Genomic DNA, 1,144,292 nt, shown 5'->3' with positions numbered 1-1,144,292 from the left:
AATTTAAACGTCATGTTGACCTTCCCTTCTTCTCTCATCCTACTCCCATTCCACCCCACCCCCGGCCACTCCTGGTTTGTTCGCTGGGTCCTTGGTAGAACACAGGTAATGGGACCCTCTCTGCAACCTTGTCTCTGTTGCCATGTCCAGTCTCAGACTCCAGAATCTGGAGCCAGGAGAAAGAAGAAGACAGAGGATGACCCACGAAGGGAGATGTTACATTCTAGAAAGGGAGGAAGTAGTTCCTGGGACACATGGGTCCAGGTGCACAAGAGTGACCAGCCTACAGGGGACCCAGGGAGTCACCCCATAAAGACACCGGTTTCGTTCCAGAGAAGTTTTAATTCTGGAGAAATAATGGAATTCAGGAGTCCACTTGGGTTATAATGAGCAAATTATATTGCAAAAAAATCTCAAAGAGATTCTGTCTGAATCAGAAGCGGGTTCATGTGTACCACTTGTGTCTTTAGGGCCTAGAGAAGAGCCTCCTGACTTGTCACCAAAGAACCTCAGGCCTCGGGTTGTTTCACCCTATTCCTCACGCTAATACTCAGAATCCTTTGGCTGACATTTTCAAGATAAACAGTTCATGAAAGAAAGTGATGAACTCAACTGGCCTATAAAAGATCCAAACCACGTCCTTGATTTCATTAGCTGGCATTCAGCCAAATGAACTTGGTCATGCAGATCCACCAATAACCATAAGGGTTTGGGACACTGGCTGGCACTCCTGCCCTTTCTCACGTTACTGTCATCACTCCTGGAGGGTTACCTTATGTCAGGTGCTCCAAGTGCTCAAGAGCCAAAATCCAGTTCCTCTTTAGAAACTTCAGGAAATTAGCCATGAGTGACTGGTCCAAAGAAAGTGAATTTCACGTTCACAAAAGGAGAAGTATGACCTCCGTTAGGTTGAGGTCTTCCTACAGAGTCATGGTGAGGGGATGGAGTAAACATTAAATATTTTCTTTCTGACCTAGGGAGCAAGTCATGTGTTCAAACACCAGTGTGACTGTTGCAACCGCTGACCACCACAGTTAGGAAAGATTGACTCGTCCAAATAGATTGGCATGAAGTTACGGTTACATGCGTGTTAAGCCCTGGTGAGCTGGCAGTTGTCTGTGATGTGACCAGTAGTCTGTAGGAATGTGGCTGGAAAATCTGAAGACCCACCCAGGACAGTGAGCATCTGCTCAGAAACCACACTGCAAAAATGCAGAGTCCTAGTCTCCAACATCAGCAATTTGCATCCAGTTGGTCTGGGGTCGAGCTAGGGCAACTGTCAAAATCTTTAAAAAGGCCCTGAGGGACTCCTTTGCTGGTCAGGTTGAGCTGCAGGGAGAGAGGCATCTGGCTGCCCTGTGCAGGATTTTTCTAGAACATGAAATATATTGTGATCGACACGTCATCTTACTGAAGGATCACTGCATTGGATATAATGCCTTGAGCAAGAAATCCTAGCCATCCTAGGAATCCTTTCTATTGAGGGGAAAGGGCATTCTGGCCCAGAGCAGAACTAGTTTGTCCTGGGATGTTCCACCTCCCTCCTCTGCCCAGAACTAGTAGGGGGAAACCTACAGATGTGTTACAAATAAGAGTAAGGTAATACTCACTTAGCTATCTTGTCTTCAAGATAAAATTAGGAGGAAGTTATGTCTGACTGCCTCCATTTCAATAGGAGGGTAAGAAAGCAGTCCCAGGCTTAAGGTGAGGGCAGCCCTCTGTTCATAAAGGCACTCTAATGAAAGTCTCCCAAGGATTTGGATTCGAAACCCTAATCTGGAGAATTCAGTTCCTGGTCAGCTGCTCTCTATGCTCGGCAAAGGTGAAAAACAAAACTTACCGCGTTTATTCCTCCCTGCCTGGTGTCTCCCTTCAGCTTTGTCACCCACTGGAGTTCTAGAAGCTAGCAAGACATCAGCTGCAGTCCTTTATCAAAAAAGAAACCTCCTGCTTGGGCAGAGAGCCACACGATCCCGAGACGGTGGAAGAAAATAGTCATTTCCGTCTTAAAACGGGCTCTGACGCATAGCCAGACCCCACTGACACTGGTCACATGTATCTTGGGAGGACTTGAGTGTGTGCGTGCGTGTCTGCGGGTGGGTGTGTGGGGGTGTGCGTGCAAGCTCCTACACACCCATGCATGCAGGAATGGATGTTTCTGGTCAACTCTGGAGGGGAGATGGGGAGGCACTTGAGGCAAGGAAGCTGTAAAAAAAAAAATCACTGTGGCTGAGATGCTGCAGAATGTGGACGGTGCCTTTTTACTGGAGGTCCTTGTGCTCTAGTTGGCTAGCCATGACAGCCTTCCTAGCTCTGGAAGAAATGTGGGGAAGCTGAGAAGGGCCACCTGAGCCCTTCTTGCTTGCTAAAATTCTTGGTAGTTATCATTCTGGAATCCCTGCACTGTATTTACAGCAAAACACTAAGTAATTTAATTCCTGGTTTTACATAAGATTGATGGGTAATTCACCCGTAAGGAGGAAGGTTTTGCCTAGATGTGAGGGTCAGGCATTAGGCAACATGAAGACTGAGCCTCAGCTCCTCGAACAGCTAATTTTCTAGATGGTTTGGGCATTCATCCTGTAGATTATCCACATTCTTAGCCTTCTCCCTCCTGCTGTCTGCCTTTTGGTCTTCAATCTGTTCATTTGCAACTCTACCAGAGGCAGCAACGGAAGATAAAACCAAATCAGTTCATTTGGGCCTCCTAAGTAGTTTTGATAAATAACGGAGTGGGAAAAGGAGGGGCTAAAATTAGATTTTAAAATTATCTGTGAATTTAATGTGTCACTTATGTGTATTATCTACTGCTCCCCACGATAACTGAAAATAGATGGAAGCTGTCTGCAGCCGGAGCAGGTAGGAAACCACAGTATCTGGGAAGACAGAAGTTTGCCTCGGGGTGGGGTCTCTCATGAAACATCAGAAATCAGTGAAGCATCAGAAGGGACCTATAAAAGAAAAGATGCTTTGGAAAGGATAAACTTTTTTTTTTTAAGATTTATCTTACTATTAATATTTTTAAAGATTTTATTTATTTATTTGACAGACAGAGATCACAAATAGGCAGAGGGGCAGGCAGAGAGAGAGGGGGAAGCAGGCTCCTCGCCGAGCAGAGAGCCCAATGCGGGGGTCCATCCCAGGACCCTGGAATCATGACCTGAGCCGAAGGCAGAGGCTTTAACCCACTGAGCCACCCAGGCGCCCCTTATTTATTTATTTTTAAGATTTTATTTATTTATTTGAGAGAGAGAGAGCATGAGATGGAAGAGGGTCAGATGTGGGGCTCGATCTCGGGACTCCAGGATCATGACTTGAGCTGAAGGCAGTCGCTTAACCAACTGAACCAGCCAGGTGTCCATTTTTTAAAAATGTATTTATCTACCTTAGAGAAAGAGCTAGCCCAGCAGGGGGAGGGGCAGAGGGAGAGAAAGAGGGAAAGCAGACTCCCAGCTGAGGAGGCAGCCTAATGGTGAGATCGGCTTGATCTCATGATCCTGATAATCTGAGCAGAAACCAAGAGTTGGAGGACCAACTGACTGAGCCACCCAGGTGCCCCAGGGTACACCTTTTTTTTTTTTTTTTTAAGATTTTATTTATTTAAAAAAAAAAAAAAGATTTTATTTATTTATTTGACAGACAGAAATCACAAGTAGGCAGAGAGGCAGAGAGAGAGGGGGAAGCAGGCTCCCTACTGAGCAGAGAGCCCCATGCGGGCCTCGATCCCAGGACCCTGAGATCCTGACCTGAGCCGAAGGCAGAGGCTTTAAACTACTGAGCCACCCAGGCGCCCCCAGGGTACACCTTTTTAATCCAATTTTATTATAAAGCCAAAAGGAAGGGGTATTGTTTAAAGTGGCCCTCTCCCTCCAGTAAATTCTCTAAGACTTGGGGCTTGTATTCTGTGTTTTGGGTCAACAGGCCCTTCTCCTGGCACTCGACCTTAAGTTTATGACCTTTCCTCATATACTTACATTATTTCCAGAGACCATCTGAGTAGAGAGGAAGTTTCATAGAGGATTTTTCAAAATCTGTTTCCAGCTGTGTCTCCTAGAACCTTGAAGAGTGCCTCGCTCAGAGAAAGCATTCAGTAAATATTTGCTGAGTGAATGAATGAATGAATGAATGATGATTTTTACTGAACAGGTGAAGGACATTGAGGGATAAGATAAACTGCCCAGGCCACTGTTAGTTTATTCTTCCAAAGTTGTAAGCAACAGAAATCAGCTTGAATCAGCTTCAGGGGAAAGAGGCAGTTATAAGGCTCCAGGACAGTCTTAGTGACTCCAGAGTCTTTGGGAGCTGAAGGCAGACCCCTTAGGCTCTCTCTCCCTCCTCCTCCTTCTTCTCTGCAGACCCGCTTCCTCTGCTCCTCATGGCGAGAAACTTGGCCGCCCACGGCATCCGAGGTAACAGACTCCAGCTCCAGCTGGAGTGACTCCAAATCTGGAAAGTGGAAAGTGACTCCAAATCTTTATTCACCCCTGTGCCAAATTCCCAGGCAGGGGCCTCTCGGGCCAGGACTCCCTCTGCCATTCGGTGACCTGATGGGGGAATCAAGTCAATGAAGTGGAAGGGTTTAAGAAAGTATCAAAACAGGGAGTGGTGCCTGGGTGGCTCAGTGGGTTAAAGCCTCTGCCTTCCTGGGATCATGACCCTCTTCGGGCTCTCTGTTCAGCAGGGAACCTGCTCTCCCCCACCCCTGCTTGCCTCTCTGCCTGCCTGTGATCTCTGTCTGTCAAATAAATAAATTATATCTAAAACAAAACAAAGAATAGGGAAAGCTGCTCTGCTCTCTCCAATTTCTCTGCTGATGGTTAGATCAGACAACACGTAATCTACCTCCCGCTGTGCATGGAAATACCTAAGCATTCACCGTGGAAATGCTCATGAAGAGTCTTCTCTCTGTGAAAATGCCTGATTATGGGACAAGTCCTGAAACTCTTCTCCAAGAGGTAAAAACAGGAGCCCAACACTGTGAAAAGGCTCCAGTTCCCCAAATCACTACTAGGATGAAATTGCTAGGAAGCAGATGACTAGACCAGACTCTGTGACAACCTCTGGCTGACATGCCATCCCACAGATGTAGCCATTTTTTATATGGTTATTTTATACTGTCATTCCTGCTCATGATTTAGAGATACCTTCCCTCTGACCCGGTAAGTCCGTGGTGGCAATCGCTTCTTTCATCCTTTTCCCAGTTCTTTGAGGTCTGAGTACATGCCAAAAAAAAAAACACCTGAGAGGACTAAGGATTGCAAGATTTTTCTGTAAATCTTCCACAGCCCCCGAAAGGAGTGACACAGCAAACATTTGAGACTTTACACATGTCCTGTGTCTAGCCTTCTTCTGTCCTTTTTGCTCTGAGAGCACGCGCCATCCAGCCTTCAGATCTTAAGCTGGGGCAGGGCCGACACATATGTCAGGTAGGAAGCAATTCTTCTCACGTTTGCAAAGTGCTGTGTTTCCTTCCTCCTTTTGGGTTCTAACTGGCGGATCTAACGGCTTCCTCGCCTGCGGGAGGACTTTGGGCTCAGGCGGCTGGGCTGCCTCCTGCTGGCCACACGGTGTCGCTGTTCTATCAGTTCTGGCCACACGTCTTTGTGGCTCACGCCTTCGCTCAGCGTTTGGGCCGTGGGGTCCTAGAGCAGAGGGCAGAAACAGAATCTGAACTGCAGCAAAGCTGAGTTTTAGATTTTTCGTTTGGAGGATTTTGGGAAGAGCTAGATGTTATTTTACTTATTTTTTTAAAAGATGGAGTGTGGGGCGCCTGGGTGGCTCAGTGGGATAAAGCCTCTTCCTTGGGCTTAGGTCATGATCCCAGGGTCCTGGGATGGAGCCCCACATCGGGCTCTCTGCTCAGCGGGGAGCCTGCGTCCTCCTCTCTCTCTGCGTGCCTCTCTGCCTATTTGTGATCTCTGTCTGTCAAATAAATAAATAAAATTAAAAAAAAAAAAAAAAGATGGAGTGTAAAGGTAGCACAGTCAAGGAAACCGTGAGATTACAAAAATCCAGCAACCCTGGGGGAAGGTGGGGGGGGGGGCAATCAAAGGAAACGGTGAGAACAGTGCCTAGTCCGGCTCAGCTGGGCCACAGAATATGAGCGATGACAAAGGAGTGCGGGCCAGGAAGTGGCTGCATTCCAGGCATGTGTTTAGCTGTGGTTTCTTCCCTGTTCCTAACTAGTGTCAATGCAGCCAAATACTTTGCATGCTTGAGGGTTATCATCAGAGAGGTGGGAAATAATTATAGCTACCAATTACCAAGTACTTATTGTATTCCAGCAGCTTGTCATACATTATATGCAATTCTCTCAGGACCTCTGTAGGCTAGGCATTATTACCCACACGTAACAAATGGGAAAACGAAGACTCAGAGAGGCTAAGTCACATCATTTGACTCACACAGCTGATAATTGAGGCTGACACCCGAGCTCTTTCTGGTTCCTCAGTGGATTTCTAGGTAATTATAGCATCGAGTCACCCGAAACAAGAGATGCCCATTTCCTTCTAAGTCTCATGGTGTGTGCAGTAATCTTCCCCATCTGGCCACCATGAATTTTAAATGAGAAGAGTGACTGAGGAAATTTCTTTTGATGGGGCACACTGCAGAGAGAACTTTGTGATCTCAAATCTACAGTATGGGGACAGGGGCACCTGGCTGGCTCAGCTGGGGGAGCACAGGACTCTCAATCTCGGCGTTGTGAGTTCAAGCCCCATGTTGGATGTAGAGTTTAGTTAAAAATATAAAAGTGGGACACCTGAGTAGCTCAGTGGGTTAAGCCTCTGCTTTCAGGTCAGGTCATGATCTCAAGGTCCTGGAATGGAGCCCCCCATCGGGCTCTGCTCAGCAGGGAGCCTGCTTCCTCCCTCTCTCTGCCTGCCTCTCTGCCTACTTGTGATCTCTCTGTCATATAAATAAATTAAATCTTTTAAAAAATATATAAAATCTTAAAAAGAAAAATATAGTAAAAGAACAAGGCATACAGGGCCGATGACAGAAAATCAGACACAAAATGACGAGAATATATTGACGGACGTGTTGAAGCAGGAGAAAACTATATACTGTTGGATTTGGGGGGTTACACGCCTAGGACAATGCAACCAACAAGGCGGCTCACAGTATGAATTATAGAGCCGCCTCCTGGTGGGGTCATTATACACAAGAGTTGGCTTTTTTAAAGTAAGCTCCAGGGGCACCTGGGTGGCTCAGTGGGTTAAAGCCTCTGCCTTCGGCTCAGGTCATGATCCCAGGATCCTGGGATGGAGCCCCCCATCGGGCTCTCTGCTCAGCAGAGAGCCTTCTTCCTCCTCTCTCTCTGCCTGCATCTCCTCGTACTTGTGATCTCTGCCTGTCAAAAAAAAAAAAAAAAAAAAAAAAAAAAAAAAAAAAAAAAAAGTAAGCTCCACCCCCAACCTGAGGCTTGAACTCAGGACTTGGGGATCAAGAGTGGCATGCTGTACCAACTGAACCAGCCAAGATGCCCTGGCTTTTGTTTTATTTTGGTTCCTCTGAAAATCTTAATTTGTTCAGGCAATGAAACTAAGTCCTCAGGCTAGGCAAGACATTCTGGCCCTCGGAGAAGACACCAGGCTGGCAGGACGCAGCAAGATGAATGAGCCGCCAGATGCGTGATGGGTAGGTTTCAGGTGTCGAGGGCCCAGGTGCTAAGAGGGAGAGGATGAACTGTCCCAGCCTTAATGTGGTGCTTAAAAAGAAAGAATACCCTTCCTTTCAATTATTAGGGAGAAGTCTGAGGGCAAGGGGGCAAGTGCCCATGGCTCTCCCCTCCTGGACTTATAAGGATCGGGGAGCAGAAGAAACAGTGGGAACGGGCTGGTGGGAGACCGAGAGCAAGAAAGGGAGCCACACAGTTCCCTGGCTTAATGAGTCAAACCCTGGGCTTGGCCTTCATCCCCCAGGGCCAGAGCAGCATCTCATCCTTCTGAGGAGATGGCCTGAGCTGGTGGGACCGGAAGGTCAGCTTTTCTGCCTTCCCCAGGATCCTTCCATCCTTTGTTACCAGGATTCCCTTGTGTCTGAAAAGCCTTGGAGCAGTGAAGTCTCTCTCCAGGAATTTCCTTTCCAGTCAGTAAGCAGCCAAGTCTCCTGGCAGAAATGTCCTTTCCCTACCGGGAGGGTGGAAATCTGGCCAGCCCTCAGGAAGGGGCCCCAGAGGCTCCCAGCGGCAGAGAATGGCCGCTCTCTACTCTCCTGCTTCCCCCGAATTTATACAAAGGGAAACTCCCTTTCCCTTTCCATCGCCTCCCCCAGGTATTAGGAGTCTGAGGTTTTGAATAATAGTGCTCTTCATAATTCACAAGTGCTCTGAAAATGTCTGCCAGCAAACAGACAAAAACATGGACTGAGCTTCTGAACTTCCTCTCCTAATGTGCTCTTATAGCCGGTTCGTCTTCATCACAAAGAAGTAATTTCTATTGGAAGAAAAGGAGACAACCTGAAATTATTTTAAAAAAATTATTAAAAAAAAAAGATTTTATTTATTTGAGAGAAAGAGTGAGCACAAGCAGGGGTAGCAGCAGAGGGAAAGGGAGAAGAGGTTCCCTCCCCATGGAGCAGGGAGCCCAATGTGGGGCTCGATCTCGATCTCGGGACCCTGAGATCATGACCTGAGCCAAAGGCAGACGCTTAACCAAATGAGCCACCCAGGCGGCCCCCTCTTCCTTTTTATAAAGAATGCTTTTGGGGCACCTGAGTGGCTCAATGGGTTAAAGCCTTTGCCTTTGGCTCAGGTCATGATCTCAGGGTCCTGGGATCGAGCCCTGCATCGCAACGGGCTCTCTGCTCCGCAGTGAGCCTGCTTCCCCCCCCCTCTCTCTGCCTGCCTCTCTACCTACTTGTGATCTCTGTCAAAAAAAATAAATAAAATCCTTAAAAAAAAAAAAAGAATACTTTTAAATTACAGGACATTTTCAGCCATTGAAAGGCCCGCTCCCCAAACTCAGTACAGCCTTGGCACTTGGCTTTGCTGCTGGTACCGCCAGACCAGTCAAGGCATGGAACCCGCATGGGGTCAGAGGCACTATGGGGACAGAGAGCAGGATGCGCAGGCCTGTGTTTTCATGCCAAGTGAGAACACGGAGCTCTTCTCACTCCCACTTCCCAGGTGTGCTTGAGGGAGTGGTTTACCAGGGTTTCTGGGCTCAGAACAAGAGTGGGAGAGTGCTGTGGAGGGAGGAGCTCTTGGAACTCCCCATTCTCCAGCTGTTGAGAGACAGGAGCCCAGGTCAGAGCAAGACGGGGGGAGGAAGCGTGAAATGGGCGTGAGCAGAGCTCAGAATGAGTCCGGTGTGCAGCAATGCTCTATCTAGGGTATGGAAATGGTTAGATTAGGGGCTGTGTTCCCCTTTCAGTGGTGCTGCTAAGGAGGGCACACTAGGCACTAGTTCCTCACTGTCAGCCTTCAGTCTGGCTGAATGGAAAACTCAGACTCCCAGGACCCAGAACTGGAATGCTGCTGAGTGAATATGGGGAGGGGTCTGGGAACCTGAGTTTTAAAAAGACACCTTGGGTGATTTGGTTCTGCTGCAAGATTTTGGGAATTGCGGCTTGGTTACTGCAGTCTGACCACATCCAGCTTTCCCTGCAGTGAGATGGCTGTTTGCAGGAACAGGTGGGCTTAGAAGAAGCATGACCAAGGCATCGGGATGTTAGAGGTCTGAGGATGGGAACCCAGAGCAAATCATCGAATCAAATCATCACATCCACACACTCAAGAGTGACCTGGGAGAGGGCCTGGCAAACCATCTTGGATTAGAATCTCCCAGGAGACTACAAATAGTACAGTCCGTCCCCAAATCCTCCTACATGATAAGATGTGCGAGTGTAACCTCCTGAAACCATTTCTAATCTCCCCCGAGGTCAGCCGGCCCTTCTGGCTGTGGAGAGATGCTCGAGACACAGCGGGTGTCAGGCTATGTGGCCCTCAGATTGTTTGGGTCGGTGCAGCCTCCGTGTGGATTCGGGCAGGCCCGAGACAGAAGGGCTCAGGAGAAACCTCTTAACGTGGCCATTCCCACGCAGGCCAGAGCAGGGCCAAGCGCACAGCCGGGGCCTCTGCCCCAGGACCCACAGGTAGAAGCCAGCTGGGGTTTCATGTTCTCTAACCAAGTCCTCAGGAGAGAGCATCTCTGTTTCTGCCTTCAGCAGTCCTGCACCGCGGCTAGGCACTAAAATTAAGAACTGACCCCAGGAAAAACCTGGGTAACCTATAAAGTCAACATGACCCTTAGATGGGCACAGAGACCTGGTGTTTTAGTCCCAGGGCCAGAGACCAGAATTCTAGTCAGCTCTGTGGTAGATCAGAATCAGAAGCTTGAACAGTAATAACACGTCACGCTTCCAGCTGTGACCTGGCTTCCTGGCTCTTGGCCAGCTCTACCCATCCCTGGGGGCTTTGTAAGGTATAGCTGCCACAGAAGATGTGGAAGTAATATTGAAAATGTGGACAATTAAAAAGGTACACAATCCATTCTTGTGTTAATTACTGCTTCAGTTGTGCTGTCCATGGTGGTGAATGGACCCCCTCGCAGGCCAGTCCCGGTTTTCTCAGCCCCCTATTGTGTTTTCCCAACAGAGTAGTAAAAAAACACTTTCTTGGCAAACCAAACTTTTTTCTTTTGGTAACGGAAAGAATCAAGGTGGATATAAAGGATGTCTTTCTAATCAGACAGAGGCTGTTTGTCACCAGGACAGGTAACTGAGAATTATAGATTTCATTCCCTAGAGAAATTCTGGAAAAGAAGAGGCATTTAGATGTTTTGGGGGACAGGGAGAAAACCAGACATACTCCAGAGACTCAGTTTAGCTACAGGACTCTGGAAGTCCTGCCTCCCAGGGGAATTAACCAACCTCTAAAAACCATTAGGTAGGGCACGAATTTGGGTGCAGAGGACCTGGCTTCCCAAGCAACGAGCTAAGTGATCTCGCAGTTTCCCTAGCAATGAAACAGGGATAATAATATCTTTAACTTCAAATAAGATAATGGATGTGAAAGCCTTTTGTAAAATATAATCCTTTTTTTAAGACTTTATTTTTAAATTTTATTTATTTATTTTAGATCACTTATTTATTTATTTAACAGAAAGAGGTCACAAGTAGGCAGAGAGGCAGGGGTGGGGTGGGGGTGGGGTGGGGAACGCAGGTTCCCTGCTGGGCAGAGAGCCCAATGTGGGGCTCCATCTCAGGACCCTGGGATCATGACCTGAGCTGAAGGCAGAGGCTTTAACCCACTGAGCCACCCAGGGACCCCTAAAAACTTTATTTATTTGAGAGAGAAAGAGAGAGCAAAGTAGGGGGAGCAGCAGAAGGAAAGGGAGAAGCAGGCTCCCCACTGAGCAAGAAGCCCAACACCAGACTTGATGCCACCACCCTGGGATCATGACCAGAGCAGAAGGCAGACGCTTAGCCAACTGAGCCAAGCAGGTGCCCTATAATCCTTTGAAAGAGAGAGATATTGGTATGGATGTGTTGAGCCTGTATTGAGGCAAGAGCAAAGAAAACATGATTTTTAAGAAATACAGGATTATGACGTATAAGATCTTGGGAATCATCACTCAATTGTAGCGCAACTCCAAATTCAAGGAGTCTAACCTGAATCTAGTTTGGTCTTGGTATAGTTGGAAATCCACCATTCTTTCCTGTGTCAATCATGGCCTTTCCTGAAAGGGTTCTTAACTGAAAAATAAGCGAAAATTTATCAACTAAAATTTCAAAAAAAGCGAAAACTAAAAATCCAGTGAAAAATTCCACTCCTCTTTCAAAGGGAGCCACTTTTTAGAGCTACAGTGTGTTTACCATTGTTTCATACCATTGTTTCTCACAAAGACCTTATGAAACTTCAAAAGGGCCAAAGAACCTGGACTAGGAGCAGAAGGGAAGTAGGGTTATCACAGCAGAGGCTCAAAGGAATTTTGAAATTTACTCTGCCTTCCCCCTTCTCTGGTCACCCCACTCCTAGCTCCGTCTTCTCTTTGGCTTCTACACCATGCCTGGGCAGTCACAAAACCCTAGAAGGACTGTGATGAGGGAAGGAGATTCCCGGGATCTCGGATTAGAACTCGGAAGGCATTTTCTGAAGCAGACGCAGGGTGGGGTTCCTGTTCCCTTTGTCCAGGTGAGGATTTCGGGGACAGGCCACAGAGTTCTTTTGGGTTGCCCTGACTAATGAAGATTACACATAGCCTTGTTTATCTAGGGGAAATGCCTTGCAGTTTTTAACAATCGACCTATAAATTCCCTTTCTGAGAACAATGCCCATTCATGAGCCCGGGACATTCTGTGCAAACAATTGCTGGTCAGCAGCCACAGTCCTCAGGAGAGGGAGGTTGGGAGGGTGTCACCCCTACAGGGAAGGGTGTGCTTAGAAACTCAATTCCCAGTGTTTGTTAGGGACACAGAAGCACACTGAGGTGACGGGTCCAAACTTGCCCAGGAGATCACACCCTGTGCATGTGACAGTCACAGGTCCTAACAGCGTGTCACCTAACCTTTACTCTGAGATGAAGGATATGGGGTAATTGTGACCTCCACTGAGGACTAGTAACACACCTTCGGGTACAATCTAGGGCAACAGTGCTAAGAAGAAAGGAACTCTCAGGCAGCACACTTCTCATTTTTCCTGCTTATCTGGTTTTTTTTTTTTTTTTCTTTTTAAGATTTTATTTTTAAGTCATCTCTACGCCCAGCAGGGGCCTGGAACTCAGGACCCCAAAATCAAGAGTCCCATGCTCACCGACTGAGCCCACCAGGCTATCTTTTAACAACAGGGGACTAGAGAAATTATTTGGAGATCAGAATGGGGAGGTTTTTTTGTTTTTTTGACTGTTTGGGGTTTTGTTGTGGTTGTTGTTTGTTTTGGGGGTTTTTGGCTTTTTTTTTTTTTTGCATTGCAAAGGGAGAGTTTTATTTATTTCTATTTCAGGTTTTTTGAGGTATCACTGACATAAGTACTGCACAATTTAAGGTGCACAGCATAATGACCTGGCTTATGTATATTGCATACTAATTGCCATAGTAAAGTTTAGTTAATACTCACTACCTCAGAGAGAGAAAAAAAAAAGCTTTTTTCTTCCTGAGAACTTTTAGGATCTACCCTCTTATTAATGAGGGGTCAGAAGGCAAGCTGAGGACAAAGCACGAGCTGACACCCCACAACCTCCCCACCCCCCTTCCCCCACTCCTTAGGTGTGACATTCCTCCAGGAAACTTCCCACTATCTTGATGTTAATGCTTTGCTAGAGGGAAAAACACCCTTAGCTTGATAATAGCAAGTCCTCCAGTATCCCGAGGGTCCTTTTTAGCATATCAAAGTGTTTTTGGACATCTCCCTTTTCCCTTTCCAACCCCAACTCCGCAGTAGGTAATCGGCAACTCCTCACAACTCCCGTGCAGCAGCCCTTTCTGTCCACGGTTCCCTGTCCCCATGATGTGGAAAATAATCAGACCGTGAGAAACCAAGGGACTTGGAGACGCAGGAGAACTCGGGTTTATTTTACGCTGACGGGTCCTGATGAGCTCGCACTCGAAATTCCGGGCCCCAGGCAGCAGGGTTATAAGGGCTTTTTATAGGGGAATGTAAGGGGTCAGTTTCCCAAGTGCTCGGCTGACTGCTGGTAGGTGGGTTTAAACAGGGTGGGGTGGTTGCTTTAGGCAAGAACATTGGTTAGAGCAGTGGTTAGGGTGGAAGGGGAGCTTGTAGGGGGAAACCTCTTTACAGAAGTAGAAACCTCTGGTTATCTCTTGCTCCACCGATGGAGCTAGAAACTTTCCATCATCTGGGGCCTGCTCACTGGCCTGCTCTGGGTAATTCTCCTCTTCACCGGTGCTTTCATAAAACCACTATTTTGCACCAAAGACGTCTCAAGAATTCTTTCTTGGCCCATTGGCTCTGGACCTCACCCCACCAAACCTCACCACCATTCTAAAACAACATCATTAGCAACTTTCAAATGTACCATAGAGCCGTGTTAACCATAACCATAGACATCACACTGTACATTACATCCCTCATGCTTATTTATAGAAACCAGACTTCTTCCAAACCCACAATTTGTAGAGTTCTAGGTAGAGGTAGATGAAGCGTGTGTGTGTGTGGGGGGGGGGGGGAACAATAAAAAAATTGTGAATACAAAATTATGAACAGAGCCTTACAAAACAAGAGAGAGGCCCTGAAGCTTAATCTTTATTCTCTTTATGTAAGAGTCAACTCTGGTTCTAGGGAAAGTATCCAGAAGATTCCATGAAAATCTTACAGAGCCTTAAATTACTTACAGTAAAACATTCTCACCTTCTTGCCTTAACTGATTTCTGGATTTTCCCTGGCAATATCCTCTGGAAAAGTTGAAACACCCTCTGGGTAAAAGGCTCTTCCTTTTCCCATGTCCAAATGCTGTGGTCTCAAAGGGGCAGAGGCTGCTGTCGGCAAACTCTCCACCAGACCTTTCCCTCTGCCCACCTGGGGGGTCTGCAAAGGCAGTGGGATTGGGGCACAGGGCTACGTCTTCCTCCGATCCAGTCTCTGAGAGCAAGCTGGCCACAGCTGTGGAACCTGTTCCCTCATTTCTGTATTATTTGGCAGCTCCAAAACCTAGATCCCGGTCCCAAAGCCCCAGCCCCAGCCCCTTCCTCCCGTCTCACCCTGAGGCCTGAGGACTTCCAAACCTGCCCTGTGCTCTCATTACTACACTTCCCCGGGTGTCTGCCCTCTGCGGCTCTCCTTTTCTCCCCTTGGGACCCAGTCCTTCCAGTCATGTGCACCCCCTCCCACAGGCTTCCATCTTGCAGGGGCTGCCTTGTTGAGAGCGGCACTCAGCAAAACGAGGTACAAGGGTGAGCTGGGTGGCATCCAGCCACAGAGCAAATACGCTTTGCTTTCTCTCCCACTGGGGGAAAGAGCTTTCTCAGAGCTATTAAGCAATCTGATTCCTGGCCCCTGCAGGGTAGTAAGTCTCTTGCATCTGTATACATGTAGCTTTTATATATTCCAAGCATTTCCCGGGGCATGACTTTGAACTATTCCTTTTCCACCTTGACCTACCACTGTCTAAGTTGCAGCTGTTCATTTCTCCTGCTGTGGAGTTTGCTGAAGAAAATCGCATAACTGGGCCAATTTGCCCTTTGACCCATGCAGCTCCACGTCCCTGCCCCTCAGCTGCACACCCCTCCCCTCTTGGGTCCCCCCCACAACTGCATACACGGGGGTCCTCCCCACTGACCCTCCTCTACCCCGGGCTTAGAGACTAGGAGTGTCTTGAATTTCTGCCACTTCTCTCCCCCCTCCCTCCGAACTCCCTTATAACTTCACGCTTCCACCCGGACAGACTGAATAGGCCTGGAGAGAGAGAGTTTAAGAAGTTCCCATGTGGTTCTGCCCACAAATCCGTGAGATGCCCTCATCACATGGAGAGCAGTTGTCTGCATGTCTGTTTCCCCTTTCAGATCACGAGCTCTCTAAGGGTGGGGACAATGTCTTACTGTGCCTGGTCTACAACCTGGCATGTGGCAGTTGCCCCATAGGTTCATACACCTATGAGCCTCATACAAAGAACTAGAAGGACCTTCTGAAGTTAAGAGAGCAAAATACAGAAGAGGATTGTGGGGTGAAAATGATGAATGCTATACGTATGAGCCGGACCCTCAGGGGAAGTGGGGCCACCCCCAGCCTGCTGTCTCGTCTAGGAGACCAGAACAGGAGTCTGGATTCCTAGGGAAGGAAGGAAGGCAGCAGAGTAGGGGCTAGATGGGTGGCCCTTAAAGACGGCCCGCCCCATCTTCTGTTTGCCCCCAGCACCTGCACAATGCCACGGCCACCTGCTTCGTGCCCCTCGACCAGCTCCCACTTCTCATCCATACAGCTCAGGTCCGGAGGTCTTCCCTCTGCCCCTGTGAGGAGAAAGTGAGCCAGAGTGCCCAACTGCAAAGTCTCGGTTATTACTGATCTGCTAGAAGCAAGGGGATCAGAGTATTTCAAAGCTCTCCCCTCCAGGGGGAGAGAGAAAAGTGCTTTTCTTGAGGCTACAGTGAGGACCTGCTAATAGCCACCTTTCCAGTGAAGGTCACCTTCTGGAAGGAAGGGCCCTGGTTTATTCAGTGATTCATTATTATGTTGCTTGGCCATACACTTGCTGAGGGCAGCCCCTGTGTCCTCTGATACACACCCGTTCGCTGCCAGATTGCCTGGACAGGGGAACCTAAGACTACACATGTTAAAACTCAGTAAACATTTGTAAGGAAGGGAGGGAGGAAGGAAGGAAGGAAAGAACATTGGGGTAAATGTTTTCAGGGGGAATCAGCCATGCTAAAGGCCCATAGAAGATGCAGAAGGTCAACTCCTGAGAAGGGCAATGGAAAACAAAAAGGCTAAAAGAATTCACCATTCAGTCCAGAACAACTAATGAACTTCTTAGTTGTGTTTTTTTTTTTTTTTTTTTTAAAGATTTCATTTATTTGACAGAGATTTTATGTAGACAGAGAGGCAGGCAAAGAGAGAGGAAGGGAGGCAGGTTCTCCACGGAGCAGAGAGCCCGACGCTGGGCTCGATCCCAGAACACTGGGATCACGACCCAAGCCGAAGGCAGAGACTTTAACCCACCAGCCGAAGGCTTTAACCCCACCGAGCCACCCAGGCGCCCATAGTTGTTTTTTTTTCTCCAAGATTTTATTTATTTATTTGACTGAGAGAGAGAGAGAGCACAAGCAGGGGGACTGGCAGGCAGAGGGAGAGAAACAGACTCCCCACTGAGCAGAGAGCCTGACACAGGGCTGGATCTCAGGACCCTGGGATCATGACCCAAACCAAAAGCAGATACTTAACCAACTGAGCCACCCAAGGATCCCTTTAGGTTTTTGTTTTTTTCTATTTTTTTTTCACATTTATTTATTTATTTATTTGTTCAAGATTTTATTTATTTATTTGCGAGAAAGAGAGCACAAGCAGGGGGGAGAAGCAGAGGCAGAGGGAGAAGCAGACTCTCCACTAAGCAGGGAGCCCGATGCGAGACTTGATCCCAGGACCCCGAGATCATGACCTAAGCTAAAGGCAGTTGCTTAACCAACTGAGCCACCCAGGCTCACCCTTATTTATTTATTTTCAAATTTTATTTTATCTTATTTAAATTCAAGGAACTAATTCAGGGAATAGTGTATTATTACGTACAGTGCATTTCTGAGGTAGAGTTCCGTTGTGCAGCAAACCCAGGGCTCATTCCACAACGGCCCTCCTTGATGCCCATCACCCAGTCACCCCATCCCCCCACCCTGTTTTGTTTTTCTCCTTGGGTCTTAGTTTTTTAATCCCCCAGTGCTTTCCCGCAGCAGTTTCTATTTGTGATAGAAGAGATGTGGGAGAGCCCAGGAAATAGCGGGCCACACCCCTGTCTCCACAAATGGGGGAGAGAGATTCAACGAAGAAGATGAAGAGGCTGTGTGTGTGTGAAACCTTTGAAGGCTGCACAAAAGCAGATTTTCAATTGTGCACGCAACTGTACTATCTGTATTTCTCTCGATAGCTTTCTCTAGGGCTTGGAAATCATGACTTCACGCTGATAGCCAGATTCCAATTCCAGTGGACGCCATTAAAGTTCATTCTTGTTTTCTCTGACAGTGAGAAACCTGGCTCCAAGGAGGAGTATTTTAAGGAGCTGAAAAGAAGAAAAAAGAAGCAATAGGTTGACATGATCTTTGCTTCCCACATGCCAGCCTCCCTGCAGTCCCTTTAAGGGCAGAGGTCAGACGAGGACAGAGGCAGTGTAAGCAGACCAGCTTGGCCATGGGACACCCCCAGATTGTAAGAAGTCCCAGAAGTGTTAGTGCCTCGGACTGATTTAGGACACCCTATAAATACACACCAGGGCAGAGTTGAGTCCAAGCCAGCTGGAACCTCTGTTTATATCAAAGCTCCAGGGTTCACTTGGATTATCTCTGGGTGACTTCAGTTGCTGATCTCATTTTAGACCTAGGAATATGAGGTATGATTAATTTTGGTATTTGGAGAAAATGGGAAGGGAGGAGGGAAGGAGAAAGAAGAGAAAGCAATAAATGTATCATCACTTCAAAGCATTCGTAAAGATGGATAAAGTTGACCACATACAGAATATCCATGGGACAAAAATAATAAGGCAAATCAGAACATCAAAAAATCAGGCAGTAAACTGGGAAAATCTTTGTAGTGTACACCACGAGAAAGAGCTAATTTTCATGTGCACATGCAAAGAACACTTGGAAGTCAGTAAGACCATTTAACCGAAAGAAAAGTGGGCAAAGGACCTTAAAAAAATCATAAAAGAAGAAATATGCAAGGCTTTCAAACCATGAAAAAGTGATCAGCCTCCTTTTCAGCAAAAGAAATGCAAATTCAAGTTAGAAGAGAGAATTTTTCGCCTAATCGATGAGTAAAGATGCATGATTTCGGTAAAATACTGTGTGAGAGAGGATGTGGAGAAACAGGTGCTCCATGCATTGTTACTGGGAGTACAAGTTGGTACCACTTTTTTGGAACAATCTATTAAAATGAAAAATGCACATATCCTTTGCTCCAGTGAACCCCCCTCTACAGAATTATCCTAAGCATACCCTCATGTGTCTGTACAAAGATGTATGCACAAAAAACTTCCCGCATCATCATTTGAGGAGGAAAAGTCTGAAAGAACCTGAATGCTTGTCTATAGTGGGAATGAATATCACACATGGCTATTATGTAAATTGAAAAATTACACAAAATGGTTCTTAGACATATATACAGATGCATGTGAAAGTATACAAGCTTATTGAAAGGATATAACAAATTTATGATAGTGCTTACCCCGGGGGATGGAGAGGAGGAAACAGGATTGGCTGTGAAGGTCATAGAATTTTTTTCTGTTGGTCATAGAATATTTCAATTTTTCTGAAACATTTTATTTCATTTATGTAAGAAAAAAAGAAACAGTTATGACTAAATGTTCTCACCAGCTCTGAAACTTCCTGTATTATACTCTCACTTTTCTGTGTTTTTCCATGAGGCACGATACAGATCAAGGGGTATAAGGTGATATCTTTTGTATAAAAGAGGTACCCGTGTGCTTGTTTACATGGGATTGTCTCTGGAAAGACAGACAAGGTGACAGTGGCTGACCGCTGGCAAGGGGAACAAGGAAGCCTGTCAGGGGTGGGAGGGAGATTTATTTTTCACAGCACATTCCAACTGTGTTCATAGTTAACCCTGTGAATGTGCTACTTACTAATTATAAGGAGCAAACAAACAAAAAGCCTGTGTTAAGAGCCAGTGGTACTTAGGAAGATAAGCATGGCCTGCCCTCCAGGTCTGGAGTCACCTCGCATTACCAAAGGAAGGAAGGGCTTCTCTGGGTTCCCCTGAGGTCTTTTGCCTGAGGAGAGAGTCAGGGGTGCACACCCTCCCATCTTCCTGGGGAGCCAGCCTGAAAAGCAGGGGCTGCCATTAACACAGCCATTAAGTACTGGACAAAGCAGGCAAAAAGCACTGAAAAATGTCCAATATGGTAAAGATATGTATATTTTAGGGTGGTGAGACGGAAGCCCCGTGGCCAGACCAACTATCAGGTGGCTATCCTGTTTTCAAGTCAGAGTCCTCAGCAAGAAAAACAAACAAACAAACAAACAAACAAACAGCCCAATCCATGGAAAAGAAGCCATACAAATTTAAGGGCAAATACGGATGACCCTTAAAGCCTTTATGCTAAGTGAAAGACACCCATCACAGAAGGACAGTTGCGGTGTGGTTCCACTTCTGTGAGGGACCTAGAGGAGCGGAGTAGTCTCCAGAGAAAGTAGAGTGGGGATGGCGAGGGATGGGGTGGGGGTGGGGGACGGGGAACTCACGTTTAATGGGGATAGAGTTTCAGTTGGGGCTGAAAAAGTTCTGAAGATGGATGGTGGTGATGGAGGCACCGCAATGGGAAGATACTTACACTTAAAAATAATTAAAACGATAAATTTTATGTTACGCATATTTTACACAATTAAGAAAGAAAGTTGCCTACCTAGCTGACAGACAATCCTAAAACCTTGAACTAGTCATTTCTTTATTTTTTTAAAAGATTTTATTTATTTATTTGACAGAGAGATCACAAGTAGGCAGAGAGGCTGGGAGAAAGAGAGGGAAAAGCAGACTCTGAAATGCCAATTGAGTATTACCCCCACCTTAAAAGACCACCAGAGACGTGAGTCAAAGCCAATCAGCAAGGGTCGTTTATTGCAGGTTCGAACTGAAGGACCCCAGGTCAGAATTATACTATAGCCTATAAGTTTTAACATTCTTTTTATAACCAGCTTATGCTAACTGAGAAACTGTAGCTAGCTGACGATAGATAAGGGAGTCAGCAAGCGGCATAACAGGATAACGAATAGCGAAAATCTGTGTTTAACCCAGCTGTTTCTGGCTTCTGTATAATAATGCTTCTAATGCTTTGCTAAGAAATGAAAAATTGCTTAAACCCTCAACTCTAAGGAGCAAGAGGCTGGCTGAGGACAAAGCAAAAGCTGGCGCCTTGCACCCCCCCCTTCACCCGCTCCCCTCCATATGTGTAGCATTATAAATAGTTAACTTGCAGAAATCACAGTCCTGCAGGGTAGGAGTCTCCCTTGGTTTGCAAATGTCCTTGAGATTTACAACAAAGAAGTTACCTTACGTTTGATAGCAGGAATGTAACATTTCACCAGGAGAGATTCCCAATTGTCTTTATGTTAGGACCTCATTAAAGGGAAAATGGCCTTGGCTTGATAGTAACCAGGCCTTCAATATCCTGATAGTGCTTTCATTCACATGCGTGGGCTAATCGGCCAGTTCTGCTTCTGTAAGATTGCTTTGTCTGCTTTCGCATGTGGGTCCCCTGATCCACTCCACTGACGCCAAGTATGCCTGTTCAAACTATCAATTAATCAGCTCAGCCCCTCCCGAAACTTGTTTGTCCATAAAAATCCTGCACCACCCCAGCCTGGGGTGCTCAGCTAGCAGGAGCTGCTGACCACCCGCAGGCGCGCGCTGACCACCCGCAGGCGCCTGCGTAACAATAAAGAACCTCTTGCTGATTGCATCCAGTGGCAGTGTTGGATTCTTGGGTAAGGGGATCCGCGGGTCTTTCAGAACCTGGACCTCTGCGCCGCTCGTTGCCGATAACGCTGAGAGGTCCAGAGCTACCTTGCAGGACTGTGATCTCTGCAAGTTAACTATTTATCGTTTTATGGCAGTCAGGGGTGCCTGAGGAATGCTACACATATGGAGGGGAGCGGGTGAAGGGGGGGTGCAAGGCGCCAGCTTTTGCTTTGTCCTCAGCCAGCCTCCTGCTCCTTCAACTCCCCGCTGAGCAGAGAGCCAGATGCTGGGCTGGATCCTAGGACCCTGAGATCATCCCAGGACCCTGGGATCATGACCTGAGCTGAAGGCAGAGGCTTAACCCACTAAGCCACCCAGGCACCCCCTAACTAATCATTTAAAGGTGGCAGTGCTTACCCAGTCTTGTTATTGCCTCCTGATCTTTAACCAAACCCTCCTTTATTTTTTCCCTATAAATTTTCTGAGGACAGTGTGAGATACCACTTTGACACTCATATATAAACAGGGGAACCTGTTTGCTATTAACATAACAATGTATCTAGAACCAACAATGTATGTATAACCAAACTAAGCAAGCATTGCTCTTGAGTGATGAAGGCAGTGAATCTTACTTAGATTTCCTTTACAGAGGGAGGAAACATCCAAAAAATCCATTTCTGTTTTCTGTGATGGCCAAGAGAGGAGAAAATTTGCAGTTGTGAGAATAACCCTGCCCCCTCCCCCCTCCCCCCAATCCTTCCACACAAAGCCACCCCTTGCTAACATTCCCAGGAAGATGAGATTTCACTGCTCTTTCTGACTTTTTCTCCAGTGTCCTAGCTGACTTTCTTTCCACAGACAGTGTCATCATCTGGGTGAGAGAGCCTATCTCCAGCTCTGGGCTTTAGGGTGAGGCCTGGTCTCTGGAGTCTGAACAGAATTAGGGCAGAGGGAGTCTGGTATGTGGAAGAGATATTGCTATCTACTTATGCCAGCCAGATGCTGGTTTTGTAACTTTGGGTAGCCATGACCCAATCCCTACTTGCCCTAATGCCCACTTTATTCTGCTTTTGAAATAACAGTCTGAGTGAGAAACAAGGTGTCTGGTGGCGTGTCACCCTATATGGCATCTACCAATGAGAGGACCCAACCCGTGTGCCCAGCCCAGGTCTGTGCTCTGGACTCTGAACTTTCCACTCGGCACCCTGGGGTCAGCGCATGGAAACACAGCCTACTGGCATGGAAATGTAACCGCCATAACCGAGACTCCGCCCAGGGAGAAACCGAAACACCCATCATGCATTGGCAAATCTACCTAAATCTAATGAAAATATTCCTCATCAGCCTTGACCCTTGCCTGAAAAGAACTTTTGTTTCACTTGGGGTTTATTTGTCTGGCAAATAGGAGCTCTGGCTCCAGGAGCAGGACTGGGAGAAAGAGACGACTGCAGCAATTGTACCTCAAATGATCTCTGCTTAGTTGTCAGAAACAGCACAAGCTTTGGCTCTCCCAGACCAAAGAACCCCTCAGTACATCGTATTTTTTTTTCTGGTGTGAGAAAAAACAGGGCTCTCTCCACAGCCTTATAAACCTGCAAACATTCAGGCCACAGGTGATCCTTGGTTTCTTCCACACTCCCATCTGACTCTCTTTTTGGAAAAACACGGAGAGGCAAGTGCTAATATCACATCCTTTTCTTTTCTTTCTTTTTTAAAAGATTTTTTAAAAAATTTATTATTTGACAGAGAGAGAGGGATCACAAGTAGGCAGAGAGGCAGGCGGGGGTGGGGGAAGCAGGCACCCCACTGAGCAGAGTGTCCAACGTGGGACTCGATCCCAGGACCCTAAGACCACAACATGAGCCGAAGGCAGAGGCTCAACATACTGAGCCATCCAGGCAGGTACCCTTTCTTTTTTTTTTTTTTTATATTTAAGATTTTATTTATTTATTTGACAGATAGAGAGTACAGGCAGGGGGAGCAGCATAGGAAGAGGGGGAAGCTGGCACCCTGCCAAGTAGGGACCCCGAAGTGAAGTGGGGCTTCATCCCAAGACTCCGGGATCATGTCCTGAGCCGAAGGCAGCCGCCCAACCAACTGAGCCAACCAGGCACCCTCACATCCCTTTTTGAGGGATTGAGCCTCTCATCAGGCTTTCTGCTCAGGGGGGAGCCTGCTTCCCTCTATCTCTGCCTGCTTCTCTGCCTACTTGTGATCTCTGTCTGTCAAATAAATAAAATCTCTTTTTAAAAAGATTTTATTTATTTATTTGACAGAGAGAGAGATCACAAGTAGGCAGAGAGGCAGGCAGAGAGAGAGGGGGGAAGCAGGCTCCTTGCTGAGCAATGAGCCCGATGCAGGGCTCGATCCCAGGACCCTGAGATCATGACCTGAGCGGATGGCAGAGGCTTAACCCACTGAGCCTCCTAGGCGCCCCAAATAAATAAAATATTAAAAAAAAAAAAGAAAATGAGATGGTTTACAACTCATTTGAAACTTGTTACATTTCTCACTTCAACTAAGTTATATATATTTTTCAATATGAAGTTGTTGGGGTGTTATCAGATGCTGTCCAGTAGAATGTTGTGAGTCACACGTCTATACCAGACATCTGGCCAAAGGTTGGCCAGTGTATTTACACCTGCAATTACAGTGCTCATTGTACCCTGTGGTCCTCACTGGTACCAATGTCTTAATCTGGAAGATGGAGAAGTAGAACTTTTCCCTGAGATTCAAATATACTTACTTTCTCACCTTTAAAAAACCCCCAGCATTTTGGGATGCTTGGGTGGCTCAGTCAGTTAAGCCTTTGGCAGGTCATGATCTCCGGGTCCTGGAATCAACCCCCACATGGGGCTCCCTGCCCAGTACCTGCTTCTCCCTCTGTCTCTACCCCTCTCCCTGCTCTCTCTCTCAAATAACTAAATAAAATCTTTAAAATGAATAAATAAATAAAAATAAAAACCCAGCATTTTAATTTCACCAGTACCGCTAAACATGTATTGTTTTTCCTCCCATTGGCTCCTCAAGCTGGATACTCCTGGAGTTTCATGTCTCTCCCAGGCCCATTCCTGGTCCACAACAGGGATGGGAAATACACAAAGGCCTCAGTCCCATTGTTGTAACTCTGATTACAGCCCCGGGGTCTGCTGTTCCTGTCCTAGTTTTTTACATTGGTGCCATAGGTCTGGGTTTTTACTTGATTTCCCTGTGTAGCCTTCTAGTTTCCTATTGAGATTGAAGACTACAGTGTTTATGTCTTCCCAATATTGGTTCCTTTAGGCACCCCTCTAAAGTTTAAGTGATCCTGGTGAAGCTATGGAGGCTGACACCATCTCCTTCCTACTCCCCAGATAATAAAGCGTGGGTGTGTGGCCTCAGCTGGCCAGTCAGAGGAGTCTATCTTCCCTGGCTCTAATGGTTGGTTCAGGAATAGGTAGAACCCATGCCAGCCCAAACAGAGCCCATATTATACTTTTTTTCTTTTTCTTTTCTTTACTTTTCTTTTATTTATTTATTTTAAAGATTTTATTTGTTTATTTGACAGACAGAGATCACAAGTAGGCAGAGAAGCAGGCAGAGAGAGAGAGAGAGGAGGAAGTAGGCTCCCTGCTGAGCAGAGAGCCCGATGTGGGGCTGGATCCCAGGACCCTGGGATCATGACCTGAGCCGAAGGCAGAGCTTTAACCCACTGAGCCACCCAGGTGCCCCTATACTTTTTTTTCTTAATGAAAGTTACTTGGAAAGATTTTCTCTGTCCATTAGGACTGCCAAGCTTGGGAGACAGGAGCAGCTAACAGCCATCTTGCCTTTGGCCACAGAGCTAGAAGCAGGGAAAGACAAGCAGGGACAAGGAAATTATGGAGAAAGCGTGGTGGATTGGACTATTGCTTCTAACTCTTTATGCTTAATTTGAAATTATATAGAGAGATTTATCTATCAATATATCATCTATTTGTCCAGCTGTCTCTCTCTCTCTAATCTTTTGCAATTTGACTTTGCAGTGCCTCCCACTAGAGTAAATGGAATTTACATCCATGTTCATTGACTTTGGACTTAGTCATATGACTAATCTGAGACCATGAAGATTAATACCTATGTTTTCTCCTAAGAACTTTATCTGTTTAGCCCTGACATTCAAGTCTTTGATCCATTTTGTGTTAATTTTTTAAAAAATTGTTGTTAAAAAAATAAATATTTTATTCATTCATTTGACAGATAGAGCATAAACAGGCAGAGTGGCAGGCAGAAGGAGATAGAGAAACAGGCTCTCCACCAAGCAGGGAGCCGGACAGGATCATGACCTGAGCTGAAGGGAGCTTTCTAACTGTCTGAGCCACGCAGGCACCTCAGCTGTGTTAATTTTTATATGGTATGAGGTAGGGGTCTAAATTCATGATTTTGAATATGGCTATCTGTTGCCTGAGCACTGTTTGTTGAATTCTTTCTCCAATGAATGGTCTCGGCGCCCTTGTCAGGAATCAACTGACCATAGATGTATGGACTTATTTCTGGACAAATTATTCTATTCCATTGATATATATGTCTATTCTTATGTCAATATCATGTTGTATTGATTATTGTAGGTTTGAAGTAAGTTTTGAAGTTGAGAAGTATGAGCCCTTTGACTATTCTTTTTCAAGATTGTTTTGGCAATTCCATGTCCCTTGCTTTTTCGTGTGGTTTTAGGATCAGTTTTCTATTTCTGCAAAAAGGTAGCTGGAATTCATAAATCTGATTCAAATCAACTCCTCAATAAGGCCTTGTTTAACTTGGTCATTGTATCTCCAACATCCAGCACAGGGCTGGACCCAAAGTAGATTCTCAATATTTTGTGCATGAATTTAAAAAAAGGTAGTTTTAAAAAGCAGTAATAGGGGCGCCTGGGTGGCTCAGTGGGTTAAAGCCTCTGCCTTCGGCTCAGGTCATGATCCCAGTTCCTGGGATCGAGCCCCACATCGGGCTCTTTGCTCAGCAGTGAGCCTGCTTCCTCCCCTCTCTCTCTGCCTGCCTCTCTGCCTACTTGTAATTTCTGTCTGTCAAATAAAATAAATAAAATCTTTAAAAAAAAAAAAAAAAAAAAAAAAAAAAAAGCAGTAATAGAGGGGCGCCTGGGTGGCTCAGTGGGTTAAGCTGCTGCCTTCAGCTCAGGTCATGATCTCAGGGTCCTGGGATCGAGTCCCGCATCGGGCTCTCTGCTCAGCAGGGAGCCTGCTTCCTCCTCTCTCTCTCTGCCTGCCTCTCTGCCTATTTGTGATCTCTCTCTGTCAAATAAATAAATAAAATATTTAAAAAAAAAAAAAAGGCAGTAATAGAGTGCCTGGATAGCTCAGTCAGTTAAGTGTCTGCCTTTGGCTCTAGTCATGACCCCAGGGTCCTGGGATCAAGCCCCACATTGGGCTTCCTGCTTGGTGGGGCTCTGCTTCTCCCTCTCCTTCTGCCCATGACCCCCTTACTTATGTGCTCTGTCAAATGAATAAATAAAAATCTTTTTAAAATTTTTTTAAAAAACTGGCAATAATGTACCTATGCCATGATATGGAACATTATTATACCTCAAAAGCCACTTGTATGCCACTCCCTGATCAAACTTCCTCATCATTTCTTTTTTCTTTTCTTTTTTTAAAGATTTTTATTTATTTATTTGAGAGAGAGACGGTGAGAGAGAGCATGAGCAAGGAGAAGGTCAGAGAGAGAAGCAGACTCCCGTGGAGCTGAGAGCCCGATGCGGGACTCCATTCGTGGACTCCGGGATCATGACCTGAGCCGAAGGCAGTCATCCAACCAACTGAGCTACCCAGGCATCCCCCGCATCATTTCTTTCCTTTTTTTTTTTTTTAAAGCTGACTCTGTGTCTATCCCAAAATAGTACATTAGTTATTTTTGCCTATTTTTAAACTTTTATATCAGTGAAATCATATTGTATGTATTTTACTGTGACTTGCTTATTTCAAAACACATTATATTTTGAAATTCACTTATGCTAACGTAGCTTTTTAAAACTGAAGTATAGTAGACATATATCACATTAGTTTTCAGGTGTACAACATGATCTGACATTTGTAATGTATTGCAAAATGATCACCATGATGTCTAGTTACCATCTGCAAAATAATCTTTTGCTGTAACTGGTCTATTCAGACTTTCTCTTTCTTCATGAATCAGTATTGGAAGACTCTATGTTTTTAGCAATTTATTTTTTTCTAGATTGTCAAATTTGTTCGCATATAATTGTTCACAATAGTCTCTTATGATCTCTTGTATTTCTTTTAGATGCAAAATGTGACATCAAAAACAGAAAGTTACAGAGAGATGTAAAAATGTAGTGTTGGGGGGCGCCTGGGTGGCTCAGTGGGTTAAAGCCTCTGCCTTCGGCTCAGGTCATGATCACAGGGTTCTGGGATCGAACCCTGCATCAGGCTGTCCGCTCCGCGGAGAGCCTGCTTCCTCCTCTCTCCCTTTCTACCTGCCTTTCTGCCTACTTGTGATCTCTGTCTGTCAAATAAATAAAATCTTTAAAAAAAAAAATGTAGTGTTAGAATGCATTCAAATTTCTTATCAGCTAAAAATAGACCTCAGTTTGCTATCACAATTTACATATTTTTATTTTGTACATCCCTTAACTAATTACTGTGGTTGTAGTTATTTTTTGCTACTTTAAAAAAATATATTTTATTTATTTGACAGACAACACAAGTAGGTGGAGAGGCAGGCAGAGAGAGAGGGAGAAGCAGGCTCTCCACTGAGCAGAGAGCCCAATGTGGGGCTTGATCCCAGGACCCTGAGATCATGACCTGAGCCGAAGGCAGAGGCTTAACCCACTGAACCACCCAGGCACCCCTATTTTGCTACTTTTGCTTTTTAACCTTCATACTAGCTTTATAAGTGATTAACTCACTACCTTTACTACATATTTACCATTGAGATTTTTACTCTCATATGTTTTCTTCTTACTAATTTTAATTTGTACCATCTCCCCAACTTTTTTTTTTTTTTTTCCTAAAGCAAGCAATTCCTTTAACATTTCTTGGAGAGCCAATTTACTGGTGACGAACTAGTCCTTTAACTTTTGTTTGTCCGGAAAGCTCTTTATGTCTCCCTTAATTCTGAATGATAACCTCACCAAATAGTGTGCTCCAGGTTGGAAATTTTTCCCCTTCAGTACTTTGAATATATCGTGACACTCTCTTCTGGCCTGAAGCTTTCTTTTACATAATGATTTGTTTTTCTCTTGCTGTTTTTAAGATTTTCTCTTCATCTTGACATTTTCATTATAATGTGTCTTGGCATGGGTCTCTTCAGGTTTATCTTTTTCTCAAGTCTTTGGCCTCTCTGCATCTGGATGTCTTTTTCCTTCTCCAGGTTAGGGAAGTTTTCAACCATTATTTTTTCAAATAAACTTTCTGCTCCTTTTACCTCTCTCTTCTCCTTGGGAGACCCCTCGAATGTGTGATGTTGTCTCACAAAAAATTATTTTTTCTTTTTGCTGCTCTGATTGGGTGAGTTCCACTTCCCTCTCTTCCAGCTCACTGATTCTTTCTTCTGCTTCATCGAGTCTACTGTTGAACCTCACTAGTGTATTTTTTCAGTGCAGTTATTGTATTCTTTAGTTATTTAACTTCTGTTTGGTACTTTTTATATTTCCTATCTCTTTTCTCTTTGTTGAAGTTCTTGCTGTATTCCTCCATTCTCCTGAGTTCAGTGAGCATGTTTATGACCATTATCTTGAACTCTTTATCAGGTATGACACTTACATTAGTTTCTTTTCTTTTTTGTTTAAAGACTTTATTTTTATTTATTTGACAGAGAAAGAGCATAAGCAGGGAGAACAGCAGCAGAGGGAGAGGGAGAAGCAGACTCCCGCTTAACAAGAAGTCTGATTCGGGGCTCAATCCCAGGCCTCTGGGATCATGACCTGAGCCGAAGGCCGTTCCTTAATCAACTGGGTCACCCAAGTGACCCCTTATCTTTGTTTCATTGAAGTTTTTCCTCCCTTGGGTTTTAGCTTGTTCTTTTGTTTAGGACATACCCCTATCTCCTTATTTTGCTTGACTCTCTTTTTCTATGCATTAAGTGAAACAGCTATCTCTGGTGTTGAAAGAGTAGCCTTTTGTAGGAAAGAAAGCTTATCATTTAGCTGACCTTAGCTCTTGGTTGTTTCTCAAACTTTAGTGATTGTCTAAGTAACCTGATTTATTCCTGATAGGTCCCAGTTACTGAGAGACTTCCAGTTCCAGAAAGAAGGGTCTCAGTCCCTAATTTCAGGCTGAATGGAAAGTAGACCCTCAGGCAGCAGCTTTTAAGGTAAGTACGTTCCTGTGGTACCATAATTGAACAACTCTGCTGGCCTACTGGCCAGGTAATCTGGAGGTTTCTCCATGGAGATAGTTATAAAAAATTGGGGCTCCAGATGAGTCTTTTCTAAGAGGTATCAGAAAGCTTTAGTGAGGCCAAAGGGAAGTGCAAAGATGGCACCCCCTAGGCTATGTTCATTCCCAGAGAACATCTCTGTAGCCTCCGGATGTGTGGCAAACCTGAAATGTGCCCCTCAGGTTGAAGTTCCAGTAAAAATAAATAGGTGTTTTTCACAGAAGGACTGGAGATGTGTTTTGGTCTGATATCTATGAAGTGCCCTGGGGGGCGATAGCCTGCCAAGAATTGTGTCTTCAATTATCTCAGAACTGTGAGGCCCAGAAACACAATCCTCCCTGGCCACCAAAGCCAGACAATCAAGGGGCTTCCCTTATGTGGGCTACACATACCTGCTGGCTCTGGCATGGCTGTGAAGGTGGTATGGGAGTGGAGTGTACCCACCAGTGCTAGAGGGTTAGAGGGACAGTGCAAAAATGTTGCCTGCCTGTGCCTCCATTCCTGGAGAGTTTTAAGAGGACATGTCCAACCAACATATAACTAAAGATAAGCAAATAAATCTACTACACATACAGTCTTAGAACTTTTCAAACTGGTACTTTCATTCTGGGTCCCAAGATGAGTGAGACTGCATACAAACCTTTCATGAGTAGAAGCTCTATTCCCTGTAGTCCTATGCTTCTTTTGTATATAAGCCCTATTGGTTTTCAAAGCTAGACATTTTGGGGTCTCATTTCTCTAGGACAGATCCCAAGGCTTGAGGTGCCTAACAGGAGGCACAAACCCTTCACTCCTCAGGGAGAATCTCTATATTTGTGAGATCCCTCCTGATGGTGAGTCACTTCAGAGACCATGTCTCTGCCCCTCCTACCTGTCTCCATGTGGCCTTTTTATCTGTTGTGGAGGAGGTGCCCAGCTGTCTTTCAGGCCTTTGTTGGAGGGAGTTAATTCATATGTAGTTGCAGATTTGTGTGGTCATGGGAATAATTGAGTTCAGGATCTTCCTAGCCCACTCTCTTGTAATTCCTCCTCCTTGTAGCTCTTGTTTATTCATTAATTTCCACAGTTTATTCTATTATGTAAATGTACAGGATCTTATTTATCCATTTGGGTTGTTCCAAGGTTTTTGCTATAATGACACATGATGCTAGATACTCCTGTATGTCTTTTAGTTACACATATAAGAGTTACTATACTTAGCAATGACATTTCTGGGTCATAGGATATTTGTATATTAAACTATACTTAGTAATCCAAGCTGTTCTCCAAAGTGGTCATATAACTTTACACTCCCACCTGAAGTAGGTGAGAATTCTCACCATCGTCTTTTACATTTTATTCCTTCCTTCTGGATTCAGTATCCTTCTCCCTGAAGAATACACTTTAGTTGTTGGTTTTTGTTTTTTTTTTTGTTTATTTCCAGAGAAAATCTGCAAATGCTAAGCTGTCCTGGTCTTTATTTTATTGATAATGTTTTTGTTTTACCTGCACTCTGAATGAGAATTTATCTGAACATAGAATTCTATATAGACAGTGATTTTTATTTTTCTCTCATCATTTAAAAAATATTATCCCATCATCCTTGGGTCTTTATTGTTCCATCTGCTTGTAATTCCTGTCTTTTGTCTCAGGTACAGTTTAAGATCTTTGTGATACCTACAACTTTGGCTGGATATGTCTAGGTATGCATTTCTTTCTTTCTTTTTTTTTTTTTTTTAGAGATTTAAAAAATTTATTTATTTGACAGAGGGAGACACAGAGATCACGAGTAGGCAGAGAGGAAGGCAGAGAAAGAGAGGGAAGCAGGCTCCCTACTGAGCAGAGAGCCTGATGGGGGGCTCGATCCCACGACCCTGAGATCATGACCTGAGCCAAAGGCAGAGGTTTAACCCACTGAGCCACCTAGGTGCTCCTAAGTGTGCATTTCTTTTTATTTATTTCACTTGGCACTTGTTTTGATCCTTGATTTAGAGGATTCATAGCTTTCATTAATTCTGAGAAATGACCAGTGAGTAATTTCTGAGTTTTGACTCTTTCTCCATTTTCTCCCTTTTCTCCTTTTTTAATTTTTATTTATTTTTTTAAAAAAAGATTTTATTTATTTATTTGTCATAGAGAGTGAGCACAGGCAGACAGAGTGGCAGGCAGAGACAGAGGGAGAAGCAGGCTCCCCGCTTAGCAAGGAGCCTGATGCGGGACTCGATCCCAGGATGCTGGGATCATGACCTGAATCGAAGGCAGCCGCTTAATGACTAAGCCACCCAGGTGCCCCATCTCCTTTTTTTAAATTTAAATTTTAATCTTTTTATTTATTTTCTAAAAGTTTTTATTTTAATTTCCCAGTGCTCATTGCAACAAGTGCTCTCCTTAATCCATATTCCCTATTTTGCCCAATCCCCACCTCCTTCCCCTCTGGTAACCATCAGTTTAGTTTGTTCTCTTGGTTTGTCTCTCTTTTTTCCCCCCTATGATCTTTTGTTTTTGTTCATTCTTCTTCTTTTTTTTTTTTTTTTTTTTTTTTTTTTAAGGTCTTATTTGTTTATTTGAGAGAGAGAGAGCATGAGCTGGGGCAGGGACAGAGGGAGAGGGACAAGCAGTGTCCCCACTGAGCTGGGAACCCAACACAGGGCTCGATCTCAGGACCCTGAGATCATGATTGGAGACAAAGTCAGATGCTTAACCAATTAAGACATCTAGGCACTGTGGTTTTTTGTTTGTTTGTTTGTTTTGTTTTTTCTTAAATTCTACATAGGAGTAAAATTGTGTGGTATTTGTCTTTCTCTGACTGATTTATCTCTCTTAGTTTTATACTCTCTAGCTCCATCTGTGTCATTGCAAATGGCAAGATTTCATTCTTTTTTATGGCTGAATAATATTCTTCTTCTTCTTTTTTTTTATTTTTTAAAGATTTCATCCACTTCTCTGACAGAGAATGAGATCACAAGTAGGCAGAGAGGCAGAGACAGAGAGAGGAGGGAAGCAGGCTCCACCACCCTGAACAGAGAGCCTGATGCGGGGCTCAATCCCAGGACCCTGAGATCATGACCCGAGCCGAAGACAGAGGCTTAACCCACTGAGCCACCCAGACGTCCCGATATTCTGTTATCTATATATATCTCGCATCTTTATCCATTCATCTATCCATAAACACCTGGGATGCTTCCATAGTTTGACTATTGTACATAATACTGCAATAAACATAGGGGTGAATGTATCCCTTTGAATTAATGTTTTTGTATTTTTTGGATAAATACCCAATAGTGTGATTGCTGGATCATAGGGCAGTCCTATTCTTAACTTTTTGAGGAAACTCCATACTATTTTCCACAATAGTTGTACCAGTTTACATTCCCACCAATAGTGCAAGAGGGATCTCCTTTCTCCACATTCCTGTCAACACCTGTTGTTTCTTGTGTCGTTGATTTTAACCATTCTGACAGGTATGAAGTGATATATCATTGTAGCTTTTTTTTTTAAGATTTTATTTTTAAGTAGTTTCTACACCCAAAGTGGGACTCGAACTCACAACCCTGAGACCAAGAGTCACGTTCTCCCCCGACTGAGCCAACCGGGCACCCCTCATTGTAGTTTTGATTTGCATTTCTCTGATGATAAGTGATGAGCATCTTTTCACGTGTCTGTTGGCCATTTGTATGTTTTCTTTGGAGAAATGTCTATTCATGTCTTCTGTCCATTTCTTAATTAGATTATTTGTTTTTGGGGTGTTGTGTTTTACATGTTCTTTATATATTTTGGATTCTAACCCTTTTTTTTTTTTTGATATGTCATTTGCAAGTATCTTCTCCCATTTTAAAGGTTGCCTTTTAGTTTTGTTGATTGTTTCCTTCCCTATGCAGAGCTTTTTATTTTGCTATAGTCTCAATAGTCCCTTACTATTTTTGTTTCCCTTGCCTTGGAGGCCTATCTAGAAAAAAGTTGCTAAGGCTAGTGTCAGAGAAATTACAGTCTGTGCTCTCTTTGAAAATATTTGTGTTTTGAGGTCTTCACATTGAGGTGTTTAATCCATTTTGAATTCATTTTTGTGTATGGTATAAAAAAATGGTTCAGTTTCATTCTTTTGCATGTTGCTGTCCAGTTTTCTCAATGCCATCTGTTGAAGAGACATTCCTTTTCCCATTGGATATTCTTTCCTGCCTTGTTGAAGATTAATTGACCATAAAATTATAGCTTCATTTCTTGGTTTTCTATTCTGTTCCATTGATCTATGTGTCTGTGCTTGTGACAGTATCATACTGTTGATTACTTCAGCTTTGTAATATACCTTGAAGTCCGGAATTGCGAGCCTTCAGCTTTTTTCTCTTTTCCAAGATTGCTTTGGCTATTCAGGGCCTTTTGTGGTTCCATATAAAGTTTAGTATTGTTTGTTCTTGTTCTGTGAAAAATGCTGTTGGTATTTTGATAAGGATTACATTAAATGTGTAGCTTGCTTTGGGTATTATAGGCATTTTAACAATATTTGTTCTTTCAAGCCATGAACATGGGATATTTTTCCATTTCTTTGTGCCATCTTCAATTTCTTTTATCAGTGCTTTATAGTTTTCAGAGTACAGGTCTTTGTTTAGGTTTATTCTTAGGTCTATTATTATTTTTGGTGCAGTTGTAAATGGAATTCTTTTCTTTTTTTTTTTTACCAAAACATTTTTACAAAAGATTTATTTATTTATTTATTTATTTATTTAACATAAGTAGGGGGAAGGCCAGAGGAAGAGGGAGAAAGAATTTCAGGTGGACTCCACACTGAGCTTGATCTCATGACCCTGGGATCATGATGTGAGCCAAAGCCAAGAGCTGGACATTTAACCAACTGAGCCACCCAGGTGTCCCTTGGGATCTTGGGATTGTTTTCTTAATTTGTCTTTCTACTGCTTCATTACTGGTGTATAGAAATGCAACAGACTTCTGTAGATTGATTTTGTACCCTGTGACTTTATTGAATTTATTTTTCAGTTCTAGCAGTTTTTAGATGGAGTCTTTGGGACTTTTATATATAGCATCATGCCATTTGCAAATAGTGAAAATTTTACTTCTTCCTTACCAATCTGGATGCCTTTTATTTCTTTTTGTTTTCTGATTGCTGTGGCTTCTAGTACTGTTGAATAACTATGGCGAGAGTGGACATCCTTGTCTTGTTCCTGACTTTAGGAGAAAGGCTCTCAGTTTTTCCCCACCAATGATGTTGTTAGCTGTGGGTTTTTCCTATATGGTCTTTATTATGTTTAGGTATGTTACCTCCAAACCTACTTTTTTGGGGATTTTTACCATGAATGGATGTTGTACTTTGCCAACTGTTTTTCCTGCATCTATTGAAATAATCCTATGATTCAAATCCTTTCTCTTATTGATGTGATGTATCACATTGTTTGATTTGCAAATACTGAACCATGCTTGGCAATCTAGGCATAAGTCCACTTGATTGTGGTGAATGATTTTTTTAATGTGTCATTGGATTTTGTTTGCTAGCATTTTGTTGAGGACTGTTGCATCTATGTTCATCAGAGATATTGGCCTGTATTTTTCTTTTTTTGTTGTGTCCTTATTTGGCTCTGATTTCAGGGTAATGCTGGCCTCATAGAATGATTTTGGAAGTTTTCCTTCTTTTTCCTATTTTTTGGAGTAGTTTGAGGAGAGTAAGTATTAACTCTTCTTTACATATTTGGTAGAATTCACCTGTGAAGCCATCTGTCCCTGAACTTATGTTTGTTGGTAATTTTTTTTGGGGGGGGGATTTTTAAATTACTGATTTCTCAATTTCTTTGCTGGTAATTGATCAGTTCAAATTTTTTATTTCTTCCTTTTCATTTTAGTAGTTAATATGTTCTAGGAATTTATCCATTTTGTCTAGGTTGTCCAATTTGTTAGCATATAGTTTTTCATAGCAGTCTCTTATAATTGTTTGTACTTCTGTGCTGTTGGTTGTTAGTTCTCCTCTCGCATTTGTGGTTTTATTCACTTTGTGTCTTTTCTGTTTTTTCCTTGTCTTGTCTTTTTTTTTCTTGTCTTTTCTCTTTTTTTCTTGTGATTTTATTCACTTTTGTCTTTGTCTTTTTTCCTCTTTTTTCTGTTTTTTCCATTTGCATGATAATAGAAGTCCTGTAAGTGGTTTATGGGTCCCGTATCAGACTCCTTGCTCAGCAGGGAGTTTGCTTCTCCCTCTCCCTCTGACTGCTGCTTCCCCTGATTGTGCTTGTTCGCTCTCTCTCTCTCTCTCTCTGTTTTTCTCTGACAAATAAATAAATAATAAATTTGTTGAGGCTTATCTTGTGGCCCTAAATGTGATCTGTTCTGGAGAATGTTCCATGTGCACTTGAAAAGACTATGTATTCTGGTGTTTTAAGATGGAATGTTCTGAATGTATCTGTTAAATCCATCTTGTCTACTGTGTCATTCAAAACCTTTGTTTCCTTGTTGATTTTCTGTTCGGATGATCTGTAGGTGAGGGGTTAATGACCCCTACTACTATTGTATTGTTATCAATTAGTCCCTTAAGTTTCTTGTTAACTCTTTTATGTATTTGGGTATACCCATGTTGTGTGCATAAATATTTACAATTGCTGTATCTTGTTGGATTGTCCCCTTTATTATTATATAGTGTCCTTCTTTGTCTCTTGTTACAGCTTTTTGTTTTAAAGTTTACCTTGGTATAAGTATTGCTATTTTTGCTTTCTTGTGACATCTATTTGCATGATAAATTTTCTCTATTCCTTCTCTATCAATCTGCAGGTATCTTTGGTAGGTAGCATATAGATGGGGCTTGTTTTTCAACCATTCTGTTATCCTATGTCTTTTTTTAAAAATTTATTTTATTTTATTATTATTTTTTTATTTTTTTTAATTTTTTATTTTTTATAAACATATATTTTTATCCCCAGGGGTACAGGTCTGTGAATCACCAGGTTTACACACTTCACAGCACTCACCAAAGCACATACCCTCCCCAATGTCCATAATCCCACCCCCTTCTCCCAAACTACCTCCCCCCAGCAACCCTCAGTTTGTTTTGTGAGAGTAAGAGTCACTTATGGTTTGTCTCCCTCCCAATCCCATCTTGTTTCATTTATTCTTCTCCTACCCACTTAAGCCCCCATGTTGCATCACCACTTCCTCATATCAGGGAGATCATATGATAGTTGTCTTTCTCTGCTTGACTTATTTCTCTAAGCATGATACGCTCTAGTTCCATCCATGTTGTCGCAAATGGCAAGATTTCATTTCTTTTGATGGCTGCATAGTATTCCATTGTGTATATATACCACATCTTTTATTTATTTATTTATTTATTTATTTATTTATTTATTATACAAGAGAGCAAATCTACACCTTTATTTACTTTTCATTAAATTTAAATCCTTGAGGGGTACAGCATCACACGGATTCTGTGGCCAATGGCTTTAGCAGGAAGGTTGCTTCGGAATTTGGCATGAACCATGCCGCTGTTTCCATGAGCACGAGTTACTTTTCCCCAGATTACTCTGGTTTTGTTTGGTTTGCCACCAGGAGTCACTGTGTTGTTCTTTGCTTTGTACACGTAAGCACATCTCTTGCCCAGATAGAATTCCGTTTCATCTCGAGCATATACACCTTCGATTTTAAGAAGAGCTGTGTGCTCCCTCTGGTTGCGGAGACCCCGCTTATAGCCAGCAAAAATGGCCTTGGACCACAGCCTTCCAGATATTATTCGCCGTTTTAGAGGAGTCCTGTTCCCAGCAGGCCTCCACAAGCCCCAAGATGGCGGAAAAAAGCTATACCACATCTTCTTGATCCATTCATCTGTTGATGGACATCTAGGTTCTTTCCATTATCCTATGTCTTTTGATTAGAGCATCTAGTCCACTTATATTCAAAGTAATTATTGACAGATATGTATTTATTGCTGTTTTATTCCTTGTCCTGTGGTTGTTTCTGAAAGTTTTTCTTTTTTTTTTTTTTTAAGATTTTATTTATTTATTTGACAGAGAGAAATCACAAGTAGATGGAGAGGCAGGCAGAGAGAGAGAGAGAGGGAAGCAGGCTCCCGCCGAGCAGAGAGCCCAACGCGGGACTCGATCCCAGGACCCTGAGATCATGACCTGAGCTGAAGGCAGCGGCTTAACCCACTGAGCCACCCAGGTGCCCCTGAAAGTTTTTCTTGATCCTTTCCTGTTCTTCTCCTTCATGGTTTGCTGGTTTTCTTTAGTGGTATATTTGAATTTTTTCTCTTTGTTCTTTGCATATCTATTAATAGTTATTGATTTATAGTTATAATTTGGTTTATATATAATATCTTCTGCATATAGCAGTCTGTATTAAACTGATGGTCATTTAAGTTTAAGATTTTATTTATTTATTTGATAGACAGAGATCGCAAGTGGGCACAGAGACAGGCAGATACAGAGGAGGAAGCAGGCTCATGCTGAGCAGAGAGCCTGATGCATGGCTTAATCCCTGATGCATGGGATCATGACCTGAGCCGAAGGCAGAGGCTCTAACCCACTGAGCCACCCAGGCGCCCCTGTGGTCATTTATGTTTGAGCCAATTTTTACTCCTCTTCTCCCCATGTTTTAGGTATATGATATCATATTGTACATCCTCTAATTTTGTGACTTCCTTGGCTTGTTTTTCACAGAAATATTCATTTTTTACTGCTTTTTTTTGTTTCCTACCTTCATACTGTCACTTTTGGCCTTTCCTTTCCACTCAAGAGTCCCCTTTAGTATTTCTTGCGGGGCTAGTTTAGTGTTCATAAACTCCTTTGGTTTTTGTTTGGGAAATTATCTCTCCTCCTTTTCTGAATAATAGCCTTGCTGGATAGAATATTCTTGACTACGGGGTTTTCCCTTTCAGCACTTTGAATATATCATGCCAGTCCTGGCTTGGAAAGTTTCTGCTGCAAAATCCACTGATACCCTCATGGGGTTTCCTTAGTATGTAACTGTCTTCTTTTATCTTGTAGCTTTTAATACTTTTAAAAATCACTATATTTTGCCATTTTTAAAAAAGATTTCATTTATTTATTTGAAGGAGACAATGAGAAAGAGCATGAGAGTGCAGAGGTCAGAGGGAGAAGTAGACTCCCTGTGGAGCTGGGAGCCCAATGTGGGGCTCGATCCCCGGGATCATGACCTGAGCTGAAGGCAGTTGTTGCCTAACCGACTGAGCCACCCAGGTGCCCTATATTTTGCCATTTTAATTACAATATTTATTGGTGTGGATCTGCTTTGATTGATTTTTTTGAAGGTTCTCTGTGACTCTTGGATTTGGGTATTTATTTCTTAGCCCAGATTAGGAAAGTTTACAACTATTATGTCTTCAAATAAATTCTCTGCCTGCTTTTCTCTCTCTCTTCTTCTTCTTCTTCTTCTGGGACTCCTATAATACAAATGTTATTACATAAGTCTCATTTGCATAATTTCTTTTTTTCCTCTTTTATCCACTTAATTACTTTCCATTACTCTGTCTTCTAGGTCATTGATTTGTTCCTCTGTTTCTTCCAACCTGATGTTTATTCCATCAAGTGTGTTTCTTGCTTCATTTATTTATTTTTTTAAAGATTTTTATTTATTTATTTGAAAGACAGAGATCACAAGCAGGGAGAGAGGCAGGCAGGGGTGGAGGGAAGCAGACTCCCCGCCGAGCAGAGAGCCTGACATGGGGCTTGATCCCAGGATCCTGGATCATGACCTGAGCTGAAGGCAGAAGCTTTAATCCACTTAGTCTCCCAGGCGCCCCCCTCATTTCATTTATTGAGTCTGTTGTCTCTACTATGTTATTCCTTATTTCTGTATTAAAGTTCTCACTCGGGGTGCCTGGGTGGCTCAGTGGGTTAAAGCCTCTGCCTTTGGCTCAGGTCATTTTCCCAGGTTCCTGGGATCGAGCCCCACATCGGGCTTTCTGCTCAGCAGGGAGCTTGCTTCCTCCTCTCTCTCTGTCTGCTTCTTTGCCTACTTGTGATCTACATCTGTCAAATAAATAAATAAAATCTTAAAAAAAAAATAAAGTTCTCACTCATGTCCTCCACTCTAATCAATTCCAGTGAATATCCTTATGATGATTGCTGTAAATTCTCCATCAGGGATGTTACTTACATCTGTTTTGCCTAGATCTCTGGTCATGGCCTTGTCCTGCTCTTTCGACAAATTCCTCTGTCTTCTCTTTTTGTCTCTCTTTGCCTATTTCTCTGTGTTAGGAAAGTCAGCTATGTCTCCTGTTCCTGAGGGTAATGGCTTTATGAAGAAGAGGTTCTGTAGTTTCCTGCAGCATAGCGTCCTCTGTTCTCCAGGGCCCGTCACTTCCAGGAACATCTCCAACATGTGGTACATGTGATCTGCTGTTGTGTCCTGGCCATTTTAACCTGGCCAGTTGTCTGTAGAGGCTCTCTTTGCCTGTTGTGGGCAGTGTTTGGTCTCTGGCCTGAATGTGGTGAGTCTTAACTATGCGTGCTCTGGTCTGCTTGTAAAATGAGACTCATCACCTCCACCACCAGAACCAAGGCCTCAAATAACTCTTGGGTCAGGAGACACGGTGTTGGGAAGGGTTTGGGCTGGTCTTCTTGGAGAGGGGCCCACTGCATTGGGAATGAGGTAAGTGTAACTGAAAAGGGTGGTTCTTCTGAAGTGTCTGTGGGGGTGGGGTTTGTTGTAAGCAAGTGAGGTAGTGAGTGTGGGTGCTGTGCTGATTCCCACAGGTGGCTCTGGGGTTATGCTGGGTGGTGAGGGAAGGAAATGGCACCAACTATCTTTTTGTTTCTGAAGAGGTCTCTCCATGTATGCTGCCTCTTTGGGATATGCTCCAAGATGAGCAACTACATCACTACTGTGTGCCCCAGGCATTCTTTAGGTCACGGTTTCCATGCTGTATGTCCATGAGTTCTTTGCTTGTCTTCTCTCCAAGAGAAGCCCCAATGGCCTGTGAGCTCTCCTAGAGCCAAGCATACTGACCTTATGAACTCCAGGCTTTAAGCCCCACTGGCTCTAAGAACTCACAAAATGTGGGTCCTTTCACTTTACAAGCCAATTGTTATGGGGATTTGTTTTTCCATGTGCTACCCTGTGTGCTAGTTTGTTTCTTTACGTGTTTCTCTAATTACTAGTTTTTGTTCATCATGTGACAACTTGCATTTCACGTATTTCACATTTTTGGTGTATTTGTTCCATGGTGCCTTTTAAATTCATACCCTTGATGCCTAGCATGGTTTTTATTACATAACAAATATTCAACAAATCTTGTTAAATAAATGATTGAATGAGTGAATGCTATTATAAAGAAGTTGAGGGGCACCTGCTTAGCTCAGTTGGTAGAGCATGTGACTCTTGATCTCTGGGTTGTGAGTTCCAGCCCCACATTAGGTGTAAAGATTACTTAATTGATTAAAAAGAAATCTTAAAACACAGAAGGTGAATAATATTTTGGAATCACATTTATGACACTACTAAAGAACATTAGGTTACCTTTATCCTTCTTTTCTCCCTTTCCTTTTCTCTATCAACATTTATTGAGTTCTCAGTACAGGTAAGCACCTGTACATGCTGGAAATTACAAGGATTTATTCTTTCATCTTGAAATAGTTTGACAATTGATGATAAGCTTTAAAGTTTGTTATTTAAAAATACCCAGTTCTTGTATTTGATGACATGGTAAAAGTGTAAGGCTATGGATTTATTGTTGCTCTGAGTCTACACTTCACAGAGCCATTAGATTTTAAAAATATTTTTGTTTTTGATAGTGACAGCTATTTTACAATTTTATTTTATTTTTTTTTTTTTTTTTTTTTTTTTTAAAAGATTTTTATTTATTTATTTGACAGAGAGAAATCACAAGTAGATGGAGAGGCAGACAGAGAGAGAGAGGGAAGCAGGCTCTCCGCTGAGCAGAGAGCCCGATGCGGGACTCGATCCCAGGACCCTGAGATCATGACCTGAGCCGAAGGCAGCGGCCCAACCCACTGAGCCACCCAGGCGCCCTATTTTACAATTTTAAATGACTAGTGTCTAGAGTAGTCATTTTTAGCTTGAGACTGAGTCATAAAGGTAAATGTATGGTCTTGAAGGAACAAAGGCAGTCCTATGGCAGTTTGTAAATATGTGGTGTATGTATTTATTTTTCTGAGGGATATAGATTCTCAAAGGAGTCCATAAGCCCAAAAATGTTAAGAGCAATTCTGTTTGCCTTGTTTCTTTAAGTTCCCTTTTTTACACTGTCTAGTGGTTAAGTACATGGTCCCCATGTTTGAATCTTAGCTCTGTTATGTAATAGCTGTGTGACCTTAAACAAGTCACTTAATCTCTTTCTGCATCAGTTTCCTCATCTGTAAAATGGAGGTAACAATAGCACTATGTCATAGGTTAATATGCATGCATAAATAACTCAGAAAATACCTAACACATAGTATATATTCTAAGTATATAGCCACTATTATTATAATTATTACATAGATGTGGCTTGGTGATAATGATGGTGAAAATTATGATGACTTATACCTTCCCGAAGCCACTTAAGAGTGAATGAAAATGAGCAATCATAAGAAATGTTGCATAACCTGTTGCCATTCTGGGTAAAGCTAATACAGCTTTTCTCTTCTTATTCTACTTTAAGGATAGCCAGACTCTCAAGCCTGGGTAATCTGATTCAACTGCTGAGATTGAATGACAGTGACAAAAGCAGTTTGCCTCTTAGATTTAGCTGACATGTATATTGATTCTGTTTTTTTAAAGATTTTATTTATTTATTTGGACGGGAGGGGCAGAAGAAGAGGGAGAAGCAGACTCCCTCACTGAATAAGGAGCCCTTACACAGGGCTCCATCCCAGGACCTAGGTTTCATGACTTCAGCTGAAAGCAGGTGTTTAACCAACTGAGCCACCCAGGTGTCCCTAAACTGATTCTATTTTTTTAGCCCGGGATGGAATTGACTCATTGCTGTAGTTCTGTTTTTTTTACCCCATGGAATGTGCATTGTTGATGTTTTACCAATGATAAACAATGCATGGGGAAACAGGAACCTTTAATAGCTGTCCTAATTGGTCCCAGTTCTCCCACAAAATACTGTGGCAAACTGACAAACATTTTCTTGAAGTCCCCATCTCCACCCACTGACCTTTACTGCTGAAAGGGTTAGTCAAATTAGATTAGATTAGAATTTGTTTCCAAGGTCTTCAACTTTTTCTAGCCTTCTTTTTTGTTTTTTAGGATTTTATTATTTTTTTTATTATTTTTTTGCCAGAAAGAGAGAGAGAGAGAATGCACAAGCAGGGGGAGCAGCAGGCACAGGGAGAAGCAGATTCCCCACTGAGCAGGGAGCCTGATGTAGGACTTGATCCCAAGACTCTGGGATCACGATCTGAGCCAGAGGCAGACACTTAACTGACTGAGCCACCTAGGCATCCCAACCTTTTCTAGCTTTTAATGATAAAAGTTTTCTTTAAATAATTGAATTTTAGGGTTATCTTTTTTACCTTTGTTGGGTCAATTTTGTCTCCCCTCAAATGCTTGAGAGTGATTTTTTTACCCCCTGTGTATTGTTTTTGAGGTCTCTATTTTCTTGCTTCCTTATACAAATAATTTCCAATTCCTTTAACAACTGCCCCTAGGAATTTACCTCCTGTAGTGATGGCTATTTCTCTCCATGGGCTCTACTTCTAGAAACAATCCCACTCAGGAACCCTGGATCCAAAAGTGCCAAGTAGAAATTGTATAAAGTGGTTTTATTCAGATGCTGGGTATCTATCAGACTTAAAATACAATAGATCTATAGATAATTGCCTGAATAGTTTCAGTAGTGAAATCTTGAAGCCTAAGATCTAACCCCTATTGCATTTTTTTTTTTTTTCAAAGTGTGGTCCATGGAGACAGGACAAGTTCCATAATTTTCAAGACCCATTATAAAATGAACACTGAAGGGAGGGTCTTTTGTTCAAAAGGTAAGAATTTCAACAGCTGCAAGAGAGCATTAAACCCAAGAGAAGAGTCCTTTTGAGCAATAGCCTGTGTCAAGACATAGGGCATGAGTCCATGAGACCAAACCTGTGTGGAGCCAACTGTATCAGAAGCTCTGGAATCTGATAAATCTGACATCTAGAGCCTACCAGAGAATTAATGAATTAGAATCTCTGGAGTTAGTGTTTGTGAATCATCATTCTTAACAAGCTCTCCAGTGTTAATTTTGTACAAAATTACCACAAAAAGTTGATAAATTCTCACCTATTTCTTTCATCTGCTTGGAAAAAAAATTAAAACAAATCTGTCTTTTAAAAGTATGTGGCTTGCGTGCCCTGATAGCTACCTGAGGCAACTACTTTTTGGCTTTTCTTTTTGCTTTCTTTCCTCTTCTTTTCTTTTCTTTTTCTATTTTATTCTTTTCTTTTTCTCTTTCTTTCTTTCTCTACTCTCTTTCTTCCATTTCCTCTTCTATTCTACATTTGTTTGGGTCCTGTCCGTACTATGCCAGGCATGGCTAAACTTGGATGATGACACTGAAATGAAATAACTAAACAAAGAAAATTTGAGAGGAAGCGGTAAGACTTCCAGTGGTCTAGGCCCTTTTTCTGTAAGGATTGTGGTGTGTGGTTTTTTTTTTTTTTTGTCAAAGCCAACTTTGCTTTTACTTCTAAAAACAAAACAAAACCAAACAAAACCAGAAAAGGAAAAAAAAATCAGAGAAACAATGCTGTGAGAACAATCCAAGTCCCACAGCCTCACCCTCAGTGACTATTTGGTCACATTTACTGGAATTCAATTCCAGATCAGTCCATTTACTCTGCAGCAAATGCCTGTCAGTTCTTGGAATTTATTTCTACAAATTGTCTCTTCACTAAATTGTAACCCCAAGGGCTCAGGAATCCTGGGTAACTTCATGAGAGAATTGTTATCGAATTACCTTAAACATTTGATTTTCACTTCTGAGTTTAACTGTGTATCATCAAAATAATTCAAGATTAATAAACCTCTTTATATTACTTTATAAACTTATCAAAGTTTAGCATAATAAATGCTCTTTTTCCCCCCCTTTTTGGCTCACAGTTTTCTCTGTGTGAGTGATTGCTGGAGTAGTCACTAAGAGCAACAGATGCTGTCTTGAATTTTTGCTTAATAAAAAGCAGACAGATTTTTACTAAGAGGTGCTTCTAAATTCCTTATGAAATTACTTTCTTCTTTATTGATTTTCACATCTATTTTCTGTTTTCCCCCTAGTATTTGTAGTTTTTTTTAAACACAGAGCTTTATTACTCTGTTTTTAAAGTAATGTAAACTTTTATGTTTCTATTTCCATTCTCAAAGCAAATGAGAGACTAAATGAAAACAATTCTTTGTAACTTTGAAATATTATGTAACCTTGATTTTTTAAAAAGAATTACTTATTTATTTAAGAAAGAGAAAGAGAGAGAGCAAGCTCACATGATTGGGAGGAGAGGCAAAGGAAGAGAATCTCAAGCAGATTCTGTACTAAACCTGGAGACCAAATTGGGGCTTGATCTCATGACCCATAAGAACATGATACCAGGAGTCAGCACTGAACTGACTGATCCTTCCAGGTGCCCCTATAACCTTGAAGTTCTTCAGAAATATTTCCTGTTTGCTTTTTATTGTCACAAAGAACTTCTATAGAAGAATGCATAAAGAACTTTTACAACTCAATAAAAAGAAGGGAAACAACTCAGTTTTAAAAATAGGCAAAAAATTGGAATGGACATATTACAAAAAATATATAAGCATGGCCAATAAACACATGAAAAAGTTTCACCATCATTTGTTGTCAGATAAAGGCAAATTACAATAAGCTAATATTAACATAGCCACTGGAACAGCTGAAATAAAAATATCTGACCAAACCAAGTGTTGGCAAGGATGTAGAGCAACTGGGAATTTCATACATGGCTGGTGAGTGTATAAAATGATTCAATTATGTTGAGAAACAATTTGGCAGTTTCTTATAAACCTAAGTTTAAACATAAAGTTATCATATAACCGAACTATTTCTTTTCTAGGTATTAACCCCCCAAAGATGAAAATATATGTCTTTTCAGAGATTTATACATGAATGTTCAAAGCAGCTTCATTCATAGTGGTCAAGAACAGGAAATACCCATAAATTCATCAATGGGGGAACAGATGAAACTGTGGTATATGCATACTGCTTAGCAATAGAAAGAAATGAACTACTGATATCTACAATAACATGAATGAATTCTCAAAAATACTATGCTGAGAGGTGCCTGGGAGGCTCAGTTAGTTAAATGTCTGCCTTTGGTTCAGGTCATGATCCCAGATCTCCCTCTGCCTGCCGCTGCCTCCTGCTTGCGCCCGCTGTCAGATAAATAAATAAATTCTTTAAAACAAAACAAAACAAAACAAAAACATTATGCTGATATAAAGAAGCCAGACCCAGAGGAATACATATTGCACAATTCCATTGACTTGAATTCTAGAAGAGGCAAAACTAATCTGCAGTGACAGACAGAAGATCGGTGCTTGGTTTGGGCCAGGTTTGGGAGGGGGCTACTGAACTCCAAAGGGGCATGAGGGAATTTTGAGGGGTGTTGGGAGCATCCAATATTTAATATTTTTTAATTTTTCAAAGATTTTGCTCATTTATTTATTTGAGAGAGAGAAAGGCAGAGAGAGAGAGAGCATGAACAGTGGGGAGAAGGAGAAGCTGGCTTCTTGCTGAGCAGGGAGCCGAATGTGGGGCCAATCCCAGGACTCTAGGATCATGACCTGAGCTGAAGGTAGATGCTTAACCAACTAAGCCACTCAGGTGCCCCTGGAAATATTCTATTTTTTGACTGAAGTGATGCTTCCATGAGTGTATATCTTTGTCAAAACTCATTTGAATTTGAAAGCTCTTGAACTCCCCTCCTCTCATGGACACACCAAGTGCATAACTACACACAGAACAATACCTCTGAAGGAAATCCAGAAACTACCTACACATCAGGTGAATGAGGAAATACCATATCAGAATGTGTAGGAAAGGGTGAAACATGCTCACCATAAATTCCATCCCCAGGAGAGAGTCCCACAATTTTGGAGGGAACTTCCAACTCCCAGTTCCTCCATGAGGAGCAAAGGATTTGGACTTCATATTTAGTACCCCAACTTTTAAGATTCCCACCTAAGGGATGGGCTTCCCAAACACCCAGCTCTGAGAGCCAATGAGGCTTGCATCCACAAGACCCATAAGAGTAGCAATCAAAGAAGCAGTTGTTAACTGGCATTCAGTACTCACCAAATGGCAGAGAGAAGGCAGAAATGTTCACTTATCTGTCTTTTCCTGAAAGGGATCCATTTGTATACTTTGAAAGCTGCTTCCTGAGGGTCAGGCTTCTAATTTAGCACATATCTAGGGGCTGTTTGTGACCTCCCTAGAGACCGAGGAAACTGGTGGACACCTCCCACACTATATCCCTCCAGACTACTTAGTATCTCTCAAAGTATCTCTTTGAGAGATTGTACACACTGTGCTCCAGCTTCTGAAGCTGTTGCCCAAACGACAGGTTTCTGGATTACCAGTCTTTCTTACCCAATAGGACTTCCACTTATGAGTTCCATTGGACTACAGCAAACAAGTAGGAAGACCTACTTGGGTACAAGAGCACATTCTTGTAACTTTAGACAGGGCCCAGTGCAGAAAGAACAAACAAAAATGTCTGTCTCCTAATTTCTCCCTGAAGGGGATTAACTGCATACTTTTCTAACTGCGGCTTGAGGCTCTGGCTTCCAATCAGCCCTTATCAAGGTGCTGAATGAGATCCTTCCCTTTGGAATACTGATGGGTCTTCACAAATTCTCAACTACTGGGAGCCACTAAGAACAAGGAAGGTGGCTTAGATAATCACAAGGGTTTGGGAGACAATAAGGAGCTCAGGCTGGGCTGATTGACAGGTTTGATGTCCTCCATGGGACCACAAGAGGTGGCTGTTTAATCTAATATGCAGAAACCATCACAGAGAGTCAAGGAAAATGAAAAAACAGAAAGATATGTTTTAAAAAAGACACAAATTTCCAGAAACATATGTAAATGACATAGAGATAAGTGATGTATCTGGTTGAGAGTTCAAAATAATGGCCATAAAGATGCTCAGCAAGGTCAGGAGAGTAATGCATGATCAAAGTGAGAATTTTAACAAAGAGTTTGAAAATATTAAAAAGTACCAAACGGGCTGCCTGGCTGGCTTAGTCAGAAGAACATGTGATTCTTGATTTGGGGGTCATGTGTTCAAGTCCCATGATGTGTGTAGAGATTACCCAAAATAAATAAATAAATAAATAAACTTTTAAAAAAAAGTACCAAACAAAAACTATAGAGCTGAAGAATATGATAGCTGAACTGAAAATTTCAATAGAGTGGTTTGACAGAAGACTACATCAAACAGAAGAAAAGGATCAGCAACTAGAAGGCAGGGCAGTGGAATCCATCCAATCAGAGAAGCAAAAAGAAAAAGGAGTGAATAAAAGTAAAGATTCCTTAAAGAACTTATGAGATAGCATCAAACAGACCAATATATACATTATAGATGCCCTAGGAGAAGAGACACAGAAAAAGGCAGAAAGCTTATTCAAAGAAATAACGGCTAAAAACTTCTTTAATCTGGAGAAAGACACAGACATCCAGATCAAGAAGCCTGGAAACTAAACCAAAGAGACCCACACCAACCAACATTATAATGAAACTGTCTAAATTTAAAGAGAAGGAGAGAATCTTAAAAGCAGCAAGAGAAAAGCAAGTTTTTAGGAACAATGGAGCCCCCATGAGATTTTTAAGCAGAAACTTAGTAAGTCAGAAGACAGTGGCATGATAAAAATGGTGGGAGAAAAAAACTGCCAAACCAGATTACTTTACCTTCCAAAGTTGTCTTTCAGAATCAAAGTAGTTATAAGGTTTTCCAGACAAAAGCTAAAGGAGTTCATCACCACTAGGCCAGCCATACAAGAAATGTTAAAAGGAGCTCTTTAAGTTAAATCAAAAGGATCCTAATTAGTAACAGGAAAACATATGAAGGTATAACACTCACTGATAAAAATAAACATATATTGACCCCTGAACAACATGGGTTTGAATTGCACAGACCCACTTATAAGTGGATTTTTTTCAATAAATACAATATAGTACCATAAATGTATTTTCTGCTCCTCATGATTTTATCAATAGCGTTTCCTTTCCCTAGCTTACTTATTATAAGAATAGAGTATATAATACATGTAACATACAAATGTATGTGTTAATTGACTATGTTATTGGAAAGGCTTCCAGTTAAAATATGCTATTAGTAGTTCATTTGTTGGAGAGTCAAAAATTATACATGGATATTTGCCTGCACGAGGATTCGGTGACTCTAACTCTTGTGTTGTTCAAAGGTCAACTGTATAGTTAACTTTAGAATACTCTATTGTTATAATTGTTGTGGTAAAGCTCTTATACCCTAGTAAGATTATTAAAAGACAAAAATATTAAAAATAATTATACTACAATAATTTGTAAATGAATACACAATATAAAAAGATGGAAATTACAACAGAGCATGAGTTTCACAAAATGGGGGGAGTGCATCATAGTGTAAAGCTTTTGCATGCATTTGAAGTTAAGCTGTTATCAGCTATAAATAGATTTTTATAGAGATAAGAGTTTTATGTAAGCCACATGATAATCACAAAGCAAAAACCTATAGTAAATACACAAAAGATAGAAAAATAACTCAAAGCATACCACCATAGAAAACAATCATACCACATGCACACCTGAAAACTCATGCAACATTGTGTGTCAACTATACTTCAATGAGAAAAAAAAATCATTAAGACATGAAGGAAGGAACAAATGAAATAAAATAATTATAAAACAAACAGAAAACAATGAACAAAATGGCAATAGTAAATTCATATCTTTCAGTAATTATTTTAAATATAAATAGACTAGATTCTCCAATCAAAAGACAGAGTGAATGAATGGATAAAAACAAGACTCAGCTATATGCTGCCTAAAAACTGATTCATTTCAACATTTTTAAAAGATTTTATTTATTTATTCACTTGCGAGAGGGAGAGAGAGCGAGCATGAGAAGGATAGGCAGAGGGAGAGGGAAAGAGAGACTTTCAAGCAGATTCCCTGCTGAGTGCAGAGCCCAAGGCAGGGCTCCATCTCAGGACCTTGAGATCATGACCTGACCATAAATCAAAAGTTAGATGCTCAACCAACTGAACCACCCAGGTGTCTCTCATTTCAGCTTTAAACACACACATAACTTGAAAGTGAAGAGATGGGAAAAGATAGTCTATGCAAATGAAAACCTAAAGAAAGCAGAGTTAACTATACTTATAACAAAAACCAGACTTTAAGCCAAAGACAGTAACAAGAGAAAAAAGCCATTATATAAAGGGGTCAACTCATCAAGATGATATAACATAAGTAAATATTTATGCTCCCATCGTAGGAGAATGTAAGTATATAAAGCAAACGTTAACAGATTGATAGGGAAAAATAGACAGCAATATAATAATAGTAGAGAACCTCAAGACCCCTTTTTAACAATGGACAGAGCATCCAGACAGAAAATCAATATGGAAACATTAGATTTAAACTACATATTTGATCAGAAGGATCTAACAGGTTATTTCACAGAACATTCCATTGAATAGCAGCAGAATACACCGTCTTCTTCAGCACACATGGAACATTCTCCAGGATGGATTTTATTTTAGGCCACAAAATAAGTCTTAATAACTTCAGGAAGACTTAAATCATGTGAAGCATCTTTTCTGACAATAATAGTATAAAACCACAAATCAACTACAAGGAGAAAACTGAATAATTAGCCCAATATGTGGAGATTAAAGAACATGCTACTGAGCAAACCATGGGTCAAACAAATTAAAAGAGAAATCAAAAAATATCTTGAGACAAATGAAAATGGAAATAAACATACTAAAACTTATGGGATGGAGCAGAAGCAGTTCTAACAAGGAAGTTTATGGTGATAACTGCCTACATTAAGAAAAAGAAAGATATCAAACAATCTAACTTTATACTTTAAGGCACTAGAAAAGGAAGCACGAATGAAGTCAAAGCTAGTAGAAGGAAGAAAACAATAAAGATCAGAGTGAATATAAATAGAGACTAAAAAAACAACAGAAAAGATAAATGAAACTAAGAGCTGCTTTTTTTTTTTTAAAAGATAAACAAAATACACAAACTTTTAGATAGATTTACCAAAAAAAGAAAGAGAATGCAAACAAAATTATAAAATAAAATTGGAGAAGTTATAACTAATACCAAACAAATATGAAGGATCATAAAAGACTGCTAAGAACAATTGGGTCCAATAAATTAGACCTAAAAGAAATGGATCAATTCCTAGAGAAATACAACCTACCAAGACTGACTCATAAAGAAATAGAAAATCTGAAGAGATAAACTATTAGTAAGGAGATCAAATCAGTAATCAAATACCTCCCAATAAACAAAAGTCCAGGGTGAGATGGTTTTACTAGTGACTTCTAACAAACATTTAAAGAATTAATACCAATCCTTCTCAAAGTCTTCCAAAAATTGAGAAGGAAACACTTTTCCTCATTTAATACCAAAACCAGACAAGGGCACTGCATGAAAAGAAAATTAGAGGCATGGGGTGCTTGGGTGGCTTAGTTCATTAAGTGTCTGCCTTAGGCTCAGGTCATGATCCCAGGGTCCTGGGATGAAGCCCTGCCTTGGCTCCCTGCTCAATGGGGAGCCTGCTTCTTCTCCCTCTGCCTGTCATACTGCCTGCTTGTGCTCTCTTTCTCTGCCAAATAAATAAATAAAATCTTAAAAAAAATAAAAAAGAAAATTAGAGGCCAATATCACTAGAGAACATAGATACAAAAATCCTGAACAAAATACTAGCAAACCAAATTTGACAGTACATTAAAAGGATCAAACTCCACGATTAAGTGGTATTTATTCTAGAGATGGAAGAATGGTTCAACATCCATAGATCAGGGCCCCTGGGTGCCTCAGTCAGTTAAGCATCTGCCTTCAGCACAGGTCATGATTCCAGAGTGCTGGGATCGAGTCTTGGGTGGGGCTTCTTGCTCAGTAGGCCGTCCACTTCTCCCTCTGTTCCTTACTCATGCTCTCTCTTGCTATCTGTCACTCTCCCTGCCTCTGTCTCAAATAAATAAGTAAATCTTTAAAAAATCCATGAATCAATCAACATGATATACTACGTTAATAAAATGAAGGATAAAAATCATATGATCAGCTGTTGTGTCAAGCCCACAGCTAACATTACACTCAATGGTAAAAAAGCTGAAAGCTTTTCCTCTAAGATTAGGAACAGACAAGTATGCCCACTCTTACCACCTTTATTCAACACAGTATTTGAAATCTTAGAGCAATTAGGCAAGAAAAAGTAATAAAAGGCATCCAGAGGAAAAAAATTTGTCTCTATGTGCAGATGACATGATCTTATATTAGAAAATCCAAAGACCGAAAAGACTGCATCCAAAATCTGCTAGAACTAATTAATGAATTCAGGAAATTATCAGGATAAAAAATCAGTATACAAAAATCAATTGCATTTTTATACATTAATGATAAACTATCTGAGAGAGAAATTAAGAAAACAACCTTATTTACTATAGCATCAAAAATAATGAAACACAAGAATAAATTTTTTTTAAAGATTTTATTTATTTATTTGTCGGAGAGAGAAGGAGAGAGAGAACACAAGCAGGGGGAATGGAAGGCAGAGGGAGACGGAGAGAGAGAACCAGGCTCTCCGCTGAGTAGGGAGCCAACATGAGACTCAATCCCAGGACCCTAGGATCATGACTCAAGTCTAAGGCAGACACTTAACTGACTGAGCCACCCACCTGTCCCCATTTAGGAGTAAATTTAACCAAGGAGGTAAAAGTTCCAAATGCTGAAAACTATAAGACATCGATGAAAAAATTGAAGATGACAAAGATAAAAGGAAAGATATTTCATGCTTATGGATTGGAAGAATTAATGTTGTTAAAATATGCATACTATCCAAAGTGATCCACAGATTAAATGTAATCTCTACCAAAAATATTTAAAAATTTTTATTTATTTGAGAGAGAGAGAGGGAGAGGGAGGCAGACAGAGAAGCAGAGGGAGAGGGAGAAACAGGCTCCACAGTGAGTAGGGAACTGAACTTGGGGCCCAAACATCCTGGGATTATGACCTGAGCTGAAGGCAAAGGCTTAATTGACTGAGCCACCCAGGTGCCCCTTTATCAAACTTTCAATAACATTTTTCACAGAAGTAGAAAAACATTCTTAAAGTTTGTATGGAATCACAAGAGACACTGAATAGTGTCTTGAGAAACAATCTTGAGAAAGAACAAAGCTGGAGAGATCATGCTTTCTGGCTTCAAAAACTATATTATATAGTATTGTATAATTTTGACATAAAAAAAAGACATGATAGCCAACAGAACAGAGAAAAAACCCAATGCATATAAGGTAAATTAATTTTTGACAAAGAAGCCAAGAATATACAAGAAAAGGATGGTCTCTGATAAATGGTGTTGGAAAAACTGAATATCCATATGCAAAAGAATGAAATTGGACCTTTATCTCACATGCTATAAAAAAGAAATCAACTTCAAAGGTATTACAGACTTGACCATAAGACCTGAAATCACAGAACTCCTAGAAGAAAACAGAAAGAATAAGCTCTTTGACATTGATCTTGGCAATGAATGTTTGGATTTGAGGCCAAAAGCAAAGACAACAAAAGCCAAAAATAAGCAAGTGGGACTACCTCAAATTAAAAAGCTTCTGCTCAGCAAATGAAGCCATCAACCATGAAATGAAAAGGCAACCTATGAAATGGCGTAAAATATTGGAAGTCACATATCTGTAAAGTGGTTAATATCCAAAATATAGAAGGAACTCCTGCAACCCAGTAGGAAAAAAAAAAAAAAAAAAGAAGAAAGAAAAAAGAAAAAAGTAACCCAATTTCAAAATGATCAAAGGACCCAAATATATATTTTTCCAAAGAAAACATACAAATGCCCAACAAATACATAAAAGTCTCAATATCACTGATCTTCAGGGAAATGTAAATAAAAGCTATAAGATATAACCTCACACTTGTTAGGATGTTTATTATAAAAAATACAGGAGCTAACAAATCCTGTCAAGAATGCAAAAAAAAGCTTGGGTCTTAGTCTCAGGGTCATGAGTTAAAGCCCTGCATTGGGCTCCACACTGGGCATTGGGCTGCATGCTGGATTAAAAAAAAAAAAAAGAAAGAAAGAATGTGGAGAAAATGGACCCTTTATATGCTCTGGTTGTATGCTGCTGATAGCAATGTAAATCAGCATAGAGGTTCCTCAGGAAATTAAAAGTAGAACTACTGGGACACCTGGGTGGCCTAGTTGGTAGAACATGCAACTCTTAATCTTAGGGTCATGAGTTTGAGCCCCACATTGGGCATAGGGTTTCCTTAAAAAAAAAAAAAAAAAAAAAGTAGAACTACCATATGATCCAGGTATATCCAAAGGAAACAAAACCATTGTCTTGAAGAGATATTTACACTCCTGGGTTCATTGCAGAATTATTCATAATAGCCAAGGTGTAGAAACAACTTTAAGTGTCCATTAATGCCTGAATGGATCAAGGAAATATGCCATATATATATATACAGGGAATATTACCAGCCTTAAAAGAAGAAAGAAAAGAAGAAATTTTCTTCTTAAAAAGAAGAAAATCTTATCATTTGCTACAGCATGGATGAAGTTGGAGTTCATTGTGCTAAATGAAATAAGCTAGAGAGAGAAATACAAATATTGCTACATCGTATCACTTACATGTGGAATCTTAAAAAAAGTTAAACTTGTAGAATCATAGAGAGACAAGAGGTTGCCTCGGACTGCAGGTAAGGGAAATAGCGAGAGATTGGTAAAAGGGTACAAACTTGGGGTGTGTGGGTGTCTCAGTTGGTTAAGTGTCTATCTTCAGCTTGGGTCATGATCCCAGGATCCTGGGATGGAGCCCCACATGGGGCTTCCTGCTCAGTGAGGAGCCTACTTCTTCCTCTGCTCCCCCTGCTCCCCCCCCCTCTCTCTTTGCCGAATAAATAAAATCTTTAATAAAAAAGGTACAGACTTTCAGTGAAATGATGAGTTAGGTCTGAGGATCTAAGTTATAACATGGTGACCATGGTTCATAACACTGTGTTTTATCGTTGAAACTTGCTAAGAGAGTAGAACTTAAATGTTTTTGTCAAGACACACAAAAGTAAATATATGAGGCAATGTATGTGTTAATTAACTTGCTGTTGGGGGGGGATCCTCTCAGAACGTACATGTATATCAAATCATCATGTTGTAAACTTTAAATGTCTTACAATTTTGTTTGTTCATTACACCTCAGTAAAGTGCAGAAAAACCTATGATCTGAACTGTGCACAAAGAATCATGCATTTTAGTGTATGCAAAGTATGCTTCAATGAAGGTGATTTTTCAAACTACACAAAAATGTTTAGAGAAGGAGAGCCTAGATGGCTCAGTTGCTTAAGCTTCTGACTCTTGATTTTTGGCTCAGGTAAGGGCTGTGAGATTGAGCCCTGCATTGGGCTCTGTGCTGGGCGTGGAGCCTGCTTAAGAGTCTCTCCCTCTGCCCTTCTGCACCCTATACCCCCCACCCGCCCCCGTCTAAAAAATTTAAAAATAAATAAATAAAAAAAAATGCTTCTTACTCAAACCTGTGTTTATAAAAATATTTGGAGAAGACTCTAACACACACCCATGTAACGCATCACCCAAGATTAGTAAATGTCAAACATTTTTCATTTGCTTTATCTGTTTTCGTATAATAGAAATGAACTGTTACCAATGAAGGTAAATTCTTAGTTCCCAGACCTATTTTCCACCCCTTCCCACAAGAGAGCACCTTCATAATGTGTGTTTCTTTTCTCTGTTCTTTTAAAAAATGTATTAACAGACATCTTCATTTCATTGATGATGATATCAAAGCATAAGAAGAACTGTGCATAGGTCACAGTAAAACACTGAGTCAGCAGCACAGCCGGGAGTAATGTTCTCCAGCTCCTGCTCATTCCCTAGGGCTATGTTACTTAACCTGTGTTTGTGGAGCTGGTATTATGATTTATGTAATTAAGAGAATGTTTGTACTGTTCTTTGTCCTCAGTTTTATTTTTTTTTTTTTTCAAAGATTCTATCCATTATTTGAGAAAGGGAGGTAGAGATAGCAAGAGAGAGCATGAGCAGGGAGGAGAGAGAGAAACAAGTTCCCCGCTGAGGAGGGAGTCTGATGTGGGGCTTGATCCCAGGGACCCAGGATCATGACCCATGCCAACAGCAGATGCTTAACCGACTGAGCCACCCAGGCGACTCATCCTCAGTTTTAGATGTTAATAAAATGTGGCCTAAATGGAAATTCAGTGTGTCATGATGTTTCTCTGTTTCAAATATGTATTTTTTGAGATTTTATTTATTTATTTGACAAAGAAAGAGAGATCACAAGTAGGCAGAGCAGCAGGCAGAGAGAGAGGGTGAAGCAGGTTCCCTGCCGTGCAGAGAGCCCGATGCAGGGCTCCATCCCAGGACCCTGAGATCATGACCTGAGCAGAAGGCAGAGGCTTAACCCACTGAGCCACCCAGGCACCCCTCTCTAAGTGTTTTAAATGGCCTCCTTGAAAACTTTCAAATCTAAGACTAATATGATATTTATCAATATATATTTGATACCATTTTAATTACAGTTAAGAATACAGATATTTTATTTTTTGCACTCTGCTATATAGATTACTGGATTATTTTTAAAGCAACTAATACCTTTGAATCCCAATGCTTCGAAGTCCAGTGAGGTGGCTGCATTTGACTGTTTTACCCTGAAGGGGTCCAGAACGTGCCATCCCAAAATATGACACTTTGGTATATTGATTATTTTGAGTTGAGTGCACTTGACAATCAGCAGATGCATGAAGGGCTTTTTATCCTTCCCCTTTCTACCTGAAAACATAGAATTTCCCATGAGAAAGGTAGCCTTTCTTTGTCAGAAGGAGAACATTTTTTTTTTCCTCCCAGTTTTATTGCGATATAACTGACATTTAACATTGTGTGAGTTTAAGGTGTAAACATAATGATGGGATAAATGTATACATTGCAAAATGAACACCACTATACGTTTAGTAGATATCCATCCCTTGACAGGAACAGTCATATCAGAGATTGGGATTTGATGCTAATAAAATGGGACATGTACACACAAACCTACTAAAGTAACCCTTAGTTTCCCCAGTATAGTTCCCAGTCATTGCCCCACAATTTACTGTTCTTAGCAGAAGTCCCTTTGTCTTGTCACATCCCTACAGTTTTTCATTATTTGTGTAAAAAGTGTATAAGCTTTTGTGCCTAAAGTCTTCCTCAGGGACACTGGGTGGATCAGTTGGTCAAGTGTCTGACTTTGGCTCAGGTCATGATCCCAGGGTCCTGGGATTGAGTCCGCGTTGGGCTCCTTGCGCAGTGGGGATCCTGCTTCTCCCTCTTCCCTGGTGCCCCCCCCCCCCCGTTTATGCTCTCTCTCTGACAAATAAATAAAATCTTTAAAAAATGATAGTCTTCCTCAGGCTTTCATTTTCTTTCTGAAGATACCTGCGTACATGTAAAAATATTAAATACATTTGCATGCTTTTCTCCTCTTAATCTGTTTTATGTCGATTAATTCATAGGCCAGCCATGGAACGCAAGTTTATAGAAGAGTTTCTCCTTTCCTACAACATATATATGAGGTAGCCACAGGGACTGGTTTGATATTCCTTGTTCTTTCTTTTGGTTTATCTGTTTTTATGGTCCAACTTCTATATTGTCCAGATTTTCCCTTCAGTTTTAATCTTTATATTTCAAAAGCTTTTTTCTGGGGCACCTGGGTGGCTCAGTGGGTTAAAACCTCTGCCTTCTGCTCAGGTCATGATCTCAGGGTCCTGGGATCGAGCCCCGCATTAGGATCTCTGTTCGGTGGGGAGCCTGGTTCCCTTTCTCTCTCTGCCTGCTTCTCTGCCTACTTGTGATCTCTCTCTCTGTCAAATAAATAAAATCTTTTAAAAAAAGAAGCTTTTTTGTTTTTAAAAAGATTTCATCTATTTGACTGAGAGAGAGTGAGCAAAAGCATGGGGGAATAGCAGGCAGAGGGAGAGGCAGAAGCAGGCTCCTTGCTGAGTGGGGAGCCAGCTGTGGGGCTCTAACTCAGGAACCTGAGCAGAAGGCAGATGCTTAATGGCTAAGCCATCGAGGCACCCCTCAAAAGCTTATAGATATTGACAGAGAAAAGAAGAATTCGAAGACCTTTAAGTATTTTTTTTTTTTTTTTTTTTTTTTAAGATTTTATTTGTTTATTTGTCAGAGAGACAGCGAGCGAGAGAGAGCACAGGCAGACAGAGAGGCAGGCAGAGTCAGAGGGAGAAGCAGGCCCCCTGCGGAGCAAGGAGCCCGATGTGGGACTCGATCCCAGGACGCTGGGATCATGACCTGAGCCGAAGGCAGCTGCTTAACCAACTGAGCCACCCAGGCGTCCCAAGTATTTTGTAATAATTAAGCTGATTTTTCTTTCTAGTCTTTTGAGGGAAAGTCATAGAAACAATTCTCTCAAAGAAGACTACTAATTTTGGTTTTCTCTAGCAGATAATATGGCTTTTTTTTTTCTTGAAAATAGCAATTGTTCTGATTATAAAAATTATGAATGGAATAATTCCTCCTCTCTTTTTATAGAAGTAACAAAAATCAGTTGTGAACTCAAGTTTTAGTTCACAATGTAGTCCAGAGTGCTTTTTTTTTTTTTAACCCTTAGAATTTGAAAGCTGCATCTTCATTTGCTTATTGTTTTAGATACATTTTCAACTCCCATTGGCTATTGACTTGCACATCACAATGGAAGTTAAGTCTGTTCCTAGAGCAAGTTCAATATCACCAGTTCAGCAACATATTGTAATGTCACCGAAGCCCCATTCTGGGATGGCCACAAGTAGATTATGAATTTTACTCACCCAGTGATGCGTTCTCCTTGTCAACAACACCTGATAATTGCAGAGATTCTACTTCAGACTAGCTGTGCCACAGGGTACTGTTGTGTCACTGGTGACTAGTATGGGGCATAGGGGTGGAAGGGACTCTTTTCTTGGTGCTGCAGACGATGAAGAACTACACTCTCCTCCCATGGGGAAGTGTGACACGATAAGAATGGAGACAGCAGAGATTCTAAAGATCCACAGCTGACACTGGAGGACACAGAATTTTACTGAATTCTCCTTGGTTTTTGGACAGCTAGTCCTAAGATAATATATATAAGGTTTAGTAACTGAAGTACAGTTTGGGAGAGAGGTCTGAGAAATCTGCTTTGGAATACTTAATGGTGACATTTAGGTGAGTGACATGGGTGAAGCCAGCATAGATATCGGGTATGTATGGGAAGTATGGTGACAACATCTTCATCAGCTGAGATGTGAGCATTCTGAGAAAATACTGTGGTTTATTTTATCTTTGAAAGCACCAGGAATTGGCAATAGTGATCTGGGAATGGGATCAAGGTGACAGAGAATGAGAGGTAAAATCTTGGTGGGGAAATCAGAAGACTCTTTCTCACATGTTTTAGCACACAAATTCCAGAGGAATTTTCTTAGAGTATAGCACTTTGTCAAAGCAAATCATTAAGAGAGAAAGACGATTTGAGAAAAGATATGAGATCTTGGAATAACCTCTACTTTAATTATCTTTCTTGTATAGCTCCGTCACCTTTAGCAGTCCTTTTATTAAGCCTGAGGCTCTCGTTCTTCTTATCTTTTCCCTATGTGAGTTGGTACACTGGGTCAAGTTTGCTATCCAAAAGTGGTTTTTTTTTTTTTAAGATTTTATTTATTTATTTGAGAGAGAGAGAGACAGTGAGAGAGAACATGAGCGAGGAGAGGTCAGAGGGAGAAGCATACTCCCCAAAGAGCTGGGAGCCCGATGCGGGACTCGATCCCGGGACTCCAGGATCATGACCTGAGCCGAAGGCAGTCGTCCAACCAACTGAGCCACCCAGGCGCCCCCAAAAGTGTTTTATTTCTGATGTTCTGTGGAAGTGTATGAATGTCTTCCTTGATTTCAATCTTAAAAGCCTTATGTCTTTATGTCTGGAAAAACCAAAGTCATTATTGCTGTATCCTTTACAAATTATGCAAACTTAAAAAAAAAGGTAATTCATATTTTCAACATAAATTACTCCTTGAAGGAAATTTTGTCCTTTAAATTTAATTTCTGTAATTTAATTTGTATTAATTTTATCTCTTGCAAGCTTAACTGGGTGGGCAAAAATACTAGTATTAAGACCATCTTATTCATGCATTTTGTGATTTTAGTAACTTTAATCACTTCTAGAATTTACATTTCCAGGATTGAAGAGTTCCCTATTTTGGGGGGGATGGGTGTTTCCCTATACATCAGACTCTAGGCCTTTTGATAGGAGATCTGTGCAGCTTTTTCCAGAATTCTTTGTTTTTTCTTGTTGTTGTGGATCAAGGGAAGGACAAACAAGTTATGGGCTTAAGCATTCTTGAAAGCTTATGATGTTCTCTAATCATTAACAAGAGTTTTTACAATTAAGACAATAACCTGTTCAGAGTGTGATAAATTCATCTTAGTGCTGAACGTGAGGAAAACATTTTTATATGCCAATCAATTTCTATCCAGGTTTCATCCGGTTATCCGAAAATACAGCGCTTTCTTAAGAAGACTTTCTCAAGCTCAGGCTAAAGGTAAGGAAACAATTACCATTTGGAAAAGCGAAAACCCTCTTTGTAATTTTTTCGGTTAGTGAAAAACCTAACTTTCGGATGGGGGCTGGAGGGCTCCTACTTCCTTTTCTTATAGAAAAAGTATGTAACCAAACCATTCTTTGATTTCTAAGAAGTTAGAGCTCAGTCTCAGTTGAAGCCTCACATGCAGAAAATCACTCACTCTGGGAAATGGACACAGTATTTAATGCTGAATTAGTTTCTTTTTTTTTTTTTTTTCTTTAAAGATTTTTATTTATTTATTTGACAGAGAGAAATCACAAGTAGTCGGAGAAGCAGGCAGAGAGAGAGAGGGAAGCAGGCTCCCTGCTCAGCAGAGAGCCCGATGCGGGACTCGATCCCAGGACCCTGAGATCATGACCTGAGCCGAAGGCAGCGGCTTAACCCACTGAGCCACCCAGGCGCCCCTGAATTAGTTTCTGATCTGCTATTACACCAAGAACATTTCACAAATCATTCTGAATTATATGTATCCTAAGTGTGAGTGGGTTCACATTTGTTTTTGAGGAGTAGGACATAAATCACAATACCTTAACAAGGTAATAAAAGGCAGAAGCTATTGTTTCGCACAAGACTTGGCTAATGCTTTCGGATTTATTTCGGAAGCTTTCAGAGACGACACCTAGCAATATATTGGCGGTTGGCAGAAACACGATCCAAACACGATCCAGCCTAAATCCCTAAATTTTGGCTTCCGCCCAAGGAGTGTAGCCCGTATCCATAGAGACCGGAAAAAGCGTCCCCGAACTGGGGCGGGCCCCTGCCTTGTCTAATCTAAACTGCTTCCGCTTTTGGTGGGAGGAAATAAAAAACCCCCAACAAAACGGAGAGGATTTGTGTGCGCGCCCAAGGAGCGCTCTTTCTCTCGGTCCCTTGATGCTCAGCACTGTTTTCGTTGAGTTCCTGGTCGAACCACAACTCCCAGGATGCATCCACGTTCTAGAGCGGTCAGAAGAGCTGTTTCCGGTTTGGGCCAGTGCGCCTGCGCACGAACTGTGCTCTTATTGGTTCGAACCGCCTCGTGCGATGTGCGTCACGGCAACGTGCAGTCGTGGGGGCGGGAAGACGCGGCGGCGGCTGTCGCGGCGGCGCGAGCAGGATCTCAGGCGCGGTATCGCGGCGGCGGCAGCGGCGCGGGTCCACCGGGTCCCCTCCCTTCTCCGCTCCCCCTTCCTCCCCCTCCCCTCAGTTGTGGTTCCCGAGGAGTCCGAGACCTGCGACGAGGCGGCGACAAGCTCTGGGTGAGGGTCTCTGGAGTGTTAGCGCCGTTTCCCGGGCGAAGGGAGAGAGCCCGGGGTCGAGGAGGCGGTGAGGGGTCTGAGGCGGAGAGTGTCCCCGGCGCGGACCGGAGCGCGCGCTCTTCCAGCCTTCAACTTGGCCTCCTTACCTGACCCGCCGCGGGGCACAGTTTGCCGTGCAGTGGCCCCAGGGGCCGACCGTGAGGGGCCTGGATCCGCCCTCCGTTCAACCGCTGTCTGTAGCGCTTGGCGCCCCCTTCCCGTCTCGCCCCTCCCAGCACGGGGTCCGGAGTCCTCTCTCACCTCTTCTTCGCGTGCAGTTGTCTTTCCTTACTGCCGCCGAGAGTCTCTACCCTCCCTTTCTTCATTTCCGTCCCTTTTATTAGTTCTAGGAATTTCTTTGGTGGCAGGCTTCGAATGGGTTCTGCTTGGTACTACTTTTATGATCCCTGGGGTACGAAGATTTTCCTTACCTTTTCTTTGATGGCGCTCCAGGCAACCTTGGGATAGTAGCTTGGGCCCTTGTTTCCCAAGCCCCGTTTGGCTTTTTGTCTTTCACTGTTTGCTTCTTTTAAAACTGATGGTAACAGGGTTTAAATCGATGCCAGGGGTCTGTGAGAGAGTTCGGATTGGAAACTAATAGGTAACTTCTTTTCTCCTTCTGGATTTTGACAATAAGTGTAAATACGTTTGTCTCTGAAATTTGACAACTTCACCAGACTGCCCAACTGTTACTTTTGGTAGAAAGATTCAGATGTCCGACCGGAATTTTGCTGGGTATGGTGACTTCAGTGCAGGTTCTTGGCATTTAAAAAAAATTTTTTTTTTAGTAGGATGGCCTTTTAATATTTTATTTTTAGATCTCTATTTCTCAGCCTTCTGTTAATCCCATTAGATCTCTTCCAAAAACAGTCTCCCCACCCCCAAGAAACTGTTTAAACTTGAAGAAATCTTTTTTGTAATATTTAAAATCATTTGCTTACAAAACTTGTCAGTAAGGTGTTAAAAACAATTCCCTTCAATCCAAAGCTTTACTTTTGGAGGGGAGATCTTCAGCTGTCATTTCTGAAGTTTGAAGTGTTCTCTTGACAAAGGCCACCCATTGTCTACTGTTATCATGCTCTCACTCTCATTCTGTTAGAATTTGATAGATTTTTCACTCCTGGTTTTTCATTTCATAGAAATGAAGATTTTCATTTGCTGACTGACAGTTTGTAACTAAAATAATTTCATCAGTAGATGGGACTTCACTCAGGAGGTGGCAACTGCTTGGTGGTTAATTATTAGGAACTTTGAAAAAATTTCAGATTGATTTAAATATGAGGCATTTCTTTTATCTTCTATTTGTAACTGTATATCCACCAGTATATGTTCATGTCTATACTTAATATAGGTAAGTATATATCTATGTACTCATATATCTGCTACTTAATAGCTTATTTTCTCTTATCTGAACACTACGGATGAGAAGAGGATTTCCAGAACCTAAAAGAGAGTTTGTGTTTTTCTATCCCTAGAGGAGTAAGAATAAATAAATGGATGAATCTTTTTCCACCACTAGTATCAATTTAGCTGTGTACTTTCTTCAGTATAAATCACATCTTGTGTTCCAAAATGAAAATAATTCTATTCTGTTCTTTATTCAGGGGCCGGCAAACTTTATAGCTTGTGGGGCAAGTTTTGCCAGCTGTCTGGTTTTGTAAGTTAAGTTTTTAATTGGGATATAGTTGTCTGTATTCATTTTGATGTTGTTTGTGGTGGGTTTTGCAGTGCAGGGGTAGAATTGAGTAGTGGGACAGAGACTCATGTGGCCTACAAGCCTAAAATATTTATTCTCTGGCCCCTGCTAGAAAAAGCTTGCTGACATCTACTTTATTTTATTAATAGTCATGCATATGTAATGTAGAAAATTAAAATGAGTCAAAAAAGTATAAAGAAGAAAGTAAAAATTGTCCAGAATCACACCACTCAGAGGGGTTTGTTTTTGTGATTATTACAGAAACGGTTAGCGATTATTTTTGTATAACTGGGCTCATACTGTTAAGTGGTGATTTGTAATTTTTTTTTAAAGATTTTATTTTTTTTAAGGTAATTTCTACACCCATTGTGGGTCTTAAACTCATGACCCTGAGATCATGAGTTGCAGGGACTGAGCCAGCTGGGCACCCCTGTTAGTAATTTTCTTTTAAGAAAACCCCTCAGATTATTGTTATTTAGCTCTTGGATACATTTGTATTTCTGCATAGTAGAGCTTACTGCATAAAGAAGATTGATGAGCTGAGTTTTCGTGATTTGTCTTAACCAGTTAAGATTTAAGGAAAAAAAATAGGAATAATAGACACTTTGTGGTGGTGGTGGTGAACTCCATTTATTGAGCACTTACTGTGTGCTAGGTAGTTTTTCAGTACTTGACATGTATTAAGTTATTACCTGCAGCAGCTCTGTGGATACACAAACTGGTATCCATATTTCAAGATGAGGGAACTGAGACACAGAGAAATTAACTCTGCAAGTTCATCAGCTAGTTAATGGTACAGTTGGAATTTGAATCCATACATCCTTCAGTACCCAGGCTCCCAATATGCTCCAGAGCCTCTCATTAGAGGGTTGCTCAGTATAGGAAAGTTGAGACAGTCCAGAGGTTTATGATGTAAAAATTTGTCCTTACGCCTTTCTTTCCAGTTTCATTCTCTGTAGAAATTCACTGCAGCTTGATATAGAGATTTCCAGCTCTTTGTCTGCTTATACAAATGTTTATTCACAAATTTGTTTATACATGCCGATTTTAAAAAAAATAATAGACTTGATTTTTTAGATCAGTTTTAGGTTTACAGAAATTTTGTGCAGATAATATAGAGTTTCTGTATCACTTGCTTTCTATTTTCTGTTATTAAAATAGCATGCGTTAATGTGTATTTGTTACAGTTGATGAACCAGTGTTGTTACATAGTCATTAATTAAAATCTGTATTTTATAATAGGTGTCCTTTTTATGTTGCAGAGTTGTGTTTTAAAAAGGGATTCAACCAATCTTGTCTGCGGTGTGCTTTTTTCGGATGGTTTTTAAAATATAGTGCTTCTGGACTTTGTAGTGCAAAAAATATCATTAATTCACGAATTTTCAGATTAATAACACAAATTTAACAGTTTTTTTGGAATGGAAAAGTTGCTAGGAAGTTATTTGATTCTTTTTTTTCTTTTTCAAAAGTTTATGTTGTATGTCAGTTGCTTTTCTTGGAAGGAAGAATTCTTATTTTTTGACTGGACATTTCATCTTTTTTTTTTTTTTTAAGATTTTATTTATTTATTTGACAGAGTGAGAGAGCACAAGCAGGCAGAACAGCGGAGGGAGAAGGAGAAGCAGGCTCCCGACTGAGCAGGGAGCCCGATGCGGGGCTCAATCCCAGGACCTTAGGATCATGACCAGAGCCAAAGGCAGTTGCTTAACCAACTGAGCCACCTAGGAGCCCCACATTTCGGCTTCTTGAAGCTCTTCAGCTTCTTGGAGATTTTCTTGCTGTTCTTCATTAGAAAAGTGATGCAGACCAACCTAGTTACCATTAACATTCTCCTTACTGAAACAGTTTCTTCCCCACCCATCTTTTTTGTTCTTAGCATTCTCTTCCTCTTTCTCCATTTCCGCATTTTTATTCTTAGAATGTAAATTTAAGCATCTAATTCCGCATATTCTTGTACTCTCGATTTTATCTAATCTTAACCCTGGGATTTCTTCATCTAAGGGATTTAGTGCTGGGAAGAACTGAGTCAAAGTTCTAGCAGACATGGTCACTTTCTTAATGTTGTGTATTTTATGCTGGGCCAAGCTTTGAGGAAGTTAGTCATTCAGCTGTTATCTCTTTCATTGATTCCTGCTGTCATGATTTACCCAGAGTTCTTGTCCATGATGAAATGGGTGTCCACAATCACGAGTGACTGAATGATCTCTGGGACTATACAGGTGATGAGATGTTTGTGTGTTGGTGCACCAAACAGAAGGATTTTACTAATTGTCTTTGGTGCTGCTGTAGAAACCTTTGCACAAAGGAATAGAAGTTAGAAAAAACTCATGAATTCCCGCCAATCTGGAGATAAATTTCTAGAGTATCATATTCACTTTAGACATCTCTTTAGAGCTGCAGTAGTAGTTTTCCTGCAAAATCTTGGAGAATCATGAATCAGATGGGTAACTGAGAAGTAAAATACCTCTTATTTTTTCCTTCCCTTTTTTTTTTTTTTTTTTTTTTTTAAAGATTTTATTTATTTATTTGACAGAGAGAAATCACAAGTAGACGGAGAGGCAGGCAGAGAGAGAGGAAGGGAAGCAGACTCCCTGCTGAGCAGAGAGCCCAATGCGGGACTCGATCCCAGGACCCTGAGATCATGACCTGAGCCGAAGGCAGCGGCTTAACCCACTGAGCCACCCAGGCGCCCATTTCCTTCCCTTTTGTTTGTAAACACGTTAATGACCTTTCAACCTTTCCTAGTGTTTGGGGCTTCTTTTCTCTGTGGCATACTACACTAACATTCTTAGTTGCTGTCCTGTTTCTCTTGTATATCTTTTCCTAGGAAGAAGGTCAGGGCAGCAGCTAATCATTTGGTGACCTCAGAGAAGTATGAATTGGGACAACATTGACAGTCTTGGCATCATTTCAGATCTTTCTTCTGAAGAGTTTAGTCATCAGTTTAAAAGATATCTTGGCTGTGGTTGCATTGCTGTCTCTTAACGTGCACATGAAATTCTGTAATACTTTATCATTTTATTGTATTTTGTACTTTTACTCTAATCGGTCACAAAATGAGTGTATTAAGTTTTTAAAGTTTGTATGGCAATGTAGAACTTCAAAGAAGAGCAGTAACAAACTTGATGGATTGATGAGATTTTCCTCCCAGAGATCAAAGCTTTGCAAAATGTTATTGGAAGGTCTACAAGACAGTGTAATTGTAGGAAAGCAGATCTTTCAGCTCTTGAGGAAAGTTGTTGAGATGTTTTTGGTAGTAGTGACCAATCAGTGCCATAAACATCTTCAGCTTTGCCAGTTCTTGGCTAGTTTTATTTAGTTGCAATTTGAGAATCTCCGCTTGGATTTGTAGTGGATATTCTAATGACTCTCAGCATAGGCAGAGGGTCCACTTTATTAATTCTGTAACTGCTGCAGGTTGCTGGGCAGCTAGTGTTTGTTTCTGCTGGACATAATGGGTACAGATTGGCTGGCGATAAGCAGCTCTCAGAAAACCTACACCCGAAACCAGCCAACCCTTCTCAGCTGTGGGTCGGAATAATGCTTCTGCGTGTGACTAGAAATAGCCTTGGAGTTCGGCAGGTGGTGCCATCTTGGCTCATAGTAGCGTGCTTTAAAAAATTAATATTCACAGTAGCTTCCCACATCAGTACATTTGCATCTACTCTGTTCTTTTAAGTAGTATTACATGGGTGAGTCATAATTTAATAGTGTTCCTATTACTAGATATTTATTTATTTTTTTTTTAATAGTTTTTTTTTTTTTTTTTTTAAAGATTTTATTTATTTATTTGACAGAGAGAGATCACAAGCAGGCAGAGAGTGAGGCAGAGAGAGAGGAGGAAGCAGGCTCCCTGCTGAGCAGAGAGTCCGATGCGGGCCTCGATCCCAGGACCCTGAGATCATGACCTGAGCCGAAGGCAGCGGCTTAACCCACTGAGCCACCCAGGCGCCCCCTATTACTAGATATTTAGATTGTTTAAATTTACTGTGTTATGTACATACACATATGTACAATTGCTGATGCTAATGACTCTATAGGATAACTTTCTAAGAGTCTAGTTACTGGGTTGAAGGAAGTACATGGTTTTTATTTTAGTTTCTTAAATTTTTATTTAAATTTTAGTTAACATACAATGCTACATGGGTTTCATTTTGATACGTGTTACCAGAATGCCATCCAGAAAGGTCACAGCACTGTAAACACTCACCACAAATGTGGGTGAGGTCTAGTTTCTCCATGCCATTGCCAACTTTTTAAAAAAGGTCTTTATCTTGTTAGTATATTATGTCTCTCTCACTTGGAGAGGTGTTTTGTTGTGATGTCATTCTTTGACGTTGATTTAGAATTATTATAGATGGAGCCTACATTCTGTAGTTGTTCTACCTAGTACTCTTAAGATCTGCTCACCTATTTAGACTCCCTGTCCAGCCCTTGAAAGCAGTATGGTTTTGCCACCCCTGTTAAAAGAGTTTGAGGGGTGGGCCAGTAGACTATATATTTTTTGAGGGTAAGGAGAATGTAGTTTTCTTTTTTTAAAAGATAGATTTATTTATTTATTTATTTATTTGACAGACAGAGATCACAAGTAGGCAGAGAGGCAGGCAGAGAGAGAGGGAGGGGGAAGCAGGCTCCCTGCTGAGCAGAGAGCCTGATTTGGGGCTCCATCCCAGGACCCTGGGATCATGATCTGAGCTGAAGGCAGAGGCTTTAACCCACTGAGCCACCCAGGCGCCCCAGAATGTAGTTTTCTTATATCAAACAGCAGTCCTGGCTTATAGCAAGTGGGAAGTAATGGTCTTTTTAAAACCTAAATTGGATTGTGCTCTTGTTGAGTGAAGTGCTTTAATTTTGTTAAAAATAACCTTTTCAAAGTCTTAGTGAAATATAAACTTGAAAAATTGCAGCATAAAATTGTCATTTTGGGATATGTTCTCTATTTCATCCTTTAATTCTAAAATGAGATAAATAAGGCTGATGACTATCCTAGGACCTGTTTGTTAGGAATAATTAACCTATTTAATATGTAACATTTGGTATTCAGTTTTGGAAGTTAAGGAATGGATTAAATAGGGGATTTGTTTCATATAACCCATGATTTTGGTTTTTCTGTATTGCAGTATACCATGTGTTAGAGGGTATGTATGCTGTCTAAATGATTTTATAGCCTGGCTTAATTAGACATTATAAGTGTACAGAGAGAAGGAAAAGTGAAGCTAAATTCTAGAAACCGCCAGGATATCTTCAGGCATGGGGAAAATACCTGTTGGAAAGGCCACTTTGTAGTTTTTTAATGGAAGAGTACAGAAAAATAGAATTTTTTAATAGCTGATTTATAGTATTACATATTTTTTAAACAAATTTTATCTTTAAAAAAAATATTTGAGAGACAGAGCACAAGCATGGGGGCGGGGTAGAGGGAGAGGGGAAATAGATTCCTCACTGAGCGGGAACCCCTGGATGTGGGGCTCAATCCCAGGACCCTGAGATCGTGACCTGAGCTGAAGGCAGACGCTGACTGAACCACCCAGGCACCCCAGTATTACATATTCTTAATAGATTTATATATTTTCTGTGGTATCCATGTACTAGAAAACAAAGCATATAAAGCATATGGTCTTAAAGAGACAAACTTACCTTACTAAATTACCTTTGGTCGTCTAGGCCTTTCGTATGCATTTCTTTTGTTAGTATATTAGCTAATTATTTTTCATTGGCAGCCTATTCACTTAAATCCTGTATGACCTGGAATCTTAGTTTAGTGAGCATATTATACATAATTGTATCTATTACACTCCTTCCTTTGGTCATGGAAGAAAGTGATGTGGTGAAAACTCTTCAGCATGGTGGAATAGGCACGTTACTTTTTATTTGCTTGGAATTTATTTATATCCTGTGTCATCCAGAAGTGTAATAAAATATAAGGAGGAAAGGAGGAAAAGAAAGAAGCATAATTCAATGACTAAGAATAAAATTTGGATTTGAGTTTTCTTGGCAGCAAGGGTAAAGATGGAAATATGGTAAAATACATAGCGTTAAACTGGAAGGAGGAACAAGACCCAATTTTCCCAGGGGTAAATCTTTTCTTGACAGATTTTAAGGAACTATTTAATTTGGGAAGTACATAAAAGCTGTTCTTTTTGTTTGTTTGCTAGTTTTTTTTTTTTTTTTTTTGCTAGAGGCCCTAGGGTGAAGACTAAGCATTAACATTTCAGGCCCGTGAAAGAAATTTTGCATGGTGTTTGATTTGAATTTAGTTTGCATATGTGCATTTTATTTGGGTAATAGATTTTTTTTCTTTAAAATATCTCAGACGTTCAGGAGACTACAGAGACCAATATAATTAACATTCATATATCCACAACACGGCTGTATAAAATTTCAACATTTTCTCATATTTTCCATTTCAGAAAAAAATTGCATATAACCTTCTTGGATTATATTTCACTTGTTTCCAGAACTAATGATTATTGTGGATTTGGTGTTGATCATTCCTAATGCTTGATTTGGGTAATAGAAATATATTCATAAGCAAATCATAATATTGTTTTGTATATTTTCAAACTTGGTGTAAACAGTATTCTGCTTATTCTGTAACTTGTTTTTCTTGAAACATGTATTTTTGATTCATGTGAAATTCCTGATACATTACCATTTTTGACCTACAAAAATGAGTTTCATATGGTTCAACCTAATTATAGTCATCACTTTTATCTGGGGTATAGTTACATTATTCTGTTAAATGAATATAGCCATTTTTAGTTTATTAAAATGTTGATAGGTATTTAGGTTGTTCCCTATTTTATTTTCTTTCTTTCTTTCTTTTCTTTTTTTTTTTAAAGATTTTATTTATTTACAGAGATCGCAAATAGGCAGAGAGGCAGGCAGAGAGGAGGAAGCAGGCTCCCAGCCAAGCAGAGAGCCTGATGCGGGACTCGATCGCAGGGCCATGAGATCATGACCTGAACTGAAGGCAGAGGCTTAACCCACTGAGCCACCCAGGCACCCTGTTTTTTTCTCTTTTAAAAACAATGCTACATTGAGTATTCCTGATGAGGAATCCTTATACACATATTTAAGGTATTTGGCGAGTTTTTTAAACTGCATGTTGGAAGCCATTAATGAATGGCTTGTGAAATCAGTTTAGGGATTAAAATAGGATAGAAAGTGTCAGTTTGTATTGTAAGCAGTATGGATAAAATGCTTTGTGAAATTTTTGTTTCTTTTTGTGTATATGTATGTATGTGGTTACTAAGTTTTGTTTTTTGTAAGTTTCTTTATTTTTATGTAACTGCACCAATGTGGGGCTTTTGAACTCACAACCCCAAGAATCTAGAGTCACATGCTATTCTGAGTCTGCCAGGCCCCCTATGATTACTAAATTTGAAATGAAATTCTGTAGTGAAAATTACCCAGAAGTGAAGTTAATGGGTTGGAGGTTATAAATAATGCAGAAACTTTTAACTCTGTCAGATAGTGCCAAATTACCCTCCAAAATTGTGTCACTTTGTTTTTGTGTGAGAATATGAGAATTTGGTGTTTCCAAATCCTGTGATCCATGGCATTGTCAGATATTTTACTTGTTTACAAATCAGATGAGATTTTTATAGATAAGATATCACATCATCTTAATTTTTAATTAAGATTTTTCATGAGTAATTATGAAATTGAGCATTTTTTCAAATGTGGAGTGCTCAGGTTTACATTTCTTTCTTTTTTTTTTTTTTAAAGATTTTATTTATTTATTGAACAGAGATCACAAGCAGGCAGAGAGGCAGGCAGAGAGAGAGGAGGAAGCAGGCTCCCCGATGAGCAGAGAGCCCGATGCAGGGCTTGATCCCAGCACCCTGGGATCATGACCTGAGCTGAAGGCAGAGGCTTAACCCACTGAGCCACCCAGGCGCCCCAGGTTTCCATTTCTTGAATTTAGTGCCTGCTACAGGGCCCCCTTTACTCCCTGCTGTAATGCCTGTTGCTCTATTGCTTTGTCTTTTTTTTTTAAAAAGAGAAGTAGAGAGTGTCCATGAGAGAGTGGGCATGTTTGCGCTGCCAGCAGGGCCAGGGCGAAGTTGTGGGAGTCTGGTAGGGGGAGAGCCAGCATAGAGAGAGAGAGAGAGAGAGAGAGAATGAATCCCAAGCAGGCTTTACACCCAGTGCAAACAGAGTCCCACATTGGCTGGATCTCACAACACTGAGATCGTGACTGGAGCCCAGATCAAGAGTCAGATGCCTAACCACCTGAGCCACCTAGGCATCCTTGTTTTGTCTTTTTAATTTGATTTTAGGAAATTATGTATTTTGGTTATATCTGTTAAGTGAATTGCAAATATTTTCTTCTAGTGTATGTGGTTTATCAGTTAACTGTTTACATGGTTAAATAGAGTGATTATTAAATGTATCACTATTTTCCTTATTCATTTGTGTCTTTTGTGTCTTAAGAAATCTACCTCAAGGTCATTAAGAGTCTCCAAATTTTTTTCTTTTTTTAAAGATTTGTTTATTTGACAGAGACAGCGAGAGAGGGGATCCAAGAAGGCAAGGGGAGTGGGAGAGGGAGAGAAGCAGGCTTCCTCCTGAGCAGGTCGCCCAATGCAGGCTCCATCCCAGGATGCTGGGATCATGACCAGAGCTGAAGGCAGACACTTAATGACTGTGCCAATCAGGCGCCCCCCCCCAATTTTTTTCTAAAAGTTTTTGAAGGGGCCCTTGGATGGCTCATTTGGTTAAGCATCTGACTCTTGGTTTTGGTTTTGGCTTAGGTTGTGATCTTGAGGTTGTGGAATAGAGCCCTGTGTTGGGCCCTTAGCTCAGTGTGGGGTCTGCCTCAGATACTCTCTTTCATAAGTAAGTAAAATCTTTAAGAAAAATTATTATTATGATGATTTTTTAACATTTAGGTCTTGATTCTGCCTGGAGAAAAGTTTTTTTGTGTGTGTGTGGTGTGAGGCAGGAGGCAAGAATGTAATTTAGTTTTTTATATGTATAGCCAATTGACTACAGCGCTGTTTAACAGTGTGTTTTAAAATTTGAATTGTTAATCTTTTAAGCAGATTTTGGTTCAGCACAGTAACAGCCTTTTTGTCTTTCCTCAGGCTGCTTCACATGTTCAAGTTTGTGACTTCTGTGCAAGACTAATGTGATTCGGTGATTACTTGATTCAGAGGTATAACTTACAGGAGTAGATGGAAACAGAGCACATTTTTGTAGATTTCACCCAAATGTCATTTCTCTCAACCACTTTTCTAAGAAGCTGGGTTGCAGATAGTTTGAGGCTACATTTTGGTGAGGAAACAGATGGCTGGTTTTTGCATTGCTGGTAAACATCCACAGACTTTGGAAGCTAGATAAGCAGGTGTTCAGTTGATTTTTTTTTTTTTTTTTTTAAGATTGATTTATTTATTTGAGGGAGAGCAGAGAGAGTGACAGAGAGCATGAATAGGGAGGAGAAGGAGAAGCAGGCTCCTTCCTGAGCAGGGAACCTGATGGATCCTAGGATCCTTGAATCATGACCTGAGCCGAAGGCAGACACTTAATGAACTGAGCCACCCAGGTGCCCCTCGACTGACATCTTGATACTTGAAATACAGAATACAGCTGACCCTCGAACTGTGCAGGTATCATTATGGTTGAATTTTTTTATGGTACAGTACTTTAAGTGTATTTTCTGTTATGATTTTCTTAAAAAGCTTTTCTCTACCTTAACTTTATATAACAAGACAGTGTATATAGTGTGCCTGGGTGGCTCAGTCAGTTAAGCATCTGCCTTCGGCTCAGGTCATGATCTTAGGGGTCCTGGGATCCAGCCCCGGATCCAGCTCTCTGCTCAGCAGGAAGCCTGTGTCCCCCTTTCTCACTGTCTGCCTCTCTGCCTACTTGGGATCTCTCTCTCTCTGTCAAATAAATAAATAAATAAAATCTTTAAAAAAAAAAAAAAGATTTGTATTAGGCATAACAAGAGACCAGTTGTGTGGTCAGCTCCACTGGCTTTTCCCACAACTGTGCTTCAGGTGATATTTGTCTTTTTTTTTCCTCAAGAAGATTGGCGGGTGGGATGTGGCAGTTAAAACAGGTTCCATGTGATTTTACTTAAAAGTTGGCCCACATGCCAGGGTAAAAAAAAAAAAAAAAAAAAAAGTGTAAATGTTACAAAGTGTTGCCTGTGTTTGTATATCCCCAGTATTTTTTAAAAAACAGATTTGACATGTGCTTATAACAGTTACTATGTTATGAACATGAAGGCTTGAGAATGCCTGTCTTAAAAATTGAGGTATTGCCTCTTCTCAGTTATCAACTGTACAATTTTCTTAAGGGCTGTATCAGTAACATATGTTGGGAACTTTTCCCATTTTATCTCTTCCTTTTTCAGTTACCAGTTTTGTTTTATTGACATTTTTCTACTCAGAAATGTTCTGAGTGTTTAGGGAAGAATTCCAGTTTTGATCAATTGCTTTATTGCTTCCAGTATGTAGCAAGGCTCTGTGTTCTTCCCTAGCTTTTGACTGTTTCATGGTATTTTCAGCATTGTTAAGTATGATGTATTATTGGTATTGAAACTCCTGGTTTTGATACTTAAGTAGTATTGTGCATTTATTTGAGTACAGCTTATTGTTCATGGAAACAGGGCTGTGGATAAGAGCATTGACTTGGGTGTTAGTTGATTAGGTAGATTAGTTTGCCACTTACAAATATAGTTAACTTAGGCAAGTTATTTCTAACTTCGCTGAGTGTTTTGTCATTTGCAAAATTTAGGAAATAATTTTACGTGTCTCCCAGGATTATTGTAAAGATTAAAGATAATTCATGGGAAATGTTCTTTGCATGTAGTAAGTACTCAAGTGCATGTTAGCTGTTCTCCTCTATATTCAGCAAAGGTTTTTGAGCTCCCACTTTGGATCCAAACCATGCTTGGTGTTGTGATTCAAAAATGGATTCTAAAGGCTTCCTGACCCTAAGAAGTTTCACTGTTCAGGAGGGGAAGGACAGGCATGTAAACAGGTAAATGCAATAAATTGTGACAGGTACTCTAATAAAAACATTAATAAGTGAGAAGAATAAAGGAGTTAGTGTCAGGAGCCTGGGGAGGTCAGGGAAATTAATTTCTGCTTCTGAGCTTATGAAGTGTGAGCAGTAATTCCCCATTCATTTATTTGGCTAATACTTGATTGAATATAGGTACTGTGTGCCAGTTGCTATCTTAGGTGCTGGGAATATAGGAGTAAAGAAGGCACTGTCTCTTTCAGAAGCTTTTATTCCAGTGGAAAAAAGTCACTAATAAACAAACAAAAAATCATGGACAACTGCTGTAAAAGAGATTAAAAGGTCATGTGATAAGGAATGAGTTGAGTTAGGAGGTACTTCAGATTTTGCCGACAGAAAAGGATTCTTTGAGTAAGTGACTATGAAGTTGAGATCAGCCTGTGAAGAGGGAGCTTGTAGTGGGTGATTATCAGAGGGGTGTGCATTCTGGGCTGGGAAACCAGGTGACATAAAGCCGTTTGAGCTTTTGGAGTGTTTGGAGGAGCGGTCAGTGTGGCTGGAATGTAGCGTGCAAGGGGGAGAGTGGTATCAGATGAGGTCAGAGGTAGGGGGTAAGTCATTTAAAGTTTTGTAAGACAGAGTAAGGGTTTCCTAGTTATAAAGGAAAGTTACTGGGGAGTGCTGGGTGGCTCATTGGGTTAAAGCCTCTGCTTTTGGCTCAGGTCGTGATCTTAGGGTCCTGGGATTGAGCCCTGCATCCGGCTTTTTGCTCAGCTGGGAGCCTGCCCCCCCACCCCCTCTCTGCCTGTTTGTGATCTCTGTCAAATAAATAAATAAAATCTTAAAAAAAAAATTTTTGGAAGGCTCAAAGCAAGGGAGTACCTTTCCATAAAGATCACTGTGATTGCTGTGTGAGGAGTGGATTCTGGATTCTGAGGATAAGGAGTGGTGGTAGTTGGGTATCGAAAATTGAACCAAGGAGACCTTTATAGGCTATTGTATTTAGGACAGGTGAGAGAGATTTTATTTTCTAGCTTGAGCCAGAAAGTAGTAGAGGAGAGAAATGGGTGGATTTGGGACCTGTTTTTTTCTTTCTTTCTTTCTTTCTTTCTTTCTTTTTTTTTTTTTTTTTTTTAAGATTTTATTTATTTATTTGACAGACACAGTGAGAGAGGGAACACAAGTATCGGGAGTGGGAGAGGGAGGAGCAGGGTTCCCGCTGAGCAGAGAGCATGATGTGGGGCTCCATCCTAGGACCCTGGGATCATGACCTGAGATGAAGGCCGACACTTAACGACTGAGCCACACAGGCGCCCCTGGGCCCTATTTTGAAGACTGAATTGGTAGGACTTGTTAATTGAATTAGGACCAACCAGAGGAATCCTAGGACTTAAGCAAATAGAAGGCTGAGAGTTCAGTTTACTGAAATGGGTAAATCTAGAGAGGTTTTGTGGGAAATCATGAGCTCTGTTTTGTTAAGTTTGAGGTGCCAGTTAGACATCTGTGTAGAAATTTTATACTTGTTGATAGATTGTAGTAATTATAGGTTATGGAGTTAAGTGAGAGATAAATATTTGGCAATCACTGATTTATATCTGCTACATTTGGTGAGAAAGATGACCCAAGGATGACCTTGGTAAGTGTGGCCTCAGTGGGAATAGAAGATAGGTTGTAGAGAGCTATTAGGTGAGGGGTGGAATGAGAATGTGAGGTTGGCGAATGGAGACGGCAACCGTAGATTCCTCGTTGAGAAATTGTTTGGTGGAAGGGAAGCAGAATAATAGTTGTATCTACAAGTAAGGCCTAGATTTGAGTCTTGTTTTTATATTTGCCTGGGTGCAGTTATTATTTGAGTGTATTCTAAAGATTTAAGTTTTTTATGTACCTTACCCAGTCATCTCCATAGTACTGAGGTAAATGGTATTTTTCCTCTTGTAACAGAGATTTTAGTCTGGGAAAATTACAATAGTTGAGGAATTTACAAGACAGTGGAATCTGTATTTGTATTCACTTACTTTGTATGTATTATACCAGGGTACTTCTTGATATACCAAAATGCCCTTTAAACTTTTATGAATTTGGTTCAAAGTTCCATCTAAGAGTTTTTGAAAAGATTACACGGTGAGAGAAGTGAAAATTCTTTTTAAGCTGTGAATTGTCACAGAATTCTTGGGGAGAACTTTACTTTTCTTGATTTCCTCTTTTGTAAAATGAGAAACTTCAGTAGGTAACAGAATACAAATGTAGCTACTTTTTAAAACAAAAAACTGATTCATTATAGTTAATAAAATTATACAAACAATAGTTAGGAAATTTAGCAGAAACTTTAGTACAGGAATGCTCTTTGATGCTTAAATAATCATGTTTTATGGGCATATGTTACCTATCACATGGTGATAATTGTAATCATGTAAACATTTTATTAGTATTGTATCTAATTTTGAGCTTTTTATGCAAGATAGGATATGAAAAATTTGTGTAGACTCTAGTAAAGTCTCCAGGAAATGATCACAAATTAGAAAATGGATCCTTTATGGAAAAGTTTAATGAATAAGAATTACTTTTTTTTTTTTTTAAGATTTTTATTTTTAAGCAGTCTGTACACCCAGTCAGGAGCTCAGACTTAAAACTGCAGCATCAACTGGATGAGTCATCCAGGTGCCCCTGAATAAGAATTATTTAACCTGGATAAGTCAAAGTTGAATTAATAGTAAGGATTTGCAGCAAAGTGTTGGATATTACCATTGTGGAGAACAAAAATGGATGATGTCTTTTGACATTCACTGTAAATAACAATTGATTTCTAGAACTTAAGGACTATTAAACATTTAAAGAAACACTTGTAGAAGATCCCCATCCTTTGAGACCTTTAAAAATGTATTGAATGATTTTCACTTGGTAATATAAAGAATTGAAGCCATCATATATTTTGAAATCTTTTATTTGGTTTGATTCTTCATATTGCTTAATGGAAGAAGTTTAGGTATTGGTTATTTAATTATATTTCTGTACTTTTCCAGTCCATCATACGATTATGAGCTAGGGCCTCAGCCATTTATTTTATTTTATTTTTTTTTTTAAAGATTTTATTTATTTATCAGAGAGAGAGAGGGGGAGAGAGAGAGCACAGGCAGACAGAATGGCAGGCAGAGGCAGAGGGAGAAGCAGGCTCCCTGCTGAGCAAGGAGCCCGATGTGGGACTCGATCCCAGGACGCTGGGATCATGACCTGAGCCGAAGGCAGCTGCTTAACCAACTGAGCCACCCAGGCGTCCCTGTCAGCCATTTATTTTAAAAGTTAAGTTTATACTTAGCTATATATATTTTTTTAATACTGTGGGTACACTGTCTTCCAAATAAAAAATGGCAAAGGGAAATGCAGAAATTAAGGATGAAATAATATTAAAGTGGCTTTTTAATGCTTCTTATTAGTGTTTGTTGTGATTGGAAACTTCAGAATCTTCCAAGTATGACTACCACTACTGCGTGTGTTTATTTGGCTAGGCTTTCTCACTAGTGATCCTAGTCTATCACTGCTGCACAGTGCATGGTTTAAATTAAAACTTGGTGTTTTGCCTCTATTAGCCTGTTCAGTTCTCACAACCACATATGAAGTGTAGAGATTGTTAACTCTTTACAAGTTAACTTCCTATCTGCTATGAACCTTTGAGGTTGTTAACAATTATGATATTAAATTTTCACATTCTGAAGGCCAATAGTGCAATATCTCTTTATATTAGTTGGACACGGTGAGTAGGGTATAATCGTTGAAACCTAGTGGCATCACTTTCTAGTTTTTTTGTTTTGTTTTGTTGTTGTTCTTGCAAAATGGTTTTATTAAAGCACGTAGACAGGACGTGTGGGCAGAAAGAGCTACTGTCCATCACTTTCTAGTTCTACTATCAGATTATTCAGTGGTAGAGGATGGGCTGCAAAATAGGTTCCAGGATTTTGATTGGCTTCCTCTAAGGTGAAAGTAGCCAATTTCACAGTGACTTGAAAGTTGAATATGTAAACTATTCTTGTGTGGTCTGTCATTCCGTTCTGAGGTATGCCTTTGAAGTTGGTACATGGTTAATGAGATTTCTGATATCAAGTTCATGCTTTTCCTTTACTGGAAACCAGAGTGGTACAAAATGTTCTACATGGAAGTAGTGGTATGTTGTATCCGTCATTACCTCTTCTTTCCAACTTCAGTGTTGAAATGAAATATAGTGGATACAAATCTGAACAGTTGGTGGAATGGGATTTTTTTTTCTAGGATGGGATAGTTTATTTCGTCAGTGGGACTAGCAAGGATGTTAAAGGTACCAGATTTTCTTTTGAACATTAGCTTTTTTTTTTTTTTTTTTTGCTTTCTTTTTTAATCACTATCAATCACAATACTAGATGTATGTTCCATGACTGGCTTAAGTCGTTCCAGAATTTGGATGGGAGATTTCTCTCATACTAACTGGCAAGGAAAGTGGTCGATCTCAATATTAATACTTAAAAAATTGTACAGTGATCGGGGGAAAGGGGTCATCTGGATACTAGCATATGTTTCTTGCTGGTTATACAACATTTATACTTCATGTTCTTTGTGAACTTTACTTTCTGGAATATATTTTTTTCATCAAAAGTTTATTAGATAAAGAGGCAGTGTAGTACTGCAGTATATTTTCCTGAATTGCAGCCTTGATTATCATACTTCACAGTTCTTAAAACTTTAATTTGGTACCTTTTTCTTAATTTCGTAAGCTGTGAACTTTATGGGCTTTAAGCTGAGCACATTTTTTGAAATAAATTTGTTTTCTTTACTCATCCAGTTTTTAATGGTAGTTTGACTTCTAAAAAATTTTTTACTTCTTTTCATGAATCAATGAATCAATGAATTGAGCTTTTCTTTGCTGGTATTTATTAATCATTCATTAATAAAGTTATAGAAGTAGCATATGTTAAGAATACCAGGAGTGAGACTGACTAGGTTCAAATTCTAGCTTACCAGTTACTAGTTGTATGTTAGTTATGCACACTGTCTTGCTTTATTTCCTCATCTCTGAAGTGGGGATGGTACCCATCTAACAGGGTTTTAACTGAGTTAATTCTTAGGTATTATTTAAAAGACACTGTGCTTGGCATACAGTAAAGCACTAAAGCTTTAGTTGCTATTACTGTTTTTCTTATTATGATGAAATACACATATGAAGCTTACCATTTTAACCTTTTTTTTTTTTTTTAAAGATTTTATTTATTTACTTGTCAGAGATAGAGGGAGAGAGAGCGAGTGAGCACAGGCAGACAGAGAGGCAGGCAGAGGCAGAGGGAGAAGCAAGCTCCCTGCTGAGCAAGGAGCCCGATGTGGGACTCGATCCCAGGGTGCTGGGATCATTACCTGAGCCGAAGGCAGCTGCCCAACCAACTGAGCCACCCAGGCGTCCCCATTTTAACCATTTTTAAGTTTACATTTCAGTAGCATTAAATACATTCACAGTGTTTTGTAGTCATCACCAGTATCCCAAAACTTTTGTATCACCTAAAACAAAATTAACCATTAGCAGTAACTCTCCTTTACTCCCTCCTACTAGCCCTGATAACCTGTATTTTACCTGTGATCATTCTGTAGGATGAATCTGAACTTCATTCTCTTTTGTTATTATTAATAGCTTAATATGTCATTGTATTTTTTTTTTTTTTAATTTTTTTTTTTTTTTTATTTTTTTTTTTAAAGATTTTATTTATTTATTTGACAGAGAGAAATTACAAGTAAGCAGAGAGGCAGGCAGAGAGAGGAGGAAGCAGGCTCCCTGCTGAGCAGAGAGCCCGATGCGGGACTCGATCCCAGGACCCTGAGATCATGACCTGAGCCGAAGGCAGCGGCTTAACCCACTGAGCCACCCAGGCGCCCCTGTCATTGTATTTTTATACCACATTTTGTTTATCCATTCATCTATCCATGGATACTAGTAGAGTTTCCATGTTTTGGTGCTTGGGAGTATTGGTATTTGAATCCCTGTTTTCAGTTATTTTGGCTATATATCTAGGAGTGGAATTGCTGAATCACTGTAATTCTCTTCAGCTTTTTGAGGAACTTGTCACTTTTTAATTTTCTATTATTTTTTTAAAAGATTTTATTTATTCATTTGACAGGCAGAGATCAAAAGTAGGCAGAGAGGCGGACAGAGAGAGAGAGAGGTGGAAGCAGGCTCCTTGCTGAGCAGAGAGCCCGATGTGGGGCTTGATCCCAAGACCCTGGGATCATGACCTGAGCTGAAGGCAGAGGCCTTAACCCACTGAACCATCTGGGTGCCCCATCACTGTTGTTTTTATTATCATTATCATCATTTGGTAAAATTATGGATGACTTTTTTTTTTTTTAGAAATTATTTTTATTATTCAGGGGCTATTACCATTGTGGTATGCATGTTTGTTGGAAGCTGTGTGCATAATTATCCACTCCTTGGATTGAAATTTCTGGTGTGGAGTATTACATTTAAAACTGTAGAGCTGGGCTTGTCTGCTTGCTCGCTTGCTCTCTCTTTTTTTTAAAGTAAGCTCCATGCCTAGTGTGGAGTCCAAAGCAGTGCTCAAATGACCGTGAGATCACAACCTGAGCTGAGAGCAAGTCACTTGGCCAACTGACTGAGCCCACCCAGACACCCTAGAATTTCCTTCCTTTTTGAGACTGAGTAGTATTTTTTTTTTAATTAAATTTATTTATTTTCAGCATAACAGTATTCATTATTTTTGCACCACACCCAGTGCTCCATGCAATCTGTGCCCTCTATAATACCCACCACCTGGTACCCCAACCTCCCACCCCCCCACCACTTCATTCCCCTCAGATTGTTTTTCAGAGTCCATAGTCTCGAGACTGAGTAGTATTTTATTGTGTGTATGAATTCCATTATTGACTCATCTACTGATAGATGCTTGGGTTGTTTCCATATATTAGCTGTTGTAAGCAATTCTGTTATGCACAAATGTATAAATGTCTCTTCCAGACCCTGTTTTCAATTCTTTTGCATATATACACAGAGATAGAATTGATAGATCATATAGTAATTCTATTTTTAATTTTTTTGTGGAACTGCCATACTGTTTTCCACATCTTGCCTGCTCTTTTAAAATTGAGGGCAAAATAAAAATCAAAATTACAAAATAGGTGAAGTAATACATTGTACTAATAACAATCTATCTTGACAAGCCCAACTGAACTATGAGTAAATATAAATAATTTTAATTCCTTTACTTTTTTCCTTTTTTCCCCCTGGAGAATGGGTCATTCATTCATTCATTTATTCAGGCAACCTATATGGAATGTCTACTGTATATGTCTTGAAGTTTGGGGTTTCAGCAGTGAAAGAAACAAATCCCTGCCCTCATGAAACATACAAACTCTTGGTTTTCTTTTCTTTCTTTCTTTTTTTTTTTTAAGAGTTTATTTATTGACAGAGACACAGAGAGGGAACACAAGCAGCAGGAGAGGGAGAGGGAGAAGCAGGCTTCCCGCTGAGCAGGGAACCTGATGCAGGGCCAGAGCCTAGGACCCTGGGATCATGACTTGAGTGGAAGGCAGACACTTAACCATCTGAGACACCCAGGTGCCTCAAACTATTGGTTTTCTAAAAATACTTTTTCCTAGAATAGAGTATTACTAGAGATGAAGTGTCAAACAATTTAGCAATTTCTTCAGGTAGAAAAAAATTGCTTTTGAGGTACATTTAAGTAATTGTGGTGCTTTTAACCAATGTAGTAACTTTATGAAGTAATGTCTAAGAGGTGGGAATTTAAAATTTTCCATTGCTTTCCCATTAGGAAGGCAACCTGGTTTTAGTACATTTGACTGGGAGTCAAGAGGTCTAGGTTCTAGTCCTGACTTTATCATGTAGTATTTGGTATTCGCTTGGAATTTTGTCCCTCCTCACTTTTTTATATAACTTTTTTTTTTTTTTTTTTTAAATGTAAGTTCTGCACCCAGCATGGAGCCCAGTGCGGGGCTTGAACTCAATAATCATGAGATCAAGACCTGAACTGAGGTTTAAGAGTCAGATCCTTAACCCACTGAGCCACCTGGGCACTGCTCACCGGGGAGGCTCTCTCTCCTTCTGTTGCTCCTGCTGCTTATTCTCTCTCATTCTGTCTCTGTCTAATAAATAAAACGAAAGAAAGAGAGAAGGAGGAATGAAGGATTTCTTTCTTTCTTTCTTTCTTTTTTTTTTTACTGTTCTTAAAGGATTTTGATTACTGTTAGGCTAGTAACTATTTCAGTATCATTTTTTATACTGGTAATATCCAGTATATCCTCTTGATTTGTGTTTCCTGATGTGAACTGAATATTTGTCACTTCAAACTTCATTTCTAAAGACAAATTCATTCTTTTAATTAATTAATTAATTAATTTATTTTGCAATTAAATATTTATTGAACAAATGCAGAATAAATGAAACAAGGGGGGCTTTTAACCTGAAGATATAATGAACATCTCCCAATATTTAGAGGGTATCACACGACAACTGAAAGACTTGTTCAGTATTTCTCCAAAAGGCAGAACTTACACCAAAGGATAAACAGAAGCAATCAGTAGGCCGCAGGATAGTTGAACAAAGTGGATCACTTATTGTTATAGCTTCTTTGCCGGTAGAATGCATTCCACCCTAGGTTTCCCTTCTTCTTAAGGGAACATTATTACATTGAATATGTCACCTGAAGGTCTTAAATAGTTGCCTTTTCATGGCAAGCCCTCCACTGTCAGCAATGGATGTACTCCCACTATCAGGAAGAAATCTGCAGTTCACAAACAGGTTTACTGAGGAAATGGTCTTTGGTTCCTCAGCTACGCTTCAGCCTTCCATAGGAGTGATGTGCAGGAGGTGAGGAGAAAGGAGAGCATCTTCTCTGAAGGGGGGTGCCTCAGAGTCCCCAGCAGCTCAGAGACGGCCTCTGGGGACTGTCCTTCTCAAACCGCAATGAACCGCTGTAATGAGCTATGGGTGCAGAGGGGAGTGTGTGGTGCGCTGGAGCAGAGGGACAAACAGCTGACAACCACTGACTACACGAAGCAGGAGAGCTGTACTTTGTAAGTCACTAGGAAATATAAACTGCGTAATACTGATGGGCTCCATTCAAACTGTCCAATATTACAAAAGGAGAATTGCTTCAACAACTATTCCGCATAATGTTTAAGGACAAAATATATATAATATACTTTATATATGTATTTTATCACATACTCAGTAAGGAATGCTGAGGTGCTTCATCCGTCCAAGAAATTGAAAATAAAAATTTTACATTTCTCTATCTGTCAGTATACAGGATTCCGAAGGTGAATCTTGAACTCAGAATGATGTATCAGTTTTCGAGGAAAGCCACATAATTGGTCAGTCTGGCTAACTGCTGTTCGTTGGGGATCGGGGGCACTGGGGCAGGCTCTGATAAGGGAATAAACCGGTTAAAAGATGCATCCAGGGCCCCTGCAACTGGCTTTTTGGGCATAACCATTCTTGTGGTGGAGTCGGCTTGCCATCCTTGTTCTAATATACCTTTCACAGCCTCTTCCACAGGGAGCCCGACAAAGGCTGCGAAGTCATCAGCGATGATGGAGGTGTAGGCTTGTGAGACCAGGGCGAAGGCTCTTCTCCTCGTTGCGTCTCTAAGTGCTTCCATGATTGGCTGGACCGTCTCAGACCACTGGTGTGTGTTGATGGTTGTATAGATCCCAGGGAAATCTCTCTGCCAGATTCTTTGTCCTACTGACCAAATTCCCCCAAGTTCAGAATTGGCAGATTTTATAGCAGGTGGTATCCGTTTCCAAAGATATCTTGCATTATTCATGTCATTGTGGAGCAGATACAAAGCTAACAGCTGACCATACACTGGGGGAGTAGCAATTCCTCCAGGAGCCTCGAGCTCCTGGTTCTCGCACTGATCCAGCAACTTTTTGAAGCTAAAGGCACTTTCCGCCATCACCGCCACTGGTATCTTCCCGGCCGGTCCCCTATTTATTTATTTTTTAAAAGACTTTATTTGTGGGGGCATCTGGGTGGCACATGGTTGTCTGCCTTCAGCTCAGGTCATGATCCCAGTGTCCTGGGATCAAGCCCTGCATCGGACTCCCTGCTCGGTGGGAAGCCTCCTCCTTCTCCCACTCCTGCTTGTGTTCCCTCTCTCGCTGTGTCTGTCTCTGTCAAATAAATAAAATCTTAAAAAAAAAAAAAAAGACTTTATTTGTGGGTGGGGGGTTTGTAGGGAAGTACGAACAAGCAGGGAGAATGGCAGAAGAAGAGGGAGAAGCAGGCACCCTGCCCAGCAGGGAGTCTGATGCAGGGCTGAATCCCCAAACCTTGGGAGCATGACCTGAACTGAAGGCCCATGCTTAATGGACTGAGCTACCTAGGTTCCCCCAAACAAATTCATTATTGTTCCTTATTATTTTGCCTTTATCATCCCTTCATCTCAGTGAATGCCATCCTCTAAATACACTCAGCCTAAGCAAAAAACCCGAGTCATCTGATTTTCTATTGTTTGATCCTTATTTAATCAGTCATCCATATGTTTTTTCTCTACCTCTTATATCTTGAATCTGTCCCTTGTTCTCTAATCTGTCCTTGTTTGTATATATTCTTTTCTTTGTACAGAATATCTTTCATTTATTGTGATTGGCAAACCTCCTCTATAAAACCTTCAACATCTCTTTTGGCAGAGCAAAATAAATGACTCCTGAGTCTCTGCTCCTAGACCACGTGAGATCAAGTCTCTGTTGTACGTCTGTAGTTCTATAGTTTCATATTTGATAATCTATATAAGAGACTCTATTACGTTTTCTGGGAACATAGCCACAACAAATTTCAAAAGTAAGTCTATGCCTATGGACAAGTTAGTTTGCAAGAATGTATTTTCTTTCTTTTCATTCCTTCATTTCTTATTTTCTTTTTCTTTCATTTTATTTATTTATTAGACAGGGATAGAATGAGAACAAGGGGAGAGGCAGAGGGAGAGAGGGGCTCCCCAATGAGCAGGGACCCTGATGCAGGGCTCAATCCTAGGACCTGAGGTGAAGGCAGATGCTTAGGTGACTCAGCCACCCAGGCACCCAAGATTGTATTTTCTAAAAAGAAAAATAGTGGAATGTATGCTTAAATGATTTTATACAGAAAATGAGTCTCGGGGCACCTGGGTGGCTCAGTTAAGCATCTGACTTCGGCTCAGGTTATGGTCCCGGGTCCTGGGATCGAACCCCACATCAGGCTCCCTGCTCAGCTGAAAGCCTGCTTCTCCCTCTCCCACTCCCCCTGCTGTATTCCTTCTCTCCCTGTCTCTCCGTGAAATAAATAAATAAAAATCTTGGGGAAAAAAAAAAAAAGAAAGAAAATGAGCCTTTTCAACAAACATTGTAAGCATAATAATTCACTCAGTAAGAGAGTATTTACTCTAGATATTGGGAAGGAGGGGCCTAGCAATCTGAGGAGGAAGTGTAGGATTTGAAAAACTCAGTGGTATTTTCCTGGCCACCCAAAGATATTAAAAGACCCAGATGTGCTCTATTTGTGAAAATGCAGTGGCCAAATTTGTATAGGATTTCTGCACCTATTCAGAGACTCAAGTACCTCTTAGTTACTTGTTTCTTCCTACCAGCTATTTTCCATCTGTATTTTTTTTAAAGCTCTTTGTGATACAACACAGTATTCATAGAATCTTGATGAGTGAAAATTTTCTGTATAAGTAGAATAAAGATTAACTTTTTTTTTTTTTTTTAAGATTTTATTTATTTATTTGACAGAGAGAGATCACAAGTAGGCAGAGAGGCAGGCAGAGAGAGAGGAGGAAGCAGGTTCCCTGCTGAGCAGAGAGCCCGATGTGGGACTCGATCCCAGGACCCTGAGATCATGACCTGAGCCGAAGGCAGTGGCTTAACACACTGAGCCACCCAGGCGCCCCAAGATTAACTCTTCTGATTGACAGATACTCAGAAGTCTTACTTTCCTTCTCCCGTATTACTCCCTTTACTGTTAAGACTCTTAGAGCAAATTAAAGCCTAGTTTCAAATACTTTTCCAGTTTTTTACTCTTCCTCACTAGATAGTCATTTGTTTAATGGTGGGACAGTTCATTGTTTTAATACTTTTGTTCTCTGTGGCTTACCTAAATCTTTTTTCTCCTTCACCCATAATTTCTTTTTGCAACTTGCAGTAGAGCATCATGATAGATAATAATATTACACCACAGGCCTATTTATCTTTCGCATTATCCCTAGAATGTGCTGGAGGCCATGAGGCTGAGGTTAGTTTTTTGATTCCTAATATACTACAATAAATATTTGAACACCGGCTTTTGTGTATTGTTTGAGTATTACTTAGTTTTTGGAGGAACTAAAAGTTCCTGATTTTTTTTGACTTGGAACGGTTTTTTCTTTATTAATAGTTTAAAAATCATTAGGCAATCTTTTTTTTTTAATAGTATTTTTCTTTAGAATGACAAGCATAGGAAATGGATATATATTACCATATGCTTTTTTATTTTTTGAGTGATGTTTGCTCTTAATACCTTCTAATTATTTTATCTTACCCTGAATAGTTAGCTTCTAAATTTAGTTTCCATTCCCCCCAAAACCTGCTTATATTTTCTGTTATTTTCTATGTATTCTATTCTTTCTACTTATTTCTTAAGAGAAAGAAATGTCATCCATATAACTATCTCTTGCCTTGTAGTAAAACTGTAGTAAGAAATCAGGGAAAAGCACAAAACTTGGCATATAGTAAACTTCATTTGAAGAAATGAGTGAATGAATAAGTAGGGAATAAAGCTGAACTCACATGATAGGAATGTGGCCTTGTTTAATGGTACAGTTTATCCTAGGCTCCTTAGCTAAGAGCTAAGGCACACTGGAAAGGAGTGAACAAAAAAATGTGGAGGAAAAAGTATTCTATATTGCTTAAGTAACTGCCTTATGCCACTATATAGTATGTTCCCATTTCTGAAAGTGCATTGTGATTCTCACATTTTAAGCTAATTTATTTCATTGTTTAGGAGAATTCTGAGGCATCTCTAGAGATAATTGGATATATCTCTAGATCCTTACATAATCATAATTACTGTAGTTACAGATATTAAAGTATTCTTATCAGAGCTTAGGCAGAAAAAGTTATGCTTAGTAGGTCTTTACCCTTAGCAGTGAATTTTACTCAGAATCCTAGGAGACAAATTTTTTGAGAAGACTGTTAATATGGTTTTAGTAGAAACACTTGGAAGAGCTCATTATATTGTTTATAGCAATATTTGATTACCTGGGTTTTCGATTATCTAAACTCCTGGCATTTTGTTTCTTTACAAAATTTCCTGGTCAGTTTGCTGATCATTAGCACCTCTACAAGGAGATAAGCACAGAGTGGAAGAGTGTAAATTATAATTTTAAAAGATTTTATTTGACCTTAAAGGTTTGGGGGAGAAGCAAGTTAAAACTGTGGCTAATTATTTACAAATTTCAATGACCAGGGGCGCCTGGGTGGCTGAGTCCTTAAGCATCTGCCTTGGCCTCAGGTCATGATCCCAAGGTCATGGGAAGCCTCTCCTACTCTCCCTGCTTGTGTTCCCTCTCTCGCTCGTGCTCTCTCTCTGTCAAATCAATAAATAAAATCTTAAAAAAAAGCCCAACAAATTGCAATGATCAGTCCTCTTATTAGTATAAATTATACCATAGATTTTAAGTTTTTTTTGGCTACTGTGACAAATATTAAAAATTAGTTTATACCATATATATTTATTTGAAAGAAATTGTACATTGATAAAGCTAACAGTAAAGCATTACACATTTTAATACTCTAGGTTTCTTTTTTTTTTTTTTTTTTTTTTTTTTTTTTAAAAAGATTCTGTTTATTATTTATTTGACAGACAGAGATCACAAGTAGGCAGAGAGGCAGGCAGAGAGAGAGGAGGAAGCAGGCTCCCTGCTGAGCAGAGAGCCCGATATGGGGCTCGATCCCAGGACCCTGGGATCATGACCTGAGCCGAAAGCAGAGGCTTTAACCCACTGAGCCACCCAGATGCCCCTCTAGGTTTCTTTTTAAAAATTGTGGAAAAACCACTTTTTAAAAATTTAATTTAAAGTAATCTCAGCAACCAGCTGGGCATGGTTTGGGGCTTGAACTCATAATTTTGAGATTGAGACCTGAGCTGAGATCAAGAACCGTCAAATAACTGACTGAACCACCCAGGTGTCCCCAAATTCATCATTTTAAAGTATACAATACAATGATATTGAGTACATTCATAGTGTTGTGCAACTATCACCACAGCTTGGTTCTAGAACTTTATCACCCCAAAAGGAAACCCCCATACCTATCAAGCAGTTATTCCATTTTCTCCTCAGTCCAGCCCCTGGCAGCTGGTAGTCTAGCTTTCTGTTCATATGGATTTACCTATTCTGGATATTTCATATAGATGGAATCATAAAATAATACAGCCTTTTTTATTTGATGTCTTTCACTTAGCAAATGTTTTTCAGATTCATCCATGTTGTAGAATGTATCAGTACTTCATTTTTTTTTTATTGTGGTGAAAAATATGTATCATAAAATTCGCATCTTACCCATTCTTAAGTGTACAATTCATTGGTATTAAATATATTAGGAGTGTTTTGTAATCATCACTGCTATTTCCCCAACTTTTCTATCATTCCAGAAAGACAATGTTTACAGTTAACCAATAACTTCCTACTCCTTCCTTCCCCCACCTCCTGGTTACCTCTGTTTTAGCTTTAGTCTATGAATTTGCCTATTCTGGTAACCTCATTTAAGTGGAGTCATACAGTACTGGTCTTTTGTGTCTGTTTTTTTTAATATGTAGCATATAGCATAATGTTATGTTATTCATTCATTTGTAGCATGTATTAGAATTTCATTTCTTTCTATGGCTGAAGAATATTCTCTATTATGATTATATCACGTTTTGTTTATCCATTCATCTGTTCTTGAAGCTTTTTGGCCATTGTGAATAGTGGTCTGCTATGTAGATTCCTTCTCTGCCCCCTCTAGCTTTAATGAGGTTAAGTGAGAAGTAAAAAATTATATATAATTTAGGAGAAAAGGATGATTTGGTTGATATATATACACACACACACGTGTGTGTATATAGATACACACATGTATATATATAGTGAAGTGCGTACCACAGTCAAATAATTAACATATCCATTACCTCACGTAACATATTCTCACCTCCCTTTTTATTTGGTCCTAAAAACATTTAAGATTTACCCTCTTAGTAGATGGCAAGTATGCAATACAAAATTATTAGCTGTAGCTACCATGCTGTATATTAAATCTCCATAACTTACTCATCCTGTGTATCTGAGATTTTGTACCCTTTGATTAATGTTTCTCCATGTCCCGCATTACCCAGCCCCTGGCAACTGCCTTTTTACTTTGTTTTTATGAGTTTGACTCTCTTAGATTTTGCATATAAGTGAGTTCATGTGATATTTGTCAGTCTGTGTCTGGCTCATTATACTTAGCATAATATCCTCCCGTTTCATCCATGTTGTTGCAGATGGCAGGATTTCCTTCTTTCAGTGCTGTGTGTGTGTAATGAAATATTAAATATATCCTAATTTCTTTATTCATTCATCTGTCAATGGACACTTTGTTTTTACCCATACATATATTGGGAGTAATGCGTCAAATGAACATGGAGTGCAGACATCTTTTTGAGATCCTGGTATCTTTTCATTTTCTTGGCTATACCCAGAAGTGGAATTGCTGGATCATCCTCGTCAGCTCATGTTAACTTTGTCTTCTTGATAATAGCAGTTCTAACAGGGGTGAGGTAATATCTCCTGGTTTTGATTGGCTTTTCCCTGATGACTAGTGATGTTGAGTACCTTTCCATATACCTATTGGCCATTTGTGTGTTTTCTCTGGAGATATGTCTGTTCAAATCCTTTGCCTATTTTTTAGTTGGATTATTTGTTTTTTTTTGCTTTTGAGTTGTTTGAGCTATTTGTGTATTTTGAATATTAGCCCCTTATCAGATGTATGGTTTGCAAATATTTTCTCCCTTTTCATAGGTTGTGTCTTCACTCAGCTGATTGTTTTCTTTGCTGTGTAGAAACTTTTTAGTTTAATGTAATCCTACCATCTTTTTGTTTTTCTTACCTTTTGGGGTCCTATTGAAAAAAATCATTTCCTAGGCCAATGTCAAGAAGCTTTCCCCCCGTTTTCCCTCCTGTTTTATTATTTATTTATTTATTTAAAAAGATTTTATTTATTTGACAGAGAGAAATCACAAGTAGGCAGTCAGAGAGGCAGGCAGAGAGAGAGGAAGGGAAGCAGGCCCCCTGCTGAGCAGAGAGCCCGATGTGGGACTCGATCCCAGGACCCTGAGATCATGACCTGAGCCGAAGGCAGCGGCTTAACCCACTGAGCCACCCAGGCGTCCCTCCCTCCTGTTTTATAGTTTCATTTCTTACATTTAAGTCTAATTTATTTTGAGTTGATTTTTGTGTATGGTGTGAGAGAATGGTCAAGTTCCATTCTTTTTCATGTGGATATCCAGCTTTCGCAACACCATTTATTGACGAGACCATTGTTACCTCATTGTGTGTTTTTGGCACTGTTGTTGAAGATCAGTTGACTGTAGTTGCTTGGGTTTATTTCTGGGCTCTATTTTATTTCATTAATCTATGTCTGTTTTTATGCCAATACCATATGTTTTGATTACTGTAGCTTTGTATTGTATTTTGAAATCAGGAAGTGTGATACCTTTAGCTTTGTTCTTTTAGCTCAAGATTGGTTTGACTACTTGGAGTTCATTTTGGTACCATATGGATCTTAAGACTTTTTTTTCCTATTTCTGTGAAAAATGCCACTGGAATTTTGGTAGGATTGCCTTGAATTTGTAGATTGCTTTGGGTACTATGCACATTTAACAGTGTTAATTCTTCCAGTCCATGAGCATGGACTAACTTGCCATTTATTTGTGTCTTTTCAATTTCTCCCATCAATATCATAAGAGTTTTCAGTGTATACATCTTTCACCTCCTCAGTTAAATTTATTCCTAAGTATTTCATCTTTTTTAAAGCTTTTGTAAGTGAGGTTGTTTTCTTAATATTTTTTTGATGCTTCAGTGCAATTAGTTGATTTTTTTGCATATTGGTTTTGTATCCTGCAAATTTACATTCAGTAAATTGTTTATTCTGACAGTTTTTGGTGGAGCCTTAATTTTTTTTTTTTTTTTTTTTTAAAGATTTTGTCTATTTGGGCTAGAGAGAGAGAGAGAGAGAGAGCGAGCACCAGCTGGGGGAGGGGCCGAGGGAGAGGGAGAAGCAGACTCCCAGCTGAGGTGGGAGCCTGACATGGGGCTCCATCCCAGGACCCCTGGATCATGATCTAAGCCGAAGGCTTAACCGACTGAGCCACTTAGGCACCCCTTTGCTGTTCTTTCTACACAAGGTCTTGTCATTTACAAAAATATTTTATTTCTTTTCCGATTTGGATGGCTTTTTAATTCTTTTTCTTGCCCAAGTACTCTGGCTTCCAATGCCATATTGAATAGAAGGGGTGAGAATGGGCATCTTTGTCTTGTCCCTGATCCTAGATGTAAAGCTTTTCAGCTTTTTACCATTGAATATGTTAGCTTGTCATTAGCTATTGAGGTGTTAGCTGTTGAGTTGATCATATGAACTGTGATCATATTGATCCTGTTAATGTAGTGTAATACATTTGTTGATTTGCATATGTTGAAACATCCTTTGCAACCCAGGGATAAATTTGACTTGATCATGGTGTATAATTGTTTAAATGTGCTATTGAATTAGGTTTCCTGATATTTTGCTGAGGATACTTGCATCTATGTTTATCAGGGATATTAGCCTGTAATTCTCTTATCTTGTAGTGTGTCCTTGTCTGGCTTTAATATTGGGGTAATGCTGGCCTTGTAAAATGAATTTGGAAGTGCTCCTTTCTCTTCAGTTTTTTGGAAGAGTTTGAAAAGAAATGGCATTAATTCTTTAAATTACTGAAATAATTTACCGAAGAAGGTCATAGACATTCTTTGTTTAAAGATGTTTGATTACTGTTTCAGTCTTCTTACTTTTTCGTTACTGGTTTGTTCAGATTTTTTATTTTTTCATGAGTAAGTCTTGGTAGATTGTATGATTGTAGGAGTTTATCCATTTCTTCCAGATTCAATTTATTGGCGTGTAATTGTTTGTAGTAGTATTTTAAGATATTTTCCATTTCTTCAGTATCAGTTGCAGTATCTGTCATTATTTTATTTATTTGAATCTTTTTGCTTGATTGGCCTAGCCAAAGTTTTGTCAGTTTTGTTTATCATAAAAAAACAAAAAACAAAAAATAAAAAGCCCACATACTAGTGTCATTGGTTTTTAAAATTGTTTCTCTAGTCTCTGTTTTATTTCTGTTCTAATCGTATTATTTCCTTCTGCTAACTTTGGGCTTAGTTTGTTCTTTTTCTGGCTCCTTGAAGTGTTAAGTTGGATTGTTTATTTGAGGTTTTTCTTTTTTCTCAGTGTAGGTATTGGTTTGAACTTCCCTCTTAGAACCCCTTTTGTGGCAACCCAGAAGTTTTGACATTTTTTTTTCCAGCTTTGTCTCAGTGTTTTTAAAATTTCTCTTGATTTTTGCTTTGACCCATTGGCTGTTCAGGAGCATGTCATTTAATATCCACATTTTTGTGAATGTACCCATTTTCCTCCTGATACTGTTTTCTAGTTTCATACCTTGTGGTTGGAAAAGATGCTAGGTATACTTTTAGTCTGTTTAAATTAGTTAAGGCTTATTTTGAGGCCTAACATGTAATTGATCTTAGAGAATGTTTTGTATGTGCTTGAGAAGATTGTATATTTTGCTGCTGTTGGATGGAATGTTCTATATATTTATTAGGTCTGTTTGATCTGATGTGTTATTGAAGGCAGGCATTTCCTTACTGGTTTTGTATTGGGATGATTTACCCATTTTTGAAAGTGGGTATTGCTGTCTCTGTGTCTTTTCAGTTTGGTTAATAATTACTTTATATATCTAGGTTCTTTGGTGTTCGTTGCATGTGTATTTACAATTATTATATGCTTTTCTTGGGTTGACCCCTTTATTATTACATAATGTCTATCTTTTTTCATAGTTTTTAACTAAAAGTCTATTTTTGTCTAGTAAGTATAAGTACAGCTTATAATAAGTACAATAATAAGTACAGTTTATTATACTAAGTACAGCTGTGATATAATAAGTACAGCTACTTCTGCTCTTTTTTTTTTTTTTAAATTTCAGGTTTGTATTTAAATTCTAGTAAGTTGGGGTACCTGGGTGCCTGAATTGTTTAAGCATCTGATTCTTGATTTCTGCTCAGGTCATGATCTCAGGGTTGTGAGATTGAGCCCCAAAGTGGGTTTTGCACTCAACATGGAGTCCACTTGAAATTCTCTATCTGCCTTTGCCTCTCCCCCTGCTTAGGTACTCCTTCAAAATAAAATCTTTTTTTTTTTTTTTTAAAGATTTCATTTATTCATTTGACAGACAGAGATCACAAGTAGGCAGAGAGGCATTCAGAGAGAGGAGGAAGCAGACCCCCCCACTGAGCAGAGAGCCCAATGCTGGGCTCGATCTCAGGACACTGGGATCATGACCTGAGCCAAAGGCAGAGGCTTTAACCCACTGAGCCACCCAGGCATCCCTCAAAATAAAATCTTAATAAAAATAAATTCTAGCTGGTTATGGACATTGGGGAGGGTACGTGCTATGGTGAGTGCTGTGAAATGTGTAAACCTGATGAGTCACAGATCCGTACCTCGGGGGCAAATAATACATTTTATGTTAATAAAAAAATTCTGGTTTATTAACATATATGGTAAAATTGGTATTAGGTATAGAATTTAGTGATTCATTGCTTAATATAACACCCAGTGCTCATCACAGGTACCCTCCTTAATACCCATCATCCATCTAGCCCATTCCTCACTCACCTCCCTCCGTCAGCCCTCAGTTTGTTTTCTATAGTTAAGGGTCTCTTAAGGTTTCCTTCCCCCTCTTTCTTTTTTATGCCTACCCCTATGTTCATCTGTTTTGTTTTAAATTCCACACAAGAGTGAAATCATGTGGTATTTGTCTTTCTCTGGCTGACTTATTTTGCTTAGCATAATACACTCTATCCACACACTGGAAATGGTAAAATTTCATTCTTTTTGATGGCTGAGTAATATCCTGCTCTCTTTCGTTTACTATTTGCATGGAATATCTTTTTCCATCTGTTTTCAGCCTGTATATGTCCCTGTAGCTAAAGTGAATCTCTTGTAGTGAACATATTAATGGATCTTGTTTTTAATGTACTCACAGACTCATGTTTTTCATGGAAGAATCCATGAAATGTTAAATCCATTAACATTTAAACTATTATTGATACGTAAGGCTTACTGTTGCCATTTTACTGTTTTCTGACTTTTTTATTTCCTTTGTTCCATTCTTCCTTTCTTGCTGTCTTTTCATGATTTAATAATTTTTTAAAAAAATAGTGGTATGCATTGAATCTTTTTTATCTTTTAAGTATCTACTAGAGCTGTTTTCATTTTGGTTGTATGAGGCTTACAGAAAAGCATAACAGCTTATTTTAAGCAGATAACAACATATTCAACACTTGCCCATCCCATCTTTTTTATATTATTGATGTCACAATTTACGTATTTTTATATTGGGTAGTCACTAGCAAAATATTATAGCTATAGGTGTTTTTAATTTAAAAAAATTTTTAAAGATTTTATTTATCCATTTGAGAGAGCATGCGCACAAGAGGTGGGGAGGTGTAGAGGGAGAGTGAGAAGTAGACTGTCCCCCTGAGTAGGGAGCCTGATGCAGAGCTGGATCCCAGAACCCTGAAATCATGACCTGAGTTGAAGGCAGACACCAAACCCACTGAGCCACCCAGGCACTTGCAGCTATACTTATTTTTAATAGTTTTGTTTTTTAACTTTTAATATTAGAGTTGAAAGTGATGTGCACACCATCAGTACAGTATTGGTCTGTATTTGAGTGTATACTTGCCTTTGTTGGTGAGTGTTACAATTTTATATGTTTCTATGTTATTAATTAGTATCCTTTCATTTCAGTTTGAAGAACTCTGTTTAACAGTTCTTGAAAGGCGGGTGTGATAGTGAGTAACCGCCCTCAGCTTTTGTTTGGGGAAGTCTTTGTCTCTTGTTTTGTGAAAGTTTCTTTTTTAAAAAACTAATACTTTTTGTTTTTTTAAAGATTTATTTATTTGACGAAAAGCACACGTAGGCAGAGTGGCAGGCAGAGGGAGAGGGAGAAGCAGGCTTGCTGATGAGCAGGAACAGTGTTGGGCTCCATCCCAAGACCTTGGGATCATGACCTGAGCTGAAGGCAGACACTTAACCAACTAAGCCACCTAGATGCCCCAATACTTTGTTATTTTTTTTTTTCTTACTTTGAGAAATTTTAAATTGTTAGAAAAACTGAGTAGAAAGTAGAGAGTTCCCATATACCCTCTCTCATTCCCTCCAGTTTTCTCTAGTATTGTTATCATTCATTAGTGTAGTATATTTGTTATGGTTGATGTGCCAGTATTGATATAGTATTACTAACTATAAATTCCATAGTTAACAATAGGGTTTATTCTTTGGGTTGTGAAAATGTGTATGTATCCACCATTGCAGTATTATACTGAATAGTTTCACTGCTCTAAAAATACCCTGTGCTCCACCTATTGATTTCTCTCTCTCCCCCCTGAACTCCTGTTAATCACTGATCTTCTTACTGTCTCCCTAATTTTCTCTTTTCTAGAATGTCATATAGTTGAAATCATACAATGTGTAGCCTTTCAGATTGGCATTTTTCCATTAGCAGTATTTGTGTAAGTTTCCTTTTGTAAATTTCTTTTCATGGTTTGATAGCTTGTTTCTTTTTATTACTGTGTAATATTTTGTTATGTTGACGTATCACAGTTCATCCATTCATCTATGGAAGAATATCTTGCTTCCAACTTTTGGTAATCATGAATAAAGCTACTATAAACGTTTGTGCAACTTTTTGTGTGGACCTAAGTTTTCAACTCATTTAGGTAAATTGCCTTTTTAACCTTTATACTTAGGCACACACATTTTTATATATCTGTAAAGCTTGTTTTTACTTAATTGTAATAAGATTTTGTCTTGCTCTTTAACTTTAAGATACTGTAAACAGACCATATTTGTCCATTTTCTAAAAGTACTTAATATTCTAATGAAAAAAGTGGATGTGGCTTACCATTCTTTTGTTATTGGTTAACTGCTTTTTAATTTTTTCTCCCTAAAATAAAATGCTTTTGTGCTTATAGATTTCCCCTTTTTCTATTGCTTTAGTATATATTTCAAGGAGAAATTCCAAAGAGTAGGGTTATTAGGTCAAGAAGTCAAGGCCATTTTTTTAGGTAGTTCTTTATGTACTAGGACTGCAGATCCAGATCCTGTTCTGTGTACACTGGAGATTTACTGCAGTTTATATTGCTATCCAGAAATGAGTAACACTGGTTATATGTATAATTCTGAGGTCTAACTTTTTTGTTTTTAAGCTTCTCAGTGGTTTCACTTAAGAAAGTGGTGATACTGTGTTCTTTTGAAAACTCAAGAAATTAATGTTTGTCATCTGGATCTTCTGTTTCTTGATTACTTCAGAACTTCATGTAATAGTTTATTGAAGGCCTTAGATATAGTTTTGATACATGCTTAATTTCCTCTTATTATGTTATAGCCTGAGTGTGCATTTAGTCTAGTTAAATAAGATTCTTTCACATATACTTTTATAGGCAGGGAAACAGGCTTTCCTTGAGACAGCATGCTCTTGGATATAGCCCTAAGGGTAATAATTAAACTCTTGAGACCTGCAGTAACTTCTTTTGCAAGTTAACTACCAGTAGAATTACTGGATCAATTTTTTCTCTTTTTTTTGTAGGTCATAAAATTGGATGTTTTGAAGTTATATTTCAAATACAGAAATTTAAAGTTAGGAAAATACATTTCTAGCTAAACCATGTACCCTTATTTTTGGTACAAAAAAATTGGTCAGCATTACTGTGCATATTTTTGGCCTATTTTCATTTCTACTTAGGGCATCATGGCTGAATGGAGAAAGTGTGAAGGACCGGAGTTTGAATTCTATTCTACTTGCCAGCTTCGTCGAGGCTTTGAGTTACCTGCTCAACCTGTTTGAGCCTCAGACTCTTCAGCTGTAGAAGAGAAGTATTGAATCTTTGCAGTTGTTTTGAAGAATAAATCAGAGAATGGGTACTTGACAGCATGTGTTTATATTAAATAACATGTATTTATTTCTGTTTGAAATTGTGGTCTCCTTTTATTAGATATTCAGTATCTAAATACTTTTTCTTTCAGCACACTTTTTTTTTAAAGATTTTATTTATTTATTTGACAGAGAGAGATCACAAGTAGGCAGAGAGGCAGGCAGAGAGAGAGGGGGAAGCAGGCTCCCTGCTGAGCAGAGAGCCCGATGCGGGGCTCCATCCCAGGACCCTAAGATCATGACCTGAGCTGAAGGAAGAGGCTTTAACCCACTGAGCTACCCAGGTGCCCCTCAGCGCACTTTTTATAGTTCTTTTCATAGTTCATAGTTCAGGTTTTTTTTTTTTTTTTAAAGAGTGTTATTAATTTGTCATGTAGAAAATACGTGTTTGTTATCAGGCTTTAGGTTTTCTGCTGAATTGTGTTTCAAAACCAGTTAGTTCCTCCTGGAATTGGTATGAAGTTGTCTTCATGGTGTTATTTATAATTTCCAAGTTTACCATATAGAAAGATGGGTTGTTAAAGAAATGCTGGAAAAGGACTACACCAGTGAGTTGTTTATTAGTCTTCCTTTAATGGAAGAAACACAGTTTGTTACACAAACTGACTTTCCTTCCTTCTTTCTTTAAGGATTTTATTATTTATTTAGTTGCCAGAGAGAGAGAGAGAGAGAGAGAGCGAGAGCGAGCGCGCACACAAGTTAGGGAAGCAGCAGACTGAGGGAGAACCAGGCTCCTCACTGAGCAAGGAGTCCAGTGCAGGACTCAGATGCTTAACAACTGAGCCACCCAGTGTCTAGGAGCCACCCAGGCGTCCTAGACTTCTATTCATTTGGGAGCACATGTAGCTAGGGTTGGGGGGATGCAGAGGGGAGGCTTAGAAGAGAGAGGGAGAGAGAATCTTAAGTACGCTCCACGAGATCATGACCTGAGCCAAAATCAAGAGTCCTATGCTTTAATTGACTGAGCCACCCAGGTGCCCCTACAAATTGACTTTTTACCACAGCATTACCCCTACTCTTTCTATAGTCTTACTTGGAATTGAGGATTTGGTCAGTGTCTTAGAGTTGCTATATGTCATATTCACTTTTTTTGATTATTTTTTCTATTCAGGGGTGGAAGTAAATATTAGGATATTATCAATACTTGATTTTAATGTGTTATTCCCTTATGGGCACACCTTAGTAACTTTTATTATTTTCTGTTTTATTTATAAATTGAATTTAATTTTCCATGTTGGGCCAAAAAAAGGTTTAATTCTGTCATTTCTTGTTTTAGAGAAAACCAAAACAACTCCTTTTTCCCTGACCAGGGATATATATATCTATATATCTATATAGATATATAGATATATTTTAAGATTACATTTATTTATTTGACAGCAGTAGAGAGATAGCGAGAGCAGGAACATGAGCAGGGGGAGTGGGAGAGGGAAAGCAGGCTTCCTGCTGAATAGGGAGCCTGATGTGGGGCTTGATCGCAGGACCTGAGCCTGAGCTGAAGGCAGACACTTAATGACTGAGCTACCCGGGTACCCTGGGAATTTGTATTTTTGTTCCTTTTTATTGTGTAAAGAGTGTCTGGGAGAATTCCAGAGCCTAAAAGAATAAAATACTAAATAAGTAAATACGTGAATTCTCCAGCCTGGAGAAATCATCTTATCTAAGGTTAGTAATTACGCTGGTCCCTCCTTTCTCCCTAGGTGATGACCTTTTGGGGGTCAGTGAAGTCTGCTACTCAGAACTATCTGGCAGCTCCATAGGCATGTTTATTAAAGGAGTGGGTACAGTTAAGAGATTTTCTTCTGGTTGAATGGTGAAGCCATTTTCGTGAATATTTTTCTCTATTTTGATCTGGGACTAAATTTCTGTATTCATATTCTTTTGAAAAGCAAAGGAACACTTTTATTAAAAATGGAAATTAATAGTTGCATTAATTAATAACAACAAAAAGTCCATCTTTATTAAGTATATTTGGGGGCAGGTCACTTAAAGTTTTTGAGTGAGATACTCTCTTGCAAGATTTCTTTTTTAATTTTATATTGCCATATAAAAATTCTTTTTAGGGGGATGACTTACATAAAGGCTTTGGGGGGCAGTAATAGAGTTGGAAGGGAAAAAATTTTTTAAAGATTTTATTTATTTGAGAGAGACAGAGAATGAAAGAGTGTACAAGTTCAGGGAGAGGGACAGAAGGAGAAGCATGCTCCCCGCTGAGCAGGGAGCCCAGTTGTATGGCTTCATCCCAGGACCCTGGAATCATTACTTGAGCCAAAGGCAGACACTTAACTGAGTCACCCAGGCACCCCAGAGTTGAAAGGAAAATCCTAAGTTAGAAAACATGAATTCCTTCAGAAGACATTTGAAAATTTATTTTGTGTCAGGAAGTGTAACTTGGCTATGGATTTAAAAGGTGATTAAAGTGCTGCTCTCTATTCTTATTCTTATGCTTATTATTATGCTCCTATTCTAGTGGGAACAGTAGGTAAGTAAGGAAACAGTGGGTTGCTGCAGATGAAACCATGATAACACACAGAGGTAATTACCCTGTCTTAGGATGCTTCCTGGAGGAGATGGGGATGGATACCTGACTGGAGTTCTGAAAAAGGAGAAAGTTAGTAAAATGAAAGTGGAGGTGGTTCCAGACCGCGTGCAACATGGAAGACACCTGGAGAGACGAGAGGGAGCTGAGTACATTGGGTAGTCTAAAATTTAGTGTACCTGAAGTGGCTTTCTGGTAAGGAGAAGATTGGATGCTTTCTGTGCTGCACTGAGGAGTTTTTACTTTATTCTGCAAGCTGTGAGCAGTCATTTTAAGATCTTAAGTAGGGGTGAGACATTACCTTGTTTTAACTTGAGCTTAATTAAGTGGTTTTAAAATTACAAATATAAAAATATGTTTGTCTTGACATGATGAAAGACTTGATGAAAATTTAAAGAATCAAAATCACACTCCACTATCTCAGTTCATTTCTTGTCTGCTGAAGGCTTTTGTTTAGCTCAGGTGTTAGCAAACTTTTTTGGTCTCAGGGCTCCTTTATACTCTTAAAAGTCAAGTACTTAATTCCATGCACAACCTTAATTCTCTTTTGACATGTTTCATAATATAGTTACAGGTTCCAGGGATTAAGTGTAGACATCTTTGGTAGTGGGAGACATTATTCCACTTTACAACCATAATTTACTTAACTTCTTTTTAAAATGATTGATTGATTGAGCAAGGCAGAGGGAGATAGAATCCCAAGCAGACTCCACACTGGGCATGGAGCCTGATGAGGGGCTTGATCCCATTCCCTGAGATCATGACTTGAGCTGATATCAAGAGTTCGACACTTAACCAACTGAGCCACCCAGGTGCCCCTACTTACCTTACCTGGGATCGGGGCTCGATCCCAGGACCCTGGGATCATGGCCTGAGCCGAAGGCAGAGGCTTTAACCCACTGAGCCACCCAGGCGCCCCTTACCTTACCTTTTATTTTATTTATTTATTTATTTATTTTTTCTTACCTTACCTTTTAAAAAGAGAGGAATTTTTAGGTGGAAGTTTCAGGTCTGACTTGGTTGCCAAACTTAATTCTTATCTCTAGATTGAAAATTTTCTTTTGAATACATATCCTTCTGTTTAACTTTTTCAAAAGGTAATTTAAGCCACTGTTTTCTGATATTCTGATAGCCATTTTCTTACTGGCGAGGATTCCTCTCAGTGCCTTTTATATTTTCCATTTACCTAAGCTTGAGAAGAGGCAAAAAAAATTTTTTTTAAAGAGTTAAAAAATAAACGTTACCATGTTGTGGTTATTGTTTAATGCAGAAAAAGAGGGTGTCTGGAAACAGTTCCAGAATTGTGGCCTTGGATAGTTTTTAAAATTTTTGTTTTGGGTCACTTGTTCCATTTTAGAAAATCTTTATTAAACCAAAATCTAATGGTGTTATGTTTTTCTGTATCTTGTTTCTGGTGCCTTCTGGCCACTCTTGGGTTAATAGGGGGATATGTCATCTGATCTGTCAATTTATATAATTTTTTTTTTCAATTTCCTTCATGGTGTGAGAAGAAATATAACAAGGAAGAACAGTGAATTTTTTAGGTTTGGTAAAGAAAGAGTTCTTTAGGATAGGATAAACCCAAATTGTGACACCTTTTTGTTCTGCTATTTGCATAATTTTATAGATGGAAATAGATGAACATACTTGTAATCTAAGCATTGGGATACTATATTAATCATTGCTCTCTAGGGGAAACCTGGAGATTTCCTCATCTGTAAAATGGATATGATAAATTTTGTTTTAGGGTAGGGTTGTGAAATGTAGCCTGCAGGCTCATGAGCTAAGAATGGTTTTTACATTTTTGAATAGTTTTGAAAAGTTATTTTGTGACATATGACTGTAAATGATATGACATGTATATTTCAATGTCCACGAATAAAACTTAATTCGTATACAGCCATATCCATTCACTTATGTATTGTCTAAGGGCAATTTTGCACCATAGTGTCAGAGTTAAGTAGCTGTACCAGATGCCTTTTAGGGCCTGCAAAGTCTAAAATGTTTACTATTAGGACTTTTACAGAAAAAGTTTGTTGATCCTGCCTGAGGGTCCTGAACACTGACTAGTTCTTGTATGCTCTTGAAGCTGTTTCCCCAGATGCTTATTAAGTGGTTAAAAATTAAATGGTCAACGACTATCTAAAGGGACATTATGATGTCTACTACTAGAGATAAACATTGATATGTAATTTATTTTCATTTATTTCTAAAGGAATGTGCTACTATTGAAAGACAGGTGTATTCATTTGCTAGGGTTTCCATAAAATACCACAGACTGGGTGGCTTAAACAACAGAAATTTATTTTCCCACAATTGTGGAGGCTAGAGGCCCAAAACCAAGGTGTTGGCAGTTTTGGTTTTTCCTGAGGTCTCTCTTCATGGCTTGTAAACAGTTTCTTTATTGCTGTGTCCGCATATGGCCTTTTTTCTATGCATCTGCATCTCTGGTGTCTTCCTCTTTTTATAAGAATACCAGTCATATTTGATAAGGGCCCCGCCATTATGAATTTAATTACCTCATTAATAGCCCTGTCATCAAATTTAGTACTCAACATTCTAAAGTACTTGGAGTTAGGGCTTTAACATGAATTTTGGGAGATAGAGTTCAGTCCATGACACCAAAGGATTTCTTTCTTTCTTTTTTTTTTCTCTCAAGATTTTATTTTATTTATTTGACAGACAGAGATCACAAGTAGGCAGAGAGGTAGGCAGAGAGAAAGGAGGAAGCAGGCTCCCTCCCGAGCAGAGACCCCGATGTGGGGGCTCGATTCCAGGACCCCGAGATCATGACCCGAGCTGAAGGCAGAGGCTTTAGCTCACTGATTGATTGATTGATTGATTGATTTCTTTCTTTCTAAGATTTAAAAAATTAATTTGAGAAGGTATGTGCACATGATGGGGGTGGTGGTTGGGGACAGAGGGAGAGGGAGAAGCAGATTTCCACTGAGTGGGGAGACTGAAGCGGGGCTCAGTCCTAGGATCCCAAGATCATGGCCTGAGCTGAAAGCAGATACTTAACCTACTCCGTCACTCAGGTGATCCAGTACCAAGAAATTTCTAATGGAAGCTTCATTTAATCATCAGGTAAAATTTGAGGATGTACTACATGACAGGCACTGTTAGAGATATGTGTGGTGAACAGGACAGATGAGGTTTGTATTTTTAGAACTGATGGTGTAGTTGGGGAAGATAGATAATAAAAAAGGAAACAAGTAAAAATATTTGATTTCAGGGTGGCTTAAATGGTTAAGCATCTGCCTTCAGCTCAGGGGTCCTGGGATTGAGCCCCACATTGGGCTCCTTGCTTGGTGGGGAGCCTGTTTCTCCCTCTCCCTCTACTATTCCCCCTGCTTGTGCTCTCTCACTCTCTGTCAAATAAATAAAATAAAATGATTTCAGAGAGTGGTAAGGGCTATGAAGGAAATTAAACAGTGTAAAGTACTATCAGTGACTGTTTTGGAGGGTGGGGTAATGCTGTGTTAGTTAAGGATGGTCGTGTAAATGTTTTTGGAAAAGGTGACTTTAGGGACCAGGTCTTTTTCCAGGTCTTGATGACTATCAGGATTGGTATAGACAAGGATCAGAAGAATAACTGAACAGGTTAGGGAGCTTTATGAGTTAAATTGCAAAGGTTGATAAGGACCAAATCATGAAGGGCCTTGTGGAGATATGGAAAAGATTTTGGTTTTCTTTTGCACAAGGAATAAAATATACTGGAGGTATTTTAGCGGGGGGTAATTGGTATGATTTTACTGTTTGAAAGAACGCTTTGTATAGACTGTAGGTTTGAAAATAGAAACAAGGAGACCCATTAGGGGATTACCAAAGGTATTCTTGGTTAGAGATACTGATAATCTGGCCTAAGAAGTGATAGAGAAAAGGAAAAGAAAAGAATTTGAGAGGTATTTTGGAGGTAAAATCTGTAGCATTTGCTAATGGGTTGGATATAGGAATTTGGGATAAGGGAGAAATATCTTTAGCAATAATGTGTAATACTGTCCACTAAGGCTAGTAAATCTATGTATTTAGCAAATTGATTGCTGTATCAGCAAGTTGGAGAATATAACTTGGAAAGTTAAAGCCTTCAGTCATTAAGTAGGAAAACATAAGGCAAATATACAGTGGTTTGGTTTAATTCAGTGTCCCAGCTGACAGGCTTACAACTATTTGAAAATAGGGAATGTAGGAAATTCATAGGGAATTCATAGTTTGACAGAAAGTGTGCCTTTGGGACAAATAACTTGTCTGGAACTAAAAAGCCCTGGACACTCTTACAAAAAAATAAATGTCAGGTTTGATGAAATGACTATGAATGCCATTAAATGATTTTCTTTAGAGCTAAAGTTCTTTATTGCAAGGTAAATGTTTTTAAAGTGGAGCAGCCCTTAGGTGAAAGTTGGTATGATAATGTTAATGATAGGTAAAGATGAACTAGGTTAAGACGGTCTTTTTGGCAATTTAAACATTCTCTACCAAGAATTTGAACTCAGTGGGGGAGTCAGAGTTGTAAGATCTGGATCTGATGTTTTTTTTTTTCCCAAAGACTTTATTTATTTGACAGAGAGATCGATCACAGGTACACAGAGAGGCAGGCAGAGAGAGAGGGGGAAGCTGGCTCCCTCCTGAGCAGGGAGTGCAGTGAGGGGCTCCATCCCAGGACCGTGAGATCATGACCTGAGCTGAAGGCAGAGGCTCAACCCTCTGAGCCACCCAGGTTCCCCTGGATCTGATTTTTGCTTTATATTATTGTGGTTAGATCTCAACCTCTGAGGCTCAGGTCCTCTGTCCATAAGACAGGTATCTAAGACATTCAGGGACATAGTAATTCAGAAATCTGAAAAATAGAATGTACAAAAGTAAGGCTAATATAATAATAGCAACCTTCTTTATTTCAAGATGACCAAGTTTTGTTTTCCTTTCCTTGTGAAGAGTTAGAAATTAAAGGACTTAGTAGTGTTACTTTTTTACTTAGGGAGAATATAGCAATTCTAAAGGCATTTGCAAAGGACAGCTCTTTGAGAATCACTTAAAAAACTTGCTTGTGGAAAAATTTTATTTTATTTTATTTATTTATTTTTTTAAAAAGATTTTTATTTATTTATTTGACAGATCACAAGTAGGCAGAGAGGCAGGCAGAGAGAGAGGAGGAAGCAGGCTCCCCGCTGAGCAAAGAGCCCGATGCGGGGCTCCATCCCAGGATCCTGAGATCATGACCTGAGCCGAAGGCAGAGGCTTTAACCCACTGAGTCACCCAGGTGCCCTGAGATTTTATTTTATTTTTTTTAAAGGTTTTATGTATATATTTGAGAGAGAGATAGCAAGAGAGAGTACAAGCAAAGTGGAGGGGTTGCTGGGAGAGGGAGAAGTAGTCTCCTTGCTGAGCAGGGAGCCTGACACAGAACTTGATCATGATCCTGATCATGACCCGAGCTGAAGGCAGAGGCTTAACCAACTGAGCTACCCAGGTGTCCCAGAAAGAGATTATATTATGACAGACCAAAGTTTGTCACATGGCATTAGCAAACAGTAGCTTATATTCTGTGAGACCTGTAACTCAGCTATCCACATACTGTTGATAATGAGTTATTTGGAAATGTTAAAACTAAAAATCATTTTTGGTGATTTGTCTCTATAAAGGTCTGGCTTAAGTGAGCTGTATGTGATAAACAGGCTATACTGTATATAAGAATTATATGTATAAAATAATTTAACTCCTTTATTACATTAAAAATGTGACTTTGGAGTTGTCATTTTATGATGAGTTTTTTAATTCTGTCATTGTGTATGTATGAGGGATGAGACCACTACTCATGTAAAATCAATGTAAAAAAATGTAAAAATGTAAAATACTACATCAACAGAATGAAGGAATAAAACATGCACATCACAAATAATGCAGAAAAAGCATCTGACAAAATTCAGTGCCTTCTCATGATAAAAGCACTTGGTAAAATAGGAACAGAAGGAAACCTTCATAGAAGTCATATGGAAAAAAAACCCCACAGCAAACATCGTACTCAATAGTAAAGACTGAAAACTCTTCCTCTAAGATCAGAATTTTGTACTTTGTATATCTGTTCTAAGATAAATTTAATAAATTTGAAGATTAACAAATAATGAAATTAATCCCAAGCTCTGAATATAGTGTTTTATTACCAAAAGCATTAAGTATAAGCACCTTTTAAAAATTTCCAAGGATTTGGAACATAACAAGAAATTACGTATTCCTTTCTGCATTTCAATACAGTGTCCTTTATCTTTTATTTATTTATTTATTTTTAATTTTCCTTATTTGTTCATGAGAAACAGAGGGAGAAGTAGAGGCAGATGGAGAGAAGCAAGCTCCCCTGGAAGCAAGGAGCCGGATGCGGGACTGGATTCCAGGACCACGGGATCATATCTGAGCTGAAGGCAGATGTTCACTTGACTAAGCCACCCAGGCGCCCCATCCTTCTTCATCTCTTAAAATCTTTTTTTGATGTGAAGTTTGTTCTGTCTATTATCAGTACAGCCATTCCTGCACTCTATTGGTTGGTATTTGTGTGAAATATCTTTTCCTATCCTTTCACTTTCAGCCTGTGCTATTTTCTGTATACCCAGTAGCTTTTTTTGTTCCTTCCTGCATTCCTGTTTGTTGATTAACAACAACAAAAACATTCAGTGATTTGCAGTGCATTGTTTAAATTTCTTAGTGTTGGGGATGCCTGCATGGTTTAGTCAGTTAGGTGGCTACCTTCTGCTCAGGTCATGACCCCAGGGTCCTGGGATCAAGTTCTGCATTGGGCTTCTTGCTCAGTGGGGAGTCGTTTCTCCCTCTGCCTGCAGCTTTACCTGCTTGTACTCCTCTCTCTGACAAATAAGTAAATAAAACCTTAAAAAAAAAAAGTTACAGTAGTACTAGCTGTTAAACTAACCATAGTTTTTTCCTTTAAATGTATTAGTTTCTTGGGACATGGGTGGCTCAGTCAGTTGGGCATCTGGCTCTTGATTTTGGCTCAGGTCCTGATCCTTGGGGTCCAGGGATTGAGCCCTGCCCTGGATTCTGTGCTCAGTGGGGAGTCTCCTTGTGGATTCTCTCCCTCTCTCTCTGTCCCTCGCACTCAAAAGCACGTGTGCTCACTCGCTCGCTCGCTCTCTCAAATCAATCTTAAACGAATGTATTAGTCTCTTAAATCACATAGAAAATGAATACAGTTACAAACCATTTATAATTTATAATTTTTTATTTCTCTGTATAGTTTTAGAGTATTGTCTAGTTCCTTTTCATTTCACCTTGTAGAATTCCCTTGAGCATTTCTTGCAGGGCAGGTCTAGTGATCACAGACCACTTGAGCTTTGTTTATAAATGTCTTATTTCTCCCTCACTTCTGGAGGGTAGTTTTGCTGGATGTAGGATTATAAGCTGACAGTTTTTAAGAGGAGGTAATTAAGGGGACATGACCAGTGGCTGACCTGTATGCTGAACCTGGGCATTTGGAGGTTTCTCACCCCCTCTATGTTCTTACACTTTTCATGGTTTCTGGAAGACCTTTGAGGGTCTCTTCATTTTACTGCTGCTTTTCTTTCTATCTTTTGGTTTGCATAAGGTCTTATTTATATCCAAGTTTGCTTATTTTTTGTTCTGCAATTCTGTTATGCCCATCTAATGACTTTTTAAGTTTGTTATTATACTTTTTTTTTTTTTAAGATTTTATTTACTTATATGACAGAGAGAGAGATCACAAGTAGGCAGAAAGAGAGGGAGCCTGCTTCAGGCTCCCTGCTGAAGAGAGAGCCTGATGTGGGGCTCGATCCCAGGACCCTGAGATCATGACCTGAGCCAGAGGCAGAGGCTTAACCCACTGAGCCACCCAGGTGCCCAACTATAGTTAATATCTGTACATTATATCCCCAGGATTGTACCTTTTGATCACCTTTGTTACCTATTTTTTTCTCTTTCTTCCCCATTAGTGGATATTCTGTCCTGTTTCTTTGCATGCCTCCTAACTTTTTATTGGATACTGGACCTTTTAGATAATGTAGCAACTCTAGGTACTGGACCCCCTCTTCCAGTGTTTGTTCTTTGCTTGTTAACTTGCTGTGTTAACGGATCGGTGACAGATTGTTTTGGTTCGTGTCTTTCCCCGTTAGTGTTCAGCTTCTGATATTGTTTCTCAGGGAGGTATAATTTTGGATATGCGCACAGTTATCTAAGGTGATAATCTAACGTGATAAGGGTTGGGTTCTCTTTTTTCTTTGTCCCTGAACACACTCAGCTGTTAAAAACTTCATTAATTGCCAGCTAATTGCCCTAATGATTTTAAGAGTGCCCTGGACTATAATGGTTCTGCAGACTAATCCCATCAAATTCCAGCTTCTTTGAAGGAATGGTTTCTGGGTTTTAGTGTTTAATTTTTGTTAGACACCAGGAGAACTCCTACCAGTTATCTTATTCCCTCATTGTCTTTTGCAAACTAACCTGCCTAGAGCTTGGTTTTTTCTTTTCCTATTTTTGGAGGCAGGGGGCGCGCAGAGGGAGAGAAGAGAGAGAATTATCTTAAGCAGGCTCCATGCCCAGTGCGAAGTCTGTGGTGGAGCTGAATCTCACAACCCTAAGATCATTCCCTGCACTGAAATGAGGAATTCTATGCTTAGGACACCTGTGTGGGTCAGTCAGTTAAGCATCTGCCTTCAGCTCGGGTCATGATCCCAGGGTCCTGAGATCCCAGGGTCCTGAGATCTGAGTCCCATACTGGGCATATTTGCATATCTTGCTCAGCAGGGAGCCTGTGCCGCTCCCCTGCTGTGTGCCCCCCTTCTGACAAATAAAATCATTAAAAAAAAAAAAAGTTGATGCTTGACTGACAGAGCCACCCAGGTACCCCTGGTTTAGTCTATATCTTGATTCTGCTCCAATATTTCCACTGTTTTTAGAATGCCTTTAGACTTCTTCACCCTGCCTTACAAATAAAGTTAAGCCTTTTGGGAAGAGATTAGGCATACCTGCCCACCCGCTTCCTGCTGCTTTCCCCCAGTCAAAATCTCTAAAGGGGCTCTGGAGATAAGGGGATGGGACAGTGACAAGTTCCTTTCTGAGTAATAGCTGCACTCTGAGATGGGTGCTTGGTGGGCCAGTGGGCATTGGTCTTGGGTCCTCTCAGCTTGCTTCTCCTGGTGTAGGACCTCCACCGCATGAGCTGGGTCAGGAATGATCAGTGCCCTGCTATTGTCAGCATAACATGGTCAAGTAGCAGTTGCCTCAATTCTGTAAGTAGGGCTAGTAGGAGGAAGAGCACCCCTTCTTGTAAACTGTTTATCTGGGATTAGCCTTGGCAATAGGTACCAGAGGCAAAATGAGAAACACTGATGTCCTCCTGTTCCTTCCGACCTCATCTGGGTGCTGGAGGCCAAGGGGCCCTTTGTTTTTGACTGCAGGAGTCTGGAGTAGATTGTTTGTTCCTCTGAGTTGGGAGAGGGGAGGAGGAGAGGCATATTGGTTCAGAGACCATTGACTTTTTGCTTCTCTTACTGAATTTTCATAGGTAATCTTGAATGTTTCTTTATTTGCTGTTTACCTTTAGGTAAACTTTAGGACTGTTTCCAGAGGTTTTTAATGTTTTGTTTTAGTTTTTATCATTTTCATTGGGGAGCATGTTAGCAGAGCTGCTCACACTGTCATGCCAGAAGTCATTCTCTTGTTCTTACTGTTTTTTGTTTTAACCATTCTGATTAAGCTTGTGGCGACAGCTCATTTTGGTTTTAATTTGCATTTTCCTGATGGCTAATGACTTTGAACATCTTTTCTTGTGATTATTTGCCATTGGTATATCCTCTGGCCTGTTCCTGTCATTTGTCCATTTTCTAGTTGGTTGGAGTGTTTTATGTGCTGTTGAATTTTTGAGTTCTTTATATAGTTTAGATAATAGTTGTTGGATATGTGATTTACAAATATTTTCTCTCTGTTCAACTTCTTAGAGGGCTTCACAGAAAAGTTAATTTTGATGCAGTCCAATTTATTTTTTTTTCTATTATGGATCTTTTGGTAGCTCTAGATTATGAAGGTTTTCTCCTGTGTTTTTTTTAAAATAAAATATGCTTCTGCATTTTATATTTAAGGCCAATATCGGGGAACCTGGGTGGCTCAGTTGGTTAAGCCTCTGCCTTCAGCTCAGTTCATGATCTCCAGATCCTGGAATCAGGCCCTATGTCAGGCTCCCAGCTCAGTGGGGTGTCTGCTTCTCCCTCTCCCCCTCCCTGCTTGTGCTCTCTCTCTGTCTTTGTATCTCTCTCAAATGAATAAATAAAATCTTTAAAAAAAGAAAAAAAGGCCATTATCCATATTTTGAGCTAACTTTTGTATAACGTGAGGTTTAGGTTGAAGGCCTCTCTTTTTTCTTTTTCTTTTTCTTTTTCTTTTTTTTTTTGTGGGGGTGGGGGTGGCTCTCAATATTTGTTGATAAGGCTGTCCTTCCATTAAATTGCTTTTGCAGGGATGCCGGGTGGCTCAATCAGTTAAACATCTGCCTTCAGCTCAGGTCATGATCCCGGGGTCCTAGGATCGAGTCCCACACCGGGCTCCTTCCTCAGTGTGGAGCCTACTTCTCCCTCTGCCTGCTGCTCCTCCTGCCTGTGTGTGTTCACGCTCTGTTTCTCTGACAAATAAATAACCATTATAAAAAAATAAATAAATTGCTTTTGCATATCTTTAAAATAAGAGGCGTATTTGTGTGTCTACATTTTGGGTCTCTTATTTTGTTCCATCAGTCTTTTCCTCTGCCATTATCACACTGTCTTGACTGCTGTAGCTGTATAATAAGCGTTCATTTTAGATAGAGGGATTTTTCTCACTTTATTGTTTTTCAAGGTTATTTTTGGTAGACCCTGTGCCTTCCATATAGATTTGAGAGTAAGCTTGCCATTATCTTGTTTTGATAGCAGTTGCATTTAAGCCTATAGAAAATTTGGGGAGAATTGATATCTTTATTAAGTCTTCCAGTCTATGAATATGGTATGTTGCTGTTTTTGTTCATCGACGTTTTATAATTTTTGGCAAACAGATCTTGTACATACTTTGTTAAGTGTATACTTAAGTATTTAATTTTGTTGGGAGTAATTTTAAATGGTTATTTTTCTAAGTCTCTGTTTCCACATACATATTTTTAGTACATAAAAAAGTGATTGATACTTGAATGTTGATATTCTGTAAGCATTGCAGAACTCACTTTATTAGTCCCAGTTTTTGTAGATCTTCATTAGCATTTTAAGGTTTGCTTGAAGCATTTTACCCTTTTACCCTATTGTGGTGTATTAATTTTTCCTGTAGTAATCAAATATAATGGGATGCAGGCTGTTATCCATTGATAAATTTTTTCATGATTTTTTCCTAGTTGATTCTCTTAGGTTTTTAGCTAAGGCATCATATAATCTGTACGTAGTTAAGAGTTTTTTAATCCTCATTTTCACCTTTTATATAATTATCTGAAACCGCCAGGACAGAGTTAAATAATTGTGGTGAGGAAGGACGCCTTTACCTTAACTGTAATTTTACCTTAGACCTTAGTATCAGTGCTTTTGATTTCAAAACATTGCATCCAGGAGCAATTCATTTTATCTATAGTAGAATGCAAATTAACTAAAATATATAGTATATTACAATTGTTGAGTGTTTTAGGATTGGGAGGCTTTTGTTAAATCTTGAGCAACCTGAAGGCTGACATAATGCTTTCTTCTTCAATAATCTTACTGTTGAAACTAAAACTTTGTGGTAGGTTTTCTTGCTTTGTATATACAAAGTAGTGAATAGAACTAAAATTTTTTGATTGAAGATTTTACAGTGCCTTATTTTGTAAATTTTACTTGTAAATTTAGAAAGCATTACTGATAGGAATGTATATTGATCTCTCAGGCCTTTCCTGGAAATTGATTTTCTTCTTTTTATTTTAAGATGAATCCTTTACAAATTCTTTCAGAAAACTTATTTCTTGTTATTTGCTTGCTTTTTCTGAGTTGCGGATTACAAAACAATTCTCCATTAGTATTCTCATAAATGAACAACACTCCTCCATATAAAGCTCCTGCTTATGAGAAGTTTGGTGTGGTTGTATTTCAAGGCTGCTTTGCAGAAAGCTTTATTTTACAGGCTACAGTTTGAGAATAAAAATTCTGATTCTGTTGTTTACTTGCCACATAAGCCAAATGACTTTAGGGTTCAGATTTTTATCTCTTTTCCCCTAGTCTTAATCTTTTGGGTAGTAGAAAAAACGTGAACGTTATGAGGGCCAGAAAGACATGGGTGTAAATTCCAGCAGCTCCTCTTTATTTTTATTGACTAATGGCCTTGAATAAATTAATCTGCCAAATTTTAGTTTCCTCATTTATAAAATGGGGGATAAAACACCTCAGGGCGGTGGCTGTATATTAGGATTATGTGAGATACTCCATGTAAATTCTCTGGTATAGAATTTAATATTTTGCAGTTGTTGATCCACAGTAAATGTTAGCTTCCTTTCCTCTGAAGCATAATGATATGGTATGAAATAGTTTTGTGAGCTGTATATAAATAAATGTAAGTTATTAGCATTGCTTTCTCTTTTAGAATTGGGCATTAATAGCATAGTTTATAATCTCAGTATTATTAATATGCTTGCTGAGGCCATTATGTGATAGGCACATGCTAAGGTTTAGAGATCCTTAAAGATTTGTATTTGTGTTTGTGTTTTTTCTTGCTCCAGAAACTTTGAAAGCCCTTGGAGAAGTTCTGCAGCAAATTCAAATGATTGTATGAAACTAACAGTTGTCTGATTTTTAGTCTAATTTGAATTCTAGGGCTGATTCTTAGTGTGTGTGTGTGTGTGTGTGTGTGTGTACACACATACATACATACACCAAATACCCATTTTACCCTCATTTTATGCTATCCAAGCCCTCCCACTTTGCCTTACTCCTCCTTTCCTCCAGGAAGAACTTTGAATCTCATGGACTTTTATGCATAACACATACCCTGGCTGCTTCTGTTTATGTTTCTAGTTGGGTTGGCTGTGATAATGACCTTATTAGTATATGTGACTACATGTCTAAGTTAAGCTTTTGTACTGTGACTTTAAGAGGTAGAGGGCCAAGGACCTGAAATAATTGAACTCCAGGGACTTACTACAGCCTAATTTAGAGATAGAGTGATGATTTCTGAGAGTTTTTACCACTCAAGAACATTTAAATGTTATCTGTCAAATAATCATTAAACATTTAGTGATAGCACTTTCTGGGAACTTAAGGAGTGTAAAAGAAGTATGCTTCTTCAGTCCTGGGTTTCTGGCCTTCCAGGTTAGTCTAGTTAGAATTCAAAACAACTCAAATATTGAAATGTCAGACAGTTAAGGAACTTGAATGCAAAACATTACCAATAATATGTGCTATGAAAGTCAGAGACTTTGTCCTGTTTATTTCCTCCAAAGTATGGTGAATTTTGTTTTCCTCACCTGAAAAGTAGATAATTCAAATATACCCTTTGAGGTCATTGTGATGTTTAAATGAGACTGGGTATGTAAGACCCAGCTATTATGCATAGAATCCACATATTCTTTCTGCAGTTTGGCCTGGTTTTTAGTTGAAAAAGTGATATAAATTGGTATATTTGAAGTAGTAATGGCATATTGTAAAATGATATATTGTAAAAAAAAAAAAAATGCAGGCAGAACAAAATGAAAAGTTTTGTCACTTCAGACCTTAGAAGTGAGAACTTTGGTACCAAGAGCACAGTTTTGTATACTTTCTGGTAATTATTCTGTGTATGTATACAGTTATACTTTTACAACTTTTGGGAACAGTGTACATGTTGTCTTGTATCCTGATTTTTTAAAAAATTGATTTTGGCCATCTTTCCTGTTAGCAAATATAGATATTTTATACCTTGTTTTATTTTTTAAAAGATTTTATTGTTTTATTTGACAGAAGGAGAGACAGTGAGAGAGGGAACACAAGCTGGGGGGTAGTAGGAGAGGGAGAAGCAGTCTTCTTCCTGAGTAGGGAGCCTGATGCGGGGCTGGATCCCATGATCCTGGGGTCATGACCTGAGCCAAAGACAGAGGCTTAATTGACCGAGCCACCCAGGTGCCCTATGAGTTCACCACTCACCTGAGCCGGAGGAGGGGCAAAGGAGAGGGAGTAGTAGCAGGCTCCCTGCTAAGCTGGGAGTCCCAGGACTCTGGGATCATGACTTGAGCTGAAGGCAGATGCTTAACCGACTGAGCCACCCAGGCTCCCTGTTGCATTATTTTTTAATGATTGCTGGGTATTCTGTTGTTTGAGTGTATTATAATCTAACCTCTGTCTTCCCCCAGCACTCATTTAATGTGTTTATTTAAAATATATTAATTTAAAACTTTCTTCTCCTTAGGGTCAACTCACTATCCAGAAAGTCCATACTCCCAGAAGGGACAGAAAGAAAGACCTCTTTGTAAGAAAGGCTTGGGTAGCCCATGAACCAGACAGCAGAAAACCGATTGGGGTGCAGCAGGACTCCAGAGCCAGATATAAGGCTCAGAAAAGGACACCAACTGGATGGTACAAGGAGAGGTGATAATGACAGCCACCAAGGAAGTTTGGAACCTGTTTTAGAAGCATCTCTTCTTTCTTCTTATCATAAAGTAAGTTAAAGGGAAGGATGATAAATAAAACAGCATTTATGGGAATGTGTTTGGAGGAAAGATACTTAGGAAAAGAAAAACTATGGGGACATTGCTGGAGAGAGGATGGGGTTTCGAAAAGGAATATTGAGCACATTTGTAAGTTTTTGTTCAGGATAAATTAGAGTCTGATTTTAAAATTAACTAGATATTATTTGATGTTATAGTTAATCCTTTTCTGCTGACCCTAAAATTATACTTAATCTGCTTTATCTTGTTTGAGAAGGGAAATGGGTTTTTGTAGTTACTATTTAATCTTTATAATTCAGCCATGTTTTAGTTATGATATTATCTTTTGTATTTTTGGAGAAATTCTAACTCTGTGCTGGAACTACTTCTCCAGATATAGTTTATCTCTAGTGTCTACCTTGGGAGTCATTAGAATTCTGGGAACAGAAGGCAGATTTTAATCTTTCCTTTTACTTCCCAGAGAAAAGAGCAGCCTTTAAATTATTTAAGTAACTATGTCTAGAAAGCAAAGATATAAGTACCTGTGAATAGCATCAGAAAGTCACTGTTTTATACATTTTGTTATGTGCTTTGTATCCTTGGAATGCCATAGCATGTGTTCACTGTTGTGGCTCTAGTACAGTGTTTCCCAAACTGTAGTTTTCCATTAGTGGTTGTGAAATTGATTTTGGTACTATAAGTAGTATTTAAAAAATTAAACAGCAAGAGAACAAAGAGGTGCATGTATATAGCAATATACATTTATACTGTATTATTCGATGAAATTGTTTAGTTTTATATAAATATGTATGTAGATATGAATAATATATACATTTCTTAATGTGGGTTGTACTTTACACATTTTGAAAGCCTCTACTCCAAACTGCATCTTTATCATCCTAAGAAATACAGTTATTATATGGGTAATAGTGATATTGGTTTGAACTCCAGATGGTTGTCTTGTCCTTTCAGGTCTCTTACAAGAATTTCATCAGAGCACTGTAGCAATATAGGTACAATATAGGAAATTAAAGGTAGTTCTTCTCTTCTTAGGCACACTTTATAAGCCACCTTCATCATCATGTCTAGATTGTATTACAGTGAAAGATTTGTGTGCACGTGTGTGTGTATGTGCCCACACATACAGAGAACAGGTCAGTAGGATTAAAAAAGCACCTATTTTCCTACAGTAAGTATAATAATATTATTTGGTCTTTAAACTGGCATTATTTCTGTTTAAAAAGAGGTTTGACAGATATCTGGGGCAAGAACTTCCATCCACACTTAAGACTTGACTTTCTTGCCCTTTTAAAGTAATGTGTATTAGCAGTTAAGACTTCCCTATCTAAGCTGAACAAGCTGTTTCCCTCATTTGCTATTAAGACCTAAACAGTTGTTATTTTACTAATGAGGACTATCACTAAGCTTGGATGAGTGACTGGAGGTGGTTTTTTATTTTTTCCTTTTTGTGACCATTAGTACGACATGAATTATTGCTAACTATATGTCCATTAGATTTCTAGCATTTTTACAGCTTGGATGACTGAAAACTCGATAGCCTTGAGTAGCACTTGCCATTTTCTCTGCCTGCTGCTAGTCTTTGGCAGCTACCATTGGGCTTTCTGCTTTTAGGAGTCTGACTACTTTAGATTTCTCATATAAGTGGAATCATACAGTATCTCTCCTATTACTGGCTTGTTTCATTTAGCATAATATTCTCAAGGTTTGTATATGTTGTAGCATATGATAAGACTTCTTTTTTAAAGCTAAATACTATTGAATTGTCCTTATCCATTCATCTGCTGCTGGACATTCAGGTTTTTCGTACCTCTTGGCTATTGTAAATAAAGCTCTCAGTAATGTTTTTATTTTTATTTTTTTTTGTATATACCCAGAAGTAGGATTACTGGATCATACGACTGTTCTATTTTTAGGTTTTTTTTTTTTTTGCGGAACCTCCATACTGTTTTCCACAGGAGCTGCATCATTTTATATTTCCATCAGTAGTGCACAAGGGTTCTAATTTCTCCACATCCTCGTCACACTTACTATTTTCTGTTTTGATAACAGATGTGATGTAGTACCCCATTGTAGTTTTGCTTTGCATTTCTTTGATGATGAATGTTGAGCATGCTTTTCATATACTTACATACTTGGAGAAATGTCTGTTCATATCCTTTGCCCAAACTCTGTAGGGTTTTGGGAATTTATTTTATATTTTGGATATTAACTCCAAATATGGTTTGCAAATATTTTCTATTCCATAGGTCCGTTCTGTTGATTGTTTGCTGTGCAGGAGTTATTTAGGTGACATAATCCCACATGTCTCATTTTGCTTTTATTGGTTGTGCTTTTGGTGTCATATCCAAGAAATCATTGCCAAAACCGATGTTATAAAACTTAACTTTTCCTCTGTATTTTCTTCTTGGAGATTTATGGTTTCAGGTTTTACATTTAGGTTTTTTTGAGTTGAGTCATTTTGAATTGATTTTTGTGTATTAATACACAAAACTGTAAGGGTCCAGTTTTACTCCTTCGCATGTGGGTATCCAGTTTTCTAGTACCATTTATCGAAGAGACTCTGTAGCCTCTTTTCCACTATGTAGTAGTCTTGCTGTTCTTGCTGAAGATCACTTGCCTATGTATGCGTGATTTTATTTCTGGGCTCTGATTCTGTTTCCTTGGTCTGTATGTCTTCCTGCCAGTACCGTACTATTTTTTTTTTTTTTTAAGATTTTATTTATTTTTTTGTCAGAGAGAGAGAGCGAGTGAGAGCGAGCACAGGCAGACAGAGTGGAAGGCAGAGTCAGAGGGAGAAGCAGGCTCCCTGCGGAGCAAGGAGCCCGATGTGGGACTCGATCCGAGGACGCTGGGATCATGACCTGAGCCAAAGGCAGCTGCTTAACCAACTGAGCCACCCAGGCGTCCCAGTACCATACTATTTTGATTACTGTACTTTTGTAATATGTTTTGAAGGAAGTGGGATATTTCCAGCTTTGTTGTTCTTTCTCCATACTATTTTGACTAGGAGTGCCTGGATGACTCAGTTGGTTAAATGTCTGCCTTCAGCTCAGGTCATGATCTCAGGGTGCTGGAATCAAACCCCAAGTTGGGCTCCCTGCTCAGCAGGAAGTCTCTTCTCACTTTCCCTCTTAAAAAAAAAATACTGTTTTGACTGTTGGAGGCCCTTTGTCATTCCACATGAATTTAGGGATTTTTTTTTGAAATGTTGGGGTTATCTTAAAGAAAATGGAGATACAGTAAACAGAATTGGAAGAGGGTTGACTAAGTTATTGAACACAGGGTCAGGAGACCTATCATCTATCTTTGTGAAATAGAAAAAGTTACTTAATTATCCTTGATTTATATTTGTCATAGATGATACCTGTGTTCCTTTCCAGTTATGATAGGATTCTCCCCCCCCCTTTTTTTTTTAAGATTTTATTTAAGAGAAAGCATGTGCACATGCATGCACAGAGGGACAGTGAGAGGGAAAAGCAGACTCCCCACTGAGCAAGGATCCTAGTGCAGGGCTTGATTCCAGGATCCTGAGATCATGACCTGAGCCAAAAGCAGATCTTTTACTGACTGAACCACCTAGCTGCTCCAGGATTCTATATTTTTATCAATTTTCTGATACTAAGAAATGGTCTCAAAGATTTCCAGAATATACACATTGAACTTTTTTTTTTCTTTTTAAGATTTTGTTTTTAAGTAATCTCTATACCCAGTGTGGGGCTTGAACTCACAACCCCAAGATCAAGAGTTGCATGCTCTGCTGACTGAGCCAGCTGGGCGGCTCACACTGAGCTATTCTGAAATATACTAATATCCAATTTAGAGAACTGTTTTCAGTTCTTTTTTGATTATTAGTATCTCTGGCAGTTTCTAGAAGTGATTGTGTAATTGAATGCTTAGTAAAGACTGATGAAAAGTTGGGGAAGAGGAAAGGAGGAAGTGTGTGCAAGGGGATTTCAGTTAATAGGAGTAGTGTGTGCAGGTTCCTGAATCTGAGAAGAATTTGGCATATTTAAGAAGTGTGAAAAGTGGGAGGATAGTAAGAAATGAGGAAAAAATTTTACGTAATGACCTTTGTTAACCATGATATGGAGAAAGTATATTGGAGATTATTGGAAAGTTTTAGTAATGGAGTGATAAGATTTTATTACATTCTAGAAGGATCACTTTGGGCTCTTATGTGAAAACAGCAGATTTTGGGGGCTGTTGGTTGGGAAAGAAACTTGGAGATGAGTCAAAAGGCTGTTTCAGAAATTCATGAGAGTAGCTTATTCTGGCTGGGTTGATGGTGATAGTTGAGTTGGCAAGAAGTGGATACATTTGAGCTGTGCTTTGGAGGTAGGGTTGACAACTTGCTGGTAGATTGGATATGATGACTTAAGGGAGAAGGGAAGGAAAGGACAAGAATCCGTCTGAGGGATGACGTGAATACTTGGATTGCTGGGGTATGATTCTGTGTTCTTAGATGGGAAAAACTAGAGGATAAGTTTGGAGGTGAAATAGGGTTAGATGGGAGGATCAAAAATTTGCTTTTGACTGTGTTAAATATAAAATGCACATGAGACATTTTAGTAGATGTGTCTAGAAGATAGTTGGCATTCCTAAGAGTGGCCTGGGCAGGTAGTAATTATTTAGGAGCTAGCTGCAATGTAGATGATAAATGGTTAAGGTTATTTAAGAGAGGAAGAGAAAAGAGAGGGAAAAGAGAAGGGCCCTAGGATCCAGCCTGAAGGACACCAGCATTCACAGGGCATTTTAAGGAGAGAGAGCAAGTAGAGGAAGCTAAGAGACTCTTGTAAGGTAGGAGGAAAACCCAGGAAAGTGTTGTATTAAAAAACCAGGAAAGCCTTTCAAGAGGAAGGGGAGGGAGCAGTGATTGGTTTGTTTCTAGTGCTGCTAAAGAGATCATGAACAAAAAGGATAGACTAGTGACCTCTGGTTCTGGAAACATGGTGTTCATATAGGTGAACTTAACAAGAGCTATTTTGGTAGAGGAGTGGGAACAGAAACCAGACCTTGGAGTAGATCAAATTGTGAATAGTAGGTGATAAATATTCATGGCATGTGTAATAAGCAGTCATTTCTCTGTCATGTAAAAAGAGGTTTCAGCCAAACAAGTGAACTTTTTTCCAAGTGTGTTTCCTATATGCTGAAATTATTTTAAACTTTTTGGTTTCCCACACAGAATAATAGTAAAATTAGAATTACATAAAGCCTCTAATTTTTTGCTTATTCCTTTTATAAAAGTATATTTTGCATTCAATGGACAGCAAATGTGTAGATTTGAAATTTATTTTAATAAATTTCTTACTTATTTATTACTTATTTTTTTAGGTGTTTTTGGACTGTTAAAGAATACTAAGACTAAACTGGAGGACACCGAGGCATACTGTATTCCTTTTTAAAAAAGATTTTATTGGTCAGAAAGAGCATGCATGTACATAAGCAGGGGGAGTGGTAGGCAGAGGGAGAAGCAGGCTCCCCCCTGAGCAAGGAGCCAATGCTTGACTTGATCCCAGGACCTTGAGATCAAGACCTGAGCCAAAGGCAGACACCTAACTGACTGAGCCACTCAGACATCCCAGGCCTACTATATTCTAACTCCATATTTGTGGAGAATCTTTCCTAGATTCTTTGGACCTGTACTTGGAATTCATATTTTGCTTATTTTTGTGGTATTTGAGTATGATAATGTGAACTGAGAATTGTAACACAACTATCTTAAGTGCAGATAGATGTTCTGGTAATTTTTTGATCTCTAAAAATGTTCATAATATGCATTTTGAATGTTAAAGAAAAGCAGGAGTTAAGATTGTGTGTGTGTGTGTGTGTGTGTGGTGTGTGTGTGTGTGGATAAAGAGCAAGAGAGAAAGAGAACAATTTTTATAAAGTCATATACAGTGAAATTTAGAGTTATGTAAATATTTTAATGTTAGTGCACCAGAAAAGTATATCCATGTGTTAGTCAGCTTTTGCTGCAGGAACTACATACTCCAGAGGCTTAATGACTTAGAACGATAGGAACATACCTAAGGGATGTAGGTCAGGTGTGACTGCTTTAGATTGCCATTCTTTTTGTGGGTCGGCTCCATGCATATTCTTATTCTGGGATCCAGACTGAAGGAGACTTTCTGGGACATGTTCTCATGGCAGATTGCAAAAGTCCCAGAGAACAAATCAAATCACATATTTGCATTCAAAGTTTCTGCTCATATGTGATAAGCTCATACATTTGCTTATGTTCCATTGGTCAAAGCACTTATGTGGCCAGATCAAAGATAATGGGATGGAGATTCTATTTCTCTGTGGGAAGAGTGAGTAAATAATTGAAAAGTTTAATATGTAATCTGCCACAGTTTGTAAGGAAAAAGCCATTCCCTATCCCAGTATCTTTATATAGGTTATTGTACTTCATAAAATAAATTTTCAGTGTTAGGGGTGCCTACCTGGGTGGCTAAGTTGGTTAAGGATCCATCTCTGGCTTTCAGCTGGGGTCATGGGATCAAGCCCCACCTTGGTCTCTGTACTCAGCATGGGGTCGGCTTGTCCTCCCTCTGCTCCTCTCCTTCAAATAAATAAATAAATAAATAGAATCTTAAAACAACAACAACAACAACAACAAAACACGGAGTTTCATTGCTGCATCAGATGCTGGAGAGAATTTTCTTATACCACAGAATCCTAGAATGACAGTTAGAAGTTGTAGGTTCTTCTATTTAACTCCTGATTATAACTTTGTAGAACTTTTCAGTACATCAGTTTCTCTGAAAAAGAGCAACAATAACATTGTGTCTATCTTCTGTATGCATATTTTATGAATAATATGAGAACTTGTGAAAATTCTTTTAGTGTTTAGTTTTGGTGCTTGCTTTTCTGTTCCGGTTAGTTTTGGTGCTTGCTTTTCTGTTCCGGACCGTTGCCTGAATTCTAATAATGAGCATTGTGTTAAAAAAACAAAAACAAACTTAGTGTAAATATCCAGAGGTTTCCTAATACGAGGTAAATGAGTATGTGCATTTGAAGTGGCTGTTCTAGGATATGTTGAGTCTCTGTGTGTTATAGATGAGAAAACTTAGTGAAAGCCTAAAAGACCCTTCTAGTGGTCTACCATTAGGAATTTCCAGCGTCTGGAGACATTTTTGGTTTTCAAAATTAGGGGAGTTGTGCTACTAGCATCTTGTGGGTAGAGGCCATGGGTGCTGCTAACCATCCTATAATGCACAGACGGCCCCCACAACAAAGAAGTACCTAGCTATGTATGTCAGCAAGTGCTAATATTTGTTCTGACTACCTCAGTAGCACATTGTCATTATAGTGTATCTAAAACTATTATGCCTTCTGTTGATGTAAGTATTATAGGAATGTATTTTTTTCAGATCCAGGTCTGTCATTTTGCAAATTTCCCAGAGATTTCATCAAATCATAATCTATGATGAGCTGTCTAAGTTGTGCTGTGCACAGCCTACAGGGGCCCTGTTCAGCTGCTTTGGGCCAGGTGCCTTTCTGAGCGCTAGAAATACGGTGATAGGGAAGAGCCACGATTTTTGCCTGTATGGTGCAAGTGCAAAGGTGAAGACACAGATGATAAACCCCTGAAACACATAAATGAATGAGCTAATTATAAAAAATGATAATTGCTATGAGGAGAAAAGTATGCTAAGGTAATAAGGTGAGAGAATTTTGAAAACACTTTTTTTTAGAGCAGTTTTTAGGTTCCCAGAAAAATTGAGGGGAAACAGATTTTTCTGCATACTCCCTACCCTCACACATAACCTAGCCTCCTCTACTGTCAACATCCCCCACCAGAGTGCTGTCTTTGTTAAAATTGATGAGCCTGTATTGACACATTTAATTACCTGAAGTTCATAGTTTACAGTTTACTCTTGATATTGTATATACTGTGAGTTTGGACAAATGTATGACATCTATCCATCATTATGGTATTATGCAGAGTACTTTCACTTTCAATGCCCTAAAATTCCTGGGTGCTCTGTTAGCGCACCCCCCACCCCCCCTCAGTTCTTTAGCTATTGTTAAGGAAATCATGTTTGAGGTGAGGCCTGAGTGATAAGGAACCAGCAAAGAGATAGGAGAAGAGTATTTCCAGGTAGAGGAAACAAGCTAGTATAGGGGGCCACAGGTAGAATAAGCTTTTTCTCCTCTGTGGCTTCTGTCCCCTCCTGTCTCCTCCCTGCTCCTTTTCTTCACCCTGAGGATTGAAAGAAAGCCAGTGCAATTAGAGCATGAGGAGCAAGAAGAAAAAGTGAAATGAGTTGAGGTCAGTAGGCCAGGCAGGGACCAGATCATATAGGTATATAGAAGGAGTTTAGATTTTATTTTAATAAAATCCGCTGGGAAGTGGAAGTGGAAGTGGCCTTTGAGGTGTTTAAACAGGAGGGAGGGATTGTGATTTTTAAAAGATCACTTTGGATGTGGAGAATAAACTTTGAGAAGACAAAATGGAAGGACAGGAACCTGTTGAATATTCTAGATGAGAAAAGATCTTGGCTTGAAACAGGGTGGTAGTAGCAGTAGAAATGGAGGGATTCCCATCGACTTGGGGGATTCCCGTTGACTTGTTGGAAGTCAAGCCAGGAGGACTTCCTGATGAAAGGTGGAGTGAAGAAAAGAGGGCAATCAAGGATGATTATTGGATATTTTAACTGCACAAAAAGTGGGATTGCTAAGGTTGGAGGCAGGCTTAAAAAGGGGGAAATCAGGAGTTTCGTTTTAAAATGTGAGATTGGAGATTCTGTTTAGTCATCTTAAAGGAGATAATTGAATATGTAGTAACTATATCACTATATGATTTTTTTTTTAAAGATTCTATTTATTTATTTGACAGAGATCACAAGTAGGCAGAGAGGCAGACAGAGAGAGAGGAGGAAGCAGGCTCCCCGCTGAGCAGAGAGCCCGATGTGGGGCTTGATCCCAGGACCTGAGCCGAAGGCAGAAGCTTTAACCCACTGAGCCACCCAGGCACCCCCACTATATGATTTTTAATGTAGTACTATTTGCTTATTGAAGCTAAAGACTTTTATTAAAGCTAGAAGGAATTTTAGACTGGCCAGTTTGAGATTAAAAATGACAACAAGGTTATGTTTAGAAGTTACGAGATGGTAAAATGTTTTTAGAATTTAGAATTTATCCAGTTCCTTTTGTGTTCTAGTGGTTATCTGTTTCTTTTTATACTATGTGTTTTTATTTATCATTTTCACTCGATAGGGTGGTATTTTCTAAATAAAATGTTTGTGCTCTTTGTTTTACTAATAAATAATCGACTGAATGTGATTTTTTCATCCTTACGAATGAACTCATTATATTGCCTTGAAAACCTGTATTTGATTTTCCTTTTTAACCCAGAAGCCAAAAGCCTGAACAAAAGAACCATTTCTCTTCACATCTGTTTTTAACATTTTCTGTGAGGAATCATGGATTGAGAGAATCAGAACCTTAGATTGTGGAATGACAGAGTTGAAAAGACTCTCTGAAACCATCTTGTTTACTTCCCTCAATTTACTAAAGAGGAAATTGTGTGTTTTTGTTCCTAATGAAAATTTGTCCTTTCTGTATTGTTTCTCTTGGAGTGGAAGTTCTTTGCTGAAAATGAGAAGATGGTTTATGGAGAGACCAGTGCATCTGTATGTACTACCTACCTGGGAGGTGGTTTCAGTAAGAAAACTCATTGGATCATTTAAGCAATGAAAACTTTTCTACTGCTCTAGTTTTCCCTTGTGTCTCTTCTTCATTCATTGCAACTTCCATTCTATATTTAATAATCTGTATACAGTACTGTCCCTTGCTTAATTTCAGAGTTGTTAGGAAGGGAGGTAGGAAAGAAGGAAGATAGATTTACAGAAAGCTGTGTAATTTTGAGACTGAAATGAAAGACAAAATATTAACTTAGTACCTTCCAGGGACTTAATGAGTTCCATACACTGATTTTCTGTTTGTTTGGTTTTGGAGGAAGGATTCTTTTCTTGAAATTTCCAGTTTGAAGTCAAAGTATGTGAACTGCTAGCAAATAGAGTGTATCCATCTGAATAATTGTAATAGCACTCTCACAGACAGCATCTCATTTGCTTCTCAGAATTGCACTCTGAAGTAGGAAGACCAGATATGATCTCTTTTTAAAAGTGGATGAAAGTGAGATTTAGAAAGCTTAGAGTAATTTGCCCAAGGTCACATGGCTAAATGAGAGCATGTGTTAGGTCTTCTGACTGCACTTTCTGCTTAACAACGCTGCCTTTATGAAAATTGCCAGCAGGCTGACTTCATGTTTCTCAATTCCAAACTCAACCACTGGACTTGTTTTTTGACAGACTTGTTGTATATACCTCGTTTTCTCTTACACTAGGATAATTTTGCTTCTCAGATGCATTCTAACCTTTCAGTGGATTTTTTATTTTGAAAGTACATAAACATCACGTTACCGTGGTGTGTTCTTTCACATTTCTAATGATTTTGCATCATTTTCTTAGAGTATTTGTTCCTTATTTATTTATTTATTTATTTACTTACTTACTTAAAGATTTTACTTATTTGGGAGAGAGAAAACAAGCAAGCTTGCACAAGTTGTGGAGGGGAGGGGCAGAGGGAGAAGCAGACTCTCTGCTGAGCAGGGATCCCATCATGGGACTTGATCCCAGAACCCAGGACCCCAGGATCATGACCTCACCCAAAGGCAGATGCTTAACCAACTGAGCCACCCAGGTACTCCTATTCCCTCTTTTAAAAATACAAAACTTCAGTAGATTGCATAGGCTTTAAAAAAAGGTGGTAGTTTCCCTTAGATTTTCTAGCTGTGTTAAATGCCAGTCGTGCATAAGGATAAGAATGTTGTAGGAAAAATAAGAGGGGGTGTCTTTTTTTAAAAAATAAAAAACAAGTTAAATGAAATTTTGAATTCATAAAAATAAGGTTTAAAGGTAATTGTATCCATTACAGAGTGATATGTCTTTTTATGCAGCTGTTTATCAGCAGATTCCTTTAACTCTGTGAATCTATTTTGGAATGCTTATCTTGTCACCTTTGGCCCTTTAAGGAAAATAAACACAAATGCCAGGATATAATTCTCACCTACTAAATCAGAATCTTTGGGTCCTGGATGAGTATATTTTTAAAAATCTTCGCAAGTGACTAAGCTCCTTACTACTGTTTAAAAATTATAGTTCAAGGGGCGCCTGGGTGGCTCAGTCGTTAAGCGTCTGTGGTCATGATCCCAGGGTCCTGGGATCGAGCCCCACATTAGGTTCCCTGCTTTGCGGGAAGCCTGCTTCTCTCTCTCTCTCCCACTCTCTCTCCCCCACTTCCTGCTTGTGTTTCTGCTCTCACTGTCTGTCTCTCTCTCTCTGTATCAAATAAATAAAATCTTTAAAAAAAATTAGTTCTTTTTTTTTTTTTTTAAAGATTTATTTATTTTTAGAAAGCATGCGCAAGAGGGAGGGTCAGAGGGAGAAAGGAGAGAGAATGTCAAGCTGACTTTGTATCTAGCACAGAGCCTGACATGGGGCTCAATCTCACGACTGAGATGATGACCTGAGCCAAAACCAAGAGTTGATGCTTAACCAACTGTGCCACCCAGGTGCCCCTGTAGTTCTCTTATTTAAAATAACATGTTAAAAACTTCTCAGGAGCATGGTTTGCAAAAAGGCAAATCTCTACGCATTCTCTGAGGAATATTTAGGAAATCGAGTTAGATTTCTTGCTGTTTGTTAAAGGAAAATGTCACATTTACTCACAGTTCACTATTTTAAAAAAAAGTTGAGGTAATTCATATATAAAAATCTACCCATTTAAAGGGTACAATTAAAAAGTTTTAGTATATTCACAGAATTGTGCAACCATTACAACATTCTAGTTTAAAACATTTTTATTATCTCTAAAAGAAACCTTTAACCCATTAACTATCATTCCTGTCCCCACACCTGAACTCTAGGCAGCTGATTTCCAGTATACTTTCTGTCTCTACAGATTTTCCTGTTGTAGATTTTTTTTATAATGGAATCATGGGATGTGTGGTGTTTTATGACCAGCTCTTTTAATTAGCATAATGTTTTCAATGTTCATTTGTGTTGTATCATGTATCAGAACTTCATTCTCTTTTATGGCTGAATAATATTCCATTGTATGGTTGTACTATATTGAAAAAATGTTTCTGTTTTGTGTGCCCATGTGACTTCATTTCTCTTGGGTATATACACAGGAGTCATTTTTCTGGACTATGTGTTAACTCTGTTAACATTTTGAGGAGCTGCCAGACTGTGTTCTCTAGCAGCTGTACTATTTTACATCCCCACTAGCAATGTTTGAAGGTTCCACTTTTTCCATGTCCTGGCTGGCAATTAGTTTTGCCTGTCTTTATTCTTTTTTTTAAACATATATATGTATATTTAAAGATGTTATTTATTTGACAGAGCATGAGCAAGGGGCAGAAGCAAGGGAAGAGGAAGAAGCAGGCTCCCTGCTGGGCTGATGCTGGACTTGGTCCCAGGACCCTATCTTTTTGAATATACCAAGTGGTATCTCATTGTAGTCACAGTGGACTCTTGAATTTTTTTTTTTTTTTTAAGATTTTTAAGATTTTACGTATTTGAGAGAGAGAGTGCGCAAGCAGAGGGAGCAGCAGGCAGAGGGAGAAGCAGGCTCCCCGCTGAGCAAGGAGCCTGCCGTGGGCTCTGTCCAGGACCCTTGGATCATGACCTGAGCCAAAGGGAGGTGCTCAACTCACTGAGCCACCCAGGCATCCCTGACTCTTGATTCTTTATCAGGAGATCTACCTAGGTTAGCTGTGGGTGAAGATTTTAATTATTATTATTTTTAAAATCAATTAATTTTAAAAGATTATTTATTTATTTATTTGATAGAGAGAGAGAGAGAGAGAGAGACCACAAGTAGGCAGAGAGGCAGGAGAGAGAGAGAGGGTGAAGCAGGCTCCCTGCTGAGCAGAGACCCGACACAGGGCTCGATCCCAGGGCCTTGAGATCATGACCTGAGCCGAAGGCAGAGGCTTAACCCACTGAGCCACCAGGTACCCCTGAAGATTTTAATTATTTAACCTCTTTGAAGACTCTGGAAATAGAAATAAAAATCAAACCTATTAAAACCTCAAGTTGTGTCTGTTCAACTTCTAATGGTCTGTTCTTTTTGTCTGTTCTGTTAAACTACTTTAAGCTACTATCCTCTATCATCTGGAATACTGGGCTAGATCTCCTAATAGGGCTTTCTGTTTTGTTTCTTGTTTTTATCCAGTGTATTCCTCACACAGTTGCTAAAGAGAAATCTTAAAAATGCAGAGTTTTTGTTAACCATTTCCATTTTCAAAAATACATTTGCTTCCCATTGCACTTAGGACAAAATCCCCACTCTTTTTCATAATCTGCAGGATTCTGATGATCTCAACTCTCTGGTTGTCTAAATTCATTTCAGGATGTTCTCTTTCTTGGTCAGTGAGCCTCAACCACATTGTCCTTATTTCCTTAAACAGGCTAGGTTCTCTGCAGCTAGAGAGCCTTCAGATGTGGCTATTTTCTCTGCCCAGAGTGGTGTTAGGTCCACACCTCTGGCTAACTGCTGCTTATTCTTTAGTATTTAGGTTAAATATCACTTTCTTAGAGAAACTTTTCACAAATTCTCTGCCTCTTCTTCATTCTATTTCATCTTTTCCATTCTTATATTTAAGCATACCATTTATATTTCATCACAATACACACTGTAACTTGTAATTATATCTATCTATATATAAAGATTTTATTTATTTATTTGACAGAAATCACAAGTAGGCAGAGAGGCAGACAGAGAAAGAGGGGGAAGTGGGCTTCTTGATGAGCAGGGGGAGCCCATTGCGGGGTTCAATCCCAGGACCCTGAGATCATGACCTGAGCCGAAGGCAGATACTTAATCTGAGCCACCCAGGTGCCCCGCCCGCAATTATATGTTTGTATGATGTTAATAATTATTTTTGCTTGTAGACTGTGTTCTGTGGTGGAACAGGTCTTGCTTTTGTCACCCCTTTTGTCATCCTCAGATTCTAGCCCAGTCTTTTTGATTCATGGTGGACGTATAACACATAATTGTCGAATGAGTTTGTCAGTAGCCAATATAGTGTTCTAGGTCTAAATGGTCTCAGGCAGTTTCCATAAAAAGATTTTTGTATAGAAAGAGAATATTGGGGTATGCTATTTTGATATTCAGGGAAAATTAGTTAACATATTTGTTTAATCTGTGATAGAATAAGTATTTTTATTATTAGAAGAATGATAGCTCATATTTATTGGGCATGTACAATGTATGAGGCAACTTTCCAAACTCTTTTGCACATATTGTCTCATTCATCCCCAGAGAAGCCTTATAGAGTAGGCATTAGTAGTATCTGTTTTACAGATGGGGAAACTGAGGTTCCACTGAATTTATGTGAGTGATACATTGGGACATTTATTGGAGGATTTAATATACTACTTCTCTTCATGGGACTGGATTTTCCTTTCATTGGTTTATTGTCAGAAGTGTGATTTGGCAGTTTGGTTATTTGTCTTTAATATATTTTAAAGGACATTGTTTTCATAGATGGTCAAAATTATGGAAAAAGAGACCCTTGATAGGTGGTAGTGATCATTGTAATTGTGGAATTGACTTTTTTTTTTTTTAAAGATTTTATTTATTTATTTGACAGAGAGAAATCACAAGTAGTAGATGGAGAGGCAGGCAGAGAGAGAGAGAGGGAAGCAGGCTCCCTGCTGAGCAGAGAGCCCGATGCGGGACTCGATCCCAGGACCCTGAGATCATGACCTGAGCCGAAGGCAGCGGCTTAACCCACTGAGCCACCCAGGAGCCCCTATGGAATTGACTCTTAAGTAGCTTCAAATGAAATATCTACGTGCACAATTACATTCATTTCCCTGTGTGTGATAGTCCTTTATTTGAGGCAATGGAGAAGTTAATTTACTTTATTCCTTAAGAAGCAATTTCTTTCTTTTTTTTTTTTTTTTTTTTTTAAAGAAAGAGGACTAGAAATCACATATAGTTGACTCTTGAATGATACAGGCTTAAACTGCATAGGTCTGCTTATATGTAGATTTTTTTTTTTTTTTGAAATATGCAGTACCAGTACTGTAAATATATATTCTCTTATTTATGATTTTTTAATAGTTTCTTTAGCCTGCTTCATTGTAAGAATACAGTATATAATATACAAAATGTGTATTGATCAACTATTTTTGTTATTGGTAAGGCTTCTGATCCATAGTAGACGATCAGGAATTAAGTTTTTAAGGAATTTTTACTATATTGGGGGGGGTGGGGGATTATACATGGTTTTTTGACTACATGGGGTGGGGAGGTGGTGGGGTCATGCCTCATCCCTGGGTTGTTCAAGGGTTAACTGTACTTTAAAATTAAAATCTCCAGTCTAGGAATCTGTTTTTCTTTATGAAAAAGATTCTGGGGCACACTTAAAATTTGAGAACTAGTGATTATAGCCTTCTCCTTTTCATGATACATATGTATAGGCTCTAGACTGATGGAACTTCAGAGTAAAGGGTCCAGAGTAGCTGTTTTTATCTGTAAATGGAGTATCAGACAGTATGTCTTGTAGTGTGGTAGTGAGAATGCTACCTGCACGATACCAGTGAGAACAATGCCGGGTACATAGAAAGTACTTAAAATGTTGGATATGACACATCATCGGAAGCCTGTATTTTTGTCAGAAAGAAAAGATTTGCTTAAATTTCACCTCAGAAAGGCAGACTGTTCTATCCAAAGGACAAGGCATAATCTATTGGATATTGTTCTTAAAAGACTTTGTAATCATCTTAAAAAAAGATTGTTATGATCTGTTTATGCAAACCTAAATATAATGCCTATCCCCTACATTTAAAAAAGTTTGGAGTGATGTATTTGCTCAATAAATAAGGAAAGGAATGAGTAAATGATTGTATCTGAGTTTTAGCACTGCTAGCCAGCTGTGTGATTTTGGCCAATTTTCTTTATTTCTTTGGGCCTCATTTTCTTAATATTGAAATGAAGTTGTTGGAGTTAAGTGATATCTAATGGTTTCTCAACCTTCACATTTTTTTAAAAAAGATTTTATTTATTGGGGTGCCTGGGTGGCTCAGTGGGTTAAAGCCTCTGTCTTCGGCTCAGGTCATGATCCCAGGATCCTGGGATCGAGCCCCACATTGGGCTCTCTGCTCGGTGGGGAGCCTGCTTCTTCCTCTCTCTCTGCCTGCCTCTCTGCCTACTTACGATCTCTGTCAAATAAATAAATCTTAAAAAATGAAAAGATTTTATTTATTTATTTGACAGAGACACACAGCAAGAGAGGGAACACAAGCCAGGGGAGGGGCCGAGAGAAGCAGGCTTCTGCAGGAAGCCCGAGGCAGGGCTCAATTCCAGCACCCTGGGATCATGACCTGAGCTGAGGGCAGACGCTTAACCAACTGAGCTGCCCAGGCGCCCATCAACCTTCACATTTCTGTGGTCCCCCCACTTTAGTTTTGTTAGAGGAGAAAAGATGAGTGAGAGTCATAATTAGTTTTTCATGGATTGGTCTAATTAGGTATCTTTGCTTAAATAACTCTACTTAATAGCTACTTTTATCACTTTTAGCAAATGTGTTGTTATTTAGTGAAGCCGTTTCTGTGCTTCAGTATATAATCTCAGAGGAAGCAGTTTGGTAAAAGGGAAAAAAAAAGGGAGAGTTTTGGGTTCAGAGATACCTCAGTTTGAACCTCTGATCTCTTCTACATCATTATTTCCCAATATTTTTGAGTAAAAAACAAAACAACAAAAAACCTTATTGAAGTGTAATATGCATATAGAAAAGTACATATTTTGTAAACGGATAGTGCCATAAATTTGTATAAAGTGGGCACCACCTGTGTAACCAGTACCCCTAGAACTCCCCTTAATGCCTTCCCTCTTCCATAGTGATGCCTGTCCCTTTTCCAGAGGTAACCATTGTCTTGACTTCTAGCGGTAGAGATTAGTTTTCCTGTTTTTGTACTTTATGTCATCGGAACCATTCAGTATATACTTTTAAAAACATTTTTTATATTTTATTAACATGTAATGTATTCTTTGCTTCAAGGTCTGTGAATCATCAGTTTTACACAGTTCACAGCACTCACCATAGCACATACCCTCCATAACTCAGCTACCCTATATCTCCCCACCAAACCCCTAGCAACCCCCAGTTTGTTTACTGAGGCTAAGACTCTCTTACAGTTAGTCTCCCTCGTCAGTTCCATTTTGTTTCATTTTTCTTATATCTGGCTTCTTTCACTCAGTATCATATTTGTGAAATTCATTTGTACTTCTGTAGCTATAGTTCATCTTAGCTTTCTGTGACTGTAACATATGTATACTATTAAGACTAGTGGGTTGTTTCAAGTTTTGGACTATTAAAAAACTATTTCTGTGGATATTCTAGTGCTTGTCTTCTGGTGAAGGTACAGAAGCATTTCTGTTAGCTCTATACCTAGGCCATCAGGGGATGGCCCCTTTCCTCCTTTAAACATCAAAAATGTTTAATAGACCATCACACGATGGTCATATTTTTAATATTAGTTTGAAAAAAATGCATGATGGAAATTGATCAGGAGTTCTTTAGTTCATCTATGTAAGGTACTGTTGTTAGGTTGGGAACCAAGGTACCATTCAGAGCAGTGTAACTTCCCTTAGATTGCATTTCTGTATTTACCATGCTTGATCTGGATTTCCCCCATCATAAAATGGGAATAAAAATACTCATCTCAGAAGGTTGTTGAGGATTTAATTTGTAAAAGCACTTAGCACTGTGTCTGGCATGTAGTTAGCACACAGGAAATAAGAATTCTGTTACCCCATTCTTTGTTTGTAATAGTACTCAAACAGTTGCAATAAATCTAGTAATTACATCCTGAATTTATTCTTAAATCTCAGCCACCCTTGACTTCAACAGTTTTTTCACAAAGGTGTTTTCTAAATCTGTCATCTTAGTACTGACCTCTTTATTGGAGCATTAACTGCTTTAAATTGAAATAATTTAGCCTGCTTCCTCCCCCATAAGCTTTTCCTTCTAATGTCCTGGTTTCTACTGAATCGTCCCAGCTTTCTTCCAGGTTTTCAAATCTGGTTCCTAAAATGTCAGACTGGAGGGAATACCAAGAGTCATTTAGTTTAGTAAAAATGCATGCATGCATTTATTTTTTTCTGCAGATGTTGTTAGGTGTTTTTTAAAAAAGATTTTATTTATTTATTTTTAGAGAGAGAGAGAGTACAAGTCAGGGTGGGGCAGGGGCAAGCATACTTCACACTCTGAAGAGGCCAGTAGGGGGCTCAGTCTCACAACCCGGAGATCATGACCTGAGCTGAAACCAAGAGTTGGGTGGCTTAACCAATGGAGCCACCCAGGTCCGCGATGTTTTTTTTAAGTATGTCTTGGCACTCTGGGAATACAAAGATAAAACATAGTTTTGGCCCTTGTTGAAGGCAGTTTGGAGGGACAGACAAGGAAATGAGTACATTTGTGGTAAGGGCTGTGGGATTGTACAAGGTGCTATAGGATTAACTGTACTTTTAGCTGGGGGTCTAGGGAGGCAAAACTTGAGTTTCAGAGTTAAGTAGGAGAAAAGAGTTAAGCGCATTCTAGGCAGAGGGAACAGCAGATGTGAAGACACAGAAGTAGGAAATAGTATGCTTTTAGGGAATGGTACCAATAATAGCTAGCATGTATTGAATATACGTTGGTATGTACTGGTATCTAAGCCTGGAAAGTGTTCATCATAGCTAGAATGAAGGATCAAGAGTGCAGGGTAGCAGAGGGTTTGGTAGCAAGTAAGCCTAGACAGTTGAGGCCTGAAATCCAGATTTCTAGACTCCTGGTGCAGTATATTTTATCATCCAGAATTCTTTTTATAATGTATAATGTGGTATGTTGGTTGAAATGAATAGGCCATTTCTTCCAGGTCTCTGACTCCAAAACGTGAACTCTCTTAACTGTATTTGCTAAGGTGTATAGTTAAGCATTAAGGAAGTAAGCTTCCTTAGACAAAACCACAAAAGAGGCATTTTAAACCAGGTTGCCCTGATCTCTAGTTCTATAGGTTTTCTTCACATCTTTGAGTTTTCAAGGTATTTAGACAAAGAGAGCAGCCTTTGTGGTTGTCCTACTTTTCTTCTGCTCCAGATGCTTCTTAATAAATGGGAGGATTAGGAGCTAGCTTTTACTCATTTCATGTAGGGATTATTTTTTGAGCAGTTTTACTTTAACCAAACTCCTAAGAATGCCACTGTATATTAATTTATCCTATGAAAGCTAACTTGTAAATAGGCTATCATTTGCTGAGCTCTACATTTCTTTTCTGGAGGAAGTGTATTTAGGATATTTAAGACTAGAGAGAGTTGCTATGTGACAATAAAAAAAATTTGGATGGGGCACCTGGGTGGCTCAGATGGTTAAGTGTCATGATCCTGGGGTCCTGGGATCAAGCTCTGCACCGGGCTCCCTGCTTGGCGGGAAGCCTGCTTCTCCCTCTTTCTCTCCTGATGCTTGTGTTCCCTCTCTCACTGTGTCTCTCTCTGTCATATAAATAAATAAAATCTTAAAAAAATAATTTGGATGATTTTAAAGAGCCTTTCTGTTAAGCTTTGATAGAGATGACTAGTCTGTATGGGTTAAAAGTATATATATTTTTAGGCAGCCCAAAATGAATGTTTTTTTCTTTTACACATTAACCATTATACTTAGTTTACTGGACAGTTCAAGAGACACAGTCACCAGTGCCTTTTCTTTTTCAGCTTTCGTTTTTTGTAGACACCTTAATTCCATTAACCCCTGTGTTTGTCTTTGCCTGCTTTATCAGCTTACTACCTTACTACACATTTCAGATTTCTAAATTAAAGCTGGGTTCAGCCCGTCCACTTTCCAAAAAGACTGTTTAATAACCTGTTGCTCAAACTAAGCCAGGTTTATTACATGCTGCAGTAAAAGGGCATACCACATAAAGGGGTATGTGGTTTACAAAGGAGAAGTCATAGATGGATATCTCTAGGGTTTAGGGGTCTGGGTTCTAGATGTTTAAGTCAGGTCTTTGATTACAGCAGTCATGGGGGTGCCTGGGTGGCTCACTCAGTTGAGCATTCGACTCTTGATTTGGGCTCAGGTCATGATCTCAGGGTCATGAGAGTGAGCCCTGTGTGGGGCTCTGCGTTGAGTGCAGAGTCGGTGATCCCCCCTCCCACCCATGCTCTCTCTCTAAAATAAATGAATCTTTAAAAAAATGAATAGAGGGGTGGCTGGGTGGCAGAGTTGGTTAAGTGTCAGACCCTTGGTTTTGTCTTAGGTCACGGTCTCCGGGTGATGGGATCAAACCCCACATTGGGCTCTATGCTCAGCGCAGAGTCTGCTTGGAGTCTCTCTCTCTCCCTGTTCCTCTGCCCCCCACATGTGTGTGTGGGTGCGCATGCATGCTGTCTTTCTCAAATATTAAAAAAAAACCCCAAAACAAAAACAGCAGTCATACTGACTTGCACACAGTTTGTGATTTGATAGTTTAGGATTGGTAGAGCAAGTCTTGGTGAACAGTTATTTGATAAGTGAGCAGATTTACCTAGTTGAACAATTATACTAAGGGGCTGGTTGTATAGTTAAATGAATTTTTGAGAAGCTTCTAAAGCTAATAATAAAATTATTTACTGGTTAGTATTCTAAACCTTCTTGGGCATGGATTCTCTGGAATAGATGATAGAATTCTCTGGGATTGAGTCCTGTATTGGGCTCCTTGCTCAGTGGGAAGCCTGCTTTTCCCTCTGCCTGCTGCTCCTTCTGCTTGTGTGGTCTCTCTGTCTCTCCCTCTTGCTCTCTCTTTGACAAATAAATATCTTTTTTAAATAAAATAATCTTTTTAGTAAACATTTGTTAACTGTATTGAACTGAGTTGTGCTAAAACAAGTAAATGCCCAAGTGAATTCTTTTCATATTAGACTGATCTTAAAGGTCTTTCATCTTTATCACTATGGTTCTCTGTCTTTCCAAAGGCAAAATATATATTCTAGAGAATTATCATTTTAGGTTCACTGTGGATAGATCATCAGAGTCGGATATCATTGTATTTTGAAATATAAGTTTAACTTAGTCTTTTCACAGATGGACCTCACTGAATGTAGGAGAAAATACTTAAAAGGTGCCTTTGTACTTCAGAGCATTGACCTTTAAGTTTAAATATAGTAATTTGTGTGTAGGAAACCTTAGAGAATTAAATCTTATGCCTTTTTTTAAAAAAAGATTATGTATTTATTTGTCAGAGTGAGAGAGAGAGCACAAAGCAGGTAGAGCGGCAGGCAGAGGGAGAAGCGGGTTCCCGACTGAGCAAGGAGCCCTATGTATGATTTGATCCCAGGACCCTGGGAACACGACCTGAGCCGAAGGCAGATGCTGAACTCACTGAGCCACCCAGGTGTCCCAATTTTATGCCTTTTTAAAGACAGCTTTAGTTTTAGTCTTTTAATCTTTGACAGTGTCATGTTGCTCTTCATAATTTATTTTGATGAGGGTTAGAATATGAACAGAAGCAGAACATAACATGTATTTAACACTTGTATGTGATCATCTTAAAATAGATGCTATTTAGTGTTGAAAGAGAGGTTTTTGGGTACTGTAGTACCCAAACGCATGATCCTGAGATCAAGAGTTGCCTGCTTTGGCTAATGGGAAGTTATTTCTGCTCTTGATAGTGTAGTTCTTTAGAGTTAATATTGGAGGAAAAAACTGTTTTATATACTGTGCCCAGGATAGGCTTTCTAAACCATTGTTTCATGGCATAGCCATGAACTGGCACATGAACCCTAGAGAATGCATTTTTTATTCTGTGTTACAGCCAGTGTTTGACTCTACCATTTTATTCCTACTTGTTATCTTTTGCCTAACCCGGGGAGCTATATTTATTTCTACCTACTCTTTGTAGATCTCTTAATTAGCAACTCCATAATGCTTGAACACAGTAAATAGCTAATTATGGGCTAGTATTTTAGATGTTTATTTTTTGAGAATTAGAGATAATACTTGATAAATTAACAGACCAAGAATACTTTGTACTTGGGAACGAATATTCTTTTTTAATAAATATTCACAAATTTTCCTGACATATTGGGATGGATAGAAGTACTTATTTTTACTGGGATATGTATTTCTGACCACTGACACATTATACCTCACAGCATACACTGGACTACCAGAGATAGAATTATAGTTGACTCTTGAGTACTGAAAGGGTAAAGGGTGTGTCAACTTTCTGAAAATCTGTATATAACTTTTGACTTCCCCCAGAACTTAACTGCTGGTAGCCCACTGTTGATTGGCAGCCTTATTGATAACATAAAAAGTTGATTACACATATTTTATATGTTCTGTGTATTATATACAATATTATATGCTATTACTATATAAGCTAGAGAAAGGAAAAGAAACGTTACTAAGATAGGTATAAGGAAGAGAAAATACATTTATGGTACTGTACTATAAAACATTCATGTGTAAGTGGATCTCTGCTCTTCAAACCTGTGTTGTTCGGTGTCAGCTGTATTATTGTTGGCAGTATTTATTAACAAAAAACTGACTTAAAAGCGGATGTAGTTACATATCTTAGAAATGTAGTGCACATTGAAATCCTTGCTTATGTATAGGCTTGCATTCTGTTCAATTGAGATTAATTTTTTTAGAAGTGCTATTTTGGGTAGAAGGGGCACTTGTAAAAGATGAGAAGAGAAAATGTGGACAAGCAGCTTTAACACTTTGCAGGGTCCCAGTATGCATGAGTTTCAGTTATCTTGGGTTAGTCAAATAATACCAGGCTCTCAACAATATGGTTCAAATTTCACTGTTTACTGTGTATAATTGCATAAAGCACACACTTTTGTGCTAGCTCTTTAGTCTACAGTCTGCATATCTACTGTGCAAATAGTAGATATGCATCAGGATTAGTGTCCATCCAGTCTTGTCACTTCTTTCAAAGTCTGTCATGACTGATTGGTTATCATATATCTGTCATTCTTTTTTTTTTTTTAAGATTTTATTTATTTATTTGAGAGAGAGAGACAGTGAGAGAGAGCATGAGCGAGGAGAAGGTCAGAGGGAGAAGCAGACTCCCCATGCAGCTGGGAGCCCGATGCGGGACTCGATCCCGGGACTCCGGGATCATGACCTGAGCCGAAGGCAGTTGTCCAACCAACTGAGCCACCCAGGTGTCCCTATCTGTCATTCATTTAATGCATAAGACAGTGAAGTATATGGTTGTGTGGTTTCCCAGTGATATACCCATGTGATGTTTTACAAAAATGGATAATCAGAAGGGGGAATTGGCTAACAAAGGTAAAAATAAAAGCAAAGAAATGAAACTGATAATGCTGCATTTGCAAATCAGACCAAACATATATGGCTATAGAAGAAATACCTAATTGGGACTGGGAATGTTGACCCTGCTATCACTTAAGAGATTCTAGATGTGCAGCCAGGGGAACATGATGAAGGCAAACTGGTCAACATAAAGGAGTAAAGTGTTTGTGACAAAAAGGATGAAGATGTCCAGAGAAGTTGATGCCGGGGGGGAAAATCACATTGAAGGAAATCTTAGAGAGGGGTGCCTGGGAGGCTCAGTGGGTTAAAGCCTCTGCCTTCGGCTCAGGTCATGGTCTCAGGATCCTGGAATTGAGCCCCATCCATATTGGGCTCTCTGCTCAGCAGGGAGCCTGCTCCCCCCCTTTCTCTCTGTCTACTTGTGATCTCTCTCTGTCAAATAAATAAATAAAATCTTTAAAAAAAAAAAAAGGAAATCTTAGAGATATTTCATGAGGTGACAGCACAAAGAGTAAGATGTTTAAAGCTGATCCAAACTCAGAGTATGGACAATTTCCCAAGGCCGAGAAGAGTTGCTCACCTTGTATCATAAATTATACAACACGAAGGCAAGCACTGGGGCGCCCAGCTGGGGTGCAGTTGGTAAAGCAGGCAACTCTTGATCTCAGGATCATGCGTTCAAGCTGCACACTGGGTGTGGAGCCTCCTTTAAAAAAAAAAAAATAGTAGGTACTGCTCAAATTACTCTGGGTAAGTTTCTTATAAATAAATAATTCTCAATGTTTCTGTTTTTAAAATATAGCATACTAAATACTAGTTTTACTATTTTTAAAATTGTCTTACACATTTATAACTGACAGTTTTAATATTTTAACAAATTTGAAAGCCACAAAATAGCCATTTTCCTCGTTGGTTATTAAGAATGCTTTACATGATTGTGGCTTGCATAGTCATTTTTACTATCCTGTACCACTAGAAAGCAAAGTCTGCCTGTATGTGTTGTGGCCTTTTGGTCAAATGTGTTACCCACAAAATTAGGCACTTTTATAATTAGAAAACAGTGAGAGTGGAAAGAATATAGCATGAACTTTGGAACTTGTATGGACCTGAGTTGAACTTTTGACTGGTATTTTCTAGGTGGGTAACCCTGAGCAAATCATTCAGCCTTAGTGTGCTCATCTGTCAAATGGTAGCTGCTCAATGAGTACTTTCTAAGTTTTTTGAATGAATGATTACCATTTAGCCATGGCACTAGTAACCACTTATTAATAAGAAGTGTGAAGTATCTGATAAAATATTCTTTTCTGATGTGAACACATAATACCGTAGTAGGTATATAGACCATCCCTCATCATATCTTTAGATCAGAGTTTCTCAATGACTGTTGACATATTAACCAGATAGTTCTTTGTTTTGGAGAACTGTTTTTGCATTGTCTGCCCCCTACCTACTAGTTGCCAGTAACATTTCCCCCTACTTGTGACAAGCAAAGACAACTATAGATATTGCCAGATGTCCCCTAGGTGGGGAAGCAGAATTGCCCCTCCTTGAGAACAACTGCTATAGACTTTGTGTTTTCTTAATTTCTTTCCTTTCCTGTCTCCCTTCTTCAGCGTTGCCTTCTCTCTGTTGCCAGAGTAAGTTTGTCAACACAAATGTTAATCGTGTTCAGCTTGGCCCAACCTCATCATTTAAATGCTCAGCTTTGCCTACGTGACAAAACCTAAAAACCCTTAGTATGAAAAGCCTTTAGCACTTCTGTTACTCTCTCCTGTTTTTGTTTTTGAAAGCATTTTATTGAGGGAGGATTTACACAGATAACATTTTATTGAGGAATAATTTAAACATATGTAAATCTTAAACATATAGCACCATAACACTACCTATATACGATCACCACAGATCAAGATTCAGATTATTTTCATCATTTCAGAAACTTCTCTTATGCCTTTTTCAAGTCAGTAACCTCTCTGTGCCTTGCCTTTATATTCCCAGAGAGAACCATTCTTCTGATTTGTACCACAATGGATTGTTTTATTGTTGCTGAACTATGAGTGGAATCATACAGTAATATACTCTCTTTATGATTGGCATATTTTTGTTACTTAGCCATACTCTTTTGTATGTTGGTAGTTCTTTTTAATTACTGAGTAATCTGTTATATTCTGTTATGTAAATATATCACACTTGTTTTTATCCATTTTCTTATTGATAGACAGTTGGATTATTTGTGGTTTTTTACTTTTATGAAGAATGCTGCTGTGGACCCCTGTGTCTTTTAAAAATTTATTTTTATTGTAAAATATATAGTATAAAGTTTGCCATTCTAGCCATTTTTCATTGTACAACTTAGTGACACTAATTACATTCACAGCCATCACCACTGTTGCCAAAAATTTTCAACATCCCATACAGAATTCTGTACCTATTGAAATAGAATTTACCATTCCTTCCTTCCAGTCCAGCCCCTGGTACCCACTCTCTAGTTTCAGTGTCTGTGAATTTGCCTATTCCAGATTTTTCATATAAATGGAATTGTATGATATTTGCCCTTTTGTGTGTGACATAATGTTCTCAGTGTTTATCCATGTGGTAGTACACACCATAACCTTTTTATGACTGAGTGCTATATTCTGTGTATGTGTATGCCACATTTTTATGTATTTATTTGTTGATGGGCATTTGGATTGTGTCTGTACTTAACCTTTTTTTTTTTTTTTTTTTTTTAAGATTTTATTTATTTATTTGACAGAGACAGAGAGAGAACGAGAGAACTACGTGCACATGTATGAGCGTGCTGATACGGGGGTTGATTTCAGGACCCTGGGATCATGACCTTAGCTGAAGGCAGATGCTTAACTGACAGAGCCACCCAGGCACCCTTGTACTTAACCTTTTTTAGTCTAATGTCACATTGACTTATTGCTGCAGCAGCCATGCTAAACTATGTATTCTTTGTGTGTGTTTTTTCTTTCCTCTGTGTTTTTGGATATACACTGTTGCCTTTACCTGTTATGTCTTTTCCCTGCCATGCCTAACTCCTGAATCTCTTACACATTTTTCAGCTCTTGGTTCAGATGTTACCTTTCTCCAGCAGTGTCAAAGTTAACTGTTTTCTTTTGCATCAGACCTTTTTCATACAGTTCACTTGCTGTATTTACTTACATGTATATCTTCTCCCCAGAATTTATCAGTATCAGTTTTTCCGACTTCAGACTCTTAATCCATTATGCAAGCCACCTTTCCTAAAATATGTTTAACTAAATGAATAAACATGTTTTTGGCAACTAGTTGTTGTTTGACTCAGACCATACATCCTGCATTCTGAATGAACTAGTTTTCTTTCGATAAATGTATTGGCTCCCAACAGCAGTGTCATTGTTTTTCTTAACCTCCTTATGATTGGAAAGTTGAACCATTCATCTCTCTTTTCTGTAAAAAGTAGGAGTACCCATGGAGAGAGACACCCTATCCTCATTTTTTCTTATCTAAATCATTAAGTGTGTGAAATACCCTTTGTTTTGCCATGGAGTCTGGCTTACCTTTTCCTATCAGTGGTCTTCTATGGATCCAAATGTATTATTAGCCCGATATTCAAAACTACTGTCTGTAAGTAATCCCATTGACATTTCAGACCATTCCTGCAACTTAATTGGGTTTTACTTATGTTGGTTTAGGAAATATTTAACTAGTTCTGCTTTATGTGCTCATTTATTTATAGTTTTATTAGAAACTGCTGGCATAATTTATAAGAAAAGACAATCGTTTCTTTTACTCTGTGAAGATCATGTAAATGTTGAATATGCATGACTATTTAAGCTATTTTACATTTTATATATAAAATTACATTTTATACTTTAAACTCAGTCTGCTCATCCTTTTAAGCTATTGTCTATTTTGTGTTTAATTAGGCACTTCTAAAAAATTTTTGTTGAAAAAATTTTAAAGCGTTAATTGAGCTGTAGTGAAGTATATAACATATTACACAGAGCTGTTTTGGGGGGTCATGGGGAAGAAGATCACATAGACACTTAAAATCTCACTTAGGAAATGATACACTAAAAAGGAAAATTATGTCAAATGAGAAATAAAACAGTATAAGTCAGTAAAACATCTGTAAATCAGATATATTCATTGTCAAATGGGGGCTACGGACTTTTTAATGCTGGAAGAGTTGAGAAGAGGAGGCAGTTGCTGTGGGTTAGGTAGGGCCATGTACCTATGTACATGTAATTTCTCTGGTGAAAATTACTTCTTGATTAAGAGAGGATTGAAAAACTAAAATATTACAGTGGTCTGTAGCCCTCTGTAGGGCCACAGTACATATAAATACACAGTATATTGTGTTAATAAAGTTGCCTGGAGATGGAAGAAGCAATCTAAAAATGTTTGGTGGGGGAGGGGAAGGTGACAATCATGAAAGAATTGTTGAGAAACTGGGCACTGAAGGACAGACAGGTAAGTTTTAGGGAAGTAAGGAACGGAGGGTATTTTTATTTTTTAAACATTTTTAAAATTTAAATTCAGTTAATTAACATAAAATGTATTATTGGTTTCAGTGGTACAGGCCTGTGATTAATCAGTCTTATATAATACCCAGTGTTCATTACATTGCATGCCCTCCTTTAATGTCCGTCGCGCAGTTACTCCATCCCTCCACCCCTTTTCCTTCCAGCAACCCTCAGTTTCTTTCTTATGATTGAGTCTCTTATGGTTTGTCTCCCTCTCTGGTTTAGTCTTGTTTTATTTTTAGAGGGTGGGTTTTTTTTTTTTTTAAGGTTTTATTCATTTATTTGAGAGAGGGAGAGAACCCAAGTGGGGGAGAGAAGCAGACTTCCCACTGAGTGGAGACCCCAATGTGGGGGCTCCGTCCCAGGACCCTGAGATCATGACCTGAGCTGAAGGCAGGCATTCAACCAACTGAGTCATCCAGGTGCTACAGAGGATGTTTTGTTCTTTCTTTCTTTATTTATTTTTATTATTTATTTGACAGAGAGATCACCAATAGGCAGAGAGGCAGGCAGAGAGAGAGGGAAGCAGGTTCCCTGCTGAGCAGAGAGCCCGATGTGGGGCTTGATCCCAGAACCCTGAGATCATTACCTGAGCCGAAGGCAGAGGCCACTGAGCCACCCAGGCGCCCCCACAGGATGTTTTATAAGTAAGAATAGTAGAGAAGCAGAGTCAAGATAGATTTCTTGGAGAGCGTGATTTTTTAACAGTTGAGATTGGTATGTAACATGTTTCAAGTGCTTAGTACTAAGCCCTTAGTTATCTTGGAACATAAAGAGTAGGAAAGTGAAATCTTAGGATTTCTTTTTAAACATGTTCAAATTCAAGTGTTGTGGTAGATTACTTACTGTGCCTACATGTTCATCCTTACCACTTTTCTGACTGGAGGTAGAAAGTCATTCATTTCTTCAGCAGTCATTTTAGCTGGTATTGTTTATCTAGCAGACTCTTAGTAGATAACGGAATTCCAGTTCTCTTGTGCTGTCATCTTCAGTGAGTGGCAGAATCTCAGAATTTTAGAGAATAGGGAAGACGGTAGAGATTGTTTAGTTTTAAACTTCTTTTAGATAGAAATGAGAAAATTGAGGCTCAGATTGAGAGACCTATATACGGTTCCATTGATATTAGTGGCAAAAATCACACTCAACTACTTAGGTCTCCTGACTGCTGGTCCATTGCCCTTCTCACAGTATCATTCTGTCTGTACTAGTGTGAAGTGAAGCTTCATCTGGAGACAAATGTTAATTTTAATGGTGCATCCCTTAAGGTCTGACCAGATTGTCATTTCTTCATTTCATCAAGAATGTGGAAAGATAGTGAGTGGGGGAGTTTTTACTTTTTTTCTTTACTAGTTTTAACCTTGGGCAACTTATGTAAACCTATTTGCCTGATGTTCTTTATACGTTAAATGGGGATAAGAATACTTATAATAGGCGACTGTCAGGATTAAGTTAGATGGCCTATATAAAACCCTTTCTTTTATGCTTGGCAGATCTTAAGAATTGAGTAAATGTTTTTTTTCTTTTGTTTTTCGTCTTCCCCCCCCTTTTTTCCCCTTACCATATTGTATTACAAATATTTATTTTATATGTACCAGGTACCATCTTAGAGATTTTTCCCCTCAGCAGTTTCTTGAATATGTGAATATAATCTTAACACAAAAAAAATGAACCATTCAAGCTACCCCAGGAATTTGCTACTGAAACAAGCATAGGAATGCTCTTATATTTCATTTTTCTGCCAGTGAGAAGCATTGAGTAACTTTCGTTCCTTTTCAATACTCATAACTCTACAATAAACTGACAATACTTCCTATATTGTTACTTGTTTGAAGCCTTGCTTTGACCTTAAGAGAGAATTATTTCATTATAATTTTATAGGTTAGTGTATTGACTATTTCATTTGGCTCCTGGTCTCTGTCCCTGACTTTCTGTGATTGCCTTATAGATCTCTGAGGAACATGAGTGCAATGAGGAAGCTTCTCAGGAAGATGAGGGGTTTATGGGCATGTCCCCTCTTTTACAAGCCCATCACGCTATGGAAAGAATGGAAGAATTTGTTTGTAAGGTAAGTTATAAGTTTCTTATCATTTCTATGCTATATATTTAACCTTTCCCAAACAGGAACCTTTAAGGAGATTAGCAGTACCTTAGCCTTTGGTTACTGTGGACATTATCCTTGGCAAAATGGAGACAGAAACAGTTTCATGACTTTAACCGTGTTTAAGACAAAATACATTTGTTTGCCTGAAGTAGCCATGATAAAGTTGTGATAAAACTGGAATATTCATTCAGGAAAGAGGTGTTTCCTGATGAAAATTAACAGAGTAGATGTTTTGCTGATAGTTTAGATAAGACAGAATGAAAGTTGGGAGTGGTTGTGAAAGACCCGCGGATCCCCTTACCCAAGAATCCAACACTGCCACTGGATGCAATCAGCAAGAGGTTCTTTATTGTTACGCAGGCGCCTGCGGATGGACAGCGCGCGCCTGCGGGTGGTCAGCAGCTCCTGCTAGCTGAGCACACCCGGCTGGGGTGGTGCCGGGTTTTTATAGACAGGTACAAACAAGTTTTGGGTGGGGCGCAACTGATTGGTTGACAGTTAGAACTTTTGAAAAAGGCATACGTGGAGTTTGCTGATTGGCTTTGGGGACCCGCACGCGCGAAGAGAGAGGCGGGAAGGGGGAACAAGCTGATTGGTTCTGAGGGCCCGCGCGCGGGAGGGGGGAACAAGAAGGGGGAAGGTAGGAATGCCATCATGGCATCTCTATTATTTCTATAAGCCAAGCGGTTACAGAAGGGCAAAAGAGCGATTAATAAGCAATTAATAACCTAATTAATAACCTGGTCTATACCTAAAAGCCAGCGGTTTACAGAAAAGCAAACAAGCGGTTAGTTATCCTATCTATCTTCTAGGGGAGGGGTCTTTCAGTTGATCCCTAGAGATACTAAAATGCCATGCAAGTCCCTTGAATCTCTTCTGCTACTCGACTGGGATGACAGATGTGCTAATCTTTCTAAGGATTCTGTGGGTAGTCAAACTAATCTTTAGATAGAGATTTCCCAGTTTTCATGCAGATCTAGCATTTCTAGTTCATCTGGCATGTTTTCTGTCTTTTAGGGTTTTTTCCTAACGCATTCTGATTCTTTAGGTCATATTGTGGTTTTTTTTTCTTCGGAAATGGTAACTGGAATTGGGGTTGCATTCTTAGAAGAGTCAGAGACACTGGTAAATTTATAACTACTTGATAATCTGATCAATAGGGACCCTGTTAGGAATTATCCAAAATCATAAGTCAGTCTGTGTTAGTATGTGTAAATAAATTTATTTGTTAAACATTTCTGGAGCGCTCTTGATTATTTAGAGAGAAATTTGTGTAACCCGTGGCTTTTTTTTAATAGGTTTCATGGAACCAAGACTTTCTGTGCATGTGGTCTTAGGTCCTGAAAACCAAGTTAGGTTTTCCTACATTTACAGTGGTGGTAGAAATAATTGGGGGCCAGTTGACTTTAGAATACTGTACTTTGGACCAGAGGATGAGGAAACATTATAATCTGAGTATAGACATCCCTTCTAAGAGAAAGGGGATGGGTAGAGAGTAGTGGGGGAGAGGTTTAAACATTTATAGGTCTACTTAGAGCCCAGGAAATTTTCAGTATTTAAAAATTGGTTAAAAAAAAGCAAAACAATAGATTCTTTCCAGTGATTTCTGTCTCAGAAGAATTAACACACAAGGATATAAAGGATATGTTTTGTTTTTCATAAAGCAAATTTGGTGTTAAATCTCTTGAAGTTGAATATTTAGTGTCTGGGCCGTTAGGGATTTTTAATATTTACAGATCAGTGGGGTACTGTAGTTAACTTGACTGCCTTTTTATCCTCCTTTTCTGAACTAACAATAAAAAGTAAAAGCAAATAAAACTTTGAATGTAACAGAGAATGGGGGAATAAATAGGGCATTTATTTGCTCCAAGCTGTGATTTACTGAAGAAAAATGAGTGGAGCACAAAAATTATTACCATTCTCTTATCATCCTCTAGCACTTTGTCTGTGAGAGTGACCTGGAGAGGCTTCTTCTGACATAGTGTTCTCCATGCTTGCTCCGCCTGCTGTGGTCACTGCTGTGAGCGCACTTGACAGCTCGATGGGTCTAGTGACACACAAAATTTTTTTCTTAGGTTGCAAGGATGTAAACAGAACTTAAAACAAAGTGTCCTGTGGCCTTGCTTTTCCCTTTTGGAAAAGCTTTTCTTACAGGAAAAGGGGAAATAAAATCAGTTAGTCTTTATAGAGTGTCCAATTTGATCATGCTCTTTTTTTCCAGCCTTTAGTTAAAAAGAAATGTTTTGTGCATTAATGGTCTAATACAAATCCAGTGGACCATTGCTCAAATGTTTGATTTATGCATTGCCTTTGTCAAGCTTATAAATAAATATGTATTTGGCCAAGCTGTGATCCTGTTCTTTTTTCCTTGGGGAGTAAGACATTGCCTATTTGGGTTGACTCCAAGTTGAGGATTGAGAGTGCAGTGTCTGTTGTATAGGACACTAACTTCAGTGTAATTATGAGAGTATAGTTCCTTGGCTCAGTTTAGACTGCTAGAATGTTTAGAAACAATGGAGAAAAATCACTCTGACATTATGTGCAAATATAACTAGTAAGAATCTCAGCATATTCTTTCTGACTGCAAAAAAGGGAGCATCTTGGCTGTGTGGGTAACACAATAGCACTTTTCATATGGTCACAGCAGAGCTGTTTGCAGATTGTGAACTGCCTTGAGGATGTAAGGATTGATTTCTCTTTTCCTCTCCCTCTTAGAGAATAAAATTCTCCCAAAGTAAAACAGAGCAGCATCTTGTAAAGTTAATGTTAACAATAGCTATCTTTTTTCAAGTCCAAATTAGAGAAAATAAATTCAGTATCTTAGAGTATTCTCTATCTCTCCAGAAAGTCATTTGGAAGATCTCAAACAGCTACTTTTACAAGTGGTAAACCTATTATTACCAGTAGACTTTAAATATCTAGATTAGTCTTTTGGCATTATTGTATTTCATTGTGTGTTACGAACAAGCATGAAATGGCCAGATTATCCTAATTACCAGCCTCAGGGTTTGAGTTAGAAGGCGAGAGAGTAAGTGGGGAGGCTAGAGAGAATGAGTTTTAGTAGTGTTAAGAGGGCCACTTCTCTTAAATTGTTAGTTCTTGCTTCCTTTGGAGTTACACAGAGGATCAGTTCTTTTACAAGCATACTTCAATAAGAAGGATTAAGGGGAGCAGAGATCAGGAAGATGTGTAGCAGAAGGATTGGGCTCAGCAGCTGGCAGTCATTTTGCATCACATAGAAGAAAGAGAGCCAAGATTGTATAGCCCAGCTGCGCTGTTTGTTTGCCAGAACCCTGAGGGGTAGGAGTGGGGTCATTGTCTCAACCTGAATACTATAGGTAGAGCACTTATACCTGGCATTTTCCCTTATGTCTTTCTGATTAGCAGAAACAAGGTAGTTAGGATTAAGTGATCCTTCTGATGTGAGCTCTCTGGGCTGAGACACATTAAAAGAAGCAGAGTGCAGAAGTTGACAGGTTTTTGAGGACTGATACCAAATTCCTGATCTCTCTTCTGTTAAGAGTCCCAGGGGGAGGGACAGTGAAGAAAGGGAGAAAAAGGGGGTGGTGATGATGAGACTTTTGAAGGGCCCTTAATGTTTGAGTTTCTTTGCCTCTCTCCAGCATGAGGAGGGTGGGTTAGTCACTAACTCTTAGGTAGATAGTAGCCTCTGGGGATGGTCTGGGTTACATTCCACCCGTGGGGTGGATGTTGGAGTTTGCTAATTCACTTACAAGGGCTCTGGGTTATTTCATCTGATCCTTACGAAGTAACCAAAGTATCATCCCATTTTTATAAATGAGGAAACTGGGGCTTGGTGATTTTCTCATTAAAGCTCCTTTAACTAGTTAATGATAGAGATCCAAGATTTTTGACTCCTGTGCACTTTTTTTTAGTTCATCATGTTTGTTGTGGTAGGAAGAGAAGGGAAAGGGAGAGAATTTAGCAGAAGTCACACAAGTGCTTCTATATACAGGTTTGGCTCTCGAATGATGCAGGGGTTAAAGGTACTGACCCCTTGGCAGTTGAAAATCCATGCATAATTTTTGGCTCCTCCAGAACTTTATTAATAGCCTACTACTGATTGGGAACCTTACCAGTAGCATTAAAAAGCCAACACATATTTTGTACAATATATGTATTAGAAACTATATTCTTAAAGTAAGCTAGAGAAAAAAATGTTAGTAACATTATAAGAGAAAATTCATTTATAGTGATGAAGTTCTAGAACTTAGGTGAGGTTTGGTGGGCTGAGGTCCGGAGCCGATGACCAAGAAAGAATTCTTGAGACATCTTTGGTGCAAAATGGTGGTTTATTAAAGCACGGGACAGGACCCGTGGGCAGGAAGAGCTGCTGCCCCCAGTTGTGAGGGATGGCAGGTTATGTACCCTGCTGTTGGGGGAAGGTGAGGGGAAGGGAGGTGTCAGTGGAGTTTTCATATGCTAAAGAGGGCCTACAAGGTGCCAGGATGTTCCAGGCCTGCCGGAGGCCTTGCCCTTGCTGCTGGATCAATGTTGTCTTTAGACCAGCCATTAACATTAAGATCTTTGGGAGACTTTTTGGTGGGGTCTCACAATCCTGCTATCAATCGTCTTTGTTAGTGAGATTTAGGACATTTGTAAGCCAAGGGAGACTCCTGTCTAGCAGGATTGTGAGCTCTGCAAGTTAACTATTTGCTTATTGTTCATGGCAGTCAGGGCTGCCTGAGGGATGCTACACTTATGGAGGGGAAAGGGTGAAGAGGGGGTGCAAGGCGCCAGCTTTTGCTTTGTCCTCAGCCAGCCTCCTGCTCCCTCATCAATAGGACCGTACTGTAAAAAATCTGCATGTAAGTCGACCCGCACATTTCAAAACCACGTTCAAGGTTCAGCTGTACTTTTTTTTCCACCAACAGAAATGTTAAGTATAAAAGCAGTCATATTTAATTATTATCACAGGGGCTTTTCAGAGGTAAAGTCTGTTGTGGATGATGAAGAAAGGTAAGTCAGTACAGGTGGACCCTACCTTTACCCAGACTGAAATGAAGCTTGAAACCATTTTTTTAGGGCAACTGGTGTTGCTACATTGACAAAACCACAAAGATATTTAATACTCTTCTTCCAGGTATGGGAAGGTCGGTGGCGAGTAATCCCTCATGATGTACTACCAGACTGGCTCAAGGATAACGATTTCCTTTTACATGGACATCGGCCCCCAATGCCTTCTTTCCGGGCCTGTTTTAAGAGCATTTTCAGAATACACACAGAGACAGGCAACATCTGGACACATCTTTTAGGTATGTAATTGTAAAGTTTTTTCCGGCGAGATAAACACAACACCAGGCAAAGTGGGTGCAAGGCAAGATTTATTAAAAACGCTCTCCGGCGAAGTTTCAGGGCTCAGGAGAAGGGGAGCCAGGAAAGTCGCACCGGTAGGAGGTGGGCACCCTCGGGCGAGGTTCCGCCACTCTGGAAAGCAGAGTGGTGGAAGTCGCGCCCAAGGCAGGGAGGAGGGGGCTTTTAAGGGGTCTCAGAGGAAGCTCAGGGGTCTTTTGGCAAGTTTCCCTTATTTGGATATCCCGCCGCTCATCAGGATCCCATTGGTCCACAGGAGCCCGGGGCGGGGGTCTCAGATTCCTGCTTGGGCCTTTGTTCTCCTGTCCGAGCTCAGGTCTTGTGGCGGGAACTTTCGCCATCTTTAGTAGCCCTTCCTGCCAGCCCAACAGTAATATCAGTGGTGCAAGGAATTAGTGATTCACTTACTTTTTTTTTCTCCCCATGTATTTGAGGATATGGATAAAACAAATGTATTTGGGATTTGCCATTTTGTTTTCTGGATGTCTAATGATGCAGTTTCTTACTGGTTTATTCTATTGTTATCCTAGTTTGCACTCTGATTTTATTACAGCTAAGTCATCATTCTCTACTAGATTTTCAGACTGTGTCCTTGAACCAGGCCTAGGGAAAGCTGCTGTACAAAATGTGGTATAGTGTCTTGATGAACACTGTGAGAAAGGTGCTTATTTAGTAGAAATAAGCTGATTTTTCAAAATCATTACTTAGCATAATGAAAATTAAATTTCATTTACTTGAAGTAGAATGTGGTCTCTAATATTTTTTTCCATCCTGATTGCATATTAAAGAAAGAATACAGGAAGGGGCACCTGGGTGGCTCAGTTGTTAAGTGTCTGCCCTTGGCTGTGGTAATGATCCCAGGGTCCCAGGCTGGAGCCCTGCAAAGGGCTCCCTGCTCAGCAGGAAGCTTGCTTCTCCGTGTCCCCTCTTCTTGCTTGTGTTTGCTCTCTCACTGGCTCTTCCTGTCTGTCAAATAAATAAAATCTTAAAAAAAAAAAAAGTACAATAGGGGAAGAATAGTCTTTTCAGCAAATAGTATTTGGGAAAACTGAGTAATTACATGTAAGAGTCCAGTTGGATCCCTGCCTCATTACAAAATTCATTCAAAATGGATCAAAGAGACCTAAACTTAAGAACTAAAACTGTAGAATTATTAGGTAAAAACATAGATGTCAATCTTTGTGACCTTAGATTAGGTGATAATTTCTTAGAATTGACACGTAAGTTTAGTATAGACAACCAATGAAAAAAAACAGATAAATTGGACCCCCCCCCCTTTTTAAAAAGATTATTTATTTATTTACTCAACACAGAGACAGCGAGAGAGGGAATATAATAAGCAGGGGGAGTGGGAGAGAGAGAAGGAGGCTTCCCGCTAAGCAGGGAGCCTGACACAGGGCATGATCCCAGGACCCGGGATCGTGACCTGAGCTGAAGGCAGATGCCCAACAACTGAGCCACCCATGTGCCCCTAAATTGGACTTTCTCAAAATTAAAAACTTTTGTATATCAAAGGACATTATCAAGAAAGTGGAAAGATAATCCACAAAATGGGAGAAAATGTTTGCAGATCATCTATTTGATGAGAATCTAAGAATTTTGACAACTAAACAATGAAAGGACAACCCAGTTTAAAAAATGGGTAAAGCATCTGAATAGACAGACATTTCTCCAAAGATCTACAAGTGGTCAATAAAATACATGAAAAGATGCTCAAGTGTCAACACTATTTCAGTTTTTAAAAAGGGGGGGGAAAAGGGATGCTCAACATCATTAGTCATTTTGGGAAATGCAAATCATGAGATACCACCTTCCACTTGCTAAAATGGCTGTAATCAAGAAAATGGAAATTAACAAGTTTTGGCAAGGATATAGAAAGATGTCAACTCTCATACTTTACTGGTAGGAGTGTTATTATGGTACAGCCTTTATGGAAAACAATTTTGACAGTTCCTTAGAAAGTTAAACAGAGGTATAAGTAGTTCTCCTTAATTATGTACTCAAGAGAATTGAAAACATGTTCACACAAAAACATGTATACAAATGTTTTCAGCAACATTATTTATAATATTTAAAAAGTAGAAACAACCCAAGCATCTTTAAACTGGTGAATGGGTAAATAAAATGTGGTCTATCCATGCAAATGAAGTATATATGGTCATTAAAAGAGATGAAGTACTGATGATATGTGTTAACAACATGGGTGACCCTTGAAATATTACGCTAAGTGGAACAAGCCAGACACAAAAGGCCACATACTATATAACTCATATACACGAAATGCCCGGAATGTGAAAAGCCAGAGATAGAAAGATTAGTGTCGTCTAGGGCTAGATGCAGAGTATGGAGTGGGAGATGAATGTAGTAATTATGGGCTTCTTTTTGGGGTGATGAAAATATTCTGAAATTAAATAATAGTGATGGTTGCACAGACCTGTGAGTATACGAAATCTTTTCTGGTTTACCCATTCGACTTGCATTTTTTTTTTTTCACACATTTGATTTCTGTTGTGTCCCCAGATGCCTTCCTACCTGCTAGTGTAGTGAGGGTGGAATAGGGTGGCAAATACAGTTCATTGCTGACTTCTAACTCAGGGGTAAAGTTTTATTAACTAGAACAGTTACTTAGCACATGTTTAACATCTTAATTTCGGTGCCTTCCTTGTGTTAAGTGACTTTTTTTTCTTTAAAGAAATTTTAAAGGTTTTATTTATTTATTTGACAGAGGGAGAGAGAGATCACAAGCAGGCAGAGAGGCAGACAGAGAGAGAGAGAGGGAAGCAGGCTCCCCGAGGAGCAGAGAGCTGGATGCGGGGCTCGATCCCAGGACCCTGAGATCATGACCTGAGCGAAGACAGAGGCTTAACCCACTGAGCCACCCAGGCGCCCTGTGACCTTCTCCTAAGTAGTAAGAACATGTATTTTAGTGTGAAGAAGACCAGCTTATTTATTTATTTTTAAGATTTTTATTTATCTGTTTGACAGAGAGAGACTCAGCGAGAGAGGAAACACAAGCAGGGGGAGTGGGAGAGGGAGAAGCAGGCTTCCTGTGGAGCAAGGAGTCCGATGTGGGGCTCAGTCCCAGGACCCTGGGATCATGACCTGAGGCAAAGGCAGACACTTACCAACTGAGCTAGCCAGGTGCCTTAGAATAGAAGAGCAATTTAAAAACTGATTATGAAATTGAATGAATAGGCATTTTATTGTCCTTAACTCTTGAATCTGTTGGGTTAACCAGTGAGAACCAGAGAAGCACAATGTTCCTTGACAGCTACTGGTGGAGGAAAGCTGTATTTCTTTTCCTTCTTTCTTTCTTTCTTTCTTTTTTTTTTTTAAATGATGTTTATTTATTTGGTGGAGAGGAGAGGGAGAAGCAGGCTCCCTGCCCATGCAGGACTCAGTCCAGGACCCTGGGACCGTAACCTGAGCAGAAAGCAGGTGCTCAACCAACTGAGCCATGCAGGCACCCCGAAAGCTGTATTTCTTGACAGGGTTTGGAGGCATTTGAATTCATTGCAAGAGCAAACAGAAAATGGGTCTTTGAAAGCTGGGCTCCAGCATATGTGCCAAAAACTTTCTAAATGAAATTTTATCCTAGACCTAGAGGTAGAAGTGGACAAATTTAGCCTTCTAAGAAGTAGTAGCATTGTCTTGTTTCTTTTTGGATTATGCTCTTAGATAAATAAAGTACTATTCCTATACAAAAACACTTGTTTTTTGAAGCTGAGGAGTATATGGTACCAGCAATGTTTGAAGTAGACCAGAATTTTGGATATGCTTTAGTTATTTGGAAAATCTTTCTCCTGGAGCTTTTGATTCAGATACTGTGATTGTGAAGGACTGAGAACTTCATCAACACACAACACTTGTTTCCTGACAAGGATCCTCTTTTTTCTCTCTCTACTCTTTTTGTAGGTTGTGTATTCTTCCTGTGCCTGGGGATCTTTTATATGTTTCGCCCAAACATCTCCTTTGTGGCCCCTCTGCAAGAGAAGGTGGTCTTTGGATTATTCTTCTTGGGGGCCATTCTCTGCCTTTCTTTTTCATGGCTCTTCCACACGGTCTACTGCCACTCAGAAGGGGTCTCCCGGCTCTTCTCTAAGTAAGTATTTGAAAGTCTACATTGTAATCAAGTATTTGAGTCAGTGGTTAGGGAAGAATATCTAGCAGAATTGCCAGAATTCTTGATACTGTCTGATGGGAACTTAAATTTTTTTTTTTTTAATTAAAGCAAGCATTCCTGTTTGCCTCTTGTCTGTTACCTGCTAGCTCATGTCATAGGGGAGTAATTGGAACCTGTCTGTAGTGGGCTGTATTTTTTAATATCACATGACTTTCTTTCCTTTTTTAGACTGGATTACTCTGGTATTGCTCTTCTGATTATGGGAAGTTTTGTTCCATGGCTTTATTACTCTTTCTACTGTAATCCACAACCTTGCTTCATCTACTTGATTGTCATCTGTGTGCTGGGCATTGCGGCCATTATAGTTTCCCAGTGGGACATGTTTGCTACCCCTCAGTATCGAGGTGTACGAGCAGGTAAGAGATGTTGGGGTTTTACATTGCGCCTTTGCTAATTTACCAGTCATTTGCCAGTCTACTTGCCAAGTCCTCTGCTATGTACTTGTGATGCAAAGATAAATAAGTCACAGTTCCTGTTCTTCAGGGGCTTTTAATATGGTAGTATTCATTAGTTGTCTTAAAGTGCATGGAGTTGAGGGGCATGGTGAGCTTTATGAGTCAGTGTATATGTATTTGTAATTCACTTGAGTTTATGACTATATACTGTCCATAAGGCAGTGTCTTTGTAACCTTTGTTAAAAATGATTACTCTTTATCAGCTTGGAGTGTACTTTTTTAAGTGATTGGGTTTTTTGTTGGCATCATTTTTTTGGTTTTGTGTTTTTATTCGAAAATGTGTACTGCTTAGGTAAATAAAACTTCATACTGATTGTATTCTACTAACACAAGTACCATACATCTCTTCTAATATAGGGATAAGGAAACTTTGTATATTTAGAATCATGCCTGTCTCGATGGAGTGTGTTTGGAAAACCAGAAACCTCTGGTTGAGCCTTCCTCTAGGAGTGGGGATTTCACCAGGGACATGTTTTTGTTTCCTACTGGACTGGGACTCCTTGTAGCCAGGACCATGTCCTTCAGTGTTCTATCCTATCAAACCTGGTGTCTACTGAGAATGAACAAGTAGTAGTAAAAGGAGTATTTTTTCCTTTTGACCTTTAAAAAACCAAACAAAAACCCCAGCCCAAAGCCCAAAACCATTTCGTATTAAAATCCAAGCCATAGTATATCTGCAATTTCCTGCAAGGTTAGAAGTTAGAATTTAACTTCTTGTTAATGACCACTGTTCACAACAGTCTACCCACTGACCCTTTTAAGTAGAGAAGCAGTGGTCAGGCATGACTTTCAGCAGTGCTTAACTGTGGGGCTAAGCCTGCTTCAACACAGGAGTTGAGAGTACAGCTGAACATTCTGCTGTAAAAATACACATCAGAAGAACCAAGCTCTTGAGCTTTTGACTTCCAGAATGGTAGGCAAAACCACTAGAACCTCTGGTTAGCATGTAGAGGAAAATAACAAGTGAAACAGGATTGTGATGGTTTTTCTTTAATGAGTAGAAGTAGGAAAAGGTTTTTATTTAGGCCTGGTTGATTCCCTTTTGTGAGATGAGCGTTGCCATTTTCCTCTTCTCTTGTAGATGCCCATTATTTATCATGTGTATGTGCATACATACATTGTTGCACACCAGCAACTTATTTGGTAATGTCCAAAACAAGTGATAGGCTTTTTGTTTTGTGTTTAGAGAGTTAAAGGTTATTTTTAACTCTCTCTGTCAAAATGTAGGAGCAGTTACTGGCTCCTGGGTGTGAGATGTTCCTGTGGTATTTCAACTGACACAGATTTGTATATATACTCATAAATTCACACACATATATTACTCAGCTTTTACAAACTGTTACTTAACATTCCATTTGTGACAGTCTGATTTTTATTTCATTGTAGTTCACTAAAAAATAAAAAAATGCTAATCCAGATTCACTTAGTTGATCTTACAGCCTAAGTCATATCCAGAAGTTTGAAAAACACTGCTGTAGATGATTTTGAAGGCAGTAGGGCTGTGGTGGAATGATTCTGATAGATTTCTGTACCAGATTGGTATTTCTGGGTCTGGGAGCTTTCAGGAGCAGTTGTGACCTCCCTCCAACCTCCTCAGTTACCACCCCCTGCTCTTCCATTCCACTTCAATGCCGGGAATCCCTGTTGTTTTAGAGGGGAGACAAAATATGTGAAATTGCTCTGTATTGCAGTCTCTTTTGTCTACAAAGTGGAAGCATTGAGGAAGGTTTAAACAAACTTCTAGAGCTGTCTGTACCTGAAGCACTTAGCAACACAGTTCTAAACCCATTGAGGACTGCTGACTTGTTAAGCTGAGCCTCTCTCAGCAGGAGGCTCCTTGCCTTTGTAAATGGGTCTATCTTTTAGAACACAGCTGCTGCTGTCTGTTGTGGCAGTATCCCAGAGTTTGAAGGCCACCTTTTTCCTTTCAAACAAGAAGCATCATACTTGAAATACTGTTTATAGAATTACTAGTGCTATATTGTAATATTTCTTCTTCCTTATTTCTCCTCTGCATTTTTACTTTATTTTATTCTTGTGATTGCCAGGAGTATTTTTGGGCCTTGGCCTGAGTGGAATCATTCCTACCTTGCACTATGTCATCTCGGAGGGATTCCTGAAGGCCGCCACCATAGGGCAGATCGGCTGGCTGATGCTGATGGCCAGCCTCTATATCACAGGCGCCGCCCTCTATGCTGCGCGCATCCCTGAACGCTTTTTTCCTGGCAAGTGTGATATCTGGGTAAGTATGACCAGGGAGAGGTAGTATGTATACATACATATCTGATAGTATATTACTGGCAGACCAGGAAGTGAAATAATTGAAGTTGTTTTAGACTCAAAATTGAGAGACCCGTATTTTAGTTGTAACTCTTTTTCTTTAGTTGTGTGTCTCTGAATGGTAAGTACAGTGAGGACTAACATTTACTGAACACTTACTTGGTGGCTGGCATGGTACTGAGTGAGTGCTTTGCACAGGTTACCTCATTTAATACATTGGCCCTATAAGGTATGACACTGTTATTAATGTTTTCATTTTACAGATCAGGAAATGAGGTTTAGGGAGATTAGGTAACTTGTCCAATGTTAGGACAAGTTATTGCTGTGTGAAAAAAGTAGAATTTGAATCAGGCTAGTCTAATATCAGAGTCTGTGCTCCTGTAGTACACTGAACTGGCAAGGAAGACAGTTTGTTTTGGTTTCTTCATTTAGAAAATGAGGGTGATTGACTAGATTGTTTATCAAAGCCCCACCCCCCCCTTTAAAAGATTTTATTTATTTGAGAGAGAGAGAGTATGAGCAGGGGTAAGGGGCAAAGGGAGAGGGAGAAACAAACTCTCTGCTGAGCAGGGAGCCTGATGCAGGGCTCGATCCCAGGACCCTGAGATCATGACCTGAGCTGAAGGCAGGGGCTTAACCAACTGAGAGCCACCCAGGCCACCCCTGCCAGAGTTCTTTTTGATACTAAAATTCGGTGATTTGTAACAAGAGATTTGTGTTTAGGTGTGTTTGGTAGCAAGAGAGGAAGGAGAGCTAACTAAATTGTGGTTAAGAGAGAGGGAAAGAGAAGGGGAAAGAAATATAAGTGTCCAATAGATGGAAAATTTTGTAATTGAAAATGGCCTGAAACATTTTCAGTAGGTGCAGGATTGAAGAGGTTTTTTTTTTGTTTTTTTTTTTTTTTAAAGTTTTTATTTATTTATTTGACAGAGATCACAGGTAGGCAGAGAGGCAGGCAGAAAGATGGGCAAGCAGGCTTCTGCCAAGCAGAGATCAGGGCTCGATCCCAGGACCCTTGGATCATGACCTGAGCCGAAGGCAGAGGCTTTAACCCAGAGCCACACAGGCGCCTTAAAGAATTGTTTGATATGAAGTCTGACCTTTAGAATTCTGTTCCTTGACCTGTTGCTGATTATTGTAAACTAAATTGATCATCCAGTCTTCAAAGTGTAATTTAGCCCTCCATAAAATGAATATAATGCTAATTTAGGCAACCTTTTCAGATTCAAATTAGTTAGTTTATCTTTTGGAGATTGCCTTCTCATCATTTTGACATCAGTTATGGAGATAACCCCCCCCCCCCCTTATTTTGAGAATTTTGAGAATGAATTGATTTCCTAGGAACCTTTTCCTGGGATGTGACTTATGGCTCTTTCTAGTTTAACCTCTAAAGTTAATACCTTTCTCTTTATGAATACTGTTTTGCCCCATGATAATGAGAGAATAGTATAATTTTTGAAGTAATGTTGGTGCACTGAGCAATTGATAGATCCCTTTAAAAAAAATGAACTAGCATTCAACAGAAGAGATTAAATCAGAAAAAAAGCTCATGTGCTTGTAGACCACTTCTGATTAGAGAAGGAATGAAAAGACCTGACCTTCCAAGTCTTTTGATAGGTATGTTGTTTGTGAAATTTCAGAGTCTTAGAGCTGGAGAGACATAATGTTTCAACCTTCTACCTAATCCTGGAAATCCCTTTAGTTTTTCTGAGAGAGAGCAACATTTAAATTGGCCATAGTTCTGGTGCTTTTTAATGCCATGATAAAAGCTTTTTTCAGCAAACAGGAAAACCTCCCTGTGTCTAACTGTAGCCTTGTAGTCTGTTAGCAAGGGTGTGTGTATGCCATTGGCCTGAGTTCACCAGATACTCCTATGATATGTGTACACATCTTCATGGTTAGAATTTAGTGGTAGCACCTTGATTTCTTTGGGGACAGCTGGCCTTCAGTTCAGCAGAATGTGATATGCCTAATGGATGTTCAAGATCTGTGGACACCTTGAATTTTGAGCTCTGTAACCTCCATTCCCTAACCCTGCTCAGCACAAACAACCTGAAGACTCTTTAGCAGACTTAAATAATGAATGGGTTTCTCCCCTACCCCCCTCCAGTTTCACTCTCATCAGCTGTTTCACATCTTTGTGGTTGCTGGCGCTTTCGTTCACTTCCATGGCGTCTCAAACCTCCAGGAGTTCCGTTTCATGATTGGTGGAGGCTGCAGTGAAGAGGATGCACTGTGACACCTTCCAGAAGCCGGGGACTGTGACCCTGAACAGGGCCTGCAGCGTCTGCAAGCCTCCCTTACCGGCCATTGATGCCAGTGCCAGAGGAGCCCCAAACTTTGACAGCCTCGTGGGCTTTGTGATGCCCCTGGGGCTCCACCTGGTACACGACTGAGAAGAGAAAAACAAAAATAAATCATACCTCAAAGGATGGAGTGCATCAATTTGGAGAAAAGGAGAAATGGCCCAAACCCTGACTTATAATTGGGATCTACTGATTGAGGGCTCTGCACGACCTTGGCAAACTGGCTTCTGATCCGTGTCATATTTCTTTGTAGAAGATGGGAACACAGTTTAGCTGGTGGTTCGTTCTTCTCCCTTTCTCGCTCCTTAAATCAATTTAAAAACCAATTTAGGTGAACATTTATATCCTGTTAAAGGGTGGGAATGTGATTTTAGATGCTCTTTTGGGAGAACAAAGAAATTAATGTAAATAAGATTTCTAACTCACTGTTTAAGAATTTATATAAATGTTTAAAACATAGGGGTAGGGGAGGGAGGGGAATTTTGTACAGAACGAAACATGCAAGTACCACACACTGTTTCAATTTTGCACAAAGTGACTGTAGGAGGATCAGGTGATGGCCCCAGAATGTATAATGCCTTGGTGCACCAAGGTGCCTTCTAAAGGCTGGCATACCTTGGACCCTGTGGGGCAGAAAGTATAGCCCCAGCCCAGTGATCACATGACCACTCTCATGTCTGAGAGCCTTAGGGAGTCCCAAGGTGGAAGGAAGCTGTATGTGTTTTCTCAGTGGAAGCAGCATGTGAATGGCTGACAGGATGTGTTAGATAAAGGCTCTAGTTAAGGTATCATTTGAGAGAGTGATTTGTTTTCTATGCTGAGAGTGACCCCTTCTAAAGAGTAGAGCCATTTACTTGGGAAAGTCAATTATGCCAGCAAAGGGGTAGTGGAGACAGTAGGAGGAACTCTGGAAATGTTAGCCCGGGGGCTGATCAGATTACTTTATGGCATCCTATTCAGTTTTGTGGTGATTTTTATCTGCAGGGATGTGACAGTTTTCTGTATCTTTGCTGTGGAGCTCAGGAACACCCCAGAATCCTTCTGTTAAAGTCACTGCCCTAACTACCCTTCCTTGTCTTGGGAATACAAATTGACCTTTTCCCTGACATCACAGTTCTTGGCATGGAGCCAGCCACAAAAAAGATTGCAGCTTGTCCAGGTGCCTCTTGAGCTCATGTACATAGGTTGGGAGAAGGCTTCCTCTGGATCAGGAAAGGTAAATTTAACCTCTGGCACCACTGTCTTAGTAAGCCTAGTCGTGACATACATATCAGCTGTCTTTGAACAAGAAAGCCAGTCCAGTACTACCAAGGAGTCATCAGTATTCCCCAAACCCCAGTTTTCGGGGTTAGCATGGTGGGAAGTTGCAAAAGAAAATGGTATGTTATTGCCAGGGAGTCTGGTACAGCCATATCTTTGAAGAGCTGCTAGGAGTAGAAAAAGTTTGCTCATGCCCCAGAGGTATCCTGTTATGGTGTCAGGGAGAGTGGTAGGGGAAGGATCTGGTTCACAGAATTCTAATCTTGGCTCATAGGCAAACCACCAAAATAGCACTCGAGTCTTGGGTTACTTGTCACCCAAGGTTTCAGGTGATTGAGTTACATCTTGGGGATTATGGGTTTTAGAACTAAACATTGAAGCCCTAAGTCTGGGGGCTGGCACCCTCCAGTAGGCGTTTGGCATATGGGAAGAGTCTGGTATCCAGCAGAGTGTTGTCTTGTTGGTAATCTCCTTTCTCTCCCCTTCCAGTCTCCAGCAAAAGCTGGGAACTGGGAAGAAGGACTCCACTATAGAACTGGGGAAGGATTTAAGAGTATTTTGGTTCTGGGTAAGCTCACTGCCTTGGGTACCAAGGGACCCAACGAGAGACTTGAGTAGGTGAACTGGTGTGGTGCCTGACACAATAAAGAACAATATTCCTCCCTTTGAGGGAATAGTCCAGCAGGGCAGTGGCCATCTGGAAGGAGGGACACTTAGTCTCATGAAAGCAACAGCACATATCAGAAGCCAGACTTGCTCTTCGGTCATGCACTTTGGGATACAGGGTATAAGATGCAGCCCTGTAACACCACCAACAGAAGTAGAAGTTTCTGGGCCCAGTCACCCCACACCCCAAAGGAGGAGCTAAATCTGGTTCAACATAGCACAAACTGTTAGGAAAAATGAAATTAACATCAATGATGTGTCATCCAGTAAAAATCTCCCTCTTTAGGGTGGGTGTGCGAGTGCGTGTGTGTGCGCCCATTTATGTGTGTGTGTCTACGTGCAACTCACTACCAACAGCCTCACTGTGCACTTGGTCTTCACAGTGCTCGCTGAGAACTCTCACCAGGTTGGCGCCTGAATGCCTTACTCTCAGCATCAGAGGCTTGCTTGCTCTGTGCAGATTTTTAATTTTCTTCGTTGGCCCTAGGCTGGTTAGGACCTCTACAGCTTCATTCTTTAACCATTAAATAGTGGCCTTTTTCAGTATTTTCCCCCTTCCCCTTTATAAATTGCGGAAGCCACAAAGCACATTTTTTGGGGATCATAGAAGGTTGGGGTTTCAGAAAGGCCTCTGTGTGATGGTTCCATTCGCCATGGGATTTCCCTTACTTGCTGTATTCTCAACTTCTAATAAAAAGAACCAAATGGAATATGAACTTCGGTCGTGTACTGTTTTACTTACTCAAATTACCTGCCTTGAAGTCTTAATTTAGAAACCGAAGCTTAAGAAATTGTCAGAGACTTCCCGGTCTGAATGCACAAATCAAAGTTATTTATGCCCAACTCACTTTTCCTGACCTTTCTTAAGCTTTCATTACAACTGAGATGAGGTTTAGAATGGAGGGGAGAGCTAACCCGAAGGGGTAGTTAATTTATGATTAAAGTTTATCAAAATAATACCCAACATAATAGATACTCTATGTGAAAGTTTCTGTTGAAGGACTTGGTATCTCAGATACTCATAACCACCTCCCTGTGAACTAACTAGTATCACTCATTTCTGGGTTTGGAGACTGAAGCTCAGAAAAGCCAAGTGTGACTCTTGTGCTACACTCTTCACAATAAGAAGACAGTTCAGATTAAATCTCGGTGTTGACCTAAAGGTTTGGGGGTTTGTTAACCGTTTGTGTAATTTAAGAAAGGAGAGGAATCCGTACCCCTTTGCCTTGGGTAAATTATCTTTGCAGGAGAATTTCCAGTATTTGGATTCTTTTTTTTTTTTTTTTTTAAAAGATTGATTTATTTTAGAGAGAGAGAGAGACCATGGGTGGGAGGGGCAGAAGGAGAGAGAGAACCTCAGCCAGACTCCATGCTAGGCTTGGAGCTAGATGCGGGGCTTAGTCTTCTGACCTTGAGATCATAGCCCGAGCTGAAACCAGCAAGAGTTGGATGCTTAGCCAGCTGCACCACCCAGGTGCCCCGAATTCTCATTTTAAGGTATAGATACAGCTTTAGGGTTTCCCTGGGTATAGAACACTGGATTGCATTCTGCTCTTTTGAGCCATTATAAAGAACCATTTGGCTTTTTCTTAGTTTTTTGCTAAAAACTGTATGCTCCCTTTCTCAGGTGAGGATCCTGTATGGTATTGCCATGGATATTGCAAAGGAAATAAAGGACAAGTTTGAATTTTCACTTTGTAGAATGCTGGGCTCTGGGTTTCCTAAAAGAGCCCTTGGGCAGTGTTGCTTTACAGTTTATCCTGGAAGTAATATCCTTGTCTCTAGAATACTTAGCTTCAGTTACAGCATTCTTTTTCTCACCTTTTAAAATGGGCTTAGGTTCTTTGCATCTTTCACTGAGATCAACATTTCTCGCACTTTCTGTAGTGATTGGCGGGTGTTTCTGCTGAATTCTTGCTCTGATTTCTTCCTATTGTGACCACCTCCCCCATATTTACTTCTCTGACTTTAAGATACTTCCATTCCCCTGCCCTCCGGAATCAGAACTTCACTTAGCATTATAAAGTGGTGAACTGTTTTACATGAAAGCACTTCTATCAAAATGTACAAAATTATTAGCTGGATCTAGTAGTTAATTTATTCCTGGTACTGAGGAAGGAGGATCTGACAGCAGCTTTGAGTTCTTGGTCATTTAAGAAAAGATAATTCAAGGGGCGCCTGGGTGGCTCAGTGGGTTAAGCCGCTGCCTTCGGCTCAGGTCATGATCTTAGGGTCCTGGGATCGAGCCCCGCATCGGACTTTGCTCAGTGTGGAGCCTGCTTCCCCCTCTCACTCTGTCTGCTGCTCTGCCTACTTGTGATCTCTCTCTTTCTCTGTCACGTGAATAAATAAAAAAATATTTAAAAAAAAGATAATTCAAGATGCTGACAGATTCTTGTCATTTATTAAATGGCTTTGGTTCTAACTCGTTCGCCTATGATCAGTGATGACTCTTTAACTTGAGTCAGGCCGCCACCTGCTGTCTGGTAGTGGTTCTGGTAAAAGAAGAAAGGAAAAAATAGTTGCTCTGGTCTCCTAAGCTCACAAGAATATTCTGTTCTCCCAAGTGAGGAGCAAGGTTAGTTTCTCAGAAAGCTTAGTTTATTCCTTCCACTGGTTCTAAAAGTGATTTCCCAATTTTATAGTCTCCAGGCCACCCAGAGACACGGGGATGGAGGAGACAAGACAAGGCCAGGAGCTGTCCCAACACTTCCTAATTTTGGTTTCTAGTGTATGTGCTGTTGAAGTGAGCACCTAATCTTGGTTTTTTAAGTGATAGATCCAAGAGAGTTGATAAATTTTCCTGGGTGGGCAGGGAGGTCAGGCCTTTCAAAAGACAGGCTTGCTGTCCTAGAGAGAAGAACAAGCAGCCTGTGTCTGGGAGTTGGTAATAGAGGTCAGATGCTGTTGAAGGCCAGAACGTTTATTAATACCAAAGAGAGGCAGAGGGGTGCACGTGGGCACTGGGTGTTATTGGTGGTGAAGGTGCCCGAGCAAGTCAGGAAGTGTTCATGCAGCCATGCCTGTCATGATAAGGTCTGGACAGGATGATGGGGAAGCTCTGAGCAATGGCACCTGACTGGAGAAAGAGTTCCCTGTTGTGCCAGATGGACACCTGTGATCTTTGCCTATTGTTCTTAACATCCACATTGTCATTTCTTGGCCAACTTCTCTCCTCCCCAAGGAGGTAATAGATCTAACAGTAGTTAACATGTAATTTGTGCTTATTGTATGCCCAGCACACTGCATGAATAAAGCTCTTTCCCAATAATTTACAACCAGTTCTCAAGTCTCTGCTGCAGTTTCCTGTCTACAATATGGGACAGATAACAGTACCTACTTCAGAGGATTGCTGCCAGATTTAAATGAGTTAATGCCTGTTACTTACCAGGTACCTGTAAGCCTTAGCCATTCCTAGCATTATTTTGCCACTTAAACTGGCTGAGCAAGTGAGTTTGAGTCACTCTCTTCTCTGAGGCTCTACTTGTTCAGCTGTAAGTAGGGCTGCTAATGCCGACCTCACAGGCTTGTGAGACTAAGTGGTGAAAGTGACGTCATCTTATCAGTAATGTAAGGCATTTTACAAATAGGGCAATGAATGCATTGTTCAAAGTTGGCCCACTGTACAGGGGGAGGGGGGCCATTTGCTGGTGGGAAGTTTGTACTCTGAATTGTGGAGGGCCGAGAAGGGTCTCCCGAGGCCCGGCATGCTGTCCATGCTTATCTTGGGGCTTGGCTGGACTTCCTCGTTGGATGTTGGTTGAATTTAAAGTTCTGAGGCCACCTCAGAATTTCTACATGGTCTGCCTTTAATGTTGCTCTCACAGTGGAGCCAGGTTTTCGGGGGAGGGAGGAGGAAGCTCCAGGGCCCTAAGACCCTAGGGGAGGTGTGCATGTGGAGAGTAAGTTCCCAGACAGAGCTCCCCTCCTGGTGGACTCTGCTGTGCATGTTGGAATGTTCCTTGAAATGCCCACCCCAGGGATAGAGTCAGGCAGTCTTTTTTAAAATTTTTATTTTATTTTATTATTTTTAAAAGATTTTATTTATTCGTTTGAGAGAGAGAGAGCACAAGCATGGGGAGAGGCAGAGGTAGAGGGAGAAGCAGGCTCCCCACTGAGCTGGGAGCCTGACATGGGGCATGGGGCTCAGTCCCAGGACGTGGAGATCAAGGTAGTCTCTCTTACAAAGATAAGTGGCTAGAACAGACCACTGAGGGAGCTGGCCCTCCCGGGGAGTCTGGAGCTAGCCTTCAGGAGATCCCTCACCAGACCACTGTGAAGGACTGTGTGACCTCCCCTGTTCTATCACCCTTTAGTGCAGGAGCTATATATTTTACCCTATTGGCTTTTACTCAGATGCAAAAGTTTCTGTATGTTAGCATTTTGTAAAGACATTTTCAGAAGTTTTAGAAGCCATAGTTTGCAGACATGCCACAGTAATTTAAAAGGATTTAATACCTGTTCCTGTTCTGGGTTTTTCCCATTACTAGTTACTTCTTTGCTGCCCCCCCCCCCCCCTTTCTGAGCAGCAGCTAGGAAATTGACCTATCCCCTCACCATGCATCTCATTTTGAGAAAGCTCTATTTCAGGTGGGGGCATGTTCTTCATCTCATTTCTGCTGTTGGCCTCGTTCTGTTCCTCTTTCTCATACCGTAAAGGTCTTGGATTCTACTGAAGACCAACCAGGTTCATTAGAAACAGCTGACCCTTGGCTGGGTCTGGGCTTCTGGAGAATAGATGCAATTAACTTCTTTTGTCTTGGTCCAAGTTGAGCTCCCGGTGGACTCCTGAAGAGGAGGTAGGAAGGATGGTACTAGGCTCCCTGGAAGGCCTTTAAGAAGTGGTTTCTGGGGGCGCCTGGGTGGCTCTGGGTTAAGCCGCTGCCTTCTGCTCAGGTCATGATCTCAGGGTCCTGGGATCGAGTCCCGCATCGGGCTCTCTGCTCAGCAGGGAGCCTGCTTCCTCCTCTCTCTCTCTGCCTGCCTCTCTGCCTACTTGTGATCTCTCTCTGTCAAATAAATAAATAAAATCTTTAAAAAAAAAAAAAAAGAAGTGGTTTCTGGTTCCATCTGGCAATCTCAGGAGGCAGGGACCATTAGCCCAAGACAGATGAACAGTGACCTGGGTGATAACCCAACTGTAGTGAGGTGGATCCCACGGCAGGGGCCGACTCTTAAGAGTGTCTCTGGAAGGATCATCTTGTCAAAACAGAGGTGAGGTTGGTCGGGTGTCACCGCAAAAGCTGGGGTGGTAGCCCCCAGGCACACAGAGGCAGCAGGAGCATGGGGAGCGAGGCCGAGGTGTCTGCGGTGCCGCCACACTCCTGCGCATTTTCCTGTGAACCCAGAGCAGAGATGAAAAGGTAGCCTTCAAGATGAGGCAAGGAAGAGGGAGGAGGGCCTCTGGGACTAATAGCCAAAAACCTGGGGTAAGAGGGAAAGCCCAGAAAATGGAGGAAACACTGCCTGCCATCTTTTTTAGACCGCCTATTTTTTAGGGCAAAGGAGAGGCTGTGCACTCAGCCCAGAACTGGGTTCAAGCCTCTGCTTGTCCCTAGTCTTACAGTGGCCGTGGGACCATCCTCTAGAATGACTTCGGGGAAGCCATCAACTCTGGAAACTTAGTGGATGTGGATTATTTGTGGCATATTCAACAAAGACAATACCATGAGTAAGGCACCCAGCTTGAGGCCTTAAGCTAAAAGCACCTTACATAGTGGGCGCTTAATGTCATTAGCATGTGCATATATTAGCTTCCTCGTTTGGAGCTAACTGCAGTAGTAATGAAGGCAATATGGGGGAACTGGGTTTGAAATCACTGAGGGCCCAAACCCTAGGAAATTTGGCCCTTAGCTCCTGGTTGCCTCCACATGTGAATGCCACAGGGGCCTGAATGTCCATGCACACGCATGAATGTGTTCCACGGACGTGCACAAGCAGGGCTGCATTCATAAGCATCAGCTCCCATCTGCAAATGCACAGGCCCCATCCAAGAGCCCAGGATTTGTGGATGAAGACCAAGCCCCGCCCCTTTGCCCCCCTCCAGCCCTTACCTCTGGATGGAAGGCGTGGCAGGAATCTGGTCTCCTTCGAAGCTTCTGCGAGCGTAGCCTGTCACACTTGACGGACGCATTATGTGCGGAAGTCACTGTTAAGGCGAACATCTCATGACAGCAGCGAATTCTGGAGATTCTAGAGACTAAGTCTGGGAAGAGCCTAGCCCAGGTGGGACCAGCTGCCTTGTAGAAGAAGGCACCCAGGGGTTAGGGGGAGGGGAGGGGTTAGGGAACAAATCCGGAAGCCCTGGGTGGGAGGCGGGGGATGTTGGTGGGGAGGGAGGATGGCCTCGCCTCTCAATATCTGAGCTCCTCAGTGACACCAACACCTCCATCCCTCCCCCAGCCCTCATTTCTCGGAAGCTGGAAGGATATATTTGACTTCTGTAGCTTCCTGCAGGACTGGTGGGAAGATGCTACAGTCACAGGTGGGGTCTGTCACCAGGAGGAGAAGGTTACTGCTGGGAATCTGTTGCATCACAAATATCCTGCGGCCAAGAGAGAAGTGGGTTGCGGAACCGCTCTGTGGCAGGCTCAGATAATTCTCGAGAGGGAAAAGAATTGTCATTAATATATTCAGAGATAGCAGGCATAAATCAAGACTGTCCCAAGCAGATAGGGATGTGTGGCTGGGGCAGGCCGTGCCGGAAAGATGCGGTGCTCAGGTTTGGCCACAAGGTGGCAGAGCCCGCCCGCACAAGGCCCTGGAGAGCCGCCAGAGGGAGGGAGGAAGGGATCCGGGAAAGCCTGTCTGCGGGAGGCCTGGTGCCTTATGTAACAGTAGCTGCCACTTCCTGAGCATTTCCTCTGGGGTGGATGATTTCTCTCTCTCACACACACACACTTAACCGCAACCACTCCAAGGGAGGTTGCTGTCGTTCCTGTTTCGTGGAGGAGAACCCAGAGGCTAGAAGAGGTGAGGTAACTTGCCCAACGTTACAGGGCTGCGGAGCAGAAGAGAGTGTTTTTGAACTCGAAACTGTCTACCCTGAAGTCCGTGCCTTACACCAGACCACTTACTTCATTCTCATGACAAGCCTTTGAGATAAACGAGTCACAGGAGTTCCCAGAAAACCACTCTGGCGAGGTTACCGTCCACCCAACATCACACACTAGTAGGACAAGTCTGAGGCGTTACACTAGAAAGTAATTCCCCTGAGGTCTGGGGAGTCCAAGGGACGTCCCGCGAAGCCCTTGGCGAATGGCTGAGCTGGCTGAGTGGACACCCTAGAGGCGGCCCAGCACAGAACTTCACAAGTTGGAAGGTCCCCGAGGTCAGGGTGGGAGTTGGCGGGAGAGAAGTTTCTGTCGGGCCTCCCTGCCCGCCTCAGGCCAGCGGTAGCTGGAGCCGGTAGGATGCAGCTCCGTCTCACGGCTTGCACACGGGCAAGGCCTGAGTCTCTGCGGGGCGCACACACAGGCTCCAGGCCGGCCACGGAAAGGAGAGGCCGGTGTGACCTGACAGCGCTAGGAGCCCTCCTCCAGCCCACCACTCCCGAGAGGGCCCCCGAGCTGGCCTGCTTCTCCGCACAGACAGGTTTCTGAGGGGGCACTGACTGGCTTCTTCCTCACCGCTATCCTCGCCTTCCGGTGCCTTCCCAGGGCCTGCAGATGCCCCTGGGCCTGCACGGGGCTGGCTGCCGCTGAGCTGTTGTGGGCTAAGCAAATGTGTGTGACCCACACTGAAAGGTCCTCCGAGAGGGGCTGTGGAGACTTTCCTTTGGAGCCTGTGGTAAGGTGGGTGGGTCCAGATCTGGCCTCGGGACCACTTCTACCAAACCGTCCGGTGCCCCCAGCCAGCCTACCCTCTGCCCCCGCCCATGTTTCCTTCACGAAGGAAAAGAGGAAGCAAAGATGGGGAGGGGTGGGTGGGTGTGGGTGTGGTGGTGTGTTGTCAGGGGGAGGGGAAGGGAGGAGCCCAGCTGGGGTCAGGCAGCGCTGCCCTCCGATCTTACTTCCGGCAGGCTCCACACTCAATGATCCCATTGGTCTCCCGGATGGCTGTCTGGTGCACAAACACAGGGTACTCTGTGTCACACGGCTGCAGCACGTCCTGTTTCTTGTGCTTGTGGGCTGCAGAGAGACAGAGTTACAGATGGGGAAAGGGGCATTGCCAGATGAGAGGGCCCCAGGAAGCCATGCCTGGGGGGGGGTCTCAGCTGCAACCCTGGCTGGCAGGCATGGTCACTACTGTGCAATAGAACACCCTTTTGTCCCTTTGTCAGAAGGTTCTCAGGGCTCGGAGAGGAGGAGGGGAGGAAGGAACACAGGGAAGGAAAAGAGACAGAAAAAATGGAGCAGATGGTGTCACAGTGGGAAGGGCAGCAGACTGGCATGGGGGGCCTTGGCTCTCGGCTGTGGGTGATTAGCACACTAGCCCCGTGACCTGGGGGAAAACCACCTCCCCCCTTGGAAGCGCGATCCTCAGTGTAAGCCGGCTGGTTGGGAGAAGGGCTGGGCGGGGACCCCTTGAAGGCTCCAATCAGCACTGATACCCAGGGTCTGAGAGGAGAGCAGAGGCAGGAGGAGGGCCAAGGGGTGACTTGGGGGACACTTTGGATTCTTAATCCTACCCCTCCCCCCCATTCATTGTATACAGGTGACATTTCTCAAGTCTAGCTACTGTGCTCTGCACATGTAGCACGCAGACCAGCCCTAGGCTTGCTCCCTAACCAACCCCCCCCCCCCCGCCCAGCCCCCCCCCCGCCCCCACTCCCACCACCAGTTTTGAGCAGAGCAGCAAGGGCTGAGCGCCAGCCTGCCTGGGCCTGGGAGAGAGAGCCAGCAGGGGCCTCCAGGGCCCAACGTGGCCAAAGCCCAGCAGACACAGCTCCCAAGATTTCCGGCTCCTTAGTGGTGCACTGAGTCCCCTCAGGAACAAAGGATGAAGCTAGCAGGACTCGGAAAAACGAATAGCAGAGGCCCGGACAGCCCAGTCCTGGAGGACACACATTGCGCCTGGGGTGAGCAAAGAGCCAAACGGGGCTGGTTCACGGACTGAACGACATTATTTTTGGTCAAAATAGCAGCCCTGGTTTGTTAACGCAGCACGTCTGTTTCTTCCAGGCACTTCTCTACACTTTCTGGGTTCTTGGCTACTATCTGTGGAATGGGGAGGGTGGGCAGGGTCACCCCCATTTCATAGACCCCCATCTCAGGATCACATGGGGGTTAGCAGGAGAGCGCCCAGATCCAGAAACTTCCCACTGGACCGTGAAGGCAAAAGGGTAGGCCAGTCTGTGGGCCGAGAAGTGCGAACTGGGGGGAAGAACCACAGTCGGGGCTCTGCACACTTTGTCGGTTTCACCAGACCTTCCAGGGCTGCTACTGGGCACTTTGACTGTGTGGGCACCCTGGCTAAAGCCTGCAGGAGCCTGGTGGCCGGCTCCCTCCTGGGCCCAGTTATACTGGCCTCGTCCCCCGTGGGGGCTGGGCCAGTCACCTGAGCCACTTCGTGTGAGTAGATTATCTCCATGACAGCGATAGGGACCATGCGGACAACGACAGACTGGAGTGGGCCTCCATGCAGCTGGGACAGGGTCTCCCTCAGGGCCTCCCTCAGTCCATGTCCTTGGACTCCACGTCCAGTGCTATTCACTGAGGACATGGATGAGTGGCTGAACCAGGCCTCCTGGGCAGGATGGAGAAGCTCCAGGGGCAGCTTCCCTGAAGAGGAGAAATTGTGAACCAGCAGACGGAGGGAGATCGTTCTCAGCGTTTGCAAGATGCAGCTGCTGGCAGGGAGAGCACGGCAGGGAGGGGAGCTGTGCCCCCGGCCCATGTTCCCATGCAGAGGGAGGAGGGCCCTGTTTCTAAATGGGTTGAGACACGTGGTTCCTGGTTCCTGTCACAGACACCATCAGGAAGCCAAACTCTTAACAAAAATGGGGTGGGGAGAATAGCCCAGGCAGTGGAGATGTTCCAGAACCCCATGGAAAAGGCTCTATTAATGGAGGGGTTGAGCAAGGCTGGTTAAAGCGAGATAGTCTGTGTGGTAGGAAACCCCCCAGCTACCCTGGGAGTGGAAGCCAAGGACTGCCTTTTGCATTTAAAGGTCAAGTGGCTTCGCTCTTCTGGGAGAGCAGTCTAGAGTCACAGCTGGTTGACACAGAGGACATTTCTTTGGTTCACGGTGGGGCCTGTGGAGGGCACTGTCCTCAGACCCAAGGTCACAGGAGATATATTATCCCCAGAGTGCCCAAGTGACCAGACCTAGGCCTCCACCTGCCACCCCCTTAACCCTGCACACTGCTGGGGTCTCGGTGGACACAGGGAGCTGGAGGCACCCCTGTTTCCTGCTCCACGAGGAGACCTGGCGGCTGCTTACCTGCACGTGGTCACAGCCACTGGGCCACATCACGCTTCCTCCCCTTGGAATCATAAGTGAGCTCACCCAAGGAGATGGCTGGAGGTTCTGTTTGCCCTGGGCTAGGACTATACTTGTGTGGGACGAGATCTGGGTGACACCCTCATGCCTTAAGGGATGGGGCTTTCGAGTGGGAGAGGGCCTCTGAGTTAGGGGTCCCCTGGATGAAGAGAGCTCAGACTTCCTTGGATGGAGAGCTGAGGACAGTCCCTTTTCGAAGTCCCTACCCGCACCCCCAGAAAACTCAGTGAGACTACTCACAGTGATGGAAGACAGCTTTGGCTGTCCAGGACATGATGGGCACGATGTCACATGGAGGGCAGGATGGCACAGGGTAGCGATGTCACATGGAATGAATGATGTCACACGGAGCAGTGGTGTCCCGAGATGGCAGTGGTATGTCGTCACACAGAGAGGTGAGGGGAGCCAGAAGTGAGGGGAGGCCATGAGAGAGGGCCTGGTGAGGTGAGATGGGAGGCACGGACTCTCCAGAGTCCCCATCCCATCTGTCATCCTCCCAGAGGTGACAGGTTCCTACTGAAATGGCTTTGAGAGCAAACACTCCATTTTTGCAGTCCTGCGTACTCACCCTCAGCCCCACTGTCTGCTGGCCAGGAGCCCCATGCACTCCACTCCAGAAGGATCCTGTCAGACACAGAGCAGAATCCCCAAGACCCGGTGCCCTCCTGACCCGGGGGCCCTCCTGACCCGGGGGCCTGACCCTCCTGACCCGGTTGGAGCACCAGAGCTCCCTGGCGGCCCCTGGTCTAGCCCCTCTCCTCCAGGACACCCTCTTCCCTGCTTGGGGCTCCTGGGTGAGCAGGGAGCCTCCCCGCTGGCCAGCAGTGTGTTTGAGGGGCAGGCACGAGACACCCGGAGATCTCGCCTGCCTCCTCTGGGGTTCCGGGGACCTCATGCAGCTCCTGCTCAAAGGGCTCCCTCATAAGGCACACCTGCATGAAGTCCCCCCAGTCCCCCCCAAGACCCCGCCCAAGGCGCAGACCTCACTCACAGCAAGAGCTCATTCACCAGCCACCTGGTAGCGGTCAGGAGGGCAGAGATTGGCTGGGAAGGAGAGGGGACACAGGGTTAGGCCCAGGCCCCAGCTGAGGGCGCTCCCCTGGGCACCGTCATTAAAGACCAGCACGTGTGGTGGAGGGAGGAGCGTCCCCCCTGCCCCTTCCGGCTGCCACCATCTCCCACCCCTTCCCAGCAGAGGGAGCATTTACAACTGTTATGTGATAAATTCCTAGGGCACTTGGGGTTCGACCCATCAGGAGGACTCCTCCAGTTCTCTCCCTTTTGAGCCACTTGGTGCTGCTCCTGGCATCCTTTGTGATACGGGTGAAAGCACTTATTTGCAAGTGAGGCAGGAACAAAACAATCCAGGGGCTGCCCTCTGCTTTCTCTGCCAGAGGCTTGTTGCCTCAGGGGGCCGCCAGAACAATCCCCAGAAGCCCCGGAGAGAAGACCCACAGGCCCGGGGCAGGGGCAGGCTGAGGACAGGGAGCAGGGGTGTGGGTCTGGGGGTGGGGTGGGAGGAGATTTGACATTACTTTCTGGTCCCAGTCAAGAGTGGGGTCCTGGGGGTAGTGGGTGGGAAGAAAGGTCTGGGGTGACACTCACGCTGACCAGGGGCCGGGCGGCACTGGGGTGGTGACTCAGGGGTCTGCACATGGCCTGGTAGTCATACATGGTCACTCTGAAAATCAGAAACAGGACTGGGGAGTCAGGCCTTCCCCCAGCCGGGGTGGGGGTTTGCTGCAGGGTTCCCATTTCCCAGGCTTCCTGAGGGCGAGGGAGGGAGGATGGGCGATCAGACGATTTCATCTCTGCACTTCCACTGCTTTGAAGAAACGGAACAGCAAATTCGGTTTTCCCTCTAAGGGCCCATATGACCTTATACCCCTCTCCACCTCATATCTAGTCTCTGGCTTCAGAAAGGTTGCTCTGTTAGCTCTTTGGGGCTTTCACTGTGGGTTTTTGAGGTCAGGATCCTGATATCTGTCGGGACCAGTTAGCATCAGCTCCTGCCTTTTCTGTGTGTAGTCAGTCTGGGGAGAAACGTGTCCCACTTACTGGCTGAACACCCCCATGCTGAGCAGCTGGGTCATGAGAGCGCCATCCACCTCCCCCAGGAATCTTCCCATCTGTGAGGGCGAGAGAGACAGGGAGAGAGAGAGAGAGAGAGAGAGAGAGAGAGATGGAGAGGGAGGGAGGGATGAGGGGGGAGAGTGGGAGGAAGAGGAGGAAGAAAGGGAGGGAGGGAAGCGGGATGAAGGCTTCTAAGTCTCCCACATTAGGCCAGGGCTCACTGCTAGCTCCAGACGGGGGTGGGCTGGGTCTCCCCTATAGATACGGGGCAACAGAATCAGAACTGTACCCATTCCACCGGCTCCCTCCCCCTTTAACAGGCTCCCCTGCCCTATTCTTTATCTTAGCACTTCTCATTTAGTTGGCTATGAAATCAATCTAGGGGCTACGATTGGAGTCCAGTCCCCAACCCTGCTGCCAACACAGCTGGGATTTGGTCTCTCTCTCTGCTTTTTTTTGTTTCCTAAAGAGCAAAATAGGATCCTCCTTCCCCCAAGTCCCTCCTCCATGGCCCAGTCAGCCAGCACTGGTGAGCACCCACCACGTGCACCAGCCGAGGCCGTACCCTCCAAGCCCGCAAAGTCCCCCAAGTTGGATGACAGTCAAGCCTCCTATGATCTGGCTTCAGGCTGCCTTCCAGCCTCACCCCTACACTGACCTCCCCACCTGCCCTGGTCTCTTGCTTCTGCGGCCTTCTCAGCATGGCAGAGAGGAAAGAGCCTGGACTTCAGCATCAGATTTTGATTCAGATCCTGGCTCCGGCACTGCCCACTGCGTGGCCATGGGCTGGGGAAGGGATAGCTTGTGCCAAGCATCTGGAACACGGCGAGGGCTCCGTATGTGGTGGGCATAGGATAAGGAGCTGCTCTGGCCTTGGCTCTTCTCTCTGCCTGGACCACCCTTCCCCAGTCCTTACTCCAAGGAGCTTTCCTTGTTGTCCTCCTCCAGGAAGTCTTTCGTTTCTCACCTTTCCAGCTGGACTTAAGGCCTCCCTCCTCAGGCTAAGGACAAAGGCACAAGGGGAGGGGGTGGCCCAGAGAGTGCTGGATGGGACATGCAGGCTTGTCTGAGCTCTGCACTCTTTGGCCAGAAGACCTCTCTGTTCTGAGGCCTGCGAGGCTTCTTGGAGCAGGGCAGTGGAGAGAGCAGAGGAGAGCAGGGAGGAGTCGAAGGCCTTTGAGGGAGAGACTAGCAAGTGGAAAGGTGTGAGGTATCCGTTCCTGCCGTTCTCTGAAGTGCAGCCCTGAAGCCACCTGAAGTTCCTTGAGCTCACGCGATCCCTCTCCATCAGCTGTGGGTTGCTTCTTGCTGTTGCAGGGACCAGATGTGTGTGTGCTCCTGCCTTACCAGATGGCGAGATCCTGTGGGCAGACACCTACCTCCCGGTCCCCCACACCACCCAGTGTCTTGTTCGTGGTTACTGTTCCGTGCATCTTTGCTGAAGGAATGTGTGAGGGATTGGACGGGCAATGAATGAGTGACTGGAGTTTTCTCCCTGGGAAAGTGCAGTGGAGTAGAAATGAGGCTGGCCCAAATTCCCACAAGGCTTTTCTTTCCAAACTCTACGCTTATTCACCAAAAACACCACAGTTCAGACACTTGATTCTGAGAAGATGAGCTCCTGGACACTGGAAAAAAATGTATCCTCTTCTATACATAAACAACGTGACTGACCGGGCTCCCCTTCTTCAGGTAAGGCAAGCCGGACTTGAATTATGGTAGCAGTGTGTTCGTCTAAAAGACTACATTTCCCAGACTCCCTTCTGGCCAGAGCTGGCCAATGAAAACTGAGCAAAGTCACCATGTGGGACATCCGGGAATCTGTTTAAAGGGAGAAGACTCCATAGGAGGAGTACTTCATTCATGACTGTTTCCCTTCTGGTCTGGAAAAGGGACAAGAAGGCAGGAGCTCCTTTAGCCATGTTGTGACCTTGAGGATGCAGACACCTGGTGACCAGACCGTACCAGTCCTGGGCTACCTTCATCTACTCTTTTATGTGAGAGAATAAACCTTTGATTTGGTTAAAACCCTGTGGTGGGGGCTCCACTGCTGACAGCAGAACACATTTCTTAGCTGATCGTTTCATTGGAACTTCATCAGAGTCCATCAGTGCCTCAAAAAGGTAGATTGACTTAGTTCCTGACCCTGCAAAGCTGAAGTCCAAACACTCAAACTGGAGCACCCTTGTCAGTTCAGCGTGCCCAGACTGACTGCGGGGTCTGTGGCATCTTTCCAGCCACGGTGCTATCCAGGGTCTGGAAGCTCCAGGTCCCTGCACCCCGAGTGCCACCTGCCTTCGGGTTTGCTTGCAGTGGGGCAGGGCTCCATGTTTCCAGGGCACAATCCACAAATAAGCAACGGTCCTTTGGACTGCCCGAGCTCTGGGGCTGTATGAAAAGGGCCTGGGGCTGCCTGTGTTTTCAGTGTCTGTAATGAGGCAGGAGTGCGTGCGGGGGTGCAGGGAGCAGACAGGGGGCAGGTGGCGGCAGAGAACCCAGAACTGATGAGTATTCCGGGTGGCTGGGCCGCAGCCCCCAGAACTAGGCTAATTTGCATGCCTGTGTGAAGCTCTGGTCCCCAGAGGGAAGGGGGCCTGAGGTTGGGTGGGAGAGCCCGTGATTCTGGGATGGAGCAGATGTCTCACAGTCTCTTCTTACCGATGGACAGCCTCAGTTTCTTCTCTAAAAACGTAAGGTGTTCCTTTCTCATGTATAGCCCCCCATTCGCGGGCTCCCCTGAGCTGCTCAGTCTCTTGACAGTCTCAGTCTCTCTGGCCCCACAGTGGAGCTGGGGAAGCATGTGGGAGAGAGAGCATAGGGACTGTGCTCCAGAGAGAGCCACCCAGGGGGCAGGTGGCCAACTGACTTTTTCTTTGGAGGCACCGGGCACTCAGTGTGTAGGGAAGCAGGGAGGGAGAAGGGATTGCTGAGGAAAATGAGCTGAGACAGGCACATCAGAGGCCCTCTGAGGGCGGAGAGGGTTGCCCTGGTCAGAAGGCAAGCCCAGCATTTTGGGCTGGGGGCAGGGAGGGAGAGGGTGCTGCACCCGCCCTCAGAGAGATTTCACCTCCTCATGATGGGGCATTCGATTTTCTAGCTTTGGTGCCCCTGTGAGGTCCATTTTGGAGCTCTCCTGTGTAGGTGCTACCCACAGGCAAGCGGGAGGACTAGGGATCCCCAAATCTGGGATGACAGGTCCATTGTAAACATTACAGAGATCTACAGAGCTGTTGTCACTCTCATGGCCCCAGCTGTCTGCTTCTCTTTCTAGGCCCCCGCGGAGGGCTGTAATTCTGTCATCTGTAGTCTTTCATTATAACAATGAACCCTGAGCTGGAAGAGAGGCCCAGGGGGACCAAATGTCTAATCAGTAGGCCTGGAACACCACTGGGGCAGGAGATCCAGGCCGCCCCTGCCCCTCCCGCAGACCACAGACAGGTGGTGCCCTGGGGCTTTGCCCGGCAGGAAGGCCTTCGTGAGGCTGGGTGGGGAGGAAAGTTGGCGTCTGGAGCAGGGACAGTCTTTTCTCCCCAGACCTCTGGGTGGACCTTGGCAGGGACAAGGAGCAGCCTGGACCTTCGGCATATTAGCCCGGCAGGGAAAGTGCGTCCAGATCAACAGCCGCTGGCAGGAAAGGCTAGGCGGTGGTCCTGAGACTTTGTCGGGCTTCAGAGTCAGCAGAGGACTTGTCACAGCAGGGTTGGAGGGCCCCATCCCAGAGCTTCTGACTCGCCAATCTGGGTCAGGCCCAAGAACTTGCATTCCTATCAAGCTCCCAGATGCTGTTGCTGCTGCTGCCAGTGCCCCCACCACAGGAGTGTGTTTGGGGAGGTGGAGGGGAGTGTGGTAGGGCCATTCGGCAACGACTCACAATGGTCCCAGCCTCTGGGTAGGTTGGACCTGGTAACTTGCTTCTTGTGAGTAAAATATAGTAAAAGTGATGGGATGCCACATCTGAAATTAGGTTCCAAAAGACATTGACTTCTGCTTTGTTGTCATTGTCTGTCGCTGGATCTTCTTGGCTTGAAGGTAGAAGGTGGGGCCTTTGGGAGGTCATTAGATCATGAGGCCCTTAGGAATGGGATCATGATCAGTATGATCAGGCCCTTAGGAATGGGATCTGGTCAGTATCGATGAGACCCCCGAGAGCTCCCCTGCCCTTTGCTCCACACGAGGACACAATGAGAAGTCTGTGACTCAGAAAAGGGCCTTCACCCCCGGCACACAGGCCCCCTGCTCTCTGTGGATGAGCCCCCCAGCAGTGGCCTATGTGGATTAAAGGGGCAGGAAGGTGATGGAGGGGAGTGGGGTGATGAGTCTGAGGGTGTCTGCACTCTGGGAGGAGGCTTCTAAGGCCAGGCCAGTCAGCATCACGGCCAGAGCACAGAAAACATGGGGGGCCCTGCGGTGGAGCCGGGCAGAGCCTCTCCTCGTCGTGTGGACAGTTTCCCTACCAACCATGGGACGAGGCTGGATTAGGGAGAGACAAAATAAAGAAATAACATTTTCTCTGATGATCTGAGTGAAGTGTCTGCATTTTGTGGTCTTCCTACACTGGCTTGGCTTGGAGAAGAGACTCTGCGTTCTTCAGACTGTTCCCTCTAATCTGCCCTAAGCTGCCATTACTTCCTGGTGCCCCAAGCCGCCATTAGCCACCACGGTCAGTCCTTTCCTTGACTGGCCTGTCTGGGGGATGATCTGACTCCTCCCTCCTTCCCCCTCCCGGACACCTTACCTCCTGAGACCGCCCTGAGATCAGGATGAACCCGTTGTTGTCGATGACGAAGCAGTCCAGCTCCTGGGGAGAGACCGGGAGGAAGGTCATGGCCAAGCCCTGACCGCTGGGCCTGGCCTGGTGTGTGGGGAGCACCCCCATGTCTACTGCAAAGGTACCCTCTTTACTTGTGGGGCCCATGGTTCCCGCTCCCCCGCCTTTCCCCTGGGACAGAACTTACACTGTCCTTGCAGCTCTCTGGGCAGGGTCCATCCACTGGGCTGCACTAGAAGGAAGAGGAGAAACTGTACGTGGTGTGTGCCTCCGTGCATGTGTGTGTCAACGCGGGAGACACGCACCGCATGAGCACGTCTGTGTCGTGTGTGGGTTATGTGTGTGCTTGTGTTTGTGTGAGGGGGATGGTGAATGTGTGTTTGAGGCAAACTTGTGTGCGTGCGTGTGTGTACACACTGTGCTGGGTGTGCGTCTTTGTAGGGCGTATGTGGTGTGTTGCATGGGTAGGGTGTACATGAGCCGTTTGTGTGTGTGCGGGCACGATACACACGTGTGCTGTATGTGTGGGTGAGGCTATGTGTCACCAGCTGTCCACGCACAGGGGTTCAGCCACATTCCCCTCCGAGGGAACCGCACCCCTGCATCCCATGCGTGAGGGTTGGAGATCAGCCTCATGGTGCCAGAAGCCTCCTGGGGTGGCTTCGGAGGCTCCTGTTCTTTGTGTGACCTGGAGGGTGACACTAGGTTACGGGACGGGTGTCCCTTCCCATTCCATCCTCTCCATCTTCATGTCATGGTTCCCTAAACCTGCTTGAAGTGAGGAAGCGGCAACAGCAAGTGGACAGTTAAGGTCTTGGAACAGAGGGGCAGATTCTGGTGGAGGAACTTGAGGGGGACTTGAGGAAACCCAGGAAAGGCAGAGGGCTCCAGGGAACCGGGGGAGGAGGCTGGGAGGCAACAGGTGGGCTGGAAAGCAGTCCAGGCTTGGGTTTCGGGTAGAAGGATGGAGGGGCACACGTCTCCTCGCCCCGGGGGCAGGGTTGGTGGGAATACGGGGTCCTGCTCATTCCCAGGGCTGAGCGGAGCAGAGAGATCCAGGCCACTGGCAGAGGCACAGGGAATGGAGACAGGAAGAGAAGGAAGGGATCCAGGAGAGCTGAGCGAGGATCCCAGAAGAGAGGGGGCCTCAGGAGGCAGTGGGGCAGCAGGAGGGAGCCTCTGGCCTTGACCTGGCCCCATCACACCCACCTGCTGGGTCGACGCCCAGAATGTGCGCTGCAGGAACTCCAGCCTCATCTGGACGCCCACCGCTGCGGGGAAGTGGGAAGAGGGCAGACAAGACCATGGGTGTGTTTTGGGGGAGGGGGGTTGTGCGAAGGAAGAGACAGTGAGAGAAAAAAATAGATTCAAGTTAGAGAGAGGAGGTGCATCAGCAGGAACCGAGGGGAGGGGTAGTACCATAGCTGAGTCAGACAGGAGCCTGTGAGAGCCTAGCCTGGACTCCTGGCGGCGGGCGGGGTGTGTGTGTGTGTGTGTGTGTGTGTGTGTGTGTGTGTGTGTGCAGTTTCTATCTCTTTGCAGCAGATAATTCTGGAAAATGCTTCCAGAGAAAGATGAGGCCCGGGTTCTAGAGAACAATGAGGGTGGCATTCATCTTCTGATCTTGGGAAACTCAAGGCAGATGCACTGGGCACATTATTTTCCCCTCTCCCAAGGATGGAAGGACAGAGGTAGAGAGACAGAGCCATCTGTTCAAGGTCACGGCGACCAAAAGCGGCAGGCTGAGATGGGGGTTCAGGGCCCCACGTGGAGCTTTCTAGATTTCAAACCTGACACAACAGCCCGTCTTGTACCCAATCCCTGCTCAGGGTCTCCCCTACTTTGTAGGAAGGTGCTTTCCTTGCCGAAAGGTGTGACCAGGTTTACCCAGGTTTGCGGGTTGTTTCCAGAAAACCAAACATGCTGCCAGCTGGCAAAAACTACCCCTTGATGATGCCACTTACAAGGGGCTACTCATGTCTCTTTGGTTCCCAAACAGGCTTGAAGACCCAAGCTAGAGCTCACATGCTAAGAGAAATCTGAGGTCAGAGAACACAAAGAAAAGGCAGGTTCTATTGAAAAGAAAAAGAATAGAAAAACTAGGTTGACTTCCTACTGTCTGGTATAATAACATTGAAAATTTTGAGTGCCGGGCACCTTCACATCCATGGGCTTATTTCATCCCCACAGCAGAGCAGTTCTATTCTTACTGGGGCTTCACAGAGGAGGAAACAGGCTTGCGGAGACGGTCTGCTTGCCTCAGTCCCCCGGCTCCGAATGACAGAACCAGGACGCGCAGCTGGGGTCTGTCTCTGAGGCTCTTAACCTCTCTGTTCTTCACGCCTGGGTCACAGTGGTCAGGAAGGAGCCGGCGGGCGTGGGTGAGCAGTCTCCCACCAGGGGTTATGGCTCCCTGGTCCTTACAGGGGGAGTGGATGTGGGTTCCCGACTGCTCCCGCACATTCATGGGACATTCTAATCAACCCATGGCCACTCGGTGGAGAGATTTTCCATTGTGATCATTCTGACTTCCCCAAACTCAGCAGCCGGCTCTTCTCAATGGACTGGAGTTACAGCAAAGAGCTATAGAATCGTATCCTTTTGTTTTCAATATGAAATGATCCTAGACAAGTTTGGTGGAAAAAAAAAATGAGACCAAGGAAGGGTCAAGGGGCCAGAGCTCTGGCCCTGGGTTAGAGCTGCGATCTTTGGATTTGTTCCTTGGTTATAGAACAAGTCATGATTATTCTTGCCCTAGGAAGGCTGAATGGGTATAAGATTGTTGAGGCTCAAATGGACAGGGAGAGGGAATATTATTCTACACTAGAGCTTTGGTACTCAAACTTGGTATGTGTTAGGTTCATCTGGAAGGGGATGCCTGGGTGGCTCAGTTGGTTAAGCATCTGTCTTTGGCTCAGGGCACCATCACAGGGTCCTGGGATTGAGCCCCGCATCGGGCTCCTCTCAGCTGCTTACGTTCTCTCTTTCCAATAAATAAATAATATCTTAAAAAAAAAGAAAAGAATTATCTGGAGGATTTGTCCCCATCCCCATATGCCTGGGGCGGGGCCTGGGAATTTGCATTTTTAGAGCGCTCCCAGGTGGTGTTTGGTGTTGATGCCACTGGCCCGGGAACCAGGGTTTGGAAACTGCTCTTCAAAAGCGATGCTGTCTGATTGAACTTTCTGAAATGATGGGGCGTCCAAGCTCTGCACTGTTTCATACAGTAGCCACTAGTCACATGTGGCTGTGGAGCCCTTGACATGTGGCTGTTATGATGGAGGACCTGAATTTTAGATTTTTTAAAATATAACTTTAATTAGTTTAAATTTAGATAGCTAACATGTGGCTGGTGGCCACCATGTTGGATAACGCAGTTCTAGAGCTCATATGGTTACAGACAATGGAACCAGGTCTCTGAGAGGCCCCTCCCCCTCCCTTGGAGTCTCATGGCAGCTCTGTGGCTGGAAGCGTGGCTAGCTTTCTTGAGCAGGTCCTCTGATATGGGAACATTTGAGTTCTTTGTGCACTTCCTTGTTGTTGGCTAAAAGGAGTCGGTGAGAAGGCACAAGTACATGGAATTCTTGGTCATGACCGAAACAAAAGACACATGGACAGCAGTAATCCACACACAAAGCTTGTGCTGGAGGGCCCAGTGTTTGCTGGCACATCCCTCCTCCCTTCCACGGTTCCCTCCAGCCCTGGAGGACTGAGGGGACTCCTCAGGCTCTCCCCCTTATTCTTTCTTGTGAGGTCGCCTCTGATACTCATTTTAGACAATTTCTTTCACCTGTAGAATAAAGGCTGAGTGAAAGGAGAGGAACCTTCTCAAAATTGTCACAGAGCCATCACACTAATGCTTAGAATGATCAAATCTTTGGGATTAGGAAAGTTTATCTACCCCTGTCCTTGGCTTCCTTGGTCAAAGAGCTTTCTTCCTATTCCTAGAGACAGACTCTGTCTCTCTACCTGCTTGCTCGGAGCCACGGTACCTAGAATCATGACATTCCTGAGCTAGAATAAATGCTATGATTCAAACACGGAGAGTCTTGAGAGAGTGGGGGTTGATTTCCCCTAAAGAAACAGGTTTTTGAGGCTCTTGCGTAGAAATGGGAGGAGTGGGGAGCAAAGCAGGTTCTTTCCCCCGGGGGGGTTCTGTCTCACAGCTGGTGCATAAGCTCCTCTAAGACTAGTTCTGGGTCCTTTGTGTTTGGGATCCGTATGCAGAGCTGAGGACATTCCAAATGCTTACTACCTCTCCATGCTTGAGTCACTGAGAGCATTTCAAACCTCACAGGTTCCAAACTGAACCTGGGCTTTTTGTCCCCAAAATGTGACCCTCCTTGAGACTTCACCATCTGGAGCATATTCCACTTAATTGTAATCATTGTCCTGTATCCCGTCCAAGTTCTGCAGACCTTATTCCAAAACACGGTAAGTCCGTCTGCTCCACCCTGGGCCAAACCAACGTCTCTCACTTGCATTAATATTCTAGACCCCCAAGCAGCCTCTCTGTGATCCGTTCTCCAAGAGTCATGACAGTGATCTTTCTGAAGATCACCTCACTTCCTTGCTTAAAGACTTCCAATGTCTTCCCACTGCTCTTGGAGCAAAATCCAAACTCCTCTGTAATATGGCCTCAAACCCCCACAGGAGCCAGCCCTGCCATTCTCTCTGATTTCAACCTGAATCATCTTCTCCCTCAAACATGCTAGTCTCGTTCCCACCTAGGGCTTCTGCATCCGCTGTCCTTCCTTCCTGGGATGCTCTTGCCCTAGAACTTTACATGGCTGGCTCCTTCTCATCGTCGGATCTCATTCCAAATGTCACCTCCTACAGAGGCTTTCCCTGACCTCTCCAGATAGAGTAGCCCACCCCTTCATCCTTCATTCTCATTTCATCATTTTTTAGTTTCTCAGCAACATGATTTATTTATTTTATTCTCATTTATTGCCTGTCTTGCCTTATTGGCATGGGGGCTAATAGGCAAGAAGGAGAGAGTTCTGATCCCTTGCACCTAGCATCAGACTTAACATATCATGGCGCTCCAAAAATATCTTTTGAATTAAATAGGTAAATATTTGTGAATTCCACTGAGCCAGCCTCTTGATGGGGAAGCGAATTCCATAAGATCTCTCAGTCTCGTCCCTTTGGGGCTCAGGACCATGTTGAACTCCTTCCTTCTGTATGGAGCCTCGCCCTCTTACAGATCTGAACTTGAGTCCCTAGAGTTGAAGCTGTGCTCTGATTCCCTTGAAGGCCTAGGAGGGAATCCACTAAGGAACGGGGACTTCGGGTGAGACAGAAAGAACTTCCTCGGGACAGGAGGTGCTAGATCCCGAGGGCAGGGGTTGAGATAGGACTGGGGAGCAAGTGAGGGGCATGGGAACCTCTTCATCAACAGACTGTCTGTTCTGCCCTGCCTCGTGACTTATCATTTCAAACCCTGTTCAAATCCTGCCTTACAGCCCAAACTGTACTTTTCCACCCCAGACACTGAGACAGCCTTCTCTCCTGGGAGAACTGCCAGCGTGACGCTTGGGTCTCTGTGCTGCTTGCTCAGGTGGCCGGCCATCGTCAGGACTTCACTGGCCCCCCATGTCAGGGGAGCCCCAGGCTGGCCAGCTTCCCTCCCAGCACCTCCTAGCAGCCTGCCGTGTGCAGGAGATCATGCCTCACGGTCTGATGTTTGCAGACAAGCTCAGAACTCTGAGTGCAGAGATCCAGCAAAGGGAACATGAAGCATCTAGCCATCCTGGGCTGCTCCGCCAGGGGAGCAGTGGGACCTCCCCCTCTTGCCCAGACATGATTGGACCTTGTTTCAGAGCCTGACCTTGGTCCCCAGGTCCTGCTGCAATTTGATAAATGTGGAAAAATGACACCCCTTTCATCCTGGCCCTAGCCGGGCCTGTCCTTCCCTCTCCCCCGGGGGCCTCCTCTTGACCTCTCTCCCCTGCGTCTCTGGAATGATCTCAGGTCTTCCTCCAAAGCAGCTTTTCTTTAAGATCTGCTTAACTCTCAGACAACCTAACAAAGAGCCCTGTAAGGCCACAGGCAGCAGGCAGCTTATCAAGATGTACCTCTTCGCTCCAAGTCCTGTCTGTCACTATGGCGCTGTTTTGTCGTCACAGACCGCAAAGCGAAGCAGCTGTGTGCACAGAGGGAAGGGCTCCCTGTCAGAAGTCGTGCTCCCAGGGGTCAGCACCTCCACATTTTACCCCCAGCTCTAGTATCTCCTTTGTCCTTCTCCCTTCTCTGCCCTAATAGCTCAGCACAGAGACTGTTTAAGGGATCTAGAGCTGCCAGGCTAGGAAGGGCCTATCTCCTATGCCTACAAGCTGGGGAGCCAGCAGATGCTCAAGGTCATGGAGTGCCAGTAACCGAAGGGAGACCAGAGACCTCAATCATTCTATCTCCTTGTTCTACAGAACAGGAAAGCAAGGCCCAGGGCTGTCAGGTCCATTAACTAACTAATAGCTAATGAGCAACAGAGTCTAGACTCTGGGTCCCCTGATGCCTAGGCTTGGGCTGGTCCCTTCTCTCCCTCATTCAGCTGACAAGAAGGCACTGGGGCGTGGGAGAGGCAGAGTCCCTCTTCCGGAACAGTTCCTAGTTTATGAAAGAAGATAAACCATACCACAGAAAGTGGCTTTACATTTTCTGGATAAGAATCTCAAGGATGGCCCCAAGAAAGGCTATAGATGGGAGAAGGTCAAGTCTGTGGACCATCCAGGGAACCTTTGTAAACGAGCAGACTTTCTGGTTGGGTTTTTAGGAAGGGGGAGGCTACCCATGGGGAAGGAGGCTGTTCCAGACTCAGGGAAGGAGCTGGAGAAGCAGAGGTCTGTTTAGAGGCAGGTGGGTACAGTTAGTTTGAAGGTAGGATGCACCCTGTGTAGGTGAGAGGCACGGAATTCCCAGGAGGTAGAAGACCCGCGCTCTCTCTCTCTCCTCCTGGGACTTCTGTCCGAGCCCTCCCTGCTGAGTCTGTCTTCCATCAGAACAGAGAGAAAGGAGGTACAGGAGTGCCTGTGAGAGTCATCCTGAGTTGAGGAGTTTTTCAACTTCCCCTTCCCCTGTTCCTGATCCTGATGATCACCCTCCCCCACCCCTGCCAACACAAGTGAAATAGAAGAGGGATGCTGGGATATCCCTGACATATTGGCAACACACTGTGCCATCTTCTTGTTAGGGAGATTTTAAGAGACTCAAAGGAGGGTCACTTTGGGCGCTTGGTCATAGGCTGTGGTCTCGCTGGGACAAGTCCCTGGCTTCGCTCCTTTGCCTTTGGATCAGACACTTGTCATCTCTTGGAATATCAATTTCCCCAACTTCCTTGTCCTGACTGGTTAGGCTTCTGAATTCTTGAATACCAAGTTTTTTTTTTTTTTCCCCTTCCATGCCTCCCCCATCTAGATAAGAGGAAGAAGCCTAGAAAAGCCAAGCATGGTGTGTGGCGGGGTGGGGGCTTGCATTTAGTCCCCCCGCCCCCTCCTGCATCAGCCAGCTGCAGCAGGCCCCTGAGCTTACAGCCGGCCTGCCCTGGCACTGTAGTCCCCTAAGCAGCCCTGGTCTGGGGTTACTGAGGCTCATTGACCTGTGTGTGACCATGTGATTTCAGCTCCGTGTGGCTCAGGGCCCCTTTCTGGAGGACTGCTGGGCAGATGGGCTGCCTGCACACCCCTCCAGTTACCCTCTCTGGAATATATCACCCTTTGACCAGGAAAGGGGTTCAGTTTTTCCTGCTCCCCAAGCAGGATGGAAGACACTGCCTTGCATCCCTCTGAACTGGAGACAGACCCCGCTTCCTAGGGGCCTCCTGCCACCAGGGTCCTGCCCCTCTCTGCCAAAGGAAAGGGGAGAGAGGGGGAGCCCAGAGTGGAGCAGTTGGTCAGGGCAGGGAGAGCTTGGAGGGGCACGGGGAAGGAAGATGGAGGTCCGTGGGAAAACAGCTTTCAACAGCTTTCCCCTCTCCGGTTGGAAGCAATTCAGCCGCAGGAGCCTTTTTTTCCACTGAAATGCTTACATTTTAAGGGTGAGCGCTGCCCTCTGGCCAAGAGCGCCTCTGGGGTGTGTGTGTGTGTGTGTGTGTGTGCGCGCGCGCGCGCGCGCCTGTGCGTGCGTGCCTTTGCCTGTGTGTGCTACTGTCGCTGTCATCACAGATGTACCCCCAGCTGTCACTCCATTGCTCCGTCTTTGCTCGCGCACACGCGCTCTCCTCCTCTCCCCCTTCTTCCCTCTCCTGTCGTCTCCCTCTGTCCCTCCCTCTTTCCTTCTCAGTTTGTTATTGACCCAGCAGCCCGGTCCCCTTGGCAGCGGCGGCAGGCATTCCTTCTCCCCCGTGCTTTGTGCTGCGCTCCAGGTCCCTGCTCCCGGCGGACTGGGGACTCAGTGTCCACTGCGCTCCGCTTGACAAGGCTGTCTGGATTTCTCCAGGAACCCCAGGAGGGTCTCACTGGACGGATGGTTTAGAGCTGCTTGATTTAAGGAGCTTGCGGTCAGGGTGAAGAAAGGTGAGTGCTGTTCGCTGGAGGGAAGGCATGAAGGGCCCATGGGGGTGCAGGGTGGCCGGGACACGGGGAATGGGGCCCATATTTGCTGGGTCTCCTGGCCTTGCACAGACAGCCGCTGTTACCTCCTGCCTGGGAGCAGTTGCCGGGATTGGGGAAGTGCTCAGGACTGGACATAGGGCAGCCCAAAGGCATACAGTGCAGGGCTGCTCTGACCTCACAGTGTTGGGGAGGTGAGCTGGGGTTCTGCTGGGGCAGGGGAGGGGAGAAGAGAGCAGTGCCAGTGCCAGATGACAGGCCCGGGTGGCATAGAAACCAGTCCCCGCAGCACGGGGAGTGCCAGCCAAGAGCCCTGTGCCGTCTGCCTGCCCAGCTCAGCATTCACAGCCCCAGGAGCTTGGGTGCTATGGGAAAGGGGATGCTGGTGACAGAACTGGTTCAGAGCGTGGCTTGGGTGGGGGGTGGCAGGCTGGAGATCTGAGCTGTCTGAGGTTTGGGAATAGACCTCGAGGGCCCAGCCTCTTTGCTGGATGCCCTCAGTGTGGAATTGCTGGCCTCCAGGCAGCTGTCCTTGGACAAGGGTGCAGAGGAACCCTTCCCTAGCTGGACATGGCCCCATGCAGCTGTGGGGGAAAGTTCCCTGGTGGGGGCGTGGCTGGGAGTGGACAAGGGAGAAAAGCCTTGTAGCTCTTCCTTGGCAAAGCCAGAGGCCCTGCTCCCAGCCCTCAGGGGGGCCAGGGAAGGGGGTGGACCCCGGCTCATGAGAACTCACTCAGGGTATCTCCCAGCTACACACCGGGTCCTCTATCTGTAAATGGGTTGGGAAGCCTTATGTCTCCTTGGTGGGAGTTGTGGACTCAGCCTTGGGGGAATGGGTGGTGTACAGCCCGGCCCTGCCCGCCTGGCATTCTGACCAACTGAGGCAGGGGCGTCCTGAGCTGGAGTAGGAAAACTGCTCTCAGCAGCCCCAGGCCCATTTTGACAATGCAGAGAGGGTGGTCTGACTGGGGGTCCCAACCGCCCAGCTCAGTTCCAGGGGCTGCTTTATCTTTTCTGTGAGCTAAGCTGTCTGAGTTGGCAGGGGGCAAAGGGGGGGGGATGGCGAGGGTGGCACCTGGCTGTCAGGGCGCATGGGGCATGGCTTTGGCATGACTCAGATTGACGCCCAGGAGCTTAGATAACTACATTGGCGGGGAGGGGGGGAGGGAGGGAGGGAAGGGAGGCTGAGCACGTGGAGGGGGCGGGGGAAGTCCAGCAGGAGGGAAACCCGAAGCAGCTTCCTGCTCTTCCCACCCCACCTCCCCACTGCTACAGTCTCCAGCATTGCCAAAAGAGGGAGCCCAGGAAAGCCAGCCTGGGGGTGGCAGGAGAAGGAGGGACGTTTCTTAAGCAACCGATCTGGTTTCTTTGGGGTTTGGCTGGAAGCTGTGTCTGGGGCCTGGATGAGCAAATCTCGTTCCTATTTCCTTGGCACCAAAGCCAAGGAAGGGCCAGGTGGAGCTGCTTTGGGCAGGATGGGTAACATGGGCTAGAGGCAGGGGAGAGCCTTTATGTAATGTTGGGGTGTCTGGGGAGGAAGGGGTTGTAGTTCAGGCAGGCTCTCCCTTCTTGGGGTCTCTCTCCTTCTACCTCAGGTCAGGCCTCTGTGAGGACGCTTAGCTGATTCACAATGGAGAGGGGCTCCAGTGAGGAATGACTGGGGGCTTTTCTGTTTGGATTCCCAGAAGACGTGTTTGGGATCAGGACTATTCAACAAGGAAGATCTGTTTGGGATCAGGACTATTCAACAAGGAAACCAGGAGGCAGGAAGCTTGGGGTGAGAATGGGATATGCTTTTTAAAACGAACCAGGAAGGTCAGCTGGTTCCAAGCACAGACAGAGAGATTTGATAAAAGCTGCTTCCTTGCTGCCTGGACAGCGTGTCATGAGGGTGACAGGCAGGAAGAGGCTGAGCATGTTTCCTAGAAGGGCCTAGATGGCCAGACTGGAGGCACCAGGCGGAGCGGTCACCCTGCGTGGTACCCACCAAACAGGGCTCAACTCAGGCCACCCTGCAGTCCAGGTCCCCCTCCCCCATCTTGGTGCCTCTCACCGGCCTGTGACCTTCACCTGTCTGCAGAGGGAAGTGGGTGCGCAGGTGACCATGAAGGCCCTTTCTGCTTCTCAGTTCTGTGACTCTTGGATGCCGAGGGTGTGCAGAAGCCTCGTCCTCAACTAGAGACCCTTGACTGAAGGGAGATCCTGGTGGAGATGAATGGAGGAGCAAGCATGATGTCCAAGGAGTCAGGGAGCCCCCGGCTGAGGTTCAGCGGGCCTTAAGCGCTTGTGTGGTTTGGACACTGGACTTGGGATGACGGACATGACAGAATCATCAGGGGAAGGGTGTGGACACCAGGCTGGCAGTGGGTGTGCTGGAGGTTTCTAGCTGAGGTCTGAGCCAGCCTCACTTGGAGGACTAACCTCTGTCTGCAGGAGAAACCCCAAGGCACAGGAGCACAGAGAGGCCACCGCCCCATACCCTCCGGCCCAAGCACTCTGTGAGCTGGGGCTCTGGCAGGCTGCTCCTTGCCTGTCACCCGTGGGGCTGGGTGTGGGGGGGTGCTCCCAGTCCCCAGGGGATGCTGCTACACCCACTCCGCACGGCAGGAGCACGCGGAGATTTCTGCTCTGACTGCTGCCTCCTGTTCCATCACTATCCTCCACCCCTGGCTTCCCTCCTCACCTCAGCACCCGGACCTCCCCCCAAAGGGGTTCTAGAATGCCCCCTCCACGTCCTTTCCTAAGATCCTGGCCACTTGGGACGTTTCCGCACTGCATCAATGAGCTTACTGGAAGGAGGGGCCTTGGAGGGGGTACTGGGCTGGCATCTCAGTCCAGTTCAGCTCAGCTGGCTTCTTCACCAGCAGGAGGGGCGTCAAAGCACCTGCTGCCAGGTCCCCTGAGTCTGGGGGTAAGGACTTGCTGCGTAAACTGTGAAGTGCTCTACGAATGGAAGATTGCCTCTCCCGTGTCTGCCTTTCCTTCCTACACCTGGAACCCCTGCCTGTGAGCAGAGCAGGAGCAGAATGGACCCGTTCTGCTCAAAGCTACTAACTCAGCTGTAGCTTTGTCCCCAGGCTGCTTGATCACAAAGCTGTATTCATTCTTCCCTGGCTCAACCTGACACAAGTTACTTCATTTCCTTTGCCTCAGTTTTCCCCAACTGCAAAACCTCAGAGTGTTGTTCTGAGAACTAGGAACACTATAAACAGGTGTTTGTGGCTGTGGTAGGTGCTTCTCCTCACAAAGGGGCTTTCTGAAGGAGGTTAATGTCAGTATCCTCCGCCCACGCCCCCCCCCCCCCCCTTGCCCTAGTCATGGCCATTCCCTAGATGGAGCCTGGGAGAACGGACTGCATGGCCTCCCGGGAAGTGCCAGGGCCTGCCAGGAGAGAAGTCTTGTGCTTCTCAAACTTGAGTATGGGATCTTGTTAAAATTCAAATTCTAGTTGGGTGGGCCTGGGGCGGGGCCTGACAGTCGTATCTAAGGAATTCCTAAGAAAGGCCCACGGACCAGATTGAGTAGCAAAGGATTCTCGGGGGTTCTCCCTTTAATTGCTTGTAGTTCCTCGGCCCCACTATGTCCCGGTTCTCTTAGCAAAGCCCAGCGAAGGAGGCCCAGTGCCCCGCCGGGGCCCGGCCCTTCTCTCGGGTGTCTCTGTCCCTGGGGCTGAGACAATGAGCGTGTGAGGAACAGGAGCAAGTCCAGCATCCGAGAGGCTGCGGGACCTGGAGATCTTTCTGGCAGGGCCTCCCTGCTCTTTTCTGTCCCCCATTCCCCATCCTGGGTGCAGGGACTTCCCTCTCAGACAGTGTAAATTTACTCCAGCAGCCGGGCAGTGCCTGCAGCCACAGATGCACTCCTAATGTAGGTAATCCCCTTTCCTAATGAGGCTGGAGATTTCTGGGGGTGGGAAGGGGTCCTTGGGTTGGAGGTGTGCTTGTGGGCAAAGGGCCAAGGAGGCAGGAAGCACTGGGTTCTAGCCCCATATCTCCCTAAAGGTCACTTCCATGGTGCCCAGGGAGGCAGGGCCAGCTCAGTGAGGGGCACAGGTACCACTGCCCCACTCCCCACCACTGGACGTGGGGGGACTCTGTTTTCATCACATTTCTCTAGAGATGCGGGGGTCAATGGCATCCTGTCACCTCGGAAGATGACACCTAGGGGTCTGCCTTGTGCTTGCTGGTCAGCCCCTGGGCTATGGGGTGACACTGAGGTCCGGGATGTGTGAGCGGGCTGGAAAAGGAGAAGCTGCTTGAAACAGAGGAGAACAGGCTCAGGTGGAAACAGGGCCTGGGCTTGGGCAAGAGGGATTCTTGGCCCCCTGTGTCCTTGCAAGAAGCTGGAAAGAGCAGGAACAGAAGCTTGGCTTGGGTCTTCAGCAGCCCTCTGGGTCTGAGTATAGAGAATGATCTGGAGTGGGGGCTACTTGTGAGGTTTTTGTTTAGACCTTACTTCTGGGTTGGAAGTGTCCCTGCATGTCTGTCTTCTGGAGGCTCTTGCTGATTGAGTGTTGGCATCTAAGGGGGAGCGCTGGAAGGCTGCCAGTGCGCATACGTGTGTGCACGCATGTGTGTGCATGTGCGTATGTGCGCGTGAACACGTGCCTAACTGCACAGCTCTCTGTGGGTGTGTGTCTGCACCATGTGCTGTGTTGGGTGCTCCAAGCACGTGTCTGGGAGCCTCCGTGCACCCTGCTCGGTGCACACATGAACATCTCCCCATAAGGGCCATTGCTGGTGATGATCACCAGGGAGTGGACGAGCAGCCAGACTCAGACTTATTCTGATCTAGCATGTGACCTTGGGCAAATTGGCCATCCTTTCCATGCCTTGGATGGCCACTAACCTGCCTGATACTGTGATACTGTGTGGGTGCCATGAGCTCTGGCTGTGAGGTTCCTGTGGGAGTTGGAGGCTCTTCCAAGGGTCAGGGCCTAAGGGACACAGAGAGGGTGGACACTGCTGTCAGGATGGAGGTCCAGGAAGGCTGTGTGTGCGAGCGTGTCCCACCATGAGCATCCCGCGATGGGCCATCTGCTCAGAAATAGGGAAGGAGTCCCATGTGTGAGGCTGGTGGGACCAGGAAGGAGGTGTTACTTAGAACTCGTGCAAGCTGCGGTCCCCCTCCCCATGGAGGAGGGGAGCTGGGGCTTCCTCACAGCTATCATGGGCTCATGTCCAGGATGGGCATGTTCTCCTGAATTATCTTCTAAGGTAATGTGTACTAAATATAGTATAGTAGATATTAACTCTCCTCCCTTAATTAAATTGATCTGCACAGAGATTCCGCCCATGAAGTCTTACTGTCATCACTTTCAGAGAGAAGATAACTGAGGCTCAGAAAGTTTACACGGTTTGCTAAGGCTGCCCAGCTAGGGAGCGGCAGGACCCGAAGGGAACCGGAGGCCTGTGGGCCGGGGCTGGCAAGAGCTGCTGGGGAAGACACTTGAGCTGCTCCCAGCCTCTCCTTCATGCCTCAGCCCAGGGCCTGGGACCCATCCAAGAGGCGGTGCGGGGCACCGGGCTGCTCCCCACACCCCACATGGGGGCCCAGTTGTTGTGACAGACTCTGCCAGCCCTTAGGAGACCTGCACGACCTGGAGCCCCCTATCTCCCAGTGGAAGAGGGGGAAAGAGACCAACCAAGACCACCTCCCCACCCCAGGCTCCCCTTGCTGGGAGCAAAGTTGAGGGTCCCGTGGGGGTTGCTGTGTTTTAAGTGGGGTTTGCCACCAGAGGTGGCTCGATTCGAGAGTGGGGGCTGGGGAGGCGCCGAGAGACACAGGAATGGCAGCAGGCCCCAAAATGCCCGAGGGAAACCTGCTTCACCGGATGCAAGATGTCAGAGCTGACTTAGCTTCCCAGCAGTCCCTCTAACTCCTCAGCTGCCTGCTTAACTCTGCCCCTGGCTCCTCCAGATTGTGGTGGGGGAGAGTGCGGTGGTGGTGGGGGTGTTGTGTGTAAGAGCGGAGGCTGTGACCTGGATCACAGAGGGATGAGCAGGCCACCAGAAGAGCCAACCAGGAGCAGTGGGCTGATGGGATGCTGGCCCTTGGGAGCAGGAGGGGCTGGGCAGGGGGCAGAGCCTTCCCTTCCTGCACCCGTCCCCTTCCCCACCGTGTCCCTGCTTGCTGCAATGGTATCACCGTCCCCCTTTCCCATCCCTCCAATGGGGCTGGGAGAGCTGAGGCTCTGGCCTCTGTCTGAGGGCCTTAGCCATACCTAGAAGGAAATGGGACCACGGGAGGGCCCATGCCCCTCTTACTAGTCTTCGGGTTGGTGCAGGGCCGGTCCTGAGACCCTAGACAGGGTGACTACCCCTCTTTTGTCATCTGTAAGAGAAACCTGCTTCCTTGCCTCCCTGGGCCCCCTCCCAGCCCTCCTTCTGCTCTGAAAGCTCATCCTCTCCTTCCTGTCCCTGTCTCCTGCACGAACAGCTGCTGCAGCATGAACTCCCTGAGCTGATGAGTCTTATTATAGACCAGCGGGCGGAAGACAGAGCACCGCACCTCACCTCTCAGGCGAAGGTGGAGGGGAAGCGGGAGGCCAGCCCGGTGGCGGGAGCAGGGCCTGGGCCTCACGCCTGACACAGCAGCAGACTCTGCCTCCTCGGGGGCCATGGTAAGAGCGGCGTGGGGACCGGGAACATGGTTACCATGGCCTCACTCTGCTTACCTAGTAGATATGTCCCTCACTGTCCCACCTGTGACTTGGGGGAAACTCACAAAGGAGGCCCTATCACCCTGCAGAGCATTTTAGAGATAGCACACCAGAGAGGCCTCAAGAGAGGCTGGGGAGGGGACACCAGCGAGGCGGCTGCTAGGGAACTCCGCATCGCACAGGCAGAACTCAGCAGCCTGCCACAGCCTGGAGCCTGCCCTCTTTGCCACCCCAGTCACCCAGGGAGGGGGATGGTTTCCTGGCTTCTCTGCCCCTCATTCTCCTCCTTCCCTCACTCAGGGAATCATAGCTGAGTAGAACAGGAGCGGGAATGACAAGGAGTGTAAAGAGACACCAAGCCCTCTCCTAACCCCTGGGCTGGAACGGGGCCTCAAGTGCTGTTCAGCTCTTTATCTCTCTCCCTCTCTCTCTCTCAGGACTGACAGGTAGCACGCACTGAGGGGCTCTTCTCTCCCCGGAGGTACAGAGCCGTGAGAGCCGTGGCGTTCACCATGCTGGCCCGGGGCACTGGCCCTGAGCAGAGGACCAGGCCTGCCCTGCCATGGAGGCAGATCTCCTGTGAGTACAGTGGGGCAGGGGTGGGTGGGGGAGGAGGCAGCTTGGCATGCAGTGATGCCTGCCAGGCTGCAGGAAGCTCTGATCTTTCTGGGATGCCCAAGGCCTGAGAAGCCAGGGGTTACCCTCTACAGTCTTGCCCGTGGTACTGGCATCTGTGGCAGCCCAAGAAAGAGTTGCCATTGGGACCTTCGGTGATTAAGTCAGGAGCTGGAGGCCATGATGGGTGGTTCTGCGGCTCTAGATGGGGCCATTCCTGCGCCCAGGAAGTCCACCCCCACCCTCAGCGGTCTGGCTTGTGGGAGTCCTGCTGTTCTAATGGCGAGTCTCCCTCTTGTCTTCCATTGACTGGGTGAACCTAGAGCCTTCTGTCTCAGTCTTCCTAGATCTGAAATGGAGAGAGCTCTTGGATTGTGTTTTTGGAAGGGCCATAGGGGTTGGGTCCCAGCCTTCCTTCTGTATATGGGGAAAATGGGATCTCCATTTCCCATAAGAAATCCTTGTAAGTTGTCAGGCTGAAAGAAGCTTGAGACTTCTCATCAGGAGAGGCAAAGTGTCCAGGTCAGTGAGGACTGGCCTGCCCACGGCTACATGGTAAGAAGTAAGAAATGGTCCCGAGGGACATTTTTCTGCCTGACTTCTCCCTTCACTCACTTGACCTGGTGATACCGTGGCAGGACCAGAGCAGCCTGAATTATTCACCACGTGAGAGCGGCTGATCCCTGAGCCACTCAGATCCTGTTTCAACCTCATTCTAGAATCACTCAACACCTCGCAATACAGGATTATGTTTTCTTGTCACCAGAGCTTTCACGTCACCCTGAATTCCTCAGGGGTGGGGGGAATAATGGCTTCTGGTTATGACCCTTTTGTGAGGGAAGCTGGATGGATTGAATTATTTTCTGGGGAAAGTGAAGTCGAAGAATGTTGATTTTCAGATGGCACAGTGGGGCAGGCTGACCTGGCAACAGAAGCGATCAGAGGGGTAAGAAGGTGAGAGGTAGCAGCAGGCCACCCCACGTGGCCAGGAAGGGTCACTGGTCAGCTCCCCTGCCCATGACTGTGCTTGTTCCTCTGGAGAATGAGGCTCAGGGGTCAGCCTTGCAGTCTGCCTCTCAGCTGTCACTGACCCCACAAGCATGGGGAGAGATAATCCCATACTGTTCCTTCAAGCTCGGTTCTTGGGGACACCAGACAACGAGACATTTACCGGACAGAGGCTCAAGACCATCCCATTCAGGCACTCAAGCCGGAGTGGCTGTTGGCTCTCTGAGTGGGATCACCTGGGCCATGAACTGGGCCTGATTCTCCATTGCTTCTCGGGCTAGGTTCTTTCCTCTGGACTTCTCTTTCAAAAACAAAACAGCCACGCTGCTGCTTGCTTCCCCTCTGCACCCCTACCCTCAACTTGGAGCTATGCTAGGCTCAGACACGCCATGCGTGAAAGAGACAGAGCACAAAAGGGCCCTCCCACCCCTGCCCTTACAACCTCCCCTGCACTGTCAGATCTGCATGAATCCCACATCCAAGATGGAGCCAGTAATTTGCCAGACCGGGTGCTGACTTGAAGAAGTTGAACTATTTTGAGCTCACCCATTCTCTCTTCCATAGCGAGCAAACTTCCATGACATTCAGGAAGATGCTTGAGGGGAGATTTGTAGTCACTCTGAGAAAGTGCTGCTGGACAATGGAATGAGCTGCTCTGTTATAATTATTCTCTGAGAGATCCCAGCCCTTCCCAGGCTAGACTCTGAGCTTGCTTACTCAGAAGGGTCCTGGGCAAAACATGGGCCCACAAAAGGAAAGCTGTTAATGAGTCCATCCTGCAGAAATGCTATCCCGCAGCCCTGAGGGACAGGAACCCAACCTAAGTGCATGGTTGGTTTTGGAATGAAAATAAATATGAAACTTCTCCTAGAATCTATGATTTGCAGTCATTTGTGCCCAAGTGTTCTTCAGCATGGAAATGGATTTGGGCATCTTATCCTCATCATTTCCACTGTGGTCTTCAGAGTGGGATCCTAGAGGGGCTGGGGTTCCTGGTCTTCATACTGTTACCAGTTCCCTTCTGGTAGCACATGGGAGGATGTAGGGGACAGGGCTGGGAGAACCCCTTTGTGCTCTCCCTCTTACACATACGGTGCGTCTTAGCCCTGGGCAGCCCCAAGTTGGAGGTGCAGGGGGGAAGGAAGCAGCAATGTGGCTATTTTCTTTTGGAAAGAGGATCTTTCTCTGTGACATTGGGAGAGGAACAAGGGAGCAGGTTTCTTTGACACCCTTACACCCTTTATTTGGTCAACATCTATGGTATCAGTGGGGTCCAAGCTCCCAAGGAGACCAACCAGGCGAGGCCCCGTGAGCTGGAGCATCCTTGTGGAACAACACTGCTCGTCCTCTGGACTCAGGCCTGCCATTCTCCAGGATTGTACTCCACTCAACTGGTTTCTTTGCTAGATGTGCTATGAGTCAAGGAGCTCTGCGGACACTGTGTGATGTCCAGTAATATAGACGGGCTTCAGCTTGTTAATTATCTTTTTATGTGGTCAGTGAGGATTTGTGCATTGATTGGGGCTCTGGCCAAAACAGATAAAGTCAAGAGGCCATTATGGTACAAATTAGAAAGGACGGTAACCCCCTGCCCATGGCTTTCTTTCCGCCTATCTGTCCCCCTTCCCTCCAGGGTTCACCTGCTGGATCACGCTGTATGCTGTGGACGCCCTCCCTGCCTGCCCCTTCTCCTGCAAGTGTGACAGCCGCAGTCTGGAGGTGGACTGTAGTGGCCTAGGCCTCACCATGGTGCCCCCAGACTTGCCTGCGGCCACCCGAACCCTCTTACTCTTGAACAATAAGCTGAGTGCCCTGCCAAGCTGGGCATTCGCCAATCTGTCTAGCCTGCAGCGGCTGGACCTATCCAACAACTTCCTGGACCAGCTGCCCCGGTCCATTTTCGAGGACCTGACAAATCTCACGGAGCTGCAGCTGCGCAACAACAGCATCAGGACCCTGGACAGGGACCTGCTGCAGCACTCGCCCCTGCTCCGCCACCTGGACCTGTCCATCAATGGGCTGGCGCAGCTGCCCCCTGGCCTTTTCGATGGACTCCCTGCTCTGCGCTCCCTGTCACTTCGCTCCAACCGTTTGCAGAACCTGGACCGGCTGACGTTTGAACCCCTCGCAAGCCTGCAGCTTCTGCAGATTGGGGACAACCCCTGGGAGTGTGACTGTAACCTGCGTGATTTCAAGCACTGGATGGAGTGGTTCTCCTACCGAGGTTAGTCCTGCCTGGGTTAAGGAATCGGGAGAATCAGCCCTGGCCCAACACTTTTCCTGGAGGCTGGGCGCTGACACGGGTCCGAGGTCCAGGGAGAAGGGGTGGCCCTACCTCTCCTCTAGCTTCGGACTGGAAGAGTCTCAGCCTGGGCTCCAATCCATGGGCAGGGCAGAAAGGCTGGTGCTGCTTTCCCTCCCCCCTTACTGCTCCGCTTTCTTCTTTGTGTGCCCCTCCCAGCTCCTAGCCTCCTCCCTCTTCTTTTTCTTTCAGACTGACTCACTGTAACTCGATATCACTTCTGTAGGTATTGTGAGGCAACTTAATAATTTTTCTCTGCATCCCACCAGGTATGCCTCTGGGCTTCCCTGGCATGGTAGGAGGAAGAAAAACCACCCTTGCTCCTCTGAATAATACAGCAATTTCTTAAATATCCTCAGTTTCAGGAGGGTGGAATATAATTTAAATCCACAGATAAAACCAAATTTTCGTTTTGATGATGATCTCAACGCTCTCTCCCAAGAAGTTTTATATTCACAGCTTTTAATAAGAAACCAAATGGCTTTAGTTTTACTCTTTCCCTTCCCTCTTTTGGGGAAAGTTCTAGAATGAGCTATAAAATGATAAGGAGGGCAAAGAAGTGAGTGTAGTGGTTAAAAGTGCCAGGTCTGGGTGTGATTTGTGGCTCTGTCCCTTAGTAGCTGTGTGATTCTGAGAAACCTCTCTGTGGCATTGTCCTCCTCTGTAAAATGGGTCAGATAACAGTTATTTGATAGAATCATTGTGAGAATTAAATAGCAATACATGTAAAGGTATATTTTTTTTCTTTTAAAGATTTTATTTATTTGTTAGAGAGAAAGAGAGAGAGCACAAGCAGGGGGAGCAGCAGGCAGAGGGAGAAGCAGTCTCCCTGGCAAATAAGGAACATGATGCGGGACTTGATCTCAGGACTCTGGGATCATGACACAAGCCAAAGGCAGACACTTAACTGAATGAGCATCCACCTGTAAAGTGTCTTGAAAAGTACTTAGCATAAAGCAAGTTGTCCATAAAACCTATTCATTTATTTGTTCGTTTGCTACTAGTAGTCATAACATAGAACAGATTTAGTAAGACAGAATTTGGTGCCCAGCACAAAGTAGATGCTCCCTGAGTATTTGCTGAATGAGTGAATCCACATGAAAAGAATACCAATCCTTTCCACCAGTCTTGCTCCTTTTGTTTTGTATCCAGCCACATTTGCACAATATTCTCCTGTGTTAGTTAATTAAACAATTTTACAGGGCCACTTGCGTGGCTCAGTCAGTTAAGCTACTACCTTTGGCTCAGGTCATGATCGTGGGTCCTGGGATCAAGCCCGCTCGGTAGGAATCCTGCTTCTCCCTCTCCCTCAGCTCCCCTCCTGGCTCATTCTCTCTCTCTCTCTCTCATTTACTCTCTCACATAAATAAATAAAATCTTTAAAAAAATTTTATAAACTGTAAAGTGCCATAAAATGTTGTCACTATGATAATTTCTCCCATTCTTGTGAGTCAGGAAATAGCAATTAATACCTATATAGCTTCCAGTTTATAAATATCTTTTCATATACATTATCTATCCTAATCCTTATAACAGTTAATCGAGTTAGCCATTCTTCTTTTATGGCCATGAAAACCAATTAAATAAATTAAATTATTGGCAAGGATTCAACCTCAGGTCTTTGAACAGGAAGGTGAGGTTGCTTCCATCTCAACACCCCACCCCTGCCTGTCTGAAGGGGACCCTGGGACACAATGTGCTGGCTGTGAGACTTGCCACAAGTCCCCTAGGCAGTCAGAGGCACAGGGGAACTAGAGGCCAAGGGTCTCAGCCCCATTTGTTATCCCTAGGCAACGTCCTTGTCTTTTTACATAGTCATCAGGAACTAAATTCTTAGCACCAAAGGGCCTGGAGTGGGAATGTCTATTTTTGGAACTTTTCAACAGTACAGTTGTTTTCAACCTTGCACTTCTTTAAAAAAAAAAAAAAATTCTTGGGATGTTTTCATCAGCATCCCAGGAAAAACGTATCTATTATATGAGGAGACGGACATACAGCAGCTGCTCGGGGAGAGGGAACTGGCAGTGAGGGGACGGCAGGAGCTGTTTGGGAAGGGATCGTTTGCTGGCATCTAGATTTCACTGGAAGCTCATAGAGGGACAAACTCTGACTCTGACTTCCTAGGGGATTCTCCTGATCTATTGCCTGTGTTCTGCATACACATTCTCTCCTGACTTCCCCAAGGCTCAGCCTGTGCACCACACCCCCTCATTATCACCAGCCCCCCTCCTTTGCCCTTAGGGGTCTCAGGGTTCCCTCCCAAGATGCCACTGTGCTCAGAGATGCTGGGGTGCTGATGGGCTATGGGAATGCTCTCAAAGAGGGAAAGACAAACATTCTCACCTGACCTTTTTCCTCCCCATGCCAAAGAAATAATCTTGGGCCACCAAAATCTTCCATTTAGAAGAGTGGTGGCTGTGGCAGTGGCTTTTGACTTGTGCTTTCTGTGACAGGGAGGCGTGCTGGAGGGATGAGATAGAGTGGAGAACAGTGTTCCAGATTTACAGATGGGCGGTGAGCAGGCAGATGGGTGGGCGAGGAGAGGAGTAGAGGACCTGTAGCCCCGGGAGGGCTCTCGGCTCTCCCTTTTCGTGGCTGAGTCTTTCCGAGCATCGGCCTACATTGGCGGTGACGTACTCTCGTGGGGCAGTTGGACTCTGGGCAGAGCAGGCTGGACTGGAACGGTTCTGTGCTTCTCTAAAATGGGAATGATGGCGCTATCCATTTTCTATGGCTTCTGTGCTCATGGAATGACCTGTTACGTGTACCTCACCGATTGTGGTCCTTGGCCTCATAAATGCTGGTTGTTCTCCGGTCCTCTCCTACTGCAGTGACTCCAGGACCGACTGCATTCCTGATTAACCTTCAGGGCCTTCTGCTTTGGGGCCCTGGGGATGGGGAGAGGGAGTCCAGGTTCCGAATGCCTGGTCAGCCCCAGCTTTTTTTCTCCCCTGGCTGCAGGGGGGCGCCTGGACCAGCTGGCCTGCACCCTACCCAAGGAGCTGAGGGGGAAGGACATGCGCGCCGTCCCCATGGAGATGTTCAACTACTGCTCCCAGTTGGAGGACGAGAATAGCTCGGCTGGGCTGGGTATTCCGGGGCCGCCCTGCACCAAGGCCAGCCCTGAACCTGCTAAGCCCAAGCCAGGGGCTGAGCCTGAGCCCGAGCCCAGCACAGCCTGCCCCCAGAAGCAGCGGTATCGGCCGGTGAGCGTGAGGCGGGCCATCGGCACTGTGATCATCGCGGGGGTGGTCTGTGGCATTGTCTGCATCATGATGGTGGTGGCTGCTGCCTACGGCTGCATCTACGCCTCCCTCATGGCCAAGTACCACCGGGAGCTCAAGAAGCGGCAGCCCCTCATGGGGGACCCGGAGGGTGAGCACGAAGACCAGAAGCAGATCTCTTCTGTGGCATGAGAGCCCCGCCCCACTGGCCTAGGTAGGAAGGGCAGGGAGAGCACGTGGGGGATCCCTTCCGTAAGGGCTGGCCCTTCCCTCCACCTCCACTGGTGCCCCCAGCCCTCCAGAGAGCAAGGAGCGGTGTGGGGGTCTCCATGAACTTCCAAGTCTTTGCAGAAGCTGCCCTTGTGCTCAAGGCTCCTGCCACCAAGTCTCTGAACAGCTGGGGATCTCCCTAAGCTTCTGGCTATGGCTCTGTGTGCAAGTGCAGGCTTCGGACTCAGGGTTCCCCTGCTGTCCTTCCTGCCCTGGGGCAATCACAGCTGGGTGCCTCTCCCCTTTGGCCCATAGGTGTGGGGAGGAGGGGATGAGGGGGCCAAGGGGTCAATTCCCGTGTCCCCCTTCTAAGCCAGGAAGATACTCTCAGCTGTCCTTCAGTGTCCAAGTTGAGTCCAGCTTTCAGCCTCTAGCTGTCATGTACGATCACACCAACCCCGGCATCTGGACCCAGCACTTAGAAACTCAGTTATGACACACTCCCTTGGCTGAAGCCATCGTGTCCCTCTGTCTGCTACAGGCCACACCAGCCCCACTGTTCCCAGCCTTACTCATGTCCTCTCACACACCCCCGGCGTTACCAGTGCAATTACGCCGACTGGAAATCTCTCCCTTTCTCTGTCTGTCCATCTCTCTCTGTCTCACACACACACAGAATCACACGGAGATAGAGGTCATGAGAACTTAGGGAGTGGTGACCTGTTTCCCCCTTGTGTCTCTGGCTGTCAGGCCACAGAACCTTTCGCTTGCTTCCTGCAACCTTCTCGAGTCAACAGGGGGGAGAAGCCCACACCAACAACACAAGGATCCTTTGAGAGTCTCTGAAGTGGGCCAGAGTGGTGCTGCTGGCTGAGCCTTCCTGTCACCATGGTAACCCTCTCACACCTCTCCTGCTGGGTTTTCCAGGGACACCAGCCCAGAGGCCTTGACGCTGCAGCATGTGTGGATGGCAGCCTCCAGAGAGCCCAGGCCCATCCCACTGGGCGTTTCTTCAGCGCTGTCTAAGGACATCATCACTGCCAGGCCCCATGGGGATACTCACCAATTCCACTCCTATAGCCTGCAGCCCAAGAACCATTGCTCTATACCCCTCACCCCTCCTTCTTCAGCAGATCCGGGCCTGGGACCTTGGGGTGGGGACTGGGTCATGACTGGTGGTATCTTGGGAATGCAGACGGCCTTCGCATAAGCTCGCTGCCAGGGCAGACCCCCAGGAGGCCCCAGGGGCAGGGAGAGGGCTGCCCAGAGGCTGCAGGGGTGGGGTTCCTTCCCCAAGGTCTTGTGGGCACAGTCTGGCTTCCTGGAGTCTTTAATAGCACCTGGGCTGGGGTCCAAACCAGAGCATGGGCTGGGGTCCTGTTTGTTACCTGCAGCCTACACCGAAGGGGCGGTAGGGGAGGAGACAGCTGTGCTGCTATGCGGGACTTTGTGGGGCACGAGTGCCCTTGTGTAGGTTGGCCCTCTCCCTGTGAGTCTGATCACAGGTGAGTACTAGGTCTCCCCCTGCTGGACACCCGTTTTCCCACGGCTTACTGAGAGTGGGGAGACATCAGGCTGGTTTCAGGCTCTAAGAGGGGGTCTTGCTGGTGGCCCCGGAAGAGGACTCCAGAACATGGAGGCCAAGAGTCTGAGGAGGGACAGGGCAGGACAGGGCAGGCCCACCTTGCCTTGCACGCCCCACCCCCATCCTTTCACCTTATAGAGGATCGTGGTATGTGTGGGGTCTGGGGGAGGGGCAGGGAATGCCTTTGAACATTGTGGGGGCGGAGCTCAGTGCAGGTGGCCTCCCTGGAGCTGGGGGCATAGTCTTCCTTCTTTTGGCTTTCCAGCTGATACCAGATCTAGGAATTTTCCAAAGGAAAATGTGGGGAGGGGTGGGTATTGTCAACAGTGGTATCTTCAGCCTGAGACAGAAGATTTTTAAAGGCAAAATTATATTTCTGGTTCGTTGTTTCAGAAGAACAATAAAGACTGTATTTTCCTATGTACCTCCTGGTTTCCTTGGGTGGGGAGGGCATGCGGGCGCTGGGAGAGGGTCTTCCTGCCCCCTTGTCTCCCCAGGCAGCGGCAAGAAGCGCTGCAGGACCTCACCCTAATGTCCAGAGCTCCATAAGAAAGATGGGAAACTCCTGCCTGAGGCCTCGCCTGGGGACAGCACCAGGAGAGGTGTCCGTGGGGAGCTCTGGATCTGGGTCTGTAGCTGAGTGAGGCAGGTGGCCTGTGGGATGGCCTGGCGCTCTGAATTCGTGAGCCTCAGGCTGCTTTCACCGTGCAGCACTGTGGAGTGAAGGAGGGCTGGAGATCTGTCATTGCTCTGTCTCGAGCCAAACTACCCTGGCCATTGACAGACAGCCACTGGGGTAGGAAGGCGTGCGTTTGCCCAGAGGACCCGATGTGTAAGGGGAGGTTGGAGAAGACTCCCTAGAAGCTGTTGATGCCGTTTCATTAGCCTTGGTTAGATCGGGGGTGTTGCTAATGTGAAGGAGAAACCCTATTTCGCTTACATTCTTCTTGCACCTTTAAGACTGGCTTTAGGGACAGGAAAATGACCTTTTGCACTGACAGATATGATCCCTGCAGGGCTCAGCAGGTGAGCTCTCAGAATTATGAATTGGAGGGCCGGGGGTGGGGAGGCCAAGAGAGGAGATGGGCCAGAGAACAAGGTCTGGGTGATTGCTTGTCTGCCCCAAGCCGGGGTGACTCACTTCCAGGCCTGGACTGGCCTCTGGCTGACTGCACCCGGGCTCTATGGTTCATTAGCTTTCAGAGACCAAGAAGGAGTTTTCTCCTTCCTAGGCGCTTTCCTCTGGATGACATCCCAGTGAGGCAGTAGCAAGCCTTAGGGAGAAGTGGGCCCTCCACGTCCCTTTCCTGGAGTTCAGCTGGCTGTTTTGCCTTTCAGAGGTGGTGAGAAATTGTGGGGTGCCGCCCTAACAGGCATAGCGGACCTGAGAGTCTTCCCCAGGCCCTACTGCAGAAGCAGGGACCAGGGTCCCTCAGCAGCCAGGCACAGGCCTGGGTAAGGCATAGGTGTGTCGTCCACGTCACTGTTCTGAGTGTGGATGTCCAGGTCCAATTGCACGGAGGCAGACCCTGAGGAGAGGAGCGCTCGTGGACCCCCAGAGAGCAGGCTCTGCACTGAAGGGCTCAGGACAGGGGCACAAGTGTATCGCACGCCACATACTAGAGGAACACACTTGCAGGTTATGCTGCCACCATCACTATGCTGGGCAGTACTCCCCAACTAGGTCTGCAGGGTATGGGAAATTGAAAATGGATCCTGGTCAAGAAGTTAGAGTCCTAGAAATTCTGCATAAACTGTTGGTAAATCACCTGCTTAGAGCTTAAAAGGACCCCTCCCTATTCAGCTGCCATTCTGGAGGAACCCGTAGCATGACACACACATCTGGCATGTAGCTGAGCCCTGTAGCTGGGCCGAGCGCCCTTCTCCTGCCTTCTCCCCTTGCTCAGTGCACAACCTCACCCCTGCAGCTCCCTTTTTAGCCACCAGTGCTCGCTAAGTCCAGGAGCCCCCAATGCACACAGTGCCCCCTGCTTCCAAGGGATGAAGCTGCCAGGACAGCATACCAGCCACCTCTCTTGCTTTGAGATATAGGCCCATCTAGCTCCAGTATCAAGGAGGTTGAGCCATAGTCCACGGAAGGGAAATTACAAAAGGAGACACCCCGCCCCCACTTCTATACACACAGAAGCTGAAGCATAAGGTCTCTAGTACCTCACTCTTTTCCTATCGTATCCACACACCCCAGAGCCTCAGAGCCATTGTCTGCAGTGAGTTAAACCAGAGGCACCAGGACACGGTTTCTATGGCAACCCCTGGAGGCTCTAATTCAGCTCTGAGTTAAAAATGATATCAAATAATTGGAGAGTGCCGGAGAGCGCAGCCAGTGCCTGACCCTGCGTCCCCTCTGGTTCCTAGACTCTCAGGTATTCGGGGTGCGGGGGAGGGAGAGGTTGCTGAGAGGGTCCACAGCATGGAGGGAGCAGGACAGAGGCACTTGGATGGGACCGGCGAACAGGCTCGAGGGAGACAAGTTTGGGTCCAGTTTTGGCCTAGCAATGAGTCTGGAGTTAGCCCACTATGGCCGAAGTTTCAAAAGGCAGCTGAGATGGCACAAGTCGCCTCCTGAATGCTGGAGCAGTGCCTCCTGAAGGCGCCCGTGGAGCAGGTGTTTTCTCTGGTGGAAAGTCAGGGTTGGAGGTTCTCAGCTGGACCCCAGCCTGCTCCTCCTACCTCCTTTGCCCTGAACCCAGACTGAGGGGACAAGGTTCACCTCTGCTCCCCAGCTGGAGAGTCCTTCCATGCGGCTCGGGGCCCCCAGGGAAGCCGGACGGGACCTGTGACGTCCGAAGCGTGAGTGCCCACTGAACTGCACAGCTTTGCAGAACCCAGCTGGGGCTGAGACAAGGGGACTGAAGCCCGGCTAAAGAGGACTTCACCAGGCAGGCCTGACTGCACTCCGGCGAGGAGGCTTGGGCGCAAAGAACTATTTCAGGCACTAAGAAACCACCGAGTCTGGGCAGCTTGGGAGGGTCACTGGGCGCTCTCATCACGTTTGAGGCCAGTGGCAACACTGGGTAGGAAGCTAGATCTTAAAGAAAGGCCACCTGAGCTCAAATTCTAGCTTCATTCATTATTAGCTGGGTGACTTCGGGCAAAGAATTTTTATCTTGGTTACCTTATCTGTAAAACGGAGCCCCAAGTACCCATTTGGCCCTGAGGGCCGGATGAGGTGAGCGCAGGATGTGGTCTCTGTGGTGCCCTGCACACACTGAACACGTGTCCCCGGCTCATCCTTACGGTCTGAGTCACAGGGCCGCCTCTGTGCTCAGTGGTGTTCTACACCTGGGGTGACGGGAGAGGGAAGCAGAGGTCCCGGTTGTAGTCTCTGTCCCGGGTGACCTGGAGCAAATCTCTTAAACTGTCTGAGCTTCATCTGACTGACTTCATAAATTCTTTTGGATCTCAAGACTTACGGTTTTATAAACGACATGGCTTGGGAAGGCTCCTTTCTCCCGCAGTCACACCATTCGGCTGGGAAAACCTCCGGCTGGAGGGCTGCGGCCCTTGCCAGCCACAGGCAGGGCCCTCCTGCTATTTCTCTGTGCTATTCCTGACCTTGACTCACAGTGCCCCTGACCACCGTGGCGCAGAGGGCAGCTCCTACCTGCAGCGATGGCTGTCTTCCTGTCCACGGTCACGGCCACAGCTGTGCTGGCTGTCACTATCATGGGCTGGCCTGGACTTTCTGGGGAAACAAAAATTGCCAAGTCACTTTCTCAGTGCCCGGGGAAGAGCCAGGGGTTGCTTAGTGGGTGGGGAAGCTGAGAGCACACTGTGAACCCCAGGAGAGGGCATTTCTGGAGTAAGTGGGGGTGGGGGGTGTTGGCGACACCCCTGCTGCGGTGGATCTGCAACTGTCCCCCACTGGACTTTGCGGATCGCCCCCGCGTGTCAGGTACTGCCCCGTCCTCACGCAGATCTGAACCTGCCAGATAAACACATCAGGGCCCCCGGAGGCCTGGAAAAGGCAGCGTGTCCACATCACTTGAACACTGTGGGTTTGCTCTGTCTTGGGGCAGCAACTGTCTGCCTCCCTTGAGCTCAGGGACCCTGCTGTGACCCGTCCTCTCCGCGAATGTTCCATCCAGAAGACTTGGGCTGGGTCAAATGATTCTTCCTAGCAGAAGGATAGGCTGCATTCCAGTTCTCGTGGTGGCTGATCCTGGCCTGTCCTTCACTAGTCACATGAGTCAGGGTGACACTGACAGCCCCCTAGAGGCCCGGAGCCAGGGCTGCGCAGACACAGAAGGCTGGCAGGGCACTCCGTACATCCTGGTGGCTAGGGGCCGGCCTGCCACCACCACCCTGTTCTCAAGCCATGCCTTTCACAGGTGTTACAGATGGTGACTGCACTTCTGGGACACTGCCAGCCTCTTCAAGGGCAAGGGGCTTGCTTTGAGCTGCTCTGCACCCCCTCTTTTAGGAGAATCAGGCCACCATAGGGACAGAATTTAGGTGGCTGTGTTGGCTCGACATGAAAACAGAGATTTCTGGCTCAGTGGTAGTCTGGGCTAGTGTGTGACCTTGGGCTTTTTAATCTTAATCAGTCTAGGGACAAGGCTTCACTTTTCAAAGCATTCCTTTTGTTGTTCTTAAGATTTTATTTTTATTTATTTATTTTCAGGGGATGGGGGCACAAGTGGGAAGGGAGGGGCAGAGGGAGAAAGAAGCTCCCTGCTGAGTCCCAGTGCAGGATTCCATCCCAGGACCCTGGGATCATGACCTGAGCCAAAGGCAGATGCTTAACCAGCTGAGCCCCCAGGCATCCCCTTTGAAAGCATTCTTATCTACAGGCCAAGTTCCATAACTAAAATTCCCAACAAAGGGGCAAAATTTTTATCAAGTACTGTCTTGTGGGAAGGTCTTTATATCAAATGTTGCTTGAAACAAATAGGTCATGAGAAGCTTATGTGGAGATCGTCTGTTGTCTTGGAACTTAAATTATGCTTTCTCGTATCTATTTTGCTAAGATCGTTCCTCATACCTTGCTATAATCCAATATCTCACAGAAATCCATAATTACCCTGATTCTAGAAACTTACAATATGGAGTATTATCCTTGATTCTAGGAATCTGCCATGACAAAGCCTCAATAAACACAGAAGTCAGCTTCCTCCCCTTGCTTCTAGAAATGTCTGGAGGCAGGAGGGACAGGCCTGAGGCACCTGGGCTCCGTGCTGGCAGATTTCTCAGGCGCTGGTTGCAAAAGACAGTTCCTTGTGGGCAGGACTCAGCCCACCAGGCCCCAAGCAAAAGGCAACAGAGTCAGCCTGGAGAGGCAGAGGGAAGCCTCCATTCACCCTGGAGGCGGCTCCTCTGCCTCTTCAGGGTACCCGACCCCATTAAAATGAAGCTGCTGTTGTTTCCTTCCTTGGGGGAGAAGGGGAGTGTGCAGAGGTGCCCACGTGTCTTCAGGCACAGGCAGGAGCTAAAGCAGCAAGCGAGGGTGTGAAAAGAGAGCAAGCGCCTGCTTCCCTACTCGACCGTCCCCCCTTTTGGGTTGCCAGCTTCCCTCTCTTCTCCTTGCGGCTTAGTTCCCCACCCACCGCCCTCCTACCTCACCGCCACAAAAAGCAACCCCAGCAGCCTTCAGGCATGGGCCCAGTGACAATGCAGGTAGGAGGCAGCCCTCATCATGGGCTGGGGGCAGGGGACGGGGCTACACCCCAGAGAACCTCCCCAGGACCCTGTAGGTGGGAGCCCTTTGATGCCACTTTAGAAGGTGACGTGAAGAAAGAGCTGCCACTTTCTGACTCTGGGGGACTATGAGGCAAGGAGCCCATCACCTTGGCTTTGGAAGCCTTCTTTGTGGGCTTTCACTGGGACAAACAGCATTCACTTCCTCTTCCCCTTCCTGCCTCACACTTAGGGCAGGAAAAGAGCCTGGGCTTTGGTGGGTAGAACTTGGGTTTGGCCTGGCTCTGTGGTCCCATAGCTATGTGTTCCTGGGCAAGTCACAGAACCTCTCCGAGCTTCAGACTTTTCCTGTATAAGAGAAATAATAACAACACTTACAGGGTTGTGGAGATTGTATGAGTTGTAGGCTCTGGAATGTTTTGTAAAGCACATTTGCGATGCATTTGGTGGGGGGAACAGGCATAGGATGGAGATGTGGGCTTAGGCACAAGGTGAAGAAGGCATCGAGAGGGCATAGAGGGGGACCTCCTCCTTGCTGCCCGCAGCCCCAAGAAAAGCCCCTGGGAGTCCGGATCTCCTCCAGCTGTCAGTTCAGGGCACTTCTCCATCAGGAAGTTGGAGGATGGTTTTGGTGAAGGTGGTGGCTGGAGGATTTCGGTGGAAGGGCATCTTGGAGAGGAAGTACACTCTCCATTCTACCAGACTCCCAGCTGGGGTTCTCCGCTTCCCCCTCCCTTCCTTCTCCTCCTTCTCCTCTTCTCCCCCGCCCCCCCCATCCTCTCCTTCCTCCTCTTTCCTCTCTCCCCCTCTCCTCCTTCTCCTCTTCCTCTCCCTCTCCTCTCCCCACCCCCCCCCACCTCTGCTCACTCTGTCCTGCGCTCAGGTATTCCTAGGCCCTCTCCTCCTACTGTGCTGGGGTCAATTCCCCCCAGCGGACGGCCCATTATGCTGCAAACTCTTGGGCCCTGGGATGTGTCCCTCCACCTCTCTGGACCGTAGTCTATTCAAGTGTAAATTAAGAGGGTGAAGCTATGCATCCTCCAAGTCCCTTTCTGTTCTAAACATTTCGCAATTTTTTGGTACTCTGTTAGAGTCACTTAATTTTTCTTTATGGGGGCTGTTTTTCAGAGTAGGGGCTGGGGGTTGGAGTTGGGTGCCGGCAGCTCAGAAACCCTTCCTGGGCCTTGGACTAGTAAGGATTTGGTGGCTTGGTCCAAATTTGGCTGCCCTGCTTCCTCCCCCTCAAGGCCCCCGCTCTTGCACAGCCAGGGGGCACGCTTTATTACTGGGAGGTCCTGAGGAGAAGATGGGGGCTCAATATTGCAGCTCCTGGGAGACCATAAGGGAGTGGAGACCAGGCTGCTTTTTCTGGGAAGTAGTGCGATGGGGCAGTGAACCTGGTAAGTACAGTGGTCCCCTGATGGAAGGAAGTCTGTTACTTTCATCTGGGGGAGCTTTCAAAGATACTCAGATGTTTAGAAACAGAAAAATCTTAAAGATCAACTCTTCCAATACGCTCCCACTTGGAATCTGGGCTGGAATCCAGCTCTTTGACTTTTGGGGCAAATCTCTTTCCTTTGTGCCATGCTGGATTTTTAACTTTGGTTGCTGGCTAGGGGATAAAATGATCTGTCCTATATTCAGGGCAGAGATCAATAGTGTGGTGAAACATGAGCGAGCTTTCTCAAGGCACTAACGTGTCAGGAGGGAGGGATGGAAGGGAACCCAGAGGCATCGACATTCTGTTCCACATCTGCTTCTGTTCCCCACCAAGAGCAGCGGGAGGAGGCACGCCCTAGTCCCAGCTCCCAGAGCACAGGGCTGCGGATTACCTGCTCCCTCTGCCGATCGGAGATTGAACACAAAGCTGCCCGCAGGCTGCTCCGCGGCCTGGCGGTACCACAGGGGGAAGCCGTCCAGAGTGAACACACTGGCCTCATCCTCAGGAGTCAGGAACTTTCTGCAAAGACAGAGTTGGTACCTCTTCACAGATCTGGGAACACGCTTGTCCCTTTCTCTTTTTTCCACACAGGGTCATCGTGGCTGGGCCAAGAAGAGAGATTCATCTCTGCTTTAGTAGAGTTGCAGGTAGAAAATATTGGCCACCACACTGATTCTACCCCAGATGATGTTCCCCAGCAATTCGTGCCTTTTCCAGATTCAAATGTTGTTGCACCTGATGGCATGTTAGTAGCTAGAAGAGGTAGAGCGCCTGTATTGTGAAAGGGGACTTTTTTGGTTAAATAAAAACTCCTTTGCCGGCAGGGTGTGTTTCTTTTGGATATACCCTAATTTCTTTCTGTCTGGCTAATTGGCATGTCTGAATGGGGAAATTGCATGGTGAATTCTATCACTGCACTAATAGAAGGGCATAAATTCCCCCCAAATGGTTACTTCAAAAGTCATTGCCTCTAGGGTTTAGAATGTATGATGAGTTATCTTTTTCTTGAGCAGCTTTACCTTGCTAATTATGGTTTTGCATTGCCTGAACACACAGCAGCCAGCAGAAGGGAGTGCTGGTCCAGAAGCAGAGTGGGAGGCAGGGAGAAGCTGGTTTGTGGATTAAAAAAAGACACTGTGGATAACCCACAAGGTGGTTAATTGAAGTTTGATTTTAAGAGTGGTCCACTTACGTATTCCAGAAGCTACCTGTCTTGTTGCACAGTTCCTGAGCTCGCCAGTCATGCCATGGTCTAGGTGAAGGGAGCCCTCTGGAGTTGTGGGGCCCCTGGGTGGCCATTCATGGTGGCTGCTTTTGTGACCCAGGAGGGTCTCTCTTTATTAAGATCTCTCTCTTCCATTCTTCGAAGCCTTTCAGAGGGTGCAGGGGACTGCCAAGGACGCTTTACCCCCTTCATACTGCCCGGTGTGGTTCACCCTGTCCCACTTTGGCCAGACAATGACATGGGTATGCAATTTTCTGAGTGGGGGTGGAAATTTAAGGGGAGGAGGAGGTATGAGTGGGGGGCCAGCTGGGTAGTGACTGTGGGGAGGTCAGTTCCCCAGGCTGTTCAAGGCCTTTGGGTGAATCTAAAATTTACCACCAGATTTGGTCCACTGAGTTATTTGCTGTATCTCTAAGTGGACCATGGTAAGGGCTAGAGAGGCAGAGGGCTCTCTTCTCTTCACCTCTCTGGGAGTAAGGGGATATGGGGAGAGGGAAAAGCAACTTGATTTTTTCTCCTAGAACGCCTTGGCTTTTTAGCAAGTGTGGTTCTGTCAAAGTCCTGGAAGAAGCTCCTAGATGGCTGGGTGTACTTGGATTCAGTGAGAGAAGCAGGGAGTGGGTGAGGGGCAAGGACCATGGGGTGCTCCCTTGGCCATTCTCTTCCAAAGACCTGCTGACTTCTGACTATTTGAGTCTCCTGGTTTGCAAGCGGCTGGTTGCTCTGCTCTCCCAACCCCCACCTGGCCTCCTTCTCTGGCTCCTATTCTCCCTTTGCTGCAGTACTTGGTGGGGAGGACACCCGGCCAGCTGGTCTCCCAGAATCCAGGCTTTGCTGGGAGCAGGGTCTCTCAGATTCAACACTATTGACATTTTGGGCTACACAATGGTTGTGAGGGGATTTAACACCATCCCTGGTCTCAGCCCACTAGATGCTCACAGCAAACCCCCATCCCCGAGCTGTGACAACAAAAAATGTCTGCACACATTGACAAATGTCCCTGGGGTGGGGTTGGGGGAAAATCACCCTCAGTTGAGAATTGCTGGCTTAGGGGATATGTAAGTTGTCAGTAAAGGAGGGGACACTGATAAATGATTTTGCTTGTCACATACAGACTGTCCCAAGGGGGAAAACAACTTCTGGGTTTCCTCTTGTGGAAGTGATTAACCCTTCTAACATTAGTGTCCCAGCCACTTTCTTGCCTGACTGGGCCATTGTCCCTCCTCTCCCGGGGACAACTCCAGGATGCATATAATCCTGATGAAGAGTTACTTTTCTGACTCTTTTAATTTACAAACCATCACCTTCCACACTCTGTGCTCTCCTGGCCTCTGAGAGTCTGCCTGCCCACATGCCGCAGGAACACGCTGGAGGGATCCCTCTCCCGGGGTGCCCAGCATGACTTACTTGTCTGAGACCTTCTCGGAGCCCACAAACAAGGTGCTTCTGAGGAGGCCGGCGCGGGTGCCCAGGAAGGCCATGTCCACCACTTGCTCCGACTCACTGTGAGGCAGACGGAGCAGATGTCATTACCAGGCACTACAGCAACAGGTCTAGGAAAGGGGGCACTGCGAGGCCGGGGAAGACCTGCAGGTCTCTGCTAGTGCCTGGCTTGATCTTCCTGGGGAGGGGGTCGGGGGGCAGGCAGAATGGGTGCTCAGAGGGTTACACACACACACAGACACACATACACTGCCATCCACTGTGAGCATCATTTTATTATATCTGGTAGACCCGGCTCCCTTGGGCAGCACCTCCCCTTGTTAATGTGTTCCCTGGGCCTATGCCTTTCTGTCTTTTTTTTTTTTTTTTTGGTTCCTAATTTGTCCATGCAGGTTTTAGGGGAGTTGGCTCTGAAAGACAGGAGGAATTCAGGAAAAGAGATGTTGTTTTGTGACCTCAGGAATAGGAACTTTTTATGACTGACACAGGACACTTCACGGTTTTAAAACCGTTTTCACATGTTTACCTTATTTTTAAAATGGAAAAGGAGGAGGAGCAGACACGGTCTTCACCCACCCATGTGAACCCAGTAGACTTTATAACCTCGCCAGCAGTATTGGAGAAAGAAAATCCATTAGCTAGCTGGAGTGTAACTAATATTTCTCATGGTCCCAAAGCCATATTTCCACGATGATGGCACCAGTGTGGGAGTCATCACTACTACTACTACTTCTTCTTCTCCTCCTCCCCCTCCTCCCCCGCTCCTTCTTCTTCTTTTTAAAGACTTCAGGTTTTTTGAGATAAAATTGACATAAAATTGTAAGATTTTTAAGTGTTCATTATGATTATTTGATATATGTGTACACTGTGAAAGGGTTCCTCCCATCTAGTTAAATAACACGTCCATTATATGAGGTATTTATCTTTTTTTGGAGGTTGAGAATATTTAAGTTATACTCACAGCTAATTTCAATTATATAATACAATGTTATCAATTACAGTCACCACGTTTTATTAGACCCTCAAATCTTCTTCCTCTTGTAGCTGAAAGACTGTGCTGACCTGTCTTCTCCCAGCAGCCCACAGCAATCACTCTCCTCTCTCTGTTTCTATGAGTTTGACTTTTAAAATTTTTCTTCTTTTCTAGATTCTACATATAGGTGATGCCATGTAGTATTTGTCTTTCCCTGTCTGGCTTGTCTCTCTTAGCATAATGCCCTCCAGGCTCATCTAGGTTGTCACAAACGGCAGGATTTCCTTCCTCGTGGCTGAATAATATTTCATTGCATATATATATGTAATATATTACATTCTCTATTATATCTATATATCTATATGACATCCTCTTTGTCCATTCCTCCATTGATGACATGTTGTTTCCATATCTTGGCTATTGTAAATCATGCTGCAATGAACACAGGTGTGTAAATATCTCTTTAAGATAATGGTTTCATTTCCTGTGGATAAATAAAGAGAAATGAGATCGTTGGACCATATGGTAGTTCTCTTTTGAACTTTTTGAGGAAGCTCCAAACTATTATTCATAGTGACCAATTCACATTCCCACCAACAGTGCACAGGGTTCCCTTTTCTCCACATCCTCACCAATACTTGCTGTCTCTTGTCTTTTGGGTAACATTCTAACACGTGAGGTGATGCCTCGCTGTGTTTTTCGTTTGTGTTTCCCTGGTGATTACTGATGCTGAGAACTTTTTCATGCATCTGTTGGGCATTTGTAGGTTTCCTCTAAAAGCTTAAAAATATCTTTTCAGCTCTTCTGCCCTTTTAAAAAAATCAGATCGTTTTGTTGCCCTTGAGTTCTGTGAGGTTTTTTGTTTGTTTGTTTTTAACATATTTTGGATATTAGCTTCTTATTAGATATGATTTGCAAATTTCTTCTCCCATTTTGTAGGTTGCCTTTTCATTTTATTCTTTTTCTTGCTTAATTGCTGTGGCTAGGACTTCCGCTATTATGTGGAATATCAGTGGTGAGAACAGACATCCTTACTTTGTTCCTGATCTTAGAGGAAGAATGTTCACCTTTTCATTGTTTTCACCATAGAATATGACATCAGCTGTGGGCTTGTTATGTGTGGTTTTTATTTAATTATTTCTAACTTTATTAATATTCTTGCCCCTCACCCAATTTCCTACAGGTTATTACCCAATTTCTCGCAGTACCTAGATCAGTGGGTAGAAGGTAGAGTGTAGAAGGTAGGCAATGCCCAAAGCATTGCCAAGGGGAAGTTTTTTTTTTTTTTTTAATCAAGGCTCAGCTGTGTGGGTATTGGGGATTCCCTACTGGGATTCTGTGAAGAAGGCTGTACCATGTGACATTCAAATGATGACACCTGGAGCTGGATTAAAGCACTTGATCTACAGTCTGGAAAACCACAGAGGAACGGATCTGGAAATGCAGACAGGGCCTGCCTGCCCCCCTCTGATGTTGTAGAAACAAGAATTTCTGGGTTTGGGACCTAATGACTTTCTCTAAAAAGTTTCCTGAGGCAATTAAAAAATATATTAGAGAGAGAGAGAATGAGCAGGAGAGTCTTAAGCAAACTGCACTGAGCACAGAACCGGATGCAGGACTCAATCTCACAACGCTGAGATCACCACCTGAGCCAAAACCAAGAGTTGGACACTTACCCAACTGCACCACCCAGGCACCTCTGATGCAATTCTTAATTCAAAAGTAGTAGAGAATAGTCTAATGAGATTCCTGTACCCATCGGTCAGCAGCAACAATTACCAGTCCATGCCAATCTTGTTTCATCTACAGCGTCCCCCAGCCTCTCAACTAGATTATTTTGAAGCAAATCTCAGATATCATTTCATTGGTGAATATTTTAATTTCTATCATTAAAATATAAGGAATAAAAAAATCCTTTATTCTTGCCATTATCACACCCAAACCCACCCCTCCATTCCTTAGTTGCATCAGATAATCCAGGAATCCAAAATCCTTTTTTTAGCTTATTTGGATTAGAATCTGACTAGGGTCCACAAGTTCATGTGTCTCTTTTCTTTCCTCTCTCTCTCTCTCTCTCATCTATCTAGATCTAGATAATAGAAATTTATATTTATTGAACTATAATCTACTTGCCATACAGTTCATCCATTTAAGAGGTATAATTGAATGGTTTTTAGTATGTTTACAGAGTTGTGTGGCCATCACCAGTCAATTTTAGAACATTTTCATCATCCCCAGAAGGAACCCACACCTATTAGCAGTCATCTTTAGTCACTTTCAGCCTTTCTGTCTCCTCTCTCTGTCCCTTCTCTTTCCCTTGCAATTTATTCGCTGAAGTAGGTCATTTGTTCCGTAGTGTTTCTGCATTCTGGGTTTAGCAGATCATGATGTTGTGGTGTTAATCAGCATGCTCTCTTGTCCCCTGTATTTCTTACAAGCTAGCAGTTAGACCTACTGGCTTGATAGAGGTTTGAGTTATTATAGGCAGTGTGTTCTTGGTCATGAGGCACATACTATCTGATTGACTAGAGGTGGCCAAATAGGGATATTCCTTAATTTCTTCCTTATTTTATTTGTATCTGAAATACTCGAATAAAGATAAACTTCTCCTCATCAATATTTGGCTATCCTGAGATGCAAACTTGGTATAGGAGAGCCAGGATAAATAATTGAATCTCTGTTTGTTCACCAGTTTTTAGAATAATGAGTTTGTTTCTTAACATTTTCTGAAGATGACTAAAAAGCTTTTTCCCCCCCTCTTCAGTACCATTATGAACACAGGATTTAAACACATTAAACATGTTTTAATCCACTGAAGTTATCATACTTTTGTTACTCTAATTGTCCCCCCTTTGACCAGTGAAAGCCACTTCAGTTTGATTCTGGGGTCCCTCTAGCACAATGTAGTGATAGTCTTTAGTAACTTCTTCTGGATATGACAAGATGCTCCTGGCTCATGTTTTACAGTTCTGCCCTTGTCCTGAAATCAGACATTTCTCCAAGGGTTGCTGACTCATTTTAATGAGGACTTCTTAATATGCACATTGAAAGTCCACAGTCCAGAGCTGGGGTGCTCACTGAGGCATGGACAGGGCCAGGGTATCCTTGTTCCTCAGGGAAAACACATCACAAATTCATTGATATTTCCAATTCATATTCAGCAGCACATCTTAATTTCTTTGATCTAAAACATTTGCATCTCTTTTTTCATTTGCTGAAAACCTTGGCTCCTAATGACATTAACATAATACTATTTGCTCTATTCATCTATATAGTTTGAGAATAATTGTGCCAATATTATTTCTAGCAATGTGGTTACTGAACACGGTTTAAGATTTTATTTGTTTGTTGTTTATGGTTCTGTGTTTTCAAGTCTTTTGAAAGGATTTACATTGTTATGTCATGAGCTTGATACATAACTATGTTTATTTGTTTCATTTGCCTTCAAAGTTTTAGAGCTTATTTAAGAAAATCTAATCTTGTTTTATAATGATATAAAGCATTTACATGGTTCCAAAGTCAAATATGTAAAATAAAGCATGTTCATAAGCCTGTCTCTGTCTCTATCCCTGTTCTTTCACTCTGCATAAAGTAATCTTTTTTTGTTCTCTTGTTTATTGTTTCATTAAAAAATATAGGTGCGCATATGTATACACATACATGCATCTATGCTTTTATATGTGTAAGTAACTATGAAAATATATTTGCTTCTCCTCTTTTTAAATAAATAGTGGGGGTATTATATATACTTTTCTCCATTGGTAAGACCATTTCACTGCAGTATGTAGATTTGTCCTTTTTTACAGTTACATAGTATTCAATTATATGATTTATTTAAGGAGGCTCCTACTGATGGCTTTAGGTTATTTCTATCTTTCACTATTATAAATGGAGCTCTAACAAAAAGCTCATGTATGTAACTTTTCCTATTTTTTGTAGTATATCTTAAGGATACTTTCCTAGAATCGTATTGCTGAGTCAGAGTGTAAATGGGTATGTAATTTATTAGATATTATCAAACTGTCCTCCATAGGCTTTGAAACATTTTGTATACCCACTGACAATATACACAAGCCTGATTCCCCACAGCCTTGCCAGCCTGACTGGCAACAAACTTAGATGTTATCAATCTGATGAGTGACAGTTTTAATTTAATTTAATTAAAAATTTGGTACAGTTTTAATTTACACTCCTTTTATTATGAACTAGAAATATATTTAAGGACTATTTGTATGTATTCTCTGAACTGTCCATATTTCTGGTCCTTTTTCCTTCAAAGTGATTGGGTTTTTTACTTCTGTATTTTTTAAGTTCTTCGATAATGTAGGGATAGTAAGCTTTTATTTGTTATATAAGTTGCAAACATTTTTCTGGTTTGTCATTTCTGTTTTCACTTTGCTCATGTTTTTATTTTTGCCAAATAAATATTTTTATGCTGTTAAATTTGTCAGTCATTCTTTTATTGCTTCTGAATTTTGAGTCATCGTTGGGAAAGGTTTCCTAATTCCTAGATTTTAGAGCAATTGGCTTATTTATTTTTTTTTTTTAGTAATTATATGGTTTCATTTTTTTTTTTTTTACATTTAAATCTCTGAGTCATTTGGACTTTATCCAGGTGTATGGTGTAAGGGAATAATACAATTTTATCATTCTCCATATGGCTCTCAAACCACGTACTAAAGAGTCCATTTTCCCCTGGTCTGACATATCTTTCCATATGCATTTAGAAGAATTTCTGGATTTTGTATTCTGTCCTCTTGTCTGCCTTTCTATTCGTGTGTTAATACTATACTTTCTAAATTACAGAGATTTTTGCCATATGTTTTAATATGTTGGTAGGACTAAACTTGCTTTGTTGCTTTTCTTTTTCAGAGATTTTTTGACTATTCTTTCAAGTAAATGTTATAATCCATTTATCTGGATCCAGAAAAATACTGATGATATTTTTATTGGGATTACATTAAATTTATAAATTGACTTACAGAGGATTAATGTCTTTGTGATGCTGGTTCTTCCTACCCCAAGACACTGAATATCTCCTCATTTGTTCAAGACAACTTTTATGTCTTCCAGGAGTATATTATAATTCTTCTTGTGTACATTTTAGGACATATTTTATTGTTTATACCTAGGAGTTTCATTACATTTTATTTTTTGTCCTCTTGAATATTTTCACATGACATTTTTAAATCTAGTTTTTTGTTTGCATAGATAAAGGATCTTAATTTTTGAATGTTCATATTATATCCTGCTACTTCACTAAATTCTCTTAGTGTTCATGGTAGTTTTCCTATAAATTCTTTTGGAGCTTCAAGATATATAATCTTATGACCTTCTTAAACAGAGATAATTTACTTTACCTTTTCCACTTCTCACTGCTTCTATGTGCATTCTCTTGTCTGGCTGCCCTGATACCTTCTGACCTTGTTAAGCAGTAGTAGGGGTAGGGCCTGTCTTAGTCCTATCTTTAGCTGAGAGAGGCTCTAGCCCCATGCAGATGTTGACTTTCAGGCTTAGGTCAATTTTTTTTTGAAGATTTTTAAGTAATCTCTACACCCAACATGGGGCTCAAACTTACAACCCTGAGATCAAGAGTTGTATGCTCTACCAACTGAGCTAGCCAGGCATGCTGGTCAATTTTAATTTTATTGATTAGTTTTTTAAAACATGCATGGATGTTACTTCTTGTTCAAATATCTTTTCTGCATTGATATTATTGATAGGGCATTATATTACCAATATGCCATTTTATATTAATTCTCCAGGCCTTCTTTTCTTTTCTCTTTTTTTTTTTTCTTCTTCTTCTTCTTCTTTTTTTAAAAGATTTTATTTATTTATTTGACAGAGATCACAAGTAGGGAGAGAAGCAGGCAGAGAGAGAGAGAGGAGGAAGCAGGGTCCCTGCCGAGCAGAGAGCCCGATGAGGGACTCGATCCCAGGACCTGGGATCCTGAACTGAGTCGAAGGCAGAGACTTAACTCACTGAGCCACCCAGGCGCCCATCCAGGCTTTCTTTTCTAATATACACCTGGGTTAAGAATATTTTTTCTTCAGTGTTTCTCAACTTTAAAAATGTCTCTGGCTAATCTCAAAACTTGGAAAGATGAAGATCATGCCCCTTCTCTCCAAACCAGTGATCCAATTCCCTAGACCCCAGAACCAGGCTGCCAGGTTTTGATTCCAGCTTTGCCACTTGGGAGGCATACGACCTTGGGCAAGTTGCTTATCTCACTCTGCCTTGGTTTCCTCATCTGTAAAATGGGGATAACGATAGTATCTATATAGCAAGGTGGTTATGAGGCTCACTGGGTTAATATACACCAAATACTCAGAACTTTGCTTGGCCTGTTATATTCTTTTTTTGTTCTCTAGTTTAATTTAATTTTGTAGAGATAATACATTCACATGGCTCAAAATTGTACCAAAAATTTATACAGTGAAAAGTGTCCCTTCCATCCCTATTTCACTTACCCATTTTTCTACTGAGAAGCAACCAATGAGAACTCTTTCCTACTTGGTCTTTCAAAGATAGTCTATCTGTACATGCACATGTACAGACATACTGTCTTGTCTCCATTTTATAGAAATGGCATCACAATGTGCCCAGCTTTTTGTGTCTTGCTTTTTTAAATAGGTGGTTGTTTCATATAAAATGCTATTGTTTTCAGTAGGTTAGCATTAATTAACTTGAGTGTCTTGGGGAGGTTTGACATCTTCATGACGTTAATGTTAAATCTTCCTCTTCAGGAACAAGGTGGAGTCCACTGTATTCTTGACCTCATTAGTTTTTTACCTTCCCAACATTCATGTGCGTGCATACACACACACAAGCCATTTATTTCTTCTTTCTACCTGTCCATTAAATATGACAGCACTAGGTAAACATCAGCAAAGGGAGTGAGGAAATCTAAGGCACTAGGAAAGACCAAGGCCAAGTCTGTACTTCATAGTGTCTTGAGCGTACTTGCTGGAAATGAGGTCCTGATCTACTCAAACCACTTTTACCAGGGCACTTGGTGAAGGGGCTCCCACAGCTACAGCCCAGCCTCAGAGAGGTGTTCCTGGAATGGGGCTACTGCAGTGTGGGTGGGGGATCTGGACCTAGGCCCGGGAGACATACACTTGGTATTTTTCCAGAGGGGAGAGCAGCAGCATGTGTGGGGTGTGGATGCCTTGCCAAGTCCCTGTTTTACTGGGGCCATGTGAAGGTAGCTCTCACTCTCCCAACGTCTTCCCACCCTCATCATATTCTTCTTGGACCCAGTTGTCTCCTGAGCTGCCAGCCACCTAGTGGGAGGGACCCTGACTCAGCCAAGGGAATCCTGGGAGCTGGGGGTGCTTCCCCTCTCAGAATCCTTGCCCAGCCCTGGACATACTCAGAGGCGTTGAGAGCCAGCGCTGTCCAGTAGGCCTCCATGGGGGCGGTCACCACCGCGTCGAGCAGTACCTCCCGCACAAGCTCCTCGTCGCCTGGGGGCAAAATAAGAGACCAAACAACTTATTTCCTCCACGATGGTGAACACAGCTCATCTGCCCTTACGAGGAATTCTGACCTCAGGGGATGAGATGTGCGTCACAAGTCCATGTCTGGGACTCATAGAACCATCTATATGAGCTAGAGGAAGTCATGTTGCTTCTCTCAGCCTTCACATATTCAATCCCAAACAATACGTGAGTATGTCTAAGTGGTTTCTAATGCTCTTCCCAGTTCTGGTATTCTGTGAGGTTAGAACTCCCCCACACCTGTGACATTATCCCTTGTCCTGACCCGGCCCCTTCTCTTCTCTGCTGCCATCCCTCTGCAACTTGGTCATCTCCCTCCCAGCAGGGAGGGCCTTTTTGCCAGGTCTGTGAGTTTGAAATTGCCTCAGAGCCTCCATGCATGCTGTTCCTTGGTCTGGATGCTTCTCCCCTACTCTTTGCATGGGTGGTTCTTTTCCCTCTCTCCTTTTTAAAAAAAGTACTTACTTTTATTGAGGTGAAATCTACTTAACAAAATCCACCAATTTAAAGCATACACATCAGTGGCATTAAGTCCACTGACAATGATTGCAGCCGTCACCTCTGCCTGTGTCCACATTTTTATCACCCTCAAAGCCGATCCTGTGCCTGTGAAGGCAATGAGCAGCTCTTTTTCATCCTCCACGTGAGTAACAGGGTCTGACAGAGTCAGGCACAATAAGGGACCCCACACAGAGTCCTATTCATGGTACTTACCACAGTTTGGAATCCCTACATCTACACACATGCTTGCTTCTTTATGGTGTGGTTTCTCCACCAGATTACGAGCTCCCTGCAAGTAAGGGCCTCACCCATTTGGGCCATCTCTGTCGCTTCAGTGCCCACACCAGGCCTGGCCCAGAGTACGTGCTCAGTACAGATTTACTGATGGAGTGAATGCATGAATGCACAAATAAGTTGGGCCAGCATGGGACGCAAAGTCTTCTTTGGGGGTGATACTTATACGTCAGCAGGACCACTTCTCTTCCGAAGAGGAAGAAGAGGGACCCTACTGAGGATGTGGCTGATTTCACCAGTTGCTTCTGTGTTGGGAAATTTAAGGTTAGCCTGAGAACGAGGCCCTGGAAAACACAGGCCACAGGCTACAAGACACCATCTGCTAGAAGACTCTCCTTTGCTAAGATGAGGACTTTGGGGGTACAGAGCATCAGTTACTGGCTTGGGGGCCCTCTGCTGGGTGGTGGTAGGGACAGATCTATGGGCAGGCTGAAGCCCTTACACTGTGTGTCTCTCTAGAGCACTCCCAGTGCCAGGATGAAAGACATTCAAAGGGATCTGGGTCCCTGACATGGGGATACACCCATGCTGTCACAGTGCTAGGAGCACAGACAACCTCTTGACGCCAAAGTGAAAATCTCCCTGTTCTCTTTAAGTCATGGGTGAGTCTGTGGGATAAGGCTGCTTGGCAGTGAGTAAATTTCTCGGTGGCTCAGCCATGAAAAAGAGTGAAATCTTTCCATTTGCAACAACATGGATGGATCTAGAGAGTATAATGCTAAGTGAAATAAGTCAAAGAAAGACAAACACCATATGATTTCACTCACAGGTGCAATTTATGAAACCCAACAAACAAACAAAGAAAAAAGAGACAGACCCAAACAAGACAAAACAAAATAAAAACAACAGACTCCTAACTACAGAGAACAAACCGATGGTTACCAGAGGGGAGGTGGGTGGCAGGATGGGGGAAGCAGGTGACAGGGACTAAGAGGGTGCTTATCGTGATGAGTGCCATGTAATGAATAGAATTGCCGAATCACTGTGCTGTACACTTGAGATGAATAGAACACTGTATATTAATTACGCTTGAATAAAAAAAGGTTGATAATGATAATTAATGCAATAAAACATCAGTAATTCAGCACTTAAAAAAAACACATCAAGACCTTACACATCGAGGTTAGTGTATTTTTCTTCTGATCTCACTTTAAATTTGCTTATATAATTTTTGATAAGTATCATACTAAAACTTGTATGTAGTTAAATTTTTGAAAGAAAAGAAAGGAAAGGAGAAAAGAGAAAAAAAAGAAAATCTTCCGTGGGTGGGGCTGGCACTTACACTCGAGATCTGGGTCCTCCCCTGTCAGGAAGCGGACCACGGCCTCCAGCTGGCTGAGCTTCCGGTGGTCAGGGTCAATATCTGTGATGCAATAGATCCTGGAGCCCAGGAGAGTCAATGTCACCTCAGGAAAATTCCACCTTCTTCCCTCCCATTCTCTCTTCCTCCCGTACAGCGACTTTCCCACTTACCAGTCACTGGCCAGGGCCAGATCTGGGTGAAGCAAGTCGTGCAGGCCTGAAATCAAAGCTCACACTCAGTATGATGCTTGGTCGATGTGGTAAGGGTATGCGTCTCATTTGCTTACGAACAACTGCCAGGAAGCTTCTCTGGGGAAGGGCTGGGTTTTATTCTTCCTTATTCTTAGTCCCTCAATCCCTCAGGGAGGGACTCAACCGCTATGCTGGTGGTGGGTTTGTACAGATAATGCCTTTGTCCACGTTGCTCCTGCTTCCTGAAATGCTTTTTCTTCCCATTGCCTCATGTCCAAATCTCACCTATTAGGTTCTCTCTGAAAGGAGATAATACTTGGAAACCCGTGATTTTTGGCTTTAATGGTTTCATTGTACCCAACTGAGCTGAATGGCCCATTGAAAGGAGAGCCAGAGATGGGCCATGTGCGTTTTGTGTAATCTCTGTAGCCTCATGCTACCCCTCCACCAGCCGTGTGCTCGTTATGCGTTTGTGGATTGAATAAGTGAAGAACAAAGGCCCTACAGAGCACCTACTCAGTCCTCAAGAAGGTGGCGTGGATGTCCAGGGAGTTTGGTCATTTTGGGGACAGTGGGAGACCGAGAAGGAGAGACGTCCAACATCACGGATGTTGTTGTGAAAGAGCAAATGCAGGGATCCGGATCACATGGGAGCACGGGGCTGGGCGCAAGGGTCTGCCAGGGACAGCTCCCAGAAAAGCGACATCTATATTGGGACGTGAAGAGTGGGTCCAAACTTAGATGGGATGAGAGGGTGGGCCCTGGAGAGGAGAGCTTTTCAAGGGAGAGCACAGCACATGGGAAGACCTTGAAGCTTAGTGCACGGAGAAATGACTCCCCCCACCTCCAAAATTCAGAAGGCCACTGAAGGTCCTTTAGCAGTGACACAATGTGATCTGGCATTTCTAAATAGGTTCCTCTGGCAGAGATTTACAGGAAGGGAGAGGTGGGAGACCAGTTGGAGGCTGCTGTGACCGTTCAGGGGAGAGGTGACAATGACGGGTGGCAGAGAGACGGACGGATGAGACGCACTCAAGAGATGGTGAGGGAAGAATGGACAGAATTTGACCATTAGAACTGTGACCCCACTGTCTCAAGACTTCCTGAGACATCCCTGAGCCCTGGGTATTGGTTTTGTGCTCTCAAGGTTCTCAGGCAGCTGGAAGTCAAGAGCACGCTGGGTTAGGGAGGGCGGGGCCCTTCTCTCCCATCCTCCCCCCGACCCGGGTTTCTCACAGCCCCTCTCAGTTCATGTCTTGTAAGCTCCCTGTTATGGGTTGAGCTGTGTCCTCCGAAAAGATATGTTGAAGTATGAACCCCAGTCTTTGTGAATGTGACTCTATTTGAAAATGGGGTCTCGGCACATGTAGTCAAGTGAAAATGAAGCTGTTAGGGTGGGCTCCGACCCGGGATGCGTGGTGTCCTCTATAAGGCTAAATTAGAGACCCACAGAGGGAGAAACCCTGTGATGAGGACAAAGGCTGCAAGTCAAGGAATGCCTGGGGCTTCCAGGAGCTAGCGAGGCCAGGAAGGATCCTGCCCCGGAGGGGTCAGAGTGGGCAGATTTCCAGAACTGTGAGAGAATTCATTTCTGGTTTTTAAGCCCACCAGTTTGCAGTGCTTTGGTGTGGCCGTCCTAGCCAGCTTCTGTTCTTCCCCACCTCCTCTGTCATGCCCTCTGACAGGTGAAGTCCAGTTTTGTCCAGAGAAACACCTCCCCTCGAGGCCTTCCTGCTCTGGTCCAGCAAAGCTTTCCACGAGGGCTAGTCCTAGGCTGAGTTGAGTTTGACAAATGACCCACAGATCCTGCACAACCTGCAGATCCCCTCCTGGCTAGGCAGCCCCGCTCTGAGAGTCGCTCTCAAGTCCCGGACCTGGGAGCCTTCCGCTCTGCGCCGGGTTGGCCCTGCTCAGTGCCCAGGGAGAATCTGCATTTCCCTCTACGCTGCCCATCAGTACTTGCCACAGACCCACCATCTTCCACAGATGTGTTCCCCAGGAGGATGTATTCTCCGTGGCCCCGGGACAGCACCACTCCCAGGCTGTGGGGAGAACAGAGAACGAGCATGTTCAGTGACAGCAAGAGCCAAGGGGCACCCGGCCCACCTCCCTCCTTACAGTCACTTGAGGTTTGTGAGCTTTCTGCCCCGACAAGTGGCCTGCAGGACAAGATTTTGCCCTTGGCTTTGCAGGTTGTCCCCTCTAGAACTGTTCTATTCTTTTCATTGGCCTTTCTTCCTGAGAAGGACCCTGTACGTTCTCTAGGACAGGAGCCCCCTTGGCTCCCATTTTAGTCAAGTCATCCCAGAGCTTTCAGGGACCTCCTGAATTGTGAGAGGTTTCTGTATCCCACGGGGTCCCACAAACAGGAAAGCCCTTTCCTGCCTGGTGAATCCCACAATGCCGTCCTCTCTATCCTGGTAGAACACTGCTTTTAATATCTGCTGAACATCTGAATCACTTGGGGAGCTCTAAAAGATACTAGTGCTGGGGCCCCACCCCAGAAACTCTGAGTCTACTCGTTTGGGGCATTGGCAACTTTGCAAAACTCCTCAGGTATCCTAATGAGCAGTCTAGGCTGAGCAGGAGAGAAATGAGAAATGAGGCGATTCAGAGATGCAGTCTACTTGTTTACTAACCTGTATAATTCCTCAAGTTGAATACGAGTTGGAAGGAACCCAAGACAATTTTGAATTCCATCTTTCATCTTACCATTGTTTACATTGCGTCGCTTTAAGATCCTCTGTCCTCACCAACCACAAAGAAAGAGCTACTATTTCCTTTTACAAGGGCCTCCTTCTACAGGCAAGAATCGAAGGCCAAGTGCAGTTGAGTACCTTAACTAAGGTCACACAGCCTGCTGGAGGTGGGCTTGGGACCCAGCCCAGGCAGTCTGGCTCCACCCTTGCACAGAAGGATTCACCCGCAGAGTGCGTCTAGATCTTGTTTCCTGCAGGCAAACCTGTTTTTTTTTTTTTTTTTTTCCTTTGGGTTACCACAAAAATTGCCAACTAAATCGAAATAAACTCATTACCCTGATGGGAGAGCTCTGCCCTGAGTGGTGGGTATTTACATTCCAACCACTGCTCCCCCTTCCACACAAAACGGGGGCCCCCCTCACCTGAAAGGTGTGTCACTGATGTCTGTGAAGAAGTAATCGTTGGTCAGGAAAAGAACTCTCTTCTACAAGAAAGAAGGAAAAAGGGTGTTTGCTGGGGAGAGGAATGCCTGATCACGACTCCCACCTCCTCATCGAATGCCTCTGTGCCTCTTCCCTCACCTCTGAACCCTCACCTCCAACTGCCAAGGACATGCCTTACCTTGTTGATGCCACAGGCAAGACTGTCCACCAGGCCCAGCAAGCTGCGGCCACGGGGGCTGCCTGACGAAGGGACAGCATGTGCTGTCCCAGAAAGTGGCTGCCAGCCACGTGCGGCTATCGCTTGAAACATGTGCCTGGGGCACTGAAGTTTTACGTTTTAGATAACTGAGTGAATATGCATTGAAATTTAGATAGCCAATGTGGCTAGTGGCTACTGTATCGGGCCATGCAGGATGGCATGGATAGCGACACTGGGGCTCACATGGGACGGGAGAGGAGACCGCCAGCTGGTGTATGACCCACCTACAACCTCCCCCTTTCTGGAATACAACCAAGGGGGAGGGGGCAGTGGTCCCTCCACGAAACCCCTTCTAGTGCCACATGCCCCTTTCACAGAGTCCTTTTCCTTGCAAAGCTGCCATATTTTGGGCTTCAGCTGAATTTGTGGAAGTGAGGGCATCAGAGAAGGCAGAGTGGGGGTTGGGCACCTGACGATGGGGACTGAAGGCCAGCTCGGCCACTTCCAGGCTGTGTGATCTCAGGTGAGTGACTTCACAGCTCTGAGCATTAGAGCGCTTGCTCGTAAGTCAGGACTGACAACAGCACCCGGCAGTGCCTAAGGTTGCTGTGAGGTTGTGAGTGTTTTTCACGGATGGGTGTGGGCCCAGGGAAGAGCCGGGTTTGCTCTGGGCTCTGAAGTTCTGTGGAAGGTCCTATCTGCTTATGCCACTGGGAAACCTGTGGGCTGTGGTTGCCTCCAGAGCTGTTCTTATTCCCTTCTCTTCTTCCTGGCTTCTCTTTCATTTTGGAAATGAGAGGAAGATGTCAGAAGGGGACAGAGCGGGAGTGGGGTGACACAGAAAGGTTTGTTTCTATAGGAAACCGGTTTTAGACTAAACCCGAAAGAACCGTTCTCCAGCTCTGGCCTCATCCCACGGGCTGCCCTCCTGCTTCCTCTGCCTCTGTCAGCTCCTCTCTGCAGTCTCCCTCCCTCCCAGCCGTCCTGGGCAGTCGGGATGGGAGCCAGCGGGACTGTGATGACCTTGGGAGCCCTGCCTTCCAAGGTGGGGATGGCTTGAGTGTCTAAACTGATGATCTCTTTAATTTTTCCTTTTTTTTTTTTTTCACTTATTAAAGAAAAAGGCAAAATTCATGGATCTTTAGTATGTTCTTCCAGTAGTTTTGATAAATGTGTACAGCCATGTAGTTACCTCCCCAATCAAGATATGGAGTGTTTGTCCCCAGGAAGTCTCTCTGCCTCCTTCCAGTCCAGCCCCACCCACCCTCCAAGGGTCAACTCTGTTCTGAATTCTATGGCCTTAGATTACGTTGGACTGTTCTCATGGTGTGTGCTTCTTTGGGTCTGGCTTCTTCTGCATAACATAATGTCTTTAAAATCCATCGGTGTTGCGTGTGTCCGCAGTGTGTTTCCTTCTGTTGCCTAGGGGTGCGCTGATGTGTGGGACACTAGCTTGCCTTTGCACTCTCCTATCGATCGGTCCCTTAAATTTTAGCAGAAGGTATGGAACGAAATCTGATTGCAGTTTGAGTTTGCATTTCCTTGATGACGGATGATGCATGTTTTCATGTGTATATCTTCGTTTGGGAAGGTTCTGCTCAAGTATTTTGCCCATTTTTTTATTGGGTTGTTAGTCTTTTTGTTAACAATCTGTAGGAGCTCTTTATGTATTCTGCACACAGTCTGGGCCTTACTTTTTCATTTTCTTAATGGTGTCTTTTAATAAGCAGAGCTTACTTCATTTGATGAGGTTCAGTATATTACATTTTATGTTTGGTGCTTTTAGCATTTTGTCTAAGAAATCTTTGGATAACTTCAGGTGGTAAAGATTTTCTATGTTTTCTTGTAGAAGACTTCCAGTTGTAGCTTTTACCCTGAAGACTAGGATCGATCTCCAATTAATTTTTCTATGTGGTGTGAGATATGGCTTACCATTTATTTTCTTCATACATTTTATACAGTAGGTTCAGCACCATTTGTTAAAAGGACTTTCCTCCCTCCATTGATCCGACAAGCTGTCTTTGTTGAAACTCAGTTGATAATATGAGAGTTTATTCCAAGATTCTCCATCCTTTTGTCTATTCTTGCATCACTACCCCCTGCTTGGCTGCTGTAGCTTTAGAGTCAACTTTGAAATCCTGTAGTACGAATCATCCAAATTTGTTCTTGTCTGGGCATTTTAGGTCCTTTGCAGTTGCATGTAAATTTTAGAATTACTTCCTCCTAAAGTCTGTTTACATTTTGATATGTGGGCACCTGGGTGGCTCAGTGGGTTAAGCCTTCAGCTCAGGTCATGGTCTCAGGGTCCTGGGATCGAGCCCCACATCAGGCTCTCTGCTCAGCAAGGACCCTGCTTCCTCTTCTCTCTCTGCCTGCCTTTCTGCCTACTTGTGATCTCTGTCTGTCAAATAAATAAATAAATAATCCTTGAAAAACCTCATTTAAATTTTGATATGGGATTATGTTGGTCTACACATTAGTTTAGAGAAAATGGATGGCATGGCAATATTGATAACAACTTGTAAACACGATTATATTTTTCTACTCATTTAATTTATTTTGACATTCTTTCTGCAATGTTATGTAGTTTTCAGTGCAGAGATCATTTATGACTTTGTTAAATTTATTCCTAAGTATTTTATGTTGTTTGAGGCTATTGAAATTGGAACTTAAAAATAATTTATTTCCAATCATTTTTTGACAATTAGAAATAAATAAATAAATAATACACTTTATTTTTATAGTATTGGACAATTGAAAATATATATGTATATATACATATATATGTTTATATATATTTATTTTATGTGTGTGTATGTGTGTATATATATATATATATAACATACAATTGATTTTTATAGTATTGACCTTGTGTTCTGTCAACTTGCTAAATTTACCTGTTAGTTGTATTGCAGATTCTTGGAATTTTCTACGTAAACCATCATCTCATCTGTAAATCCAGACAGTTTTTACCTCTTCCTAATTTTTGTGCCTTTTATTTTGTCTCCTTGCCTTATGGCAAGGATAGGTCCTGGCAGGGTCCAGTGCAAAGTTGAACAGAGGTGGTGAAAGCAGGCATCCTTCTCTTGTTCACATTTTTAGGGAGGAAGTATTTAATATTCCATTACTTAAAGTTAGCCTTTTCATAAATGCCTTTCATCAGATTGAAGAAATTTCCTTTTGTTTTCAGTTAAATTTTGTCAAACACTTTTTTAGCATCTATTGAGATGACCATATGGCGTTACTCTCTTACTCTGTTAATGTAATGAATTACATTGATTGACTTTTTTGAATGTCAGATTAGCCTTCCATTCTTGGGATAACCCCACCATGTGCTATTGTTGTCATGCATCTTTTACTTCTGTATATTATAAGCCCTGTATGTATGTTATACAAGGTCAAAATTTTTGTCTAACATAGATTTTTTTTTGAGCAATTAAAAAAATAAAGTCATATTAATATGCTCATTTACCATTTCCAGAGCCATTTGTTTCCTCATGTAGATCTGAATTTCCATCTGTGTCATTTTTCTTCAGCATGAAGGACTTCCATAAGCATTTCTTATAGTGCAGGTCTGACAGTGATAAACTCTGTTGTATTTTTTTTTTATAAGAAAATGTCTAAATACACATCTTGTTGGAAGGATATTTTCTCCATACATAGACTTTTGGGATGACAGTTTTTTCTTCCTTTGGCATTAAAATTTTTTATTTTATTGTTTTTGATGAGAAGTCAGCCATCATTCTATTATTGTTTCCCTCCAGCTTCTTTTAAGATTTTCTGGCGTAGGTGTATTATGGTGAGCTTAGCTGTGGCTTCTTTTTCTTTTTATCCTGCTTGAGGTTTGCTGAAATTTTTATATATGTTGGGTGATGTTTTTCACAATAGTCAGGATATTTGGGGCATTATTTTTTCAAATACTTTCTGTTCCATTCCTTCTGCCTTCTTCTGGGACTCCAAGGACATATGTCAGACTATAGATAACTGAGGGAGAATTTTTTTTCAAAAATTTTTTCAAAATTTTCTTTGTTCTTCAGAATGGATAATTTCTATTTATCTGTCTTCAAATTCACTGTCCCATTTTCCTCCAATCTGCTGATAAGCCATCCAGTGAAAATTTCATTTCAGATATTGTACTTGTCAGTTTTAGAATTTCCACTTGGTTCTTGTGGTGGTTTTATACTGTGTCAAATTAACAAAGGTGGAACTACATTTCCAGACTCACTTCCCTGTCTGGTTCCAAAATAGGCCTGCTCAAAGAGATTTTCATGAGGTTTATAAGGCAGAAGTGAAGCAGCACCATTTTACACGCTACAGGTAAGTCTAGCATATCAAGCACTTGCAACTTGCTCTGAGCTGTTGGCTCACCTTCTTGGCGTGGGGCAGCAGCCAGAATCAAAACTTCCCCAGCTGCCACTAGACCTCCTTCTTCAGTTTCCCTGAGATCAGAGCCTGGTGATTGTCTGGCTCCATGTGAAAGGCACTTGCTCTTTCTTGGAGATTACCCACACCATTGTGATAATTGTGATTGGAGGTAGTAAGAGACAGGTGTGGGTTTTAGCTGTCTTCAGGGTTCCTATTTTTCCTCATAGGTTTCAGTTTCTTCTTGTTTTCTTTTGCATTCCGTCCACCTTTCCTTTTAAACTGCTGACCCTACTGACCTATGATGACCTCACGCTCACCACTCAATGCAGAGACACCAGTCTCACAGACTTCTCTACCAGAAATGACAGTCTTGTAATGTTTAACTCCTGGAGTAAAGCCCTATATCCATATCACTTGTAGTGGACTTAGTTCTTTGATCAAACCCCAACCATTTCTCTGCTGAAATTCTCCATCTAGTCACTCATTCTGATCATCTTTTAACTTCTTGTGCATATTTATCACACCTGCTTTTAAATCCTTCTAATTCTGGTCATCTGTAGGTCAGTTTCTAAGACTTTTTTTTTCTCTTGACTATGTGTTACATTTTCCAGTTGCTTCAAGGGTCTGATAATTTTTATTGCACACTGGCTATTGCAAAGAATAGGCTGGAGATCTTTGTCTTCCTCTGGAGAATGTTGGTTTCTATTTTAATCAGTGGATAAATAATTGGCTGATCACCTTGAGCAAGTGGAGGCTTAGATTTACATTATTGTTAGGGTGGATCTGTTTTAACTTTGTCTTTAGGTCTAGAGTAGATCTCCTGGTCTTGGGACATTGTCTTTACTCCTAGAGTGTAGCATCTTCTGTGCTTTCAAAGAAATTCCTGAGCTATTTACCAAGCCTCTTCACGTTAGTGTGACTCCAACTCCAAACTACCTTCACTACCATCGATAGCAGTTGAAATCCTTGTTCTGATTTTCAGCTCTTCAACTGTTGCTTTCCACTGGGTACTTAATATTCTCCCCTGTGTATATGTAGTTTAAGGTCAGTCAAGAATTTAAGAGGAGTTTGTATACATATGTTAGGGCCAGCCCACCTGTGGATCCCTCATTTCTAGGATGCCTTCCTTCATGTTCAGACATTCTGAGAGCCCGAATTCTATTCTCTGATACTTCAAGGTGGTAATTATAACTTTCTTTTTGAATCGTAACTCTTTCATTTAAACAGACTGGGGCATGCCCTTCAGAAAAGAAAATCCCACAAAAATGAGTATTTTACCCAGTGTAGTTCTCTTGATTCAAAAGTTGAAACCTCTTCAACCCTTGTTTCTGCCTGCTTTTAGTCATTTTCATATGCCCTTAAATGTTTGTTTTTTATATTTAGTCTAAATTTATAGTTTTTATGTGCTGGAGGATTAGTCTATTGCAAACTATTCATAGTTTGCAATATGAGTACTGCATAACTGGAATCATAACTGCGAATCTTTAAAGGCTGAGGCAAAAGGAAGAGAGAAGGTATGGGGGTTTCGTTGAATCCCCATTAAACAGAAAGAGAGGACTGGAGAGGTTTGGAAGATGAGAGTGAAGAGGCATCAGAACAGTCTCCCCCTTTAATAGATTGCCTCCCTTTGCTGTAAAAAACAGTGTGTGAGTGAGTGAATGAGTGTGTGACAAAGAGAGAGAATTAAAAAGTGCCACAGAGCACTCTAATCTAATCCCTCTGAATCCAATGCATAGGGATTAGAAAGCACTAGAGGAACATGGGGCAAAGCTGCCCTAACTACCTGTGCCAGTTGCTGTGTGTGTGTGTGTGTATCATATGCCCAAGTTAGCAGGGCTAACTTGGAAGAACCTGAAAGCTAGTAAAGAAATCTCCCTCCCTCACTGCTAATTATTTGTTCTAAACTATCAAACAACATGAAAAGGATAAAAAGAGACTTGGATAAGATGCTCCAGGATATGGTGATTATCTGTTTTTTCTTTTAAGTGTGTCCCAGGACATTTGACCAGGATACTACTGGTGGGTTAGACATTATGACACCGTTTACTGGTTCACATTTTGGGAAAAACAGCCTGTATCCAAATGGCAAATAGGAGGCCTGCAGGCCAAAGCTGGACTCCTTACGAGTTTGAGATCCTTGATATCAGCCCATATAGTGTTTTTAATACTTTGGGAATTAAATGCATAACATTAAAAAATATGGATTCTTAGTTGTCTCTTTAGATGGCACATGTAACATTTCAGTTCCCAGCATCTGCAGTACCAGGACTTGTCTGTTTCTCTTACTCACATTTCTGAACATGGCACATGTAACATTTCAGTTCCCAGCATCTGCAGTACCAGGACTTGTCTGTTTCTCTTACTCACATTTCTGAACATGGCCTATCTGAATTGATCTATGGGAAGTAAGGATTCACGTTATATCCCCTAAAGAAAACAACAAAACAGGTCACCACCTTTCAGGATGGTAACAGATATTCCCACAATGCTTTAAGAAAGCATTCCTTTGGCTTAGGATTGTAGAGTGTTTCTACTGAGGCACAAGCTTGTGAGGTGAGACAGGCCATTGAACTGAGAGGGCTGGGGTAGACTGGCAGGCAAGAACACGACAGGACTGTCTGCAACTCTTTTTTTTTTTTTTAAAGATTTTATTTTTTTGTCAGAGACAGAGGGAGAGAGAGTGAGCGAGCACAGGCAGACAGAGAGGCAGGCAGAGGCAGAGGGAGAAGCAGGCTCCCTGCCGAGCAAGGAGCCCGATGTGGGACTCGATCCCAGGACCCTGGGATCATGACCTGAGCCGAAGGCAGCTGCTTAACCAACTGAGCCACCCAGGCATCCCTGTCTGCAACTCTTAAAAAGAGAAGACATGTAGGGAAGACAGAGCAATCGGCAAAGAACAAAATGTAGCAACACTGGGGAGGGTGGCATCATAATAGATCAGAGGAGTGAGAGGCTGGATACTGCTGCAGTGGTCTTACAGCTAAACATCCGACACTCACAGTGCAGGTGCAGCAGCTTCTGAGCATGGAAGTAAAGAGAGGAAAGATTAGAGAGTTGAGTTATGATATAATGAGGCAGAGGAAGAAGAAAAGACCATGAATTTTAAAGATGGAAATAGAATTCTAAAGAGACACTCTTGGGAAATCTTTGAGCTAGAGATTGAGTAGAGAATTCAGGGCCACTCCTACAGAAAAGCTTTATGCATTAGTGATTAAGAGTACGTGGTTTAGAATCAGACACATGTGGGCTTTGCAATTAATCATCTGGGTGACTGGGCAAGCTTTTAGTTTCTCTGAATTTCCTCATCTATGAAATGGGAGTTAGGATAGTACGTACTTCACAGAGCTGTGAATGTTGAGGAGATACTTACAAAGTGCTGAGTCCAGTTTCTAATAAACGTTAGCTACCGTTATTAGTAGTAGTAATAGTAATTATAGTAGTCATACCATGAACACCTATGTGCTATGAAATGCACATCTCCCTCATAATCGTGATCAGCATTACCCAAGAGCTTTTGTTAAATTACAGTTCAACCTTGGTGTTTTATTAGCAGCAACGAACACATTTCAAAGGGATGAGCAGTGCTCACTTCAGCAGCACATATACTAAAATATCAAAGGGATGAGCAGAAATTTGAGGAGAGGTTCAGACTGGATCTGGTTAGAACTCTCTCTTGGTGGCTCTGAGAAGCATGAAGGCAACATAAGAACACAGGGCACTGGGAGGAAAGGATGGAGGACACACAGTGCCTACTTCATAAGTTGGTCTGAATTACATATAGTATAGCCATACTTCAATCTGTCTGGAAGTTGCCTTCCGCCATGTGTATGTTAAAATTTTCACTATAGCTACCTTAAATGCTTTGGCAGGGCTGGGTTAGGGAAGAGCTCCCTTGTGCATTTATATGCAAGAGTCTGTTGGGATAAAAGTGGAACTGCATGGAAGAAACCTCTACTTTTTTTGGATAAGGGGAAGGAGCTTCTGTAACTTGTGGCCTGACATCACTGATGTTGCCCAGTTTGCCTAATGGAGGCCCTTCCCAGTCCAGAGCTTATAAAAAGCAGGCAGATGCCACATAAATCAGATACTGGTCCCAGGGAAATTCAGCCCATGTGTCTAAAGGGAGTGCAATGAATTGCTTTTCCTTTCCAATGCTTTCTTGTTTGGCTTCCATGGAGGTTTGTGTTTGTGGAAGAACTTGGGTCTAATTGTTGCAGACAGATGCCTGTGTTCTTTTAGCTGAGGCAGATGGGCAACAAGAGGAGGAGGTGGGGGTGGTTGTGAGGGAGGAGGTGACATTTGTAAATATGTCAAGGGACAATGCAAATTCAGCATAAATGCAGTGGAACCTTTTAAATGAGAAGATGAAATGATCTTTTATAAATGATGCACCAATCTGGGAAGATAGCAATGGCATCAGTGAAGGCACTGATTCTTGACCATCTGTAGTGACAGTGGATTATTTTTAACCTCTTCCCATATAACATGATTAACAAGAGTTGCTAACAATTTGCAAAATTAACTATCACTTTCCCTCCTTCCATTATAAACAAAAAAAGGGCCGCATAGCAGGCAGCAGTAGGAAGAAAGAAGAGTTGTAAATGCCTTGAGCTAACCTACTGCTCAGTAGTCTCAAAAGAACTGACCAGATCTTGGCCAAATGTATCTCTGGGGTTGATGCACACTATGATCTACTGTCTACACCAAACACTCAAGTCTTAAGCTCTAGTTCAGGTGCTCAAATCCCTTCTGACCACCCCAAACCTCAGTCAGTCGGGATGCTGCCTTCCTGGAACCAGACCCTGGTTCTTTCCTTTGAGCATCTTACCCCTTTGTCCAGTGGAACCTTCACGTCCATAGAGAGAGAACCTGTTTCCCCATTGATCATGGCTGTTCTGAGCTTCAAGAGGAAAGATAATGGTATTAGTCCCCTGGCTCACACTGGAGGGTAGAAGGCACTGAGCTTTATTGACCAGACTGCAGGTGATCCTTAGGAATATTTCCAGCTCTTCCCTCTTTCCTTTAAGCAGAATACCAGGAGGGAGTATCGACCTGATTCTAGCTAGTTTTATTTAGCTTATAATTCCAGATCTTCACCAAAATAATGCTCCCAAGTACTTTGATGTATGAGAGAACATGGTGTCATAATACTGAGACATAATTTCCTCTAGAATGAGTACTGACCACCCTCCCCAAATCAGACTGAAACACTACTGTAATTCAACCTCTGTGGCTTATAGACATGGCTCCTTCCACCTTAGCCCTCCCTGAGACTCAGGAAGATACTATTACGTTGTTATAGTTGTTGGAAGGATTGCCCATTACGGAAACTGCTTCTGGTTTGGGATTGGAAAGCCTCCCCTGAGAGGAAGAGAGTGGGCCCAGAGCTCATGGCCCCGCAGCTGGCTTCTGTGCTGGCTATGGAGCCACACTCGCTCCTCCTTCCTCTGCTTTCCCTACTCACGGTTTCTGCTTGGTCTTCCCACTCCACTTCAGAGAGATCCACGCTGTTGTAGTTTGGTTTGGGTTTCAGTTTCTTCCCCTCTCTGTACTGGAGTGGGCAGTTTGGGAAGAAAGATGTGAGGTGAAACACGAGGCCCTGCTCAACTTTCATCTCTTCTCTGAAGCCTTACAGATATTTTCATCAAATCAAAGAATCTCAGGGATTCCTGAAGGCTATCTGGGCCACCCTTCTGCCGGAGGCAACATTTCCCTTCCTAACATTTGTGACAGATCACCTCATGGACTCTGAGTATTTCCCATGGTGAGGAGCTCCCTAATAGTGAGTCAGCTTGTCGTAGTTGGGACAGCTCTAATCATTAGGAAGCTCTTCCCCATACAGAGCTCAAGTCTGCGCCCCCTGTTACTTTTACCCATTGGCCTTATTCTTTCCTTGGAGCTACACTGCACGTTTTCCACCTGATGGCTGTTGAGGTTTTTGAAGGTGTTTGTTATTCCTGACTACACCTCTCCAAGCTAAACGCTCACAGGTTGCAGATGCCTCAGCTCCCTCTGAATGGGCTCTACATTGTCAGTGTCACTCCCAGAATGGAGTGCCCAGGATGAACGTCAGTATTTCAGATGGGGTACTGACCACTGTGGTGTGTGCGTGCGACCTTCGTGGGCCACAATATCATATGGCTTTGCCTGCTACCTCTGATTCAGCTGGATTTCCCAGACAGCCAAAATGAAGTTCTCAGTCACTTAAGTGCCCTTGGCTTTCCTTGCATGGTACACTTTTAAACTACATCTTTTCAATACTATGCTTGAACATTGACTATTTTGCAGAGCTTTCCATGCATCCTAATATATTTATCTTGTTAGTTTCAGCCCATTGTTTAGAAGAGTACTTTCTGAATACGAATTTTCTCCTTTAATGTATTATCCATACCTTCCAGACTTTGTGTCATCTGGTTTCTGTGTTTTCGTCTTGTTGATAGAATTCTTGAATGGGACAAAGCCAAGGACAGACAGATTCTGTAGCGCCTAATGAAGGCCTCCCTCCAGCTCAACACAGAGCCATTCATCAAGTCTTTGAATGTTATTATTTCCTGGCCCTACCTTCCCTCCCTCCCTCTCTGCTACCAAGACAGATTATCATCAAGTTATCTGCCACTAGGTTGGCAGCACTTCCCAGCTTTAGTTTAATAATAGATAAAAAAAGGAAAGGGATGGTTTATTATCAGGGTAAATTAAGAATTAATCAGAGGGTCTACTTTTAGCAGAATGAGGCCCCCAAAGATGCTCAAATGGTTGAAGTCCCCTATCACTGTGTATCGTGCTTCTGCCAGTTTTTATTTCTTTCCAGAAATTGTCACCCTCATTTCTTGCCTCTCTAGGAGGTCTGCACTATAACTGACACAGCAGTATTGTCCTTTCCTCCTCACCCACCCTTGGATGACATTCCATTCCTGGTCTTGCTGAGGCCTGTGCTCTTGACAAACAGCACTGCCCTACCATCTTTTATATCGACTCTCTTTCTTTTGAGTAAGGTGCAATATTCTGCATCATTGCTATTGTCTTATTCCTCATAATACTTGAAAGATCATCTCTAGCTCCTCTTGTTCAAACCATAATTCCACTTTGTATAACAGCTTATACTTCGAGCTCCAACGGAAAGATCTCAGGCCAACAGTATGGCTCTTGACCCTCTTTCAGTTTATTACTGGGCATATCCTCTATTACTTTTCTTTTTAAAACTTAAGTATTGTTCTCCTTAATATCTATCACAAACTGATAGTGTTTCTTTAGGAAGCTCATTATGTTGGCTTTACATAGTGACATTTGTCATGATAATGATCTACACAGTATTTTTCTCTAATTGTTTCATTTGTGTAAGTCTATTTGGGTATACCTTTTTTCCTTAATTAGACTATTACCTTCTGTTTATAGCATTCTCAGAGTGTTATAAGGTCAGCCCCCCAGTAGGTCCACAATATCAATTGATTGGTTGAAGTCTTATATTCATCTATGTTATAGAGTTGTTGACAGGTGAGTTTCTGATCAGTGCCCTTTAATTTTACAAGTCAGCTCCATGATAGACCTTTTTCTCCCCTAGTGAGTCATTTTGTTGCCATTGGGGCTACCTCCTACAGAACCCACTGATACCAGTCAGTGACCCATTTTGGTTCAGATGCTTGCCCAGTAGAGTCTGAATTGGGAAGACAACACGGCTTCTAGTGTGCCCCGATCTCTCTACTATGAACCTCTACAGTTTTCCTTAAATAGCTCAATCGGTTGCTTTATGAACATTCAGTATCTATCTGAACCAAACTGGAATGACACGTGATTTGGCTGTTTTCTCCAAATGGCAACTGGAGCAGATGAGCCCCTTAATAAGTTCTCACAAATTTACTCTGCTAGCTACTTTCTTCAGATGCCATCTCAATTCAGAGTGAGACTGAAAGGGGAAAGGGCTAAGGTTCCTGTAACTTCCCTCCCCCTGTTGGTCCTAGCACTCACACTGAGAAGTATGGTTATTATTGTCATCAATAGTGGCCAAGTACCATGACCAGAGGCAGCAGGGAGCTCCAAGTCTTGGAGGTAGAAGCTTTAGATAAAATGATGCAACTTTCTCTCTTGGCTCTCAGTTGTTCAGTCGACTGCATATGAAAATGCCCCAACCCCCTCTATTAGTATGGAGGGAGCCAGGAGGGAGACAGGAGCACTCGGGAACATATCCCAAGACAAACTCAAGGAGTCATAGCTCTGCTGTCCCACCTCTCATGTGACTCTTTCCTTGCCATTATTGTTGTTAACTCAATGTTCACACTTCCTCATGTGGGGACCCTGAAGGTCTGATGATACCACTGTCAGGCTCCAAGAGGAGTGTGGTGTGACTGAGGCAGTGACAGGAACATAAGTGGCTTGTCCTTCAGGGAAAACTGTACATTTCATTACATGCCCTCTGGTCTGTTCATCAATCAGTTCATGAATTTTTGCTTTGTCTTTCCTGCTAGATTATAAACAATTTGAAGACAAGGACCATGACTTAATTTTTTTTTCTTATATTACTCTTTGTCTGGGTTCTTAAATGGAGCCCAGTGTGTGCTCATTGTTTTAACTGTTCTTATGAACTATCTCTAGATCCCATAGAGTTAAGATCCCAATGCAAATAAGATCTGTACCTACCAGGGGTCGGAGATCAGGATGTGAGAGAATATAGCCGTTGTTGGTGTTCAAAAAGGCATATCCATGCACTCCGAGCTGCCAAAACAACAGAGATTGAGGGGCATCAGACCTGTTGTTTGAGCTGGAGAACTGGAGCTAGCAAAAGGCCAGGCTGCAGGACAATTAAAGATGACAGCTCACAGTGGTGAGGTTCTCAAATAGGAATATTAACAGGGCCAGCACCATGCTACTAGCCATGAAGTTTGAATTTTTTCCTAAATTCTACTGTTTATAGCAGCTGTAATGATGCATATAATTACTTGACCTTTTTCCCACCACATGTTCTAGGTGCTTTGATGATGTAATCTCACATGTTCTCCAAACAGGACTGCATGGCATGGAGGAGCAGATAGAAAAACCAAGGCACAGAAGGCCACAGAACGAGTCAGAGCTAGTGGTGACAAAGGGTCTCAGAAGTCCAAACCATTGCTCCCATGCTCAGTGCCTGCACTTCCCTGGCGGTGGGATGGCAGGGCCCCATCCCAGCTCTGAGCTTGGCTACATTGCCTTCAGAGAGGCTCTGGAGCTGGGTAAGACAGCTCCAAGGGAGTCTGTGATCTCCACTCAGGCATCTGATCCAGGCTTACCTTGTAACGGGGTGCCAGCTTCATCAGCTCCCTCAGGGCCACATCAGAGCCCACCACACCCAGAAGAATGCCATGGGATCGCTGGAAAGAAAAACATCAGGGTCAGGGGGGGCCTGGCTTCCCTATGCACAGGATCAGACTGGACCCTCAGCTTTCCCAGAGCCTGGAAGAGGAAGCAAGCTGCTCAGGCCTTATATGACCCTTCTTCTGCAATTGGATTTTAGGCTGAGCTCTTTGGAATAAACATCTAGAACCTACCAGAAGAGGTCCCAGGAGTAATCTCAGCTGCTGGGAAGATTAATTTCCAGTATTAATATTTAAATTGTAATATTTAAAAGAAATACAAAATTGAATGAAATATTAATTTTCATGGCAGAAGCTGAAGTATCAAAATCCCAGGGACCATAACCTATGGACGTTCTGAAACACACAATGCCTATAAGGAAACATTTTCTAACCAGAGGAAGGATGGAAGTTTCTAGAAATTCCCTGACCAGAGGCCTTTACCAACAAATTAGAGGCCACCCAAACTGGTAGGTTAAGTGTTATTTTGCCAGAAGGTTGGCAAGGGAACCTTTCTAGCCTTATATCTCAGGACAGTGGTTACAAGTTCAGAGCACTAGGACAACTCCAAACCTGCTAAACAGAATCACAGGGCGAGGTTTGGGAAATACAGACACCACACCACTTTCCCTCCTCACCCCTTCCCAACCAAGAGAGTCTGGTATAGCTGGTTGGGCATGGAATCTGAATATGAAAGAGGGCTCTGATATGTAACCAAGTCAAGAACCATTTGTCTAAAGAGGCCAGCCCATGGCCCCAAATTCTAATCCCTGTTGCAGCTTCTCAGAGAGTGGCCACTCACTGTTTCATTCTTTTTGCTGAAGACTGGCATGGCCACAGTGGTGAGAAGCATCATGTTCTGGGCCTGCGAAGGGGAGAGCTGTCAAGGAGGAAAGAGATAAGGATAGAGAGTTCAGAGTCCATAGTGTGGAGGACCCAGAGTCACCCGTGTGGACTACCACTGAAGTGTCACCTTCCAACAGGAGGAAAAAGCCACATGTGAGGTTCCCCTTCTCTGCAAAAGGAGAGCTGGCAGTAATGCTGAAGGAGAGAGGTTGGATGGAGAGGGAATCAGGACGATGTCACTTAGCAACAACTGTCCTAAACCAGGGCAAGTGTCAGAGCCCCAGAGCCTACAGCTCTCAAACATGCTCATGAAGTCCTCTGTCTCAAGCATGCCAAGGAAGAGCGTGAGCTCAGGGAACAAACCCGTCTTGCACAGACCCAGAAATCTCTGCCATGGACACAAGGTTGGCAGACACAACAGTCCAGTCCAGTTAAGATGGAGAAGGACATTGACACTGAGCCACCTACAAATGCAAGGGCATGCATGGGGAAGCACAGCGCAAGGGGAGGCTACAACGTAGTTGTAGCTGATTGTAGAGTCACTCCTAACGACCATGAGACAGACCCACAACCTCTTCCTCACTGAGAAAGTCAGAGCCACGTCATTCCCCACCTCTGAGATGGCCCCCCTTCCCAACTGCCTCATCTTACTGTGTGGGCTCCTTCAGCCTCCTTGGAAGCTGCAAGCATCCCACTTTGTTATGAAGACAGGCCCTCACAGGTGCTGTGTGCAGGTGTGTTTGATATGTGCCTCGTCATCAGGATCGACCCAATGCTGTGCTGAGCCCCTAGAGTTCTATAGTATTCTTACCTGGAGAATGAAGAACTTTTAAAAATTGGATATATTCGGGATACCTGGGTGGCTCAGTGGTTTAAAGCCTCTGCCTTCAGCTCAGTTCATGATCCCAGGGTCCTGGGATTGAGCCCCACATTGGGCTCTTTGCTCAATAGGGAGCCTGCTTTCTCTTCTCTCTCCCTGCCTGCCTCTCTGCCTACTTGTGAACTCTGTCTATCAAATAAATAAATAAATAAAATCTTTCCAAAAAATTGGGTATATTTGACACATAACCTCGTGTTAACTCAAGGTATTACTTAAGTGTTGCTTTGATACATTTATGCTGTCATATGATTGCCATTGTAGTGATGTCTTTTATATTATGTAATTATAATACAATATTGTCTGTATTCATTACACCATGCATAGATCACTAACCAACAAGGGAAGAGGGAAGGAACAAGTCTGAAGCAGAAGGGCTCTGTCCAGGGAGGGCAGGCTTGAACAGGTCTGCTCACCAGCTTTCCGGGTCTCTGGGGACAGCATCCAGGCAAGGGTCTTCTAGCAGGCTGAGCCTGTCCACCCCTTCACCCATCTCCTGAGGAGGTATTCTGTTCACCACTCTCCTGACCCAGGAAGTTCCTCTTACTCCTGGGCCCCTAACTCAGGAACAGGGTCAGGCTCCCACCTTGCTGTCCATGTAGGCTTCTGTCCAGATGATGTCATGGTCATGGTTGATGACCATGGGGCGGCTGAGCACGTGCAGGTACTCCATCACATTCTCCTGTGCATCTGCCAGAGTGGAGATCTGCGTGTAGTAGCCTGCAGAGGAGAGGGTAGTGTGGTTGTGGGAAGCTGGGGGCACCACTTGAAATCGGTCTCTGGGGCCCATACACTGTTCCCCAGCTGCTCTTGGCTTACAAGTGGGATCTGCACTAGGAGCTTCCCTGGGTCACAGGGACTATTCTCTCCCAAGGCTATGCTTTTCCTGGGGAGAGCTGGAGGCCCCGGTTCTGTCTCAACCTGGGAGAGCTCCGGGGGGCATTCCCAATCCAGAAAGGCCAGAAGAGCAGAGGGGCCTCAGCAGCAAGAACTGTGTGGGTTGGCTTCCCTCTCACATTGATGCCCTCTTTATTTCCTTACAGGGTTATTTCCCAAGAGCACCCTCTCCTGAATGCAGCTCTGTTTTGGGTCCATTTTCAGGGAGTACAGTCCAAGGCAGTAACTCAGTGCCCCCTACCCCCTTTCTCTGACCACTGCCTTCCCAGTTACAGGGAGGGATGCTATAGCCTCTGTGTGGTAGCCAAGGTGATACTTAAAAGAGCAAATGGCTTACAAAATGGCTTAAAAGAGCAAATAGCTATGAATGACTTAGTACATGTTTACCTCTCTGGTCTCATTGCTTATCACTTCCCACAAAACATTCATCCCACCCTCTAGAAAGTGAAACTGCGTTCCATTCCCAGATGCCTCTTGTCTTAGACCCTCTGTCTGGAACACTCTTCCATGCTCTCTATGTCTGGATGATTCTTACTATCCTTTATGTCTCAGCATAGACACCTCTTCTTTAGGAAGCCCTCCCTGCTGCCTCCAAATTCCCATCAAGTCACTCTCCCAACCCCAGTATCGTCTGTGCCCCTCTGCCCTTATAGCACATTTCATATTACATCATCATTAATGATTCACTTGTATGTGTCCTCTGCTGGACAGTAGCAAGAACAAGACTGAATCCATCCTGACCACTTTGCCAGGCACCACAGTACATACTCCATAAGCTGGTTGAATCGAGGGCCCAATTTGGCATCATGAAGCCCAGGCTTTGGGTTCTGGCCAGAGACAAATGATGATCAGATCCAAAACATTATTCTAAAGAAAATGATATCTTCTGCTTTTTGTCTGGAAGCAGAACCACAGTAAAGGGGCTTAATTTTGCAACAAGAGGAGCGGAGCCTAGACAAAAGAGAGAACTTACACTGAAACCGTGTAAGTTCTGTCTCACTGTCTGTATTGTGGTTCATATAGACTTTATTTGAAGAGAGAATTTTTGCTTCTGCAAACACTGGATACATAAACTCTCAGTTTCATTCCAAGTGACTTTATGACCTAGAGTTCCCGCAGGGGTAATCATGCATTTACTCAGGGTTTCACCGGAGCAATCTACATTTTGTCTAGCTTTTCCCAAGTAAGAAGGAGGGGCGAATACTGTCATCTCGGCACACCACTGCTCCTCTGCAAGGCCCCATGTCAGAGCCATGGCTCAGTACCTTCAACGACTGGACGCAGGCAGCAAGGAGCTCTGCTCACACACCACCCACCTTTGTTGTTGCACGCGATCCACTTCAAGCGGTCAGCGAAAGTCACTTCTCTTCCAATAAGATAAGTGAAAACTCGAACCTAGTCCGCAAGACACAGATGGACTCAGCAGCTATGATCCTGGCTATAAGTAGTGCTAATATTATTTATGTGAGCCTTGGATATCAGGTCAAGTACTTTCCTGACTTGGGACTCTCCACTTTCATCCTATTGACCAGAAAGGATCCTGAGGCCCAGGCAGTGACAGGACTTGCCAGGGCCGTGGTGACATGGGCCAGATCCTGAGCGGAGGGTCACAGCCTGGCAGTGTTCTTCTCAATGCCACACCTGATCTCTCAGCCTGTACTCTTTCTTGCAAGAGGCCTCTGTGCCTAGGGTCAGTGTAATTTTGGAACACCAGTCTGAGACATACTATTTGAATAAGATAACGGGTCTAATGGGTCAGAACATTTGAACTCAGGGCAGGCACAGTTTGTTTGTTTGTTTGTCTGTTTTTGTACCAATGGTTATCCCATGCAGGCAGTACGAGAACATTCCCCTTGGCCCCTTCCTCTGCTCCCCCTGACTTCCACCAGAAGAGTAACCTTGCGGTCCGGCCAGTTGTACTTCTCAAACACTGGCTCATAGTCCTCCACAGCCCCATCAGTGATCAGCATGATGGCCTGGTTGCAGAGGCTTCCTTGCCGGGCCTCTTGGAACTGTGTAGGGAAAGGACAGGCACTGGGACTGCAGGCCATCTCCTGCCCTCCCCACACCTCCACCTTGTCTCCCAACCCTTCACTCTCCCCCAGCTTCACCATGTGTAGGTACCTTCTTTAGGATCTGGAAGGCTTCAATCAAGGCTTGGTTCACGACCCCCACACCCTTGACCATCAGCTCATCTACCAGCTGTTTGAAATGCTGTCATGGGTAAGAAATTAGAGGAGAATCAGTGGATCGACAGCCAGGAAACCTTCATCTTTGGTCTTAATTTCAAAGGCTGTTTAGACCTGTTTCCCCAAAACATGATTGCAGAATCCATCTCTTCATGATCCAGCTAATTTCATAGCTGGACCCCTACCACAGATGTTTCTCAAATGCCCCCAAGATAAACTGAAGGAGTGTAAATGGCTGGGTACAAACACATTCCTGCTACTGGAAGGAAATTCCAAGTGTGAGCCCATCCAGAGCAGGAAGACAGTCCAGGAAGAACTGCTGGGAGCCACTGCCCAGGTTCCCAGGTCCCCAGCACCTTCAGCACCCAGCCCAATGTAACCCAATAATGAACATTTCACAGGAGAAACCACGGAGGCCACCAGGGGCTCCAGGGTCCCACCCGAGGCTGGGATTCAAGAAGCAATCAAACTCAAATTCTCCAGCCACAGGAAGAAGGATCTGTCACGTGAAAGCTTTTCCTTTGAAAAAAGTTGCCTCAATCTGATGGGTTTGAACTTCTCTTCCTTTTGGGGAATCTCCTTATGACTGATATAGTGGAAAGTCCCACAGAAGAGGCAAAGAGGAGAACTGAGTCTTGGATAACCCACAGAGAGAAAAAGCCGACCTGAATAAGTGAGATTTCCCTTGGGTGGGAGGTCTCTCTTGGCTCACTATTTGCTCCCATAGGCAGGCAGCATATTTATGAAGCAATTTCTTGGGTGTATTTACATGGGTAACTTCTTTGCCCTCTTTTCAAGTGCCATGGAAATAAGGGGACCATCAGGCAGTCTGTACATGTCGCTTTCCACCATCCTAATCAGAGCAGGGATTTGGAAGCCTCAGGCACTCACCTGATGGGGGACACTCACCTCACGATTGTCTCGATCTGCCTGGACGAGGATCCCTTTAAAACAAGGCTCGATGTAATGGATGTAGTCACTGTACTGCAAGTGCAAAGGACAGAGGGGACAGGAGAACAGTTTGGGTCCATTTGGAAGGTCAGGGCCTAGTGAAAAAACTCAGGCAGCTCACAGGTTACGTAGGCACCTGTGTAATATTATCTCGGGATACCCTATGCTTCTGGCAGTTCTTCTGAGCAGAGAGAAGGCAGTACAGAGAACAGTGGGGTCTTAACTCCAAAAGATCTCCCTCAAAAACTGATCTTGGGCCATTTTCTCGGTAGCTGGCTGAGTGATGTCCATCTCCTAGAACACACAGAGAACCTGAAGGTACTGAAAGAAACCCTTGGGTCTTCACCCTAAGACTACACAAAGTGCCTTCCATGAGAATCCCAGAGCCTTCCATGTACCGACCCCTCCCCTGGGCCTGGGTCTGGGGATTAGGAACTGTGTTCTTTCACCCTTTTCTTTATACTTATGATGAAGGTCTTCTAACTTTCAACAGGAAACAGGAAGGGAAAAAGATGAATTATTGCTGCCCTCTTTTTCTTACTCACTCCACATCCTCATAGTTAAAATTCAAATATTCAAGATGTCTTTAATCTATTTCTGTTTAAATAAGAGAAGGAGGGGCGCCTGGGTGGCTCAGTTTGTTGAGCAGCCAACTCTTGATTTCAGCTCCAGTCATGGTCTCAGGGTCCAAGCCCACATCAGGTTCCCTCAGCAGGGAGTCTGCTTCTCTCTCTCTCTCTCAAATAAATAAATAAAATCTTAAAAAAATAAATAAGAGAGGGAGAGAAAGGGGGACGGTGGTGACATGGTCGTAGGAGTGCATGCAAGTTCAAGGACAAATGTTGGGGTGTTCTGGGGGAACACTGGGAGCAAAGCTTCCTCTACCTCACCTCCCCAGATGGCAGGAGAACGGTTGGGAAGGAGGTGGGGCAGGCCATGTGGTAGGAGCAGGAGCACACTCGCACTCTGCCTGAGGGGGTCGGACCTGATCCTGTGGCTTTCCTGGCCCTGCTGCAGGTCATGACCAGGGATGGAAAGGTGGTGGAGATTGGGAGGGTGGGGTCCAGGAAATGATGCAGGCCTCAGGGGAGCAGGGGAGCAGTTCAGGGATGAGGGGGCCCTTCTCACACCCTGGGATGAACATTTTGAAATTAGATCATTTTGCCTTGGTATTCCTTTACTAGATACATAGATGTCACAGAGGACAAGCATTTTCAGCAATGTGGCAAGTTGGTGGGAGAGTTTTAGATCAGGTGACCTTCAAAATGATGCTTCCAAGGTGGCAGTCAACTCTGCCTCCTTAGAGGACTGAGCTGGCCTGCTCTTTCATTGCATTCCTGACTCTTATGTTCCCACTTCTTTCTGCTTTTTCCCTTTCTTTCATTACTTTTCTAGAGCAGAAAGAGTTATCCTCAGGAAGAGTTGTGGTGAAAGCAGGAGCAGGGTTTGCTGGTCCCTTTCCAGGCCCCCAAAACCTATGCTCCCCTTCTCCTGAAACATCTGGATTTGGGTGGGATGAAAGAAGTGGAAGGTCTGGAAATGTAAAAATCCAGAGCCCAAGGCTCACTCATCCAAAGCATAACAGAGAGGCTGTTCCAGAGATGGGTACCAATCAAGGGCACATGGGTTACAGTAAGTTAGATATTTGCTCAGGGCCAGTGTCTCTTAATTATTATTCTCAGATTCATCTGAGAAATTGGTGGAATCTACAGAATTAGAAAAAAATGGATGTGCATGTTTTACACATAATTTCAGAAACTCTGTGGACCTCTTGAAGGCCATCCTTGGTCTGACCTTAGCTTAGAATACCCAGCTTCAGAGGAGAGAATCATCATACAATATGAAGCAGCAAGTGATTGTAGATATAGGTCATTCTAGTGCAGGCAGAGGAAAGGTTTTTTCCTAGGGGAGCTATTCCAGAGCAGGAAGGCACATTTACCGCGATGATGTTAACAAAGTCATTCTCCCCCAGTGTGTCCAGGATGGTAGAGATGGTGTGCTTGGCAATAGTCATGCGCAGCCCCTTCATGCTGCCGCTCGTATCCACCACAATCACTATGTCCTTGGGAGAAGTGGCAGCTTGTATGTACCTTTAGCAGAAAACAAGCACAGTCCAATGATGGGAAAACTAAAGCCAGGGCAGCCACCCGATTGAGTCTCTAATTATTTCTATTTAGAGTCTGGCTCAAGTGTGCCCACATTTCAGGTTTGTGATCCATCAATGCCAGGTTTTATCAGGCCCCATACCCACTCAGCGTAGTTCTAAAGCCATTTAGAACTGCACAGCTGGGAATGTGCACATCTAAAGGGCCTGTCAGGTGGGAGAAAGGTTAAGTCCTGGTGGTAACCCTTATCCTCTTTGTTTTGGACCAGCCGGTGTCCTAGAGGGGCAGGCAGCAAGGAGGGGGACAGCTGGATTGCAGTCTCAGATTCTGTTACAAATTTATCAGAGGAGGAGTGTGGAGGGAGAGGCAAGTCTGGCAGAGGGTTGAGTTAAGTTACAGACAGCTCAATGTCCTGTGTGGAGGTTTGGGGTAGGAAAGACAAATGTGAAGAGTCCTGGAGCAAAGGCAGCTGCAGAGACAAGGAGGAATGCAGCTGGCAAGTCTTCCTGCTCTTGTGTTGGATTTAGGTTCTATATCCTGAGGCCCTTGGCTAGTGGTAAGGGCCAGGCAGGGACCAGATGAGAACTAGGCGGAACACAAGGGTTGTAAGAGGGATGCCATCATAAGAGACCTCTCCCCTGGAGCTCTTACCAGCCACGATTTCTGCAGTCGAAGGTAATGACTCCATTCTCATCAGGTGTCCATTTGATACCTGTGGAAATAAAGCCTGGTTTTTGTACCAGCTCAATAAAGCTGCTTCAGAGAAATGATTGGGTTATGTTGTCCAGTTTGACCATCCCCAAGGCAGGACTGGCAGTGGGCCTGGGCAGCAGGGTGTGGGACCACTAGGTTACACCCTGTAAATTGAGGCAGCAGTCAAGGAGGAAGGCCAGCTTATGGAGGGACACCTACCACCTACACTGCCCAGACCCAGAGTTGGGGTTACTGTTCCAGGAAGGACAACCAAATGTGATGCCTGAGTCTCCTGTGACTGAACCTCACATCAAATTGTAGAAGGGGAAGCTTGAAGGAGGTATGACTTTAGCATCCACTACCATCAGCAAAGCATGGACAGAGTGCAATTCTTGCAGGTGCTCTGATCTCTAGCCCACCTACTCAGCTTAATTAAGTTCAAAGGGAGAAGTGATTTGGTTATAAACAGTAAGCTCCTTGAGGTCAGGGATTCCCATTACCTAGCACAGTGTCTGACACAGCACCTAGCAGAGTTGATGCTCAATACATGTTTATTACAGGAATGAAAAATGAATGAATGTGTATGAAAGGTCTTGCCTTGAGCACTAGCAGAGTGCCAGGATAGATTTTTGTCTTATTTATCTTTTCAGAAACTTGGATAAAGGCACACAAAGCACAGATATTACTGACATGATCCACAACATAATCTCTGTTTGAAAGACTTTAACACTTGGGAATAGAGGGTTCAAGATAAGGAGATGAAAAACAAATGGTGAAATTGTAGTAGGTTATGTATGGGCTAAAAAAAAAAAAAAAAAAAGTAGTAGCAGTATTATGAGTGTCTGGCTGGGAGCCCCCAGAGATTGTCCTGTTGCACAGTAGTTAGACTTCAGATGAGATGTACTCGTTGAGGCATTGCTGGTCTCTCAAAGGCAGGAGATGTTTTCAGGGATCATGACCCCCAAATCAGACAAATGAAAGCAGAGTTCTAAGAATGAGGGACAGAGGCCAAGGCCGCCAGAAGACCTGGAAGGAAGAAATGGGACCAGAGCATGGTGGGAGCTTGAGTAACAATGACTGTGATGCAGACCTGTAGGCAGCTGGAGATGTGGGGTCTTGCAGAGGCCACATTCCTACAGCAGCATGATTGTGGGCAATCTGATCCTTAGAACAATAATGAGGAGGGGAATTGAGTCTGAAGTTTTTGGCTCTGAACCCAAACGTTAGAAGAGTATTTTAGTGGTCTTGTTAGGGGTATCTTCAACTCCAAGAAGAGACAGAAATGGTCCTCTGGAGGGGAAGCTTGTCTCTTGAAGTGGCATGGACTCACAAGCAAAGATTATTAAATACATGAGAAACAAGCAGTGTGAGTGAGAGGCAGCAGAAGTAAGAACCATCAGATGTAGCCTTTCAGGGATTACATGTGTTTGAATCACAAATACAAGGTATAGGATAGCTGTGTCAGAGAAATCACCAGGAAGAATATGTAACAAGAAGTGGTTAGGAACAAAGAGACAGCCTTCAGAATATGGAACATTCAGAAATGAAAAAAAAAATTAAGTTGAAAAAATACATAATGGATTATTCATAGATAAAAAGAAAATGCATGCATTTGAAGCATTCATCCAGAGGCTAGAGTCAGAAAGGCTAATATGTGTCTGGCTGGTGTTGTAGAAAGAGAAAAAGGAGAGCACAAGGAAGGACAATGGCCACAAAGCTGGTGTCAGCATATTCTAGGACTGAACAAACAGTCCCAATCCACAGACCTAGTAAGCACAGTATATCCCAGGCAGGATAAATAAGATATCCGCATGTGGACACACAGTAGTGAAACTGCACAACTCCGAAGGCAAATAAATAAACAAATAAATAAATAAATAAATACCTTGAAAACAGCCAGAAAAGCTAGAATACTTACAAAGGAACAGCAGTTAAACTGATAGCAGATCTTTGCAACATCACTGGAAGTCAGAAGACAATGGAAACACAGTTTTAAGGTGTTGAGAGAAAATAGTTGCTAATTTAGAAATGCATTCCCAGCAAAAACAATCATTAAAGAATACATCAGTGTTGATGGAGAGCAACAGTGTTGTTTGCTGACATCTGTTTGGGAGTTTCTAGTTCCTCTGTGCTGTTATTTATTGCAAACCATTTCTCAGGGGGGTGTCATTAAATGCAGGCTTAGTCACTCATCTCAAAAAAAAAAAAAGACTTTGCCTTTTTCTTTTTAAATAAGATAACAACAGGAAATGATTGGTATAACTCATAAAAATTTTTTAAAATGAGGACTTTAAAAGCCAAACAAAACAATAAAATGAGGATAAAACAAAACGTTTGCAGATTAACAAAGCTGGAGCAGTTTACCACCCAGAGACCTACTGGAAGGGAACATTTGGAGGATTTACTTCAAGTGGGAAAAGGATCTTGGAAAGACAGCTTGAGATGCATGAAGGTGGGCAAATAAAATAGTCAACAAAGGTTAATTCAAAATAGGCAATATTTGTCTCAAGTAACAGTAATAGTATCTAACTTGTGGGAATAAAAAAAGGGAAATGTTTGATGACAATGGAATGGAAATCAAGGTGATAGGAGAGGTAAGCGCAAGAGTCCCAAAGCCCTTTTGTGACTGGAAGGAGAGTAGAGATATTATTTAATTTTAACATCTTGTGTTAGTATGCCTGATGAAATTGCAGGGGTAATTACTAAAAATAAAACCAGAAGGAATATTTCCAAACTGGTAGAAAAATAGAGAAGTAATGAGGAAAGGGGTTATTTATCAAACATTTAATCACTGAAAAAGACAAACAAGGGTAAAGAAACAGAAATAGAAGAACAAGTAAAAATTTTAGAAATCATACAATGGCATGTTTAACTATATCAATACAATAAATGTAAATGTGTTTAACTTGCCAGCCAGTAAAAGAGATTGTCAGTTTGGATAAAAACTGAAAAGCTATGCACTATTTTCAAGGGATAGGTCTAAAACAAAACAATGTGGAAGGATGGAAGTAAAAGAAGGCAATAAATATACATCACTCAAATACTAACCAAAAACTAGTATCACTCTGTGGGTATCAGACAAAACATACTTACAACAGAAAGTGCCATGGGGCTAGTGCAGGTCAATCAGCACAGATAGAGAAATCAGCAAATATACAGGAAATTTAAACAATACAATTAACAAACTTTATCTAACAACATACACAGAATTTTTCATCCAACAATTGGAGCACACAAATTCTTTTCAAGCACACATGGAATATTTATAAAACTTGATGACATACTTGACGCATCTCAACTAATTTCACATAATCAGTACCACACATGCCAGGTTCTCTGACTGCAAATAAACTGAATTAGAAATTTATAATGAAAAGATAAATATAATTGGATATATTTGGAAATTTTAAAACACGCTTTTAAACAACTAAAAGATCAAAGAAATCACAGGGAAACTAAAAAATGTTTAGAAGCAAATGGTAATTTAAACAACTACCATGACACCAAAAACTCAGGCAATGACTTTGGTGTATCAAATCAATAAAGTGGAAAGAGACCCATAGAATGGGAGAAAATATTTGCAAACTATTTATCTGATAAGAGGTTAATATCCATCAAACATAAAGAACTACAGCTCAAGAACCACAAAAGCAAGCTGTCCAATTCAAAAATAGGCAAAGGAGTAGGCGAGGAGCAAGATGGTGGAGGAGTAGGAGACCTAAGTTTCATCTGGTCCCAGGAATTCAGATAGATAGTTAACAAACCATTCTGAACACCTACAAACTTAATAGGAAATCAAAGAGAAAGATAGCAGCAATTCAATGAACATAAAAGCGGCCACTTTCTGGAAGGTAGGATGTGCGCAGAAGTGAATCCCAGGCGATGTAAGGAAAGAGAGACTGCTGGGGGAGGGGCCAGTTCCTGGCAAGCGGTAGAGCTACAGAGCACAAAATCGGAACTTTTGGAAGTCTGCTCCACTCAGGGATGTTGATCCAGAGGCTAAGTGGGGGGTGGAGCCCTCATGGGGACAGTGTGGCCTCAGGATCCACAGGGTCACAGAAAGACCAGGGGTGCCTGAGTATGGCAGAGCTATGAGGTATCAGAGTGAGGAAGCCCAGGGCAGAGATAGAGCTGAGCAGAGGGTTCTCAGCTCGGGGTTACCTTAAACCATGATCAGAGGCACAGTCGGGCCACACAGCTCTTTGGGCAGGGACCCGACGAGCAGCAGATCTGCGGAGACTCACCTTCCTCCACCAGCAGGAGCAGTGTGGGAGTGCATGGCAGGAATCAACTGGGTTTGGAGACTCCAAACGGGGCTGTGCACCAGAGACAGAAATGCTTGGTCACCGACTGGGTGAGCTGAAGGTGTGGCCGGAGATCAGGGAGACAGGCAAGATTGACTGCTTTTCTCTGAGGGCTCACTGAAGAGCGGAACCCCTGAAACTCTCAATTCCTCTGGGGCTGGAGATTAGGGGTCGCCATTTTCATTCTCGTGCTCTAAAGCTGTATGGAAAGCATTCAGGGAAGGAAAGCTCCCGAGAGTGAACCCAAGCAGATTACTTAGCCTGGACCCTGACAAGGGTGTTGTAATTTCCCCTCGGGCAAAGACATTTGAGAATCACTGCAACAGGCCCCTCCCTCAGAAGATCAGCAAGAATGTCCAGCCAAGACCAAGTTCACTGATCAATGAGAACCGTGGAGCTGCAGAGCCAGAGGCTTGTAGCACATAGACTAAATGGCTTTTTCCCCATGACTCTTTAGTCTTCCAGTTAAATTTTTTAAATTTTCATTAATTATGGGGTGCCTGGGTGGCTCAGTTGTTAAGTGGCTGACTTCAGCTTGGATCATGATCCTGAGGTCCTGGGATTGAGCCCCTCGTTGGGCCCCCTGCTCAGCAGGGAGCCTGCTTCTCCCTCTCCTACTCCCCCTGCTTGTGTTCCCTCTCTCTCTCTGTGTCAAATAAATACATAAAATCTTTAAAAATAAAATAAATTTTCATTATTTTTTCCTATTTTTTCTTAATTTTTCTTCTCTCCTATTTTAACCAAATCTTATCTTTTCAATACCTTTTTAAAAATCTTTTTTTAATTTTCATTTTTATAGCCATATTCTATTCCTTCTTTGTATTTAACCTTATTTTTTATATACATATAAGTTTTTCTTTCTTCAAAATTTTGGGATACAGTTTCTTCTAACAAACCAAAATATACCCTAAATCTAGTGAATGGTTTTGTTCTAGTCTCCAGCTTGGTCACATTCTCTACTTTAAAAAAAAAAAAAAATTCTTTCTTTTTCAACCAAATTCTTACCAATTCCTTTTAAAAAATCTTTTTAAATTTTCATCTTCACAGTCATATTCCATCCCTTCATTGTATTTATCCTTATTTTTGTATATATTTTGTGTATATATATATATAAGTTTTTCTTTCTCTAAAAATCTGGGAGGCATATTCTTCTAACAGATGAAAATACAACCAAAATCAAGTGTGTAGCTCTGTTCTATTCACCAGCCTAATCATATGTTGTTTTTTTTCCCCTCCCCCCCACCCCTGTTTTGGGTCTCTTCTGATTTGTTTAGTGGATATTTTTTCTGAGGTTATGGTTACCCTTTCAGCATTTTTTCTCTCATTCACCTATTCTTCTCTGGACAAGATGACAAGGTGGAAAAACTCACCTCAAAGAAAAAAAACCAAGAGGCTGTACTGATAGAATTAGACATCAGAACTAGTGTTCAGAATGACTATTATAAAGATGCTAGCTGGGCTTGAAAAAAAGCATAGAAGATACCAGAGAATCCCTTTCTGGAGAAATAAATGAACTAAAATCTAACCAAGTTGAACTTTAAAAAAAAAAAAAAAAACTATTAATGTGGTGCAATAAGAAATGGAGGCTCTTACTGCTAGGATAAATGAGGCCAGAAGAGAGAATAAGTGATATAAAAGACCAAATGACGAGAATAAAGAAGCTGAGAAAAAGAGAGATAAACAACTACTGGGCCATGAGGGGAGAATTTGAGAGATAAGTGATACTATAAACCGAAACTATATTAGAATAATTGGGATCCCAGAAGAAAAAGAAAGAAAGGGGAAGAAGGTATATTGCAGCAAATTATAGCAGAGAACTTCCCTAATTTGGGGAAGAAAACAGGCATCAAAATCTAGGAAGGCAAAGAGAACTTCCCTCAAAATCAACAAACATAGGTCCACACCCCATCATCTAATAGTAAAACTTACAAGTCTCAGAGATAAACAGAAAATTCTGAAAGCAGCTCAGGACAAGAGGTCTGTAACCTACAATGGTAGAAATATTAGATTGGCAGCAGATCAATCCACAGAGACCTGGAGGGCCAGAAAAGACTGGCCTTATATATTCAGAGTATTAAATGAGAAAAAATATGCAGCCAAGAATACTATATCCAGCTTGGCCCTCACTGAAAATAGAAGGAGAGATAAAAAGCTTCCAGGACAAACAAAAAATTAAGTATTTGCAAACACCAAACCAGCCCTACAGGGAATATTGAAAGGGGTCCTCTAAGCAAAGAGAGAGCCTAAAAGTAACATAGACCAGAAAGGAACAGAGACAATATACAGTAACAGTCACCTTACAGGCAATACAATGGCACTAAACTCTTATTTTTAAATAGTTACCCTGAATGTAAATGGGCTAAATGCCCCAATCAAAAGACACAGGGTATCAGAGTGGATAAAAAACCAAAACCCATCGATATGCTGTCTACAAGAAACTCATTTTAGAACCAAAAACACCTCCAGATTTAAAGTGAGGGGGTGGAAAAGAATTTACCATGCTAATGGACATCAAAAGAAAGCTGGGATGACAATCCTTATATCAGACAACTAGATTTTAAGCCAAAGACTATAATAAGAGATGAGGAAGGACACTATATCATACTTAAAGGGTCTGTCCAATAAGAAGATCTAACAATTTTAAATATCTATGCCCCTAACATGGGAGCGCCAACTATATAAACCAATTAATTACAAAAAATCAAAGAAAAACATTGACAATAATACAATAATAGAGGGGACTTTAACAGCCCCTCACTGAAATGGACAGATTGTCTAAGCATAAGATCAACAAGGAAATAAAGGTTTTAAATGACACACTGGACCAGATGGACATCACAGATATATTCAGAACATTCCATCCCAAAGCAAAAGAATACAAATTCTTCTCTAATGCAATGGAGCATTCTCCAGAATAGATCACATTCTGGGTCACAAATCAGGTCTCAACTGGTACCAAAAGATTGATATCATTCCCTGAATATTTTCAGACCATAATACTTTGAAACTAGAATGCAACCACAAGAGGAAAGTTGGAAAGAACTCAAATATATAGAGACTAAAGACCATCTTTGGGTCAATCAGGAAATTAAAGAAAAACTTTAAAAAATCATGGAAACAAATGAAAATGAAAGCACAACTGTTCAAAATCTTTGGGATGCACCAAAGGCAGTCCTGAGAGGAAAGTATATAGCACAACATGCCTTTCTCAAGAAATAAGACAGGTCTCAAATACACAACCTAACCCTATACCAAAAGGAGATGGAGAAAGAACAGCAAATAAAGCCTAAATCCAGCAGAAGATGAGAAATAATAAAGATCAGAGCAGAAATCAATGAAATAGAAACCCAAAGAACAGTAGAACAAATCAACAAAACTAGGAGCTTGTTCTTTGAAAGAATTAATAAGATTGATACTCCTCTGGCCAGACTTACCAAAAGGAAAAGAGAAAGAACAAAATTAATACAATCATGAATGAAAGAGGAGAGATTACAACCAACACCAAAGAAATATAATTGTAAGAACATATTATGAGCAATTATACATGAGCAAATTTGACAGTCTGGAAGAAATGGATTCCTGGAGATGTATAATCTACCAAAATTGATCCAGGAAGAAATAGAAAACCTGAAACAGACCCATAACCAGTAAAGAGATTGAAGCAGTCATCAAAAATCTCCCAAAAAACAAGAGCCCAGGGCCAGAAAGCTTCCCAAACATTTAAAGAAGAATTAGTACCTATTCTTCTGAAACTGTTCCAAAAAACAGAAATGGAAGGAAAACTTATAAACTCATTTTATGAGGCCAGCATTACCTTGATCCCAAAACCAGACAAAGACCCCATCAAAAAGGAGGATTACAGACCAATATCCCTGATGAACATGGATGCAAAAATTCCACCAATAGAATCCAACAGTACATTAAAAGGATTATTCACCATGACCAAGTGGGATTTATTCCTGGGCTACAAGTTTGGTTCAACATCTGCAAATCAATCGATGTGATATAACCCATTAATAAAAGAAAGAACAAGAACCATATGATACTCTCAATAGATGCTGAAAAAGCATTTGACAAAGTACAGCATCCTTTCTTGATCAAAACTCTTCACAGGGTAGGGATAGAGGGTACATACCTCAATATCATAAGAGCCATCTATGAAAAACCCATAGCTAATATAATTCTCAATGGGGAAAAACTGAGAGCTTTTCTCCTAAGGTCAGCAACATGGCAGGACTGTCCATTATCACCACTGCTATTCAACATAGTACTAGAAGTTCTAGCCTCAGTAATCAGACAACAAAAAGAAATAAAAGGCATCTGAATTGGCAAAGAAGAATTCAAACTCTTACTCTTTGCTGATGATATGATACTTTATGTGGAAAACCCAAAAGACTCTACTCCAAAACTGCTAGAACTCATACAGGAATTCAGAAAATTGTCAGGATATAAAATCAATGCACAGAAATCGGTTGTATTTCTATACACCAACAACACCAATAAGACAGAAGAAAGAGAAATTAAAGAGTCAATCCCATTTACAATTGCACCCCAAACCGTAAGATACCTGGGAATAAATCTACCCAAAGAGATAAGGAATCTATACTTACTCATGAAAGAAATTGAAGAAGATACAAAGACATGGAAAAACGTTTCATGCCCTTGGATCCTTGGATTGGAAGAACAAATATTGTGAAAATGTCTATGCTACCTAGAGCAATGTAAACATTTAAAGCAATCTCTATCAAAATACCATCAACTTTTTTCAAAGAAATGAAACAAATAATCCTAAAATTTATATGGAATTAGAAAAGACAACAAATAGCCAGAGGAAGGTTGAAAAAGAAAACCAAAGTTAGCAGCATCACAATTTCATACTTCAAGCTCTATTACAAAGCTGTAATCATCAAGACAGTATAGTACTGGCAGAAAAACAGACATGTAGACCAATGGAACAGAATAGAGAGCCCAGAAATGGACCCTCAACTCTATTGTCAACTAATCTTCTTCAGAGCAGGAGAGAATGTCCAATGGAAAAAAGACAGTCTCTTCAACAAATGGTGTTGGGAGCATAAAATAGCCATATGCACAAGAATGAAACTGGACCATTTCCTTACACCACACACAAAAATAGACTCAAAATGGTTGAAAGACCTCAATGTGAGACAGGAATCCATCAAAATCCTTGAAGACAGCACAGGCAGCAACCTTTTTGACCTTAGCCGCAGCAACTTTTTCCTAGAAACATCACCAAAGGCAAAGGAAGCAAGGCCAAAAATGAACTATTGGGACTTCATCAAGATCAAAAGCTTTTGCACAGCAAAGGAAATAGTGAACAAAACCAAAAGACAACCAATATAATGGGAGAAAATATTCGCAAATGACATATCAGTTAAAGGGCTAGTATCCAAAATCTATAAAGAACTTATCAAACTCAACACCAAAGAACAAAAAGTCCAAACAAGAAATGGGCAAAGGACCTGAACAGACATTTCTGCAAAGAAACATCTGAATGGCCAACAGACACATGAAAAAGTGTTCCACATTACTCGGCATCAGGGAAATACAAATCAAAACCACAGTGAGTTACGACCTCACATCAGTCAGAATGGCTAAAATTAATCAGTCAGGAAACGACAGGTATTGGCGAGGATGTGGAGAAAGGGGAACCCTCCTACAATACTTTTTTGCCTAGGTCTCCTTAGGCAAGGCAACAAAAGCAAAAATTAAACTAAAAAAAAAAAAATTGCAGTAAAGGAATCTGTCAACAAAGTAAAAGGCAACCTACTGAATGGAAGAAAATATTTGCAAATGATACATACAAGAACTAGTTGATACTAAAAATATATTTTAAAAAGTCATACAACTCACAACAAAAAAGCAAACAACTTGATTAAAAATGGACAGAGGGGGCACCTGGGTGGCTCAGTGGGTTGGACCTCTGCCTTCAGCTCAGCTCATGGTCTCAGGGACCTGGGATCGAGCCCCATGTCAGGCTCTCTGCTCAGTGGGGAGCCTGCTTCCCCATCCCTCTCTCTCTACCTGCCTCTCTGCTACTTGTGATCTCTGTCTGTCAAATAAATAAATAAAATCTTTTAAAAAAATGTGCATAGAATTCGGATAGACCTTTTTCTAAAGAAGATGTGGAGATGGTCATCCAACATATGAAAAGATGCTCAGTGTCACTCATCATCAGGGAAATGCAAATCAAGCCATGGTGAGATACCACCTCACACCTGTCAGAATGGCTATTATCAAAAAGACAAGAAATAACAAGTGCTGCCAAGAATGAGGAAAAAAGGAGCCCTTGTGCACTCTTGATGGAAACGTAAATTGTGCAGGCCTTACCAAAAACAGTATGGAGGATACTGAAAAAATTAAATAAAACTGCCACACAATCCAGCAATTCCACTTCTGGATATTTGTTTCAGGAAAATAAAATCACTCATATGAAAAGATAAATGCAGCCCTATGTTTCCTGTAGTACTAACATACTAGCAAAACATGGAAGCGACATAAGTGTTCATTGAAAAGTGAATGGAAAAAGAAGATGTGAGATATCTGTATCTATATCTGTATCTATATCTATATCTATACACACACAGTAGAATGTGTTGTTGCTCAGCCATAAAAAACAACAACAACAACAACAACGAAATCTTGCCATTTACAATAACATGGATGGAGCTAGAAAGTATTAGGCTAAGTGAATAAGTCAGACAAAAACAAAAACCATATGTGTGGAATCTAATAAGTAAATGAGCAGATAAAACAAAACCGAAACAGACTCAAAGATTCGGAGAACAAACTGGTGGTTGACAGAGGTGAGGGGTTGGGAAATGGGCAAAGGAGGTGAAGAGGATTAAGAGATAAACACTTCGTTATAACATAAATAAGTCACAGGGATGTAATGTACAACATAGGGTATATAGTCAATAACACTGTAATAATTGTTCAGTCACAGAGGTTAATGAGCTCTTGAGGTGAACATTTTGTAATGTATAAAAAAATTGAAGCACTATGTTATATGCCTGAAACTAATATAATAGGTATATCAATTATCATTCCAATTTAAAATTTAGGGTAATAAATTTTATGTTATATGTATTTTACTATAATTTTAAAAATTTAGAAACCATTCCTAATGAGAGACAGCAAAAGTGGAGCTTCTAGGTCTAGAGTCTCATTAAAAACGTTTACTTTAGGGGCACCTAGGTGGCTCAGTGGGTTAAAGCCTCTGCCTTCGACTCAGGTCATGATCCCAGGGTCCTGGGATCGAGCCCCACATTGGGCTCTCTGCTCAGCAGGGAGCCTGCCTCCCCCCACCCCCACATCTGCCTCTCTGCCTACTTATGATCTCTATCAAATAAATAAATAAAAATCTTTTAAAAAGCACAAAAACTTTTACTTTAGTAACAAAGAAAGGCTAAAAGTTAAAGCTAAGTGTACAATTTAATAAGTTGGAAAGAAGAACAGCAGATAGATCCAAGGAAAGGGAGAAGAGGAGCTAAGGGGGTGCCTGGGTGGCTCAGTGGGTTAAGCCTCTGCCTTTGGCTCAGGTCATGGTCTCAGGGTGCTGAGATCAAGCCCCACATCGGGCTCTCTGCTCAGCATGGATTTCTCCTCCCCACTCTTTCCACCTGCTTCCCCCTCTCCGCCTGCTTCTCTGCCTACTTAAGATCTCTCTCTCTCTCTCTCACTCTCTCTGTCAAATAAATAAATTAAGTAATTAATCTTTAAAAAGAAAAAAGAAGAAGAAGAAGAGCTAAGGTCAGAACTGAAACAGGTGACATGGAGAACACAGAAGCCATAGAGAGTAGTCCATGAAGACAAAAGATGATTCCTGAGACAGACTAACAAAACAGAAAACCCAGTGGTGCAATGATTAAAAAAAAAAAAAAAGAGTAATACTATGAATAAGAACAGGAAATAATTATAGATACAGCAGAGAGTAAAAAGATAATAGAATAATAGCTTCCTAAAAATAGTTTTGAAAACTCAGACAAGATAGATGGAATCTTAGAAAAGGTATATTACCAAATTAAGAAGGAATAGAAAGCTTTATTAGGCCCATAAGCATAAATTCCTTGAAGTGGTAATTTAAAATCTTCCCATAAAGAAAACATCAGGTTTATATTTTTTTAAAAAGGATTTTATTTATTTATTTGACAGAACGAGACACAGTGACAGAGGACACAAGCAAAGCAAGGGGAGTAAGGGTGGGGGAAGCAGGCTTCCCACTGAGCAGGGAGCCCAAGTGGAATTTGATCCCAGAACCCTAGGATCATGACCTGAGCCAAAGGCAGACACTTAACTAACTGAACCACCCAGACACCCCAAGCCTATATGGTTTTATAGATGAATCCTTACAAGCTTTCAAGGAAAACTAACTTATTTAAAGACTTCCAAAAACCAGAAAAAAGGGAATATTTCCCAGTTTATTCTATGAAGCTAGTATAATTTTGAAAACCAGACAAAGACAGTACTAGAAAAAGAAATTACAAGACCATTTTACTCAAAAAGTCCTGAACAAGATGTTAGTAAACTAGGGGCACCTGGGTGGCTCAGTGGGTTAAGCCTCTGCCTTCAGCTCAGATAATGAACTCAGGGTCCTGGAATCGAGCCTCGCATCAGGGGGTTCTCTGCTCAACAGGGAGCCTCCTCCTCTCTCTGTGCCTGCCTCTCTGCCTACTTGTGATCTCTGTCTGTCAAATAAATAAATAAAATCTTTAAAAAAAATACTAGTAAACTAAATCCAATAACGCATAAAAGACTAACTTGCTAGGGGCGCCTGGGTGGCTCAGTGGTTTGGGCTGCTGCCTTCGGCTCGGGTCATGATCTCAGGGTCCTGGGATCGAGCCCCGCATTGGGCTCTCTGCTCCGCAGGAAGCCTGCTTCCCTCTCTCTCTCTCTCTCTCTCTGCCTGCCTCTCTGCCTACTTGTGATCTCTGTCTGTCAAATAAATAAATTAATTTAAAAAAAAAAAAAGACTAACTTGCTATGATCAAGTTAGGTTTTCAGAAAACCGTAAAGACAGATTAACATTAGGAAAGGGAACAGACAGAAGACATAGTAGCCATTTCACAGAAGAAGAAAAGCATACAACAAATGACATAGGAAGAAAGAGATGCTCAACTTCTAAGCGATGGAAGAAACAGTGTCAGACCACAGTGAAATACCATTTTGTACTAAAGTGTTATTAACAAAAATGGTTAACATTTCACAATACCCCGTGTTTGAGAAAATGTGCATCAACAGAACCTTTTATTCATGGCTGGTCAGATTATAACTGGTGCAAGCATTTAAAAACAATTTTGTACTCTCTTGTCATGGCCGAACAGTCCTGTACCTTAGGACCTAACAATTCCATCCCTAGGTACATGCTCAAGAGCAGCTCTTATAATGTGTCTGGGGACACATGCATAAGATATGTTCATAGCAACCCTGTTCTTAAAAGTAAACAAAACAAAACAAAAAAAACCAAAAAAACAAAACAAAAATAAGAAATAAAAAACAAACAAAAAACCAGAAGAAAAAAAAACTGCAAACAATCCAGACAGGATCAGGAGGATGAATGAACTGATCTATTGGCCCTCAAGAATATGATACAGGAACAAAAATGACAAAGTACAGATATATGTGACAACCCAGATGAATGTTGCTAGTATAATACTGAATAAAAAAGTACGCTCTGAAAGTCTATACATAAAACCAGTTTAGTAAATTTCAAAAATGAGCTAAACAAAACAATGCATTTTTGAGGAGATGTGTGTGTGTGTGTGTGTGTAAATATGAGATAAGACTAAATAACTAAGCAGACGGCCAAAAAATTCAAATAGATGTTAAGTTCAAAGTGCAGGATAGCTGTTACCTGGTCATTGGGAGGGTGGGATTGCGGGAAAGTTGGGGGGCCAAGGGCAGATCAGAGGAGGAGCATATTAAGTAGAGAGAGGTTTGGTAACATTCTAGTTTTTGCATCCATCATGTATATACAAGCATCTCTTTTAAACAAATTAAAAATAAGATAAATAGAAATAGGCACAGTATATCATGGTCAAGGATTTATGGTCAACCCAATACAGTCCACCTGAGGGCTGACATGTATCTATAAATGTGGATGTGGATGTGAGAAATTGCCCCCTTCTTTGCAGACTATAACTGGACAGTGTTATTTGCACACAAGTTGATGTCTCTGGAAGCCCTGGTGTGGCAGAAATACTTGTGGAAATTCTACCCTGAAGAAGGGCCCATGGACATGTGAATTGACTTCAAGCACTTGAAGGGCTGTTACATGGAAGGGGGAAGAGCTTGCTCATCGAGGCTCAGGAGAGCAGAAAAGAACCAGCGACTGGTTGTGGATTCAGGCAGAGAGATAAGGGCAGGCTAACAACAGGAACCCTGTCGGCTCTAAGATCCCCATGTAGTCCTGCAGAGGAACTGGCTTTTCCAGCCTGGGAACACTAAAAATCCTTTAGGACTTTTCTGTTTTCCTGTCTCAGAAATGCAGGGCAGCTACAAGACTTTCCAGATAGTGTGCTAAAAATATAAAAATGGGTTGGAGTAAAATGCAAATGTTGTGGTAGATATTTCTGTTTCTTATTTTTATTGATGAACAAGGGAACTTTCTCCATGCAGTCCATTTAGTTAGCCATTAATCACACAGTAACCTGTGAAAATTTTTACATTGCCATTGAGCACTTCAAGCGAATACGCTCCACGTCTCCAATTAGGATGTAAACTTCTTAGGATCAAGACTTGCTTTATCTTATTTTTGAATTTTCCACAGTGCTTTTTATGGGACAAGGATTTAATGTGGGCATTTTGGGTCTGGTTACCATGGTGATTGATGGTGTCATTGATTCATTGATTGATTCATTTATTAATAACTATCTATCATAAATGTGCTTATCATGTTATAAAGGGTGTCAAAGTGTGGTTTAGAGATGCTTTTGGATGGGGTGGGAGTTCATTCACTGGGGGCCTGAGTGCCAAGGTCTGTCTCCAATGCTCTATTGCCTTATTCCAAGAAAAGCCGAAAAGGCCACAGAAATGCCTTCTCATGGCCCTACCTGGATAGATTCTGAAGAATCCAGTGGAGCTGCCAAAATATTGCCAGGTCAGTGTTGGGTCTCTCCGGAAGTTCTCCACAAAAACAGGGTTCAAGGCTTCAGACATGTAGACTCCATTTAAAATGTCTGGGTCTAAAGGATGAGATTACAGAAGGAGCTACAGGGAAACTAAGTCACAAGCAACAGTGACCGGTTCTTCATCCACTGAACACACACACACACACACAGGCTACAGTGATGCTGTTCACAGCTGCCTGTTACCTCACACTCAGAAAGCCACACTCACACCCTCCAATCCAGCAACACTGAGCTTTCTCCCAGTCCAGACTGGTGCAGAATCCCTTCTTCTTGTTCTCCTCAGTGTAAGAGGTTGGAGACTCAGTTTATACCCTTCATGGCTTCTCGGGAAAATGGAGGCATAGCGTTAAAACTCACAGTATAAGCTGTTCAGGGAGAGTGTCAGGTGGGGGTGGGGAGTTACCTTTGTTGTACACGTTGGTGGGCAGCTGCACATTGCTGATGGAGGTGTTCACCATCAGGTTGCTGAAGTGTGTATTGGACTCGAGGATAAACTCAGCCCCCAGTTCCACGTAATCGCCGTTCTCGTCCCTCTCGTTGATCAGGACAGAGTTGTAATAGTCAAACTAGGAGCAGACAAGTGTGAGCAGGACAGACAGTGTGGACACAAGAGAGAGAGAAAAACAAATGGCACAGGTCAGAGGACTCAGACATGGGAGACAGGGTCAGACAGACTGACAGCGTCTATACCAGCAACAGCCGTGAACAACTCCGACAATGATCTGTATCACACATACAGACAATACATAGCCAGATACTGGAGTGCATGGTTGATTCACTTGGTTTTTGTTGTAAATGGTCTAGATTATTGCTTCAGTTTCCCACTCTGTAGAGCGTGATCTGAGCCAGAGACAAGCAACCAGAGATCTAAGGTGAGGTAAAGAGACAGAAGCAGCATCATGGGCACCACAATTTTTTTTTTTTTCCTGTGTGGGGAGCTCCTAGAGACTTGGAACAGTGGGTTCTAGGAGGTTCTCTCTTTAAGAAACAGCCTGTGGCCCCAGTGCCCCTCTGAGGAGTCATCAGTGTGATCTCTGGCTCTAACATGCAGTGTTGGGGGGGGGTCCACTTGGATGACCACACTTAGAGCCATAATCAGAGCCTCTTCCCCACTCCCCGCACACCACCTGGTTCAGATCTTGAACAGCCCTCTCAGGACACTCTACGTCCCACCCCATGCCACAACACCGCTGACGGCAAGGGACACAGATCCCGCTGTGTCCCTCCCTCGCTCAAACCCTTCAACATGTGCCATTCTGAGCTTAAGTGAGGCCAAATTCCTATCTGTCCACAGTCACTTTCCACTTCACCATCCCCTGGATACACAGAGCTGACTATTCACAATTTCCACAATCTTGTGTTTTCCAATTTCGGTGTCTTTTCTTTTCCTTCAGCTTCTCCATGCCTGTTCTGCTCAAATCCCCCGCAGCCTGAGGCTGGCCTGAAAGCCACCCTGCCTGCTGAAGCACCCCTTCCCTTCTGTATTCTTGTAACTCTGTTTACCAACTCTCATGGGCTGGTTACATGCCATATGCTAGAGTAATTTGGTCTATGAGCTTCTTGACTTTTTAATCTTTGCAGAGGCTAACCCACTGTGGTTGGGCAATACGTGTTTATGGAACGGGTGGACTGCTGCTCTGTGCCCTGCCCCCCCAGGTCTTGATAGCTATCTCTCCTACCCGATCCATAAATCTCTTCTTAAAGACCACAGAACATTTCAGAATTAAACTACTACTGTAGGTTCATACAAATCCTATGCACATCAAAAGACAGTGTGGGACCTCCCTTCCCCCACCCCTCCATATCTTGTACTCAGGTGACCCTGGCCTTGGTTGTGGTTCGGCCATTAGTCATACTCTCCCAGCAGCAGCTCTGGGAGCAGGCAGACTCACCACCAGAGACTCATTGAATTCATGGTTCAGGTCAGCCTCCTCAGCAGCCTCTACTAGATTCTGCAGGATGGGAACACAAAAGGGAGAATGAATGGACAAAACAAGTCCAGAAGGTTTTCAGTAATTTCTCCTGCTAAGAATTTACCCAAGGGAACTGAAAAGAGGTACTCAAACACTAACTTGCGCATAATTGTTTATAGCAGCTCTACTCACAATGGCCAAAACCTAATGCATATTACTCAATGAAAGCAGCCAGTCTGAAAAGGCTACGTCCTGCTCCAACTACATGACATTCTGGAAAAAGCAAAACTACAGAAAAAGGAAAAAGATCAGTAGTAGCCAGAGGTTTTTGGGGAGGGAGGGACGAATAGGCAGAAAACAGAGGACTTTTTAGGGCAGTGAAACTACTCTGCATGATCTATAATGTTGGATGCATGTGTCAAAACCCATAGAATGTACCACACCAAGAGTGAGCCCTCATGTAAACCTGGACTTTGGTTGATAATCATGTGATAATATAGGTTCATCAATTGTAACAAATGTATCACTCTGGTGGGAATTGCTGATAGCTGGGGAGACTGTGTATTTGTGGGGGCAGGGGTATATGGAAACTTTACTTTCTTCCAAAACAAAGTCTAGGGGTGTTTGCTGGCTCAGTCAGTTAAGTGTCTGCCTTTGGCCCAGATCATGATCCCAGAGTCCTGGGATCGAGCCTCATATCAGTCTCTCTGCTCCAAGGGGAGTCTACTTCTCCATCTGGCAATCCACCCCCCATGCTTGCACACATGCTCTCTCTCTTCTCTGAAATAAATAAAATATTTAAAAAAATAAAATTAAAGTCTATTAAAATGTGTGTGTATGTACATATATTCACATATGTATCTATTCTACACACATACATACAAATATGCATAGTCAGTAGTCAAAAGATAGAAACAATCCAAATATTCATCAATTGATGAACATCCCCCAAAATGGGGGATACCCATAAATAAAAAAATTTTTAACCATAAAAATAAATGGAGTTCTGGTACATGTTAAGACATGATGAACCTTAAAAACATGAAGTGAAAGACTCCAGATATAAAAAGGTTATATATTGTATAACTCCACCTTTGTGAAATATCCAGAATGGAAAATCTATGGACAGAAAGCAGATTAATGGTTACAAGAAATCAGAGGGGTAAGGAAATTGGAGTGACTGCTTAATGGGTTCAGGGTTTCTGTTTGGGAGTGATGAAAAGTTCTGGAACTAGATAGTGAAGATAGTTGCATGGAGTGTATCTAATGCCACTGAACTGTACACTTTAAAAATGGTTAAAATTGTAACTTAAATATTTATTTTATTTTATTTTATCTTATTTTTAGAGAGAGAGCATATGAGAGTATGAGCAAGGGAGGAGGAACAAAGAGAGAGGGAGAGAGATCTCAACCAGGCTCCATGGCCAGCACAGAGCCCAAAGCCAGGCTTTATCTCATCACCCTGAGATCATCATCTCAGCCTAAACCAAGAGTTGGATGCTTAACTGACGGAGCCATCCAGGTTACCAACTGGTAACTTTTGTATAATGTGTATTTACCACAACTTAAAAAAAAAAAAAGAAAGAAAGAAAGAAAAGAAAAAGGAAAGGATGCCAGCATTATAGAGCATCATGGGAAGTAAGGAAATTAAAGGAGACACAGATAATAGGAAGATCTTTTTTCATGGATTGGAAGAATTCATATTCTTTTAAAAATTAATATTGTTAAAATGACAGCACTACCACTGGTCACAGCAACTTCTTTCATGACACGTCTCCAAAGGTAAAGGAAACAAAAACAAAAATGAACTTTTGGGATTTCATCAAAATAAAAACTTCTGCACAGCAAAGGAAACAGTCAACAAAACTAACAGGCAACCCTTAGATAGGGAAAAGATATTTGCAAGTGACATTATAGATAAGGGGTTGTTATTCAAGATCTATAAAGAACTTCTCAAACTCAACACCCAAAAAAGAAATAATCAAGTCAAAACATGGGCAGAAGACATGAACAGACACTTCTCCAAAGAAGACATATAAATGCTAACAAACACATGAAAAAATATTTAACATCATTTCCCATCAGGGAAATTCAAATAAAAATCACATTGAGATATGATCTTACACCAGTTAGGATGGCAAAACTTAACAAGGCAGGAAATAACAAATGTTGGTGAGATTGTGGAGAAAGGGGAACCCTCTTATACTGTTGATAGGAATGCAAGTTAGTACAACCACTTCAGAAAACAGGAGGGAGTTTCCTCAAAAAGTTAAAAATAGACTCACCCTGCAATGCAGCAATTGCATTACTGGGTATTTACCCCAAAGATACAGATGTAGTGAAAAGAAGGGGCACATACACCCCAATGTTCATAACAGTAAAGTCCACAATAGCCAAACTATGGAAGGAGCTGAGATACCCTTCAACAGATGAATGGATAAAGAAGACATGGTCCATATATACAATAGAATATTACTCAGTCAACAGAAAAGATAAATACCCAACATTTGCATCGACATGGCTGGAACCGGAAGGCATTATGCAAAGTGAAGTAAGTCAAGCAGAGAAAGACAATTAGCATATGGTTTCACTCATATGTGGAATATAAGGAATAACTCAGAGGACATTAGGGGAAGGAAGATAAAACTGAAGGAGAGGGAATCAGAGGGGGGAGATAAACCGTGAGAGACTATGTACTCTGGGAATCAAACTGAGGGTTTCAGAGGGGTAGGGGTGGGGGATGGGGTAGCGGGTGATGGGTATTAAGGAGGGTATGTGTTGTGATGAGCACTGGGTGTTACATGCAAATAATGAAACATGGAACATTACATCAAAAACTAATGATGTATTGACTGACTGACATAACAAAATAAATAAAAGAGGAATAATAATAATACCAAAAAAAAAAGTCCAACTACACAAAGTGATCTATAAACTCAATACAATCCCTATCAAAATTCCAAGGTCATTCTTTACAGAAATAGAAAAACTATTGTAAAATTTATATGGAACCACAGATGGCCTTGAGTAGCCAGAACAATCTTGGACAAGAAGAACAAAGCTAATTTCACATCACACTTTCCTGATTTCAAAATATATTACAAAGCTACAATAATCAAAGCAGTTGGTATTGGCACAAAAACAGACATATAGACAAATAAAATAGAATGGAGCCCCGAAAGAAATCCATACATTTTACAATTAACTGATCTTTAAAGTGCTAAGTGCACACAATGGCAAAAAAAAAAAAAAAAAAAAAAAAAAAGTCTCTTAAATAAATGGTATGAGGAAAACTAAATATTTACATGTAGAAGAATTAAATTGGGCCTTTATTACCACCAGATATGAAAATCAACTCAAAATAAACAATGAATCTTGGAACACTGAAAAAATAAAATTAAATTAAAAAAAATAAATAAAACATAAAAAAAGAAAAGACAATCAACTCAAAATAAATGAAAGACCTAAATGTAAGACCTGAAATTATAAAATTACTAGAAAAAAGCATAAAGAAAAAGCTTCTTGACACTGGTCAAGAAGTTTTGTTCTCCACAGAGAACAAAAGCAAAAATAGAAATGAGATTGCATCACCCATTTCTGTATTGCTTTCGTTGTCTGCATCAAACCAGAAATCTTCTGCACACCAAAGGAAACAATCAACAGAGTGAACATACAGTTGGGAAAATTGGAGACCTACATACAGAAGAAGAAAGTTGGACCTCTTTCTTACACTGTCCAGGAAAATAAACTCAAAATGGATCAAAGACCTAAATGTGAGACCTGAAACTACAAAATTCCTAGAAGAAAACACAAGGAGTAATTTCTCTGACACTGACCATAGAAACATTTTTCTAGATTTGTCTCTTCTGGCAAGGTAAACAAAAGTGAAAATAAACTTTTGGGACTATAGCAAAATGAAAGGCTTTTGCACACGAAAGAAACCAACCAAACAAAAGGCAACCTACTGAATGAGAGAAGGTATCTGCAAATGATATATCTGATAAGCAGTTAATATTCAAAATATACAAAGAATTCATACAATGCAACAAGGGAAAAAAAACCCAGAATAATCCAATTAAAATGGGCAGAAGAACTGAATAGACATTTTTCTTTTCTTTTCTTTTTAAAAAAGATTTTATTTATTTGACAGAGAGACACACAGCAAGAAAGGGAACATAAGCAGGGGGAGTGGGAAAGGGAGAATCAGGTTTCCTGCTGAGCAGGGAGCTTGATGCAGGGCCCATCCCTGGACCCAGGCATCATGACCTGAGCTGAAGGCAGACTCTTAATGACTGAACAACCCAGGCACCCCTGACTAGACATTTTTCTAAAGAAGACATCCAGATGGTCAACAGACACATTAGAAGATGCTCAACATCACTTATTATCAGGGAAGTGCAGACTAAAACCTCAATGAGATATCTCTTTACACCTCTGAGAATGGCTAAACTCAAAAACACAAGAAATAACAAGTGTTGGTGAAGATATGAAGAAAAAAGAACCCTCGTGCACTGCTGGTGGGAATGCAAACTGGTACAACCACCATGGAAAATAATTTGGAGATTCTCAAAAAATTAAAAATAGAAGTACTGGATTATCCAGTAATTCCACTACTGGTGTTTACACAAAGAAAATAAAAACACTAATTCAAAAAGATATATGCCTCCCTATGTTTATTGTAACATTACTTACAATAGCCAAGATATAGAAACAACTCATTTGCTCATTGATAGATGAATGGAAAAAGATGTGGTGCATACATATTCTATTACATAGTAATATTAATAGTATTAATAGTAATATTCTATTTATTACTTCATTATATTCTTTTTATATTATTATATTTATTATATTCCTTTTTATATATTTTTTTCCTTTTTATATTTATTATATTCTTTTTTATATTATTATATTTTATTTTATATATATGTTATATATACATGTTGTTGCAAATGGCAAGATTTAATTTTTTATTATGATTGAGTAATATTCTATTTATAAAATAGATTCTATTTATGCAATTCTATTTATAAAAATAGAATATTATTCTATTTATAAAATAGAATATTATTCTATTTATAAAATAGAATATTACTATTCTATTTATTTATAAATTTAATTATAAATTTATTAGTGTATAAATATATTTAATTATAAGTCTATATAATTTAATTATATAGATTATATATAGATTTATATAGAATTATATAGATTTAAAATATAATTAAATTATATAATTATATAGTTATATAATTTAATTATGTATCTATATAATTTATAAAATCTATTTAATTATAAATTCTATTTATAAAATAGAATATTACTCAATCATAATAAAAAATGAAATCTTACCATTTGCAACAACATGTATGGACTTAGGAGTTGTAATTCCAAGTGAAATAAGTCAGAGAAAGACACATACCATATAAGTCCAGTCATATGTGGAATTTTGGAAACAAAACAAAGGAAAAAGAGACCAACCAAAAAACAGACTCTTAAATATAGAGAACAATCTGGTGGTCACCAGAGGGAAGGTGTGTAGGGGATGGACAACTATTATTAGAAAGATGTAAGATAACAAGTGAGGGTGTGGAGAAAAAGGAACCCTTGCCTTGTCAATGGGAATGTAAATTGGTACCCCACATGGAAAAGAGTATGAAGGTTCCCCCAAAACTTAAAACAGAACTACCCTATAATCCAGCAGTCCCACTTCTGGTTATATAGCCAAAGGGAATGAAATCAGAATCTTGAAAAGATATCTATGCTCTCATTTTCACTGAAGCATTATTCACAGGGCAAAGATAATTTTAGTGCTGCTTTGCAGGAAATTTCCCGATGGATGCCATGTAGAAGGGCCTGTGACTGAGGCCCCCATGGAACCCCCAGGCAGGAGTGGGGCCTGGTACTTGGAGACTGGCCAAGCAAACACTCTTTTCTTTTGGTTGGTTTCCTCAGTGGGAGCCATGGGAAAGACAGTGGAACTGGAGCCCCAGAGAGCCCAGAGCCCTTGTCTCTGGGAGTGCAGCAGAATTACTTTTGTTCTAGCATAAGGACCAGTACCCAAAGGGGTGCCCAATGTCTGTGCCCAGAGAGGGGTTTCAAACAGCACCGTAGACAGAAGGAGGCAGACTGCCCGTGTTGGTTGTTTGTGAGATCAGTGTCCTCCCACCATAGTCCAGGGTGGGCTCTCCAGTCCCCAAGTTATCATCTCTGATGCTACAATCCCGCTCTCCTAAGCTGTGGAAAAGAGGCTGCAAATTGTAACTTGTGGGAAAGAAGGCCCCAGAGACTCTGATGCTGATGCTTCCCAGAAAGTGGGTTCTGATGGGGAGGTGGGGAGCCAGGCAGGCCCACTGTGCAGACTGCAGTCTGCTCTCTCCCCAACCCCTGACCTTGCCTCCCCTGCATGATCTACCATCCTAGCTCTGTCATTTTCCTGGTTCCCCCAAGGGAGTCCTTTTTGGGATAAGACTGGTCTTGGATGGTCAGATTTCTGGCTGGGTGGAGCAGGAACCATGTCTCTCCACTTAGCCAGGTCCCCAAAGATTTTGGGGCATGTCCTTCCTGCTCAGTGGATGTGCAATGTGGGAATCACCTGAACACGAGGCCCAGCACTGTAAGTACCTCTGGGATCTGGGTGGCCCTCAGAGAATGTGGGTGCCATGAAGGGTGGGCTGATATGCAGAAGAGGAGAGCATGGATAGAGGAGAAAAGGGAAAGGAGATGAAGGAGCTTGCTTTTTGAGCTCTCCATCCAGCTGTATTCCCTTCCACCCATTGGCCACCCATCCATCCACCTATTCATTCATCAGTTAGTGACCCCTAAAACTTTACTCTATACCTGCTCTGTGCCTGTCTCTGAATATGAGGTTGTGATGCAGAACCCCTCTTGACACTGTAAGTTGATCCTATTGTATTGGACAAAATTCCCTCAGGCAGAGTTCAAATTCCAGCCCCCACCTCTCTTCTCTTGATTCCCAACATTTTCTCCTTTACAAATGATCTTTTGGCTCGTGAGGCTACAAAGCAGACACTCATAAGGTAGGAAGAAGATGGTGTGGGAAAGAGGATAAAGGGAGCACAACATTGAGGGTCATTTTGGTGTCATGGGGGTTGGGCCAGAACCCCTCCACAAATCATAGAACCGAGAGTACCTTGACAGCCTCCACTTTCCTGCGGAGCATGGCCTCCATATCCTCTGAGAACTTCCTCACCAGCTCTAAGCCGTCCACCTCTGAGATACTCAGACTGGGTTCCACATCCTTGTATTTCTGTGTGGGGGAAGTGGGAGAGATGCGCACCTGTAGCCTTGTACATGATTACGTGCAGCCTCCATCCTCTCAACTAAGCATTCACACTTGTGGAGTCTTGTTGACTCAAGGAGAGGTAAGGACAGGCTCTCGCCTTCTGGTATAATTGCCCCCACTACCATTAATAGTTGCCTCTTATCAAAGTTCTCTCTGTTCTAGGAACTTTGGACATTAAATCTGTGGTTAATAACCTTAAAAGGGAGTAGACTGAGGCTCAGAGAGGTCAACAAACTTGACCAAGGTCACACAGCCCTTGAATGGAGGACCTGGGATGGCCCAGGTCTCCCAGATTTCCATCTTTATGGAGTCATGATGCCTCCCTGGTGCTGCTCACAGGGATTATGAGCAGCTCATTTTTCCCTGATGCCCCAGGTATCAGTGTGGCCCTGCTCCCAACAGTGTGAACTATAATTCTACTGCCTGAGCAGAGCTCAGCAGGAGTTACAAGGGTTCATGCTGCCGGAGTTGCTGGAGAATCTAGGAGAGTTAAGAGAGCTGGATTCAAGTCTACACTTTGGGCTCGCAGGAGATAATCTCTCACCTAGTGTGTGTGTCACTAAAGTCTAATGACCCCATTTGGCAACCTTGTGACCATGTGATCTCACGTGAGTTACTCCGTCTCCTCAACTACAAGATGCGACATTGGACGGCTTTAGAGCACGCTCTAGAATGCTTTTACCCCAAATGGCCACGTCATTATTGCTGCATCTGCCTCACCTGGGGTTGGAGGGCACAAATGAGAAAATCAAACGACCTGGTGCTTCGCTGGGTGGAAACTCCACGTGAGCGGAAGTGGGTCTGAGCTGTCATTGCTACAGCGGCCTGTAGGGGGCGTGGGAGAGGTAGGTGCCCGCCCTGGCTCCGCCCACTCCCTTCAGCCCCGCCCAGCGGCCCGAGGAAGGGCTGCAGTGTGGCCGCGCTCTGGCATAAAAACCTGAGATTTGCTCTTAACAACATTTAGGAAATGGCAAAGATCGTACTCACTTTATGAAGCTGTGGTGAGAATTAAATCTTGAGTATAAAGCTCTTAGCAAATGGTAATAATAGAGAATGGCAGACTATTATTAAAACCGGTCTGGGAGTTATAAATATCAGAGAGAATGGGGTTGTTTATAATCCAGTAAGAGGAGAGACTCGGTTTCAATCTGCAATAAAGTAATTAATAAATAAAGGCAAGGAGAAGCTGCTGCATCGTCCTGTCACTCAAGGCCCTCTTCCTGCCGGGGAGCTAGGCGTGGGCTAGACCTCAGCTATGGCCCCATGTGGGTGCCCTCCAGCACCCCTGCATGGCTAGAGGTCCCGAGAATTGGAGGTCAGGGAAGCTCTCCCCGCAGAGGGCCGCAGGCCCACTCATCTACTTCTCCAGCCCAAGCAGCCCCTGCAGGCACTCACCCTTGTCTCCTTCCTCCCTGTGCCAGCTCACAGGTGTAAAGGCAGGATCCCACTCTGTCTACACCTGCTCCCTCTCCCTTTTATTCTTTACAGAACTGTCCAGGTAAATCTCTGGCCCATCCAATTCTATCCTGGCATCAGCGTCTGGAGGATCTGAACTGACCCTCTGCTCTTGGCCACTGACTTGCTCTGTGACTTGGGCAAATCATTCCTTCCCTGGGCCTCAGTTTCCCCATCTGAGAACGAGGAGAATGGATTAGATGTTCTCCAAGACCACTTAAAGCATGGATGTTCAGGGATTAGAGGACTCTGCTTCTCCACCAGGAGGAAGTCCCTGGCTGACTGCCCTCTGACCACCCTTTGAGCTCCCCGGGAGGGGGTTACTGACCTTTTGCAGCAAGAGAGAGCCTGAGTACTTGGTCACGGTGTTATACAGGTCCTGCCCGAAGGTGTCTGCCCACAGCTTCACTCTGCCAGGTGACGGGAGTGCGTGTGTATTCACATATGCACACACAGACACACGTGCGACACACACACACATGCACATAGAAAACAACAGTGTGCACACACAGACACCCACTGACACACACTCAGAGACACACATAATACATAGAGTTTCATATATATATACCTGGGTGGGCATACATACTGACCTATACCCAGAAACACACACAAAGAGCTACCCTTCCTCCTGGTTGGGGCAGGAAACCAAGAGGACCCTTTGGGGGCTCCACAGCTGCCCTGAGGGGGCAGGGAGGACCAGCTGGGAAGCACATTCTGACCCTAAGCCCCCAAGAGTTCTTCTCTGTGAGTGGAGAAGGGGAAGAGGCTGTGGATGGGTCCAGGCCTGGACGGGGATGACCCTGAGGATGGAAACGGGAGCTGTTTGGCACCACTAAAGATTCTCAGTGGGCCATGCTTTCCAGGGTTCCCTGTTCCAGGTCACTACTGGTCACCGAATCCTCTATTAAAACTGCAGAGGGGGACATGAGGCTGCGGCAGAGGAAGACGCTCTGAGCTGCTTCTGTGCAGGTGACAGCAGGCCAGGCAGGGGGGTGTGAGGAGGCCACCCCACATCCGGGGTGCAGGCAGCCTCGTGGAGAAGCCCTGACCTCCCATCCGTCCCTGGAAACGCACCAAGGTCCTGCCCCCTGGGAAGGCTGGGGGTGTCCTGCAATGAGTACACAGGACCTCATCTGAGCGTCTCCGGATGGAGCCAAATGGGTTTGTCCACACGGTCCTATCAAGGGTGCCTTCATGCTGTCATTCAGCCAATAATTATTGAGGTCCTACTATGTGCCACCCCATCATACACAGTGCTGGGACCTCATTGTAGTCCTCACCTTTGTAACACCCTCAGTGAGGAGGGATACCCCTCCACATACAGATAGTGTGATGCATGCATGAAGGTGAAGGGGTACCAACAAAGCTTGGAGAGGAGTAGTGGTGGTGCCAAAAGGCTTCTTGGGACAAACGGGATCTAAGGTCAGTGTTAGAAGTTCAGGAGAGTTTACCCTGCCAAAGAGATTCGGAAGAGATTTCTACATAAACAGTAGAGAAGAGCTTGAGGAGTCAAAAATGACTCTAGGTTTCCAGCCTGGGTGGTCAAGTTGATGTTGTTGGATTAAATTCAGAATATCAGGAAGATCGGGGTGGAGGACAAGTTGGGGAGGGTGGAAGGTGATGAATGTTCCGCCTCCTGGTCCCTACTGCTGATCAGATGCGAGGCTGGCTCTGCTCTGGTGGCCTATCATGCCGGACTCGGGTATGGACTGAGCAAATGGCCCCCTGCAATCTAGAATGTTCCGGGATATGTAGAATGTGGAATTCCTCCCTGTTGCAGGGATGCTGTGTGCCATAGGTCAGGTTGTGCACTGCACAACTCCAGAAGGCACTGATTGTATTATATCTTGAAAGACACACACTTGAATTTAAAACGTCATATGATCTTCAGGAAGAGCTGTCCATAGCCAATGCGTATGTCAGTCTAAGAGTCAGGGGCAGGGCTGAGAGAGTCATTAGCATATGGGTGAGTTGAGATTCTGAAGGCAGAGGGACTCATTCAAGGAGAGTGTGAGCATGAGAAGACCTGTGAGTGGTGACAAACCCTGGGGTATACTGACAATCTCAGGGGCAGGCAGATGGAAAGGATTGCTTGAGGAGAACAGAAGTTTCATTCAGTTGCCCAAGGAGACCCAGGAGAGCTCATTGTTATGGACGTTGAGGTATCAAGAGTCAAGGAGAAGGAAGTTCAGTGAGAGGAGGCCAGGGATGTCTAGTGGTTTGGGCAGGGAGGAAATCTTTAGGGATATTGGTGGCAACAGATTTGGAAGGGCAGTAGGAGCCTGGCAAGGGGTGAGGGTGAGGGTCAAGTGGGAAGGAAGAGCATGATTTGAGGGAGATGTGGTGCCATTGAGGTGCACAAGACTGAGAAGGGGATTCAGCAGGGGAAATAGGGCTGGTGCCAGGGGCCTGGCAGAGGTCTGGATCCAAGGGAGAGGGCAGGTACAGACACAGGTACCTTTAAAGGCAAGTAATCTTGGCCAGCTCTCGAGGTTGCTATGTACACGGTCCAGGCTATGGTTCTCCACAACCAAGACCTGGATTCCAGCTACCTTACTCAACACTCAGCCCATTCCCAGAGTTTTTCCTTCTACTATCAGTTGCTGTGTGTTCTGGAGATGGAAAATTACTCTCAACCTCTTCCTCAGCAACAGATCCTCATATAGCCCAGCAGTGGGGAAAGCGCAGGTCAAGTGGACTTGAGTTTAAATTCAGGCACTTCCATTTACTGCCCACATGAACGTGGGGAGGTCCCCTAACCTCTCTGAGCTCGTGTCCTCAACTGCACAGCACTGTGCCAGGCTCAGAAACAGTAGAGGCTCTACTACCCAACGTCAACAGTGCCGTTGCTATGCACCCCTGACAAAGGCGTGCTTTGTTCGGCCTCCCGGTCCCCACTCCTGTTCAGATGCGAGGCTGGCGGCTGGCTCTGGTGGCTATTATGCTGGACTCGGGTATGGACTCAGCAAGTGGTCCCCTGCCATCTAGAATGCTCTGGTCCCCACGTATCTCGGCCATTTCTTTAATAGGACCGCCAGAGCAAGGAAGAGCAACTAAGCTTTATACTAAAGTGTAACTGACTGATAACAGAGTCTTTCCTGGAGCTGGTCTGACTGACAGGATGCAGAAGGAGGCCTGGAAGGAGGCAGGAAGGGAAGGTGAAGACGACAGAAGTCCAGTCTTGCTCAGTGCCTGGTTGCATGATCTGTTTTGTCGGTTTAGAACCGCTTTACTCTCTCAGAGTGTTGAAACACAAATTTCCTCACAAATCCTTAGGGAGCTGCGATGTTCGCTTTGAGCCAGCAAAGCCCCCATTCCCAGTGGACTCATCGCAGTGATTATCCACGAAGGGTCATCCCTCTGGCCTGCAGGTGCTCCAGCCACTGTCCTGTTTCCCATCCGGAGGTGTGAGGGCCCTCATGATCACTTCTGCCTGAAACCGGCAGGTGTCCCTGGAGTGGCAGGTGCCGCTCCAGAATGGGAATCAGGTGGGAAGAGAGGAGGGGAAGAGATGGTGGGCAGTGCAAGCCCCCAGGGGAGTGTCCCAAGGGAGGCCAGAGGTCCAGGCTAGGAGGGTGGGCAGAGGATTGACTCTCCAGGAGGAAGGAAGGGAGGACAAGGCCAGAGGATTCTATGGGGTGGGGGCGGAACTTGATGCTTACGTTTCCAGAGGAATCTTGGCCTGCCCGTGTGTGGGGGGCAGGGAGGTGCTGGAGAGCAGCAGGCTCAGCATGATCGTGGTCTTCCGTAGAGAGGCTGGCGCCACTGGCCATGGGCAGCAGGGCCTCCGATGGTGGGGGGCGTTGGTGTCTGGGTGGAACCTGGGCAGTCCTGGCATGGTGTCCCTGCAGAGCTCGGGGTGAAAGGAGGGAGAGAGGAGAGCGGCCTCCAACTGCCAGCTCTGTCCACCTGTCACCCAGATACTTGGGACGTCCCCAGGCCTTCTGCCTTCCGAGTCCCGGCAAGCCTGAGGTCACCCCGCTTTCAGTCTGGTCTTGCTACAGTGTTTTGGCAGGGGCAAGGACTTCTTTCTGCCCTGCAGAGAATGGTGCACAGAGGAGCTGCCTGGCCTGACCAGCAGGCTCCAGGAGGGGCTGATGGTCTGGGGAGGGGGGGGTGGTTATGACAAAATGAGCCCGTTAATCCACAGGCCTCTCCTCTAATCCCCTGCCTGACAGCAGGGAGGAGGAGGTGGCCTAAGCGACCTCAGCAGGATTATCCTGATTCCAGAAGACATTCCCTTAGGGGTCAGAGCACAACCTCGTACTTTAAAGAGGCAGAGCTGGTCCTATAGACTTGTTCCTTCTGGACCCAAGGAGAGGAGATGCCACGACGCTGGTATGAGAATAACAGGGGACATTTGTTCAATGCTCTGACTTACCAAGAGATGTCACAGATTGATGTTTTAAGCCTGAGAGCCCTCCCGGGAGGTCAGTGTCATCATCTCTGTTTTCAGAGGGCCCCTGAGGCACAGGGAGGCTCGGGGACAGAGTTGGGACTCACATCTCCAAGCCTTTGCCTTTTGACAAAACTGTTGATAATGTCAGCATCCTACAGCCCCCACATCCCCCACAGGCTCCTTGTTCGAGGCCGGGGATGTATTTGCTGGGAAGTAGAGGAAGCCTCAGCCTTCCTTGCCCCTCCCAAAGGGGCAGCACATTCTTCTGCCCAAATGTTTCTGTACTACTTGCAAAAGTAAGATTATCCAACCACCAGGGGTTAACAGCACCGTCTCTTGCCATTCCCACTTCTCTGTCTGATTTTCCGTTAGTTGGGCATTTGCGGGATCCGGCTAAGAGGAAGTTGAATTGGGGTAACATTTAATTTGGGCTTGGAGGGATATATTTCTGTAGCTCAGCACCACTTCCTTGTAGAGACAAGTTATCTGCAAGCTGCGGGTGTAGGACTGGCTTCCAGGAACACTGTCATTCCTGCCAGCTTCAGTATCACTGCATCGGGGCGGGCAGGTGCAGCCCAAGTTTGACACCGTGTGAGCGTCCCACTCACCCACCCTTGCAAGTATGTGGGAGGGCAGGGAAAAATAAGATTTGAGATGCACTGAGCCCGAAGCCAGGCTGGCAGATTCTTCCGAAGATCAAACAAATACAACTGCCAGACAGAGGATTTGGTTCTCATCAGCCTGGCCCGAATGGTTCTCTTGTGTTCATGTTGAATGTAATTACAAACGGGTCTTCCATTGTCTTCTCTTCGGATGGGGATGACACGAAACTGAATGTGATCGCGATGCTTGTGTCTATGGGTCTGGTCTGGTGATGGGGCCACCCGAGGACCACAGGTAAAGCTCTGGGGTGCATGGAACCCCGTCTCAGCGTATCCAATGCGTCTTGTCCCGACAAAATCTGTGGTTCCAGCAAAATGGCACACAGCATTGCCACCAACGCAGGGAAATGCCTGAAGAAGCAAGTGTTCTAGTGACAAAACTCCTACACGCAGTCATCAATAAGTCAATGTTGTGGCATCAGAGTAAGCTGGTTGCACAATTATTTGGTTCGGGATAAGGTGGCAGCAATTTCTGTACACATTTGAATTGTTCCTGTGAATGCCTAATCTCAGAGGAGTTTTGCATATTTTTCGGATTATAGATCACTGCAAATTTAGAAAAAGTACTAACTACGCAGGCATCTGGGGCAATTAATAAATAAGGAGACTGTAATTTTTCTAGGTTTTAGGATTTTTGTGATATTCATCACCTTCTTAAAATGTGTGATTTGGAGTGAATTTTTTCATTCTAAACATTCACTTTTATATCTATTTTTGTACTTAAAATATGTATTCCTTTTCTCCTATAGATAGCCATCCCCAAATTCTGTGAGCTTCTGACCCCACAGAACCTGCCCCTCCCCTGCTTTCTGGCACCAGCTTGTTGAAGGCACTGACTTCCTCCAATGTGCTAAGAATGAATGCTGCTTAGAAAGCTCTATCCATGTTCATGTTGCTCATTTCACAGATACAGTGGTGGCCCAAGTCCCACCCAGCCCTTTGGATTTGTTTTGGAAAGACCTCAAAGTACTCGTAAAGGAAAACACTGATGTTACAATGATGAGTGATGTGATGTCTTTTGAAAGACCTGCTAAGGTAGTTCACCCTACAGGTGCCTAACCAGCTGTCCAGAGACAAACACCTTTGAAAAAGCTCTGAAATATACTGCCTTGTATGCATTGTCAACTCTGACACATTTTGCTCATAAGGACCATGGCTCAGAGGTACATGGTGGCATATTGTGAGATACTAGGGATTGCAGTGGGGGCGGGGAGGCGTGGGGGAGGGCAGAGGAGTCAAGAGCCCAGTAACTTCAGAGAGGGGATTTCGTAGCAGGAATAAAATGAAGTGTGGGACCCGAGCATAGAGCCAAGGGAACGATCAGGCCTTAAGATAGATCTTTGAGGGGCAGCTGGTGGCCCAGTGTGTTAAGCCTCTGCCTTTGGCTCAGATAATGATCCCAGGGTCCTGGGATTGAGCCCCACGTCGGGCTCTCTGCTTGGTGAGGAGCCTGCTTCCCCCTCTCTCTGCCTGCCTCTCTACCTACTTGTGATCTCTTTCTGTCAAATCAATAAATAAAGTCTTAAAAAAAAAAAAAAGATAGATCCTTGAAACTCAGAAACTTTTGGGGCTCATCCCTTAGCTGTAGGCCAGGATGGAGCTTCCCTACCTTGCCTCCCGCCAGCTAGGGGGTAATGTACATTGTGGCTTTATTTTGAAGGGCCATGAGGGAAAGAGTATTTCAACTTTTCTCTTGGTCAATATTTCACATTAAACCCTTCACAATTTAATTCAACCTAACTCACTTTCCTAGGGCATCTTCTTGGTCTCAGCCCCTCACCAAGCCCTGGAGATGGGATATACAGAGTGGGCATGAAGGTTGGACATGGTTCTGGAGATAGACACTTGGAGTCCATACAGGAAGGCCCATCTCAAAAGAACACTCAGCTAAAAGGGAGTTAAGTTCCTTGATGCGTAAGTGAGGTATTGGGCAACGTGGTAGAGGGAACATTTTTTTTTCCCTTACGTGGGAAGAAGGAGGAGGGAAGTTGGACGGGAAACTGTCCCAGTGGAAAAAGCATCTGAACTGGGCTTGAACTGGTGACTAGGAGTTCACCAATCAGAGACTCCTCAATGGTTATAAGGAACCAAGAGCATACAAGAAACAGAAGGAACAAAAGAAGGAAACCATGGGCAGGTTCTGTTGTGAGAATATCAATTATTCATATACTAAGTTATACTTAGTGGCTTCAAATAAAAGCAGTATTTTCTTTAGTCATTGAGGGTGTATTTTGGGCAGAGCCCAGCAGGGAAGGAAGGCTCTTCATGCCATGTCCACGGGAACAGCTTAAAGGGAATGGAGGATCCATTTCCAGGGTGCTTCACTTGAACCAGCCAGCAAGTTGACGCTTGCTGCCTTGCTGTTGGCAAGGAACTCAGCTGAGGCGGAGGGCTAGGGGACTCAGTTTTCCCACCCATGGCCTGCTCCAACTTCTTCTTCGTAGGCTGCTTGGTGTTTCTCCCAGCATGGTGGCTGGCCTCCAGGAATTAGAAGGCTCAGAGAATTGAGTGGCTGTTGTATTGACTTTTAGGGTCTGCTATGGAAGTCCCAGAGCATCATCTCAATTGTATTCTGTTAGTTAGCTAGTCTCCAAGTTTGACCCAACCTCAGTAGGAGGAGACACAGACCCTACCTCTCAGTGATAGAAAGGTCAAAAATTTGCAGATGTGTTTTAAAACTGCCACAGTGAGGGTCTTAGAGTCAGGAATAAGGGAGGGTAAGGGCTGTAGGGTTGGGTGTAAGGGAAGAGAAAAAGGAGCACTAGGAGATGAGGCTGGGGAAAAGTTAGACTATACCTAGATTATGAAGGGAGTAATTCATTCTTTCTGAAATATGACTCAGATCTTCCCTGCTACAATTCAATATCTATTTAAAAGTGTCAATTTATGAGTGTGGTGGTCTTGGGGGAATGGGGGAATGGGAAGGAAAAAGAACAGGGAAGTAAAAGGAAAGCCTCGTATCTAAGCTAAGCTCCTTTTTGCACAGATGACAAATGTACATCTTTGACCATTGCTCAGTGAGTGCTGGTCAGAGAATGTTCTCGAGCTCTTCCCTTCAGGGAGAAGCTTGGTGAAAAGTGCATGCATCCTGCCCTCTTCTTCTTGTCCCCCTTCCCCTCCGCCCCACTCCTGCTCTCCCCCTCTTCTCCACACACTCCTTGCTTTACATCACTTGGTGACTATCCGCATGTCCTTGGTCACCAGCTCCTCAAAGGCTGGGCCTAGGCTGGAGTCCATTCATCTCTGAACAGTTGAAGGGCAGACAATGGAATGAATTAGGTTTCCAGCCCTAATTCTACAAACAGAATATGACAAATCAGTATTTCTCACCGTTTCACATCAATTTTTCCTTCATTCATTCTGTGACTATGAATGAGCACAGCTGTGTAGGAGGCACCATGCTGGGCTCAGTTTTCCCCTGGATGTGGAACACCTCCCTCACCTGCTTCAGGGGACAGTGAAGGTCAAATGAGGCAAAGTCGGTGTATTTCGTTGACAAAATAGAAAATATGCTATCAGAGATTTGGAACATTTCATTAGCAATTGAATCCTTTCTTTAAAAGATAGTTTTGTAATGTAGCTTGAAATGAGACAACGTGATGCCCCCAGCTTTCTTTTTCTTTTTCAACATTTCCTTGGAGATTTGGGGCCTTTTCTGGTTCCATACAGATTTTAGGATTGTTTGTTTCAGCACTTTGAAAAATGCCGTTGGTATTTTGATCGGGATGGCGTTGAAAGTATGGATTGCCCTGGGCAGCGTAGACATTTTAACAATGTTTATTCTTCTGATCCATGAGCATGGAACGCTCTTCCATCTTTGTGTCTTTGTCAATTCCCTTCATAAGTGTTCTGTAGTTTCTAGAGTGTAGATCCCTTACCTCTCTGGTTAGGTTTATTCCAAGGTTTCTTAGGGGTTTTGGTGCTATTGTAAATGGAATGGATTCCCTAATTTCTCTTTCTACAGTTATATTCTTAGTGAATAGGAAAGCAACTGGTTTCTGTGCATTGATTTTGTATCCTGCCACATTACAGAATTGCTGTGTGAGTTCTAGTAATTTGGGGGTGGAGTCTTTTGGGTTTTCCACATAAAGTGTCATGTCATCTGTGAAGAGAGAGAGAGTATGACTTCTTCTCCGCCAATTTGAATACATTCTATTTCTTTTTGTTGTCTGACTGCTGTTGCTAGGACTTCTAGTACTATGTTGAATAATATTGTTGAGAGTGGGCATCCTTGTACTACTGAGTATTTGCCCCAAAGATACAGATGTAGTGAAAAGAAAGGCCATATACACCCCAGTGTTCATAGCAGTAATGGCCACAATAGCCAAACTGTGGAAGGAGCCAAGATGCCCTTCAACAGATGAATGGATAAGGAAGATGTGGTCTATATATACAATGGAATAGTACTTAGCCATCAGAGAGGTTGAATACCCAACTTTTGCATCAACATGGATGCAACTGGAGGAGATTATGCTGAGTGAAATAAGTCAAGCAGAGAAAGACAATTATCCTATGGCTTCACTTATTTGTGGAATGTAAGGAATAGCATGTCAGGAGAAGGAAGGGAAAAATGAAGGGGTGGGGGAATCAGAGGGGGAGATGAACCATGAGAAACTATGGAATCCCAGAATCAAACTGAGGGCTTTAGAGGGGAGGGAGGTGTGGGGGATGGGTTGGCCCATTGATGGGTATTAAGGCAGGCATGGATTGCATGGAACACTGGGTGTTCCATGCAAACAATGAATCATGGAACACTACATCAAAAACTAACAATGTCCTATATGGTGACTAACATAACATAATAACAAAAACATTTTTTTTTTTTTTTTGCAGAAGCTGAAGAAAGCTGTTTCAGTTAATGGCAACCCCATCCTTCTAGTTGCTCAGGCCAGAAATCTTGGAGTCATTGTGGCCCTTCTCTTCTCACTGCTGCTCCATGTAGGCCATCAGCAAATGCTGCCAGCTCTGCCTCTCAAATAGATCCAGAATCTAGCCATGTTTCTCAACCCACCGCCGCCACCCTGACCTAAGCCACCTTTGTCTCTTTCTTGGACTGTGGCAATGTCCTTCCTAGGCCTTATGCTGGATACCTTCAGTTTGCCCCTCCAGATCTAGGCTCCACACTATGCACCCTGCTATGCGTCCTTGGAGTCTCAGCTGTTAGGACCACCTCTGTTGAGTCTGGTCCTTTCGTTTCCATTGAGCTCAGCTAACAAGGAGCCCCAGCAGGAGCCTGGAAAGAGTGAGATCTCCTCATGCTGGCCACATCCCTCAACTCAACACCATTGAGCCTTTTCAGGTGGCCATCCCTGCCTGACACTTCCTCTATATTAACCAGGCTTCTACAGAGAAACCAAACCAAACCAGTGAGAGAAAGATTTATTATAAAGAATTGGCTCACACAATTAAGGAGGCTGACAAGCCTCAAGCTCTATAGCTGGGGAGCTGTGATGTTCCTCGAGTCTGAAGGAAGGAAAACCCTCCAATATCCCAGCTTGAAGGCTGTCAGGCAGGAATTCTTTCTTACTTATGGAAGGAATCAACCTTTGTTCTATTCAGGCTCTTACCTGGTCAGACAAGGCCCACCGCATTAGGAAGGGCAGTCTATTTTACTAAGGTCTATCAACTTAAACGTTAATCTTCTCTAGAAACGCACTCACAGACACACCCAGAATAATGTTTGACCAAATGTCCAGGCACCCTGTGGCCCAGTGAAGCTGACACAAAATTGACCATCACACTCACTTGAGGCTCCTGTAGTAGCTCCTTCTTTTCCATGACTTGGAAAGTGTTAACAGCTCCTCTGCTTCTAAGCCCTGGGTTCCTCTTGTGTTTCCTCTACATCCACACCTTTGTAAAGAAACTTTCCTCCAATTATCCCATTATGAGTGTCCCACATGTTTCCTGCTGGGCCTCTGTCTGCCAGCTGGTCTCCCTCCCTCTGCTCTTCCCCCCTCCAGGCTATTCTTAGCACAGAGACTGAGGCCTCCTTTTGTAAGTCAGACGGTGTTGCTCTTCAGCTCAGAAACCTCAGTGGCTACCCATCTTACTTAGGATAAAAGCCCAAATTTCTGCCACAGCCCTCAAGGCCTTCCAAGGGTTGACCTGGCTTCCTCCCCTGGCCTGTCTCTTTCTCCCTGGCTGTCTGTCCTCACTCACGGTCCCCCTCCACAGTGGCATCTTGTTTCTTTTCTTTTCTTCTTCTTTTTTTTTTTTTTTAAAGATTTTATTTATTTATTTGACAGACAGAGATCACAAGTAAGCGAAGAGGCAGAGAGAGGGAGATGGGGAAGCAGGCTCCCTGCTGAGCAGAAAGCCTGATGTGGGGCTCAATCCCAGGACCCTGAGATCATGACCTGAGCTGAAGGCAGAGTCTTAACCCACTGAGCCACTCAGGCACCCACTGTCGGCATCTTGTTTATTGAGTGAGTCTGGTCTTTTCCCACCTCAGGGCCTTTGAACAGTCCCTGCAGTGGCTCTGCTGCCCCACACTCTTTGGGTATCTGACTCTCTCACTTCCATCAGACCTCTGTTAGGCAGGCTCCCTGGCAGGAAGAGATCACGTACTTGAATTGAGTGGCTTGAAAGGAGGGGGAGAAGGGGTCTATTTACAGAGGTATGGACAGGGCATATGGGGAAACCACAGGAACACTGCTGTATCCTGGGCTGGAAGGGACAAGGGGAAGGGAATGAGCTCTGTGGAGATAAGCATCCCACAGGGACTGTAGCTTGGGATGCAGTCAGCCTGTGGGGACCTCATCCAGAGGGGACTTGAGGAGTAAGTCTTCCTCCTCTCAACCCTGCAGAAGCTCCCAGCTGCTAAAGCCACCTGGGGGCTCCAAAGAAGGAGCCTATTGATGTAGGCCCCCCTCCCTGTCTGCCTCCTGGGTCAGGAGAGGCAGAGAGCATGGAGAGAGGAACAGATGAAAGATATCCAGCATAGACTATTTCTCAAATATCATCTTATACGATGACATTGTTCTGGAATTAGATATAGTGCTGGTGGTATACAACTTTGTGGATACTGAAAACCACTTTCCCATGATGACCTTTATGGTGAGTGAATTACATTTCTATTTTTTTTTTTTTAATGCTTTTTCAGTAAGTAAATTCCCCTGTGGCTACAGGATCTAAAACTTTGCCTGCCTTCAACATTTCCCATCTCTCCTCCCAAAGTCATCTTACTTTTGGATTTCCTTGCCCTCCTTTTTTTTTTTCTTTTTTTCTTTTTTTGCCTAGAGGTTTATCAACAAACATACCACATGCAGTATTTTTCTTATGACTTTTGTTCATCTGCTGTCCACTCCACTAGAGTGTAAACTCTGTGAAGACAGGGACTATGGTCTGATTTTCTCTCTGTTGTATTCCCACCACTCCTTAAGCCAGTGCTCAGTGCAAGTAGGTGAATATGTGTGGAATGGATGAATGATTGGAAGTGGACGTACTGTGGTAGGAGGTAGTAGGGAGGGGGATCAGGCCAGGTCCTGACTGCTCTTTCCCCTCCTCCCCTCCCAGGGGCCTGCACTTAATCTGGAAACTACCACATAGCCGTGCAAAGACATTCACTGCCCTTTCCTTTTGCAAACGAATCTTAGGTGGCTTATTTCATCTTCAAATGACACAGAGGACATTAAAAAGGACATCTACTATATTTGTACACCTACATTCATAGCAACATTATTCACAATAACCAAAAGCTGGAAGCAACCCAACTGTTCATGGGTGGACGAATGGATAAGTGAAATGTGGCGTGTCCATACAACAGAACACCCCATACAGCAGAATACGGAGGAAGGACGTTCTGACCCAGGCTACAACCTGGATGAACCTCGAGGACATCATGCTAAGGGAAATAAGCCAGACACAAAAGGACCAAGGAGGTATGTTTCCACTTATGTGAGGTACCTAGGTGTAGCCAGATTCAGTAGAATGGTGGCTGCCAGGAGACGGGGGAGGAGACTGGGGAGTTAGTGTTTCATGGTCTAGAGGTTCAGGTTTGCAAGAAGGAAAAAGATTCTGGCAACTGGGCTTGGTCCCACAAGGACGTGAACGTACTTCATTCTACCACACTGTACTCTCAGAAACAGTTAAGATGGTAAATTTTATGGGTTTTTTGTAGCCACATTTTTTTAAGTGGGAAAAAAAGGGGGAAATATCCACAGCTGCCCTGAACAGAGCCAGGAATTTGGACACCCTGCTCTGTCCCCATGAGGCTGCTTCTCATTTCTAAAACTTCCATTGCTAAAAAATACTAGTTCTGGCTGGACTCTAGAGCTTTGAAATGGAAAATAAATGTTCAGATTCCCAAGTCCTTTAATCACAGCTCGGCCAATTCTCACTCCCAACGCAAAGCGAGGGAGGAGCATGGCCACCGAGCGAAGTGCCACCGTCTCCCTCAAATGCACCAGGCAGGCCACACACACAACCTGCCCCTTCCCCGGACCACTGAGAAGCCCTGTGTGAATGCAGGTGACACGCAGCCATCAGCATAGCCTGGATTTGCTGGTGCAGTTGCCTGTGGGACATCAGGCCTCTGGCTCATCTCTTCTGCCTGGAGAGTCTGAGGCACAGCAAAGCAGCAGGGCAGAGGGCATGAGGGTAATTAGAGGCTGGCCAGGCAGGCAGCTGGACAAGGTCACTGGGGGACCTGCAATGTCTATAAATACCCAGCCAGGTGGCTTGTTAGAGGACATGCACGCCTGTGCATGTGTGCGCGCACACGCGTTTGTGTTTGTGTTTGGGAGGGGCAGGAAAGAGGGATGGGAGACTGAGGCAGAACGCAACCTCAGGAGGAAGGCCCTGAGGGAAGGTGCGGTGGCAGGGCTGGTGAGGGGGTGGGTAGGGCTTGGTGGGTAAGGATCTGGTGAAAGTCCACAGGTGTCTGCCTCTCCCTCCTGCTCACAGCCCCAGGGGGAGTATGGGATGTCTCCAGAGGCAATTCAGTCTTTAGGGAACAGGCTAGGAGAGGAAAGACTTGCTGAGAGGTACCAGCCACAGCCGGTCATTCCTTTGTTTTACCAATAAAAGACTGCTTGCAATGAGCCAGGAGTGTGCGCGCCTAGTTCTGGTTCTGGGGGACTCGGGACCCCCACATGCAGATATAATGTGGAAATGTGATGTTGTCCACGGGGATAGCCACCTCATCGTGGAGACACCGGCTGAGAAGCAAGGTCTCTGTCCCGAAATCTGGTCTACCCATTGACTGAGTGGGCTCAGAGTCACAGTTGCTGGTCTTGGGTTACTGCTTCGTGATGCCCCCAGAGCTCCCTATGCCTTTTCTTTCTGCCCTTCCCTCCTTTGCTTGCTGCCTTCATCCGTGTGCTTGTTATTGTCCCAAGAGGACTGCTGCCATTCCAAACATCACATCTGAGTTCAAGGTAGGGTGAAGGTGAAGCATTGTGCCAGACGCTTCTGTTTATTTGTTAACACAAGGCAAAAAATTTCTCCAGAATCTCACTCAATTCCTCTGCCAGCAGACTTAGGTTTCTGACGCAATGGCCAGAAGTGGGTCAAATAGTCACAGTAAACTGCAAGGTAGCTTGGAAATATGGGAACAAGATTGTCTCACCTGATTTAACAAATCCTGATGTCCTACCTGGGGCTGGGCATTGTTACCAGGGAAGAACAGGAGAATGGGTATGATGTGGGGAGCAGGTCTCCCTCAATCCCCAAGTAGTAAAGGAGATTCTGCATGAAGCAGAATTAGCATCTGGCCCTCAAAAATACTCTCTATTATCATTTACATATGAATTCTTTTCCTGTACAAGGATTGACAGGCATACCTTATCTCTCTGGACACTTTTAGGGGAGCTGGCAAAGGGTACACCCCCTCTTTTTCAGGGGAGAAGACAAGTTTTGCATGGAGGGGAAAGATGGGGAGGACTCAGCTGCAGGGCGGGAGGGTCCATGGTGTCTGGGAGCCCTTCCTCGGCCTTCATAGTTTGGCGTCCCTGGAAGGTCTGCATCCCTTTTGGGATCAGGAGACCTGGTTTCTAGTTCCTGCCCTGCTGCTAGTCACCTACATGACTTAGAACTTAAACCTCCTAATTTTGTCATCTATATACAATGATGTCGATGATTCTTATAGGAGAAGATCTTATTGCCAGAATATGATGTTCTATGCAAATGTGAGGCATTGAATCCTTGGGGGAAGAAGCAATGGGCCAAGCTCAGGGAGTACCTCAGGGCTTCAGTGGTTTGGGAGGCTAGTAAGCGCACACGTGTGTGCATGCGCACATGCGCGCACACACACACATGCTGTGTGCACACATTCAAGCACACGTGTGCAGCACATACAAATGAAGGAAAACTTCATACACATTAAAACATGTTCAAAAAAAAAAAAAGAAAAACCATCGGTAAAGTATCTGTCAGATGAACCCAGGTAGCAAAATCTAACAAGTGCGACTTCATCAAATGAAAGAGCTTCCATGCAGCAAAGGGAAGCATAAACAAGATGAAAAAGCAGCCCACGGAATGGGAGAAAATATTTGTAAATCCTGTATCTGATAAAGGGTTATTATCCAAAACATATAAAGAACTCATGCGACTCAATAGCATTAAGATAAAACAAATACTCCCCCAAAACCAAAAACCAAAACACCCCCTCCCAAAGCACACCACAGTTCTATTGAAAAACGTGCAGGGAATCTGAAGACACGTGTTTCCACAGACGACATCCAGACGGCCAACAGGTATGTGTAAAGATGCTCGGCATCACTTACCATCAGCAAAATGCAAGTCAAATCAGAACCACAGTAGCACGTCACACCTGTTAGTATGGCTGTTATTGACGATGAGAAGAAGGGGAAGCCCTCATCCGGTGTTGGTAAATGAATTTACCGAAGGTAAATTTACAGAAGGTAAATTGGTGCAGCCACTCTGGGCAACAGTGTGGAGGTTCCTCACTGTCTCGAAAAGGTAGGTGCACCCCATCCATGTTCATTGCAGCCAAGACATAGTTAGTTACCATAGCCAAGACGTAGAAGCAACCGAAGTGTCCTTCGATGGATGAATGGGTAAAGAAAACATGGTGTGTGCTGTAGTTCATTGAACAAAGTGGGAGTTATCGTTTCACTTTTGGCTCCCCGGCAACTTAACTGCTAATAGCCTACTGTTGACCAGAAGTCTCGCCAATAACCTGCATGATCCATTGACATGTATTTTGCATGTTATATGTATTATATACTGTATTCTTACAAAAAGAAAGCTAGAGAAAAACATGATATTAAGAGAATCATATGGGAGAGAAAATATATTTATAGTACTGTACATGTATTCATTGAAAAAAATCTGCTTGTAGTCAAGCAGGGTCCCAGGATGGCGCTGTGTGTGGCCTGGTGGTCTGGGCTTTGCAGTGGCAGCCACTGGGCAGGACATGGGCAGCCACAGGGGCCGAACTTATAGCTGGCTATAGGCAGCTGTGCCACACAGGGAGGCATCAGCCTCGGGAAGTCACAGCGCTGGGGCATCACTGTTGGGCAAGGCTTTCCACAGAGCCTGGGAGTGGCCCTGAGCAGCCCCAGAGGCTGGCATGGGGAGGACTCCGGGGAGGAAGAGGCTGGGATCCATCTATACCACAATATCCCTGCTCTCTGGGCGCCCTCCTCCGCGTCAGCTCAGCCTTCTGCCTGCCAGCCCTAGGCGCCTGACTTGACCAGCCAGTGGGCACATGAGGTAACCTACAGGCCTGCCTAGTCCTGCCCAGGGGCTGCTGGGGCCTCCGTGGATCTCCCTGGCCCCTCAGAGTGCAATAGGTGCAACCTCTGTGCCAGTTACCTTTGATTTGGTTCTGTAGAGAATGAGGCAGTCAGGCATCAACGCCTTGTGGCTTTTGCTGTCAGTCCTTTAAAAACATCCACAGATAAGTGGTCTTGCATAGTTTGAACCCATGTTGCTCAAGGGCCAATGGAATAATTTATGTATAAGATGGACTATTACTCAGTCATAAAAAAGAAGGAAAGTCTGCCATTTGTGACAACACAGATGGAGGGCATTAGGCTAAGTGAAATAAGTCAGAGAAAGACAAACACTATATGGTCTCACATATAGGAGGAATGTAAAAGGCTGAGCTCTCAGATACAGAAAACAGATTTTCTGGCTGCTGGAGGCAGGGGGTTGGAGGTCGGGGGTGGGTGAACCAGATGAAGGGATCAAAAGGTACAAACGTGCAGCAAGAAAATAAGTAGAGCCCTGGGATGTCATGTACGGCTTGGAGGCTGCAGTTAATAATTACTGTATTGTATATTTGAGAGTTGCTAAGGGCGTAGACTTTAAAAGTCTTCAACGCAGGGGAGTCTGGGTGACACAGTCGGTTGAGCATTTGACTCTTGGTTTCAGCTCAGGTCATGCTCTCAGGGTCGGGAGATGGAGCCCCACACCAGGCTCCATGCTCAGCAGGGAGTCTGTTGGAGAGACTCTCTCTAGCTCTCCCTCTGCCACTGCTCCTCGCCCCTCCCCCACCAAATAAATAAATCTTTAAAAAAGAGGTTTCATCACACAAAAAACTGTTCACTAGACTGATTCTGGAGATCATTTCACAATAGAGACAACTGTCAAATCATTATTTTGTACCCCTGAAACTAATGCAATTTATATGTCAACTATATTAAAAAAGAAGAGGAAAATGGGCAGGGGGATAAGCACTGTGAAGGGCTTGTCAAAGCAGGGGCAAGGAAGGAGAGCAGGTTAAGGCTGAGGTGACCTCAGCCTGTCCTGGAAGAAGTAGAAACACTACAAACAGAAGTGACTCAGAGGTTTTCCCAAGCGACCCTATCCTACTGGGAGAGTCTCCTCTAGAGGACAGTGGGATAGTTTCCAAGGGAAACCACATGGTTTCCACTTTCTCCGATGGAGAGATTCCTGGACATTTCCTGTTGCCCTGACATGATGAGAACTGCAGAGACCCCTTCCCTGCGGCAGAAGGCTGGCCCTGAGCAGTGACACCAGCCTGAAGAGACCTCCAGGTGCCTCCTTGTGGAGGGGGCAGGAATCCTGGGACAGTCCCTTAGGAATCCACCGACTACCTCACCTGCAGGGGTGTGGGCAGCCGGCAACGGGCCTGGGTTAAGTCCACCTCAGCAATGTCAGAATGAGCACCCAGCCTGGCAGCCAAGACTGGAGTGGAAATAGGTCCACAGGCCACACCACTGCCTGGGTCTGAAAAATCACAGGAACTTAAACTTAGGTTGTTCAGCTATATTCTGGCAACATGAGTCTCAGAACCTGGCCCTGTCGTTAAAAATACTGGGGCCCGCCCCAGCTAGAGTAAGGTTCTGGAAGCAGGTGCCAAAGTGCAGCAGTGTTCAACTAGGAGCACCAATGCTAAGTCCTAGGGCCGCAGGCTCGGGGGTGCGGAGGGAAAGCCACGAGGGTGGGTGGTGAGCACGGGTCCTGGCAGGGAGCGTGGTGTCTCCTCAGAGAGCCAGACTGGGTGCTTTGACAGTTACCTGGTCCATGCTAGAAGTTCACCCAGAAATTGCAGCTTGGAGCTCCCCAGGGACGGCATTCTAGAAACGCCAGGCAGGGCCTGTTCAGGGCCCGCTGGCAGCCAGCACCTAGGGTCGGTGCTCTCCACAGCAAAGCAGAGCGAGGACACCCTGCAAGAGTTGGGCCTGCTGTCCAGGGCCTTCCTGAAGCCACGCGCAAGGGAAATATTGCCTCAGCAATGGCCCTGCTGTGTGACTGAAGTGAACGCCACTGACCTTCGGAAGTTCTCGCTTACTTCATTCTGAGTGGGGAGATCACATGAGTCAGGCGAAGCTCTGTCAGTTTACTCTGGTCAAGAACCTGGTTGAGGCCCCAGCGCTCGGTGAAGAGTCGCTTGCCCTCTTTACTGGGCTCCCGTCCCGTTGGCCAGCCATGCTCCCGCGGGACAGTCCCGTGTCTTGCTGTGGTGGAGCTAATGTTCTAGTTCACAGCACGCTTGGGAATACCTCACAGGCTCAGGGAAGGGGCTGCAGCCCCATCACTAGGGAAACAAAGTCACTGAAGGTCAAGTGGCAAACGAGAGTTGGAACTGCTCTCATTTGGGGGAGTGGGGACACTCTGAATTTCCTCCTCTGTAGAATGAAAGGAAAAGATCCCCTGCGGGCCCTGGGAGGATGTGAGATGAGGCGCGGCCCGTTCCTCCCATGCTGCCTGCTAGGCGGTGATCACGGTGCTCCTCGTCATTGTCACAATGCCCGCACCCCTGGCCACCGCCTGCGGCTCAGTCACCCACCACACAGGTAGGCGGTGTCACTGGAGGCCTGAAGCACATCCTTGGAGGTGGGGGTGGGGGACATCTGTGCAGCCTTTCCTTGGCTTGCATCAGCAACGATTCTGGAGCGGTGGGATGAGCGCTGCAGGGGAAGAAACAAAAAGTGGTTGTTGGTTCTGATGAATCCCCAAAGCGTTTTGGGGAACCTTAGCTAGAGCTACACATAGCTGGAGGTTCATCCCTATAAACATCAGGCATGTTCTCATTTTTGAGAAAGAGAGAGAGAGAGAGGAGGTGCAGCGGTGGGAAGGGAGGCACATGGCAGGGAGGGAGGGAGGAGGGGGACCAGATGGGCTTGCTGATAATTAGGTGTGTGCTCAGGCTCACTTGTCCATGACCACTGGCCTCTGTGTCCCCTGGGTCTCAGAGTCTTACTTTCTCCCTTCATGGTCACCGCAAAGAAGCCACAATACATATGCTTTTCTCTGCAAACGGTCCTCTGGACCCCACTCCTCACCATCTCCCACTTCCCTAGCCCTCTTTGCTTTCCCCTCTGGGCCTCCCCATTCTGTTTCTCCTCTTCTCCTGTTTCTCAATGGCTCTTCATGTCTTGCCAACACTCAGCAAACCTTTGCTGAGCACCTAGTAGGCACCTGGTGCTCTGCAAGGCCTTGAGGACTCAGAGCCATGAGGATGATGGTAATTTCTTGCTCTGGAGGAAGCTCACTGGCTGTCAAGGAGGCAGACACAAAAAGTTCCAACCCAGTAGGGGAGTGTGGGGACCCAGAGCTCTAGCATTTGGCTCTCCCTGGATCTTTGCTCCATACCATCCTCTTTATACTGCTGTGATGGCAGATGAAGTCTAAGAGGAAGCCCATTTATATCCCAAACACTGGTGGTCTACTAGGCCCTAAGGGTAGAGAGTAGAATCTGCCTAGCTCCTATCTTCAGGGAGCTATTGGAAAGATGTCCTAAATATGCTCAGGGTATGGAAATAGAGTGATATCGGTTAGTGACTTTGGCTAAAAGTAACAGAAAACCCCTATTCAACTGATGTAAATGATGACAATTTAGTATCTCCTAAAAGAACTCAAATGGTTCCAGAGTTGGTTAATGCAGTGGCTCAATGATGTCACCAAAGACCCAAGTTCTTCCCAACTTTCTGCCCTGCCATCCTCAGGTTTTTGAAATGTCCTCAGTCTAGCTCAATCTAGCACAAAATGGCGGCCATTGTTGAAGCCGTGACACTCAGACATGATAATATCTTGAAGATGAAGGACTGGTTTCACCTGGCATCTCTTATCTGTGAGGAACATTTGCCTCAGAAATCATCCAGCAGACTTTTCTTTTTCAACATCCAGACTGTATTCCAGGCTCACCTCCTGAAGGAGTAAGGAGCGAGGCAACAGGGACTGCCACAACTAGCTTAAAGCAATCATGGTTCTCTTCCTGCCTGGGGTTTCGACTCACCTCCCCCAAAGAATGGGGCCACCCAAAGGCCACCGAAAACACTGAGGTCTGATAGAATGAGGGAAAGGAGTGGTGGACAGGTATTGTATGATCAACGAGTGAGGGGTGGGTGCTGGAAAGTGGGTTACAGGGTCTGCCTCCAGCTGGCAGGAGGTCTCTTCACAGACTTCGGGGCAATTTCATCTGGCAAAGGGTGCCCCAGGTAGAGCCAAAAGGTGAGAGGCAGAAAAGAGTTAGCAAGTAAAGGAGCAGCAGCTGTGTCTTCGCCTGGCGGCTCTTCCCCCAGACTCCCCCGTGGCTCACTCCTGAAGCTTCTTCAGGTCCTTGCCCAATGCTTCGTTCTCACTAAAACCCTCCAGTAAACCTGTCACGGATCCTTGTTCAGAACCTGCGATTCTCCTTCTCTCCTTAGTTTTCTTCCTTGGTGTTTCTCTCTCTCAAATATTCTACAGATTTTACTTGTCTCTCTTGCTTTTTATGTATCTTTTGCTTGGGATGAGGGGGGTTTGCTTTGTTCACTGCTTTATTCCCGGCACCTAGATCAGCACCTGGCACTAATACATGCTCAATAAACACTTCTTGAGTAAATGAAACCTGGTTGTGTATAGAATCATCTAGGGAGTTTGTGGAAAATGCAGGCACCTAGGCCCTGTCCCAGACCTACTGAATCTAGCTCTCTGAGGTGCGAGGCGCCGAGTCTCCCTAGGAGGCCCCAGTGTACAGTCTGGAGTTTGGGAGCTGTTCCCCCTGACTTTCTCACATTGATACAAGAGAGCTCAGCTTTGGGATGGAAATACTTATGCACTAAGGAGTACAGGTTATCACATCCTAGCATCAGTGAAGTGTGGAGAGATGGGGGTTCTGTACAGCAACTTGTATGCTATCAAGGGTGACGATGAAAGTGTTAAGTCCGTTATTATATGAAACGAGACTGAGACAAAGTGAAAGTTATTTAAAGCTTTATTTTATGATAAGTATTAGAAATCAGATTGAGGGGTGCCTGGGTGGCTCAGTGGGTTAAAGCCTCTGCCTTCAGCTTGGGTCATGATCCCAGGGTCTTGGGATGGAGCCCCAGGGTCTTGGGATCAAGCCTCACATTGGCTCTCTGCTCAGCGGGGAGCCTGCTTCCCCCTCCCCTCTGCCTGCCTCTCTGCCTACTTGTGATCTCTGTGTGTCAAATAAATAAAATAAAAACCTAAAAAAAAGAAAAGAAAAGAAATCAGGCTGATTGGCCAGGGAAACGAGACTGAAACAAAGTTAAAGTTATGCAAAGCTCTATTCTATGCCAAGCATTAGAAGTCAAACTGACCGACAAGGGCCGTCTCTGAAGAGAGTGACCACTCCCAGCTTACAGGCTCAAGAATTGACTGACTGACCGGTCAGGGTCACCTCCAAAGAGAGCGACTCCTCCCAATCTTACAGGCTACCTTTTATTGGGTGAAACTGCAACCCATATCTTGGTATCTCAGACCACCGGGTTTGTGTGTCTCTTGTTGATTGGCTAGTTTCATCCGGTCTGGTGACGTGCTATTCAAGATTACCCCATACCAGGAACTGTTACAAATAGTACTTTTTGGGTAGGCTTAGTCAATTAACATATTCAGTGTGAATAATAAGATCCTCGTCCTTCCCAGGATGGAGTCATTTTGGTTTGGACAAGACCTTCTCACTGTTACAAACAGTGCTTCGTACTGATTAGATGTCTCCATCTGGCCTGACTCGTCCTTGTATTCTGGGTTCTGTTATCCGGAACTAGCTGACTACATTTTACTAGTTTTCCAGACTTGTTTCTAAATAAGTTTCTCTTGGGGGGAGAGTCAATTTAAGTTTACTGCACAAACAACAAAGTGGCTATTTACCCAAGATGGAGTCACTCTGGCTAAATAGCTCCTTACAAAAGTGTTATGGATTGAGTACCTTCTAGCCCCAGCAGTGCTGTCACAGGACACAGGCGTGAATGTGCAGAGCAGTGGGGGGCTGTGTGAATGAAGAGTGGGTGCACACAGGTGACTTATATGAGAACATATAAAGAACGAAGATAAATCAACATGGCAAAGAGGCCAATTAAAGAATGGGCGAGAAACCTGATCAGGAACTTCACAGAAGACCATATGAGACTAGCCAATAAGCACATGTAAGCATATGTCCCTTCATTATCGAGAAATGCAGATGAAACCATGTGTGTTCTTACCAAATGTGTATTGTTTTGGATGCATGAGTTTATTTTGTGTTGGAGGATGATAGATAGGCATTAAATAATGCAGACCCTTAGGAGCACAACTTAGTGAGTTTTATCAGTAATGGTGTAAGTGTAACTGGATCCCTTACCCTGACTAAGATAAAGACATCTGCATGGGTTCCTCATGGTGCCCAGAGAGACGGTTGTTCTGACTCCCACCATCACAGATCCCTTTCTTGACTGTCAAATAAATGGATTTACACAGTATGCTGTCTTCACAGTCATTTTTTAAAAAAAATATTTTATTTATTTATTTATTTATTTGACAGAGAACCACAGTGACAGAGGGAACCCCAGCAGGGGGACTGGGAGAGGGAGAAGCAAGCTTCCCGCTAAGCAGGAAGCCTGATCCAGGTCTCAATCCCAGGACCCTGGGATCATGACCTGAGCCCAAAGCAGATGCTTAATGACGGAGCCACCAGGCACCCCCTTCACAGTCATTTTCATTGGTCTTCTTTTGCTTATCATTATGTTCATTGCTTAAAATCTCCATATGGTATTCGGTCAGGTGAACCGTTGAATTGTTGGACCTACTGATGCCCCTTCGAGTGTTTCCAGTTTCTTGACTCTTCTGAATAAAGCTCCCATGCACATTCTTGTGCATGTCTTTTGGTTTCTTTCTATGGGGTGTACATCCAAGAGCGGGTCATCGGTTAATAGGCACGGTCCACTCTCTGACATGTGACATGTCGTTTGATGCTTTCTCCAGCAGCATATGTGAGTTCTGATGGATACGCATCCTTGCCAACTTAAGATATTGTCAGGCTTTTATTTTCAGCCACTTCGGTGGGTGTGTGTGGCGTCACACTGTGGTTTCAGTCTGCATTTCCCTGATAATTAAAGGTGTCGGGTCCATATGGACTCAAGAGGATGGTTGTGGGGGCCCGTTAGGAAAGAAGGGACTGGAGTGTGGTTTGAACATGGGAGGAAGGACATGAATAAAATAAAAAGGTGTTTTTTTCCAAACCAATAATGAAGGCTTATAGAAACTAAGGAGTACGATTAATTCAATTTTTTGGTGTGTGCCCAAGGTAGAAAGAAAATGGGGAAACAGGAGAGCAACAGCAGTGTAGTGGAGGTAATTCAGTTTTAGAAATTTGAACCCAAGTGGACCGTGGGAGCCTCTGTGGTCACCGTCTCTATCTGGGCTCATTGCCAAGAGTAGGCCATCGGGTCTGATCAGTGTCAGGAATGGAATCCAAGACAGTGACAGGGGCAAGCAAGGCAGAGCCCCCGACTCTGGTCACTCAGGGCTAAAACTTCCCACGCTCCATGTCCTCTCTGACAATTAGAACAGACTAACCCTGAGCTGTGGGTTCAGCAATGAGTACAGATACACCAAGGCCAGTTTGGAAGAAACTCATATAAAGCTCTGTTTGGGTTCTCCAGGTAAGGAGTCTTAGCCATTGGCCAGTAGGTCATACGCTCCAGGTCAGAATAGGAACAGTTCTCGCACGAGTCACTCAGGCCACCAGTGACAGACACTAATTGGGCTCAGGGAACCCCTGGTTTCAGTGCTACAGATGTTTTGGGTCAAGCTGCGTGTTCCTCAAACTTGTATGTTGAAGTCTTAGTACCTTGTACCTCAGAGGGGGATGCTATTTGTAAATAGGGTCATTGTGGATATAGTTAGTTAAGACAGGGTGATGCTGGATGGGGGGGGCCTAAGTCACTGTGACTGACGTCCTTATGAGACAGACGTGCACACTGGGAGGAGAACATGATGGGAAGATGAAGACAGAGCTCGGGGCGCCAAAGAATGACAAAGCTCACCAGCCAACCACCAGAAGAGATGCCATGGGCCTGGAAAGCATCCTCCCTCAAGGCCCTCATGCTGGAAGGAACCAACCCTGCTGACACTTGGATCTCAGCCCTCTCCTCCAGCCTGTGAAGGATACCTTTCTGTTGGGACTGACCTCAGGCTGTGGTGCTTTGGAAGCTGACACGGCAGCCTACCTCCCATACTGAAGGGCCTTCCTTCTGGGTCTTGGCCTTCCCCTCCGAACGCCTCCCACCTTAATGGGAGTGGGGAAGGTTTATTTCTGCACAGTGTGGGAGAGGAGCTGAAGTGTGCAGAACATTCAGGAGTGGATTTGGGGAACAGGAAGGTGTGGGGTGAGGGTCCTATGGGGTATAAGGGACTCTGACCCTGGAGCACCCACAGGGAAGGAGGCTCAGGAAGGCATCAGAGAGGCAGTCAGGGACAGAGTTAGCCGAGGCTTGCAGTGGAAGGTGCTAAACGCTGCTGGCAATTGGTTGGGGTGTGTGTACGTGTGAGTATGTGTGTGCCTGCACATGTGTGCATGTATGTTTACACAGGTGCACCCATATGTACATATGCCTGTATGCATGTGGGCATACGTGTGTGTGTGTGTGTGTGTGTGTGTCTACTGAAGAGAGAAAAAAGTAAAGGAAAAAAAAGGAGAGAGGCACCCAGCTGGAGAAACTGGTTCTTTAAAGAATCCCCCCCAAACTCTTCCTTCCCTCCTGGGCTTGCTGTGAACCTTCCTTAATTAATGCCTGTAAAATGCTCTCAGATGCTGGAAGGAAAGCAGCAGCTTTATAAATAAACACAGACTTCTAAAGGTTGACGAGTGCCTGAGTCCCTTCGGGGGAGGAGAGCTGTGCTGTGTTGGGGGCAGAGGCAAGTGAAGTCAGAAGGAAGCAGCTCCAACAGGGGATCCAAGGTTGTGGTCCTGGTTTGGCCATGAACTGGCCATCCTTGGGCAGGGGGAAACTTGTCTCTGGTCCCTGAGACTACTGTCTTCTGGTACTACTGTCCTCAGCAGTAATATGAGAGCTTGACTATGATTTCACAAGATCCTTTCTCGTGCTCATATTTGTAGCCAGTAAGTGCCCTTGGCCAAGGTCACAGAGTGCCTTTGAGAGAAGCAAGTAGGACCACCCCCAGGGTTCTCAAAGGGACACTCAGAAAAGGTACATAACCTGCCCAGCGCCTCAGAACTAGTCAATGGCAGAGCCAAAAATGGGACGGCAAATCCATCCATCCACAATGCAGGGCATCCTTGTCCTGGGCATGGAGGAGACCTGTCTCTGGGTGGTAGTGAAGGAGGGAAGTGGTGGCCTTTCTACACCCAGGACCACTGGCCACCTTTGCCACTGATCTCCCTTGAATTTCCTTCCTTTTTTTTTTTTTTTTTTTTAAGATTTTATTTATTTATTTGACAGAGAGAAATCACAAGTAGACTGAGAGGCAGGCAGAGAGAGAGAGAGAAGCAGGCTCCTTGCTGAGCAGAGAGCCCGATGGGGGACTCGATCCCAGGCCCCTAAGATCATGACCTGAGCTGAAGGCAGCGGCTTAACCCACTCAGCCACCCAGCTGCCCCTTGAATTTCCTTCTTAACTGAAAAGACCCAAAAGGAACAAAGGAGCTGGATGCCGAGGCTGGAGGGAACCACATTTAGTTCAAATCTTTCATTTGACAGAGGTGGCTGATGGGACCTGGCTTTAGTGACACACAGCAAGTTAATGACAGTACCAGGCCCAGAACACGGCCTCCTGGCCTTAGGGCTGCTTGTCTGCAGTCTGGTTTCTTTGAGGTTTAGTCTCAGGCTGGAGGTAATGGCGTGGCTGAACCAGGGGATCTCTGGGGATACACGTGGTGATCATTTGTCCCCAGGATGGTACAAGGTCTAGCCTATGGTGTGGTGTGATTATTCATAGTTCACTGACCATAGGGTGACACTGAAGAGGAGAGGGGACTTGGATCTGTGGAATCAGTGGCCTTTAGGCCAGAAAAGACCTCTGCTCACCACAAAATCCTTCCGAGAGGTTCTGTGGGCTTGAGCAGAAGTGGGATTATCATGGAGATCCCATTCTTTAATTTTCTCCCGCTGGAGCGGAATGTGATGGGATAAAGGAAGGTACCCCCCCCATCTGAGTAACCCCCCAAATCAGAGGCAGTCCCTACTGGCTTACCAGTTGCCTTAGGTCCTCAAGCGTAGAATGGCCGCAGAAATACGAGGTCGCTGCCTCAGGAACTGCAAAGAGCTCCTCAAATGTGAGGCATTCTTTTTTATCATGTCTAATCATCTTACTTTATAAATAAGAGAAACTGACATCCAGAGAGGGGAAAGAGCACTGGAGCAGGTTCATAGCAAAGCATGAGGTAGAGCCCAGGTCTGCTGGGCCTCGTTCTCTCTTCTGCATGCCCTGGCTGTTGGCGTTCATGCAGGGCATCCAGGCCTGGGCAGTTGGGGGAAGTGGGGAGCAGTCCCCTCAGCAACCAGTTCAGTCCATTAAACCAGGTGAATAGCTTCAGGTCCCAGTGCGAAGCAGCTGCTGCCTCCCTCAGGCTCTCCAGGAGGAAGTGAGGGCTGGAGCAGGTGGAGAGCCTCCCTGGGCTCCTGAGAGACCCATCTGGGAAACACTGGCAGACACATAGCCTCCTCTGCCCGGGGCAGGGGTGGGTGGTGGGAAGATTTTGGGAGAGTCTTTGCTGGGACCCACAGACATAGGAAGGCTGTGGGGTGCTTTGCTCATGCCCTGGGACAGAATTCACAGTCAGCCCCTGAGAGATGGTTAGTCTGGGCCCAGGGGACCCAGATGCCCTCTTTCTTGTGACTGGCCCTGCTCTGCAGTCATCAGCTCCAGGAGGGAATCTCGGTTTGGGGACAGACGTGCTTTATCTTCTCCTTTCCCTGAGCTCGGGCTAGCCTGTCCACAGGACCGTCCTGCCCCTTGCCTCCCATGGCTGTGTTCAGTTTGGGCCAATGGGAAAGCATGGTTCTGCCTCTGAATGGATTCTGAAAAACAGCCCAAGTAAGAAGAAACGAACTTCTTCGAATTTCAGTTTCCTCCACCATTAAAACTGGGGATACTTTGCAGGATGTCGGGGCGGTGGGGGGGGAATGAAATAATGTACTAAGTGCCAAGAAAATTGTCTGGCACAGAGGAAGAACTTAACAGGTGCTATCTGCTAGTATTAGTGTTATTACTATGACTACTATTATTATTAACTCCAGCCAGGATTTCCTCATTCAATCTCTATTCCAACCAGTCGAGCAAGTTGGTCAACTGGTTTCCTCTCTTCTACTCTCTACAGATGAGTTATTAATCATCTTAGTTATGACTAAGTCTTACTGATTTAGTTTCCTAAATATTTCTTATAACTGTCCCTACTTTTTAAAAGAATCTCAACTCCCCCTGTCTTGGATTAAGTTATCACCCTTTCCCACCTGGGCCGAGGTCATGGCTCCCACTGGCATCTCCATTGCTCAGCCTGTCTTTCCTGCATCCCCACCCCCTCTCCTTATCTGCCAGGGATGTGTGGGAAATGAAGATCTGGCCATAGCACTTCCTGCCCAAATCGCCGAGACTCCCTAGTGTCCACAGTCTGGCCTGGGCTCTCTCCAGCCACATCTCGCCAGCTCTTCATGGAAATTCCAGCAACACCAAGTGGTGGTCTCCCTCCTTCCGTCCCATCCAGTTATGCTCCATTGCGCCTTCTTGCCTTTATATCTTACACCCTCTCTTTTTGCCCTGAACACCTCCCACTTTGTCAGCCCTCACCTGTCCTTTGTGAGCTGGCTCTGGCTGGAGGCCTTCTCCCATGTGCTTTAGGCAGGCTGGAAAAGCCTATGCTGTCAGCGGCTACCCTGACCACAGCTTGTAACTCGTCTCCCCCTACGTGGACTGTGAGGTCCCTGGTGGCAGGGATCTTGGATTTTATTCGCCTTTGTCTCCCCACACAGAGAGCTCAGTCCATGTTTACTGAATGAATGAATGCAAGTGTGCATGAATGAAATGGCCCCAAATTTGGCAGGTGGAAAAGAGTTTGGGGAAGAGGAGCTCATCTCTAAAGGATAGGGCAGATGGGCTTGCTTTCTGGATTTATGAACCTGAATGAGGCATGTTCCTCAGACACCTTCCAGGGAAAGAAGTCTTTAAGAGGGAATGGAAAGCACTGGGGAGGATGAATGTTTTCCAGGCATCCAAAATTAGGAGTAGCTGTCTTTTTAGCTGCCGTTACTGTGTTTGACCTGGGAACGACAGAGGCATGTGACAGGCGACGGGCATTCACATGTAGGCTGGGCATTTCCCCATGGAACAGAGCCCCCCCCAATCCTATCAGGGTCTGATATTTATGGATTTTCAGTCAAGTCACAGTTTCTCAGCCTCTGGGCACACTGGATGAGCTACTATGCACACAGGAGAGAATAAAACTTAAGGAACTCATAACCCTGGGGAAGTGCTATGGGCAGGAATTACGAAAGCAGCAAAAAGAATTCTGGACAGACCTATGATGGAGCTGTAAACGGCCACCAAGAGAAGCTGGGATCCACCTCATCTTTGAGGCTGCTGGAGTGAAGAGCAAGCGCCTCCCTTGGCCCGTTCCCTGGGGCCGCCACCCCACATTAGACGACACTGTGGTGCATGGATGGCTTGGACCCAAAGCGACACCTTCTGTGTTCCCATGACACACACACAGAACATCAATCTTCCCTCTCCCCTTACTCTCTTGGTTGAGGAAGGAGTCGGGAGGTGATGGGATTCGAATCTAGAACTATTTGGTTCCAACTCTATGTTCTTTGTACTTGGCCATATGGGATAAGCTGCTCATCGCAGCCTAAACGTTGGGAGCCATGTCGGCCTTTTGAGCCCTGGAGTTGCTTGTGCAGGCTCAAGCTGTGCTGAGAAAAGACATGGTTGGCTTTCCCTATCGGCCTGGCAGCAGGAAGGGAGAACCAGTCTCTCGGAGGAGCTAAATGCGTCTTCCACAGAGCCATGTGTTGACCCAACTGGATGGGACCCCCAGCTTTCATCTTGGGGACAGAGACAGGACGCAGTCTTCTAGACCAGTGGTTGTATTGTTGCTCAGCATCGCTGAGCTGGGAACACCCCCACCTCTCCTGAGCATCTGTTTCGGCTCCTGCTAACCTCCATGGGATGTCCTTTCTACCTTGAGTTTCACTTGGGTAGTTAGTGCCTTCTGTCTTCGTCCGTAGACCTGTAGGAAAGTTCTCACATTTGGCTTATAACTGTGGGGTCTGCCCCCTTTCTCTTGCCTGGTTAGAACACTCTTTACGTCCTTCCTGATGTGCCCTTAGTTAACTTGCCTGGCTGCACAGTTTAGGCGGTGTGAGCTGGCTCAGAGCCCCGGTGCCTTTCTGCACTGCCCGGCACCAGCAGCGCTCTGCTTTGCCACCTCCCCACTAGTGTTTTAAGACCACAGTCTGCACACGCAGTTTTTATTTGTGTACTTTTCTCAAGGCTCTAAGTTGTTGGAAGGCATTACTCATAACTCAATTTGGTGAATATCTATCTAGATACTCAAGGTTGAGTTAAATATACCAAGTATTTGTAACTGCCTCTCTCACTATCCTAATTATAAGAGGGAGGGGGATGCCAAGCCTTTGAAACCTGAAACCAAGGATTCAGCAAAATGCTGGGGAGACCCACCCATCTGTGCATCCCAGCAACTTTACATGTTGAAGTGTTGCTACAACCTGCTGGCTGCAAATGATAAATTTAGCCCGAAAGATGGCTCAACGTTCCAAAGCCTAGGAAGCAAGCGGATTGCTTTGCAAAGGGAGAAGGAGGCATGTGTCTGAACAGAGCAGGAGCTGGTCAGAACCAGAGCTGGGAGGAGCGAGCTGCCATTCTGTCCAAGGTCTGGAGACGGGGGTCCTAACACTGCACCCTCTGCCTCTACCCTCTCCCAGCCCTGCCCCGCCCCGCCCCAGCCCTGCCCACCAATGCCCGGCAGAACAAAGAACTGTCTTCACAGTTCAATCTGAGCTCCTCTCTCTGCCTGCCTTTGTACTGACATTGAACCCAAGCACAACCTGGTAGGTAGAGGTCTTTAATGTGACACCTCCCATATGTATATTACACACCCAGGGGCGTAGGCTCTAACCTGTGTCAACTGTTGGTTTTAACACCCGAGAGAACTGAAGAGGGCTAATGCTCTCCAATAGTTGGGGTGTCTTTAGGAGGACAAGCACCTTCTTTTCTGATTAGCACACTTCTGCAAAAGGAAGCAGTTAGAGTCCTTTCTGCTAGGGCATGAGAAATACATGTGGGCTAAGAGTGTTGAGGGAAGGATGAACTTACCAGAGGCAAACAACGTGGTCCTTTATGGGAGACCCTTCTGCCTGGGAATGTTTTTGCCTTGGGCCTATACCTTCTGAAAGGGCTGGAAGAAGCCAGGTGTGGGTCTATCAGCTGGATTGCATACGGAGACTAGGAAATTCTTAAAGATCCTGACAAAGTTTTCCCTCACTCTGCATTACCTCCGTGCCTAACCTTCTAAATGGGGAAAGTCAGCGATGGGTGTCCTTTCAGAAGTTAAGGGGCTATAAATGCTATTAACAGCACCGCCTTCTCTGGCTTTACAGTTAAAATGGCTCTCTATCCATGAATGCAGGGGCAGGAACAATACTATCGTGGGTTACACTGACATCTTTGTCTTAGAGAGCTCATGGCATTTCCCTTGGGAGGAAGGGGCAGGTGTTACTGTTTTCATGTTATTGATAAAGATGAAGGGGAGAAGAGAGTAAAGTGACCACAGGTAAATAAGCGGCAATATAAGACTTCATACTAAGTGCACAGTGGATGACAAATGATGGCAGACCAACTTCCCTCCAGCAGCTACAGGCCTCATCCTGATGGCCCGGGGACTGGGACCCAGCAAATGACACAGAGGGGGCAGGAGGGAATTCATGACTTCTAGAGTTTGTGGCACAGAGGAACTGTTTTCCATAAACTGCTCCCATGAAAACATAGCATCTCAGAGATGGTCACTTGTGCGGGAACTGAGTGCAAGTCTGTTTGACAAAGGCTGTGTGTTCTGTCTCCTGTACCAGGCAGAACTGGCTTCCAGAACTTCTACAAGATTCACATCCATGGCATTGGATGACACTGGCTTTAGGAAAATTATCTCAGGGTTCCATCTGAAATTGGATTAAAACTGTTGCCAGGGAGCCAGTGACCCCAGGAGAGGCATCCGTGATCGTCTCAGAATTTGAGGTGGAGAGTGGGGAAAAGAAAAGTTATCTATGAAATCTATTGGAGGTGCCCGAATTCGGTCGATAATCCTTTTTATCTCTTTCTTGGACTCTTTAGAGAAAACTCTTTGTACAAAGCAGTTCTCTTCTGCTTTGCCACAGAGAAGGAACAAGCACTCAATCACCAGGCATCATTTCAAAGGGTGACTTAGTCTTTGGTTGAAATGAATTGGGCCTGTCACTTTTAAAGTGATTCATTCCAGTAAAGGATGGAGAATTTATTACTTTTCAAAACAGATCACTGTGGTGTTGACCTAAAAAGGTGCGAGTGAAGCCTGCAGTGCGGGTCTGACCATGCCGGGCCCAGGCTCTTCCTTCTGTCACACAGCACGGTGTGGCTTTTCACAGGAGGTACCGCAGCTGAGGTCTCTATTCTATTTATTTGAGGCTGAGGTTAAAAAAAAATAAATAAATATTTCAGAAAGTAGATACTTTCTACTCCCAGATAGCTTAGCAACATTTAAAATGGAATTCGTTTCTCCCTAGTTCGAGAAGCAACTCTCAACATGTAATTACGATCAAAGAAATTTTTTTTAAAGAAAAGGTTGGCAAGCAGTTAAGTGTATCATTGATTTTGTTCCAATTTTAGTATGTGTGTTGCAGAAGCGAGCAGCATCACCGATTTCGGGATAACAGATCCATGTGTGTGTCTCTCTTTTCCCCATTCTCCTTTTAAGAACGTGGAGATATTACACATGCAATTATTAATTTCAAGTATTTGGTTAGAGCATCACATGGGTTTATGTCTGTGTGAGATGATGTAGGAGAGGTCAAAAAAAAAAAAAAAAAGTCCCTTCCTAAACGTAGGAGGGTAACAGTAGACTCCTCGGCCTAGTGGACAGCACGTCATGAAGGGTCAGTGAGAGTCCAATCCTTTCCCGCCCACCTTTTCTACTTAGAAGAGAAAGCACGCTCCCGAGGGAGGTGTGGGAGGTGGTATTCTGAGGAACACAGCTGATGGTGTGCCCACAGAAGGGCCAAAGCTTAAAGCCCCAGTCAAAAGCTGTGAGGAAACCTACTTTTTTCCATGCCTCCTGGGTGACCCATAAAATGAGAATAAAACCTGTTTGCTGTGCAGTAAGCTAGAGACTTTTTATGCTCTAAGAATAAAAAGGGCTATAGAAATGCAAAGCTTTATTTATTACTAATACTCAGCAGGGACTAATTCCCATATGGACATTTTGGGGCCTGAACAACTTGGCAAGGGCTCTTCTGCCTCCCTCCAAGATTAAGATCCTCATCTCTGGGAACATCAAAATCAATCTGCTATGATAGCTTGAAGAGTCCTTATCCATCAGGCCCTAAACAATCTACTATCTCTCTTCAGAGGCAAAGAAAAAGCTTTAAAATCTTCTGTGACCTTCCTCTCGTCATGTTTTGCTGAAAATGACAAAATGTTCATTGGGAATCACAGGCAGGCATATATTCTGCTGTTGGGTCCAAAAAACAAAACAAAACAAAACAAAACAGGAGCTGGGATAAATGAAGTGTTACAGGAAATCTGGGCCACTTGTGGACTCCTAGAACAACTATCCTCTAGAAAGTAGCTATAAATACCTTTGGAAATAATTTCCCTTCAAAGGCCCAGGGAAAACATGCCAACTGGATTTTTACAAATGAAAGGTTTACTTTGGTAAAAGAAAACCTTTTACTTCCAAAGGCTGAAAGGCCTAGGCAGGGCTGGGTAGGTTAGTCTGTGGGGTGACACTGCCACCTGGTGGCTGGCATCCATGATGGCATGAGGAGCACAGCAACGGGGAAACCACTGTTCAAAGAATAACCAGAGCTATTAATAAAAAAGAAACTGAGTTTCCAGAACAGCCCTTCCTACTGAGAGGCTAATTCTTGTAAAAGTGGCCCCATACATGCAAGGAAAAAATAATTTAAGCTTGGAATTTACTGTGTGATATGAGCAAAAGACTTTGTCTCTCCACTGGATTCTTAGTACCAACTCTACTGAAAGATGTGTTAAACACACACACACACACACATTTCGACTGAAGAAAATTCTGAAACATTTTACTTCATATTATATATACTTTTTTTTTTTTTTTTAAAAAGGCAGAAACATTTAGGGTCACACCATTGACGCGAAAAAAACCTCGAGCCACAGGACCTTGAAAATCAGTCTTAAAATGTTTTGCTTTACATCGTCTTTTTCATGGCTGCTTGAGTCATGCTGAAGAGATAAGCTTCATAGATGATATTTAAGAAGTTGTCATCGTTCTGGAAAACAAAATCAAAAGACCCAAGGGAATGTGATTTGCTTGGCAGAAACCAAAGTAACTGAACTGCTGTGCTGACACTAGGATGCTCATCTCTACCAGTCTGCTCCAACAGCTGGCAGTTCTTCACTGCATATGGGAATCTTTTTTTTTTTTTTTTTAAGATTTTATCTTTTCATTTGAACGAGAGGGAGAGAATGAGTGGAGGAGAGCGGCAGAGGGAGATGGAGAAGCAGACTCCCTGCTGAGCCAGGAGCATGACCTGGGGCTCAATCCCATGAGATCATGAGCTGAAGGCAGACGCTTAACCATCTGAGCCACCGAGGCACCCTGAATATGTGAGTGTTAAGTGCAAATGGAGGCAAGGGCCGGAGTCAGCCGCTGGTTTCCAAGGATCAATCTGGGAAGCAGCAAGGGCTCATTACATACAGTCCAGATGGGCAGCCCAGCCACATGGCAGAATGGAATGAGGTTCACTCAAGAAAAGCCTGGGTCTGTTGTGTGAAAAGGAGGCTGGATTGGGAGGTAATGGGAGGTAATGATCCAGATCAAGGGTTCTCGAAGTTTGGTTAGCAGATTGCTGGTGCTTCTTAAAGGTCCCCCGAAGTCTCCCACAAAGTGTATACTTTGCTCTTGGCATTAGTTAAGATTTACTTGCAATATGCCACATTTTTCTCATCAAAACCTGCATAATTCTCCCATCAGTTACAGAAAGTTTTTGGTGTTGGCAAGTGGGCAGCCGTGAGACTGGTAGGCTCTGGGTTCCTCTGCCTGGCTAAGGGCTGAGGGAGAATCATGGGTCTAAACAGTGGGGCTCTTGGTTTTTAATTCTAGAGACTTCTCCCTCCCACTCAAATCCTTTAAAGCTTTAGCAATTCACCCACATTTCACATTCCCCCTTCATTCCCTTTTAGCACCCCACGCACAGAGCTAGCATTATTCTCATGCAATGAAACAGAGCAATGTTATCTCAGTTTTTCCTTATCCCACCAAGTCCCTGTGCGTGAGACTGTGTCCTATCGACAGGCGAAAGCTAAAAACAGACTGCGTGAGTGACTTCAAGAGTTCATCAGGAAGACAATGTCTACAACACGGGAAAAGTAAAGTGTATGCAGAGAGCAGAGGGAACATAAATGTAATTTTCCACCTAGCAATAGACAGGGCCTGCTCTAGACTTTCAGAGTCTTGGCTCCTATACAAAGATCTATGGAACCATGTTTTTTAAATGGAATGAACCAGAAAAATGTGAAACTTTTCAATTCAAATTTAAGGTTTTTTTTTCTTTATTGCTCATGAGAAAAAGAAGCAGCAGCAGCAGCAGCAGCATCTTAAAGATGTCCTAAGTCCTTACAAACTTACCAGGAATGGCTGACTAGGTGGGAAATACGTTTATACCAATATTTGTCCGTGCATTAGTATGGCCACGCATGTGTGGTTGATCTTTATCGGACTGCTAGTCTACTTTAACACTCAGACGCTGGTTTCTAGCCCCCGTGCCTTCCCTTCTCTCTAAAACACGTGACCTTTAAATAGTTTTTTAATAACAGAGACCAGTCTTTTCAACTAGAATGAGACAACTACAAAGTGCTAGGCAGCCCTCCGGAAGTCTGCTAAAGTGTAAGCAAAGTACCACAAAAGGTTTCTTAAAGACTGTATCAAAAAGACACCTAACTGTTCACCGAGGGGCCTGAAGCCCGTCTGGGAGAAGGTGCCCCACTTTTCAAGCCCTTGCGTATATTTTCCGGGCATGCTTCACTAGGTGGATGGCTGACCGGTCTCCTCCTGGGGGCCCGCCCCTCCCACCCCCATCACTACTGCCGCCCCCAGGTTCTGTGCCAGGGAAGGAATATTCTGCAGCCAGACTGGGGTTGAATCCTAGCTCTGCTGTTTACTAGCTGTGACCTCAGGCCCATCCCTTGGCCTCAGTTTCTTTGTTTCTACAACAGAAAAAAAGTAGGGTTGTTGTACAAGGATTAAATGCATTAATGTAGGTGAAGCCTGGGCACGGAGCTCTCTGAAAGTGTCAGCGGTTATGTGGTGAAGACCTCACAGGGCCGAGCCAGGCACATGGCTCACAGAGAAGTCCCGGCCCCCCATCCTGTCCTCATTAGTAGGTTTCAGAATTATTTGTAAAATACGCCCTTTGGAATCCCAGCCACCACTCGCTGCCCCCCTGCACCCTCCTCCTCAGCAGTCCGTGAGCCTGCCCCCGCCCCCTGAAATGCCCACTGCTTGCCCCACATGAATTTGACCTCTACTGCCTGCCTGCCGGCGAGCTGTCTGCGCACCATGGGGCACCTGTTCATGACACAGCACGAATTTCTTTCTTTTCTGGCAGGTGACAGTTTGGAGGACTCAGTCAATCCTCCATCCTATGAAATACTTGATGTTGGGAGAAGCCCAAAGCCACGGCCAGTTAACCGGGCCCAGAAGCCATGCGGTTTAGGTTGAACTGTCACGCGGTCTCTTTATTCTCAGGGAGGACTAAGCAGGCATTAGCTAACTGACACTTTCTCTCCCTGTGGCAGCCCCCCAGTGGGCAGTGCTGGTAAAGGAAAGAAAGGAGAGAACGTGGCCCTCCTACCTGAACAAGGTACAGCAGTGCTTCCTGGAGCTGGAGCTTGGTGAGTGGGCTGCTGGTGACCACGGGGGGCTCCGGGGCCGGCAAAGGCAGGAGGAGGTTAGTGGAAGCGGCAGCAGTTTCTTGGCTTCCCAGGGGCAAGAGCCCGGCGTCTCTCTCCTTCGGTGGGGCGCAAGTGGGTTGTGTGAACACCATGGGGGACATGAGCAGAGAAGGAGCCCGTGTGGCGGGGACGCGCGGAGGTGAGGTGGCCTGCTCACGGCAAATACACACAGAGGGCAGCAGTAAGTACCGGCTCATCAAGATCAAAGGGAGAGGGGGAGTGAGGTCCCTGGCTGGCAAGCGTGGAGATAAGTGGGTCTCAAGAGTAATCGTTGCCACTCCACCGGGGGAGGGAGGGATAGGGGCAAAACCTGCAGGAGCCTGATTCCTGGTCGGATCTCAACACAGGCTCCTTTGTCATCATTACAAAGCAGCTCAGGTGGTCTGTGCTGCCCCCGTGGCACAGGAAGCTAGCCCCCTGAGTGAGAGTTTATCTTTCTGGTTTCTTACCATCGCTTGGCAGCCTGCATTTAAGTCTGCTGGCCTTTTCCCTGGTTGTCCCTAGTCTGACCTCAAGCTTCAGCAAACCCCCTGGAGTTGCTGCACTTGCTGGGGGCACACACACATTTCCTCCATGTGGAGGATGCTTCCCAGCCTCTCCGCCTGCTGGCTCACTTTTCCCTGGGAGGCAGGCACGCTGACCAGTGTTCACCACTCCTGTGTCCCTTCCTGAGAGGACGTGACCGCTTGTGGACAGCATACACTGCTGGTGTCTCCAGCTCAAGTTCTGGGGTCCAGGAGGGCTGGTTGTGCTCGGCACTGCCAGTGACTTGTCTGTCCCCGAGAGCATGTCTACCTCACTTGGCTAAAAATCTAAAACCAAGTTTTCCAGTAGCTTTTCCCATTATGCAAGTGACATTTTGCTCTTCGTCTGACTCCTACCGCTAGCTCTCATGTGCTTCTAATGCAGGTGAGAAAAAAGAATGTTACTTACCAGCCTTCTAATGCCCCCAAAAGAACTCACGAGAAGGGGGCCATAAAGGCCTGCAGTCTAGAAGCTGCTGTGATTTCACCTCCTCGTTATGTTTGTGGTCAGAAAGAAGCATGGAGGAAGGTAGGTTGCTTGTCTCCTTTAACTGTCCCTATCTGCCCTATGGAGCCAGGGAGCTAGCATGGATGCCGCCCCAGCGGGTCCCAGCACCCGCCCTGAGGAAGAGCACATGGTCCACACCTGGGTGCTCAAGAGAAATGAGAATTGTGTCTGCAGAAGCCAATGTCAAAGTACTAACCCCAGCTTCCCTGTGTCCCAACTAGTGTCCTAGTTTTTCTAGTGTCCCATCCCGCCAAGAGAAAAAAAGCAGGTATGAAAGAGAGGGGACACCATGCAGCGAAACGAGGTTGTGGGCAGCTAACAACCATTCCTTTGTGACTGTAATAAATAAAGAACAAAAACACTTTGACTCGGGCTCTCACATACACAAAGACTTATGCTACGTGCCCATCATCTTTGTTTTCAAAAAAGTGAAGGCTTGTTGAGGAACTGTTGTAAGCTACTTGCCAAAACATGACAAAAGGACCAAGGATGACATCTGTAATAAGCAGGGAGAATATCTTAATTATTAAACCCAATGCCTTTTCAATGAATTTGTACCAATCCAAATGGGGAAAAAAAAAAATCAGTCAGATCTCCAAATGTTCCTCACAGGCCATCAAATAGCTGTGGTTTCATCGCTGTTTCAAGTTACTGATACATAGAGAGCCACCTTCCCTGAAGGACAGGGTGTTTCTAGAACTCACCGTATCTTCCCCTGACTGGCACTGTGTGTGTGTGTGTGTGTGTGTGGCGGTGGTAGGAAGGGGTGGAGGGTGAGTCAGATGGCAAACTTACTTACCCCTCTCTTGATCTTCAATAAGCTACAGTGGTGATAGAAATAAAAATAAAAATAGCCTGTACCTTTGAGGAGGTGATACGTTTTTCCTGTTGACTTCAAGCACCCCCACCCAGGACCATGTGCCTACAGAAGGGGTGAGTACTTAAGCCTCATCACAAACGATGAGGTACGTGCCCTCAGGTAGCACAATGCCCGGCATGTAGTAAGTGCTCAGAAATATTTACTGACTAAATAAATAAATAGTAATGATTTTAAAAGAAGAAGAAGAGGCCAGATGTCTGGCATCTCAAATGATTTCAACGCAGACGGGAAATGTTCACAGTCAAAGATTTGGGCGTTTTCTACACATCTCTGTTGTTTTCCATGTCTATGGGTTTGTTTCAGACCTTGTAACACTGTGAAGATTTAACTTGACAAAGAAAGTACTTCCTAAGGGAGGAAAGCCCCCAGATGGCTAAGCAAAGAAAGGGCTGTCTCTCCAGGAGGAACGTTATGGGGATAACAAGGTGCCAGATGTGGCTTGTGGTGCCCTGTCCTACACGGAAGCATCCCCAGAGCACTGAGGCTGATTCTAAGTCTCATCGAGTATTTACGAAGCGCTAGAGCAGTACAACCTCCTGCTCCTCCCCCTACCCCCTCCTGAAGATATCTACCTGAAAAAGAGGAGTCTGCTTTTCTGTGCCAGCTGTCTTGTCCATCCAGGACTCCAGAGCTTTCCGTGTCCTGGAGCCCTGAGCTACCACAGGAAACTTGGCTGCCAAGGCTGGTCGGTTAGATGTGTGCAGCTGCTGCTCCTGCTGGACAGTCTGAAGCTTCTTCAGTAACTCCTGAGGGGAGATCACTCCAGAACTGCTAGTCTGATTGCCAGAGTGGGGAAGCATGGGTCTTGGGTGTGTGGACGGCTCTTTGCCATGAACCTGGTGTCCTAGTGGCTGAGCTGGAAGGGAGCCATTGAAATACTCTGCCTGTGCCTGAGCCTGCCCCTTTATTGGGGCGCCAGGGGTGGCAGCGGGGAGGGTGGTGCTGAGGTTTGGGACAGCTGAGCTGGCAGGGGCTGCTGTGCTAGGCTCATACTTAGTTGCTGGCCTTGGGCCACTCTGAAGCTTCTCCAACAGGCTCTGAGTTCCGGAAGCACTTTGTACCCGCTGAGAAGTTCCAACACTATGTGTAGACCCTGGCTGCACAGGTCCCAGAAAAACTTCCCCAGCAGAACGGGTATTGCCATTTCTGCAGGGCCGGTTCTCAGGCAGCTCCGACAATGGGTGGAGGTCTGCACTCCGGACCATGAGTTTCTGAATGGCGGGACACAGCTGCTTCTCGATGGTGGGCGAGTGTCTTCTGGGTTCCTCGTAGGAGAGGGAGCGTACGACCCCCTGCCTAACGGGAAGTGGCTCCTGTTGCTGCTGCTGCTGGTGGATGGTCGGTGGGGACCCCACGGTTTCCTGACAGGTGGATTTGTCCTGCTTCCCAAAGAGAGCTGTCAAGGACAAGTGTTGGGGCTCGGGGTCTAAGGTCTGGAAAAAATAAAAATGTCTGAAAATGGGTCTACGTACAATTTGTTATATGGTGGGCTAGGAAACATTACTAACCTGACTGAGCGTATCTTTATTTACATAGGATCAGTTACGGAGAATGAAAAACTTGATAATTCTAATCAATTTTACAAATGTAAGACTTCCTTTCCAGGTAAAAAAATTTTCACAGGCTTCTTCGCTCCCATCCCCCAGAGAGCAATTGTTTTTAGCACCTGCTCATGGATGAAATAGCCCTTGATGGGCCTGAGGTTCACAGACAGGGGGCCACGGTGGTGCAAAGTTCTAGATACTAAAATGGAAATAATCTCTTCAACAGGAAGTCTGCCTAACCCTGCAGAGTATAAGAAGATGTTGAGAACATACAGGAATATGGGGATGTCAGTAGCCTTTCGCAGAATTAGAGAAATTAAGGATAAGTCGTTTAAACTAACTTGATCCCTTCAGCCATACACCAGTAGCTTTAAAAAATCATCTTATGCATACATACAACCATCCCTGATCTGAGTCAGTCATAAAGCTACCTCCTTCCTGCCCTATAGCCCTTCCTGCTCCTTCTGCTGCTCTCCATGTTGTTGGGCTAAGAAAACATGAGCTTCCTTCTAACATCAACATATTCCAGTTTCTTTATTAAAATAAAAAACTTCCATGGAAGGCAAATAATAAAAGCAAGCTAAGAGATAATTAGAAAAGACTTATCTTTTCAAAAATTCAATACAAGACTTTCATTAGCCAGTCTTTATGTCTTTCGGCTCTATGATCATTTTCAAAATTGATTTAAACGAATTCCTTTTAAAAAAAACCCCAAACCCTTAATAAGGAATAACTATGGGAAGTGGAAATAGCTGTACTACATTGACAATCAATAATAGGACTTTCAGATTAACAATTTTGTTATTGCTGCACTATTCTGCAAACTATCATAGACTCATACCAAAAAATGCTATCATTTTCATATATTGAGCTGCAAATACAATGATAACTCAGCAAGTCTACAGAGGAGTTTTATATCACTCCTTAGAACCGGAATCCCTTTCTATACACACAGTGCCCAGCACTGTAGCCGGAAAAGAGGAAGTGCTCAGAAATGTGTAACTGACTGTTGTTGCTTTGGCTGTCCTCCTCTCAGTGGCCTTGGGAAACCAACCACCTACCTAGGAAGAACGCAGGCCTGGCAGGTAATACTCCTGTCAGCTCTGACAGTATTATGAGTACACTGTTTTTAAAAAACACACTTCCTCTGAGGAGTTCAAGTCCATAAGAGATGGGCACGGAATATGGCAGATGCCAACATTAAAAATATCAACCCCCTTCTAGGAAGAATACATTATTAAAATGAAAACAATCTCCAAGTTGAAATCTCTCTTTCTTGGATTTACCCTGAAGCACCTCTGCTTCACCGCTGGACAGCACCAGGCTCTCCCTTGACTATGCTCTGGGGAAAAGTTCTTTCACATTCCAGTAGGGAAACTGCAAATGGAAAGCAGAGGACTTCTTACCTGGCTGGGCCGAGGTATGCGCTGTTGCTGGTTTTCACTGGGCTTCACTGGAATTGGTTTGATGAGATTGGGGTTGTCATAGATGGCAGATGAACTGGTTATCTGTTTTGGCTCAGAACAGGTTTTACACTGAAATGGAAAAAAGCACCTCATTTTGGGTATAAAAGAAGCTCTCATCTTTTTAAAAGAACATAACTTCTCGCTCTTTCTTTTATCTAATTGGTAGCTATTTTTGATAGACTTTCATGTGAAAAGGAAAATGACAATCTCCTCTGATATGAGGGATATAAATCAAGTTGCAGTTTAATTTTTCTTAGTTGCATAATTTCGGTGCCCTAAAATACTATGGCATTAGCCCTAAGACTGAGAGGCTCAGAGATACTTGGATATTTGAAAGGCTAAAGATATGCTTCAGAAGCAATAGTTTAAAAATATCTAGTCTAATGCTTTTCAATGACAAACAGTGATAGAAACAATTCTTTAAATGCCACGTCTGGATTACAGTATGGTTTTATTCACCCATCAGCAGTTGATTTAAAATTGGAAGGTTGTATCACCAAAGCAACTGACCCGTTTTATTTTACAAACCAAAAAGTAAAGCTGACTCACACCACTGCCTTAAAAATTACTAACATCCTCTTTATTTAATAGTTGGCTTTTAACATAAACAGAATAATTCATAATAATCCGAATAAAGTAACTCTGAGCATTCTGAGCCACTCACTACAAATTAGAACTTCACAAAGAAAGAGAGGAGAGACAAGACCCATCATTTCAAATACTGAATCATTATCATACATTAATCTAACCAACCATACAATCGCTAAACACAGTAGGATTCATGACACAACGCAGTGATGATGGCAGTCATTTATCTGGTTAAAACACCAAATAAAACTGAATATAAAATCACTACCTTCTATTTTATACTCTCCATAGCATTGCTAGTTTCAACCGTCAAGGACTCAGGTAAGAAAATATTTCACACTGTTCCTGACATGGAATGAGACATAAACATAATCTCAACCCCCAGGGACCCAGGGTTTCCAATGTGTTTCATAATTACTGGGTTGTATTTTCTAATTCAAGGATGTAGGAGCATGGGTCAATCACCACCAAGTTCACTTGGGCTTGTAAAGTTAATTGTACAAAAGACTAATCATTTTCTTCCAAGAATTCTATCAGTAATTTGGATATTTGGCACTAGATTAAGTGGGATGTGAAATTACTTTATGAGTCATAAAATGTTATTTCTAATTCTTAGATGAATGCTGGTGGTTAATGGTATGGCTGCATGAACTAACTGGCCTGGCTTTCCAAGGCAATAACCAACACAAGACACCTACAAAATTTTAGCATGAAAGCCTTTAATTTCTGTTTGCTATAGAAAAGAAAGTGGATGCTTAGATTACATTCACTGAATGATGCTGTTTGTATGTTTTCTTTTTTTTTTTTTTAAGATTTTATTTATTTATTTTACTCACTTATGAGAGAGAGAGAGAGAGTGCAAAGCGGAGGGGAGAGGAGCAGAGGGAGAGGGACAAAGAGACTCTGTGCTGAGTGTGGAGTCCGATGTGGGGCTGGATCTCACGACTCTGAGATCCCAACCCCGAGATCACAACCTCTCTATGTTAAGAGACCTTGAATTTCAAACCAAGAAAAACAGATTTTTCCCCACCTTCCCTATACATATATCCACACCGGCTGAAAGTCTGCCCTGTCTCTTGCTATGCATAAGCCCTAGATATCCTTTCTAAGTAAAATTGCTAGAAGCTGTTTTCTATCACTGAAGCCTTGCTTTCACGTAAAAATTGCTCTCTATCAAATTGCTCAGAATTAAACATCATCTACCTCAATAGTTCATAGCTCATTTTCCAGCTGTTTAATTTTCTATGCTTCTCCTGACCCAAATAACTTCAATATATTTGGAAAAAAAAAAAAAGAGTTGGAAAAAGTGTATAATAGATTCTCCATAGAGATCCTGAGGCACTTCTTTAAAGCCTTAAAAACTGTGTCACATGATCCCATTTTCTCACACACAAACGCAAACATATGTACTCATGCCAAGAGAAAAGTCTGGAAGAAAATACACTGAAAGCATTAAAAGTAGAAATCTTTGGGTTACAGGATTATGGATATTTTTTATTTCACTTTTCTACTTTTTTGAATTTTCTCACTGAGCATCAAAAGACAAAGTAATTTCTTAAATTTTATAAATAAGTCACAGTATATTGAAAGAGAACTATTAACTCTTGCCTTAAGCCACAAAACACAAAATAGTCCACTTCTGCATACTCAGAACTCAACTACACAGCCAAAGATCCTTTCTGGCCTTAGTTCTTCCTCTTACTGTGAGTTGGTGGTTTTACTGTTCATTTGCATCTTAACCCGAGCCTAATAGGGAGGAGGTAAAAGGAGGTGAAGTTCAAATTAACATGCTGCCTTATAGTAGATTCACAGAAAATTGTTTCTTGGGGGAAAAACATAAAATATTGGCCAAAATAAGGTTTTTAAATTCTTTTATTAACTTCATCTAACAGTTGCATCTGATGTCACTAGGCTTTACGTTACCAACAACATATACCTCTAGCTGAAATTTCTCCTCCTCTTATTTTTTGGGTTTTCATAAACTGAAGTATTTTAAAGTAAGGAAGAGCTCAGAAGTCACTGAGTTTATCAGAAAAGTGACATATATTTTCCTAATACCTCAGTATGTCCCCATGCAGTCTCTTCCTGAATACTCCCGGTGATGGGAGAGCCACTTCCTTACACGAGAAATCCTAGGGAAATCTTGTCTTCTTCTCTTTTGCCTCTGTCTGTGTTCCTCCTCTCCCATACCTCCCATTACTCATGAACTCCACATTTTCTGAAATGTCTGTGTGTGGGAAAAGAGGTTACACGAACATAGGCAAATATAAAGCAGGTCTGCACAACGCAGTGGAAGTTCACGGGGAAGCATACACATCAGGTTGTGCAGATCAGAAATAACAGGATGGGCAAAGCCCATTTGAAATGGGGCCTGAAAGACTGATCATACATTGACAGGTAAGGAAGGAGAGGGGACAGCATGGGAAGAAAGCCCTGAGGCCGTTAGAGGAGGCAGCACTGTTACTCTGCTTGGCAGGAGTTTCAAATATTTGTAGAGGGAAGTGTGGGGAGAAGGTAAAGAGGTTAGGAGAATAACCTGGGGCTATGTTATGCAATCCTTGAGGAGTCTGAAGGTCCATATGCTAGGCCATGAGAAACCAAGAAGAATTTAGACCAGAGAAGTAACAGGTGCTCCTGGAAGGTTACATCCTCTGGCTGTTAATGGCAGAAGGGATATTTCTTCTGTTGTTTATCACACAGTTGGAGCAATTAACGTTATGTATATAACACGTATTTGATTTTATAGAAAAGCAAGTCTATATACCGATTAAACATCTGCATTTTATGTCAACATTATAACAATCAATCTGGGGAAGCATAATGATGAATAGAACATTGCTTCAACCTCAATAAGCTTATGGTGCGAGAATAATAATAATAATAATAATAAACGAGGAAGAGCAAAATAAATTCTAAATAGTAACAGACTGGTGAGTTCAGTGGAAAGAATAATTAACCTGAATGAAGAGATCTGGGAAAACTCCGTGTAAAAGGTGGAATTTTAACTGGGCCTTGAAGAATATGAAGATTCTGAAGGGCAAAGAAAGTGAAGGGGAAACACGGCAAGTTGCAGGTACAGTTTAAAGTGATGGTTTAAGTCTCCGAAACCACTTATGAGTGTTTCTCTGTGTGTGTGTGCATATGTGTGTGTGTGTGTGTGTGTGTGTGTGTGTTCTGTGCTCTTTTGTGAGACAGTCAGGTGCAGCTAGAGGGAAGACACTGGAGAGGCTTAGGGAACAAATAAATATACTTACAGGTCTTAGCAACAAGAGGCCACATGGGGGAAGTCTCAGGATGGGCAGGAGACAAAGCAGGGGCTGAGGGGAGCCAAGACTAGAGCCTCTACTGGGGTTTCTGCACTTTAGGATTGGCTAGTCTGGATACTTTTCAGTAGGCTTTAAACTATAGGGTGATCCCTAGTCCTGTGACCTGAAATAATTAAGGCTGAGGAATATTGCCTCCTGGGGTGCTGGGGGCCAGATGAAGAAGGGATGGCTCTGGAGGCTAGTTTGCATGGCAAAGGCAGCCTCTGACTGGGCCCTTTGCTAGCTCTAAGAATTAATTAGTCCAGGGGAACCTGGATGACTCCGTTGGTTAAGCAGTGAGCTCTTGATCTCAGCTTAGGTCTTGATCTCAGGGTTCTGAGTTCAGGCCCTTTGCTGGGCTCCACGCTGGGCATGGAGCCTACTTATTAAAAAAAAAAAAAATTGTCTAGCCCAGAGAGGAGGATTCTAGCCCCAACCAGATGACTTTTAAGATGTCAAATATCATAAAATAAAAATAATACAATGTGTGTGTGTGTGTGTGTGTGTGTGTGTGTGCTGGGAGAAGGGAAGGAGGAGAAAGAAAGTAATTTTTGTTCAGTATATGCCTTTTTTATTTATTGGCCATTGTTGTGCTGTCTTCACAGAACCTAAGTTCCTGGAAGGCAAAAATGTCACCATTTGAGACTGATCGTTAGGGTGCCTAACATAGTACAATTAGGTAAAGTATAATGAATTGACAGTTGCCAAGTTATTAGATGTCTTTTAACAGCTGCTGAAGAATTAAGCAAAATGGAAAACTAATATAGAAATCGTTGTTACTGACCGCATCTGGGATTGAAGCACTTCTGTCCAGGCCCTCTGATTGAAGGACAATGAAACTGTGATTAATGCATATTCCTAGGCATTGAGTCAATCAACAACCATTTATTGAGCACATATGTGCCAGGAACATTGGAGGCGACTAGGCTTATGAAGATGAATACAGGGTGTTTGTTCTCTGTGCTCGAGGAGCTCACAGTCTACCCATCAAGGGCAAGCCAACCATCAAATCAAAGCCAGGCTGGAGAAAACGGGCCGGCTGTCCTTTAGCATGCCCCACTGCGTTCAGGACTTTCCTGATTGCTCCTTTGTCATGCCGTTTGATTTGTTTTCCGACTGCCCCTCTTCCCTTTCATTTTTAGTAAATTAGTTAAGTTTAAGAAAGCTCACGATGGGGATGGAACTAGAGGGTATTATGCTAAGCAAAACACGTCAGTCAGAGAAAGACCAATACCATATGATCTCACGTGGAATTTAAGAAACAAAACAGATGAACATAGGAGAAGGGAAGGAAAAATAAAATAAGATGAGAACAGAGAGGGAGGCAAACTGTAAGACTCTTAACTCTAGGAAGCAAACTGAGGCTTGCTGGAAGGTGGGATGAGATAATTGGGTGATGGGTAGTAAGGAGGGCACTTGATGTAATGAGCACTTAACTAAATTGAATTTAAATAAAAAATGAAAAGATTCAGGATCAACAATATATATTTCAAGGTGGGGCTACAAAGTCCACATTATATCACATTAGAAGACACATGTAACTGATTATTCAACCTTTAATGGCACTGGTCAGTGGGCTCACGTGATGGTAGACTGATTTTCATGGTGCAGTTTCCATCAGCCTTTCTAATATTTACATTACTAACGATCATCGCTTGAATCGCTTATTTTACTAGCATGGTTTTAAGTTCTATCATTTCATCTACACTCAATAGCTGGAATTCTTTGGTAGAGAAGACTTTACCTCATCAACCGGGATCATGTGGCTCCTCTGAAAATTTGTCTCTCCTGGTCAGACAGAATAAATGTTTAATTCCTTCCCATTAACTACCAATTTTCAGAGGAAGGCGCTGGTATCTTAGTACCTCCAAGAACAGACAATAATTACTTTTTGTACTGTTTTATATTTTTGGTCTGCTTGCTCACTCATCACCATGAACTCAGAGCTTATATGTGCTCAGTGTGTTTCAATTTACTGTAGTCTTTCTTGTTGATGTCCTTACTCAGTGGCCGCTTCAACTTGATTGCTGTGCCCCTTTCATAACACCCTGTTTACTTGATTTTCCTAAACCCAGACATGGAATTGGAAATTTCTTTAAAGAGCTCTGCTACCTTTTGGCATGAGGGGGAGAATAGTATTTAGTAACAATAATCTGGGGGCCAGAGGTGCTTGCTGCTCCTGAGTTGCCACTTATTTCTAGGTCTCTTCAGGGAAAAAAGTGAGTAACTACATATTTAAGAAACAAAATATGAACTAACTCTTACATTCCAACTTAAAATTTAATGTTAGATGGTTTTAACTTAATATCTTTTTACACTGAAGGTTTTGTTCTGACCGCATAAACATACTCATTTATTATATCCACGACAGCTAAAAAATTACAATGCCCATATTACCATTAACAATGAAACCATTGAATGAAGTTTACAATTTCTTTGCAGTTCTTTTTGTCTAAGGGTATTCAGTTCAAATATGGGGTTCTTTATTTTATTTTATTTTATTTATTTATTTGACAGAGAGAAATCACAAGTAGATGGAGAGGCAGGCAGAGAGAGAGAGAGGGAAGCAGGCTCCCTGCTGAGCAGAGAGCCCGATGCAGGACTCGATCCCAGGACCCTGAGATCATGACCTGAGCCGAAGGCAGCGGCTTAACCACACTGAGCCACCCAGGCGCCCCAAATATGGGGTTCTTAAGTCACTCCCCAATTTCTTTTCTAAGTAATTATGCCATAGTATGATATTCAGTTGTGTAATGTTTATTTCAGCTGGTTTCTAAATTCTAGGTTTTAACTGTCTTTTGTTTTCTTGATTTTCTTTTTTCCCATGTTTCTAGAGAGTGATAATCTTCAATTCTCAATTTTTATAATAGCAGTTTATAAAATTGAGAAACTAACCCTCCTATTTACTTAGGTATAAACATTTCTTTTCACTTTGCTTGTGTTTTTTTAAAACCAGGCAAAACATTTATTTTTTTATTTTTATGTAGTTGAGTTAATTTGCCTTTGGGTTTTAAGGCAGAGTTTATTAGGAAGACTTCTCCTTTCTAGATTACAAAGAAATCCATACAGATTTTCTTCTGGTGTTTGAATGGTTTTATTTTTAACATTTATATTTCTAATACATTTGGGATTTATCCTGGTATAAATCCAATTTTGTATTTTTCCAAATGGCTGCCACTTGTCCCAATATAATTTATTTAAATATCCACTCAAACAGCTGATTTGAGATTTTCATCTTTATCATGTCCTAAATTTCATATACACTGGGGTGCCATTTGGACTTTCCCACCTGTCCTACTGGTCTATCTGGCTGTTTATGCATCAGTAACATCAAGACCATACAGTTTTAAGTGCTTACGGTTTAATGCCTTAATATCAGACAGGCAGAGCTTGTTCCCCCTTCTCTCCCATCCGATATTGCTCTTGTTTGTCAAGATTTTTCCCACTACTCTTTCTTACATATTTCTCCATATGAACCTGCTAGTCAACTTGTCTGGCTCCAGGAAAGAAGAAACTGTCTGTATTTGTTTAGGAATCATCTTAAATTTGCAGATTAAATAGAAGTGAGTGCTTTAAGTTTTACCTTCTTATCTAAGATCAGGACATAACCTTCCCATTTGTTCAAGTCTATTTTTACGCCTGTCAGGAGTGTTTAAAAGTTTTCTTCATACAGGTTTTGCTCATTCCTTGCTAATTTTATTCTGAAGAATGTTATATTAATAGCTGCTATGGTAAATGGGGTCTTCGAGTAAACCTTCTGATTGGATACTGTTTGTATATAGGAAGGCTGCTGATTTTTTAGTCTACCTTTAATCCACTTAAAACAAACGGTATTCTTTAGCTCGCTAAAAACAAATAGAGATTTGATTTTTCATTCGATTTTGTTTGGTGGAAGGAATAGCACTAACCCTTCTCCCACAAGCATGTTACCACTGTAGGATTTAAGTATGTTTCACAAAAGAAGACAAAAACTCACCTTGGTGTATTCATCTTTGGCCTTGGTGAGCATTCTTAAGATATCTACTTCCTTGCCCTCTCCTGAATTGAGGATCATTGGGGAGTTTCCTGTTCCACCTCCCTGATGGGCTTTCAACTGTTCATACTGAGTTAGGCTAGAAAAATAGAGGGGAAAATCCACACAAGAAAAACAAACTCAACACAAATGGCTTATAAAACCATCTAATTCCCATCCACGTGTTTTTATGTTTTTTTAAGATTTTTTTTAAAGATTTTATTTGTCAGACACACACACACACACACACACACACACACATACAGGGCACACAAGCAGGGGGAATGGGAGAGGGAGAAGAAGGCGCCTGGCTGAGCAAGGAGCCTGAGGCGGGGTTCAATTCCAGAACCTTGGGATCATGACCTGAGCCAAAGGCAGATGCTTAACTGACTGAGCCACCCAGGCGGCCCCACTTATTTTTATCTTGTTATAGTCATAGTAGAAGTATGACTGCTCAGGAAGTGAAAGAAGAAAAACGAGAGTTGAGGTCCTGAGTACTAGCGGAGGTCCCAAGTGACTACGCGTATGAACCCAGGGGAGGGGTGGCCAAACTACGGCCTGAAACACTCACTGATCAGTTTTTTGGTTTCTTTTTTTTCCAGAAAAAGTTTGCCAACTCCTCATTTGGAGCACTTGAAAGGACTCATTTAGAACCCAATTTAGAGTTCTCAAACACTGAGCAAACCCCACAGCAAATCGAGATCCACTCCCCCTTTTTGTTTCAATGTGCCTTGTACTCAAAGCAAAATCGACGTCAGCAACTCAAATCCTATAATCCTCTGGCAAATTATAAACTGTGAAGATTTCATTCTAGAAGAGGGGGCGTTAAACAAACAAACAAACATCCCCCCCCCCAAAAAAAACCAGAGCAATGAAGAGTGTCTTCTGTTTTCCTGAAAACAATACAGGAGGGAGACCAGATCACTCCTAGATGGTGCCAGGTGACATTGAGAAAAATATTTTTCCTTCTGTGTACTTTGACTTTCAGCTCAGATTTTTTATAACGGCCATGTCATTTATGGTAAAAGACACCTGAGAATTTATGGGAAGGTTTAATTCTATCGGAGGAAGGGCTCGGAATCTACACTTATCAGCTGCTTATTGCTAGTCAACAATCAATTTCCTGCCCCCGCTGTTAAGTTAACTACTGCCGAATGCCAACAATTTGAACATGGTCTTTCGGCTGAGCCGCAGGGCATTTTTTTCATCTATATGAAATCCTGCTATTATGATCCGTTGTATGGTTTACAATAACATGAATGTGTTAGGAACTAGTGGTGATGGGGGTAAATACCAGTTTGAACCCACTTAATCACCATCTGTAATGTGAGCTGGTTACCTACAATTAGCTATCATCACAGGCTAGACTTTCAGAAGCCTATTCATAAAAAAGTGTTCCCCACATTTCATTTTTGGGGGTCACTTTTTAGTCATTTCATTGCCCCGGGATTTAAAATCGGAAAATGGGTGCCTTCACAGATGGAGATGTTTTGTCCAATCTGCGTAGACAGCTGCCATATTGTGTGTTCGGTGGAGCCGGGTCACCGGCTGAGATACGGCCTGGGTAGGAAACCGATTTTGTTCCAAGGCTCTAAACCCTCCCCTAAAAGCAGGGAATTAATTGCCTCTCAGGGAGCAGCCTCGGGGCTCAAGGACTGATCAAAGAGTTGACCAGTCACAGAGGAGACAGCATGCTTACCCAGGCCTCCCTTTCAGTGCAGTCAGGGAGTCACGAGTAGGACAGTCAGACCCTGATTTAACTTTCCCAAAACGCGGGCAAGACAAACCACAAGGCATCAAGAGATTAAAAGAAAGAGACCAGCAACAAAAAAAGGGACTGCCTACTGATCACTAAACCAATACTGACTCCGATATTTCCAATAAGACTGAAAATAAAGTCTATCCTGAGTACTCACAGCATCTGAGACATGAGGAAACTCTGAGCTCCCACAACCCTGGATATGCAGTTATAGAAAGGCGTTTAGGGCCGGAAGGAAAGATCTTAGAGAAAGTGTAGCAGCCTTTAAAATGTTCTGAATGTTCTTTTTACTGTCAGCTATACTGATAACTTTTCAGAGAAAAAAAAAAACAAACCTGCTAATTTACAAATGAGGAAAATACTGAAGAAAACTGCCATCTGGAATAATTCATATTATAGGTATTTCCCACAAGCAGAACAAAAAATGAGGTGAACTATTCTACACGATAAGTCTTACCTAGTGAAAATATGGAGTAGGAAAAGAAAAGTGAAGCAGGGAGAATCGGAGGGGTAGACGAACCATGAGAGACTGTGGACTCTGAGAAACAAACTGAGGGTTTTAGAGGGGCGGGGGGGTGGGGGGAATGGGTGAGCCCCATGACGGGTATTAAGGAGGGCACGGATTGCATGGAGCCCTGGGTGTTATATGTAAACAATGAATCTTGGAACACTATATAAAAAACTAATGAAGTTCTGTATGATGACTAACAATAACACAATAAAAAATAAATTAATTAAAAATAAATTTTAAAAAATTTAAAAAATATGAAACATGTGACTTATATTTATTTTTCCTTTAAGTAACTGTAAACATTTTCCTAGCCACAGTGGAAAGGACTGCCGTAAGAGGTGCATTCTGCTTAGAGTATAGTGGAGTTACACTGAGAAGCACAGACAAAAGCATCAGGTCCAGAAAATACTTAGCCTTTCAGCACCTACTTTTTCATTAGCTCTGCAATTCTTTGGCATTCTTCCTTATCATAAAACCAAATCCCATAAATGGACACTGCAAAAAACACATCAAACAAATTATGAGCACCTTCAAAACTACAAAATGGAACTTGAAGAAAATATGTACTCATTGATAAATGAAACCCACCACTGGAGTTTAAGCTGGAAAACCTAGTGTTGGAATTGTCTAAGCCCCCAGAGAACTCTGAAGTGTGGTCTTACACATATGCAGGGACACCCCCTCCCCCATAAAGTGTGCCGTCCTCAATAATATAGCACCTGAATATAACAGGCATTTGGCAAATGCTTCTTAAATGAATGAATACAGATTGCAGATGAAGTCAGAATTTCAGAAGTCCTGGCTTTGAAACATCACTGTGTCCAGACTCCATTTGCACACATATTTCATCTTTACTGTGAAGTATCCAGAAACCTGATGCACGAAATTAGGCCTACAAACCTCTCTCCCTCCTCCTCCTCTTCCTCCCAGGAAAATGTTCGCCAAGAAACTGGCTCTGTAAGCTCTGAGTTAGGACACAGTGCAGTAAAAAATAAAATTCAATAACAAATCTCTGACTTCAAAATGCCTGTATGGAAAATTTACAACTGTTGAAAGATGAGATGTAACCATAACTTAATCATTTAGCAATGAAAGAAAAATGTGGTATAATGGAGCTACAGATTCATATAACAATTTTCAGATAAATTGTATACTTTAATATGTGCCTATCTATATCATTTTTATAGCAAAGGCTAAACAGTTCCAAAATACATTTATAAAGATCTACTTGAGGATCTGGTGGTATTAATCATATAAATAATGCATTAGGTACAGATACATTTTCAAATGCTTCATTGAAAACAGCAGCAGTGTTATAATAGGGAAACAAAAACGAACAAAATATATTTTTTTGAAGGAAAAACCTCTTAAAATTTAAACATTCAAAATATTTAATTTTCTGAATGTTATTTGGTCATTAAAACAGCTGTGATGCTTTGACAATTTCTTTCCCCCAACCTGACCAATGCCTCAGTGTGGGATTTCTGCTTCTTGTCAGTAATGATTCAGATAACAAAAGCTTCAGGAAATGTCTTCCTAGTGCTATTTTAGGCAGGTATGTTTAAAAGGAACTCCATAAATCTGAATTACTGACTTGCCAAAAGGTGGCAACGGGGTTTTAAACTTTTTGTATGATTAGTGTGCCAGGATTTCTTACCAACCCCCATGTGAGGAGGAAAAAAAAAAAAATGGAAAGAACCCTCCAGCATTCCTAGAATAAGACCATTTTATTATCTTAGAAATACATACACATATTTCTCTTTAATACATTGATAATCTTTTTTTTTTTTAAAGATTTTATTTATTTATTTGACAGAGAGAGATCACAGGTAGATAGAGAGGCAGGCAGAGAGAGAGAGGGAAGCAGGCTCCCTGCTGAGCAGAGAGCCTGATGTGGGACTCGATCCCAGGACCCCGAGATCATGACCTGAGCCAAAGGCAGCGGCTTAACCCACTGAGCCACCCAGGCGCCCCAATACATTGATAATCTTTTGGAAAAAAGAACATCTGAGTTCTGAAGCCTATGTGCCTTACTATCAAAAAGTAATTCTTCGATTCAAGATCATTAAATGTGTATCTTAAAACTTTTCATTCAAGATTGTTAGCAGCTCATCCCCACCAACGTCCTACTCTGTCTGCCCACAGACACTGTGACACACTAAACTGCCCTGGCTTATATCTCTGGCAGCACAAGTACACTGATCACTAACATTCAAAGACAATAAATCTGAATATGTTTGTGTCTTATGGTGGTTTTAATCTTAGTGATAAAACTAACAGCCACGTCTGCTCTTTTGGTTCTGGTGATAACTTCCTTTTCGGGGAGATTGGGCTTTTTCCAAAGCTATCAGGTAGTGGTAGGTAGCAGGGGAGAAAACCACAGCATGACTAGGAACCTCCGGGCCCAGTGGCAGCATGGAACCAGCCATTTGTGCCTAATCTGTAGGACATATTCGTAGAAATGCTCTGAGTATCATTTGTTTGTTTGTTTGATGTTACACATTTGTGGCATTTGACGTATGGAATCCAGTTTTCATAAGAGCAGGATGCCAAGGCAACTGTTGATACAAGCAGAAAAGAGTCTGACAATGTCATTACCATGAAATAACTGAAATGTAGATTTAGGGAGGAAAAATGCTATGAAAACATCTTTCAGATGTCAGCACAGAATGAAGGAAAGACCAGGTTTGTAATGACTATTTAAGACATTGTGGAGATTTCCTTAGGGCCTGACCATTTATCTCTAAAAAAAAACCCATGACTTCAAGAGTAAAATGGGCTCATTTTGAAATGGCATTTTTCATTCCAGTTCATACTTGGTTTGAATATAAAATGTAACCAGTCCGTGGAGAAAAAAAACAGATTTACCGACAGTCCTGGCTACTGTCAAACTGGGCCCAAGTTTTTTTCCCTTAAAATAGTTTTGCGACTTGCGCTGCATTCCAGCAGGAGCTGGCCACAGTTCCATGAACGTGCACATTCCAGCCGAAGTTTTCTGCCTCTTAGGCTCAAGGCCTCCCAACCCCTGGACAAACCTATCAGTCTTCTCGCACAAGAGGGTATATCAAAGCAGCTCGTGGTGATATATAAAAACCAGAGATCATCATGCCTCAGGGAGGTGATGAGCTGACAGGCTGACAGAAACCATTAACTTCACATTTCAATCCCAGTTTTCCTGTAAAAGCCACTGGGTGAGATGCCCATCCTTCTGGAGGCAGTGAGTACGGCAAGCAAGGAAGAAAAAAACTTGGTTGAAAAGAACCCAAAAAGAAGGTGTGGTTTTTCGAATTCTGAGTCTGAAAAAGTAATCACAGTGACCTGAATTTGCAGCGATGGGGACCTGCCACGTGGACCTGTGGAACGCTGAAATGTTCCTCTGGGAATGACCTCTGGGCTTTAAGAAATTACAAGGAGAAAAGCTCGTGGAGAGGATATTTATTTACTTGAAAACAGTGACCTATTAGTACACATCTGGAAGTTCAGCATGCTTCGAGCCTTCGGCCAGCCCACTGCGCCCCCATACCAGCCGCTTCCCAGTCACCCCAACACTGGAGCAGAGGTGAAATTTAAGGGCACTCTGGTGCATGAAGCTCAACTCAATTGCTTCTACATCCCACCTGGAGGTAAGAAACCCAAAAGTGGGATAAAGACTAGGAAGAACAGGTTGAAGTGTACTCCAAAATATTCTAATGACCTCTAGAATGTGTGACCTAAGGACTCATCTTTTTGGTGGTCCTCTTCGTATTTAATCCAAGACTTTTCAACAACACGGTTGTGAAATTTTGCCTAAAATTGCACTGTCGTGGTCTATCTCATGCTTTGGAAATTCTCAGTCAGAAACAAATCCGGTGTTTGGGGCAACAGGCAAGGTAATACTGCCTTTACATAGCTACTGAAGCATCAGTTTTCCCTCTTCCTTTTTTAATTCTGCATGGATGATTAAGGACAGCCAAATCTCTCTCTTAGATTTCATGTCTGAATATCATAGGTACACACAGAAGACAGAACAAACTGACTGTATCTGATAATGGTATTTTCTTCTTTTTTGATTTCTTCAGCAGAAAAATCTAAAGCTGTTAAATGTTAAGAGGCTAGTTAAGAGGTCGTCAGAGGCAATATCAAAATGTCCTTAAATGCACATTCATTTAGAATTCTTGGATTCTCTTTAGCATGGAGCGTGAGTTCATTCTGGATGTTCTTTGGGAATTGATCTCATCTAGTTTATGTTCCTAACAAATATTTCTATACAATCTGTTCTTTGAAGGCATTTATCATTTGTTTCATATTTTACCCAAAATATCTTTCAACACCAGATCATGAATGGTAGCTTGCAATCTTCTAATAATGATTCATGATAATATTTGTGCAACTTTAAAATATAAGGCATATTCCCATGCAGTAAGGAAGTAGATAATACATAATTACATAGGTAAAGTTTAAATAGCATGAGAAGGATAGCTGATTTGCTAATGCTCTCCTTTCTCTCTTTCTTTAATAATAATTTCACTCAAAAACATAGGGATATATATTTCTTAGTCGGGATGCAACAAAGAAGGCACTTATATTCTCTTTTCACTAGGAAAACTATGGAAATGTGGCAGCGTAAATTACACACATCTCTTCAGCACACTTAAGGGTAAACCAAAATTTTAAAATTCCTTCAAACCCCATTTGTCTCATCAAGTCTTTCCCAAACAAGTGGAATAATAATCCCGATGTAAGAACCAAGAACATCTAATCAGACATTTGATGTAAACACTTGTTTTTGAGACTATGCTCAAATATCCTATTTCTTGATTTATGGTGTCATTTATCTACTTCCAGTTTCTGTAAGACTGACCAGATTGATGATGACTGGTTACTGGTATTCGGTAGTAAGCACACACATACAGCTATGACCCCCCTGAAAGACCACAAGATGGTTAAGAAATTAGAAAGTTAGAAATGTGAAGTTTCAGAGCTGGTAAGCAGTTCAACTTGTGTGTAGTTGTAGTTCAACTGTGTTGTAATTCCGTGTAGAACCGTGTGTAGTTCAACTGCCTATTTCACTAATGAGGAATGTGTGACCTCACAAGGTGAAATGCCTTAGTCAAAGACATCTTGACTGGTTCCATCTGTTTCTCTGAAATACGCTTCTCCCCCAGCCTTACAAATGAAGTTAAGTAAGAACAGAAACAAGTTTTATATTTGACTGAGTTGTAGATTTAGTTTTAAGAGACAGGAATGGGGCTTTTCTAAACCCAGCTTCATACGGCATCTTAAGAGGAAAAAGGCAAGATGGAAGGGAAGGAGGAAAGGAGTATGGAAGGAAGGAAAGGAGAGGGAAGAAAGAGGAATCAGAGACTTCTAGCATTGGCCAGACTTCAGGGCAGTTGAGTGCTAGGACAGCAATCACACTACCCAAGTCCTGGCAGCCACAGATGGGAAACACAAGCTATGTTTGGTGGCTCCATGTTAACTCTGTACTTCTAGCCCATTTGGAATCCTTTGCCCTAAAAATTGTTTTCTTCCTCATGTTCTTTAATGCCTTTAAAATAGTGTTCTTTCATTCACCTTCTGCCTTAGCTCTACTGACCAAACACGGACACAATCTTGTAAAACAGAATCTTCACTGGCCACAGAAAGTCTACATAGCATTGTTATCTTTGACCCCTGGTCTGGTTCTTTTCATATGACATAGTTTTACTGCACCTCACAAATCAGTGATCCCATGATCTCAAAATATTGGAAAGTTCGCAGTAGATGAGAAGCAGTTTCTATTTTATGGGTGACTAATCCTCACAAACATTTTGGGAGAAACAGTGGAAAATCTAAATAAATTCTGTGAAGTATAACAACCTTCTTTCTAAAGAACTTAACTTCATTAGAAAGTTAATGCCTTAACCAGCAATGACAAAAACAATTTCTCAACTGAAGCGTTATATGAATTTGGATTAAATTAACATGTATCTCCAGCTATAAAATAGCATTTATTATTTTAAAAGAAAAGGATGGATTTATCTTTTAAGACGTTTTTATTTATAACAAATGCATGTTATGTCATTAGGCCTTCCTAATCTCCACAGAGGTCATTATCCTCCCAAAATGAGACTCCAGAGGTCTGCTGCTGGCCTCAAGTTCATGAAAGGCCAGATGGAATCTTTTTCATGATACACTAACTTCCTGATTTTATTTATTTCAGGGGACAGTTCCTTTAATCTAAGAGATTTAACAGAGTAAATAACCATTTAAAAAATTAGGAAGCAGAAAAATTAATAGGTAATAATAAATATAAATAGGACAACTTACTCTGTTTTATTGGTCATTTAAATTTCTATTTTCTTGGGGCACCTGGGTGGCTCAGTGGGTTAAAGCCTCTGCCTTCAGCTCATGATCCCAGGGTTCTGGGATGGAGCCCCATATTAGGGTCTCTGCTCAGCGGGGAGCCTGCTTCCCCCTCTCTCTCTGCCTGCCTCTCTGCCTACTTGTGATCTCTGTCAAATAAATAAATAAAAATCTTTAAATTTATATTTTCTTTTTGTTCATAACCCTGCTGATTAACTTCAAAATCTCCTAGACCACAAATAACAAACATGGGTTCCCCAAAATGTCTTTCCCCCCTCTGAGCTAATAGTCCTCCAGAAGACTCAGGTTTTCCCATTCTTCTAGGGATAAACAGCCTCAACTTTTCTGTTATTCCTTTAGTTTTTTGGTATATCCTTGGATCCCCCCCACCAAAATCCAAGCACATCATAATTAAGTATTTACACAACTGTTTCCCCACTAGACTCTGAGCTATAGCATAATGAGTAGAATGTGGTAAATATTCAACAAATATTTGCTGAGTTGAACTGAAATCAGCCTTCAAGAGCTTATACTATCAATACTCCTTGTAATACTAGTATTAATAATTATTACTATTCTGGGCTAATTACACATCACAGACCAGATGTCCTAGATCTTCTGTATTCAATGAACACAATCTCTACCAGGGATTACAGCATAGGGAGTCTCCTCAGAGTGCTCCTTTATTTCTCCTTCTAACTGAAGTTTATTTAGCTTTAAACATTTGGTAACCTTAGGCATTAGTATTGTTGATGGGATTTTCTCATTAGGAGATGAGCTCCCTAGGACTGTATATTTATATTGATCTAGCACTATGTGAGCTAAAAAATGTATTCATTTTATGTGTATTTATTATTACAACAATTCTACCATATACCAGTCTTCCTGATTGAATACCTGTCAGGCCCTGGCAACTAACAGCTCAAAGAATGCAATTAATCTGCAAAATCACTTGCATTTATCTTCAAAGTATAACTAATAGTACTTCGATCTAACAGAAAAAAAGAATTCAAATTCCAGTCATGTGTGATAATAGTAATCTGAAGCTTAGATATACAAGTACCTAAATTATCTTAATAACATAAGATTTATATGCAATGTCAATTATTCTAGCAACACACTGAAAACATACTATCTTAAGTGAATCTCACTGTAGCATATTAAGTCTTATCTCACACAACTGTAGTTTGCAAAAATACATGTTTAACCTAAATATAAAAGGGTATTTCTATAGGTTAAAACCTGTTCCAATGAAAAGCAGACTTCCTCATACTTGAATCAGATTATTTAACCAAGTGTTTAATAATGATAGGAATAGCTTTGCAGAAAATACCCTACCTATAAAGTATATGATGAATGAAAAATTTCCAAGATTTTATATAGCTGTGGCCTACTGAGAAGAGCCAAATACTACATATTGATTGAAGGAAGTGAGCCAGAGTTTCTGTACTTTTTCCAATTTGACCTTAATCTATATTTATGGATATAGGCAATACTACTTTCTCCAAAGCCCTCTATGTTATACACAGCTGAAGCATGTTTTGGTCCCACTTGAATTAAATTAGAGCTCTAAGGCTGTACATAGGATAATTCTGACATAAATTCTTGGCCAGAATTGTTTTCTTTCTCCAAAACCCACAGGTACATGAAGACTTGCAGTTTTTCCTTCTGTAGGTTAAGAAGAAATTTAATCCAATAGTTTCAAATTGATTATTTGAAACAATTTTCTAAATGATTTTTGGACAAAAATCAGTAATATAAAAGACCAACTCTGAAAGAGCAGATAGGAACACTCAGTGTAGCCATAATGAGCACTTACTATATGCAAAGCACTGTGTTAGTGTAGGAAAATGGGAAGACACTTCACACAGTAAGCATTTCAGAATGTGTTTTGGAATCCAGTTTTTGCTCTGCCAAGATTTAGACTTCTATCATGCCAAACTGGGCGCTCAGAAACAAAATAGAAAATACAGTCTCTCTCCAAGCCACAAATGTAGTGTATGAATCCAAATAGCATCACTATACAGATGTTTCTTTGGTAGAAATCAAGAATCTTTAAAGTGTTTATGGTTCAGGATAAAATAAAAGTGACTTCATTTAATTTCACACTCACAGGGTATCTGTGTATCACCTTTGCCACACGGGTACTTCATCTAACCATGCTTGACTGCTAAGTCAAATAAGTTTCGAAATGCTTATACAGTTTCCCATTAAATTCATGTGATGGTCCTATATCCAGTGAGTCCCCGAATAATCAATGATGAAAGTCTGAAGGCTGCGTAAATTGGGTGGTCAGGGTGAAGAGAAGTATTGTTCATCTATCTCGTGTGTGTGTTTCTAGGAGCTACCCTGGTACCACAACAGCACACAGTAAAAAACAAGAACGTGAAACCTAGATGTACCACGTGGCTAAGGAGTGAAGTTTTACTATACTTGAGGCTTTTCAGAGCCATCTTTAATTGAGAGGATGCCAGTTATTTAGATTAATAGTGTCCTTTAGAGTTTAGATCTTTTCTTTTCAGCATGAATTGAGCATGGACAGAACAAAAGAGTAATTCTGGGTTAAGGTCAGAGTGAAAAGTTTCATCACTCAAGTCACAGCAGATGTGTAACCCTTAATCATATATTAAAACACATTAGCTTTCTGAGCAATGATGCATAATAAATAGATCAATTTTTCAGTTCGAATGGCAAAGGAGACTTAGAGTCGGATTCAGGGACCACATTATAATTTTTAAATTTTGGTGGTCTTTCTTTCTCACTAAAAAGCACAGACTTCTAGCTGGTAAAAAGAATCCTTGGTTCTCTAATGCAACCAATGATGCCCTCAGGTATAGCTTAAGAGCAAGACTGTATAGGTTACCTATTCTAATTGCATATGAAATGTCAAATTCCTCGTCTCCCATTCCATACTGCACATAATTTGAATGAGTTTACTTTAAGGATCTTGTATCACTGGACAGATCCTTAATAGAACATTTTCTTCTTATTCCTGCAAATACTAAGACTCTGCCTAGCACGAATGTCAAGTATTTTTAGCCATATAATTACTTTAAAGATGTTTCTTGACTCTAGAGGGCTTCAGGAGTTCAATAAAATCCCTAAAGTTGTATGCATACAAAATGATGTACATATATAAAAATAGACATGTTTGGAGGTAGGGAAGTACAAAGCATAGACTCCCCTCCCCCAAGGACAATGCCTGTCACATAACAGGCAATTAAAAATTTTGCGGGGGCAGGCAGGAAGGAAATTAATCAGATTCTCAAAGGGATCTGTGACCCAAAGAAGGTTAAGAACTACTATTTGAGGATCAATACACCACAAAACACCTTCGAATGGAAAAATAAACTCTCAATTATCTATGGGCAGAGAATGTGACTTTCATTTTCTTAGTAAAAAATTTACACAGAGTTCACTTTTAACCTTTCAATTTGCTTTTGTAATAATTGCCTGAACTGATTCCAAGGTTAAGAAAACAGATAATAAAGTTTCAACGTCTTAGAATTCGTTAAGTTGTAAGACCTTTTATTCCTTCACGTGGCCTAAAGTCTAGGAGAGGGCTTAAAAAAGAGACTTCGTATCCTCAGCCATAGTAAGGATGAACAACACAGTTCCACTTCTGTTACTGCTTTGCATCATTAGCTTGAGAGGTGGAAATCCCTCCCTCTCTTCCTCCCCCCCCCCTTCCTTCCTTTCAAGTAGGCTTCACGCCCAGTGTGGAGCCCAAACTGGGGCTTGAACCCTGAGGTCAAGACCTGAACTGAGATCAAGAGCTGGACACTTAACCTACTGAGCCATCCAGACACTCTGAGAGGTGGGACTTTCGATCTCTACCATGAAATGGCCAACAGGGAGGAATTTCAGAAACCTGAGCTACTTTTCGGCTCTTTCTCAATTATCCCAAGCATAACATCTTCAAAGCTGAACAAAAACATCAGTCATATGTCCATAGAGGACAATTCTAGGATTAATATAAATGATTTGGGAATTACTTTAAGTACATTGTATGTATCTATTTCTTATCTAGATCTGTTCATTTTGGTGGTTATTTGGTGCCACAGAACAAAATATTAAGATGTAGTCCCTTCCCTTTGAAATTTATTACTCATGCCACTGCTTTCTCAATAGCCTAGATAATCAATAATTAACCCATTAGTGGCAGTATAGTGAAAGAGAAAATATTTCATAACATGCATTGTATAGTGAGCAATGTTGTTTCCAAATTATGACCTACCTTTGTTTGCAAATTTGGCTTTCTTACTGCTATTATTTATCATGACTATGCCCAGGTACATTTCAACTGGAGCTTTGGAAAAAATTAAAGCCTACACCTTGCAATATCCTTTCGAGAAGCCATCAAGAAAAATATTATTAATTGCTTACCATATGTTACTTGTTTACTATATATTTTGTTCTAGGAAAAGGACTGCAGGAGAAATGCTAGGGCTTTCCTCTGCCAGAAAATTGACTTCAAAAAAATGATTCTTAAAAGGGAAATGGAAAGTTAATTCTTTTCACTCAGGAAAAAAAGATTACGTTGTACAGGTTTTCACATATTTGGCAAAAAGAAACCTTTCTTCTTTGGTCATGTGGAGAAAGTGGATGGCCCAAGCCAGAGGAAAGGGGTCTTCCCAACAATCTGAAATTCCCAACAATCTGAAAACTAGAAACTCAAATTAAACTATTTCCATCACCTCAAATTACTTAAAACTTTCAGTTGAGGTCAAATTATATGAAAGGTTTTGGTATTATTTGTTTAATATCCCGAAGATGTGTTTTAGAATAAGGGCAGTTCTACAACCAGGTCAAGGAAGCCAAGATACAAACTTGAGAAGAGTTAGTATAGCATTCTAATCAACTTAGAAGAAGAGATCAAAATAAGATGAATTGTGGTTAATAAATGCTAGGATAAAACAGAAAGGCCACCCATGAAATTTAAGTATTCATTTATTTAAGGTCTTCTTTGATAAGGATCAATTATTTCTACTTTTAAAAATTGAACAATATTTTATATATGATAAAAGGCACAGAACTTAAAATGTTTTGTTTGATGAACTTTGGCAATAATACACTCTCAGGTAATCAACCACCCAAAACAATACCTAAAACATTGTCATCTTCCTTACCAGACAAAAACTACAGCACTTCCACCACCAACCCAGCAGACGCAATCATATTCTGCCTTCTATCACCATAGATTGATGTTGCTTGTTCTTAGACTTCATATAAATGGGATCATACAGTAGATGGCTTTTTTTGCTCAAGTTGTTCTTGAAATTCATCCACGTGTTGAACGATTGGTAGTTCATTCCTTTATATGTGTGTGTGTGTGTGTGTGTGTGTGTATAAAATAATGTCAGCTTTTAAAATTTTGGCCACTCTATTAAGTTATGCGGTATTCTCATAATTTGCATATCCATCCAATATGTGATAAGCATACAAAAAAGTGCGCAACAATTAGTTATGACAAAATGCAGATTAAAACCACAGTGGGATATTACTTCAGAACACCTAGAATAGCTCAAGTTAAAAGGAACAGTGTTAAGTGTTGACAAAGATATGAAGCAATTGGAACTCTTATACGTTATTGGAAAGAGAATAAATAGGCACACAACTTTAGAAAACTGTTTGGCAGTATCTCTTAAGGCTAAACATCTTTATACTATATATAAAGTGGTTGGCAAAAACGCAAAACAAATAAGTGCATATATCTACCTAAAAACCATGGCCCAGAATCCTCATGGTAACTTTATTCACATTAGTTCACAACTAGAAATAATTCAGAAACCCACGAACAGGAGAATAAGATAATAGATTGCCCTATTCTTTTTTTTTTTTTTTTTTTCAGTTTGTATCCTGTAATATATCAAACATAAAGATAACAACATACAAAATACATTGAACAATTTAGATTGCCCTATTCTGATGCACTATTCTGTTGCTACACAGCAACAAAAATGAATAAGCAATTGATACAAACAATAACTTAGAAGTTCCTGATGATTATTATTGAGCATCTCTTTATTGGCTATTTATATACCTTCTTTTGTAAAGTGTTAAATATTTAGCCAAATTTTTAAAAAGATTTATTTATTTATTTGAGAAAGAGAGACAGAGAATGCAAGGGGAGGGGCAGAGGGAAAGGGAGAGAAACAGACTCCACTGAGCACAGAGTCCGATGTGAGGCTTGGTCTAAGGACCTTGAGATCATAACCTGAGCTGAAGTCAAGAGTTGGACACTTAACTGACTCAGCCAGAGCCCCAAATATTTTACTAATTTTTAAATTGGGTTGTTTGTCTCCTACTATTGAGTTTTAAGAGTTACTTATACATTCTGGATATAAGTACTATGTCAGATATATGAAGTGTGAATATTTTTTCCCCATCTGTGGCTTGCCTTTTCATTTTCTAAAAGGTATCTTTAGAAGAAGAGAAGTTTTTGATTTGATGAAAAATTTCCCTTTTGAAGGGGTACAACTTATCATTTTTATTCTTTTATGGTAAATGCTTATAAGAGTCAATTTAAATCTAGTGTTTGGTAATACTTGTTTTTAACCATTTTTGATAGACTGTTATAGATTTAGTTGCTTCCATAAACATGAAAAAGAATTTATTTAACTCTCAATAAAATATCTATAGCATAAACCTTACTGTTCAAGCACATGATTGTGGTTTAACAGAGCCATAAGGCCCTATAGCTCAGGGGTTAAAGCACTGGTCTTGTTTAACAGGGCCACTAGAAATTAGAAACATAACCTGTTTTCAAGTATCAAAATTAAAATACCAACTTTGGCATAATAAATAAATTTAAATGTCAAATTAGAATGTCTCAATAAAAGTAAAACAATTTGAAGGAAAATTCCATAAAATGTTTTTTAAAACTTAAATTTTTGTAAAGAACTTTCATGTAAGTTTAAATTAACATTTTCCCACATTATATTTCTCTTCCTAGAATTATTACATTTCTCAAGATGAGGATACCTGAATTCTCACAAACTGCACTTTCTAGGAACTTTTAGGTAAATGCTACTACTATCTATATCAAATCAACCTTGAGGAACAGAGGAATGCTTATGTAAGCTGCTGAAATTGTTTAGTATTTCGAGTTTCTATCCAGGAACCACCCAGAGCTTTAAGTTATGTTTATTGTCTGTTTGATAATGCCCTAAAAGAAAAAAGACTGATGAATAGTTGTGAAATTGTTGTTTAGGCTTTATAGGTTGTCTTGAATAGAGCAATCTAATAAAAACACTTTGGTCTCATTGCAAATATTTAATGGGACACACTTAATGCAAGGAATTAAGTGTTGCAGGGGAGTAGGACACTTGGCTTGTAGGAGTTTGCACCCTAACAGAGAAACCAAGACATATAAATATAAGGTAAAATATAAGAACTAGTAAGTGCCTGTTGTATATTTCCAGCTCAGCATTTAGATTATTTTGAACATTTATGTTTATGTATCTGTCTTGTTTGCTAGTGTAGTTTACTCTAGGAGGGAAGGAATGTGTCTTATCCATTTTTGAATTCTCAAAACCCATTAGAGTATGAATCAGTATCAAGAGACAAGTGTCCAATAAACACAAAAGTCAAGTTAAGAGTATATGTTGCAGCAAGAAATCACAGCTAGATAGAGAATTATAAAAACATTAGGGAGAGGTCCAGTTTCAGTTGGGTTTTGAAATATGAGAATTTATATGGCAGAGATTAGTCAGGGTGAGAGATTAGTGAGGGTGAGTACATTTAAAAGCATGGAAATAAGAAAAGAGTATTCTGGGAAAGCATTTAGTTGTGTTTGGTTAGAAGACAAGTGTTTAAAAGTAATAGTGGACGTGGCTGGACAGGTAAATTGGGACCTGACTATAGCAAGCTGTAAACACGTGTAAAAATGTTTACCTGGTAGGCATTTAAGATTTTGAGCAGGAAAGTAACCTGATCAGACTTAACACTCTAACAAGATAAATCTAATAGTGGTTTTGGATGGAGGGGACAAACCCATTACAAATTATAAAGCTACTGCTATATCATCTTTTTTTTAGGTTTCTGAGCTCAATTTGCTAGTATTCTGTGTGTGTGTGGTAAAACACAAATAACATGGAAGTTACCATTTTAACCATATTTAAGTGTACAATTCAGTGTATTGAGTACATTCACGATGTGCACCTATCAGTACCATCCATCTCCAGAACTTTTTCATCATCCTGAACTAAACCTCTGTACCCATTGAAAACTAACTCTCCATTCCCTCCTCTCTCCAGCCCCTGGTAGCCACTATTCTACTTTCTGTCACTGTAAATTCAACAATTCTAGGTCCCTCATGTGAGAAGAATCATACAATATTTGTCCTTTTGTGTCTGGTTCGTTTCACTTAGCATAAAATCTTCAAAGTTCATCCATGTTAGAGCATCCATCAGAACTTCATTCTGGTTGAGTACTACTCCAGTGTACGTATATACCACATACTGTTTATCCATTCACACACCACTGAATATTTGGGTTGTTTCCACATTTTGGTTATTGTGAAAAATGTTGCTATAAACATTATTTTGTTGATGATTTCTTTTATTTATGTTAATGTGAGATATCAGTCTATAATTTTCTTTTCTTGTAATGTTTTTGTCTTGTTTTGGTATCAGGATAATGTTGCTCATAAAACAAGCTGGGAAGTATTTCTTCTATGTTCTGGAAGAGATTGTTTAAAATTAGTATTATTTCTTTTTTGAATTTTTGGTAGTATTTACCAGTGAAACCATCTGGACCTAGAGTCTTCTTTGTTAGAAGGTTTTAAGCTACAAAGTTAATTTATTTAATAGATACGGGATTGTGTTATTTACTTCTTTAGTACATTTCGGTGCTTTGTGTTTTTCTAGAAATTAGTCCATTCATTAACTTGTCAAATTGATAGACATGGAGTAGATCACAGTATTTCCCTTATTATTTCTTCAATGTCTGTGGAGACCCCCACTCTTCCATTCTTGATACCGCTCATTTGTGTCTTTCTTTTTTCTATCGCCTTGTTAAGTCTGACTGTGGTTTTACCAGTTTTACTGACTCTTTTCAAAGAACCAGGTTTTTTTGTTTATTTGTTTTTTAAACATTTTATTTATTTATTTGACAGAGAGAAATCACAAGTAGGCAGAGAGGCAGGCAGAGAGAGAGGAGGAAGCAGGCTCTCCACGGAGCAGAGAGCCCGATGCAGGGCTCAATCCCAGGACCCCGGGATCATGACCCGAGCCGAAGGCAGAGGCTTTAGCCCACTAAGCCACCCAGGCGCCCCAAAGAACCAACTTTTATTTCACTGATTTTTTCTATTGTTTTTGGGTTTTTTTGTTATCATTGATTCCTGGGTTTTTATTTGTTTCTTTCTTCTGCTTCCTTTGGGTTTAGTTTGCTTCTCTATTCAAATTTCTTAAAGAGAAAGCATGAAGTATTCATCTGAGAGCTTTCTTCTTTAACGTAGGTATTCGATGCCATAAATTTCCCTCTAAGCCCAACCTCAGATACATCTGATATATTTTCATTTTTATGCAGCTCATTTATTTTCTAATTTGTCTCCCTCCTTGATACATAAGTTACTTAGAAGTGTGTTGTTTAGTTTCCAATCATTTGGGGATGTTCCACGTATTTTTCTATTACTGATTTCTGAGTTCAAATGCTTTGTTGTCAGAGAGTATACTTTGTATGATTTCAATTTCTTCAAAAATTTTCAAGTTTGCTTTATGACACATGATGAAGTTTTTCTTGGGGTATGTTCCATGTGCACTTGAGAAGAATATACATTCTGCTCTTGTTGGATGGAATGTTATGTAAATGTCAATTATATCAAGTGAGTTGACAGTGTGGTTTGGGTTTCTATATTCTTGCTGTTTTCTGTCCATTTATTCTATCAAGTATAGAAAGTAGAGTACTGAAGTTTCAAAGTATAATTGCGGGTTTTATTTCTTTTATTTCTATTACTTTTTGTTTCACATTTTTGGAATCTCTGTTATTAAGTGCATACTAATGATTGTTATGTATTTTGGATAAACTAACCTTTTTATCATTATGTCATGTCCTTCTTTATTGCTGGCAGTTTTCTTTGCTCTAGTGTTTACTTTTTCTGATATTAAGAAAGTCACTTCAGCTTTCTTTTTTTTTGTTTTTTGAAGATTATTTATTTATTTATTTGACAGACAGAGATCACAAGTAGGCAGAGAGGCAGGGGGAGGCAGGCTCCCTGCTGAGCAGAGAGCCCGATTTGGGGCTTGATCCCAGGACCCTGGGATCATGAGCTAAGCTGAAGGCAGAGGCTTAACCCACTGAGCCACCCAGGCACCCCCAGCTTTCTTTTAATTAGTATTTTCATGGTATATATTTCTCCATCCTTTTACCTTTAACCTATCTATATCATTACATTTAAAGTGGGTCATGATTTTTTTAATCCAATCTGACAATGTCTTTTAATTGGTATGTTTAGACCATTTACATTTCATGTATCTAATATGGTTAGATTTAAATTACTGTTTTGTTTGCTGTTCTCTCATTTCTTGCCTACTTATGTATTTTTGAAATGTTTTTAATATTCTAATTTATCTATTGGTTTCTATAATCTCTTTGTATTTTCTTTTTTTAGTAGTTGCTCTAGGAATCACAATACCTAACTTTTCACAATCTACTACAGTTTTCATTTTACTACTTCAAGTAAATGTAAAGGCTTTATACCTATACAGGTCCCCTTACCCTTCCTCTTTTATTACAGTTGTCACAGATATCACATCTACATACATTAACTCACCTCCTGACAACATTACAACTTTTGCTTTCAGTAATCCTGTGTATTTTAAACATCTTGAAAGGAGGGATAACAATTATTTTATTTACCTATATTTTTACTGTTTATGTGGCTCTTCCCAAGGCATCCTGCAGTTCCAGCGTCCCCTTTGGTATCACTTCCTTTCAGTCTGAAGAACTTCTTTTAGCATTTACTTTAGAGCAGTTTAGCTGATAAAGAATTCTTTGAACTTTTCCTTCTCTGAGGATGTATTTAATTTCACCTTCATTCTTTTTTTTTTAAAGATTTTATTTTATTTATTTGATAGACAGAGATCACAAGTAGGCAGAGAGGCAGGCAGAGAGAGAGGAGGAAGCAGGCTCCCCATAGAGCAGAGAACCTGATGTGGGGCTCGATCCCAGGACTCTGGGATCATGACCTGGGTCAAGGGCAGAGGCTTTAACCCACTGAGCGACCAGGCACCCCTCACCTTCATTCTTGAGGAATATTTTCACTGGAAATAGAATTCTAGTTGGCAGTTCTTCTATTTCAGCACTTTGAAATGTTGTCCCACTGTCTTCCAGGCTTTATGGTTTCTGAAGAGAAATCTGTGGTCATTCAAAACATTGTTCCTCCATATGTATCAATTTCCTCTGATTGCTTTCATGATTTTTTTTTAAATTTATTTTTGGCAGTTTATGATGTTTAAGAGGCATGGTTTTCTTTGTGTTTATCCTGTTTGGGGTTCATGGCGTTTCTTGATTCCATATATTTGTGTCTCACCAAGTTTGGAAAGTTTTCAGTTATTATTTCTTCAAAAATTTTCTAACCAAGACTTTTTCTCCTTTTGTTGTACTCCAGTGACACAAACTCAGACCTTTTGATATTGTCCTATAGGTTTCTGAGGCCCTGTTTTTGTTTGTTCTGTTTTGTTTTGATCAGTTTCCTCTATATTCTACAGGTTGGATAATTTCTACTGATCTGTCTTTGAATTTGCTGACTTTTCATTCCTTTGTCATCTCTATTCTGCTATTAAGGGTCCAGTGAATACTGTATTATTCAGTTCCAAATTATCCATTTGGTTCTTTTCATACCTACTTCTCTACTGAGAATTTCTCTTTACATTCATTTTAAGAGTATTCAGTTTTACCTTATGGAACATAGTTATAATAACTGTCTTGAAGCCACTGTTTTATAGTTCCAACACCTAGATCGTCTCAGGGTAGTGAATACTGGCTGGGTTTTCCTTGAGAGTTGATCAGATTTTCCTGGTTCTTTGCAAGATTAGCAATTTTGGACTGTACCAAATGTCCCAACATTTTGAGATTCCAGGTACTCTTAAAACTCTCCAAAAGTTGTTTGTTTTTTTTGAGAAGGTGTCCAATTCATTTAGGTTTAGATAGGAAGTTCTCTCTTGCCTTTTATGGGAAATGGTTCCCATGTCAGTTCCATTTCAAAGCTGTGTCTGCCATATATATATATGCCACTTATGATGGTGGTTTATATTTTAGGTGAGTTCTCAAAGACTTTGCTATGTCTGTCTTTGTTACATGTATGTGAATCTCACTGGTGAGATCAGGACTTGTGTCAGTTCATAATCAGAATTAGGAGATCTTATTCAGCTTTCTCCTCTAGAATCTGCCCAACTCTCCAGCTCTTAGGAGCCCCTTTCCCCAGACCTCTGGCTATAAAGTTAAGATGTCTCTGAGTTTTGGCTTATCAGAGTCAGGCAGTCTGCATAGTTTGGGATGCTCACAGGGTGAAGCAAAAGAAAGATAAAAATATATAATGGGACCCCCCCATCCCACTGCCCCTACAAATCTTTAGACCACAGGGGCAGTGGTTTCCAGTTACTGTGGCAGAAACAGGATGTTTCTTGTGATCTTTAGGGGACTATGTCACAACCATCATTGCCACAGTGGCAGTTCAGCTTTGCACTGCAACTAGCTTCAGGGTAGGGCTAGGAGAGAAAAAAGGAGGAAAGAAGGAGACTTTTTTCATACTTTGTAGCTTACAGTAGTCCATTTCTCCAATTCTCAAACTAAAAAGAGGGGTTTCTCTTAGTTTTTGTTGTTCTTGTCTTCTGCACCTTGGCCCACTCTTGAGTCTTGAGATAAGAAAAGAATAAAATGCAGAAATTTACCACCATACTGAATGTTCTTCAGATTTTGATTTCCCTTCCCAACAGGCCTGTTGTTTACTTTCAGAATCTTCACTTAGTTGCTTTTTGTATTTAGAACTCTTAGTTCTAAACAATGAGAGAGATGTCTGAACTTATATTTTGGCTGGTGCTGGAAGCTTAATCCCTTTTTGTTATAAGGTGTTATGAAATACCTCCAAGTAACAGGTAATGAAAAGCCTGAACTGGAATGAATGTGGGAAGGGAAAGGAGGAGAAAGCAGTAGAACCACTACAATTGTCTCAGAAAGCTTCAGTTAACTTTACTATTACCAAACATGCTAAAATATAATTCATATGAATATTTAGCCTTACAAATAACCTGTTACTACAAATGAGCACTACAGGACTTCAGCCCTGCAGCTAAGGAAGTTATACTTTTGGGGATATACATAAGTTTTACTCTTGAGTTAATTTTTTTACAGAAATAATGCTATACATGCTAGTGCTATATTTCATATGAGCATCATTATAATGTTACTGGGCAACTCTTCAGTATGTGCATAATGGGCTAAAAAAAAGCACTTGTTAGTTGACTCAGAAACCTAACCACCAATTAAAATGTTTTTATGAATGTTATTCTGCTATCCAATTTTTAAAATTTGATAACTATCAAAATAATACATGTACATAATTTAAAGTCATATACTATTTATATGATTATTTTAATCTGCAGAGCCATATAGTATAATTTTTTTTCTTCTACAATATTTTGTATTCCTAGGAATTAAGAATTGACTCCTTTTGTTGTATTTTTCTCTCCCTCTCCCCAATGTTTCTAATGTTTCTATAGCATCACCAAACTTTCTTAACAAGAAACTATAAATGTCCCAACAGACTCAAAGTATTAGTTGTAAAGTTTTTCTTGGACACCCTTCCTGGAGCCCTTTATCCTTATACTTTAATTTAGACTAACTGATCTTCTGTTGCACAGGGGTCATTATGGGATTCCTCTTGATCGTTGTTCTTAGAATTCTTTTACCTCTAATCAGTGTTTGGATCCCGTTTCCTGGATGGCTTATGTATCCATCATAACAGGCCCAATTATGCTTCAGTAACAGATGACCCCCAAAATCTAAATGACTTTCAGTGATAAAGATTTATTTTTTGTACACATTACATGTCCATCATGGCTCACTTTACCTCTTTGTCATGTTATCTTCATTCTAGGACCCAGGCTGACAAAGCAGCCTCTGCCTAGAACATTACTGGTCATCATAGCAGAAGGAAAAGAGACATGGTGAATCATGAACTAGTCCTTCAAGTATCTAATCAGAATGATACAAACTACTTCTACCCACATTTTACTGGCCAAAGCAATTCACATAGCCATACTTGAGTTCAACCCTCCTGGAGGGTGCATCAGTGGCGGGGGCTGGGGGGCAAATCATGTAGTCAAGTCTGACACAACAGAACAGAGATATATAATCTTCTGCAGGGAAGATTAATACATTATGAATAATAAAGCTATCACAGCATGCCTTCCTCTTTCTTGTTTCTTCCATCTTTTTCATGAAATGCATCCTCCACCCTTGTAGGTTTAGTCTCTTTTTATTCCTTTATTGTCATTTCAACAGTTTTAGGAGAACCACAGGATTGTATTCAATATGCCATGTTTTACCAAAGTCCAGCAATTACTTTAAAAGGGAACTTCTAGGACATTGCCTATTTGAAAGAGGACTGACTGTAATTATCATTTTCATTTAACATACCATATTCCATTGTTTATAACAGTTTTTCCTAGAGCCTACAAATGTCAATAAAGGATTTAAATTCTATTTCTTTCTGAATACAAAACTACCCAACATGGTAAATTTACTTTAAAACTGAGGCAGAGTTTCTAAAATAAGTTTGATCTTAAATATCTTGATTTTGCCTTTTATCACTTCCTCCAAACTCCAGGTTTATGTCTACAATGAAATCAAGCAGCTTAAAAGAATTTCATCTGACTCCTGTAGCCACAGACAATGGTATATTCAACATGTTGGTCTAACTCTGAAATCTACCTGCCTCTGCTGTCTGTACTATCTTAAATCTTATGATATATTTGGGAAAATACAAGCTTATTTAGCTATGCAATGAAAAATACAGGAAATGGTTGCTAAAGGGCTATAACAGAAAAGAAATGGTCAAATTCAGCTTTTCATTATATTAGTTTTTATTTGATATTCTCCTCTCTAATAACTAAAATATAAGAGATTCTCAACTTAAAAAAAAACAAACTTGTTTTTTAAACTTTGGAGTGTGCAATAAAAAGATTAAGTATTTCTTAAAAATTAAATCTTGCTCAAATGTGTCATTCATATGTATTAGTACTTTCACTAGTTGGGCCTGGGCTTTTGAAGTAAGACTTTCTCGGGGTACCTGGGTGGCTCAGTCAATTAAGCATCTGCCTTCAGCTCAGGTCATGATCTCAGGGTCCTGGGATGGAGCCCAGCATGGGAGAGGGAGGGCGCTGCTCAGTGGGGAATCACCTTCTTCCTCTGTCCTTGAACCTCCCCCCGTCATGCAAGTTCTCGGTCTCTCTCTCTCTCTCAAATAAATAAAATCTTAAAGAAAATAAAATAAAAAATAAAGTTAGGCTTTCCCAGTTCAAATGCTATTTTCATCTCAAAATTGTCATGGACCCTAATAAATGACTTAAATCTCTTTAATCTCAGTTTCCTCCTTTATAAAACAAGAATAACAGCATTTCAAGAAAAAGTTACAAGAGTTAAATAACCCATATAAAGCCTTGATGTAGTGGCTGGTGGACAGTAAATGCTTAATAAATATTTGTTGAATAAACGAATTTCTGTCCTTAATTAACATCTACCTTACATATAAGTTTATATAAGTCAAACCCAATTACAACCAAGCTTAAAAACCATAAATCTTTTAATGTAATAAAACCATGTATTTTGTGTTTGGTCAAATTCAAAGTTATTTATTTATTAAACATCCTTTTTTTAATTAAATGAAGAAATTTTAAGATTTTTACTCCTTGATTTTGATCTTCTAAGTTCATCTAATCCAAGACAGGGATAATTGTCTCCCGAGATATAAATTTTTTTTTTAACTTAGTGAATCTAAAACAGTCCATGAGAAAACTCCCCACAAATCTTAAACAACTCTACCTGTTAACATATGGCCTATGACATACCTAGGCCAAGGTGAAATGTCAACACTAGATAGAGAAGTTCTTGATTATATAGGGGTACAGAGTGTTAAAAACCTTTTTTTTTTTTTGGATTTTATTTATTTATTTGACGCAGAGAAAGAGACAGCAAGAGAGGGAACACAAGCACGGGTGGAGGGAGAGGGAGAAGCAGGCTTCCTGCAGAGATGCGGCGCTAGATCCTAGGACCCTGGGATCATGACCTGAGCCAAAGGCAGATGCTTAACTACTGAGTCACACAAGTACCCCTTAAAAACCATTCTTGAGTGAAGTTGACTTCATTGTTCAAAGGATGATCTATATGTTATTAAAGAATATAGGATTATAACATAAAGTAATTGAATTCTCTAGAAACATTTGAGGTACCTGAGACTTTGAAAGCAACCTGGGGTAAACACTCCTGTGAACCTTTGATGGCAGAGACTGAAAAGGCTTTTACAAGTAACTAAAACTAAAGACTATGGCTGCAAAGGCAATTAGTACCAGATATTAAGGAGAAAATAAAAAGCAAATAAACCCAGAAAGGCAAATAGATCCATTCCCTTCCATTCTTTGCTCTTCAACTGATTTCATTCCTTTCTTATGGAAATTCATTAGAAATATTTTGTTATGCATCCAGAAGGCTGCTTTCAATTTGCATTCATGTTTAATAGTGCAGAGAACAATACAGATGATGTAGGAAAAAGTGGGGGAAAAAAGCACAGAATTTACAGGTTTCTGTCAGGTCTGTCATCTCATTGAGCCTCACTTTTGTCATATGCAAAATGACAGTGAAAATGTCTGCCCTACAAAGTTGTGATTATGAAATATGGTACAATAAATGAAAATGCCTAGAACAGTGCTGTTCAACAGAAATATAAGGTGAACCACAAATGTGAGCCACACATGGAATTTTAAATAAAAAAAATTAAAAGAAGCAGGTGAAATTAATTTTAATAATATATTTTATTTAATTCAATAGATTCAAAATATTATCATTTCAACAGATAAATCAATATAAAATTATTAATGAGATTTTTTTTAACATTCTTTTTTGGTACTAAGTCTTTGCAAATCAGTGCGTATTGTACACTCACAGCATAGCTCAATTCAGATTGGCCACATGTCCAGTGCTCCGTGGCCACTCGCAGCTGGGGGCTACCATATTAGAGAGCAGAGGCCTGGGGCAGAGGTGAGGCTTTATATGTTTATTACACCTAAACTCTATTTCCTACCAGATAAACCGTGTGGGACTTAGGAAAGGTATTTTTAAATATCAACCACATTAAAGAAAGTTTGTATTTTTATATTTTTGATACAGTATGTGATATGATATATAATCTGTAATATGGTGATAAGAATTTAAAATAAAATATTATCTATATTGACTAGACCATGTATTTATCCAAAATAAGAACCAAAAATGATTATTATAAGTCACTGATATTCATTTATTTTATATTTATTTTTGTGATTATTTGACACATTCTAATAATCTAAAAAAATAAGTAAACCTGACATATCTACAAACATACAAATAATTCAAATAACTATAAACTACAACTGATTTAACTTCACTCCTAGCAAAGAAATGGAGTAAAAAAACAAAATATTTCCCTATATTACTAAATTTTTCACTTCACAGGACTTACCATTGGTTAAGTCATGTTACAGTTTTAATGGCTTTTTTCTCATAAAAACTTAACTGTAATTCTCTAAATAACAGATGACCACTTATGACAACCTGATTATATATGAATATAATCATAAGTTAAAATGCTACTTTATTTCAAAACAAAACAATTCACTGGAATTAAAGCATTAAATATTATTTGGATTACACTGATTATTAAAATTATACTGAATAGTATATAGTTGCCAAATTCTTGTATCTTGATCTCACAAGCAGGGTGGAAAATGTATGGAAAACACTTCTTAACTGCCAGGTCTTTCTGAAAGTTATGCACAAAGCACAGATCACGGGCAGGCACATATGATTTATTTTTAAGTATGCTCTCATTTTTTCTGTGTATGGAGATGCTCCTGCAGTTCATGTATTTTTCATCAAATTTTCTCTGGGTTGCCCAATAGTCCAACACAAGTGGTCAGACAATCACAAGAATAAAATGGAGAGAGACTACTGAACAGGCGATTGCTACACCTTGTATCAAATCAGACAATGACCATTTAGTTACCTAATATAACTTCAACATTACAAAGTTTACAAAATTCGTAATGACCAAAACTCTTTGGACTCTGGTTTTTCATTTACTAGGTGTTCAAAAGATGGCAATCTAGAATATGGCCCTCTTTTTCCAATAACCTATCATGATGCTAGGTCAGAGGTGATACATAAGGAAATAGTGCCACTAGCTAAATCATCAATTCTGTGCCTGTAGCACCACCTATGTGTCTGTCCCTCTGCAGTATCCTGACCAAGAATTTGTCTCATTCAGTCATACTCAGGTTTAAAATCTCTGATGGGTTCATACTACAAACAAGTCTAGCTGCAGAAGACAGAGTTCAAATACTTAAACATCATCCTATTCACATTGTTTTCACTGAACTTTCGTGAGGTAGGAGCAATTCCCTTAACTGGACTTGCGTATTTCCTAAGTTAACTGATGCTGACACAAACACAAAGACATCTACTGTACAATTTTAAGCATTTGGCCAAACGCAGAAATAAAACCACCCAATGCATTAAGAAAGACTCACATCTGGCATTTCTGTAGAGAAGGAAAGGATCCTGGAGCTGGAAATCCAGGTCTTTAGTAATGGGTTCTGTCCTGTTTTCCATGCTCAACCTATTCATAATGGTGAACCCATGCTTTGGAGAAGCAGACCTAAAAATCGCAAGGGATAGGGATGATATCAAAAGACAAATTATTCCACAGAAGTACACTTCAATAGAACTAATAATCGAATATGCCTCTCAATCTTTTTGTATGTATATACAGCTTTGTGCAGACTGTACACATAAAAACCAATGATTCTTTACTATTGGCTAACAGTACTAATGTACTAATTCATGTACTACTTCATATGTAATATATCCAGTGTGACTGCCCTTGCTGTCCCTTTAGCAAAAGCAAGTCCTACTTATTTAGCTATGTGTATATAGGTATCTTGCTTCCCTCTCTAGGTTGTGCAGAAATAACCACTTAAAAAAATTACTGACAGATACTTCTAAAGAATCTTGAGTGCACATCACAATCATACGAAAAAATTTTTCATAGAAAATGTTAGTGTTGGGGCGCCTGGGTGGCTCAAGTGGGTTAAGCCACTGCTTTCGGCTCAGGTCATGATCCCAGGGTCCTGGGATCGAGCCCCGCGTCGGGCTCTCTGCTCAGTGGGGAGCCTGCTTCCCCCCCTCTCTCTCTGCCTGCCTCTCTGCCTACTTGTGATCTCTGTCTGTCAAATAAATAAAAGATATAAAAAAAAAATGTTAGTGTTGGTTTGAAATTGAAGCTGTAAAATCTCTTAAAAAAATGATGCCCCTCTGGGTCAACGAACCCATGATGAGATACAGTACAATTAAAAGATCATAGAATTTAATTCAAGAAGCAACTATTTTGTCTTCCTCGTAAAGGAAACAACTTCATAGATAAACTACTATGAAAGTTTTTCCTCCATAACAGTGTGTCATTTAGTGACTTTTTATTTTTCGTTTCAGTGAATAAACCTTCAGTGCCTACTCTCTGTCAGGCAGAACCCAAATTACACAGAGTGTAACTCTAACAACTACATGTGCATTTGTCTACTCTTGGGTGACAGCCATATAGTAATCCAACTGTGCAACTTCTGGTGACAAATGAAACACCAAATGCTTCTACACTGAAACTGAAGCAAGCAGAATTCATTTATTTACTTTAAACTAGGGCAGCAGGGTAACCAACCCACAGAAATGTTCTGAGCGATAGGAAGAAAAGGTGTTTATGTTTCAGTTTTATTTCAAATTAGCCATTTGATGCTACTAACGAAGTAAAATACAGCTACAGTACTACTACAGAATTTTGAGACCTCCAAAGTTAAACTTGATGGAAGCCAATCCTTGACTAACTTATTTTACAAAAAGGTAAAGCAGTGGTGGGCATATGATCAATATTATAGTCACGATAATCATTTCAACTTAAATTCCAAGGAAGAAGGAAAGAGTTCCCATGATCTCTCACACAGAGGGTCCTCTGGAAATGTCAAGTTCAAAAATCACCAGTGGGTGTCTCTATGAACTCTCTATTACAGAAAGCAAGCCATGGCAGGAAATAAAGAAAAAAATTTTTAAATGGGATTAGGCACTTCTATACAGAATCAGAATTTGATTCTTCAGTTATTTCATTATCACAACAGGACCTCACCTCTCTAATGGTATGGTTACTATACCATCTCATAATTTATAAAATAGGCTCGGGGATGAATGTGCCAGTTCCTCCAAAGCAATATCCATAACAGAAGTCAAAATATTATCACCAGTAGCCCCATTACCTGTACTAAAAACTCCCCTCTGACTTTTTTTTTTTTTAAGATTTTATTTATCAGAGAGAGAGAGGGGGAGAGAGCGAGCACAGGCAGACAGAATGGCAGGCAGAGGCAGAGGAAGAAGCAGGCTCCCCGCTGAGCAAGGAGCCCGATGTGGGACTCGATCCCATGACGCTGGGATCATGACCTGAGCCGAAGGCAGCTGTTCAACCAACTGAGCCACCCAGGCGTCCCACCCCTCTGACTTTTATGAGCTTTCTGTCATTCTCTACTGAGGAAAGACCTCAACATGTTAGAATCTGGCATCTATCTGATGGCCCACCCCCGGGCAAGAGGGGAGATGGGGAAAGCTCCTATTCTAGAGGAGTTAGATTTGGGGAAGAGTTTAAGGAACAAGGAAAGAGTTGTTTCTCTAACTATGGTTGAACTGACAGTTCCATTTGGAACTCAGAGTATATTAAGAAATACTTGAAAATGCAAACCTTCAATTGGTGTGGGTACAAAAGAGAAAATACTTGTATAATTTGTTAATCTTAAGCAGTCAAAAAGAGAGAGAGAGAGAGAGAGAGCGCATCTACTAAAAATCCCTAAAACCAATCATTAGCATATATTAATACACCTTTTCTTCACTTCTCAAAAGAGTCATACTTGTATGAAATGAATGAGAAATGCACCGTGTGTGTAAGTGTGTGTGTGTGTGTGCTTGGTATAAGTCGGAGTTTATCTGTTTGGTTTTCTTTTCACATTTAAAAATTCTCAAGAGTAGTTTATACTCAGTGGTATGCTCTGGTGTTTCAGAATGTTTTAGAACATAATGTAAACCAAAGCAGCCAATGGCTCTTAGGCATTCCCACCACTTTTCTAATAAACCAACCTCCTCTACCTACCCCAATGGTCTTGCCCATCTGTTCCTTTCTTTCCACTCCCACTGTGGCTTCCGCCTCCACTGACACACTCTTCTGCCATCCTTGCACTGGGCCTGCAACCCGCCTCTCTGCAACATTCTCATTTTGCTTGTGTCTATATGGCTGACTCTTCTCTGTATCTCTGGTCGTGAAAACTCAACCACTAGCCCTCATCACTTTCTTCTCCTTCAGAGAACACTTGTACTCTCATGGCTTCAATGACCAGTTTAAGGCAGGTGACTCGAAGCTCTGTATCCCCATCCCTAACCTGGCCTGTGGAACCTGGCAGCTCATTCAAATGCCCTGATACTACACCAAAATCATTATTTCAAAATAAAATTATCTTCAAACCAGATTCTCCACCTCCTATCTTTCTATTCTGCTTATGGTTCTTTCATTCTTTGTCTTCTATTTCAAAATCGTAGTTTTTTTTGTTTTTTTAAATTTCATCATTCCTTCTATATGTGCAATCTTTCAAGAAATTTGTTCAGTCTCAGCTTCTACCATTCTAGTTCATACTCTCATCATCTCATATCTACTCCACTGCAATAATTTTCTCATTGTTCTAAGTCCAACTTCTAGAACCAGTGCGTCCTCATAATGCTAATACACTGACTCTCCCCACACACTTTGCCATAACTCTGTTATTTCCCTGTTCATAAACCTTCAGTGACTCCCTACTGCTAAGAAAATAAATTGCAAAATCCCTGGTCTGACATTCCAAGCCAGCAAAATCTCTTTACCTTTACTGTCTTCTAACTGATATAAACCAGGATAAATTCTCTGCAGCCAAAAGTCGTTTTCTTTACTGTCCCTTCACCACACTAGGTCGTATGCCTCAGCTTTCTCCATCCTTCCTGCTGAGACAGCCCTTCCCTCTCTTCTGTGCAAGAGCTACCTTATTCCTGAGGCCTACTTGAGATGCACCAATTCGATAAAGTCTTCCATAATCACAGAAGCCCATTCATTCCTTATAACCTATCAACTGGAGCTAAGAATAGGCTATCCATTGGGACTTATCTTTATTTTTTGGTTACTTTTATTTATTGTTGGGGGGGATGGTTTACCTTTAAACGTGAAAGGGTAAAAAAAAAATGTGTGTGTGTACATGCACACACATGCATTTTCTGTCTCCCCAATGAAGCTGTTAGCTCTAGAAGGGTTTGTACTAGCCCTTTGTATTTTATCTTCGTCCTCCAAATGAAAATAATGGACAGTTTACGTGAATGTTTATATGAATAAAACATTGAACTATTAAGACAATATGCATACTATGTGATATTAACAATTTCTCATACAAATGACAAAAAACGTGAATTTATCAAATTTATCCTAAAATATACTCTATTAACTATATAACAGAGGACTAAAAGACATCCTTAATTTTGGAGCACACTTCTTTAAAGAATCAATGACGGGGGGTGGGGGGAGTGACCAATAAAACCTTTTTCCAAATAGTAATTAAAATATCTAATATTCTTAATAGTGTACTTCTAGCTTCTTGCCAATGCATTATATTCAAGGACTCTGTACTACTCATTTGAATTAAAGGATAAATATTTAATACTGTTTTAAAAAGAACAAAGTTCTTCAATACTGGAGTTTAAATTACATTCTGAAATTAGTATTTCTCATACTATACCAGGTGACATTACTCAGTATTCCCTTCCTTGTATCACTAATAACTTCAAACCAAGATTCAGGTTTTTTCACTTCTCTGTGGAATAAAACTACATTTGAAGAGCAACACAACCAAATTAAAATATTCTTTGAAAGACTGTCAGTTTCTTCATAAAAGTAAAATATTCTTACCTTGTGTAAACAAATAAGGTTCCTTCCACATCAGTCTTTTCCTAAAAAATAAAACAAAACAAAACAGCAAAATGTGTATATTCTCTTCATTAATAGGCACTTTCACAGAAGTAAGAGAATAGTCAGTTTTAAGTAAGGCCAAATCCACTTAACAGGAGGGTTTATTCTTAGGGAAAGGAGAAAGGCAGGTTTTCAGCCAGGTTGTGGCTCTGCTCATTAGGCAGCAGGAAGCAGTCCTTCTACTTTTGTCACTCATGAAATAAACCATCATTCTCTCTCTTTACCAAAGACAGGGACAGCAATACACCTCTGGCTAAAGCAATACAAAAATAAATACGCTCCACAGATTTCCTTTGAAAGAGGAGATAAGTGTGCTGCCTTGTCCTCTACCCTGTGACCTGGATATGTGGCTGCAGAAGTCACTAGTGTCTGCATTTCATTATCCCCTTCTTTATTTTCTCGGTTCATCTTCTATTGCCATTATCGTGTCACCAAGGAGAGCAGATCTTCTGTCAATAAGCCAACTTTGACTACAGCCCAGAAGAGAGCAACGATGCGGTAGTTTTCAGACAAATTAATCACCAACGTGGTGTGGAATATTTAGAGTCTCTATCGGATCTTTGAAATCAAGTTAGAAACATTGCTAAGCTAGGACTCAAGAAATCTGCCTGAGAGAAACTGGTTAAGTGGTAAAGTGAAAGTGATGAACTATCATTTCAGTTCATTTGGAAACGCTCTCTTCCATCTCTCCGAAGACAGGAGCCCAGGCCCTGGTGAAAACGTTCATTAGTACAATGTATACTTTAAAAAAAAGTTTCGTTTTAGCTAGTCATTAGATTATTATAACGCAGAATTTAAAAGGTACATTTGCTACTTATACGGTTTAGTTTCCCCATTCTACCTAACCTAATATTTAATTATTAATCTCTATTATGAAAATTATTCAAAATTTAAGTACTCTGTAGTTTTGGGGGGAAATGCACTCTTTAAGAACAAGGGTATATATAATATTAAATGATAACTTTTTAAAGGCACATAAAACATTGGAAGCATGACCCCCTCACATGTTCAAGTAATTTCGGCAATTCTCTTGGTCACCTTACTCCAGTGGGTCTTAAGGTATAGACCCCACATTGGCAGTATCAGCATCACTTGGGAACTTGATGGAAATGCAAATTATTGGGTTATTCCCCAGACCTACAGACTCAGACTACAGGGGTGATGTGCAGCAGCCTCATGTTCATTAAGCTGTCAGGTGATTCTGATGTGAAAACGGCTGCCTCAGTTAAGTAACATTCTCTGCCCAAAGAACTGTACTAGGAGTCCTGAAATCAAAATCCATTATGTCCCAAATTATGTCAAACATCATCAAACACTGTTTTTTTTAATCAATTTTTTTAAAGATTTTATTTATTTATTTATTTGACAGACAGAGATCACAGGTAGGCAGAGAGGCAGGCAGAGAAAGAGGGGGAAGCAGGCTCCCTGCTGAGCAGAGAGCCTAAAGCGGGACTCGATCCCAGGACCCTGAGATCATGACCTAGGCTGAAGGCAGAGGCTTAACCCACTGAGCCACACAGGAGCCCCACCAAACATTGTTGTTTAAGAGCTAATGGATATTAAATTACTTAGCAACAAGAATTTTACTCCTCATAGTAGAATATGTAATTAGAAATAAAGAATTTATAACAGTTAAAACAATTTTAGTCAATCTTTTCTCTAATACATACACATTGGTAAGATTACAGTTCATCCTTAAAATGGATTTATTATAAAGTTTGCATAAATCACTTCAGCGTCCTGTGAAAAATATCCTTACTTCTCAAGTGTGGCCCTTTCCCACTATGCTTTGAAAAACAGAGTCGAAATGAAAAAAAAAAAAATACAACAAAAAGATACAGAAACATTTTGACTTACCTTTCCTCGTGTACACAAACATGGTTAACTCTTAACTGTTGAGAAATCTATATGCTGGGTGCACTTTAAGTGGTAAGAATTACCTAAACTGCCACAATATTAATCACTGAGAAAATGGCCTCTATAGAACAATAAATAGTACCCAAACAGTCTAAAATTTGTAGCCATTCCTGAAGTTCAACCACTACAGTTGGCAAGTATTTACAGTCCACAGAACCTTCAAGAATAAATGTGTAAAAGTTAAATATCCTGTATTATTTCCTACTTTGATAAGAAGCTGAAACAGAGATACAGGTTAAGGAACATGCATCATGAGGACCACTTGCTGCAAGGCCAAACACTTCTGTTCTTCCAGTATTTGACCTCAGACTTTTTCATCTTAGCGATCCAAACACATAAAGCTAATAGCTTTTGAGTTGCTTCCCTTCCTCCTGAAGTAGCAATGGAAACTTTCTTTTCTTTTTAAAGAAAAAAGAAAAAAACTGCCCAATTTCAGTTTTGAAAAACCCAGAATCAGAAATGTAAAAGGCATGTCCTAAAATTGTCCTCCCAACTTGAAACATGCAATTTATTTTGATTCCACATATTAGTGAACTCAAACAATATCAGAACCTTTCTTTGACTTATTTCACTTAGCATAGTGCCCTCAAGGTAATGGACCCCACCTCTTCATTGAAAGTGTTAAAGAATTTGTGGCCTCCTTCAACTGCAACAGGTTCTTAAAAAGTTTGAAATTCCCCGACTGGCTCAGGGCAGACTCCCACAGCCCAGTACCACAGGCCTAGTCTCCCTGTAGAATAAACATCAAGCAACAGCTTTCTAGAGTTTTCTTTGGGATCCAGACACATAACTGGGAAAGTCTGTACAAACAAAATCCACTGTGTACTTTGCCCACCAGGAACACTGTCGGCAGCACTAAGGTGTACAGGGGATTTCTTAAATCTTGCTTATGAATACCTGGAATGGGATTCTTGCCAGGTCACATGGGGCTAACCAGTTTATTATTCCATGTCTCTGTTTCTTCACTGAAGAGAGATAACTAGCCTGTACCACTCAGATCTTTTGATTAAAAAACATATTTTAAGTGCCTAGATAAAAGGGGCTCTGGAAATGTAAATTATGATCTATCAAGGTTGAAACAGCTCAAACTGATGCATTTTCCTAGCCCCTCCGGTGTTGTCCAAGGGCAACCAGATTTTTTTTTCCCCTTTTCAGGGCAAAGCTTAGGTTTGGGGTTTTGGAGTATAGTTAGAACAAGTTTTTATTAGATCCTCCAGGCAAGGAGGACTTCTATGTTAAATTATTAGTTTATAGTCCAGGGGAATTTTGGCTAGAATTTTAAAAGTACAATTTAATGACTCAATATTACACTCTATTATAAAATCTAACATGTATTAAAAAATTAAGCAGATCAAAATTTAAAATAGTAAGATGGAATATAAAATTGTGTTAGTTGGCAAATTATTGGGACTCGGTACAGCATTTGACACTTTTGAAACCACCCAAAGCAATCTCTGTAATTATCTATGTTAACACAATAAAAAAGTAGGCCTCCACTTATCCCCATAAACCTCTCTCAATCATGCACATAGCATGTAAGTCACCTATAAGTCCTTAACAGAGCAATGCCTGGACTTCACATCCTGAGATACTCATCTGGCAAGTTACACTTTTTAAACCCCCAAGTGATTTTGATACACAGGAAACTGAAAAACACTAGCTAGAAACAGGACAACAGTCACACTAAGGCAGTTTCTCAAGCTCAGCACTTCTGACATTTGGGGCCAGATAAATCTTTGTCATGGTGGCTCGTCCTGCATAAACGATATTTAGCAGCATCCCCAACCTCCATCCTTCAGATGCCAGTAGTATGTTCCTTCTTAGTGTGACAACCAAAAATTCTGGTCACTGTGCCAGATGTTCCCTGGAGACGAAAGCAAAACTAGCTACGAACCACTGCTCTAAGGACTGAGAGGTGAAAATCCATTCTTCAAATGACATGTAGGTACTTGGGGGGGAGCAGTCTTTCCAAATTATGAATGGGAAGTAGTTCTGTTAAATTCCTATTCCAGGCAGGACACAATCTTTCTTAATCCTTCCTTCAAACACCTCATTTTCTGTCTACCCTTCATTCCTAATACCTCCTGCTCTGAACGCCTGAAGTCATTCTTCATCTATTTCAGTGTAGTAAGAACTCCCCTTCTTTACCTCCCATCTGCTTTCTTGCATATATACTTTCACTTCCAATCTCAAGAATGTTCTTTCTGCTTTCAGTAGGTTTATGTTCAAAAGGCTCTCATCCAGAGGCCCTGAGTGATGGCGTATGGAGTCAGGGGTGACAAACTGTTCACCCTCAGCAATTGCTCTGCATCTGAACTAGGTCTCTTTTTTCTGGCTACCACAGCCTTGAAGATTAGTACTTTGAAAGAATGACCTCTTACTGAATGAATTATGCCCTGTTTGAAGGCAACAAGTACAGGAAGCAGGAAAACATAACTCCTGTAAATAATGCATTGTGACACTTCTACCTTTTGATGAGGCTTTAGAAGGACTTTACTGGCTATATAATAAACCTCTAACTATCTGAACAGGTATCTATCACAGAGATCCTGTCAAAAGCCTATAGGAGACAATTGTTTTCCAAGAGGAATGCTGTCCCCTACATGTTAACAATTTCTCAAGATTCCTCAGACTCTAATCCCACTGTTAGGTAGGCTCACATTACTGTACATCTGACTCTTTATCTCCCACAAAACTACCTTGACAGAATTAACACAGTATGCCTTTGGCATCTTCTTATACAGCAGTGTAATAGCAATGCAATATGTAGAGTATCTTTGTATTTTTTCTAAATTGCCACTGATGAAATCACCCAGTACATTGCTCAATGTTCCTTACATAAAGACCCAGGTGACAAGTTCCCCCGAAAATGAGGAGGAAATAAGTAAGCTCTCTGCTGACCAAGTGTTACAGACTGGTGAATATTAAAGACGTCTCCCCGTTTTCCTTTTCTGCTTGACAACTAGGAGTAGAGACCTAAATTCCTTGCTCTGTTCCAGCAAAATTCCTAACTTAAGACCTTGGGGTAATGGGTTGCCTGGGTGGCTCAGTCCTTAAGCGTCTGCCTTTGGCTCAGGTCATGATCCCAGGGTCCTGGAATCCAGGCCTGCACCAGGTTCCCTGCTAAGCAGGGAGCCTGCTTCTCCCTCTCCCACTCCCCCTACTTGTGTTCCCTCTCTTGCTGTGTCTGTCAAATAAATAAATAACATCTTAACAAAAACAAAAAAAAAAGAACTTAGGGTAAAACTATTTTCATCTCTCCCATTCTAGGGCCTCTTTTTAAAATCTTTTTACTTCTCCTAATTATTTTCAGGTGAGTTTTTAAATTACAGAGTGGTCAAGGTCCACACTAGAGAGAAGTGGGCTATGTAAATGAATGCAAATGTTAAAAAATATATTAATTTGTTCAATATGCACGTTTTCCTTGGATTGAATTTTGATGTCTTAGAGAATACATTTAAAAATCACCTGAAATTCATTCATCCTGGCCCAGTTTTTTATACTGTTTTCCAACTTATTTTAAAATGATGGATGGCTATGTAATGGATGGATTATTATTTGGGACAAAAATTATTATGAGGAAAAGAAAAATTACATTTCCCTCTATTCAAGTGGGTTGTTACAAAATTTCACACGCAGTAATTGCTGCAAAGGACTGAAGTGTTTTAGGCTCCTACCCCACTGTAATTGTGAGGAATTTCACAATTTCATCCCATTGCTATTTATTGGGTTTCTGCTTTGAGAAGTGCACTAAATAATCCGGCTCCCTAACGGACTCAAATTTCAAACTCATTCTGGTCTTGGTAGGCTGTGGTGTAACGGTATTTCCAAGAGAGGCAACCTCCTTCGAAGTGTTAGACCCAGCCCCCATTTTGTCCTCTATTTGCCGATGTTTGCTCTTTTCTCGGTTGTATTTCCTGAGTTCACAAGTCCAATTTCTCCCCTCTGCCATGGTCTGACTCCTCTTCGTCCCATCTAAGACTGATGTTTCAGAACCAGAACTCGGCTTTTTCCTTCGTCCCCTACCCTTGCCTCCCCTACAGCCACGTTTCACTGTGACAGAATCCTGCTTCACTTTCTCAAACTACAGCAGTTTTCCGCCCTCAAGGCATTAGGTCCCCCTCCTTCCTTCAGCTCCGGGTCCCGTCCCTGATCCGTCTGGTATCCCCACGTGGGGTGTCGTAGATATTTAAGTCTTTTCCCCAACTTCAGGTGGCTTCTCAGAGCGGCTTCCCTCTCCCCCAAACCCCCGGCCTAGGGGTCTAGTTGCCACAACTTCGCCCTCAGGCCGCGATCACCACCATCCACCTCCATCCACCTCCAGAACGTCAGCGTCTCCTCCCCCTCACTGGGTTCTGGAGCCCCGAGTCTGACGACCCCGTCCCCACCCTCGCCCTGCCTGCACGGCCCCGTCGCGTCCGCACGCACCCACTCGTTGGCCCGATGGCCGAAAGTGTACAGAGCCACCTGGCTGGCCACGTCCACGATGCGGTTGATATAGGGGTCGTGGCGCTGCAGGGCCGCCAAGCTGATGTCGCGCCCCTTTCCCACCAGGCCGCCCGCCGCCACGGCCGCCATCTTCCCTCCCTCCCCGACATCAACCCAGGGTTGTCGGAAGCCACTCTCAATAGATCGCAGAAAGAGCGAGCCGCCTCGCAACCGAAAACAGGCGGCGACCGCAGGGCCGAGGAGGCCTTCCTTCTCCAGCCATGCCCCCGCCCCCACCTCCGGTGACGGACGCAAGACATTACTAATCGATGGCCGCGCTCCCGCCCCCGACAATCGTTGCCGGGGGCAACCGCAAGCCCCGGCTAGAGGTCGGAACCACCATCCCCTTTCCCAAGCGCTGTTTTCTTCTTACGTGAGTCTTGGAGCTGCACGCGCGCTTGGGTGTATCGCTTGGATGTGTTCGACGCCTTGGAGTGTCTTTGGCGTGCAGTGATCAAACCTGTAATAATAAATAAACGTCAAAAACTAGTAACTGAAGAGAAAGGGAACTGTGATTTCTTTATGTACAAACACCCAGTGGTTCTCAAAACACGGAATTCCCCCGGGAATTCCAGAGACCCTTTCAGGGGTCTGCCATGTGAAAACTATTTTCATGACAATACTAGGATTTCTTTGCCTCTTTCACTGTGTTGATATTTGCACCAGTGGTGCAAAAACAATGGGGAGTAAAGTCAGGCGTCTTAGAGTGATTCAAGGCGGAGCACCGCGGCAAAAGCCAGTGTCGCTTGAGGATGTTCTTCATAAAGCAGTAAAAATTATTAATTTTATTAGAATTCAGCTTTTTGCTTCAGTTTTTAAAGATTTATTTTTTGAGAGCGAGAGAGCGAACGGGTATGCGAGTGGAGGAGGGGCAGAGGGTGAGAATCTGAAGCATGACTCCCGGCTGAGCCCTGATTCCCCGAAAGGAGCATCCCCTTCATCTCCCCACCTTGAGATCAGGACCTCAGCTAAAAAAAAAACCAAGAGCCCCTGGCTCAACCAACTGAGCTACCCAGGCGCTCCACACTTTTTAAATTCTGTGTCAAAACATAAGAAGTATGTGCAAAGCACCTGTGCTGAACACAGGAGTACCACATACTCTTCCCTAGGAAACCACTTCTGTGCTTGAGTTGCAAGCTGAACTAATATTTTTATTTTCACGGGACACTATTTTTACTTGAAAGAAAGATGGACTAACTATGGTTATTCAGACAGGTATTTGATAGGCATTTTTTAAAAAGATTTTATTTATTTATTTGACAGAGAAAGATCACAAGTAGGCAGAGAGGCAGGCAGAGAGAGAGGGAAGCAGGCTCCCCGCTGTGGAACTCGATCCCAGGACCCTGAGATCATGACCTGAGCCGAAGGCAGCGGCTCAACCCACTGAACCACCCAGGTGCCGCTCCATAGGCATTTTTTCGAAAATAAATCATGTGCCTCTGTCACTTCCAGGAAAACAAGGACCATTATTGTTACCAGTAATAATTTTTGAGCTTTCAACTGAAAAATAGAAGTTTAGTAAATATGTATCTGCTACCAGGAGTTGGACGGCTTCTCAGTATTTAAAGTCTTTTCTGATGAGGTCAGTGGGCATTTAGAAAGTCTGTGATAAGGGATTTGGTCCTTAAACATTGGGGATGGGAATATTGTCAGTCTAATACAGGCATAACTGATTGTACAATTTTGTTAAAATCTTTTGGCAAGCGTTTAACATTTCTTTTGTAAAGGAATTTACCTTCAAGCCTTGGGGCCTATGAGCAAAGTCTACCTTTCCCAATAACTCAGGGAATATAAATACAACCCAGTTGGCTCCCAAGTAGTTGGTCCAGTGCCTTGTGAATAGAAATTTAGAAATGCTTATTTTATTGCACTCCACCACGAGTTAGTTGCATTTACTCATGTAATGTCTTTTTTTTCTTTTTAAGAGTGCATGACTTATAGAATACTGAAATCCAAGTTGAGATAAAAGAGGATACAATAGTAAGTCCTGATCTTTCAGAGTTTACTCAAGAAGATAGGAAAAAATAGGAAGTTTTTTTTTTAAACTTTCTATATTGTAAGAAAAAAAAGAAAAGGGAAAACCCTTGAAGATTATAAGTCATACAGAAAACAAAGATACATAACATCGCAATGACTTCAGCATTGCCATATTGTTCATTTCCTGGCCCACAGAGCTTTGTTCTCTTTTTTAAAAATTCTTTTTTCCCCAAATTCTTAAAGCTCCATCCTTCTAGGATGAAGACAGACTTCTGCCTCCTTTCTTCTTGAATAACCTGTGTAAAATCAGGTCATTGTTACTTACCTAAACATACTAAGTTGCAGGCTCTATGTTAGCAAAAGACCATTTATAATTGGTTAATTACTTAATACACATAACATTAACTTCCATTGGTTTCCACAGTGCTGGCACACTTCCACTGTGTTTCTGGAGGTCTCATTATAATACCTCAAATAGCTATTCATGACTTTGGGTTTTCATGATGATTTTATAATTGTCATTACAAGATAAAATATGTGTTAACACTTGGTATTTAAAGTTGTATACCAGAATTTGAAACAAATTTGTAGTATGAAAAAAAAATAATGTCCAGGTCTATGATTTTTATACCATTGCAATGACTAAGATAAAATTCACCACATAATCCACCAAGATAATTGTGGGAAATTAGTATGCTTCAGTTATTTGAAAATAGGATATAATCCTCAAAACATTGAAAATGTTCGGTTTTATAGCTATGTGTGCTTGTATACAAATATAAACTGACTTCTTATGGTATAATAATCTGAAACATAAATATACAGTCTGCTTTTCTACTCTTTTCTTTGTTGTGTAAATGTCCCCTAAGTTTTACATTTCCTACTCTATTCCTAGAGTAGAATGTGTTGGAATAGAGAGGAAAGAGCAGCTTTCAGGATGCCCCCTAAGAGTGTGTGATTGTAAAATGATTTAAACAACCTCTGATGGTTTGCTTGTGCTGCCTGTATGAATCGTCCTTTTTGCTAGGAATTTTGTACTAAAATATGATAGAAATGAAGAATTAAGGAAAGCCTTCTTTCTCCTAGTGGTGGGAAATGGTTTGAAACTTGTTATCAGTTGTTTTCAGGTCATGGTTCATTTCTTTGTTAGGAAACAATATACAATGGGAGAGACACCCCTTGGAAAGGGGAACTACTCTAACCTCTTTTTATCTATATAAATTTCAACAAGTGACCTCACCTTTAATTTGGGGATCCTAACTGATATCTGTCCTACCAATTTTGTGGGATAAATGGAATCAAGTTAGAAAGCATATTCGAAAAAGATTTTCAATTTATCAAATGTTCTGCAAACAAAAAAGCTATTATTATTATTATTACTACTACTACATCATTATTAGCATTATGTTCAACACTGTTAATATTTTTTTTAAAGATTTGCTTATTTTTTTTTTTAGAGAAAGAGCACACACGCTTGAGCAGGGGGAGGGGCAGAGAGAGAGGGAGACAAGCAGACTCCTATCTGAGTGCAGAGCCCTACCCTAGGACCCAGAGATGATGACCTGAGCTGAAACCAAGATAAGATGCTCAACCAACTGAACCACCGAGGCACTCCTGTTGCTATTATTTCTAACAGAAGTCTAGAAGGATCCTTCGTGTCCAATTACCTCACCAATACTCAGTTCATTTCAACAAAATTCTGCGTGACAAGGAGTTCCCTAATTCCCCAGGCAGTTCATTACCAGGATTTTAATAAGATGGAGAATGTGAGCTAAAACATACTTACCAGAAACTTCACAAACAGAGTAAGAAATAATATAGGAGATAGAAGTCTTGTGTTCCATGAGACTGCAAAGTAGTAAGTATGAAACAGCCATCAGAGAGCCCTGAAACAGAATGAGAAGGGGCAGGCGTGGGGAAGAAAGGGGCCTGTTGGTTGAGATTTTGCTCAACTTGAATTTCTCCAATCTGGACCTAACCACAGTCTGGATTAAGCCTCTGCCAATCCGGCCTGGAGCAGACCTGGGCCATTAGAGCTCTTTGGAGTAGGGAGACCACATTACCCATTCTCTTCTAATCTCACTTTGCCTCTCTGCCAGTCGCACTAAACCTATTCACTTTACCTCATTTTTAAGGGTCAGGCTTACTGGGCATAGAGGACCTCTACATGAAACGTCTTCCCAGTTGCTTCCTAATGCCTGGAACATACTAAAACATAAGGAAGTGCCTTTAATTCCACATGAAGAGATTATAGGCTTTAAATACCAAGGCCACCGTGGTAACTAACATCTGTGAGTCTCAGCGCCTTAGTGCTAAGAGGGAGGGAGAGCAAGATGTGGAAAGGGCTCATTGAGATAGCAGAAGACAGATCTTCCCATTTTACAAGTGTGCCGTGGAAGTGACCGTAGATGTTGCAGAGACCACCCGCCCAGTCTCTACCAACACAGGCAGCTCTGCATCATATGATTCAGGAAGCTGTTGTTGAATATGGCCGATTTCACATAAGGGAGTTTTGTCCTGGGACAGAACAGGGTGTGGGGAATTGCTGGGTGGATTGCATATTAGGACAGCAAACTGAGTTGCATCTCCCGTTACCTAGCTGTGTGTGGGGCTAGCTGGGTCACCATAGCAGCACCAACACCAAAGAGTGATGACCTTATGATTATTTGATTTGGGTAGAGTCCCACAGTTCTAGGCAAGCCACATGCCTTCTCTGTGGAATAAAGTGGTGAATCAGAAGGATGCTCCCCACTCTAAATTGCATGGCTCTCTATGGAGCCACCTCCATTCATCTCAAATGCAGCTCTCTTTACAAACACGTGGATGAGCCCAGAAACAATAATGACCAGTCTGTTTGATGCACATTGAAATTAGGCCAAGATAGTAGTCCATTAAGGACTTATTAACATTATTTCAAAACTAAGGGCTGAATGTTTAAATCAAGAAAGAGAAAAGGTGTTTTCCTTCATTCATGGTGCTCTTTCGTTCTCAGAAAGAAGCAGTCACTATTGGGAGGAAGGGATGTGTATCCTGACTACCCTTTAGGTGAACCTATTGCCAGCGGTGATCAGCTTTCTCTTCAGATTTTTAATTCAGGTGAAATGCATATTTCAAGTTACCTTGATGATCTACAGGGCAGTCTAGGGGAAGCAATCAGAAAAAAAGTATCAGGGACTGCTAGATGGAATGCATTTGAAGAATTTTCTGATTACTTATTATCGATGCAACCTACCATGTCAGCTCTTCACTTTGTGATTGATTTTTCTCTTTTTAAACTGATGTGTGAAGCCCCAAAGGAAAATGAATGGCAAAATATTGTGCTGAACTAAACTTAAGTCCAAGGTAAGAGGCTGTGGAAAAACACTTGGCTTGGTCAGGAGCTAGGACTGTAAAAATGGGCTGGAGACTTGAGGGGGAGGCAGAGAAGCTGCTGTTGGAATGCTGAGATTTCAAAACATCTCCCAACCTAGCCTCTCAAGCCTATCTTATATACTCTCCATTGGGTTGACAAGCCCATAGGCCAAATCTGGCCCTCTGTCCGATTTATAAACAAAGTTTTATTGGGACACAATCAAGCTCAATGTATTGATAGACGCCATCTAAAATAAAACAGCACAGTTGAGTGGCTGCAGTGAGAACCAGATGACCTGCAAAGCCTAAAATATTTACTCTTAGTTCCCTTTCAAAAAGTTTGCTGACCACTGATGTATTTGTTAAACAAATCAATAAGTAACTTATGTCAGTAGGCACCCAGTTTGTGGGTGACCAAGTATGAGACCCAGTTTTATTCTTAAGGAACTTAAAATCTAGTTAAGGAGACAAAGCTTAAGCATATGTGATAAAATGTTGAACAATAAAACATAATATATAATCAAGGGTTAAACTGTGACGGGTAGACAAGTACCAGAATTTGAAGAAAGGCAGGGAGGATCTGTGAGTCCTCTAGGAGTTCGAGCAGGCACTGTTTAATATAATAAAGTTCCAGAATACCATAAGAGCTTGGATGGTCCTTTGAGATCCTCTGTAATTGGATTTGACCTGTATTTCTACTCTAGTGTCATTTAAGTCACTGATATTTTTGGCCCTGTACTTTGGGGATGTCTTTAATGACCAGAACTATTTCTGAGTAAGTTTCACTGACTGATTTTTCTGGGATTTGGAATTCCTTCAATATCCCCAAACTACAGAGAATTTAATTCAGTCATAGTGGCATAATGTCTTTCTTTTTTGAAGAAAATATAGTATAATGAGAAGAACGTGAGTTTTGGAGTCAGAGACTCCCTGATCTAGATCTTGGTCTCCTCTCCGCCTTGCTATATAACCTTGGGGGTTCTGTTAAGCTCGGGGCCTCAGTTTCTTCACCCACAAAATAAGGACAATAATAACACACACATCTTCAGGTTGCTGCAAGAACTAAATCAAATAATTCATGAGAAGCGCTTAGAATCTAAAGTGTCTGGTACAAAGATGGAGCTCTATCAATGCTTTTACGGTTGGCCGTTGCTTTTTTTTTTTTTTTTTTTTAAAGATTTTATTTATTTATTTGACAGAGAGAAATTACAAGTACACTGAGAGGCAGGCAGAGAGAGAGAGAGAAGGAAGCAGGCTCCCTGCTGAGCAGAGAGCCCGATGCGGGACTCGATCCCAAGACCCTGAGATCATGACCTGAGCCGAAGGCAGCGGCTTAACCCACTGAGCCACCCAGGCATCCCGGCCGTTGCTTTTGATAACAGCAAGATTTATGCCCTGGACAAGAGAGTCCCACATCCAGAATGAAAATTAGTGCTTTATCATTTATAAAGGCACTTTGCATATGGTAAACAAATGTACTAATGCAAAGTGTGGAATTACTTCTCCCCCTTCTTAGTTTGCTAATGGTTGTGATTCTTAATTTTTAACATTATCCCCATTGCCAGGCCCCTAATTTATTTCTAGGATGTCCTTGGGAACTTGGGGGCAGGGAGGAGTATATAAAACATGCAAATTCAGATCTACACCCTGGTGTACTAAGGGGTCTTGAGTACTTTTGGGGGGTCTGTATTAACTGTCTTTGGAGGTGAGGCTGGCTGGCAGTGGTACTAGCCTTGTGGTTTGGGGATCAGCATCCGTAGGTTTTCTCCTATTTCTGAGACTATGGGAGAAATCATTTGGTAACCAGACGAATGTTTCTTATTTGTAATAGAGAATAATGACATTCAGTTTTGTAACTGGAGTATTCCTGAAAGAGCTCTTTGACACACTTTAAGTATTTTGATGTCATCATAACCTATGAGGCTTTAAAATCAGGACTGTCCAAAGAAAGCTGTGCTTCCTCTGTGGATAAAGCCTGATGAGAGCATTGCTTTTTGTTTCCTTTGAGGTAATTTGAAGATTAAAGGGCAAGGTGTTTTCTACATTTCCTGTTGGTAATAAGCAGCCTTCTACAGCTTTGACCTTCGCTACTGTTACGGACTCCTAGGAGCAGTGCCTGTGACCCCAGCCAGCCTGGTTCACGCCATTCCGGGGATCACTGCCTCCAGGTGCTTTAGTACAGCTTCAGAGAACTGCAAACACTGAATCCATAGTTTGGTTTTGTTGCTTTTGTTAAGAATTATATGGGCTTTATAAGAAAACAAGAAAATGTCAGGAAAACAAACATGTTTATTTAACCCAAATAAGCCACAATTAGTCTAAACTGTGAGAGCTCTTGTAATAAGTAGGGCAGCTCCTGTCTCCCTAGTTCCCTGTGAAGTAGGTAGCAAGTATCGGTGTATTCATTTGTCAGATAGCCTTTATGTGTAATCATTTATTCGCTCATTGAACATTTAGTAGGCTCTTATAAAGGAACAGGCACAGGACTGGGAGCTGAGACTACTACAGTGAACAAGACAAGCATGCCCTGCCCTTCTGGAGAGTAGAGTCAAACCGGGAAGATGGACACCTAAACAGGTAATGACAATCAGGTGGGGTCGGCGCCATGTCAATAGTTTAGGAGCACATGGTGGAAGTACAAGGAAGCCTTCGGTTCCTTTAAATGATTTGCCAAGAATAATAAAATGAAGGTGTTGTACATCCTCTCTTTGACCCAGACCAGGGTGGAATGGGCCTAAAAGTCAGAGACTGGGCCCTGGTCATTCTGACACCATGAGTTTTCTTGGGTGGTTTCAGCTTTTTGTCTTAGAGAGGCAGTAGAGATTGTCTAAGTAATGGCACAGACATCGTATCCCAAAGCCATGTTGCTCCTCTCTGGCCTTGGAGCAGAGCAGACTAAGTAAGACCCTCCCAAGGGCAATCCTTCTTCCTTGGGGACTACCGAGTCCTGGCCCCATATTCTTCTGTATGAATAGTAGGTTCTCGAACTACCAGTAGTTTTCATCTGCTCGGCCCTCCCTCATTCTTCTCCTAGGGGTTTCCCTTCTGGAGAGGACACATTGTATTCTCTACTTCTTCACACTTGTCACCCTGAGGCAAGGCAGAGAACCCACTGTCATCTACGAAAGGGCTAGTTTACTAGTCAGTAGAGCCTCCTATACCCTATCCCTTTCCCCAATGCAAAAACGATCATCTTCAAGTAGGGCTAGCAAGGTGTACTCATTGGGCTACATTTATTCTTTCTTATTCTTCCTAAGGAGTTACACAGTTTTTATTCCTTCACTGCATTTTGTGAAGTAAACTATAGTGCTGGTTTGTCATAGCCCCAATTTCCCTTCAGTAGGGGCTAAAAAATCCAGGAGAATGCTGGCTGGAAGTCCGCATATGGGGATCCCAGGAGACCTTCTTTGCCCTGCCTTAAGTTAAGAGTTGATAAAGGGCAGGGATAATTCCTAGACATTCCAGCTTGAATTATCACCAAGATAAGCAGTTTCAGCCATTTCTTTTTAGGGAAGAAAACTAAAGAAGCAGCTTTTGTGAGGTAACATCAGCTTAGCGGAGAGAGAGTGTAGAGCAGACATTCTCAACCCCGGCTGCACATCATAACTGCTTGAAGGTATTTGAAAAGAAGTACCAATGGCCAAGGCTCATCCAGACAAGTTAATCAAACTCTCCAGTTGGGTCTTGGTAAATTTCCTTAAAATGAGTCTAACTGCTGACTGGTTCAAGAGCCACTGGACAGCCTGGTTGGCAGCCTCTGTGCCAAGGACAAGCTTCCTGGGTTTGAATGTGGCTCAGCCAGTGTGGGTCATTCCTCATCCCATGTCAACCTCAGTTTCCTTCTCTATAAAATGAGGTTCCTAATGAATCTGACTTTGGACAGTTGTTGTTGAGGATTAAATATGAGGAAAGCACCTGAAACCTATCAAGTACTCAATAAAAAACAGTAATGACAAAACAGGACTAGACCAGGCAATGCTCTGTCCACCATGATCATTTATTAAGGCCTGTGGTGATCAATTCTGCAACAAACGGGCTGCTGCATCCTTTAAATGATCCACTTTATTAAAAAATGACATGAATGGCCTTGTTTCTCAAATAAGGAAGAGTATTCCTTATTTTAAGCTTCTTAAACCTCATTCTGTTTAATGTCTCCCGGCTGGTATAATTTATTTATTTGTCCATCCATTTGTTCTTTGATTTGACAAACATTTGTCATGTTTCTATTAGATTGCCAAGTACTATCTAAATATCATCAATATAACAAAAATTAAAAACAGGCCCTATTTTCCAGGGGCTTAAGTTTGATGGAGGGGATACATGGAGACAAATCACCGAACACTGTCTTTACTATGACAATAGATTTATAAAAATAAATAAGTACAGTTCTAAGAAGAGTTTCTGGTCCTCCAGGGAATCTGGGTGACCAAAATACTATTACAATTTTGGTGTTACTTAAGGTGTCAGATGCTGGCTTCAGCCCAAGATATTCTGATTTAATTGATAGGTATGTGACCTAAGCATAAGGAGTTTTAAAAGCTTCCAGCTGATGTTAACGTATGTTCAAGTTTGGGAGCCACTGATTTAGGAACTTCTTACTCATCAAGGATACAACTCTAGATAGACTGGAGCTGCATGCTTAGGAGGCTTATGGACATGCCTTATACTTTGGGATTGGGAGTTCATTCTCTAGGCAACAGGCTGCAACTGAAGAGAGAGGTGACATATGATTTGCAGAAAGATAATTCTGGCTGCAATGTAAAAAATGGCTGGAGACAGGATAACCCACTGGGGAGAAGAGATGACACCAAGGGCCTAAATTAGACTGGGATGGTGGGACTCTGATGCCAGGTATCAAAACCCTGGGCCTATCGGGGAAAGGAACAGGAGTCAGAGCAATGGAAATATTTTGCTTCTGCTGGTTTTCAGCTTTGAAATTGAATTGCCGTCTTGGTAAACATCTAAAGAATTCAGTGGATATTCCATAAGTTGGTCTTTAAATGAAGACAGCCCCTTCAAGAATTCTCAAGCTTTTATGGGTTTCAGAATGACACAGAGGTGGGTTTTTGCCCTTAAAAAATAAAGGGATGCAGATTCTGTAATTATTCAGTTAATTGTGGCAAAGTAGATCATTAAGCTCCCAAATAGACTTTTTGGAGGGAGGGGGCAGGAATGGTCTGGCTACTTACATTGATCCAATTACCTGGATAATTGCCAAATATCCACTTACCATTGTGAAGTGAAGATTTTTTAAAAAATTTTTTGCCTTATCTAATGCTTCGTGTAATCAAAATGTATTTTTATTGTTGTTGGGTTTGTGGAGCTAATGTGACTCTGGTGGCGAGATGACTGGGTTCATTTGTCTCGTGCTCCATGAAATTCAGTTGTCAGTCAAGTCCTAATGCCAGACTCATAAAAGTCATATGTTTTAAAACATAAAAATCGGGGCACCTTGGTGGCTCAGTGGGTTAAAGCCTCTGCCTTCAGCTCAGGTCATGATCTCAGGGTCCTGGGATCGAGCCCCGCATCGGGCTCTCTGCTCAGCAGGAGCCTGCTTCCTCCTCTCTCTCTCTGCCTGCCTCTCTGCCTACTTGCGATCTCTGTCAAATAAATAAATAAAATCTTAAAAAAAAAAAAAACATAAAAATCATTCTTTGCTCAAGAGTCATGCAAAATCAAGCACCCGGCCAGAGTTTGAAGATTCCTGGTCTAAACTTTGCACAAAACAACACATAGAAGGCTGATTTGCAGCATTTGCTGATTTCCCTGCTGTAGCTATCTTACTCTGGCTTGATTTCACATAGCAACGCTAACGTCACCGGCTGCAGAGTAGGGGAGAGGTGCTCAGTAGCCTATGGTTTCCACCGTTTAACAGACGTAATAATGCTAAGAACAAAGATAATGATAAAATGTAGTAAAGAGTTCGGAAGTAATGAGGTTTTGACTATCTCTCCCTTTTGTTTTTGATGCAACTTATTTAGTTGTAAGCTTACATAATTTGATACCTGCTATGTTTAACAATTGGTACACAAAATTTCAGAAAATTCGTAACGATCTTCCCTCACCAGCTGGTACAAGCTGGCTCCAGCACACCACTCATAGGAGAAGGGAAGGGGGAGAAATGGCTGGGGTAAAAGGGAGGGAGAGAGGGAAGATGAAATTCTATGGGCAAACCCTTGATCCTTCAACTGAGAGGTAGCCAAGCTTGGGCATTACATGAGGCAGCAGCTGATTTTACAGAGCTAATTTGGTCTCTCTATCTTAATAAGCATGACTCAACTAATTTGGGAAGAAAACTCAGTTCAGTTTGACCAATACCTGGCAGACACAGAACTCAATTTAATACATGGCAAGTCTGATTTTTAAAACACAGTACGAGAATTTACATGTGAGTAAAACTGTGATGGTAAAACAAAAGATAGAGCTTTTGCTTCACCATCATGTTGGGTTTTCTTTCCCGATCCGGCTCTCTTACAAAAATGCACATAAACTGAAACGAGCAAAAGCAGCACTCCCGTTCCTAACCGAAAATAATAATAATAATAATAACTCTCCTTTTAACATTGCCTGATGTGGGAGTAAAATTTGTCACTCTCCAGTGAGAGATGGGATTCCCGATTTCTATGGATGTTCTTGAAGGGAGAAGAGTAGACGTCAAATGGGGCAGCTCCCTGAGTCATTTCTTGGGCTCTAAGCTGTGTGAGTCTTTAACTGCTCCAGAATGGTGCAGAATGGATGGTTTGGTAGGAACGAAGGAGGAAGGGGAAAAGCAGAGGTTGAGATGTTTGAGGATGGAAAGTAGAATCCAGATGCCCTCTAACATGTTATTTTTGTGAGGGGCATTGTTAGATTTGCTCACAGATTGATTCAGTTTTGTGCCCATACTATGTTAAATATTATTTGAAATGAACTATGAAACTATACATATTTCATATTTACCACCTTAAGGTATCCTTAAGATATCTATGGTAGATGGTTTTATGTTTCTATTGATTTCTCATGTTCTTTAACTTTCTGTAGGGAGGACGCATTTGGCAAATTCCTCGTATGTTTCTCACTCTACAGCATCATGGCATGAACATGGTGGGCAATCTTGGAAACAGTGCTAAAGACAAACATTAAAAGGTATATGATTCTTTCAGAGGCCCTCTCTTTCTCTTTCTCTCTCTTCTCTTGGAAGCTGAAGGAAAGGAAGGAACAGAATCTCAATAGTAAATGCCCTTTGATGGGCATCAACAAAAATACTTGCTAACTTTCACTGAGGACTCTCTGTATGCTAGATACCATGCTAAGTATTTTATATGCATTGCAGGATTTAAATTTCAGAATAACTCTGTGGAGTGGGTACTAATATTATCCAGATGTTTCAGATAAATTAACAAGGATCAGGAATATTAAATAAGTTGCCCAGAGTCACTCACTGAATTTGGGAGGGCTGGGTGGGGTGCCTTGGACTTTTCTCCAAATCTCTGCTCTGTGCCTTTACTTCCTCATATCTTCCTTCCCAACTCATTAATCAGGGTAGGTTTCCTGATGTCGATTTACATGGAGTTAACTTCAGAATGAAGGAATAAAAATAGAAGGCACTGGGGGATGGGAAAAGGTAGACTTCTTAAGACAGATACAGTAGAAAAGGAGAAGAAAAACTCTAGATGCTTTAAGCTTCCCAAGTCTATAAGTACACTTGGCTGGAATGAAATGGTTGAAGGGGAAAGAAAGGAAGACAGAAGGGCTGATTTGGTGGAAGGCCATGGAGGGAATAAAATTAGACATTGTAGTTACAGAATAGAAACACTGAAACTACACTGAATCTACAGCATCTCAGGAATGAAAGAGAACTTGAATGCCATCTGCCTAATACATACATTTGCTCTGTGTCTTGACAAGATGGTTGTTAAGCCTCCTTGAATGCCCTTGAAGACGGAGAACCCATTAGTAGTGTATTAGAAAGTTTTTCCTTGTGCGAAACCTGTAGATGGCTGCTTTACTGGCCAGGAACTAACTTCATAAGGCCATATACAACAAGTCCCAGGATAGTCCCTAGGGTAAATACGGAATAGTTCCTAGGGTAAATACAGAAATAGCCACACATTGACTATTTTTTCCCCAGTAGTAAAATTATTCCTAAATACTGAGTTCACAGATCCTCCTTAATAACTGATTGTAATTCAGAACATTTCTCAATCAACTGGCTTCCTCCTAGGTAATAATAATAATAATAATAGCTGATAATAGCTGATTGGGTGTTTATATGCCAGGAACTTTATATGTATCATTTGCTATGCTATTATTATTTCTATCTTAATGAGTTGAGGCTCAGAGAGCCTGAATAATTGGTTCAGGGTCACCCAGCTTATAGACAGAGGAGTTGGGATTTACATACAAGGAGCTTGGATCCGGATCTAGAACACCCAATAAATAAACCACTCTGCCTGGTATAAAAAGAGAATGTTATGGAAGGTGGGGTCTACCCAGGGCTGGCTTCATGGATCTGCAACTTGTACATTTCCCCTTAGAGGGGCTCTGAGCTTGGTTTGATGCTCTGCTGTCCTCATCTTAAAATTTCCAAAATATTGAGGGACATCTGGGTAGCTCAGTGGGTTGAGCCTCTGACTCTTGATTTCAGCTCAGATCATGATCTTTGGGGTCGTGCGATAGAGCCTGCATGGAGATCCCAGCTAGGAGTGCAGCCTGCTTGGGATTCTCTCTCTCTCCTCTGCCCCTTTCCCATTCATGCACTTGCACATGCACACTCTCTCTCTAAAATAAATAAATAAATCCTAAAAACAATCCTAGTATATTGGGAACAGGGAGCCCTGTAATATCATTTTACACTGAGTCCTGAAATTAAACTGGTTCTGAGCCCACCATTGAAATAATCAAGCTGGAAAAAAAAAAAAAAAAAAAAAAGAATCGAGCTGACAAATAAACCACTTTTGTGTGTGTGTGTGTGTGTGTGTGTGTGTGTGTGTGGTGGTGTGGTGCATCTAGCATTCTATAGTTCTGAAAGTTAAGATATAGAATGTTTTGCAGAAACCTGGAGAACCCATTCCCCATTCTGCCCTGATCTCACTGCCCTGGAGAGCCCCACTGGGCAGCCTCTGTGGTTCTGGTGACTAATGCAGGCATGGGTTCTTTCTTGTAGCTTCAACGCTAGGCAAGGAGGCTGCACTGAATTCCGGCCAGGATGCGTTTACATTTTTGGTTTGGGTTACTTTCTACTCCTTTGACATCGTGTTTTCTGTCAAATGAAATTTATGGGCACATTATAGTAGTTGACAGGAACACCAAGCCTCCAGGGTTTCCCTGGGAGAAACTTCCACCTGCTGAGTGAGAGCTTCGTCCTTTTGGCTCACGTGGGAGCTCTCGACTCTCCTCATCCCTTCCTCGGCTGGCTGTAAATGCCAGGAAGGCAGACTTCACAAGACCGGGCAGAGGTGGGACGTGGAACTGGAGCTGGGTCTTTCAGCAGCTGTTCCAGGAAAGGTCAGCTGGAAGAGGTCACGTCAGCGCTTCTGCTATCTGCTTCCAGTTGTCTTAGTGTATCCAGTTTAACAAAAATGTGGCTAAGTGAATGTGGCTCAGCCCGTGACTGCTGATTAGGAAAAAGGACCAATGCGTAATAACACACATCCGGCCAACACCTTCTTTCTAACATCGGTTGCCTGATGCGATGTTTCATTGCTCGTTAGTCTTCATTTCAACTGAAGTGGCGGGGAGGTACCGAGAGCCCTCACTGAGAGTTATGAAAGCTGGGTTTCTGCCCAGTTTTACCTGTTCCGATTCAGTGAGGGGTTGCTATAAGCTATTGCCAAGTCCGGCTCTTCCTATCCAGCCCAGGACTTTTATAAGGCTTCATGTTTGGGGAATGGACAGACTTTGAGCTTGCATTTTCCTTCTCCTGGCTCAAAGCACATAGACTTCCCACTGACGAAGGCATCTTTTCTGAGTCTTTTTCTTCATTGCACTGTGAGTACAGCATCAAAGCAATATGTGGTGGCAAATGGGCTCATCAGGAGAAAATTCCACAGAGGCTGGCCTTCCAGACTTTGCCCTTAGGGCAGTGGAGTCAGGCAGAATCTGGCTGGGCCAGGTATTTATAGAGGATATTCTTAGATGGGATAGAGTTTCAGCAGCTGGAAAAGCAACCCCACATCACGGTGAAATCGGTGGAGGCAGATTTAATTCTCCCTCAAGCAAGCCGGGGTCTCCCAGGGTCAGACACCCAGGTCCCTTATTTTCCGTTGGGTTAACCTCCGCACTTAGACCCCTGCCTTCAGCTGCATGACCCAAGATGCTTCCCTAGCATATACATGGTCCCGGCAACGGATGAAAGAAGGGGAGCTGCAAGTAAGCTGTGGCCGCCACACCCCCTCGCAGCCCCACCAGGAGAACTTCGTCTGTTGGAAGAGGGGAATGTCATCTTTATTCTGGGCAGCCACATGGGATATGGGCCAATGGATATTGGCAGATAAGTAACCGTCTCTGACATGTTGTTTTTATCTTGGGATTTGATTAAGATGAACCAAAATTCTGCCGGGAGCATCTGGTCTTCTGACCTGTCAGGAGATCGCTCTATGCTTTAGTATGTGCTCTTATCTGTGGTGAATTAGGAAGACTAAAGCGGGCACCAGCAGTCCTCCAAGGAGTTGGTGCAAGCCTGCAGCATGGTCTCCTACTGGACTGATCTAGGTCTCCCCAGCATTCCCTGCAGGCTTCTTGTTTAGACTATGCTGGAAAGTCATCTTCCTCCTTTATGATGCATCTTACTAGTGCTTGGGCTTCATTTATGCACCTGTCAAAGTGTAGTCTCTAAGCACTGGTTTCTACAGATGCTCCCTTCTAATGCCCTCTACAAAATGCTGCAGCTTTTAGATGTTCCCGTTTGGAGTCTCTGCATCTCTGTGGGATTTGTGTCTCTCTGTCTGTAGGGAAGGGAAGCAGGTCCCTTTTGGTGGGAAGAGTTACTTCCTACTTACAGTCAGAGTGGAAGTATGACATGTTCCGTGGGTTCGTGCTCCGTGTAACACCTGTGAATGCTGACCCCAGACAGCAGGGTCTCAGCAGAGCGGGGGCAGTGCTGTATGCCCCCCCTACCCCGTCCCAGGCCAACAGCTCATAGGCAAGTGACAAGGGGCATTGTGGGGGTGCACAGGGACTCTAGAAGTGAATGTGGCCAGGTGTTCTTCCCATCGCAGCTCTGTACATTCGGCACAGTGGAGGGGCAGGCAATTTCTTGTTGAGGACGAGTTTACTCGAAGCCTCCAAAGTGGTTCTTGGGTTCTTTCTTTTTAGCCTCAGAACAAGGCAGAGCCTTCTTCCTGCTTTTCTTTTTTTCTCTCACATTCCAGCCTCCTAGAATGCAGTCCTGTCTGCTGTATTCTGATTCAAATCCTCTTCTCCATTGGAGACTCAAATACCTCCTCTGTGAAGAAGCCTTCCCAGAAATAATGGCCTCTGAGTTTTTGACACTTGCTGTTTCCCCCTCATATTTCTTGTAACAGTTGACTCACACTACCACCGATCTCTGTTGTGAAGTATTTAAATTTCACATATTTTTGTTTTCCTTTCTCATGTAGGTTGTAAACCTTGAATTCTTTTACTCCTGTATTTAACAGTCATTTATAGTCATTTATTGGGGTCTGCCCTGCACCCTGTACTGTGCAAGGCACAGGTTATGCAAAGACGAACAATCCCCGTCGTACCACTTATGGAATAAAACTCAGGAGGAGGTATCTGGGTGGTTCAGTCAGTTAAGCATCTGCCTTCTGCTCACATCATGATCCCAGGGTCCTGGGATAGAGTCCCATGTTTGGCTCCTTGCTCAGCAGGGAGCCTGCTGCTCCCTTTGCCTGCTGCTCCTGCTGCTTGAGCTCACTCACTCTCTGTCAGATAAATAGATGAAATCCTTAAAAAAAAAAAAAATGAGAAGGAAAACTCAGGAGGGAAGGCAGTTCCTGGAAACAAAAACAGAACAAATGATTACTAGTAGACATATGTGCAAATGCTTTGAAAGATAAGAAAACCAACTGCCTAGAAATGTTGGAAAGTTTCATGAAGGAGCTGACATTTCTAATGGCCTATCAGATGCGAGAGGAGTAACAGTTGCTGGCTGACTGACACATGAGTGTAACTGGCTATGTTCCACAGCTTGAAGGAGGTGGGAGTTGGAGGTCTGTGCGTGTTTGTGTGGGCAAAAGAGAAGAGGAGCAGGAGAAAATGCTAAAAAGCTGAGTTGGGCAAGATGATGAAGTACTTAGGGGCTCTGCTAAAGCGTTTGGATTATCCTGTAGGGAATGGGGACCCTTGGAAGCTCTTGAGGAAGGGAGTGGCGTGGTCACATCTGTACACTGGAATGATGATGTTGGATTCCATGTGAAAAATGGATTGGGGTGGGGAGTAAGACCAGGGACAGGTGGATCGGTTCAATACAAATTCCTGCTGGAGGGTAGCACTGGCAAGAAGGGGTGAGGAGAGGCTAGGAATGAATGAAGGGAACACATCTGGGAGACGTGAGGATGTGGAGGAAGCTACAGGTGCCAGAAGCCTTCACGTCTCTGCCGATGCCATGTCTTACCTCGTAGCTGATAAATATCAACTGACTTTTAAACACTGCACAAGGGATGTGGACTTTGGTGAATATTTAATTTTTGTTGTTAATGCCTAAGATTTAAACGATATTGATATTAACATTTTTGAAAGTTGATTTTAAGGCTTTTGTGTGCGCTTACCGCCCAAGTACAAGATTTTGTGATGTTGATGATCAGCTTGTTTGGTGGTCAGACTATTTTCTCATTAAGTACCCTTTGTGATATTTTGGGGAGGGCACAGTACACATTCTGGGAGTACATAATCAAAATGTGTTCCCTACTATGTTTTAAAAGAAAAACAAAAACTACAAAATGTTTCTTTTACTTTAGATTTTATGGGTTAAAAACAAACAAACAGAGAAATAGCCTTCTAATTCTTTCCTGCCATTCCCCAAAGAAAGGTACTGTGGTGTTTCATTAAATTCAAGCAGTGTGGTTTGGGTTGTTTGTTTGTTTCCTGCTGTCAGGCCAGCAATCCGAACTGCGATGTTAGGGAGGAGGGGTTGAGAAGAGGAAAATGTCTCCTGGTATAATCTCTCTTCTGGTGTTGTCCCTGGGGTAGTATATGCCACCCAATGGCAGAACAAGAGGGTTTAGGAACGTGTCTTTTCCTTTTTGTCTGGTGTTGCCCATAACCACATAATTGTTTCTAACTTAATTGGTTCAGATGCTGCATTTTTTCTGAAGGAGATCAATCTTTCTCCTCTCCATCCCTCTCCTGTTTCCCCCCACCCCCCAATTTGTTAAGCTTCTGTGCTCTAATGCCTAAATGCTTAACAGTTTATCTGCTGATCCCCTTAGCTCCCAGATACTGAAAATAAATTAGCTTTATGTTACGACTGCTATTAATGTATTCATGTTTGTCTTGGCCTCTGAGTTATAGGTAGCCGTCTGCCTTGAACACTGCACCAGAACCTCTTATATAACCTCTTCCAGGCACTGCAGCAAACTTGAATTTATAAATTCCTGTGGAGTAAGAGGGGCTGACTTGAGCGGGGATGTTTGCAGCAGAAGTTCCCTTCCCTGGGGGTCTCTGTAGCTGATCTTTCCAGAATGACTATGAGAGGCTCAGACTCTCCTGACATGTCTTGCTGGATTATTCGCTGACCAAGTTTAATTGCAGGGATCCGGCCTGATGTCAGAATCAAGTTTTATGAAGAATGAAGTGCTACTGCCTTGACAGATGTAAAACTCTAACAAATGATCTAGCTTCATCATTTGAGAAATTTAGACAAAACACACAGATTCCGAATTGAACAGCTTGTCTCCCTAGAGGGGTCCGTTGGGCTGGTAACATTTAGCAGTTGGTTAAAAGGGATGCAGAGCTCCTTGGAAAGCTGAGGTTTTGAACATTTTTATATTGGCTTGCACTTCTTACCTGAAATCTTCACCAACTCTGTACGAGGACGCCAATCCAAACAAATATCTTCAAGCAAAGGTTCTAGAGCTTCTACAATATTCTGATTCCCCCCCACCGTGTTAAAGAATGCCTAAGGATGCAGTATTGAAACTAAGATTTTTAGGTTTTATTTTCAAAAGAACCGCATGAGTTTCTATTCAAGTAGATCTCAAAATGTGTCCCACAGGGTCACAGGGGTTCCAAGAAAGTGTCTCAGGAACTGCTTAGGACATGGAGAGAGGCCCTGCAGTCTTCTTCTGCCACGTTCATCCAGAACAGCTCCCCACTTTCATCTGCCTTGTATACTGGCCTTCTAAGTAAGTTTCATTCTAAGAATGAGTTCTGCTGCTTAAATAATTGGAAAGCTTGATCTAGCCCAACTTCTCAGTTTTACAGAAGAGTATACTAAGGGCCAGAGAGATTGTACTAACTGCCCACAGTCACAATGGCAATGACCAAGGTGGATCTAAAGCATTGATCTCTTGTCTAACTGTCCAGTGATCTTTACTTTTCCCAAGGACTCCTGGATGCATCAGCGCAGCCAGGACTAGCATGGGCCTATTAGCACCAACCTTACAGCTAAACCAGAACCTAAAAGAAGTTAGATTCTGCCTACTGAGAGGCCATAGAGCACAAAGGTTAAACACATAGGCGCTGGATTTGGACTGTCTGGACTCGCATCTCTTCTCCACCCTTGTTAGCTCTCTGACCTCGCATCAGCTCCTTAACCTCTCTCATGCTCTGCTTCTTCAACTGTGAGACAGCTGTCGTGGGGATGAAGTAAGTCAGGGCCTGCACAAGTACTGTCAACAGCGCGTGGCAAGGAGTTATTTTTTTTTTTTTTCGATAAACGTTAGTTTTTATTTAAAAGTTTGTATCACCAGCTCTTTGAATCCTGGGCTTTCTGTAACTTTGCCTTGGATGCCTTGTAACCTGTTGAGCCCATGACATCTGGTGCTGAGGATGACCTCGTTTGTGGGTGTGTGTTCCCTCCTGGCGGGAGGAGTGATAGGATTGTAGGATTGTAGGCTATTTGGACTGGAAGCTTGTTTTATGCTATAGATAACTCTGTGAGAGCTGAGGTCTCCTGGGATCAGAAATGATATGCCCAATCTTCCAGGATTTTCCAAATTGTGACATCTGACACAATCTCAGGGAGCCTGCGATCTGCCCTAAAACCACTTCTTATTCTTTGCATCACTATGTTTATGTTGCACTTAGAAAAACTGTTTCTTATTGAGGTGAAATTCACTGAACATAAAATCAAGCAGTTTATAGTGTGCCATTCAATGGTGTTACATACATTCAAAATGTTGAGCCAACAACACTTCTATCTGGACACCAAGCATTTGCTTCGCTCCTGTTGGAAACCCCATACCCTCTGAGAAGTCATTCCCCATTCCTCCCTCCTCCCAGCCCTTGTTAACCACTAATCCACTTTCTGTCTTTACAGATTTTCCTGGTCTGGATTTTTCAGATAAATGGAATCATGTATTATGTGAACTTTTATATCTGGCTGATTTCACTTGCCTAATGCTTTAAAGGTTCATCTACATTGTAGCATGCATCAGTATGTCATTCCTTTCTGTGGTTTTTATGCTGCATTTTGGTGAAAGGATCCCATTCTCCCCTTCATCTCCTAGCATCCCCCTCAAGTGAGGCTAACTGAAGGAAACAGTTTTCTGTTTTTTTTCCCTTCTACTCCAAACCTCCATCATTAATAAGACACTACACTGTGGTCCCTTTTTAACTAACAACCTGTCCCCGGTTTCTCAGGACAGGAGCCCAAGGGCAGAGAAAACTCACCAATGGCTAACCTTTTTAAAAAAATTATTTATTTTATTTTAAGATTTTATTTATTTATTTGACAGACGCAGATCACAAGTAGGCAGAGAGGGAGGCAGAGAGAGAGAGAGCAGGGAGCCTGATGCACAGTTTGATCCCAGGATCCTGAGATCATGACCTGATTCGAAGGCAGAGGGTTAACCCACTGAGGCACCCAGGTGCCCCTATTTTATTTATTTTTTTTAAGATTTTATTTATTTATTTGCAAAAGAGAGAGAGTGAGAGCAAAAGCCAGGGGAGGGACAGAGAAGCAGACTCCCTGATGAGCAGGGAGCCTGACATGGGACTCGATCCCAGGACCTTGGGATTATGACCTGAGCCAAAAGCAGACGCTTAACCGACTCAGTCACCCAGGTATCTACCAACTGCTATCCTATCTAGAGTCTATCTGTGAGGTGCCCCTGCCTGATATTTAGATACGTGCTTGTGCCCAGGTATTTGTGAATTCTGAGGACCACACTGGCAGCTCTACTGTGAAGAAGGAACAGACTTCAGGGCTTGGACAATTCCAGCCCCCTGATGATACTGAGGTTCTATACGAAACTCATATGGCTGTGGAGAGTCTCTCCCCGCTGCCCCAACAAGGTCAGCTCTGCCAGCTTTTTGTCCCCGCCTCAAAGGAGAATGAGCTAACATGTGGGTCCATTGGTTCCTGCAACAATGCCATAATGCAGATCACCAGAGCAGTGAGTCAGTGTCATTTCATGATATTGAGGTGTTCTATTTACTAACCAGATGAGTTCCTTGTCTGTAAGGATGAACATCTAAACTCTAGGGGAAAGATATATAAAACAACATCACCATACTAATCAGGCCCAATAATTCTTATTTTAAGGTTGGATCTAATGCGGAAGAATCTCTGGCATGCTTCTTTGGAATCAATTACAGTCAATTTCATCACATTTTACATCAGTTAAAGGAACATTGTCAAGATAAAATCTTGCCCAACATAGATGTCTTTTGTTATAATTTCCTCACTCTTGGGAACCAAGAACTTCATAGATTATTTTGCCAAAAATGTAGTTTTCGAGCCAGATTTTATGGGTTCAGTCTTTATTTGGGCCATGGGGAGGAAAGCAGCAGCCTTTTCCTGATCCCGCACTAGTTAGCTTTCCTGCTCTGGTCCTTCTCCACGAATCTCAGGTATGCCCTGGGGTCTGCCTTCTGTCTGCGTGCAGGGGCCTGTGTCCTGTTTCCTTAGGTGCTTGGGAAGTTGCGTCTGTCTTGTTGATGGGATGATTTGTGCTCATCTTTCCAGAGGACAGACATGGGCCACAGCAGGGCAGAGCTGCCTGGAAGGGGCCAGGGTGGGCATCCAGGGATCTGATGAGCATTAGAGCATAAGCAGGCACAAGGCCATGCTCCACAGGTCTGAAGCTGTGTGCAAGCCAACTTGTAGGCCCAGACACCCGTGAGTGTCCACTCAGAGAAGCTGAACTCAGAGTAGCCGAGGCAGAAAGGATCAAATGTGGGCTTTTATGCCATAGGTGAGTTAGGCAGCCAGAAAGAATACCAACAGCAGGTTGGGACGCTGCCCATGAGTTTAGATTCAAAAGCAGAAGCAAGCTTTGTCCTGACCTCTTTGACCTTCTCGTCTGTTCCCTGTGATGGGCAAGAACCCATAGGTGTGTGCTTGCTGCTGCAAAGCAAGACAGAATAAAAGGTTTTATCCCTGATTAAGGAGGGACAGAGAGGCCTGGACCTTGTCATAGGTCTCCTAACATGAGTCGCTAATGAGACTTTGTTCTGCTGTGGCAAAAACTCTGTTGTGTAACTACCCATGACCATTCCTCGTTCACCCACCGGGCAGACCCTCTCCTCATCATCAAAACTGGAATATCCAAAGGTTCAGACACCTCTTAATTCTCTTAGGGGTCCAACTCGGATTCTTTCTCATCACTATGGTCTCAATAGGGGGATCTCAAGAGCTTCTGCATGCTTTCCCTTCCCTGAGTCTTCTGGTGTCCAGCTGAGCTTGAGCTGGCTAAGTGGTGTGCCAGGTTCCTTAACACACAGGGGAATATGGTGTTGAGCTGAGTTCTCCAGGCTAAGCTATTTGGGAGACAATGCTTTCCTACCTCTTATCATTCCTTCCTTGTCCCATGTCTTTGGACAGAAGAGGATAGAAGAATACGTTTCTTTTTATTTCCACCCTTCTTTCCTTTTCTTTCTTTTTTATTTATTTTTTTAAATTTTATTTATTTATTTATTTGAGAGAGAGAGAGGGCATGAGCGGAGTGAGGGGCAGAGGGAGAAGCAGGCTCCCTGCTGAGCAGGAAGCCAGATGTGTGGCTCAGTCCGGAACTCTGAGATCATAACCTGAGCCGAAGGCCGACGCTTAACCTACTGAGTCATGCAGGCCTTCCTCCCACCCTTATTTTCTATGGATGTAAAGTTGGAAAATAAGTCTGCTGGAGTCTCTGCCTCTTATTCTCTTCTGCTTCCCCTATCCCCAGAGCCAAGGTTCTGGATGCACAACAGAATCCCTGGGGGAGACTTACAAATCCCAATGCCCAAGCTGCTCTCCCAGCTGACTAAATCAGCACCTCTGGAGTGGGTTCCAGGCACAAGCTGCTTATGTTCTTCCAGTAGGCAGGCACAGTTGAGAGCCCAAACCCTAGTGGTCTGGCCAGGACGGTCTTGACCAACCCAGGCATGGCTCTGGTTTCCCTTTCTGGACAGAATCAGCAGGACGCCAGGCTTTACTGCAGTCTCAGCTCAGCATTGGAGGCAGCACAACCAGGAAGAGTGTGCCCTCTAGCCTGAAGTTACCTCGCTTGTGATCCCAGCTGTCACTTCCTACGCAGTTTCCTCACCTACGACCTGGGGCTGGAAGCTGTCCAGGCCCTGCGGGGTGGTGGTGAGGATTCTCTGAGTTGTTGTACATAAAAGGTTTAAAGGAGCATGTCCCATAGAGGTGCTAAGTAAGTATTACTATCTTTATAGAATGATTTGTTTTCATAAAACTTTATTGTTGGACATAAATTTTACCTCTTGGTGGTTTCTCTTTTGTCCTAGTGTCAATTTCCCTACCAAAGACAAAGTGTCCCCCTCTCATCCCCCCTATATCTTTTCTTTTTAAAGATGTATTTATTTTAGGGGGGGGGAGGAGTGAGGGGGAGGGAGAGAATCCTCAAGTGGGCCCTCCACCTCCCTGCTGAGCTGGGAGCCCAATACGGGGCTCCATCCCACAACCCTGAGATCATGACCTGAACTGAAATCAAGAGTCAGAAGCTTGGCTGATAGAGCCATAAGGAAGTCCCTTTTCTCTCCTACATTCTGAAGGTTCCAGAGTATGTGGAAGTTAATTCTGTCTCTGTGGTAAACAAGCTTTAATATCTCCTTAGATTTTCTTACATGGCTAAAAAATTTTTGGTACCGTTTGGAATATAGATGGCTCAGTGGTTTTCTTTTCTTCTGATCTTCTTTTTAAAAATTCCCTTGAAGAGCTCAAGTCCTACTCATCCCTTCCTGAAAGGCCTTGACAGTGAACAATGGCAGGCTCAGAGGAGAAAAGGCCCTTGTGTTTAGTCTCACCATGAATATGTAATTGTCCTGTTTGTTTGCTATTTCTTTATCCTGGAGCAAATAGTTTCTCTCTCTGTGTATGTGCGTGTGTTTTGTGGGATAAGAAGGTATAACCCCTAACTCCCATCTGGACCCCCCCAGTGAGGAGCACTGTGTGATGGAGTCCTGGTAGTTGGAGTTGGAGGGCATGCTTTGGGCATCACTGGGGGGAAATTCCTGCCATCCCAATCACCCATCCCTCTCTGTGTGGGTGCTTTCCTAGGGTCAGATTTCGTCTGGTGTCTGCATCATAACAACTCCCACTAGCGTCAGTGTCACAGACAGTCCCTAACACAAACATCAGCTTGTCACCTTCCACATCTTGGGCCTCCCCTGGGACAGGAGAAGGCTCAAGTTTGTGCTTATTGGCAGCACACATTGAGAATGGACTCTGATGCTCTTGAAAAGGATTTTTTTTTTTCAAATGACTTAGCATCTTGGTTTTGCTTCCTTTACCTACTAAACCTACCAAGTGCATCTTTAAATGAAGTCAAAGTTAGGACAATTGATGTTTCAGAATAATTGACAAGCATGCAAACCTGCTGGAAACAGTAAGGTGATTAGGCAGCTGTGTTTGTGGGTGTTCAGATGTGAATTAAACCAATCCATTACATTTGTTTTGGTGTTCATTGGGGCTGCAATATTTTTATGCAGGAGCTGTGAAAGGAGACACAGTTCAGTGGTGTTTATTAGTGACCTTGTCTTGTCCTCTGAATTATGGACAGGCAGCTCAGAGCATGAGGAGGTAGTGCTAACAATTACCATGTTTTCTGCGTGTTCTATATCCACGAGATGTTGCTGCCATCTCGGGCTTGGATTTTGAAGTAGTGAAAGTGAATGTGGCTTTTCAAATCAGAAGTATTTATAGAACTAGGTTCTGATTTAACAATAGCTGAAGTCCTTGTGCTGGAAATAATAACACAAATCAGGAAAGGGAGAGAATCTCCCTCCCGATAAAACACCTCCTCCTGCCCCTGCCGACAGTGTTTACTTCTGGGGGAGAGGTCTTATGACAAATGAAGGGTTGGCCAGTCTGATCAAAATGGTTTTAAACTGAAGGTGGGTGTAGTGGAAGAAAATGCCAAGCCAGACCTATGGCACCGAGGTTGGCACAGTGGTGTTGCTAAGCCTTCTCTGAGTGTGTCCCGCTGGTCCAGGCTGCCTCTAGAGAGGGGGTGCATGGGATCCCACCCAGTCTTTGACTTATGAGAAATCCTGGGGCACAGGTGGGCAGCCCCACCCACCAGTGGAGCCTCGTCCTTGTGTCCAGCTGACTCCTCCTTCTGGCTCCTGATACAGGGGCCCCATCGCGCACACTCGCACAAGCAGATGCTGTCTGGGCTGCACATCTGTCCTGGAATTCTGCGTGGGGCTCAGGCCCCTGATACCTCTGGAACCCAGAACATGGATTCCCTTTCCCTTCCAAATATAGGCTACTTTATTCCTTAAAAAATACAAAAGCCTGACTATACCATCTTCCCTGGAAAATAGAGCTTTATTGGCACCATTACGCTAACTGTCTCCAGGAGTCTTACTGTCCTTGAGGGATCAGGGGCATTATCTCCAGGGCCTCAAGTGTTACTCATGCCCTATTTCTAAGGGTAAACCTTTTCTAGCAATCTCATGCTAAAACAGATGGGGAAAGCAACAACAAAATTATAGGTCCCCACCCCACATTGTCTCACAGCCCTCGCCCCCACAGTCAAATCTCCAGTAGTCATCTTGCCACAGATTGGAGAGTGACATGGCTAAAATGCCCAGGAACTATGGAAGATGAGGTTGCCAAAGAAGCTGAAGGAACCATAAGTGCCATGAATAAAAGTATAATGTCCAACATGAAGGTGGTGATGGTTTGTGCTGCCCTTGTTACTGTTCTGGGTGATAGCTCAAGTCTGTAGCCTGTTTGAGAGGAACACTGATAGAGAAAGTGATGAGGATGGCAGAGGACGTGAAAGTAGCTTCTGTTTTGGCTTAGAGAACAAAAGATTGATGGAGGAGGGAGGAAGACTGTATATATTATTTAATATATATATTATCACTCCATATTAAGGATATATATTCTAATGCTTATTAATAATAATAGAATCACATTTGGAAAATCTGCTCTGTCTCAGACCTTTGGAATGTGTTAGTCTTAGTCCTTGTGACAGTCCAGTTGGGTATCGATGAGAAAACTGGAGAGGTTCAACGACTTACCCAGACTCCCACACTAAGTAAGTGGCACAGCTAAGATTCACGTCTGAGTCCTTCCAGCTCCACAGGCCAGGTCCCATCTTTCATTGCTCCCTGGTACGTGGAAGACAGTATCTGCATGATGCCAGGGCTCCACGAAAGACACCAGAGGAAGAGAGAGTCAACTCAACATTTGGAAGAACTTTCTCAGAGTCAGAGGTGAAATGGATAGCCCAGCTGCACCTGAGTTTCTGGTTGCTGAGAGGTCTTCAGGCTGAGGGGCTGATGTTGAGGGTACCATAAGGGTTATTGAATATTATAAGAAGGAGTCTCCAGATGACTCCTAATGATCCTTCTTATTATATTAGCCTGTGTAAAGTAAACCCCCAAACGTACAAGCTAAAAGAAGGTCAGTGTAGTATGCTGGACCAATAGCCATTTACTTAGAAATAATTCAAGGACTAATTGTGTCATTTAATAACACTAATTGTGTTATTAAAGCTTATAGTTTCTCATTCATTCATTCACTTACTCAATAAATATTTTTCTGAGTGCCTACTATGTGCCAGACGCTAGATAGATAATGGTGGTGAATAACATGGAGTCCCTCTCCTCAAGGAGTCTACAGACCAGAAAAGTCAGAGAGATGCGTGAACAGGTGATTTTAAATCTACATGTAAGAATAATTAGAGAATTACAAGATGCTGAGGGATATCAAATGCCGCTAAGTGGAAACAACTCAGGAGCTAGCAAGGGGAAAGGGTGAAGAAGAGAAAGAAGTCTAGGCAGAGAAAACAGCACATGTGAAAGCCTTGGAGGCTTGAGAAAACTGTGGCCTGGATCAGAACACCAACCCCAGTGGTGCACTTCAGGTGCGGGCGCCCCCTGCTGGTCGAGCTGGATCTCTGCGCCCCTGCAGGGTTGGGTCTCCCCTGGCCTTGACTGGTGCTGGTGATAGGCTGGAGATGATGCTCAGGTCTGTTCCAAGACAATGTCCCCTGCAGCTCCAAAACCTACACGTTAAAGTCCTGCAAAGGGGCCGTTTGCCCTGAAATTTTCACTAGGTCCGAACCATTCTGAATTTTTCCACTGAAATGAGGGGGCCATTCTTTCTTATGCTTTGTCACTGGGAAAAAAATCACGGCTGCTTGTGTCCCTGTGTTTCTTGAAGTCTCTTGGTTCTGCTGGCATCAGCTGCAGCTCATTAGACTCAGATGGTGGGGAGTGGGCAGGGTGGTGTTATAGGGGGTCGGAGCGGAAGAGGGGGAGAAATTGGAAATTGACATCTCTATTTCTCCCAACTCCCTTATTTTCACCCAGAAACCCCAGCACAAATCTCTTCCATGCAGACACTTTCCCACCTCATGCAGACAGAGCACTGTGGACCTTCTACCTTCTCAAAAACTTGGACACATCTGAATCCCAGTGGGGGGCACAGTCCAGATTCAACCTGGGATCCCCATGATGTGTGCCTCTATATCCAGGTGTGACTACAGAACCCCAAAATGTGACAGGTGAGAGGATCATCTCATTATTTTCCTACCTCCAAGGCAGGACTGTACTTAAACCATCTCAGACAGATGGTTAACTGTCCTATTTTAAAAGATCTCTGGGGAGGACGATTTCACAATTCCCTGTGGCTGTCTGTTCTAGTATTTAATCATCTCCATTACCAGCGAGTTCTTCTTTGTGCTGCATCTAAATCTCTTTGGTTGTGATTTAAGTCTTGTTCCTTGAGGGTAGATGCTGTGGATCTTCTACTTTAGGGGAGGGGAGGATTCTGGTCCTAATTTTGCAGCCTTGGGAATCATCCATTCTATTTTAACACCCTTCTTTGGGGTTTATTTATTTTTTATTCCTAAATATGAGTGTTGAGGTAAGGCTGATTCCCAAGGAGTCTTCTGTCTCTAAAAGCTGTGACATCTCAAACTAAAAGTGCTGCACAGGTATCCCATGTGATTTAGTACTCTGTGGAAAAAATAATGCTTTTTTTGCATGAAAAGCTTGTAGCTGAAATTTGAAATGATGCCGCACAGACCAAGTCCAGAAAGCCGCCTTTCCGTTAGCGACGTAGAGTGAGACTCTAGGAATGAACGGACAATGGAGGGGCTGCCACCACTCAAAGTTGGACCGTTGAGGGTCACTGCAGGGTAAGCACTCCAGTCATCCAGAGTCACATTCTGTGGGCACTGCACTAGCCTCTGGCCCCTGCCAGCTGAACAAGGGAACACCCAGAGGAGGGCTGTTGTACAATAGGTTAAAAATTCACCTTGCCCACACTTTCCTATCTTTAAAAAGTCAGTGCTCTAGGAAGGATGATACCTTAAGCCATTATCATGTAACTCTTTACAGACCTGAGGAAGGAGCTGTCGCAGACTCACTGTCTGACGCAGAGAGGCGGCGGTTAGTATGGGAGGATTCAGGATGTCTGAGGATGGAGGTTTGCCAAGAACAAAGACAAAGGCTCCCACACAGAAAGCAAGAGGATGCTGAAGACAAAGTTTACTTATTTCACCCCCCCCTCCTTTTTTTTTTTTTTTTTTCAGAATGTTCCTGTCTTCTATCTTTGGTATGCATGTCCAGAGGACAGCTTGCTTAAGGCTGGTAGTAGTTAGCTCACTTTAGGGAAGAGTTGTCAGGTGCAATTTATCCCAGGTAAAGTTCTACTAGCCAAGCTTGCTAAGTTTCCGGTCTCATCTATGCAGATCTTTCTTAAATTATGATGAGACCGTGTCCTGATAAATCAAATGCATTTAATACACCTAACCTCCCAAACACGATAGCTTGACTTAGCCTACCTTAAACATTCTCAGAACACTTACATTAGCCTACAGTTAGGCGAAGTTATCTCATACAAAGCCTACCTTCTAATAAGGTGTTGAATATCTCCTGTAATGTACTGAAAATGGCACTGAACGTGAAAACCAGGATGGTTGTAAGGGTAGAGAATATTTGTAAGTGTATCAGTGGTTGACCCTGTGATCATGAGATTGACTGGGAGCTGAGGCTCACCGTTGCTGCGTCACATCACGAGAGAGAGGATCATACTGCATACTGCTAGCCCATGAAAAGATCCAAAATTCAAAATTCAAAATCCAAAATCAAATTACAGTTTCTACTGAATGCATATCACTTTTGCATCTTCCTAAGTAAAAAAAAAAAAAAAATCTGAAGTTGACCATCTCAAGTTGGGGACTGTCGGTCCATAGGAGTGAATGTGTCTTTAGCCAATGAGTGGATCACATCATGAGGCAGATTAACCAGCATTCACCAGTATACTCTTACCTCCTCAAGGTCTTTGAAAGGATACAGAAATAAAGAATTCGTTGTTGGGTAGGCATGCGAGGAATCTTAATCTTCTGTAAATGTAAATGTGAGATTGTAGACTTTCTCTTGCTTTTATAAACACAGCCCTGGACTCACTGTCTGCTGACAGCCATTCTTGTATTAGCATTTCAGCTTTAGCTGGGAGTTAAAGTGTATCAGAGACCCAACTCAGTCTTGAAATTGTTTGTTCAAAGTTGTAGGGCACTTAGATGGCTGCACACTGTATGATTCCAACTATGTAACATCTGAAAAGGGCAGAACGATAGAGGCAATAAAAAGATCAATGGTTGGAGTGGGGAAGAGATGAACAGGTGAACAAAGAGGATTTTTAGGACTGTGGAAATACTCTTATGATATTATAATGATGGATATAGTCATTATACATTTGTCCAAACCCAGTGAATGTATAATACCGAGAATGACCTCCTAGGTAAACTATGGAGTTGGGGTAATTATGCTGTGTCAATATAGGTTCATCCTTGGTAAAAAAATATACCACTCTGGTGAAGAATGTTGATAATAGTGGTAAGAGTGCATGGGTGAGGGGGTTGGTATATGAGGAAAAAAATATCTCTGTTCCTTCCCCTCAAATTTATAGTAAACCTAAAACTGCTCTAAAAACAAAAAACAAAACAAAGTAAAAGAAAAACAAAATAACAACAAGAAAAGTTTAAAAATTGCACACAAAAAATTGCCTTGGGCCTCTGAAGGGGAGATAAAGGTCAGCATGGTCCTACCTGGATCTGAGTCTCCCGAGACGCAGCGTGTGTGCAGATTATGTGGGAGTGTATTGAACTAGTTCTTACTGTTGTACAGAAAGATCAGGGAAAATTTTAAATTAGCTCAAGATGCTAACCGTTCTTTACCTGATGAACAGCACAAAGTTTTGAAAATACCTGAGCCTTCTGTGTAGCCTTCCATTTCTCCAGGCTCGGGGACTGGCAGCATCAGCTTCCAGGAGCTTGTAAGAGAAATGCAAGCTCTCGGGCTCCACCCCAGAGGTATGTAATCAGGCTGTTTTTTAACAAGATCCCCAGCTGGTTCTTATGTATAGTAAAATTTGAGGAGCACTGGAAAATAAGGTCCTTCCAATGGATTCTCAGTGCATTGATCCCAAGCAAAACTGTGATGCAGTTCTCCTTTGGGTCCGCCAGTCTACTTTTTGATAGTCTTTTTTCTCATTCAAGCCTCCTTCTCCCTTGATTCCCTTCCACTCTCATCCCCTCCTTCTCAGACCCCTCCACCTCCCCCCATAAAAAAACCAGACAGAGAAACAAATAATAACAAGGACTGTACACTCAGTATGACCCAGGTCCCTTACATAAAGAACAAAAGAGACATGAGAAAATACTTCATATTAAATAATTAGCTACTTCAAAACTTGAAGAGTTCTTTTTTTTTTTTTTTAAGATTTATTTATTTATTTTAGAGGGGAGAGATAAAGGGTGAGGGAGAGAGAGAATACAATTAGACTCTCCTCAGAGTGCAGAGCCTAACATGGGGCTCGATCCCTAGACCCTGAGATCATGATCTGAGCCAAAATCAAGAGTCCATCACTTAATTAACTGAGCCACTCAGGCCCCTGGAAGAGTTCTTTTTAATTGGGATACAGTACTCTAAAATGGGATACTTGGGGTGCCTGGGTGACTCAGTCAATTAAGTGACAGACTTGATTACCACTCTGGTCATGATCTCGGGCTCTGTGCTAGGCTCCGTGCTGGCCCTGCTTAAGATTTTTTCTCTCTCCCTCTCCCTCTGCCCTCCACTCCATGCATGTGGGCATGGGCTCTCTCTCAAAAAAAAAAATTAAAATTAAATGGGATATTTAACAAATCACCATTCAACCTAAAAATTATATTTCTGTTCATAGAAATTGAGTCACTGTTGCACTCTGATGGAGACTATAGGTATCTGGGGGACAGGGTGACTTTCTTAATCACTCATTTGACCCTTGTGGGCCACCACTTAACTACATAACAGACTGACCCTTACTGAAAGGATGACCCTTAAGCCTTCTCAGACTGGTAAGTCCTCATTATTGTTCACAGGCGTTATGTTCTTAGTGCCGCATCTCAGATACTTCTTTCTTATCTGTATTATTTTGATGTACTTGACCACTTAAGATACAAAGTCCAGGTTTAAAAATAAACAATGGATGTTAGGAGGGTTTTGATAAGCCAAAGAAACATAAGAGAATTCTTGGGACACCTGGCTGCCTTAGTCGGTAGAGCATGTGACTCTAGATCTTGGCATTGTGAGCTTGAGCTCCACAATGGGCCTAGAGCTTACTTATTTAAAAAATAAATAAAGAAAGAAAAAGAAGAAGAAGAAAGAAAAAAGAAGAGAATTGTTGAGGTACGATTCCTGGAGCTAACTGGACCCATGCTTTACAGCGTGCTGGTGGTTTGTCAGGCAGCTTTGACATGTGATGACTGCTAATATGTTTTTGTGTCCATTTTCTTTCCAGTTGCTGTAGGAACAGATCTGACTTGCATGATATTCTCCCTTTTTATTGCTTGGTCTGATTTTTCTCTCATTTAAGTCACATCCTGGAGATACAATCCAACATCACAGCAACTCCCTGACTGTCCTGGGCCCAAACATTTTCAGAGGTGAAATCCCTAAACATGAATTTTGTCAGTATGTGCTGGTAAAAGACAGATGCTGGGAAAAGGAAATGGATAAGCCCAGGTGTTACAGATGGGACACTGGCAAATGCAGGGATTGCAAATGTTACATAAGTAAACACAGCTTTTATAGGTAGGAAATTGCAAAAGACAGATGCTGCGAGTGATGGTCTTTGGGGTCAATAGTTAGCCCCTTGCATGTAACAGGGGCCTTCTGCTAGAAAAATAAGAGTCCCAGATCCCTAGAAGAGGGTCTTTTTAGCTAGGTAGCCCATTAAACAATGATGAGAGGACAAGTGAAGCAATTTCTCTTTAAACTAATCTCTGTGGGTAACCTACCAGGGAGCTTTGTCGGGAACATTAGCTACCAGCTCAAGGCCAGCCTTTCATGTAGATACTTTTGTGAAATGATTGAGGGAAGTAGGGCAGGTCTCCTGGTCCTAAAATATCTCCTCTACCAGCCTGCATCATGCCTGGAATTGCACCATTAGCAATATATTCCTTTGGATGAACTCCCTCCTGCATCCAGAGATTGATAGAACAATCATTCTTACATTCATCAAATGTTTCTTAAACACTTACTATGAACCAAACACCATTCTTCGGAATGGAAATTTAAAGGCAAGTAAGACATGGTTCTTGCCCTTGCTCTTACTCAAAGTCTAGTCAAAGATACAGGAGGTAAATAAATAATTCAAATAAACAAATAATAATTAACAATATAACTGGTGCTCTGATAGAGATAACTGCAAGGTTTTGTGGGGGGCAAAGGAAGAGGAGTCTCATCCAGCTGAACAGGTCTGGGGAGGCTTCAGGACTTCACTCTTGAGCTGAGTCTTACAGGATGCAAAGGATGCTAGACAGATGCCAGACAGATGCCAAAGATGGGGGATGGCAGCTTGGATGTGGGAGAGAAAGTATAGGGGATGACTCTGGACTATGAGGTCCTGTAAGCAGCAGGGGACATCCCTGTGATCCCTGTGTCTGTATGGAGGAGTACAGACCTTGAATTTCCATAGAATATCATGTAGGTGTTGATGTCCATGTGGTTAAGAGAGTGCTTCTGGAGATGAGGAATGGTGATATGGCAGGATTTATGCCCAGAGATGGAGAATGGCAGAGACCAATTTGTCTACTTGGTCACTTTGTTGAAAGTATGATAGCACCAGATTTCTCTTTCAAGCCATCCCCTCTTCATTTAACTTTTTGCCACCCACATGCTGCTTTCCTATACAGTGGAGTCTCACCACATGACTTCAGCAAGGAGAGGGCTAACCAGCAGTTTTTGTTTTATTTTGTTCTTGAGGTTGGACACTTAAACTCCATCTTTTTATTTTTTTCCAACATTTATAATTTGGGTATTTGAAAAACTAGACTATGAAAACAGAACTATTGACTATTGCTCAAATGAGTTCTTTGTGTTTGAAGTCCATGCTTACCAAACTTATGTAACCCTGGTCAGTCCCAGGAAATGGAGCTTGCTCTGCCATCTGTGCAAACTCCATCTTGATGGGACCTTAGCTAAATGCATAAACTTGACAGCAAATAACGTAGTTAATCTAACTATTCCCCTTACAGGATTGGCCTTCAGAGTCTTAGGGGAAATTTTCAAGCAGAAAATGGTTATTGGGATAAAACTGTTGAAACTGAATTTGCCTTTCATGAAAAATTTGGCAGAATTTGGTTATCAAAGTCTAAGTGTAGGCTGGGTAGTGTGGAGATATTGAATACTCTTGACTTCTGGTGCTGAAGAATTGGTTTCAAATATCTTCTGTTCAAATAGATAATGAACAAGATCTTACATAAGAGGTAATGGCCAACCGTTTCCTTTTTCCATAAAAGGGTTAAAAGACAAAAAGAAAGAACTGGAATTGTGCTCAATGATACTTAGATTGCACCAGAATTGATTACTTGGTGTCACTAGAAATTGTAAAAAATGATTTAAAATTCCACCTTCCTGGGGCACTGGATGGCTCAGTCAGTTGAGTGTCTGACACTTGATCTCAGCTCAGGTCTTAATCTTTGGGTCTCAAGTTCAAGTCCTGTGCTGGGCTCCACACTGGGCATGGAGCCTGTTTAAAATAAATGAATAAATAAAATAAATCAACTTTCCTAGTAATAAATACCCCATTATTTTTCTACTTTTACTTACCACCCATTTTCATATTAATGTTTTGTTTTATACTGAAACTCCTCTCCTTACGGGTTTCCCAGGTTGTGGTTGAGGGAACTGATACTCAAAGAACATAAGAAACTTGGTGGAAGTTAAACAACCAGGTAGGAATAGATAAAAGTTTCTAACCCAGAGTTCATTCTAATACCTAACCCTCTTGGCTCCTAGGCTGTATATGAAAACATGGCAGATTCAGATGTGTTCAATAAATCCTGACTGCAGGCCAGAACAGAGAGAATTTCTTCTGAGCCTGAGAAAATCCAATCTCAAGTTGTGGAAAGGGTAGAACAGGGAGTGAATTTCCAGGGTCTATTCTGTGGGGTCTTTATGGATTAAAAACACACTTGAAAACTGAACAATTCTGTCATGGAATAAATACAAATAATCTGGGGTCAGGAAGACTCCTTGAGGGTATTTGGGATGTTCTCCGTACTCTCTGGGATAACCAAAGACATGACCACACGACACTTAGCATTTCTTTCTCTAAGCATCTCAAGATTAAAAACCTTGAGAGAGGAGGCAAATTGCTTGAGATCATGTTGGGGATAGAGGATGGAGTGAGAATGAGAAATCAGAGATGCTAATTTGTTTCACAAACATGTGCTTACACATGAGAGCCTGGTGTTGCTAGCCTGCCTCTCCCTCCCGAGAGCTGTGTGTGCCAATGCTCAGAGGCCAGGCCAACCCTTCAACTGGCTGCCCGCTTCGGCCTCCCAGGGTCTCAGCCTGTACTGAACGAGGAGTCTCTACACTGTTTTGTTTGCATATCCCTCAGAAAGTATTTTGAAAAAGTATGTGCCTCATTACACATTTTCAAGTTCAAATCCAAAAATTTTCATGATAAGTTTAAATGGTTGTAAATGATGCAATTTCTGGTGCTTTGTAGATCTTGACAGTTTAAAATAAAATAAAATTGCTACATCCCTCTTTAAAAAGTTTCCAATGGAATATAAACACCATTGCTATTTGAAACTTTCTATTATCCACTCAAAAATATTATATAAAAGATCTTTTTTTAAACAAAGATTTTGCATCATCTCTTTTTCACTTTAGAAACCTATTTCCATTCCATTTCCTGCATAAAAGTTTACCTTGATGCAATATATTTTTTATGCTGAGAAGTCTTTCATTGATGACACAATCATAGTACTCTGCAGCAAAAAGAGGTATATACATTTAAATTTAAATTTTAAAAAAATTCCAGTGACTATAAGTCTTGGTGCTACCAGTTTCTTCTGGGTTGAATTATCATCACAAATATTATTAATACACAACTGAGCAAAACAATGTAAGTACATTATGAACTTTTTTAAAAATTTCAAGTGTAATTAACATACAGTGTTACATTAGTTTCAGGGGCATGATATTCAGCAATTCTATACATTTCTCAGGGCTCATCAAGGTAAGTGTACTCTTTATTTCTTCTGTTTATTCCACCCATGCCCCCACCTACCTCCCCTCTGGCAACTACCAGTTGGTTTTCTATATTTAAGAGTCTGTTTTTTTATTTGTCTCTTTTTTCCTTTGTTTGTTCATTTGTTTTGTTTCTTAAATTCCACATATGAGTGAAACAATATGGTGTTTTTCTTTCTCTGACTGACTCACTACACTTAGTATTATATCCTCTAGCTCCATCCACATTGTTGCAAATGGCAAGATTTCATTCTTCCAACAGCTGAGTAATATTCCATCATATATATATATAGATATAGATATACACACCACATCTTTATCCATTCATCTACAGATGGACACTTGGCTGGCTTCCATCTCTTGCCTACTGTAAATACTGCTGCAATAAACAGGGGGGCATATATCTTTTCGAACTAGAGCTTTTGTTTTCTTTGGGTAAATACCCAGTAGTGGAATTACTGGATCATATGGTAATTCTAGTTTTAATTTTTTGAGGAACCGTCAAAAGCCTCCACAGTGGCTGTATCAGTTTGCATCCCTACTGACAATACAAGAGGGGTCCTTTTTTTCCACATACTCACCAACACTTATTTGTTGTGGTTTTTTATTTTAGCCATTCTGATGCATGTAAAGTGATATCTTATTGTGGCTTTAATTTGCACCTCTCTGATGATTAGTGATGTTGGGCATCTTTTCATGTGTCTGTCAGGCATCTATGTGTCTTCTCTGGAAAAATATCTATTTGGGTCCTCTGCCTATTTTTAATTGGATTATTTAGTTTTTCTGGTGTTTAGTTGTCTAAGTTTTTTTTTTTTAATAAATTTTGGCTTTTAACCAATGAAATAATGATGAATAAAGTAATGGTTAATATGAAAATTAAATATTATCCCAAATATATTATCGCCCTCGGCGCACAAGGACAAGATGCCCCAGTTCAGATGCATCTTCTTTCTCTTTATTTCCGCAAGTCTACACACTTATATACGCTTACATGAACAATCAGCGAGCAGGGTACAGGAGGGAGCGAATCAGGCTGTGCACCTAAATGAACAACTTCGCTAGCAACCAGTGCTGTTTACTTCCTCTTTGGGCGTTCAGCTTAGTCTCATGAGGCAATCCTAACCTGGCAACTAGCCAGGCGCCATCTTTTAATGGTGGAGGCTGCCCTGGCCAGGGGCCTGCCTCCGACATCTCCCCCTTTTTTCTTTTATGGCAGGGATCATGCCTGTCTTAGGTTGTCAGTGGCAGGGAATATCCTTACCCGTTATCAGACGGCAGGTATCAATGATCTGCGTCCTGTCTTAGGTTGGTATATTTCCCCCACCAATCTTACCCGCCCTTGACTACCGATCCAGCATACTTAGCCACACTTGGGGGGATGTTCCAGCCTCGATGGCTAACAAGGCCTGCACCATGGCTTGCTGTTGCCTATGTTGCTGTTGCCTCCAAATTTGCAGTTTCCTTACTAGCAGAATCAAGCCCACTACGAGGATTGTCATCAGACTAATTACGCTAGCCCATTGTTTCATAAAGGTTAACACATCTTGCAATGTTTTGATTATCTCTGGGAGGGTTGCAAGCTCAACTCTGGTGTTATTTATCCTTGTTATTCCTAGTACCAGGTGCTGAGTATAGTTTTGGAATTCTGCGGACTAATTCCCCCGCAAGTATTGGGAGAGCTGTCGGGAGATATTCTGTAAGTCACTCATATTAGTATAGGCTATGGGAGTTACACAAATTGCCGGGAAGGGTACTATACATCCCAGTCCCAATAGGGCCCCCCATATGTCCACTTGTTCTTGAACCAAATCCACTCTCTGGTTAACTATTAGGATTCCTGCTTGCAGATGTGCATTGATCTGAGTCTGTGTTTGAAGGGCAGCCGCCGTTCCTTCTGCAAGGGTGTTCACAGCTTCCGCAGTGGGTATAGTTGCAGCAAGCAAGACTGCTGCTGCCGTGGCAGCTGCTGTAGATATAGCCAATGCTGTCACAACGGAGGCTGTGATACCAAAATCTCTCTTCTTTCTGGATCGCACCACCAGTAACTTGTCCTCTGGAATGGAAACTGGGATAGGAACATGAGTAGGGATACGCACAATCACAGCCAGCTTGAAGGCCGTAACATTCCAGCACTGGGAAAGATAGCAATTCTTAGTGCAATTCAACGTATCATTCAGCTCGCTAGCATTTGTTACGAGGAAAAGGAACGGTGGCCAGACGCATATGGGAGTGGGCTGATAAGTAATATTATTGGGACAAGACACATTAACTGTTGTCTCAAAGGTACTAGAGTCATTTTGTTTATAAGAACAGTTGAGGAATTTGCCACCATTTAACATGGACACTGCTGAGATATCAGTACATGCTCCTAGCAAGTTACAGACCTGCCATGCATCAAAGGGAGAGGAGGGAATATGAGAGAAGAGTTAGTCACTGGTAAAGGATATGGCCATGCTTTAACCACTGCTCACAGCTCTCTGGCTTCAGTCTGCCACAGGAGGTGTAGCATCCCCAGAGTTATCATCAGCATCTTCAGCATCATGACTGGTGTTTGGAGGCAAGGCTGCACGCACCAGCCGCTCTGGGATCCAAATTGGAGCCTCCTTTTCCTGTGGAAAAACACATACAGACCCCCTACTCCATACTAACACTGGATCTGGTCCATTCCACTTTCCTGTGAGGATGTCCTTACAAAGTACTAAAGGCTTAGGGGAAGCAGCAGCATCACTTGCATGTCTGATTTACCCGTTTTGTCCAACGTAAAAAAATTCAAAATAAAGAGAATGGTGTTGAGCCTATCTTTAGGGGACCTGAAGGTGTCCCCTATTCCCTCTTTTTGTTTATAAAGCGCATTTTATTGTAAGATGTGCATGCTCCACAACACCCTGTCCTTGTGGGTTATAGGGTATTCCATGTATCAAGTGAATGTCAAGTTCTTGTAGGAAGGCTTTAAAGGGTTGTGAGGTGTAGGCTGGACCATTATCTGTCTTTAATTGGCGTGGCTTTCCCCATGCCGCGAAAGCCTGTAGGCAATGGGCGACAACATCTCTGGATTTTTCCCCCGTATGCACTGAGGCAAAAATTATTCCAGAGCAGGTATCTACAGAGCTATGAACATATCTTAACTTTCCAAATTCTGAAACATGTGTGACATCCATATGCCATATGTGATTAGGTAACAAACCCTTAGGATTAACCCCCAAGGACGGTGCAGGTTGTAAGGTCACGCAATTTCTGCAGGAGACTACTGTGTCCTGTGCCTGTGCTTTTGTTATGTTAAATTTGAGGCGAAGAGTTAAAGCATTCACATGGAACAGCTTGTGATAATGTCTCGCCTGTTGCACCGGGTCCTCAATGGCAAAGACAAATTCTCCTCTGGTTAAGGAGTCTGCTAACCGATTACCTTTTGTCAGGGGTCCTGGTAAGGTTGTATGAGCTTGTATGTGGCCAATATAAAATGGAGCCTTCCTGTCCCAAACTAATGTTTGGATTTCTTGTAATGCCTTAGAGATAGTAGATCTGGCATTAATAGAACCCACATTTTCAATGATAGAGACAGCTTGCACCACATATCTACTATCTGATAAAAGGTTGAAGGGTTCCTGATGAAACATTTGAAATGCTTTTATCACTGTGAGCAGCTTGGTTTCTTGGGGAGAGGAGCTTTGAAATAGGAAGGCCAACTCTCTTCTTTGGTAACTATAGCTCCTACAGGTGTCCTGGCTTCTTGCAGTAATAGCAAACTCCAGGAGTACCCCTATGTTTATATTGTTGAGCTCCCTGTAATCCTTGTAAACCTTGAGTGATAGCTGCAGCCATAACCTGCCCTTGAATAACACTGTCGTTGATATCCCTGCAAACTTTAATATATGTACTCAAGTCTTTGCTTTTCCAAGGTCTGATGGCTTCTTTACACCATTATTAGCCTGCTCATAAGCCAGCTGTTTTATCAATGGCATGGCTCTCTCTACCTCCCAAATATTCAACCAGCTGTTTGCATCAGCCTCGCTACAAAATCAGCATATGCTTCATTTGGTCCTTGTATTACCTTGGACAGCTGACCCTATAAATCCCCACTGCCTTGAATTGTCTTCCATGCTTTAGTGGCCGCCACAGCTATTTGCAGATACACTGAAGGGTCGTATTGTATTTGGGCCTGCTTTCCCATATACGGTCCTATTCCCATTAACATTTCTAGGTCCCACTGAGGATTTCCAGCCGCTGCATTACGGCGGGCAGTGTCCTGTGAGTATTCTTGCCAGGCTGTTTTCCATACTAGATATTGCCCTCCCGACAAGGTTGCGAGGGCTAGGTTATCCCAGTCTTCAGGGACTAAGTTCATTCCCGCTATGGTCTCCAACAAAGATACCGTAGAGGCTGCCTGACTGCTTCCTTTAATTGCTTAACTAGTTTAAAATCAAGAGGCTGATGATACCGCTGGTTGTTTTGGTCCTCTAAAACCGGAAAGGCAGAGGCCAGGTTATGATCTCCCCAGCTCGAAACCCTGCCACTACCACATGTGGTGCAGCAGCTACAAGCTCCTTGGCACGCCATAGGATTATACGGCGGAGGGGCACTAGGCTTCGCTGGAGTCGATCGACAGTTTCAACTGTTCAAACTTGGAGTGCATTTTACGGTCTAACTCCTCCCCTGACATTTCTTCTTCCTCTTCACTAGAACTACCCCCCCTCTGAGGCACGAGAAGACCGGTCCTCTTTCAGTTCCTCCAATGCCTCTGCTCCCTCTTGTAGAGCTGATTCACATTTGGTTTAGGCCCCACCAGGCATCCCCGGGCTAAGGTCCATATTGCCAGGGTCCCGAGTGGCAAAGGCGTTTTACTGTCCTGTTTCTTCAAATCCTCCCCTAAGTGGTCCCATTGAGGTATGTTTAGCAAGCCTTCATCTAGGAACCATGGAGCCGCCTTTTCCACTGTATTCAAAAAGGCCCGAGCAGTTTTTGCTTTTAGTGGAGTTCCATTGGCAGGTCTTCTAAAGACCCTTCCAACCACACTTTAGATACTTCAGATCCCATTATGAACACACAGACAACAGACGTGGACGTTAAAGACTCGCCGCTAAATTCCGGCTCTAAGGCCGCCCCGCTTCTTATTAAGGACTTGTACAAGATTCCCACCACTTTAATCGTGGTCCCTTCCCCGCTTACCTGCAGTTTCGATAAGAAAATCCCGGCTCTATGGCCGCCCAGCTTCTTGTTGCGGTCTTGTACAAGTTTCCCACCACCTTTGTCGTGGTTTTACCCCGCTTACCTGCGGACTTCTCCCTGGCAAGGTTTTTCTATTTTTACTCCCCGCTTTACCGCGGAATTCCCACTTTTGAACGTCCGCTTACCTGCGGACCTTTACTCCCCGCTTTCCTGCGGATAACCTTGCAAGATTCCTTTATTTAGTTCCCGGGTGCCGGCGCCATTTATCGCCCTCGGCGCACAAGGACGACAAGACGCCCCAGTTGAGATGCATCTTCTTTCTCTTTATTTCCGCAAGTCTACACACTTATATACGCTTACATGACCAATCAGCGAGCAGGGTACAGGAGGGAGCGAATCAGGCTGTGCACCTAAATGAACAACTTCGCTAGCAACCAATGCTGTTTACTTCCTCTTTGGGCGTTCTGCTCAGTCTCAGGAGGCAATCCTAACCTGGCAACTAGCCAGGCGCCATCTTTTAATGGCGGAGGCTGCCCTGGCCAGGGGCCTGCCTCCGACACTATATCTCTTACAAAGGTGGATGGCTGCAGGGGTATGATGTCCAATTAAAGGAGGCTTTCTGGACACCAGTATTTCAAATATCTCCTTTAGTTACCTGGTGGTACTCACCTCTCAGGGAAATGGACCATGGAAGATGTGTGCATGGTGTGTGTGTGTGTGTGTGTGAGAGAGAGAGAGAGAGAGAGAAAGTGTGCCTTTCTTCTGTGGCATGGGAAAAGAACGGCTGTGAAAGATCAGAAGAGAAAGGGAAAGTGGCAGGCAGCCTCCAGCCTCTGCCCCACACTGTCCTCCAACCAGTGTTAAGATTGAGTGTCTATGGAAGTTGGGGATCTGGAAACTGATTCCATTAAAACAATACATGGTACCATGAGAGTAAGCCATACATCATTTTGAAGATACCATAAACTACTCCAAATACTTTTCAACCCACTTAGGAAATTGCTAACATGTTCTTGATTCATCTAGACAAGAGTAGTTTACATAAACTATTCAATATAAGTGTAAGCATAAATATACTTTTACTTTCAGCAGATTCAGCAGAGAGAAATGTGTTTTGGGGGTATTTTGTCTACAGAATCAGTTGAAACAGATACCATCATTGATTTATCTAGAACAAATAAAAGCTATTATATGCTACATAAATTATAAATGCTCTCAATATTACTCCATCACAAGATCATTTCGGTTATAACCTACCCTCATATGAATTAGAATCATTGACTGACTTTATGCTAATTGGGATGGAAACCAACTCAACTAATCAGAACTTGGCAAAACCCTAACACATATGGGTCACACACACTCACTCACACATACACACACACGGATGTTGATTTATACTAGTCATCCACAATGTATGACGGGCAATGTCATACATTGTGGATGACTTCCTAATTTGGGGGGCTTAAACAATAAAGGTTTATTTCTTGCTTATACTACATGTCCAGAGGGGTTTGTGCAAGAGATTGTGCACAAAGTCACTCAGGGATCTTGGCTGATGGATGCTTCTCCATCTTGTAGCTGTACCATCTGCATTATGTGTCAGAAGAGAGAAACAGGAACATCAAAATGGGCCTTTCATCACCTCAACCTTGAAATGACACATGTTATTTCTGCTTATGTTCATCGGTCAGAACTAGTCCGACAGTGTGTTCAAATACAGAGTAGATGGGAAGTATATTCTTCCATGTACACAGAAGGGGAGGAAAACAGAGTATTATTTGAATTAAATGATCATAGAAGTTGATACAGGTGTCATTTCATAAGCAGCATTGTCATCTTAGGAAAACAATGTCACCAACTGAGGGTTGGTGGCAAATAGTAAAACCATACAGTTATATTCATTGCAAAAAATGATTATAGAAACAGGACTGAACATGAGAAGAACTGAAAATCTGAATCTGTTATGGAAAAAGGCTAAACTGACAAACTGTGAAAGAATGAAACTTATCTTCAAATATGACTTTGTCCTAAGACCTCTCTAGTAGGTGAAGTTAGTTCTTCAGAGTCTTACAAAGAGATGGTTGTGAGTGCCCTGTCTCACTTGAAAGCTCTGCCAAATTCTTGATTCTACATGGCTCCACCTGGTTGCTAAATGAAGTCATCTGGCAAGTTCATGATAGTCCACACTAAGAAGATATCCTTTTTGTGGGCCACAAAACCCCTTCAACTTTGTTTTGTCTAAGTTGTTACCTAGGTGTGTTATGAGGCATTGACCTCATATAATGGTTATAATGTTCAGCTATAACTTCTCCATCTACTGGGACTGGGAAAATCACTTTTCAAGAATTTAGAGGATAGAGTGGCTAAGCCAGACCAACTATCAAATAATTAGTTATAGGGAATTTGGGTATACTTTCTGAGAATGTAAATATTTGGAATTACTCCTATCTGTATACTTACATGAGTATTCTTTCAGATTTAGTTCAGGGATGGGATTGCCATGGGTTGACCCAAGTGTATACCTACAAAAGATCCCTAGATTCTTTTTTTTTAAGGGTTTAATTTATTTATTTGACAGAGAGAGATCACAAGTAGAAAGGCAGGCAGGGAGAGAGAGGGAAGCAGGCTCCCTGCTGAGCAGAGAGCCCGATGCAGGACTCGATCCCAGGACCCTGAGATCACGACCTGAGCTGAAGGCAGTGGCTTAACCCACTGAGCCACCCAGGCACCCCAAGATCCCTAGTGTCTGTAGTCACAATAGAAGGTCATCTTCAATAAAGAGGTCTTAGGGAACAAACATCCTTTTTTTTTTTTTTTTTTTTTTGGTGTAATAAGTTACCTTTCCCCCAAATGTCAGGCAAAGGGTTACCTATGTCAGATCAAGAACCAAAAATATTCAGGACTTTGAGAACTCTAGTTTAACAGATTTCTGGTATTATGGGAAATCAAGGTGGAAATCAATGCCATGAATTACAAGAGGGATAGATGAAAAGTTAAAAATAGAACTATGCTATGATCCAGTAATTGCACTACGGGGTATTTATCCAAAACCCACAAAACCACTAATTCAAAGGGATACATGCACCTCTATGTTTACAGCAGCATTATTTACAATGGCCAAGATATGAAAGCAGCCCAAGTGTCCATTGATTGATGAATGGATAAAGAGGATGTTGTATTTATCTATATAATGGAATATTATTCAGCCATAAAAAAGGATGAAGTCTTGCTGTTTGTGGAGACATGGGTGAAACTAGAGAGTATTAAGCTAAGTGAAGTAAGTCAGAGAATGACAAATACCATATGATTTTACTCAGACATAGCATTTAAGAAGCAAAACAAACTAGCACAGGGAAAAGAGAGAGAGAGACAAAATGAGAAACAGACTCTTTTTTAAAAATTTAATTTAATTTTTTCAGTGTTCCAAGATTCATTGTTATGCACCACACCCAGTGCTCCATGCAATACATGCCCTTCTTAATACACACCACCAGGCTCACCCATCCCCCATCCCCTCCCCTCCAAACCCTCAGTTTATTTCTCAGAGTCCACAGTCTGTCATGGTTCATATCCCCATCTGATTTTCCCCACTTCACTTTTACTTTCCTTCTCCTAATGTCCTCCATGTTATTCCTTATGCTTCACAAGTAAGTGAAACCATATGATAATTGACTTTCTCTGTTTGACTTATTTCTCTCAGCATAATCTCCAGTCCTGTCCATGTTGAAATAAAAGTTGGGTTTTCATCCTTTCAAAGATGTAATATTCCATTGTATATATGGGCCATATCTTCTTCTTCATCCATTCTTCTGTTGAAGGGCATCTTGACTCTTTCAACAGTTTGGTGATTGTGGCCATTGCTGCTATGAACAAAGGTACATATGGCCCTTCTTTTCACTACATCTGTATCTTTGGGGTAAATACTCAATAACGCAATGCAGGGTCATAGGGTAGCTCTATTTTTAAATTTCTTAAGGAATCTCCACACTGTTTTCCAAAGTGGCTGCACCAGCTTGCACTCCCACCAACAGTGTAAGAGGGTTTTCCTTTCTCCACATCCTCTCCAACACTTGTTCCTTCGTATCTTGTTAATTTTGGCCATTCTAACTGGTGTAAGATGGTTATCTCAATGTGGTTTTGATTTGAATTTCCCTGATGGCTAGTGATGATGAACATTTTTTCATGTGTCTGTTGGCCATTTGTATGTCTTCTTTGGAGAAGTGTCTGTTCATGACTTCTGCCCATTTTTTTGACATGATTTTCTGTTTTGTGTGTGTTGAGTTTGAGGAGTTCTTTATAGATCTTGGATATCAGCCCTTTGCCTTTAGTGTCATTTGTGAATATCTTCTCCCGTTCGTGGGTTGCCTCTTTGTTTTGTTGTCTGTTTCCTTTGCTGTGCAGAAGCTTTTTATCTTGGTGAAGTCCCAAAAGTTCATTTTCACTTTTGTTTCTTTTGCCTTTGGAGACATGTCTTGAAAGAAGTTGGTATGGCTGATGTTGAAGAGGTTACTCCCTATGTTCTCCTCTAGGATTTTGATAGAGTCCTGCCTCAAGTTGAGGTCTTTTATTCATAAGAAACAGACTCTTAACTACAGAGAACAAACTGATGGTTACACAGGAGAGGTGGGCAGGGGGATGGGTGAAATAGATGTTGGGGATAAAGGAGTGCAATTGTTGTGATGAGTACCCAGGTGATGTATGGAAGTATTGAAAGACTGTATTTTTTTATTAACATATAATGTATTATTTGCTTCAGGGGTACAGGTCTGTGAATCATCAGTGAAAGACTATATTGTACACCTGAAACTAATACTACACTATATGTTAACTAACTGGAATTAAAATGAAAAGAAGATTAAATTTCAAAAAATTAAAGAGGAAAAGGGAAACATTTTATATCTAGCACCAGGGAATACTTTTGGAGTTGGCCAGGAACAGTTAAGAAGGTAGAGAGGTAGGGAGGCTGTGTAGCAGAATGAGCTATGGGGTTTAAAGTCAGGTCCACTCCTACCCAGATGAGTTGGTGTGGCCAAGTTACTTCTCCAAGCATTCAATGTCTTTAATATAAAAATTGGGGCTAGTATTTAACCCATACAATTGTTGTAAGTGTGAGGTTGAATATTAAGGGAAAGGAGTGCTGTCTGTCATCCAGCAACTGTGCTGGATTTATTTGTCACTTGTTTAATTCTTAACATATGCCCATAATTTTCATTTTATAAATGAAGAACTGAGTGGGGTGGGAGGTGAGAGAGGATTGCCCAAGTTTCAGTAAGTACTAATTATTGGACTTGAGACTGAAATGAGAATGGGTGATGGGACTTAGTCTAAATTAAGGTAGTATGAGTTGAATGGTGGTCCCTCAAAATATAAATATATGTCCACATCTTAATCCCCAGAACCTGTGAATGTTACCTTATTTGCAAAAATGGTCTTTGTTGATGTAATTAACGGAAGGGTCTTGAGATGAAGACATTATCCTGGATTACCCAGTGAGTCAAGGACAAATGTCCTCATAAGTGTGAGGCAAAAAATAATGTGCTGCCAGGAGAGAGGGAGGCAACGTGACCACAGAGACAGAGATTGGAGTGACGTGACTTGTTGGCATCCAAGTCAGGGAATGCCAACAATCACCAGAAGCTGAAAGAAGCAAAGAATGGATGACCCCCTGGAAACCCTAAAGGGAGAATGACTCTGTTATATATATATATGCAAATGCAATAGAATAAATTGCTGTTGCATTAAACCATCCATCTAGTGGTAATTTTTTATGGCAGCCCTAGGACATTAATGTATGTGGGAATGACTTTCACCTTGTGATGGCCCGTGATGTCCACCTCAAATGCAGACACAATATTGGACTCATTCTGAGACTTGACTCAGGGGGGATTCTTCTGAGGGTCAGCAGGTCATCCACGTGAAACTAACTTCCTCAGGGCCTTGATAAGTAATTAAGAAAATCATTTTAATAACTTCACTTTTCCTTTTTTTCCTTTCTCTGTCTACTTTATTTCACTTAGCTTATTTATTTGTTTTATTTTATTTGTTTATTTTTATTTTATTAATTAGTTTATTTATTTATATTGACACATAATGTATTATTTGCTTCAGGGGTACAGGTCTGTGAATCATTCACAACACTCACCATAGCACATACCTGCTCCAATGTACATAACCCAGCCACCATATCCCTCCTCCCCCCCCCCCCCCCCAGCAAACTTCAGTTTGTTTCTTGAGATTAAGAGTCTCTTATGGTTTGTCTCCCTCCCCGGTCCCATCTTGTTCCATTTTTCCCCTCCCTTCCCCCCATAAACCCCCGCTCTGCCTCTCAAATTCCTTATATCAGAGAAATCATATGATAATTGTCTTTCTCTGATTGACTTATTTCACTTAGCATAATACCCTCTAGTTCCATCCACGTTATTGCAAATGGAGGATCTCACTTTTTTGATGGCTGCATAGTATATATATACACACACACCACACACATATCCATATATATCTATATCTATATATACATATCCATATGTGTGTATATATATATATACATATACATATGTATATATATAATATCTTCTTTATCCATTCATCTGTTGATGGACATCTAGGTTCTTTCCATAGTTTGGCTATTGTGGACATTGCTGCTATAAACATTGGGGTGCATGTGCCCCTTCAGATCACTACATTTGTATCCTTAGGGTAGATACCCAGTAGTGTTATTGCTGGGTCATAGGGTAACTCTATTTTCAATTTTTTGAGGAACCTCCATACTGTTTTCAGAGTAGCTGCACCAACTTGCATTCCCACCAACAGTGTAGGATGGTTCCCCTTTCTCCACATCCTCGCCAACACCTGTTGTTCCCTGACTGATTAATTTTAGCCATTCTGACTGGTGTGAGGTGGTCTCTCACTGTGGTTTTGAACTGTATTTCCCTGATGCCAAGTGATGTTGAGCACCTTTTCATGTATCTCTTGGCCATTTGGATGTCTTCTTTGCAGAAATGTTATTCATTCTGTTCATGTTATTTGCCCATTTCTTTATTGGATTATTTGTTCTTTGGTGTTGAGTTTGATAAGTTCTTTATAGATTTTAGATACTAGCCTTTTATCTGATATGTCTTTTGCAAATATTATCTCCCATTCTGTTGGTTGTCTTTTGGTTTTGCTCACTGCTTCCTTTGCTGTGCAAAAGTTTTTCATCTTGATGGAGTCCCAATAGTTCATTTTTGGCCTTGCTCCCTTGCCTTTGGCAATGTTTCTAGGAAGAAGAGGTCGAAGAGGTTGCTGCCTGTGTTCTCCTCAAGGATTTTCATGGATTCCTGTCTCACGTTGAGGTCTTTCAACCATTTTGAGTCTATTTTTGTGTTTGGTGTAAGGAAATGCTCCAGTTTCATTCTTCTGCATGTAGCTGGTCAATGTTCTGAACACCATTTGTTGAAGAGACTATCTTTTTTCCATTGGACATTCTTTCCTGCTTTGCTGAAGATTAGTTGACCATAGAGTTGAGGGTCCATTTCTGGGCTCTCTATTCTGTTCCATTGATCTGTGTGTCCATTTTTGTGCCAGTGCCACACTGTCTTGGTAATCTGGAATTGTGATGCTGCCAACTATGGCTTTCTTTTTCAACCTTCTTCTGGCTGTTTGGGGTCCTTTCTGGTTCCATATAAATTTTAGGATTCTTTGTTCCATTTCATGAAAAAAACTGATGGTATTTTGATGGGAATTGCATTAAATACGTAGATCGATCTAGGTAGCATAGATATTTTCACAATATTTGTTCTTCCCATCCATGAGCATGGAAAGTTTTTCCATGCCTTTGTGTCTTCCTCAATTTCTTTCATGAGTACTCTATAGTTATCTGAGTACAGATTCTTTACCTCTTTGGTTAGATTTATTCCTAGGTATCTAATGGTTTTGGGTGCAATTGCAAATGGGATTGACTCTTTAATTTCTCTTTCTTCTGTCTTGCTCTTGGTGTATAGAAATGCAACTGATTTCTGTGCTTTGATTTTATATCCTAACACTCTACTAAATTCCTGTATGAGTTCTAGCAGTTTTGGAGTGGAGTCTTCTGGGTTTTCCACATAAACCATCAGATCATCTGTAAAGAGTAAGAGTTTGACTTCTTCTTTGCCAATTAGGATGCATTTTATTTCTTTTTGTTGTCTGATTACTGAGGCTAGGACTTCTAGTACTATAGCAGTGGTGATAGTGGACAGTCCTGCCATGTTGCTGACCTTAGGAGAAAAGCTCTCAGTTTTTCCCCATTGAGAATGATATCGCTGTGGGTTTCTCATAGATGGCTTTTATGATATCGAGGTATGTACCCTTTATCCCTACCCTGTGAAGAGTTTTGATCAAGAAAGGATGCTGTACTTTGTCAAATTTTTTTCAGCATTGGTTGAGAGTATCATATGGTTCTTGTCCTTTCTTTTATTAATGTATTGTATCACATTGATTGATTTGCAGATGTTGAACCGTGGAATAAATCCCATGGTGAATAATCCTTTTAATGTAATGTGGATCCTATTGGCTAGTATTTTGATGAGAAGTTTTGCATCCATGTTCATCAAGGATGTTGGCCTGTAATTCTCCTTTATGTTGCGGTCTTTGGTTTTGGGATCAAGGTAATGCTGGTCTCATAAAATGAGTTTGTAAGTTTTCCTTCCATTTCTATTTTTTGGAAAAGTTTCAGGAGAATAGGTACTAATTCTTCTTTAAATGTTTGGTAGAATTCTCCTGGGAAGCCATCTGGCCCTGGGCTCTTGTTTTTTTGGGAGATTTTTGATGACTGCTTCAATATCCTTACTGTTTATGGATCTGTTCAGGCTTTCTATTTCTTCCTGGTTCAGTTTGGTTGTTTATATGTCTCTAGGAATGCACCCATTTCTTCCAGATTGTCCAATTTGCTGGTATATAATTGCTCATAATATGTTCTTATAATTGTTTGTATTTATTTGGTGTTGGTTGTGATCTCGCCTCTTTCATTCATGTTTTATTAATTTGGTTCCTTTCTCTTTTCTATTTGATAATTCTGGCTAGGGGTTTATCAATCTTAACAATTCTTTCAAAGAACAAGCTCCTAGTTTTTTTTTTTTAGAGTAATTTCTTTTTATCTTTTTTTTTTTAAGATTTTATTTATTTATTTGACAGAGAGAAATCACAAGTAGACTGAGAGGCAGGCAGAGAGAGAGAGGGAGGCAGGCTCCCTGCCGAGCAGAGAGCCTGATTCAGGACTCAATCCCAGGACCCTGAGATCATGACCTGAGCCGAAGGCAGTGGCTTAAACCACTGAGCCACCCAGGTGCCCCGAATAAGCTCCTAGTTTTGCTGATTTGTTCTACTGTTCTTTTGGTTTCTATTTCATTGATTTCTGCTCTTATCTTTATTATTTCTCTTCTCCTGCTGGATTTAGGCTTCCTTTGATGTTCTTTCTCCAGCTCCTTCTGGTGTAGGGTTAGGCTGTGTACTTGAGACTTGTCTTGTTTCTTGAGAAAGGCTTGTATTGCTATATACGTTCCTCTCAGGACCACTTTTGCTGTGTCCCAAAGATTTTGAATAGTTGTGTTTTCACTTTCATTTGTTTCTATGATTTTAAAAAATTCTTCTTTAATTTCCTGTTTGACCCATTCATTCTTTAGTAAGATGGTCTTTAGTCTCCATATATTTGAGTTCTTCCAACTTTCCTCTTGTGGTTGAGTTCTAGTTTCAAAGCATTGTGGTCTGAAATTATGTCCATTTTATTATTGTTGATGTAAATACATGTATTTACATGTATGTGAATGTATTTATTGTTGATGTATTTACATCAACAATTAATGACCTATCCATTATATTATTGTTAATGTATTTCTTTGATTTTGTTATTAATTGGTTCATATAATTGGCTGCTCCCATGTTAGGGGCATAGATATTTAAAACTGTTAGATCTTCTAGTTGGACAGACCCTTTGAGTATGATATAGAGCCCTTCTTCATCTCTTATTATTGTCTTTGGTTTAAAGTCTAATTTATCTGATAGAAGGATTGCCACCCTAGCTTTCTTTTGATGTCCTTTAGCATGGCAAATTGTTTTCCACCCCCTCACTTTAAATATGGAGGTGTCTTTGGGTCTAAAATGAGTTTCTTGCAGGTAGCATATCAATGGGTCTAGGTTTTTTTTTTTTTTTTTTTTTTTTACCCTGTGTCTTTTGATTCAGGCATTTAGCCCATTTACATTCATGGTAACTATTGAAAGATATGAATTTAGTGTCATTGTATTGTCTGTAAGGTGACTGTTACTGTGTAATGTCTCTGTTCCTTTTTGGTCTATGTTACTTTTAGTCTCTCTTTGCTTAGAGGACCCCTTTCAATATTTCCTGTAGGGCTGGTTTGGTGTTTGCAAATTCTTTTAGTTTTTGTTTGTCCTGGAAGCTTTTTATGTCTCCTTCTATTTTCAATGACAGCCTAGCTGGATATAGTATTCTCGTCTGCATATTTTTCTCATTTAGTGCTTTCAATTTATCATGCCAGTCCTTTTTGGCCTGCCAGATCTCTGTGGATAGGTCTACTGCCAATCTAATATTTCTACCATTGTAGGTTACTGCCCTCTTGTACCAAGCTGCTTTCAGGATTTTCTCTTTGTCTCTGAGACTTGTAAGTTTTATTTTTAGATGCCGGGGTGTGGACCTATGTTTTTTGATTTTGGGGGGTGGGGTTCTCTGTGCCTCCTGGATTTTGATGCTTGTTCCCTTTGCCAAATTAAGGAAATTCTCTGCCATAATTTGCTCCAATATACCTTCTGTCCCTCTCTCTTTTTCTTCTTCTGGGATCCTAATTATCCTACTATTGTTTCATCTTATAGTAACACTTATCTCTCAAATTTGCCCCTCATGGTCCAGTAGTTGTTTGTCTCTCTTTTTCTCAGCTTCTTTATTCTCCATCATTTGGTCTTCTATATCACTAATTTTCTCTTCTGTCTCATTTATCCTAGCACTAAGAGCCTCCATTTTTTTTTTTTTTAAAGAACTCTTTTTTTTTTTTTAAGATTTTATTTATTTATTTGACAGACAGAGATCACAAGTAGGCAGAGAGGCGGGCAGAGAGAGAGAGGAGGAAGCAGGCTCTCCACTGAGCAGAGAGCCCGATGCGGGACTTGATCCCAGGACCCTGAGATCATGACCTGAGCCGAAGGCAGCGGCTTAACCCACTGAGCCACCCAGGCACCCCAAAAGCCTCCATTTTTGATTGCACCTCATTAGTAGCTTTTTTTATTTCAAGTTGGTTAGATTTTAGTTCTTTTATTTCTTCAGAAAGGGTTTTTATTTCTCCAGAAAGGGATTCTCTAGTATCTTTCATGCTTTTTTTTTGAGCCCAGCTAGCACCTTGATAATCGTCATTCTGAACTTTAGTTCTGACATATTACTGATGTCCATATTGATTAGGTCCCTAGCCACCAGTACTGCTTCTTGTTCTTTTTATTTGAGGTGAGCTTTTCCACCTTGACATTTTATCCAGATAAGAATAGATGAATGAGAGAACAACATACTAGAAGTGTAGCAACGACCCCCCAAAAATATACACTAACTAAATCAGAAAGGACCTGAAACCAGGAACCAGGAGGAGAAAAAAGGAGGAAAAAAAGTATATATATATATATATATATAAAATATATATATAAGTTTTTCTTTCTTTAAAGTTTTTGGAGGTAGTTTCTTCAAACAGACCAAAATACACCCAAAATCAAGTGTGTGGCTCTGTTCTATTCACCAATCTAATATATAAAATATATATATATATATATGTGTGTGTGTGTGTGTGTATGTATATGTATATATAATATATACATTTATATATATTTTATAAAATGTACAAAATATATACATTTATGTATATATTATAAAATATATACATTTATATATATTTTATAAAATATATACATTTATATATATTTTATAAAATGTATAAAATATATACATTTATATATATTTTATATATATATACATACACACACACATATATATATATTCTTATATATTAGATTGGTGAATAGAACAGAGCCACACACTTGATTTTGGGTGTATTTTGGTCTGTTTGAAGAAACTACCTCCAAAAACTTTAAAGAAAGAAAAACTTATGTATATATAAAAATAATAGCAAACACGATGAAGGGATGAAATATGACTGTAAAGATGAAAATTAAAAAGGATTCTTAAAAAGGAATTGATAAGTTAAGAGGTTGGTTGAGAAAGAAAAAAAAAGGAGGAAAGAATGTGATCAGGCTGTAGACTAGAAGAAAGTCATGCCCTAGATTTAGGGTATATTTTGATCTATTAGAAGAAATTGTGTCCTAAAATTTGAAAGAAAGAAAAACTTACATGTATACAAAAAATAAGTTAAATACAATGAAAGGATAGATTATGACTATAACAATGAAAATTAATAAAGATTTTTTTTAAAGTATTGATAAGATAGAGTAGTTAAAAATGTTAAAATAAGAAAGAGAAAAAATTTTAAAAAATAGAATAGGAAAAAATAAAATGAAAAAAAAATTAACTTTGTAAGAGTAAAGGATCATGGGAAAAACACCAAGAATTCTGTGAATTGCTTTCCCTTAGCTTTGGAGATCCACAGTTCTTGTTGATCAGTGAACTTGGTCTAGGCTGGATGTTCTTGCTGATCTTCTCAGGGAGGGACACTTGTAGTGATTCTCAGATGTTTTTGCCTGAGGTGAAATTGCACTGCCCTTGCCAGGGGCCAGGTTAAGCAATCTGCTTGGGTTCATTCTCAGGAGCTTTTGTTTCCTGAATGCTTTTTATACAGCTTTGGAGGATGGGAATGAAAATGGTGGCCTCCCATTCTCCAGCCCAGGGGAGCTGAGAGCTCAGGGCCCCACTCCTTAGTGTGCCCTCAGAGAAAATTAGTCAATCCTCACTCCCAACTCCCCCAACCCCTGTCTCCCTGGTCTCCAGTCGCACTCTGATCACTCACCCAGCCTGTGACTGAGCGTTTCTATCTCTGGCGCATGATCCCATTTGGAGTTTCCAAACCTAGCTGATTCTTGCAGTACACTCTTGTGCCACTCCTCCCAGAGGAGGAAGGAGGGGGTCTCCCCAGATCTGCCACTTATGGGGTCCCTGCTTGGAGAGCAGTGGTCTGACTGTGCCTTGGATCATGGTTTAAGGTAACCGTGAACTGAGAGCCACTTCCTTGTCTCTGTCTTTGCAGCAGAGACAAGGTTTCCCCTGGAAACCTGGTTTTCCCACTCTGATATCTGGGAGCTCTGCCACACTCAGGCACCCCCAGTCTTCCTGTGACCCCGCGGGTCCTGAGACAACACTGTCCCTGCGAGAGCTCCACCACTGCTTAGGCTCTGGAGCAACGTCCCTCAGTGGAGCCAACTTCTAAAAGTTCCGATGTTCCTCTGCTCTACCACTTGCTGGGAATCGTCCCCCACCCCCGCAGTCTCTCTTCCCGTGTATCGCCTCGGATTCACTTCTCCGTACATTCTACCTTCCAGAAGGTGGTTGATTTTCTGTTCCTAGAATTGCAGCTCTTCTTCTCTTTGATATCCTGTTGAGTTTGTAGGTGCTCAGAATGGTTTGATAACTATTTGGGTGATCTCCTGGGACTCCATGATATTTAGGTCTCCTACTTCTCTTGCCATCTTGCTCCTCCCCTCATGAATTAGCTGTTCTTTTGGTATTGGCTTTTTATATCAAAAAGTCATGAGAGAGGAGGGCACTGGACCCCATTTTGCAGATGGGGCAAACAGGGGAACCGTCTGTTGTGACTTGCTGAGGTAGAAAGAAAGTGCCATAATTTGAACTCACGTGTGGTGTATAAGCTCTCTGCCAAGGATAGCTAGTCCTCAGGGTCAGGCCATCAACCATCTTGCTGCTTTCTGCCTTTGGGTTTTTTTGAAAGTCTCAAGGATGAGTATGTTTCCACAATGTTTTCCCTGCTACATGAGGCTGCTGTAGGATGAGGTTAGAATTTCCCCCATACTCCATATAGTCTGGCCTCACCTTGGGATTGAAATTTGGGCAGAGTTGCTAGGGAGCTCTCCTTAAATGCAATATATAAAGACACCACATTGGGTTAGCAAGGATCTGTTTTGTCCTGTGGTTTCTAGACAAATAGGTGAGGAGGAGAGATTTCAATGTGATATAAGGAAGAACTCTCCCAGAAGAGTTTCTTCAATACTGACATGGGTTGGGAAGACAGCAGGGTTGTTACAGGTGTCTCAGAAGGAAGGAAAGGGTCACTCTATACCCTCTTCAACTCTGTTCTCTGAATTGTGAGCGGGGTGAGTTTTCCTGAAGCCTTGTGCTCACCACCATTTTAGTTCCAGTACCTGAATTGTATTGTGTAGTAGAGTGGACTGTTCATAGCCTCTCGATTTACATAGACGTGGGTTCAAATCTCAGTTTTGCCATTTAATGACCAAGCAATCTTGGGGAAGAAAGTTAATCTCTTAGCTATTGTTTTATATTTTTAAATGAGGGTGGTTAAGTCTCTTTGGCAGGGCTGTGGTAAAGTCACATATTGAACACCTGGCAAGTCTTTCTTATGGGGATAGAGGATGATAACGGAAAACATGAAATGAGCACATTGCATACACCTTACCTGGATTTTTAATTCTCCCAAGCGCCCTAGAGAGGTAGGTACCATTGTTAGTTCCATTTTGTAAAAACTGAGCATTAGGAGGTAAACCAGGTGTCCACATTCCCACAGCTTATACGTCTCCAAAGACCAAGTACTTAACTGTGGTTGAAGTACCTGCCATAGTACCTGACACTCACTAAGTGTTATTAAATGATGGTAATTAGTATGAACTCAATAATATATGTCAAGGGCACCTATGTGCCAGGTACTATCTATTATTTGCCCATGGAAACATCCAGACAAGTGATGTGGGACATGCCAAGATGCATGAGTTAGGTTTGACTGAGGAAGAAGTACCACCATGAGTGACAGGAGGCAAGGGATTGGTTTTTGGGCTGAGACCTTACCCAGTGACAGGTCTGAAGTCGCTATAGATCAGCAGGACCAGAGTCTGGAAGAAAAGCTAGATGTGAGGTGGGAGAGAGTGAGGCCAAGATAAAACCCCTAAAAACAACTGCAATTTTTATTTTTATTTTTCTTTCACCACTTCCAACCTTGACTTTGAAACCAAAAGCTGGTATCCTTAACTGCAGGCCCAGACATAGCTTTGCTCTGGCTCAGAATAGCTGAAAAGGGGAGGATCTAGCAGGATCTGGAGAAGCTGTGGGCCCACACTAACAGGGGAAATTGCCCAGATGGGTCACTAGGTGTTGCAAGTTTGAAGCAGCCATCATAGCCATGTGCCGACTTTGACTGCACAAGAGCTGCTGTTTCACTTCTACCTTCTAAATGCTCCACAAATATCTGTTGTGGGCAATCCTGACCTGGAACCACACAGGGAAGGTAATTCTGTGAAATAGTTTCAGCTTGGTCAAGTTGGGCCAATATAAAGCCACCATGCTTATAGTCGTGGTTCCACTACTCGGCCCTGTCGAGGGAAAGAGGATAACTTTGGAAGGCACATTGAAGGAGAGCCTTCTGACTCCCCTCTTCCCTGGCAACCTGGCTTTTGAAGTCTTGGGTCAGACAGAAAACAAGAGAAATCTACCTGTGATCCTGTCTCCCAAAGACAGCTTTTGTGAACATTTTGGTGTGAACTCTATGTTGTCTTTTTCTTAGTTCAAATATAGACCTGTTTTTAAAAGAAAAAGGGAATCATAGCATCCACAATATTTTGTAACCTGTTTTTCTTTTAGTGTAAATAGTCTTTTCTCAAGTCACTAGCATTATACCTTAATATTATTCACATGTATGTAAGGATTCCATGGCATGAATGTATCTAGTTTATCTCTAAAGTGGTTAATAGCATAGACTCAGAAGACAGACTGCTGGAGTTCAAATCCCCAGTCTTCCAACCTTTACTAGCTCTGAAAATGGGCAAGAGAGTTGGGCCTCTGTGCTCTTGGTTTCCTCACCTGTAAAAGGGGGCCAAAAGGACTGCCCTCATAGGGTTGTTCTGAAGAACATGACTTTATATGTGGATAACCTCTCAAAGATACTATTTAACCAAATTTAAAATGGATATTTAGATTGTTTCCAAGCTTTTTTACTTTTACACAACCACCACAATTAACAAATTTAGTGCATTCTGAATTCCTTCCAAAGGAAATACTTGTGGTTGCATTAGAAAATCTTTTCCAGAGTAAATCAATGCACTCAATGTGCATTGAGTGTCCGTATGTACAACACATTATGCTATACCAAAGAAAAACGTACACAGTTCTCTTCCTTAAGACATTTAAAAGGTAGTGGGGGTTAGAGCAAGGCACATTCATATACAAATATAATACTATGTAGAAACATATCAGCGCATAGACTGGGTGGCACAAATAAAGAACTCTTGCAGAGGAGAGCACCTTTTGCTGGAGAATCAGATCATGCAATCAAAGAGAAAGAAAGACTTCATCGGCTCCTCCCACCGCCTCCCAAATCCCCAAATCAGAATTCAGAATGGTTTCTGTTTGTCATGTTGAGAATTTGTTACCTCGAAAGAGATCACCAAGGGCTGTGTTCCAAAGTTAGAAGCCGAGATATGGGTGTACAATGCAAGACCAAATATTTAGGAAATATCTTTTTCTGGAAAGGAAAGAACACATTTCACAGCTGAAAAGAGAAGTGAAAAATGAAACTAAAGAAGCATGAAGGTAATATTTACTTGCTAGATTTATACAGTGTCTACCTTTAGAAAAGCCTGGCTAAATCCAGCATGTGCCCCCCGTAACACCCATACACTTTGTTCTGTTATCTGAATTCCCTGAAGCACATTTTGCAGTCATTTTACTGTCATTTTAAACTCTTCATCCTTCTACCCACCCCAGATCACCCACAAACATCCCTTCCAGGAGATAGTGTTTTTGGAGTCAGACACTCCTGGACTAAACCCAGGCTCCACAGTTTTCCTGCTGGATGACCCTGGACATAAAACTTAAGTCTTTTAGTCTCAATGTCCATATTTATAAAATGGGGATGCTAATAATAACAGCTACTTTATGGGGCTGCAGTGAGGATGGCATGAGTAAGGCCTGTGAAGCATACTATAGTACACATCGCTCAATGGTGTTAGCTATTAGTATTTCTGTAATACAGTGTGTATAGTATTATTACACACTGTGTATAGTGTGTATAGTGTATAGTGTGTAGACACACTGTGTATAGTGTGTATTGCATATACAGTGTGTATATGCAAACCAATTTCAATATTAAACAAATAACCAGGTACGTAGGTGTCTGAAACACAGGACTATAATGCATCTGAAAGCTAAACCGAGGAGATATTTGGCTTTGTGTCATTTATAATCTTCTGTATTAGATTGAAAATTGAGTATGAAAACACCAGAATGGTAAAGAAGTCAGATTTCTCTTGTAACCAACAAAATCTAACTGTTTCTAAATCGAGACTGCTTTTCTAAAGGTAGGCACTTGTATAATCCAGACTATTCACTGTAGGATGAAGATCACTGATAAAGCTTAATGCCTTTCCCAGTGACATTGGCATTTTCACCTGGGACCAAAAACTTTGGCCAGAGGACGGAAGCTGGAGTGGTGAGGTTTCTGTTATCAAGCAGGTGACAGAGGGAGGCATTTTGGTACAGTGAATAGTAGCACTGCTAGACCATCTCGGCTGCTCATTCATTCATTCATTTGGTCCCTATTTATTAAGTAACTGCTGTCTGCCAGACATTGTTCTATGCACTTGAGATACAACAGTGAACAGAATATACAAAAATTCCTGTCCTCATGGGTTTCACATTTTAGTGGGGGCATACAGACAATGAACAATACAATTAATGAAAAAGTAGGCTACACAATTTGTTAGACAGGGATTAAATACCATGGAAAAAGCAGAGAAAAGGGGATATTGGCCGTGGGGAGGCGGTGTTCGGCTGGTTGCAATACTAAATATGGTGGTTAGGATGAGCCTCATTGAGAAAGTGACATTTGCCCAAAGTCTGGAAGGAAATAAGGGAGTTCACCAAGAGGACATCTGCGGAAAGAGTGTTCCTCAGTGGGGCAGCTGGAGCAAAGGGCTCAGGGTGTGTGTGTGTGTGAGAGAGAGAGACAGAGAGAGAGAGAGACAGAGAGGCACAGAGAGACACAGAGAGAGAAGACACGGGGGTGGTAGGAGGTACGAGAGATCATTCCTGCAGTGCTTGGTGAATACCAAGGAGGCCAGTATGGAGAGCAGTAGGAGCTGAAAGGTGTTCACTGTTGTTTATAGGGGTCCTGTAGGCTACTCAAAGGAACTTGGCTTTCACTAAGTGCAATAGGAACCACTGGGGGGTTTTGAACAGAGGAGGGCAGTGATTTGACTACTGTATCAGGAATATTCCAAAGGGGAGAGGAGGGGAGATCAGCTACAGCAGAAACTCAGGTGAAGGATGGTGTTGGCTCAGACCCGGGGGGGGGGGGGTGCAGCAGGAGAGAAACTGAGACCTGGTCACATTCTCTACCTATCTGAAGGTAGAACGAAAGGGATGTAAAAAATGACTCCAGGTGTTTGGCCTCATCAACCAAGATGGGGAAGGCTGTGGGAGGAGCAGGTTTTGCACAGAATATAAGGAATTCAGTGCTTGAGTATGTCAGGTTTGAGATGTCTATCAGACTCCCAAGTGGATACTGAGGTTGGCCGTGTGGCCTGGCACTCAGGAAGAGAGGTCTCTGCAGGAGATTCAAATTTGATATAGGTGGTTGCTTGAGGGCACGGGGAAGATGGGATCCCCAACGAAGGAGAGTGAATGGGAGGCGAGGCGGTCTGAGGACAGGAAGGTACAGGTCTTCCCCGAGGGACCTGTAGGCTCCAGGGCTAGGGCTGACGAAGGCCCACTCTAGAGCCGCCCGGGCCTGTAGGGGGTGCCCTGGAACTTGCTGTGGTTGCCTAGTGGTGGAGAGAAATGTTTGCTTCTCTGGGAAGGAGAGGCGCTCAATAGATTCCTTCGGGAGTGGCAGAAATAATTAAGAGAAGTAGGTAAGGATATCCTAGTAGCGCACGTGCTCGGCTGCCTCCAAGGAATTAGAAAACCTGGGTCTATTAATCTGTTCAGACATCTGGGCACCACCGCCTAGCCTACGAGGCCCCGCCTCTCCAGCCCTTCCTCTCTCTTTCCCCTCCCCTCTTCCCATCCTCGCGTCTCCATGTCACTTCTACAACCGCTCTGATTATAATTGATCAAACAGAATCACGGAATCACGGCTCATTTTGCTGTTTTGTTCGGTGGCCCGATCTGCAAAGAGACTCTGGTAGTTGGGCAGATTGTATTCCCCCCTCTTGGAATTCCGCTCACAGAGGCCTTCCCGTCCTGGTCGGCCGCGCAGGGACGCACGGGTGCCGCCGAGGATAACGAGGGCCGGGGGCCGGGAGCGGGCAGGGTGTGTGTGTGTGGGGGGGGGGGCGCGGTGGCGCGGTGCCCGCGGCCGGGCGCGAGGGGGTGTGTCCGCACCCCGGCCCGCCCGCGCCCCTCGTCCCTCCCCCCGGGGCGCCCCGCGCGGCCCCACACCCCCGCCCCTCTGCCCGCCGGCCGCCTCGCCTGGCTCCCCTTGACGTCATGTGGGTAGCAGGCTGGCTCGCGCGGCGCGGCCGAGGGCCCGAGCGGGTGCTCAACTTCGGGCTCAAGTCCGCGCCGTGCGCCCTGCGCCGTGCGCCCGGCTCCCCGCGCGCCGCCGCCGCCGCCGCCACATCTGGAAGCGTTCAGCGCGTCTGCTTCCAGCGCGCCGGGCGGGCGGGCGCGGGCAGGGGAGGGCGCGGGCGCGGCGCGGCGGGGCTGGGCTGGGCGGCAGTGAGCGCGGCGCTCTCTCGCGCGCCCGGTGTCTCCCTCTCCCTGCCTCTGCAGAAACAGCTCCCTGCCAGAACGGCGCTCGGCGCGGCGCGGCCCGGAGCGGCGGCGGCGGCGCCTCTTCCTGCCTGCTCGCCCTCAGGAGTTGCTGGATCTTTTTGACAGAGAAAAGCCGACGGGGGGCCTCGGGGAGGACTCGGCACGAGCGGGCGGAGACGTTTCAGCCCCCTGCTGGCCTGGGCGGACCCCTCTCCCCCGTCCGGGGGTCCGCCGCTCCCCCACTCCCCTCCTTTCCGCCTCTTCTTGCTCTGCCTCTCTCGATTGATTTTTTCAAATGGTGTAGCCGCCAGAGGTGCGGTGCTAAATTCTTGGAAGGGGCCCGGATGTACTGAGGATGCATTACAATTTCACAAAAGGAGGCAGTAGTGGAAAGGAGCAGTTTTTGGTGTTTGATGCAATAATGGGAATCAGGTAATCATCAGAAAGGAAGAAGAAATACTGCAGATCCACGGCTTCCTTGAATTTTGCACGAAAGCCGACCTCGGAGGAGGGATTTAATCCAGACCCGCTTGGGGGTGTTTTGCCATTTCTTCCTCTTCGTGGCTTCTTCTCCTTTTAAAACAATTTTTGGTCCATGGTCAATGAGAACACGAGGATGTATATTCCAGAGGAAAATCATCAAGGTAAGGCTGGACCCCGCCGCCTCGCCGGGGCTCCAGCCCGGTCTCCCTGCCCTCTCCACCCCTCTCCCGCTCTCCCCCGCGCGCTCCCCGCGGCCCCCCGGCCGGTCCCTGCGGAGTTGCCCCGGGCTGCGGCCGCGAGGGGCGCCCGGCGGCGGGGCGCCTCGGTCTCGCCCTAGCGGCCGGGAGCCCGGCGGGACCCGGGCGGGAGCGGGAGCGGAAAATTCCCGCCCCTCCCCCTCCCCGTGCCCGGCTTCTCCCGAGCATGTGTTTCCTATGAATTTCCAGGCGAGGGGGAAAAGTTCCCCAAGTGTCTGCTCTGCCTCGCTTTCTCGCGTTTGCCTGGAGAGCCCAACTGCCCGGCCAGCGGGGCGGGAGTGGGGAGAGGGGGATGGGGGCTCCCGCGCCAGCGCCGCGGGGCCGGGGGGGCTGGGGTCCTTCTCCTCGCTCGGGGCGCGGCTGGGAGCGCGCGCGCGCACCCCGCCCCAGGTCGGCCTCGCGCCCCGGGCCGCCGCCGGGCATCCCGCTCGCTGCCGGCGGCCCTTCTCTCCCGCAGCGCGCTCCAGGTGGCGGGGTGGGGGCCCGGGATGCAGATGTGAGTCTCGGCGCCTCTCTCCCTCTTTCCCGTCTCCCTCGCTCCCTCTCTCTCTTCCTCTCTCCCGGCTGCCTTTCTCCTTTCTCCCTCCCTCTTTCCCTGGGTCTCCCTCTCCCCATCTCCCTCTCTCCCTCGGCTCACCTACACTCACCCACCTCTCCTGCCATTGACCCCAAATGCACCCACGCCCCGTGTATTCTGATTCGTACCCACATGTGGGCTAGCACCTGAGGGTGTAAGCAGTTAGAATTCGGGCGGTGTGTGGGCTTTGCTTTTTCATGTTTTAAGGAAATAATGAAAGGGTGTGCCGAGCTCACGCGGCTCCACACTATTGCCCAGTGTTTTCCCAGCATCTCCATCCTTGGCATCAAGTGTCACCAGCTCCCCCCAGTGAGGGGGAAAGGCTTTCAGGTAACTCCCCACTTCTTGGAAACTTTCTCTACCCCCCCCCCCCCCATTAACAAGTTATTATGTTTTGGCATTGCTCAGCAGCTCAGGTTATGATGGAGTGTGGAGGGATGGTCTTGCTGGAGTGTGGCAGCCTCCAGCTTCATCTCTGTCTTGTCTCCATGGCTTTCTCTGCCTCTTTTGGGTGTAGTCTTCCCTTTTTCTCTCCCAGTCTCCCAAGCCTCCCTGTTTACACTCTTCCTGTCAATTGAATCCTCCTGATTACCTGTCGCTGTTGGTCCTGTTACTTCCTGGGGTACTTTTAGTGATTCTCTGAGGACCCCAGCCTGGTGCAGGGGTTGCCTCCATATCTCTTCTTTCCGGCCTCCTCCTCCTTATGCCCCCATCTCCACCATTTGGGGACAGAGCCCCCGTCCTTTAGAGCTACCTGCCTGGTCTCTGTCCAACCTGAAACTGATTTTGGAGCTAGCTGCCCCTCTGCTTTCCAGCTGGGGTGGCAGTGTGTGGATTTTGACCCACCGGTAGAAATAATTTTGTCAAGGGCCATGGGTTCTTTGGTGAGCCAGGGCTTTGTCATAAGGGCAGCTTCTGTCCCTGGATTTCTCTGTGCCATGACCCCATCTGTCACCTGTCCTCTGTCCCCTTCCTAGCAGATGGAGCAGTGGATGCATTAGGAGCTTGAGGGTGAGAAACACAAAGGAAAGGGTGATATTTGTGAAGAGTGGGGATGGATATCTCCCTTCCAGGTTCTCAACTCAGCATGAGCAGCCTTGAGGAGAGCTCAGTAGTATTGTCCTTACTGTCACTAACAATGGCAGTATACTGTGGTAAGCATTGTTATTCACCTAACGATAATCTTCACTAGTTTACCAGGTCCCCCTCTTAGTGCAGGAGAAACCCCCTCTTAGTGCCTTTCCTTTCTTTTGCCCCTTTGTCCCCCTGCATCCCCTCCCCCCACCTCACACATATGCAGGGATCACACGTTAAAAGTAGGAGCAGTGACCCTGGAGAGGTTTGTGAGAAAGATGGAGGGATAGGAGCCAGAGAGCCGTGGCCAGGAGCTCTGCTTTTCCAGCAACATGCCAACAAACACTATGGCAACCTGAATTCCAGTTCTTTCCCTTGAAGCTGCAGTGATTATATAATTCACGGGAGCAATTTTGCCTCCATTCCTGGATGCAGTTTTCAGGTGAAAAAGCACAGGATTCCTGTCTCCCCTCCATTCCCCATCCCTCTTTCCTTGGTGGCCGGTACTGGTTTTTTGCAGGAGGAGAGAAGGAGGGTGATGGAGGTAGGGAAGGCTGACCTGGAAAAGCACGAATATTTACGAGGAAGGGGTTGCTGTGGTTTAATAACGGAAGGGGTGATGAGACATAAATGGGGCCTCGAGTTTCAGGAGAGAGAAAGAGAGAGAGAGAGAGAAGAGAAGCCAAATGATTACCTCAGATCAGTGATGGTGACGAACCAAAGAGTGGAGAACTGAAAAAGTTGCCAGTGCGGGCTTTACATTCTTCTCCTCCTGACAGATTTGAAGGCACTGAATGCATTGGCCCTTTCTCCCCAGCTTTTTGGTGGTGTGTGTGTGTGTGTGTGTGTGTGTGTGTGTGTTGAAGGATGGGGTATGGAGACCAGTGATGAATGCACAGGAATATCTTGAAGATTCGCTGAAGGACTGGCTGTCGACCCTGGGTTTCAGGCTGGGAGTGGCTCATGTGGGCCTTGCCTCACCTCTCGTGCCCCATCTGCTCTGGTCCCACGCCAACCTCCCACTTTTCTGGGCTGATTTTCCATTGCAGGCTCCAGCTAGCAAATGAGTTTCTTAATAGTCAACCATTTAGCAAATAAAACATCAGAATGTCCCTTATCTGCTGGAGACAAGGCAGAGGGGAGAAACATGTGTTCTGGGAGTGGAAGACACACTGTGCTTTTCTTTTAACTACTTAGCAATACAGTGGAATAGTAATCATCATAATAAAGTAATAATAATAATGGTGATCACCGTTAACTCTTTTTTTTTTTTTAAATATTTTATTTATTTATTTGACAGAGAGAAATCACAAGTAGATGGAGAGGCAGGCAGAGAGAGAGAGGGAAGCAGGCTCCCTGCTGAGCAGAGAGCCTGATGCGGGACTCGATCCCAGGACCCTGAGATCATGACCCGAGCCGAAGGCAGCGGCTCAACCCACTGAGCCACCCAGGCGCCCCCACAGTTAACTCTTTACAAATGGTCATAGAACAATGTCACTTGTCCCTCAGCTTGTGTAGGTTATAGAAAGCATGACATTAGCTTCTCTTTCTCTGGATACTGCATGGAGGAAACCGGAGTAAAAGGGCTATTGAGGCTCTGAATATCATGCTAGTATTGCTCTGATACTTTCCAGTGTAGCAGGATAATACATAATAGACTATATCACAAGAACCAATTAGTCATTATTTCCATCAAACACACAGTAAAAGTATTGAAGTGGGTACACGTGTGCGTGTGCATACACACACACACACACACACACACACACAGCATAAAGAACATATATTTTAGATTACACAAAAGATTAATGCAGTTTGGGGACCCAGCAAGTTGTGGAGAGGAATAAAGTCCCCTGAGACTGTTTGGACATTTTACCTCATGTGAAGTGAGGTAAATATCTACAGGTAGATGTTCTAGATATAGTACTTTGCAAATGAAGTGGTGAACCCTTAGCCCCATCACCAAGTCATCAAGTCTTGGTGATGACTTGAACTCTTCCTGCAATTTTTTCTTTGACTTAAAAAAGCCCTAGGTGGGTTCTTCTATGTATATAAGACCTTGGACTTATACCGAAGTACGCGGAATGGGGATTTCGAGGCCCTGCTGATTTTTGTGTCCTCACTCCTAGCACCGGTCCCCGCTCATTCCAAACCCATAATACATGACGGGTGAGTGCATGTCCCCATGAAGGAATGAGTGCAGATGCAGGAAGACCCAAGGTGGATGTGCTTTCTGCCTCTCCCAGTAGGTGGCGCTCCAGGGCTTAGGAGTCAGGAAAGGGGCATTCCCATTGGGTTTGGTGGGGAAAGTTACTGGGAGGGTTTGTAGAGAATTTCGTGTGCTGTGACGCTTTGATTACGCTCATCCCTGTTCCAGTGCAGAGAACCCCAAAGACCAGTGTGTGTTTCCATGCTACCACATACACCAGAGCGGGCCCCCCCCCCCCCCCCCCCCCGCCGCAACCAGGTGACTTGAGTCCCTCAGTGACCTTGCCACCCTCGGGCAATGCAAACCCACTTTGGATTTCTCCCACTCTTACACACTCTTACCTGTCAGACTCCTGTTTACCTCTTGCACAGACGGCATTCTACTGAGTCTTGAGGGAGCCTTTTGGGCGATTATCCCAACTTGCTATGGCCATATATTAATTTTCTCCCTGATTTACCATAGACGGTTTAGTCACCAGAGGGGCTATTACTTCCCAAGCCCAGTGGAGCATGAGGTGACCAGAAATTTGGGATTTGGAAGCCCTAACCTATAGGGTTACAAAGCTTGCCGGCTCAAAGGCAAGAAGACATTTTTCTAACTTTATTAGGGAAAAAAACACAAAAACAACTGGGTACACTTCACAGCTGATTTCTGTTTATGAGTCTGGCTGGGCTCCTGCTGGGTAATGGCAGAAAAGCTCCGGAGACCCAGGTTAGGCAGTAACTGAGATTCGTTCTAATTTTCAGTGATGTTTTCTAGCTCCTGGTGTTTCCAGCCCTTACTTCACTTGGCTTTCTTAGTTGTTGTGGCAAACTCTCTGAGGTTTGAGGAGCCCTTGCCACCATGTTAAGAAGGGGTGACTCAGTGCCCCATAGGGTCTTCTTCCTTTTCAGTAATTCCCGCTGCCCAGTGAGGCAGCCGTTTGTGAGGTGGTCGGGACAGGTCAGCCTGTGTCATCCCTCTGCCCCCTTGCCAGACTCTGAAACCCTTGCTCAGCATTCAAAAGCAGGAGACGGTTTTATTTTCCAACACAGACTAAAGAAAGTGGATAGATTGTTTGGGGAAACACCTGAAGACTTAACGACAAGACAAACCAGCAAAAATAATCACACTGATTTAGTCTGTTTTGAGATCCCGTCCTCACTGTTGCCTCAGTGAACGTTGGGCACGAGAGGAGAACAGAAGACTGATGAAAAAAAAAAAAAAAAAGGCCCGGGGAATTGTTTTGCAAAATATCAGGGGCTAAATATTTAGCAACATGAGTGCTAAACATTCTGATAATGAAACAACACTCCAAACCATGGCTGTCATTATTAAAATAATTTAGTAAACACCTGTTTACATGTACCTCAGGGTTGGATACTGTATAAAACAAGTAAAAGTGACAGGATCCCTCTGGGAAAATGGGATGATTTTCAGTGCTGTTTCAAAGCCGGTCCATAGGCTTTCACTGAACCCCTGGCAGGAAAAGCAAAATGGAGGGCTGAAGCAATGAACGTGATTGTTGGAACGTAAAGGGCAGGTACCATGGGAGAGGTCTTCTGTGTGTCTTAATTCCCAGATGGGTGCTCGTGCATTCATTGTGGCACTGACCCAATGGAGATGCCTGCCTGAAATGCTGCAGCGACACTTGCTTCTTTCTGTCTATGGTTTAGGAGCCCTTGGAGGCAGCAAGAAGGGAACTGGAGTGGAGTCTCAGGTTCCCAGGAGCCTTGGGACCCCTGAGAGCCTTTAGCCTGTGTGCCATGTGGGTGAAAGCCCAGGAGGGCCTCTTAAACAGAGCTGTGAAATGGCTGGGAGCTTCAGGGAGCCAGGCTGGCGGGAGAAGGATGCAGAAAGAGACTCAGATGACTGGGGGGAGGGTGTCTGGGGAGAGGGTGGGAATTTGGGGAACATGGTTATTACTTGTGGAGCTGAATTAAATTTAAGTGGTGATCTAAAGGACATAAGGAGAACCGCTTGGGCTTGGAGCTCAGGAGTCAAAGAGAGATTGAAAATAGACCCTAACTTCCCCAGAGACCAAGGGAATGGAAGGAATAGTAAATCTGGCTTGGAGCAGAGGATGAGGAAAGGGTGGGTTGACTGGCAAGAAACCAGAACTCTTCAGTTCCTCCCCTTCCAAAAGCCCCACCAAACCATTGCTCTCCGTAACACATTCACTTAAAAACGTCTTCTGGCACCACGCACGTGTGAGAGAGACAGAGAGAGAGAGGGTGGGAAGGGGGTGGTTCTAGATTCATGAACTTTGAAGTGCTTGTCAAACAGACATCGAATAAATGTAATGTCTCTTTGAGAATTTACTTTCTAGGATCAGAGCATTTTAAGGAACCTTAGGACAAACTCTGTTTCCAGTTGAGAAAATAGAGGCTCCTAGAGTCAGTTGCTCAGGCAGGGATGTGACAAAGAACAAGATCTTCAGGCTCTTTTTCTGCCTGCTTTCTTGTGACCACACTTGGTAGGTGTTAAACCCCGTAAGAGGGTACTGCTTAGTGTTTCTGGAAAAATTTTGCTTGCTCAACCTTTCACCCTCTTCCTATTCTACTTCTCTCCAATCCTGCCTTTGTACTGGCCTTGAGATCATCCCTGAGATGTTAGAGGTGGAAGCAGAGTGGGGATGGGGTGGGGATATCTATCACTGGGAAGATTTAAAAATAAATTGCTCAGACCATAGAGTAAAAGTTCATACCCGTCCAAGAGGAGCTCTGACAAAATTCAGATCACTATGCCGTCTGCTGACGGATATAGCTCTGAGCTGTTTTTATTTGCGTGCTCCCTTTCTGTCCCACTCTAGGCTCATTGTAGCTCCCAAGAAAGAGCAGGGGGATGAGAGGCGAGGCTGTGCTGTAGGACTCCCCTTGGCGAATTGTTGGCAGCTTTGCAGTTGGCCAGGCCAGGGACACACAGTAACTGCAGGGTAGAGACCATGGCACATGTGGGTAGCAGCTGGCCAGGGGACAGACTGCCACGGATGCCACCTGAGTTGAAAGAACAAAAGCTTCTCCATGCTTCCTTGTTGGGATTGGTCTCATAGGACCCTTGTCCCTCTTCCCAGGAGACATTTAAATAAGGACCAGGGGTTTAAATTCAACCCATGGAAAGGAGTTCATCTAGGACCTGCCTCTGTCATTCCCATCATCCCTAAAGTGCTTGTTGGCTGCCTTGATGATTGTATACATGAACAACTGGAAGGCCTTGGAGGCTGACTTGGTTTCTAGCTCTAAGATGGAGGCGTGAGCTAGACTTGTCCTTAGAGATGTGGCCTTTGAGATCCCTGGAGGAAACCACCCTTTCAGAACATAGTGTTGTGATAATCTCATGAAATATTCATGCTGCCAAAGTGCCAAGGGGGAGAGGGTTCTTTTAATCCACTTGGCTATGCTCAGTATTGCCTGCTTGAACCTAGCTAAAAAGAAAATAAAATAATCTTGTGTCCTGTCCTTTAGAGAACCACGCCAAAATCAGGCAGCAAATGAATGTTCTCCCCATATAGCCTGCAGGCAGAAATGTTGGCTTGATTACTCAATTAAGCTGTGTTTACTTTGTGACCATTGTGTCATGTTCAGTCACTTGCATTGTTTGTGTCCTTCCAAAATAATCCATGTTGGACTGAAACCTTTCAAAGATGTTGGTTAGCAAAAGTAAGAAAAATAAATAAAAATAAAGAAGGCTACAGCTAGAAAAATGATCGGGGTCACATTCTTTGACTTGCTCTTTTTCTTGGAGAGTTTTGAAGGAATCAAGGCTGATGTTTTTTCATCTCTAAAATGGAGATAAGAATCCTTAGCTGGTCAGCTTCACAGGGTGGCTGCGAGGTTCCAGGTTCCGTATGGGAGAAAGTGTAAATCACGCTGTAGATATCAGTCATTCTTATCAGAGGGCAGACCACTATGGTTTGAAAAAGCAGGGCCATGAAACAACTTTCAGAGCGATTCAGACAACTTTGTAGGTGCTGCTGGATGGCTGACATGATTTAGAATTTCAAGGATGGAAATGTAAAACAAAACGAAATAGGCTGAGGTAGTCTGGCTGATAACCAGAATAATCAAGGAAGTGAAAAATCAGCTCTGATAAGCCTGGTGTTTCAGTGTTCTTCACAACCATGGACCAACGTGAGGCCCATAGGATGCCAGGATGGGGGACCACTGGACTGCTGTTTCCAACCAGAGGGTCAACACCTGGGGACACAGGGCTTCCTTAGGCCCAGCAGCTGTCTGCCTGCTGTCCTCTTCTCTCACCCACAGCACAGGGCGCCCTGCCTTCAGCCTAAGGTCCAAAGCCAAACTTGTCGGAAGTCCTCTGATGGTCCAAATGTCTGGAAATAGGGCCACTGAGAGCAGGAAGGACACCACCTGGACAAACAAACATCTCCTTGCTTTGTGGCACAAATTCCCCAAACCTAAACACAATGCCTCAGTACAGAAGGACAGACTGCCTAGAAAATAAAACTTTGCTTCTAATATAAACCTTGGGTTTAGAAAACAACAACAACAACAACACAACAATGAGGTTTTTTTTTTGATATAATAAAAGTGCTAGAGGTTTGTAGAGAGACGGAACCATAGAGCACTGAGACACATCACAATAGGAAAGGGCTTTACTTTCACATCTTAAGTGAGAGATTAGCTTTTCGTTTCCTAAACAAAAATAATCTCATCATTAAAAAGTGTGCTGGAAAATTTGCATTTAAGTGTGCCCAGGCAGAAACCATGGGCACAAACGAATAGCTAGAGGATGGGATTGTGAGGAGGGGTGTGCTGAGGGACCACAAAGCAGCCACCGAAGAGGAAAAAATGTTCAGCTGTTTATCCACTCCACGTGACCAGCCAAAGCCAGAGCTTCCACGGAGCTGAGTCCCTTCCAGCCTCAGGTCTTGGATCTGTGGAATCATCCATGCTTTCATTTTTATTTTAAAAGATTAGTTATATTGAAGTATCACTCCTTCCTTTGTATATTTTAGAATGGGGCAGGAGTGATAACTACCATTTAATGTCTCATGTGTCTCCAGCAATGTCCTTTAGGCTTCGTGCACTGAGTATCATTTTGTCCTTGTATCAGTCCTGTGGGGCAGGTACTGATATTTTTCAGGTAGGAAAACTGAGGACCAAAGGTCTTGTGTATCGTGGTCAAGATCACCCAGACAATATTGAAGCCTGGCATCAAATCCAGGTCTGTTTGACTTTCAAAGCCTTTGTTCTTTCTTTCTCCATATGGGGAAGAGGAGAAAGAAGAACCCTACCCAGCCATTTTGGGGAAAACTACCTTGGGCTAGCCTACAAGATTCTGAGGAGTTCAGGGGACCATCCTTGCAAGCTGACCTCCCTGGACTTCACACATAATTTATTTGTTTCTTTATTTTTAAATCACATCTTTGTGGAGCTATAACTCAGGTGCCGTGAAATTCACCCTTTAAAGTATATACAACTCAGTGGTGGTTAGTATTTTTACAGAGTCGTGCAGCTGTCCCCACAGTCTAATTCCTGCACATTTCATCCCCGTAAAGAGAAGCCCCCACCCACTGGCAGTCATTCTCCACCCTCCCCGTCCTCCTCCTACTGTCCGTCCCTGGCTGTCATGCATTTCCTTTTTTTCTGTATGGATTTTTCATGCATTATTGTGAGCAATAATAATTCTATAATTGGAGCTCATCTGTGTAGTCTAGCTGTCGGCAGCACATCTCACGCATTTCAGGACTAGGTGTGTCGTGACAATCTGTATGATAGATGATTCAGTTAAAAGGAAGCACGAGATTAGTTAAGGACTTTAGGTGTCATTTGGAGGTGAGATTAAGCACTTTCAGTTGCGGAAAGAATGGCTTTCAGATTTATTTCTTTTAACTGTCTCACTAAAGCTAAGTCTACGAGTCATATCTATTGATAGTTGAAGAAGATGTGAATGATGACCTTTACATTTTTTTTATTATGGTAAAATAAATGTAACCAAATTTGCCATTTTAACCATTCTCAAGCGTTACAGTTCAGTGGCATTAATTTACAGTGTTGTACAACATGGGCCCTACCTACTTCCAAAACCTTTTCATCACTCCAAACAGAAACTCTGTAATCACGAAGCAAGGGCTCCCCATTTCTCCCCCTTCTCAGCCTCTGGTAACATCTGATCTACTTTCTGTCTCTATGAATGTGCCTACTGTAGGTATTTCATATACGGGGAATTGTACAACACTTGGCCTTTTGTGCCTGGCTTACTTCACTGAGTATGTTTTCAAGGTTAATCCCTGTTGTTGTAGGTGTCGGAACATCCTTCCTTTTCACAACTGAATAATAGTCCATTTTTAGTATATACCTCATTTTGTTTATTGGTTCATCAGAGGATGGACACTTGGCTTGTGAAAACCCTCTCGTGCACAATGCTGCAAAGGACATAGGGATATACGTATGTGCTTGAATCCTCATTTTCACTTCTTCCGGGTGTGTACCTGGGAGTGAAATTGCTGGGTCTGAATTATGACTTTTTCACTCTAAGAGTCCATTTCTTGTGTGGCTCCCCAAGTTTGAATCCTGTGCAGAGGAGAATATAGTATTAGTGAGTTCCCTTGTGTCAGTAATGAGAATCCAGTATTTTCTCTGGGCGGCTGGGGCCTATATCAGAAATTCTACTCTAATTAGGTATTTAACAATCTAGCAGCTGTCTTTTGATCCCGCCTCCGTTCCAAAAAAATAATGAAGGTCTCTCCATCCAGTTCAGCTTTTACCTCTGTGCCGACTGGGCTTTGTGACTTGACGGGAAATGGTTGTTTGACAAGACAAAGCTATTTAGTCTGTCTCCATCTCTCCGTCTGTTTGTCTGGTCCAGGGGCACCCATGCCTGTGGAGAGCGGGATCCAGTTGACAACCTTGAGGACCCTGGGAGAGGATGCCTCCCCCTGCTGTGTGGGTGGGTTGCGTCCTCCTGGTGGGAAGGCCATTCGGCTTGGCTGATGTGGTCTCTGTCTCCCAGCTTTGGAGCTGCCTGGAGGCTCTTGGCTAGACCTCACACCATTTGAAGTCTAGGCAAGGAAGGAAAAAAAGTGTGATGCAAAAGAAGCAAGGGAGAGAATCAGGAAAAGCAAGAGGGGAGTGTGATGGAAAAGAAGCAAGGGAGAGAATCAGGAAAAGCAAGAGGGGAGTAAGAGAGAAAGGAGTGGTTAAGCAAAGGGAAATTTTTAACACTTGATGGCTCTGTGCTGGGGGTAATGGCCCAATTAATGATTAGGATGCTTCTTTCCAATCTTGGGGTGGCTTTTGTTTTGGGGAATTGTTTTGCCTAAAATTCACAATATCCCCTTACATTTTGATTGTTTAAAATACTCTTTTAAGTCCTTTTCATGTCTTCTACTTTATCTAAAAAAAAAAAAAAATCCATTGAAGTCGTGGGACAAGTTTTATGATTCCCAGATTTTCAGATAAAGAAAGATGGACTCAGAATTTCAACAACCTGCCAGTTAGAGATGGAAAAAAAAAACTCATCAGTTTTAATTTTTTTGAAAGAATATGTTATGTTAGACTTTGAGCCTGTGCATCTTTTGCCTCATACTAAGCTCTCTAGTGGGTTCAGCCTGGCCATAAATATATATCTCCGTGTGAGTGTGTGTGTGTGTGTGTGTGTGTGTGTGTGTGTCTTTCTCAGATTAGCAGAGCTCAGTATGCTAAGATGAAGAAGCAGGTCACTTTGAAGACCAATACCCTTGGTTTACTCTAACTATGAGTGCATTCTTCCCTATTAGCCTCTGCCTTCACATCCCTTCCCTGATCCTGTTTACAGGTGTGTTTTGGCCACTGTCCAGAGCTAAAGTGTTACCTTGTGTTTCTCAAGGTTAGAGCCTCTGCTGTCATGTCTGGGTGGCCAGGTCAGCTTGGGGTTCCAAGTTCTAATCCGAGGGGATTATAGTGACTCAGATCTCATATTTGGTCTGCATTGGATAGGATCTTGTGGCTTTGTTTTTTCAATTATTTAATAGGGAAAATTTTTGACCTATGCTCAGCTGTCTGAAAGATCAGGAGATAAGAAACCTTTTCCTAAGATAAGTTGACTGTGACATGTCCCTGAAATGGGATGTTTCATGCCAATTGTGATGAAAATAATTTTAAGTTGTTTTTTTCCCCTTTCCAGAATTTGGATGGTTGGTCATTCACAGAAAGTTATGACAACTGTTATCTGTAAGGCAATTTGCTCTTGGGATCTCTAGATTCAAGGAGACCTTCAAGATTGCAGGCTCTCGACTATCCCTTCCTTTAGGGAGTATATAGTCTAGTAGGAGGTAAGATACACACCCAAGTTTACAGATACACCTATAAGATACAAGGCAGAAAGTTTGACGTTACAGGGAGGTAAAGATGAAAAGCTTACAGGTTTAAAGGAGAGCGACACAGTTAGATGGAGTAAGTGGAGAAAGAAAGCATATATAAATGTGATGACAAAGCTGTCTTGGAGGGTGGACATAAATAGTGTAGAGAGAAGGGGTGTACATTCCCAACAGAAAGAACAGTATAGTCAATAATATGTTGAAAGGCATATTCATTGGATTTTATGAGACTGACGCGCTACCTACTGTGCTAATGAGGCACCTTATTCATTGGATTTTAAAGGAAGAGTGAGTTGAATTGGATTAGAGTACAGGTTATGTACTGGGAGATGTGAGAGAATGTGGGGATGGCAGCAAAAGAGTAACATGTGGAGAGCCCTTGTGTCAGGCTGTAGGGCTTGCATCCCATTTGGTAGGCAGTGGAAGGCCATTTATAGTGTTTGAGTGAGGAGTGGTGTGGTCAGAGCTCCTCTTCCAGAAGACTAGGGAGATAGTGGGGTAAAGGATGAGGTGGGGGTGCTAAGACTGCTAGTGGGATACAATTCTGAGGCCATAGTCCAGGTGTGAGAGGGAAGAAGGGCTTTTCTTAACAGAAGCCAGAGGGCAAGGGAACCCTTTGCTGTTGTCTAGGTGGGAAAGGTAGAGGGGGGATTTGGAGGGTAAGTGGAAGATAGCCAGCATATGTGCAGAACTAGAGTTCATTTAAAGGTGATATTTAAGATGTGGAAATGGATAAAATTATTTAGGAGAGGGAACAGAGAGAAGAAAATGATGAAGGGGCTGGAGATTGAGTCCTTACATTCAAGGACAAGAGTGGCATACAATGGAGCAGATGGAGCCAGAATGGTCAGGGGGGTGGAAGAAAGCCATTGCTACCAGTAGGGAGTGGAGAAGTGGGTAGGGAAGATGGGAATTGAGAAAACCTGACTAGATTTGATGATTTGGGTGGCAGCAGTGGACTTTGAGAATGGGCTCAGAGTGATCACTGTGCAGTCAGTGAGACTCTACAGGCATGGCGGGGTGTGATGGGAGACACATGTGGACCACTCAAGAGTTTTGACTACAAAGGAGAAAAGAAGAGATGGATTTGTTGGCACATGAGAGACTGCACATGGAAGTGGGGGCTATTGATGAAGCAGATCTGGAAGAAGGCAGTAGGTAGTGGGGTGAGGGGCAGGAGCAGGAGGTTAAACCCTAGCCAAGGAGGTACAGTTCAGAGGTAGACCAACAGTGAGCAGAGGATGAGACAATATAGAGTGGTGTTGGGGGAGTTGAAAAAGGAGATATTATGGGTCTCAGAGATGGCAATGCTGGATCCTGACACAGGTGAGGGCAGTTGTAGTATAGTCAGAGCTTGAAGACACAGGAAGAGGTAACAGTCGAAAATATGATGGGACATCCCAAAGATACCAGGAAGGGTTCTTAAGTCTCAAAGGGAATGTGGTTGAGGTCAGGAAACATGAGTTAGGGGTCAGCAGTCCTAGAGAAATGTTCCCCAGAACCGAGTTTGCTAAAGTGAGATAGGCACTAACTAGGTCAAGGTGCCAGAGATAAGTGAAGGTCGAGTTGGTGTGGAAGAATGGAGGTGCTTGCCTCTGACAATCGAGGTGGCATAGAAGTTCTAGGACACATAATTTTCATAGGATACATGAGTCTGAATCTTCTAGCCTGCTTCTGTTCACATAGATCATTTGTCTGGATAGCTGGTTGGCCTCTTGAGTGCTGAGTGAATGTACAGAGGAGCAGGTGGACTTTTTCTGGGGAACATAAGAACATGAAGAAGTTGGGAAGCCAGGGTGGAGGGGATGATGGCAGTGTAAGAAGGGTTGGTAGAAGGTGGTGGGCTAGGATGCATGTGTGTGGAAGGTAGGTGAATGGCGACAAAATATACTGAAGCATTCACAATTTGGCTTGCTGAGAACCTTGTGGGCATTGACACAAAAGAGAGTGCATGTTCCAGAGTACAGAGGTCATGTTCAACACAAGGATGGAAGGGAGTGGGTGACATCAGGACTGGTGTGGAGGAGGATCTCAAACATTAGGTTGTGACACACTGTCTTAGGCATCATGGACAAGGAGCTTGACCTGCTGGCCTCAGTCATGCTCAACAGTGGATAGGAGTGTTCTGGACAATTCAGATGAGAAGAGCCAGCCTAAGGATGGTTACATAGAGAATGACCTGACTGTGGGACCTGCCCACTCCTGTCTTCTCATGTTTCCTTTCCACACCAGATAAGCTTCCCAGCCTATGATACTGGTTCTCTGGAGAACTGGTTAGCCTTTGTGGAGTATTAAACTCTATGATTTTATATCATTATAATTATGTCAGTATATCAAATTCCTGAGAACGGAACATTTTATTATTTTTTCTTTATCCCCTCCCTCTCATAACCTCACAACAAAAATGTTATAAACCACTGTTACAAACCAAATCTCAGGTTGGATCCTATTTGAGCGTGCAATGCCTAGATTTGCCTGCAGTCAAGAAAATTATGATATTCTGAATGTTTAAGAAAGGATTTAAGTTCTGGTGCCAAGAACAGTAACACTCTTTGAATGCCATGGAATAATGTTCTGCTGCGTTGTGCTTGGTCCAAGAAAGAGTTAATGATCAGGAGGTACCCTCAGGCTCTATCCCAGTCCTTCTCAGCATGCAGGGACTCTAGTAAGAGGTCTGAAAGGCACCATCTGTGAATGGGAAAGACTTACCCAGGGGCAGTGAAAGCGGCAGTGGCTGCAAAGGCCTGGTGATTTGAGGAGGGGAAGCTAAGCCCCTGCACTTCCATTCAGGTTCTCTTCACTGACCACTATGGTGAAATGTATAGAGAGTCCAGTGGTCCCAAGTTCTGTCCTTTTTCTCTAGCTCCCTGTACCCATCCTGTACCCCACCTCTTCACAGACCTGACCATATTGTGGGAGAGCCCCAGGGACAAGGATGAAGTCTTTACTGGGAAGCACATTTTTCTCTGCCTTTCTTAGCCACAGAAGTGGCACCAGTTGCTTGTCTGCCTGTCCAGAAACCTCTGGGAATTGGCCTGACCCGTCCTCTGGCCACTGTTTCACCCAGTCTGGCCTTGTCTGGGAAACCATTTGCTGAATTTGGCCTTCTTCTGGAGAACCTCAGGATGACATTGACCACCGCCCACCCCCCCACCCCTCACCGCCGCCCCGAACCCTTGCTCTCTTGCTTGATCTGGGCAGCAAGGCTTGGGATTTTCCCTTTTCCATCTCAGGGAAACTTGGGCAGAATGCACAACTTTCCTCTGAGGGTATCAGTTGTGGAATGGGCTGGGTCTGGATGGACAGGTTTCCTCAGTGCCTATTGCACTTTCCAGACAACTTGTCCTAAGATATTTCCTTAGACTTTGACTTGACTCAACTAGAATGAAGGAGAAAAGAAGAACCTGAAGAAGAAAATGACCATAAAAAATATTCTTGAGTTGGATGGAGGGATGGAACAGGCCTGCTGTCCCTGAGAGGTAGGCACAGCTCTTGGAGACATCCACAGATAGCACCGTGTGTAGTCATGTTTATGCCCACTTGGCCCAGGGACAGGCACACTTTGGTGCCTTCTGAGAGTTACAATTAGTTCATGGTCCATTTGAAAGAGGGAGGATAAAAAGGCAATAAAGGTCATCTAACTTGTGTTTTTAAGGCCCAGAAGTAAATGAACAGAAATTCTAAAGCAGAGAGTCTTAAGGAAATGTTCCTCCAACCCTTGGGGGCCAAATACTTGCAACTTCTTTGACAAAGATCTCCATGTGGTATGTGTATGTGTGTAAGTGTATGCATGTGTGACAGAGAAGAGGCAGAGGGGAGGAAAGAGTGGTGTGCCTTTGTTAGAAACCTCTGAAAGATACCATATCATCACAGGGTGCAGACATATCTGGGCACAAGGACACCTTGGGTTTTGATGGACTTCAACCTCTTGCTTTGGAACTTTGTTGGATCATTTAACTTCCCTATGTCTGAGAATCTGCTTCTGCTACCACCCTGACCCTCCCTCCCCCATTAAGAATCTGTTTATTCTTAAGATGTCTAGGTGGCTCAGTCAAGTGTTGCCTTTGGGTGAGGTTGTAATCTCTGGGTCCTGGGATCGAGTTCTGAGTCTGCTTCTCCCTCTCTCTCTGCCCCTTCTCCCTGCTTGTGTACTCTCTCCCTCAAATAAATTAATAAAATATTTTTAAAAAAGAATCCATTTATTCTTTTAGCCTCACTGATAAATGACAATTAGTTGAATATTTCATGGGGATTAATTAAAGTACAGAAGGAGAAAACTTTTTGTGTCTAGTCCTTTATGTACTGTCAGGTGCACAGGGAAATTGTGGGTAGGCTCAAATGCATAAAGAATATTTCTGAGCCAGATTTTCTCTAAGAAAGGATGTCTTGGGGTGGTGAAGGAAGAATGTAAGACAACTCTGCTCTGTGAGTTCAGAAATAGTACCAGAGAGAAAGGGCTTTGGACTTTAAAGGCATGGGGATGTCCTGTGTTTTCTTGGCCTTGAGGGGGGTCTTGAATTGGGGATGCTGTATTTTACATATTATAGATGTGACAAAGTATTCAGACCTGCTCCCAAGGAGGTCTTTGTGAGGGAGCTCTATTTCATCTCTCACTCTCTTCTTCCTTCTAGGTTTCTTTCCTTAGTATGGAAGCAAGTATTTTGTAGTTCTTTCAGCAGTGGTCTATGCTGGTAGATTTCAAACCTCTTCAGTCTTTGTTTGACATTGTCTTTTTTTCTTTTGAGTTCACTCATGAATAATGGCAGGTACAAAATTCTGTGTTAGCAGTTCTGTTTCTTCAGCAATTTGAAGATAATTCCATTTTCTTCTGGACTCTGTTGTTGCTCATGAAAAATCTGCTGTAAGTCTGAATTACTCTTCTGACTTTTAAAAAAAGATACTCTTTGACTTTAGTGTTATGCTGTTTTACAATGTTGAGTTAATACATAATCTTTAAAAATCTTGCTTGAGACTTGGTAGGATGCTTCAGTCTACAGATGCATATTGTTCTCCAGCCTGGAAAATTCTCAGTCATTTTCAGATATTGCCTCTCTCCCAGTCTTTCTATTTTATTCTTCTGGAACTCTACTATTAAAATATATTGATCTTTGTCATTGGACCTTTTTTCTTAAGTGCACTTTCGTATCTTATATTTCATTATCTCTTTCTGTTACATTCTGGGTAATTTCTTCAGCTCAGTCTTCCAATTCACCAGTTTTTTTTTTCTTCATTTCATTCTAAATTGCTGTTTAACCTTTATTTATTATTTTTTTTAAGACTTATTTATTTAAGAGAGCAAGCAGGGGGAGGGGCAGAGGAAGAGGGAGAGAATCCTTAGTCAGATTCCCTGCTGATCAGGGAGCCTAGGGTGGGGCTCGATCCCTGGACCCCAAGATCATGACCTGAGCTGAGATCAAGAATTGGATGCTTAATTGACTGAGCCACCCATGCACCCCTGTTTAACTTTAAATGCGTTTTTATTTTTAATTCCTGTTTTATTTCTAAAAGTTCTATTTTCTTTCTCAAAGTTTGTTTGTTTTTTTTTTTTCCATAGTGTATTTTTCCCCTTTTGGTTTCTATTCCATATTTTAGATTGTTAATAATTTAAAAATATATAACTACTATAAATATTATATATAGTTCATAAATATAAAATGTTTAAAGTCTATTTAAAATTATTTTATCTACTTCAGCCCTTGTGGAATGATTATCCCAATTCCTGTATCTACTGATTTTCACTGGTGGTGGATCATTTCCTTTTGTGGCATATAAATATTAAGTGTGAGTCCATCTTCTTTGTGAATTTTTTCCCATAAGGTTCTAAGTACTCTGAGTTATGGAGGTATTGCAATACTACTGTTTTGCTTTTGCCACTGGTGGGTAATCTTGGTGGTTTCAGTTGTCCAGAAACAGTTTTTGATATTTGCTTCTTGACTTGAAGTGCCCACAGCATACCGGTGCTTTAGTTATCATGAGAAAAAAGTATTCAGACCCAGAATCTCAGTCAGAGATCAGTGGAATATGCATATATAATGAACTGACTCATACAAACAGCAAACATTTTAATTTTTCTACCATTGCTGCTTTCAGACCCTCTCAGTTGGATCTCCCTTCCCTGTTCTTTCACATTTTCTCAGGCTTGTCTTTGCTTTCCACTCACATTCAGTTATTAGAATAGTCTCATTTCAATAATTAGGACTCATGTTGTAAATATTAAAAAAGTCCATAGACTATTTCAGGCCTTACCCCTGGCTTTCAGATTTGTATGGAGAAGTGTCATGACCTAGTTTTTCCCTTTCTTCTTCTGGTTCTTCCACTTCTCCCCTACTTCTGGACTTCCAGGATTAGGACAGAGGAGAGGAACTTAGAGGAGATGGGGGTCAAGTTTCTCTCCTTGGTGCTGTTTTGTACCTGACATTGGCTGGCTGTCATGTTCTCTGCTATGGTGGTCATCCCAACACCAGCTCTTTCTTTTTGTGGGTTATTTGATGGTCCCTTTGGGGTCCTTTAGAAAACACAGTCCCCTGATGTGGGTGAGATGGCATCTCCCAGACCCCTTGTGACTCTCACAGCCTCTTTACGCTGATGCAGCCCTCGTGGGTGAGTCTTTTACAGAGGCTTGCATCCAGTCAGTTCATGCCACATCAGGGTCATCAATTCAGCTCAGTAAAGGCTGTTGTATTTAGTTAAAATTTAGAGTTGCAGGCTCCTTCCCATTGTTACCCTTTTTCCTTACCCTGTCTATTGAAGTGCTCCAGTTCTGGAGAATTCTTGAAGCAGGAGGGAGGCCCTGTCCCTTGGTTTTTGAGTGCACCCCCAGATTCTAAAAGACACAGGTTAGTGCTTTCCTGAGAGTAGCCCTCTGCTCTGTACATGTGGGTGGGTACATAGGTCCTGTCCCTTAGTAGACATCGGCCTGGGGGGGTGACAGGATGGTTTCTTTTTATTGCAGGCACTCCCATCTCAAGAGATGCTCCTTTTGGTGCTCACCGCCCTTGGCACTGTGGGGAGGGTTGGGGAAGCACACTCTGCCACAGCCCGCACCTTGCTACCTCTAGGACTCCGGTTTCTAGTCCTCTGCTTATATAGGCTGGATGGGGTGGTGAAGGGGGAGGGTTGAAAGAGGAGTTTGATTACCTCTTAGTTTTGCAGCAAGATATCTATCCAGTGTCTTTGTTGTCTGAGGGGTACTTCTCATTGATTGCTCTTTGGTTTGGGGCCTTACCTGGGATTTTAAGACAATAGGAAAAGTGCCAATCAATACCTCCTTATCTTTTCCTCAGGAGGGTGGGCAGAGGTTTTAGCCTGGATTTTTTCCCACGTTCTTGGCTTTTGGCCAAGGCCTCAGTTTCCATTCTTGGCTTTGTGGGGTCCCTAGCTCCATCTCCTTCCATGCAGATGTTGAAGCCCCAGCCCTGGGCCTGCAGCCTCCAGGGCCAGCCCAGCCGCAGTGCCTCGGCTCAGTACTTGGCTTCATGTTCTTTCTTCCTTCCTGGGACTAAGGACTCCCCTTTCTTTGTGTCAGCTGATATTGTTCAGCATTCCTCTGCCTCGTAGAAACAGTGAATTTGGGTCTGCCTTATTGCCAGTACTGGAAATTTGCATCTATGTTTTATAGACCACCAATAATGATTCTTGCTTCCATCCCAAAGATGTGAGGGCAAATGAAATCATGGATGTGAACATGCTTGGAAAGTTTTGACCCATTTATGAGAAAGGGATTATTATAAATATACCTCTGCCTGGTTTGTTAAATCATTCTCCCTTGAGCTGGTCCTTTAGTAAAACTATTAAGTGAAACTCTCAGAAACCAAAGTGACATGATGATATTTAATAGTTTACCTCCTTTAACTGTCACCTCCCACTTATGGCACCTATTGATTTCTAGTCTGCCCTTTGTGGGACTTACTCAGGTAGAGTATTTTAAACTTTCTGGATGTTGGTGCATTATTTCTTCTTTTTAATATCATAAAGTATAAGAGGCATATATTAAGTGCACATTAGCATATATGTTTGGTACCTTAGTTTTCTGTAAGGTGTATTTGGTATATACCAGATATATCAAGCAGACTCATTGTGCTTTCTTCACTTAGGGAACCAAAGACAGGTCGGACTATCAATCGTCAATCATTGATCAGTCAATTAATGTTAAGTGAGTGCGTATTCTGAGTTTGGCACCATAAGAGCCACTTGGCAGAGGGCACAAATAAGCATAGCCAATTTTGACAGCCACGTATGAACTGTCTAGCAGATACCAGATAGACAACAGTGCTCGATATATTGAATAAAACAGATGGGCATCTGCCCTCCTGGAGCTTACAGTGGAGCCACTGGCTGAATCGTGTTAGAATTTCTCAGAGGCAGCAACGTGGTACATTGTGGTAGCCATGCTTGTTTGGTGAATGAGGGAATCCTTCAGAGTCTGGAAGTCTTGTTCCATTTTTTTTTTTTTTAAATTAACAGAGCTCTAGTATACAGACTGATACCATAATCCTATCAGGGATAAACTGAAACAAAACAAAACAAAAGCCTAGTCCAGGAGTTGAGCAACTTCTGGTATAAAGAGGCAAAACATAGTATGAAAGATGATTTTATGGCAGTTTAGTTGTGACCTTTGTGTCATGGAGGTTTATCTCTGGTTGCTGTCTCTCCTTTCTTTGCTCTTTCCATTGCACATCCCTTAGGATCCAGAGCTCTTTGCTTTCTACTTCTCTTTCCCTCTGCAAAACACGTTTAGAGAAGGGTTCGGGTACCCAGCAGAGCGGTGTGGCACGGTCCACGTTCATCCTGGCCCTTGTGGGTGTGTCTCGGGTGAGCTCTGCTGTCCGTGGAGGCCAGCTTCAACCAGAGGGTGGGAGGAGAGTGGTTTCTTCAAAAACGCAGTGAAGAACTGTTCCAGAGAGAACAGGGACACAAGGACCTGCTCAGAGGGAGACTGGAATCAAATGTTTCTATTTCTCTATACATTTAAGTCATTTTTATATCCTTTTGGATGTATTTGCTGTCCAGCCTTTTGTCTAATTGGGAGAAGTGAAAGATTTTGTCTCTTTTGCGGGAATTCTAGACATCAGCCAATTAAGCTCAGGAGGAATTAGTTAAGACTAAAGTCATCATATAGGTGATTTTACTGAGCCTATGGTTTCAGATTAAATCAGGTAAAGGATATAGGTATGAAGACAAATAGATTTCAGGTCCTTTCCCTGTTCAGGACTGGTTACGGTTTGGGCTGGACTGCCGTGTGTTAAAGAGGAGTCTAACTGTTGCCCACGCTGGGGGGAAAAGAGTGCAACAATTGATTTGTGATGTCTGCCACAGCCTTAGCATGGAGGGAATGCGTACAGCACACCTGCTGTTTTGGCTATTCCTGGTAGAGATGGACAGATGCTTAGGTTGTATTTTAATAGCCAGCTGATGCAGTCACTTTTGTCAAACAAATAGTTCAACAACAATGACAAAAAAATCCCTTGAAATACATATTTGGTATAATGAAGAAAAAAAGAAAAAAGTTACCCATTTTATAAACTCTGTTTTTCATTTTTTATTCAGGTAGGTTGGTAAATCGTAGACAAATTTTGAAAGGTGAATTAAATGTGAGAGCTTCTAATTTCTGGTTTAACTTTCCTGGAGGAGTCACTAGATAGTATTCTATGGTTTTTATTATACTGTCTTTCTAAATATTTTTCAAAGCATTTTTGCACACATTATTTCATTTTATTCTCACTTGATTCCTGTGACAGATTTGTTTCTAGTGCATAGACTGGGAAGCTGGTGCTCAGAGATGATCTGGCTTGCCAAAGGTGGCCACGAACAGTTGAGGGGTTGTCCTTGATCCCTGGCCCCCTTTGCTCAGACCATAAAATTTCTGTGACCCCTCCACTCCCCCACTAGGAGATTATACCCAGCTGATTATTGTGGATACCCTCTCTCAGGGACAGGAGACTGTATGCTGGGGTAGTGACTCAAAATAGCATCTATTTCCTGCTTAAGAGGTTGTCCTGTCAGTAGTAGGCTGATGAACTAGACACCACTGCTTTGGTAAAATACTTTGGGGTTTATAGGATGGAAAATTTTGTTTGGAAATGAAAATAGCCTGTAGCCATTTGTACCCTGAAGTTGTCAGCTGCTGCTGTCTGAGTCACCCCTCACCGTCTTCTGGCACTCTTGGGGGGCCTCCCTGTAGTCTACCTAGAGTGGTCTGAGCATGGCCATATTTGGCTTTCTAGAGCTTGTTGGCTTTGGAAGTGCCTTTCAACCTGCCAACACCCAAGTGGGGACCCGGATCAAGTCATGCATTTAAATGGCCAGGCAGCAGAGAGAGCTCAAGTGGAGACATCCAAGGGATGTGGGGCCATTTACTTAACATAAATCAGCTCTCTGAGCGGGAGTGTCTTAATGCATTCCTCCAGTTATAAACAGTTTAGCGTCATGACAGCCAACATCTTCTCGCCCCCGCTTTCCCTCACTCAGACCTCTGTTTGGATTGTTTCTGCAACCAGGGACTTTGATGATTGCAAGGCATGGTAAGGAGGCCCTTCTGAAGAATAATAAGCTATTGTTTACCAGAACCTTCCTCCTGGAGCGTTTGCACTCAGTGGGTACAGGCGGCCTCCCTCTGCCCTTGCTCATGGCTCCCAGTGAGCACTTTGCTGGGGGCATTGCACCACCTCATTTCATCCTCACTTCCCATTTATGAGGTAGGGACTCCTGTTATCCCCGTTTAGCAGAAGAGAAAACCGATGTCTCAAGAGCCTAAGTCGTTTACCTAAGGTCGCACAGCTGGTAAGCCGTGGAGCTGCAATTTGAACCTGGGCAGGCCTGTTTTGTGAGCCCTTTGGTCTTCAAAGGTCCTGCCATGATCATCATGTTTCTTTTCTAATTTGGCTGGTTTATTGTTGGGTTTTTGAGACTTCACTTGGTAGCTCAAAGAGCAGCCTGTATGCTGGCAGACGGAGCCCTGGGATCTGCTCAGGCCTCCCACAGCAGGAGCAGGAATTGTGTTGCAAGCGGTGTCAGCCTAGGGGCCTTGCCCACACCTCGGATTTAGGAGAGCAGAGCCAGGGTGCGCGAGTCCTGGTTTGTGCCCCGGGCTTGAGAGTCTGTCTGTACCCACGGAACACAACCAGGCAGGGAGTCCACTGTGGTATAAACAGGGGTTGGTATATTTAGAAAGAATCTCCAGGGACAGTCGTCTGTGTTTATCTGCATGCTTGGAGATAAAAGTCAGGGAGGTGGGTCAGTAAGAAAATGCTCGGGTTGACATCCAGTTGACACAATGGCTCTTTCCCAGGGATGCAGGGCAGCCTGATACAGAGGCCTATTTTAGGGTCTTTCTTTATCGGTTTGGAATTGTCACTGTCTGCGCTGCAGTAAAACAAGCCTGGCCTGGCTCTGCCTCTCCTGACTAGAAAAACATCTCATCGCACCAGTTTGCCTTAGACCCAGCCTTTGCCCGGCACGCGTACACATTGTGGAACTCTTAACTTTCTCTCCCCAAGCCAGCCGCATGTGTAACCTTCGATTCGCTAATTTAGGGTAGAAACATGCAGAGCTGTGTCAAGGGGCGCTGTTTTCAGTTCTGGATATTACACATGCTTAATGTTCTTGCTTTGAATACATTCCAAGAGGACACTGGCTCACGCAGCTACACAATAAATAAAGGTGTAGGCACACATAGCTCACGTGGATTCTGCTGCTTTGGGGGATTAACCACATTTAGTTTCTCCCTCCCCTGCACCCCGTCTCCTCTTCCTCCCCTCCCTTCCCCTCTCTTAAATTCCTTCTCACCTCCTCTCTTCTCTTCTTCTGTCTTTCCAATTTATTTTCATTTATTAGAGCAGTTTTCCAAGGGGTAGGAAAGAGCAACAGAGATTACATTTTTACCACCCTATGTTCTGCAGTCATGAAATTATTTGGCCTGGCTTTTCTTCCAAGTTTGACTCCCATTTATTCTAGGGTCAACTATACCAGTATTGGGACCGTTGCTGATTTTTGTAAGATGACTTGATTAAAATGAGCTCTTGCTTTATATAATGAGACTTCGTATGTGGGCCACCTATGAGGAAGGCCCAGGAAACCTCCTGCTCTTGGCTCACGCAGCTACCACATTTGAAGGACATGGAGTTTTGCGCTATAGTACATTCTGCTGAAAGGGGAATCATGAACCAACCACCCATGCAACCCAGCAAAACAGACAGAAGTACTGATGAGGGCAAGACAAACTGTCCCAGCCTGGAAAAGATTCTAAGCTAGGATAAACAATTGTGTTGTGAAGTAGCTGGAGTTTTATGTTTAGCAACAAGGCTGACTGATGTTTAATACAATATGAACTTGTTTCCCACTTGAGGGGTGAATGACACTTAAGATGTGTGTCTTTATGATCAACTGGAAAATTTGATTTAGATACATCTAGTATGTGTGTGGTGTGTATGTGACTGTGTATGTGTGTGTGTTTGGTTGAGGGTTTCATACATTTTGTTTGAATTCATACATTAGCTAACTGTCTAGGCAAGTGTTTCATATTGGAGCTATCTCATATAATGATACTGGGGTTCCGACTTTGTAGCTGATGTTTGTGTATCTCTTGTGTTTCATGTTTTCTTCTCCTGTCTTTTTAAGAAGGAAGGGGAGATACTGTGGGCAGTCCAAGGTAGATAGTATTATATGTTACAGCTTTTAATTTTTTATTGTATTTTAAAGAGGAAGGGGAGTGGTTTTGCTGGACTGGGCTGAGTTGGGTTTGGAAATAAAAGTAGCAATGACTTATTGAATATCTGGTGTATGCTAAGCCTATCTTGGAGCTTCATGTGAATTGTGTGACTTAAGTCTCAAAACAGTCCCGTATCATAGAAATGCATATTTTAACTGCACAAAAGAAAGAATAGGTTCAAAATAGCTAAGGCATTGTGACCCACAGAAGTTTGGATCTGGGGGTGCCTGGGTGACTCAGTTGGTTAAGCATCTGCCTTCAGCTCAGGTCATGATTGCATGGTCTTGGGATCGAGCCCCGCATCGGGTTCTCTGCTCAGCAGGAAGCCTGCTTCTTCCTCTGCTCCCCTTGCTTCTTCCTGTTCCCCTTGCTTCTTCTCTGTCTCTGTCAAATAAATAAAATCTTAAAAAAAAAAAAAAAGAAAAGGAAGTTTGAATCTGGATAACAGTATAGACTGTGAGGGTGGAAGATGAGGGTCTGGCCTCAGGCATGTGAGGTTTCAGGGGGCTGGAGTGGAGCCCTTGTATAAAGCCCAGACCCTTCAAGAACTTTCTGTTCAAGAAAGCGAGATGAGCAAAATTCTGTTTACTGTCCTAGGGTAAACATCAAGGAAGGCTACTGTCTGTCCTGGGGCTTACTCTGTACCACCTGTGAGAAAGAGGGACTCTACAACCTGTACCACTTAGAGGTGGGAGAGTCTGAATTTATACTCCTTGCCTATTATAGGAATTTTAGGATAAAAAATTTATCAAAAAATGATATCTTAGATATTGATGGATTAAGAAAATACAGTATAGGGCACCTGGGTGGCTCAGTGGGTTAAGCTGCTGCCTTCGGCTCAGGTCATGATCTCAGGGTCCTAGGATCGAGTCCCGCATCGGGCTCTCTGCTCAGCAGGGAGCCTGCTTTCCTCTCTCTCTCTCTGCCTGCCTCTCCATCTGCTTGCGATTTCTCTCTGTCAAATAAATACATAAAATCTTAAATAAAAAAAAGAAAATACAGTATATACAAATGATTATGGACTAAATTGTATCCCTCACATACATTGAAGCCCTAAAGTGTGTGGAGATGGGCTATCTGGGAGATAATCTGGTTTAGATGCGGTCAGGAGGGTGGACTCCTCATGAAAGGGTTAGTGCCCTTATAAGAAAAGACAGTAGAGCAAGTGCACTCTCTCTCTGCCATGTGAGGACATAGTAAGAGGGCGATCATCCACAAGTCAGGAAAGAGGTTCTCACCAAAAGCCAGTCAGGCTGACACCTTGATCTTGGACTTCAACCTCCAGATCTGTGAGCTAATAAATCTCTGTTGTTTACACCCCCCACGTTGATGTGATTTGTTATGATGGCCTTAAAGAAGCAGAAAATCCTGCCATATATCACAACACAGATGAACCTTAAGGACATTATACTAAGTGAAATAAGCCAGGCATGAAAAGACACTACATGTATGTGGCATCTAAACTAGCCAAACTCAGAAACAGAAAGTAGAATGGTGGTTTCCAGGGGCTGAGGGGAGGGGGGAAGGGGAATTGTTCATTGAGTGTGGAACTTAAGTTCTACAAACTGAAAAAGTTCTAGAGATTTGTGGTTAACATTACTGTACACCTAAAAATGCCAAAGGTAAATGTCTTTTGCTACAATAAAAAAACCAAACAAACCCCATCTCTAGGATAATTGATACTCATAATGGCCCTTTGGCAATAAACACAAACAACTCGGAAGCACACTTCTACAGCTTAGGGCCCCTAACACTTTTGTAACGTAAGCAATCTTGGCTGAAGATGAGCTCACAATAAGAGACATAGACTTCATAACAATGGAAATGTCCATGAGTTAGAGCCAGCAGACCCAACAGGCAGCAAAGTTAGTGCCCCAAGAGTGAAAGTATAACAGGACAATTTCAGGAGGTAATAAAATACATTCATTTAAAACAATTAAAGAGATCAAAGAAGAAAGAGAAACTGCGGAAAGAATCGTGCTCCAAGAGAAAAGAGAAGTTTTGAAAACAGGGTTCAGTATACTTGAAATAAAGGACCTTAATGAATGGGTGTGACATTGGGTCAGATCTCGCAGAAAGTAAAAATCTGCAATGGGCAGCTGCCCAGGCTTTGGCACTAGGAGAAAAAGAACGGAATCTGTGGAAAGTGATGAAAGAACCCGAAGACAGGATGAAAGGCTCAATATATGCCTCGATGGAGTTCTAGGAGACAATAGAGAGAATGGTGAGAAGACATTGTTTCAGAAGATAATACCAAGAACATTCCAAAATTTAAGAGAGATATTGATTTTTACATTGTAGGAGCACGCTGAGTATTGAGTAGGGTAATTAAAAATACATTTACATCTAGACACTCAATGGAGAAAACTGCTGGTATGTCAAAGAAAATGAGAAAATCTTCAAAGCAAGGGGGGACAAAAGACATTATCTACAAACAGCATTCCTCATCAAGCTACAAAAGAGGCCAGGAGACATTGGAATAATATCTTCAGAGTGCTCAGTGACTTTCAAACGAGAATTCTGCACAAAGTGAGATTTTCAGTAAAGAGTTAGGATGGAAATGCATTGTACATACAGAGACTGACAGCGTGCACCTCTAAAGTGATCCTTGCAGAAAGAACTACCAAGCCACACGTTCAATTAGGAAGCCTTGTTTTCTTCATACCCTTCTTCTTCTCATTTTCTTCTTCTCCTTCTTTGTTTTTTTTTTTTTTTTTTATTTAAGAAGACTAAGATTTAAGATGATTTGAAAATAAGGTGGTTTTGAACATTAAACAATAATAAGGTTCTAATAAGTGATAGATGGGGTGGGTGCAAAGATCAGAATTTAATGCATTCTGAGGTCTTGGTATTTTTCAGAGAAATAATGAACTGTTATTCAAAATATTTCCCGTTTCAAAAAAAAAAAAAAAAGAGAGAGAGAGAACTATCCAGACACTGACCTTCGTATACCCATCATTAACACCAGAATATTCTTATCATGTGCCATGATCTGTCATTTATATGATTTTAGCTAGTTTCACAGTGACCATATGGAAAAGATAATGTTGCCGTTTGGGGAGCCAAGAAAAGGGGATCTATTTACCTTTGTACTCCCATCACTCAGTATAATGGACACAGTAGTATGTGTTCAGTGGTGTGGGTGAGCCAAACCCAGCTGAGGTCAAAATGCAGTCAAGCAGCAGTCAGCTTCCATCCTGATACTAGAAAAGTGATATAACCATAGTTAAAACCCCACTCTGCCTTACCCCACAGTCTTGGCTTCTCTCCAGGACTCTGCCCCTCGCTGTTTGTTTCTCGGGGTAAATGACTTTCAGGACCAGTTGGACATGGGCTCTGCACTTCCTGTAAACCGATGCCCCACTTGTTCCCCCTCTCAGACATTCTTTGGTCTCCCGTGTGACATGCCCCACTCATTCCTGATGCCCTGGCTGTGTTTTTACCACGTGTCGCACAGGTGAGCAGTCTCCTGGATGTCTGCTTTTTGATTTCACAAGTTTTTATGTGGTACTTAGACAACATCGCCAGCACCGTGTTGCTAGGGAATGCAGTAATGATCACAGCATTTAGAGCGCGTCCCTTCTACCCTCCCTCTTGTAGACACTTGCCTTTACCATCTGTTCAGGATGCCCACTGCTGCCGCTGCAGGACCTTGCCCTTGCCCTCCTGAGATGCTCCACTGCATTCTGGACTGTGGGGCATGGAGCCTGGATTTCTCCACCCAAGAAATTGTCAGCGAGGAAATTAGCACCTATGGTTACTAAGCTACACTGTACTCTGTTCTGGCCACACATTGGAGAAGAGGTGCAGAGATAATCCGCACTCAAGGAGTCTCCATTCAGGGGGGCCCGGGTGGCTCAGTAGGTTAGGTGACTGCCTTTGGCTCAGCTATGATCCCAGGGTCCTGGGATGGAGCCCCACATTGGACTCCCCACTCAGCGGGGAGCCTGATTCTTCCTCCTCTTCCTCTGTCTGCTACTCTGCCTGCTTGTGCTCTCTCCCTCTCTGTCGGATAAATACATAAGATTAAAAAAAAAGAGTCTTCATTCAGTTTCCTATATCTTAAATAAAAATGCCATATCTTCTCAAGTCTCCATCAGATCTCCTCTGCCCCGCATCTTTTTCTCTCTCCACACACACACACAAACACACACACACAAACACACACACACACGCAGACACATACCAAATTAACTGGTGAACTCTGTGAACATAATTTTTGTTTTGTTTTGGTGGTGGTTGTTTGTCTTTGATTTTCATTGTGGATTGTGGTTTTGGTTTCCTGCATTGGCAGTCCCTTTCAGGCTGAAAGAACTCATCAGGTCATCCACGTGAGCTGGCTTGCTCACAGAATGAAAGCAGAGTTAGGAATTTAGATTCCCGTTACTAGCTTCTTACACGTCCTCATCATCTTTTGGAGGTTTATTTATTTATTTGTTTTTCTTGCATTTGGGTGGATATGAGATCGAATCTACCTCAGAGGGCCCGAGGGAGCAGGCCTGGTACACAGATGGTGTCTTAAAGGCTGACAAAGGGTGTTGGTAGAAGTTGCGTGCTCCTCCTTCTCCCTGCTTCTTCCCAGGTAAGCCCTGGTTATAGATCCCAGCAGTACCAGGGCCACCTGTGTATTAGAAGCATTTCAATTTTTCCCAAAGGGGCCAGAGGACCAGGTTCACCCTTTTGTAGGGAGAAACTTGGGGCCAGTGGGAACAGCATCCACTTTGCAACTGGAGGAACTCTGTTCACATTCTGACTCAACCATCTTGGATGTGGCTTGGGGGAAAGCCTTTGTTTCTCAGTTTCTCCTGCTGGAAATTCAGGGTACTGATCTCTGTGTTGTAAAGAGGACTGAGTGAGAAGATAGCATGAGGAGATGCTTGGTAAATCTTAAAACCCTATGCAAACATAAGGCATTGTGACTCTCAGTGCGTGGAGAATGGATTGTGGGGAGTTAGTGGCCCTTGCTGTAGCGTGTTTCAGCACCAGGAATGATAGGAGCTGACGATACGTATTGCTTAATGATGCGGCAGAGAAGCTTTTGGACTCTATGGAAACCAGGGCTTTATATATTAAATGCATGCATTCAGTTGGGTCATTCATTGAGCAAGTATTTACTGAGTGTCTGCTAAAGGCCATGCACTGGAAGTACAAGTGAATGAGATAGTAGGAATCATGGTTAACGTTTCTTCTGGCCCTGACAAAGTTAGAAAAATTAGGTATGTTTTTTCAGAAAGTGAACTTTACTTGCTATAGAGGATTGCTCTTTATGCTGATGATACATCTTCCTTGCTCTTGGGTGTTAAATGTCTTCGTTTTTGTGAAGTGATGGTAGTTGATTTTTGAAAAATTTCTCACATGGCAAATTAAAAAGAGATGGTACTGGTCCTTGAAATTCAGAAGGTTGGCGGCCTGGCTCCAGCCCAAACTCCTACCCATTGCCGAAGACTTTCCAGTGTTCCTAACAGGTAGTCTGATTTCTGCTTTGATAATTCTAGGGAAGGGGCCTCACTAGCTTTACAAAGCAACCATCCCTCAAAGATTTCATTTATTTATTTGAGAGAGAATGAGAGAGAGAACACAAGCATGGAGGATGGCAGAGGGAGAGGAATAAGCAGGCTCCCCGCTGAGTGAGGATCCTGGTTCAGGACTCGATCCCAGGACCCAGAGATCATGACCTGAGCCAAAGGCAGACACTTAACCAACAGAGCCATGCAGGTGCCCCACTATTCTGGTTTTGGAGAGCATTTATCTTTTGAAAAAGTTGAACTGTGCCATCCTCTAACTTCTGCCCATTCATCTTCTTCCACCTGGAGCAAAGGAAATGCACTTACGTCATATTCTTTAGCCCTCTGGAGTTTTGTAGCAACCGTGCTCCCTCTAAGCATGTTTTCCAGCTCTCTTGTCCCCACTTTCTTTACCCAGTTCTCTGTGGCTTAGTTCTTCACTCTTCACTCTCTTCTGGTCACCCTCCATCTTGCTACTGTCCCTCTTGGAGTCTGTTGCTCAAAGGGACACAGGCTTCAGCAGTGGGTGGATTTGTGATGAGTGCTCGGCCAGCTGCTTCCCTTATTCTGGGCCCTGAGTGCAGATTAAGATAAAGTAAAGATTGCACTTGCCCTTTTTGGCAGCTGTGCCGTGCCGTTGACTCACACTGAGTTGCAGTCTACTAAACCCCTAGGGTCCTGGTCATATAAATTGCTGATAAACCAGGGTTCCTCCTACCTTATGTTCGGGCAGTGACATTTTTTCATCTAAATGCAGTACTTTACATTCATGCCTATTATATTTCATCTTGTCAGTTTGGACCATGGTTTGCAGCATATTGAGGTCATTTGAATCCTGAGTCAACCTTCCAACTTACTAGCTATTCCTCCCAGATTTGTGTCAGCAGCACATTTGACAAATTTGTCTTCAGCCAAGTTCTTAATTCAGTGTTTAAAAAGCTAGAGCCAAAGACAGAGCCCTGGGTCACATCAGTAGAGACCTTCCAAGTTTAAATGCATCTGTGAATCAATGCTCTAAACATCTGTACATAGAATCAGTGCATCTATGAATGCATCAAGCCTGAATGCACCTATGTATCAGCTAATTACTGATCCTAAATGGGTTATCCACACTGGTGATGTGAATTCTGCTTCTCACTCTTCCATTTATCTTTCTTTAGGCAATGTCTAGTATGCCCATTACTGAACCTATCATTGGTATGATTATGATTTTCAAATCTACCTTTTCAGCCTGCATATCTGTCTCAGTTCACATTTTAAATTTTCAACTGATGTCTCCAGAATGGGTTGAGTTTTTCAAAATCAATTCATCACCTCTATGCCTCCTAAAACCTTTCTCTCTTAACGTGATCTCTATTTCAGTGGTGGCACCGTCCTGTTGGTTAAGCCAGATACCAGGGTGTGCTTCTCAATGTCTGTTTTCCTCTGACAGCAAAGCTAGTAAAGTAACTGGTCTCTTAGAGATTCTCCTTCTTTAATATTTCATAATCCACTTCTCAGGCTCTGATCTATCTTGCCTATGTGATTGTAAGAGCCTTCTGAGTCGATTCTCTGTTCCTAGTTTTACTTCTTTTAGTGCATCCTCTGCTCTGTCACCAGAACGCAGAAGCACAAATCAGATGATGTCATTGTATTGCCTGGAGCACGTTGTTGGCTCCCTGTTGACTGGGAATGATGGCTGGTCCTTCATAGTCTAGCCTTTACTTGCCTTACCAGCAGATCTCTTACTGCTCCCCTCTACCCCTACACTTTATTTTTTATTTTATTTTTTAAAGATTTTATTTATTTATTTGTCAGAGAGAGAGAGCAAGCGAGAGCGAGCACAGGCAGACAGAGTGGAAGGCAGAGTCAGAGGGAGAAGCAGGCTCCCTGCGGAGCAAGGAGCCCGATGTGGGACTTGATCCCAGGAAGCTGGGATCATGACCTGAGCCGAAGGCAGCTGCTTAACCAACTGAGCCACCCAGGCGTCCCACCCCTACACTTTAGATGTACCATCTGCCCATGGTTCCCAAATGCAGTTTACTCCTTTGTGCTTTGCACATGCTGTTCCCCTTAGCAGGATTACCCTTTCACCCTCTCTAGTCAACTGACTTCTGTCCTTCTTTAGAGCTGGGGTCAAGCATTGCCTCTTTTGAGATTCCTTCCCTGACAGCTCCAGACTGAGTTAAGGGTCATTTTTCTGAGCTGCCGTCACACTCCAGGCATACTCATTAAACACCTTGTCACATGGGAGAGTAACCACGTGCCTGCCTTTTCCACCTGTCTGGGGGCCCGTCTGGGCAATGACCATACCCCCTTACCCATTGGAGCCATGGGGACATAACAGGTATGAACAAGTAGATGGCTTGCCTAATCGTTACCACTTTGTTCTGGACCATGTGACTATTAATTTCCCTGCTTAGCAATATTCTGATTTTGTGTCTGTGCTGTCTCTTTGATTCACTGGCCTTGTAATCCGATTACAAAGGTACTTTGACATCGATTAGGTTTTTTCTTTATAGGTGTTTCAAATCATTTGATTTATAATCCCCTTTAGGCATGTGAAACTCCATTTTTTACTCCTTAGTTGCATGTTTGTTTCTCTGACCCTGTCTTCTTAAGGGAAGGCTATTCACTGTCTGTAACAACTAACCCCCAAATCTCATGGGCTTGACACAAAGTTTATTTTTTTGTTTTGTCATGATGTGGGATTCCTTGTCGAGTGGCCTTCGAAAGGGTGGTTCACTTTCACCTTGTGGCTCTGCCCTCTCTTAGGTCTTCAGAGACCTCTCCATTCAGCTGCTGTATAAAGACAGAGGTTTGCAGATTGTGAACCAAGAGAGATTGTGTGTGAGAGTTTTTCCCAGGCCAGAACCGGATGTGGTACCAGTCACTTTGGTTCACATCTCATTAGCCAGAACTCAGCCACAAGGCCATGTCCAGCTATCAGTGAGGCTAGAGACTGTGGGTTACCTGAGGCCCCAGGACGAAAAAGAGAACACTGGTGTTAGTGAGCATTACCACTCAGTCTTTGGTTCTGACCTCGTGGGCTCCCATGTTGCGTTCCAGATCTCTTCTTAGCCAGAGCTTTGCCTCCAAGCCTTTGGATCGTCTGTCTCTCAACCTAGGTTTTTGTGTTTTGCTCTTTTTCTTCCCTTTTTCTCAAACTCTCTGGTCAGTTGTTGGCTAATTCCACGTTCTTGCTGATTTGGCTAGACTTGATACCACATCTCTCTGGTTTCCTAGCAACCCTCCTTGTCTGGCTCCCGTGTCTGAGACTGGACCATCTGATCCTTGGTACCTGCTTGCCATCACCATGTGTGTTCTTTGGATGACAGCCCACCTTGGTCCAAGAGAGGAGAGTCTTTTAAATATGTCCAGTGCTTTGAAGTCCTTTCTATGAGTACTGGTTATGGATTGGAACTCTATTTTTAGAGACAATTAGAGAATGTAGACAGTTGCAATGAGAGCCATAAAATAAACAAGACATTGGAAAATACAGCTTTGGGAAGCCAAGAGAATCAGTGCTGTGTGACTCGAAGGAGACAAGCCTGAAGGGAAGAGGCAATCTTCACATATTTATAAAAAGTTGGTTTAAAAATTATTTTAAATGTGATACAAGAGTGGATGTTCTTTTGTTACTCTGAAAAAGAAGAAAGTATCTCACATTTTAGTTAGAGATTTTTAAGTAATAGATAAAGAAAGAGTTCATGAATTCCAGAATTTGGGGAGCTGGGGATAGGTTCCTGAGAGCTTAAGTCATATGCTTTCCTGGAAAACACTGTGAGTGGGAGACACTATCTCAGGTGTCTTGTAAGTGACCTGCTGGGTGGCGGGACGTGGTTGAGCAAGCTCAAAATCTTTTCTTATTTTGTAAATCCAGAAAAAATAAGCTGGGTGTCATGCTTTTTTGGCTCATCCGTCTTTTGAGAGATGCTCATAGTTAAAGTATTTGTCTCTGGGTAATATTTCCCAATGATTTCATAAGTGGAAGGGGGTTTTGTCTTGTAAGGTTTCAAGTACTATCTATGATGCCTGAATTCCATTACTTATTTTATCATCCAGTCACTCTGCAGGTTACCAACTTGGGCATTCTTTAGATGGTTTGCTTATCTAGTAAGTGGGAATAGGATGGAGTGAATGTTCAGGAAGTTTGTATGAGAAGTAATTCATGTTTCTAACATATTTTAGAATATGTAAGTAAAATATCCTATGCAATTATACTGGTGTTAGGTATAGTTCTCTTCATCTTCATTCTTTGGTTCGTGCCTTGGGACATGTGTGGTTATTTGCCAATAGTACTTCTTAGGAATAGCTCCTTAAACTTGTGAGCCTCTCCCAGTGAGGCCTGAAGTGGTATCCCTCTTGGGGTTGGGGGCGAGGGAAGAGGGAGAAGAAGCTGAAAGTGAAACTCAGGCCAGGGACATAACTGTAGAGGTTATGATCACACTGTGCAGCCAGGCTGCTTGATTTGAACTGGTAGCTTTGTACAAATTAGTTCCCTGTGCCTCAGTCTTCTCATCTATAAAGTGGGCATAGCAATATGCTTATCTCTGGATACACTAAGAGGATTAAACAAATTAATATATGTAAAATTGTAAGAACAGGATCTGGCCCATATAATAAATGCTCTGTAAGTATTACTTTTAAGCAAGAATTTCCAGAAGTTACCCTTATCTTATTTTTTCCCTTATTACCTGAATAGGTCCCTCCTCTAACATTTCTAGGGTCCCAGAGCTGACTTTAAGTTTATGGAGAAAAGGAGAAGGCCCTTTCCACTGTTTTCATGCTGTCTTGAGTTATGTCAGAGGATGACCATTAACACACAGTAAAGGACAATTCCGTTGATAGAATTTAGTTGAAGTGGTTATTATATGTGATCACAGCATCGAGGGAGTATCAGAGGACACCACTGCGTGAGGCTTGCACTCCGTTGATATTCTTAAACCAATCAAAGAGATGCTAAATTGGTAAAGGAGGGCTTCCAGACCTGTATTCTGACTTCTGGTATGGTCTGTGGAGCTCTCAGATTTTTGTCCTTCATAGTCTAACCAAATTGAAGTTGATCCCTGTTCCCAGTGAATTATTCTGCTTTTCCTCTGATTTTGTGTTCTTGGTAATTTACCTGTTTAATGCCCCATGAGGAAGGCTGGGACAGGGTATAGAGAAATGATATCGTATGAGCATTTAGAAAATAACCATACTTGTTCACTTACAGTCCGGGGCCTCCTCTGAAAGCGCCGATCCATTCTTCCCTGTCTCCTTGGTACTTGGTCTAACATCCCTGACCCTGGGGAGGCTGGCAGCAGAATAGGCACCACTTTGGGAGAATAGGATTCATTTGGAGGAGCTAAGGTCATACTCATGAAAAATTAAACTCAAGAAATATTCCTTGAGCACCTCTTATGTAGAAAGCACTGTGCTGTGTGCTGTGTGAGGGACTTGGAGTAGTGAGACTTGACTCCTGTCTTCAGTGAGCTCATGATCTTCTTGGGGAGACAAACAACCAAGTGAGGGCAGAAATCAAGGTGCAAGTAATGGGAACTCTCACACATGGTGGGCTGTAAGAGCCTTGGGGCCCCAGCTGGGCTCGACTGGTGTGTGTTATACACTCAGACGCTTTTTGTTATTTTTTAATATGTTTTATGGTGGTAAAAACACATAACATAAAATTTACTATCTTAACCACTTTTAAGTAAACAACTCAGTCGTGTTAAGTATATCCACATTTTTGTGAAAGTACATCTTCGGAACTTTTCGTCTTGAAAAATGGAAACTCTATACACTTTGAATAATTCCCTTTTCTACCAGCCCCCAGCAACCACCATTCTACTTTGTTTTATGAATTTGACTATTTTAAATACCTTATATCAGTATCATGTGGTATTTGTCTTTTTGTAACTAGCTTATTTCACTTAGCATAATGTGTTCAAGGTTCTTTTGTGTTGGAGCCTATGACAGGGTTTCCTTCCTTTTTATGGCTGAGTAAGATTCCATTTCATGGATATATCTCATTTTGCATTTCCATCCATCCGTCTGTGGACATTTGTGTAACTCCCACCTCTTGGCTCTTGTGACTATCCCTGCTACGAACATGGGTATACAAATATTTTTTCCAGACCTGATTTCAGTTCCTTGGGGTATATACCCAGAAGCGGAATTGCTGGATCCTATGGTGATTCTATTTTTAACTTTTTGAGGAAGCTGCATGTTGTTTCTCACAGTAGCTCACCAGCTTCTGTGATCACCATGAGGGCACAAGGCTTCCAGTTTCTCCACTCCTCGCCAACACTTATTATTTCCTGTTGTCGTTGCTGCTGTTGGTTTGGCAGTAGCTTTCCTCGTGGTTTTGAGGTGATATCTCATTGTGGTTTTGACTTGCCTTTCTTTGGTTATTAATTGAGCATCTTTTCTTTTTTTTTTTAATGTGTGTCTGTGTATTTATTTATTTATTATTATTATTTTTTAATTTTTAATTTTTTATAAACATATATTTTTATCCCCAGGGGTACAGGTCTGTGAATCACCAGGTTTACACACTTCACAGCACTCACCAAAGCACACACCCTCCCCAATGTCCATAATCCCACCCCCTTCTCCCCCCCCACCCCGCAGCAACCCTCAGTTTGTTTTGTGAGATTAAGAGTCACTTATGGTTTGTCTCCCTCCCAATTCCATCTTGTTTCATTGATTCTTCTTCTACCCACTTAAGCCCCCATGTTGCATCACCACTTCCTCCTATCAGGGAGGTCATATGATAGTTGTCTTTCTCCGCTTGACTTATTTTGCTAAGCATGATACGCTCTAGTTCCATCCATGTTGTCGCAAATGGCAAGATTTCATTTCTTTTCATGGCTGCATAGTATTCCATTGTGTATATATACCACATCTTCTTGATCCATTCATCTGTTGATGGACATCTAGGTTCTTTCCATAGTTTGGCTATTGTGGACATTGCTGCTATAAACATTCGGGTGCACGTGCCCCTTTGGATCACTACGTTTGTATCTTTAGGGTAAATACCCAGTAGTGCAATTGCTGGGTCATAGGGCAGTTCTATTTTCAACATTTTGAGGAACCTCCATGCTGTTTTCCAGAGTGGCTGCACCAGCTTGCATTCCCACCAACAGTGTAGGAGGGTTCCCCTTTCTCCGCATCCTCGCCAGCATCTGTCATTTCCTGACTTGTTGATTTTAGCCATTCTGACTGGTGTGAGGTGATATCTCATTGTGGTTTTGATTTGTAGTTCCCTGATGCCGAGTGATATGGAGCACTTTTTCATGTATCTGTTGGCCATCTGGATGTCTTCTTTGCAGAAATGTCTGTTCATGTCCTCTGCCCATTTCTTGATTGGATTATTTGTTCTTTGGGTGTTGAGTTTGCTAAGTTCTTTATAGATTCTGGACACTAGTCCTTTATCTGATATGTCATTTGCAAATATCTTCTCCCATTCTGTCAGTTGTCTTTTGATTTTGTTAACTGTTTCCTTTGCTGTGCAAAAGCTTTTGATCTTGATGAAATCCCAATCGTTCATTTTTGCCCTTGCTTCCCTTGCCTTTGGCGTTGTTCCTAGGAAGATGTTGCTGCGGCTGAGGTCGAAGAGGATGCTGGCTGTGTTCTCCTCAAGGATTTTGATGGATTCCTTTCGCACATTGAGGTCTTTCATCCGTTTTGAGTCTATTTTCGTGTGTGGTGTAAGGAAATGGTCCAATTTCATTTTTCTGCATGTGGCTGTCCAATTTTCCCAGCACCATTTATTGAAGAGGCTGTCTTTTTTCCATTGGACATTCTTTCCTGCTTTGTCGAAGATTAGTTGACTGTAGAGTTGAGGGTCTATTTCTGGGCTCTCTATTCTGTTCCATTGATCTATGTGTCTGTTTTTGTGCCAGTACCATGCTGTCTTGATGATGACAGCTTTGTAATAGAGCTTGAAGTCCGGAATTGTGATGTCACCAACGTTGGCTTTCTTTTTCAATATCCCTTTGGCTATTCGAGGTCTTTTCTGGTTCCATATAAATTTTAGAATTATTTGTTCCATTTCTTTGAAAAAGATGGGTGGTACTTTGATAGGAATTGCATTAAATGTGTAGATTGCTTTAGGTAGCATAGACATTTTCACAATATTTATTCTTCCAATCCAGGAGCATGGAACATTTTTCCATTTCTTTGTGTCTTCCTCAATTTCTTTCATGAGTACTTTATAGTTTTCTGAGTATCGATTCTGTGCCTCTTTGGTTAGGTTTATTCCTAGGTATCTTATGGTTTTGGGTGCAATTGTAAATGGGATTGACTCCTTAATTTCTCTTTCTTCTGTCTTGCTGTTGGTGTAGAGAAATGCAACTGATTTCTGTGCATTGATTTTATATCCTGACACTTTACTGAATTCCTGTACAAGTTCTAGCAGTTTTGGAGGGGAGTCTTTTGGGTTTTCCACATATAGTATCATATCATCTGCGAAGAGTGATAATTTGACTTCTTCTTTGCCGATTTCGATGCCTTTAATTTCCTTTTGTTGTCTGATTGCTGAGGCTAGGACCTCTAGCACTATGTTGAATAGCAGTGGTGATAATGGACATCCCTGCCGTTTTCCTGACCTTAGCGGAAAAGCTTTCAGTTTTTCTCCATTGAGAATGATATTTGCGGTGGGTTTTTCATAGATGGCTTTGATGATATTGAGGTATGTGCCCTCTATCCCTACACTTTGAAGAGTTTTGATCAGGAAGGGATGCTGTACTTTGTCAAATGCTTTTTCAGCATCTATTGAGAGTATCATATGGTTCTTGTTCTTTCTTTTATTGATGTGTTGTATCACATTGACTGATTTGCAGATGTTGAACCAACCTTGCAGCCCTGGAATAAATCCCACTTGGTCGTGGTGAATAATCCTTTTAATGTACTGTTGAATCCTATTTGCTAGTATTTTGGTGAGAATTTTCGCATCTGTGTTCATCAAGGATATTGGTCTATAGCTCTCTTTTTTGATGGGATCCTTGCCTGGTTTTGGGATCAAGGTGATGCTGGCCTCATAAAATGAGTTTGTAAGTTTTCCTTCCATTTCTATGTTTTGGAACAGTTTCAGGAGAATAGGAATTAGTTCTTCTTTATTTTTTATTTTATTTTATTTTTTTTAAGATTTTATGTATTTATTTGACAGAGAGAAATCACAAGTAGATGGAGAGGAAGGCAGAGAGAGAGGACAGCAGGCTCCCTGCTGAGCAGAGAGCCCGATGTGGGACTCGATCTCAGGACCCTGAGATCATGACCTGAGCTGAAGGCAGCGGCTTAACCCACTGAGCCACTCAGGCGCCCCCTAGTTCTTCTTTAAATGTTTGGTAGAATTCCCCCGGGAAGCCGTCTGGCCCTGGGCTTTTGTTTGTTTGGAGATTTTTAATGACTGTTTCAATCTCCTTACTGGTTATGGGTCTGTTCAGGCTTTCTACTTCTTCCTGGTTCAGTTGTGGTAGTTTATATGTTTCTAGGAATGCATCCATTTCTTCCAGATTGTCAAATTTGTTGGCGTAGAGTTGCTCATAGTATGTTCTTATAATGGTTTGTATTTCTTTGGTGTTAGTTGTGATCTCTCTCTTTCATTCATGATTTTATTTATTTGGGTCCTTTCTCTTTTCTTTTTGATAAGTCTGGCCAGGGGTTTATCAATTTTATTAATTCTTTCAAAGAACCAGCTCCTAGATTCGTTGATTTGTTCTATTGTTTTTTTGGTTTCTATTTCATTGATTTCTGCTCTGATCTTTATGATTTCTCTTCTCCTGCTGGGCTTAGGGTTTCTTTCTTGTTCTTTCTCCAGCTCCTTTAGGTGTAGGGTTAGGTTGTGTACCTGAGACCTTTGTTGTTTCTTGAGAAAGGCTTGTACCGCTATATATTTTACTCTCCGGACTGCCACAGATTTTGAACCGTTGTATTTTCATTGTCATGATTCATTGTTTCCATGATTTTTTTCAATTCTTCTTTAATTTCCCGGTTGACCCATTCATTCTTTAGAAGGATGCTGTTTAGTCTCCATGTATTTGGGTTCTTTCCAAACTTCCTTTTGTGGTTGAGTTCTAGCTTTAGAGCATTGTGGTCTGAAAATATGCAGGGAATGATCCCAATCTTTTGATACCGGTTGAGTCCTGATTTAGGACCGAGGATGTGATCTATACTGGAGAATGTTCCATTGGACTAGAGAAGAATGTGTATTCTGTTGCTTTGGGATGAAATGTTCTGAATATATCTGTGATGTCCATCTGGTCCAGTGTGTCGTTTAAGGCCTTTATTTCCTTGCTGATCTTTTGCTTGGATGATCTGTCCATTTCAGTGAGGGGAGTGTTAAAGTCCCCTACTATTATTGTATTATTGTTGATGTGTTTCTTTGATTTTGTTATTAATTGATTTATATAGTTGGCTGCTCCCACGTTGGGGGCATAGATATTTAAAATTGTTAGATCTTCTTGTTGGACAGACCCTTTGAGTATGATATAGTGTCCTTCCTCATCTCTTATTATAGTATTTGGTTTAAAATCTAATTGATCTGATATAAGGATTGCAACTCCTGCTTTCTTCTGATGTCCATTAGCATGGTAAATTCTTTTCCACCCCCTCACTTTAAATCTGGAGGTGTCTTCAGGCTTAAAATGAGTTTCTTGGAGGCAACATATAGATGGATTTTGTTTTTTTATCCATTCTGATACCCTGTGTCTTTTGACAGGGGCATTTAGCCCATTAACATTCAGGGTAACTATTGAGAGATATGAATTTAGGGCCATTGTATTGCCTATAAGGTGACTGTTACTGTATATGGTCTCTGTTCCTTTCTGATCTACCACTTGTAGGCTATCTCTTTGCTTAGAGGACCCCTTTCAAGATTTCCTGTAGAGCTGGTTTGGTGTTTGCAAATTCTTTCAGTTTTTGTTTGTCCTGGAAGCTTTTAATCTCTCCTTCTATTTTCAATGATAGCCTAGCTGGATCTAGTATTCTTGGCTGCATGTTTTTCTCGTTTAGTGCTCTGAAAATATCATGCCAGCTCTTTCTGGCCTGCCAGGTCTCTGTGGATAAGTCAGCTGCCAATCTAATATTTTTACCATTGTATGTTACAGACTTCTTTTCCCGGGCTGCTTTCAGGATTTTCTCTTTGTCACTGAGACTTGTAAATTTTACTATTAGGTGACGGGGTGTGGGCCTATTCTTATTGATTTTGAGGGGCGTTCTCTGAACCTCCTGAATTTTGATGCTCGTTCCCTTTTCCGTATTGGGGAAATTCTCCCCAATAATTCTCTCCAGTATACCTTCTGCTCCCCTCTCTCTTTCTTTTTCTTCTGGAATCCCAATTATTCTAATGTTGTTTCGTCTTATGGTGTCACTTATCTCTCGAATTCTCCCCTCGTGGTCCAGTAGCTGTTTGTCCCTCTTTTGCTCAGCTTCTTTATTCTCTGTCATTTGGTCTTCTATATCACTAATTCTTTCTTCTGCCTCATTTATCCTAGCAGTGAGAGCCTCCATTTTTGATTGCACCTCATTAATCGCTTTTTTGATTTCAACTTGGTTAGATTTTAGTTCTTCTATTTCTCCAGAAAGGGCTTTTATATCTCCCGAGAGGGTTTCTCTAATATCTTCCATGCCTTTTTCGAGCCCGGCTAGAACCTTGAGAATTGTCATTCTGAACTCTAGATCTGACATATTACCAATGTCTGTATTGATGAGGTCCCTAGCCTTCGGTACTGCCTCTTGTTCTTGTCATTTTGTCCAGATAAGAGTATATGAAGGAGCAAGTAAAATACTAAAAGGGTGGCAACAACCCCAGGAAAATATGCTTTAACCAAATTAGAAGAGATCGCAAATGAGGGGGGAGAAAGGGGATAAAAAGAGGTGCAAAAAGGAAGAAAGAAAAAAAAAAAAAGAAAAAAGAAAAAAAGAAAAGAAAAGAATTTTTAAAAAGAAAACAAATAAGAGAAATATAATAAGGAAAAAATATATATATTGGATACACTAGTTTAAAAACGTTAAAAAAGAAAAAGGTAAAAGTCAAAAGGAATTTACCAGAAGGCGAGAAAAAAAACAAAAAATGAAAAAGAAAAAAATTAAATTAACTGCAAGACTAAAAAAAATCACAGGCAAAAAGCCATGAGTTCCGTGCTTTGCTTTCTCCTCCTCTGGAATTCTGCTGCTCTCCTTGGTATTGAAACCGCACTCCTTGGTAGGTGAACTTGGTCTTGGCTGGATTTCTTGTTGATCTCCTGGGGGAGGGGCCTGTTGTAGTGATTCTCAAGTGTCTTTGCCTCAGGCGAATTGCACCGCCCTTCTCAGGGGCCGGGGTGAGTAATCCGCTGGGGTTTGCTTTCAGGAGCTTTTGTTCCCTGAGCGCTTTCCGTAGAGTTCCGGAGGACGGGAATACAAATGGCGGCCTCCTGGTCTCTGGCCCGGAGGAGCCCAGAGCCCAGGGCCCCACTCCTCAGTGTGCCCTCAGAGAACAGAGCCCAGTTACTCCTGTCTGCCTGACCTCCGGCCGCGCTCCGAGCTCACCGAGCCTGTGGCTGGTTCAAGGTAACACCGAGCTGTGAGCTTACTGTCGGCTCTGTCTCTGTAGCGGCTTTCCCGTTCCAATACCTGCAAGCTCTGGGACACTCAGACACCCCCGATCCTTCTGTGACCCTGCGGGGCCTGAGGCCACGCTGACCCCGCGTGGGCTTCGCCCTGGTTTAGCCTCTGGAGCGATGTCCCTCAGCGGAACAGACTTTTAAAAGTCCTGATTTTGTGCTCTGTTGCTCTGCCGCCTGCCGGGAGCCGGTCCCTCCCCCCCGGGTCTATCTTCCCGTCGCTTAGGATTCACGTCTCCGCCAGTCCTACCTTTCAGAAAGTGGTTGTTTTTCTGTTTCCAGAATTGCTGTTCTTCTTCTCTTCGATCTTCCAATGGATTTTCAGGTGTTTGCAATCTTTAGATAAGCTATCTAGCTGATCTCCTGCTAGCTGAAGTAGTCTCAGCCTGCTACTTCTCCGCCATCTTGACTCCTCCCCTCAATTGAGCATCTTTTCAATTACGTGTTGGTCATTTGTATATATCTTCTTTGGAGAAGAGTCTCTGCAAGTCCTATACCCATTTTTTTAGTTGCGACTCCTAGAAACTTTTGTTTCTGTTCTACTCATACCACGCCTCTGGATATCTGGCTCTGGTCTTCCCTTGAGGGCCTGGCAGGCTGAGGGCAGCAAGGGCATGGCTTTTGAGGCGTCCCAGGAACACAGCTGGCTCGTCGCCCCCCAAACAGCTTAACTCTGCCCTCTCCTTGCTGCATTCAACTTGGGATGATTTTATGAACATGAGGTGCTAAAGGGTATGAGTTTTCTATGGCTGCTATAACAAATGATCACATGCTCAGGGGCTTAAAGAACACAGCCCTGGAGGCCAAAGGTCGAAAGTGGGCCTGTTGTACTGTATTCCTTCTGTAAGCTCTAGGGGGAAGACTCTGCTTCCTTGCCTGTTCCGGCTGATGAAGACCCCTTCCTCCATCCTCAGAGCCAGCTGTGTAGCATCTTCTCCTTTCTCCTCTCCTGCCTCTCGTGTAAGGACTCTTGTGATTATATCAGGCCCACCTGGGTAATCCTAGATAATCTCCCCAACTCACAATCAGCTCAATCACACCTGCAACCTTTCTTTGGCTATATAAGGTAACATATTCAGTTTCCAAGGATTAGGACGTGGATATCTTGGGGGAGGAGGGGCAACAGTGTTCAGCCTGCCACCCTGGCCGCGGCCACATAAAGGGCAGTGGCTGGAGCAGTTTCGATAGGCCAGTTTCTCATTAGAAGGGCTTCAGCCTTGACTTGGGTTAGTAGAAATTGGGTGTAGGGGTCTGGAGGCTGGGGCTCAAGTTTTGGCTTGACCTTGACCTGGCTGTGGAAGCTAGGGCACGTGACTTGCTTTCTCAGGTCCTGAGAGTCTGTACCTCTGAGGGGAGAGGCTGGGACCAGAAGGTCTCGAGGGCCCTCTGAGCTTGCTCCCCTGTCTCACCCCTGCTCTCCTTTTGTCTCCTCACATGGCTTTCTCCCGCTGGCTCAGCAAAAGCCTGGGGCAGGCCTGAAGGGGTAGAAGAGGATAGCTATGCCAAGCTTTGTGAAAATGGCTGCTGGGTGCCAATGTAGGGGAAACAGGGCGAGCAGAAGCAAAAGGCACAGGGGCTCTGCTTCGTGGCCAGCCTTCTTTCTCCAGCCCGCACACAACGGATCCCTGGCACAAACAGGTGGAACTCTTACCTGCCCAGGAAGCTTGACTGGGCCGCACATAACTTGCACAGTAATTTCATATGAAACTTCAATTATCCTTCTTTTCCAGTTCAAGCCTGATAAGGTCAAATATTTGTAAGCTGTCAGCCAGATGGAAGCCATGGCTCCCAAAGGCTCGGATGTTGTGTAACCCCAGCTGCGTGGTGACTGGCCTGGGCTGTTGTGTTCAGGGAAGTGGGAGAGAGTCTTGCCAACTCTGGCTGTGGCAGTGAGGGCAAGACATCACTAGGTGTTGTGGTCGGGTGGTCCTGCTGTGCTCTGGAGTGGGCTGGGGGAAGGGCTGGAAAACCGGCATCCTTCCGGTGCCGGGGAAGGAGTGTGCAACTCCTCGTGTCTCATACCACCCTTTAGCACTGCCAACTCAAGAGACAGCGCTGGCTTGAAATAGTCAACCACCAGTCAGCACGTACTGGTGTTAACAGGTCCCATTTCTCCTTGTGAGATTATTTCTGTTTCACCCATAAGCAACCTGACCACCAAAGAGGTTAGGCTCCCTTAGCAAAGATCACCCAGCTCAAAAGGGGAGTGGTGAGACGCAAACTGAGATCTGTCTCATTCCAAAACTCATCTTCTTAGTCCTTTGGTTCTTTGTATCTCCTGGGCTCCTCCCTTCACCTGAACCCATTGCCCTCAGGAGTGGAGTCTGGGAGCCACAGACAAGTGGAGTGAGGGGAGCTGCAGTCTGGAGGGGCTAACAGCTTGAAGAAACCACGTGCTCTGGCCAAGGCCAGTGGAACGCTTTAGAAAGTGAAGCTGACTGGAATTAACTTTTGGGCCAGTCTCGCCTGCTTGACTTGGCTGCGTTGGTTTCACATCCAAATTTAGTTGTGGACTCTGAAAGGGCAAGGTCTCTGGCTTGGCAGATGTTACCAGAGCGTGTGTGTGGGTGGGTGTCCGTGTGCGTGTCCATGTGGGTGAATGTGCAGCTAGGGGAGGCTGGTGCCTTGTCGAGGTGGGGAGAGTATCTCATGTGTCTGAGGCCTCCACCATGCCCGCCCCAGTGGGGCCCACACACCCAGACATTCCCGACCACTTACCTGGTGCTAGCACGGTGGGGGCTACGGCGTGGGAGCAGACGGGGCTCTGCTCGCAGGGTTATGTCTGAGCAGTGGGAGAAGGCATGCACTTGCTCCAAGGAGATACAAGGAAGGTGGCGGCAAAGGCCGTGGGCCGCACAGAGGAAGGTGGTGGGCTGCAAGTCCCACCGGGGACATGCACGTGTTTGTACGTGCACATTCATATGTGTGTGTGCGTGTGCCCCAGGGTGAATGTGTGGTCGTGGGGTAAGTTGCTTTCCTGGACCTCACCTATGGCAGCAGCAGCCACTCTCCCTTCCCCGGTCACTGACACCTTTACACAGTCGTGTGACCGCGCATGATTTGGGGTCAGTGTGTGGGGGGCTCCCTAACTCCTTGGCTTAAGTGGGAAGTTGAACCAAGCATTTGCCATCCTGAGTGGGAGTCCTAAGCTCCTAGTTTTATAAAGCAAACTGCCTTTCTTTATAAAAGGCAAACGGTGATGCTCAGCAAACAGTGGCTCAGTCGCAGGCTGCCAGGGGACCACCCAGCAGCAAAGCTATGTTTAGTCTCTGCGTGTTTTATATTAAAGGGCACTTCAGTGGAGGACTGAGTGCATAGAGCAGACAAAAGCAGATGCCCCATTTGCCCTGATCACCTTCTCCACCTGCTAACTCTGACCAGGAGAAAGGTGCTGCCATTCACCCCAAAGATTCCACATCTCTGTTCTTTTCTTTTGGGAGTTGTTAGCTCCTGCTTCCCAGGTTGGGAAAACCAAATAAATCTAGGAAGGCTGCTGAAGGAAGCAGACATGCAAGGAGAGCTAATGAGCAGGTGACTGTGGTTCCAGGAGCATCCGGCTCCCAAACCTGAGTGCAGCAGAGAGGACCAGGAGGAGCAGCTTGCTAAGTCAGCATAGTTCAGAGGCCGGGCGCTGTGCAGGGCAGACACTACATAACCCTCTGTTAAGGAGTCATGGCCATTCTGGTCCGTGTTTGCTGAGATTCAGGGGTGGGGATGAACCCAGGTAAGTGGCTGCCCTATTAGACAGGTGTTTTTCAGATTCAATTATTTATTAGCATAAAGGAGGGAATTGAGGAGTGGGATGGAGGCATTGAGCATCCCTCTAGGAAGCCTATTTCTTTTGCAAGCATGTTCCAAATGATAAACTCTTCTGCCACCCACATTTGAATTCTAGAATCAGTGAGTGCCAAAAATTATATACGATCTTAGAGATCATTTGGTAAACTCCTTCATTTTACTGACGAGGTAAACACACAGAGGGTGAGGAATTTATCCAGAGTCCCAGGGCTCCCTAGCAGAGTAGGGAGGAGGAGACCCATGTGCCCAGGCCTGGTCCTTGGTCTTCTTGACCCAAGGTTTACTGATGACCGAATGAGATAAGTTGGAGGGCTATATGTGCTTCAGTGGAAATGTGGAGGTTCATGAATGGCTGACTCTGAGTGGGGTCTCTGTACAGGTGCCTGCAGAGGCCTTCGGGGTACTAAGCCTGATGGCTCTTCTCAGGCTAGGGCCTCCCCATGCCTCTCCTTCATTGCTACAGGCCCCAAGACCCAGCCCACTTTAATAACAGCCTCAACAATAGAAGCAATACTGATACCTACAGTTCACTGAGAACTTCACATAAGGCTGGGCCATGCCACGTGCTTGTAAATGTCTTAAAATCCTTGAAACAGCTCAGAGGTCCTTGAGTCTCCGAGCTTTTAACCAAGTTGCCCAGACCAAAAGGGCTTGTAAGTGGCCACACAGAGTACAAACTTGGGTCTTACGTCACTCCCTACTTTGCCGTTAGCCACTAGACTCCACAGCTTTCTTTTCTGGCTGCCACTATCCACTTAATTCCGGGGCAACCTGTCCCTAAAACTCAGTATTTACAGATCCCAGGCTCTTCTTTCCATGCTGTCTTCACAGGCCAGCAGTAGATTCTCATTGTCTTAACAGTTCCAACCTTCCTAATTACTGTGGTGACATAGTCTGAGGAGACCCACATAAACAGGGTGACAAAGGTGCGGAGATGATGGAGTTTTACAGCATTTCTGTAGTGCTGGTTTCTGCTCCATTGAATCATAACTCCATTCCGAGATGAAGAATGAAGGTGACGTTGACCTCTGCCTTCTAGTTTTGGGTTTTCAACAGTAGATGTTCCTGCATCTCCCCACCTGCTCCCTTTTGTCCCAGGCTTTTGATGTACCTGAGCCCTATAGAAGAATCTGGGCAGCACTAGAGTCCTACATTGAACTTGGGTCTCTATGGACCCCTAACCTAGGGGCAGCCCTTGCTCTGCATCTCTGCTACACCACAAGGGTGGCCCTCGTCAGATGTTTTCCTCTGTCCTTCAAGGAGGAAAAGATGGAGGAGAGGGAGACCACTCCTGAGCGGTCAGGTACTACTGGCCTAGAAGCCAGCAGAAGGAAGAGAAAAGGCAGCTTGGGGCTCAGGAAGGAGAGAAAACGCATACACACCCGGGGGGTGGCCGGGGAGAGCTCGAGAGGTTCCTGGCTGCAAGAAGCTCTGAGGAAGGAGCATGGATTTAAGATTCCTGAGAAATTGGAGGCCTTGGAGATGGCTGAGTTCGTCCTAGCCTGGGTCTCATAGGATGGGGGCCATGTGCTTCTCTCTGCCTTGGTTTCATTGTTAGCGTGGGAATAATGTCACTTGTCTCCTCACCTAAAACTATCAGGATGCTGAGGAGAAATCCCATTCCTTCAGTGAACACTCTTTTTATACTTGATGTGTGTCAGGCACTGGGCTAGGCAGCAGAGCTATGGAGATGAATGCATCATGGCCTGTCCTGGAGACATGCCAGGTGCCCAGAGCAGAGACTTTGGACAAGATTGAAACTGTGGAGAGCCAGGCATTGATCTAACGTTCTGATCACCCAACTCTCCAGCCAAAGATCTGACGCCTGATAGTGAATGGTGCTTGAGAATACCGTTGATGTATTTGGACGTGAGTCTGGTTTCACTCAGTTGTGAAGACATGTTTGTGTATGCGCACGTGTGATTTATTTGAGAATTGGAAACGATTTATGACCAAAATTCTTTGCATCCTTTTCTGGGCCCGAGTCACGTGCTGAGGGCCTGAGCAGAAGGCTGTGCAGGGATGCATGTGAATAGGGGTAGAGATTTGTCCTGCCACACACCTCCCTCTGGACTAGGCTGAATTCACCCTTCCCAGCCTTTCCTGAAGAACAGCTGCCTTCGCCTTCCAGCTCTTTGTTCCTCAGAAGGCAGCCCCCCTCTGCTTCCTAGATCTCTGTCCTCTTGGAATATTCTTCCAAGTGCTTTGGGTCCAACACTCTCTCTGCTTTTTATAAAAAATTAAATTAAAATTTTAACATTATTGTAATATGGAAAACTTACATAACATGAAGCTTATCATCTTAATTTTTTTTTTAGTGTGTAATTTAGTGGCATTAAGTATATTCACATCATTGCTCTGCACTCACCATCATCCTTTTTCATCTTCCCAGTGAAAGTTCATACCCCTTAAACATGAACTCTTCCCCTTCCTCCCCCAGCCCCTGGTAACCACCCCTCTACTCTCTGTCTCTATGGGTAGGACTCCTCTCAGCACCTCACAGAAGTGGAATCAGACAGTATTTATTTCATGATGGGCTGACTTCACTTATCATCATGTTTTCAAGGCTCATCCATTTTGTAGCCTGTGTCAGAATTTCTTTCCTTTTTAAGACTGAATAATAGTCCGTCGTATGTATAGACCACGTTTTTGTTTATTCATTCTTCTGTCGATGGACTCTTGGGCTGTTTCCGAATTTTGCTGATGGTGAATAACATGGCTCTGAACTTTGGTGTGCCATCTGTGCTCGCGTCGCCACCCTCGGTTCTTTCAGATATAGACTCATAAGTGGCTTTGATGCATCATATGACAATTGTGTCTTTAATTTTTTTGAGGAACCCCAGATACTTCCCGTAACTATTGTGCCATTTTACATTCCCACCAGCAGCGCACAGGGTTAGCCTTCCTCTGCTTCCTTACCAGTGCTTGCCATTTTCTGACTTCTTTAAGAGTACTATGGGGGGGAGGGGAATGTGTGTGTGTGTGAAGGGCTCTCTCTGGCTTTAGGAGCTTCTACGTGAACCACATGGAGCCCCAAGGGGTCACAGAGGAAACCCTGGGATAATAAAATAGAAACGAAACAAGGGCTGGAGGGTCCTATTTCTCTCTGTTGCCCTTCCTCACTCAGCGGCCCCTTGGGTTGACCTTGCCCTGTGAGCAGATTGAAGCCCACCTCAGGATGGCTGAGCACATGCTCCAGCCAGGAGCCCAACCCAGGAGCAGTTGGAGCTGGATGTCAGGCCGACTTTCTCAGCCCTGATCTGCGAGGTCTGTGGGGAGGAGATCCGGGCACCGAGGAACTCCGTAGGAGTAAGACTGGCTGGGGAGGGGTGATGGGGGCAGGGAGATACCAGACTCAAGAGTTCTAGACCTGAGGCTCTGAACTAGGAGGACTCTTATGGTGTTTGGTTGAGCCTCCTTACTCCTGAGAGGAGGAAACCGAAGGCCAAAGAAGGAAAGTGATGTGTCTGATCCGCACGGAACAAATGGGTGTTGAAGTGGGGGCTGGAATTTGGCTCTCTTGACTTCTGGTCTGGTTCTTCTCTTACCAAACTCGGAGAACAGTCGAGATGGCTTCAAAGCTCTCTGAAACTTTGTTTTTACCAAGGAATAGCAGGCTTGGGCTGGGGGGACTTGCTTATTTTTTCGTTGCCTTCCACCTTCTTGTCTGCCTGCTGTCTGGCCGAGGTTTTGTGGGGATTAATGAGATAAATGGCTTTGACTTTTCCAAATGAAAGAAGCATTATACTTTATACAAAGCATTGTTATTAAATAGCCTGAGAGCACAGAATACTGAGCGAATGTGTTTCTTTTGTCCCACCTTAACGACTATTAGAGACCTCAGGAGCAGGACAAATGGGCCGTGGATGGGTGTGTTTGGGCATTATGTTTTTAGTGTGTAAATATGTGCATCGTGCCCCCCCTTCCCCGCACACAGTGCAATCCCGTATAGTGGAAGGACTTCAGAGACTTTCACCAAGAGAGGTTCCTTGGAAAGTGGAGTGCTGTTTTCAAGGATCTCTGCAATCTTCTGCATTCTGAATTCTCTGGCTAGATTCACTTTTTCACAAATTGACATGATTAAATTTGTGTGTGAGATATAGCACTTTTTAAGAGGTGATTGCTTAACATGGAGGGTGTGCTTCTGGGAAAAAGACTTTTTTTTTTTTTTTTTAAATAAAACAGCTTTCATGTTTTATTTTACTTCATTGGCAACGAGATGTTCTTCTTTAGTGCCCTGAGGCGTTATATGTGGACATCTGTGAAAGGGTTCTTATTAAGTATCTTTATATTTGGGTAGTACTTTCGTAGACATAACCTCATTTAGTCTTTACTATTGTCCTGTGAGGAATGTATTATTACCTGTATTTTACAGATGAGTAAACTGAGAAGTGTGCATCGTTTTGTGCTCAGCAGTGTGGCCGGTGGGGGAATGGGGCCAGGGGCCTGTGCTCTGACCTCCCTCCTTCCAGTGTCTCATTCTGCTCCAGCTTCTTCGAAGGGCTGGCACTGAGATGGATGGCACCCCTCAGACCGGGGACCTGAACCAAGGGGTCCTGGTGTCTTTCCCTATGATGCATACACATACCTGTTCCTACTTCTTGGAGACTGGCTGGTATTTAATGGAATTGTGGTTACTAATCAAGATGACAAGAAAAAAGAAAGCGTCTTGCCCGTATAGGTATCTTGGCTAACTTTCTTTCTTTTTTTTTTTTTTTTTGACTTTTAATTTTTAATTTTTAATTTTTTATAAACATATATTTTTATCCCCAGGGGTACAGGTCTGTGAATCACCAGGTTTACACACTTCACAGCACTCACCAAAGCACATACCCTCCCCAATGTCCATAATCCCACCCCCTTCTCCCAAACCCCCTCCTGGCTAACTTTCAAATCAACTGTTTCACTTTACCCTAAACCTAAAAATTATTGATTGATTGATTGATTGATTGATTTTATTTCACAGACAGAGATCACAAGTAGGCAGGGATCATGACCTTAGCCGAAGGCAGAGGCCTCAGCTCACTGAGCCACCCAGGTGCCCCTAAACCTAGATACTTTTGTTTCCAGAGCGACACAACTGGAGACCCAGGAGTGCAGATATCCTTTGTTTTTAGTTTAGGTTCAAGGCAGCAGAGGGCTGCACAAAGGCACCTGGCGACTTTTCATGGGACTCCCGTTTCTCTGTCGCTGCAGGCAGATGGCTTGTATTTTCCTGTGGTGCCCGGGATGGAGAGGTGGAGGCCCTAGGCAGCCTAGGAAGATGGGTGGCCCGTTTGCCAGGTAGGGTCTGTGGGCACAGCCTACCCCAACCCCCTCAGAATGGGTCTGGCAGTGGCTGGACAAGAATCTGGCACCGGTTTGGCTACAGTAATTTTGGAAGTATACTTAAATGATAAACCAAAACCATAACTTTTTTTCTTTCCGATCACCAAAGAATTATTTACTGTACAGACTTTGGAAAATATAATAATTTCAAAAAGACCTAGTACTTACAAGATTCTTACTCTTAGCACTATTCTGAGAGTTTTATATTTATTAACTCATTTGATCATCATAACAATGCTGTGTGATAGGCAGTGTTATGATTTCTATTTTACAGATAAGGAATCTGGGGCACAGAGAGGTTAGGTAACTTCAGTCACACAGCTAGTGACTAGCAGAGCTAGAATTTTCATCGAGACCATCTGGTTTCTAAGTCCGTGGCCCTGAGTTCTGGACTGAACTGCCTCTCTGAAAATAGATGGGGCCACCTGAAGATAATCACTAGTACCCTTCCTTCCTCACCCCTCCCCTCCCCCTTCCTTCTTCCCTCCCTTGCACCTACACTTCTTCCTTTCCTCCTTCTTTCCTACCATTTTTATAAATTTTTATTCTAGCTATTTACAGGACAAAAATCTAGATAGACACGTACATTTATTAATGGTGCTTTTTCTGAGGTGGGGGACTTTCTAAGATACTCATTTTTAAACTGTTGGACTTTCCTGCTTTTGAACAGTGTTTTCCTTTCAAGTTTAGTAAAAATAGTAGAGATCTTAAATCCTTTTTGTCAACTTCTTGATCTAGAAAGAATTTTAAAAAAAGATTGATGTTTAGTTGAACTACTAGGACTATTTCTATGTGTTTCCTTCTAGTCTTTCTTCTATGGAAGAAAAAATGTCTTAAAAAAATTGGGGTCATATAGTACATACATTTTGGGCCTTATTTCTGTTGCTTAATATGTGGAAATTTTTTTCTATTTTGTTTTTCAAAGCATAGTTTTTATGGCTTCTAAAATTCTACTGTGTGGAGGTGGCATCACAGGACAGTCCCCTTGTGAGGGGCTTATAGGTGATGTTCAGTTTGGTGCTGGTATGATGTACACTGTGGTGACTACCTGCGTAGGTTGCTTTGCTGGAGTGTTGGGTAGCTCCTGAGAAGAGTAGTGGAATGATTGAATTCCTTAAAGACTCTCATTAGGAGTGCTAAATAGCTTTCCCTACGGGGCCGATGAGCCCATGCTTCCCGCTGGGCCGGGTTCTGGAGTTCAGCTTCCCCTGCCCCTGGCAGGGCTCAGAGGCTCCAGGAATAGTCAGACCTCTCTCCCACAGAACAGAAGCTCTCCTGGCCCGGAGGGTCTGAGTCTGTGAGCTTTGAGCACTGAACCTCAGCAGGGCTGCAATGCCATATGCCATTCCTCTGTGGCTATGTGGCCGGCCCTTCACAGGCATGGAATAGAGTCAGAATTATTGCTGTTCCCCCAGGGTGCTCTGCCCACTTCACTTGGCGCAGGATGTGGGCAGATGAGTATTAGCCAAGTGAGTCTTCCTGTCACCCCATCCTCCCAGCTGGTGGGAAGGAAGGAGGTTGGGATCACTGAATACACTAAAAGCTGTCCTTTCAAGATGGCGCTGCCTCCTGTGTTCTCTTTCTGGTGATTGAGACACGTGAAGAGACTCTGTGTCTCTGTTTTCCTACTAATAAAATGGGCCCAAAGCAGCAAAACCCTCTCTATCTTGGGGCCAGAAGTTGAAGTAATTAAAAAATGTCACGGGGAAAAACATGTATTGGGGTAGTGACCCTTTCAGATATTCACCCTTTTGTTCAACACATGCTCCAGGCTGTTCTGGACTCTGAGGATACAGTGATGAACAAAATGGACAAAGGTGCCTACTTCTTGGGGCTTCCCTTCTGATGGGAGGTAAGAGACAAATATATACCTAATATATGAAATAAACACAGAAGGGGCTTGGCCAGTTGAGTGTCCGACTCTTGATTTCCACTCAGGTCATGATCTCAGGATTGTGAGATCGAGCCCTCGTCAGCCTCTGGGCTCAGCAGGGTGTCTGCTTTGGATTATCTCCCTCTCTCTCTGCCCCTCTACCCCTGCCCCCACTTGCACACTCCCTGTCTCTCTAAAGAAAGAAATAAACACACACAAGTGACATACTAATCTAAAATAATCAAATAGCATCATCTCTGTAAACTTCTGTATAGAAATCTCTGACGGTCAGACAGAAATTCTGCAGAAGAACTTCCACGTGGCAAATGTGTTTTATTCACCTACTAGGTGACAGCCAGTCTGCTGGGTTTCTGAGGCCACAAAACTTGTTCCTGCTCTCAAGGAACTTACAGATCACTGGGAGAATATGAGAAGGGCCCACATACCAGAGTGTAACCCCTCTCAGTGCTCAATAGCCATTGCCAAGGAGACCTGGAGCTAGTGCTTGGTCTTCTCATTGCTGTGTCAGACTTTTGGCATTCTTCTTGCCCTGTCCCCAGACATCAGCATGCTGAAGGCTTTTCTGTTTTTCCAGCTGGATGGTATCTGACCTCAGTCAGGGCTGCATCTATTTCTTTTACTAAAATGGCTACTTTGTAGTGGCCTTGAAAAAGTAGAAATGCTGACTTCTGATAAACTTGAACTGATCCACTGGGTCCTGTAATTGAGGTTAGCCATCACCAGGGGGTGCCTTCGTTCAAATAGCAGGAGGTGGCAATTTTTCTTCTCTCCCTGCTTGGACATAAGTGGAAGAAATGTTTTATTATCTTTACAATTTATTATCTTTGGTTGGAAAGTATGGTTTAGTGTGTGTATCTATCAGTTTGTTTTCTAACATTTTTCTTTGCTTGCTCTCTGATGTCAGTATGACCCTGAGTAAGGTGAGGGGAATGACTCTATGGTTAGTGTCCTCTAGCCAAGGTACTACTGGGAGATCTCTGCAGGGACTTCCATGGGAGTCCCTCCAAGGGTTCCTTTTCCTTTCTCTCCTTTAGACTAGCTGCCCGATGAAGAAAGAGAAAAGACGATTTAGTTTGCTGGATCACTAGAAGGTGTGAACAACAGCGGTTTGACCACTCTTCCTGTCAGCTTGGGCTTCTGAAATACTCGCGGTTCTTTGCCTTGGTCCCGTCATTAGAGAGGAGTGGGATGTAGAATAGGAAAGAGATGGTTTTATTTAAGGCAGTGTCTGGATGATTTAGTCAGGGGGATGGCCACAGATATCCTTGGGTCCCTGTCTTTGTTTTGGAGCGTTTGACTGCTGTGGTCACCGGCCTGTTCTGAATATCCCCATCTCTCATGAGCAGTGTCTGTAGAAGGGTGAGGGAAGAGTGGAAGGGAATGCTGTTGAAAAGAGTGTGAAAATGGCTCTGGTGAGAGGTAGAAGCAGCAGATGTGACACACCATGAAGATCCTTTGGGTGCTTGGTCTGGGGAGTGGATTCCATTTCAGCTGGGATGTCCTAGGGTTCTCTTAGGACCCACTCAATTTGGGTGGAAGCATCAGCCTCCCCATTTGTCCCTTGGGGTCATTACTTTCTCTTCATTTGTCAAGAGGATTAACCACTGAAAAATGACTTTTGGTTGCTGAAGTTGTTTGTTGGGTCTCAGACCCTCTTATTCTTTGAACACATGCCTTTTTGCATTGAGTGGTTATTTCCTGATCAGAAAATCCACCCACCTATCAGCATCTGAATCAGTCCTTGATTGCTTTTTTTAAAGAAGTTCCATCACAAATTATGCTCTTTCCATCAGGACTTCCTCTTAATGTAGGCCTGTGCTGTCCTATATGATAGCCACAAGCCATCTGTGGCTATTTACATGTAAATTAATTAAAATTAAATAAAATTTAAAATGGCTGTAGTTCTGTAGTTGCACTTGCTACATTTCAAGTACTTAAGAATCAACAATGGCTGGTGTCTACTCTATTGGACATCGAAGAATTAATAGGATATTTTCATCACTGTAGGTGTTCTATTAGACAGTGAGACTATAGACTCAGGCAGAGTTTAGATCTACAGTAGACACTGTAGTCTACTACAGTGTCAGTAGACACTGCCATAGTCTTTTTGAGAGGAAACATATTCAATACAGGAATTTAAGGAATTTATTTAACATATTCAATACATATTCAATCATGGTAAGTGTTGGGAGAGCAGGCTCTAGGTTGGACCTCTAGGAATGACTCCCGGAACAAGGCTGCAGAGCTGACCCATCAAGGGGACTGGGACTGTGGTATAATTAGGCAGCTGGGGAATCTGGAAGCCACTATACCAAGAGCTGGCTCCAGGGTCACACCACCTTATCAACGTTCCAGGCATCAGGAAAGCATCACCAGAGCCTTGTGAAATAGATGGGCTCACTATACTTAGTTTCGTTCGCTCTTTAGCATCTGCAGGACAGGCAGGGACAGCAGACGGAGGTTGGAATTGCTGCTGAGTTAGTCCACTGGTCTACCCCATCTGCTACATGGGGTTGAGCCAGAGCTGAAGCTTCTCTGAGTGAGCACCACTGGGCTTAAGACAGACAGGGCCTTGGGTATCTGAAAACCAGGAGACAGTATCTTCCCAGTTCGAGTTTCCCAGCTATCTCTGTAACACTCTAGATAGAGAAGATTAATGGCTTCCTGCTTTCTAGTCATTTGGTCTTTAATGGGCAGAGAAAGCATGGTTTCTGTTCCAGGTTTGCTGCTGCGCTTTTAAAGAGAATGGAGGCTCCTGGTCACTGCAGGAAGAAATGCATTTTCAGTTCTCTCCCAGCCCAGTGTGAACTGCTGCTCCTTGCTCCATAAATCAGTCTGGGTTGCTATTGTGTGTACTAAGTCTTGTCTTTAGTGGTGAGCTCCCTCGTGCACAGATGAAGGTGCTAAGACTAAGAGGGAGGTTGTGCTGTCGAAGTTCATCTGCAGCACTGTGCTTTTCTCCACACACATGGCTAATTGGGGATCTCTATATGCCGCGAGTTTGGGCATCTCTAGTCAAGTGTAGTATGGAGGCAGGGAGATAGCTGGTGTTTGAACTCTGCCTATTTACATTAGAGGATAAGGGTTGGGGGTTGTGAGAAGGAATTATTTAAGCCTAAACCTGAGGTGAGAGAAGGAATCACCAAGCCAGAAGCATAAGGAATAACATTCTAGGTATGTGCAAAGGTACTGTGGCATATAAGGAGGGAGCATTTAGGAGGAGTGAAATGAGGCCAGTATGTGAGGATTGCCTTGGACCAGGCTGAGAGTGGAATGAGATGAACTCAGAGAAGCAGCTGGGGCCAGCCTATGTGGGCTTCATAAGTCATGCAATGAGTCTAGATTCTGAAGAGATTTATCTGGGAGAATGACAGGAGCTGATTTATGATTTATATTTTTTAAAAGGTCACTCTGGTTGCTGCATGGAGATTAGATTGGGGATAAGCAAAGAGAGAGAGAAATGCCAGGGGGCTACTGCAGCTGTCTGGACTAGAAACAGATGGAGGCCTGGGCTAGGGGGTGGCTTGGGAGATGGAAGTCATGGCTCCCAAGCTCTACCTTCAGAAATCCCAACAACTGGTTGTGCCTGGGTGGCTCAGTGGGTTAAGCCTGTGCCTTCAGCTCAGGTCATGATCTCAGGGTCCTGGGATCGAGGCCTGCGTCGGGCTCTCTGCTCAGCGGGGAGCCTGCTTCCCTTCCTCTCTCTCTGCCTGCCTCTCTGCCTACTTGTGATCTCTGTCAAGTGAATAAATAAAATCTTAAAAAAAAATAAAGATTTTATTTATTCATTTGACAGAGAGAGAGAGATCACAAGTAGGCAGAGAGGCAGGCAGAGGAAGTGGGGGATGGGTAGCAGGCTCCCCACTGAACAGAGAGCCTGACACAGGCCTCGATCCCAGGACCCTGAGATCATGACCTGAGCTGAAGGCACAGGCTTAACCCACTGAGCCACCCAGGCACACCCAGTTGTTGGGATTTCTGAAGGTAGAGCTTGGGAGCCATGACTTCCATCTCCCAAGCCACCCCCTAGCCCAGGCCTCCATCTGTTTCTTGTCTTTAACCCAGGCACCCCTAAATAAATAAAATCATAAAAAAGAAAAAGAAAAAAAAAGAAATCTCAACAACTGTATCCAAGAAGTAAGAGGAAGAACCTGAATAAGCTCATGCTTTAGGGCATAGACGGGCTGATGCCATCAGTTTCTGGTGTTTACCTCTTATCAGCCTTCATCTTTATCATGACATCACCATACTGCTGCTGTTAGCAAATAGATATTGAACATCTTCTGCAATAAGGCCCTGGATCAGGTATATGGATGGAGATGGATTAAAGGGAAAAAAATCCACTCTTTCATTCCTGAACACCTTCTGAGTCCCCAGCTCCACGGGGCTGGGGGCCCCAAGGAAACATAAGCCACTGCCTCCTGACTTGGACGCTTTCCTTGGACCTTGCGGAGCAGACTGACCTGTGGCTGTCCAGTCTGTTTAGGGGTCTTATCCTCATCCTGGTTCCTTGGAGAGGCAGCAGCCTCTGTGTGTGGGAGGAGGGAGCTGCTGCTGAAGTCAGGGGTGCTGGGCCATTTGACAAATGGGAATCATTTTCTTCTGTGTGAGGGCAAGGTCGCTGCTGCGGGCGCCCACCTGTTTGTGCGGCCTGATCTGCTGAGCTGCTGCTCTGGGGCTCATTCAGGGACAAGAACAACAGTAAAAATAGTTCAGGAAAAGCAGGAGCCAGAGCAGGCTTAGATGGTGGCATCTTTTCAGCTGTGGCAGCCAGGAGACAGAGCTTTGAATCAGCTTTATAATTTGAAAATTGGTCTCTTTGCATTGGGTGGTTATTTCGTGCTAACAAAAGCCATCAGGGACACCGTGCTACTTGCCCTTCCTCCTTGGCACTGCTCTGGGTTCAAAAATGTTGAGCCTAAGGTGGTGATTTTCCATTCCTGGAATTCTTGGATGGTGGTGCCCCCTTCCTGAGTGGGACCTGGAGATCCTACGAGAGCCGTGGGTCTGGGTGGGGAGCCATACTAGTGGATGAGGGGACCTTGCTGGGAGAAGGGGAGGCTAAGCTGGGCCCTGGTGGAGGCTAGCTGGAAGGAGCCACACCTGTCTTGCCTGTATGTGGCTCTGTGTTTACTATGGCAGGGCCCTTAGTCAGCTCACATGGCCGTGATAGTGCTCAGAGCATCCAGGACCAAAATTTTGGAGGCTGTTTTTTTGTTCTTTGGCTGGGGAGAGGTTGACATTCCGTTTTTCCCCATGGGCTTCTTCGTATGTGCTTTCTCCAGATGGTGTGCTCCAGAGAGGTCCTTGTGCTCTGGGAATGTAAATAAGGTCACCCACCGTGCAGGGTGACTCCGAAGTCAGCCTGCCAAGACAAGGCTCTTAGAACCACATCTTGGCTCTGTGGAGCCCTGGTCACCTTGCTCCCCATGTCACCCCCTTGGGGTGCATCGGATGTGAGTACAAAGATTGGAGTTTGAAGACCATAATCAGCAGGAAGGGATGGGGTGCCGTGGGCTTGCTGTAGAGGAGATTTGGGGTCTGGAGGGGCTAAGGGTGGTGGGGTCTGCTGCTTTTACATAAAGTTAGTCTTGAGACTAACTTACGAGAAGTTAGTCTCGGAATTAAAACAGAATTGATAACGTGCTGCCCATATTGAGCAGTGAGGGAGTCTAGGAAAGAAAAATTATATATCACGGACTGAATGGATAGAATGAGAGTTCCAGCACTCCCAGCAAACCCAGTAAGACGTGAGATTAGGCTGCTGGTCACTGGTCTTTCCAATGCAGCCGGTAGAAACAGGGACATCTTCTACTTTCATTCATCCCAGAGGTGCCCTGAGGGTTAAGTGAAAGGGCTGTTCACACAGTGGACTCCTTCCTGTGGAGATCACGCCAAACATCAAGGATGTTCTCAGGTCCAAAATGCAGCAGCCCCTTCAACCTCAAGGCCTGTAAACCCAGTAGGAGACGTGTGCTTTGCTTGTGGCCATGGACGTGAGCGCACATGTGTGTGTGCACGTGGGGCACAGGGCTGAGTTCTGAGGAGGCGGAGGATAGTCTAGCAGTGAACCACGAGTCGTGTACGTGCTACAGAGCTCTTTCATTGTCTCACTTTGTGACCTTTAATGAGTCATACACTCCTTTGTTTTCTTATGTGTTAAATGGAGATACGGATGCTTGCTGGTTACTGAAGCAGTTCTGAATCTTCCGGTGCCTTTATTAACTCAGATACTGTCTTCGAATTCCATCCTCTGGGGTATTATAAGAAACATGAAGGCCGCAGTCATATCGGGGTCTTCTTTGCTTTATGCTTAGGATCCACACAGTGAGTGCAGGGCGGGTAACAACAAGGTATGTGAGAGAGAGGACTTCTCGTAGCAAATGTTGGATTCTCCATGATCCTGACATTCTGGGTAAAATACTTTACCCCCAGGGGTGCAGCAGCTGCCTGGAGCAGCTGGAGCAGAGGAAAGGGGTGGAGGATGGAATAGACGTGAGACAGGGGCCTGTGCCACATTGAGAATATATCCATGAATTGAGTCTAGCAAAGAGGCAATTTTCCGGGCCCCGGGGGAGTGGAGGCGGGGCTCTAATGCTACAGGGACCAGATGGCAATAGTGCAGGAGGAACTGTCAGGGGACAGGAAGACAGTGGGCCAGCTGGTACTAAAGAAGACCTGATGTGCTCATCTTGGTATCACATAGGGCTGGTAAAGTCGTGGCATCTGTGATACCATTCCCTACAGTTTGTACCCATGGCAGACATCACTAATCTATCCTGACATACTTTCCTCTTATACATGGAGAAGTTGCAGAATCCTCTAGGGCCAGCATTTTAGTCTGTCCTGTCAACCAGCTGGCACAAGAGTAGAAACTTATTTATTGTCTGTTGCGGGTGTGAGGACAGAAAGGACATAGATTTTGGATTTCAGCAAAAATGACAGTCCAGACAGGTACAAGCTTTGTAGCATTGAACAAGCACATTCGTCGGATCTTTTTTGGTTGCGAAGGACAGAAACCCAATTTGAGTTAGCCTAAGCTAGGTTACTTAAGTAATATAACCAGAAAGCTCAGGGTATGGCTAGATCAGGAGCCCGATGAGATTGTTGGGGTCCATCTCTAGGACAGAGTGTCTCTGCGTCCTGTCTGGCTAAGCCAGGTCATCGCTGGTGCCTGGGGCGGGGCGGGGGGGGGGGGCGGTTGGAGGACAATAGGGCTGGTGGTGGAGGTGATAAGGTCTAGATAGGTCACAAGGAGAGCAAAAGTCATCTTGAAGGTCAAACATAGAAGGAAGGATCCAAGATAAGGGTGGGGAGGGGTGGCTGGGAGAGGTGTAAAGTGTTCATCTGAATAACAGTGAGCTGCAGCAAGGAGAGAGACAGGCTCCCCAAGGCAGTTTGTTCTGGGCCCAACAGTTGCCCTGGAAGAGACTTGTGTACACAGAGCAGAGGGGAGGGTCGTTGTGGGGAGCCTTGGAAGCGACATACATGCTCTAGCCACCGTTCTCTGGGCAACTGATGTGGCATCAGATGCCAGACTCTCTGCCCACACTGTCACCCCATTCTCTGCTGCTTCTCTTGATCCTGCTGCACCTGACCAGGTGACAAGTCTCAACGTCGTGCCTCTGTTCTGGGATACAGAGCTCAGCCCAGGCTGAGATGATCATGGGTAAACCTTGGAGGATCTAGGGTGAAGCATCCAGCTTATCCGACGGGGGAGGGCCCACCAAGTGGGCAGTCTTTTTTTTTTTTTTTTTAAGATCTTATTTATTTATTTGACAGACAAAGATCACAAGTAGGCAGAGAGGGAGGCAGAGAGAGAGAGAGAGAGAGAGGGAACCAGGCTTCCTGCGGAGCAGAGAGCCCGATGCGGGGCTCGATCCCAGGACCCTGGGATCATGACCTGAGCCAAAGGCAGAGGCTTTAACCCACTGAGCCACCCAGGCGTCCCCCAAGTGGGCAGTCTTAGAGGCAGTCCTGAAGGCTTCAGTTGCCCTTACACCAGAGAAGTGTGAATGCCTCTACTCTGGATTTTATGGTTCCCAAACAGGGTTCCTCCCTGTGTCTCCTCTACCCTACCCTGTCAATCCCAGCCATGCACAGCTCCCTTTCCCCGATATTGAATGCTATATGATGAATCATTCCAAAACAAACTGCTTGTAGTAGTAAGCACCTGGCTGCCTCCTACAGTTTCTAAGGGTCAGGAATTGCTTAAGGCTCTCGCATGAGGTTGCAGTCAGATGGTGAGTGGAGCAACTGGGGAGTGGCCAGGAGTCTCTCCCTGCACATGGGCTCTCTGTGTTGGCTAGTTTGGGTTTTCTCACCCCATGGCAGCCTCAGGGTGTGCACTGTGTTGTTTTGAAAGGCACAGACTGTCATTTCTTATGTACTTTATTGGTGGGATGGTCACCAAAGACCAACCCCATTTCAGGAGGAAGGGACATAGATCCTCTTTCCTAATGGGAGGAATGTCAAAGGATTTACTGACATAATGTGAAACCATCACAGCCCTCAGCCCCCTCCTAGTCAACCAACACTCATTGCCCAGATGGGTTTGAGGTAACTGGAGGTGACCTAACTTTGGTCCAATGCCTTCATTTCATTATACTATTTTTATTTTTGGAACTTGGGTGCAGAGACTTGAATAAATTACACTCTTCAATTCATTGTGCATTTGTCATCACTGATTCATACAATGACTCTCTCTTCATTCATTCACTCATTCACTCTTCCTTTTTATCCCTCTATCCTACTTTCCTTTTTTCCTCCTCACTTTCCTTAAACAACCGTTGTATTATATTAAATGCATATCCTTTATTTCTGTGTGTTCTTATAAATGTGATCGACAGATCCCTTTGCGTATGTACCGTTTTCCATGCCCTCCTTTTCCCACTTGCTCCATTTTTCCAGGTCCATACATGTGCCATGCATGTATGCTATAATGCATACATCTCCTCTGTCTGTGTCTGGTCGCCTAACATGAGTCAGTGAGACTGGAGAGGAGGAGTGACATGTCCAAGGTCACATAGCTGAACTGGGACAAGAATAGTTTTCCTGATTCTTGTTTTCTCAGCAGCACACACTCATGTTTTCATGGTTCCCCTCCCAGGCCCTTGCAATAGTTTGAAATAAGATTTTTTTTTTTTTTTTAAAATTACGAGTCTGGGTTCCTTTTTCAAACTCTCCTGTTTTCTCCCTAGTAATTGCCATCCTCTGTCTTCTGCTCCTGCAGGTTCCAACTATGGGAGCCCGCGCCCAGCTCACGCCAACATGAATGCCAATGCTGCTGCGGGGCTCGCCCCTGAGCACATCCCTACGCCGGGGGCCGCCTTGTCCTGGCAGGCAGCCATTGATGCGGCCCGGCAGGCCAAGCTGATGGGCAGCGCCGGCAACGCGACCATCTCCACGGTCAGCTCCACGCAGCGGAAGCGGCAGCAGTATGGGAAGCCCAAGAAGCAGGGCAGCACGACGGCCACGCGCCCACCCCGCGCCCTGCTCTGCCTGACTCTGAAGAACCCCATCAGGAGGGCGTGCATCAGCATCGTCGAATGGAAATATCCTTTGTGCTTGGGCCTGGGCGGGCTGCTCCTGGGAACCCCAGTGGGGCCAGCCCCATGATTGCTCCCAGACCCACTGAATCTGTGTCCCTGGGGCGTTGTGTAAACGCAGAGTTTTCGGTGCTGCCCGAGACTCAGTGAATCAGAATGTCTAGAGATAGGGCTCAGGGATCTGCTGGAGTGACAAGCAGGGTCTTTTTTCTCATATGTTTTTTTCATCCCAAAGCCCGCATTTGAGCAAGCAATCCTGAGAGGTTATGAGATATCATCTAACATAGCTGAGCCTGTCCCGTGATCCGCGGGTGTGCTGGGTGAATAGTGGTCGCGTGCTGCTTACCCCCTAGGCTTCTTTGCCTCCTGTGTCATGGGCCTGGTATAGTTTTGTGACCTCTGCTCTCTGTAGGAGGAGGGAGCCCGAGAAATGTGAGAGGGCAGTGGTCAGTGGCCCACCCAGGCTCTTGGTTCCAGGCTTAGGAGCAGGTGTTCTCAAACCTGGCTGCACATTGGCATTGTCTGGAAAGTTGTAAGAAAACACAGGTGCCTGAGCCCTACCCAGGCATATATGAAAGTTCTCCAGGTCATTCTCCCGGGCAGCCAAAGTGGAGAGCACTGGCCTGCAGTTTCAAACGCAGGTCCACTTTGCATGTCTACCCAGTGAGTGGGCCCTTCTGAGAAAATGGCTTTGAAGGACTGGGCTCTCACTGTGGAATTACAGGCCCCTTAACAACATGGGAATTTTGGGGTGGTGGAGATGGAAAGGATCTTCAAGGTCAGTAGGTCCAGCCCTGACTCGGCCCAGTGATGACATTGGGCCCCACATAGTCATACGGTTAGTGACAGACAGGACTAGAACTCTGGGACTTAGTGTTGGGCATTTTCATAATAAGAATTCATTCAGGGCGGGTTATCACATCTCCTGGGGCTCAGGATGGTAGGGTTCTATGTTATCCATGAGCTTCCATGGAAAGATTGAAGAGCTTTAGTAAGTAGGGGTTGAAAGGCAAAAGAAGATGGCTCGGGAGGGAAGAGCTTCTGTTTAGCAAGAAACGTTAGTTCTGTAAATGTTTGAAGCCCTCAACTCAAAAGGTAACTTTAAGAGAAGGGAGCATAAGCCACGTGGTGGCTGGAGAGCTGGCCATCTGTCCTGAGTGGCCAGGCAGGCTTCCTGTTCCCAGAGGACTGGGTGAGAGGCCCGGCTCTGGGCAGCCCCAGCATGCTGCTGTCACAACGGCTCCATCAGAACCATGCAGTGGGAGAGATGGGGGCCATGCGATCCCCAAAGGGGAGAGCACTGAAGCCTGGAGAAGCTGAAGATCTGGCCCAGATCACACAGCCTGCAACTCACAGAGCTGGGTTTTAAATCCAGGTTCTCCAAGTCCCCAGTCCATGCATGTGCCCCTCCCCGTGCACGCATAGCACAGAGGAGACGTACTAGGGTACATGTTCAGGGGACACTGTCCAGCTCACAGGGATGTGGAGGGACCTGGATCTGGGGCCTGAACCACGCCCCATCATGGTGCTGCCCCCTGTATTCTGAGTGGTCACAGGTCATTGGAATCTCCAGAGTTTCCGTTTCCTCATCTCCAGTGGCAGTAACCAGCGAGGGCGGCAGGGTCTGTGCCTGTAGGAGCCTGCTCAGAAAAACATGTCAGGGGATGTGTTCGTGCATACGAGTTAACTTCAGCTCTGATTTTTCCTCCTGGGACGGACAGCTCCCTGAGAGGCAGCTCTGTGTGCAGAATGGAGCAGTAGGTGGTGACGTACTGGCCTGGGAGGAACTGAAGAGGAGAGAGAGCAGCACACAGGGCAGGAGGGGGAGTGTAGGAGAGCAGGGGTTTTTTAATGGCAGTGTCTGGGGCACTGTTCATGGAAACTGGTCACAGAGCCACAGGGGGCCCAAGGCAGGGACCTGTGAAAGGACCGTTGACCAGTGTTAGCCAGGCCATGCCACCCCAACTCGGGGAATGTGCCCTCCCCTCCTGCAGGAAAGGAAGCAGGCCCAGCTTCCGCAGTGCTAGTGGATGGCGTTCCCACATTGCCCTGGAAGGATAGCTGGACAGGTCAGGAGGTGGTCTGGTGTACTCGCCTTTCTGCATTCCTGGAAAGAGTGGAGTCCAATGCTGTCATTAAGAAGGAAAGACAGTTTAAAAAATGATCTGGCTGTCACAGGGTGACACAGTACGTTTCCAGGTTTTACCTGGCTTCTCCTCCACTTTACAGCTCGTGGCTTTTCTTATCTGGCTGATTGGTTTCTTTATACATCATCGTCTCCAGCAGTAGCCAGGGACTTTTAGCATAAGATGATGGATGGGTCGCCTGGATTAGGGGAAGGTGTAGAAGTGATTATGTAAGAAACACCCAAGCTTAGCCACCACCCACTTTGGTGGAAGGAACAAGTTGACATTTGAGGACAGATGCATGAGGTCTGACTCAGTTGAAACGATGTGCTGTAGCCCTGGTTGGGGGAGGAGGGGCACAAGGGACCAGATGACGGGAATGAAATCAACCAGCCCCTGGACAGAATGGGACTTTAGTAAGCAGGTGGGGAACTGGCTAGGAGGGAAGGGGTTTCGTGGTAGGAGGTCTAGAAAGTATGAACTTTCTAAAAATGCTTCAGAGTGACGTCAGGAGTGATCAGCTTAGAGATCAGTGTAGAGTAAGTCGTCCTTGCAAACTCCGACTTCAGAAGCAGACTTCCTAGGTTAGAATCCCAACCTACCACAAGCTATGTGACATTGGGCAAGTTAGCGTTTCACCTTTCTGTCTCCTCAGTTAGAAACAGGGGTGATAACTGCACATTCAGTTTGGGGGTTTGCACGGAACAGAGCAGGGCCCAGCACCACACAGTGGTGTCAGCCATTGTCCCTCCCGCCTGCTGTTGTCACCATCTTCAACACCACCAGCGTCCTTACTGGTTTCTTGGTCAACTCAAGGGGCAGCATGGCCTATTGGAGAAGATGGGTCAGTAGGTCTGGCTCTGGCCCTGGCCCTGCTACTTGTCAGCTTGGAACCTGGGAGAGGTTGTTTTGTTTTTTGTATCTGTCAAGTAGGGCATTAGACTGCATGTCATCTTCTTGATATCAGGCCACACACAGAAAATGACAGCCTTTGTGTGGTTTGCTGGCAAATGGACCCCCCGCTACACCTGTGCGGCCGAGGGGGATCCATGACCAGCACAGTGGCTAAAGCCATGACCAATGTGCCTTCCAGGCCCAGAGTTGCCCTGTTAACGTAGGTCAGAGGCCATTCACGGTGGGGGAGTGAACGCTGGACTCTGTGCTCAGGGTTCTAGGCGTGACTGGGAAGTACCCGCTGTGGGGTTTCGGGAAAGTTTCTCAGGCTCTCTGGGCCTCAGAGGTTTGGACGAGATGATCTCTAAGGTCTCTCTCCCTGCTTCAGTTCATTAACTTCGTGAGTACAGATTTCCCTGGGAGAGTTGTTCCCTTCTTCTAGAGATTTCCATCCTCTTTCCCTTCCTTATCTTGTCGGGCCCCATGGACGAGGCCGAAAACAGGGCAGTGCTGGGGAAGATGGGGTCCAAAGACCATGAACTGGCCTTCCCTTGAAGCGTCTCCTCTCTGGTCCTCAGCTGTAGGTGTAGGGTGGAGGGACCAGTGTCATATTAACTCCTCTTTCCCTGGAGAATGGGTTCTACCCAATATTTTGATAAAGAAATCTGGGCCCAAGAGCCTCACGAAGTGCATGGCTGTTAGTGAGTGAACTTGGCTCGTCTCTCCAGATCCCAGCACACTCCAGTGGAGGTCAAGAGCACCTAGAACATAAGGCTTGGCCCCTGAAGGTGGGGCCTCCACAGACTGAAGAGGGTTGGAGGAAAGATGGTGGCCCTGCCCTGAAGGACAGGACATAGGCTGTCACGCTCTTGAGGGTCCAGAGCACCCAGCCATCGTCAGGTTCCATGGAAGGTGTCAGGAAATAAAGTAGGAGAAAAGAACAATAATCACTCCCAACTTCAGATTAAAAGATCAAAAGTAAATGTTCGAATTTCAAAGGAAAATCTCAACGTCAAGTTTGCCTCAATTCTGTCTCACCTCTCCCACCTCCCCAGCTCCAGTCCCCCCCGGAGCGGGGGCAGCATGGAAACCACGAGAGAAGGGGTGTCGGGGGGGACCGCCCGTCCCGACCAGAGCAGACTCTGCTCTGTAGAAGCAACCCCAAGCACACACGGGGGAAAATGAAGTCCAATACCATCTAAATAAATAAAAGAAGAAGAAAAAAAGTTTTTAGAAATCTGTGTTTACTCTGGCACGCGACTGGCCTCCACTACTTTTGACATATTAGGAAAAATTTTGGCGGGGACCCATTAGAAGCACTTAAAAAGGCATATGTTTCTTTTCAGAATACAAGGGGATGGAATGTATTGTTAAAACAAAATTCTTAGGAATCTTTGATTCATTTTAAAATATATGTATAGTATGTTTGTTTCACTTGTGCTTTCCGCAGCATTGACTTCCTTAACTCTCTTCCTCAGACCATTTGAAATAATTATTTTACTGACTATTTTTGCCAATTGTGTGGCCTTAGCGATCTATATTCCCTTTCCAGAAGACGACTCCAACGCCACCAATTCTAACCTGGTAAGTCCACCATCCCGTCTCTCTCTGCTTTTTTCCCTTGGTGGAGGAACGAGCTCGGATCACACGGATTCCAGGTGGAATGTGGGGAGAAGTGAGATGTGCGTGCGACACGTGCAGGGGTGCTGCCGAGCTCAAAGCTCAAGTGCTGTTGCTGTTTATTCAGATCAGCACCTGTCTTATCACAGCCTGTTTTCAGGAAGAATATTTCAATTAGGTGGTGGTTAGCTCTGTGTGTGTGTGTGTGTGTGTCTTTGTGTCGAAGGCTACAAAATGTGCTGTCTAAGTTGCACGTGCAGGTGTTTGCAGGAGCAAGCTTTTATTCTTGGATCACTTTTGTATTTATTTTCAGCGATGGTGTCCCATTGGTAGGGTTTGCTCAGGTGATCTGTAGTATCACTGCACAAGAAGCAATTTCTAGGAAGCTTTTAGGAAAGTTTCCTGTTGCAGCCAAGATGCATTATTTAGTTGACGAGGTTTTATTTTCTTGGGAAAGACGTCTTTCCATTTGGATTGTTGGGAATCCAGTGCTGCTGGCAGTTCGGGGTTAGAATTTGTCCATGGAAAAAGCGTGGAGTGTGTTTACTTTTGGCCGAGCGTGAAGTCATTATAGAGGCCTTTGCTCCATCTGGGCATGGGAGGAAAAGAGCTCTGGAATGCAGCTGGCAAAATCGGGGCAGTCCGGGGTGCCTCTGCCACAGGCTGTAGGAAAAGCCTGTCTCTCTTGCCCTCTCCTGCAGACACCATAACTTTTCCTGTGATTCCCACCAAATGCATCTTTCCCCATCATTAGCACCTTCCTCTAATTAGTGAGATGGGACTGTCTGATCAGATCGTTCTGAAAAGAAGCAGGAGCGTTACCAAATTCTCCTTTCCCTTGTTGCTGGCTGTGGATAGCATCACGGCTCGAGTTCTTCTGCTTCTTAACCTTCGACATTTTCTTTAGCCCCCTCAGCATCTGAATTGGAGGCACATTTTCAGCTCCTCAGCTGCGTTCCCCAGTCAGTTAGGCCTGGCTCCACACTGAGTAAGGTAGTGTGGCTCGGCTGGGGTGGCGTGTCAGGGACAGGTTACAGAGCTGGCCGGGGAGCTCCGAGGGATGACACGGCCAGAGTCAGCAGGCGGAGCCCTTGCTGCCGTCCTCACGGCCTTCTTGAGGTGTGACCTTGCCTCTTAACAGGCAAGAAATCTTTCCTGTGTCAGAATAAGTACAAGCAAAAGTGTCTCCTGAATGGCCCTTCAAGGAGGAGCACCTTCCAAGGGCTGTCCTTCTCTGCGTGTCCACCCCCCCCCCCCACCCCGCCAGCCTCCTGAAACCCCTGCAGCTTCGCACTTAATCTGCAACTTGAAAAAAAGACTCTGTTTTGTTACGAAGAGGGTGAGACTTTGGGTGGACTCCAGGCAACAGCAGTGGGGAAGGTGGACAGAGAGTTTTAGGGGGTTTGCCTTTAGTCTCTGCCTCAGTCCCTCTGGCCCAGCTCCCTGGGGGATTAGCAGCAGTGGGGGGCAGGGGAGGCACCGCTCTGAGGGCAGCCTGTGCTGGCTGCATCTGGGGCTGGGAAGCTCGCACTTGGTGAGGGCGGCCGGGCTGGGGAGACCATGAGGAACTACGTTGGACCTACTCCAGAGCTAGGGAGGAGGTTGCCGGCTGCAGAGACTGCTGGAGGGACAATGGATTTTTAAAATCCCAACGCAGAGTGATGGAGGTGTTCTGAAGCTGGGTGTGCAGCTGTGTGACTGCACTAAAAATCCTGGCAGCATACACTTAACAAGGGGTGACTTTTATGGTATGTCAATTATACCTCCGTAAAGCTGTATTTTAAAAAAAGAGTAACACCGGCATGAAAGCCAGGGCCTCACAAGACCTCCCAGTGCCAGTGGCTTATTGTTCTTTTCTTCCTTACAAATGAGGGGAGAGGTTACATAGGTGGAGGGAGAGGGGATGGGGACAGCCAGCGAACTTTGTCGTGAAGTTACTAGGAATTTGGGGCGTGTGGAACAGAGGGTACAAGGTTGGAAAGGGGCTTCTCATTGCTAGAGCAGTTCCTTGTTCTTTCAAGTCACAGCTTGGCCAGTGACTTACTAAGGGAAGGAAGCATACTCATGTTTCCTTTATCCCCAGTCCAAACACACACAGACGCCCAGACACACATGAGGGCACAGGAGCATACACACACACACACACACACACACACACGCACGCACGGATACACGTGCAGAAAGGCATGCACAGATACACATATACAGAGAGACACAGACATATATACACAGACACATTAACACACATAGACACACACAGACACATACAGAGACATATGCAGACACACACATAGAAATACACACAGAGACATGTACACAGAGAAACACACAGATGCAGATACATACATAGAAATAGATACACACAGACATGTATACACAGACACACATAGACACAGACAGACATAGACACACACAGATACACAAACATACACATAAGCACAGATACACAGAAACACATACACACATACATAGACATATACAGACATACACACGGATACACACAAAGACACAGGCACATGCTTCCCTACTTCTGCTCTATCCAAGCTTCCTTTAATATATATGTAATTTTAAAATTTTAATGTTGACATGTTTTTCAGGAAGAGTATGCATTTGCTACATCGGCCAGTTTGTTTTTGCTCTCTCTTCAGCTCCGTGCTCTCTGTGTTCTGTGCCCATCTCTAGGAAGTAAAAGATATGGATCTCAGTTGGCAAACTCAGGAGGGAAAGAAACGCAACTTGTTTTTGCTTTTCTCTCACTGACCATTCTGCCTGATTTGTGACTCCTGTTGCCTGCGGCCATAAACCTCACCTCTGTAAGGTCAGGGCTCTCAGCCCCTTTCCGGGAGTTGTAGCTCAGGGCCACTGCATTGTGGAGCCAAGGGGACATGCTGTTCTTGGTGTGGCTGAGCCACACTATTGAAGTGGCCTTGTCCCTTCTGGAGGGGCCTTGGTCTTTGGTCCGCGCAGGCGGTGGGCTCTCTTGTTCCCAACATGGAGTCTCTTGATCTGTAGTCCAGACCTCTCCTGGCCGTGCTGGGGCTGTGAGAATGGAGACATGGTGAAGATTTCATGAGCCCCCTTTTAAGGACATATCTCAGGATCTCACTCGTTTTTGTTTCCTGGCTGATGCTCCCAGGTTCGCCAACTTGAGATCTTTGTTTGGGGCAAAGTGGCATAGCAGAAGCCCCTGTGGTCGTGCAGATTGTCCTCAGTGCCCTGGCTTACACTCCTTGGACTCTAAAGCCATGTGTGACTCCTATTCTCTGCATCCCACTGGGTTATACCTTCCCTGGGACACTGAAGGCCACTGACCTGGTGGCCAAGGGGCATTAGAAAACCCCTGAAACAACCAATGAAGCCAAACCCACATTGGCTTATAGGCCAGGCTATCATTCTGCTCCCTGGATGTAGCCAATATGAGCCTTGTGATTTGGGCCCTCCTCTTCCCCCTTCTCCCTGCAGCGTCTCATGTTGTGAGATGCCCCTCTGTAGAACTCTTTGCCTGTTGGCTCTGGGACAGAGTTACTATTAAGTCCCCTCCTATCTCTTCTCACTTTCTCCCTGCTTCTTCTAGTTTCTAGTGTTGTTTCTACAGGAACTTTGACCAGGTTGCTGTCCTGGTCCTCTTATTTTCTCTTTTTGTGGTCTTCCCTTGGTGAGCTCATCTACTTCCACAATTTCATGTTCCCTTTCTAGGTAAGTTGTTCCTAGACTTAGGTGTCCAGCTCTGAGCTCTTCCCTAAGGCCTGGACTAGTGTTTCCTGCTTTAGAGGGGTCCGTGGACCTGTGCAGTAACTCCTGAGACCGCCCTGACTGATATAACCACTTGGATAACCTCAACGGAAAGATGCCAGTGTGTGCGTAGATCTGATTCAGATTTAGTAGTTCTGGGGCATGGCCTGGGAATATGCATTGGAAAAATTCCTCCTGGGCTGGAGTTAAGGGGCTAAGGATTAGTCAGGTTTGGGAACTACTGGGTTTTTGGATAGTGTTAAATTTTTCGTTGGGCTGATGTGGGTCCATGCCTTGGCCTTACCACTTTGTCTCTTAATCTGGATCTTCCTGTGGAGTTATTTCGTCTTCTTGAAGCTCCGATCCCTGGCCTGGTAGATGGAAGTCACACTCCCGCCTGGGGTTCTGGGGCAGAGAAGGGCCAGCAGCCGGCAGGAAACGCCCAGGGTGGTCCTGGCCCACAGTGATGTGCGCCAGGATGTCCCATAGACCCCTCAGACAGGCAAGTCCATGTACGATCCAACTTCCCTCTCCTCACACAACCGGACTCCAAAAAAGAATGTAAAAGAAACCATGCATGAGCATTGCTTCTGACCTTTGCCTTTAGCCTAGTCGCTGGTTCTGCCAACCTTGATGTCATACAGAGTCACCTTGAACACCTTCTGACCCTCACCATGCTCACTGAGCAGATTCAGATACAGCCATCACATTTAGCTTCCTTTCTAGTTCCAAAGTCATTTGTGTGAACTTTCTGGGCCTTCACTTCTTTATCTGTAAAATGGGAATATTTATCTCATAAGTTGCTGTGAGGATTAATGAGGTAAGATGTTTAAGGCTCTTAGAAGAGCTCCATGAGGAGAGCTCCATGTGGGGGGTGGTGGTGTTGTTACCATCCTGCCATGGACAGCATCCCCCCAGGCCATCATGGCCTTTTGCCTGGACTCTTCCAGTCACTGCTTGCCTTGTATTCTGCCTCCGGTATCTCCTTCCATGGGTCCATCTTTTGCTCCTTCAGTCATTTGACAAACATGCATGCCAAGAGCCAGGCATGGTGTTTGGGATATTTCAAGAAGCAGACAGGAAAGATAAACATACAGATATTTGCAAATAATGAAATGTCTTATAACGGGTCAGGGTGTCAGGGAGGAAGCATGGATTCATTTAGCGTTTGGGAAGGGGGTAAGGGAAGGCTTCACATGGGAGGTCATATTTAAGTTGCATCTCCCAATAAGAGGGGATTTCCAGGCCGAAAGAGTTATTTCAGTACACATGTGCAAGGGCCCTGCAGTTCTGCCCTTTATGACTAGAGTTTCAAGTGAATGAGAAGAGAAGAGCCAGGTGCTGGTGGGCTTCCTGGATTACGCCAGCAGTTGAACATAACTGCAGGTGATGAGAAGTTCCTAAAGATCTTCAGAGCAGGAGAGGGCTGGGTCTGGGAGTATATGTGGGAAAGGGTGCTTTTGCAGCATAATGAAGCTGGCTTGGATGGAGGTCTCACTGTTTGTGAAGAAGAAAAGAAACTGCAGAAGTCTGGATAATTGTGACAGGGATAGAGAAGAGGGTGGTGGATTTAGGAGCTAACCTTCCCTGGACCTGTGACCATTTGGATATTGCAGAAGAATCAGAGAGAGCTGACTCTGAGGATGTGATTGCCTTTAGCCAGGACGCTGTCAGGAGAAAGGTCACATTTAAGGGGAAAACACTGAGGGGTACAATTTGAGCTGTGTTATCGAGGAGCATGCAGATGGAGGTGTCCAACAGGCAGCAGATATGAGTTAGGGGCTCAGGAGGTGGTTGGTGCTGCAGAAGGAGGAGTGAGAAGACAGAAGGAAATGCCACAGGCCCAGCTTGGAGCACTGGCAGGGTGGACAGCAAGAGGAACTGGTGTCCCAGGCTGTGGCCGCCCAGTGGACAGAGTGAAAGGAACCACGGAGGACACGACAAAGGTTTGGCCTGAGAGGTTAGGAGGGAAACCTGAGGGAGTAGAGCCTTAGCAGCAAAGGTCAGAAGGTTCAAAAATGTAAGAAAGAGACCGTTGCTAGCTCAGACTTGTCTCTGTGGCAGCCCTGCAGGTCCTAGGAGAATTGGCCTGCTCAAGGGGAGGTTGGGCTCAGGACCTAGTGCAGGAGGAAGAGATGTAGGTCTGCATCTGTAGTCTCACCAAGGCCCTGAGAGAGTAGACGCGTAACCCCTATTTGCTGAGCGTCAGTGTTGTGCCAGAACGTGGTCCCCGATCACTTAGGTACCCCTAAATAAAAGTGCGAGAATTCTCCCATTACTTTCATGGCATGGTGCCATCTTTTAAATAAGGAAGTGCTATTTCAGAGTCCTGCTCTCAGAAACTGCAGAGGAGGGATGATGGCGACAGCAGTAGTGGTCAGACTTCAGGGGGTAAGGATCACATGAAGACCTGGTCAGAAAGTACACTCCCAGGCTCTGAGCCCAGAGCACCCCCATTCTGTGTCTGGAGGGGGTTCTGGGGTCCCATTGGCAAGCAGCGGCCCTGGTGACCAACGCAGGCCGGGAACTGGGGACTGCTCTCCGAGGACAGTGACTCTGATCTCGTCATCGTAGAGTGGACCCTCTTCGGCTTGCCCGCCCCAGTCTGCCACTGCCTACCCACAGCTCTCTCTGGGCCACGTCGGCTGCCGAGAGGTTTCCCACTCTGTTGGGCTCAGAACAGACTGTTTAACGAAGCGCGCTCGCGCTGTCACAGAATTAGCCGAGAGTCTTCTTCTCACACACACTGGCAAGCCCACACCTGCCCCTGCTCCTGCTGTGCCTTCCCTTGCAAATTTGTCAGCTTCCATACATTCTCCGTCACCCTCTGCCTCCTTAATATAACCCCCATTTATTTTTCTAGCACTTGGCTTTCTTCTCCTTCTGAGACATGAAAAGTATGCTGGGATCGGAATTTTTTTTTTTTTTTTTTTTTTGGCTCTTTCTCTCATTACTTAAAGAAAAGTCTGTTCTGTGCTCCACCTCACTTGTACTTCTGCACCCAAATCCATCATCTTTGTTATCTTTTCTCATGTTAGCGAAGCATCTTGAAACTGAGATGGCCCATGACACGACATTTCTCTATGTATTATTCACAGTCTTGTTATTGGTGGTGCCACCTGCCATGCAGCTCGTCATTTATACCCTGTCCCACCGATAGCCGTTACCCAGGAGTTGTGGGGTACGTAGGCTGTCTGTCAAACCCCCTCTGGGCTCGGGCTGAACGCACTGCATGTGGGAAACTCCCAGTTCTCTCAAACTCTGAAGTCCATAAAGACTTGGCCTGGGTTGAAATAGTAAGAGAATATATTTGGCATTTGACCTTGTGCAAAGAACAGTGCTGTGTACTTTCTGGAGCAAGAGCCAGGCTCTCGGCCGAGGCAGAGAGGCCAGAAAAGGACTTGTTTTAGGGCTGGGCTTGCTTGCATCTCTGCGAGGGAGTGGAGAGAGCTCAGGGGGATGGGTTGCTCAGAGGCTCTTGAGTTACATCAGGAAGAGGGTTGGGATGTCAGATTTTCCCATTTCCTTCTATAAAGTTGGGCAGCGATGAGAGTTGGCATCCTAGGCTGGCCATGAAGGTTAAATGAATTAAAGTATGAGAAATGCTTAGAATGGTGCCTGCCACAGCAAATGTGTGTTGTCCTTTAGAACCAGAAGCCGAAAGCTGTCCCCTCCAGCTGATTCCTCGGGGTAAGTCAGGATTGGTGGCACTCAGGCTTGTTTTTACACCAGAAGGGTAAGAGAGGACACCAAAAGGCCCTGTTTCTAGCAACTCTCATGTGGCAAGACTGACATGTGTCTGCACATGCCTCACCCTCACCGTCAGACTGCAGAGGGAGCAAAGCAGAAATGCATTCGTGGAGGAGAAAATGAGCCCTGAAGGGACATCCCTGGGTGGCCTGTAGGGGTCTCCGTCCCTCACACCCACAGGTGTTTATTGCTTGGAACAAGCCTGTGTCCGTCCCTTCTCGATCACAGCTCAGGGAGCCAAAGTGGGCCAGAGCACTGTAAATCTGAGCTTCCCCCATCCCCAAGCTGGAGGGGGCGAAGACACTCCACAGTGTAGTTTAGGCCACTCGACGTCCTGGGATGAGTCCAGGACCTGCCCACCGGGCCTGAAGAGACCCCTGTCAGAGCTTCTATCTGAGCAGTGAATAAAAATGCCCATTGGGAGGCTCCTCCTCTCCCTGCAGTGAGTTTTGATTTCTTTTATCATCAGGCTTTTCTTGTCTTTGTGGGCTTTCATGTATCAACAAAACGTGATTTACCATTGCTACCTCATACATGTCCTCCTCATGCCCCAGACGCACACCCTCGGCAGTAATACTGGGGCTGTAAGGTATGCTCATAGCAGATCACAGGTAGCAAGCTGCAGCATCATCTGCGAATTTTCTCTGTGCCATGTGGTGGTGGCAGGGAGCGGGGCTGGAAGGGGGGCAGGCAGCAGCGCCGAGACGGTCTTTATGCATTTATTTATTTATTTTTTCTAAGTAGCAGTTTTTGCAGAAAGTGCATACATTCTGCAGAATGAAGCATACAGATGATCACGACTGAATACTTCTTGCATGAATGAATAAACACAGACTGGTGTTTGAGGATATACGGTAGCAGAGATTCTTCTTTTATTAAACATTAGCTCCTGTTCCTTGTAACATTTCCCTGTGTTCAGCCAACGTAGACCACTTACACTCTTAATCTGCACCTTTAAAAAAAGTAAGATGCCGGATTAAGGTAAACTTTGGCAGAGATTTTATAGATGAGAGAATTAGCAGGACGCTGTGTTTCAGATCTGCATGAGGTCTCCCGTCGGAGGTTCTGTCTGGCTGACCTGGGCTGAGCAGGACCTGGGTGTGTCTGCAAAGCTATCCTGGAGCCAGGGCACTGAGCTAGGAAGGGAGACAGAAATGGTGTGGCCTTAGGTCGGTCACTTAACCTTCCTGTTTGTGTCTCTGCCGCCCCACGGGGGAAATCAGTCCTGCTTTGTCATAGTAATTGCCTTTATGCAGTGACCAGCAGGTGCCAGTGCTTTGCAAACACTCTTCCTAATCCCCACAGCAATAAATTACAATATCTATTTACTTCTTTCCTTGGGGGTGGAGAATTCATCCCTTTTGTTTGCTGCTCTTTCTCCAGGGCCTTGAGTGGTAACTGGCGCATGTCAGGCTCTTGATAAATATTGGAGGAGCGAATGAATGGCCCCTGCCAGGGTTTATCTCTTTGTTTCAGGTGAGGACACTGTGTCTCCGAGAAGTGAAGTGACTTGGTGAGTGAGGGGCAGGGTCTTAATTTGAACTCAGGACATTCGGTACCATCACTTGGGCTCTTTGCTCTGTTCTCTGGAGTGTTAGAGTTGCTGTGAGCATAGAAGGAGGTAGAAAATGTTTCCAAGATTAAACCTGCTGCAGCGGTATTAACAGGTTAATTTAAAAAAAAAAAATCCAACAAACTTGGTTCTGTTGGAAAATGAGTTTGGTAAGCCTCAGGCAACCAAAGTTATTAATTTTTTGTTAGACTCCTTGGGGTCTTTAACACGTTAGTAACACTCACTACTTAGTGCTTTGAGTGTATTAATGCATTTAAGCATCATAATAACCCTATGAGATAGACACTGTTATCCCATTGAACAGATGAGGACACCGAAGGTCAGAGAGTTGAAGTAATTTGCACCTGGAAACACAGCCTCCAAGTGAAGATGCTGCTTGTAGACAGAGGCAGTTACTCCCAGCACCTTGTTCTCAGCCCCGGGCTCCCTGGGCCTCCGCCCACCTTCCCACCACAAGACAGCCTGGGGAATGGTCTTCCTTGGAGCACACCATGGGGAACAGAGAACACTGTGCTCAGGTAAAGCAGTGGCTTGAAGCCCCCCACACAGGAGACAACCTGTAGAGGCAGGGTCAGAGCTGGGAGCAGGGCAGGACACACTACAAGGCCAGCACAGCTGGGGAGGGGGGCGGGTAGGGAGGCTGCCTCAGGGGTGTGGCCTTTCCCAGGGGACCACTGGCTCCCCATTGAGCTGTGCTTCCTGTCACTGGGTGCCCTGGGGCAATTGTTTGACTCAGTGTTTCCTCACTAAATATTTCAGAGGAGAAGGCATTGTCCACTCTGTGTTCGTTCGCCAGCGGAAGGGGGGAGAGGAGAGGATGCTTTGAAGTCTAAGTACAGTGACACCTCTTGCTCCATTTTTATCCATCTGCCTTCATTTTGGGGGGAATATGTTCCATATGTATTCACACCCAGGGTAATGGAGCCCCTTTCATGTACCGAGCTCCTTTTAATGGAAGTGTATTTGAAGAAAGTCTTTCTAGAATGTAAAATACAGGTCCCTGGATCTTTAAAAAAAGAATTCTCAGCATAGTCTGTGCTTTTTCTGGGACTGCACAGTTATTGGGAATATTCAGTATATAAATTTGTGTAATTCCCGAAAGCTGTCGAGAGGGTGAAGGAGAGTCCAGATGGCCCCTGAACACTGTGACCTGAGACGGTCTTTGGGCCCTGTTTTCATACACCATCCTTGTTGGGGTGTCTCCTGCTCCAGGACCGGCCCTTTCCATTTGCTGTTTTCCCTCTCCAGGGAGTGTAGGCACTAGATCCCCAAAGCCATCCTATATGGGCAAAGTCTGAGTAAACAGATTCCGACTGATGAGGCTCCTTTATAGGTAAGGTGCATTAGCTTTAATGTGTGGAGTTTAGAAAATTGATTTTGGCTTCTCAGAAGCCTTTTTCCCTCTTTATTCCCATTGTTCCTCCTGACTTCTGTATGATTGAAGTTGTTGGGTTAGTGCCTTCTAGCAAGCAGGGGTGACAGCAGCACTGTCCACACTCAGGGGCTCCCACTCGAAGTGCTGCCTCTGCTCACAGCATGTCTCAGTGTTCACTCGCTTAGTCCTCGCAGTAACTCCAGGAGACCTCTCTTGTTATTATTATAGACATCTCATTTTCAAGATCAGGGCAGGGAGGCACAGAGGAATGAACTAACCAGCCCCTGGAGTGTGGCCTGTCAGCCTACGCCCTTCGCTGCTGCGCTCCGTAGCTTTCCGAAGGTGTAAGGGCCGGGTATTTTTCTAGAATATGGTCCTTTAATCACCGGAGGCACAACTAGCACGCCTGTCACATAGGTGATGATCTGTTGAGGGACAATGGAGGGACCATGGATGTGGGGGATAAGCCCCTCAGGGGCGGTGTTGTGTCTGTCAAAGTCTCCAGGGCAAGGCCCATAACCCCTAGTCGGTGCCCTTTGGTAAGTGTCGGTGAGGAGGGTGCTCGTGTCTACCCACCGATGCCTGAGCACTCTTGGCTTTGACTCCTGCATTCTTTCAAAGACCCGTGACTCACGTGAGCTGACATCCTTAGGCAGATAAGCCTTCAGGTCTTCTTCAGCCGAGAATCTCAAGTTGGAGTGCAGGACCCAGAATCAGCCCGACTTCCTGAGATGAGCTTAAAAACCTGAGTAAGACTTCTTGGGGACAGAGGCATTGGAAGTAGTTTCTGAGAGCCAGAGAGGCCCCACACTGGAGCAAAGAACCCTCCTGCGATCCTAATCACTGCAGTCTAGTGGCTGGGCCAGCAGTCGGGTGCGGGGGACCTCAGTAGCCCGGCTCCAGGTGCAGGCCACGTGCCTTTCATGGTGGGGGGCTTTATGGGATACGGTCAGCACTCAGGGCCCCACGGGAGATGGGAAAACATTATAAAGCCTTGGCCTAGACCCTGGGGAGTGTGATGGCGGTGACAGAGCCCTGGGCTTGCAGTCACCGTCCTGGGTTCTTGCTGCAGTTCGGCCAACAGCTAATGGCATGGCCGCATCCCTCTCTTTCCCTAGCCTTCAGACACAGTCATAGCAGGTCTCAAGTGAGAGGATGCACGTAAATGCTCCGAACATGCAAAAACGCCACATGGATGTCGCTTCATTCTCACGGTAACGGTTATCAAAACGAGACAGAGAGATTTGGTCTCTGACCTGTGTACTCCTTGTTTTTCTGGCATGTTCCCCTGTGAACCTTCTCTTTTAGCCTCCTCTCAAGATAACTTAGAGATGCAAACGAACTAAAAGCCAAGTTCCAAATTTAGTTCCTGACCTTTCCAAGATGGATGGTGAGTGGTGTGGCCATAACCTGCTTGCTGCCGGCAGTGCGGCTGGGCTGCTGGAACTTGGGAAAGCCGGGCGAGGGGACAGCCGTCTGATTCTTGACTGGGCCTGGGACCTACCATGACCAGGCACAGGGAGCCCCTTGCTGGGGAGCTCGTGGTATGCTCGTCTTGTTTGCTTCTTGGGGGCTCATTCAGCTTGGGCACAACTGAACCTAGGGGATGAGTTGTTCCTTAGCCCTGTCCCACAACTCGTAAAGCCGTCCTCACATACAGAGCAGAAGACACCTAAAAACATGGGAGTTTGTCTCTTTGTGCTCTAGGACACATGGTCACATGCCCTGGGAAGGGTTCACTCTCTGACACCTTTGAGTCCTCAGGGCCAGGGTCATACCTTGAGAATAGGAAGGATGCCCAGAAGGGGACTTTGTGAAGTGAATCGGGTCTTCTGGAGCCTGGAGCACAGGGCTGTGGGACTGGTGGCCAGGTCAGAGAGCGCAGGCCTGGGAAGAGCTTGTGGATCGATGTGTGGGCGGGAGGCAGGCAGCAGGAGACCTGGGCTGTTCATGGTTCAGAATGTAGTTGAGTTTGAATTGTGGCAGTTGGACAGGATTGGGGAAAATACAGGCAGAAGGAGGCTCTGGGGGTTGGAGGGCCGGGGAGCACAGGGACATGCGTGGTCTTGATCTGCAGGATGCTACTGGCCCAACTTGCTAGCCTACTTGGTGGCTGAATTCTGAGATGACCCCTGGGGCCCCACACCCTTGCACCATCAGTCCTCTCCTCTTGGTTGTGGGGCTGTCCTATGAAGAGGATAGGACAGCACCGTGGGACATGCTGTCCCGCACAGTGGCTTTGAGAAAGGGCAAAAAGTGGAAGGACACAGGTCTGATCTAGTCAGGTGACTTCAAAAGGGATGGGGTCCTTCTTGGTGCAAAGACTGAGAGTACAGGGGAAATTGATGTGTGAGATATGCTCTTTTGCTGGTTTTCAAGAAAGAGAGGCCTTATAGCAAGGATCTGAGCATGACCTCCAGGAGCTGAGAGCAACCTGGGCCGACAACTCTGCCACCAACGTGATGGAGCCTGAGCGGGGACTTCCCTGTCATTCACTGTCCCGATTTCATCCTGAGCAGACAACCTGGCCCCTCTGTATCCAACTACAGCACAGTGAGGTAGCGATTGGGTTTTGCTTCAGGCAACTGAGTTTGTGGTTGTTTGTCCTGCGGCAGTGGAAAACTTCACTTTTTTCCCCACACTTACACCCCAGCACCTCTGCGCTTGCCTAGGTCTCTGTCCCTTCACTGAGGAGCTTCCGCTCACTGCTGTTTCTGGAAACTCTGCTGCCTCCACTTTGCCTGGCTAAAGGCGCCTGGCCCTGGGTGTCTCAGCCCAGATCCCGCTCCCCAGAAGCCTTCTCTCCGGTGGACTGTTGCCTATCCTCAGGCCCTGGTGAGAAGTCTCCTTTGCGGGAAGCTTCCTCTTCCCAGCATTTTCTAGATACAGTGACCCCCTTCATGCATGGTTTCGCTTTCGGCGGGCTCAGTTCCCTGCAGTCGCCCGAGGTCACAAGCAGATGACCTGCTTCTGGCATAGCTTCCTGACATAGCTTCCGAAGGGCAGTGGTCACCCCACGCTGTGTCGTGTTCCCTGTGTCATTCTCCTCCCTGCATGTCCTCACGCAGGCAAGCACTCTGTCCTCTCACGTCAGCACAAGAAGGGTGAGTTCAGCACAGCAAGCTACATTGAGGGAGAGAGACCACACTCACTAACTTACGTTGTTATAATCGTTCCATTTTATTTTTAGTTGTTACCCTTTTATGTGCCTCATCTGTAAATTAAACTTCATCGTGGGTCTGTCTGTACGTCTAGGTAGAAACACAGTACATGTAGGGTTGGATGCCAGCATGCTTTCAGGCACCCACGGGGGGTCTTGGGACCCAACCCTGTAGATGGGGCCAGGGGGATGGCAGTGTCTCTTACCTAAGCACTGTTGCTCTCCCGTGTATTCTTATGTGGATCTCACAGTGTTCGGCGTGCAGGGCTGCTATAACAAATTACTACAGGTTTGGTGGCTCAAATTATTTTTCCCTCTCACAGTTCAGGAGGCCAGATGCCCAAGACCCAGGAGTCAGCAGCGTGGATTCCCCCCGGGCCCTCAGAGGGAGAGCCTGAGGCGTGCCTCTGCCTTGGCTCATGGTGTTGCTCCTCGTGCTCGTGTTGGCTGGCTTCTGGATGTCTTGCTCCAGTCTCCATCTTCACCTTCCCATGGCCTTCTCCTCTGGGTATCTGTCTCTCTGTGTCCAGATTTCCCTCCTCTTACAAGGGTACCAGTCATTGGATTAACATCCCTCCCACCCCCAATCCAGTGTAACTAGATTCTGTCCGCAAAGACTATTTCCAAATAGAATCACATTCACAGGGACCAGGGAACACAGTGTAGCCCACAACACACACTCACAGAGGGCTGCACGTGAGCTGCAATCATGTCTGTACGGTTCCAGCACAATGCCTGGATCCTGCAGGAGCTGAGTACTTGGCTAGGCTGTTCTAGGCCTTGCTTTGCAGGGAAGGGTATACCTCGCTGTGGGTGTGAGTGTGGGTGTGGGTGTGGGTGTGGGTGCTGACAGCATGAACCCCGGGTGCCCTTGTTACAGCAGCCCTGCCTGACAGACGGTAGCTCGTCCCTTCTACCTCAACGGTCTGAGATCCTAGCTCTGTCCTACAGCTCAAAACCTGCTCCGCCCCTTCTTCTCTTGCATCCTTGGCCTACTGATCTCAGATGTGTGCACCTAAGGAAGAGAACATGCGGTCAGAATTGGAGGTCCGTGGGTAGAGCAGCCCTGCTGGTTCTGCAGGCCCAGTCCTGATGCCTCTTTTGAGCCTCCTGATTCCAGGAAGTGGGAAGGAGAAGGCCTCCTATGGGGCCATGGAGAGGAGCTCTGGCTTCCCCTTTAGTTCCCTGTGCACCATGACTGACCAGGGAAGGCCTGGGCTGGTCTTGCTCCCCTTTCCTGGCACTCAGAGTCATGTGAAGCAAGTCTGGTTGAGGCCTGAGTGGCAACTTGTCTTTGCCGGATTCAGTCCAAACAGTGGAAGAAGCTCGTGGTGGACACACGGCAACTCAATCAGCTTCTTCCACACCCTTCCAAGTGGTGTCCCTCCGTCTCTGCTTTTGTGGTGGTGGGTCATTGTATTTCCAGCAGAAGACCCGTTCGGTAGACAGAGAATCTCTGTCCTGGGATAGGGACAGGCCCCAGGTCACTCTGGGACCAGTCATGGAAGATGGATAATTTGTGGAATGGTCCCAGAAAGCCCCAGCAAGCAGATCCATTTATGGTCCCCAGAAATGTCTTTGGGATTGTAGATAGGGAGCCTCCAGCACTCTTGATTTGGGCTTTCCTCCAAGGGCCATCCTTGACCCATAGAATGCATTCAGTGAGTGTTTGCTGCATCAATAACTGAGTGAGAATGTGAGTAAGAGCATTTGCTTGGGGAAGCGGGTGCTGGCATGGTGGAACGGGCCTGAAACGGCACCAGCCCGGCGTTACAGACCTTCTTCGGCTCCTTACTAGCTAAGTGACCTTCAGCAAGTGTCTTTGCCTCTCTAACCTCCACTTGTTCACTTTTCACTCCATTCAGTGAATGTCTTGAGTGTCTGCTGTGTACCAGCGAGGAGCTAGAAATACAGAAAGTATAGATGGGCAAGGTCTCTGCCCTCTGGGAGCTTATGCTCTGTGCTGCCAGTCAGTAAATAAACAAGGCAGATTAATAAACAAGATCATTTCTTAGCATTATCCTTACCATAGAGAAGAAAGGAGAAGAGGCTCTGGTGGGTGAGAGGCAGGGAAGGTCTGTGTGAAGCGGGCTCCCTGAGCTGTGAGAGGGTTGGTGACTGAGAGGGGTGCTGAAGGCCTGTGGGCGGGGCCTGCAGGTGGAGCCGGTGCCGGCCAAGACCCCCAGGTGTGTGTGGAGCACAGTGAGGCAGATGAAGAGGGATGCCAGATGAGTCGGAGGGACAGGAGGGAGCGGCATCACCTTGGCTCTGCCAAGGGTGCTGTTCTAAGTGTGGGGTTGGCAGGTCCTGTTTGCTTGCAAAGGCCTGCAAAGGAGCAGGAAGCATCCGGAAGGGTGTTAGGAGGTCAACAGAGGAAGGTGAGGGCTTCTGCATCAACTTGGGCATTCCAAGAAGGATGTATATGTGGCCAGTGGGCCTGTGTAGATCTCACCAAGAGAAGGGAAAGGCGGGAGGCACAGAAACAAGTCAGCAGCTCCTGTCAGAATGCATCAGGGACATGGAGGCCAGGCCCCTCTGGAGGCAGTTTTCCTGACCATTCTGTACACTGTGGCCTCAGTGATCCAGCCTTTGGTAACCTGGCAACGTCTCTACATCCTGGTTCAGGAGGGGAACTCTTCTGCCCATCCCTTTACCTTTGGGGGCTGGAGAGGATTTGGAGCCTCCCTGGGGCATGTGGACTTTGCCTCTTGCTGTCAGAGAAGGGGAGCGTGGAGACAGCACTCTGGACGGTGTCAGTTTCTGTCTATTCCATATTCTATTCCATATTCAGTTTCTGTGTATTCCATCTCTCCGGAAGGAGGGTGATGGCAGACTTTTCCTTTGGTGGCAGCCCCGGGGCACAGGTCGGCCTTGTGTGAGTCCTAATAACCTGGTCCACATGAGATGAACTTGACCAGAAACTGCCCCAGTCTTGGAGGCTTACGTAATGTTAGAGGGGCATCTACTCCTTCCCATGATTTGGGGAGTGCTGGCGCAAGACTCAGGTATAGGGGAGAGAGCCCTGAGCTGGGGGTGCCTGGACTGGTCCTGGCATAGCCCCCACCTGGCTTTGTGCTCTTGAGGTGACGCCTGGTGTTGATGAGCACTTCTGATGCCCCAGCTCTGGGCCATACATGTGTCACCTCATTCAGCCCTTGGGCAGACACAGGAGGGGGAGGTGCTGTTATATCCATGACAGAGAAGCAGATAGGCTAGAAAAGCGGAGGACTCGCCTGGGTGATTGCACCCAGAGGCCATGCTCTCGGACTGTCCCCTACAGCTTTGTGGCCTCTGCTGGCTGATCTTCCTCTGTAAGATGGGGTGCTGAGATGGTTCCTAAAGTCCCTTGGGGTCTAATGTCCTACGAATTCCTTCCATGAACCTCAATCAAATACAAGCCATCAGCAGCACCAGAGTCCCCATTCCGAAGAGAGGAAACCAGGCATACTCAGTACAGAAAATAATTTTGGGGAATTAATCCCAAAGAGGGCAGATCAATAGACTGTACTCCCCCTTGCTCCCTCTCAAATTATATATTTGAGGGGAACTTTAAAGGACTTTGTCGAAAGACTCTCAACATGGGGATTTCCTGGCTCTTGTTGGATTGTGGGAGGGGGTGGGCTTATGCTAGAGGAGATACGTGTCCTAAGTTTTGTCCTGACTATCCTCCCCATGTCCACTCCAACATACAGTAGGTCATGCTATCTGTATGCTGTTAACTGTGTCTAGTCTACTTTAAAGTTACCTAAAGATATTTGAGTATAAATTTAAAATCCCTGGTATTAGCTGTATTTAAAGAAAATAGGCATGATAGGCAAGTTATCTCGTTCGTCCAAACAACTGTTTGAAGTCAGCCCGGTGTGGGCATACCAGAGGCATAGGCATTCCTACAGAAGAATTGAGAATGCAGAACTAAGACCTACAGAGCCATGAGGGGCTAACCTGTAAGATCCCATATGAGTCTTATTCTAATCATATTCCAATATGATCACATTTGACTATGACTAGTAGGAGGCCCAGAAGGATATGATCAGTGTGAACCAGAGTGGTAGGAAGGGTCTCACTGCCAGCGGGCTCGAGTGATGCCTGGATGGCCGTGGAGGACTTGGCTAGAGCAGTGGTAGCAGTGAAGTTCCTGGTAAGGAAAGTGAGAGATACAATTCCATGCCACCAGTACGATTTTGACATACAAACACGGGGTTCTCAGGGTTCAGTCTAAGAACATTTTGGAGGTGATCTGCGTTCATCACTGACTAATACATGCTGAGCGCCTACAAGACATAGCAGTCGTTATGATACATGGTTCCTGCCCTCCTGGGGTATCATATTATCTAACGGAGACGGGTACCTACCCACCATCTAATTAAATAACTAATTATTCAATTATAACTGGCCTCTAAAATGTTCATGTTCATGTTCATGTTTGGGTGTGGCTTTATTTGCATTAAATTCATATTTACTTGAGCTAGTGAAAAAAAAAACCACAAAAAACAAAACCTGAGCTAATGGTCCCTTGATGGCATGGAAAGGATGGCTGTCTTATAAAGATGATGTTTCTCTTAAGTGGTGATTGAAAAAATGTTTTAGGGTGGAATTTTAGAATTGTGGGATTTTCCTTCCAATCGAGGTGGCCCTTAGGTCATAGAACGTGCAACTTGCAGCGTTGAAGGGATGAGGGGGTTGAGGGGGAAATCTCAGTCTCTGTTGTGGAATAGATTATAACTGCTTGAACTAAGGTCTTCCTTAGGTACAAAGCCCTACAGTGTCCTAAGGCGTAAGGAGAGGATTCCAGAAGGAAAGAAAACATACCCAGGAGGAAGGAATGGAGCCACATCAGAGCCTGGAGGACAGCCCTTTGAGATTAGTCAACATGAAACTTAATTTGCATGCCAAAAAAAGTTTCTGCTGTTGGAGGGTTGTTTTAACTGTGGGAAGATGCCTGACCCTCTCAGTGCCACCTGTCAGTTTGTACATATCAGGACGATTTGAAATTCTGGGTTGTCCAAATCATTTTTTTTTTCCCTGTAGCCAGCCATTTCTAGTAAAGCTTGTGGATTTTTTGTTAAAAAAAAAAAAAAAGTGGGTGCCAGTGTGGCTTAGTCATTAAGCCTCTGCTTTCGGCTCAGGTCATGGTCTCAGAGTCCTGGGATTGAGCCCCAAGTCAGGCTTCCTGCTCAGCGGGGAGTCTACTTCTCCCTTTGCCTCTCTCCTCCACACATCACGCCTGCTCATGCTGTCACTTTCTCAAATAAACAAAAAAAAATCTAAAAAAAAAAAGTTATTTTACCCTTTAGGAATCAGGAAGGTTTCCTGCCTGAGTAGTTTCTTTTTCTTTTCCTTTTCTCCAATGTAGTATTCTTAGGTTTGGCCTTTTGGAACTAAATAATAAAACTCTTTGTTTACTCTGTGGGTCTTTGCTTATGTTAGAGCTGTTTTATCTCAGACATTTGTAATTCTATAAATTGAAATCAGCTTTTCTTAAACTTGTGGATTTTTTAGATTTGAAATCTACTCTTGGTTATGTTTATAGTGACAATGCACTTCTTTTTTTCTTTTAATTAAGATTTTTTAAAAAATGTTTTATTTTTTTTATAACCATATATTTTTATCCCCAGGGGTACAGGTCTGTGAATCACCAGGTTTACACACTTCACAGCACTCCCCAAAGTACACACCCTCCCCAATATCGATAATCCCACCCCCTTCTCCCAACCACCGCCCAGCAACCCTCAGTTTGTTTTGTGAGATTAAGAGTCATTTATGGTTTGTCTCCCTCCAAATTCCATCTTGTTTCATTGATTCTTCTTCTACCCACTTAAGCCCCCATGTTGCATCACCACTTCCTCCTATCAGGGAGGTCATATGATAGTTGTCTTTCTCCGCTTGACTTATTTTGCTAAGCATGATACGCTCTAGTTCCATCCATGTTGTCGCAAATGGCAAGATTTCATTTCTTTTCATGGCTGCATAGTATTCCATTGTGTATATATACCACATCTTCTTGATCCATTCATCTGTTGATGGACATCTAGGTTCTTTCCATAGTTTGGCTATTGTGGACATTGCTGCTATAAACATTCGGGTGCACGTGCCCCTTTGGATCACTACGTTTGTATCTTTAGGGTAAATACCCAGTAGTGCAATTGCTGGGTCATAGGGCAGTTCTATTTTCAACATTTTGAGGAACCTCCATGCTGTTTTCCAGAGTGGCTGCACCAGCTTGCATTCCCACCAACAGTGTAGGAGGGTTCCCCTTTCTCCGCATCCTCGCCAGCATCTGTCATTTCCTGACTTGTTGATTTTAGCCATTCTGACTGGTGTGAGGTGATATCTCATTGTGGTTTTGATTTGTAGTTCCCTGATGCCGAGTGATATGGAGCACTTTTTCATGTATCTGTTGGCCATCTGGATGTCTTCTTTGCAGAAATGTCTGTTCATGTCCTCTGCCCATTTCTTGATTGGATTATTTGTTCTTTGGGTGTTGAGTTTGCTAAGTTCTTTATAGATTCTGGACACTAGTCCTTTATCTGATATGTCATTTGCAAATATCTTCTCCCATTCTGTCAGTTGTCTTTTGATTTTGTTAACTGTTTCCTTTGCTGTGCAAAAGCTTTTGATCTTGATGAAATCCCAATCGTTCATTTTTGCCCTTGCTTCCCTTGCCTTTGGCGTTGTTCCTAGGAAGATGTTGCTGCGGCTGAGGTCGAAGAGGATGCTGGCTGTGTTCTCCTCAAGGATTTTGATGGATTCCTTTCGCACATTGAGGTCTTTCATCCGTTTTGAGTCTATTTTCGTGTGTGGTGTAAGGAAATGGTCCAATTTCATTTTTCTGCATGTGGCTGTCCAATTTTCCCAGCACCATTTATTGAAGAGGCTGTCTTTTTTCCATTGGACATTCTTTCCTGCTTTGTCGAAGATTAGTTGACTGTAGAGTTGAGGGTCTATTTCTGGGCTCTCTATTCTGTTCCATTGATCTATGTGTCTGTTTTTGTGCCAGTACCATGCTGTCTTGATGATGACAGCTTTGTAATAGAGCTTGAAGTCCGGAATTGTGATGTCACCAACGTTGGCTTTCTTTTTCAATATCCCTTTGGCTATTCGAGGTCTTTTCTGGTTCCATATAAATTTTAGAATTATTTGTTCCATTTCTTTGAAAAAGATGGGTGGTACTTTGATAGGAATTGCATTAAATGTGTAGATTGCTTTAGGTAGCATAGACATTTTCACAATATTTATTCTTCCAATCCAGGAGCATGGAACATTTTTCCATTTCTTTGTGTCTTCCTCAATTTCTTTCATGAGTACTTTATAGTTTTCTGAGTATCGATTCTGTGCCTCTTTGGTTAGGTTTATTCCTAGGTATCTTATGGTTTTGGGTGCAATTGTAAATGGGATTGACTCCTTAATTTCTCTTTCTTCTGTCTTGCTGTTGGTGTAGAGAAATGCAACTGATTTCTGTGCATTGATTTTATATCCTGACACTTTACTGAATTCCTGTACAAGTTCTAGCAGTTTTGGAGGGGAGTCTTTTGGGTTTTCCACATATAGTATCATATCATCTGCGAAGAGTGATAATTTGACTTCTTCTTTGCCGATTTCGATGCCTTTAATTTCCTTTTGTTGTCTGATTGCTGAGGCTAGGACCTCTAGCACTATGTTGAATAGCAGTGGTGATAATGGACATCCCTGCCGTTTTCCTGACCTTAGCGGAAAAGCTTTCAGTTTTTCTCCATTGAGAATGATATTTGCGGTGGGTTTTTCATAGATGGCTTTGATGATATTGAGGTATGTGCCCTCTATCCCTACACTTTGAAGAGTTTTGATCAGGAAGGGATGCTGTACTTTGTCAAATGCTTTTTCAGCATCTATTGAGAGTATCATATGGTTCTTGTTCTTTCTTTTATTGATGTGTTGTATCACATTGACTGATTTGCAGATGTTGAACCAACCTTGCAGCCCTGGAATAAATCCCACTTGGTCGTGGTGAATAATCCTTTTAATGTACTGTTGAATCCTATTTGCTAGTATTTTGGTGAGAATTTTCGCATCTGTGTTCATCAAGGATATTGGTCTATAGCTCTCTTTTTTGATGGGATCCTTGCCTGGTTTTGGGATCAAGGTGATGCTGGCCTCATAAAATGAGTTTGTAAGTTTTCCTTCCATTTCTATGTTTTGGAACAGTTTCAGGAGAATAGGAATTAGTTCTTCTTTATTTTTTATTTTATTTTATTTTTTTTAAGATTTTATGTATTTATTTGACAGAGAGAAATCACAAGTAGATGGAGAGGAAGGCAGAGAGAGAGGACAGCAGGCTCCCTGCTGAGCAGAGAGCCCGATGTGGGACTCGATCTCAGGACCCTGAGATCATGACCTGAGCTGAAGGCAGCGGCTTAACCCACTGAGCCACTCAGGCGCCCCCTAGTTCTTCTTTAAATGTTTGGTAGAATTCCCCCGGGAAGCCGTCTGGCCCTGGGCTTTTGTTTGTTTGGAGATTTTTAATGACTGTTTCAATCTCCTTACTGGTTATGGGTCTGTTCAGGCTTTCTACTTCTTCCTGGTTCAGTTGTGGTAGTTTATATGTTTCTAGGAATGCATCCATTTCTTCCAGATTGTCAAATTTGTTGGCGTAGAGTTGCTCATAGTATGTTCTTATAATGGTTTGTATTTCTTTGGTGTTAGTTGTGATCTCTCCTCTTTCATTCATGATTTTATTTATTTGGGTCCTTTCTCTTTTCTTTTTGATAAGTCTGGCCAGGGGTTTATCAATTTTATTAATTCTTTCAAAGAACCAGCTCCTAGATTCGTTGATTTGTTCTATTGTTTTTTTGGTTTCTATTTCATTGATTTCTGCTCTGATCTTTATGATTTCTCTTCTCCTGCTGGGTTTAGGGTTTCTTTCTTGTTCTTTCTCCAGCTCCTTTAGGTGTAGGGTTAGGTTGTGTACCTGAGACCTTTGTTGTTTCTTGAGAAAGGCTTGTACCGCTATATATTTTACTCTCCGGACTGCCACAGATTTTGAACCGTTGTATTTTCATTGTCATGATTCATTGTTTCCATGATTTTTTTCAATTCTTCTTTAATTTCCCGGTTGACCCATTCATTCTTTAGAAGGATGCTGTTTAGTCTCCATGTATTTGGGTTCTTTCCAAACTTCCTTTTGTGGTTGAGTTCTAGCTTTAGAGCATTGTGGTCTGAAAATATGCAGGGAATGATCCCAATCTTTTGATACCGGTTGAGTCCTGATTTAGGACCGAGGATGTGATCTATACTGGAGAATGTTCCATTGGACTAGAGAAGAATGTGTATTCTGTTGCTTTGGGATGAAATGTTCTGAATATATCTGTGATGTCCATCTGGTCCAGTGTGTCGTTTAAGGCCTTTATTTCCTTGCTGATCTTTTGCTTGGATGATCTGTCCATTTCAGTGAGGGGAGTGTTAAAGTCCCCTACTATTATTGTATTATTGTTGATGTGTTTCTTTGATTTTGTTATTAATTGATTTATATAGTTGGCTGCTCCCACGTTGGGGGCATAGATATTTAAAATTGTTAGATCTTCTTGTTGGACAGACCCTTTGAGTATGATATAGTGTCCTTCCTCATCTCTTATTATAGTATTTGGTTTAAAATCTAATTGATCTGATATAAGGATTGCAACTCCTGCTTTCTTCTGATGTCCATTAGCATGGTAAATTCTTTTCCACCCCCTCACTTTAAATCTGGAGGTGTCTTCGGGCTTAAAATGAGTTTCTTGGAGGCAACATATAGATGGATTTTGTTTTTTTATCCATTCTGATACCCTGTGTCTTTTGACAGGGGCATTTAGCCCATTAACATTCAGGGTAACTATTGAGAGATATGAATTTAGGGCCATTGTATTGCCTATAAGGTGACTGTTACTGTATATGGTCTCTGTTCCTTTCTGATCTACCACTTGTAGGCTATCTCTTTGCTTAGAGGACCCCTTTCAAGATTTCCTGTAGAGCTGGTTTGGTGTTTGCAAATTCTTTCAGTTTTTGTTTGTCCTGGAAGCTTTTAATCTCTCCTTCTATTTTCAATGATAGCCTAGCTGGATCTAGTATTCTTGGCTGCATGTTTTTCTCGTTTAGTGCTCTGAAAATATCATGCCAGCTCTTTCTGGCCTGCCAGGTCTCTGTGGATAAGTCAGCTGCCAATCTAATATTTTTACCATTGTATGTTACAGACTTCTTTTCCCGGGCTGCTTTCAGGATTTTCTCTTTGTCACTGAGACTTGTAAATTTTACTATTAGGTGACGGGGTGTGGGCCTATTCTTATTGATTTTGAGGGGCGTTCTCTGAACCTCCTGAATTTTGATGCTCGTTCCCTTTTCCGTATTGGGGAAATTCTCCCCAATAATTCTCTCCAGTATACCTTCTGCTCCCCTCTCTCTTTCTTTTTCTTCTGGAATCCCAATTATTCTAATGTTGTTTCGTCTTATGGTGTCACTTATCTCTCGAATTCTCCCCTCGTGGTCCAGTAGCTGTTTGTCCCTCTTTTGCTCAGCTTCTTTATTCTCTGTCATTTGGTCTTCTATATCACTAATTCTTTCTTCTGCCTCATTTATCCTAGCAGTGAGAGCCTCCATTTTTGATTGCACCTCATTAATCGCTTTTTTGATTTCAACTTGGTTAGATTTTAGTTCTTCTATTTCTCCAGAAAGGGCTTTTATATCTCCCGAGAGGGTTTCTCTAATATCTTCCATGCCTTTTTCGAGCCCGGCTAGAACCTTGAGAATTGTCATTCTGAACTCTAGATCTGACATATTACCAATGTCTGTATTGATGAGGTCCCTAGCCTTCGGTACTGCCTCTTGTTCTTTTTTTTGTGTTGAATTTTTCCATCTTGTCATTTTGTCCAGATAAGAGTATATGAAGGAGCAAGTAAAATACTAAAAGGGTGGCAACAACCCCAGGAAAATATGCTTAAACCAAATCAGAAGAAATCCTAAATCGTGAGGGGGGAGAAAGGGGATAAAAAGAGGTTCAAAAAGGAAGAAAGAAAAAAAAAAGAAAAAAAAAAGAAAAGAATTTTTAAAAAGAAAACAAATAAAGAAAAATATAAAAAAGAAAAAATATATATATTAGATAAACTAGTTTAAAAATGTTAAAAAAGAAAAGGGTAAAAGTAAAAAAAAAATTTTACCAGAAGGCGTGAAAAAAAAAATTAAATTAACTGCAAGACTAAAAAAAATCACAGGGAGAATGCCATGAGTTACGTGCTTTGCTCTCTCCTCCTCTGGAATTCTGCTGCTCTCCTTGGTATTGAAACCATACTCCTTGGTAGGTGAACTTGGTCTTGGCTGTATTTCTTGTTGATCTTCTGGGGGAGGGGCCTGGTGTAGTGATTCTCAAGTGTCTTTGCTCCAGGCGGAATTGCACCTCCCTTACCAGGGGCCGGGCTGAATAATCCGCTCGGGTTTGCTTTAAGGAGCTTTTGTTCCCTGTGCGCTTTCCGTAGAGTTTCGGAGGACGGGAATACAAATGGCAGCCTCCTGGTCTCCGGCCCGGAGGAGCCAAGAGCCCGGGGCCCCACTCCTCAGGGCACCCTCAGAGAACAGCGCCCAGTTACTCCCATCTGCCTGATTTCCGGCTGCGCTCCGAGCTCACCGAGCCTGTGGCTGGTTCAAGGTAACACCGAGCTATGAGCTTACTGTTGGCTCTGTCTCTGTAGCCGGTTTTCCCGTTCCAATACCTGCAAGCTCTGGGACACTCAGACACCCCCGATCCTTCTGTGACCCTGCGGGACCTGAGGCCACGCTGACCCCGCGTGGGCTTCGCCCCGGTTTAGCCTCTGGAGCATGTCCCTCGGTGGAACAGATTTTTAAAAGTCCCGATTTTGTGCTTCGTTGCTCCGCCGCTTGCCGGGAGCCGGCCCCTCCCCCCGGGGTCTATCTTCCCGTCGCTTTGGATTCATGTCTCCGCCAGTCCTACCTTTCAGAAAGCGGTTGTTTTTCTGTTCCAGAATTGCTGTTCTTCTTCTCTTCCATCTGCCGATGGATTTGCAGGTGTTTGCAATCTTTAGATAAGCTATATAGCTGATCTCCTGCTAGCTGAAGTAGTCTCAGCCTGCTACTTCTCCGCCATCTTGACTCCTCTCGACAATGCACTTCTTGTAGGCTTATTTATTTGTTGATTTATTTCTTCATCCTTCACTCATTCTGCTACCATTTATAAACTTGCTTATTATGCACCAAGCCTGGGCAAGGGGCATTCAATTATAGAAAACGTTGTGGGGAAACACTAGATTAATCTCTATTACAGTAAATGTCAAGTGTTGCCAAGTGTGGGATTTGGTGGAAGGTGTGGCTTTTCATGGTGTTGGTCTTTCTTGCCTGAATTCTGATCGTGGGGTGGAGCCCAGCTATCATGTGTCTGGAGGGACCCTGGAAGAGAGAGGAAAATGCTGACTGACCTGGACTAGAATGCTAGCCTGGCTGTGTGCCCTTGGGCAAGTTGCTTAACCTTTCTGAGCCTTGGTTTCCATCTATTGCTTAGCACTAATTATACGTGCTTAACTCACAGGCTTTCTGTGAGGAGAATTACCTCATTAGAGATAATGTTTCTAAAATCTCTTTGAAAATTGTGCAGCATTAGTCAAACGGAAAGTATGGTTATTTTTCTTATTGTGTGCCTACTAAATCCACACTAGGAGTGGTGACAAAGGGAAGAGGACGCTACTGTCACCACCCTGCTCTGTCACTGTGCTACATGTCGTAGGTGTGTTTTGGATGGTAGGGGAAGGCTCGTTGCAAGCAAAGGCCTGAGCATGTTTCCTGCCCTTGGGGAGCTGAGGCCTGAGCCCTTGGATGACAAGAACCAATTAGAAAATCATGGAATAGTTGTTAAGAGAAGGCAGAGAGGGCTTGAGGATCTTTCCTAGTCTTGCGCCAAAGTTCTAGTCACACTCAGGGAAGGCTTCGGTGGGCAGGTGGCCCTTGACTAAGCTGCCATGAGCATAAAAGAGTCAGAATCACCTTCTTACATTGTTAATGAAGTCAATATTTATTGAGTAACAGCATGTGACAAGTTGAGGAGTTGGGATGCTTGCATAGAAAGGATAACATAAGACTACGTTCCCCACACTGGGGGCCCAGTGAGGGCAATGCCAAGTGCCACAGGAAGCCAGAGGAGAGGGTTGCCCAGGTTTGAGAATGTTGGGAAAGGTGACTGAGCCACAGAGGCTCCTGACCTTAAAGGAAGGGCAGGATTCAGGCTAAAGCAGAACCATCTGGAAGGACATTCCATGTTTCTGCTTATTTGATAGCATTTAATTATGTTTTCCCATTGAGCTTGAAGAGATTTCTTTTTACTCTCAATGCATGATTTTGTTCACCTGCCAGAAGAGAAGAGCATCATAAAAGCCAACTCATATAGCCCTCTGCACCATTTCCTCTCTTCTCTATGGAAGGGGTTTTCTGTGATTTGCCTGTGACTTCTCAGGCTCTAAGTAATTCGGGATAAACGTCCGAGGTTAAGAACACTCAAGTAGGACTAGGTGTGCCAGAAGGAGGATGGGGGAGGGAAGCCATGAACAGAGAGGGAGGAGGTCAGCCTGAGTCCACCCACTTTTGAGCAAATGAGAGCGAGCGAGAGCGGACAGACGAGTCCCCAGTGAGAAGGCTTCAGTCTCTCAAATGATCAAAGCAAATACATTTCACTGTAAGCCTGTCTCTGTCCCTTGCTCTGTTCATATCCCTATCTTTATATCTATAAAATCCAGGGCTTTAAGGATGAGGGACAGCATCAAGGGAAATTAAAATAAATAAGTTATATGGAGTGGCAACCCCCAAAATGTTGAGATTCACTTATCTAGTGTTTCAGAAGCTTCAAAGGAATTGAAGTGTTCAATTTCAAGAAATGGGGCCAACCAGAGAGAAGGAAAGCTAGGAACAGTATTCTGCAGGGGTCGAAAGTGAAGTTAAATTCTACTGTTTCAGAAGGACCAGGCTTCTTTCCAGACAGCTCGATTCGGGACCACGTTCATACAGTGGGAGGTTTATTGACAGCTTCCTCAGGGAGCCTTGGGGAGTGAAATGCTGACTATGGGCAGAGCACACACTTGCCTTTGCTGATGTTGGGGCTTCACTGAAATTACCTGTTATTAAGTCCTTTCCAGGGACTTGTTGCTCCTTTACGACAAGTGTTAAGGTAATTTTTATTAATTCAGTTATTGACAGAAAAGGCAGAATGGGAGCTGGTGGAGAAAGAAAAGATCCATTGAGGCTCCAAATTAAGTGCCTGACGAGGAGCTGGAGAGAGAATGGAGAGAGAGCAGATGTCTTAGGACAATAACCTGCAAAAGGGAGTAAGGACAGTACTGTGGCCAGATGGGCAGGAGAGGAAATGTGAATTATGAAGGGAAAGGAGACTTTGTTCTATTTTCCTGAACCTCTTTGGAGACTTCTTTTGGTAATTAAATAGATAGCAGGTTTCCTCCCAGGTGAATCATTTGGAAAAAATCATCCTTTAACACTTGGGTTTCCATGTTCTTGATCACTGTTACCGTCAGCTGCGTGGGATCCACTGGGCAGCAACACGCCACCCAGACACCCGGACGGAGTTAGCAGGTCGTTGGGGGTGGGTTAGATGCCCCTGAAAAATGATTGTATGTTCACATGTATATACGTACACATACGTACTTATATAAAACCCATCAGAGCTTTCAAAAATTATTCAAGGAAGTTGCACTATAAAGTCATAAAGAAAGCTCTGAGGGGACCTCACCATAGAGAACGAGGAGGGCAAAGGCCCAAATATATCACCCTGCAGCAAACCAGTCATCCACGCAACCACAGAAATCTCTGATAAATCTCTTGTGAAATAAACTCCCTTCTGCCTGACAGTTGTCTTCGGAAACCTTCTCTCTGCCTTTCATATGAAAATATTGGCTTGAAAAGACCTGCCACGGAGATACTGATCCTACTTATGGGCAAGGAGACATTTGAGCTTGTCTTCCAGCCTCCGCTCCAAGATTCCCTGTACTAACCCCTGCCGTTCGTGCTTGTTCATTTCACCAAACACCCTCTATGGCCAGGCCAGCGCTTCTGGTTTTCGAGAACGGTCCAGGGGCTCTGGGTCACAGCTTCCATTCGGCTGTCATTTACCTTTTTTTTTTTTTTAAGATTTTATTTATTTATTTGACAGATAGAGATCACAAGTAGGCAGACAGGCAGGCAGAGAGAGAGGAGGAAGCAGGTTCCCTGCTGAGCAGAGAGCCCGATGCGGGGCTCGATCCCAGAACCCTGAGATCATGACCTGAGCCGAATGAAGGCAGAGGCTTAATCCCCTGAGCCACCCAGGTGCCCCTGTCATTTACCTTTAATCGCACCGATGACGATTACTGTGATTACAATTCTAGAGCACATATCATGTGCCAGGAACTTTAATCTTAATAACAACTTTGCAATTCTAGAGTTTTCAGCTCTCATCTGCAAGCAGGGAAGCAGGTTTGGAGACAAGGTAGGAAATGAGGGAGCAAGGATGAGACCATGTTCTGCATGACTCTAAATGGTGTTCTTCCCAGTGTATTCAATGTTTATAACCATGTCTACCCCAGATATGTTGTCAGAGGGGCCTGAGAAGGGGGAAGAGGGGTCTGGTGTTTGAGACCACAGGCATGAGCAAGTCCCTGGGTGGAGACTTTTGCCTTCTCAGACCTGTGCTGTACTAGAAACCATCCTACCAGCAGGCAAGCAGGTGTCTCTGGGAGTCATCGCTTTGCATCCTGTCTGGACCAGCCCTGAATTTTGTTCTGTGGCCTTGGCAGTGGAGATTCTACATGTAAGACTTGATTTTTTCCCAGGGTCATAAGGGGCATGATGTCTTTCATTTGGAAAGATGGGGTCTAGGGGGTCACCTGAGCTGCAGAGGAACTCTTGCAAGAATGCACTGGGGCGTATGTGGAACGAACTTGGAAGCTGATGAGTTTGCCGGACCTGAGAACTCACAAAGGGCAGTTGAATGTCTGAGGCTGAGGAAGAAAGGGCAGCTCTGACCTGTTTTGGGATTTTGTGCTTTGTTCCTGTGACCCTTTGGAAATGCTTGCGTAAATGCACACATGTTCGGACTCATGCCAAGGTGGTATAAAGAATCAAGCTGAGCATGCATCCTTTCTAGGCTCAAAGCCAAAAGAAAGAGAGACAGGCCTGGAAAAATATCATGGGAAATGTCATCGTCCCTTCTTTCTCCTGGACTCACTTAAAAAGCCCAGGACCCATTTAATATTTTGATTGCAAGAATTATCTCTACTGATGCTGTTTTGCAAAGCAGAAATCTAGGAAGACTCCAGCTGTGGGAATTCCTATAGTAGTAAAGCAGGCTCCTGTCTTTTTTTGGTTTTCAACACTATCTTAATTTTCCTGATTGTTAACTGTTCACCATACCAAAAGTTTCTTGGCTCAGGGCTGCCCTTGAGTAAGAGACAGTGGCCTTAAATGCAGAGGGAGAAGTTTGTGTCAACTGAGGATAGCATGTGGGACCCAGACTTAGCGGAACCAATGCCCGAATAAGGAAGCCCAACTCTCAGAGGGCATGTGAGGGTCCAGGCTTGGGTAAACCCCAGGCAGGGCTGCTGGGGAAGTGGGGAGTCTGAGCCTGGGGCACAGGTGGAAGTGGAATGTTGGCATAGTGGCTTAGGAATGTGGATAGCAGGCCGAATATAAGGAACCAGACTGGCTTTATGAGTCAGGAGGGTAGAGTCGGAAGAGAGCAAAGATAAGGATGCAGGTACTGACTGTTGGTGATGGAGTATCAGGCACAGAGACCATAGAGTAAAGTCAGAGATCTAGCAAGGGGAATGGGTAACAGGGATCCATGACATGGTGGTAGAATCTAGGCAGCAAGAGGAGCAGCCCCTCAAGGCTTTACAGGAGAGGCTGGCATTCAGTCACAGGGTTGGTTGGCCTGAGTCTTGTGGATTGAGATAAGTCGGGGTCTGCCTGAAATGTAAGAATGAGTGGCAGAAGAGGACAGGTCGTGCTGGCCTTGGGTCTTTAGAGGAACCATTGTGTGGAAGAAGTCATGTGTTCATTAATTGACTGATCAATAGAATTTAAGAGGAACAAGAGTGTTCTTCACTCTGAACCCCCCACCACTTCCTGGGGCACGGACCAGAGGGGAGACAACATAGAGGCCATTCCAGGATGATTCCCACAGACTCAGAATCAGGAATGCCAACCAAAGAGAAAAAAGTCTGTTTACGTCATGATATACTGGTCTCTGAATTTCCGAACAGGACTTCTAGGCTCCAAAGCAACATTGATGACCGCAATGCTTTCCCCCTCCTTTAGAAAGTTAAGGGGCTTTGAAATAGGTAAGGCTAATTTTATTCATTCTCTGAGTTCTAATGGAAAGGGTGTTTGCTGAAGAACATGTGGGCTGGCATGCAGTGAATACTTATTTATATTGACATTTTAAAGACAATAACAAAGACTCAAAATGTAACCCACAAGTTTGAGTTTTCAGTTTTTTCCTGCTTTTCTCCTTCTCAAGGAAGAACTATCTTTATCTCTTCTAGGTTTTGTTGTTGTAGTTGTTGTTGTTGTTTGTTTGTTTGTTATTTTAATCTAATAGCCATACTTTCAAAGCACTTTGAGTAAGCCTCCTGGGAAGATGACATGGAACCACAGTGCTGAATGATATCTCTGGCGGGTCCAAGGGCCTGGGGCAGCTCGTGTCTTTGGTGTCCTGCATATTTATTTTCCTTTGTGTTGGCTCTTATATCTGAGTTCACTGTTGGTCTGTCTTTGGCCATTAAGGGGAGGGGTGAGTGAGTCCCAGAATTCATTGGGTTCCCCTTAACTCCTGTGTGTTATTTGCAGCAGACTCTCCCAGTGGTATGGGATTCTGTAGGCACAACTGAACTCAACTGTGACGTGGATCCCTGGAGCCAAAAGAAAACTGAAGATTATCACATTGAATTCTCTGCTTTACAAAATAAGGAAACTGACACTAAGTTAGATTTTGCTCAGGTCTAAATAAAATGGAAGTCATTTGTACTGTGGCCCATGTTCTTTGTAGATACCACTGACTGGCCAGTGGTAGCTAGAAAATGCGTTTGGGACGGCAGGGCTGGGTGACCGAGGAGCCTTTTTTTTTTTTTTTTTAAATCGCTGTCAAATTGTTGATATATTTATTTCTCTTGTTGGAGGCAATATGAATACATATTCCTTAAATTGTAATTGCCAAAGCAGAACCTTAATAAAGTCTTTTTTTAAAAAATATTTTATTTATTTATTTGACAGAGATCTCAAATAGGTGGAGAGGCAGGCAGAGAGAGAGAGAGAGGAGGAAGCAAGCTCCCCACTGAGCAGAGAGCCGGATGCGTGGCTCAATCCCAGGACCCTGGGATCGTGACCTGAGCAGAAGGCAGAGGCTTTAACCCACTGAGCCACCCAGGCACCCCCTTAAAATAATCTTCATAAAAGATCTATGTGACAGGCATTCTGTAGGAAAAATAATAATTTAAGGAATTTGAGGAGCCATTTTTATAGACTTAAGGCCGTGGTCATCATTCATTACATATTTGCATAGGTTTGGAGTAGCAGAAACAAAAATAGTCTTTTCCTTTTCAGGAGCAACTCTGCATAAAAGACTCCCTGGCTTTGGACTCTGTCCCTGTCATATCCCTTTCAGTAGCCAGGCCAAGAGATCTGGCTAGGAGGCTGGGTACATCCCAGCCAGAGAACAAGCACTTGTCATAGAATGAGTTGTGAGGTGGGCCACAGAGCCAGCTTTGCCAAAATGGTTTTATATTGATGAAGAAGGGAGATTTATACCTTGTCTTGACCTCTGTCATTATGAAAGGGCTGCAGAAAAGTAGGGATGACTGCGGGCCACTCTGGCAGACGCATTAAGCTTGTTTTCCTCCATTCCCAATACACAGGCCAGTGGAGCCTCTGGAATCCATTGCTCATATGTGGGTAGATGAGCCAAAGATTGGGTAGAGGCCCAGTTCTGTAGCTTATTACCTGACACTATATCTTGAACCTGTGCCGCCCGAGGGATACAGTGTGTCTTGGGGGGGTCTGAACCATGCAGTGACGTGGCAAATGATGGACCTCTTACACTCAGCCTACCTGGGCAGATTTGAAACCCTCCCGTTTCTGGGGCTTTGACTCATGTGGGAAGTTTGGAACTCAGTCTGTCATTGTGAATCGTGGTTGTGCTCGCTTGCCTTGAGGGCGACGTGAGAGTGCCGTTCCTGAGTTAGTCCCATCACTATGGACTGCTCCGTGGTGTAGGCACATTATGAAGGAGGTTGTTCGTACCAAACAGGTCACAGATGCCACTAGCAAGAGAAACGAGTCATTGTAACCCACTGCCTGTCCTCTCTATCTTTCACAGTCATGGACATCCCAGCTGGGGATGCGACTGTGTGGAATGATGAACAGCGGCCTGCCTGCGTCTCTGTGGTCAGTGAGGTTGTGTGACTGAGCAGCCAGGTATCGCGCTTAGGGGGAAAGGTGTGCCTCTGCTTTCCTCTTCGTCCCTTCCTGCCAGCACGAACGCAGTCCCTGTGAGGAGCCGCTGTTGGTGACGCAGACCAAAGTGGAGCCCTCCGGACGGTGGGGCAGCGAGCACAGAGGGCCTGAGGCTCTGGCAACCGGTAGAGTTCCCAAAACACCTGGTGTGGGGCGGCCAGCTGCCTGCCGTGGTCACCGTGGTGTGGACCAGCGGGATGAAGTACAAGGAGGCAGCCTCATTTCTGCTCTAAATTTAGTCACAAAAGTCACTGTCCGCTGAGGCAGGGGAGGGGTGAGTCCTTCTTTCCTCCTTTCCTCTTTTCCTGTGTCTGTTAGTCCTAAAGCAGCCCATCGCAACTTGCCTGGGGTGAACGGCAGCCCTCCTTCCTTTCACAAAAGCACTCCACTTCCATGATTCGTTCTTCTTCTCAGGATGGAGCTAAAACATACATAACACAAAATCGACCATTTTAACCAGTTGGAAGTACATAAATGATGCAGTGCCATTAAGTGCAACAGTCCCCGCCATCCATCTCCAGAACTTTCTCATCTTTATGACTTGAGGCTCTGGAACTAATAAACACTAACTCCCCATCCCAGCTCCTCTGCCCCGGACCCTGGCAGCTACCACTCTGCCTTCTGTCTCTGGACTTGACTGCTCGAGGTACTGCAGAAGTGGAAGGGTACTGTACTGGTACTTCAGTGAAGGGAGGCTGCTTGGATTTTTCTTGTGTGTTTTTTTGTTTGTTTGTTTCATTGCGCTTCTCAGATACTGTGTTTTTTTACAAATTGAAGGCTGGTGGCAATCCCCAGTCCCTCAGTGCCATTTTTCCAACAGCATTTGCCCATTTCATGTCTCTGTGGCACATTTTGGCAATTCTGACAATATTTCAAACTTTGTATTATTATTATTATATCTGTCATGGTGATCTGTAATATTTTTAAATCTTTTTTTATGTTAGTCACCATACAGTACGTCATTTGTCTGTACTGTATGGTGACTAATATAACAAAAAAATAAAAAATACATATTTTTTATTATTAAAGTATAGTTGACCTACAAAGTTATAGCAGTTGCATGCCTATAACATACTGAGTTGACAGTTCTGTGCAGCAGTCAGGGCTCTCCACCTGTCATAATACAATGTTGTTATGTTGTTATGTGTTCCTTACCCTGTTCTTTTCATCTCCATGAACTATTTATTTTATAACTGAAAGTTTGTACCTCTCAATCCCTTTTATTTCACTCATTCTGCCCCAGCAATCACCAGTTTGCTCTCTGTATTTTGTTTGTTCACTTGTTTTGTTTTTTAGATTCCACATAGAGATGAAATCATATGGTATTTGTCTTTCTCTGTCTGACTCATCTCACTTAGCATAACACCCGCTAGATTCACCCCACCCGTGTTGTCACAAATGGCAAGATTTCATTCTTTCTTATGGCAGAGTAATATTGCATTGTGTGTGTGTGTGTGTGTGTGTGTGTGTGTGTGTGAGACATCTTTTCATCCATCAGTGGACACTTCGATTGCTTCCATATCTTGGCTATTGTAAATAACACAGCAATAAGCAATAAACATAGAGGTTTTTCTTTTCAAATTAGTGTTTTCATTTTCTTTGGGTAAATAACCAATAGTGGAATTCCTGGATCACATGGTAATTCTATTTTTAATTTTTTTTGAGGAACCTCTATATCGTCTTCCACAGTGATTACACCAATTCACATTCCCACCAACAATGCACCAGGGTTCCCTTATCTCCACAGCCTTGCCAATATGTTTCTTCTTGTCTTATTGGTACTGTTTGATTACCAGTCTTTTTGATATCACTCTGACAGGTGTGAGGTGATCCCTCACTGTGATTTTGATTTGCATTTCCCTGATGATTAGTGATGTTGAACATCTTTTCATATGTCTTTTGGCCATCTCTACGTGTGTCTTCTTTGGAAAAATGTCTGTTTAGGTCCTTTGCTCCTTTTTAATTGGATTATTTTTTGGTGTTGAGTTGTATAAGTTCTTTATATATTTTGGATATCAACCCCCTATCTCATGTATCATTTGCAAGTATCTTTTTCCATCAGTAAGTTGCCCTTTTGTTTTGTTGATGGTTTTCTTTCTTTTTATTTTGGTATGTTGCCAAAAGTTCATTTTTGCTTTTGTTTCCCTTGCCTGAGGGGGCGTATTCAGAAATATTTTGTTAAGGCCAATGTCCAAGAGATTACTGACTAAGTTTTTTTCTTTTAGGAGCTTAATGGTTTCAAGTTTCATATTTAGGTCTTTAATCCATTTTGAGTTTCTTTTTTGTGTATGGTGTAAGAAAGTGGTCCATTTCATTCTTTTTCTTTTAAGTTTTTATTTAAATTCCAGGACTAGTTAACATACAGTGTAATATTAGTTTCAGGTGTATGATACAGTGATTCAACACATCCACATATCATCTAGTGCTCATCACGACAAGTGCCATCTTTTTTTTTTTTTTAAAGATTTTATTTATTTATTTGACAGACAGAGATCACAAGTAGGCAGAGAGGCAGGCAGAGAGAGAGAGAGAGAGAGAGGGAAGCAGGCTTCCTGCGGAGCAGAGAGCCCGATGCGGGGCTCGATCCCAGGACCCTGAGATCATGACCCGAGCCGAAGGCAGCAGCCCAAACCACTGAGCCACCCAGGCGCCCCGACAAGTGCCATCTTTAATCCCCATCACCTACTGAACCCATCCCCATTCCATTCCTCCCCTCTGGTAATCATCAGTTTGTTTTCTATAGCTCAGAGTCTTTTTCTTGTTCTCTTTCTCTTTTTTTCCCCTTTCCTCATTTGTTTTGTTTGTTAAATTCCACATATGAATGAAATCATACGGTATTTGTCTTTCTCTGACTGGCTTACTTCATTTAGCATAATATTCTCTAGCTCTGTCCACATGGTTGCAAATGGCAAGATTTCATTCTTTTTTATGGCTGAATAATATTCCATTGTCACATAACATGACATCTTCTTTATCCATTCATCAGTCAATGGACACTTGGACTGTCTCCATAATTTGGCTATGGTTGATAATGTTGCTATAAACATCTGGGGCCCTGCATCCCTTTGATTTGGTATTTTTGTATTCTTTGCATAAATCTCTAGTAGTGTGGTTGCTGGATCATATGGGAGTTCCATTTTTAATTTCTTTGAGGAGCCTCCATACTGTTTTTCACAGCAGCTGCATCAGTTTACATTCAACAGTGCAAGAGGATTTCCCTCTGTCCACATCCTTGCCAAGGACTATTGTTTTTTGTGTTGTTGATTTTAGCCATTCTGACAGGTGTGAGATGGTATCTCATTGTAGTTTTGATTTGCATTTTCCTAACAATGAGTTTTGTTCAGCATCTTTTCTTGTGTCTGTTGGACATCTGAATGTCTTTTTTGGAGAAATGTCTGTCTGTGTCTTCTGTCCATTTTTATTGGATTATTTGCTTTTGAGTGTTAAATTTTACAAGTTATTTATATATTTTGGATACTTACCCTTTATTGGATATGTCATTTGCAAATACCTTCTTCCATTCCATAAGGTTGCCTTTTAGTTTTGTTGATTGTTTCCTTGGCTGGGCAGAAGCTTTTTATTTTGATGTAGTCCCAAGAGTTTATTTTTGCTTGTGTTTCCCTTGCCTCAAAAAAAATCTAGAAAAAAGTTGCAATGGCTGATGTCAGAGAAGTTATTGTCTATGTTATCTTGTAGGATTTTTTTTAGTTTCAGTTCTCACATTCAGTTCTCTCATCCATTTTGAATTTATTTTTGTGTATGGTATAAGAAATGGTTCAGTTTCATTCTTTTGTATGTTCTGTCAGTTTTCCCCAACATCATTTGTTGAGGAGACTCTTTTTCCTATTAGGTGTTCTTTCCTGCTTTGTCAAAGATTAATTGACCATATAGTAGTGGGTTCATTTCTGGGTTTTCATTGCTGTTCTATTGATCTGTTTGTCTGTTTTTGTGTCAGTACCATACTGTTTTGATCACAGCTTTGTAATATAACTTGAAGTCAGGAATTGTGTGCCTCCAGCTTTGCTTTTCTTTTTTAAGGTTGCTTTGGCTAGTCAGGGTCTTTTGGGGCTCTCTATATATTTTAGGACTGTTTTAGTTCTGTGAAAATGCTGTTGGTTTTTGATAGGGATTGCATTAAGTGTGTAAATTGCTCTGGTAGTATAGACATTTTAACAATATTTGTTCTTCCATTCCATGAGTATGGAATGTCTTTACATTTCTTTGTGTCATCGATTTTTTTCATCAACATTTTACAATTTTCAGAGTACAAGTCTTTCACCTCTTTGGTCAGGTTTATTCCTAGGTATCTTATGGTTTTTGGTGCAGTTGTAAATGAGGTAGATTCCTTAATTTCTCTTTCTGCTACTTTATTGTTGGTGTGTAGAAATGAAACAGATTGCTGTACATTGATTTTGTATACTGCAACTTTACTGAATTCACTGATCTGTTTTAGCAGTTTTTTGGGGGAGTCTTTTGGGTTTTCTATATATAGTGTCATGTCATCTGCAAATAGTGGAAGTTTTACTTCTTCCTTGCTGGTTTGGATGCCTTTTAATTCTTTCTGTCATCTGATTTCTGTGGCTAGGTCTTCCAGTACTTTGTTGAATAAAAGTGGTGAGAGTGGACATCCCTGTTTTGTTTCTGGCTATAGAGAAAAAGATGTCAGTTTTTTCCCCATTATGGGCAATTTAGCTGTGGTTTTTCCTATATGGGCTTTATCATGTTGAGATATGTTCCTTCTAAAGCTATTTTGTTGAGAGTTTTTACCATGAATGGATGTTGTACTTTGTCAAATGCTTTTTCTGCATCTATTGAAATGATCATGTGGTTCTTATCCTTTCTTTTACTAATGTGATGTATCACATTGATTAATTTACAGATATTGAGCCAGACTTGCAACCAAGGAATAAATCTCACTTGATTGTGGTGAATGATTTTTTTAATGTAGTGTTAGATTTGGTTTGCTAGTATTTTATTGAGGATTTTCACAACTGTGTTCATCAAGGATATTGGCCCCTAGTTTTCTTTTTCAGTAGTGCCTTTATCTGGTTTTGTTATCAGTGTAATGCTGGCCTCATAGAATGACTTTGGAAGTTTTCCTTCCTTTTCTGTTTTTCAGAATAGTTTGAGAAAAATATATATTAACTCATCTTTAAATGTTTGGTAGAATTTGCCTGTGAGGCCATCTGGTTCTGGACTTTGTTTGCTGGAAGTTTTTTTTTTATTTTGTTCTGTTTTGTTTTATATTACTCATTCAATTTCTTTGCTGATTATCGATCTGTTCAAGTTTTCTATTTCTTCCTATTTAAGTTTTGGTAGTTTATATGTCTCTAGGAATTTATCCCTTTTTTTCCAGTTTGTCTAATTTCTTGGCATATAATTTTTCATAATATTCTCTTATAATTGTATTTCTGTGGTGTTGGTTGTTATTTCTCCTCTCTCATTTGTGATTTTATTTGGGTTCTTTCTCTTTTGTTTTTGATAAGTTTGGTTCAGTTGCATTATTTTGTCTAGTTGTCCCTGTACAACTTGTTAGAAGGATTGTCTTTTCCCCAGTGTGTATTCTTGCCTCCTTTGTCATAGAAAATTGACCCTATATGTGTATATTTATTTCATGGCTCTCTTTCCTGTTCCTTTGATTATATGTGTCTATTTTGGTGCCAGAGCCATCCTGTTTTGAATACTGAGGCTTTGCAGTATATCTTGATACTCAGTATTGTGTTATCTCCAGTTCTTTCTCAAGGATTGTTTTGGCTATTTAGCGTCTTTTGCAGTTCCATACAAATTAGGATTATTTGTTTTAGTTCTGTGAATCCATTTTCCTCTGTGAAAAATGCTATTGGTATTTTGATAGGGATTGTATTAAATTTATAAATCGCTTTGAGTAGTATGGACATTTTAACAATATTAATTCTTCCAATCCATGAGCATGGTATATCTTTATATTTGTTTGTGTTATTTTTAATTTATTTCATCAATGTTTTATAGTTTCCAGGGTATTGTTCTTTTACATTCCTAGTTAAATTTATTCATAGGTAATTAATTCTTTTTGGTGTGATTATGAATGGGATCGTGTTCTTAATTTCACTTTCTATGACTTTGTTAGTGTATGCAGATACAACAGATTTCTGTATATTAACTTTAGAACTTGCAACTTTACTGAATTGATTTATTAGTTCTAATAATTTTTTGGTGGAGTCTTCAGGGTTTTCTATATCCAATATCCTATCATCTGCAAATAGTGACAATTTTACATCTTCCTCACCAGTTTGGATGCTTTTTATTTCTTGTCTGATTGCTGCAGCTAGAACTTCAAATACTCTGTTGCATAAAATTGGTGAGATTCGACATCCTTGTCTTGTTTCTGATTTTAGAGGAAAAGCTTTCCATTTTTTCACCACTGAGTATGATGTTAGCTGTGGGATTTTCACATATGACCTTTGTTATGTTGAGGTATGTTCCCCCTAAAACCACTTTGCTGAGAGCTTTTATCATGAATGGATATTGTATTTTGTCAAGTGATTTTTCTTTTTCTATTAAGATGATCATATGGTTTTTATTCCTCTTGTTAATGTGGTATATCACATTGATTGATTTGTGAATATTGAACCTCCTGGCAACATAAGCATAAATCCCAGTTGATTGTGGTGAGTGATTTTTGTAATGCATTGTTGAATTCTGCTTACTAATATTTTGTAGAGGATTTTTACATCACTTTCATTAGATGACCTGTAGTTTTCTCTTTTGGTGTCTTTATCTGGTTTTGGTATCAGGGTAATGCTGGCATTGTAGAATGAATATGGAAATTTTTTCTTCCTTTTTTTTTTTTTTTTTTTTTTGAATAGTGTGAGAAGAATAAGTATTAACTTTTCTTTAATATTTGGTAGAATCCACCTGTGAAGGCATCTGGTCCTGGACTTTCATTTTTTGGGAATTTGTTTTTGTTTTTGTTTGTTTGTTTTTAAAGATTTTATTTGTTTATTTGAGAGAAAGAGAGAGAGTGAAGGGGAGAGGCCTCAGGGAGAGAGAGAAATAGATTCCCTGCTGAGCAGGGAGCCTGATTCAGGGCTCCATCCCAGGATCCTGAAATCATGACCTGAGCTGAAGGCAGACACTTACCTGACTGAGTCAGCCAGGCACCCAGGAGTTTTTTGATTATGGGTTCAATTTTGTTACTAGTAATTAGTGTATATAAATTTTCATTTTATCCATATTCAGTTTTGGAAGGTTATATGTTTCTAGGAATTTATCTACTTTTTTCTAGTTTGTCCAATTTATTGGAATATAATTTTTTATAATATTCTCTTATAATTCTTTGTATTTCTGTGGTTGCTATTTCTCCTCCATCATTTCTGAATTTGTTTATGTGAATCCTCTCTTTTTTCTTTATAAGTCCAGCTAAAATATTTATTGGTTTTGTTTATCTTTTCAAAGAACCACCTCCTGGTTTCATTGATCTTTTCTATTTTTTTAATTTAATTTAATTTTTTAATTTAATTTTATTTTTTTAAAGATTTTATTTATTTATCAGAGAGAGAGAGGGGGAGAGAGCGAGCACAGGCAGACAGAATGGCAGGCAGAGGCAGAGAGAGAAGCAGGCTCCCTGCCGAGCAAGGAGCCTGATGTGGGACTTGATCCCAGGATGCTGGGTTCATGACCTGAGCCGAAGGCAGCTGCTTAACCAACTGAGCCACCCAGGTGATCTTTTCTATTTTTTAATTTCTATTTTTATTTCTATTTATTATTTCATTTCTTCTACTAGCTTTGGACTTTCTTCTTCTTTTTCTAGTTCCTTTAGATGTAAGGTTAGGTTATTTATTTGAGGTTTTTCTTATTTCTTGTGGACATCTGTATCACTATAAACTTGCCTCTTAGAACTGCTTTTGCTATGTTCCAAAGATTTTGGCCCATTGTGTTTTCATTTTCATTGTCTTCATATACTTTTTTATTTCCTCTTTGATTTCTTCATTCACACATTGGTTGTTTAATAGCATGGTGTTTAGCCTCTATGTGTTTGTATTTTTTGCAGTTTTTTTTCCCTGTAATTGATTTCTAGTTGTATACCATTGTGGTATACAATACTTGATATGATTTTGATCTTCTTAAAGGTACTGAGACTTGTTTTGTGACCTAACATGTGATCTATCCTAGAAAAAGTTCCATGTGTACTTGAAAACGATGTATATTCTGCTTTTTAGATGGAATGTTCTGTATATACCTGTTACATATATCTGGTCTAGTGTGTTGTTCAAAGCCAATGTTTCTTTGTTGATTTTCTGTCTGGATGACCTGCATTGATGTAAGTGGGATATTAAAGTCTCCTACTATTATTGTATTACTGTCCATCTTGCTCATTATGTCTGTTAATATTTGCCTTATATATTTAGGTGCTTCTATGTTGGTGCATAGATATTTACAATTGTTATATCCTCTTGTTTGGTTGATCCCTTTATCATTATGTAGTGTTCTTCTTTGTCTCTTGCTACAGTCTTGGTTTTAAAGCCTGTTTTGTCTGATGTAAATATTGGTACCTTGGCTATTTTCAGTTTGATATAGGGTTTTTGTTGTTGTTGTTGTTGTTGTTGTTGTAATCCAGTTTTCACTAAGGTGGGAAAGAGGTGGATAAATTCCTTGCTAGAAAGGAGCCAGGGAATGTAAAGACTCCAACTGTAACCAATGTAGGATGTGATAGTTCTGTGCTAAAATGTCTTCCATTATTGTACCTTTTAATTTTCCCTCCTGAGAAATGAAGGAAGTGGTGTCTGACTTCTTCATTTGGAGGCACACAGGCATGGATCATGAATAAGACAGCTGGAATGTAGTTGGCAAAATATTAATACTAATTATTTCAGCAAAGCCAAATAATCACAGAATCCCTCAAGCTCCATCACTTTAATTGTCCTTTCAGCTATCCTTGGACATTTCTTTTCCCTTGCCTCCATTCTGCTCTCTCTTTTCCAAAATACTAGGCAGAAGTTCTTTTAAATTCAGGAAAAAAGTGTTCGCTTTTCTCCCCAGTTACAGTCTTAAGGTGTCTTCTCTGAGCAGGGAGGTTTCCTATGTAAAGTTCAATAACAGGGTTTTTTGTTTTGTTTTGTTTTTGCTTTAGGCTCTCCATTTAAAAATCTTGGGATTCTTCCTGGCAATAGGAGGCTTAGTCATCTCCCCTCAGTGATGGGTCCTACTTAGAAAACAAACAAATAGGAAATCTTTCATCCCACTCCAGCCACTTGCTGCTAATGCTGGCCAGGCCATGAGAAAGGGACAGTACACTTGGCAAGGCAGTTCTGAGACTTGGATTATCTGGTGGGTCATCAGAAAACAAAAATCTGTCAGGTTGTAAAAAGATCACCACCTCAAGTGTATAGAGCTACTTCCTTCCTGTGAACTCTAGAGTCATCCTGCTCCCTGCCCCATTCATGATGGTCATGGCTATCCATGTCCAGCATCCCCGTGCCCACTTAACAAGAGATATTGAGATATTAGAGGAGGGGAGTCTTGTCACTGAGGCCAGTGTGGGCCACCAGAGGACCCGGGATCAGGACTCAGGCTCCCATCTGGAAGTCCTGTGTATGACTTTGAAGTCGAAGATGTTTCTCAATACAACTCCAACATTTTGGGGTTTGCTGTGGGGAGAATCCAAGGTCCTGGGGCAGAAGTGACTGAGGGTTTACCAGGCAATTTTACACTGAGAAGAAACTAAAGCCCAGAAGAACTTCCCTCATGACTCCTACACAGGCTGCCTCCTTCTCTCAATTCCAAAGACACAGAATGTCTGATCAGAGAGTTTAGCATACTGCTTTGTACTGTTTTCTCACAGTTTCATGTATCAACCTTGTCTTGCCAATGAGACAGAAGCTCCCCACAGGATAGATGGTAGGTGGGTGCTTTGTGATTGCTGTATTGATGTTGACAAAGCTCCCCAAGTGGGATGTTCCGGGGCTTGTTTCCTGAGGCGGCTCTGTGTTCTTAAAGAGCACATCCTGCCTTCCTGGGGTACAGGTGCAATCTCCCTCTGTTTACTGAGGTATCAGGATATGAAAGATCTTTCCACTTGGTGAACCCCATGGCACTGTGGGAAGACTCTTCTAATGCAGACATAATTCTCTTTGCTGGTAGTTATGCAAACGTGCACACACACACAAACACACAGAGTCATACTCCTGACGGGTAAAGGGCCTTGTTTTGCATGGAGAACACAGAGCATGAAGATGCATTTTTAGTGATGGCTGTTCCTGTAGTGTGGGATTGATTTGCCTGTAGAGTTAGAGTTTTAGTACTCTTCAGGATCTCCAAGATCATGTTGGACACCTGCCTTTCACAGGTGAAGAGTCTAACAATCTGATAAGCTTTGGAGCTTGGACAAATAATTTTATCTCACTTGAGCTTTGATTTCCTTGTCTGAAAAAATGGGATTACAAGGATTTTAAGGATGTTTTCAGAATTCTAAACTAAATGACTTTTTAAAAAAGATTTTATTTATTTATTAGACAGAGAGAGAGAGAGATCACAAGTAGGCAGAGAGGCAGGCAGAGAAAGGGGGAAGCAGGCTCCCTGCTGAGCAAAGAGCCTGATGTGAGTCTCGATCCCAGGACCCTGAGATCATGACCTGAGCCAAAGGCAGAGGCTTAACCCACTGAGCCACCCAGGAGTCCCCTGAATGAGTTTTTAATTGCCATTTTCTTACCATTACCTGGCCTTCTTAGAACTGACTAGAATAACTGGATTGTTAAGGAATTTCTGACCTCAATCCATTTTCCTCACATAAAGAATAATTGCTTATAGAGATTCATGTCTCTTGGGGCTATGGCTGACTTCAAAGTGCTATAAGAATATATGGAATCGCTGAGAGAAGATGCCACCTCTTAGAAGACATCATCAACTCAAAACCAGGGCATTTCCTGATGAGGAAATAGGCATTGGGACTAGTGCAGATCCATCCCTGGAAAGCCATTTTTAGGGGAGTATGCCACTTGCTTTGAAAAATTCAATTATGTTCCACACTTAGAAGAGAAATATTTTTGAATCTGAGGATTTTCTCTTAAACTTTGAGCAAATTATTTAATTTCTCTCTCTCTCTCTTTTTTACATGCCACTTCCATAGCTTCCTAACTCTTCTCATATTTTATTATTAATGTTGTAAAGTGTATTTCATTAAAAGGTAAAGATGCAGAAAAAGACGAATAGCTGAGGCATAGCAGTAAGAATGGATCCAACAAACGTAAGATTGGGTGAGAGAGGCAAGACAAAAGAATATGTTCAGTAGGATTCCATTCCTATAAAGCTAAAACAGGCAAAACAAAACTGACTTTTAAGGTACACATTCATAAGTGGTACAAGCATAAAGAAAAGTCAGGATGTGGTTATAGCCGAAGTCAAGGGAGCAGTGTGGATGGTGAGGAGGGGTTGGTTCATGACTGGGGACGGCTGTGTGGGAGAAGGTTGGCAGCGTTGTATTTCTTGATCTGGATGGTGGTTACACGAGAGTTTGCTTTCTATGTATTCATTAATCTGTAAAAATATGTCTTATGCACTTTTCTGAATGTATGCTATATTATATAAAAATAGAATAAAGTGATATGGAAATGCGAAAAATACAGTAGTTAAGAAATTGCAGATAAATATGGCAGATTGAGTGCTCTCTTCCAAAACCACACTAAGATGATGGCAAAAGAATCTTTAAAAATGCATAAACCACAGAGACAAAATGAATGGAAAAGAAGATACCAGCAACCACATATATATATGGGGCTATGATTTTATTTGTTCATTTTTTGTATTTGAAATATGCTTTGATGACATATTTGGCCTGAGATTCTTTGCCGTGGTCCTAAACAACCATCTAGCTACAAGCACTGCTTTCCTGGGCTTTGCTTCTTGGATAATTTTGCAGAGGCCTGTCCATTCCTCTATTTTCTCATGATGACCAGTCTCATTTCAGTTGGTCTGGTTGGGGTTTGGCGCACAGTTCCTCCACCAGGTTTTTGTGTTTGGACTTGCCATAGCTTGATGCAAGCACACACGTATGGCACAAGATGGGCCATGGTGAATGGGGTGTTCTTCAGCACCTCTTGTAAAGCAGTGTTAGTGTGCCTTTCACCACCAGAAGCAATGCCTTCCTTGACTGTGGTGTGGGGGGTTAAGGTTGGAGCTGAATCCTGAACTCATCAGAGAGGCCCGTCTTCATACAACCCAGTGGCAACAGGGGGACACACACAATATTCTGAAATCTGGAAAGTAGAAGGGCAAGTAACAACTGACTTTGCATATATGAGATAGCTGAATCCTGAGCTGGATCCTGGGGAGAATTGAGACAATTAGACCTGCAGCTCACAGCTCCCAAAAGGCTTGGAAATTAGTGGTCTCAGGTATCTTTGGAAATGGTGGTATAAATAGGGTTATAAACTGGGGAACTGGCTCAAGGTCTGTTGAAGGAATAATTAGATCTCAGATCCCACTCCCATCCTAGCAGTCAATACCCTTCTTCCATTCAGCTGAACACTGGAGTGTTGTTCTCTATTGAGGTGAAGGGGAAGCTCTCTGGACTGGGGCATGGCTGGCACAATTAGGGTGGTGTATTAGGGGTGAAAATAAGGCTGAGACTTCTGAGTTGTGTTCCCGCATAGCCCTCACAGTGCGAGTCCCTAAGCCTGTACCCTCTAGGTAGGAGATATGAACATTCTAGCATCCTTTAGGCTGGCAGAGTAGATTAGCCTAAAGAAGACAGCCCTAAAGACACAGCAGAGTCTACCCAACAGGACAATTCAGCCATAACCCCCTCCAGCAAAGCCTGGTTGACAAGGCCCATTTACCATTCAGTGTCCTGACAGTTTTTGATTGTTTCACTCTTAAATATGATCAGTCAGTTAAGAGTACCTTAATGTTTGAGGAAGTTCCTTAAAATGAAAGTAGGAACCAAAGAAACAAGCAAAGAAGGCATATGTAAAACAGAATATGCAAGGAGAAGAAAAGTTAAAGCAAACCACCAACATTCTTTTCTGTCTTTAGAGAGATGAGAGATGATATTATATCTCTGAAGCAAAAACTGATTTCTATGTAAAAGGAACATTCAAGAGACAAACAGAAACTCAGGGAAGTTAAAAATGTGGTTAGTTGAGGGATGTGAATAGTTGGAAAGCAAAATTGTTGAATCTCCAAGAAAGTAGGGCACCCCCCTGCAAGTCAGAGGTGGAAATTAGGAGAAAAAAATGTGACAATTAGCCAATAGGTCCAAGAAGTCCAACCTGTGAATACTAGGAGTTCCAGAAAGAGATAAACGAAAACACAGTGGGGAGGAAATCCTCAGTGAGGCAGTTTTACTTCATTGTCTAGAACTAGAGGGCATTGGTTTGTAGATTGGAAAGGGCTCGTTAAGTGCCCATACAAATGGATAAAATAGGCCTATGCCAAGGGTACCTCATTGTGAAGTTTCAGAAAAGTGAGGACAATTGAGTCATCTTACAGGTTTCTAGAGAGAGAAAAAAAATAGGTTACAAAAGACCAGGAATCAACCTGGATTAGGGTGTTTTATTAGAAGCTAAAATACAATGGAGCAGAGCCCTCAAAGTTCTGAAGAAATGAGATTTCCAGTTGGGAGTTTTATATCCAACCAAGTTATCATTCACACAACCACGGTAGAACAAAGACATTTTCGTATAGCTAAAAATGTGAACAGTAACAGCAACAACAACCACCAAACAAATCTCAAACCAAAAACACCTCAGCACACATGCACCTTTTCTTAGGAAGCTCCTAGAGGATTTTCTTCACCAGACGGAGGGCAAAACCAAGGGAAACATGGGATTCAGAATCCCAACACAGGACAGAGGCCAGTGAAATACATGAAAGGAGATCCTTTTTAGTAAGGATGGCGCAGATGTATTGATCTAAATTAAATTATGATGTAGCTCTTGAGGAGGAGGGGGAGACTAAACTGGAAGGAAAACGTGGTAGAAAAAAAAGTTAAAAATTGGTAAGAAATTGTTTAAGCATATTATTTAAAAATACAGAATTAACTACTGAAAGAAGCAGCTAAAAAGTTGAAAGCAGTTGTTGTTTGGAAGGGGAAGTGGGGGGTAAGAAAGGGAACTGTGGTTTTCTTTTGTGATGAGCTGTTTAGAATTATCTGTCTCTTTTAATTATATGGATGTATAACAGATAAGAACAAAAACTGGAAAAAATTAATAGCTTATTGTTGATAAGCAGCTATTTCCCTTGGAATTATTTCACATTTTAAAAAAGAGAGAGTCCCATGTTGTTTGTTCATTTATCCAGCAATCTTTTTTTGAGCATCTGTTATGTGCTGGATGTTGAGGTCATTTCTTTTTCCAGTGTTTGCCTTTTTTTTCTTTTTTTTTTTAATTGCTCCTGTTCTGGCCCTTCCTACTGGGACCCTACGTTTAGGGAACTAGTGACCCCCTGTCCTGCACTCCTTTCTCCCTAGATGGCTGCTAAGTGTGGTGTGGTTGGAAATCACAAATTTCTAGCAGGCACAGTTTGTGGTCAGTTTTCTGAGCACAGTTCCTGACAGGTAGCAGGCACTCTTTGGATGGACGGATGGTCACTCTGATGTGTGCTCATCTCCTCTCCTCAGAGTAGACCAGAGTAGACCAAATGTTGACCTGCTCCACATCCCCAGACCAGGGCCACTAAGGAAGGCCTGCTGCAGCCCTCCCCAAACCCCCACTCCCATATTTACACCTTCACTACCACAGATCTAAGTATTTGAGATTCAGTACTTTGAGTTTTAGAGAATATTTGAAATTCAGGGAAATACCAATACCCCTAAGGTGGAGGAAAAGACTATGAACCATTATCATGGTAATTTCCACCTTGGAGTTTCCATACTCTGACATCTCATCAAGGACATAATGGTGGCCAGAGAGCTCTTTTTAATATTTCAAAACACCTAATGGAAACTGCTCATTTGTTCAAGATAAGGCTATAAAGAGGAACGAAAATGTCAAGGTCCTTTGCTCTCAGCTGAAAGACTATCTACTGACTGACTTGGCATTGTAGCTCTGGTCATTCCATGCTGGTTAAATGCTCTGGTTCGTAGCAGTCCGTCTCTCTTTGATAAAGTTTAGAGTGGAGGGGGAGATAAGAATTATCAGCACTATTTATTTGGTTGACAGAACCTTGCCAAGGACAGTGTGGGTATGGGGAGTGTGAAGGGGTCTCTGGATATGGAGCTGGTGAGGGCCCCGCATGCTGGCTCCCTCATTCTCGGGGATTTGTTGGAGGCTGGGCCAAGGGCAGAGGGTCCCACAGAAGGCAGAAGAGGGGTGCGAACATCACCTTCCACTCCCTGCTTCATCACTGTGCAGAGGGCTGGTCCAAGAGGCTGGTGTTGCAGTGAAAGGCGCCGAGCCCAATGTGTTAATTCTCCCCGCCATTCAGAACTTACCGCGCAGCCTCACGGCAGCAGAGATAAATGCTCCAACAAGGCAAATGAGCCCAGAGAGAATAGGAGCCTCAAACTGTGATAAATGGTGGAGACTATGGCCTACTTTCTTGCCTTGTAAAAGTCACTTGCACTTTCCTGGGTGCAGCCAAGCTGCTCTGTGTGGGGAGTGGAGCTGTAGATGGAGATGTGGGAGCCCTGGTGGGCAAATGGAGGGCGCCATGACCTCCAGTGGTTCCAGCTTTTTAAGTCCAAGACCAAAGAAAGCCAAGCCAGTGACTCTATAGAAAACTTGACCTCTTTGGAGGCTCAGGGGGTGGAAATGGTCTTGGGGATTTTTGTTTTGTTTTGAAGGGGTGATGTTTGGAAGCCGAGGCTCAGGAGAAAGACATCCTGTCCTTCTTGGGGCACTTAATCCTACAACCTTGGTACTTACTTGTTTTGTGTTGGTTTTGGTGTGTTCTGTTTTTGTATTCCCAACCAGACTGTAAGGTTGCTGATGTCCGTTTATTTACCAGTAAGTCTCAGTTTTCTCATCTTTAAAATGGAGATAACGATGACTATTTTGCAGGTTCACTATGAGTATTGAGGGGATCATTGCCTCAGTTTTGGTTTCACAACCTCCCATCCGCCTTTTCCCATCCCTGTGCTCTCTCAGAAAGGATCTTACCTCCAAAGAATGGTACTCTCCAAGTGAGAGAGATGGCCACTTTCTTCAAGAGCTTGGCAAGCATCTGAGAACTGCTCCCTCCCATTTGAGGACCCCTTATTTCTGGCTCTGAGGAGCAGATTGGGAGCCCATCTCTTCAGCTGGGATGAGGATGCTGATTTTACCTCCATAGAGACACAGGCCCACCCAGTTGGTTTTCTGCATGGAAGCTGGGAGTGCATGATGAAGTTGGAGGAAATAAATGGAGAAGTTCACAGGTGGATGTGGTCTGTTCTTTTTTTTTTTTTTTTTTTTTAAGATTTTATTTATTTATCAGAGAGAGAGAGGGGGAGAGAGCGAGCACAGGGCAAGACAGAATGGCAGGCAGAGGCAGAGGGAGAAGCAGGCTCCCTGCTGAGCAAGGAGCCCGATGTGGGACTCGATCCCAGGACGCTGGGATCATGACCCGAGCCGAAGGCAGCTGCTTTACCAACTGAGCCACCCAGGCGTCCCTGGTCTGTTCTTTCTTATCCACAAAACAAAAAATAAAAATAAAAGAAGAAACGGGACATGCTTTTGAGGTACATTAACTTTGTCCTTTAGATGTCCCTGGGTATAAACTAGTTAAAATACTACCCATCCAGTAGGGAAACCTAGAAATGAGATGAGAAGAGGGATGGAAGTGCCTTCAATTTATAGTAGAGGAGTAAACGAGAGGACTGAGGGGAGAACTTGCCACCCTAACAAAGAGAGTTAGAAGTGATGGATACAGAACACTTAGCACAAAGCCTGGCCCATAGGAGGCGCTTCCCAAAAGGTGACTGTTATCATTAGTGGTGGTTTTGCCGTTCTGAGTTGACATCCATGCTATAAACAAAGAACTCTGTTGAGATGAAATTTCCTCCTCAGTCTGCTTTTGTGGATCCATTTACTGAGAACCAACCCAAAGCAAATAGCCCTCTTGGTCATCCTCATTAAAACTAAAATAATTTCTGTCCCTCATTTCCCAATGTGTCTGGAAAACCCTTGGATATGACTTCAGTATTTAAAATATGACCATTAAGATTTGTATGCTTTAAAATTTATAGTGAATTTCCTTGTATGTCACTTGCACCTTATAATGGCCTTATCAAGGATAGGCAGTATGAGTGTCCTCACTTTAAAGATAAGGGAGCTGGTGCCAAAATGGCTCGAGGACCATGCCAAGTTCACACAGTGAGTAAATGGCTGAGGCAGGATAGGAGTCTCTGGATTCCACATCCTGTGCTCCATTTTGTAATCCATAATGCTTCTTCCGCCTGCCGTCCATAGCCTGGTAATAAGACTAGTCACTTTTCTTGATGGGAGGCATCTTGTGTAGCCTTTCTGCTTTCCAAAGAAGGAAAATAGCTTTCAACTTGTGGTGAAGGTTCTCAGAAAGATGGGATTCAGAAACGTCTCCGAGCCTGGTCTAGGTGCCAGAAGAGTTTGGCAAGTAAGTTTACCACTGCTGAGTCAGGCTCTGGTCCCCCTCCCCCAGGATTTGGATCAATGTCGCAATGACTCTGGCAGCTCTGTGCATTTCCCTTGGCCTCTAAGACATTCCAGTGATGATGATGGCTTGTCAGGGTCATGGCCCTAGTACAAAGCGAGGCTATTTGTGGCTTATTGAAAACACAACTGGAGCCACCTGCATGAGAAGCTGGCTTCTCAGTCTCTGGGGCCTGAAACTCAGCTGAAGTGATGTGTTCCTATCAATCTGTATAGCAGATATCAAAAGTCACATCTTCTTCATTAAGTTTGCCTGAGTAATCGGAAAACCAAGTTGTCAGCTACCCTGCAGTGTTGGACCAAGCTACTTAGTTTCTTATTCCATCCTCAAGGCCTGCAATGTCCCTCTTTTTTCTCTTTGCCTCTCTATACCTTGCTTGCTTTCAAGGCCCTACTTCCCCCATGGAGTCTCCATTTCAGAATGCATGTGACCCTGTTGTTTGTTGTTCAAGCTGATGCTTTACTAAAAATCCCGTCGAACTGTTGCATGATTGCTTTATGCACCGTTATTCTGGCTGCATTCTCTGCAGTCAGACACTAGGTCTGCCTTGTTTTTACTCTTTCTGAAAGGGTCTGAGTGTGCTAGGCACAAGTGAATGCAGACAGATCCGTTTGAGGACACATGGATGCTTATAGAAAAAACAGAAACCCGGGAATCCGGAGACCTGGTCTTGTTACCTGGGACGAATTCCTTCACCTCTCTGGGTTGCAGTCTTTATCTGGAATGAAAGAGTTGAACCGGATGATCTCTAAGGTTTGTGCCAAATCTAAAGTTCTAGGACTACTTGAGGGTTAATCACGAGAGATTTGTACTGCTTTTACCTGTCTGTGTGCATTCTCCATTGCAACTTGTTAAACTGTCCTTTGCTTATCACCTGCGCCTCTGATTTGGCTGCATAATTCTTAAAAAAGAATTATTGTCCTCTCTCAGACAGAGGTCACAGAGGGAACATTGAGGAGAATTTAGAGACAGATGGCTTTCAGTACTGGGTTTAAATCGCAGTCTTATCATTTACTAGTTGTGGGATCATGAGCAGCTTACCTCATTAAATGCCACTTTCCATGTCAGAAGCATAGAGAAAATTCTGGTTTCTGAAGGTGATTGAGGAACAAGTGAGATAAAGCATATGTAGTGCATACACAGTGTAGGTGCTCAATAAATAGTAGTGGCAATAATAATTGGTGGAATTGGGAAGCAAAAGGGTGTGTCTTCTAATCCTTTGGTGAGCATTGTCTGTTGTAAATTCTTGGTTGTATTTTAAGACAAGGCCTTTATAGTTTTAATAAGCAGTGTAATGATTTGAGGAAAATCATTTCAGTTCTAATAAGAAGACTTAGCAGTACTAATTATGCACATGATAGCATTTTAAAAGAGTTCCATAATTTATGGAATTGGGAGAGACTTACAAAAACATGGGTTGACTCTCTGGAGTTTCAGATTTCTGGTGAGTGATTCAAATGAACTAGTCTTGCTTCCTGCCAGTGCAAATAAATCAAGTGTAAACCTTTGCTTTTTAACCAAACTGTGAAAAATGGGACAACTTTAATGCTAAGGAACTGTTTTAATGAGGCACTTTATTCTTGAGGTGATTTTCTAAGGCGAGACTCTCTAATTTGTCCCTGAACTAACTGAAAGCAACAGACCCACTGGCGTATTTGTTTTTTCAGTTTTTCTTAGCCCCAGCTGCTCTAGGGTTAAGTAACTGAAGTTTCTCAAGTCTTCAAGTTGGAGGGTGGCTTAGTGCTCTAAGCAGTGGAGACTAAAAAAGGACTTTGGGTATAAATCAAAATTTTCTAACTGCCTTGTTCTGAAATGTTGGGAAAGTCACATAAAGACCTTGGCCATCTCAATCTTACTAAGTACAAAAATGGCATAATGACATGGTGAACATAACCTGGCTTTAGAGAGTGTTAGTGAGGAAATAAGATGTTAGAGAATCCTTTAAAATGTTTGTTGAGTGAGTGTTACCTTTCAAGTAACTTTTGGACAAAGTCCACATTGTGTGGTGTGTGTTAGCCTGAAGTTCAATATTTGTAAAGGTTTCCAGCACACAATTTCTCTCAGAAACAGAGAAAAGAGCTTGATCAAAATAATGCTTTTCATCAGTGGCTAGTGAGCAAGATTTAGGGCTTGCAGATCTCCCATGTCTTATCTTGACAATTTATGTTTTAACTGAGTTTCAACATTGGCTCTCAGAGTCAGAAGGAATTCCAGAAGATAAAGGAGAACCAGAAAGCCAATTTTTAATAAATACCCAGAGAGTAAAAAGAAATAATCAAAATGGCATTATGTTGTAGACGGCATGTGGTGTATGAAGAAATAGCTTTGGATAAAGCAGGATAGGGTGAAACTTCAAAGTGTCTTCTGCCCGTTAATCCCATTAGTGTTTCAGTGATTTCTCAGAGATTGATTGTCTCCGGGGAACTGTGTTACATCAGCCCTCAAACTGTTTTTTCAATCCCATTAGGCTCAGCGAACAGTTTTTACTATTGGGAGAATGGGCTTTTGTGCCATGTATACCCATGTTCCTTCAGCTTATCCCCCATCCTCCTCACTACCAGCCAGGAGCAGAGAGATGCCTCTACTCTCAGGAGTGTAGATGTGGGATTCCCACTCACAACCCTCTGAGTGGGCAAAAGAAAGTTGACCAGAATGGGGAGGCAGCAGGCAGCATCTGTCCAGGTTATCTTTAAATTGGCTGATCAATTCTTCACGTGGGTTGTGGTGTTTATTTAAATTTTAGATTTTATGGGTAGACACACTGCCCAATTCAAAATGCCTCTTCAAATTAGAAGTGAGATGTTTAAGGAGTGTCAGAAATGAGGGGGAAAACTGCTTCTCTTGAAGTCTCTTTTTTTCTCTAGTTTGGCAGGCAAAGGAGTTTGTCAAATTGTTAGCTTTATAAATAAACTCAGAGTTTTAGTTTTGTTATATGTAAAATGGCAGTAATAATAATGCCTCCCTTATAGGGGGTTAAGAGAATTAAATGGGTTAGATACTTGATAAATGCATAACATTGTGCCTGCCTGGTGTTACAGAAGGCACTCAATAAAAGTTAGCTAAAATTATGTTAATTGTTCTAAACTTAAAAAAAAAAAGATTTTATTTATTTATTTATCAGAGAGAGAAAGAGTGAGTAAGAACAAGCAGGGAGTAAGAACAAGCAGCAGGCAGAGGGACAAGCAGGCTACCCGCTGAGCTCAATGTGGGACTCGATCCCAGGACCCTGGGATCATGACCTGAGTCAAAGGCAGCTACTTAACTGACTGAGCCACCCAGGCATCCCTGGGTGTTAACAATGTTAATTGTTCTAAGGGGTAGGGTTAGTAGGCATGTTGGGAATTGCTATCAAGAAGGAATAAGACCCATATTTGGGGAAAGTGGGGATCAAGGAGGCTAGTCAACAGGATTTTGAATGTGGGAATATGCAGGATGATAGCACATGTGACTCCTTGCCACAAGAACCACCAACATCAGACATAGCAAAAGAAAAGGACCCATGCAGTTTTAAGGCAGTATAAACCTAGTACAAAGGGGCTACCCATGAGTCAATGATACTCAAGCTTTTAATATCACCCTCAGTCACTTTATTCATTGCTTCATTCATTGAACCCCCATTTATCATCCAAACTGTGCATCGGTATTATAGATAAAAACAACCCACTCCTTATCCTTAAGAAAGATGAAGGAGGAGGCGGGCAAGTTACCAGACAATTAGACAAGTTACTGAGAGATCAGGAAGAATGAGGTATACTGGGAAGGCTTCTTGGAGGACTTCAGACCTGAGATTAGATGAGTAAGAGTTATCTATCAGTGGGAGAAGAATTTTTCAGGTAGAGGTTGCTATATGTACAGAGGCACAGATGAGAAAGCACTGTGTATGACACATCCTGTCTGCTAATTCCAAAGCTGAGTCATCTCAGGGCTCTTCTCCATTGATTGTCTATTCTCTTACATATGGACGGTATTTTCATGTGTCTAGCAATTTTGGATTATATTCTGGACATTGTCGATGATACATTTTAGAGTCTATTGGTTCAGTTTGTCCCTCTGAAGAATGTTAATTTTTTATTTTAGCAGGTATTGAATTTGACTGAATTCAAACATCAAATTCCATTTTCCCTGTAGTGGGTAGTAACTGAAATTTCTGATCAGTTTTATTAATCTTAGCTGGGTTGTTTAGAATCTGTCCCATGCTTAGGAGTCAGCTAGAGATTTGGATGGAGTTTATATGCAGAATTTAGAGTTCCCTTCTGAGACTCTCTCCTTTTTGGGATTTTTTTTCTGTCTTTTTTCAGTTGCCTCAAACTCAGTCTTCTGCAGGTTTCTATCTGATTTGTAGTCATTTAGTAGGATGCTTATTGGGGCCCTTGCTAAAACAAAAAGTTGTAAAACCCAGAAAACTTGTCCAGTGCTCTCTTTACCTAGTTTCTGCCTGCTTTTGGTTGCCCTCTAGTGCACACAAATAGTTATTTTTGAGTTTTTATGAGATAATAGGTATCCAAAGAGGATTGGTCCAATATAAGGTACTTAACATATTAGAAGCAAAACATTCATATGGATATTTCAAGAACTTCAAATTGTTCAATATGGTCAGAGCAGGGAGAGAGAGAGAGAGAGAGTTTATGATAGGGGACTGGAGGTTTATGCTGCTTGGAGAAAGGCAGAGGCCAGTCATCAAGAGCCTTGTATGTTACATTGAAGATTTTGGGCTTTATCCTGAAGGGTGTGATGGAGAGCTTTAATTAGCAGAGTAAAACGATCAGAACTCTGTCTCAGCTACAAGACCAGGCATCTTTATAAAGGATGAGCCAGAAGAAATAGAAACATAGTTAAGAGGTTGATGGTTAAAACAGAGTTTGGTTTTCTCCTTTGTAAGACAAGGGTTTGAGCTAGCTGATCATTAATGTCTTTTAGGGCTTTAGAATTATGATTTTCCCAGTAAAGCCCTAGCTGGATTTGGGGGTTCTTCAGAATCTGTGTTTTGTAGAGCACTATACACAGCCCTTTGAGCCCAGACTTCAGAAGATGCCAACAGAGAAAAATATATGTGGTGGTGTTCTATGGTTTATGAATATACATTAAGGTAATGGGGGCACCAAACAACACACAGACTGTACCATAGGTCATTAACAGCCTTTGAATTTCTCTGTCTCCCTTTAGAACACCTGTATCATAACAGGTATTTGGTTATACCATGTTATCTTAAATGGCCTACTATTGATCTGACTTTGACTGTTTTTTAGTTCTCAAAGAGAAGGAGATGAGCCTATTAAGAACCAATGATATAGACAGATTACTATAGGGGCACCAAAAATGGGAAGGGTGGGAAAATATTCTATTATAATTTTCTGAGATCCCCAGGAGGTGCTGATTACAGTATGATGGGCGTGTTGATTTCATCCTTTCCTGGTTCTGAAACAATAGGAAGTTGAGGCTTCCCTGAACCTCAGAATGTTCTGTAGCTTCTAGTGCTTCCTGAAGAGCAAAGAGCTCCTTTGTGTCAGACTATGGATGACACGCTGAAAAGCAACCTCTGCCCTTGCTCAGGAGGACTGTCCAGAGTCATAACACACTTCTGTGTGTTTTGCTTCAGTAGGAGCTCAGGCCTTTTCATTCTCAAAACTAGCTGAGTATACTGTCTTTGTCAAATTAATCCTATATTCAGTTCATGAAGTATGGGGTTTTAGGAGTTACAGAGGAAGCAACATAATTCTTGCTTGCTGTTTCTTGCATGTAAATAAGGCTTTCCTCTTAGGATTGCAAGGCCTGGGCCTGGTGTGGAGATTGGTGAATTACCTTCCTGGCTTTTTACTGTGATGAATGTCATTTTACTCAGAGTTGACTAAATGTTATTGTCTTATATGGCTCTAAAATTTTTCTCTGATCTGTTGCCAGTCTGGAGTGTAGGAGTGCATCAGTTCAGAAATTTACTAGACACCTGGGGTTGGCCTGTGGGTATTACAGTGATTAAAATGCAGTCCTTGTCCTCAGAGAGACCCTAGCTAAGTCCCTGCTATAGACCTTCATTGGCTGCTTGGCTTTTAACTCTGCAGACTGAGCTACTGAACATGGTGTGCTTTTCCATAGAGGTTCTTTTCTATCACACTGTGGCCACTGAATTGGATTTGGTAAGAATATCAGGAAGTGGGATAATGTGCTTTTGGCAGAGAAGTTCGAGTTTGGTCACACTTGACATTTTGCCAGCTTCTATTTTATCAATTCTGGTATAATCGGGCCTGGATCTGAGGGTACTGTGAGGCCTGGACCAAGTTCATCTCCTACTTCCTTGCCTTTGCCCTTGAAGTTTCTGCCATTGGCATAACTCATAACATTATCATGGGTTATCCCACGAGTTATCATGGATGAAGACATTGCCTGTAGAATTCTATTTGTGAAGTTCCATTATACAGGAAGAAGTTGATTGAGGAAGCATTTTGACTTATTTATGATGTTTCATCTGAGAACTATGGATGACCGAAGTGGGAAGTGGGGATGAGTTTCAGGGATTGAGAGAAAGTGATCCAAAAAAGCGTGGAATAGGCAGAAATAGGAACTCTCCCTTGTTGCAGTTTTGGCAGATTCTATGCCTATTTTTTCCTTTTAACTTTTATCCCCAGCACGTAATAGACGCTCAGACAATGAAATCTCAAGCCCAGCTTTGGCTGGCAGTTACATCTGTGAATCTCAGCTCTGATTTAATTCTAGTTAGGACTGTGTCATTAAAGGGTTCTTTGCATGTTCAGATAATATGTTTTTTACTCAATCTCATTCATTTCAATGTGGCTTCAACATGTCCAGGTTTGGGAGGAAAGAGGCATTCCTCTCAATATGGGGATAAGTCCTCTGCTCTGAGGTACCCACTGATTTAGATCAGACACCTGTTTTTAGAAGGACAGGTCTATTTTAGAGCAGGAGAGAGGAGCTTAGGCATGACCTAAGGGAAGGAGAGAGGCCAGCCAGACTGTCCGGCCACTTCATGTATGGTTGACTCAGCCAGTTTGACTGCAGGATTGGGTCCTGGCCCAGGATGGAGAATATCTGCTAATGAGGCAGGTGGCTTCAAGAAGATCAAAATAATTAGTCAGTTTTCATTGCTGTAGTGAGTCACCATCTTAAAGACATTATGTTCCAACTTAAGAGTTAGGAAGCTGAGGTAGAAGACGCCTAGTTCCTACTCCCTGGGGAATGCTGAGTATGTCTGAGAAGCCCGAGGGCTGGTGGAGAATGGAAGGGGACTCCAGTTCTTTTCTGCTGCCTGTGTTTTTGCTTCCTTCTTCTTGCCTTTAGTGGGAAGGAATGGGAGAGGCACCATTCCTTAGAGGCTGAGGTGGGTTGGAATGGACTGACTGGGGACAGAGGAATGGTCTAGCAGAAAGGAATACAGCTAAAGCTGCTACCCAGGCCCCTGGAGGCTGGAGAGATGTCGCCAGGCCTGCAGGGGCTCCTGAGGGGTATTTTGGATGGCCTGGCTTTCCAACCCACACAGTTTGAGAGGGCTCAGTGTTCCCCTCAGAGGTGGGGAGGAGGAGGGCTGATAGTGTCTGCATCAGGAACTCTCCCTCTGTGTGACTCATGTAGCCTGTAGAATGCCCTGTGGCAGGGAGAGACAGCTCGCACCCTGTGGTTAGTTTACAGTACATGGCTTTCCAAGTACTGGACTGGATTGCTGAGAAGTCTTTCCCTGGGGTATCCCCATCTAGGTGAGGGGAAAATGTCAGTCTGGGAAGCTGACTGTCATATCCTCTGAAGTTCAAGCAGGAGCAGCATGACCTATCAGAGTAATAAGTTCTGGAGCTGTTTGGCCAGAGTTAAAGGTGTGTCCATAGAACAGAACTTTCCTTGGAGCCGAGCAAGTTGGCCCCCTTAGAACTGAACCCTTGACCTTTGTTTTTAAACCCTCCCCCCCCACCCGTCAACTTGCAAATGGAAGGCCAAGATGACACAGGGTGAGGCGTATGGCACATCACCATTGCGGGAAGGACAAGGCAAAATGCATGTTCTCCTCCCACCACAGAGTGATAGTACCCGCACAGAAAGTTGGTCAACAAGAGTCTAGTGGAAGAACTCAGACAGAGGTGGCTCTGTTCAGGAAAAGTGACTCTGCTCAGGATAAGTGACCTTCAGGACATGACCTAAACTTTCTGAACTTTCTTTCCACCCCTCCATCTGTCCCTCCTTTCCTTTTGAGTGCCTGCTAAGGGTTGTAAGTGCTGAAAATGCAGTGGGAAATAATAGAACAAGGCTGGCATTCTAGTAGGAGAGCAGGAGAAATGAGGTAAACAACTAAATAAGTAAGACTATTTCAAACACTGGTAAGTGCTTTGAAAAAAAAAAAAAAAAAAACCCAAGATGACAGGATGGACAGTGCAGGGGGAATGTGGCTATTTTGGGGAGGGAGCACAGAAGGCCTCACTGAGGTCATACTGTTCGGGCTATGACCGATGGCAAGGGGCCCTTTATTAATGGGTCTGGGAGAAAGGAGAAGGAACAGCAAATGGAATGACCCTGAGATGGGAAGACCAGTAGGTAGGTGGGCACCATGCCCTCCGTGGGCACTGAGCCTGGTTTCTGAAACCTACTGTGAGGGGAAGCTTATCTGGAATTACTGTGAGCAAGAAATACACTTCATTGGGTTGAGCCTCCTACATGCTGGTGCATATTGGTTACAGCATTTAGAGAAACCCTAATGAATACAGTGTAAACCATGGCATCTAGTGGTACGGAGGCCCTGAAGCAAAGGTAGAACCTGAGCACAGGAAGGAAAGCCAGTAATCCCTTCAGCAACAGGAGGGTGCTCACCCCTCTCTCCTTGTAATCTGAGCCAGAGGCTCTGTCTTTTACTTGCTCTGATATCAGTTCAGAAGGCAGCATTTCCAAACTTGTCACGTCACCAGGAGCTCTGGTCCTCTAATTAAGCAATAATGTGCTTGTCCAATAAGTGCCATATGGTTGCCATGAATCAAGACCAAATTATAATAGCTTTAAAAATTAATATTATTAATGTTGATAATAAAATCTCACCATCTTATGTCATGTTTTTCTTCTGAAGAGCTCAAAATGCAAGTATTAAAGTATAGACCCAAATATCCTACCAACGACGCCTTAGGAAGAAATGAAGACCCACGGACGAGTTGGGAAAATGACTTCATACTTTAAAATAAGGTTCAATTCTTTCACCTGTATTTATCTCTGACCCTGTAAAGATAGCTCATCTTTCCTAGCAATAAACTGGAGTAGTGTGATGATAGAATTAGGGAAATAGGATTATCTTAATATCACAGTAAGGAGACCCAGCACAAATAAGGGGCTGGAGATAATTAGATAATACCAAATGTCCAGACTGGAGAAAACCGGAGTTGACTTGCTCAGATGAACCTGATCTCTGGAGAGAGGAGATGGGATAGGAACAAGGAACATGGGAAGGGGTACTGGCCGGCATTGCCCTGTGTCTCACCACCCCGGGAAGTGGCAGGTGACTGCAGAGTTGATGAGGAGCTAAGAGAGGGATTTATCAGGAAGCACTGACTTCGGAGTGGCAGGCATACTTGAGGACAGGAGACTGGCCTCCCTCGAAGAGAGAGAGCAAGGCTTACTGTAAGGCAGGTAAATGATGGATTGACAATGTGCCCAGGGACGTCCCTTACTTACGAGAGACAAAAGAAAGGTGTAAGAGTGTCTGTGTTTGGCTCTAACCCAGATCCATTTCTTCATTGAACTCAGAGATGCTGTGGGATAACCCAGAAGAGTTAGGGGAGAGTGTGCATTTACACCTGAGGGGGGTAGTTAGGAAAGAGTTATGAGCCACAGAATGCAAAAGAGTTGCCGCGGACAGCATGGAGGCCATTACTTGGTCAGTTCATTTCCAGGAAGGCCCATCTCCATAAACAAAAATTCATTAACCTTTTATTCAAAGGGTATTAATTAAGCTATATGTGTTTTTCCTACCCTGGAGGAGCTTATAATTAAGATGATCATATAACTTATTATCCAAATGAGGACGCATTTGAGAAAGAAAGGGGGCATTATTAATAATTATACGGGGATAAGAGGCACACACAAAGAGTGGCCCCGGCAAACCAGGACATACGGAGACCGACCTTATGAGCTGTCGCTCCATTCACATGAAGGCACAATGAGATGCCTGCTCTATGGCCAGTGGCTGTCTCCACCCGTGGCCCCATCTCCTGCTGAGCCCGTTCTCCTTACTGTCAGGACTCAGCTGGAGCCGTACCAGCTGACACACACACCACCACTCCGGCCACTGACTAAGTTTGTGACCTTGGACAGATTCCTTAACTAGTACTCGCATTCTGTCCATTAAATGGAGATAGCAAGGGTACCTGCCTTGTGGGGCTGTAGTGCAGATGAGCGAGTTAGTAGAGATTGACACGAGGATGGTGCCTGACAGAAAGTAAGCACCACGTACCTGATAGTCCTTTTGATTGGCTCTGTGAAAGCAGGTAACACACCCAGTCTCTCTGCACTTAACCTTCCCTGTCTGGGAAACAGGGACGGGAATGCCTACCTTTTATGGGCTTGGAATTCAATAAACTGTAGCCCCCCTTCTTTATAGTCAGCAGCAGACATCAAAGAGTGAGTTTTAATACTTTCCACACTAGTTCACAGATTTATTACATAATATATTTAGATGTGGTTGAAGAACATTTACTGAATGGACAGGGAGTTTCCCAAGGGGATGGAAGCAGATAGGGAGAGGGATGTGTGGCCTTACATGGAAAAGGTAAGCAGGAATCCAGATAAACAGATGGCTAATCTTCTTAGTACTCTCCTGCAAGAGAGAGGAATCTAGAAGTCGCAGGATGGTCTGGCCTTTGTCTCAGGATAAAAACCAGAGGGGCTGTCTTTAAACTAGGGAGGCAAGGCACTGGGGTACATCTAAAGTCAGAAAATGACCAGCTCTTTTGTTTCTGGTATTTGACCTCCCTCCAGAGCTGATGCAATGCACAGAACTATTCTAGGTACTTTGATTTTTTTTTTTTTTTTTTTTTACTTTTATGAAGTTCATCTATACAACAGCAACTTATTATTTTTTTTTAAGAAATGCTTTATAATGGAAAATTTCAAACATAATCAAAGAGACTTATATAATTAATTCCTATGTACCCATCTCCCAGCTCCAGCTCCACACTTATCAACACTTGCCAAGTTAGTTTTATCTATTTCCCTCGAGGCATTTTTTTCAGAGATACTTGAAAGCAAATTTGTCATTATATACAGACGATCCTTGACTTACGATGCTTTGACTTGTAATTTTTCGACTTTACAATGGTGCAAAAGTGCTATGGAATCAGTAGAGAGTGTACATCAAATTTGGAATTTGGATCTTTTCCCAGGCTGGAGATAATGAGGTTGATCCTCCCCCATGATGCGGGCAGCAGCTATGAGCCGCAGCTCCCAGCCAGCCCTGTGATCACAGGGTCAACCACTGATCCATTTACGACCATTCTGTGCCCATACAACCATGCTGGTTTTCACTTGCAGTACGCTGGTCAATACATTACATGAGATATTCAATATTTTCTTATAAAATAGGCTTTGCGCTAGATAATTTTGCCGAACTAGAAGCCCGGTGGGCAGGCTAAGCTATAATGTTCCGTAGGTGTGAGGTATAGCAAATGCATTTTTGACTTAGGATATTTTCAACTTATAGGTTTATTAGGACGTAACCCCATCATAAGTTGAAGAAGGTCTATAATTTCACCTGTAAACACTTCACTGTGTATCTGCTACAAAGACTTAAAGACTGTATCACCCCAGACAACAATAGCACCAACAAAACTCAGTAAATCTTTGATATCATGTGAGACTCCGTCCATACTTAAATTTTCCTTATCATCACAAAAATGTTTGTTGACAGTTGGCTTGAATCAGGATCCTAATAAGGTCCACGCATTCCATTGGCTTGTACATCCTAAATCTCTTCTTATCAGAAATTGTCCCTTCTCCCCTTCTGAATGTCATTTGTTTGTTGAAGAAATTGGGTCAGTGGTCCTGTAGAATGTCCCACATTTTGATTTGGCTGACTACTTCCTCATTTTGTCACTTAATTTGTTCCTTTATCCTCCTTGTTTCCTGTAACCTAGAAGCGAGATACACGCTCCATTTGTTTTGGAGGGAGGGTCAAGGGTATTCTCCTCGGGGCTATGCACTTCCTGCTGCAGTACATCAGCAATCACTTTTAGGGATGCTGGGACTGGTGAGGGGGCTCAGGGATTGATCGTCAGGCAGCTCCCCATCAGCCTTCCACCTGGTGGTGTCAGCATCCGGTGATGATTGTTGCCCTTAGCTGTTATTTCATTAGGACTTGTGAAATGTCCATTTTTGATTCCATTATTCCTTTTGCATTTAGCAGCTGGAAGTCTTTTGTAAAGAACTACGCTCTCTTATCATTTATTTGGTTTTCCTGAAATACGGTTTGACAGAAAAAGCATTACAAGTGCTTTCCCATCATTTGTCAATTTTCAGAACAATGAGTTGGCGCCCTAGCAAAGGAGGATAGATCTTTCATTAATTAATTAAACGACTATTTATTGAGTTCCAATTATATGTTGAACATTGTTCTAACTCCTGATGGTTCAGCAGTGAACAAAATAGATAAATAGCTCAGCTTTCTTGGAACTTAAATTCTGTTGGGAGAAGAAAAACACTAAACCAACCAGTGTTGGGTGATGATGAGGGCTATGGAAAAAAATAAAACAGGACGGGGGTATAGGGAGTGCTATACCTATAGGTATAGTTGGGGATGGGAGTTGGGTTTGCAATTTTAAATAGGGTCAGGAAGGCTCACAGGAAGGTGACATTTAAGCAGAAACTTGATGAAGGTGAAAAAATGAGCCATCTGCATGTTGGAGAGGAATATTGCAGGCAGAGGGGCTTGAGATGGAAGAATGCCTACCGTATTTGAGGACTAGCAAAGAGGCTAGTGTGGTTGGTATGGAGTGATAGTAAGAGATGAGGTCAGAGAGGTGGGGGTGGGGGTCGGCCATGTAGGACATTGTGGATCATTTTAAGAATGTGAGGTTTTCCCTTGAATAAGCAGGGCAGCCACTAAAGGATTTTGAGCAGAGGCATATGATGGGACTCCTGTTGGAGTAGTTGGGTAAGGGTGGAACTGAGTTTAGGCTTAAAAATAAAAAGCTTCTTTCCTTGTCAGCTGGTACTGGCAAGGGGGACACAAGGGGTTTCCTCTGTTTGGAGGGGAACTCTGCATCTGGGTAGTGGTTGGACTACAGGAGATGCTGCCTCTTAGACTATCCTTTTAAATTCCCAAGTTTAGCATTTTTCTTGGCACTGCTGAGCACATCATAACATAAAATCCCAGGGTAGAAACCTTCCTCCCCCAGACTCCACACAGAACGACTCTATGTCCCTCATCCCAGGGAAATCGAATTCTATCCCATTCTAAAATTATGATACCTGGGGGGCCATGCCACCGCTTGATCCATGTTCTTTTATTCTTAGTTACAAGCCTATTGGAACATTTTCACTACCTCTGAGGAACTGGTGTTTGCTACCAGTGGAGGTGTCTGATGATTCTAGAGCTAGGTCCACATGTGTGGTGGCAAAGATCAACCCTCTAGCCAGGGGCACACCTTTAAGCCCGGCGAGGGGCCGCCTCACTCAGAGGTGCCTGATGACTTCGGCTACACATCAGCTGGGCACCCTTCCCCTCCAGAGTTCCCAGTCAGTGTGGAGCACACCTTCTCCTCCCCGCCGCCGGCTCAGCATCCAGAGAGCCTTTTCGTGGACGAGCATCTGTCTTTGCCTGTAACTCCTGCCTGTCGTAGGCTGTGAGGAATTTCTGGGTGCTTAGCAACCAGGAGAGGATACAATACAAGCGGCTCGAATGCCTGTCAAGGAGCTGTTGCCTCTCTCATCTTCTCCTCTGGGCTTGTGTGAGCCATGAAAGCAGCCTCGGAGACGCTCAATGTCCACTTAAACCGTGACTTTTTAAATTAAAAACAAATTGCAACTGAATCTAGTTCAAGCACGTCTTGCCTCAAAGAAAGCTTGCAAGCGTCCCTTCTCCTTATTCTCTGTCATCATTTCAGGTGATTCTCTGTAACCTTCTGAGATTTTTGCCCACAGGCCTACCAAGAGGGTGAGGAATGCCAGGGGAAGGTGAGGAGGTGGGAGGAGGCCGGGCCTCTTGCCCTGCAAGGTGCCTCAAGGTGCAGGTTCTAGAGAATAAAGAAGGACGTAATGAGGGGAGCAGAGTCTCCAACGAAAGGACTTCGTCACTTGGAATGGGCTCTCTGCCTCTTACTGAAAGGAAAGTTGGTTGCTGGGGGAGGGGCAAAACATTTCGAATGGATGCCAGTCCTTGGTGGTGGCCAAAACCCAGCAATGTGACAGGGAAGGACATGGAGCCTTCATCCCAGGAGGCTTCTTAAGGAGCCAGAGGCTGGTGGGAAGGGAAGGGAATGCTTCAGAGTTTACTATCTGCAAGGGTCATGCACCCGTAGCTGTTACTCTTAAAAATCCCCGTAGGAGGCCTGAGCCCTGCTTGCTGCAGATGAGTCTAACTCAGAATTGGTGTTCCGAGGGGGAAGATGGGCTGCAGAGCAGCCGGATCCACATGGTCTTGAGAAAGCATCCAAACGGTTGTCCTGTGGTGTCATAGCATCTGTGTCTAGGGAGCTGGATGCTAAGACCCAGAGTCTGGCCCTCTTCCAGGTTGTCACAAAAGGCTGTGAACATGTCTTAGCTCCTAGGAAATGCCCTTCTTTCCTGGTCCCTGGGCAGTCTTGGCAACTTTCTTCATTACCTGGTTCCTACCAGGGAGACTTTGGGGCTGCTTGAGTACCAGATTTTTGGACCTATGGGTGTGCTCGTTTTTTCAGATGAATTGCACAGGACTTGAGAGGAAAACAAAAAGATAGAAGTGATGGGGGTCTTTACTGTGGTCAGAAATACCTAAAGCTTGTTTTTAAAAATTTTTTCCTAAAGCTTGTCTAATGAATGAATTCATTAAATAAGTCATTAAAATGAATGTTGAAGACTTGAAATCCAAAGTCTTTTATTATAATCTGAGTGTCCTCTTGTATCTCCAAGTGTCCATGGTCTTTACAGAAGTAAGTGTTCGATGTGTTGCCAAAGATGAAGCATTCCCTGGGCTTACTGATGGCAGGTTAGTGAACTCGTGGTTTGTGCCAGATTTTTGACCCAGGGAGCTGTCTGATGAAGGGAAAAAATGCAAACTTATCAGTGAAGTCAGCACCTTGGACCCATAAACTCTTTAAGGTTAGAAGGGCCTCTGAGGTCATCCAGCCCATTGCCCCACTGAATGCATGATTAGTAATTGATGCAAAAACTCTGGGCTCTGCATTCCAAAGGTTGACCCAGGCCCATGGTGTTGCTTTAGAATGTTATCGTAATTAATGGAATGCTGCTAGAATATTGGCTCCAGACCTGAATTCACAAATTGGAAGTGATTCAGCAGTAAAGACATCCAGAAGAAGCAACGGACATTAGTAAAGTTGGAAATTAGACAGAATGAGCAAAGAGTAAGTCAGTAGGTTCAAAAGGAACAATCAGAGTTTCACCATAAGGATCACCAACGAGTATTCAGTAGTTAAATAAAAGTACCCTTGTTCCACACTTATTTGATATGAGTCCTCTTTCAGGAAGAGCTTTTGCCTTCCTTCCTTTGGTTCTTCACCCTCTGAACCGTTGGACACATCACTGCTAGACTGGTCTTCTGAGTCTACTTCCTTTGCAAAGAAGGAAACTCTCATGGTTAGAGCTTTTTATACTTGATCTTCAAGGCTCCGCCCTTCTTTCTCCACTCTTTGATATAAGCTTTTATTTTGGCAGGTGGGTTCACCTGCTGCTTCCTGAGCAGGCCTTACTCAGAGCCTTTGCTCATGGTGCCTGTAACTTCCATTATTATCCACCATGAGCTTGAGTATTTGATAGAGATATGAATGAACGAAGACTCTATTTTAGGTAAACAAACATACAGGTATAAGCACCCACCCGCGTGTCTGCACACACAGAAACACCCCATCCTCTTAAGCATACTCGGAGATCACCCCTGGCATCCCTCTTTTCTGGCACCTGGCAAAGAGCGAAGGGCCTAGAGAAGTAGAAGCATCAACCGGAGGGGAGAGCGTTAAGATACAGAAGCTCCAGTTCTTGTTTCTCCCTGGAGCTGGCATCTGCTAGGAAGCCCAGCAGGCCTGAGTACTGGCAAGCCTGGCATGGAGCCCTTCTCCCTTCAGAGGAAGCAAATGTCCTGGCAGGATGAGTCAGTGGGAGAATGGAACCAGAGAGTGAGTCACTTTGGGAGGAGAGGCTAAAGGATCTTCTCTGCTCAAAGATATTTTAGTCTTGGTAGTCTTTTCCCATTTCTCTTGTTTAGATATAAGTTTGGGGCATGTGATTGCAGTGGATAAGCTCTCAGATGTCATGCAGAAAGCATTCCCCTGAATGTCCAGAGTATTGCATACTGGAACATTTTTGCAGCAAAGTGAGGGGTTAAGAAGGCTGGCTTTAGAGTGAGGCAAACTGGTCCTGATCATAGCACTTCCCAGAAGCAGCTGGGGACCTTGAGTGGATGCCTGAGTCTCTCGAAGCCTAGTTTTTACTATCTTTTAAGTGAAGGCTTTTGTGATGTCAAATGAGATCACGTGTTCATTTACTACACAAAAATTTGTGTACTACACACCTACTGTGTGTCTGGGACATCGTTGCATGCAGAGCACATGGAGGTAAAGGCTGCGGGCTTGGGCCCTGCCCTCTGGGGTCCAGGATGCTGGCTGGGAGGGCCGCTATGAGGAGACCCATTCCTGTGCTTGTACCCGCAGACTGGAGGGGCTCAGCCAAGACGGTGGTTACAGTGGTCAGTACTACCTCTTTGGTTTCCCATAAACCAGCTCACCCCTTTGCACCTTGGTTTCTTCTATAAAATGTGGAGCTGAACTAATCTCAAAGAGGAAGGCCCCCAGCCTCTCAGCTTAAGCTGAAATTTTGGAGCTCACCCTTGTTATTTAGAGTCTGTGAGATATAAACGGAGGGGCCGCTGGGAGCAGCAGCATGTGGACCTTCGTGTGGGGATTCAGTTAAGATCAACAGCACGATAGACTGGCAGGGTGACTGAAGCAAATGGGAGAATGCTGGGCTCTGATATCTAGGCTCTTAAACTCAATTGTTCAATGACACGATCGGGGAGAGCAGACCAGAGAACAGGGCCCGGGAAAATGGTCCAGGTGTGTATCTTATTCTTGTATGATTGGGGCTGCTAAAACTTTGGCACCGTCCCAAGCTGCATTCAGAGATGGTTAGTGCTTAGGCTGTAGAGTGGGGGAAGAAAGAGAGCTACTGTAGGCCGAGAGAGCTTACGTACATGGTAGCACTTAATTACAGCTTGTCAGATCCCCACAGTAACCCCACAGGGTTGGTTTTGTCGTTGTTATCACTTTATAGATGTGAACACTGAAGCCTAAGTAGCAGATTGCAAGGGAGGCTTTGCCCAGGGCCCATAAGGAACAGCCATAGGACTGAGGCCAGAAGACGTATCGTCGGGGGTTGTGCAAAGAGGGAGTAAACTGACTGTGGTTTTCTTGCTGATGTTAGAACTCAAGACAGTAGGCAGATGCTGTGGGTTCTGCAAAGAGCTGTTCAGGACTAGAACACATCAAGAGGTCCCGTGTTCTCCATCCCCACAAGCATCCCAGCAGAGGCTGGAGGACTGTCTGCGATGTTGGAGAGGGAGTTTTGGCATTGGGAGGACTGGCCGTCTGACGTGTGAGTTTCTGTCTACAGAAGAGTATCCATGATGGAACCCGAGTCATCTTTCGCAACCTCCCCAGTGAGAACCACTCTGACATTGTGTGAACAGGGAGGTAGGGGAAAGCGACCCCTGCATGGAAGCAGGGCGTGCTGCGGTGACGGGATCCATACTCCTGGGGTGCAGGTCTTCATGGCTTTCCTTTGCTGCTGCCCCTCCCCTGGGCCTTCCCCACATCTTTCTCCTCTTTTCTCCTACACTACCTGAGATCGAAACCTATTCATGTTGGTGAAGGTATTGGTCCTTTGCCTATTGGCGAACCATGTGGGGGGTCATTGTCACCATACTGAGGGCACAAAATCTCAGGTCATTCTGGGGAGGTGGCTTCCCTAGTGGAGTTTTTAGAGGGAGAAGTGGTCAGGTCACCTGCACACTCCCTTCTTTTCTCTGTTTAGTGTGTCCAGGAAATACTTGTCTCATGTCTCCTATGGGCCAGAAAGGTCCTGGGGCTGGAGATTCAAAGGTGACTCAGTTGTGCCCTCGTGTTTCTCCCGTGTGGGGAGACAGTGAAGCAAGCAAGCCAACAACATAAGTATGAGGAGCGTTGGGAAAAAGCTGCACCCAGGGCCCTGGGTGGCACGTGGGAGGGGCACTTACCCGGATGTTCCTCAGGCGCTTTTGATGGTGTCATCCTTGTAAAAAGTCAGGCAGGTATGAGTATTGGTCTTCAACCCGCCACATGCCATCTCGTGGGCAAGTTCCTTAACTTTCTGGAGCTTCTGTCTTTCCACCTATATAAAAAGCAAAATACTGCTTCCTTCACACAATTTCTGTGAAAGTGAAGTTAAATGAGTTAATTTAGGGAAACTAACCTGACATCATGTCTGGCTCAATAAAGGAAAGTTCCCTTGTCTCCTGACCTTGGCAAGGGTGAAGGGTGGGGCCAGAGATCCTGAACTTGATGTCTGTGAGTCCTTAAGGCAGTGGTTCCTGAACTCCTCTCACAGATTGGTGCCCAGCGGGATATGATAAGCCCAGGAATGGTTTCTTCAATACAAACTTTGGGACACTTTCTCTAGAGATTCTATGCTGGTGAGTATAGGAAGGGGCTGCACCATAATCTGAGAGGTTGCCCAAGTGGTCCTGAGGCTTAGGTTTGGAGACGTACTGGAAATACATACAGAAGCGTGTGCGCGCGTGCATACATGTACATGCCTGCGTACACACGTGTACAGTTTTCCAGAGAAAGGCCCCCTCATTTTCATCAGATCCTCAAAGTGCTTCATGATCCCACAAAAATTAAGGCTAGTTCTTGTGTGCTGTGTGCTTGCTGGCACAGAGTGTGGGCTGGAGAACACAAACTTGGGACCTGAGCCGGCCTCCAAGGCCACCAGGGCTGGGCTCTCCTCCCCCTCGTTCCAGAGATTCCTTTGGCAGTAGGAACAGGTGGTTGGTGGCCTGACTTTCTGGCAGGTAGGCAAGCGGTTGGGGTGCCTCTTCACTTCTGTCTCCAGAGGTTCTTGAGACACTTGGTTGTAACGGGCCTAAAAAGTTGACATGGAAATTGTTTCCGTCTGGTTCCCGTAAACGTAAAGTCTGTTATGAATTACAGTCATCCAAGTGAGAGAGAGACAGGGATTGTGGTGTGTGTGCAGGACAGCCAGCCTCTGCGTGGTCTGAAAGCTTTTGCAATTTTTCCTAATTGGCCCAATCTTTTCCGCCACGAGTCCCCTTTTCTCTTTTCTCCATCCCATCCTCCACTGCCCGTAGCCTCTGGTTTCCTGGCAAGGCGAATGGGCACCAGTGCCGGGATGTTGTTATTCCAGAGGGTTTTCAGGTGTGGGATGGCAAAAGCAGGCAGGAGAGGAATGTTGGCTCTCTGTTTGGCAGCTGAGGGGACTTGTTTTTCAACAGGCCTTCAGAGCTTAGGAGACTTGGACTTTCTGCCTGATTTTCTGTATTCTTGGTGAGTCTCCTAAGATGCTCCATGAGCTGTGGTGGGAACTCTGACTTCCCCTGGGAAGCCCTCAAGTTTCCCACTGCAAGGACAGAAGTTCGCAGCTGCTTCTGGTCACAGAAGCAGGTGGGTGACACCTGATCATTTGAACTAGGCTCATGTTAGTTTGTAGTCTTTGGCGTCAGCTTTGGGGTCCCCGTGCCTTTGCTGTCTCCTGTCAGAGCTAAACACAGACCACATCAATGTGAGAGGTGATTTGCCTCATACAGAACCCTCTGCCACGCGGCCGTATGTAGAATCAGAAACAGTCAGTGAGAGCTGTATTTCTCTGCATAGCTTGTAATCGTGCATTCGTTCCTTCCACACTTGCCTCCTGCTTGTCCACCGTGCACCAGGCGCCATCACGGGCACTGGAAGTACAGTGAGGACCAAGGCTCAGTCCTGCTTTCCTGGAGCTCTCCTTCTGGTGAGGAGAACAGGTGCACAGGCCACGTGACAAAGCAGACGAGAGTCTTGTTTTCTCAACTGCTTTCTCCTTTGGCGGTCTGGTGGCTTCATCGTCCTCACAAAATCCTCTTGGCACCAGGATCTTAATTATGAATAGTAATAGAAATCACTGAAGATGCTTCCTGTTCCATGGTTATTTGCCTTTAACCTGGGGTTCAAGTTGTATGGAAAGGGATCTGGAGGTGAATTTGGGGCGGGAAGGTGGGGTTGACCAGGAATCTCCCTCTGACGTGGCTGCTGCCGCCTGGCTGGGTACAGCTCATTCACCGTGCCCACTGCCAAGCCCTGTGAAGGTGCAGATGTCTCCACTGACACCCTCCAAGCTGTCTCTCTCATGTTGCTACCTCGCTGGTTTTTATTGCTCCCACGTCACTGCTGGTGAGTCTCGCTCTGTATCTGTGTGTGGCTGGCAGGTGCGGTCGAGAGACAAAGGGAGGGAGGCCAGCAGCAGCGGGGGCAGGCGGTTCTTCCTCCCGCCCGCAGTGCCTCCTCTGCCCCCAGTTTCCACCACTCTCTACCCCGCATCCCCACACGCCTTCAGGGCCTTGCCGGGAGGCCTTGAGCCTGCACAAGGGCCTGTCCTGTCCACGGGGCTGTCCCTTGGCCAGGCCTCTGGCTCTGCCCTGAGGCCCTGCTTGTGTGGCCCCAGGCAGAAGCTGCTGTGCATCCTCAGCCACCTTTCCTCGTGGACCATGTCTTCCTCCTCCTGTCCTTGTGACCAGCCTAGATTTCCCACAACATTAGGGCCATCCTTGTGGGCCTCCTGTGAAGAGAGCCCAGCAAACACTGGTGGCCTGACAGGTTTCCCAGCTAGGCCACCGGTGGCTTCCCAGCCACAGCCTGGCTTCTCTCTTGAGTGCCTTCCCCAGGCCCCTTCTCCAAGGAGGCCGTGGCCAGATTCACGTCAGCAGCTGCTCCCACTGCGGGCTGTGGTTTCGGTGAGCTGCATTTAGGCCTCTCATCTTTATGGGAAGCCTGCCCGGCCCCGGCCTGATTAGCATTGGATGGTGGCAAGGAAGGTCTCCCTTCCCTCCAGTGGGGCTGAGTAGCCGAGCACAGCAAGAGTCAGCGGCACGCGGTGGCGGGTTTCCTTCCCGGGGCCCCTGGTCTGCAGCTGTGTGGTGGGTCCGCTCGGCTCTGGTACCCATGCGGGACTAAAGTCAGGCTCTTGCTGTGGCAGGGCCCAGGGAACTAGGTGAGGTGAGATGCCCCCTCCTTGCCCCGCTCTGGGAGCAAGCATCTGTGGAGAGCCCGACAGCTGGCTGGGGGCGGGGGGCCCAGGGACGGCCACCACTGGAGTGAGGGCACCTTCCAGGGAGAAAATGTACCTTCTGCTCGGACAGAAGTTTGCTTTACTGAGCTATTTATTATTAAATGAATGAAGCAAGGAAGAAAAAGACAAAGAATATTAGAGGTCAGAGGCCGAGAGAGCTCGAGACTGAGCTGGAGACAGAAAGAGTGTGAGAGAAGAACGGAGCCCGAGATACAGCAAGACAGTGGGCAGCAGGCAGGCAGAGAGAGGGAGACCACAGGGAGAGAAGCACTGAGAGCAGGCGAGGGCGGCCAGGAAGCGCCTGCGGTGACATTGCTTATGGATTTATTGATCCCTGACTTGTCCACAATTCATGCCCGGGGTCAAGTACTTACCACTCTCTCAAGTACAGTCTTAATGTAGATATCCATTTAATAATAATAGGACTTCTGGAGCAATTGCTGTGTGCCAAGTACTGTGCCAAGTCATTTAACATGACCTCCTTCAATTTCTATCACAGTCCCCTGAGGGGGCTATCATTATCCTCATTTTATATAACCCAAACAGGTGCTCAGAATTGGGCTTGTGGGTAGCAAGGAAGAGCCAGGACTCTGACCTCAGGTCACTGTAAACATATATTACACTGCTTTCTTCTCTTCCATTGGATCCCAAGCGGTCCTCTTTCCCCAAACTGGCTGTGAGTTCCCCCCAGCCCTTTTTTGCCCCCTTCCTCCCCAACCTCTGCCATGGTTCTGGCTTTCTTCTTGCCAGCAGCTGGGCACACAGACTCACTGTGAAAGCCTATCTTACATCTGTGCACCACTGTGAGTTTCTAGAGCTTTTCCTAGGCAGTGAGTCTGTGAGCACATATTCTTTTCTGCATCCTAAAGAAGGGGAAACTGAGGCTCAGTGAGCTTCAGCGACTGCCTACGGTTGCACTACACAACTTCAGGGGGTGGAGCCTGGATGCAAATCCACAGGGTCAGAATTCAAATCCAGCACTCTCCTAGCCTTGCTGGCCACCTCTCTGAGGAGTTGTGTTCCTCATAGCACCACTCCGTCTTGAGCCAAAGGAATGGCCAGGGAACCAGAAAGTGATTGTGCGTTTGGAATTGAGATGAGATGGTGGTGGGTAGAGAGATGTTGAGGCCATGAAGGACAGGGTGGGCTCATAGGAACTGGAGCCGTAGCCTCTTCCCGAGCAGGGCATCTGAGTTGTGGCTTAGTGATTGACTTCTGGGGGCTTTTGGGATGTCTGCCATCTTACAGAGTAAAGTGCTGATGTGTCAGATAGGTGTGAGGGGACCCACTATTTGGGGGGCATGTGTGTTAGTGACCAACAGGCCTGATAGTAGGGCAGCATGGAGAGAGGCAGGTGTGGCTGAAGGGAGCAGAAGCAGTGTCTGCAGAGGGTGGGATCTCTGCCTTTTAGTGTTCCATTTACCTTCTCTAAAGGGCGGCAACTAAAAAAGCAAAGGCAGATTTTGTGCTGGTGCTACCTTTCCTCATGGTTACAGTAGGAGGCCCGAGGCCCTAAGGCCCCTGACATGTCCTGATCTCAGGGCCAGATCTACTGACCCCTCAGAGGGACTAAGCTGTTCCCTCTGCATGATGGCAGGAGGGTGCCCATGGAGGTGCTCCAGCCCCGGTGGGAAGAGCAACAACTTGGAGCAGCCTCTCCTTGAAACCCTGGCTGAAATAACAGCTATCAGAAAAAAAGCAAATACCCCAATAGAACAAGCAGCCCATGAGCAAGTCTTTTCACTCAGAATTAAAAGAAAAACAATAACTAGGGGCCACGTGGTGTCCTAACTTCCATCTTCCCAGGGTTGTGTGAGGCTTCCCAAGGCCTGGAGCCCTCTGATAGTCAGTCACCCCACCCATAAGTCAGCATATCAGACATCTTAAAATGTGCCCACAAACCTCCTGAAGTAGGATATTTTCACTGTAACCAAGTTGGAAACAATGGTGATATTTTTTATAATGTTGAATTTATTAAGAATACATTATTCATTTTGGTCTTAGGAGAGAAACTCTGTTATGCAGACAGATAACTCTGTGTGTTCAGTTACATTTGACTGGCTGACACAGTGTTAAATTTTGTGGATGTTGAATTAAATATCCATTTTGATTTCGCAGTTTCTTCTATATTTTGGATTCACCCTACATTTTTTCTTTTTGTTTTTAATTTCCAAGTGTTTGTGTGGGATGATGAAAAGCTGGTAGGGCATAGGCACTGAACCCCTGTGCTCGGCAGACACAGTCCTTCTGTCCCTTTGTCCCTTCCTACCTCCCATCTCCAGAGAGAAAGAGAGCAAGAAGGAGACTCCTTCAGTGAACTGATACTTACCTTCTAGGCTTAAATTATACCAGGTTCTTATGTCCTCTGGTCTCCTCTTTGGCATTGCATTTATAACTCTAAAATATAGGTCGTGTTCCGTGAGCAATGTAGAAAATCTCTAACTGTCCTGATCGGATGACTTTAAATCAGTTACCTCAGATCCTTTGGCAGAAAGGAGGGTAGAAATTCTTTAATTTTTATTTTTTATTTATTTATTTTTTAAAAGATTTTATTTATTTAATTGACAGACAGAGATCACAAGTAGGCAGAGAGGCAGGCAAGGAGGGAGAGAGAGAGAGAGAGAGAGGAGGAAGCAGGCTCTCTGTGGAGCAGACAGCCCGATGTGGGGTTTGATCCCATGACACTGGGATCATGACCTGAGCCGAAGGCAGAGGCTTTAACCCACTGAGCCACCCAGACGCCCCAGGAGGGTATAAATTCTAAGTGTGATTATAGTAACCAGTTCCGATTTTCAGAAGTTAGGAGTTAGAGACGTGGGAAATGCTGGCCCTTCCAGAGGCCTTGGCTAGGATCTTGGTACGACTACGGTGTAGATGCTGGAGTCTGCCCCCTGCTCCAGAGAAGAGACCCGTGCTGGATGTAGCCGTGACAGAGGTGCCAATGTTGGGCCCCAGAGGGGCAGAGTGGGGAAATGACTTGGGTGACAAGAGCTGAGTTTGTACAAAGAGACTGGAGAAAACCCCCTCTAGGCCGGGGGCCTGGCTCACCCAGACACATAGGAAGGGCCTGGCCTGTAGAAACAGAAAGAGACTCTGCTGTGTGGGGACACCCTGGCCTCCTAGGTAGGGACTGAGGCTGGGCTCTGGCTCTCTTGCCTAGCTTCCCAAGCGCCACTTTCCAACTGGAAAACTATCAGCAAGTTGAGTGGGAACCTGTAGGGAGAGGGAAAGGAAGGAACATTTGGCTATCTTCAACCACAGAGGTTTCCCTGGTGTAAGAAAAATGAAAATAAAGCGTCATGAAATTGTGACAGGCTCCATTAACGTGACATACTCATTGAGAGCTCTGATAACTAGTGATATTTAAAGAAGGAAAAAAGAAAAACCCTCTCAGAAAGACATGAAGAGGTTTACTGCAGGAAAAGAAAACAGATCCCTCGAGATCACTGATACAGGAGAACAAAGGAGGCCCGGATGTGGCCGCCTCTGATCAAGGGGAAAGCCAGTGCTTCAAGGTTGAGCACAGGTTTTTGGCGAAACCCGGGACAAGCATCTTTGGGGTCATGCCTAGCCTTTCTCTATTAAGCGAGTGGCACATCTAACCAGAGCCCACTCTTTGTTAATGGAAAGGAATCTCCTTCCTATACTAAAAATGAGATTATGTAAAATCTTAGATTTATTTGAAAGAGGGAGGGCTTCTTTGTGTCTGATGCATTACCATAAAATGACACTGTCTTACTCCTTATTGCCTCATTAGTAATATTGTACTGCTGTGTGAAATGGTGTGTTTAAACATTGCCAATCGATTTAAACAAAAGATTTCAAAATACTGTAGGATGGAGCACGGTGAAACATTCCTGCCAGCCCGTAACGTACTCTCCTAGGGTAAGGTTTTTGTCATTTCAAGGTATGCCTGCATAATGGGAACCTAGCAGAAGAGAGGAAATTTTCATCAGCAGTCAGCTTCCTGATCCCGGCCATGTTTTCTGGCCCTTCCGTTTCCTTCATCCAGGGCTGAGCTGGTCCTAGAGCTGGGCTGGTGTTGTTGTTGTTGTTGTTGTTGTTGTTGTTTAATTAAAAATGTTCAGGATAATACAGACCCAGCTGGATATTGAGTTCAGCTGGGATCTACCATTCTTCTTTTTCCTTCTTCTGTACAAGCTCAGTGAGGACATAAATAAACTCTGTGTCCTACGTGTGAAAAACATAGAACGAGAATAATACAGCTCCTTTCCTTGAGGAGGTCAGCAGAGTGAAAAAGCAGATGTTTTTGTGGAAAATTGGAATATAACCTGGTCAGCAAGGAGGATGGTATAGAGGGGAAGGAATTTCTTGGCAGCCTTGAGAAAGTGTATTTGTCGGAATACCTGTTTGCTGTAACGAATACCGCCCAGCTGTCGGTGGCTTAACAGGATAAAGGTTTATTTCTCACATCACAGTCCAACTTAGACTGGCAGGGTGGTGACAGGGGACACTCAGGGACCCAGGGTTCTTCTGTTTTGAGGCCGTGCCACCCCCCGGGGCAGATGAGATTCCCTGAATCTGGCTGGCAGATGAGAGATAAGGAAAGGAATGGAGGTTTGCACTCAAAGTTTTAAGGTCCAGGCCCAGAGGTGGCTCTCACCATCTCCTGCGTGTTCCATTGGCTTGAATGCAGTTCTGGGAGATGGGGTCTGGTTCTGTCCTCACGTGGAGGAGAAACAGGTTTGGTGAACATCAGTGGTCTGTTCAGTGCAAGGAGCAACTCCCTCACTCTGGGAAGAGTGTGCAGTTCCAGGAGAGGGGCGTCCTAAGGGTGCGCAGGGTTTGGTTGGTGAAGATGCTGCGTGCTGGATGCCTGGAGGGAGCAGCGTTGTGAGAAGAGGATTTCAGGGCAAGGAAGTGGAAGTAAGTTGGATGTGGCTTCAGCTGGAGCTGGATTTAAAAGATCGGCCCACAATTAGCAGTGATAAGACCTCAAACCTGGTCCGTGTGTGTCCCAGGTGTCAGCTTCAGCCCTTCATCCCATGCCCCCTCCCAGATTGTGACCATCACCTAGGGACTTCGTGACCCAGCCCCCTCTGTCTCCAGTGTCCACCACTCTCTCTGACCATGCCCTTCTCCCTGCTTTGGACAAACCCTGACAGGGACGTGTTCCCCTTTGATTTACATTCTCTCTCTCTCTCTCTTTCCAGTCTCACACAAGGTTTTTGTGAGTATATCAGCCTGTACTCAGGTTTTGGGAAGCTCAAGAGAGTTCACATCATTGTAATGTGAATATTGAATGTTTGAAATTTCTGTGCTTGGCCCTTCAGCTATTTTTGCCTACACAGGCCTTAGGGTTTTAATATATTTCTTGCCCTTTCTGCTTCTCCCCCTTTTCTGCTCCCAGACTGCTTGAGCACACTCTCCCCATTTTTATATGCAGAGCAGTTTGGCTCTATCTAGTCCCTATCCCTGAACTCAGCCCAGAGCCGCCTTCTGCACATCTGCTTACGTTCCTTCCCACGTAGTGGGCGATCGAAGAGGGGTCTGACCCCACCTTCTTGGACAAGGGAAAAGAGGTGGTAGAGAGATTCATTTCCCCATTGCTTTCAAGGTGGAAGTAGATGGGGCCCATTTTTGTTTTAAGTTACTTTTTCTTTCTCTTAGATACAATTTCACTATGAGTTAAACAGGACTGTTGCCACAACAATTGCAAGGTTGTTGAGAGAAATAAGATAATTGATAAAAATGTGTCCTGTGGTGCCTGGCACATAGTAGATCCTCAATTAAAACACAGCCGTCCTGTCCTTTCCCGCCCGCCCTCAGAGTCACAGGGTACTCGAAGGCACAGTGCAGTGTGGTCAGTGACGCAGCACTCCGGGGAGAGATGGAGACGCAGAGGAGGAGTGGGACCCCGTAGCTTCATGCTTTGCTTTTACCCAAGGAGATGGGCCTTTATCCTCTGTATTCAGAAGTCAGAACTTAGCACATTAGATATAAATGGGAGGAGAACATTTTTAAGTAGCTGTCTGTTTCAGCAGAAATCTTTTTACTAAGATTCACGATGTGGCTCCAAGTGGGTTTAAATTTGCAGAGCGCCTGCAGGAGAAGCGGGCTTGTGGCTCTAGGACCCCACACCTGCAAGGAGGGTAGCAGGTCGCCTTCTCCTCCCAGGCATGCAGGCTGCTGCCTACCGGCCCTGCCTGCAGGATCCATGAAAACTTGTTACCTGACGAGCTGGTTTGCGTTACACATCCTCCAGGGGGGTGGCTGACCAAGCTGGAAGCTGGAGGGATCAGTGTACTCCTCTAGCAGGCTGCTGGTTTTGAGAGCCCTGCACCTTCACTGCTCTTTAAGAGGTAGAGGAAGAAGGCTGCGGGCCAGGGGGGCAGTTGGCAGTGTCTGGCAGGGCTGCAGTCTCCCAGAGGTGTGGGGTCCCGGGCCCCGCCAGCAGGCGGTCCTTCTCCTGTCTAGAACTTGACAAGTCTTTGGGCCATCCAGCCTCTGCCGGACACCTCTGGGGATGGAAATCCATTTGGGAGATATCTGCAATGGCGCAAGAAAGATTTGTCTTAGAGCAGCCTTCCTTTATCTTCTGCGGGCTGCTCTTCATTTTGCCATCTGGAGGGGAGAAAATGTATTCTCTCTTCCTTGGGACATCCTTGTTGATACCAAAGACCACAGCCCCGTGCTTCTTGGTCATCCTCCCTTAGGCTGACCATCTGCTTCCCTGCACCCTCTCCCCCCACGCTGGCCACCTCATCCGAACTCTGCTGTTTGCCTTTGACCCACAGTTCCCCAGCTCTGCCGGGCCCGGGGGACAAGAGGCTATTGCTTCCTTGAGGGCAGCTCCTTTTCATCAGTGTAGCCTGAGATTACCAGTTGCCTTCCTCCTCCTCCTGCCTCCTCTCCCCTCCTCCCTTCTCTCCTCCTCTCCCTCTCCCTCCTCCTGGTCCTCTCCCTCTCCCTCCTCCCCCTCTCCCTCCTCCCTGTTCTCTTCTCTCCCCACCCCCCTTCCTTCTCTTTGTCCACCCCCTCTCCCTCCTTGTCCTCCCCTTTTCCTCCCCCTCCTCCTGGTCCTCCTCCTCTCCCCTCCCCCCTTCTTCCTTCTCCTCGTCCCTCCCTCCACCCTCCCACTCCTCTCCCTTCTTGCCCCTCCCTCCTCCTCTTCCTCCTCCTTTCTCCTTCCACATCACATTGTTTACTTATGTTGAACTTTCAGACAACTGGAATTCCTCAGTCATTTTTCATACGTGCTGGTAAGCTTCGTTTCTCCCTTTCTGTCCACAGACAGTTCCTTCTCTTAGAAATTTCCTGAGAAATCCTTTTCATTGACACACTTTGCCACTTTTGGGGCTTCTTGGCCGGTTTTTTCCCCCCTGCCCCTTTCCTGCTCTGTGATATTCTCATTTTCTTCCCATTATGAATGCCATGTTTCAGTGATTGGAGGAGTTTGGGGCCTCATCTATTTGCTGAACTTTCTTGCCCGTGAACACTAAGGCCCACTCTGACTCTCTTGCTTTTTCCCACGCAGGCACACTTGTCCCCTGTATCCTGACCCTGCCATTGAACACCCGTGGAAAGTGTCCCTGTGCTTCTTGCCCTCAGGCTCCTCTGGGTCTACCCTGCATCCTACACTGGGATATCTGAAAATTCTACCCCTGGGGAAAGTAGGAGCACTTTCCAAACAAAGGTCCTGTGAGGACACCTAGGGACACTTTATTCCCAAGAGGAAACACTGACCAAGATGTCTTTTTGGCTATGATGTGATCTGGTAGAAAAGTTCCAAGTTACCAAAACAGAGAATATGTTCTGATGTCTTGCAAATGAACCAAATACACTCCCCTTAATGGAAGAAGAGATGTATGTGTGTGTTTTTAAGTTGCTGATACTAGCAGGGATGATGGTAGTGGTCATTACGTGCCTGGCACTGTGCTCTGTGTTGTATATACCTTTGTCATGCAGTCCAGACAGCAACTCACGAAGAGTGGGTGTGCAGATATCAAAGCCTTGGGGGGTCCTCAAGTCTGCCCTGATCACATGGCTGAGAGCGGAACCAGGGTGAGTCCCTCCCTGTGCAGGCAGGGACTCAGAACTAGGAAGTCATGGTTTCCCATGGGCAGCAGGGAGCACAGTGCTTGGGATCATGGTTGTGCCACTGTTGCTGCCACTCTGGGCCTCAGTTTCCCCCTTGGTAAAGATGAGATTGGTTTAGATGTGCTTCAGACTGTTACCAGCTACACGTGTCTGCGATTTGACATCTCTGTCATTTCAGAGCCAGCTTCCTTTGGGAAACATTGTTGTCACAAGAAAAATTTGCCTTCTATCAAAATGTTTTCTATTCTCAGACAAAGTGAATGAACAGAGTTAGTGCCAAAGGTATGAAACCATTACCACAGGAAATGGAGGTAGAGGTGAGAGTAAGGGGCAGGGGGTGATGGGCTAACTTCTGAAACTGAATGGGGATGTAGTGCTTAGGGAGCCACGGGACTATCCATCGATTTTCTACACTGCAGTCCAAGCCTGCTGGAGATAATGAATGTCAAGTTGGTAAGGGTCCTCCTTTTAGCCCTGAACTCAGAAACTTGTGCGACAGGTTAGCAGGGGTCCCCAGCACCACTTAGCTCACCCCTTCATTCTGTGTCTGTGGGGCTCCCAGCCCTTAGAAGAGAGAGACCTTGGAGGCCATATGGCCCAAGCTCCCAGAGAATTCAGATTAGGTGGGCCCCCAGCTGTGCCCTCCGTGGTACTTGTGTCTGCAAGAGCAGGCAGTGCTAGAGTAGGGCTTTCTTTTGAATATGGAACTAGTAAGAAGACTCTTTCAGCGTCTCTTCTGATGGCTCATCTGCAGCCTGACTGAATGCAGTATAGTCAGGACAAGGAGTCCAGAGCCCTCCTGTTGCTTCAGGAAACTCCTCTTGTCCATCTACCCCAAACACCTGTGATTTGCTAGCTCACTCTACAGTTAACCACCCTCTTAGCAGGAATTAATGAATCCAGGGTTCTTTGCTACTTCTCAGTTGATAAACCTGGATAAAGGATAATCGAGATTTCCTAGCTTAGATGTAGGGAAAGTCTGCATGGAGTCCCATTGGTAAGAGATGTTGAGTTTTTCACCCCCAAATCATTTATAGACAGTCCCCAGTTTTTGAACTGCTCCTTTATTCATTGTTAGGTTGGCGTTTTAAAAGTAGAAAATTGTAAATGCCATTTAGATTTCCAGGCTGGCCTGCTTAACCCACACCACAGCCGAAACACTTCCTATTACCATGAATCATAACAGAAAATAATATTTCTGCAAATCAGGAGTATAGAATTGCACTTATAGACTCTTTGTCTTGAACCAAGTTTGAAAGGCCGTCAGCAGTCCCAGCCAGAACATAAACACATTTGCACTGAAGTGTAAAAGCAGGATGTCTGATGAATCTTGACTCTGATAAGAGGGAAGTGAGGAAGGAGCAAGAGGTTCCCGGAGATGGTGGTTCTCGGTCGGGGAAGCAGCGAGGAGAGCAGTACTGTTGAGGTTCTTGTATGTGTAGCCCTTAGGGTCTCCTGTCAGCATTTCTTTCTGGGTCTTCTGTTCCAAATATCATGTGGACCAGCAGGTCCCGAGCCGATAGGAGCAAGGTGGGTTGCAGGCAGGGAAGACTCAAGGGCTTCTGTAGTTTTGAGCAGGACAGAAGCCATTGGCGGCTTACCTTCTGGTTCAGAATGGATGGGCCAGGCCCACCCAGAAGAACAGCTTCTGGTCCTTTCCAGGTCAGCAGTCCCATGCCCACCAGTACACAGAGAGGTGGCTTTCTGCCGGGCACTGGCTGGCCCAAAGCACCCCTTCCTCCAGGGGCACCGTCATGTTCTTCTAAGATGGACGCTAAAGCTGTCACAACAAGGAGACTGCAGGCTGTAAGGTCCCTCAGTACAGCCCAGACCGGGCACACTATGCTCTTGGAAATTTAAATCCCTCCACTCTCTTGGCTGCTTTTCTCTACCAAGGCATGTAAATGGAGATTCCCAACTTAAGAATTTATTTGTTCTTCCCTGGGTGGATCCCCTCTCTCCGCCTCTCTCCGCCTCTCTCTTTCCCTTTCTTCCCTTCCAACTCCACTCTCCCCCTCCCTCCTTCCCTTCTGACCTCCCTTCTTCTCCCTGTCGTCCTCTTTCCTCCTCTCGCTCTTCCTTCTTCCCCTCTTTCCCTCTCCTGCTTCCCTGCATTGTGCATTTACTAAAGCTACTCACTGACCATTGGAAATGCCCAATTAAATCCTGAATGCTGTGTAACTTATATTCAAATTGTACCCCAGGAATTCTGACACAGACTGTGTTTCCCATTGATTTAAAAAATTAAGACTCAGTGATATAATGTAATTCATTATTATGTAATAAAGGCTTATTATGGATTGTAATTTTTCAGTGACTAACTCAATTTTACTTATTAGTGTTCATTTAAATCTTAGCTTATTATATGTTCAATACTACAAGTACTAGAACCATTTTTCTAAAATCAACCATTTGGATTTTTTTCATCAATTTAGAGAAGACTTTCCTCCTGCCTCTTCCTCCAAAAACATTCAGATAACTGAAGTTTTCCTACATTTAAAGCAGTGATTGAATAGGACCAAACTGGAGGGTGACTAATTTTTAAACCAGAAGCACCAAACTGAACTGCATTTTTATTATTTTCAAAATCTGACACTCTGAGGACCCGTTCGTAGGACCCGGGCTTCCGTAAATCGCCACCCGAGTGATCAGCTCAGTGCAGAAACAAACCTGTATCTTGAAATGCAACTTGAAGATCGTTTCCAAACCATGCTGCAGTTTCATTAGGAATGTTCCCTGATTTATGTTTTCTGGCTTTAGTAAATTCAATTCAAATTTATTTCCTCCTAAATGAATTTTCACCACCGGAAGGCCCTTGTATGGAAATGATCTCCTGTCATTATGTGGTTTGCCTGCCCCAGAGGGTGGGATGGCCTTGACATTTGAGTGCTGGCCCCGGCCTGGAGAGGACCCCGAGTTACCTTTCCAGGCTGCGCAGGCGCGCACCCACGGCTGAGGCAGGTGGGTAGGGCACCCTCAGGAAGGAAAGTGCTGGTGTTTGTGCCTTCATCCTTTAGGACTTTTGTCTAAAAGTCTGATACGGCAGTTCAGCCAAAAGCATCTTTGAAGGCAGCTGGGGAGCTGTCTGGCTGTCTCCCTGCCTCCTCTCCCTTCCCCCAAGGAAGTGGCTTCTGAGGAAGCCTCAAGGTATGCTGCTCTCCACCGAACCAAAGGCCTCCCCTCTGAGGCTACTGGACGTGTTCCTCAGGCACGAGGATGACTCCCCATTTCACGATTCCTTAGGACTCCAGATACTATAGGCCCTGTATGTGCCTGGAAGGTGCTCGTGGCGTCACTGAGTTCCCCCATTACCGAATTATGAAGACTTCAGGTTTAAGAAACAGAAATTGGGGCACCTGGGTGGCTCAGTGGGTTAAACCTCTGCCTTCAGCTCAGGTCATGATCCTGGGGTCCTGGGATTAAGCCCTGCATTGGGCTCTCTGCTCAGCAGGGAGCCTGCTTCCCTTCCTCTCTCTCTGTTTGCCTCTCTGCCTACTTGTGATCTCTCTCTGTTAAATAAATAAATAAAAATCTTTATTAAAAAAAAAAAGAAAAAAAGAAACAGAAATCAAACTGAACTTGGTAGAAAAGGTGAAATCGTACAGCGTCTTTGATAGAAAGTCTTCATTTTCTACTCCGCAGATCTCCCGAAGCACAAGGGTGGGGCTCTCTGTTGGGGGGGGGGGTCAGACAAGGGGTCCTGGAATGAAGGGGAAAGGACAGAGGACCTGCCGGCTCAGCCCTGCCGACCTGGCTGCTGGGGCTGGCATTCATTTTGACAAGGCCATCAGAAGGTGACGTGCAGAGCAGCACATTTATTTTATGTGATTCTTAGTTTTCACAATGAGGGACGAATTTTGAGGTACTCTTAAATGTTCTTAAGCATATATCATAAGCTACCACTTAAAACTCTTTTCTAAAATTTTCCCGAAGGAAGTATTTTAGCTCTTGTAAATTAAGTATTGGCTGCATAAAGGCATTTCTCCCGATACTTGCTGGGAGTTTGTCCCCTCTGACCTCTGCCAGGTGTCTCCAGTTTGTTCCTTCACCACATCATGCCTGTCATCTCCTGAGGTGTGGATCCTTCTGGTCCCTCCTGCTCGGTCATCTTCAACGTGGCAGCTCCATCCGCAGAGAGCTCCCCTAACGTCATAAGACGGCCACAGCCATTTCAGACAGCCCAGGGGACTGGAGGCCTCTCTCCCCTGGGTGTCTCTTAGGAGCAAGGAAGTTTTCCCAGAAGTATCCAGCAGACTCTGCCATGTCTCATTGGCCAAGAGTTGGTCAAATGTCCCTTTAGCCAGGAGAGTGAGATTATGTTGACCCGTTGAGATGAATTAGGGCTTCCCTCCATGATGGGAAGAGGGGGTCACAACCAAACAGAATCTGGGCCTTTCCAGCCAGGCAGAAGGAACAATGGCTTTTGGGGAGCCAGTGATGTCAGCTTCATCCATCAGTCTTCCTGGACTCAGAGAGTACTGTCCACCCATTTATTTAGTTGAAGAGTTCAGTGTTTTTGTTTTTAAGATTTATTCATTTATGAGTGAGAGAGAGAGCAGGAGCAAGGAGAGGGGCGGAGGGACAAGAAGACTCCCCGCTAAGCACGGAGCCCAGTGAGGATGCAGGCTCGAGCCCATAAGCCTGAGATCATGACCTGAGCAGAAATCAAGGAGGCGGCCGCTTAACCAGCGGAGCAGCCCAAAGTGCCCCAAGAGTTCAGCTTTTTACTGAACACATTTAGTCAAAAGGACCAAAGCCTATGTCATCACCAAACTCTTCCGATTCTTCTTCCTTTGTTTCTAGCTCCTTCTCCTCAGTTGGGGTAGCTGTGGAGGGGGGAGCGGGATCTCCTGCTGGTGTAGATCCCCCTAGCCTCTACCTTGCTGCTGAGGATCTTGATGTTGACATTGGCCTGGGCCCCCGCAGACAAGCCTGGCCAAAAATATTCGACACGTTAACCCACTGCTTTAGTGAGGACATTGATCTTATCTTCCGTGACTGTCACCTCACTGTTAGGCAGGATGAGGGCCGAGTAGATGGAGGCTTACTCCGAGAAGGAGGCCATGGTGTGGGCACGCTGCTGGTCTGTGGATAGAGCGAGCACCTCACCCCAGTGTGGCCTTAGCTCCCTCAGAAAAACCGAGCGCCCTCGCAGCAACTGAGGAAAGGTGATACTAACCATTTATATTTTTTGAATCTCTTGTCATATGTAAAAATATGTGTTGTTTTTCTCTTTTAAGTTACAATGATTACAGAAATGACTCATTGTTGATCTTGGGCCTCTGCTTCTCCTTGCCTGAGCTGGACAAGGTGGAGTCCCTGCTTTTGATCATTGGGTTGGCTGACAGGACTTTAGAGTCAGAAGGCCTTTAAGAACATGCAGCTCAAACTTTCCATTTTACAAATAGGGAAACTGAGGCTCCTGCTGGGAGGGACCTGCCCTGCGTCCCATAGCCAGTTTAGCTGAGCACGCCTGTAATGCCTTATGTCTCATTTCATGTCTTTTCCCTACTTTCATGGTGCTTGGACTCCTTGCCTTCCAGAGAATCAGTGCTATTGTGCACTTTCAAGCTTCTCTCCCTGTTAAAACTCGCCCAAGAACTAAAGACCTAGATAGCAGTCATTTATAGCCAGCATGAATATTAGATATTTCATATTTTAAGTCATCTCTTGAATCATTTAAGACATTCCAAGCACTTATTAACAGCATGAGAATTATTTTGGGAGTAGGAGAATTTCAGTTCTCTCCTTGGTCCTTGGAAAGCACACCAGAGCCTTGCCAGCCTTCTTCATCTGGGAAGGCACAACGGTTTCGGCAGCCACGGCAGAGAAGAGGAAGGGATCTTGCTTCACGTGGGAAAACGTCCCATCTGACACCATCCTTACACCCTTCATTTGATCCAAACATGTTTTGTGAGTATAGGACGAGCTCTTTTGTCTTCTCTGTAAGCAGAGGGCAAGCTGAGGCTCCTGGATAACGGGCCACAGGCCCTGAGAATGCTCCAGGCCCCGGAGATGAAGGCATGTGTCCGACACAGTCCCCCGCTGCCCGCTATCCAGGTAGACTTCTCTTCTCCATAAGGAGATGCCTTGTATCTGTAAGTGCCCCATCACAGAAGGCTAGAAAGCCTATTTGTACTACAAAAGTTTTGTTTTTTGTTTTTTTCCACGCAGATAAAAATCATCAGAGGGTTCCTGAAGAGGAGTAGTTAGCGTTTTTATCCTGGAGTACCTACGGGTGTATTTAGAAAGTGACTTGACTTGCACACTGCATGCTGTTTAAAGCGAGACACACGTGCCTCTGGACCCTTCAGACCATCAGGTCAGGGAAGCAACATGCTACTACCAAGAAGGTGGCATAAGCAATAATGTCTACAATCCCATCCCTGAGCTGTCCTTCCCCAGGGCCCCTGCCTCGCCTTCTTCCCCTTCTAGGAGCTTCGTTCAGAGCAGGGTGCTCAGGCCAAAACCATTCTCCATGAGGGGTAGTCTCACTCACTGCAGGGTGTTTGGAACCCTTGGCTTTCACCCCCGCTTAAGTCCCTACGCAGGTACGGTGACAACTGGGAGAAGACCCACTCAGCACAGAACCGACTAGGATGTTAGAATTCTGGAGTCTGGCTTACTCTTATGTGCAAGCCTGTCCTTTCCTCTGTTTTTAGGGCAGTTTTCTGACTCTAGAGGAGGAGGACGCTTCTTTTTGGTCACTTGGCTGTTGACACGTTCCCATGTCAGTCAGCAAACAAATGACATAAACATTAATTATCACCCCCCCCTCCTCTTCTCCCTGCACACCCATGGACCTTTCACTTGTGTGTTCTGGATGCATGTTCACACCAGAGAGTTTGCTAAACAGAGCCCGAGGGGGTTGTGCAGGGTACTGTGACCGGAAGACCTTCACAGCCGGTCTGCTTCTTACCACATCTCAGGGCGCAGAGCCCCAGGCTCTGTTCTCTGATGCCCAGGCGGCATGTGACGTATGCACACCCACCACTTCAAAGGGGGATGTGGGGTCAGGGAGGCTTGGCAGTTTCTTGGACGTCAAACAACGTTTGCAAAACAAATTTGATGAGTTATGAATGAATCAGAACCAGACGAGTTCTCTCCAAATGTATATTTAAAACTTTCTACACACATAGCAGAGGACATCCATCCCTTCCCAGAGGATGGGGATCTCAGCCATGTGTCCTGGAGGGTTTGCGAAGCCAGGGTCGTTTTCCACAACCTATCTGCATCCTCGTCCGTCCCCTTTCCTTGGCCGCTGACCGTGCTTCTGGGCCCCTGTAAAGGGCTGGGTGAAACCCGGTGACAAGCTCCCACACACTCAACTGGGAGACCTCTGTGTGTGGAAGCTCAAGGTGCCCTCCCACTGCCACCTGGAGAGGCTGGTTTCTCACAGGCCCAACCTGGAGACAGGCTGGTGGAGGTGGGGGTTTGGGACGTGACAGGTCGTGGTGGTTACAGGAAGGAGGCCGACAACCCGAGGCACTCACTATTAATTTGGCTTTCTCTTTCTTATCCTTCTATTCAGGTCTCATTAACTGTCACTTCATCTGACAAGTCTTCCCTAAGCTCCTATTCTAAATCCTCTTTCTGTTATAACCTTTTATCTTGCCCTGTCTTGCCCTTTTCTCTTGCTCTTGTCTCTTAGAGGACTTAAAACAATTTGCAATTATGTATTTATTTGTATGATTGTCTGTCACCCTGGTAGCTGGGTGAGCTGGAGGACCTTACCTTCTCTCCGCCGCAGTATCCCTCGTACTTAGCCCAAGGTCTACAGGTAAGAAATAGTTTTGGGATGAATAAATAGTGACAGTCTACTCCTCTTGGGATGGTGATTTTGAACAAGGGGGTAGGCAGAGGGCTTGGTGTACATGGCCTGTGTTGGGGATTAACCTTGACTTGGGGTGCTCAGGGAGGCAAGAGGGCAAGCTGGGCACACCTGGGACTTCTCTGTGTAAAGCAAGCAGCCCCCTTGAGAACCAGTGCCTCCATAGGAACACCATGCGCGGTAGAATCCAGGCCTTGGGATGAGAGCCAGAGGGAAGAAGGCCAGTTGACAACTTAAACGATGTAGATGAGTGATTTCAGAAGCACAGGGTAGTATTTTCAAAAATAAAATGCGACACTGGGGGTTGGGAGAATGGTTGCTCCTGGGGGTTGAGCATGCTTCTGATCTAGGAGCAGGTGCTATGGATGGAGCAAAGGGCTCAGGCTTAGCCCTTAAGCCCGCCTGGGATTCTAGATTCCACCACAGACCTGTCGTGGGGCTCTTAGCCACGTTGTTTATGCAGTCTGTATTTTCACCTGTAAAATGCGGCTGATGGTAGCTCCCTCTCTGGGGTGTCATGAATATTCAGTGAGCTGACACGTGTCCAGTGAGTGTTGGTTCTTAGTTGTTTTTCTCTTTTTGAGTAGCCAACATGGCCCATTTAAGATTTCTCCTGCTCTCCAACCCGGTCTCCTCTTATTTCTGTAGTCAATGACCAGATACACTACCTCTCTGTCCTTAGGTACCTGTTGTGCCCTGGGCATGTGCCCATCATTGTGCTAGGGGTGGTAAGGGTTCGGAAGAAACAGGTGTCTCCTATAGAATGTCTCTCCCGTTAACATATTCCTGTGGGAATGTAGCTTTGTTTCTAATACCCCTGTTTCATATTTTATACATGGCTCTGAATACCGTGATTTTCAGTTGATGTTTATATAGGAAAAGTGTATATTGACATCCCTTAAACTCAATATAACATTTTAAAGAAGAGTATCAAGTTATCTTTCAAATACAATTGGTGGAACATGGGAAGCATTTGTAGGTGTTTTGTTGAACCACTGATTGCTAATAAAGGGAATGGGCTTTGGGGCTGTTTTGGGTGCTAAGAGGGGCATCTGACTATATCAAAGGAACATTCATCCATGCCCCATGGGAGGAGTCTTGGCCGCATGTGTTGGAGATATTCAAAGCCAGTGGAGATATTTAAAGCCAGAATAGCGAGGTAGACCAGACTGCTTTTCCAGCCCCTAACACCCCCCCTCCCCCAACATGGTCTTCCTTTCCCTTTCCCTGACCTAGAAGGAGGTCATTCATTTGGGCCCTTTTAAGGCTCTGGGAGAAACCAGGTGACAGACTTCTGCACGTTCAACTGAGAGATCGGGAAGTATTATTTTAAACACTTTCCATCCTAATGTGATCGTTCATATGATAGTTATGTGCTGTATGTATTTTGCTTACATTTTAGGAAATACATTATAATATATTTTGGTTTGGGGTTGATGTAATACGGCACATTATAATTTTTCCTATTTAAAATAATGGGAAATAGGTTACTATTTCCCACAGAACATCTGACTTTCAGAAACGGATTACCAGAATGTGCCTTTTCCCATGTGGTCCTTATCTTCAAAGAATGTATAGTCTAGTCGGAGTGATAAGACAACAAGAATGGAACTTTCTCATAAGGAACGTAATATAAGATGGTATACAGTTAAATTAGGTGTTGGAGTGTGCAGTCTGGTCTTTTGATTCTGTAGGGATTAGAAAAAACAGAATCCCTTGGGTTGGGGGAGAATCTGGAGAGGCTTCATGGGGGGGAACTAGACCTGCGGGAGCTTTGAGACTGGCAGGGCTTGGTTAGGATAGGAATCCACTTATAGGGCATAGCTGTTGGAATGTCCAGGCGTTAGAAGTTTCTTCCAATGAACATTCCTCAGATACCTATAATGCACCAGGTACTGTGTTAAGTATAAAGTGGTAAGCCAAAAAATATAAAACATTGTGTGATGCCAGCCTCTAATCTCTTTATGGAGGTGGATGAGAAGACATGTACATTGAACACACACACACACACACACACACACAGCATAATGCAAATGCAACAGTTACAACATGCTGAAAGGGAGGAACAGCTGGATAGAGCACTGTTCACAAGAGGGGAGGTGACGTGTGCCCGAGGGGTCAGCGCGGCTTTGCCCAGGATAGCTGTGATGGTGGAGATGGTCTGAAGGCCAGAGCATGACTAGGGCTGCACACGTTACTAATGGCTGGTTCAACAGCACTCATCAGAATGCATACCATAGCTAGGAGAGCTGCTGCAGGGTTCTGGAGCCTTCTGCCCTGGCTGGCATTAACCCTCTGTTTAGTGGATTTAAGGGAGGATCTGGGGGGCCTGATGGTGCAGGGCATTTGGGAAACTCAGGGAAATGGCCATTTACCAACCAATATGGAGTGTCTGATATGTCATAATTAGTTGGTACTTACTGTACCTAGTAGTGAAAGATCAGCCCAAATTGGAGCCCGTGGGGTGAGTCAGCCAATGAAGTCAGGTTATCTCCCTCTCCTCACCCCACCCCAGAAAAAAAACCATGTTTCTCCCATAACAAATAGCTTGGTTTGGGGAGTTTTTGTTGTTGCTGGTTTTTTGTTTTGTTTTGTTTTTGTTTTTGTATTTTTTTGAGGTGGTTTTAGCTGGCTTAACCCGAAGGTCTTAGAGCCTGATTACCACTCTCTCTCCCCCTACCCCCCACACATAGAAATACTGGAGAAACGTGATTCCTTTTCCAACTACTCTGAGCATTTGAGTTACTCTAATCCAAGTGCCCCCACCACCTGAGGCCCCTGCCTCAGACCCCTTCATCCAGTAAATAGAAGATCTATGTCTAGCAGGGCAGAGGGCGTCAGAGCCCTGGGCCAGCTCTCCTGGCTTGTGGTATCCATTCTGACAAGTGAGCGATTTTTAAATATTGCTCCCTGGTCCTTAGGCCTTTCAGTGAGAAGCAACCAATCACACTCTACCCCACTGAAGTCTTGATCTGGGGTGTATTATTGTTAGAATTGTTTTCCTAAACACAGTAATCAAATACCTTTAAAAATTTTGTAAGCACCAATTCTATCTATCAGTATGGTAAAAACAAAACAAAACAAAATGAAAAACAAAGACAAAAACAAAAACAACCTAAATATCAATAATTCTCATGAACCAACCAACAAACAAACAGTCGGAAATGGTCCGTCGATGGTTGTAATAAGAAATTCACTGGAAGGAGTCATCACGTGCCTGAAATTTGATGGTTCTGGGAAGACAAATGGTGTTCCATCTGTGTGCCTACTTGTATCCGAGAGAAAGAGAGAAAGAGACAGGGAGACAGAAAGAGAGAAGGAGACAGAGAGAAGGGTGTCTGTGCCACTCTGTATCTTGGGCATTGTTTCATAAGATTCTTAACTGGCTTGTACCACCATACAACACAGTGTTCTATTAGCAGTTGTTTGGCCAAGAATAAAGAATTGCTAATTATATTCCAGAAATACAGTTTAAGGGAGCTGAAGTTTAAAATAACTGTCTTGAGCTTCAGAAAACTCATCTCTGGAAACCATCACGGAAGGATATTTCTACTTTCCAAGGGGGTCTGCTGGGGCAAAAACAGGTCAGATTTTTCTACATTTCAGTCGGTGGCCTCCTGAAAGGTTACTCATCCATTTCTTTAAAACACTAATTGCCTTGCTTTCTCAAGAGCCAAGACCCATCCAGTCCTCCAACCACATTCTCATCTAACATCAGAAGGTTTAAAATCCAGTTATTTTAGGTGATGCGTACTCTTAAAAATATGTGTCTGGTTATGTTGTGTATAAGCAGCTCATATCAGAGATGCAGCAAGTCAAGCTATATAAAATTTAGTAACACATGCCAGAGAGGAGACAGAGAGAGAAGAGAGAGCCGGGAGAGAGAGAGAGAGACTGACTGATATCCTTATCCTTTCCTCTAGGAGAGGCTTGCATTTCACTTTTAACCCATTTCTAAAAATGGCAAATGCAAAGTAAGAAAACAAGTTTATCTGTTGCAGGAAGGAAGGAAGGGCAGGGAGAGGAATCCGATCTTCAGCTTGGTGTGATTTTATTTTTATCAGACCGTTCTTGCAACAGAACATCTGGGGGGAGTGGCTAGTGCAGTTGGGGTCTTACCCATGTTTCCACAGTTTCATTTGGGTCATTCTCAGAGATCCATTTCCCCAGGGCCATGCTGGAAACTACAAACTCTTTGTGGGAGAGGGAAGTAGGGATATATGAAAGCGTGTCCCAAGTGAGATGTTGGCGATATTGCTAATAACAGCAGCGTTCGGGTTTATGCTGTCCTTCTCTGAGAGCATGCAGGTGGCTCGTCTTGCTTTCCTTTCGTATGAGGAAGGCCGGGCTGCCTCGATTCGGAAGTCTAGGGAGATGAGGAGGAGCAAGGCATTCAAGTTTAGGGCTGGATCCCAACACAGTCCTCATGGGGCTGGCGATGACATTTGGTCCTGGTGCCTGTGATCTCAAAGGCAGTGATGGGCAGAGGTGATCAACTGTAGACTGGTGGGATCTCAGAGAACTGGGCCAAGTTTCTCTGTTTGGCAGCATCCCAGTAATTCAAGTGTATTAGGGGGAAACGCATTAGGTTGGCTTTTTCGTTCACTGGTTCAACCATTCAATGTCTGTTTCTTGGTCACTTGTGAAGTGTCCAGCACCGTGCTCCGGCTTCTACTTGGGGCACATTGGAGTCGGCTGCCTTGTCATCTCCATCAGTTCAATAGCCCCTTCCCATTGGAAGCTGCAGCTGTAACTGGTTATTTTGTGCCATATGGAAGGAAGAAGGTATGTGGATGGGTAACAAGCACCGGCTGGGATCTTATGTGTCAGCGTGGTTGTGTAGTGATGGTGAGAACCGTCTCTTGGGTACCTTTTAGCAGAAGGGAACATGAAGCTTTCAAAAAGGCCCTATTTTCCAGTCAGTGTTAGGCCTGACTTTCCACTTGTTTTGCGGTCAAGTGAAGGACCTGCTGAAAACCCAGGGGTCCAGGTGCACGTCAGCACGCAGGTGCCCTCAGCTTCGGCACCAGGAGCGGTCTATCAGGCAGATCTTGCTGATTTAGCAGCCCTCCCCAGGCCTTCAAGCCAGGGCCACTTATAGTTTGGGATTCTGCAGCTCCCAGAATGCTACCCCACTTTCTTATACTTGTAGAAACTGCGCTCCAGTAGCATTTTTGGACTGGTCTGCACTGTGCCTGGCCACAAGAATGTCAGGCCCTGTGGGTACATGGTCCCCCTACTAGAAGCCTGGGTGTCTGACTTTGGAACAGAAGGAATGTGACGATGAACTTCAACATCTCTAGAGACAATGCTAAAAGCAGACTTGATGGCTACTGTGGCTGTAGTTTCGTAAGAATATGAAGCTCTCTGGAGTTTTGTTGAAATACAGCCATCACGAGCGTCACTGTTACTTACCTGCTGATTCTCATTCTTTCAAGAGCATAAGTTAATTCATACAGGTTTGGCCTTGCTCAGAGGTTGGGATGGGGAGTGGGATGATCAATGGGACTCGCTCTCAAATCCCCAGTTGTTCTGCTCCTTCTTTTACTTGTCATTCTTTCTGCTACCTTTATGTTATTTGCACAAGCTTGGGGGACCAGAGGCAGGAACTGGCATTTGGATTAATGGCTAGATAATCCAGAACAGTCGAAGAACCAAGAAATAATGTTTATGTTCTGTTCTGGGTCGTATATTTTTATGGGGTGATGGTGAAAGAAATAATGACTTTAGCTTAAGTACATACTTCTTGCACTGATATTAAAGTTAGTTACTGTCTGCATTCGCTGAGTGCATGTCCACCATGGTGAAGGGAGAGAACTCAAGGGTGAGTTTGGGGGAAGGAAAGAAACCACAGATTTAGTTGTTGCTGTTCGCTTCACTTGAAGTAGAGATTTGAATTAGCACATACTACCTGAATTAAACAAATTATACTTACAGAATACTGGATTTTAATTTATTGGATCTGCTTAAAGCATGAGAAACTTGTATATGTGATAAACCTTTTTTTTTTTTTTTTTAAGACTAGAGACCTGGATAGAGAGTAGGATTTGGTTCTTAGAAGGCAGAGCTTAGAATTTTATAGAAAGAGAGGTGTTTTAGCTAGGTCATGTATTATTACTGTTAATATCTTTGCCGTTTACTCAGAATGCTGTCCCTGCCGTGTTTGAGGCCGTGCTCCTTCCGTGCTCCCTCTTTTTCCCCACACTGTGTGTGTGTTGTGTGCAGACTGTGTGTCTGGGATGGCAGCAGACGCTAAGGTTATGAGAGCGAACAGTTTGGTGTGATTTCTGCCTTTGTGGAGCTTAGGGTCTGATGGGAGAGACGAACAAAGGAAACCTGTAACCGCCAGACACTTGAATTTTCTCCTCTGCTCCCAGAGCCAGACCAGAAGACCCTGAAAATAATTCCACTACCTGTCCCTTGGAGCAGTTTACAAATTGCTCCATGATTTTTATCCTTATGCTATCTTCCCTTTTGGAATTCGTGTGATGATGGCTCTTTCAGTGGTGGGATGACAGTTAGAAAGGAAACCATGACCCACTCATGCTGCCCACCCCGGGCTCCTGACTTCCACAGAACCCTCTGGAGCTGAGGCTTACTGATTTATGTTCCAAGATAGAAATGGTCAGTTAGGACAGGGCACCGGCCACTTCCCATTCATTCCAAGACAGGGAGTCGGGCGCGTGTGTGACGGCCCAGAGAGGGCCCAGCTTCCGTTTGGAGTCCGGGCTGACCTCCAGAGGAGGGGAAAATGCCCCTTGGCTTTTGTGCTGAGGCTTTCTCCAGTGCTGCTTATTAGCCGGCCTCCAGGTGTAAGTCCTCACCTGTCTACAGGTGCCCTCTGCGCGCTCGGCTAGGGAGGGGTGCTCCTGGGCCCCTGGCATGGAGGTGGGGCGCCGCCTCCTGTGGGCTGCCAGGCGGGGAGCAGTGGGGGCCGGCTCGGGAGAGGGTCGGGCCGAGGCGGAGGCGAGATTATTGCCTGTTACACATGGACATCTAGACGGGGGAAGAAACATAACGGCTTTATTTTTAGGCTTTGCTAATTCTCACTCTTCTCCTAGTTCGCTGCTACCTGGCAACAGCTCATTGTCATGGCAACGCCAATGTTAATGAGTGAAGCTCTCTGTGTGTCTGTTTTACCCTGTGTTCGGTGACAGACACTCGGCGTGGAGCTATCTTTCTGGCCATCAGAGGTCGATTGCCAGCCTCCCTTCTCTGCAGAAGGCCTCCCAGGCCCTGTCTGTGAAGGAGAGGAAGGGAGGCAGCTGATGAGGGATTTATGGTGTTGCTTACACATTCCTAACGTAGTCTCTATTTACAGATGGGCTTGCTGGCTTTGCACGAAGCTCCTCCTCTCATCGGCCTCCCTCCCTGTACATTTTTCAGTGGCAGCCATAGGCTTTTGAACCATAACCAGTTTTCTCAGGTTCTAGGCACCTTGGGATTTGGGCAGGTTTTTCTGGCACCTTCTCAGCAGTTGGTCAGCAAGGCTCTGAATCCCGGGTCCTGAAGGGAGGGGAGATTGTTGCTAGTCTCGAGGGAACCAGGGCCTTACAATCCACAAGACTTTTCAGGCTGAGAAGGAGTGATGCCACCTTACCTCTTCTCTCAGTTTCCCTGACATCTGTTGATAGAGGTCGTCATCTGTGGCCTTAAGGTCATATGTGAAAAAGAGCAGCAGAGTCAGCAGCCTCTTTGTGCCTCAGTGTTTCCATCTCTAGGCCACCCTCCATGTCAGCCTACTGAACAGGGATGTGTGTGAAGTGTTCGGGTCCCCCCCCACCTGGTTCTGTCATGCGGGTGGCTGCCTGCACCTCTCTGTGCCTTAGCTCCCTCACTTATGAATTCAGGATAAGCATCAGGTAAATATGGGCTAGGTGGCTTAAAGCAGTGTCTGGCATAAAACAATGGTTCAATAAATATTAGTTATTACTCTGGCCATTATTTAATCTTCACACTAACCTTGTGAAATAAGTACCGTTCATATTCTCAAATTGCAAAGAGGGAAACTGAGGCAGGAGAGGTGGAACTGGACATCGCTGGAAGCGACAGACTTCAGTGGGGAGCCTCGGCCCAGTGAGCTTGGCGGCACCTACCCTCCAGGACTCTCAGGGACACCGTCCTCGCAGCTGTGGAGAGCTGCCTCCTCTCCTGCGGGTGACTTTGGGGCCTCATGGGTGTGCACGAGCACCTTGCGCTCCTTGGATAAAAGGTGCTGTGTGAACCAGAGTGTTGGAATCATGATGAAGCGTTTCCTCCAGGGAGATGGCTTGCGGCCGGTACAGCTTGTCTTGAGGTTGGCCCGGCACAGCTCTATCATGAGCGATGGAATCCACACTCTTCACAGCCACCTCTCCACGGCCCTGGACTGTTCTCAGGGTCCTCAGCGACGGCATCTCCACTGGGCCACGAAGCGTGCCCCCCGCCTTTACTCCCCCTGGCTCGCCCAGAACTTTCAGCGCCTTGTAACACCTCCACCTTTTTTCCCCCTCAGAGTTCTTCTAAGTAAATTATTCCATGTTTTTTTTTTAAAAGTAGTAGCAGAATCACATTGCACAAAATAAAAAATACACAGACAAGCATACTGTGAAAAGTCTCTCTCCTTCCTCGCTCCTCGCCTCCAGGGCCTATCCCTGCAAGGAGACCTACGCGTCAGAGAACATGGAGCTGTGTACTGACTTCTTCAGCCCTGATGCGAGCACTCACACATTCTGTCCTGAATTGTTTTTCCCCCAATTTGACTGGCCTCGGGAAGTCGCTCCGTATCAGTACACAGTCAACGAGAAGTGACCTCAATCACTTCCAACAGCCAACTGACAAGTTTTATTGGGTTTTTATTCTAGGTAAATAAACTCGTGAATAACTGTGGTAGAAGCTTAAGAAAGCAGCAAGTTAATAGTAACAGTTTTCTGTTACTGAGTATCACCAGGATGATAATACCAGGATTCTCTTGAATCCCTCAGCCATTTTTTTCTCTTCACCTGTTACGAAGCTGAAATCCAAAGTCACCGAGCTAAAAATGAACCTGAGTCCATCCATCTGTGTCCACATCCCTATACCCTTTTGGTTACACTGTGCTCCTTCTCTTATGTAAACACGCTCAGAAGTGGGTCTCAGCCACAGGCCTGGGCTGCAGGAGCTCGCTCCCTGCCAGTGACCGGTACCCCTTCCTGTGGCGATGACATTGCTGAGCAGTCCCCCTGTCCGGCCTGCCTTCCCTGCTCCTGCAGGCCTGGCTTTATCCATGGCCAGACGCTTCTGCTTAGCAAACAGCTTTTATTGATGTGTGAGGTTCGTTTAAACTCCATCTCTGCTTGTCTCTGCTTCTGTCTCTTTTCCCATAAAATGTGCAGTTATCCAGCCCCCACCTAAAACAGGTACTGAAGAAGTGATACAGGTCATGTTCAGGGTCTGTCCTCCCGCCTCCTTCTGATGTCGCAGAGGGAGTCCTCTGGGTCTGAGCACCCAGCCAGTGGGAAGTCACGAGTCAAGGGGCACGGAAACCTGGAGACGATGTGGGAGCACTTCCCTGCTAATGCTTAGTACACACTCCACCAGAATTTGCTGCATAAGATAGGCAAATGCTTATTTTGGGTTTCCCAGTCAGAGAGAGGTCAGAGACTTCCCGATCTGAGCTCCCCAGCTTCGGCTTCAGTCTGCTTTTTGTAGGTCTTCATTCTCCTTACCCCTCACACTTCCCCTCTGTTCCCTTCCATGAGCTCGCACACCTCTTAGGATAGAGTCTAATCAGCTCTCTCGGTGCCAAGGACTTTGGGGGGCCAGCACGCCTGAGAGGGCAGAGAAGAGTTCAGTGGTCAGTGGTCGGCTTGCTCTTCCCAGATCCCAGCCACACCCAGGTAGGTCCCGCCCCCTAGGCAGAGCGGCCTCTCCCTTCCCGCGAGGCCGGGCTTCAGTCTAACGCTCTCCCAACTGAGCTATTTCGGCGCCTTAAGAGGCCGGGCTACCTCATATCCCAACCCCTCTCCCACTGCTGGGACCACCCTTCCTCCCCTCACCGCCCCGCTTTGTGGGCATTCTGCAGGCACTCTGCCTCCACTAGCTCACACTCATTCTCTCCTTGGAACTCCTGCTCTGGTTGCTATCTCCCATCCCAGCATGTGGATGGAGGAACGGCCCCTGGAGCAGAGCTCACCTGCCCATTGGCATCCAGACCTGTCCCAGCCCTTTAGAGGCAGGCCCTCCAAAAGGCTCGGTTCTCAGGTCTCCGGAGGGCCAGTCCTGGGGAGCATGAAGCTGCTGCTGGGACTGCAGCCTGGATGGTCTCCCAACATCCTATTTGGAGGGCTCTCCCCGAAAGGGCAGAAGAGCCCCAAGGTGAGGTGTGAAGGACTTTAGAGGCTCAGGTCTGCCTGCTGGGAGAGGAAAGCCCTGTGGGGGAGCAGCAAAGGGTGAAACTCTCCTAGGGTATGTCGTGCCACGGCCACTTTTGTTGTGAAGCTTCTGACTGAGATGTTAAGCACTCATCTTCTTGGTGAAGTCACGATGCTCCCCTTTTAGCGATACCCTCTATTGTTGAGAACTGAGCGGGAGAGATGATGCCTCCTAGCAGGCTTGTTACAGAAGGAAAATGATTGAATATAGAACCAGGCACACCAAAGGAAGTACCTAGGAATCCTGGGTGAGAATGGGGGGAAGCCAGGGCTTGGGGGTGTTTTAGGGTCACAGGAATGTGAGCATGGCCCAGGTCCTCTGTCTCCTCCAGTGAGTCCAGCCTGGCTCCCCTCCAAGGAACCAGCCTCATCAGCAGGCTTCTTCCTGGCCTGGAGGGGGTCTGGGACCCCATCTTCGCTCTCTCTCTCTCTTCCTGTTCCAGCTGCCTTAAAAGGACTAGATTATAATTCCCTTAAGGACTGAGTTAGCCCGAGATGCCTCCTTACCTGCTTACATATATCGACATTCCTTCCAAGAAAGAGGTGCATTCTTTTTGTGCAGTTAGAAAAGGCTTGCACTGAAGGAGGCAGAGCTGTGCAGTGAGGCTTTCAGGCTGAGCTGTAACCAGGCAAATGACTAGGGTGGTTGGCTGGCCAGCAAACCCTTTCCACTTTAGACTGGAAAAAGGAATTCTTCACAGGGAAGAGATTTTGTAAGGAAAGAGAAGGGGCCCCCAAAGAAGAGAGTTTACAGCAGTGGTTCTTCCGCAGAATAATTGGGGAGGGGGAAGATTTAAAAAGACATCCTCTGCCTAACCCAGAAATTGGGATTCAAACGTCTTCAGCTGGGCCTGAACATCAGTATTTTTTTTAAAGATTTTATTTATTCATTTGACACACACACAGAGAGACATCACAAGTAGGCAGAGAGGCAGGCAGGGGGTGGGAGGAACCAGGCTCCCCACCGAGCAGAGAGCCTGATGTGGGGCTCAATCCCCTGAGGACCACTGAGATCAGGACCTGAGATCATGACCTGAGCCGAAGGCAGAAACCCAACCCACTGAACCACCCAGGTGCCTCATGGACATCAGTATTTTTAAAAAATCACTCCCAAGTGATTCTAATGTATAGCTAGGGTTGAAAACCATTGGTTTTCAGGTATTCAAAGACAGAAGGCAAGGGGTGCCTGGGTGGCTCAGCCTGCTTCCCCATCCCTCTCTGCTGCCTCTCTGCCTACTTGTGATCTCTCTCTCTGTCAAATAAATGGATAAAATCTTTGGAAAAAAAAAAAAAAGAAGGCAAAATGTATAGATCCCAGCATAGAATTTGCTCATTTCCTAGTCTAGGACAAATAGAAGACCTATCCTGATTTTAATTCACAGTGCACATTCTGAAAATATATTTCAGGATTTAAGAAGTTGGAGTGCTTTAAAAAAACTCGTTGTACACCCATGTTCATAACAGTGTTATTCATAATAGTCAAAAGTAGAAGCAGGGACTTCAGGGTGGCACAGACACTTGAGTATCTTACTCTTGGTTTTGGCTCAGGTTGTGATCTCAGGGTCGTGGATCGGCCCCGTGTCGGTCTCTGCACTGAGCACAGAGTCTGCTTGAGGGTCTCTCTCTCCTTTGCCTTCTGCCCCTCCCCTCACTTGTGCTCGCTCTCTCTCTAATAAATAAATAAATCAAAAAAAGAAAAAGTGTAAGCAACCCACGTGTCTGGGGAGAGTTGAACAGTTAAACAAAATGATTCCTTATCATGGGGGAATAAGGAAAGAGAGTGTGACCCAGGCTGCAGCCTGGGGGAACCTCAAGGACCTGACACTGAGTGAAGTAAGCCCAGACACAAAAGGACAAATACTGTGATTCCATGTACAGGAAGTGCCTAGAAGAAGCTAATTCACAGAGACAGGAAGTAGAATGGCGGTTTCCAGCGGCAGTGATTGTTGAACCAGTACGGAGTTTCTGTCCTGCCGGATGAGGGGTGTTCTTGAGTCAGATGGTGGCGGTGATGGCACAGTGACATTTTATGTCCTGTGTATTTTGCTACAATTAAAAAAAAATATTTCCAGATTCATAAGAACTGTCTTTTAATCTTTTGGAAAAATAGAAATTGATAAAGAAGAAATTTTAAAAATACTTGGTATTTAGATGTGTCCTTTGTTCTGCATGTGTGTAAATGGGTGCACGTGTGCACACGCACACACGCACACACAGACAGATTTTGGATCCGACTTGAGAGACAGCTGTGCACCACGGGTTTTCATTTGGACTTGCTTTGGCTTCCTAGGGATGGCTCCCTTTGGGGGGAGGGCTTAGGGAGGTCATGGGATAGCGAGGCAGCAAGGCACACTTGGGTTGGGGGTCAAAACCAAACTGAACTCACCTTGTGGCTGTGATGTTCAGGATCTGTATGACCTTGGGCCTGATTCTGAGCGTGTGTTTCCTTGGATCAAGGCTGTTTTGGGAATTAAAGAGAGGCTGGCTACCCTCTCGGGCCCTCAGGAAATGGCAGCTGTCTTTGAAAATCCACTGTACGCCTCCACTGAAGATGCCGCAACCTGTTGCTTGTCCTTCTCTCAACTTCCCCAAGGGCTATGGGCCAGCCTTGACCTGAGATTTTGGAAATCCTAGGGGCTGCCACCCGGTGCCATCACCCTTACACTGCCACGCCCTTTCTGGGTCTGGTGCCTGCACCTGTAAGGTGCATGTTGGTTTTGGGGTCTCGAGGCTCCCCTCATGCCACCTGCGCTGACAGTCTTTGCTTCTTCATAACCTTCCCATTCCCAATGCACAGCCCTCAAGTGGGTGTGTGGTCACATTTACCTCCCATGGAAGTCCAGTCTGCTTGGCTCTGCTGCCACCCCATTAGGACCCACACCAGCAACGTGCAGCCGCGTCCCAGATGGGAGGCCCTCCCTCTGTCCAGGGCACACTGCTCCATGGCAGACTCACTTACCTTTTCTAGGAGGTTGTTTCCAGTGGTTCAGGACAGTGGTCACAAGGAGCCTGAAGAGAGAGGTATTTTCCCCTCAAGACAGGGTTGAGGGTGGGGCAGGGGCCAGACGGCCCCCTCCATGACTTCTGAAGCTCTTAAACGAGGGCAGAGGAAACAGATGGATGCTAAGGCTGGAGAAAGGAGCTCTAAGTCCTGCCTAGAGCTGAGCACATCCTTCAGCTGCCAAATGGAAGGTCTCTATGTGGCAATGTTGGGAGGGAAAATCGAGTTAGGCTGGCTTGTTCCAAATAAAATGCTATATTTAATTTCACTCTGGGAAACATTTGATGTCCGAGCTACTGCAATATGTGAAATATATTTAAGAAGATCTGTTTGTTACAACAGGAAAAAAAAAAAAAAAAAAGGAGGGACAGAGAGGTCCCCCTATCCACTGTAGGTTGCACATACGGGAATCTGATCATTTCCACTGTTTTTTTTTTTTTTTTTTTAAAGATTTTATTTATTTATTTGACAGAGAGAGATCACAGTAGGAGAGAGGAAGGGAAGAGATCACAGAGAGAGGAAGGGAAGCAGGCCCCCTGCTGAGCAGAGAGCCCGATGTGGGACTCGATCCCAGGACCCTGAGATCATGACCTGAGCCGAAGGCAGCGGCTTAACCCACTGAGCCACCCAGGCGCCCCTCCACTGTTTTTTAATGACCCAGAAGCTGCTGACCATGGGTTGGCTAGTCTGTGTCTAGCAGCCTGAACATGGTTGTATGAGTTATATATGTTTCAGCATTTCAGTCTGGGAAATGCCGTCAAGAAAAACAGGCCACTCAGCATGGGAGGGATGCTGTCAGTTTTAAAATGAAATAAGATGGAATTGGGGAGGGAGACCAACTGTAAGAGACTCTTAATCTCAGGAAACAAACTGAGGGTTGCCAGAGTGGAGGGCAGCGGGAGGGATGGGGTGACTAGGTGATGGACACTGGGGAGGGTCTGTGCTACGGTGAGTGCTGTGAATTGTGTAAGACTGGTGAATCACAGACCTGTACTCCTGGGGCAAATAAAACGTTATATGTTAATTTTAAAAAATCATTATATGTTAATGCTGTGCATTTGTGTGCTTGACATAGGGGAGGAAAGGTTGAGTTAAACCTGGGCCACATTAAACCAATCTGGCGAATATGTGTCTACTTGTGAAGTCAGGCTGGTGGAGTCTTGTTTCCAGACCTGCTGTGTCCTTTGTGACCATCATGAGCACTGTGGTTTTGCACACTTCTCTTTCTCAGTAGAGGATTGTCCTCCTGCCTGTGTGGGCTCTGCAGATAATTAGGGACGGAGCCCACAGAACTGCTTTACTTTTCACATTGTCCCTGTCCCTTACGACTTCCACGTGTCTCTCTCCTCACTCTGCTCTTTTGGTGTGAGGTCGAGAAGCTCTTCCCCTCTTCCACCCTCATGTTACCTCCCGTCAGAGGACCTCGCCGAGGCAGAGAACCCGGCCAACAAGGGCTGCCGACTCAGCTCAGGAAACTCCTTTCTTAACAATTTTCCAGGCCAACTAGGAACTAATAAACATTTTGTTATCATTGTTGTTCATTTATTGAAAAAAGAGATACAGAATCAAGTGTTTTCAAAGATTGTGCCAATGTCTGGAGTTGTACACAGAAGCAGTCAAATCTGTCTCATGTCCAGTGTTTCCAGTCAGACTCCCAGAGGGACTGCTCCAGCCTTCTTCCTTGAAACTGGCTTGGCTTTATCCCTTCACGATGATATAGATTAGAGAAAGAAATGAATCTTTTAAAACAACTGTGAAGGTCTCTCTTTGGAGCACCTGAAACCCTGGAAGCATTACCTTTCACACACACCAAGGGCTTTATTGCATCTGGAAAGGATTTTCTGCGGTGTTCTCTCAGACATGCGCGTGCCTTGTGGCCTGCTGACCCAGGGACAAAGGGGAGCCCAGGAGAGTGGCTGCCCTTGACGAGGACTCTGACGCTGGATAAACTGCAGACATTGACACGGAGAGGAAGAATCATACAGGGAAGATTGTTCTCGACGGTAGAGGGGCTTTCCTGCTCTCCAGAGGTGGAGGGAAAGGGCGCTTTGCCTCCTGCACCTCAAATCAGCAGGAGTTTGAGGAAGGGGTGGGGGATTGGGAATTTGGGCACCCCAGTTCTCAAGCTGGGCTGCAGGGGAGCTGGACCAGTGTGTATAAAGCATGTGTCAGATGAGTGCATGTTGGGATCTTGAAGTAATCGTTTTGTGCCATGATCTCAACGAAGACCAGCCACTGATCTGTAGGACTGGGGATCGTGGTGTCTCAGAGGGTCATCGGGAGGCTCAGAGGTGGTCACGCATGCCACCTCTACCAGGTGAGGTACAGGCTCCTGGTGGGCACTCAGCACAAGGTGGGTGGTACAGGCACGGCCGCAGCCCACCCGGGAGGACAACTGTGCGGATGTGTTTGCCAGCCTCACCTGCACAGCCCCCCAGCAGTTGTCATCTAGAGATCTACCATCTATGCTTCTCACTCTTTTGTTTCTAGTAACAGGTCGGGTCTCTGGGTAGTGGAAACCAGTCGTATGATACTACCTGTAACTTACTAAGCTAGACGATTTAAATATCTCTATAACGTGGGAAAATACACTTTCAGGTGTTTTCCTGTATGTTGTAATTTCTTATGGTAAATTTGCCTTTTCTTTTTTGAGTTGAGTTTTGAAGGATGCAGTTTTTTGGTTTCTGAATGGGAGGGGCCCTGCTTCTGAAGCCCGGTTAGATTCTGCTGGATCTGTGTGAGGCCAGCGAGCAATCCCAGCCCAAGCTCTGCGGGCTGCAGTTACCCCTCAGTCTTGCCTTGTCCTCATTTATGGCATTTATTGTCTTATCTCCTTGTTTCTGGAAGAATCAGGTGATACATTTTATATTGGTGATTTGGCTCCAATATTATGCTTAGTTAGGGCTGTACTGAGATTACTCTTATGTGTGTTCATTTACTCAACAAGTATTTACTGTGAATGTCTGATGCTCGGGCCCACGGACGGGCATAGGTGGTGTAGCAGCTGGCAAGAGTTTACATTTTCCGTGCATAGAGGAGGAGGGGAAGGGAAGGAAGGGACAGAAAGTAGAGTAGCAAGCAAATCAATAAGAGATTCTCCTATTATGATTGGTGTTGTAAGAAAGGAATCTAAGAGACACAAAGGGATGGGATAGAATGACTATGGGGGGGGATTACTTGAAGTCGGTGACCAGGGAAGACCCCTCTGGGGCCACGATGAGAAAAAGGAGCTAGGCTTTCGAAGAAAGAGAGGAAGAGCTTCCTGGGAGAGTGAACAGTAGTACAAAGGCAGGACAAATGGTGTGTGTCTGAAACAAGAGTGAAGATGGCACAGAGTAAATGACCAGGATGGTCATGAGTGGGGAGGTGGGAGGGTCAGGCAGGGCCTAGATCATGACTAATAGGGAGGGTGATAGTTTTATTTTGTTTGAAAGGTCATCTGCCTGTAGTTTGGAAAATGGACTTTGTTGGGGGTGGGTGGGTGTGAGAGACCAGTTGGGAGGAATAGAGGCCAATACCAGGTGCTAGCAGTGGAGGTGAGACAGGTGGACGTGATTTGCCCCCTGGGACAAATGGGGCGTGTTTTTTGGAGGCAGAGCTGCTGGGCGGTGGGAATGGTCATACTCACTTTGAAGGCAGTTTGTTCAAAATGTTCAAGAGCCTCAAAATCTTCATTCCTGGGCTCCTGGGTAGTTCAGTTGGTTAAGGGTCTGCCTTTTGCTCAAGTTGTATCCCAGGTTCCTGGGAGGGAGCCCCGCATCAGGCTCCCTGCTCAGCAGGGGGTCTGCTTCTCCCTCTTCCTCTGCCCCTCCCCTCTGCTTGTGCGTGCGCTCCCTCTCTCTTTCTCACTATCTCAAAGAAATAAAATCTTAAAAACAAAAATATTCATTCCTTTAGTCCAAGAATCCTATAGGATATTATCCTATGGAAATGATCAGAAACACACACAGAGATTGTTTACAAGGATTCCATTGTAGTCTTATTTATAATAGAGTCAAACCTGAAATAACAGAATTGCTCTCCCTTATTCTTCAGTCTCTAGGGAGTTAGTTGGCTACATTAGGATACATCCATGTGATGGAACACAGGTAGCTATTCAAGTGATAATGTGGTAGATATTTAATGGCATGGGAAGGTGTTGATAGACAGCTAAAGAGAAAAATATAGAATGGTATCTATAATATGATCTCCATTCCATAAAACATATAACTTTATTTACATCTCATATAGATCTAGATAGAATATACTATATTCTGAGAAGTCTACCAGGGTGTATATCAGAGTGTTAAGGACAAGCCATCTTCAGGGAATGAAATTATAAATGATTTATTTTCTGAATAGGATTCTTATCAATAGTCAGTGATTAACATTTTGAAATTAAAAGTAAAAAACAATGGGACGCCTGGGTGGCTCAGCTGGTTAAGCGGCTGCCTTCGGCTCAGGTCATGATCCTAGCGTCCTGGGATCGAGTCCCACATCAGGCTCCTTGCTCAGCCAGGAGCCTGCTTCTCCCTCTGCCTCTGCCTACCATTCTGTCTGCTTGTGCTCACTCTCACTCCTCTCTCTGACAAATAAATAAATAAAATCTTTAAAAAAAAAAAAAAAAAAAAAAAAAAAAAAAGTAAAAAACAAGTGTTATTTTAAAAAGGTAATGGGTGGTCTTACCATGTCTGATTATATAGAATAGTGAATAAATCGGTATGATAACAGCCCTGCTAAATATCCTATTACTCAGAGGGCAGCATTTGTCTTCAGAAAGTTTGGGTTGAGAAAAACGTTGATCTTGAATCAATAAAATGGAGTTGGAGTCCCAGATTCACCATCGACGGGCTTTGGATCATAGGCCCTACATGTGGCCTCTAACACATAGACACTTGGCTTTGTCGGTTTCCAAGCAGAAAAGAACGATCATAATAACGAAAGCAGTAATACTGTTTTCATGGAGTTGTTTTGAGGTTTAAGTGATAGGGATGAGAAAAGAGTTTCTAGGAGGAAATCCCAATGTAAATATTAATATCCTGGGGTCCATGCCTTCACACACAGAGGTGACTGTTGGCACAAATACATTTGGGGACAGGTCATTTGCAGTGTACTCTAGTGCATAGCTCATGCAATAAAGGGCCATGCTTTGACTAAGCGTTAGGCCAGCTTGCTTCTGATCCCATGCCCTGAGAAAAGCCAACAATCTGAACTTAAGGTACCATTAGCTTGTCCCGAGCAGCAGGCAGCTCGCAAATGAGGAGTGCTTTCTCATTCACTGGAAAGCTGTAGAAGAAATGCCATCTCAGCAGCCGCCGCATCCGAGCCCCTTTGATATATCATTCAGCTGTTCTGTTACATAAACCTATTGGAAATGAACCTGTAAAGGAGTCGAGTGGAGGGAGGTACCAGTCAGAATAAGGATGAAGGAGAAATGCACTGCTTCTCTGTTTAAAAGACTTATTTGCTTTTTAATGGACCCTGGGCACTGGGATCGGAAATGTCATGGTCTTTATGGAATGGAATGGATATGCACGGAGACTCTGATGAACAGCTCTCAGGCACTTGATTTTTAAATTCATAAATCGGGACAGGCCAGGGACATTGTCCATGGCTCTGCAAGTCTCCTACTGTATTGGACGGTAGTGTCCACCTTACGGTGTCTCATTGGAGAGTTACCCCTCCAAAGAGAAGCTGTAGAGAGAACAGGTCCCTTATGGTATAAGGGTTTGAGCCTCTGTTTTCAGCTTGGGATTTCTGGGAAAAGGGATATGAAGCAGCCAAGCCTGACCAATCTCTGAGGCTGAATTCTTTGGGGATTCCCAGCTTCACTGAGGTGGGATAGAGCACGCGCCAGTTATGATAAAGGGTAATTGCTACTGGGCTGAGTTGCTACGATGGGAAGAATGCTGGTGCCCAGAAGTGCCTCCTGACTCTAAGAACCCTAGCCTTGCCATTTTGGACAGGTACACCGGGAGCTGCCAGTTAGGTATGCTGGTAGTGTGGCTCCTTTCGATGTACCATTTGTCATCCTTCCTGTGGCAGATGACCCTACCATCCCCTTGTTGAATTATACGGGAAGGATAATAACAACAGGGACAGTCGTGCTGGGTACTGTGCCCACTGCTTTATACACACCATCTTGTCTAATCTTTGCATTAACTCTGGGAGGTAGACATTGCTGTGCCCATTTCACAGAAAAGGAAATGGAGTTAAGTAACATGTTCAATGTTACAAAGCTAAGAAGTTACTAATCTGGGGTTGGAACTCAGACCTTTCTGACTCTAGGGTTCATGATCTGAACTCCTCTAAGATCCTGCCTCTTCCTGAGTTGTTCTTCCAGCACTATTGATGGTTTTGAATGTGGTTCTACCCCACGTATATTAATAAGGGCCTGCTCTGTACTAGGTGTTACTCAGGTTTTTTTTTTTTTTTTTAATGAGTAAATTGTGGCTCCATCCCTTAAAAAACTTATGTATATTATTATTTTTAAGAGTTTAGATAAAGTCTATAGCAAGTTTAGTCTATACATAGTCTAAACTTATGTATATTATTATTTTTAAGAGTTTAGATAAAGTCTATAAAGTCTCAATAAGTAATCTTCGAAGAAACGATAATAACATTCTGAGTTACTTTACAGGTACCTACAGCTCTATTCAGAGTATGATGTATCCCATAAGATATGTATGCATAAAATCTTCTGGGGGTTTAAAGAAGGGAGGGAACACTTCTGTTCAGAGATATTGGGATAAAAGCAATTTGAATGTAATGTCTGTGATGGGCCTTACAGTTTGGAGGGACTGAGACGGGTAGCAAGGTAAGAATTGCCACCTGGCCTTGATTGTTGGATTAGAAACTGAACGTGCTCCCTGCTGATTGATTCTTGCAACTGACCTCATGCCCTGGTTAATTTCACTTTGTAATTTGACTTCACAGAGATGTTCAGAAATTGGAAATGGAGTTTTTATTATGACAAACACAGTTGGTCTCAAGAGACCTCGATGAAAAAGTAGGATTTCCTGTCTCCCCCTCACTATCACCTGTATATGAGTGGAACACACGTCTTATTCTAGAACTCTCTCCAGCACTTCAAATCCACCTGGCCACGCACTTCAACTTGGTTATCCAAACATGCTATTAGACTAAAGTCTAAAATGGAATGAACTACCTTCCCCGTTTTCCCTTCACAGGGAGCTCTCATCCCCCCAGCCACCTGTTCCGACACCTCATGGCGGTCGCAGGGATGGTCAGTTACACTGCATTTTAATATTAAAAAGGATAGAGTCTTGTATTAAGAGGTGACTTTGGAGGTCGAGATCTGTTGTTGGCTCACTTTGGGAGCTTGGGCGGCAGCATAACTTGCCATTGATTTCCCAATGAAGAAAAGGCAACTTGGCTTCTTTTGTATAAGCAAATAGAGTGGTGTTCGAGATAATTAAATTGTAAAGCACCTTGGGGTCCAGAGATGGGAGGTCACGTGTAATCACTGCTATGCCATTGCCGCTGTTGGCACGTGGGGATGGGAACGTATTTTTGCTTACAAAGTGATTTTCAGATGTTTGGGTGAAAGGACAATGTGTATGTGAGCCAGCTGTGATGGCTCTTCTTCTTCTAGCACGATCTACAAAGTGCTTTCTGTCCTGCCCAAATTTTATAGGAGTGTAGAACTTTTATGTTTTAAGGTGGTGGCTTTTTAGAATGAATGAGTGACCAGGAGCGCTCCAGCTGGAAGAACGGGCAGGTCGTCAGGCCTCCCTTTCTGATTTGCTTTCCGGTCCTGTACAAGTCACCTCACCTCTCTGCTTTCTGTTTCTCTGTCTGTGAGACATTGCTCACTTTGCCAGGATATCTTCAATCTGAATAAGATAATGTGTGGGAACCCTTCCAGGTGCTGCATCATTAAAAAGCATTTATTCATCACTTATGTAGTGTTGTTCACAGAGAATTATAAAGACTATATTCCTCCCTGGCCTGCTAGATTCTATTCTAATATCCTCATAAAAGGCAGAAACTAGGCAGCTGAGGAGAGCAATAATTCAAATGCTACCTTTGTGTTGTAAGATACAAATAACAGTAGCATAAATAATTAACAAGAACTGAACAGGGAGAAATCTGCTTATCAAGATGGAGCTCACATCAAAAATCTACAGATTAAAGGGGAAGTTCTCACCTAGCTGGAACTGAGTGCTCCAGGAACCTTATTTTCTGTAAATGAAATTGCCAGACATTGCCCCTGGGACCTGAGCGAGGAGCCGTCAGTTACGAGCTGGGGGTGGGGCTACAGAGGAAGTCCTCTGGAGAACTTTGTTGGAGATTCTGGTAGTTTAGGTTTCTGCCACTGGTTCTTCCCCAGTGCAACCGAGACTCCTATTAAGGCTTACCATCCTGAAGGAAAGAAGGCCTGTGCCTTAGAGAGGGTGTTCTAGGGCAGTAGACAACCACCATTTCACGTTCTCAACCTTGTGGTCATCGCATTGGAGGACTTCGTGAGAATGAGATCAGAACCAAGTTGGACATGGGTGAGACCCTAGAGGGCAAGGCAGCCCAACAAGAGCAAATCATCCGAGTAGGAATCATCCTGAGGAACATTCACAAGAGAGACACACACACATGGTTTTCTTCCTAGAGGTGTGGTAAGACCTGTCAAAAACTAATTAAATTAGCTATTTGTGTTTCTCTTCATAATTTACAGCATCCTTTGACTGCTGCGATCTTCTCTGACACCAAAAGCTAGTACTTGTGGGGGGTGGGACCATTACTGATGACTGCCCTTGTGCATCTGAGGAGACTCAGAGGCCAAATGACGTGGCCAGGGTCACACAGCCAGTGTAGATCTAGGATGGAGGCCTGCTTTCTGACCTCTGCATTCACTCTGAACACCTTGTCTTTCTTTTTGGAAGGTCATCAGCATTCTAAAGCCACCTGTATTTAAAGACCACCTGTCAGTGACAGATTTTCTGCACCAAGATTTCAAGCCCCATAAGGTATCTGGAATTCCTCTCAGTATCTCACATTTTAAAATTACTATTTGTCCCCACAGCACACAGTATGGTTAATGACTGACTTGCTGCTGTTCATAATTACACGTGTCTTTGTTTCCTCTAAGGAGATTCAGAATGGAAGCCAGCAAGCTCAGAACTTGTCCTTTACTGCGCTTGGGTCATAAGCAGCTATTAACTACGTGGAGCTTGACTCCCTTCTTCCTTCAGGTCTCAGGCTCTCTCCCTGGTGTTTTTCAGCAGGAGTTTCAAGTATTCTATTGGCATTGGGAGGGCTCTTAAGAAACAGCCTGTGGTGGTGCAAATTCTTTTCTAACAAATGTATAGTGTAAGCAGTAAATCTGAACAAGCTGCCCCTGGGTCCCTGCCCCCGTGGAAGATGCTGACCTTGCCTGAGGTGGAAAGAGGTATCTGTCCGGGACCAAGTACAGATAATGTCATTACTGCTGACACTGTAACCCCTGTGTACAGAGGGGATCCCAGCTAAGTGATCACTCCAGAACTTCTGGGTGGGACACTGGGCTCTTCCATGTGCCCTGGCCTCCTCTTCTCAGCAAGTCACCCTCCTCTCTGAAGTTCTGTCTCCCTGAATATACCTAGGACCTCCTTCTGAATAGGGTGTAAATGACAGTTAGGAGTGCATTTCGCTGCTATTTCCTTCTCCCTCTTGCTGAGGCCACCTTTCTGGAAAAATGATCCTTGTACATCAGTACCAGTTTTTACTGAGGGTATTAGCGTTTCAAGCTTTCAGTGCAAAGTGGAGACCCTGTCCTGCTAAAGGGCTTTCCCTGATGGGCGGTGTAGTCTAGTGATGTGCACGCTGGGCTTTGTGGTCCGACCAACCTGAGCTGGAATCCCAGCTCCACTTCCGCCTAACCTTTGGCAAGCTACTCAACCTTCCCGAGTCTGTAAAATGAAGATAGTGGTGCTGTGCTGTTGTGAGAAGACCACACGAAATCCCTGGTTGTGCTTGGCTTGTGGAGAGTCACTGGACATATTTCCGCAACATTTCTCTCCTTTCTTTCTGTTTCGGTTTCTTTACTGAAGAACCCATGAGGTATCTTCCTTCAGCTTTCCATTTCAGGCCAGTGGACACTGTGCCGATGAGGCAGGGACCAAAGGTCTTTTAACAGCAGTTATCACCTTTACTGGACAATACACATTGAGTGTCGATTTCTTTCTGGTTTTATACAATATTTCATTGACTCAAATGAATACCTTCCTCTTAAATTTCAATTCCTCTAAAATTGGGATGCATTTTTTAATTGATGAGGTGTTGTAGTTTAGTGGGCCACATTTTTTCTTTCTTTTTAGCCTGCAAGGCAATGGCTGTGTCTCATAATCTATTCCTCCTTCAATTTGAAGAAGTTCAGTAGTTTTTTTTTTTTTCTCTTTTGTTTTTTAGAGGGAGAGAACGAGTGCCAGAGTTGGGGATTGAGGGAAGAGGGAAAGGGAGAGAGAGAATTCTAAGCAGACTCCACACCCAGCACAGAGCCCAACACGGGGCTCAATCTCATGACCCCGAGATCACCACTTGACTCCAAGTCAAGAGTCTGATGCTTAACAGACTGAGCTAGCCAGGCGCCCCTATTTTTAAAAAATCTGAGTTTAAACTCCCTCAGGTGTCAAACAACTACTCTGCTCTGGTGGTCCTTGATTCAGCCTCTTCCCAGGCTCTTTGTTCTGGGTCATCTGTCAGTTTCCCCATGTGGCATAGTGTCTGGGTACAGAAGCAGTAGGAGGAGTTTCCGGGCTTCTGGGACATATTGGATTAGGGTGTAAATGACACTTAGGATTGCATTTTGCTGCAGGGCTCAGGTGGTTTGCACTAACTCTGTCTTTGGCCCCGAGATACCTTTCCAACCTTTTACACAGGAAGCTCTCCTTCATGTTGACATGTATAAACTCTTCTAGTTAATACAATGCCTAATGCTGCTCACTCTATGCCTCAGAGAGGAAATAGAAGCTTAGGAGTTAACTTACTTGCCCAGGCCTTGAACTCAAGTCTGCCCCACTCCAAAGTCCATGATATGAACCACTCTGCCCTATTCCTCTCTCTAGCCTATGCTGGCAAATTGGTCCTTGTGTTCTCCTCACTCACCCACAGCTAGTGGTAAGGATAAAACAACACAGCACTTACATGTGAATTTCAGGTCCCTAAGAACCTGGTTGACATGCCGTTGGGTAAAGACGTAGGGGTTAGGTTATGGATTTCGGAGGTAAGGGAGATGGGAAAGAAAGGAAGCACTGTGGAGATGTTGAGTTTTGCACTTTGCAGTTGAGTTTTCAGTTCTCCTCCAGCTGCACTCATTCCATCTTTTCACCTTTGTCCTTGTGTCAGCAAGATCCCCTGGACTCAGAGGGCCTGTGGCTGCCTGGCAGGATCAGGGCTGCCCTTGGCCTCTGATTTTCTTTCTTCTTGAAGATAAACACAGCAGGATGCTTCTCTCTCTTCTGACTTGAGTCAGCTCTCTTCTGACTAGTGCCCTAGTTGCCAAGGAAAGAGGAATAGTGTTTGAGGAGCTGTCTACTCAGATAGAGGGAAAATGAACATTTCTAACAGTGAGTAATGCAGACTGAGTATGCACGAGGAATTATACTATTTATGCAGGTCCTGGGCAAACAGAAACAGGAAAGACACTCCCACCACCTCTAGGAGGCTCCATCTGGTAGGAAAGACAGTGGAAGTACTGGCCAATGGTCATTAACAGGCGAGAGTGTTAAGGGACATGAGAACAAAGACATGACGTTGGTTGGTAGAAGGACTATGGGATTTGGAGTTCTGAAAGGCATAGCCAACGTGGTCTCTTTCTTGCTGAGTCACTTAGGCAAGTTCGGTTTCCTCATCTTTAGAAGGTGCGTAAGTATATTTTATCTTGCGGGCTCACTGAAAGCATTAATTAGCTGCCCCTGTAAAGCACGTGTGGTTCATGCGGGCCTCATCCAATGCCCGAGACATAGTTGGTGCTCAATAAGTAGTAGCTACATATTGGATACCTAGCATTATGTGTTTATGTATTTGCATGTATGTCTACAGCTTCAAATTCCTTCTTTCCTTTCTTCTGGTATTTATTGATATCAGGGACTTAGCAGTATAGAAAACAGCTCTCCCTGCCCACAGGTAGCTTAGGTTTTAGTAGGGAGAGAGAGTAAATAAAATAAATAAGTAAAACACATGATGTTGGATGGCGACAAGTGCTACTGAGAAAAGTAAAGCAGGAAAACGGGGGTGGAGGTTGTGGGTGGAGGTTTACATTATAAATAAAATGATTAGGGCGGTCTTCCCAAGGGGATGCTTGAGGGAAGCAGCCAGCTGGATATTTGTGAGAAAAGCATTTCAGGTGGAAGGAGTTGGAAGAGCAACAGTTCAGAGGGGCGAGTGGCCTGGTGTGCTCAGGGAAGTGCAAGGAGCCCAGCTTATCTGGAGGGGTGGGGCCTGAGCTGGGAGGAGTGCTAGTTGAAGGTGGGGCAGAGGGCCAGATGGAGCAGGGCCTCGTAGGCCATGGGAAGGAGATTACTTCTTGGAATGAGACAGGGGCCATTGGAATTTTGAGCTGGAGAGTGGTATGGTCTGACTATGTAATACCAGGATGACTGTGGTTGCCATGTTGAGAAATCACATGTGGGAGAAGGAGTCAGTGTGTATACGTGGGCGTGCGTGGACGTGTTTGTGCATGTATGTGTGTGTATGCATGTTAGCATCGAATCAGAGAAGCTTGATGTAAGCTGAGAATGTGATTGCCTTGGGTTATGAGGACAAATGAGAATGGAGATCAGAGAAGATGAAGGAGGAGAAATATGGAGAAATAAGGTTCGCATTGTGGGTTTGGCCCTTCCTTGTTATTTGTCTGAATGATTTCCCATTGCTTTGGGTTGGGGAGATTGTGGCAGGAAGTGAGGGGCTGTTGGCCTCTCCACCAGGTCAGGGCTGGGCCTTGAACATGCCAGATTGTGGTGGAATGGACATTGTGGGAAAGGCCCAACACTCTGGTGTGTGTCAGAAACAAGAGCAAGCCAAGACCTGAGGTCATGTTGAGGGCAAGGCAGGGACCCTTTCACTGTGGTTTTCCCGTGCTGGAATAAGGAGGAAGGGAATTCTTGGTAGAGGTGGGAGGATGGGGTGAGAGCCTGGAAGCACAGTCATTGAGAAGTGTGTGTCCGTGGATTGTCCCAATTCCTCAAGAAGATGTGAGGACCCAAGAGCTGAAGAGTATGACCTAAAGTGTCCAAAAGAAGACAAGACAAGAAGGAAGAAAACTAACTCTTGGGTAGTGCTCATTTTGTGTTAAGTACTGTTTGGAGTACTTGATTTGTATTAACTCCTTCAATCTTCAACATGGTTCTAAGAGGAGGTAGCATTATCAGCCCCATTTTGCAGAGGAAGAAACTGAGGTTAAGGACCTTGCCCAAAGACCTACAGTTAATAAGTGCTGGCCATTGTTGGCACACATGATTCTGACTCCAAAAGCCTCATCTCTTTTCCCTTTATCAATCTGGTAATCATTTGTTATTTCTTATGTGGAATTCTTTTTAGGAAATAATCCATACAAATATACACAAAGGAGCTGGGTAGTCACAAAGGAAAAAGCAGATGGCTCAAGTTCTTAATTCTCCCTTTCCCTACACACTTAATATGTGTGTGGGGTACCTGCCTGGCATCTGGCTATTTCCACCTCTTGGTCATTTATTGACATATGTGTCATCCTTCTTCCTATGGCTGGAAACTCACTAAGGCCAGAGTCCACAAGGAATTCATTTTTATATTTACTAGAGGATCTACACCAATGCCTAAAACATAGTAGGTTCTCAGTAAATATGAAATAATTTCTCAAGTTGAATGGATGTATTTGGTAGCCAATTCTAAAGTTATCCATTTCTGAAAATAATGAAAAGAGGACATTTGAACATGTGACTCCTAAGACAAGGTTACACTTGAATGGAGCTCTTATGATTTTCAGAACCCTTCCGCAGTTTATCTCATTTTGTCCCTTTGCCAACCCTTGTAAAGATGGTGGGCCACACTTTATTTTTCCAGTTTAATTAGGAAAAAACCGACATTAGTGTCAACAAATGATTTATCCAAGGTCACAAACAGGGTTATTTTGGTTTTGTTTTTTTATTTTGTTTTTAAAATCAGAGAAGAATAGGAACTATCATCTCCCAATTTCCTATTTTGTGAACAGCATGTACCTACTGAGTACAAAGCTTGAACACGGGACCTAATGATACTCTTTAGGCATGAACAAGAATGTGTTTTGATTCCTTTCTTTCTGGCAAATTGCAAATAATTTGGTATAGTGCTACTCAAAATGTGGACCCAAGCTGGTAGACCAGTTATCAGTTACCAACCCATGGTGAGATTATGAGCTTGTAGCAGAGTGTAAATCAACTGTGTCTATAAACACTGCTTAGTTTACCTGACTTTTTTTCTCCCTTTTTCACTTTTTCTTTGAAATATTCTTAGGCTTACATCAAAGTTGAAAAATAGCACAGAAAGTGTGCATAGATCCCTCACCCAGCTTCCTCTTCTGTTTTTATCTCATGTAATTATTAAAATGTAGAAATTGCCATTAGTACAATACTTGAATTAGCACTCAGACTTTGATTTCACCAGTTTTTCCACTTATGCTTTTTTTCTGGTCCAGGATCGAATATAGGGTCCCGCATAGCATTTAGTCATCAAGTCTCCTTAGTGTCCCCCCAAAACATGGGCTTATCCCTTAGCCTCACCTTGTTTTCCCATGACTTTGACACAAGAGTACAGGTCAGTTATCTTGAACAGTGCCCCTCAATTTGGGTTTGTCTCTTTCCTCGTCATAGATTGAAGTAATGCATTTTGCTTTCTGAATGTATGCATCACTTCTAAATATCATAGAAGTAATGTGCACTCCATATTCTATCATTACAGGGGCAAAAGATGTTAGAATGTGTTTTTGCTGGGGCCACTGACCTTCATCACTTGGTGAAGGTGGTATCTATTGAGCTACTCCACTGTAAAGCTGCTATTTCCCCATTTCCAATTAATTAATATCCTAGGTGAGATATTTTCAGACTATGCAAATATTTCATTGCTTCTCAAACTATTGCTTATAATTTTAGCATACATCATGGATCTTGCCTGCAACATTTATTACTGTGGTGTTTGCCTAATTTTTCTGTTGTCTTTCTTTTTACATCTATTAATTGGCATTCTTCTATAAGGAAGAGCTATCCCTTCTTCCCCATTTTTTTCTTTATTCAATTACTAACTTACATCATTGTCATGTTTATTTTCTTCTATGGGCTATAATCTAATATTACTCTTATTTATTTTGCTCTTCAGTTGTTCTAGTTTGGCCATTGTTCTAGCTTTGGCCATTGTTCTAGCATTGGTCATTGAGAGCTCATCCAAGTCAGCTCCTGTAGCCTTCAATATGTCCTCAGCCCTCAAGCATTTTCTTGCTTCTGGACCATAGGATACTCCAGAATCTTCTTGAAATTTTTTTCTATCTCAGCCTTGGAATCAAACACTTCTCCAAGGATCCCTGATTTCTTTTATTGGAGAATGATATTTAAAAACCAAGATTTGAGCACTAGGTGTCTTCATTGCTATCAGCTTCTTTTTATGTCAGTATTTCCTTGATGAAGAGATCTTCCCGTTTTGAAAGGGAGTCAACTAGCTCCTTATCTTTTCATGAGCCAGTAACAATTTGTGACCCTGCCATTTGAGTCTCAGTGGTCTTGAAGATCTGTCACCATGGACATGTCACCCATCTGGTGGTAATTTAAGTTTCATGGAGAAAGTTATGAATCAATGTTATTCTTTCACTCATGCATGAAGTAAGTATGTGTGGAGCACAAAATACGTGTTGGGCCTTGCAGTGGGTGCTAGGCTTACAATATGCATGATGTTCTCCTGAGGAGATTATAATACAGTGTCTTCTATTAAATCTAGGAGATGGTACTCCTTTTTTTGGTCACTGCACATTATAAGAACTCATTTAAGATTATTCAGCATTCTAAAACCTCAGGGATTCAGCCTCAGGGATTTTTAATTTTGATTTTGGATCCAGAAGTTGTTAGAATATGAACAGACTATTCCCTAGCACAGCAGCACTTGGTATCATTAAAAACTTTTGCCCGTGACTTGATTCTGACATTTGGGTAGTTAACTCTTTTAGGACTTATGCAAGGAGGCTGGAAATACATATATGGACTTGAAACGACTTTTGGTGTCTAACTGCTCACTTTAGTCATTGTGTAGAGCAGTCTGCTGGCAGGAAGGAGGAGAGGTTTGCTGTAGAAGAGGGCTTCATCTTCAGTACTTCCCTCTTCCATGGAGCTGGGGGAGAGATAGGAGTCCTCTTCAAACTGGTCTCAGACCCTAAAATGATCCCCTTGGCAAAAGTGTGTTTCCAAAGACTCTTTGTTACTTGACCTAATCTACTCCACCTGCACATCTAGTTGGATCTGGGTTCAGATGGACGGAGATTAGCAGTGAAATCACTTAAGGTCACTTAGATGTGCATTATCTCCACTCCTACCTCCTGTACTTCCCATCTGGTTTAGTACAATCTGGCATTATTTCAGTGTTTCTGACTTTGGCTTGTTATTAGTATTTCCTGTAACTTTTTGAGCATGCATGGACGAAGAATCTCTTTCACAGCTCGGAAAGGTGTCTCTGGCAAAGAGACTTCTGTTGGTAGGGCAATACAATCCTATCAAACGAGCCAATTGTCTGGAAGCATCTGTTGGTCTTTTTTACTTTTGGAAAAGATGGAAATGCTGAAAACAGATGCTAAGGCTTGTTTTGTTCTCCCTACATTGTTCCTTTCTGGGATCCATGAAATTATGAGTATTTTGTGTCACTGAATACATGTGTGTTTTTGGCATGCAGAGTATACATGCAATGGCTGACTTATTACCTGTTCTTGGGAGGAAGGGAACAGTGGAGCTGTGGTCAAGTCGATAGTCATGCACTCTGGTTAGAAATGAGAGGACAACAGGATCAATGGTATTTGCCTTGAAAAGTAACTTAGGCTCTGAGAATCCATTTGCCGGATGTGTCAAAGAGGGGCAACTAGGTGTGCACTTCTTAGCATATAGTGCCATTCACCTAGGGTGGCTGATCCTCCAGCCTTGAGCTAGGTAGATGGCTAGTGGCCAGATTATGGATATAAATCTTTAGTGCCTATCTCAGTGTTTGTGTTGATGCTTTTCACAGAAATTTTGTTTGTGTGTGCCTGTGTGTTTCTCTATTTTAATACATGAAATCCAGTTTAGAGAACACCTTTGTGTGCCCCATCCTGCTTGTAATGCAGTAGTCTGCCCTTGAGAATTTTAAGTGAGGTGACCTACATAGCTTAACTATTTCAGTCAGAAATAACGGGGAGTGTGGATTGGTGAGAGGTGGGCACAGAGGGAAAAGTCCCTCCCAGGAGCTTTGGTACAGGCAAGGCAATAGAAGCGACAAGGGATTCTGGGGGGAATCTTAACTGATAGCCATCATGCCTGCTTTGACACCGTGCTATGGCTGCACCTCTTGTGAAGGTGGCTTCTTGGTATGGTATCCCGTTCTATGGACCTGTATGGGGTCTTTATGGGATTGAGGCAGGCTAATTGTCTTCTGGGGAAGAATTAGGACAGTGTTATTCCTTAATTTTCCAAACATCTACTCTTTCATTGCCAGCTGTCTCTACACATGATTCTCTGAAGGGGTGGTGCTCTCCCCATCTCTCCAAGCCTTGTCTCAATGTGGAGAGGAAATGCTGTTTATGGTAGATGGTAGCCATTCTTCCATTCTTATTCTCCAGTTCTTCCTTCCTGCTCAGAATTCTAACTCCACAGAAATTCCTAATTAGCTCAGTTGCTCTACAATGACAAGCTAACATCTGGAGCTACCAAGTCAGGAAAGACATTTGGCCTGGATCCAGCATAGATTTTCTCCCCTTCTCACCCAGCTCAGCAGCTGGGCATTGCACCAACCCCGACATTGTGGGATGAAGATGCTAAGGGCTGGAGCAACTGAGGGCTAATTGTTTCACCCAGAAAATCATGGGTTAGATATTTTTAAATTGCTGACTTATTTTGAAGAGTTTTTTGTTTCGGGCTTTTGTTTGTTTTGTTTTGGGGGGGTTGTTTTGGTTTTGGGGTTTTTTTTTGTTGTTTGTTTGTTTTTTAAATAGGAGATCAGGAAGTTGTACAGTCACTCGAGTGGCCATCTCTCCTACATACTGCCTTTAGAATGTGCCCACTAGATGGGGGTGGTGGGGATTTACTTAGGGCTGTGACCAGGTAAAGTGTAGTACTCTTCAAATTCTATCTGTATGACTCCTCAGGAATAGGGTACAAAACAGGGCTGTGTCAGATGCGGGTAGGGAGGGAACAAAGAAATGAATGAGTAACAAAGAATTGTCTCTATTAAGCTAGATGGAGACAGGTGCACAGGAGATGTAAAAGCCATTTCTAGTCTCCATTCTTCAGTTCCAGCTCATGGACATCCTACCATCTATCTGCTTGCCATGCATGGAGCTTATTATGGGACTGGAACTAAGTGTTACACATAATTAACTCATTCAGGGTTCACAGGACCTGATAAGGTAGGTACTACTGTTATCCCTTTTTCTAATAGGGGAGGACTCTTGAAGCTTTGAGGAGGTATTAAATTTGCTCACAAACATTTGCTTCTGGAGCTAGGGTTAGAGAGCAAGTATTTTGACCTCAGGATTTGGCCTCAGCCTGCTATACCAAAGACATACTGTCAGTCACATGGGTTCCATCCTCTCCCAGCCCCAAGGGTTTTCAGAGAAGAATCCATAGTGCTCCTTGGTTCAGTGTGGCTCAAACTCAAATTTGCATGTGAATCATCTGGGGATCTTGGTAAAATGTGATTCTAATTCATTAGGTCTGGGGAGTGGCCTCAGAGTCTCAGCTCCAATAAGCTCCCAGCTGATGTCAATGTGGCTAATTCGTGGTCCACTCATCAAGCAGGAAAGCCTTAGTAGTCTATCCTATGGTTTTCACTGTCAGATTGCACTTAACTGGCTACAGAAGAAACACTTGCATTTGAATGGAGGGCTCTTTCAGCAATAGAGTAATAACCAATATGAATTTAATGAGTGATCCATTGGCAAAGAAAAGACTTGTAACAGCAGGGAGTAATCAATTTCTGTTTAAAAAAACTAATTTTCCTAGGACTTTAATAGAAAATGGAAAGATTATGTTCTCCCTTTCTGTGTAGTAGCCAATGGTCTTTCATTTGTTCTTGGGCTAACCTCAGTACTTCTGGGCTAGTTTCAGTCCTATTTTTTTCTGAGTCCGCATTACAAACCTTTCTCCCAGCCACACCCCAGCAACGTACAAGGGATCAGACGCCAAGTTAGATTCCATCAGAGAGGCAGAGTCACCATGGTAACCACATCCTTTGAGTCTTGTGTGTTTCCAGCAACCCGAGCAGAGCCAGTAGTTGAAGTGAACCAAGTTGTTCTCCAGAGAGATGGGGGAAGTGGTGTCCTGCCTACATTAGGCTGCTATCTCTTCACCCCTGCAACTAGGGGCTTCCACTTGCTGTGAAGGGTCTAGACTCTCAGAACCTCTTCCCCTCCCCGGAATCTTAAAGTTAGCCTTCCGGGGTGTTTTCTGATCCTAACTGCCCAACACCATGAGAATACTGCAATGCCTTGGGATACTCTTGTTCTTCTGGTTTGAGTTTTGGTGGATAACCACGTCTGAGTCTTCCTGTGTTAATGTGTCGCTGTTTTGGTTTATCTGCTTACTGGTGGTGTGGGGCATGTGGCAAATCCGGTAGTGAACGGGCCAGGGAAGACCAGACCCCATCTCATGGAGAATCTTAATTCTGATGTATGGAATCGGTGAAAGTGTGGCTAGCTATATCAGGTTTTCATTTTATATGTTAAGACAAAAGGCTACCTTCTATAATTTGGAACAATCTCTCCTTCCTGCCTCTCTCCATGGCCTCCACTGCCTAAGGGACGATGGTGTGGGTTCACTTTGTCCATCTCATTTGGATGACATCATCAAAGAAGCACTCTGTACCTCTCCATTGAGACTCATGAGATGCCCTAATGTTTGATGGAGCTGAGAAAAAAGAAACCAAAATGACCCGATGGAACGTAAATGCTGATTTCAGTTATTATCATTTGATAGAAACAATGAACTCAGTTGCATTAGCTTGGCCGCATGATTTCTTGAAAGGCACCTTTCAGATATGGAAACACTTTAGAGGGTTGCGTTGAGGCTCTAAGGACACATTGAGCACTCAATTCCCAGTGGCCAATGGTTGACCTCTTTTGAGACATTTCCAACTGGAAAGGAAAGACAGGTCTTCCTGCCTCTCGTGGAACCTCACTTTTAATGATGTGGCTTTATGAAGATGTCACCTAAGGAAGAACTGGTACAGACAATGCTTTTTAATCTCACTCACCTTATTCTTCATTTTTATACCTAAGCTTCAAGAAACCAGTGTTAGCTAACAGCACTGTTTTTACTGCAAAGCAAAACTTCAGGAAGGGGCATCCTTTGATAGAACATTAATTAACAAATTTGCTGTTAGTCTAAATTAAAACCTACACTGCTTCCCTTTGCCCTCCCAAGCTCTACTCTTATATATTCCCTCCAGAATGTTTTAAGTGGTGTAAAAGTGACAGTGCTTGGTTTCAATATTGAAAACCTAAAATTAATAAATGTAGTTTTGACTGCTGCTACTGTCCGTGTTTTTTTTTTTTTTTTTTTTTTTTGTAGGTTTATTTAAAAGCCAAACAATGGTTCTGTTTCGAGAGACTCTTTGTTCTAGTCTTCATTATCAAAGCCGACAGAATCAGGTTTGGGACCAAGGCTCAGGCACATGAAACTAGCAAACTATTATGCAGAAGAAGCATTTCTTTTCAGAGTAACCAGTATAGATAGTAAGCATGCTATGTCTATAAATCAAGAAGTATTTCCTGTGAAGGGGTAATCAAGTGATTAGTTGATCTTGATATCATCTTCCCATAGAAATAGTGGCACTGGAGCCAAGATACACTTTTACTGAATATAGGAAGTATTAGAGCAGTTCCTTCCTTGAATCTGATGTCTGTCAGACCCAGAAGTTTCTCATCATACATTTTCTGGCTGGTGAAGGGTGGTGAAGGGTGAACGATTTGGGAAATGAAGAGGTACAGTATGAATTGCATTGAAATCACTTTGAATCTTAGAGAAGACTTGGGGGGTGCTCAGTCAGTCTGACTCACTTATGAGTCAGAAACAGAAAAGTAGCTCAGTGGGGACCAGGAAGGGTCGAGTTATGTGGAATGGGCTTCAGTGGGTCCACGAAGTGCCCTGGAGAGGAAAGGGTTGGCTGTGCTCAGAGAGGGGAAGGGATCTGGATTACTTGGTCTTTTGGGTGGAAGGTTACTGTGTCCAAAGGGAGGCTTTCAAGAGGTGTTGCCCATCTTTCTCTACGACAAGCAGAATAAGAGGGTTGTACTTGCAGAAAGTAGAGAAGAGGTAAAGTTAGGAGATCTCTCTGGCTGTGCGTGACGTATAGGAACTGATGATCCAGGAGATTCTGGCACCCCTAACTCTGGTGTTTAAGGTCACAGGTTTTCATTTGCCTTGCTTAGCTCCTCAACTTATTGCATAGCTTTGATCAAATTGCCTAACCACCCTGAACCTTCATTCCCTCACCTGTAAAGTGGAGAAAAGTCTTGTTTTGGAAGGCTGTGAAGAGGATCACATGAAGTAACAATATATAGCATCAATCCTCACACAGCAGCTCTTCAGATGTCACAAGTTGTTATTACAACTTCTAGTTCTGTTGCAGCTGCCAACTGAGGCAGGGAGAAAGTGGCCATAGAGGCGGTCAAGATCGAGACATCAGAGCTGGCCCCGGAATGGCAGCAGAACTGTTTGAAGGGAAGTTGCCTACGGAGCACCCAGTTTGGCTCCATCCACAGGCCATTTAGTGTCATGTGGTAGACAGGACAGAGTTGGGAGATTGAGAGGACAGGAAGGGTTGGGACAACAGCACTGCCCCTAGCCTCCCGGGGCCTTCCCCCCACATGTATTACACCCCGGAAAGGCTGTAAGTGGGAGCCACAGCCGGGAGGAGGTTATGGGTATGGAGATAGTGTCAGAATGAGTTTACCACGGAGCCTACGGAGAGGTCAAGTCTCCGCCCTTCAGCCCAGTCCCTGGGGTCACAAGGGCCTCCATCCCCGCAGTTTCTCTAGCCAGCCGTAGTGTTTCGGCTGTTTTCCTGGGAAGCCCAGTTTTTAACTGGTAAGGGATTTTATTCCAATCATCTGTTTTCGTTCCCTTCTCTGTTTTTGCTTGTCCTTCTCCTCTCCCACCAGCCTCCCACTCTGCCCCCCTACACACCCTGCCTGCTTTCCAATTTTAGCAGTGTTACCAGGGCAGCTCTCAGAAAGCCTGCTTCAGTGGTTCTTGCCTGGGCCGCTTCCACGGCGGCTATGTGCTGGGTACCATTCACCGAGGCTCAGCGATTGGGCCCCATCTGTTCCTCTGGCTGCAGCCGCCGAGCATCTGTGGGGGGTGGCGAAGGCTGAAGAGACCCAGACGGGGGCCAGGGAGGACCTGGCCACGTGAGGACCCTGCAGCAGGGATGCCCAGCAGGAGACGCAGAGCATAGGGCCCTTGTGACCTCCAGGGGTGGTGGGTGGGGAAACGGGAAAATGGAGATCGAGTTAAAATGAAAAGGGTTTAAAAAATGATTTGTGAAGAATTCAACACATGTCTTTCAAACTGCTTTATTACTCACAGGAATTGTATCAATCAACAGTGAGCACTAAATTGCTGGATCAGTCAGAAAATATTGTTGCTGCTGAAGAATCAATGCTAATTGAATCATTAGGGCATTATTACACGAAACACAGAGAGCTTGCGATGATAACTCGCTCCGCTTGGTCGGTCGTCTTCCAAGAAGCAGTGACACTGAGTCTGTACAGCTGGTCTACTGACAGGCTCCCCTCCAGTCCTGGCTTTCTTATTGGCATTAAAAGTGGGTAGTGGTTGCAGTAATATTCCCCTATTTAGGAAAAAAAGAGATGTAACATAGTCGTTCTTGAAGTCAGTGATAGTGAACAATTTTGGAAAGTAAGAAGGTTAAAGAAGAATCTGGATTGCATTTTAGAAGTCTTCTGGTGGAGTCTTTGATATGTGAAGGTACATCTCCAACTTTACTGAAGTAGGCAAAATGCAAAATGCAAAAAAAAAAAAAAAAAAAAAAAAATGATTGACCTGGGCTCAGAATATAAGGCAGGGCTGCAGTGAAGGAGCTGGTTACAGCCTGGGCACTCAGGTCTGAGCCCCCAGGCTGGCTGGAATGGCTCCTGAAGGGGCAAGACACTTTGTAAGGTCTTGGAGGCAGGTGTTAGAACTGGGTTCACTCTCTATGCCCCAAAGACTGATGTTAACCTTTTTGTGTAGAGGTACTGATGGGTATTGAAGGGAAGAAGATACTTTCTTCTTCCATATCTGAATTTTGGCAAATAGTAAAGTAGGTCACATTGGCCTCAACTTTTCCTCCTCTTCCACTCCTCTTGTGGCCCTTTTCTCTCATGCCTCACCCACCCTGCTGACCTCTGGCAGCCCAGAGCCTCCATCTGGAGCCCTTGCCCAGGCCTCCTCTCACTCAGTCAGGATCTCTTGTTCTGAAATTCCCTTCCCTTTGTGAGAAGCCATCACCAGGCCTGGATTTCCACAGTGCACATCCCCTCATCCCACCATGTCGGTGGGTGTTTTGGCCCATGTGAGGTTCCTCTCAGGGATTACAATTGCATTTGAATAAGGGGTTACTGGGAATGTATGTCCTAACCCAATTGGAATGATCCTTGAGGGGATTTCAAGGATTTCTTAAATAATGCCAGAGACAGACATAGTTCACATAGCCAGTTTTGGCTGTGTATCTTCTAACAGTAGGAGGTGATGGGGGTGGGGAGAGGAGAGGCATTTCCTTGTAGGCTCACTGTAGCCTTCTTTCTGACTTCCATGTAGACCTAGAGGCCAAACTTCCCCCATGTGTCAAGGAACAAAGGAGCACAGTGAGAAGGACAGCATTTGTTGCCGACATAGTTCATGGTTGTGTATGTATGGGCAGAAATATTACAAACATTTCTCCTCTTTACATTGCTCTTGGCCATTCTTTGGAGGAAGAAAGCCTTTAGCATGCTTCTACTTTACATGGAAATACTTGGTCATATTTCTCACTTGCCCCAGTAATTAGTTTTTCTGTCTCCTCCATGATGGAACTGAAAGAATTGTCATGAGGTACCATGAGCTATGAATGTGTTTTTCCCCCCTTTTTCAAATGCAGAGTACTCATTCCATAAGACCATCTTGTTGTCAAGGTGACCCTTTCTGAAAAAGCTTGAAGGTAACTGTGTGTGTCCGTGTACGCACACGTACGTGTGTGTATGTACACAAGCCAGGGAGCGGGCCAGCAGAAAAGAGTACTTGTATTGGGGAATATACATGTGATCAATCACACAATGTGAGAAGCCTGGAAAAATAGGTCAGAGGAATGACAGGCCCACTGTCTATGCTGTAATTCTGAGGTTCATCCCATGTCTTAGAAGATTAATGAGTGGGATTTTGAGTTGCTTTGTGTTTTCGTGGGCTGAGCAGTGGTGGGTGGATTATTTTTGACCACCCTCCCCTCCCCTCGGCCCTCCCCTCTCTCTGTTCAACAGTCCAATGCCGGGAAACCATCAACTCTTCCATTTGTCTGTCCTCCCTTCCTCAAAAACACCTAATGAGCAGCATCATTAACAGAGGGTTTGTGGCAAGATCCCTCCCAGCTTGGCTGTCTATGCCATGAAAGCAGGGATTTTTGTCTGGTTTTATCCCCTGCTGTATTCCTAGTACCTGGAACACAATGAACATTCAAGATAGTTGTGTCGAATGAATGAGTTTGCAAAGTATTTCTCCTAATTTTCACTCATGAGCACCTCCATTCCATCTCTGCCCAAATGTAATATTACCATGCTCTCACTATCCTCACTCGAGATCCTTCCTTCATAATGCAGCCTCATTTCTTGATCCAAACTTCTTCCTAGTCCTCTGCCCCACCTCTGTCCCCATCCACATAGCCCCTCATTCCAGTCAGGCCACTTCTTCAGGGTCACCACATGGCCATGCCCTTTTCCCAGCCTGCTTCCTTACCTCCTGGGATTCTCTTTGGCTTTCAGGTTGGAGGTCAGAGGTTGCAGACTCCTATGCCTTGCAGAGCCAGGTGAGAATCCTTTCTCTGCCAGGTGCAGGGAGAGGGTTCTCATTCCCATAGATGTATGCTCATCTCCAGTGTTACAGAAAAGCAGCAATGCAAGAATCATGATAAATACCTTCTGACACTCAGCCTCCAGGTTGGCGAAACAGTCGGGGATGATGGCATCAGTGACACACAGGAATACGGGCTCCCTCAAGATACAGCTACAGCAGATTAACCCCATGAGGGAATGTCTACTTATTCTCATCAATCCTTCTTAGTTAAGAAAGGTTATATGGATTTTAGGTGAAAACTAATGCTTTGTAAGTGTTGACTCAAAAACATTTTTTTTTAAAACAACTATGCTAGTCAAATAGAACACTTCTGTGGGTCATGTTGGCCCACTGGTCTCGGGTGTGTGACTTCTGGTCCAAAGAATCTTCTAGGTCACAGAAGCCTGACCGTCTCTTTCCCATCCCAAGCGCCCCTTAGAGAAGCAGCGTCATGTGGTAGGAAGACTGCTGGCAAAGGGTCTAAAGACATACTCTCTAGTCCTGGTTCTGCTCTTCACTTCCTCATTTATAAATGGGAGCAGGAGAAATATTTGACCTTTTCAGTTGCTTGGCTTATAATTTTGGAGTGTTTTCATATGCATGATTTCATTTGACCCTCAGAAAAATCCTGTGTGGTAGGCTTGAAAAATGTTCTTATTCTTAATAGGAAAGAACTGAAGCTCAGTTGGGTTACATGGCTTACTCAAGGTCATATAGCTTATAAGTGGTGGAACTGGCCCCAGTACTTGGGTCTTTTGTTTCCTGAGGTTTGATATTTTGTTTCATTTTTAAAAGTTTGGACAGAATGGGATCCTTTTTCTTGATAAGCTTTTAGGTACTGTATCGACACTTAAGAAGGAGTGAGAAGCTTGCTATTACATGGGTTAGTATGCGTAAGGCAGATGCCGTACATTTCCACACTCATCTGAACAGCACAAGATCAATCTTGGATTATTCAATGTGTAGTGATCTTCTCTGACCAGACTGTGAGTACCTGGAGACAGGGATGAATCCTAGTGCAGAGACGTCTGTAGAGGCTTTAGTAAAGTACTGGGTGATCAATGGGACCAGAGGAAGGTGGTAGTGTGATGTCCCCTGAGAGGGATGTGAAAGCCAGGCGGTGCCTGCAGACGGTCAGGACCTGGTGGCTCTGTGATTCTCACAATTCTGCTCATCATCAGCCAGTGGCCGTTGGTCATGGGTGGAGCGTAGCATGTGTGGCAGTTGCCATGAAGATGGCCACCATCCCAGATGCCCCGGTTGAGAGACAGGAAGGAGTGAAATGGCCTGGTGGCATGCTGGAGTCTGTCCTGTGTTTGAGGAATTCTCGGCTGTGGGCAGTTTCACTCTTGAGCCTCCATTTCTGCATCACGAAGCCCTCCGAATCCCAGGCTCACAAAGCCTGCCTTCGATGATGGTGCGAAAGGCTGAGGAAAGTAAAATGTGCTGCTCTCCTTGCCCAGGGCCCAGAACCGACGGGTGCTCAAATGCTGTGCCCCACGTGGAGAGCCCTTGTCACAGCACTGCTCACTGGGGTGCTGTTTATCACCTTATGCCAGTGCCGGGCACCGAATTCCCCTCTATAATTGTCAGATGGGATGCGCACAACACAAATGTTCCTTTGTAAGAGTACCTGGAGGAACCTTTTAACTTGAAATTTTACGAAGACAGTAAAAATAAGTGGGAAACAACTAGGTCGACATAATGGAAAGAATAATCTTGAATTTGCTTAAACTTACGTATACCTGGAGATTCAGCAGAGTGATGATAAAAGTCCCATTCAATTTTTTTTTTCTTCCCAAGGAACTGGTTAAAAGCCCCAGCCAGTATGCTTAAGAGTGTGGTCTCTAGATTGCTCTGAGACATTCCCCATACCTCTGGATCCATCCCTGCTGTTCTTTGCTAGGACTTAAGTCTTTTCTGTCTCAGGCCTTCGGCCTCCTTGCTCTCAAGTCAGGCACTCACTCCAAGGTTCTTTTCATTATGGCCTTCATTAATTTCATTGGGAAGGGGCCTTTGGCTCTCCAGTGTATTGTGCAGAATGTTAGCTGCCTGCTTGGCTCATGACCACTAGCCTAGGAACGTAGTGTTGACTCCGGTTGCGGCTCCGCCCTCAAACAGAAGCGCTTGGGGCCAGAGCCTGTATTCTTCACCAAGCAGAGAAAGGTGTTTCCTAAGTGTGAAGTCCAGGTGCAAACAGACCTCGCCCTTCCATGCCTCAGCACAGCTGGGCAGCCACGACACTCCTCTGTAAACCATGGAACAGCCAGCTCCTTCTGAAACGGTCCCTCAGGTCTGGGCGGCAGATCCGGATTGTGCCGCCCACCCCTCTGTGCTCACAGTGGCTGAGTCAGTACACACTGACTGCCCACCCTGCTTGGACCTTGGCGGAATGGTGTGCGGAGTCCTGGCGTGTAGGCCTCTGCAAGTATAAGGCTAGGGTGGGTCGTGGGAGCACCCAACTCCTGAGAGCAGAGCCTTCGGCCCTCTCTGTCCTGTGCAAGAGCTCCAGCTTGGGGCCCTGGGTTGAACTCCCCCACAGGAATGTGCTGGGGATTACTGGTTAATGCCGGTAAAGCACTTGGGCTATAAATGTCAAGTTTAGTGTTAATAAACAGGGGGATTAAGTTCATTTATGCAAAAAGGAACCCCTTTCACAATGGACATTGCAGAGAAGACTTGACTTTTAGCAACAAAAACAAACAGTCTGCTGTAAACCCTGCTTCCTGGAGCCTGAGGCCTCGGTCTGAGCTCCCACCCTGACATCCCACTGGCTTTCTCTCCCTCCCTGGAAACTCTGCTCCGCTGCTGAGCTGATTGCCTAATTGTGTTGGTGCATTTGATGTCTTCTGACATGAAAGTGTCTTGGGGAAGTGTTGAAAGAAGAGCAAACAAGGCAGAGCTCACAGGGCCGTGTGGAGAGGCCCCCACGCTTTGTGACACCAAGTGGAAGAGGTGTTATTCCTCAGAAGTTGGCATACTTTAAAGCTAATGGTCTTCTATTCTTCCTGTTTTGTACACAACAAAACCCGAGCATAACAGTTTCAACAAAACCGAAGTAGAAGGATTTGCTCAGAGCTCATTCTCTCTAAGAAGCTTCTTTAATAATAAGTTTTTCTCAGCTCAGTTCTCCTGAGAAAATCCTTCAGCACACATGTACTCAGCCATCCAGGTTGAGGTTTTTACTAATGGGATAGTAAAGGGAAGAATCCTTACAGGCCGCTTGGCCAGGAATAGACTGGGTGTTGGATAAAGCGGTCCTGGTCAGGTATGTGTCCTTCTGTTTCACAGACGAAGCTGCTGAGCTCAGAGGGGCTGGTCTAGATGTTGGAGCTTAAGTGCCTCTCACTGTGTCTCCTAAAGGCAGCAGTTATACTCTTCGTTTTTATTTTGTGTTAAGTCCCATAGCTCCTAGTATAGACCCATAGCCCTGTAATTCTGAAATCTGAACATCTCTGAAAAATGGAAGGTTTCATCATTGTCCATTTGGCAAAAAACTTGACCAAATTCCTATGGGAGCCAAGTGACCTCAACTGACATGAGGGTAGGTGTAGTCTTCATTTAACTCACTTAGAGTGACTATTTATAGGATTCATGGCACAAATGGGTTGACTTGTGGGGTCCTTCATCTGCAGTGCTGTTAGATACAGTATAGACACAAATGACCTTTCAAGAATCTGAAACATTCTGAATTCCAAAATGCTCTTGGCCCTGAGGTTGCAGTGAGGGACTGTGGCCTCCAACAAGCACGGGCTACACCTGGTCACTCCATGAGCGGGAGACCTCAGCACAGTGATTGTCCTATGCTACGTGCCTGTAGCAAGGGGGTCATAGAAACCAGTCTCCCTGTCAGAGTCTCTGTTAGGCACCCCCATGTGGTGATGAGAGGAAGGGCCGGCAAAGAAACGAAGAGAGGAGGTGCCTTGTGCTGATGGCGACATGATGAAGAGTGTCCACAGTCATTGCTGCGAGAGGAGAGAGCTGGGCTGTTCACGAGCGTGGGTCCTTAAAAAGGGGATAGACCCTGATTAGGCAAGAGGAGAAAGTGGGGCTGGAGGGGATCAGGGGTTCAGTGCTGCAGCCTTAGAAACTAAGGCAGAATTCTGAGCCAAGAAATAATCTGCTGAATATAGTGCTTCACTGAGACTTTTTGGATGGTAGCTCCCAGAATGAGTTAGATCCTCACCCCCAGGCTTCCCTTGTCCCGTAAGCCACGTTTCCTTTCCTGAAATGAATTTGGAGAACCGCCAACACTCACACTATTCGTAATTATTTAGTTATGATATTTAGTATTTAGTTATAAATTATATTTATATAAGTTGTATTTAGTTAGAGTATTTGGTATTTTGTTTAGTTATTACTCACAACCTTGCTATGAGATAGATATTATCATTGTCTCCATTTTGTAGATGGTTACACTGAAGCTCAGAGAAGTTAGGAGGTTAGGTTAATTGCCTCAGACCCCACGTGCCGTGAGGACAGTGATGAGGAGGACCCGGCCAGCACAGTTCCTGCACCTGTATTTTAATTAATACCCTCTGCCCTCACCTGTTCTTCCACATAGCCAAGTAATGAGACTTTTTAAAAATCAGCGCTGCATCCTGGGTATGAAGTGATGCCGCGGCACTAACAGCATCAGCGAGCTCTCTGTTCTTGCCCTGGAGAATGGGACGGTGGGGGAAAGCGACGCCCAAGGGCAGGTGGTGACCAGGACGCTTTAGACAAATGTGCTGCCGGGGGCAGGACATGAGGTCCTGAAGTTTGTGACCCAGTCCGTAAGAAATGTAAGTTGGTATCTTCGAGGAGACCAGTTCCCTCAGTGACAGCCTCGTGGGTAGCAGCCACATCCCTGTTTCCGTCTCTCCCATCCACTGTCAGGCCGCTCTTCCCTCATCCGCTCACCTACTCCTGGAATAATCTCCAAGGGGCAGAACCAAGTTCACTCAAAACTGAGGAAAGCTAAGACGATCCATTAAGAAAGGCTACATCAGTTTTCTTCCTTTAATCCTTTGACTCTGAAAAATCTGCAGCTTCCCTTAAATCATTCTGTTTTGTCTTCTGCCGTTTTCGCCCTGATCATTTTGGAAATGAATCTTAGGCTTTTCTTAAACATATGTTTCGGGGAAGAAACTTGCTTTCTTTCCACGGTCATGGCACACTTGATGGAGGTTGGGGCACCCTTACATTTTCCCGTGAGGTCACTCTTGGACTCCCTGCACCCCCTCTGCCTTGTCAGTGATGTAGGGTCTGCTCTTCCCGTAAGTCCCATGCTCCCTTGTCCTTGGCCTCCATATTCCACATGGGTTTAATTACCTAATTCGCATGTGCCAAGATGAGCTATAACCTTTGTTGGGAGATCCCTTAGGGATTTCTGGGGTGGGAGAAAGCACAGCAGTGCCACACGGTGACGGAATGTCCTGATTTGCCATGGCAGGGTGGCCTCCGGCTTCATCCTCCCGGTGCCCACGTCATTCCCGGGCCTGAGCTCTCAGCTTCCTCGTCTTCCTGGTAAGGGACCAAAGTGGGATCCAATTTCCTCGTTCTTCCTCAGTTCCCTGTGGACTGTGATGGCAAGATTTTGCAAAGGGACAAAAGAATCTTTGCTGAAATTTCTGAAGTCTTTAATCGCTCGTTCTTTTTTCTTCTTAAACCCCAACTCTTGACAAGCTTCTCTGTCCTTCCTCGAATTCTCTGTCACTTCCACTTCCCCTCGTTTCACCTGCTGCCCCTTTTCTCTGTTCTCCAAGGGAGAGGAAGCCGACTTGAATTTTAGGAGCAAAGCAAATAACAATGTGGGGAAAACAGAAACAGTGCTGTGGCCACTGCCGAGCGGGGACAGATGGTTGAGAACCTTTGTAGACCGGGGGAAAAAAAAAGCAACTCTTCTTTCCTCTCCCATTCTCAAAAAAAAAAAAAAAAAAAAAAAAAAAAAAAAAAAAAGTAGTTATTTCTAAAGTTGAGCTGGATTATCAGGTGCCTTTGTTTACTCGGACCTTTTTTTAAACTCGTTAATTCTGTGTGTGCCTTTCTTTTTGTTGAAGGAGAGATAACATCTCAAGACTCAGTTAACCTGGGAGGGTTGGTTCCTTGTAAAGTAACGAAGCAACAGCTCTTCTATGCTCTGTTTATACCATATATTCTCTTAGTGTCTTAGCCTAGTGTGCTATAGACTGGGTACCTTAAACAACAGACATCTGTTTTTTCTGGCTCTCGAAGATGGAAGTCCAAGATCAAGGTGCTGGCAGATTTGGTTCCTGGTGAGAGCTAGATCCCTGGCTTGTAGAAAGTTTCCTTCTCACGGTGTGCCCACATGGCCTTTCCTGGCACGTGTGAGTGGGTAGAGAGAGAGAAACCTCTGGTGTCTCTTCTTCTACTTATAAGGTTGCTAATCCCACCGTGGGGTTTACTCTCATGTCGTCATCTCAACCTAATTCCCTTCCAGAGTCCCCCCTCCAAATACCATCACACTGGGATTAGAGCTTCCACATATGATCCTCTGGAAGGGTAGGGGGGGACATGAACATTCAGTCCATAACACTCAACTTCTCCTTCCCAGGGGATGGACTCTTTCTTACAAACAAAACCAGTGAGCAGTGTCTCTTTCCTACTCAACTCCTGACCAGCTAAGGAGAGGAGCAGATGAGTTTGGAGGCCAGAGCTGGAATGCTGGGAATGTCCATGATGTCCTTCCAAGAAACATTCCTCTACAGTAGGGCCAAGGACCCAAGGGAACATCTCTTTCCATTATGAAGGAGCTGGGGCCCATTCCTGCATTCCATTTTCCCATGGTTTTATTAGCAAACTGGAAGTGAGATGTTAAGCCCATGGTGCCATAGAAACTGACAGATGATGTGCTGCTACGTGACATCCAGGACAAGCAAGAGATGATGCTGGTGAGGGGATGGCAACAACAGGGAACAAAAGCGCGTCCTCCTTTTTGTCTGGGGTTAGGCAGGTGTGAGAATCCCCAGGTCCACGCATAGATGCCATGCAGACTTTAAAGCCTCAGTGGGTATAAACTCTTGCAGAGAACAATACCCAACTCCACTTTCAAAAGTGAACCAAAGAAGGGGACAGACATGGCCTCCCAGCTATGGTGCCCCCTAGGATGGAGGTGACAGGGGCTGGCTAATAGTTGACAGCCATAGGTTCCGTTACGGCTCTGATGTTTGCCAGCTCTGGGACCTTGATCAAATCACGTCAACTCTTGATCTCAGTTTCTCCATCTTTAACATGAGGGTCATAATAGCACGGGTCTCACAGGGCTGCTGCGATGATCCCCTATTCACCAGGCACAGTGCCTGGCGTATAATAGGGCCCTCAGTGAGTTTGGGGTGTTCTTACTATTGTCACATGCAACTGGCCTCTCTGTTGAGTTTAGGACGTGTTATAAGTCCTAGGACGCTGAGGAGCCTCTCAGGAGAGAGGTGAGGAACACAGACTCTGGAACCAGCTTGCTTTGGTTCGAATCCCAGCTCTGCCACTTACAAGCTGTATGACCTTGATCAATTAACTAATATCTCTGGGCCTCACCCTTCTCATCTGAGAAATGAGTATACAGGGATAATATACCTTACAGGGTGATGGGGCGTGAATATATGGGAAGCAGGAGTTGGCAGACGATGGCCCACAAGCCCAAACGCCACCTGTTTTCGTAAATAAGGTTTTGGTGGCACACAGCCATGCTCACTCATTCACATATTTTGTGTGTGGCTGCTCTTCTATTACAACAGCAGACATGAGTAGTTGTGGCAGAGCCTGTCTGGTCTACAGATCCTAAATTATTCACTGCCTGGCCCTTTACAGAAGAGGTTTGCTGACCTCTGGCTGTAAGAGGTTTTGACAATGCCTGACACAGAGTAAAGGCTAGAAGACTGTTTGCTATTGTCACTACTATTAACCATTTACTGTTTGTGGCTGCTAGGCTCTCTCATGCATCTGGCACACATAGCTTGTGATCATCCCCTTCTTGTTGAGGACCTGGGGTTTAGAGCACTCAGGTGACCTGCCCAACAAAGGCCAGCCATAAAGTCTAGTTCAGGGCTCACTTGGGTGTTGGCTCAGCATCAGAGACACCTGCTTTGCCTTCCCTGTGATTCCTCGAGGACAGGGCTGTGTCTTTTTTTTTTTTTTTTTTTAAAGATTTTATTTATTTATTTGACAGAGAGAAATGACAAGTAGTCGGAGAGGCAGGCAGAGAGGGAAGCAGGCTCCCCGCTGAGCAGAGAGCCCGATGCGGGACTCGATCCCAGGACCCTGAGATCATGACCTGAGCCGAAGGCAGCGGCTTAACCCACTGAGCCACCCAGGCGCCCCCAGGGCTGTGTCTTTTGATCCTTGCTTCCACTCTTACCCCCAACCCAGGCCCCCACAGCTCACCACACAGAGCCTGGCTTCAGGGTCGCCTACTGAATGCATGCCTGCTGCCCCCACCTGCGCAGCTCCCAGCACTGAGCTCTCCATGTGGGACAGCTTCAGTGCCTGATTGCTGCAATCAGGAGGGCTCGGCTTGTTACTGTGTCGAAAACTCCTCTGCTTATGCACGGAACATGGGATCTGGGAAGGCACCGCCCAAGATCCTCTCTGTCCCCGGATGTTTAGTCAGAACTATGGGTGTAGCTGATGATAACTGATCTCGGGGTGGTTCACTGAGCACGTTTACCTCCATTAACTCACTTGATCCTCATGGCAAGGGACGAGGTGGGTGATGGTGTGCCTGTGAGTTAAGCTGAGAGAGCCTGACCCCTTACCCAAGGCCATGTGTTAAATGGCTAAGTCAGACATGGTGTCCTGGTCTTCAGCTCAGTCCGGCTGTTCTCCCTACCCCAGGCGGCCTTCTGTGGTGGTGCCAACACCATACCCCCAGGCACTCATTCCATCGTCTACTGAGTCATTGCCCCACACTTCTTTGTGCTTTAGGAGTTTGTTCCACTCTCAGTGGAGATGAAAAGAAGCTACCCAGAAAAATAACAAATTTGTAATCTTTGGTCCTGATGGTGTCTTCGGCCCTACCATTCTCGGCTGGCTTTTCTGACCTTGTGGGTTTGTTGGAAGAGAATCCATCCTACCCACCAAAGCGACTTCTACTATGAACTGTCCTTACAACTTCCGGACAACTTCCGGTGTGAAGCAGAAGGAGGGACAGTTTGTTCTGAGACAGCTCAGCCCTTCTCTAGAATAGCTCTGTCCCTCCGGAAAGCCCTGAGTTGGATGTGTGTGCGTGTGTGTCTGTGAATGCTCATGCAATTTCTGCCTCATCAATATCTGGGGAGAAGAAAACCATTCCTGAAAGTTTCTGAAGAGTGCAGGAAGAAATGGAGCATGTTCCCAGTCATGATGAGGCCATGGGGATAAAGGGCCAGGGAGATCAAGTCACCAGCAGAAAATGTGGTACATTTGACCTGTTTCTTGGGGACCGCAGTTCAACCTAGGAGGGGGCAGTCGACGGCTGGTCAGAACAGCATCCAGGTTGCAACTGCAACGGTATGAAATGGCTTGGATGAAACATGCCGGAACCTTCCTCATGAGAAACAGGTTTTGCAGGGAGAGAAGCCATTCCTGCAGATTTCCAGCAGAGCTTTCCAAAGCAGGGAGGTTGAGGTAGTTCAGCAAGGGCACTGGGAAACAGCCAGATGTTCGGGGGTTGACCCAGAGGGACCTGCCACAGCCCCTGAGGTCCCCATCACTGACCTTCCTGGCTCGGCGAAGTCCTTCTAGACCTCGCCATTGCAAGTGTCACCAAACTCAGCCTCAGTCCCCTGTGAATGTGTATGCATAACTTCTGGTGGGTAGAACCAGAAATTGCTTTATAACCCAAATGCTCTTGGTTTTGTGTCTCTCTTGGACAAATAATCAGAAACAGCTGCCCCGCAGCTCTGCAGAGAATGGAATCTTCCTAGCCTCCATGACGTGAAAACAATTCGGGAATCAGAACGGAACAAGGGCCAGGGTGAGAGGTGGGGTTCAGAGTGGACTCCTGGCACCCCATTCGGGTTGACCCCAAGTCACTTCCTTTGCCTGGCCTCTGGTTTATGCATCTCTTCAATGGGGCTAATGAAACCTGTTTCTTCCTGCAACTCCACACCCCATGAAAATTCATTCTGTCACCTGCAGCAGGCTGAGGCAAAGTGGCTTGCCACATAAAACAGCTTGAGTCCTCGAGCACGGTGCATGGAGGTTGTTTAATGAGTGAAGCTGCAGAGCCTACTCCATGTTTGTCCTGCCATTAAAATTTTTATTGTTATTTGTGAAGTATCCACTGGAGTTCAGGAAAAGTCCGCACACCACTAAATTGAGGGAGCTCAGCTCCTGCCGCAGTTCAAATGAGCGCTGTAACCCCAATTAATCATAATTTTTTTCCACCAGGGACGGCTGCTTGCATGAATGTATTATCTGCTGGGGAGCGCTTATGGGGCCTGTTCCCAGTGTGTAAATATTCTGTCTGCCTAAAAAAGAAAGTCCAAAAAAGGGCTGGTTTATCCAGAGTGGCCTCTGTGATCTGGCCACAGTCAAGGGCCTCTTCAAATCATCAGCTCTGATATTATACACAAACATTTGAGTCTCCGGGATAATCTGGAAAGAGGAGGAGAGGAGGGCAGAGTGCTGAGTGGGAGGTGCGGGGCTGGGGGCAGGACAGAGAAGACCAGAAAGCTGAGAGCTGAGGCTGAGAAGCCATGAAGCAGGGTTGAAGGCTTCTGCCATAATTCATGGCTTATCCCGACAGACAGACTTTCCTGTCCATTGGGAAGCAAGGACAAGAGTGACGAGCTTTGAATGTCAAGGTTGTCTCCATAGGTGGTAGAGGCCTGCTTTGTCTGGGACATTATTCAGTTTTACTGAGAGCAAACGTCAGACTGGATCAAGGTATTTGTACATGGACAGCTGAGTGTTTTATATACAGAACTGGGAGTCAAGCCCTTTCTGTACTCTTTATAAGCTTCTACTCCTTCCCACTTATGATTTTTTTTTACCTCCAAGGATCTTTTGGGGTCCTTCTGAGGCCTTCTGGGTCATCAGAAGTCACTTAGAAGGTGTCCCTTAGCTTGGATTATACTACTTTTTCCCCTCCCTGTACATTCAAACTAACCTGCAAACTTGGATGACGTACTCACCCCCCACCCTCCTGTAGAGGAATACCACTTATTTTATTCTCTACTGTTTCTGTGACCACGGGAAGGGAGGAGAGCATTTCTATGCCACATCCCCAGAGTGGAAGGTGTGGAGGAACGTTTTCCGCTTCTCCCTATCTCCTCATGCCCTTGACCCCAGGGGAGGTGATGTAACTTGTCTGATTCATGAGTTTGGCCTAGCCCCTTCTGGGACTCTCTTTTGATTCTACTTGTCCCCAAAGAAGAGGTCACTAAGTTGCTGGGGCTGGCTCTGGCCCTGTGAGGAAATCCTACAATGGTCCCCCTTTTGGGTTGGGTGAGTAGCTTTAACTTGGAGTGAAGTGTCAGGCAGTCCTCCATAACCACCCATCTAAGCCACATTCTCCAATTTAGAATTTGTTCGTAATGAAGCTTTTAGCTTGATTTCAGTCTGTGTGTCTCCCATATCTTATTTCTTAATTGGTTCTGAACTTGCAAGAGGGAAGAAAGGCCGATTAGTTTTTGGCCACAACCCAAAGCCCCAGAACTCCTCCTTGATCACTGGTTATAGAAGGCTCTCTGAGCAGCTCTAGGTATAATGGAGGCAAGACAACATCTGTGGACCCTTTTCTCCCTCCAGAGAACTATTTAGAATTCATAAGAACCTATGTCTAGGGCTTCTGCTTTTGAGAATGTCTGCCATAGAAATGTTAGAATTTTCCCCTTTCTTTATCTGTGAAAGAACGATGCTCGCCTAAGAGGGCATCAAGGAGTAAATGAAATGCCGCACACTTAAACATTCTAGGTCATCAATAAATGTCTGCCTCTCCTTGGCTGCCTCCACCCCAGTTAAATATTGCTTGCTGTCAGAAAGTCCATCCCGAGGTCCAAAACTTGCCTGTCTTGTTACAGTTGAAGGCCATTTCTTCTGTCTCATTGAGAGCGATATATAAGCTACAAATGATGAGAAAACCTCACATCCCGTACACCTGTTTTAGGGGACTGTTTGAGAGAAAGAACCTCCGAACCAATAGAGAGAAGCATGCCAAGAGGGAGAAGGGACAGCCAGGGCATCCAGGGAAGGGGGGTTGCGTTTGAAAGAGTTTGATCCATAGACGGGCAGTCGTGAGTCTTCAGGTATCCATTGGCTGACCTCATCTGGGCACTCCTGAGTCCGGCTGTGCCTTATTTAAAGGAAAGACTGACAAGGTCTGGGAAGAGTTGCTAGAGGCATCCTACATTAGTGTATAGCTTTCTTTCTCACAACTTGAGACATAAAATTGTCTCATTTTTCTGGAACTTTACCGTATGTGTCAGTACTATGTGCACCATGGTGGAACCCCTAGACAGTTGCTCCCGGGCTGGCAGGAAGGGGAGTATCAGTACAGAAGAGAATCTTAAAGCAACCCAGAACTCTTCTCAAGTTTTTTTTGTTTTTGTTTTTTAAGATTTTATTTATTTATTTGACAGAGAGATAGAGAGAGCCAGAGAGCACAAGCGAAGTGAATGGCAAAGAGGGAGAAGCTGGTTCCCCACTGAGCAGGGAGCCCGATGTGGGACTCCATCCCAGCACCCTGGGATCATGACCTGAGCCGAAGGCAGACGCTTCACGGACTGAGCCATCCAGAGACGCCTCCTTCTCAAGCTTCTTGAGGACAGGGCCTGCATCTTACTTATCTTGGTACCCTTGATTGTCAGGAGCAACCCTTTTGCTTTGTTTCTTTCTCACACAGGAATAGGCTCCTTTTTTGTTTTAGTTCTGGAGGTGTACTCTGTGCCCCTGAGTTTTCCAGTTGTAAGGAATGGAGGTTCGGGGGCTCTCCAGGCAGCTTCAGGAACAGGTCACTTCCCATTGCTTTTGTGTCTTTTCCCCCCAGGCTGCAGTAAACCGAGGCAGGCATGCGTTGCCTCCCATCCTGTGCTAATGATGGTTCAGGGCCTGGGTTTCCTCTACAGCTCACCTTTTCTCTGCCTGACTGTTAACATCTACCTCAGAGGATGAGGGCAAAGAGAAAATCCAGTCCAAGTGCTCCATTTTGTTATTTGGCTGTCAGGGCTGTTGTGGGATCGGGGTTGATGTTAGCTCTGCCGACTCATCACAATCTCTGGGGAAGGGAGAAGATGTCTGTCGAGAAAGTTCCTCAGGAGATTATGATATGGCCCACTCCCCATGTTGTGGACTGTACATTCCTTCCCACCATCAAGAGAAAGATCTTGTGTTATCCCTCTCTCCTCTTTTCACGTTGGCTGGTGATTGAGGAATGGCCTCTCTGAGACTCATCCCAAAGGTCTTATAAATGAAGAGAAAAGCTTAGCTGGATAGTTTCCTGAAGAATGTATGCTTTGAGGCGAAACTCAGGAGCAGCAGCCTTGAATGAAAGCAGCCATGACTCCCCCAGACCTAAAGGTGCTTTGGCTGTGGAAAAGTAGTCGCTGCGGACACAGAGAACTTGGATGCCTTCCCCGGCTTCACAGCTGACTTGCTGTGTGACCTTGGGCAAGTCAGATTTCCTCTCTCTGCCATCTGTAAAATAAAGATAAAGATGCTTGCTACCTACTGGTTTTACTGAGGTACTGAGAGTGTGAGAAGATGGCAGAACCAAGAGCTCACGTTCTGCCATAGGAACAAAGCCCTGTTCCGAGGACACCATCAGTCCCTGGATGATGTCTCCCCTGAGAACCTGGGCAGGGCTTGCAGACTGTCTTGGGGTCATCCTGCAGTGTGGGAGGCAGGTTCTCCTTTGGGTCCAGGCCTACTTCCGAATGCCCTCCCCTCTCGACACCAGCAGAGAAGTAGGGATGTCTGAGCTGTGAGGAGGTGGTGGGTACAGATGGTCTCTGGCTGAACGAGAGGGAAGTGCCAATCAAAGAAGGTCGACCTCCTCAATTAGAACTCGGAGCAGATGGGTCTGAGGCATCTGGGAGGGGCGCTTCCCAGTTGACTAAGTCTGTGAGAGTGAGCTGGTGGCCTTCAGAGAACCAGAGGGGTCACCTAGTTCATTTCCTTTCTTCGAGGAAGGGCATTTTTAGGATAAATCTGACAGATGAGTGTCCTCATTCAACAGATAGTTAATGGCTTTCCTGTGACTGGAGCCGTATGGTAGGCTCTGTGGATGTAATACTAAACAAGATAGGCCTGACCCTGACCTCACCTCACAGATGTTAACAATCACACCCACTGCTCCCTGCCCCTTGCTAGGATTTTGGATGGGGGGGGGAGGAGGACAGTCACAAATGCAGATTCCTGGATCCTGCCCAGAACTACTGGGTCAGACTATGAGGGGTAGATCCCAGGAACCTACATTTCTAATAGGCTTCATGATTCTTGTGTGTGTTAAAATTTGATAACTGACCATCTTTGCTGTCAAAGCGAAAAGTGATCACTGACTTGAGCACACCAGTGTCTTAAAAATGAATGATACATACACTTGGAATGGATTTGCTAAGTCTAGTCTCCCGTGTCTCCATTGCTAGAAGTCCTCCTCACAACCCCCTGTTCTGGTCATATGGAAAATGCTCACATCAAATGAACTAAAGTGTTGATTGAGCTTTTATTACCTGCCTAGCTTCATGCTGTTCTGAAAAGAAATGTAAAAGCTATAATCTTGGCCCCTGATGAGCTTGCAGGGTTCTTGGGCTGATAAGACACACCAGTTACCCAGTTAGTGAGGAGAAGATGAAGGGCCCAGAGGGAGGGCAAGTGAAGTTCCCAGGCATACAGAAATAAAGCCGTTGATGGGGGACATAGTTGTAGGCACATCTCTTCCAGACAGCCTCTGATTCCAGCCTGCTGACCAGAATCCTAACCTATTAAAGAAGTTGAAATGTCCTGGGGAAATTCAAGAGATGCAAGTATAGGGGAATCTGTACTGATGAAAAGCTCCACCCATGATTCTGAGATGTTCTGGGGTTTGGGAACCGGAACACTATCTTTTCCAATACTGAACAGCCCCCCCCCCCCCATTTAGCTCCATTGTATTTTCTGTGAGCACAGGAACATCAATTGGTCTACCCATTCCTCTATTCTGTAAGCTGAGTAACATTTGGACTCTGAAATCACAGGGGCTTCACTCAGAAGCTTACTCATCACTCATTAAGTCCAGTCAGGGACTTGGGGGTCGCTCTGCTCCTTATTTATTGAGGGACCGAGGCTTTGCCATCTTTGGGGAGTGGCTTCCAAGGATGTGACCTCCAGCAGCTAGCCAGCCAGCCAGCCAGCCAGAGGAATGAATAGGGAGGATCATGGTGGCTCTGATGGGCCAGGCCTGGAAGTGGTGACTGTCACTCCCACGGATGTTCCACTGGGCAGAGGTCAGTCATGGGGCCACATCTGTCTGAAAAGGAGGCTGGGAAAGATAATCACCCTGAGTACCCAGGGGAGAGGGAACTGGGTCTGGTGAACAAGCCATCTCTGCCCTAGCATGTTCCTGAGCATGGTTTCTTCTAGAACCTCTGTCCCTGATCTCTCCACTGCCACATTCTCCCAGTCTCTCGAGCAGTGAGGTGCTCAGCGAGTCTCACCTCTCCAATCTTCGGACTTCTTTCACACTCTTCAGAACTGCAAAGAAGGCCTTGAAATTGTACATTCTTTGCACCTGTCCCCTCCCTCCCCCTCTTTTCTCCTCTTCCTGCACTTTGTTTTCCTTAGGCTCAACCATCTGAAATCACTGATATTTGATACTCTTTGCCCTACAAAGATGGCATTTTCATATGGTTTGATTAACATTATACTCTTAGCTTTCTCCTGAGAGAACCCTAGATCTGCCTGCCATCAATGCATTCCCAGTCCACAGGCAGAAATTTCTTTGAGAATCAAGCCAAAGGAAAGAGAGAAAAGATGTGGGCGGGGTTGGCCTTCAATGCTGTTACCCAATGTGTTTGGGTCTGCCCTACCCCAACTAAGAGAAAGCTCTCATTTCTCACCTCTGCCTTGAACCTTAATAATGACATCTGATTTCTGGTTATGTACTAAAAGTTTTGATATACATTATCTCAATTGCTTCGAGCAGTCGACCTCTCAACTAATGAGTTATGCAAGTTACATAATAATTTCCTCCTTTGGATTAGCTGCCAGGAAACTTGGGCCAGCATTTTATGATTAGTCAGAATAATTGTACTATGCTTTTGGCTGGTATACTTCAAAAATTTACTTATTAATGTTTGACAATTGTCATTTTTGTCTTCTTTTTAAATGTGAGATTAAAAATCTCTCAAGTCCCTTTTTAAAAATGGTGTGGGATAAAACAAGTACTTTTAGTTATATCATAACAGTCTTTTTAGGAAGACTCTATTACCTTAATCTTACATATATGGAACTGAGGTCCATAAAAATAGATTTTTCTGAGCCCTGCTCAGTGTAGTCACTAGAACTCCAAGACTCTTTCCATCCATGATGCCGTCTTGTCCAAAATGCCCATTACCACTTTAATCACTTCCCTCCCAATTTCACATGACTTGTATTTTAAGAGACTTGATTATTTTCTATCCTACGTATTATTATAGATGCAGGAACATCATCTAATTAAAAGGAAGTCATATTTTTTCAAGTTCTGGTTACTTTTGTTCCATTAGAATGAATTTTTAAGGTTTTAGAAGAGGAAGAGAGGCAAAAAGCCCTTTTAAAAAGTAGAACTGAGAGCTGAATTAATAAAGTAATGTTATGAATTCAATATAAATTAACTTGTATATGCTTTTAAGTTCCAAAAATTGGTGAAGGAGATGAAATTATACTCATGAGTGAGCATGATTACTAACAATGGCTTTTCCTAATGGGAGGTATTTTACATGGGCTTGGGGAAATCAGCTCAATATTTCCTTCACGTTCTGGTTTTTTCTTTTCTGTGTGGATGGGAAAAAAAAATTGGGGGCCATGGAGATGCCAGGAATGGTTGCTTAAAGCTCAAAATGTGGTCTTGTACTAACATCAAAAATAACCTGGGAACCTACTAGAAATGTCTTGCCCCACATGACAGAATGGGAAATGACCCCACCCCCAATCTTGGAACCCACCCATGTGTGTTTCAACAAGCACACCAGGTTTTTCTAGTGCAGGCTGAAGTTTGTGACTTAAAACAACATCAGCTGGAAGCCACTTCTTCATCTGGATAGGAAGCAGGGAGTTAAAACATCTCTGAAGGAATTAAAAATGCTAATGAGGAAAATTAATGTCTCTTTCTTAAAACAAACCTAAAAACAAACAACAACAACAACAATAAAAACCCTTCATGAGTTAGTGGTTAAAGACCGGAAATAAGGTTCTCTGAAGTGTTCCAGTGAGAGAAAGCCAGGAACAGGATTGAATTTTTGAGGGTCTCTTGACTGCAGGAAGTGGTTGGGAAGCCCGTCTTCTGTGTGGCAGTGTTGGATTAAGAACTGTCTCAGAGGGGCACCTGGGTGGCTCAGAGGGTTAAGCCTCTGCCTTCAGCTCAGGTCATGGTCCCAGGGTCCTGGGATCGAGTCCCACATCGGGCTCTCTGCTCAACGGGAGCCTGCTTCTTTCTCTCCCTCTGCCTGTCATTTCCTCTGTTTGTGCTCTCTCTCTCTGGCAAATAAATAAATAAATTTTTTTTTTTTTAAAAAGAAAGAACTGTCTCAGATCTAGATGTGTAACTTTCTTTATATAAGTAGAGCAAGAATTGTACTTTTAAAAATTGTTTTTATTAAAAATCAGCCAATTTATGTTCTAAAAAACTGAGTGGGAAAAGCATAGGTAAACAGCAGTGTAAGCTCTATTCCTGGTTTCTTGGGTGTTTTGATGTCATACTCCAAGAACTCCTCTTTCCCAGCTGGCGTCCCCAGGTTGCACACTCATGTCCCAAAGAAAGCAGCCATCTCAGGAGTGTTGGTCCTGCCAGCTCAGTCAGCCCGGAGGAGAGCAGGATGCCTGCTTCTCAGTGAGATCATGGACTCCTGCTGTGCTGAGCACAATGGCCTAAGAGAGGCACCTGCTGTGTTCCAACCACACTTTAAAGAATTTATTTATTTATTTGACAGAGAGAGAGAGAGAGAGAGAGAGAGAGAGATCCCAAGTAGGCAGAGAGACAGGCAGAGAGAGAGAGAGGGAAGCAGGCTCCCTGCAGAGCGAGAGCCTGATGTGGGGCTTGATCCCAGGACCCTGAGATCATGACCTGAGCGGAAGGCAGAGGCTTTAACCCATGGAGCCACCCAGGTGCCCCCATGTTAACATCTTTTAAAATGAAAAATAATTGTTTTCTAAAATAAAATATTAAGTGAGAAGAATTTCATTGCTTTACCTTTTTAAAAAAAAATTATTTTCAGCATAACAGTATTATTTTTGCACCACACCCAGTGCTCCATGCAATCCATGCCCTCTATAATACCCACCACCTGGTTCCCCCAACCTCCCACCCCCCCACCGCTTGCTTTACCTTTTAAAGAGTTTCTTTAATGTCTGCCTTAACAGAGGACAGATTCCAGTATTTGCTTTGTCACTCAATATGACGCAATGTCACGTGTTGTGTGATTACGTAGTATCTGGAAAACTCCAGTGTGAGACTGTTAAAGTGCAAAAGGGAAATAACATCTTAGAATTACTACAAAAATAGTTTTGAGTTCAAAGACACACTGAAAGGCTCTTAGCCACCATTCTGGGTTCGCTGTGATACACTTTGAGAACCATTGTGTTAAAAAAAATCACGAGAAGAGTGTAGTATACTGCTTTGCACATGGTAAAAAACTAAATAGTAAATTATAGTTGTAAACGTCCCCATCAGCTAGGGGACAGCATCAGAGACAGTTTCCCTGCACATCGGAGCAGAGCACTAGAAGGAAGTGGGACTTTGCTTCCTGCTTCCTGTGTGCACAAGCCCACAGAGCCAGCAGGTGTTTCTGCTGCTGCCCCAGAGCCGTCCCGTGACACCTCGTCTGGCCGGCGAGGGCCCTGCAAGGGCCTGGACGTGTTTCAGGCAGCAGCGCCTGGATTGTGCACATGGACTAATATGGAGATGATGTGACGTGGGTGTCATAGAGAGGCCTTTCCTCCTAAGAAGCAACGCACTCGCCCCTCCATCATCTCGTTTGTCTTCTCGGCATCCCCATGTCGGTCTGGTCTCGAGGCGGGTCAGAGCCGGGGTCAGGAGAAGAATCCGAGCTTTCTGCCTTAGAGCAGAGTCAGGGAAGCATGGAATGGGCAGGCCCAGCAGAGCCCTGCCCAGGGGCCCCAGTGCTGTGCTTTCAGGACTCACAGTTGTGGAAACAGACACTGTGCCGCTCAACCTAGTGGATGGCCAGGCGCCCTGGGGAGGCAGGCCCAGCGTCCGCGACTGTCCTCCCAGCGGGAGACCTGAGCACCACGTGACAATCAGCTGGCACTCACAACCACCTCTCCCTTGGCCTTTCTTTGAGTCCAAAAGCCATAATGCAAGCAGTGGGCTGAGTGCTGTAGCAAGCTGCTGTGTTGGCATGTAATTTGGAAACCCTTTTCACTTAGCCATCTATTAAACACCTGGTGTGTTTTGAGTTCCCAATCTGTTTCCTCCCTCATCTGCCACCAAGGGAGAGAATATAGGAACACTGACCAATCAGAGGCAGCCTCGGACTTGGCAGTTGCAGTAGCAGTGTTTCCTGTGGCCAACACCTGTGTCTTGGGCATCAGCCGTGGTGGTGCGTAGCCATAGGCCGAGGAGGAAGGGCAGGAGCTGGTGCCTGCTGTCTTAGCAGATCGGCCTCTGCGGGTGACAGAGTCAGAGCTAGCTGGAGCCCGTGGAGGGAGACGGCCAGGAAGCGGCCAGCCACCACAGAGATGCCCCACAGGCTCAGGATAGGGATGAGCGTGTCTAAAATGTGGAACAAGTGCTAAGGGTCCAGAAAGTTAGCGGGAACAGGAAAGAATGACAACATATAGGAGAGCAGAAACATGTGGCAGATCTGGCTTCTGGCCCCTGCTTTTTAAGGATCCTCTGGGTACCTGCAGGGGAGGAGATCTATTCATGCAGCAAATATCAGGTGAGTACTTGTTATGATACATCCGTTGTTCATGTGAGTGAATAAAACAGACAAAACTCTCTGCCTTCAGGGAGCTCCCCCTTTCATGGAAGAAGGAAAATAAAGAGTAGGAGAAAACAAAGGAAAAAAGAGTAAAACATATTACAGGTTAAATACAGAGAGGGAATTAATGCAGGGAACGAAACAGGGTGCCAGGGTGGGGTTCTAATTTTAAACTGAGGGGTTAGGGAAGGTCTCATTGAGAAGTGACATTTGAGGCAAGACCTGGGGGGTTGGTGGTTAAGGAAGTGAGTCCAGTAGGTATCTGGGGAAAGGGCATTCAAGGGCACAGAGAACAACAGGTGCAAAGACCCAATGCTGAGAGTATGTTTGAAGAACAGGGAGGAGGCAGGTGCAGCTGGAGCACAATGAGCTCTTTGAGATGAGGTCTGTGAGGAGGAATTAGGGAAGAACACTGAGAGCCTCATAGGTCATTGTGATGATTATGGCTTTTACTCCGAGTGAAGTGTGAAGCTTATAGAAGGTTTTCAGCAAAGGAGTGACATGATCTGATGATGTTTTTAAAGGGAATAGAAGGGGAGGGTGCTGGAGCTGACAGAAGCAGGAAGATGGGTCAGGAGGCTAGATCAGTAATCCGGGAGGCTTGGACCAGAGTGATAACCGCGGAGGCAGAGAGAAATTGCTGAAATCTTGATATATTTTAGAAGTACGGCTGGAAAGATCTGCTGACCTATTGAACATTAGGTGTGGGAAAAAGAGGCATAAAGATCAACTTTACATTTCTTGGCCTAAGCAATTGGAAGGCTGGAGATAGCCAGCATCTGAGATGGGCAGGAGATGGATGGGAGTTGGGCAAAGTTCGGGTGTTGGGTTTTGGACGTGTTTAGTCTGAGATACACAGGTGAAGAGGTCAGGATGATTGGAGAGTCCCAGGCTGCAGCAGGGAGAAATCAGAGAAATGACCTAAGAAGTGCGAGAGAGAGAGAGAGAGAGAGAACAACTCTTGTGTAGACCAGTCTTACTCCTGGGATCAAATGCTAAATAAAGGAAGGGGCATCTTAGTGCTAGCCTCAAACCCTGCGAGCAGCTGGGGTCATCTACTCCTCCTCCTCCTTGCTGGTGCTCCCTAGTGGGCAGCAGGAGACAGCACTGAAAGCTTTCCTTCAAGCAGGGCTGACTGCCAGGGAATGGGCAGGAAGGCCGAGGCTCTGATGGGATTGGAATGGATGCAGAGTTTATCATGGTGTCTCCTAAGATAAGGGCTGCCTCTGGGAGAGCCTCGTTGGAGGCGGGGGGGGGGGGGGGGGGGTGGCGGCTTCTGCGGAGGATTCAGGCTCTGCCTTTCCCAGAGCAGTCCTCTGGTACTGTGGTTCTCCTGGGACTGTCTTCAATGACTGTAGTTGTCCAGAGAGATGGAATTGGCAGATCAGAAGTCCTGGATTAAACCTGCAGAATGTCAGGATTGACAAAAAGAGCATCCTGGCCAAGCCTCTCTCCTTACTGATGAGGGAACTGAGCTCCAGAGAGATCACATGATTTGTCCAAATTAGAAGCTTTATGACCTAGAGCAAATCACTTAACCCTAGTATCCATGCCAGGCAGAGAGCACCTTCCCAAATGTGCTGTGTGCTCATAGTTCTTCTTGTTCCCCGACCCTCCTCCACATGGGCTTTTCCCTGCCAGATCAGGGTTTAGGGGATGATGGGCAGCCCTGAGGTCACCCAGCCCTTTTGGCAATGCGGCCATCCCATCGGATGAGACATGGATTCCTTGGCAGTTAGTACTTCCTCAAGAAAGGCTTTTCTTCAAATTGATGGCACCCCTTTTGGCTTTGCTATTCCCCACGTCTGCACTGGGGCAGAAAGTTAGCTCTGCACCAACATGGTGTTCTTCATCTGTCAGCATCCACCTCCTACCCCATCCCAGAGCTGTTTTTTCTGGCCTGCCCAAACCCACACGTTGGTCCCTTTTGTTCTCTGCAAATCCCTCTCTCCTTGCAATTGTCTGCGCTGCCTTTTTCTTTACTGCTTTTAAGCCTCTGGATTTCTTCTTAAATATCAGCTCCAGGACGCCTGCCTGATGAGCTGAGGTCATCTCTACCCTCAAGTGACCTGGTGAATTAAGCAACAATACCACGGATTCTAGGACAGTGAGTTTGAAGATCAGCATCTTTACTGGCCTGGTGGGAGGCTCTTGGCCCTTCTGGAAGTGGGTAGAGTGACGCTGACTTTCAGACAGGCTTTAGGAAGGAACTGCTGGTGACCGTGATTGTCCGTCTGCTTCTCGAGGTGAAGAGTTCCCAGCCCCATGCCCTCCAGTCAACATGGCTCCAAGCTTACAGAGCTGAAGCCAGCCAACTGAGCGTTTGTTCTACTCCTGTTTCGTGGGGAGATCCTAGGCCCGGACCCCCCTGAACCCACAGGGGTTTGATGCTTTCTTTCAAAGCAAGGAAGGAAGGTGATGTCCCTGGGTCTTGCTTTGCCTCACCTGGGCAATGAGTGAGGGGGGAATGTGAGTGAGAATCAGGGACTCTTGTATCCCTACCAAATCCTTCTCCTCCTGTCCCTTCTTTATAGGGTTTCAAACCTCTTTCTTTCTGTGATTGCTGACTAGCATCTCCCAGGAGACTCTCTTGCCTATAAATGCAGAATGAGGCATGTTTCTCCCCTGTCATCTTTCTTCCACTGGAGATTACAGAGATCAAGGCTCTGGGGCAGTGGAATGAGCCTGAACCTGAGAGGGAGCACCTAGGCTCTCCTCCTCTCGCTCGGTGAAGCTGGCAAGTTCCCTTACTTGCCTTCAGACTCTGTCTCCTCTGAAAGGGGGCGCTGGGTTGGCCCGCAATCCCTGGGGTCCCTTCTGGCTCAGACACACTGCCAATAGTCTTGTTCCTAGTGTCTTTTTAAAGGATCCCATGTTATTTATCTCGGGATCTCTGCTCCCTTCCACTGCACACTGCTATCCTCTCGGTAATGACATCAAAACACCCACACTGTATCTCAACAATCTGATGAGATAAATGCCTCATCCTCGGGCTCTGTGGACACAGAGTAGCAATTCTCCTATCCCACTATCAAAGAGCTCAGAAAACACAGGCTGCCGAGGAGGAAGAGGTGGGCAAGTGGATCACCATGTGGGAGTCATGAAGCGCATTCTCCCAGCCCCCAAGCCCTCATTTTCCCCAAAGCTGCCTCACTTTTCCCCTTCCTCTACCTCCAGAATAATGCCTCTGGGCTGGTTAGCTTCCGAGAATGTGCTGGAAGGGCTGATGTTGGGAGCATATGGCCTTGTTATCCTGCATACAGCTCCAAGTTGGACACACTAGCAACTGGCCAGGTCCGGAAAGTAATTAAGCTGTGCAGATTGACCCGGCGAGGCAGCAGGGGGCTGCCAACACCTGCTCTCACGCTCCTTCCAAAGGGTCCCTCTCACCTGTGAGACAGCCCACACAGCTCTCAAGGTTGGCGCTGCCGGGGCTGGCCTGATATGCTTGTGCCGCCTTCTCCCTTTATGGTCCCTTGAGCTGGGAAGTCACACTGGGTTCCAAGAGAGAGGCCGTAGCTGGTGTGGTCGCAGTGTGGGGAAAACAGACCCGGCCCTGGCGTGCCGGGGGAGTGACGTTGGGCCTCAGTTTCCCTGTAAGCAGAAAGGAGGTCTTAGTAAAGTCCTCCCACTTCCAGGAACGCTGTGGGAATCTGGGGATATGATGTGAAAGCACTCAGACTTAGAGACTTGGAGTTCACGTATCAAACAGTGTCATGTATGGAGCTAGGCAGGTGTGGATTTGAATCTTGATGTATGACCTGGAGGAATGTACTTGACTGTTCTGGGGTTCCCTTTCCCCATCTGTACCTTGAAGGATAGTAAAACTACCACTGGTTTCTGATAATAATAACAAGGGCATCTGCTATTTATTGAATTGGGTTTTTCCCGAAACCAAGCACAGTGCCAGGCACACGGTAGGTGCTCAAGAATACTCATCAAGTAAGGGGAGACTAGGAGTCTGACTTATACTCTCCTTTAGCCCCTACACCAAAACCATTAGGTGCCATAGGGTTATTATCCACATTTTAAAGATGAATAGAATGAGACCCAGAGAGGCTGAGGGATGTGCCCAAGGTCACAGAGTGGGGAACAGTGAGATAAGGCCCATAGTACAGTACTTGCTACCGCTTCCTGCAAAGTTTGGCAGTAGGGTGTGGGCAGGACGGGCCACAGAGGAAACAACTGAACAACCAACCGGATACACCATATTGCATCCTCAAAAATACATTTCCCTCAAAATCTAGGAGTTGCAATGCCTACTTTACAGATGCAGAACTGAGGCTCAGAGAGGGAAAGAAGTTGAAGGACTGCTAGTTCAGCTTGAAAGCATCTGGGAAGCTGTTTCCCACCAGAGGGTCTTGAGCTCTGGCCTGGCAGCCCACATGGTGCTCCTGCCCTGTCCGGAATGTCTCCGACTGCCTGGGGCAGTATCCTTCCGTGTGGCACTTCTGGGAGGGGTGTCTCCCCACCACAAGTGATTCTTGGGAAATCTTGGCGCCTGGCTGGTCTTGCCGGCCCTGTTTCCCTGACTGTTCTTTTGGTCGCGGAGCACTCGCCAAACATCTGACACCGTTCAGGCTCGATGGCACGTAAAACGAAGAGTGGGTTTTGTTTTGTTTTGTTTTGTTTCCCTTGCCCCTCCATTTTTTTCCCCCTTGTGTCATCTAAGAAACAGGTTTCCGGGGTCTTTGATTATTTTCCAGAATAACAATGGCATGGGGCCTCCATTTCTGTTAAATGGCCTGTGGCTTTTGCAAGGAACCAGTTGGTTTTCATTTGGTACTGAAGCTTTACTTGCTCCCAAAAGTTTTGATCAGGTAGCTTCTGAAAGAGGGAGAGTCTGTGAGGGCAAATGATGCCTTGTCCTTCGGAAGGGAACTTGGCTTTCAAGGGTATGGGCAGAAGAGGGGCGGAGAGCCCGTGAGGTGAGATTTGGAGAAGCCAACAGGTCACTGGCAGGATCTGGGTAGATCCAAGCTCCATGGCTGGAACAAAGAACACTTTGAACCCTGCCGGGCTTTGGCATGTTTGTTGATTGACTTATCCAGGGCCCAAGCCAGCTGCTTTAGTTCCAGAGGATTTCATGGATTAACTCCCAGGGCTTTGGAAAATTGTTTCTTTTTAAGAAAGGGAAGTTTGGAGGTGGCTGCAAAGGAAATGCTTATGGGAAGCCTGGGGGGCTGGGGAGCTGGGGGAGTATTGGAGGGGGTGGGAGGCCTCATATTTGTTGTGGCGATGGCCAGGGGCTCCCAGTGAGGGAATCACCGGACTTATGGCATCCACGCTCTTGGGAGGGTTCCTCCAAGAATCTCTTCCAGCAAGGTCTGGTGGAGAAAGGAGTATGGCTCCTGAGGCCAGGAGCATCCTGGGTGTTAAGCTAGACCACAGCAAGGACTCCCCAGGGCTGAAGGTTGCTAGGCACTGGGGGAGGTTTCCTAGGGAGACCGTGGCTAGAAACACCATCTGCTAAAGATGATTTAGTTCCAGAAGAGGCAAGGGAAAGAACAAGATGGTCTTTTCTGTCCTAGTTAATCTCGGTTCCGTTCACTCAGACCGAGCATTCCTTTCCTCAAGTGGAAGTGAAGGCAAATGCACTTCCAGGCAAACGGTCTTGTAAAAGGGAGGGCCCCACCTCCTCGTCTCACCTCCAGTCCCCTGCCAGGGCCCGGGGTCTCCAGACCTTGCCTGTTCCCTGCCCACTGTCCTGCCCCTGGCAGCAGGCAGCAGCAAGCCCACGTGTGCTGGTGGGGAGGGTGTAATGGGCCTATGATTAAATACTCATACTTTGTCAAAACACTGACAGTTACAAAATGCCTCCGCATCTACTCAGGGAAGGGTGAGCAATGAGCAAAATGACTTCAATATGCAAAAGACATTCCGTGGAGGCCAGGAGGGAATACTAATCCTGGAGCCAGGAGGAGTAATGGGGATTAGTGCTTGATTTATAGGCTGGCTGAGAGATACCAGCTCGCGGAAACCTGCCTCCATTCTACTATCCACATGTGCGCTTGAGGAGATGGGCCCACTTTGGTTTGAAAAGCTGCCTCTTCTTTGTTGATGGGAATGAGAGCAAAGTACCTGACCAAGGTTGAGAGTGGAGGGGTTCTGAGCCCCCTTGTTCTGGATTCAGCATCACGCGCCATCCTCTGGACAATAGAATTATGTTGTCCCTTGCAGAATTTGTAACATGAGAAGGGTGATTGCCTATTTAGGATGGGTCTGGAGAGAGTCACTCCTAGAGGCAAGGGACCAACCAGCCACGGAAGCTTTGTGTTTTCTCTATATATCTTCCTCGACTACATATAAAGAATGAGTATCAAGTGTCCAGTTGCATCTCCATAGAAGTGGAATTCTACACTGATGGATCCACTGAGAAGACCTTATGGTAGGCCCTTTTCATCAAGGGCAAGGGAGACAGCAAGGCTGTTGAGGCTCCCAGAGCTAGCAATGGAAGCCAGCTGGGTCCCAGGGGAAGAAGTAGTGCCCTCGGGGTGCAGTGAGAGTGGGAGCTGGGAAGGAGGGACCATGAGCTGGAAGTCGCGGCCATGCAAGGACATGGCCACCACTGGCAGGACAATGGCACCACATCTGGCAGGCATGGAAAAAAGACCCCCTGACTGCTCTTTTTTCATATGCTGCAGTGTCTTGCTAGTGCTTCTCATTGGACAGACCAGCCTGAAGCCAGAGGGCGGGAGCGCCTGGGGGATGCCTTCAGGTCACAGAGTAGGGTGGGGAGGGCAGAGAGTGGCTCGAAGAGAGGTGGCAGGGAGCAAGAACTTATTTGGGGTATTAGCTTAGTTTAGCCAACTCTGGAAGGCTCTTTCTGAGAAGGGAGTTTATAAAGCAGTTACCCACTTTCTGATGATTCTGTCCCCAGGATGAGCATGCCTACCTTGCAAAACACATTGCTCAAAGGATAAAGGAACTCTGAAATGGGCCACATACATCCTCTTGTGAAATATCAGCCTTTGGAGGGCAGCGCCAGTCTTTTTTTAATCAGGTGTCTTGAAGAAATGTTAACAACCCCCACCTGTGTGCAGTGTCTTATACTTCACAGAAGACAGGAACTTGGGCCCCTTGAGGCTGACAAGGTGGTGACAAGGTGGCCCTTTGAAGGAGTGAAAATGAGCAGGCCTGACTCAGCAAGGCCCACAAGCACTCAAAAGATGCAGTAAGGCCTCTCTGGGGCAAGACCACAGCCATGAGACCAGCGGGAGCCTGTGACAATGGAGGACAAGAATCAGGAGGCAGAGATGGAAGTCACCAGACGGTCCCTCTGGTTGAAGTCTGGCCATGAATATGTCTCAAGTAGGGCTTCTCATTCCTGAATGTCTCTGGCATCCTGAAGCTACTACTTAGATGATTCTTCTAGGCAAAGAGTCTTAACCACTGGAGGGGGAGAGCACATGAAGGCATTAGCATATCCAAGCCGACCAGATGGTCATGTCCCTCCTGGGCCAGGCCCGGTGACGGGTGGGGGTGCGAGCAAGGTGAGAAGGAAAGGGGAGATAAAGGGCATCAGATACACTCTTTGCCAAGGGCTGCTGTTCTGTGTCTTGTTCTTTAGGACAAACGCAGACTTGTTTGGGATCATAGCCCACACCAGTCTTTCTTGGGTAGCGATCTCTTGCTCTCCAGAGTCTTGCTGGGTGCTCCTCCTTGGCAGTGTCCTAGGGCGGGAGGGTTTTCTCATCTGCAGCCTTTAGGAGTCAGCCAGCTGCCACCACTGAGGCTGGGCTGGAAGGGCCTGAGCAGGGTGGGGTGTGGAATCTACTTCATGGTTTCTGATGCCAATTTGGATGAAATGCAAATTTTCCTCCACTCTGTGTTTCTCTTTCCCAGTTCTACCCTGAATGGAAAAAATGTCTGTAGATTTAAGGCCAAGGTGAAGAACTAGAGCTGGTATTTTCCTTTTTGACACGAAACAGAAACTAGAGACAGCCCGGGGCTTTGGGAGAAGCATTCGGAAAGACTGTCCCCTACTCTGGGTTATGAGCCAGACGGCCTGAACTCCAGTCCTGGTATTGCCGCTTGCTGGCTGGATGTAAGTTATTTAATGTCTTAGCTCTTCAGTTTCCTGATCTGTAGGATGGGCTCACCATCATACCTGCATTAGGGAAACTGAGTTGAGGGCCGAACGACTTCAAGTGTCTGGCATACAGTGTGGCACCATGTGAATATTTGCTGTTATGACCATGAGGCTTCCTCTTCTGGGCAGGGCATCCTCTTGAGGCTCTGGGGAAATGGAGCATCTGTGAGGCCTTGAGGGGGCCAGCATCCCTCGAGCATCTCTTTCATCAGGAAACCTACAGCGAGTCTGCTTGCCTGAAGATAGAGTCTGAATCCACTCCACAATCTGGCTTCCAACCTGCCCTACGCTTACTACAAATCCTCAGCCTCAGCAGGGAAATCTGGTAGTCCCCACCCCCGCCCCCCAGATTTGCTATTACCTGTGGATTTACTTCTATGTTTCTAACACTTCTTTAAGAACACAGAACAAGGAGCTTCTTCCTAGCAGTTTTTGTAGGGCCTGGCAGTACAGGGATTTACACGGTTGGGTTTGTAGGGCCTATCTACTTCCACAGGGGTTGACTTCTTTCTTGTTTCTTTGATACACAGTATTGTAATGTAGAGACAGACAGCTCTGCCTCTCAGACGCCTGTGAGGTAACAGCAGAAGGGCTGCGGTGGTCACCTTGGACGCTGTCTTTTCCTGAAATAGAGGCAGGTCACCATAGGACCAGTGCCACAGTGTATTTACCTCTTCTACTGAACACATGTTTGTAGGCCCAGGACTTGAATAAACTAAGCCTACAATGAAAAGAAATGACATTTCTTTTAATGTTGAGTAAGAATCTGATGTTGGCCCTTAAAAAGAAACTACTTTGTATATGTGTTATACTTTCATATCGTCCCGATCTATGTATTTATGTATTTATGTATTTATTTATTTAACAGAGAGAGAGAGAGATCACAAGTAGGCAGAGAGGCAGGCAGAGAGAGAGAGGGGGAAGCAGGCTCCCCGCTGAGCAGAGAGCCCAATGCGGGGCTCAATCCCATGACCCTGAGATCATGACCTGAGCAGAAAGCAGAGGCTTAACCCACTGAGCCACCCAGGTGCCCCCATATCATCCCTATTAGAAGCACAAAGACTAGGTGTTACCTTTGCTTATTACTACATCTTCATTGTTGAGTGTTATTTACTAAGATGTCTGTCATTTCAAATCTAAACTTCAGTTCTAAGTGGGGATCCAGGAGCCTAGGCACATGGCGTCAGGAGAAGGAACAGAACTGGCAGAGAAGCTGGACCCCTAAAATCTTACTCTCTGTGCAGCCTGTGGGTCTCCCCTGGGTGCTGGGTAAGGACCATCAGGGCAGCCGGTACCCTAGGGACATGCTCTTCCTTTCCGTGCTGGGGAGAGGGCCATCATCTTTCCTGGGAATCAAATAAAAAGAAAACCAGAAGAATCTAGACTTCTTGGAATGACTTGGCAAAGAAAGCCCAGGCAGATAGAGGTGCTCAAGGAATTCTGTAAGCTGACCTGTGGGGTCCTTGCCAGTCATTGGGCACAATAGGGAGTGTGCCTGCAGAGAAGAGAGAGGGCCACCTTCTGAGCCAAGCAGGAGTTCCATGTGCTCAGGAGGTGACAGGAACGTTGACATCTGGTGCAAAGCCCTGGGAAGGTGGCTGGTTCCTGAGAGACAGCACAGTATAGACTCAGCAGCCAGCCTGCCTGCATGGGAACTCCACCACAAGTGGGAGCTTGGCCAAGTTTCTTTACTTTTCTGCCTCCCGGTGTTCTTGTCTGTAACCTGGTGATGATAATGGTACCCACCTTGGAAGGGTCAGTACCACCCTTCCAGAATTATCTGAAGCTAAGAATTATCTGAGCTAAGGCATGCCACATGCCACATGCCTTGGACAGAACCTGACATAAACGAAGTACCCAAGAAGTGTATTATAATTATCATCATCATCATCATCATCATTATATTATTATTATTTTTCTTCAGGATTTATCAAAGAAAGTTTCTGCCTTTTAATGACTTAAGGTGAGTCCAGCACCCCCCTTTTACTTTCCCACCTCATCCAGATTTACTGGTCCCGGGTTTTGGCCTGAGGGTTCTACGAACCTTATTTCCCAGCCCTATGAGAGATCCAAAGACGATGATCAATAAAACCACATTTGGCTCAGGCAAATGGGGCTCATGGATGAAAGCACTCAGGGGACACACTCCTCCTGAGTTCATGTGAGAGTCGCATCAGGAGCTCGACTCTGAGTGGTTCAGAAGACGAGAAATTTCCCACAGGGTTTTCAGAACTCATACTCTTTAGATGGTAACAACTAGCACAGAGCAGAAAGTGGGAGGCTCGCAGGGACCGGGGTATACTGGCTGGAATGGGCCGCATCCAGAAAGAGCTAGAGAGTTGCACTGGTCCTGGGGATGCTTCTGGTCATGCTCTACTTGGGCAGGCTCAAAAGATGAAATGGGCTCTCGTACCTGGAGGGCTAGGGCTGGTCTGGGGGCAGAGGATGGGAGTGGGGAGGAGGCTCTGCTTCGCTTAGTACCCAGGCCTGACAGTAATTGTATGAAGGCTCTGCCCTTGGCCCTGGTGAGCCCTTGATAGGTAACCATTGATTGACTCTATGGTGCAAAGGACGTGGACTCAGCTTCTAGCAGACAGGCTTGCTCATTCGCGTAGCCCTTGGCAGGAATTATCTTTGCCCTGGTTTTAAGGAGTGGTGTAACATCATACTTCTGGGCTTGACTGGTGATGCTGATGGTGATGTCCCTTTAAGGCCATATGCCGCATCCTACATGGCTCTATCCTTTAGAGCAGCAAGTTGTCATTCTGTCTGACCTTTTTCTAAGCTGGATCCAGCAGCCATCTCCAAACATGCTGAGGAGCCCAAGTGTTAGCATCCTTGAGGACTTATGATTAGAAGAAGCCCTGTTGGCTTCATTCATTCAGCTGTGAGGTGTCTGTTGATGTTTCTGAGCTAGGAGTGGTCCCTTCACCTCATAGAAGGAGGCTTGTCCTAGAAGAGGGAGTGTTTGCCTCTGTCCAATTGAGAGAGGTTCTGGAATACTGCCAGCTCCCAGGGAGCCTCCCATGTGCCCACAGTAAGCTGCAGTCAGAGGGTTCAGCGGTTGGTGGCTGCTCGGTTCAGTTTTGAGAAAGATTACAGCAGTTATGGCGAGCATGGCAACGGTGAGCCAAGCCTGCCAGAGGGTGGGCTGGGTGTCTGAGATGCGTGATTTCTGATGCTCACGGTAACAGCCCCAGGGAGGCTCTCACATTTTCTGTTTTCAAGTGGGGAAACCAAGGCCTCTAGAGCTCCATTGTCTTTTCCAGGGCCACCCAACTAGAAGCCGGTGCAGGGCGAATTCAAGCCCCGGTCTGTCCAGGTCCCAGACTGTGCCCTTCTTACAACGAAGTGCAGGAGTACAGTCCTGGGCAAGAGGTGATGGGCTTTGCTTTAAAGGAGCACTTGATGGGGGTGCAGTGGCAGAGGGGGCTGGCCCAGGGGCTCCTGGTCGGGATGGGGAGCTGGCTCCCTGCAGTCCTCAAGGGCTGGGCACGGGCCTCATGTCTCTGTCAGTAGACGTTGGTCCCAGGCGGCGGGGCCTGCTGGCAGCACTCCCGGCCTGGGCACGCCCTGCACGATGCCTTCCGTGCACGTGGGGACCTCTTGACAGAGAGTGACAGCTGGGACTCAGAGCTTGCTCCAGCGGCAGGAGAAACGCAGGTGAAACAAGGGGGAAAGGACTATAATTACCTCTTAACACGTTTCCGCATTTCTCTGCTGTCAGAATGGTTTTGTTTTCTGATTTATTTTGATCTCCTGGAAAATTAGTTGCCACAGTGTGTTTGGTATGTAATGGTTGTCCCGCGAGCAAGCAGTCCTCGTCGGCAGCGCGAGCCGAGCAAACATGATTTTACTCCCTTCTCCCCGATCTGTGTCAGCTTCTGTGTGCATCGAGGGCAAGGGGAAAGGGGTGACCACGTGCTACCAGGTATGTCTGCTGCCTGTCGTGTGTCCTGGATCCACACCATGACCCTATAAGGGGGCAGTCTTGCAGGCGATGTCTGCCTAGAAGCTCCATGCCCCCCGTGGATTGCCCAGTGAGCCTACAGCCTCAACTCTTTTGCCCTCGAGACCAAGACTATAAAAGAATGGCATTCCCAGTAGGATAGTTGTTGAATAAGGGGATACTTGGAACCAGAAGGAAATATTGGCAGTCTGGGAAAGGCAGGTGCAGCTGGGGTGCTTTTGGGTTGAGGGTGGACCAGGTCAAGAAGCTTGGGTACCTGAATCAGGGATACAAGGACCAGAGAGACCAGGAGAAACTCGCAAACATCAACCAACTCTAGCCACTCTATGAAATGACCTAACGTATGCAGACTCTGACAGCTCTGCGATAACCTGAATTCATTCCAGCATGCCAGAAGGGCTGCAGAGTCACTGCAGAAAATCACATTAAGTTTTCCTATTGGAGACTGTGCCCTCACCTCGCAATGAGAGCTCACATTCACAGGGCACTTTGTGCTCTCTAAGACCCTCTCATATGCTAGGTGATTCTTCCAGTGCCACACGAGCTGGCTGTTGTTCTTGCCATCCCCATTTCACAGATGTAGGAATAATGAGCCATTGCTTTAGAAGCACCATTACTGACAGTGACTCCTAACAGTTATATTTATCAGCTCATGGCCTAGAAACATTTTGTTTAATTCATCTCTCTCTTTTAGTAGACAGGCAGACAGAAGGACACGCACACACCTCTATTTCTTTCTCTGAGACGGGTAGGGAAAGGATTTTGCTCCTGGTTTCTCAATAGCAATTTCTTTGTCTTCGTTCTCTAACAAAAGACCCCTTCAAAGTCCCCTTTGCTTAGAAATAAATCTAAGGAGGCTTCAGGCAGCAGCTGTGGGGCCCCCAGCCCAAGCACAGGCTCCTAGGAAGACCACCAAGGGGATGCCCCAAGTCCTCTCAAGGATCCCAGTATAGCATGGCTTGAGTCCTTCTCTGCTGAGTTTCAACCGGGCAGTGACGGGGCCAGTGGAAGGAGCCTTCTCTCTCTTGCATCCTTTCCCTAACAGGAAGGTGGCCCTTGTCCTCTCCACTCCCTCCCACCCCAGCTGCTCGCCACAAACAGGTCTGCTTTCTCTGATGCTTTACTGCATGTTAACACTTAATTCCTGGACTTGATCCTCTTATACCTGAGCTGACAAAGAGCAAGCAAAAGGGCCGGTAAATATTGCATTGGAGGCAGAAACCACCTTTAATCTGATCACACCGAGGTGGTTACATATTGTCACTGCTTTTCACAGACTGGGGGTGGCCCAGGCACCAGCTCCCAGGGCACTGATTCCTGGTCTGTTTCAAGGCCCACAGTGAGGACCCACCGTCACTCCTCACCACAGCTTGCCTGGAGAACAGATTCTGGGCACTTTGCCCTTGCTGCTGATATGGTCCATAGGGCACAGAAGTGTAGGAGAGGAATAGATCAATGTGTGAAGTCACCCAGATGCTTGCTCCTGGCTTTTATAGCTCTTGTTTATTTTTAAAGATCTTTTTTGTTTACTGAGGTATAATGTTCATACAATAAAATTATTTCATCTTAGGTCTACATTTATGTGAAATTTTTTAAAATGGCTTTCTTTACGGAGGCCAATCAACATACAACAAACCACTCATATTTCAAGCACATACTTTGAAAAGTTTTGGCATGTACATACTCTTGTGAAACCATTACTGTAGTTAAGACAGGAAGCATATCTGTCATTCAGCATAATTATTCAGCATAATTATTCTGAAGTTCATGAATGTTGCCGGACATATTGATAGTCCATCCCCTTTCATTGCTGACTGATGTTCCATTGCATGGATATACCAAAATTTGCTCACCTGTTGATGGACATTTGCCTTCTTTCCAGTTTGGGGCTATTCAAGTAAAGTCACTATGAATACTTACGTACGAATCTTTGTATGGGCATATGTTCCCTTTCTCTTGAATAAATACCAAAGAATGGAGTGGTTTCATCATATGGGAGTGTTTGTTTAACATTCTAAGGAGCTGCCACATTGTTTTCCAAAGTGGTTGCAGCCTCTTACACACCCATCAGCAGTGTAGGACAGTTTCAGTTCCCCTACATCTTTGCCAATACTTGGTAGGGCCAGTGTTTTTAGTTTTCGCTGTTACGTGTATATAGTGGTATCTCGGTATGTTTTCAATTTGCATTTCTCTAGTGACTCATGATACTGTGCAAATTTCATATCCTTATCTGCCATCCACATATCTTCTTTGGTGAAGTATCTGTTCACATCTTTTCCCATTTTGTAATTGCTTTGTTTTCTTATTGCATTTTCAGAGTTCTTTATATATCCTGGACACTAGTTCTTTGTTAGATATGTGCTTTGTAAATATTTTTAATGGCAGTCTATGGCTAGTCTTTTCTCTGTCTTCTTTGTCTGAAATCAGCTTCCATATATATGTGTGGATCTATTTCTGGATTCTCTATTCTGTGCCCTTGACCTATATGTCAGTCTTTACACCAATACTGCGGCTTTGATTACCATCACTTTGTAATAAATCTTGAAATCAGGTAATGTTAGTTACCTCTTCAACTTTGTTCTTCTCTTTTCCAAACACGTTGTTTGGACTATTCTAGATCTTTCACATTTCTGTATATACTTTAGAAACTTTACAGCTTCTACAAGAAAAAGGTTTTGTGTCATGTATTTTTAAGTTCTGCTAGTAGGTGCATAAACATTTAGGGTTGTTCTGTCCCTTTAAGGAATTGCCCCCTTTATTATTATGAAAATACCTTCTATATCCCTGCTGGTGTTCTTTGTTCTGAGCTCTCCTTTGCCTGATATTAATGAAGCCACTCTGGTTTTCTTTTGATTTGTGTTAGTATTATTTATCTTTTCCTACCTTTAACTTGTAACCATTTGTATCTTTATATTTAAAATAGAATTCTTATAAGCAGCATATAGTTGAATCTTCCTCTTTATCCAATCTGATTGTCTCTTACTTTTAAGAGGGGGTATTCAGACCATTATATGATTACTGATATATTCTGAGGTTTAAGTTTATCATCTTATTACTGGTTTCTGTGAGTCCAATATGTTCTTTGTTCCCTTTTACCTCTTTTTCTGACTCTTTTTGGATTGAGTATTTTTTTTAATTCCATTTCATCTCTTTTGTTGGCTTCTTAGCTAAAATTCTTTGTTTTGTTTTGTTTTTAATGGTTGCTTTAGGGTTCATAGTATACATTCTTAATTCAGCACAGTCTACCTCCCAGTGTTACTATCCCACTTCCATTTAGCATACTACTTACAATATGTTTCTCTCTTTATGGCTTTTATGCGGTAGTCATATGTTCTATTTATGCATTTGTTATGAACCTCATAATACATTGTTATTATCTTTGTTTAAGCAGTATTTTAAAGAAAAACATCACACATACTTTTCTGCCGTTCTTCATTTCTTTATGTAGATCCCCATTTTCATCTCATATCACTTTCCTGCTTTAAGCACTTCTTATAGTGCAGGTATGCCTGTAATAACTTTTATATGTCTGAAGAAAAAAATAATTTTCACTTTTATTTTTGAGAGATATTTTTAATTTAGTATAGAACGCTAATTTGGCAATTTTTTCTTTCATAACGGAAAGGCTGCGGTTCCACTGTCTTCTTGCTTACATTGTTTTCAACAAGGAATCTGCTGCCATCCTTGTCTTTGTTCCTTTGTAAATACTTGTCTTTATGCTCTGACTACTTTCAATGTTTTGTTTTTTTTTATCACTGGTTTTGAACAATTTGATTATGATGTGTCTTGGTGTGTAATTTTTTAAAATGTTTCCTATGCTTGGAATTCACTAAGCTTCTTAAATCTGTGAGTTTATATTTTAAAAATTAAATTTGGTGAAGTTTCAGCTGTTATTTCTACAGATATTTTTCCTGTCTCCTCCTCCCCATTCTTGTGAGAATTCTAATTACATATATATTAGGCTGCTTGAAGCTCTCATACAGCTCATTAATGCTTTTCCCATTTTATTTAATTGATCTTTTCTTCTTTCATTTCAGATAGTTTCTATTACTGTGTCTTCAAGTTTACTAATCTTTTTTTGTGTCATGTATAATCTGATCCTAGCCAGTATATTTTTATCTCAGACACAGAAGTTTTCATATTCAGAAAGACTATTTGGGTCCTTTACTATTTTTCATATCTCTACTTAACTTTTTGAGCATATGGAATATAGTTATGATTACAGTTTTAATATTCTTATCTGCTAATTCTGACATCTGTGTCATTCTGGGTCAATTTGAATTGATTTTTCTTCTCATTGTGGGTTGCATTTTCCTGTGTTCTTGCATTGGATGAAAGACATTGTAGGTTTTGCTTTAGTTAATGTTGAATTCTTACAAATTAAAATAACTTCATAAATATTTTTAAACTTTATTCTGGGACTCAGTTAAGCTATTTGGAAACAGATTTTTTTTTTTTTTTTTTTGTCTTGCTTTTAACATTTGTTAGGCAAAGAAGCATGTGGTCTGGGGATGATCATTTTCCACAACTGAGACAAGACCCTTTTTGAGTACTCTGCCCAATGCCCTGTGAAATATAAATTTTTACACTCTGGTTAATAGGAATAGGCATTATTTCCAACTTTGTGAGTGCTGGGCACTCTTCCATTTAATCCCCTTGGATGGATGGTTTTGTGACAGAAAGACCCTAAGGTGATCCTCGGTGATTCCTGCCTCTTCTTTTTCACGCCTTTGTGTAGTTCCCTCCCTTCGAGCATCAGTAGGACCTGTGGTTCATTTCTAACTAATGAAATATGATATAGATACTGGGATGCCACTTCAGTGACCAGGTTATATCATATAGTAAAGGTGCCTCTTGCATGATTATGTTATGTTATGTTATATAAGCTTTCAGCTTAGGCCTGAAATGTTTCCCTTTGGGCTTGATGATGTAAGGGGTCATGTTGGAGAATCTCCCATGTCAGGGAGCTACAGGCAGTCTCTAGAGCCCAAGGTTGTCATAAAGCTACAATGAAATGAATTCCACCATCAATCTGAATGAACTTGGAAATTAACTCTTCTCCAGTGGAGCCTCCTGATGTTATTATGCCCTGGCCAAACCTTGATTACAGCCTTGTGAGGCTCTGAACAGAGGACCCAACTAAGCTATGCCCGGACTTCTAAAGAAACAGTGAGATAATAAATATGGGTTGTTTAAGCAACTGCATTTGTGGTCATTTGTTACACAGTAATAAAAACTAATATAGTTCTTTGCTGTGCCTCAGGCAGTTTCCTCACTTACATGCTTCAGTCAGTATTGTACTGAATCACCCAAGGGGACCCTCTGCAAATCTCTGGAGTTCTCTTTTTCTTTTCTATTGCTCTGTCCTATGAAGTATAGCCACCTTGGTCTCCCCAGACTCTCAGCTCCTTCTCCACCTGGGCTCTCCCTACTCATGCTGTGGCCCACAGACTCTAACGAGGCAGTGAGCTAGGACAGTTGTGGAGCTAATCTCGTTTTTTCCCCACGACTCAAGGATTTCAGGCAATGCCTTTGTTGCCTGATGTCCAGCCTCTTGAAAACCATTCTTTCATACTATTTTTTTTTTTCTATTTGTTTTAGTTTTGGGTTGTTTGAGGTGAGAGTGTAAATCAGGCCCCTGTTATCACATCTTGGCCAGAAGCAGAAGTCTCCAGTTGGACGAATGTTGTTGAATGTGTATCATTGTATAAGCACTATCACAGTCCAGACAGGAAGCATTGCCCTCCTCCCCCAGCATTGCCTTTGTACTTATTCTTCCCTTAGCACCTGGCAGCCCCTGGTCTGGTTTCCATCCCTGTAGCTTTGCTTTTCCCAGAATATTGTATAAATATGATTCTACAGTTTGTTGACTTTTGAGTCTGGTTTCTTTCAATTTAACAGATTTTGCTGTCATCCACATCATTGCATGTCACTGTGGTTCATTCCTCTTTATTGCTGAATAGTTTTCCACTGCATGCGTGGGTCACAGTCCTGCCAGTGACGTGGGAGTAATTAGTCCAAAGAGCCATAGATATTAAGGGGAGAAGAGCAAATTCCATGCAGCAAGCCCAAGTCTTTCTTACTTCCTGCCTGCCAGCTTTCCCGCCATCCTTTCCCTCCTTCCTCCTGCCTCTTTACCTTCTTTCTTGCCCTCCTACCTATATTTCTTTAGAAAAATCTAGGCAAATTTACTTAATAATTTGAACATGATTATTATTTTAAAACCAACCCAGAACTTTTCAACCTATACTCCATACCCTGAGACATCTCCCTCTCTCCTCCAAGCCAGATGACTGGTTGGAAATTCTGGAAGGAAGAGATCCAAGGGTGACAATTCTGGAATTCAGTGGACTTGCATAACATCACACTTTGGAGGCCGGATTGGGATATATCCAGTTTCTCTTGCATTCTCCTTCTCCTTCATTCCTATTCCCAAAGTCAGGGCAGTCCTATGAGCCAAAAGGCACTAGCAGCCTGAATGCATTCCTGGGCTACAGAACTTAATGCTTGGATTTCCTTCCCAACAGGAAATGAACTGGTCTGAGGAGTGAGGCAGGACTGGCAGCTCTGTGGAGGCTGAGTGTCTCCCATGTAGGCCCTGAAGACCCTGCCTGAGGCAGTGAGTTTAGAAGAAGTTCACCTTGACCACTTCTTCTACCATAGCCATGTCAGAGGGGAAAATGGCGCCCATGTAAGAGTTTAGGAAGAGGAGATGAATGTGCTCTGTATGTGTGTGAGCAGGGTATGTTAGCCAGTTGTGCCCCCTAAATGAGCTCTCAGCAACAGGTGGGTCTCACCCAGTTCCTGCCAAGGAAGGGGTATGGAGCAGGGAGACCTAGGGTCTGTGTTTGGCCAGTCTCCATAGATTTAGCTTTTTTCTAGTTTGGTGAACTCACTTAAGATCCTTCCTCATTCTCAAAGACTTATAGTGCGTGGCAGTCAGGAATGATTTCAGCTTCAAGCACTAGGGTACTTGATAAGTCTGGGAATAGCCTCAGGTCTGTCTGGCAGCTCAAGATGCCACTGAGGACCACGGCTGTTTATCTCTCCACTCCCTCATACTATACCTTTCCGTTCTCAGACTTGCTTTCTCATTTATTCAACGTGGTTGATGCAGTGCTGGGCATCACTTCCACATTCAAAGCAGGGTGAGGGAGGAAGGTATGGTGCCAGCGGCAGTCTGTCCCCTTTAAGGCAAAATAGAGGCCTTTCCCAGAAGCCCCCAGGATAATAGTTCTTGAACTTCATGTATGTGTCACCTGGGGGTCTTGTTGAAACACAGATTTGGATATTGTAGATCTGGGGTGGAGCCTGAAATTCCACATTTTGACCAAGCTCCCAGGATATGTCAGTGCTGCTAGAAAGGGCCTTTTAAGCGGCAAGGTGCTAGGCTCCTTCTCCAACTTATTGCCAGAACTTAGTCGCATAATTACGACTGGCTGCAAGGGAGGCTGACAGAGTAGCTTGCTTTTCTCCTGCCTTTATATTGGAAGGGGCAAAAGAGAAGAGAGAAGGAGGGAGTTCCTAGGACTGTCAGCTAGAATGCTACTGAAAACGCAAGCTATGGGAGCCTCTGAAGCCATAGGTTGACTTGGGACAAGCTAGAGCCTTTGTCCCCACAAGAGAGAACGAGAGACATGCTTCCACAATATCCCTACCACGGGGATGGGGAATCCCTGCCCCGGGCCCGTCAGTCCCATCTACTTGGGCTGTGAGTGAGTGCAAGGTGGCAGGGATTCTATTTACTGAACTTCCCTGCCTCCAGCACCAAGCACGGTGCTGACACTCAGCAGTACCTGATAAAATGTTGAATGAATTGAAATGTTGCTAGCATATTTTCTAAAGACAGTGCTTCTCAGACTTTACATAGAGTTGCCCCGTACAGGGGAACCATATTAAAATGCAGATTCTGATTCAGTACACCAAGGAAGGGGATCCAGGTTGCTGCATTTTGAACCAATTCCCAGGTGGTGTTGCTTCCTGGGCCCCACTTTGAACAGAAAGGGCTTAACCATACAAAGTCAAGTTTTCCTTCCTGACTTCGCAGCGGTTGCTTCTTAGTCATTCATTCAGGGCAAACAGCTATTTGTGGGGATGTTATCAGATATTAGAAATAGACATCTAGTGGGGGCAGGGGGGACAACCCTGGCTGTGCTTGTTTCCAGGGCAGGGGGCCTGGAAGCCTGTAGATGTCATCCCTTGCTTCCTTGGGCCCCTGCCTGCCCCAAACAAAAAGGAGCAGCATACCCCGGGTGAGAAGAGAAAGCAGCCAAGCATATCTATCAACAGCTTCTAAGTCGCTTGGCGTGCTTGGCCACCCTTGTCTTGGTCCCGGCCTTCCGGAAGTGCTAAGGACTCAGGCTGAGCTGTGTGAGGGGCCGATGCGTTGCAGATGTCCAAGCTTTGCTGGCACAGAATGGGCTCCAGGAGGGGGGCTGGGGGAAGCTAGAAGAGCGAGAAGGAAGACGTTTTCTGTGAACAGTTGTGCCCAGAGGAAAAGCTGAATTCTCTAGAGCAGAGCTTTGATTTTTTTTTTTTTTTCCCCTAAGTAGCAGGAACACAGTTACTGGAATTTCTCCTGAATTAAAAGCCAAACAAAAGTTTCTTGCGGTTTCAGTTACACAAGAGGCCACTGCCAAGATGGAATGAATGAGAAAAGCTGCTGAAAGGAAGAGCCCATGAGGGGCTCGGGGGTGAGGGGTGAGCAGGACAGGACCCCAGGGCCCTCACCAAACAGCTCTCTTGGTCGAGGCACACTGCCCACTTCTAGGCAGTCAACATTTTAGGGAAAGAACGGACTGTACCAGTCTTCAAAAGGGGGTATGCGAAAGTGATACGCACGCTGGAGGACATGGACACATGTAAGTGATTAGCGTGCCTCTGTCATTTACCATCATTCAGGGTCTTGCACCCTATGGGGTCTTGTTTTGTTCGGTTTCCCGGCTGATTGGCAGCTGGTCCAGACGGCGCGCCTGCCCCTGAGCTGCGAGGCTCTTGATTCGGCCTTGCTCCAGCCAACGCCTGCTGCTCCAAGGGGCAGGGATAATTAACTTCAACTGGTGATCCCCAAACTTCATTTTTCTCAGCACCTCGACCCTCCTCCCACTACCTTCCCGCTGGCCACAGAATGTGCCTGGCCAGAGAGCAGCTCCTTTTTGCTCTCCAGCCTGCCCTCTGCTTGAAGTCAGTGGGGAGCTGGGGGAGGGCAGATCTGCAGGGTCCTGGCTGGGGCTCCCAAGGCGGCCAGTTCCTCCCCTGGGGAGAACCGGGGACCACAAAGTGCTGGCAGCAGCCTGTCTCAGACCCTATTCCCTCTTAAGAAGCTTTCCCTGTTTCTCCATATTTACCTACAAGGAATTTCCCCTTCCTTGGTTCAAGTGGGCTGGAATGACTCCTGAGAGCTGACTGAAGTCCTTGCTCAGAACCCTGCATTCAGTGCTTGGAATGGACAGTGGGAGGAGTATTTACCCCACAGAAATCCAGCAAGGGCTACAGATCAGGGCTTCCGGCCCACTGACCCCTGGAAAGTGGTCTTTTGAGTGCTTACCAGCATACCACTGGTGAAGGTCGGGTTTAAGCTGGGGAAGAGCTTGGTAGCAGAGGGAATCCCCCCCCTTCTTCCCCATGACCTGTGATGACCATCACAGAGAAGCTTATTGGAATGAGGAGCTCTGCTCTTGGAAACTTCTGTGGACACTTCCTTATCCAAGGGGGTTGATCAGTTCTGTTGGCGGCATCAGCTCTGAAACAGAGCTGGCATAGGTACTCCAAGTTGAATTATAGACAAGACTTACTTTCTGTGTTCCATGCCTCCCTTCCACCCCTTCCACCATTCCCTGTTTTCTTATCTGACATTATTTCTACTCTTTTTAAACAACCTGCCGCTGATATGCTTATTCAAAGAGAGATTGGTGCCTTCCTACCCAGGGACATTCTGGGGGCGGGGAAGGGAGTGTTTTATTGGGGATAAAAGTTGTAATTCCAAGGAATATTAAGCTGAGAGTGGGGTTCTCTCATTTACCACTGGAGGGAAGGAAGTACGTTTCAAATCACACAGCTTTACAGATTTTGTAGTATTTTCAGTACATCCTTGTGTATCTTTTGTAGCATTTTGAGATCCATTTTTAGGATCAAAAGTCTCCACAGAGACTCTTAACTCCAGTCCTCATCTTACAGGCAAGGAGGTTGAGGCCCAGCAAGGTTTCCTAGGGGCCCAACTCTAATGGAAGTGAAGGTGTCCCAGTACCTTTACCCAGTACCAAGCTTGAGTGTTGAAAAGGCCCTTGCTTCCTGTGAATTATGAATGACCACTGGCATTATTAGAGTGAACAGAGAATCACCAGGAGCTAAATAAATTTGCATCTGGCCATTTCTGTCTTATCCTTTTTCTTTGCAGAGAACTTTGAAACTAGACTGGCCTGTTTGACTTTCCTTTGGAGTTAATGTCAAAAATCACTGTGGTGTGGGAAACAGACTTGGCTATTTATATGGAACAGGAAGAGAAAAGATGAGCCTTGATTTTCCCTGCTCTTAACTTTCTTTAATGAAGGAATTTGAGGAAATGTCCTGGAGGCAGGTATTCCTAGAATAGAATTTTTTTGAGGTGGTGCAAGCAGATGGAAATGTGCCTTAGGCTGCGTGCCAGACTTTATGGGCCAATGTCTACATGACGTGCACCCAAGAATCTGCTATAGGCCCCTTGGGGAAGACATCACAGATAAGATGGAGCCTGACGACCCAGTGACTCAGTGGCTTTGCAGCAGTCTGGCCTTGGGTTCTTCCTGCTGGTGGAAACCCATGTTCAGGAGACTCATTCAGCAGCTCACACTGATCAAGCCTAGATGAGGTGCTAGGCATTGGCAGGTAGTGGCACTGAGGGGGACTCAGTCCCTGCCCTGGAGACCTTACCGGCCAGTCAGGAGAGATAAGCCAAGAACAAATCACCACATAGCTCAGGCATTAGAGCAGTTGTCCTCTGAAGAGAGGAAATTGGAGTCAAGGGAATCATTCTTACAGTTGTGTCATTTTTTTTTTTTTTTAACTGAGTGATACTCCTGATAGGATAAAGGCTTTCTTCCCTGTCCCAAAGGAGCGTGCCTCAGGGGCTGACATTTGCCAGGACAATACTTGGTACCAACCTCCATTCCAAGTACATTGGAACCCCAGCGGAATTTTCAGCAATTTTTTTTCTCTTTTTCTGAAGACAAAAATCTGAAGTCCAGGAGTGGGGGCTTGTGTAAGCCTGTGTAAGTGGGTGTCCGGTGTCTGGTCTGGCTAACTGGTCTCCATTACCCTTACATCATAGGTTCCCCTGGGAGCCTGCCTCCAGTTGGCAAAGGGGCTGTTGGCCATTTAGACCCCCTCTGGCATCTTCACCATGGCGCCTTTCTTTCCCTTCTGGTCTCCTGGCATTTTTAATCCCTTTTTGTTTCTTCTCAAGGAGTGTTCTAGAGAGGAGGGTACCTGGGAATGGCACCCTTCTCAGTGGACCTCAGTAAGGTGAGGGACAAGAGCAAGACTGTGGTCCAGAGAATGTGCCCTCATGGAGTGTCACTGGATAAATGACCATTGTCCCCTGAGGCACACTACTCCTAGTGCAATTCAAGAGAAACAAGGTGATACAAGTGAAAACGACTCATTTGTTCAGTGGTTCTTTAGGATATGAGCTCCTTGCCCTGGAGAGCAGTTTCATCCTACATGGTCCAGAAGGGGTCTTACCTGATGATAAGCTATGTCCAGCTTTGTGATTCTGTGTAAAAGAGGTCCTGTGCCACTGGGGATGATGGTGTGGATTGCCAAATCCTCATCTGTGGCCACACATTAGAACTACCTGGGAGTGAGAGAAACAGTGCCTCCCAGATCCTACAGTATAATTAACACTCATGGTTCTCAGACTTTAATGGTCATCAGAATCATCTGGAAAACTTGGGCCTCACCCCTGAGTTTCAGGGGCCCTGACATGGGGCCTGAGGGTGTGGATTTCTAATAAGCTCCCTGATAAGGCTGATGCTGCTGGGCAGGGACCACACTTGGAGAATCACTAGTGTGGACAATTCCGTGGCACCTCAGAACCCCTGCTGGTATGACCCGAGCCTCAGAAATTTTTCAAACTCCCCAAGTGATTCTAACAGATGACCATGGCTACAAACGACATGAAATCAATGGTTTTATTGCATCATCTGCCTTCTATTCTCTGGTCAGATTGCGTGCCAGGCCCCGTGTTGAAGTGCAGGGGACCTCTAGGAGTCCCACTGATTAAGCGAACCTAGATGTGCCCAAGGATGTCCAGTGGATTTCCTTGTCCTTTTGAGAAGTGAAGTTAAGCCACCACCTCTCCCTGCCCTTTCCTCCTGAGCTTGGATGTGCAGCAGGCTGCCGAGAGCAATGTCATTTGCCCTAAGCCTGCTTACTCTCTCCAGTGAGCCTCTCCCTGAGCTTGGATGATTTCTTGCCAAACCCACAATGACAGGCTGTTTACCTCCCTCTGCAGTTTGAGACTCTTATGCAGACCCTGGTCCACGCTGGGTGGTTCAGGAACCTGTCAACCCACTGGCCATGGCAACCCAGGGAGCATCACCAATTGGTCTAGAATAGGCTGATTACACCCTAAAAGTGCCCCCTCTTCTTCCTCCCGTCGTGTGTGTTTGCATTTCCACTTTCCCCTTGGAGTCAGTTCCTCTGTTACCTGGCTAGTGTTTCTGGCTGGGGTCTGTGTTTTCTAGGGCCTTCCACCATGGCTCTTTCTTCCCAGCTCGGGGGCCGGGTGGAGGACCCTCCTTGTGTTCAAGGCTTCGTGTCCTTGGCAGGTCAGAGTCTCCCTGGTCTTGTCTCCGTCAGGACGCCCCACTGCCCCATGCTGCCATCTACAGTGGTTGCGACCTTTGTGGCAAGTCTGCCACAGCTCGCAGCCAGAGTGCCACTCATATGCGTGCATGACCTGAAAATGACAAGGTAAACGGCGAGGCAACCCATGTGTGGGGAGGCAAATTTTAATGAAAAGTCTGTTCTCCAACTCACCCCATCTGTAAGGTACAGAAATGCCGAACTGTCAGGAGGCCTGTCAGGTTCGAAGGGTTCTCCGCTCATGCAAAGTGGACCCAGTGAAAGAACCAGGGCTCCATTGACATTAGATGTCTTTGATGAATTATGGACCAAAGGCATCCCATATGGGGAAGATGTGCCCCCAGGCAGTTAGAAAAGCTGGCCAGAGCCAAAGCTTCCTGAGGAATGCGGGTCTCCTCTCATCTGATGTGTTGGGGGTAGGGGTGCAACTGTGCAGAGAGAAGATATGAGAGTCAGGGTTTCTGCATGAGGAAGTGGAGCACGTCACCCGTCGGCAAGTTGTGTATCTTCCAGTGGGTGTAGCTGGGAAGGCCTTAGACCCAGTAGTCATGCTTGGTCTGCTGGAGCCTAGAGAGGGAGCAGGACAGAGGAGGGCAGCCAGTCATGTTTGGAGCCAAACCTCTGGGACAGAGCTCACTGAAGAATGATTTCCTATGGAAATCTCCAGGGGAGGGATGGAGAAGAGCTGCGGAGTCTAGGAAATGTGTGCTTGCCATGTGGGCTCTAGTATAATCAGGAAAGCAGATCTGTACAGTGGAAATGCATTCAGGCAACAAATATTTGTTGAGTTCTTACAATGTGCTGGCATGATGCTAGTTCCTGGGGACACGGTGTTGGTGTAGATAAACCCAGTCCTGGTCCTCATTGAGATTCCCAGGCTGTCAGAGCATATCAAAATACGGTATTGCATGATGAGTGTATCAGGACTCTGTGTGCAATGGACCACGGTTCCTACAATCACACAGTGGAGACTCCCAGATCAGAAATGACTTTTGAGGGTCATAAGTGGTCAAACACAGCCTGCCTGCCTGCCTGCCTTCTTTCTTTTTTTTCTTTCTTTCTTTCTTTTTTTTTTTTTTCCATTTTATCATTTACATGTTCACATTCTGTCAGCTCAGCTTACTCTTCTGCTCATAAGAGAAGGAAGTTTGTGTTGAGTCCTACAGAATCCCTGAATATTTGCATTTGGAAGATCACCTAGGTGCCCCCTCCTACTTTCAACATGAAGATACTGAACCCAGAAAAGTTGAGGAACTTGATCAAAATGATGCAGCTAGTTAACAATAGAATTTGGGTGGCAAGTTGCTTTCTAGACTCCTAGCTTAGTGTTCCTTTCACTTTACCTTTGTGTTACCTTTGCAAAAATGAAGGCAGTTTATGGGAAGTTCTGGGGCATTTACGGCCAGCTGCTCTCACTGTGAAGAGTTAACATTTTAACTGGCACACCAAATCCAAGTCTGCAGGTGGGTAAGTGTGGATAGGTGGAGAATCAATGTCAAAAGAGCCTTCTGGTGAGCATCTGACTCTCTTTGCACATGTCGTAGCAACTGAGGATTGGTGCATCAGGAAAGGGATGATGCTGGGAAGCTGTGTTCTGGGACCCCTAGGCTCAGCAAGGCAAGTATATTTTTCAGAGAAAGGTGATGCTGATTTTCTCTAGGAAGCCTATAGGTGGCATTCCCATGAGTGAAACGTTGGAGCAGGCACTTTGGGAGACAATTATAAGAATGATGGAGAAAGTGCTGGTTGGAGAGGAAACCCTTCTTTGGGGGAAAGAAATTATGTCAAAAAATTTCCTTTCCCAGCCATGCAGATCTGGGGAAATGTGAGCAGAAGCCATGGTGGGAATCCTACAGTGGGGACATGAAAAGAACCCCAGGACCAATCCCCGCCCCCGACTTTATTAAGGGAACATGCTCAGTTACTCCACCCAATAACTCTCCTGCCAGACCCAGCGCTATTCCACTCAGTGACATAGAGAGTGAGAAGTCAAACCTGTGCAGAAAAGGAACCAAAGACTCTTACGAGAGTGAAATGTTAAATTTGCCTGGAGAAGTTTTCACAGGGATGTGAGATGTGTGAAAGACTGATATTTCAGGAAAGAAATTGCCTGTATCCGCAGCACTGGTTACGGGATCTTTGGGACATAGAGGTGATTTCCTGACGGCCTCAAAGAAGCACATCCTTGGCTTTCTCAAGTGGCTTATCTGAATCAGTTGACCTATGGAGGAAAAATGGGGATGGTTTACGGCATGGATTTTGGAGTTATGTAAACTGGTTGAAACCCTCAGTTTGACTAGCGACCAACCAGGTAGGCAGGCCACTCTGACTTGCTGAGTCCCAGATCCTATGTACTATGAGGTAATAACTAATAGGGTTGTTGCAAGGATAAAGAGTATCTAACCCCCCGTAATATGTCCGGTTCGCAACAAGCATTTAAATGGTAGCCCTTACTAAAACAGAACAATCAAAGGTCCTACCCCTGCAGCCAAAAAAAGTTTTCTGGAAATGGAGCAGTGTTTTAATGAGGGAGCCTCAGAATCCAGAGACAACAGGCAAAACAATCAAAATGGAACCCAGACGGGTGTTTATCCAAGGCCTTCTGCTTCCCTACTCCACGGCTCTGCCCTGGAGCCTGCCTGGAGAACTTGCCGGCGCCACCTACTCGTCGTTTCCTGAAACTACAAACTCTTTTTCTAGATTGGGCTCCTAGGTGAGTAGGACACCAGGGAGAGGAGGGAGGAAAGGAAGGTAACTAGTAGTTTTGCAACTGTTTTGATTACTTCAAATTGAGATGTTTGTAAATAAGATGTTAGAGTCTGGAGATTTTGTTTGGTCTTGTGTTCGGCATAAATATAATTTTTATTAAAACTTGTCATAGCAGCATCCTGCAGGGGAGAACACAGGATCTGACTGTGACAGAGCTAGAACGACTTCCGAGTGGCAGCATTTGGAAACACTTGTTCTGTGTAGCGCACCCAGGCCACTGTCAACGTGCTGTTTGCCCATTTTAAGAAGCAAGAGAGGCAAGTGTCACCAGCCCACTCAAGATGGTCCATTTGTCATTAATATTACCTCTGTTTACTACACGGGGAAAGTGATGCACATACAAGGCAAAAATCCTTTTCCAGAAATCCTCAGTGTGCCAGAAGAAGAGAGAGGTCCAAATTAGGGAGCCGTCCTACATTTTGTTTTGAGTTTTTGTTTGGAAGCATTTTTCCAGCTGAGAAGGCAAGAAAGGGCTGTTTCAGCTCTTCACTCCTTGGTTGGGTTTAATGATCTTCCCCAGTTTGGAGTGGCTCTGAGCCCAACTATCAGTAAGACCAGCAGGAGGGTGTCACTAGGATTAGAAATAAGGGGAGACCAATCGATAGACCTCCATTAAGCACGACTAAGTGCTGGGCCTTGCTCTGGTTCCTGAGGAGGCAGAGAGGCCTGGCACTTGAACTTATCCTTGAGAAGATGCTGGTGGGGAAGTGAGATAAGGAGATGACAATTTAGTAGGCAAGTATATGATAGTGAGGTGAATGATGGGTCCCATAAGACAGGACCATCCTTTGTGGAATCTTAGAGAAGGAAGCATGCATGTGTTTAGTTGGGAGTGATTCTGGACCTCTGAGATGACGGTTCAATTCCGTGTACATTTTGTGTGTCTTTCCCTGTATGGAGAACATTGTAGATGCCCTAAAGCATTTGGGGAAGGATGAGGTTAGGCACACTTTCCTGTTCTCTGTGTCCTCCTACTCCCACACTGTACAGCATAGAGGGCAGGAACACTATTTCAAGAATCAGCCCACGTCTGAAAACTCCAGTACTTGTCAGCTATGTGACCTTGACCAAGTTATGGAACTTCTCTGTAGTAAAGCCTCTTATGGTCAATCAACAAATATGTATTGAGTATCATCTGCAAAGACACTGGGGTTTTATGGTGGCCAAAGCAGGTGAGCTAGGGGGTTAGGGTGTCTAGAGGCATAAGGGATATGCAGATATAGGTAAATGTGGAAGGAAGGGCAGGTAGCATAACTAAACTGAGCTACCTTCTTGAAGTGGCCTGGGGAACCTTCCTGTTTTCAGCCAGATCTCTGACCCAAATGGACAGACCCTGGTGAAAGGCCAAGTGGCAATGTGTTTTAGTGCCCCTTCCAGTCTTTCTTCTCTTTCCATGTTGTTTGTGCCCTGCAGCACTGGGCCCACACTGGCATTCTGGTGGGAGCCTGCTTGCCTGGTTACAGGGCACTGCCAAGGAGCCTTCTATAATTGTTTCCTTTCTTTTATTTTCTGGCATATTTATTAGTTCAAAAAGCCCTTGGCAATCAGGAAATTCCACTTCCCTCTACAAGCTTCTTTATACTTTCCTTGGTATATGCCCAGGCCACAAATACTTGTGTGTTACTTGGTTTTTCATGGAGATTCCTTGTAAATTCTGAGGACTGGTGGGTGTGATTTCACCTCCTGGGGGTGGGAGAGGGAAAAGAGAGTGGAAGGGGAGAAAGTGAGGCATCTGGACATTGAAGTGTTCCAGAGTCTGGGGTTTAGCATGTCACACTGACTGCTCATCTTGGTCCCCATCCCCTCCCCGAGTCTGAGCTCCCATCCCCTAACACGGCCTGGAGAGAAGTCTTCATGCCTGTGGAGGCCTCTTGTGAGGAAACTGTAATACTTTGAAAATCTCCTCTGAGACTGAAAGTGAAAGAAACAGACTCAAGCCGTAGCAGAGCTGTGTTAGAGTCATTAGAAGTAGGTTTTTTTCTGATAGAAGTAAAATACCCTTCTGCTTCTTAACAATGATGTAAGTAGGGGCACCTGGGTGGCTCAATCAGTTAAACATCTGCCTTCGGCTCAGGCCATGATCCCAGGGTTCTGGGATCAAGTCCCATATTGGGCTCTCTGCTCAGTGAGGAACCTGTTTCTCCCTCTGCTTGTGCTCTCTCACTCTCTTTCTCAAATAAATAAAATCTTTTTTTAAAAAACAATAATTTGTGTAAATATGAGTGAGTCTCATCTGATTGTGACATGGCAACATAGTGTGGTCCTATCTGTAGGCACCGGGATCAACTAAATATCTGGGATGCTTGATAACAGGTAATACTCTTTAATTCTCTGACTCCATGAATGCCTCTAAGCCCAGAGGCTTTCACAGTTTGACCTTTAGGATAGCTTTCTTTGGCTTATTAGTTATTTTTTTATATACAAATACTTTGTTTTCCCAAGTAGATTATACATCTATTATTTTTACTCATATGTCTACCAGAGCCTAGAATAGTGCTTTATTGTTAAAGACAATCAAGTTTGACGAATTATCAATAGATCACAGACATTTTCAGGTTCTGCCACTGTCTGTACACTAATTCATTTTTTTTCTTGAGGCAACAGGGAGCTCTTATAGTAATTCTGCTATGAAGTCTTCTTTTGTATTAGTATATTAATTTAACCCTTTGTTAACCATCTAATAATATCCACCAGACATTGTCAGGTGCTGGTAAAACATAAGGCAATCTGAGGCCCAATCCTGGAGTGAGGGGTGTTGACTATCCACATGGGAAGACAAACATTCAATGACACTCAATGTGAAAATATATATAGTCTTTACATAATTTAAAATGAAATATCAATTAATAGTATATTAATACCAAGTATGCATGAATAATTTTAAATGGAGGGAGTGCTTTTTGCCTAGTGTAAGAGGAGAAAGTTGCAGAGAGGATGCATTTGACCTGGAACTTGAAGATAAGTGGGAGTTAGTCAGAAAAAAAAGGTTGGTGATGTGGGCAGAGAAAGAAGGAAGAACATTCCAAGCAGAGGGAAGAGCATGACCCATGGCATGAGGCATGAAAATGACTGATGTTTCTCAGGAAGCTCAAGCAGGCAGCCTGGTAGGGAAGAGGCAGACTGGGGTCAGAGTGGGAAGACCTTGAATATCCTGGGAAGGAATGGGGTCTGTTCCTGTAGGCAGTCGGCGAGTACTCAGCCGACATTTGGGGAGGCCTGTCTGGTGGTGGGGGGCGGGTAGAGGAGGAAGAGTAGGGCAGGGGGTCTGGTGGGGAACTATGCTGGCAGGTCAGAGAGGTCAGGAAGGCCTGGGCTGCAGTGGTGAGGGTGGGAATCCAGGCAGAAAGCAGCTCCAAAATGAAGTGACTCTGTGGGCGGGGAGGATGGTCTCTGAAGGCTGTTAGAGCACATCGCAGAGCTTGAAGAATGCCAGCAGGGCCAAGAAAGGAAGAAGACAGTCAATGAGAGTGGAGCTCAGGCCATCCAAGCCGAACGAGCCCAGGAAGACCTGCAGGTACAAGCAGCTTTGTTAATTAGTAGGTCATAGGTCACTGGAGTGAGGAGCATCTCTGGCAGCTGCTGGGACTGTGGATGCCTTGTTGGTCACGTTGACTGAGACAAGTAGTCAAGGCAATTTTCACCCTCAATCAAGAAGAAAATTCAGCCACAGGTGGGCCAGGCAGTACTCTGTTCATGTGTGCAGTTGTCTGTCCCCCACCCATGAGAGCTTCATGGTCAGTTGAGCAATAACTAGGCTCACTGTTCTGTGGCATACTCTTCTAGGGAAATGGTTTTTTTTGGCATTTGTCTTGCGTCTTACCCTTCTTCCCACTTCCTCTTCCAGCATGTCTTCTGGGGCCTGGACCATTGCAGTAGTCTTCCTGTTGGCTCCCTAGGTATAGCCTCCCACAAGGTTTAGGAAGAAGTTACTAGCAGAGGTGTGCATAAAGGCCTCCACTAGAGTCTTCTTCCTAAACCCTCTTTTGCTTTTTTTTTTTTTTTTCTCTCTCTTTTGCTTTTTAATCCCCCTTTAAAACAGGTTCTTTGGGTCCTAGAAGCCTAGACAATAAACATCCTTAATCTGGAAGGTGGCCCTTAGCAATCCCCTCAAACCTATTCTCCATTATTCTTTAGGATGCAATGAATACAGCCAAGCTGATTAATTCCTTATTTCTTATTCCTATCATGGCCTTCTGTCAACCCCCCCAACCTAAAATGCCTCCGCCATTGTGCCTTTCAAGATTTCATTCAAAGCAACTCCCCTCCCAATGAAATATCCCTCCTCTGACATCTTGCAGCCTTCACTAAATATGTCATACATTTGGTACCTGACAAGTGTGCCCATGTGCCCGAATTTCTCTTTCCAGGGCAAGGAATTTTCTTCTGTCTCTTAGATTCCCAGTACATAACAGAATTCCCTTAAAATAATACTGTTCAATGGGTGTGTGTTGATAATAATGACTCTGGCTCAACTGGGGGGGCCAAATAGGTCCTAAATCATATTAAGAATGGAAATGTTTAAAATAATAATACCTACCATTTCTGCTCATACCAGTAGGTCAGGCACAGTGCTAGGCCCATTACAATCCAATGTTTTAAGTGTTGTAACCATCCTGTTGCTTGGCAACGCCTCCATGTTGCAGATGAGCCAGCTGAGACCCTGAGGAGCTCAAGGTCACACACTTGTGAATGGCAGAGGTGGTAGAGGGCCAGCTGTCCGATTCTAAACTCATGCTCCTAACCTCTCAATGTGCCTCCTTTCTCAGTAGCTCATACTGCAGACTGCATGGATTTTTTTTTTTTATTCATTTTGTTTTTGGGAACATGTCACTTCTTTGTCCCTGTGATTGGGTCTTGCCCTCCTCTCTAATAGAGGAGCAGCCTTGGGAGGAAGCAAGGAGAATGGAAGGGGTGTCACATGCCAGAGTGGTCAGAAAAATGAGGCTGCTCAGCAGGTGTCATAAAAATGGATGACTTGTGCCCTGTGCCTTAGAGTAAAGATGGAAAAATGGAAAGGGAGTGGGGAAAAGAGAGATGTTGACAGATGATGAGTGAGCACAAGTGTTTATCCATGCTAATGGAGTGGGGACGTGATAGCCACTCTGCCCTAATGGTTACGAGGAGCCATCTCCTCACTGCAAAATGCAGAAGTGCGGGGAGCCTTCCCCCTAGAGACAGAGGAACCAAAAACCCTGACAGCAAACGATGGCCAACGCATTTCTCTATGGTCTGGCATCACAGGCCAAAAGACAGGTCATAGGCAACGAAGACACTTTATGTTGAGGGGAAGCTTAACCCTGGTGCTGGTTTTGGCTCCCTACCCTCTGGACCCTCCGTCCAAGGCCATGGCAGCGCTACATGTGGATGGGCTGGAGGAAGGTTCCTGGCTCCAAAAGAGTCCAGGTCCAGTGTTCTTTCCCTCCCAATGCCAACCCAAAGAAGCATTTGGAGCTGCCTGCAGAATAGCCTCAACCCAGACCACTCACTGTCCAGCACCACCCACACTGCTGCCAGGCAGACCGGCCCCAGCCTCCCACCGTGAGCTTTCACACATCACACAGCTGGCTAACAGAATTCGCTGCCATGGAGCCAAGGAGTGAGGAAAAGGGGAAGGGAAGGTGGGGTTGTACAGGGCACAGAGTAGTATAAAATGCCTCCACTGGCCTGTGGTCCAACAATGGGGAAACACTGCACAGGGTGGATCCTTCCTTGTGAATGTCCCGTTGCCTGAAATTCTACCATTAGAGCTTCACTTTGCCTCTGCTAGTCTGTAATCCTCTAGGGAAAGAGAAAACTTTAACTTGCTAACAACCTTATCAGAATCACTTAGCTCATCACAGATCAAATAAATCCATGGAACTGACTGAAGAAACGGAGATGGGCTTAGAAAGCCAACTGTGTCTTCCTCATCGTTTTGCCTGGTTTCTGCCTCAGGGTGCACCCCTCTGTTAGTTGGTAGTAGGAAAATATGCAGAAGAAAAGGGACTTCGAGTAGAGGACAGGGAAGCAAACAACTCAATAACAAAACTAACAAAAATCACTAAAAAACAGTGATGTGTGCAGGTTTCCTGTGTGTTATCCTCTCAGCCTGCCCTCCAAATTTTAGTTGTCATTGACTCTCCGGGGACGGGAGCACAGAACACACGGGGACTGCCATGGCAGGGAGAGGCCTTATGGACAGTAGCATTTACCAGAGGTATTTAAAGGCTGATTGTTTCCTCCACAGAGCTGGCTGGGCTTTGAGAGAGAATCCTGCCTGCACCAGGAGGATACTAACAAATAGAAAACCGTTGGCGGAATCAGGAGGTTGTCATCAATGGACAGGTCCATGGGCCTGGTTCCCTCGTGCTGTTATTAAGATTGTTATTTTTAATTCCTCCAAAGACAGTGGGTTGTAAGAAAGTGGGCTGTTGCCTCTGCTTCCCAAGAGCCAAGGCAAAGGACAGAGATTGCTAAGGAACCATCCCTGTGGAGTTCTGACACCCAGGTGTTGTGTGCTCCCCAACCCTGCCACCCCCAACCCACCACCAAGCCTCTCAGTGTGCTTGTGGATTTTGTGAGTGATATTTTGACATTGAAATCATTCAGGTGGCATCTCTGTGAGCATCTCGGCTCCTCTCCTTCTGCTTGGTCTGAATATATACATAATAGATGAGACTATCCATATATTGTGTATGCGTGTGAATATCTGTATGTTCTATACGTGCAGACACTTGTATGTTCACACGGCTTACATTAGACTATTTCTTCATACCCCTTGCATATACCTGTGTACATAACCTGTGTGTACCTGTGTCTATTCTTAACAGCCATGTCCATACAAATGCGTTGCCGCACACCAGTATTTGCCAAAAACACAAAACAAAACTGAAAACGTCACGCACGTTTGGAGGGGAGCGGAAGGGTCTAAGTATCTGAAGCAGGTCGTCTTTTCCGTTTCAGGGACCCTTAGTCATTGTTTCAAAATGTACTGCCTCGCCGGCTTTATGTTGAGGGAAACATAAAGTCTGGAGGGGACGATGTTCCTGTTGGTTACGGCCAAGGTCTCTGGAGTCAGACAGTTCAGTTCAAACACCCACACGTGCTCTGGTGACCTCGGTTCAGGTGTTTGTCCTCTCGAAGCTTCGGTTTCCCCATCCGAGGAACGGGACAACCCTTGCTGCTGCTCCTATGTTGTTGGAATGCCTAAGTCAAGGGAAGTGTGTGTGGACAGTGTGGGACCCTGCTGGCCCACAACAAGCTCAACAAGGGTCTCAGGTTTCCTTAACAAGAAACAAAGTCACTCATGCTAGAAATTAAAATGCAGGTATCCCTCGGGTTGACCGTGTCATTAATTCACACAGAGGCTTCAGTGACCGGTATTACTCATTTCTGCCCCGGTGCGCGGAAAGCAGAGAGGAAAGTCTGGAAGTTTCGCAGGCTAACTGTTGTTGTGCCCCAGGGCCATCTGGGGCCAAGGGGCGGGTTCTGGTTCTGTTGTTGCCGGCAGGTGTGAGTGAGTCACTTGCCCTTGCCCTCGAAGGCCAGGGTGCTCTGGTGGGGCCCTCTGCAGTCCCTCCCAGCCCTGACCTTTTGCGTCTGTGACGCCAGCCATGCAGGGACCTGTGCTGAAAGCTGGCCTGAGGAGGGACGCTGATGTGCTCACCATCTCCCAAGGACTGGCCTTTCTCAGTTTGATCATGTGCGGGGAATATGTTTCTGTTTTACTTTTCCTAATGAGATTGAACTGAACTAATGGGGGGGAGGCATTAAAGCATGTTCACGTTATTAGTTTTTAAATTAGCCGGAGCTGCTAAGGAGATCCCAACTCACTTTGTTTACGTGAGAAAGGAGCTTTCGAAGGTCAAGGCCTAATGACCAGAGTCCTTCTTCCTAAAAAAGACAAATGTGTGAGCTACACTTTAGACTCACTGGGGAAGCTTTAAAATCCCTGATGTGGGGGTACGCTGGGCCCCACCTCTCCTTAGCTCTCACCTTCCCCAGACACCACTATGGAGGCCCAGTGGATCAAACTATATACATTTCCCAGTGTATACAGGGAGGGAAGGAGGCCGGGAGGGTTGGCATGCCAACCTGCTGTTTCCCATTTCCCACCCAGTGGGTGTCACTAAGTATTTGCTCAAGATCTCTTGTCTGATGCCTAGTGTGGACAGAAGGCACAGACTGGATCAGTGGTTCTCAATCCTGAATCACTATCAGAATCACCTGGAGATCTTGGAGAAAATACAGATTCCTGGGCCCCACTCGGACTTGCTGAAACAGAATCTCAGCAGGTAGGAATGAGGAATGGTGATGATGATTATTGTTATTATTGGATTTGATAATCATCGACATTCAGAAACCACTGGCAGGCAAAGACTGTTTTCATTTTCCAGGAAAAGAGATTTTACAACTTTCCTTTTGACCCTCTGAGAGCTCTCGGGTCCACTAGATAGACCACTTCTGAGCTGGGGGACCCAGACAAGATACTCATCCTCCCCTAAGCCTCATATCATCATCACCACAATGGTACCCACTTCATAAAAGGGTTGGGAATTAAATGAATTAATACATCTAAAATGCGTGGCACATCATATTCAGTAATTAACCACCATCATGATCCATTTTGTAACTCAAGTAGAAGCTAAAGGCTAAGAGAGAAATTTAGGCATTTAAAGAATATGAAGTAAAAAATTCGGGCCCGGAGGTCTGCGGCCACTCTAGAGGCCGGAGTGTGTAGACTACTTCTGAATTTGTGTCTCAACCAAGAGCCCTGGGGAGGACTGGAGCAATGTTATACACATCGCACCCAAGACATATTTGTAAAGAGTGAAGGCTACCTCTGGGAAAACAGTGAGGTCCTCATTACCATCCAAAATGAATTAGTTGACATTCATTTATTGAGTGCCTACTGTTTGCTCAGCTTGATGCTTGGTAGCGTGACATGAGAAACGACAGCATTCCCTTCCTTTGGGGCATTTGCAGTCTGGTATGGGAAGCCCAGTTTGCACTGTTGGAAGAACAGGAGCTAGATGAAAGGATATATAATTAAGTGTTAATTCGGACTCTCCAGGGCTAAAAGATTATTGGGTGGGCACTCAGTGAGCCCTGAACATGGGAAGGGGCCTCTTGAGAGTGGAGGGAGAGGGCCCTGAGTCAGGAACCTGCCAGGGGACACGTGGAAGGTGGGGCTTCCCAGGAGCAGCCTGGGACAGGAGTGAAACAGCCGAGGTCAGGGTCATGAGCCGCCGGCCTGCCTGGGATCCCTGAGCTGCACAGCCCCTTCTCATGGGAGCCATTTCCCTCTGTGGCCTCTGGACAGCTCCCAGTGGTCCGTGGGCACACTGTCCACTTCTGGTGCTAAGCAAGTCTTCAGTGGGGGGCTGCCTAGGAAGCGGTGGTCTTTGCCTCCACGGCCCAGAGCACCGTCTGGGGAGGCACTCAGCTCCAGGGCTGGGCTGACTTGGGGTGGGTGACTCTGTGCTCCCACTTAGGGGGCTTCAGTAGAAACCTCTGTCCCAGAAGACTAGCTTCCTTCCAGGTAGACTAACTTCCTTCCAGAAGACTGCCTTCCTGCTTTCTTCTGTGGATCTTAAAAGTTTTCCAGTCTCGTAAAAAAATTTTTTTTAAATAGTCAGATTTTCTGCCTTATGTTGGAAATGCGGCAGCCTTATTAATTCCCCTCCTGGAGAATCACAGATTGCTCATTAACATGTTCAAGGTTCAGAGAAGTCTTGCAGTAAAGAAGCGTGGGTCGGGTCACCTCCAAACTTTCTTAACCACAGAGCACTTCTTCCTACCAAGCACCTATGTACGCTCTGAAAAATGAGCATCCTAGCCTGATCTCCTGTGGGAAATGGGGCTAATGAAGTCCTACAAGGCACAGCATGAAGGAGCCTTATACATACCCTCTGCCCTTCCATCTTCCAAGGGAGGCTCACAGAGGCCCAAGTTGCTGATAAGATTTCCCTGAGACTCCCCATGTGGTCGTGACAGTGGTTGGGAGCCCCAGATCCTGCTCCCGGTGTAATGTCCCTTAGTCGTTAACCAGCTGGAAATAAAAATGAGTAGAGTCGAGTCTGGCTTTCCAATTGAATGAACTATCAGTGCGGTGGAAAGGCTATTTTGAAGACGTTTTAGGTTGGTTTCTGGGTCAGTAATTTTACAAAAGAAGTACGATCCAGCTGATTTATTAGGAAAAAATTTGTAAACTTTGGTTCACTTGCAAGGAGTGTTTGGGATTTTGAAAAGGATACCACTTTTGAGGCTGGACGGTTTTCGTGACAGACAAGTGTTTACGAACTGAAATCTGGCCGCCTATGCTCTCGGTGAGACGTGCACCCTGAGTCCCTGCCCTGAAGCCACATCCGCAGCTCTTTAACCCATTCGCTACCTGGACGGATGGGGTGGGTAAGATGGAGGGTGGCCGGCCCGGGTGCTGGGAAACAAACATGAAGTTCACCTCGGAGAAGAGACAAGAGGGTGGCGGCCAGGCCGTTCTAGAGGTAAGCCGCAGGAAGCCACCTGTTCTTGGAAGCTCCTTCCCTTGTACCCCTGCCCTCCTGGAAGCCCGTGGACTTTTCTTCTGGCTGGTGGCAGCTGTCCACCTGTATCCATCCTCTCCCCTCTGATGGTCCATAGACAGCCACGGTTGGGGGAGGGGCACTGGCCACCTGCCCTCTCTTACTTACATACTTTTTCTTTAGAAGGGTTAAATACATTAATAGCTTATTCACCAAAATGTATCCAGACCTATTTTTAGTGCTTTGAACATGTTGACTCTTACATAAGATTCATTCAGTATATATAAACTATTCAGTAAATATTCCCTCATGAGAAGAATGGTATTTTGGTCTGTTTTGTTTCTCTGGCCTTCACGTTCTAATTCAGGACTGGGGAGCACATTGGCTCCTTCTCCACGTTGGTTGCCTTCAGACAGCATGCTCTGGCTGGGTCCTGTTAGCTTTGCCTTGGTGAGGGGTCTGTGCCCGCCTGGGAGGCTTTTTAAATACAGGACACGTATCGCAGTAGGGGAGGCAGGAGAGCAAGATTCCGAGCTGGTTCTATGTGTGGTGGAGAGGGGCCGGCCTGGAGCCATGGGGTGCGGCCTGAGGTGGGGAACATGGCTGTGGACCCTCTGTCTCCTTTTCATCATCTGTTTCTTCCTCCATCTCCTCCTTCAGCCAAGCTGTGGGAGCTTCAGGCATGAACTAGAGGGGATGTGGTTGAGCGTTGGAGCCAACATCCTGGCTCATGAACGTGGCTTCAGGCTAGGCAAGTGTCTTACAGATTGGAAAATCAGTGAAGGAATCTGTATGAGCTTGCTTGGGCTGCCTTAGAAAAAGTGCCACAGATGGGGTGATGTAAACAACAGAAATGTATCTTCTCATAGTTCTGGAGGCCTGAAGTCTGAGCTCAAGGTGTTGGCAGGGTTGGTTTCCTCAGAGGCCTCTCTCCTCGGCTTGCGAACTGCCGTCTTCTCCCTGTCTCTTCACACCACCTTTCTTCCACATGCGTCCATGTCCACCATACTGACCTCATTTTAACTTTTTTAGCTCTGTTAAAAACTGTATTTGACGTATAGTAACATTCTGAGGTACCGGAGCTTCGGACTTCCACATGTGGATTTGGTGGGGTGGGGACACATTTAGCCCTAAGAGAACCCACTAGTGGATTTGTCTGGATGGGCAAGACGGCTGTGGAGGGTTGTGCAGACGTTGGGGGCTGGAGGCAGCCCTGAACACTGGTGTGTTTGGGGCAAAAGGCTGCTTGCAGTCGAGGCCATCTTGTCCGGCTTTCATCTGGATTGTTCCGGCTCACCACCAAGACTGTGGAGGGAGTCCTTCCAGCAGGCCCACTGCTTTCCAGGTGACAGGGGGCCCTTCCTTCTGAAGAGCTGCAGCGCGCCTGGGCAGATGGCACGGTCTCCCTCACCTGCCGGATGCGGGGCGGGGAGTAGGTCACGTTTGTCACTTCTCCCGTCAGAGCTCTGAGAGTTCAGACAAGGACAGATGAGAAGATGTCTGTCAAGGACTTTGAACTCTGGTGGAAAGTGAAGCATCAGACGGTGGATTCTGGTGAGTTCCAAGTCTGTCAGCCAGAGTCCGTGCAGCCCATGTGGGCCTGCACACGCACACGTGTGTGTGCAAGCATGTGCCTGTGTATGTGTGTGTGTGTGTGTGTGTGTGTGTATAGGGGTAGAGGGGGTTTGAGAAGGTACAGGGTCCTAGGAGAAATCTGAAGAGGGGTGCAGCCCAGGAGACTTCTGGGCTTGTCAAGGATTTCCTTTGTCGTGGTCAGGCCACAGCAAGCTGGTCGGGAGAGCACAGGGAGCACACTTGTTTACCGGCCAGCAATCTAGGAAAAGCTAGGTTTCTCTGGACATGTGAAATCCCCTCTTGTGAGGCCTATTTTGATCCCCTGGTTTGTGCCATTCCCACCATGAGCAGGTCCAGAATGAGTTCAGAAACCTGGGAGAGCAAGCGTCAGCTCACATAACTGAGGGCCCGGGGCAGGCAGACCTGCAATCCTTCCCCTCCATCAAGGGACCGAAAGCAGATTTCTTACGGACCACTAAGCCCTTCCAGACCTCCCAGTGGTGACCACCCCCCCACCTGCCCTGCACAGTGAGTTCCTCAGAGCTAGGACAGCCAGGAGCTTTTAAATTCAAAAGGTGCTTATTGCATCTGAACACAGAGTTCAGTGAGGTTCAACATGTGGGCACAGAGCAAGGCTTTAGGGGAAAAGAGGCACAGGTCAGGGGGAGTCTGGGAGGAGAAAAGTAACTGCGTCCAGGGGCTTTCAATTTTTAGAGTTTTAATCTTGAATATGACATTAAATCTGTACCTAGTTGAAAGCAGCTTGAAGTAGCTGGATGGCAGCCACGTGAGCCTGTCTTTAGAATGATCTCTGCCTCGGCATCAGCCCCATCCTGAGCCACTCGGAGGACCGCTGGGCAGAGACTCCTTAGCTGGGGCTGAGGGAGGCCTCTGACAATCTGACAATCCATCTTCCCTGAGCTCCCGCCCGGCGCACAGACGTGCACACCGCAGGGGTGGCACTGTACTCGGTCCAGCTCTTCAGGCCACCCCTGCCCCTCCCGTTGCCGGTACCCGTGCCGAGAAGCACGGGGTTTGAAATCTGAGAAAGACACCAGCGTCACCTCATTCGATCCCATCATTTTCTCCTGGGGAAGGCCAAGTCACAAAGCAAAGTTCACGGCGGGGTCACGGGAAGGCTAGCTCTTCTGCTTCCTAGTCTGGTGCTTGCTCCTGCCCCGTGTGGCCATGTACTTATCTTGGATGCTCTCCTCACCGTCCCGCCTCTCTCAGCTGTGCGTACTCACAGAGGTTCAGAAACAACTCAGACTGGGTACCCTCCTTCCCACCCCCCAAAAAACAGCTTGGTAGTGAGGCCGAGTTGTGATGTGTCATTAACAACAGCAGACACCTTTCTGATGCTTACTATATGCTGGACGTGGGGTCCAATATAGTACTTCGGGTAACCTGTTTAATCCTCAAGGACATTCCCTATTTTAATGGCTGAAGAAGCTGAGGCGTGAAGAAATTAAGGAACTTGCTGGAAGTTATACAGCTATGGGCAGGATTTGAAACCAGGTAGCCTCACCCCAGATGCCATGTTCTTAACCAAACCTGTCTCTGCTGTGACAGAAGACCCACTGTGCCACTGGTCCTGCTGGGTGGCAGGCTGCTAGGGTGTGAACACGAGTTTGGAAACTTCCAGGAGCTACGGTCTGGTTGTGTGGATTGATGTTTCCCAGGCTCTGGCTCATGGTGAGAAGCGTGCCATGAACAGACACACTACACCTTCAGCCTGTGTGCTCTTGTGGTCTGACATATTCCAGGGCCAGACAGGAGGCCACCAGGCGGCCTTCGAGGAGAGACTGGCCGCCTGTTCAGGTCCACTGTCTTCTCCTCAGATTCCCCTAAAGAGAGTGCAACCTTGCAGGACCCGGGCATCTACTCGTAAATAGCTACTCTGAGTGCAAGAACTTCAGTAATCGTAATGTTAGGTCCTACAGGCTTTTGTTCCCTGGAATATAAAGTGAAAGGGAAAACCCCCCAACAATAATTCCTCTTCCGCTTTTCCTCACGTCCAAATCCTCAGACTCAGTCTTTTCCCAAAATCCACTCTCAGGCACTTCTGACCCTCCACCTCTGTGTATCTCACAGTCTTCCAAAGAATATCAGATAAACTTTACTTGTGAAAAGGGTCTGTCAGTCAAAAAACTTTGAGACATGCTGGTTTAGAAACATGCTAAATAAGCTGATTTGTCACAGGACCTATCATTGGAGTCTTAAAATGTGCAAATATCCTTTAAAGAAGAGCTAAGGCACATCTGTCTCACAGGCAAATGAGAAAGAGGTCCCTGAACCTGTTTGTCTGGGAACTTCTCCGGAAGTGGCAGGAGGAAATGAGATAGTGTCCATTTGTTGTTGGAGGAATTCCACGTCCCTAGGGATGAGAGTTGGGGGGGAGGAGAGCCCCCTTGCCACACCACTCCTGCTACCTGGAGCCCATTCTTAGCTGTCTATGGGGTACTCAGCTGAAGCATGAGACATCCTCCTGCCAGCCCACTCTGCATCCGTTCTCGAACATGCTGGCATCTTCCCTCCCTTCCCTCCCATCCATTCCTGGGGCGTAGCCTGGGGCTGTGCAGAGCTGCAGGTGTGACTTGGACATTGGGTCATCCCAGGGTTGTGTTCTGGGCTCCCGCTGACGTGCCCTGGAGGCTGCTGCCGGTGGTGCTGACCACTGCATTTTAATTTATTTTCCACATCCAGGTGTGGGCTCAGGTTTTTTGGCAAAGGATATCATTGCCAAGAAAAATCTGAAAGTTGTAGATTTAGTTAGTTGAGATGAATTAAGGCTCCCAGATGCCTGGGGAGCTGTGCAGGACCACACAGCTTCTTGGAAGCAACAGAGCCATGACTAGAATCCAGCTCCCTGTTGCCTGGATTTATGGGTCTCCCCACTGCCTAGCTGTGCCTCTTGGCAAAACTCACTGAGGCAGAGGCGAATCCCCTGCAAGTTTGGTTCTCAAATTTGACTGTGCAGCACAACCACCTTTAAAAACCACCTCTAAAGGGCGCCTGGGTGGCTCAGTGGGTTAAGCCGCTGCCTTTGGCTCAGGTCATGATCTCAGGGTCCTGGGATCGAGTCCCACATCGGGCTCTCTGCTCAGCAGGGAGCCTGCTTCCTCCTCTCTCTCTCTCTCTGCCTGCATCTCTGCCTACTTGTGATCTCTCTCTGTCAAATAAATAAATAAAATCTTTAAAAAAAAAAAAAAACACCTCTAAAAATTACAGAGCCATCCCGTCTGCACTATGGTCCTTGAGCACTAAGGAGCTTCACCTGCTCTCTGGTGCATTTGAATTTGTACGGTCTCTGGCCAGGGCAAGGAAGTGCAAATTCTTCTGGCTTAAGCCCACTTGTATCACTAACTGGCCACACTCAATTCTAAGAGACCAGTACAACTTTACCCATTACTGCAGACTCTAAGAGAGGCTTATTTAAGGGAAGGCCCCTGGCTCTGGGCCCATTTGAGAGGTCCGGGATGCAGGTCAGGAATCTGCATATTTAACTAGTGAGTTCCCTTTCCACACCCACCCCGTGTGGTTTTGATACAGTAACTCCTTGAATGACACTTGGCAAAATGCTAATATAAGTCGTGAAGACCCCAAACTGCTTAATTATAGGAGCAAACACCCACATGCTAGGATAGGAGGCTAGAAACTCCAGTCCATGACTGTCCAAGTGGGTTAGAAAAAGAATAAGGCATTTTAGGTTTTGTTTTCTTTTTTTATGTACATATAATGTATTATTTGCTTCAGGGGCACAGGTCTGCAAATCATCAGACTTACACGCTTCACAGCACTCACCTTAAATGTATAATGCAGCGATATCCTCTTGATCGTTTTAAAAAGTATTTATCAGGGGTACCTGGGTGGCTCAGTGGTTTAAGCCTCTGCCTTCAGCTCAGGTCGTGATCTCAGGGTCCTGGGATCGAGCCCCACATCAGGCTCTCTGCTCAGCGGGGAGCCTGCTTCCCCCTCTCTCTCTGCCTGTCTCTCTGCCTACTTGTGATCTCTCTCTGTCTATCAAATAAATAAATAAAAATCTTTAAAAAAAAAAAAGTATTTATCAAGCACTGCTTTCGAGGTGGCTTTGCAAGCACCTTACGGCCCTCAGTGATCCACACAGAGGTGGTCCCTGCCTTCCAGGGACTCACGATCCAGGAAGGAAGGAATGAGGAAGTGGAGCAGAACAGGGGGGTGGAATGCTGAACACCTAACAGTACATGAGAGACAATTGGAATCACCACAGTTTCCAGGAGGGGAGCAATCCGGGGATACCTAGTGCTGCCTGTGGTCAGAGATATCCATGGTGGCCTGGAGGGAGCTGTGAGACCCCCAATTAAAGTTCCCTGCATGGTCCCCAGAGCCATTCAGCTCACCACTCATGCTGCCCAGGCTACCATGGTGGGAGCATTTACTATTCAGACCCTCTTGCCACTCTGAGCTGGTTTAACCCTTAATAGCCCCATCAGGAAAGTTGTCACAGTATCTCCACGTAGCTCACAAGAAGAGGTAGGCTTAGAGAAGTCACTTAACCCAAATCAAGGCCTCAATTCAGGTCTGTCTGACTCCATGGCCCACCTTTGTTCCCTTCCGGTTCCTCATCTGGAAAGTTGGAGTGACACTTTGTCCCCTGTCTCCCAATGAGAATCTGAGAATGTGGAATCCTTCACGTGTATCACCAGCAAATCAAACTTGGCTTTTGAATGAGTGGGAGGCAAAATGACATTGACAAATAATAGGATTTACATGAAGTTTTGATTTGTTTAGAGAGATACTATAAAACCTTTAGCATTATTGACTCGTTTGGAAATTTGACTTCCAAAGGAGCAAATGCAAAGTGTTTTTTCATAACCCAGCCTTCCTTTCTCAGATCTGAAGAGGGAAATAATGTGGTCGATGCCGGAAAGTACAGAGTGGATTATATTTAGCTCTGCCTGAAGGCAGGGGGATGGACTAGATGAAATTTGCAAGGGCCTTCTACTCACAAGAATCTTTCATTCACTGGGTTCCAGTTCTCAGTGCGTAAGAGGTGCCAAGGACGCAATGTGTTTTGAAGATATCTTGTAACCAATTCGTAATGTTCTCAAGCACATCAGATAAACCAACTGTTGCCTCCAAACACTCTACTTAATGCAGATGGAGTTTTCTGTGAATCCTGGAAAATGCACTTGGGTGGGAGGTAGATAAGGAATGGGAAAAGGAAGACAACCCAAATTTTAGCAGATTAAGAGCTGGTGCCTGTAACAACGCAAAATACTTTCTAGAAATCTAATCCTGGTCATGGGGGGTAACATCTTTCCCCAGGCTCTCATCTTGGGCTTCCATTCATGCTGATAGCAGGAAATGGTGGGGTTTCCCTGTCTCTGCTCAGAATCCACAGGACATCACCCTTCCTCTGAAGCTGGCCAGGCTCTTTCCTTATGTCAGCAGCCTGGGAGAAAACCGCTGTCACCTCATCTCTCCCTTGAAGCACATCTAACTTTCCCAAATAGCAAACTCTGTGTCTTTTAGCAAATGACTTCCAGATGCTGGAAGCAGCGGCCAGTGGAATTTTATTGCCCCCAAACTGCGGTTCTGGGCCACATACTTCTGACTTGAAGGTAATTTGGAATGTAAACAGTGCAAGGCATGTACTGGAATTAATTAAAGCTACCCTGTATTCTCCATGGCCCGCACGACTGCAATTAACTATTTACATTAACAGCAAGTCAGGCGAATCAACCAGAGTGTGCACAGACCCTTGCTTATCACTTTCCTGATTTTCTTTCAGAAAAAGAGTGAAATTGGACCCCAGCTGTCCTCAGGGGTGGCCATCAGTCCCAAAGTAAGAAGAGGCTTCCTAAGCCCTCTTCCCACCGAGGTGCACATAAGACAGCTTATATGTGGGAAACACAGGTGGGGGTCACGTGTTCCCCCAGAACCAGTGACAGGTGTGACCCCCTTCTAGTTGCTATGGGTCAGACATCAGAAGCTTATTTAGGAATGCAGTATGCACCTGGAGGGACGGTGATAGCCATGGGGGTCCTGCAGAGAAAGCCAAGGTATAGAGTACCTAGCAGCTAAAACTAGAGAAGGGTTTGGGGACTAGTTTCTTAATTTCATGATGGCATTGAAAAGTAGGTGGAAAGTTCTGGAGATGGACAGTGGTCGTGGTTTGCATGACAATGGGAATGCACTAATGCTCCCGAACCAGATCTTTAAAAATGGTTCTAATGGTACATTTTATGTTTATGTGTGTCTTCCAATCCACCCCAATAAAAAAGCAGGATGACCAGGCTGTAAAGGCCCTTTGGGACCATGCAAACTAAGAGAGTCTGGATTATTCCTCACCGTCCACCGTGCAACACAAGAGGGTGGAGTTGTTCTCCGGGAAGAGTTCCACACAATGCCAGGGTGTCTCCCGGGCATACATATGGAAAATAGCAGGAAGCCACACCTTTGGGACCCACCAGTCCCTCACATCCCCCTCCACGTCTTAAGTGACAACTTTTGACAGGGAGCATGAAGAAAAGCTTAATAACTGGTTACCTGCATTCATTATTGTCTGTAGCCAGAGTCGAGAGTCGAGGTCATCTAGGTTAGCCCCAATCTTACAGGATGAAAGGGCCTTAAAAAGTCTTCAGTGTGGTGTGGGCAAGTGTCTAGGTGGGGGGGCCACACACCAGCTGTTGTGTTGTCCAAACTCTGCGATCATTGGAAATTCCTCCTTCTATTAAGAAAAGGAAAATCCCTCTAACGTATTCATTGACCCTCATTCTGCTCACTTATATTACAAGACTCAGCGCCAACCCCTCTTTCAATAGTACTTTAAGAATTTGAAATTATGGGGCGCCTGAGTGGCTCAGTTGGTTGGACGACTGCCTTCGGCTCAGGTCATGATCCTGGAGTCCCGGGATCGAGTCCCACTTCGGGCTCCCAGCTCCATGGGGAGTCTGCTTCTCCCTCTGACCTTCTCCTCACTCATGTTTTCTCTCACTGTCTCTCTCTCAAATAAATAAATAAAATCTTTAAAAAAAAGAATTTGAAATTATATGTTAATAAAAAATAATAATTAAAAAAAAGAATTTGAAAGTGAATTTGAACTTTCTGTAGCTACCTGAACTTCTGTGATCGTACTCAGTTCTTTCAAATGCTCCTGTGTCCAATTCTAGACTCCTTGCCATCTCGTACATCTTTCTTTGGGCTCACAGTAGCTTTTCGGAGAGATGCCCAGTGTTAGACACCGTACTGTTGGTGGTCTGCCCAGAGAAGGTTGTAGAAATTTTCTGTTCTGACCTCCACACATCCAACACTATGACCCAGGGTCATATTTTAACCATCATGACATATTGTTACCTTAAAGAAAGGTCTTTAAGTTTCCTAAATCCTCCAGATTTTTTTTTTATAGGAATAGCTGTTGAACAAGATCTCCCCATTCTTTTTTTTTTTTTTTAAGATTTTATTTATTCATTTGACAGACAGAGATCACCAGTAGGCAAAGAGACAGGCAGAGAGAGAGAGAGAGGAGGAAGCAGGCTCCCTGCCAAGCAGAGAGCCTGATGCAGGGCTTGATTCCAGGATCCTGGGATCATGACCTGAGCCGAAGGCAGAGGCTTTAACCCACTGAGCCACCCAGGCGTCCTAAGATCTCCCCATTCTTGAAGTTAGGTAAATTTGTTTAACCTGAACCTAGGAGTTACCATAAACCTCATTATGATTCAGAATGTTGAATTAGTCCATTGGATATTGAGATATTGAATCTTGACTTCCTCACTGCTCTCCTTCCTCTGGACAAGGCCGGTAAACAAGTGTGCTCCCTGTGTTCTCCCGACCAGCTTGCTGCAGCCTGACAACGACGGAGGAGTTAATGAATCTTCAACCGAGTTACAGTTCTACCTATCACGGTTTGGTAGGAATGTTGGGCACGATTGGGTCACGGAGCACAGAGACCACCTTTTCAGTTTACGGCGAACCATTAATCAAAGCTCTGTGCATGTGGCAAAGCCGCTCTGAATCCACTTAGCTCCTCTTCAGCTCCTCATTCTACAGTCTGTTCTCAAGGGCTGATGGAGCCTCTGCCTGAGACAGGCTAAGTGACCATGTCAGTCAAGCCAGGCTAAAAGCAGAACATGGTCCTTGGCATGTAGTGGGTGTCCAGTATGTTCTATGGGGTGAGTTAATCCATGAAGATACTGGTCATCCCCAAACCTCATTGTAGGTGAGGCTTTACTTCAATCACACAAACCTCATTCAGGCTTTACTTCCTCCTCCCACCCCAAAAGAGTTTCTCAAAAACTGCTCACAAAGTGAAGTGGGGTTTTGATTTCTCCTGGCACCCCTGATAGGAAGCTACTGAACAGGAAACTAGTCCAGAGGTACTTGGAAAGAGGAGTAACCCTAAGATTAAGGGCCTAGAAAATCCCCAAAGGGGTGGAGGGAGACCATCCCTGTAATCAGTGAAGATAAACTAAATGACAATTTGGGATAACATTTGGTTTCATTGGTTCACTCAGAACATCGATTCAGAGATCTGGGGAGTGGATTTTCCTGACATCAAGGAAGTGGAGGCCTTGCCCTCTGACAGAAATGCCCACTCCTTCCCTCCCTCCCTCAGGAAACAAGTCTGTCAGGTAAGAGCTAAGAAGACCCAGGAGGGCCCTTCCCAGTGAAGCAGCATTAGCAGGTTGGTTGAGAATGAAGCAGATGGGGCTAAGGAAACCAGGCTTTCAGCTGAAAAAGCTTTTATTGCTCTTCATCTATTGACACTTTTTCAATTAAGGAGCCTCCCCTGAGATGATCTATCGCCTCCCTGTCTGAGCAGGAAATAATTACCATCAAAGCCATTCCATCACTGGCCGTGCATCTTTCTCATGGCCGGAGAAGCTATAGGGAAAACCAACAGCCTCTTGCCTGCTGTGATTCTATGGCCACAGGGCCCCAGCTCTGGATGCTGTCCATCTTTTGGGAAGGCTCAGCCCCTACTCTGCTTTCTCCTCCCTCTTCTTGGTCTCTTTGGGACTGGCAACACTGTTAGGAAGTCTCACTGTGTCCTCTGCCCCCTCTGAGGAGCCAGAGAGCCTGGAGTGCCCACTTTCTCTTATTCTCGGGACCTGTTGTGTCGCTCATATATCCAGATGTCTGGGAACATGATCCAGAAGGGCTTACCTTAGGATCAAATTTTTATCTTACTGAGGGCTTTTTTTTTTTCTTTTCCTTTTTGAGAGTTCAAAATTCCCCATGTCCATGATCTGATATTTTAAAATAAATAAATATAAATTTTATTGACTTATAACATGAGTATGGCCAAACATAGAAGCTGTAAGTGTCCAGCGAAGCTTGATAAGTTTGCACTGAGTCAACACTGGGTAGCCAGCGCCCAGATCAAGAAATAGAACATGTTTGCACCCCGTGTATCTCCTTCCAGCCACTGTCCCCCTCTTCTTAACCACTGTCCTTTGACTTGTAACTGCATAGCCCAGTTTTGCCCTTTTTTTGTACTTTATGTGAATGGAATCATATAATATGTACCTTTGGGTCTAGTTTTCTTCCCTCAAAGTTATTTTGAGACTCATCCACTCTGTTGCCTCAAGTTGCTGTTTGCTCGTATTCGTTGGTGATTAGTATCCCATAGTATGAGTAAACCACAGTGTTTTATCCATTCTGCTATTGATGGATGTTTAGTTGGTTTTTAAAAAATAGCAAACATAGGCATGTATGTCGTTTAAGGGTAATTTCTAGGAGTAGAATTCCTGAGTCATCAGGTATGTGTATGTTTAGCTTTATTATTGCCAGTTTTTTTTTAAATTTTTATTTATTTGTTTGACAGATTACAAGTAGGCAGAGAGGCAGGCAGATAGAGAGAGAGGAGGAAGCAGGCTCCCCGCCGAGCAGGAAGCCCGATGCGGGGCTCGATCCCAGGACCCCGGGATCATGACCTGAGCCGAAGGCAGCGGCTTTAACCCACTGAGCCACCCAGGTGCCCCTATTATTGCCAGTTTTATAAAGTGGTTCCACCAGTGTGAATTGTTTTCAGTGTAGAGTAACATAAGAACAGTTCTCCACTCCCCTCAGCTGCAACCGCCATCTTGCTTTTGCAGAAGGAAACACAGAGGTGTGACTTCTCCCAGGTGAAAGGGTCAGGTCTCTTTGACCCCTCACAAGATAAACTTTCCGTGATGGATACATGAGGGAAAAGGGTACACCCTCCTACTCCCCCTCAAATTTTCTTTTTAGCCTGTGCTTCTACATTGACGATTTTTCATGGATGTCTTATTGAAACCCCAAATGCTTAAACACAGATGAGCACCACAGGAGTGGTCATCTTTTCCTTACTTATCTGGTTTTGGGCAAGGGTAAATCCCTGCCCCTCCCTTGATGGATATCACCCGTAGCTGTCTGCCTTTTTTTTTTTGTACCCGTAATCTGGGAAAGAGAGAGAAGTGACTCTTCGCTTAAGATTGAATTTATGACAACACAGGACCAGCCTCCATCAACTCCACTGATGAGGGGCGAGTAAGCATGTCACATACTTATATATTTTTCCTTCTAGCTACCCGCCCTTCTTATCTTCTTGATTAGGAAGCTGTGCTGTCAACATGTTTGACTTACGAGGGGAAAGAATAGGTTCTCTCAGTCCTTTATACTGCCAGCAGTTCCAATCGAGGAAAGAAATTAAGGCAGACCTCTTGCTCTCAGCCTAACCCAGAGCTGTAGGGGTGCCTCAGTCAGCCTCCCCAGAAGGGCTTTTGGGAAAGGGGTGAAAGGGAAGAAAATCTATTCATTGAGCAAAGATTGAGTTCTGGGCATTATTTTAGGCATGTCGATACAGCTGACTGAGCCAATGAATGAATGAATGATTAGTTTTAAAATACAATTAAAAGAGCTTCTGCTTGCTTCCTTAGAACAGAAATCTGAGATTATACTTACATCTGGAGTAAAAGTGCTCTAAGAATACGTGGCTTTTTGACTAAAGTCCCTTAAGGTTCTCTAGCCTTGGGAGCCTCTTCTCATCAACAGAAAGATCAGTGTTACAGTTCTTTGTGTAAAAGACTGTCTTGGCGTCTTCAGAACCAGCTCTGAAGGTTAGAATAAACACAAGCCACGCGCTATGACCAGAGGACAGGGCCTTTGTGGACAGAGAGGTGACTGGTGTCCTTGTGCCCTAACCTAGGAGGTTACTAGCTCCATCAAGAGAATGGGGTCTGGGCCTATTCAGCTTCCTCTAACCGGAGCAGACCTCCAAAGCTGGACACAGCCAGAGCAATTAAGAGCATGAGCTCTGGTATCAAATCACAGCTTTGGGACCTTGCTATGGGACCTAGCAAAAGTGCCTGTGTTCCTCTGAGACTTCAGTTTTCTCATCTGTAAAATGGGGTTATTCATACTGACCTCACTGGGTTGTTAGGAGGATTATCTCAGTCAGCGTGTATAATGTGCAGGGCATGTGGGAAACATTCAAATGTGTTGGCTATTATTTTTGTTGGGGGAAAAGATTTTGTCAGGCACATACTTAAGAACACTCCTTTTGGGTATTTGCCCCATGCAAAAGCCAAGACAGAACCAACCCAAAAGGCTCACCTAGGACAGGTTTTCCTGGAAAGTCTGCTTCAGCTGGTGAGGAAAGCCCTTGTTAGTCTTGTATAAAATGCCAGCATGGGCTCAGGCCTGGCTAGAGCAGCATCTATAAGGTCAGATCCCTGGAGACCCCTGTGGCCAGGGATGTCCCCAACTACTATTGATGCCTGATACAGTATTAACTCATTAGCTCACTAACAAAAAATGGCCGATCTGCTAAGTCCAGGCCTTGCTGGTGCCCTGTATGACGTATGTTCTTGCTATTGAGAGGGCTGTTTGCTAGTAGGGAGACATGCATACAGCATCAAAAGATGGCCAGTGACACAGGGAAGAAAGTGGCTACCTACTGAGTGTCCGTGTGATTTTGTGGATTAAATGGGACATGCATGCCAAGTTCTCAGCACTGTGCCTGAAACATGAGGGGATATCTTTAACTCCCACCTCAAAACCAAACCAAAACAAACAGAAGAATTGAAGCATTGGTGATGATGTGGAGAGACTGTTGACGGGATGGTAATCTGTTGACAGGAAGGTAAAAGGGCATGGCTGTGATGGAAAACAGTATGGCGGTTCCTCAGAAATTTAAAACAGATCTACCATATTGTCTAGCAATCCCACTTCCGGTTGTATACCGAAAACAATGGAAGGCAGAGTCTCAAAGAGGTATCTGTGCACCCATGTTCGTGGCCACATTATTCACGATAGCCAAAAGGTGAGAGGAATCCGGGTGTCCATTGGTGGACGAATGGATAAACAATGGTCCCTATATACAATGGGATACTCCTCAGCCATAGAAAAGAAGGAAATTCTGACACAGGCTACCACATGGAGGAGCCTGGAGGACATTATGCTGAGTGAAATAAGCTAGTCACAAAAAGACAAGTACTGTCTGATTCCATTTTTATGAGGTATCTGGAGTAGTCAAAGTCAGAGAGGCAGAAAGTGGGAGGTGGTGAGGAGGGGCTGGAGGAGGGGAGAAGGAGGAGTTGTTTCTTGGGTACAGAGTATCTGGTTTGCAAGATAAGAAAGAAGAGTTTGGAGAACGGTTGCCCAGCAATATGGGTGTGCTTTATGCTACTGAATTGTACACTTAAGACAGATTAATATAATAAATTTTATATGTATGTATATTTTGGCTTTTTTTTAATTAAAGAAATGTTTTAAACACAAAAGGAACACAGTAAACAAATATTTGTTGTGTCTGAATCCTGCTGAACAGAAGAACTGTCTTGGAGGGCATGAGCATTGTGGATGAGGACAGGTTCTGTGGATGACTGGCTGTGGGGACACAGAGAGGAGGGAGAGGCCAGTTCTGGAGGGAAGGACTGTTACTCCTCTGTTCCCTTTGCTGTCCTGGTCTAGGTGAAGAGATTTCAGGAGAGCAGAAAGACATGGTCCCCTTTCATTTCATAATCAAGCAGAAATCAGCCTTGGGAGAGGTGATAACACAATGAATTCAACTCATTCGAAGGCATAAGTAACTGACATCATGTTTTAATTAGTGGGCAGAAGCTCAGGGTGGTTAAGCCCTAAGGAAATGAGCCATCTATGTGTGCTATGGGGGCGGGAAGTAGACAGCAATGGGGTGGGGGGTCCCAAGACACATTGGAAGCTGTGTTTGGGGTTGGGAGTGGGGCTGGTGGATACCAGTGGCTTTCTTGTAACTAGCAATGACCAGAAAAGTGCCAGTTGTTCTAGCCTCATTGACTTTCCCCATATCAGATTCATGAGCCATTTAAAGACTTTTCTGTAGGCTCCCCCAGTTGAGTCTCCTTCTGGAGCTGGAACCCACACAATCAGAAAAGATTATTTAAGAGCCTTGAAGCACAGTTACAGACCTGACAAATGACCTCAAGTCAGAAAAGACATCTTACTCTGTAGACACTTCAACGATGAATTCAGTGAGGTCGCAGTGGAGGGAATCTCATGGTATTGGCCTGCCATGTTGAGCCACAGCCCAGCACCATGTTGCGAGAGCCTTCCTTCCTGGATGAAGACCAAGGGCAGACAGATCCAATGACACTGGGATACATCATTCCTTATTCTTGGGTTTTTGGTGCAGGCCAAAAAGAGGCATCATTTATCTATCCTCCCACTGACCACCTACCTGCTTCAGATGCCCTCTCTGTGTCACGGCCACACAGTCTGTAAGGACGGGGCTCCTGCCCTTCAGGGGCTCAGAGTCTAGATGTCTGTTGCCAAGGACCTTGGACGACAGTGGAGGCAGAGTGGCTGCTGGGACACAGGTAGGGCCTCAGTGTTTCTGTGAGTTCGTGGATCCCACAGGCTGGCAGACATTCATGCATTAGGACCTAGGTAGAGCGGTGCCTGGTGGGAAATAAGTGCCTCAAGGGAGAGAGATGCAGAGATGGAGAGAAGGAGCGAAGGAAGGAGTGAGGGACGTTGGGGAGAGAGGAAGTCAGGCAAGCTACTCCTCTGAGTTCTACTGTCTGGAACAACAACTGAGAAATTCAGAACTGAGCTCCTTTTCTGGTAATAGTGATGTCTTCCCAAGGGACTAATCCTTGGTCTCCAGGGGGGTGCTCATAAGTCTCTGACACCAGTTCTTTCCTGGGAACATTAGGTTCACAAACTTCCGTCCTTGAGAAAGAGGTCCCTACCCCGTGGTATATCAACAGCTCTGTCACCTGTCCTGGCCAGGCAGGGGTCACCATGGACCCCAAAACCTCATGGGCTCTCTCCCCTTACCACAGCAGCCTATGTGATATGCAGCTGCTGGGATCCGTGCAGGGATGGATCACTTTCCCACACTGCAGTCCAGGAAGTGGACGAGCTGTCCTGTGTGGCTCCAGTCTCCTGACACCCTTACTCCCTGGATATCTTTTGCTCCTTGGGAAAAGAGCCGGGCAGTCCTCATTGGATAGACTCCAGGGTCCCCATGCAGGGGCTCCAAGAGGTGAGCCTTGGGCCTGGGGGCATGGCTGCTGCTCATGTCCCTGAGGTCTCAACACAGACCTGCGCAGCCTCCTTGTCTTCTCCCAGCTGTCAGACACTCCTTAGACATCTAAGTCGGCTTGGTCGACTCTGATTCCTTGGTCTGCTCTGATCGGGCACATCTACAAGTGTTGGGGGCTGGCAGGTGGTGTGTTGGGCTGGGAGGGTTGAACATTTCCCAGGAGGGAAGGCAGCTGGAGCGCCAGGGGGACGGGACCGGATCCTGAGACGAGTCAGGGAGGCACCCCCTGACACAGGAGGTTCTGGCCAGACATTTCAGTCCCTCATGCTTGAGTCATTTCAGCGTTTCAGGGAAAATACAAACCGCTTCCCAGGGCTGAGGAAGCCCTGTGAGCTATTCTGGTCTTGGCACCAGCTCCCCACCCCTCTGCAGCACCGGTCTCCTCGGGGGTTTTGTTGCAGGATGGTCTCTTAACTCTGACATAACGTATTTCCTTTCCTTTCTCAGACAGCCAGTCCCTGCTCCACCCCCTGGCCCTCTGGGGATTCTGCGTCTAGATGGTCCAGTGTTCAGGCCACTAGGTGCGTCCCCTGCTGGAGGACAAGCCCCGTTGTTACTGACCCCCAGGGCCCCTGGCTCCAAACTGAGCAGAAAAATTGGATTTCCAGTGGTTAGTCAGTGGCTGCACTCAAGTCCAGGCCCTGTGGGATGCAAGCTCCCTAAGCCCTGCTTCCCAGCCTTAACCTTACTCCAGGCAGCCTGAACAGCCCACAGCTCTGCCCTCTCTGGCGGTCTTGGCCTTGAGTGAGTTCATTTATTTCCAGTGTTTGTTGAGTATATGTATTATATGTACATATGAATATAAATATGTAAATATAAAAATGTATGTAATAAGTTTTTATTAAAAATTTTTAATTATATTAAAAATTTATAAAATAATAAAGATCTTTAAATTATAAAAATAATAAAATATTAAAAATATAAAATAATAAAAATTTTAAAAATAAATTTTAATTATATTAAAATACTAAATATATGTATTAATATATATTTTTTTTAGTAAAAAAGAAAACATTAAATACCCAGATATCCAATACCACCATACCCTATTCATGCACTTAGTCTGAGGAAATGCACATGGAGCATTCAATAGCAATTATTGTAATTAGCAGAATGCCCACGTGATCTGTCACCCTTGGGCCCTCACTCTGTGGCGAGCGTGTCTGTGGCATTTATGAATACTATAAGGAGCAGAGGAGGGAGAAGGGGGCTAGCGCCCCTGGGCTTTCTTTCCCTCCTTGGGGTGCACGAGGATCTTTCTGGGTTGCCATCGCCTCCCTCTACGGCTGCCTTTCTCTGTAACCCACTCTCAGGGCACAGTGCCCCTCGAGAGAAGGACTGTATTAATTAAACTCATCTCTGAGGTTTGTAGCCTTGGTCAGGCATTTAGGCCAAAGCAGCTAGGGGCCGATGCAGAAGACAAGGAGGACAGTATTCCTGAGATGCTTGAAAACCCAAGCCTGTCTGCACCCCCTCCCTCCCCCCCAACCTCCGCCAAGCCCCTTCCACACACACTGAGGGCTCCAGGACACTTACAGGTCCTGGGTGAGAGCCAGACTCCCCTCCGCCCCCGAATCCTTGGTTGGGAGGAGGGTTTCAATGACTGTGATCACTGTAGCAGCAGCTGTGTGAGGCTACGGACGGCTGAGGCTGCAGCCCAGGATCGCATGTTTACAGCTACTGCAAGATTGAAAGTTAAAGGTGTGTGTAGCGCAGCCTGGTCCTCCAGCCCATAGAGCCCTGCCTTGGGCCAGCTTGGTCTGCCAGGGTCCCTGCAGCTGGCCACAGCCCCGATGGCTCTTCAGACCCTCTCATCTTTCCCGACACCTCTTTCTGGTTTCTATGAGTGTGGTGGGGGGAAGGAGCAGATGCCTGTGTCACCGCTGTCCCTCCTCTGTCCCTGAGCGTGAAGGATGGTTTGCCTTCGGTCCCCCAGCCAAGGCAGCAGAGCCCTGGAGTCCCCATCTGTAAAATGGGGACTTCCACCCAACTTCCAGGCCTGATGGGATGATTTAATGCAATATTGCTTAGCCTTGTGTTGACGTGGACGAATTAGGTAATTAATTAATTAATTGATTCTGGTGAGTCAGTAAATACTGAGCACCTGCTAGGTGTCAGGAAGGAACTACGTTAGGTTCTGGGGCTAGAACAGTGAGTAAGATAGAGCTAACCTTGCTGTGTGAGTGTGGGATGCGTGGAGGGAACAGACAATCAAGCCAGTAAATAAGTAAATGAACAGGGTAATTTCAGATCATGATATATGCTATGACGAAAGTAAACTCATACAGGGCGGCAGCTAAGGGCTGTCTGAGAAGCTCCCATTGGAGCTGAGACTTGGATGAGGAAAAATAAGCAGCCCTGTAACCATCTGGAGGAAGAGAACTGGAGGCAGAGGGAACAGCTCATGCAAAGGCCCTAAGGCAGAAAAGAGCGAAGTCGGATTTGTTGCGAGGGTACCTGGTTCCTGCCTCCAAGGAATAGTGCGGCTCAAGTTCATGTTACATTCTGAGGGCACCTGGGTGTGTACAGCCAGACTCTTCCACCTCCAAGGGACTGCTGAGTTCCTGGGATCTGTCAGATGGGCCAGAGCTATCAGAACAGGACACAGCTGCCGAGGCATCTTATTTTGTCCGAGAGCTAAAAACCCATTTATTTATAGAGCATTATTAAGAAATCAACTAACCCCGGACTTTCGGTTGTGTGGCCTGACACTTGGGTGTGCATATTGTTTACTTCTCCAAGGTATTCGCTGAGCAAATGTGCCTGCTCTGAGGGGGTGCCAGGTGCAGGACTGGGGGACCCGAGGAGGTCCCACTTGCTCATGAGGTGCAGCCCAGTGAATCATAGGTGGTTCTGAGCCCCTCGAGAGTCTGGTTTCTGTTTTTAATGAAAGTAGTAGTGGTGGTCCCCCCCACAGGAACTAGAGGGCCGACTGAGGCTGGCGGGGGGACACCACATTAACTCCAGGGACGATGTGTCCTGCCACCGTGAGGGCCCCGTGGCCCCTGATGGTCATGAGGCTCCAGGCACATGTGCTGGCATACAGTTTTAAATCCCACCCAGCTGCACCGTCCCATCTGAGCTCCAAATGAGGCAAGAGAGGGTTTGCCACCTCTGTCTGGCAGTGGGACTGCCTATGCCGAAGGTCCTCACCGCGCATCTGCACTTCGGTCCAGCCCTGCTTGAGAGTCCTTCTCACGGGGACTCTGAGCAACTGCTCTCCTCCGTCTCCTTCCCCCACCTCCCATCTCCCTCTGCCCTTCTCCACACACATGCGAAGACAGCCAAACACAGCTGCAGCTCTTTTTCCGGCAGAACTTGCTCCGTCTTCTCAATCTGGTAAATCACATTTCAAAGTAAATTTGAAGTTTAGAAGTTGTTCTTTAAGCTCACAATCCCAAAAAATAAAAAATAAAAATAAAGAACACCCAAGCAGCCTTCACTGCCGGCAGCCCTGCTGGGCTCTGCTCTTCCAGGGGCCAAGTACTGTTGTGCCCCCCCGCCCCGAGGCTCCTGGTGAGGATGGTGGGGAGAAGGAGACTGGCTTCATTTGGTGGACTAGGAAAGCGGTGACAGGATCCAGGGGAGTGCTTGGGTGCTGCGGGTGGTTAGAGAGTGGAGCCTCCTGGATCACAGGCTGGACACAGCCCTGGAACCCCCCCTCCCATGCTACCCTCCCCCTGAGGTTTCCCACAGGCTGGGGGGAACCTGTTCCCTTCGAGCCCTCAACACATGAGACTCCTCGCTCAGTGAAAACCAGCCCACCTCAAGGCTTACTTCCCAGTGGCTCCCCGTGCTTCTCTTTCCTGGGTTGCATCTTTGCATAGATACAGGCTTGGGGAAACTGCATTAACTCAAGAGGGACCTTAACGGAGGTTGACTAGGGCTTTGTGGTAAGTTAGCGGGGGCAGTTAGGTTTGGGCAACTATCTAGAGGCACCCTTCAGACCATGTGTGGGAGCTGAGGGTTGGGCTGGGGACCTTCTGTCTCTGTGTGGGAGCAGACCTCCTCCTGTTTCCAAGCAATGGGTAGGAGCTTGGAGTGGGATAGTGGTGGTGAGGCACATGAGACCGAGCCCTTCTCACCCAGGCCCCTGTGTGGTAGCCCTTTCCATTGCTGGTGAGCCTGAGTTGTGTTGTTAGCCTGGACCTTTCCATTTGCGAACAAGCCAGTTGGCTCTATATATAACCCAAGTGTCCAGAGAACTGTCAATCCTTCTCTCCAAGTCTAAAAATAAGAGTGCGAGTCCCAGTTCTGATGCTTGACAGTGACTCACTGTAGCCTCAGTTTCCCTCAGAAGAGCGGAGGATGGGGTGAACATCCTGAACCTCCCTGGGCTTTGCATAGGACCTACAAACATCTCACACAGCAGTGGACATCTGGGGGAGTCTGACAAGCGTTCATGGCTTTATTGGTTTTGCTTTTTGGAGGTTTTCCGTTTTTCATGTTCTCATTTCTCTGGACTAGGAGGGGACTGGCCAAGACCTTATTGCGCAGCCACTTTGCCCACAGGCATCTGAGCATGTACTCGGAGAACAGGCTGAATTTGTTCCCATGTTTGCCCAAGGCAATTTCATAATTGCACGAGGAGCACATGGCACCCCCAACCCTTTTTGCTGCTCGGAGCCACGGAGGCCTCTTCTGCCCAGGAAACTGCCTCCTTCAGCCTGAACCTGTTGGAGAAGGAGCGTTGCCAGGATCCTGATGCTTTCAGCTGCTTTTTTGCTCTGCTATTCTGTCTGAAGTAGGAAATAGGGCAGACTTGCTGCTAGACTCCAAAGGTCATTAACAATATGAAAAGGAAATAAACAGCCCTCCATAAATCACCTCCTCAATGGGCCTGCATGGCAGGGTGTTGGGAGAGGTAGAGTGCTGGGCCTGGGGAACTGAGCTGGGTCTCTCTGCATGGTCTGCCTCTGTCTTTGTCCTGTACTCTGTCTGATGAACCCATGAAGAAAAAACTATTGCACACCTCGTGTACCCCAGCCACTGTGCTGGGCACTTGTACATTTGTATGGTGTCTTCACCATGACCCACGAGAAGGCAATCTTCACCTCCATTTCTACCAATGAGAAAACCCAGGTTCAGAGAAGTGAAATGATAGACTCGAGGTCTCGCACATTTAAGCCCCAGGTCTGGTTCCAAAACTCCAGCAGGGCATGGACACTTTCCCAAGAGTTTTGCCATCCGAGAGCTTTGTGCAGGGATGTGAGGGGAGCAGGTGCACTGCCCTGCCCCAGCTCCCTTTTGCCCCCCACTTTATGCCACCTGGTGTCTAGAGCACCCATCCTCTCTGAGAGCCCTTCCTGAGCAACCTCAGCCCACCTCCTCCACTGTCTAATCTCCAGTTCCATTTCCTCTGAGCTCCTTTCGCATCGGAAAAGTCTCCCCTAACCTCCCTGATGCAGTAAGAATACTTGGTCACAAGTGGTAGATGAGCTCACTCCTGGGGCTCCTCTGTAGGATGCTTGCAGATTATCCCTAACAAGTAATTGTCTAATGGTTGCATTTTTTTTTTTTTCTTTTTTGGGTCATGGTAAAAGGTTATTGGAAGGAACATGGGCTCTGAAAGAGGGATATTGAATCCTGATCCTCACTAGCATGAATGAAGATGAATTCCACAACCTGTCTAGGCTCCCACTGTCTGATTTGTAACCCCGGGATTAAGTGAAATTCTGTACATTTATTGAGGAACCCTCAATAAATTTTAGTTTCACTTTTGTTCCTTTGGAGGGCGAACAGGTTTTTTCCTGCTTTCTTTCGAATTCTGTAACAGCTGCCAACTCCACTTGTGAGTGAGACCAGTCCAGGCCACGTGCTCAGGGCAGCATTGCCCTGACCTCTTCCTTTGGGCCACTCAGCCTCGGGCTATGCAGGCGGCAGGAGACTTTCCCTGGACCAGGGAGGAGAAGGGGGCTGAAGAAGGACACAGGCCCCCACTCTGTCCCCTGCTGGCTTTCTCTGGGGGTCCCCCCTGCATTCACAGCAGACATGGGCCCTCTGCGCCCTCTGCTGGTCACCATGGGGGAAGGACACGTGAGGGGCCTGGGGCAGCAAAGCCCGCCTTGGCCATGGTTCAGGAGGAACATTTTGTTTTCCACTATTAAGTTTTTCAGAAGGGGTTTTGAGGGAAGGACTGAAAGAGGCAGGAAGAAAGAAAAGAAGAAGAATGAAGGATGGGAGAAAGGGAGATAGAGAAAAAGAAGCCGGGTGGGGGAGTGTGGTCAAAGGGGAGGCCATATGGCATATGGCATGTCTTTCAGAGGGAACTTTCTGGGAGGGAACACTGAACTCAGGTTAATTAAATATCATCTGGGAATCTTGTAAATACTACAAATTTTAAAAAGTCAACTGTATGTCATAGAATTTTAATTGGATTAAATGAATCTGAAGTGGGACTGGGCATCTGCCTTTTGATGAGTTTTCTTACAATTCTGAGGCAGAGGTTTGGGGACCAGACTTTGGGAAGCAGTGAACCTTCAGCTGGGCCTCCAAGAGGCTGAATCCTCAGAAATTCTCAGGCCCCTCTCCCCGGATAAGGCAGGTTCTTGGTCTTATTGAAGATGGCCCAGGCACCCAACTTGAAGGGGCTGCCCCACTGCCCTTAGACTCCAGTGACTGTTTTCCACAAAGCTAATTGGGCACAACCCCTACCTCTTAGCTCTTTTTACCTTGTGTCTCTAGTGAGTACCGCCTGCAGCTCTTTACCCATCGTTCCTGGCCTTGGAGACCCTGTCCATGTGTCACCCACTCCTCAAGGCCTGGCATCCTCGATCATCAGCTCAGGGGACTTACTGCCTGAAACACAGCCTACTGTGATACCTCATCACTCTCTCTTCATTTCATGTCCCTCGGAATGGCTCATGACTGAAAGGTGATTGAGATGTGATCTAGTCTAATTGTCTGAAAGGAGGGTGCCCATGAACAACTCTTCAGGAAGCTTTCTAAAAATATTCAAGCTCAGGAGTTCCAGGAGGCTCATGATTTGGTGAACATTCCCTGGATAATGCTGTGGCAGAGACATTAGTTCCCCTCCAATACCCATTCTTGCCCTCCCTCCATCACTCTTTGCTTCTTTCTTCATCCTCTGCCTAACATGTGATGGCTGGAACTCTGGCTGCCATCTCCATCCATGGATAGGAGGTCTATACCCTGGAAATGTAGAAGTGGTGAGTTGGCAGCATCTGGGTATATAAATTAGATAGAACAACTCTTTACCTCCAGATTTTTATAGAAGAGGGAACAAGTAAGCTTCTACTTTGTTTAAATCGCAAAAAAAAACGTCTGGACCTGTCCATGGAGACTCAACTGCTGGATGTTGGATGTCTATTCCTCTTGCTTTTTCAGTAGTTTTATAAATTCTTTGTACTCGTTACACACTGTACCCATACTTCCTTTGCAAATATTGCAAAGTGAACACACTGCTAGGCATATACAATTAACCAGAAATATTCAGTCGATTGAGTGACTGATTGACTGGTTTGCCCCTTTCCTATTTTTACACTAAGAAGATTTAGTTCATTGGTAGAGTCAGGAGTTCTGGGACTTCTTTCTGATTCTGTCAGTAACTAGTTCTGTGGCCTTGTAGCTAACCCGTCCACTCTAGAAGGACAGTTTTTGACCAGACAACCTTCACACTCCATTTCTAACAGACTACAAGGCTGACCTTAGTCCTAAAAGGTATTGTGTGATGTGAGCAGGAGTTGAGAACACGTGAACCTGATTGGTGAAGTTCACTCAGTGACCCTGCTGGTTGAACCATGACTGGGAAAGAGAAGGGGGCAGGGGGCAGGGCAGCAGTTTCACTAGAAGAAAGATAGTGACCTCGGAGGGTTGCCATGTCAAAAGCAAGATGAAAGTTCAGTTGCTTCATTCCATGTACTCACAAAGGAAGATGGATTCAGAAGAAGACAATGAACGTGACTAGAACTGGTAGAGTGAAAGCCCTAGGAGGTGAGGTTATCCCTGAACCCTAGCATCTTGGTGAAAAAGCCTCAGATGCTTCCTCTAACCTTATCTTCCTCCTTCACCTCTGGCCTGTCATCCTGAATAGCTAATTCAAAAGATGAGATCATGTAATTACTCCTTAAGAAAACACATATTCCAGATGCCCTAGATAGGGCACCAGTTCTTTGCAGAGGAGGATTTTGATAGCACATCAGGCAAAAGAGCAATCTTGTTAGATCTATCAGAGAGGTAAGGCTGCTTGCCCCTTTTCTCTCCATGCATGGAGAGTTGAGAGGATGCTAGCTGTGATGTCAGTTGCCTCTTCGATCATCCCTGAGCTTTGTAGGTTTACTGGAGAGGCCTGGATTTCTCAAGATGGACCGCCTGTGCTTTCTACTTGGCATCCGGGCAACAGAATGTCCCTGCTGATATTCCACTCCCCTCAGGGAGCAGTGTTTGTCCACTGGGGGCTTTGTGTCTAGGTTTAATGTACATTCTCAGGCGTTACCATAGCAGTAAAGTTACCATGATTCCAGCATCATTTTACTGAAGAAAAAAAAAAAAAAAAGCAACCCTTTTAACGTGTCCACAGTTGTCACTTAGTTCTACCCCCAAAACTGGTGTTGAAATTGGCTGAAGGTAGAGCTGGATGGTGTTGTCAACCTGAGCTCCGAAGGCAGGCCAGAGTGTCAGACACCTACTCTTGTTCAATCACCCTAGGAAGGACATTAGGAATGCAAGGGAACTTATGCAGATTGGCCATCTTTCAACCCATGTGAGCAGCTTCCTATGGCATCCATAGGTGAGCACGTGGTTTGACAGAGAAGTTTTATGGATGTTGGAAATGGAATGAATAAATACCACTTGGTCTGTTCTCAAGCCATTTATTTACCATCTTGATGTGATTCAACCATGATGACTAGATAGGGGCCTTTATTGTTTCATCCCAATTAGGAAGTCATTTTTAGTTACTGTTCCTGTGTCTTCCAGTGGTGACCAGCAGCAACTATGCTTTGACAGTGCACGTAGACATGGCCACTGTCTCAGATCAGTTAGTTCAGGAAAAACCACAGGATGGGCATTCATGACATGTGCTGGGAGCACCTCCCCATTTTGTGACAGAGAGCTAAAGAGCATGCCTGAGTGCAGTGTTGGTGTCTGATGTCGTTCTTATCCCTTTGATCCCTCCCCGGACACAGTGAGTGTGCAAATACCCCAGGCTCTGTTCTAATGACTGCATTTCAGTCTCTCCCCATCTTCCCTACCAGAATCACATCCTTTGCCTGGACATGACTTCAGAGTGGCTTTGATGAGTGGAATCAACATTTTCTACTATCCAGTTATTATAATTTTTCAAACACATAGAACTCTGTAGTGTTATAGCCAGAGTTAGGTGCTATCTTGATGGTATAATTGTTGCTTGCCATACTCAGGCCAAGTATGGGAATGTGCTCGTTAGGAAGGACTCCCTTCATCCGCCAACTGCAGCAGTGATGTGCCGGCCAGTGCCGCACCCCCCCCCCCATCAAGATGGTGAGCCCCTGGTCACCCACCCTCAGTAATAGATAGCTAGGGAGGCCAGGTAGTTGTGTGAAGATGGGGATGTGGTAAGAAGTTTGAAGCATGGGAAAGATGTGGTTCTGTATGCACCTTATGATTATTTTGGAGAATAGAATTAGAAGGGGGAGTTCTAAGACCAAAAAAAAAAAGAAAAAGGACCAGTTAGGTGCTTGTGATATGACTGTCATGGTCTTTGCAGTAAAAAATAAATAAATAAAATAAATCCCCTACGAATCCTTTAAGAACAGGCTTCCGAGATGTAGTCCACTTCTCAGAAGTCACAGCAGCCAGGTTTGCTCCATTCATATTAGAAGTCTGCAGCTGGGGCAGTAACTGGTTCGCATTTAGGGGCCATGCTATTTGGAAAAATACCCATATCTAAACACGGAGACCAACCCAATGTGGTGAGATGCTCTCTCTTTGAAAGGCTCACTGGAGGGCGCCTGGGTGGCTCAGTGGGTTAAGCCGCTGCCTTCAGCTCGGGTCATGATCTCAGGGTCCTGGGATCGAGTCCCGCATCGGGCTCTCTGCTCAGCGGGGGGCCTGCTTCCCTCTCTCTCTCTCTCTGCCTGCCTCTCCGTCTGCTTGTGATCTCTCTCTGTCAAATAAATAAAAATAAAATCTTTAAAAAAAAAAAAAAAAAAAAAAAAAAAAAAAAAAAAAAAAAGAAAGGCTCACTGGAGCTAAGAAAGACTAGGTAAACCACTGGTTGGTATCTCCTCACGTCCAGAGGGGCGTGTGTGTGCTGAGTGTAAAGGTGGTTGGTGTCACCCACGCTGAACTGCATTCACCCCTCTTCCCCCCTCCCTCCATCCTTGTCACTCTGATAGTAGAATTAGCACAAGCTAAAAGCACAGGTCATGGGACTCTATCTAAGTAGGAGATGTGAAAAGGAACCCACCTTCCTTGTGCTCGTGTGGGAGGGCTGGGTGGTGGGTATGACCTCGGGCAGTCATCACACATTTCTGAGACTCAGTTTCCCATCTGAGAAATAAAGGAGTTAACATTGAAATAGTATTCAAAGTAATAACGACTAACATGTACTGAGGTCTTCGATGCATTAAGTACCATTTTAAGCACACTATAAGCGTTTTGACTCATTTAATGCTCATAATAACCTGTGAGGTAGGTACAATTAATATTTCCATTTTTACAGGTGCAAAAGCTGTGAACTGGGTTTAAATCCAGGGAGCTTGGCTTTAGTGCAGAGGCCAAATGCTTAGCTGGGATGCTTTTTATCCAAGATTCTAAATTATGTGAGATTAGGAGAGAAAAACAGTTTACCCTGAAACCTCTATAAAAACCACCTGGCCAGATGGAGATACAAAAGCAATTTCTAAAAACAACAATGATAAATCAGTGATGAAGGGAAGGATTATATAACAAGAGGTGCTATGACAATTGGTTTAGCTACTTGGAAAAAAATATCAAAGCAATTTAGATCCTCATCTCAAACAGTTTGCCACAATATATTCCAAGTTGATTAAATAGATTAATGGAAGGAGAATCTTTGGCTGGGGGAGGACTTTAATAGCTCAAAACAATGGAAGAAATTACAAAAGTTGATGCTAGTTCTAACTTCAAAAAATGAGAAATCTCTACAACCAGAAATAAAAAGTCAAGAGTGAATTCGCTAAGGTACTTAACCACAAATGTAGTGTTTTTGCCTAATATTTATATTTAAAAATATATCTAAAGGAATAAGAAATACAAAGACTCTAATAGAGAAATGGGCAAAAGAGCCACACAATGTCCTCATAAACATTTGGGAAAATGTTTGATGTAGGTAATAATTCATAAAAATTCTATTTTATAAAGAAATGCCATATTAATATCATTATATATGTGCCACATATTACATATATGTATATGACTTGTCTACATATATAAATATGCAGGTGCACTTGTATATGTATGTATACTATGTGTACACATACACCTATTTCCTAGCTCTGTGGCCACTGAAAGCACTGAGAAGTAGTAAGTAAACCTAGCATCCAGTTCTTGGTCTCTAAATAGCGTTCTCCACTAAAAGGAATCAAAGTAAACTCAAGAGAATCCTGTGACATCTCGTGCCAGAAAGTAATGCTCACGGAATGATGTGTCAAGGGACATAGAAGCCAGTTCAGAGGGACTCCTACTGGCTCAATCTGAGCTGATTGGAGCTTCAAAGTAAATGACATGAACAGACTAAATAAAGTAAGAAGTTACGAGTCCATACTGATTATAAGTAACTCAAACAGTAAATAAATGGGGAAGAATGAGGACAACTTTCCCTTGAAACGAAATGCTGACTAACAGATGTGGAAGGAATGATGCCATTAGAAAGTCACCATTCATTGCTTCAAATAAGAATTGTCAATGTAGGCTAAAACCAGTAAGTGAAGTTTTAATGAAGAACAGAATACTCACACAGTCTCAAAGTATGCCCCAGAAATTAGTTACAAAATGGTAACCTTCCAGTGGAGAAGCCCAGGTATCAGCTTCATCAGGAGACTGAGGGTGAACTCACGGCTAGTGGGACAGCCTACATCATGTACCCCACTATGATACCTTGAGATGGATACAATATCTCTTATGTGTATTCCTGCCCGGAATGTATAACCTTAATCTAATCATGAGGAAACATAAGGAAAACCCCAAACTGGGGGACATTTTAGAAATATCCTGGCTTTTCCTTTCCAAAAAGTGTCATGGTCAGGAAAGACAAAGCAAGACTGAGAGAGAATCATTCCATTTAAAGGACACTAAAGAGAAATGACAAATAAATGTAATATACGTGATTTTGGATTGAATGCAGAACTAGATTTGGGGGAGGGATGGCTATTAAGGACAATGGGTGAAATTTAAGGTCTTAGATACAGTATTTATAGATACAGTATTTATCAATGTAAATTTTCTGGTTTTGCTAATCATACTATATGAGAATGACTTTGTTCTTATGAAATATGTACTCAAGTATTTAGGTATAAAGGGGTATTGCATTTGTTACTTACTCCCAGATGATCCAGAAAAGATTATATGCATATATATATACATATATATGCATGTGTACATATTACACATGTAATATGTATGTCATTACATCTATTGGGAGAGAATGATGAGGCAAATATGACACAATTTTAAAACTTGAGCAAATCTGGGTGATGTGTTGTTAAGAGGGCCTTTTACTACTCATCCAACTTTTCTTTAAGTTTGAAATCATTTTAAAATAAAAAGTTAAACAATAACAACCGCCCTGTTTTGCCTCCAGAATTAGCAAAGGGAGCAGGACGTGAGGGCAAAGTAGGAAGTCCTGAGCCTTTCCAACAGGGATGGCTCTGCCCCATTTGTCTGGAGTGCAACTGGGCAGTTTGCATTCAGACCCTGAAAAGTAGTCATCTTTTAGCCCCACTTCTACTCAAAGAAAATATAAAAATATGTAAAGATTTATACACAAATGTTGTGTTTTAATGTTACTCTCAAAAGTGAAAAATTGGAGATAACCTAACCATTCAACAGTGGGGACAGGTGTGGCCCCACTAGGGAACATGATGGGCTTGCTGCATGATACATTGGAAGAGTCTTTAACAACATGACCAGATGCTTACCTTATAATATCCTGTGAAATATCAGAAAACAATGTACATGCTTATCTCAATCACATTTAAAACATACATTAAAGAATCTAGAAGAAAGTGAGCCAGAATAGTAAGATATGCCCATGTACTATTTCCTTCTACTTTCTAATGCTTTTCAATAATATCACAGTTCTTTTTTTTTTTTAAGATTTTATTTATTTATTTGACAGAGAGAGAGGTCACAAGTAGTCAGAGAGGCAGGCAGAGAGAGAGAAGGGGAAGCAGGTTCCCCGCTGAGCAGAGTCTGATGCAGGGCTCAATCCCAGGACCCTGGGATCATGACTTGAGCAGAGGCAGAAGGCAGAGGCTTTTAACCACTGAGCCACCCAGGCGCCCCAATAATATCACATTTCTTATCCCAAGCAAATATTCTGAAGTCAGAAAATCATGGCAACAACAAATAAAGTAGTGATGAGTGTGTGAAGAAAGTCCAATGTGTGGACAGTCTTCCCTCCCAGCAGCCCTGAAGCCATCTCCTTGGACTTGCTCCTGTTCTAGCTCTTGAAAGAGGGGTGGACACTAAGAGGATCAAGGGGACAATATGGAGGGGGACCCTCCTGTGGGTCATGGGGGGCACGATGGAATCCCATTTAACCCCCTAATGGATAAGGAAACTGAGTCTAGGAAGATTAAATGATTGTACAAGGTCAACATTTAATAAGAGGTGAGGCTGGAGTTCCATGTGAACTTGGCTGACTACAAAACGTGTGCCCTGACTCCCCGCCCTGACTGGCCCCTGGGCAATGGCAGCCATGAGTGGAATCAGCCTGCTTGCTGCTCCTTATGTTTCCAGCCTGACTAGTCTGTTTGTTTGCTTCCTCCTCTCCATCTTGTTTTCTTTAAGCTTCTTATTTAAAAAGCAAGCATCCTTCTTTTTCTTCTGGAATTCTCATCTCACAGTGGCCTAAGGAGAAGCTAAAATGTTCACCTAAATGTTGGAAGCATTAACATATCATCCATTCCACTTTCAAAGGTGATTTACTTAGCCTTCAAGGAGCAAGGAGCCCATGCTATTAGAATGACTCTGGCCCTGTGTTTTCCATCACCTCAGAAGGCGTAACTACAGGGGATGCTGCAGGGAGACTTAGTTTGCCACAAGACTTTCAAACAGTAAGAGCAAACAAACAGAAATAAATGACACAAAGATGCCATTCACTCTCTCCCAGAGAGCCTTGAGGAGAAACGCCTAATGTTTGGGTATCTTCTAGCTATGGCACCATCATCTCATCAGATCCTTAATAAGGGCATCATGAGAAGGTCAGGGCAAGAATCACTACCCTTAGAAAAGGAAACAAGGCTCAGAAAGATTAAGTTACTTGTCTCTGGTCATTGGTGATTGAGGTCAGTCTTCTGACTTCAAGACCCGATTCCTTCTACCCCTAGGGATTTAAGATCTTCCTGAAAGACCACCCCCAGGACAAGGAGACGAGCTGGATCATTTCTAACACTACTTCCCTCTTCAGCTAGATGGCCTTGTCCATTGTTATAAAGTTTTCTCAGGCTACCCCAACTAGTGAAGAAATCCATACAAGGCAGAGATGGCTGGGAGCCCCCATCTGGCCACTCTTAATTTGTCCTGTTCCAAAGGAGACCACCACCCAGTGAAGGCGCCCCCAGTACCACTGAAGTTCAGCGGTGTTTACTAGTGCACACTGATGATACTACTGGAATTGGGGGGCTCAAAGAGAGGGGAAAAGCTTGCTTGGGTTGAGTGAAAAGAACACACTCTAGGCTCAGAGGAACAATGGTGTTAGTTCATTAGGATGACTCCATTTCCACCCGGCAGACTAGGCAAGTTTTTTAAGAGAGGAATTATGCTGTTGTGAGGCAAAATTGGGCTTTAAAGTCTGATACATCAGCATTCGATGCCGACTTCTTTCCTTACTTGTATGACTTCCAGAAAATTCTCTCACCTCAATGACTCTTAGTTTCCTCAACTATAAAATAACGATAAACTCTCTCATAGTTTTATAGATGGCAAATAGCAAAAGCCTGCCATAATCAACTCTCAACAATTTTATTTTACTCCTAAATTAAACAGATATGTCATACTTTAGGGTTCCCATTGTGTATTTGGAAAAGACAAGCTCATAATTCATTCAGTGTCCTAAGCTGCATTTCTAGGGCCTCTCCCATTCTTTTCTTCAAGTTCTGCACTCCCAGATCTGTGTGAATGCCCCAAGAGGAGGCATCTAAAAGCCCAATTTAAGGACTCTTAAATGCTGGTGGTGGCCACTCACGGGCCCCAGCCTTATCTGAAGCCCCCACAGCCAGAATGTGACTGCAACCACCCATCATCACCCTCGCTCCCCCAGCAGCCTTAGATTGGCTGCTGGGGTTTCCATCTGGGTTCTACCAACGGCCTTGATGATTTACGTTCCGTGACCCAGTGTTCTGCACCCACAAGCCTGCAGCCTCCCACCTGCCGGAAGTCATTGGGAATTAAAAACACCAGTGAAAACAAACAGCTGCAATGTATTATGTCAGAGCTGTTTCCTTCCTCTTGAAGACAGTCTCCAGAGGTAATTTTCTTGAGGTCACCTACTCTGCATTGAGCTTATTAGGTTAAAAATGACCCGAAATGTACGGAGATTTGCAGGTAAAGAAGAGGGAAAGTCATTTTCCCATGGTAAGCAGCACATCAGGGTGAGATACACACATTGGCTCCCTCCTGTCACTAGAAAGAAGGTCTGCTCTATGCTTTCCTACCAAATGCATTTCCATGGTCGCAATGTGTGGGAGTGGGATCCTGGGTTAGAGACCCAGCTCTATCATTTGCCTACCCAGTGACCTGCTCCTTCTGAGCCCTTGCGCCTCCAGCATCATAGTCTTGTCTGGTAGAGACTAAGAGTCTGACATCTGCTGACCTCATTACAGGTTGTGATGAGGTCAAATAAGGCAGTACAAGGGAAAGCCCATGGTAAATTCTAGAGTGGAGATTCCAAATGAAGTTGTTACAACTTTTGGCAAAAAGAATGTATGGTAGTGGTATAGATATCTTTCCCAAAAAGCATAAGGCTGGGAAAAAAAACCTCAGGACTGGTCCTAAGGCTGTTACAGAACAAATGGTTTTTAAGTAGTAAAAAAGAAAAAAAAAAAAAAAAGAAGAAGAAGCTGGAGGATTTTAGCATAGGGAAACCTCAAAAGCCTTGAAAAGGAGTATAAAACCTCTCCAAACAAAACAAAACAAAAACCCTAAGCATCCTCTTTGTTTCTCAGCAACAATTTCCCAAACTATTTTAAGCCGCATTGATTCTCAAGAGAGAAACCACCACCAAAGCATGGATGAAGAACTTTCATTTCCCTGCCACCGCTGTGAAATAACCCATGCTAATTTAAAGATCTAGAATTTTCTAATAAAAACAACCAGAATGTGTTAGGCAGGATTGTTCCAACTCTGCCCGTCTGTCTTTCTGTCTACTGTATCTATCCATGTAGCCTGCTGATTTCCAAAAGATTCGAGGGAGTTTTATTAAATTTAAGACTGTATGAAAGAGGACAATTATAGCCCCTATTTGATTTTCACATTATAGATAGGGCAGAATTTTTTTTTTTAAGAGCCGTGTTTGTCTCTGTCCTATTTTGGGGCCCAGGTACATGGTTCCTATTTTTAGTAGCTCCATGGTATTGTGAATCTGAGATTTCAACCACCAGTGAGTCAGAAGGTCTGGCTGTCCAGAGATACGTGACTCAGATGGGCAGGAATAGTCTGTTCACCAGGAGATGAGGACTTAAAGGGGAGCTTTTGTGCTTAGTGAAAAACGTAAATGAAAACATGATGTTTAAATAGAATTCTATTACCCTTCCGGAGGGTTCTTTCCCCCTCCTCTCTGAAACTTCTCATATTCCCTAGACAGGGACGAACCAGTGCCGACCCATTAGCCATCTCCCCCTTTTCAGGAGCATCCTGGGGAAGAGGTTTCTGGGCCACATCAGACTTCAGAGCTAACAGAACGGCCTCTACCTAGGCAGAAAAGGTGGAAGAAGGAAGCGGATGGAGTACAGATGTTGGGGCAGGTGAGGGTCACAAGGAGAATATTTGTCTTTTGTAAGAGTAAGAAACTGGAAGGACGGGTGGCTGCATCTGAGAAGGGGGAAGCAACAGATTGGTATTTTCTTGATGAGACATTGGGCCCGAAATGCCACAGAATGTATTTAGCCATTCACCACGTGTCCATGCACCGACCTATCCACACATCCAGTTACACAAGCATCTGATATCTGTCTTGAAGGCTGCCTCCATACTGGGCTCTTGGCCAGATCCTCGGAGAGGAATGCCTGCCCTCAAGCAGCTTATGGGTCGGTGGAAGATAGACAGGAAGGGAAGCGATTTTGCTGCAGGATCCTTCCAAGGGCAAGGGCTGGGGACTGCACGTTTTCAGAAACATCAGCACTTCAGAAAGTCTCGGTAGAGGCTCTGTTTCTGTAGAGCTGGGTGAGCACTTGGGGTACCTCAGCGGGTAAACGAACCAGGGGAAAGCAGGATTATTGGCTTTAGCCACGTGAGTGCCCCCCTCCCTTCATAATTTTCCCACACCCCAACCCCTTTTGGAACCAAGCAGCTGCAGGGCACTCTGGGAGTGAGAAGCCCTCAGCCCCACCTGATTGAAAATGCTTATGGTGGAAGCTGGGATAGTTGTGTTTTTAGCCGCTGCTTAGATTTTCCAGTGTTCCATGAAAGCTCTTGAATCTCTTCCCTAAATAACAAAGTTCTGTTTGGTATTTGGTGAAATGTTTGGAGTGCAGTGTTCAACTGAGCAGAACTAAGCTGCTGACAAAATACTGTCTCAGTCATTTAATAATAATAACTAACATTTGTATAGCACTCTACAGTTTAACAAAGCCCTTCGCAGCAGCCCTGTGAGATCCATCCAAGGGCAGGTTTATTGTGAACCATTCACCTGTGGAAAATGTCCAGAGGAGCTGAGAAACATGCTCCGGGGCCCATGGCTGCTGAGGCCAAATGTAGGACTCTTGAGTCCTGAACCAGAGTCATGGTCCTTCACTAGCCCCTCTGAAAACTTCAGTGACCAAACCCCTGCCGTCCAATGCCGGTTGCGTTGCTGCCTCTGGCCTTGGTCCCCTGCAATGGCACTGGCTGCTACCACTTAATTCTTCCCCAAATGCTCCTTAATTGTGTCCTTTTCCTGCTTTAGCACCTATAATGTCTCTTCCAAGATTCAGTCAAGTTCTTAACACTGGAATATCCCTTCTTCACTTGGTTCTATCTCATTCTCCCACCCCCTCTTCCTTACGAGCACCAGCTGGCATTTCCTACAGCTAGGCTGAATTTTCTCCATGGTGGAGCATACCTGGGTCTGCTGCAGATCCCAGGGTTGGCTCTCCGTAAGGTGGGAGATGGGCAGCTCTTCTGTTTGCTTTCTATTATGGCCTCCTTGGTATCTGGCAAGGGGCTAGTTAATGAGCAGCAAGCCCTTTTGGAATCAGTAAGTCAGAGAATCAGAGTGACTCTGTGTAGACATAACAGTACCATGACAGAGGCAAGAGCAAGATAAGGTTCCCTGTGTGCGAGAGACTCATCTGAAACACATGCTAAGGGGAAGAGGAGAACGTTGGTTCAAGACCCATAGACCCACCTCATCAGCAGGACTGAGTATGTTGCTTAGGGTGTCTTGGAGCCAAAAGTGGCCTACAAACCAGAGCCGTGCCCCAGCCTACCAGTGGAAGTTGTGTGGCTGAAGTCATGGCCCCTTTCCAGTCATTGGCAATGGCCACGGATGGCTCATCTCAGTTGTTTGCTGGGAAGAAGCCATCCTATTGCTCCCCTGTGCTTGGGTGAGGCCTAAGAGGATAGGGTTTGGGGTGGGAAGGGGAATTCAAAATAACTTTGGAGCAGAGAATGACTCAGAGAGTGGGCGCCAATGGGGGATTCAACAGAAGCATGACACCTTGGAGGGAGTGCCATTGGAAGTGGAGAGGGGGTGTCAAGGTCTTGTCCTGGGCCCGAAGAAATGAGAAAACATCTTTTCTCTGTGTCCCTTTCTCCACCAAATTCATCCCCTTCCCCCATCAGCTACCCAATGGAGCTGTTCTACTGGTCACTTTAAACCGGTTTAATAGCTTTTTTTTTTTTTTTTTTTTTTTTTTTTTTTTTTTTTTTTTTCACTTGGCAGGTTTTTTTTATTTTTTATTTTTTATAAACATATATTTTTTATATACATATATTTTTATCCCCAGGTCTGTGAATCACCAGGTTTACACACTTCACAGCACTCACCAAATCACATACCCTCCCCAATGTCCATAATCCCACCCCCTTCTCCCCAACCCCCTCCCCCCGGCAACCCTCAGTTTGTTTTGTGAGATTAAGAGTCACTTATGGTTTGTCTCCCTCCCAATCCCATCTTGTTTCATTTATTCTTCTACCCACTTAAGCCTCCATGTTGCATCACCACTTCCTCATATCAGGGAGATCATATGATAGTTGTCTTTCTCTGCTTGACTTATTTCGCTAAGCATGATACGCTCTAGTTCCATCCATGTTGTTGCAAATGGCAAGATTTCATTTCTTTTGATGGCTGCATAGTATTCCATTGTGTATATATACCACATCTTCTTGATCCATTCATCTGTTGATGGACATCTAGGTTCTTTCCATAGTTTGGCTATTGTGGACATTGCTGCTATAAACATTCGGGTGCATGTGTCCCTTTGGATCACTACATTTGTATCTTTAGGGTAAATACCCAATAGTGCAATTGCTGGGTCATAGGGCAGTTCTATTTTCAACATTTTGAGGAACCTCCATGCTGTTTTCCAGAGTGGCTGCACCAGCTTGCATTCCCACCAACAGTGTAGGAGGGTTCCCCTTTCTCCGCATCCTCGCCAGCATCTGTCATTTCCTGACTTGTTGATTTTAGCCATTCTGACTGGTGTGAGGTGATATCTCATTGTGGTTTTGATTTGTATTTCCCTGATGCCAAGTGATATGGAGCACTTTTTCATGTGTCTGTTGGCCATCTGGATGTCTTCTTTGCAGAAATGTCTGTTCATGTCTTCTGCCCATTTCTTGATTGGATTATTTGTTCTTTGGGTGTTGAGTTTGCTAAGTTCTTTATAGATTCTGGACACTAGTCCTTTATCTGATATGTCGTTTGCAAATATCTTCTCCCATTCTGTCAGTTGTCTTTTGATTTTGTTAACTGTTTCCTTTGCTGTGCAAAAGCTTTTGATCTTGATGAAATCCCAGTAGTTCATTTTTTCCCTTGCTTCCCTTGCCTTTTGCGTTGTTCCTAGGAAGATGTTGCTGCGGCAGAGGTCGAAGAGGTTGCTGCCCGTGTTCTCCTCAAGGATTTTGATGGATTCCTTTCGTACATTGAGGTCCTTCATCCATTTTGAGTCTATTTTTGTGTGTGGTGTAAGGAAATGGTCCAATTTCATTTTTCTGCATGTGGCTGTCCAATTTTCCCAGCACCATTTATTGAAAAGGCTGTCTTTTTTCCATTGGACATTCTTTCCTGCTTTGTCGAAGATTAGTTGACCATAGAGTTGAGGGTCTATTTCTGGGCTCTCTATTCTGTTCCATTGATCTATGTGTCTGTTTTTGTGCCAGTACCATGCTGTCTTGATGATGACAGCTTTGTAATAGAGCTTGAAGTCCGGAATTGTGATGCCACCAACGTTGGCTTTCTTTTTCAATATCCCTTTGGCTATTCGAGGTCTTTTCTGGTTCCATATAAATTTTAGAATTATTTGTTCCATTTCTTTGAAAAAGATGGATGGTACTTTGATAGGAATTGCATTAAATGTGTAGATTGCTTTAGGTAGCATAGACATTTTCACAATATTTATTCTTCCAATCCAGGAGCATGGAACATTTTTCCATTTCTTTGTGTCTTCCTCAATTTCTTTCATGAGTACTTTATAGTTTTCTGAGTATAGATTCTGTGTCTCTTTGGTTAGGTTTATTCCTAGGTATCTTATGGTTTTGGATGCAATTGTAAATGGGATTGACTCCTTAATATCTCTTTCTTCTGTCTTGCTGTTGGTGTAGAGAAATGCAACTGATTTCTGTGCATTGATTTTATATCCTGACACTTTACTGAATTCCTGTATAAGTTCTAGCAGTTTGGGAGTGGAGTCTTTTGGGTTTTCCACATATAGTATCATATCATCTGCGAAGAGTGATAATTTGACTTCTTCTTTGCCGATTTGGATGCCTTTAATTTCCTTTTGTTGTCTGATTGCTGAGGCTAGGACCTCTAGTACGATGTTGAATAGCAGTGGTGATAATGGACATCCCTGCCGTGTTCCTGACCTTAGCGGAAAAGCTTTCAGTTTTTCTCCATTGAGAATGATATTTGCGGTGGGTTTTTCATAGATGGCTTTGATGATATTGAGGTATGTGCCCTCTATCCCTACACTTTGAAGAGTTTTGATCAGGAAGGGATGTTGTACTTTGTCAAATGCTTTTTCAGCATCTATTGAGAGTATCATATGGTTCTTGTTCTTACTTTTATTGATGTGTTGTATCACATTGACTGATTTGCGGATGTTGAACCAACCTTGCAGCCCTGGAATAAATCCCACTTGGTCGTGGTGAATAATCTTTTTAATGTACTGTTGAATCCTATTGGCTAGTATTTTGTTGAGTATTTTCGCATCTGTGTTCATCAAGGATATCAGTCTATAGCTCTCTTTTTTGGTGGGATCCTTGTCTGGTTTTGGGATCAAGGTGATGCTGGCCTCATAAAATGAGTTTGGAAGTTTTCCTTCCATTTCTATTTTTTGGAACAGTTTCAGGAGAATAGGAATTAGTTCTTCTTTAAATGTTTGGTAGAATTCCCCCGGGAAGCCGTCTGGCCCTGGGCTTTTGTTTGTTTGGAGATTTTTAATGACTGTTTCAATCTCCTTACTGGTTATGGGTCTGTTCAGGCTTTCTATTTCTTCATGGTTCAGTTGTGGTAGTTTATATGTTTCTAGGAATGCATCCATTTCTTCCAGATTGTCAAATTTATTGCCGTAGAGTTGCTCATAGTATGTTCTTATAATAGTTTGTATTTCCTTGGTGTTAGTTGTGATCTCTCCTCTTTCATTCATTATTTTATTTATTTGGGTCCTTTCTCTTTTCTTTTTGATAAGTCGGGCCAGGGGTTTATCAATTTTATTAATTCTTTCAAAGAACCAGCTCCTAGTTTCGTTGATTTGTTCTATTGTTTTTTTGGTTTCTATTTCATTGATTTCTGCTCTGATCTTTATGATTTCTCTTCTCCTGCTGGGCTTAGGGTTTCTTTCTTGTTCCTTCTCCAGCTCCTTTAGGTGTAGGGTTAGGTTGTGTACCTGAGACCTTTCTTGTTTCTTGAGAAAGGCTTGTACCGCTATATATTTTCCTCTCAGGACTGCCTTTGTTGTGTCCCACAGATTTTGAACCGTTGTATTTTCATTATCATTTGTTTCCATGATTTTTTTCAATTCTTCTTTAATTTCCCGGTTGACCCATTCATTCTTTAGAAGGATACTGTTTAGTCTCCATGTATTTGGGTTCTTTCCAAACTTCCTTTTGTGGTTGAGTTCTAGCTTTAGAGCATTGTGGTCTGAAAATATGCAGGGAATGATCCCAATCTTTTGATACCGGTTGAGTCCTGATTTAGGACCGAGGATGTGATCTATTCTGGAGAATGTACCATGTGCACTAGAGAAGAATGTGTATTCTGTTGCTTTGGGATGAAATATTCTGAATATATCTGTGATGTCCATCTGGTCCAGTGTGTCATTTAAGGCCTTTATTTCCTTGCTGATCTTTTGCTTGGATGACCTGTCCATTTCAGTGAGGGGAATATTAAAGTCCCCTACTATTATTGTATTGTTGTTTATGTGTTTCTTTGATTTTGTTATTAATTGGTTTATATAGTTGGCTGCTCCCACGTTGGGGGCATAGATATTTAAAATTGTTAAATCTTCTTGTTGGACAGACCCTTTGAGTATGATATAGTGTCCTTCCTCATCTCTTATTACAGTCTTTGGCTTAAAATCTAATTGATCTGATATAAGGATTGCCACTCCTGCTTTCTTCTGATGTCCATTAGCATGGTAAATTCTTTTCCACCCCCTCACTTTAAATCTGGAGGTGTCTTCGGGCTTAAAATGTGTTTCTTGGAGGCAACATATAGATGGGTTTTGTTTTTTTATCCATTCTGATACCCTGTGTCTTTTGACAGGGGCATTTAGCCCATTCACATTCAGGGTAACTATTGAGAGATATGAATTTAGTGCCATTGTATTGCCTGTAAGGTGACTGTTACTGTATATGGTCTCTGTTCCTTTCTGATCTACCACTTGTAGGCTCTCTCTTTGCTTAGAGGACCCCTTTCAATATTTCCTGTAGAGCTGGTTTGGTATTTGCAAATTCTTTCAGTTGTTGTTTGTCCTGGAAGCTTTTAATCTCTCCTTCTATTTTCAATGATAGCCTAGCTGGATATAGTATTCTTGGCTGCATGTTTTTCTCGTTTAGTGCTCTGAAAATATCATGCCAGCTCTTTCTGGCCTGCCAGGTCTCTGTGGATAAGTCAGCTGCCAATCTAATATTTTTACCATTGTATGTTACAGACTTCTTTTCCCGGGCTGCTTTCAGGATTTTCTCTTTGTCATTGAGACTTGTAAATTTTACTATTATGTGACGGGGTGTGGGCCTATTCTTATTTATTTTGAGGGGCATTCTCTGATCCTCCTGAATTTTGATGCTTGTTCCCTTTGCCATATTGGGGAAATTCTCCCCAATAATTCTCTCCAGTATACCTTCTGCTCCCCTCTCACTTTCTTCTTCTTCTGGAATCCCAATTATTCTAATGTTGTTTCGTCTTATGGTGTCACTTATTTCTCGAATTCTCCCCTCGTGGTCCAGTAGCTGTTTGTCCCTCTTTTGATCAGCTTCTTTATTCTCTGTCATTTGGTCTTCTATATCACTAATTCTTTCTTCTGCCTCATTTATCCTAGCAGTGAGAGCCTCCATTTTTGATTGCACCTCATTAATAGCTTTTTTGATTTCAACTTGGTTAGATTTTAGTTCTTTTATTTCTCCAGAAAGGGCTTTTATATCTCTCGAGAGGGTTTCTCTAATATCTTCCATGCCTTTTTCGAGCCCGGCTAGAACCTTGAGAATTGTCATTCTGAACTCTAGATCTGACATATTACCGATGTCTGTATTGATTAGGTCCCTAGCCTTCGGTACTGCCTCTTGTTCTTTTTTTTGTGGTGAATTTTTACGTCTTGTCATTTTGTCCAGATAAGAGTAAATGAAGGGGCAAGTAAAATACTAAAAGGGTGGCAACAACCCCAGGAAAATATGCTTTAGCCAAATTAGAAGAGATCCAAAATCGTGAGTGGGGAGAAAGGGGATAAAAAGAGGTTCAAAAAGGAAGAAAGAAAAAAGAAAAAAAAAAAAAAAAAAAAAAAAGAAAAGAATTTTTTTTTTAAAAAAGAAAACACCTAAGAAAAATGTAAAAAAATATATATATATATTAGATAAACTAGTAAAAAATCGTTAAAAAAGAAAAAGGTAACAGTTAAAAAAAAAAAAATTTTACCCGAAGGCGAGAAAAAAAAAAAAAATGAAAAAGAAAAAATTAAATTAACTGCAAGACTAAAAAAAATCACAGGAAAAAAGCCATGAGTTCCGTGCTTGGCTTTCTCCTCCTCTGGAATTCTGCTGCTCTCCTTGGTATTGAAACCGCACTCCTTGGTAGGTGAGCTTGGTCTCGGCTGGATTTCTTGTTGATCTTCTGGGGGAGGGGCCTGTTGTAGTGATTTTCAAGTGTCTTTGCCCCAGGCGGAATTACACCGCCCTTACCCGGGGCCGGGGTGAGTAATCCGCTCGGGTTTGCTTTCAGGAGCTTTTGTTCCCTGAGCGCTTTCCGTAGAGTTCCAGAGGACGGGAATACAAATGGCGGCCTCCTGGTCTCCGGCCCGGAGGAGCCGAGAGCCCAGGGCCCCACTCCTCAGTGCGCCCTCAGAGAACAGCGCCCAGTTACTCCCGTCTGCCTGACCTCCGGCCGCGCTCCGAGCTCACCGAGCCTGCGACCGGTTCAAGGTAACACGGAGCTGCGAGCTTACTGTCGGCTCTGTCTCTGTAGCCGGCTTTCCCGTTCCAATACCCGCAAGCTCTGCGACACTCAGACACCCCCGATCCTTCTGTGACCCTGCGGGACCTGAGGCCACGCTGACCCCGCGTGGGCTTCGCTCCGGTTTACCCTCTGGAGCGATGTCCCTCAGCGGAACAGACTTTTAAAAGTCCTGATTTTGTGGGTGGTTGCTCCGCCGCTTGCCGGGAGCCGGCCCCTCCCCCCGGGGTCTATCTTCCCGTCGCTTTGGATTCACTTCTCCGCCGGTCCTACCTTTCAGAAAGTGGTTGTTTTTCTGTTTCCAGAATTGCTGTTCTTCTTCTCTTCGATCTGCCGATGGATTTTCAGGTGTTTGCAATCTTTAGATAAGCTATCTAGCTGATCTCCGGCTAGCTGAAGCAGTCTCAGCTTGCTACTTCTCCGCCATCTTGACTCCTCGGTTTAATAGCTTTTATGGGCTAACCTGATCATCTTAGTATGAGTTACCATATTGTTTGGTGGGAAAAATGCTTCCCCTTTCTTTCTCCAGATTTCAATAATAGCCTTTGTTTAAAAGAATAATCTTAAATGCGGGCGCCTGGGTGGCTCAGTGGGTTAAGACTCTGCCTTTGGCTCAGGTCATGATCTCAGGGTCCTGGGATCAAGTCCCGCATCGGGCTCTCTGCTCAGCGGGGAGCCTGCTTCCTCCTCTCTCTCTGTCTGCCTCTCTGTCTACTTGTGATCTCTCTCTATCAAACAAATAAATAAAATCTTTTAAAAAAAAAAGAATAATCTTAAATGCAAGTAATACATAATCATTATAGAAAAATTAAAAGACAGGTTTAAAAAGAAAAAAAAAATCTATCCAAAATATCAGACCTCAGGGACACTACTATCTTTTCTGTGTATATCCTTCCATTCTTAAGCATACAAATGCAGAAATATATAATTTTTAAAAAGAATCCTACTACACACGGTGCTATTGTTGGGGTCTGTTATCAAAGGAACGAGACTGAGACAAAGTGAAAGTTATGCAAATCTTTATTCTATGCCAAGCATTAGAAGTCAGACTGACCCGCCAGGGCCCCGCAGAAGAGAGCCACCCCGTCCCAATCTCACAGGATGGTATGGGCATAACCGCACACCCAAGGTACGTGGCTTCTGTTGTTAAGGTATTTACTCCCGGAACCGATACCAGGAACTACTGGGTCGTTTATTCCCAGAATGAAGTCCGTGGATGTAAACAACAATATGGCTACCTAGGCAATATGGAGTCGCTCTGGCTAAGCAGGCCCTAATAGTTAAACAGGTTTTAACATTTAATCAGCCCTAACACTATGTAACCTGGTTCCTCTTTAATTACATGCCATTGAATATCCTTCTGTGGCATTAAATATGAATCTATAGTATCATTTTAATAGTAACCTGATATTGAATTATATGAAGGTTAAATATGTATTTAAGTCATTGCCTGCTTGGAGAGCATTTTCTATTATCAACAGCACTATGAAGAATAGCTTTATCCTTCTATATATACCTTTATGATATATATAATAAGTAACTTTATTCAGTATACAATTCTTTTGGTACTTGCTTTTTCCTAATGAGGAATTGTAGTAGGCAGATTTATAGGTGAAATGTTATGCTTCTTACTGTATGTTGCCAAGACCCTTAAAAAAGCTTATTCAAATCTAGATTCTCAGTTACAGAATATATAGTTTCCAGTTCCTCAGATCCAGCGTTATCTTTATTAATCTGAAAAGAAATAACAAATATACATGATACAGCACTGATACACATGAACCAGCCCTCATTCTTTTCAAACACAACCAAAAAGCCACCTGTAAAGTCTCACAAAATATGGCCAGACCCTAGCCAGGTGCTAGGGTCTGCTTATTGTTGGTAATTCTGGTGCCACAGAAAAATTTGGATAGTTCCTAGAAACATAGCCAGATGGGATTGATTTGGTCCCTATCTGAAAATTCCTTGAAAAAAGAGAATATCATTAAGTCCAACTATTCAATATGCCCTGGGGCCTGTGTTTCCCAAGAGGCCTTGGACTTTGATTGAAATACAGCGCCAGCCTCTTCAAGACCACGTCAGTGGTAGCAGTGAAGTGGGAAGTGCCCTGGGATTGGGCCAAGTGCCCTGGGCCTCACCAGGCAGGGCTGCTCAGTATCTGTACCCCCTGAACAGGCGCTTGCCGCCCTGAGCTGTGGAGGTTTGCAGCAGCAAGGAAGGAGTTTGTGCACCGGGGAGGGGGCCCTGAGCCCCTTGCCCATATGCTAGCTGCATGACTTTGGTCAAGTGACGTGCACAGTGATCACACCGTCTTCCTCACAGAGTCCTCATGAGGATCAAGTAGCACATTAAGAGCTTGGCACACAAACCTCATTTACCTTTTGTCCTTTCACTCTGCCTTCGGTTCAAATGAAGGATTAAATGATGTGATCTCTAAGACCCCTTTTAGATCAAATTTCCTTAGGATTTCAAGTCAGCAAAAGTGAGGTCCTGCCTTTGAAAGCATTGATTTCAGAGTGGCTGCGGAATCCTAGCTCAGGAGGGGAAGCTTCTGCTGGCCCTGCGTTTTGCACAGGTCCAGACCTCAACACTCACACAGAGGCCTTCTCCGCACAGGCCTGCTCTACCATAATGTTGTTTGTGTGCTTCTGGCAGTTTCTTGCCTTCGTGGCTTTTGCCGAGCATCAAACCTGAATTTCCTGAGGACGAGCCCATGCCTATCATCTCTTTGACAGCACCCCCGCAAGTCCCCCAACTGCCTCATCTCCGTGCACCTGTATGGTGGGCCACATTCAGGCATGACTAACCGGTCAATAGGGAATTTGATTGACAGGGGATTTATTTCATGGGGTCAGCCTTCCTGACTGCAACGTCTTACCCACTGTGGCTGGCTCTTGGTTTATTCCAGCCTAACTGCCCACTCCCAAGACCCCCACTTGGCTTACAGCTGCATGGAACTCTCGCAAGTATCCTTCCAGGAGTCATTCCGTGCCGCTCTGGCAGGTCTCCACCTGCCCTCACAGGCTAGAACAATGGGAGCAATGATGGGGCCCTGCCGTTTGTTAAGCAAATAAAACAGAACATATTATTTCCAAATATTACAGAAAAGGAATGACTCATTTAATATTAGCCACTTAAATATTATCTTTAGAAATGGCTTCCCTCTGGCTCATCAAGCAGTTTCATCTCCACTGTATAATGGGAATGTAATTGCTGAGCTCTAATTCCAATGATATTACCTTCTCTGTAACTCAAGCTGGGGGCCCCTCAGTGATGGAGCAGAGTCCTCTTGGTTTCCACTTCATGCACATACCAGAGCCTTTCCTGTTCCGTGTCCTGTGCTCTCACCCATCCTGAGAGGAATTAATTCATACGCAGGTGTATCCTGAGTCCTTTCTGTGCTGCCAATACTTCGTGAATTCACCTCGGGACTCATTCACCTACTTCATTCCTTCCATAAATATTTACGAGCGGGATAGTAGCCACTTGCTTTGAACGCAGAGTTTCTTTCTAATCTCATGAATGGAATATGACTAGCACACAGTGCCTGGCACATAGTAGGTACTCAAAACATTTTTTTTTTTAAAGCAACTGCTGTGGTTTTTGATGGATTGTGTCAAATACGGAAGCCCTGGGGCCTAGAAAGATTTGCCTGGGTGAAACGCTTTGCTGCTTTCTTCAACAGAATACATGGAATATAGTTTAATTATTTAATCATATATGCAATCATATATTTAATCAAGATACCCCAAAGCCATCATTTTAAACATCAGTGCTGGAGCGTAATGAAGGGACAGAGTTCTTTGTGCCTGTATTAAGTAAATCAGAGGGTTGTCTTTGCGGTCTTTCTGTTTGATTGCTACAGGTTGTTTCCTTCCTTGCAGTGAGCCTGTGGGATGATTCTTTCTTTTTCTGTCCATGTGTCTCTTTGTGAATCAAGGATCATACATTTATTTAGCATTTTTCATATGCATTATTTTATTTAGTCCTTACATCTACTCTGCAAGGGAAATAGAATCATCTCCTATTGGTTGATCAGAAGGGGGGGGGGGATATCCGTGAAGCTTTTTAAGAGTTAAGCGATGTATCAAAAACCACGTGAATAGGGAATGGGGCAATGGGACCGAGACCCAGGTGTTTGATTCAAAACTGGGGTCTCTTTCTTGCCCAGCCTGTCTCCTTTAGCAACTCCTTATCTTCATCTCAGGGTGCTGGTGACCCGCTACAGACCTTGTTAAAAGGTATAAATGACTGACTGGGTAAAGTCTAAAAGGCTGGGCTTCCAAGAAACTTTGAAATGTAGAGCCTGGGTTTGTGACCTCTCTCCTTACTGGCTATTGACAGACCTTTTTGTCTGATGTATAAACTAGGAAGATGGATAGCAGATAGGGTTGCCAGATTTAGCAAAAAACAAAGCAAACAAAGAACATTAACAACAACAACAAAAAAAAAACATGAGATGCCCACTTAAATTAGAATTTCAGATAAACATTTTTTAGTACATGTTTCCCATGTATTATTTGGGAGGTACTTATAAAGAAGAATGACCTTTTTTTTGGTCTAGCTGTAATTCAGATCTAGCTCGGTGTCCTTATTTTACCTGCAGCCCTAATAGCTGAGCTCTGGCTGCGTGAAGGGTCTCAGCTTGGTAATGACAGAAGTGCCTGGAGTAAGAATAGAGGCCAGGGAAAAGAAACCGGTAGGTTGCAAAATCTATAGTGTTAATTAGATAATGCTTCCTGGAAACAATGGGTCTTGAGCTGCTGTTTACACAGCAGTAGGGAAAAGGTTTGGCAGGTAGATGGAGAAGGAACCATTCGCAGGAACAGAAGAACAGCAAACTGGAAAAGGATGCTGGACAGAGGCACACACGCAGACCAAACAAGGGCCAGTTTTCTTTGACTAAAAATAAATTATTCTTCGAACCTAACAGTGTTACATGCCCTGCCTAATATAATAATCAGTCTGCTTCTTGTACGGGAAAGAGGGGAAACGGCGTTGCCTTCCCTGTGCTCTCAGGGTGGTCTGAGAGTGATAGTTTGGGAATCTTTGGTGCCCTCAGGCAGTAAATTTAAGGAGCAACCTGCCTTGAAAATGGAATTAGCTTGCTAAAGATATCTTTTAGGCAGTCCAGAATTTCTTAAAATCTGGGATATTGTTTTTTTCCTAGTAGCTTCTTGAGATCTCCCAAGCCCTGCTTTTAAGGCTGATTGCTAGCTGCTAGTAGGGAATTTTTCTGTAAAGATTCCAGGGAAAGTTTACAGGGTAAGTTGAAAATCACCAGCCAAGGGAGCCTAGGTGTCTCAGTCAGGTAAGCCGCTGCCTTCAGCTCAGGTCATGATCTTAGGAGTCTTGGGATCAAGCTCAGCAGAAAGCCTGCTGCTTCCTCTTCCTCTGCTGCTCCCCCTACTCGTGCTCTCTCTCTCTCTGTCAATTAAATAAATAAAATCTTGAAAGAAAGAAAGAAAGAAAAAGAAAGAAAGAAAGAGAAAGAAAAGAATAGAATCACTGGCCTATTAAATGGGATGATGCAGCAAAGACAGGGCGTTCTTTGTGACAGGCCTCTTCTGGGTGTGCAAGTGTTTCACACGTGTCTTTTCACACACCTTTGGGAAGGTTCTCTTGTCCCCACAGTAGCAGGGACATTCCTCATCCCCTTGTCGGAGGCTCTCTCCCTCTCCTTTCTTTTTAGGGTGCTTTACATTACAGATCCAAGGACCAAGCAATTCCCTTTTAATATTTATATTAATTTTTCTTGAGTGCTTATCATACACCAGATACATAGAAAGACGCACTGTCCAAACCTCTTCCCTTAATGGGTTTTTGAATGCCGACTGGGTGCTTGACCTTGTGATGGGCCTTTTACCTCCCCTTCAGCCCCCATGCTCCCAGAAGGAATATGGAAAAGGAGCTGAGGGTGCCAGGACTTGCCTTGTGCCCCACAGCTAATAAGCAGCAGAGTGGAGATTCAAACTCCTGTCTCAGGACATCACTCAGGACAGGGATGACAAGCCAGGGCAGGGTTGATGGTGTGCAGTGATGTGGGACTACATGGACAGAACTCCTGTTTCTTTAGGACAGGTTTACTTTGACAAGCTGGTGCTGCGGCCCTAAGAGACTGGGCTTGGGGTTTTGCCTAGGTTCACAGGAGTGTGGACAATGAGTCCAGCTTTTCCCAAACATCTAGAACTGAAGCTGGATATCACACAGTGTCAAGCTCTGGGGACTTGAACTCTGCATCTTGGTTTGAACAATCTGGAGAATTTTCACCTGTTGAGAATGAGGAGAAAGGCAAGCAGGTGCCCTTCCCACCAGTAGAGAATGGGAATGGCTAAAGTTCACTGGAAGGCTTGTTTCTCCCCAAGAGCGCCACAGGGGTGGGTGAGGGGTGTTAAAAGTACTTGTCCAGTATGTAGAGGCAAAGGAGGACTTTGCAAGAATTGGGGGTGGGGGAGGTGGCTTGTCACTGTGGAGCCATGCTGGGCACTGTGCCTCCCCAGACTCAGACACCGCCCTCTCTCCTCCTTCCACCTGCATATCAGTTGTCAACTCCTTAGTAGCCACATCATGGGAAGGTCCGGGGCCCCAAGGGCGGGCTGCTGTGGGAGATCTAGGGGGGTTGCTTAGGGCAGTAGTTATTAACTAACTAATCCTGAAGTATTTTAATGATTTAAATACTTGGTTAGACCTTAAGTGCTTTATTACACTTATTGACTTGGGCAACCTTCACAAATAACTCCAGGAGTTAGAGTCTGTTCATATTGTCATTTCACGGATATTGAAACTGAGACACAGCGTCATTAAGTGACTTCCCTAAGATCCCACAGCTGGAAAGTGGCAGAGCTGGATTTGAACCGCTCTGCTTCACCTTGAAGGTTGTGTTCTTTATTACAAGGTGATTTCTGGCTCTTTCCTACACGTTGTCTCTGCTCTTTCTGGAGGCTGGTCTCTGCTGGCCACCTGAAATCATTCATATCAGAACCATGGCATGGAGGTGGCTGAACAGGATAGGTCACAGTGCAGTCTCTCTCTGAGGCCCTAAAAAGGAGGAAGTGTTGATGTGTAGACCTTGGAACCTTCATGGAGTTCCTCTTTCTTCTTTTCTGCCCTGCCCAATTCCAACATCCAGGACCTGGAGTAAGGAAAGGAGAAACCGCCCTGCCCTATCCCCTCCCCCCAGGGCCCTGCCCTGCCCAAGAGTCGCCTTTGGGACTTGCTAAGTGTGTGAAGAAACTAGGGCCATGTGCTAGTGATCAGGCTCAAAGGAGCTTTTACGACGCACAGCCTGCCTCTGTCTTCCATCCAGAACCACTGCAGGCCCTCTCGGGTCCTGGGGGGCCCATCCTCCTACTCTCCCTGGAACCCTTCCCGGAGACCCTGCTCTCCGGGAGGCCATGGCCGTGGCTTGCCTGTCTGTGGGGGAAGTGCGGAAGGCCAGGCCGTATCGTGTGCGCGCGCACGTCGTGTCTGTGCGCATGCGTGTGCAGAGTGTGCAGAGCTACTCCACCCCCTCCCTCAGGGCGGGACGAACTCCTGCTGCCCAGGTTCTGGAGGTAATGTGTCCATTGTTCCCATGCTTTGGGACAATGGGCTTGCTATTTTTAAAACTTTGTGACCCCAGGAAGAGATAGATGTTGACACTGTGTCCGCGTGGCTGTGGCTTAGCCCAGGACTTGCCCTCTTTCTCTGAACCTCCCCTTCACATCTCAGCCCCTGCTTCGGAGGGTACCCCGCCAACATCTTCCAAGCCTTGAGGATGACTCCCTTGGTCTGCCAGTGTGACAAAGCGCTGGTTAGCTGGGTCTCAGCAGGGGGTGATAGGAAGGTCTTTCAAGGTAGCAGCGTTTCACTTATTTCTAATAAATCTTTGTATCCACTTCATGACAGCAATATACAGGTAGATCCATAAATATACACAAAACAGTGTATATGTGACAATCATCTGGTTTCTCGTTCTGCGCAAAGGTTCTTTTGAGAGCACCCTGTGATTTGAATCTTCTGACCTCTGGGTTTTGCCCAGCCACCTCTCTCCTCGGAATGCTAGGCCCCTGTGTAGCCCTTTGACTCTGGCTAGTGCTGCAGACCGTCAGACTTAGGTCATCTGACCCTCTTTCAAGGAGTGAGGTGCCCCTCCTTATATGGCAACATACCCTATTTTAGTGCATCTCCTGCCTCGCTATTCCTCGTTCCCCTAAGTTCTTCCAGGGCAGAGACAGTGCCTCACTCCCTGTCCTATCTCTAAGGGTCTGTGAGCCTCCATGCGTGTGCAGTTCCTTCTCTGCCTCCCTATGCTCCACACTGTCCCCCTTTCATCGGTGATGAGTGGACTGAGATTTACCAGCACCCGTGGTTGCCTGTCTTCCAGATCATTTCATTGTTATTTGCACTTCCGCCAACATCTGGGTGCTGTGTGCAAGGCCCATTCACAGCATTCATTATTTCATTTCCTTCTGAAGACGACTCTGCGACGCATCTGCCAGCTGTGTAAGCATCTACTTTCTGGAGGGAGGAGATGGGGGAAGGAAGGAAGGAAGGGAGGAAGGAAGCACCGCTCTACATGTTTACTTGTGGGTTTAGTAAAAAGCTCTAGCAGAGACCCTCCATGTGGCCAGCTCAGAATCAAGCATAGTCCCCATGCGCCAGTCAGCAGGAGTGCAGGTCTGAGGCTCAGCGAAGCTCAAAGCACGGGAACCCAGGAGCCAGGAGGGCCCAGTTCATAGCTCCTGCCTTTGGAATTGCTGGTTGGATTAGTCTTTTGGGAGCTGGACCCCTGTGGCCCACATAGGCCTGTTCTCCCTCTGCCTCATTCAAGCCCACAGATGCCCACAGATGTGGGTGCCCACAGATGTCCCCTGGCAACTTCCACAGGAGGCCATGTTCTTTCAGGCCCTTCAGTTCCCTTGGGAGCTTCCCTCAGTTCCCCTTGGGAACAGGTCTCAGACCCCGATTCCATCCTCCCTGCTTCCCTCCTGCTCTAGGAGACTATGTGTGTGCAGGGGTAATATCTTAGCCTTCAGATCTGAGAATCCGGAGGAGGGGCTGGGAGTGAGAATTTCTACCCTGGGGCTGTTCTCACAGAGACTGGGAACAGCCCTTGGAACATGCTGAGATCGTCCGGTGCCAGCTGGGAACTCTTGTGAGGTCTCAGGGAGAGAACCTTGCCCTAGAAAAAGCAGTGAGGTGGTTGTGTGCAGACCCACTCTGAGCTGTGAACGAGCCCCTCACCCCCCACACCGCCTTTACTGGAAGTTGGGGAGCGGCCAGGCCAGCTGCCAGCAGTGGGACCATTTTTGCTGGTCGTGCCCAGGATGGGTAGGGGCCTGGACAGCCCAGGGAAAGTCCAGGCCAGTCCTGACCTCCTGGACCTGCCACCTGGCCACTGGATTACAGGTCTTCACCTCCCTCCTCAGGGCAAGGGCAGACAACCCCCACTCCCGGCCAGAAGGAGCTAGAGTTTTCAGGCCCAGCCTGGGGGGACGTCCAGTGGTTTCCAGCCCATGCTGAGTCATGAAGCTTCTCAGGCACTTAGTCAGACGAGCCCAACATGGAGGTGATTGGCATGCTTCAGAGCCCCCTCTCCTGTTGGCGTTTCTGGTGTCTTCTCACTGAGCGGCGGCACCCGGCACAGGACTACAAATAGTCTCCAGGAGGGAACGGGGCTCACAAGCCGGGTGGGCAAGGACTTCAGGCAAGTAGTCGGCACAATAAGAGGCACTATATTAAGGCCTGGTTATGTTTAGAAGTCATCCTGAGAATGTTTGGCATGCTGAATATAAACTCGCACTTCCGTCTGCCTGCCACACTTTTAAGATCTCTCCCGGAGGGACCCAGAACATGGGGCGCCCTGGAGAAGGAGCTGGGAATGTCTCAAGGGAAAGGTTTCTTTCTCAGGAACCAGGGGACAGTGGGAAATAATTCCCGAGCTTGTTCCCCTTTTGGACTTCCCAGATGAAAGATGGGGACATAGGTGGATGTGAGCGGGTGACATCAGCATTCAGATGCCAGCGGGAACAGATCTCCTTTGAAGTCCACCAGATCCCTGGCTGCCTTTAGTGCTGGACCCTTGCTGAATTGAAGGATGATGGCCCCAGCAAGGACTGCGGGTCCTTATCCAGTCCCCTCACCGGATAGATGGGGAAACTGAGGCCCAAGAACAGGCTTGTGACCTGTTCAAGGTCACACATCCATTGAGTAGCAGTCTAGGCTGTAGGCTGCAAGATTGGTTTGCTCTAATACATTCTCATGGTTGTAAAAACACATCTAGGCTGGGAAATGAAAATTCCCTTTGGATCAAGATGGCACCAAAATGCGGCTTATGGAGATGAGACTTGGTTTGGAAAGGGGCCTTGGTGGCTTTGGGATAAAGAAGCAGTTCGGCCTGGGTTTTAACCATCTAGAAAATTCCAACAGAATATCAGGGATATTCTCTAGAGCTTTCTTAATTAGAAACATCTTTTTTTAAGGTGAAGGGGAAAATGGAAGGGCTCCCAGGGGGTAAACATCTTACAGGCAAATGTTTGACTCTGCCAGGCCAGGGGTACCTGTACTAGGGACACACCATGGAAGGAGAGAATGCCTGCCCACATGCCCACACTGCCCTTGTCCTCACTGAGACATTAGCCCTGTGTATACCATGGTCATGGGCGTGCGGTGTACTCCTGAGCTCTGGAGGAAGGTCCTGAAAACGAGTGGGAAGAGCCCTGGACTCACACAGTTCTGGCTTTATAAAGACTGAGCTCTTTCATCTTCTGAGCCTCAGTCTCCTCCTCCGTAGAATAGGGGTAGGGTTGTGTATGTCCAGGGCCTGGCATAGGGTCCTCTGAAAAGGGCTCTGCATATAGTAGTTGCTCCAGAAATACTGCAGTCTGCCTAGGAATTTGCAACTTGGTTATTTGCTTAGATTTGGGGAGGAAAGAAGAGTAATTTCCCATGAATCAAAGTATAAAGATGTGGTTGTTGCTGAGATCAGAGAAAAAAATGGACCAAGGTGAAAAGAGTGGCCCCAGGGCTCACAAAAGGTTTCACGGTTCCTTTTGGGCTCTAGCTGTATGTTCACCTTGGACATCATGTTTAGTCATTCAGTAGCTTGTCTGGAAAACTCTAGTGAGGTGACCCTTTCCTTCTTGTGACTTCCTTATTTTGGCGGCTTCCAAGGAATTCCTTCTTGCTGCATATGTCTTCTCTCCCCACACCAGAATAAGATTAAAGACCCCACCTCACTTCACCAAGTCAAGGACCCACTGCTGAGAAAAGCCAAGGACCAGACCTCCTCGGAGCATTAGGTTGTGACGAAATTGATACTAATCAACTCTGATGGAATGGCCATCACAAGCCAGCCACTGTGCTGGCTGCTTTACTTCAGAGCAGACAAAAGCAGCAGGATACTATCATTACCCCCATTTTACAGATGACGAAATTGAGATCCTGTAATTTGCCCAAAGTCACATGAATAGTCAGTGGCAGAGGTGGGATTTGAACCCTGGCAATGTGACTCTAGAGTCTGTGCCCTTAACCACTACACCATACTGCCTTTCAAGTAACAGAAAGAGAAAGATCAAAGGGAGAGAATGGAGCAGAATATGCCCATTAACAGGAGGTAGAAGAGGAAGTGCACTGGGTCAGGGGTCGTTATGCCAGTGAACCCTGATGGCTTGTTGGATGGGTAGCATTCATTCCTTGCAGGCTCAGCGGTTGGCCTGAACCTTAACGTGTCTCCTCCCTTCTCCAGCTCTTTTCCATTCAGTGAGACCTGAGCTCTGTCCCCATCACCACACATGCCTGCTCTGGCCGCCACACTTGCCTGGCCCCATAGCCTTCTAATCCTTGGACACTAATGTCTCTTGGGTTGGAAAGACTGTGGAGGTCACCCAGGTCATTCTCCCACCCAACTCAGATGTCCCTCTTTGGTCTTCCTGGCAGAAACTGTCAGATCACCCAGATGATGGAGCCCCCCTGCAACACCCCCACTGAATTGTTGGAATGCTCTTGTTTATAACCTCAAGCCAGAGGCTTCCTCCTCACAGTGGCTCCCACAGGACCTCTGGTCTGTTCCCTCCGGGCCTTTATGAAGGCAGTGGCTGAAGGAACTATCAGACACTCTAACTCACAGTTTTCAACATTGGTCCTACTGACGTTTGGGGACAGAGCATCCTTTGTTGTCAGGAGCTGTCCCACGCGCTAGAAGACATTTAGCAGTTTTCCTAGCCTTTACCTACCAGATGCCAGGAGCAGTCCTCCTCCCCAGTTGTGACAACCAGAGATGTCTCCAGACACAGCCCAATACCCCCATGGGGAAGGGGCATGAAATTGTCCCTGGTTATGAGTCACTGCTCTAATTCTGCCTCTGACAGTCCTGACAGAAGAGAAATCACCTTCCTCCATCTTGCCCCTGCTGAGGGCTGTGTCTGGGGGACCCAGGGTCAATGCATCAGGGGATCTCACAGCCGTTGCCCAGCCCAGGGGTGCTTTGGTTCTGTTGGTCACCAGTGTCAGGAGTTGGAGGTGGATCGGAAGCCGCTCGCACCCCAGGCCCCGTCCTGCCTCCTCTGTCCCTCCTCTCCAGGGTAGTTAATGCAGTCTGCTGAGTGAGGGCTTCTGCAAGCATTGGGTGACTGTAAGGTCGAGAGGCCAGGCATGGAGGGACGATTTTGTTGTAATGCCTCCTTTCCCATTTATCCTTCCTCAAGAACTTTTCCACAGTTACCATCTCATTGGATTTGGTGTCTTCAGGGCTGCAGAATGGAAAACATCACAAGCGTTTCCATTTTGGCTTGGTTTCATGAAAACATGTTTTCTTGTCATAGGATCTGTGGTTCTGTGCTTCCCTAGAGTGTCCATTTCCCCACCCCTACCGCCAGATCCACACCCAATGCCTCACCCATATGCCCTGGGATGAGAAATTACCCAGTGAGGAAACTGGAGCAAGAAGGAGATGTTCCCTGGGTTCCAGAAAGGCCTGGAACAGGAGTAGGAGCCCTGTTTTATCAGGTTTCTATCTACCCAGTGCAGGAGGCCTCAGTAAGCTGCCCTATCCAAGGCCTGACTCGGAAGTGTGTTGGCCAAAATGCCTGGCTTTTACTCCAAATGCAGCACAATTGCCTCTGTCCCCATGGTCACAGCACCCCCTTCCTGTGCTTCTAGTTTGCTCAGCAGCAGCTTGGTGAGAAGATGGGCAGTGCCCACCTAATGTCTCAGAGCCCACGCTGTGGGCCTTTGGCAAGAGACCCCTTGCTGAAAATCCTACTCTGGGGGACTGCCATTTCTTCTCCCCCTTCCCTGCCTGGCTAATGAGGTCTCCTAGGCAGCCTGAGGTTGTCAGGTCTATATGGTGAGACCTCAATTGACAGCCCCTCTGGGAATACAGTTCCCCTGTAATTAAATTCTTATGTTAAAAAAAAAAAAAAGTCTTCATCAATCATACAAAACAAGCTGCCTGCGTTTGATGTGTGTGGGTTGCAGGAAGATTTGGTAAAAAGTGGTAGGATTTGAAGACCTTCGCAAGACATGCCAGGTGAATTCCCTGCCTTACTGCTCTTCCCCCTCACATCACCAGTAGCAGCCTTATTCCTGGTCTTGGAGGGAGGCGCTTGGACCCAAGGACTGCTGAGTAAGCACCACGCTCCTTGTTGGGAGAAAGAGATCCTGTGTTTGAGGGTTTGGGACAGCAAACCAGTTCAGGACAATCCCTGACCTGTCTCTTGGTGGTGATCTGGGCTGAAGAGGCAGTTAGCCTCCCTGGACCCCAGTGTTGCCGGTCTGTAAAGTCGGATAGTGTTGTTCATGCTTTCTCAGAGCAGTGGTGAGGGTCCTACAAGACTCAACAAGTCAAAGGTCTTTCGACTCCAAAGCATGCACAGAAGGGATTGACAGATGGTTATTGTGGAGAGGAGGGTGGAGCTCCTGCTGGGTGCGAGGCAGCGTGCTGGGTACTGCCTGGGTACTGCCGGGAGGTCACCTGCTGAATCCGCATCAAGGCGAGCCGGGGGAGTGGGAGTTGGGAGGAGGACCAGATTACTCGGGCTGCGAGGCTGAAGGGTGTTGTGTGAGAGAAGGTGGCGTCACACGGAATCCTGGCATATGGATGGGATCTCCAGAGGGAGAGGTGGTGGACTGTATCCAGCCCTGCCCACGAGTCTCCTCAGGCCTGACTCAACCTAGGGAGTGGGCGCCCTTGGTTTCAGGAAATTCTGAAGTTCGCGGTGCCTTGTGGCAGGGTGGAGACCTGTGTCTACTTGGCTCTGCTCCTGTACTCCCCACCTGTCCCCCGCAGGAAGGCTTGTACACTGCTGCTCTAGATTACCTTCCTGGATCGAGCCCTCTCTGCAGCCCTGCAGGAGCTCTGGACCTCACCCAAGCAGGGCTTATGAGGGTAGGATGTGGAGAGGGAAAGGACTGCCAGAGTGTGCTTGAAGCCAGTCAAAGCCTGAAGTGTCCCGTGGAGGAGGCAATAGCACCATGGGGCCTTGGATGCGCTGCCTGCCTCCCAGGCAGCCAGGGAATGCACTCTGGTCTGGAGCACTTCCTGGAGGAAGTGGAGCATGAACCGTGGCTCAGCTGTGGACAGGATTTGAAGAGGGCAATGGTCCGGGTGGGTGCTGCAGCGTAAGCTCTGGACAAGGCCTGACTCGGGGATTATGATTAGATGTATCTGCTGGAACAGAGCCATGTGGCGAGCAGAAGGGAGGGACAAGGCCAAATGGTGGGGGGGACCACAGCTTTGGGTTCTGAAATGCCAGTTAGGCATCTCAATATCATGCCATAGGAAGCAGGGTCCTTTTGAGTGTGGACAGAGAGGTGATAGAGAACAGTGCTAAGTTTGTTTTTGACTGATTAATCTGGCAGCTGTGTGCCCAGGATGAGAGGGGAGAGAATCTGGAGACAGACTCCCTGCAGGCAGCACTTGCAGTGGCCTGGGAGCCAGGCAAAAATGATGGAATTGGGGAGTTTACTTCCAAAATGCAGTGGGGAGATGGGAGGTGGCTAGGAAGAAATGGATGGAATCTGTTCTCCAGGAACTTCTAAACCTATGCATGCCCCACCTTCTGTGTCGCTCTGCCATGGGCAAGCTGCCAGGCTTCCCCTCCCCCAGACTCCCCCCACAGGACTACAACACCCTCAGACCCCTGCCCCCCTTAGCCTTGCCTGTCGCAGAAGCCGGTATGAAGCAGGGAATGGAGAGCATGAAGTCAAGCAAACAGCTTTGTGTTTCTTCCAGTGTCTCTGGGTCATTCTCCAGCCACCTGCTTGCAGTTCCGATAAGCCAAATCTTTCTTTAGATGAGCTGCAAAAGCAAGCAAAGCGGCTAGCCAGGAATGCTGCCACAGTGTGCGGTCATTACCAAAACGCTGGTGGGATGGGAAATTGTTTTTAAAAAGGACTGAGAATGTAGTCAGCCATGGAACTGAATCCCGTCTTTGAGAACCAGGGACCCGGAAGTGGGGGAACTATCTCCCTGGCTGTATACATTCTGGTTGGGCCTCAGGGATGGCCCACTACTGACTGGTCCAGTGGCCAGTCATGTGGAAAAGGCCAGAAATGGGATCTGCCTGGCACAAAGAGCCAAGGTACTCCTGCCCACAGGGTGGGTTAAAACTTAATTTTTCTGAGCATGGCAAGAGAATGCGGAATCTTAGCCTCTCCACTCGTGCTTTCTCCAGACATGACAAGATGGGCCTTGATTTCTGGTTCATTCTCCTTTCCCTCCCTGGTCTACCTTCTCCCTTTCAGGTTCAACCCAAATATTCTTTTCAGAACTGGTGGGTTTGCTCTATCCTTAGCTGCTGTTTCGGTGAGCAACTGTACATAATCCAGGTTTGCACAGTAGATAAGCCGAAGAACCCTGAAGAAATGAAGCCAAATGCTCAGGGTTTGGCGGAGTGGGGGGTGGGGGAGGAGTGTGGCGCCTGGAAAGGACCAAGAAGGAACCATAACATTTTGTCAAGTGGATATTAAACATACAGGAGCAAAGCCAGTGTTGTTTCCCTAACCCCCTCCCCAACAATATTTATAGTATGTACCTTCTGTTGGCTATAGCATCAGCATGAACTTTTGAATCGGAAACAGGGTTTTCACCATTGTCAGGCCAAAGCAGTTTCGAGGCTTCCTTTAAGAGCAATGATGGATTAAGCTTTGGGATCTGTTCTCTTCCAGAGAGGGGAAAAGCAGGCAGCATTTAGCCAATGTGTGCCACCTTCTTCCATCAGTCGTTAAAGAACCGTGCCCCTTCTAGAACCTTCTCACCATCCCACACTTGAGCAACTCACAGCTAATGCTGATGCCGGATTCTGCTCCCACCCTAGTCCTTGGGCCCTTTCTGACCAGAGGGTGCCACATTAACTGCTAAATATTTTGAGAAACTCTCACTCTAGTCTGCAGCCGATGCCAAGGTCCTTATCACAGAGTACTAGAATTTCCTGCTGCTTAATTTTTCCCTTATTAAGATAGAAATGGTACTTATCAAAACCCTACTCACTCCCTTAGGCCCAGCCCAAATGTCCCTTTGTTGAGGAGGCCTTTTCTGGTTACAATGAGTCACCTGCTTCTTTGCCCACATGACACTGAGTTCATGGATCCTTTATGGAACTCCTGTTACCAAGCAATGCTCACAACAGGGACCAGTTGCCCCCCAGGGGTCATTCATCATGAATGGAGACATCCTCCAATACAGGACAGGCCCTACAACAAAGAATTACTGGCCCTGCATGTCAGTAATGCCAACCGATGTGTCTCCATGTCTGCCTAGCTCCTACCTGAGAGCCTCTCGAGGGCAAGACACTGCAGCTAGTTGTCACACTCCAGCCCACTCCTCCCTTCCCCACCCCCTCAGGAACCAGGGTGATCCTTTGCATTTAAACACTCAATAAATGCACTGAATTGAATTCATTTAGTTAAATTGAATCAAATTGAATTGAACCTAAGCTACCCGCCAATCAGTAGGCAAATGCACCAATTACCCTGGGCAGTAGTGCAATCTTCCCTTTGCTTCATAATCCAAGTGGAGAAGGTCCTGGTCAAGCCCACACCGGTAGGCTAGCCTGGGTCCTGGAGGTTCTACACAGGACGTTAGGGACGACTGGATATTTTCAAGGGATGACTGGATATTATTCACAGTTCATATACTGTATCACTGAGTAGCCTTGACTCCTCATTTATCATGCATCTCAGGAATGCAAAAAGTATGACCTTCTCATCACCCCAAAACAGATGGAGCTAAGAAATACCACTGCCCCAGCTCTCTTTTGTAGTAGGTGTGGGAGAAGTGCAGGACCATCCTGCATGCAGACTTTGAGGCAGTGTGGTAAGGAGAAGAACAGCACCCTTGCGTTGTAGCCCACAGAGAAAATGTTCTTATCTCTTCTACACCAGTATTGACAGTCTGACCTTGACCTGTGGGCTTAGCTCCCTCACTGGTAAATGGGAATAATGGATTCTTACCTGCTTTGCACAGGGGCTAGACTTGGCCACCTCAGTACCTGAGCCAAAATATACTTAGCGTTCTATGTGCATTGCTTCATTTGCCTTTATTAGTGTTCCTGTACCAGATGATGGGGCCACTGAGGCTCCGAGAGATTGCATTGCTAGCCCAGGGTCACATAGCTAGCAGATGGGAGAGCCTGGTCCCAAAGCCAGAGTCCATGCCTTACCTACTCCAGAACACTGCTTCCTCCTTTCCTTCCACCTCTTAAAAATGCAGCATCTACCCTCCCATCCTCTTCATAAAACCGTTTTGCCGGGGTGTTTTTAAGCCATTTTTGGAACATACACAGTGATCTCTGGGCTCTCACTCACTGACTAGAACCAAAGTTGGGCAAGATTAGAATTGGAGGCTTCTTTTTATTCAAGATTAGGTTTTCTGTTCCATCCAGAATAACCTACTGTTCCCCAGCTATATACACCCTGGTTTCAAGCAGATCTAAAATTACAAGAGAATTACCTTGCTTGGAGGCAGCTGGTATTTCTGTTTCCTGATGAAAGTAGATACTAGAGAGTGGAACTACCCAGAAACCAGGGGGCGGCATGTTGGCCATACGGGAGGCAAATAAAGCTCGTTTTCTTTTCTTGGCCCTCTTAAAGATGTGTCTAATTTTGGGCATGTTTAGTTTGGTTCATCTGGATCTGGAAAGGCTCTTCTTTTCTCCCTAAGTGACATCTCTCTTGAGCACACAATTCCCTCCTCTCCAGGTGAGTAATCCCCTCTCCAGCTGTTCGTAATTACTAATTAGTGAACAAAGAGGCTAACAAACAAAATTAGCTATTGGGCCATAGTTTGGGATTGAACCAAAGGGAGAAGAAAGACTTCAGTGTGCTTGTCTTTCGCCCCTAAAGAAAAAGAGAAACAACAAAATAAAACACATTTGCCCTCAGTAATTTATTGTAGTCACACCCGTGATGTCCATGGCCAGCATATTTATGCTATATGAGGAGTGGTTGCAGGGAATTCCTCACCTCCTCAGCAGCTGGGTGGGGGGGGGCAGAGAGGCTCCCCACAGAGCATGCCTGGCTTCATCATAGGATAGAGAAGGAATGAGCTGCCACTCTCCTAAAGGGGTATGCTCTGTCCTACCCATCCTTTTGTTGATGTTGACTAAGGGAAAGTGGTACCCTTCCCTTACTGTCTCTCTCTCTATTTCTTTCTCATCTTCAGTATACCCAGTGCAGAAGGAGATATAGGCATTCATATTCCACTAACATTTCTTGGCATATAATTACATCATCTCTTTCAAATCTCATTACAACCCTTTCCTCTATTGGCCAAGAGATTGAGGCTAAGAGATACAGACTTCCTTGGAGACACACCTAATAAGTAACAGTACCAGGAATTAACTGTCGTCTCCAAATTCATTGCTTGTAGTCTTAGGAATTTATAACTAATAAATACCAATTTCACTGGGAAGACCAAAATAGCATATAAGAAAGGATTTGAAAAGAGAGAAGTGCTAAATTAGGAGCTACTAAGTGCACTTGGCTTTCTAGAAGCTGCACAATTCAGGTTAACCACAGAGTGGTGGGTGTTCTGTGGGTGGGAGAGCAGGACACTCACCCACTTGGTTGTTCTGTGAGATCAACTCTCGGGAAATATTTAGAACCCAATGCCCACTTTCTAACTTCCTCAGCCAAGTGCCACTGGGAAGGAATTGCTGAGTGACGGGGTAATTGTTCTAGGCCCCTGGAGGCTGCAGAAGGAGACTCTTTCTCAATTTCCCTGGCCCTTTTGCATCCCCCCTTGTCCCTGCTGTCTTCCTCCTGCCTTCCTGCTGCCTCGACCCCTGGACTCTGTCCCTCTTTGCATCCTACTCTCTGTCTTGCTTCCCTTCTTATCTTATCTTATCTTCTTTCATATTATACCCTCAAGAAGGTTCTGCATCCCTTAAAAATCTTCTCCAAATCCGATTTGTGCTTATGACGAATGGCTGTCATTGGCACCGGAGCTGCTGATGACCCACCCCTTCCCTCAACTCTGGCTCCCACATCCCATTCTGTTTTCTACCCTTCCCTATTGCTGAGTCCCGGCCCACCAAGTTCCATCACCAAGATCAATGGAAAAACTAAGCAGTCCTTCCTGATTTTCAGATGGGCCATCAAGTAGGCCCTCCGTTCTGTAGACTCACCTTGTCTCTTTAGCAAGCACCCAGAAAACTTTTGAGGTGTGTTTCCATGGAAATGATGGAGTCTTCCTCGTAGTCCCTTCCTTAGACTTTCTTATGCAACCTGCCTCTTTCCAGAGTGCTGGGATGCTACGGGGAGGTTTCTTAAATTAATCCTGTCAAAATAGCCTTTTGGAGTTCTTTTGGAGTTCTTTTGGAGTTCTTTTGGAGCAGGGATTTTTTTTTTTTTTTTTTTTTTATCTCACAAGACACAAACTGTTCAAGGGAAGAACTGGGAACAAAGACAGCTCGAGAGGACTGGAGGGAGCTTGGAGAGCATTTAGAGGAGAGCGTGGAAATGATTGATGGGCTGGAAAGTGGGACCACAGCAGAGAGGTGAGAGGCAGGGGGGCATGGGGTGACTTAATGGTGAGAAGAGCAGGCTGACAGGTGACCTAGTAGCAGACTTCAAGTTTGTGAAGGGTTAGTATACAGAGGCTTGTGATTAGCCCGCTCCCCATCACCCCCAGAGAAGAAAAGACACTCAACGAGGGAAGAAGGAGAGTGTGAAGCTGCCGGAGGAACTTCTGACCACAGAGCATGGTGAACACAGCAAGAGGGTGAAAGGTGGGGCATCCCCACCCTGAGCCCGGCGCTGGGTGGAGCAGGTGGTGAAGCGTCTCCCTCAGAAGCTCCCGGTCGCTGCCGCTCTGATCAGCACTTGGACAGCAGCATCAGCATCTCTGCACACACATTCAGGATGCGGTTTCCTGGATCCCACCTATGTTCCCTGGTCCAGAATTCCTGCGTGGCAAGTCCAAGAGTCTGTTTTTAACAAATTCTCCCAGAGGAGTCTTAGTCATGGAGAACGAAGGGCTCGTATATGGAGAAAGAGAAGACAATGCCCCAAATTCCTCTTTCCTCCTTCATCATCCATCAAGGTCTCTCACCATCCGTGATCCTTTCCAGAACCCAGACCACAGTTGCCCAGGTGGCTCCACCCAATGTCCCACTGGCTCCCTTGCCATGGGTCCTGTGTGGTTGGAGGCTGCCCACAGCTCTCGGGAGCCTTGGTGCCTCTCCTCAGGCATGGGCATGAAGCTGCTGGAAAAAATGCTTATCCCACCTTTTGTTCCTGACTTCACTGGCAGGGCCCAGTGCTTAGGTGGCAGCTCTGTGGAGTTAGCTGGGACCGGGGAGTCTCTGAAAGCCCCACAGCTGCTCCAGTGGGGCTGGGATTGAAGAGACTATCCCTTTTGCTCAGAAGCAGGTCATTTTTCCTCTCTGGTCTGGTGCTCTTCTCTGGAAATGAGGGAGTCCTTCCAGCTCTTCCTTTCTGTCTGCACTGGCTGTTTGAGGAACTGGATCTCATGAAGCAGGCTTAAAGAAGGTACAATCTTAGGTCCAGTGCAGTCTTTCAGAGTGCGGTGGTTCAAATTTGGTGATTTTTTTTTCTTTTTACGTACTTTGCACTGGCGAGTTGGGATGGATAAAGAAGAACATACCAATATGCCTATCCCCAGGTAATTTGCCTCCTGTGTGAGGCTGCTGCTCACCACATGGGACCATGGACACACGTTTCTTTCACTTGGAGGCAACATTCCAAATTACAGATCCTGTTGTTTGGCCTTGGGACAGTTTTTGTATGTTTTTAAACGTGGTGCCCATAATCAAAGAGTACTGTTCATAGGAAGAAAAGGAATGTTGCAGGGAGGAATCATAATTTCATGGCCTTATTTGCTTTATCCTTGCTGACTTCTAGGCTGCAGTGGTCTTAAAAAAGAAGAAGAAGAAAAAGAAAAAGGCAATTCCAATTCCAATGACAATTATGAACTTTGCTTCTAAGGTACTAGAAACCTGGTACTTGAAAAAAAAATAATGAAGTTTTGGTATAAGAAAAATTACTAGTTGTCTACTCCAGCATCTAGTCCAGCCTTCCTCCTTAGTAACTGAACCTTGATGTTCACCTGGACACATTGCTACCTAGACTGAAAAGACTGGATTTTCCAGTCTCCTATAAGGTTTGGTAACAATTTCTGGCCAATGAGAGGTAGAAACTAAACTATTCCATGCTATAATTTAATAAAGCCTTCTTAAGGAAGAGGGATGAACCTTTTTTTTTTCTTTCTTTCTTTCTTCTTTCCTCCTTCCAGATTCCTGGAATGCAGTTGTAATGACTGGAATTCCAGCAGCCACATTAGATGATACAAGATGGAAGTGAAACATTGATGGTTGCAAAACATGGTCTCAATGACCATGAAGCTGTCATCCCAGCCCAGCTCCTTTAAGACAGAGACTTGAGAGGAAAACAAAGCCGCTATTATTTTTTGTTTTTTTGTTTCATTTATGCAGCTGAAAAAGACACAGGAAAAGACACAGGGTTTGTTTGTTTGTTTGTTTGTTTGTTTTTATTTAACTTAAAGACACAGGTTTTAAAGTCAGACTGGGTGTGACATCCAGCTCTGCCTCTGGCTAATCATGACCTTGGCCAAGTTACCCTCTTGATTTTCAGTTCCTTCATTTGTAAATTAGAGTCATAATCTCTACGTCACAGGCTATTCCTAAGTATTAGATGTTATATTTAGAAGGTGTCTTATTACACTGTAGGTAGTTAGAAGTAGTGACTACATGTGTATGTATGCCTGTGTGCCCATCCGGCTCCAGATACTGTGCTATGTCCTGGGGTCTGTAGACTGATACAGTACACCCCTGCTCTCACTCACAGGCTCGGGGGAGTATGTCAGCGTTATAGCCACAGCCCAGTTATAAAGCATGTGTGCGTCTACATGCCATGATGCCGGCTGAGGTGATCTTAGTGAGCACATCAGAGACTGAGGGAGCTCTCTTAGAGTGGGGCTCTTGGCCTCTGCTCACTCAGACTTACAACTTGGCATTCTCTTCCCTCTCCTTTACTCCTCTGAAGCCTGCCTATTTTTGTGGCCTGTCCATGTCTGCTGTCTTCCATGGAGCCATCTAAGCTATTCCAGCCATTCCTTGACATTTTACTGAATTTATTTCACTCAAGACCACACAGCTCAGGGCTTACCGTGTTCCCCTGCTGGGTGTGTGTGCGTGTGTGCATGCATTTGCATGCGCGTGTGCCAACGTGCGGGTGTGCTTGTACATGTGCACGTGCACCCATCCTTTCCAGCTGGACTGTATTCTTCTTGAAGGTAGAGACCAGGTTTTAGAATTCTTTTTATGCAGAAAATATAGTAGGTGCTCAGGACTGTCATTGAGAAAGCAGAATTTGGCAGGTTGAGAATGTTCTTTTCCTATGAGAGTTGGGTCAGGCTTGTGGTCCTTTTCCATTTCCTGTGGCCACAGGGTGTGTGATGAGGCAGAAGCGGAAAGTGTGAGGAAGATGAGGGATGGTGTGGCTCCGAGGGGAACTCACCCCGGCCCAGACTCTGAGCCCAGCGACCAGGGCAGCTTTGCCTGACAGACACAGGGGAGACTGTCTTCTCCCCAGGTGCAAATCGGATGATAAGGGGTGGTTTCTCACCCTAAGGAAACCTCCACATAAAAATTGTCTTCATCAAAACCCTCCCAGTGGCTGTAACATGCTATTACTCATATGTGAAAATGGTCCAGGAGTAAGTAGGTGACAGGCATCTAAGATGAACTGTCTCTTTCTATCAAGAGTGAGCTCTTGAAATCCCATATAATCATATTTCAGCTCTCAGAGGGCTGTGGCCCTCACCCTAGGAGCCATCCCTGATTTTTCTTGCCCCTTGTCACACCCTCTCCTTGGCTAACTCAAAGCATTGCCTATCCTCAGGAGTTCCCTGTGATGATCAGGAGACAAGCTGCCTTGGAGGGTTTCTCGTTCTAAAAATCCACCTTGGCTAATCTGTTAACACAATGGGAAGATCTTGAAAAATACCAGACAGAATTATCCTTCGCCCCCTCCATGTCATCTTTACACTTCTATTTATACTTTTTATACTTCTATTTTTATAAATCCCACATTATTTTGACCTGGCTCAACTACTGCCATAGTCCACTCCAAACAACTTAGTAACCTATGCTAATAAAAACGAGTGAGGACTGTCACAGGAAATGTGGATTATCTGCCCTCCCCTTCCCTTGTCAGTGAGGCCTTTCTCAGGCTGCTGGGGGGCTCAGTGGAGGGGTACTTGAAGAGTACCCACTGTATGTCCCACATTAGGGTCTTCTCTCCACACTCCCCATCTTCCTATTTTTCAGGATTGTCTTTTTTTTTTTTTTCCATCCTTCCTTTCCTCTGTAAAAGAATAGATATGATGTGTATACGGGAGGCTGAGGCAGATAACCTGGGTGTTCTCTGTCAGCCTGAGAGTCCTTATCTTTCTTATCTTGGTATAGAGAGTCCTGCACCGCCTCCAAAGGCAGCCCTAGCCCATCAGTCAGCTGTCCTATCCCCAGCCCCAGGGTTCCTGCTTCTGGTGTGAGTCCTCAGACCTCAATGAAAGGGGAAATCAGAGTGAAGGCTGACACCCCTCCTAGTAGCTCATGTTCATCTGTAATCATTGTGATTCTCAAGGTTGCCACATGAATGTATGTAAGAATAAAGAAACTAGATCAGAAAGATTAATGCCAAAAGGAAAATGCAATTTTTACAGGCATCTCTGAGAGTTAGTTTGTGACTTAAGACTGGGCAGTGACAATCAAGGAACACACCTGCACCTCCTGCAGAAGAGGTTGGGAGAGATGCTGGGTGTCAATGAGGCCCACATTGTTAAATAAACCCCCAGCTGGATGTGACAATCTAGTGCAGACTTAGCAAGGATCAAAAGAGGGAAGAACGTAAGCCATGTTGTGGAAATGTACCACGGATTGCCTGTATAAACAAAGATATGAATAACGGTTTCTTAGGACAATTCATAAAATAGGTACAGAAGCAAAATAGTCTTGTCTTCTGCTAGAAGTCTCATTCAGCTAAAAGCAGAGCATTGAAATATACTCTTGCCATAGATTACTGGGAGTTCCAGCTCTCAAAAAGAAAGGGGAGCGACAATGGGGACCACCATGCTGGACTCAATTCCAAGCAAAGAAGAAGAGCTGTTTGGAGTAAGGACTTTGTAGAAGAGAGCAGCCAGTCATCCTAGGGTTCCTACTCATAAAAGGGAGACTACTAAACAGAACACATCCCATAGACATCAGGAAAGGATGTTATGGAAAGTACAGAGAAGAGAATGGTCTTGTGATTCCATGAGAGTCTCTGAAAGGGAAGATGTTTATGAAGAGCAGAACAAGTAGTGGCTTGTGGACAATGCTGGGACCCTTGTCTTGCTTCCTGCAGGGGACAAGGATAATAGGAAGAGAGAATGGCATATAGGCTCAAAGCACTACAACAATACAGTTACAGAGGAATTATACACATGTATTTACAGTATCTATCTGAATTAAAGGGTTAAAATCTGTCTTGACCAATTTTATCCTAAATAATGGAAGAATATCCTGATATTTTCTAAGAGTTTTTTACAGTGATCTCAGTGAAATTATGGAATGTGTATAGAGGCCAGAGAGGGCAAACATTTTGATTTTCTAAAGTCCGGAGGCTCTAGAAGAGTAAACTTGATGTTACTCCCTGACAGACTCTTAGAATAGATTCCTAAAAGATAGCATATGTGTGCTTTAGAAAGAAATCAGTAATTTTAGGAATACACTAAATTAACTAGATTTTCTTTAGTTGTGGGATTACTAGGCTTAGATCAAAACAATACCTAAGGTAGTATTGACTTCAATAAGGCATTTGAAATATCTATCATGATTTCTCCATGGGGGGGAAAAATGTTCAAAATAGGTTTGTGATTGATTGGCCAACTCTGATCAAAGAATGTGGGGTACCAGATTGATTCAGTCTGGAGAGGGACCTCCAGTTCAATGCCATGGTGCCCAGGGCTAGTCAACAGGTCTGCATTGAAACTGAAAAAAGGAAACATCACATTTGTTGAAGATACAAAGTTGGGAGGGATGACTAATGCCACAAGTAGAAAAAAAAATATTTACAAGATCCATGCCGGCTGCTTATTTAACATGGCAGGAGACCAAACATGCTTGACATGCTTCCTAAGAACTTCCAAATAAAATACCCATGAACATATCAAGTTTAAAATTGGCAATCACATTATAAATTATGGAGTAGTCAAGAGCATACATCAAAATCAAGTGGAATTCTTACCAGTGGGACTGGATGGCTTGCAGGGCACATTCCTGGCCTGCATTCCACACATTTACCTATCGACAGCCTCCAAAGAACTGGATTGTTAAATAAGATGTAAATCCAATAGAAAAATGTTATAAAACATATTAAGATTTGCAAATTCTCAGAAAATAAACTATTCATACCCTCCACCTGAATCAGTGAACCAATGAATCCTTAATATTCAGGCGACTGAAATGAATCAAAATCAAGAACTTGAGGTTAGTATAAAATGGACCAATGGTGAACTTGAAACCAACTAAATAGAGCTAGGGCATAATAATTAAGAGCACAGGCTCTGGGACCACAGAGACCAGCAAATGAATCTTAGCTCCACCACTTCCTAATTGTGGGACTATAGAGGAGTTATTGGACCTCTGTGAATCTCATTGAAAAAGGGGGATTTCTATATGAGTTAAGTAGAAAATGTGGATAAAATGCTTGATGCAGTTCCTGACACATAGCAAGGGCCTGATAAATTTAGCTTTTATTGATCTTGTCAATATTATTAATAAAAACAACTTTGTTAACTGTGGTTACAAAATGGAAATTGGAATTAAATTTAAAAATACTATATTTTGAGGAATAATTATATGAGAAGAAACTGAGCATATAATACAATATTAAAATAATAATGACAACTAAATGGTGAATGTGCAAAGAAAGCAGGTATTACATATATTTAAAATATATTAAATATACTTGTCTTAACAAGGGGAGCCATGAGTTAAAGTTTTGTTTTGGACTTCTTAAATTATAGAGGTTTTTGTTCCATATGCATATAAGTGTAAAGGTTAAAAACCAGGGTCTTTTTGCTTTCAAGAACACCAAGAGGCTAAAATATAGTCTATGAAACAAAAAATGATAAAATAAATATACACAAAAATGTCCACAAGCATAAAACAAAGTAGAAAAAGTAAGGTCAAACATATCAACTGTGGTAAAATATATTAAGTGGGTTAAATGTTCTTATTCAAAGAGTTCTTATCAAACCCTGAAATTTAGATTACAAAATAAAACCCAACCATATTCTTGTACAGGTTCACTAAAGACAAATGGTACAGAAAGGGCAAAAATAAAATTAATTAATTATTTAGAAAACAGTCTAAAAGTAGATTTAATAAATATATCAAGGGGTTATTGCTATGAAATAAAACATTATGTGACTTCTGGAAAGTTTAGAAATAAAAGAGGGAAAGGAAAATAATACGCAAGCATACTATATAAAAAGGAGATTTTAAGGTTAAGAGAATGGATGCTATTCATATTTCTATGCTAATAAATTTAAAAGCCTAAATTGCAACATTATATAAAAATTAAAGTCTCAACTTTAGATCATTTGGCCCAAAACACAGAAAAAGATTAAAATCTAAAATTTATAGTCAGATAGTCTCTCCTCTGCTGTCTTGCCCACTGCTCTCTTTCAGTGTATTTAATAAATTTCCAACTCCTTAAAAAAATTATTTATAATAAGTAGCATTATCTTGTCAAAATTGTGACATAGAGAGAAAAAATTATAGTAATCTTACATATTTACGCAAATGAAAAATAAATTGAATCCAATGGACTCATAATTAGGAAGGATATATCCAATGAACTCAAGGACAGTTTGATGTTGGAGAAGAACACATTAGTGAATCTATTAAAACACATTAATGAATCAATTAAAAATGTGAATCAATTAAAAAAAAAGCACATCATGCAATAAAATCCAATACCCATTTTAACTACTGAAAATAGAATGATATGAAACATGATAAAAAAATTATCTATCTCAAACCAAACAGTAAATATTTAGTGATGAAAGTCTAGAGGCATTTTCTTTAAAATCAAGAACAAAAAAGGGATATACACTAGAACCATTGCTGAATAACATTGTAAAAGTTCTAGAGGATGCAACAAAGCAGGAAGTGGAAAGGAATAGATAAAATAGCCAATATTTGCAACCAATATGATTAGAGTCCTAGAAAAGCTAGTAAAAATGGTTAAGATTAATCAAGCACATGGAGGTGGCTGGATATGACATAAATACTTTAAAAATCAGTAGCTGGGGCACCTGGGTGGCTCAGTGGGTTAAAGCCTCTGCCTTCGGCTCGGGTCATGATCCCAGGGTCCTGGGATCGAGCCCCGCATCGGGCTCTCTGCTCAGCGGGGAGCCTGCTTCTTCCTCTCTCTCTGCCTGCCTCTCTGACTACTTGTGATCTCTCTGTCTCTGTCAAGTAAATAAATAAAATCTTAAAAAAATAAAATAAAAATCAGTAGCTTTTTTAAGTATCCAAAATTAAATACATGAGACTACATGATAAATTTAACTGAAAGACATAGAACATAGTTTTAATAAATGGAAACATGGAAAGAGTGAATATTATGGAGATGCCAGATCTTTTCAAGTTAATTCAGGGTGGGGGTAGTGGGAAGAAGGAAAGCACTTGACAAAAATAAATCTAGAGTTTATCTGGGGCAATAAATAGGCAGAATTTATCAAGAAAAACATATGGAGAACCCTAGTGAGAAAGGGAACCTTTCCTTTTTCTTATATAAGAAAATGTGTTACTAACATTAAATAGAATAGTATAGGTAAAGGAATCCACAGGTAGAGCAGTGAAACAAAACAGCTAGGAAATAGCCTCTGGTAATATTTGGTGGTGTATAGAATAAAATTTTTGAAAAGAAAGGTGTCCAAAATAACTTCATGAAATAGCATCATTTCCTGGGGCTTCAGGAAGCAGAACTAGTTCTTGAGGAGGAGTGAAATGGAGATCAGAGCCCTAAAGTATTGTATCAGTTCAAAAGCAAAAGAGAAGACACATCTGTTGCATCTGTACTATAGCTCATACTAGAAAACAAAACCTGTTTTCCTTTACAAAATCAGTTTAAAATTACCTCTGATTTAGGTATGGGAAAAATAACCTTAAAATATTTCTTAAAAAAGTGAAATTAGGTATGTCTTATTTAGGTGAAAATATGGCTCTTAAGAATCTAGTATTTGATAAGGGAAACAATAAAATTCACTGGTAGGAGTGAGGTGAAGGTGCTATATGATTAAGCATTTGGGAAAAAAATAACTTTACTTATCTACCTTATATGTTCAGCCAAAACAAATTAAATAAGCTATAAAAAAATAAAACCTTAAAAATAATAAACCATAGAAATGGGGGGATGAATAACTGCTCTCATAATTAGAAGGGGCTTTTTAAAATAAAAGTAACAGAAGAAAACACAAAAGAAAGATTAAGAGATTCAGTGCATAAAAATATAAAACTTATACACACAGAAAAATTAGAGAACTTCAAAGTACAACACAAACTGGAAAATATTTCTTAAAATGACAGGATTAATATTTCTGCTGGATAAGGTGATCTGAGAAATTAGTAAGAGAAACACTCACATCCCTATTGAAAAATTGGGTAAAGGACATAAACAGATTCATTCACAAAAGGTTACGTACACTTTGGTATATATATAAAAAATCAGCTTGACTAAAATAAAAAATCAGCTTGACTAGTAAAAAAATACAAATGACAACAAGTCTCCATGTTTTAATTGTTGAAGTGATGAAGATTTATTTTAAAACATAGTGTTTTAGCCAAAGGTTTGGTGAAATGGTCTATCATACTATGGTAGTAGAAAAATTTATAACCTTCCTGGAAACAATTTATACAAATTGTGCACAATTTATATATAAATTTATACAAATTGTATACAATTTATACAAATATATCTAGGTCTTTGAAATGTTTCTACCCTTTCACTAATTTTCCTTTTAGGAATCTATGCTAAGAAAATAATTAGGTAACAATTTATATTTATGTACAATGATGTTCATTGCAGCATTACATATAACAGCAAAAAGAAACTGAAAATAAGCTAACATCAAAGGGGAATGTTGAAATAAACTGTGCTATAATTCATGTGACGAACTAATAAAAATTATGTTTTTAAAGCTTACAAGTCAAAACACTCATTGTACATTAATAGTAGGATATAAAACATATGGACAGCATAATAACAGAGATTAAAAAGAAAATAAATATGCATAATTTCACATTTTCTATACCATACAAAAATAAATTCAACAACTTATGAATAAAAGTTCTAGACCACAACTAATAAGATAAATTTATTATTAGAAATGTAAAGTTCTGCACTCCATCTAAAAAAAAAAATCGTCCTTTTCCTGACTTAACTATTGTATTTATGGAAAAAAACAGAGGCTTTAGCTGCCCCCCGTGCTTGGTGATGTGATTGTAACCAAAGCAGACCTGGGTTGCCTTGATGGTGGGCTGGGGTGTCCCGGATGGGGAGACAACAGTCCCCTGTCATCTGTATAGGTCAGAGCACATCTTGAGCTTGGGCTGTCCCTGTTTCCAGGGGCCAAGGAGATTCCTCATCTCATCTCTTTCATCTCGGTTGTATTCAGTGAAGGCACCATCTGGAAATTCTGTTCCATAAGGACCTGTTCAGTACCTAGGGACATTTTGCCTAGAGAGGAGAATATTTATAAAGGGGCAATGTTACAGCTGATTTCAATTACATGAAAGGGCTGTCACAAGGAAGAAAAATTAGGCCAATTTGGAGGGGCTTCAGGAAGTTCAGGAAGCAGAACTAGTTCTTGGGGAGGAGTGAAATGGAGACATATTTGAGAACAATGTAAGGTATGAGTCATAATAATTAGATGTGTGAACAAATGAGAGCTCAATAAACAATAAATAAACAATAAACAATAAAAAATGATAAGCTGTCCAGGACAAGGCTGAACAGTTCTCCTTGAGGAGTGATCATGAAAAGACTTCATTGAGCAGAAATTGGCCTAGAAGCTATTGAAAGATCCTTCCAGCCATAAGAACCCATAATTTCATCAATGACTGACTGGAGGCCTAGTCTGATTCTATAGGTCTGGCCTGGGGCCTTGGAGTCTGTATTTCTAACAAGCTTCAGATGAAGGTGATGTCGCTGGTCCAGGGACCACACTTCGAAAACCACTGCTTCAGGTCACTTGGAGTAACAAATCAGGAGGGTTTTTGGAGTTTATAGAGCTTATAGCCTAATGATATAAAAAGCCCAGCAACAATATATGGCATTTGGGAGACATGCTACATAATAACTGACTCTCTTATCTACAACTCTTGGACTGTACTGTTGAAATCTGTGGAATGAATTACAGGCTATTCAGAAGTCTGAATGGACCTACATTTGTACTCTGATGATAGGACAGCACTGTGACCAAGCCAAATAAATTGAGTCAGATCATAGAAAGTCTCTAAGGGAAGCAACTGTTGTGATCTTCTTCTATTCTTCAATTTTTAGCTGCTCGGACGTGGTGGGAAAGTTCACTGTCACTTAGAAATTCAGGAAGAAACTATAGAGATGGTCTCAGGTTTCAGAATGGCTCACATGTAGCTTTTTTTTTTTTTTTTTTTTTTGGACTTTTGTCTTGTTGGTTGGTTGTTTAGTGTTTGTTGTTTTCTTAACCCAAGAAGAAAGCCTTCCTCAGTGAAACCCCTTGCTGTGATGACAGCACATTTCAGGGCATAAGAAACCACAGATGGGCCCCCAAATTTGGACAGTGTCCCCAGTGTCTCTGAGCAATTCTAATGAGGAAGCACACCTCTTGCAATTGCCTCCACTCAAACTGAGTCTCATTTAATTGAGTTTACAACTAACTGGTTTAGGAAGGAACAGCCTTCACCCCTGCTCCCCCCGCCCTTCTGCTGCTCTCTTCCCGAGCTTATGATGTGGAGTGTGAACAGACTAGTAGACTCTGAGCTTAATACACTTTGGAGTTAGTTGCCATGGCACTGGCAAGGAATCTGGTTCCCATGGCAACATCAGGTTGACTCGGTGCACCTTCCAGCACAGGCAGATCTTGAGCCTTGGCTTGTTTGACCTCAAGTCAATCTGGGAGAGATGGAGTATATAGTACTAAAGAATACCCCATTTTCCTACACTCCACCCACTCCTTCCTATCTGCTATCCTCTCCTCCATATCATCAAGATTTTAAAAATAATACTAATTTCACATGAACTTTTCTTTAACCTACAAAAATAAACCAAAGTATTACTTTAATACCTTCTTCAGATAAAGGTGTAGTTTAGAGGGTCAGTTTCTATTTTTTCCCTTCCTAAAACCGATGCACCTGTTGGCATGCCTTGTCTCTAGCGTGGACTGCCCAGCTAGTTAGGGGCTGTATATTTCACTTACCAGCACTCGTTTCTATTTCACCCTTTTTTTTCTGGTTGTCTTCTCTAACTTCCCTTGGGTCCTGCCTTTCTTCCCTGTGTGCTAGAATTTTCTGGTATTAGAATGTTGATTGCAGTATTGAGGAAATTTGTCCATCATTTTTGGTTATACTGAGGTTTTTATTGTCATGGCAAGCATTGCTTTTACCCTTGTCTGCCTTCCTATTATTTGTGGCTCCCCCTGGAGCCTTCCTAAATTCTCCGTGCCTTCCTAAGCCCTTCTTGCTTTCCTGTGACTGGGAACTTGGTGTTACCATTTGTTCATTGACAACCATGCCACTGTCTCATGTGCCTGGTGGGCTGCCAGAACATGGCCTTCCAGGCCGCCATTCCTCCAGTCCTCACTGTAGGGTGTCCCAGCCTTTGTCCCATGTTGCCCCTTGGGGACTGGGCCACCAGGTGGAGACCAGCCAGGCATGGTTTTCCCATTCCTGGGCCTTGACAGAAGGGTCAGTGCTCTCCTGCAGCTCACACCCGCGTCGAGTTCCCCACCTGCACACTTTGTCCCCTCCTCTGTCCTCTCCAGAGCAGGGTCCTCAGCCATTCATTTAGCAGCCAGAAAATACTGATAGAGCTAATAACCACAGCTGCAGGAATGACACATTAGCATTAGGTGACAAATAAACCATCTCCCATCAGTGTCAGCCCTGCTGCATCCAACCAGCACAGTCAGGAAAGCAAACAACAAAGTTGAAAGTCATTCCTTTAGTCTCCAAGTCACGCATCTGGTACAAGCCTCACTCTTGGACTCCTGGGTGGTTCGACACCAGGGTCCGCGGCAGGAGAGCCTCAAAGTTTGGCAACATTGCGTGGGAATCGGGCAGAAAGGATCATAGAGTGCTTTCGGTGACAATATATGCTTTAATTTGCCCCAAAACTTTTGGAGATGAATTATCCCATTTTTCAGATGGGGAAACTGAAACCTAGCCAGGATAAGTGAGTTATCCAAGGTCACCGGGCTAAGGAAGAGCCAGAGCTGGAGCTGGAACATAAACCTGGGCCCATGGCTCACTTCTCACACTCGCCCTTCTCTCCAGGCCGCAGATGTGCTGAACTGCCACACAGGAAATAGCGTGGCTGAGCTGCTGCAGAAGAAGGGACAGTGTCTGCCCCATGTGCCACCTCAGCAGGCTGGATTGGCTAGAGATGTGTTGGGCACAGGTAGGGCTCCACTTAGGAAGCTGCTGATGATAATGACGCCTGGTGTCATGGCCTGGCTTGGGGTCTTGCCCCACCTCCAGCTCCTGTGGGACCTTAAGCCAGGGCATCTGCCATAAGCAGGCCACATCTTAGCTTTCTTACTACAAAGTGAAAGAGTCCCTGAAGCCACGTTCCTTTGTATTACTCTATGATTTAGAAAGATCTTTGTTGATCACATGTTTCCTTCTGAAGGTATTTTCACCTTCCCATCTATAGTTAATACTGAGTTGTTCCCCTGTGGGCCTGTCCAGGCCCCTGCGGTCTCTCCTCTCCTCTTCTGATGGGGTAACCTAGATAGTGCAGAGACTTTAGCCCTGCTGGTGCTATCCCAAGCTCACAGGTAGCCCCAGGCTGACCTCACTTGATAGCAGAAGTGTTGGCCAGGCCACATGGCTTCGGAGCTTCTCCTCCAGGGGTGAAACCAGGCAGGGTCTTCTCACGTGAGGGGATTATAAAAGATTCAACCAACCCAGAAACAGTCAGAGAAGAGCCAAACCCCAAGTAAGCAAATGAGAGGGATGGGAGGTGGGTCAGGCGGACCCATATGGCTGTCCTTTCCCTAGCACCTTGCCTGGCACCTGACAAACTCACGGGTGTTCCCCAAACATGGATGAAATTGCCGCAGTTGCTCAGGTGATAGGGGCTGCTGAGTCCAAGCGAGTCTCCCTTTAAGCCTAACCTCAGGGCAGTGGTTATTATTTATTTGTTTTTTTGTTTTTTTGGTTTTTTTCTGGGAGAAAGCATACGGCCACCCAGGCTACGCAGGATTAGAAGTCCAGGGGTGGGGAGAGTCCCCAGCTCTGAGCCTGCTGTGGGATGTTAGTCAAGTCATTAAACTCCAAGCCTTGGATTGTGAGGACAAGCACCCCTTCCTCTCAGACTTGCTCTCAGACTTGAGTCCTTACAAAATGCACCTGAGCTGGGGGGATTGGTGGCGGGGAGAGAAGAGAACAGAGATAAGATCTTACCCACCTTCCTATCCCCAGCAGGTGGCATAATGCTGGCACTTGCAGGTTCTTAAAACAAACAAACAAACAAACAAACAAACAGGGTCGTTGCATAGATGAATAGATGGGCGGACAGATGGACAAGCCAATGAACAAGGAATGTTCTGGGAGCTATGGGAGATACACTTCACTTACTGTGAAAGGGTTGTCCTGCTTTCTGTAACAGGCCAAGAGCCAGTGCCCTGCTGTCTGTTTCTGACCAGAGAAGCCCTGGGGGGAGGCGTGGAGAGCTAGACCCACCCAGAAACACTCGGGCATGAAGCTTTAACTGGTATTCTGCTGCTCTGGGCTGAGTGACGCTACATCTGTCGCTAGGAGCATAGGTCCCAGGCACACCTTTCTGTGCAGAAAACCCCAGCCTCCAGCCTGCACAGCAGAGAAGGGGTGGGAGGCGGTGGCACCCCCAAGAGTGTGGCGCACAAGGCCCAACACCGAGCGTGCTCTGCTCCCTGCCTGCCTGGCTGGAGATGGATGACAGTAATCACAGAGACGCTAATCTGGCCTTTTCTTCCAGGCCCACCTGCTGCTGCTGTTGTCACGTTCTGTGCTCTGCTGCCGTCCTCCGTCCTCCGCAGTGGTGGGGCCTGCGTCTTGGCAGCCCTGGGGTAATAATTAGGGGTGGGGCAGCTCCCCAGCTGGTGTGATATATTTGAGGAGGGGCCCCCGGGAAGAGGGGATGGCTGGGACCCAGCCAACAAAAGGAGAAATTAAATGGGCTGTCCTGGGAACCCACAGTTAGCATTTACACGCCAGCATGAGCTGCGGGTTTCACCCGAATAGCAGGGCTTTGGCGACTGTCGGGCTCCCCTCCTCCCCCATCCTCTCTGCTACTTGTGAGGACAATTTATTTTGGCAAGGTTGGGGTGCCTGTCAGCAGAACCACTCAGATATGATGCTGTCATGCCTAAGGCTCAGGGGCCAGGTCCTGGGGCTCTCCAGGCATCCCATGCAGCGTGAGGACAAACACAGTGACAAAAAGCAAATGAGTGTGGCTTCACCAGGGCCACCATGCCTTGCCCCACTCAAGGCCTGGATAGCAGCCCAGCCCTCAAGGAGCTTACTGTCTACACCTCCCTTGCTGAGTGCCCTCCACCTACATTCTGCAGGCCATCAACGTAGGTGCTCAGACCCAGATTCAGAGGAAATTAGGATTTTGTTTCCTTTACTCTCAGTAGTGTCCAAACTGCCATATTGGTCAGGGGAGACAGCCAGGACATGCTGACAAAGAATGGCTGCAGATACTGTGCACTGGGCACACCTGTGTCCTTTATGTGATGTCATGCATGACAAGCTCCACAGCTTACAAGAGAGGCTGTGTTATTTCCACTGTATACCTGAGTAAAGTGAGGGTTACCTACATTTCATGGCTGGCCCAAGTTCAAAAGCATGTGTGCCTGACTCCTAGAGCTCTATTTCTTGGTGCTGTCCGGAACATGACCCAATTTCTCCCTTAACAGAAGTGTAGAATGTCCCCCTGTGCGGGAAAACACGGAGAAAGAAGGTGGTCTTGAGGCTTCCAAATGAGCTCCTGAGCCTAGGAGCTGAGTAAACTGGGCTCACCAAGGACCCCAGTGCCCTGGAGCCAGGAGCTAGTGGGGATGGGCTGAGAGCCTTCGGTACAGCTGAGCTGGGACTTCTATGCAGCCGGGAGTTCATGGAAATCACTTGCCCTCTTTTGGACTTGAACTTCTGCTTCTTCTGGAAATGATGATGACAAAAGAAATAGTTGAATTAATGATCGCAAGAGGGTTGGTAACTGCTCGGGAGCAAGCGAAGCACTAGGTCTTGGGAATGGATGCCAGAGGTAGAAACAGCTTCAAAAAGACAACTTGGGTGGATAGAAACCAGCTTTCAGGGAGGGGTCTGGGTGTCCCAAGGGATGCATGGGCCTTCACATGTGGAGTGCTTGGAATGCTTTATGCCCAGGTAGGTGACCACAGTTAGCGACCTCAATGACCTCTGCAACGTGTAGTTTTTTAACATTATTTTTCCCACACATCCACCCACCTTCGTTACCCGTGGCCCCTCAAAGCCTTCAGACACAGGCATGTTTATGCCATGCCCCGGGCAGGGGTGGGAACTGTCTGCCAGGGCTGCTGTTGGCGGAGAATTTAAAAACAATGGTAAAACTGACAAAAAGTTGGTTTGTTGTGTATGGCCATGGTGCCCTGGCAATTCTAAATGACGTCAGTGAGAGAGTACAGCCTGGTGGGACAGGATGCTTCCCCACACCATTGCCTGCCACAGAATCCGCATGTCTCGGACCGCCCATGCTCCCTTGGCTGCCCTTGACCTCTGGCTGGTAGGAGGGTTTCTTCGTGCGCCAGCGCCCCCGCGGCCCGATTCACGCATCTTCCCGGCCAAGCCCGCGCTTTCGACACAAATTTAGCTTCTTTGTGGTTGTCTTTCCACAGCTACCTGGAGAATGGTGGGAAACCCCAGGAGGGGAGGAGAACACGCAGGGGAAATACCGTTTTCCTTTTTTGTTATTTACTTATAAACGTCACAGAAATATTTCTGTTCACTTCGGGGGTTTTGCGATGTGCTTTTTTTAACTGAGGCCTAGATCCAGGGCTTCCCTTGGCAGTGTCCCTTTAAGCAGAAGCGAGGGAGGGACAGCGTGGCAGGGATGCGCGAAGCTGCTGAGGTGCTGGTACTGTACAATTTTCTGGGTCCTGACTGATAAATTATTGTGCGTCTTCCGTGGGCTCTGACACGCAATACAATTTGTCCATGGAGCCGTGATGATAGGCTGTCCTGGGCTGATCATCGAGAACCCTTTATTTAGCGTCTTCAGCCTTTTAGAGAAATCTAAGTAACTGTTCACCTCCCTTTATCGGTTTTCTCTTCCACGTTTTAGCATAAGTGGAAAAAGCTTTTAACCTTGAGAATTTTACTCACACGGGGGCTGGGGGTGAGGAAGATGTGTTGTTAAAAGCATAAAGGAGGTGGGAGGATCTTGACGCTCGCCGTTGGAACGGCTTTTTCTTGGCCTGCCTCCTGGGAGTGAGACCATCTGGGTCCTGGAGGTTGTTGAGCCCGCCATCATTTCATGGGTGAAGAAGGGAGACCCAAGACGTAAGCAATTTGCCGAAGGTCACACAGCGGGTCCGCTGTCGATGCCCCAGGATTCAAGGTTGAGCCCTGGTCCCCCGTCAGGCAGGCCCCCATCAGGCCACCATGCTTCCCCTGGGCTTTGGACCCCCGAGGTGTCCCCCCACCTAAGGGATGCTCGAGTCAGCTTAAGCACCTGTTCAACTCTCTGGCCAAATGGTTGGGGCGTCCCCTCCACACTTTTCCGTGTCACCATTCTTGGTGAAAGGTTGTATCCTCCCGGCGACAGATGCCATTTCTGTTTCTGTGTAAATTGCTGTGTGTAGCATCTGCGCGGTCTCACCCCACCTCGTTCAAAACAGGCGTTGGCATTTGTATGCCGCTTTTTGGATTTGGTTTTACAAACCTTAACACACAAAGCTGCCTGTCTCCTTAAAGGCACAGGGCTTGCAATTTGGATTAACTGAAAAGCAGAGTCTGGACAGTGGTCTTGCAATTCAAATAGTTTCCAAAAGATGCAAGTGACAACAAGAGGGCCAGCAAGCATTTCATCCACGTATTTTGGGATGGGAAGAACTCTCACTAATTGTTCTCTATCTGGTTATATTTAACTGATTTTTTTTCACCCGTCTGGGCGTCTTCTACTAACCTTTTCTAGTAAACCGGGTCCCTAAATTGGTTTGATTCCAGGTGTTTCCTATCCCCATTTCATTCCCTGAGAACAAATACACAAGCCATTCGGGTCAGCTCTCAACATAGCCTCCTGTTCTGATGAGGCCCTTGCCCTCATGTACCTGTGGGGCCTGAGATCTTTCTTGCTGTGAACTGAGTGCTGGGGTCTGGGAGTAGGGGACGCCGTGCCAAGGATCCCCCTCACACAGCAGCCTCACTTGGCAGACACTCTAGCCCCAAGGAAAGACGCTGCCCCTTTCTGCCCAAGAAAGGCTCTCGCTGCAGAGGTTTTTGTCCAAGGGGGTATCACAAAGGTTTGTTCTGGGCTGAAAGCTGGCTCGAAAGGGCTCTGCCAGTGAGCAACATTAGAATTAAAGACATAATAATACTAATTAACTTTCCCATGTCCATGCTCTGTGCATTTATTATTCGTATAGAGATAAAGCCTTAAATAATAGGCTGGCCTTTTTGGGAGCCCCAGTTGGGGGAGGAAGAAGGCAATGTCCTCATTACAGCAAATAAGATGGATGGTGTTCTGCCAGTGTTACACATCCCCTCTGGACGACCTAGGGAATGTGCGCCTCCTTCAGAGCCAGGCCTGGGTCCTGGGGACATGCACTTTCCCCTGACAGAGTGTAGGGAGGGGGACCAGGGCCCGTGGAAGAAAAGAAATTTCCCGTGACTCGGCCATCTGCCTTCCTGGGCCTGCCATGACCCCAACCACCGCAGCCCTCAGCCTGGCTGCCTGTAGCTGCAGAAAGGTCCCTCACTTCTCTGGCCTCAGTTTTGTCCTCTACAAATGGGGAAGGGTGGAGGGTAGATTAAAAAAATCATCAACCTGGGGGCGCCTGTGTGGCTCAGTGGGTTAAAGCCTCTGCCTTCGGCTCAGGTCAGAATCCCAGTGTCCTGGGATCGAGCCCCACATCGGGCTGTCTGCTCTGCAGAAAGCCTGCTTCCTCCTCTCTCTCTCTGCCTGCCTCTCTACCTACTTGTGATCTCTGTCTGTCAAATAAATAAATAAAATATTAAAAAAAAAAATTCATCAACCTGGACAGACTTCAAAGAGTCCTTGAAGCTCCTGGAACTATGTGCTAAACACAAATGTGTTTCTGGGCATTTTTCAGGGACTGAAAGTCCACTGCTTGCCTCTACCTCTCAGAAGTCCCTGAAGCAGAGGTGAAGAAACACTAAAGGAGGCACATACATCCCCTCCCCCCAGGGATCCCCGCCAGGGATCCACTTTGCTTTTCTACTCGATGAGTTTAGAGTGGCCAGACCTGATCCCCCAGGGTCATGGATGTGGATGATGGATGCTCAGGCTGAAATACCCTCTAAAGTCGCTGTGTAAAATCTCTTGACAGGATGGCTTCCCAGTGACACTGCCCCAGTCGGATGGCTTGAAGTGTCCCCACCTCATCTTCAACGACTCTGGAAAGCTGGCTCTGCTCCCCAGGCTATCCTCAATGTAAAGCCCCAGGCCACTGGGTCAGTTCTGGGCTAACCCTGAAGACCATTCAGACCACTAGGCAGCTTAGCGGTTCCCTTGTGACACTGAACCAAACCCGTCTCCCTTTGGTTCCCGCACGTTCTCAAGAGCCAGCGCACCCCTGCTCTCGCTCTGGCCAGCCTATCTGTAGAGCCATCGACAGTGAATCACATTTGAAATTGAGCTAATAAGTTAGTGATAATGAGTTTGACAACGGGGAGTGCTTGAGAAAAAATTCCTCCAGAGTACTTGGAGATATCCTGGGGGAAAATAGAAACTTTATTTAAAAATTAAAGCATCTGGGAAAGTACGGGGGAGACAGATTCCCAGGCACTGCCCGAGAATCCCAGGCCCCTCTTTGATTAAATTCTACCTGCAGCCCAGGGCAGACAGGTTCGTTCCTCTTTTCGTTTTCCTCAGCATCCCCCTTGCTCTCATCGAGAGTTCTTTACGCGAGATTCAAGGGTCTGTAGATGGAATTCCAGAGGGTCCGTGAACTTGGATGGGAAATAATTGGATCTTTTCAGACTTCTTACTGAAATGTATCATGTTATTCCTTTGTGAAGTTAGGCAACAAACCACAATGGTAGTAGCAGGTTCTGTGACTTTGTCCACCAGCAAAAACCATGGGTATTTATTTTCCTATCCCACTGAGATTGTTATAGTGTCTCAAAAGGACTGTTTTCCCCTTGCCTGTATTTCAAAATTCCAGTACTCCGCTAGATTTTGTATTTAATGCACTAACAAAGAACCATGGGTATTTTTAGATTGAAAATTCACCTTTTAAATATTTTTGATAACTGTATTTCCACATAAGTCGCTTTCTTTGCAACCCCTGATTTCCATTTTAAAACATTATTCTGAGAAGAGACTCACAGGCGTCACCAGAACTAACAAAGGCCCCCAGAGCCCAGAGGTTACAGACCCCTGAGCCACAGTCCACAATTCACTTTTAGATCCTGCGTGACTTCTGTCACGGTAACATCACGGGTAGAACTCTGAGCTTAAGTGAATGTTGGGGCGGGAGAGACAGAGTCCAGGAGAGGGGAAGATGTGTGTGCTTAGAGTTGAAACCAAACACATACCCTACAAGGAAATCTTCCTGACTTGGAAAACCCCTTAATGGTTTTGCCTGGGACACTCATTTACCTCCTCATTACATAAGAAAATAACTTATGAGTATTGAAAGAACTTGCATCGACGGACTGAAACTAGAGCTCCTCGGACACCTTGGGTCAATTTATTTACTGAGGTCCCTGCTCCCCACTGTTCCTCAGAGTCCCATGGCTTTGCTCTGAATGCCTGGATTGGAGCTTGAAGGCGCAGTCTCTGAGCTAAGAAGGGCTTGTCTGAGACCTCTACTTGGAGGAAGGCACAGTAGACCCCCAGTGGTTAGGATTTTGAACTCTAGAGCCAGCTGGAACTAGTTTCCAATTCTGGGTTGACATCCCACACTCTCACTAATCCTGTGACTTAGGCACATTGTTTCATGTCTTCGTGCCTCTGCTTTCTCATCCATAAAATGGGATGCCGTGCTGCTTAGGCGTGCCCAACTTGTCATAAACACTAAACACTGTCACGAGTCGACTGCACCTGCAGCATTTGAAAAGCTCTGCGAAAGGAGGGTGAGTGGGAAGCAGTGGCGACTGAATCAGGGAGTCTCATGGCAACATTTAATCTGGGGAGTCCTGAATTTTCCTTTTACCTGTCATTCACATCATGACAGCTCGTGGGTGATTAAGAGACCCCAACATGGCCGTAGCTCGGGGCGGGGGCGGCGAGGGTATAGGAATGTGCCCTTTCTCCTTGGTTCCTAAGTAATGGTATCTTCAGGTCCAGTTGAGTGAGGGGTCAGCTGCAGCTCCCGAATAAATGCATGCCGTTATAAATAGAAGCCCAAGATTCCCAGACAGAGAGGAGGGCAGTCAGTGAAATGGCAGCAGAAGTTGGGAATTGTCACTGCTCTGTCTGTAATGATAATGTTAAGAGCAATAATCATCCTAAGAAAGGCTCTTGTAGCAGAGCCAGGGCAGGCCAAAGAGCCTTTTTCCCATGCCTTCCTGGAGAGAGCTAGACACTCAGACCACGTCAAAACAGAAGGAACCAAAAATACAACGAAATACCCTTTGCCCCAACTGGCCGTCACAGAGAAACGGGGATGAGACGGCCCGCTGCAGAATGGGCCCCCGAGAGAGAGGAGACCGAGCCAGTCCTGAATTTATCTACTGGTTTTAACTTCCTCCTTTAATCACTTCAGAAGAGCTGTTAGCAAGGCAGGAAATCTAATTGATTAGCATTTCACCTCCTGGCTTCCCTTTCTGCCCCAGGTGCTAATGAGCAGGGAAATGACAGATCCTTCCCCACAAGGTCCTCAAGAGGTCATGTGACTGCCACCCCCACCTCAGCTGAACCCCAGCAAACCACTAACTGGTGTGTTCTGGTTTTTAAACCCCCCACAGACTAATTTTCTTGCCTCTTGTCATCACACACCACACAAGTGAGCCACAACGCGGGGGACCTGCCTTCCACCCAGCCCTGGGACCGCCTGGGAGCCACCTGTCGCTTGACCCATTGGTGGGGCATCGCTGGTCCCCCGTCTTTTGGTGGGAATTCATGTTCTCAGAGAGGGTCACTGGATCTCAGCTCCCGCGGCTGCACGGCTGAGCATCTTTTCACCCCGTGTGCCCACGCTGCTCTTTCAGACCTCTCCCATCAGTATGTTGTGTTCACATCCCTCCTGGCTTTCCTTCTGCTTTCCCCATGGGTCCCAGAACTGGCCACGGAATGGATTCCAGGCTTTACAGTCTGGGAAGTCACCTAGCACCTGCTAGCCCCTCCTTCTGAAAGAAGCAGGGTGCTCCTCCCCTCCAGGACCCAGCTCTTTGTCATTCCCCCTCTCCCTGTCTCCTGGATGTGCATGCTCCCTTTATTTCCCTTTCCCTGTAGAGCCCAAAGGTTACAGACCTTCTGCACTTTTTCTTCTCTGAGTAACAAGAGTGACAGGGAAGGGAAGCTAAGGAAAAGGAAGCTGCGAGGCCAGTCAGAACCTGGGGCTTCCTCCTCCCCTCGGAGGGGTCCAGCACCCATGAGGGGCACCGCAGGACACAGACCCCCTCTGGAGTGGCAGGACTCAGAGGTCTACAGAGCAAGTCCATTGCAATCTGAACAAAGCCCATTCCTCGTCATTAGCAAGTGCTTTTACTTTTGGTCCACTGGAACTTAGCGCTCAAGTGGTTATGCAAAGGGTTCTCTGTGTCCCATTCGGCTTTCATAGTCCCTGTTGATGCCATCTGGAAAGGGGTCAGGAAATGGTCAGCTTCCGACACGGGAGCCAAGCGACTGGGAAGAGAGGGCAATGGAGAAAAAGACAAGCCAGTGCTCATTCAGAGGGGCTGAAAATCGCTTCCAAGGGCCTGAAGATTTACAAAGATGCAGCCTGGATTCCAAGAGCAAATGAGTCTTTCTACCCATAACAGGTTGCAATTTGAGTCATAGAGGAAGTTAAGAACGTGAAAACATCAGCAAATGCCAGTGTGATAAAATCATAGTCTCTGGGCAGGAAAAGACGTTAGAGGGATCTGCTTGAACTCCTCCACTTTAGAGATGGGAAATCTGGTCTGCTGGGATTCACACGGCTGCTCACTGCAGGACGGGGCCAGAACAGTTTGCCCGAGCCGTCTGTCCTGCTCAGGCCTTCCTCTCTCTCAGCAAATGAGCCTCATTGCCCATTGCAGATACCAAACCAACAGAGAGGCTATCAGAAAATAACTTCCCCTGCTTTCCCAGGATCTACCACCAAATACATTGATTCCTACAGCTAACCTTCCCTTGTCCCCATGACCCCCCTGTCCCCGAGGGCCTGTGAGACCCATGGCTGCCTTCACAGCCTCCCTCATGCTGTCTCCCCCTCTCTACCCTCTCTCTGTAGCTTCATTAAATCCCTGTCAGCTTTTATTTGCAGAGTCACACCCATGTCTGGACCAGTTTCTCTTCTCCCCTGCAGTCTTAATCCATGGGCCACTCTGTAGCCAGAGGTTTCTCTCTAAAATGCAATCCTGATAAAATCATTTCTCTGTTTAAAAGTCCTGAAATCCTTCGATGGCCCCAGGTTCCCCTTTGGAAAACTATCAGATCCTTAACGTGGTTCACAGACTGGTGATTCATCCCTTGGATGCACATTAGAATCACCTGGAGATCTTTTAAAACTTACCAATGCCTGGGCCTTGACCCTCCTGATTCCACAAAGTTCTTCTGGGTTGGGGCCAGCTGTGTGTGGCAGCTGGAGCTACTGAGCCAGTCGGTAAATGTTCAGGAATTTTGCAAGTGGGTTGTTAAACATGGCCATTATTAAAAATTAAATTATATAAACCTATGGCTAAATTACATTAAAGACAAAGGCCATAAAATACTCAAAATCCATCACTTGCTAATGATTTGACTGCATTTTCTTACGGACTATGCTCTTGAGGTTATTTACATCGATTGTGTTTGTATGATGGAAATAGATCATGCTACACTACTGGGCGCATCTTTCCAGCTCTGCGTTCAGCCACTTGAAATCAGGGGGAGTATTCATACCGTGAAAGGAGCAAATGCAACACATTAGCCCCCCACCTAATCCAGCTGTTTGTATCATTGCGTGAGGCTCATGTGTGGAAGGAACTTTTTTAAATCTCCCCCAGTTGAGTCTACTCAAAGTTGAGCTTCCTTCAGTCCAGCCACACAGAACCACCTGCAAGGGCCCAAGTAGGTAATGTTGTTTCTTGTTTCTGTGTTTCGATTTCCCTCCACGTGCTATTCTCGTGCCTGGGACACTGGCTGCTTCCCCCTCGGCCTGGCAAGCACTGTTGCTCTTTCAAAACTCAGCTCAGTATCTTGTCCTCTAGGACAAGTCCCCCTCTCCCAAATGTGCCAGTCTGCCTTTGGCACTTGTTCATACAGAACTTTACAGTACTTTCTGATTTCTATTTTTCTCTCCACCTCCTCTATTAAACAGTGAGCACCTTGAGGTCAAGGTCACAGCCAGCTCACCTACATCCAAGCATAGTAGATGCTCAGCTCATGCCACATGGATAAATGAGGGAATGAACCCAGGTCTCCTGGCCCTCTGCTCTTCCCAACCCTGCTATACCATCTGACCCAGCGGTTCTGAAGAGTTGATTGATTCCAAATCTGTAAGTGGATTGTGCTCTGTGCCTGCTGCTGTTGAACCCAATAGCAAGATGGCTTTCCCTTGTCTTTTATTGAGTTAAGTTTAGTTGCTTCAGGGCTGGGATGCAGTGGTGCACAAGGCAGGCAGAAGGACAGCCCTCAGAGACCCTTCAGTCACAGGGGAGGAGGGGTCAGGGGAGAAAAGAAGCACTTACTGTTAAATGTTCCAAGTTCTATGAAATGAAATGTCTCTGGCTTTGGGTTTACCTCCTGGTCTATGGCGTGTATGGCTCCCTAGAGTCCAATGTTGAGGAAGGAGACAGGTTAGAAGGTGTTCCATGAAACTGGAACATGTCCTGTGTGTGGGCTCCTGGCCAGAGACAGCTTGGTAGGTTCAAGGAACTGAAAGAAGATGGATCATAGAATTGTAAGAAAATGAGTAGTGACATCTGAGGCTGGATAATCAATCAGAGACTAGCACAGGGTCTTGGAAGCCACTTTCAGGAGTCTGAATTTTATCCTGGAAATGGTAGAACACCACTGAAGCATAAAGCAAGGCAAGCCTACTATCAGATCTGTATTTAAGAGAACAGTCATGGTCCAGAAGAGACAAAAATGGGACAGGAGACCATGGCTTTAATAGGAAAGAGGCTATTGTGATGGATAAAAGGAAATGTATTCAAAGAAACAGAATCATGGAACATGATGGCAGGACTTACTGGTGAAGGGGAGGCAGAATGAAGATCTGGTTGGAAGGATAGAGAGGCAGATCCGTTCATGGGCTCATCTTTGGATTTGTAGAGTTGGCAGTGTTCATGATGTATGAAAGTGCAGTTATCTGGGAAGGAGTTAGATTTTCAGATCTGGAACTTAGAGGAGATAGGAGAGAAATATAGAGTAAGAAGTCATCAGCTTATAGATGGTACTGAAACCCAGAAACAAAGGCCATCCATTGCCAAGAAGAATGAAGAGAGAGGAGCTTGAGGCATCTCAGGACATCAACATTTGGTAAATGGCCAGAGTAAGAAGAGCTGGTGAGCCCCAGGGGCCAGAGAGGTATAAAGAAAACCAGTAAAGTGTGGAGTCATGGAAGCCAAGGAATACATATTTGGAGGAGTAAGTGGTGAACAGAGTCCCACATTCTTGTTGATAGGAGAGGTCAAGTAAGATACGGACTGGCATGTGACCCTTGGATTCAGAGGACGTTGGTCACTTGTGAGATCAGCAAGAGTAGGGGTGCAGTGTTGAGCAGAGTCCTGGACATACCATGCTAAGGAGGGGTGGAGGGATGAGAAGACACAGACAAGTGTGTAAACTCCTTCAGGACACTGGGCTGAAAAAGGTGGGGGTTGGAGAGAACAGTCTATGGAGGGAATTCTGTGGGTTCAAGAATGGTTATTGGTGTGATAGTTTGTTTTCAAGTAGGAGAGGCAAGCTGGTTAAATTTAGAGTAAAAAGGAAGATTGTGAGCTTGTCCTCTGAATGAAGAAGAGTGACATTTTAACACGATCAGTGCTATATATCATTGTATAGCCACTGTATCTAACCTGATAGACACTTAGAATTGTCAAAAACACTTCCTTGGCTTAGCCTCATTTCATTGATGATTGCCTCTGCCGATTCAACTCTGCCTCCTGATTGTCAATACTTTGGGCTTTCATTTTTCTCTTCCTTGAACAGATTTTTAAAATAAGCCTCCTGTCACCAGCATTTTGGGGGCATCACTAATCCCATGTGTTTGTGTTCTGTTCTTATTCATAGTCTGCTCCAGCCCACCCATCCCCATCTCTAGACCCTCTGGTCCTGAGTCCCTCTATTCCTTCCTCCTTTCTTTTCTGAGCAAATTCCAGCTGGTGAGGATATACTCAGTAGTTCCTGCCTCTCCTACCTCTCATTTATCAGAGTTTACAGAAAGCTGCCTAGGGCTGTCTCCTGTTCCCAGGCTGAGGAAATTAGGCTGAATTTTTTATTATAGCTTCTCTCAAGAATCCTTCTAGAAATCACAGAATCTTAGAACCTTATTATGGGAGTAGAAGTTGAGAGGTCATCTCACTGATCCCCTCACCCCTTGCAGTTTGATTTCTAAACTCTTTATAAATAGATCTTCTTCTTGAAGATTTCTATGTAAAAAGATCACACCCAAGCCTATGATTGGGGTGACCATATACAGCATTTGAACAGGAATACTTGCAAGAATGAAATGGGGGCCCTAACCAAATAGGACACCAAGACAACTGAGGTAAATTGGGACTGCGCTAGGCTAGCCATGACACACAGCCATCCTACATATAATGAGTATGAAGGACAAAATCTGAGAAAAAGTTTTTTCGCAGAAGTTTAACATGAGGAGATAGTCACAGAGCATTTCCTATATAAGGTAAACCTTGTCTAGCTACTGGAACCAAAGACGAATAAGACATAATCCTCTCTCTTAAAAATTACTGGGGAAGAGAGAGACAAACTCAATTTGCAGTCATTCAGTTCGGTAAGTTTTTATTCCAGTTTTGATAAGGAATAGTTTTATGAACAGTGTTTGGGAACACAGCAGAAGAAGTGGTCAGGCTATAAGCATTCAAGAACCAGAGGAGGTGACTTGAGAGCTAGGCTTTGAAGAATGGCAGGATTACTCTGGAAGTAGGATCATAGAGAAAGGGGGGTAAACATGAAGATATGAAGAGAGTGTGTGACCAGAGGACAGTGTTTATAAAAAGATAGAGGTAAGAAATAAAGCTAGGAAATGGAGTGGGGCCCTCCTAAGAAGCTTTAACCTCTTGAAGTCATCATTACTTCCTTGTGTTTGTGATCTCTCACATGTGTGCAGGGCTGTGGCATGCTGGAGTTTGGGAGACACCTCTGAGGAAGGTGTGGAGAAGGGCAGAGTAGGGAGTGATTGGAAATAGGGAGACCAGCTCAAAGCCTCTCTGAGCAACAGTGGAAAGGGAGTGGCCTTGAACTAAGGCAGTGTCAAGGAGTAAAAGAGGAGAGTTTGGCAATGGAAATGAAGGGACTTAGCGTCTGACATTGATGATGAGAAACACCATGTTGGCAAGATCTGAGGAGTCTACTTTGGAAGACCAAGAAGATGGGCTTCTCTTCACTGAGACCTGCAGTAATAAATGGGCTGGGTCTGACCTCACTGAAGGCAGTTCAGGTAACTTACTTAGGTGTTTATGGTACATCCACAGGGAGACGCCCATTATATCTCTGGATCTGGGGCTGAAGGGACACATTCTTGCTGGAAATACTGATTCTTCAGTGGACTGATTGAACACGTGATGGTAGACGAGATTAGTCAGGGAGCAAGTATGGAACTGAGGGGACTTGGGAACCCAGGTTTGACCTTTGGAAAGCATCCAACCCCAAACAAAGGGGAACTATGAAGGCTTTTCAAAAAGGAAGAGTGAGCAAGGTCAGAGAGAGTCAAGAGGAGGACTGTCAAGGAAGCCAGGAGAGAAGGATGCTCAATGATGTCAGAGGTGACCAAGGAGAGGTCACTGGGTCTCAGACCCAGGTGGTCACTTGGGGATCTTTAAAAGAGCAGTTTTAATAAAGTAATTGAGCAGGAGCTATGGCTAGTATTGAGGAGTAGGGGAAAATGGAGAGGTGGAAAGAGCAAAGTGTAGCCTTCTTCTTTAACATTTGGAGTTGAAACAAAAGAGAAAGTTTGAAGTTTAAGGGTGAGCTGAGGTTTCACAAAAAGCATTTCTTTTCAAGTTAATGGAGTCTTAAGGGAGTCCCTTTTTACAACGAATTCTTAAAGAACACGCACTCTGGGCTCTTCAGTATAATGAAGACTTAACTCTGCCCGTTTGAATTGGTGCTACCCAATACATTAGCCATGAGGCACATGTGGCTTTTGAAGTTTAAATAAATTAAAAACAGACATCCTTTCAGACAGACGTCACCATAGTCCACCATCTCCCCAGTCCTGCCTTGTCGACTTTAGTGTGCTATCAGTGTTCTCTCCTTTCCAAACCCAGTTCTAAGGAGAAGAAATCCAGATGGTACTTTTATCCAATGTGCTGAAAAATTCTTATAATTGTCAAGTCAACATTTTCCCCAGACGTTGACCTACAATAAATTGTTCTAGATGTTAAGCAACATGGGGGATTAATAATCCATAAATGGATTATTTCTAATGAACCATCTCTTCACAGTCTTTTCATAGTTACCATCAAACTATTTCCGTCTGATGGAAATAGTCATGATTTTAAAAGGGATGTGCTCATTAGAAATATTTGGCAACAGAGCCCCTTCCTTCTCTCCAGGAAGCTAACGGGGCCCTGCTAGCTTTCCACCTGTCTGGGCATATTTGAGCAGACCTTGTCAACTGGTAAAAAGAAAAAGCATCTGATTTTCTGGCTCCTTTGGTATATCCATCGGTTGGTAGTGGATTTTTGAGAAGCCATCATCTAGCCACAGGCCCAGAGCATACTTCTCCTTTATCATTCTGAGGGAATTGGTCTTTGGATGATTTGATGTCTCCAAGATGCTTGTGCTTAAAGAGGTCTTTTCATTGTTGTTTGTGCAAAGGAGTTGACCCCAGGCTGGAGAAGTGTCACAGATCCAACCCAGAGGGGTTGTCTGGAGAGCACATCGGCTGAGTGTTCTCAGGGGTGGTCCCACCCCATGTGGATGTGTGGATGGGCACATTCAGCAGACATGTGGCAACTAGAGAGCTTTTCTATTCTGTGTCTCTGGCTTTCAGTCCTTACATTGAATAAGACTCTGCAGTATTGACAGACCCTCAACTAGCGTTAAGGCCCCAATGAAGTACCGCCTCTCACTCCAAGCCCCAGACAGACATCTGCCCTTCAGCTAAAACTCACCCTGGAAGCTGCTCCTGGAGACAGCATCCATGTACTTGAAGCTAATTCTGCAACTTCATCTTCCCCAGAAATCTGGGCTCCCTGAGAGAGGCAAGCCTTCCCCCACCCCCCAATGAGTGCATCTCAACAGAGATTGCCTGATACACTACAGAACATGCAACCTGGGGTAAGGAGACCTCTTCAGATGACCAGTAGCTGAATAGAACAGGAGCAAGCAGTATGTGAGGAACTTCCTGCTGTAGACGGAGACCATGGGCTCATCCCCGACTGGCCAGGGCCTCCAACACCTGCTCCCCCCAAGGATGACAGGTTTCCAAATGCTGGAATCCTTCTCATTTCTTGGCTTTGTCATAAGTTAGCTGGGTAACCATGGGCAAATAATAATTGGGACGAGCTTTGGGGTCTGACAGCCCAGATCTCACATCTAACCCCTTGCTAGCTGTAGATTTAGGGCAAAGAACTGAATTTCTTTAGGGCTCTGTTTTTAATCTTAAAAGATTATAGGGATACTCACTTTGTTTGCAGAGCTGTTATGGAAATTAAATGATGTATGCCAAATGGCTAAAATAGATATTTGGTAGATGTTAGCTTCCCTTCTTCTCTCAGGTTTATATCCTTGTTGGAGCTAAAATGTTGTCCTCCCAATGACCCTTCAAGTTAGGGTTTATGTCTCTGAATTAGACTAAAAAAGGAGGCAGGGCAAGAGTCTACACAATTTGTTTAAGGCCCCAGGGTAAGCCAAGGGTGGTGCAGTTAGCATGGTCCAGTGATTGCCTCCTCCTGCTCCTTGATGGGACCTCTCTCTGATGTGAATACAGTACCTCTTCCTTATCTCATGGGGTAAGCCTGGACACAGTTGCGATAAACACAGGCTTCAGAACCTCGGAGCTTAAAAAAATAAATGTTGACTGATAAAATGGAAATCTCTCCATTCCTCAATTCTTGACTTTCAAAGGAAGAGGTAGATTTATTCTCCTCCCTCAAGTACACCTTTAAATATTAAACCATTGACTTAATTATAATTTTTTTAAAAATGGAAGCTCTACTGCATGGAGAAAATAGCCATCTTCTCTCCCTGGTGGAGATGAGATCTGTCCTGTCTATGTAAATATGAAGCGTTTTCAATATGGGGAAACCCTGGGTGGGGTTTCAGAAGGCCTCTCTGCTTGGCCCACCCAGAAGAGTCTTCAGGGAAGCAGTGGGGGAAAGGGGTGGGACAGAGCAGGAAGGGCTGTAGAGGGACAATGGCAGCCCATCCCCAGAGAACATGCAGCAGGTAGTACCAAGCCAGGCTGTCTCAGGTTAGAAGTCTTAATGGGTTGTGTTTCCATCTATAACCAGGACGGATATGCCCTAAGCGGCATCCACAAAACCAGTCTGAGGCTAGACTTCAGTTAGAGCCCATATTCTGCATGGTCAGCTTGTTTAACTCTCTGTGTTCATATTTTGTATTCGCTTTCCTTTTTTTCTTAGTTTGCTAGCGAAATTTTTATATGAAAATTCCCAGTTTTAGTTTAGCTTAAATGTTTTTTCCATGACTCTTAAGATAGAGAATCGGTGCGCCCCTAGTGGCCATAATCGGTAGTTACAGGAAAAGGGAGCCAAGCGTCCCTCGGAGCCTGGGGGAGAGTGGCTTCTGGGGGAACTGTCCAGGGGACAGCAGATTTTCCAGGCTGGAGCTCTTTCTTTCTTGCTGTCTGACATCTCCCATATATATACTATATATATACCTTTATACAACGCAGACCTTCTCTGTACATCACTGAGCCATGTGATTTTAGAAAAGTTGGGCAGTGAACAGGGACCTGACTCCCAACTTTCTCTTTTGCATTTCTCTTTTGCATTTATGTGGCCCAGATCTGGGCCACATAAGCAGTTAATCGTAGCCTTCTACTGAGACTTTAGAATGTGCTAGGCATTGACATATTTCATCTTATTTAATCCTTAAAAGCCACGATCAGGCACCTAGGGTCCCCTATTTTCAAAATGGAGAAACTGGAGCCAGAGAGATTACTTTGTCAAGATCACATAGTGAGTCTTGCTTATTGGAGCCTGAGTACACAGTCCATTGTCTACCCTCCTGACCCTGAACGTCAGCAGGGGATGGCCCTGACTTGTGGATGGGGTTCAGCTAACATGGGTAGTATGTGTGCAACATATATTTTCTGTAGTCTGGGCCATTGAGTCCTGGTTGAATAAATACAGCTTCTAGAAAACAGAGTTCACTTTAGAGAGCTGAGTTATTCCCTGAGGTTCTGCCTGTGCCAGGTTGTGTGTGTTTCAGTGACATGTGTCTGTACTCCAAGCCTTGTAAGATAGGGACAACTGAGAGAGGTGAAAAGTGGGATCAATTCAGGAAATGCAGGTATTTGCAGCTTGATTATTCCTGAGTTTATCACTAGCAGAGCTGTTTCACTCCCTTCCGGAGCTGAGTACACAAAGGTCTATCTGAGTAGAGGTTTGGGGTTTTTTCTCTTTCTGTGGTTGGGGGACAGAAAGGCAGTCCAGCCAAACCAGTGGCTTGGGACAGGCCTGACAGGGTTTGTAACCTGGGGAATGTGCTGAGCTTTGATTCAGCTGAGCAGTGCTGGCTGCTCAGGCCTTGCGGTCCTCCAAGACATCAACAGAAGAGCCTGAAACATAGGGCCCGTCTGAACAGGGTGAGTTGTCGCCAGGACTTGCCCTGTCACTACCTATTAAATTTTCTGGGGACCCAGCAGCCCCCAGCCTGTGACCACACAGTAGCCTACTCCTGGCCAAGAGCTCTGGCATGGAGCTAGGCCTCTCTGACTATTTAATGTTTCATTAGCGGTTTTCCAAAGGCACGGGTCCAAGCTTGGCCAGGCTGCACCATTCAGAAGTATGTGAACACTTAATAAAACCAAACTGTTGAAGGATCCCCAACCCAGGACTCTGGTCACCTGGAAGTCCAGGCTAGAAGCCCAGAGAGGGATACTGCATCATCTTAGCTCTTTTCTCTTCTGGATACTTCTACACCATTCATCTGTCTTTCTTGAGTTATCCAGCCTGTCTGTAGTTCTTACCTATTGGGGCTTCCCTAACCCATTTTCATCTCTGATGAAAGTTTTGGACTTTCTCCCCAAGAAAACACACCTATGCACGAACACACAACATTTTGCTTAGAATTGCAAAATGTTCACGCGCCATCCTCTAAAGATGGACCCCCACTGAGAACTCCTGTGCTAAACAACAGTTGCTTCCAGATTTAGACACGGGGAACTGTAGTGTTATCTCACTGAGCAGAAGAGCAAACAGGTTTTTTATTTTTGAAATGTCAGAAGTCCTTGAGTTGCAGCATGAGACCTAAGCCATTAGTCACTTTGGACTTCCCAGGAAAGAGTGGGAGCTCAGGGGAGTGACAGGCCCTTCCAGGCACAGAGTCACTCAGAGGTAATTGTTCGGAGCCCCCAGGGACTTTAGGTGTCTTGGGGCAAATCAGGTATGGGGCAGCAGGGGACAACGGATGCTTTTCAGCTGGTGCTAAGGGTTGAACAAGGAGGGAGGCCTTTAAGGCAACACATCTGTATTCTGATGTGAATTGTTCTCAACTCTGTGGCCTTGGGCAAGTCCAGAATCTATGGCCCTGTAAATGATTAAAAAAAAAGTCTTGTGTTTCCAGAGGAATTAAGTTATCCAAAATATCTGGCACAAAGTAGGAGCTCAATAGCCCAACAGCCCAAACAGGGCTGATGGTAGATGGTGGGAAGAATAACCAACCCCCTTTCCAGATGCGGAAGGCTTCCAGCTGGTTTCCCAGTTCACAAGCCTTCTGAGAAATCCTGTGTACTTTCCTCCCTCCCTCTAGCCCCCAACCCCCGGTTTTTGATTTGGGGGGAACTGAGAACACTGAGGAGAAAGCATAGGAGGGTATTACGGCAGCGGGCTCCGGCAGAGGGCATGATTTGTCCTCCATATGAGTGGCAGCACGTGCCCTTGGGGAACAGGAGGAACTCTGGAATGTGAGCACCCCAAGGACTGGTCCAAGAGGCCTCCTGCCCCAGTCCCAGGGCCTGCAATTCCCAAATCTCCACCACCTGTCTGAGGACAGGTTGGGATAAACACAGACCACACTGGCAAGGCAATTAAGAATAGGCTGTTTGTTTGGCCTCTTGAAGGGTAGAGGAGGGCTTCTCACTTTTAAGTGCTAAAAACTAGTGCACTCTTAAAAAGTCCTTATTTGCATTGCCCCTGGGCAAACTCCAGTAACCAAGACACACTGCACATCTGCCCCTCCCCAGAACAATCCCTGACACCTAGAGTCCCCGGGCCAAAAAAATTGTGTCAAGTTTTACTTTGTGAAGTTGGTTTTATAAAAGGAGTAAGTTCTTCTTCATCTCTACATAGAAAGTCATCACACTGAATCACCGTTTGGAAACGCCCCCTACTTGGATAGGTGCCTCTCAGGGAGTGAATGTGTCCTTCCCCTTTGAGCATCCTGAGATTCTTGGACTGTTAACAGTCAGCCTGGGAGGAAGGGGTGGCTGGGGCTGCGGAGAGTGAGTGTGGATACCTGATTGTGTTTACTTGTGGGGAGCACGGCCTTTTCTTTCTGCGCCTCCCCTGTCTCCCGTCCCCCAGCAGAGCCGCAGCCAAGCAGGAATAGCTACCGCTGAGCTGTCACTGTCTCTAACAGTGACATTGCCACTTTTGCTAACCTTCTCCCGACCATCAGATGCTCACAAACATTTGGGCAGCTTGTCTGACTGCTGTCGATGTTTTCTAAACAGATAGTCTTGGCCTCCACGGAAAGGAAGGATAGTGAGCAGTGCTCTGTGGGGACAGAACTCCAGTCTGTGAGTCAGGAGACTGGCCACTTAGGAGCCAGATCTTCTGGGAGCCACATCTTCTTACCTGCACATTGTGCACCTTGGGTCCTCAGTACATTGGGTCCCCCCCACCCAGCCTCCCGCAGTGTTATCATCAGTGGCTGAGATTCTGCCTAGGGAAGCACTTTGAAATGTGCATTCCAGAATTCCAGCTGTGCTCGTAGCTGTGGGAAGAAATGGAGCTCGTGCCAGGTCTAGAGAAGAGGGTGGGGGCATCCAAAGGCGTTACTAAGCAGTTCCTGGATCAGATGTCCCAGCAGAGGCCCCGAAGGTCAGGAGACAGCAAAGAAGCAAGGAGGCTGTGGCACAGTCTTACTTGAACCTCAAGAATGGAAGGATTTTGAAAACACCGTAATGGGGCAGCCAGAAGAGCAGTCCTAGAGGCGGGTGGCAGAGGGGCCTCCCTGAAGGAGGCTGGACCAGCCCGCGTGCCTGTGCCTCGGCCATTGTGTGCCCAGCCATCCTCTGTCCAAAGGGACATGTTTCTAAAACATGATTCTGATCCTGTGATGGCTCCCGTCACCCAGGAGCAGGTCTGTGCTCCTCAGGGTGTTGGTCCCGCTCCCCTGGCTCGTCGCCCGGTCCACAGTCCCTTGCCATCATTCAGAACCCACCACCATTTCCCAAACTCCCCCAAGCTCTTGGCACGTGCCATCTTCCCTGCCCAGAGGGCCCTTCATGACTGCCCTTGAAGGAGGAACTCGACTGTCACCTCTTGAGTGAAGCCTTCCCTGACCCTCCAATCCCTACCTGGGTAGCTCTCCGCCCATGAACTCATGGATCAGTGCTGTCCCCCCACCAGGTCCCTGTTTCTCAGAATGGTGAATCCTCCAGCAGGGTCCACAGCCGGCCCCCCATTGCTGAGCAGCACAGCACCTAACTCACAGAAAGTGCTGGGGAGACGCCGCTGACCAGCCACCTCTGGCTGAGAAGCCCTCACCCTGTGATCTCATGCTCTGGACCTGACTTCCATGTCTCCCTTCTATCCCCAAGCTTCTATTCTTCTGAAGCCAAATGGCCCTTTCTTCCATGACTCCATGGAAGCCTTCAGCGTCTGAGTGAGTGGGGAGGGCCCCACAGCCTGACCCCAGGGCACTGCCCTTAGCGGCCAGGTTTATCAAGGTGGGCCCCACAAGCCACATCTTGTGTGCAGTGAGGCATTCACGAAGGATCCACCGAGCTGGAAGGAATCTCAGGGCTCCCACCTCCAGCGGAAGGTGAGAAGAGGCCCCCATACCCGGCCATGGGAACACTTCTCCTCTTGGCCTCCTGCTTGCCTGTAGTCTCACCACACCCACCCCCACGGCTGGCTCTCTCTCCTCACTCCTGATGAACAGTTAACTAGCATTCATTTCCAGTAGCCGACTGCCTCTCCCATTTGCCCCTGCTGACATCCTCGGACAGAGCGAGAGAATAGCTGGCTAGAAACCAGCTCCCCAGGAGGACCTCAGCTGCTCCCTGCCAACCGCTCATGGGGGGCATAGCCGTGACACGAGGGACAGGCTGTTCACGCCTGAGCACAGCTTCTGTCCCCCAGCTTAAAGGATTAGGGCCGCATCCGTCCAGCAGGGAGAACTTATACAGCGGGTCTGAGCAGAGTTGGGAGTAGTGGGAAGATTCTGTTTTGTTTTACTGGAAGCCAAAGAGAAGAGTGATTTGGCCACAGGATCTGTCAAAGTACAGAACGTGAAAATAAGGAAAGAGACAAGGGACAGACTGCTTGAGTGAAAATGGGGGAAACAGGAGAGCCGAGGTGTGTTTACCCAGTTTTGTCACACTGAGCAGGATTGTTATTAGTAATATTGAATACATTATCCCAGCACCCAGAGGGAGGTGAGTTATGTCACTGTTGAAGCTGATTAGATTGGGAATTAATCATGGAGTTGGCAGCGGGCCCTGACAGATACGACCGGAACAGGGTGGCGAGTGTCAGGGCCTGCAGCCCACGAGGTGGCAGGCACCTTTGGCCACGGAAGGACTGTGGCCTTGAAGAGAGAAGCCCTGCTACTTCTCCAGGTAGGGCCAGCCCTACCCCCGGCTCAGAGGCTGCCATGGGGAAGTCACAGCCCCTCCACCCAGAGTCCACAGTGGGTATTGACACAGATTGAACAAGGCCCCAGCTCTTTGACCTTGATCAAGTCACTTGACCTTTCTGACCTGCACAGCTCTTTTTACTGAGGATTAAGTGGAGGCTCCTAGGGGCTGAGCTTCTCCCAGGGCTAGAGGACAGGGGAGATGAGGATGGAGTGCTTTGTGAACTGGAAGCAGGTAGGAGGCTGTGTGAGTCCTGAGAGAGAACCGGGGCGGGGGGGGGCTGTCTGCAGGGGTTTTATGAGGACAGTTCACCCTAGCCCCTCTAAGCTCCTTCCTGACCCAGGCCCACAGTGGATACAACCCTTTTCATTAGGCAATTCATTCCTTTCTATCTTCAGAGCTCCGAGAAGTGCTCCTTGTAGCCACAGGAGCAATCTGTTGTGGACCACATGTCAGATTTGGCAGCTCAGAAGTGGGAAGTGTCCAGGGAGGAAGTAGGAGGTTTCTTTTGGGACCAGGCCATTGGAGGTCTTCCGGGATCCACTCTGAACTTGGCTGGCCCTTCTTGTCATCAGACCATCTTGATTCAGCCAGGACAGGTGGGGGTGGCATGGGAGGACCAAGTAGGCAGACATCCTCCGGATTCAGGGCGTGCCCAGTAGTTTCTTAGGCCGCCCAGTGCATCAGCAACAACCTTAAGGTGCCATCTCAGTGCCCCAGGCCATAATCCCCAGAAAATGGAGCCTGTGGGACAGTCTGGCCCATGCCTTCTCCCCACATGGGTTTATTCTTGGTTTCAATAAAGAGCTGCTCACAGTGACCTCAGATCCTTAGTAACTTGAAATAAGCTCACTGTTTGGCATCAGTCCTGCCTTTCCTCTCTCTTGGCTTTTGGAAATGTTAATGCAAAAGTGCTTGCCTTTAAGCATTAGGGGTTTGATCCCCTCCATTGCAAGGGATTTAGATTTCAACAATGGGTCTTAAGCAGGGGCCATTTTTAAAATTTCCCTTCCTGGAGGTGAGAGCGGAAGGGTGTACTATCAAGCATGGGTTAGGTGCCTGGGACTTCGCATTACCTCAGTTGTTCCTCACTACAACACCATGAGGTGGGTCGTGTTATACCCATTTTACAGATGTGAGAACTTTGAGGCTCGGCAAAGTTAGGTAATTTGCCCATACATTACATCGTTGGTAGACTGGGATTCGAACTCAGCCTCATTTGACTCTAGAAACCAGGCCGTTCCTTTCTCTCTTGTTGCTTTAGCCCTAAAGCTAATCCAGAATGAGGAAACTGGCGATGAGAAAGCTTGTGGAGAAGCAGGCTTCCGGAGGCTTCTATGGAGCAGGTGCCTGTTGACTTCCAGGTTATCATCAGAGATTTGGAGTCAGAGGAACCTGGATTTGAGGGCCTGCTCCATCACCCACTTGCAGCTTATAAGACCTTGGCCTCCCCACACCTCACATCCTTGTCTGGCCCATGTTAGCCCCCATGGGGCTGCTCTGAATATTGAACAGAAGTAATGCAAATGGAGCACCTGGGTGGCTCAGTCGGTTAAGCGTCTGCCTTTGGCTCAGGTCATCATCTCTGAGTGCTGGGATCAAGTCCCGCATCTGGCTTTCTGCTCGGTGGGGAGCCTGCCTCTGCCCCTTCCTCCAGCTTGTACTCTCTCTCTCTCTTTCTCTCCCTCTGAATCACTCTCTCTCAAATGAATGAATAGAATCTGAAAGAAAGAAAGAAAGAGAATGTAAGAAAGTGGTACCGTGTCTTCTCGGGCCACTCCAGATTAGTTCAGGGTCCCCATTGCACACCCACAGCACCCTCTACTAGAACTTGAAAGGCTCTTCCCTCTGGTCTGTCTGCCTCCCCACCAAGTTGCCTAAGATCAAGAGCCCCACCTGGCCTGCTCGCTGCTGAGTCCCCAGCCCTTGACTCCGCGCCTGACACCAAGTCAGAGGTCAGTAAATATTTGATGGCTGTGAACTATAGCTGTTCCTGCTGTTTCCTTCTGCTCCCCAAACCCTACTTTTCACTTTAGCATGATCCCTCCCTCCTGCCCTGCCCGCCATGCCCTGCACCTCCTTCCTCTGAGCCTCTTCTCCCGGCTTTCCTGCTTCCCCACTGCCCTCCCTCCCTCTCAGTCTCTGCATATCCCTCCCTCCTTAAGTCTCCCCATGACATTCTCAGAATCTCAGGGGTGCTTCTGATGACACCTCAAGGTTTGGTACAGGTCAGAATTATTCTCTTGGTACCGTGCTTGTGCTTTTGACTCTTCAGCTCTTTGGGGTCACTTTGGCCTCCTTGTGGGGTTTGGCAGGTGGGAACATGTGTGCCCACCTCCATGGCGGGACTCATGCCAAGACTGAGTGTGCAACGGGATTGCAGGAACGCTGAGTCGATCGGATGGAAACCACGGGCATTCTCTTGTCACTTTCAAGGCATGTCACATAGGTATTTGGGATCGCCTTTTGGCTTTCTTCCTGCTTATTGAAAGCTTCGTGGTTAGAGTTGGAAGAATTGGTTAGGTTATTTTTTGAAGAAAGGGTGAAAGTTGGCCTTTTTATCTGTCATGCTTTATCATCAGCCAGCCACACATCCTAAAATATTCCTTTGGCACTTATCTGTATGTGGTCCTCTGGTAGGCATTGAAACGAATGAGATTAACAGACCTGTTGACTAGTTTCAAATTTAAGACCCCAAACCAGACTCACCAATGAGGACTGAAGCTGTATCTTTAAAGATGGGTGACATAAAATTTATTATACTCATATTCATAGTGCACATTTATAATCACAGGCACATCTTCATGTCTGTGCCCTCATGTGATCACCATCACCAGCCTAAGAGGTTGGCAGGTAAGACAGGTCTCCTTTTTGAACATATGGGGAAATTGAGGCACAGAGTATAAGGTAATAGAGCTAGCAGACAGGGAAGCCACTGCAGGGCCTCTGCCCCTCATTGCAGGCCTAAACGGGTGGAAACAGCATGGCGTTCCAACCCCTCCACTTGTTTAGCTTCCTTTCTTTAATGAAGTTACTTAACCTTCCTATACCTCAGTTTTCCTATCTTTAAAATGGGTGTACTAGCACTTATATGATCATTATGAGGATTAAGTGAGTTAATATCCACAAACAAGTACATAATAAGCACTGCGACAAATGCAGATGTGCCTTTGGGGTCCTTTTGTATCCTTTTGGACATTTCCACAGTAGAAATGATGGGGACGAAGTGTCTCCAAGTTTTCTACTAATTAAAGAAGGCTCCAGACATGGAGTCAGCCTTATGAAGCTGAAATCCCAGCGTTTGAAACCCTTGCCTAAAACATCTTGGATGGTGTCTGTGCATGAATGGTTCACGTGCATGCCTCTGTACAGAGAGTTGGATTACTGTGTCCCAATAAGATGGCAGTGCTGGAACACCCTGCCTGCGAAAACCTTGATTTCCAACCTGGTTCTGTGACTTCATCAAAGCTACGTAATTACACAAGCAGCACCTGACCTTTCTGATTATTTATCTTATGGGCAGGCAGCACTCCAGGCCTTTAATGTTAAGCTTCCCCTCTTATTCCTGGCACTTACAGGATAACTAAGTGAGGGGAGAGTTCTGTGTGCAACATGGCTGGCTCAGATGAGGAGCACGTTTTGAAGGAGCAATGCTCTGTGCTTCTGGGGCCAAAGCCAGGCCCCACATGGAGCTCTAGAGAACAGGAGCCAACCTGGAAGGAGCCAGCTGGGAGAGGAAGGCAGGAGATTGGGTTGCAGTGGAAAACAATGGGCTTGGTTTCCCAGACCACTGTGTCACTTGCTACTCTGTAACCTTAAGCAAGGCACTTAACCTCTCTGCGTCTCAGTGGTCCTATCTGGGAAATAGGGATATTAATACTGGCTGTGTCTACATCACAAGGTGAAATCAATTCATAAATCTTAAGCACTCCACTGATGTTGTTACAAACTGGAGATAATCAGCGGTAGGTAGGCTAGCAATGACTTTCCATCACTAGCCGGCCTTGTGGGCCCCCATGTCAGTGGGCACATCATAGTTCAGTCTCAGGGCCAACAGAAAGGGTCTGCGGCACGACTACCATCACTAGATTGTTGCTTTCCTCAAGGATTTATTCTCTGGGTGCTGATTTAAGCCATCATCATTTATAATACCTTATGAATAACAAGTCCCTTGGATTTCCCCCCATCCATTTGGCCCCCTGCTAGGAGCAAGATTGTTTTGTTTTGTTAAGAAGGTTGAAAAGTTGAAAGGGACAGCCAGATCATGAGGATCTTGGGTTGGGGGAATTGGAATGGCCTTGTGGGGACAAGGGAGGGGAATTTGGGTATCAGGGTGACATAACAGATACACACAGGACTGGGATGTAGGACTAGAGTGATAAGGAACAAGCCACAGTCTCCCCAAAGTTTCCTAGAGCCCAACCTGTTTTTTAACACCCTTAATTCCTTTCTGACCAGTGTCTCATCCCCAAAGGTCAAGTTGAATTAGACAGCCCTCCAGGCCAAAAATCCTCCTTGCTTTATTGACCTTCTAGTCTTGCCCCACAGCTGTGTAGCTTCCTGTTTACTCATCAGCCAGGGCCACCAAGCAAAGGTGTTGGAGGCGGGCATGAATGTGGTGTTTTCAAGGACCTGGAGGAGGTAGGATTTAGAGAATGCGGTGGGAACTGCAGGCACACAGCTCCCACACTGGCATCTCATCTCACACAACTCTGCAAAGTCCGGAACAGCCATTTAAAGGCTGCTTTTCCTTTCCCTTTCTTTTTTTTTTTTTTTTTCTCCACCTTTAATTAATTTAAACTTTTTTGATTAAATGACAGCTTTCATCACTCCTGGCAGCTGCTGAGAGACAAGATAATTTATAGATGCATTGACACTATATGATTAGGACAAGTACAGTAAATAACAGATGAGATGACTTGCAGCAACCCAAAGGCCCCCATCTCTCCCATCCACCCCCTCCCCTCTCCTGCGTCAGTCCCAGGTAGATGTCTGCTACCACCACTCAGGGATGTGTGGGGCATGGGATGCTTTTCCCAAACATAAGTCGACAGAGATGATGGCAGGTAGAAGACTGCCCTTGTCCCAGACACCACAGCCCTGCCCAATCCCTTAGAGGGCTCTTTAAGTGCTGCCTGTTACTCCCCGGGAAATGCCTAATTCTCACTCCTGAAAGCTTAGAGGTAGGTCCTCTAGGTCAGAATTTCCTTGCTGGTTACTGGGTACACCTGAGGGCAGGGCCTGGGACACGCGGTCCCCTGGGCCAGTCACTTCCAGCCAACTATAAGCATTCCATTCATTTTCCTCTGGATGCCATGAAAAATACTAACATTTTCTCTGTGTATCTCACTATGAAAAAGGTTGAGAATCTATTCCATATGCCTCTGGCAAGGAGAGTAATTAAACCAGCCCAGGAAATATGAGCATCTGTCCTCAGGTCTTCAAAACTGTTGGGATCCCCAACCTCTTCAAAAATACACCTCGTTGCCTTTTCATGTTAATCAAGAATGTTCATGGTGGTCAACCCAAACCTCTCTTTCTGGGTGAAACATGTTTCCCTTTGTTTGACCCTCCTCAGTCTAACATTTGATGTGTTCCTTTTCTTAGTCATAGGGGTCCACTTAGTAGGCATTTTCTGTGTGTGTGCGGGCATTGTCTGTGTATTTATAATTAGTATTTACCAGGCAGGGTTAAATCATTGACATTCAGCTGTCAACAATCCTGAATTAATTAGACATTGAATCAGAAGACAAGATTCTATTTCACCTCAAAGGTTCATCCTGGTTTGTTTGCCCTTTCAATGTGGACCCTTCTCATTTGGCTGGGAAGGAAAAACCAAGCTCCCAATCTAATGAATGAGGTACCTTGGGTTCCAGAAAATTAAGTGGACAAACATGCATAAAGATAAATGGTGTATCTTGTCAGCTTCTGGGGGATTGCTTGTTAACATGGGAAGAAATGAAATAATTGAGATTTACATGGAAATATTAATATTACACAGTTTGTGGCTGGGTTTTTGTTTTTTGGTTTGTTTGTTTGGTTGATTGGTTTGGTTATGGTTTTGGTTATGTTTTTTGGGGTTTTGTCTTTTGGTTTGGTTTGGTTTGGTTTTGTGTATATTGTTTATAAAGAGCCAAAGCATGAAAGATAGAGAGGGAGCCCAGAAGAAGACAAGCTTTATGATTTATAAATTGTAAATGAGGGATCTATGGTATATGTGTTCCAAGTTTCCCCTCAATTGCCTAGCACGGTGCTTAGGGCACAATAGATGTTTCCATAAACATGTTGCTCAACTGTACAGGGGAGCTTACTGTATTGGCAGCACCCATGCCTCAGTTTCCCCAGGCTTGCTGGTTTGGATTCTTTAGCCAAGGATGTGAGTCACTCCCCGAGAGAAATCAGGACAAATAGGGGAAGAATATGGATAGGCTCTACTGATCCAAGTCATGTTATTTTTAATTTTCAAATAATTATAGATTCATAGGAACTTCATGATAGTACAGAGGTTACATCTGTACTGCAGAGGTTACATTTAACACAATTATGGTACAGTAGTGAAACCAAGAACTGATATTGGTCCAAAGTTTTCCTGTACTTCTGTGCCATTTGATCACTTGTATGGATTCATGTGAGCACCACCACAATCAGGATGCAGAACTGTTCCCTCCCCACAAATTCTTACTTGTGTTACCCCTATGTAGTCACACCCACCTCTTTCCTCCCCACCATCCCTAATTCATGGCAACCACTAATTTACTCTCCATCTCTATGATTTTGTCATTTTAAGAATGTTATATAAATGACTTCTTCTCACTTTTCTATGGATTACTGGAACATTTTTTTTAGAACTCCATTTTTATTTATTTGTAGTGTTTTTGAGTGTATCTCTTTATATAGCTATTTCATTGGTTGCTCTCGGTATTACATTATAATATATACATAATTTATCAGTCTACTGATGTTACATTTTGCTAATTAATTTACTAACTACATTTCTAATTAATTAATTAGCAGCTCAAAGTGTAGCTATTTAATCTCCTCTTACCCTCCCTGTTTATAATGTAATCACTGCAGATATTTTCTCCACATGCGTGAGAAACACATTAGTTTAAAAACTTTGCTTTAACCATCAAACATAATTTAGAAAACTCAAGAGAAGGAAAGCCTATTGTATTTGCCTCTATTTTCACTCTTTCTGTTCTTTCTCTCTTCCTCATGATCTAAAATTCCATTTTTTCCCCAAAGAAAACAAAAACAAAAACATTCCCTTTCTGCTCAAAGAAATTCTTATAACCCTTCTAATTGTCTACTGGTGACATTCTATTGGTTTTCCTTCATCTGTGAAAATACATGTATCTTCCCATCATTCATGAAATATATTTCTGCTGGATATAGAATTTGCATTGATATGTCTTTTCATTCAGCCCTTGAAAAAGTGTTATGCCACTTTCTTCTAACATACATAGTTTTTGATGAGAAATGGAACTGTTTCCCCCACTAAGTAACACATTCATTTATCTTTCTGCGCTTTCAAGATTGTTTATTTGGTTTTAATATCTGGGAGTTTGACTGTGCTGTGTCGTGGTGTGGTTTTCTTTAGATTTATCTTATTTGGGACCATTCAGCTTCTTATTTTCTAGATTTGTATCTTTTGCCAAATTGGGGGAATTTTTAGCCATTGTTTCTTTTAATACATTTTCAGCCCCATCTTTTTTCTCTTCTCCTTCTGGAACTGTGATAGCATGCATGTTAGAACTTTTTTAATAGTCCCATGGGTGTCTGCCACTCTGTTCCCTTTTTAAAGATTATTGTCTGTCTGTTGTCTGCATGGGGTAATTTCTATTGTTCTGTCATCAAATTCACTGATTCTTTCTTTTGTATCTCCATTCTGCTATTGAGCCTGTCCACTGAGTTTTCAAATTTTCTTTCTTGTATTTTTCATTTCTAAAATTTCCATTTAGGTCTTTATGTCTCTATTTCTTTGCTGAGATTTTCTGTTGTTGTTTTTTTTTTCCCCCTGAGACTTTCTCTTTTTATTGTTTCATTGTTTCAGGCTCATTTTTAATTGCCTGTTGAAGCATTTTTATTATAGCTACTTTAAAATCTTCATGAGATAATTGTAACATCTGGGTCATTTCAGTGTTGGTGTCTGTTGATTTATCTCTTCTCATTCAACTTGACATTTTCCTGATTCTTAGTGTGATGAGTAATTTTGATTAAAACTGGACATTCTGAGTAATATTTAAAATCTTCTATTATAGCTGGCTTCCTTTGACACCAACACAGCAGGGAAGAAGAATGCCACCTCATTACTGCTGGGTGGGAATAGAAGTCCAGGTTCCTCACTTGGTCTCCATTAACACACAGTAGGGCAGGGTCTTCTCATTACCTCTGGTGGTAATTTAGGCTAGAACTGGTGATACCATCCTGCCTGAACCATTCATTGTGATGAACCATTACAATCAGATGAAAGATCTGATTCTCCATCAGGCCTCACTTACACTACCGCAGCAGGAAGAGGGAGGTGTACCTCATTATTCCCAAGTTGGAGTGGAAGTTCAGTTTCCCCACATGGTCTCCACTGACACCATAGAAATTCTGAGGAGCTTCATTACCACCAAGAGGGGAAGAATATCCTTACTCCTCACTTGGCCTTGTCTGACACCATCCCAACAGGAGATTCAGGGTGCTTCATTATAGCCTGGTGAAGATGGAAGTTGAGGATGGAAGTCAAGGCTCCCTACTCAGTCTTTGCTGAAGGAGGTGGGAATGGAACACAGTTTTTCCTGTGGTGTTTGGCTGGAGTGGAATGGTGACTGTCTGAATTCTTCCCTCTTGATTTAAAAATGGGCAAAGGATTTGAATAGATATTTCTCCAGAGATGATATACAAATGTCCAATAAGCACATGGAAAGCTCTCAATATCACAAGCCATAGGGAAATGCAAATTAAAACCACAGTGAAATATCACTTTACACTTATTAAAATGGGTATTATCAAAAGAATAGAAAATAACAAATGTTGGCAAGCGTGTGCCGAAATTGGAACCCCTGGGCATTGCTGATGAGAATGTAAAATGGTACAGCCACTATAGAAAACAGTATGATGGTTCCTTAAAACAAGAAACATAGAATTATCACATGATATAGTAGTTCCACTTTTGGATATATACTCAAAAGAAGTGAAAGCAGGGACTCTGACTATTTGTACATTCATGTTTATAGTAGCATTATTCACAAAATCCAAAAGGCAGAAACAATCCGATTGTCAAACAATAGATGAATGGATTAAAAATGTGGTACAAATACACAATGGAATATCCTTTGGCCTTAAAAAAGGAGATTCTGACACATGCTGCATCAAAGATTCCAGTAAACATTATTCTAAGCAAAATAAACCAGACAAAAGAACAGATATTGTGTGATTCAACTTATAGGGGTTACCTAGAGTAGTCATACTCATAGAGATAGAAAATAGAATAGTGGTTATGAGGGGCTGGGGAGAGGGTTAATTGCGAGTTATTATTTAACGGATACGGAGTTTCATCATCATGGTGATGGTGATGGTTGCACACACTTTGAATGTACTCAGTGCTACACAATGGTACACTAAATAACAGCTAAGATGGTAAATTTCATGTTATATATATTTTAACACAATTTGGAGAAAGATTTCTGTCTGGTCACCACCCCCTTTCCTGGGCCTTTGGCTAAAGAGAGCAGAATTCAATTGGGTGTTTGTTTGTTTATACCCTTCAGGATTGCTGGGTTGCCCAGAAACCCAAGAACCTCACCCCTGTGTCATTCTTTGGGTCCTGAGATTCCTAATAAGTTTGCTTTCTTCTCTCCACATTTTAGTCTTTTTATGTTTGTTTTACATATAATATCCATGGATTTTAGTTGCACTTTGTGGGACGAATAGGGAAAAATATGTCTGCTGCATCTTTTCAGAAGTAGAAATCTCAAAGCCACTTTATTTTATGGTTGGATTTCTGTCCATGTTTCATTTCCTTTTGCTAGCTAGTGAAATCTCATTCCTTTCAGTTTAGGATATAAAACTATAGGTTGGGGTGCCTGGGTGGCACAGTTGGTTGAGCATCTGACTCTTGAATTCAGCTCAGGTCATGATATCTGGGGTTGTGAGATCGAGCCCCACTCTGGGCTCTGTGCTCAGCAGGGAGTTTGCTTAGGATTCTTTCTTTCCCTCTGCCTCTGCCCCTCCCTGCCATCCTTTTGCTTGCTCTGTCTCTTTAAAATAAACAGATAAATAAATCTTTGAAAAAACTATAACTAAAAAAAACTCTCATTTTTATTAATAAGGGCTCCTAATTCTGAAATCTTATGTTAATATTTCTGAACATTTCCAGACCACGGTTGTAACATCAGATAAGTAGCATGTTCCCATAACAGTTCATTCCCCACCATCTCTTCTCCCCTTTGTTTCAACAATACCAGTCCCAGTACCATTCCCAACTATAAAATTAATCAATTCTACTTGTGCAGACACTTCTCTTCTTGTCCTAATTGTCAGTTTCTTCAACTGATGCCTGCTCTTTCATTCTTTTATTAGCATATGTGATCGGATATGCGTATGTTAGATTTTTCCTTTTGTTCTCATCATAGCTGCTAGTATTTAAAACACTCCTTGGTTGAAACACCCTGATGTAGCAGTAAAAGCAATGGGCTTTGAATTAGATATTTGGGTTCTAGTTCCAGTTTTGTCACTGACCTGCTTATCGCCTTATTTCCCTGAGTCTCAGATCACTCACCACTAAAATGAGGGAAGGAGAACTGGATCATCCCTATGGACTGTCCCCATTGGAACCAGCTTTATGTTTGGTCCTCATCTCTAATAAAGCCAAAGTCATGTTCAGACTGGGGGATTAGAAACAAAGGTGACACCACCGGCCTGATCTCCTTGATGATTATCTGCTGATGGGCAGCAACCAGCATTGGCTAGAGGTTATGTGTAAAACTTCCATCAAGACCCTTGTTTTGGGGTTTGTTACCATAATTGTTTATTTTCATCGATCATTATGCTTGGAGCAATACCTAAATTATAAGTGATTTTTGTCCACTTTTCCCCTTGACGTTAGGTGTCTTAATCATGGGTCTTCTTTCCCTTTTGCCTCTTCCTTTCCTTCCTTCCTTTTCTACTCCTTTGACAGAAGTAGAAAGTGCTTGAAGCTGAAGTGCTCACCTTAGCAAAGGAAGTCCCCTGTGCTTTCTCGATGCCTCCCATGGCTCTTGTACCAAATACAAGAAAGAAAAGTTAACCCAGGGGTGCTGTCCATCAGGGGAGGCAGCACCTCAGGTGTGATGCACAGAATCCTTGTCAGGGCAAGAGGAAGTAATAAGGCAAGAAAGAAAATGAGACAGGATGGGAAGGAAGAACACACAGCAGAACTAACAGAACAGAGAGATGGATGAGCGGGATAGCGCAGGGAGACAGGAATGCACATAGAGGAGGATTCTCTTTTGCGGTGGGGATGAATCATTCCTTACCTGTCAGCCACCAGGCCTCCGTGAGCTGGCAGCTTCTTCCTCTCACAGCCTCCGGGTTGTCTGTCGCTGCCAGCCTTACCCGTTGGGCTGGTGCACCTGCTCCTGGTCGAGCTGGCCAGGGGGATAGGTTCACCTCTCCAGAACAGCGTGGCTTGTCCAGTCTCGATGCCCACAGTGAGTGCAGAACCCATGTCACTTTGCAGGGCACCTTACAGAGCACCATTTTAGCAACCCGCTTCCACCCATTTTCTGGAAACAGGAAACTCTGGCTTCCCATTGTCTGCAGCATGAAGGACCTAAAGAACCAGTACCCCACCCCCACCAGATCCTGGAGACACCTTGTGTTAAGAGTTTTTCAAGAAGGGAACCCCTGAGAGGAACTTGGCTCATGATATAGTTATATTTTTAAGGGGCCATGATTTCCATAGGTCACTTTGTGTAAAGGAAACCAAAACCAAACATTAAAGGAAATGAGAATAAACATGCCTGCAGTGAAAAAGAAACATCTGGACTCTGTGTGTGCGTGCACGTGCGTGTGTGTGTGCACCTGCGTGCGTGTGCATGTATGTGCATGCCTGCATGTGTGTGCATGTGTGTGCGTGTGCATGAGTGTGCATATGCGTGTCTGTGTGCACATGTATACTCAGCATATGCATATATTTTTGGGGAGATAATGCTCTATGTAGACCACTTCCCTGTCCTTTTTTTCTCCTTGCTCTCTGCTACTGCGACATGGATTTTTCTCTGGTCTTTGTTTCCCAACACTCCTTTCTAGGACAAGAGTTCCAGACACTTTCATATAACTGCTAGGTTCCGTCAGTCTCTGGAGAGGCCTGTCCTGTGCTATTGGGAAGGGTCTGGGTCAGCACCAATCCCACCATTGTGATGCTCCACTCAGACCTCCCCAGAGGGGTGTGTTGGGTACTTCTAACATTCCCTAGCAGATTCTACCTCTTCCCAAACTCCTAAACTCAGTGAGAGGTCAGGAAATACCATCAGCTTAGGAGGGAAGAAGAAAAAAACAGAATTCTCACCTCCAGTACCAGTCCCCACCCAGAACTCTTAGCAAGTGAGAATGAAAGCAGATCTTTCTCTGGATTTTTATGAAAAGGCTAATTCCAAAGAATTCAGAATCTGCAGGTAGTCAGAGGGCTAGGGCCTTTGGGGACAAGGCACCTGAAACACCTTTTAGAACCAAAGAATGGAGGCTGGAGATGGGGACACACCAGAATGTGATGCTTCTATTTTCTACTAGATAGAAACTACCGGTAATTACTACAGAAGCCCTGATCCTCCTGGGGGCTAAATGGCTTCAGAACAGTTAACACCCTTGAGAAACAGAGCAGAGGAGCACTTGCCCTACTTCCCTTCCAGCCCTTCCTGGCCCAGGGGTTGCTGAAGCTGCTGGCTGTGGCCTTCCCGCTGCTTTAGAAACCAGGCATGAGATGGGCAGGCCACCCTTCACATTTCAAACAAGAGACCCCAGAGGTATCTGGAGCTTGCTGAGAAGCATTGCGTGGGAAAGAATTGCAGAGCCCCTGGCAGTAGGAGAGAAGGGTACGTTAACCGAGCACACAGCCTTACCCACCCCAGAGCTCCCTCCTGTAATCCCTTCTATTATGCCTTTAAATCCATCCTCAGCAAGGACAGACAGAAAGCCCAGCTTCCTTCTCTGGCGGTCTCCCTCAGGGAACTGCAGACATCTGCTTTCTTTCATCCGGGGAGTCGTGTAGGAGGCACGGGGCCTGTGAGAGGTGAAGGCCTCTGAACCTGGATGACTTCCCTCCAGCTCTCCCTCAGAGCTTCCATTTGGGGATAGGAAATGCCCTTCTGGGGCCCAGAGCCATCTTTCTGATCAAGCTTGGCCCCGCTTCCCCATCACCCAGATCCACCCCCACCAGCCTGTGCCCCTCCTCTGTGTGCTCTCAGCCGCACAGAGCTGGTCAAGCTTCTGCCACTGTGACCCACAGAGGTCCCCAGGAAGGGCAACTTCATGAAGAGGAGAACCTTCCCTTCTCTCCCTCACCACAGCTCCCAGCCCTACTGCTTAACTCCAAGAGCACCCCCTACCAGGAAGTCCTCAACCCCTCCTGAGAAGACAGGCCCAGTCTAGAAAATTAGTAGACCCTTACGAGCTTAGTTCAGCCTTCAGGCAAGTATTGACACTTCCAGTGTGCCTGTCCAGGAGTCAGCCTCCGACTAAGTCCCCAAGGGGTGTTTGGGTGTTTGGGGTGTTTGGACCCCCACCCTTATCAACCTCAGCAGTTAGCCGTGACCCCAAGCAAACACCCGCCATAGGAGACACCCCAGACTGACTTCTGAAAATTGTCTGTAAATTGTGGGCTGAGCCAGGAGTCAGAGAACCTGGGTTCTCATGGCCTCCCTGGTGCTAAGCTTCTGAGGGTCCTCAGGCAAGTTACCAACCTTCTGGGAGGTTTTTTCCTCACTTGGAATAACAGTACCTGCCATCAATGAGCTCTTAGTAGCCTCATTTTTTTTTTATACATTCAAGGAGTGATAAATACATAACAGAGTGATGTGCTCGCTTACCACTCAACAGATCAACAGACAGTGCCACCTGTGTACTCATACTAGGATGGACGTTAGTTCAACACACATCTCACCTAAACCATATACAACTATGAAATGCAAACATGGTCATTATCTTTTTATGATGATTATTCCCACTATTCACTTTCCGAGTTCAGAAACTGAGGCTCAGAGAGGTTAAGTACCTTCCCCAAGGTCACACAACAAGGAGAGATACCAGGAAATGTGAGAGTGTGGTAGGGATGCGCAGTGGAAAGGCTCACCATCTTCTCTGGCCATCAGCTGCAGGGGATTGGAGAGTGATCCCCCACCCCCATCAGACTGGGGTCTTTGTCTCAGGACGTGGTCGGAGCTCAGGCTGTCCAAATCTAATACCAGTCTCCCCATGGCCAGCTCAGCAGCTGGGCAGTCTTCACAGGTACGGTAAGCTCCAGGCAGACAGAGGACATCTGACCAGCCAGAGCAGCCACAACCCATTAACTTCCCAGCACCATTACCACTCATCCCAATCTAACCCAGTCCAGGGAACACTGGTGATCCCACCAGGTCAGTCTCAGTCGTCTAGACCAGAAGAAGGAGAAGGTGCTAGTTACTCTTAATACAGCTCCCCATGAGAGCCTGGCATCCTGGAGACAGACACTGACTCCACTGGCATTTGTCCTTGCATGCCTCAGTGGCATTCTTCCCTTCGAGTGTGCCCCAGGGCCCCACAGACACCAGGGCACAGATTGGGGTGACCAGGTTCTGTGAGCCTGGTTCTTGGTCATTAAGTCTGAGAAAATGTCCTAGAAGAGCAGCCACAGAGGGGTTAAGACAGAAGCACCTGGGGAATGTGATGTGTGCTCAACCAGCTGGTCCCTTAGACAATAAACACTCTTGACAGGGCTTTTCTACTTGGCGCTGGAACCTCTTCGAAGTTTCCCTCGGAGAAACTCTTGTCAGGCAGCAAATCTCACAATGAGGTATTTTGTATGTTTGGACATGTTGGAAACGAGGGGCGATGTTCAGCACACCTTGAACAGGTGCTTGAACAGGGTCTCTGCAGGGGAAAGACGTAAAGACCAAGGACAAGGCAACGGCACACTGGCTGGAAACACCCAGGCCCAGGAGGCTCTTGTTGTGGTCATTCTGCCTCATGGCTCAGAACAAAGAGCCCTGAGCTGTGTGGAAGGAAATCATTCTGTCATCTCTAGTCTGGAGTAAGTGCTCAATAAATCATCTCTCTTTTTCTTGAACCAGAGGATAAATAAATATCTTGATCAATATGTCAATAAGTAGGTATGTAACAGATGTCTATAAGATGGATTTAATGTATTTTCAGATTGTTGCCATCAGAAGGGAGGCTGTGGGAGGACAGCGTCTATACCACGACCCTCCCATCTGCTGGAGGCCCACCAGCCTACCTGTTCGAATGACAGTATCGTAGCGTAAATAAGGGGAGGCACCACTGAGGAAAGGCTTCGAAAGCATGCTGTTTTGTCCAAATCTAACAAATTAAACTGTAGGCAAAATTTAAAATGTAAACTAAGAGGCTGGCAGAAAGAGATGTTCATTAGATCAGTCATCTCCGGGGCCCACCCAGGGCTTTTTTTGGTGAGCGAGTGACTGGCTGAAGCAACGTCAGCCACTTGATGCGCGGTGAATGCCTCTCCCACCTGCCTTCCAACCCCGTGCCCTCCTGCACCCTTCCCCTTCGTCACTTAAATTCCATCTGAATTTATTGCTCCTGCCAAATGAAGTCGGCTGAGATGGAAATGTTAATTTATTGGACCAGACATGTGTCAACACAGCTCTGATAAAATGTTCCTCTATGCCATCCTAAAGCCCACCGTCTCGCCACCCCTTCCTGCACCCTACGGAACTGCCGTTTGACCTTGTGTGGCAGCTTCTGGCGACAGCGCAGCCACTTGGGTCTTGAGACCACCATGCCCTTTCCCACCTCTGTGACTCTGTCCATGATGTTCTGTTCACCTAAAGGGCCCCTGTTGCCATCTGCCTCTGTTGTCACCACCCCCCTCGATACAGCCTCCCCTCCCCTGAGCTGGAGATGAGCTCCCCTTCCCCTTCCTCGGTGTTCCCGCATTCTACCTTGTTCTGTCGTTATCTGAATATATGACTTCCTCTCCTGGTGGATCATAATCTCCTCAAAAGCTGAGGCTGTCCTACGCATGTTGAAATCACCCCCAGCCGTGTGCCCCCTGACTTGGCACAGTGCCTCCCGTGAGGGAGATGTGCCATGGTGTGTGCAAGGATAATGGGGCTCAGAGGAAGCCAGGCCCAAGCTCAAGGTCTGCATCCGTCATCTGTCGTGAGACTGTGGCCAAGTTGCCAAACTTCTCTAAGCCTCCACTTCCTTCTCTGTAAGACGGAGATGACACCAGGCTTACTGGGATGGGGACTCACTGACTTACTGTGTCTGCACATGGCTGTCCCTCGAGTTGGCTCTCTCATCTCGTTCTCCTCACCTCTCCCATTCCAACCTTTTCAGCATTTCTTTTCAAGGGACAACATGACCCTCGGGTTTCTTCATGATTCAGCACTTGGGGATGGGAGTTTTACTGAGGTGATCAAAGCCATATGGAAGCTCTGGGAGAGATACCAGCTTCTTACGAGTGACCAAATTCTGACTGAGTATGGATGACGGAAGGGAGGCGAAGAGCCATACAGATTTTCCTCTAGGGAGGTGTGAATATTGGCCATGCTCAGCTCACATCCAGATACTAGACCAGGGTTCCTAACCCACTGGCCTCATAGGCCAGGAAATCCTGTATCCTTTGGGATGCTAATGGTTGTTCTGAGATAAAGAAACCCGAAAGTGTTCTGTGGTATGCGGTGAGGGACAGACACAGAGCCCGAGTCTAGAATGAGGCTAAAATGCCCTTTGTGTCTTGATAGGGTTGGGGAAAGGGGTCCTGAGCACATGCCTTGTACTGAAATGGCCTCTCTCCCTGTCTGGAGCCTTCTCCTGGCTTAGGTGTCTCCAGGCCGGGCCCACTGCTTCTTCATCCGTGGATCCCCGGTGCCTGCATAGTGCCTGGAACATGATAAACTTATAATAAATATCTGTGGAAATGATCAGAACTTGCCCAGTCATCTGCCTGGACCAGCCATCGTGTGACCCTGGCCAGACGCATGGAGTCCATTCCCATAGACCCTGCCATTGGGAGCCCAGGGTCAGAGAGAGCCGCAGGGGAAGGAAGGGACACGAGGAAGGTACTCACCCCAGAGCAGAGGCTGCTTGCACCCTTGCCTCTCACTGAGGGTGACTGGAAGTATACCGTCTAGCCAGAAGGCGTTCAGATGTCTGCAGGGGATCCTGGTTTCTGTCGGGCAGAGGCCCCAGGTCACTGGCTTTCTTCCTCCACAGATGGTATGCAAATGACCAACTCTTCCCAGAGGAGCCAAAACAGTGCTCTTCTCCATCCAGTTAGGGGGTCTCTGGGTTCCTGGAGGTGGTGTGGGACCAAGACGTGCCAGATTCATCCCCCTAGGCTCTTCTGCGGGGCACATTTGATGTGACACCTGTGTGTACTGTGGGCTCCCGTTCCACGCGTGCTCACATCCCTTTCTGCTGGACAGACTCCCCTGGGGCTCCGTGAGCGTGGCTGCAGGAACCTTCACCCTGGGCGTCCATCCAGGTGGTAAACGGACTCCCATAGGTGTTGCAGCTTACCTTTGAGCTCTCATGTGTTTTCCTGACTATTCTGCTATCTTAGCCTCCTTTTTATTTTTCAGTTTTCTCCTCTAACAATTTTTATTCATCTTTTGCCTTTCATCCTCTTTCTTCCCTGGTGGGCGTCCCCACCCACATGCCCGCTGATGCTCTGAGAGCCCCATCAACCTCTTCGACCCACATTTCTGGATTCAACTCTGGCTGTGACCCTGACTACTCAGGCCCTTGTGGGGCCCGGCCAGTCCCCCTGCTGTCCTGGGAGCTGCTCTCCTGAATTGCTATCCTGAAAAGGAAATGTTCACTTTTCTTCCAAGTAGAAATGCTTTACACTATTTTCTGCAAGCCCCACAGAGAGTGGAAATAAAAACCAATAATAGCAGCAGGAACGACAACAAGATCACCACAAGAAGAAACAAAAACCTGGGACAGACTCTGGAACCCGAGCGCCTCTGATCTGATCAACCCTGTGGTCACGGGAGGGTGGCTGTCCGGGGGCTGAGCCGAGCCCTCTGAGCTCAGAGCCCCTGGTTCTGCCCCGTGTGCTAACAGCTACGCTCTGACTGTGGTTTGGCAGGTGTGATTGACCATTCTCCATCACTGCTGTGTCTTCTGTTGCTCTCCTCGCCCCCTCCCCCCAGATAGTAACACTTTTCTTCTCTGCTTCTCTCTTTGCCCACTTTCCTCTCCTCCCTACTTCCCTGACCACCTTCCTCTGCATCCCACTCCCCAAGCTGGGACCTGGTGTCTTCTGTGATACTCACAGATCGTGATCTCACTGTCCACAGGCAGCACCTCGTCTTGCTTCTGTCTCTCTGCTTTCCCTCTCGGTCCTTCCAGAGGGGCACCACGTCCCAGACTAGCTTGAATTCAGGATTCTGAGGAGGCAGGACACCCCCATATATGCAAAGTCTGCTCCTCTTTGCCCTTCGGGCCCTAGCTCATTGCCTCCTTCTCACAGAGGCCTTCCCTCATGCCTCCATGAATTTCCTCATAACAGCTTAGTACTATTAAAGTACTAATAGTACTTTAGTACTTAGTACTATTAAAGCATTAGTACTATTAAAAATGTCTTATTTGTCACTCATTCAGTGTCCTCTCTCCACCGGAATGCAAGTTCTGTGGGAGCAGGGACCTTTCCTTGTGCATTGCTAAGTTCCCAGGGCCTGGAACAGTATGGGGCACATTGGAGAAGCTCCGCTGGAAAGGAAGGAGGGAGAGAAAACGAGGGAATAAGGAAGGAGAGATGGAATATTTACAAATGTAAACACACTGAATCCCCATAACAGCCCCTTGGGGGTAGCTACTGTTATCTCCATTGTACAGATGAGGAAACTGAGGCATGGTGTTAATGTAACTTGGCCAAGGTCAAACCCCTAGTAGGTGACAGCACCTGATTCAGAAGCAGGCTGTCCCCCTCCAGAGCCTGGGGTCTCAGGGACCAGTAGCAAGGACAAGGCAGGAGTCTGGCTGCCGGCTGTCGGGACTCCTATCATAGCACCAGGGCACTGTCTATGAGGACTGAGAACTTGGCCGGGCCATTTCTACTTGGCACCGACAGCTGGAGTGAGGCCCACATGCGTGATTTCATTCATCTTCATCTTCATCACCACCACAGAAAAGGGTATGACCAGCATCGATTTCACAAATGAGGATCCTGAGGATAAGAGAGACTAAGGGATGGACCAGAGGTCACATAGCCATTAAGAGCAGGGGCCAGGCTCAAACTCTGGTCTCCTCGTTCCAAATCCAGCATTCTTCACACTCCCCACACTGCTGGGCTTCCCATGAAGGATGCTCCTTTGACATCAGTGACTCCATCTCCCTGTTTTGGAAACTCTCATTCCAGACGCACAGGGCGCATGCGTGCTGATGATAATCACCTCTGGATGGTATACAGTCATTTCTATAAAACACTAAGCTTCAGGCCTCAGGCATGTGATGTTGGTCTGAGGACCCAGCTCGTGCCATTCCAGTGGAGACCTTTTCCTGGACCCGGAGCCTTCCTCGAGCTGGGCCTCCATGTACTCAGCACTGTGATGAATGTTGTATAGGCTGGTCCTGTGTAGAGGTCTCCCGAGGTGAGCAACTGGAAAACAGGGAAACCTTTACCCACACTTCGGGGCCCCTCAATGGCCGGGCTCAGGCCCCTGTGGCTGGCTGGTGGGTCTGAGCTCTGGCTGATAGTTCTCTGAGCTACGTGTGGACACGTGTGCCTTGTACTCCTCTCCAATCCTCATTCCTTTCTGGGGGCGGGGCCCAGCTTTTTTTTTTTTTTTTTAAGACTATCAGCACTCACTCAAAAAGTGAGTGCTGATAGTCCCCCATTGAGCCTTTTGGAGCGAGGAGCCCCAATCTGTGTCCTCCTCTGTCTTCTGGTGACATGTGACTTGGCTGCAAGGGGGGGTCCAGGCAGATGAGACAGGAGAGGTAATGATGCTGTTAATCAGAGACACTAATCCGTGCTAATGTATCATCCCTCCCAGGTAGCAGAACATTCTAATTCAGTTAAAAATCACATCTCCTTGAACAGGCCCTTGAGAAGTGAGTGATGGGAATGCTAAGAAATCAGGAAACTGGCTGGAAGGTTCTTGGGGCAGGAGATTTTCCACTGTTCCCATCCTCCTCCCTCCCCCGCTCCCCGCCATGCCTCACCAGACAGTGACACGTTGGTACCAGAATGGCAAGGATGGTGTTCCTGGCAGACTGCCTTCAAGCCACATATGCAGAAAGTACCAACTGCGAGCCCCCATACATGGCACAGACATGCGTGTGGGGAACCCGTGGTGAGCCAAACCAGGAACACTTCTTGCCCTCGTGGGGCTTACACACACCAGAGGAAATTGAGGTTACGTAAGGAATTATTACCGTATTGTAGACTGAAGGGGATATTCCTTTCCTGACTCTGGGGTCCCCCAAACCCTTGGGGTTTGGCCTGTGTTGTGGCCTGTGGTGTTGGACCCCTGATACGGTCCCAAAGTGCTCCACCCCGCCCCCCGCCCCCCCCCACGGCCAGGGACCTGACCTTCTTTTACCCTCGGTCAGAGTCTTCCACATTTTGGACAGATATGGACACAGAAACGTGCAGACACACCCAGGACTGAGGCCTCCAGGATTTTTTGTTATAATAACATACACATGACTAACACCAGATCCTTCCTGGGAGCAGGTTTTAAGAATAGAGAGAAATTGACAAAGGTGTGGGCCTGAAGGGAGGCAGGTGGAGAGCCATGAAACCGAACTCTGCCCACAGCATATGTTTCTGCCCAGGGAGGCCAGAGCAGTGTTGGGGAGGCAGGACTAGAGAACGGGAGGCAAAGGAGAGGAGGAGGAGGGTGGGAAGAGAAGTAAAGGCTCCTGTGGGATGTCCCAGTTATCTGCCTTAAAGACAGGAATGGGGAGCCAGTGTCGCTCCTCCAGTGAATAAATGGAGCTTTGAAGAGCACGCGGGCCCAGAGGCTGACCTTTGCCTGCACGGAGTTGCTAACACCCCTGGGCGGCTGGCTGGGAAGCTGCTAGAAGTGGGTGTCTGCAGCCTGACGCCAGCCACGCCGAGCCCAGTGAACTAGGGAGGGACCTCAGACCACCTCCTGGAGTCCCAGAGCCCAGTGGTCTCTTGAGAGCTATGGACTCCTATTGAAACATGCATATAAACACACACACGACTCTTCATGTGCTTTTTCATAGCCTGGGCAGAGGTGAAGGGAAGGGGAGTTCATTTTACAGATGAGAAAACTGAGGCCCAGAGAGGCCAAATGCCTTCCCCCAAACTGAGTCCTCTCAACTCAGTCCTGGGTTTTTCCTTTTGAGCATCCCAGATTTACCATGAACTGCTTATCACACCCAACCAGATTTGGTAGGGCATAACGGGAGCCCCAGAGCTGAGAATTTTACAGTGCAGTCCAGGTGTCACATCTTCTGACCCCATAAATAAAGTCAGACTTGATGGTCCATGTGTTCTGATGTGGGTGTCTAGAGAGTGGTCCCCCTAGAGAGGGGCATAAACCCGTTCTCCAGGACATGAGGTGAGACCTCCATTAATAGCAGTAGCAAAATGAGGGAAGAGAATAGAGTTCTCGGAGGTATACATTGCCTCTCCCCTTAAGAGATTTTGACTCTGAAATCAAACTTCAACCAAATCGCAGAGAGGCCAGCTGGTGCTAAGGTGAAGCTGGCTTCCGAATGTGTCACAGCGGGTACTGGGACCTCCGCCACCATCTCTGTTTCCCACATGCTTGAGCCTGGTCTACACAGAATATATTAAGCCTTGTTTGGGGCCCTGCCAGGCTTTTCTTCGTGATGGCATTTTGGCCCTAGCCCGGATAACTCAGCTGGACATGGACGACAGCATCAGGCAAAATGGTGTGTGTATAGGACCATGTTGGGGGGAGGGGCAGCAGAGGAAGAGTCCGTGCGAGAGGATTAAGAGCTACAGAGCCCAAAAGGGACATGGAACCACTCCCACAAACTATATTTCCTTCTCCTCTCCCCTGCTTCTCTACCCTCCACCCTGTGCAGTCGCTTTCCTCCCAGCTACCTCTACTAATTCCTGTGAGAGATTGGGTCAGGGAGACACCGCCAGTCTCTCCCCCATGGAGATGGCTGAGGTCGTGGGAGGGGTCACAAGGTGGATGGGGCTACCTTCAGTCGACAGAGCTGGTGTCCTGCCAAAGGAGAGGCTGCTTGTCACTGAGCTGCATGTCCTGGGCTGGCTTCTCCCTAGAGACACACTTAGTTGTCTCTGTCCTGAAGCAGGTGTGGGTTGGGCCAAAGTGAGAGGAGATTTGTACTCTGGGGACCAAATGACCTAAGTCCCTTTAAGTGTGTCCCATAAATGAGTGAATGTGATTTTTCAGTGTGTCTTTAAGCAAGGTTTCTGGAACATCCTTATGAACTTTGAAACAAGGAAACAGGAGTTAGACACAATCTGTTCAACGCTGCACCTTTGCCTGAAGTGCTGGACAGAGACAAGGTATAGGTAAGAGGTAGAGCCAGACTCTCAAGTCCTGGCTCCCCAAATCGCTAGACTCCCGGAGCCCAGTTTCCTTATGGAGGAAATACACCCATTTCTTGACAGTTGTTGTGAGGATTAAATGACATTTCTTACTTGAAGCTCTTTGTGCAAATCTGGGGGCAGGTATGTGCTATTGGGTGTACTAAAACCCTAGTTCCTTCTCTTATTTAATTGGAGGAATCTTACTCTTATTTCAGCCAGATCTGTGAAGTAAATTTAAAATGATGTAGTAGTGGAACACCTGGGTGGCTCAGTCGGTTAAGCGTCTGACTCAGTTACAGCTCAGGTCATGATCTCAGGGCCATGGGATGAAGCCTTGTGTCAGGTTCCATGCTTAGCATGGAGTCTGATTGAGATTTTCTGTGTCTTTATCTCCCTCTGCCCCTCCTCCCCTCTCCAAAATAGATAAGTTTTTTAAAACCTTAGTAAAAAAAAAAATAAAATAAAATAATATAAAATAAAATGGTGTAATAGCCAAAAAGTTAACTGGATCTGGTGAATAAGCTGAACTAAAGTCCCAAGAAGTCAATTTTATTTGCCTTTAAATAAAATTATCAGATTATTTTTCTCATACCCCTTACTCAAAGGGTCAGAAAACTTAATGCTTACCACAACACTTAACAGTGAACTTATAAGTATTTATAAAACACGTTGTATGTTTTCTGTGTTAACTGGCTTTGCAACCATTTTTATAGCATAATTTGCTCAGATAACTCAATGGTATGATAACTTCTGGAAACTTTGCCTCAAAAATGAGAAAATGAAAGGGCCAAGAGGAAAAAAAACTCATTTGGTCAATGTCATAGAGCAAATTAAGACACCATGCCTGGTTAAAATCTTCCACCCTTGAAGCAATATGAAATATTGTTAACTACTGAATACCGTAGTTCTTTTTTGAAGGGAAAGATGGGGCTAACCAGAGAAAAAAAGGTTATCTGAGAGGAACTGTCAAGATTTGAGAAGGAAAAGTCAACAGAGCGCAACTAAAGCAGTTCAACAGTTGGATCCCTTCTTGCTGCAAAACGTGCTTTTCTCTCCAAGGATGTTGCTATCTTCCTTTCCTCTCTCCTTACTGGTCTTTAATGGTCTATAATAGTAGTATAATTCTCTATCCATTGTTAAGGCCATACTAAGACACAGTGAACTTGGCAATGAATGAAATACTATTCTACGTTTCTCTACTTGGAGAAATCCATCAATAATTAGACTTCAATTTTTCAATTTTACCATCTAGAAAAAGAAAATGCCCATAAATCTCCCAAAACAGAAATCAAATGTAGCCCATTTAATTACCAGCAAGTAAACAAAGTGATTCTTCCTCTGTAAGATACCCAAACACATTCATAATTGGCTAATTAAACTACCATAGAAACAATTATTCAGTATAAAGAGGAGAAAGAGAAAAGAAGGAAGGAGGGGAGCATTCACAGGCACCCAGTGCTTTCAGCTGGGAAAGTAATGAGATTTTCCAGGCCAGTGGAATAGAGGGAAAATAACAGGAGAGTGGAAAATAACCCCATTTTGTTGGCATTGCTTCTGCAGACACGAATAGGAACCTAAGGTAGGCCTTCATCCTGTCTTAACAAAAGAGCATCTTCTCTTCCCCTTCACATCCCGCACCATCCTGTAGGAAGATGTTCCCAACAGGCCTTCTTTCAAGTCAATCTCCTAGCAGATTTACCCTATTTTGGATGTTCTGGGAGATTCACTGAAGTGTAATTAAGGTAACCATAGTTTCTAGTTCACCTGAGATAATCCCTGTTTAGTCCTGTATCACCACGTAATTATTAATAATGCCCCCTTCCCCTCTCAAATGTGCCCTTGTTTGAAAGATAAATTATATGGTCACCCTGTAGATTGTTCAGAGAGCATGGAATTGTCAACTTGTAAGTCAACACTGATGGAGCACTGTTGTTGAGAAGGATTCTGAGGTCCTGTTGTGGCTCAGCAAGTAAAGCCATGGTGCTCACTCGGCAGTATCTCCCAAAGGAGCAGTAAGGGAAGGGGCAGCACTCCCTGGGGCAATGGAATCAGCATGAGCCAAATGCCAGGAGGTCTGAGTTTACACTCAACTCTGCTCACAATTCCCTGCGCCATCTTGGGTGGATCACTTCTAGCTAATGTTGAACCACGTTCCTTGCAAGTTCTCTTCCAATTTCATGAATCTATCTAATCTTGCATCAATTGGGAAATTCTCCTAGATGACATTGGAACTCCCTTCCTACCCTGAAATGATGTGATCCTACAATCATTTTATAAGAAGTTTCTCTCCCCAAAGGAAAGCTTTATTTTGGGACCGATACCAACTAGTACCTCTGTAGTTTACTCCACAGTTTATGGAACACCTTCATGTATGTAACCACAATCCCATGATACAGGCTTTACTTTCATCATCTTCATTACATAAGTGGAAACATTAAAGCTAAGAAAGGCTAAGTAACGGCACTCTGGGCTCAGACTGCCTGGGTCGGAACACTTGTTGTAGCATTTACAATCTGTATGGTTTGGCCAACTTGACTTCATCTTACAGTATCTCCATTTCCCCATCTTTAAGGGAGGGCTACTATATTTGTATCATGATGTTGTGAGGATTAAAGGAAATCATTTGTGAAACACACTTGGGATTTAGAACACACATTATAAAGTTAGTTGAAGGAAGGTGGTAGATGTTTGAGGTGGTGGTAACAGTAGTAATACTAATAGCATTAGTGGTGTGTGGTAACCAGCTAATAAATGGCTTAACTAGGATTCTTCTCAGGTACTGTGACCCCAGGGTTTATATTTCACCCTGGAATTCATTGCCCGCTCTCTACGTTGGGGTTTAAAACCACAAGTCAGAAGCAGCAAGCCTAGTAAGGAAAAATGAAGCCAGGCCTAAGAAGACATTTTTCCCATGTAGCACTGAAAGAATTCTAGCTGGGAGTCAAAGCCCCATCTTCTTCAATCTCAGATCATTCCAGCAAAGGATGTGAACAGCAGAGTGAAGACTGTTATTTAGGTCATTGCTGTCCTTGTTGCTTCACAGTGGCCAGGGTAGTGAGCCACGCCTGCTCTCTCTCACTCGCCTCCCAGGCAAGTCTGTATAAGCTGTCAGTGTTTCTTTAATAGCTCATGCTCATTATATGGTTCCATACTGGCCAGGAAATTTTTTCTCCATCCATACCTAGCAGGGTCTGGTGTTTCGTTAATGGCATCATCAGTATCACAGGCTGATTTTCGTGGTTCTGTGTTTTTCCATTTTCAGTGGGCCTCTGCAAATTTCAAGCAATTTGTGAGAAATACCTCAATTAGCTAAACTCGTGTGGGACTCTTTGAATGCTGAATGTGAACAGCTGCCCATCCCTCAGGTGGAGAAGGGAAAATTGGAGAGGGATAAAGAAGAGAAGAGAGGAAATAGGTGGGAATAAGAAAAAAAAAATTGAAAGGCAGAGGGGAGAGAAAAAATGAAGGAGGGTCAGGAAGCCAGAGAAGAGGAAGAGCAAAGGAGAGCTAACAGCCTGTTCTTAAGGGCAGGAGACAGAAGGATGGGGCCATTTTCACCCAGCATGAGGCAGAATCTCTTCTTTCTTGGATGTTCAGCATCTTGGATAAAAATAGGTCAACTGAATGGCGTCTTAGGGACAGGGAGATGGAGAGGAATGTGACACTTCACAGAAAGCTCAGGCATAGAGTGTGCTCACACAGAGGTGGGTATGAGTTCCTCCATTGTACTGAGTGGAGACAAAGACCCCGGCCCACTTGGAAGCCAGAGCCGCATTTCCAGGGGAAGTGTGTATTCTCATGAGTGGAAAGACTGACTCCCCTCTTCGTAGCAGGCTCTTCTGTTCATCCACAAAAGGAGAAAGAGACATCTCTGAATAGAAGGGGTCTTCCTGATACTTCAACAAGGAAAGTGAGCAAGATGGAAAGAAGGACTTTGAGTATTCCAGGGACAGAGTATGGCAACAGCAAGGGGCAGCTGAGTAATCTGCTCCATGGGCGGGAAGGAGGAGCATCAAGGGGAGAGTCCCAGAGGAAGAGGGGTGTACAGTAAGGGGCTGAACCAAGCCTCTGGCCCTCAACCTCCCCAAAGAGGGACAGGCCTCAAATCATTACAGAATGAGTCGAAGCCTACAGCACCAAATTTAAGCATTCTACAGAGAATGACTAAATAAATTGTAGTACACCTATCCATGCTACAAGCATGCTGTAAAGATACTCATCGCCCTCTCCCACCCCCAACTTGTGCTCTCTCTCTGTCAAATCAATAAATAAACTCTTTTTAAAAAATTTAAAAAATAAAACCTTTTGTTAAGTAAAAATAAAAGAGGCCATAAAATAATATGAACAGTGTGATGACAGTTTTGGAAAACAAGAATACACACACTGAGGAAATTAATTGATCACACTTACCCAAATGATGACAATGGTTACCTTAAGAAGTAGGATAGTGCTCGTTTTTATTTTCCTTTGTCACCTTAGAGTCTCTTTAAGTTTCTGACATGAAATATTTTATCTAAGCTATTAGAAAATAAAATGATCAGGGCACCTGAGTGGCTCAGTGGGTTAAAGCCTCTGCCTTTGGCTCAGGTCATGATCCCAGGGTCCTGGGATCAAGCCCTGCATCAGGTTCTCTGTTTAGTGGGGAGCCTGCTTCCTTTCCTCTCTCTGCCTGCCTCTCTGCCTACTTGTGATCTCTGCCTGTCAAATAAATAAGTAAAATCTTTAAAAAAAAAAAAAAAAGAAAGAAAGAAAAGAAAAGAAGAGAAGAGAAAAGAAAAAAGAAAATGATCAGGGGTGCCAGGATGGCTCAGTTGGTTAAGCACCTGACTCTTGATTTTGGCTCAGGTCATGATCCCAGGGTGTGAGATCAGCCCTGGATTGCCCAGCAAGAAGCCTGCTTAAGATTCTCTCCCTCTCCTGCTGCCCCTCCCCCTCCCCAACCTCGCTGGCAATGGGAATTCTCTCTCTCAAAAAGAAAGTAAAAAAAGAAAGGAAGGAAGGGAGGGAGGGAGGGAGGGAGGAAATAAATGATCTGAGGGTTGCTGGTGCTGGGGGTGGGGGTGGTAGGGAAAGGGTGGCTGGGTGATGGACACTGGGGAGGGTATGTGCTACAGTGAGTGCTGTAAATTGTGTTAAGACTGATGATTCACAGACCTGTATCCCTGGGACAAATAATACATTATATGTTGAAAAGAAGGAAGGAAGGAAGGAAGGAAAGAAAGAAGGAAGGAAGGAAGGAAGGAAGAAAAGAAAAGAAAATGATCAAGATTGTAAGACAGAGGACTCAGATGAGGGGACTGCATGGGAACATGGGGCAGGAACTCAGAGCAAGGCAGGAGGTGAAGTGAGGGAGGTGGGACAGCCTGTTGCCAACTTGGTTATGAGCCATTTGAGAAAACCAATCCAGAAGATTAAACTAGGAGAGCAAGAAACCTTGGCCTTTACCTTCACCATTTAACCTTTAGCAGCCAGTCTTCCCAGCTCTTGCTTTTTTGAATGCACTTACCTCATTTCGAGCCTGGGCTTAATGCTGTCCTCATTTGCAATGCTAAGCTTTTTATCTGTTTTTCTCCTGCAAAGCTTTGTAGTTCACTTTAAAGACCTTAGTGAAGGCTGAAAGGCACAGGAAGCCCAGATCATCCAACGCCCAAGCCTGGGACAAATGAAAGGTCACAAGAATGAGAAGGGAAGTTTCCAGAGGGTTCCAGAAAGACTCGGAAGGCCAAGTAATAAATTGGCAAGAGGAGTTACTTGCCTTGGTTTGGGTGTGCCTCTTTGACTTTCATGGTGTTAGTATAGGAGGACAGGTAACCACTCCCTACATTCTAGAAAGCATTTGTGGTGGGACTGAAAAATGAGCTCAGATTCCATGGAAAAGCATGAGGATCCAGGATAGAGCTCAGAGTTGGGTGGAAGGTACTTTGGTGAGAACTGATGTGACACAGTTATTTTCATCCAATTTCCAAATCTCATCAGTCAATGAGCAAAAAGTATGCCTGTTCTATGCAAGATATTGGGTTAAAAGCTGAGTCCTCCATGAAGGACTGGCAACTTACTAGAGAAGGCAAAATGTAACAAACCCACGTGAAGTCAACATTATCAGAAGTAATTGATTACAGTGTGCAAGACATGCTGCAGGGTGGTGACTAAGTGATTAAAGGCCAAGGGAGACACACAGACAGTGAGTGCCACCTTTCTGACAGCTATTAAAAGAACACGCCATTGACCTGAGTCAATGGGCAAATCAGAGGAGAAAGTGGGCAGATATTTCAGGCCTGGGGGAAGAGCATAGGCAAATTCTTAGAAACAGAAAAGCTCAAATTATATTAAAAGCAACAGAGGATAGAGAAGGCCCATGCAGATTGTTGTAGGAGAGGTGATGTGTCAGCAAGCTTGTGCTGTGTAACAAACTATCCCACTGCTTCATGACCTTAAACAAACCCTATTTATGTAGCTCACATTTCTGCAGGTTCATGATTTGGATTAGACCCAGTTGAGCAGTTCTTCCAGACCCAGCAGGGGTCAACTGACCTTAGTTGGGTTTGCTCAAGTGTCTGTGGCCAGCTGCTGGGTCACTAGAGCTGGCCTGTTCATCCTGGCCTTGGCTGAGATGGCTGGGATATCTCTGTGCTTTCTGCATCGTCCTTCTTATTGGTGAGAGCAGGTGATAAAGTCAGCAGAGATTCAAGAAATAGGAAGACTATGATTCATTTTTTTAATTCAATGTGATTAACATGTAGTGTATTATTAATGCCAGAGGTAGAGTTCAGTGATTCATCAGTTGCATATAACACCCAGTGCCCATTCCATCCCATGCCCTCCTTGATGCCCATCATCCAGGGACCCCATTCCCACACCCATCTCCCTCCAATATCTCTCAGTTTGTTCACTACAGTTAAGAATATGATTCTTGATGGGAAGGGCAACAAAATATCGTGGCCATTTTTGCCAGCTTCCACAGATTGATCAGCTGGCGCCAAATCCTAGAGGATTTGAGTAAAAGAACTTCTTAGTAGGAAGGACATGGGAAGTACGCCATGAACTCGAGAATGGGAAGGACTGAAGTTTCCCAAATGCCAGTGTGCAGGCCTGTGCCAGTCCACAATGAAGATTTACAGGCCTGCAGTTAGAGGAGAAAAATAAGCAGAGGGCTACGTGAGTGGATGTGTTAAAGGGGGGTGCCGGGGGGGGTGGCCAACTGCTCTTCATTCTGGGCTTGTTTCTCCTTCCTTTTATAAAACAAAAGAGGGAATAAATGGCCATTGTTATTTTTAATATTTCTACTTGGCAGAATGAAAAGTTGGCAACTCAAGTCTGTCCCTAACATCTTTTTGGTCTTGCTATTTTACTGATCTGTGAAATCTTGACAAGAACCCAGGAAGCACCACACACAGCTGATTAAGACAAAAGAATTCACAGAAGAGAGAGGGGGCTCACTGCTGAGCCTCACAATCAAGGAGGGCTACCGGTGGAGGTGTGGTCTTGGCTAGACCTGGAATGGCTAGCATTTTGTGAGGCCAATTTTTAAAAGCCAAATGATGTCAGCTTTGGAATGTTTATACAGTATTAGTGAGCCCTTATCAGATCAAACATTCAGCCCCATGACTTCAGAGCTTTCAAGTTGAGAAAACACTTTCAAAGGAAAAGCTATCTTATATGGCTTGCTTGGAAATTGAAAATCTGTTTCAATTCTACTTGAAAAGTGCTTTCATAAGATTCACTTAGGCATTATTGGTTCAACATTGCCTGCAGAACACAGCCCAGGTTCCTTTCCCTGACAGGTGAAACCCTCCCTGATCGGGCCATTCCAGCCTTTCCAACCTCTGTGCCATTGTCCCCTGCAGAACTCTGCTTTAGCCTGATGGTCAGATGCCTTGTGCTTGACTGGCGTGTCTCCTGACCTTGGATTCCACGCCCCCAACCTTCCCTGCCCCACCCCCTTCCATTCTACCCTTTCCCCAGTGCTCAGGGCACTGGCCGCCTCCTCCAGAAAGCCTCCCTGGCAGATGAGGCCAGCTGTGGCATTTGCCACACTTGGTGATTGATTTTTTTTCCAGATATTAGTCCTACCAACCTAGACTGCCACCTTCCTGAGGGTGAAGTTCTTGTCTTCCCTGGCTTTAGGTGCCCCACAGTGTGCAGTCCCTGGAAGACACTCCACTGATGTTTAAGTGTCCCCACTAGTAGCTAGTTGGTGGGTCAGTAGAAGAAGAATGGAGTTGGGTCAGAGTCCAGCGTTGCTCTCCCTGAAAGGGGCGTCTAACCTGGGGGCCCTCTACCTCTGTGCTCTGATCCCTATCATCCCAGTGAACTTCCAACCCAATGGGATGCCCCCTGAGTGGCTGGACATGTCACTAGAGGCACTACTGAAGAAACAGAGCACATCTAAGTACTCTGGGGGGTGACTTGGCTGTGGGTGGTCCGTCAGGAGGCCAGTAGGGTGGAAGCTGACCCCGTGTCCGTGCCTCGCCATGTCACTTCTGTGGGAAGGCGAAGCTGGGAGCATCACAGGCAGTAGCTGTGTAGCAAAGTACTTCAACCTGGTGGCTTAAAGCAATAGAAATGTATTCGTTCAGAATTCTGGAAGCCAGGAGCCCAAACTCAAGAAGTTGGTAGGGCTGTTCTCTAGGGGGAAAAGCTGTTCCAAACCTTTCTTTTAGCTTCTGGTGTTGCCAACAACTCTTGGCATTCCTTGGTTTCTAGATACATCACCTGAAACCTAGCCTCTGTTGTCACGTGGCCTTCTTCCTGTGTGTGTCTGTTTCTCATCTTGTAAGAATGCCAGCATAGTGGATTAGAGGCCCAGGAGACTGCTTTGTGTGTCAAGTTCAGAAGTTTGCAAGAGATGCTGGGAGCTGTTTGGCAGATACCATTCCTCTGCTCGTTCCCAGGAAGGTCACAGTATTCCAAGCTCCAGGAGCCCAGCAGCACCTGGCTAGCCCATCTTGGCTCATGGAAGAGGGGTTTCCATGTGCCTGGGTGTCCAGACTAACTTTCGTGAGGGAGGTGTGTGGAGTGAGAGAGGAGGCTGTATGTGCTAAGGCCTGAGACTTCAGCAGTGATCCTAACTTTCTACAGACCCACTATGTTCTATTTCATCCCATGAGTTAGCAGGATAGATCTTCTTATTTCTAACTCAAATCCAGAGACCCTCTGTGTCTTGCCTGAGGACCTATGAATGGTTAAAAGCAACAGAGTCCAGACACCTTGATACATGGTCTCATATACCCTTCCAGCTAGTTCCCAGGACAGTTTGTGGAAATCCATAGACCTAGTCTCCCTCACACTTACCTTGGCTTTGCTTCCCTTGCCTGCTCTTTCCCTACTTAGCCCAGGGAGGGTCCCCGTAGCTCTTGGATTCTCGGGGCCCCACCCATGTAAGACCCAGTGTTGGCATATAGCAGGTGCTCAGTAAACACCACTTCCTCTCCTTCCCCGTATACTCCTTCCTACGTACAATGGGGATCTGGCTGTATAGCTGGTATTTCCTCAGGAATACAGAAAGTCCCTCCTGGGCATTCCCCACAGCTCTGCCACACAGTTGGGCATGGGGAACTCCATCACCACAGGGCTGATGGCAGATAGCAGGCCTGAGTGCCCTCCCGCCCCTCAGCCTTCCTTTCCTACTGAGCCTCCCAGCCCGGGAACATACCAGCCGCTGACTCGGCATCATCTGGTGCCCCAGTGCTGTCTCTGGCCTCTGATACCTCTACAGAAGCCACACGTCCCTCCATGTGTGCAGCTGCAGGCCTAGGTACACACCTCCCATCATGCGGGCAGGTCCAGATTATCCCCACAGAGCCACTTCGCTCCCAGGAGGCAGAGATGTCTGAGAATCCTGTAGCTAAAAGGAGCCACAGAAACCACACAGACCTGCAGTCCCCAGCTTGGGCACATTCCAGAAGCTGGGGAGCCCACTAGAAACCCAGATTCCCAAATACTCTGGCTCTGCAGATCTGCAACGGAAACCTGGGAGGCTGTGTTTTTAACCAGTGCCCAGGATGTTTCTAGGGAGCCATCAGAGAGCCAATGCTGGTGATCCACAGATAAAACCTCGCCTCCTCCTTGTGTAGATGAGGAGAATCCTGTTCACAGAGGCTGTGTGGCCGACCAAGGTCACCCAGCTTGATGACGGAGAAACTAAAATTAGAACCCAAGATTTCCGACTTCCCTGTTACTGGCACAAGCTTACTCGTTGCCCTTGCTGTGTTCCCAGAGACAAGAAACAGTAAGAGGGGATGTGGAGTCCAGGGATCCAAATGTGTTGCTATACACTGAGAGGCTGTAGAAACATGGTCAGCTTGGTGGGGCAGACTGCAGCTCCAGCCTGTAGAACAAGGACAGTGATGGTCCCCACCTCCCAGGGTGGTTGGGACATCATGTCTGGAGAGTATTACCTCCAGGCCCTGGCAGGGACAGGAACTGGGAGCCAAGAGTTTAGCCCACTTGTGAGGCGTTCAGATCCCGGAACCTCATTTGGCGGCCACTAAAGGACTAGGGGAACCCCGCCAACAGGCCAGACTAGCAAGCACCATTGCACTGCTGGGCCATGAGCTGTTTTCCTCAGGGCCCAGTGAAAGTCAGGGTGAGCCCAGGGACCCCAAGCTTCGTGGTTCATGGCATTCTGGAGCCCAAGATCCCCCTGTCACCAAATCTGACCTCATCAGGGAGACAGCTCAAACCCGTCGTACTCCTGCAGAGGTCCCCAAAGGAGCAGACCATGAATCACTGTTGCCACAACTCCCCTCTCCAGGCATGTCCCTGGTTTAGCTCTCTGGTTTATATCATGATCATTGAATTGATCAGCAAGGAGAACAGACCCGTTTTTATAAGGGAAAGGAGATACCCCCCAAAAGCCAAAATTATGACTGTTTGCAATTTGCAGGAAACACTTTTTAAATCAGTTCTGCCTTTGGTAGAGGCATCAGCCTGTTTCTGGGAAGAGTTCATGCTTGAGAAGCCCAGCACAAGTTGGAGGAGAAGCAAGCGAACCCCCTTGGAGAGGCATGTGGTCCTCAGGGAGACAGGCACAGACATCAGGGGTGAACCCACAGACGGCACCCACAGAGCGAGGGCAGAGACCATAGCTTTGCATCATTGCTGTCTGGGACCTTCCATGGCCCCGGGTGTCATCAGAGTCTGCAGGATCCTGATGGCCGACCCAGAAGACCTGCCCTAGCCACCCAGGGAAGGGGCTCCAGTGTTGTGGGGTTCGGTTTCTGCCCTATGAGTCTGTGACTCTCACCCATGACCCTGCAGTCTGTACCATGGGGAGCAAGTATCTGAGGCTATCAGACATCCAAGGGAAGCCAGAGGTGAGTGTCCACACGAGAGTGGGGAGGCAGCCCCACTCCAGGACCCCTCACAGAGCCCGTGCTTGATCCCCTCCTGGGGCCACTCCAGTCTTCCGTGAGAACCCAGGGCTTCTTCACATGTTAGGTCATTGTTGTTTCTGTTTGGCTCCTTTTTCTAGTAAATACTCATCTATTTCTAGTCATACCGGTACAGCACTTCGACAACTACAAAAGGCCTTAATAAATATTTATGTGTTTTTATTTTCAATCCGCCACATCCCCGTGAGGTAGATTTTATCATTCCGTATGACAGCTGAAGAGACCAAGGCCCAGAAGGTAAAGCGATGTGCGCAGGAATCATGGTGGTCAGGTCAAGGCCTTATTGCTCCGCAATCAAAATTCTGCCCTTGGTTTGGGCAGGCTGATACACAGAGGCAGCCTAGGCCCTGACCTCCAGCACCGTAATCTGATGGGGGAACGAGGGCATGCTCACAGTTCACCCCAGCACAGGGCAGGAGATTCCCCGCACGTGCTCCTCCCACCGCTGTCCAGTCCTTTCGGAAGTGCAGTGGAGTGTAGATGCTGGAGATCAGGAAGGGCAGAGGTGCAATGAGCTTTTAAAAAAAAAAAAAATCGTGCAAATGGGGGCTATTACCCTGTTGTCTGTATGACACAACTTCGTGGCTTTGGGCAAGTCCTTACCCTCTTTGTGCCTTACTGTCCTGATTTGGACAAGAAGGCAGTAGGACCCGGAAGCTTCCAGGTTCCCTCCAGCCTGATGTTTTCTGCTCAGATGCGTTCTGCACACCACAAAGCTTGATGATCCTCCCAAGCCTTCTGGGCCAGCCACCAGGAAGGAACCAGAGCATAAAGGGGGCAAAAAAAAAAAAAAAAAAAAAAAAAAAAAGCAGAAACAGAGGCTGGGTGAGGGGAGTATTCCCTTTGGGACAGGAGCCTGAGTCCACTTGGGCAGGGAGGATCTGGATCTGGTTGCCCAGCAGCTGCACTGGCTGCCATAGTATGGATCTTGTTCCCCAAAACTGATGTCCATGCTAATATCTCTGCACCATACGGGAAGTGTGGCTGAGCTGCCGCTGGTAGGCATTCATGCCCTTGCCCGTCGGTTTGTAAGGAGCCTGGATTGAGCGTGCCACTTGCCTGTCTCAGCACAGGAAATGCTGAGATGCTGAGACAGAAAATCTGGCGGACACACAGGCAGAGCTGGTCCCCTTGGGGTGATGCACTTGTGGGGCTATGAGAGCCAGGGAAGCCTCAGGCCCAGGCAAGCCCAGGTGCATGGTACGGAGAGGGGCCTAGGCAAGACAGCAGAAGCACTGTGCTTCCCTTGGACCCGTGCCTGCATGAAAGATAGCCCTTCTCTACCTCCACGCGTCCCTCACCCACCCATGCTTCCGTTCATTCACTCGCTTCCTTTGCTTCCTTCTCATTCATGGACGTGAGGGCACCTCATGGTATTAAGTACCATTAGTCATCAGAGGGACCTTGGAAGAGATGGGTGAGGCTTTGACCCTGAAGGCACACCTGCAGGTGACCTGCCCCAACACAACCCTTCCCACTGGAGAATACCAGCTCTACTGAGTTCTCTTAGGAGACAAAATCAGCCTCCTTGTCACGTCCCACAAGGACGTGAGTCTTATGATGAGTCTTCTCTTCTGAAGAGATGAGTCTTCTCTTCTGAAGCCACATGGAGTCAGTCCAATCCTTTCAAGGGACAGTTCTCGAACACAGTGTTTCCTTAAATGTGGCATGTGTCCTGGCTGGCATGTAAGATGATTTTAGGTAGTACATGGTTAAACCCTTTAGTAGTTCTTTTTACTGTCAGCTTCGATGGTAGCATCGATATTTCTAGTTAAAAAAAAAAAAATTTGCCTTCCTAAATGTCGGTATGAAAAAAGCCAGTTGATTCAAGCAGAAGTAGTAAGTAAACAATACTAAACACACGTGAACATGGCCAAAATGATGCTGGTCTTGATCAACGCCTGTCTGTGCTGCCCCCTTGCCAGCATCCCCTTCCTGAACCTTTCACCTCTGTTACCATCCACTTCGCCCTGTTCTTTGACCAGGGACTGTGTGTAACTATCACAGCTTTATGTACCCACATGGTTTCTCGAACCCATACCTTCAACTCTGACCCAGCATCGTCTCCGAGGCCCTGCTCGCATTTTCACTTGGATGTTATTGCTTCTCCTTGTCATGTCTATGTGACATCTCAGATACCATGGGATTCTAGAACCACGGTGGGTGGGGGAGGGATAGGCACAGGGAGGACCTTTCATAAGTATTTCCTATTTAACATGCTAGTGCACATTTTCCCCTCAGTCCTTAAAGAGTCTTGATAGGAAGATACTATCTCCATTTTATAGCTAAGAAAGTGGACTCATGTGACATTTAAACAGTTTGGCTAAGGTGCAATCCTTGTGGGAGATCTGAAATTTAAACTCGAGATTTGCTGGTGCCATGGAATTTCCATTATGCTGGGTGGCCTCCAAGCCGCGGCAGGAAGGGGAGTGCAGTTTATCTGGCCAGACTTCCCATTCAGTAGAAAAAGACACCCCAGCACAGAGAGCTTGGGTGGCACGCCCAAGTTACATTACTAGCCCCAGCCAGCTCCTGTTCGGGACTCCACTCATGACCCTCGCTCTTCCCATCATTCTGAATTCGAAGTTTGAGGTCATCATGCACGATGGTCTCCTTGCAGTCCACTGCAGTCCTAGTGTTTCCTGAACCTGTCGCTGCCTTTCCAGTCCCACTGCTCTATTTTTCTCTGGCTCAGGTTGTTGTCACCTCCTTCCTGGACTATTGCAGGGTCTCCCGACTTCAGTCTAGTCTGTCTGGGGACTGCTTTCCATATTTGTCTATGTAAAACGTATCTCGGCACACATCACCCCTTGATCACAAATCATCATCAGTCCAAGTCACCACAGACCTTTAATTCCATGGACCTTACATCCCAGGGACAGCCCCCTCATATGGAGTATAAACTCTCTCCTGTCACTTGAGACCTGCTTTAATTTAGACCCTAACTGTCTCTCCAACCTTGTCTCCCACAGTGCAAACTCTCTAGCAAAAACGGTCTTCTCCTGTGTCTCTGTGGGAATTTACACTTCCCATATGGAAATCACCTCACTGCACCCAGGCTCAGCACTCAGGACCAGCTCACACCAAATATGCTCACCTCCAGCCCTGGAAAATCCGACTTTTCTCCAAGTTCTTAATCTGCTTCTTAATTTGCTTCCTACCTGCAGGAGTCATGCAGCAGGTAGTAAATGTGACCCTATGATAGAATTCCTCCCTATCAGGCACATTCTTCCTGCCTTCTGGCTTGACTGTGAGCCCGAGGAGGACAGGGTGAAGTCTGATACCCTTTTACAATCTCAGTCCTTAGTCTCTGTGCCCTTCAGGGTGGGCCCCTCTATATATGTTCTTCACAGTGACAATGCCACGTGTCTTTATGGGGGCAGAGGGTAAGTCTGCTGCTGGGAACGAGAGCCCCTCCTTTCTACCCCAGGAGCTGTGCACCAAGGGCTGGGTGACAGACGGCCTGCGGACCCACAGGGCTGTCTGGGGAGCAGGTAAGAGGAAGATGTGAAAGCACATTGCAAAGCAAAAAGTGCAGTTGTGTGAAAGAGGCCAGGACTGCATAATCAACCTCGATGTCTTCTAGGTGTCCTTTGGACTCAGCACTGGAAGGATTTCTGAGCCTCCAGTTCCTGGCCCTGTATAAGGCACAGTAGGGGACAGAGGGAAACTGGGCACTCACACTCCTGATGGGGAAAAGACATCCAGGACACTTGCCACAATCTAAGGATGTTTAAAACATGCCATAAAGCCAGAGGTAAAAATTCCAAATGACTGCCCCTAAGCTATAATGCCCACAGAAAAAGGAGATTGAAAGCCCTCAAGAAGTCAAAGGAACTCTCTACTGGGAGGAGGAATCCATTTGAGCCCAGAGGAAGTAAGAACATGCCAGGCTAGGAGCCACGGAGGCTGGAATGGAACTAGGCATGTAGGAAAGTCGTTTCTTAACTCGAGTGGTTGGTGTTGGGATAAGACAAGGTAACATATGTGGGAAGGGAAAAGTTCAAGCAGAAAAGCTGGCGCCTAATCAGCTAGGAGTAAGGAATCCCTTTAGGTTCCTGAGGAGGGATATGGCATGATAAAAGTGATGCTCTGGAAAGTTCCTTCCTCAGAGATTTCTTTATCCTTTGAGGGGGGGACAATGCACACTAGAGAGAGAAATGCCAGGTCTGCATCCACATCTTCTATCTCCAGGCTTCTGGTGCTGGGATGTTGAAGAGGATCCTCTGTGCCTCTCTATCTCATCTCTTTCAGGACTAATGTTACTGCCTCACGCAGCCGTATCCTTTGTCTCAACAGCCCTGTGCTGAATGAAACAAGGCTAAGTACAGAACTACGTGGGCTACCCTCTGATGGGGATTTGGGCTGAGCTGGCTAGATCTAGTCTGAGACTATAATCTGAAATAAGCATCGCACGCACAGGCTGAGAGCTAACCAGGAGACAGAGGAGCGTTTGTCTTAGTGTTTTGAGCTCTTGCCTCTCCCGGCTGGGTGAGGCTAAGCTCAGCTCTAATGTTACCAAAAGGCTGAGAAGGGGTGGAAGCATGGAAGGGCAGTGGGATAAAGAGTCTGAAAGAGGAGTGACTTGTAGACAGCAAATAGAGCCTATCAGTAAGAGGATCTTCAGAGGCAAGTACTTGAAAACTCAGCTTGAAATGATTTCTACAATAAGGAAATTTTATCTCACATAAAATAGGTCTCAAGATAGGGTGACACCAAAGTTCGTTAAATCAATTTGCTGGTTCAATGACTTTATCGAGGACTCCAGTTTTTTTCATCTTTTCTCTCTGCTACCATCAGCACGTCACTCTTGTCCTCAACTAGTAGTCCTTGTGATCCCAGTTGTTTGCCATGGTTTCCGGCTTCACATACAGACACGAGCCTGTCCAGCTAAAGAAGAGATTATAGTGCTTTTTTGAATGTATGTCTTTCTCCTTCTTTTAATCAATGAGGAATCTTCTAGCAGCATTCCAGATCATTTCCCTTCATGTCACACTGGCCAGGGATGGGTCACATGTCCCTTCCATAGCCAATGGATGGAGGAGAAAAACTGGCCTCCATTGGGTTAGATTAGTGGTTGGGTTTTGGCCACAGTACTCCTCACAAGTAGTGACCAGGTTTGATTAGGAGTCGGAAGAGAGTGCAAGGGTCCATACTCTAGCCAGCATCTTCAGCCACATGTCTTCACACTGTCAGTGGGAATACAGAGTGCCCTGGGTCAAGCAGGCTGTGCAGCTCAAGCTCTTGTTTCACGTTGCTGAGTTTCAACAAATGTCATTAAGTGTAGCCCCAACAAATCTCCATGCACTTCTAGTCTCACAGTGGTGCCAAGTAAATAGGCCCTGGGGTGGTTGAGGGCTGAGTGGTGGGGTCCATCTATCACTATAACCGCAAATAAAGTCATTAAACTTAGAGTCCTGGCTCTATTGCCTACTAAATGCAGGACTTTATGGAAAATTACTAAATCTCTTTGATAAGTTTCCTCATGTATATAAATGGAGATAATATTTTTAATTCATCATGCAGAGTTACTATTAATATTATAACTAAAGCATTCAGGCTCAGACTCAGGTGTTAATGGCAGCTGTGGTGGAGGAGGAGGAAATAGTATGGTGGTGGTAGTGGCGGTGGTGGTGATGGTGTCCATGGTAGGGGTGGTGATGGCAGTGGTGATGACAACAGTGATGGTGATGGTGGTCAGGTGATCATGGTACATGGTAGTGATGGTGATGGCAATAGTGAGATAATAGTGTTGGTAATACTGATGGTAGAGGTGGAAATGATGATGATGATGGTGAAGGTGGTTGTGGTGATGATGATGGTGGTGGAGGTGGCAGAGGTAGTGGTGGTGAGGCTGATCATCGTGCAGGTGGTGATGATGATGGCAGTTATGATGATAATGCTGGAGGTGGTGATGATGGTGGTGGACGTGGTGATGGTACTCATGGTGGAAGCAGTGATGGCAGTGGTGATGACAATAGTGGTGGTGAAGCTGATGGTGCAGGTGGTGATAGTGATGATAGTGGTGAGGTGATCATGGTGCAGGTAGTGGCGGTGATGGCAATGGTGATGATAATACTGTTGGTAATATTGATGGTACAGGTGGTAAAGGTAATCAGGGTACAGATGGTTATGGTGATGGCAATGGTGATGATGGTGATGGTGGAGGTGGCAGAGGTGGTATTGGTGATGGTGGTGATCATGGTGCAGGTGGTGATGGAGTGATGATGGTGGTGGCAGTGGTGATGGTGATGGAGGTGGTGATGTTCCTCACAGTAGAGGTGGTGATGGCAGTGGTGATGATGATGAGGGTGGTGATGGTGATGATGGTGATATGAGGAATAAAGGAAAAAAGAGAAAGTACCCACCCTGTGCTGATGGTGCAGGTGGTGATGGTGATGATAGTGGTGAGGTGATCATGGTGCAGGTAGTGGTGGTGATGGAAATGGTGATGATAATACTGTTGGTAATATTGATGGTACAGGTGGTAAAGGTAATCAGGGTGCAGGTGGTTATGGTGATGGCAGTGGTGATGACGGTGATGGTGGAGGTGGCAGAGGTAGTATTGGTGATGGTGGTGATCATGGTGCGTGTGGTGATGGAGTGATGATGGTGGTGGCAGTGGTGACGGTCCTCACTGTAGAGGTGGTGATGGCAGTGGTGATGATGATGAGGGTGGTGATGGTGACGATGGTGATATGAGGAATAAGGGAAAAAAGAGAAAGTACCCAAGCTTCCTGTTTCACAAAGAGATCATTAGACTTAACATAAAAACATATAAGAAGGGGCGCCTGGGTGGCTCAGTGGGTTAAGCCGCTGCCTTCGGCTCAGGTCATGATCTCAGAGTCCTGGGATCGAGTCCCGCATCGGACTCTCTGCTCAGCAGAGAGCCTGCTTCCCTCTCTCTCTCTGCCTGCCTCTCCATCTACTTGTGATTTCTCTCTGTCAAATAAATAAATAAAACATATAAGAAAATGCCTTCTAAACTGTAAAGTGCTACCCAGTGAGCTATCACTGTGGTGATGACGACAAGGTTAGCACACCCCCTACATCCATGGGTACCCTACTCCCGAAGAGCACTGACTGTCATCATTCATCCCTGTCTGCCATAACTGAAATAAGTCATTTCAAGAGGCAGAGGATTGTGAAGTTCCCAGAGACACAAGGGAAAATCTCACAGCTCTGCTTCTTTAGCTAGAATGGAACCCATTGCTATAGCTCTAAGGGCTAGCAAGGGAGGTGAGGCAAGGCCATTTAGAACACATGGAACCCAGCAAACAGGATACAGAGAACGTTTGGTTTTGTTTCATTGTTAAGTTGCCTTGATAATACAAAGGCAGTATGAGAACTAAGTCTCTAGTTTTTGTTGAAGTCAAGAGGATCCGATGAGACAGAGAAGTGAGTTGTGCTACCTGCTCTGAGGCCAGGGCAGGAGAAGAGCCAGGGAGAGGCAGCAGGGCTGGTGCCACTGACGACTCCAGCGCCCAGCAGGCTATCATGGGAACAAGCAGAGCCAGGACCTCCGGGGAGAATACACAAAGTCCCCTGGGGCAGGGACGCCCCCCCCCCAATGTGTGCAGTATACCTACTGTGTGCAGGTGCTGGGATGGCAATAATGACAGCAGCTCCCATTGGAGCAATGACTCTGGTTCCTGGTTCTCAATTATTACATTATTACCACTCTTCCCACTTTACTGATAAGAAACCAAAGTTTTGGAAGATTATTTAACTTGTCATAGAGAAATAGTTTGATCCCAGGTGCATCTGATGCATCTGACTCCAAAGCCCTCTCTCCTCTGCCACTTTGCCTTTCATTTAAAGACACTTCTTTACTAAAGGTGACAAAGACACTTGTTCCTGCCCTGCAGACCCCCTACCCCTAGAGAGAAGAAACACACAGAAAACTCACACGTTGTGATGAGTGCTATCATCTGAAGAAAGGGTGCCACAGCTGGGGCTGGGCCTGACTAATTCCAGCTCTCTGGGGGCAGAGGAGGCAGGTGACAATGGAGAAGTTCACACAAGGTGATGACGCTGGAGCTGGCTTGGATCTGAGAGGGAGTCTGCCTGGTAGAGAAAGGGGCGAGGCTTGCCAGGACATAAGAGAATTGCCCAGAACGTCCGGTCTGGTTTGGGCATGGTCAGACCCATGTGGCTGGGACTCAGGGTGGTAGCTGAGGATGAGGGGGGAGGGACAGGTTGGGGGGTGACTGTGACAGGCCTAGGAGCCAGGCTTGAGGCGGCTTGATCCTACTTTAAGGTAGAGAGGGGAGTTGTTGGAGATGTTTATGAAGTAACACGGCCTAGATGTCAATGGGAGCGTTTAGGGAGCTGTTTTAATGTAATGGAGGCCTGGATGGAGATGGGCAGTAGGGACAGGCAGAAAAGACAGGGTCCGTTTCCCCAGGCCAGGTACTGGTGTGACTCTTCAAAAGAAGATAGGCACTTACGAGAGTTTTGAGGCCACCGCTGCACACTCCCTCCATTTGGGAAATTACATTCTAGACCACAGGTCACTAAGCAAATGCCCCATTGTCCCCAGGAGTAATTCAGCCCTGACTGGTAATATCTGTCACCCTCTTCACTCCATTACCCCCAAAGAAAAGGTAATATCCCTGAGCCAGAGTGAACTCCTTAGAGAGGAAGGGGCTGATCATATTCTGACAGCCAGAGCTGCCCGGTGAAGGACGGGCCACCTCAGAAGGAAATGACAGCCTGAGGTGAAGGAGGGTAACAGGAGGGACCCCATGCTGTGGGCAGGAGGCTGGCCCGTGTTATTTGGGCACCCCAAGAGGGGGGTGCAGGCAGCACATGACAAAGGTTGACAGTTCCCTCTGTACTAACCACATGCTAGACACCAGATAAATAATGGAAGCAGGCTGGTCTCTGACCTAGGGGGGTGTACACTGAGGAACCCGGGCTGGGGAGGGACCCAGGGAGGGACAGAGATGTTGTCTTAGAGACAGGGCCAGTGAAGGGTCCAGGAGGAGCCAACATGCCTGTACCTCTACATCTGACGTGGCCTGCTCGGCACTCATTGAATCTCAGGCCAGTGCCACTGGGCTGGGGCAGCCCAGGCAAAGCTTGTCTCCAAAGGGGTCTCCAAAGGTCCCCAAAGGGGAACTTGAGAAATTAGTAAGTGGATGAGTCACTTCAACTTAGCATCATGGCTAAGCATGGAGAAACAGTCCAGTTGGAGGAGAGTTTTTGTTTTTTTTAAACTGAGCTACTCTAAAACCACTGATCCTGGCATACTTCTCAGATCACTCAGCCTCAGTTGCTCCTTGCCCTCACTAAATACGTAAAATGTTTTTTTTTTTCAAAGCTTCTTTACTCTTAGGCTATTAAATGGTTTGTCCTGTCTCCTCTTTATTCTCTAGAAATCTCAAGTCTTAAGGCCAGACCATTTGAACCACCAGATACCTTCTAAACGAGGCCCTTGGGAAGGGCCTACCCTCAAAAAATTGTGAGACTAAAGCGTTCGTCTCCAGGGGTCTCCTGTATCCCTTCCCAGCCCCCTTCATCCCCATCCAGGTGTCCCAGGCATCTCTGTCTAGGCATCTGTCCAGGCGTCTGTCCAGGGTATCACAGAAGATTACGCTATCTACTTGCTGATGAGTTAGTTCCTGGGACCTGATATAGGACTGAACATGTCATCGTGTACTTGGACAGGAGACCTCTAAGGAAAACCTTTAACATCCAAATGCTTCTCTTTTTTTTTCCACTGTGGTAAACTCTGTATAAAATAAAATTTGCCATCCTAACCATTTCTAAGTGCACACTTCAGGGCCACTAATTCTACTCCAGGTGTTGTGCATCCATCACCATGTTCTATTTCCAAAGTTTGTCATGCCCTGAAATAGTTCCTCCCTCCTTCCCCTTTCTCATAGCCTCTCCTCTACTTTCTGTCTCTGTGAATTTGCCCATCCTAGACTTCTCATATAAGTAAAATCTTACAACATTTGATTAGCGTCATGTTTTCAAAGCTCATACCTGTCATAGTCTATCAGACCTTCATTCCTTTTTATGGCCACCTAATATTCCATTGGGTGAATATTCTTCATCCACTGATGGAAGAAAGGCTTCTTTTTTTTTTTTTTTTAAAGATTTTATTTATTTATTTAACAGAGAGAGATCACAAGTAGGCAGAGAGGCAGGCAGAGAGAGAGAGGAGGAAGCAGGCTCCCTGCTGAGCAGAGAGCCCGATGCGGGACTCGATCCCAGGACTCTGAGATCATGACCTGAGCCGAAGGCAGCGGCTTAACCCACTGAGCCACCCAGGCACCCTGGAAGAAAGGCTTCTTAATGGATGAATTACAGGCACCAGGAGAGACCCTAGAAGAGAGGAAGATTTGGGGATCCCTCCTGCCCTCCTTTCCAGCCACTCTACATAGGTGGCCCTTCATTGCCCAGCATCCCCCAATGGGCACAGTAATCCAGGATCTCAGTCAGCCCACAGGCAAGAGATCGCTGCAGGAACAGCACCGGACCAGCCATTGGGAAACACAAGTACTCACCTATGGGGTGGATGTGTGACCTTGGACAAGTCCTCTTACTTCTATCAAAGGAAGAGCTTGGGTTGTGTGTCCTTGTAGGAGGTCCTTCCAACTTCTCATTCTGCCAAGTCCCTCAGTGTCCTGAGAGACACATGCAACACAGCAAGTGCTATGGGACAGAACACAATCTCAGGAAACGTGTCTAACTGAATGAAGGAGTGAAGGGCCGAGAGCAGAGCTGGAGAGTAGGAACTTAGGTACTCAAGTTTCTTCATCTCCCTTCATTAGAGATAGGCAGGAGGCTGTTTTAGAGGTTAGGTTGAATGATACTTAAATTATGAAACAATCTGGCATACAAGGTGCTGTTTGACACATTATTATTGTGTCTCTTGTCTTTGCACCTTGTACTGAGATGGAATTGTATGACTGGGCTTCTCATCAATTCTGTCTGGTGCAGAAATCTTGGCAGCTCCAATAAATACACTTGCATAAATTTAAGTGACTACACACACGCAAGCTCTTTTGGTATGAATTCTCACACCTTGCCCTGTTATTTGGCAGGTCTAAGCTGTATAGTGTTCAACCCAGATGGTGGGCATCACCAGCTGTGCCACGTGTGTGTGCGTGCGTGCATGCAGAAACATGCACATGTGCTTTGACATAGCAGGCTCTCCATGGTTGTCCTTGTCTGAAGAGCTCTACCTGGACATGGCTTCTGTCATCAGGAGTCGGTGTTCTCCCGAAGCACAAATATGAATGATGTCCCTACTGAAGGACCTTTATATTATAAAATCTATTTGTGTTTATAGTGATCCTCAGAGAAATGAGGAGAGGAACTCTTTGTTCCTGTCTGTGTCTTGGAATCCGACTCTACCTCAGGCAGAACCACACACATACCAGGGTTTGGCATCCTCATTCACCACAGAATTTTGCAAAGACTTTGGAAATCATCTGCCACTTTGGAATTGGTGTTCAAAGTTCCCAGAAAAACAAATAAAGAGGCAAACAAAATAAAATCTTCTGCAGGAACCAGCATTGTAAATCCAATAAAAGTCCTCTAGGCTATTCAGAGATGGGGACTTCTTTTTCTCGAGTTGTCTCTGTCCTCACCCCATTGTACTGGTTCCCTGGGCTCTTTTGAACTGTGTTAGGATCTTTGGACAACTTAGTATGTGGGTTGGAATGGTGCTGCTCTGTTCAAGACAGCAGGGGGTTCAATGAGGAAAGGCCCACTTTCTCAGCCTTCCCTAACCTGTAACTGCTCCCAGAGCAGCGCTGTGGAAGCCCAGGGCTCTCTGCAGCATTGCATTTTTTTAATGCGTAGCTAGGAGACAGACCCAGAGAAGTCAAGTGACTTGACCAAAGACACACAGCCAGTGGTACCAGAATCAAGATTATTACCATCAAAAGATAATTGAGACTCTCTCCTATAGAAGGAAAGATAAGATACATGTACATGAAGAGATAAAGGAAAAATAAAATAAACACTGTTCTCATCAGTGTCTATTAGTTCCACAAGTGTTTAGAAGATTGATATCATGGTTCCTGGAATGCGAGGCTCTTTCCACTGAATTTTTCTAAATATTTGAGACATGGGTGTTGCCATGGGTGCCAGCTGCCAGCGGTAGTGCTGAGAAATGAGCAGGGAGAGAGGAAGGGAAGGGTGAAGAAGATGAACATGGAAAGGCAGCAGTAAGGGGAAACAGCCATGGTTAGGAAGGAAGGAAGATAGGAGTGTCTGAAAGGCTAAAGTCATCATACCTGCCCCAGGGTGGTAGGGCTTCACTCTTGATTTGGGAAGGGGGTCTTCTGGGAGCCCTGGGACTCCATTATGGTGTATTACCATTCCAGCCTTGATCTTCCTCTCATCTGCAGGTTTTCATGCCTCCTTTGTTTTTTTTTTTTTGTTTTTTGGTTTTTTTTTTTTATGCCTCCTTAACCCTGTCCAACTTTAACACAGAACAGTAGGAATGGGAACCTTAGTCTTTCTTGGTTGACTTCCAAAATTCCTGAGTTCCCAAAATCACAGAAAAAAAAAAAGTTACCCCCTTTTCACAGGCTGAACATTCTGCATTCTCAAAGAGCTCTGTGGCGCCTCATATTTCAAGAGGGTGCACAGCTCTGGCCTCAGAACTCAGGCAGGAGGAGAGCTATGAAGCAGTGTGTAGTCACAGGCCAGAGGCGTAAGACATCAGCACATCAAGAGAAAGGTCTTGGACAAACTTTTGCATTTCTCCACTCCATTCATTTTTGCCCTTAGGTGTTTCTGTGGCAATACAACATATGTTTTGAAAGGATCAACCAAGCTGTTTCACTTGCTTACATTTTCGTTTGTTTTTCTCTTGGGTTTGGGGCGGGGATTAACTTCAAGAGCACTCATCCCCCTGAAGTCAGAACAAATTGAATAGAGCCATCAGCACGCGCGCACTCAGCAGCAACAGACACCTGCCTGGTGTCTCAGGATTCTTTGTCTAGACCCCTTCTTACTCAGTTCTATCTCGGATCCCTAAACAACTTAGGATGAGGACTCTGACCTAGTTGTGTCTCTGGGGATAAGCAGGGACCAGTGAGAAACATTCCCCTGCACCCAGGAAGGCAAGATGAGATGAATGGACCTTTGGACCCAGGGTCAGAAAACCTGCTTTCCCATCTTCTGCATATACTTCTCTGACCTTGGTATCTTACCAGCATCCTGGATTTTCAAGTAAGGTCGTTAATTAGATACCCTCTAAGATTCTTTCTGTCTCTCCAACCCAAGTGCTTTAAGCAGGATCCTGTAAGTTCTGCCAAGGAGGTATATTCCCATAAGGTGAAAACACTTTCAGGGGATGAGATTGCCTACCATGGAAAGGGATTCCAGCCTCATCTCTCATCTCTTCAGTCTGCACACTCTCCTGGGGCAACCCCATTCAGCCCTCCTCCCCTTGACTCCTTATGTCTGATCACCAGGAGCCCCGCAAATGTCCCATAAATGCTTTAACTCAGCAAGTCCAGAACTGATGTCTCTCTGTGCTGCAGCAAGAGGCATGGCCATCCAGAGTGACCCAAGTTAGGAAACTCAGGCAGGGGAGCAGTGCCCTTCTTTGCTGTTTCTTCCTCCAACCCCTCCATTCAACCAGAAACCACATTACCTTCTTTCTATCTCTCAAACCCACCTAGATCTCACTAGACCCTCTGTCTACCTTGGCTCAAGCCTCCCTGGTCTCTGCATGGGTCACCCCCCAACTCCCTCCAACCCCATCACCATCCTCACCCTCTAGGCCAATGCCAGATGATAGTACACATCTAACTCCAACATTCACTATCGCTCAGGATAGAATCCAAGCCTCTGAGGGAAGCCCTAAAGCCCCTGGTCATCTTTTTCCTACCCACCTCTCCAGCCCCATAATAGCTTTCACTCTAGCTGATCAGATGCCTGCATTACCTGAAGCTCTACACACACACGCGCACACACACACACACACACACACACACACACACACACACACTTTCCATGTTCTCCCTTTCAACCCCGTCCTGAAGGAGTTTAACCCATCATCAACCTAATCAACCCACTTTAACCCAACATCACCTCATATTAAAAGACCAGAGGCTCCCACATACTGTTACTTGTTCCAAGGTCATGCTCCCCCTCCCCATCCCTGTAATGGGTAGTGAGTAAGAGACCATCCTGCCCCTAAGGTGCAGATTAATGCCGGCCTCTCCATTCCCTTCCCACACCTTCTGCCTGCTCAGGGCCTTCATCAGCACATGGGCCCGTGGTTCTTAAACTTCAGGATGCCTCTGGAAAACCTGGAATCATCCAGGCTCCACAGACAGGAGATCTGCCTCTGTAGATCAGGGGAGGGTCCAGAATTCTGCATTTTTAAACTCTGTATCCTCAAACTGCTTCACCCTGAGCTGGGCACAGTGAAGCTAGCACTCCTTCCAAGTCTAGCAAATCAAAAAGATTGGCTAGGCACACAGGTACATGTGTGGCCTAGCCTCCCCCCACAGAGCTACCCATTAGGCTCCAATGGCCCTGCTCTTAGAGCACCTTCCCAGCAGGAGGGCATCTGACTTCCCAGGTGATGCCCCCTCTCCACATATGGGTGAGACCTAGAGGTCTTCAATTAGCTCCATCTGACCCAACAGACAATGGGAAGATAGATCTAGGAGTTCTGAGTCTACTGTCTCCTTGGGGTCTGTGACTGGGCCTGTCCTGCTTGGAGGATATGTGGCTGAATGCCATGTGGGCCAGTGTTTTGTGGCTCCAGTGAGAGATGGGCTAAGGCTCCTGCAGAGCCGAGCAGTGGAGCGTGAAGGCATCCAGGCAGCCTTCCCCTGGTGGGGGTCATTAAGGCACCGCACTGGGAACAAGGTTATGGGAGAAAGCAATTAGTGGTGAGGGAAGCCAGTGAATCAGCACACAGAGTCGGCTCGCTCTAATTGAGCCAATGAGTTTGTCCTGTTAAGTGTGAGCTCCCAGGGACAGGAGCTTCATCCTTAAATGCAAAGCATTCTTCAAGGTGGTAGAGAGAGGAAAAACACTACCTCCCACCCCTTGAGAAAAGAGATGAGTCTTTTCTCTTCACTGCCCCACCCCAGTGCCTGCCTCCATCCTGGAAATGCTGATTTTCTCAGCTGTCTCTGTCTTTGGACAAAGGTTCTTATTTTCTCAAGAAAGAGAGAGAGACTTCAAGTTTAGGGTCAGGGTATATGAGCAGATTGCCTGTGTTTTAGCTGCTGTTAGAAAATTTTCAAGGTCCCAACTTCTTTGCGGCTGTGTTTCTGGTCTCTCATTTTGGAGAACCCAAGATGGTTTTTTTATCTTCAGGTTGTTACCTCAAGGTGGCAGTAGGTACATTTATCCCATGGTTCTGTCCCCTCCTTTCTGAGCACTATTCTTATCTGTCTTGGCATCATTTCCCTCTAGATCAAGACATTATGAATTCTCTTCTGAGAAGGTGCAATGAAACATTCACTGATTAAATAAGATATTTCTCCAAAATGTGTAATTTTCCATCACCCAAATATTTGCATTATAATGGGACATTTGAAGACTGAAGAAACACTTAATGCCCGATGAATTGGAGCTCTAAGTTTAGAGCAGACTGTGGCATTGGTAATCTGGCTTGGGGGTCCCACCCAGTGCCCCCCTAGATCCTACCACAGAGTGGGCAGCACTCTCCTCCACCTGCTTGGGAGATCTGCTGGTTCAGAACTTTCCAGATCCCCGATCTCATTGACTTTATTTTTCTCTCCCTTCTATTTTTGTTTCCTAGGAACGAGTGGAATATCTCTTTCTCATAATTTTTACTGTGGAAGCATTTTTAAAAGTAATAGCCTATGGACTTCTCTTTCACCCCAACGCTTACCTCCGCAATGGTTGGAATTTACTAGATTTTATAATTGTGGTTGTAGGGTAAGTATCACTACCTTTCTCTCTTCCCTCCCCTCACCCCTCACCATCCACCAACATGTGCCTCCATTTCCTTCTGTTATTTGTATCTCTTTTTATTTGGTCATCATGGCAATGGGCACCAGGCAAGATGAGAGGATCCATTAGTCACTTTGAATTCAGACTTTCTCCAAAGGGAAAAGACCTCTTACATAGGAAAATCTCCCTCACTCACACGCTCACGTGTGTGCATTCACACACACACACACACACATAGAGTGGGATCTGAGTGCTTTTATGGAGCTCAGGATCCTCTCTATAACAGAGGAGATTTCTCTGCTTAAGGTCTTTTATCCTATCTCCAACCACATCTGGCCTGACCACTCTTCAAACCAGTTTCCCTGCTGGGTTCCTGAGCAGGGTTCGTCCAGCTGGCCTGGCAAGCAGCCCATGGGCATAGGGGTGGTGGCAAAGCTGGCAGAGAAGGTGCCATGGATGCCTGATCTTCTCTGTACACTGGGGCCTCCTCTGGGACCCCAGGAAACAGGCTGCTTGAGATAGGTATGTGGGAAGATGACAGAGAACTATGAAGGGCCAAGTCATGGGTGGCCTAAGTAGAACCAAACACACCTTTCCCCAAACATGCTGTTCCACTGTAGCATAAGATAAAGCAAGGTCAATATATGCTCTAAGAAAAAAAAAAAAAAGGAATGTAAATAATAAAATTCAGAAGTGATGATCTCCTTATGTAGGAATTAGTGACTTTACAAAAAGATCCTCTATGAATTATCTATGCACGTGCTATGTGAAATGTAGTTCATTAAGACACAGTTGCTAAAGTTCCAGCCACTCCTCTATTTTGTGAAGGGAGGGCATCTTACAGCAGGTTCTCCTTCGAGAACAAGCTGAGGCTTCTGGGAGCTCATTTGGCATTTCTCTGAGCCCCGAGAATGGTCACGTGGTGGCCGCCTGGCGTTTTTTACTCCTGCAGAGTTCTAACAGACTTCAGTGTCAAGGTCAATGTGTCACTGGGCTCATGTCCCAGGAACCTATTTTTGGCGGGCACCGTTCGTGCCTTCCCAGTGAACACACGGGTCCTTCTGGACTCCTCCAGAGTGCTCACTGCTCGTCATCTCCTGAGAGTGTCTGGTCTTTCCTGCGGGAAATAACAAGAGCAAATCCAGACCATTGAGAAGTTCTTTCCTTGCCTCTCGCCATCTGGATGACTTATTAGGGTTGTTTGGAACTGTCTTAGGGGTTTTTTCGTTGTCTTTTATTTTTGCACAGCCAATGAATGACACACTTTGGCCACCTTAACACCAAGGATATTTGGGTGTCGTGAGAAGCATGAAAGTTACTGGATTATTTGCCAGGTATAGATCAGGCTCCAGAAGCCTGGGAGCAAGGATGCAGCTCAAAGACATCTTGCTACTTCTGTTCTCGCCAGGATAAACAAAGAATAACAGAACAAATGCTTTGAATTAACTCCCTAAACCATGGCAAAGGCATTTAAGGTGTCTTGTTCCACATACCCCTGAAGCCTTTCGAATTCAGTGTCTTTCTCACAGCCTCAGGCTCTGGGGAACCCTTCCCACAAGTCTAGAAAAGAGCCCCAGGAATGAGATTGATGGAGAGATAAGGGTGCCTACAGGGACTAATTTTTTTTGGCAGAGAAGCTCATGTTTATGGAAGGAGTTAGAGTTCACTGCCTACTGTGCTCTGCCCCCTCCAGGGCCTTCTCTACAGCCTAGGAGGTTGAACCCAGAAGCACAGGGCAGAGCTCAAACCTGCGCTTGAGGGAAAGAGCTAGATGCCTTGTTGTGTGGACACACACATGGCATCTTCTGCTTGCTTGAACCTTGCTTTATCCCTCGCCCTGCTGCCCCTCACAGTAACCACAGAGGGCAGCCTTTGTGAGGTCAACCTGGATTTCAGTCACAACTTCCTGGGATCTAGGCCATGAGGCTGATGAAGAAAGGCATCCAGATTTGGTCCTCTTCCCAGAGATGCGCCAAGTTGGCTGTTTAAACCCCAGAGGTTACAATGATAGAGGTTGCTTAGGTTGTGGCTCACCATGACCCTCTGGGCTTCTCCCCCATTACTATCACACACGGACATATTTGACACCTAGTTCTCTCCTCCAAGGGCTCTCTGTCTAGCTGCAATCTTGGCCCATTCTTTTAACTTGAAAAATCACACGCTCGCGCGTGCGCGCGCACACACACACACACACACACACACACACACACACACACACAGAGTGTAGCTCAACCTCCTCTCTACAGCTATGCCTCCCTTTTAAATCATATGAAATGGATATCTTAATGCTTTCCTTATGTCTCCTAGGAAATATCTTCTCTCCCGGGCTCCTCCTCAGCAGCCACTTAGGGGAAGGTTTCTTAGGCCCTCCTGCAGTCAGAGGGGATCTGTCTTTGCCCTGGGAGAGCTGGGTTTGCCTGCCTGCTGCCTGAGTGCCAGGCCTAGAGCTGCTCTCTCCTTTCTGCATTGCCATGCAGGGGGCCCGTGACAAGAGGCATTGCCTAACTCCCACAGACCTGTCACGTTTCCTGCCTGAAGTGGAAGAGTCCCCTTGCTACAGTGGGGAGAGGAGACTACTGAATGAAAGTGTGGAGGACTTTAGAGCCCTCTGTGAGCTACCCCTCCCCAGCCCAACCCAGGGACCTGGGGGTCCTCACTGGATCCCCCTGCCTGAGACAGTCTCCTCCAGCCAGGAGGGCTTTGCTACTATCTCTCTCCCAGTATATTGGCCCCGCCTTTCTGATCCGCTGGGCCCTCTAGAGTGTCCTCTTTTTAAAAGCTCTAAGTCCAGGTAAGGAACTGCCGGACACAACTCCTGAAGAATTCCCCTGCCAAGCATCCACATCAGAACCCAGCCCTTAGGGATATGTAAACCACAAAGCAGTGGGTTTGACTTTACAGTCTCTAATCGAGGAGAAACACACCAACTCTATAAGCCAAGAACACCTCCTAGAGCTCTTCCTGAATTTTCTACCCTTTCAAAAATTAGAGTCAAACACTTAATAAAATGTCTGCGTCAAGTTGAGGTAGGGGAAAGAGAAGAAATCTGTCTAACCTCTGTTCCCTTAAATAAATAATATTTTCTGAACATCTTGTACCCTAATAAGCATATTGCTTTCTTTCAGGAAATACTAGGAACCAAATCTGGTTTGGATTTGGAATGTTGTTTGACAAACTTGCAAACTACTCTTCATTTTCTAAGATTCCAGTGATACAGTCTTCAGCGGAAAGAACATTTCTCTGCAGAGAGAGAAGCCCATTTCCCCCATCCTGGCAATTCCGCCTGGGGTTCAAGGCATCACCAGCTAACACACGACACTAACAAACTGACAAGCTGAGCTGAAAAAAATCACAGGGCTGAGAAAGGCTTTAGATGTCAGAGTTGTCAAACTTCTTTTATCTACAGAACCCATTTGTTCAAGCAAAGCCTTATTCAGAGAGCCACGAAAGCCACTCTATTCTAGCCACTTATCTCTGGCCTCGCTGCCCAAGAAGTCCCTGAGCAGTTCCAAGGAGCCCAGTTTGGAAATTCTTCATCTAGACCAACCCCCTCCTTGCTGGGCCCTGACTGGATTTGATTTTCTGCCAAGCTAAGCCCCCAGCTGCAGCACCCCCTGTTTCCAGATCCAGTTCCCTGGGCGTGAGTCATTTCAGGAGTTCAAGCCTATTCTTCAAGAACGAAATTGCTCTGGCCCCGAGTACATGTCAGGTGTGGGGCCCGAGTTCTGAAACATGTGCTTCCCCCGTGACCGCCAGCCACAGCCCAGCACACACTCTGCTGACAGTGAACTGGGAGTCATCTCTAATACAAAAGACAGAAATTGCCCCATGTGTCCTTTCCCCTATTTTTCTTGGTTCCTGCAAGAGCCCAAGATTCCAGGCTCCCATGCCCAGATGGTTCTTTGCGTCCTGTGTCCCCTCTCCCTTGTCATCCCTCTGAAACCTTCCCACTGTGCCTTCTGCTCCCTGCAGGCCGCTGCCCATTCAGGGGTCAGCAGACATTTTCTGTAAGGGACCAGATACTCGTTTTCAGCTCACAAGCTGTGCGGTTTGTCTCAATGATTCAACCCTAGCAAGAAAATGGCAATCAACAGCAGCACTATGGGAATGATGGGTGTTGCTGAACTCCGGCAAAACTCCATTTCCAGAGCAAGTGGTCCAAGTGCTGCCCTAGACCCGCGGCTCCGTGTCTGTCCACTCACTTAGCTTCCTGGCTCCCCCAAGGGGTCTGCCCCATCGCAGTCTCTCCCAAATGCCATGTTCCACTGCCAGAGGTCAGGAGAAGGTCCCTACGCTTCTCTTATTTCTGCTTTCAGATTGGTGGCCCTTCCTAGCCACCTCTGGTTCTGATGTGTGTGATTAGACCCTTTCACACCAGCTTCTCCCTATAGGATCTCCTCTATTCCTCTGGGGACTCCTCATTCCTTGAAGACAGGAGCTCTTGGCTCACTCCCAACTCTCTCCAACCTTGCTATTCCTGCTGCCCCCTCCAGTATCTTCTTGGTTCATTGATATCTTCTCCCTGCCAAGGGATCCTGACTCTATCCTGTCTCAGCTGCCCACTCCCGGAGTTATAGCCAATATCCCTGCCATAACTAACAGCTGTCCCCTCCCCCGTAATCTCAAATGAAACACCCTGCTCTGGAAACACCACAAGCCATCTTTCCCCTCTAGCACTTTGACTCTGAAAGTCCGTTCATCCTGTCCCATTTTCTCTGTTCCTCTGCCCATTGTGTCCAGTCTTCCTTTTAACCAGCTTAGATGCCCAGCCCCATCACAATCTCTCACTTGCCTGTACAGTCAACTTCCCACTTTCCCTCTTCACTGACCTTACTCATTTGGAAAAACACCAACCCCAATCAAATCCAATTAGATGGAGATCAATCTGGTACCTGAAGTTGTGCTGCTGAAAGGGGTAGAGAAACACGCAAAGCTGAGCTCATGGGTTGCACTTGACACCTGTGACCACCAACTTCAAACATGTCCTTGATGATACCTGGCAACCTTACTCCATTCACTCCTCCACTTTCTTTGGTGAGTCTTTAAAGGCAGAGGCCTTTAAACTTCCAGTACCTGCTCCCTTTTCCCATTTTCAGCCAGTGACCTTGCTACATGTTTCCCTGAGAAAACACAGGTAATCAAGGAGAATATCAGTACCCCTATGATGCACCTTTCCCCTTGAACCATGAGAAACCATCCCTTCCCCCTTCTAGGGCCAATACCCCTAAGGGTGCAGGAGATCCCCCGCACCCCCTACAGGATAGCAATTCTTCTGTAATTGTTCTCTCACTTTTGCATGGTCCAGTTGTCTATTTCTGTTACATAACTCCCATCACATATAAAAATGCTGCTATATTTCTCATTTAAAAACAAACACAACTCTCTGAATTCCACACCCTCTTCTGGCAACCATCATTTTTCTTGTAATAACTTTTACAGCAAAATTCCTCAGAAGGCTTGTCTATACCAGCTACGTGGCCACTCAGTACAGAACATGTGGCTAATCTGAATTGAAACATGCCATCCATGTAACATACACAGCAGATTTTGAAGATTTAGCACAAAAGGAGTGACAAACATCTCGGGAAAAATTCTTTGTATTTATTAGAGTTGAAATGATAATATTTGGGTTATGCTGTATTAAATAAAATATATTATCATGGTTAATTTTGCCAGTTCTTACTTTTTAATGGTGCTGCTAGAAAGTTTAAATTACATATATGGCTTATATTTGTGGCTTGCATCCTATTTCTGTTAGACAGAGCTATCTCAGACATTTTTTTCCTATCCTCTCTTGAACCCATATCTGTTAGGCATTTGGCCCCATCACTTCTCCAAAACAGATATTTTCAAAGTCTCAGGAGTCTGCATGCTGCTGAAGCCAGTGGTTAGTTTCCCATCCTTGTATCTGCAGCACAAAACCAATTTCTAGAGGATCATCTGTTTGTACCTAGGCAAAATCAAAGGAGAATAATTAGGAGGAAGGAGGTGTGTGGGTACGAGAGAGGATGTGGTTCCCAGCCACATGACAGCAGGAGCTAGGAAACCATAGAGTGGGAGAGAGGGCACTGCAAGAGGACTGAGACACAACAGCAAGCCTTAGCAACTTTACGCTTCTGTCCAGGCTGCCCAGGTTATACAAAGCCAGTTGTGTTCGTGCACAGCTTTGCCTATCACTTCTCAGACCTCTGTTGGGCAAAGGTGATGCCCTTTGGCAGGGCAGTACCCACACTGAGGGGACGTCATCTTATGATGGGCACAGTCCGTCCCATGTACACACCTTGGTCTCTGGTTCCCGGGCTGGGGATGTTTGCAAACTTTGCTCTCCCAAGCTGCCTTCAGAGAATTCAGGGTCTGACAGTTCCATTTCCCCTTCCTCTCTTCTAGGCTTTTTAGTGCAATTTTAGAACAAGCAACCAAAGCCGATGGGGCAAACGCTCTGGGAGGGAAAGGAGCTGGATTTGACGTGAAGGCACTGAGGGCATTCCGCGTGCTGCGCCCATTGCGCCTGGTGTCTGGAGTCCCAAGTAAGTAAAGCCATTCTTCCAGGTCGCAGTGGTATCTTGTCACCCGCCCCCCCCCTCTGCTGTCTGAGTTGCCAGGAGCCCTTTGCAAGAAAAACTGATAAAAGGAGGTGTTTTTCCTTAAATGAATTCCTTTGCTATAAATAAATAAATAAACAAATAAATAAAAGATTATACATCCTTTAAAAAAAAGAACTTCACTCTGATGTGAGCCCATGAAAACACACTGTGGTCCCAGCTCCTGTAAACACCTGGAAAACATCCACGGCAGCCAAACAGCCAAATGAAGACAGTCTACCCAGAGAAAGAAATCCTTTGGCCAGCTGAGCCACCCGCCCCCCAGGGCCTGGGCTGGGAATTTATTAAGCACGTTTATACCAAGGAGCCAGGCGAGCAGAGAAGGCTAATCCCTAGGGCTCGAGCTCAAGGTATTTTAGCCAATGAGATTATCTCTACTTTCTGTATTTTTCCAAAGAACAATCGGAAAAGCATCAGTGGTTGTTCAAAAAGTTCTATTTGCCATTTCTCTCAACCTTCTACTTTTTTCATGTCAAATGGGACATTTCCGACTTCAGAAACCCTATTTATGGACAGGCTGCCTGCCTTTGTGAGAACTGGTTTTGCCCAAGGGTGGAGGGTTTTCAGCTCTCTGAATCAGGCCAGAGGGCATTGAAGAGATATTGTCTATCCAGATACCAGCCCCGTGGACAGCCCCTCTTCTCCCTCTTCCTCCAGAAGCCTGCTCCACTGTGGATGAGCCCTGGGCACTGAATACTGCAACTTCGGGCACCCCGCATCATCACCTTCAACAAAGCTCAGTCCCAGTTGCTCTTAGGGGTTAAGTCAGCTTTCAGAGAGCTCCTCATTCCACTCCTCCTTGATCGATTGGCACGATCTGAGCATAATTATGGACTGGTGTGCTGAGATTTTTCCTTCTCAAGTCAGCTCCATCAGATCTGGCCCATTAGTCAAAGTAGAGATGGTCCCTATGACTGGGCTGAAACCAGACGAATTTGGAAATGGGAGCAAGGCACAGGAAAACAAAGAGGTCCTCTGAACACTGAGCCTTTACCATAGAAATGTGAAGGACTTTATATTAAATTATTCGATTCTTTCCATACACGCACAGAATGGTGGGCAGATCTTCCCAAAGTAACCTAACTAACTAGCAGCAGAACAGGACTAGAACCAAGTCTCCCGACTTCCAAGCCAACTTTCTTTCCTACTATGCAATACAACTTCTTGTAAAGGATTAACTAGTATAAACCTCTTGTCTTAGACTTCTACACATATATCCCATCTCTTCAATTACATTATAAGCCCCTGGAAACCCAGAACTTCGCCTTATATTGGCTCTGTTCCTGCACCATGCTTACAATGGTCTCTGCACAAGGTAAGGGAATTTATTAGATAAATGAAGGCAAGAATTAGAATGTTTTTTTGCAATGGGGCCACCTGGGAAAAATTTGTGGTCTTTCTCAAACTCAAAAGTGAATGTGGAGCTAAGCCTCACACGCACATTTGGAACAGATTCTTTCTACTTGGCCTTAAACATTTTAGGACATCTAGAAATAAAAACAGTATACCATTGACCCTTGAAAACTGTGGGGATTAGGTGTGCTGACCCCCACCTTGCACAGTTGAAAATTAACATATAATTTTTGATTCCTCCAAAACTTCTCTACTAATAACCTACTGTTGACCAGAAGTCTTACCAATAACATACACAGTCAGTTAACACATATTTTACAAGTGTTATAATATACTATATTCTTAAAGTAAGTTAGGGAAAAGAAAATGTTATTAAGAAAATCATACAGTGGGGCACCTGGGTGGCTCATTGAGTGAAGTATCTGCCTCTGGCTCAGGTCATGATCCCAAGGTCTTGGAATGGAACCCCGGAGTCAGGCTCCCTATTCAGTGGGGAGCCTATTCCTCCCTCTCCATCTGCCCCTCCACACCCTGCTCTGTGCTCTCTCCTGTGCACTCTCTCTCAAATAAATAAATAAATAAATAATTTTTAAAAAGAAAATCGTATGGTGAGAAAAAATACCTTTATAGTACTGTTCTATATTTATCCAAAAAAAAGTCTGTCTATAAGTGAGCCTACACAGTACAACTCATATTGTTCGAGGGTCAACTGAATACAAAGGCCAAGATCCAATTTCCCTTTTGTTAAGCCTAAATTCTTGATTTCTTGATCAGCTTTCTTGATTAAATTCTTGATTGAATTTTAAATTTCTTTACCAATCAGCCATAACTCAGTAGACCAAAATCAAAGAATGAGAAGGAAGGTGAGAATAACTTTGAGCATGACTTTAAGGAGCTTAATATGATGACAATGATGCAGCCAATGTCTCAGTGATAGTAGCTATGAACTTCTCCAAACTTCCCACCAAACTACAGGGGACATAATGAATCTTACTCTCATATGTGTGTTCTTATTAGGAGCGCACACTTTCAGAGCATTGTTCTGTGTATGAGGACATATCATAAAGAACAAATACAGTCTTTTCACCTAAGGAATCTGACAATCTAATAAGAGTGTATCAGTCAGCTTTTGCTGTAGGAACAAACAAATCCAAATTCTCAGTGACTTAAAATCCGAAACCTTTATACTTGGTCATGTCACATGATGATGTTGGCCAGCCCCCTCTTTTTCTGGGCTCAGCTGGGCTCTGGGCTTCATGTGGGATCTCATTCCAGACCCCAAGTTGAAGAAGCATCCAGCAGGTAGGCCATGTTGTTCTCATGGCAGGGTACAGATGTTCAAAAAAGGGACAAAAGAGCACAAGCATAATTTAGGCTTTTGCTCAGAATGGCTTATATCATGGCTACTCAATTTCCAGGGGCCAGAGCAAGTCGCATTGCTATCTTTGTTCCAAGGATAATGGGACACAAAAGTATACTGTACCTATGAGAAGCAAGGGTGAACAAACAGTGCAGTCTAACACAGAGACTGAGGGGTTTGGTATTGCAGAAATATCTATAGTAATTACTCTAGTACAGAAATTCTTAATTAGAGATGCATATGGTTGAGAGTCACTCGTGCTTCAGTGCATTAAAAGGAGAATCAGATTAAATACAGTAGCTAGGTTCCACTGTAGAAACTTCGTAAAGAAGGTGTCCCATCACCACATGCATTTTGTTAATGGTAGAACTGTAGAATGCAGTCAGGAAGAGATATCATACCTTGGAATTCTCTCAAGAAGATGAGTACATGATACATATAGTAACTGAAAGATAAGGACCTACTATTACCTGTCATGCAGTCCAAGAAGGTAGCTTCATCATGGAAGATGATCACACTGAGATGGTTTTGCTGGTGTCGACAGCCTTGCAGGCAGCTTCGTGCTTATACATAAGGCTAACAACTGTATCTTGTGTTCCCCAGGTTGCCAACAGAATAGCTCTTTTTGGAGCTTAAAGGAAGGGCTAATCCAGCCTGTCACCCTTTCTCCTGGAAAATTGTCTATGCAACTTTTAAATAATAAAAGTGAACAAGTGCCTCGTACTAGTTTGGTTGTTATCATTCAGGAAGATGTCAGCAATGTCTCCTACCACTCCAAACCTAGACAAAGTCCATTTCATAGATCTTTTAGTTGTCTTCTTTCATATTTCAGCAGAACTCGAAAGAGTTGCCTCTATCTGTTGCCTTCAATTTTTGTCTTCTCATTCTCTCTCAAATCCTCATCAGTCAGGCTTTCTCCCTATTACTGCAGTAAAACATCTCTTCTCAAGACCACCAGTGATTTCCACATTACCAGACCCAGGGGTTAGTTCCCTGGTGCCATTGTATTTGATCTACCTGTAGGATTGGATGCAGCTGATCATCCCTTGTCTTTGAACCACCATCACCACTTAGCTACCAGGACACTGTTCTTTCTTCATTGGCTTTTCCTTATCAGAATCGCTTGCTGATTTTCCCTCACGTTCTCATCCTCTTAGCATTGCAGAGCTGCAGGTTCAGTTCTCAGACCTCTTCTCTATCTCAGGGATACTTAGTTTCTGAGTATCTGGCATTAAATATCCTGAGCCTTCTGGCACTAAATATCTCTTATATGTCTTCTAATAACTATGAACTCTATGTACAAGCTCAGACCTCTGTTCTAAGCTCCAAACTTGTACACCTCCCTGCTTATTCCAGTCCTTTCATTTGATGTCTAAGCATCTCAAACTTACCACATCCATAACAGAACTTCCAGTCTTCCCAAAGCCTTTCATGTCTTGGTCAATGTCAACCTCGTCCTTCCAGTTACACAGGCCAAAAAAATCTTGGACTTACTGCTTTCTCTCACCCTTTGTAGGCAGTCCCTCAGGAAATTCTCTCGGGCATACCTTCAAGAAACTCCCTCTTTCTTAGCACCTCCAGCACCAGCCACCTCTCACCTTGATCATCACCAACACCTCTCACCTTGATCGTTATAGTAGCTTCCTAACTGGATTCTTTGTTTCCATGCTTACCTTTTGCCACAGCTTATTCTTAACACAGTAGACAACATGGTCTTTTTGAAATACAAATCCTCCTAAAATACACATCACAGCTGTGCTCAGAGCCCTCCAAGTCTCCCCTCACTCACTGATGCACAACAGAATCCCAAAGGGCCCTACATGGTCTCACTGCTCTCCTCTCTGAAATCATCTCCCTCCCCCCTTCCCTTCTGTCTGTCCCATCTTGCCAGCCTCTGTGACCTCCTTGCCTTGCTTCTAACACCCCAAACCCACTACCAACATGGAGCCTTCACGCTTGCTGCTTCTTGTGTCCACAGTGCCCTTTCCCCAACTCTCTGCTGGGCTGGCCTGCTCACCTGGTCAGTCTCCACAGAAGTATCATATTACCAGAGAGTCCTTCTCTCCCCATCTGTTAAGATACTTGATGCTTAGAGACTTTTCATGGGACATGCTTTCCCTATGGTCTGAATTTTTGTAAGATTGGCTTTCTCTCAGTTAAAAGCGTCATTTCTGGAATCACACAGAATAGAAAACAGCTATTAAACAGGAGTTTGCTTCCTAATTGAGAAGTGAAAAGAGGCATAAAACCCTTTCTTCCTATTGTTTCTTGGTCAGATTAGAACTGTTTCTTGAAAACAAATCAACACCAACCAGCCAACAAGTATCTGTTGATTGGATATGAGATAAAAGGTGCCAGGAGAGACAAGACAAAGTGGTTTTGAGCAAGAGCTCTTGAATCAGACTACCTGGCTTCTGCACTGACTCACTCTGTGACCTTGAAGAAGTTACTAAGACTTTCTGTACCTTAGCTTCCTTCTCAGTAAAATGGAAATAACAGTAGAACCTATTTCATATGGTGTTAGAAAAACTAAAGGAGTTAATGCATACAAAGCCCTTATACAGCATCTTTCTTATAGTAGGTGCTTAGTTAAATTGTAGCTGTTACATCACAGCATACCCCATGATATTACGTGAGGCATGTAAAATTCAAGTACATGACAAAATCACTATCAAGACAAAACAGATATACTTTATTTTTTTTAAGATTTTATTTATTGATTTTAGAGAGACAGGGAGGACACAAGCAGGAAGGAGGAGAGGGAAGGGGGAAAGAATCTGAAGTAGACTCTTGAGCGCAAAGCTCAATCCCATGACCCTGAGATCTTGACCTGAGCCAAAACCGAGAGCTGGATACTTAACCAACTGAGCCTCCCAGGCTCAGTATCTGTATCTTCCAAAACAGATACACTTGAAATAGTAAAGAACATTTAAGAGTTAAATAGCTACATGAGACCAAAAACTACTAGAGGCATTATATGTGGGAAAATGAAGTAGATCCAAGGGACGGGTTTCCCAGGGACTATGGCAGCCCAGAAAAGCTTTATGAGGAGACAGTATTTGAAACGAGCCTTAAGTTTCTGGTAGAAGATGTAGGGATGGAGATGCAAGGCCATTAGGGGTGAAAACCTCATTCTTTTGGGTCACAGCCCAGACCAGTACATAGGTCTCTGCATGGACTAGTCCACCACCAAAGAGGATGCGGTGAGAACCCGGTGATGCAGGTCAGCACAGAGCAAACCGCAGTGGGCCCCAGGTGCTGGGACAGGAAGGTGATTTTCAAAATAGACTCAGTACTTTCCTCTCCACTGCAAGCATTCAAAAGACTGCAGTGCAGAGAGACAGCAAAATGCCTCGGGAATTTCCTCCAAGAGTATCCAAATGGATGGCAGATCTTAGACTCCAGGGAGGTTCTCTTCCAGCAGAGACCGCACAATACGCAACACCTACCACACTGCTTTTAGTGCTATTGAGAGAGTTCATTCTTGACCCAAAACTTCCTGCTGCAAAAGTTAAAAACTCACTGGAGTGCCCAAGTACCCAGGTGAACCACACTCATCCCATAATGCAGTTTTTTCCCCCCAAATGACTTCTCCCCTCTCCTGGGGATTAGTAACTGTGAAATTGGCCACACTGAATAGCAAATGCTGCCAGTTAATCAGACCCATTGGGGGCATATTAGAGCTGCTAAAAACAACTTTCTGGAGTCTTTTTACAGTTTGATGCTTCAAAAGAAGTTACGCCATCCTACCTAGAATTTGCTCTTCGGTAAGGTGGGCCACAGTGGATTTGCAGTCACTGTTACTGCTCCCAGGACAGGATTCCCGGGGCGGGGGTGGGGGTGCTTGCACTGCTAGGGAGGACGAGAGCTCAGGTACCAGAGACCGTCCCAGCAGCAGCTTCCTCTCTGTATTTAAGGACACCTCACCATTCCAGATTGGATGAGGAAAAGCCTGTCTAGAGCTGATATTTGCAAATCTGAAATTTACAGATTTTGAAACCTGTGTCCCAGAGAAGACCCATTAGAGAAGAGGCTTGCATGCACATTGTCCTCTCCCCACCCCTGCTCTTTCCTCTGCCCATGTCACCAACTTCCCAGACCTCCCTTTCTTCTGGTTCATGTGGCAATCCCATAATGTGCCAGCATGCTGCAGGTGAGGCAGGAGAGCTCAAGCCTAAAGTGGACAGAAGACTCAGACTCTGGCCCTGCTGTCCCACTCAGGGACTTTGGGAAGGTCAGTTTGTTCTGGATCTCTGTTCTATCTGTGACTTGTAGGGCCTGACCTACCTAGCCTCTGCGTCTCTTTCCCCCTTCCACATGCTCTTCCACTCTGCACCAGTGGCCCTTGCCAGTAGCAGGCCTTTTGTTTCTCCACTCTCTGCTTTCTCTTCCCTTTCATTTTCTTGGACTTGGCCCTCTTCTCCCCCTCACTTTCTAATTTGCTTTCTCTGCCTTTTCATCCTTTTGTCCCAAGGGGATCTTAAATCCCTAAAGGGATCTAAAACCAAAATGAGGGACCTTAAATCACTTACAAGGCTACTTGATACAAGGACAGGGGCAGGTGCCTAAGTCCATCCCTCTCTCTACTTCTCCCTAGAAGGGACCAGAAGCTGCCCATCCCACTGCCCATCCCATGCAGAAGTCCTGCCTGCAGCTTAGGTCCCTTCTCTGCCACTTCCTTTTACTAAAACAAGAAACCTTGTTCTCTGCATTCCTTCCATGGTGCCATTCCTGAGTGGGAAAGGACTTTAGATATCTGATCCAACCAAGTTTCCATTTTACAGATGAGAACACTGCAACCAGACATCTTAAATGACCTTCTCAAGGTCATACAGCTCCCTGGTGGCAGGCAGACAGGACCCAATTCCTACACCACCTGTAAGAAGACTGATGGATGTCATGATGGGATGTTCCGGTTTTGTACAGTCTTTGGGGTTCCCAGAGCTCCCTCGCACACATTGGTTCACAGACACCCCAAGAGGGAAGCCTGAGGGAATGTCTGTGCTCCCTCCCACTTTCCTGCTCCAGACAGCCTGCCGTCTTTCAATCGCCAACACAGAGCGGACCCTAGGGAGGACAGCTATAAACAGCACGTCTTCTTAACTTTCCAGACAGGTTGGCTGGCCTGCTTTGCTCTGAGGAGTCTGATGTCAGCTCCCTGGTGTTGGCATTCCTTGCATACCAGAAACAGAACAGAACTTAGAACAGGGTCCCGCCCCAGTCCCCCAAAACCTGTCATGTTCAAGGCAGATAGGAATTGAGGCCCACCCTCTCCCATGCACCCCCTCTTCTGATTTGGGAGCTCCTGACCCCTCCCTTCCAGATGCCCCAGAAGAGGAGGTCAGGGGCACAGTTACAACAGCAGCTCTGCGGCCAACCTCTCTGTTCCTGGCTTCACATTGCTTCAGTTTCTCTCTCTACAAAGTGAGATTAGTGATGAATGTTCCACGGATGAGGATGAGGTTTTACCTCTCAAGCTCCAGGAGCTTCTAGCAACAGAGATCCCTTTAAATCCACCTCTTGAAGAGAAACGTTATGGATTGCAATGAGCCACGGCATCAAGTAGTAAGGAAAAGAAAATGATCCAAATGCAGCAAAACAAGTTATTTTAAACAATGAGCATATTTCAAAAGTTCCAGGCCCTGTTGCCATGGTGTTTCACTGAAAGATTATTGAATATCAATAACAGGATCTGACTAAACCAGGAAAATCTCTATTATTTGGTGTTGTACATACACTAGCTTAAAAAATAATAGTGACAAAGAATGCATCCAATCACACAATAACTTCTCATATTTACTAAAGGAGAGCGCAGACATTCCCCCATGATGAAAATGTCCCTTTTTGACTTAAGAACAAAATGTAGGTGGTGATAAATGGCAGGGTTACCACCAACTAAAGGCAATATTCAGCATCAGTGCAAGGCTTTCAGACAGACTGCAACGGATTTATTGGCTGATTTATCAGCCCGGTGGTCCAGGAAGGCAGGGACATTATCCCTAATTTATAGATAGGCAAATACAGTCCCAAGCGCTTCTCCCAGAATAATGAACAGAGATGGGTTCAGACTATTTTCCAAGTCAGGAATACTCCCAGTAGGACACAGGTCACTGTGGTTTGGAGGAGGGCACATTTCCCATCAGGGTGCTCCATATGGCTTTCAAGACTGAGGACAATTAATAGTTAAGATGTTGGCTTATTTATGTTTCGATGGCTGGTGAACCTCCTTGGTTTCAGAGGCTGATGAGAAATGGTACCATTGCCACCTACAGACTTGGAGAAAGTGGGAGGCACTCTGGGTCTGCAGGTGAAGAAACCAGGGGATCTAAGTCTGGCCATTGAGGTGACCTTACTGTTTAATCTCTGACCTTCATTAACCCTAAAATTCTTCTGGGCTGTATCATCCTGTACTTCAGTGGCAGAGAATAGAACTAACCTGAGAATTTCTTTTTTTAATCACTAATTCTACATGTAGTCATCGACAGGGCAGGACCTTTGGCAAATCCCTTCTATCTTTCAGCTCCCAGCACATTAACAATCAGGCCAAAGGTGGGAGAAGTAAGCCAACTTTATTTATTTATTTATTTATAAAGATTTTATTTATTTATTTGACAGAGAGAGAGTACAAGCAGGCAGAGCAGCTGGCAGAGGGAGAAGAAGCAGGCTCCCTGCTGAGCAGAGAGCCCGACATGGGGCTCAATCCCAGGACCTTGGGATCGTGACCTGAACCAAAGGCAGATGCTTAACTGACTGAGCCACCCAAGTGTCCTAGTCAATAATATTTATTAAACACTGATCTTGTGCCCAGGATTATGGCAGGTGGCAGCTCATAGAAGAAGAGCTTCCTAAACTCAGGAAGCTCCATGAATTATTCTGTTTTGTGCCTGGCCCTTTCCTGGAGATCCCTAAACATGAAAAAACAGCCAGCAGCAAGATGACTGTAACCTACTTTAAAATAATGATAATAATAAAGGCCACTTAGGCTTATAAGTGACCCATGCTTTACAGTGCTGGAAGAAAAAAATGAGGGATTAGAAAATGAAGATACAGTGGGGTCAGTGTCCCATAAAATGATCGATATACAGAGCATGAACCCCAGGTACCTGTTATTCTTGGTTTGTTCCCTGCTGCTGATCCGTGACAATTAGTAGGTGAGGACATAGACAGTGAAGTTCTACTACCTGAGTTCAAATTCTCAGAGCCACCACTTACTAGCTATATGCCTGCATTTCCTAATCTATAAAATGGAGTTTAAAAATGCATTTACTGGGGCACCTGGGTGGCTCAGTAGGTTAAAGCCTCTACCTTCGGCTCGGGTCATGATCCCAGGGTCTTGGGATCGAGCCCCGCATCAGGTTCTCTGCTCAGTGGGGAGCCTGCTTCTCCCTCTCTCTCTGCCTGCCTCTCTGCCTACTTGTGATCTCTATCAAATAAGTAAATAAAATTTAAAAATAAAACTGCATTTACTTCATGGAGTTCTTGTGAAGATTAAATAAATAAATGCTCATAAAGCATTTAGAAATGTGCTCCACAGATAAGAAGCATTCAGCGAATATTAGCTATTCGTATTCCTGTGGGTTCAACTCTTTACCTATGTCAGGCTCCAAGTTGGACTAGTTAGAGGAAGGGGAACTTCTACAGTTGATTTTTAAAAATTATCTTTAATGAAGTATAATTTACATTCAATAAAATTCATATATCTGAATTGTGTATCATCACAAATGTAATAACCTAACAATAGGATAATTTCATTTACCCAACCTCCCATCCTCTGTGATTGTTATATGTCTCTTTTTACTTACACATATATTTAAACCCCATCTTACAGTGTTTATATATATATGTATTTTTTGCTTAAAGCAGTCAGTTATCTTTTAAGTAGATCATGATCTACAGATCCTAGTTTCCTTCTGGTTTCATTTCCCTTCATCCTGAAGGACATCCCTTAGGATTTATAAGACACAGATCTGTTGCTCAGTTCAGAGATCAGAATTCTCTTGCTTTTGTTTATCTGAAAATGTCTTTATGCCATCCTCTTTTTGAGGAATATTTTAGCTGGATATACAATCCTGTTTGACACTTTTTTTTTTCTCTCAGAACTATAAAGATGCTATTACATTTTTTTCTGGCCTCCATTGTCTCTGATGAAAAGTCATCAATTTTCTTATCATTGGTTCCCCTGTACATGTTTCTTTTTTTATCTGCTTTCTAGATGTCTTTGGCTTTTAGCAGTTAACTACAATGTATCTTGTGGTTTTAATTATATTTTTTCTACTTGGAGTTCACTGAACTTTTCAGATTCATTCATAAATTGAAGGCTTTCATCAAGTTTGGGGAATTTGAGGCCATTATTTCTTCAAATATCTATGTTTTTTTTCCTCCAATCTCATACTTCCCTTTCTAAGACTACAATTTATGCTTAGGTTAAGTGATTTTGTATTATCTCATTGGTCCCTGAGGCTTTGTTCAGTTTTCTTCAGGTGTTTTATTTTTTGTCTGTTTCATAGATTAAATAATTTCTATTGATTATTCTTCCAGTTAACTCACTTTTTCCTCTGCTGTCTTCATCTTCATCAAGTATATTCAATAAATTTTTCATTTCAGTTACTCTTTATAGGATCTACATTTGATTTCTTTCTATGTTTTCATTTTATCTGTGAAATTCCCTATCTGTTCTCTCTTTAAACCCATATACTTATTTAATTCTTTTAATATACTTTTCTTTAATTCTTTAAATATTTTCTTTTTAAATTTTTTTTTAATTTTTTCAGTTTTCCAAGATTCATTGTTTATGCACCACACCAAGTGCTCCATGAATATGTGCCCTCCTTAATACCCACCAGGCTCTTTAAAGTATTAGCCTTACTTTAGGGTAGGTTACTTATTCCAGGTGTACTTTCTAGTGTCTCAGTTAGTTTCCAAGGGTATTAATAAAATATTAATTAGACATCTCCACTATGGCAGACCCAGAATGCCATCCTACAGACACTGTTCTTTCCTTAACACTGCTTAACCTGTAGTATTGTTTTCTGCTTTGCCCTATAACAGCTGTTATTTGATAGCCCTTGGTGGTCTCACTATGTACAGGCATGACCCAACACTAAGCCAGGGACACACAGGCAACCCCTACACAAACTTCTAGAGCTACTTATCTACCCAGCTGCCTCCTCTCTGATGTCACACCACAACCACTACAGCTGCCCAAATTATGATCTGATCTCTGCCTTCTCAAATCAGTGGGGTTGCTGTGGTCTGTCTGCTTGGACTTTAGCTCTTGGTGCTACAGTAAGGAATTGTTGCCAGTCACAGAATTGTGGTGTTTACCTCATGAGTTTTAATTCTCTCAGGGATTATAGCCCTGTGCTGCTTTATGTCCACTTTCTGAAAATAATTACCTCATGTTTTTGCCCAGTTTTTTAATGTTTATGATAGAAGGGCTCATCTGCTACAAGTTTCTCCAAAAGCTAGTAATGGAAGTATACTTGATTTTTAAATCTCAAAATTAATTATTCCTAACTATGTTAGCAGATGTAAAGTATTCCCTAAACGTTATATAAATTATATATGAGATTATTTCTTATGTAATATATAATATAATTCTGTTATATTATAAAAATTATGTATTAATTCATTTGTCACACATTTACTGAGGACTTACTGTATATAAGGCACAGTGATAGTTGGAAGAAGAAAAGGTACTAGATCTTTCTTAAGATAATTAGAAAATAACCCAGCAAATTTTAGATCCAGAGTGGGCTTTCTCATCCAATATTCACTTTTAAAGATGTTGAAACCTAGACCCAATAAGGTGACATAACTGCCAAGGTCACACGGCTATTAGAGGCAGAAGAGAAAATAGTCTGGAATTTTTTCCAGTAAATCTGAAATCTCTTCAAACAAAACAAAACACTAAGCATAATGCTTGGAGATTTTCTCCTATGAAGAAGATTTGATCAGTGCCAAAGCCTTTATTGATTCACTAGTGATTGAGCCAGAATGGGAAATAAATAAGTCTGGAATCCAAAGAACATTTTGTTTGAATTTCATAGAAAGATTGACTTTAGTGTAGAGTCACCATAAGTTGGCATCAATAAACAAACTTGTTTGTTAAACTCCACCTCAGAAACAGCTGGGGAAGAGAAAGCTGTGAGTTGCCTGGGTATAATAGTGTTTGTTGGATAAAGAGAGAGATATAATTAGGACTATCAGAGTAACTCATCCAACTCGACAACTATATAGTAAGCATGTCCCATTTGCCACCTGAATCATGAAGACATTTTTCAATTTTCCTAAAATCTGCACTTTTATACATTTCTGAAAGGAGTAAGAATCAGGAGCCAAACCACCACTCCCTCCTGTTTAATCTTATTATGGTATTTCAGTCTGTAATTAGTCCACAGAAACTTCACTCCAATAAGCTCTCTCCAGGGTCTAGGATTTATTTGAGTAGCAGAGGTTTTCCAACCCTTTTTAATATGTCCATGTACTCAAAGTCCCAGTTACCTGGATCTGAGGTGGTGGTGATAGTAAGGAAAATTGTAATGAACGGACTTCCCTACATGACTTTTCCCTAGATGACTTCTCCATTCCAAAATGGCACATGAGGTAATTTAGATCGACTGTCCTACTGAGGAAAACTAGAAAGGCTGAATAAAATAATCTAAATCTCTTTTCTGAAACTTGAAAAAAAATGCCCGAAAAAAACAAATTATCAGTCTTCTCTGGAGAAAGATAACATCATCAAAGTTCTCAAGTTATTTTGAAAAACAACTTTACAAAAATAAGGTCTAACCCACAATACAAAATAAGTAGGCACACAGAAAGACAAGATAACAGGAATGAAAATGAGTAGAAACTGTGGGCAATAGAAATAAGCCCAAAGGGGATCCAGATATTGGAATTATCAGATATAGACTTGAAAATATTTGTATTTATTATATTCAAAAATATCAAAGACAAGATAGATTATTTTCTAGAAAACCAGAAGATATTGGAAAAGAGCCAAATGTAAGGTTAGTTATGGAGAATACAACAGCAAATATAAAATATTCAGTGAATGGACTTAAGAAGATTTAGTACAGCTGAAAACAGAAGAGTTGAACTATTGAGAAATCAGGGGAAAATACTGAGAACGAATCACAGAGAATCAAAAGAATGGGAAATGCAGAAAATAATGTAAAAGATTGGAGAATAAATGTTGAATTTAATGACATTTTTTTTCCTACACCTATTGATAGATGCATGATTTTTTTTTTTGTTAGAAAAAAAATACTTTCTAACATGACACTGAAGCATAATATAGTGTTTACCTAGATGTAGGAGGGGGTACTACCAGATAGGGGCATGAGTGGGACTTCTATAGAGCTGGTGATATTATATTTCTTGACCCAAGTGAGAGTTACGTGGTTTTATTTTGTGATAAATTATACTCTGTAACTGCTTTCTTTTTTGCACTTTTCTATATGTATGCTGTACTTCACAATTTTTCTTAAAAAGGTTTAAAGCAAAAGAAAAAGTGCAGGCCCAGGCATCTACATCATTGGCGAGTACCAAAAGAAGTCTGTTTCCTATCCTGCCTGTAGCAGAAAGATAGAGTTGGTCACCAGTAGTGGGACAGCATAGATAGGGGTGGCAAATCATGATCCCAATGACTCCCAATGGATTAGAGTTGTCATGAGAGAGATATTGTTGAGAGGAATTGCAAGGCCCCATCTGGGACAGGAGGAAAAGAGGCCATGATGGATAACAACATCTGCCACAGCACAGAGTCAGAGAATAGTGCAGTATATCTGCCTTTTTGCCTGAATAGTAGCTAACGGTTGAGGTTTTAAGGTAAACTCAGCTTAGCTTTTAATTCCAGCTCCAGATGTGTCTTATTAGACAAGTTATCTGTCTTGCCTAACTCTCAATTCATTTATCTTTACCAATATCATCGGAGAAATGAAATGATATATGTAAAGCACTTAGCACAGTAACCACCACAGGCTGAGTCCTCAAGAAATGGTAACTGATATTATCATTATTGTTCACTTTGGAACATCTTGTCTCCATTTTGCCTTATTTGTTTTCTTTCAATATCAGGATCTTTTAAAATACTTTTCCTCTCTGAGGTTCTCTTTCTAACCCATATTAACAACCCATATTGCTAATACAAAAAATTAATTCAACATGAAGGTTGATATTTTAATTACTCTTAGAGTTTTTAATTTATTAGGCAACAGAATATTTGCCATCCCTTTTCTAGAACAACAGTCCCCTTTTGGTGTTCATCAAATCACTTGTGAGATACATAAATATATTAATATGGAAAGGTTAAATTAAAAGGAAATGGAACCCTCTAATGAATAAAGACATTTTAATAAGAACATGTAAAAAAAAATAAAACTTGAGACTCTAGGAAAGCTATCTAGACTAGACTTCTTCTTCCCTTCATAGGAAAACTCTCTTCCAATAAGAAAATACATCAGGTACCCTTGAACCTCAGTGTGATAAACTTCCTCCTTAACCCAAGAGAGAACTACCTGTCTTCCTAGTTCTAGACCTATATTTTTTAATATATTTTTTACTATAAGCTTGTAGACCATTAAAAACCAATGTAAAACCATTGGCCAGGGGCACCTGGGTGGCTCAGTGGGTTAAGCCTCTGCCTTCGGCTCAGGTCATGATCTCAGGATCCTGGGATCGAATCCCGCATTGGGCTCTCTGCTCGGCAGGGAGTCTGCTTCCTCCTTTCTCTCTCTCTGCCTTCCTCTCTGCCTACTTGTGACCTCTGTCAAATAAATAAATAAAATCTTTAAAAAAAAATTGGCCAAATGAAGGCACAAAACATGATCTGTGAGATTTATCATACCTCTTATTTCTAGCCAGCCCAAGCTGGTTCATGTGAATCAGAAGTAAGCTTTAGACCAATAATCACAACCTGATGATGTTGATGATGATGGTAGTCACAACCAGAAATGCCAATTTCTGGAGCATTCATTTTTTAAAAAAGATTTTATTTTAGTTTATTTGACAGAGAGAGAGAGAGAGAGATCACAAGTGGGCAGAGAGGCAGGCAGAGAGAGAAGAGGAAGCAGGCTCCCCGCCAAGCAGAGAGCCTGATGTGGGGCTCAACCCCAGGACCCTGAGATCAGGACCTGAGCCAAAGGCAGAGGCTTAACCAACTGAGCCACCCAGTAGCATTCATTTTTAAACATCAATAAGGGATGACTTTGGAAGATGAGGACCAACTCTGAGCCTTTAGGAGGAAGTGAATGAATTTCCTGAAAAAAAACAGAGTTAGACACAGCCACACAAGGGGTGGAAGGCTTACTGAATAAAAGAGCAGAAGGAAGCTTCATCCTCTGACACAGCTCACATGTACATTCCTCTTCCTCCATTATGCTCCCACAGTTCTTTGGACAAAATTCTTAGGAACATTGTCACCCACTTCTGCACTTAGCTGTTTCTGTGTCTGCCTCTCCATCTAGCTTACAACTATTCATGGGCAGCAACTGCATTTCTCTGTCTTCATAATATTCTCCAGATTAAAAGAGATCTAGAAGGAAGGGAGGAGAAGGAAAGCAAAGAACTAACTGTGGATGTGGAAGAACTACAGGTGTACACCCATCACAGACACAAGTGGGGAGAGAGTTTCAGAAAGAAGGGAGTAATCAATGGCATAAAATGGGCCAATGAAAATAATGGTCATGGCAAAGGCATGGGTTGGCCAGTTGGTGACCATAAGTAACCTTTAAAAATGCAAGCTTGGTAAGAGTGGTAATGATACAGGCTGTACTATCAAGAGGGAAAATTGACGCAGAGCTCTTCCTTCCTTCCTGTAATGTTGCAGGACTGGGTCACAATCATCCAAGTCCTTTCCATAACTCTGTTAGATAGCTTTTATTGTTACTGGAAGGAGACACTAGCATAAATCACTTCTGCTCCCTAGCAGCTCAGTGTAGGTGTATGTCTCTCTGTCTAGAAAAATAAAATAAAATAAAAATGTATTTTCATTTCATTTTTTAAAGAATCCTATAGGACGCTGATATCAATTAGTGTGTGTAGTTTCTGTATCCAATGCTGACTTCACACACTTTACCGATCACACTAATTACTTGACAAGAGTGTTGTGACAAGGATCACTCTACCCCAGTGAAAATCCAATACCTGCTTAAGAGCATCTCATACTTCAGCAAGGCTTGGTGAGATTGCCTCGACCTCCCAGGATGACCAACAGGCTCTTCGGCCTTGCTTCCCAAAGTGTGGTCAGTGGAGCCACAGCTTCAGTATCACCCAGACCTGGTCAGAAATACAGAATTCAGGCTCCACCCCACATGGCCTGAATCAGAATCTGCATTTTAACAGATTCTGTGTTAAATAAATTTTAATCTGTTTTAGAGTTCCACTGATAGCCTGACAATGCTTACAGTAATAATGGTGTTTACTACCAGTGACACATTGTTCTGAATCTTTGTTGTGAACTGACTTGTTTAGTCCTCACAGCAAATTTGTGAAGTAGGTACTATCATCGTCCTTACATTAAGATGAGATCAAATAGCGTGTCCAAGGTCACTTGTCTGAGAAGTGGTGGAGCCAGGATTCAACCCGGTCATTTGGCTCCAAGGGTCCATATGCTTTAACCACTGCACTGCACTATCTTTTCCCCCTACCCTTTTCTCCTCCACCTTGCAATTAGCAGGGTATTTCATGGGCGCTCAATAGGTTCACAAGTAAGGGATGCAAAGTTGTGTGTAGTATCCTGGAGAAAGGCAAACTTGGCCCTTAAAAAGAAGAGCTTTCTACTGTCTGGGTATACCAGTTGCTCTTTGTTAGAGAAGAGGAGCTCCTCTGATAACATTTCTACCAGGGGAAACTTAGAGAGAAGTAGCTGAAGAAGGAAAGCCTCATTCTAGATTCTCCTCCTGGAAGATGTTGGTATTTTATCTAAATTTCTTCAATGTCTGTGTCCCAGGTCCAAGGTGATTCAAGTCTAGGGATAGCATGGGGCTTGATGGGCATGGTAGGAACAATAATCTACTTGAGCACCTGTTTTAATGGAAATATATTCCTTTTAGACAGCATCCAGTTCTGAGATTAGGCTTGTGAGGAAGCTTAGAATTGGCTCACCATGTAATGACTCTGTCATTTTCTTTAAATTTGGTTAAGTTTGTTGGAAAGTACAGAAGGCATACCACACTTTGGTGGGACCAAACTCTCAGTTGAGCATCATCCAGCTAATCAGACTTCTGGATTAAGTCGCATGTTTTTCTGCCCACCATTCTGCAAAGAGAGGATAGCCAGCTTAAATCAAGGAATTGTTTTCTAAACTCCTGGGTGTGGCCTATATTGAGGACAGTCCTGACTCCTCCCTCAGACTTGGACACGGGGATATGACTTCTTTAAAATGCCCTGACACATTGCAGGGTCCTGAGTCAACAACAAAACCATCAGTAACTCCATCAGAAAGTGCTGACTGTATCAAGAATGGGGTCGGCCCCATTTTAGAACCTTATCCAGGTTTGAGATTGGTGGGACATCTCTTTCCATCTAGGCTTCCTGGGTTGGTGGCATGTTATGTGGGGCCACAAATCCCTCTTCAGTTATATCAAGTCAATCAAATGCTTGGTGGTAAAAGTGGTCTCCAAAAGATCCAGCAGAGCAGGACAGGCATACCTCAGAGACATTTGTAGGTTCAGTTCCAGACCACCAAAATATGGTGAATATTGTAATAAAATGACCCAAATTAATTTTTTGGTGTGAAATACACATAAAAATTATGTTTACACCATACTGTAGACTATTAAGTATGTATTAACATTATGTCTAAAAAATACAATGTATATACATTAATTTAAAATTTTTAAATTAAATTAAAACAATTTAAAAATTGTTAAAATATGCCAACCATCATCTGAGCTTTCAGCAAGTTGTTGTCTTTTTGCTGGTAAAGGGTCTCACCTCTACACTGATGGCCACTGACTGATCAGAGTGGTGGTTGCTGAAGGTTGGGGTGGCTGTAGCAATTTCTTCAAATAAGATAATGATGACATTTGCTACAATTGATTGACTTTTCCTTTCATGAACAATTTCTCTATAGCTTGTGATACTCTGAAAACATTTTCCACATAGTAAAACCTCTTTCAAAATTGGAGTCCATCCTTTCAAATCCTGCTGCTGCTCTATCAGTTTATGTAATATTTCTAAGTCCTTAGCTGTCATTTCAGCAGTCTTCATGGCATCTTCACCAGGAGTAGATTCCATTCAAGAAGCCACTGTCCTTGTTCATGAGAAGCAGCTCCTCATCTGTTCAAGTGTTATCACAAGATTGCAGCCATTCAGTCATATCTTCAGACTCCACTTCTAGCTCTCTTGCTCTTTCCACCACATCTGCAATTACTTCCTCTGAAGTCTTGACTCCCTCAAAGTCAGCAGTGAAGGTTGGAACCAACTTCTTCCGAACCCTTTTTAATGTTGATTTTTTTACCTCTTTCTGTGAATCACAGATGTTCAAAATGGCATCTAGAATGGTAAATCCTTTTCAGAAGGTTTTCAATATACTCTTCCCAGATCCATCTGAGGAATCACCATCGATGGGAGCTATAGTTTTATAAAATGTATTTCTTAAATTGCAAAACCTGGAAGTTGAATTTACTCTTTGATCCACAGGTGGCAAAATGGATGTTCAGTTAGTAGTCATGAAAACATTAATTTCATTCTATGTCTGCATTAGAGTTCTTGGGTGACCAGGTACATTGTTAGTAAGCAGTGATATTTTGAAAGGAATCTTTTATTTCTGGGCAGTAGTTCTCAACAGTGGACCTAAAATATTTAGTAAACCGTATTGTCAACAGATAATGCTGTCATCCAAGGTTTGCTTTTCCATTTATAGAGCACAGACTATATTTAGCATAATTTTTGTGGGCCATAGGATGGTAAATGAGCATTGGTTTAACTTAAAATCATCAGCTGCATTAGCCCCTAAAAGAGTCAACCAGTCCTTTGAAGTTTTGAAGCCAGGCATTGACTTCTCCTTTCTAGTTATCAAAGTCTAGAAGGCATCTTCCAATATGAGACTGTTCTGTCCACATTGAAAATTTGTTGTTTAGTGTAGCCACCTTCATTAATGATCTTGGCTAGATCTTCTGATAACTCACTGCAGCTTCTACATCAACACTCTGCTGCTTCACCTTGCACTTTTATATTATGGAGATGGATTCTCTCCTTAAACCCCATGAATCAAGCTCTTCTAGCCTCAGACTTTTCTTCTGCATCTTCCTTACCTCTCTCAGCCTTCACGGAAGTAAAGAGACTTAGGGCCTTGCTCTGGATTAGGCTTTGGCTTAAAGGAATGTGGCTAGTGATATCTTCTCTCCAGGCCACCAGAACTTTCTTATCAGTGATAAGCCTATTTCACTTTCTTATCATTCATGCATTCACTGGAATAGCACTTTTAATTTCCTTCAAGAACATTTCCTTTGCTTTCACAACCTGGCTGTTAGATGTGAGAGGTATGGCTTTCAGCCTCTCAGCTTTGGACACGCCTTTCTCTCTAAGCTTAATCATTGCTAGCTTTTGATTTAAAGGGAGGGAGAGACACACATGATTCTTCCTTTCACTTAAACATTTAGAGGCCATTGTAGGATGTTAATTGGCCTAATTTCAATATTGTTGTGTTTCACAGAACATTTACTAATTAAGTTTGCCATCTTATATAGGTAGGGTTCATGGAACCCCAAAACAATTACAATAGTACGTCAAAGATCACTGATCTCATTGATCACAGATGACCATAACAAATATAATAATAGTGAAAACATTTAAAAAATTGTGAACATTACCAAAATGTGACACAGAGACACAAAATGAGCAAAAGGCTGCTGTGAAAATGGCACAAATAGATTTGGTCAGTGCAGGCCTATCATAAAACTTTATTTAAAAAAATAAATCAAATAAATAAATAAATAAATAAATAAATAAATAAAGCGAGCAGTATCTACCGAGTGCAGTAGAGCAAAGCACAATAAAACCTCTGTTCTATTGACCCAGTTCCCCGCCTTCCTTTGCTCTGTGGCTAGGCTGAGGATTATTTCCTCCATTTTACAAATGAGGAAGTTTTCAGGAGAGCCTTTCTCACCGTGCTTCCTGAATTGTTCTCTCTGAAAGTGAAAGTGATTTCTGGTTCCCCACACTTCAAACAGAAGTAGTAAACTGGTTATCTCCTTCCAGTAATGTTTTTTTTTTTTTTTCAAAGATATGTTAAGACCCTCAAGTGGTCATTTTATTAAATGAATACAAATCTGAAACATTTATGGTAAAATATATCAATCTTGAACCAAAATGCGTGTAAACAACTGATTCTACAACTGGGAAGACATGTCAGTTCTATTAATTTTGGTGACATCTTCCCAACCATGTCTAATCTTCAGAATCTTCTTCCTCAAGCATGGCAGGAATAGTATGGCTTCACAAAACAGGACAATAATCGGAAGGAAAACTGCTATCATAAAAGTTGGAGGTGTATACCATACAAATTGTTTTATTTCCAGTAATGTTTTTTAAGAGGCAGAACAAAGTCAAGGGAAAAGCATGAGGCAGGGCAGGAGAGCCATAGGTCTTTCCACAGCTGTTCAGGCAACCTTCCTCAGCTGGAACTTACAGACCCCTCTGCCTGAACTTGTCTACCTGCCCACTCACTTGGCAAGATTCTCTTCCTCTTAGGGAAGCCGTCCTCTACCATCCCTGCCCAAGGATGATCCTTGCCGTAACTTGTTCTCTTCCCTTAAAGCTCTAAACAAGTTTTTGATTATTTATTGATTATGTGATTGTTTGATTCATGTTTGGCTTCCATTACAAGCTCCGTGAGGACAATGCCTACAGAGCTCTTATATACCACTTTATCCCCAACCCTAGCATAACAGGTGGCCCATAAAGCATAGCTTGATAAATATCCTTTGAATGAGTGAAAATTTAAGTAGCAAGTTAGGTGATCCCAAAATCCTCTTCCTGTTCTGACAAACTGTGAGTCTATCTATGAGAAACTTTTACCTCCCACCACCACACTAAACCCAAACCAAACTCTTTTCCTAGTTTAGTGATTCTCATCATTATTTCCTTATTGATTCTATGATCAGGATTTCTTGATCATTTTTATTGCCTTCTGAGTGCTTGGCTGGAGCCATGGAGTCTGGAAAGTTGGGACATGAAATGTACATTCCTAGCCACCATCACCAACAAAAATAGCTGTAAGTCAAAGCAGAAACCAGACAATGAAATCAGACTAACATTAGCAAAGATCTCCAATTTGGGGGTCTTCAATTATTTCTCTCTTTCCTCTTATTTTACACTAGAGTGACTTGAAAGTTGAGTTCAAAAGAAGGAGCATGGGAATAGAGTTTATATGGCCTGTTGGTCTAGCACTTGATCAGACAACCTTTCTGCACATTACTTTTCAGCCCCAGTAACTTTTCATTTCCTTCCTCAGGCTCTTGCTCACAAAGTCATTTTCAAACTCTCTCCTGATGTGACCCCTGGGGCCCTGTGAAGAACAATTCATCACCAAAGCAGGACTTAGTGAAGATGCTCTTTTATAAAACAAAAGATTGTGATATGTCCTCAGCCTTGTATCCATCACAGTAAACCCATCTCATAATGGGTGTGGAAGCTTGGGCACTTTCAGGCCAATCTCAACACTGTCTTCAGGAGAAATGCCAGGTTTTGCTTTCCATAACTGAATGATGGTTCCTCTTAATCTTTTAAGGAGAAACAGGATGTTTTATGTACTCAGATCTTCTAAGCCTTTCCTAACCTGGAATTTTCAGTTTGAACCCCTAAAGTTATACAGGCAATTGTCCAGGACTTAACAGAAACATAAGAGAGAGAAAAGGAAAAGCCATACACATCAACTAAGCCCCATCTCTGTCCTTTTCTTAAATTCAGCATTGGATGGTGGCACTTCCCAAAGTCCCGTCTCCCTGGGAGGTCTGGCAGCAGGCATTTTGGGAGATTTTCCTTCCACCAAGAGGTTACCTGACATGAACTGCAAATTATCAGACACTGGATTTCAAGATTATATGTTTAATCCCTGTGTGGAACTATATGTTCCAAATTTTCTGGTATAGTTCTCATATCAAACATTATCCCCATAAGTATATGTATATTTGTCAGCTCTCATAACCTGATGTGAGGCTAGGAAAATAAACTCATCCTGTTTGTGAGCCTTTACTGATCTTTCCAGCAGTTGCTTCACCTAGGTAAGCCTAAGGCCCATTTACTTCCACTAGCATGAGCAGCCACCCCTGAAGAAGGGCCTAGCAATTGCTTATCTGCCATAAGCATGGCTTATCTGAGAAGAACACTTGGGTGGAGAAATGCTGATGTGTTTTCCAAATTAGAGCTTGAGCTAAAGGAGCCATTTCTGGGACAGCTGTGAGCCAGTTCCAAAGAGAAGATATTAAGCATCTGGGGCTTAAGAGCCAAATTCTGTATGATGGAATGGAAAGAAAGCATTCTGGCCCAATCTTTCACACACCAGCCTGACTTCTGCCATCCAAGGCTGGCTGTGAGGAAAGTAGGTAGGAACTAGAAGCCTTTCCTGGACTGGCCTTGGAAATATCTGGGCTCTCCTGGAAGCAGGGCCTAGGCTCCCCACCTTTGCTGCCAATGTTGCAAGCATGTGTTAGTGCTTTACAGACACAGAATTTAGAGACTGAAAGCCACACTGTAGGTGGTATGGGGAAGCATCTAACACAATGGCAAAGCCCACAGGCTCTGGGCTATGCCTGGCCCTGTACCCCACACCATTCACCAGCTGTGTACATATTGGAAAGTCATTTAATCTCTCTGGGATTTGCTTTTCTCATCTGTAAAATACAGTTAATAACAACACCTATTTCAGGACACCTGGATGGTTAAGTGTCTGCCTTTAGCTCAGGTCATGATCCCAAGGTCCTGGGATTGAATCTACCTTTGGGCTCCTTCCTGAGCAGGGAGCCAGTTTCTCCCTCTGCCTGCCCTTCCCCCTGCTTGTGCTCTCTCTCTCTCTCTGACAAATAAATAAAATCTTTAAAAAAAAAAAAAAAAAAAAAAACCTACTTCATAAGTTGCCAGGAGGAAATGGAATAATCCAAGTAGAGTGTTGAGAGCTGCACCTGACCCACACACGGTAGTATCTTCAGAACAGCTTAACAAGAAAATAGGAGGCTTTGGTGTGCCTAAGCAATTCTTCACCCCATGGCTGAATGTCCACAAAGCACCTCCTTCAAGAACTTATTCAGTCAATGATTGGACACACCTGAGATGGAGAGCCAACTATTATTTAAATTCTATTTAGTTAACATAGAGTGTATTATTAGTTTCAGGTGTAGAATCTAGAGATTCATCAGTTGCATATAGCACCCAGTGCTCATTAGTTACCCCATCTCCCACCCCTCTCCCCTCCAGCAACCCTGTTTGTTCCCTAGAGTTAAGAATCTCTTACAGTTTGTCACCCTCTCTGATTTCATCTTATTTTATTTTTCCTTCCCTTCCCCTATGCTCACCTGTTTTGTTTCTTAAATTCCACATATGAATGAAATCATATGGTATGTCTTCCTATGACTGACTGACTTATTTCTGTTAGCATAATATCCTCTAGTTCCACTCACGTGATTGCAAATGGCAAGATTTCATTCTTTCTGATGGCTGAGTCATATTCCTGTATGTGTGCATGTACCACATCTTCTTTATCCATTCATCTGTTGACAGGCAGACATCTGGGCTCTTTCCATGTTTTGGCTATTCCACTACCTCTTAAAACATCCCACTCCTCTTCAGATAGGTCTGGTTTTTTGATAGTTTTCATATCTGTTGAATCTAAATCTTTCTTGGAAATTTCCAAGCTCGTCCTGGTTCCATGTGTATGGTTATATCAAACTCATCTAATTCCTCTTCCTCAAAATAGCAGTTTAAGTAATGTGAAAATCATTGATATCACCCTTCCTGCCTGTGCCTTTCCCATTCCATGATTCTTATCTTTTCCTGACAATACATCTTCAGTTTCATCTAAAGATTATTGAATGACATTGTCTCCAATTCTTTCATCATTATGCTTTTTTTTTTTGAGGCAGCCTGTGCTTACAAATGTGATTTATCTCCATGTGCATTGAGTCACTACTATGTGCTGAGATACAAAGATGAGAAGATGGAATGAGGCTGCAGGGAATGGTGGAAGAGCATATGCTAAGATAGGAAGGCATGAAGCCAAAGAACTTCAGACAGTTCAGTGTATTCCTGGAATGTAAGGTGTAAACTGGAATTGGATGCAATGAAACTACAAAAGGAGACAAGTGGGTTTTACCTGTAGGCGATAAGGGTCATCAAAGGACTTTTCATCGGGGGGACAAGACATTCTGGTTTGTCCTTTAGCATGAGATTTCTAACTGCAGCAAAAGATCGAATAAAACTGGACATAAAGAGACATTAATGGAATGAAGAACACCAAGAAGATAAAGAAGAGGGGCGCCTGGGTGACTCAGTGGATTTAGCCTCTGCCTTCCGGTCCCATGTCCGGCTCTCTGCTCAGCGGAGACCCTTCTTCCCTTCTCTCTCTGCCTGCCTCTCTGCCTACTTGTGATCTCTGTCTGTCAAATAGATAAATAAATCTTTAAAAAAAAAAAAAGAAAAGAAAGAAGAAGAAGAAGAAGAAGAAAACAAGTCATGAACAAAAATGTCCAAAATATGTGCCTAATGCTAAACGTGCTTATCTCTGGGTGGTGGAATAAGGGATGATTACCTTCTACTTTTTGCTTCCCATGTTTTGTAATTTCTCTGTCATAGCTATTTTCTATTTTCTCTATGATTTTCTATTTTTCCTATGATACATGATTTTTCGTATGTTAGTTATGTAGTAAATATAAGTCATTCTTGTCTAAAGACACTTCAAAATCAAACTGTATGAGTTGGTAACCAGTTAGAGGGAAGAGCCTCAGGAATCAGTTTCTGGCCTGGGTGCTCAGGTGGGTGGTACAGCCCCTGGCTGAGATGGGGCAAGGGAACAGAGCAGTACTGCAGAACTCTGACAGTATGCCTTATGGTGGGAAGGAAGCCCACTGGCTCCTGTCGCTTCCTGTTGACCTCTCTGTAACCCACTCATTAATCTTTGCCTGAGTTTGCAAGCCCCTGAAACTTACTTGTCCATTCACATCCTTACCTGTATAGCAGACTCCATTGCAGCAAAGGCCATCAGAGCGCCGTGATAGCAAGAGCATTTACTTAGATTGAAAGTTGTGTCCCTCCTTCAATAAATACTCACTGAGTGCCTTCCATGGGCTCAACACCAAGCTGGGCATCAGTGCTAAGCTGGTGAAAAGAGCAGGCAGTTCCTGTCTTCACAAAACTCAGCCCAGTGTGAAGGACAGATAAAAATGCATAAAGACCACTTACTGGACATATAATTCCAAAGTGAGACTAATGCTCCAAAGGAAGGGAAATGGTTCCAAGGAGATATATAAGAGAGGAAACTTCTCTGTCTGGGAGCCTGGGGAAGGATCTGCAGAAAGAGAGATGCTTGGGTTGAGAGATGAAGGCTACATAGGAGGTAACCATGGGAAAGACTTCCAGGCTGAGGGAACAGCAGGCTTCACAGCCCCGTGGCAGGGAGGCACAGGCATACCTTGTTTGATTACACTTCACACTATTGTGCTTGCAGATGTTACTTGTTTTTTTGTTTTTTTTGTTTTTTTAAATTGAAGGTTTGTGGTACCCCTGCATCCAGCAAATCCATCAAGCCATTTTCCTGGCAATGTTGTGTCTCTGTGTCACACTTGGGTTATTCTCACAATATTTCAAACTTTTTTTTTTATTATTTTATGTGTCATGGTGGTCTGTAATCAGTGATTAGGACTCACTGAAAGCTCAGATGATGGTGAGCATTGTTTTGCAAGAAAGTATTTTGTAATTAAGGTGTATATGTTGGTTTTTTAGAGATAATGCTATTGCATACTTAATAGATTCCAGCATCATGTAAACTTAACTTTTACATGCCCTGGGAAAGACAAACATGCACTTGATTTGCTTTAATGCAATATTCCTTTCATTGCTATGGTCTGGAACTGAACCCTCAAGATCTCTGAGATCTGCCAGTATGGCATATTTGAGGCAAAAAGAAAAGCTGTTTTGACCAGGAGCACAGAAAGTGAGGATGCAGGGGATGGGAGTGGGTGGAGAAATAGATAGGGGTCCAGTCCTTGTGCCACATTGAAGGGCACAAGAGAGACTCTGGTCTTTATTCTAAGAGCAGAACCTCTGGCCACAGCACAAAGGAGAGGTTCCCATTCTGTGTATCCCACCACTTTCTCACCAGCCCAGGCTATGGAACCGAAGGCCTGATAACAAAAGCTCACTGGTGGCCTGGGTAGGCAGCATTGGGAGACCTCCCTCCCCCTTCAGTGAGCAGCACTTAGAGCGTTCCCCCGCCAGCAGACACCTCTGAAACTTGTTTTTGCAGTTCAGTTTTCAACTTCTTCCATGGGTTCGCATACTTTACCATTTGGATCTGAAAACATCTTGTTCTAATGGGAGGCTGCAAGGCACTCTCATTAATTCACAGGTAAAATTATTCCAGCTTTTCTCTTCTTTTTTTTTCCCTCTCCCCATCTTGGCTCAATAACTGGGGAGAATTCCTCTAATTAGCCTTGAGAAAAATTACTCCACCAATCACAGAACACCAGCGGCTGCCTTGGGATCTGGGGAGAGGGTGACCCAGACTTTGTTTATCCAGTGCAGAAGGACTGTGGGTGAATGCAAAGGTGAAACTCCCAATGCACAGAGCAGGGGAAGGATATCCACAGTTGGTAGGCCACATCAGGTGGAGACGCTAAAAGTGCCCTGTGTGGTGTGATGCACAGGTGGGTGTCCTATCATATGTATGTCAAAGGCGGCCACAGGTTTTCTGCACAATTAGCCTCCATTTAAGGAAGGACAATATGCCCCCCCACCACGTCTCTCCTAGGAGATGAAGACTTGGTGTTATCACTGTTGACAGAAAGCTTTCTTTGAACTGGGGGTAATCTGGGGGTGACTTGCTGGTAACTCTCCACCATTTTGCAAATGAAAACTTGTAACATCCCTTTTAAACAAAGAGCATTCTTGGTGTCATTTATGATTGAGCTTATAAGTTAGGGGGGCCATCAAAAAAAAAAATGAAATCTTGCCATTTGCAACAACATGGATGGGACTAGAGGGTATTATGCTAAGTGAAATAAGTCAATCAGAGAAAGAAAATTATCATATGATCTCACTGAAACATGGAATTTAAGAAACAGAGCAGAGGATCATAGGGGAAGGGAGGGGAAAAAATAAACAAGACGAAATCAGAAAGGGAAACAAACCATAAAAGACTCATAATCATGGGAAACAAACTGAGGGTTGCTGGAGGAGAGGGGGGTGGAGGGATGGGGTAACGGGGTGATGGACATTGGAGAGGGTATGTGTTGTAATGAGCCCTGGATGTTATAGAAGACTGATGAATCAGACCTCTACCCCTGAAACAAATAATACCTTGTATGTTAATTAATTGAATTTAAATTTTTTAAAAAAGAATTAAAAATTCTCTTTTACTTACAGTTCCTCCAACTATCCTTATCCTAACACACAAACTTTTTTTTCGACATTCTTAGATGATGAACAACTTGACCAAGAAACTATTTTTAAAGTAAAGTATAAATAAACATACTATCATTTCCAAATGCTGTCCAAAGACATCAGGGGAATTTATTCTAGATATATTAGCCCTGCCTATAACTATAAATTAAACATGTCCTGAAATCTTGAAAAAAATTTTTTTAATTAAATTAAAATTTTTAAAAAGTTAAAAGAGAGAGAGAGAAAGCAGGAAAAAAATATAAAAGTTAGGGAGTCCTTTTTCCCGTAAGACAGCAGTATAAGCCTATAGACTTTTGGAGTTCACTGACAAGACCCATGTGCTAAACAGGATTTTTCATTTACTTTTTTTTTTTTTTTCCTGACTGGATCTGGGTACTTTCAGTTTTTATTGTGGTAATGTATCCATTTCAAAATTTGCCATTATAACCACTTTAAGTGTATGGTCCAGTGGCACTAAGTATATTCACATTGTACAATCATCACCACCATCTATCTCTGGAAGTTTTTCATCTTTCCAAATGGAAAGTACATACCCATTAATCATGAACTCCCTTCACTGGGGTTTTTGAATGGAAGGCTATAATGTTCTTCAGACTTGGGTCCTGAGGGAGAGGCCTGGTCAGAAATCTGTAGGAAGAAAGGTCCACTCATGTAGTCCTTAGAGAGAAGCCCACAGAGGTCTCACCACCTACATGTATCCTGAGATATGAATAAGTTTCAACAAAGGAAGTCCTACCCTCCCAGATGCCTGGCAACCAGATTTTTGTTTTCCAGCAGGTGGGTCAGCCATTGGCTCTAGTAATCTCACCTGTGATAAGCAAGTCTTTGCAGGGCTATCTCTAGTCAAAATTAACTCTTACTATAGTGAGATGCTGGTCTGGGACAAAAAGATGTTACAATATTAGAAAATTGGATAGTTCTGGATAAAACAATATGTTCTTCCCCTTAGAAGCACAGCATCTGCCAGTCCTTTCATTTGGATGTGCCTCTGAGAAAGATCTGGAGTCAGGCCAACCGAGATATCAATCCCTACTCTGTCACTCACTGACTGTGTGACCTTAAGCCTCACTTTCCTCATCTAAAAAATGGGGCTTGTGATACATCACTGGTAAAGTTGCTAAGAAAATTGCATGAGATTACATCAGTATGGCATCCAAGATAGCATTTGGTTCAATAAATGGAAACTGATGTGCTCACTGTTACTGTCTGATTTTGTCATTGCAGGCCTCCAGGTGGTTCTGAATTCCATTATCAAGGCTATGGTGCCCCTGCTGCATATTGCCCTGTTAGTGCTGTTTGTCATCATCATCTACGCCATCATCGGCCTGGAGCTCTTCATGGGGAAAATGCATAAGACCTGCTACAACCAGGAGGGCATAGCAGGTAAGGGAAGATGCCCAGTGGTCAGCTCTCAAGAAGCTTCCCTGGCTTGTTGCTACTTTCCTTGTAATGGGGTGAACAGCCACCATGTGATCACTGGCGCTAGGGAAGGCCCCCTCCATTCAGGTACTCATCTTTCCATTCTGTGGAATGAGAGGCAGAGGTTGGTATTATTTTCCTCTTAGTTACTTTCTTTCTAATAAAATAGGTCTTTGTTAAAACAGTTAATTGCAAGTTTCCGTCCAGCACTACTAAACGGTTAAATGAGCTGTGTGAATCAAGAAGCATCACCTAGACAACCTGGAGTATTTTAAGAATCAGAACTGATGTAATGAGCATGTATATCTCTGTCCATTGGTCCTTCAGTGTCACTTGTCATCCAAAGCCCTTCCACGAAAGCAGCTTTGCCAGCAGCCAGTAGATGTCTCCATCACAACCCTGGGTTCTGTGCACCCTTGGCTCTTCTGTGCTGTGTTTTCTGCTTCTCTCTTCATAGGCCTGACAGATGCTGGCCCCCTGTCACAGGGTGTGGTGGAGGGGGAGCTTCTTGAGACTTCTCTCCCCATGGTCTTTCCATAAATCAGTATATTTAACAAGAAATGCTGAACTATTAGGCACTTCTCTGAATAGGACTAAAATTTTGGCTTATGGGATATATTACAAACTTTTGTCTTAGGTTACTAAAATCTCAGTGGTGCCTTTAAAAAAAAATCATTTAAACAGGAATTGACAGAACTTCTCAGAAGACATGTAAAATAGTTTAAAACAAAAACTTGTTGAAAAAAAATACTTCCCCCCTAAAAGGATTAGAAGTGTTAAATTTATGTGATTGTTTTTTCCAACAACCAGATCTTTCATCTTGATTTTTGACATCTTGGTAGAGAAAGGGGAGACATCTGTCTGAAGCCTTAAAAGATAACTCATTTCTCTCCATCTGTACTGCTTCTCCTTCCCATTCAGCCCAGGCATTAAATTAAATTTGACCCCTCTTGCTTTACGATGGTGAGGAGGGACAGATCTGCACAACAAGGAATGACATAGGCTATTCATATTCAGAAATCAAAATAGAGTACCTGATCTAGAGGGTCTGGTTTAACTGGGTGGATTGACTGGGTATTTGTAGTTTCTAAATCACCACTACGTGACCATAGTCCTAAAACAACAATAACAACAACAAAACCCCATAAACCTATGATTACAGATTCACACCATTGTTTTTACTTTTTTGATAAGGAGTCTATTTAAGAGACCATTTTTTCACTCTGGAGAGAACTTCCTAATTATTTGAGCCATAATTGTATAAAATAAACTCTCGGGGCACCTGGGTGGCTTAGAGGGTTAGGCCTCTGCCTTCGGCTTCAGTCATGGTCTCAGGGTCCTGGGACCAAGTCCCGCATCGGGCTAAGGAGGCTCAGCAGAGAACCTGTCCCCCACCCCCTCTCTCTGCCTGCCTCTCTGCCTATGGGTGATCTCTCTGTCAAATATATAAATAAAATCTTTTTAAAAAAATAAATTAAATAAACTGTCATGTTTAAAAAAAAACCAAGTTCTTTAATATTAGGACAGATCTTGCCTTCAGTTAAAATTCTGAGATTTTCAGCTTTGTTTAGAGGAATACCAAATAATGCAATGAGTAGTATTTTTCCCTTGAATTCAAATCCTTCTTGCTCAGTTTAGTCTATAGCCAGCCCTAAACCAATAAATTTATGTTAATTGTGTAGCTTTGTTAGAGCTCATTCTAAGTCCCACTTAAGAGCTGGACCGTTAATCTCTAAAGTTTACGCAGTGTATTGAAATGATCAGTGACTCTTTAGACTCAAACTCCTCAGGGTGTCATAGGGAGGTTGAGTGTCAAAGACCCCAAGAGCAGGTGTGTGTGATGGTATGGCTCTCACCAACAGCATGCCAAGAGGCAGGAAGAGAATGAAATGGTGAATTTCTGCCATAGAGCTAATGATAGCAACCTTATCCTGTAACCAACCACTTACCTAGGGAGCACAGCTCCCAGAGCTGCACATAGCTTCTATCAATCCTGCTGAGAAAACAGCAAAAGTACATTTTTCACTGGTGGCAAGATCCTCTAAGGGCCTGTGCTAACAAGCAACCCTGAATGTTGGAAGTCACTGGGCTTTGTTATCAGACCTGCAGTGGCCTCAACCAGCAAGAAAATGACGGGCACGATAAACAAAGGAGACACAAGATAGGATGCTCTTCTCTGAACCGCAGCTGCAGAGTCTGGTGAAACAGCCACCAATGGCCTGCCAGTGCTTATAGCAGCCTCCCCACTCTTAGGATAAGGACCAGAACTGGCCTCACCAATTGGAATGGCCTTTTTAGAACTGTATTGTTTTCCATTCTTGATTTAAAAAACAAACAAAAAACAGGACTAGGAGAAATTCTTGGGATGTCACCTTCATCCTACCAGAAGATGCATCAGATTATTTAGCGATGGGATTTACCTTCACCCCACAAGTCAGAAGGGAAGTTAGCTGCCATGGTGAAAAGGACCATCAGCCTGGGGATCCAGGGTGTCAGAGAACAGACACTGAGAGAAGTGTTCCAGAGAGAGGAGCCATGCCAGCTCCAGGAAGGTGACCTCACTCTGTGTGGAGCCAAGCTCCCTGCTGGGAAGAGGTGCTGAGGACACCTGGCTGTAGATGCCTCTTCACTCAACACTCTGCAATCAGGAGCTTTTGGAGCTCCTCCTTCCTAAATCTGCCATCTGATGACAAATCCAGGGCCCCACTCCATCCTTCCCAACAGAACATGAAACCACAGTCATCAGAGCCTCTTCCACCTACATAGTGACTAAACTAATGAGAAGGGGAAAAAAAGTATGGGATTCTGGACTTACTCCATGCAGTCATAGAGGAGACCAAAAACCTGCAATCTTTGAAACCAACCCCCATGTTGGTTTTGGAGAGTTTTATACCACCTTTGGAATAGGTGATGTTTTTCATAAACATCAGACTTTGTGTTGAATTACCATATTTTTCTACCAATTTAGATTATACAAAAGTGTTTGTGAGCCTTTGTGATAAAGGAATTTAGATCAAATTCTTCTTGTTGCACTCTAAGACTTTTTCTCACACTGGGAATTTTATGTGCTTGTAGATTGTAGGACACATAAGATTTTGAGCCATGCTTTGGCTGAAGAAAGCTCTGGAGCTGGCTGGGTAGACCATAATTCAGCCTGTAGGCTGCCCTTCCAGTTCCCTGTAGAGGTGGTCTCTGAAGAGGCAATTTTTCTCTGATCCCAGAGGCATCTGCAAGGCACCTTCCTAGTTCCTCAACAGACACATCACCATATGCCGGCACCTTTTGTTTCTGGCTGTCCCATCTGTTTGATGGCACTCTGAGCCAGGCCACTCTGAATCATTCTCCCAAGCACACTAATTACCCCTGAGACTGGCAAAGAATTGGTTGGTTCAAACCTAGAAATGAAATCACTCTCATTGTATTCACTCCTTAAAGTTGGGTCCTAAAAAAGTAATTGATTTTGTCTTTGGTGATTTCTCCTTGGAACCCCTAACTGGCAATCTCCCAGGATTTCATGTTTTTGTTGGTATTAACTGCTTTTCTAAAATCTCTCCTAATCTTTGCCTCCATTCTTTTACCACAAACTTAATTTGGTCTTTCCAGAATGATTCTACTTCACTTCTGTTTTAAAGCATAAGGCCTACATCTTTGTTTCTTTCTCCTACATTTGTTCCTGCTTTCCTCCCTAGGGCTTCATGACTCTGCAGAAGAAAACCAACACAATTTTCATGTTCAAACTAATTTCCCCCCTCCTTCAAGTGCATGTCGCAAGGACCTGCTGATGTGTGTGTGTTCACATTTTTCAAGTGTTCCCTTCAGTGCTTTTTATAGATACCTATTTTTACCAGATCATCATTGCTTCTTAATTGTTCTCAAATCTTTTTTTATTGTTGTTCAAGATAGTTTAAAATAGCAGTGGTGTTTGAGCCTTTAGATAATCTCTCTAAACCTCGTCCTTTTATTATGATGATGATGATGATGATTAATGAGATCCCTTCCCCTTGATGCCATTTTCCTTTCAGCATATACTTTTCTATAAAACCCCAAAGGTGGTGGGTATTAAGGTGGGCACGTATTGCATGGAGCACTGGGTGTGGTGAAAAGAAATTAAAAAAAAAAAATACCAAAAGATGTTTTTCTTCCTTGAGGACACTCAGCATTCACTTTAGCAACCTTCACTTTTGCCTTATTTTTGCCTGTTTCAGAAATAGAGAGCACAGGAAAGGCTGTCAGATGAGCAGTGACAACACAATGATTAACAACATCTTTATTCACTAGAAGGCAAAACAGGAGAAAAAGAAATGCAAGTTTTTCCTCCATTTTTTCACCTTCTCTTTTGCTCCCATCTTCTATATCATTCCAGCACTTTTATCACAGTGACTGAACATATCACAGTAGAAAGTCATCACCAGAACGGGTGAGAAACCCAACAGAACATATAATGTATTTAGTTCTTGGTTTCCCAGTTTCTCAATTTTTTAGGTGTTTTTTGCCCACTTTTTTATGCATTCTTTAGGGTTGGGATTGATTTCTGAGTTTCCCTCTTTTTCTAGCCTCCCGTTGTTTAAACTCACAGCCAAATCTCCAAAGACTTTAAAAATTCAGAAGTCACAAAAAATTAACTAGAGTTCAGTTCCAGGAGCAGAACCCTACTGGGAACCAGAACCTGGAGTCAGGAAATGGGGTGGACACTGTCATTCCCTCAAACAGTTCAGGGACCAGTGGTGCAGACCTTTACACCTTGGTCATCACACAAAGACCCACACACAACCTGAAGTACCAGGCCAAGGATAAGCCAGGAAGCATGGTTCACAAAAGCCCAAATCTGGAAATAATCCAAATGTCCATCCACTGGTGAATGGTTAGAGGTACAGTGAAATGCACTGCTTGGCAACAAAAATAATATACTATACTGATATGGGCAACAACACAGATGAACCACAAAAACATTATGCGAAGTGAAAGAAGACAGACACAAAAAGCCACATATTGTATGATTCTATTTATATGAAATTTCTGGAAAGGCAAAGCTATAGAGACAGAGTGTAGATCAGGTTGCTGGGGGCTGGGGAGAGGAGCTTGGATTGACTGCAAACAGGCACACAGGAATTTAGGAGGATGATGGACATGTTTTAAAATGGGTTGTGGTGATAGCTGTACAACTATATAAATTTACTAAAAATAATTGAGCTGTACATTTATATTGATGAATTGTAAGACATGTAAATTATATTTCAATAAAGCTGTTAAGACAGAAAAAAGTAAAAAAGCCAAGAAGACACACTCCAGCATGTATTTCCAACCATACTGCTCAGTTCCATTCTCCTAAGAACTGTCTCTTAGTTAGGATTAATATTCCTCTTCCTGTCTTCCTCTTTGGAGTAAACAGTTTCAAATTTGAAACCACAAACTGAGAAAGAGCCAACCAACCAATAGTCTTCAATGCACAGGTACTAGACATTCGTAATTGTTGTGATGCATATGAAATAAGAAAAGACCCTGGGTGATCTGTTATTTTCTAAGTGAAGAACTGTAAGTAAATTCTATCTGGGGGCATATCTTCATTATTGTTAAATTATCATTTGTTATGACTGAAGTCTATTCTGTTTATTACTGTTACCTTCTATAAGCATGAGACAATGTCCTTAATTTCACAAGCTTCTGTGAAATTCAAACTATTACCTTACACAGCTGGGTCAAGGCTACCAGTATTTTACCATAATGGGAATTCTTAGATCAGTCTAGTCTATTTTTTATTTTTTAAGGGTTCTATTTATTTATTAGAGAGAGAGAGAGCACACATGAGTACACTTAAGGCTGTAGGAGGAGGCAGAGGGAGAGGGGGAAGCAAACTCCATGCTGAGCAGGAGCCCCGTGCAATGTGGGGCTTAATCCCAGGACTCTGAGGTCCTGACCTGAGCAGAAAGCGATGCTTAACTGACTGAGCCACCCAGGTGCCCTTAGATCAGTCTAGTCTTATTTCAATTTACCAATGATCTCCACATCAAAAATATAAGCTACATCTTAATTATTAATTTTCTAGTAACTCTTCCCAGCATGTGAAATTAGCCCAAGCACCATCTGTAGCCACAGGAGATATGTTGTACAGTTTCCTGGAAAAGCCCTCTCCGTACCTAGGTAGTATTATCCCTGTCACCCACTGCAGGTCTGTCTTGATTAGAGGTCAGAAAGGGAGTCTTCTCTTCTGAAAGGTATTCATACTGGAAACCAAAGAGTAGTGCTGCAAGGTTCCATATGACAGTCAGCATGTTTATGTTCGAGAGTTGTAATAAAGACCACTATCATTTATCATTTATCATTTCCCCCCGTGGGAAGAATTTATGTTTTGTCCTTCATCAGCATAAGGCTTCTACTATAAAATGACTTGTATCTTTGGTAATGTGTCCTGTAACACATAATGGAGAAAGTGGTACAGAATGGGACTTGTTGGCTAATTATGTGAGAGATTCTTCCAATCAAGATAACCCTCACCCTAAACTCTGGTATTCCAATGGAAGGCTCCACAGATACATTATCACCAAAGAAAGAAAGGGTGGATTTCCTATCACTGCCCAGAATGTTTTCCACTTGGAGTGATTGCATCATCATTAGCTTTTAATTGGCCATTTGCCATTGACCATGATGACAACATGTTTCTGCAGAATGTGCAATAGCCTTACCATCTTTGAAATCAATTAACAAGGTTAAAATACAGTTTTACAATTAGTTCAAAGTACTGACTCCCTAAATCAATGGCAGCCTAAAATGAATACCTCGTTACTTGCGTTGTTTAATTTGTCTGTGGGGGAACTATTGAAAATGTGTTCTGTATTATGGTTGCTGTGGTTGTTTTGCCTAGCCCATCAACCTTATCCTGCCAGTTTTCTCTCTGACTTCTCTCTCCTTTCTCTACCCATCTCTCTCCATCCCCTCTGCTGCCTTCTCTTTTCCCCTGGTCATTCAAGATGTTCCAGCAGAAGATGATCCTTCCCCTTGTGCTCTGGAGACAGGCCATGGGCGGCAGTGTCAGAACGGCACTGTGTGCAAGCCCGGGTGGGACGGGCCCAAGCACGGCATCACCAACTTCGACAATTTTGCCTTCGCCATGTTGACAGTGTTCCAGTGCATCACCATGGAGGGCTGGACAGATGTGCTGTACTGGGTACGTAACTTGAGATGGGCAGAGGCAGGGAGTCCAGAGGGCTGTGAGCCTTTCCTCAATATCTCCCTTTTCTTCCACTCTTCCCATGACTTTGTGATCACATACACACCTTGATGGAATAGTTGATGAATGTCTTTGATTTCTTCCAGGTCTTTCATGAGAAACAAAGCATGAAATTTGCACCCTAATGAGTCTCTTTGTCCGCCCATCAGCCTAAGAGAAATGTCATCGTTCAGTTTATCCTACCATAGTGAGAAATACGGGCCTACAGCTGATGATCTGTGAATGAGTTGGCTAAACCTGACACAAGGATTCTATTCAACTCCCCTTCCTGTAGAAACTGTAGAGTTTCTTCGTTCTTATCCTTGTCTTGCATCTGTCCCCCAAAGAGAGCTAGAGAGCACAATTATTAATTTTTAGGGCTAAGGAGAAAAGCCAGGCCTGGTCTTCTAACAAGAAACAATTTTTATTGAACTGTTAGTATTATGGCATGCTATTGTATTTCTATTTCTCGTGTTAATCTTATCATATTAGAGTAGTCCATCAGACAAACACATTGCCATCATTTTCACTGCTAGCAAAACACTCTGCTGGTTATGTGTGCATATTTAGAAACACCACTTCCTAAGTGTCAACCAGTCAATGGTAAATTTTCTTTTACCTTCAAGATGCCCCTTTTATTATCCAGCAGCCAACACTACTTTGCCAACCTTCAAGCTATTAAAGTGCCAGATTTCTGCCTATGGGACAAACCATATTTGAGCTGTCTCCTTTCTGGCAGAGTCAAGTCCATTATTTGTAAAAGCTCCAGAAAATATAATTCTTTGTAGGATCTCCTACTTGAGCATGAGAAATGACTTGCCAGAATCCAGTGTTGTTCTCCAGCATTTGGGTGAAAAATGCTTGTTGCCAGTCTTGAAAATACCATCTCATCCACAGTTTTGCAAATAGTCAAATTTATTTGGCCATGCTGAAAACAGTCTAAGAGTCTGCTTGGGGAAGTGTCTAAATACTAAAGCAGGGAAGAGGAGAGGGAAGCAAATGGCTTCCCATTGAACAGAGCCGCCAGATAGAAAGGAACTGGTGCCAAGAGAGGTATTGACTTCTTAAAATCTCAAGAGTTTTGTAATAACACAGAGATGTGATACAGGGTATTGTATCTTTTAATTTTTTCATGAACTCCATAACCTATTAATTCAAAAATCCTCTTTATCAAGTTTTTAATGTTCAGGTCAACATGCTGAAACCCAATGTTGCTATCAAATGCATACTCTCTGCAAATGACTACTTGAAACTTGCCTGAGAACCTTGTACCCAGAAAACATTTATTGTGCATTCCTTGCATGCCAGAGAAGCTCCTAGGTACAGGATTCAGATGTAAACAACATACAGTTCAGACTAAAAATCTCAGTGTAGAGAAACAGTAAATCTAAACTGAATAATGATGGTATGACTGGAACCGGGCCATGGTAGAGTTGCTGTGTTGTGATACTTTGAAAAGAAGACAAAGGTCAAGTCACCTCTCTCTCAAATTAAAATGAAACACTGGAAAACATTTTTTAGGCCCATGCTCAACAAAACTGGCTTTGAATAATTTCTAAGAGGAAAAGAGGGAATTGAATGTACTATGCTTAGGCAAATTTATTTCATTTAGCAAAGCTGATCAAATTCCCAAGTGGTCCTTCTACCTTGGGTAGATCTCTCTGGCTATCCAAGGACAGAAATACCTTTCTGTACATGGGCAGCTTATGCTATGGACCATGTAACGTATGAGCACATGGAACTATGCTTTGGAGCTCATCACATGAGCTTCAAACCCATGCTTTAAGTTGCTATAGGAACGCCTTCCGTGGTGGTAAATTGAGGGCGCGGTGGCAGTGGGTGGGTGGGTGTAGGGCTGGGAGAATAGGTATAATTTACTTTGCTGATGGCCCTGGTGTATTTTTGTGATCTTCCTTCATCATTCCCTCCCTCTCCCCCAACATAAGTCATTGATACCCCACCAGCCAGATGTGACCCAAGAAATACTGTCGTAATGACAGCCAGAGTGGGGAATGAGAAGAAGCACACAACTGCAACTACCAATTTTCAGCAGCTGTGTTGTGCTTTCTCCCCTGGGGTGTATGTGATAGAGCTCAGACTGGGAACGGAAAAAATGTCAGAGGTGAAGGAACAATCCCAGGCTCATGGGACATGCCTCTCTGATTTTCCCAGCACCTTCCCAAAACGGCCATATTGTGTGTATGTGTGTGTGTGTGCATGCATACACACACACGTGCACACACACACACATGCCCATGTACACACACACACACATGCCCATGCGCACACACACCGTAAAGCTGAAACAGCCTCATACTTGGGTATTCATGATGGAAGCACTCCCCAGCCCAATGCTCCTGCTTTCAGACAATTTCTCTAATTGCTTTGACCTTTTTATGGCCATTTTTCCTTTCCTCCTTCTTTTCTCTCCCTCTTACTTCCTCCCCCTTCAACATTCCTCCTTCTTGCCTCTGAGCTTATATCTCTAAACCCACAGACTCTCAAATCTCAGTGTACTTTAGTATAAAACATGGAACTTTCTAAATATAATGATACCCAGACTTTCCTCCAAGCCACTAAATGAGAAGGTCCAAAGTTAGGCCCCAGTATCTGCATTTTGAAAGGCTCTCCAGGTGATTCTGATCCCGAGTAGGAGTCTGAAAACCCCTAGAAGCCTAACCTATTCAATCTGCATGGTGCTGCTTTGATGCCACTGGATTTGAACCAGTCTAGGAAGCTATAGTTTCCATGGAAATTGGAGAAGCAGGGTCTTCCACTCAGAAGAATGCATTTCCCTTCAAATCCAAAGGGCAAGTCTACAGAATGTTGGAAGGATCAACCAAGATTTTCAAGTATAGCAATGAATGGAAACCCCAGAGCCAGATTCATTCTGAACTATCAAACAGCTTGTTAGATGTTCCTAGGGAGAGAATCAGCCATTAAAGTGCTAAAGAAGCAATTGATTCAATCACTGGATATAGCTTGGGATGGAAGGGATCAGGGAGGTCAACAGTAGCAAATGGCAGACACCTGCTTCCTACTGTGGATAATATCAAATCCATTTCTCTTTTTCTGTGACAACCATATTTCATCCCATTGTTATGATTTGAAGAGTTAGTGAACTAAAAAGAAGATCAAACTTGGCCAAGTAATACTAGAACAGCTAGTTAAAGTTACGGCCATACATTGGGTCAAGGTTCCAACTAAGGTGAACGATTTGTTGAAACATTTCTTTTACCGAATCTGCAGATGACAGGGTAAGGAGTGGGGGACACTGGGGATTTGGAAACTAAGCTAAAACTCAGTTTGAGGTGTGGTTTCCTCGAGCAATAGCTTCTTAAGCCAAAGGCCCATTTACTCTCAGAATGTCCATGTCTCTTCTAAAATGGTGGGGAATGGTGAGCAAACAAAAGTATCAGCCTTCTTTAGAAACAATGAACCACCAAGAGAGGGAAGAATCCAGTAGTGTATAGCATCACCATTAGTTTCTATTTCTATGTTCAGATTTTTTTTTTTTTAACCAAACACCCCTAACTTTCTTCATGTAATTCAAGACTACTTATCTTATATGGTTTGAGAATGTGCCTTCCTGAAGATAAAGAGGCTGCTGAATCAAGATGATTTTCAGGATTCTTAGATGTGGTCTGAGTCCATTTAAAAATCATTATCCCTTCCACAATGCAACCAAATCACAGTTAATTAACATAAACATCAGTCAGGTGCTGAGTTTGTACTTGAGATAGCCCCGTGCTCTTGGGGACAGAATAACATGACCACTGACCCAGTGTTTGGAATACCTGGAGAAAGTTACATGTGAGACTTGTGGGAAAGGGAGGGAGCAGTTAGAAGTAGGCACCACCCAAACATACACGTTTCTAGCTCTTCTGGAATCTAGATGCCTGAATACGCCTTCATCAAGAGGATGAATAACCCTCCTGATCCAGGGCCCCCAAGAATATTAAATACTGTGCAGCACAGTAAAATCACTCAGGTCTAGGTTTCCCTGGACTCATGCCCAACCCTACTTACCACCAACATAGTGGGATCACTTCTTTCCAACATCACCCATTGCCCCACCCCAACAATTGGCTTAAAAAATAGAAACTGAGCTTAAAAATAGAATTAGAAAGAATAGTTAATGAGAAATCATATAAAGAGAAGATTTTTAGAATCACAAATAGTGTCTTCTGTAGTATCTGGGTTAGTTTGGGCTCAACAGGAGAACTTGGGAACAAAATTCTAGTATGTTAACCTTTCATGAAACAGTTGTCAGCTCCACACTTGGTCTTGTCATCCCACTTACATGTCTGAACATGCTGTGTAGATAATTCCTTCTACACTCTCATACACACAGAGATGGACATTCACATCTGCTCTTGGTGCTGCTGAAACATCCTTCATTTATAACAAAGGTCTTTTACATCCAGGCAGGTTGATTCAGGCTTTACCCTATTTTTTCCCCACTCCATCTTTTTTTCAAAAAGCCACCTCTTTTCACTATAGAATATAAAGAATGTCTCTGAAGGCATCAAGAAAACAGAAATGGAGTTGAGTTCTATTTATGACCTAATAGTCGTTCTAAGTGAAGAGCTGGGGAAAAAATCCTCAAGTAACCTAGAAACAGCATCCTGGGCTTTTTCACAGGTATCAGAACAGAGAAAGTGGTAGGTCCTACTTAGGACCCTGTAGTTCTTGACTTTTAACCTGCTTCTATTAGAGTGCTCCCCACTTAGTGCCCATGCTGTTTTAGACAAAGAATGTCATCTAGACAACAAACTAGTAGTTTACAAGCATGTCAAGAAAGAAAATTAGCAACTCTCAATGCTATTACTTACTTAATTTTTAGGCTTTATTTTATTCATTTCACTAGTATTAGATGAGTCCTTATTATTTAATAATCTATTTAACAAACATTTATTGAGTATTTACTATGTTCCTGGGACTGAGTAGGGACTAGGGTAGAGGGATGGAGAGATGAAGTCCTGCCTTCAAGGAATTTAAGATCTAATTGAAGAGATAGAGGACACATAAGGAAACTTGACTTAGCAAGGCAGTATACTCAGAGCTCTGTGTTGGCACAGAACATTTCAGGGAGAGAGAGGAATTTCACTCACTTTGAGGCTCTTCCCCCTAGGGAAAGCAAGTTTATAACATTTAGGGAGATTGGAGAGAACTGGTTTTTAGGTTCTCTCAATAGAACCAAGAAACAGCTCATGTTCCCCCAAGGTGCCTGAAAGGCCACCTGCCTAAAGGTGCAGTCACCAGTATCGTGCAGTCACCTCACAGCTCATTGCTGCCCAGGACAGATAAGCAGGGCTTCCTTTGGCTATGAGCCTGCTGTCTCCTACACAAGTGTTCATACTTGGGGCCACTCACACTCCCTAACCTCCCCCAGGATGTCAGTGATCCCCATGATCCCATGTGAATTCAGGGATTTTTAAAAAGTAGATGTGTTGGTTTGCCTTCATGTTAGGAACATTTGGGTGTCTTCCCCCACATAATCCAGGCTTTCACCTGTGCCCTGAGGCAGTCATGAGTTTTCCACGTACAACAATAAACGGGTGCAGGGTCAGAAAGGAGTCAGGTTAAGCTTGTTGTCTGACTTGCTGCTCACTCATTGATCTACGGGTGTCTGCATGCAAGGTGACGAAGGTCAAGAGTAGTCACAGATTTTTTGAGACATTGCCCTGGGCACTGACAATCATGACAGCAGCAAACCCTGTCCTCTAATTGTACTCTGTGGAAAGCACTATGATTTTTATGGGCCAGCACCTCCTGCCTTTGCTGTCAAGTGACAGGCCTCTTGGCATTTAGTGAAACTATTTAGTCTTTTTAGATCCACAGCGACTGTGAAACAAACCTTAGGAGAAGCTGCCACAACTTGAAAACTCATGGAAATCAGCTAGGATTGAGAGCAGCCTTGATGCACTAGGACTCAGGAGGTGTTGTTCCTCCTATTTTATCTTCTTTGGGAAAAAAAAAAATGTATGTTGGATTTGAACGTTTATGGTTGAGGCTGCCCTCAAGGAACTAGATATTGTTTTCAGGAAGTCCTTCTGTGTTTTTCATTCAGTATCATCTTTGGGCTGTCTGTAGATTCTAGGAATAATCAAGCATGTGCTTCAGCGAAGGCTGGGGTCATCCTCTAAGTCCTTGGGCCTGGAGGCTGCAATGGCTGCTGATGGTGGACCTCAAAATGTCTAAATATGTGCCTTCCTTAAAAAAGTCACAAAGCTTCCTTTGTTATAAACCTAAGAAACATATAGCTTTAGTGGTTTGAGAAAACCTATCCTTTTTTTCACCTCTAAATAAGGGTGTCAGCAATCTAGGTCATTTTTTAAAAACATGTCTTTATTCATTCACTCTCTTCTTAATAGCTCCATTCCAGCTGATTTAAGACATCAATCTCATCACTCCAGGCATTGCCCTACTTCAGAGCCATCCATATTGTATGCTCTCTACCCAGTCTGCCCCCAAAAGTAGGTGGCCTAGAATCAAGAGGAGAAAGTAAAAGAGAAAACAAAGGGGGCCCTTTCCTCTCAGGCCAGAGCCAGACAGACCAGAGAATCATTCACTAGTAGCTGTTGAGCATTGCTTGCTGAAGAAGTGATAGGGTCTTAGGAACACATTGGAAGCTTATTAATCTCCCATCTGCCCTCCTGAGTCCTGCCCCTCACCTGCTATTCTGCATCTTAAACCTTTGAAAGAACTGTCTCACAACAAGAATGAGACCAAAGCAGAAGCATAGAATAAGGGAGAGGTAGACACCATGAGTCTCCTGAATATGTCCCTGGCTCTCTACGGGGTATATACAGGTCATGAATATATCTATAGGTCATGAGGATATCAATGGGATATCTATGGGTCATAAGGTTATGAAGATATTAATGGGCTATCTATGGGTCATGAGTTTTTCTGTGGGTCATAAGGTTATCACAGGTCTCTCTATGAGCTATGTATGGGCAATGTGGCTTGTAGCCCCCTCCATTTGAAGCCCTTAATGATGCTGGAAGTCACTTACCTAGGACACAAAGGAAAGGACACCCAAAAATGAATAAGGGCCCAAGGAAATCTTCAAGGTTCATGGGTTTGTTGACTTATGAGAGAGATGTGATTCGGGGAACTGTATTTTCTTTAGGGTTATGAGGAACCAGTAAGGAGAAATTTCATTCCAAGGCAGTTGGTTAAGTGCCAGCCAGCCCTCATGCCCACTCTCCATCTGCCCAGGCTCCAGAGGCAGCTCTGGAAGGGTGAACAGCAGCAAGTGTGCCATTGTCTCCAGCAACTACATGTTCCTATATGTCCTAAGTAAGGTCTGAGATCTGAGGCAAAGCAAGAGAACTCATGCAGAACAGGCCCCCTCTGCCACTCTTGGGAAAAGCTCTTCCCGGATTAGCACAGAGCAGCTGGTTGATCAGAAACATTGGGCCCATGCACCCATGGGGTTGTAGGCAGAACGTCATGGGCATGGACCTTTTCTCAGGTGGGAGTCCACAGCTTTCATCAGCTCTTTCTGACCTCCCCCACCCTCCCTAACTTAAGGAGGAGGAGAGGACTCTGACCTTCACTGGCCAGACTTAATCTGAGAAAGCAAAACCTAGGGCACATAGAGGCTTCATGGCCTTGGATCCAGTTTCCATAAACACCTCCTCACAGATTACTTCTCCTATCCCAAGGCTGTTTTTAACCCCATCACTCTCACTGGCTCAGATCACAATATCTTACACACAGTAGGCACTCAGGAAATACTGTTGAACAAATGTGGACTCTAATTAGACCACTGCTAAGAATAGTGAAAGGTTTATGTCATAGTTCCCCATAATAAAATGTGACATAAAAACCCTGGAATCACATGGTCATCCTTACAATCATTCTATGGCCTATGGTTGGCTATCTCGCCATCATGCTTATGCCTTTCTCCTCCCTAACTCATTTCACCAGTCCTGCCCCTTCTTACATGGTGCAGTTTTCTTTTTCTCCTCCTGGGTGGTCATTGGACTTTCCTCTGCTGGTTTGGTTTCCTTTGTAGACTTGCCTCTGACGGTTACTTTCTGGTTAAAGGAGTCTTTCAGTCTCCCTGTGATGGGGGCAAGCTCTGAAACACACAAACCTTTCTACCCTGCCTCTCCTAACAACCACTGTTTTTCTGGATATTTTCACCCTCAGCCACTGGGAAAAGTCTCCATCCCAGAGCCAGGATGGGTTTTCAACTGTGGGTTCTATTTTTAGTAATTGCCAACTTCCTAGGAAATCCCCAATTCTGTCCCAGGATCACAAAGCCTTTGGGCTTCCTATCTGCCCCTACACTCCTGCCTTCATTGCCCCAGGTGCAAGGTTTACCCAGTTCTGCCTGATCTGTCAGTTGCTTGCTTTTCCAAGCCTCAGACAGCCATTCTTTCTTCTACACTTTGAGAAACCTCTATGGTTATTCCTACAACCTCATTTACCAACTCACATTATAGCTGCCTTTTTTTTTTTTTTTTTAATCTTTTCCCATGCTAGGAAGGGCTTCCTATTCATAGCACAGTGCCTGGCACGTATCAAGTTCATTCATTCACTCAACATTTACTGAGTACCTGTCACATGCAATGCACTGTTTTTGGCATTTGGTCTGGTGAACAAACCAGACCAAAACTGCTTGTCCTCAGGGAACTTACATTCTAACACGTAATAAGTAAATTAGAAAATGATAAGCACCATGTGCAAAATGGCAGAGTATGTGGGAATGGAAAAGCTCAATAAATTCTTGTTGAACTGAATTGAATTACAATATGGTTAAGTAGACTTACATTGGAAATTGTTCTTTTGCTCAGTGACTCAGTTCAAGACAATGACCCACAAACCCTGAACACAGTTTTTGTGTTCTGTGCTATGGCTGCATTTGGTAGATTCCTTCAACCAAAATATAGTGAGCCCAGATAAATAGTATTAGATTTGAAAAGAACCTATCGGGATGTAACACTTCAAACCAGTTAAACTAGGTGGGAGCAGTACTTCTTGACCTGCTTTACTCACAGAACACAGAGAACGTAGTATTTGTCCAGCATCCTCAGGCACATAGGTAAGGTTTCTTGAAGCCTGAAAAGGGTTGAGGAAGGTACTATCCCATCCCACATATAACTCATTTGAGGCACCTAGCTTTAGAATCCCCTGGGTGATTAATGTGCAGAGTCATGAGGCTCACTGACTTGGGAGCAATCTGTGTGGTTAACAATTCTTCCAGATGATTCTGATGCTGTGGTCTTTAGACCACACTTTAAGGAACACTTCCATGTAACAAAGCAGGGACAGGTAGTGAATCACGATATTTGTCGTGTCCTTATATTTGAAGTTGAGAGCTATGGAGAATAGCTGTAAATCAGTGGTTCTCAAACTTTCACATCAGACTCGACTTGCTGTAGGGCTTGCTGAAACATGGGTTGTTGGGCCCACCTGCATAGTTTCAGGGAGGGCCAAGTATGTGCATTTCTAAACAGGTCAGGGCCACATTCAGAGATCCACTAATATCAATCATTTGGGAAGCTTGTATACAGAATTTGGATTTCTGTAAGGCAATTTCACAAGGACAAAGTTGGGGTTCATTTTAGAAAGATATGACTAAATCCTGCTTAGTCTAGTTGGAAAGCATTAAAAGAAATAAATTTGAATGCCTAAATCAGAACAAATTTCCTGTTTGATAAAAATTGTGCTCTGTAACTTCACATCATGTTTATACCTACCCTCCAGCCAGCTATGTGCTGGTAAATGTTTAACCACCTGTTCTTAAAGGTAAAGGGTAAAGTGGGGGCTGATCTATGTCATTTGCCCACTCTGCCCATCATGACCAGTTTCAGGGTACCCTACTGACGTCAATGAACACAGTCCAGGGAAGAAATGTGTAGTGGTTCTCCAAAGCATTGGACCCAGCAAACCATTGCCTCCAGCTGCTACAGGTGTTTGTCACCTCTCAGAGGCTGCCTCCATTATACAGTTAGGTTCTGGTCACTGTCTTCAGGCTACAGGAAACGTGTTTGCAGGACAGGAACTATTGTCTGCCTAAGTAACCAAACGACAGTCCTTTCTGGTCCGTGGCCCAGAGTGCTCGTGAAACACTGCAGTTTTGCTTCTAAATTCCAGGCCCAGCTCAGGAAAATCCCTGGGAAGGGGTTCTGGGTATCTGGCTCCTTCAGGAAGAGCTGAGGCCCACCTGATACCAAGGTTAGGCTGTCCTGGGTGCAGTGGAAGACTCCATGCCACGAAAACCCAACTGACTTGAAACCACTCTAGGCTTAAGAAATCACTTTTTTAGGTGACCCACCTTATTAAATAAGTGAAAACATTGAAGAAAGTTTTCTGGTTCTGGAAAATAAAACAACAGAGAGAGCCAAAATTTAGAGCCTACAGATGTCCCTTAGAGTTCAGGTCAGGGTCATGGGGAAGTATTTTGAATATCGATGGTACCAGGGGTGACAGTGGATCCTGGCTTAGACCTGCCAGTTTCCTCCAGTTCTGTCCACACCCTTCCTGCCTGCCTCCTCACTTTAACTTATTCTGCTCTCTCTTTCCTAATCTGCCTTCATCTTTCCAGATGCAGGACGCTATGGGCTATGAGTTACCCTGGGTGTATTTTGTCAGTCTGGTCATCTTTGGATCCTTTTTCGTTCTAAATCTGGTTCTCGGTGTGTTGAGCGGGTAAGCTGACCGTTTCTATGTATTCTTTACAATGCAGCCGAGCAAGGTCCTAGGACCCACTATATCCATCACCAGGGTCCTCAGGGATGGGATCCTAACAGGCCAGGAAAACCAGAAAAAATAAGTACCCATTCAACCACAGATTCTGACCCAGTGTCTGGGCAGGCTGTTTGGCCTCTGATTTGCACCTAGAGGATCCCTGGGTCCCGGCACTGCTTGGGTCAGTGTTCAGGAGCCGGTGATGGGCACTTGGCCGTGCTCGGCTGCTGAGTGTGCCTCACTAACTATCATTCCATTCTTCCAGGTCAATGATGCCGTAGGAAGGGACTGGCCCTGGATCTATTTTGTTACACTAATCATCATAGGGTCATTTTTTGTACTTAACTTGGTTCTCGGTGTTCTTAGCGGGTAAGCAGGACCAAGGAAAAAGGTCTTGATTTTTATTTTATTTACTCTTTCTGCTATTCCTGGCTTTATTCTTTTTTCTGGCTCTGATGAACCTGGGATAAGAGGCCACCTCAGGAGCCTTGAAGTGAATGGCCTTGGCCTGGCTGGACAGAGGATCAAATGTACAAGGATTAATCTGTTGGTTTGGGCTTCACGAGGAGATTCTTAGGCCCACCTGTCTCCTAGCTCATCCAACCCCCTCCCACCCTGAAGCAGCTAAGTAGGTAGGCAGGATGCTTCTCCCTCTACCTGAGGAGCTGTGTGGTGAAAGCCTTGAGTTGAAAGGGTTTAGCGGTAGGGATTGCCTTGCCAATAGGTACTTGCCTGATTACAGTTTGTGGCAGGCTAACAGTAAAGATTTAAGGTAGCTTCCACACATTATTGAATGGACTGGGATAATAAGGATTTGATTTAAAATATAAGTAAACAAATACAAACTAAAAATAAAATATTCTTTGATTCTAATTCATAGACTCTACAGTCTGAGTCTTGTACACCCTTTTTCTGAATGGAAATGGTGCTTAGCTGTTCAAAGCCATAGATTATTGGAGAATAGAGATGGAATATACTTTCCTTTAAATGTATCTACTTGGCTACAAGTACAAAGTTTGCCTAATTTTGGCCTTTGCTCTGATGAAGTTAAAACGTGGTAGAAATAGCATATGGTTGGGCCATCTAGCTGCCCTGGGGATGGCCACCTTGACACTGCAGAGACTCACTGGGCCTTTCCTCAGCCTACCTTTTTCTTCACAAGTCCACACCAGCCATGCCAAGCCCTAACACCTAAATGCTCCTGATGACCTGCTCATGGGTGACCTACTCTGCTGCCTTTGCTACAAGGGGGAGGGGGACAATCTATTTCTGCCCTGCTCAAGACAGGTCAGCTGCTTTGAATAGCCTTTCCTATGTCTCTAGGGACATTAATGCTGGGAGAAAGTCAGGCATGACAGGAATGATTGCATTTAATTTTTACTAAGTACATGATCTGGGAACAGCTCCTCCCATCTCCTGCCATAGCCTAATGCCATGCAAAAGCATCAGGTTTAGTCTTTGGGATTTGGTGAAGGGAAGAATCTGTTTCTCCCCTCACTCCTTTCCATGGTGGGTGCCTGTTAGGGACTTTGATGACACCGTGCCTTTTGCCAAGGTAAGGCCACACAGGAAACTAGGGTCTTCCATCAGGGATAAAAATGATGAACAGGATAACATAAGCCCCTGATTAGCTGCCTGGAAGATATAAAGGTTTTCATTTTTGTGTTACAACACAAGAAAATGCTCCTGTGTTTATATGAATTAAAGCATTGAAAAAACCAACTTCACTCCCACTCAAGACAAATTTGGATATCCCAGCTCTGCATTTGCTGGATGCATGATGTTGGGCAACTTCACCCTCCTGAACTTTAATTAACCATCAAAAAAAAAAAAAATGAAGATAATAATGCCAACTCATAGATTGTTGTGATACTAGAGTGAGAGCGTTTGTGTAAAATACTTGGCATATAGTAAGTGCTCAATAATGGTGCTATCATGACAATGATTATTGTTTACTTGATGTCTATCATAACTGGAATAATTGCATAAAATCCTCAGCCTTTTCCTTTTAAAGATGAGGAAAGTGAGCCCAGGCTTAGGTGATGTCATTGTGCTTCTAAGTATTAGAACAAGGACCAGAACTCAGGCAGAACCTGGACCCCATCTTCCCATCACCATCCATTGAATATACATTGAATGAACTTGAATTGTAACACAAGCCAAAGCTTTGAACCTTAAAAAAAAAAAAAAAAAAAAAGTGATTCTACTTTCTTCCCCCCAGAGATTAAGAACAAATCTAAGCAGTAAAACTCCCCTCAGGAATCCAAAATGAAGAATCAGCACTAGCCAATGAAGGCCGTTCTTAAGCAGGAGATCTACTCACAGTCATTCTTGCTGCCTCCCCCCAAGGAAAATTGTCTTCCTGGCAGAGAAGTCAAACGGCAGCAGCTGCTAATGTTGGAGAAAAATCGTTTTGAAGACCATGTCTTGGACCAGTTCAGTCCCAAAGCTTGTCATGTAGTAATAATGCTCCCAACATGAATTGACTGAAAAGGAACACTAAGGCTTTCAGACCTCAGAACTGTGAGCTCTGGAGTCCATGTAGCAGGACACCTTCCCTGACCCAGTCCCAGAGAAGCAGTCTGCAACTCACAGCTCTGGAATTGCTGATAAAACACCTTCCAAGGCTTCTTGGCTGCTGGGCACACCCTCTGCACTGACAGAGAAGTGTTGATTGGTAGGCTTTTAATCAGACAAAAGGGCTGGCCACTCTGAATGACCTGTGCGGGGTCCATGCAGTGACAAAACCTAGAATCAGCCTCTTGTTGGCTAACCACATGGTGGTAGCCGTGGTTTCAGTTTTGGGTCAGCATCTTAATCAGTCAGAACAATATCATAAAAGTCATCATAAAAATGCAACAACATTGCTTATTCATCAGTCAGACTTGATTAAACCAACCTTCCAAAAGCATCCAAAACAGTCTCAGAGCTCCACGAAATTCACTGTCCCAATGATAGCATTAACAGTAACAGCCTCCATGGCAATCTCAGTGCATGGAGCTTTTGGTGGATAACTCATTGGAGGCCCACAACAGTCTGATGAGCTCGGTGCTATTTATAGCTCCATTCTCTAGAGAAGAAAACAGAGGTACAGATGAGGAAACCGCTTCAATCCTTACAGGTGAAAATGGAGGATCCAGGATTAAATCCAAGCAATGTGAATCCACAGCCTCTATCCTTAACCTCCATGTGATACAATCCCCAAACCCTTTTAACTGGCTAAGCCCATGTTCCTAAATCTGAGTCAAGAAGTGGGGAGGTGAAGAGCAATAAGTGCAATGAGGAGGATCAACAGGAGTGGGGAGGAAGGTAGAAGCAATCCTTGAGGCAGCTGTTGGAAACAGCCCCCAGGAACAGAAAGAGTCCCAAGAGAAAGCACTAGAGCCCCCACTCTGGAGGCTGCAGCAGGGCATGGTTGTTTAACATAGGGGCTGGCATCCCTGCAAATGTTAATAGTCCTTGAGAGAGAACAGACACCCCTCTACACCAGCTCAGTAGAACTAAAGCCTTGGAGCATTTTGGAACTGGAGAGGCCTGAGACCCTATACCCATCAATTAAGGACAATACTATTTTACAGTCCAACACAGTAACACAGCCTCATAAATTATGTCCTTCAGTCACCAAGGAAAGGTTAAACTATGCTTAGAGTGTTCTACTTATGAAGGAAAGAGGACACTCTATAAAGAAAAACATAAACATTCTAAGAGTTTGGTCACCAGACAGGCACCCTTTATCTGGAACATTCACATATTCAGAACATCTTTCTCATGAGGCCAGATAGAGCCAATGTAAATCATATATATCACATGGATTTTTAAATTTAATTTTATTCCTTCAATGTTCCAAGATTCATTGTTTATGCATCACACCCAGTGCTCCATGCGAAACGTGCCCTCCTTAATACCTACCTCCAGGTTCACCCAACGCCCCACCACCCTCCCTTCCAAAACCCTGTTTGTTTCTCTGAGTCCAGAGTCTCTCATGATTTGTCTCCCCCTCCGATTTCCCCCAATTAACTTTTTCTTTCCTTCTCCTAATGTCCTCCATGTTATTCCTTATGCTCCATAAGTAAGTGAAACCATATGATAATTGACTTTCTCTGCTTGGTTTTTTTCAAAGTGGTTTCATGTTCATTATCTATTGATCCTCACAAACCACAGGACTGGTATTAGCACAGACAAGAATTGGATTATATTTGCTTTTCTCTCCAAAAATCTCAGTCTCCAGCCTACTAAAATTAGAGCGGTGACAATGAGATTCTCGAAATTTCACTTAAGCTATGTCAGGTAAAAGTACCTAGACTCTGGAATCTGGTCACTTTTTATTTTAAGTAATTACAAACCAAGAACATCAGACATGTGCCTTCAGTAGACAAGGAACTCAGGATCTCTTAGGTGGATAGTCTTCCTTCTCCTGTCTTCTTTCCTCCCAGGAGATGGGCTTGTCTCTCTTCCCAAAACAACAGGGGGCTTGGGGATGAAGCATGTTGCAACCTGAAAGCATAACTGGACCATGGTGCTGTAGTTAAGACACAATGTCTGGGACCAGAGGGATCCAAGAGAAAGGCCGGGACATGCATTCTTTGTGGGTGGACAGAACGTCTATAGTCACATTCATTATCTGTGTAGTTATAGTCTATGAGGTCACTATGAACACTGAATTAATGAATACTAAGCCATTACTCTTGGACTCTTGGGAGAAATACAGGAGAAATGCGAGGATTCTGTAAGCCTCTAGTCACAACATTTGTGTCAACCAACCAATACACAACCTTATGTGTGTTTCTGTTTAAAGGCATCTTATTTAATATATATTGTTGATTCATTAACATGAGCTCATGGCCAACAGCACTCTAACTGATGCCTGAACAGAGTTTATCTGACACATGTACTTTTTTCCCTAAGGCACATCACAACCTTCTCGCACTTAGGAACTCTAGACAGCACTGCAGCACTGTGCTTGGGGACTATTATTTAACAGAAAAGCCACCAACAGAAAGCACAGAGATGTGACAAACATGGCACGAAAGAGATCATAAAAAGTACACTGTTTACAGTATGAGAACTGAAACAAGAAGGCAGAGTGTTGCCGTGTTTAACTTCAGCTGCGAATGTGACTCCAGTTTTTTGCATGTCTGCATAGGACCACAAAGGTACACATATATCGATCTGGGAGTTACAAATATACTTTAGTGAGTATGCAAATTTGCAAATACAGAACCTATGAATAATAAGAATCAACTGTTGATCATCAGAGGGCCCAGAGCCCCAGCGTTCTGTATTGATTGGGTTTTCTACATGCTTTACATTAGTGAGACTGGTCCCCAGCTCTCCATTCCACCCCTCATTTTTCATGTTGGCCATTGCTGGCAAGAGCAGTGCTCCTGCTTTATGACAAATCCCATGGCTGTGACTGATTGTCTAGCCAGCTCTGGTCCCTGGGCCCAGCACAGCCTGTCAGGCTGGGGCTTCATGTCTTCATTAGCTCAGTCCCCAGAGCAGGCATATGGCTGGCATCCAGGCAAGAAGATATTGAGAATCAGATACCACTACCCAGAAAATCCCTTACTGAGTAGAGTCTGGAAAAAGAAATCTTGGCTCACCTTCCATCCAGCCACAAGCCAAGTTATGCCCCTTATTCCACTGGAGCCAGTGAGAGCCAGTAAGGCTTCAGATCTGACCCTATCTCTACTCCCCTCACACCCCAAATACAAACTCATTTTCTTTTCTCCTTACAGATGTTTATTTTAGCTCCCCAGAGTCTTAGGGTGTGGATGATGAGCTTTCATTCCATGGGGGAGATGCTGTAACCCAGGACTGGGTCAATTGTTCCAACTCCAGTTTGATCCCAGCCCTATTCTCCTGACTCCAGAAGAAGGATGGGTCATTGTTTTGTAACTAGAACTTAACCCTCCGTGAAATATTCCAAAAGAGCTAACGTGAACCTTCTATTATTCAGTCCCCTTACAACCCCAAACCCATTCCACAGAAAAGAAATAGAGAATGCAAATGTGTGTGGGCAGAAAGTCCAGAGAAAGTCTTGGAAGCACAATTGTTGGAGTCAATTTGCATGGGGAAGCAACTGCTGTATAAAGTGACTGTCTCCAGAGAGCAAGTCTACAGCCCAGGTGGTATGACCAGATATAGGGGATCTATCCATGCTGGTCCCCAACAGCAAAAGGAGGGAAGGAACAAAGTGAGGCAAAGCTTCCATCTTCATTCTGAGCTGTCAATCTGGCCTTTTCCCTGATATTAAACTCCCTGGGAAGGAAATGAAGGTACCTGCCAGTTGGCAGGAAGTCGGAGAAAGAGCAAGTTCAATCCAATTAGAATTGGATTCAATCAAATTTAAGAAGAGAATTCCATCCAAAGCAGAGCATCATTAAGACAGCAGTTGAAGAAAACTCATTAGTTTGAGAGTCCCCACATCTCCCAATTAAAAAATTCCCTAGACCACTCCCAGTTCTAACCCCTTTTTATCCATGAAAATGGTGAAGACTAAAAATCTGTGCTCTCCTAAGCAACACAAGCAAAATGCAAATATTAAATGGAGGTGGTGGTAGAGCCATCCCTAAATGACTGAATGGATTCAGGAGCTTTCGTCTACCTCTGGCTTGTTGCTGCGTACTTCCTTCCAAGGCGCCTTTCAAGAAATTCCTTCAAGGTGGTTTTCTACAGCCTCCTGCCCTGAACTAGGCCTGTACTGGTGAAAGAAGGAGGAATTCTGTCTCTGTGAATTAACCAAGATGCCCAATGCATGTTACATTCTCACATACACACATATATTCACACACATGTGTGAATACACCACTGAGGGCCCATTTCCCATAGAGTGAATATCAAAAACCAAAATGCTCCTAATATACCTATTTTGGAAGAAAAGACACAGACTTGCTTTGAGAGTTGAGAACTAGCCTTCTTGATCAATACATTCTGCTGCCAGCCCCTTCCTTGCTCAGAAAGTGAATTTGAAGTCAGAAAGAAAATCACGACAGAATCAGAAAATAGGAAAGAAATACCATTCTGTCAGAAATTTTTCAATAGGCCCTTCTCCCAGCAAATCCCAATCCAATTGCAATTTCTACCCATTATTGTTTTAAACTGAATGCATCATTTAACTTTTATATCATCTTGCTTTTATGTATTTTACCAGCCTGATTACATTTCTTTTTTAAATAAAAGGGCAGCCCCCAGGACATTTTCTTGTGTTTAGAGTCCTCATTTGTCTCCTTGTGGGGAAGAACTTTCTCTAGATTAGAAATCCTTCCAGGCATGTTAAAAGTGGCAAAACAAACTCTAGAAATGAGAAGAGAGGTTGAGGTGGTGAAACCTCCTGGGCCTTAAATCAGTGGTAAATATCTACCAATTGGCTTTTGGGGTGGGGGGAGCCCTCGTTTATAGCATTTGCCAATTTTCAGGGTGTAAATATTCCCACCATGGCCAATTTCGAGCCACAAGGAGACATCAGTGAAGCTAGAACAGCAAAGAGCCATGTGTGGTAGGCTCCTGGGAGCCAGTGCGGGTGAGTGGGCTTCAGCATGCCACCAGCCCTTAACGCCTTTGTCACCCAGACATACTTTGAGGTTTTCCAGTGGCCACCCAGTTCCAGCAGGAATAAAAGGGCACAGTCCCTAACTGTCATGGAAGGTTTTTAGTGACCGTTTGAAAGGGGTTTCCGGGTCACGGGAGAATAGTTGTTATTAAAAGGCAAAAGCCATGACTGTGATCCAAGAATGAGGGAAATGGACTTCATCCATCCCTTTGTACTCTGTTGGCCTGCATCAGGAATGTCTGCTTTGGTGACTTTCTGTTTATGTGAGAATAGAGACAAAGCCTGGGATGAGGAGAGAAGGCTGTCTGTGGAGAGCTGGGGCAGGTGGGCGGGTCTCTTGGTGTGAAGAAATTAATCCCTTTGTTTTCTCTTATCTCCATCTCTCCATCCCGCCCACCTGGCCTTGCTCCTTCTTGTATGCTGCCCTGCCCCTCTGCTCTCACTCCCCAGAGAGTTTTCCAAAGAGAGAGAGAAGGCCAAAGCTCGAGGAGATTTCCAGAAGCTTCGAGAGAAGCAGCAGCTAGAAGAGGACCTGAAGGGCTACCTGGACTGGATCACCCAGGCAGAGGATATTGACCCCGAGAATGAGGATGAAGGCATGGATGAAGAAAAGCCCCGAAACAGTGAGCAGTCTTTCTGTCTTGGGTTAGGTTCCGGGAGAGGGAGGAGACAGGGGCCAGAACAGCAAGACTATCTACGACCAACTTGTCCTTACAGTTTGTCTTGCTGGAGCAATATTGGATGCATTGATGACAATCATCTCTACTCAAAGAAATTCGTCACAGATGTGACATAATTGCTGTTGATCTATAAAGCTTCATATTCCTTTTAGAAAGATTCTAAAAGACGGTTGAGGTTTTGCTAAGGTGGATTCTTGGATTCTTTTTTTTTTTTTTAATCAGACATCCTCCTCCAGGCTCATCTTTTTGGGCAGGAGGCAGATTATGGTCTTCCCATTAGAGTATTAATGTCCTATTGTGTAGGAATGTGTATAGACATATATTCTAACACACATATATAAACTCATAAGTTTAGTTTCTTGTCCTTATTGGCAGGCATTATGTCCATTGTGTTCAAACTCCCCAGTTGGGTTCTGTGTGTTTCTGCTCATTAGTAACTGAGTTCTAATTGGGAATCTGGGAGAAGGAGCAGGTGGAGGGAAAATGGAAGAAGACAGTCAAAGATGTGAATAGAGAACAAAATCTCTGCTCCCTCATTTCAAAGACTGATTTAATACATCTATCCACTGTTCCCTTTCTGATAATTCTGCTCAAGGTACAAATACACAATTAAAACACACAAACAACAAGGGACTCATAATTTAATAACCTAAGGAGACCTTTATGCTCTACTAAGTAGTTTTGCAAGTTGGAAGACAACACCTTTGATGGATTGTAACAGTGAACAATGATGCCATTGAGGGTCTTTCTGGAAAAATGCCTGGCAGCTTGTATTATACTGTTGATGGTACTGTGGAGTAGTTGATTCGTTTGTGGACTGAATGGTATGGTGAATAAATAAATTGGCCTGTGAGTAACAGAAGCTTACCTCTAAGGCACAGGAATTGACATCTTGGCTCCTCTCTTCACCTTAATTCAGCGTGAAGACCCTAACTCATGATTAATGGTGATGAGCATGCTTCTTACTGTGTTATTTAAAATGTGCAGTATGCCCTACCAATTAATTGCCATCCACAGAGACGTATAGTTATTCTGTTCTCTGGTTAAAGCCAGAGCTTCCAAGGAGAAGTATGTTGCTTCCTTGCCTTGCCCATTAAGTGAATAAATTCCAGGGAGTTTCCAGCATGGAGTATTGTCTGCTGCTAGAGCAGACCACATTGACAAGGCCCATTTGTCCACACTGCTGGCTAAGCTTTGGGAAGAGCATACTGAACTTAGCATACTCCAATGGACAGGGTCTCTGCCTCATTTTCATAAGTCCAAATACGGAAGAAATCAGGCTCCAATGGCTCTTCTGTCTCTCACCACATGGCTGGAGGACACTTTTGAGTTTGCTTCTTATCCTCAATCAGTCTGTCCTGGAAGGATGGAATGGGAGCCTAGCTCCTTTAGTTGTGGAGTTGATGGTAGAACAGTTCTAGGGGATGGGGCAAGGAAATAAGTATCCAAAAAAGCAAGATATAAAGAGTAAAAAAAAATAACACTTGCAGTGAAGTGAATGTGAGAAACTTGGGAATGGAGCCAGAAAACAGGTCCAAAGGACTGTCTATTGGAGAATTACAATTACAAGCAGAGTTGATGTGATTAAATTATTAAGGAATTGGCAACCTAACAGATCTGCAGGAAAGGCAAGTCTATGGCTTCAGAACTATATTCTCTTCTTCAGAACTTCATAATTTGCCCTTCAAAACAAATACAAGAGGAGAAGTGCTGCTACAAATTACATGTGTGTCTCAAAGTAATATCTTGGCCTTTGAAATTGCTAAAAGATTACAGTTTAATATATTTGCCAGTTCTTTGCAGTTCCAAAATTAAGTAGTCTTTTAAGGGGAAAAGGGTATTATCACTCTTCATCGATGGTTCTGGCAACTTCCAGGCAGAATCCCCATCAGCCCTTACTAGACGCACCGGTGACCCAGAGTTGGCTCCAGCACAAGGGAAGTTCAATGGCACATTCTGTAGTATCTGGGCTTATCAAGAGGGGATCCAAAGACTCATTTTTTTCTAGGAAAACCTACAAAATCACTGAGGAAGTTGAAGGAACAGGGGTTGGAAAGACAACGGAGTAAAAGGGCATAGTAGGGAAGCATTTCTCAAAGTTATCAGAACAAACAATGTGGCCAGTAAAATTATATGCAAAAATATATTCTAGTTCGTTCTTTCTTCCCTCCCTCCAACCATCAATCAACTAAGGACAACTCTGTGCCAGTTATTGTTTTAGGCACTGGGGATATAGCAACGAACAAAATAGTCAAACTTCCTTGCCCTTGTGGAAATTATATTCTACTGGGGAGATGGACAATAAATTAAATAGTATGTCAGAGAGTGACAAAATGACAAGTACTATGAAGACAGAAGTGTTGAGGTGTGGCCAGTAAATACCTCACTGTGGAGGTAGCATTTGAATAAAGACTTGAAGGCAATAAGGAAATGAAACATAGATATTTGGGAAAAGAGCATTCTGAGCAGAGGGACTAGCCCATGGAAAGGCATCAAGGCAGAAGGATGGTGGACATAGAAACAGAAGGGAGGCTAATATGACCAGGGAGGAGTGAATAACAGGGACAGTGGTAGGAGATGAGGTTTAAGGTTAACCAAGAGGAGATCATGAAAATCATTGTAAGAATTTGGACTTTTACTAGAGGTGAGCAAAGAAGCTCCTGGTGGTTTCAAGCTGAGAAGAGACACGGCCTATATACATTTGACAGGATCCCCCCAGCTGCCACGTGCAGAATGAAATGGAAGTGAACAAGGGTGACGCAGGGAGCCAAATAGGCCACTGCCCCGGGAGATGGTGCTGCCTTATGCTGGTAACACGACATGGTGGACCACGCTCCAGAATGGTCTCATTTGCTGGCATATCAGATATGGGATGTGAGAGACAGAGAATTCAAGGAAATCCCAAGGCAATTGTCCTCAGCAGTAGTAAAAGCTGAATCATCATTTATTGATTTAGGGAAGATGATGACAGGAAAAGATGTCAGGGCAGGAGTATCCAAAAAACCGTCTTGGACCTTTAGGTTTGAAATGTCCATTGGACTTCCAAGTGGAGATGTTGAGTGTGCAACTGGGATAAATCTGAGTCTGGGGAAAAGCCTGAGACAGAATTATAACTTGCAGAGTCAATATTCACCCAGCTGTGATAGTAGGGCATGGTGTAGACAGAAGTGAGACGCAGCCTAAGAACCTGAGTCCCAGTGATGTTTGGAGACAAGAGTGGTGAAGAAGAACCAAAAGAGAGACCTAAAAGGGTATGGTCAGACAGACAGGAGGAAAAGAGGGGGAGGGTCTGCGCTGCCCTGAGGCCAAGCTGGGTGAGTACTAAAAGCTGGTCATTGAGCTTAGCAATGTGGAGGATTCCACTGGGTGAAATGGTGAGGTTCAAAGTGGAGGGCAAATGAGAGTCTTCTTTCATGAGTTTCTTTGGTCTAGATACTTCACAGGATGGTATCAGGCATTGTTTGCAGACCTCCTGTTGTTGTGACACGCGTGGTCTAGCTGTGAGCCATCTAAGGAAAGAGGAGAGGAGGAAATTCACACAATCCAGCCTGCCTGTGTCTACAAGCCAGCCTTGCATTCTCTCTCCATCTTGAGTCATTTCAGTACTAGCCATTGCCTCTGAGATTGGCTTCAGACAGCCTTGGGAAAAGGAGAAAATGACACTCAAGAGCTATTTTGGTGCCAAAAAGAATAGTAGCAAGCAAAAGTCATGCTTGTGCACTTTGCATTTTCGATACTTCCAAAGCAGGCAGACGCATGGGTCTTGGCCTCCAAGTTCCACTCCTCCTGGGTAAAGATTGGGGTAATGTGGAACCCTTCCCCTCACCCCTCCACCTCCAAGTGGCAACAAGGCTCCCTTGTGAAGGCACCACTTACAAAACTATCACGGACACAGAACCCACTGTCATCAGGAGAGACACGTTGCTCCAAGGGCTGGGCCCATTTTGCAGCTTCAATGTCAAATAGGACAGAAGGCCAGTCATTAGAGAGAGAGAAGCCATAGAGAAAGAGAGAAATTCAGAAATTTCTTCTCTCTTTTTCCTCCTCAGGATCAAAAAACTGCACGTATTAAATATCTATCCATATGGGAGTGACTCTATCGTGCCATTAAGACAATTTAAATGCACTCCCAGACCTCTAATGCTTGCAGTCTAAGACAGACATTTATGTGGATGAGACTATAAAAGACAGACAGACGGTAGGACCAAAACATTGAATTTCCACATAGATAAGCAGGATTAAATATTTATGCCATGGTGTTCAGTTATGTGACAGGGGAGCCACTTTGGCAATCATCATTAGCTGACGAAGCCGCGTGACAGCTCTGTGCCCCGCAGAGTCTAGGGTAGTGGATTATTGAAATACGGAAATTTGAGGGCTTATGAGATCTGCAGGTTGCCCACAAAAGGGACCCGTGTGGCTTGAGAGCAGTAATCTGCTTTATATACGTGTTTATAAATTTACATTATATACGTGTCAAGGGCATGTGTATCATTATTTCATCCTTTCTTTTAGTTTTACATTTTCATCAGTGAAATCAGCATTTACCCTGGACTTGACTTGTGGTCAGGGGTTGCCAGGCATCTGGATTTCTGTGACAGAATCCCACCAAGGATCTGGCTCTACATTCATGAGAAGAAACGCTAACAACTATCTTTTCCTTGATTCCTTTCTCAGCTTGCTCCCTTTAGTTACCATGTGTTAGAGGACCTGACCGCATACCTCTCAGTGAAAGCAAACTCCATGCAGACCCCAGAGATCTCTTGTCCCCCTGTGTTAACTCCCACTGGTCCTAATTGGGACCCTAAAACTTAAGTGTCAGAATGTGGCCTTAGAGATAAGGTGCAGAAACCAGAATCCAACACAGGAACAATAATCCACTTGAGTGGATTATTAGCAAGGGCAGGACTCGGACCCAGGTCCCCTGATTATCCATATGAGATTCATTCTACCACACTGTGGTGCTTCTCACAGAAGCCTTGTCAGACAGTTCTGGGCAAAAATCCTTCCTAACCCTCCCTAGGGGCTCCCATGGCCCTTGGGGTTTCTTCCCCTTTTTGCATGCCTGCTAGGCCACACTGTGAGGTCCTCAGCCAGCCGCCCTTAATTCACCTTCTGCCCCTCCTTCCTGACAAAGCCCCAAGCCTCGGAAATATTAGTGTGCGTAGAAGCCAAGGGACTTAAAAGAATTTGTGAGTGCCTCTGCATAAGCAGGCTTGGGTCAAGCATGCTCTTTCCTGCCCTGAGCAGAGAAGCTCAGACCATCACCAGACTTGAGTAGCTTCCCCATTCTGTCCCCTCAGAGTGACTGTCTTTTGGCATCACTGATGACTCCCCCTCCAAGTGTTCCCTACTAGCTCCGAATCACTCTCCAGTCTTGCCAAATGCCATTTGAAACCAGGCAGAAGGGCACAGAACCCCCATAAGCAAGGACAGTGGCAAAGTAGGAAGATTGCCATATCATGGGAAGGTGTGGAATGCTCTTGAGAAATGATGGAGGGCTGTTCCCTAAAGACACTGGCCACTAGTAAGAACCACTATACACTGGGGCTCCACTGTGAGACTCATACATGGATTCTTCTGGCTCTTGTATTAATCAGTACCCCTTGGTGGGGCTTCTGGACCCAGGATAGTATGCAGTACCTCACGTGGGGGATCATGTCATCACAGAGGCCCAGGTGGGCCTTCCCAAAGGTAGCACATCTGCCTTTGGAGCAGACTTTGGCCCTGAAGCGTGTCCTTGTCCCAGCCTGGGGAGCTGTGGAGAGCTTCTGGAGGGGTGGCACCAACTATGCAGGGACAAGTCAGGTGTGCCGATCTCATGGATCAGCCATAGAGTTCTTAAAGCAAAACCAGTTTGGGGGTAAAGCTTGTTGACCTGGACCTGTTGGGAGACCATGAAAGCCTTCTCAGTGAATGGCGGCTGTAGGCTCCTGGAGGAATGGGGAAGAAAAAGCTACATAGCATTTTAACAGTATTTGACGGCCTGCCCATACAGCCTTAGGTCAGCGTAAGGGTGCCTGACTGGTCTGTGACGTCATAAGTTAGTAAGGGCCCTGTTCCCGCTCAGGAGGCCCCTGTGCAGCCTTTCCAACACCCCACCCCCCACTCACTCAGGGAGACTCCCAGTTCATAGCACCTTCTCAAGACAGACGGAAGCTGGCTGCACCATTGCAGAGCCCAGGACTCTGTGGGGATGCCACAGGAAGGAGAATGAGGCAGGCTCATGCCCCAACACAGTTACAGGCAAATAGCTCCAGAAAACAAATGGTTACATTTATGGTAAGGAATAGAGTCAATACCAGTTGAGAAACATGCCAAAAAACAGCTTCTGACACATTTTTAGACACCTGCCTTTGTTTTGGTTTAGACTTTACTGCCTAAACGCCCATGGCAGCAAGCACACAGCCAGGCACTTGCTAGGCAACGCTGAGGTTTCCCAGAGACAAAGGATCACCCACCGAGCCACCAGACCGCTCCTGCCATGGCTCACAAGTGTGAGCTGTTTTCTTGGGAGCACTGGCCAACCATGTGCCCCACAGGGGCAGAGCAAAGAGCCTGTTAGCTCTTGAAGAACTGAGCGAGACCAGGAGTCCTCGGTGCGGCCCCAGAGCTTGGAAGACCCCCTTCTTCTCCAGCGCCTGAGGGACAACACCCTCTGCCTTCCAGGCAGGGTCTCAGTCCGAACTAGTGTCTTCTGAACCCTCTTCTGTATCAGCAGCTTCGCCACCCTCCCAGCGACCAGCTACTGGGCTAGGACGTCTTCCTCCCTCTTTCTCCTCCCTCCTCTTCTTCTGTGATCCTTCCTCCATTCAGTCAGCCACCAGACCTTATTAGTGGTCCCCCTACCCCACCGAAATCCCCTGGCCCTCTCCCTTCCCTTCTTACCGCCCCTCTTCCCCAAGGTAGTAACCACCTGGGAAACTACCACACACCCTGCTTGGTAGAGCAGAATTCATATTTCTAGAGCTGACTCCTGCTCAGAAGCTCTCAATGACTCTCCACAGCTTCAGAATAAAGCCCAAGCCTCTTCCCCCTGTATTCTCAGCACCTCAGATCTATCCCAGCCAACAGCTTTAATATATCACTCCCTACTCCCCTTCAGCAAAACCAGACTACTCTTGTTTTTCAGATAGGCCTGCTACTTCCTCGCTTCTGGACTTCCATGCATCTCTGCCTGGCATATATTCTCCTCCTCACCTGTCCCGACCCTGCCTCAGTCCTCCTAGACTCTCCGTCTCACGACAGCCAGTGCCAGATACTCTTGACCTCTGCCCCGCCTCACTGGTGTCAACACAGATGGCCCAGCCCTCTCGTCGTACAGAAAGCCCTCAGGAGGCAAACACTATGCTTTCCCAACTTCTTACTCACTGTCCCACTTAGCATCCAGGACAGTGATTCATATTTAAGAGACTTCCCCCCTCCAAAAAATATTGAACTGAATTGAATCAAACCCAGCTCTGTGGATCAAGAATATTAAGGTTTTATGACTCTACTTACTTGGCCAAATACCCTTTGTCTAGTCTCAGCCATACTCACAATAGGCCCTTGGAAATTGTACCATCATTGACAATGTAGGTAGAAGTGAGTCAGGGGCTGAGGAAGTGGGCCTAGAAGAACAGCTGGAAGGAGCTAGAATTCTAGACCCACTGAAAGAGAAAGCTGGGTGGTCAATAGAGCAAGGGGGAGACTTCCTGAGGGGGAATCATTGTTCTGCAGCTTGTGCTTTTGGGTTCTGAGATTGGATAGCGGACACGTACTAGGCCTTCATGGGTTCTCCTGATAGAGGCAAGACAAGGGAAAGGGCATGATAGGAGACATGTCTTTTCCTTGCATGCAAGATAGGAAAGACGTAGATTATCTCACTTAACCCTCCCCACAATAATCTTATGTCGATACTCCCATCCTCATTTTATCGATGGGAAAACTGAGGCTTGGAGAAATTCACTTGTTCATGTCACATAGTTTGTGCAATGCCCAACCTCACCTAGGTAGGCCTTGATCCCAGTTCTGCTGACTGGATCTATGCTACTATGCTCCTTTATACTCCTATATACTCCTTATACCATAGTCCCTCCCCTCAGTGATATGAGGGCTGTCCTCTTCCTCCAGCCAGAAGGGACCTAGAAGAGGGCCAGCTAACCCTCCTGGGAGGCCAGAGTAGGCTTTGCTCTGTAGCAAATCAGTAGCACTGAACACCTTTGGTCTAATGGGCAAAGCAAGATGGGCAGAGAAAAGAAGGAGGGGGAGGGCCGTAGAGGGAAAACAGTGGCAGGGAAAACTGATCTTAAATGTTAACAAAAAGGGGCATGAGTTTGATTTTTAAAGAAAGAGAAAAGATTAGCTTTATTTTTATAAGAACTACATTTGAAACATGAAGTGGTGACATTATCTTGTTCAAGCAAAAATCAATAACAAAAACAAAAACAAATAAGTTAACTGAGATAAAAAACTATCCATCTCATAGGGCGAGTCGTACCCATCTGGCTCAGTTGGTAGAGCACATAACTCTTGATCTAAGGGTCATGAGGTTCAAGCCCCATGCTGGGCATTGAACCTACTTAAAATAAAATATGTTTCATCTTTAAAAAAAAAAAGAAAACCATTTGGAATGGTTTAAAAGACAGTCTTGCTTAAAAGAAAACATGAATTATATGACCTATCAGAGTTTCTTTCAGTTCAGGGACCATTTTGGACTTGATTAAAAGAGAATGCCACCAAAATGGTACAGGAACAGGGTGTTCTAACTCACTGACCATCCACTCTCCTTTCTTGGCAAACCCCATGAAGGCTGTGATATGGTTTTCCTATGATGATGCAGGATTGTGCAGGGCTGCAGGGCCATCCCTTCCAAGCCTTCAACAATCCCAGGAACCTTGGCATGGTGGGGGCCCAGAAGAATAATCTCTGGCCAGGGACAGCCTCACAGTGAGTAGTTCATATGTGGTGTTTTCGAAGAAGTCTTTTCACCTACCTGAAGCCACAAAATCCTTTGACCAATGGATCTGCCCACTCAGGCTCGCCCAGGGTAGGTGCCCTGATTTTATTTTAATTTGGGGCTTTGCAAACAGCCCCTGGGAGCTGGAAGTAACTCAGCAAAAGGATCAAAGGGGAGATGAATCACCCTAAATTTCCCTTTGATCCATTTCCTCCGAAAATCAGTGCTTGGCCCCCAAACAGAGCAACCCACAGTACAGTTGCCCTTGGCTCCCAACACCCACCCCTCCCTTACTTCCACATAAGCACTGGGAGATTAAAAATCCCATGTCACATCAAGATATATTACCTGTCAGACGGCTGGTAGTGAAGGAGAAGGAGTGACAACTCCTGCCTCTGTCATTTCTTGCTGTGGTAGAAAATTATCATTTGGTGATGGAGGGAGATCAGACACGGACTACATTTCCATCTTCAGGGCACATGGCATGGGAGGCCAGTGCAAGGGGGACAGACACTGAGATTGCTGGCCTTACAGTAGCAGAAGAGTTTGGAGGAGACCTCCAAAATGACCTCTGCCATTCAGAATATCAAGATGAAAAAACATAGGCAGGGTCTTAAGGGGACTTACAGCCTAGTAAAGGAGACAGATGGACAAGTAGGTCATAGCAATGAGTTGAAGGAATGGACAAGGTAATAGAGAAATAATGGAGGCAAAGGAGTGGTGTTTGGAAGGGGATGGATGGGGCTTTCTACCCAGGGAATGATTCTGAATAGGTGCAGTGTCAGTCAGGGTGGGCTAATCATTGTTATAAGCAACCTCCAAATAGAGTCTGGCGCCTGACACGGTGAAGGGTTACTTCTCGTTCCAAGGTTCAGTGTGGGTTTGGTGTTGGTAGGAGGGGAAGTTCGTCTCCATACAGACTTTGGGAACCAGGTCTTCTTGCTCACAGTTCTACCAGCCTCTGGGCCTCAGAGGCCTCCATGGGTCCTATACATCAGGCCAGCAGCAGAGGGAAAGGAGAGGGAGTGTGATGACCAGACATAGGAGTGTGGGCATGGCTCCCATCCTAGTTCTTAGCGCCAACTAGCTTCTGGGGGCTAGAAAACCTAGCCTAGCTAAGTGCTGGGGTAGAGGGGCGGGAAGGGGGAAGAACAACTGGGGTTGGGTGAACACAGGGCAGAGGCTGTGCCCTCCCAAAGACTGGGGACAGTTCAGGAGGCCAAAAGGGTAAAGAAGGGCATTGTAAGCTGAGGGAGCCATATATATCAAGGATAGAGGCAATAACTGGAGGCAGGAGGAGGAGGAGGAAGGAAAAAAATGTTACTTTAGGGTGCATGGGGAGAAACCAAAGACTGAGCCAAGAAGGTAGACAGCTCTGGTCCCAGAGGGCTTCAGATATAGACCTTATCCTGTGAATAAAGAAGAATCACCCAAGAGACTTAAGCAGAGGTCACTGTGGAAAGGCCATTCCGACCTTGATGGGAACCAATGGTTGGAGGTTAGGGAGAAGCTGGAAGCAGGGAGATCAGTCATTTCAGGGGTCAATATGGCTGAAATGAGGATCAAAGAAGGAGAATGGTTTTCAAAGATGGCTTTCCACCAGTCACCTGCATCCACTAGGCGAGTCCTGGGGGCTGGCCGACCAAGAAGCCTTTGGAAAATATTCCCTGTGCTTTTCCAGACCCAGGGATGGTGGAGGGGTTACAGCAGTGACCTGTCCCCTGAAGGACTCCCCCCTGGGAGCTGTTTGTCTTGTCTGGGAGCTCTGTCAGCCCTTGGCCCTGCTTTCCAGTCCTGTTTCTATCCATGACTAAACACACCAACAAACAGTGCCTTTCCCCTGACAGGTGCCATATGTAGAATTCAAGTGACTCTACCCCATTTAATCCCTGCCCTTATGATTAAGTGGCTTATGAAAAAAAAAAAAAAAAAAAAAAAGGTTGAGTTACAACCCCAAACATAGGACTTTGATAGCTCCATCCTTCCGGATTACTTCATCAAATGGAAATGCACATGCCTCTGGTGATAACTACAGTGTTTCCAGAAGAGATTTATGCTCCCATATAATAGGAAAGATTACGTCCTCTTAAATAACTATAGTACCTGCTGTAAGTGCCGGACTATTAATCATTGTGATCACTTTGCATTTAAGCCTTGTGGTTAGTGGGACGGGACTGGAGCCTGGTCAACAGAGAATCACCCTAAGGGAGCTGTTCAGTAGAAAGGTGGTCCCTTGGGAAGACAGAAGGCAACATGTCAGCGCTAGGCTGGGCTGCAGGCAGTGGGGAAAGGGAAAGCTGGAACAAGGAAGACAGGGCCAGTTAAGTATTATTCCTGCCTCCATCTGGTCTGCTAGAACAAATTCCTATAGACTGCCTGGCTTCAACAAGAGACATTTATTTCTCATAGTTCTGGAGGTTAGAAGTCCAAGATCAGAGTGCCAGCATGGTCAAGTTCTTGGAGGGTCCTCTTCCTGTTTATAAAGGGCTATCTTCTTGCTGTGTCCTCATGTGGTAAAAAGAGCACAAGACATCTCCCTGACCCCTTCTTTTGAGGCCACTAATCCCCATCTTAAAGGCTCTCTACTCATGATCTAATGACTTCCCAAAGGCCCACCTCCAATACCATCACACTGAGATTAGAGTTTCAACATACAGATATGGGGCAACACAAACATTCAGTCCATTGCAGTGACCTTTCTGTGTCCCTATACTAGACCCTGGATTCCTTCTCAAGTCAAGTGGATGGCTCCAGCACAATCAGAAAATTACAGAATCCTAAAGCCCCAGGGCACACAGGGGCATCCCCAGTCACGGAGTCTCTCTCCCCTAGCCTCTGGGCAGAACCACACAGCGTCCTGTCACGCCTTACATACCTATTAAGTGTCCTGGGGGCTAAAAGAAGCATCTAGATTATTTCTATAGGGCCCTATCTCCTCTAAGACTGGCTTGTTTTCTGAAGACAGCAAAGGGCAGATTTCCTCCCCACTCGTGGTGTTCACAAACTTACTTTCAAAGATGCGTGCAAGTTTCAACACTCCCAGGGCAGACCACAGAATGTGCTCAAGGGTAACATAGTGGGAACTGGGCAAAGGCCTCCCAGAATAGAACAAGCAGTGTTGTTCATTTCCAAGCACCTGATTTCAATGCTAAACTTGGACTTCACTGAAAAGTCCAAACTTTCCTCCTCCTGCCCCCAGTTTGGATCCTCCAGCAGGACCCACAGGAACCATGACACTCAGCACCAACCCTCCTCAAAGGGGAAGTTGAGCAAGAAAACTGTGTTTGCCCAGAAGACCTGATTCCCAAAATATAGCTCATGAATGAATGGTCTCTGCAAAGGTCACCGAGGAAGACCAGAGAGAGAGTCGAATATCCTATTCCAGGTGATATCTCCAGATGGCCTAGGAAGGAAAAAAAAAAAAAAAAAAAGGAAGAGAAAGAAAGATTTAGCCATTTATTTAGATTCATACAAATACATACTCCTGGCAACAGAGACTTAATTCATATTAGTTCACCAGACTGACCAAAACTACCCCCAGCAAAGATCTGCAAGGGTGATTCACTAAGACAGAACTTTGATGAAAGTAAGTTAAAGTTTGTCCTTTCCAAAAATACACATTTGAATTTTGACAAGTTTCTTTGGTGTTAATTTGCCTTATTTTTATTTTTTACAAAAAGATATGGGTATGAAGATATTTTTTAAATGTCTAGACAAAAAAAAATGTCTTTGATGCTCCCTAAATCATGCTCTAAAAATCATTTGCCAACATAAAGCTGGTTTTGCATAACCTAACCCATGCACAGGACTTCACAGCAGCTCATACTCGGGAACACAAACAGTCCAAGATTAGAGGTCAAGAGAAAATATAAACACGGGCTCAAAGCTGTTAAAGAATTATTACAACGGCCCTGAAACTTGTCTGTGCTTTGGTTGGGTGTGACATAATAGATCTGTTCTCAATGACTTACTGATAAGGTGGAAAGCCTTAATTATATGCTTGACAGGCTGGCTTTAAGGGGAAAAACCTTTGTTTACCTTACCAATTCCAAGCTTCAAATCAGCCTGTCCAACCGTTATATCTCATTTCAATGACTCATGAGATATGATAATGGTATCTCATATCAGGCCAGTTATTATGTTAATAAAATTCTCTGAAAATAGCAACACAGACATATAGATACAGACATACACACACACACACACACACACCCCATACACATGAGCAAGAAAAAAATTGAGGACTCCTTTCTTGTCAAAAATAACTCAGAATCGAAGTCTCGTTATATTTATTATTACTTGCTTTGGTAAGCTGATATGACTTGAAGGTTGGTGTGATGTTGCCGTGCCCAGCAGAGGCAGAGAAAAAGATCGCCCCTATCACCTGAAAAGTAAAGCAAATGGTAGAGGGTCCTAGGCCCCTCGACCTGCAGCCTGCTCTGCCATTCCGCAGGGACTATGAAAGTTGCAATGGTCATTTGCCAACAACCAGGCAAAGGGCCTTGGTTTTCACCAGGAAGATCCCAAGCCTTAGTAAAAATTATAGAACTTCTTCTTGAGCCTCTCAGATGGTATATGATCATTTTTCATCACTTATAACTTCCATGATCGCATTAATCTATGCGGTCCCCAATCAAGGGAGAGTTGAGGGTACACACAATGTGAGATGAATGGTCCTCATGATCACATTAATCTATGCGGTCCCCAATTAAGGGAAAGTTGAGGGTACACACAATGTGAGATGAATGGCCCTCCCCTTTCTCTCCTAAAAGGATAATAGTTTTGGGTGGGGACAGTCCCATGTGTTGCAGTGGCCCAGAGGAACCTGGAAAAAAACAGGCCACTCAAGCTTCTGGGCCCCACTCAGTACCAACTGGCAGTCGTTCTCAGTCTCCTCATTGGTAAAACAAGGTTTGGGGCCAGACAGCCCTGGGGCCAGACACCCCTTCCAGATCTGTTTTGTTTCTATAGTTCTAAGGTGACATACATTTGCTTTAGTCCTAGGAATCTGAACCAAATCTAGATCTTTCCAGACCATCATACCTCAGTCAATTCTAGAAACCTGCAGTTCCCAGACTCCCAGAATTGGCACTGGGTCTCCTGCAGGACTCCCCAACCCCTGAAAGCCAGCCTGTTCTTCCAAAGACCCTCCTGGTATCTGCATGCTTTCTGCCCTCCCTACCTGGAAAGTCCATCTCCACCATCTGTCTTTGGAACTGCGTTGTCCCCATTCCCACCTTTCTCCCCTCCTGTAACCCTCCCCACTCCTCATGCCCAGCACACCTACTCCAGGCCTGCACGATATAGCACGTCTATTTATTTGTCCATTTTCTACCATCTCCTGGGTGGCGTACCTTGTGAGGGCGAGAATTTTGTATTCTCAGCACTACTAGCACAAGGTCAATGAATCTCCATTAGAAAGGGGGTGGGGATGGGGGGAGAAAAGTGGGGTTGGCCTGAATGTCTGGTGCTCTGCCATTAAGAGCAGATGACTGGGGTCTGCCCTGTCACTGTGTCAGAGCTAAAGCCAGGAAGAGCCAGATCTGATACAGCAGAGGATATATAATGAATGAGACATACAAATTACTGCTTTGTCTTCCATTTCTTGTCTGCCAACATTTCTTTCTAACTTCTGCGAGAGGATGGGATCATTCCATAGGGTTTTTCTTCAGGCTCTCACCTCTTCTCCCCTTTATTCTTCAAATCCATGCAAAGAAGTATCAGAAATATCCTTATTCTATTTCTCTCTCCACGAGGCCGGCTAGCCGGTGGTCAGGAAATGGTTAAGAGAGTACCAAGAATAAATGCTTAACTGCTTCTTTAGGATAGGAAAGCTGAGTATGTTTAAGGCTTGAAAAGGTCAACTCTCTTCCAAGGGGGCAGAGGTTTGATTTCATCCATTATGTGGTCTTTGGCATAATGCTCGTTTCATTCACTGGATGCGATGGAGATTTATGGAGTAAATGTTATCACAAGCTGAGACTTAATGAGATCTCAACTGTATCTCCTGGATGTAGTGGAAAGCAACCATTTTGGTAATAAATAGAGAACAGCATCTAATTTGTAAATTCCCCTTTCCGTTTCTAAGTTTAATCAGATCAGTGAAACTGAAGGGAATTGTTGATGACCCAAAATTATTTTCCATGCCTCAGTCTGGCCAGGAAGCATTGCTCCTAACGGAAATGGCATGTTGCTCTGGCAATGGAAGGGGATGACATTTGTCATTAGACTAACCCAATTGTTGCATATTAAAAAATATGTTTAGACCAAAATCTACTTAAAACCAAACTGGAACTGGGGCTCCATAGCCTGTTACTAGTGTCACTGGTTCATAGAAGCAAAAATTCTTTCCAAATAAACTACAGAGATCTGTAGCCAGGGCCACTCTAAAAGGGCCCAGGACACTGTGACTTCATTTTGACCCAACTGAGACATCCAGAGTAAGACTAAAAGGGCCACCATGGTGCCCAAGCTGTGGTCGCAAATAACCTTTCCTGGCATGGCAGACAGCAAGTTAGGAGACCAGAACACAGTCTCTGGCAGGTTCTGGGTTTCACATAGGGTTTAAAAAAAGAATTAAAGGAGCACAAAAAGGAGGTAAATGCAGCTATCTTCTTTCCAGTTGTGCTTAGTTTTTCACAATGAATGGTGGGTAAAGATTTTGATAGATTGTCTTCTCTTCTCAAGAGCTATAAGCATTTCCAGGGCAGGGCCCAAGGCATGGAGGAGTCACTGTTAGCACACAGTAGGAACCTTATGAATATTTCATGAAAGGACTGATAACAGTGATGAAGACACTGGGGTTGGGGGGTGGGGATTGATGGCCCCAAAGGGAGAGCCGTTAACTGCAGCCGGCCTTAGGTTTTGGCCCTGGGAGTACATATGTCATCACTAATAAGTGTTCAGACTCCAGGTGACCTTTTAGATGCAAAACAAGTTATCTTGAGATTCTTCTGTTTAGCCTGCATTTTGCTTTTCCATTCCCTAAGAAATATAGATGGCATCCAGGCATGCTACACACAGAGTATTATTACTGAAAATTATGAACAACAGCTACCACTTCTCAAGCACATCCTTTAGCTCGTAGTATCTTTAATCCTCACTTAAGCCTCTGAGGTTGGTAATATTATCTCTCTTTTCAGATGAAAAAGATGAGGTTCAGATAATTTGCCCAAGACCAGGCAGCCAATAGGAGGCTTAGCCAGGGGTCATGCCCGGGGCTGTCTGACTCTAATGGCAAGCCTCTTTCTCTTTTGTCGGCAAGAAAGATCAAGCACAAAGAACAAGGTAGCCCCTAAAATACCTAGTGATAGGAAGGGGAAATCTAGGGGCAGGAAGACCCTGGAAAGCAGTGAGGAGACCTTGTTCTTAGCCTCAGCTCTCATACGAATAGCTCTGGGACCTCTTCCTCCTCTGGGTCTCAGTTTCCTAGGATACAAAAGTAATACTCCATCTCCAGTTTTCTATAAATCCTTGAGCATTCTGATCCCTTAAAGATCCCTCTGGCGCTGTCTTTTTCTTTGAGTCCTATATTTCAGAAGTGATGGCTGGCTGGGCTGGGGAGAGAATGTCCTCATTTTGCAGACCCTGGCTCCCTCCCTCTTGGTTGGGCAGCAGCGGCTCCAAGACAGAAGCCTCCCTCCGGCATCCAGCAGCTACTCCATGGCCCACACTCTCCTGCTGTGTGCCCAGGACCAATATCCTGATAACTGTCTTGCCTTGAAAGCATCGAACAGTAGAATTTCAGCACTGGAAAGTGTCACCGAAGCTCATTCCCATGCCCCTGGTGTCCCCGTCTCTGTCCCGGTAAAACTCATCTATAGCATCTATACAAGACAGAGCCTCACCCCACTTTCTCGAACACTCTGTGGGAGGAAAACCCCATTCCTCTTTGTGCACCTCTAGTTTTATAAAAATTATTCCTTCTCCTGAGCTGACACCTGCGGCTGTTTCCTTTCCACACACTGGTCTGAGGTGTCAGGGGTGCGACAAGCCCCTCCCAACGGCACTGTTAATTATCCTCCCTCAGCTAATTCCTCACACTAATTGCTTCTCTCTCTCTGCTCTCCCTCTGGCCTTTAGGGGCGTGCTTCAGACATCCTTGCCCACCTCTTCTCATTGGTCCTCCCAGTAACCAATGAGGGAAGCACAGAGCTCTTCAGACTACGTGTCCTCCCCAGACACTGAGTCAGGGCTAAGGAGGACCCTGGAATGAGGGGCTTCTGGCTCTGGCACAGACGGTTTCTGCAACATGTCTCTGCCTGCGTCTCTCTTTTCCCCACCCTTATGCAGCCTGACCTCTGTGCTTGGTACCTCTGATCTGGAAGGAGGCTCACTCCCCTACAGTCTTGTTAGAATAAAAAATGGGTTACTGTCTCCTTTCTGCTTTCCCCAAATAGGGCAAATACCCTATCTTCACTCCTTTGCAGCTAACCATCAGATCAGGTGCACTCTCACAACACAAGTGACAAAACCCAATAGAGTTGCATGAGTCTGCCTGAGGTCCTCATGTCCCCACTGTACAAACCTACCAACACCTGTTGATTATGCAGGCCACACACGCAGCCCTGCCCTTCCTTACTTGAAAAGCCTGTTCCTTACCCCACCTACCGTGATGGAGACTCCATCTGAAAACCAGAACTTCTGTGTCCTTCTTTCTAGGTTTCCTGGGCCACTGAGCCCACAGCACGAAGCCTCATAGAATGAGTCCCAGGTGAACCCAAGGTCTTGCCTCCCATCTAAAACCATTTACTGGAGCATTAGCATTCCCACTTCCAGCCCGCGCCTCCAGGCCTTTTGCTTGTTGAAGACAGTTGTCCCAGTTCTCTAGGTTTCAAAAACACTTTCTCTCTTCTAAAGGAAGAACAATCAGCCTCTCCAGCAAGCCCAGCTCTCCTGAGAAATTACAGAAGAGTTCTAAGATTAGGGAAAAGAGGGAGGAGGGATGAAGGGTGAATAATACCTTTGATTCAGATTAAATTTGGAGGGGAAGAGTCTAGAGGGAGAGGCTATGGACTAGAATAATAACGCAACATTGTCCGGCATTACCACCCCCCAGCTCTCCTTGCACAGTTGGCTCAGGGTTGATTCTCCTCCTCTGCCTGGTTCAGGGTCACCTTGCTGCTGTTGGCGTGAGCACCCTACCCCACAGCAGCTAGTCTTGGCCCTTCTCCAGTATAGCCCAAGAGAGAGAAAGGAAACTTTAATGGGTGGCTGACTGTGCGTGTTCCAGTCCCCGCTCTGATGAAACGGAAGGAAGGAAGCAGTGGCGACCTTGACCCCAACCCAGAGATGCCCGTCCACACTCAGAGCATCGTGGAAGAACAGCGAGTTACCGCTTGCAGGTGGGCTTCCCACCTCCGGCCCAAATGGAGTCCTGCTCCCGGCCCTGCGCACTTCCCATCTGGTTTCCCAGGGAAACCAGCATCATGCCACAGAAGGGGCCTGGCCTTCTGAGGGCTGCGGAGGAAAGAAAAGGACAGGAATGTAAAGCAGAAAAGAGCGGGTGAGTCAGTGAGGTGCGGCTCTTCCTTCCATGCATGAGCCAGATAGACAAAGGCACCACTGGCCGGGGGAGCAGGAGCAAGCTGACAACTGACCAAACCTGTCTCCTCACCCCAGCTCTGGGCCCGCACAGCCTCAGTCTCCTCACCTAGAAATCATGAAGGAAGATGCCTTCCCTGGCTGTCTCCCTGGGTGGTTGTGAGAATTAAAATGGCATCATTTCCTGAGAGTGACACCAAACAGAGCTGCACTCCTTCTAGCGAGCAGAGAAAGAACTAAGAGCACTGAACTACCTGCTACAAACAGTGTCTGTTTGCGGGGGAAGAAGGCTGTGATTCCGTGGGATTCAGGAAGGCTTCAGGAAGGCATTAGGACTTGAAGGTAAAGAGGGTCTTGAGCCCATGGAGGAGGAACAGGGACACAGATGTAGGTGGGTGCGTGGTGACTGGCCAGCCTCAAACAGTGGCATCAAACCAAGCTTGCCCACAGCAGAGGTGGAGAGGAGAGCTGAATGCCTGGCCCCGAGCATCCGTTGGCTGGAGGCGGAATGGGGCTTCGGGTGGGGGAGCAAAACCAAATCACAGGGGCCTTGGGAGGCAGGCTGAGGGTCCTCTGTGGTGCAACACAGTGTTGTGACACTGGGAAACATGCCGAGGGAAGGCTGTCCCAGCAGAAGAGAGAATCGGGTAAGGGCTCCAGGAACCCCTTCTGTCTGGGTGCCGCCCAACCCCCCATAAACAGGCCACAACATGGGGATGCGTCAGTCCGAGCACCGTTGTTGTAAAGCTCAGTTGTGTTTCCTCCGCAAAAGAAACCTTAGGAAGCTCCTCTCAAACCCCCAGCAAAGGCTTGAAAACCCCTAATAATGACTACTTCTAGACTGCCAAGGCAGCCAGGCCATTTCAGACACATTTCTTATGTTAGGGCAAACTCTTCACCCCTTCAGCTATTTCTTGATAACTTTTCCTTGTAGAACTACTCTAAGCAGGCAGTATCTTGCCCCTGTAAGCAAACACTGCAAATATTTGAGGAGGGTGATGAGGCCTCTTTATTAAAAAAAAAAAAAAAAAAAAAAAAAAAAAAAAAAAGATTTTATTTATTTGGGAGATAGCAAGCTAGAGAGAGAGAAAGAGAGAACCATAAGCAGGAGGAGGGGGCAGAGGGAAAAACTGACTCCCCGCAGAGCAGCCTGATGCGGGGCTCCATCCCAGGACTCTGGGATCATGACCCAAGCTGAAGGCTGTTGCTTAACTGACTGAGCCACCCAGGTGCCCCATGATGAGACCTCTTAACCTACCTTATCTAGATTAAACCTTTCCAAGTTTGCGCCTAGAACATGGCATACCACCCTTCACCATCCTATAAGATCTCTGTCCCAGAAATCCACCTCTGTCTGCTGCCCGCCCCCCACCCCCCGCCCGAACAGGATCCTTAGCTCCGAATCCCAGTCTAACAGGATCTGACTGATGCAAAGGAGGGGAGCACCACTTCCCTGGGTCTTTGCCCTGGGTGGGGCTCTAGGATCGTGTGAAGTGACACTGCAGAGGGACCTCTCCATGACAGATGTGGGCCATTAAAGTAGCAAGACGGACCCCAGAATGCATCGTCACCCCAGCAAGAAGGAGGAAAGTAACAAGTGCAAGCCCCCCGCAGGAAGAGCGTGAAGATTAATTAAAGGAAAGGACTTGCCACAGAAGGGGGCGAGCTGATTGGTATTCTGACAGCTGCCCATAAACTCACCGATTAAATGACAGGGCTGACGAGACACCATGCAGTTAGGAGCTAAAGTGACTCACTTTACATAAATGCTGCGAATGGAAGCAGCCTCTTAATTTAAGGCAACTGTTTACTTGCGCAATGGAGGGGAAGGCAAGGCTAAGACCTTTCCATAGAGAGAGTGCTCCTCACTCAAGGCAGATCCTGCTCTGTGGGTACCCGCAACTTTTGAGATTCTGCTGGGCCCCTGGAGGGCTCCTTGCAAGAAAGCAGACCTGGGTCAAAATTGCCTCGAGTAGCAGAAAGCAGAGAAGGGCAGACAGAGCCTGAGGGAGAAGAGAACATGAGAGTGAATTGTGAGCTCTCTACAGTCTTTGTAAACAGCAGAGAACAGGGTGCCAAGTACAAAACTCACCAGCAGAGAAACTTCTGAACTCCAGGCAAGGGGAGAGCTCAGCTGTGATGTGCCAGCGTGAACTTTGATCCTCTCCATGGTGCGTGTGAATGGCAAGTGAGAAAGGCGGCAGCACTGCATGGTGGAAAGAGGACTGTCTCTCTACTGCCAACTAGCCTTGTGACCCTGGGCACATTACTGACCTTCTCTGGACCTTAATATTCCCATCTGCAAAATGAAAGCCACGCCTTCTAACTGTACAATGCAGATACTACACAGATCTCCCTTTGCAGTGCAGAAACTGAACCACAAAGGAGTGAAGTCCCACGTCCAAGGTCACAGAGCTCCAAGTGGCAGAGACTGGAGACAGACTCAGGCCACTGGGCTCCAGAGCCCAGGCTCCTAACCATGCTGCTCTGCGTCCTGCCTCCCCCTCTTAGCATGGAAGAGCTGGCAGGGAGGCCCTAGGCAGAATTATGAAATAAGTGGTTTCTCCCCCAGAACCTCCACCTGTATTTTCTGCTTCTCTTCTCCTCTCAGTGATCCAGGCACATCCGCAGGGCTCTCTAGTCCTCTCTTATGACTAGGAAAGGACTTTATAAATTCATGCAATATACATAACGGCTAAGAGGGGAGACTTAGCATAGCATACCATAGTTCAAAGGCTGGATCTTATTAGCTGCTTGCTTTGAATAAGTGACTTAATTCTCTAAGCCTCGACTTCCTGATCTATAATATGGAACACATAATGGGGACATACAATCCCTTGTAGGATGGTTGAGGCTTGAATCAGCGTATATAAAGTGCATGGAGGAAGAGCCATTATACAGTAAGTAATCAAAAAACAATTATTCAGTACTATTAGTATTAAAATAGGAATGGCTGATACTACTATTACACATCCAAGAGTATTTGCCCTCTGAGGGCAAAAGACCCTAAATGAAGGAATGACCAGGAGACATCCCTGGACTGGGTTGAAGAGGGATGGAGGATGCAAGTCGCTTTCCATTCCTGTTATATCATACCACATGGGCGACCAGTTACTGCTAAACCAGGCTTTGGGAACTAGAATAATGTCCTTCTTTCAGCCTAAAATTAGTTTGCGCCCTAAAAGAACTGAGCTTCCAAAGGTATCCTACACAGAAAGGCCACCATCATCCATGTCCAGAAGATTCCGTTTCAACCCCAGTGGCTGGGCTGAGCTGTTTGCCTGGGGGATGTCCTGTTTCCCCCATCGTCCCAAGGGTCTGAGAATGTTCCACGCTGCCCCGCCGTCCCTGGGAAGGTGCAGCAGGGTGGGGGAGGAAGGAGGGCCAAAAGCCAAAGTTCGGATTTGTCTTACGAGGCTGAACTTCCTTCCCCTGCCTCCTCCAGCCACCGGCCACCGGCCACCTCCCCCTACCCATTCTGATGGCCCGACTCAGTGGCGCCACAATTGTGGACAGAAATTTTCTGCTTGGGAACACTGGATGTTTATGGCCTGCTGAAAGTACAACGACCCTGGTTTTCTTCTTTGGATTATGGCTGCAGATCAAGGGCAGGCATTTATGCCTCCTCCCAGTTTATAGCAGTAATAATAATTATTATGATGGCACATCGTACTTATAGTGTACCTTTTTAATAAGGCCACTTTGTTTAGCTTCTTAATATTTAATCCTGTTTTATATTTACTTTCTGATGGCTTAACATCAACCAGGTTTTAATTGCTTATGTGGAGGAAGCCTTGCTGGGCCCGGGCTGGCAGGAAGCTTCTGAGAAGGCTCTGGAGGCTGTGGCAACATTCACTGTGACCTTTCAACCCAGACAGGCCACCATGGCTGGGCTCCATTTTGCTTTAGCTTCTCACCACTCTCTCCTTTTCTACGGTTTACTTTTCTCCTCTCCTTCTCCTTCTCCCTCTCTTTCTTTCCCTTTCTTTCCCATCACCTGATTTAATTTATTAATGTAAGAGATGAGGAAGATGAGACCCCCAATCATCATGTGATTTGTACAGGGTCTGGACCTATTTCATGGCAAGGCCAAGGAAAGGATCATCTTTAGCATTTCCTAGACTCACAGTAGTAGGGAGATTCCTAAGACTCTGAGCTGGATAAAGGCATATAAAGGCTCCTTCACCTGTCAGCCTGAGACTATATTTGGCCATGTGTTTGATGTATCAAACTGTAGAAAAGTAGTAAGAAATAACTTTCTAAATTGTTGGGTTTGGGGGCTTGTGGGTTTTTTGTTTGTTTGGTTGGTTGGTTTGGTTTGGTTTGGTTTTTTGTTTATTTGGCAAGAGAAAATGAAATGAAATGAAACATAGCATAGTTTCTCTCAAGAGAGTGTCCTGGGGCCATAACCACAACCAGAATGTCCAGTTCTGTTCTGCCACGGGGCTAAAGCTGTGCCCGCTGAAACATCTTACATCACTAATTCTTATCAACTAGTTCTTCTGTATTTGAGCAAAATTATTCCAGAAGTTGCCTGATGTAGCCAGGAAAGTCCTGGAGCAAGGCCAGCCATTCGTGCCATTTACAAGCTTTCACTCTGGGGGCAACTAAGTTCCACTCGTGGAGACTACCCTTTCACTTGACAGGGGGGATACATGTGTCATATTATCTGACATAAAATATAAAGCAGATGATTGAAAGAGAGGTTACTAAAAGAGGCAGGAAGTTTTCAGGAAGTCAACAAGGGATAATGCAGAACCCTCTGGATAGCACCTGTGGGCCTGCTGGAAGGACCTGAAGGGACAAAGTGAAGAAGCAGTTTCCAGAAATCAGAGAGGGTGGTCATGCAGAAAGGGCCACATGATCAGGCCTATGGTCTTCAACAGCAAGAGGCAGCCAATGTGTACCGGCCCTGCAGACAGTGCCAGGGAAGTAAATACCCCTGATCCACTTTCCTTGGGCCTCATAGATGTCCTGCCAGCACTTCCCATTGGTCAACACAGCGCGAAGCCCTAGCGTAGAAGTTGTTGATGTAGTTTACAAATGTCAATCTCCTGGAGTACAGGGCATAGCAGAAAGGGATGGGGGACGCCTCTGAAGGATGAACCCTCAGGTTGTCCAGCATGTAGGAGTGTCCTTAAAATTCCCTAAAGATAGAAAGTATTGTTATTATAGTTCCAAATCTCATATCACTAGGATCTGAAAGGAAGTCCAGAGAATTCTAATATAAAGACTCTGGCCTTGAGAAAATGATAATTTCATTAGGGAGATAATCTAATGCTCATACAGAAAACTATAAGAAAAGCAGATTAAAATTAGTTGGTAATATTAGCAAATTCTTGTATCACTTACCACGTACAAAGTTTTTATAAATATTATTTCACTTAATCTTTACTAGAACCTCATGAGCTAGATAGTATCATTAACCACTTTTTACATAGAAGGAAACCTGAGGAAGGTTAAATAACCCACCCGTTTCATGGCTAGGAGAGGTTGGAACTAAAACTTAAATCCACATTCGAATTTTAAACCCTCACGGATCCCAATGTTCCAAGAGCTCAGAAGAGGGGATCCTATGGCAGTGGGTGGGCCTGAAATGCTCCACAGATGAGAACTGGGCCTCCAGGAATGGATGAAATTTGACTAGTGCAGGAGTCAGCACACTTCTTCTCTGAAGGGTCAGTTGGTTGTTATTTTCAGCTTTGCGGCTACACAGAGCCTCCGTTGCAATCACTCAACTCAGCTACTATGGTGTGAAAGTAGCCATGGACAAAACAGAAGCGAAGGGCTTGGTTGCATTCCTGCAAAATTTTTTTTACAAAACAAGTAGCAGTTTGGATTTGGCCCAAGGGCTATTGTTCCTTGACCCCTGGAATACATGAAGGGGAGGTGGACAAGGTACAATACATGACATCATAGCTACAAAAGCCCAGAATTTCAAATAAAGATGCCACATTCCAGGGACAAAGAGGAGGGCAGCCCAACTTGGGTGGAGAATTTCTGCAGGGAGTAACGGGAAATAAGGATGAATCAGAAGTGTCTTAGTCAGCCAGGGCTGCTTTAACAAAGCATCCCACATGGACAAGGTACCTTAAACAACAGAAAGTTATTGTCTCATAGTTTGGGAAGCCAGAAATCCAAGAGCAAGGTGTCACCAGGCTTGGTTCCTTCTGAGAGTCATGAGGGAGGGACCAGCTCCGAGTTTCTCTCCGTGGCTTGTAGATGGTCGTCTTTTCTCTGTGTCTTCACATTGTCTTCTCTGTATGTGTGTCCGCATCTTCTTCTGATCAGCATACCAGCAAATTGCTTTAGAACCTGCCCTCATTATCTCATTTTCATTTAATTACTTCTTTAAAGACCCTTTCTCCAAATATAGCTATATTCTGAGGTACAGGGGCTAGGACTTGACATGAATTTCTGAGGGGCACTCCCAGCCATCACACATAGCATGGAGCCAGATTACAGGGAGTTTTTGAGTCCAGATTAGAGTGGGGGGGGGATTAGTAATCCTTTTGCATGTTAGTCATAACTCGATTAGTACTTTGAGAAAATGAATACTAATTATATAATTCATATACAAAAAAGATAATAAAATGGGCAGTTGCCAATTAAATGGCAAAATAAATTGTTCAGTTCATCCAAGAGCACGTGGAAGCCTGAACAAATGGCAGCCTGGCAATCTGCAGACCCAGGATTCGGCCCATTGGCTCCATATGGGTCTCCACAGCACTGGGGAAGTTCAGGTTGAATAAAAATTCCCCTCAGTTCCTTGGGCTTCAACATTCCCACCACACCTAGGATGTCTGGCCCTGATGTGCCAACCATCTCCCAATGAAAGGAGATAAAAGACTGACAACAGTGATGCCTGGGTGGCTCAGTTCATTAAGCAGCTGCCTTCAGCTCAGGTCATGATCCCAGCATCCTGGGATCGAGTCCCGCTGATTGGACTCCTTGCTCGGCGTGGATCCTGCTTCTTCCTCTGCCTCTGCTGCTACTTTGCCTGCCTGTGCTCGCTTGCTCTCTCTCTCTCTGGCAAAAAATAAATAAAATCTTTTTTAAAAAAAAATTTTTAATAAAATAAAATTAAAAGAAAGATTGACAACAGTTGATAACTTCTCTGACTTGGGTAATGAGGCTGACAGCTAACTTCCAGAATGACGACCAGGCATTTCTCTTAGCACATCTCAAGAGAGGCCAGCCATTCCTGCTGAGAGTCTCCACAGAATATGGCAAAGGCCCATCCATGGGACAGTGTCAGAGCCATTTGGGTGACCAAAGATTTCAGAACTAGGTAGATTTCTCCATCTCACCCAGGTCTGTTCCTCGTTCCCTCACATGGAGTTTGCTCTAGTGTCATTAGGTCATTGTGATGAATAAAAATATCTGAGACAGACAGCCTCAAGAAACAAGGCCAGATGTTTTATGTGCAGATGTTTCTCCATGCATCTCCCCCCAGCCTAGGGAGAGGAAGGAAGGAGGGGAAGGAGGGAGAAGGAAAAAGAAAGTAAAGGAAGGGATACCTGAGAAGATTTTGCTTACTGTTTCCTTTATGGATTGGTTGCTAAGTAACCTTAGTGACTTTCTTTTTCTTTATCAACACTAACATTGCTCTTACTCTCAAATCTTAGTCAGAGCCCCTTCTGAAGTCATTTTTTATGCACATGGTTGAGTATGGCCATCTTTGGGGATACATATTACATCACGATAGCTAAATGAGATCTCCTGTTTTTTTATGGCAAATGTGAGTGCTGATACACTGGGACAACCCAGAGCAGATTCACCACGTGTACAGAAGCTGTGTACGGAACTGACTGGAGACATTAGTTTTACAGAGAACTTCTCAGTTGACCACAGCTTTGGAAGGGCTGGCTAGCTGATCTGTGCAGTCATGTTTTCAAAGCACTATCTGGTGTTTAATGGAGGATTCTTAAATTTTAGTAAATAAACCCTTCAGAAGGTTTGTAAACCCACATGTACCAGGCACTCCCAATCTTCACCATGGCTTAGACCTAGTGCTCCTTCCCCAGCATGATTCGTATGATTTCCAGCCATGTAGGAAATGGCTTATTAAAATCCCCCCAGTATCCACCCAACTGTTCTCCAAGCAGGTCAGGGGAGACATTGGTTGTTGTGAAACAAGATCTGTGCATCTCCCTTGAGATGTAGAAATCATCTACCAGCCACCATTCAAGCAAGAGTTGTCACCAAGAGAAATATTCTGGGGAGAGAAGACATTAATTCAAAATATAGTCAGTTGTTGGTGAGATGGCGTCATCACAACTCATTGTAGCAGTTGTGATATGACTAAAAATGTATTTATGTTATCTACCACCTGCAACAGCAGCTGTTAATTACTCTTCCAGGAAAATCTCATTTTCTTTGGAAATCTTCTCAGCAGAAGTCAAGGAACAGGACAGCCCAGAGACCCAGATTGGATGCATAGCACCAGCCAACAATGCAGTTGGAAAACTAGCTTCCCTTCTAACATTCTTTCTCAGTAATATCCTTCCTAAATCATTCAAGAATCACACTTCATTCCATAGAAGGCATATTGTTGTAACAGTGTCCAGATGAGCACACATCAAGTTTCACTTCATAAGCATCAAGAGGGGTGCCTTTAGAGGAGAGGCCCCCATGGGCACCTGGGTTCTTTGCTCTCTTTCTGCCTTAATTTCCAGGCAGTTCATCTCTGAGTGGCCACAGGAAGAGGCAGAGTCTCCAGCTCATCCACCAAATAAGTATCCAGCATTTATAATTCTTAATTTCCAACAGTTTGGGCACTCAGACTCCAAGAAGGAATGCAAGTCCCTAGGGCAATTGATCCCTTAAAGAATCACCTATGATCCTGCCATCTAATCCCTTAGTAAAATAGGAACACAAAACTACATTTTCACCAATCTATATTCCCTTAGGTATTTTGGGGATAAATATCACAAATAGGCACTAATATATTAATGTACTGCTCCCTCCAGGTGAGAGATTTTCAATTCAGCAAGATACCTTCAGATATATGACTTGACCCAAAAGAGCAGATCCAGCAAAAACAACTGCACACTCATAAGGGAGATGATTTACATGCTCTTCAAATCACTTTCCACACCGGTAGCTTCCAACTTTGCCCACATAAAAGACCAGCTCTGGTCAAATTCAGTCATACACTGACTGGCCATGTTTTTTTTATCAAGCTCTTTCTATTGTTTTCAAAGTTATCATGCAGTTATTTCTTAAATCAAACAGTATGGGGCAATATTGATGCCAAGGCCAGAAGCTGAATAATGGCTTCTCTATAACAGGTCATGGTGTTCTGGGCTTTCCATCACTGGCCAGTGCTCTTGTTCCCCCAGACAACAGTGAAGAGACAGAAACTTGATAACTGGCGGCCTCATGTTGACCCCTGTATACCTCCAAACCACTCACTATGAGATACCTACTTCAGCAATGGTTATCATTGTATGTTGAGACATATCTCAAATTGGAAGGCAAGTTGGAACCAAGCCATTCATTTCAGCTCCTGACCCTCAGTGCTTTTCTCATATGGGATTTTTGAGAAGTGTCTGCTTATCCCAAGCTTTGTATTTTAAAGATGTGTGGTTGGGACATGACCCTTTACCCAGGTTAAAAATAAGACTGATCCTTTTTTTCATGAACTGGTCTTCAGAATTCTCACTAGCAAACAGCATTCAGGGATGCTCACTGAAGGTGATCAGAGTTCCAAGGGAATTGGATAAAATAAAGAAGCACTTAAAAACTTGAACTGACCTTCCTTTCATGCTCTTTCCTGGGACTGATGGAGCCACCTACCCATTCACCACCAGGACACACGCTTGCTTTCCTGAGTGGTAGCAGATTTCCCACCTCATTAATAAGTTGTGACTAAGCCTCACTCACCATTTACCCCCAGCACCCTCCGTACAGGCCTGGCAGAGGTGAAGTTCATGCTAGTTTTGTCAAACAGAGCAGGAAAATTCTCTTTCTCTGATATGAGTTAAAGCATTTGACATCCAGAACTCAAAGTCTATTTGCAGAATACAGAGCTCCCCCTCTTCCATTTGTGGTAACCATTGTCTTTACAATCTCCCTAGCACCCTCTTCTTCAACTATAGCCCAGAGCCAAAAGAATCTTATAGAATTCTTCTCCTTTTTTACACCGAACTCCTCAAAAGACTACCCATAGACAAGAAACTGAGCAACTACTTTACCTATTTAAACTGATTAAAAGCAGATACATAATAGGGTTTGGATATGATTAGACCTGAAGCCCTTGGTGGGTCATTACTGAATGGGACTGAATAGTTGAAGTGGACAAAGGGGCAAATAGATCCATGGGCTGTTTTTCATTAGCTAGTGGCACAATCAGAGTGTAAGTGCTGAGGGAGGGGTAGATCCACTACCAATGGGGAAGAGGTCAAGTCACCTGGCCATTGGGTAGAAGTGAAGGTGTAGCACCATTGCTAGTTTGATTTTAACAGTTACCTTACTGGAGGCTGTAGGAGCCTGTAGGCAGGGATGAGTGGTGCCTCTCCCACTAACTAGATAGACCAATGTAGACTGATACTTCTGCTGGAGTAACTCCTTCTCCTCAAGGTCCATCATTTGTTTTGTGTCATTAATTCATGTGATTTGGGATTTTGGTTCCACTTTGTTATGTTTTCTTATGTGTTTTGATTTACTGCTTTTTATAATTTTCTTAGTTTATGTTCAAAGATGAAAATGGACATTCTATGCGAAAGCTGAGTTCCTTGTTTCTTTCTTTTGCCCGTGGCTGACTGCATGCTCTCTATTGATGTCTTGTTCCTGGTTCTTGACACTGACCATCTTGTCTGTGAAAGGAGGCACTCCAGCGGGCTTGCTTGATCAGAAGAAAGGGAAGTTTGCTTGGTTTAGTCACTCCACAGAAACCCATGGTAATGTTCCCCTGTGCTCTATGTGTGTAAATGTGCATTGGTACATACCAGACTAGATGGGAGGGCATTTTTCTTGATGTCTTGTGATGCAGTGTTCATGAATGTGTATTGTGTGTGTGTGTGTGTGTGTGTATGTGTGTGTGTGTGTGTGTATTCAAGGGGATGGTAATTTGTCCCACTCAAAGCCACTGCCCTATCATCTCTTCATATATATATATATATATGTCAGAAGACATGACAATCAGCAGCAACTATTCCCTGATGGAACTTTTCCTTTGGTTAGTGCAGCCAAGATTAAGGCCACCATAAATGCCAACTTGGTACTGGTACAGGCAGTTCTTCGATTTAGGAGATATGGTTCCTCCTAAAGCCCAAGCCTATCCACACCTAATTTGGTTGTATTTCTAAGCCTAGCATCACCACCATCGTACCACTCCACCAACACATAAGGAGCTCTCTGGGAGCAAAGTGTCACAAAGTCAGAGCTCCTTAACTTTATTCTTTTTAAATATTTCATTTATTTATTTATTTGTTTACTGGGGGGTGGGACAGAGCAGAGGTAGAGAGAGGATTCCAAACAGACTCTCTACAGAGCCCAGTGCCGGGCTCAATCTCACAACACTGAGATCATGATCTGAGCTAAAACCAAGAGTTGGATGCTTAAATGACAGAGCCACCCAGGTACTCCCAGGGTTCTTTAAGTTTAAACAATGATGCCTAAAGAGTTAAAGGAAACTTAGGTCAGAGATGAAGAGAGATAGATGAATTGAAAGAACTGAAGGCTCTTCAATTATATGACTTCTTCCTTAGTATAGTTGGAGGAAGGAACCTGGCAAGCTCTGAAGGTACTGTCTTCCTAGCTCCCAGTGCTAAAACCAGCTCCCTCAGACCTCAGGCTACAAAGGGTGTGTAAATGCTGTAAAATTCAACACCACCATTTGGTTATTTACCATGTTCTTATGATGCTTCTAGAACCTGATTTGGCTATAAGAACATTATCTTGTCTTAAGGTATAGCATAGGGAGCTGTTCAACAGAGGGGCAATCAAGATAAGCATGACACTTGTATTCATGACCAAGTCCTATCCCAAATATGCTGTGTGAACTTGAGCATTTTTCCTTCCCTAAACCTCACTTTCCTGTCCTATAAATTGAAGGGGATAAGCTAGAGCTGGGTAATATCTAAAGGCTCATCCAGAGTCAGCCTTCTTTGAAATGGCTTCTAGATTTCTTTTTACCCAACTGTATTAAAAATGAGTCCTAGGTGAGCCTGGTGGTGGGTATTAAGGAGGGCACACATTGCATGGAGCACTGGATGTGGTGCATAAATAATGAATCTTGGAACACTATAAAAATAAAATAAAATTTTTAAAAAATGAGTCCTAGGGTAGAGAGTTCTCTCATATATGACAATCAAACATATGCTAAGTCATGGGCTTTCTGTTTGTATCTTGCATGTTCCTGAAGTGAGTCTCTTCTCACCCACCCATCTTGCCTTCATCCAAAAGAAATGAACCTTGGACAATCTCCATCCAAAAATATTATCCATATAACCAGTAGAATCTTTTCCTGGGCTGTGGTGGCCCCATGGGGACTTGTACAAGGTGCCACATCGCCCGATGCCACACTCTCACTAATTGCAGATTCTGTGGCTGATTCGAGTTAGTGATGTTCTCCACCACATGAGGAGTTCTGTTCTGCAGGGAGAATGAAACCAGGACCAATGCTGTAACTGCCACTCTGAAGAGCAAGGGTTACCAAAAATAAAACTCATTGTTGCGTCATATTAAAAGGGTAAGAGAGGGTGAAGAGGAAGAATGCTCTTGAGCGAAACTTCTATTTGAAATAAAAAATGATAAAATAATGGCTTCTCTAAGCCACCAGACTGGGTTCCAAGCTAAAAAATTCCTGCCACTCTGGATATGCAGCCCACCGCTGCCTTGGGAAGGGAGTGGAGATTGACTGGACAGATTGACACCAGTGGAATTAGATGGTTTATATCCCAAGTCAGCCTGCTGGGGTCAGAAGGTCGGTCAGGATGGCCAGAAGTGACATCCCAGTCTACCTGCAATCTATCTTCAAGTCACTTAATTGATGGTTTCCATGGTTATGCTCCCCATTCCTGGTGTCTGTAGTGCTAGTTTGAATCTTAATACCCGATTCTGGTAATTGCCATTTATTTCAAGCTCCCTATTTCAGGTATGGTCCTAGATGGAACCGACTCAGGACCCAGTATGCACTACAAGTAAGGGGGCACTCTTCCACACCCTTCTAGTACTTCATGAGACAACAAAAACATCCTTCCTACAAACAAGCTGAACCCTAAGTTTGGGGATGAAACCCCTTAGAATTGGGTGGGGGTAAAAGCAAAATAAAATATTTTGATGAAATCTCCTCTTTTTATGGTTAGTAGTGGATGCAAATGGAAACTCTCGTGCAGTTTTTCTGATGTCACAGAGTTGAGGGCAGGAAAGGATTCAATGGTCAGTGTCTTCAGGAAGTAAGGCCAACCTAGTTAATCTCACCCTAGACAAGTTGTAGATGTGACAGTCAAGGAAACTCCCAAACTTGGCCATGGCAGTGCCAGTGCCCCAACCTGCTCACAGCAGCACCTCTACCTCCCCACTCCCCAACAACTATCAGATACTGCTCAGGCTCTCCTCTTCCCAGGTAGCCCACAATCTTGGGACTAGGTGTTTTGCAAACTAATGCTCTTCCCTCCCCTTTTCCTCCCCACCCTCAATGCCTTGTTCTGCATCCTTTTGCTTCTTGTAGTGAGCATGCCCACAAGCGAGACCGAGTCTGTCAACACTGAAAACGTGGCTGGAGGTGACATCGAGGGAGAGAACTGCGGGGCCAGGCTGGCGTGAGTAGGCACGGCGAGCCCAGAAACTCGGGCTTCTCCAGGGGTGAGGGCGGGGATGCTGTGTCCTGAAGTCACAATGGGCTGGCCCTTCGTGGGTGCAGCAGAGGTCAGAGAAACAGAAAGCTCAGGCAGTGACTTCTGTGGAGAAAAGAAGGCACTGGGTTGAGTATGGCTCCTAAGCAGGGCCAGGAGTCTTAACATTAAGACCAGTCTCTAATTCTGCACTCCTGGGAGAGTCTGACTCAGGATCTGGAGTCCTTGTCCATTACATCAGAGAAATACAGGACAGGGGTAGCGGGACAATGAGGGGAGGTTGGTGGTGGCTCTGAAGTCTGTTTCTTCCCAGCCCACTAACCCCCCATCACATGAGGCACCTAGGTGAGGGTTCCTGGGTCCTGCTAACCTAACCACCCTTTCCATTTTGGTAAATGTGTCCTGGAAGAAGAGCGAACAGGTAAGAAAATACCCTGGGAGATAATCAACATGTTGGTCCTTCTCTGCAACTCTAGTTACCCACCTAGTGAAGGGAAACAGAGATGCCTGAAGTGCAAATTTGAGTTAATAAAAAATTCACCTGTGCTTAGATTGGAACATGGCCAGACACCTCCTCCAAAAGCAGATCCAGCCTAGATGCCCACAGCTTCCATTCCCTTGGGTCAGACCCCAGGCTTCAGTCTTCAGGGAACGGACTGGCCCAGGACTGGCCTGGTGCACAGAGGGACAATTCACACATGAACTATCACTGTCTCCCATCTTTGATCTTAAAAATGGAAACCAGTAGTCCCTGGGAAATGTTCCCCCACCAAAAAAAAAAGAGGAAAAATAATTTTACTGCTAAAAATAAGCAAACTGCTGATTCTATTACCAGCATCTCAGCAGAGTCCAAAGATTAAAGTCCTATTCTGTCAGGGATTCACATTGACCTTGAGCATGAGGCCTCCTGGAGCATTCAGGTTCTGCTCTTGAAAGTGGGCTTGATGGGGTAAGGACTGTAAGTTCATCCCACTCACTGAAATGTATGGCATAGAGGAGGCTGTGAGTAGGACCAGTCCCAAACAAAATGAGTTTCTAAATCGCTCCATCAGTGAAACAGCATCTTATTTCACCCTTCATCCCTGAAATGACTCAATAGTCCAAGCAAACTCCCATTCCTTTAAAAAGATTCTCCATAGGTGAGTCTGAGCACAAGCCATGCCAGCCTTGAGCATGGTCTCCAAGAAATGAGAAGGGAAAACAAGACTTAGGAACAGACTGCCTCTTGCAACTTCTATTTCCAGGGTACACAGGGCTTTCAGCATCACTCACTCTGACAGTGGCACCAGGGAGTCTGCACTGCAGATTTCTCGGCATCATTGGGAAGCAATTATTGTCAAAATGTTGTTAAAATACGGGGCTAATTACGTTTTTAAGCAGCAGTCCAAGCTTTTCCCTCTTCTCCTTTTGGAACCATACAAAGCAAGCACTCAACTTTTTGCAAATGGACCCCAGCAAGCCTGTGGTCTTGAGACCATGGAAGGGTGTAGAGAAGATGGTGGAGGACCCTGCAACTCAAGATTTGGGGCATAGCCCAAGTTGCAAATCAAGAGGGACCAGGGAAGTTCCTAGCCTTAGGAAGTCACTTGAGAGTACATATCAGGAGAGCATGGAGATATGTTGGAAGGAGAACATGATTATCCTCTGGAAAGGGAAGCTGGCACCTCTAGTTTATCTGTCCTTTCCTTGAGACATATTCTGCAGGCTGGAAGAGCTCTGCAGAAATGATCCCTGTTATCCTTATGAATATCCACATTTATGCTTCTACTCTGTGCATATAAAATAGCTAGACCCAGTCCTAGGATTATAATATATACTTAATAAATTATGGTCTTTCCCCATCTCTTTATCCAGCCCCATCCCACTCCCTGCCTCAGACAACCATGGGATAAGATTGCCAACATTCCTTGTAGAAGAAACAGTATGAGAAGAGGCTGGGGGCTGAGACTGAGTGTGATGGGGAGGAGACCGTGAGGGGCTGACCTTTTTAAAGCTAAGAGGTAAAAGTCTTGTGCAGTCAGATGAGGTCAGGATGAGAATTTATATGTAGTGAGAAGGGCTGATGAAGATGATCCCTGAGGGGGTGAGGGCAGAAAGAAAGAGGAACTGAAATATGGTATTTTGTTGGGAAGAGGGAGTTGATGAAGAAGAAGGAGACATCAATGTTTGAAGAAAGAAAATAGTAAGGACGCTGAAGTAAAATTTGAAGCAAGGGTCCAACTGAGGGACCTGCAGATGCCATGCAGGTAACAGGACATGGTGGTCCAAAGCTTGGCTCTGAACAAGGATAGAGCCACACCCTTGAGGTCATTAATATAAAAACTATTAATGAGGCTATAGGATGAGGGTTGGCCAAGGGCTCAATCTTGGGAACCTGATAGAAGAATAAAAACAAGTAAGTGAAACGGATGAAGATGTGTTAAGAGAACAGATAGCAGCACTTGCAGGAAGGCCACAGGAGAAAGAGTTTCAAGAGAGAACTATCTATTTGTACCTTCATTCAACAGTGTGTGCAGCTTGGTGCAAAGTGATGGTGAGGCATAGCAGTAGAAAAATATTGATACATCTCATTGGAGTTTACAATCTGGTGTGGAAGTGGCATTAAACAAGTAAATAAGTCAAAGTATTAGGAAAGAAAAGTAGCTATAATGTAGGGTTAATAACAGGTTAGACTTGCAAGTTAGGAAACACTTTTTTGAAGAATTAAATTTAAGCTAAGAAATGAAGAGTAAACATAAGTATTGAGGTGAAGAGTAAGGAAGAGTGTTCCAATCAAAGGCAACAGTGTGTTTCAAGGCCCTTGGAGGGAAGACCAGAGAGACCAGAGTGTCCAGGACAGGACACTTGGGAGGAGAGGGAGAGAGGAGGTTAGACGTGGGGTATGGCCTGGTAGGTGCCTGGTGATCTTTGTCTTTATCACAAGACTGTGAGAAGCCACAAGAACATGGAGCTGGCTAGGGAGATTGATTGGGTTATTTTTGCATTCTCGAAGGATCACTTAGATGTCAGGGAAAGAATGGGTAGAAGAAAGACCAACAAAGAACACAGTAAAACACAGTTCAGCAGCCTCGATAGTAGTTAGTGAGGTGTGAGATGATGTTGGCTCAGGCTAGAGTCACATATGGAAATCAAGAAAATGGTCATGGGTTCTGGAGCCATACTCTCTAGGACTTATTTGCTGGAGCTGGAGACTTAGTGAAGGAGAAGGGTGAGAAGGAGCCAGCATAGGGCACTCCCTCCAGAAGTGAGGCTGTGGAAGGGTAAAGGGAAAATAAGGTCATAGAAAGGGAGTCAGCAATGGCCAAGTGAGGCTTTGTTTTTTCCTTATAGTGAACACTGGGGAAGTTTTCACAGCAAAGAAGTGACCAGTGAAAATGGAGGATCTAAAGATGCTGGGATGGAAATGAGTAATTATAGCAAGACATTGCCTAAGTAGAGGAGAATGTTGACTTCAGAGACACAGTTGGGGACACTAGATTTACAAAGGAAAAAGGCATTCCTTACCTCTGGGACTAACTGGAAGATAGACAAAGAGACCTGGCATCAGGATTCCTGGGGTCAAGTCCCAGTCAGCCACCAACTAGCCATGAGACCTCAACCAAAGCACTTCTGAGTCTTGGTCTGGCCCTCCAGGACGTGAGGGAGTTGGCTTGGTTGTTGGCTCAGGACACTCCTAACGGAGGCCCAGGATTCCTGGGGGCCATTTTCAACACTTGTACATTCGGGCTTCCATGTAAGATTTCATATGAATAAAACATTCTACAACCCGATAAATTGCAAACCATAGATCCAGGTGACATCTAAAGATCCCTTCCAAGTTCTCAAACTCTATAGTTCTATAAAGAATATAGAATTAGAAATAGACTCTGATATAGAAAGTCAATGATAGGAGACATACCAAATTATCTGTCATCTCATCATAGAAAGTGAGGGTTAGGTGTCCTAGGAACCTGATGAACAGTACAGAAGATTCAAGCTAGTGAGTCACCAAGAGGTTACTAAAAGATCGCTGAGCAGTGCTGAAGCCACAGTGGAGCCCGACATCATAAATGTGAAGGCAACCTCTTGAAATGATTCGACAGATTTTTTTTTGGCAACCTGCATAGTCCAGAAGCACTAAAAACAGAAGTGTGAACCAGAATAGCAGTGTAGCAAGGCAGACAAAGTACAAGTCCCAGGCCATGTGTTGAGGGCAACGTCGATCTGATGCTAGTACCAAGCCAGGAACTGGAAGTTAAGACTGGCATTAGCCCAGGAGCCCTGGAAGGGGGTGAATGATGGGGGAAGACCCAGTGAGGGAAAAGATTGGTTCAAAGCAAGAGCAGGAGGATGAATAAAGAAGGAGAATCTGGTCAGAATGTGGAGCAACTGAGTTCGGCACCCGGTTGTTGAAGCAGTGCTCTGTGATGAAGAGGTCCATTACTCCTCTAGGAATAACAGCTGTGGATGGTGTTGAGGTTATGGCATCAAAGAGGTTGAGTCAGATGTGTGTCAGCCTGGGGCCATCTGACTTACATTAAAGGCAAATTGGAACAGTTCAGGGAGATACTATTTTATACCACAGGTAGTAAACATATGGTGCTCATTACTCTAAGAAGGGGAGAAAGGCTGAAATATAAATAGGCCTTCAAGAAGTAAGTAGTTAAGCAAAAGGAAAGGGGTTTGGGGCTTGTCTCTAATTTTGAACCTTGGTATCAACAAAGAAAATCATGGTTCCCTGGAAGGTTTGTCTTAGAGGCTTGGGCAGAAAAAGTATCTTGGGTTGAAGCAATTTCATGTCCAACCCAGTGGAATTGTTCTGATGGTTTTGAGTGTGAGTTACTGTCCACCTCCTAGCTCTTCTTTGAGAAGCCATTTAAAAACACAAGGTAGGAATTGTACCTCACTAGGACAATAATGATAGAAAAAGCCGAGAAGACTTCTGAGCAAGTTGTGCATCCTCCATTGGGATTTGGAAAAGCTAGAGCCTCTTTTTGCTGAGGAATCTTAAATGGTTTAAAAACCAGTAGGAGGAAGCATTTGCCACACACCAGCCAACCCAGGGTGTGGTGTGGGGGCCATAACACCAGGCTGCCATAGATTCCCCAGCTTCCTTACGCAGTGAGACGGACCAGCTTTCCAAACCTTGAGCCAATGGTAACTCCCCAAGAGGTGAGGCTGCTGAGCAATGGTTTCTTCTGTATTCATGAAGTGGGATCCTACTGTTGACTCCCACCTATGTAAGGAAATATGGAGGAATCAAGACACGTGGGCTTTAAAGAGTTCTAACCTCAACTCTCCAAGAGTTGGGATTTTCCTTTGTCTCTAGACACCTGCCACTGGAACAATACCCTCCTCTTTCTTAAGAGGGGTGTTTAAGCAATGTGGTATTTGAAAGGGGATGAAAGTTTCTGACCCAGTGAGCCTAAAATTATGCTCCAATCCCCTGAGATTAGCAACAACAATAAAAAATCAGTCTTCAAGCATGGCGTCAAGGGTTATACATCAGAGCTTGTAACTAAGTAGGAAAGAAAGTTCTGCTCCATTTCCTCCTCTTCAAAATGTGCCAGAATGCCAAGGAAGGGCCCATAGCTCATGAACATGCTGGAACTAGGACTAGGATGTCATTTCAAAAAGTCACCTCAGCTCTGATCCCCCTCTGTGCTCATGTCCTAGAGTCATTTTCCTGGGAGATAGGATTTTGGGTTTTAAGAACCCACTTTTGCTTATGACTCCCTTGGACTGAGAGAGCCTTAAAGGAAAGAGCACATGGTCTGCACTGAAGGACACCCCCCAGAGGATCATTGAGACATTTCTGAGAGGGGTCAGTCCGGACTCTGTAGACAGAGTCATGAGACTAAAGGCCACAGTCATACACTTTGGCTTGTGCCTAATAGCAAAGAGATCAACTGCCCAAAATAAGTCTAGTAAAGACCCTGAAGGTCCCCAAACTCAGCCTGGGCCTGCTGGGGGAGAGAGGACCCCGATTCTCCATCACCCAATTAGCAGCTGGAAAACATTTGTTTCCCCCATTAAACTGTGGCTCTAAATAAAAATGCTGCCCTTGGCTCCTGGTCCCCCTCCCACACGCTTTGTTAACATGTGATTAAATACTCCAGCCCTAGCAGGCAGTCTTGGGGGTGGGAAAAGGTTATTAGCTAACGGTTCAGAGCAGTAAAGGCACTTGGCTAGGATTCTCAGTGCCCCAGAGATATAATTATCTCATGCGCGATGGCTTTGCCACTTGTCACATCTTCTGGTTTAATTTTTTTTTTTTTAATAAAAAATAACGAGAGGGGTTGTTTTCTTGCGATGTGACAGAGCTTGCTTTGTGCTGAACTGGGACAACACAGGTTTGCAGTGGCCGCCTCCCAAACTCCCTGATCCTGTTTTCTGTCTGCATCTGTCTTCATCTTGCTACCGGTGCCTCCATCACTTTCTTCGTCCATAACTTGCATTCTGCAGCCATCCGTTTGCGTGTCCATCTGAGCATGGCTGCTCCACCTGCAGTCCCCCTGGATCGCTCCCTGAACACCAAAGCCTTTTCTGACACATTGCCTTCAATTGCTTTGTCTCAAGGGCTTTTGTTACCCCACCTCCTTCCTTCCTCCCTCCCTCTCTCTCTCCCTTTCTCTCGCTTCCTCCTCCTTCCCTCTCCTCTCTTTCTCTCCCCCCCCCTTCCTTCTCCCATCCTTCCTTCTCCTAGTCTCCCCTGGACTCTCCAACATGAACTCAGTACCCTCAGGGCCTCCCTGCAGGGTCCACCTTTCAGGGGGCCTCCCTCACCGTGACCCCTTGAGTCACACCTGTCCTATGCTTTTACCTGAAAGTCCCCCACATCTGCAAGGCTGCATGTGACTGTCAGTATCCTGGGTTTCTGTTCCTTTAGGCCCAGTTGCAGCCCTCGGGCCAAGACTGGGGGCCTCTCAGTTCCTGGCAGGCTTCTTTTGCTTATCTTCCCCTCCTACCCCAGCATTGGCTGGACTCCTGCTGGGACAGCAGTGGGGTCTGATGGCATATTCTTGCCTGTGGCTTCCGGCTGGTGAGACCTTCACATATGCAGAGCTCTCTCTCTCCTGCATGGCTCATTCCCAACACACAGTCTAACCTGACTTCACAGGACCTGCTGGGCAGATGCTATGTGCCACGTGGTGTCCACCCTCTCCAGGGACCATTGGTTCTGCTTAGAAAATACTAGATCTGTAGACACATCAGCTGGGCCAGCCCTCAGTGTCCACGTTCATACACATAAACATGCCAAGAGATACTGACAAGTAGGGTTCTCTCTCTCCAAAGTCATTCCACGTCACTCCACACATCCATCCGGCACCCTTTCTAGTCACCCAGGGCCACCAAACTTCTCTGGAACTGCTGAACGTCTTTTAAGTGGAAGAATATAAATGTATGTCCCTTGGTAACATCTCCTTTTTCTCTTTCAGCCACCGGATTTCCAAATCAAAGTTCAGGTGAGTGAAATGCATGCTCTTCTTTCCCACCACACACCAGCTCTGTCCTTGACTACACTTTTGGGTAGCCCAAGGTAACAGCAAGGGGGGAGGTGGTTACAGTGAGGGTGTTATTCTAAGGAGTAAACGGCTGTCTTTTGGACGGCTACCAAGAAAAGACTTAGACTTATAAATCAGATTCCATATATAATTCAGGGGTTGATATTTGTCGAATTTTCTTGGCCAGTCTTTTTGGCAAGGACCATCCCTAGGAGGTTGTAAGACCTAATGTGTCTCCATTCCTTATAAGATGAAGTCCAGTTAAAATAAATATAATGTGGACACTTGCTGCTATTCTTGCCTACTTCATGTTTATGGAATACAGTAAGAAATCAATGTTAAGGATTATGGAAAGAATAGGATCACATTGCTGTTTCAGAACCTTTCACAGGACCCATCTTCAGCCCTGTGTCTACCTTTCCAGCCTTTCCTCTTGCACTCCTCTGCCTGCACTCCTTGTTTCAACCACATGGAACTTCTTGCAGCCCCCAGAATGTTCCTTGTCCTCTCAGACATCAAGGCCTTTCCGTATACCCTTTCTTCACCCTGAAGACATCGTGTCCACATGTCTTCATCTGGGGAATCCAGGTTTTTGTTACGAACCTCAGATGTTACTGCATCTACATCTTATGCAAACCCTTCCAGGGAAGTTACTCAACTTCCTCCACTCCCATAGTGCTTTGCTCATACCTCTGTCACAGCACTTAGCATACAACACTACAATTATTGGCTCACAGGCCTTCAGTAGGTTCTGCATGCCTCAGACATATTCTTTCTAGAAAGCCTAGCTAACTGCCTGCCCAGGAGTAGGCTGTCCATACATATATGTTGAATGGATGAATGAATGGATTTGTGGAGTGGAGATGTGAATTTTCCTCCACAAAGCTTGTACATGCCAAAAATATTGGTGTTTATGTTTTGTAATTGATCTAATCTTGCTTCCCCAGCCTCACCCACTGTGTAACAGGAGCATAAATAACACTAAATTTTAGTCCAGCTGGGTAAATGGAACCCAGTGCTATGCTTTAAATAGTCCCTGAAGGTAAAATGTTCAGTCTCTCATATTTCTACTTCCCCAGCTTTTCTTCAGAATGGAGTCTGGATGCATGAGGGCAGGGAACTTTAAGATCCTGGGAAGTAAATGGGGCTTGTTAAGAGCTGCTTCTGGAATCCTTCTGAGTCCTTTGCCTATCTATACTGTTTGATGGCTAGCCTGGGCTTCTCTCTGAAATTTCAGATACTTAACGGGATGCAGCAGCCCACCTACTTTGGAAATCCACTGCTGGAGTCCATGCCCCCATATTTACATATGATCTTGAAATCTGGACCTCTGCTGTCTGACCCCCAAGCTCTGTCAGTCCCTGACTTCAGCACCTCCATACCTCATCTGAATGCGTGGACACTTCCTGGTCCTTCACACTACATGAACAAGCTATGGGGAACCCAGAGCACTATAGCAGGCTCACCTACCTATTTGCCTCCTGCTGCTGCACCAGCCTGAATAAAGCTCTGAGGAAAAAACTGGCATTTTCCCAGGGGCCTGCAGACATCTTCCCCCATACTACACCCAGTGGAGGCTACCCACTAGCCTCAGCACCCCTGGGACTCCCCATGACTATTTGGGTGTTTCTAGAACAACCCTCTGCAACCTCTTGAGACTTGGCACCCAGGGCTGAGAATTTAGTGAGGACTCTGGTGTCTGACTTTCACCTCTATTTCTGATAACTTCTTTCTCCCATAATTCACTGAAATTGGAAAATGTAGGCCTTTCTCCCCTTTCTCTCAAGCTAAGACCTCTTTTACATTAAAAAATCTTGGACATATTGCATGGAGCACTGAGGGTGGTGCATAAACAATGAATGCTGGAACACTGAAAAGAAATTTAAAAATAAATTTAAAAAATAAACACACACACACACACAATCTAGGGTCAAGTCTACCAGACCTAGCTCTTATTACATGATAGAAATTTCTAGAAATATAAAAAAATCTTTTCTTTCTTGGTAATGCTTGGATTTTACTGCTTTAGCTCCATGTCTAGAGAAGTGGTTAATACATAATAGGGAGTGAATTAATATTTGCTGAATGAATGAATGCATGGTCTTGCTTCAGTAAGACAATAGGCTTACACAGTCTCAGACAAAATGTCTAATTTGACAGTCAAAGCTGAGAAAGCACTTTGTGTTCCTGACAATTTTAAATCCCCCACACAATAAAAGTAAAGGGATCTAAAAATCCATTTGCAAATATTTCCAAAATATCATTCTCATTACATGCAAATGAATGAATCATAAATGAACAAATGAATGAGTGAACAAATGAAGGAACATGTTCTGAAGGATTGGAAGAGAAATGACACTTTTGTATGTACTCTATCTAGTAAGAGATTTCCCAGGAGATTCTGGGAACATTTTTCTACCCAGTGACCCATGATACAACCCATCCTTTTAACAAAGGAGAGGAACAGTGCCCCCCCACCCCCCCCAAAACCTTGGGACTCTTTGCTAAACTTTGAGACTCAGCTCAACCATCTACTTAACCTCATGTATTTCAACCACTGAATCTCTGGGAAAGGTTTTTTCCTGTGCTGCTACTATTTGAGATACAACAGAAACAAGAGAGAAACCTGTATTCCCAAAAAGCATACTATCAGTAGTTTAGCACTATCATTCAACCCATTTTTAGATGAAGATACTGAGGCTGAGAGAGACCAAGGGTCTCGTGCTCACATCTGGCCAAGTCAGAACCTATAGCCATGTCCTGTATTGCTAACCACCATGCTAGCCTAGTGAAAGGTTCTGCCCAGGAATACTGAACCCTGTTTCTGCTCAGTTATTATATCTTAAGCATGGGCCCATAGTTCTACAGCAGTGTTGTTGAATAGAAATACAGTGTGAGCCACATTAGGACTTTTTAAATTTTTCTAGTAGCCATGTTAAAAAGTAAAAAGAAACACGTGAAATTAATCTTAATGTAATTCATTTAACCTGATGTATCTAAAACATTACCATTACAATATGTAATTAATATAAAAATTATTAATGAAATATTTTACATTCTTTTTTTTTTACTAAGTCTTTGAAATCCAGTGTATTTTACCTTATGACATGTCTAGGCTTGGACTGGCCAATTTCAAGTGCTGAAGAGCCACATGGGGCTAGTATCTACTACATCAGACGATATGGCTCTAAAAGGTCTAAGCAGGTAGCAAACGGTGGCACTCTAGATGCTACGGCCCACTGATGACGTGTGTTTAAAGAATATCAAAAGCTGGCAATGGATTGAAAATTCCATAAAAATTATCAAAGTAGACCCAGAGCCATTTCTGTCTGCTGAGAAGTTTGCCGTTACAGATGCAAGAGGAATGTCTCCTCGTACTTCCTACATCCTGGGTGTGGCAGCCGTGATTGAAAAATGTATTCTGGTACACTGAAAAGAAATTTTAAAAAGAAATAAATTTTTTTAAATGAAAAAATGTAGTATAGAGGGAAAATGGAGAGAGAATTTTTGCAACTCAGAAATAAACTTGTAGGCAGTGAAGAGCCTGCTGCATTCTAAAAAAGATACTAAAATTTGAGTTTTTTTTAAAAATTAAAATACCCTGATCATTTTCTCAGTTTAACAATGACAGTTTCCAAACAGCCTATTCTGTTTGTAATACTGAATGATGCCAAGTCATGGTTTACTTAAAAGAAATGCTAGAAGAGAGATGATAGGGGAAATTCGGCCAATTAATTGTCTTATAATATTAGGGGAATATAAGGGTAGTCCTTTGGTAAGCCAAGTTTCCACTTGGAGGAATTAGTCACAATGAGGAATTTTACAACACTTGGGTCCCACTGTTCAGAATAGGATTCAAACAGTTAAGGAACAAATGATTTAGGAAGTCTTGTGCAATTTGCAGGGATTAATCAGATAACCTGTTGGAGTCTCCAGATCATGACTTTATCGAGTTCTGAAGTGAATCCTGTAGGGTTCTAAAATTTGGGAGGACAGTCTTGCCCCATCTTCATTGACATGATCAGCTGGACCAAGGCACATATCCAAATTTGTCTACTGTCTAATGGTCCATTCTAAGTTACTTATGTATAGTATTACTTATGTATAGTAATTAAATTTAATCATTTTCTGTGTGGCTTGTTCTCAGTTAAAGGTAGGTACTTACTGTAGCCACTAGAAAGAGCCTAAACTGTCCACTATTTTGAGGTAGTCTACTCTTCTAGATGTCTATCCAAAATTATGTGCCAAGCAAGCTCTTTTAGTAACGCTGCCCCTCCCTCACCCCACCTTCATTGCTGGGTCACAAGAGCTCCAGAGCTCTCAAGCCTTGTCTTCAGCAAGAAGTTAGTAAATCTGCATAGAATTGTCTCTGCTGTTCTGTCAAGCTGTCAGTCAAATGTCCCTACCGTGTAAGATGGACTGCACTAATTACTAGGGTTGTACAGCAAAGTACAAGACACAGTACCTTTTCCTTGAGGGTCTTGTGAATCTCTCTGAAGAGGCAAGAACCATATAGTTAAAGAAAACTGACAACATGGGGAAATGGGAAGCCATTTCCTCTTGTACCCTTTGCTGGCTCCTCCACCACTGGCTGGGAGGTCCTTTGGTGCACTCCTGTGGCACCTCTGTGAAGCCAGCCATGGTGTTAAGCACACTCTTTGATTGCTTGCTTAAGGATCTTTATTGCTCACTTAGGATTTATGCAGAAAAAGACTACCTATCACGTTAACTGATGCATATCTACTACCTATCCCAGGATAGTAGCAAATATTTCTTTAATGTACACTTAAAGTGAGTAATGCAGATGTAAGTGGGGCAGGAATTCTGAGTCTGGGAAGACTAGAAAAGTTCACCATGGAGAAGCTGGGACTTGAGCTGAACCCCAAAGAATGGGCAGGACATAGAAAGGGGAGGTCCTGGCAGTTGTAGTGACAGTCCACGGAGGTGGAAAGGCAAGAACAAAGCCCAGACTTAGGAAGAGGTAAGGTGGATCCCAGGGTGAGTTGAGCAAAAATTTTCCAAGAGAATGGTACAATGCATGGTACAAAATTTTGAACAAGTAGATTAGGCACATTCATATCCGCCCTTCTGTCCTATGTCTACATATGGGAACTTCTATTTCTAGAGTAAATGACTTTTCTAGTTAGTATGAAGGGAACGTGAATAGCAGGCAAATTTCTCCTCCCTATTTTATCATTTAATTTCTATATCCTCCATGCATGTGTAAACACACAAATAAATTTACACATTCTAATAAATCATTACATTTATTAAACCGTAGGAAGCGTTGCCAGGAAACCAGTTGTCAAGCAAAGCTATATTTTGAAGAGTGGGAGGTGTATAATTATCTTTAAATACTTTCTCTGGATAGTAATTACCCCCACCCCCACCCCAGCCCAAATCCATGTGACTCCCCTGAATGGCTGTGCATGGGAACAGCACGTTTGACAGCTACTGCCCTGCCTCTGTTAGCCACTCCTTAAGGGGGTCAGGCAGTTCCAGACCCATGGGACAGGCCTGACCTTGTGGCACCCCACATCCCAAACTTGGGAAAAGAGGAGCTTAATCAAGTTCTCAGTATGAAACTGACTCTGAGTCCATTTCTACATACTGTAAGGGATCACAAACTTGAGTCCTTTGGACTCTGAGTAACAATTATCTGTGATTTCTCTAACAAAAGATTAAATCTATTTAAAACACCCTTTGAAACTACAATGTAAGCTATTTAAAGTCATATATGAGTTTGTCCTGCAAATTCATTTTTCAGGAAAAAAAATAGTTGTACCCAATTTCTCTATAGTATTAATAACCACAATGACAGGAAAGAAGCAGTGTCCTGCCCTATTGAGATAAGACTCCTCAGTACCAAAAGCTGACAAACTTCAGAGGAGGCTAAGGACCACCTACGACCCCTCATCTCATCCTTTGCCCCTTTCTTCACCCTCCCCCATCCTCATTCTTACCCAAGGTGGTATGTCAGAGAAGGTAAGCCTCCCTAGCATTTAGAAACTTTAATTTTCTGACCTGGATGCACTTCTTCTCTATGTAGTGGATTAGCCTCAAGTAGCAGATAAGTGTCCCCGACAAAGGGATAACGCTTACTGGAGATGGCATTCAGGCACCCACAATGAGCAGGGTCAGAACAGAATACTATTTGATTCATTCTTTCTTCCCTCCCTGTTCTGCAGGCCAAAAACCAAGTTCTCCTTACTGTTCCAAGGAGACAGTTCTCTTCTTAGATCTTCTTCTCACATTTCTAATCTCATAATAGATATTAACAAAGATTTGGTAACAGGATTTTCCACAGATATTAGGTAGAAAATATAGAATGAAAATACAGATGAAGTCAAGCTATCTTGATAGGCTGTTTTGGGGGTGGGTGGAGGAACCCATTGCAGTAGGGGTTTGCATTTCCAGAAACCTAGAATACAGACTTGAATACAGCTACTCATGGACTGTTATTCTGAGATGCTGCTTTGCCCCTTCCCACCTTCTTTCTTACCTGAACCAGGGTGTTGCCTTCCAGCTGCCTGCTGGGTCTCTCTACACACATGACATGCAAGCACCTTAAACCTATTTCCTGAGCTGAGCACCCCCACCATTCTCCTTGTAGCAACCTCCCTACCTACAGCACTCCTTCTCTTTGTCTGGACCTGTAATTATTAGAGGTACGACTCTTCCAAATCACCCCAGCTAGAAATTTTGGCTGTCCCTTCCATACCTTTCTCTTCCAGTCAGGCTTAAAGTCCTATTGATTCTGTCTCAAAATAACACTGTCAACTCAGTGTCCTCTTTTCCATTAATAAAGCTACTGCCTTCATCTTTTCTAGCCCAGATGGCCAAAAGAGCATTTCTCATACTTCCCCTGATCTAGAAATTGTTTTGTTGGTTGTTTGGTTTTCCACTGGAAGCTATGAAGTCCTCTACCATAAAATTTTAAAATGTGAGTGACTCCTTGAGATCATCTAGCTTAATGGTTCTCAACCATGGTTACAGATTAGAACTACCTGGCGAGCTTTAAAATTTACCCAGCCCCCAGAAAATCAGATTAAGTTAGTTTGGAGTTGGAGTCTGGGTACTGGTGAGGGTTGATGGTTATGTGTTTTAAGCTTCCCCAGGTAATTTTTTGTACAGCCAGGATTGAGAATCATTGACCTAAGTCCCTAAACAAGAGACCAAAAGAACATTATATGGACCATGGCCGAGCTTCCAGGTGGCCATGTGCTGCATGAGCTCGGACATAGAAATGTGTGTATGTGTGGGTATGTTTGTTTCTTCTGAACAAAGGATCTAAACATTCACTCAAAAGTTTCCATAACCCCATAAAAGCAAAGAACCTCTGATCCAGATTCTCCCATTACGCTTTACAGATGAGGCAGCATCTGGGCAAAAGATTGGGCTGGGGGGGAAACCAAGTCTGGCTCTGTCACTGTGTGATGTCTGTCAAGGTACTCAACCTCTGTGGCCCTTAGTTTTCTCCTTCTCAAAATCAGGGTAACACCTGCTCTGCAGGGTTATTTAAAGAATCAAAGAGAAGGCATGAGAAGTGTCTAGTACAATAACAGGCATGGACGGGCGCCTGGGTGGCTCAGTGGGTTAAGCCGCTGCCTTCGGCTCAGGTCATGATCTCAGGGTCCTGGGATCGAGTCCCGCATCGGGCTCTCTGCTCAGCAGGGAGCCTGCTTCCCTCTCTCTCTCTCTGCCTGCCTCTCCATCTACTTGTGATTTCTCTCTGTCAAATAAATAAATAAAATCTTTAAAAAAAAAAAATAACAGGCATGGACTAGTCCTACTACTACCATCACTACTAATAATACTCTTACTTGTGCAATACAATTTTGAATAATATCATTATCATAAAATAAAAATACTTATTTATACCAGATGTATTATGTGGCATTTTATCAATCCCCACAATATTCCTGTGAGCTTGACCCTATTCCCTTTTTACAAATGGGAGAACCAAAGCTTAGAAGGGTCAGGGCCACACCCAAGACCACACAAGTAAGTGGCAGAGCCCAGTTAACTGACAGGAAGCTTATCTCCTGGTCACCAGATTGCACTGCTCTGCGGAGGCCAAGTCCGCAGTCCAGGGAAAGGATGGTGCCTTTCATATTGGAAAAATGATGAATTTCACAGCCACCTCCCCCACCCTTCTCTCCTGACTCCCTTTCCAGCCGCTACTGGCGCCGGTGGAATCGGTTCTGTAGAAGAAAGTGTCGTGCTGCAGTCAAGTCTAATGTCTTCTACTGGCTTGTGATCTTCCTTGTGTTCCTCAACACACTCACCATTGCCTCAGAACACTACAACCAGCCCCACTGGCTCACGGAGGTCCAAGGTGAGAGGCAGTCCCTGGTGCTATCCTTCTTTACTCTTGCTAACTCAGCCCTGAATCCCAGGGAGGGAATAGTCACAGGCATAAGGTTGACGGGAAAGCCACCAGTGTCCGTGGCTCTTGGCAGGTGCCGTGCTGGGATCACCAAGAGCTGAAGAGCTTGCAAGCCCCACAGTAAAATGCAGAGCCTCATTATAAACAGATGTGGTTCTTGGCTGGGCCCACATGGTCTGCCTGCCCCAACAGTCACTATTGTGTCCAGGTGACAAGAACATATGCTATCCTTTATTTGGCTATCTCAGACCCTTGGCTGCCAACTTCTCAGAAGAGAATTTCAATACCTCAGGCCTTACTGTATCCTCCAGATGGGTCTGCTAGAATGGGTGTGGATGAAGTGAGCAAAAAGCCAGGAAGGAGTTCAGTAGTGGCCTGACCCCGAGGAGCTATTCTTCGTGAGCATATAGCAGTCATCGCCCTTCCCTGGAGCCCTAGAAGAGGACTTCCCTAGCCAGTGCCTCCACTCCCAGGGAGTCAAGCAGACACGAGGGCTTCATTCCAGAATCCTGGAAGGTAGACAGTCTCCCAGTGCCTGGGGTAGACCCGGGTGGCCTGCCCCCCTCCTCGATTGCTTTGGGCAGAGGACTCACCTCTCAAAACCTCCCTCCTCATCCCTGAGAAAGCAGCTGGGGGAGTGAAGAAAATCAGCGCTCACAGCCTTTGATGCTTGGTAGATCATGTTTACAGTGATTATAACTAGATAACCCTTTTCCTGGCCATTTGGCCCCGGTTGTTCTGTTCTGGCAGCAACGTAGGGGAAAGGTGTTCTGTCTGGGAAAGGGGAACCCTGGCCTTTCTTCCAGTGGTGATAATTACTGTTTTCTCTCTCCTTCTCCCACCTCCCTCCTCTCACCCCCATGCTGGGATCCTGCCCCCTCGCCTGAACCCACCAGACACGGCCAACAAGGCACTGCTGGCCCTTTTCACTGCAGAGATGCTGCTGAAGATGTACAGCCTGGGCCTGCAGGCCTACTTTGTGTCCCTCTTCAACCGTTTCGACTGCTTCATTGTGTGTGGGGGCATCCTGGAGACCATCCTGGTAGAGACCAAGATCATGTCTCCCTTGGGCATCTCTGTGCTGAGATGTGTCCGGCTACTGCGGATATTTAAAATCACAAGGTATTTGGTCTCTCATTTCCCTTCAGACCTGGGACTCAGGGAGAGGTTCTTCCAGAAGGCAAGGGAGGCAGAAAGGCCTGGGAGGGAGAGCAGCTGCTATTTCTTGAAAGGTCTGTCCTTGGCTCATATACGATGGAGGGGAATTTTTCTTCGTTTAGATGGCATATCGTTTAGAAACTCCTTTGGCTGCTGATACCAGAGACAACTCAGTGGCATAAGCATATTTGGGGTTTGTTCGGTTACATAAAAGAAGTGCAGAGGTGGGCAGTCCAGGTGGCTTCAAGAAGGCCTCAGGGACACAGTCCCCTTGTCTCCTTTGCTTTGACAGCCTCAGGACTGCCCTCCAGGGCCGTGAGGTGGCTTCCAGAGATTGAGCCATCATGTTTGAATCAAGGCAGGGAGAAGAGAAGGGGTGAGGGATCAAAGTGGGGATCCTTCCTGGCAGAGTCAGCCCCTTCTAGAACTCTTCTAGACACTTCACCGAAAGCTCTGTTGGCCATCCAACTGAGAAATGTGGTCTTATTGCTGTGCATGTGCTGCCGAAAATGCAGTCAGGATTCCTTAAGTGGAGAAGGATGATGGCTAGTGTGCCACAGATGGTTCTCACCCCTCCTTCCACACATTCACCCCCTCTCCATCTGCCTGTCCATCCACCCACCCAAAGATTGCAGGCTCCCCAACTCTCCAGGTCAAGCCGTGATTCTCATGAAGAGGACATGCGCAGGCAGGGGACAGGGAGGTGGGCAGCATGTTCTAAAACAGTAATTTTCAGCCATGTTGAGACCCATTTGGGGTGGTGAAATCAATTGATTGGATCACAGCCACCATTTTTAAACAATTTTATTGAGATATATTTCACATACTATATAATTCATCCGTTAAAGTGTACAATTCAGTGTTTTTCTATATATTCACAGAGTTTTGCAACCATTGCCACAACTTAGTTTTGGAACATTTTCTTCACCCCAAAAAGAAAGCCATACCCACTCCTCATTTGTTCCCTCTTTCCTCCCAGTGGCAACCACTAATTTACTTTCTATCTCTGTAGATTTACCTGTTTTTGGCAATCCCTATAAATGAAATCATGCAGTATGTGGTGTTTTGTGACTGGGCTTCTTTCATTTAACATAATGGTTTCAAGATTCACTCGTGCTGTGGCATGTGTCAGTACTTTATTCTTGTTTATGGCTAAATAACGTTCCATTGTATGGATATACATCGTGTTTGTTCATTCATTCATCAGTTGATGGACATTTGGTTTATCTCCCCCTTTTTGCTACTATTAATAATGCTGCTATATACAGTCATGTTCAAGTTTTTGTATGGATGTACATTTTCATTTCTCCTGGATATATATCTATAAGTAGAGTTTCTAGATCATTTAATAACTCTACTTTAAGATTTTGAGGAACTGCCCAATTGTTTTCCAAAGAGACTACGCCATTTTGCATTTTCACTGGTGATATCTATGAGTTCCGATTTCTTCATAGTCTCATTTTCAAAGAAAGAATGAAATAGAATAGGAAAATATCAGAAGACCTCACTTGAACATAAGCACTGTTTCATAAAAATCTGAGTTGCAGTATAATATGTATTTCTCACTGTGGGATATGGTCAAACTTGAAGGGATGTGTCAGAAACATGTGGTACAGAGAGGGCTCAAACTCTGGCCCCCAGAGGTACAAGCATCCTCTCCAGAAGAGTCTCTGCTTTGGGATCCAAACTGACAATAGGGGCACTGTAACTATCAGTTGGATTGTGTTGGGGGGGGAAGGGAATGGTTTCAGCATCTTTCATTCAAAGACCTGGAAGTAACCACACCCTGCTTGATGTGTTCTGAACTTGGCTGAGTGAGTAGTCAAGGCTTGCAAAGCTGCCTTTGCTTTGCTGTTCTGCTCTTGGCTCTCTCAACAGACCATTCCTGCAGGGCTGTCTAGGGTCGAGAGTCAAATGAGAGAAAGCATTTAAAGAGCTCAGTTCAGTACCAGGCACAGGGACACTCAAAAGCCAGAGGGTTGATTATTAATCTAATTGTTACCATTGTTGTTACTAGGAGGAGGGAGAAGAGGAGCGCTGAGACCCATCTAAACACATACACAGTCTCATACTTCTGTTTCTCTCCTATGTTCATACTGCATGTCAAGCTCCAAGAGATGGGGCAAAAGGAGTATGGTATGAACAGAACCCAGGAGACGTTTCCTCTGGCTGGGGAGATGGAGTTTGTGCACATGAAATCACTGAACAAAGATCTAAGGCAGAATAAAATGAGCCAGCAAATGTTGGAATAGAGGAATACATGCTCTGGGAAGTCAGAAACAGGAGAGAGTCCCTGGAGAAGACTTAATGTCACAGGATGGGCTCCAAAGACATACAGAATTTAAACCTACAAGTTTAATGCTCTTGAGCAAACACCTCTCTACCCCTCACCCCCAGAAGAAGCTCTCTCTGAATGCCCTGAACATCTTGGTATTATAGAAAATCCTTGGTTTGTAGTAAAAGTAGTAGAAATATAGAAACAATTATTGTTAACATGCATCAGGACTTACTCTGTGCAGATAGTGTGGCCTGACTAATTTCACTTGATTCACTCTCACAATAACGTATAAGAAAGAGTCAGAGCAGGGCACTATTAACTATTCCCATTTTACAGACAAGGAAAACTGTGGTTCAGAGACTTCAATCACTTGCGCAGGCCACACAAACTGCTCAGGGGTGAATCTAGGATTAAATAGTATGTCTGTCTGTCTGACCTCAGGTTCTGTGCTCCTAAACATGACTGTGAACTGTGGAGTTGATCATTAAACTGTCTTGCTGTCTTTATCCCGAAGATATGACTTGGGATTTTTACAAGTTGATTCTTGTTATTAGATATTCATTGATTCTACCCATTCTTCATTGGGTCTGATAAAAGCTATTTTTAACTTGGAGTTTTTAGTGCCTCCTAAATAAGTCTCAGAAGTCTGTGTGTTTGAGGGTTTATTTTTGCTTCTGTTTTCTAGATTCCTATAGAAAAGAATTCTTGGGGCATCTGGGTGGCGCAGTGGGTTAAGCCTCTGCCTTTGGCTCAGATCATGATCTCAGGGTCCTGGGATCGAGCCCCACATTGGGCTCTTTTCTCAGCGGGGAGCCTGCTTCCCCCTCTCTCTCTACCTGCCTCTCTGCCTACTTGTGATCTCTCTCTCTCTCTCTCTCTCTCTGTCATATAAATAAATAAATAATCTTAAAAATAAAAAAAGAAAAGAATTCTTGTTCCTAGATATTGTCATAATGCCTTGAAGAGATTTGACAGTCATTCTACTTCTAATCAATAACTTATCTATTTCTAAGCTAAAACTATCACCAAGAAGCCATTTTTTAAACTCTTGTCTTTGCAGAAAGCTTCCTGTAGTCCCTCCATGGGAAACTTTGGTGGTATTTTCAGATTTCTACAAAGTCTATAAACATAATAATTTAATTATCTAATTGGACGTTACTTTGGTAAAAACCATCATCTTCCCATTTGCAAGCATCCAACCCCTCTAGGGGCTTTTGGAAAACAACACAGAGACTATAACTATGTGGGGAATCCCATGCCCCCTCTGAACCTTATCTCTAGTATACTCTAGAGACCAAGAAAATGCCTAAAATATGGGCTGGGAGTGGACATCATGGTCCCTGGAGATGGGTCATCTGTGCATGGGCCTGCTATCAGGCAAGTATATTTCTTTCTCTTCTTTTAAAACCTCTTGGAGAATACTTTGTAATATCTTATTACTATTTGTATGTTAAAGAAGCATTTTTTACAATGTGTTCTGAACCAGTGATTGTGATTCTCAAGCTTAGCTGAACTCATTAAGAGAGCTCATGAAGGATCCCCACCACTAGAGATTTTGACCAGCAACTTCTAGAAAGTTCCATGCTGGCAGTCAGTGACCTCACTTTGAGAAGTACTGGCCTAATTTCCTATTGTTCCTTTGTCCACTTCCCTGTCTTAAAATATGATCTTTTATATATCATTGGAAACCTTGATTTTTTCATCTACACTCTCTACTGTAGCCCTTAACCATGTTAAGATTGTACTTTTGATAGTTCTTGACTGGTAAAATATATAATGATAAAAAACTTCTATGAATTTAGCAAAGTTTTTAAATTATTTGAATTTTATTAATTCTTATACACCTGTGCACATTTGAAAAGTGGTAATGTACACACGAGACAAGCTATTTATTTAGAGTGCTGTAATGGTTGGTGTATCCATGGATTCATGGATCCCTTCCTATAATTCCAAGTTTCCCTTCCCTCACCCAGGACCTATGATCTGAGTTTGGAATACTGACCTAGACCAAGAGAACTCCACCATCATATTAAGACACAATGGTATGTCCAGAACAGTCGAGCAGTGTGTAGCAAGTAATTTGTTATTATAGGAGCTGAAATACCAAAGTTTATGAACGGTTTCTATTCCAAAAAATAAATACAAAAAAATTCAACTTTGTTCCTGGGACACCCTCACTCTTGGTCATTTGCATTCCCAGATATTTTTATGAACGGGCAAGAATGGGCTGGACTTACCACTCTTCATGCTGCCTGAAGTCTTCAGTATGTGACAAATGTGAATATAGTATATGATGAAAATGAATTATTAATGTGCTTATCTTTGAGTGTTTGGTCAAAATCTGAAAATGCCTTAGAGAGTATACTATGTATATGAATATCATCCATCCTATATGTCTCATAAAAAAAAAAAAAAAACAAGACTGGGAACCCTGCACTGGACTGTAAATCAGTTCATTCCTAGATGTTAATAATATTAAGAATGGTAAATTATGGAGTAGGGAAGGCAAGATTCCTGTCTCACTGAGAACAGAAAGGCACCCACATGGCCAAAATTTTTGTCATCTTTGGGTACATTATCTATTCCAGTGGGCCCTCGGGCCACGTCATAGATTGAGTTCTTTCTTCTGTTTTGAGGCTTTACCAGGCTCTTGAATGTTGCTAGTTTTAATACCAAGTATGTCTACTCATTGTCAGCTCAGTCTGACTTATTCTATGGGGAGGAAGAAAGACTTCAGTTAAACTAAATCTGGACATGATTCCAATTTACTAATCACATCTCATTTTTTATACAGTTGGTTTTTAAATGCACTGAAATCCCTCCAGCCCTTGCCGTTTTCTCTCTTAAACTTTAAGTCCCTTTCTTTTTCCAACTGCTCTTCCCCTGTGGCTCCCTTCCCAGGCCCTGAAATGTGAGTTTGGGCTGACTCAGCACAGACAGATTTACTGGTGAATCATGATCACATATGGCCTCCCTCCATAGCGCCCCAAGGTGAGAGCCTTTTGCAAATTCTCCAAGCTCTAAATGTCTCCATTCAATTACCAGAGTCTGGCCATGAGTATCTGATCCAACCCCACACCACCCCAAACTCCCCATTCTAGCCCTCCTCTTCTTAAGGCACCATGGAGGCTCTGAGCTCCTTAAGGACCATTATTAAAGAGATATGTTTGGCATCTGCCCAGTTTCCAGGCCAGGGTCTATGGAGAAGGCAGCTCAGACTCAAGAGCCTGCTCACTGACATCAGCATGAAGGGTGGTTATTCTCTGGGATGGTAACTGGCTGGTGTCATGTACTGGGGATTAAGAAGACACCATTGGTGACTTGAAGGTGCTCCCTCCTTAACCTGACACATCTGGTACAAGGGCCCACTAGCAGAACTGAGTAGCTCTGTAGTCCAGGAGCTCAAGGGAGCACAATCCCAAGGCAATCCCAAGGTCAACACCAGATAGCATTGCCAGCCTAACCAGGTTACATTCCCCCCAGTAGGCTCCTTTCTCAATGTGACCAAGACCTCTGATGTGAACAGAAAAGATGAGACCTTTGAACATTCTATCCAAGGCAGGGTTTGACTCTAAAATAAAACCTATAAAATATGAATTCTCCTAGAATGGAGGGAGCAGAGGTAGATATCACCAGGAACTAAACTGGTAGATTTGGCCTTGTGCCCCTTGTTGTCCCAGACCCTGACCATAATATTATAGAATTCTGTTTGGCTCTTCCTGGACCAGCATATGCCTAGTTCAGCCTCCCATCACACTAGCCCCTCCAGGCTCTATTGCATCTTACAGAACCAGGGGCCAACTTTACCAAAGGACTAGTCCTTGCACACCCGCCTTGGATGCCCTTGTAGCTGGCACAGGGAAAGGTGAGGGCAAGGCTGAGCTTCCTCCCTGAGTGAGCCTTCTGTGCTTCCTCAATCAACTGACATGATCTGCATTCTTCCTCCCTCCCTTAGGAATGGTGTATAGAAACCTCATATCGCACAGATTTGCAGCAGGAAATTTGCTTTATAGTTACTCTACTAACAATAGATCACTGCCACCAACACTGAAAGGAGGTTTGGTTTTTTGGGGGAGGGGTTACCCCTCAGGACAAGAAGAGTTGGGACAGATATAAATTTAGTTATGAACCTCTCTGGAACAGAGAGGAAGGAGGGTGAAACATTTGCAAAGCACCCTAAAGCTATTGGTACTGTTATTGTGAAGATCTTTTATTTATAGCAAGCTCGATGACCTGCTTCATACTTAGAATGTAAAGGACCTGGCCCTGAGCTATTTGAAGCAAAGGTTTGCAGGATGAATGTTCCAGCTCAAGCAAGGCTCAGGTCACTTTCTGCCATTGAAGATGCGGGAGAAGTCCACAGGGCCCAGACAGACTTAGCACAGGAAGACTGATGGAGATACAGAATGCCTCCACAGATGGTGGTCACTTAAGCCAAGAGAGACAGAGGGGAAAGGTAACAAAAGTGAAGCCATAGTCAACAAGAGAGAGAATTTAGGTAACAAAGAAATAGCTCGGGTAAGAAAACCCTCACATGCACCCTACTTTAAAGAGAGAACAGTGGGCTAGGATGGATGGGATGGGTGGGGGGGACAAGACACACTTTGGATAGAATGATTCAGAGTCACAGGAGAACTGGAAAGTTGATCTCAAGGACTGTGGCCGGTGGAGAGTCAGAGGATGGTGGGGTTGCGGGAGGCGGGGAGTCTCGAAAGGTGGGCATGTGCATTTGGGGCCTCGAATCCCCAAATAGGGAATGAAGACTTCTGTGGATGGGAATGCCTGTTACGCTGTTCTGAGGACAAGATACTTTGTTTTCCTCTTTGTCTATGAGGCCCAAGACATTAATTTGTTCTGCTGTTGCTCACTTTCCTCCAGACCTCGTGTGTGTGTGTGTGTGTGTGTGTGTGTGCTTCATGGTTTTCATGAGTTAGGATAAAAACCTCAGTCAATTACTAGTATGTGTTTAAGCCTTTTAGCTTTTATGTCTAGATACTAATATGTCTAAAAAGTAGAATGTTTCTGGGAGCTAAGGCATCCTCTGATCTTCCTGCCATAGCCATCACAGCCAGCAAGAATCAGATTGGCATGAAGGAGGAGAGAGCTTCAGGACCTGCAAGGCTGCCAATATTTCATTTAAATGCTATTTCATGTCACCCTGCCCAGAGGCTGCCACATGTCACCTAAAATCTCATTAGTATCAGTGGTAACAAGGATCCCACCCTATCTCCTGCTATCAGCCACGGCATGCCAGGCTCCAAAATCCAGCTCCTCTACGAGCCCTAATAGTGTTCTTTGCCACAACATCAGTACAAAAATCCCTTTGTCTCAGTCCTTTAGAGAGAACATAAAACATCTCCAACCATGTGCACATTGGGAATGGACACCTTCTGTTCAGCAAGCTCTATGCCCCTGGTCATGCCAGGCCACTGGCACCAGCTCTGCTCCCTTAATTCTGCTCCGAAGGAACAGCCATGGGGCAGACTCTGCCTTGCCCCTGCTGAATGAGAAGCAACTGGAAATCAGAAGCAAACAGCATAAACAGCCATTTGTTGATTTTTCTTCACTCTGTCTGAACTGTGTGACTGGTCCTCGAGGCAGTATCTTTTTAGCCTGGGTGTTTTTCACAAGAAGGGTAGGCTGATGTCCATGTACTTGGCTGCAGTTTGTCTCTTGAAGGCTGGTTCAAGCCCTCAAATCCACAGCCATTGGTTTTGAGCCACCAGGATGGGCATTCTTCCACAAGGGACACGCATTCCCAAAGCTCTTTGAGAAATCCCAGCAGAAGCGTCTCAAAGCCATAGCAACCTGGTTGTCGGTAGGGCAATTGATACATACTCACTTTTTTCCCTTTTGGTTAAGGTATCATTGACATATTATGTTATATTTGTTTCAGATATACATAATGTTTCAATATTTGTGTACATTGCACAGGATCACCACAATAAATCTAGTTAATATCCATCAGCAATATATAATTCCATTTGTGTGTATGTGTGATGAGTACTTTTTTAAAATTTTTTTTATTTGACAGAGATCACAAGTAGGCAGAAAGGCAGACAGAGAGAGAGGATGGGAAGTAGGCGCCCCGCTGAGCAGAGAGCCCAATGCGGGGCTCGATCCCAGGACCCTGGGATCATGACCTGAGCTGAAGGCAGAGGCTTTAACCTACTGAGCCACCCAGGCACCTCTTAAATTTTTTTTAATTTTTAAATTTTTTTAAATTATTTTTATTTTTTTTCAGCATAACAGTATTCCTTGTTTTTGCACCACACTCAGTGCTCCATGCAATCCGTGCCCTCTCTAATACCCACCACCTGGTTCCCCCAACCTCCCAACCCCTGCCACTTCAAACCCCTCAGATTGTTTTTCAGAGTCCATAGTCTCTCATGGTTCACCTCCCCTTCTAATTTCCCCCAACTGCCTTCTCCTCTCTATCTCCCCATGTCCTCCATGCTATTTGTTATGCTCCATAAATAAGTGAAACCATATGATAATTGACTCTCTCTGCTTGACTTATTTCACTCAGCATAATCTCTTCCAGTCCCGTCCATGTTGCTACAAAAGTTGGGTATTCATCCTTTCTGATGGAAGCATAATACTCCATAGTGTATATGGACCACATCTTCCTTATCCATTCGTCCATTGAAGGGCATCTTGGTTCTTTTAAGATTTACTCTTGGCAGCTTTCAAATATGCTGCATGGTACCATTAACGAGAGTCACCATGCTGTACATGACAAACCCAGGACTTATTTATAATTGGAAGTTTCTACCTTTTGACTTCCTTCCCCCATTTTGCACACACACACACACCCCAACCCCCTGCCTCTGGCAACCATCTGTCTATTCCCTTGATACATAATAGTTTGACTTGGGCAGTGGAAACCATGAATTTAGGGAAGCTATAAGAAAAGAAATGATGCAGAAGAAGTGCAAACAGCCCCTCCTGCTCCACGGGCTGGCCCTTCTGGGTCATTCACTATTTGCCATCTTTCACACCCAACATTTCCAAAGAGTTCTCCTCCACTGCATGACTCATTTTGTTCCTCTACCACAGCCTCCACATTCCCAGAACCTTGGACACCCTGAAGGGCTTCTCCCCCATCCCCTTCCCTCTCTGCCTCCTGGTGGCTCCACTCCACCAAACCTGTGTCCAGTCTGGGCCCTCACTGTCAGGCTCCCCATAGGGTTCCTGTGGCTATCAGACACCTCTGAACCTCAGTCGTGAGCCTGGTTTGACTTATTTCCCTCATGTCCACTCACCTCATGAAAATTAAGACTTGAGCCTTCTGTGGCCATAAAGACTTTTCCAGAATATTCCTAGACAGTTTAATGCACAGAAGATCTCTAGGAGGCTCTATGACCTTAATCTATAGGCAGACATTCTCCCCTCTGATACAGCTGGAAATTCTCATTATAAATACGCTCTAAAGTTACTGTTTCCTAAATACCAGTCTACCGACAAGTGTTGGAGGGGTTGCGTGAAAATCAATCAAGCCCCAGAGCCAGAGATTACGATTTCATGTTCCAGGGTGAGGCCTGGAAATCGGTATTTAAACAATGACCAAACCCCTCAACATTTTCCTCTCCAGCCAGGTGTGGAGACACTGCTTAAAATGTAAGAGGGACAGGTATTCTAGCCCCAGAGACATTCTCTTACTTCTTGCTTTAAGCAAAACAAATATGGCAACCTCTAGCCTATGGGGTGCCAGGCAGTCCGTCACACGTACTGGGTGAGGACAAAGATGGAGAAGATGGAAGAAAAAAACTTGTGATCTCTGTCCTCAAGAGTTCAGAACCTATTCGGATGAGAGGAGACTATCACAAATGAAAAACACTGAAGAGCAATTATAGAATGGATACAAATAAATGTATATTAATATTCTGCAATTAGGAATTAGGAAGAAGTGTGGTTGACAGGCAAAATAGAGGTAGAGAAAGGCCAAATTGGTGAAGGAGAAAGGAGCATTAAAGACTCTGAGCTGGGAAGAAGTTCATGTTTACATCCAAACTGTTGGCCCATCTGCTTCTTTCAACTAATATACAACCATTCTCTGGAGAGAAGTACGGAGGTTCAGGCAGGGGGCAGCTGGGAGGCTAGAATAGGAGTGGTTTGCATGTTACCCTTTTGAGCAGCAAAAACAATCCCCTGTATATACTGGCAGTAAGCTGGGAATGCCTGAAGTGGAGGAAATCAAGCTCATGGCCTGCAAGACAGGCAGGCCAAAGGTGGAGCTAAGGAAGTAAGAGTTCTCTGTTGTCTCACCTGCTCCAGTTGGAGGCTGTGTTCCTTTTGCTATGGTGCATTTCCTCACCCTGACTAACCCCAGCCACATCCCGCAGCCGTGAGCAGCCCACGCCTCCTCCTCTTTCCAAGAGGAAGGCATTTTCCCCAGGCTACAATGGAGAACCTCTGTGTTGGCAGTGGAGAGAGGTCTGCGACTATCAGGACTGGGGGCCTCCTCTCCAAGGCGCCCCACCAAGGACCCATCTCTGCCCCAGGAAGGCCCCACAGACTCCCACCCTGAGGGTGGAATGGGTTTCCTGTAATCCAGGATTTCCCAGACTTGCCTGCTTGTCAGAATCATCTGGGACGCTTGTTAAAAATACAGATTTCTGGGCCCCAAACTACAACATTTGAATCAGAATCTCCAGAAGAGAGGCTTTATATTAAAAAAAAAAAAAAAAAAAAAAAAATTTTCTTTGGACAGCAGGGTAAATCTGGGAAACCTCACTGAGCCTTGAAACCTCTGTTTCCCCTGGGTGACCAGCTGCTGCCTGGGCTGAGAATAGCATTCTTGGGGGGGGGGATGGTAATGTGTTTTTCTGTCTAAAGACCAATAGTGTAACAGTAATTACTAACCTTTATCAACTGTGTGCCAGGCTCTATACTAGGGGATTTTTTAAAGAGTGGTAATTATATTTTTTCCAGTTTTATTGAGAAATAATTGGCCACACATCACTATAAACTTAAGGCATGCAGCATGATTTACATTTATTATGAAATGATTGCCACAATAGGTTCAGTTAACATCCATTATCTTAAATAAATACAAAAAAAGAAAAGGAAAAAAATCCTTCCTTTTGATAAGAACTCTTAGAATCTACTGTTAATATCATAGAGCAGAGTTAACCATAGTTGTCACAGTGTACATTACATCATCATGACCTATTTATCTTATAACTCCAAGTTCGTATCTTTGACCCTCTCATCCAATTCTCCCTCCTCTCACCCCCTACCTCTGGCAACCACAAATCTGATCTCTTTCTCCATGAGTGCAGTGTTTTGTTTTTGTTTTTGTTTTTGTTTTTAGATTCCACATATAAGTGAAATCTTATGGTATTTGTCTTTCTCTGTCTGACTTATTTCTTTTAGCATAATGTCCTCAAGGTCCATCTATGTTGTCATAAATGGTAGGATTTCCTCATTTTTTATGGATGAATAATATTCCAGGGAGTGTGTGTGTGTGTGTGTCTGTGTGTGTGACTGTGTGTGTCTGTGTGTATTATATATGCCACAAGTTCTTTGTCCATTCACCCTTTGATAGACACTTGGGTTGGCTCTTATAAATAATGCTGTGAAGAACATGGGGAGAGCAGATATCTTTTTGAGTCAGTGTTTTTGTTTCCCTTGGATATATTCCCAGAATTGGAATCACTGGATCATATGGTAGTTGATTTTTAACTTTTTGAGGAACCTCTATGCTATTTTCCATAGTGGCTGCACCAATTGACAATCCCACCAACAGCGCACCAGGCTTCTCCTTTCTCCAACACTTGTTATCTCTTGTATTGTCACCTTACTGTGCTTTTTATTTGCATTTCCCTAATGACTAGTGATATTGAGCACCGTTTCATATATATCTTCTTTAGAAAAATGTCCATTCAGGTCCTGTACCAAATTTTTTTAAACACTTACTTTTAAAGATTGATTGATTGGTTGATTTGAGAGAGAGAACACACGCACCCAAGAGAGGGATAAGCAGACTCCACATTGAGTGTGGAGCCCAATGCAGGGCTGAATCTCAGGACCTAAGCTGAAGTCAAAAGTTAGATACCCAAACGACTGAGCCACCCAGGCACCCCTGTGCCAGATTTTTGAATTGGATTATTTGGGGTTTTGGTTTTTGGTTATTGTTTTGTTTTGTTTTTGCTGTTGAGTTGTCTGACTACTTTCTTTTTTTTTTTTTTTAAGATTTTACTTATTTATTTGACAGATAGAGATCACAAGTAGGCAGACAAGCAGGCAGAGAGAGAGAGAGGGAAGCAGGCTCCCTGCTGAGCAGGGAGCCCGATGTGGGACTCGATCCCAGGACGCTGAGACCATGACCTGAGCTGAAGGCTTAACCCACTGAGCCACCCAGGCGCCCCTGTCTGACTACTTTCTATATTTGGATATCAGTCTGTTATTGGGTATATGGCTTGCAAATATCTTTTCCTGTTCCACAGGTTGTCTTTTCACTTTGCTGATGATTTCTTTTGCTGACTGCAAGCTTTTTAATTTGATGTAATCCCACTTGTTTATTCTTAATTTTGTTGCTGGGTGGGCTGCCTTTTTTTTTTTTTTTTTTGGTCTCCTGTAATCTTCCCAATAACCTAGTGAAGTATTTGCTACTGTTATCTTTGTTTTCTCAGAGGCAAACAGAAGGGAAGTGACTTGCCCAAGTGCAATTAACATTTAGCAACCGACAGAACTAGGATGAAACTCAGGCTTCTGACTTCAGAGCTCCATCCACTCACCATTGCATATTACTGATCTGGGACCTTGCAATGACTAGCTCCACACTCTAATTGTGAGCTTACCAGTCCAATCCACACCACCGCAGCTACCCCCAATGAAAGGGGAAAAGAAAGAGTTGTAATTTATCTTGAAATTTCTAGTGGGTGTATGAGTGAGGAGTGATGTTAAAGGAAGCACAGAAAAAAGGACACTAATCTCCCCCATGCTGGTCCTCAGGTACTGGAACTCCTTAAGCAACCTGGTGGCATCCTTGCTGAATTCTGTACGCTCCATTGCCTCTCTGCTGCTGCTCCTCTTCCTCTTCATCATCATCTTCTCCCTCCTGGGGATGCAGCTCTTTGGAGGAAAGTTCAACTTTGATGAAATGCAGACCCGGAGGAGCACATTTGATAACTTTCCCCAGTCCCTTCTCACCGTGTTTCAGGTATGGACCCTTCTCTGCTGGGATAATGAGTGAGAGGGTTGTTGAGTGGTGGGGTTGGGTTGTGGGGGAGAAAAAGTGGTGGGAACTTTCACCTTGTACTGGGCAACCAAAGCCAGCCTAGATCAGCCATGGAAGGTCCATGCCCGGGAGAGTCTTGAGTTTTTTCTGTAGTCCCCCCTACCCTCAGTCCCCCATGGAATCCCACTGTTGGATGGACCACTGGGGGAAAAAATATAATTGAGTAGTTCAAAAACTCTTGTTTAAACATGGAACCCTTTATTCAAATAAATTCTACATGAACACCCAAAGTACAAACAGAGGAAAGGAGACTGTGCTTGTTGGGGGAGGGGAAGATGATGAAGCTCTGTCTTTTTACACACCATGCTTGTCACCAGGAAAAAAATGTAACTAGCCCATCAAATTTGTCATTTCATAGATATATTGGTGTCGGGTAAAGCTAAAGTAGCACTTGTTGAAGTTTCAAAGTAGATTGATTTACAAGAAAAATATGTGGGTGTAGCCCAAATCTTAAAGATGGCACCCAAATGAGTAACGCTGGGGAAAGCTGGAACAGCACAGTACTTTCTCAGTGAAAACATTCATGTTTGTGCAAGGGCCCAGAGGAAAGGCTAATAGTGGCCATCTTGTGCAGTCGATTAGAAGATACTTTGACCAGGAAGCCTTTCCAGTCCCTTCTCAAATAATATCGTGCCAGAGCCCGTGCACTTTGTCTGAGGGTGGACTCAAAGTTGCCCAGGTGCTTAGCTCAGAGCCCCTGGGAGGAGAACTGGGGGCCAAGAGGAGGGAAAGAGGTGGAAAAGAGATTTTAGACAATTTTGTTAACATAGTGGGGCAGGGTAGGGGAGTTTTGGGGTTTGCTGTTGGTCTAACGCTGTGTCCCTTATTGGTGGGAATGTGTCATTCAGATCCTGACCGGGGAGGACTGGAATTCGGTGATGTATGATGGGATCATGGCTTATGGCGGCCCCTCTTTTCCAGGGATGTTAGTCTGTATTTACTTCATCATCCTCTTCATCTGTGGAAACTGTATCCTTTGCTCCTGCCTCCCCGCCCCTGCTGCCCCACCCTCCCTCAGCCTGCAGCAGGATGCCAAATACAGGTGCCCAGGTCCTGACTCGGGGCTGAAAAGTGTGGCTGCCCGCCCACAGGGCCCCCAGGCAAGCAGGGGAAAGGTGTGCTCTGGGGAGAAAATGTGTCCCTTTCCAGAACCACCTTAGCCGTGGAGGAGGGTCTTGGTGGAAGCCTGGAGCTTTGGTATAGGTGGGGATATAAGTTCATCTTCCCAAACCAGTTTGGGCTGTAGTGTTGCCCGACTCCAGGAGGCATGTTCTCATTATAGTCTGGGTGAACAATGCCCCCTGGTGTTGTGTACGGACAGCTGCTCACATAGATTCCAGGGTGAACACACTTGGCCTATGGCTGCTGGAAGTAAGAAGTGCCGTCCAGGGGACCTGAGCCGTCATCCTTGAAATGACCTTCATCTCTCCTCCCTGTTTTCTGCTCAGTGTCCCTCCCTCTGAAGCTGCTCTCCAGGACTATCTTCCAGGCGGAGCCAGACAGGCTTCACCAGGCAGACCTGACAAGTGCTTGCAGATCCAGGCCATGGGCAGGTTTCTGGGGTCTCCAGCCACAGGCAATCTAACCCCATGAGGGTTGTGTGCAGAGGAGATGGTAAAGTAGAGGCAGCTCTGGCCCAAGATTCCGGTTTAAATCAAGGCTTAAATCAAGTGCTAAAAGCTCGGGCATTGCTGCCAACAGAACGGCCTTACCTTTTACCAGCTGGGTGACCTCAGCAAACTAAAGGTTCTCTGTCTCAGTGTCTGTAAAATGGGTGATGAAATATCAGGGCCTACTGCTTAACATGTCCCGGTGAGGTTTAATGGGATGATGGTTGCGAAGCCCCTGCTGCCGTGGTGGGGGGCCGGGGGCGGGTGTACGCTGGCACCATTGGACAAGCCCTTCACCCCTGCGGGTTGTGGCCTCCTGGTATGGGAAATGGTGTGGCTGTCTGGGAGCCTGGGGGTGGAGGTTAGACTTAATGAACATTAAGGGCCCATGCAACTACGCTTTTTTGATTCTGCTTCTCCAAGCCACAGTGTTTCTCTTCAAGGTGGGGGTGGGGAGTGGGGCGGTGAGAAGAAAAGGGCCAATAACCACTTCAATTCGGAGTTCCTGGGATTCAGCTGGCTCTGGCTGGACGCTCCAAAGGCCTTTGTATGCACAGGCTCACATGAAGAGTTGGCAGAGAGATCAGGCACCTCCTCAGTGCCCGGTTTTCATGAACCGCTCCTAAGAGCATTCTGCATTCTGCGAGAGACAATGCGGTTTATTATGTCAATTACAGCCAGCCACCTCAGTAGGGAAACCAATAAGGAAACCTGGCAATTAAAGAGCAAGGCAGACTCACTACCTAACTGGCTGCCCATTCCAGCCTGCAAGCTAGCCTGCTCTCGACCCCTTGGAAATCTCCTGGTCACTAGGAGGGTAATGGGGAGGGAGAGGGGCGGAGGAGGGATGCCACTGGGCTGGGTACCCTCGGGGTGAGTCACCACTGAGCTCACTCTGTGGAGCACTCAACCACTGCATGTCCTGCACCCTCCCTGCCCCCTGAGCCCATCAGAAACCCCAAGGCCAAGGGTCATTTTCTTTAAGAATGGACACAAACAGATATCCTACTGAATGTGTTCTTGGCCATTGCTGTGGACAACCTGGCGGATGCTGAGAGCCTCACGTCTGCCCAAAAGGAGGAGGAAGAAGAGAAGGAGAGAAAGAAGCTGGCCAGGTAACCCTCTAAGCTTACCCAGCCCTGGGGCCCCAGGGTCCCAGTTCTGATTGCCACTCCCATTAGTGGTAGCAAGAGGCTTGGGCACTGGCCTCTGTAGGCCAAAACTCCTAGAAGACACCGGGTATGGGGCTGCCCACAGAAAGGTGGTCCTCTCTGCTAATACCTAGGCATGGCTCTGAAGTAGGGACCGTCATGAGTTACAGTGTCTGTGAAGGTGTTGGATTTCCTCACCTGTCTAAGAAGCTGGAGGGTGCTCTTGAGAAGGGAGGTCATGAGAGGTGGAGGGAGTGAAGGGCGCAGAGAGGAGGAAGGCAGCCACTCAGAAGGGAAATGCTGTTCCAGCTGAGTGACTCCTTTTCACTATTTGATAACTCATCTCCGGCGTTCAGAAAGCAAGATAAGACCCTGCATTGTCTTCTGTCATTGTCTAAATGGGACTTCATCAGCCATACATCTGCTAGATACTGAGCAGAGTTTCCCAGAAACCAATCCTGAATCAGATCCAGAAACTTCCTCTGATTCAGACAAGGACTTGTAGCAGCTAAGAAGCTGAAAGAGGCCAACTGAGTACCAGACAGAGCAATGTGTGGCCAGGCCAAGCATTGTGGGCCTGGCCCAGTGGCATCTGGGATTGAGTGGCATGTACCATATGCCCCAGGTGAAGGAAGATGCATGTAAGCCCAGGGAACCTGTTCCCACCAGTCCCCAGCAGACCACGGGGTAGTTTATTTCTTCATGTTTCCTATCATTCAGTAAACATTTAATTTTTCCTCCTGCTGACCGGCCAGGACTGCCAGCCCAGAGAAGAAACAAGAGGTGGTGGAGAAGCCAGCAGTGGAAGAGACCAAGGAGGAGAAAATTGAACTGAAATCTATTACTGCTGATGGAGAGTCCCCACCCACCACCAAGGTCAGAAGCCATCTCCTTCCAGGATCTGGGAGGCCCATTGCTGGGGGAGGGAGGGCACAGTCCCAGGCAAGGCACACTTGGAACGGAAGGAGGAAAGAAGGAAAGGGATTCAATGAAAGAAAACCCATGTGGGTGGCACAGGAGGGCTAGCAATGTGAAGAGAAGGCCGGCTGGGTGAATCCCAGCCTTCTGTTGATGTCTTTAAGGATATACACAAGATAACAAGGACCTATTTTTGAGTCAACAGCTTAGTCATTGACTATAATGCAATTTCAAGGCCTCTCTCAGCCTCTCTAACTGGGGAATGTATCTAACTAGATTCTTCCTGCTTCTCTCGTTTGGTTGCTTAGATCAACATGGATGACCTCCAGCCCAATGAAAATGAGGATAAGAGTCCCTACCCCAACCCAGAAAATACAGGTACCAATCCCACTGCCTAACCCTGAGGTTGGGAGGTTGGGGATAGAAATCTAGATTCTAAAGCCGTATGGAAGTAGCCATGTGTTAGGGACGGGTGGTTCCAGGTTCCGTCTCCAGGTACCTTGCACGACGAAATGTCTTCTGCCTCTGTAGTTAGGCATTACCAACTATCATCCAGAGGGGAACTTTGCTCCTGGCTTCCTCATAATAACGACATAACATTAAATAAATTGTGTTTGAGCAGTCTTTTACGTCCTTTGGAAGGTGGATTCTATAGACATTTAAGGTTTTATTATATCCTATGCCGTAAAATCATTAACTTATATAATTTGCAAGTTGCAGCATTACACTTACTTAATAATAATAGTAAATCCTGACTGTCTTATCCTTACTGGGGTTGGGGGGTGGGGCAGTGCTGAGTACAAGGACAGTACCACCACACATATCCCCCCTGGTTGCTTCATAAAATGCTTTCATGTATTATAAAAATAATTCTTCACAACTCAGCCTTCTCATCTTCTGATACCTAAGTTGGAAGGCAGTCTCCTCTGAGAGGGCTTACTATCAGAGGTCCTCAGGCCGCCCTCCATCTGTCCTCCTTGTGTGCAAGGACTCAGGCAGCCATCTTTGTTTCCCTTGGGAAGCAGGCTGGCTGTGATCATTTCCCCCTCACTTACCTCCTGCCTCCTGGGAAGGAGGATTTGTTTTGCTGCGAATTGGACCAAAGGAAGAGCAGGAAGGGTGTCCGAAGCCTGAAAGCTCTATTGGGTGGAAATTCTTACAGGATTTCAAGGACTAGACATGTTGGCCAAAGTCAATGGGGAATCCTGTCTTGATCCTGAATCATCAAATTAACTCTGAAATGACATTTTGGAGATAAGCCAGGGGGAAATTGAATAGGGACTGAAAACTAATGATTTGAGGTAGTTTTTGTTTATTTTGTTATTGTAGTGGTGTTATTGTAGTTCTAGCCTATACATGTAGATGTATATATGGATAGACTCTAAAATATTTAGAAGTTGCTTAAAAATATACTCCAGCAGCTCCTGTTGAAGCTGGGTAGGGAGGCTCACTGCACAAGTCTCTCGACTTGTGTGTGTATTTTCCAAATTGAGAAAGAAAGATAGTAATGAAAGGAATCCCCCTGGGCCCCAGGTGGTGCTAGCCCTAACTGGCCTGGTGCCCCCGCACACAGCACAGGGGGACAGCATGGATTTGAGGGCACTTTCCCATGTGTGCCCAGCTCCTAGGCAGCTCAGGCCTGTTCCTTCTCCCTGGCGGTGGGGCAGCTACACCTGCGACCATAGTCTCCAGTTCCATCATTCTAAATATACTGGTGCCTTTTCTCTTCTTTGTTGCCCTTTGAAAGAAAGGGAAGCAGGTCAGGGGAAAAAAATAACGAGGACATTGTCAACATATTAGCCACCGCAGAAAAAGTGCCTTTGTTGACCCAGCTTTGAGGATTCTTGGAATGGTTTTGCTTTTAGACTGAAAAGTTCTTCCCACATTCTGCTGATTTGTCAGGATCCTGTAGGTTTTTTGAGTGTCCCTTCCCTTGTCATGTGACCACCCTTCTCCAGCCTCCTGCAGACCCACCCCCTCCAAGGTTTCTCTTGGTCCCAGGCATCTCACACACCTGTATTGAGACCTCTGGTTCATAGGTAGTTGAGGTTGTCGTGCCTCAGCCCACCACCACACTCAGGCCTTGAAGACCAGCCCCAACAGCTCCCCATTTGTTCACTGTCTCTGCTTTTCATTTTTTCACCCAAGGGTGGTGTCCTCTTAAAGTTGGTGGTTCCCCATGTCCTCCCTTCCTCCAAGGGACCAGTCTCTGCTTCCCGGCTCCCCCTTCTCCTGCCTCTGCAGGGCACCTCCTGGACCCTAATTCCAGATGCAGCAGAAGTCCCCAAGAATCCCTCCCAGGATCACTTGGCCTGCTGTCTCTGTTCTGGTCAATATTTCATTCCCAGCTGTTCCTCTCTCTTCTGAACCAGAAAAGGCAAAGAACCTGATCTGCCATTGTCCTCCCAACCCTGCCCCTTCTGCTTTGTGGCCTTTGGGCCTCTGGCCTCTCCTGTGCCCACTTAACCCAGATGCCTTTGGGAGGCAGTGCTTGTGGACATCGTACCTGGCCCACGTACAGCCAAACTCCCGGGATGGGGAGGTGCAGGGCCAGAGAATACTCTCACGACTCCTCCTGCCCCCACATCTCCCTCCGGCTTCCTCCTCTCCCTGCTCCCATGCCCGTGCCCTTCCCCACCCCCGTCCCGGCCAGGTTGTTGTTCTTGCTTGTCCAGGTTGCACCCAAAGGTGAATGCGGATGTGATTGAGTGGGCATGAACTCCAACCTGCAGTCCCCTAGCCAGGACCCTTGCCCTCAATGAAACACCCCATGGAGGGGCCTGTTTCTGATTTGCACAAAGTACCAACCGGCCAGCAGTGGCTTGTCAGTCCTTCCCTCCCTGCGGAATCTCCAAAGTTCAACAGTTGGTTTGAGTCTCCCTGCTTAGCATACATTAAATTTTAGAAATATCTGCTTACCTAGGAAGGGTGCCAAGACTGTGCTTTTATTTAATCGAGTCATTTATTAGAGGAAACATACAGATGTGTGTTTGCAGACTAAAAATTAATAAAGACGCTTGAAAAAGAAAAGTGAATGACACCAGAGAATGCACAGGGAGTCTCTGTTCTTCCCGATGCTTTGGGAAGGCTCCAGCTGCTTCAAGGGGTTTGAATAAGAGCAAAGCCATGAGGTGGGCAGTTGTGGGGGGAGAGACAGCCAGCCTGCATGGACAAGAGTGGGCTGGGCTGGGCTGGGCTTTGTTTTGGGGGAAGGGGAGAGACCATACTATTGTCATAGACAGGGAGCTGGAAGAAACCATGGAGGTATTCATTCACTTAATAACTACTAATGAGACACCTACTGTGGGCCAGGCACTGTGACAAGTGCCAGGAATACACCTGCGGGCAAGACAGGGAAGGTCACTGCTCTCCTGGAGCTTACAGTGGGGAGACAGTGTCTTCTGGGGAGACAGATAGTGAGCAATAAAGGAGGCCAACAAAAAGGTCATGAGGGAGCAGTGAGCAGTCCGGAGATAACGAAGCCAAGGGCTATGTGAACAAGTTCCTCAGTGGCATGAGGCTGCTTTGGCTGTGTGGTCAGAGAAGACCTCCTGAAGGAGGCAACATTCCGGATGAGGCAGAGGGCCTAGATGTATGGAAATCAGAAGAAAGTGCTTTCTAGGTGGAGGGCTCGCAAATGCAGAATCTCTTGGGCAGAATGGTCTGTGGAGGAATCCAAAGAGACCACCATGCATGGAGCAAAGAGAACGAAGGGGAATGATGGTGGGTGAGACAGGCAGGAGCCAGTAGGGCAGGGTCTCTGAGGCCACCTGAGAAGTTCCCATCTTAGTTGGTGCCATGGAGACTCACCCGAGGTTCTCAGGCAGAGGAAGATAAGATCTCATGTCTGAATTATCTTTAGTAGACTGTGCAGCATGAAAACAAGGCAGTAGATGGCCAAGAGTAAAACGGAAAGCAGTGAGGGCATTAGTAGCAGTCCCGTGAGAGGCAGTGGCCACTTGGGCCAAAACTCTGTTTTGGTGCTGTAGATACAGAGAACGGGCAGAACTTGGGACGCATTTGGCAGGACTTGCTAACAACCTAGAAGTCAGCGAGAGAAAGTAAGTAATGGGGGTAGATAAGGTTTTGGAGCTGAGCCAGCAGAGAACAGGCCCAGTGCAGCAACAGGTGCAACCTCAGGCTTCCGTCTCTGGACGCTATCCACAGAGCTCGCTTCCGGGGGCGTGGCCTTGCCAATCATGCCAGGGAACTCTGGGCCACACTCAACACTGTAGGTCCCTCCAGGGCAAGAACCACAGCTTTGTGTTCAGTATGCTGTAGGCGCTAGGTGTTAGTAATATTTTTATCTGAATTGGCTGAGAGCAAAATCACAGGGACGAAAATGAGTATCAAGTGAGGCGGGGGGGGGTAGGGGGGGTCGGGTGGCAAGGATCACTGAGGACCAAAAGTGAGGCGTCCAACTACATAGGGGGTTTTACTTTTGAACACGGGCACCTGCCCTCATGAAAGCCACAGCAACTCCACAGTGCGCTTCTCCACACCTCCGAGAACGGATCCCTAAGGGAGTCCACCGGCATCCAGCGCTGGAGTGTAGGTGGTTAGGTTCCCAACCCCCAAAACAGAACTTGATCTTACTTTTTTCCTACTCTGCCAACTCCGTCCTTATACATAATACATGCAAAGCATCACAGCTGTCAGATTTCTGGCCCTTTACAAATTTGGGCTTGTCCTTTAGACGTGGTTTCCTTCTAAACACTATGCCTGGAATTCAGCTGGTATGTGTCTGAACCTACTGGCTTGCTTCTCCCTTGCAATAGGAATCAGGACCGAGCTTCATAATCAGCAGAGCAGGCTACTGCAGATGAAAGCAAAACTTTTCACCAGGAACTCGGAAATCCACAAAGCTAGTAAATATGTTTTTCTTTAGACACGAATGATTAAAGCAAACATTAAATTACCTGTTACCAAATTATCATGAATAAAAAAGCATTGTTATCATGAATAAGAAAGTTGTTAATTTAGAGCACAGCTGAAAAGAATACAAATAGTTGGGCAGGAATTGAAGAGACTTCTCAATGAAATTTCATTTGTAAATATTGCAATTTAGGCCAACTCCAGTTTTATTTATTTTGCTTTACTGGGAGACTCCGCATCTCTTTTACCTACCAAGGTGTGGCTGGAAAGCTTCAACCCTTGGCCCAATACAGTTCTTCATCTCATGTCTCTCTGCTGCTAAAAATATTAACTGCTTTGCTGGTCAACTCTAATTACTCCAGGGTGGGGTGGGGGGACTGATTTATGCCTATATTCTGCTGGTCCTCCAAAAAAGCCTTGGGCCCCTAAATGCTTCTTGCTTGAGAACAAACCATGCTCTGTGCCAGGTATCTTTTCTTCTCTGTTCCACCTGACTTCATTTTAACCAGAAGAGGAGAGAGCATGAGGAGATGTGGCTGGTCTGTAAGATAAACTTCCGTAACTATCTTTCCAACAACCGAGTCTCCTTCTTCTTTTGTAAAGTCCTCTTCCTTATAAAGCAAATGTTGGTGTGAACATGTAATCATCATCAAAAGCCAAGGGCGGCTACACGCTGGACAAGTGTCTCTCTCTATACTGTCTCTCTCAGCACATAAAGAGATACATGTAAAATCAGGTATGCTGGCTATTGGGTCCTAAGTGCGAGTGCATGCAGGAGGCCAACGGGGCCCCAGAATTGCAGGCAGGTCATTCTGGAGAACCCAGGTACTCAGGAGAGCCAGGTGAATGATGCTGTCTGACATGGCAGTCCTTCTAGCTCTGCAGAGAGGGAGATGAGGGCAGTCCAAATAAGGAGACAGCATGAAGAAAGGAAAGGCGAAAGCACATGGCGAGTGTATCCATTTCCTGGAGTTTTCATAACAAATAACCATGAACTTGAGGGCTTCAAACAGCAAACATTTATTTTCTCATGGTTCTGGAGCTTACAAGTCTGAAATCAGATGTTGACTGGTTCTGGGGAGAATCCTCTCTCACCTCTCTGTGTCTCTGCTGGTGGACAGCCGTCCTTGGCCCTCCTTGCCTGTCAGCCTCATCACCCCTGTCTCTGCCTCTTTCTCCACGTGTATGTCTCTGTGTCTCCTTATAAGGACAGCAGTCCTTGGGTTTAGGACCCACCCAACTCCAGTATGACTTCATCATGACAATACCTCTGCAAAGACACTCTTTCCAAAGTTAGGTCACATTCTGAGGTTCCAGCTAGGCATGAACTTGTGGGGGACATTATTCAACCCACCACCATGAGCCTTCAGAAAACAGGCTCATGGCAAGAGTAGAAAGCCTGTCAGGGAAGAACAGCAGGCAGAGGTCGGACCGAAAAAGACGCTAAACACTACTTTACAAACTAAGAGTCTTTCCTGTGGGCAGAGATCATAACAAGAGCTAACTTTTATATAGAACATGTTATGTGCCAAGAGCCACTCTGAGGTATGTATGTGCTGTTTTCCCATTCTCTGTGTCTCAGGGAAACTGAGACACAGAGAAACTAAATGCCAGAAAGAAACAGAGCCAAGATTTGGGTCAAGGCATTGGCTAGAGAACCCATGCTTTTACTCCCATTCCCTTACTAGACATTTTTAAATGCATTTGGTCAGAACAGGATATGTAGTCATTTCCTACTATGGGCAGTGACCTTGCAAGCAAAGGAGTAAGCCATTTGCTTTTGGTCCACAGTAAACATGACCACTAGCCTGGAAAACAAAGGTGCTTCTTTAACTGGTGCTGATGCCTAGAATTTTGAATGAAGGGCCTCTTGTGTTCAGCATCATTGCTCTATTATCCCTAAAGTGCATAATTTTTTGGTATTTTTCAGGAATGGGAGTGTTAAATTTAAACTCCTAGAACCTTTAAGGATAGGGCTGCTTGCAATTCAGCTGAGCCTTACATGCAGCCTAGACAGGCAAGACACCTGGCAATGTCCTAGTCTTACCTGATCAGCTTTCCTAGCACTTTTTTTTTAAGATTATTTATTTATTTATTTATTTGACACAGAGAGAGAGAGATCACAAGTAGGCAGAGAGACAGGTGAGGGATGGGGGGGGGAGGCTCCCTGCTGAGCAGAGGAGCCCCTGCTGGGCTCAATCCCAGGACCCTGAGATCATGACCTGAGCCAAAGGGAGAGGCTTTAACCCACTGAGTCACCCATGTGCCCCCACCTTTCCTAGGACCTTACATCTAGGATGACCAACCATCCAAATCCGACTGAAAAGCCTCCTGGACTGTGGGAATTTCACTTTGGAAACTAGGACGATCCTTGGCAAACCGAGATTGAACTAGTCACCCTACTTACAACCCCCTTTGTCATGTGCTGCCAGAAAAGTCTAACAAAGATTCCAGCACTCACGGGGAGAGAGCTGAGTGTCTTAGTTGATACCCCTCATTTTCAGAGACGCAAATGGTGTCTTGATTCTGGTCAGTAGGAAGGTATCTGGAAGTAGGCAACACAGCAGTACAAGCTCGTGGGCATAGTAGAGTTATTTAGACTGGTGCTTTTTTTCTTTTTTTTTTTTTCTTTTCAGTGTAACAGAATTCATTGTTTTTGCACCACACCCAGTGCTCCATGCAATACGTGCCCTCCTTAATACCCACCACCTGGCTCCCCCTGGCTCCCCCAACCTCCCACCCCCTGCCCCGTCAAAACCCTCAGGTTGTTTTTCAAAGTCCATCATCTCTCATAATTCACCTCCCCTTCCAATTTCCCTCAACTCACTTCTCCTCTCCATCTCCCTATGTCCTCCATGTTATTTGTTATACTCCACAAATAAGTGAAACCATATAATAATTGACTCTCTCTGCTTGACTTATTTCACTCAGCATAATCTCTTCCAGTCCCATCCATGTTGCTACAAAAGTTGGGTGTTCATCCTTTCTGATGGAGGCATAATACTCCACAGTGTATATATGCACCACATCTTCCTTATCCATTCATCCATTGAAGGGCATCTTGGTTCTTTCCACAGTTTGGCGACCGTGGCCATTGCTGCTATAAACATTGGGGTACAGATGGCCCTTCTTTTCATGAAATCTGTATCTTTAGGGTAAATACCCAGTAGTGCATGCTCTATTTTTAATTAGGGATGCTCTATTTTTAATTAGAATTGTGCTTTTTTTCTTGCAGGAGAAGAGGATGAGGAGGAGCCTGAGATGCCTGTGGGCCCCCGCCCCCGCCCACTCTCGGAGCTGCACCTGAAGGAAAAGGCAGTGCCCATGCCAGAAGCCAGTGCATTTTTCATCTTCAGCCCCAACAACAGGTGCGCAAGAATGGTGGGGAAGGTGGGACTCCACTCCCTTCATGCCACATGCTCAGCAGATGCCAGTATCCTCCGACCTCTAGTGGAGCCTGGGACTCTCCCAACTCCCCACAACTTGTGTCAACAGGTGCTGATTTGGGGAAAAGCACCCTGTATTCCAAATCAGAAGACCTATGTCTGTTTTTCCCTCCATTTCTTGACACATGTAAACTCTATTTGTAGTCTTTTGGTGATTACCCTTGGTAATTTACCAAGTCTATTTAACTTAACAAAGTTTAAGGTTCAGCAGTATCCTGGACCTCCTCTTGCAAAATAGAAGGAGCTTATACTATTTTAACTCCTCTCAGCCCTCCTAATTTAAATGTTGTTGTTGTTTAGTATTTTAGTCCTATTTTTTTTTAATTTATTTATTTGACAGACAGAAATCACAAGTAGGCAAAGAGGCAGGCAGAGAGAGAGGAGGGGAAGCAGGCTCCCCGACAAGCAGAGAGCCCGATGCGGGGCTCAATCCCAGAACCCTGGGATCATGACCTGAGCCGAAGGCAGAGGCTTTAACCCGCTGAGCCACCCAGGCGCCCCTTTTAGTCCTATTTTTAATGTAACAAGTTAGACATTGTCATCATTATCATTATTATTCTATCGACAATGTAGATTTGGATGTACATACAACTTGCTATTTTAGTTATTCACCATTTTTTCATACATCTCAGATCCTCTTTCTGCAATCATTTTCTTTCATCCTAAGCACATATTTTTAGGAGCCCCTAGTGTTCCATGATGGTAAAGTCATTTGGCTTCTGTTTATCTCTAATTGTTTTCATTTCTGTCCTTAGAAAATAGTTTTGTTACGTACATAATTTTGGGTTGATAGAATTTGTCTCACAGTGTGTTAAATATATTATTACACCATATCATTCTTTCTATCATTGCTTTGTAGGTAATCTGTCCTTTATCTCTAGCTGCTCTGAACATTTTCTGCTGCCTTGGTGTTTAGACTTACTATCATGTGTCTAAATATGGATTTTTTTCTCTTTGTCCTGCTCAGTTTGGAAACCAGGTGGGTCACAGAAACCGGGGACTCTTAGGCTGAGCCAACACCCTTAAGAAGCATCTGGAAGAAAGTTTCCCAATCTTAATTTAGGTCCAAAGGAATCTCACCAACTAAGATGATGTATTGAGGTCATAATCAAAGATTTAGCATTATGGATTTATATTTTTCTCCAGTTCTCAAACAACATTAAAAATCAGAATAAGAATTTCTAATTCTTGAAAAGTTGCAGCCATAATCTCTTTATTCTTTCCTTCTGACGAAATTGGCCATATGTTAGGTCTTCTCATTCTGTCCTCCTGTCTCTTAATGTGTCTTGCAAATCTTTCATCTCTATCTCTTTTGGTGTTTGGGGTAGTTTCTTCAGATATACCTTCCAGTTTCTTCACCCTGTCTTCAACTTTGTCTGTGTTACTGTTTAAGCCAGTTTTTATATCGACTTTATTCTTTTTTCATTTCAAACATTTCCATTTACTTCTTGATTTTCCAGCTCCATCTGTCTATATCTAATACACCCCTTGTTGAGTTACCATCTTTGTGTTCAAGTCCTTTATTCTGTCAAATATTCAATATACAGTTGTTCTACGTTCTCTATCTGATGCGTCCAATATACACAGTCTCTCAGAGAGGGTTCTAAATCATTCGTTTGTAGTTTCTTCTGATTTCCCATCTCAGTGGCTCATCCTCTTATGCACTAAATCGTTGATTATGACCTCAATACATCATCTTAGTTGGTGAGATTCCTGTGGACCTAAATTAAGATTAGGAAACTTCCTTCCAGATGTTTCTTAAGGGTATTGGCTCAGCCTGAGAGTCCCAGGTTTCTGTGACTCACCTCAAGTCTGGCTTGGAATGCAGTTTCCTGACAGCAGTGTTGCTACTGGTATCTATCCTCAGGCAGCTCTGCCTTTCCTGGCTACCTCTCACACAGACCCTGGCTCAGTGGGTTTGTTTATCTGTTTGAAAAGGATAATCATTGCAGACCTCTTATCTCTGATGAAGCCAGAAATGCCTCAAAGGGTTCAGCCTTTCCAGGATTTGCTGCTTATGCAGCACTAGGGTCTCTCAGAACATTTAGTCCACCAAAGTGCTGTGAGCAGAAGTCTGAAAGCATGGATTCAAGCCCTGAACCCTCCCCCTCCCAACACACACACAAACACTACAATCTGTCTTTCTGGGCCAGCCTATCTTTCTCGGGTTTCAGTGTTTTTATCTGTAAAATGAAGATAATAACACCCATATCCCATTCCCAAGCTGCCAGTATGCAAGAGTACACAAGACGCACTTGGCATTCAAGGATCTAGCATTTGTGACACTGTCAATGAGTGCCCAGAGGTCCATGCACATAGTTCTTTGTAATTACTCTGAGGTGTGGAATTGAATTGCATGCCCTGAAGCTATTACACAGTAGCAAATTGCCTAGTCAGAGTGCAGGCTGAGCTGGCCTCTTACCATCCCCGTCTCCGGGTGGCTCATTCCCTATACATAAAAATATGAAGATCTTATGAAATGATTTTTTTTAATAGTGGGGGAAAAAAAAGTCCTCCCCCACCACCCAAAGAGCCAGTTGTTAATGTCACAGAAATTGATGAAAATTTGGGGATTCCCAAAGTTCTCAGACGTAACCCTCCAAAATGTCAAAAGCTAACTGCCTGTGAAAGTGCTTTGGAACTGCAAAATTCTGTGCAGATGTGCTTCACAGTGGGGGCGCGGAGTTGGGGTGGGATGTGGTTGTCATTACCCAGCAGCAGTAAGACCTCAGATGAAGGGCCCACCACCCAACTAACAAGCACCTTTCCCAAGCCAAGCAAAGGAGCATTGAGCTCCAGAGACCCGGGAGTTCCTTCCCTGGCCTACCTGACGTGCTTCTGTCCTCTCCTCCCCACACAGATTTCGCCTCCAGTGTCACCGCATTGTCAATGACACGATCTTCACCAACCTGATCCTCTTCTTCATTCTGCTCAGCAGCATTTCCCTGGCGGCTGAGGACCCCGTCCAGCACACCTCCTTCAGGAACCATGTATGCATTCCCTGTTGTCCCCTGCACCCCTTCCTCCCGGGAGTGGGACTAGGCCCACACTATGACTGACCTCAATCAGGAGCCCAATATTATATTCAGATGCACAATAAACATTCTTTTAAGAGATTAGGGCTTTGGTAGAAACCATCAGAAACAAATATAAGAGAACATGTACCCAAATGCCTCCAGCTGGCCTGATTGGCAAAGTTCAGGACTCTCGTTGCCCTGTGGATATTTCCCTAAAGGCTCTGATTCCTTACATACTTAGTTTAAAAAAAAAAAAAAAAAAAAAAGGAGCTGCTGACTTCCTGCCTTGTTCCCAATAAACTCTGACCAGTCAGCCACTGGGGAGGGGAGCATTGTCAAGTAGGTGCCACTGGTGAGGCTGACCTTATATAAAAGAAAGCTCCAATGACCTTGTGTAGAGTAGAAAACTAAATTTGGAGACCAATCCAAGGCTCTGGTGAACAATATTGAAGGCTAGAGTAAGAGCTATTTCATCTCAAAGCCTCAAAACTGTGTCAAATCCCAGCCAGGTAGGCATGAAGAGAGGAGTCCACCAACCTAAAGCAATACCCATGCCAAACCACTCGGTGGTCCTACTGCCTACTTGGTCCAGAGTTTTCTTAGAAAGCTGTTGGCCCTCACTCTGATGCATCACCTGAGATATAATAGAGGATGAAACCATGTAGCCTGCCCCAAGCCTGGGCAGTCCTCAGCTGGAGGATTCTCCCTTCCCTGCCCCAAAGAACCCAACACCAGGATTTTCACCAACATGAGAAGCTAGCTGAGTCACACCAGTGTGACTTAAGCATTTTGCATTTTCCTGCAATAAAAAGCAAACCCCGCTCTCTGTCCTTTTGACACACATCCCAGTGGTCTGATTGGAGTTTGTAAGTGAATTGGATTAATGAAAAAAACATCCAACCAAATGCTGCCCAGACCCAGGACCAGCCGAGTCCTGCCCTGGAAGCTCCCCTCCAGTGTCTGGGGACTTCATCTGAAGCCACCAAGCTGCCTGAGGCCATCCCCGCTTCAGGATCCAATGCTCTGTATATGTTCCTCATCTCCTAACTTGCTTCCATCTGTCTCCACATGGAAAAGCTCATGTGACCTGTAGTATGCTTCTGGAGCTGACCTCTCCTTCCCACCCACTTCTCTCCCTTTGCACCCCATTCCCATCCTGTTTCTTTTTGTTTTGCAGATTCTGTTTTATTTTGACATTGTTTTCACTACCATTTTCACCATTGAAATTGCTCTGAAGGTAAAGCCCTAATCTCTCTCTCCTCTCCCCATCCTCCAGGAGCCAGCACTAGCTCTCTGCTGCTGTCTGTCGCTAACACACACATGCTTCTGTTGGTGCCAACTTCACTCTCAGAGCCACTAATCCAATTCTGCTTATTTTTCAGATCCTAGGCAATGCAGACTATGTCTTCACTAGTATCTTTACATTAGAAATTATCCTTAAGGTAATGCAATCTGAGCAATACACTCTCTGTCGCTTTCTCTGTCTTTGTTCTGTCTGCATGTCTCTTTTCTCCTTTGTTTTCTTCACTCTATTTTTAACTCTCAAGACTGAGATTGGAAGAATTAAAGCCTTTTGCTTTGTGCTATGCCCGAAGAAACCCACCCCCCGTGCTGTGCTTCCTCTCAGCCTGGAAGAAGCAGATGGTTCACAGTGTCAACGCTGATACTGTCCTGTCACCAACTCTGGCACTGTGCCAGTCCACAATGCCCCCCCCTACATACACACACACGCACACACACACAGACACACATGCACACGCACACACATCCCATCTGTGGGCCATTGATGACTGACTGACCCCTGCTTAGAACCCCCTTCCCTCCTCCTGCCCAGAAGAAATGCTGCACAAATTCCAAGAGTTGGGCATGGAAGGCCACTTTGGACAGCCATTGTCGACACCTTCTTCAGTACTAGGGGCAGACACAAGGGCTAGGTTGAAGTTTGGTCTGTGTGATAGTAACCATGGGCCTGAGGAAAGATTTGGAGCCAGCCTTCCAATGAGAGTGTTCAACAGATGACTGTAGATTACGTCTAACTCCTTGGATTCCTGCCAAAGAGCTTTGTTCCGATACCCCTTGCCCTAAGCATGGAAGGGGGAGAATTGTGGTGAAGAGCTAAACACAGGGGAGTGAGAACCAAGAGTTAAAAGAAACTGGAGCACCTAGGTCCCACCCCCAGTCTTGAGAGTGCACAGGCCTGGCCCCACATGCAGCTGGCACCCCCAGGTGCTTGAAGCCCTGACTGAGGAACTGTTACAGACTTACCCCATCTGTGGAGCCCACCCCTGAAAGCATTGGGATGAGAGAGATTGTTTTCTAAATTTTATTTTATTAATTACATTAATTTATAATTAATACTTATATTTATTTTATTATGATTTCTACATTTTTCCAGTATACTTCTGAGCTTCTTCTTTTTTTTTTTTTAAGATTTTATTTATTTATTTATTTGACAGAGAGAGAGATCATAAGTAGGCACAGAGAGAGGGGAAAGCAGGCTTCCTGCTGAGCAGAGAGCCCGATGCGGGGCTTGATTCCAGGACCCTGAGATCATGACCTGAGCTGAAGGCAGAGGCTTAAACCCACTGAGCTACCCAGACGTCCCTATACTTCTGAGCTTCTGAAACAAAGCATCGCCAAGCCACTCCAACTGAGACTCAGGGTGTGAGTTCTGAGACCCAGGAAAAGTGCATTTCAGCACTTCTTCTCTTCTCAGAACAACATGACGGATTTTAACATTACCCCAAACAGAAGGGCTGTAGGCTCTAAAGCATATGCTTCAGCTTGGAGTCTTCTTCCTAGGAGAGTCCAGGCTCCCTCTCCCCCACTTCCTGGGGCCAATGTAAGCCACTGTCCACACTTGACCATGTGCCACAGCCAGCCTGCAGACAGACCCTTCCTTTCCTAATGCAACTCCCAAGTCATGACCCAGCCCTTTAAAGTACATGGCAGTTCTATCCCTTCCAGGTAGGAGTTGAGTGGGTCAGTTTGGGGTGGCTCCCCTGTGACCTTATCCCCAGAAGCCTGAGATGTCCAGACCCCAGTTTCTGTCCCTGGTTCCAGTGATCAAGGGTATTCTTTGGGTTTTCTCTACTACTCAAGGGCAGTGGATCTGACCAGGCCCTGATTCCTGGCATGGGGAGAGGGAGCCAAGAGCTGCCCAGCTACATTAAGATATACTTTGTAAAACCCCTTTCCATGGTGAGCTGAGTTCTCCTGGACTTCAGACTCCAGTAGGCACTTAAATACCAAAATTTCTTTCCCAGGACAAAAAAATCTTCTGAGTCCCACTTCTCAGGACTGCTCCACAGAGCTCACCTTGTAGATTTCAGTGGTGTTATTTTTCCTTCAAGTTGCCGTGAGCCGAAGTGAAAGGTCTTTTTGCCAGGATTGTCACGGCAAGAGCCTTCCCTCCTTTGGCCCTCTCCCTCTTCCATTCCCTTTGGGTCTTAGTATGCTTCTAAATAAACACCCCAGCCCCCACTCTTCTGCCCCACACCTCCTTCCCTGGGCCCCTCTGCCTTGCCCAAAGGCTCAGCTTCATACCATGGCACAGACAACAGTGGCCCCATTATCCAAGGTGCACCTAGTGTCAAAAACAGTTGAAAGACCTGGGGATGTTTGGCCTTAAAAAGAAAGGCTTGTAGGCCATGACGGTTGCCCTGCATACTGCAAATGACTGTCACATAGAGGAAGGAGGAGGTGAACCAAGCCCAGTGAGTACAGTTAACAATATGCATGTAGTAACTAGAAGAGTTGCTTGGGCTGGACAGAAGGGTTTTCCTGTCCTTCCAGCTCAGAGAGTCCATGATCTCATGCCCACACTTTTTCTTCCCTCAGTCTGAAAATAGTCCAACAATAGGCTTTTCCTATGCAATGGCTTAGAACATTTAGGAAGCAGGAACTGAATGGGTGGCCATCAGCTAAACAGGGTAAAGGAAGGACACTTGGCACTGTGCACCTGAACCTGGCCTCTTCCATTGTCTTAAATGCCTAGGATGATTTTCAAATACATGCTCCATTTTTTCAAGGTCCACTTCCCGTTTCTCAAAACCCTGACCACTCTTCCTCTAGCCCTGCCTGGGTTTGTGTCCCCTGTGCATGCGCGTGTGCGCACACACATACACACACACACTCACACTTTCTACAGTGCTGATCTCATTCTAGGCCCCCTGACAGAGAGGATCCCAAAGCAAAGGACAGACATTTGAGCCTTGAGACAGACTGTGAGCCCCACTAGTGCATTTAGTCAGGGAGTGCCCCTCCTGTGGAAGGCTCTGTGTGCTCTGTAATGCCCTCACCATGTCCAAGCCAGGAGTGAAGTGGGGTCAGACTCAGTGCCTTTTCTGAAACTGAAAGTGTGATGGCTGGGAAGGTGCTTGACCTTCTAAAGGCACAGGGTTTCTTTGGTTAAGTGAACTGTAGGAGCCACCCAACTCTAGTCTTTGGGGTCCTCGATCTTCATCAAGAGACAGGACAGCAAGCACCTCCAGATGGTAGACCTTCAGGAGAAATCTCCAACTATATTCCCCTGTATCCTTTTATATAATATACCCACTTCTAGAGACTGTTGCAGAACACAGGTGCCTCAGTCCCCTGTGACCCCCTACAGCAAGAGATAAATGGAAAGAATTAGGTTGCAAGAAGCTATTTTTGCCAATTTCCCCCTGTGTTTGCTTTTGAATTGCTCTGCGGACATGCTGCCCTGGGCATGCTCTTATTCCAAAGAGATAAACTGGACCCCAGATGACCGCGGAGCCGCTCTCAGTCTCTCAGCTACTCTCTCAGGCTCCAAATTTTTCTCTGGCTGATGCTTCATGGCCCCTGGCCTTCCACAACCCTTAATCTGGAAATCTGCTGGCTCATAATTCAAGTCAACAGAATTGGAAAGGTTGTTTGTTGAACGTCTACAGTGGCTTTATACTAAGCTCAGAGAGAGGTAATAATATCCAAGTCCTGTAACAATAATCACCATCCCAGGGGCTCCCGTTTTAGACTTCAAAGGGCCTTCACGTTGTCTTTCTCTGTGTGCCTCACAAAGACAGGGAATAGTATGTCCACTTTGTAGCTGAGGAAACTGGATATCCTTATATAGGAAGAATCCAAAATTCAAATCCAATCTATCTGGCCCCAAGTTCGGTTCTCTATAGTGACAGCTAACACTTACATGAAGCTTAGTATTTGCAGGGTAGTATAAGTATTTTAGCTGTAATAACTCATTTGATGCCTACATATAAAGGAGATATTATCATGACCCTCTTTCTCAGATGAGGACACTGAGACACAGAGAAGTTGAGTAACTTGCTCCAGGCTATACAAATAATAAAATATGACAGGGTTGGGATTCAAACTCAGGTAGCCTGGCTCCAGAGCCTATTCTCGTAAGCATGGTACCACATTGTCTGTCCAAACACACAGTTCTGGCCCCAAAGAACATCAGTCTAGAAGCAAGATAACAGAACCAAGTTTAGAATATGTGGCATAGATCATAAAACACCAATTAAACTTGGGAAGTGGAGGGACGCTAACTGCCAAAGTTATTGATAGAACATCTCACTGGCCACTAGGGTGACCAGCTGTCCCAGTTTGCCTGAGACTGAAGAGTTGCCTGGACAGGACACAGGACTTTCAGTGCTAAACCAGGAAAATCCTGGGAAAACCAGGACAGTTTGTCACCCTACTGGGCATGCCCCACCTTTACCCAGGTGCCTAGTGTCTGAAGCTGGCCCTGTTAATAGACTTTGGAGAGGAGGTTGGGAAGTCTGCATCTAAAGGAAGCCTGGTCTGGGCAGTGTCAGCAAAGGACCCCTCAGGGCCCAAGCCACAGATGTGCAATGTGGAAAAGAGGAGGAAAATGAGAGAGGGATGGCAGTGTCCAACCTGAGAAAGCTCCCAATATAGGATGGAAGAGTCAGGTGTCACCTAGTAGGTGGAAGGACCCATTTAACCTGGGGATTGTTTGGTGTTTGTATAAATGCTTGTAGAACTCTGTCCTTGGTCTATCCTTGGTCCAGCCTCTTCTTCTGCAGTCCTGCCTGCCCCCAGTCCTCTCACTGCTCTTCAGCTTGCTCTGCCCAAGGGATGCTGTGGGAGGAGAGGGAGGTATCAGGGGTTCTCTGGAGCTTGGGCAGGGACCACTCATGCTCATGTTTCTCTGTGCCTCCCTGCAGATGACTGCTTATGGGGCTTTCCTACACAAGGGCTCTTTTTGCCGAAACTACTTCAACATCTTGGACCTGCTGGTGGTCAGCGTGTCCCTCATTTCCTTTGGGATCCAGTGAGTAGGACTCCCTCGGCCCCAGATGGGAGCACACAAGCGGAAATGGGTGTCAGGGAGGGTGACCAAGACTCTGGAGGGCATTCTTGCATGGCCACCGGCTTGACTGTGACAGGAACAGGGTGGTGTCCCTGACTTGTACAACATGATGGCTTTTTGTACACGTCCTTAATGGTGTCACACTTGGGAGTATGTCAATCCAGCAAGAATATGTTTAAATATCTGGATCTTGCCATGACAGGCAGGGCCGGGCCAGTTATAATGAAAGGAGTGTCTCCAGGGCCTTCCTGCCTCACACCCAGTGCCCTTGGCTACCCTCAGCTCCAAGGGCCTGCCATTTCCATCACCAGCTCTGATCTTCCGGTCCACCTTCCCTCTCTCTCTCCCATCAAAGCACCTGATGAGAAGAAATTTGTTGGGGGAAAGAGAAAGAGACAGGGAAATTACCATTTCTCAATCTTGGCTGCGTAGTTGAATCACCTGAGTAGTTTCAGAAAAGAGCTCTTTTTAGCTCTTTTTAGAGCTCTCCAGGTGACTTTAGTGTACAACCAAGTTTGCCAACTTGCTCAGTTAAAAGGATCTGATTACTAGCATCTCCCAAGTTCTCTCTGTGGCTAAAGGTAACCCTGCCCTTCAACCTCAAAGCATTTTTATGTGCACAATCTTCTACGGTCTTCACAAAAATAAATAGATAGATAGATAGATAGATACATACATACATACATGCCTATGAGGAAGGCAGGACAGTGGCTGTTACTGTCATTTCATAGACAGGAAAACTGAGGTTCGGGACATGAGACTTGCCCAAGGTCACAACAAAGGCAGAGGAATGAGGTCCAGGGTCTTCTTTCCCAAGGGTGTTTTCATGGCAAGCTTAAAAAGAATGGATACCAGGGCATACGGAATAAGCCCCTTTCTGTGATCATCTGTTATATTATACCAGCTGTCTTCCTAGGCCTGCAGGTCTAGATTTTAGTCCCAGCATTACCACTAAACTACTATTTAACCTTGAACCAAGAACACCCCCGCCTTTATTCTGTGCTTTCCCCTGCCTGATCTTAAAATCCCTTCCATTCCAATTCAGTGCAAACAGACTCCTTCCCTGAGACACTGGGATAACTAGGAATGCCCTTTGAATCCTTTGGAATAAAAGAGCCATGAACCAGAGAAATCAGATCTTTCTACCAGATACCTCTTGAGCACATTATCCCAACCTCACGTAGAATGAAATCAGCCCTTGCTGAGGTGTCATACATCTTTTAGGTCCCATGGTGGTTATAAGGCTTTCTGAAAGCTTGAGAGGATATCTTAATCAGGGTAGTGTGTGAGGGTTGGGATAGACCCCACCTGGTTTGGGTTGATGAATAACTTCAGAAACCACATAGGCTTCCTGCTGAGAGGCTTGTGGGGAGAATTGCACCATGGTGCCTCATTTCCACTGGGGAAGAACAAAAGCCTGAGGCTCCCAGAAGTCCTGGCCAGGCCCTAGCATCCACCTATGCAAAACCTGCTGTGTAAAATCCATTCCTTCAAGTCCTAAGTGTGCTATGAACTAGTGGGCTTCGTAAATGCATATAACGGGCAATTACCTAGGACACATGTTTGGAGAGAACACCAGAATATCTCCTATGCCCATCAGCTCCAGCCAACAAGGCCTGAAGCTCCTCCATCTATATAGCATTTCTTCAAGTTCAATGATGGCTTCATCAGACATCATAATAAATCTACCACTTACTCAGTTCATATGTGCCAAGCACACTGCTAGATGATGCAGATATGTTTCCTCATTTAATCCCTGCAACAACCCTATGAGGCCCACTTATAGATGAAAAACTAGGGTTCAGAAAAGTTAGGAAATTCATCCTCAGTGAATTGGCTGTTAAGTGGCAGAGCTGGGTTTTCTCTTTTTTTGTCTTAATCTCCCCTGAGTAGCACATTATAGTGCTAATGACTCGTGGTAAATTGCTTTTCATATTATTTACACACCAACAGGAAGTCCCAGGGTCACCAGCAAGTTCTAGGCTCTTCTGGGTGTGAGAGGTGGGAGTAGAGAATGGTCCCAGGATGAAAAAAATCCCCAAAACAGACCTCACACTTTCTCAGGTTGGCCTGCGGTCAGACTGTCAACACAACCCCCACCATATTATTTCCTGCTCCACCAAAACAGGAGCTTACTCCCCTGCCCTGTTTTCCCTCTCCCAGGTCCAGTGCAATCAATGTGGTGAAGATCTTGCGAGTCCTGAGAGTCCTCAGGCCCCTGAGGGCCATCAACAGGGCCAAGGGGCTAAAGGTGAGAAGCATGGGCCTGGGTGGTGAACCAGCAGACCAGTGAGCATCTAATCTACCTGGCTATGGTTGGTGGAAGTTAAGCAAGGGACTGGGGGGTAGGGGTGGGGGATGTACTGGAGGGAGGAGAAATGGCTGGGGCAAGTGGCTGCTGTGTTTGAGCCTGGACTCTCCTGCCTGTACCACAAGTACCACTTCAGGAAGAAAAGAACAAGGACAGGCAGCCATTCAAAATCAGAGCTTCTAAGCAAAACTTTCACAAGGAGAGGCACACACAAACCCAGGGGCTCATATAATAATGAGGTCCCCATATTCTTACCCTTATAAAATGGGCAGCTAGCAGGGCTTTTGTCCCTAGAGCCATCTAGAACCCAACAGGTGACCTTGAGTTCCATTGGATTCCATCATCATGTGAACCTGGGATGGTGCTTTGCCTGTTTGAGTCCAGTTTTCCCTCTTGTGGCAAAGGGCTGCCCATGCAGCCTCCTCAGAAAGGCTCATGGCTGGCTAAAAGAACTCGGGCTGCCAGCACTTCCCGAACCCTGCCTTCTTGTCCCCGCAGCACGTGGTTCAGTGCGTGTTCGTTGCTATCCGGACCATCGGGAACATTGTGATTGTCACCACGCTGCTTCAGTTCATGTTCGCCTGCATCGGTGTGCAGCTTTTCAAGGTAACATCTTGGCTCTGATCTGTGCTCCTGCTTCCTTCCCCTCCTGTCAGTATTGCTGAGAAATAGAGCTGGCAGATACAACCAAAAGAGGCCAGCAGCCTGGGTCAGACTTGGGATGAATGGATCCTCCAAACCCCCTTCTCTCAGCATCCCCCCAGGGGAAAAGGAAAAGACTGGAAGGAGGTGCTCTCCATCAGGCCAAGGACCCCTCACCTTCACAGCGCAGCCTGCCATTGCAGTCCCTGACCTTCCTTCTAGCAAGAAATGGAGAGGGACTCTTATCCTCTGAAACCTCATGTCAGTCATCTGCTTAAAGCCCGCAGTGGTCTGCCCATTATCAACAGCATCAAATTCACTCTTCTCCATCTAGCTTTCAGAACCCTGCATCCATCCAGGTTCCTTTTACTGCATCTGGACAAGACCCCTTGGCTATGGTGAGGCCAGTGCCCATGGTCTCTGCTCTTTCTGCCTTAATCCTCTTATTTTTGCTGTTCTACCATCTGAAACATTCTTCCTGCCCTCTCCCAGCAACCATATAAATTCCCCTGATTTGTTTCCATCTAATTTGTCCCTCCAAACCCTGCTCCACTTCTATCTTCCTCAGGCCAGCTGAAAGTCCAACATTCATGGAGCAGAGTTTCCTCTCTTTTTAAAATTTCTTTGCAGCACTGAGCATCTTTATTTGCTGCCTGCTTTGTATATGCGAGTCATATCTTCCCAATTTGATTCTTACCTCCTTGCACTTTTCATCCCAAGTCCCTAGCACAGTGCTGGGCTATAGAGATGATTGCTAATCATTTTTGATTCATTGATTAATGAACATCTCCAATCACTTTGTTCTTCTGCCTTCCAGGGAAAGCTCTACACCTGCTCAGATAGTTCCAAACAGACTGAGGCAGAATGCAAGTGAGTACAAGTGGGAGGGCAACCAGCATCAAAGCTCATTAACTCGGGGAGGTTGGTGACTTGGCCTGAGAGGAGGGACAGCCCATTCTTTCTGAGATGGCACTGACAGTTGGACTTTAACCCATGGGCAACTTAATCACATTAACATGACATGTAAGATTATCTATTCTTAAAAGTTCTACCCTCTCAATTTCTTCCCAATGGCCAGCATTGTGGGATTTAAGCCTGGCCAGTCTTATCGCACCCAGCAAGTCAGGACTCATCAGTGGGTCAGGTGTGAAGGGAGAAGAGGCCCGAGAATTAACTCTTCCTTCTTTCTCAGGGGTAACTACATCACATACAAAGATGGGGAGGTCGATCACCCTATCATCCAACCCCGCAGCTGGGAGAACAGCAAGTTTGACTTTGACAACGTTCTGGCAGCCATGATGGCCCTCTTTACTGTCTCTACCTTTGAGGGATGGCCAGAGTGAGTATACAAATTGAGGCCTGCCCAACTTGATATTAGAGACCAAGACATTCCCCAAGTTTTATTAATCTACCACACTCCTTCACAGAGGTCATACTTACCTGCATCCTTCCCAAGCAATGAGGGTTTTTTTCTAGAACAATCTGCATACCATGGTCACTGCTGAAACATAGACTCCTCCTTTTCTAGAAGATGTCAGCATTTCAGAAATTCCAAACAAAAAGAAGTTTTGTTTAGTACCCGGTCCCCACGTCAGAGTGAGCCACAATGATAGGGGTCTTTGTCATGACTCTCATGATATCTAGGAGTGGGCTGAGTTTCTCCAGGTATGAGTCCCTGGATTACCACAGGATTCAAGACTACTACTCCCAACATGCACTCAATGTGGACAGAGATGGCAGAGGTATCTCTTTTTTAGACTCTACCCCAGTGTCCTTAGAAAAAGTCTTGCCTATAATTACCGTGAGAAGTACGAAAGGGACAGAAGTCTGAGGACAAATTCCTCATAGACATAATGCCTAGATCAGCCTGGTTGGTCTTTTACAATGCATCACATTTACCAGGCTGTTTCATATATCTTGTATGGACCCCTGCTTCTCCCTACCCCCACCTGTGTATTCCAGGAAAATTACTGTTGAAAAGTTAAAAAATTCTAAATATTCCTAAGTCAGTAATAACACATGGATCTGAGTTGAGAGTCACCATTCTTATGTGGTAAAAAATATAGATAATAGCTAAAGAATAGCTGAGTACTGGGCAGAGTAACAAGGGAAAGAGAGGGGATAATCCCTGTCCATGAAGAAGAACAGGCATAATGGGCACGTAGTCCAGGCCCAGATGAATGGCAGACACATGTAAACGATCTAAGTATGAATTCAAACCATTGTTGATGATCTGAATAAGCCTGGGTCATTTTTTACCTAGTATTTTTTATCAAAATGGATGTTTGCTCTCAAATAGATTTATTTTATGTTCACTGTAACATCCTCTGAGTCTATGCTAGTTTGCAAAGCTGTTTCAATATTTACTTATATTTTTAGTATTTGAAATCAATGTCCATGACTCATTTTACATTGAAATAATTCTTGACGGTTTCAAAACCCCCTCATATACATTATACCAACCACCCTACCAGGTAGGAAAGTCAGGCTTATTGTCTTCATTGTACAGATAAAGAATCTGAGGCTCAAAGGGATTAAGTTATTTGCCCATGGTCTCACACCAGTAAGTGACAGAGCTGGGACTTGAATCCAGATCTTCTGACTCCCATCCTAGAGCTGTTTCCAGCACCCTTGATCCAAGGGTCCATAGGAGCAGTGGTGCCATCATTCCACAGATGTAACATTGCTTCTCCGCTTCCCTTTGGGGCCTGTCTCCTTCTGCAGGCTGCTGTACCGCTCCATCGACTCCCACACAGAAGACAAGGGCCCCATCTACAACTACCGTGTGGAGATCTCCATCTTTTTCATCATCTACATCATCATCATTGCCTTCTTCATGATGAACATCTTCGTGGGTTTCGTCATCGTCACCTTCCAGGAGCAGGGGGAGCAGGAATACAAGAACTGTGAGCTGGACAAGAACCAGGTAGCTTCCTAGGAAGGAGAGGAACAGGTGTCAGGGCAGCGGGGGGGGCAGGGCTACTTGAGGAACGACAGCAGTTGGCAGCTTGTGGCCCACCCAGAAGAGAGGCTGGAGTCAGGAGAGCGATCCATGCAGACACTAAGATTATGCATCTGCTCCTCAATAAGGAAGCCGTCCTCTGGAAGGACCTGGACAAAAGAAATGCAAATCCTGGATCTGGCGAGTGCATTCAGCCAACAAATATTGGTTAGACATCTACTTAAGGAGACTCTCTGATAGATTCTGTGGGAACAAAACCTCATGTCTCAGGAATTTTCAAGTCAGAAAGTGCCCACGTAGGTTGGCACTTTGATCATGAAGAAAGAAACTAGAGCAATGAGGGCATGATGATTTCAGGGGTGGGGGAGAGAGGGACAGTAGAAAACTACGAGGAAATTGTTTCTTAAATAAAACACAGAGGCCTGTGCATGAGGTGGGGGCAAGAAAGAGGCTTAAGTAGGAACAATATGGGAATGCCAGTACTGTAAGGTATTTTGTTGGCCTATGAGGAAGAGCTGGCAACTCCGTCAGTGAGGAATGAAGCTGTAGCATGTGATCACAGAGGCCACTTCTCCAACTCAGCTCCCTGATAGGGAAAGTCAGGTGGATCTGTATCCCTGTCCATGAGTGACTTAAGGTCTTATATGGGAAGGTACATGGCACAAGACACTCAGCTCTCCTCCAGTTATGCCAGCTGGACCCCTCATGGGTTTTTATGTCAACCTCTTGGGTTTAGACTCACCATTCTGGCTGCTGAATGGCCTTTGGATTAGAAATAAAATGGGAAAGCAGGAGGCCAATTGGAAAGTGTAGATGAGAGATGGTTAGACCTTGATGTACTATCAGGTTAGTGATAGTGGAGGTGGACAGGATAAAGGACATTAAATTGCTCAGGCCTAGAGATTGGGTGCAGAGGCTGAGAGTAAGTGAAGAGGCTGGGGTGACTCCCAAGTTTCTGATACAGGAATCTGGGCCTGGTACAGAGAAAATGAACCAGATATGTGTTAGAGTCCCAGGAATTTAGCTAGCCCAAGCTCTGATTCCCTATCCTTGAACTATATCTTCTGATCTTGTGGATATGGGTAAATAAGGAAGACCAACTTAGTACAGGAAGGAGAAGTTGAGAGATGCTCCAAGGAGAGTCCGAGGCATAGGAAATAATCAATGGGAAGACCACCTCTCTGTCATTCAGTAAGTATTTATCAAAGGCCAACTAAGTGTCAGCAGTATACCAGTCATTACCAAGTTGGAAAAAAGAGACACAAGCTCCTTGATAAAATCTTGGTAAGGAAACTGACTAGAGGCAATGCTTTCCTTGATCAAGGGAATGATCTAAGAAAAACAGTTCAAATAACATCTTAAAGCTGTAAATGAGCTAGATAAGTAGATTTTTTCTCTGATGCCCAAGGTGTATAGTTTCATCCACACCCTACCTCCTCTGCCATCTCCCTACACATCATCCAGGTTACTAACCCCCTCTCTCAATTCCCACCCCACCACTCCTGCTGCCTTGCTCCCAGCGACAATGCGTGGAATATGCCCTCAAGGCCCGGCCCCTGCGGAGGTATATCCCCAAGAACCAGCACCAGTACAAAGTGTGGTACGTGGTCAACTCCACCTACTTTGAATACCTGATGTTCGTCCTCATCCTTCTCAACACCATCTGCTTGGCCATGCAGGTCAGTCCTAGGGGGACCCTGGATCCATGACAGCTGTAGGAGGGAGGTTGCTAGGGGAGGAGATGAAGTATAAAAGAGCTGCATGGCTGTCTCCAGTGTGTCACCTTCATGTTGGCCAAGAGAGGCAGAAAGAGCAGAACTGCCCTCTTTTCTCAGATGGAGAAGGACAAGTGTCCCTTCTCAAAAATGAGCTCTTCTCTGAGACTTTATAAGAGAAGGTCTTAATTAATCCAGAGAGGCCTGGGTTAATAAAATGTTAACAGTGAAGGAAATGGAGAAGAGAGGGAGAGCCTGAAGAGGCATGGGTATAGAGATTGATTCTGTGTCCACCTGTTTTCAGGGACATCAACTTGTGCTTGAGCTCTCTTAGGAACCAGAAGTCTCCATAAGTTGTCATAACCAGTCAAAGCAGAAACACAGAACTCTGCCAACCCGTGTTTTCAGAGCTAGCAGAGAAGGGTATTTGCAGGATTTCCTGAGTCCACCTGGATGCCCACAGAGATGTGAATGGCCTTCCAGGGCTTGGTTCAAGGAAGATCTCTTTTGAGAGGAGGGTGGTAAGGAGTAGGGGTGTCCCTTCCTCATTTTCACAGTCCTTCCCCTCCCCTCAGCACTATGGCCAGAGCTGCCTCTTCAAAATTGCCATGAACATCCTCAACATGCTCTTCACTGGCCTCTTCACCGTGGAGATGATTCTGAAGCTCATTGCCTTCAAACCCAAGGTAGGCCTCTGAAAAAGGTGTCTGGTCTACAGGCTGGAGGGATGGACAAGGGGGAGTGCCAGTACTGAAAGAAGGAGAGTGAGAGGCAGAAATAATCAGTGAAAGACCCCACCTTCTTGAAAGATAAATGGTACACAATTCCTAAACCTACCAGAAGTTGCACCAGAACAACCACTTGAGATAGTCTCCACTCTAGTCTGTGGCTGGGAAATATGGGAAACAGATTCCTCCCTGTGATGGTTCTCTTCTTCCAATGAGACAGATGTTGGTCCTTCTCCTCTTTTCCATCCTGTCTCCACCCTCATCCCCCAGCATATAATCTAAAAGAAATTTTGCCCACAGATTGGCAAACCAAACCTCTTCACAACAAGCCCCCCTCCCCAAATTCACTCAGGCTGCTGCTGTACTGTCCTCTCTCTTCATTGGCCACAGACCATCCTCACTGTGAAAAGCTCAGTCAGGTCTTCATTTGCTCAGGGCTCAGTTTTCCAGCCTATGCGGTCCTCCTGTTCAGAAGTTAATTTATTGTTCTCTTGCCCTTTCCGGTACAGGAAGGGCAAATGTCTGTGGCTTGCTACTTGTGAGTAACTTCTAAAAGAAAGGAAAAAAAAAAAAGGCTGGCAGAAAGATTAGAACCATTGGCTGAATGAGGCAGGGTAGGGAAGGTTGGATTGCCTGTGCTTTGGATTCTCTGTGCCCTCTCTAACCTGCCCTACCCCCATTCTCCTGGATAATGGAGGAGTGGACTGACTTGAGCATCACCCTGCATCTTCCACCTCTGAAAACAGGTCAGAATCATTGGCATCCATGGCCTAGGATTCACAACACAGGCAGCTGCTCTTGAGGGAGAATATAGCTGCAGCTCCTTTTGGGGAGTGATGAGAAGTAAAGAGTTGGTTCTAAGAGAATTATATAGCTACAGACTTGAGGAAACCTCTCTAGCTTTTTGAGCCTCCTCTCCCCCTCCTTTACTACACACAGATTCAACACAGATCAACAGGAGACAAAAAGGAAGTGTCTTTGTCCATATACTCCATTTTCATTCAAATTCTTACTTGTCCTGGGGTTAATTGGGACAGGGGGAGTGCTCCTTGGCTGTTGGACCCATATTCATTTAACAAGATGTCTATCCTTTTCTTTGAATTAAAATTCAACTAACATTTCTGAATAACTTACCATGTGATACACATACCTCATTGCACATAATCCTCAAAACACCCTCATAACACAGGTTTTAGCTTCCTCATGTTAGGGAAGAGGGAAGTGAATCTCAGAGCAATTAAGTGTAATATTAATTACACCATTATTAAGTGGCAGAACTGGGAATAGAATCTGACTTTATAGTCAATATAATTTCCACCATGCCAAGCTGTCAGCAAGCATCTTCCATGTCAAGTGTACTGCTGGGTGCTTTTCAGAAAGAGGGAAACAACCTGTGAGGGACTTCAAGATAAAACAGACAATATCGTTACAATGCCGATTCCTTCTCTTAAAGAATGCCTGGGGATCTTGGCTAATTTTCAGAGAATAAGACTCCTAGTAAAAGTCATTTGGTGATAATAATGGTGTTTTCTACCTCCTCCAGGGCACTAAATATACTTTTTACACTTTCCCTTCCAAACCCAGTCCCATTCAGGGGCATAAATTTTGTCCTGACCTGAAGAAGACCACTAAATCCCCTAGTCACCTTCCATAGGGCCCATGGGATCTTTGCTTACCTCTGGTCCTGTTCTAGGCCCCGTGGCCCAGCAGTACTGACAGGTTCACAGCCCACAGCAACACGAGCGGTGAGGCTGGGAATGCAAGATCATTGCCAAGTTGAGGTTCAGTCGCAGATGACAGCTTCTAGTAGGGAAACTGGCATCACTTTCACCTAGTTTCATGAGACATATGGTTTAAATATTTCAAAGCCTTGAGTCATTCCACAGTTGACTCAGATGTGTCTCTGATGATGTCTGATGTCTGCAGAGTCCTGCAGTGGACTTTGTGAATTATTCCTCATGACTACAGAAGACATATTAGGCAGACCTGGCCTAAGAAGCAAATAAAATTGATCCTTATAGGGGCCTCAGCCTGAAAAACCCCCTTACCTAAGTCCTGCAGATCAAGGAGTAAGCCATTTCCTAGGAATTAGCTAGCTGTGGTGGTCTAAACCATAAAGTGACTCCCAGCTTCCTCAATCCCTAGTTTTCTGTTATGATAGGATGGAGTAAAATAAGAAAGACTTTTCCCAAAAAAGTAAGAGAACCATCCTGGGGCTGTTTTCATTTCACACATGCCAGGGTCAATCTGTGGTGTAAAAAGAAAGGAAAATGGATAATTTCTGTGAATATCTCTTAAAAGACTTCCTGGCAACAGAGGAGTTAGGGTCACTGGACCTGTATAGCCAAAGAGGGTTGACCGGTTGGGACTTGAGGAGAACGGGGTGCCCAGGTTTCACATTAAGCTATGTTCTTCATTTAGGGAATGGACTCCAGGAAAAACATCTTCCAACATTTCAGGCAGAAAATCAAACCAGAAATGACTTGAAGTCCTGGTAGAACTATCTGGCTGGGTGTGGCCCAAGCACTAGTGACTTCTGAAATATAGAACAGCTTTCATATCTCACCATTAACTGAGATTCTGTTCAGCACCTTTTATTCACTGGCATGATTCTATATACATGCAATGAATCAGCCTGCACTTGTCAGCATTAGTTGTTAAAGGACAGTTAGGCAGCAAAGATGCAGAAGGCAGGAAGTTCTTAGTGCTGGACTTTTCTTCTCTATCCTTTCAGTCTCTGTGATTGGTTGGTTGGTCGGTCAGTTGGCTGGTCACTTTGTACCTTGTTTCATTCTTTCATTGTGTTCATAGTGATTAATGTTGCCAAGTTCTTCATTTCTGTTCTCCTCACCACACCTTGGAAAATGAATTTACTCAAGTAAATCCCTGCCTTAAATCCAACTGCCCTACTCCTTAAGTTGATGCTCTATTCCAAACACACCAAAAATTATGGGTAAGAATAAACCAGTTTAGGGGGCACCTGGGTGGCTCAGTGGATTAAAACCTCTGCCTTCGGCTCAGGTCATGATCTCAGGGTCCTGAGATCGAGCCCCGCATCAGGCTCTCTGCTCAGCAGGGAGCCTGCTTCCTCCTCTCTCTCTGCCTACTTGTGATCTCTCTCTGTCAAATAAATACATAAAATCTTAAAAAAAAAAAAAAAAGAATAAACCAGTTTAGTGCAATTCAGTCCCCCACTAAAACATCAGGGATCTATGGGGATGTCTGAAGAGAATGCAGTAGATAGTAGTACTATTGATTTTAACACCTATAGCAAGCCAGAGGAGATCCCTCCCCTAGAGTAGGAGACACTGAATGGTATCTGGGTCCTACATGATTGTGTTGGTCAGCATGGGAAAGTCCTGGTGAGAATTGTCTGGAGGTAACTAGATACCTGGGTTGTTTTCCTATAGGGAATTGGAATGCATCAGCAAAGATGAAAAAAATTTAAGATATACTTTATGACAAGCACTGAAAAAATATGTAATGCCTAGGAATAAATCTAACAAAAAATGTCATCTCTACAGAGAAAACTATAAAATTTCATAGAAAGGAACTAAAGAAAACTAAGTAAGTTGAGAAATATATTCTGTTCATGAATTGGAAACTCAATATACAAACATGTCATTTCTTTCCAAACCAATCCATAGATTCTGTATAATCCCAGTGAAAGCTCCAGATTGGACTTTACCCAAGGTGAAAATGGCAGGGGAAAGGGAAGCCACCACGACACCCTGTCTGGCTTGACAGGCTGACCCTGGGTGGTCCCACGGCTTCAGCCCACTTGGGCAGCTGTGACATCACCATGGAGAGAAGGGCAAGAACCTGGTTTCAGAAGCAGGGCCAGGCACAGACACTCCACTGCTAACTACAGGTCTTAGTAACAGAAGGGCTGATAATGTCACTTTGTTGCCTGGGATTTGCTGCTGACAATGACTCAGCAAGAACAATGAGGAGAGGAGGAGGGAGAGGAGGGGCTCCAGGCTTGTCCTCCTCAAGTCCATTTGCCAGGAAGGTAGGAGGCCCTCCCAGTGAAAGGGTCCTGACTCCTCTGCTCCCTAGAAACTTTCGCATGGGTCATGGAGGGATGAAGAAGCAGGTCTGCTGTTGTAGAGAGGTATCTCTTGCCCCGTGGCTGCTGTCCACTCCGTATCTCCCTGAGGGGATGACCCTGGAGGGAATTTGGCCCTGGCAGCTCCCTGTGATCAAACCCTTGGCCTCCCCTTTCAGCTTTTCCCAGCCTGAGAATAGTCCAGAAAGATGAACAGAACCAAAGTAAAATCACTCATTGACCTTTCTGGCACCCCAGGCTTCTGGAATAAAAGCAGCTGAAGCCTTGGGACTTACTTTTATCTTGCAGGACAAATTAGGGCCCAAGGGCATTTCAAACCTAAGGGATGAAATGAAGCCTCTGGACCAGCTCTGTCTAACAGAACTTCCTGCAATGTTCCATACACACTGTCTACAATACAGTCACTCGAAATGTGGTAGTACAGCCAAGGATTGGTTTTTCAAATATATTTAATTAATTTAAAATTATATAGCCGAATGTGGCCGCAGCTGCGCTATTGGGCAACACAGCCCTAGACACTGGTTCTTTCCCATAATTTTCCCATAATATTCCCAGCTTCTGCTGTCCTCTGTCTGTCTTGGTTTCTTCAGCCCAGCTGCTCTGGCTTCATGAAGCCAGATGGTTTACCTCACCCTCCCTATTCTCTCTCCAGCTGTTAATTTTCTGCCAGAAATTGACTCATCATGGTGGAAGTCCTCTTGACAGGGTAAGACAGTCTCTTGCTCTGGGATCCCACACTATGGATTTTCTCCTGATTTGGCCAGCCCTTGCTGTCATCCCTGGACTTCCTCAGTCCTTGTCAGCTGCAGGTGCTAGGCTCTTTCCTTATGGATCCTGTCCCACCTGGGTTCTGAGCTCAGGAAGGCCCTACAGAAGGCGGAGAAAGTGCTCTGGCAGGTGCTATCTGGTATTAGTCTGCTGCTGGGAGTCGAATATAAGGTGTGTCCCTGGTGATCCCTGGGGCACCCAGCTACGCTTTTTCCCAGTCCACTGGGCTCCAGCCTAAGTTTCCTGATGGTGTTTTAGTGCCCCAGTGAAACTGAAATCTGACAGCCCTAAACCCCTCCCTGGTTCTTTCACATCCCAGTTGCTGGATAGAGACTTGCTGCCCTCCCTAGCTGGGCCCTGCCTGGCCTCCTCACCCTGCCGCTGGTTTCTACTGCTACACTCCTTGTATCTGTGTGGGGCTGTTGTGACTCCTGTCCCCTGCCCCCGACATGGAGAACTTGGCCAACATTTCATAGTGTGAGCTGACAGTGGGACAGTAATTCAGCGGTCATCATAGTGTCTCTGCTCTGGGGGCATTTTTGTAACCTCTGATTCCTTTCCGGAAAGAGGACATGAGGGCAGGGAAGCCTTGACTGCTTCTTGGAGGGTAGAGAAGCAGAAAAAGGGTGAGGCTGGAGGCAATGGCTGACATTGACAAAGAATGGAGCTCCTGCTTTCCTCAGTCTGTTGTCCCGAGGAGTCCCTCAATGGCCCTATGCACACTTTGCTTGGCTTGGAGCAAGGGATGAGTCATAAATAGAAGTAAGACTGGTTAATGAGATGCTCTGATAATCAGAGCTGTTTAGGACCACGGAGGTCAAATGCTTGTCAGGCATCTCCCCATTGCCCAGGCCTGGGCACGGCCTTACTGTGGTCCCACCTGCGCAAGCGGCCACTAGGCTGTGAGAAGGAAGGGGCAGGAGGTTCTCCGGCAGGAGATTCTCCAGTGGCCCTCTTCCTGACCAGCACTGTGCAGGGCCTGAGCCAGAGTCAGCACGCTCTGCATCTTGCAAATATACAAGCCTGAGAGAGGGTACTGCTAACCTTGGACTTCCCACGCACAAAGGTGGCCTTCCTCTTACTGCCAATGGTGACTGTACGGTGCAAGGGATCCCATGGCCTCCAGTGGTCCCCAGAACAATCTTGTCTCTGCATATTCTGTTGTTCTTACTAGTGAGTCTTCTCCTGGGAAGGGTTGTGAACCCTGACACGGGTGACCACAGGCCCTGCCAAGATGAGGAGTGTTTGGGAGATATCCTAAGGGCATGACCAAGATGGAGCTAATTTCTTTTCACTGGGCTTGTTGCAGAGGGGATAGACGCAGGCTAGGTTAGGGTTCTAGGTTCACATATGGACAGGCAGAGGGAAAGCTGGAATGGGGAAGTGGATGGCTGGGAAGTATTCAGTGAGGACACTTGCAAACAGACTCTGAAGTCCAATTTCTCAATCTACTCTGGCAGTATCCATGCCTAGAAGTTTCTTTCCTTAAAGATCCAGCAGCTAGGGATGCCTGGGTGGCTTAGTCAGTTAAGCACATCTGCCTTTGGCTCAGATCATGATCCCAAGTCCTGGGATAAAGTCCTGCATCGGGCCCCTTGATCAGTGAGGAGTCTATTTCTCCCTCTGCCTGCTGCTCCCTCTGCCCCTCTCCACTGCTTGTGCATGTTCTCTCTCTCTCTTGCTCTCTGTCTGACCAAAAAAAAAAAAAAAAAAAAAATCCAGCTTCTTGTTTCCCTTTGGCAAATAGCTTTCCACATACTGCCTGAAGACATCCTAAGTCTCCCCACTGAGCAAAGAGCTTGATGCAGGACTCGATCCCAGGACCCCAGGATCATGACCTGAATCCGAAGATAGACACCTAACCGACTGAGCCACCCAGGTGCCCCTACACTAGATTTTCTCCATTCACTACCTCAATCAGTCTGTGAGGGAAGCATGATGGTGTTTAGGAAACGGAAGGTGAGAGAAAAGCTAAGTCATGTGTCCAAGATGGCAGAGCTAGGTTTTGGTTGTTGTTTGGGAGGATCTTAATGCAGGTGTAGGTGATTCCAAGCTCTCTCCACTATCCCCTCATTGACACAACAAATATGAACAAGCTGAGGTGTTGTTGTGTACCTAGCGGGTCCTCAGCAAGTGTTCACGTTCTTCCTTAGAAGCAAATCAGAGACAAAATGAAAGCAAGCCTTTCTCAAGGAACAAGTCTCTATAAACTGACACAGTCTCTCCGTTCCCGTGTCCTTCCGCCTCCTCTGAGGCCCTTTAACTCCCTTTCCCCCTCACTCACCCATTCTGTCCTTGGCTCCTTGTTTCCCTGCATTGGTCTGGACCTTCTGGATTTCCCTTCCAAGCCCGAAGTGCCAGGTGCTTTCAGGAGAGGAGACAGTCATCTGATAGGTGACTACAGCTGAGAGCCTGCATATTAATGTGTGTGCATACACGCTTACACACGCACAGACAGATGCATTTGAAATGGGAAGACTTGCAAGACGTGGAGACAAAAATTAGATCGCCAAATTCCTGGAAGGCAGGAACAGTTTCACAGGCATGTCTGTGTCCCCTGAGAGGCATTCGGTGAAAATTTAATGCATGCATGCCAGCATGCATGATGGAAATTATGAAACTGGAAAACAAGGAAAAGAGAGTCCGAATAGTCATATCAGAAAACACCATTAAGATCATTGATCTTCCCTCAATGAGGAAATCTCTAAGCCTTCCTCCTTTTTGCCGTAAGAGATTTCTTCAGGCAGCTATGCTGGGAATCCTTCTTTACATTGTACTGAAAGGTGCCCAGATGTAATTTCTACAGTAGTACTGCTTTTTCCATCTTTTTTTCCTATAAATGTTTGTTGAGCACCTCGGTGATGATGTCGAGACATTATACCATATCGCAGGGCTCACAGGGTAATGTAGAGACAAAGGGGTTACGGAACAGGGCAAGTGCTGTGCTGGGGGAGATGGGCCACCACAGGGACAGCATGACTGGGTGAGAGAGACACCTGTTTCAGATAAGGTAGTCAGGAAGTTACCTAGTAAACTGAGGCCCAGAGGTTGAATGGAGCTGGAAGAGCCTTTCAGGCCCAAGGGAGAGCAAAGGACCTGAGGCAGGGGCAAGTTTAGCTTATTTTGGAAACTGAGAGCAGTGAGCAAGAGGAGGGTTCAGAAGACACAGGCCCTTGGGAACCTGGAAGGGGTGTGGCTTTACGCCGACAGCCCTCAGAATCTACACCACACAGAGCAGGGCCTCAGGCGGGAAATTATAGCATCAGATTCATGTTTTTGAACCAGCACACCAATGGCCTCAAGAAGAAGACATACTGGTACAGGCCAAGAGCGGAAGCAGTTAGGAGTCTGCTCCTGGACATGAGGTGACAGCCACAGAGGACACGTGGAGGTGGGCAGGTTCGCAACATCATCCAATGGTGAAGACGGTGTGGAAAAGGAGTCAGGGATGGTCAGGATAGTCTTTTAGCAAGACTCCCTCTTACCCACCTTCATATCCCTCCAGATGCTAACACAGCAGCACTGGTGCCTCTCAGGTACTCTGGAAATGTCACCTGAATAAGAGCAAACCACAGACAGCATCCCCTGGGGAAATGGAGGAACACTGTTTCCTTCCCCAGAGAAATGACTCCAGCCTCTCTACCAGCTTTAACATCCTATGAGGAAACCCCCTTCATTCCTCACCCTCCCCAGGTCAGCCCCAAGAACTTGCTGGAGAGGGAAGCAGAAATGGAAAGCGAAGGGAGTGGCTGCTGATGGCTGCCATCTGGAGTGGCGATCGGCAGGACACAGCCACCTAAACTAGGGAGCTCCTGCCTTCAGTGTAATTAGACAGGTTTCTTTTGTGCAGGACCCAGAGCTAGTCATGCCTGATGCCCTCTGAGATGGCCCTGAATAAAGGCTGGGAGATTCGACCCTTGCAGCTTTTTTAGAGGACTGAAGCCTTGTCTTGTCTCACTGAAGAGCCAATTACCATCTCCCAGCACTAGCAGCCCACAAAACATGGCTTTGGAAATCTAGAGAGGCCCCACATAGACCCAGGACGACAGGGCTGGCATGGAGGGGAGAGTGGGCAGGGTGCAGCCATGGATGTGCGAGGTCCTGCGGTGCCTGGGGCAGGGCCACCCACAGGAGACCTGGCCTGTGGGTGCTGGGAGTGAGGAAACCCCATGGGCAGGTCCTGTTCAGGGGCCTGTTAAAGGTCAAGGTTCAAATTAAACTAGAAGTATGAATGGCTCTTAGATTGAATGACTTTCTATTTCCACACCAACCTGGAAAATTCAGCTTTAAAAAACCCCAAGAGCAAGCAATAGTTCCTTTTAAGAGTTCTATAGAAACTTAGACATCCTTTTAGGCTAGTGGGCTTTGATCCTTATAGAACCAAAGTTCCCTTTGTGTAACAAATACTCTGTAATATCACCTTAATTTTCCTTTAAGAAAATCAGAGGAAACTTAAAGCTTTATGCATATAAGATTCACATCTATACACACAATGTCATATTTTTAAATATTATATATAAATGTAATATAATGCTTATATATATATTTTTTTTTTACACAGGGTATGTGTGTATATTTCTATGTATATAAAATCTCTGAATTTTAATGTAATGGGAAAGTCTGTAGTTAGTAGAAGAATTAATCACACATAAAAAATAGAGGTTAATGAAACAATGAAAGAGCAAGATTATGAGACCTTGGAATAAAAACTTAAGTTATAACCGCCAGGCCTTATTTGCTTGTGGCACCCTGCATGTCCCCCAAAAGTCATACAGGACACGCCACACGCCACAGTGCATTGGGCAGAACTGTCCCATGCCTACCATGAAATTTAGCATCCTTGGCCCACCCATGCATTACTAAATGCCAGTTTTGCCCACCCTGAATCTTAGCGGTGCCCCCGAAGGTTCCCGAACACCCCCCAGAGGGCAGTGCATGCCCCAGAGTGAGAACCAATTCTTGGGCTAAAGTAGGACTTCATTCAACCTCTTATTTATTTCTTGAAACATTTGAAATCTGTTTATCCAAATTATTAAGAAACCAGTGTCTCCCATCAGCAGGGGAACCCCTCAACCCAGAAAATCACCACATATGTACGTTTCATTCAAAGGAATAGAAAGGGAAGGAGAAGGAAGAAGGCGGTGACATGTAACACCACACCCCCCAGCCCCACCTCCTGGCTGCCAGCGGCAGCAGAGTCAAGAGGCACCTGCTGTGTGGGGTGTAGCTCCTGCCTGCTGCTTAGCAGTCTGATTGGTGAGTTGGCATTACCCTGATTATTATTTATTTGTGGAATGTCCACGGGGTACCTGATGCCGAACAGTGCACGCAGACTGGCACAAATGGGCTTTGTCAGGGAGGGGCCTCCCCACCGTGGCTCTCATACCCAGGGATTTGCATATTGCTGCAACATTGTGACAGGTTTCTTTCCTGCCTGACGCTTGAGAGCTTGGAAGTCACTATGAATGATAAAAAAATAATTATATGACTTGCAGAAAGCCTTTGTGTGGGAAGGGTGGTATTAGCTATTACATTTAATTATTTAATGTGGAAAATTATTCACACTGTGTAAAGAAGCCCAGAGGAAAGTACGCTGTGGTTCCTTTCTCCAACCCTACCTCTGAGAAGGAAACCAAGCCTGGGAGGGGAAGAGGGATCCCTAGACCCGTGGGGGCTTGGGGTCACCGCTATAGAGGAGGGGGTCTTGCAGGAAGGCCACCAGCAAGGCCAGGAGAGGCAGTCTTCCATGGAGCGCTCCAACAGTCCCCAGCAACCAGCAGGCACTGTTGTCCTCCCAAAGCCCTCAAGGGCTGCACAGTGATTGTTCCTGTTAGGCAGAGAAGGAAGACCTGGCCGGCGGGGGAGGGGAGGTGCTATGGAAACTCACCTGCACAACTCCAGGCACATCTCTGGAAGCGAACACAGGAGCTCAGTGCATTCCCATTTTGTTCACTAAAGTGGATGCAGGTACAGCCTCTCACAACTGCAGGGGGGCCATAAGTGCCCCTTCACTAAGGAGGGCTCAGCCCGGGTTAGGTCAGGAAGGACATAGAGGGGACCGGTCAGATCTGGGTTTAGAGTGCTTTCCCAGCTGGGCCGGAGGAGAGAAGATTCAAGGCAGAGGGCACAGAGCTGTCACAGGTCTGAGTTTAGCCCTGGAGCAGAGTGGTGGGACGGCTCCTCCCGGTTCACCCACTCCCAGGGCTGTCTGCTCTCCACCTTCCCGTCTCCCACGGAGAGCGTCCGTGGTGTTTCCACGGGACGCGTCCATTCAGTGCCCTGGTCCTGGAGGGGACCTTTGCAGAAAGCAGCTCAAGAGCAGCAGGAAGCAGCTACCAGGATCCTGCCACCTACCCCCGTGCACACTGAGGCACAGAAAGAACCTTCTGAGGTCCCCAGAGGGAGCTTAGCCAATAACCCCCGTTTTTATCTCCTCCCAGGGGAGAAGGATGCCAGAGTCAGATCTGTTCAATCTTGTTCAATCCCAGGTACCTAGTGAGTGCTCATTGTGTATTGGTGAGAGAAAGAAATGAAAGAGGGCCTTTTAAATGTTCCTGGGGAGGAAAATCTTAATTAAAAAAAAAATGAAGTAGAAGGTGTCCAGTTCCAAGTGCATATTCCTCTGGCAGCCCCATCACCGCCACCCACCTGGGGCCTTGTCTCCCCAGGGGTGTGGACTCAGGCCCTCACCCTGGCCGGCAGCCTGCTCCTGCCCCTCGTGTCTGCTGTACGCCTGTTCTCAGTGCAGCCTGAGACTCCGGGAGCCCCTGAGTGACCATGTCACAGGGGAGAAACTGACAGTGGAAGACAGAAGCCTCACTCCCACCCAGGCTGCCGGGAGGCTGGAGCAGCTGTGTGCTCTCGTCATGACTTCTCCATTAGATGCCACTAATCTCCATGATTACTATTATGTCTAAATGACATCGTAACGTAATACAATTCCTATTATCTCTGCTTGGTGTCAGTTACCATTGTGTTCCATGAGATTCCATGAGATCTACTCTTGCCCCCTCCACTGAGCTGCCAGCTGCACTCAGCACCTCTTCCTGGTTCATTCCCTCTCCCCCCACATCTTGGTCCCACCACCTGGACCCCAGGAGAGACCAGGGTTTCCAAGGAACTGGACACTGCCTCCCCGGCCACACCAACCGCCTCTGCTTAGCCTCTTGCCTCATGTGCCTTCTCTCAACTCCTTGTTCACTCAAGCAGGGGCTCTTGTTCTCCTTCAGGGAACGCCCCCCCCCCACCACCCCAGGTTGAGGATGAGCTATGGTGGGTCCCTCCCTTGCATTCTAGGCCCTGCCTCTATCAGGTGTCCTGACCCTTCCTCCAGCTTTGTGTGGATTCCCTGCTTTCCCCTGCAATGCCATGCGCCCGCCTCTGGCGCTCTGCATCCTGCCCACCTCCTCTCAAGCTTCCTTCCACTCCTTTCTCCTTCTCCCTGTCTCCCACCATCTGCATGGCTTTTCCTAACTCCTCCTTCCCTCCTTTGCTCTGCTTCTGCCTTCTACCTTTCATGACCTTCCCCAACCCTGCCCTTCTCGCCTTTTGCTTCTTGCATGACTCCTCAGTCCCTTTGGTTCTTTGGCATCTCTGCGTCCTGCCGTTGGCTTTTCCCTCCCTCTGAGACTCCTCCTTCCTGGCCTTTCTCTGTCTCCATTCCAGCACTTCTACCTCTCCTCTCGGCTCAGGCCTCTCACGTTGACACTGAGCCTGGCAACACTATCTGGGGCTCCAGGTCCCTGGAAATAAACACCCCCAGACAGACAGAAAGTCCAGGTCAGCCTCCCCATTGGGGCCAAGCAAGCTTCCTTATCACCTCCTCCGGGTCCTTTTGCTTTACCATCAGAGGTAGATTCTGAAGATGGGCAGGGAGAAAGAGAGAAGAGGACCAAAAAAAAAAAAAAAAAAAAAACCACAAGTGATGGCAGCAAAACAAGTCTTAACCTCAAAATCCCCTCGAACACACAGCGTACTCCCAGGTGCGCGGGTTTTCCTGCAATTCATTCTCACCGCCTACCTGTATTGTCTCTGAGATCACAGAGGAGGCCTCTGGGCTGGGCAGGAGAGGAGCTGAGGACCCAGAATGCAAGGGCAAAGGCACTTGTCTCTAACCTCTCCCCAGGATCAGAGGTGGGACCAGGCCCGCTTGGCAGCCCACTCCTGTCCTCCTGGCCCTCCAGGCAGAAGGAGGGGGACCTGGTTCTCCCCCAGTGGTAAGTGTGGTTTCTCAGAACCTGGCAGTTAACTGTCCACAGGACCCTGCCTCTGACAAAATTTAGCCATGACAACATGCAAACTGTCATCAGTCTCAAAGTAGTACCAGCCAGATTTCCTTCAAGAGTCTCAAGACAGGCACACTACTCACTAGTGACTCAAGATGGATAGAAAAGGCCCTAGATGCTGGCGAAAGGTAAGCTCAGGATTCCAGAACCTTCAACTCTTCCCTCCTTATTCCACACACCTGGGCTTTGCCTGCCCTTCCACTCAGTGTCACCCCCAAATGGAATGTGTGCTTAACTGGGAGAGAGGTAGACAACTCGTGTAAACCCCAACAGTCATCCAGACTCATTTACAGCTTACTTCAGGCCAGGCAAGTGCTTTACATGTGTTGTCTCATGTAATCCCCATTGTAACCCTATAGTTCTCCCATTTTACAGGTGGGGAAACTGAGGCACAAAGAGGTGAAGTTATTTGCTCAAGAGTACCCAGCTTATTAGTGCCAGAAGTAAAATTTGAACTGACAACCCACTTCCAGAGACCGTGCTCTTAATACTGCCTCTTTCAACTTGGAATAGCTTCAATGATGGAGGGGAATCAGGGCACAGAGAATCCAAAAGAGAGGAAAATCCACAATTCCTGTGCATTCAAAACGTATAACATGGGGTATTGTGGCAATTTTCCCTTCTAATAATGATTTGCTAAAGTTACGATCAGTTTTGTCTACATGTTCTCAACCTACTTCAGCCAGTGAGTGGAGGATCGGCAGCACCAAGGAGAATGGATCAGACGGAGGGTCTAAGTAACTGCTGATCATGGTGGGGGGAGGCACTCATCAGCCTGAATGTGTGCACGCAAGAGCGTCCCCAGGAAAGCCAGAGAAGAGGCCCATCTTCTGAATTCATCCCCAGAGGCTGGGAATTTGAAAGGGGGAAAGCCCATTAAATCTGCAGGACTTAAGGATGTCAAGGGAAAGCCCTTTCATCCCCCAAACACCATACCTTCTGGGTGATCAGCCCTGCTTGACTCTGGGGAGCTGGACATTAAGAGGTTTGGTTCACCATTTCAAGGAGGGCAAGGAAAACCCTTTCCCTAATCATGACTTCTACCCTACCATTTGGGACCTCATCACCAGAGGATAGGTGTAACTGACTCTAGGTCAAACTGATTTCATAAGAGAAAAAGCCTATGATTTGTTTCTACCGTCCTTCTTCCATTACATACCCCAAATCTGTATTACCTGTGGTTTCCAGCAAATGAGGTAGGCAAAAACGGGGTGTGTGTGTGTGAGAGAGAGAGAGTGAGCGCACACTAAGCTCTTATACTCCAGAGAGTGCAGGGGAAAAAATATTCTTCCAGGCCCTGCCCACTTAGGGATTTGACAAGGTGTCTAAATGGCGAGCACCTTATTGTGAATGGGATGGGAGGAAGGACCGTTGAGAGTGGGAGGAGGAGGCGGATGGAGGAAACAAAGAGCTGAAGCTGGGTCTGAAACTGTCTTCATGGTCCAGCTTGGAGAATTGATGGCATTGTGGGACAGAGAAAACGGAAAGATGGGCGGATGGGTCAGGGTAAAAATCTGCCTCTTAAAGGGATCCTGCCACCTGCCCCCCCTCAGCATGCTCCCTCACCCCTACATTCCCGCTATGTGCAAATCTCCCCAGGCAGAGTCCAATAAGGCAACAGGTTGGTCTCTGCAGCCAGTGGAGGCCCTAGCACTGGGCCGACCAGGTAGCTTGCCTGGACCAAAAGCCTCACCAGCACAGCCTGGTGAGGGCAAGAGCGAGGCACAAGGCTTTCGTCTTGAGAGAGCCCAACCCGTGGGAGCCTGCCATGGAAGGTTGGGAGAGGCCCATGACCAAGGAGGAGTGGACTAGTGTGTGTTTTCCCTCCATCTGCACATACACAAAAAATTCCCAGAGAAAGGGTGATGAGCGATGCCCAACTGGGAGGTTGGCAGGGTCCCTTTCGGTATCTGCCTTTCCCTGGTGCTCAGCAGTTGACTAACCTGTGTGTTTATCCTGGCCTTTGCCCTACTCTCCTCCTGCCTCCCCTTTTTCTCCTCTCTCAGAGGCGTTGCCGACCAGGCCGGCTTCCCCATTTTGTTTCAGGTCTCTGACGAAGGAGAAGACTCCAACTCAACTTCCTTTCCTGAGCGCTGAGCCTTCCCCCTCCCTGTCTCTCCTCTTGCCCGCACACCCGAGTAACGTTTTGTTACCACATTTTCTAGGCTAGATGCTGAACGTTCCTGGACTCTGCTCTGGCTGCTGTTTCTCTTCTTTCTCTTCCTTGATTCTGCCTCCCCTTCCCTTCTGAAATAGCTCTCCCCACAAAGACAGTCTTCCCATCGAAAGAGACTACCCCAGTATTTTCCAAACTCTAATTTTAAAACGTATGCATATTTGTAGCTCACTTGGAGTCCTTCTTATTTACCTCCCTTCCTTAAAAATCAGCCTTCTCCATCTGCCCTGTGAATAACATCTAAGAACCTGAGAGGGAATTGGTTATTTCCTGCTCATAGCTTGTGACTTAGACGGGAGAGAACAGTCTCCCTCTGCCTCCAGGGCTCTAGTATATTCAGAAATGATTCTGGGAAGTCAACAAGAAAGCCATGATTTCCAGTTGACCCTCACCTGACCCATGCCCTGGCCAACCTCTGCTTCTCCAGAGTCTGGCTGTCCAGAGTCTCCACCGTGGCATTTCTGTTTTCTTTTGGCAGAAATGCCTGGGAACAGAGAGGCCCCTTTCCCTGTGACCTGACCTCCCATACTAAGAATAACAGCCCTAGGACAGCATGTCTTTGCAATCCCTCTGGAAAGAGGGCATGACTGGGAAGTGGGGAAGTTAAGGGAGCTAGATAGAGCCAGGAGGAAATGGAAGAACACAGGCTCTTGGCTCTTGTGAGTAAAAAAATTAAAAGGGAGAGTTGGCAGCCTTCAAACACTAGGGAAAGAAGTCTGGGAAACTCCCAAAGGACCCTCCATGCTTTCATACCCACTCCCCAGCCTCCAGAATCCCATCTCCTGGAAGCCCCAATGAGTGGCTCAGAGAATAGGAAAATGTGCTGGTCTTGCTGAACAAATGTGCTCCAGCCCTGTCTGGTCTCCTTTGCAGAATATTTCCTGAAAAAGTGAAGAAGCAAATGCACTTTTTTAAAGAAGACAAGTAACTTTAGCTAGGTCCTTTTCTTTCTACTCCTGGGGAATATGACTGTCCTGTTCCCAGGGTCACCTGAACTGTGAGCCTATACTCCTGTGTGGCCACAGGGCAGTGTTCTCTAGACTCCCACACCTCTCAGAGAGGCATATGGTCCAGACCCAAGATACCTGTCCACTCTGTGAAGGGTCCACCTTCCCGGGACTCCTGGAATCCTCTAGGAAATCTGGGACAGCCTTTTCCTTGGTCGACCAGTTGTCCAAGACCTCAGAAAAGTACTTCAAAAGCATTTCTTCCTTTCTCCAAATATGGTGGAACACAAGTGAAGTCCAAGTATACAGGGTGAAGTGGTGAAGTTAGGACACAAGTCTTAGCCCCTCAGTGCCATGGCACGACTGCTTCTACTCCCTTCTTGCAAAGTCTATGTCCCCATATCCTCTACCCAGTCTCCCCTATCAATCCAGTTCTCAGATTTGATAATTTCATTCCCTTTGAGTGATATTTGCATGTCATCAGGGACTCTACACCAAACTAGTAGACGTTAGGAAAGAACCTAAGGGAGGTGCATAGTCTATGCCCCCAAAAGCACTGCCTGACATGACTGAGCTGTAAGATTTACCTGGACTCTGTCTCCTTTCAGTTCATAAAACCTCTGCCAGGACAGCACTGTCCCTGGAAACACCAGGGCATGGCCAGTGCTAGAACAGTGGAGACCATTGATTCTAACTGCAAAGAGTCCAGCATAGATAGTATTGTTTTAATGATGCAGTCCTCTCATTATTCCCAAGCTTTAGATGCGTTACCACTGAGCCCAGATGACCTGGCCACCCTTCGGGACCACACTGCTGTGGTTTTCAGGTCTTTGGAATTCCCAGACCATCCCTAGGACCACATCCCACTCACCTTGGGGTGGGGGAGGGGTGTTACACACCTGTGTCCCTCCCTACCTCCAGAATGGCCCTTCTGATGGAGGAGAGCCAGGGGCATAGGAGGCGCTGAGTGGGCATTGAGAAGAGAGTCCATCCGTGTCCCTGCACCACTGTGACTGGCACTGCCTGCCCCCCCCATGCCCACCCCTGCCCCCCACTGTGGGAAGCAGAAAGAGACTTTTTGCAGGAGGGTGGCGTGGTGGGATGGATCTGGAGGAAGGGGGGCCAGGTGACCCAGAGAGGGCGGGGCAGGAGGGTTGGACCAACCGCCTCCCGGCCACCCGCTTCCCTCTTGGGCTCCTGGCCACAATACGGGCGTTCACGACTCCAGCAACAGCACTGAGGTGCCCGGATGGTGATTCTGATGGTGATGTTGCTCTGTTCTTGTCTGTCTAATATTCCTTTTTAATCCCCATCCTGCCTGCCCCTCCCTTATGTAGGGTTACTTTAGTGATCCCTGGAATGTTTTTGACTTCCTCATCGTAATTGGCAGCATAATTGACGTCATTCTCAGTGAAACTAATGTGAGTATGACTCTGCCCTCCCCAGGAAGCCTCCTCCTTCCTCCTCTGCCTCCTCTCTTTCCCCTTTCTCTCACTCTCTCTCTCTACCTCCTTTTATTTGTTTGGTTTTTTAATTTCCTGTTTTTACCCCCCTCCAGTCATGCTTTTTATTGAACCTGCCGTCGTCTGTGGGGGAAAAAAAGTGGGAGCTTCTCCTCCTTTTTTTCTCGCTTGGCCCAGCTCTGCCCCGTGGCGCTGGGCCCAGGGGCCCGGAGCTGAATGGAGGAGGGGCAGGTGAGGGGGGCTGCCCGGCCCCCTCCCCGGGCGGCCTCAGCCCAGTGGATCCTTGGTACTAACCCAGCTTTTGTCAGGCCTCTCCGCCCTGTGAGAACCAGGTTGCCCAGGTTTGAGCCGCCAGAACTGTAGAGTGGTAAGAGAGTATTTAATATGCCCACGTAACCTCTTTCTTTTCTCATTTTTTTTTCTCTTCTCTCCTTTCTTTCATGCTTTTTTTTTTTTTTTTCATTTTTTTCCTCTTCCTTTTTGTTTTGTTTTTCTCCTTTGTTGTTGGTTTTTTTTTTTTTTTTTTCTCTTCTCTCTCTCTCTTTTCCTCGGCTTCTCTGCCCCATGCAGCACTATTTCTGTGATGCATGGAATACATTTGACGCCTTGATTGTTGTGGGTAGCATTGTTGATATAGCAATCACCGAGGTAAACGTAAGTACATGGCGTCCGTCCCTAACTGTCCGTGCCTGCTCTAACACTCATTTGTCTTTTCCCGGGTTCATTTTTTTTTTTTTCTTCATTTTATGTTCTCCTCCCCACCTCCTTATTTTCATTTTGTTCATTTTATTTGTTTGTTCAAATTGGTTTAAAGGATTTTTTTTTTCTCCTTGTCCCTTTATTTTGAATTTTTCTGGTTTTTGTTTTTGTTTTGTTTTGTATTTTTAACTTTTGGAACGAGTTAAACCTCCCTTTTCCTTTTATGTTCTGATTGCTGCCTCTTTTCTCTCTCCCATTCCACTCAGCCTGGCATGACTCACACTGTATAGAAGGAAGCAGCGAGGGGAGCCAGAGAGTGCCAGAATGAGGGGACAGTCACAACTTCTGGGCCACGGCTGAGGCAGGGACCCCAACCTCCCCTGGCCCCCACCTTCACCTTCAAACTGCTCCTTACCCTGTCTTCCCTTCACCCCCATGGCTTCCTGGAAAGGAGCTCTCTCCTGGTGGACCACCGAACCTGAGGCGTCTCTGGGGTGGCCAGAGAACCAGAGCTCTGGGCGGCCCACCTGGAGGTCTTCTCGGGGGCAGGGGCCTTGCCTCCCCACTCTGGAAGCGGCCTCTGGATGAGCAGCTCACTCCCACATGGGGCTACCCAGAGAACGGACTCTCGCACCCACCCCGTTCTCTCCCTGCTCTCCAAGCCCCTCATGACCCCACCCCTGGCTCCCTGGCCTCAGACAGAACCCCAGCGCCTGGCCCAGGGCCTCCTGCCATCTTCTCCCGAGCTGTCTCCTCCTATACAGTTCCTTCCAGTCCCTGCACATGTCTTTTTGTTACCTGGCATGTTGAAACCTTCTCTCTTTATCTATAGGGAGCCCTCTGGCAGTTAGTCTTTAACATGTGTTGTTTAATTTTTTCATTGTTATTATTTTTCCTTAATTAAGAGACTTGGTAATGTTTGCACAAACCTCTGATGCGCTGAACCATTGAATAACAGCACGGAGCAGACGCTGTAGGGTTTTGATCTAAGATGTTTGAATCTACCCTACCAACCGCAACCCCCCCCCCCACTGCATCCTTACCGTCCCCCTGCCAGCTCCCTATTTCTCTCCCAATCAGTTGAACTGACATGTTATCTTATCCGCCTGATTCCCCTGACTGGAAGCCCCTCTGCCCCCCACTTCCAGCACGTGGGCATTGGAAGGAGCCTGTTGCACTTTCCCTCCCTCCCCCTCCCATCGGCCTCTCACACCTGCCCTGCTCACCCTATACCTGCTCACCCTATAGATTTGATGGCCCCTCTGTCTCTGAGATCCCCCTGGGTTGTCTTTGTCTCGTGTGTGTGCGTGCGTGCGTGCGTGCATGTGTATACACACTGTCCCTTGACTTCTCCCAGAAAAACATTAGATCATTAAAAAAAAAAAAAAAGTCTACCTTCCTCCTCATGCTCTGCACCATCCCTCCCCCCAAGGCCCATCCCCCTCACCTCACCAATCTGGGCACCCTCTGAGCCTTACAAGTGTCCGTCAGGTTCTACTGACGGTGCTACAGGGCCAGGAGTCATCCCTGCATTTCTAAAGGTCAATGCTTTTGTGCTTGCTCGGAGCTCCGCCCGTGCACTGCTCTCAACTGAGGGAGCGTGTGGGATGGGGGATAGGGAAGAACAGAGGGTACAGGTCCATACAGGTCCGGACTAGGAGCCCTGTGGCAGGAAGATGCAGAAAGGTGACAGCAAGCTGTTCCCCTCGATACAGTCCCGAGTTTGTGAGGGGGTCTTTTGTGGTTCTCGCCGTTGGCAAGGCCTGTACCACTCAACCTGCCATTTTCTCCCAAACTATTGCTTTTCTTAAGTGAAAAACAAAGCAAAAAGAAAGAAAGTGACCAGGGTATAAGATTTCTACTGAAAGAGTGGCTATGTGGGGTCTCAAGGGGGTATGCAGGGCAAGAAAGGAGGTTGAAGTCATCCTGCAGATCCTTATGTTTGCGTAATGATTTTCTACTTACAATTCACCTGTGCATATGTGTATCTCAGGTAACTCTTACCTGCCCTGTGAATTTAACAGGCAAGAATTATCATCCCCAGCTTGCTGACCCTAAAGATACTGATGGAGAGATTTAAGTGCCTTTCTGAGCCACACAGCTAGATCTCAGACCTCCTGCTATAGCCCATTCACTTTGCCCTTGACCACAGTCCCTGTCTCTTCAGTCCAAGATGCCTGTAACAAACACATACATCTCACATAACCCCCTCAACGGTACTCCCCCCAGCCAGGATTCGATCTGCCCTTAGGTCCTGTCATTTATATTTCCAGTAACCATACAGGTTCTTTTCCCATTTTCAAAGCAAAAAATTATGTACCAGACCGCCTTAGAGTTCTAATAGCTCAAGCCCCTCCAGCCTCCCTCGACCCCTCGCTGGGATACTCCTCACTCCTCCAGGCTGAGGGATTTGTTAAAAGTCATACTGAAGGCTTGTCTGGGGATGAAATGGGGACAGTGCGTGTGCTGGAGGGCAAGAGGAGGTGTCCCAAGACCCACCCCCAGCACAATGATTGGCTTCTGAACCAAGAGAATAACCATAATGTCACCCACATCCCGAAGGCAGTGTGGGAGAGGAAGTCAGAACTTCTTCCCGGAGAAGTTAGCGAAATGGTGAAGACTTGGTTTCCTCATCTGTCAAAGGAATGTGATGATTTTTCCTGCAGTGTGTTTGGAGACCGAAATAACAGCATCTATTTTAAAACTCTGTGGAACTGCAAAGCACTACTCAGTGGGAGAGACTGTGGCTCCCAAGTGTGGCACCCAAGCAAAGGACATTTCTTCCAAAAGCCCTCCTAGAAGAGCTGGGAGGGTCCTTACTTTCCCGGATATGGTTAGACTCTGGAGTGTGGCCGACAGGTTCAGCCAGATGAAAGTAAGCACCGAGTATGTGCCCAACCCAAGTCTCAAGAGGCCCACGCCAAGAGCACAGGCCCGGCGCAACCCTGCCCTCAGGGGCAGCCAGTATGGTGGATGACAAACAAAGGAGCAGTGATGCCTAGTCTCAGAAGCAGGTCCCTCCACCACGTGGCTCTGCCTTCAGGTCACTAGCAGCTTCTGGGTCTAGACGCTCTCTGGTATGAGGAAGTTCACAGTGCCAGGGTGGTTTCCCAGGGTGCTGCTCTAGGCCTTCCCAGAACATTCTAGTTAGACTGTCATCATCACAAGATATCCATTCCCAGACATATGTTCTATTTGGCAGGAACCCACACTTTCAGCGTCAGAGGAATCCATGAGGGCTTTTCACCTGTCACTCATCATCTTTGACTCTTTTAAGACTATAGAAATCAACTCTCGTTTCCCTCACCAAATCCCAAATTTACTCCCAACTGCCCTCAAACTGTCCCCGCAATTTATACTCTTGTCCTCGCAAATGCCTTCTCTTCCCTCCTTGCCTTCACCAGTAGGCTGTGGCACCCCCTCCCTCTCAGGAAACGGGTTCTCCACCCATCCCAGGCCATCCCACTGCATTTACGGTCTCACCTTCTGTGTGTGTCAGGCACTATCTTAGGCACCTAGGATACATCGGTGGCAAAATGAAAGCCCGTTCCTCATGAGCTGGCATTCCAGGGTAGAGGGAAGAAGCAGATGATGAGCCATACATCTAGAAAATAGGAATATCATACAGTGGGCTAAATGATGATCAGTGCTTCAGAAGAAATTATGTCACGTTAGAGGAATCAGAGGTAGCGGGGACAGGGAAGGCAGGTGCAGTGTCCAGTAAGATGGGCTTTCCTGAGGAGGGGACATGGCACGGAGCAAAGGTGTGAAGGCGATGAGGAGCTGCGTGCAGATATCCGGGAGAGGAGCTTCGGGGCAGAAGCAGCCGCCACGGTGGCTGGAGCACACAGAGCAGGGGCCCAGGGAGAGAGGACTGGACAAGGGACAGGATTCTGGCTTTTATACTGAGCAAGAAGGGAAGACACCAGTGCCTTTGAGAAGAGCAGTACCACAGTCTGACGCATTTCTAAAGGACCACCTTTCTGCGTCTAGACGTCAGGGGTGGAAGCTGGAACAGCACTCAGAAGGCAAACGCAGGAACCCAGATGGGAGGCGAGGGGAGCTGGCCACAGAGCAGGAGCACTGGAAGTGGTACCAAATGGTCAGATTCTCAATCTGTTGTGAAAATAGAACAGTATCTCCTGACAGACTGGATGTGGGTGTGGGCAGAAGAGGCATCCAGGATGGCTCGGGGGGCCTCATCCACGAATGTCAGAGATGAGGACATGGAAAGCCAAGGGCAGGAAACAACTCGCTCATTCTCACAGCTTGTTAATAGCAAGGCCAACCAAGAATCTGGCCGCGGACTCCCCATCAGGTGCGTTAGTGTAGGTGATGTAACCAGACATTGTCTATATATATGACAATGGTCGGTGTGGCCAAAGCTGGCTCTAAGGGAGATTAAATCAAGACTGGTGGCCTCAGGCTAAGCTGGGTGGGGTGGGGCAGACTTGATCCTTGACACCTCTTTACACCTCTGTTTCCCTTTGTTGGATCCCTTCTTCTGTTGCTCATGGATCTCCTTCCATGACCCCTTCCCACTTTCAGCACCACCCCCAGCCCCACAACAAAACTCATGCGACCATGGCACCTGTTTCCAATGTACTAATTCTTACTAGGGTGGTAGTGGCTAAGTTAGCTACCCTTCCAAAAAGAAGCGTTGCCCTTAAAGAGAAGGCAGTAATGCTCAACCTAAAGACTGGAGATCTGGGACATCTGGTGTGTCTAATGTAAGACTTTCGGGAACATGACACCTGAGTGAGAGAGTCTCTACTCCCCATCCTCCAGCTGCTCTACAAAGGCAGTTTTCTACTCTGCTTGGAAATAAAGCCGGCCTCTGGAGATTTAGCAGTGTGTCTGACTATGAGCAGTCTAGCTGGCAATGCAGGAGTCATTTCGAAAGCTCCCAGACCTCTGCAAGGCGAGGCAAGTCTTACTGTGTGGGCGACCGACCACAGAGCACTGTGAGGTCAGCTGCGATAAGAAGTCAGGCCTGATAAAGTGGCCTGGTAGACAAGCTTTTCCAAAGCTGTGACATTGAGAAGTGCCCTGCAGGCTTGACCTGAGAGGTCCATGGGAACCTCTCTTTGTCTGGACATCCTGGTTGGGGTTCTTAATTCAGCCTGTGTTGGATCACCTGAGTGGTTAGTTGACCCCATTATGACCCAGCAAGACTCATCTGCCTTCTGCCTCCTTCACTTTCTCTTTTCCTCTAATTTTCTTCCCTTTCCTTCCCTATTCTCATCTTTTCTGTCCACACACAGCCCTCTCCTTTCCCTTAAAATAGAAGAGTGGAAGGAAGCTGTCACAATACTCCCTTGGTTTGGCCAGACAGCCATCTGGGCCTAGCCAGTGTCTGTTGCTTTAGTTCCCACAGGCTAGCAAGCTACTGTCAGTGTGGTTGCCAGAAAGCTGCAAGCAAAGGGACCTAGAAAATTCCATGAGCTGGTAGAGAATATGAGAGATCTATGCCCCAGGTGGGTTCAAAAATGCCCACGAATACCACCAGAAGGTATAGCCTGCACCATTTACTCTTTCTATTTAGTGTGTCTTTTCTTTTAGCCATACTCTTGTTCTATGTCCCCCTTTCTTCTCTATCCTTCTGGGCTTCTCTGTTCTCTCTCTCTCTCTCTCTCTCCCTCTCCCTTTCTCTCTCAAAGAGAGTTCATTGATGTTGTTATTGTTGCTGACAAAGTGATTTCGTTCATTTATTCTTCATGGGTTCCTTCTGTTTGTCATTTGAGTGAAGGATACTGATTGTCCTCGCCAAGGGAAGATAAAACTACCTTGACAATTTCATCACTCTTGTTTAGTATGAATTATTGGCAGGTAATAACACCTGGGGAGCCATCAGGCTCCAGGTGACTAACACAGTGACCCTTGAGGCTAACCATGTGAGTTAGCCACTGGGCAGCTAATAACAGTGGTCACCACTGTCCACCTTCTGCAGTCTAGCCCACAGAGACTGGAGGAGCAAGAGTGAGCCAAGAACCAGCAACCCCCATCCTCTGTACCTCTCCACCAGTTCCCTTGGGGCCAAAGACCTTAAAGGAAGTTCCAAAGAGGCATTTCAACTGTGTGTCTGTAACCACAAAGATTCAAGAAGGGCCCTTTTCCTTCTGACTAGAATTATACTATGGGAAACAGATGCAAGCCAGGAGGTCTCCAACATGGTAGACAGGTGGACAACGGAAAAGAGAGGCTGTTCTTTCCACTGCCTCATCTTTGGGCTCTCTCTCATTTTTCCCCGCCCTTTTCTGTGCAGTGTTTCTGCCTCCCTTGTAATCCCCCTTCTTTCCTTTTCCTTAGAACCCCTCCTCCACAGATCTCCAAAGACCAAAGACCTCCTCCACAGACCAAAATGGAAATTCTATCTAAGAACTGCTTTCAACTACCTATAATTCCTTCCTTTAAGGACTCTGAAGGCCATTGCCTTCTACCCTCAGCTTAAATTTGAAATCTGAAAGCCATTGCCATCTACCCTCATCTTCTGTGTATCCGAGTTGACCTGTGCTTATTTAAGCTTTGCGTGTCCCTAGCAAAGAAGTTCTTCATGCAACTTCAGAGGATTTCCAGTTTTAAAATATATTTTACTTTGGCCTTCTTAAAATTCTCTCCCCTGCTGCCATCTCTGGTGGCTCTAAGATTCAGCATCTCCCACCTCCTCCACATCTATAGGGCCACAGTTTAGTTCCTGATTGGAAGAGGAGATAAAAGGATAATGAAGACCTCCCCATCTTAACCTACATTTGACCTACACTTCCTGACCATGAAGGTGGCGTCAATGTCTCTTGAAGCCCCTGACCCCTGCCTCTCTTCATGTGTACCAGACTGATAATCATCCTCCCAACTTAGATAACTGGACTTTCACTAACAAAACCCCAACCTCTCAGCCTTCCACCATCCCACGACAGTCTTGTAACTGAACCAGACTTCCTGTCTTGCAGATCAAACTGAGATGAGATTAGAGGCAGTGAATGCATAGAATGGAGTTTGGGGAGTAGGGAGGGATGCCAGCTGGACCCAGATCTTCATGTGGTCTAAAATGGAATTTATATTTGATCTACTCCCTAAGTTCTGGACAAGTGTACTTAAAAAAAAAAAAAATCAACAGCTCTGTAGCAGGGCAGCTACTTACATGCTCCTGTGACATTGCTTTTGACCATGTTCCAGAGGAATGTAGAATTTCAGTGACTCTAATATTATGCCCATTGTCTCAATGGCACCAATGGATTGTGCAGACCTGCTCTGTGGGGCTTGTTCATGACCTAGCCAAGAGCCAGCCTTCCCTGCAGGGATTCAGAAGGTAACCTGCATTTAATATCCTAGAAGACAGCTTGGTTGAATATTACAGCCTAGATATCTACTACTTAGCCTTTAATCCCTAGTAATCCTTGCCTCATGGCTATGTGAAAGAAAGAGGAGGGAGGGAAAAAGGAAGGAAGGAAGGAAGGAAGGAAAGGTAAGGTCTCCTTTTTATATGGTTAAGAGCTATTTTCAACAATCTTTTAGTTCACCAGAGACTGTGCAATGTTAACAACTGGGAAAATCCCCTCCTCCATCCCCTCTCTTCATCAGCCTCCGATGCTTCCTGAGTTTCATCCTTCAGTGTCTTATGCATGGTCTAAAGATGGTCCCCAATGAAAAGGAGCAGTGAGGACATTCCAGAAATTAAGACTTCATCCACTGAGTGATAACTTTTAATTTGATCCTGTACTTAATTCAGAAAGACAATTTTCCAGACAATATTTCCTATTAGCTGCCCAATGCCACTCATGTTGTCATTGCCAGTTATACCAAACCTAGGTAATCTGTGTAAGTATAGAGAAGTAAGGTAACTGGGTTATCTTATTCAATCTGCCCCTTAGCCTGTTAGCTGGAACCACTAGCCAGGACTCATTCTGAAAATGTTCCGCCTCTGCCTCACCTTATTTCATTTATGCCAATTACAAAAACAAATTAATTGCCCAATATCTTTAAACCCCTTGGAAACTGCTAGATCATTAGAACAGAAAGATGAAATCATTGACTGCTCAGTGCCTACCAATACTGGGTAGAACACCATAGGAAGACTTGGCCAGAATGTTCAAAGTAGGTAAGCAGCTCTGCTGGCTCCCTCAGTAGTAGTAGTAGTAGTAGTAGTAGTAGTAGTAGTAGTATGGGTTGGGTCCCCAGGCTCAGGGGCATGAGTCTTCAGGGAATCTTTCTGCCCTTCTGCCCCAGGAGAACCACAGATAGGGAAACTATAAGCTACCTCAGGGGGACTGAGAACAAATCTGAGAAAGGGTCACAGGTGAAGGGTGTGAGTACTCTGGGCTACCAGCCATTTCTGAATTTAGTTCAAAAAGTAGAAGCGGCACTAGGTGGTCGTTCAAGACAGGCTACCAGGGAATCCCAGAGAGTGGCAGATAGCACAAACATGGCTCTGGGCTAAAGGTGCAGATGCCCAGACCCAGTGGGTCCATTCTCCCCTTCTGGCTCACCAAGGGATTCCACTTGCTTCCGGGCAGGATACCAGAGACTGGAATGACTGCACAAGAGCATCTAGGAAATGTCCTTAGGGGGTTGGCAGTGTGTCAGAAGACTGTGGCTTCTCTGAGGGCGAGGGCTCTACGTTATGCTTTTTCCTATCGTTTCCCCTTAGAAATCACCCAGTGGTTGCTTTCTGATTTTATTATGAATGGTTAGTTATTTTTGAGATCATGGATCTTATGAACATTGTTCTTCAAATATAAACAGGCCTACATGAGACATTGATAAATACTGCTATAGCAGGTCAAAAGTGCCCTCTGAATAGCATAGCTTAAGGCCCAAGAAAGAAAGTAGTCTGTGACTCTCCAGATTCTCCCAAAGTGAGACTCTTAGGAGAGCTATCATTACCTGCACTGGGAACCCCAAGTAGGAGTCCCAGAGAGCCCCATCCTTCCTCTCTCTACTGCCTTCCTTGCTCCTCTTGATTTCTTAACTCCTACTGCAGAGCCGTATCCTAAGGATTCTCAGTACATCTTATTAAAATACTAAGATATAATCAAGATTATTAGAATACATGAACACAAATGGGTTCTCTAAATTGTCTTTCTGGTCCTGTTCTGGATGGGATCAACCCAGAGGATGGGGAGCTTTGACAGTTTTCAGGATAGATCCAAGAGGAGAGCAACAGGCCAGGCCTGCCAGGAACTCTTCTGATGCCCTGGCATTGCATGTACTATAGATTTGTCTCCGGCTGACCCTCACACTCCCTCCCCTAGTGAAGCTCTAGAAACACAGAATTACTAAGCTTTTAAGATGGGAGGACAAGCACTCAAGCAGCTAGAGATGTTTTCTGTGTGTGGTTGTGTGCATGTGTGTTTCTATGTTCTTTCTCAGCCTGCTAGCCAAATTCTAGTGATTCCACAGCCTCCAGGCCTGTGGACTGACCTGGCAGCTGGTATTCCTCCTGAAGCAGAAACCAAGATATAGAATGTGCTCTCTAAGGGACTGGAGAGGTGTCCCTCCCCTTCTCTTCCTTTGCTTCCCCCTTTATCTCCATTACTCCCGAAAACGGTCATCTTACCAATTTGCTGTAGGGAAGAAAAGGAATTTGCTGAGAAGTTCTTTAACAAATAAGTATTTTCAGTTTGCAAGTCAATGTCTAGTTGTGCACATTTCCATCCTTCAGAACTTCCATTACACGCTTTCCTTGTTTCTACCTCAAAAACAGAAACACAAGAGCAACCATCTGAAAGTGGAGGGTAAAAGCAAAGTCAGGACCTTCTAGAAAGAGTTAACAGCTCAAAATGATCAGGACCAATCAGGAGCTGAGTTCTGAGTGCTGGAGCCCAAAGCATAGGAGAACCTTCCCAGATACAGGCTCAAGGAACGGAGGTGGACGTGGGTTACTCACTAGTGGTCGGTTTCTTCAGCTCCTGCCTCAAAATGAACTCAGCAGTCAGACCCATGAGAACAGCTATTTTGGGTGTTAATAATAACATCCTAAATTATGTGCAGAGCTTTAAACGTAAGAAACATTGTTTCACACTGATGAGCCAGGCTCTCCACACCTATACACTAGTAGCTGAGTGGGGCCATCTCCCTCCTGAACCTGAGCTTGAGGACTAGCCCTGCGACAGAGGGGCGTGAGGACCACCTCTTTGGGGCCTCCTCAGTGTTAACTAAAACTGAGTTTTCCCCTCAAATTCAAGGGCCATTGCCCTTGACCTCCTTTGCTCACAAATATTTGGGCAGGGACATGCACTGGGACGTAAGCAAAGCCTTTCTCCTCCAGCTGGCAATGCTTGGGGTGAGTTAAATTGCAGAAAGTGCAACCCCTCCAAGGTTATCTTAGGACTCATAACTCATTTTAGGGGAAAAAAATAAAACCTACCCCCACAAAATTCAAAAGACCTCCTGTGTAACAAGCGCGTGAATTATTTCATTCGTGGCCAGTGATGGTCTTGAGTAGACAATGCCTTAGGGTCCTCCCTAGACAGGAGACCCATCTGTGCAGAGGCCACACTCACAGTGATGTCTCAGAAGCTGCCAGGCCTGTGCTTTGTATTTCTTTCACTTGTTTCCTTTTGCCCTCTCCTGCCACGGTGTTGCTCCTGTGTTAGCCAAGACCTAGAGTACCAGGCATCTTCGTTGGAGACTCATTACAGCTTATTTCTATCTGCCTTTCTTTAAAGCCAGCTGAACATACCCAATGCTCTCCCTTTATGGTAAGACCGACCCTCCCAACCACGCTCTTAGCTTCTGTGACCCTCCTCTAACGTCCTCACTCTCACCCACCCTGATGCCCGGCATCTCTGGGAGCCCAGCCTCGCTCCCACTGCATGTAGCCGCCATGTCTGTCCTGCGCCTCGCCTGCCCGGTCACGTGTGAGCTGTGACGTGCTGTTGTGTAACGGTGTTCCTTTCCCTCCCTGAGCTTTCCTCTGGGTGATCATTCTCTGTGATCTTGACCATCTAATGAGCCACCAGGAGAGAAGTGGACCCAAGGGTCATTTCCTGTTAAACATTCTGAGGACTTCACGGGCTAAAGTCTCTAGCTTTAATCCAATGTGGGAAATTTGTAGTGGGCACCCATGAGCGCCATGGTCAGGGGCTCTTCAGAAAAGAGGAAGGACAGGGATGACCCAGGCGGGAGACAGAAAGTCAGGCGATGACTTCCACGAACCATCCAGTGTCTGTAACTACTGGCCTCCTATGTGCTCTGAGTTTAAGGCCACAGTAAAAGGTTGTAAGCTGGAATCTGTCACTGAGAGTGTGGCTGAATATCCAGGCATGAATTTTTCTAAATTCCTGAAGCTCGTTCAAATTAGGCTACACAGAAAAACAAACTCAGGGGTTTGATGGGAGCATTCCTGATATAGGACCGTGATCCGCTTTGCCTAAAGTGATAGATGCTGCCAGGTGTGACCTTGACGTCTCCTTGGAACAGGCTTCTCTAAAATCTGCCATCACACGTTTCAAAACGGAGTCAAGTGTGAGTTTTTAAAAGGACAAGTGAGTGGGTTGATTCCCTGAAAGTCAGCGGACGGAGCCAAGATTGGGTCAGCGAGTGGTGCTTCCTAACACAGCCCCTCCCAGGCTGGCTGAAAGGCTGCCCAGGAAAAGGCTGAACCCGGGCATCCTACCCTACTTACCAGAGGTGGCCCCTGGCATCTCCTGACTCCCTGCATTGTCATTTGGTTTTTTGGAGGACATTTCTGTGTCTCTGTAGAAATGTATTTATCCTCCTAGAGCATTAGGAAACTGCAGCTACTGGCGGTGGCGGGGGGTGGGGGGGGTGGGGAGCGAGTTTACAGGGTGGGGGATTTGAACCCAGCATGGAATTTAAACTGCACGATTGACTTTTCCTTTTTCAACTCGTCAAATCCAGATGCCCCTGTGGCACCAACTTCTCAAACTCTTGACACTCGCAGCTGAACTTCCCCACTTCAGCTTGTTCTTTCTTCTTTTTTCTCTTTTCCTGAACATGGTGGAACTGACAGCTGAGTTATAAAACCCTGAGCCTTCTCTGCCTACTCCTCTGTGGGAACACAACCTCCTTTTAAGGAAAGAAAATAGAATTTCAAGTAGATACATGGATGATAGAAATGCAGAGATTAAGGGCATCAAAGGCTTCAAAATGGGCAGGCAGTGTAGGGCCCCAGGGTAGGACCAGGGCTCTGGCTGGCTGTCCCTCCTGGGCTCCAGAGCAGCCTGTGGAGCAGCCCCCCAACCCAAGCCCACAGGTCACCCTGCCTGAGGGGAACAGGCCCCCTGTGCAGACCTGAGGCACTGGTTTAAAACTCAAAGAGATATTGTGACTCTCCCCCAGTCTGGGGAGTCCAGAGAGTAGGAGAGACCCGCCGGCATGGATTCTGCAGAGCCCTCCCAGGGCAGAACGAGGGTATGCGGGCAAGGCGCAACCGCCTCTGGAGCTTTCTGCCACCCTCGTGGGTTTCCCGTACGGAGCAAGAGTAAGATGGGTGACCTCAGGTACCACTGGCCATGTCCATGACAGTCAGCAGGCTACCAGGTTAGAACAAAGGGCCGCTGGGGGCCCTCAGGGGCACTCAGGATTTTCAGGGGGGCAAACAAGGTGTGGACGTTGTCAGGGACGATGGGCCTGAAATGCTTGAAAAGAAAGCAGAGAAGCAAGAAGTGGGGGGGGGGGGGGGGGCCTGCACAGATCCTCCCTGCCAGTGACCTGGAGACTCCTCCTCCCTTGAGGGTCGCATGGGACAGGAACAGTAACAGGAAGCCTGAAGGTCCGTTCTCTCCTGGTGCCAAAAGGGCTGGGTGAGCTGCACTAGCTCTGGGGAATGGGTGGAGGGCTCCCAGAGGGCTCTCAGCACCAGCTTTCTGGCCAGTGCAGGCTGGGGGAGGGTCGGGGGAGGTGGTCAGTCCGTGTTGTTCTCAGATCTGGAGGCAGAGGGTGACAGGACAGCCCTGGTCAGGCACCTGCCTCAGCCCCAAGCCCTCCGGGTCCCACACGTTGAGGAGGGCCCTTGGCCAGCAGACTCCAGCAGCCCTTGCACCAGGTTCCTGCCTCCGCTTGGCTTGGCCCGCATCCAGTTCTTCCTCGCCTTCTCCTTGTCCCTGGGCTCCAGGACTCCCCTGAGGAGATGATCTGCCCTAAGCAGAATCCTTCTGTCCTCCTACACCTGGACCTGGACCTATCTAGGGCTCACTTCGAGTGTGCCTCCCACCCCTTCTGGGATCTCCCACAGTCTAGAAAGGGTTGGGGCCTCCCAGAAGCCCCACAACAGAGGGGAGTAGCAGGGGAACAGCTTCAGCGTCTGAGGTGAGGCAAGGGCTTGCAAACAGACACTCTCCGTGGGCTAAGCAACACCCCTATCCCTACTGTCCCTGCAGCCACGTGGGAAGAGGTGGCACAACAAGACATCCGGAGTCCTGAGCTGCCAGAGCACCAGATCCCTGCCGCGGGTACCCCACTCCAGCCCTATTCTCTGTCAGCCCTCCCTGCCCACCAATGCCATCACCCCTCTGGCTGGGATGGAGGCCACGACCCCCCCAGCCACCTTGCTGAGTGCCACATCGCACTCGGGATGCACGTCACCCTGCCAGGCCCGACGTAGACTGTGGCTGCAATCTCAGCTCGCAGCCGAGGGTGGGTGCACCCAAGGCAGCTCGCTTTCGGCCTAGATTTCAAAGCATATGGAAGTTCCTTATGGAATCTTCGGTAGCTCCACCCAGGGGTTAAAAATCAGGAGTGAAGGGGAAAAGGGGAGACCTGATAAACAGGGTCATAGGCTCAGGGGCCTGGGTACAGCTTGGCTTGGCCAAAGTTGTCAGGCCTGGGTTGTCTACCTGGAAGAGGGGGCAGCTGGCCTCCTCATCCATGGCCCAGGGCAGAGAAGCTAGTGCAGCTAACTTTGCCCTGCCCTGCCCGACCTCCTCCCCAACCAAGGGCTGTGCTGCTCAGAGCAGGGCCCACCTCGTTCTTGCCTGCACCTCTCTTGTTGCTGTGTTAACTACCACCTCCTATTGCCGATGGATTCCAGAACGCAGAGGAGAACTCCCGCATCTCCATCACCTTCTTCCGCCTCTTCCGGGTCATGCGCCTGGTCAAACTGCTGAGCCGAGGGGAGGGCATCCGGACCTTGCTGTGGACCTTCATCAAGTCCTTCCAGGTAACCACCTAGCCCTCAGTGGGCTACAAGAAGAGCATCCTTGGCTCCCAGAGTGGGTGCTGCACCAGGGGCTGTACCCAGCTCCCCCGGAGCTCCCTGAACAGGAAGCAGTGCCACTAAGAGTCGAGGGCCAGCCTTACCTTGCTACTCAGCAGCTGTGTGACTGCAGTCTCCCTCTATGCCCTTGCTTTCCTCCTATCTATAATGAGAACCCAGGACTCTGTCTGTGTTTTTCAAAAGCATGCTCCTGGAGCCCCAGATTTCCCCCAAAGCCGGGGTAAAAGAGAGGCTGAAGTGGCTCTGTTTTCTTCTCTCATCCGTGCATTTTTCTGCAAGAATTTACTGCACAAAGAGGTTTTGTGGTGGAAAAAAATTGAAAAACATGGGCCCAGATGATCTGATAACCTCTGGGCCCCTCCCACTTTCAGCATGTTTAGGATCCAGCTGTCACCTTCCTCCCAATAGACATTTCTGTAATGTCTGCTGTCCACACCTGTTTGTAATCTCAGCCAAACTCTCTAGGACCCTGGTGTCACTCCAGGGAAGAGACATGGTCGCCTCCCAGGGGCCCAGGAGACATGGTCGCCTCCCAGGGGCCCAAGGAGACATGGTCGCCTCCCAGGGGCCCAGGCTTGCCTAACTATAGGATTAATTCTCTTTTCTCAGCCATTATTTTCCATCTGTGAAAACAGAATAATGATCGCCCCTGGCCATCTCTGAGGAGTGTTATGTGAGTTTGAAGTTAAAGAGAAGCAGACTCCATGAGGTCACTTGAGTTCCTTAAAGATGAGTGGCGTAGGGACCCCTGCATAAACGTCCATGCTCTTCCCTAGCCCGACGCTGAAGGCAGCTTCTCCTTGCCCACGGAAGCACCACTCTCGGGCTTCCCTACACTAAAGGATTCCTTTCACGTGCCCCACTCTAGCCAGTCTGGGCCCAGTTATAGGCACAGAGGAGGTCCCTGGTCCAAATATGCCCATAACTGAAGGTGCAGCCAGAGGCAGTGCTCTGCGGCCAGGTGCCTGCCTTGCTTTGGAATCCTCTCCCAAAGGCACAAACACCATTCCAGGCAGCCTCCAGCCCTGGGACTCATCGGCCCAGGCCCTTGACTGGCCCAGCCTGGTTGCACTCCTCATAGGCAGCCCTCTGCCCACCAGGCCTTTCTGAGGAGGTGCAGATGCCCTCCCTGCTAGCCCCACCTACCTCCCGGTAGGTGCCATACCCAGTTCCCCAGTCCCTGGGAATCTGAGGATTCTAGGGAGAGCAGGACTGGGGGCTGACCCTATCCGTGAGATCCCATGGCCATGAGGACTATAGAGGCCGCCAGCATATTTCCTCCCCACTCCCCCACCCACACACATACCTATTTCCTAGGAAAAGGCGACAGACCTTGGTAACTGTGAGGAGGGGCCTGAACGTGGAGCCCAGCTCCAACCAGATGGAAGCCCCGTCCGTGCGATCTCGCAGTGCCATCTAGTGGCGGGTGGACGCCTGGCAAGGCATTTCCTAGCCTTGAACGTGTGGCTGCCTGGATTCCAGAATAGGCCCTGAGCCCCAGAAGGCCTCTCCCCAGGAAAAGTGGCAGGGACTCTGGAAAATTAAGTTGTCTGCCAGGCAGATCATGCATGGAGTGAATAAAATATATGGGACCCGAATACGTGGGAGGCATCGCACTCAGCCTTTTGTAAGCCTTCTATCGTTTAAACACCACAGAACCCCTGAGAGGTCATTACTCTTCTCACTTTTCAGAAAAGGAAACTGAGGCTCAGAGAGGTTAAGTCATATGGCCAAGCTCTCATGATGAGAAAGTGACAGAAATCAGATTTGAGTCCATGATCTTTCTTCTACTTAAGTTCTCCTTAGTAATTATTTTTATTATGACTAGTGGGATATCATCGAGCTACGTAAAGGAAGGGTGTAACCTGCCTCCACCCACACCTCCCCAGGAAACCCTAGGGTGTATCCTTCACGGCTTTCTCCCTACTCAACAAAGGCCTATGTCTAGTTGGAGGACATTTGTTCATGCTTGATTGTTTTTACTAAAGCGGTATCCTACTATATGTATCTGTTACTCTGCAGCCTGCTTATCTCCGTGCACCACACTGCTTCTCAGGTGATTGAAACCAAGGGAAAATGAGAGGTCAGTGCCATGGTTCAGGCCTTTTCCTGGTGCCCAGATCTTCTGTGGGGGCTCTTGGAAGTGCCCCGCCCCAAAGCCAGGTCACAACACTCCCCGGGAAGGGATCTGGTCAGCCATCCCCCACTGGCCTCACATGGTCTCCTGTGCTTCCTTCCAGGCCCTGCCCTATGTGGCTCTTCTGATAGTGATGCTGTTCTTCATCTACGCAGTGATCGGGATGCAGGTAGGACAGCCGGCCCACTGCTCCTCGGCCTCTACTTCTCTTCCCGCCTTCCAGGCCCATGTTCCCAGACATCTCCCTCTTGCTCCTGATGCTCCCTCCCTCTGCTTCCACTTCTGAGGCCAAGAAGGTCAGAAGAATTAGAAAACCCCTTCAAACGGCATCCTGCATGTAGCAGGGTGAACGGCCATGTGCTGCCCTCACTTCTCTCCCCTTTGCCCTGGGCCTGGTCTCTGCTCTCTGTAGGGAAAACCACTCCCCGACTGACACCGAGGGCCTCAGGAGAGACAGGTCCTTCCAGAAAACAACACGAAGAGTGTGTCAAACAGACCCCTCCCCTTGCCCAGGTCTGACAGCCTGAGAACTAGCCCCCACCCAGCTCCGTTCTGGAGGGGCTAATGACAGAGAAGGGTGGAGGAGAAAGGGAAAGAAAGAAGGAGGAGGGAGAGGGAGGGAGAGAGGAGGGAAGGCGGGAGTCAGGCCGGCAAGCTCTCCCCATCAAACACGCAGCAGTTTCAAGGGCCTCCCCTCACAGGTGCCCACTGCACGTTCCCCTACCTCCAAGCCAGCGGCATTCTCCAGCCAGCCTCTCCTGGGGGCTCCCGAGAGCGCCAGAGCCCAGCACTCACACCAGCCAGGACTTTTCCTTAGTGGCTCCTAAAGGAAGATTCCCCTGTTTATTCTTTGCAGAAAGACCCCGGGTTCCTAGGCCAGAATCTTAGATAAAAAGAGCCACCCTGCCACCTCACCAAGGGCAACGGCTTCTAAGATAGGCATAGCTCTAACAGGCCACAAAAAATAAGGGGACCACTAATTTCAGGGATAGATTAAGCTTGCCCACATTTCAGATTGCGCCAAAATCCAAGAACTGAATTTAGAAGAGTAGACATCTGGGCTGAAATGGCAATGAAAAGGAGGCCAGAGGCTTGAGTTCTGAGGACCTAATGGTGACTATAATTGGTAACAGTGCTGTGTACTTGGAAGTGGCTGCCAGTAGATCTTAGGCATTCTCACCACACACACAAACACACACACACACACACACACACAGCTACTATGTTAACTGTGGGAGGTGATGGATGTGTTAATTACCTTGGTCTTGGTAATGATTCTACAAGCATTGTATATCAAATCACCACTACACTGTACACTTTAAATATATACAATTACGTTTGTTAATTATTTCTCAATAAAGTTTTTTTAAAGAGAAAAAATGTATATTCTCAAGAATTTGTAACCAAAAAGGACACCTGAGAGCACTCTGTGCCCAAACAGAAGCATGGGGCTGGTAGCAGTGTCCACCTGCTCTCAGCCCAGCTCCCCGCTGCCTGGCAGGACCTCTCTGGAGGACCCATGGGTATTTTTCTTCTTACATCTGTCCAGTGTGGTGGATGGAGATCAGAGGTTGGATGGGGCAGCAGGTTCCTGCCCCTATGAGGCCCTGTCGGGTCACACCAGGGGACTCAGTTCAGCTATTGGGCTGGCCTGACTCCCAGTCAGCCAAGACCTCTGAAGAGATGACTGAACAATGGGTGGGAACTAGGAATCTGTCTGCCCACACTTCGCTGAATCTACTTTTCTCTCCCCCTGCTTAGGTGTTTGGGAAAATTGCCCTGAATGACACCACAGAGATCAACCGGAACAACAACTTCCAGACCTTTCCCCAAGCTGTGCTGCTTCTCTTCAGGTGAGTCTCTGAGGACAGATGCTTACAAACACCTCCATGACGCAGCCCTGAGGTCTGGACATAGAATGCAAGGGAACCCTTCCAGGGGAGCAGGCAAGGAGGGAAAAGATGGTGGATCTCCCTCCCTGCACTAGAAAGCTGGCATTTCGGTGCTATTTGTAATACTTCCCACTGAGCGGCACACAGGTCACTGACAAACCTGCCAGTAGCCCCCCCAAAATGCTAGAGGATCACAAGTCAAACACCGACAGCACCCTGGTCTGGAAGCCAAACAGCTCAAAGCCAAGCCTGTGACACATTCGCTTTGGGTAAGACACCTAACTTCTCTGAGTCTCGGTTCCCTTGCAAACAAGTACAGCTGCCAATGTCAATGCCATGTGCTCTATTGGTTATTATGTCCTCATGAACTTAGTGTCCTCCTCATTAAGCCAGCCATGAGCCTTCACCCTTCCCAGAAGTCCATGGCCTCAGGCCTAGCTGGGGTCAAGAGTGTTTCTCAGCCTGCTTCTGACTGAGTGAGTCCATGTCGCAGCCTCCTTCTTCCTCCTCTGACTCCTAATGACCCCCTTGCTTTGTCCCCTTGGTCCTTCTCACTCTCCTGTTCCTCACAGGCTGGGCTGCTAGAGGAGACTATCTAGACCATCTAGACCGGGGCTGGTAGATGAGAACTATTTACCCCATCCCTGGACCAGATGATTTCTAAAATCCATTCCAGCTTATATACTCTACATGTTATGGCCCTGGGAGAGGCAGGGAGTTAGTGAACTCCCTGCCATTCCCGGGGTCCCTTTCCAGAAGATCCAGAAATCCATTCTCTCAGAGAGCCCCGCCTTCACCGAGTTCTACAGAATCCTTTCCCCACACCCAAGCCCAAGTGTCATTATTACTCAAAATGTATTAAATCAAAATGACAACGCTTTAAATATCAGTGAGACATTACCACCTCCCTCAGATGGTGGACTTTGAGAACACAAAGGCCGCTTTAATCCACAATCTAACAACAACACTTAAGCCTGTGCCATATTTAAATACCAGAGCTGAACCCAGATATAAGACTGAGCACATGGCTCCCTCTCCCCTCCTTTCCTAAATTTCTTAATGACAGCAGGTATTTCTTAAAAGAATAAACCCATAACAGTACTAAGAAAGAAGGTTTAAAAAAAAAAAAAAAAAAAACCATGGAAGAGTGCTATGAATGAACAAGGAATTTCTAAATGGAAGGAACCAGAAGGGATTCAACTGACAAAGGAACGAGATCTAAGGAAAACCTATCCCCAAGAATGTGTGGTCTATGGAAGAAGTGAGAGCAGTTCCAGGATTGGCAGGTAAAAGGCCCGGAAGAGACCTGGGGCCATGACAAGGCTGGCTCCTCAAAGGACCTGTGTTTGGAGAGCAGTTGCTTATGCTCACAAGCTGAAAGGAGCAGCACTTGCCATCACGCTCCCGGGTGTTGGGGTCTGAGAAGTAGAGCAGGTCCCCCCAAGGACCCCTATCCTCAAAGAGAGGCTACCTCCCCACCTCCCCTAGTGGCACATGTTCTGTTTCTTTCATGGTCCCCAGAGAGGCTCTGGAATGAGAACTTGATCTGCAGAGATGTGAACTGGTCCTCAATCACAAAGAACAGTCGATAATAAACCCAAAGTCTTTGGGGGGAAACGAATACCAATAAAGATAAATAATCCTCAGTTAGCAGATGAATGAGCACAAGAGGAGGAAAAAGAACATATAAAGCCATAAGATTTGAAAATAAATATAATTCATATCTTTAGAGAGGCTGCAGAGCATATTACATCTATTGAATTAAAAAACAGAAGACAGAGGAGAAGTCAATATTAAGTCATTATTAAGAAGAACAAATTAAAGAGACAACTCAGGAAAACATCCTTGTTGAAATATTCAGAAAATGGGCACAGCTAAAGTATGAAATAATGGGCTGAAGGATCAAATCTAGGGTTCTCTCAGTATACAGCCAAAAGAACCAGAAGATTAAAAATATAAATAAAATATATATAAATATACACTTATTTATATATAAGGACAAAAGACAAAAAGATTGAAAATATAAATAAAATACATATAAAATATATATAGAAGTTAATATAAATCAAAGTTATAATAAAAGTTAATATTTATCATTCTAATACAAGTTCAGGTACAAACAACAGAATGAATGGAAAGAATGAAATCAAGAGATGATCAAAGAAAATTTCAAATACAGATATGAGCCTTCAGGTTGAAATGGCTTACTAAGTGCCAAATAGGTTTGTCAAAAAGTCCCTTCATCAGACACTGTATAAAGAAGTTTTAGAATACCAAGAATAAAGAAAATACCCTAGAAGCATCCAAGAGAAAAAAGTGAGTTATTTTCAAAAAATACCAATTTTCCTTAGACTTCTCATTAACAAAAGTACATAATAGAAGACAAATAATGTATGCAATATTATGAAGAAAATATATATGTGTATCTTTTTATTTGACATAGAGAGAGAGAGCCCAAGTAGGGAGAGCATCAGGCAGAGGGAGAGAAGGAGAAGCAGACTCCCAGCTGAGCAAGAAGCCCAATGTGGGACTTGATCCCTGGACCCTGGGATCATGACCTAAGCCAAAGACAGCCGCTTAATTGACTAAGCCACCCAGGCACCCTAAGAAAATATATTTTGAATGGAGATGCCTGTAATACAGCCTAATTAGCATTCAAGTAACAAAGCAAAATTGATTCCAAAAGTGTAAGAGCTCAGAAAGCTTACTCCCTTACATAAACCTCTGAAACAACTATGCAAGGATACCCTTCTACAGAATGAAAAATTAATCTAAGATATTGAATGAAGAGAGTAATGGTATTAGTAAAGTAACCATAAAGTTTTTAGCTATGAGTTATGAGCAAAGAAATCATAACGCTCATATTAAATCTAAATAATTATTAAGGGAGGTATTATTTATTAAATAATTATTGCTAATTTTTAAGTGTAATAATTATTTTGTGGTTATGTAAAACATATTGTTTTATTATTTTCAGAATGCATATTGAAGTATTTAGGGTTGATACAATGATATTACATGAGGTGTGGGATTTGCTTCAAGATATCCCATCATGGCGATAAAGGATACAGAATGGGGAATATAGTCAGTGGTACTGTGATACTGTTATATGGTGACAGATGGTAGCTACAGTCATGGTGAGCTATGGAATCACTATGTTATACCCCTGAAACTAATGTAACATTGTGTGTCAATTCTCAATTTTTTTAAAAAAATTTATTTATTCATTTTAGAGAGAGAGAGGGAGAGAGAGTGTGTGCATGTACAGGGGGAGGGGCAGAGGGAGAAGGGGAGAAGCAGGTTCCCCACTGAGAAGGGAGCCCCATGCTGGGCCCACACTAAGCTCTGGCCCAGTCTCCATCCTGAGATCATGACCTGAGCTAAAATCAAAAGTCGGATGCTTAACAAACTGAGTCACCAGGCGCCCTTCCTCTTTCAGTATTTTTAAAAGGTGAGAATACAAAAGAATAAAATAAGATAATAAAATAAAATACTCCAACCAAAAAGGGTAAAGGGGGTTGTTGGGGAAGTAGATGAAACACACACAGCAAAATATTGATGTTTGTGAGGATTGGGTGATGGGTACATGGGGTTTCTTTGTATTTTCTACTTTTGTATATGGTTGAAAACTTTTGTAATAAATTTTTTAATAAAAAATAATAACTATTAAGGTAAAATTTCCAAAACCTTAATAGCAATTTGGAAGTGAAATCCTATGTTATCTCAACAAGGTAGGAAGAATGAGAAACATGAAAGTGTGCTGACATTCTTCTCTTGTTTATGGAAAAGAAACAGATATCGTTCAATCTATACACAGCCAGTGGAAAGTGTATAAATAGGTATATTAAATATTTGAAGGTAAACCATTAGAGAAACAGAAATGGAATATATATATTCCAAATCTCTAGATGGAAAAGAAAAAAAACGCACAAGGAAAGCCTTAACAATTCTGCAAAAGGAAAGAAAGATAAAAGAAGGAAGGTGGGGTGGGGAGAAAGGGAAGGGGAGAGGAAGGAAAAGAAAATTAGAAAATAAAACAAGATGGTAGGAATAAAAACAAAAATTAATCACTAAAAATTCAATTTCTCTATTAAAAGATAGATACTCTAATGTTGACTTCAAGAAGTCTAATTGCAGCCTGTTTATGATAGAGTAAAATAAAGGAATGGGAAAATAAAGGAATGGAAAAAGAATACCAGATAAAACTTCAAAAAAAAATAGGTGTAGTAATAACATCAGAAGAAATAAAATTCCGGGTGAAAAGCATTAAACAATACAAAGAGGGATATTTGTTACTGATAAAAGGTATAATCCACTAAGATTACAAAACAATCATAAAACTACATGGAAACATATCAAAGATACTAATGAATGATAAGGGGAAAATGAACACACACACACACAATGGGAGACATGTAAAAACATGACAGAACAAATAGAACAAAATAAAAGAAAGGGTAAAAAAAATCTAAAAATACAACTGATAAATTTAAGTAAATTTGTAATCAATAGATGACCCAAAAAAGTACTTTTTTTTTAAGAACTCAGAAACATTCATAAAAATTGGCCAAGATTTAAGTCACAAAGAAGAATTCAATAAATTCTAAAACATCTCTAACTTCAATACAACAAAAATTAGAAATTAACCATAAAATTGGTAGTTCCTCCAAAATCTACCCACTTAAATGTTTTGAGCCACTGTTCTTTTTTTTTTTTTAAAGATTTATTTATTTATTTATTCATTTGGCACAGAGAAAGAGAGATCACAAGTAGGCAGAGAGGCACGCAGAGGGAGCAGGGTAAAGCAGGCTCCCCGCTGAGCGGAGAGCCTGATGAGGGGCTCAATCCCAGGACCCTTTGTTTAATATAATTATCTGTTTTGTGTCTGTTGAGTTTGAGGGGCTTTATAGATCCTAGATATCAACCTTTTGTCTGTACTGTCATTTGCAAATATCTTCTCCCATTCCGTGGGTTGCCTCTTTGTTTTGTTGACTGTTTCCTTTGCTGAGCAGAAGCTTTTGATCTGGATGAAGTCCCAAAACTTCATTTTCGCTTTTGTTTCCTTTGCCTTTGGAGACATATCTTGAAAGAATTTGCTGTGGCTGGTATCGAAGAAGTTACTGCCTATGTTCTCCTCTAGGATTCTGATGGATTCCTGTCTCACGTTGAGGTCTTTTATCCATTTCATGTTTATCTCTGTGTACGGTGTAAGAGAATGGTCGAGTTTCATTCTTCTACATATAGCTATCCAGTTTTCCCAGCACCATTTATTGAAGAGACTGTCTCTTTTCCACTGTATATTTTCTCCTGTTTTGTTGAAGATTATTTGGCCATAGAGTTGAGGGTCCATATCTGGGCTCTCTACTCTGTTCCACTGGTCTATGTGTCTGTTTTTATGCCAGTACCGTGCTATCTTGGTGATCACAGCTTTGTAGTAAAGCTTGAAATCAGGTAACGTGATGCCACCAGTTTTATTTTTGTTTTTCAACTTTTCCTTAGCAATTCGAGGTCTCGTCTGATTCCATACAAATTTTAGGATTATTTGACCTGAGCTGAAGACTGAGGCTTAACCCACTGAGCCACACAGATGCCCCTTGGGTCACTGTTCTAAACTCACAGCTGAAGCTATATACTTCTTAGAAATTAAAGAGTTAGAGCAGTACATCTTAAATTTACAAAATGTGCCAATCAATACCAAAGAAAATTTCAGAGCTAAAACTTGTTTTATAAAATCTATAATAACTAAATTAATGAATGGAAAAAGAATAGCAAATAACCCCAAAGTATGAAAGAATACACTTATTAAAATAAAAGCAGACACTAATAAAATATAAAACAAAAATATTTATCAATAAACCCTAAAACTAAGTTCTTTGAAAAGACCAATAAATAGACAAACTCTTGTCAAAACCAATTTTTTAAGAAAGGCACATCAGGAATAAGAAAAGTAACACAATTATAGATATGGAAGAGATTTTTAGAATGATAAAATATTATGAACAAATTTATGCCAATATATGAGAAAATTTAAAAGTAGATCATTTTATGTAGGAAAATATAAATCACAAAATTATCTTAAAAAGAATTTTTTTAATTAACCAAATAGAAACTGAAAAGATAGTCAAGGTTTTGGTCCTCAGAAAGTTCCAAGATCCAGGGACACCCAGATAGCACAGTTGGTTAAATGTCTGACTCTTGGTTTTGGCTCAGGTTGTGATTCAGAGTCCTGAGACCCAGTCCCATGGGAGGCTCCTGGCTCAGTGGGGAGTCTGCTTCTTCCCTGCTTCCTCTGCCCCTCTCCCTACTCCCACCACTGACACTCAGAAGCACACTCTCTCTCTAAAATTAAATAAATCTTTTTTTTAATGGGCAAAAGACTTGAATAGATTTTGAATAGACATTTCTCTGAAGATACATGAATGAGCAAGGAGCACATGAAAAGATGCCTAACATCACTAACCACAGGGAAATGTAAATCAAAACCACAGTGAGCTACTACCTCATATTCATTAAGAAGGCTACTATCCAAAAACAAAACAAAACGAAATGGAAAACAAGTGTTGGCAAGGATGTGGAGCAATTGGAACCCTTATGCCCTGTTGCAGGATATAAAAAAGCATAATCATTGTAGAAAATCATATGATGGTTCCTCCAAAAATTAAAAATAAAATTATCATATGATCCATCAATTCCACTTCTGGGTATATATCCCAACCAAGAATAGAAGAGATATTTGTGCACCTATGTGGAAGCAACCCAACTGCCCATTGATAGGTAATAGATAAGCAGAATGTAGTATATATATATATATATATATATATATATATATATATACAATAAAATACTATTCAGCCTTGAAAAAGGAAGGAATTCTGCAATATGCTACCACAGGGTTGAAGCTCAAGGACAGTACTAAGTGAAATAAGCTAGTCACAAAAAGACAAATACTATGTGATTCCACGTATTTTAGGTACTTAGTCAAAATTGTAAACACAGAAAGTAGAATCGTGGTTGCCAGGGTCTGGAATGACGGTGGGGAGAAGAGAACAGGGACTTATTAGTTAATAGGCACAGAGTTTCAGTTTTACAAGATGAAAAAATTATGGGGCTGGATGGTGGTAATGGCTACACAACAAGGTGAATGTATTTAATACCAGTAAATGAAACACTTAAAAATGGTTAAGATGGTTAATTCTTTGTTATGTGTATTTTACTACAATAAAAAAAAATAAAACCTCTTTTCAAAATTAATTGCCCAAGTAAACTATACAAGAGAAACTGCAAAGCTAAGAGAATTCAGCAAATCTTTTACAGATAAATATAACTTCTTAAATGTACTGCTTATAATAACATCTTATTTATTTATTTCAAATAAGATACCTAGAAATAATCTAACAAAAGATATACATGGGGAACTATAAAAATTTCTTAAAAGACATTAAACAAATGGAAAGATATGCCATGTTGATGGCTGGGACACTTAATGTTACCAAAATATCAAAGTCTCCAAGTTAATCTATACAATTCCAATAAGACTCTCAGTGGGATTATTCACGGAACTTGATGAGCTGATTCTAACGTGTCTGTGTAAGAAAAAAGGAAAAATGAATAGCCAAGGCAATTTTGAAGAACAACAAGCTGGAAGGACTCACTGTTTATAAGAGAGCAAGACTTAATACAAAGCTTCGTGATTAGGACTGTGTGATCCTTTTGTACCTACAGAGACAAATAAACCTACAGAATAGAATGAAAAGGCAACACAAGACCCACACACATCTATGGAAATATAATTTATGTCAGAAAGGATATTTCAAATCAGTAGGTAAAGATGAACTTGCTCAATAAATTGTACTAAGAAAATTGGTTATCTACACAGGAAAAGATAAAGCATATTTCTACCTTATATCAAGCACAAAAATACATTCCAGATTAATGCATTATTACAGAAAACAAAATTTAAGGATTTTTAGAATATATAGGAGAATATATTTATGACCTAGAATAAGGAAAGATTTCTTCAAACAAGATGGCAAAAAAACAGTGAAATTGGGGCACCTGGGTGGCTCAGTGGTTAAGCCGCTGCCTTCGGCTCAGGTCATGATCTCAGGGTCCTGGGATCGAGTCCCGCATCGGGCTCTCTGCTCGGCAGGGAGCCTGCTTCCTCCTCTCTCTCTCTGCCTGCCTCTCTGCCTACTTGTGATTTCTCTCTGTCAAATAAATAAATAAAATCTTTAAAAAAAAAAAAAAAAAAAAAAAAAAAAAAAAAAAAAAAAAAAAAAAAAAACAGTGAAATTTAAATTTTAGATTCATCAGGGGTTCCTGGATGGCTCAGTCAGTGGGTTAAATGTCCAACTCTTGATTTCAGCTCAGGTCATGATTTCAGGGTCATGGGATCAAGCCTCCTGTTGGGCTCTGCATATGGTGGGGAGTCTGCTTGAGATCCTCTCCCTCTCCCTTTGCCCCTCCCCAAGCTAATTCTCTCTATTTCTTGCTCTCAAATAAATAAATAAATCTTTAAAAAAGTAAAATAAACTTCAGATTCATTAAAATAAATAGGCTTCACCATAAATAAGGCTGTAGACAAGCCACAGACGGAAAGAAGGTACTTGTTATGCATGTAAATGACAAATGATAATAGAAAGAATATATTTTTTTAAAAAGACGACAAATGAACCAGAAGGCAACCCGAGAGACAGACTAAAATATGAACATTGCAGTTCAACAGAAGGTGAAATAAAAGTTCTTAACCCACTAACCATTTAAACACAAATTAAGACAGCAATGAAATATCATTTCACACCCATCATATGAGCAACATTTTTAAAAATTCACTAATATAAAGAGTTGACAAGTCTAAACCCATAGAATCAGAGTGTAGAAAAGGAATTGCCAGAAGCTGGATGGGGTGGAGATAGGAAGAAGTTAGTAAAAGGGTACACACTTTGATCTACCAGATAAAGAAGGTCTGAAGATCTATGGTGATGAAAGTTGATAACACTCTATTACATACTTGAAATTTGCTAAAATCTGAAATGTGCTCATCAAAGAAAATAAATATGTGAAGTGATGAGTGTGTTAATTAACTAGGTGGGAGGAATCCTTGCACAATGTAGAGTTGGATCAAATCATCATGATGGACACTTGAAATATCTTACAATTTTATTTGTCAGTTATACCTCAATAAAACAAACAAAAAAAAGTCAACAGGTCTGCAGAGCAATGGCATTTGTCCCACACTGATGACAAGAGCATAATTCTTGGAGAAGCAGCAATAACTAGTGAAAACGAAGACATACCTACTTCACCTGGAAATTCCACTTTCTAAGCAGATATCAAGGCATGGACCTGCATGCTCATTGCAGGGTTCTTTGTAATAGCAAAAAAGGAAAGAAAAGGGAAAGCTTTAACAGGACAGCAGGTTTTTTAAAATGGTATATACAGGGCACCTGGATAGCTCAGTCAGTTAAGCATCTGCTTCTGGCTCAGGTTGTGATCCTGGGGTCCTGGGATCGAGTCCCACATTAGGCTCCTGCTCAGAGAGGTGTCTGCTTCTCCCTCTGCCTCTGCTCATGCTCTTGCTCTTGCTCTCTCTCAAATAAATAAATAAAATCTTTTTTAAAAATTGGTATATACATAGAATATACTGCTATATGGCAGTTAAGATGAGTAAATGAGAGCCGAATGGATAAATCTCCAAAACTTAATATGAGTGGCAAAAAGAGGAACTTTTCAGAAAAGGTGGTTTGTTCCCATCTATGGAAAGCTTTAAAACATTCAAAACAATGCCATGTATCTTCATATTTAGTGAACATTAGTCAGAGCATTCAGGGAATGATAAACACCAAATTCAATTTAGTAGTTCCCTCTGGGGGAGGAGGATTGGGCAAGGGATGAAGAAAAGATCCAGAGATATGAGATGGGCCCCACGGGTGGTGGACTCTCTCACCGCTCTCCCCTAGGTGTGCCACAGGGGAGGCATGGCAGGATATCATGCTGGCCTGCATGCCAGGAAAGAAGTGTGCCCCCGAGTCGGAGCCCGGCAACAGCACAGAAGGTGAAACTCCCTGTGGCAGCAGCTTCGCGGTCTTCTACTTCATCAGCTTCTACATGCTCTGTGCCTTCCTGGTAAGCAGAGGTGGGACTAAACAGCCACAGATCATTCATGTGCAGTTCAAGGCAGCCCAGGCCCGCTATCTATCCCTGCAGCTTGCAGTCAGAGGAACCAGCTTGGAAAGACTCAGTTAGTAGCAGTGTCCAACCACTAGAAAAGGGCACAAAGCCCTGGGCCAGAGTGAGCCCAACCAGCACCTTTCTTATCTCTTATTGGCTCTTGTCATGGTGGCAGTGTCCCAGGGGACAGAAGGGATATTGGGGGTGGGGGGGGGCTAGAGGCAACCGATATGTTTTGGATACTTTGATGAGGAGTGTGAAAGAAAGGTGGTGGAGAAAGCTGCCCTCTGTCCTTGGCAACCCTACCCAAAGTTTGGTATGAGGGAAACTCTACAGCCCTCATGTGGGATTCATCCCACACCATTCCGAGGAGACCCGTGTCAGGTTCATAGCCAAGAGACAAATATCCAGGGGCTGATATTTTAAATGGTAAATAGAGCTGGTCTTCAGAAATGTAGGCTTCTGCCATGCATGGCACTAACTGGCAAAGTGTATTTAAGTGGCAAGAAACGCTTCATATCTCTGTTCTCTGCAGATCATCAACCTCTTTGTAGCTGTCATCATGGACAACTTTGACTACCTGACAAGGGACTGGTCAATTCTTGGTCCCCATCATCTGGATGAATTTAAAAGAATCTGGGCAGAGTATGATCCTGAAGCCAAGTAAGTTCCCAGAGGGAAATACTGATTCCCAAAGCCCAGAGGACACAGTGTGACCATACCCACAGAAGAGGTTCAACACAGGTTAGCGTTGGGTAGATTGATTAGAAACACTGAATTGTGCCAGAACCCAGGGTCAAGGGTCAAGGGCCAGCAATAGTAGGCCAAGCATCTTTGACTAAGTCAAAAACATATCTATTTTCAGTTGAATAGAAGGATGGGAGATCCTTGTGTCAAGAGTAACTAGTAAGTATTCAAGTTAAAATGTTTAGAGTCAAGTAGATCTCAACTCTATTCCTGCCTTGGGTACAAGGATACCCTCATTGGTCAATTACATTTGGTTGAACTTAATAAATGCCTTTTGGACATATTTAGATTGCCACAGCAAGTATATGTGAGAATCTCATTGCGCTACCTGAAGTTCCTCCCACATTCAACATAGAACTGGTGGAAAATTGCTCATTAAAATCTAAACATGTATATATTGGTTTTAGAGTTTTGCCATGCAATTCTGCAATGCTGCACTGAGATTAACCAATAGGGCAACAGCTGTGGAGAGTCTAATACGTGAGTCTTGGGCTACAGGCTGAAACCATGACCCTCTGACTGATCTTTCCTTCTGCCTTTCCTCTTTTTAGGGGTCGGATCAAACACCTGGATGTGGTGACCCTGCTCAGGCGGATTCAGCCCCCACTGGGTTTTGGGAAGCTATGCCCTCACCGCGTGGCTTGCAAAGTAAGAGATAATCTGGTTTCACAGGAGAAAAAGAAAATATGGGAGGGAAGAAGCCTATTTGTCTCGTGACCTTGATTAGGCCACTGATACTTTAAGAAAGTGAAGATAATATTTTATGTGCTAAAGAAATAGGCCTGAGCCAGATTATATTTTAAGGTTCCTTCCAACAATAAACCCTCAGATTCTATAAAAGAAAACTGAAGTGAATGCCTCATGATCCAACAAGCCACATGCCCAGTCCCATCAGGTTTTACCACCTAGTCATCCTGGAAGACTTTCAGCCAAGGATGAATAGATTAAGGGTTCTCCTCCTGGGATCAGAGGGCTATTAAAGGGTCCATGCATCAGCGTCAGGGACCTGTAAAGCCCTAAAATTGTGTACAAAATCACTGAAACACTCACAAATTGTACCAAAGAGAGGATCCATCTTGTTCATCAGATTTCTAAGTGAGTCTTTAGACCCAACTCTTGCTCATGTGACCCTCACATGACCTTGAGAGTGAACACTCCATAAATTGTGTGCTCAGGTACCTCTCTTACCTCACTGTAATCTCAACCAGGTAGCCGTTGCTGAAGAGTACTGTTTCTAATCTATCCTCTCTTCTTTTAATTCCCACTTCCACCATTCCATACTCCCTGTTGGAATAACAATGAGCTGAAAGGGGTTGGGGGAAGTGAGGTCAGAGAGCTGTATAGAAGAAGCACAAATAGAAAACCTCAACTCCAGATAATCCATTCATGGGAAATAGAGAATTGGATTGTGCTCCATTTTGCTCAGTTTTTTCTCACCTATATCTCCATTTTGTTCCCAAAAAAATTTTAGAAGATTTCCAAGGTTATATAAGATATGAGGAGGGGAAAAAAGCACAAGTTAAATGTAAAGTCAAAGCCCAATGGACAAAATAGCAGGGACAAGTGTGGCCTGCATGAGGTGATAGTGCATCCATCACAGCCTCCAAAGGGGCCTGAACAGGCTACCAATGTGTTCAGCTTCCCAGTGACTGCTCCACAATTCACACTGTCCATGAAAGTCAAGAAGACCCATCACTCAGGAAAATTATAACTCTTCTTGGCACTATGATTAATAAGAGGACACCATGTGATCTAACAAATAACATCTTTGACCATATCTTGAGAGCAAATGCCAGAATAAGTTTCATGGTCCTCTTTCTCATAATTACTCTGCTGTGTGCTGAGTCCCCACACCAGGGCACAATGCAGCAACAGCAATTTGGGCCTGTGAGAAAGGAGAGAAAAGGGCAATTCACCCAGTCAACAAGCTTTTGACCCAGCCTGATGCAGAGGTATGTTTTTTTAATATACAGAAAAGAGGATACACTGTGCCTCCTGCAATTCAAACCTGCCATTATTGTCTCTCTTAGCAAGGCTCTGGATGAATGCTGGCTGGCAGGTGGGCTCCTGGCAAGTGTCTGGCATGCCAGTAGAGAGTGTATCCATATGCCTGAGTAGACCTTTGAGCTGAGGAGGGTGTTGGGTGGGCTTAACATGTCTTTGTGGGAGCAAGGGTCTAATAAGGAAAAATTCCATTCCTGCCTCACTGGGTACAGAAGGGTGAGAGTACTTATGGGAGAGCTGAAATTCTCCCCAGAAGAGGTTTTGAATACATTTTAGTGACCCATGCCTCCAACCCCTACCTGCTGCTGACACTTGCACACAAGTTTGAAGGCTCCCTCCCAGCACTCTCCTGCCATGGTGGTTCTGTAGATCGTTTGAGAACTGTTTGCTATAATCACCAACTTTGCCTCCTCTTAACCTCCAGCGCCTGGTCTCCATGAACATGCCTCTGAACAGTGATGGGACAGTCATGTTCAATGCTACCCTGTTTGCCCTGGTCCGGACAGCCCTGCGGATTAAAACAGAAGGTAAGGGTCATCTGAGGGCTACTGGGAGAACCATTTAGAAGATCTAGCAGACTAACCCAACAGCTGGCAAAATGCTCCCAAGATCTTCCCATTCTGGGTAGTATCAGAGCACAGGTTCAGTGGTAACCTTCACATCCAGGGATGTTGAAGAGGCCTGGCCTACTCTTGTTTCCTTTGCTCCTTGAATGGTTTTTTCGTCTCTAGCATATTTACTTTGAATTCTAGCACTCCATTAATTTCTAGAAATTATTTTGGATGATATCTTGAAGTCATCGTTTATAGTTCAAAAAGCATAAGGTGAATGTTCCCTAAAGCAGGGCTAAACCCTATCAAAATGGAATGTTACTGACTGTGTCGATCTCTCAAATGCTTAATTTCTTTTTAAATTAGAACTGTCAAAAGGGGGTCGTATTGGCAAATGGTGACTATGGTCAAAGTCATCACATACAATTGTACAAGCTGTGCCTGGATCAAGGTGTTCAGCCAGCCAACAGGTGTGGTTTAAGATCTCACCTGTGCTCTACTGGTTGGGCCATGCTCCCTCGGGTCCATGTTCACCTGAAGGGATACCTTCTGGTTTGTACAAATTTACAAACTGCTAGCAGCAGCCCTGGCTGAGATAATCTACTGTCTTTATAGATGATGAGTATTTCTGAACCACTATGTGGGAAAAGCTACATAGAATGTACCTCGAAAGATGTGACTGCTCACAAACAGCTTCTAGCTTATTATAGTGTTTTATAGAATGTGATCAAAAGACCACCTGCCTCAGATTCAGCCATTGAAGCTTGTTTAAAATGTGATAAGTCATTTATTCTCTCTCTACTTCAGCTCCTTCATTGGTAAAATAAGAAAGATAATGATGTGTAGAAATTCAGTTCAGTGAATAATCCAGCAGAGAAGTGCCTTTCTCACTTAAATCCTTCCAGAAAATAATAGAAACATCTAAAATGAAGGGAAACAAGAACGAGGCTAGCAAGACATATGTTAAAATAATGAACTAATCTTTAAAAAATTAAAAATGGTTCAAGTTATGCTGCCAAACTAAAGAGAAACAAAGGCTGAGGAAGGCAGTCCAAAATGTTGGCATAAGAAGACCCTGAACTCACCTCCTCCCAAGGCTACACCAAATCTACACCCACATATGGAGTGATTCTTCTGGGAAAACTGAGTGCTGATTGAACAACTTCTACACAACAAAGGTTAGAGGGACCACACAGAAAATGACAGGAAAGATTAAGATATGGTAACTATGGGAAACCCTTTTCCAACAAAGCAATGTGACAACCTGCAGTGAGGAAGAATAACACTGAGAGCACTATACCCAAATTCACCCAACCTGGGACACAGGAAGAACAGTGGCTTAAAGGGCAACAACACTATAAGTGAAGGAAATCCATTTATATCCACTAAATGGCAGAGGAAGGGGAACTACTGGAGTTCTCTTCAAGTTGGAGGTACCAACAAGCACCATTGTTTACATTCCCCTCCACCTTGATAGTGCAAATGGGAGCAGGATCCAGGTGCTCTAGTTGGCCTGCTAGGGTTACTCCAATGAGCCTTAACCTACACCAGCTCTCCCCAAGATAACCCTCCACCCATCCCTGCCCCACCCTGCCAAGGTGACCTCCAGTTTCAGTGTATTCCCAGATACCTCAGCCAGTGCCTGCTTAGGCTCAAGCCATTCCATCAGGGTCATCCAGGCATAGTGCACCCCTGGACTCCCCCAGGACATATTGGCTTCAGGTCCAGCCAGCCAGCCAAAGCTTCCAGGCATATGTAATGTACACATGGAATGTACACAATGTACACAAGACTACACCTTAAGATAGGGAGTGGTGGCTATTCCACCTAATATGTAGAGACTAACACTGAAAATCAAACAAAATAAGGAGACAGGAGAATATCTTCTAAATGAAAGAACAAGATAAAGCCCCAGGAGGAAAAAATTCTGATGAAATGGTGACAGGTTATTTGCCAGACAAAGTAGAGTTCAAGGTAATGGTCATAAAGGTGTTCACCAGACAAACCATAAGTGACTCTTAATCTCACAAAACAAACTGAGGGTTCCTGGGGGAAGGGGGGTTGGGAGAAGGGGGGTGGGGTTATGGACATTGGGGAGGGTATGTGCTATGGTGAGTGCTGTGAAGTGTATAAACCTGGTGATTCACAGACCAGTACCCCTGGGGATAAAAATATGTTTATAAAAAATTTAAAAATTTAAAAAATAATAATAATAATAAAAAGTGTTCACCAAAGTCAAGAGAAGAATGGAGGAACACAGTGAAAAGTTCAACAAAGAGTTAGAAAATATAAGAAAGTACCAGAGAGCTGAAGAACACAATAATTGAATTGAAAAATATGCTAGGAATCAACAGCAGATTAGATGATACAGAAGAATGGCTTAGCAATCTGGAAGACAACAGTGGAAATCACCCAGTCGGAACAGCAAAACAAAAAAAGAATTTTTAAAAATGAGAATAGTTTTAACTTCCTTAATTTGGGGAAGGAAACAGGCATTCAAGTCCAGGAGTCACAGAGAAACCCCCTCAAAATCGACAAAAATAGGTCAACACCTCAAGATATAATAGCTTGCAAATTTCAGAGATAAAGAAAAAATCCTGAAAGCAGCCCAGGACAAAATGGTCTTAACCTACAAGAGTAGAAACATAAGGCCAGCAGCAGACCTGTCGACAGAGACCTGGCAGGCCAGAAAAGGCTGGCATGATATATTCATTGTGCTAAATGGGAAAATACACAACAAAGAATAGCTGTTATTCAGAATAGAGGAGAGATAAAGGCTGACATTCAGAATAGAAGGAGAGATGAAGAATGTCCAGGACAAACAAAAGCTAAAGGAATTTGTGAACACTAAACCAGCCCTGCAGGAACTATTAAAGGGGATCCTTTGAATGAAGAGAGAGCCCAAACTAACAAACACCAGAGAGGAACATAGACAATCTACAAAAACAGTGACTTTACAGGTGATACAACGGCATTAAATTCAGATCTTCCAATATTTACTCTGAATGTAAATGGACTAGGTGCTCCAATCAAAAAACATAGGGTGTCAGATTGGATTAAAAAAAAAAAAAAGACCCATTGATATGCTGTCTACAGGAAATTCATTCTAGACCGAAAGACACCTCCAGATTGAAAGTGAGAGGGTAGAGGACCATTTATCATGCTAATGGACATCTAAAGAAAGCTGGAGTAGCAATCCTTATATCATACAAATTAGATTTTAAACCAAGACTGTAATAAGAGATGAAGAAGGACACTCTATCATAATAAAAGGGTCTATCCAACAAAAAGACCTAACAATTGTAAATATTTATGCCCTTAACTTGGGAACAGCCAATTATATAAACCAATTAATGACAAAATTAAGGAAATACATTGATAATAATACAGTAATAATAGGGGACTTAACACCCCACTCACAACAATAGACAGATCATCTAAGCAGAAGATCAACAAAGAAACAAGGGCTTTGAATGACACACTGGAACAGATGGACTTCACAGATACATACAAAGCATTCCATCTTAAAGCAACAGAATACACATTCTTCTCAAGTTCACATGGGATAGTCTCCAGATGAGATCACATAATGGGTCACAAATCAGATCCCATGTGGTATAAAAAGACTGAGATTATACCATTCATATTTTCATACCACAATGCTTTAAAACTTGAACTCAACCACAAGAAAAAATTTGGAAGGAACACAAATACATGGAGGCTAAAGAGCATCCTACTAAAGAATGAATGGGCCAATCAGGAATTTAAAGAAGTTTTTTAAAAAATACATGGAGGCAAATAAGAGTGAAAACATGACAGTTTAGAACCTTTGGGATGCAACAAAGGTAGTCCTAAGATGGAAGTATATAGCAATACAGGCCTTTCTCAAGAAACAAGAAAACTCTCAAATACACAACCTAACTTTACACCTAAAGGAATTGGGAAAAGAACAGCAAATAAAGCCTAAATCCAGCAGGAGAAGAGAAATAATAAACAGTAGGGCAGAAATCAATAATATAGAAATTTAAAAAAAAAAAAAAACAGTTGAGCAGAACAATGAAACTAGGAGCTGGTTCTCTGAAAGATTTAATAAGATTGATAAACCCCTAGCCAGATGTATCAAAAAAGAAAAGAAGAAGGACCCAAATAAATGAAATCATGAATGAACAAGGACAGATCACAACCAACACTGAAGAAATACAAACAACTATAAGAGAATATTATGAGCAATTATATGCTAACAAATTAGGCAATCTGGAAGAAAAGGATGCATTCCTTGAAAAATATAAATTACTGAAACTGAAACAGGAAGAATGAGAAACCTGAACAGGCCCATAACCAGCAAAGAAATTGAATCAGTAATTAAAAATCTAATAAAAAAGAGTCCAGAGTCAGATGGCCTCCCAGCAGAATTCCAACAAACATTTAAAGAATTAATACCTATTCTTTTGAAGCCATTTTTAAAAAAAAATAGATATGGAAAGAAAACTTCCAAACTTATTCTATGAGGCCAGCATTATCTTGATCCCCAAACCAGGCAAATACCCCATCAAAAGGGAGAACTACAGACCAATATCCCTGATGAAAATGGATGCAAAACTTCTCACCAAGATATTAGCTAATAGGATCCAACAGTATATCAAAGGGATTATTCACCATGACCAAGAGGGATTTGTTCCTGGGCCACAGGGTAGTTCAACATTCATAAATCAATGTGATACACCATGTTAATAAAAGAAAGAACAGAACCATATGATTCTCTTAATCAATGCCAAAAAAGCATTTGACAAAACACAGCATCCTTTCTTGATAATTTAAAAAAAAAAAAAAAAAAAAACCTGTCTGCCATTTAGGGTTAGAGGGAACATACCTCAATATCACAAAAGCCATATACAAAAAACCCACAGCAAATATCATCTCAATGGGGAAAAACTTAATGCTTTCCCCCTAAAGTTAGAACACAACAGGAATGTTCACTCTCACCACTGCTGTTCCACATGGTACTGGAATCAGCCCTCAGCTGATCAGACAACAAAAAGCAATCAGACAAAAAAAAGAAATAAAGGGCATCCAAGTCAGCAAAAGACATCAAACTTTCACTCTTTGCAGATGACATGATACTCGACTTAGAAAACCCAAAAACTCAACCCAAAAATTATTAGAACTGATACAGGAATTCAACAAAGTGGCAGAATATGAAGTCAATGCACAGAAATCAGTTGCATTTCTATACACTAACAATGAAGCAAAAGAAAGAGAAATGGAGGACTCAGTCCCATTTACAATTGCACTAAAAACCATAAGATACCTAGGAGTAAACCTAAGCAAAGAGGTAAAGGATTGGTACTCTGAAGACTACACAGCACTTGTGAAAGAAATTGAGGAAGACACAAAGAAACGAAAAATCATCCCATGCTCATGGATTAGAAGAATAAATATTGTTAAAATGTCTATATGACCCAAAACAATCCACACATTCAATGCAATCCTTATCAAAATACCATCAGCATTTTTCATAGAACTGGAACAAACAATCTTAAATTTTGTGTGGAACCAAAAGAGACCCTGAATAGCCAAAGGAATTTGAAAAGGAAAACCAGGGACGCCTGGGTGGCTCAGTTGGTTAAGCAGCTGCCTTCGGCTCAGGTCATGATCCCAGCATCCTGGGATCGAGTCCCACATCCGGCTCCTTGCTCCGCAGGGAGCCTGCTTCTCCCTCTGACTCTGCCTTCCACTCTGTCTGCCTGTGCTTGCTCTCGCTCACTCTCTCTCTGACAAATAAATAAATAAAATCTTAAAAAAAAAAAAAAAAAAAAGAAAAAGAAAAGGAAAACCAAAGCTGGAGGTATCACAATTCCAGAATTCAAGTCCTATTACAAAGCTGTAATCATCAAGACAGTATGGTACTAGCACAAAAAAGGATTCACAGATCCATGGAAGAGAATAAGAACCCTCAACTCTGTGGTCAACTTATCTTCAACAAAGGAGGTAAGAATATCCAGTGTAAAAAAGACAGTCTCTTCCACAAATGCTGTTGGGAAAATTGGACAACCACATGCAAAAGAATGAAACTGGATCACTTTCTTACACCATACACCAAAAAAAACTCAAAATGAATGAAAGACCTAAATATGAGACAGGAATCCACCAAAACCCTAGAGGAGAACACAGACAGCAACCTCTTTGACTTTGACTGCAGCAACTTCTTGCTAGCCACATCTCCAAAGGCAAGAAAAACCAAAGCAAAAATGAACTATTGGAACTTCATCAAGATAAAAAGCTTCTACACAGCAAAGGTAACAATCAACAAAACTAAAAGCCTACAGAATGAGAGAAGATATTTGCAAATGACATATCAGATAAAGGGCTAGTATCCAAAATCTATAAAGAACTTATCAAACTCTACACCCAAAAAATTAAAAATCCAGTCAAGAAATAGGCAGAAGGGCATTTATCCAAAGAAGACATATAAATGGCCAACAGGCACATGAAAAAATGCTCAAAATCACTCATCATCAGAGAAATACAAATCAAAACCACAATGAGATACCACCTCACATCAGTCAGAATGAACAACTCAGGAAACAACAGATGTTGACTAGGATGTGGAGAAAGGGGAACCCTCTTGCACTGTTGGTGGGAATGCAAACTGGTGCAGCCACTCTGGAAAACAGTATGGAGGTTCCCTAAAAAGTTAAAATAGAACTACCCTATGACCCAGCAATTACACTACTAGGTATTTATCCAAAAGATACAAACATAGTGATTCAGAGCGGCACATGCACCCCAATGTTTATAGCAGCGATGTCCACAATAGCCAAGCAATAGAAAGAGCCCAGATGTCCATCAACAAATAAATAGATAAAGAAGATGTGGTAAAAAAAAAAAAAAAAAAGAAGAAGAAGAAGAAGATGTGGTAGATAGATAGATAGATAGATACAGATATAGATATAATGGAATATTACTGAGCCATCAAAAAGAATGAACTCTTGCAATTTGCAGTGATAGGGATGGAACATCAGGGTATTATGCTAAGCAAAATAAGTCAGTCAGAGAAAGACAAATACCATATGATTTTGTTCATATGTGGAATTTAAGAAACAAAACAGATGAACATAGGGGAAGGAAGGAAGAATAAAATAAGACAAAAATAGAGAGGGAGACAAACCATAAGACACTCTTAATCATAGGAAACAGACTGAGGGGTGCTGGAGGAGAAGGAGGTTGGGGGTGTGGGATAACTGGGTGATGGGCATTAAAGAGGTCACTGGAAGTAATCTGGTGAATCACTAAATTCTACCTCTGGAACTAATGATACAATATATGTTAATAAAAAGTGAGAATAGTTTTAAGAACTTCTAGAACAACATCAGATACACAAACATTCACATTATAGTAGTTCCAGAAGGAGTAGGGAAGTTATTTGAAGTTATTTGAAGAAATAATGGCTGAAAATTTCCCTAAGCTGGGAAAGAAACAGACATCCAGGTCCAGGAAGCACAAAGAGCCCTAAACAAGATGATCCCAAAAAACCACACCAAGGAATTTTATAATTAAATTGTCAAAAGTTAAAGACAAGGGGAGAGTTTTTAAAGTAGCAAGAGAAAGACAGCTTGTTACAGACAAAGGAACTGCCATAAGAGTATCAGCATATTTTTCAGCATAAAGTTTTCATGACAGAAGTAAGTGGAATAATATATTCAAAGTACTGAAAGAGAAAACTGCCAACCAAGAAATCTCTACCTGGCAAGGTTATCATTCAGAACTGGAGGAGAGATAGTTTCCTAGGCAAGCAAAAGTTAAAGGAATTTATCACCACTAAACCAACCTTACCAGAAATATTAAAGGACCTTCTTTAAGCAAAAAAGAAAAATCTGTAACTGGAAGTAAGAAAATATATGAAAGAAAAATATTTGTTGGTAAAGGAAAATATATAGGAAATGTGGTAAATCAGCCACTTAAAAAATAGTATGAGGATTAAAAGTCAAAAATAGTAATTTAACTATAACTACAGTAAGTAGTTAAGGAATACACAAAATTAAAACATGTCAGGGGCGCCTGAGTGACTCAGTTAGTTAAGTGTCTAACTTCTGATTTTGGCTCAGGTCATGACCTCACAGTCATCAGATCAAGTCCCACTTCAGGGCTCCACACTTAGCAAAGAATCTGCTTGAATTCTCTTTCTCCCTCTTCCTTTGTCCCTCTCCCTACTTTCTCTTTTTTCTCTCTCTCTATCTCTGTCTCCCTCTCAAATGAACAAATAAATCTTTTTTTTTAATTAAAAAATATAAGATGTCAAATAGGATGTTAGAAATATAAAATGTCGGGGTGGGGAGTAAAAATGTATCACTTTTAGAATGTGTTAAAAACAAATGACTATTAGCTTAAAATAGACTGCTATGTATATAGGTCAATATATATGAACTCATGGTAACCATAAACCAAAACTTACAATAGATAAAAAATAAAGAGAAAGGGACTCAAACAAAACGAAAGAAAACCATCAAACACCAATGAACAGAGAGAAGAAAAACAAAGCAGAAGAATTGCCATAACAAGCAGAAAACAGCTGACCAAGTGACAATAAGTACATACCTATTAATAATTACATTAAATATAAATGGACCAAGTGCTCCAATCAGAAGACATAGGGTGGCTGTATAGATTTTTTAAAAAGAACCATTTATATACTGCCTTTAAGAGACTCAAATCAGATCTAAAGCCACACAGAGACTGAAAATGAAGAGATGGAAAAATGATATTCCATGGAAATGGAAACAAAAAGGAAGTTGGTGAAGTAATACTCACATGAGACTAAATAAACTTTAAAAGAAAGACTATAACAAAAGACAAAGAAGAGCATTACATAATGATAAAGTGTTCAATCCAAGAAGAGATATAACATTTGTCAATATTCATGCTCCCAACATAAGAACATTTAAAAATATAAAGAAAATATTAATAGACACAAAGGGAGAAATTGACAGTAATACAATAATAGTAGGGAACTTTAGTATTTCCCTTAACCAATGGATAAATCATCTACAGATTCAATAAGGAAATACTAGCCTTAAATGACACATTTGGCCAGAAGAACTTAATAGATATATATGAACATTTCATCCAAAACAACAGAATACACATTCTATTCAAGTGCACATGGAACATTTTCCAAGATAGGCCACAAAACAATTATTCATATATTAATAAATTCAAGAACACTGATATCATATCAAGCATCCTTTCTAACCACAATGTTGTGAAACTGGAAATTAATTACAAGAAGAAAACTGGAAAATACGCAAACATGTGGAAAATGAACAATATGTTACCAAACAACCAGTGGGTAAACAAAGAAATCAAAGAGGAAATTTTTAAAAATACCTTGAGACAAAAGAAAATAGAAACACAACTTTCCAAAATCAGTGGCATGTAACAAAGCAGTTCTAAGAAGGAAGTTCATAATGATACAGGCCTACCTCAAGAAACAAGAAAAATCCCAAATAAACCCTTGCATTCGGAGACATGCCTTGAAAGAATTTGCTGTGGCTGATGTCGAAGAGGTTACTGCCTATGTACTACTCTAGGATTTTGATGGATTCCTGTCTTACATTGAAGTCTTTCATCCATTTTCAGTTTATCTTTGTGTACAGTGTAAAAGAATGGTCGAGTTTCATTCTTCTTTGTATAGTTGTTCAATGTTCTCAACACCATTTATTGAAGAGACTGTCTTTTTTCCATTGGATATTTTTTCCTGCTTTGTCAAAGATTAATTGACCATAAAGCTGAGGGTCCATGTCTGGGCTCTATATTCTGTTCCATTGGCTGCAGGGGCACATATGTGAACTGGGAGCAGCTGGCAGTTTTAGAAGCAAAAGGGGCAGAGACGTGCCTGGACGTGGAAGTGAGGGCTGGAGTGCTGTTGTGGGGCACACAACCCAGGATGCTGCAGTTTTTAGCAGCACAGACAAAAACGGAGTCAGTGTAGCCTGAGAACAGACTGCAATCTCTCTGTTCTGAGACAGAAGTTTAGATATGGTCACTTCTGCTCTGACTCTTGGGAGAGCAGAACTCTGCCCAAACAGTATTGCCTGAGTAACAGCGCAACAGGCTCCTCCCCCAGAAGACAGGCTGGAAGAACAAGAGGCTGGCAACCCTAAGGTCCCTATAAAACAGGAACATCTTGCTTCGGTTGTGGTCAATAACCTAGACTCTATATATTTCTTCAACCACCCCTCAACAGAATGACTAAAAGAAGGAACCCACAACACAGGAAAAATTCAGAGACCATGACCTTGGCCACAGAACTAATGGATATGGATATAATAAGCAAGATGTCAGAAATAGACTTCAGGGTAACAGTTATGCAGACAATAGCTAGGATGAAGGAAACTACTAATGGCAGCATAGATTCTCTAAGGGCAGAAATGAGAGCTGATCTGGCAGAACTTAAAAATGCTATCAATGAGATTCAATCTGATCTAGATACTCTAACAGCTAGGGTAAATGAGGCAGAAGAATGAATTAGTGATCTAGAAGACAAACTGATAGAAAAGAAGGAACAGGAGGAGGCCTGGAACAAACAGCTTAATATGCATGAAAACAGAATTAGAGAAATAAATGGCACCATGAAACATTCCAATGTCAAAATTATTGGGATCCCTGGTGGGGAGGTGGTAGAGAGAGAGAGACAGAGGACTGGAAGAGATAGTTGAGCAAAGCATAGCTGAGAACTTCCCTAATCTGGGGAATAAAACAAGCATTTGTGTCATAGAGGCAGAGAGGACCCTTCCCAAGGTCAAGGAGAACAGACTCACACCCAGGCATGTAATAGTAAAACTCGCAAATCTTAAAACCAAGGAAATCATCTTAAGGGCAGTTAGGGGGAAAAGATTCCTTACATGCAGAGGGAGGAACATCAGAGTAATGTCAGACCTGTCCACAGAGACCTGGCAAGCCAGAAAGGGCTGGTAAGACATATTCAGGGTACTAAATGAGAAGAACATGCAGCCAAGAATACTTTATCTGGCAAGGCTCTGGTTTAGAATGGATGGAGAGATAAAGAGCTTCCAAGACTGGCAAAAACTGAAAGAATATGTGCCCACTAAGCTGGCCCTGCAAGAAATATTAAGTGGAGTTCTATAAAAGGAAAAAGACCCCAAGAGTGATATAGAACAGAAATTTACAGAGAAAATCTGTGGAAACAAGGACTTCACAGGTGATATGATGACAATTAAATTATATCTTTCAATAATCACTATCAACAGCCTGAGTGCTCCCATAAAACAGCACAGGGTTGCAGATTGTATAAAAAGACAGGACCCTATTTAAATTCAATTAATCAACATATAATACATCATCAGTTTCAGATGTAGAGTTCAATAATTCTTCGATTGTGTATAACATTCAGGGCTCATCATTATGCAAGTAATCTTAAAGAAACTACTGTTTGTCAAAATTTGGTGTGGTATCAAATATGTACATCCCCATGTTTCTTTTAAGGCTGGATTTTCTTCATGTGCTTCAACCAACACCACATATCACAATTGCCTGAATGCAAAATAAATATAAGAATTCAGATATCTTAAAAAAAAAAAAAAAAAGATAGGACCCATCTATATGCTGTCTCCAGGAGATTCATTTTGAACCTAAAGATACATCCAGACTAAAAGTGAAAGGATGGCAATTTTCATGCCAACAGGCCTCAAAAGAAAGCTGCAGTAGCAATTCTCTTATCAGACAAATTAGATTTTAAGCTAAAGACTGTACTTAGAGATACAGAAGGACATTATACCATTATTTTATATATATATGTTTTTTTAATTTTTTAAACTTCTTTTCAGTGTACCAGAATTAATTGTTTATGTACCACACCCAGTGTTCCATGCAATATGTGCCCTCCATAATACCCACCACCAGGCTCACCCAATTTCAGACCAATATCCCTGATGAATATGGATGCTAAGATTCTCAACAAGATCCTAGCTAATAGGATCCAACAGTCCATTAAAAAGATTATCCATCATGACTAGGTGGGATTTATCCCTGGGTTGCAAGTGTGATTCGACATTTGCAAATCAATCAATGTAATAGAACAAATCAGTAAAAGAAGAGAGAAGAACCACATGGTCATCTCAATTGATGCAGAAAAAGCTTTTGACAAAATCTAGCATCTGTTCCTGATTAAAATGCTTCAAAGTATAGGGATAGAGGGAACATTCCTCAACTTCATCAAATCTATCTATGAAAAACCCACAGCAAATATCATCCTCAATGGAAAAAAGTTGACAGCCTTCCCTTTGAGATCAGGAACACGACAAGGATGCCCACTCTCACCACTCTTGTTCAACATGGTATTAGAAGTCCTAGCAACAGCAATTAGACAAAGAGAAATAAAAGGTATTCAAATTGGCAATAAAGAAGTCAAACTCTCTCTTTGCAGATGAAATGATACTCTCTATGGAAAACCCAAAAGACTCCACCCCCAAACTACTAGAACTCATACAGCAATTCAGTAATGTGGTAGGATTCAAAGTCAATGTACACTATACCATTCTTAAAGGGTCTATCCAAGAAGAGGATCTATAATTTACAATTGTAAATATCTATGCCCCAACATGGAAGCAGCCAACTACATAAACCAACTGTTAACCAAAATAAAGAGACATATTCATAATAATATGTTAATTGTAGGAGACCTCAACCCTCTCACTCTCAGCAACAGACAGGTTATCTAAGCAGAAAATTAACAAATATATATATATATATATATATATATATATATATATATATATATCTGGTCCAGTGTGTCTCATATATGTGTGTGTGTGTGTATGTATATATACACAGAGAATATTCTACCCTAAAACAACAGACTACTCATTCTTCTTGAGCACACATGGAACTTTCTCAAGAATAGACCACATACTGGGTCACAAATCAAGTCTCAACTGATACCAAAAGACTGAAATTATTCCATGCATATTCTCAGACCACAGTGCTTTGAAACTGGAGGTCAATCACAAGAAAAAGTTTGGAAGAAATTCAAACACTTGGCAGCTAAAGACTATCCTGCACAAGAATGTTTGGATCAACCAGAAAATCAAAGAAGAACTTAAACAATTCAAGTGAACAAAAACACTTCAGTCCAAAACCTGTGGGATACAGCAAAGGTGGTCCTGAGGGGGGGAAGTACATAGCCATCCAAGCCTCACTCAGAAAAATAGAAAAATTCCAACTACCTTTACACCTTAAAGAAGTAGAGAATCAACAACAAATTAACCCTAAGCCATGCATGAGGAAGGAAATAATTAAGATTAGAGCAGAGAATTAGAAACCAAAAATACAGTAGAACACAACAAAACTGGAAGCTGATTCTTTGAAAGAATTAATAAGATCTATGAGCCACTGGCCAGATTATCCAAAAGAAAAGAGAAAGGACTCAAATTAATAAAATTATGAATTAAAGGGGAGATACCATAACACCAAGGAAATAGACACAATCATCAGAAATTTTTATCAACAGCTATATGACAATAAGTAATCTAGAAGAAATGAATGCATGCTTAGAAACCTATTCTGTTCCATTGATCTATGTATCTGTTTTTGTGCCAGTACCATGGCACAGCTTTGTAATATAGCTTGAAATTAGGCAGTGTGATGCCCCCAGCTTTGTTTTTCTTTTTCTACTTTTGGGACTTCATCAAGATAAAAAGGTTCTGCACAGCAAAGGAAACAGTCAATAAGACAAAGAGGCAACCCACAGAATGGAAGAAGATATTTGCAAATGACACTACAGATAAAGGGCTGGTATCCAAGATCTATAAAGAACTTCTCAAACTCAACACCTCCCCCCCCAAAAAAAAATCAAGTCAAAAAATGGGCAGAAGATATGAACAGACACTTTTCCAAAGAAGACATATATGAATGGATAACAGACACATGAATAAATGTTCAAGATCATTAGCCATCCAGGAAATTCAAATCAAAACCATATTGAGATACCACCTTACACCCAGTTAGAATGGCAAAAATTGGCAAGGCAAGAAACAACAGATGTTGGAGAGGATGTGGGGAGAGGGAAACCCTCTTACATTGTTGGTGGGAATGCAAGCTGGTAGAGCCACTTTGGAAAACAGTGTGGAGTTTCCTCAAAAATTTAAAAATGGAGCTACCTTATGATCCAACAATTGCACTACTGGGTATTTACCCCAAAGATACAGATATACTAAAAAGAAGGGGAAAATGCACCCCAATGTGTATAGCAGCAATGTACCCAATAGCCAAACTGTGGAAGGAGCTGAGATGCCCTTCCACAGATGAATGAATAAAGAAGATGTGGTCCACATAAACAATGGAATATTACTCAGCCACCAGAAAGTATGAGTACCCACCATTTGCACTGACATGGACAGAACTGGAGGAGATTATGCTAAGTGAAATAAGTCAAGCAGAGAGACAATTATCATATGGTTTCACTTATATATGGAACATAAGGAATAGCATGGAGGACATTAGAAGGAAAGGAAAAATGAAGGAGGTAGGAATCAGAGAGGGAGATGAACCATGAGAGACTATGGATTCCGGGAAAGAAACTGAGGGTTTCATAAGGGAGGTGGGGGTGGTGGGGATGAGTTCGCCCAGTGATGGGTATTAAGGAAGACGTGTATTGCATGGAGCACTGGATGTTATATGCAAACAATGAATCATGGAACACTACATCAAAAACTAATAATGTACCGTATGGTGACTAATATAACATAATAAAATAAAATAAAACATGGAGGAAGAATTTTTTTTTAAGTCCCAAATAAACCATCTGACTCTATACCCAAAATAACTTTTAAAAAAAGAGGAACAAAGCCCAATATTAGTAAAGGGAAGGAAGTAATAAAGACCAGAGTGGAAATAAATGAAATAGAGATGGGGGGGGAGAAGAAGAAGAAGAGATAATAAAAGTAAGAGCTTTTTCTCTTTTTTTAAGATTTTTTAAAAATTTATTTGTCAGAGAGTACAAGCAGGGGGAGCAACAGGCAGAGAGAGAAGCAGGCTCCCCACTGAACAGGAAGCCTGATGCAGGATTTTATCCCAGGGACCTGTGATCATAACCTGAGCCGAAGGCAGACACTTAACTGACTGTGCCACCCAGGCATCCCAAGAGCTGGTTCTTTGAAAAGATCAATGAAATCAACAGCCAAACTCAAGAGAAAAAGGGAGAGGACCCAAATAAATAAAATCAGAAATGAAGGAAAAGTTACAACGAACACCACAGAAATACAAAGGCTAAGACATTACTACAATTATACACCAACAAATTGGAAAGCTTAAAAGAAATGGATAAATCCTAGAAATACATAATCTTCCAAGGCTGAAACACACACACACACACAAATAGAAAATCTGAATAGATCAATTACAAGTAATAAAATTGAAACAGTGATTTTTAAACTCCAAAACAACAGAAGTCCAGGACCAGATGGCTTCATGGCTTAATTCTACCAAACATTTAAAGAAGAGTTAGTACCTATTCTCAAATTATTCCAAAAGACTGAAGAGGAAGGAAGTCTTCCAAACTTATTTTACAAGGTCACATTACCCTGTTACCAAAACCAAAGATAACACAAGAAAGAAAATTACAGACCAATATATCTGATAATATAGATGTAAAAATCCTAACAAAATTTTAGCAAAAAATTTTCAATGATACATTAAAAGGATCATACACCACAATCAAGTGAAATTTATTCCAGAGATGCAAGGATGGTTCCACGCCCACAAATTAATCAGTGTGATACCTCACATTAACAAAACAAAGGATAAAAATCATATGATCATCATAATAGGTACAGGGAAAAGCATGTGACAAAATTCAACGTTCATTTATGATAAGAAAGAAAACTCGACAAAGTAGGTATAGAAGGAATGTATCTCAGCCTAATAAAGGCCATATATGATAGATAAGCCCACAGCTAACATCATACTCAACAGTGAAAAGCTTTCAGCATTTCCTGTAGGATCAGGAATAAAACAAGTATGTCCACTCTCACCACTTTTATTCAACATAGTGTCGGAAATCCTAGCCATGGCAATTACACAAGAAACAGAAATAAAATTCATCCAAATTGGACAGGAAAAAGTAACAATGGATAGGAAAAAGACATATTTGCAGATGACATGATACTATATAGAGAAAACCCTATATAGAGAAAACCCTAAAGACTCCACCAAAATCTGTTAGAACTAATAAATGAATTCAGCAATATCACTGGATACAAAATTAACGTACAGAAATCAGTTTTTCTATACACTAATAACTATAAGAAAAAGAAAGTAGGAAAATAATTTCATTTATAATTGCATCAAAAATAATGAAATACCCATGAGTAAATTTAACCAAAGATGTGAAAGAATTGTACTCTGAATACAGTTTAAACTGTTAAAACTTAAACTAAAAAGGCACCTGGGTGGCTCAGTCGGTTAAATGTCTGTCTTCAGCTCAGGTTAAGATCTCAGCGTCCTGAGATCAAGCCTCACATCAGGCTCCCTGCTCAGCAAGGAGTCTGCTTCTCCCTCTCCCTTTGTACCTCCCCTTGCTTTTGTGCACTCTCTCCCTCTCTCAAATAGATAAATAAAATCTTTATTTAAAAAGACATTGATGAAAGAAATTGAAGACATGAATAAATGGAAAGATATTTTGTGCTCATGGATTAGAAGAATTAATATTATTAAAGTGTCCATACTACTGAAACAATCTACAGATTCAGTGTAATCCCTATCAAAATACCAATGACATTTTTAACAGAACTACAACTCAAAATGTGTATGGAGCCACCAAAAAAATTCAAAAGCCAGAGCAACCTTGAAAAAGAACAAAACTGGAGGTAGCATACTCCATGATTTCAAACTATACTACAAAACAGTATGGTACTGTCATGAACACAGACACATAGATCAATGGAACACACTACAGAACCCAAGAAAAGACCCACACATATAGAGTCAATTAACCTGTGACAAAAGAGGCAAGAATATACAATGAGGAAGTCTCTTCAATAAATAGTGTTGGGGACATTGGACAGTTACCTGCAAAAGAACAAAACTGGACTACTATCTTACACCATATGCAAAAATACACAAAAATTAAATGTACTGAAGACTTGAATGTAAGACTTGAAACCATAAAACTCCTAGGAGAAAATATAGGCAGTAAGTTTTTTGACATAGGTCTTAGCAATATTTTTAGACCAGTCTCCGTAGGCAAGGATGAAAAGCTAAAATAAACAAATGAGACTACATCAAACTAAAGTTTCACACAGTGAAGGAAACCAACATAATGAAAAGACAACTTACTAAATAGGAAAAGGGTTGGTAGGGTTTGTTTCTCCCAGAGGAACAAACAAAGGAAAAAGCTGTTCCGTGCTTCTGGTGGGGCCCAGCTGTGCTTGGCATTCCTTGGCCATAGTGATATCACTCCAGTCTCTGCCTCCATCTTCACATGGCCTTCTTCCCTTGTGTGTCTCTGTGCGTCTTCTCCTCTTCTTATGCAGATACCAGTAGTATGGGATGTAGGGCCCACTCTAATAAATCTTAACTGATAACATCTGCAAAGACCCTACATGCTAATGCCACATGCTAAGGTTCCATGGGAACAGGAATTTGGTGGAAACGCTTTTCAACTCACTACAGAAGATAAACATATTTGAGCACTACTTTAATTAGAACTCTTTCATTGCATATGTCAGAAACCACTAACTACCTTACCCAGGAAGGGAATTAAACCATGCAGGATTGCCTCCATAACTTGATTGCCCAGGATCATCCTCTGGTGCCAGGTACTGTTTGGATCCAACAGGCGACTCAGGAGTCCATCACTCTCCCTCCATTGCCACCTCTGCTTCCTTCTGTTGGGAGCCTCTCCGGTGTGGCCACAGGGCAGATTTCACCTCAGACAGTCTAAAACCAGAGCTCTCAACCGTACTGCTTGCCCTGTATAGTAGCAGTAAACACCCCTGTATTGGTTTCCTATGGCTGTGGAACCAATTACCACAGATTCTTTTGTTTGAACAACACCTAGTTGCTAGCTCACAGTTCTGTAGGTCATGGGTCTAGCTGTGGAGTAGCTGAGTTCTCTGCTAGGGGTTTTAAAAAGCCAAAATGAGGATACTGATCAGGATGTGCCCTCTTCCAGAGGCTCCCAGCTCATTCAGGATTTTGGAGGAATTCATGTCTTGCCATTGTAGGGCTGGCTCTCAGGTGGGGACCACTGAGCCCCCAGAGGCTGCCTCTCTTTATTCAGTTCACAGCATTGGTGTATGCTTTCTCCCAGGCCACAGCAGTCCCCTCTCATTCCTCTGCTCTCAACTAGGGACAACTTTCTACTTTTATCTTTTGACTTCCTTCATGTAGTACTTTTTTTTATTCATTTTGTTTTTATCTTGTATTGAAGTATAATTGACACATAACATTAGTTTTAGATGTGCAACATAATAAACCATATTTATATATATTAAGAAAAGATCACCACAGTAAATCTGATTAATGTCCGTCACCATATATAGTTACAATTTTGTGTGTGATGAGAACTTACTTTCTTGACAACTATCAAACGTGCAGTATGGTTTTATTAACCATAGTCATCATGCTGTACATTGCATCCCATGATTTACTTATTTTCTAACTGGAATTTGCACCTGAGAACTCTCTACTTTTAAAGAGTTCATGTGATTAGGTCAGGTCCATCTAGATAATCTCCCCATCTTAAGGCGATCTAATCATAGGGGTAAAAATCCATCGTAGTCCAGGGACCGTGGACACACCAAGGACAATGCAGGGTGTGTATAGATTGGTGCTGGTGGGAGACAGCTCTGGGGGTCTTAGACTACTGCCCACCGCACCTTTTCTTACAGCTGCTATATGACCACTGTCCCAGAGGCTGCACAGGATAGGCATCAATTTAGGTGGTAAAAACTGGAGAAAGCAGATCCAGAGAAGCTCCAAAACAGAACCCCGTGTGTTTTGATTCCTGCTTCTACACTGAGGTTTTGCCACCTGTTCCCCACTGGAGACATAGCAAAGAGCTTTGACACTAAGGTCCCCCTGTGTACAGATGCTTTGTTTGGGGGAAAATTTGATCACCCATGGAGCCCCGTGAGAAGTGCCATGCACAGAGCAGCCCCTCTTGCTCTCCAGCAGGTGGCCTTTGAGCTCAGCTGAGTTAGGCTGTCTGGTCCTCCTCAAAGGCCACTCACAAGGAAGGAGCATGTGGAGATGAAGGATTGCCACTGGTGGTCTGAGCAGCAGGCAGGGAGGAAGGGAAAAAGGACGGCACTGAACAGGGAATGGAGGGAGGGGGAATAAAGCATGGACAGCAATACAAAGAAAAAGAAGGTGGAGGTGACATTCAGCAGACTGGAGACAAAGAAAGTGAAGCTGATGGACCAGGGCTTTCTGTGGGGTTGCAGCTTCCCACTCTGAGCAGGGGTTCCACCCCATGGGTCCCTCTGGGGTGGACCTTCAAGGGGCTGATGACCATTTTCAGCCTCGTATCTCCCTCCCCTCAGGGAACCTAGAACAAGCCAATGAGGAACTGCGGGCCATAATCAAGAAGATCTGGAAGCGGACCAGCATGAAGCTGCTGGACCAAGTGGTGCCCCCAGCGGGTGGTAAGTACTCCCAGGATCTCCACACCCATGACTCTTGCCTGGTTCCTGAGTCCATGAGGCTCATGGGAAGCCTGCTTTCCCCACCCCACTCTGCCTCTCCTGTGGGTCCTGAAGGCCCTATTGGTTGGAAGGGCTGAGGGTGCCACACCTTCACAAACTCAGATACAGGATATCAGACTGGAAACCTGGTCCAATCATAACATTTCATAGACCAGACAAGGCCCCTTGATGCTTAGAATTTTGGCAAAATTTTCAAGGAAACTCTGCAAAGTATAGGTTTCCCCCGTAAATTAGTAGGCTCGTTGCTCTGGAAGTAATGGGGACCTGGGAAAAGAATCCCCTGAGATCCCTCTTGGTTGAATTCTTTTTGTCTTATCTAGAGTAGTGTTTCTCTACCCTCTCAAACCCAGAACCCCCTTTCATAGTAAATAGTTTATAATGCCCCTACTATTATCCTAAATGAAAATAACTTTCCTACAGCTATAATTTCCAAAATATTAATATAACACTTTAACTTGGGACACATGGGTGGCTCAGTCAGTTAAGAGTCTGCCTTCGGCTCACGTCATGATTCCAGGGTCCTGGGATCAAGCCCCACTTCAGGCTCCCTGCTCCCCCTCCCGCCCATGCTCTCTCTCTTTCTCTCAACTAAATAAATAAAATCTTTTATATATATATATATATATATATATATATATATATATATATATATATATATAACTTTAATATAAAATACATTAAAGTCAAATACTTTTCAATATATATACGCTCAGGCACTATGGGTTATGGCACTGTACCAGAAGTTATAGTTAACTGATAAAATACTTTCATGCATCCACTTATGATGAATAAGTCTGTGTTTAAAGGAACTAAGACAATATTGACTATTGTTGACATTTTGTATTTGTCATTTTGAAGTAAGGGATAACTAAATATATTAAATTATATACACATGTGTATGTATACATATGTATATGCACAAACATAGAACAAATACAGACTAATATAAGCGTGTCAGATGCAACAGGTGACTCAGATACTACAAGGGGCATTGCCATCAGGGATTCAATTTTCCAAAATGTAAAGCCCTCTTGGTCAAGTGCAAACAAAGCAAAATATGGTTTCCTGTCAATTTACCTAGCAGATATATACCTGGAAATTCTGGATATATTAAAAGCAGGCAAAAAATATTATTTTCTGTTCATATGTAAAATGAAGTTAGGTTCTTAGCTCAGGTCATTATAAACAGGTCCTTTCCCCACATGGACATCTCGCCAAGTGCAGATGTATGCAAAACATGCCTGTGTTTTAAGGGACACATCTGGAACCACCCAATGCCTGTAGCACACTGGGACAACCAGGAATGTCCCCATATTCCCAAAAGACTCCTTAAAATGGGACACCAGCCCTGTTGAGAATCACTTCCCAAAGGGAAGCAGCCCAGGGAAGTGTCACCTAGACGGGCCAAGCCCCATGAGATGTTTTGCATACCTTATTTAATCCTTATAACATTGCTGTGAAGTTTGCTCAAGAATCTGAAGTTCTTAGAAGCTATGTAGCTGACCCAGGGCTATCAGGTGAGTACGTGGCAGATTCAAAATTCAAACCCAGGTCTGGGGAACACCAGAACACCAGGCTCTTTCTGCCCTGTGGCTCTTGCTGACTGGCTAGACGGGGAAATTGGGTTTCCTCTCCCACAAGGGAATGAGGTATTCGCCAGGTAGAAGGTCACCACTGGTGGACTTGGCTATTCTTAAGGGAAAGCTAGAAGTAGGAGAATCATCACAGGCCCCTATGCTTAACCTACCAGCTGTCTCCTGGGGCCATTTCCCTCAGAAGAAGATGGAGCTAAGAGGCAATGTTCTCCTTGGAAACTCTTCTGTTTCTCCACCTCCTGGTTCATTCCCAACACAGAGGCTGACTATGCCATGTGTAACTTGGGGGTCTAGCCCAGCAGGGACCTAGCCAAACCACATGGTAAGAAAACCCAATCTGTCTGGTTGAAAACGAAACCCAAACTTAAAGAAAGGTGTTCCTTCCACGAAACTCCATCTTAAACCAGAACTGTTTGCACTTAGGGGACTGATCAATTTATGATGGGCACCTCAAGTTTTGGAATCAAATATAAATTAGTTAACAATGTCAGGTTTTGTTTTTTTTTTAACTTTGTAAAGCTTTTTTCTAAAGCAAGGTGGGACATAATTTTGATAATAGGCTGCTTCTACTGTTAAAAAAAAAAAAAAAAGAGGAGCTAAGAATATTTTTGCTTATTTGCAGAAAGCATTTGCAGAAAGACTCTCTGGAAAAATACTCCAGAAGCTAATTTTAGAAAGGTTATCTATTAAAAGGTAGTAACTTAGCAGATGGAGGAGGGGTGAGAGAGAGACTTTTCACTGTACACCTTGTAATATATTTTTGCCTTTCTGAACCATGTGAATGGCTTAAAAAAAATAAACTTTTTAAAAAGTTTTAAAAACTTCAGAAAACTTGGATGCTGGGGGGGATAAAAAGCTGAATTCTCCCCTTTACCTCCCTTCTGTCTTCTCTTCTCCTGTCTCAGATGATGAGGTCACAGTTGGCAAGTTTTATGCTACTTTCCTGATCCAAGAGTACTTCCGGAAATTCAAGAAGCGCAAAGAGCAGGGCCTGGTGGGCAAACCCTCCCAGAGGAACGCCCTATCCCTGCAGGTAAAGGACAAGAATGTGGGTCCACACAATAAGGAAGGGCTTGGTCACCTTCTTCTGACATCTGGTCTGGGGTTGTCTCTCAGCAGTGGGCTGGAGGCCAGTTCCCTCCAGAAGGAAACTTTTGGAGAGCTCCAGGCCTTTCCAAATGTGTGTGTAGGTGAGGGTGCGATACACTACCTCCCACACACTCTGCCTTCCCTAGTCCTGCCTGCTTCACAGCCCCTTCTAACAGGCCTTTATGCTTCCTGGGTGGAGAAATGGATTCTCGCAGTCTGGCACAGATAAGCCCTTGGCAGGCGTGCCTGCCCTACGGAGAGGCTGTGGGTCAAGCAACTGGGTGTCCCTCTGGGTTTCAGGCTGGCTTGCGCACGCTGCATGACATCGGGCCTGAGATCCGACGGGCCATTTCTGGAGATCTGACGGCTGAGGAGGAGTTGGACAAGGCCATGAAGGAGGCTGTGTCTGCTGCCTCTGAAGATGACATCTTCCGGGTAGGTGGACGCCGCAGGAGCACTCTCTTACCTTTACAAGTCCAGCTGGAGGCAAGAGGGTGGGCTGCCTTTCTGCCAAGAGAATCCAGGGAGAAAGTCCTGAGTTATCTGGCAGATTCCAAGCTCTTCCAACTCAGCTACTTCCCATACCTCTACCTTCTCCAAGTCTGACTCTATCTCAAGCTTGGGCTCTCGGGACATGTTCCCTAGGAGAACCTTCTACATTAGAAACTGCAAAGCCATGGGGCTCCTTTTGGCCACATCTAACCTGCAAACCTATTATTCAGAAATATGGCACATTCAACTAAAAACCTAGACCTTTGACTTCTCTTTAAAAAATCAGAGGCTCTGGCTTATGTTCCCACATGGCAGCAGGGGAGTGGAGCCCAGGGGCAACTGTCTTCTTGAGAGAAAGCCTGTGTTTTCCCAGACACAAAAGTCCCCTCCGGCCTTCCTCCCCTCTCCTTTCCTGGCTATGGAGGCTGAGCATCCATTCTCAGTGGACCCCAAACCTGACTCTGCCAGAATAGTGCAATGCTTGTATCCCGCTCTCGCCCTTCAGTCGTCCCTGCTTATCCCCAAAGGTATTTGGCTAAAATCCCTCCAGAGTGAGGGAGAAGCCACCAAGCAGTATCACGCTGGGGGCCCTCTCAGCTGCCCCTGCCAGCCCCCACACAGGGGTCCTGAGCTGTGGAGACACCGGGAGGGAGGACGGCCTGCCCTGCCTGTGGCTGCCCTGTCATCACCATCCTCATCCTCATCACTGTGAAATGTCTGTCACCGAATGGCCTCAGGGACACAGCTCCAGGCTAACACTGCCCCAGCAAGACCCCACAGACCAACTTACAGACAGCAACATGCCCACTCGCTCCAGGACAAGGAAACAATGTTGGAGAAAAACACTGGGTCCTGATTTGAAATCTCTAAGAATCGCCCCGGAGGAAAGAAGCCCATAATATAATTAATGGAGTCAATGCCTCCTCCTTATTTCCAAAACCCTTTTGGCCAATGTCATTTCTAGTTCAGTGAGCCAGTTGGACCCCCATTTTTTAAAGTTCTCGTTGGAATCTCCTGGTCCCTTGCCCCAGCCCTCACAGCTGCCAAGCAGAGCGAAGGCTGCGGCCAAGGATTGCGGTCCTGCGCTGCTCCTGGAGATTTGATCCCAGTCCTCGGGGGGGTTCATTAGAAAGTCCCAGGGCAGCAGCCTTCCTGCCTGACTGGTCCTGCCCCTCACCCGTCCCACAGCAGAGTCAGAGGGGACTGTCCAGGTCCCTCCCTCTCCGGCTTCCAGGCCACGTGGATGAGGAGTTCCCCGTGGGCCGCGTGTCGCTGCACGGCGTGGCTGCGCTCTCTGGAAGGCGGACAGCCTTCCGTGGCTTGGCCTAGAGAAGGAGAGGTAGCCAACAGGGCTTTCTCCTCCATCCACCCCTCCCGTCTCGCCTACAGAGGGCCGGTGGCCTGTTCGGCAACCACGTCAGCTACTACCAAAGTGACGGCCGGAGCGCCTTCCCCCAGACCTTCACCACCCAGCGCCCACTGCACATCAACAAGGCGGCTAACAGCCAAGGCGACACCGAGTCGCCATCCCACGAGAAACTGGTGGACTCCACTTTCACCCCCAGCAGCTACTCATCCACTGGCTCCAACGCCAACATCAACAATGCCAACAACACTGCCCTGGGCCGCTTCCCCCGCCCCGCTGGCTACCCCAGCGCAGTCAGCACCGTGGAGGGCCACGGGCCCCCCTTGTCTCCTGCCGTCCGGGTACAGGAGGCCGCATGGAAGCTCAGCTCCAAGAGGTAAGCAGGAGGGTGGGGCACCAGGGCCCGTGCACAGGGGCCCCACATGCTCCAGCCCTGAGTAGATGGGGGGTGGAGTCTGGCCCATAGGCCTACCACTCACCCCCTCGAGCAGGGCTGGAGGCTGCGTCCCCAGACCCCATCAAGAGATAGGCCAGTGCTGCCTCCTATTCTTGCCCTTGATTACGTGTGGCAGTCACACCTGGGGAAGGCAGCACAGCCCCAATGGCTATCTAGTGTCCTGACCACACCTCTGGACAGAGCCTCTTGTGCTCTTTCTGTTACCCAGGCAGAGGAGCCCAGACCCCTGACCCCCAGCATCCTGGCAACACAACAGACTGTTCCCCCAGCCTTTCCCACATCTGCACAAGCCTGGCCTTTGACTTAGCTGGGATGAGACTGGAGTTACCACGTCTTCTTCACACCCTTCTCCACCCTCTTGGGAGGAACACTTTGGTGGTGGGAGGCCCTTCACCATAGCTCTTGCCCACTCTGCCCCAGTGCGGGATCGTTCCTGGTAGTTTGCTCTCCCACTGCCTGACGCATGCTTTTCTCCCTACCTTCTGCTCCTTGGGGCTCTGGGATCCATTGTTATGGTATACCAGGGTGATAAGCACCCACGTGCTCTGGGCCTCCAGAAACACAGCATGGGCCTAAAGGATCTCCTCCCTGTTTCTGTCAACAGCTCTGGGTTTCCAAAGCCAGGTGGGAGAGGACTTACCTCCCCGCCACCGTGCCCCCTCACCCTTAGTGGACAGCACCCCCACCAGCAGGCCGGGCAGATCACCCACATGCCATGTTCTTGGGCAAATCTCTCGGGCTCACGACCTTAGAAAATAATCACGATGTGTGAGCATCTTTCTGGACAAGTGTCCTGAAGCTTCTTTCATCTAAGGAGCCTGCCTATCTGCCCCCCAGTTTTCACTTCCCTTCTTAACACCCACTTTCAAGTGGCCCCGTGGACGCCTGTGTGGCCTGGGCCTTTAACAGTGTCTGATAACAGCCAAGTCCGATTGGCCATCAGTCTACCTCACTGCATGGAAGAATGGCTGGTGAACCCACTCAAAAGCAATGTCGGGTGAGTCTTTCTACTCAAGAGATGTCTACCGAGGCCTTCTATACACAGTGCAGCATGCCAGCTCTGGATTTTATATGCTGACCCGAAAGGTTAGCTTTGCACAGGGGAGTATCAGAGTTCAAGTGGCTGGCCCATGTGTGTCTCAGCAGCCCCTCGCTTTCCCGAAAACCTCCTACAGCTCTTAGGTACTCAGTCCTAGTGTCACGTTCTCCCTTGCTCCCCTTATCCAAACCTCTTCTTTAGGAAGGTTCATTGGGTCCATCCTTAGCATCTCAGGGTGAGCTAATACCTCCTTCAGAGCATATTTTTCTCTGAAAACGTGTTCTGTATTAAATGAAGGGAGAGTGGAGGTAGGGAGAAACATCAGGGGATTTTCCTCCTCTCCCCACCGGCACCTCTGTCCCTAAACTGTGGTGTGCGCCTCCCCCAAGGCCTAGCCCATAGCAAATGCTCCCCAAATACTGGCTCCCTCCTTCCCAGCACAGTGGGAAAAGTGACCCTCAAGGCAGTAAGCTTCAGCTTGGTGAGGACGAACAAGTCAAGCAAAGTTGCAGCTCTGGGGTCTCAGCCTTCGTGCCACAGCTCAAGGCTAAGTGCCGGGGCTCCAGGACCAGCCTTGCTCTTGCTGGGATGGGCCAGCATGTCTTGCACACAGTGGCCCCCAGGAAGTGGTGTTGTCTGCCTGCCGCCATTCTCCGTCTCCAGCTCATCTCATTATGCCTCCTCCCAGCGCCTTTCACTCCCCTCTCTTCCCACCCCATCCACATTCCATCTGTCCTTACCGCAGGATGGGCCATCCCTGGTTAGGGCCTGCTCCGGAGAAGCGGGTAGGTACCCAGGAGGGTAGCTTCCTGAGTTGCCCCAGCTCACAGGCCCCGGTCAGATCGGGGTGCTGATCCAGCACTCAGCCCTGAGAGAATTAACTGAGCTCTTGCCCTCATGTCTTCTTGGGTTTGGGGGTAAAGCGGGTTCCGTCATTCAGGATCTATAGGAAGAAAGACTGAGGGAAGTATTGAGAGGCACAGACAGGAAAAGGGAGAACATCCAGGCCAGAGCTAAGAAGACGCCAGTCAGGAGGGTGAGCAGAATCATCCGGGACATACCCAGTAGGGGAGGGTCTGAGGGTCTCAAGCTCAGCAGGGACTCAGGCTCACTGCCCAGGAGAGCAAACCCGTCAGCGTGAGGCTTCTTGTCCGTACTGTCACTCTAAGGAACCCATGTCAAACCCAAATGCATGGCAAACTGTGACCCCAGGAACTTCCTGGCTCTGCCCAACCAGCACCCAAAGGCCTGGCTCTCTTTAGCAGAGGGAGAGGACAGCCCTCTCAGGACCCACCCCAACCTGAACAGAGCAGCCTAGGCCCCTGTTCTAAAAGCTGCTCCTTCCCACCTCTCAAAACCACATCTCATCTGTTACTTCATTTGTTACTCATGACGAGCTTCTGAGTCAAGCAGGGCCTACACTACTCCAGTTTTATTGAGAGGGATAGAGGCATGGGGGTAGGGGGGCAGTGACTCATGCCAGAGGGCAACTGAACTGGGGTCAGAACTGAGACGTCCTTGGGTCCCAGCCCAGAGCTGCTTGTTCTGCACGGACTCCTGATCTGGATCTTACTGTTTCCCTGGCTCTGCTGCTGTGTCAGCAACTATGGGAGGAAGAGGCCACAGCGGTTGTGCGTGCGTGAGTGGGCACGTGTGTGTGTGTGTTCACTGTGTGAGTGCGTGTGTGTGGTGTGTGATGCCTTGCCTGCTGAGGGAACGATGAGGTTCGCAGCTTCTGACTTCGTTTCTCCCCCTTGGATGCTTCAGGTGCCACTCCCGGGAGAGCCAGATCGCCATGGTGTGTCAGGAGGAGGTCTCTCAGGACGAGACCTATGAGGTGAAGCTGAGCGAGGACACAGAGTACTGCAGCGAGCCCAACCTGATCTCTACAGAGCTGTGAGTGCTGCTGCCCTCGCCGCACGCCAGCATCTGGGGGTGAAGGGTAGCTCCCTTAGAATCCCTCCTCTGGGCAGGACTTGCAGAAGGGGAGACCAAACATAAGAAGAATGCCTGCAAAGCGCCTGTCACCTCATGAGGGACATGGATGCATGCCCCCACCCACACCCACACACGTACAGACGTGTACACACACACATATACACACATATACACACGGTCCCTGGATTAGTTTGACCTTTCCTCATGATATGGTGCTTTCAGGAAGACTTCAAAACATTGTCTCATAAACTTTTTTTTAACTGAAACCAACTGTCATAAATATATTTTATAGTGAGACTCAGTACACGCACGCACGCACGCACGCGCGCGCGCACCTATTAGCAAATAAATGTTCATGAAACTACTTATAATAAAGCCAGCAGAGGGCACTGTTGGCAAACAGTGGCTGAGATTTTGTCAGTGCTGGAATTTTTGAGAAGGGTTTTTTAACTGCAAGTCGAGACCCATTAGAAGGCTGTGACATTTACTTAATTATGGTCACCACTTTTTTTTTATATTAATGTTTTGTTGAAAAAGGTACATGAAAAACACCCATGTACACAGCCCCAGGTGGACATAACAAGCAAGCCTCCTCATACCTTCTTCTGTCTTACAAAAGCTTGACTTCTCTGGAGTCTTGTCTTGCCCATTCCAGCAACGGTGTCCCAGTTCACTTGGTTCCTTTTCCTGCAGGAACTCCTCTCAGGTCAGGGGCTGAATGGAGAGCCTCTGGCAAGTGGAGAGAGCCCTATTTTTTAAGGGACCTCCTGGGGCTTTGTGAGCTTGGGGATGGGTTTTGAGCTCAGACACCAGGGTCATGAAATAACTTCATCATCTGAACAAACCATACGTTGACCTTGAGCCATTTGGGGTTGTCTTCTTTGCTGGATGGATCATAATGGGAATTATTTTTCTCAAACTGTGTGTGGTCTGAGGAAGCCTCCCTCACAAGCTTCCCAAGTCCTTTGAGGCCTGGTTCTTCGCAGTTGCTCTGGTAGAAGCCTTCCTCCCCCACTTCAGGGTCCCAGGAAGTTCTGGGGCTGGGAGTTGCGAAGGTCATCCCAGTATACTGTCTGCTCGGGCTGGGCTCTAAGATCCCCAGCCCTGAACTTCACCTCTACACTTTTGTCTAGTGGGCTCCCTGGCTCTGACGTCATCAGTCAGTAACTGCTTAGATTCTTCCCACCGTTTTTAGAGGCTGAAGCCTCCTGAGGGCTGGAGTTATCCACTTGAGTTGATGCCCCCACTGGGTTCTCAGTATTGGTACGTCTTCCTACTAGTCCCTTCTTGTCCGGCCCAGCAGGCTCGACAGCCCCAGTCAGCCTCTTCGATGGTCTAGGCATGGTTTCCCTGCAGGGGCTGAAGAGCAGAGGATTCTGGAATTAACCGAGACGTATGAAAGGCAACTCTGTGTCTACCCCCAGAGTCCTCCCCGCAGGGTACAGAAGGCCAGGCCGTGATAAGCGCTTTAAAAGACAGAACAGCATAATACAGAATAGCATAAGTTAGAATAAGGCAATAGATAATCATGTATCCAATGTCACAGAGGTATTATTTAGTGAAATATTTGTTTAATTGTCTACATATGTGGGTGTGTATGTGTGTGTGTATGCGTGTGTGTATTCAGTCTCATAAAATGTATTTCTTCAAAAAGCTTAAGGTGCATTGTTTTAGAAGCTTTCCTAAAAGCACCTTCTAATAAGGAAGGACCAGCCCCTCAGCGTTTTGATTTTTAGAGACTCTAAATATTTACATGGCCACATACCCTAGAAATCAGGGAAAACATATGCTTCCATCCATTTTGGTTCTTGTGCATCCAGGCACTCTGCTAGATCGTGACTAAACCAGTCTCGGCACTCAAAGATATTTTACAAACCAGTAATTATCTCAGATGAGGGAAAAAACATGGAGATGTTCACTCACAGAGTGATACAAGCAATGAAAGGGACGGACCTTCAGAGGAGGTAGAAGTCAGAGTGACCATAACAGACTCCTGGCTCAAGATCCAACAGAAACTGGGTCTTCAAGAGTGGGTACAGTTTGGAGAAGAAGAAAATGCAATAAGGAAAGCTTACCACGTTGAAAATGAAAGGAAAGGTTTAGAGGTTTTCTGGTCAGAAATTTTCCTGCATGTGTACCAAGGGTCGAAGCCAGTATGCTCGAAGCAGGGAAGGCTGCACATTCTCTGTCCTCAAAGCATGTGGAGTCACACCAGGGACAGAGTCCGGGGCCTCATCTGTAGAACGAAGGGGTTAGAAAGCCTTGGTCTTCTTGGCCTGCAGGCTATTCCTCCTGCAGACTGTGAAAGCAATTTAGCAGATTGCAACTGACATTATTTAGTGAAATAGACTAGACTAAAGTAGAATAGAAACCACCAGAGGACAAGGCATGCAAAAAAGGTTAAGTATGGTTCATGAAGTTGAGTTCTATTAGGTGTGTATGTAAATGGGATGATGTCCGGTCTCTTTCTTACGGTGAATCCCATCCAGAATGACTACTCATCCAGTCACTGGGTAGACAGATGCCCCTGAAGGCCCCTTACAGCTCTGCTCTCCATTGACTGGCTGACTGGAGGTTTGTCCGTACATAGCTGTTGAAGTGTCTTGATGATGAAGGTGGGCAGGCAGGGAGAAATTAGGGACAGGGGGAGAAGTTCAGGCTGAAGTCGGGAGTGGTCATGGTAAAATAGCATCCACATATGGAAACAGAGGAGCCTAGGCTCTTCCTGGAAAGACTCCTGTGGACCTAAAATTTTTTGCCAACTTGCTCACCAACTTTGACTCAAGAGTGCCTCTACTGCCGTAAATCAGAAATGTGAGGCTTCTGAGCCGAGAAGCTATGGATGGGGAGCTGGAAACTTCTGTGACAGGAGGAGCCTGGGGTGCTGGGAGCTGGGGTGGTGAGTTCCTGCTGCCCACTTCCCAAACCTTTATGGAAGCACAAAGCAGGGGTTTCCTTCATTAAGGAAAAAAGCAAACTGGGGCCCCTGGGTGGCTCAGTCATTAAGGGTCTGCGTTCAGCTCAGGTCATGATACCAGGGTCATGGGATCGAGTCCCATATTGGGCTTCCTGCTCAGCGGGAAGCCTCCTTCTCTCCCCACCCCACCCCCTTTTGTGTTCCGTCTCTCTCGCTCTCTCTCTCTGCCTCTGTCAAATAAATAAATCAAATCTTTAAAAAGAAAAAGAAAGAAAGAAAGAATGAGCGAAAGAAAAGAAGGAAGAAAAGAAAAGAAAAAAGCAAACTGACTTTAGGGGGTGGCACTGTCCTTATGGGGTGGCCCTTCCTGACCCCACAAATAAGCCCCAGAGTTCTCTGTTCCAGGCTCTCCTATCAGGATGATGAAAACCGGCAATTAACACCGCCTGAGGAGGACAAGAGAGACATCCGGCAATCTCCAAAGAGGGGTTTCCTCCGCTCTGCCTCACTAGGTAAATACTCACACCTCTCTCTCTCCAGGTGTGATGGGCCAGGGACTCGGGTGATTGGCTGCAACAGCCCCACGCAGGGGCTGGGAAGATTTCCCGAGCAGTGAGACAGGATTCCCAGGGCAGGGCTTGCGGAGATGGGACGTATCCACATGCTGTGGGAGGCAAATGGTAGGGAGGAGTGATGAAGTTCCAGAACCTAAGTCAGGTTCGGTGGGGTGAGGTTCGGAGCTGATGACTAAAGAAAGAATTCTTAAGACATCTTTGGTGCAAAATGGTGGTTTATTAAAGCACGGGGACAGGACCAGTGGGCAGGAAGAGCTGCTGCCCCGGGTTGTGAGGAGTGGCTGGTTATATACACAGGAGTTGGGTAGGTGAGGACAAAGGGTTGTTCAGAAGGGCTATTGAGATAAAGAAGACTGTCAGGATATGGAAGGCCTGGTTACTATCAAGCCAAGGCCACTTTCCCTCTAATGAGGCACTAACATAAAGACAATTGGGAGTCTCCTGGTGGAATGTTACATTCCTGCTATCAAACGTCCTTGTTAGTGAGATTTAGGTCTTAAAAGAAATTTAACTTTATTTACTTTTCCTTCTACCTCCATCTCCTTCGGTTTTTTTATGGAGGGGAGGGTGGCGTTAGGGCTTGAGGAACTGAGTTATGTGTCTTTGGAAATTGGGCTATTGATAAGGTAACTTCTTTGTAGTAAATCTCAAGGACATTTGTAAACCAAGAGAGACTCCTGCCTTGCAGGACTGTGATCTCTGCAAGATAACCATTTGCTCTTCTTTTAGGGCAGTCAGGGGTGCCTGTGAAATGTCACACATGTTACCAAGGGGAGTGGGTGGAGAGGGGGTGCAAGGTGCCAGCCCCTGCTCTGTTCTCAGCCAGCCTCCTGCTCCCTCATCAGGAGGTTACTCCAGGCCACTCACACCGCTCCTTGTACCCCTCAGAGTCTGAGCCTCACAGAACTAGGTCCCCTTTCCTGGTGCTGATCACAGTTCTTTGGCTGGCTTTGCAGGTCGAAGGGCCTCCTTCCACCTGGAATGTCTAAAGCGACAGAAGAATCAAGGCGGAGACATCTCTCAGAAGACAGTCCTGCCCTTGCATCTGGTTCATCATCAGGTAGCCCAGACTTTCAGAGGCATCACTGGGCAGCACCCGGCAGGCTACACAGCCCCCCATGATTGTAGCAAATCCCAAGACCCCACTCAGTCCTCCCTGTCTTGGATCCTAGCCCCTGGCCCTAACAGCCCCAAAAGAGGGGGCTCGTCCATACCAGTGAGAACCTTAACAAAGTCTGTCATTTGGGGAGGGGGGACACCTAGGAAATACTGGTGAGAAGGAGCTCCTCACATGGTCCAGAAGGATCAGCAGCTCCAGGATTCTGTCTGACCTTTCTTCCTACAATGGCACAGACCTTCCCTCCACAGACATCAGCACCTAGAGTTGCAAGATACCTGGATATCTGGATATAGAAAAGATCAAAGAATCTGCCAGTGACATGATCAGGAAAACAAGTCCAGAGAAATCTGATAGTTGAAATAGCTTTTGGCATGGCCGACTCCAGCTGAGCCAGTGAAATCCAAGTCATCTGCATCTAACATATTCTCAGTATCTGAGAACAAATGGAAGCCCCAAAGAATCAAAGGCCAGTCCTTTATCTCTAGGAAAATTAGGGTCCAAATTTCCCAAAGTTTTTTCCTCTCCAAATGTATACTCCCTCACCACACGCCTATGAATTAGATGATTTTTTTTTAATACCCAAAGACTCTCAACTGCCAATCAAAGCTTATAGTAGGTGTAAGATGGCCAGTGTGGCTCAACTAAGCTAATATTATTTCAGCTCAAAGTATTCACCATTTTGCTTAGCTTTTGTGGCATGGCCAGCATACAGGTGATTCCTACTGGGCTTTCTGGGATATTGAGCACAGCCTTATACTTCCCTCAGATCTCCAGGGAACGAGGGACCCCAGGTTGGGGTCCATCAAGAGCTGAGGGCAGAGGAGGCTGACAGGCTGGTTGGGATGGAAGGAGGGGGGACACTGGGTATGCTCTTTTCTATTTTTAAAGATTTCTAAAAGTTCATTTCACCCATGTGTTCTTATCATGCTGCGGTCAAGAACCTCTTCTTTATTTACACTCCCCCCCCACTTCGTGCATTTCCACTACCCCCACCAACCCATGCTGCAGCGTTCCGGCCCTCTACCTACCAGCTGGACTCTCCTACCGTCCAGTGCCACCCTCCCGTGGACACCAGCTCAGAGCTGGTCGTTGTGTCCTGCCCCAGCCTCAGGATTTTCAAGCATAGTGGGGGCCTGAGGACACAGTGTATAAATGGTTTAATCACAATACAGTGTGAGATTCGAAAAGCAGTAAAATTTTTTTAATTAAAAAAAATTTTTTTAATTAAAAAAAAAAAAACAAAGCTCAGTTCAGAGAGGTGCTGAGTTGAAGATCAGCAGGACATGGTTCATGGCCTGATTAAGGGTAAAAATTAAAACTAAGTACGGGTTGTCTACATCTTTGTGGCGCATGGTGTCCTTGTCCACAGACCTTATGTCAAGCACACAAGACAGAGGGGGCATCAGTGTCCTGGTTTCACAGACGACGAGGGCAGCATTCTTTCTAGACTACTGATGAGAAACCTAAAAGCCAGAGGATTGGCAGCTGCCGGGTGACAGGGCCGGCGCTGAGAAGGGGGCGCTCTTGATTCCACTGCATCCCAGCTTTCCGAATTTAGAGAAGAAAGCGATCCCTTCAGACTGGCACGTTCACAAAATCTACTTTTGGGTGGCGGAAGCGAACGCAGCGTCTCAGGAAGGCGATGCGCGCGGGCTCTGGCCGGGTGGAACCCGCGGGGATTGGGGAGGCGGGGGCGGCGGTGGGCAGAAGCTGCTCAGAAAGCAGAGGCCCGCCCTTCCCGGTAACTCGTGCTCTTTGTGTGTCCACAGGCATTGGCAGTGGCGGGCCTGAGCCCCCTCCTCCAGAGAAGCCATTCACCGAGCACGTTCCCCAGGCCGTGCGCCACGCCCCCAGCCACACCCGGCAGTCAAGGCTGGCCCCCGCAGCCCATCCCCACCCTGCGGCTGGAGGGGGCCGAGTCCAGCGAGAAACTCAACAGCAGCTTCCCGACCATCCACTGCAGCTCCTGGTCCGGGGAGCCCGCGCCCTGCGGTGGGGGCAGCAGCGCCCTGCGGAGAGCCCGGCCGGTGTCCCTCACTGTGCCCAGCCAGGCTGGGGCCCGGGGCCGGCCGTTCTACGGCAGTGCCAGCAGCCTGGTGGGAGCGGTAAGTGACCCTGGACCGCCTGGCTGGCGGGGGAGGGGAAAGCCCAGGGCAGCCCTGGGGGACTTCGCAGGAACAATTGGGACGGGAGTCTCTGGTCCTTTCTCCAGTGGAGTACATGTCAACTCTCTTGGCCAGAAAGACTCTCACTCCCAGGAAGGAGGGCATGGTGTGCAGAAAATTGTGATCACACAAGATGCTAGAGGCTTCTGCTTGGGTAGGGCCTGCGCAGAGAGAGATAGGACTGAGCAGCATATCCCTGCCGCAGGCCAGGAAATGTTCCCCTGGCCTCAGCTCCAGGGTACAGCCAGAGGGGAGCTCTGATTGCTCCAGGTGCAGGGGTGGGCTTGGGCTGTGTTGCACACAGAGAAAATTCAGGATCTGTGGTGCTCCAGCCTGGGACGCATTAGAATAACATGGGATGCTTTGGAAACCTAGGACACAGTAAATGGGTATTTTTTTAAAGCCCTTCAATGATCCTAATGCACAGCCAGGGTTGAGAATCACTATTCTAGAACAAGAATGCTTCCAGGTCCTCTATTCTCTGCCCTGGCCAGAGCATCTGGCCAATGTGTTCCTGGCACCACATTTTAGCAGACTTCAACAAATTAGAACAAGTCCAAAGGGACACAACAAAGGGTTGGCAAGGTCCCTAGAAGCGATCTTATATGAGTCCTGGTCGAGGGAGTCAGGAAAGCAAACAGGGAGTGAAGATGGCTTAGGAGGCCACAGTAGAAGATGGCTTAGGAGGACCTCTATCGTAAGTTCCCTCATGTCCTAGGCAGGGGATGTCAAGTGCAGGATTGGAGCGACAGATCAACCTGACAATCAGGCAGATTTCAGATTCCATAATGAGGAGGGTTTTCCCATAAAGGAGTGAGCCCACCATCACCTTGGTTATCCCCATTCAGTTGACAAATCCCAAATGAGTGCCGACCAGGTACAGGCACTGTTGTAGGTGTGGAAAACAATTGAGAAACAATTTCTGCTCTCAAGAGCCCATGCCAGGATGAGGAGAGACAGATCACAAATAAACATGAATGTAGTGTGTCCCACAGGGTGGGATCTCTGAAGAAAACTTAAGCAGGACAGGAAATAAAGAGTGATGGGAGCGGGGCAAATGGCTCTGGGAGAAAGGCATTCCAGGCTTCATTATTAATCCCCTGCCCTTAGCTCAGTAGCTGGTTTCCCCAGAGCCAGTCACTAAAGCAGCCACTAGGAAGGAGGGAGCAGCCCTGGGACCTTGGGCTGGCCCTTTGGATCTGGAGCAGAGACAGGTGCAGACATGGTGTTTTGCACACATCCTACACCAGGATCCTCACCCCCACGAAAGCAGTCAGCCAGCAGTGGGCAAGGGGCACAAGTTAACAGTTTCCCCAAAGGAGAGTAAAGATTTCTGGGCAAAAATAATATGGGGGCACTAAGGGTGCCAGAAAGGAGAAAATATAGGGCAGGCCGGGTTCTGCCTCGGCAGCACCCCCTTGGCCACTCTGTGAGCCAAATTTTCAGGTATTTGACAACAGTTTTTGAGTATCCCAGCCAAAACAGCTCTCCTCCAGCCTACACACCCCTGATTCCTTGGACAATGTTCCAGGTCACCTCCCTTCTGGGAGCACCCTTCCCCAACTCACCCCTCCCCACCCTCCCACGCCCACAGGCGCTGGCGTGGGTGCGCACACTCCCTTCCCAAAGTTCCCAGTCACAGGCCCCTTGCTCCAGCCCACAAGGAAAGAGTTGACTTCCAGGAATAACGTTCCTCTTTGGTTCTTCTTCATTGCCCCCTCTCCCCACTTCAGGTCTTGATTTCAGAAGGACTGGGGCAGTTTGCTCAAGATCCCAAGTTTATCGAGGTCACAACCCAGGAGCTGGCTGACGCATGTGACATGACCATAGAGGAGATGGAGAACGCCGCTGACAACATCCTCAGTGGGGGCGCCCAGCAGAGCCCCAACGGCACCCTACTACCTTTTGTTAACTGCAGGGACCCAGGGCAGGACAGAGCGGGGGGCCAAGAGGGCGAGAGCTGCACTGGGGCTCGGGCGTGTCGGAAGAGCGAGGAGGAGCGCCAGGACAGCAGAGCCCACGCCGGCAGCCTGTAGTTGCTCGGGCTGGGGAGACGCTGGGTTTTTTATTTGTTTCAATGTTCCTAATGGGTTCGTTTCAGAAGTGCCTCACTGTTCTCGTGACCTGGAGTTAACCGGAACAGCGTCTTCATTCATTTCGTTGGGACAAGACGCAGAGTTGGGTGGTGTGCAGAGTCTGTTTTCCGGGGGGAAAGAAGGCAGCAACCCCAGTTAGTGTTGTGTCCACAGAGGTAGAGTGGTGAGGAGGAGTGGAAGGATCAGGGAGAGAGAGAAAGAGAAGAGACGCCTGCCCTCCCCTCCGGGCATGAAGGAGAACCTCAGCTTCCTGCGGTAGCCCTCACCAAAAGGACCCTATGTCAAACGGGTGTCTTTCAACTTTGCTTGTAAAAAAAAAAAAAAAAATCATTTTGCACATATTCTGTATGAGCCTCACTGTCTCCATAGAGCCAGGGCCCTGTGGATTTGCAGAAGGAAGAAGGGTGTGACTTCAGCGAGGACCCAGCAGCATCCTGGAAAGTGAAGAGTGAAGCAAGAGGCGGCGGCAGGAGTTCAGGAACCCCAACGGGGAGAGGAGTGCCACCGGCGGGTGGCAGCCTCAAGGCCAAGGCTCAGTGGCCACCGCCTCCCCCCACCCACCCGTCTGTGTCAGTATCCCGGTACCTGCACAGGCCCACCGAGCTCCAGACCTGCGGCTAGGCCTACTTCGGGCGAGGGTGCGCTGGCACTGCCTGCCAGGGAAGGAGCAGCCCGCCCTTGACTAGACGAGGTGGTGCTGAGCTTCTGTTGAGCGCTCTTTTGTTTTGCGGTTTGACGTTTTTCTTGATAGCATGTTGCAGTTTTGGTTTTTTGTTTTTGGGAGGGGTTTGTTTGTTTGTTTTGGTTTCATTTTAATTTTGTTTTCCCAGGGGGAGGGGAGGAAGAAGTGTTTAAAAAGCTTTGTAGCCACCCACCTTACTGTTTTCACCTTTGCAACTGTAAATCAGGTTTGGTTTTACTGATTATTTAAACGGTTGTGGTTTTCTTTTCCTATGGTAGGTTCAGTGGAGGTGCCGTAGACAAGTTTTACCAGCCATTGTGTTATGCGCAATAATGTGTTATAATTTCCGTAGGTAGTAACAAAAATTTTTTTGGTTTGGTTTTATAATTTAAAGGTAATGCACTTGATATGGTCTTGCACATATGGGTGATTGAGTTGGGTTCTTTTTAATGTGGGGTGTATTTCCGGGTGCCAGAGAGAGGAAGCTTGGATGAGAGAGTCTGAGTGTGTGTGTTTGTGTGTGTGTGGTGGGTTGTCTGGGCACCTGTCATCTGTGTGTATGTACACCTACACAGTACGCCCATGCATGAATGAGTGTGTAGCTCCCCCTTTCTGGTCTAACTGTGGGGAGATCTGAATCTGGGGCCATTTGAAAGCAAAAACAAACCACTGTCTCTGCTTCTGAAATGGGAATCAGTAACTCTTTGCATTTTCTGTCCCACAAGATATGCAAAAACAATGCAATAATATTCATTTTAAAAATACAATTGTGCGTTGTGTTGGCATTAAAACTGTATTTTAAAAAAAACACACACAGAGAAATTTAAGGGAAAAACTCAAGAAGGCGTTTTGCTTCGATATATTCCGTGTAATGTTTTATTGCATTGATAATGTTTCTGTTGAAGAAACTGTTATACTTGAATTCAGGTCAGTTTCAGTATTTTACAAATATTTTTTTTAAAACTGAATTGCAATTGTGCCAAGCGAATATAATGAATTGAATTAAGTTTGTTTTTGAATTCACTTCTTGTATATTTTGCTGCATGTAAGTAAATCATTTTGTATTTGGAGTGTATTTGGACAAGCTTTACCCTTGAACTCTGAAGTGCTTTTCTATATGTGGTTGGGGGAAAGGGAACGGATATTCTTTTAATTTGTACAATGAGCAAAAGCATCACCAGTGTAAATCATTATTCTGCGATCCACAAACAGGTTTGGACATTATTGTTTTGCATATCTTGTGTTCGCTTCTGTTTCCCTCCATTTTTCCAAAACTATATGATAAGTATATTCATACTACGCCTTGCTTTGAGAGACCAGGACATGTCTTATTCCTGTCTTCATTCTATCCACTCTGCTCCAGTTCTCTGATTTGGACTTTGTCTAGGGGCAGTCCTGCACCATGAGCATCAACATCCCCCACAGGACAGGTGGCTGGCTTTTCTGTCCACTTCCACAAACTTTCCTCAGTGGTTTCCTCAGAAAAGCATACACTGACTGAGAGGATGGAACTAGAGTCGGGCTGCCTAGAGGGCAGGGAACCCTCCTTCTGGCAAGTGCTCTACCCAAGCTCAGACAGCAGGGGCCAGAGAACAGCCACCAGGTAAAACCTTTGTCCATCCAAAAGTCAGCTCTGTCTTACTTCCTCTTTTCCTGGCTCTGAAGCAGGATTTCCTCCAGATCTATCCTAATGTGTGTGGCAGCCATGGAGGGGACCAGGACCAGGGAGGATCCATTAGAGGGTCACAGTGATAGTGGAACTAGAGACTCTGTGGGAGCATCTCTTATACCTGGTTACATTTGCCTAGAACATCAGCTTATCAGTGCTGTTTCCTTCAGATAGATTCAACAGTGATGGTTGAAAAGGAAGTCATTTGGGGAAAACAGACCCAAACATTCATCCAGGATTTAACCAGAATTTAACCAGACTGGAATGTCTTCCATTCCCGGTGCACTCTCAGCCCTTATGTGAGCAACCTAGGAATTAAAAGTTGGGGAAAGTCTATTCCCCAGTGAAGGCGAGTCTCACTTTCAAGGACTGATCCATAAAAAAGTGGAGAAACATGCCAGATACTCCCAGGTTAACTTACTACAATCGAGAAGCAGGAGGGTTTCTTCCTGTTTCTCCAAGCCCAACCCATCCAAACCTTCCTAGTTTCTTTTCAGTGCCATGAAGGCATTCTAGAGTATCCTCTGTCCAGTTTCCCAAGATGTGTACTAGTGTGCTGCTAAGATTTTAGTTGTGATGGAGAGGGGAGCCCTTTTGGATTGATTATCTAGTTCTTGCTGTACATTTGGTCCCTGGATAGGAATTTGGACTCTTAACTGACCACACACACACACCCAACACACTCACACACCCACTCAATCTTCATGCTGCTTTCTTTTTCCTTTTGGGCTTGTCTTCTGCATCACCAGATCTCATTGGCCAGTGGCATGGGCAACCCCTAGAGCCCTGCCTGTGTGTGGCCCCTTGCCCTTCACCACTCACATTTACAGGGTCCCTACTTCTTCCTAGCCAGCTCTGTCAGAAGACCGGCTAGCCTTGCACCCTACACGGACAATGTCAGCAGTGACAGGAGCACCTGGCCCCATGCGACTGGGAAGGAAAGGAGTTTCAGACGGAGGTTCCCCGTGTAGGGTGATGGGTATTTCTGGCCTGACCTCATGACTGACTGGAAGAGGACTGACATAGGAGACCTGTCATCATGCAGACTGGTAAAATCCATCATGAAATCATGAACCTCCTCCGCCGTGTACTAAGTGACGTCTACCCCCCATCTAGAGCAGAACTTTGCCCATGACTGTCAAATCTTCTGAGAACCCTTGAGTGGCAAGAGAAAGCAGCCAATGGCTGAGGACCAACAGGACTTGAAGAAATGCTGTGTAAGTTCTGGGGGTTGATAAACATGGTATTTATCTATCCTCTGAATGGCCCAGACTCTTCTATTTCCAAACTTTGGCTTTCTAATAACTAGTGACATGCCTGGCTATTTTAAGCAGAGAGATTCTCAGTTGTCTTCTTTCTGCCTGTTTCTAGAAGTTTCTTTTTGGTCTTGAGGCAAAAAGAGGAGAATTTTTTCCTATATTTTGCTTGTTTCGTGAATTTTTCTCTGCTCTGCTTTAGAGGCTATTATAGTCCCCCTGCCCCAAACTTTCTGACTCTGACTAGGAGGTCCAAGGACAAAGGAACAAGGCTTCCTTACCATCTTGATCCTGTGACCCTTCTTCCAAACCTCAGGAGCTTGTCTAGAGTGAATTATTGGTTTCTCACAGCCATTTTCCTTCCAGAACATCTCCTGATCATTCAGCTATATATAGTAAGGCAAACACAGGAGAAGGATACTTTCCAATGCCTGAGAAATAAGAAAACCCTGAAAATGAAGAGTCTGGAAGTCATCAAAAGGGTTTCATCTTTCCTAAAGGTCAAGACATGTAACAAGAAGCTAGTTTAGCCATTCAGAATAACCCTGGTAGTCACATTTTTAGCCTCATCAAACCATAATTATAAATGTTGGTAAGGAGGGTGAAGGCATCTTCATCCTGAGGGACCTAGAGTTGTCTAAGAGTTAGAAACCATTTAGCAAAGAGGCCAGAAAAGGGCAATCTGGTTTCAAGAGGACTTCTTTAAGCCTCAATTTAGTAAAACACGTACTTGCTGCTAAGCGTGCAGGCCAGTTCGCTTATTGTAAAGACATGGCTCTGGTCAGGGGAAACTGTCGGCACAGAGGGAACTGCAGGGACAGTGCAGGCAACGCAAAGGGCATGTCTTGACTCTTGTGCAGCTGTTCCTGTTTTGTGGAAATGACCAGTACAGAGGAGAGGCTAATGCCTCAGGCATCAACTTTGGAAAAAGAGAAGAATGAAATTTCAATCATTGTTTTACCAGACAAATTAACCTATCTGGCTAGATGGGGAATAGCTGCCACCCTGTTTTTCCTCCCTGCTAGTGTTCTCTCCTCACATTAGCTGGCAGGCCACCTAAAATCAGCTCCAGCTAGTCAGAAGGCATGATGGGAAACCTAATGTCGCTCACAGTGAAGCTCTTAGTCACCACATCCAGGCTCCGCATCCGCTCCCTCGGAGGAGACTCAAGGAAAAGAGACAAGGGACCATGTCACTACAACAGATATGGGATCATTATCCCCTTCCCCAAGCCATTCTCTCTACTCCAGCCTCCTGCCTGGCCCCCACTTTCCTTCCTCCCCCAATCCAATCAAAAGAACAGAGGGTTGAAAGGAGTCCAATGTGCAGATTCTTAACAGTTTCTTTGTGAATCTAGTTCTGGTTTTAACTCTTTTTTTTTTTTTTTTTTAATTTCGAAACAATGAACCATTGCTTTGTGAAGCCAGATACCAATGTAACAGGTGGTTTCTGCCAGACTCCCACATGGTTGGGAGACACTTGAACATCACACATGCACATACACACTTTCATCCTCATGCACACACAGGCACACACATACACTTCCTTAAGGGATGGGGCTAGTGCTGGGGTTGAGCTCTGCACAAATGAGGTTTTCCTCCCAGAGGGCTGAGCACTATACAGAGAGACGTGGGGAGTGAAGCAGAGTAACCTCCTGTGGTAGAATTTAGTGTCATCTAACCCTATTATTACTGTGATCTAAATATTATTTATCTGCATTGAGAAATACAACCACTTCTGCAAGCAGACTTCTCCCTCACGTGATTTCCAGAGACTCCTCCAGAGAAGATGCAGTAGTGAAGGCTCTTCATCTCTCCAGTGTACTAGAAAAGCCTTTTGGTTGGTCTCTGGAAGGGAATTAGAGATTGCTAGCAGCATATATTGAGCTGAGTTGAACAAATCAATTCAACACTGAAAGTGGAGTCAGAGTCGGGACTTCCACAGAAATCCCCTCTCTCTCTACTGAATTAAGACAAAGACTAGATAATTAAACAAAAGCTTGAAATGTTACATCACCCAAGTCAAATATTCTCCCTTCAGATCACATGCTGTCCTCCTCATAGCTGTCCTCTCTCTGAGGGGACATCCCATGCACCCCACTTTCCAGAATCTACTAGATTTGATCAAATCTACTGATTTGATAAAATCCTACTGTTTTGAAAGAATTCCAGCATGACATTTAATCTCCCATAAATCAGACATTTCCTACAAATTTGCCATCTAAAAATTACTTGTGTACTTCATACATAGGAATGTTTCACCTAGGTCATTATCAAAGAAGTCTCTTGGTGGAAGAGGTTGTACGTCTTAAGGAAGGGTCATTTCGATGTTGAAGAAATACAGAAATGGACAGGATGGTTCTTTTTTTCAGTTCGAGCCTGGAGAACTCTTGTTCTGATGTTCATGGAGCCCTCAAGCGTATAAGCAGAGGGATGAGGAAGATGACAGTGAGCGGGCAACCAGCCTTGGCATTGAGTAACAGCCAAGGCTGGCTGAAGGCTGCAGATCTCAGACACTCTGCCGGAAGTCTCCCCTGAGCCTGTCACTGGGAGGGGAACAAGAAGGCTCCCTTCTATAGAGTCATAGGAAGAACAAAAGAGGAACAGGTCACTGAGTCCTGTTCCAAGCCTCCTCCCCCTAAGATTTCCCAACATGGAGAAATGACATCAAGGCTTAAAAGAAGAAGAAAAAAAAAAACTTGGGAAGGAGCGTTGACAGTTGTAAACAAACAACCTTGTGCAAAGGGCTCCTTCATAAGGCCACTCCAGTGACTCAAATGTTACGGGCACTTTTCCACTTGCACATGTCACACCACCCACGCATCAGAGCTGCATCCCATTCTCCCAAATTCGTAATCCACCTCTTGGTTTCTCAACAAGGTTATGCACTACCCCATAGCCACTTCCTGTCCCGCCCAGAATATGTGCTGTTCTCCCAGAGCTTCATGGGAATAAGGTCTAGAACCAAACAGGCCATGGATATCAAAGGCATAAACAAATCTGGACACGTCCATTACGGTAGTAGTCGAGAAAACCTGTGGAGAAACACAAGTTCGTTAAGAAATAGGGTGGCAGGTCCCCAGCTGGTGACGCACTAGAATGTCTATTACTCTCATAATCTGCTTGTTTTATTTTAATACCCTAGAGCTGCCAAGCAGAACTTGGGTCCCCGTCAGAGGCTCCAGAAACAGCCCCTCCTCCCTTCTTTCCTCATGTCCTCCTGCTCAGGCCCAACTTCATGCCCCCAAACCAGTCTGTATCATGCTTGCCCTCAGCGCAATGCAGAAAGATGGACAGTCCTCCATCGTCATCCCACTGTCTGTCACCACTCCCACACCCTTGCACACCCCACACCTCCCTCTCCAGGCTCCACGACTTCATGGTCTTACTGTTGTAAATACTATTGTACAGTTTGTAATCATCAAATAATCCCGTTGTCAAAGGCCTCGCCTGCTGCGCCTTCTCGCCCTCGAGAAAGGCCAGGGAATCTAGAAGGGGTAACCTTTCGAGAGGAGCTTCAGGGTCATCTCTGTGTGAGACGCTATGTATATTCCTGTAAGATTGCATTTTTATCTAAGGAATGATGTTATTTAAAAAACAAAAAACAAACAAAAAAAAACAAAAACAAAAAACAAGAATTGCAAATAAATTTCTTAACAATGTCTACGCTGGTTTAATTGTATCTTCCCTCTTCCACATCCTTCCTCTTCTTCTGTTTCCTAGAGGTTACAAAAATATGCTGAACTGCCATATTCCCCGCTCAGAGCCTCCAAAGGGGAGGGAGATGGGGAAAAACAGGTGAAATCTGAATCCAGTGATAATCTCTAACCTTTTATCAGCAATTCACCCACCTCTTCCTTCCTTAAAGAAAAATGGTCAGAAGTTGACAAGGAGATAGAATAGAAGGAATTGAATGGATAATCTACAAAACAGAAGAACAGATCCCCCCCCACCCAGTATTTGGAAAGGCACAAAATTGGTTTTGAATAACTGAAGGAAAGAAGGGGGAAGGGAGAAAAGGAGGGAGCAGGGAGATAAGATTATGTATATTAAAGTAACTTAAAGACTAAAAATGCCAGGTCCTTTTTTGTTTTGTTTTGTTTTATTATTAAACTGGCTCTGACAAAGCTTCCAGAATAATTCCCTGTGTAAAAATAATTTGTCCCAGAAATCCATGTGTCTTAGTTGAATACAATTAAAACAAGAGAAACCCTCCCACCCTCTCCCCATGGATGATCAAGTCCATTTTAGGAATTACAGGACATCAGCCAACCTCCCTGCTTCTTCAGAGCCCATCCTCCCTACCCTATCACCCAAACTCTGGAGTCTAAGGTTTCATGAGAAGAACAGAGGGGTGGAAAGGCTGGAGAGAGTAGCCACTGGAGCAGATTGGGAGAGCACACTACCAGGACCTGCCCACAAGGTCACAACCCATCAGTGGATGCAGTCACAATGAAAGTGCCAAAGTTTGCAAATGATACCTTTACCCAGAACCTTTAACTAGAACAGATGCGGGCTTTACCCTAAAATGAAATCACCATCCCTTACATTTTGTATGCTTTGGAGTAAGTAGGAGAAAAGGATGGGAGGGATAGCCCACGGCAGGAATAAACATAGCCATAGGAGCATGTCACCCAAGGGAGGCATCCCTTCTGCTTTATAAATTGGTGTCAGCTGCTTAGGTCTGGCCTGGTCTGCAAACCCTCTTCCCACACCAGGTCTGCTTCTGCCCATTTCTTCCTTTCCACCCCCAAGGAAGATGTGGCTATTGATCTGTTTGGTCAGAGTACTAGATATTAATTGGGCCACAGCTGCTAATGGGCAGGATTATAGCATGGTAAAAAAAATAATAATAATAATAAAATTTTTAAAAAATCAGTATCCATACATGACACTGACTTGTACCTTAATTTTCCAGCCTCCATTACAGTAAGTAGATCTAAGTAGTCTTTCTACCAACCTCTATTTCTTTATAATCTTTCTCTTTCCTTGTTTCCATATGGCTTGCCAGGTAAGTGGGTTCAGCAGTGTCTCAATATCTTGCTCTTCACAGCGTGTATGGATATATTACCCCAAGAATTAGGCTGTAGAAAGTGGGGGGTGGGGGCAAGAAGACCCTGAATTTACCATGAGCCAAAATGATGGGCTTCAATCCAGCCTTCACAGAGCGCTATGTTGTACGTGATTAGACATTATTCCATCTAATAAAAGAGTAACACGCATTTTCTAATTGGCTACAATCCAATATATATAGTTTCTGGGGAAATCCCACAAGGGAGAGACGGCAGAATTTAGCACTCTTGAGCAGTTTAAATAACATCAAAATTTCTCCTCAAATAGGTTGACCATTTAGCCCAGGTATTTCAATGATGTGACACAATTATAGAATCAGAAAATAGAGTTAAGATATTTGTATGTAATTTTCTGTGTGGCATAGTCCCCGATACTCAATAAAACCTTCTCCTCGTGTGGCACCTGGGTGGCTCAGTAGGTTAAACCTCTGGCTTCGGCTCAGGTCATGATCTCGGGGACCTGGGATCAAACCCCGCATCGGGCTCTCTGCTTGGCGGGGAGCCTGTTTCCCGCCTTCTCTCTGCCTGCTGCTCTGCCTACTTGTGATCTCTCTCTGTCAAATAAATAAATAAAATCTTAAAAAAAAAAAAAAAAAACCTTCTCTCACAACTGACACATGCAGTTCTAATATTAGTGTCTCCTCTCTTTAACTTTGGGAATTATTATCAAAGCATAGTTTCTGATCCGCCCAGCAGAATCACTTGGAATGCTTATTAAAACACAGATTCTTGTTCTACCCCCAAACTTGGTCTTAACCCAAAACTATCAAATCAGGTACTTGGCGGTTGGTGCCCATCAATATGCATTTTAGCAGACTCTCCAAGTTGTTCTTATTTAGACCAAATACTGCAAAACACTGGTATCAGACTGATATCTATTAAAATTCAAGTTCCCTGGGAGAGGAGACTTTTTAAGCTTCTTTCACTCCATTACATCCCAGAGGAAACCAAAGGTCTGAGGGTCTAAGTAAAAGATTTGCGAGCAGTTTTTAATGGGAAATGGGAGCAATGGTTGTCAGTCCTGAGGAGAAAGAGCAGAGAAGGGAAGAGAAAGTATGACAAAATGTGCAAGAGCATAACGATTTAGGCAAAAGAACCAGAGGCATAATGAGGCAAGTTTCTACTTCACCCACGCAGGAATTCTTATTTGACTAGGGAAGCGATGAGGCCAGATAAAGCAGGTGATCTGGCTTCCATTTGAAGGTCCAGCAAGAAATGAAAGATGGCTTGACCTCCTGCACGTGACTTTCATCTTAAACATCTTTTTAAGAAACTGGAAAGACTTCTGAAAATTTCGTTGAGGGTATGGTGGTCCTCAAAGTCAATCTATTGGCAATGAGACTCTCCCAAGTCCTCTCTAGAGCATCTTAAGTTAGAGGAATGCCAGCACTCTACATCCAAAAGTAGACTAATGGGCTGGGACCTGATAGTATGAAGGAAGAGCAAGGAAGAGAAGATTCCTGGGTGTTTGGGGAGACGGTCTTGTGCAATTGCTTGTACTTCAGGCATTCTCCAAACATAGCAGTTGAGTGGCAGTCACCCTTAGAAATTCCACTTAACAATCTCGAAGTGTCAGGTTTGTTTTCAGGCAAGGAGAGAATTTGAGATATCTCAGAACTAGGGTGGCCCTATAGTATGTTGTCTAAAATTAGGACTTTTGAGAGTAAAGGGTCCTGGTCCCTCAGTTGTCCCAGTCCAACCAAGATATTTGGTCCATTAAACACACAAAATTTATTCATCCCTTTTCCAGTTATCAACTTATTCTGTTCTGTGATACTGGAACTCAACCTTACAAACATTTCTCCTTTGCCATTGTCCTTTGCCAGCTGGCTCAATGTCAGTACAGTCTTCGTCAATAGAGGGCACTGAAAGGACATGGTAAGGCCATGGCAAAATAAAAGGATTTCCTTTCACAATTTAGTGTGTCGTTTTTAGGCACATAGTGGAGCAGTCTGTAGGAGATGTGGGGTACTGGTCATCTCAGTAGCCCTTTCAGACAAGCTCTAGCCTGCTAATGCTCTCTAGCAAGTTTCTCCAGCATCCAACAGCCCATGTTTTTGGACCAGTTCTGGTCCATGTCTTCTGGCAAGTTTCCTTAGCACTGGCACACTGTGAGGCAGCCATGCCTCACCAAGTAGGTCTGAATCATCCTTGAAGTGAGTGGTCAGAAACGTTCTAAGTTCTTTGTTCCTCCTTAAATTACTCTCCCCCGGCACTAGAAATAGCTTTTTTTCCTTCTAGTTTGGTAGTTAACCTCGTTTATGAACTATGATTCTTTATATTAAATTTTTCCTATTCAAATTACTAGCATGGAGTCTGTCTCCTGATTGGACCCTGATATAGAATTGATATGGAGTTGTCTGGGGAGACAGGCTCTCAGAGACAGGATTTGAGAATGAGTTCGGTCATATGTTTGCATCTGAGGGCAGTGCTGAGTTCCTTGCTAGTGGAAATCAGATGATAGGTATCCATGACATCTCAGTTAATTAAATTATCACCTGTGATGAAGTGTTAATTAAAGCAAATACCTTGAGAGCCCAAGTGACTTCTGCACTTATTGTTATGTCAGTAGTAATGACAAGGACTGTGGTGTGAAATTGATTTTCCTGAATATACTGCAGCACATACAGGAAGAAAAAAAAAAGCTCAGAATTATAATCTGAGAATCACATAGCTTCCAGGGGCAGTTCTAACATAATATTAATTTCATGTAACCAATTTTGAACACAAATTTAACTATACAGGTGGCTGAATTACAACATCAGTTGAATGTAAAACTGAACTTTACAAGTTTCTTATGTGAAAGTTAGAACATTGGCTATGAAATAATGACCTAGAAACTTGGAATGGGGAAATCTGGTAGGATGCAAGTGAAACAGATTCTAAAATCTCCAAGTCACTTTGAGCATCCTTTTGCAGTAGAAACAGTTCCGTACTATAATGACTAGCTTTCATTTGCTGGAAAACTTGATGATAACTTCATCTGGGGCAGATGTCTTGAAAGAGATGCTTATCCTTCTCAAGATGCACTATCATCACCTCTTGTTGCTACTAGACCCACAGCTTGGGTCAAATCTTAGCATGTTTCAGAGACTCAGATGCACAGTATGACCCAGGAGGAAATGGCTTATACTCTAAGTGAATTAAAACACTTGTCTAATATATATGTTGGCAGAAATCTGGGGAATGTGAGTGGGGGTGGATTGTAAGGGAGTTAGAACATGGAGGGTGGAATATAACTCTACATCAGACCAAATTAATTTATATGATACATTTACTAAAGATCCCAGATCTTATATTTTAAATTGAGCATCTAGAAGGGTCTCTGACATCTTATTAGGTGATCAGCTGACTCTTGGACTCAGTAGTGTCCTCTGCTTAATGAGAGTGAAATGCCATAGTTTCCATGACCTGATATGGAGGAAGGAATCCAAAGGCTTAGGAAGATGGGAATGCTGATGCGTATTTATCATGTGCAACATGTATACCCAACCCCTCAACCATATCCCATGAGAAGCCTCAGAAGACCATCCCTTCACTAAGATTTTAAGAAATAAATTAGTAAAGGAGTACCTACATCTTTTCAGAGCTCTATAGACTAGATATGGCCATGGCAGGGGGGTGCTACACTGATTTCAACAGGATTAATGAAATCTCAGAGTAACAGAAGCCAAGAGGCAGCACATGACTGCCTGACAAGGTGAACACATTTACTTTGTGGGAGCAGGAGCAAAGGTAATCAGAATGCTTTAGCCAATTGGAATCTCAAGTAGTGGTTAAATGATCCTATAGTAATGAAAGAAATCACCTATTAAAATATTGCTAGATCCATGGCAGGAGTCAACTATAACCTATGAACCAAATCCAGCCTTCTACCTGTTTTTATAAATAAGGTTTTATTGGAACACAACTACATCCATTTCTTTACATGTAGTCTATGGTTCCTTCCTGCTACACCAGAAGAGTCAAGTAGTTGTGACAGACTGTTTGGCCCGCAAAGTTTAAATTATTACTCTGGTTTTTGTCAGAAAAGTTTGCCAACCTGGATCTAAAACTTCTATTCTGTTCTATTCTGTTGGTTAAAGATTTGGTTTGAGTCATTGCAATGGAGATTCATGACCTCTCATCCAATTTCCAGTCCTAAGCCATTTCACAGATCCAGAGACCCCTGGTTGAAGAGGAGATACCTCTGCAGAATGACCACGAGTATATACAGTAAACATTCCTCTAACACTGAAGATATCTATAGCCATTTACTAGACTGGCTGGGTACTTGAGAAAAGGAAATACCTAGACTACTAAGGGATCAATAGACATAGACTCTGAACTGACTTTAATTCCTAAGAATCTGAACCACTGCTATGTTCTGCCAGTCACAGTGGGGGCTCATGGTGCTTGGGTGATAGATATATACCTCACAGAATTGAATATGATCAAAGCCTAATTTTACAGCAAAGGAAGTGGCAATAGGCTCGTGCCCATGGAATCTTCCCACAATACCCCAACATCCAGAAGCAGCTGGCTGAATTGAAAAGTGGAATAACTTACTGAAAACTCAGTTACAGTACCAATTGTGAGGCAACACCCTGAAAAGATGAGTGCGAGCTTTTAACAGGCTGCAGTATATATTTTGAACCAGAGACCATTATATAGTGCTATCTCTCACACAGCCAGAATATATGTAGCCTCTAAATCAAAGGGTAGAAGTGAGAGAAGCTCCTCTCACTATTATACCTAAAAAAACATTGGCAGAATTTTTCACTTCTCACCCAGCAACCATGAGCTCTTCTGGTTTGGAGGTGTTATTTCCCAATAAGGAAATGCTTCTCTTAAAGGACACAGTAGTCCCATTGATTTGGAAGATGAGACTGCCTCTTGGCTATTTGGGGCTCCTTACCCTGAGCCAATGGGCAAGAAAAAAAGTTACTCTATAGGCTAAAGTGATTGATCATAACTGCCAATGGGAAATTGAGTTGTCCCTACACAGTGGAGGACAAAGAAGACTATTTCTGGAACCCAGAATACTTCCCATGCCCAATAGTAAAGGTTAATTGAAAACTATAATAAACAAAAGAAAAAGTCAAGACTCTTGAAGAGTCTGACGCTTCAGAAATAACAGTTTGGATCACCCTACCAGTAGGGTCACCCTGCCACTTAAGTTTCTGGCTCAGGACAAAGAAAAAATTGAGTAAAGGAGGGAGAAATATCAACTAGGACTTTGTGACCAGTCACAAGAATTGCATTAGTTTTGCACATTTTCTTTTTGTGTATATATTTATTTGTAAACTGTAGTAATTTTCTTCTCCTTTATTCTTCCCCCTTTCATCTTACATGCACAAGTTGTTGAAAATTAACTTGATAATTTAACCATTAGGTAGCAAAATTTTCAGTGGAACTATGGCTGAATTTGGAAGTACTGAATACCGTCAGCAATGGGTATAATATCTATTTTGAGTGTCTCCATTTTAGAGAAAGTGTGAGCACTTCTTCCTTATATGAAGGACAGCTAAAGATTGTGGAAACAGAGTTGTTTCATTGTTGTTTGAAAGTTCAAATGTGGGTAGGAGGATACACATGGACGCTGAGTTGCCACACTGTAGACTGTGCCAGGTATCAACATATTGCCTCTCTCTCCCTTTGTCTGGCTTTTTGATACTGGGGTTGGACCCTATAAACATTTCTCCTCTGCCAGATGGCTTGATGTTCAGATTTATCATTAGATAAAATAGGTAATAGTGGAAGGACACTAGAAGGCACTAGTAGAAGGAAGGGAATTGCTTCCAAGGTGCTATAACTTGGTGCAGCAGCAGGTGCTCTGTGTGTGAGAGACTTGGTAGCACTCAACTAAGTAGCCCTATGGACTGGCTCCACCTGCACTTTCTGGCAAATCTCTCTACTACTACAGATTAGCTCTGACCCAAGCTTGTCACGCTCTAGTAGGTTTTTTCATCCCCACTGGCTCCATGTTCCTGTAGCAGTCATACCATTCCCTCCTTGTTCATGCTCCCTCAGCCCTGGAGACAGAAGCTGCATTCTGCAACTGCTACTTCCAGATCCCTTAAAGTCCTCTTTTATCCCTTTAGGTAGTCGATTATTTGACTAGTTATCAAGATTTTGCACCAAACTCTCCCTGTTCAAATTATTGGTGTGGTTTCTGTTCCTGATTGAACCCTGACCAATACACCACCCTCTGCCTGAAACAATCTTCATCTGGATAAATACTTCCTCAAATATAGTGGTTGACTGACTGTTATTACTGTCTAGACTGTCCTTCTTTGTGGCTAACCTGAAGCCTCTGACACAGCCTTTATCTATTCTTTGAAATAAAATGGCACAGACCCAACCACTGGGCACTATTGCCTGCAACCAGGATGAGCACAGGGGAAGGGGATATGCAAGGTTTACCTGTGATATAAACTAGACTTTGAGTTTTGACTCTCAATAAACCTGCCTGTGAAGTTTTACCACTACCCACAAGCCCTGCAAATAGCATCAAGATTCTCTGAGAGCACCTGATTATACTCTCCATTTGTCCATACAGTATTTTTTAAAGATTTTTATTTATTAATTTGACAGAGAGAGATCACAAGTAGGCAGAGAGGCAGGCAGAGAGAGAGGAAGGGAAGCAGGCTCCCTGCTGAGCAGAGAGCCCGATGTGGGGCTCGATCCCAGGACCCTGGGATCATGACCCGAGATGAAGGTAGAGGCTTAACCCACTGAGCCACCCAGGTGCTCCTGTCCATACAGTATTTACTGGTTCCCTACCATGTACCAAACACTGTTCAGGGCACTGGTATACAGCAACACTTGGCTCTGACTCACCACTGAAATTTTTCACAGTTCTCAAAGTTAACCTTTCTTCTACACAACTCAAAGCTTGCACTGGGTAAAACCTTATCCACAGGATGTGGCTTCCCCACAACCCCCAGCTAAGTTTCAAACTGGGGCCTCAGAGGCCCCTACACTTATGCACAAAAATGCCCAGCCTGGAACGAGTGTCGAAGGTGGCATCTAGCAGCTCCAACAGCCAAGCTTTGTGCCTGGTGGGGGCTGTGTGAGCCCAGCAAGATCACATATTTATTTGTGTGTGCAACAAAAGGTGCTGGGACCTCAGATCTCACTTTGCTGAGTCCAGTGCAGAGCAAGATGGATCATTCAGGACAGTGAGAATCTTCCCAGGGCTGGCTAGGGATAGGGGACAGAAACAGCAGTCACATCAGTCTCTGACACTCTCTGCTAAGACTCATACGAGTCCCTTAAACTGTGTCTGAAACACCTGCTGGAAGAAAGCAAAGCAGAATTGCTTCCTAGGATGGAGGAAAAGCCTCCACAGATGCATTAATGCTGAGACCACTCAACCTCCCCTGGCTCTTGTACCATTGTGGGACCCCTGAAGTCAGTGCGTTAGTTTTCTATTGCTATGTAACAAATCTCCACAAACTTAGCAGCTTAAAGCAATTTGCACATATTATCTCACAGTTTCTGTGGGTTAGAAGCCCAGGCATGGGCCCTCTGCTCATGGTTTCCCAAAGCTCAGTCTAAAGGTAAGCTGGGCTACATTCTCATCTGGCAGCTTGACTGGGGAGGAATACACTTCATTCAAGTTGTGGACAGAATTTAATTTCTTTGCAGTTGTATGACTGAAGACCCCATTTTCTGTTGGCAGTCAGCTGGGGGCCACTCTCAGCTCTAAGAGATTGCCTGCAATTCCCTGCCATGCATGCCTCTTCAAAGCCAACAAGGGAAAGTCTTGTTCTAACCTGCTAAAATGGGATAATATATAATATGACATAATCCCAGGAGTAACATCTTTTTATTAGAAGGAAGTCACAGTTTCTACCTGCATTCATAAAGGAGGGATTATACAAAGACATGGATGCCAGGAGGCAGAAAATCTTTGGGGGCCACCATGGTCAGCCTCAGGAAAATTCCAACTACATCCAACTAAATTATTTGGGAACATCATGCTTGCTTGGATAAGACAGACTGTACCCAAAAAGGTGGGGCTCTTGGCACTGCCCCCTGTTCTACATCGTACACCAAGCACCTGGAGGGAGCCCAAGCCTCAGGTCATTCAAATTACTTCTAGGGATGACTGCCTAGCACAGGATGAGGTAATCAGCCATACGTTCTCTATAACAGACTCACTCTGATCCCTATCTTTGCCTCCCTCCAGATGTGAAGAGCTTTAGCCATAGCTGGTCAAACCACCTTGTGTTTGCAGACAACAGGACTCAGCAGGGAGCCCAAATTACGGTTAGTAAGTCACCTATGTGTAGGCTTGAGCTGGGTTTCAACATAACTCAAGATAGATCAGGTCTTGGAGTAAGGCAAGATTCTGGGCACAGAGAAACCCAGTGCACTGCTTCCACAAAACCTCATTCCTACCCTAGCCACACTCTCTCATCCTTTCGCCAGGGGGATTCATCCAGATATATTCAGTCCTCACTGGAGACTCAGTGAGGTGGTAAGACTGGGCCCACATCTAGGAGCTTGGGGAACCTGCTCTGCCATTCCAGCTGAGAATTTTCCTGTGGAGAAGAACTACCTTCTCTGTATTTACAACCTAAACTGGGGAGGCCAGAGTACAAGTGAACCAGTCACCCCTGAATCTTTAAAACTCTCAGCTCCTAGACGATGACAATTCTTCCTGATTTGAAGACACTGGAAGAATGAAGTAGCAAGCTCAATGCCAAAGGCTTCTGGGGAGGAAAAGATTAGATAACACATTTGAGAAAACTCTGAAATGCTATCAAGTTGTGTACCACCCACTCCACAGTTAGACAATCTGAGCCTGGTTGTAGAAGAAGGAAACAGAACATCCAAGGTTTATTTCATGAAGGACTAAAGCAAAGAAAGTTAGCAGGAGGAAGCCCTGCCCCAGACACAATATTTAAAGGAATACGAAGTTCCTAGTGCAAGGGAGGAAAGACTCACAATAAAACCTTCCAAAATTAGTCAAGCCAAAACTTTGCACTGGCAATGCCTTTTAACAGGTAATGATGGATGCTGTATATGAAGAAACCTGAGCAGAAGAGGATGATCATGAAGGACAAGGTGACGAGGGTGTAGATGGACATTCGCTTCTCCATAGTACCCCTGATCAGGCAGAAATAGGGCCCGGGGCAGCTGTCAGTGCTGCAGTGAATGATGGCTTGACTCACCAAGGGCAGGTGTTGGAACATGAGAAGGAAAGAAAACACACACTGTGCACCAACCTGCAGGAGGAAGTAAAGAAGGTACAAAAGCAAAAGCATCTTCTCCTGGTGGAAGTTCAGGATGGACTTCTTCGGGGAAGGGACATGTTCCTGGATCCCCACCATGGAGCCTTCCTCCATTTCACTTGCCACGGACTCCACTAATTTGACTTTGATCTGTTTGTGCCGAATCTGAGCCAAGAAGAATTCCATGAGGAAGAAAAGGGCCAAAAAAATAAAGAAAAAGAAGTACCAAATTCCCACTACAGGACTTCTAAAACGTTTTTCAAAACACTCAATCAAACAAGGATTGGTGATGTTGCCGTGGCACCAGAAATCTTCATGGATGGAGGCCCACGGCATGCGCACCACGTATACCACCACTCCATAAACCGCAATGAAGCCAAACCACAGCTGCCGCCCAATGTAGTAGCTGGATTTGTCACCAGCCACCGAGTGTAGCACAGGGATCAGTCCAGCTACTGCTGCTGCAGCCATCTCTTCAGACCCTCAACAGATCACGGAATCCGAGACCAGGAGAACTCTCCACGGCACCTCAGGAAAGGCAAAAACAGAAAGAACACAGTGTTAGAACGTGGGAGCGGGTGCCAAGAACCCTGAGGACATCCAAGGGACTGATTGGCTCAAGTTTAGATCTGCCACCAGCAGTTAGTTTCACATATTTACACATGGGTAGTATTTGTACCCCTATACTGTGGTTATTCCTCTCTCCATGTTTCAGCCTCTGAGAAAGGCTGTGCACTCAGGACATGCCCAAATGCACTACAATTACATATCCCATCTCTCCTATTAGACTATCTGCTTCCGGAGGTAAGGAATCAAACTTTATTACATGTACAACAGCCATATCATCCAGTATGAATGATTACATCTAAGGACCTAATTAAACTTGATAAAGGAACAAAGGAAGGGTGGAAGGAATTGGTGAATTTAACAATTCAGGTGTGTCTGGTTGTTCTAGAAGCCCTATGGCAATCTCTATACTTTGTATCTTTCCCAGGAGATGCCCTAGGACTACAGAGGAAAAGAATAGTAAGCGCATTTCCTTTCTTTCTTGCCCATGATTCTGTTCCATCCACAACTCTTCAGAGGTGCCTAGCACCATACATTATTTATAATAATTATAATAATAATAAACAATAATGACATAAATAATAAATAATACAAACAATAATAGCAGTAACAATGATTAAAAAAACCACCGGCTACTTATTGACAACCTATATATGGCAAACCCTGTGCCATTGGATTAAATACATTACAGAAGAGTAAAATGTGGTAAATATCGTTATTAGTTTGATTTTGTTAATTGTCAGTGCTTGTCCTCTCTTAAATATGTTCTTGCACATGACAGTGATCAATCATAACTTAAGATTTAGAGTATGAGTATTTAACAAATTTCTTTGTGTTATTTTTTGTGTGTGATGAAATACACATTAACATAAAATCTACCATTATGACCATTTTTAAGCATAAGCTTCTGTGGCATTAGGCACATGTACACTGCATCCACCCCCAGAACACTTTCATCTTCCTAAATTGAAGCTCTGCCCCAAAACAGTAACTCCCCTTTGCCCCCCACCCTCTCCCACTCCCTGGAAACTACCACTCTACTTTCTGTCCCTATGAGTTTGAATACTCTGGGAACCTCCTCTAAGAGAAACCATACCATATTTATCCTTTGTGTCTGGCTTATTTCACTTAGCATAATTTCTTTGTTTCATCCATGTTGTAGCAAGTGTCAAGCTGTCCTTCCTTTTGATGGCTGAATAATATTCTATCATATCACTCATTGATAGACATTTGGGTTATTTCCCTTTTTGGCTGTTGTGTATAAAGCGACTAGATGGGTGTACAAATACATTTGAGCTTCTACAATCACTTCTCACGACTATATAATGAGAAGCGGAATTCCTGGATACCATGGTAAATCTATGTTTAACTTTTTTGAGGAATGACCACGATGCTTATCTCAGCTGTTGTACCATCTGCATTCCTACCAGCAATACATAAGTGTTCCAGGCTCCCCACATCCTTACCAACACTTATTTTCTGAGGGTTTTTAAAATGCATTAGGGGGCACATGGGTGATTCAGTCCATTAAGTGTCCAGCTCTTGATTTCTGCTCAGGTCCATGATCTGAGGATCGTGAGATCCAGCAGGGTGTCAGGCTCTGCACCGGGGGCAGAGCCTGCTTGGGATTCTCTCTCTCCCTTTCCTTTTGCCCCTCTCCCACACTCCCTCACTCTCTTCTCTCTCTCAATCAATAAATAAAAAATTTTAAGATGCTTAGGACTTTTATTGAAAAATTGTCATGGTTAGTGCTGAAAAGTCTCCTTCAAAGGTGCCTGAGACTCAGCAATATTTCTAAATTACTCCCAAGTATCAGGTCACATCATTCACTCAGTATCCTTCAAACAGCCCATACACAGGCATGATGAGAGGCAGACTCCAGAGTAAGCTGATGGATGCAGGACTACCTGTTCAGCCTACCAAGGGCAGTGGTTGATCAAGGAAAAGAGCCAAAGGGGTAGATGGGACAATGGGAAAGCGATACATACTCTGGGCACTTATTATCTGCTAGACACTCTACTATAAGTAGACAGTTACGTGGTTCATTATCTCATTTATTATTTAGAACAACTTTATGAGATAAGTATTCTCAGTTTCCAGAGAAGAAAACTGAGATTTAGAATGCTTAAGAAACTCCTCCATGATTATTATACTGCCAAGCACATGGAGCTGCCAGGATTAGAAACCAGGCAGCCTGAACTTTGGACTTCACCTGCTTCACAAGGGCATGGCCCAGAGGTGACAGGGAAGAAAGGAGGAGGGCCACGGTGGGCCCCTGAACTCTCACCTGCCAACTCTTGCGGGAAATAAAGCAGTTGGTGTCCAGGCCCACATATCTTCGCTTTTCTTCCTTCAGAGACAACTTAGTAGCCAAATCCCAGTCAACTCAAATTAAAGCATCAAATCTCCAGTAACGTGTGTTGAGTAGGGACTAAACTCGCAGGCAACTGGAGGAGTGGAGTCTGTCTGTCCAGGAGGTTTGTTCCTGCTTCTGCTGCCACAGCTCTGAAGCCCTGTCTCTTCTGTCCTTTCCCATGTAAAACCTGGCGCTCAAAGGGTTGAAACCTCTCCTTCCTCCCCAACTGCTCCACTCCTTAGAATCTCCCAGCTAGCTGCCCCATTGGTTCTGCCATCTGCCTATCTTCACAGCCTCAACGAATCATCACTCTCAGAAAAGCAGATGTAGAAGAACCTTCAGATCAAGTCCCCTACCTTGTAGAGGGAAGAGTTTGTATGGGGTCAGGAGCCAGGCCCTGGTGATATTTGTGTCATGATCTGTCCTTTGCCTTCTGTCTGTTCCTGGATTCAGATCCTCAGTAGTCTATCAGCAGATTCAACAAGGAATACTTGATACCTTTCCCATTCTCCTCAAACCCTCAACCCCACTCTCCTAAACTCTCATCTAATTTAAATTGAAAAAAACTTATTTAAATTGAAAAACAAAAAGAAATTGCCACCCAAGAAACGCCCTCATTTTCCACATGAGTCCCAGACCTTCTGAGAGACCCTACCCGTGAGTCAGACCCTGTCTTCCCTGAATCCTCGATTTCTGCCTCTCTACAGAATCTTCCCACCAACATCCCATTTCCCCTACCTAGCTTCAACACTCTCTACTCTTCCTCCCAGCCAAGTTCCTGGGAGGGCTGGCCCTCCTCTACCTATGCTGTCTTCAGCCCCTCCTGGGTAGGGAAGTCAGGATCTCCGTCCTCATTAGAAGAATGATGAGCTTGCTTTAAGTCAAGCAATGAGAATGACTGCTTCACTGTTCTTTTTTTGCCTTGCCTGAAATCTCAGAACTACATGTTCAATTACAGTAATTCTATTTGACTAGGTTCATGGCATATTTATTTTCTTTCCTTGATAATTTTAATTTTATGGTTTGATACTATAGGTCATATTGTAAATTAACACAAATTCTTCAGAGCTAAAATTATAAATAGACAAGAAAAGAAACACCTGGATTAATTTGGGTTTGATTTAAAGAGCAATTTCACAGGAATTATTATGTAAATTATTTAAAATATGGAAAAACTAGTATGTAGTCATTTAGCTCTAAATTCTCAGTGGCTGACATAAAGCAGATCTCAGTAAATTCTTGTTGAATATGTGAATGAAAAATGCAATGCTAAGAGAGGGGAAAACTGCAAAATGTTATGTGCTCAGTAAACACAACATTGTTTAGCTATGTATGCCTATGTTAAACTAATGAACAATGTACAGATAAGTGGAAATAGAGAAAGCATTGGCATGGTGGATTTGTGGGTGGATTTCTTTCTTTTTTATTTATTTTAATATTTTTAACAGTGAATACAAACTGAGTGGAGGTATAGAATGCTCTGTAATACAATTATAGGTTCTCGTTTTTAATTTGGTAGAAGATGGGGTTTGGGTTGTCTCTTGAGACAAATCAAACCATTTCAAAATTCAGTAACCTAAAACAGCAATGGCTTATTTATTTCTAAAAATTCTGGGGTCATATATCTGGGCAGGGCCTGGTTGGCTGGTTCTTCTGTTCCAAAAGTGGTGTCCATGAAGTTGTGGTCTAATGGTGGCAAGCTTGACCTGGAAAGTCCAAGAAGCTTCACTCACCTAACACATGTTCAGCTCCCCAACATGGCCTCTCTCACTGCACATGCTGGCAACCTCATCACTCAGTATTTTATCTCTAGCTTCTTTATTGCATGGCAGTTAGCTCTTCCAGAGAGCAAAAAAGCAGAAACAACACTGCATCTTAGAGGCTAGCCTCAGAACCACACAATGTCATCTTCTGCCATCTTGGATTCAAGGACACAGAAATAGACGCCCCTCCTGACAAGAGGGTGTCATTGCAGAAAGAATGCAAGATGGGAGATACAGTTGTGGTCATCTTTGGAGAACAATCTGCCACTGAGTGCTTGAATAATGTTTTATTCTCAAAGTTGCAAAGAAACATCTTTTAAGGTCCCCTGCCTTGTGGAATAGACTCTAAGGACAGTGGTATATAAAACCTCCAGTGTTCATGTCAATCATCTCAGCTGAAATGAACAAAGAAATGAGCAGCAGCAGTCTTGAGCAGGCCAGAGGGTAACTTGAGGCACATCCAGAGACCATGAGGCTGGCTATGCAAGGACACTTTACGAGGGCTGTAAACCTGGTCTGCCCACTATGGGTTCCTGAATCTTGACCACAGTTCCCCAGCATGAGCCCCTAATTCATTCTCTCTTTCTCACTCTCTCTCCAACATTACCTGGAGGTTTTATTTTTCTCATTTGAAGTTTTATAAAAGTGATTTTTAGCATAGTTTTTTTACTGTAGCAAAATACACATAACATAAAATGTACCATCTTAACCATTTTTAAGCATGCAGTTTAATGTCATTAAATACATTTACATGCTATTTATAAAACCATCACCACCATCCATCTCCAGAACTTTTTTTATCTTCCCAGACTGAAACTCGGTATCCATTTGACACTAACTCCCCTTTCCTCTTCCCCTGAGTCCTTGGCAACTACCATTCTACTTTTTGTCTCTGTAAATTTGATGACTCTAGGGACCTCATATAAGAGAATCATACTGTATTTGTCCTTTTGTTCCTGGCTTACTTCACTTAGCATAATGTTCTTAAGGTTCATCCATGTTGTAGTATGTGTCAGAATTTCTTTCTTTTCTTAAGGCTGAATAATATTCCATTGTATGACTATACACGTTTTACTTATCCATTCAACCATCAGTGAACAGTGGGGTTGTTCTACCTTTTGGTTTTTGTGAATAATACTGCTATAAACATAGGTATTCAAATATCAAAAATGGTTTTTAAAAGATAATTAGTTAAGTCAACTAGTATTTATTGAGCATCTACTATGTGCCAGATGCTGTGCTAGATGCTGGGACTACAATAATAAATAAGACCATCTACATGTTTGGCCACCTCCTTGAAGCTTGAAGAGAGAGAGAGATAACTAAGGAGATTTCAACATGGGGAGACAGCTATTAGGACAAAAAGAATGTGAGCCCATGGGCTAGGTACCCCACCTAATCTTCTAATAAAGGCTTTCTGGATGGTATCACTTTGCACTTGAGATCTGAAAAATGGTACAAGGGTGTGGGTAGCAGACAAGTGTGAACAGGCAGAGCAGGTTAGGCAGTAACCCAGAGGCATCTGAGTCAGAGAAGAAGGTAGGGTTGGTAGACAATGAGGCTAGAGAGCCAGGTAAGAGCAGAAGATACAATGAAGGCCCTTGGGAGCCTGGCAAAAGTTTGGATTTATCCTAAAAAGAATAGGAAGTCATTGGGGTGCCTGGGTGGGTCAGTGGGTAAAGCCTCTACCTTCGGCTCAGGTCATGATCTCAAGGTCCTGGGATCAAGCCCCACGTTGGGCCCTCTGCTCAGCAGGGAGCCAGCTTCCCCCTCTCTGTCTGCCTGCCTCCACTTGTGATCTCTGTCAAATAAAAATTTAAATAAAATCCTTAAAAAATATTTTAAAAAGAATAAAATCTTTAAAAAAGAATAATAGAAAGTCATCAAAATATTTTGAGTAGAGAAGTGTCATGATCTACTATTCACTTTACACTAATATCCTATCTGTGTGTGAAAGTGGGTAGTGCAGAATAGCAGCAAAAGAACAGAGGAAGAACACTGTAAGTGGCCAGCAGATCCCATGCAGCAGATATTGGCAGGATTTTGTCTGAAAGGCCTGTGGTTCAAGACACAAACAAGGTAAGTTCAAGGTGAGCAAAAGGTCCCACACCATGTTACCTTTTCAGGCCCTCAGCTGTGGGCTCTGTAGGGATGTACCACTGTGGGCTGGACTAGACCCCAAGTCTTAGATGAGCTGGATTTTCAGGGGCAGGGAGGGGCTGTGGTTCAAGTCAGTCTTTCCTGGGTGCTGCTTGCTGATTCAGAGCAGGAGCAGAGCGAGGTGCAGGGCTCTCAACGTGGGTACTCTTCACATTCAGGGTGAGGCTAACATGAATCGGTCAGTTGGCTAGCATCCCTGGCCCGGGTGAACTAATTGCAAGTAGCACTCTCTGTGCATCAGGACAACCTGCAAGCCCAGGGCTGGGAGCTGAAGGCAGCTTCTGGAGCCCATGGCCTCTCAATTTAAAAGGGATTTTTCCCGTGGAACGGCCCCGCCCTCTCTAAATCCAATCTTTAACCAGATGCCACCTACCTAGCTTTGACACATCTGGTGCTGACAATGAGGGAAGAGGGACAGGTGAGCTTGGAAGGAATTTACGAGAGAGATGAGTCTTCTTGGCTCCTGAGCACTCTGGCATCCCCGTTTTGACAGCCTTGGAATTTCTGTAGCTATTTGGGTTATGACCTCCTCCTGGCTGCTGTTTCAGAAACCACGGGGCTTATTGTCTGGGCTCTCCATTTGTGAGAGTACACACTCCTATCATAGTCCTAGGTCTTGATCACCTCGTTTATTTCTGGGGCAATGTGTGGCATGATTTTATTTAATTCAAGCTAAGGCAGTGTGGAATACATCATCTTAAACACCTCTCTTCGCCCAAGTGGGTTATTACTTAATTACTTACTTATTCAGCTCCTTCAGGCCCTAAGGGTGCCACAGAGAAAAGAACCAAGTCCTAATGTAAACCAGTGTCACAAACCTCTTGTTCCTTTTTGTCTTTGATGAGGTGGTTTGAAGGGTGTTAACCACTTCTGATGGGTGGGGCCACCAAGGGTTTCCAGGGCAGTTTCTGCACTGCACACAGGGTGGGCCTCTGTACCTCCCTTGGTTTCCAACACTGTTCAGCTGTCTCTTTCAACTGCTCTGCTTCTGTGGCAGTGACTCCTTGCTTTGCTCAGACTCATGCACTCTGACCCTGAAAGGAGGGAGTGAGGGGGTGTCCTGATGTCCTTACTCTGATCAAAGACCTGTTCCTGAGATGATGGATGTCACCTGGAACACCTGAATTCTCATCCATGGAGCTCAGGGGACATTGTTTCCAAACTCAGCCCACTTTATGAGTACCTTGACGTGGACTTCCCATCTCCTGGCTGTCCTGGGGCTCGGGCCTTACCCCTAGCAGCACACACATCTCTGTGCTTTTGCTAGTCTTGTTGGGGGCCCTTGGGTTGCAGAGGGACCCCTCTCAGCTTTCTTTTTTTCATAAAAAACATGTTGTTGCATTGGCTGCAGGTGTTGGGTTTGACTCAGTCTCCATTTCCTCCTGCTCATCATCAGTTTCACTACTGAACAGGCCCTTTTGCTAGAGTTGGGCTGAAAACTCCCCATTCCTTGCATTTCCCTCAAGATCATCAAGGGGAATTCCTTGTCTGGTAGGAGCTGTGGGGAAACCAAAGAGCAAACTGATACCTCCTATTTAAGAGCAGGTCTGCACCTGTCTAACAAGGATACCACTGAGCCCCCGAAATACGCAGGCAGATCATATCACCTGGAGAACTTATAGTTCATAAGGCATCTGGACACTGAAGGCATGTTGCCATGCTGCTCTGGGCATGAGATCATGATCCAGCATCGAAAGATGAAGCCGTGACAGCATGAGGATGCATCTTGACTGCTGTTCTTCTCCTTGTGATGAGGGTCCTCAAGGTCAGGACCCAAATAGGTCTTCATCTGACCCATGAATAATGCACCAGTCTGATAGCTACATAGCAGGTGTGAGCCCATCGTACTAGAACGGTGTGGTATATATACAAGCAATGTACCTGAACCAGAAGCGACCATAATCATGGCATGGCATGTTTGAATGGCAACTGCTGCTGCACGATGAGGGTCCTTGCCAACAACCAAGTGCTGCATGCGGGAGAACCGCAGCTATTACTCTGATGAAGGAACTTATGTCACTGCCCTTGGCTTGATGAGTGAGGCTGACACTCCTTCAGGACACAGTCCAGACTTTCTTTCCATCATAGCATCTATAGGAGGCAAGGGAAGTAAATAAAAGATGGCATAGACTGCCAGAGGAGCAAATACACACCACACCCACAATCTAACCAGAGGACATGCTTTCTATCAAAACAGGAACATACAAGAACCATCAACAGGAAGAAGGGAGCATCCTCAACTCAACCTCTGACTCGGAATGGAGGGATGGGTGCAGGGACAGATGGAGACGCTGCTCCAGCAGCAGTGCCTATGGGATCTGTGAGGCTAGGGTCCACTGCCCTGTCTAAGGGAATGGTGGACTCTGGACAGAATACAAGCATCCCATAATCTCAGAGTCATCTTCCCTGTAGCATGGGTTTGGGCCAGTCTGAACTCCAGCCACACAGCAGCACGTGATAAGAGGAAACTCCTGCAGACAATCAGGAGCAGGTGGGAGGATTGCTTCACCACTTCCCGCAGCCTTGTCCTATGGAACCAGAGGTCCTGAGAGCCCAGCCCATGTGTGGCAGGCACTGCCGTCCCACTCTTCTCTCATAGGACTAGGATTGTGAGCTGGGTACACAGCTTCCCTTAATGAGACTGCATTTCCCAACCTCTCCTGCTGTCAGAAACACTCCGGTCAACGGGATGTGAGCAGGTGAGGTGGCAACTTCCGGATCCTCCTTCCCTCTCCTTTTCCCCATTCTCACTCGCTGAAATGCTGTCCCCAGATGCAGAGAAGGGCCTTCCCCCAGGAACAGAAGCATAGAAGGAGTCTGGCCTCCTGAAGACTTCCGAAACAGAGTCTCCATACCCGTTTGAACTTCTACAGGCAACAGAAATACAGTGTCTAAGTCAGCATTCTTCTGGATGTCTCTGCCCCAGCCGGACTAACATCCAACTAATATCTGACCCAAGAATAGGTGGAATCAGGTAATTTCAGAGAACCAAGAGAATGTACAACAAGTGGCTGAGAAAGGTCAAGGACAATAGGAGGTTGGAAAAAAAAAAATCATACAATTGCTGCAGGGGGAGCGGTCTGTGAACCCTTAGCGGCCACTACCAACTATGGCTCCAGAAGACCAAATGCTAGGGAGGGAGGTAGAAGATCACGCCCGGGCCTGTGCTGCTCCTGGTGCTCCTGCCAAAGTGTCCTGAGGTGGGCGTCGATTTTCACAGGTGGCTTGGGACCCGTAAGGGCATGCCCTTGGGAGTCCCCCTCCATGAGGGCTGAGGAGGAACACTCCAAGAAATGCACAGAAACAGAAAAAGTCATGCTCAGGTTCCTGCAAGGAAACTGCCAGGCAAACAGCCGTCCCCTGATCAACTGTGGATAGGGCAAAATGCATCTCCGGTTCCCACCTTCTGGAGAGCAGAAGGATGGCTAGGCCATCCCAGCCCCCACACATGAACTCACCTGGGATTTGTACAAAACAGGAGGTTCTGGGTTCTCAGGGTTTGGTAGCCTAAAAACAGTGTAGGAAGCAGGCCTATGTTCCTCCCACCCCTAGCCTGGAAGATTCCTCATTCTCTGTTGACTGCTGAGAATAATGAACTTCAGGTGTGACTCCACCGGGAACAAGGAGGCACCAGGTCGCTGGGTCTAATCACACCGACTGTAACCTTGATCTCACACGTGTCCTTGCTGTTTCCTCACGAAAAAAGGAAACAGAAAAAGGAAGAATGGGAGGAAGGGTGGGATGGAGAAACCTTAGCTGGGACCTCGTTTACAGGTTCTTATGCTGTGCACTGCACAACATCAGGGGGCGCCGTTCACCGAGATTCTAGTACTGATAGTGTTTCCTGGAAGTGGGCATTGTGCAACCATGACCCCGGGTGAATCCAATGCTCGCTGTCAAGGTCCCCAACCCAGCTCCGTAGAGATGCCTGGCTCAGTGCTCAGAGTCCTAGCGACCGCCTTGGAGTTCAGACTGGGTAGAGAAGGGGAGACCATTGGGCTGGGAGGCTGGAGACAGGAGGGCTCAAGGACTCAAGGCCCCAGGAGGCAGTGAGGCATGGAGAGCATGCTTCAAAACTGATATACTCAATTCATGTGCCCCCCAAAACCCTGCTATGTGACCTTGGGTAGATTAGCAATTTCTCAAGGCACCTGGATGGCTCAGTCGGTGAAGTGTCTGATTCCTGATTTCGGCTCAGCTCATGATCTCAGGGCTGTGAGGTGGAGCCCTAGGTCTGGCTCCTCAGCATGGACCCTGCTTGTGATTCTTTCTCTCTCTATCTCTCTCTCTCCCATCTGTCCCTTACCTGACCCCATTCTCATATGCTCTCTCTCTTTTAAAAAAGAAAGCAAAAAATTAGTAATCTCTCCCAACTTGTTAGCTCTTCTATGATATGCCCACCTCACAGGGTGCTATAAGGATTAAATGACACAGCTGGGGGAAGCCAGGCCCCGGCCTGGCACTTGGTCTGCACTCGGCAAACTCCATTTACAGTCCCATCTGCTCCTACCCAGCCTTTGGGTTTCCTGAACTTGTCTGTTTGTATAGCTGCTCTATACAAACCTGGAACTACAGTCGATGAGCAGTGGGCCAGAGTGTACAGACACACAGGTCTATGGCAGGTGGAGGAAAGGGGTGGCAGCCACCCCAAGTTCCACTCAGCATGGTACCCCTTCAAGCCACCTCCCAAGTCTTTGCTTTCCTGTGATTTTAAGACCTCGTAAATTAAGTCTGCCCTGTGGGAGCTCCACAGCACCAGCACCCACATTCTTCTTGGGATCTGACTTCTGTCCCCACAACCCACCCCGCGTCTGTATTCTCCAAGGTCACGGGGAACCCCTTGAACTCTCAGTCAGTTGGCCTTCCTTAGTCTAGTGCTCCATGTGGAGTTTGACTCACAGAGCTCAAGAAATCTTTGTAAATTCAGATGTCTCTCTTTCCTGAATATCACCACTTCAACCAGGTGGCCACGCTTAGCATTGGTAATGGGAACAGTTATGCAGCCCTGGGACGATGGAGAAGCACAAACTGTACACTTTAGATAGGGGATTGTATGGTCTGTGAATGCCTTAATAAAGCAATGAAAAAGTAAATAAAAGTCAAAAAATAAAGTAAATAATAGTGGGAACAACCTGACCTTATTGGGTTTCCCAATGCAGTATCATATAAAACATACAGCATTGCCTGGGGGTTATTCTGACCAAAAAGATTTAACCTGAATAAAATCAAGCCTTTTGGACTCACTTCCAGTTTACAGGAAGTGTGAGGAATAGAACAAATCATGCAGGGTACCTTGGTGACTGTCTGTTAAGCGTCTGCCTTCAGCTCAGGTCATGATCCCAGTATCCTAGGATTGAGTACCATGTCAGACTCGCTGCCCATCGAAGAGTTTGCTTCTCTCTCCCCCTCTGCCACCCACCACCCACCCTTGTGCTCTCTCTCTTTCTCAAATAAATAAATCAAAATAAGTAAATAAATAAATATCATGCCAAGAGACACTACAAGGAAGTTGTAAGACAAATATAAAAATGTGGAATATTCTGCAGCTCCTGCGTGACTCAGCCGGTTAAGCAGTCTGCTTTCAGCTCAGGTCATGATCCCAAGGTCCTGGGACTGAGCCCCAGCTTCTTCCTCTGCCTGCCATTCTGCCTGCTTGTGCTCTCTTTCAAATAAATAAATAAAATATTTTTTTAATGTGGAATATTCAATGTAATCTTTTAAAAGGCAAGGGAAATGTTCCAGATATAAAGAGATCAGCCACATGCAATATGTGAAACTTGAATGAACCAAGATTTTGAAAAATCCTCGGTAAAAGCATTTAGCGGCACAACTGGAGAAATTCAACCATGATCTGAATATTAAGGAGTTAGTGTTCACTATCTTAGGTGTCATAAAGACATCTCGTTGATGCAGTGAGCTGTCCTTACTCCGAGGAGGTTTCTGCTGAAAAATTTGGGGTCCAACTATCATGATGTCTCCACCTGCCAAACATCTCTAAACATACATGGAGAGAGGTAAAGCAAATATGACAGAGCGTTAACAAGTATTGAACTGGAGGTGGGGGATAGGCTTAGTAGTACTATGCTTCAACTTTTTCTTAGGTTTGAATTTTTGTAATAAAATGCAGAACAGAGTGATTTATTTCATTTTTTTCCTTTCCTTGTTCCCTGCCACCACGTTAGATAGTTCAGCACCTCATAGGTGGACAGGGGTGACAACACAGAGCCACCTTCTCTGGGGCACTGGCCCTCATCTCTCCGCACAGCGAGCCATCCACACCTGCATGAACTGGTAGCCTGCAGCCTTCTGAGCACATGGCTACTGCTAGAGCAGGCACCGCCCTCCTTGCCATCTAGTCATTGTCTGTCTTCCCTACATACCAGGAAGTTCCTAGAGGGCAGAGACTATATCCCTCCACTTGTGGGTCCCCTGAACACAGAGCCTGGCACAGTGTAATGGTCAAGAAATCTCAACTAAGGGGTGTCTGGGTGGCTCAGTCGTTAAATGTCTGCCTTAGGCTCAGGTCATGATCCCGCATCAGACTCCCTGCTCAGCTAGAAGCCTGCTTCTCCCTTTCTCTCTCCCACTCCCCCTGCCTGTGATCCCTCTCTTGCTGTGTCTTTCTCTGTCAAATAAATAAATAAAATATTTTAAAATTTAAAAAAAGAAATCTCAACTAAATGAAAGATTGGATGGATGCATGGATGCAAGGATGGATGGATGAACAAAAAAGCAGACGAAGGACTGGGCAGGTCTTCTAGCACTCAGGCCCTGCCGCTCCAGCCCACCTTCTATGGCACTGTCAGATGAGTCAGTGGAGCCAAAGTTCAGACAGAGGCACTCCCTGCACAGCACTCCCAATGGCTTCTTGCACTGACTGAAGCAGCCTGACTCTCCCACTATAACCCCTACATGATCCAGTCACATTTGATTGCTTGCACTCCCGGGAAAAACTCTATGCCTTTCCTTTCAGTGTTTCCTGTGCTAAAATGCCCTTCTGTCCTGCCCACTCTCTGACATCTCAAAACTTTCTTAAAAATCTATTTCATCATAAAATCTTTAAGATGCCAACAAACAGACAGGACTTTTCACCACTCTGGAAATCAATTTGATTAGGTAATGGTATATTCTCTTAAATTTTTATTCTGCCAGCTAAGGACAGAATTCTTCAAGAGTAATTAAAATCTATGTCTTGGGAAAATATATTCACAAGCTTGGATACCTGGGTTTTCTAGGCATCTTGAACTCCAGCCATGAAAACAGTACCTACGCTCATCAAACTCCTAAAAAAACAGACTTACATTTCTTTCCAACTGAACCATCCAAAGCACTTAAACTCCTTTCCTAGACCTTGGTAAGTCTTAAAGATTCCATAAATCAAATTATCTAAAATCTAAACACATTACAAAAGTAATCAGACTCTTTTTTTTTTCAAGATAGATTTATTTATATATTTATTTATTTATTTATTTATTTGAGAGAGAGAGAGAGAGATTGTGAGCAAGGAGGAGGGGCAGAGGGAGAGGAAGAGAGAGAGAATCTCAAGCAGACTCCCTGCTCAGTGCAGAGCCTAACCTGGGGCTCCATCTCATGACCCTGAGATCAAGATCTGAGCCAGAACTAAGAGTCAGATGCTTGACTGACTCAGCCACGCAGGCTTCCCTGAAAGCAATCAGATTCTTTTTTTTTTTTTTTTAAGATTTTATTTATTTATTTGACAGAGAGATCACAGGTAGGCAGAGAGGCAGGCAGAGAGAGAAGGGGAAGCAGGCTTCCTGCTGAGCAGAGAGCCCGATGCAGGACTCGATCCCAGGACCCTGAGATTATGACCTGAGCTGAAAGCAGAGGCTTAACCCACTGAATCACCCAAGCGCCCCAGCAATCAGATTCTTAAACACATTTCAAATTACATCTCGTTGATGCAGTGAGCTGTCCTTACTCCGAGGAGGTAAGGACATTATCATTCAACTCTTTATATATTTCAAAATAACTCACAAGTTTGATATCAAATTCTCTTAGAGGTTTTAAATCACTATAGCAAGTATATTACGTCAGACTCTCTAACACGACATTCTCCTACAAATTTCAAATTCCTTAAGAAAGAACACAGACCAAAAAAAAAGAAGAAGAAAGAAAGAAAGAAAAGAAAAGAAAAGAAACAATACATACAAATTACTACAATGATTTCCAAAATATTTTTAAACCTAACCTTGCCAATATTTGGTATTGTTAGTATGCTCAACTTTAGCTGTTCTGGTAGGTATATAGTGGTTTTTCATTGTGGCTTTAATCTGTATTTCCTTAATGAATAAGGATGGTCAGCACTTTCTCATGTGCTTATTGGCTACTCATACATACCTTAGTTTTTGAAGTGTCTATTGAAATGCCTTGCCTATTTTTAAAAATTGAGTTCTTTTTACTATTAAGAAGTTCTTTACATGTTCTGAATATCAATTCTTTGTCAAATGTATGTCTTGCAAAATATATTTCCCTGTTCATGTCATATCTTCTCATTTCCTTAACAGTGTGTTTAATAAATAGAAGTTTTTAATATTCATTATATTTCATTTATCATATATTTTTTGTGGTTATTATTTTCTGCATCCTAAGAAACCTTCATCTATTTCCAAGTCACCAAGACATTCTCTTCTGTTTTTTTTCTAGAGGCAGTACAATTTTCGCTGTTATGTTTAGATCTACAATCCCTCTTGAATTAATTTTTATGTATGGTGTAAGTGGGGTGGGAATACACTCTTTTCTATAGAGATCCCCAGCTGTTTCAGTATCATTCCTTAAAAGACTCCTTTCCCCATTTAATTGCTTTGGCATCTTGTCAAAAATCAAATGGCCATGTAAGTGTGCATGATTTCTGGAATCTCTATGTCCCATTGACTTATTTCTTAGTCCTTATGCCAGCACCAACCAACAGTTTTGATTGCTGTAGCTTTGGAAAATGTCTTAAAGTCCAAGAGTATAAGTTTCCCAAGTTTATTCTTTCCCAAGACTGCTTTGGATATTCTGGGTCCTTGGAATTTCCATATAAATTTTAGAATCAACTTGTCAATCCCCATAAAGAAGCCTACGTGGATTCAGAATGAGAAATATTCTGCAAACTTTTTTATATTTTACTTCCTTTACTATGACCACTATTCTCTACCCATGTTATTGACAAGCACTTACACAAAATTCTATACCTCTCATCACATCTTTCATAAATGAAAATGACTTCTAAGCCTCTGATTCTTTTGACTCATCTTGTGCAATTTCCCCCAGAATTATTGTTGTTCCATCATTTATATCCCTTCCCTCTCTTTCTTCAAATCTCAATGCTCCCTTTTTAAAATAAAAATTAAACAATTATCCTCAGATGTAATGATTCCCTGCTCTGGCTTCATGTAAGAGAAAGAACCCTCATCGAGGTGTTCAGAACTTCTAACTTCTTTACCAAGCTTACCACCTGGTTCCCTCTGTCCTAGGCTCTGTCACAAACTGTGATTTCAGACCAGTGATTCACTTGGTCAGTTTACTTACCGCTAAGGGAAAAGATTATTAGACTAAATCAATGTTGTGGTTTAGTTGTTGTGCTTGTGGTGGTTTTATTTTTGTTGTTAATACTAAAATCCCCTTAAGAATCAGATGAAATTCATGAATTCTCTTTCCAGGGAAAGAGACATAAACAAACATTTTGCAAATTATTTCTGAGTGTTTATAAACTTCCTAGAACTTATCCATGGACTTTAGCTTAACAATCCCTGGACTGAATGCCTTTAAAAAACAATTTTTTTGTAATAACTCTTTCTTGTTCTAATTTGAATCTGTCTTAGAAATAGAGGAAAAGCAGCAATTTCCATCCTTGCTAAGAACATGTGTCTGAGAAGAATGGTGCTGACATCCCGCAGGTATATTCTGGTGATTGGGATTCTGGGAAGTTCCTCTGCCTAGAAGGTAAGTGATAAAGGCAAGAAATCCCAGTACATCTGTTTCTGCCTCGCAGAAAGCAAAGCTAATAATTTATAGAATTTGATGGAACTCTCTGCTTAAGTAGTATTTCTCTATCTTTCAATCTGCTCCATAAAATGTGACCAATATGCTCAACAACTTAGAACTCTTCTGCTAAATTTAGTTGGAAATGCTGTATTGAATTTAAAAATATATGTTGCAAATAAAATATTTTAATGTCATAACAACAGTTAAAGATTAGGTAAAGTGGAAATTGTATTGAAGACATCATTATGAACTCCTACTTTTAAAAAGTATAATAGTCTCCCCCTTATCCACAGGGATATATTCCAAGACCCCCAGTGGATGCCTGAAACCAAGGATAGTACCAAACCCTATGTATCTATTTTTTCCTCTACATACTTATGATAAAGTTTAATTTATAAACTAGTTACAGTAAGAGATTAACAACAATAGCTAAATAAAAATAGAACAATTACAACAATATGCTGTAATAAAAGTTTTGAAAATATTTATTGTACTCACTCTTCTTCTTCTTGTGTTGATGTGAGACGATAAAATGCCTGTTTGATGAGAGGAAATGAGGGAAATGACACAGGCATTGAGATAAAATGTCGAGCTACTATTGGGCGACTGGTGCCTCAGTCAGTTAAGCGTCTGCCGTCAGTTCAGGTCATGATCCTGGGATGGAGTCCCACATTGCATCAAGGTCCCTTCTCAATGGGGAGTCTGCTTCTCCCTATCCCTCTCTCCCTCCACCCCACCACCACACTCACACTCTCTCTCTCTCTCTGTCTCAAATAAATAAAATCTTTTTAGAAAAAAATGTCAGGCTACTATGGCCCTTCTGACCAAATTTCAGAAGAAGGATTATCTGTTTCTGGACCACAGTCCCTGAATGGGGTCTCTAATATATCAATGAAACAACCAACGTTTGGTGAAAAGTAGCTGATTCCATCTTTGTGGCCTAAAATGCTTTATTTCCAGGTAATGAGATGCTTCAGACCATTTGGGGCAACACTGAGGAGACGAGAGCAAGTTTAAAGGATCTTTTGTTGGCTGAGATACTACAGTTTGAATAAAAAGGAAATAATCATTACATTTCATTGGAACAAATCTGAGAAAAATCATGAACCTATAATGATACTCCAGAAGGAGAAAAACAGGAAGTGCCCTAGGAGAAAATTTCAACTCATGAAAATGACCTTTATAGTGATGGTTGTGTTATTCTCTTTCTTATCACCTTGGCATTAATATTAATTGTATTGCACTGACATTGCTTATTATGTCAAGAAATTGTTAAATGCATTTATTTGTTTAAAAAGATCAAACTTGGGTGCCTGGGTGGCTCAGTCATTAAGTGTCTGCCTTGGGCTCAGGTCATGATCCCAGGGTCCTGGGATGGAGCCCCACATCAGGCTCCTTGCTCAGCAGAAAATCTGCTTCTCCTTTTCCCTCTCCCTCCACCCCTGCTTGTGTTCCCTCTCTCCCTGTCTCTCTCTCTGTCAAATAAATGGATAAAAATCTTAAAAAAAATAAAATAAAAATATCAAACTTGGAGTGTCTGGCTGTTTCGGTCAGTGGAGCACACAACTCTTGACGTCAGGGTTGTGAGTTTGAACCCCATGTTGGGTGTAGAGAATACTTAAAATTTTTTTTAATTTAATAAAATTAATAAAAAGCTCAAACTTTATAGTTAGAAGGGTAACTGACCCTAATGATCATAGGAGAGATACCTACAAATGACTTCAAAGTAAGAGTTGATAAAGGAAAGAAATATTAGAAGGGTGTGGAATCCAATCCAGCAGTAGAGTAATTAGCTACAATCTGGATGCGGGGTTCATTACCTCATCAACTCAAATCAGGAGTACAGAAGCTATGAAAGAGATTCTGTCAGAAAGTGAGCACAGTCCCAGTTTCAGTGGGAAAACTCTGGCCTGAAAAGGCCTATTACAAATAAGAAGGATTTCAGTTTAAATATCAGTTTGCTTTCGCAACGCTAAGAAACACCCAAACTTAGTGACTAAAATTATCTCTTATTATTTCTCTTCATTCTGTGGGTCAGTTGAACAGCTCTTCTGGTCCGGTCTGGTTCCAGCTATGCTAATGGTCAGGCTGAATGGTCAAGGTCAGGTGGTTGAAAGGTTACTCCATATGGTCTCTCATCCTCCACTAGATTTGCCTGGACTTCCTTACGTGGGAGTCTAAGCTTCCAAACACAGCAGGAGAGAGCAAACCACAGTGTGTTACTTATGCTATTGTCCCATTGGTCAAAGCAATTCCAATGACCATGCTCAGAGTAAGAATGAGAGAGGATTACTCAAGAAGGTATGAAGAAATCAGGATACAAACCATTACTGCAATAACCTCTTGGAGTTTGTTAACAATGAGATTTGCAAGTGTTGCTTAAATGCTTAGAAATGCTTTGTTTGTCAAATTTATAAGTCTACTTAGTTAGCATTAGAAATGTTTAAGAGAAGCAGACACATAAAATTTGTAATATGGTTTGAAATATCTAAGGAAATATAATTAATCAACTTTTGAGTACTGTTAAATGTTTAACGGCAATTTAAGCTTAAATTTATGAGTTAACTGCACATGAATCAAAGAACAAGTAAAAGTGATAGTTCTTATTTTAAAGGAACATTACTAAATTAATACATGTACTAGCAAGATTTCCAAGTTTAATTTAAAAGCTTGAGGAAAAATTGGGACTTAAATTTCATAACTCAGTTTAAGTGAGTAATAATTGAGACACCAATATTATAAATAATTTTCTTGCACACAAAAATCTCTCTCAGACTTATTAAACCTCAGCAAACACATTTATTCAACAGTTCATTCAAAATATATTTGTTGATCATCTGCTCTGAGATAGGTGCTTTCTAGACACAGGCAGAAAATGACTCCCAGGCCCTCCTTCTTTCATTGAGATTATACACTTGCAGAAAATACAGGGAGATAATAGACAAATACCAGTCAATCAGAGACTATTTCCTTATCTTCTGACTCTCTCATCTTCTTCATGGCAAAAACCACTCCCTCCACTCCATCATCAACCAGTAATAGAAGCAGGGGTGTTTTCTCTCTTCTCCAGCCATCCAAGATGCCAAAAGGAAAGAAGGAGAAGGGGTGGAAGGGGGCCCCAATTCCTGATGTTGTGAAGAAGCAGGGGCCAAGGAGGTAGTCAGTGTCCTGTTTGAGAAAAGACTCAAGAATTTTGGCATCAGACAGGACATGCAGCCCAAAAGGGACCTCACCCACTTTGTCAAATGCCCCCACTACATCCAGCTGCAGCGGCAAAGGGCTATTCTCTATAAACGTCTAAAAGTGCCTCCCAGGATTAACCAGTTCATTCAGGCCTTGGCCTGCCAAACAGCTACTCAGCTGCCTAAGCAGATCCACAGATACCAAAGGCAAAGCAAGAGAAGAAGCAGAGATTGTTGGCCCTAGCTGAGTAGAAAGCTACCAGCAAAGAAGTTGTCCCCCCTAAGAGGCCACCTGTCCTTAAAGCCTTAAAGGGTTACTACTCTCACCACCTTGGTGGAAAACAAGAAGGCTCAGCTGGTAGTGATTGCACATTATGTGAATCCCATTAAGCTGCTTGTCTTCCTGCCTGCCCTGTGTCGTAAGATGGGGCTTCCCTACTGCATTATCAAGGGGAAGGTCAAGCCAGGGCTTCTGTCGACGGGAAGAACTGCACCACTGTCACCTTCACTCAGGTTAACTCAGAAGACAAAGGAGCTCTGGCTAAGCTGGTGGAAGCCATCAGGACCAATTACAATGACAGATTTTATGAGATCTACTGCCACTAGGGAGGCAATGGTCCTACGTCTGAAGCTGATGGCTTGTATCACCAAAAGCTGGGAAATGCAAAGGCTAAAGAACTGACCACCAGACTGGGCTGAGTGGACAGTGTTAAATTTTCTGTACATAAAAGTAATAAAAAGTTCTGTTTCAGCCAGTGGAGGGGTGGAGGGGAAGCAGGAGCTTCTTCTCTTTTTCCATAACCAAAGACACCACCAAGTTTTTCAATTCCTGCCTGACACCCTACCACTCCTTTCACAGTCAATGAATCCACAAATGCCTACTTCCTCAGAAAGAGGCTCTGTCTGGGCAGAGAAGAAGGGAAGAGAGAAAAGTAAGAGCGCAGAGAACAAATAACAGATGAACAAAGCAATCCAGTGATGCACTCAGGAAGTAATTATTTAACACATCACACCCTGAAATACACTTGAGGGTGAGAGGAACACAGTGGTGAGGAAGCCAGGAGCTTTGCTGGAAGGAGGGCTCAGTCGTGCAGGCAATATTCTATTCAATTGAAGACACCCACTTTTTTTTTACATTTTATAAAAACTTTCATATTTATTTATATATGTATTTTATTTAAATAATCTCTATACCCAATGTGGGGCTCAAGCTCATGACCCCAAGAACAAGAGTCCCACACTCCTCTGACTGAGTCAGCCAGGTCCCCTACATCTTATAATCTTTCAAATTGCACTTTATCTTATGCTGGTGATGCTTTCCCCTGGTTGAAATGCAATAGCAATAGCACAGAGCAGCATCGCATCCTGAGAGCTGTGGCAGAGCCTTGGCCAATCAGAATAGGAGTCAAGTCAGGCTGCAACATTAAAGCTGCCTGGAAACACTAAAAAAAAAAAAAAAAAAAAAAAAAAGCCTCGATTCCAGCCCAGACCAACTAAATTAGTATTGGAGAGGGTGCAGCTGGACATTGATAGTTTTTAAAGCACCTCATGTAGCAAGGGAAACCAAAACAAAAGTGAACTATTGGGACTTCATCAAAATAAAAAGCTTCTGCACAGCAAACGAAACAATCAGTGAAACTAAAAGGCAGCCTATGGAATGGGAGAAGATATTCGTAGATGACATATCAGATATTGGGCTAGTATCCAAAATCTATAAAGAACTTATCAAAGTCTACACCCCCAAAATTAAAAATCCAGTCAAGATATGGGCAGAAAATATGAACAGGCATTTCTCCAAAGAAGACATACAGATGGCCAACAGACACATGAAAAATGCCTAACATCAATCAGCATCAGGGAAATGCAAATCGAAACCACAATGAGATGTCAATTCACGCCAATCAGAATGGCTAAAATTAACAAGTCAGGAAACAACAAATGTTGGCAAGTATGTGAAGGAAGGGGAACCGTCTTGCACTGTTGGTGGGAATGCAAGCTGGTGCAACCACTCTGGAAAACAATATGGAGGTTCCTCAAAAAGTTAAAAATAGAGCTAACCTACAACCCAGCAATTGCACTTCTGGGTATTTACCCAAGGGATACAAACATAGTGATTTGAAGGGGCACATGCATCCCAATTTTTATAGCAGCAATGTCCACAAGAGCCAAAATATGGAAAGAGCCCAGATGTCCATCAGCAGATGAATGAATAAAGATGTGGTTCATATGCACAATGGAATATTACCCAGCCATCAAAAATAGTGAAATCTTGCCATTTGCAACAACATGAATGGAACTAGAGTGTATTATGCTGAGTGAAATCAGTCAGAGAAAGATGAACACTATATGATCTCACTTGTATGGAATTTAAGAAACAAAATTGATGAACAGCAGGGAGGAAAAAATAAAACAAGATGAAAGTTAAGAAGGAGCCAAATCATAAAAGACTCTTAGTCATAGGAGACAAAGAGAGGGTTGCTGGAGGGGCGGTGGGTGAGGGGATGGGGTAACTGGATGATAGGCATTAAGGAAGGCATGTGATGTTGTATACAAGTGATGAATCACTAAATTTTACCCCTGAAACTAACAATACACTCTATGTTAACTAATTTGAATTTAAAGTTAAAGATAAATAAATAAAGCATCTCATGTGATTCTCACATGTAGCCAGTGTTGAAAACCATGGTGGCAAGTTCAAACTAGGCTATATATACACATTTCGAAGGGCATGCCTCTATGGAAGCTTTGGGGCAGTGGTTAGCAAACTAGAGCCTGCAGCCCAAATCTGGCTTGCTTTTTACCACCCCAGGGACTGAGATGAATTTTACATTTTTAAATAATGGGGAAGGAGAATATCAAAAAAGGAGTAATATTTGGGGACATGTAAAAATTACATGGAATTCAAATATAAGTGTCCATAAATAATATTTTACTGGAACCAGTGACCCTTAGTTTATATATTGCCTACAGCAGCTTTTGTGCTCCTACGTCAGAGTGAAACAGCTGGACAGAGGCCATATGGCAAAGTCTAAAATATTCATTGTCTGGCCTTTTACAGAAAAGATTTGATGACCCCAGCTTGAAGGAAATGGATTTCTGGAACCTCGACAGCTCTGTGTCCTCTCCCAAGAACTTACCTGCCTAGGAAGATACCAGATGTCAAGGGGTCCTGTATGGGAGGCATCTTTTCCTTTCTCACCTCTTTTTCACATTTGCCCTTCTCCCACTTCTAAAAGAAGACCTCTCCCCAGCCCTAAGAGTGTAAAAACCTCCTAAGCACTAAATTAAAAGAACCTCCCCCAAACACTGGTACGTAATGGGGTTCTAGTGACATTTTGTTTTCAGGTCAGGAGGATTCCAAATATTGCATTACCAAAGCCAAAGGAAGACCCAGTCAAGTTGTTAGCTGCCAAACCATTGAAAATATGTGGTGACAGAAGGCTATGTGATTTTTGGCATGTAACTCAGAAGGGGTCCAAAGAATTAAGTAACATGGTTATGACAAAACTAGTATAATTATTTATGTAAACAAAGTTTTCACGGCTTACGTGTAATTAAAATGCTGAACGCAGTTCCATTCGATGAATAAGCAGTACTAGTCCACAGATACAGGAGGGAAAAAAAACATTGGTTTCATAAGAAGTGAATTTCAAGTAACAGTTTGTTACTATGTTTAATGATTACTTATCAAAACTTGCATCATGTTTGCATTATTTTGATCAATTATGTTCTAATACTTGTAATTTTGAAATGAGCACCTCGATTTCTTACTGAGTGTTGAGGCCTTTCTCAGTTCCTTGACTCTGGGCCTCTCCTCAGCGCAGCTCACAGCCGCCCAGAAAGAGGTTGGACAGCAGAAGCCACGGTCTTTTTGCAGCCTACCCCTGTAAGTGACATCCTATCACGTCTTACTCTATTCCTGTTCTATTGCTGGGGTCAGCCCACACTCAAGGGGAGAAACAAAAGGATGTATCTCAAGGGATCATGGGAGCCATCTCAGACGTGGCCCACTACAAATGTCAAATTCTGATAACATTTATGTCCTCTACATCTGTTTCAGTTCAGGATGAAAAGTTGTAGGTGTCGTCCTAAAAATGGGTGAGCGAATGCAGAGTTTTCCAGAATTCTAGAAATAAATAAAGGTGTTCAGAGACCACGACGCCTGAGGCCTTATGGAGCCGGGGCCTGTCAGGTGGCGGGGTCTAGCAAAGGGTCGCCAGGGGGCCTCGGGCAGCGGGAAGGGGAGACAGAAAATCCACCGCTCCAGACCTGGCGGCTCCATCCAGTCCGGGTGAGTGCGAAACACAGGGAAAAGCCAAGCGCGCCTAGACTCCGCGGGTGTCAGAGCAGGCGAGGAGATTAGACTTGAAATGCGGGCGACAGAGGCTGTAGGGAAACGGGGACAGGGGATACGAAGCAGTCTGTCGAGGCAAAAGCGGCAAGAGCGGCTGGGGGAAACCTCGAAGCCCTTGAGCCAGGGCTGGGGCCTGCAGTAGGCCGGGAGAGCGGAGACGCGCGCCCGACCTGGGATGAGCGCCCTCGGGGCGTCCGGACGCGAGAGCAAGCAGTCAGCGCTCGCTCCAGAGGATCGTCGGCGGTCGGGACCGGAGACCAGGAGCTGGGGCCACGGCGCCGTCCTCCCGCGGACGCGGTGTACGTCTCGGGAAATGGGGCGGCCTGGGGCGCTGTGGGCGCGCAGACTGGTCCCACAACGGGTGCCTGCCCCCCGGGAATTCAGTCTCGCAGCGTGGGCGCCAACTGTGTGGGAAACGACTGCTCCCCGTTCCTCTCCCGGGACCCAACCGGATAATGCGTCGGAGCCGGCAGTCGCTGGCAGGAAGGAAAGCGGGAGACCGCAGAGCCGGACCACGCCGCGGCCAGGGGTGGGGACAGAGACAGAGACGACGGCCACGGACAGCCCTGGAGTCTCGAGCTGGGGCCTGACGTGCTGGGACCGAGAAGACCGAAGTGGGCTGATCAGGGGCGAGGGCAAAGCAGGAAGCAACTGAAGTTGGGCGACGGGGCTCCCGGGTAAGAGAGGGGACGAAACTTGCGAGCGGGCCGAGGGCCTACGGCTAGGCGACTACAGCGGCCCGCGCGGCGGGAAACCCGGGCGCGGACGCGGAGGCGGGGCGGAGGAGCGAGGGGAGGAGCGAGCACCTGCGCGCACCGCCGGAGGAGGGCCCAGCGCGGCGCCGGTCCCCGGCCCAAGCCCTGCCCCTCGGCTGCCCGGCCCCTGCGCGCCTGGAAGCCGGAAGCAGGCGAAGAAGAGCCAGTTCTGAGCTTCTCCGAGGAAGGGGAAGGCCAGGGCCCGTGCCCCGCAGAGCCCCAACCGCGGGCCGCCAGCGCCCTGCGACAGCGCGGGACCATGGGGACTCCGCGCCGCGGGCCACCCGTCCTCCCGGGGCCCCCGCTGGGGCGGCTACTAGTGCCCCTGCTCCTGAGCGGGCTGTCCCTGGCTCGCGCCTCCCCGCGACTCTTGGACTACCCGGCGCCAGTCTGCTCTCAGGAGGTGAGACCCCGACGCGCCCTGAGGATGCTGCGGGGGCGGGTGAAGTGCCCCAGGCGGGGAAATGCGCGGGGGTTCTCAGAGGGTCCGAGGGTCGGCCACGAAGAGCGGCCACGCTCCCGGGAACTCTTGGAGCGGTGGGAGCTGCGGGGAGGACGGGAGAGCAGAGGGAGTTTTCGGGGAAAAGACCCGACCCAGCGTCCTGGGCAGGAGGCGGGAGGGCCGCCGCCGGGCCCCCCACGGTTCGGGGAAGGAGAGGGAGGTGTAGGGCCCGGCCGGAGAGGCGGGCAGAGTGGGTTAGAAAGGGAGGTGAGGAGGGCCCTTCGGGGGAGCCAGGACTGGCCTGGGGCGGCCTCCTCGCTGTGCACCCTGCGAATCCCCGTGGTGCAGGGGCGGGCCACGGCCCGAGCCCCGGACACCCATCCGGACCTCGAGAGCTTCCCCTCAAAGGAGTCCGGCCAGCTCCGGCATTCGGATTAGGGGGCCGCTGTCCGGAAGTCTGGGGCCGCCTCGGATCTCGGCCCTACTCCCCGGGAGAGACCCCGCGGTCCTAGAGCTCTGCGCGCGAATCCGGACGGCCGGTGCGGGCTAAGGGCCCGGAACGGTGAGACCGGGACACTTGTGCGGAGGGCATACGGCTAACTCCGGGCGACACCTCTCCAGAGGGGCGAAGCCCTGAGGATTAGGCAAAGGATGAAGACACCATCTATCCAGCTCCCACCACCACTCAGGTCCAGTTTGTATCTGTCAAGTAGTACCCGGGCTGTGCCCCCAGGAAGTGACACACCCACCTGTTGGGAAGTGGCCTTTTGTGGAGGACCATCTTCAGGGCAAAAAAACAAACAGCAAATCACCGTGCCCAACTCCACAACTTCTCCCCCCAAAGCTGCCCTCTCTCCTCCACTTGCTCTCTGGTTTCCTCAGCCCACCCCCACCACCACTTTTTTTTTTTTTTTTTAAGATTTTATTTATTTATTTGACAGTGAGAGAGATCACAAGTAGACAGGCAGACAGAGAGAGGGGGTGAAGCAGGCTCCCCACTGAGCAGAGAGCCCAATGTGGGACTTGATCCCAGGACACTGAGATCATGACCTGAGCTGAAGGCAGAGGCTTAACCAACTGAGCCACCCAGGCGCCCCCACCACCACTTCTGACCCAGTATCTGAGTCAGAGGATGTGAAACAACCAAGGAGATACTTCTCCTTATCTAATTTTGTGGAGGATTTGCCAAAAGAGGGTGGAGATGAATGACTAGCAGGATTTTTTTTTTTTTTAATATGAAAGATGTTGGGAAATGGTCTTGAGACTCCCACTTTTAGGCGAAACAGAACATATGCGCAGCAGATCCTTCCTACAGAAGTTGGTATAGAACTATTCTACCTAGAGAATTCGGTGTTCATTTTTTAATGGCCATTTGCCAGCTGCCTGCAAAATACAAGGTCCTACTGTTGCTCTGAACTGAAACTATCAAGAAACACCCCTGAGACCCTAATGTCCCGGAACTTAAATCATCTAGGAGGGGAAGAGGCTTGAAGATGCTAAGTATGGTACAGGGCAGCCTGTAGCAAGTGCTCTTTGTGCAACCAGAGAGTGGGCAGAATTCCAAGAAGAAAACTTATTTCAAGCTGGGATGTTCTTCATTGCAGATAAGGCACTTGGGCAGCCCTGCAGTGGGGGAAATTCAGAACCAGAGGTTGTGGAGCAGTCCAGGCAGCAGAAAGGGGTTGAGCCAAGGCTGTTGGATGGACAGGATAAAGTGGGTGGCTGCAGTGGAGGGTGTGTGTGGCAGGGAAGTGAAAGAAGCAGCTAGAAAGGCAGGTAGGGACTCCATGGTGCCATGGTGTGGGGGCTAGACTGTTTGTTTGACTTTAATTGCTCAGTGGGAAGCACTTCTGAAAGTTAGGAGCAGGGGCAGGGCTGGAGAGAGATACTTATCAGCCAGAGTTGTCTTAGATCTCCCACGTTTTTCCCCCTCCCCCACCTTGCCTTTACATTCCCACCTGGCTCACAGCCCCCTTATCTTCATGGACTAGCCCCTTTTTTTTTTTTTTTTTTTTTTTAAGATTTCATTCATTTATTTGAGAGAGTGAGAGAGATGAGAGGGGAGAAAGTCAGAGAGAGAAGCAGACTCCCTGCAGAGCTGGGAGTCCAATGCTGGACTCCAGGATCACGACCTGAGCCGAAGCCAGTGGCACAATCAACTGAGCCACCCAGGCGCCCCTGGACTAGTCCCTTTAAAAGAAAGAAACAAGCACCTTTCAGATTTCTCTGCCTCCTCAGAGCACTGCATTTGCATCCTGACTTCACCACCTAGAATCCCTGCAAGCTTGAGCAGCTCAAGTGGCCTGTGGCTGGGTGTCCTCCCTTCCACAAGAAAGGGCTGGGTGAGCCATCACAAAGTTTATCCGAACCACTTTCCAGAATATAAATGCCTGTCCAAAGCCCAGTTGCATTGAGTGTTCAGTGACTGTCTCCCAAGGCAGAGAGGAGCCTTCTGTACACCTATTCTGTTCCTGGCCTGGTGCCACACACACAGGGTGTGGGGCTTGATAAGTATTTGTGGAATGAGAGTCAAAGGAATGAGTGAATGAATGGATGAATGAAAAGGAGTGATTACCTGAGACCAGGCATAGCACTGTTTCTGGCTTCCTGGATTTAATAGCTCAAAACCCAGATGACTCTTGGGTTCCCCACAGAAATCGATATTGGAGTGACCATAAGTAATTGCAATTTCCTGAGCAGTCTCGGGTTGGCCCTTCCCATGGCCCGGGCTTTCCCTCAGGTCCCCCAAAACAGCTAGCCCAGAGAAGCTCAAGGGAAGACAGTGACTTGGATTTGGTCGGTATGAGTGTTAACATACTGTTTTATAGGCAGGATATGTGTTATCTTACAAATTCTTTTTTCTTTCCTGAGCACTTTGTGGTTTTGACTTGTGGCAGAATGTTTGATTTAAGCCTTCCCTTCCGGTTGCCATGCCACTCTTATGGTGTAAAAGGCTGTGTTCTGGGGACACTCGTACTTGGTGGAGGCGTTCCAGCAGTCCTGGCTGCCAGCCCAGTTACCAGTTCCCAGGCCATCATGCCCCACTTTGCACCCTGACCGCACCAGGCAGGCCTTCCTTCTAGAGACTGTGACAGCACAGAACCGCTGGAAGGACCCAGCAGGGCTGGGCAGGGGAGACACCACACGGGGTTCAAAGATCTGAGCTCCGCTTTGTAGCTCTGAGTCAGTCACTCCACGGTAAGGAGCCAGTGTTCTCACGGATAAAAGCAGCTCACCTCACAGGGTTCTGGGGAGAGCAAATACCGTGGAGGTGAGTGAAGGCACCAAACTACATGTGTTGTAGCTTTGGAAGGCTCTAGGGCATTCCATGGACCCGTAGCTCCGGGCCAGGCACTGTACTGGGGCTTCACCTGTGCAGCTTCCCTTCACACTCACAACGGCCCACCAGGCCGCACCACTGCCCCCTCCTAGAGAGGCTGGGTGATTGGCCGAAGGTCGCCCCGCTAGGGAGTGCTGGGCTGAGAAGCCAAGCCGTCTGTGACTTCAGAGCCCACTTTTCTTGACCAGGCACTTGGTCTTGTTCTTTGAATGTACAGAGTGTGACACAGTGAAAAGAAATTCCTTCCTTTTAATCCTCACCACTGTGGAGAGAGACTATTGGCCTACCTGTTGCAAGTGTCCCTTTTTTTTTCTTTTCTTTTTTTTTTTCCTTTTTTTTCATGTAGATGTTATAGCTGTGATTTAGAGCATGGATTCTGGAGCAAAACTGCATGGGTTTGAGGGTCAGCTCTGTGGGACCCTGGGCCACTTAACAGACCTCTCTGTGTCTCAGTTTTTTCATCAGTAAAAATAGGATAATGGGGGTGGGATACGCCTGGATGGCTCCGTCAGTTGAGCCTCAGACTCTTGATTTTGGCTCAGGCCTTGATCTCATCATCCTGAGATCGGCCCCACTTAGGGCTCTGCACTTAGCACGGAGTCTGCTTGTCCCTCTCCCTCTGCCATACCCCTTATGTGCACCTGCATGCTCTCTCTCAAATAAATAAATAAAATCTTTAAAAAAATAAAATAAAATAAAACCCAAACCAACAGACCTCTGTCCCAGCCCTCACTGCTCCCTAAAACGTTCCCAAAGATGATCACCTTCCATTTATTTTAGGGTTTTTTTTTTCCTTCCTGGCATTTGCCTCCACATTTCTAAATGTACTTATATTGTTATTCTTGACTTGTCAGTGTTAGATGTTACCTATTGACTCATAGTAGCTAAAAATTTTAATTTCTTACATTTCTCCTTCCATGGCTTCTCCCAATGTCCCCATTGTAGTTATAACACAATTTTAGTGAAATCCATTATCTGTATTTGTAACAAGTAGGTAACCTTCACTGCTGAGGCCCATAGGTGTACTTAGATTACATTCCTTTTCTGGTGTAATTCCTTTTCCCTTTCCAAGATGATAAGTGCCTTAATTCTTCCGTAATCTTCCATGTAACTAGTCAGGTTTTTTTTTCTGTCAGATTTGTCAGATGTTGTTTTCTCCAAACATCAGATAATTCCATTGATTCCATTCCCTCTCCCCCCAGAGAACTCCCTCCCGGAATCCCGGCTTCTCTAGGTCCAGCCTCAATAGATCCCTGGCGAGGCCTGTGGTGTAACTGTCATACTCGCTGTCCTGTCTTGGATCCTCTATGTGTCTTCCCAGGGCCTCCCTCCCTCATTCTCCTGGAACATATCCTCCTACAGTTTCCTAAGAAAAGGTATAAGGGTGTGAGGGAAGTATATACACATATATACCCTCACACTTTTTATTAATTTGGCTGGGCATTAAAATCACAGGTGAAAGATAATTTTTCCTCAGAATTTTGAAGGCCTTGTTCTGTTGCCTTCTAGCAAACAGTGCAGATGCTGAGGAGGCCAGGGCCTTGCTGACTCTCTGTGTGTGGTACCTACTTTTTCTCCCTCTGGGATTATTTAGATCTTTTTATGCCTGGTATTCCAGAAGTTTCATCATGTTGGACCTTGATCTGGGCCTTTTCTCCAGGCCATTCAGTGAAACTTTTTAATTTAGAAGTATGTATCCTTCAGTCTGGAGTGTTTCTTTGCTTTTTAATTTCTTCCCCTCTGTTTTCTGTATATTCGTCCTCTGGAAATCCAGTTAATCATACCTTGATTTCCTGAATTCATTCTCTAAATAGTCATTTATTTTCTCTCCTATTTCTGTTTGTGTTTATTCTACTTTCAGAGAAATTTCCTGAATTAAAGCCCAACCCTTTCTATGGGTTTTTTTATTTCCAAAGTTCATTTCCAAGGACCCTGCCTTGGAAAGGGAAGTATCCTGACAAGTATCCTGTCCTTGTCAGTGTCGCCTCTTATCTCTTTGAAACTATCATAATTTTGTTTGTTTTAATTTTATTCTGTTCCCAGCATTATTTTTTAAAATGTATATGTTTTGATCTATTTTTCATACAGGAAACCCTTCTTAAGTATCTCATACTCTTTGGCTGTCTGAGAAGATTTTTTTTTTAAGATTTTATTTGTTTATTTGACAGAGAGAGATCACAAGTAGGCAGAGAAGTAGACAGAGAGGCAGGCAGAGAGAGAGAGGGGGAAGCAGGCTGCCCGCTGAGCAGGGAACCCAATGCAGGGCTTGATCCCAGGACCCTGGGATCATGACCTGAGCCAAAGGCAGAGGCTTTAACCCACTGAACCACCCAGGTGCCCCTGAAAAGATTTTTTTATGAAGATTTTATTTGTTTATTTGACAGAGAAAGAGTGAGAGCACAGGCAGGGGGAGTGGCATGCATAGGGAGAAGCAGGCTCCCCACTGAGCAAGGAGCCCCATGTGGGACTTGATCATGGGATCATGACCCAAACCCAAGGTAGATGGTTAATGAACTGAGCCACCCAGTTGCCCCATCTGAGAGTATTTTAAGAACAAGGTCCTAATCATGATGAGCACTGAGTAATGTATGGAGTGTTGACTCATGATACCTGAAACTAATATATCACTATATGTTCACTATACTGAAATTAAAATGAAAAACTTAATGAAAAAAATTTTTTTTAAAGAATGAGGTCCTAGGGGTGCCTGGGTGGCCCATTTGTTAAGCATCTGCCTTTGGCTCAGCTCTTGATCCCAGGGTCCTGGGATCAAGCCCCGCATCAGGCTTCCTGTTCAGGGGGAAGTCTGCTTCTCCTTCTCCCACTCCCCCTGATTGTGTTCCCTCTCTTGCTGTGTCTCTCTGTCAAATAAATAAATAAATAAAATCTTTTTTAAAAAGAAGAAGAAGAAGAATGAGGTCCTTAAAAGCTGATTAAATACTCTGTGTAGGTAGGGGTTATTGACCGCTGGACTTCAGGGAGTCGGGCTAATAAAGAACATATCCTGTCCATCATCAGTGGACTCTCAAATGTTGGAATCAGGAGGTCTTTTCCAGGGCTTGGCTGCCAGTGTTCTGAGATCAGAGCAAGGAAAAAGGTAATGGTTCCCAACGTTCCCTGTGCAGAACTTCACTGAACCAGACCCCCTTCGGTTCCTTTGTTTATACTACCTTCCCAGACACATGATACCTTTAAAAGACCTGATGCTTTAAAAGGTTCTGTTGGCTTCTCTCTTGTCCTTTTTCCCTTCTGTACCACTCAGATCCAAGTTCCTCCACTTGACCTGAGCCATTTGTCTATGCCTCCTTCCACTTGGCCTTTAAAAATTTGTTCTCGGGATGCCTGGATGGTTCAGTCGGTTAACTGGCTACCTTCAGCTCAGGTCATGATTGCAGGGTGCTGGGATTGGGCTCCTTGCTCAGTGGGGAACCTGCTTCTCCCTCTGCCCACCACACCCACTGCTTATGCTCTCTCTCAAATAGATAAATAAAATCTAAAAAAAAATTTTTTTTTAATTTGTCCACATCTTTTGTCCACTATGTTTTCTCTTTGTCCATGAAAATTCCTAAAAATGTTCTCTTTCCTAGAACTTTCCTGTGGTTTGGGGAGAGGCAGAAGATAACATATGTCTATGGTCAACATGCCATGACCTCTAACGGAATGTGTTATTCTGTATTTCACTGATACGCATAATTTTCTTTTCTGCTTAAATCTCTTTCCCCTCATCTTCCCTCTCTTCATCTGTTCTGCTTCCATCCCTTTACTCCCAGTAACCCATGTGTTAATGACCTGCTATATATCTGTCCACATATCTTTACATGTTCATACAATGATATTCATCATATGTATCATATATGGGAAGGGTTTTCTCATCACTTATTTCCACAGAAAATTGGATCATATGCTAAATAGTCCTTCACTTATGTTTCTTACTCATCAACACATCTTAAGCATCACTCCAGGTCAAAAGATAGCTACGTAACTCATTCTCTCTTTTTTTTTTTTTTTTTTATTTTTTTTTTTTTTTAGATTTTATTTATTTATTTGACAGAGAGAAATCACAAGTAGATGGAGAGGCAGGCAGAGAGAGAGAGAGGGAAGCAGGCTCCCTGCTGAGCAGAGAGCCCGATGCGGGCCTCGATCCCAGGACCCTGAGATCATGACCTGAGCCGAAGGCAGCGGCTTAACCCACTGAGCCACCCAGGCGCCCCGTAACTCATTCTCTTTATCCTTTACGTGATATTTCCTGGTGGACAGCAGTGTCTTGTCCTCTGTGCCCTAGTCCTAGAAGTTTCTGGTGGGAGGAGAAATGAGCATGTGCGTGGAGGTTAATCTCCTTGCCGCCTTGGAAACAGAGTGACCCTAGAGTGAGCAGAAGCAGCTGGTGGATTCTGTTGAATGTGTGAGGAGTGCCTCGCAGAGTTTTGATGGCCCTGGGTGAGGGAGAATTCAGCGCCCAGAGCTGGACAGGACCCCAAGGGCTCATGAGCTGGTGTCCCAGAGGGTAGGGTCTGGGTGAAATGTCATGCTTAGAATCAGTCCCGGAGCATGTGCAAGGTTTTCATCCCTGTATCCGCTCTGTGAGTGAACCCTGGTGGCCATCTTCTCCCATCTTTACCCTGTCTCTCTACTCCCTTTTGAGAGAGACAGGCAGTTGCTGACCCCAACACCCGGTTTACATGCATACACCAAATCCCTCTCTTGTCCTGAAAATTGTATTCCTGATCTGCTTCAACATCTGTCTTTCTACTCCCAACTGATTGGTCCATTTTGCGCGTGTGGGTAATTCAAAATAGCCGAGCCTGGGTTCCTCCCTTGCTCTACTGCCAAACCTGAATATGTGTAGGTCACCCCTTATAATAAAAGCTTCCATTTACTGAGTGCTTACTAAATGCCAAGCTCTGAGGAAAGGCAGCCAGTAATTAAAGAGCAGCCATTATGTGCCAGACACTGGACAAATATTGTGTCATTGAGCAGGCAGTGACATGGTTCCCTGAACCCTGCAGCCAACAAAATTCTTCATCATGATTTTCTTAGGGCTTCTAGTAAGCGGCCTGTGTAACGGTTCGTGGTGCTATATTATTTTATTTAACTGTGTAATCAATAAACAAATACATTTCCGCTGTTTGAAACTTTTTGTAATGCAGATATTAGAAGCGGAAAGTGAAGGGCTCCCTCCCACACTCACACGGCCATCACCACCAGCCCACTCCCTGCCCCAGGATCTTAATGTATGTCTCATTTAATTCTCAACAATGCTCTGGACGTGGTATTATGATCATTCTGATTTTACAGTTGAAGAAATCAAGGCCTGGCAACATTTTGTGTCTGGCCTAAAGTCACTTAGCTGGTAAGTGGTGGTAATGTGACTCAGCTCCAAGGATGTGTGTGCGTATCTTCCGAAGTAGAGTCATCTGGCCAGACTGAAGTCAGTGATTGCATTTCCTACTGGTTGTAATTAGGGCTTCTAAATTTGGCTCTCCAGAGCTCCTCTGGGTTAGAGAGTTCACACATATTGCCAAAGTGGGAGGCAGCTATGAGGTCACATTTGTGCTTCGCTTTTCTGATCTATAAAACAGGGCTGAGGGTAACACTTAGCCCTAAATTCATGTGAGGATTTGAGAAATACTCTGTCTCGGTCACCCCGATCAGGGCCTGGCACCTAAGAGGGCTCGTAGGGAGGTGGTGAATTTTCCGCAGTTGACCCTGTTGCGGGAGCGGTGGTTTCGTTCCCTTCTCTCGCAGCACTGTGGTTCAGAAGGGAGGTGCGAGGCCCCAGGGTATTTAGAGGGTTTTCAGCGGGGTGCCCCGAGAGAACCCTCTCAGTGTCTTTTAAAAGGGGGAGGTTCCAGCATCTGGCTAGCTCAGTCGGTAGAGCATGAGACTCTTAAAAAGGGGAGGTTCCCAGCTGTTAACAGTTACTCAGAAAATGCCCTTTCCGTTCTGTCATCCACTGGACCCACTTGCCATCCTGTTTCTCCCTGGGTGGGCAGGATGGGAGAAACGTGAGGAGATGATGATTCCCTGCCCCAGGAGTGGCTCCCAAAAGCAGGGGTGATGCTGTGGACATCTTAGTCTTAAGAATGAGCCTAGAGAAGCATGGGGAGCCTGACTGATGCATGACCATTCTTTCCCCACTGTAATTACCTCCTTCCTTTCTTCCACAGGGACTAAACTGCGCAGTCAAGAATAGTAAGTCATCTGTTTGGGTTCATCCTGCTAATATTAAGTGCTAACCTCGTGCAGCTGTCTGACAGGAGCACTGCCCCTCCCCCTAGGCTCAGGGTGAGGGTGACAGCCTTTGGCAGGAGGGATCCCTGAGATTCCAGGCTGTGTGCACCTGCGCCTCCTATCGAGAATAGCCGTGATGCGAAAGTCAGGAAGTAAGACATGGGATTGTCACTTAGGTTTTGAACACATTGTCTGGGGTGCCACCCCGGTGTGTCTTCCATAGGACTTGATTTGCCAGATCTTGTCACTAGAATGTGAGAGACACCTGTGAGGTTGATCCTGTTTTATGTTTCAATTCAAGCAGGAGACACATACTTCAGGCATCTGTGCTAATTAGGGATGAGCCCTGGTATAAAACATATATCACCTTTTATTACTACCCCCATCCTTCCCATGCCCCATTTCACTGCTTTATCGCAAAACCAAGTTTCATGCTTTGTCTCCTGTCCTAAAATGTCCTTTAGACTTCAGAGCTTTGCAGGGGCTCAGACAAGCTGGAGAAGAGAGAGGCGGGGTGGCAGAGCTGGCCAGGGTCCCAGGCCCTGTGTGTGCATGATCAAGCTCTCTGGAGTCACTCCTGGGGGATCTTGCTTGCATGCCTCCTTCTCCAGCAGCTTCTTCAGGTTCTCGCAGAACGTGGCGTTCTCTGATTCCTGCACTTTCCGGCTCCAGGTACCTGCCTGGATGACAGCTGGATCCACCCTCGAAATCTGACTCCCTCATCCCCCAAAGATGTCCAGGTCCACCTGGACTTTGCCCACAACCAGCATGGAGACCTCCTACCTGTGGCTCGCATCAGATGGACCCTGCAGACAGATGGTGAGCGGGCGTGGGGGGAGGGGGACGGTGCTGGAGGGTCTACCCTCCTCCAGGGGAGCCTGTACGTCAGACCTGCTGCCTCTCCCACTAGATTCAGAATGGAGTCCCGGACCCGTGCTCAGACATGAGGGCCTAGATTTCATGCTGAAAGCCTCCATCATTTCATGCAGTCAATGAGTCCTTCTTTAGTGTTTTAGATATTAATCCATGATGCTGTCTTCTCAACCCACCATCCTTCCTTGGGCCTAAAATCCTTATCACCCCGGAAAAAAAAGTCAAGTGGTTCATTCTCTGACTGTGATACCAAATGGTAATACATTGGCCAGTGTGCTTTTTCCTTTAATTTAGAGGCAGGAATTTTTTTTCTTTTTTAAGTCCTCTCCACACCTAACATGGGGCTCAAACTTATAACCCTGAGATCCTACTAAGCCAGACAAGCATCCCTAGGGGCTAGCATGTTTTTAAAACAACACTTCCCCCACCAAAATCTCTTCAGGGATAGAGAGCTATAGACAGAATCAGGAAGATTGGGGTTAACAAGAGCCAGCCCCACATTTGTGACCGGGGCCCTGGGGAGCTCATCCTCCTTATAGCCCCTGGTGCCTACCCCAGCTTCTCCAAGGGTGGGGACAGCCAGGTTGGGAGATCCAGGCCACATTGCCAACACCCTAGCCACAAATCTGTACAGCCTTTACCTCTGGCCCAGCATCAAGTTTCAAGTGTCCTTGCCTGGCTGGGAAGTAACGCCTGCAAGGCTGTCAGCTCCCCCCAGCCCAGGAGTGAGCTGGAGGGAACAGGAAGTGGAGGGTTGGGTACAGCGAACAGATTTTCTTTAAGAGTGAGTTAGCATAACAGGCAGGGAAGTGCCACACCCAGCGGTTTGTCTCTGTTGACCGGCCTGTGTTTGTCTCTTCCCCAACCTGCAGCAAGCATTCTCTTCCTGGAGGGTGCTGAGCTATCTGTCCTGCAGCTGAACACCAATGAACGCTTGTGCATCAAGTTTGAGTTTCTGTCCAGACTGCAGCATCATCGCCAGCGGGTAAGCAGCTGGCCCCAGAGTGGACTGTGTTCCTCTCATGATAGCGAGGGGCAGAATGTGGTTTTTGAAACATCCCAGACACGCCCACCCCTGCTTTTGCTCCCAGAGTTCCCTAGTTGTTCAGCATAAAGTTGAGGAGAAGGCCTTGCACAGCCCCACTCCTGTTCTCTTCCTGTGTAACCGAGGTTTACGGGTTGGGGGGGGGGGGTGGGCTGCCTCCAGCAAAGAGCAGCTCTGCCCAGATCTGGGAACTGCTGTGGCTGGGGGCACAAGCGAGGGAGTTCTGCAGAACTCTCCATGTATTTTGCTGTTCGCTGCCCGATGGTAAAAGGTTGATTCATATTTGGCGGGTTTAAAGTATCAGTTCACAGAGTGTGGTCCCAGGACAGGCAGTATCAGCACGTCCTGTGAACCAGTTAGAAATGCTCGGCCCCACCCCCGACTTCTAGAATCTGAAACACTGAGTCGGGGCCCAGCCTTTGGTGCTGAACCAGCCTTCCAGGTGATTCCGGGGCAAGCTCCTGTCTGAACACTGCCAGTCAAAATCTACCAAAGGGCCTTTTTGCGGATCTTCTGCAAACCCAAGCAGCCAAGAACAGTTCCCTTCCCCTTTTTTTAATGAGAACCCCCAAACTTGACTGCTGGCTGGTTGCTGAAGCCCAGGTGCCTAGATGGATTTAGAAGCAAAGGACCACACACCCTCCGTCCACACCCAGACTAATTAGGATGTGAGTTTAAATCGGTATGTGTTATCTGCACCGTCCAGAAAATATCCTCACACCTTCTCTTATCTCTGCAATGAAGGCACCTTCAGGCACAGGCTGAGTGGGGGTCTACAGCCCTCCCTCTGCACTTTTGTATTCCAGAATATTCTCAAGAAATCCAGGCTCTCCCATTTAAGGAGGAAGAGTCACTTAACAAATGGTTTTTAGCTGCTGCTTGTGTGCTAGCCCCGAGTCCTCTGGCTTAGCTCCCTCACCCCCCCATTCTGGAGTCTGTGGGCTGACGAGGGAGGAGGACTGTGTTAGCTTTCCCCAGATTTTCTGGCATATGACACTACTGTCTACTGATGAGCCCAAATCTAGGTTTTTTAAGTAGGCACCGAAGACCAGAGGAAGCAAAGAGCAGAGACGCGTCTCCCTCTGATTTTGGATCTTGCCGTGGTGGTTGTTCTCTTCCCATTTCACGGACCTTTCAGGGGGCAGGTGGAGGTGGAGTTCTCTGGGCACACACTGCTGGGGGAGAGGTGTGTGTCTGTGTGTGACCCGTCCAACCTTGCCTTCCTCCCTCTCTTCAGTGGCATTTTACCTTCAGCCACTTTGTGGTAGAACCTGGCCAGGAGTATGAGGTGACCGTTCACAACCTGCCCAAACCTATCCCTGATGGGGACCCAAACCACCAGTCCAGGAACTTCCCCGTGCCTGGTAAGAGCGCCCTTCCAAGCCATTCCTTTCATCACTTGGCTCTTCCTCTTGGAGAAGAAATCGGCAGGTGGCTCAGATAGCAGCCTTCCTGCTCAGCTGGGCCATGGCTGCCGTTGTCAGCACAAGGTACCTACAGAATGAGCAGACACTGTGCTTGGGGAGCTCCTTGCCCAGGATGCATCAGGAAGACAAGCCACTCGGAAGAGCTTTGACCCCTGCTTCGAGCCTTGTCCCAGCTCTCATCACCTTGCTCTGCACTTTTGTCTTTTTCATTCCCCACCTGCCCTGCCTGGTTCTTCACTTTTTACCCACATTTATCTATCGCTGTCCCGTGTGTGACATCATCTCCTCTTCCCCCTCAGACCTGTTGTGCCTAGGAAGACCGCTGGGCTTACCTTCTAAAACGTCATTTGATGTCTGTGCACCTTCTAGGTCCCTTTCCTGCCAGCATCTCAGCCATAGCCTACATTGCTCATTGTTCAAAGCCAAGTACACATGGAGCCCCAGCCCCCCCGAGGACAGGGTCTGGGGCTTAGACCCATCCGTGCACGCTCTTGAGCCCACCATTGCCTTGTGTGTAGGCAGTGCAGGAAATGCCTTCTTAAATTCCTGGAGTGCCACACACACACAAACACACACACACACACACAGTCTGCTTACCCTGCTTTTATTTCTCTTCATGTTAACCATCGCTCCCTGACACATTGATATTTTCGTGATGTTACATTATGCTGTTTTTTATTTGGTCTCTTCTACTGGAACGTGCTCTCCAGAGGGCAGGGGCTCTCCCTTACTCAGCACTGTATCTCTAGTGCCTAAACCAGTGCCCGGCACAGGTCGGGTGTTCGTAAGTGCTTGTCAGAAGAGTGAATCTCCCAAGGCCCTCCCTTGTTCCTATAATAGACTGACCTAGTCCCTATCACAGCAGTTCATACCTGTCACATGTCTTCTTAAACCAAAGTGAAAATGATACAGTCAAGGCCATTATGGAAGGGAAGTCAGGAAGAGGTCTTTGGAGCTGTGGTCCTCAAGGCAGTCCGTAAGTCAGTGGCATCATTGAATCACCTGGGAGCCTGTCAGAAATGCAGATTTTCAGGGACACTCCCCAGACCAACTGCATCAGACACTACCCAGGGTGATGCACAGGAAAGTTCGAGAAACACTGCTGTGAAGGAACAAAGTACTTCTGCCCCTGTCAAGAGTCAGAGGCAACTTCAACAAAAGCTTGGGGCGGGCGGAGTGGGTGGGGGAGGAACTGAAGTGGGCGGAGACTCTCAGAGCAAGCTGAGGAATACAGCTGAGTCTGGAAGGTTCTCTAAGAGAGGAGGGAATGATACAACCAGGTCAGCCCCCAGTTCTGTGGAGCCCCTGGCACGTGGCAGCAGTTCACTCCTGGAGCTTGCTTTGACGGGGCTGTCTTTGAACAGACTCCCCAGAAGGAAAGAGGTGGTTATCCCTGGTGTCAGGAGTCTAGAAAAGCCAACTTTCTAAGGCTGAAGCTTAGTGGTTCCCCTTCTCTCCGGGTTGGCAGGCTGCGAGGACCCCAGGATGAGGATGACCACACCATGTGTGAGCTCAGGTAATGGCGGGCAGCGGCATTGCTAGGAGAGCTTCCCCAAGTGCATACGCGCGCGCGCACACACCCCCCTCACTCCCAACCCGTGTCTGCCCTGGGCAGGCAGCCTGTGGGACCCCAACATCACGGCAGAGACCCTAGAGGCCCAGCAGCTGCGGCTGAGCTTCACCCTGTGGAACGAGTCTACCCCTTACCAGATCCTGCTGACCAGCTTTCCACACACGGAGAACCAGAGCTGCTTCCATCATGGCCTCATGGTGTCCACGGTAAGGCGTCACCGTCCTGAGCGTGAATGCCACGGCGTCAAGCCTCCCAGTACTGTGGTTGATCCCAGGTCTGCACCACTTGGCTCTTATCTTTCCTTCTGACATGTGGTCAGGGTAGAGTCAGGTCTGTGGTGGCTCTTTCCTTGGGCTCCATTGTGTAGTTGATCTCTGCCCTGCTCGCCTCCCCCATCCTCTCAGTTCCTCCTTCCTCAGGCCCTCTGGTTCTCCTTGCCTTTTATTCCACCTGTTCTGAAAAGGACCTGAAGAGTTTTAAAACGTGGGTATCGAAACAAAAGGGAAATAAAGATGAGGAAACGAGATGAAGCGAGGGTGGAGTTTCTATGGAAAATGTGTGTCAGGCAGTCGGCTGTGAGCACAGGCTTGTCCTCACGATCCCCAGCAGCCCAAGCAAAGAGAGAAACGCTGGTCACTAGATGTGTTCCTGTGTCAATGAGCCGGTTGCCATAGGGAAATGGAGTTTCTCCCGGAATGGAAACCTGGAGAGCCGTTCTCCGCACGGCATTCCTCCAGGACCCACTGGACAGCGATGGCCACGTTCTCAGCAGCTGCGTTAGCGCTGCGGCAAGCTCGTGCCAGTACAGCCTGATGCCCCCTCTCCTCTCCCTGCAGCCCACACTCGAGGAGTTCCACCAGCGGGCCAACGTCACGCTCACCCTGTCAGACCAGACTTGGTGCTGCCGCCACCGAGTGCAGGTGGGTGTGTGTGGTGCGGACAGGTGTGGGAGCACATGCACAGGAGGGCACTCTACCTAGAGGGGCTGAGTAGGGAAGGAAGGCAGCTCAAGGACTCCTGCTCTCTCTAGGGACCTGGCTCCCCGACCCCGTGGGGATCACTGCCTAGAGAGGCATCCTGTCTGCCTTCCCTAGCCCCATACTCCCCGCCTCCCCGGGCAAGGCTTCTTGGCACCCAGTAGCCAATGGACGATCTGCCTCTCAGGCCCGTGGGGATCCTGGAGTGGCCGGCCAGTTCTGCTCCCCGCAGCAGCCTCTGTTGGCAAGGAAGCCTTCGTGGAAGGCCTGAGCCCCCCACCCAGCATCTCAGCGGCCCGCTCTTCCCCACTTTCTCTGCTCCCCCAGATCCAGCCCTTCTTCAGTAGCTGTCTCAACGACTGTCTCAGACACTCCGTAACCCTTCCCTGCCCAGAAATTCCAGATGCTCCAGGTAGGAGGTGTATGGCTGCTCTGGGGCATTTTGGGGGATTGAAAGTGAAGGAAGGTCAGCACCTTGAGCTGAGCCCTGACCTGGTGCTAAGGGTGGGGGTGGACTTTAATTTTACTTGGAGTTATTCAGGCTTGCAATGCAGAGCTGTAGAGACACTGCTGGGTTGGCCTCCTGACTGCCTCTCATTAGCTGTGCAGCCATGGGCAAGACACTTAACTTTTCTGATCCTCAGCTTCTGTGACTGAAGAACTGGGGATCGTTCGTGTCCGAGAGTTCTGGTATGGACCACAAAGTGCTTTACCACAACTCCTCGGGCCATGAAGTAGAGCGTGCCTCCTGTAGTACGTAGATGAGGAAGCAGAGGCACAGAGATGTTCAGTAACTTGTCCAAGAGCACTCAGCAGGGAAGTGGCAGAGCTGCGCATCCCCTCTTCTGGCACCGTGGCCCACCCCCACTCGGAAGCCTAGCCCCGAATGGGGGCAGAGAGCCACAGCCATTCCATCGGCTGGAATGAGGATCTGGCCCCCAGGTGGGAGTTGGGGCACCTCTTAGCAGGCCAGCAGCTCACATGTGTCCTGTAGACATTGTCATTAAGCAGAACAGGTCTCTGGAACGCCCAGGGTAGGGCCGAGGTCACCAGAGGCCCCTGGTGGACATCAGCGGTGGATTCTGTGATTACTGCTAATAATGAATACTGTTTTCCCTTTGTTCCCATTGCAGTCCCGATTGCAGGTAAGGCCAGCTGTCCTTCCCATCCACTGCAGGAGTCCCTGAGGCCCTTCGTCAGGGGCCACATGACAAGTCCCTCACTGAGCCTCATCTGGAACTACGCAGAGAAGGAGGCCAGCCCGGGGGTGGAGGTCGTCAGCATGTCATGGCACAGGCCGGAAAGGACTGCCCAGCGGCTGGGCAGCGGGGCTGGGAGAGCTCAGGGCCAGCGGGGCAGGCCTTCTCTGCCGTGTCACTCATGTCGTTCTGCTTCCCACAGACTACATACCCCTGTGGGTGTACGGGTTCATCACGGGCATCTCCATCCTGCTGGTGGGTTCCGTCATCCTGCTGATCATCTGCATGACCTGGAGGCTGCCCGGTAAGTATCGTCACAGCATTTGCCCCTCTGTTCCCCTCTGTCTCCCTAGGCCCTCCTCTCCCACTCCAGTCTCTGAGAGGCCATACTGGGGGGGCACCCTGTAGTCCCAGCCCTTCCATCTCAACTGAAGTACCGACATTGTGTCTCTTGGGCCACAGCAAGCTTAACTGTCAGGAGCTTAGCCTGCAGAAGGCTGACATGAGCTCGGATCCCAGCCCCACCACTTACACCCCAGGCCGATTACTTCAGTCCCTGAGCCTTGGGTTCCTCTTTTATAAAATAGAAATTAAAAAGATACCCACATCATAAAACGAATGGAAGGATTACATGAAATAATGTATATGACTTCTTAGACTAGAGCCTGGCACTATTTGCTCGACAGATGTTAGCCATAATTTCGTTTATTGTTACCAAAATTAATATTTTTAAAACGAACTGGATTGGAAGAGTAAGGGTAGAGTTTCCCTGCCTCAGACATGATCAGCCAGGCAGGTGGGAGAACCTGAACGAGCCCATCCTGCACCCCCCAGATGCGTACATCTGTCAGGGAGAACAGCAAGAGATAGCATAATGTGACAGAGAAGGCTCTGGATGGGCCAAGAACACATGGATGTGGCCCCCAGCTCTGCCTCCCTACAGCTTACTGAATAAACCCTAGATCTGGTTTTGCCTTCTGGAAAATGGGATAATAACCCCTCCTTCTCAAGGTTGGGGTGTGGATTGGATGGCCCAGCGTGGAAGGTCCTGGCCAGTGGGTGCTGGGAGATAGCAACTCCCTCTCCCTGGATCCCTGTCTGGCCAAGTTCTGAGCAGAAAGCACCTGGGGCCTTCTGGTGAAGGGCTGGGCCTTCCCCTGCCCCTCCATGGCCCCTCACCCTTCCTTCACTGGCCTGAGAGCCGTTCCCACACTTACAAGAACTTACAAGGTTCATCAAGGTTAAGTATCAGTCATTATTAATTGTTGTGTGATGGGCTCTGGAAGACCCACCGCGAGGGCCCTTCTCCACAGGACCATTAGCAGGGTCAAATAAGTTAACATCTCTGTGAGTGCTTTAAAGATTGATTGATTGATTGATTTGGGGGATGGTGGGAGAAAGAGAAGGCATCTCAAGCAGACTCTCCACTGACCCCCGAGCCCCCACGGGACCCCATCTCATGAGCTGAGCCGAAACCAAGAGTTGGACGCTTACCTGACTGAGCCAGCCCCTCCCCATCCCCCAACCCCACCCACACCTCCGCCCCCTGGCATGAGTGCTTCCTAAACTGTAAAGCCCCCCATAGATGCCAGGGAGGCTTTTTCTTCATTTCTGTAGTTGCACTCTGACCTTCTGTTGAAGAGTCCCCTATACCATGGGATGAAGGAAAGGACACTTGTTTGACTGCCTTTGGTAGTTCTGGGAAGAGGCCCAAGAGGTGGGAATTGAAATTCAGGTTCGAAAAGTCTTCCTTGGCCACCCGTGGGTTCTGGGCATCCTGCCACATCACCGAGGAACTGACTCCCGCACCACGGTTCCTTCTTTGCGTCTCTGGGGGAACCGTTGCTTCAGAATGTCGTTTCCTTTCCTCACTTCAGAAATACCCGGAGGAAGTGTTGTAAACGGGCCTGGTGGGGGCTGCTTCTGGAGATGTGTCGTAAGCCTCTTACAAGGACAATTCTGGGAGAGAGGCTTTCCCTGCACTGGGGGGTTTCCTCAGGGCTGGCCAGACCGTGGGGAGGAGAGGAACCATTGCTAGAACGAGGGACCATGCGGGGGATCCCCTAGTCACCATGCCGGGGGTCCTGGCTAGGTCAGTGCTACAGAATATTCCTGACCCCAGCTGACTATGTACAATGTGCCAGACATTTCACAGATACAATCTCTTTTCATCTCCACCACACAGACGCCCTTTACAGAGGAAGAAACTGAGTTCCAGAGCCCTCAGTAACTTTCCCACATCTCCCAGCTGTTGATGGCAAACCTGGGAGTCACACCTGAGCAGCTCCTCACAGCACGGGGTCCTGCAAAGGCCCCAAAGCACCTACCAACTGTTGTTTCTGAACGCCCTCGCTAGTTGTCTGCCCTGGGTCAGGGCTGGGCCAGCGCTCCATCAGACGGCCCCCGGGAACTGATCCCTGTTGCTCCTCCAAAAGAGCCGCTCCAGCGTATTTTTTTTTCTTTCAGGGTCTCATCGTGAAAAATATGGTAATGACAGCAAATGCACAGGTCAGTGTTTCCTGGTGTGGGTGGGTTGGGTTTGGTGAGTGTTGCTGTCAAAGGCATGCTCGAGGGTTCTCTTGAGACACAGGGGTGGGTTGCCTTCTGCAGTTTAACTCCTGACTTCCTTCAGAAGTCTTCAGCATGGAGGACCCACCTTCTAGGACCCCCACACAAAGGGGACCACAAATGGCCAGGCTGGGATACATTTTTGAAATCACTTGGGCAAGGGAAGGAAGAGTAGGGTACCATCTTTGATGAAGAGAGTTATAGGTCCTGCCTGTAACAGATTATAGAATATATAGAATACTATAACAGTGTTCTGTAGGCAGATCTTTGTGCCTTTTCTTCTTTTTAATTACAATAATTAAAGTGTAGGCTCAAGGCCAGATGGGAATCTTGAGAAAGAAATTCACTCTCCCAGAAGGCACCGCACTGATTCTTTCCAGGCAGCCAGAACGGGCCTTATTGCAAGGCGTCGGCTGCATCACTGAGAATGGGGAGCCCGTGTCTGCTGGTCCAGTTGCCCCCAGGCTGACCAGTGGGGACCGCTGCCCTGGGCCTGCGGCTTGAGGGTCGGTGCAGGTGCACAACCAAACCCAGGGGCCTGGCTTTCCTTGTTTCCCTCAGATGTCCTGCCAGAGACCAGCCTGACCCCACCACCCCTGAAGCCCAGGAAGGTCTGGATTATCTACTCCGCTGACCATCCCCTCTATGTGGATGTGGTCCTGAAGTTCGCCCAGTTCCTGCTCACTGTCTGTGGCACAGAAGTGGCCCTTGACCTGCTAGAGGAGCAGGTCATCTCAGAGGTGGGGGTCATGACCTGGGTGGGCCGCCAGAAGCAGGAGATGGTAGAGACCAACTCCAAGATCATCATCCTGTGCTCCCGAGGCACCCGGGCCAAGTGGCAGGCCATCCTCGGCTGGGAGGAGCCGGCCGTGCAACTCCGGTGTGACCGCTGGAAGCCAGCGGGGGACCTCTTCACCGCGGCCATGAACATGATCCTACCAGACTTCAAGAAGCCAGCCTGCTTCGGCACCTACATCGTCTGCTACTTCCGTGACATCAGCAGTGAGAGTGACATCCCCGACCTCTTCAACATCACTTCCAGGTACCCACTCATGGACAGATTTGAGGAAGTGTACTTCCGGATCCAGGACCTGGAGATGTTTGAACCTGGCCGGATGCACCGTGTCGGGGAGCTCACAGGGGAGAACTATCTGCAGAACCCGAGCGGCTGGCAGCTCAAGGAGGCAGTGGAGCGGTTCCGGCAGTGGCAGGTCCAGTGCCCAGACTGGTTTGAGCATGAGAACCTTTGCTCAGCGGATGACCAGGACCTCCCGTCGCTGGACGAAGAGGTGTTCAAGGAGCCCCTACTGCCGCCAGGAAGAGGGATCATCAAGCAGAAACCCCTGATACAGGAACCCGCCTCCGAGGGTGCCCTGGTGGGAGAGCTGCTCATCAGTGAGGAAGGAAGAGGACTGTGGAGGCTGGACCCTCAACTCCTGCCCCAAGGAGAACTGGCAACCCAGGCTCTCCACACCGCGGTGCTCCCAGTGGAGGAGATCCCTCCGGCTCAGGCCGTGGAACCCGTTCCTCTGGCCACCGAGAGTAACACAGCAGGCCGGTTGGCTGTCGGGGAGGCAGACGAGGCCTGCCCACTGTTGGAGGGCTACGGCCCACAGCGGAACAGCGTCCTCTGCCTCCCCGTAGACTCAGAGGCCCCGCCTCTCTGCAGCACCCCGATGGCATCGCCCAGCTGCCTCCCGGAAGACATCAGGGAGCAGCTCGAAGGCTTGATGTTCTCCCTCTTCCAGCAGAGTCTGAACTGCCAGGCCCTGGAGGGCTGGGACAGAGCCCCGGTGGCTCTCAGAGACCTCTGCACACCCTCCGAGGAGGAGCAACGGCAGTCGGTGCAGTCTGACCAGGGTTATATCTCCAGGAGCTCCCCACAGCCCCCGGAAGGACTCATGGAGATGGAGGAAGAGGAGGAAGAGCAGGACCTGGGGACATTGGCCAAGCAGCTCTCTCCCGAGGACCTAGAGAACCTGAGAAGCCTCCAGAGAAGGCTCTTCTTCCAAGAGCTTCAGAAGAGCTCTGGCTGGGACAGTGTGGAGCCGGAGGAGCCCTAGGGCCTCCCCGCGCGCAGGGTGTTGAGAGAAGGGAGTGTGTGTGTCCACGAGGGTTCATGCGAGTGTCTGTATATATGTATAGATTCCTGTATGAAGTGTTTGCCTTTAGATGTGGCCCTCTCGAGCCCTAGGTCTGCCCCTGAATTTTCTTCCTCTGACCTTCTGGTCATGTTCTGTCCCAGCAAGAATCCACAGCCCGTCCCTGCTCTGAGCCAGCGATACAGTGTCATTGAGCCACCGTCGTGCCATTTTCAGTCATGCAACATTTATTTTGCACCTCTTGTTGCCAAGCGTGTGAGATGTAAAGGTAAATCTTACAAGGTAGTGGCCCTGGTCACTAAGGGGTGAGAGTGACAGATTAGCAAACAGGATGGTCCTGTGTGTTGGAAAGGCTTGGTAGAGGTCTGCCTACAGCTATAAAAGCACACAGAAGGAGCAGCTGGGCCCAGAGACTATGGCTGGAGTGGGCAGCGCCTGGGGTGGGGCTGGAACCAGGGGGGCTAGAGTGGGAGGACAGGACAGCCGGAGCCCAGGCTGGAGAGGGGCTTGTGGGCCAGGCTAGGGGGGTTGGGACATCAGCCCAGTGGCCTGGCATTCCTTTGATAGGGTTACCTGCTGCCCTGCAGAGGAAGGACCTGAGGACCAAAAATACCCGAAAGCCCCTGGGCAGCAGCACCCCCCAAGCTCGAGAGGTCCCAGAGCTGGGCACCCAAGCCTGGGTATGAGATATGGAGGCTCCGGCAGGGTGGGCGCAGGGGAGCAGGCCTCTCTGAGGGGGAGGGAAATGGGCCTCTCTGTACTTAAAAGTCTGAGGCTCAAAGGCAGTATTCGAGGAGAGATGCTAAAGTTTAGTGAGTAAAGAAGCTGTTCTTCAGGTGCCTTCTTGGGAGGAGCTGAGGGCTTCTGTCTGTCTGGGTCCCGGCCCGGGAGGCCTTGTGCCCCTGCACTCGGGTGAGCTCCTCGCCTGTACCCTCGCCCTCAGCTGGAGCTCCAAGCAAGCTTCAGGGACGGAGTGATGGGAAACCATCCCAGGGTGTGTGTGTGTGTGTGTGACACAGACATGTGCACACAAGGGAGATAATCAATAAAAGAAGGAATAAATGTGTCTACTCTGGTGAGAACCCCACTTTGTTCCGTGGAGTCACATGTTACCAAAGGACAATTTCCCAGCTGTCCGGTCCTTAAAGTTGTGCGATTTCCCGGCACAACCTGGGGGATGGCAGGTCAGAGGCCCAGACTGCGTACAGCCTGTACACAGCCCAACGGCCACGAAGGACCAGGGGAAGCAGGGCTGCACACAGGGTGTCTGTGTCCCCCAAAATACCTCAGTGTGACAGTAGCAGAGGGACAGGTGATTAGGTCGGGAGGAGGGAGCCCCAGAGAGCTCCATACACCCATGAGGGTGCAGTGAGATGGTGTCCTGTGACCCGGGCAGCAAGCTCCCACCACATATCCAGGATCCAGTCCGCCAGCTCCTTGGTCTGGGACTCGCCAGCCCCCAGAACCATGAGCTACTTGTGTACTTGCAATCTGCCCCATGTTCAGTGTTCTGTTCTGAGCCCTTCCAGACTGAGCAAGATTGGGAGCCACATTCTCCCAGCTGCTGGCCTCTCAGGCTCTGTCTTCCCTCCAGTAAGCTGCCCGTGGGCCTCGCTGGGGCCACATGCCTACCAAGCTTTTGATGGTGTCGCCCCAGCTTCCACAAAGTGCTTACTCCATGTCCAGAGTATGGAACAGTATGGTGGACTGGACACGCCACCGGTGTGCCCCAACCAGTGTGGCCTTGGTGCCCAGAAGCATACTTGTCATTTGCATTGCATTCCCCACAAGCCTTGACGTCCAGCTCTGCTGGCCTTGGAGGCCACGTGTCCTCCGTTAGCACTGTTCACTGCGTCCCTCTCTAGGGCGGCTGCTTGTTTTCCTAACAACTTTATAGAGATACGGTGCACATCCATGTCATCCACTCAGCAACCATCGGCATCATCAATTTCAGAACATTTTTCTTATCCCCAGAAAGAAATCCAGCACCCCTTCATCCTCACCACCCACCCTCCTCAACTCCCCATCCCTCTATGGATTTGCCTGTTGTGGACATAACCAGTACAAATGGAATCGTGAAGTTCCCCAGGGCTTCTGGACCCTTCCTTGAACGTCATGCCCTGGTTCCTCCCACGTTCCCTCCCTTTCCCTGGAGCCCCCAGGCTCACACTGGCCTTTGCTCACCACACATGCCGGAAGTTCTGTCAGCCTGTGGTGTCTGCTGTCAGCCCAATGCCAAGACCACGAAGAGTGTGTGTAAATAAAGCCTTGCCTTGCTTTTCGTATTCTTCTGAAATATGGCTAATAAAATCCTGCTTCACCCAGAAACACCATTCTAAGAACACATGTCCCACAAGCTGGGGTTTTCCTACCACTCAAGAGTACCTGGATGGCTCAGTGGGTTAAGCCTCTGCCTTCGGCTCAGGTCATGATCTCAGGGTCCTGGGATCAAGCTCTGCATCTGGGGGGGTGGGGGGAGTCCTCTGTTCACTGGGGAGCCTGCTTCCTCCTCTCTCTCTGCCTGCCTCTCTGCCTGCTTGTGGTCTCTGTCAAATAAATAAATAAAATCTTAAGGAAAAAAAAAGACCCTCTCCTAAGTAGAGTAGAGCAGAAGTAGCCCAAGGAGGTGGAAGGATCCACTTACATGTTTGGGTCAACATGTAACCCAAACCTACAGTGGAGCGACCACCTGGGCCTGGCGTCCAGCTTCTGGTTCCTGGGTGGGTTTGTGTGACCACCTGCCTGCCATCTTTGATCCTAGTTGAGGTGGTGGGGGGTCGGGCACTGATTAGATGGTGATGTAGACATGCTTTCCAACTTTGCTTCTACCCTGGTTTCTCTTTTCTGCTTAGGAAGGACCTCAGAGGGGTTCAGCAGTTTGAGCTGGAATTTCTGAATGCCAACGTGTGATGGATTTTACTTTGCTTTTGCTTGTCTTTAAAGATTAAATAAGGCATAAAGGAGAGGAAGATGTACTTACAATGCAATGGGAAGTTTTAATCCTTTAGGCTCTGTGGTTGATGTCCTTCCTTCCCAAATAAATAAGGGCAGTGCCAGGCCCGCTTCTGCTCCAGCGCTTCCAGAAAAGACCCGCCAGTTCAGGGCCAGGAGACACCAGCTGCTCCAGGCTATGCAAGAAAGTAAGAGCCCAAGTATGCCTGAGTTTGGAATAAAAGCAGAGCTGGTATTCCAGCCCTGCCTTGGGTTTCTCCAGTCTCCTTGGGTGGTTGGAGAGAGAGGTTCTTAATTTTTTTTTAAGATTTTATTTATTTTTGAAGATTTTATTTATTCAGGATGCCTGGATGGCTCAGTTGGTTAAGCGTCTGCCTTAGGCTCAGGTCATGATCCCAGGGTCCTGGGATCAAACCCCGCATCAGGCTCCCAGATCAGTGGGAGGCCTGCTTCTCCCTCTCCCACTCCTCCTGCTTCCCTCTCTCGCGTCTCTCTGTCAAATAAATAAATAAATTTTTATTTTTTAATAAAAATAAAATTTTATTTTTTATTTTTTAAAAAATATTCATTTGAGAGAGAGAGAGCATGAATAAGCAGGGGGAGCAGCAGGCAGAGGGAGAAGCAAGCTTTCTCCTGAGCAAGGAGCCCGATGCAGGGCTTGATCCCAGGTCCCTGAGATGAAGGCAGATGCTTAACCAAATGAGCCATCCAGGCATCCAGAGGGAGGTTCTTTAAAAAGAGTCTGGCAGCAGTTAACCCAAGGCTGGGGCCCTGGCTCTGCTGCTTGCCAGCCTTGAGATTGATCCGGTGGTCTTCCTGAGCTCTCAGGTTGCAGGAGGCTCAGCGAGGGCTCCGCCCTCATAGAGGTCTCTGAGGAGTGGACAGAACCTCCATGTGAGGCGCTGGGGTGGGGTCCCACACATGGGAGCACTCAGCACACGGTCGCCCTCATTCCATCCAGGTGTTGCCACCCATACCTGCTGCTGCCCTTGTGAGGCCTCAGGGGCTCCCTGAGGTCTCATCGCCTCTCAGCCAGGAGCACGGACCAGCTTCCTTAGCTTGAGGAACATGGGGCAGTTTAGCCTTCCTCCCATCGTTAGGACTTTCTTGTTCTGGTGTTCACTTTTTCAGATTACAAAAGCAATATATGATCCAATATTCTATATTATGGGAGAATATGAAATAAAGTGACTGCCCCCAGCCCCTGGGTACAGGCTGTGAAGTTGGGGTGCTCACTCACAGCCTCCCACATCACTGCTAAATGGCTTCACTGTCCATCTTCTTGCTTTCTGTCCGTCCCCTGCCCTTCATGCCCTGCCAGCTCTCCCAGATCTTGGTGCTGGGTGCACATTCGTATCCTGTCCGCTAGAGTTGGTTGAGGCAGGTGAAGTGCCCTGGAGACTCAGCCTTGTCCGTCAGAGGAACATGGAGTCCCCCCTTTCATGATTTCAAGGATACCGGGAGGTCTTGTCCAACATACCTCCCCAGACCCCAGTCCCTGGATTCCCTTCCTAGGAGGAGTAGTTCCCTAGGCTATTAGTTCCGTGGATCCTTCCTTTCTGATCAGAGAGAAAGAAGGTACAACAGTGACCTGAGAGGAGAGAGAGCAGAAAGATGTTACGCCCGATTGGTGTCCCCTGACTTTCACTCAGTGCCACTTCCTTGGGACTCACACAGAATAGGAAAACCAGCCCTGCTTTTTAGCTAGACCATTCAGCTTTAATAAGGAGAAGTTGAACTCTGTCAACAGCTAAATCTGAACGCTGCCTGGGGTGGTGCAAATTTTGGAGACAGGCCTGGGTTCAAATCTGAATCCCTTTCCTGACTTCAGCATGGAATTCAGCAAGCTACTCTATCTTTCTGGACCTCAGGAAGATGGAACTCAAGCTCCCTTGCCCATGGCTGTGAGGATGAAATGAGCAGCTCTGCACTGGGGGACTCCGCAGGCAAGCACAGAATGTGTCGCCAGAGCCTCCCAAGGGCTAGAACCCGGGGACAGATTCAAACCCTCGGCAAGGCCCACATGGGGCCTCCGCACTGCCCACGCGAATACACCCCCATCCACGTGCCATTTCTTCGTCTTCCACATGGTGCTTTCATGCACGGTTCTACTGAGCACGGAGGGACAACTAGCTTGCTTACCTGTGAGAAACATGTCAACATAACATGCTTAGTCAAATTCATTATCTTATTTAAAGGAAGATGTGGTCTTATGTTTTTCTGTCATTGTTTCACAGGTGAATTTTATCCTCGGTTATGATTATCAATGTCTTGAGGAAAAGGACCATCCTTCCATACACCCCCTCATTTAATTATTCACACAGCCTTGTGAGGTAATAGTGCTCCTGGGTGATAAGTGATGAAGACACCCCAGGAGTGGAGGTCAGTGCCCACAGCCTCAGTGGGTAGGAGGCAGAGCAAGCCCAGGACTGGGGTTCCCGTGCTCTCAGTTTGCCTCTTTTCCCTTCTGGGTCCAACCGCTGTGTGGCCCTTGGAATGGCCACGAGCATCACAGGGCAACAGCACAGAGTGGTTCAATAATGCTGGCTGTTTCTGTGCTAAAAGAAAAAAAAAAATCTTTTTTTTTGGTGAAGACTCAATATTCTGTCAGACTTCACAGTCCCCTTTGTGTTGTGGTGGTGGTGGTGGTGTTTAAAGAAAGATCTTGCTTGTCTCATTCATACATAATTCATGTCTCTGGCTGGGGCAAGAGTCAGAGAGGAGGGCAAAGAATTTGAATATAAGTCTCTCAAACTCTTTTCTTTGGGAACTTAACTGTTAGAAAGAAATGGGAGTGAAAGCCCCAAGTGTCTGGGGAAATGTCTCTCAGGTCAAGAGCCCACGTGAGTTAGCTCTGCCTATAGGAAGTCTGCCTAGACACCCCCCAGGTCAAGGCCAGAGCTACCCCACCTCCCTGACTAGTGCCAACCACCTAGAAGGAAATGGCCAAGTGTACCCACAATGTTAACACAAGCCTATAAAATGATGACAAATGTCACAGTGACATTTAAGAATTTAGTAAGGAAACCAGGACAGGAAAGATCTTAAAACAAACCACACAGGAAGCTTGTCACAAGTCTCAAGTTTTTTATTTTCAGAACAGAAGCTGGTTTTATTTTTAAAAAGAAAAAGGGGGGAGGGGGGAACGTGCTCAACGCTAGTGAGGTGCAACTTCCCTTCTTCCAGGCTCTAACTTCCAGCCAGCTCTCTTCCTCCAAAAATACATGGACTCAGAACCAGGCCAGGTTATATCAGAACAGCCTTTAGAGAGAGGCCGGTCCAGCACCCTTTTACAATCTGTAGAGTCAGAGACTCAGGTCAAGAGCGCACCTTACTGGCACACACATTAGAGGCAGACAGTCTGAATTCTTTACCCGGAGTACTATCCTGTGAACCATACTGCTGGCATGAGCCTCAGGAGACAGTGCACCTCCTTAGGGAAACATCTCCAGTTTGACCCCCACTACAGATGCCCCTAGAAAGCAAGGAAAAATCGGGGTCATGTCTCATTGTGAGTAGGGCAAGGAAAGAAAGTAAAAGCACTCATGAAAAACACCGGAAGGAAGGGATTGACCCCTGAGCGCAAAGTGCTCGCACCAGATGTTTGAAAGAGAATGTCCAAGGGTGAGTGGGGGGCCGGCAGACAGAGCCTGAGCAGGCCCAGCCTCTGCCAGAGCTGGCCAGGTTGCCATCAGTCTCTCAGCGTAGCTAGGGAAGTGGTAGCTCATTGGAACCTATCACAGCCTTCCACCAGAAAACTCAACAGCACTCAGATTTTATAGTCAGTCACTCAGAAGGGGAGACCAGCATCCAAACAGGAGAAAGGGGGTGGGGCAGGGGCCAGCCAGGGGCTGGCCATGCCTCAGACACAAAGTCCATTCACAGCCACTGAGATTAGATAGCAGAGAGAGCAAAGCTGGAGAGAGGAGATGGAGACCCAGGGAATAGTCTGGGCCCAGGACTTTGAGCACACAGAATTCAAATGGAAAGGATATGGTGGGGGGAGAAGGGGGAGTGGGGAGACAGAAAAAAAAGACTAGTTGCAAAATCCAACCCACTAATAATATTGAACCTAGGAGGGCAAGGGGCTGGGAGCATAGATTAATACATTGAGTGTAAACATGTTTCCTCCATCATTCCCCACTGTGACAGTAGGGTAGGCTCAGAAGGACTCTAGTCAAGAAATCAGTCCCTCTGTGTCTCCATCTCCATGGAAGTCTTCTGTCAACAAACCCCCAAGAAGTTGGGAGAGAAGAGCTCAAAGTAAAACACTGAGACTCAGAAAGCAAAAGCAATGTGCCATCAAAGCGAGTGAGGGACAGTCAAAACTACAATCATGACTTCTGGTCCTTTGCCCAGGGTGTATTACACCACACAAAGCATACGAGGGGGTGGGGGAGGGGAAACCAAAATTCTTTCAGTTTTGCCCCACCCCATCCTATTCTGGGGTGGAGGACGGTGAGTATTTCCTGGCCTTGCTGCCAACAGTCCTCCTGCACTCTTACCTCCCCCAAAAATACTTATCCACCCTCAAAAATTCCAAGAGAGATGTCCCACATCGAGACCATAAGTGGGCAACCGCTGGGTGTCCCTTGTCATTAATCTCAACAAGAATGCCAGAGAGAAAGGCAGGGCAGGGGGAGGATTTACCGAGACTCCCTCTTCAGACTGCCTTCTCCTTAGAAATTCTCTTTACCAGAGCTTTTTTTTTTTAACCACACCAGGCTTCCCAGAGGAAGGACAGACGTGGAATTGGATTTCCTTGAACCAATGGGAGCCCCAGCTTCACATCATTTCAGGACCCCCATCAAGGCTGTTGTTCTAAGCCAAGAACCGCTTAGCAATAAACGTCGGTAAGGATAAGAGTTCTGGGTGCAGAGGGAGAGAGAGTGGGAGGGCAAGCCAATGGCTGATACTCCACAGACCCTGTAATAAGACTGGCACCAAACCCCAGCTGGATCCAGTGGCCATGTTAAATGCAACTTCTGAATATTTTGCCTTTATTTTTTTGCAAGCAGCATCAGTGCATGATGCAACAAAAGTTGAAAGCACAGAGGTAGAAATGCTCACTCACCCAAGAAAGGGTGCAGTTTTGTCCTTAGGGTATGGACCCTCTCCTCCCCCAAGCTGAGAAGAGAGGAGTAGAATTGAGGAAGATCCTGGGTGAGCGTTTCCCTTGGAGAAGAGCAACTGGGAAGCTCCCAGGAGCCCAGCTCTTTCTGGGAATTCACGGCCACAAATTCAGGTAGGAATGAGGAGGGTGGTTGTATGTGTGGTGGGAAGGACAGGGCCTCCCCAGATCTCCTACTGATTGCAAGGGGCCACAGTGTGGAAACAAGAAAACTATACTATACACACAGACAAACACAGACTTGACAACTACCCTCTGGAAAAAAATCCAATAGACACATCAGGGGAACAGTGGATTCTGGATCAGTTTCAAGGCGTGGGACAATGATCACCAACCACAGCCTATAAGAATCTGGCACTTCCAAGCGAGGGGGAAGGCTTCAGGCCCAGCACCCCTGTCTGGGCACGCCCTTTTCACCATTCTCCCCGACAATGGACAAGAATTAGGATGGCGCTGAGAAAAGCAAGAAGCAGAGGTATCTGGCCCCTGGAGGCTAGATTAGGGTAGGGCATGGAGAAAGGGAAATTGAGTAGTAGGTGGACCTTCCTCCTTCACCATTAGCTGCTGGTCTCCCTCCAAGCAGTCTTGATCTAAGGGGTGCAGAAGGACACACTGGCCCTTAGCCCTATTAACAGTTCCGTCTTCCAAATAGACCCTGATCAAATCTGGGTGAGAGACGATCAAAGGACAAGGGGCTGGGGTCTCTCAACCCCAAAGCAAGCCCCTCTCCCTTATCCCTCCTCAATTCTGGGAGGCCACGGCCAGGGTATTGACATAGCCATGGGCACCCCCCTCGTTCTCCGAGATGCAGTGGCCCAGCTGGGAGGCTCCCTGAGGTGGTGGTGGCGGCGGTGGCGGTGGCGGGGCGGAGGGCGGAGCGCCGTAGCCCCCTCTCCCCCGAGTCGGTGAGGCCCGACTCCCCCGGTCCCAACAGCCCTCTAGGGCTTCCAGGCCACGGCAGCCGAGGAAGAAGAGGTTCTTGAGCATGAAGATGGAGAGGGGCTGCTGGTAGCTCACCACCAGGAGGCAGCGCAGCGCCAGCAAGGGCACGTCCACCAGGCAACCGCCCAGCAGGCGCAGAAGGCGGCTACAGCTGCCCGGCCCGGAAGCCTGGCCCCAGGATGAGGCTGTCGCTGCGGCGTTGAGCTCATAGAGCCAGAGCACCGGCGAGGAGAGGGTGAGGAAGTAGACAGCGATGAGCAGGTAGCGCAGGTGCGCAGGTAGCGGCACGCGGCCTTCCAGCATCAGCTCCACCAAGGTGAAGCTGTCGAGCAGGTCCAGACACGTGCCCAGAAAGCAGCCGGCGGCTCGGTGCTGCTGGGGCTGCAGAAGCAGGGGTCCCGCCGAGCCATGGGGGGCGCCCGCCTCGCTGATGGCCCGCACCAGGCTGTAGAGCAGGGGCACGGACAGCGCCATGGTGAGGCGGAAGCCCGTGGTGCCGAAAGGCGCGCGCAGCTCGATGAGGTCCAGGATGGACGTGCCCAGGATAAGCACCACCTTGGGCGTAAAGGCGATGGAGTAGATGAGCCAGGCCAGGTAGGCGAAGGCGAACTCGCCCGCGGCCCCGGCAGCGCCCGGGCCGGCTCCCGGGCCACCTGCGCCCCCGCGGGCGCCGCGCGCCTTGGCCCCTGCGGCAGCCCCGGCGGAGGCGGCCGAAGCGGCGGGTAGATGTAGAGGCGGCGCGGCGTGGTGGTGGTGCTGGTGGTGGTTGTGCGCGCCGCTGGCCGCGCCGCCCCGACGGCCCCGGCTGTTCTTGGCGAAGAAAATAGCCCAGCCCACCACCACCACCAGGTCGGTGGCGATCCAGGAGCACCAGTACAGGTCGGTGACGGCGATGAGGTACAGGTCCAGCAGACCACCCTGTGCCAGCAGCAGCACCACGGACAGCGCCTGGTAGCCCCAGCGGCACCCCGGACTGGGGGCACAGCCTCGGCGCCGACCCCTGCGACCGGAGCGGGCCGGGCGGCCGCAGCAGCAACAACACGAACAACAGGAGGTGCCGCTGCCGGTCCCCGTGCCGCCCGCGCCCCCGGCCGAGCGGCTCCCGGGGCCCCCGACGGCCCCGGCCGCAGCGCCCCCGCCGAAGTCCGCGGCTGTCATGCTGCAGGAGGAGGTGGGCGTGGAGGTGGAGGAGGAGGTGGCGGCCGAGGAGGAGAAGGCGGCGGGCGCGGGGTCGGCGGCTGGGGCGCCCCCCTGAGCCGGGGGTCCCGGGAGGCCGGCTGGCACCAGCGGCTTGCTGATGCTGATGCTCTCGTCGTCGTCCTCTCTCTCGGCGCCGGTGCTGCTACTGGGGGAGCCGCCGCCGCCGCCCCCGCCGCGTCTGCCGCCGCCTCCCCCCCGGCTGGTGCTGGTGCTGGTGCTGCTGTCGCCCGAGCCTCTCCGGCCGCGGGAGGAACCCCCCCGGAGGAAGAGGGGCTGCAGCCGGGCAGCGGCGGGGGGCGGTGGGAAGGAGCTGGACGAGGACGAGACCGAGCGGGGGTTGCCGAGCGCTGGGTGCATTGTCCTCCGAGGGGCTCCGGGGGGCTGCCCTGCTGCTCCCTCCCCGCCAACCCCGGGCTGGCAAGGCGGCCGAGGGGAGCCGGGGCCAGCCGCCGCCTCCTCCCCAGCGGCTGGTACTCGTACCCGGGTCGGGCAGCAGCGAGATCCGGACTGGAGCCACCGGACTGGGCGAGCCAAGCCCCGGGTGGCTGGGAGCGGGGTAAGCGAGGAGCAGAACCCACCGCTGTGACGACGGGCGCGGCGGGGGCGGGGAGCTAGCCTAGTCGGAAAGAAAGGGGAGGCTGGCGGCGGGGAAACCAGGACTGGATTCAAGGGGGAGAGGAGGAAGAAAGACCAGAGAAGGAGAAAGCCTGGCTCGCTGGATCAACAGGAACAAAAAGGGGAAGGGGTTGCTGAGGCGCGAGAGTTGGGGTGGGGAGCCATGTGGGGGGCCTAGAGAGTGAGAGGGGAGGAGGGAAGAAACGCGGGAGCCGGGCGGAGTTGGCACTGGGAGGACCTAACCGGCGCAGTCGTTCAGCGATCCCACCAGCCAAACTGCTTTAGCGTTAGTAACCGGATGGCCTTGGTCTCCGTGTAGATCAGGCCTCTGAGCACCAGGCCCAGGCGACAGGTTCCGGCCTCTGCGCCTGGTCAGCACAACTTCTGCGGACAGTAGGGGCAGCTGGGGCCTCTACACCGGGGTCAGCGCCCTTTCACCTGGGCAGCCTGCCTCTCCTTCAGGCACTTGAAAACTAGTGGAGGAATCCGGCCATGCTGATTAAAAGGACCGGGAACAGCAGCCCAGATATGAATTTCTGCATATTCCTGTGTCCTGCCCTGGATTCAGTGATGGACCCTCAGGGAGGTCCCATTTTCCAGTGACTGGAGTGGTTCTTTGAATATAACCGCTTGGGAAGAGAGCACAGGTAAAAGAATTATTCATGTGACCCCAGCCAAGTGGGGCTTTGGGTATTCTCAGAGGTCTTTAAAGTGAGAATTAGAAACGATAAAGATTTATCTAGCAGAGAGGAAGAAAAGGGGACCTGTAGAGCGGGTACCCTGGTAAAAACAAAGGCTCAGAGAGGGTGCTGGTGAATATTAAGATCTGCCACTGTGGCCTGGCCCTGCAGCTATGAGCTTCTAGCACACTCTGACTCACCCCCTGGGATCTACTCCATGACTAGGGCTAGAGACCCATCAGCAACTCAGGAAGGCAGCAGGCAGAGTCTCGGCTTCAGAGGTTTAGGGGAGAAAACAATGACTAGAGCATTTGGGGCACACGTGTCTGCAAACACACACACACACACACACACACACACACACACACACACACACACATCTGAAGCTTATGTAAAACACAAATATCCCAGCCACATCAGAGCAAGGCAGGAAGCTTGTCTGCCCCGTCCTCCTTCTCCACATAGTTCAGCCTGCAAATTCCCTGCCTTGGCTTCATTGCTCTTAAAGCTTGTGCTGCTGGGGCTCACACCGCACAGTGCC

General features: G+C 44.8%; 10 protein-coding genes, 1 long non-coding RNA gene and 4 pseudogenes across 60 annotated transcripts; 5 read left to right on the top strand and 10 right to left on the bottom strand.

Annotated features, from left to right (window-relative positions):
• Positions 1-36,767: 36,767 nt before the first annotated feature.
• On the bottom strand, positions 36,768-37,211 carry LOC131839697 (large ribosomal subunit protein eL33-like). The gene has a single exon (XM_059187458.1). The coding sequence runs from the start codon at positions 37,209-37,211 to the stop codon at positions 36,801-36,803; it is 411 nt and encodes a 136-aa protein (XP_059043441.1). The 3' UTR covers positions 36,768-36,800.
• A 22,953-nt stretch (positions 37,212-60,164) lies between these two features.
• ADIPOR2 (adiponectin receptor 2) lies at positions 60,165-161,759 on the top strand. 5 transcript variants are annotated; one of them, XM_059184405.1, is made up of 9 exons: positions 61,272-61,468; positions 105,101-105,246; positions 114,363-114,612; positions 144,404-144,523; positions 149,664-149,835; positions 153,809-153,995; positions 154,245-154,432; positions 156,580-156,773; positions 158,922-161,759. In XM_059184405.1, exons 3-9 carry the CDS (start codon positions 114,445-114,447, stop codon positions 159,048-159,050), a joined length of 1,158 nt encoding a protein of 385 aa, XP_059040388.1. In that variant the 5' UTR covers positions 61,272-61,468; positions 105,101-105,246; positions 114,363-114,444; the 3' UTR covers positions 159,051-161,759. The 5 variants fall into 5 exon arrangements, with proteins under 5 accessions (XP_059040391.1, XP_059040388.1, XP_059040387.1 ...); XM_059184408.1 differs by lacking the exons at positions 61,272-61,468; positions 105,101-105,246 and adding an exon at positions 60,165-60,188; XM_059184404.1 differs by lacking the exon at positions 105,101-105,246.
• On the bottom strand, positions 65,992-66,656 carry LOC131838369 (protein SDA1 homolog; annotated as a pseudogene).
• LOC131839696 (COP9 signalosome complex subunit 8-like) lies at positions 82,560-86,354 on the bottom strand. The gene is made up of 2 exons (XM_059187457.1): positions 86,299-86,354; positions 82,560-84,155 (listed from the first exon to the last, which is right to left on the bottom strand). Exons 1-2 carry the CDS (start codon positions 86,352-86,354, stop codon positions 83,510-83,512), a joined length of 702 nt encoding a protein of 233 aa, XP_059043440.1. The 3' UTR covers positions 82,560-83,509.
• Positions 161,760-166,097: 4,338 nt separating the features above from the next.
• CACNA2D4 (calcium voltage-gated channel auxiliary subunit alpha2delta 4) lies at positions 166,098-278,563 on the bottom strand. The gene is made up of 38 exons (XM_059187456.1): positions 278,388-278,563; positions 275,051-275,132; positions 273,115-273,231; positions 265,941-266,000; positions 264,452-264,614; positions 263,971-264,102; positions 248,556-248,616; positions 247,739-247,889; positions 245,758-245,832; positions 244,784-244,873; positions 244,558-244,671; positions 243,976-244,054; positions 242,349-242,482; positions 240,842-240,919; positions 239,977-240,057; positions 239,351-239,425; positions 236,184-236,270; positions 235,548-235,619; positions 226,135-226,196; positions 224,988-225,055; positions 222,993-223,038; positions 222,802-222,899; positions 220,598-220,691; positions 212,213-212,308; positions 209,972-210,099; positions 206,107-206,187; positions 179,537-179,598; positions 178,515-178,559; positions 178,295-178,357; positions 173,545-173,615; positions 173,092-173,167; positions 172,478-172,530; positions 172,055-172,110; positions 171,727-171,747; positions 169,055-169,172; positions 167,475-167,587; positions 167,097-167,179; positions 166,098-166,379 (listed from the first exon to the last, which is right to left on the bottom strand). Exons 1-38 carry the CDS (start codon positions 278,561-278,563, stop codon positions 166,275-166,277), a joined length of 3,366 nt encoding a protein of 1,121 aa, XP_059043439.1. The 3' UTR covers positions 166,098-166,274.
• LRTM2 (leucine rich repeats and transmembrane domains 2) lies at positions 186,427-202,886 on the top strand. Of its 2 annotated transcripts, none has more exons than XM_059184403.1 (6): positions 186,427-186,840; positions 193,315-193,498; positions 193,975-194,116; positions 196,794-197,384; positions 200,424-200,837; positions 201,824-202,886. In XM_059184403.1, exons 3-6 carry the CDS (start codon positions 194,050-194,052, stop codon positions 201,844-201,846), a joined length of 1,095 nt encoding a protein of 364 aa, XP_059040386.1. In that variant the 5' UTR covers positions 186,427-186,840; positions 193,315-193,498; positions 193,975-194,049; the 3' UTR covers positions 201,847-202,886. The 2 variants fall into 2 exon arrangements, with proteins under 2 accessions (XP_059040386.1, XP_059040384.1); XM_059184401.1 differs by having other exon boundaries at positions 186,428-186,840; positions 200,424-200,900; positions 201,824-202,884.
• A 30,152-nt stretch (positions 278,564-308,715) lies between the features above and the next one.
• DCP1B (decapping mRNA 1B) lies at positions 308,716-362,987 on the bottom strand. Its single transcript, XM_059184400.1, has 9 exons — positions 362,720-362,987; positions 356,315-356,355; positions 351,837-351,964; positions 327,159-327,225; positions 324,425-324,560; positions 316,496-316,624; positions 314,118-314,978; positions 311,534-311,782; positions 308,716-308,950 (listed from the first exon to the last, which is right to left on the bottom strand). Exons 1-9 carry the CDS (start codon positions 362,867-362,869, stop codon positions 308,870-308,872), a joined length of 1,842 nt encoding a protein of 613 aa, XP_059040383.1. The 5' UTR covers positions 362,870-362,987; the 3' UTR covers positions 308,716-308,869.
• On the top strand, positions 329,845-1,074,700 carry CACNA1C (calcium voltage-gated channel subunit alpha1 C). Of its 42 annotated transcripts, none has more exons than XM_059184357.1 (49): positions 329,845-330,353; positions 488,208-488,530; positions 493,023-493,127; positions 825,592-825,731; positions 832,134-832,273; positions 861,906-862,064; positions 869,066-869,262; positions 880,280-880,383; positions 888,017-888,189; positions 917,557-917,631; positions 920,406-920,496; positions 927,948-927,974; positions 936,191-936,351; positions 937,299-937,524; positions 950,798-951,005; positions 951,932-952,052; positions 953,694-953,808; positions 954,600-954,720; positions 955,071-955,140; positions 962,873-963,005; positions 965,944-966,073; positions 967,278-967,337; positions 972,271-972,377; positions 974,580-974,667; positions 975,226-975,333; positions 976,187-976,239; positions 976,562-976,708; positions 978,094-978,295; positions 979,852-980,010; positions 980,622-980,732; positions 998,357-998,440; positions 999,053-999,130; positions 1,009,846-1,009,878; positions 1,013,172-1,013,300; positions 1,015,598-1,015,663; positions 1,017,256-1,017,347; positions 1,027,346-1,027,511; positions 1,028,092-1,028,219; positions 1,028,855-1,028,951; positions 1,030,732-1,030,834; positions 1,050,418-1,050,519; positions 1,053,080-1,053,207; positions 1,053,564-1,053,698; positions 1,055,145-1,055,497; positions 1,058,385-1,058,513; positions 1,061,878-1,061,984; positions 1,063,004-1,063,107; positions 1,064,937-1,065,272; positions 1,067,066-1,074,700. In XM_059184357.1, the coding sequence occupies exons 1-49, from the start codon at positions 330,215-330,217 to the stop codon at positions 1,067,366-1,067,368; spliced, it is 6,666 nt and encodes a 2,221-aa protein (XP_059040340.1). In that variant the 5' UTR covers positions 329,845-330,214; the 3' UTR covers positions 1,067,369-1,074,700. The 42 variants fall into 42 exon arrangements, with proteins under 42 accessions (XP_059040340.1, XP_059040338.1, XP_059040339.1 ...); XM_059184355.1 differs by having other exon boundaries at positions 999,053-999,136; XM_059184356.1 differs by lacking the exon at positions 880,280-880,383 and adding an exon at positions 879,872-879,975 and having other exon boundaries at positions 999,053-999,136.
• On the bottom strand, positions 578,127-578,454 carry LOC131838365 (large ribosomal subunit protein P1-like; annotated as a pseudogene).
• LOC131838366 (uncharacterized) lies at positions 809,985-811,921 on the bottom strand. Its single transcript, XR_009356579.1, has 3 exons — positions 811,873-811,921; positions 810,435-811,598; positions 809,985-810,314 (listed from the first exon to the last, which is right to left on the bottom strand). It is a non-coding gene; the product is annotated as an uncharacterized LOC131838366 (long non-coding RNA).
• Positions 1,059,191-1,059,911, bottom strand: LOC131838364 (thymocyte nuclear protein 1-like; annotated as a pseudogene).
• An 8,845-nt stretch (positions 1,074,701-1,083,545) lies between the features above and the next one.
• On the bottom strand, positions 1,083,546-1,088,769 carry LOC131838358 (uncharacterized). Its single transcript, XM_059184354.1, has 2 exons — positions 1,088,185-1,088,769; positions 1,083,546-1,085,858 (listed from the first exon to the last, which is right to left on the bottom strand). Exon 2 carries the CDS (start codon positions 1,085,799-1,085,801, stop codon positions 1,085,061-1,085,063), a length of 741 nt encoding a protein of 246 aa, XP_059040337.1. The 5' UTR covers positions 1,085,802-1,085,858; positions 1,088,185-1,088,769; the 3' UTR covers positions 1,083,546-1,085,060.
• A 16,467-nt stretch (positions 1,088,770-1,105,236) lies between these two features.
• Positions 1,105,237-1,106,044, top strand: LOC131839910 (large ribosomal subunit protein eL8-like; annotated as a pseudogene).
• A 4,507-nt stretch (positions 1,106,045-1,110,551) lies between these two features.
• IL17RA (interleukin 17 receptor A) lies at positions 1,110,552-1,133,297 on the top strand. 4 transcript variants are annotated; one of them, XM_059184349.1, is made up of 13 exons: positions 1,110,554-1,110,857; positions 1,120,404-1,120,428; positions 1,121,140-1,121,286; positions 1,122,213-1,122,325; positions 1,123,623-1,123,749; positions 1,125,281-1,125,328; positions 1,125,428-1,125,591; positions 1,126,222-1,126,305; positions 1,126,690-1,126,774; positions 1,127,496-1,127,507; positions 1,127,764-1,127,865; positions 1,130,028-1,130,069; positions 1,130,691-1,133,297. In XM_059184349.1, exons 1-13 carry the CDS (start codon positions 1,110,714-1,110,716, stop codon positions 1,132,190-1,132,192), a joined length of 2,595 nt encoding a protein of 864 aa, XP_059040332.1. In that variant the 5' UTR covers positions 1,110,554-1,110,713; the 3' UTR covers positions 1,132,193-1,133,297. The 4 variants fall into 4 exon arrangements, with proteins under 4 accessions (XP_059040335.1, XP_059040333.1, XP_059040332.1 ...); XM_059184352.1 differs by lacking the exon at positions 1,127,496-1,127,507 and having other exon boundaries at positions 1,110,552-1,110,857; positions 1,127,722-1,127,865; XM_059184350.1 differs by lacking the exon at positions 1,127,496-1,127,507 and having other exon boundaries at positions 1,110,553-1,110,857.
• Positions 1,133,298-1,138,259: 4,962 nt separating this feature from the next.
• On the bottom strand, positions 1,138,260-1,143,304 carry TMEM121B (transmembrane protein 121B). The gene has a single exon (XM_059184348.1). The coding sequence runs from the start codon at positions 1,142,811-1,142,813 to the stop codon at positions 1,141,056-1,141,058; it is 1,758 nt and encodes a 585-aa protein (XP_059040331.1). The 5' UTR covers positions 1,142,814-1,143,304; the 3' UTR covers positions 1,138,260-1,141,055.
• Between the last annotated feature and the right edge of the window lie 988 nt (positions 1,143,305-1,144,292).

The sequence above is a fragment of the Mustela lutreola genome, chromosome 8 (assembly GCF_030435805.1).
Source record: "Mustela lutreola isolate mMusLut2 chromosome 8, mMusLut2.pri, whole genome shotgun sequence".
Classification (NCBI taxonomy): domain Eukaryota; kingdom Metazoa; phylum Chordata; class Mammalia; order Carnivora; family Mustelidae; genus Mustela; species Mustela lutreola.
Note: the sequence above shows the minus strand (reverse complement) of the source record. Positions and strands in the feature narration are given on the sequence as shown.

Excerpts from the sequence above, each read along its gene's own strand:
- LOC131839697 (XM_059187458.1), bottom strand. The coding sequence starts at position 37,211 with ATGTGGTATAGCTTTTTTCCGCCATCTTGGGGCTTGTGGAGGCCTGCT.
- LOC131839696 (XM_059187457.1), bottom strand. The coding sequence starts at position 86,354 with ATGCTCTACTGCAAGTTGCAAAAAGAAATTATGGGTGAAGGAGAAAAA. Across the intron at positions 84,156-86,298 it reads GAAGGAGAAAAAAGATTTAG|GGGACCGGCCGGGAAGATAC; the intron begins GTAAGCCACAGA and ends ATAAATAAATAG.
- ADIPOR2 (XM_059184408.1), top strand. The coding sequence starts at position 114,445 with ATGAACCAGACAGCAGAAAACCGATTGGGGTGCAGCAGGACTCCAGAG. Across the intron at positions 154,433-156,579 it reads GTATCGAGGTGTACGAGCAG|GAGTATTTTTGGGCCTTGGC; the intron begins GTAAGAGATGTT and ends TGTGATTGCCAG. Across the intron at positions 156,774-158,921 it reads CTGGCAAGTGTGATATCTGG|TTTCACTCTCATCAGCTGTT; the intron begins GTAAGTATGACC and ends ACCCCCCTCCAG.
- LRTM2 (XM_059184401.1), top strand. The coding sequence starts at position 194,050 with ATGCTGGCCCGGGGCACTGGCCCTGAGCAGAGGACCAGGCCTGCCCTG. Across the intron at positions 194,117-196,793 it reads GCCATGGAGGCAGATCTCCT|GGTTCACCTGCTGGATCACG; the intron begins GTGAGTACAGTG and ends CCTTCCCTCCAG. Across the intron at positions 197,385-200,423 it reads GGAGTGGTTCTCCTACCGAG|GGGGGCGCCTGGACCAGCTG; the intron begins GTTAGTCCTGCC and ends CCCTGGCTGCAG.
- CACNA2D4 (XM_059187456.1), bottom strand. The coding sequence starts at position 278,563 with ATGCCAGGACTGCCCAGGTTCCACCCAGACACCAACGCCCCCCACCAT. Across the intron at positions 264,615-265,940 it reads AATTCAATGAGTCTCTGGTG|TTTGACTATTACAACTCTGT; the intron begins GTGAGTCTGCCT and ends GTCTGCTCCTAG. Across the intron at positions 236,271-239,350 it reads ATCCTGATCTCCGACCCCTG|TACAGAGAGGGGAAGAAACT; the intron begins GTAGGTACAGAT and ends TGCCCACTCCAG.
- CACNA1C (XM_059184355.1), top strand. The coding sequence starts at position 330,215 with ATGCTTCGAGCCTTCGGCCAGCCCACTGCGCCCCCATACCAGCCGCTT. Across the intron at positions 936,352-937,298 it reads CTGGCTCACGGAGGTCCAAG|ACACGGCCAACAAGGCACTG; the intron begins GTGAGAGGCAGT and ends TGAACCCACCAG. Across the intron at positions 1,058,514-1,061,877 it reads AACCTGATCTCTACAGAGCT|GCTCTCCTATCAGGATGATG; the intron begins GTGAGTGCTGCT and ends TCTCTGTTCCAG.
- DCP1B (XM_059184400.1), bottom strand. The coding sequence starts at position 362,869 with ATGGCGGCCGTGGCGGCGGGCGGCCTGGTGGGAAAGGGGCGCGACATC. Across the intron at positions 356,356-362,719 it reads GCCATCGGGCCAACGAGTGG|GAAAAGACTGATGTGGAAGG; the intron begins GTGCGTGCGGAC and ends TTTATTTTTTAG. Across the intron at positions 308,951-311,533 it reads CACTGCTGTACCTTGTTCAG|AACGATGACAACTTCTTAAA; the intron begins GTAGGAGGGCCA and ends TTTGTTTTCCAG.
- LOC131838358 (XM_059184354.1), bottom strand. The coding sequence starts at position 1,085,801 with ATGGCTGCAGCAGCAGTAGCTGGACTGATCCCTGTGCTACACTCGGTG.
- IL17RA (XM_059184352.1), top strand. The coding sequence starts at position 1,110,714 with ATGGGGACTCCGCGCCGCGGGCCACCCGTCCTCCCGGGGCCCCCGCTG. Across the intron at positions 1,122,326-1,123,622 it reads TGCAGCATCATCGCCAGCGG|TGGCATTTTACCTTCAGCCA; the intron begins GTAAGCAGCTGG and ends CCCTCTCTTCAG. Across the intron at positions 1,127,866-1,130,027 it reads CATGACCTGGAGGCTGCCCG|GGTCTCATCGTGAAAAATAT; the intron begins GTAAGTATCGTC and ends TTTTTCTTTCAG.
- TMEM121B (XM_059184348.1), bottom strand. The coding sequence starts at position 1,142,813 with ATGCACCCAGCGCTCGGCAACCCCCGCTCGGTCTCGTCCTCGTCCAGC.